Source organism: Peromyscus leucopus, chromosome 3 (genome assembly GCF_004664715.2).
Source record: "Peromyscus leucopus breed LL Stock chromosome 3, UCI_PerLeu_2.1, whole genome shotgun sequence".
NCBI classification, from domain to species: Eukaryota; Metazoa; Chordata; class Mammalia; order Rodentia; family Cricetidae; genus Peromyscus; species Peromyscus leucopus.
In genome coordinates this window covers 19,713,990-20,867,422 of record NC_051065.1, presented here as the reverse complement: position 1 = coordinate 20,867,422, position 1,153,433 = coordinate 19,713,990, and the positions used below count along the sequence as shown (strand labels likewise).

The following is a 1,153,433-nucleotide window of genomic DNA, read 5'->3' as shown; positions in this document are numbered from 1 at the left end:
ATAGGAAGGCTACTGATTTTGTTTTGTGAATTAATTTGTATCAAGCTATTTTACTGAAAGTATTTATCAGCTGTAGGAAAAATTCCCAGTTGAATGTTTAGGGTCATTTATGTACATTATCATATCACCAGCAAATATGTCTCCCCTGCTTGATCTCCTTCAGTTGTCTTATTGGTCTAGCTAAGACTTCAAGTACTCGAGTGGGTAAGGAAAGAATGGAACAACACCCAGGAAAGGAAAAGTACTCAGTAAGTGTTTTCAAATATATGAATGATTGAAAGATTCAAAATAATTATGCAAAGACTGGAGAGATGGCTTAGTGGTTAAGAACACTGACTATTCTTCCAGAGAACCCAGGTTCAATTCCCAACACCCACATGGTGGCTTACAACTGTCTGTGACTCCAGTTCCAGCCTTACACAGACAAAACACCAATGCACATAAAAATAAATAAATATTAAAAAATCATCACACAAGTTTCTAGAATACTTGAATACACCACAATTTATTGACTTCCAGATTCTATCAATGTTAAATATGTAATAATAATTATTATTACTTTATGCATAACTAGGAAAGGATAATATCAATTCATCTTCTACACATATAAAAACTATCAGCTAAAATTTTTATTTCAGAGCATTAAAATGAGCAAATAAGACTGAGTCCAGGGGATATAAAAATAAATATATGAGAAGTCATAGAAACGGTCTGAACTTAGCATTTCTTTCTCACTAGAAATTTATAATCCAATATTTTTTAAAGCTCATAGAAACACTTTGACTTTTAAAATCTCTCCTGTTTTTTTGCCTCTATTAGCCTTATTTCTTTTCTTTAAAGTATGATACCTTACAATATCCCAGTAAAAATAAAACCAATGAAATTTGCAGGCAAATGGATGGAACTAGAAAAAATCATCCTGAGTGAGGTAACCCAAACCCAGAAAGACAGTCATGGTATGTACTCACTCATAAGTGGATTCTAGATATAAAATAAAGAACAGTCAGACCACAAAAAAAGAAAAAAACAAAAACAAAACCCAATGTTACTATTGTCATGTTGGACAGACTCATCTGGTAAGAAAGAGTGAGAACTCCAAGTTTGTACATACAGATATGATAATTTTTTAACTTTCATCACCCCAAATTAGCACTTCAAAATATATAAGCCAAAACAAATTAAACCATGTCTGTAGCATGAATTGTTAGAAGGTCTTGTTAATAAAAACAAACCAGGAGCCAGGTATAGGGGTAAATGCTGGAAGATCAGAGAAGCAGAACAAGCCACAGCTTCCTCACCTCGACAGTTCCTCAGCTGATCCTGTTTCCTCAGGCTGGAAGCCTCTGAGTCCTCATCCAAATGGATTTCAGCTGAACTGCTCCTCAAAAGCCTAAAAGCTTAACCAACTCTAGTTCCTGGTCCTCACACCTTATATACCTTTCTGCTTTCTGACATCACTTCGTGGGATTAAAGGCTCACTTTCTGGATTAAAGGCATGAGTCACCATGCTTGGCTGTATCCTTGAACTCACAGAGATTCAGGTAGATCTCTGCCTCTGGAATGCTAGGATTAAAGGTGTGTGCTACCATTGCCTAACTTCTATGTTTAATATTGTGGCTGTTCTGTTCTCTGACCCTAGATAAGTTTATTAGCGTGCACAATATTTCAGGGAACACAATACCACCACACCATGTCCATTCCCTTAATTTACCCAGGCATTTCAAGAAACTGAGAAACTTAAGGGTAATAGCAGGATGGAAACAAGAGCATTAAGTACTTAATGAAATAGAAACATAAACTTAAGAAATAAGCACATTCAGCCATAAGAAAGAATGGTCTTCATTCATGCTACAACATGTATAAATCTTGTAAGTGCTATGCTACATACAGCAAGTCAGACTAAAAGCAAAGTATGTCAGGACTGCATTTCTGTGAAGTAGTTGTGACAGGCAAGTGTGGAGACACACACAGACCAGTAGTTGCTAGGGCTGGAGGGTGTGGACAGCAGGACTGGTACTTGAAGGATTTCCTTCAGGAGATGATGAAATATTCTGGCAGAAGAGAATAATGATAGCTGGCTCATCAAAAGCCTAGATGCTATTGAACTGTACACTGTAAAACAGCTGAATGATGAATTTTATGTTACATGAATGTTACCTTGTTTTCAACAGAAAAAAGAATTTAAATATTGGCCACGGTGGGATGGGGAGGCTAATAAAATGTGTAAATTCCTAATAAAGCTTGGAAGGGGCAGTACAAATTTTATATACTAGAAAGAATAAAGGGGATATTACCACAAGGTCCAAGGATATTTCAAAACAGCAAAATGATATTTTTGAACTACTTTATTTCACTAAAAATTTAGAAGAAGAAACAGTAAAAAACAACCCACAGCGTTATGTGTTAGACAAATTTTAATCTGTTTTATTTTGTATGTGCGTAGTGCATATTCATGTAGTATACATTCGTATTTGTGTATGCATACACTCGGGGAAGGTAGTGGCCCTGCTCTCTTCCTCGGCCCTGTGGCCTGGACATGGGGCTGTGCTGTCAACCAGCAGGCCCCAGCCACTCCCCTGTTTCTCCCCACAGCAGCAGTGATGTCATGTGCTCAGCTTTGCACATGGACTCTGGAGAGTTGACTTAGGTCATCATGCTTGGACAGCAAGAGTTCTTACCCCATGAACCATCTCACTTACCCAACGCAATTTTGACTTTAAAGTTTCCCTAAAAGATACCCTCAGTCCCAGGTAGCTTCATGAACATGTACTCCTCTAGTACTTCATGGAGGGAGAATATTAGTTTTTACACGAACTCTTCTAGGAAATAGAAAAAAGAAAGACTACCTTTTAGCTCTTAGTCAGGTCAATATAATCTTGACATCAAAAACTAGTAAGCCTATTAAACAGGGAGTAACTGAAATTGCAGACCAGTCTTTCATGAATGTGGACATTAGGATTTTGAAAAATATAATAGCCAAGTTAGTCTACAACACATAAAAAGGCAAAAACATCATAATCGAGGGGTACATGTGCTGAGGATAAAAATTTGGTTTAAATTCTTAAATCAACCCTATAATTAACAGAATAAAAGAGGAAACTAATAGGACCACCTCAGCAGATGAAGAAAAAGGATTTGTAATAGACTTGTTATTGTAAAAACCTTAGTACATTGTAATAGATTGATTATGTTATAATTAACCAGACAAAGAGGTTCTACCGAAAGGAAGACTTTTGGCAAACATCAGACTGATGAACATGGAATGCTCCCACTGTCTGAGAACATTCACTCCTATTTCTTACACTCACATTAAAGGGGTGGAAGAAAAAGAGCAGATTTCAAAATGTGAAAAGAACTGGAAGCTTGCTATTCCCAGAGAACATGATTGGTGTGAAGATAATTAGACCGACTCTACAGATAAACTGTTCAAATTAGCATATGAATTTATCCATGGAGCTAGATGCAGAGGCAGCGTACATCATAATTTACAGTTGTGTGGTAACAGTCAAGAAATGATGGATTGTGTTTTGTTTTTGAATCTGCACACTTTATTAAGAGAATAAAACATAAACAGCATACTAAAATGAACTCCATGATATACATTTCTCAACACAAACAAGCATTACAAGCACAAGGACTTCCAAAAAGTTCAAGTGTCTGCAATTAAGGGAAAGAATTAATTGCATTTGAGGGCAAAATATTATGTGAAAAGATTTTGTTTATAAGGTATTTTGATCATTACCTATGTCTTTAATTGTTACACTGGGTTGATAATTTTCCCATTATAGGCATTTTTAAATTGCCATTTTCCTATGCAAGACAAATTCTTCCACTTTCTGCAGCCCATAGAGTTGAGTATATAAAATTATCCTTCTAAAAATTACGCAACGGAGTAACCTATCTCTTCATGTTAAAGCAAAACAAACCAGACTCAGAAAAACAAGCCTGTTTCCTTAATGGACGATGTCTAGACATCTTTAAAAACTGAGACACGAAAGTAAAAGGATCTGAAGAGGAGAATGACCAATGAAACAGGCAAGAGAGGAGATTTGGGGGAGGCCTTGATGAGAATATATACTACGTGCTTATGAAAATGCCTTAGTAAAATTCATTATATTGTGAAATCAGTATATACTAACTCATTTATAGGTGGACAATGGTGGTGCACACTTTTAGTCTTAGCTATTTGGGAAGCTAAGATGGAAGAATCAGGTCATTTAAGGCCATGAATTTTGGACTAGTGAAGACATTACAGTGAGGCTTTTGGTTTTTAAAACAATGGACTTAATTTAAATTATTGTAATTTGGGAGAAAATGGCTCATTTTCTAATAAGTAAAGCAATAGCTATAATAATAAAAAGAAACAGATTTTGAAAAGATTATCACCAAAGTCTAATGAAGTAATGGTCAGATAATTTCCTCAACTACTAGACACTAAAGACAGAACAACAAAACAATTTGAGTTCCATCATTAACAAATAGCCTCTGTATGCAGAAATAAAGCTTTGGAACCATGTAATTCTCTAGCAGACCATCTTAAGGTTGTATATTTGGAATAAAAGCCCATTTAATAACTGGGTTATTTTAGGTTTGTCTATTTCAAAAGGAGCATGATGGAAGGGGGACTTACAAGAATTCTTGCAATACCTACAAAGAGTGGCAACTTCTTTCAGTCTTAGGCATTTTCATTTTAGGTACTGCAATTGAGGTTCTATCCAAACATAAGGTTTCCCTGGGACAATCTAGTTTTTGGATGTCAGTGAGTAATTCCCTTATAGGCAAGGGCAGGTAGAGGAACTGAAAATTATGAATTAATCAAATTTAATCCTAATTCATTTTGGCTTTAATTGTATGAGTTTGTTATAGCTGATTCTCAAATTTGTTTCACTGATTAAAACACAACTGCTATGTTTAAAATTCAGCACATCACTATGTGACTGTAAGTATACACATCATGTAAGAAAATGATTGGATATCATTTGTGATGTCTCCCGGTTCATCTCTACTAGTTTATGGTTGATTTCTTCTGGACTTAACATCTTCTCCCTGCTTAGAGCTGTAGGTCAGTGGTGGAGCACTTGTGTGGCATTCGTGAAACCCTAGGCTATATTCACAGCACTACACACACTTGATTTCTCTGTTGTCCTTAAGAAAATAACTTTTTTCAGTTACAGATTAATAAGGGGATGTCCGCATAATGACCCTGGTTAAGCAGTGAAAGTGTGGCAGTAATAAATCTGAAGTGAGCATGCTTAAATATAAGATGAACGTGTGTTTACATTTTACAGTTGCAGAGATGGCCGTTCAGATTGCCTGCCCCTTTGCTGTGTGGTTGACTCTTATGCAGTCGTGAACCAAGGGGAGGGAGAAGAAACGTCTAAGCCAGGAGGCTCTGAGTTATGAGATGCAAGGCTTGGTTTGCTTTCTGGCTTTGGTTTTCTGTTGTTCACTCGTTTCTTTTCCTTTGCGGTGCTGGGGTAGGACCCAGGGCCCCTTTCCTCTGGGAAGGCTCTCCACCACTGGCACATGGGTACAGCGCTGCTTTGGTTTCCAAAGAGGTAGTAATATGAGTGGCATCATTTCACAACTAACTGTGCCAGCTCTAGGGTGGGTCCTTCTCCCTCCTCCTGGGTGAGAGCTACCTGCCTGCCTCAAGATGGAAAGGTCTCAAAGTGCTAATGGTGATTCATCCATTGACCTGTCAAAGTTTTACCTTTTCCAAACCTCACTGCCTTAGGAACAACAAGAGAACTCCATGGTTGTTTGTAGGGGTCCAATCTGTGAGAGACGGGTCAAATCAGCACCCCCTTCCAGGTTCCCTGTTACGTAAGATTTTGGCGGGATCTCGCTTGCTTAGGTCAAACAAAACATTGGATGGCCTATGCCGCATGGTGAAGTACCTTGCAATCTGGTAAAGGTGTAGGTCAGAAAATGACCTCTGCTGTATAGGTGTAATATAAATGAAGTGAGTTCTAAAGTTGTACCAGGAAATGATTTCTTGTGCCGGTAATACCTAACAGGAGAAGGGCATCTTTCAGTGGATACTGCTTTGTTTTAAAGTTTTTCATCTTGAACGAGGAGTAAAAATCAACATTAACAATTTGATTGTGACTTAAAATCATTAAATTTGTTGTTTTGGGGAACAGGTCCCACTACACAGCCCAAGCTGATCTTAGCTCATAACCTTCCTGCCTTAGCCACACTGATACTAGGATTCCAGGTGTGTGTCACCACAACAGTGTGACATGAACCAAGAATATCACAAGTGCCAGATTCTTAGTGTGTAACAAAAGATACAGAAAATCCCTACCTAGAGACTGATAAAGCTTTACTGACCGACACTAAAGCTTTAAGTGGAAACACATACAGATTCAGATCTTGAGAAATTCAACGTGGGTCCCAGCAAGGTTTTGCACTAATTGACACGCTTATTCTAAATTAAGTCAAAATGCAAAAAAAAAAAAAAATAAAAAACACTCACAAAGCTTTTTGAATAAGAACATTTGGAGAATTTTGCTACCAAAAATTAAGGTTTACCTTAAGTGTGCTGTAATTGAAACAATGTGTTTGTAACATGACTGAAAATCCAGTAGAAAGGGTAAAAGAGTACAAGTGTAGACCCCCATGTATATTCCCATTTTTGTTTGGTTGGTTGGTTTTGGTTTTCAGACAGGTTATCACTAGGTAGCCATGACAGACCTGAGACTCACTGTGAAGATCAGGGTGGCCTTAAACTCACAGAGATCCACTTGTCTCTGCCTCCTGAGTATTAAGATTAAATCCATGTACCACCACAGCCAGACCTGTGTCCTCATTTTATTCAAGGCAAAGTGCCAGTAGGATGCAGTGGATCGAAGAGTTTCTTTTTGTAAAGGACACTAAACTCATTACTATGTACATGTCTGTGAATCTTAATCCCTAATTTGGGGATGCTTCAAAATATTTTATAGCTATCTAATACATCTAAATGCATAACAATAACCCCTTCATAAAATATCAAGCAAACATACTTAAGAGCCTTGGGGACCATGAAGATTTTATGAATGGATACAAAAAGCAATATTCTTAAACAAAAACACTGATGAATTGAACTTCACCAAAATTGCAGTTAATCAAGTTAATCAAGATAGGTTTGCAAAAGTGGTAAAACTCACCAAAACATGGATGAACATGTTTCAAATGCATGCATCTGCAAAGGACTCATGCCTACAAATCAACCTCAGAAATAACGGCAAATGTGTTAATGGGCAAAAAAATTGACTATTAAGTTTTGGCAAAGTAGAGTGAGTAGTATTTTCAGCTGCTGTGTTTCTTTCCTGAACCTTTACAAGAGCAAATTAATGAAGGAACCATTTATTTCGGCTTATGGTTCAAAGGTACAGTCCACGGCAGCAGGGGAGTCACGGCACCGGCAGTGTAAGGATCACTGGCATCCACCACCAGGAAGCAGAGAACAATGAATATCATTCCCTAGCTCCCTTCTCTTTTTTACTTAGTCCAGGGATTCAGCCCATGGAATAGTGCTGCCCACATTTGGAGTAGATCTTCTTAGTGCCTCAGTTATTAACCTAATTTAAAAAAAAGTCCCTCACGGGAGCACCCACAGGCTCCTTTTCTAAGTGACACTAAGACACTGACAATCAGTCTAAATGAATACAAATCCTTCTCCTGCCAATTGCTCTCAAACATAAGACTTGTAAGTCGTAGCCTTCTATACCTTGTCTGCATAATTCCATAGCCATCTTATCATGCAAAAATGTATTTGGTCCAATTTTTAAATCCCTTATGGTTTTTAACAATTCTGACATCCTTTAAAAGTCCAAAGTCCAAGTCTCATCTAAAACTCAAGGCAATCTCCTACCCATGAGCTCCTATAAAATGAAAAACAAATTGCATACTTCCAACAATCAAGAGGGAAGTGGGACATATCAAGGAATGATCATTACAAAGCATGACCAAAACCCAGCATGGAAAATAACAAATCTCGGAGCCTTGCCTTCCTCACATGATGGACTGTACCTTTGAACTGTGGGCTATCAGAAAGCCTTCCTTTGAAATTAAGTCGTTTTTATAAAATAATTTTATCATAGTAACTTAGACACCAGGATTAGTTAAAATCTGTTAAACATTCAGATAGATGTTGAAACAGGTTGCCTGGTTGCCTGGATTTATGTTCAATATCTATATCTGGTTCCTTAAAATTACAACATCTAGGGGTTATCCACACTTTTTTTTTTAAAGCTCGTTAGAAACTGTTCTGGAAATTCCCAGCAAGATGAGGACAGGGGAAGAGTCAGGAATCTAAATCTGTGTGCTCGCATGTCTGACTATTGTTTTCAACATTTACTCATCTATTGGCATGCTTTTAGCTCACAGTCTTATGATTTTGAAGACCAGTGGCCTTGTCTGGAACCCACTCATGAACAGCATATTCTCTCAGATATTCAGTCTGTATGCAGACTTACTGTAAAAATCCAATGTTTTTTTCTGTCGTGGAAATTGATAGTGATCTGCAGATTGCTCCACCTGCGCTGCATTCAAGTTTTCCTTCCTAGAGTCTACGGCATTCTGTGGCTGATGGGATTCACCAGTTGGTTTAAAGAAGCACGGAGATGACCTGATGTGCAAAGTCTGCAACTTGATGTGCACGAGCTGTGCTAAGTTCTCCTTGTTCCCTTTCCTGGTCATCCTAGATGGACAAAGCCTTTTCTGCTGCGTGGGGAACAGAGAGCATCTGTCATCCCTGCACGCATTTGCTTTCCCACTGGTGGTGGGTAAGGTTCCCTGTCTCCCCACTTCCCCATCAACACTTGCCCATACCAGCCTTTTAATGTTCGCTGCCTTGGTGGGTATAAAGTAATTTAAAAGAGCTTCTGTAATTGGCACTTTTCTGATTACTAAGGGTTCAGAACATCTTTCATGTGCTTCATTTTTCTTGTTTCTGTAAATTGCTTCTTCACACCATCCACTCTGCTATTCCTTGGGGTTAATATCCCCACTTTGTTATTGTCAAGGGTTCCTAATATACTACTTGTCTATATCTTGTTAGCATTTGGATCTTTCTGATTCTGGTGTTCATCTATTCTCTTGTCTTGGAATGAGAGAGGATTTTACTTGTATCCTATAAAACTCCCCTATATTTTCTATTGTCACACTCCCCATATTTCCTAGAACCAACCAATATCTAGTTGTTTATGATGACCACCACCTTCATATTCTGTTTGGCTTAACCACCTATGCACACATCCCCCAAACAATATTAGTCAGTTTTGCCTCTTTTGGAACTCCCCAAATAAAGACCTACAATGTGGATTCATTTTCACGCAATTTAGCTTGGCATTATATGTGAACTACACCCTCATTATTATGTATGGCTCTATCTATACTGTACAATGCTGTATTATATTCTAATCATTGTATTTCTTTAAGTATTTATGGGCACAGCTGTTTTTAGGATTTAGTTTTGCTTCATGTCAGTTTCTTAAACTCATTTTTTTTTTAGTGATTATAGAGTTATACAAAAATTTCCAAACTCTTTTACTAAAATTTTATTATAAAAAAAAACCTTGCAAATACCTCATCTGGGCAGCACAGTGGAGCTGACCCTGTCAGCAGGGGTAAGGGGGACATGACCCTGAGGGTGTGGCCGTGGGAGAGATGGCCCCACTACTCATCTGCCACGCGGCAGTGTGGGTGAGTGAGAGATTCCCCCTCCTCCTCACCACTTGCAGTAGGCAGGAGAGCACCCCGGGGTCATGAGAGTGGGAGAACTGGTCCTGCCTGTCACTGGCTGCAGCACTCAGGGGAGTGGGTCCTGCACCTTGCCTGGGCAACACAGTAGAGCTGGCTGGGATGGTGTGGGTGTGGGTGTGGGTGTGGGTGTGAATGAGCCACCCCCAGGGCACGAAAGTAGGAGAACTGGCACCACCCCTTGCTGCCTGCCACATTGGGTGCGCTAGATGAGGTAATACTGGAGAGCTCACCCTGGTGGTGAGGATGAGGGAGAGCTGGCAGGCTGACCAACCCAGCCACCACCAAGGTCCAGAACCAGGGCCATGAGTTGGCCCACCCCGACATCCACCCCATCCATGAACTGCTGGAGCATGTGAAGGGGCTGGTCCTGCAGATCCAAAGCTGCAGAATCTCCACAACACAGGGCAACAACAGGGTATGCAAGAGCATTCCCAGTGAAAACCCAGATAATGTGACAGAAGCCAGAGGCCTCAAACCAGACCAATGACTCATTGCAATGAACATTTGCAAGTAAAGATACAGGGACTAAAGGTTAAACTGTGTGACTCACTGGGGCAGACTACAGCTTCCATGACATAACAAAATTTTTTTTCTTTTAAATTTTATTTTATTTTTTTGCGGGGGAGGTTCAAGGGCAGAGGGAGGAGATGAAGGGACAAGGAAATGAATGGAATGGGGATGTATAATGTGAAATCTACAAATAGTCAATACAAAGTTTTAAAAACTTGCAAATAGAGTACCATGCATCAAAATTAACCAGCCTCCTAGTCTCCACGTCTCAACAAACTTCTATACCGTTAGAACGCCCATTCTGAAGCTGTGGAACTTCCAGGTTTCTTTGTATAGCCTTAGCTGTCCTAGCACTCTCTCTGTAGACCAGGCTAGCTTCAAACTAAAAAGGATCTGCCTGCCTCTGCCTCTGAGTGCTGGGATTAAAGGCATGTATCACTACCACTGGGCTGGTAAACTGGTTTTGATCTCAAAGATACATACAGAATTGTCCTACAGGATAACGGAATGGGAAGCTCTTAGTCCTAGTTGGACATGAAGGCCAAACTTTTCACAGTGAGTTGAAACAGTCATGTGGGATCTTTAGAAGCTGTTTCTTTGACAGTGCTGAGGTTTGAACACAACTGTGTATGTCACACAAGCACTATGCTACTTAGCTACATTCTTAGCCCTTTTAATTTTTTTCTTTTTTACTTTGAAGCATTTGTCCAAAGCTGGTCTTGAAATCTCCATGTTGCTCAAGATTCAACACTCTCATATAATAAGCACTGTTCATTCGTTAATATATATTAATATTTTTAATCCTTCTATCACTTGTAGGCTGTAGTTATTATTACTGCCTCAACTTTAGGTTTGTTAAAAGGTAGTTACTAAAGGTAAATGATAATCCATGTATTAACTGAATTTATAGAAATCTGAAACCCAGAGGCCAGAGCCACACAATTAATAATAGACTAAATGGAGGTCAAGTCCAGAAAACTGACCTCCCTGGTCTCCCCTTGTCTAAAATACCATTATCTTCCAGCAGTATCTGTATCTAAAGCACCACAATCATCTAGCAATGTCTGTATCTAAAACACTGTGATCATCCAGCAATGTCTGTATCTAAAATTCCATGATCATCTAGTTAAGTCTGTATCTAGAGCACCATGATCATCTAGTAATGTCTGTATCTAAAACACCATGATCATCCAGCAATGTCTGTATCTAAAACACTATGATCATACAGCAATGTCTGTATCTAAAACACCATGATCATCCAGCATTGTCTGTATTCTGTAAGCATCTACATTTAAGGAGCTCTCAGTTTCAACCACTTAAGGTGAGCTTAAACATGTAGGAATTTGAGCCAAGAAGTGGATTATATAAAACTTTAAACACAAGTTCAAAGGTGAGTGGTGTCACGTAGTTGCAAAACTGGGAATCCTTGTTTTGTTATCAGAAAACAGTGAGTCCCACTGTTTGCTGCAGTGATTTGAAAGGCCAGTCACTTCCACTGAGATGATCAGAACGTTTGCCAGCCTGGCTATTGCCTGAGGTTTTTGTCAATGGACCATGAGAAAGCTAGGAACTCGGGTAAGATCTGGTGACTGTAGGGGAGACATCTGGGCTGTCGCTGTGGCTCAGGAGCAGAGTATTTACCTAGCATATGCAAGGCCCTGGTTCAATTCTCAGCACTGTAAAATAAAACAGTAAAATAAAATGATTGAGAAAAGAACTAAAACAAACAGAGAAAATATCCAAAATAGAGATTTGATTCAGTGTCTCAACAGCAGGAGGTAATATTGTGGCAGCCACTGCCTCCCAGTTAGGAAAACCAGAGACACAGCCCTGTGGACTGCAATAGCAAAGCTCTTCCTTACCACTCCTTTATTCAGACAGTCGCCAAGGAGATAGAACTGAAACAAGGGAGTAAGAATCGGGAAGAAAAGTCAGAGCTGTGCTCTGAAATGGAATCTGGGTGCCATTGTTAGCACAGACGCTAACCGGAAGGAAACAGACTAGAAGCCTGTTGTGTTTCCAGGGTACTTGATTTCAAAAGTGACTGGAAGGGAGGCCAGCCTAAAAATGTCCCGACTCTCACACTGACACCTCTCAAAAGTAGGATATTAAATACAGTCTTTCCAAGATCCCCTTCAGATTCTGCCTTGAAGCTTCATTGACCGGAAAACATTTTGAGTTATGGAATTTTCATATTGCAGAAGACCTTGGAGAATAGATGTTGGCTAGGATAGGGAACATTTTGGTTCCTCTGTGATGGGACAGTCTCATTACTAGGTAGTACTTCAGAGTGTTGAAGACATTTGTTTTTCCATTTCACTAGTGGTCACACTCAATTACTACAATTGGATATGATGGAGACAAGATTTCTATTTTCTAGCCTTGTACCTACAGCCACATCTGGAACTAATGTGGACATTAGAACATCATAGCATGATTTTGAACTTTGAGCTACAGGTAGGATTTAGATGGAGCTTTGGGGAGAGAGAAGAATTGAATGTGTGAGGTGCAGATGAATTATTCACTAAACTTTATTCTGCACTTCTTCTTGAACACATTGGTCTCTGGCTGTATGCCACTACCCATCTCTCTTTGCTCTTAGTTAGATATGGCCATGCAATTAGCTTTCAGTACTGGGAGGGGAGCGGAAGTGATGAATGCCAGCCATATCTGGTTCTGAGCTCTATTGCTCCTTCATATCTTTTCTCATTTTTCTATTTCCATTTTGATTTTGACGGACCACAGATAGTGTGACCTGGCTTCCACCATGCAGGACAATGAAAAAGACCATGCCCTGCTAAAGTTACTCTGTCATGGACTCCCTGCTGACTGGCATGCAGGTGGCTCTAAGGTCCCCATGCAAAGCTCCTGTCTTCTGACTTCTAGTTGGGAGGGTAAAAGAAAAAAAAAAATCAAGTTGAGTGTGATGTCTCATGCTGGTAATTCCTGCACTAATGAGGCTGAAGTAGGAGGATCCGAGAGTTCAAGGCCAGCCTGCACTTAAAGTGAAACTGTCTCAAAATTAAAACAAAACAAGAAAGGAAAAGAATCATTGTTCCCTCCATTGTCTCTTTATTGAGTGGTTACATGTTGGGTAAATATTTTTATGTAGCTGTTTCTGCAAATATGCTTGCAAACCCCAGGGAGGGAAAGAGTTCAGGACCTCTCACCACCACACTTCACCCTCCCCAATGCTCACACTACCTTATTAGATTTGTTTGTTTCCTGTGAGTCCTGCCCTTATACCAAGTGCCCTCTTAAAATGTCCCTCTAGGCTTAGAGGTGTAGCTGAGGTGGTAGAGTGTTTACGCAGGGTGACAGATTCAGTTCCCGGTGCTCATGGTGGTGGTGCTGCACACCTACAGTTGGACAATAGTGACAGGAGGATCGCAAGTTCAACATCATCCATGACCACATAGAGAGCTCAAAATCAGTCCGGGCAACATGAGACCTTACCTCAAAATACAAAACGAAGATCTCTTAAGACTTTCCCTCAGCAGCCCTTCTCAGTGTGGCTTCTCTCTCCTGTGGAGACTGACAAGGAGGGTCTCTGGTAATCAAGAAGAGCAGCTAGGAGCCAGAATGCCGGCTCAGCAGGTGAAGGTGCGTGCCACCAAACCTGACAACCTGGCTCAGCTTCAACGTGTGGGACCCACATGGCAGAAGAGAACCAGCTCTAAGTTGTCCTCTGACAAATGCATAATAAATAAATAAATAAATAAATAAATAAATAAATAAATAAATAAATAAAAATGCACTTCTTAAAAAGATGTGGTCCCTGAGGACTCGTAAATAAAAGAAATAGATGTACATTTGTAGGCACTGAATTTTTATTCTATTTGTTACAGTAACAGATTCAACACTAATTAATAAAGTTACAGTTTTCCAATTACTTTCATTTCATAATATATCCAAATTTATTGGTATAAAATAATTTATCAGTTTTTCTGTCTCTCTAGTGCCCATGACATCTGCATATTCTATTTTTCATTTCTGACATTATATATTTGAGAATTTTTTCTTGTTCATCTCAAGTGTGTATTATTTCTTGTTTTAGTTATTTTTAATCTTCTTAAGGAATAGGCATATAGCTACTGCTGAATTTTTCCATAGCTACTTTAAAATTTATATGTTGATTTTCTGTCTCACTAGTTACACAAACTATCATTAACAAGTTAATCCAGAACACGGCTTCTTAGAGGGATTAAACTTTGGGATATGCAGTTCTCATGAGCAGGCAGAAATGACCAAGGTTTTCTGTGCTGTCTTCCACAGTCACTGGTCACAGTTATCATAAGTTTTCACCAACAACCAATCCCTTCCTTCTGTTTTTCTCAGTGCTAAGGCAACTTTCCTTTTAGGTTTCTGGAAGTAGAATGTGCAGGATAGTTTGTTTGCTTTGACCTTAACTGGATATTCGTCTCTTTGGAGTCTTGGGTTTTAACTTATGTTTCTTCTGTTTGGAAAACCTTAATAGCCAAATCTTAAGTAATCCAGAAGATGTGAGGGTCAGAGATTAAAAAAAAAAAGGTTGTCAGGTTATTCAAAATGGACCGAATTATAAATATGCATGGCCTTAGTTTCTATTTTTATTTTGAATCTTCTTGATAACTACGTTTTGTGTGTGCATGTAGATGTGCATGCTTGTTTGCACATGTGTGTGAAGGCCAGGAAACAATATCTGGTGTTGCCCTATAGGCATCATCCACATTTTATTTGCTTTTGTTGTTTGAGACAGGGTTTCTCACTGGCCTGAAGTACACCAAATAGGCTAGCTGCCAGCTGGCAAGCCCCAGTAAATCTATTCCTCCGGTGTTGGGATTACAAGCACATACCACCACACCTAGCTTTTTTATGTTGGTATTGGGGATCAAATTCAGTTCCTCGTGTTTGTAAGGCAAACTCCATAACAACTAAGCTAACTCCCCACAACATATAGCTATGTTTTGAAACTTAAAATATGACGACTACTGTAATATTCAGCTGGGCCATTCCTTCCTTGAAAGTTATAAAGTCTTAATGTCTAAATCAGAAATGATTACAAAGGTTAAAAGAGCACCATTTTATTCTGGTACAAAACTATTTACAAAACTTTTAGCTAAGGAGTGTTCTCTAGAATGTAAAGAGGTCTCCTTAATTCCCCATCACCAGAAGAGACATTGTATTGGAGGGGTGGTGGTAATCCACCACTAACAGAAATTCCACTAAGGAACATGGCTGCATAGATGTTCATCAATGATTTGACAAAAGTTGTCATTGTGTGTGTTTTTTGTTGTGTTATTTGCTTGTTTTTTTTTTAACCAAGAAATGAATGTCTTTATTTATTGTCATCAAATTAAGTTTAGATTTGTCCTTAGGACATGCTGTTTGTCTATAATAATACTAATCATTTTAGATTTATTGGAACCAATCAGCTGGAGTGCTCATTAAATGTCTTTTGAGTTAGCTAGTAGAGTGTTAGGGTTGGCAAAAAGTCCCATAAAAGACCACCAGTCATGTATGTAATTAGCAAGGGCATTTATTAAAAATTACCAACATGTTGGGATCTAACCATCTGACAAAGTGGCAAATGGTGACCCCGAGAGAAACTCACAGGCTCCTTTTAAGCAAGGTTAGGGGAATTCCAGGGAGGAGAGATGAGTCTGGGTACTGATTGGTGGGTTTAAACAATAAGTTTATAGGATCGGTAGGTGGCTCTATCAGTTAGGGGACTTCCCAGCAGCAGGGTAGGGAAAGCTATCTTTAGCTAGCAGAAGGCTGTGGGACATCTGCTGATTGGCGTTCCAGTCAGCTCCAGTAAACCAAACCTAAGGCCTGGTCTCTGGTAGGGCTACTAGGAACCTGTCACGGCCCTTGTCTAGCTCTCCTGCTCTCTCATAGAGAAAACTGAAGATGATTGTCCCAAGGCCCATCTTACATTCAGAGCCAAGATTAGTGATCCTCACAATGGAAGTATCAGTATAAAGTTTTATTCAAACAAACACATTGGCATAGCTTGCACTAAGCCAGCTGACGAGACTTGTCTATGTCAAATTTCCAGAATCCTATTTCCTAAACCAAGTCCAAGGCAGGCTTTGGGGTCTCAAGAGGAGAGTTATAGGTCTGGATACTTGATTGTAAGATGGTGTCCCACACAAGAGAGAAAAGAGAGTAAGAATTGTAAGTAGTTAAACATTGTCTTTTTTCTCTAGTGTGGACTGCAGTAGACACAGAATATCACAGTTGTGGGAGGCAATTTTGGTAAACAGTTACCAAGAGACACAAACCTAAGTGAGCGGGAGTCCTCAGTCACCACAGCCATATATCCCACTATATATAGGATATTGGGGACACCCGACAAAGCAGTATATATGGGTTTCTGGTTGGCTCAACATTAACTTGACTCTTGATTTCGTAGATATGTTTCTGTACTCCTTTTCTTTTCTCCATAAGAAAAACCAAACACACTTCCCTCATAATTGCAAGTAATTATAGTTCCATTTAGCATACAATTATAATTTTACTTTTGCCAAATATGAAAATTATGAAGATTTTGGAGAAAGATCTAGAGTTCACAATACAGAGCTTTGTGGAACACAGTGCCTATGAGCATTTTCTCACGGTATACAGAAGCCACAGTGCTGGCCTGAAGCACAGAGCCATCATTGGCATAGAGTGTGCTCACCCTGGGGTTATCGGACAAAGCATCCTGGATGCGTAGTACCTGTAAAGAGAAGACCAACCATCAGTATCCAAGAAAAGCTGTCTACAGATCTTCCCCTTCCCAAGAATTCTGGGTCAAGGGAATACTTTCAGAAACTAATAAGCTAAAAGTCTGAAGTGTATCTGAATTAAGTTTTCTCCTAGCAAAGGTACTAGTGACCCACCAACATCTCTGCACTAATGTTAACTAGCTGTTAACATTCATCAATTCCTTTATAGAGACCTTCGGCGGTTTGATAATTTGGCATCCGTAGAGAAGAAACTTGGGTCCCATAAACACTTGTCTAACGCCTGAGTTTGCAGTAGTTCTCTGACTGTGAATGTGCCTTTGACTGAGCCCACAGCATGAGGACAGAACCCTGGACAAAATGACTAAAGGACACCCAGTCAGCTAGCCTGACCTGCTAGTCAAGACGGTGGCAGTCTTCACTGCTGAGGGACCTCATAACTGAAGCAGCTAAGAAACAGAAAGAGAGTGTGGGAGTTTGGAGGCACCCCTGCCTAGGGCTGTTGTTGATCCCCAGATTAGCACACACAGCTTTGCTTATCAGTGAACACATAAGCTCTCAGGTTTCCAAGTAGCCTGGATGAAGTTCACTGGGCAGGGTGGGGTTGGGGGAGGGCAAAGATAGGAATCGAAGGAAAACAACCAACCATGAAGCAAAGGTTTGCTTTCCTGATCTCTGGCAATAGAACGAAGCTTCAGATGTTTTTGTTTGTTTGTTTCCTTTCATTTTTATTTTCATTCCAAGCTCCAACAACTTTGTTTCGAGTTTGCTACATAGAAATAATGGAGCTTGGATCTCATGCAGAAAGCGCAAGACTACTAAGAGGAGACGGGTCCCTAACTGTGGATACATAAGGCTTACCTAGAATGAACAGGTATTCAAATGCGAAAATAGGCACGTGAGAAACAGATCCTCAACAAATTTTCAATTATCTCACAGTGATATTTGCATTCCCTTTGTGCTGGCAAGTTTTGTGTCAACTTGACACAAGCTAGAATTATCTGAGAGGAGGGAGTCTCAACTGAGAAAGTGCCTCCAGAAGATCATCAGACTGTAGGGCATTTTCTTAATTACTGATTGAGGTCCCAGTTCATTGGGAGTGGTGCCATCCTTGGCAGGTGGGCCTGGTTTCTATGAGAAAGCAGGCTGAGCTGGGTGGTGGTGGTGCATGCCTTTAATCCCAGCACTCGGGAGGCAGAGGCTGGAGGATCTCTGTGAGTTTGAGGCCAGCCTGGGCTACAGAGTGAGTTCCAGGAAAGGCGTCAAAGCTACACAGAGAAACCCTGTCTCGAAAAACAAAACAAACAAACAAAAGCAGGCTGAGTGCGCACATTGAGCAAGCACCCCTCCATGGCCTCTATATCAGCTTCTGCCTCCAGGTCCCTGCCTTGTTTGAGTTCCTGTCCTGACTGCCTTTGATGATGAACAGCAATATGGAAGTATAAGCCAAATAAACCCTTTCCTCGCCAAGTTGCTTTGGTTCTGGTGTTTCATCTAGCAATAGAGACTCTAACTAGGACACACTTAAAGCAAATGCTGTGGCCAGGCTTTTGTAGGGAAGCTCTGTTTGTCTCTAGAAAGGCCGCAAGGTGTGTATCTGAATAAGAACAGGTAATGATTCTTCTCATTCTAGGCTTAGTTTGCACTTCTGGGATTATATACATACATACACATATATATATAATAAATTATAAGTATATAAAATATATTATAAAAGAATCTAGGGCAAAGTCAGAATATGTTGACTAACTCAATCTCAAAGTCCAAGGGATAGTTCTGTCTCCTTGAGAGCTTCCATGTTGTAGAAACACAGAAGTGGACTGCATGATTTTTATGCCCTAGGTGAACATTCTAGCTCTTATTTAAATTACCACAACATAGAATCTAGAATTTCTTCAGTATGTAGAATAACAACTATATCTATCCAAAGGCATTTAATTGGGTTGTCTTAAATCTTAAAAAATGGTTTGAAGGAGAAATCTATCACTTTCACATCTGACGTGTTTTTATTTACTTTATATAAATGTAAATGTGAAAAATTTAATAATGAAACTACATAAACATATGCCATGCTTTAGATTGCTCCATATAATAGGTATCAGTGCTATAAAAAGGCTGGTGTGTAGATAGCAAGTGTGTAATTGAAAGCTTGTATTCACTACCTATTTTCACTACGTAATTGCACAGCAAAAGCTGATCTACTTTGCTGAAACTTATTAGTGAATGTTTATCTAATATTTTTGAGAACCTCCTAAATAAATACTGTATTCACATCATTTCTACCCTCACTCTCCCCAACACAACTCTTCTCATATCCCTCTCAAATCTGTGACCTCTTCTTTAATTATGACTATTAAAGGCACACCTGCTGAACCTGTTTAGGCTGATGTTCATGTGTTTAGGGACAACATTTCCCCCATCTACACTGGCATGTCAACTGCTGTTGTCATTGAGTGGATAATGTCCTCTAGACATTACTGGAAACTGCACCCATACAATCTCAACAATATGATTGCCTTAAAATATTTCTTGATGCTCTCTTAAAGATTTCATGTCTGAGCCGGGTGGTGGTGGCGGCTGCACACGACTTTAATCCCAGCACTCAGGAGGCAGAGGCAAGTGGATCTCTGTAAGTTTGAGGCCAGCCTGGGCTACAGAGTGAGTTCCAGGAAAGATACCAAAGCTACACAGAGAAACCCTGTCTCGAAAAAAAACAAAAGAAAAAAAAATCATGACTGATATGTTAAATTCAAATAACAATAATTAAAAACCAGCCATACTCTTCAGTGGGAATGACCCCTCCTGGGTCAATGAATAAGCTGAGATTTGAATCTCAGTTTCTCAACTTCCCAAACATGTCACACCTTTCTTCAAGCCACACCTTCTATTCTCTTCTCTGTCTTCAACCCAGGACCTGCCCACAGCTTTTCACAGCCACCTTCACCCTCTACATAACTACGCTGCTTTTCCTACAAAACTTACTGTCTGTGTAACTTATATAATTCCTTTCGTAAATGAACTTATATGTTCAGTTAGTGTCTGGCCTTCTGTCCCCTAAGAACAGGGGCTTTGCATGTATTTTTTAATGTTTGTTTAAAGTTTTATTTTACTGTTTATTTTTTAGCGAGCATGTTTGTTTGTGTGAGCAGACGAGTGTACAAGTGCAGGTACCCACAGGCCACATCACTTGTGGAGGTCAGAGGATAACTTTCAGCAGTTGGTTCTCTCCTTCCGTGGTGGGACCAAGGATTGAACTCGGGTCATCGGTCTTGCATGGCAAGTTTTTTTTTTTTTTTTTTTTTTTTTTTTTAACCATCTCACCAGCCAATGTGTGTTTTATTTTCTGATATAGCCCAAGCATTAGAACAATATCTGGCAAAATGTGAACATCAGCAAATAAGTCTTTCCAAGTATATGTGAAAGAATTTGTAGTTGTAATTAAATTCAATGGAATTTTTAAATTTATTATTAGTATTAAATTCAATGTCATAGAAAATACAGTGTCTTATGCAACTGGTTTAAATGCTATAGATAATTCAATAGTTTTTACTTTAGAAGATATACTTTTAAATTAAGAAACCTTTAAAAGAAATTACTCTTGAATACTAGCATATCTATTAGAAGCCAAGAACAAAAATTCATCTTCAGAGTCTCCAATCATTCAAACCCTAGGTGTGGGCTGTGTACTCAGTGGTATGAACAGAGACGGTTCTATGCATGTCTCCACTGCAACCGCTTCTCAGAGCTTGTATTCTATTGGAAACACAGTAGGGCCATCTATGTCAACATCAACTCTCATGCTCATCTTTCCTCATTACTCTCAAATAGCAAAGAAAACCCTTACCAAGTTATGACCTGCTGTCTGGCAGTGATATTACATTAGCCCCCGATGGCTTAAAAAACTTAGGAACCCCATCTCTTCAAACTGCCACTATCTCTACTTTTTTATATAAACGTTTTGTTCAGTTCTGGAACATAAATGTGACCCACATAAATCCCCTCAACATCACCTCAGCAAATTTCCAGTCTTGCAGACTTGCCTGTGAGCTCAAGTATCAGTACTTACTTCTGACCCTGGAGGGTCCTCAGGGTTGTAGGTCAATAGCTTCATGGGGTTAGGATGGCATCCTGCCAAAATATCTCCCGTGGCAGGGTCCACAGTCAAGTTATCCACTAAGGTGCCTAGTTGAATGACCTTAAACAAAGAGGAAGTAGTGAGGACATTATCTCAATGTTCTCTGCCCTCCCTCCTACCAGTTTTTCCTGGTATTGGACATTGGTATATTTAGGGGGCTTTATGATTGCACTCTAAACATGTAAATAGTCGTGGATCCTTAAGAACATTTTATGGGTTAAATATGAGACTTATGTGCTGCTTGGCTGGGGAACTCTTACCTTCACTTGAGTTAAATCCCAATTATCATGTTTTTTCATTATGTGAATGTTCTTAGCTATTACATCAGCTACATAGACATACCTGTAAATAAGTAACAGTGTTAGCAAGTAGTAATGAAATACAATACAGTCTTCCTTTTGGAGAACAAATACAAAAATTCAAGTTGGTTTGAAGTACTACTGTGAGCTCTTTCTACAATACCATAAAAGAAGATAACAGGGTGGTACTTGTAATACTAGTGAAATGTTCTATAGGCTTTTAATGTGAAATGGGACCATGAAGTGAAAGGTAGTATTATAGATGACATATAGACTCAATCTCATTACTTAGGAGTTATATATTTTTTTCAATTGAATGAGGTAAGAACATTCTTCCAGGACTAAAGAGTCTGTACTTCCAAACTTAGAGCTTGAAATAACAGTGGGATGGCCACGAAGCTCAGTCACACTGTGCTTTCAAAACAGGAAGAATGTCTACAGACATTTTCTTTTTTGTTGTCAGTTTTGTTTTGTTTTGTTTTGAAAAAGGGTCCCACTATGTAGCTTTGGCTGTCCTGGAACTCACTAGGTAGACCAGGCTGGCCTCAAAATCACAGATATCCTCCTACCTCTGCCTCCCAAGTTCTGGCATTAAAGGCATGCACCACTACATGCAGCCTAAAGGCATTTCTATTCATGATCTCAAATATAAATGTTGTTATTCATAGTATATCTCTGCTTTAAAAGTCTTTAAATTTTAACTATCTGCCCAGGACGTCCTCTGGTAAAATTTCATGTAGCAAGCTTTCTTGTCTGAATATCTTTGGATCACCAGTCCCCTAATGATGACATGGAGACTTAGTATTGATTATGAAAACTTGGTCTTAGCTTAGGCTGGTTTCCAACTAGCTCTTATAACTTAATTAATCCATATTTTTTAGTCCACATTCTGCCACAAGGTTCTGTTACCTCTCCTCAGTATGGCACGTCTGACTATCTCCGAGTCTGCTGGTGAAATCTGCCCCTAGATTCCTCCTCCTCTCCCCCTCCCTCCCTTCCTCTCTCTCTGGGGAAATTCCACCTATCTTCTCCTGCCTAGCTATTGGCCATTCAGCTCTTTATTAAACCAATCAGAAGGTGTCTTGAGAAAGATGTATCTTTACAGTGTACAAAAAGATTATCCACAATATTTTTGTGCTTCTTAAAAGCAGTCATGGAATTATCCTAAGTCTGCCAATTGTACCATCACATGTACAAGGCAGGCTTCTCTCTCTCTCCTAAGAGTTTTTAGTCAATATGGCATTATATTATGTGGTTAAATACCTTCTGGGCTTATAAGGGGCAAAGATATATTCATCCTGCTTTTAGAAAGAATGTTGGAAAAGAATGTATTTAGAACATTCTAAGAATTTAGAACAAAGATCATATTTTTGAGTCTCTCTTTTTCTGGAGGGGACTTGAAATTCAAGAGAACAAATAGTTTTTAGGATCACATATTTCTTAACACCTGAGCCCTCCTCCCACATACTGACTGCTTGCACTTCAGGGAGCTCTTGAAGGAGCTCTTCATTGTTGAGGACAAAGGGCAGAACCATTCTGAAAGCACATACTTCTGGTCTAGTGAGACTGTGATTCCATTGGCAGAACTAAATCCTTGGGCCACTACTTTGACCTCCCTTGGGCTGTAGAAAAGAACATAAGTCCAGTGAAAGTCCATGATCATCTCCAGAAGTACCAAGAAGTAGCTGGTGAAGTAGTGGTCTCTTGTAGCATAGAACTGCTCTGGCCCAAGAACCACAATGTCATTCACACTAGAAAAAAAAGGAGGGGGAGAAACTCATAAGATATTTGAATGTTTTGATTATTGACACAGCCACTAAGATTGATCTAGAGCACCATGATCTCCAGTTTTAAATGATAGGCTCTAAGATGAATTAACTAATTCCATAAAACATTCTTATTTTACTTTCACATGTTTTCTTTGGACTATTTATTATTTTAAGTAAAAAATGAATATGTATACTAACAAACTCTAGACTTGTGGATGTTATGATGGTTTACTGTGACAGATATATTATCTTTGTTTTTCCTCTAGAATTAGACTTAATTCTTAAAGTTAAGCCTGTCATGTGACTTGTTTTAACCAAAAAAGAAAGGATATATATATATATATGGCTTCTTTTGTTTGTGTGTATTTGTGTGCATATTCACACGTGTAATGTGTGTCTGAAGAAGGCAGACCAGAGGTTAACTTCGTGTATCTACCTTGATTATTGAGGCTTCTTGTTGGTCTGGAACTCCTCAAATAGGCTAGGCTGGTTGACCAGTAAGCCCCAAGGATCTACCTGTCTCTGCTTCCCCAACACTGGGATTATAAGCACATGCTACCATGTCCAGCTATTTTTTTACATGAGTTCTGAGAATCAAACTCCAGTCCTTATGCTTATAAGATAAGCATTTTACTGACTGAGCCATTTTCCCAGGCCCCAAGTGTGGCTTTTTAATGAAAGACTTGGAGAATCAATGAGTGATCCATTGTTTTTTCATGGGAACAAGCAATTTTTCTGAGGGTGTACTATTGTGGTCCTCCTAAGACCCTAAGTGAGGATGATATGACACTAGGTCCTGATCAACACATGGAGCTTGAGTGAGGAAATAGAAGAAAACCACACAGCTTTGACCCATAGGTATTCCTTCCTGTCATAGCTTAACCAAGTCTGTCTTGACATTTATGTTTTCTCTAAGCAGGTAGGATAACAGGTGATACTTTTTCTTTTGTTCTTTCTTGTTGTTGTTTTGTTTCTCATTTATGGGTTTCTCTGTGTAACAGCCTTGGCTATCCTCAAACTCACTCTATAGACCAGGCTGGCCTTGAACTCAGAGATCTGCCTGCTGCTGCCTCCTGAGCACTGGCATTAAAGGCATGTGCCACACCCAGCCTTCTTGTTCTTTATTTTAAGAAAGTGATCAGTGTTATAATACAAATAATGAGTCATAAACCCCTGTATTTTGGAAAAGAAAAAATGTGACTTGAAAATTAAAAAGAAATATGAAGGGTATTTTACATTTAATTATTTTGTGTGTGTGTGTGTGTGTGTGTGTGTGTGTGTGTGTATACACATCTGAGAGCTCTATAGCACATCTGCTACAGTGCATGTGCAGAGGTCAAAGGGCAGTTTGCTGGAGTCCATCCTCCCCTTCCACAATGCACAGCCAGGATCAACCTCACTCTGTTGGGCTTGCTGGCAAGCACCTTTTCCCACTATGCCATCTCTGACACCGGAAGCATTTTGTTTTGTTTTAAAGAAATAAAATTTTAGAGAAGGGAAATCTGGACGAGGAAAGGGAATATATGTAATTTTCATGCAGTGTCCCTTGTCACTGGCCCATTCATCCTTCCTGGCTTGTCCGGAGTGCCCCTTCTTCCAAGAGATCTCTAGTGACACTAGAACATTAAAGGCTTGCCTGGTGCCCTGCATTAAATTCCCTTAGTTTCCTCCTGTGACACTCTGTTTTGCCCTTTGTACTTGCTGCTCAATGTGTGTGCCATGGTTCCTCTCAAGCTCCAACTTAGAGCCTCACTGCCTCATCTGCCTCTCTCCACTGCCAAGTAGGAGCAAATTCATCCTTTCTGACAGATTTCCCACAGGTGCCTCTTCGCGGCACCTTATCCTGTACCTTGGCCTCTTGTCTCCCACCACAGACTTGTTGCTGTCAAAACACAGGATATCACCCAGTTTGACTTGTTCACACACAAGTGGGCAGGGTAAGGGTGAGAAGGCCCCCTGGGACACCTTTGACTGAGAGGAGAGGAGGTTGCAGGATAAACTCTTTTCTCTTTCTTGTCTGGGTCAGATCATTGTGAAATGAGGCTTATGTTGCCTCTTCAGGGTAACTCCATGATTTTGAGCTGTGTCTTAACTGCGCTTAGTAATGACTGACTTGACAAGGCATTTCCACAGTTTCCCCAATGTAAGTGTTTTCTGGATAGGTCTTAACAAGCTACCATCAACTGTACAGATTAAAAGAGCAAAAGTTATTATAACACAGTTTACAGAGTAAGAGTATGGAATCAAGCAGTTAGCCCAGTCATGTTAGCAGAGCCAGGTTCCCAAGTTTCTGTGGAAAGACCTGGGTTTTGACTTTTCTGGATCAAGGTAGCATTCACTGACTTGGAGATCTCTCACTCCAGTGTGGGTATGGTATCCATGATTGGGTGCTGGTCTTCTGTATCCCTCTGCCTTCTTACTGGATTAAGAATACATCGTACATTATAATACAAAGTAAAGCTTTGTCTTCAATTACCTCTGCAGGTATTTTTCTAAGTAAGGCCACATTCTGAGGTTTGTGTGGTAGGGATTTAAACATACATTTTTATATAAAATTTTAGAAAAGTGAATGCTGGATGACTTGGGAAATATTTTATAGTTTTGTAGGACCCAATTCAACTCATCACATTCCCCTTTCTTTACTTAAGGCTGATCTGATTTAAGTTTTCTAGGATTGAACATTCTCATAATGTTTTCCCATAAGAGGTGTTTTCTAGGATTCCTCCTGTGAGGTTATATGAGCCTCATAATTCACCACTGAGGTAAGTCCAGTCAACAAGGAAAATCTTCATTTTACTGTGAAATGGAGGCACAACTTAAGTGACTTTTGCATTCCCCAGAAATTCTGTGAGGTTCTGATCCACTGTGACTCAGAACAGAATCTGGTGATATGCTCACTTCATAATAGAAAAACTCTTTATTGTTTAAGACCTAAAATTGACAATCTACTAAAAATTTTAATTTTCTAAATCCAGTAAGAATGATATTGATCATTGCAAATTGAGAACTCAGTTTGTAACTCCAATAGACCCAGGCTTACCTGCCGATCACAAACTGACTCAGGCAACCTACCTGGCCCACAACTTCTATGAGACTCAGTTTCCTCTTTCTTGTTACTAAATGCTATGTGAAAATTCAGTTAAAGCATTTTGACATAGCACTTGGTACACAGTCAACATTTAATAAGGGTAATTTTTATAAGTGCCCACGGTTTGTTTGTTTGATTTTTTTTTTATCAAATCTTCTTTTAAAAAATTGGGTACAAAAAATAAACCATCTGGAGGTTGGTTCTAACACCCAGTGGGTAAGGCTTGGAGAACACAACCTACCTGGACAACTGGGAGAGGGAGTAGGCGTTTAAACAGAGCACAGTATTGAGTTGCTGTAGCAAAGAGGTTGAAATAAGAGCTGAGAATCTAATTGAGCACCTTTATAGGATTAAAGAGCTCTGAAGAAGTTGCAAAATATAGAGACATTCAATACTGAGCACAGCAGTTTCTACTGAGGTCCCACCCAGGGAAGCTCTGGAAAGCTTCAGAGGAAAGCGGGCTGTAAAACAAAAGTTATGAGAATGCCTGTTGCAGAACCAAAGCTAACGATGCGCACAGCAGCGGTGTGAAGTGAATAGAAGCCCACAGGCTTTAATTCCATACCTTTTGAGAAGTTCGTGTTTTATAGTTTTCAGGTGGATGAGAGAACGTTGCTGTTCTTCAAATTTAAATATCTCCACAGTGGAATCCATGTGAGGATGATTCACGACATAAAGATACACAGTGTTGTCTGAATGGGGGTGGGTGGGTATAATTTCAAAGGAAGATGTAATTTCCAAGAAGTTTACTTTTCTTACAACCATTATTAGACTTCTTTAAAACCCTGATCATCTCCCAAGGCTTTGGTTTAGTCTTAAGATGGGGTCTTGTTATGTTACACAGACTTATCTTGAACTTCTAGGCTCCAGATCTGAGTGGTTGGGACTATATAGACATGTACTACTGTGCAATGGTTTCCTTTAGGCGTTTTGCATGTCCATCAGATGGATCATTAACACCAATGCTAGATTCTTCTGTTTTTGAAGAATTGAAACTCAAATGGGGGCTGGGGTAGCCCAGTGATTTTGCCAACACCAAGACACAGAGCAAAACATGGATGTTTCTGCAATGGTCTTCTCAGCCTCACCAGCATACCCTCAGAGGAGAAGATACAGAATTATAATGGAAGTAAACACCTATAGTTTCCCTTTCAGTGTCTGAATGCAAGCTAATCTCTACTGAGAAAATGTGGGGTGTGTCACAGATGTCCACATGTCAACAGAAGTTCAAGAAATCTCTGGGCATGTGAATGCTTTAAAATAAATAATAGTTTTTTCCCAATTACACAATGAACTTCTAGCTCTAGTCAAATACCTGAGGTTGAGTAACAACTTAGTGGACTCAGTGGACAGGCAAAGTAAATATGCCAAAGGAAACAAACCAGCTAATTCTGGGAATTATCAGCCTCAAAAATGTCCCCACCTTCCTGTTTTCACTCTGGAATGTTAACTGCTGTGAGATTGAAAGCAGTGACCTTTCCTGACTTATCAGAAGGGGTAGGTCTGAGTTTTTGAGAGACTGTTCCGATCCTCTTGCTTTCGAACCTGTTCAGCATTTGTTGCTCTTCACCCACTTCATGTAGATACCGAACATGTAATGGAGCAAGTCTGAGTCCTGACATGCGGCATTTACACTCAGGGCCCCTGAACACATTACATTGAGCTGTTTGAAGCAAATTATGGGGAGCTACTCCCCACACAGGCAAATCTCTCCTTTGGTCTGATCTTACTGTTACAGGGCCCAGCCTTTGGCAACAGGACATAGGTTGGATTTCAGGCCTTAAACAAACAGACATTTTGTGGGATGCAATATGGTAATCATTCATTCTGCCCTGGTTTTCCCATTCTTATGCTTCTCCTGGATCTTCCTTCCATGGAAGGGAAAGACGCTTGTGAAGATAATTTTGTTCTGCCTCTTTGCTCTATCCTGACAATTCCCTGTGTAATGTTTTGGTATGGTGAAGTAGTCCCTTAATTAAGGAAGGGGACTAAATGAATAAAATGGGCTGTCAATCATAATACATCACAATTTTGGAAGCCTAATATGTGGCTGGCAGTTAATAAAAAAATGATCCCATCTTAGAATGCCAGCTGCTAATAACCCTAACTCTAACATCCTATGCAGTTAAATACTGTAGGTTAATATGACCACTTCATTACATCAACTCTCATGGAAGGTATTAGCCAGCACAGTGTCAGGCAAAGAAGGTTAGGTTTTGGGGGATTAAGTACATGGTGATTCCCTAGTTTAACCCCATAAAAGACACAGAGAAGTGAAACCACCTGGCTTCTAACTCTAAAGCAGCCATTTGCTAAGCCAAGTCAGCTCTGCCTTCCACTTCTCTCCACTCCAGCTTCTCTATCTTATTAAATGGAGTATTTATAAGCTGCCCTGTCCCACAGTATCGAAATTCACATGCTCACTGAACATCTGTTTGCTCAGCTCCTAGTCAGTCTCAGTCACTGTTCTTGACTCTCAGATTCCAGTAAAGAACATGTTATATACACTTTTATGGTGAATATACCTACAGATGAAAAGAAGAGAAATAACTAGTAAGTAAAGTAGAAACAAAGAATTCTAGAGGAGGGAGACACCCTCTTTATACGATGGTACCCATGTGCTCAATAGATTCGCACATATATTTAATTCAAATTAGTTTGGAATTATGGCCTACGAACAAGCGAAATGTATCAGAGATTGTTATTTTGAGAGTGAATAATAATATGATTTGTTTCTGGAGTAGTTTCTTGAGATATGAGTCATATGTCATTAAATTCAGTCTTGCAAAATGTAAAATTTAGTGAGTTTTGGTATATTCTTGTGCAGTAATGACCACTACCTAATTCCAGAATATTTGCATCAGCCCCCAAAGAAATCCCTCACTGTCAAGTTGTTTCTCTCCATTTCCCCCTCTTCCCAGCCTCTGCTGACTACTGGTCTACATTTTGTCTGTATAATTTTGCCTACTGGATGTTTTGTATGGATGGAATCATACAATTAGTGCCCTTTAGTGACTGAATTCTTCCACATAGCATAGCATAGCATTTCCAAAGTGCATATCTGTCTAGCATGCACCCCCAGCTCATTCTTCCTGTTGCCAAATGATGCTCTTCTGTATAAATTATGTTGCTTATTTATCAGGAAATGGGCATGTGGATACTAGGAGAAATGCTGCTGTGAACATTTGTGTAGGAGTGCATGTGTGGAAGTGTTTCCAGTTCTGTTGATCACACACCACAGAGTGAGTGAAGCTGCCATGTCACACAGTAACACCATCCTTGAAACTGACAGACGATTTCCCAAGGTGGCTGCACCATTTCACAATTCACCAGCAAAGGGGCCCAATTTCTCAACATCTTTGCTTGTCTCGTGTGTGTGTGTGTGTGTGTGTGTGTGTGTGTGTGTGTGTGTGTGTGTGTAGAGTCTGGGTACAAGCTCTTAACCAGACATCATCATCATCATCATCATCATCATCATCATTATTATTATTTTGCAGATATTATCTGTCATTCTTTGGGTGTTTTTACTTTCTTGACAGTATTTTTAGGTACAAAAATCATGGTTTCAATTTCCACGATTCAAATTTATTTTTTTCCTTATACTACGATTTTGAATGTTACATTATTATTTTCAAAAGACCTTTGGTTTATATGTTTGATTTATCTGAAAAGTATTCAAACAGGTTCTGGAAGTCAAATAAGAAGAAGAGTACTTTCCTCCCACCCTCCTATCCATTCTTCTTTAGAAAAATGTTTTAAAGTTTGTGTGTGTGTGTGTGTGTGTGTGTGTGTGTGTGTGTGTGTGTGTGTGTGAACATTAACAAATTTGCAAAGATTGCACACATTTTTTGGCAAAATAGCCCCTGTCCTCTCCCCTTAACAAGGACGCTGAGAGGTAGTGGATCTATGAATCCCTTTCCCCCACTCCCTTAGTCTCAGTCATTAGGGTTTTACCTTTGTCAATAAAGGTGCTGATCCCATGAGGATTCAGTGCCTCCTTGTCGAAACCGTCACTGATTTCCAGTGCTTGTGCCTTTGGGTTTGGCTCATTCAGATCCATCAGGAAAATCCTTCCTGGTTTGTCTGGTGCAAAGTTTGGCATGCCTGGATATTTTAATCCCTTTAGAAAAGAGAGTCAGTCTACACACATATGCTTATTTAAATAGCATTTTCATAGGGAAGCCAAAATCTCAAAGCCAAACAAAAATGTTCCAGGTTCTGCATTTCGTTTAGATTTGGGGGATTTTTCACTCTGTTAGCTATAGCCATTATCTGATCTGGGGAAGGGGGTCAGCAATGCCTTTCCAACCTTAACTGTGAAGGTTACAGGAAGAGTCATGTTTGAGATAAGAAAGCATTTTTAATTTAGAAAGAGTTGAGCCACAGATTACAATGCCAAGGACCAAGCCATGTTACTTTTTCAGAGTCCTTTGGTCTGCCTAGGTCTTGGGGTGCTCGTCTATAAAATGAAACAACTGAAACTTATGATGGTTAAGATCTTTCCAATCTTGATGTCTGATATTTTCCTTTCCCAATGCATAGATAAGGGGTATGTGGTTAAATCTATTGTCCTTTTTTCCCATTACTTATATTATGTAGTCATAAATAGCATCAGCCACAATTCAGCAGAGGGTGCTAGCATCATATAGATTTATAATTTATTTTGTTCCTATAGGAGTGTCTGAAAATTCTAAATTGAGTCCTTATTCCAATGAGCATAAAAAGTTCATTCTAGTACTTTTGACAGTGACCCTTTCTACCAATAGGGCTAAGTATTTATCAGTTAACAACAGACACCCACAAGGTATTGAACCTTTAACATACCCTAGTTCCTTGTCTCAAACTTTGGGGTTGGTTTATCTTACACCAAGGACTAAACAGTTATTTCATGCTCACATCTCTTCTTCATCTCTCTGATTTAACTAAAAATAGATCAGCTTCTTTCTTCCCCCTCAACCACTAATCTAAATATTCTCCTCTCTACTCTATTGTCTCTCCTTGTTTCTCTTTCTGCTCTTGCCCTTGCAAGCACATATACTTACTAGTCCTTCTGTTGCCCTCTTACTGCAGGGTGGTCAGTAATCTCTGAGCATCCCTGTCCAGATCTTCAAGTGTTTGAAAAGATTTAATCATTCTTATTTTTTATATATGCTTGTTTGAGTGCATGCATGCATGCCTGTGTTCCACATATGGGCCTGATGTCCTTGGTGATCAGAAGAGAGTGTGGGATACCATGAAACTAGTTTTTAGATGGATGTGAGCTGCCATGCTGGAGTAAAAGCATTAAGTGATCTTAACTGTTGAGTCATCTCTCCATTCTCCTTCAAGTTTTTCTTAAAATCCTCATCATCATCCAAGGCTTGTACCTCAGTGTTGTTGGAAAGAGGTCTCTGAAGCCATCAGAGCAATGGTAGCCATTCTTGAACTTCCCTTCTTTGCCATACCCAAAAGGAGAGATGGGCAGGGCCTTACTCTCAGATTCTGTTTCTGGGTCAGTCTCCACCAAGTAAAGAGTCTCTCTAAGGAAGCTGCACCATTTCCTTTTTCAATGGATCCTCTCTCTGTTCTTTCTTTGCTGGCTTAAAGCTCTTAAGAAGGTGGATGCCTTCAGCCAGAAATGGGACATCTACATCACAGCATCAAGCCAGTCAACATTCTAGCAGGGAGCATGGAAGAGCTCATGAGAAACTATTGACAACTGGTGTGTGCTAGGAGAAGAAAAGTCAATTTTCTTTAAGGCTATGGCCCCTGATAGGTCAACCAAGCTCCAGTGGATGGCCCCACACCAATGAGTATATGGAATCATCATTCTACCTTTCGTATTCTGTCAAGCACATTTCTCCAGGTTGTGCAACAGTCTCAAGGTGTCTTCCTTGACAACCCCTTCTCCTTCTGTAGCTACAGCCCTGGGGCCCTGGACACTGCTTCCTTCCTTCATAACAAGTTAGAAGTAGAGTTCTGAGATAGAACTTCTGTCTATTTTGACGTCCTGGATTTGTCTTCCTTCTATCCTCATAACTCCCTTCTCCCCTGTGCTCCCTCCTCATAGATTTCATTCATAAAGCTTCAGTTACTTCATGTCTCCCAGTGATTCCACATATGCATGTTTCCCCACAGCTTGTCAATGGTGCTGTGGCTTACCTTTCTCACTCCCTCCTCAAGTCAGCTTCAAATCAGCTTGTCAAAAACCAAAGTCGAATGTCATCACTCCAGATCCTCCCTCTCATGGATATCTATTCTCAGTTAAGAATGTCACTATTCCGTCACACCATAAAATTTGATCCTCAGTTCTCCTCTCTACAGCTAATCTGTCATTAAGGAGGAAATGTTAGGGGCATCTAGCCATTTGCATGCCATTCATTGTACAGCCCCCTTCTGCCACAGCATAAATATATGGAAGGGTATGTGTGTGTCTCAAGGCAGCACACCTCTACAAGTGCCTTGGTATCATGGATACAGATGAGGACATTGTCATCCAAACGAAGAGGCTGGAAGTCCTAAATATGGAAAAGATATGACAGGAGCAAGAGCAAGGCACTGCAAATGACCTTAGCGTGGAATAAGAATGCTAAGGACATGCTTCTGGGAGCAGGTTTAGGTTTCTGTCCATGGCATTCTGTGGGGTTGGAATTGGTAGCAGCAATCCTACAGTATGCTACTAACAGCACACAATTCCATTCCTACCACTCATCACTGGAAATATTGACAGTCACTTTGAGATGTAGGCTTCTGATTTTCCCCAATGTATTGGAGGTATGCTAGGACATTCATTGAAACCTCCCAAGGTCCTCATTCATCCTCAGACCTCATATGTTCCGTATTATGCTGGATATCTGGGGTGTTAATGAACACATCTAAGTCCCAGATTCAAGAAACTTAAAGTAACATGATGTCACAAGAAGAACATATCAGGATAGGGTGGTACATATGATAACCCATCCATACCCAACAACAGAACCAGGGAAAGCTTACTGAGGAAACTGTGTACCTTCACAGGAAGGCTTCACTGAAAAATAGAAGTTAACTGGCAAGTGGGAGGATGAGAGTAATCCTGTAGGTAAGAAGCATGCCAAGTCTCCAGGCTGGGGGAAAAATATCTTCCTTGTCACTTTAGGAAGGCTAAGAATATGTATTTGCCTAGAATCACTCTCTGGATCCTATGCTTCTGAACATTGTCAAAAGAGGCAAGAAGGTTGTAGGAGAGACCAAGGAGAACAAGATGTCGAATACAGGAAGATGAGAAACAGAGCAAAGAGCATAAATCCCAAGCATTGAGTAGGAGTTGCTGGTTTACAGAGGGATCAAAAGAGAAGGCATGCTGACATCTCTCATGCACTGTTTGGTATGAGAATGCTTTCTTTCTATTTAGTAATAACTCTGAAGCTCTGCTGCTAGGGGAAGCAGACGGTAGGAACGACAAACAATTCCTAACAGCAAAGACATCTCCTAACTATATGGAGTAATCACTTTTGCAGGTCTGTTTGGCATAGCCCTGAAAATCAAACTGGACAATAGAAAACTGCGGTCAAAGAAAAAAAGGCTTTTCCAGACAGTTTTGTTTTATCTTTGATTTTGGAGAAAAAGTGAAGGAAGAGAATCCTGCCTCCCACCATTTGAAATTTAAGGAGTCCTTCTCTGTACTAGTTTAAGAATCTGGAAATTCAGGTTGTGGTTCCTATAGGATGCCTTGCTTTGAGCCAAAAGTATTTAGACTTAAAATTCATGCAAGTTAGTGGTTTGGAAAAAAATGGAATATTTCCACATGCAATTCTAGCAGCAGAAATTAATTCACACAAAAAATATGGTAAATTCACATTTTCAAAATCTTGGACCCAACCTGTGGACTTAACCAGGCAGTAGAGTTCATGACTGACATGCACACATTCCTGGTTTTAATTTCCAACAAACCCTCAAGAACAAAACCAGCAAACAAAATTATTGGCTTGATAAATCCACGACAATAGTCAACATCTAATAAAGATACTGCTCTTTTGTTTACTGATTTTGTTGTTGCTTTGGTCTCCTACTATAGCTTCCTGGTCATTTAAAATTTGTCAAGGTGGTGTTGAGAACAAAATACACTTTCTTCTCTACTCATGGAAGCACATTGAAGGAATAGCCGGGAGTCCTAGTATTGATGTTAAACTCTTTAACATTTAGAGTGCTCCTTGCATAATCAGGCATGGCAAGAATACTGGTTAGTGTGAAGGTGACTATCAGACACTAAAGTACCACCCAATAAGGCAGTGATGGAGATGAGATGTAACAGGACAGATCTGAAGATCAGCCTGAGAGTCAAATGCACATCAATACACATTTACAGAGGCCCTAGCCGAGCATGCAGCTGACCACAGGGAGCTGCCCACATGAGGCAGTCAGAGTTAGCCATGCCTGTGGTGTTCTAATTAGCCTTCCAGATTGCAGTTTGGCTTTTGTAGTTGACTGTTCTGCCCAGAGGTGGGATGAACATGTAGGGGTCCATCTGGCATCTCGAGCTGGAAACTTTAATGCACTGTCTATACAGCTATTGATGTGAGCATCAGAGCAGCTGGCAAATACTCACAGTAGAGATAAAAGCCAGCCCACTAGGAAGTATATCAATATCTTCAGAGCCATTCTCTGAAAAACAAAAAACAAAAAATAATCACAAAAATGTATATGTGGAGCTTTCAGAGAAGAAGTTAAATGGCCCAAACTTTTGAGTTCTTTTGAAAAATGCATTAACTGTTTCAGCCATTTACTTGGGAAATTATGGTGCCATCCAGGAATCCTAGAGACATAGCTGCTCTGTGAGAATGTCTGAGTCCATCTCTACAAGGATTAAACTCTTCTTTGGAATTCCATTTTCAGGACGAAAGTGCAAAGCAAACTACCCTACAAAAATAGATTCATGTCCTAAGTTTATTCGTTAAATTACAACTTGCAGGAGATGTCCTGAGAAAGTCTGTGTTATTCTCCATGGAAGACTATTCCTCCCATACTGAATAAGAAAATTCAGCCATCACCGAAAAGCTTCCAGAGAAGCCTTCCTGCCAAGTGTTCCTCATTTTACAACCTGTCAGACCTAAACATGTACAACCACACTGAGAAATTATTCAATAGGAGATCTGTGTGATAATGATCTTGAGACAGGCTGTGGCAAGAAATTCATTAGAAAGAGTTGGGTAAGTTCACTTCCTCCTTAAGGGCCTTGAGCATTTTTCTGTGGAAAAAAAGTATATAATATGTGAGCAGTGATGGAGGGGAGGATGAATTCTAGTAGAGAATGAAGCTCATAAGTCACTGGGGAGGGCCTGGTTCTGGAGGTGATGATTATCTAGTACAGCTAACTGTATTCTGCAACATCACAGCTCAGTCAAATGCTCCTCTGAAGATGTGACATTCACATTATTCCACTGTGAGGCAAGGTGTTTATTCTCCCCCCTTGAGCCTGGGGGAACTTAGAAGGTGCCCTGACAAGTGGAATGTGGTGAATATAATGCCATGTGACTTCCAAGGTTAAATGCCAGCCCTAGATGTCTTGGAGTAGTCTCTCTCTCCTTTCCCTCCCTCTCTTTCTTCTTCTCCATCTCTCCCCCATCTATTCTCTCCAGGATGTACCTTGGGAGCCCTGAAGGGAAATACAGAAATCCAGTTTTTCAAAGCCACAGAGCTCCAAATGTAGGGAACACACAAGATGTGGAGAAAAGCCAGGGGATCCCAGGTGGCTTGTTACCAACCTTTGAGTCATCAATGCAAATGAAACAATTGGACTTCTTCACTAAGCCCTGCCAATGTCGTAAAAAAAAAAATAAATAAATAAAAAATAACTAGGATTGTCTTGATTTGTTCTGAGACTGGGTCTCCCTAGGTAGCCTAGGATGGCCTTGAATTCACGATCCTCCTGCCTCAGCCTCCCTAGCACTAGAATTATAGATGTATGTCATTATGTCCAGCCTTGTTGTTCAAAGTCACTAAGTGTGGGGCAGTCTGCTACACAGACACAATAATTGGAACGCATGGGAAATGGTTACCTGGGGAAATGGATTACTAGGCTGTCACTAGGCAACTGGGAGAGAACATAGGTGGATGAGGACAAAAAAATGAGAACAAAGCCAAAGAAAGTGTAAATTTGAACCAATAGAATAATGAGCAGTAGGTACTGACAACCAAGGACCGGGAAGAAACTAACTAGTAATGTGAAAACTAAAACTAACCAGAGTTTCCCACTTCCTAAGCATTTTGGTGTATCATGATTTTTACCTATCTGTGGTGCCCAGATGGCTTGAGAAACTTGAAGCTATTTCCATATGGAGTGGAATACACACAGGGAAAACCCACACATAGAATAAGGCAATTTTCAGCATCCCAGGTTGGATATTTCTCTGATAATTCTCCCACCTCTCTGCTCAGCCCTCCTTGATTTCCTGTTGCTTTTCTCTCTCACTCTGTTCTGAATATAGAATAAGGTCTGTCCGCCCTTGCCTGCTTCTCATGGCAGAGCCAGCAACAGTCCACCCTTGTGCTTTCTGTTTCCACCCCCGTGCTCTGGATTCTCTGATCTGCGTCAACTCATCCTTGCAAGTTCAGACTGCTGCAATCACCAGGTGCTCAACACTCTACCTGGTTTCTCATGCTCAGCAGGTTCCAAACCTAGAAGTTTCTTCCCTTTATATTTTCCATTTTTCAATGGCAAAGAATGGCACTTCTCTCCTCAGGAACCCAGAGCAAGGAACTTGGAGCTATCTTTGCCACCTCCCTTGTCTTACTCCCCCAAAACATCACTTGTTTGTCAGATATATATCCTTGGGTTTCTACAATAGTTTCTTAATAGGTCAGCTTTGCTCCCCTATCCCATTGTCTGTACAGACATTCATCTTTCTAAACAGCCAAGTTGACCCTAGCATTCCCCTGCTTAAAGCTTACTAAAGGTCTGCTGGAGCTCGTAGTATAAATCTCATGCTCCTTGGTGTAGATTCAAATCCATCCATACCTTGGCCGAGGCTAAATTTCCCTTGATCCTGCCCTCCCGGATCCAGTCTAGCCGTGTATTGATGCTTCCTTGAGTATTTTATGAATCGTACTAGAGTCATTAATTTGTGTACACACACACACACACACACACACACACACACACACACACACACACACACGTCTTCCTCTCCCTCCTGGTGGTTTGGCCCTTTCTTACACCTTTCTTACCCCTAGTAGGCTGCTGGGCATGGGGCCACTGCTTCAGCTTTTCAATCTTTCCTGGGTTTGGCATCTATCTTTATTTGCAAATATTGTGGTCTGTGGGTAACTCCATCGTGACATTTTTCACACTGTGCCCTGTGCCTGCTTGTTAATTTCCTATTAGACTAAAAGCTTCCTGGGAACAAGGCCTGGGGTTAATTCCATGTTGTATCTGTGTGTTCTACATAACACCCGCTTTTTCCTGGTAGACGCACTCAATACAAGCTGTTTCACTTTATAAATAAGCATGTTAATAATTTGAACTTTGTCTCATTTTGGAGTTAAAAGATATGAGTGTTATATCTGAATACAGATGTCCCAGTTTACAGTGATTTGATTTAGGAGATTTCAACTTTCCAAAGACATGAAAATGAAACACAGTCAGGAGAAACATTACCTTTGATTCTGAATTCTGATCTTCACGGTTATTGTTTAATTCTGAGCCATATCAGCAGAGGCTGCTCCCATTCATGAGAGTATATGATAGGCTTTCTACAGAGATGTTCCTGAGCAGCCTGCCTAGGAATGTGCTGTGAGTTATGGGCATGAAATACATTTTTCACTTATAGTATTTTCAACCTAAAGGGGTTTACCAATGCAAAACCCACATTGCAATTTAGCATAAACAGCTATGCAAAATTGTATGAGTTGTGTGATCTCTGATTTGCCTCCTTTTCTCTCTCAAATGTCATTTTATATATCTCCCATGATAGCAGCACTCTGACCTAACCTGAAGTATCCAGGAGTGCTGTGGGTTTTTTTTTTTTCAGTCCAAGGTGGAAAAGCAGCATCAGCTGGACTGGCAGCATTCCCACTTCCCCTGCCCCCCCAACACCCTTGTCTACATGGAATTGATGAGGTGAGTCCCAAGCATCTCAACAGCAGGGAAACCAGTGGGAGTGAGAGCTCCAGCCAGGGCTGTCCTCTGGATTCTCCCTCATACCTGTCAGTACATGGCTATGGTTAAAACCCTCAGTTACAGCGTTCTTGAAGAAGTACCTATTACAGTTCAACCTATCAACCCTACTATGACTTGCCATTACTTCAATAATTTCTTTCTTTCTTCAATCGTTCCCCATAAGTGCTCCCTAAGAGTGTCACTCTAGAAGAGTTACTATATGTGTAATTTTATTATTTTATGTAGTTTCTATAAATTGTATATATAACGTATATCTTTTTTATATAAAAATTATATATTATTTATATAATTTTGTCATTTCATTCCTTGGGGAAATGCCAGCTAAGTAAACAAATGGAATTCACTATGGAGTAACAGCACATCTTAGAGACCAGGAAGGTGCAGAAGGAAAGAAAAGCAGAAAGGCATCAAATACAAAACTGCAAACTTGACGAGCCTGTTCCCACAAGCCCTAATGCAGTGAACTCATTTCTGTGTGGCTTTGGTTAGAGGCCAAGAGACACCATATAACTTCCTTGTTGAAATAATCCTCAATCCTCATAGGCTTGGAAAAAAGACAAAGGTACTCCAAAGGGAGAGAAGCCAGGAGACAGCGTTACTGAAGGAAGAATTGTTTTACCTTTCAATCCTCACTTTAAGAACGCTGAGGAGCACATTTACAATCTAGTACTTGGGAATCCGAGGGAGGAGGATTGCCATGCATTGGGGGGCCAGCCATGGCTATATAAAAAGACTATCTATGTATGAATAAAATCAAAGGATGAGAAAAGGAGCAGGAAGAGAGGGAAAGGAAAAATGAACATGTGAAAAGGAAGAGATTTTTCCATTGATAACTTTACTTTGCAAGCTTGCTCTTCGCTGAGGCTGATAGTGCAGGCCTGTAACCCCAGCTACTTGAAGGGTCCAGTCAGGCAGATTAAAAGCACAAGACATGGCTGAGATATACAATGTGTTCAAGACTAGACGTTGAGGCTAGACTGAGCAACTTAACAAGACCCTGAGTTGTAGAGTAGGGTGCTTGACTAAATATGCAAGAGGTTCTAGGTTCAAGTCCCAGAAAACCACGCTCGCGAGCACACACACACACACACACACACACACACACACAAATAAAAAATTAGGTAAAAAAATTTAAATAACAAACAAACAAAACCTGTCTGATTGTAAAGAACATAAGATCAGAACTTCCTTTAGCTATGTGCCTGCTGTACTCTGCTCAAAGTCCTTCAGTGCCCTACACTGCTGTGTGAAACCTTCTACTGTCAAGCAGTTTGGGCTTGTGCACTCATGTTTTCTTAGCTATCTGTACTTAAATATCTAGTCAGCTGCTTTTGTTCAGTTCCCATTTAGTAATATTCTAGCTATTTGCATTTTCTATTGCAATAAGACTTTGCTGTAATGCCTATAATGAAACGTGTTGTCAGTAGATAAGACATTATACATCAGCATTATACAACAAGGACTGCAAAGACATGGGAAAAAAAAACATCGAAACCCTAATCTAGGTGAACATCTGGACCATCAGGCAACTAACTCAGTCCCTCTATATGTGTCAGTGTCCTCCATGTAAAGCATTGATAGCCACATCTGCTTTATAGATTTGTGCCAAGGATAGAGCAGGTGCTTGCAAAGGAGGCACACACCTTTGACATGGGAACTTCAGTTTTTTTTAAAAAAAATTATCAGTATTGTTCTCTTACCAAATGGCCTGTGCTCATCCTAACGTGTTCAGTCCTTCAACTATAAAATATAAACATGTGACAGATGCAGAGCATGGCATGTTATTGTCTTCTTCATCTCTTCTAAGCCAGCTTCCAAATATTAAAACTATTTGGGGAATCAGGGCATTGACCTATGCCTTACAATATTAATTCTAGCTTTAGTTTTTCAAATTTAGTTGACTTATATAATTTGAGAATTAGACTAGACATCAAAAATCCTTTAATCTAATTATCTCTCTAAACTGCTTGGGAAGGTCATGTTTTGAGATATATATTTGAGGTGAGGGAGATATAACTCTCTAAATCAATGGTTATCAAACTGTGGGGCATGACCCCTTTAGCAAACCTTTATCTCCAAAAATATTTACATTATGATTCATAAGAGTAGCAAAATTACAGTTATGAAGTAGCAACAAAAATAATTTTATGGTTGGGGGTCACCATACCATAAGGAACTCTATTTTTAAAAATGCAATGTTGGGAAGATTGAGAACCACTGCTTTAGATAGTAAACAAGTGGGTGGCTATCAAAATGCCTTATTTCTCATATTAAATTAAATCTGACACATTTTAGAGGTGTTTTTGGTTTTGTTTGTTGTTGGTTAACGTGTGTGTGTGTGTGTGTGTGTGTGTGTGTGTGTGTGTGTGTGTGTGTGTTTGGTCCTTTTTTGGGGCTTGAATCCAGAGCTTCATTTTATGCACAGGTCAAGCTGCTCTGAAGACACATTGTGAGTTTACATCCGGTACTTGCGTCTTCCCAGAATGCTGTGAGGTGGTGGGCGGGGCCCCACTAATCTCAGAAATCCATATATGCTGCATATGCTCACCCCTTCCCAGCAGAATCTCTTGAACACTTTGGTTTCTAAAACACCAAGTTTACTGAGGGGGTTATCTCGTTCTTCTGGCCATTTCTAAGAGCATGGAACAGGGCTGGAGAGGTAGCTCAGCTGATACAGTGCTTGCCTAGCCTGGCCAAGCCCTGGATCCTATTCCCACCACCACACAAACTGGATGCTATAGAGCACCCCTACGATCCCAGCACTTGGAAGGTGGAGGCAGGAGGATGAGAAGTTAAAATTCATCTTTGGCTTTGTATTGTGTTCAAAGGCAGCCTGAGATACCTGAGAAATGGTCTCAAAAATAAAACAAACCACAAAAACAAAGAAAAGATAATGTTATTCTCCTTTAGAAATTGGGACGAGGTAATAGTAGAGAATCAAAACCAAAGGGCTCCTTTTCTGTTTTCTTTTTCTTTTAAATACATATATAAAGAAAAAGAAAATACAAATTTGCATCACAAAAGAGGCTGTGTTATCCCATACCAATAAATAAGTCACAGTCTTTAACCCTGGGGAGTTTACAATCTGATAATGAAAGAGAACAGCAGCTCAGAAATAAACCATGGGGTAGGCGTGGAGTCCACTGAGCTGCTTCATGTGAGAGTGAGGAGGAAAGAGACGGACGGCTCTGTGGCTGACTTCAGTGAGCAACCATGGGGGAGAAAACATCGTAACAAAGGTGAGAAAGACACAGAACACATTCCTGCGGACAGTGAGCAGAATCTGGCTGGGTTTTCGTTTTCTTTCCTAGTAGCAAAACTGGAGGCTTGCGGCCCAAGGAAACACTGTACCCAAAAATGTGGGGTCAGTGGGAACAGAGGAGACTGTTGCCTGCTGGGTTCTTCTGGAAGCAGGAGGCACAGAGAGGAAACCAGTGCTCCTGAGATCTGTAACTAAGCCTCCAGAGGCTAATGAGCTAGCCGTGGGTGGAGGAAGCTCAGAAGGAATGGTAGGAGTGTGGAGTTGGTGTCAGTTAAGTCTGAAAGAACAACATTGGCCTCAGTGATGGAGGAAGAAGCCCCTCAGTTTGAGAGGCTGGAGATGTGGCTGCAGAGTTAAGATTAATATTTTTGAAAGACATCTAGGTAGGATGAAAGTCTGAATATATATGAGAAGTGTTTGTCAGAAGATGTTGAAGGAAAGGATACCTGAAGCCAAGATTGCCGAGAAAGGGGAGGGGGGACTAAAGAAGAGGGGGGAGGGGCAGGAGCCAAGAAGCAGTAAGTGCAATTCATCAGACGATGGAGAAATGTCCTTTGCATGAGGTAGTCCGGTATGCACAGAAGCCACACCACCACAGAGTAATACAGAATTAAATCATTTAACAGACTTGGGGATGATGACCAAGAAAGGAGGCTGTCTCTCTAGGCCCTGTCACGTGCTTACCGAGTCCTTCAATCAGGTGGCAGTTCTTCGGTTCTGTGGACTTTATTTCTCGTGATGTGGTAACTCTTTCTCTACAGAGAAGATTAAAAATCAACATGGAGAAACCAGCACAGATATCAGAGTACTGCATCCCAGGTCAATGTCTGAAAAGACCTGGACGGCCTCCAGTCACTTTCCTGTTGTGAAAATTATGACGCCTCTTTTTTGGATGCCACACAGACGAGCAGGCAACACCTTTGGTTTATAGTTACATAATATGTCTCTTGTGAGCACTGTGCCCACCTAAGCTGACTTCCCAGTTATCACTGAGAGAATAAAGCACAATTCTATACCAAATACAAGACCCCGCTTAATGCCTGGTAGAAATGCACAATATTGTTCATTTAAATGAACAAGCCAGCATTACATCATTTTCTTAAGTCTTAACTATTATAAATCTGCATTTCCTCCCTTTCATCTCCTCTTGTTTCCTTTGACTTCCTTCCTCTATCCGGAGGTTAAAAAAATCCAAACTTCTATGAGATCTCCAAGGACCTAAACCTGTAACTTTTGCTCTAAGTTTAATCTTTTCAACTAAGCTTATGCTGACTTACCTTAAAATATGTTCACTCATGGACCTGACCGCCATTATAGCTGTTAGCCGACCTACCTTTCAGCAATGTTCTTATTTCTGCAGTGAAACATCCTTCTAAATGTTAGGTAAAACTTAAAATATGTATTAAACTATATTCATGAAGACTGACGTTAGATCTGTCTTTTGATCACTTATAAAAAGTGCTCTTCAGGGATGGGGTTGTAACTCTGTGGAAGCGGGCTTGCCACCCTGGCTGTTCTAGACACAGGTCTGTGTATGTCTGTTCCTTACATTTACACTTGACAGTTCTGTCGTCTGTCGTTTGGGGAGCAAGTGGAACAGTAAGCACTCCCAAGCTGGACGAGAAAGTGTTGCCAACAGACATCAGGTATCTGAACAGATTGCAGCAGTGAACTGAGACCAGCCCCTGCTTACAGAAAGAAGAAAAGCAGGGTGGCAAGCCAAGGCCTTAGCCCTCCCCCACACCCCCCCAGGAATACGGCTTTAAAAAACTTCTTTAAAGAAAAGTTCTTTCAGACCAGATTGACTTCGCTTGAGATAGTTCTGGGGTGGCTGTCCCTGTGGAACCTTCTACTTCAAAATGTCAACCACCCTCCAAGCCAGTTCTGTCTGCAGAGTTCAGCTCTTCCTTGCTTCCCAGCACATCCTCCAGTGTGCCATGGGTTCCACAGGCCAGCACTTTCAGTGTCCGAGTCAGCTATAAATATCCAGCTGCTAGTATGGTCCCTCCCCCAAGTTCAGCACTTCCAAAGGACTTTGGTGTCTCACAAGGGCAATGTATCAGAAGACCTGGAGAAGGTACCTAACCTTCAGAAATCAATGTGGGCTCTCCTACCCTGGCAGCCTGGAGAGGCAAGCAGCTCTCTGCTCTCCTAATGAGTAATTCTCAAGGCGAAGTTGACTGGTTGGCACTGAGGACTGGCACTGCTCCTTTCCACCCGCTAGGAAGTTGGAAGCAGGTTGTCCTTATCCTAACTTGGATCAGAAAGGAAGAAAGATCAGAAGACATCTCCATGGAGCTGTCCACTCACCTGAATGTCAGAAGCCTCTCGCCTATTAAGGCCAAGCAGGCCCCCAGCACAGTCAGCACCACTAGCTTCCCCATGGTGTCTGGGTGCCTAGAGGCGATCAGCCTGCGCCTGGTGCTGCTCCCGGGAGGGGGCGGGGCGCACACGCTGTGTCCCCACCCACTGATCATTCCCTTGTGCCCCGCCTGCCCGCTGCTCCTGGGAGGTTTGCCAGTCCCCTGGCAGCCCTCAGCAGTCGCGGGGTCTTTGCTCTCTCCTGCTCCCAGCTCAAGGTCACCTCTGCGTAGGGGGCTCAAAGCCACTTCTCTGCTTGAGTTTCAAGGACACTTTTGCTCTTGGGTTCAAGACCATCTTTGCCTGCAAGATTCAAAGTCACCTTTGCGCTGTGGGTCAAGGCCACTTAAAGATACAGATTCCAAGGCTACCACTCCGTGCTAGGAGTTCAAGGACACTTTTCTGCCTGGGATTCGGAACTCGCAAGACTCTAGTCAGGGATTAGGAGCCGGTGACCTGTGGCTAAGGTCAGCTAAGCTCTTAGCAGATCTAGTTTGAACTCACAGTCCATGCAGGGTGAAGAGAGTTTGTTTCTTAAAGCCACAGAACTTAATTAACCTCAGCTCCACCAGTGGACGAAGGTAAAAGAGCTGCGTGGGAATCCAGAATCCAGAGACAGAGCTTCTGGGTTCTTGCAGGCAAGATGTACGAGGAGCAATTGCTCCTTAACCCCCTAAAGGGGAGAAAATACTGGAAGCCAAGCCCCTTGACTCATCCTCCTCCAGGAATCGGAGCTCTGGACTTTGGCTCCAGCCCTTCATGGTGCCATCAGGATACTGGACGTGATCAGAGTCCAAGTCCACCTTTCTGGGGACCTGGAGGATGAGCCGAATACAATAAAAATGACAGTTTCCATGGGAGATTCTTACTCTTCTTTCCTATAGACTTCGGGTCCTTCTGGTGAAGAGGGCACTTTCCTCTCAGATAAACAATATGACTGGAGAGTCTGAACATGGTGGGACACTTGAGTTTAGGGAACATTGCCCCTTTGAACATCATATATTTTTATTTTCTAAAGGAGTAATAGCAATATAATTCATTTTTTTAAAAAAAGAGCAATTTTCTTGAAATGTGAAGATTTTATAGGTCTAAGATGTCAAGAAGAAGGTAGCCCTTGACATAGAGGGTACCTATGCAAAATATTGGGTGATGGACAGATGACTCAGCAGTGGTAAAGAACACTATTGCTCTTGCCTCTGCAAGAGGTTTGGAGAAAATGTTATGACATTAGTTCTTTCTCAAGAAGTATCTTGGTGCCAAGCAAAGCTCATTTTGTCCAGTACACAGTGTGCCAATGGCTTAAGTCTTTCAAGAGTTTATTCTCAAGCTAACTAAACAAAGAGAAGACAGACCCAGGTCTGGAGGCCACCTCCCTGAGGATAGGGCATGAGGATGTGTATGGTATAAAGAAGCAGGTGAAATCGACTTGGAAATGAGACCACCAATAGTCAATGCACATATCTGTCTTTGTGACCCTTCATGGAACACATGATTGTGCAGGCTTTAGCAGGATCTGGGGATAGAGTATAGGCCCCCTCTGTCAAAAGTTCTAAAGACTTGGTGTTCAACACCCAGAAAAGTAATTATGGCAAAAAGTAATTACCCATTGATCAAAGTGTCGTCTACAAAAGTATTACTAGTAAACCAATACACAGTTGCGTGGTTTTCAATATTAGTGATTAGTAGCATCAACTTGGAGAAAACAGTTGAGTACTCAGGAGGCTAGGACAGGAAGACCAAATGTCCAAAGCCAGGATGGGGCTAGACTCTCTAGTGAGATGCTGGTTTTTTCTTTGTTTGTTTGTTTGTCTGTTTGTTTTTGTTTTAGGTGAAGCTGGAGGGTTTGAGCAATAGCATCCCTTGTATTCCATCCTCTCAATGCTTTGAATGATTAAAATTTTTATGTTGCTTTCTGTTTTAACCAGAAACACAATTCCTTGCACTATGAACTTCTATTAAGAATTACAGATCTGGGAGAACGGGTCACTAATGGAGCATTTGCCTAGCATGCGCGAGGCCCCGAACTTCATCTCTAATATTACAAAACATAAAACTAAAAAGAAAAAAATCTGAAAAATTATAATTAAAAGTCAGCAATGGGGAATTTTCTGTTTTATACATGTAAAGAATTCCAGGGCTGGCTGGAGAGATGTTCAGCAGTTGAGAGCACTGACTGCTCTTGCAGAGGACCTGGATTCAATTCCCAGTACCAAATGGCACCTCACAACCCTCTGTAACTCCAGGTCCAGGGCAACTGATGTTTTTTCTGTTCTCCATGGATATTGTATGCATGTGGTGCACAAATATACATGTAGGAAAAACACTCAAATATATTTTAAAACAAAAAGAATTCCCATCCATAGAAAAAGGTCAATATCTTTAAAGAAAACTAAAGACAAGAAAATTCAGTGAAACAATGTAATTCTCCTTACATATCTAAAGGGGCATATCCATTCATTCATTCATTCATCATTCATTCATTCATTCATTCATTCATTCATTCATTCATTCAGATAAGATCTCACTATTGTGAGTGGTCTGGAACTCACTATGTAAACCAAGCTGGCATGGAACTTCCCGAGATCCACCTGACTCTGCCTCCAGAATGCTGAGTTTAAAAGAGTGCATAATCACACCCAGCTAACAGAGTGTTTAAATTTACTTGTAACAAGAGAATAAGGCGTTGGGAATTTAGCTCAGTGGTAGAGTGCTTGCCTAGTAAGTGCAAGGCCCTGAGTTCGGTCTTCAGCTCTGGGGGAAAAAAAGAGTAACAAGAGAATAAAAATTAAACATATTAGAAGAAAACTGTTGAAAAGCAAGAGCAAAAGCTAAAAGAATACTAATGTGATCTCCAGGCCTCCCTTTCTTGCATGCAGAGGTTCTTTCATGAAAGTTGTTTCAGGAATGAAAAGTGTGAGAAGTCATTGGAAGGCAGATGAGGTGGGTTGGTGCCGGAACTCTTCACTGCTTTCCAGCACTGTATTCACCAGACGAGGTGCCTGCTTCAAGACAGACTGAAACTGAGCAACTCAAACCTAGTGAAAGGACTGTCTTCTGATTAGTTATGAGGAATAATTAACCCATGCAAAAAAAATGAAAATAATACCACACAGCTTATTTAATTTTCCTTGCTTGTCATATTAAGTACTCATGTGTCATAAAAGAGCTGAAATTTTATTATAAAGAAGAGTAAAAGTAAAGGTTGAAGAGATGGCTGGGTGGGTCAGAGTGTTTGCAAGAGATTCTGAGTTGGAATCTCCAAACCCACATAAAAGCTGGGCATGGCTGATGTCCCTGTCACCCAGTGCAAGCTGAAACAGAGCTTAAGGTATAAAATGAAGAACAACAGAGGAAGGCACTTGAATGCTCTCCTCTGGCCTCTGCAATCACATGTATGTGAACACATGCACACACACACGCACACACACACACACACACACACACACACACAGAGAGAGAGAGAGAGAGAGAGAGAGAGAGAGAGAGAGAGGGAGAGAGAGAGCGCTAGTGTCCCAAATGTGTCCCCTAATAGTGCCAAATCGCAACTGCAACTGTGGTTTCTGTTGCTTTGGACAATGATGACTTAATCACCAAATCGTTCCTCTCAATATATGATCATAAAAAGGTCACCATAAATTAATACACATTATACTTACAGTTGACAAAACAATCTCTCATACCCATTGATACCCCAAATCAGGATTCATTAAAACCTTTCTTGTATGCCAGAGATAAACAAGGCATGTGCTTATTATTAATGCATGCCGACTTAAGCACAAATGAAATTTTGAAAAAATGGAATGGAAAGCAACTTTACTTGGTACCTACTGCACTTTGGTATTTCTTATGAGTGTGTCTTTTTAGATAGATAGCCATTGTTAACATCTCCTAAAATCGAAAACATTCCTTTCTTGGGTTGTGTCTTTAGGTAAACAATATTTAATCTTGCCTTATTCATCTGTGAACATTTCCCTCTTGGATAATGGAAGCAGCAAGAATCATTAATTTTCTTGACCTGAAATACACCCCCAATTTATTCTTAGCAGAATGAACTGAAAAATCGAAAATAATAAATAACAGAGAAATACAAATACAAATACAGGCTAAATGAACCAGAGCCCAAGTTTAAGACTACCTCTGCAATTTCCATTCTAAAGCCATTAAATCATTTCACAAAACACAGAATTCAAGTTGGTATCTTGGAAGGAAAGCCTCGGCAGAACACACTGTATATAATAGGGAATGGGTAACTCTGAAGAGCTGGTTCTATGGCAGTAACTTCATATCACTGCTAATGGCACAGGGTCCAGCATTATAAACAGATTGATATTCACCCTTAGGAGGTGTGTGACCTTGACCGGCTGTGGAATGTTAACAACGATATAATATCGACATCTATTCCCTCAAGGCTGCAATTAAGATTAAGTGAAATAAGGAGAGTGGTGCTTCCCAATTGTTGGACTTTGATAACTAACTGACAAGCATCTTAATGATAATGAGGAAGATGGGGGGAAGCGAAACAAAAGGCTTTGACAATGGTGACAATGGTGATTTATGTGCAAGTTCTTTATAATAAAATTTTAATAAAAAAAGTGACAACAGAAAGAAACACACTAAAGTCTCTCTTCAGGACTCTTCTTGGAGCTGGAGGTGGGAAAATGTTCCTCCTGTGATGTTGGCACCCTTAACCCTGACCGAGTATAGCCCTACCTAAGCCGGCAGGCTTGAACAGCTGACCACAGCTCTCCTGGCTTCTGGTCATAGTACTGTTCACTGAGTAGGTAAGATAGAAGATGCCAACTCCAAGCTTTTACCTCCTCTTTGTATCGAAAGTGGGCTTCTATTTAGGAAGAGATCCTATAGGAGATGCTTTAAGAATTGAAAATTTGAAGGCTAGCTTTGGCATTGGTAAGTGGATCTCTGTGAGTTTAGGCCACTTTGGTCTACACAACAATTTCCAGGTCAGACAGAGCTGTATAAAATCTATGTAATGGGATTTTGTTTCTAAGAAAAGGTAGATAAATAAAAATTTGAACTACAGTATTCAGTTGTTTGATTTTATTTTTCCAATAAAGAGCCCCTTTACATTGAGCTCTCATGAGAAATTAACATGATCATTCTTGTCCAACCCAATTCCCTAAGAGTCACTTCCTTCCTGTTCTCCTGAGAATCTGCTTCAGGAATTAAACACAAACACAACCTCGATTTTGGTTAGTCTTTAATACAATTCAAACTTGCAAACCAGTAAACAAAGCTGTAAGTACAGAACATCAAAATGTTATCTATCAGTAGTCCTGAACACACACAGTGGTCACAGCATGGGCACAGAAGCCCCTGGCATTTTTATAGCTCGGCCTGTTTCAGTAGCTTCTACATGGTGGGGCATGAAGGTGAAACCCCTCTGTGCAAAACGCATTCACTTTACGAAAAAGCAGCTTCTTCTTTCTCCCTGGATTGGCATTTAAAGAAATAACAATTATAAAGTTCATTTTCTTTTGATGCTAAAAGTGCATCAGAATTGTGGGCCTTTCCTTATTGAAATAAAATTAACTATGCATGTGGTATATTCCTAGGTCAGTACTGATGGTTAAATTCTCTCAGAATTAGCAATTCATCAAAAGACTATTTTGCCACTTGCATGCCAAAAATACAATTTAGAGTTCACAGTACAAGGCTCGCTGGTATAAAGTGCCTACAAGAAGTTTCCTATCATATATGGTCGCCACGGAACTTCCCTGGAGGACAGACCCGTTGTTGATATACACTGTAGTCACTGATGGCTTCTCGGATAGAATGTTCTGGATGCGAAGAACCTACGCAGGAGATACAAAGTATTAATAAAGAACTTCACACACCCATGCCACTCAAGCACCAATAATCCCCTGTCTTCCCCAAAGACACATGATTAAGAAGGCATGCTGTTACAAACAGCAGTCGGTTACCAATCTCCTTAATGCCTAAATTAATGTACTTTTTCCAGCCTACAAAGAAAGGACTTTTTAAAGCACCTAGTCATGCCATGCCAACTCGGGATTTTATGTGATTACAGCAATTCAGCATCAATAGAAATAGGCTCCCACCACTGTGCCCACTTTGACGCTACTTCAACATGCACAAAACTCATGTCATGTGGTGAGTTGACAATAAACCAGATATTTTTAAAATTGCCAGCATACCACATGAACAGGACCCATGTCTTTATAAAAATGACTTTTGACTAGTTTCCACCATAATTTAATTCATCAAAAGATTACTTTTCTCAAAGCATTTGAACAATGTAACATTTTGCCAATTATTGGCTTAAAGCAATTACAAAACTACCTCCCAGGTTTATTGTATTATTGGTTTAAAAGAACTAACAAATCATCCTTGTGACAGTTTATTGCATTATTAGTTCAGAGGACTTGAATAATTAAGGTTGAAAAACTCAAAATATAAAAACCTCTGAGGATGGAGGATGCTTTGGGTCATACACGAAGAGCTTCTGGCCGTTAGGGTGACAGCCAACCCAGAGGTCACCCGAAGAAGGATCAATAGATAAATTGTCCACCAGCGTGCCCAGCTGCAGAACCTTACAAAGAAATAATGTCAATATCTAAATGAGGCAAGCAACCTGATTAAATAATTTAGAGCTAACCTTTCCTGTTCCGATGCATGTGGGAGCATTACACACATCTCCCCACACCTGCCCTTCTAACACCAATAGTGCTTAAAATAAATTTAATGAAGTGGCTTGGAGCCGTTCTTCATCCTCTCTGAAAATAAAGAACCTAGGGTGATAATCCATCTGTACAAATAATAAAAATAGTGAATTCCTTTTGTTTCAAAAGATACACAATGATCAGTTAGCTTAAGAAAGTCCATCAAAGCAAGACAGGAAATTCTTAATCAGCCTAAAATATGTGTTTGTTGGCAGGCAGAAAATAATAACAGTGAGCAACTCAATTTCTACTTTCATTTATTATTGAAAAAACTGAATGCACATAAATCTTCATTTGAAAACTCAACTATTTCTTTTCAATTGTGAAAAGTCTTATTGGGATTCATTAGACATCATCAATACTTCACGGAGCAGTCCTAAACCTCATGTCAATATCACTCAGTCCACGGCTGGCTGCAGTCACTGTCCATCCCAGTGACAGCTGCCAACAAATTTGTCTTGTTGGAGGGAGGGGATATGGAAGAACATAGATGGGCTGCCCTGTCTGGACCCATGATGTGTTTTCAATGTGATACTGTTATAGTTAGCCCAGCTAGAATACTGCAAAGAACAATCAGTTAATAGCTACACAGAAAATGAAATACTTACCTTCAGTTGAGTTAAATTCATATTAGGTTGTTTTTCCAAAACATGGATTTCATGAGCTAGGATGTCAGCAACGTAGACATAGCTGTTCAGAAAAGACACTGGTAAGCACTTTCTGCCAACAGAGATGACTTAATACAGCAGGAAAGAGAAGGTCCTGAAACCTGCTGAGGAGGTCACAGGCATGTGTGGGAGGAATGCTGGATAAAGGTCAACTTTCATTTTTAAAAAAAGCCTTCAAAATCAGTTCAGTGGTGCTACAACAATCATGGGGTATTAAATTAATTTTTAAAAGGTTTGTAAGAAAAAGTATCAATTGAATATAAAGTTTATAATATTATAAATATATTTCATAATATGTATAAATATCCATTTATATTTCAAATATAACTAAAGAAAGTTCACTGAAATAACAAAAAAGTTTGGTTTTATAAGAAAAAGGTTATACCTTATGCCATACATTTTAATATTTTTAACATGTGCATATAGAATTACATGGCATGGAATACTTTAAATATTTATTAATATGTATTAATGCTTAATAAAATATTAGTACTCACAGTGTCTTAATATTAAGTATTTATCCAGAACTGCATGTCTAAGGATCAGTGAGTGAGCTTAAGCCCTGAAATTGGAATCCAGTATTCCATGGCAGCTCTCTCACTGAGCAGCCTTCCTGTATGAGGCCAGACTCCCTGACTGGGTAACATCCACACCGGGAAGGGACACATCTTTGCTCTTCAAGCATTCCTAACATGTTGACCAGTTCAAACTGGTGTGTGCACATGAAACCCCAGAGTCAATCACTGTCACAGTACCATGAGAAATAGTCAAGTCTAGAGACTGAAGAAATGTCTGGGTGCTGAAAGACTCTCACAGGAGGGATCTCTTACACCAGAGCAGGGGACAGAGCCCTTTCTGAAAGCAAGTGAGCCAAGGCCAAAGTGTGTGAGCTCTAGACAAGTGTCAGCCACATAAAGAGCTCACTGTCTTATGGGAAGTGTGGAAACGGCTAAGGGAGGGTGAAACTACTTCATGACAGCAAGTCCAGACCTTTCCTCCTTGATCTGACCAGGACTTGGACTCTACTGAACGCTTAAGAAAGAAGCAGCCTGATGACAAAGTGTCGGCTGAGTCCAGCAGTGACTGGGTACGTCCTTTCCAGCTGGTGCTGTGGTGGACACTTGCAGCCAGAGATTAGGGATGGGCTACCTGATCACAGGAGGACCACAGTGGCCAGAGAACAAAAGATGGAGGAAGGCTGAAAGCAAGCTGCAACAAACAGAAATTCTAGAAGTGGGAAAAACAGAGACTCGACTGAAAAGGGCAGACTGGGACAGTTAGAGACAGGTTAAATGATCTATATTTGTTTTCTGACTAAAAAGGAAAGGACAAATTGTACCACAAAAGAAGAACATTTAATTGTCAAGGAATGTCAGATTCCTTGTGGTAGTTTAAATTGTTCAGTGAGGTAAGGCAGAGGAAAACTAAGAATAAAAATAAGAAAAGAATTTTTGGAAAACAGTTCAACAACGTATATGAAGGCTAACATAGAAAGATTCACAGGAGGCCTGTCTTTTCACGGGGTTTCATTCTACAAAGATTTTGTACAAGTATTCAAGTAAGTGGCACTCACCACAAAGTAACTGATATCTTACCTGGGATTTGAACCCAAATCTGTTGAAGTCCAAAGTCCTCAAGTTTAACCACTATGTTTTGATACTGTCTTAGCAAGTTTTTACTTTAAAATAGTAACTGGTTGTGGTGCTAAATGAGAAGCATAGGTAGTCTAGATATGGAAAATAAATAATCAAGTATCCATCAACAAAGAAATGGTTTTAAAATCATCCTTATGATAGAATAATATAGTCAATAGAGTGACTAATTAATTAATCTAAAATTTTGTTTTGAAGGAGTTTTAAAACCTGGAAATTTTCCTTTTATCTTATATTTAAAACATCAATTCATTCTATTGCAGTGTTATTTAAAACGCGAAATATATTGCCACACAAAAAATTAAAAAGGATATAGCCGGGCGGTGGTGGCGCACGCCTTTAATCCCAGCACTCGGGAGGCAGAGCCAGGCGGATCTCTGTGAGTTCGAGGCCAGCCTGGGCTACCAAGTGAGCTCCAGGAAAGGCGCAAAACTACGCAGAGAAACCCTGTCTCGAAAAAAAAAAAAAAAACAAAATTAAAAAGGATATATTGGAACCTAAGGGATTTGTTTATGGGGACAGTTTATTTAGGAGAAGAGAAGATCCTGTGTAAGGAGCTGTACTTTTTATCAGGTGAAATAGTGATCCCATTGGCTGAATCGAATCCTTCCGCCACCAGCTTAACTTCATCTGGACTGTAGTAAACGACATTTGCCCAGCGTAGGTTCAAGTACGTCTCCAAGTACTTTAAGAAAGGATCCGAGAAATAGTGGTCGTTGGTGGCATAGAAGTGTGCGGGCCCAACAGCTATGATGTCATTCACACTGCAAGAGACACAGCACGGGAGAGGGAATCAAAAGCATAGAAGATTAGATGATTGTTCACAAGCCTCATGCAGCAGGGCTTTAAAATTTGGGGCCAGGTTTCCAAGAAAAGGGACGCTATAATCACATGACGATGATCCAGATGACATGATCCAGAGCCAGAGGCAGCGCGCTATGCAGATAACTGCAAGAGAACAACGTCACACAGTACCAGGTAATTAGAGGACAAGCCCTTTGGCAGTCAAGACAGGACCCTTTATAGAAGGGACGCTATCCAGCCAGGTGCAGCGGCCCACACGTAATCCCAGAACCTGGGAGGTAGAGGAAGAAGGAACCTGAGTTCAAGCACAGGGTCACACACTGAGGCTCTGTCTCAGAAAGAAAAAAAGTATTCTTTTATTATTGTTATCATTGACACAGGGTCCCCGGTAGGCCAGGCTGGCTTGGAATTCACTGTGTAGCTGAAAACAACCTTGAATCCCTGATTTCCTCTAACACCTCAGTCTAGTATTACAGGTGTGTGCCATCACGGCCAGCTAAAAGCATGTTTTCTGACATGAACATTACAGGCTTTAACAACGGCCTATAAGGACAGAGCTGCTCAGGTGTGGAAGTGGCCAGGCCCTGGCTGTCACTAGGCTGTCACTCACATTTATTCCACTCTCATTTATTCTGCAGCTGGACTTTCCTCAGGTCTCTTGCTTAGCCATTAGTCAAACTAAGGTTGACTGTTCAATTTCTACCTGCCTCGCAAAGCTGCCAAGCCGGCAATGAACGGACATTCAGTAAACACTTGCAGAGAGACAGATGATGAAATGTTCGGAGCACAGTGCTTCAAGGGAGAGATTGATATGCTAAAAACAATTACCGTTTCCAACCAGTTAGGCAAGGGCGTTATTAAATTGAAATTCCAATTATCTTATGCAAAAATTTCTGAAAGCGCTGCTTTCTTCTCTGTCAAATGAAAAATACAGAGCTACAAGGAAGACTTTATTTATTTATTTTTTTATGAAAAAGCTCCACAAATCAGACTCTGCCTGACTGGTATTCATGCTCCTGTTTATTATGAAGTGCATTTTGGGGAAGAATGATTGGACGTTACATGCTTATAACCTAGAGAGGGGAGTAAAGATTAAAAAATATCTATCAAGTTTAAACTCAAAGCAGGAGTCTAGTGCAAGCCGAGCTGGAAGGAATCCATGGGTCCCCTTTAGTCACACTTTCCATCAATGTCCTTTTGGTAGTAGTGCTGCCCTTCCAACTTGGATGCTCACTTCTGCAGGGACATTAGTCCACAGCAATCATGAACTCCTCGAGTGTGCTTTGTATAAAGCATGTGAGCCCCACTGAAGACTAGCTGCCCCCCCAGGAAAGGGCAGGGATTTGTGTGCTAAGTTATTGAGATGAGGGTGACAGCCATAAAAAGTGGCAGGGTTTATCTTCTGTTCTCAAACCTGGCCTGAACAGTGCTACCCCGAAGTCTGGTACTTCATCATTTCTCAAGGGAGTACATTCAGAACATTAATCAGCCATGTTTTCCCTTATCTACATGGAACACACACACACACACACACACACACACACACACACACACACACACACACACACACACGACAGAGAGAGACTGAGACAGAGATGTTGAGTGTCCCTTATCCAGAATCCTTGGGAGACTAGAAGTGTTTCTGATTTTTTTGAGATTTGCAGAAACATCATGAGATCTCTCTTGTGGATGGGGCCCAAGTCTAAACATGAAATTCATTTACATTTCACAGACCTTAATTTTACAAAATAGAATATATATGAAATAATATATATATTAGTTTCTTCCTTTGAGAATTTCATATATTTTTACAGTTCATTTTGATTATATCTACCCTTACTGTCTCCTTCCAACTCCTCTTGGACCTCAATCCCCATCATCTCTCCCTCCAAATTTCATATTTTCTAATTTTTTAAAAAATGATCCACTGAGTCCAATTCATGCTTTCTGAATGCCATGGGCGTGGTACCACTCACTGCATCGTGGTCAGCCTTTGAGAGGCCATACCCTCCCTCCCCCAGGGACTAACTGCCAACAGATTCTCAGCAAAGGATGGGGTCTCTTGAACCCCTTCCCATCCAGGCTAGAATGATGACTGCTTGATACTGTACAGCTCTTGCACAGGGAACCACAAAATGCTTTTTAAAAAATGTACGAGAAAGAAGATGTCATGCTGTGGATTATCTGCCTGTGGCATCATGGTTAGAAAAGACTCAAATTACAGCTCATTTCAGACTTTGGATTTCAGTTTGGAAATGGTTTAACCTGCTTAACATACATATACATTTATAAAATTCCTGAACTACATATAAGATATCATATGTTAGGCTTTATATTATGTATTTGCTAACATAAGCAAGCCCTTACAAAAGGTGAGAGAATCACCCAAAATAATGAGTGTTTGAAAATGTCAGCAATAGAGGCTGAGAAGACAGCAGTTAGCAAAGCTACTGTCATGCTTGCATGAGGGTCTGAACTCAGTCCTCACAATCCATGGCAAAAAAGCCAGATGTCGGCACATGCTTATAGTCCCAGATGGGTAGGTGGGAAGAGCATCCCTGCCCACCCAGCAGAGGTTACTAGGTAAACTCCAGGCTGACAAAAGACCATCTCAAAAGCACGGTAGATAGCTTCTCTGGAATGATACCCAAGGCTGTCCTCCGGTCTGCACACATGCGGGTGCGCACACATACATAGACATGGCAGAGATAACCAGGCAAATGAGGACAGAAGGAGGGTACCTTGGAAGGAGTTCATGTTTAATTGTCTTCAGGTGCAACAGAGAATTTTCTTCTTCTTCAAATTTAAAAATTTCCACTGTGCTCTTGAATTCCGGGTGGTTCACAACAAAGAGATAAACGGTGTCATCTAAAGGATGGACAGAGCAGAGTTAGATCATAAGACATACACACTGGACCCGGGGGCAGGCACTGACACTTGAATACCACAGGCATGGGAAGGCTGAAGGCACAAGCTGTTCAATACCCTACCAGATCTTTTTTTTTTTTTTTTTTTTTTTTCTAGACCTTCCGGCTACCATTGGCCTGGCATTAATCCTGATCACTGGTCCCCTGACCTTTAAGAAGGAGTGGCCCCCACTCTATATACAGAATGTGTTCATAGGCTCAATGGGAGACCCAGCTCTTTTTAATGCAGTCGTCACAGGTATATGAAAAGGTCAGGACATCTAAACATTCTTTTAGTTGTTAATTGCTAGATATTTCAAAATGCAGCAGAGTGCACTGCCAGCCTAGGAGACCTGTGAACCAGCGGCTGATGGGAAGAACACAGGCTTGTTTCATGAGGTCACTGTCCCCTTCGTGTGTGTGTGTGTGTGTGTGTGTGTGTGTGTGTGTGTGTTTCAAGGTTATTTTCCACAGCGCCCCACTGAGCACTGTGTGTTTCTTCACCTCGGTAGCTCATCAGCTCTTACCACCATCTATGAAAGTGCTAATGCCATGCGGGTTAAATGAAGCCAGATCGAAGCCCCAGCTGACTCTTAATTCCAGTGCCCTGGGTTTTTCTTCTTTGAGATCCATCATCAGTATTCCTCCAGGCTTATCTGGTGCAAAGCTGTGGAGCCCTGGAAACTTGAGGCCCTTTGGAAACAGTGGGAGGAAAAAATGAAACACAGAGGCTTAAGCACCCTCTTGAGTCAGGTATGTACTGCACATGAATGATAAGCAGCCACAGATAGAAAGAAAAAGGTGGGGTGGACAGGTAGGCGCACCAAGGAAACAGAACAAAAGAAGAAAGAGACCTGGGAGCTGGAAAGATAAACAACAGATCATTTTGTTGAGCTCTGACAGATGATTCAGATTGGCTCTCTGGAACAGCTACCAAACAGGGGGTGGACTGAGAGACTCCAGGCAGAGCTGAGGGTCAGGAGAGCAGAGGGTCACATATGAACTGTGAAAACCCTCACATCCCGGGCCTGCACTCTGCAAGAGGCTGGAAGGCTTGAGCAGGGCAGACAACTGGTCAGTGAAGTCTGTTGGTGTTACCTTGAAAGACATCCCTTCATACAGAGATGGGTAGTTTACTCCACTCCTCCATGGCTACCCCCACTGGCATTTCAGGACCAGGGAAACAGCTCCTTTGCTTCGGCCTTTATTTCCTGATGTCTATGTTCCCTCTGCATCCAGATTGTGGCAGATTATGACACACCTTTAACCAAAAGGCTAATGGCTTCCCACCTCAGTCTTTTTACAAGAAAAGATTTTAGGATGGCTTGAAGGCTCTTTGTGACAGGTCTTTCTCACCCTCCCTACCTCCCATGCCCATCTCTCATCTCATCCCATGACTTTCTTTCATACCCATAATGCCTTAGGCATACATGTCTCCTGACCCTTCTTGATAAGCAAGCATGTTCTCACACCAGAGTTTACTCACAGAACCACTGCCCAGGAATGCTTCCCTGCAGATATGCAGGGCTCCATCCCTCAGTTTATCTACATTTATTCCAGATGTCACATTTCCAGTGAGGCAGCCTCCATGTGCGACATCCACTTGACCTGGCCTTCCCCCTTCCTCTGGCTTCCTTTTCTCCATCCCGACAGTGCCACTTGAATGCATACATATTAATGCCTACGTGAGTACTAGGTGGTAGATACCATTGCATGGGGCAAGGGAGAAGCATATACGGTGGTGAGATTACCACCTCCACCCAGCTTGTTTGCCCAATCCTCGGGGCTTGTGTACTGTCTTTGCCATGCACAAGTCTCTTCTCAGCAAATGGGCAAGATTCACACTCTCATCCACCTGAGTTCAGGGCAATGTCCTGAACCACACAGCTCTCATCTCCGTTCCCAAAATGACAGCATGATGCCGCACTCACCAGAACCGTCATTCTCCACTGCCCCATCTTTATCTCATCTCGACCAGAATGGTAGGAACATAAGCCAGGACTCTTTTCTATTTCCTGCTAGAGCCCAGGACCTGGAGCATGACAAATAACTCAATCCATAGTGTCTCCTTTGCCCTGTCCCGAACCATCATTTTCATATTGGCCTGTTAGGGGACTCTCTATTTTGTTCTTTTGATGTCTATTATGTATTCTGGTACCAATGCCCCCCCCCAACATACTACTTCTTAACCACCAAGTGAGTACCTGTGTCTGAATAGAACATGGCCGATCACTTGGTCTTTGGTATAGCGTGGGGAAAGCTCTGGCATTTTATATGTTCATTTTGAGCCCACATCTTCTCTAATTACTAACAGTCTATTAATTGACTCTCTGGGTTGTTTAAAAAAAAGCAGAGGCTCACATTATCTGAAAATAATGGCCATTTCTGTCTTTTTGGTCTCTACCTCACATTTCTTTTTCTTGTTGTATTAGGTTATTTGGTATTCCAGTTGACTGGCAATCATTTTGGGGTACAACACTTTGCCATCCTCTTGAACATCAATGGGAATATGGTTTACACTTTACTGTTAAGAATGGTGCTTGTGAATAGTGGAGAGGGATGCCTGAACTGGCCTACCCCGGTAATAAGATTGGTAACTACTCTGTCATCATAGAGCCTTCATCCAGCAACTGATGGAAGCAGATGCAGAGATCCACAGTCAAACACCAGGCTGAGCTCCAGGAGTTCAGTTGAAGAGAGGAAAGAGGGATTATATGAGCAAGGGGGGGTCAAGATCATGATGGGGAAATCTAAAGAGACAACTGAACCAAGCTCATAGGAACTCACAAACTTTAGACCAACAGCTGTGGAGCCTCCATGGGACTGGACTAGGCCCTCTGCATAAGCAAGACAGTTGTGTAGCTTGGTCTATTTAAGGGACCCCTGGCAGTGGGATCAGGATCTATCCCTGATGCATGAGCTGGCTTTCTGGAGCCCATTACCTATGGTGGGATGCCTTGCTCAGCCTTGATGCAGTGGGGAGGGGCTTGGACCTGCCTCAGTTGAATGTACCAGGCTTTGCTGACTCCCCATGGGAGGCCTTACCTTGTTGGAGAGGGGAATGTGGGATGGGTTGGGGGGAAGAAGTTGGGGGGAACAGAAGGAAAGAAGAGAGGGGCATCTGTGGTTGGTATGTAAAATGAAAAGAAACATTTCTTAATTAAATAATAATAATAATAATAATAATAATAATAATAATAATAATAATAATAAAGAATGGTGCTTGCTAGCTGGGCAGTAGTGGTGCATATCTTTAATCCCAGGACGAGGGAGACAGAGGCAGTCTGTGAGACAGAGGTGAGTTCAAGGCTAGCCTAGTCCACAGAGTGAGTTCCAAGACAGCCAGGCCTGTTACACAGAGAATCCCTGTCTTGAAACACCCCGCCACTGCCGCCCAAAAGAATGGTGCTTGCTGTTAGTTTCTGGGGATTCCTCTTATTTCCAGTTCCCTTGGGACTTTTAACTGAGTGAGTTTTGAATGTACTAACAGCTTTTACCCATTTGCAGAGATGGTCTGGGTTATCTGGCTAACTATAAGATGCAGAGTCCTCCTTCTATTCTTAAGGGAAGCCTTACTGGTGATAATAAACTGTATGAGAACTCACCACTGTATGCAGTTTACTAATGCAATGTAGTCACAGTTTACGTAAATTTAAGGGCACAATAAAAACACTCATAATAAAGACTGATGTTATGCCCAAAAATGGACATAAGAAATTCTTAATTTTTAACATCTATCTGTGATTGCCTACTTTCACGCTGGCTGGCCCAAGAAGGAGAATAAACTACCACTGTGTCCGTACTTCATACCAACCCTGTGCCAGCAGTTAATAATCCTCTTTCTTCACTCATGTCTCTCAACAGTAATGTGTCTCCATCACCAGGTAGCACTACATAGAGTGTGATAACTATTTGTAATTACAGTAACAGCCTCAACTATTCCAGTATCCCTCTGCTTCAAATATTTGTTTTGTTTTTATTTTTATATTTTCTTTTTTCAAGACAGGGATTCTCTGTATAGCCCTGACCATCCTGGAATTCATTCTGTAGACTAGACTATGCAACTGGGAGACAAAAGGCAATTGATCAGTTAGCAGAGACTCTTCAACTCTGCACTCGGAAAAGCTGAAGGACACTGCTCAATCCAACCTGCCCTGTCTTTTTCTCCGAATTTACTTTGAGAGGTGAGGAATTTAAAATCTGTTTCTACTCTATGTACTTAAATGAACAGCCTGGTCTGTGTCAGACTGTATGTGGGACAAGAAGATGCTACTCACCACACTAAAGAAAGCCAGACCATTGGGAAGAATGTCAATGTCCTCAGCGCCAGCTTCTGCAAGTTCAAGGAGGAGATAAATGTCATTATCAAACTTGGCTATTGGTTTAAGATAGCATAACTGTGGCTTTGTTTACTTTATCTATTTCTTTAGGGATGGTTCCAATTTCTTTTCCAAAGCACTATTGTTTTTAATAAATGTCAGTCTAAACTCTCTCCCACAGTGAACTTCTGACTTTAAATGCTAGATATTTTATGTTTACTCAAATCAAAGTCAAGTTATCACCACATTTTCAAGTTCGATACAGAACAAGTTGACATCTGCACACTTGTAGGGTAAACATCCAGATGTCTATGCAGAAGTAATTGACAACAGGGGAATATTACTTCCACAAGGAAGGGCCCACAGTCATTTAACCATGCAAATCTCCTGTCCCCCTCTCTGCTCATTCAGTCTGCAGCAAAAAGACATTTTTCTCATTAACAGAGAGAAAACACCTGGGATTACATACTCCCTCTCAAAAAAAAAAAATGGAAAAGAAAAAGTGGCTATTTGTTCTCATAAGCAAATAAAACTTCCAATTTAATCTTAAAGTTATAGGGAAAACTAGCAAAATAAAATGAATGACAAGTGCGGTAAACTTATGCCCACCACAGCTTCTGATTCCAGTCCCTGGGCCAGGCTACAATTACTATTGATTGTTATTGACTGTCGGCAGTAACCTCCACACAGTATAGCAAAGAATTAGGCGAAAGACCTTCCCCACGGCCTCACTCTACACATTTCGCAGACAGATAATAGAGATCCAAACACAAGAAAGGGATAAAAATGGCTTATATTAAGCCAAATCATGACTCATTCTTTCAGTCCACAAGATCTAATCTTCCTCCTTAAGACCACTCCAAAGGTTACAGCTGAGAAAATTTCTAGGCTGTCAAAACCAAAAAGCATTTATGCCTCTGTTCCGGTTTTGATTCATGACCCTGCCCATAGGTGGCTTTTGCCCCCCTGTATCTCTTACCTGATCATAGAACAGAAAAGCAAAAAAACCTAATTGAGAGCACAAGGAAGTTTACTTTATAACAGTGAGCCCCTGTCAGCTCCTCAGAAGGAAGTCTTAGTACAAAAGATGCTTAAGCATGTTCTAGTGGTGGGGGGGGACCTTGGGTCCCTGGAGGGCCACAGATAGGCGTTGGGAAATCTATGAGTATGCTGAAGTTCTGCACACTGAAAAATGTCTTGTTTATTTTGCAGATGAGAACTTTTCTGTGACAAGGGTTCTTGATTTATAGCAGATTCATGCAAGGGGCTGTGATAAACTCCAAATGTCTAAGAACCACCAAATATCCTGGTATGTTCAACTTTTGACATTAGATACTATGTAGTTATTATCATCTACGAAGCTCATGCTTGAGTTGAAAGAAAAAAAGAGAGCCGGGCAGTGGTGGCACATGCCTTTAATTCCAGCACTCGGGAGGCAGAGGCAGGCGGATCTTTGTGAGTTCGAGGCTAGCCTGGTCTACAGAGCGAGATCCAGGAAAGGCGAAAAACTACACAGAGAAACTCTGTCTCAAAAAAAACAGAAAGAGAGAGAGAGAGAGAGAGAGAGAGAGAGAGAGAGAGAGAGAGAGAGAGAGAGAGAGACTCTCACAATGTTTAAATCAATTTAGGAGTTAACTATCATTGGCCTCAGGTGGCCCACATACATGTGCACACAGACACACAGAAACACACATGTAATTCCAGCTGAAGGATTTTTTTTTTCTGAGCCCATGTAGTAGAAACTCAATTGACTTTCCTCCCTGAAAATCATTTAAGAAAATTTAACTTCATGTACATATTCATGCATATAAAAAAGGATAACAAAAACATCAGCACTGTTTCTTGAGTGGGAGAAGGTTGAGCGAGTTTTATTACTTTATTCTTTTCACGTTTCAAACTTTCTACAAGCAACAGGAATAGCCTTGTAACGGGATTCATGCCTGGCGTGTGTGGGGCTGTGTTCAACCCTCAACCCCCAATCTAAATGCATGCATAAGTAAATGAACAAATAACTCAATAACAAGATAAAAATACAAGTTTCTACAAATGCCAGTAATGCATTAATAACTAAGTACACAAATTTCAAAGACATTTCATTTCAGCCACATTGTACCTTTTTATCCCCGGTTTAATCCTATGGCCCCACTCCAGTGAGGAAATTGAACTTTGTGTCTTGCTTATTTTGGAACGTTTTCCAGATCTACTTTCCCATGTCCTTGTCTAGAGCTAATACCACAGTCAGTTTTTATCAGCTCCCATCACCCTCCAATGGCTCCAAGTGAAATCATTTCTTCAGGAAGAAACTTTCTCCCTTCTCTGACTCAATAGTAATATCAGCAGACATAGCTGCTAATGGAATTCAGTGCTTACAAACTACGAGCTCTTTGTAAGGAATTTCCATAATTTCCCATAATTTCAGAATACTGAGAAGCAGTATCCTTTTCTCATATTTTTCTATATAAGAAGAGAAGCCTCAGAAACATTAAGCAGATTGTAAATCAATCAATCAATCAGTCAATCAGTCAGTTAACCAACCAATCAATCAATGTCTCCAACTGGGAAGGTGGGATTGGAGTCCTTTGCTATGACCTATGAGTATCAGCCTGTTATTTAGTGAACTTTCTGTTTGAACCACAACCTGGTTCTCCCTAAAAAATCACATGTAGGCGGCAAGATTACTCAGCGGGTAGAGCTTGTCACACAGCCGAACTATCTGAATTTGAATCCTGGGGCCTACAGAACCTACTCCCCAAAGCTGTCCTCTGACTTCCACACAATGATCGATTAATAATAGATAGATAGATAGAATGATAGATAGAATGATAGATAGATAGATAGATAGATAGATAGATAGATAGATAGATAGATACATACATACATACATACATACATACATACATACATACATACATACATTTCACTTTGTAAGCTCAGTCATGGACAATTCCAAATCTGAGGTTTTCTCCCCAAATTTTTGCTTTCATGCTTTTTACTAAAATCATCACCAGCTCAAATCTTGAAGCTTTCTTTAAAACCCTTTCTCTAGAAATTCTTCTCAATTAGCACATCGGCGTAGACCCTTCTTCTCACGTCACCAACTGTCTGTCTGCGTCAGAGAAGGCCAGCTCTTCCCTAGATCCACACTCCCCTATTTCTTGTTATTTCAGCAGCTGTCAATCATCTGTGTCAGGGAAGGCCAGTGGTTTTCTGGTCCCACCTCCTGCTTCCCTCTTAGCAACAGACAATGACAACACAGCCACCACAATTTCTTGCTGACATCGATGGCCACGTGTGTAAGTTCAGGTCAATAGGACATGAGGGTAGAAGATATACACAACCATTCGGCAAAATAAGATAAAAAAAAGAAAAACCTATGTACATTCTTTCCTACCCATTCCTGCGCTGAAATGCCAACAAATGAGGTTGTAATCTTGGACAAAAATGGAAGCAATATGTTGGAGAGAATTTTATTACATCATTAACCTTTGCTCGTGAACGTTGACATACAAAGCAGCCATCTGATCACTCTGACTACCTTTGCTAGACTACCATGTAATAGAAAAATCAAAACAAACTCTTCTTTAACTACTGTAACTTTCTGACAGTGATTTAGCCCTTAACAAAACCAAAAGGGGACATATGTGTTACTGTAGCCTGACTATTTGTTGTTGTTGTTGTTATTTATTATTATTATTTTTAGTCCCACTTTGTAGCTCAAGTTAGTCTGAAATTCACAAAATAGACAAAGGTGACCTTGAACTTATGGTGTTCCTTCTGCCTCTGCCTCCCAAGTTTCAGGATTACAGGTCTATATCACCATACCCTACCTCTTTCCAAATTTTTGATTCACTACTCTGGTGCCTATGCCAATCACTCAGAAAAAAGGTACTACATTTAAAAATAATGTACAATATCTGAATTATTATCTGGACTCTTTAGCTCTCAGATTCTTGTGTGTCATAAAAAGGAAAAAAAAGAAATTTAACTCTGTATTTCATTGACTTGGGCTTCTTTGTCTATTTTTCACACAGGTGGATTGTGGAGCAGATGACAAAAGGTCTAAACCCAAAACAAACTCAGGAGAATGGAGTGCAGTGATTGAGAAGTTAAAAATTTTGTCTTAGTCTATAACTCTGAACGTCTAGCTTTTGGAAAAGGAGATTATTTTGAGTCTTAAGCTAAGCTCAACCTAACCTGTTCTTGGCATTATACTTTTGATTATGTAGATGCTGGTATTACATGAAATTGTCAGTATGTGAAAGCTTGCCTATAAGATAGACCAGGAGGAATTTAAAAATTCAGTAAGTAGTAAACCGACTTCTTCATCACAGAAAATACGCATCTTGTATGGTACATGGTTAATACCTATTATTGATTGGCAGACATTATGACATGGTATGTGACAGATATACATCTAAAACACTTAAGAATTACAAAGAGTTCATTTCCAGTGATGATGAACATAGCACTGTGTGTGTGTGTGTGTGTGTGTGTGATGGGGACAGAGCACTAGCAGGACGGAGTCTCCACTCTTGAATGGATTAGTGTTAAGTGTCTCAAGACAACTACTAAAGTCTTCCCAAATAGTTCATCCTTATCCTTGTGCCTACCACAAAAAGGTGTTTTTGTGTCCATGGGGATGTTGGCCCAACACACTTATTCCTTGTAATCAAAGACCATTGGACAAGCACCTGCTGTCAATATTTATACCCAGAGGTTTTATTATCCATTACACATTGCTAACATGGCACTCAGCAAATGTTCATATGGTGTGTTCTAACCACAGAGCAAAAACAAAACAGAATGGGAAAAAAAAAGCACAATTGTAATTAGATCCAAAAATGTATCCCAAATGTGCTTCTAATCACTTATCGTCTCCGCTCTGTTGGCTTCTGAAGAGCCTCAGAGGCATTAAACACTTCAGGAGACGGGGCATAGGTGACACATCTCCCCCTTCTCTCCAATTCCAGACAGCAGCTCACACACATCACAACATAAAGGTCACAAACGCAGACAGATGCCTGTTCAGAATACAAATGCTACTGGGCTTGTTTTCCTCAGAGGCACGCTCCATTCCAGTGAGCTGTAACAGGAACACATTTGGCAGTTTGTCCAGTAATGTGTCCGATTGTGCCCTGTTGTCTTCTCTGAGACTGAAAATCACAGAAGGTGGTCTTCACAGAGCCAAGGGCTGTTTAATAATGTGACAATTATTAACTCGATAGCAAAAGTAACTAAAGAGTTCAGTGACCCTGCCTCCCACTCTTGTCCAACGCCCTTCATAGATGTCTCTTGGGTCTTGCCAGACCAGTTCTGAGGCTCTCTCTCTCTGTCTGTCTCTGTCTGTCTCTGTCTGTCTCTGTCTGTCTGTCTGTCTGTCTGTCTGTCTCTCTCTCTCTCTCTCTCTTCTTGCCAGGAGGCAGGATAAAGTAAGTTGTTGGATTACTTGGGACTCCACAAAACCTTCAGTTTTAGGACTGGCTGCATCATCCAGCAGAAATCAAGTCGGCCTGCCTTTTGGCTTTTGATCCTGAGTCTGGGTGCTCCCCTTAGACCTCTGGATGGTAGTAAGAAGCCCCATGAGGACTATTCAGAGCAGGGAGAAGGAGCTAGGAAAGTACAAAGACATCAATGAAGAAAAGGGGACAGACTCATGAGAAAGACATGAAAAGAACGTGGGGTCAGCAGCGCACCTGCACAGAAACTCTGTGCTAACACAGAGACTTGGCTTTTGCTGGGAAATTACTATAAATGCTGTTGGGACTTAGTGTGGTTATACATTGGTGGCATTATCAGTTTTGTCCACTTGATGGTAATTCAGTGATCATTACCAAAACTTGAAACATTTCCTAAAGACAGAAGTCCCTCTGTTAAGTATCTACTCACAAACATACAAACGAAAGAGCAACGATGATCACTGATTTTTGTAAGGAACCTTTCAGAGAGGTGAAGAGAAAAGGCAAAGAACAGGAGGACACATGCATCAGCTGTTCATCTGAAAAGGAGTTAGTGTGCAGAATGCATAAAAAATTCAGATAATCCCAGAGCAAAACCAAACCACCAAAATACAAAATCCAGCTGAAAAATGGGCAAAAAAAGGGCAGTAAACAAAAATGTTTACTGTCCCCAGTAAACATTTATAGAAAGAAGACATACAAAGAGCCAACAAAAAAGTTGAATATCTAATTATTAAGGAAGTGCAAGTCTAAACTACAGTAAGATAAGATATATCTCAATTCTCTAGAATGGCTCTAATTAAAAAGACCCCCAAAGTAAGAAATGTTGGTGCAGATGCAGAGAAAGGGGAAGTCTTACCTGCTGCAGGTGGTGGTGGTGGTGGTGGTGGTGGTGGTGGTGTGTGTGTGTGTGTGTGTGTGTGTGTGTGTAAATAATATAGTCATTGTGGACAGCAGTGCAGAGGTTCACTGAAGCAAACTACCTATGATCTAGCAATCCCTCGACTGGGTAGATATCCAAAGAATTGAAGCCATTAAATCAAAGACATATCTGTATGACTATGCTATTTTTGCAGCGATACTTACAATGATAAGAGATAGACTCAATCAAGATGTCCACCCATGGATGTAGACTTAACAAATTTGGTAGACCTCATTTGTAGTTATATTAGAATATTATTCTACTACAAAAGGATGAAATCTTGAGCCAGCTGTAATCACAGCACTCAAGAAGCTGAGGCAGGAAGCTCATGAGTTTGAGGCTAGATGGAGGTAAACAATAACTGTTGGGCCAACCTGGGCTACACCATGAGCCTGTCCCCAAAACCAAAACCAAACCAAAAACCTCTCTACAACAAAAATGAAGAGGCAAAGGACAGTCTCCTCTCATCTGCAGCAACAAGACTAGACCTGGAAGATTTTGTGTTGTCAGAACAACCAGGTTCAGAAAGAAAAGAGGTAACCTGTTCTTACTCAGTCGTGGAAGCTAAAAAAATGTTTGTCACACAGAAATAGAGACTATAACATAGGCCACTAGATGCTGGGAAGTCAAGGAGGCAGGAGAATAGCAGACTGAACAATTAGTGCCAAAATAGGGTTGGACGTTGTCCTGATGTTCTATAGCACAGTAGAGTAAGCTCGGTCCTTTAAAATAACAAAGACGGGAAAGTTTGAAGATGTTCAACACTTAGTAGTAGTAGTATCTGAGGAGGTGAAAATCTGATTTATTTGATTTAATCATTGCCGATTGCATAAATGTATAAAATTATAATACTGTACCCCAAAGAAACATAAACATTTATCATTAAAAAAGTTAAAAAAGGAAAAGAATATGAAATCTTTGTGTTTCATATAGTAAACAAACAAGGTTTCATTTGATGTTCCTTATATATTCTGACTGAACAGGATAAAGTAAGTTACTTAGAAAGTTTGAGGGTTAATCTGTTTCATGTAAATATTTAATAATAAGGCATAACTTTGTAGACTGAGGCAGCTCTATAATATCTTTGACAGAAAGAATGTAATGGAAATGTTTGCACAATTGCCCTTGAGAGTCGGTTGGAAGGTTGACCAGCTACTGGTTTTCCCAATTTGATATTTAGTTCAGTTTTGATTTTCTCCTCTTTCCCACTTCCATCTTTTCCCCCTTCCTTTTCTCTTTTTTCTTCTCCTTTTTTATATCCTGGAAATAGGGTGTGCTAGTCTACATCGGGCATTTCTTCAGTTTTAAAATATTAGGTACCTTAAGCAAAATAAATATCCTGCCCCCCTTTTTGTTTCTAAGGTAGTCTGTAGAATTCCTTTGCTGAATTAATGGTTAAGATGAGATTCCTCTGGAAATGCTCTGTAATCTGGGCAGGAAATTATAAGGTAAGGTAAGAGATTATAATTAGCAGCCCAATGGGTAAACAAATGTGGCACATATATACAATAGACTTTTTTTTTAGCCTTAAAGCCCAACATGGGAACCCATACTTGTAATACTAGTACTTTCGAGGCAGGAGCAGAAAGATTTTGTTGTTGTTGTTGTTGTTTTGAAACAAGGTTTCTATGTGTAACAGTCCTGACCATCCTGAAACTTGCTTTGTAGACCAGGCTGGCCTTGAACTCACTGAGATCTGCCTGCCTCTGCCTCCCAAGTTCTGGGATTAAGGGAGTACACCACCACCTCCTGCCCCAGAAGAATTTTTATGAGTTCAAGATCAGTTTGAGCTACAAAAGTGAGTTCCAGTTTAGCCTGGTATAAAGTATAAGTTCTCTGATAATGAAAATACATTTAACATTACTGAATTTTATACTTCAGATGGTTAAAATGATGAACTCTGCATTTTACCTCACATACTTTTTAAAAATTTAAAGAAACAAAAAGCCTCCCAATATAGCAAATGTACATTAAAAGGAAACTTACCAAATAAATCATAGAACATGGAAATATTCTATGATTTGAGGCCAAACAAGCAGTTTGAGGCCAGCCTGGTCTATGTGGTGAGTTCCAGGCTAGTCAGGGCTACATAGACTATATCTCAAACAAAAACAAGCAAACAAATGAACATACCCCCCCAAACAACAACAAAAGAAAGGCTGACATGGGACTACGGTCACGGTAGCTCAGGTAATAAAGTGTTTGCCTTGCCGACATAAGGACCTGAGTTTGATCCTGTCTAGGCAATCTAGAAATACTGTCTCCAAACAAAATGAAGAAAAGCAAGATAGATAGCACCTAAGAAACTTTAGCTGAGCTTGTCCTGTAGTCTGCACACCTATACACACAAATGCCCCCCCCACATACACATTCACCTGTGAATGAGTGCAGGAGCACACTCACAAGCACACGTACACACACACACACACACACACACAACTGTACATACAGACACCTGTACAAACCTGAGAAATAGATCTACATATTCCAATTCATGGTGCTGCCGGAAGGACAACAGCTCATTAGGACGCCATTTGTGACAACAGGCATGTATATATTTACCTTCATGTGCACTAAGTCTGTGAGGGAATCTCTAGAGATGCCTCTGAGAAAGAATGAAGTTTGCTGAAGACTGTTCTGTTTGCCACTTTAGATTGCATTTGAACACAAAATGTTTATATGAACTTCTCACAGAGAGTAGTGTTCAGCTATTAAAAAGGAAGGTAGTTATGTGGATAAAATTGGCCAAAACATAGCATTAAGTGAAAAACTCTGATTCAGAAATATTCAAACTTATTAACAGTGTTATTGGCTATAAGGAGCAGGACACTTCTGCATGAGATAAATTTTAATCTGCTTTGAGCAAAATCCAACTCTCTCTCCCATGGCCAGACGCTGTCTCACAAAGGCTAGAAGAGGCACAATGTTACTTCCATCCTACAGCTCTTAGAGAATTCTTTAAAAAAGCCCAAGAGGTTTTGAGTCTAAAAATCTTCAAAGTCAACATTATAAGCAACAAACAGGAAGCCCAAGCTTTGCCCATGTTCATGCTGCAGTGTGTGTAACAGGACCAGAGCAGGAAACAAGGTGTTCTGACATCTGACTATCTCTGATCACACCATGGGCTGCCGTTAAGAAAAGTCAGCATTTCTGTCACCTGCTGATAAGTTAAAAGTAATTACTAAGAATCTACTAACTCCTGGGGACTTTGGTAGATGGCAAAGGTAAAAACCAACAAGACAGGGACTCTGCCCTGGAGGAAACTACAGAGAAGGTGGAGAGGCCCACCGAGCCTGTTCAGATCCCTCATTAGCTGCTGAAGACCCGAGCTTCTCTTAGAAGCTGCCCCTGAGACTTGGACACCATGCCACATCCTACCTAGAGTCAGGAGGGCAGGACCCACCCTAAGTATCTGCTCTCCCTTTGGTGTGGTGTTCACAGCTAAGAAGATTAAGAGTTTGTCGTTGCTCCTCTGATGGTTTGAATGAGAAAAACTCTCATAGGCTTGTATGTTTGAATGCTTGGTTCCCAGTTAGAGAAAGTGATTACAAAAGACTGGGAGGTGTGGTTTTGTTAGAGGAGGTGTGTAACTAAGGGTGGGCTTTGAAGTTTCAAAAGCAGGCCCATCTTTCTGAAAATTGTGGCTCAAATGTGAGATCTCAGCTACTGCTACAGTGACATGGCGGTCTGCATGCTTCTGCACTCCTGGTCATGATGGCCATGGACTAACTCTGAAACTGTAAGCAAGCCCCTAATTAAATGTTTTCTCTTATAGGTTGCCTTGGTCATGGTGTCTCTTCACAGCAACAGAAAAGTAAGTAACACACTGCTGCTGTTGTTGTTCCCAATAAATAGTAGTAAGCATCAATTGTATGAAGCGGATAGCTGTTCCAGCTTTGACCTGGAAGTACTACCTCTAGTGAGGCTTCTTGTAACTGTCATGCCTACCTATGACCTGCCCCTGGGGCAGGGCCAAGATGGAAGCCGTTAAGACCGGAGATCCGGATGTGCCAGGTCTCTTGGTTCCTTGTTATCCTGGATGCTGGATGATAGACCAAGCAGAGTTCTCCAGAGAACACTGCTGGACTGCGCTTCATCTCTCCTGGATCCTGTAACCAACCCCTTTACTGGCTGTTAGTTACCCCAAATAAGCCTCCTTTTTAACTACATGGAGTTGCCTTAATAAATCCCCAATATCTGGCACCCAATGTGAGGCATGAACCCATGACCCTGGAATTAAGAGTCCCATGCCCTACTGACTGGAGTTGCCTTAATAAATCTTCCAATAATTTTTCAGGGAGAAGACGAGATGTTGGTGACAGGATGGTGAGCAAGATAAATACTGTTCCTACTTATGTAGAATACACCTTCCTCCCAAATTCCCACCACTGGTTGACCACTAAGACGTCAGAACACAGACTGCAGGGGGCATATAAAGTTTTAACTATATAACTATATGAACAATTTAAAGACGTCCCCAAGGGAACCAGAAATCAAACAATGAACATATACACAATGAATTGGCCTAAGAAAGAAGAAATACAGGAAACCTAAGATCAAAAAGAATGGGCCAGAGAACGAGCTGTACTAATAACTGTTGAATGATATAGCAGAGATATAGACAGCACTTGCCAGCGAGCACCAGACTGTACCGTGAACCGCAAGCATCTTCTCATACATACCGATTCCTTTAATCAAGTGGCAGTTTGGAAGGTCTACAGACTCTACTTCTCTGGAGGCTTTGAGTCGGTTCCTGGTGGAAAACAAAAGAGAACTGTTTGTGTATCTGTTTCTTGCTTCATCTCAGAAAGGTTTTTAAGTGGCATAGAGCAAGCCATAAAGGATTATGAGAGAGACGGCGTGAAAATGCATGTAGGAACATACAAAGCACAAGAAACAACATTAATTGCACGGAGCACTTAGTTCTCCACATGGACAGGGTTGAAAGACAGAGCTGTGAACTCAATAAATAGCACACGCTTGCAGTTTCCTGGAAAAATATAAACAGAGCACCAGCTCTGTAGTCTCATGGCTCTATCTCGGGAAGGGAGGGCAGATGTTCAGCCAGAAGCCCATCATTCTACTGAGGATCCAAATGATGAAAAATGGCAGTGAGTTTCTCTCTGTGGGGAGAGCTACCAAAGGGCTGGGGAGGTGGGGTGCACAGTGAGCTGGCTCAGTGGGTAAAGGTGCCTGCAGCTAAACCTGGCCACCTGACTTCCATCTCCAGGACTCACCTGGCGGAAGGAGAAAGCATCACAAGTTGTCCTCTGCCTCTACATTGGTGTCCTTCTCACCCTGGCACATGTACAAAGTCAAAATATGAATGCAATTTCAAAAAGGAAGAAAGAAAAGGCTGAGGATGGGGCACCATGGGTAGAGTCCTTTTCTGACTCGCACAGAGCCTTGAGTGTGCTCCTCAGTGTGGTGGCATATGGCTTCAGTCCCAGCACTCAGGAGGTAGAGGCAGAAGGATCTGCAGTCTGCGTTCATCCTCAGAGGATGTAGAGAAATTGAGACCAGCCTGTGATGCATGGATGTTTCCAGTATTAAAAACTTTAAAAGATACTAGCAATTTGTCAGAGCCTGACACACAGCAGAGGCTCAGAAACAGTTATTAAGGAGTTAGAAAGTCCCCATCCTTTTGATAATATTTTTGGGGATTGGAAGTTTGGAGAACAGCAGTCACGTTTGTAACTAACAGAATTACTTGCTCAAGTGCACGTGTGTGTTGTGGGGTTGTTTAAGGAAGACTCCACAGTAATAATAAAGGAATGCTGGGGACTAGGGGGTTATCACCTGCTTCCCTTACCCGCTCCCCCCCACGCCTGCCAGGCAGTCTGGGCCAGCACACATGGAAACTTTTATTTCGAAGGCCACGTACTCGTGGTTTTCTGCACCCACCTCCTGTGTTCTCATCCTCTGTCTCTGTTCTGCAGCCTGCAAACTCACAGGGAATGTTACACTTCCAACGTGGTTTCCACAGCCATACATTTAAGAGTCAAAGTAGCAATTTGTTTTGTGCTCCCCTGTCCCAGTCTCCGACAGCTTCTGCCTCCCAGGCCTGAGGAAGGGGCTTAGCCAACAGGATGCCTGGGCCCAGATAACCCAGAACCTATGGGATGGTGCCAACTACACGTGGCTGTTCATAGCATCTGTCAAGTTTACAGAAAAATGCTTTAAATGTATTATGAATGTATGTGAGGATAATGTGTGTTGGGGGGTGCAAGCAGGTCTTACAGTATGTGGAGGTCAGAGGGCACTGTTGTGGATTGGGTTCTCTTCTCCCACCGTTAATGGGTTCTGGGGATAGAATTCACACGTCAGGTTTGTACAGGAGGCACTTTAACCTCTGAGCCATCTTTCTGGGGCCAAAACAAAAATAATGCAATCAAATCACATTCTATTCCTTGAAATGCAGCCATAAAGCAAATAAATACTCTGTGAGTATGTAAAGGCAATAAAAGATACATTAAATAAATAAAAGTTTTAAAGCGAATGCAATAGAATATAATGAATCTCAGTCCTATATGTTCCTAGAGCAGTTTAAGAGCAAATAGCAACAACAAAAAGAGGTATAAATAATTGAAGCGGCTGTCGCAAGAACAGTACCGACAAAAATGATGCCAGTGGTCGTGGTGATTGAAGGAAGGAATAGTAAAAATAGCTATAATTTGCCGTGGATCTACGTTGGTCGCTGTTTTATCCGATATACCTCAGTGAATTCATTCAATTCTTCAACTATCCCGGTGAACTGGGTACCATCAGCCCCATCTAACATACGATAAAACCAACTCAGAGAGACCGAGGCAAACTTCCTTGCAGCTGTTTGAGAGCCGTGACTTTTCTCTCGGTTCTTTTCTCAGACAAGGGTGGAGAGATCTGGGTTCTTGGGTTATCAGTACTACAGCCATGACCCCTGGCAGGTCAGTGGCTCCCTGTAGGTCTCAGTCTTCTTCACAAATACAGTAAGGAGGAGACTAGAAAACTTCCAGATGCCACCGACAACGACGACACTGTGGGATGTGGACATGTGGAAATGCATCTAATCAACCGGTTCTAGTAATCGTCCTGTGTCATCGTGGATGCTGATTTTATACAACTTGCTGATGAAGCCTGCTACACCATAGACAGCTAGGGATGGCAACAACCCTCACCAACCTTCTCAAAGGAAAGCTGGAGGACTATTAAGTTGAGAAACTGTGCAACTAAATGTAATTTATTCCAGGTAGCAGGTTCTGATGCACTGTTACTAAACAGGGGCATCTTCATCTAGGTTAGGTGCCCTGTGCCTTTGCTATAGATGCAATCTATCTAGTGATAATACTGTAGAGTCACAGGAAAGCTGAGTGTGACTGAGTTAACCAGAGAATTTTCCCCGACTCTCCTTTATTAGAAAAGGAGAAGATTTGCTTAAATCCTCCACGGCCCAGTTGCCCCAGTTGGTAACTGCTAGCCATTTTCCCTGGAAGGGCTCTCTGCCCCTGCTAGCGACTGAAATATATATTCTATATATTGTATCTACCCCAGGTGCTATGGCTTCCCAGAACACCACCTCCACTTTTCACGCTTCTTCCACAGTCTTCCCACGGGAGAGGTGGGAAGACCTGTGACCTTCTTGTATGTAGGTGTATTCAAAGGAGTTAAGTTTTTGGAAAAAAAAAATTCTCCCTAGTGGGGACAACACAACAAGAAAGCCAGCTACAACCGGGCCACACACACAATGCTTGCTTGCTTCAAGTGCAGCCATTCTGCACTCCTGCGGGGAATGTCAAGTCGAGAGTGAAGGGTTAAGTCACACAAATATACAAATAATCTAGTTGTTTGAGTCCCATGGGATTCTCTGAACACAGAAGTAAAATTACGAGTCCGGGGTGTAGGGTAAGCAGCACTTTCTATGGATTTGAGCTATCTGGCTATGAACCAGGAATTCTTAAATGACAATCATTAACAGGAAATCAATCTCTTTTTCTTTCTGGAGACAGCAGGTCCTACCTAGACTGGAGCTGGACAGAGGGCTGTTGTCATCCTACCTGAAGACAAGGGGCAGGAAGACATGCCACACAATGGTGCAATGTGCTCTGGGTAAAGGGTGCCCTGCAACCGCCAGCTATCTCACTGCCTTTGAATTTAAAAAAGTCGACAGGGCTTTATCTTCTGTGTACACATGTATATAGAAAGGGAGCTTTATCTTCTATACACAGACTTAGAAAGCCCTTTGGAATTTGCCCTTATGGCCCTGCTATGCTTACACTAGGTAACTGAAATTTGTTCTTAGGCATGTAAACCTGGGGAATTTCGTTCAATCACGGGGAAGCCAGGAAGCTTTTCGGGAACTGGGCCATAGGGTACTAGAAACTGAAGAGCACAGATACAGCCCTAAGGAATTCCTAGTTGGACTCACCAGCTAATCTCTCCAGAAGTCAGTTATTTACAGGCCAGTTAGAGAAAGGGAAGTATCTATCTAAGGAGACAGTGAAGGCACAAAAGCAAAAGGACGTTCTCCTCAAGTGTCAATCAATGTACCTTTGGGGTACGTAGATCAGCTGGTGGAGGGCTAGTCTGGCACACACAAATCCGAGTTCTGTCCCTAGCTCGGCATAAACTAGGCTTGCCTGCACAAGCTTTAATTCCAGGACTCAGCAGATGAAGGCAGGAAGACTAGACATTAAAGCCCAAGACCATCCATCTCGGGCTACATAGGAAATTTGAGGAGGCTAACCTGGGCTACATGAAAGCCTGTATTTTTTTTCCTTTTAAAGTTTACTTATCACCTAACATAAAGAAGTTCTACTCTTATTGAATGCATGTGCATGCATGCATGGTGCACGTGTGTTGGGGGTATATGTGTGTGTATCTGTACATGCATGTGTGAAGGCCAACAGTCAGTCTCAGTTGTCTACCTCAATGGCTGTCCACATAATTTTTTGAAAGAAGAGCTCCCACTGGACTTGGAACTCACTGATTAGTGAAACTAGCTTACTAATGAGCTTCATTCAGGGTTACCTTCTCCTCACTCCAAGTCTGTGCTGGGTGTATAGACAGACATTCACATTTGTGGCTTTTATGTGGTGTTGGGGAGAGAAGATCTAGACTCTGGACAAAGTGAGCAGCACATTGCAGTCACACAATAAATGATGAAGAGGAGGATGGCAAAGACAGAACCAAAACGGCTGCCCCTTCTGAAGGGGTCTGAAGGAAACTCTAGAACGTTCCTGTTAGAGATATGATAAAAGGCATCCGGCATCAGCTGCTGCAATGGCTCAGTGGAAGGAAGTCCTTGCTACTCAGTCTTGACCTGAACCTAAGGTAGATGGACAGAACCAACTCCCAGAAGGTGTCCTCCTAGTGCATTCACATTCACACACACACACACACACACACACACACACACACACACACACACACGCAAATGACAATAACATTTTTTAAAGTTTTGAAGGTACAAGCATCCAAGCAAACTGTTGAGACTTGTGTCTTGGGGTTCCTTGCCACGCTTTGTTCTCTGGTGTACTAAAGTCTCATGACTCGTCCATGTCTGTCTCTGCAACAGACAGCAACTAGCCTGGGAGTACCAGCCCAACTCTACTTTCTCCTCTGTTGCCCAAGAAGGGAGGGGCAGAAAGGGTGGCAATGGAGCATCTTCCCCGGGGAACCTTAGCCAGCTACAGCTCAGTGGGATAAAAGACAACTTCAATGACATTTATCCATTGGGGACAAACTTAAGGAAAATTTATCCATTGTTTATCTAAAATGCAAGCTGAAATTTAAGTGGGCATCCTGGGAGAGAGAAATAGCTTGGCAGCCAAAGTCCCATTTTTAATAATTGAGTAAGCAGATAGAAGGGACTAGTTAGGGCAAAAAGAGCAGCACACAGCAGCCAGCTTGCTCTGAAAAGCCTTTCCAGCAGGGAGCTCGGAGCACCCTGTTCTTTGAAGTAGAGTCTGAGAGGAGCATGCTGCATTTGATCTTGTCACCACACTGCAGGCAGGAGACTCAGGCTATCCTTCAGTTACATGGTCACCATACTAATACAGGGTACCTTGTCAAACCTGTCCTTAGTGTAATGATGTCATCGCAAACTGCATGCTTACACTAAAAATGTTATATGTACATTGCTAAGAATGACGGGGGCTCCTGAGATGGCTCATTGGTAAAGTATTTCCTGTACCCACATGAAGTCCTGAGCTTGGTCCTTTGCACCCATGTGAACGTTGTACACAGTAGTACAGGTCTGAAAGCCCAGTACTAGGGTGACAGAGACACTGGAATCCATGGAGTCCACTGGCCAGCCAGGCTAGGGGAATCACTGAGCTCCTGGCTCCGTGAGAGACCCTGTTTCAAAACATACGGCACAAAGTAATTGAGGAAGGCACTCAGTGCCCACCTTCAACCTCTGAGTGTGTGTGCACGCACAAATCCATACATATACAAACATACATATAGCATATATACACACACGAAATGATTCTCTATTTATATGAAACCCAAACTTAACTGGTAAACATGGTTGTTTTGGGGGGTTTGGGACAGGGAACAATCTAACTACACAACACTGATCTCCCCCGCCCTATTCTCACATCATCCCATTTGGAGCTTCAACTCTCCAACAAAGTCACCAAGTCACAAGGTACAAAATCACTATTCATAAAAGTTTATCTCAGTCAGGGTTTTGTAAAGAATGTTTGCAACAAGTTGCAAATTATCTACCCTTTGCATTCAGTGTGTGTGTGTGTGTGTGCACGCGCCTTGTGGATGTGTGGATGTGGATGTATGCACCCATGTGCATACATGTAGAAATCATATGAGGACCGTGTTTCTTCCTCTGTTGCTCTCCACCGTATCACCTAGAGCCAGCCTGGGGTTACGGGCATCCACGGCCCTGTCGGATTTTTATGGGAGTACTTTGGATTCAAACTCAGGTCTTTGGGCTTGCACTCCAAGCACTCACCAGTAGTCATCTCCCCAGCCATGTCAGTTGTGGTCCGTGTTACTTTTCATAAATCTGTAACTATACTTGTCACTCAAAGGGACTTAAACGTTGGACTTTAAGGTTAGTAAGAGCAGGGGGAACGTTGACTAATGACTAAGAAAAATTCATCTCGTGGACATATTAATGATTTAACCATTAGTGATGACTGGGTGAGCCCAGGAATTTTTGTGTCTTATTCTTAATACTGAGAGCTGAACAGATGGCACAAAATCACTGAAGTCTCAAGACCTCGAAAGCACAGGAAACAGAAACAAGAGGCTACATCCAACTGGAAAGCTTCTGTCGAATGAAACAACCAACCAAAAGACTCGGGACACAACCCACGGAAAGGGAGGATGCATCGGAGATACATTTGATAATGCCCAAACCTGTAAGAAACTTGCACAATGCATTAGCAAAACCAAGCAACACAAGCAAACAAAAACCCAAATAAGCCAAAGCCCTGAGTAGAGATTTCTTAGAAGACAAGTGATGGCCAACATGCTTGTGAAGAAATAACCAATGTCATTAATCGTCACAAGATGCAAATGGAGCTCTCCAAGAGATACTGTCTCACTAGTTAGAATGACTGCTACCAAAAGGAGCTAAAGTAATAGTGGGCACATCTTTAGACTGGAGATTTAACACACGGTCCCACATATGCTGACACTCTACCACTGAGCTACACACCCTGTTCAGAAAGAGAACATTTTTCTTTTCTTTTCTTTCCTTTTCTTTCCTTTTCTTTTCTTTTCTTTTCTTTTCTTTTCTTTTCTTTTCTTTTCTTTTCTTTTCTTTTCTTTTCTTTTCTTTTCTTTCTTTCTTTCTTTTTTGAAACTGTGGGTGATAATGTTAAATGTTACACCACTGTGGAAACATATGGAGATGTCTTAAAATTTATTTAAGTAGAAGTACCGTATAGGATCCAGCAATCCCAGTACTGGATATATATCCAAAGGAAATGAAACTCAGACTCTAGAGACACTTGCGTTCTGATAGCTTCTCAGCATATACACAACAGCTCCCAAATGGAAACTCCCTAAGTGCCTAGCAAAGATAGATGGGAAAGGGCAATGTGGTAGACATGTAAAATGGATACAATGTTATGCTATTCATTGAGAGAAAAGGATGACGGAGCAGCAAAGTGTTGCATGTCAGTAATCTAGTCCTCAGGAGACTGAAACAAGATTTTCATGACACAGATGCCAGTCTGGGCTAGAGAGAGAGAGAGACCCTGTCTTAAAGAGCCAGGAAGGAGCCAGTTGTGGTGGTGGCGGCGCCCCACACCTTTAAACCTAGCACTCAGGAGGCAGAGGCAAGCAGATCTCTGTGAGTTCAAGGCTAACCTGGTCTAGGGAGCGAGTTTGAGGACAGCAAAGGAAGGATGTCAGGAAGAAAAGGAAGGAAAATGGGGAAACTCACAGATAAGTGTGAAAACTGATAAAAGTTGAAGTATAACAGTGGTTACCCAAGGCTAAGGATGAGCCAGTGGCGGCGGAGCCATTGGCCAGAGGGCACAGCACTGTGATAAAAGGAGGTGTGCTGTCTCCAGCAGAGCAGCGACCGTAAGTAACAATAGTGTATGCTTCCAACTAGAAAGGAAGGAGTTTTACCATCTTCATCTCAAAAAATGGAGCAAGTGCTTAAGGTGATGGCTGTGCTTATCATAGGTCTTATATGTTGAAACATGAACATTGTAGTCCATAAGTATGTATACTTATATCGATCAAAACCAAAACATGGCCCAAACTGATCGAATGCATGAATGTTCTTCAGAAGCATTACAACGAAGGCCAACATTGCCATTCCCTACCTCGGGCATAAGCACCCCTCCTTGTTCAAGGCTCCCACCCCACACTCTTCACACTGCCTTATCACCAAGCGAAGGAAGCTGCAGCTAGGGGACATGGAATTATCTTGCAAGCCGTACTATCACTTTGGCCTTGCCGCTCATTCCTGGAGATGCAGTCTGGGTCTCCTTTATCGTTTCCAGCCTTCTGTGAAACTTTAACTGTTTTCCCCACGTCCAGTTCAGTAGCTCTCAACCCTGACGCGGCACACAATACACAGGATTATCGAGAGAAGGGTGTGGTCTGTGTTTTGATTTTGTAGCGTGGTGCTGGGGCGGGAACCCCGAGCTTCATGCATGCTGGGCAAGTGCTGTGTCACTGAGCTACACTGCAGATCTTTAGGGAAGAGCTATACGTCAAAGAAAAGAAAATCCTGTGGATCGTGGTGGTGTGTGCCTGTAATAACAGCAAGTCAGGAGACCAAGAATCCTGAGTTTCAAGACTAGACTGGGCTTCAAAATAGAGGATACACAGCGAGACTTCACCTTTAAAAAAAGAAAAGAAAAAATCGAAGGCCTAGGCCCCACCTGGACCAACTGAATTAGAATTTGTCACGTGGTGCCACTTGGCCATCAGGGCTCCAGGATATCCTAACATCCATTGCTCGGCTTCGGGCACATTTGTACAATGCACAACCCCTTAGATCAGCTTGATACTAAACAACCAACAAGCAGTAACACCTCCCTGTTGCCTGTCAGGGAGAGCCCAACTTTGCAGCCTCAAACATTCGCTCCGGGTTTGCCCCGCCCTTCTCATCGGACTTCACGCTGCCCTGTAGTTGCTGCTCCCAGTCTTCCCTAATATGGCCCCTTTGCTGGCTCTGCACTTGCCACAGGGGCTGGTCTCCTTCACCGACCATAGCTGTCAGATTGTTCTTCCTCCTTCCAGAACACCTCCGAGGACCGCATCTTTTCCCTTTAACTCTAGAAAGGGACTTTCCTGTTTGGGATAGCCAGTTACGATAGTTTTCTCCTGTATCAGAAAGGACTTCACTTAGGGTTTCCAGTTCTCTACAGGAAGCTGGGCCAAAAGTGTACCTATTACTGAGTAGGCGCTCAACTGTTCTGGAACTCTTTTGCAAGAGGCTTAGAAAGTTTGAATTGGTAATTTGAAAGCATGATGTCTACCCAGAAGGTTTTCGCTGTAGTTAAAATCTAGCAATCGCTCTCTCTTGCTCCTGGAGCTCTGGTGAATAAATAAGGAAATGATGTAAGAACAGTAGCTGCCTCGGTCAAGCGTCTTTGATCTCCAGCGCCAAGACTGGAGCGCTGAAGTTTCCCCAACTATTATGGTGGGGAGGGATGGGTTCCGGCTGAGAACAGCACCAGTGACCTGAAATGAAACTGTATAATTAGAGCGTCCACGCATGAGTAATAGTTTTGTTTTCAAATTAAAGCACTGGGTTTGCCCTTGGGAAATTTGCAAAGCTCTCACTTGTCCGCCTAGGCAGAGCAACTTCCTTAGCCACCAGCAAAGGCCAGGAAACTTTTCACAAAGTCTCTAGGTCGTGGTAGCTGGGCTTGGACGGCTGAATGGGACACCGGTGGCGATCCAAAGTTCTTCCCACCGCCGGGTTCCCCGAGCTGCGGAAGCTCGATCACCGGTGCCCCCACAAGCTGCTGGGACATTCCAACCTGAGGACCTGCGACCCGGGGTCCTCGGCAGCACCTACCTGAGTGCCAGGAACCGCTCACCCAGCAGCGCCAGCCCGATGCCCAGCAAACTCAGAGCCACCAGCCGCCCCATGGCGCGGGACCCGCCCGCGGTCCGGCTCCGGCCTGGCCCGGCTGCTCGGGACGCTGGGCCAGCTCCCCGCCCCGAGCGCACGGCCGCGCCCGGTCCCCGCCCCGAGCGCCGGCTCTGCAGCCCAGGCTCCGCCCGGCTGCGCCGCCGCCTCGGAGCACACCCGCACATGACGGCGTGGGAACCCGACTGAGCCGACTCCTGTCCAAACACCCCGCCAAAGCTCGCCTGGCTGCACCTGCTCAGCTCCCTGGGAAACTTTAGGGTGACCTTTGTGGAGTTTTCTTGCCTTAGTTAAGTTTGGGGTTTGCTTCTGTTGTTTTGGTTTGGTGTTTGGGGGCATTTTTCCTCCCTTTTAAAAAAAAAAAAAAAAATTTAATTTTTTTTATTTTTGGTTTTGAGAAGCGAGGAATCAAACCCAGGACCGTGTCCATATTAGGCAGATACTGAGCCACATCTACAATCACAGAACAGTTTGGTTGTTGGATATATGTGTGCAATATTTTTACATTTAAATACAAAATGTATTTAATATTAAATGATGTCAAAAATGGATTAAACATTATGTATTAAATATATAATATATATTAAAATTGTACTTTTTATTTCCTTTTGTTTTATTAAACATCATATACTAAATGTATAATATATATTAAAGTTGTAATTTTTTAAAATTCTTTTTGTTTTTAAGACAAGGTCTCATGTAGTTGAGGTTGGCAGTGAACTTCTGATCCTCCTGCCTCCAAATGCTTGGGCCGCTCATGGCCCTGACTAGAGTAATATGTTTTGGTTTAGTTTTTTTATTTCATGTGCATGGATGTTTTGCTTGCATATATGTATTTGCACCACATCCATGCCTGGTGTCTACAGAGGTCAGAAAAGGGTGTCCAATACCCCAGGAAATGTAGCTAGTGTTCTTAATGCTCAGCCATCTCTCCAACTATGATGTTTCAAATAGTTTTTTCCTTTTTCTTTTCTTTTCTTTTCTTTTTTTTTTTTTTAGTTGGGGAAAAAAAGCAGTTCTGGACAGGCATTACAAAAATAAAGGTGGAATAACATCCTTTTATATTAAGATTTATATTGGACAAAAATCCCACAAACTCAGAATTCATTGAGTATTAGTAAATTTTCTCTTCTTTCTCCCTTTTCATTTTAATACTCACATTTATGTACACTTATATTTTTATATTCACGAGGAAATAAAAGGTATAAAAAGGGAGCTCATTCACTGAGATTGGAACAGCTGCTGACTGTAACTGCAATAATCTGAAATCAGTTTCGAATTGTTCCAGGGTTTATTTGCTACCTGCAGAAGTTAATGCAGAAGTTAAAACCAGTGGATTCTTAAAGAACATCATCCTTTGACAGTGTTTTATTATTGTAGCCTAGGCTGACCTTGAATTTGAGGCTTTCTTGCCTTACCCTCAAGAGGATTACCAGCATATGCTGCCACATCAGGCCAAACTTCTGTTTTGTAACCAGCCATTAAGAAAAAACAGATGCCAGTTTGTACCTGGCCCCTCACCAAAGGGAAAAGAAAAAAGATCTCTCTGCTCCACACATCTGTGACCAGCCCTGAGGGAGCCTGGGTTGTATCCAATGGCCGATGGAGAGCTGAACAATTGTTCTAAGTCCCAAAGGCTGTATCTTTCATGCACTCTCCATTACAGATACCTTTGCAAAGTAATGCTTGCTAGTGCACACAATTAGATGCATGGGATTGCAAAAGAAACCAACTGCACTGAAATGTGATCATTGAAGTGTTTTAAAAATGAGTTCATGCCACAGAAATATATAATAATGCCATACCCCTCCAAATCCTAGCATGGAAACTGTTACCTTGTGCCCTTAATGGCACCCTTGTGGTAAGTGTGATCTTTAACACATCAAATAAGAAAGATCTAGAAGCATTCTTTCAGATGGAGACAAAGGGCCAGGGTTGTGGTGATATATCGTGTACTCTAATAAAATTTTTCTGAAGATCAGAGAACAGAACAAACCACTAAATTAAACATAGATGCCAGGCAGTGGTGGCACACACCTTTAATCCCTTGGGAGTCACTCACCATTAATCCCAGCACTAAGAAGAAAGTGACGGCTGGGCAGAGAAAGGTATATAAGGCATCAGGAGACAGACAGGAGAGAGGCCTTTTCAGGAGGAGGAGTCCTAGAGGTAAGACATGGCAGTGGCTTGTTCCTTTGTCTCTCTGATCTTTCAGCATTTACTCTGATATCTGGCTCTGTTTTTATTATTATTATTATTATTATTATTATTATTATTAAAAGACCTATTAGATTCATGTTACACAGGGTTGATGACTGACTGCAATCTCCCCCATGAAGCTGAGGCAGAGACTGGAGAACATTGGGTTGAAAACTAGTCTGGACTAGATAAAAGGTGTTTATAGAAAAAAAGAAACTCAAATGAGGATAAACATGTTATTTAAAGATACTTGTAACAACTCTAATGAACTATGAAGCTGCTACTTCCTTTGGTAACAATCTTTCATTAATGCCTTTTGACCTTCATAAATGAAGAAAACAACATTTCCTTTGAAATCAAGGTGTTTTTTCCCCTTCATCAAAATTTATCAACAGCTCTGAACTTATTCCCTTTTTCTTTCCTTTCTTCCTTGTGTTTTTCTTCCCTTCCCAAGCATTCTGACTCTAAAATATACCCTCAAATTCTTCTAACTCATTGATGGGTCTCTTAACTGACAGCCTCTGACATGAGGCTTATGACTAACTGGACAGACAGGTATGGAATTCTATCATCTGTAACATGAATCATCAGGGAGAGGAACCTCACAAATATGATCAGTATTTAGAAAGGTGTGGCACTATTACCTAGGACCCTGGCTTAAGTTTAAGAGCTTGTTTGAAGATTCCTAGGTAGTCTGGGAGGTACATAAAAATATGCTTCATGTACTATGAGGCACTAACCAGGCAAAACACCTTCCCACATGTAAAATGAAGTCACAGATCACAAGGTTGATTTAATTCTGTGCTACTCTTAATGTCTAGGGAGTATTTCTCACCAAGCCCAGACTTGCCCTCACAGTGTTTCCAAACAACAGCTGGGGTTAAAAAAAAAAAAAAAAAAAAAAAAAAAAAAAAACACTGGCTGACTTCAGTCAGCAAGGAGCTGGTTGATGACTTGCTGCTCTGGGAACAACATTCTGGAATTTAGCACTCATCTCAGAGGATCTGAGAGAAAGCATGCGTTACTTACTTAGCTTGAAAGACTTGTTTTAGTTATATGTGTTTGTGTACCTGTGTGTGCAGGTGTCCATGGATGCCAGAGAGGGCATTGGATCCCCTGGAGTGGAGTTGCAGGTGGTTGTCAACCATCCACTGTGTATGCTGGGATCAAGCCCCAGGTCTCTGAAAGAACAGCAAGTGCCCTTAATCACTCTATCCCAGCCATGCTTTGATTCTATTAACACAGCCAGTGAGGTCAACATCATTCTGTACTCATGTGAACAGTACTGTTCACCACGCTCTCTTTCTGAATGTTGCAAGGTGAAGCAGTTTCTCTTGAAGAAGTTCCCATAATTATACACAGCCATTGGGCATAACTGCAGCCATTTCTTATAAGCAATTTTTTTGGTGGGTTGGACATCAGAATTCCAGTTTCTCCCCTACAAGAATGCTGATTAATTGTCGAATTTCTTGAATAATGTAACTATCCTTTCAGATATTAGGGATTATAAGGAAATATCAAGAATGCAACTCCATGTTTTGTGTGGCAGGTTTCTGCCTACCAAATAACCAAGTTACTCAATACAAACCAAACTTGTTCCAGAACCTGCTCATATATGGACAAGTCCTGATGCTCCATATGAAACAGTGTTTCTCAGTTGTATGACTGGATTGTAATTAGAAATTTGCTGTTCTTAAGCAAAATTTCAAAAACTAATAACACCTTTTGAGCAATGCTTCTCAGCTTTTGTGTAGGGACGGACAGGTTTTTCCTTGCCTTTGTAAAACACAATGAAAGCAAATTACTGGGAAAAATGAAGTAATATCTCAGACATCTAAAATACAAGCCCAAATCTTTCATTTGATACAGCAGACATAAAATTATTTTGTCCCATTTCCATAACAGTCCCTAAACACTCACTCTCAATTTTTCATGCTTATTTCACTGTGGACCAGAAACAATGGGTTCACAGATTGAAATGGTCCTGGCAGCACACTGCCTTTCATGACCATACTTACAACCATCAGTCCTATTGTGACCTTTTGTGGTCCTTGGCAGAGTCTTGTCATAGGTACTGTTGATGGAGGTTTGTGGAGAGGCCTCATAATTACGTTCATTTTATGTAATATGTGGCAGGGTTACCCCACAACCTCCTTTTCCTTTCTCCTTTTCCTGCCTATGTATCACAAAGGGAGATATTTGAAGAGATATTATAAAGAGGCAGTTATTACTGAAAGAGAAACATTTGCCTTCTCAATACTTCACTCCAGGGCTTCATAGAGGGTAAAGGATATCTCCTTGCTGCTAGGCTATTTTCCAAAACATTGAAAAGTAAAGCCCTATATGCTTGAGACTTGGGGCTCTTTCCCCAGCACTAGAAAAAATAAGAAAGAAAACAAGAATGCTATAACTGAAGTATAAAGATCATTACAACATATTTTAAAATATTTATAATCAACAAATTAATATACTTGTTATTTATTAAGCAGCACTGTTTACTGTATGAGAGAAGCCACAAGGCACAACAAAATCCACTATAAGAGTTTATTAAGGGAAGGGGCTAGAAAGGGTGTGCATAGACCTATGGAATGACCTTGCAGGAAGAGAGAGAAGGAATAGGTGGAACCCGCTTTTAGAGGTTCCCCCCGCCCCTGCACATGGTCATATGGGCTTATGTAGCTACGCTACCCTTGCTCATAGATTACACAACCACGCTGCACACAGATTACGTGATCAAGCAGCGCAGGGATTACGTCAGACTCGAGGCCCTCGGATGACTAAACATCTCGCCTGGCTACTGGACAGTGCAGGTGTGGTCATGTAGCTGGGGGCGTGGCTAGGAATTCTTACAATACTCACATACCGTTACTGTCTAGAGGTCAGGATCAGGTTCATTTTCTCTGCCAGTTATGGAAATAAAAAGAAGGGAAAATCTTGAGCACAACAGGCAGTAACAGAGGAAGTCTCAAACAGCAGCAGACTCATCTGGTGGGGAAAGGCTTTTTATCGGGGTAAGGGAACACAGACACACAGCAAGGTACACTAAGAGAAAGACCCTCTGCAAAGCAGAGGGGTGACTCCAGAGCCCCAAATCTACTCTCTCTGGGAGACTTGAGGGTGTGTGATGACTAATCTTCTTCCCTCCAATAAAGACAGGGAAGCTGACAGGCCCACAACTTTGGGATAAACATGTGATCTAGCCTTGAACTTGTCGGCACAGGAGAAAAAGCCCTCTGGGCCTTTAGGCCTTTGTCTCTGGTCAGGAGTGTGAGGAAAGAGCCTGGAAGTTTGCTATCTTTCTTACCCATTTGTGGCCCCTCTTTCTACCTGTCTGCCTACTCCTAGTCCCGCCATAAGAGGTGGAGAAAATGAACTTGCTTGTAGATGTCAAAAGCATACATGAATATAAAATACAATGTAATATGCTAGTCATGAAATAATTATTTATTGAAAATAGTTATTCCTGGTGAGGAGTGGCCCAGCTATGGATCCCAAATTTTAAATTAATATTTTCATTGGATTAATATAGCTTTATGCTATATATGCATAAATTAATTTAATTCAATTAATTTAGAAATTAGAAAGTCAGCCGTGAAGGTATTTGAGAACTTAAAGTTTAGGCCAGAAAGTACATGTGTCTGCTGAGGTGTAATTCTTCGTGTCTGTCTTTACCTTTTTCTTTTCCAGTATTTTCAACTCCTCAAACCCCCAAACTCCATCAGAGCTAGACTTAATATCCTTGTCTTCTAGGAGGGAAATACAGGTATGTTTCAATGTGATCCAGGAAACACACTTCCAGAGCAATGGAGAACACAAGACAGAAACAATATAATATAAGGAGATCTAAACATAATGGGGCCTAAAGGGGGCTGGGGATGCTTCCAGATCAAGCCTAGCATTTCATGAAGGATGAGGTGGGGAGGGAGAGGGGGGAAAGAGAGGGGGGAGAGAGGGGAGGAGAAGAAGGGGGAGAGAGGAGGAGAGGGAAAGAGGGGAGGAGAAAAAGAGGGAGGAAGAGGGGGGAGAGAGAGGGGGAGAGAGGGAGGAAGAGAGGAAGAGGGAGAGCAGAGGAGAGGGAGAAGGGGAGGAGGAGCAGGAGAGAGGAGGAGAGGGAAGGAGGGGAGGAGAGAGAGGGAGGGAGAGAGGAAGATAGGGAGGAGGAGAGGGGAAGAGAAGGAGGAGGAGGGAGGGAGGGAGGGAGAGAGAGAGAGAGAGAGACAGAGAGAGAGAGAGAGAGAGAGAGAGAGAGAGAGAGAGAGAGAGAGAGAGAGAGAGAGAGAGAGAGACAGAGAGAGAGACAGAGAGAGAGAGAGAGAATATGCTCCTGTGAAAGAAATCTCATAGAGAGATGATCTGGAGAATTCTCTTCAGATATCAGTCTTTATCTCTGGACAAAAATCCCCTGAGTATCTCATAGGTATCTCCAGAACACTGGAAAGTTCTGACTCTATAACCTTTCAGGAGTGGCAGGGAATTTCACAACTTGAGATTCAGTTTATTCTAACATACATGACAAGGACTGCGGAGGAGTCAGACACCATAAATTGAGAGCTGTAAAGTCACAGTGCAACATGCTTCTTAACTCTCTGTCCCAGAGAAAGCCTCAGGAAGGCGTGGCCTGATTCAAGCTATGATATCAGGCCTAAAGACATCCGTTCTAACAAATTTCTTACTGGTTCATTGGAGCTACTACTCTTTTTAAAAACCAAATTATTTTTAAACTGACCCATAGAAACAAAGTAATTGTATATTAATGAGGTACCATGAGGTATTGTGCTATGTGTATACATTTTGTAGCATTCACTTCAGGTCAACAAGCACACATCCCTTAAGTGTTCTGAGGCCTACAGCCTGCTATTGTTATCTACAATCCCCGTTGTGTAACAACACACAGAACATCTCGCTCCTATTTAACTGTACCTTAGGACCCATGGGGTCCTTCCCTCCACTTTCCCTCCTCTTCACCTTAGCCTTTGATAACATCTATTCCCTCTCCACACTCAACTGCTGGAGATTTCACGTCTAACTGAGATCATGCGGTTTTAATTGTTCCATGCCTGGCTTATTTCAGTTGAGTCAGTGATCTCCAGTTTCATCCCATGTCATCCCAGGCTTTTGTTTTATTCACCTTTGACAAGTGGTTGCTCCAGTCCCTTAAAAGTTTTGAGCAGCTTTACATCCATCCATGCATGATGAAAACCAAAGGTCTCAGTCCCTGAAATGGAAGGTGGAATGAAGTCTAGCAGCCTCTCTCTCTCTCTCTCTCTCTCTCTCTCTCTCTCTCTCTCTCTCTCTCTCTCTCTCTCTCTCTTCCTCCTCCTTCCCCCTCTTTCTCTCTCTCCCTGCCTCCCCTTTCTCTCCTTCCTCCTCTGTAGCAGAGGAAGTCTGCTTGGAGACACAGAACACAGTAAACAGCAGGTAAATAAAGGAAAGCAGGCAGAGGAACACCCAGGAAGCCTAGCTGCAAATCTTCTCAGGCTACGTGGACATGAGACCACATTCTGCAGCTCGTGTTTCTTGCTCATTCCTGTCTGCTTTACCATGGATAGCAAAAAATATAACAAGAACAGAATAGGGTCTGAGAATGAATTTCCTGATTGTGCTGGCTAGTTTTATGTCAACTTGACACAAGTCAGAGTTATCAGAGAGGAAGGAGCCATAACTGAGAAAATGTCTCCACAAGATTGGGCTGTAGGCAAGTCTGTAAGGCATTTCCTTAATTAATGAATGTTGTGCTAGGCCCAGCCCATTTCATCTCTGGGCTGGTGGTTCTGGGTTCTATAAGAATGCAGGCTGAGCAAGCCATGGGGAACAAGCCTGTAAGCAGCGCCCCTCCATGCCTTCTGTGTTAGCACCTTCCTTCAGGATCCTGCTCTGTTTGAGGTCTGTCCTCACTTCCTTCAATAATCAACAGCAATGTGGAATTCAAATAAACCTTTTCCTCCTCAACTTGCTTTTGGTCCACCCTTTCCAGATGTATAACCCTGATCATGATTCTTAATATTGGGCCTCATGTCTATCACTTAGAAAGAAAAGACTGTAGTAATACCTAAATAAATGCAGTAGTAAATGAAACAGGAAGTGCTCAGTAAATAACTGTCATAGCTGTTACTTCAGCTGGCCCTTAACTGAGTCATCTTCATTAAAGATTTTGAAAGGCAGTGTCCATATTTTTTTATGAATGACCATGACGAACACCCTTTCATTCTGATAAACCTCACTGAAGAGAGTTTTCAGTCAGTTTCCTATGTGGGAAGACTGTTGGGATATTGATGTTATCATCTTTTGTAACAAAGTTAATTTTATGGACAGATAAAAAAGGCAGAAGATGTCCTAAACAAAAAGAGAAGTCATTTCAAAGTTACATTCTCTCTAAGGAAAGCAGTGGTAAACACACGCTGCTTCAGGGGTCCTTTCATTGTGTGCTATGGAAGGCAGAGGGCTGGGTGCGGTGGTCCCCATCTGTAATTTCAGCACTCCGGAGGCTGAGGCTGGAGGATTGTGTGTTTGAGGTCAGCTTGATCTTTTTGATGGTGAGACGCTGTCTGAAAGGGGGAAAATAAAAAAAGAAGGCTGAGGGAATTTCATCAGCAGGCTAGTTGAAACTGGCCTGGCCAGTTGGAAAGTTGGTTATCTCTCTAAGGCTGACGTATCTGGGAGGGTCTGATGACTGCCATTGTTTCAGGGTTAGCGACCTGGAGTTGTGACCTGTGACTCCATTTGGACTTTTAGCCCTGTCTGTGGGAGAGCCTTAGTTAGTGCAGGTTAGTCCAGAACAATAGTCTCCCACACCATATTTATATTACTTAATCTTGTGTGTTTGTGTTTGTGGAGGGGAGGCTGAGGGTGCACGCCCATGGGTACGTCAGGAGACAGCTTGTAGGCGTCCATTCTCAGCTCCTCAGGACTGGGAGCCTTGGGCTGTCAGGCAGGGAGGCTGGGCATCTCTAATCCCTGAGCCATCTTAGCCACTCAAGGTGTGTTTGGTTTGTTTGCTGCTTTAGTTTTCTTGGAAATTAAACTCAGGGTCTCACTGATGCTGGACAAGCTCTGCCATTAAGTTATAGTCTCCTAGTATTTTCCCCACCTCCAACTTTAATCCCTGCCTCCAGCTTTCAAAAATCCTTATACCACTAAACACCGTAGCCACACCAAAAGCCCCTATCTGTTTAACATCTCTAAATTCTATTCAACTTCTTGTGCTATCACCAGAGCACTCCCCCATCTGTTCTGGAAGTTTCTAGGTGCTAGCTGATAGGACATTCCCTTTTACACCATGCTAACAGATTTCTTGGTGGCTTTGGCTGGCACACATCTATCGTTTAGCGGTTTTCCTCGTCTTACTCTTCTGTTCATTTCGTCTAGCCTTTACTTTGCCGTCTACTCCTGATCATTCTGTAAGACTTGTTCGACTTGTCACCACTACCATGGTTACTTGGGGAAACTCAAGTTCTCTTTGGGCCTTTGTCTCATTAAAAGAAATAGCTTAAAAATGGACTCAGAAGGAATTGCAAGGACAATTTTATTAAAGTTTGAGAGGAAAACACCAGAACGAGAAAAGAAAAAAAAAACAAAACAAACAAACCAACAGAACAGGACAGGGAAGTTGAAAATCCCAGCAGCTCCTGGAAGGAAGAGGAGATGGAGGGGAAAAAAAAACCATGCCTTTTAAGTTAGTCATGGAGGTCAGAAGAACAAGAAAAAGCCCAAGAGCATCAGGGAAAGCCTGCTTAGGTGTGCTGAGCTCCAGATCCAGGCCAGAGGGCACCCAGTTGCATGCTTTTGAGTCCCAGAGCAAAGGAGTACCCTCGTATAAGATATTTTATATCTAAGTTGTCCCTTTGTATATCAGGGAGATTGGATCCAGGATTCCTCTTCCATATACACACAACCCTAAATCCGCTGAAAATCAATTTCCCTTACATAAAATGGTGCATTATTAACCTACAACTAACACACATCCCTCTGTGTACCTTGCAATCACCTGCAGATTACTGATGACACCCACTACAATGTAAATGTTATACAAATGGCTGTATTGTACTGCTTAGGGGATAATGATGAGAAAAAGTCACTTGGTGTTCAATACATACACAGTGATTTTTTAGATATTTTGTGTACATAGTTGATAGGATTCATATCTGTAGAGCCCACAGATATATAGGGCCAGTTGTGTACGAGGCCTGCAGAGTATTGTAAGTGCATGCATTTTCCTTATGTTCTAAGGTCCACTGTGTTTTCTTTCCTAGTAAGAATTAGTAAAACCCTCTTCTGGTGATTTGTTTAAGTAGCCGAGTGGTCTACAAGACACATTAATTGCTCCTTTGGATACTAACCATAGCATCTGTTTGTTTTGGCCAACAGCTCACTCATACCGACTCTTGACAATTCCCAGCTTGCCACAGCACACGAAGAAAGGACAGACCCCTGTCTGTGCCCCCCCCCCGCCCCCGTATCAGGGTTGGAGGATTGAGCTAAACCCCACTGAAGGAAACAGCTGAGAAACGGGTGAGATTGGTAGATAAGCACGGGCTGGGCTTGTGGACAGTCAGGGACAGGTGGAGTTGTACGGTAGCCTGGAAGGTCAGATCTACACTGTGATAAACAGAGGCTGGGGTCAGATGAGGGGCAGTGGTGGTCAATGGACTCAAATCCTCAGGGACTCTTTGGATCAAGACAATGGTAGGAAGACAGGAAACAGCTCTCTCAACTCCTGCTCTGGTTTCCGGCACACATCCTCTGCTGCTTTAGGAGACTGCACACGGGGGACTTTGAAGTGCTATTTTTGAAGAGTTCATTTCTGCTTTTCATTTGCTTTTCCTGGCAGAAGTGTTTTGTTGTTTACTATCTCATTTTTAAGCCTGGTGTTTTTTGTTTTTTTATTATTTGTATTTCACAGAAGCTATGGAGCTTTGAACTGTCTACCAGCCTTAAGAGGAAGGTGAGCTCATTCTTGGCACGAGAGTTAGGTGGAGGCTTTTTTCTTATCTCAAACACACAGAGTCCTTTTCATCTGTCTTGACTTAATACTTCCCCCCTTTAAAGAGGGCGGCCTTTTATAGGCATTAGCACTCATGGCTAATGTAGAGCCATCCTCTGGGCTCATCATTCTCTGTGGATGATGGTGTAATTCACAGGGCAGCCTCTGGCAGATTACCCGAATCTTCAAGCTCTGAGCATCTCCTTCTCTTTAATGTGTGCGTTCAGATTGCTCAAGCCCCATCTCACTCATTTCCACCCACATTACAGCTCCAAATTTCTTCAGTGGTTCCCTAGCGTGCGTTTTAGAGACTCTACCACTTTCCCTCCCCTCCCCTCCCCTCTCTTCCCTTCCCTTCGTCCTTCTCCTGTCCGTCCTTCCTCCTTGCCCTCTTCCTTCATTTGTTTTCATTTGGTTTGTTTTATTTTTTCGAGACAGAGTCTCACCACATATCCCTGGGTAGCCTATAGCTCACTATGTGAAAAACTGAAATGTTCTTCTTTTTCTTGATGTTCAGAGGAAATTAAAGGATGTTTACCTATAAATTGGCCTTCCCTTGGCTAGGTCCCTTGTAACTAACATCTTGACTATGTAGGAGAAGATATTATCTTTCTCAGGCTGGTTTTTCTGGCTCAGTGGTAGAGCACTAGCTTATTGAATGTAAAACCCAGTACCCCAAATGCCAAGTTCCTGGTTTCCAGGGTGTCGTAAGGCTATCTCCAGTGCTGAGCAAGGTTTTACATGGATTTGAAGCACAGAATTTTGGTAATCCTGTAGACATTACTTATCAGGCTTCACTGCTTTACCTCTTAAGAAAATAAAGTGTCTAGCTCAAGTGTTTTTGTTTTGTTCTGATTTGTTTCTCCAAGCACAAGGTCTTGATCAAATCACACTTTGTTTCAAAGAGAACCACCCAAGCTGGCTCTCAGATAGTCTTCCCCAGCCCCGGGTTCGGCCTTCACTTCTAGACCATGTCCAAAGCCTGCATTTCACAACCAATCTGCCTACAGGGTCTCTCTGGAAAGCAAGCAGGAGCTTAGTCTTTAGACAGAATTGAGGAATTCTGTCTTTAGTCTTTGAGAAGAGCAAGGTTGCTTCTGACTGTCCTTGGAAAATTTGGTCTTTTGAGACAACAGCTCTGCACCCCGTGTCCCCTGCGAACACGCTTTCTCCCCGCATTGCTGTTCCTTAAACCACTGAGAGATGTTTCAGCCTTTACCATGGTGATACTGTCAAATACAACCAACTCTCGCCGTTAGTGCCAAAATCACATTCTGAGCCTTGTGTGTATCTTTTGGTTTTATGCATTATACAAAGATCTCAAGCAGGACAGCGAGTAGAACTGGCAGTGCAGGGAGACTAGCTTTCTGTTGAGAATGGGCCCAAGATTAACAGCCTCTGTTACATCTGTGTTTTCAGGAGAGCAAGACTGTTAGAAGGATGTTGACCCTGCTGATGGAATGCAAATGGGCACACATGAGTTGATAAGGATTGTCTTCATTGTTGCTTATACAAGTAATACATGAACACTTTGACACTGGAGAATATTGAAAGGCTACTGATAAAATTAAAGTCTGTTAAACTTTTCTGGGGCAAACACTAAGGCAAATCACAGGTTTTTGTTTTGTTTTATGACTCAATATCATATGGCCCAGGCTGGTCCGGTACTGCTGAGGATGCTTTGAACTCCAGCCTTCACCTAACAAGTGTTGCCATTATAGGCATATGTCCCAATGCCCAACTCCACATGTATTATTTACTTATGTTACATTCTATTTTCTTATTATCACTTAAATCTTATATAATTATATATATTTACTTACAAATACATATGAAATTATCTTTGATTTTTAAAAACATAGTTTATTAACATTATTGACTATAAAAGTTAATTTTTATATTTCAGGTAAAACTAGCAAATCTTATAATTCTATTATTAAGAGTATCAAAACTAACAATTGTGTGTAAAACCTTTTTAATTAATATTAAGTTTAATTCACAAGCATAGTGATCTAGATTTGTTTGTGTTAAATTGTGTTCATGAAACCAATATTTCCTTTTTAAATTCTACATTTAGCAAACAATATTTTCCTGAGTAATTTAGTAAATCATGTATTAAATAAATTGCATTTGTTAAACAGAGGATTATTAAATTCTTTGATGTTTATAGATCAACATATTAATTTAAAATCACTGACCTCTGCTGTGGAATAATCCTCTTGTGTACTATAAAGATTTGTCACTTGAATTGGTTTAATTAAATGATTATTGGCCAGTAGCCAGGCAGGAAGTAAATGTGGGGCAACCAAACTAAGGATGATGAGAAGGAGAAGGGTGGAGTCAGGAGTTGCCATCAGACTCATTAGCATGGGTACTGCCACACGTCAGAGTGTGAATAAGGAATATGGGTTAACTTAAAATGTAAGAGCTAATTAGTAATAAGCCTGAGCTATTGGCCAAGCATTTACAATTAATATAAGCCTCAGAGTATTTATTTGGGAACTGGCAGGCAGGAGAGAACTATTCATTTACAGACCTCAATATAATATATGATAATACATTTAAAATTAAAACCAAAGACTGTCATTCAAGTAAGGTAACATTCTACTGGACAAATCATACTGATTATTGGAATAGAATAGATGTCCAGTATTAAAAAATATTTGTTTTTATTATTTTTAAAGTATGAGTCTGTGTAAGGTTTGTGTACATGAATGCAAGTACCTTTGGAGTTCAGAAAAAGGGTGTCAGATCTCCTGGAGCTAGAGTTACAGTCAGCTGTGAGCTGCCTGATACGGGTGTTAGGAACAGAACCCAGAGCTTTGCAAGAGCAATGTGCTCTCTTAATCACTGAGCCATCTTTCCAGACCCAGATATCCAAATTTTAAACATAAAATTGTTGATAATACAATTTATTTACTGATATTTGCACACTTATTTCAGGTTTTCAATGACAAATGAAAAAATAAGGTCATCACATGATTTTTTAGGTTATTTTGTATTACATAGGAAATGCTTGAGTCTGAAAAATGCTTGACTCTTTTCTCCCAACTAAAATTTTTGATTTTTTAAAGTAAATGTATTATTATTATTATTATTATTATTATTATTATTATTATGTGTATATGTATGTATGACATGTGTGACTATAGGTGCTTGTATGCTAGCATGAACATACGGAGATTAGAAGACAGTTTTCTCAAATGTGGATCCTAGCTTCTGATTCTTATATATGTGCATTTATGTGGGAGTGAGTGTGTGTAGAGGCCAGAAAACCAGAGAGGAGCCATGCAGGGAGGGGAAGGAGGTTTGTGGTGGGGTGTGGGGTAGTTAACAGAACACATGTGGTGTGAAAGATGAAGTGGCAATACTGGTGGGTAGAAAATTTTTACTGGGGATGTGGGTGGAGAGATGGGGAGAGGAGTGGCTTGGAGAAGGGGTCAGCCAACACTTAGGAAGTCTGAGAGAGCTGTAAGTAAACCTGCTGTTTTTGTAAGCTAATTTAAAAATGCTTGTTATAAGAGTTTGTATGGAAGCACTATGTATGGAAGAATAAAACACTCCTAGAAGCTGTCGGTTATTAAATGAGAACACTGACACTAAGGGTGGGCACCTCCTTATGCATTGTTATCAGAGAGTCTCTTCAGGTCCCTATAACAATGAAGGCTACTGGTTGATGATTAGACCTAGGTGGTTTGACTTTAATTCTAAAGACATCACATGCTTTGATTGTAGAACATAGAGATAAGTTGGAACTGAGCTGGCAGGTTCCTCCATTCTACACAGGCTGGGTGAGTAATCATCAATAACAGTACATATACAGCTGTAGATTCTGTATTCCACACTACTCATCTGCCAGAAAATATATACCCACTTGCTGCAGAATATCCTTTTGTACACTGTGAAGACTTGTCACATATTGGTTTAATAAAGAAGTTGACTGACCAATATTTGAACAGGATAAGGTTAGGTGGGAGAGCCAAACTGAGAATGCTGGGAGAAAGAAGGGCAGACTGGGGAGCCTTGAGCAGATGCAGAGAGAAGCAAAATGGGCATACTGTACTGAGAAAAGGTACCAAGCCATGTGGCAAATCATAGATAAGAAATATGGGTTAATTTAAAATGTAAGAGCTAGCTAGTAACAAGCCTGAGCTATTGGCTGAGAATTTATAATTGATATAAGCCTTTGTTTGGGACTTGGGACTTGTGGCTGGGAAAGAAAAGTCTGCCCACATCCACTGGTGCAATAGTGGCATGCTTTGGGATGGTCTTTCTGTATGCTGTGATATGTGTTGCTACTGTTGGTTAATAAAGAAGCTGTTTTGTCCTATAACAAGACAGGATAATAGCCAGGTGGGAAACTGTAGTGGGTAGCCATTCCAGCTTTGATCTGGAAGTTCCAACCCCCATTGAGGCTTCGGTAACTGTCACACCTACAAGGCAGGGCCGAGAGAGGACCTTGATGTGCTGCCTCTCTCTGTTTCTGGACCCTGGATGGTGGAGGTAGACTGAACAGAGTTCTCTAGAGAACACCGCCAGACTGCGACACACCTTTTCCAGACCCTGCAACCTACCTGTCCCTTCATTTGTAAGTTATGCCACTAAATAAACCTCCCTTTTAACTACGTGGAGTGGCCTTAATAATTTCACCAATATCTGGCGCTCACGTGAGGCAAATTCCAAAGGCCTGGGTGGCTCCCACCCTCAGCTTCCTCCCCAGCTGGCGGGTACCTAAACCCGCCTGCAAAGTTCCATATAACCAGGGAACGCCTACAGGGTTCCATTCCCAAAAAAGGGAACAGCTAGTCTGGTCTCAGTTCCCTAGCTTAGCCCCCAGACCAGGGAGAAGAGGGTGGAATCAGGGCAGATGTCAGCCTACTGCCCAAGGAGCAACATGTCAGCAGACCAGTAATGCCACGAACACAAGGCAAAACATAGATTAATAGAAATGGTTTAATTTAAGATAAAAGAGCTAGTTAGCAGTAAGTCTGAGCCAAACAGTTTGTAATTAATATAAAGCCTCTGTGTGTTTACTTGGGACCATGTGGCTGTGGGGCACAGGAAAACTCCCAGCTAAAGTCGTATGACGTTACAGGGATAACTGGTGGTTTAAATGAGAAATGTCCCTCTGTAGCCGTGTGTTTGTTCCTTTGTGGGTGATGCTGTTTGAGGAGGTATATAGAAACTTCAGGAGGGACAGACTTGATGGAGGAGGCAGGTCACTAGGGAAAGACTTTGATAGTTGCATAGTCTAACTTCCAGTTTGCTCTTTGCTTCCTTGTATGATTGAGATGTGACTTCTTAGCTTCCTACACCTACTACCATGGCTTTACCACTATTAGGGACATCCAGCCCTCCAGAATCATAAGCCAAGACAAACTCTTCTTTTGGTTGTCTTTGGACATGGTATTTTATCTCAGTGACAGAAGAACAATTAGTATAGTAGCCAATTGCCTTCTGATCTGATTTGAGGACTACTCAATAGGAAGGAGTGCATACTGTAAAGTTGTCAAAAGACTATCGTGGGAGGTCATAGGCACTAGGGGTAGCTAGTATTCTTGTTAAATAGGCAAGTCGTGGCCCTCAAGGATGGTTGTGGTTTCAAGGATGGAGCCTTTAGCTCATGTGGTTGCTGTCCGACTTTTGCAAAGCACATACTTGCATCTCTTAGCACACTGTATCAATGAAACACAATAAAACCAACAGTTCTTTTCCAGTCGTGAGTGGCTAGCACCTACAATCCCAGCCTCCCTGAGCCTGAGGCAGGAGGTTTGCTCTAAGTTCAAAACTAGCCTGAGGACAGAGTGAGACCCTGTCTTGAAACAGAACAGCTAAAACAGTTCTGTTAATCTTCATTAGTGTCCTAGATGACAAACTTCCAGTGGATTCTTGACACCTTTCCCTGCCCGTTCAGCTCCCAGTACTTTGGATTCTCTGCTGTTGCCAACATTTTTGATCCTCTGAACATACCATTCCTCCATTTTCTTACCCTGTTCTTCCCTGAGTATTATGAAGCTTGCTTTTTCCCCTTATTCAGATCTCCATTCAGAAAGATCTGCCTATCAGAAAGGGAATCCCTAACCACCTGTGCAAAGACACAAAAAACTCTCATGTTCATTGCCCTCTCCCACCCCTCTATATGCTACTTTTTGTCCCAAACACCTGTTGCCTTGTATTTTATTTTTGCATTGGTTCCATTTGTAAATTTCAGTGTCTGCAATGGTAGAAACCTTAAACATTTTAGCACAGTAGATGTTAAAGAGCATTTGGTACATGCAAGAGAGACTTAAGGAACATTTTAAGTGAGCAGTGTGCTGGAGAAAAGGCAGACATGACCTGGCAGCCAGCCTCCTTGGCACACGGTGTTCCTAAGTGAGAAGCATGGTACACCATGCTCCTGAAGTCAGAACACTGAATTCTGAGGTAGCCTAAGTAGCGAGTAGCTGGCCTGTGGTTGAGTCTGCACTCTCCATGTCTCTAATGTGCTTGTTCGCATAGAGACCATGGTGGTGTGAGTGCTCACTGTCCAATCTGAGGTAATGTGCTAACCAACCACAGTCATAGGCTTCCACTATATAAGTGGTTGCTTATGTGCAATAAAGCAGGCACTGTTCCCTAAAACCGTCTCGGGAGTGTATCTCCACACCCCCTACCGGCCCACGGGCTTTGCTGTCTTGGACCACCCCGGGAATGCAGGCATTTCCGAAGTCTATTTGCACTTGTTCTATCAACTGTTCCCTGTGTGTTTACTCATCTATAATCAGTGCTCTTTCTCAAGATTTTGGGAACTTCACCTGAGAGTTGGTGTGTACATTTTTATCTGTGATGCTATGTTGTCAACCCATGAGAGCTCATCTATGTTTATTCTCTATTGTTTATTCTCACTGCAAGAACAGCACGATGGTTCTTATTGCTTTGCCCCAAGGCTGCTCCTACTTAAGAAATATTGATAATTATTTTAATTGCATCTTTATTTAGACAAGTAGAAATTTACTTCAGCTCTCTTTCATCCATGCACATGAAACAGTGTCCTTTTCCTAAAATAACTTTTTTTTTGGAAGTAAGTTAAGATTCTCAAGAAGTCACAAAATAGCACCACTGAGAATTCCGATGTACTGTCTGTGAAAACCATGGTGGTCCAACACTATAAACCTAGGTACAGAATCTTACAGATGCTTCCAGTGTTTATGCATACTCTTTTGGTTTTAAAACGGCCTTATTGAGATAGGATTCATGTAGCATATGACTATGATGTACAATTCATATGCCATAAAATTGATGTATTAAAAAGTACAATTCAATTAATTTTAGTACATTCACAGAGTGGTTTGTTAACAGAATTCGAAACCATTTTAACACTCCCCCCAAAAAAGTGCTACTCACCTGTGATAACTCTTTTTTTCTGCCTTGCCAACCCTCTGCAAACAGAATTTCATTTTTGCCTGTATGGATTTTCCTATCTTTTTAACCATGGCAAAGCACATACAAGTACTTCATTCCTTTCATTGACAAGTAACATTCTGTTGTATCTTATACATTCTGCAGTACATCATCAGGTGGGCATGTAGGTGACAGTGTTGTTCCTACTTCTTAGCTGTTTTCAATAATCCCAGGTAAACTTCTATAGAGGGACATTATAAAATGTCTCATGGTTCAATTAAATCATTAGATTCAATTTAGTATTACTGTGACAGGGACACAGGACTATCTTGCCCCACAAATAAAGCATCCATCTGCCCCTTAATAATCATTTACATTCCCACAGACTAACTCCACCAGCCACTGAGCCATTCTCTGTCAATTCAGTTTGTCACTTTGAAATGCTTAACATATGGAATTAAACAGCACCCAACCCCTTTGAGATGAACTTTCGTTCTATATGATAGTCTTGAGATCCATCTAAGATGACACCTACATCTGAAATTTGCCTCTATTTACTACTGAGAAGCACTCCGCGGTACGGACATATCTGTGTTTATTCACACAAAGAAGGGCACTGGGATGGGTGCCAGTTTTTAATGGTGACAAAGAGAGCTACTGGGAACAGTCCTTTACTGGTCCCTGTATAACTGTTTTCAGTTCAGTGACATGAACCCTGGGAAGAACTCTGTAATTATGTGTTAAATGTTTGGTTCTTCCAAAACTAACAAAGCTGTTCACCATAGCTTTTCAGGTTTAAGATCAGGTTTCTTCCTGTCCTTTCCAGTGCTTGGTTCTCTGGGTAATTCTGAACTATTCTAAAGGGAGTATTGCCCTAGTTCATTCTTTCATGACATCCTTGTTGTTTATTAGTTTTTTGGCACAGGATGGTATCACATAGCCATGGCTAGTCTGGTGCTCACTGTGGAGCTCAGGCTGATTTCAACTCTCAGCAATCCCTCTGCCTCAGCCTCCCAGGGTTGAGACTTCAGGCAAGCAGCACAATGCCTACCTCTTATTTTCACATTGGATGACTAATTGTCTTAGTTTTCCATTATCGTCATGATAAACAAGACTACACAAATTTTCTAGATTCTAGGTCAGGTAAGAAGTCTAGTACAGGTCTCCTGGTGTTAACGACTGTCCTTTCTGGGGGGTCTCTGTGTGAGGGAACCTACTTACTCTCCCTTCTCAGCTTTTTCAACCACTCCCCGCCTTGTGCCCACTCACAAAACCTGTAAGGTTGATTTCTCTGACTATTCTGTTGTCACAGACTCCTGACTGCAGCCAGGCACACTTGTCACCTTCTAAGAATTCATTTAGTGAAACAGGACCTCCCCATGGACAATCCAGGAACTCTCCTCATGTTAAAGTCCTTAATATCAGTCACATAGTATCACTTTTGCTAGTAAGAAAGCACATTCACAGCCTTCAGAGATTTGTATGTGGGTGATTATTCTACTCACCATGCAGACATTGTTAAATACTCTATTAGTTAGGGTTCTCAAGAGGAAGGCAACTGATAGAATGTGTGTGTGTGTGTGTGTGTGTGTGTGTGTGTGTGTGTGTGTGTGTATTCATATACATACACATACATACTCAGGTTGTAGGCTGCAGCCCAAGCAATCCATCAGTGGCTGTCTCCTGACTGGAAGCAAGGACCCAGTGGTTTTCCAGTTCATGGGACTGGATATCAGCCATTCTAATCAGGTCTAGAGTCCCAGGGAAGTCCTGGAGAGCTGTCTGTCTTTAGCCTATGTTGGAATCCCAAAGAAGTAGGATCTCGCACCAGTGAAGACACGCCCCAGCATCAGGTACATGAACTTGACAGTGAGAATGAGAACAAGCAGGCAAAACACAAAAGCTTCATTCTTTCATGTCCTTTTATGTGGGCTACTGCTGTGGGATGTTCTGTATGTTAAATGTGTTGTTCCGATTGGTTAATAAATAAAACACTGATTGGCCAGTAGCCAGGCAGTAAGTATAGGCGGGACAAGGAGAGAAGAGAATTCTGGGAAGTGGAAGGCTGAGACAGAGAGACACTGCCAGCCACCATGATGAGAAGCAGATGTTAAGATACCCATAAGCCATGAGCCACATGGCAACTTATAGATTAATAGAAATGGGTTAATTTAAGATATAGGAACAGTTAGCAAGAAGCCTGCCACAGCCATACAGTTTGTAAATCATATAAGTCTCTGTGTGTTTACTTGGTTGGGTCTGAGCAGCTGCAAGACTGGTGGGTGGGAGAGATTTGTCCTGACCGTGGGCAGGCAGGACTGGAGAAAACTCCAGCTACAGGCTGCCACCAGAAGATGTGACCTACACTAAATGTGAGCGTGCACTTCAAATGATGCAGCTGAGCATCCTTCACAAGCATTCCCAGATGCTTAGATTTTAGCCGATTCCAGATGTAGTCAAGTTGACAGCCAAGATTAGCCATCACAAGTACCTTTCTGTGTACTCATGTACCAGCCACATCCAACTTTGGTAAAGTTTCTCTTCAAATCTTTTATGTGTTAGAAATTGGCTTATTTGGTTGCTGATGAGTTTAGCAAGTCACTCATTTTGGATATGTGAGTAATGGGTTTTCTCTGTTTTATTGGATGTATGATTAACAAAATTCACCCCTAGTCTCTGTCTTGTTTGCTTTAATGACAGGGTGTCCTGAAGAGCAAATATCTTCGATTTAAAATAACTATGATTCACTGGCTGTTCCCTTTGAGAATTTATGTCTTTGTTGTCCTGTCTAAGCACTGTTTACCCTAGATCATAGATTCTCTCCTATATTTTCTTCTAAAAGCATAGTTACATTTTACACTCAAATCTATAATCTATTTGTACAGGATAACACTAGTGTTTTCAGGCTTTCATGTCATCAGGGCTTTCTGAGAAAAATTTACCCCAATTTGGCCTAAGCCTAAGCTTTTTGTTATAGTAAATTCCCTCTATGTATTTCTCTAGTTACACAACACATATTTTAATGACATGGAGCTACTCTACACTTTGCTCAGCCTCTGTCAGGAGATAATTTTAGCAAATTATAGTAAAAATATCACTCTTAGGATTTTGACATTGATAAAAATTTAATTTTATTGATTTCCCCATTTATGTGTGTGCTTGTGTGCATATATGTACGAAATAATGTTGCTGCTTTGAAGGTTTCCACGTCTACCAGCACAGTCAACACACTAATGAGCTTCAACAAAGTCACTGATCCCTTGTGCTGCCAAGCACAGCCACACCCACATTCCTTTCAGCCTCTGTGACCCTAACCCTAAATATCTTAAAATATTGTCTTTTCAAAACGTTATGAGTCAGACAACATGCTATACAGTTGAGGGGACTGCTTTTCTGTTAAGTGTTGTTTAGCATAACTCTTTGAGAATACCTACAAGTTACTGCACCTGCCTGTAGTCTGCAGTTCTGTTTTTTGCTGTCGCCTGTGATCGGTCTGCAGGTATGTACACACACACACACACACACACACACACACACACACACACACACACGTGGCGGGGAGAGAGGCAGAGACAGATGGACAGAGACAGAGAGGTAGAGCTGCATATGCATACCGAAAAGATTTTAATTTTTTTTAAAGAAAAATTGAAAACTATTTCCTAATGTACTGTTACCACATTATATTCTTACCAAAGATGTATGAGACTATATTTTTTCTTCATCATCACCCATATTTGGTATTATTACTGCATTTTAGAAAAATTTATCCATTCTGAAAATTAAGCAATTACATCCCATTGTGATTTTCCTGATAGTTACATACTAAATCTCTATTTTGCTCAGTTTATTTTGAAAAGGTTTCCTTGAGACCACCTCCATTTGGAAGTAGATTGCTTAATTCACAAGTGTTAGAAGATTTCTTTGTGATGTTTGATTCTACTATGACCAAAGAACATGATTCTTAGGATCCCAATCACTTTGAATTTACTAAATTTTACTATCCACTAATGGTATGATCTCTGGTGGACTTTTTTTCTATGCACAATTTTAATTGTACTTTTATTAGTTCTTTGAAAATTACATACAATGTGTTTTGACCACATTCACACCCCACTCCTCCCACTAACCCTCCCACTAGCCCCTCCCACTAACCCTCCCACTAACCCCTCCCACTAACCCCTCCCACTAACCCCTCCCACTAACCCCTCCCACTAGCCCTCCCACTAACCCTCCCACTAGCCCCTCTCACTAACCCTCCCACTAGCCCCTCCCACTAGCCCCTCCCACTAACCCTCCCACTAATCCCTCCCACTAGCCCCTCCCACTAGCCCCTCCCACTAGCCCTCCCACTAGCCCCTCCCACTAACCCTCCCACTAACCCCTCCCACTAGCCCTCCCACTAGCCCTCCCACTAACCCTCCCACTAACCCCTCCCACTAACCCCTCCCACTAACTCCTCCCACTAACCCTCCCACTAGCCCTCCCACTAGCCCTCCCACTAACTCCTCCCACTAACCCCTCCCACTAATCCCTCCCACTAACTCCTCCCACTAACCCCTCCCACTAACCCCTCCCACTAACTCCTCCCAGACATGCCTCTCACATATTCACCCCTCTCAATTCCTGCCTTGTTTTTTTAATAACCCACAAAGCCAATTTGTTTTACCTACGTACTCACATGTGTTGCCATTCACTGGAACATGGTCAGCCTATGAGACAACATACTCTTTTCTTTGTTTGTTTTAACAAAAAGTTTCTGTAAATAGTTTATTCTGATTATGGTTTCCCCTCCTCAGACTCTTTTAAGATCCTCCCCTCTTCCCTTCTCTTCTGCCAATAAAACCTTTTGCATCTCTCCTTAGAAAACAATCAGACATCTAAAAAAATAATAAAATAAGATAAAATAACAAAAATAAACAAATCAGAATAGAACAATATGAACAAACAGACAAAAGAAAAAGAGCCAAAGGAAAAAAGCACAAGAAACACATATAGAGACACACCTGTTCACACATACAGGAATTCAATAAGAACCTGAAGCCGAAAGCCAGGTTACATAACTAAAGGACTTACAAGGTTTAACAAAACAACAACAACAACAAAAAAAAAAAAAAACCACCCTGCCGGATGATGGTGGCACATGCCTTTAATCCCAGTACCCAGGAGGTTCAAGGCCAGCCTGGGCTACGGGGTGAGTTCCAGGAAGGCACCAAAGCTACATAGAGAAACCCTGTCTCAAAAAACAAAAACAAAAACCTGAAGAAACATGAAACAAAGACTTTCTAAGAATGCTTTTCTGATAATGACTGAGCAAGGCATTGATTTATGAATATAACAGAATGTTATTAGGAGTCATATTATTGCTACTTTTTTGTTTTTTGTTTTTTTATTTTTAGACCAGTAGTATTTGATTTTTCCCCTAGGTTTGTGGCCTATCTGGTCTCAGGTTCTTGGCTACCCAAGCAGTGTCAGGGATAGGCTCCATCTCATGGAGTAGTCCTTAAATCAAATCACAGTTTGGTTGGTTACTTCCATAAAGTTTTTCCACTAACACATCTTGTAGGCAGGTCATCATTATAGATCAAAAAGAATTTGCAGGTAGTTTAGTGTTTGCTTTTCTCCTTTGATAGTATGCAGAGTAAAATTTCTAGTACCATGAATACTGTTCACTAGGGTAAAGTCTCTGGTTAGGCGCTAACTCAACTTCTCTGTCCGATGAGTTGTGTAGGTATTGTTTTCAGCAATGGGAACTTACCATCAGTTTGGGGAGAGCAGCCAATAGCCTGGGTTGTTTGGGGGTGCTTATGGGGCCCCGTTGGCCAACAACTTGATTAGATGAAACCCATACCTGATACTGGAATCTTCATTGGGTGACAAGAGATGTCCAGTTGGAGCTCTGTCTTCCCCATTATTTGACAGTTTCATTTAGATCACGTCATACTTGTATATATTTCAGGAAGTTTAGGCTGTATTTGTTTTCCATCCTACCCTTCAAATGGCCCTTCATTTTAGTTATCTCTCCCCTTCTTTCCTCCTTGACTCCCTCTTCCTTCCTCTTCCCCATGTGTCTCTGTTTCCCTCCTTTCTCTTGTCCATCCATAACTATCTATTATATTTCCCTTTCCTGGGGAGGTACATCTCTCCCCAGTAATCCCTTATTCTAGACCTAACTTCTATGGTTATATGGATTTTAGCTTCCTTATCGAAGACTTAACAGCTAGGATTCACATATAACTGAATGCATGCCATAATGTCTTTCTGGGTTGGAGTTATCTCACTCAAGACACTTTTTTTCTCCTTCATTCATCTGCCTGCAAATTTCACAATTTCATTTTTACACGGCTAAATAATATTCCATTGTGTAAATGCACCACATTTTCTTTACCCATTCTTTGGTTGACAGATGTCTAGGTTATTTTCAGTTCCTGGCTATTATGAATAAAGCTGCAATAAACATGACTGAACAAGTGTACTTGTGATAGAATGGAGCCTCCTTTGGGTATAGGACCAAGCAAGAGTGGTATAGCTGGATCATAAGGCAGATCTATTCCTGCTTCCTGAGGAACTGCCTCACTGATTTCCATAGTGGTTGTACAAGTTTGAAAACCATTCCCCACCCCCAGCACTGGATTAGTGTTTCCCTTACTCCAGATCCTTCTTAGCATAAACTGTCACTTGTTTAATTGATCTCGGTCATTCTGAGAGTTTTAAGATTAAAAATCTCAAAGTGGTTTTGATTTACATTTCTCTGATGACTAAGGCTGTTGAACATTTCTTTTAAGTGTTTCTCAGCCACATGTATTTCTTTTTTTAAGAATTCTCTATTTAGACCTGTATCTCATTTTGTACGTGTGTTGTTTGTTTTGATGCCCAGATTTTTTTAGTTATTTGTGTATATTATATATTAGCCCTCTATCACATGTGTAGTTGGTAATTATATATATATTTCCCATTCTGTGTGCTGCCACTTTGAATGATTTTGTCCTTTGCCATGCAAAGGCTTTTCATTTTTATGGGGTCCCATCCATTAATTGTAGATCTTAATGACTATAGTAATGGTGTTCTATTCAAAAACTTTTTGCTTTCTATTCAAAAAGTCATTTCCTGTGTCAATGAATTCAAGACTATCCCCTACTTTCTCTTCTATCACATTCAATGTATCTGATCTTATGTTGAGGCTTGTTGAGTTTTGTGCAGGTTGATAAGTATGGATCTATTTGGATTCTTCTACATGCCATTGTCCAGTTTGACCAGCACCATTTGTTGAAGATGCTGTCTTTTTTCCAGTGAGTATTTCTGGCTTCTTTAGAAAATATCAGCTGACATGGCATATGGATTTACGTCTAGGTCTTCAATTCAATTCCATTTATTAATGTATCTATTTTTGTGCCAATACCATGCTGTTTTATTGTTATATTTCTGTAGTACAATTTGAAATTGGGGATGATGTTACCGCCAGCAGTTCCTTTATTATTCAGGATTGTTTTAGCTACCCTGGAATTTTTGTGTTTACAATATGAAGCTAAAAACTGTCCTTCAAGTTCTGTAAAGAATTGTGTTGGGATTTTGATAGAAGTTGCATTGAATCTATAGATTTCTTTTTAAGGGCCATTATTATTCTATTAATGAATTATTAATAATAATTATTACTATATTAATACCACTGATCCATGAACATGGGAGATCTTTCAATTTCTTCCTTCAGTGTCTTAAATCTTTTGTCATACAAGTTTCTCACTTGCATTCTTAGAGATACCTTAAGATTTTTTATTTTTGAGGTTGTTGTGAAAGTTGTTATTCACTGATTTCTTTTCATTACATTTGTCATCTGTATACAAGAGGGCTATTGATTTCTGTGTATTAATTTTATACCCTGCTACTTTGATGAAAATGTTTAATGGCTTTAGGAATTACCTAGTGAAATTTTTAGGGTCACTTCTGTATATAATCATATCATCTGCAAATAAAGATACTTTGATTTCTTCTCTTCCAATTTGTATCCCTTTGATTTCCATAAATTGCCTCATTGCTCTAGCTAAGACTTCTAGTACTACGCTGAATAAGTATGGAGATAGTAGGAAACCTTGCTTTTAGTGTGTCTCCATTTAGGCTGATGTGGACTATGGGCTTGCTGTAAACTGCCTTCAATATGTTGAGATATGTCCCTTGATTCCTAGTCTCTCTCTAGATCTTTTTTCATGAAGAAATATTGGATTTTGTCAAAGGCCTCTTCTGCATCTAATGGGATGATCATGTGTTGTTGTTGTTGTTTTTTCAGTCTCTTTATATGGTGGATTACATTTATAGGTTTACATATGTTATACCATCCCTGTATCCCTAGGATGAAGCCTACTTGATCATGGCAGATGATGTTTTTTGATTTGTTTTCAGATTTAGTTTGCAAATATTTTATTGAGAATTTTTCATCCATGTTCATAAAGAAAATTGGTCTGTAATTCTCTTCTTTGTTGGGTCTTTGTGTGGTTTAGGTAGCTGGGTGACTGTGGCTTCATAAAGTGAATTGGGCAATGTTCCTCTGTTTCTTTTTGTGGAATGTGAACAGTATTGGCATTAATTCTTCTTTGAAAGTCTGGTAGAATTCTGCTCTAAAAGTCTCTAGTCCTGGGCTTTTTTTGGTTGGAAGCATTTTAATTATGGATTCTATTTCACCAGGGTTTATAGATCTATTTAAATTGCTTATCTGGGCTTTATTTAACTTTGGTAAATGATATATATTAAGAAAATTATTCCTTTCTTTTAGATTTCCCAGTTTGTTGGAGTACAGGTAAAGTATATTCATATGATTTCCTGGATTTCAACTCTTTGTTCATTGATTCTTTGTATTGTTTTTGTTGTTTCTATTTTATTAACTTCACCCTGAGTTTGATTGTTCCTTGCCATCTACTCTTTAGGAGTGTGATTTCTTTTTCTTTTAGAACTTTCAGGCATGCTCTTATAAATGACTAATATGAGCTCTCTCTAATTTTTTTATGTAGTCATTTAGTGCTGTGAACTTGACTCTTGGAACCACCTTCATCGTGTCCTCTAAGTTTGGGTATGCTGTGCAGTCATTTTCATTCAATTCTAGAAAGTCTTTAATTTCTGTCTTGACTCATTTTTCTTTTCTTTTTTTAGCTTATTCTTCTTTCATACAATACATCCCAACTGCAGTTTTCTCCCCCTCCACTCCTCCCAGTCCCCTCCAACACCTCCATTCTCCCCCAGATTCTCCCCTCCTTCGTTTCCCTTCAGAAAAGACCAGGCCTCACAGGGATATCAACTGAAGGTGGCATGAAAAGTCACAATAACACTCGACACAAATTCTCATATCAAGGCTACACATGGCAACCCCATAGAAGGAAAAGGGTCCCACAAGCCAGAAAAAGAGCCAGAGACACCCCTCAGTTTTAGCAATCCCACAAGAACATGTTGCTGCCTGTTAGGGAACCAGTCTCCAATGCAGCTCAGGGTTTGAGAGGAAATCCACGGTGATGGTGAAGCTAAAACTTTTTCTATCTGAGGGAATAAGGGAAAAGACACTCACACACTCTCTTGATCATTTCCTTCTTTATTCATCAGCCTCTTCTGATGGACTACCTGGCTGGATTTCCTGGGTTCTCCCACAGCTGTACAAAAGCATATTTATCAAGTGTTACATAAAGCATTTCCTCATTCCAGGGTCCCTAACCTTCATCACGTGCCTCCATGACTCTTGTTTTCATTAAGCATTTTGTGTAATACACAAATAATTCAAGAGCCCCAGGTGTGCCTGAGGATGACCGAAAGGCCTCAGCTAAACAATCGTTCTCCACAAGGATTCCTCAGGGTCCAAGTGCTTCTAAGAAACGTCTGTTTATTCTAATCTCCATCCCATACAGTGATTTTGCTGAATTCCTACAGAGTACAGGTAACATGTTCTTCATCTCCCTTATATGATCAAAAATGAAGTCATCCCAATATCCAATATACATTTACATCTAAGTAACTTATTGCAGATTAACAGAGCATAAGCAGACAGAAAGTGTTTTTCACAGATAACTCCTTTTCTGGCAGGGCCTGTACAGGGCTACCAAGAAAGAATCAATCATTCTACTGTCTATCTTGAAAGTTAATCTTACAAGGAAGCCTAAAGGAATCCCAAACCTAAATGTTTGTACATAAAGGACAATCAGTCGGCTATGCTTTAGATCCCCAGGGTGTATACTCATCTATCTCTAGCTTCTTAGATCAGGAGAATTGAGAGCAGGAATGGGTACAAAGACACTGAGACCCTGTGTCTGTATCTTTTAAGCATTAAGAGAATTAGGGCCAGTCCGGCTTCCAGAGAATTCAATTGTTCTTCTTAATCTTTAACTTGAGCTGCAATCTAAAACAGCTTCTAAGGAGGAACTCAAAGGTCTTGGCTGAAAAGCATACTTTTATTCATCAAGGCTCTGTATAAGCTAATGTTATTATTGTCAATTAGAAGGTACAACTAGGGAGAAGGTCATCTTCAATAATAATTCACAGGTAAAATTGCCCAGAAGAATGGGATGTTTCCAACGAGATAAACACATTACCTTATAGACAGTGGGGAATTTCCCCACACCCAATTCAACCATGCCAGATAACAGAGAAAGATAGCAACAGCAAGCATGCAAGGTCACAGCAGAAGCAAGAGACAGACATTCTGGGGTCTGGGGTCTCAGGGGGCTTGCCTTTTCAAGAATTATCCAGCAGGAGGTTGCCTCCTGGTGGGCCGACACCCTAAACCTCAATCACCACCTGTTGCCCTCCCCAACATGGCTACCAGCAGAGCACCAAGCTACACAACCATAACATATATTCAGAGGACCAAACACAAACCCATGAAGGCTCTGTGATTGCCACTTCTGTTTCTGTGAGCTCCCAAGAGCCTTGATTAGTTGATTCTGTGATCCCTGTTCTCTTGGTGTCCTTGACCTTTCTGTCTCCTACAATCCTTCCTCCCTCTATTTCATGGGGTTCCCTAAGCTCTGCCCAGTGTGGGTCTCTGCATCTGCTCCCATCATTTACTGGATGAAGCCTCTCTTAGTATGGTTGGGCTAGGCACTGATCTATGAGTATAGCAGAATATCATTAGGAATTATTTCATTGATTTTATTTATTTTTTCCTTTTTGGCCAATCATGTTTGGTTCTATCCTAGGTCTCTGGGTTATCCAGTCTCTGATTCTTGGTCATCCAGGCAGTATCAGGCATGAACTGCCTCTTATGGTGTGAACCTCGAGTTAGACAAGTCATTGGTTGACACTTTTACAAGTTCTGAACCACCACTATTACCCCAGCACATCTTGTAGGAAGGACAAAATGTAAGTCAACGTTTTTGTGGCTGGGTTGGTGTCCCAGTCCCTCCACTAGAAGCCTTGCCTAGTTATAGAAGATGGCCAGTTCAGACTCCGTATCCCCCATTACTATGAGTCCTCATTAGGACAACACTTGTAGATTCCAGCGAGTTTCCACTGCACTAGATTTCCACATGACCCCCAGATGTCCCCTAATTGCAGTAGTCTCCCTGTGATGATATTGTGTTCCCCAAAATATTGTGTACCTTAATAAACTTATCTGGGGTCAGAGAACAGAAAAGCCACTAGATACTTAAGATAGGCAGTGGTAGCACACACCTTTAATCCTAGCATTCAGAAGCAGAAATCCATGTGTTCAAGGATACAGCCAAGCATGGTGACTCACGCCTTTAATCCCAGGGAGTGGTGGTAAAAAGCAGAAAGGTATATAAGGCGTGAGGATCAGAAACTAGAAGCATTTGGCCTGGTTAAGCATTTGGCTGGTTAAGCTTTCAGGCTTTCGAGCAGCACAGTTCAGCTGGGATTCATTCTGGATGAGGACTCAGAGGCTTCTTCCAGTCTGAGGAAACAGGACCAGCTGAGGGCCCAACGAGGTGAGGTATCTGTGGCTTGTTCTGGTTCTCTGATCTTCCAGTTCACCCCAATACCTGGCTCAGGTTTGATTTTATTAATAAGACTCTTTAAGATTCATGCTACATCTCCCCCTGTACTTTCTACCTCAGTCTCTCCCTCCTCGGCCTGATCCCTTCCGTCCTCATCTCCACCCGCCCCCAGGACACCCACAAAATTTGTTCTATTTCCCCTTCTCAGGGAGATCCATGTGCACCCCTTGAGCCCTCCTTGTTACTTAACCCACTGGATGTGTGGGTTGTAGCATGATAAGCCTTTACTTAACAGCTAATATCTGTTTATAAGTGAGTATATATCATGTTTGTCTTGCTGGGTCTGGGTTACCTCATTCAAGGATGATTCTAGTTCCATTCATTTTCTTTCAAATTTCATGATATTTTTTTAACAGCTAAATAACACTTCACTGGGTAAATACAACACATTTTCTTTATCCATTCTTTGGTTGAGGGACATCTAGGTTGTTTCCAGTTTCTGGGTATTATGAATAAAGCTTCTATGAACATAATTGAGCAAGTGTCCTTTGGGTATATGCCTAAGAAAGAAATAGCTGGGTCTTGAGGTAGATTGATTCCCAATTTTCTGACATTGATTTCCATAGTTACTATATAAGATAAAGAAATACCACTAGCAATAAAGAAATGTTCCCTTTGCTCCACATTCTTGCCAGCATGAGCTGCCGATTGTGTTTTTGATCTTAGCCATTCTGACAGGTGTAAGATGGAATTTCAGAGTCATTTTGATTTGCATTTTTGTGATGGTTAAGGATGTTGAACATCTCTTTAAGTGTTTCTGAGTCATTTGAGATTTCTTTATTAAGAATTCTCTGCTTAGATCTATACCCCATTTTTTAAATTGGTTATTTGGTTTGTTGCTGTCTAGGATCTTGAATTCTTCATATATTTTGGATATTAGCCTCTGCTGAATGCAGAGTTGGTGAAAATCATTTTCCATTCTGTAGGCTGCCATTTTGTCCTATTGATGGTGTTCTTTGCCTTACAGAAATTTTCAGTTTCATGAGGTCCCATTTATTAATTGTTGATCTTGTGCTTTTGCTATTGATGGTCTGCTCAGAAAATCATTATATCATCTTCAAATAATGACTTTGACTTCTTCCTTTCCAATTTGTATCCCCTTGATCTTAGGTCAGCCCACCAGAAGGCAACCTCCTGCTGGATAATTCTTGGGAAGGCAAGGCCCCTGAGAGCACAGACCCAGCTATTTCTTTCTTTAGCTGTCTTATTGCTCCAGCTAAAACTTCAAATACTATATTTAATAGACATGGAGAGGATTGACAACATTGTCTTGTTCCTAATTTTAATGGAATAGCTTCGAGTTTCTTGTAGGATTAATTGCTAAATGATCTCATTAATAAAAGACCCAGAGCCAGATATTGGGGTTAAAACCAAGAGATCAGAAAAGCAGAAAGAAGCCCTCCACATTCTCACCACTTACAGATCCTCAGCCAAAGAGACCTACTTCCTGTATACCCATGCCTATGTACCTTTCTGTTCTGCCATCTCACTTCCTCTCTCTGCCAGCTACATCACTTCCTTTTCCTGCCCAGCTCTGTCACTTCCTGTCTGTCTATACAGACCTCCAGACCTTTATGGTTAGTGTTGGGATTAAAGGTATATACCACTATGCCTGGCTCTGTCCCCAGTGTGGCCTTGAACTCACAGAGATCCAGATGGATCTCTGCCTTCCAAGTGATAGGATTAAAGGTGTATGCTACCACTGCCTGATCTCTGTGCTTACTACAGTGGCTGGCTTTTTCCTCTGATCCTCAGATAAACTTTATTGGAGTACACAGATAAAATATCACCACATTTTCTCTCTGTTTATTTTGATGTTGGTTATAGACTTGCTGTAATTGTCTTTATTATGTTTAGATATATCCCTTGTATCCCTAATCCCTCCAGGGCTTTTTTATCATGAAGAGGTGTTGGATTTGTCAAAGGCTTTTTCAGCATCTAATGAGATAATTCTGTGTTTTTTCTTTCAGTTTGTTTATATGATGGATTGCATTGTCTGATTTTTGTATGTTGAGCCATCCCTTCATCTCTGGGATGAAGCCTACTTGATCATAGAGGATAATATTTTTCATGAATTCTTGGATTCAGTTTTTGAGTATTTTATTGAGCATTTTTGCATCTATGTTCATAAGGAAAATTGGTCTGTAATTCTCTTTCTTTGCTGAATCTTTGTGTGGTTTGAGTATCAGGGTGACTGTGGCCTCATAAAATCAATTTGGCAAGGTTTCTTCTGTTTCTATTTTGTAGAATAATTTGAAGAGTATTGGTATTAGCTCTTCTTTGAAAGTCTAGTAGAATTCTCACTAAAACCATCTGGTCTTGGGCTTTTTTTGGCTAGGAGACTTTTAATGACTACCCCTATTTTCTTAGCAGCTATAGGTCTATGAGTTGTTTATCTGATCTTGATTTAACTTTGGTAAGTGGTATCAATCAAGAAAAGTATCCATTTCTTTTAGATTTTCTAATTTGTGGAGTACAGGTTTTTAAAGTATGACCTAATGATTCCTTGGATTTCCTTGATGTCTGTTGTGTTTCTCTTTTTGTTTCTGATTTTGCTAATTCAGATATTTTCTCTGTCTTAAAGCTGTAGATGTGTCTGTTTTCCCTTTTATCTTTTCCTTCCTTTCTTCTTCTTCTTCTTCTTCTTCTTCTTCTTCTTCTTCTTCTTCTTCTTCTTCTTCTTCCTCCTTCTCCTCCTCCTTCTCCTTCCTTCTTTATCCTCCTCCTCCTTCTCCTTCTCCTCCTTGTCCTTCTTCTCCTCCTTCTTCCTTCTTCATCCTCCTCCTCTTTATCATCATCATCTTCCTCCTCCTCCTTCTCTGCTGTCTGTGCACACACACATATTGCTATGATTCCCTGATAACCTAGTTTCATCATTATCAGTGTTTTCCCTGATACATTGTTCATTATGCACTCTGCTTCATCTAATACTAACACTGCTTCTCTGAGTTTCTTTTAACAAGCATTTCCCATATTCTTCTGTTCTTTCAGCTTTAACCTGCCAGTCATGTCCAGAAATGAGGTTGGTAGATCGCAAGGAGTTGATTAGGTTGCTATTTTTTTTCATTTCTATTCTGCTATTCTTTATTTTTTTAATTGGTGTGTTTGTCCAGTTATACCTGAGGTAATCATTGCCATTTCAGAGGTTTTTTTCTATTTTATTATTTTCTTTTCTTGTTATCTCTACTTGGTACTTCTGTGTTTTCCCCTCCTTGTTGTACAATACTATTTTAAGGTGTGTTACATTTGTTTATGTTGCATTTGTTTAACTCTGTGAAGCTGTGCCTATGTGAAACACCTGATGGTCTAATAAAGAACTGAATGGCCCATAACAAGGCAGGAGAAAGGATAGGTGGGGCTGGAAGGCAGGGAGAATGTATAGGAGGAGAAAACTGAGAGGAAGAGAAGAAGGAAGAAGGAGTGAGAGAAGGAGGAGGACCCCAGGGTCCAGCCACTTAGCTACACATCAAACCATGGAGTAAGAATAAGATTTACAGAAGTAAGAGAATGGGAAAAGTCCAGAGGCAAAGGGTAGATGGGATAATTAAGTTAAGAAAAGCTGGCTAGCAACCAGCCAAGCTAAGGCTGGGAATTCATAGTTAAGAATAAGAATAAGCCTCTGTGTGTGATTTATTTGGGAGCTGGGTGGTGCCCCCCCCCAAGAAAAGAGCAAAAACAACATCCTTTTAGTGTCTAACATGAGGCTTGTTTTCATAAGGCCCGAGAAAGCTTTGGGGAAAAAAGGGATATGTAGCTGTGTGGTTGCTGCATGAGTGTGTGGGTTCACACGGGTCCATGGAATGAAGACACAGAGACATCTTAAGAATGAATTTAGCCTATCATGGCTGCAGGGGGTCCAGCCTGGAAGGACTGAAGCACTAACCCTTTGCCTACAGAAGTTTTATTTCTCTCCAATACAGTTTAGCCAGTTAATTTCCATGTGCTCAGAACAACCTGAAAGGGGCTCCCAACAATACAATGCCAAGTGCAAATTCCTTGATTTGCCAGATACCACGGTTTTCCCGGTTTGCTGAATCAAATTTTGCATAGGCCTTTGTATCCTTGGGAAACTCCCAGACAGGATTCACATAGAGGGCAAGAAGGGAAACAAAAGATGGATTAGGGCTAGGTGCTACTCTCTGGAGCCAGGCCAGGTGCAGCTCAGCAGAAATGCCATCACAGGGATATGTATTCTTTAAGAGTTTCAGTTGGACAGTTTCTGCTCGTCAGTGAGCTCTTGAACAGTCAGACATTAAGTAAGAATGAAAAACTAAGTAAAAAACGCCTGCCATGGTGCATGCATTGGCATTCTAGAGCTCTGGGAAAGTTGAATGCAGTTCTCAGTTACAAACCTCTGCCTGGGATGCAAGCTTTAGGCTTGGCTCTCAGAACCCGAGAAGTGGGCAGAACCAGTCTCGGAAGGATCCAGATGTAGGTTAGCAATTTAAAGGTTTGCTCACAAGGTTAAAAAAAAAAAAAAAAAAAGCTAAAAGATATGCAGTAAGGAGGTCCAGATGGAAAAAAACCTCTAAACAGGTTCCAGTGTGTTTTGCAATCTGCGTAAGCTTAAGAAAGAAAAAGGGCATGGACAGTCATAGAAAGAAATGAATAGTTTAAAATAAATCCTTTAAAGAGAGAACTAAAGTAATATAAGAAAGGATAAGCCACACAGAGGTGGGAAATACACAGGTAGTCTGGATCCTGTATGTTATTGTGTTGATTTTGAAGTTTTTGATGAAAAACAAAGGACAGCTGCAGAGAGACCTGGAATTGAAAGAGGGACTGTTGAAATAAATCAGCCTGTATACTTTAGGAATGCCTTAACTTTTAAAAAGTAAAAAAATATATTTGTCAAATGGAAATCAAAAATGCTTTGCAGTTTTGTTCCCACAGGAGATGAGAGGCTGTGGATTAATTAATTATTCAGGGTTAATATAGATCAGGTTTGATCAGGCAGGACCTCCTGAAACTTGACAGGTGATATCTATCAGCAAAGGTTACTGCTGGTCTTCCCAGGACTTGGCCATTATCTGAAAATTTCTCTCTGGGACCCAAAAGATATTTCACCCACAGACAGCAGGAAGCAGTTTGGAGAACACGACATCCACATTCCCAAGAGGGATGTGGGAGGCTTTTGATTATTTGGTGGGTTATGGATGTTTGTTATCATTTAGGGGAATATATAATATTGATACAAATTTAAAGTTATTTTTGTTACACTGTATATATGTTTCTAGTCTTGTTTAAAGGACTTTTGTATGTTGATGCAAATTTAAGGTTATTTTTGTTACAACATATTGTATGTATATTTCTATTTTTGTTTGAGGTATTGTGTTTATGCTGTTCACTTGGAAATGTAGGGTGAAGTTCTAGTTTTTGAAAGCTATTTTATAAACTATATAGGATATTCAGGAAACATAGGTCAGCCTAGCTATAAATTTGGTATGTTAGGTATGTTCTCTAGATTAAATAGATATATTTTAGATAGATAGATGGTCTTCAAATCTTTCAAAAACCTATAGGATATGACATTTACAATGTTTTGTTAATTTAAAATTTTTCATGACAATGAGGCACATCTGCTCCTGGCAACACCAATTTATTTCACAGATGATGGGCATTGAAGAAACTCCTTACTGAGTTTACTTTCATTGTGGCAAGGTTAACCACAGTGGCAAAGAAACTGCTTTTACCTTTGACTACTGACAATGTGCTGTGAAGACTAGATATGCAGGACATACAGGAAAAAGACTGTTGAACTTTGCCAAAACAAAGCAGGATGGTCCTTCAAAATTCCTGCTTTATAAAAGAGTCTGCCAGATATTCTGCAGGAAACGGATAAAAGTGACTAATGAACTTTGCCAATACAAGGCAGGACAGTCTTTCAAATTTCCTGCTTCACTGAAAAGTCTGCCAGATACTATAGACCTGAAGGCTGAAAATGGATGCTTCAATGTTACAAAGGAATTTCAGGTGACTGTCCAGGCAACCAAATGTCTCTGTTGTTAGATAATACTACATCCTTCTGGGTCTTTGATGGAGTTGAAGACTAAATAGTTATAGTTGTAGTTTTCCTTAGCTATGATAGATGTATTTAGTACATGTATTATTTTAGCTATGATAGAAAGTAAAGTAGGTGTAAAATTTTGGATTCACTAAAATAGAATAGATAATGCATTATTTTCTCTAAATATGCTAACTATAAGTGGACAGAATATTGTGAATGTAATCCTTACTTGAAAATTGTTATTGTATATAGTCTAACTATGTTTAAGTCAAAACCTTTTCATTTTTATTTAGACAAAAAGGGAGAAATGTTGTAGAATATTATTTTAAGGTGTATTACTTTTATGTTGCATTTGTCTAACTCTGTGAAGCTGTGTTACTGTGCCTGTCCAAAACACCTGAAGTTCTAATAAAGAACTGAACAGCCAATAGCAAGGCAGAAGAAAGGATAGGTGGGGCTGGCAGACAGAGAGAATATATAAAAGGAGAAATCTGGGAGGAGGAAGAAGAAGAAAAGAGATGGAGAAGATCAAAGAAGTAGCCAGGGAGAAAGAGGACTCCAGGGGCCAGCCACCCAGCTACACAGCAAGCCATGGAGTAAGAAACAAAGAAAGGTATAGAGGAATAGAAAAGGAAAAGCCCAGAGGCAAAAGGTAGATGGGATAATTTAAAGTTAAGAAAAACTGGCAAGAAACTAAGCCACGCTAAGGCGGCATTCATAAGTAATAATCAGCCTCTGTGTGTAAATTTATTTGGGAGCTGGGTGGCAGTCCCCACCCCCAAAGGAGCAAAATCAAACAACACCTCCCTGTCTTCCTGTGGGATAGTGGAGTGTATGTGTGAGTGTGTATGCATGTGTGTGCATTTTCCATGTTTGTTTTTTGCAGTATAGCCCTTGAGAGTGTTGTATCTCTTCATTCTGTGTGAGACAAAATAGGATAGTGGCTAACTGAAGTCTACTATTGTTAGTTTTTCATTCTCAGGCGAGTTTTTGTTTGTTTGTTTGTTTGTTTGGTTGGTTGGTTGGTTTGGCTTGACATATATGCAGTCCTTATGGCTAGCCTGGAAATCACTGTGTAGGCTAGGTTGGCCCAGAACTCACAAAAAAATCCACCTGTCTCTACAAGTGCTAGAATTAAAGGTACATTCTACCACACGTAGTCTTTAAATCTTCAGTCCAAGATTTTTCTTTTTTTTAAATTACAATTAATTTTTATTATTTTAGTTAGATGTATGTGGGGAGGGAGGGGAATGTGTGTGTGTGTGTGTGTGTGTGTGTGTGTGTGTGTGCAAGTGCCCAGAGGTATTGGATTTCCACAGTTACAGCAGTTGTGGGTACTGGGAACTGAACTCAGGTCCTCTGCAGAGCAGTTTGTACTCTTAACCACAGAGCCATTTCCCCACCTCTCCTTCCAAGTTAATTTTCTTTTGCTTTATCTTTCAGGATTTTTTAACCTTGTCATAAATTTTAATAGACTACGCTTAAAAAATAATGTAAGTGTTCACAGACAGGGTGGGCTTTTACTAACTCTCATGTGTAGCCCAGGCTGGCCTCAAATTCCTAATCTTCATAAGAACTGGAGTTATCAGTACATGACATTACAACTGATTTAAATTTTCAGAATTTTTACTCATTTATTTGGACATTGGCTTGGGGACTTTATTCTACTTGTGGTTTCCTCAGCTTCTTTAAAATTTTTTTTTATGTATGTGTCTATGTCGTGTGTGTGTGTGTGTGTGTGTGTGTGTGTGTGTGTGTGTGTGTGTGTGTGTACCCAGGGAGGCCAAAATCATCAGATTCGCAGGAGCTGGAGTTACAGGCAATTAATTCTGAATCACTGAATGTGGATCCTGAGAACTGAGCTCTGGTCCTCTAGAAGAGCATCAAGCATTCTTGATCACTTAGCCACCTTGCCAGTCCTTTTCTCAGTGTTTTGAAACTATTAATTTATGTCTTTCCAGCTCGTGCCCATGTTGGTGTTCGAGGGCTGTGCTGCTGCTGGGCTAGGCCAATGTGGGTGACCAGTACCGTCAGCTGAGGCCATGGTATTGTTTGGGTCCATGGGCCTGCTGCAGCCAGGGTCTGTGTTGATGTCGGTGGCTCCTGAGACCATTGAAGATGATGCCAATGCCAGGGGTCTGGGCCCCCACCTTGGGCCGTGTTAGAGTCCAAGGGCCATGCTGTTTCAGGGACTATACCAGTCCAGGTGGCCTGCGCTGGTGACATCCTGGCCCAGGCTGCTGCCTAGGACCTTATCTGGGTCCGTGGTTCTGCCATAGCCAGGGTCTGAATTCATGGCTTTGGCCCATGTTGCCACCAAAGGCCACTTCGATGACCGGGAGCTGGACCATAGCCTGTGGCCACGAGGGTGTCTGAGGACTGTGCTGCCACCAGGGACATCCTGATCTGAGTGGCCTGCACTGTCACCCAGGGCCATGGTGTCGTCCTGGCCAGGGCTGCTGCAGAGGTCATGTCTGGGTCCATGGCGCTACAGCAGCCAGGGTCTGAGTTGATGTCTGGGGCTCCTGTTTTAACCCAGGACCAGACTGGGATCTGGTCTGCCACAGGACAGGGCAGACAGTGCAGTGCATGGGGCCACGCCGATCTGGGTCTGTGGTGATACCCACTGGCCTGTGTTAGCACAGGGGTCATTGGAACCATGATGTGCTGAGACGCCCACCTTCACTGGCCCTGGGATGGCTGGCCCTGACTCTAGCTGGATACTGCAGCAGGTGAGCTGACCCTACCCCTTAGCGAAGAACTTGCCCCACCCCCACCCCCACCCCCCAAATCAGGAAAGATGGCCCCACCCCTCACCATAGGTGTGCACCTCACCTGGGCAACATACTAGAGCTGACCCTGAGGGCGGAAGAGCAACAGAGCTGATCTTGCCCTCCCCATTTGCCGAGGGGCGCCCCCTCCCTCTGCCCCTTGTTACCTGTAGGTAGACAAGAGAGCTGCCCACCACCACCGGACTCCACCTCACCTCCAGCACCCTCCCACCCCCCACCCCGTCACAAGAGTGAGAGAGCTAGCCCTACCCTACACCAGCTATAACACACAGGAGAACAGAATGGGCCCTGCACCCCACCTGAGCAGCTATAGAGAGGACCCTGTGGTCAGGGCAGAGTTGAGCTAGCCCTGACGGCATGAGAGCAGGAGAGCTGATCCCACCATCTCCTCATATTCCCCCTCTGCAATCAGGAGAGGGGGCCCTGCACCTTACCTGGGCAAAACAGTCAAGCTGGCCCTAGAGATATGAGTGAAGGGGACCCGGATCTGCGGGCCAGAAAGCAAGAGAACTGGCCCTGCTCCTTGCTGCGTGCTGTGTTGGGTGAGCTAGCCAAGGCAGTCCTGGAGAGCTCAACCAGGGTGGTGACGCTGAGGGGAAGCTAGCAAGCTGACCAACCCAGCTACCACCCAGGCCCAGAACCGGTCTATGAATTGGCCCATCTCAGGATCCACCAACTCTATGAACTGTTGGAGTATGTGAGGAAAAGAAACTACAGATCCCAAACAGCAGGATCTCAATGACACGGGACAACAGGATAGCCAAGAGGAGCCCCAGAGAGAGCTCATTATCAGTGGTGTAGTAGAAACCAGAGCCTAGAGCCAGACCAATGACTCGTGGCAATGACCATTGGCAGTAAAGGTGAGTAGACTAAAGGGTAAACTGTGTGACTCAATGGGCCACACTACAGCTTCCACGACAAGATTCTGCTTTTTATTTTTATTTATTTTTTATTTCATTTTGTTTCTTTGTTTTGTTTGTTTTTGGGGGGTTTGCTTTTAAGTTTGGTTTTTGTTTTGTTTTGTTTTTTGGTGAGGGAGGTTACAAGGGCAGAGGGTGTATTCAAGGAGACAGGAAAATAAATGAGATCAGAATGCATGATGTGAGATCCACAAAGAATCAATAAACATTAAAAAAAGTTACATCTTTCATACAATTTTGGAAAATTGAATCATTATACTCACAAATATCTTCCAGGTTTGCATTCATTTTTCTCCTCTTCTGGAACAATGACGACACAAAATACTAGATCTCCTGTTATTGTCTCATTTTTGCCCATGTTCAAGTATTCTGTATTGGTTTCTCAGCTCTACCCATGTCTCCTGACCTATCTCAAAGCTCCCTGATTTGTTCCTTGTCCTCCCCATTCTGTTCACAGTCCATTCATTGAGGTTTCTTTAGGTGATGACACTTTCCAGTTTCAGAACTTCCCTGATGTTCTCCTTTACATCGTCTGTGTTTTTCCTGTTCTTCTAGTTTTGCTTTGTTGTTATTTTTGTTTTTGTTTGAGGCATTGTCTTGCTATGTAGCCCGGGCTGACCGCACATTTATGATCCTGACATGCATCTACCACAATGTCGAGCTTTTCTAATTTTCTGCTGCTTTTAAGTGTTGGTTATTGCTTATTGAAGCAGTTTGAGAAAAGCTCAGACTGCTGCAGCATTTGTATCATCTTGTTAGTGTCTGTCTAACTGTTGTCTTCGCTCATTTACATCAAGACTTTCTTGTTCTTAGTATATGGCAATTTTGAAGTGTGACCTAAGAATTGAATTCCTATTAGATCTTCTACCCTCACAGACTATTGGGGTTCCAAATGCATGTACTGACACTCCTCTGTGTGCTGTGGTTCAAATGCATGTCATTTAAGAAACTTCTAGTGCATTCCAGTTGGCTTCACCTTCATGGTGCACAGGTCAGGGCTCTGTGTCCCACAGTCCTGGCTGGGTGGATAGCAAAGTACCACATTTTATTGTAAACCAAGCTTTGCAAAGACCAAGTTGTGACCTTAGCTGACTGGGGCTGGAGCATAACACTGTCCCATGACTGAAGTGCTGTTCTAAGTTGCAGGTCTGTAGCCAGCGCTGAAGGTGGAAAACTGACTCTTGCTTCAATAGTCCTTGAAGTCATAGTCTCTGGAACTTGCTATTACAGTGGAAAGGGAAAGCCAGGGCTCTGTCTGTTGGTTCTACCTTGGCAGTGCCCTTGTACCTATGGGGATGGTGTGATGCTTTGCCTGGTATTCATGCCAAGAACAGCCAGTTAGTATTAAAGGATTTCTGTCTTTTTAAGGGCCATTTTGCTCACTCTCAGAGTTTTTTCTTTTTTCCTCTTTAAAAATTTTATATCTGTACACTGTATCTTAATCATGTCCACACCCTCAACTCCCTCTCTCCAACCTTCTCCCCCATACATCTCCTTACCAACTTCATCTCATCTTTTTTCTCCATAACCCACTGAGCCCAGTTATTGATGCTACCATGGACTTAGGTATGGGCTCATTCACTGGGGCATGAGCCACCTACCACTTACCACCTCTCCTAAAGAAAAGTGGCTCTCCTTCCCTCAATAACCACCAACGGCCATTAACTCCTCAGCCGGGAATCAGACATGGTGAGCCCTGCCCGACTCCATGCTGGAATTTTAACCTTGATCTTTGGCAGGTCTTGTGCAAAAAAACCAAAGCTGGAGTTAATTCATGTGTAGCAGGAATCTTAGAAGGTCTTATTAATAAAATCAAACCTGAGGCCAGGTATTGGGGTGAACGCTGGAAGATCAGAGAAGCAGAACAAGCCACAGCTACCTCACCTCGCCAGTTCCTCAGCTGGTCCTGTTTCCTCAGACTGGAAGCCTCTGAGTCCTCATCCAGAATGAATCTCAGGTGAACTGCTGCTCAAAAGCCTGAAAGCTTAACCAGCCAAATGCTTCTAGTTTCTGGTCTTCACGCCTTATATATCTTCCTGCTTTCTGCTGTCACTCCCTGGGATTAAAGGCTCACTTCTTGGAATTAAAGGTGTGTGTCACCATGCCTGGCTGTTTCCAATGTGGTCTTGAACTGACAGAGATCCAGAGGGATTTCTGCCTCTGAATGCCAGGATTAAAGGCATGTGCTACCACTGCCTAACCTCTATGTTTAATATTGTGGCTGTTCTATCCTCTGACACCAGATAAGTTTATTAGAGTGCACAATATTTTGGGGAGCACAATACCACCACATTCATGTATATGGCAGTCACATCATGTCCAGAGGAGAGCGTTTCATAGGGCATCACCTTCATTTTCGAACTCTTACGTTCTTCCCATCCCTCTTCTGGGATGTTCCCTGAGCTTTGGTAGGAAGGAGTTGATGTAGATGTCTCATCTACAGCTGAGCACTCAGTCACTTAATCTCAGTGCTTTGAACAGTTTTGAGTCTCTGCACTAACCTTCACCCTCTGCGATACAAAGTTGCCTTGACCAAGGTTGGAAGCACCACAACTTTATGGACATAAACATAAATGCTAATAAGGAAGTTTGACAACATGCCTATTAGAACAGCATTGTGGTGGTTTGCATGAGAAATGTCCCCCTTGGTTCAGGCATTCAAACACCCTGTCCCCAGTTGGTGGCACTGGTTGCTGAAGTTATGGAGAGGTGCAGCCTTGTTGGAGGAAGTACTTCATCAGGGGCAGGCTTTAACATACCCTACTTCCAGTCTATTCTATGCTTCCTGTTTGTGTTTGGAGATGTAAATTCTCAGCTCCTTGCTCCAGCCACAATGCCTGTTGCTTGCTGACATGCTTACTCACTGTAGTGGTTTAAATACAAATCCCCATAGACTCATGTGTTTGAGTGGTTGGGTGTCAGTATTAGGAGTTATGGCGTTGTTGGAGGAAGTTGGTCAATGTGGAGATGAGCTTTGGGGATTCTTATGCTCAAGCCATGCCCAGTGTGGCATACAATCTCTGCTGCAGATCAAGATGTAGAACTCTCAGCTCCTTCTCCAGCACCATGTCTGCCTGCATGCTGCCATGTTTCTTGTTATGATGATAATGTACTAAACCTCTGAAACTGTAGGCCAGCCCCAATTAAGTGTTTTCCTTTATAAGAATTGCCATGTTCATGGTGCTCTACACAGCAATAGAAATCCTAACTATGACACCCACCAAGATGAACTCCTTATCTACCTGGAACCATAAGCCCAGAAAGCTTTTATTCCTTAAGTTGCTTTGGTCAGTATTTTATCACAGCAACAAAAAAGTAACTAATACAAATATCAATAGTTCCCATAGGGCCTATGGTTTCCATAGGTTTGGAACATGTTTATAATACCAGATATTAATAACCTCCTGTGGAACAAGCTTCAAACCTAATCCAGAGAGCACCTGGCTACCTCCATAATCAGTCCTGCTACTGCTGCACCAGTGCACATACCTTGCCTGAAAGGTCTATATTGTAGCATGTAGGGTCCAGTTCTAGGTAATACCACTGATGTCATTTCTATCCTAGAAGCCTGCACAGCACTTTCCAGCACTAGAAAAGCTAGCCAGAAGAGAGAAACCTTCCTGTTCAGTTCAAGATTGATTTCTCTTTGCCCTGCAACCAAAGTGTGTGGTGTCTTCTGTAGCTGAAGTTTTCCTGTGCCCACACAGCTCCTGCAGCCACTCAGACCCAAATAAACACACAGAGACTTACATTACTTATAAACTGTATGGCTGTGGCAGACTTCTTGCTATTTAGTTCTTATATCTTAAATTAATCCATTTCTATTAATCTATAAATTGCCACTTGGCTTGTGGCTTACTGATACTTTTACATCTTGCTTCCTTTGCGTCTGGCTGGTGACTCCTGACTCCTCCTTCCTGTTCCCAGAATTCTCCTCTCTGTTTATCCTGCCTATACAATACTTCCTGCCTGGCTACTGGCCAATCAGCGTTTTATTTTTCAATCAAATCAAAGCAACACATTCACAGTATACAGAGCAATATCCACAGCAGTCTTCAGCAATTGGTCCTTTCCAGATAATTACAGTGGGAAACCAAGAACGGTAGCAATAGTCGGGGTGTTTGGGGGTGCCTCTGGAGCCTCTATGACCATTAACACATAAGGAAGCATGCCATACTCGCCACTGAGATTTTCATTTAATAACTCATTTTCTATGTGTAGTTAACAAAGATTACTCCCATCCTGTGGCCTGCCTCTTCACTCCATTGACTAGCTCCTTTGCTATACTGATGTTTTGCAGTTTCATGAAATCCTGTCTATTGACTGCTGTTCTTATTTCCTGTGCTACTGAAGTCTTAGAAAGTCCTTACCTGTGCCTATAAGGTGAAACTTTCTCTCAACTTTTTAGTGTATTGGGTCTTATGCTGAGGACCTGGATTCACTTAGAATTGAATTTTATGCAGGTTGAGAGGTAAGGTTCTAGTTTTATTTTAGTGTGTGTTGAAATCCAGTTCCCAGAATCATTTGTTGAGGATTCTGTCTGTTCTAGAGCGCCTTTTCGGACTTCTTTTTAAAGATCAGGTGATAATGTATTCTTCCATACTCATTGGTGCTTAGCCCAATTGTTGTCAGAGAGGTGTCAGTCAGCAAGTGACGTGAGGAGATGCGGAGAATGGCAGCCCCACACCAGGCAGAGCCAGAGGACACCCACAGAAGAGGGGGAGAGAGTATTATAGAAGCCAGAGGGGTTGAGAACACCAGGAAATCACAGTCCACAGAGTCAACTATGCAGGGCTCATAGGGGCTCACAGAGACTGAAACAACCAACATGGACCCTGTATTGGTCTAAGATAGGTCCTTTGCAGATACCTTACGGTTATGTAGCTCAGTGTTCTTGTGGGCCTCCTAACAATGGGAATGGGGGGCGTCTCTGACTCTTTTGCCTGCTTTTGGGACTCTTTTCCTCCTATGAGGTTTGTGATATGAGGATTTGTGCCCAATCTTATTGTACCTTGTTAGGCCATGCTCAGTAGATATCCTTGGGAGGCCTGCTCTTTTCTGAAGGGAAATGAGGAGGAATGGTTCTGGAGGAGAAGGGAGGGGTTGGGGGGTTTGGGAGAAGTGCAGGGAGGGGAAACTGCAGTCTGGATGTAATGTATGAGAGAAGAATAAAAGTTAAAGTAAAATAAAGGCCAGGTAATATAGTCCTACAGACTTAGTCTGGGTCTTCAGTTATCTCCCATGGACCTGTATGTCTGTATTTATACAGTGTCACACTGTTATTACTATTACAGCTCTATTGTGTAGCTTGAAATAGGATATAGTGTTATCTCCCACTGTCTTCTTTTGCGTAGGATTTCTTTGGCTATCCTTAGTCTTTTATGTCTATCTGAATTTTGAAATTGATTTTTCTGTCTGTAAATAAAGGGCTTTTTTTTTTATTAATTGGCATTGCATTGAATCTGTAGATTGGTTTTTGTAGGATGGTCATTTTCATAAGATTAATTCTTCCAACCCATGAGCATAGGAGGCCTTCCCATCTTTTGGTGTCTTCTTTTCTTTTCTCTGCTCTTTTCTTTCCCTCCCTCCCTCCCTCCCTCCCTCCCTTCCTCCTCCCTCCCTTCTTCCTTCCTTCCTTTCTTTCTCCCACTCTCCTGTGTGTATATATGTATATATGTATGTATGGTGTGTGTGTGCGTGTGTGTGTGCGTGTGTGTGTGTGTGTGTGTGTGTGTGTGTGTGTGTGTGTGTGTGTGGTGTGTGTGTGTAGTATGTATGTGTGTGGTGTATGTGGTGTTAAAGTTTTCATTGTAGATCATCTTTAGCTTCTTTGGTTAGGTTTATTTCCAAGGGTTTTTTTTTTTTTTTTTTTTTTTTTTTGTGTGTGTGTGTGTGTGTGTGGTTTTTTTTTTTTTTTTTTTTTTTGGTGTGGAGCTGCTATGAAAAAGACATTTCTCTGATTTCCTTTCCAGTATGTTTGTCATCGGACATGAGAAGGTTATTGGTTTTGTATGTTTTTTGTATCCTGCTGCTTTGTGGAAAGTATCTGTTTATCCGCTGTAAGTGTTTGTTTTTAATGGAGTGTTCAGGCTCTCTCAGGTGTAGATCATCTGCCAAAAGGAAAACTTTCCCTTCTTTGTCTCTTGTTGTTTCCCTTGTATTTTATCTCTTGTTACATTGTCTTAGCTAAGACTCCAAGTGCTGTATCTAACAGGAGGAGACAGGAGACACCTTTGACTTCTTCACCTTTGTGGGAACGCTTTGAATTTCCCTCCACGGGCACTATGTTAACTACAGGTCTGTCACACACAGCCTCTAGTACAGTGAGGAATGTTCCCTCACTCTCTGGCTTAGTCACAACTTCCAACAGAAAAGGATGCTAGGTTTTTGACAAAAGGACTTTGCTGGGCCTGATGAGATGATTGTGTGGTTTCTGTCTCAGAACATATTTATATGACAGATAACATTCCTTGATGTCTGTATGTTGAACCATCTCTGCAGCTCTGGAATCTGAACCAATGTGGGCATGATAGAATGAAGTTAGCTAGTTATGATGAATAATCTTTTTGATAGGATCTTGAATTTGGTTTGCTAGCATTTTATTGAGAATTTTTGCATCTATGTTCATCAAGAAGATTGGTCTGTGCTTTTGGTATCTCTAGCTGGTTTTGGTTTCAGGGTATATTTGTTTCTTTCTTTCTTTCTTTCTTTTTTTTTTTTTGCTGTGAAAAATTACTAAAAGCAACTTATAGACAAAAGTGTTTATTCTGTCTTGTATTCCAGGGGATAAAGTTTGTTGTGACAGGGTAGTATGGCAGGGAAAATGTATAATTTCATTGATATCTATTATAATGTCTCTCTTATTTCTTTTTTCCTCAATATAATATTTTTATTAATTATTTGGGGATTTCATACAATGCACCTCAATCACACTTATTTTCCTTTCCTCCTAGGTCCACTCCCCCCCTGCACCCCCCCCCCAATAAATAAAAATACACCAAGTCCACTTTGTGTTGCCCATATACTCACTGAAGCATGGTCAAACTCCCAGTGGCCAGCATCTTAAAGAAACTGAGTTCCTCTCCCACCCTCCCTACAGAAGCCATAAACTATGAAGAGCTACACTTTGGCATCTTAATCAGTTTTTAAGGACTCTTTTCAATGGCTTCCTGTCTAGACTCTTTCTCGTGTGTGTGATGGGGGGCGATTGTTCATGGGAGAGGTTGTCACTGAGGCCTTCAATGTCTCTTTCTCAGTTATGCGTCTGCAGTCATCAATACCACTGCAAAAAGAAGCTTCCTTTCCCATAACAGCCACCGACCGCATGGATCATGGACTTCCACGAGGTGTTTGGAGACACCATGGAACATAGTAATTAACATGGCCTCTGGTGGCAGCACAGACCACAGACAGCAACATGGTTTCTGGTGGCAGTACAAACCACAGATATCAACATGGCCTCTGGAGGCATGGACATTAACATGGCCACTGGCCTCTCTTTTCATCACTAATTTTGTTAGTTTGGGTCTTCTCTCTCTTATTTAATTTACTTAAGGTTTTTAATCTCCCCCCCGTATTTATGTATTTATTTTCTGTATAAATGTGGGTGGTGGGTAGGTGGTTTCTGCATGCCAATACAGTACCCATGGAGGCCAAAAGGGATGTAAGATCCCCTGGAACTGGAGTTACAGGAAGTTGTGGATGCTCTGAAAGAGCAAAAATGCTCTTAACTGCTGAGCCATCGCTCCAGCCCCTTTTGGTATTTTCAGTTCAGTGATTCTCTTTTCATAATCTTTTAATTCCTATTTTATTATTTTCATCCTTTATATTGATTATCTCTTCCTGTCTACTCCTTTTGGATTTGGTTTGTTCTTTTTTTTCAAGACCTTTAAGTTATTACTTTGAGGTTTCTTAAATTAAAAAATGTTACATTTATTTACTGTGTATGGGTGTTTTGTCTGAATGTATGATTGTGCTCCATGTGCATGCCAGAAGGTGAGAGGAAGGTATCAGACCCACTGGGACTGGAGTTACAAATGGTTGTGAGCTGACAATCTGACTGTGGTCCTCTAGAGAGCAGCAAGTGCTCTTAACTGGGAAGCCATTTTTTCCAGCCCCAAGTCCTTGTTATGAAGAAGCCTTAGCACTATGGGTATTGAATGTCCCCTCTAACTCCTGTATTGTGTCACACGGGTTATGGTATGCTGTCTTTCCATTCTCATCCCATTCTAGGAAATTATTGTATTTTTTTCTTTGTCGTAGTTATCGTTCAAGAGAGTGTTTTGGGCTCCATAAGTTTGTGTGCTTTCTGGAGGTTCTGCCGCTGTTAATGTGTGGTGCTTTATTCAATTGTGGTCAGATAGCATACAGGATGTTACTTCAGCTTTCTCAGGGTTGTTGAGACTTGCTTTACATTCTAATACATGACCAATTTTGGAGATGGTTCCACAGGCTGAGAAGAAAGTGTGTTCTGAAGGATTTGGATATAATGTTCTGTAGATGTCCACTATGTCCAATTTATTATTTTTTTTCTATTTAACCTCCAAAGTTTCTCATTTAATTTTTGACCAAATGACCTCTATTTTGGCGTGAGTAGGATACTGAAGTCATCTACTATCACTTTATTGAAGTCGATCAGTGGTTTTAGATCTAGTAGTACTTACATGAAATTCTGTGAACATTAGTTTGATGCATATATTTTTAGAATTATATTTTCTTAGTGTACTGTTCTTTTGGTGAATGTGAAGAATCCCTTATCTCTTCTGACTTGTTTTGTTTTGAAGTCGATTTGGTCAGTTACTGTTCCCAAGTGTCATTTGTTTGAATTCCCCTTTTCCATTCTTTTACTCTAAGGTTGTTTCTGTCATTGGTGGTGTGACATCTTTCTTGGAGGCAACAGATAGATCCTGTTTCCTGATCCAACCTGCTAGTCTGTATCTTTTTTATTGAGGAGTTGAGACTGTTAATATTTTTAATGTCATTAAGATATATATTTTAATTTCTGTCGTTTGTTGATTTTATGCTGTGTTCTCAGATCTCTTTTGAGTAGTTGTCGTGGTTTTGTTTATTTATTCCCTAGCATGCTTCAGTGCGTTTGTCCTCCTCAGACTAAACTATTCCTTATCCTCTGCAGCCATGACTTAGTAGTCCTAAATTCCTTTCATTTGTTTCCCCTTTAAGTTTAACAGATAATTTGACTGGGTATAATAATTTGGGTTGACAGTTGTGACCTTTCAGAACATGGAATACATCTTTCCAAGTGCTTCTGGCTTTAAAGTCTGTCAAACAATCAGGTGTTACTCTGATGGATTTGCCTTTATAAATGAATGATTTGATCTTTCTCTCTTGTAGCTCTCAACATCCTTTTTTGATTTTGATTTTTAATGTTTTGACTATAATACATTTTAGGAAAATTTATTTTCTGTTCCTGTCTATTTGGTGCTCCATAGACCACTTGTGCCTGGATGGATATCTCTCTAGATTTAGAAATTTTTCTTCTGTGCCTTTCATATAGCACTCTTCTTCTTCCACGACTGTACTCTGAGGGCTAGGACACTTTTCATAGCGTCCCAAAGTTCCCCCATGTTCTGTTGTCCACGTATTTGTTTTAAAATGACAAGGGTGGACTATAACAAGGTTTGAACTTTGAGGCACTTTCAGCTATTTGCCAAAATTCACTTCTTAATATCTTATTTAATGTTTGCTTTATTTGCAAAAGGGCAACATAAATTCAGAAATCATAGTGCTTCTTTTTCTGCTTCAGCTAGAGCAACTGGTAGGTGGAAAGTTAAATTTAGTTCTTAAAAGTCTTCTGATGCAGCCCAGAGAAATGACTCAGGCTTTTAATCTCAGCACTTAGGAAGCAAAGTCAGGTGGATCTCTATGAGTTCAAGGCCAGTCTGGTCTACATAACAAAAAAATCAGTAGGATTTTAAAAGGCAAAATAAATATGTATTTGAGGTCCTTTTCCCCCCAATATTGAATATTGCCAAAAGGAGCCCCAAGAAAGCACCAAGATTGCATTTGGCATGTTTTTTATGCCACTACTGTTACTCTGAGAATCTGCATGAATGGTGGCCTTTATATACTAAGTTCTGTCTCAAAGACTTTTGTGGCTTACGTTCTGAGATGAGCTAGCCATTCATCTAGACTAGCTCCAGAGATTCCCCTTGTCCCCACATCTCAGCAGGTGTGCGCGGCCACTCCAGGCTTTTGACATGGGGTCTGAATTCAGGACCACATACTTGCTTAGCAAGCACTTGAACCACTGAACTAATTCCACAGCCTTCCCTTTACATTTTAATGAAGAAAGTAGTTTTTGTATACAAATAATAACTTGATATTTGGTTATAGCCTTTAAATTTTTATTACCTACATGTGTACATATAGGCTTTATTTAACTGAAAAAGAAGGGTCTTGTTCCTTTGAGTCAATGAGTGTCTTAGTTGGGCTTTTTATTACTGTGAAGAGACACCCATGACCACAACAACTTTTTTTTTAAGATTTATTTATTAAGTATACACAAGAGGGTGCCAGATCTCATTACAGATAGTTGTGAACCATCATGTGGTTGCTGGGAATTGAACTCAGGGCCTCTGGAAGAGCAGTTGGTGCTCTTAACCTCTGAGCCATCTCTCCAGCCCGACCACAACAACTCTTATAAAGAAAACATTTAATTGAGGTGGCTCACTTATAGTTTCAGAGGTTCATGGTGGGGAGCATGGTGGCATGCAGGCAGACACGGTACTGGAGAGGTAGCTGAGAGTCCTATGTCTTGCAAGAAATAGGAAGCCGACTGAAACACTGGCAGTATCTGAGCATAGGAAATCTCAAAGCCCACCCTCACAGTGATATAGTTCCTCCAACAAGGCCATACCCACTCCAACAAGGCCATACCTCCTAATAGTGCCACTCCCTATGGGATTATGGGTGCCAATTATATTCAAACTACCACAAATAGCAATGTGAATTACCATAAACATTGTTAGTATGTTAACAGGTACAAGTGCCACTGGACAGTGGTGGCGCATACCTTTAATCCCAGCATTTGGGAGACTGAGGCAAGTAGATCTCTGATTTTGAGGCCAGCTTAGTCTACAGAGTGAGTTCCAGGACAGCCAGGGCTATGCAGAGAAACCTATGTCAGGGGGTGGCGGCGGGGGGAGTATAAGTACCAGTCATGCAATGCTACATGGTATTCTGTTTTATGTGTAATTGACTAGTCTCCTTTTATTAGAGTCTTTGGATTATATCAGCTTACTAGATATTTTAGGTAATACTGCAATTTTATCCCTAAAAGTGATATAAGTGATGGTTTGTCAGAATGTTCTCCAGGAAGTTACTTTTCATTTCTTGAAGAAATACAAAGATCATTCATTTTCCCACAATCATGGCAGCCCAAGAATTTATCTTAATTGTAGCCATTTGTTTTTCTTCTTTAAAATTATTTCTGGATCAGTGGTAGACCTCCTTCCTAGCCCTAATTTTGGTTTTCAGCACTGGAAAATAGCAACTACAACACTTTTGATGGGCAGGTAGGGTCACAGTTCATAAGAAGAGATGTTAGTCATGTCATAAAGAAAATGAATAAAGGAAAAAAGGAAAGGGTCCTTTACCAAACTTTAAGAACATGAGATTAATTCACAAAATAAAGTAACTGAAATTGAAAGGCAGAAAGTCTGTGACCAGCAGTTTGTTCCTGTGGGAAAAGAACTGCTAATTCATCTCAAAACTTGAGCCACAAAAGTCCGTGAGACAGAATTTAATGTACAAAGGCCCACCCTCCATGCAGATTCTTAGAGTAATAACAGTGGCATATTCATGTGCAACAAGAGATCTCAATTCCTCCTGTTGATGCTTTCATCTGTGACAGCAGATCTCCCAGTGATGCACATCTTGTCTGCTATTTCTAGTATTTCAGTGTCAAAGAAGCAGGCTTACACATGGACTAAGATTCAACAATAACGATAAGACAAAGAATATTCTTCCTGTGCACTTACTTATGTTAGAAGTTTTTCAAAATATTAAAATCAAGTTATTTAAAGACTCATATAAAAATTCTGCTTGTCAAAAAACCCAAAACAATATGCAAAGAAATTTTGACAAAAATATGTGTATCAATTAGTATATCATTTGAATAATTCTACCTATATAAAGGTATATTTTTGATTTACCTATATAAAGAAAGATTTTAGAAAATCAAATTAAGGTACGGTTAGAGTCAAAGAACAGACAAACAAAACCCTAAATTCTCTTCTGGTCAAAAGATAGAATCGTTGTGTGAGGTCAATCACTTGGCCAACATACTACCCCTAGGAAAGCAGGCTCACCTTCAGCCACACTAAAGCAATAGGTGGAATAATTAGTCTTTTAGTGAGATAATCTACTTTTCTTTCCCAGAATACTTGCCCCTAGTTACTAGGCAACTCAGAAAAATGTAGCATCTCCTTTTCTTCTATCTCCTTTCTAATCATGTTTGCCTTAACACTTTGAGCTTCCCCAGTATTTTGAATTCCCTACTCCTTTTCAAAGCATCCTTCCCTGCCTTGAGGCTGCTCATCTTCCGTAGGTGTGGCTCATCTGAAATGGCTGTTTGCCTTCTCTCCTCAGGTCTCCAAATTTGGCGCCTGCCTTGTTATCATTATCATTATTATTATTCGTTTGTTTCTCTAGCAAAGTTGTCTTTGCACTTCAGTTTGGGTCTGTTAGTAAATTTTTTTATTAATGAGATGGAGAATTCCAGAAGGCACCTGGTTTCCCCTGTATCGGTATTGGATTCAATGACTTGTGAGAAATTAACACTAAATTATTAGTTATTATGGTTGACCCCCATAGACTTCACAGCTACAATTACACAGAAGTCAAATTTAGAAGGAAAAGAAACTGGGTGAGAATCCAAAATGAAGCCAGGAAAAGGAGAAATGGCTTCTACAATGACCTGTCAGAAACCCAAAGAACAGTGACATCCCTGTCATTGTGTAGGCAGTGAAAAGAAGGTCATTTTGAAAGGTAAGACAGGCTGATTTAAGTCATCTTCAAACTCATCATTTATTTTAACAATTACTATTACTTATTATTTACATGGGCATACCTTGACAAAAAATAGTCATGAGATGTAAAGATTTAAAGTGGGAAATAAACTGCTATTTTGTTGAATGAATTAGATGAATTATCTCGTAAATATTAGTGGAGGACAAAGTTTGTAGCTAGGAGACAACCGACTACAATTGTTCAATGGACGTGTGGTCACACTGCGTTCTAAACACTCGTGCTTGTTTCCAGTGCTGCGCTCAGCTAGGGTCAGATAAGGGATGATGGGATGCTCAGCCCTCGTGAGTCATCTGTATCACTTCTTCCAGGGCTCGAGGAACATCACAGAATGGAAGAGCCAGAGGATGGGGAGGTACGTTGCAAAAAGACACATTATAGACATTTCTCCTTGTGCATGGTACTGAATGCCTTTAGTCCTACCACTAGGGAAGTAGAGGCAGTTAAGTCTCTGTGAGCTAGAGGCTAGAGGCTAGCCTGGTCTCCATAGCAAGCTCTAAGCTATCCAGGGCTACATAGTGAGACTTTGCCTCAAATATATATTTATATATTTGTGTGTGTGTGCGTGTGTGTGTGTGTGTGTGTGTGTGTGTGTGTGTGTAAATACACACACACACACACACACATGTAGGGTCACTCATATATACTTAAGCTATCCTTCTATCATCTAGTTCTATTATTATTTACTTGATCTAACAAATTGAAGCTGGAGTATAAAGTCATCTTTTACCATTGTTCCTATAAATTTTTGGTCTTATTTTAGTGCTACACATTTGGAATATAAATATAAATTGTCAAACCTCAAAAAGAGTAATTCTGACAGGCTTTCACCATATTCATGGACTTCATCTATTCCTTTCTTCATAGAAGTTTGCTCCTTGGTTATGTAGTCGAGAACATGAATCTGGTGGTTTCCCCAGTTCATTGATAGCAAACACATGGCCTGGACTAGCAGGTACAATCTAATTACCTTAAAAATTCTGATTTCTATGATTGGAACATAAATGTGTGTACTCACATTAGTAATGACTAATAAACACAATTAGACAGTCTGTCAGGTCGGGATTAATAAACAAAGGTGTCAGCTAAGAGCCAGTGAGCAGAGGACGCTTTTATTCTGTAGAAGACAATGCCTTAAGCACCACCCATATTCTGTAATTATTAATCAGCAAACTGCCCTTTCCCAGACCAGATCAAGGCAGCTTCAGTGCATTTGATGAAATGATCTAAAACTGAAATTAGTCCTGGACACATTGAATTCTTTCCTGAAACTATAAAGGTTGCTCTTTCTTAAATGTCAACACTTTTCCTCTAAAACCTCTCCTCAAGTCCATTTGTTAATAGTTGACCTTTCTTTTTTGTGAGGCCCATCAACAGTAAATTGAGAGAATCTGGGTTCTCTCCATTTTTTTTTCTTCTCTGAGAGCTTATTTCAATGATTGGTGTAAGAGGTCTCCATCACAGCTTTGAAGATATTTTATGTAACCAATCTTGGCTTATAATGATTTCAATTTATATAAACTAGGAGAAGGTAAGACATTTTATGTTTATTGTCAGTGATAAGTTATTTTTCTCAATATTGAATTCTAAATTAAATTCCATAAGAATTATATAACCAGTTCTCCACTCAATTTATGGCTAGGTATATGTCACCTTAGGAATACTGCTACATTTTAAATTATCTGTTATAGCAGAGAAATTAAAGGATAGACTTTGGAAAAAATATTAATGCTAGGTGGAAAAGTATTTTAAAACACAGCAGCACCTGATTTTTTTCTCATGCCTTTATAAACTTAACATTATACCTCATTTTTCAACTAATATAATCACTCTTATTATAGTCATATTTTATTCTGGATGTACTTGGAGCTCAGCAAGCACAATAAGGTGATAGGGAAGCTTTTTTTTGACTAAGACAATATGAACAGTGCCCCCTGGAGTCCCTGGCCCCTCTGCTTTCTCCCAGGCCAGATCCTGAGGTGTCATAGTTCAGTAGGATGCTCAGTCTGGTTTGGGAAAACAGGAAGGCATATGAAAGGGTGTTTTTCATGAAACACACACACACACACTCTCACAACAATAAAAAGCTCAAAATCCTCCTGTACTAGTGCAAAGGATGAGCTCACAAGTCCTAAGTCATCTTCCAAGTCCTACATAGCCTCATTCCCTTTATAAAACTAGCAGACATACATCTTCACAATAGAACAGTGCAGTTTAACCATTACAATAAGTGCCATTTATTCAACTCCTGATGTGTACCAGGCTCAGACAGATGAAGTAAACTAAATTTAGTACTGACTTTAGTACTTTACAGCGGTATTTTTCATGGAAACAGCATAGGTTATTCTGATTCTCCCAAGAGTAGGCATGAGGTAAGTTGGAGAAAGTTAATATCTCAACCCTCTACGGTTCCTTGCTGGAACACAATACACACTTAACTGCGCATTAAAGCAACTGTTGACTTCAGCGAGTGGGATTGCGTGGTTGGGGCATACTGATCACAAATCCTTGGACATAGTACAAAATTGTGTGTATACTTGGGTGTGTGTAGTAATATCACCAGGATGTGAACTTAGATTCACAACCAATCATTCACAAACATGGTATTTTTTAATGCCCTGTAAGTCAAATCAAGCTTGGCCTCAAGCCCTGATTCCGCCTTAGATAACAGAAAATCCAAAGTCAGTTATGACTGGTACTCTCCCAGCCCAACCCCCAGGCAACACAAAGGTTTCTGAGCTTTTGGGGGTGGTGGTGTGGGACTCCTATAATTGGATTGGCAGTTTGTATCCCTCACAACCTCAGGAGCACCATTTGCATCTCAAGAGACTTGACCACATTCTTGGAATAGGAGCGAAAGAAAAATAGAGCATGGAGCAACTCAGCAATTAACATCTCAATAAATTATCCAGCCACGTGCATTTTGTTTTTGTTTTTGAGGGAGGAAGAGAGTCCATACCTTTTCTTAGATTCTCAAAGCAAAGAGCGGCTGATTTGATCCAGCAGTGGATGGATGTCAAACCTCTGTGCTCCACAAAGCAAGAAAACATCCCATTTGCATTGCTTATAGACCCCTTTCAGCATGCTGACACATCTATGAGCTTGGAGTGGCCTCATTATTTTTTTATTAAATTGGGTCAGGGTGGGGCTCCCATTCAACCCAAATGCAGATGGGGTCACTGTGAATGGACCGTGATATACACAATAGGTAATAAATTCTGGAAAATGAAATCTGTCATCAGACCTCCTTTTCACTCAACAAAAACCAAGATGGGGTCTAACATTAGGACTGCAGGCCAAAAGAAAAAAAGAAATCCTCCAAGATAAAGAGGCAGAATTGCATTCATTGAGTTAGAAAGCAGGGGGATGGGGGGAGAGCAGTAGAGGAGGAGGTGGAGGAGGGGGGTGGAAGAGGGCATCTTTTATATATTGGACAGGAAAGGGCCTGAAGCTCTTCACTCCAAAGTACATAAAAGTACTGAACAGAAGAACATTACCGTAATGGAGGGAGCGTGTGTTCAGCTTGGTCTTTTCATAAATAAATGTGGATACCTGAATGGGAACATCATTATCAGCCCCATCTTCAAGTACAGAGAGAGAGAAAGCTTTCAGAGGAGCAGGAAAAAAACCCCGGGTTAATGAAGAGAGCCTGCACTAAGTCATAGCTGTCTTTTTAAGTGCTCCCGACAATGATTATTTTTAACCGGCATTTAATTTTGTACAGAATCCAATTGATCAGACCTAGAGCCACAATTAATCACTTGAGTAAGACCAGGGACAAATGGACTCGGATGAGACGTAAGCAGATGCCCAAGTCCTGTTTTCACTGCTGTCCTCGACAGGAGCATCATCCACTTGCTGCTTCCTGTTGCCTTTAGATGATGCTGGAAGTCACTATTTAGGATGGTTCAATTTAGTCTTTTGTTACTCTGATTCCAGAGTTCTCTAATGGTTTAAAAGAGCCAGAGCTCTTGGCATTTCAATAAGGCCTGCAATCATGCTTTATATTTCTTTTGTGTGGGGGGAAGAGGGTTTCACACATGTCTGTGTGTGCCTGTATGTACATGCGTGTGGGTATAGAAGCCAGAGGCCAATCTCTAAAGTTACTCCTGCTCTTCAGGCACTGTCCTTGCTTTTTTGGAGATAGGGTCTCTTACCTTTTGTGGGATATTTGTACACTGGGTGAATATCTATTGCTATGACTGGTTTAACAAAGAGCTGAATGGCCAACAGCTAGGCAGGAGGTATAGTTAAGAATTCAGAGCAGAGAGAGAGGAAGTAGGAGATGAACTGAGGACTGTGAGACACCATGGAGATGTGAAACAAGTTGGGCACACAAAAATGGGAGAGTGGTAAAAGCCACATGGTAGGACATAGATTAATGAAATTAAGGGTTAAATCTAAGTTGTAAGAGCTAGTGGGACAAGCCTAAGCTTGGGCCAAGCTTTCATAACTAGTAATAAGTCTCCATGTTATTATTTGTGGGCTGGAGACCCAGTGGAAATTCCGATTCTACTCACTGGCTCACAACTCCCCACGTAAGCTACCGCAGCTTGTCCGCAAAACCGGGATCTGCCTGTCTCTGCCTCCTCAGTGCTGGGATTCTAAGCATTGGCAAACTGCCAAGCCTAGCCTTTTCCTTTTGACTTGAGTTCTAGGATTGAACTCAGGTCCTTGTGCGTGTGTGGCAAACATGTTGCTATCTTCCTGGCCCCTTTCTGTCATCACAGAAAGACTTCATCTGTAGGATGAGGCTTGCAGCTCTTTACCAGTGTGGGCAGCAGAAGGTGACATCCCACCAACTGTATGTGGATCAGAAAGCTCTCAACTCCTTGTCTGTCTCTTCACTTATGAGATGGGAAAGCCATGCCTATCATACAGTGCTGTTTGAATCTGGTCAGTGTTAAGTCTCAAACCCAGGACAAATGGCTGAGCTGCCTATTTAACATATCAAAGTGGACCTGACTGCCAGGTTCTCCCAACATCCCTCAGTTCCCACCTGTTACAGGGTATTGTTGTGGAATGTTACTTTATGTAAAGATGTGTTACATTTTTTTTTTTTATGCTGCATTTGTTTACCTCTGTGAAGATGTGTTACATTTGTTCCACCTTGCCTTCCTACAGCACCTGATTGGTCTAATAAAAAGCTAGGCAGTAGGGGCATAGGTGGGGCTGGTGGGCAGAAAGAATAAGTAGGAGGAGGAATTTAGCACCAGAAAGGAAGAGAGAATGAGGGAGATGCTTGGGGCCAGCCAGCCAGGCAGCCGCCAGCCAGTCAGACATGCAGGAAGCAGGAAAAACAGGACATACATGTTGATTATTTGGCGGGGAGCTCTTACCCTTCGAGGAAATGTCATGAAACACGACAGAAATCCACTAACAAGAGTTTTATTAAGACAAGAGAGAGAGACAGATGTGCTCAGGCCTGTGGGAAAGACATGTGAATAAAAGATGGAGCCGGGAATATGGCGCCGGCTTATAAAGGCTGGGCCATGCCTGTACACACAGGCCCATGTGGCTACTCCAGGCAGTTGCATAGATCACATGGTTGTGGTGCGCAACCATGCAAAGCCATGGGGTCCTGGTCATGTGAGACGTTTTGACCCAGAAATGGCTAGGCGGAAGTGCCTAGGTCTGCCGGGCATGCACAACCATGCCCAACTGTGGGGGCGTGTTGTGAATCCCTATCAATACAGAATGAAAGAAAGGTAAAAAACACATGAGGCAAAACATAGATGAAGAGAAACAGGTTAAATTAAGTTTTAAGAGTTAGTGGGACAAACATAAGATAAGGCTGAGGATTCATAATTGATAATAAGTCTCCATGTCTTGATTTGGGAGCTGGTTGGCTGTCCAAGAAAGCCCGCTACAGGGTATGGTTGGCTTGCCCCCAACTCTCCACCCCAGGGACCGGGCTGCCCTGCCCCCAGAGGCTCATCCCTGTATAATCCTGCCATTGTGGTCACCTCCCTCCTTTTATCATTTGCCCTCTTGGCTGCTGCACCTGGTTCTCCTCTCTCCTGTCTCCCTTCTCCTCACATGGCTCAGGGTTATGTCAACTCTGGACTCATCCAGATGTCTCTGCCTCTGGCTATGATCTCCTTTTATCTACAATAAACTTTTCCCCCACCATACCTGGGAGTAGTCATATCCTTCCTTTTTTCTTTCTTTCTTTCTTTTTTTTTTTCATTCATCTGGTGTTGAAACCCAGGACCAGTCATGTCTTTCCTTTTTGTTTCTTTTTTTTCATTCAGTCAATACTAAGTAGTCATTTTCTTGAGTCAAGATCAGAGTAGGAGTAACCGATGTGTACATAGTTTTATCTTGTGAGTTTTAGAATGGTGAACTTTTTGAGCTGGAAAGATCCTCAGGTGAGGAAAATGGAGGCTTGGAGAGGAAAAAGGTATAGCCAAGACCTGCATCATTTCTTCATTCAATGGCCATTTGTTGAATGGAAGAATGGTAACATTCATCATCACCAGAAACAGATTTCCTGTGTGTCAAGTATAATTTATTCCCTATAAATGTAGCCTATGATCTACATGTGACCCTGGGACATATAAAAAAAGGGAAAATAATGAGAATAAGGAGAAAATTTGCTTGAACTCTTCATAAGAAATAGAGGGGTTTCCGTTGTTGTTGTTGTTAGAAAATATGATTGCACTTTACACCTCAATTTAGCTGGCATTTATTTTGTTTGTTTGTTTGTTTTGAGACAGGACTTCCTGTTGCCTAGAATGGCCTCCAGCCTTGAACTTCTGACCCTCCTGGGATTGCTGTGCCTGGCTTATCAGCCTGCTTACTTAGCGGTATTAGTTTATCATGCCAAGCCCATTGTCTGCACAGACTTTTATGCTTACTATATCTTCTTTATACATTAAAGAAAAAGACTCAGTCACATGTGACTAATTATGAGAAATAGTAAGGGATTTCTGTTGGTTCATTGCTCATTCAAACCCCCCCAGAATCTATGGAAATAAATTCACCAGTATGTAATGTGGTGCGCTTGACACACTTCTGATGCTGAGGATTTAGGAAATGTTACTTCCCATTATGTCAGCCTTCTGAGATTCATATATGAAAAAATACCTAAATGGTGGATTTCCATATAAAAGGAGAGGGCATTATGATGTATGAATTTTAAAATAGTGGTTTCTGAGAAATTGCACTGTGGTAGTCCTGCCTTCCTGGGGTTATTCAACAGCACTTCAGCTTATATAATTACCACACATGCCTCCAGTACAGAGCCCACAAGGCTCCGAGGTTGGTCACCATGGTAACAGATTCTGAATGAAGTAGCCCATCCTAATACTCTGCATAGAGCTTCTTCTTCCTGGAAAAAGTTTTATTTATTTATTTATTTTTTTTAGTTTTAACACATTTCCCCAAATTACAGCTATACAATTTCCGACTATTTGTTCTAGCTTTCTTGTAGGTATAATGTAACTACTAAATGCTGAGGCACACACAGTTTCTTGAATAACAAAGGAAACAGAATATAAAAATTTAAATAGAGATTGCTTTTTCATCCTGGAACCATTTTGAAAAGAAGAAAATAACCTTTCAGAATAGCAAACATGTGAAAGGAAAGCCACTGGAAGAAATCAGCCTTTCTCTTTATGCTGCCATGAGAACTTTCATGCTTATTTTTAAGACTTCTAAAATCCATGGATATAAGCAAAAACATGCAATTTTTTAACATTAAAAAAAAAAAAAAAGAATGAACAAACACTTGTTGCAAGCCCTGGGCTCATAAACATTGTGAGTAGCGTTTTCTTTAACCAATAAAGCGGAGAACCCCCAGGCCTGCTCCTAGTCTCCTGACCACCCCCTTCCCTCCAGGAGGCCCTTAACCTCTGGCTAAGGCTGCGGCTGCTGTGACAGCAGGTCCTGTTTGCTATTTGGACAGGTCTTGCAGCTGTGAGGCTGAATGCAAGAAGAAAGGCTGGCAATGCCGGGCTATTGCCTGGGAAATAGGACTTCCAAGGCCCTGCTCTATCTATTAATTCACAGGAAACTTGAAGAGTCTTTCTTTTTTCCCCCATATTAGGAAAGATACTTGCATATTTTATCAAAAAGTCCGTTTTAATTGCCTGGATGGCAACTCCTTTTCAAAATAAGTTAAGCTCATAGGGTTATTTACTTTAGAGCTTTAGATTTAACTGATTTTATTCAGTATGTCTATTTTCAGCATCCTTGGTATGATTTTGATTCAGCCCCAGACCACACCTTAGAGCCTTTCTCCATTGGCTCACTTCCTAGTGTTTTCTGTGTGCACATCCTTTGGACCTCTGGCATCCTGTGGCGAAGGAAGGGTCCACAACATTCACTGTGTTCTACAGGAACATAAGAAGGCACATTGTCCCTTCAACTGCTCTGTTTGCTCCACAGAAAGTCAGGCTTGGTGGTGAGTCAGCTCTAATTTGCCAGAGCCCCAGGGCCAGAGTAATTGTCCCGTGGATTTTAATGCAGACTCTAATTTGCAAAATAATGTGGATTCCTGCTTGCTCTTCTACCTACTGGGGAAGAGGAGAAAGATGAGCAGGCTTTTTCATGTGCTCCAGGTGTATTTAAAAATGAAGTCCACACCCAAGACCATACTGGACTTTATGGACTAAATATGGAGCAGTGATTCTTCGTGTGAGAAACAGGAGGCTTTTCTTCTGATACCTTGAGTGTAACTAGCTGAGTCTATCCATCTTTCTTTATCCTTTCTTCTTTCCTTCATTTTTCCCTCCTCCTCCTCCTCTTCCTCCTCTTCCTCTTTCTTTTTAGACAGGGTCTCTCTATGCAGTCCTAGCTGTCTTAGAACTTGCTATGTAGACCAGACTGGCCTAGAACCAACAGAGATCCACCTACCTCTGCCTCCCGAGTGCAGGGATTCCAGGTGTCCACCACCATGACTGGTTCATGACCCTATACATCATAACCTTGTTTGGAAATAAAAACAAGTGTTTAAATGTTGGATTCTTGGTAAGTTTGAGATCCTAGCTCAACATCCTTTTGCCTCAGTAGAGAAATATCCTAACGAGAGACTTAAGGAGTTGAGGGGAATATGTGTGAGGAAAAAGAATAGCGGAGCAGATTGCACCGGAGGCCATACATGGCAAGGTTAGTCATGGCTGCTGCTCCTCGAGCATTCCTGTATACCAGGGACAGTTCTGGGTTTTTCAACATGCCAGCATGGTCTGCTTTCTGAGACAGGTACTGTTATTACCCACATTTTTACAGACAGGAAACTGAAGCCACGAAGGCTATACAACAAATGGTATTCTTGGGTCTGTGCTCTTGACTACTGTAACATTCTGTCTCTTATCACAGCAGAAAGCATAAGGACTGGAGGATGGGTGCGAATTTTCACAGAAGGCAGGTATGGCCGGGTTAGTCATGAGTTAGGAGATGTTTAGCCATCTGTGGGTTGTCCCCAGGGCTGAGAGAATTAGGTACATGAGGTTTCTATCTGTGCTCATATTACCTCCCCACAGAATGTGTCAAAGTCAAAATAGAAAGTATCTTTGTTCTGTGACACTTAGAGTCAGGGCAATTGTACAGTCCTGAGATCAACACTTAGATTAATTATGTGCTGTCGACATCTTGAAAGTCTTAATTTTTGAACCAAGGACACCCCATTTTCATTTTTCACTATGTTTTACAAACGATGCAACCAGTGCTGTGTGAGATGCTGGGCAACCCAGAGATGTTCCAAGGGGAACCAAGTTCCATTTCCCTGCGACTCCCTTGGAACTGCAGTTGGCTGTGAGCAGATTTGCATTTTGCTGCAAAGTAACACTGTCCCTTGCAGAAGAAAAAGCAGTCAGCTCTCACTAGTAGGGGTTTTAATAATGCTCTGCAGAGTCCATGTGCACAGCCTCGAGCCAAAAGGCTCAGGAAGAACTTTGAATTCAACAGCAGCGTTAACCACAGAGGGAGCCTTTTGCAGAACGATAAAACACGGTTAACCTCAGATGGATGTATGGCTGGCTCCATGCAGCAATCTGCCGAAAAACTCAGCTCTATGGACAAAACCTCAGTTTTGTCCTCGGGAAGTTCACACTTCTAATCTAGTAGTGTTTGCATAATTTAGGCATGCTTCAGTAAAGTCAAGATTTACCAACACTCACAGAGAAAACAAAACGGCCACAGTGTGAGAAGCCAATCTGATAAGCGCCCAGTTTCCTCCAATGATGCTTGAAAAACTTGGCACTGGGATAAATGACGGCTCACCGTGGTGAGTTTCCATGGAGTCGCTTGCTGTCGCAGTTCGGCTTTCTCTGAAGTGAAGGGTAGTGAGTGGAATATCTCCATCAGCACAGCAACGGTACCAGTGAGCAGAAACTCTGCTGTGGGGAGGGAAGAGGTCAAGTTCTCAGAGAAGACAGGGAGTTTTGCACCTCTTCCTATCCCACAGAGGAGTCAGAGCCTTCATACTCACGGAGAGCTGCCGGGTTACACTGAATTAATAATGATGGCTAGCATCTTCTAGCATTGACTGCGCCCCAGACACTCTTGTAAGGGCTTTACACATGTCAACTTAGTTAATCCTCACAACAGCTCAATGAGGTACATATTATTATGCTCCGAGTTTTAAAGGTGAAGGGCGGGAAGCTCAGAGAAAGGGTAAGCATTTAAGTCAGGAGAGCAGCTGCCTGGCTGCGGGAGCCACAGGTTTGTCCAGGACAATAACAAGCCCTGATGAGTTCCTGGTGGGGCCTGGCTGGGCGTGCAGCTGCAGGGCCGGCGTCCTGTTTGTCCTCACAATAAGCCCCCATTAATGAGGGAAGCACGATTGGGCTTCCTTGCTCCGGCAACCTGAAAGAGCCTATAGAATACAGATACCATTGTGAACGCTTTTGTAATCTGAAGCCCCCCCTCCCTCTTTTTAAAAAAATAAATAGAATAATCAACTTCTTAATGTATCCATAGGGAATTCAGGAAAGGGATGAAGAAGCCGCTTCTGTTTGTGAGGCATTTGCAATCATTGTTAGCGAGACAGAGCCAACAGATGGGGAACAATGGGGAGAGAGACCCAAGGCCTGGTGTAAGCAAACAGCGCTGCGGTCTGCCTGTGAATGGTGTGGGAAACAGAGGAAGGCAGGCGCTGGGTTGGGAGGGGGATGGAAAGGAGAAAGTGGATGTGCTGAATGCATTGCCTAATCCTCAGACTTTACTTTCCTGAGCTGAAAATGAAGCCATAAATTATCGTCAAGACATTTTCCAGCTTTAACATGCAACGAGTCTTGATCTTTTATGCAAGTAAGATTTTTGTGTGTGGTATTTATTAAAAGTCAGACACACCGCTAACTGATCTCCCCGGACTACAGCTCCCATGGTCAGACTGCTACAGTTTCTCTGTGAGCTCCCAAGTGCATACAAATGCCAGCTTCCCTCTCTCTGTTCACTTGGCAACTAATCTAAGAATGATGCTAGTAACGTCATGTATTTACTGTCTTATTTGTATTTCCATTTATGTGTCTAAATATGAAATCATAGTATACAGAACTTAATAATTTGATGTAATTTTTCAAAGAAATAATCTTAACAAATGGGATACTCAGACATCTAGCTTGTTATCAGTTATTTTCTTTCTTTCTTTCTTTCTTTCTTTCTTTCTTTCTTTCTTTCTTTTTTTTTTTTTTTTTGGTTTTTTGAGACAGGGTTTCTCTTGTGTAGCTTTGTGCCTTTCCTGGAGCTCACTTGGTAGCCCAGGCTGGCCTCGAACTCACAGAGATCCGCCTGCCTCTGCCTCCCGAGTGCTGGGAGTTATTTTCTTTCTTTTCTTTGTCCTTGTATATGTTTTAAGTATTCATTTATTATTTATTCGCTTATTTAGTTGTTTTTTATTGTTGTTTTTGTTTTGTTTTGTTTTTGAGACAGGTTTTCTCTGTGTAGCTTTGTACCTTTCCTGGAACTTGCTCTGTAGTCCAGGCTGGCCTTAAACTCACAGAGATCTGCCTACCTCTGCCTCCCAAGTGCTGGGATTAAAGGCAAGTGCCACCACTGCCCAGCTTTTATTCACTTATTTAGTTTTTAAGGCAAGGTCTCACCATGTAGCCCAGGCTTATCTTATGTAGTTCAGGCTGGCCTTGAACTCTGTTAGTTGGTCTTCTGCCTGAGCCTCCCCAATGCTAGAACATTCACACATGGTTGTTAATTTAAACACTTCAACTTATTCTAAATACCAGTAACTGATCATGCCTGCTGAGCTGAGTGTATAGTTTAAAACTGATCGGAATGAAACCCATTAAAAATGATTTATGAGTTATTAGGGATGCTATTTATTGTTTTTGGTTTTTTTAGATTTATTATTTCATTTATTTTATGTATATGAGTCCTCTATCTGCAGACAGAGACTGCATGCCAGAAAAGGGCTTCAGATCCCATTCATTACAAATGGTTGTGAGCCACCATGTGGTTGCTGGAAATTGAACTCAAGACCTCTGGAAAAGCAGCCAGTGCTCTTAACAGCTGAGCCGTCTCTTCAGCCCCAGAATGCTATATTTTCAAGAGTAAAGTGTTTTCATGCCAGAGGCATATGCCTAATATTAAAAAACAAAACAGGGAGTTTCTGGTCACACACTGAAATATAGAAATAATAAAGGAGGTGGGATTCAGAAAATACTTCTGTGGATGATTCCTAGGTTGGCTTTGTGCAACCTGGACTATTCCACAGTATAGCTTTATAATGCTCTTTGGAGCTTATGGAACATTAAGTTTGGTCTCCAGACCAGCAACATTGACACTTAACAAGTTTTAGGTAGCAGACTATCAGAGGTGGCCTGGTGGGCTGTTGTAACAGTACCTTCATATACTGGTTCTAGCACTGTTCTGGACACTGGAGAGCTAATACCATAATGCAGGGTGTCAACAGGACAGTGTGTGGTTGTACATTATAGCCAATGACTCATTCCTTCCACAGCCCCTCACTGTGCCTACCTGATCCAGAATTGATGCATAAAGATACAAGACAAGAGTATGCACTACGCACAGTGATTCACCATTGCAAGTTGTTTACAGCAGGATTAAGATTGAACCAGAGTTTTATAAATCCAAATTGTGTTCTCATTGTTATCTTCCATTTCTCCTATTGATGGTTAATTTTTTTCCAGTGAAGGGGGATTACATGCTTCTCCCCAGTCTTCTCTCCTTGTCTTGAACCATCACGGCATCTTCGTGAAGGCTAGATAGAAAGAGTCTGGAAGAGGACTTGCATCTCTAGAAACAAAGACATCAACTCATCTAGTCTCTTAGCTTCTATTTACCAAAGCCCTGCCTCAAATACCATGTCTTCAGTGGAGTCCTTCTTGAACCCTCAAACTCGTTGATATAATTTCTCCCTTCTCTAATGCCCCATCTCTCCAACTGGTTTGGATTTCTGTAACTCAGATTTGCAATGTGTGATTTAGTGCTGTGGGCTTTCTTCATCCACAGTGTTGAGCTTGAGACTGCACCTTACTTACTGTCTTTTGGCTTCTGCCTTGTCGATCCCAGAAACACACAGTACTAACTTAGTAGCTGTTCAGTTCTGGTATGTGGAGGCAGGGCTTCCAGTCCAGCCAGAAATCCATCAGAGAGTTTTCAGCCAAGGTGATTTGCTGTACAGAAGCATACACTTTGTGTTCATTCCTAAGTACGCCTTTACAGGTGACTGAGGTACATTCTTCCAATATTTATAGAACACTCACAGTCGTGTTTAAGAACGAAATCTACCCAGGAGGAATGGAGAGATCCAAAGAGGTTCTGGGGAACCTCTTTTATACCCTGAAGCTATCTAGGGCCAGCTACAGACATTAGAAAAGGCCAGGCAGGGAAAGGAGGACAAATCTTTGATTTCACAGTCTTGCCTGGGGCCTGACTGACAGTAGCTGCTGTTTCAACCTCCATCTGCGGCTTCAGGCTGTTTTAGAAGGGACTCAGGAAATCTCACCGTGGCGTTATGGAGGAATAACATCAACCTAGGAGGAAAATTCTGAGCATGAGAAGCAAGCCTGACTTGCTTTCCCACAGCCCCAAACTTATGGCGAGTCTGGAAAATATCTGAAGACACAGAGTAGAAAACACATCTAGTTTATTTACAGCACACTTCTTCACACAAGCTCAGGAAGAACAAACAACAGCCGAGAGAGCGGCCCCTGCCTCTCCCAGGAGGAGGGTTAATTACTTTTATGTGTTTGCTAGACGCACATCTTGAAATGATTCTATAACATAAATCTATGGTCAAGTTTCAGCAGAGAAATTCATTGAAGGAAAATTTGATCGGCAAAGATATGGTTTATATGGATTACGATGAATTTTATCTGCATTTGGGGTTTAATCTAGACCATGTTTTTATCTGCATTGCCCGCCCCCCACCTTTTTTTCCCTTTATGAGATATTGCAGCTGGTCCTCCCCAGTTCATTTTTCAAGGAATACTGCCATCATGCGGCCTGGTGTGTCAAGACTGCTCACATTCTGATTCCCTCCAGAGAAGGGGCTTTGCTGCTTGAGGCTGGGTCTGTGGATGTTTTCCAAAAGATGAATTCAAATACTTTTTAAAGTGTGAACTCTGGTCCAGCTTTTGACTCCGTTATCTAGTTACTGTATCAATCCTAACACATAGAGAAGGAAGCAAGCCCTGACCACCTCACAGACTTGCGAACTCCTCAGACATTCAGTCATCACTTGACAGTCAGTAGGATGCTTTTGCCCTGCACATTCATGGAGCTGCTTGTGAAAATCCACGGAGGCAGAGAGAGAACACAACAAGAACTCCCAGAGGGAGGCATTTTGGTGCTGAAAGCTCCTAAAGAGTGAAATTGGACTCTACTTAGTAATTAACATGTTTGACTAAACAAACAAATGATGTGGGTTCTGCGTTTTTAACAGAGAGTCTGTCAGGACACTGTGTTTGAGCTCCAGTCCAGCCATTCTACAGCAGGGCTATCTGTAGGTAGACAGAAGAACATATGCGACCCTGCTCCCCACCCCTCCCCCAGCCCTGCAGCTTCATTGCACGACACGCTCCCCCCGCCCCCATCTCTCTGCAAGAATGCAGATTCTACTTTATATTCAGCGGAATATGTAAAGTATTATACCAAAATGTAAAGTCAAATCGATGGATCTTTGCAAACAGCTCCTTGGGCTTCTGTGAACCCTGGGCGTTCAAGGGCGTTTTGGAATCTTGAAAAGACAGTTTAGAAGCCAGCCCGATTTCTTTGCCACATGAAAAAGAAGGGCAGTTTTCTTCCCTAACTATAGTTTGGCTTCAAACTTTTGCCAGAAGTAAAGGGAGAATGCAAAAGCTGCCTGGTGTACAATTGTGGGGTCAATGTTTTGATTGAGACAGAATTATGGCGAATTATTCCCATGAGCTGATTTTGTGAAGTGTGTGCCGGCCTGAGGGTGGAAAAACAAGCTGGTGCTGGTGTTTAAACCAGGCTGGAAGGGCAGTTGCTAGGAGACCCCGCACACAGCTGATGCCCCCACTGCCGCCTCGGACATGCTTTGTTTCAAGGACCCGGCCTTTTGCAGTCAAAGAGGACATTAAATGTAGTCTGTCAAAATTTAGGTGGAGGAAAAATTCAGGTGGACCAATGCTTGGCTATTGTTTGTGTCAATCTAGCTATTCTGACGTCCATCACCCATTAAAGATGGGTTTTGAAAGGGAAAATGTAGCATTGTGCCAGGAACCAAGAGCCCCCGGAAACGCTCAAGGGAATTAGTTACAAATGCAGTTTGAATGCTCCTATATGAAAGGCAGATGGTCTGGAAAACAGTTCCGAGAAGCAGGCAGCCTCAACTAAGTGATCGCTTCAGTGTTCCGAAGAGAGGACTGCCAGTCCACAAACAGAGAGTTCTAAGAGGAAAGGCGCACGAGCGGGACTTTAGATCCTGCCGTTTACAAAACAACCATTTCAGTCATTTGTGGGAACCGTTTAATAGACTTTTATGAGAAACACACCGGCTTCCAGTTTGTAATTTAGACCCCAGAGATGAGCCGAACTGGAGAGCTGGAGGTGTCTTAGAAGTTCTTCTAGCGCCCCCAACTGGCAGAAGGCGAAACCTGACGCAGCCAGCCGACCAGTGCGGTCTGTAAGATGCTGCCGGCTTTGTAAAATAATACCAACCTTTGCCGGTGCTCAAGATACTATATCCAGCGAGGAGGGAGTATTTTAAAGTATAGGGAAGAGGAAATTCTTGAATTTTGTGTTTTGAATAGTTGAAGTACACGAGCCAGGGACACTGTCTTGGGCCCCCACTCCCATCAGCTACCTATCTTTCTCAGGAGAGTCCTGCTGTTCTGTGAGCTGGGGACAGGGGACAATCGGCAACTCTTTTGTAGTGCCTGTCCGTGTACAAAGCCCCTGCTGTGCATTGAGTCATTTGTTTGGTACAAGTCTGGGAATTATTCTCATGAGCTGGTGTGCTCAGTCGGAGGAACTGATAAGTATTGTTACAAAGTTTAGCTGTAACTCGACCACTGCCTCCAGATCAGGGAATGTCTGTCTGTCTTCCTTTGCCACTGGCCTTCCAGACAGGCAACTGAAATTCCAAAACGGTTTGAATTTTTGGTTTTGTTTGTTTTATTTTCATATCTAATACCTGGGTATGTGGGGGAACCTCTGTACTTTATTGCTCTCTATGGAAAAGGAAAAATCCATCGCTGTTTCCAATATTGGAGAAGCTAGTGTGTACTAAGTCTGGGACATAGTAACTTTCAGGATGTTGGTCCAGGCAGCCTGGAGAGAACTGAGCTTGGGTCCAAGAGGAAAGGAAATAAAACAGTTGCCTATCAGTCATACTCTTAAACTTTACTACAAAGAGATCTCTTCGGAGAGATGGAGATCCGTGAATGAGGATGGCCCCTTTGCGTCCTCTTGTCCAGAAATTAGGGTTCAGAACCTGTTGCTTTGGCCCAGAAAGCTCTGCCCCTAAACAGCCAGCAAGACCCATTCTGACATTTCCTTTATCCTCCATCCTAGGAGAAGCCAACCACCATGTTGGGAGGATATTCAAACAGGCTCTTGGAGAGACTGTGTGCACAGAAAGCCCCCCACCAGCACTAACCTGTTGGTTAACTGACCAAGTCAGTTTGAAAGGCAATCAGCTAACCCTTGGCCTCCAAGTCTTTCATCATCTGAGGTCTCAAACATCACAGAGCCAAGAAAAGCCTTTCCATTGTGCTCTGACCCACGAGAGATTATAAATGATTACAAGGTTGCGTTAAGCCAACACATTTTGGGACTATTTGCTAGGTAGGGAAAAAAAAAAAGACCAACCTGCAATTTCTTTGCCATTTATCCGTGCAGAGTTTCATATAACTGTTGGTTCTTAGTTTTCCTGATTTCTGTGTTACAAATAACAGCAATGATTTCAATTACAGTACTAAACCATTTGCCTGTTGATACAGAAAGCTTTTGGAACCAATCTCTGCTGAAACCCATGTTACAACTGGAATTTTCCACTGTGCTTGCTGGTGTTACCTATTAATGCACATTATTAATACAGCTAAAAGTATCTCTGTACAAAGTTTTCACATGAAAAATATATGAAATAATGACAAACAAAACAATACAGTGTGTCCTGAGATTTTACACAGCCCCTTAAGTATGACAGATAAGAAGAACGGGATTACCAGGCAATCTCAGAATGCATAGCAGTGAGCCCATAGCAAGGGTATTCTGATTCATCTGCTGGAAAGTCAGAGAGGCCCAGGGGATTTTGTTATCATAGAAATTCTAGTTTCTGAAAATATGTTTTAGGAGTCTGGCTTCTTATTTCTTCCCTGTGGTTGCATTTAACAATTGTAGCCCAGTAGTGTTAAATCCATCTTTTGAAATGTCATAATAAACCAAGGAGCCGTTTGTATTCTGAAGACGACACACAGTGGATAGCTTGTGTTATACACAGGCATTGAGAAAACAAGCACCTGGGCCTTTGTTCCTGCTGCTCAGGACCCCAGAGAGTGCAAGGGGGTCTTGGGTCTACTTGTTTCTACATCACTGATGTGTCAGAAGTTCTTCCTACCATCAAGACTAGAGGATACTGCACTGTCCTAGGCATGTTTTGAACACCAATAAAAAAACACATTGTTCACAATGGAGTTTTGATTTTAGGAACCCAAGAGAGGGGTGATTCTGAAAGGCCAGACTAGATGGCGTGAAACGTGGCCACTTTACAATGTGGTCTCCTGTGACCCAAGGGATGGCTATTTGAAGCTAAGTCTAGATGATGATGGTAGGTCTCAGGTTGGTTTTTCTTTTTTTTCCCCATTAGTCACAATATTCCAAATACACTGCAATGACTTTGATTTTTCTCTGAATTTTATTCTTAATTTTTTGGATAAATCAGTCAATAATTCACTTTTAGCAGAATGGTAGAAATAACTTCCTTAATTTTATCTGTTTCTTCACAGAAACTTTGCTTTCTCCAAGTATTTCACAGAGACCCATTTACTTTTTACAGCTATGAAACTGGACTTTTAGAAAGACAAAAGTCATATAAATCGGGTAGTAACAAAATGAGGGTTTGGAGGGTGGGGGTTTGGAGGACACTGGCCTAGCATGCAAGAGATTGCACATTCGGTCCTCAGCACCTACACCAAACCGAACCAAAAAGACAGTGGCCACCCACAGTAGCAGAAGGAACAATTGAACAACTTTTTTGAGTTATTTAACCAAAGGAACTTGAAACTTCTTCTTCTTCTTCTTCTTTTTTTTTTTTTTTTTGAAAAAAGGACTGGGGCTGGTGGGTGTGGGGGAGGATGCCAAATGATAACATTTCTTCCACAAGGCAATGATAATCCCTCTATCTTTGGAGGGAGATCAATGGTCTAGTTAACCCGGAGAGAAAAAACAGAGGTTACAGAGGAATTAACAGTCTCAGATTGGACTTTGCTCGCCAGGAAGGCTGGAGTCTTGCTGGATTACGAGCAGAGATAGCAGTTGATGCAGAGGTTAATGACCCCATTCTCATCCCTGCCCACATTCCTCAGTGCGCTAGTTCTTCACGGTCCCCATATATGGTTGGGGGTGAGAGGTTGCAGGAGTGATTGTGTTTCTGGAGAAAAGCCACATAGCTTCTGAACTGGCCAAGAACTGGTTGTACGAAAGTAGCCAATGTGGCTAGCATGGACCAGGACCTCATAACTAGAGGCAAGGGACTAGAACCATGTACTCCATGACCAGCAGAGGCTATAATGTGAATAAAACCAAGTAAGAGCCCAAGTAATGGGAGATACTCTGTCACCCTGCATAGAGTTCAGGGATGAGGGTCCAGAAGACAATGGACCCATTCAGGGCTTCTTTGTTCTCCAGCTTCACCCGAGTCTGGTCATACTGGTAATTTATGGCATAGAGTCTGCTATGCTGGTTGTTAAATATTAGTGTTCTAAATATTGTTTCTGCACTTAACATTTCTTGCTGGACGTCCCTTTACAGGGAAAGTCAGAACTCTCAAAAATGTAGTTAATTGCCGGGCGGTGGTGGCGCACGCCTTTAATCCCAGCACTCGGGAGGCAGAGGCAGGCGGATCTTTGTGAGTTCGAGGCCAGCCTGGGCTACCAAGTGAGTTCCAGGAAAGGCGCAAAGCTACACAGAGAAACCCTGTCTCGAAAAACCAAAAAAAAAAAAAAAAAAAAAAAAAAATGTAGTTAATTTTTGGTATAGTGACTCCTTATCTAAAGAGATTGCTATATATTTGGGTCAGATTAAACATACTCGTTTGGAATAAAATTAAATTGCCCTTTACTTTACTGCCAATAAAATGGGGGATACCGGTGAGAGGGGATCTGATCAATTTAAATGTCACAAACTAGAGATTCTGTATGACATTTAAAAAGTTAGCAACTTTGTGGGGAAAAAAAAAATCCACTGCACAGGCAATGGAGAATCATAGGGGTGCTGGCGGCACCGTCTAAGCCATTGGCACACCAAAGTCCACCTCGGTGGAGATGTCTGTTTTTCTCATTATTCTGTTTCCATTGCCCTTGGTAAGTAATGGTCACACAGTAGGTCCTCAGTACACATTTGCTGAAGAAACGGTAAGTTCATGCAGCTCCCTCATAGAGTCTTAATGTAAGTTCAGCAAAAGCGGGAAGTCGTGGTGATGGCCCACTCAAGACTGCCCCACGGCTGAACAAACACTTCCGGTCTCTCAGTCTCCCTCTTCACTCTATGCCCCTTGCTCTCGAACTCAGCTTTGCTGCTGTCGTCACTTTAAAACACACAGCAAAAGTTGAAATCACTAAACTTTTAAAATTCAAATAAGAGTCAAAAATATGTAAAACTAATGGACAGTGTTGGAAGGTGCTGATGGAGCGAGTGTTTTGACTAAAGGAGTGTGTGATGGGCATTTCTGGTGGGCTCCGACTGTTCTGTGGTAGGTCTGGGCGTTGAATATACAAATCATTATGATTTGATAAGCTATGCGCTCAGGACTTGCTGGTTTTGTGTATTTATGTTACACATGAGTGTATCAAGTGAAAAGGTGTGTTGATCTGCAATCATGTTTATAGACTTATGAACCATTTAAAAATGTAAAAAATCCACATTGCTAATTATTCTGCAGGGATTTCTGAATCTATCCACAATATGTAAATTATGGCTAATTAGTATTCTAGTTAGCACTTGCTATAGTTCCCTAATTTTAATGATGATAAGTAAATCAATTTGAATATTTTCCTCTCCAACTTTTTCTGTTGAAAAACTAACACAGAGGAGCTGAAAAAGCAAAGCAATTAAAACTAATAGGGAACTGCACATCACTCATTATATTTTTCACTTCTTAACTTTGTCTGCATTTGATTCCTGTGTTCTGTCCATCTCTGCGCCGCTTGTCTCTTGTTCTCTCTCTTATTTATATCTCTGAACTATTTTAAAATAAAAGTTTTAGAGGTATTGGATGTAGTCAGCTCAGCAGTAAAACAGGCTGTGTGAGACCCTGGGTTTGATCTCCAGCAAAACACACACACACACACACACACACACACACACACACACACACACACTAACAAAAGAGGATGTGTTAGACAGCGTGCCAATTGATTATGCATTACATTAGTTGAGGACAAACACTTTTCTTTCACACAGTCTGAATACCTGACTCACACATTTCCAAATCAACAATCTCCCAGTAAAAAGTAATATCGAGTCTGTATTTGTGTTTGTAATTTGTCTAAACAAACACAGCTTTTCCTAATTGATTTGAGAAATAAAAATCAGAATTCAGTAAAGTTCATTCACTTGTTGCATTTACTTGTTTTATTTCTGCAAGTTCTTTTTTTCCCCTAAAATGTTGCCCCCTCCCCCCACTAGCCCACCCTGCTTTTTCAGAACATTGAAAATTTTCAAGTCTAGGTTACTGGCAAACCTTCTGTTTGTTTTTAGATGTGCATAATTAGGCTCGATTTTACAGGCTCATTTCACAAAATCATTAAAGGTTTTCAGTAGCACGTGTATCAACAACAGAAACAAATTCTCATTTTTGCTTATTATATAGTCAGAGTAAGACACTAGAGCTCCAGCCAGGCACCAGATGTTTCTGTCGAGGAGAAGACATGAAGAGCATTAAGAGCTTTTTAAATCTTACACTTTCACTTTGGTCTTATAAGAAATAATTGTGACATTTCATGCTCGGAAATGTGTCACAGGAGCTTTCCTTCATATCGACACCACGCACTGCGGAAGGGAACTGCTTACGTATCTGCAGTTTAAACGACCTGAAAACTCAGTGAGAGCCTGGGAGGATATTTTGAAGTTTGAAATGATCCCTATATAAATAGAACGGATCAGCATAACTTTGGGATAAAATTAGCCGGCAGTTTGTGGACTCTCCAGCCTTGCCTGTGTGCTGGGTGCTGCTCTCCTGATAAATCACTGCTCGGCTTCCACATGGCGCAGAGGATGGACGGCATCATTGCCCCTATCAGCAAAGCTGGAACTGCCAAGTTAGTTAAGAAAAATTTCCTGGATGCTCTAAGGTCAAATGACTTCGAAAAACTGAAGGATATTTTAACCCAGAGGCAAATAGATGTGGACACAGTGTTTGAAGTTGAAGATGAGAACATGGTTTTGGCATCTTACAAACAAGGTAAAAATTGTAGAGGTGTAATTATGAAATTGTTATAAAATGAATTTTTGGGTCAGTAGGTCAGTTTTTGTCTTCAAAGCAGTTTTCTTATTGTTAGTGTCTGTTTAGAAATTATTTCTAATTTTTATCTTTCCTTCCTTTTAAAACTAGGATGCATTTGGGCTGGTTTATATATTATGCACATCTTTCTGTACGTATATTTCTGTTTACTGCTCTTTCCCGGTCTTGTGCCTGCAATTTGGGACCCTGGGTATTTGCATTTGTCATGCACAGTGTGTTTAGGACTTCTCTTGCGACTGTGGTGGCATAGGATAAAGAAAATGTCCCTGACTCTGGTCAGACTGCTGAGATGTACTTGTGGCAGGGTGGCTGCTGAGGGTCAGGCTGCTGAGTCTGGGCTAACAGCTACTTACAGATATATCATCTCTATGTCCGTGGGGATGAAAAAGGGGGCTTTCTTCTCCACTTACAGAGCTAATGAATGGAGAAAGCTGTGCCACAGGCACCTTCATGGTCTGTATCATTTTAATGGGTTTCAGTGCAGGAATAAAGCTGAAGTCGAAATACCACAAAGTTAACTTTTATTTTTCCTTTCTGCTGGGCTGTGATAATAGATCAAAAATACTTTGAAGGGTTTAATTCAGAATCTCTGCTTTGTACAAAAAAAATCAGGAAAACAGAAGTTAGAACAGAAAATTTTTTATTAAGGTCCCCTTCCCCTAGAACTCCTGCTTAATAAATCAGAAATAGATTAGCACACTCATCCTGATCTCTCAAATCAACTAGTTAATGGGAAACCTTAAGTAGTTAGGCTGTCTGGTGAGTATACTGCAAAGAAATACTCTGTTCACCCTCATTTCTGTCTAAAGAAACCAGGTGGGAAAGGATAGTTGTTTATGCTCATATATAAACCCGTTTTCTATCCATTCAAAACCCTTAGCGTCAGCAATTTCCTGATACAAATGCTAATAGCATCTATTTCTAGCTAATTTTCTGCAATTCTGGAGGAAGCATAAAATCATTGAGGACAGTGGCTGCAACTTTTATTTGTGCTTTATAATAAATTGTCATTGCTGTTTTGTCTGAAAAATGAAGGCATACAATTTTTTTTTTTACAAAGTTGAAGGGATTCTGTTGAAGGAAAAAATTATATGCTGCATAATCAGATGGCTTGTACCTTGTGACTTTATTTAATGATTCTATCTGGATGCTAAATGGATTTTATGGTGATGAAAACAACAACAACAACAACAACAACAACAACAACAACAAAACCCTTCTATGTGTGCCACATGAAAGAGGACAAAGGTTCAAGCCAGAGGGTAAACTACTTGACACTAAGTTGCAAAGACCACCTTTTCTCATTTCCAGAGCAGGCAAACTCTTCAGGCAGCACAAGGGCTCAGAAGTTCTCATAAAGAGAACTTGAAGGTGTGTGCTTTTGGTAAACATTTCTCCTGGTGTCATAGCCCCCAAATGAGAAGAAACTCTGTTTTAGTTGTCAGAACAAGCTAATTCCTGTGGTCCTCATGGAGCTAACTTTTTATTTACGCTGATGACTGTTTTTCTAGCATTCAGGCTATGGAATGTGGCTTTCAGTCAGGGGCAGAAATTTAAACTGTCCCCCCAAAGAAAGGAAAGAGTCCCAAACGTAGGTAGGTGTCTGTCTGGAAATAACAGGACTTGGGGTTTGTATCTTCAGGGCTGTCCAAGAAAGCAGTGCATGTGCACACACAGTGTGTACAGAACTAACTTTCCTCTGTTTTCCATGAATATGTCAGACTCTGCCTCCAGTCATAGCCTAGAGTAAAATTCTCACTTTCTCAAAAGTTACTTGAAACTTGTTTTATGTGCCTCCAGGCTTAATGCCAGCCCTTTCTCTGTTAAGGTAGGCGTGGAAGCAGTAAGTAGAACCCCAGCTCCTGGCCAAGTAAAATAGATCTAAGTGGTGATATCAATGTCTTACCTCACAAAGGAATTCTCAGAACAGTGTGGGACTGAGCCGTTGCAACTGGGTAGTTAATTAGTCAGTCAGTTCCTTCTGGGGTTTGTCTAAAGGACTGGGAGCCACCTCTGTGTGGCTTTGAAGGACGTGTGGCTGGGTTACAGTTTCTGATACTTTTTTTTTTTCTCATTAAGTAAAAGCAGACTTTGGGGATGTTGAAAGGCTACATGTTACTCTTTGATTTTTTTTTTAAGTACACGGCAAGGCTGTACTCCTAAAAGTGAACGAGAAAAGTCCACAAGACACCCCTGTGCAGTTTGATTCACTTTTATAAAAGAAGAGGAGACACTCCATCGCTCCTGTCCACTCTCGGAAAGGGAACATAGTTGTTTACTCTTAAGGAGTGGGTAATACCTGCTTAGGTATTATTCACATAATAAATGAAGCAAAGTGTAATATGGGCAACAGATATGGCCACCTCAAAACTTTCTTACACAGCTGAAAATATGGTTCTGTATTCAACAGTCTATTATCCACAGGGGGTTAGCTGGTCTGCAGTCAACATTCAGGTGATCTTAGTTTCCTTTAAAACACACTACGTCTTTTTCCACAGAATTTCAAAAAGTGGTTGAATTTGTTACTAAATATAGCATGTCTCATCAAACGTCAAGATCAGTGTGGGAGTGCTGGACTCAGAACTCAGAACTCCACTGGCAAAGAAATTGACTTAGAATGTAAATATCCCCTGACTCTAATCTAAAATGTATTAAGTGCACCAGTGATTAAAAGATGACCCCCCTAAAAGATTGTGCATTTTATGAGGAGTGGAGAGTGAGGTATTGGGTCAGAGGGTTCTTTTTTCTCGCTGTTCTGGGTCTTTCTCCTCGACAAACTTTCACCAATGAAGGCCACACTTGAAGCAGCCTCCGTAGGAATTCTCAGTCTGTGCCGGGAGTTTATCGCACTTAACATTTGTTCTTAAAGTTAGATACCACTCTCTCCCCACACCCTGCCATTCTTAGCTTTATCATGAAATCTTCAGATAAATTCCCGGTTTGTTCTTTCAAAAAGCCCCTTCTCTCACTTTGTAAAACTAACAATCAGAATGTGTTGGCCGGCATTAGAGACAATTCCCAGGGAACGACCCGCAGAGATGGGTGGTTTGAAAAGCGTAGAAAAACAAGCAAAATATCATCTTCTAGACAATCATTTTACTTTTAAGCATTTATTTACTGCGTGCAAGCACACCACAACATATTGTGGCGATCAGAAGACACTTTGTGGTTCTCTCCTTCCACCATGTGAGTCACGAGGTTCAAACTCAGATTCTCAAGTTTGGCAGCAAGCACCAGCTCAGCCATCTCGACGGCCCCAGATTATCTTTTTAAAAAACAACGACACAAAGAAATCATGAATACCCAAGTGAATTTTTAACTACTGGATGCGACTAACAGTTGAATAGTTAAGGGATCTCATGACATAGTTTGTTCTGAGATAAGTAGAAACTATTTAGGGTAAAGTGAAATGAGGGAGAAATCTCTAAGGCTCTCTCTCCACCACTCTGGCCCCACTGTTAGCTTATGTACTGGAACTGTGGACGGATGTCTTCAAGGCTGTCTTTAAAGCTTTTCCTAGCTATATACTTTGATTCTTCTGCAGTTGTATGTTTTGGCTCCCTAATGAGACAGGCAGAATATCAAACCTATGTCTCTGGTATGAAGCTCCCTAGCCAGCAAGGTTAATGAACACCCTTTATTAATCAGTGTAATATACTTTCAGTACTTTGTTTATGGCCCACAGCCTCTTCTGGTCCCTTGCATGGTAGTCGTATTTTTAATTAAAATAACCAACGAATTCGTTTCCACTTGAAAGTTTCTGGCAGGTACTCTATCTACTTTCTTAAGTAGCAGTTGATGTCCAAAGTTATCAAGGGAGCTTTTTGTTCTTAATAAATAATCTCTTTCTCACCTATTTTTCTCTTGTTTTTAGGAAGTTACTTTCCTCTTACTGGCCCAGGGGACTTCCTTCTTCCTAGGTGCTTGAAAAGTTTCTCTTTTTAAAACTTTGTATTTCAAGCTTGCTTTCCTCTCCTGTTCTCTAGGAAGCCTCTGAGAATTATCCTGAGAATATTAGTTATTAAACTAGTAGCCTAGAATCGCGCTTGTGCCTATAATCTTCCATGGCTGTGTAAATACCTGGACACGGTCAGAGTAAATGTCTGCTAATCCAGCTGCAACAGCGTGTGCAAGCTTTGGTGGCAGCCAGAGGCTTCTCCAGCCTGGGGCTGGTTTTCCTTGGATACCATTAGCACTGATAACTGTTGCGGAGCCTGGGCTTAGCTTTAGTTTAACCAGAGATGCGTGTCCTCTCCAAGCGCTGGAGCCAAACCAATGCTCTTTTTCAAAAGTGGGCTGTAAGCATTCCATCCTCACCAAGTTTCTTGGGTGAGGGGACTTTCTGCCTAGCCTTGCAGACCTACGATTTCAGTTTCAGGTTTAAGTGAAACTTTCAGAAGTGTGCACAAGAGGGTTAGTTGTGCAAAGTTTTTGTAAGGGTGAAACTTCTAAAACTTTTTTACAATTTTTAACTGTGTCGGGCCGAACTGCAGATTGGAGGCAGCTTTGACAAATTTGGGTGGGTGGAGATTGGAGTTTGAGAGTTAAAAAATGTTTTTTGTTACTTTTAAAGTTGTTTCTTCCTTACAGGTATGTATGATATGCTAAACATAGTTCCCTCTGTCCCACCCTGTTCTCTCTGTCTTCCTTTCCCCCTTTTTTTCTCTTCTCATTAATCTCTTTTGTTCCCCTGAACAATTTCATTTCTACTTCATTGAGTCTGTACTAAATATAGAACATATATTTATGTGTATCATAACTATATATACTATATGACATCTAGGTAGCACAAATGAGAGAGAAAAGTATTACCTTTCTGAGACCGTCTTACTGTGATAATTTCCAGGCAGATCTGTTTTCTGCAAACAATATAACTTTATTCCCTTTTATGGCTGAAGGAAAGCTCCATGGTGTCTACAAAAAAAAAAAAATCCCATTTTCCTTACCTATTCCCCTGCTTTTGGCACAAGTCAGCATATCACAGAGACACTTGCCATATTTATCACATCACCATGTGCTACACCTGAGTTGTGGAGCCAATGTGGGTGTCTAGTGGCAATCTTAGTGAGCTTGGCCTCTCCACTAGAGGTTCTATGGGTGTGTCCCACTATTTTGTTTTTACCCACACTAAGTATGCTTCACAGAGGCTCTGCCAGGACTCTGAGCCCCCTGTGCACAGATAACACGTGATGCACTGAAGATGAACGGCGTAAGCAGATTACATGTCACGGTGTGAGGAAGCAGCTATGACAGTGGATGCCACAGATCCCTGTGTGCATGGCTTGCACTCGGGGTCCAGAGTGGGGTTTATGTGTAGGGAACAGCCTTGCTCCTGTCTCAGCCTCTGTTCCGTTGAACCCTTTGCTGAAGCCAAGCTTTCCTGAACAGGTACTCATGTCTGCAGCTTGCACACATGGGAATCTGAGCGGCTTTCCCCAGAAGGAGGCAGTACCTTCTTCCCCAGTGGACTCTGTCCTCCTCTTCCTCTCCAGCCTTCCCCTTGTGCAGCCTGAGCACACAGTTCAGTGGCAGCTGACCTCTGCAGAAGTGCACAGAGCAGTGCCTTCCAAAGGTAAACACGAAGAGAAAATCACATCGTAGGTTTGGATGCCTTGGGAAGAGTGGGCTGTAAGAGAAAAGGCTAGTGTACACAGTAAATTCACTTGCTTCTAGCATGCTGTGACTATTGGTAGTTGTAGGTGTGCGCACACACAGGCACACATGCACGAGCAAATTCTGGTCTTTTGACATATCAACATTAACAACAGCACACGAATTGGCACACCCCATCTTTGGTTTTGGAAGCTCACATGACCTCAGATCTGGTGCTCCATGAGGATAAGTGAACTTATTTCCATCCTTGCTGGAGAACCTGTGCTCCAGCTTGGTTTTAAGGGTGGACTCCTTGCTAAGGCCTGTCTTTCCTGTCTTTCCTCGGCTCAGTGCAGCTTGCTTTCCTGTTTTGCTGCAGGCTGAGTTATCCAGACTCTCCCCACCCCATCTCCAACTCTACCAGCAAAGTTCTAAAGTACAGATTAAAGGCAGACATAAGCATAGCCTGAGCCTACAGTCATCTGTCCCCATGGTCAGCCCTCTCAGGGCAGCGGATAAGGTGCTTTCCTGTCCCCCAAATACACAGATGCCATGTAGAAGAAGTGGATTTTTAGAAACAGTTCCACTTTAGGCTTGGTGAAATTCCAGGATCCGGTGGTCTGTGAGCCTAATTTCACAGTGGACAGTTATGATTATAAGAGACATAGATGGGACTGACTGTTCAAAAGCCAAGGATGACTGACTGGTCCATATAATAGATGGGCAAGGAAGATTCTATTGGGGCTGCTAGGAATTTAGGAATAAAGAACACCATAAACAAACAAATGCATTGCCATGCCAGCAATGTGGCATGTTTACAGATGCATTCAGGAGCATCTCTCCCTCCCACCCACCCCCACTCTTTTTGATCTGTATCACAGGCTTAGAGCGAAACCTATACCATTTCCACAAAGACAAATACAGATGGAAACCCCATGTGGCAGATATACCCAGTCCATGAGATTGAACTGAAGCCGGCGATTTGTGGCTCTAGCAGGCTGAGAAAGTGGCCGTCTTCTCGTCTGGAAAATGAGAAGATTGGGCTGGATGGTCTTCCCATCCTGTGTTTCTTTGATTTTACATCAGAATGGTGTTTTCTTAATCAGCTCTCTGCTGTTTCTTCCAGGATCATTTTTTTTTTCTATCCTATGCGGGAGCAGGCATGACTTTCCAACCAGCTGCATCATGATGGTATCTTTGCTACCAGAGAGCAGGCACAGGACACCCTGGCTTTCAGGCTCAGAACCAGCTCCTTTCTGAGCAGTTAGAGAAACTGCCATTGCAAGTTGCTTGCGGAGGAATAACGAGTATTTGGGATGATCTGAGTGTGATAGAGCATGCCTGTGGTCCCACTGCTAGGAAAGCAGAGGTAGGAGGGTTGCTGTGAGTTCAAGACCCATCTGGGCTACACAGTGAGACCCTCTTTCAAAAAGCTGGACAAGAAGAAAGGAGGAAGAACAATTTTAAGTAGTGAGAATAGTCTGTCTAAGATCTTAGATCCTGGGACTGTTCTCTTGACTAAGTTGTACCTAATCTGGACAGAGTTATGTGTGTGACACATACATTCAAGTTCCTTGTTTGTTTTTGGCTGCTAGGAATTTCAGACAACCTTACAATGCTGTTCTAGTGTGAGCACCAAATTTTTATTTTGTGAACCTCCCTTACTTATCATTTCCCCCTTTGCCATTATTTTGTAGATCATTAAAGGAATCTTGGATAAAAATGTGTGATTTGCCCCATGGTTTTCTTTAGAAAGAGATACCGGATAAACCAACAGGCAGGTAAAATATTGGTGTGAGAAATAAAAAAAAAAAATCCAATCAAATCACACATTGACAACTGTACATACAGGGATGAAGAATGGACATGATTAAAATTTATAAGCTTTGGAATGATTCAAACAAACTTAAAATGACTTGAAATAAAAAAAGTTCTTAGAATGCATTCATGTAGCATAGACTGTAAAATAAAGTGCAATCATGCACACTGCAGTTGTGAGCTAATGTGCTTTTGAGATCTAGGAAGCCTAAGTAAAGGGACAGGGGACTAGGAGCAGTAGAGAGGGCAAGAGCTGGAGCAAGCCTGATCCACAGCAGTCCTCAGAACAAGGCACTGAGCATCTGGTCAGTTGCCAGGGGCAAACTCCTGGTCTATCTTCCCTTCTATTTTATAGATGTGACCAAAATAAAACACCTTGTTAAAATCCCCACAGGACAGGGAGAGACACTGGGCCAAAGGTAAACTTCCTTCCTTTCCTTCTCAGGCTACTGGCTGCCCAGTTATAAGCTGAAGTCTTCTTGGGCAACTGGCCTGCATCTCTCAGTCTTGCTGGGTCATGTAGAGTGCCTGATGGTCCTGCTGGATCACAATGCCACCATCAACTGCCGGCCCAATGGGAAGACCCCTCTGCACGTGGCTTGTGAAATGGCCAACCTCGAGTGCGTGAAGGTTCTCTGTGACCGCGGGGCGAAGCTCAACTGCTACTCCCTGAGTGGACATACTGCTTTGCACTTCTGCACGACACCAAACTCCATCCTCTGTGCCAAGCAACTGGTGTCTCGAGGTAAGACTTACCGGGTGGCTGACATGTGTTCATACACACATGGTTTGTTATGTGTGTTCATACGCACATGGTTTGTTATGTGTGTTCATACGCACATGGTTTGTTATGTGTGTTCATACACACATGGTTTGTTATGTGTGTTCATACGCACATGGTTTGTTATGCGTGTTCATACGCACATGGTTTGTTATGCGTGTTCATACACACATGATTTGGGGCGTCTCTTCTTGCCTCAGGCAAAGTGATGGCACATTCAGCCTGATTCAGGTCTGAAATCATCATAGACATGATTATTTACATTTTTGTTGGTTTTATAGTATGTGTGTATTGCCCACTGAGGTCATCCAGTGATTATCACACTGAATCTTAATTTTTAAGTGCAAGAAGTATATTGATTTTCAGTTATGTTGATGTGTGGTATTTAGCCCTTATGCATCAAGTATTGTGATGACAAAGAGAAAACTGTTTCTGCTCTAACTTATATGTATGTATAGATGTATACATGAATATACATATATGCATATATATTTCAGTAGCAGAGGATATAATAGTAACAAAATAATTTTTAATTATAAAATAGGGAAGTGCTATCCAGGGGAAAACACTATGTTAGGAGTGAACTATTATAAAATGTTAAAGACTTCTCTGGGTCAAGCAGTTGTTGTTTGCCAGATAGAATCCCGTGTGGATATGCAATGCACTTTGCACATTCCTCAGTCAAGGGCCTATCAACTTTGGAGAACCATGGATGTAAGTACTTGCATGTAGACTCCTATAGCTGAACATACTTGATTTCCTTGTAATTAATATCTAGGGGTGAGAAGATGGGATGGATGGTTGATTTATAAGAAGTGATACCCTGTTTCCCAAAGTGGCTGGACCATTTTCTATTTCCACCAGCAATGTGTGCAAACTCCAATTGCTTGCTATTCTTGCCAAAATCGATGAAGTAAGATGTAGCAAAACGTTTAGCTCTCTGATAAATATGTAACACCGTCTCGTGGTTTTAGACTGAATTTCCTTAAGAATGATGTGAGTGTTGTTATGTTTACTTGACAGATTACTATTCACTTGGAGAAATATCTGTTTATATCTTTTGCTCCTTTTTTAATGAATGAACTGTTTGCGGCTTGGTTATTCTGGATACAAGTCCTTTATCAGATCCACAGTTTGCACATAATCCCATCATGTGTTTCCCTTTTTTATTTTCCTGTTCTCTCTCTCTCTCTCTCTCTCTCTCTCTCTCTCTCTCTCTCTCTCTCTCTCTCTCTCTCTCTCTCCATGACAAGGGCTCCCAAACTATCTAACTAAATCAGTCCTGGAATTTAAGAGTTCTAGCACTTGGGAGACTGAGACAGGAGGATGACCTGTTTTCAGGCCAGGTTAGGCTGTAAAATCAATGAGAAATTATCTGAAAAAAAAAACACAAGAAGCAATAGCATAAAAAAAGAAGGAGTCTAATCCATGATAAATGCTAACATTCAAATAGCCTAAGTGTGAGGAGGAGCCAGTGAAGGGGAGCGGGATGGACTGGCAGAGAAGTGGGAGGGCTGAGCCTGCTTGCGGGGAAAACAGGACTAAGAAAGAGGTGAATTTGCTGAGAAACAGGGACGAGCCACCTACAAGGAAAGCTACCAAGGTTAAATGAGATATTCCTTAAAGCAGATTAACATTGATAAAATAAAACAACAAAACTAAACCAAACAGAAACTAGTTTGACGAAATGGTGTGGAAGATAGATTAGGGTGGGCAGGGTGTAAATGAGTTTTTGGGGGTGAATATGCTGGTGACTGTTGAGGGAAATTTGCCTGGAAAACTCAGTGCAAGCATAGTCTGATTGTGATGACTGGGCTGGGGGAGGCCTCAGGAGGGTACTGTCTGCAGCTTGCATACAGGACTGCAGGGATGCCAAAGGAAAACTGCTGAGGATGGGTACTTTGGGGTTACTTTAGCAAGCTTTCAAGGATCCAGTTTTCTAAAGCTGGGATAGGATGAAATCTGGAGATGGAGATGATGAGACACATCTCCATTTTTAACAAGTATGCCATAAAAGATGCTTTCCAAGATGGTAAGACGAGGCCATTCAAAATACAATGAGTTCCCCTCAACAATGCTGTCCAAAGTCATCAGCAAAGATGAGGGAGAGCAGGAAAGGTAGACATTTCCATGAGCGTGGGGAGGAATGCAAGAAAAATTTACTCAAGAAGTGTAGTAAGACGACTGAGGTCCTAGAAAGCGCTTCTCAAACCATGGAAATGAAGGGGGGCCATCAGCCTGGCTGCTGCTTCCTGAGGAGGGAGGGGGAGGGGAGGAAGAGAAAGAATGAGAGAGGGCAGGCAAGTGAAAGGCTGGGAGTGGAGGGAGAGAGGGAAAGAAAGACAGAAAGACACACACAGAGACAGAAAGAGAGAAAGAGACAGAAAGAGAGACAGTGGCAGAGAAACAGAGAGAGAGAGAGAGAGAGAGAGAGAGAGAGAGAGAGAGAGAGAGAGAGAGAGAGAGAGAGAGAGAGAGGAGAGGAGAGCTGGGGGTGCGCGGGGTGGGGGGTAGGGGGTGGGGGTTGGTGGATGGGTCAGCTTTCCAGCTCCCTCAGATCCTATGCTCTGGCACCGGTCCACATTTTATATTTACTTCCTCACTCATTTTAGACTGAGTTTTAAATTTGTCTCATTTTTTATATTAGTTTAAACTTTAGATTCTGTATCATAAGAAATTATAGATCTTTATTCTGTTAGCAAGAGCGGTAGGAACACGAAAGCTGTGATCTGTCTGCACTCACTCATTTCCTATCTTTAACTTTTAGAATTTCATACACGCATAGGATAAAATATAATGATGCCCACCATCGATTTTCTCCTTCTAAATCCCCCCAATTACCCTTTATAAATTCCCTTTCCCACTTCATGTCCCTTTTCCCTTCTTTTTAACGTAATTCACCGAGTCTAATTAGTGCTTCCGTATAAGCGTGGTTGTGGGGCCATCTACCGGAGCCTGGCTGCCTAGCAGCTGCTGCATCTCCACCGGATGATGCTCCTCCTGCGGCTGTCAGCCGGGGAGAGCCCACAGCTGGGGTCGAGGCTCATCTCACACACTGGGGGGAATCTTGACAACCCACATCAGCTTTAACTCGGGACTCTGCTTCTGGGATGAGGCATTAATTTTGGACAGGCAGGCTTGTGATCTAGGGCTCCTATTTTTTCACAGCCTCAGATTCATGCTTTAGTAATCCCCTCCAAACAAGGCTATTCAGAGAGAACAGAAAAGGCAATATGAACACGTATAGCACGAGCTTAGGACTGGGCTTGGTCACATCCTGCAGGTCTTCAGAACAATGTAGCTGCCACACATCCACTTAATACTTTTGTGTTAGCAGTTTCGATTGAGTAAGGAAATAACTTAAAACACATACAATTTGCAAACTGTATGCTGAAACTTCCAAGATATATCTGATTTATTTTCACCACCATAGAAGCATGTATATTACTAAAATTTTAAAAATACTTGTCTACTTAACAGAATATTTTGTTATGCTGTCTGCATCCCAAGCACACATTAAACTGTGTCCAAGAGTGTTTGTTTATATGGACAGGTTTTATTGTTTTATTTATTTATCTATTCATATAGGGTCTCACATGATAGTTCTGCCTGGCGTGCGCGCGCGCGCGCACACGCGTATGCCATATTGTTTTCGTGTAGAGGTCAGAGAGCATCATGTGGGTTCATCATGTACCTATTGAACCATCTCTCTGGCCCTTAAGTAATTTTTTTAAGGCGCATCTATAAGTTAAGACCCTTGGTTTTGTGACTTTTTTTTTTTAAAGATAGGGTCTTGTGTAGCTCAGGCTGTCCTCTGACTTAGTATGGAACCCAGGATGACCCTGAACCTTTGTTTCCCCTGCTTCTACCACGTGTGGGTTTATGCAGTTCTGGGCCTCACGCAACCATTTTTCCACCTGAGCTCTAGCTCTCTCTACCTGTTTTGAAGTATGACACTTGGCAAATAGGAATCCATAGAAAAACAAAATTGCAAATGAAATAATTGGGGAAGTTTTGTTTTTCGTCTTTTGGTTTTTGCTTGTTTGTTTTGTTTTCCATTTCTTCGGATAAAGGAAAAGTAGGTAAGTGCTGTGGGCCAGTCCTCCAGTCTGCAGACTTTAGAAGACCCCGAGGAATGAACTCATGTGCCTCCCTGGGCATCTTTCTGTCCTCAGCCCATGGGGCAGCACTTGTAAAACAATCCTTGGTGGTAGTGCAGCTCCAGGAGCCCTGAATACATGGCTGCGCGCTCCACCAGGGAATTAGCACAAACTGTCATGTTGACAGCTAATGAAAGGAAGCCTCTGGTCAGTTTCACACCCTGGTCTCCAGGGGATTTGGTGGATGGTTGAATCCTGTTTTTCTGTGATTATGCTGCAGGCATTTGGGGGAAGAAGTCACATACATTTCTTCAGGAGTGGACAGAGGGAATGGAGACAGTACATTCACATCGGCTAGGAAAATAAGCCAGGCTATAAGGAAACTCAGGACCAGAGCAGTCCATTAGAGGAAGGACTAGTACCATGGCAACTGAAAACCGATGTAATTTCATTTGCTATTTAATGGGCTCTTTGTGGGAAAGTGCTCTTTGTGGAAAAGGCTAATTGAGTCCAAAAAAATTGCATGCAATTTTCTCTTAAAGGATTTTGTCCCGTTTTTTCACTGTTGCGGAGCCGGCTTTGTCCCATGCTGGATTTTGCCTGCTATTTTTCTGTTTGCCTTTCTACTTAATGCCGCCATCTTCTGGCCTTTGTTTCCTTTGGTGTTAGTACAATGGCATTCATCAGTTGAGAGGGCTTATTTACCTCAGCAAAAATGTCTGTTCTTTGCTTCCTGCATTTCCCTATGAATAAAGAGAGTCGGGTCAGGTTTGGCTGGCTCCTAAGCAGTACATTATTTCTATCTATCCCCTTTCCTAAGAGGAAAATGAACACTGCTTGCTTTGCACCACATGAAGCAAATCCCGACAGTAGGAGGAAAATTTGTTACCTGAGGAAAGCTATAAAAATTCAAATGGCTTCTAACAGGATGTAGTGTATGGCAATGTAAAGAAGACCCTGCCTTTAAAAAGACCACCCTCTGCTCCCGGGTGCCACACAAACACAAGTCACCTACTTAGGAGAGTCCCCCATCAGTGATACACAGCCTAGAAGGGCTTCATTTTAATAAGGAAACAGGCACACACCCGCTGGCCAGGCCAGGCGTCTCTCTCCCCACCTCACGGCTGTGCTGGGCTGCGCACAGCCTCCCATTGCCTGTGCTGTGCACTGTGGCAGCACAAATCTGCCCCCTCCCCCCCCATTCACTTGCAGGCCACCCCAAAGATGCCACTTCTGCTGTATTGTAAGCATACCTAGGCAATGTGAATTTCATTTTTTTTCTTTAAGTTGCCATTATATGTTAAAATTATTTTAAAGGAAATTATAAATCACCATTAAAAAAAAATTTAAAGAAACACAAAAGGGAAAAAAATCTCTCAGTGCACAGAGAGGAGCAGAAACAGTAAGCGATAGGCAATGACATCCGTGGCTGCTGCCTGCTCAGAGCTCTTGCTCTGTCAGAGGGCAGAGTATCTCCAAATTGCCTTGTCTGCGGAAGGCTGTCTTCTTTCACCTTGTCTCCTGGGCTGAGTGAGAGAACTGAAATAAGTTGGTGGGCCCTGTCTCCTACCCAGCAGACAGCAGTTTCTCCAGCCCCACTCTATCCCTCGTGGGGAGTCACCCCACGCTGTGTAGAACACAGCCTTCGGCAGAGGGTGGAAAGTCGATGGTCCCTCAGTGGCGGAACTTACAAAGCATCCTTTTTTGAACGAAGGCTACTTTTTCCACATCTTCAGCTCTGTCCTGGGAGGAGTGGGGGTCTCAGCATAAAGAGAAAAGAAGAATAAATAATGTATAAGGAACAAAAAGGAGAAAAACTGCCATTTATTTCACACAATTAGGTTTGTCTACATTAAAAAAACAACTTGAGGAAATCTACCATCAAATGGTTAGAATTAATAATTGAGTTTAGCAGTTATCTTACATTTCCAATCATTCTACTAACAGACCAATCAGATTTCTATATACTAGAAATAAGAAACTGCAGTAGTAGGAGAAGATAATTTATAACATCACACGAAATTAAAGAAATCCAGAAGATGTATGTAATAAAGGAGATGGGAGAGCCCAAGCTATCTGAAAAGTATGAAGATATTAAACTCAAGGTCCATTATGAAAAATGCAATACCTGATTTTTTTTTTTCCTTAGAGGTAGCTGCTTTTACTTCTCTTGTTTGATTAGTCTAGTGTTTATATATTGCCAGATAACTACCATTTATTTACATATGAAAACAGAAAAGATGTGACAATGTAAGTTTTGTGGCAATCAGAACTATAGTGGTATGACGAGGCTGTGTCTTTTTTCTCTTTTGGAGACACCTGTCTGCATTAGGCCCTTTCCTGTTTCCAGGTTACCAAGGTAGTTGCAATAACCACGAAGCTTGCTACTAACTAGGATAAAAATGTCTCTTAAAAAATCCTTATTTAGTCTTTTTTTGCTTAGATTTCTATGTACTCACTGATATCCTAAGCCCATTTTTGCTCTAAGTTTCATTTTTACAAAGATACTTAACTTCAGTGAGTATTTTAATCAACTTCATTTCCCGGGGGAAAAAGTTTCTTCCAGATCCTCTAGTCTTGTTCCTGTCTGGTCTGGGAACTGCTGTCATCCTGGAGACCTTTCCTTCATCCTGACCTCCCTGTTCTCTTCAGGTCAGAGTTCCCCTCCCCAAATCACACCTTTTAAAAATCTTTGTTGGTTGCTTTTTGAGCTGACCATATCCTTAATGAGAATTCTGAGAAATCATGCTGGAGATGCTAAATACCACTCAGGGCAATTGCTTATCCTTGATGGACAGAGAAGCCCAGGTTCATAATTACTTCCTTCTAGCAGAATAATAGCATTCCTCCATGGCCTCTGTGTTTCAAGAGGTAGCTGGAAAATCTGAAGCCAGTTTATTTTTCAGCCTTTGCTTGTGACCTTCGATATTCTTTCCTGCAGAGTGTAGGGTTTGGAATTCCACAAGGGTCTGCCTGGATGCATCTCTTTTCATCTACTTTCCTGGGTCCTTCCAACCCCCACAATACTTCTCTGTCAATTCTGGGAAATGTTCCTGAATGTTTTTTCTGCATGACTTCTTTCCTGCTTTTATATATCCTCTTCTGCAAATTGCTCGCGTTTGACGATTAGTCCCCCGCCCTGCTCCCGTGGATGCTTTCCTATCCTGTACCACTGGGCTTGCTTTCTGAAAGGCTTGCTCCAGACTGTCCGGGTTGTCTGAGAACCTCTGGCTGTCTCCTTGCATCTAAGATGGAGTGACTGAAATCCAAGTGAAGTTTGTTAATTATTAGCTTCACCCACTCTGGGGGAATTTGGCTAGATTAATCATTTGAGAATTTTTTTTCCTGGCTATATTCCCTAAAGAAAAAAAATATAACTGGCTTCTTCCTAGAGGTTTAATGCCAAATTGCCAGTATACTAGGTGGTGAGTCTCAGGTAGTGCAAATGTAGTAAATACACCTACACTCCGGGATATTACCCCTCCTTTTCGCCAAGCTAAAATCTGCTCCCCTGTGAGGCTTGAAAAGAGCCTTTCGCCAGGCAGTGGTGACGCACACCTTTAATCCCAGCACTCGGGAGGCAGAGCCAGGCAGATCTCTGTGAGTTCGAGGCCAGCCTGGGCTACCAAGTGAGTCCCAGGAAAGGCGCAAAGCTACACAGAGAAACCCTGTCTCGAAAAACCAAAAAAAAAAAAAAAAGAAAAAAGAAAAAAAGAAAAGAAAAAAGAAAAGAGCCTATTGTTCTATTCTCATAGGATATTGTAGTTTTCTTTTATGGTACTTACATTTGCTTAATTCTTTGATTAATGTCTACTTGTAAGTTTCATGAGGACAGAGCTCTTGTGTTTTTTTCTAGCATAGCTAAATGCATAGCGCATTTTGCATGTTGACTATTGGATCTGTGTTAAGTCTTCAACCCGGAACAAGGACTAGCGCTGGGGGAAGAGTGTAGTTAAAGGCACCCCATGACCAGTCCTGGAGAAGTTGGATGCAGTTCGCCATTCAGTTATTGCACTCTTTGCTTCTTTCCCATGTGGATTAACTTGCCAGAAGAGAGAAGTCTGATATGACATACCCAGTGTTACTTTGAGATCTAGTAAGCTGGGGATTCAAAGATTTCTGTTGATCTGGTCTCACGGATGGTGTTGAATATTGCAAAAATTGAGAGACAGAAGCCGAACTGAGGATGCTGACTACTAAAGTGAGGTTGTCCATGAGAGTAAACAGAACTTTTAAAAAGTATTGTGAGGAGTAGGCAAGAGAGAGTTGTTCCTTTTCTTTTTACGTAACACCTGGACATAAAAAAATGATGGAAATTCTACTCAGTGATCAAAGTTTGAAGACAGGAAGGAGGGAGGGATAATTTATGATGTGAGGTTTCTGAGAAGTCTGGGGAGCGAGGTCCAGAGAGGGTACAAGATTGCCTTTGGAGAGGAAAACCCCACTTGTATCAGGACCTATAGTGGAAAAGGGGGAGGATGGGGAGCTGATAGATGAGCTGCCAGGGTTTGAAGAAGTCTCCATTTTCATGGCATTTTCTTAGCAAATCAAGTCATAAGGAAACTGGGGAAGGACAAGGATTAAATACTGGGAGAAGACATTTGGGATGCTGATTTTAGAGTGTAAGAAATATGTTTGGAGACAAATGCTGGACCACCTACAGGGGCCCGCTAAACTTTCCTGCTGCCCTTTGTGATGGTTCCAGTCTTGTTCTGAGGGAACCACAGCAACAGTGTGGTTCTTGCCACATGGCATTCAGCTGCTTGGGAGCAGGCACTGAGACTATGCCCTCCCGGTTAGAGCCGCTCCCAGTGTGGACGCTGTGATGACGTGGGGGGAATTTAAAGTTTTGGCAGTAGAGGGGCTGAAATGCGGGGACATGGAACTATCTGGAGGGGATGGGCTGAAAACAAGGAACTCCTAGTGGACAAAGAGGATGCAGAGAAGAATGAACAAATTCCCAGAGCGGTTATAGCAAATAGTAAGCACGCAAGCTGTAATGATAGAAGGTGAGGTCAGAGATTTGGATGTGTGAATTGGTGGCTGTGAGAGAGCAACTGGCTTCAGTAATGGCAGTCCAGGCTCGACTCTGAGTAGCAGTCAGAGGAGAGAGAAAGTCACTGAAGGGAATGAGATCCAGAGTCTGAGAGACCAGGGCTTCTGGTCAGCTGCATGTGTTAGATACCCAGAAGAATGGCAGACATTTACGAACTGAAGGAAAATGTGATTCAGGTGTCTGAATCTACAGAAGCTGATGGTGAGATAAATGTATTCAGGTGGGAGGGTAGGTAGAAGAGCTGAAGAAGCACAGCCTAAAGAACTAGGGATGTTCTTTTTATTTATTTATTTTCAAGGGAATTAGGGAGTAATTGGAAGCAGCAATGGGGAGTCAGATACATGAAAAAGAACACCCAGCTGTATACTGAAGGCTAGAGCTAAGCATCCTATATCCGTTGTTGGAGCTCAGAACAGAGCAAAGCTAGTTTGGTCGCCACGGTGACCAATGCCATGTCTCCGGCCTCATTAATCCTGTGTCACAAACTAAACACAGCAATAGCTTCTGAATAAATGCAACAAGGCTCTGCATACTGAAAAGGGCGCATTCATGTTAAGCAGGGGAAAAAGGTTTTCAATTTCATTCATTAAACTTGAGTAAATAATTTAATATCTTTGTGTGCCAGTCCTCCAAGCTAATGAATAAGGATAAATGCTTAATGGAAAAAGCTTGCTTAATAAAGTTAACAGCATCGGCTCCACACATAAAAGAAATTGATGTTGCCAGTATATATGCACACGAAGGGGAAAATGGAAAGGAAAATAATGTATATAAGCATTGCAGCGTGGTTATGTCAGGTACTTTAGAACAAAATGTCTCATTTAATCCTTCAACAAGCGTGTATAGTGCACATGATTTTCCTCATCTTATAGATGAGAAATCAGAAACTCAGAGAAGTTAAAGAGGGTTTACCCAGCCTGCCTCACCTGAGCAGACTCAGTGCTGTTTGCATTGAGTCCATGCTGGTGCTACTGTGTCTTGCTGCAAACTGCATGCTGCTCCCCCTTTGGAGACAGTGGGCTGATTAAAGAATTCGACAAAAACTTTGTGCTCTCTTGACATGACTTGAGAAGTCTGACTGTTATATCAGAGTCCCACTAGCTTGAAAAGAGTCAACCACCATGGGGTGTTGAGGTGTTCTGGAAGGCTTTTCTTGAGTTTGAGGAGGAAACTGGGTATAGCAAGTATGCTTAATTAAAAGACATGAAAAACACTTGATGCTTCTATAACTCCCCCAAAGCAATCATTTGTCCCCACTTTATCATTTCCAAGCACACCAAATATACAGTTTTATAAGCAGGCTCACCTAAGGGAGAACAATTTTGTCCCTTTGAATAGTATAGTGCCTTCATCTGGGTTTTCTGATTTTCTGTAACAATTTAAGTAAGTGGAGGTAAATGATTGAAGAAGTTATATTAAAAAACCCATTACTTAAAATTAAACTCTGTAATTAAAAGCACCACTTTGATCAATGTCCACATTTCTGCCGCCAGCAAGAAGGAATTGCAAGATATTAAATAACAGAAAACAGCTGGTGCAAGGCAAAGCTCTGGCCTCCAGCAAGGAGAAGCGGCAATGGCCTCGGCTGCAGAAACAGCCTGTTGCAATGCAGAGCTCCGGCCTCTGAACTCACCTGTTACTCAGTTGATTGTTTGAAAGTTTAATTCTTTAAAAATCCAATCACTAGCCGGGTGGTGGTGGCGCACGCCTTTAATCCCAGCACTCGGGAGGCAGAGCCAGGCAGATCTCTGTGAGTTCGAGGCCAGCCTGGGCTACCAAGTAAGTTTCAGGAAAGGCACAAAGCTACACAGGGAAACCCTGTCTCGAAAAACCAAAAGGAAAAAAAAAAATCTAATCACTGATTATTCTGTCTTATCCTATAAAACTATTCCAGTGTATATCCTCGAACACAAATTGGGAGGTGCTGTCCACGGCAGTCTCCAGCATTTTCAGAGGTCCATTGAGAGTCCTCCCACTGAGAGTCCTCCCAGAGAGTCCTCCCCCCAAGAGGCCACTTTCTCTGTGCACCTGGCTCCCTTGATTTGAAGTTCCCCCTTCAAAAGTCACATGCAGTTTCCTTTCTAAGTTTTCCGCCTGGGTTTGCTATCTTCGTCTTATAGTCAGCAACTTCTAAAACCAGAAATTAAGATGACATTTTCTTGGGCCCCGAACTACTTTATTTTTTTTTTCCCATCAACACTTCTATAATTTTTTTTTCTTGCTTAAAGGATCTTGATCTCATTATCCTGTGAACATTTTAAACACCATTTAGCAGAAAGATATCAGATATGGAAACAGCAAGGCGGTGTTTTCTTTGTAATCTTTGCAAGTAATGGCTTACAGAAGATAATCTAAACAATTCCACCAGGGGCTCAAGGGCTCAGATTTGGAGGTAATGGTTGAATCAACCAGATCCCGAGGCTTTCTTCTCAGTTTTCTATTAATCTAAGCGGGAAAACTCACAAGCAGGGAAAATAGTGGATGCATCAGGCATGTGCCAGCCCCTAACACATTTCTATTCATTGGAAAGCCCGTGGGAACTGAAGGGGAGCAGACACTCACCTTTTCAGAGACAACACATTTCCCCAGCAATGAGAGGAGATACTAGCCAACACCACCGAAAAACACCCTGAATACAGCATCCCTGGCCTTTGTTCACCTTGGCTTTAGGAGTTTGGTAGCCCTCCAAACCTATCTCCAATTAAAGGGCCAGACTCTGCTAAGAAGTGGCAGGGGGGAAATGGAAGGCAAATTTGCTCTCTAGAGGCAAGGTTGAATTAACCTAGGTGAATTAGGGAGAGCCTTGCGACAAGTCCGCTGGACTTCATAATAATTGTAAGACGTTCAGCTTTGTTGGCACATACCTGCAGTGCCAGCACTTGGGGAGACTGAAACATGAGGATGGTGAGTTCTAGGCCAGCCTGGGCTACAGAGCTCAGCTTTGCCTTTAAAAAAGCTATCATATATGGTGCCTTGTTGCACACCTGGAATTTTATCCATGCTCTCCTTAACCTTCACAACTATCTCATGAGGTGAGCTGTATTGTCTCCCTTCACAGACTTAAAACCTAGCCTAACTAGTAAAACCCAATTGTAGTAAATAGATTGACCTCAGTGCAGAGTATCTGGGCTGCCCAGCAGGTGGTGCTGTCCTACCTTTGCTAGTGAGAGAGGCAGGTAAGGTAAATCAGTCTCGGGACGGTCCTGGACTTGGCCAATGCCCTAGTCAGAGACAGTTTGTCTCCACTATAACCTGAACGTCAATCAGCAAACTCAAATTCTCTGGTGCTTTGACTAGGGAAAAGCACAGTTCTTTAGTACTTCCCTCCTTTGCTAACATTTCTGCTTGGATCAGGTTGGGCAGTGGGCACGTGGATATCTTTGTTGTGAAAACCTAAACTTAAAAGTAATTCCTAAGAATATAAGTGGTGCAGTAAGGTTTCTTGAGTTAAAATCTTGACTCTTATTCACTAGTTGCATAAAACAGGGCCTTGAATCTTAGCTCTCACCTATTAAATGGAGACACTGTTAGTAGGCCAAGTGACTCTGAGTATTGGAGGTAATGGTTAAACTAAGGAAGATCCCGAGGTCCCCATACCTGTATGAGGTCATGCATCGTACCTGGGTTTTCACCTCTATGTTGTAACTGTGTAGCATCTTGGCTTCTGTCCAGGAATGCATTCTCCAAAGTCCACTATTTGAAGGATCAATTTTAGTCCTGTTACTGGGTGTGCTGTGGAAGAAGGTCCACTGATGAAATAACCCTGGGGAAGTTCTTGAAGAATACAGCTTCCCTCTGCATAAGACCTCTCAGATCTTGCGCATGCTAACACTGAGTATACTTGCACAAAGCTGCACAGAAAAAGTTGCACATGTTTATTTAATCATAGAGTTCTTCTTACTATGCCACACAGCACTAATATGTCACAGAACAGAATTTGGGAAATGCTGGCTTAAAGTAATGATACCAGGCTTATAGCTAGAAGAAAAATTCATATCTAGTGCAGCAAGAGCACGAGGCTTTGTGTAAATCAGCCCCCACCCCTGCTTCCCACCTGAGGTAGGCTCGGGGAAGAGCAGCAGGCAACAGAGTGGAAAGACAATCTGTCTTTCCTCAGAGCGCACTGATTCAAATGTGAATCTTACCCTCAAATCTCTTTCACCCAGGGAGACAAGGGAATCATGGGGGCAGAGAGAAAGACAAGACGGTGACGCTTTTTCACATGTGGGCAATGCATGTGTGAGTTTCATATATGTGTAGGAACTGTTAGGGGAGAAGAAGTGGATCAGCTGCGGGAAGAGGGAAAGGCATGATCATGGGGGATATGAACAAGGGATAATGATGTGTAAGTATGTAAGTATATTGTATATATATATATGTATATGTATACTTACACATATATACTACTTGTAAGTATATAGTAAGTATACTTATATACATGACTTTCATATATGCATATATTTACATACTTATACACCATTATCCCTTGTTCATATCCCCCACGATCATAAACATATGTGTGTGTCATAATGAAACCCACTATTTTGTATAATAACTAAACAAGTCAACAGCTGAACAAACACCTCCACAGAAATATCTAGAACAGTATCCAATAAAATATTTAGGCATCGTGGCCAAATAAAATAAAATTAACTACCGTGTTTGCTGAAATATGTGTCCAATCTCAGGCCTATAGAATTATAAGATAAGGCATTTTTGCCGTTACACGCCACTCCATTTGTGACAGTCTACTACGGAAGTGACAGAAAACTAACAGCCACCTTCTATCCCTCTATTTTGCCTAAGCATCACCTCCAGTCATTTCTTGGTTATCAGTCTCAGTTTTCCCCGTCATAGAGAGCCCTGGGCCTAACAGATGCAAACCCTCAAATTGTGTTAGCAGAAGGTATTTCTCCAAGGTCCTTTTCCTACCTGCGCCTGGTGTCACATGTCTATAAATCCCAGGTATTCAGAAGGCTGGGGCAGGAGGACTGCAAATTCAAGATCACTTTGGTCTACAATGCGAGTGAGTTTAAGTTCAGTTTGGGCAACACAGTGAAACCTTGTCTCAAAACAAAAAGTAAGAAAAGGCTGGATGTAGCTCAGTTATAGAGGGCTTGCTAACATGATGCCCTAGGTTCAGCTCCAGTAAAACACACACACACACACACACACACACACACACACACACACACACACACACACGGTGGGGGACTGGGAGGGAGAGGGAGAGAGAGAAAAACAGAGAGCAAAACTGATCACAAAGTAAGCAGAACTGTGTCCCTGGGTTTCAGATTCATCACTGTTTTTAATACTCCCTCAGGATTAGAGACCTGGGTTCCACTTAAGCAGATTTTCTGTGAGGCATGCATGGCTGTAGAAAGACTCCAGACACTGCTTCTGGATGAACAGACACCTTGCTCATTGTCAAGGACACGGGCTCCACCAGAGACAGAATTTTCCATCCAAGATTTGATTTTTATTGCTGCCTCTGAGTAGGGAACCCATGGCTACTCAACTGACTCCTTCTCATATGATGCTTTTGGCCACCTCAGTGCCCCTTCTTGTCGGCTTCATGCCACACCAGGACCACATCCTGTATCGGTGCAGACATGGCTACTCAACTCCGGAACTGGGCCAGGCCTCCTCTTACTCTGAGGCAAACTGAGCAGAATTGTAAAGAAAGAAGTCTGTATTCTTTTGTTTTATTTTTTTTTTAAATTCATAGCTATTAAAAAAACAACACCACCACTTCCTTTGGATTAGCCTCTTTTTTCAGTTGAATGACAATAATAGCATCATTTTCTGCAGAAAAACATCATTTCAACAATTTCAAGTATAGATATGGTCTCACTTCATGTGCCCAACAAGATTACTCCAAGATTGTATAATAATGGTCCCTTTTCCCCGAGTCTGAGCTATTTACTCTCACCCATGGTTACTTTGCTAAATTTTAATAAGTCGTTTTTGGAATTAAAAAGATAAAAGAAAATGAAGTAAACCTGAGATGGCTGAGCTCAGGCAATACCTGCGTCTTGTTTCCTAGGCGTTCATCTAGAAAGATATCTTTTCTTTCAGGTTCAGTAACTTTAAAATAAACAAAATGATAAATAAACATGGGCTGTTTGAAAAACATCTGCCTCCCAGGGGACGAGAGCAATATTGTGAGAAGCCGGCTGATAAGCCTTGATATGAAAAAGATTTGCTTCAGGAGACCCGGGGAGCTCGTTTGTTATCTCTACTCCCCGTTTTCAGCACGGCTGGAGAAAGCGAACTGGGGTCATTCTGCGATAGGAAGGCTTCTCTGAGAACAGGCAACTGTGAGAGAGGCCGCTACAAGCCCAGAGCTGAGCTGCTTTGAGCTGGTTTGATCTGGTTTGCGACTCCTTCGCTGACCTGTGTTCAGGACTGTGGACTGCATCTCTTTCTCCTCCCTGCAGTGAAGTGCTGGTGTGTCTGAATTCAAATGTGGCTGTGCCCACCCAGTCCCATGGCTTCCATACCTTCCAATGGTGTTCACTTGAGATTTCTGCCCCTCTTCCCGGGCATCCAGAACCCTCTACCCCCTCTGTCAAGTTATTATTTAATAATACTGTCAAACTCCACAAACTGAGAAGCAAACTGTTCCTGCCCATTTCAGCAAATGACAGTCCTGTTCTTGCAGTAGCTCCAGGGAAAACTCAGCAGGCATCTTTGTCTCCTTGCGTTCACTGTGTATCTTACATCCAACAGTGGCCCCTGTCATTTCCTCCAAAATCTTTCCAGCTGGGACCACTTCAGATTACCACCTCCATGGTCAACCAACCCCAAGCAACAGTGTTTGCTCCTGAATACCATACTAGACCTCCAGTAATGTCTTTGTTCTCATGCTTTCTGTTAGGGTCCTAGGTAAGTCCCACAAAAGGCCACCATCCACGTATGCAGTCAACAAGAGTATTTATTATCCAGCACGCTGGGGCCAACCATCCTACACAAAGGCAAAATGGTGAAGAGCCAGAGAAGGATGTGTGGGCTCTTTTAAAACACAGCTATGAGGAAATCCGGAGGCAGTTAGGTCATTTTGGATATGATTGGCTTAAGCAAGTGGCAATTATATTAGTATGTTCTAATTGACCAGGGCTAGTCAGGGGCTAATCAGGGTTACAGTTTTCCATTTTGGGGCAGGCCTGAACAAGTCCTAGGCTTTGTCCATATTTGGTTATCATCTTGAGCTGTTTATGGCTCATCCCATCAGGCCTCCTTGTCCTTGCCATCAGGGGTGTCCTCTGTTTGTGGCTCTTCCTCAGCAACTGCTTGCTCAGTTTCAAAAAGCAGGGACCAAGCTCTAGTTCTTAACTGAGTTATTAGTGTAGGCCATCATTCCTGGCTCTTTCACTTTCTTCCACCCAGCCAACCACAGTGGCAAAGGTGGAGGTGACTGGTTCATCTCCACAGTGCAGTGAAAGTTTACATGGGGATTTCATGTTTATTTCTCCTTGAGAAATAGTCATGGGTCAGTCACTTGGTTAAGGAGACTCCATATCATGATGAAGAAGCCACAGCACTGATCAGACTCGACTTCCTGAGAGAGCAAACAGAGGACATTTGATTCTCCAGGGGCGAGTGAGTGAAGAACTTCTGTTGCTTTATGTCTCAGGCATTTGAATAGTGTTACTGAGCACACTTAACCTATCCTATGGGAAAATTATCGTATGTTGGCAATCAAGGAAAAGTTGAATGACTTAGTGAAGGTCACCTGGAAAACTTGAACCAGTGACTCAGAGTGAACCTAACAGTGTGAGCATGGGTAAGCATCTCTCAGAGGACCCATCGCAGACAAGTTCACTTGGCTCTTTGATAATGTCAATGCAATTATCCCCAGAAAAATCTACAATTGTGACTGTGATTATGTTGAAAGGACTACCCACAACGGCTTGCAGAATGGTATCAGGATAGAGAGAAAAGAAAGAAAGAGCCAGAGACCTCTGTTTTCCATGAAAATAGAGGAGTCACTGGAGTTGGTGAGATTACCCATAAGAAAGGACAAAAAACAAACAAACAAACAAAAAACCCCAAAAACCTCATTGTGGTTTCAAAAACAGCCTACAGAGATTGAGGAAGTGATGGTTCCTGCCGACACAGAAGAAATCAGTTCTCAGATTCATACCATAGAGAGTGAAAGTTCTAGAGTAAGGGGACTGTGAGGACAATGGTCTTCCATTTGAGGTTTCGTTTAAGACAAGACTATGGAAGACACATAGAAAGATCTTTGCTTTAGGTTGTAGACAGAAAGGACAAAATTGAAAGAAGAACAAAGCAGCCAAAGGAAAACATGCTTTGATGATAGTTAATAGCAAACTTGACACTGGACAAAATTACATCCTTGACAAAGAAGCAGACTTGAGAAATAGTAACAGAACTCATGGAAAATGAAAAGCCCTGAACAGGAGAAAAATGAGGTCTAACCTTTGAATAATAGATGTCTTGAAAATAATACTAGTGTTAATAAGTGAGACACAGTAGGTAAAACTCTTGGGGAATGCTCCAGAACAGATTTTATTAACATATTCGTAAAGGAGCCCTGACCAAACATGCTGTGTTTTTCCTACATACAAATCTGCTCCACCCTTCAAACCGAGGCAGGTGTAGTTCAAGCCAGTGAGACTAAGTGGAAAGGAACCAATGTGAAGCAACCAAACCCCCGAAGCAGCCAGCCGAATGAGAAAGGAACGTCTCTGTGAAGTTAGTAAACTCAGTCAGTTTCTTCCTAAGATCTTTACTATCCATCTGTTTTAATATTTCCTTTGCATTCTCACGGGTGCCACAGGTCACTGTTACCCATGAGGCATGAATGTTTCATCCTAGTGACCTTTTCTAAGAAAAGTGTAGTTGTCCATGATGATGTGAAAAAGGAGGTCAGGATAAATTGCTGTGTTTTCATTTGTATCCTTGAGGATTGTGACTGAAAAATGGTGAGAAGGGATTTCTTGTCAATGATGGTGTCTTGATAAATGAATAGGTAGCATTTTAGTTAGAGTTTAGATTGCTGTGGTAAAATACAAAGACCAAAAGCAACTTGAGGAGGAAAGTGTGTTTATTTCAGCTTACAAATCTCAGGTCTCACTCCACTGCTGAGGGAAGTCAGGACAGGAACTCAAGACAGGAACCTGGAGGCAGGAGCTGATGCAGAGGCCACAGAGGAGTGCAGCTCACTGGCCTTGAACTCACTCGATTTAATGAAACTAAAGCTAGGTATACTCAATAGTGCAGCTGCTCCATTCATAGACATAGAAGCCAGAGAAACTCCTGCACATGAACACCACTGTCGTGCAAGAATATGTCAGAATTCCCAAAACAGTAGGGTTTGGAATAGCCTGAAATGGGAAATGTCTCTCATTAGTAGCAAGGACAAGCTGTGGATGACTTATGCTGAGAGACAGAACCAGCAAAAAGAACAGAGTAGCAAGCATCACAACAGAATGCTGAGTAAAGGGAGCAAAACAGAACAATATGTTCATATGGCTCTTGTGTTCAAACTTAGAAAGAAACCAAACCATCTGCTTTAGAGTTCTGCACACAAGTTGTGAGACTAAAAGGAAGTGCAAAGATTTTCCTATGCGAACAGGTTTGTGAAGCAGCCATAGTCACCTCTAGCTGGATGAAGTTGTCATTGGGCAGAGAGTAGAAGGCCGGAGCTCCTTTACATCAAGAACTGTTTTCATACCAGAGCATGGTGGTGCATGCCTTTAATCCCAGCACTCAGGAGGCAGAGGTATGTTTGTCTCTGTGAGTTAGAGGAGAGGCCAGCCTGGGCTATATTAGTGAGCCCTTGTCTCAGAGAGGGAGGGTGTGTTTGCTTTCTTTAACTGGGGTATGACTACAATAATGTTGAAGCTGTGCAATTAAATTTGTGTGTATCAAGATGCATCCATTACATCATAAGCTGGAGTTGTATCCCTCATGTAGAAGCCCCAGTCTCTGACACTTCAGCCTGTGACTGTGCTGGGAACCAGTTCCTGAAGATACCATCGCTGGGATAACAAGCCATTATGAGCCCATTGCAGTATCTGAGGCATTCTTCTTTGTGAAGAAACAGACATCGCCACATGGACACGGAGGTCAAGATTGACATGACACTTCTACAAGCAATGGGCCACCAAGGCTCACCAGCTGTCACCAGAAGCTGAGATGGGTTTTCTTTCTGAGTCTCCAGAGAGAACTGGCCCTACAGACACCTTGATGTCAGACTAGTCTACATTGCTGCAGGGAGATTCACTTCTCTTATTTTAAGCTTTATCATGGAAGCTGTTGACAACTAATAAATTGTACCTTCCTGTGAAAAAGTAATTGTAAAATTTCCCCCAATGTCGCACTCCTGAGCTCTAATTTTTTGGAGAAATCAAAAGAATCTAAAATTAAAAAGCATTATATATTCTTTTGGAAAGTTCTTGCCAGAGACACAATTCAAGTATAAAAATGAAAAGTTCCAGCTCAGAAAAGGTGACTGTGCCATGAATTCAGTTATCCCAAGAGGTCAAGGATCGAGAATAAATGTCCAAGTCCATTAAAAGACAAAGGCAGCGGTTCACTCTCAGTTGGCCTGTAAAAATTTCATCCTGAGTCTTTGATTTCTTTTCTTACTGGAAATTCTCCAGCAGTTGAAGTGACCCTGCACATGGCTTCCGGGAAGACATTTGTATTTACTCCATTTCACTTAAAAGCAGGTACTCTTCTGGAAAGAAGACCTCAAACAGAACCCTTCCAGGTCAGAATACTGAGGACCACGGTGAAGATGGCTTTGATTACAGTTCCACCCTCTGCAAGCGAGAAGAGCCCAGTGTCTGCCCAGCCACATGCTTGGAGAAACCTCACTGGAGAGATGATTCCTTACCTAGACATTGAGCATGCTTGTGGGAGAATTCCCTTCTTAAACATATTCTGAATAATCAGGGGATGCTGTAAATAAAGCCAAGAAGGAGCTATCCATGTGGGAAAACCATATTTAAATTTATAAAATGCAATCGCATTTCTGCTACATCAGGTTTTCATACAGCAAACAATATAAAATTTCCTGCAGAAAAATAATAATGAGGGGAATAGAATTGTAATAAGGGATTTTATTTCAAGCCAGCCTGTCTGCTTTCAAATTTCTGCTTGCAAGCTCACTAGCTTGGTGTACTTTGTGCAAAATGTTAACCCGAAGATGACTTTCTCCAACTGTAAAATCAGGGTAGAAAACTGAATCTACCACAGAGTGCTGGAAAGTGTCCATGAGGCAGTGTGTGAAATGCATTTAGGTTGCAATGCTGTACTTGGTTCAATTCCAAATTAATATTAGATATAGCAATAACATTAACACTAACACTACCACCACCACCAATAATAATAATAATAATAATAATAATAATAATAATAATAATCTCTTCAGACATATTTAAAGTACCTATGAAAATTTCCAGTAGAATTATTTATGACACTGGCCTTTAGGGGTTATTTGGTCTACCCCTTCAAATTAGGCAAAGAAGGAAATTTCTAGTCTCTCAGGTTAATCATTCTAAATAGTTAACATTTCTTATCAGAAAAACAAAAACTGGTTTCCTAGTCTGCTAAGTAGGTGGGTTGCATGAAATCGTTTCTAAGGTGCCATCCAAGCATGAACAATTGTCTATGAAATGTTTTTGTCAATTACTGTCTATGTTTTTTTTTCTTCTGGTGACTACTTCCATAATGCTAACGTCAACACTTCTCAATGCAAACTATGACCTTTAGATTGTTTTGGTGCTAAAGATTGTGTGTGTGTGTGTGTGTGTGTGTGTGTGTGTGTGTGTGTGTGTGCACTTGTGTACGTTTGCCCATGTGTGTGCATGTTTGTGTTCATTATATTCCAAAGACATAGCTTCCATGATGCTGTGATCTCAGCCTAACTACTGGGAATCTTTCATGTCACCATAGTCTATTTGCATCAAACTTGAGATCCACCTGCTTTGAAAGACAAGAAAGATGCTGTTTTATAAAACACTTAAACAATTTTTAGGGACTAGAGAGATGGTTTGGTGGTTAAGAACATGTGTTGCCTTTGCAGAGGACATGGCTTCAGCACCCAGAATTCACAGCACCCAGAAAATCACATATAACTCTAGTTCAAGGGACTTCTGCATGCACATGGTGCGCACAGAGACAAGTGGGGCACACATATACACATAAGTAAAACTAAAATTAAAAGCCTACACATTTTAAAGTGTGTCACATGACCTACAGTTATTTAAAAAATAGCCTTCATTTTTATATTTAAAATTGTACTTATTTGTCTCTTATTATTTGTGTGTTTGTGAACGTGTGCATAGAACTCACAGGACCATTTGTGGATTTTGAACCCACCATTTGAGTCTCAGATATCCAACTCAAGTAGTCAGACTGGTGGCAAGCTTCTTTGCCTGTTGCCAAACTTTAACATTAAAAAATTCAAGATATTGTATTTCAACGGTGTTTGACATTGCAACGAGAGAAAGTATTTTGTTATAGACATCACTTACTTCCACAGGCACCTGGGAATGAAGAGTTGGAGTCCAGCATTGCTTGAGGCTTTGGGAAAGATTGTTAACTACTCTTCTGGGGTACATTTGTTGGTAGTCAGGAAGACAGTGGTGCTGCTTAAGGAGCAATTTAACCTTTATGGCTAGGCGGGACTCACGCATGACAAGCAGAGGTTAAAGAGAACCTGTGAGAAAGAGTCTTGCTCATACGTATGAAAGAACCATAAACACAGACACGTGTCTAAACAGTTGTCCGCTTCCATTTCCCTTCACAGGTGCAAATGTGAACATGAAAACCAACAACCAGGATGAGGAGACACCCCTGCACACGGCTGCCCACTTCGGCCTCTCCGAGCTGGTGGCCTTCTACGTGGAGAACGGGGCCATCGTCGACAGCACGAACGCCCACATGGAGACCCCTCTGGCCGTGGCCACCTACTGGGCCCTGCGCTTCAAGGAGCAGGAGTACAGCCGGGAACACCACCTCATCTGCCGCACGCTGCTGGACAACAACGCTCAAGTCAACGCCCGCGATGATGACTTCAAGTCCCCTCTGCACAAGGCTGCCTGGAATTGCGACCACGTGCTCATGCAGATGATGCTGGATGCGGGCGCAGAGGCCAACCTCATGGATATCAACGGCTGTGCAGCCATCCAGTACGTGCTGAAGGTCACCTCTGTGCGCCCTGCTGCACAGCCCGAGGTCTGCTACCAGCTGCTGCTGAACTACGGGGCTGCACTGATCTATCCCCCACAGTTCCACAAGGTGAGGCTGCATCCTGGGTCTAGCTCAAATAGAGGTGTGCCCTCCAGTCTCCAGGTGATTCCAACTTGTTCAAGACTTGAGTCCTGAACAGCCACGTCTGACCACTGTAAGACCTCCCCATCCTTCTCTACATCTGTTTGAAATTTGGGTAGGAGTTAGAAAAGTCAGCTCATGAGGGACAGACAATTATTCCTACTCAATGTTTGGTCTAAAGACTGCATAACTTGCTTTGGAATGAGTTAGCTTCCAGCCAGGAAAGAGCTGCACAGTCTTCCAGTTTGACAAAAGCTGACAATGTCAGCCAACACATAGGGACCAATGATGACTTATAACGAGTTCAGTAGATTGTTATAAACACTTTGTATTTGTTAATTTGATTCCTTCAATAATTCTATAAGGGATTCATTGTCCCTGTTCTCCAGCAGAGGAGACTGAGGCATCCAGTCACCTCACTTCTGAGCTCCTGCAGTGGTGGGATTAGGATCTGACCTTAGGTAATTTGATTCAAGGATTTATTCTCATCGTACCATACAGCATGACCTCTGTGCTGAACAATACTAATTAATAATCTCTAATGGGCTGGCAGAGACCAGATGCTAATGATGTTGATATGACCAAGACAAGGTACCTACTCAAGTAGCTTAGAGTCTATTGGGAAAGAAAAACACACACAGAGGTCATTTTAATATTCGCCGTCTGTGATAAAGTAGAGGAATGCAGGAGATGCTAACATCAGGCTAATGATGATCATTAATTTGGTAGTCAAAATGGATTTAACATTTAAAACAAACCAGATGACCCTGCCATTCTAAAACTTTAGAGAGGCTGAGAAACCCGAGGACTAGTCCGTCTGACTGGGGCGGGGCTAGCTCCTCCCGTACTTGTATAAAGTTAGTGCATCCTGCCTGAGTGTTCTGTCCCACTCTGGTAAAAGGTCAAGGACTCACCCGTGCTCCTGCGGCGTGAGGACAAGTTAGAGGAAAGGTGCAAAAGATGGGAGCCGTCAGAAGTGGTGGCGCATGTGCTCCTGTTGGTCCAGCACTGGAGACGTATGGGCGGGAGGCCAGCCTGGGTCATGTAGTAAGGCCTTGTCTCATAAAATTGAAAGGAAAAAAAAAAAAAAAAAAAAAAACAACCAAACAACTGAACAAACAAAAAAGAAAAGAAAAAGAATAAAAATCATCTGAGAGTGGTGAGTTCAGCCAGGAAAAACTCCAGATAATCCAAAGAGATTCAGTGACTGAGTTAAGAAGTAGGATCAGTGCTACGGAACCCAACGGGGAATTTTCACTTGGTTGTCAGTGTCTTAGCTGTGGGTTAACTTTCTTCCCTTAAACTTAGGTATAAAGCAGAGGACACTCCCAGACTTACTAACAGTTTCATGGTTAATTCCAAATGGTTCTTTGGTGGTCGTGGGTTACAGTCCCACTGAAGTCTGACTCAGGATCCCAGTGCTCAGAGAGTACTATCTGGTGTTTTCTGTTCTGAGTTGCTTGCTCTGACTCCCTGGATTTCAGGTGAAATGAGAGTCTGGTCCTAACTGTCGACTTCTATGATGTATGAGCACACAACCGTCTTTCACCTGGGTATCTGTCTCTAAAATACTTTCTCTGTCGTTTATACAATCACCCAGGATGACCACCTACTGCTGATGTATGGCCCACAAAAGCTCACATGCAACCTGCAAACCGTTACCTCTTTGATTCAGGCTATACCAGGGGCTTCTCTGTCCTTCTGAGCCAAGTTTTGTATTTATTCCAGATTTTAACTAGTCATGATACTTGTCTCAGGATATCTGTTAAATATGTCTAAAAATGTCAAGCATCTGTAGGCACTTTACCTCTACACATTTTTTGTATTTTTCTCCTTCCTTGCTATTCTTTTTCTCCATTTGGTCTTCTATAGCTCACTCATTTTAGAATAAAAATAATAAAAGGAATTTTCAGCAGATTTTGGCCCTGCTACTCCCATAAGGGAGTGATTGAATAAATTACTACCTTCTTAAGCCTCAGTTTCCCCATCTGTGAAATGGGTATTCTTGGCTTAAATCTTTGGCAACAGTATGTGAATACCATCTCTTATTAGAAGGAAATTTACACCTGTTCACAGTGCACCACACTCACACTTAGAGGACGGGACCAGACACTTCTCACTCTTTCTTGATGTGCACTCAGTCCTTGCAGACTGGCACCCCACTTCTTACCCTCACCGCCTCTCTGTATCTATAAACATCCCCCCTGTCGCCCATTTCCCCCTCCTTGTGTCCCATTTACACCAGGCTCTTCTTATTACTTATAGCAGAATGCCGAAAGTCAAGCAGACTGTCTCCTCACCACAGCTCACTTTAGAAAGTGTATTTGGGTGGGCTGGGGAGCAATTAAGAGCACTTGCTGCTCTTGCAGAGGTCCCAGGTTCAGTTCCCATCACCCACGTCCGGGCTCCCGACAACCTCTAACTCTAGCTCCTGGGTTCACACAGACATGCCCATGAAAATGAATAAGTAAGTAAAATTAAAAAATAAAGCTTTTTTCCTCTATTTATGCCCTCGTACCATTTCCTTCTAGAGAGCAGGCTGGAGGGGATGCAGGTGACAAAGGTACCAGGGAAGTGTGTTGTCCCACTCTGTCAGTCAGTCTGACAGTCAGGAATGTCTTCTGTTTTTGTTTTTGTTTTTTTTTAATTGCATGAGATACTATTTCAAAACTGTCTAGCGTGGTTCCTGGTGCATGGTAGCCTTTGGCAGATGATGCCATGGGTCTTAGGATAGTATCAAACAGTTTTGAGCACTAAGTCATTGCTGTGGGCTCTGCTAGACTCACTGGACATTGCCAGCTCAGGGAAGGATGCGACTGGGACAGTGTGCCTGCAGACGGAAATGCTGAGCTCAATCCTGAAGCTCATGGCCCAGTGGGCCTGTGTATCACGTCTCTCACACCCCTTCTCATTCGCTTTTGAATGCTAAATTAGTGCGAAGAGACTTTCAAAGTGCTTCTGTTTGGGGGTAAGAAGTCTTAGGAGTTTGTGGAGGTCCGATGACTGGTTCTCTGCTGTTAGGAGCAGAGGTCAGAGGTCCAGTGATGCTGAACACAGTGTCTACCTGGCTGTGTACTTGCTGTGCTAATTTTGGACGCCTTTCTCCAAGTTTCCTGTTTGATCGTTCAGGTAGTCGCATGAATTATTCAGCAACATTTAAGAAGAGAGTGGATGTGGCATGCCCACTAGTCTGGTGAGGATGTTCAGCCAATTTCCCTGTCCTCCTCTTCCTTGTCGTGTGTGCCTTTGGGGCAGGATAAGAGTTTCTGGTACTGGCCCTGCTTGGTGGCTCCTCCAGCCTTGACAATAAGCACACAATAAGTCTTGTGTCCCAAGGAAGGCTGGCTGCACCGTCAGTGTTTTCCTGCTTGCTTTTGTTTGCTCCTCTAGCTTCCTGTGCTCTGGCTGATTGCTAAGGAGATTTAACGTAGACTTGTAGACTTGGCTCCTGGTGCCTGCCTGCTATTGTCAACAGTTTCATCGCTGCCCCCTCAGATGTGTGTGAGAATGGGAGAGCAGAAGAAAAACTATTCAATTTACTATGCAGATGCCTGAAAGTGATTTAGAACACTACTTCTCAGCCCAACTCTCCTAAGAGAAAGTCATCTTTAGGACAGGCAAAACGACTGCCCCATTTATCCAGAAGATAAAGTGATTTGTTCTCTCCTGGATGGGGAATTCGGTTTCCTTATTTACAAGGAGCAAGGTCACAGCTGCAGATGCTGTCTTCCCCATGCAAAGTGGATGGAGCAAGGGTGCATTTCACTGAGAGCCACTGTATAAATTACATAAGCTGGATGGCAGAGGGTGGGGAGAAAGATAGGGTCTGCGATTGCTTTTCAGGGTACAAAAGGACATTTGGTTTTTTTCTCTCCTAGCATAATTCAAAAGGAAGCGACACCCCAGGGAGCCAAAATCGAGATTTCTTGTAGGGCAAGAAAGACATTTTTTTTCTTTTCTAGTGAAGGGAAAGATAATGTGTGGATTTGGGGGAGGAGAGGGTGGTTTCTGCCATTGAACGACGTTGTGTGTGAAGCTCATTGCTCAAGTTTCCCTTGATAGAAAGTGGGTTGTTTGTTTGTTTATTTTTGGTTTTTTCTTTTCTTTTTCTTTTTCTTTCTTTTTTTTTTTTGTGTGTGTGTACAAAAATATAGCACCATATAAGGTTGAAGGCAGCTTTAGGATAGTTTTTTACTGAAGTATCTTACAAGCGGTATTTGAAAAAGTTTGGGGAGCATCTTTCTCTCTCTCCTTCCCTCTGTGTGCACATGTGTGTGTATACGTGCAGGTGTGTGTCAGGGTGTGCATGAACACGTGTATGTGTATTTGGAGGTGGAGGTCAACTTAAGGTCGACTTCATCAGTCATTTTCCCACTGTATTTTTGGGATCCTGGAGTTGACTGGTTAGTTAAACTGACTGGTCAGCAAGCTCCTGGGACGGGATTCCCTTTCCTCTGCCTCCCTAGCACTGGGAATAAGATGCCAATCTTTTCAGAGGGTCTTGGGGATGGACCCCCAGTTCTGTGCTTGCCTAAAGTACTTAATCCATTGAGTCACCTGCCCTGCCCCTTGAATTTGCGTCATATTTATTTGTGCTTTTAGTGGACAGATGACAAGGGGTGGCATCCAAACTGCTCTCCAGTCATCCCTGTTTTAGAAAGAGATTTCATCTCTGTCTAGTTCTTGTTCTGTGGTGGAGGAAAGACTCACTAAAGAATGACAGAAGCCGGGTGGTGGTGGCGCACGCCTTTAATCCCAGCACTCGGGAGGCAGAGGCAGGCGGATCTCTGTGAGTTCGAGGCCAGCCTGGGCTACCAAGTGAGTTCCAGGAAAGGCGCAGAGCTACACAGAGAAACCCTGTCTCGAAAAACCAAAAAAAAAAAAAAAAAAAAAAAAAAGAATGACAGAAAGTCACTCTTCTCCTCAGATCGGCCAAGGCTAAGCAGAGGCTGTGACTTCTGCCTTGGGGCCCACAGCAGTCCACTGTCATGTGATAGTCTAGGTTTCCAGCATTCAGTGGAGAGTGATGTTTTCGAGTTTTCTACCTATTTGTTTATTCATTTTGGCCTGGGTGAAATAGTTACTGAGGCCTGAGAAGATGAGCCCAGTTGTATTAGCTCCAGAAGCCTGAAGAGTCTGAAAAAACAGGAGGCTGCCAGGCTAGAAAGGATCCTTTCAGGACTGGAGAATCAAGCCTTCTGGAAGACTTAGTAGAGCATCAGAAAAACTGATGCCAGCAGTGAGGTTTTGGGCCTGTGGCATGTGAAAAACGTAGGAGATCAGGATTTGGAACCAGCAATTTTTTTTTACTCTAACAGAAGCTGAAAAGTTAATCATTCTCTTTTACTGGATGTCAAGTGCAAATGGAAGCAGAAGATGTGTGAAGTTTGGCTTCTAACCTGTGAATATCTACAGTCCTGTATGCATAACTTCCTTTGAACCTTTTCTGGGTACAAACCAGAAATAGGATTACCAGACAGAATACTAGGTGCTAAGTTAAATGTGAATTTCAGATAAATAACAAGTAAATTTTAGCATGCACCCTTTCAAGCAATATTTGGGGACATATATGAAAACTTGTCTATGAGAAATTCATCCTTAACCATGATACCATATTATAAAGACTGCCAGCTCTAGTAAGATGGCAATGTGTTGTAAGAGAAAAACATCTCATAGCAAAATCTCATCTGCTTCCATTTCCACAAGGAGGTGGGTAAGGAAGACCCAGAGAAAGATAACCTAGGTTGTATATGGACACTTCCCATGTTGGTATCACCAGCTCGCCTCCCATGAAGAAGTGGTCTAGTTTGGGCTCAGTGTAGATGTATTTGCTCAGTGTTGGGACATAACTCCCTCCCCCCAACACCTGCAAACTTAGCTGGAAGTTAATTTTTCAAGCTTCAGATTCTTTGACTTTTCAGAAGTCCCAGCAGCACTAGGTGACTGGTTCCAGCCACTTGCTTACCTTGCCATGGGCTTGCGATCCAAGGTTGCTCTTTGCCTTTATAGAGCTAGCTGAAAAACTGTGACAGTAGCTAGAATATTTCTCTCATTAAATACATATTTAAGTCATGCTCATTGCCAGCCAATTGATGGACAGACTAGCGCTGATCCTTTCTTCATTTGAAGCTTCAATATATTTATTTAATACGTGGTAGCTTGCAATTTTGCTTCTTTAAATAAGGATAACTGAAAGCAGGTTTTGCGCTGTGTTGGCTCACAGTAGCCCACAAGACCTGACTGAAATCATCTACAATGTTGAGAGCTAATCAAATACAGTTATCATTACATATTAAATCACATAAGCTGACAATTGATAAAGTCACCAGAGCCAGAACACACATTTTCAAATACATTGCTTATTAATTCTTTTCTCAACGTGTCCTCATTACTTTACTCTATGTACGTGTGCATTTGTTAACTGTATCTCGTGTGTGTGTGTGTGTGTGTGTGTGTGTGTATGTGTGTGTGTGTGTGTGTAAAGACACTATACAATACTATTTAGGCATGAATTTGTTGTTTCATTGATATCTAGACTTAGGAAAATCTTTTCCTGGTACAGTCATAGCATATGCTGACTTCTATGGTCTAGACATTCCTGTTGTGGTTTGTTTCAGGCTATGCAGGGACAGTTGGGAAGATACAAATGTTAGACACGGTGACCATATAGCTTGTCCCTCCTTTCTGTAATATCTATTGCACATGGCCCTACTCAGTCTCCTAGCATCTACTTGTTCCTTAACTCACTGGAGCTGGATTTCATTACAAGCTATTTAGAAGAGAACTTTCGTTTTCATTGTTTCAAGTTCTGGTAAAATACCACCTGAGCCGCTAGCCTGTGTTTTCCACTTTGCTATTCTGTGTTCAGCCGACTGAGAGATGGAGGGGACTGAGTTGGTTTACTGAACCTTGGACCCAGAGAACATGTGAGATCTTTGTACGTCAGGGTGGCAAGACCCCAGAAATAGGTTCAGCTCCTAGGGAAAGACCTGTAGTCAGAGGGCAGAAATTTCATTTTAGAGTTGATCTTCAGAAGCTCCATGTGGCTGATAGTTAAACAGTATATGTAATGAGCTTTCCACAGTGAAGACAGTTTTCTGATCTCTGATTGTTTGTTATCCTCATCTTATTTTTAATGGATTCTTCATTCATAAGGGAGTGTTACTTACGGGGACTAAAACCCTGAATGCTACAACATGGAAGGTCTCCAAAGTGAGGATGTGTTTCTTCTGTTCATCATCCTCAGTTATCCTTCAGGATCTGCTTCATACTTTTCTCCATTCACCTAAAAAGTGGTGGAAGAGCTTTGGTGGACACAGAAGCTTCTGTGGAGGGTAATTGTGTGTGTGTGTGTGTGTGTGTGTGTGTGTGTGTGTGTGTGTGTGTGTGTGATGGGTAAGGAGTCAACATGGAGAGGAGTCTTAGCAAGAGAGATGGGCATTCCAAATTGTGGCATCTGTCAAACTCACACAAACCTTCCTGCTTCGTACGAGCAGCAGAGACCACTGTAGAAGGCGCCATGTGAGGTTATACTGACACCCACCAAGAGCTTCCCTTCCTCTCACTCTACCTCAGCCAACCGGCAGAGAGGTGATGCATTACTGCACACACACAGATGTGGAACACACACATGCCACAGACCTTCCTACTGTCCAAGACCTCTGCTCCTCTGTGAGATCTGAATCGACAAGCTCCAGTTCATACGGCTCTCTGGCTCGGAATTAATGCAGTTCTTATATTTAACTCTTTCAATTCTATCTTTAATTTTTCATCTTTGGTGTGTTTGGGGGACAGGATACACTGTGTATTCCAGGTTGACCTTGCACCCCAGTCTCCTCAGAGCTGTGATGGTCAGCGTGTGCTGGTTTGTGAGAAGTGTCAATCATATGCCCACGCTAAGTGACAACATTCTCTGTTTTCTTTGCAGGTGATCCAGGCTTGCCACTCTTGCCCCAAAGCGATTGAAGTTGTGGTCAATGCCTACGAGCACATCAGGTGGAACATAAAGTGGAGAAGAGCCATTCCTGATGATGACCTGGAGGTAAATGATTCACTTGCTGTGGTTTTCACTGCTGAGAGCTGCCAGGCCTCCATATAAAGATGCAGCCTTCTAATTTAAAATACTGGTTTTGAGAATGCTTTCAAAGCTCTCTCAAATATAATGAAACAACGGATTATAAAATGCAAATATGAGAGTGTAAATCTCTATCTATATGTGCCTGTCAAATATGTGATATTAAGGAGTCTCTCGGGGAAATTTCTCTGAGAGAAATTTGAGTAAATATATGAAGGTGGCAGTTTTATTTTTCATCACTTTAAATGAGTTAAGTGATAATATCGGGGATTGCTCACTCTGATTTTCTTCCAGAAAAGCATAGTGTTTTATGGGGATATTTCACTCACTTTTAACTATGACTAAGCAGGAAACACTATTTCAGAGTCTGCAGTGAGCCACATGCTCAGCCCTTAGTACAGCCATGTCCTCACTTGTGGTCTTAGAGACTTTGCGCTCTCTCTCTCTCTCTCTCTCTCTCTCTCTCTCTCTCTCTCTCTCTCTCTCTCCAGGGTTTCTCTGTGTAGCTTTGCACCTTTCTGGAACTCACTTTGTAGACCAGGCTGGCCTCAAACTCACAGAGATCCACCTGCCTCTGCCTCCCGAGTGCTGGGATTAAAGGCGTGCGCCACCACCGGCCAGCTTTGCTCCATCTCTTAACCAGCCCATCACACAGAGCATCCTGTTTGTGATTTTTAGAAGTCAAGATTGTGTCTAATACATGAGATACCAGGCACAAAGTTCCTTGGGTTTAGAGGCTAATAGCTTACTTGTATAATCTTATTCTGCTAATTATTAGCTCTTTTACCTTCTAAAGTTACCTGCCTCCTAACCACTGCTCGTAGATATTACCAGGTGCATAAAAAACCATGCTATAATATTGAGTTAAATTAAAATGGCCGTTTTGGTTTGAAATGGTCCAGGCATTTCAAGCATGGTAGTTTCTATCGTTATTCCTGGATTGTGAATGTGTGTCCCCCTTCTCTTACCAGCATTATCATGCCTCACTTCCTGACCTTCCCATTTTAATTTTGTGCTCCATTTTGTTCACTCTCAGAAACTCTAGAAAGCGATTCTTGTGTGTGAAGTAGAGATACACGCATCAGTGTGGATTTTTATCTATGTAAGTTGTGGAGCCCCCCTCCCCCCCTCCAATGACCATATCTTGTCTTGCTTTTCCAGAGACACTGGGATTTTTACCACTCTCTCTTCAAGGTGTGCTGCAACACTCCCAGGACCCTCATGCACTTATCGAGATGTGCCATCCGAAAAGCGCTGAATGACAGATGCCACAAAGCAATTCCTCAGCTGTCCCTCCCATTGCCACTGAAGAAGTACTTGCTTTTGGAGCCAGAGGGAATAATTTATTAGGTCTTAGGAGACAACAGTTCCCAATCCTAGATGTTTAAGTGGACTCGCTGGGTAGACATAGTTTGCATGCATAAAATGGTACTTGGGTCGATTATAACACTTTAGGGATTTCAAGACACTTTACAAACACCATGTCATTAATCCTAGAGTAGCATGCTGAGGGAAAATAAACAAGTAAAGTTAAGGAATTTTCAAAGACTGCATTTAGAAGTCAGGCACTGACATAGCACTAATAGCTCAGATAGTGACAGCTTTTATTAGGTACCTGATGCATTATTTTGTAAAACTTCCACATATGATCTCGTCTGAAAAGGGACCCACACTTTCTTACAACCCAGTTTCATTGTCAGTAATAGGTTTACATGACCATTTAGTTTGCAATGTAGCAGGTTTTGTGAGCGGCCTCCTAAGCTTGCTGTCTCCTGCCAATGACTATTGAGCAGACAATACTGTTATTAGTTTTAGAAATGCCTCTTTCCCAAACCAAGGTCATCTATTCATTTTGGTGATAAATGCACAAGAATGCCATGGGAACAAGATCTTTGAGTCAAGATAGAAATGGGAAAGAGAGAGCAGTTCACTTAATAGTCCAGGAATAGACATTTCAGCACACTCACTGAGCCGGACCCTGGGGACCACAGATGAGTCAGTCAGGACCCCTGTTCTCCAGGGTCATATCTTTAACAGAGGATCCAGACATACAAGCAGGTGACTGCAGTATGAAGACACGGGGCAAGAGTACAGGTGCAGACTCATATTTAGTGCTTACCTTTCTGAAGTGTGCTTTGACTTGAAGTGTGTGTGTGTGTTTTTTTTCCTTTTGAACCATGAAGACAAAGCATGGAGAGTTATGTAGAGGGACCGGCTACTATTCGAGTAAATGTCTTTGAGTTTCTCCAAATAATCTAGACACATTTTATTTTGTATGGTTTCCTATTTAGTACCTTCACAGACTCTGAGAAAAATCGTCTACACTCTGGCTCCCACGGAGATGAGAAAGAAGTTTGGGGAAGTGGGCAAAGCAGTTGTGAAGGAGATAACCTAGTTGATTTTCTTGTCCTTTCATGGAATAGATTGATATTTTAGCTGATAGATAAGAAACCTGCATTTTAACAGTGATTCCCTTCAGACTATATGTAGAAAGACTTTGAAATAGTGAACACTTAAGATGCATAGAAATAAGTATATTGTAAGACTTAGGTAGTGCTTTTTAGTAGAATTACGCTGGTAGCCTTCTGGAGGGAGAACTTTGCTTCACTGATTTGGTTCTCATGGATCGCATTGGATTAGCTTTTTGCCCTGATTTTGTAGTTGTTCAAGTAGTAGTGATATACAGACTGTGTACCTGCTGTAGTAGGCAGACTTTTTTATTTGTGTGTGGCCTTGCTTCTTTTTCGCTGTTGGATCTGTTGTGTTGACTAGAGATGATGCTAAATACTCCAGTAGTTCCCCACTTAACTGTGTTTGTAGATTGAGACCCGCTTACTCCTAGTGTTGTGTAGAAAACCCTGTAGGTGGACATGATCGTGTTTTTGAAGTTGCAGTTTAGTTCAGCTAATTTCAGAAGAGAATATTCTGTATTAAAACAAGATCTCTATCACAGGACAGAGTCTTGAATTTGTAGATTACACATAAAAAGTAGTTTGCTGGACCGAGTATTATTTAGAACATATTTCAGAATATTCAAAGGGTTGGATGTTTCTCTCCAACACCAGGAACATTCTGCAGAAGAGTCTGTGGTAGACTGATCTCTAACAGGTCTAGTGGGACTGAGGACATGTAGAAGGGGTGTTCCTCACCTAGGGAGACAGAAGTGTTTGTCACTGTGTTGCTGTGTTGGAATGTTTGCCTTAGTCTAGCATAGAATATGTGGCTACTTCTTTTGAATTGCTTGTATGTGGATTTAATGTGATTTTCTCTGTACTTTGACCTTTAATCTAGAAACCTTAAATAAAGCTTTGGTGTTCCATCTCATCGTTGTGAGTTATTTATCAATAAGACTCGTCGTCGTCCTTGCACAATATTGGCTCTTCAACAGGGACACAGGAAAAAATTACGTGTTTCACTGCTTTCTTCAACATTAAGAAAGAGTGGCAGAAGGAAGATTAGTGCCTGTCAACAAATAATGTTTTCAAAAGAAAGTAAAGGGGAAAATGTGGCCGGAACAAAGTAAAATGGAGGCTATTGCCATTTTAGTAAGTGTACTTTAATAATAAGAAGAAAATTGAACTGAATGCTTCGGGTCCACTTCTCACCATCTCTGGCATCCTGGGTTTTTCATTTCCCTCCATTCTCACTGTTTGCTTAACCCTGGACAAAGCAAGGGAGGAAATTACACCCTCATGACGCCTTTGTACTTTCTAGAAGAGCTTTCCGAAAATAGATGTCTAATGTCCCAAAGAAAAACAACCCTCTTCAGAATGTTCCATGAGAGGCGGCAGCTTTGATAAGAGGAAGAGCTTCCTCTCTGGTCTTCTGCCCTTCTGTGCATCTACGCATGCCTGTGCTCCTGTTTCTAATCACCCAGGGTTACAGCTCAACGTGTGCTTCCATTTGGAGCCCAGTAGGTTCTGATAACAGTGCAGGAGTCAGAAGGAGATGGAAGGAAAAGAAAAGTAGCAGACCATTTTTAGTGAGTTATCAGCTGGAAAAGGCAGTAACACATCCTATCTTGGTTAGTCATCTGATCGACTATGGCAAAATCATGAAGTTCTGAGTTCATATACTTTTTGAAACTTAAAAAAAAAGAGTTAACTACTGACTAATTTTCTCTGAAATGCAAGTATCACAGCCAGTACTCAAAAAGATTCCAGAGCACTTGTTATAGGCTGGTAGGCAGACACATTAAAATTTGTGCTGTGGCAACTGTCCTCCTCATATCCTGATTTTCACCCTCATCAAACCCCAAATCTATGGAAAATGGACTATTTCCTCCCTACCTTAGTTTTCACATCTGTAATATGGGGCTAAGAGTGGTACTCACCTCACAAAACTTTAATAGGATTATTTGGAGGAGTAAATCAACAGAACATGCCACGCAATGGGCATTTTACTATCATTACCATATTTGATACTATTATATCTCTGTGATTTCTACCAATGGAGTAATGTAACCTTTGACTAAGACTATCACTGCAGCAGATGAATGGGAGATTCCTGTTCACTTTGGGAAACAAGGTAGATGAACTCCCGCTGTGTGCCAGGCTCTTCAGGGATGAGGGGGCAGTGAGGACAAGGTAGATAAGATCTGGAACCTCCCTGGGCCTTTCAGAGGTGAAGGGTGGGAGAGAAAAAATATTGCTGGGGAGGATTAGCAAGCAGACACGCAGATGACTTTTTGAAACATTACTCTTTTGTTAGTAAAGTTTACATGGGAGGCAATGGCTCCTTTACTGTCTGGCTGGTTGTAGGGACACACCTGAAAAATTTCCCTGTGAGCAAAGAAGGTTCTCCCTCTGCTCTGTCTTCAGTGGGAAAGGAACAGGAGGACCCAAGGAATGAGGCTCAGCAGGAGATTCCCAAGTACAGGCTCTGCTGATCGTAGAGGAAGAACTGGCAAGGCTGGAGAAATCCGTTCATTTATTCCTCTTCTTGGAAGAATACACTTAGCATCCCTACACATGCAGTGGGTTAAAAGTGGATGGAACGAAGTGTGGTTCACCAGTCAATGTAAGGTTCACTTTCAGAGCCAGGCGTTGGTGGCACACACCTTTCAACCCAGCACTCAAGAGGCAGAGACACGCAGATCTTTGAGGTTGAGACCAGCCTGGTCGACAGAGTGAGTTTTAGGACAGCTAGGACTACATAGAGAAATTCTGTCTCAATGCCCTCCCCCTGAAACAACAACAACAACAAAAAGACAAAAACAAACAAACAAGCAAACAAAACAGCAACAGCAAAAGAACAAATCCCCTCCCACCCCAACAAAGATTCACTTTCAGCTTATTATTCACTTTAGTCTATTTGCTTTAACTAAGAAATCAAGAATGCAAAGATACAGTGTCTGTTTTTAATTAAATACTATCTAATTGAGCTGGTTTTGTTTTGTTTATTTGTTTGTTTGGTCATAAAATGATTGATTGGGTTGAGTTTTGGAAGCCATATATCAGTGCTACATTGCCTTACTCAAGTGTGTGGTCACACCTGCCACAGATGAGATGCAACTCATAACATGGGCTGGTTTTCTTCTTTTTGCCTCCTGTCTTTTTAAGCAACATGAAGTGGATTAGCTATGTTTAAATTTGTTCTTTACTAATTGGCTTTCCCAGATAGAGGTATGCCTCAACGATGTTGGGCAACAATTATGCAAATATATGCTAATTCAGCCCAGGAAATATAACAGGGATGTACTTTGTATTTTCAGAATTAAATATGGCCCTGGACTAGTTAGTTTTTGTGCTTACCAAGTAGGGAGAAACTAACAAAACAGAGCTCTCACTATGGGGTATATATGCGGAGGTAGAACATGGGGAGCCAATCCACGAGCCCAGACACCGTGTGCTCAGTGACATAAAGCAAGACCTACCCTCCCTCCCCTTTCCTGGTTTGGGGGGCAGTTAAGTTCTAATGGAAATTTAAGTCATTTGATGGAGGAAGGGATCTGTATGACTTGAACTGCTCTTCTGAACCCATTCCCTCTTTCTCCTGCTCAGGTCCTGGTAGGGTGACTTCTATGCATATCTCCGCTGGAATCCTTGCATCTCAGGTCCACAGTGGGAAGAACAGCAGGAAATGTCCTAGCTCCCTCTAGCTGAGCTGCTTGCTAGGGCCTGGGTCCCCTGACATGACCACCTTGCCCGTGAGAGGCCTCTCTCCTATGTTTCTGTACTCCCTGAGTTATTGGAGCTGCTTGCTCCCCTTGTCCTTCAGACCTCGATGAAGCCAAGGTTTCCTCGGAACAGCCTTTGCCCCTGCTCAGGGCACTTCAGCATGCTTTGCTGTTTCCTCCGTGAATAGGCTTTGATTAAATTCTCTCCAGTTTTCTTTTCGGGTCCCCTAGGGATCCTGAGGTGCTGAAACACATAGCATGGCCCGGGCAATGAGAGCATTGGGATAGCCTTGGTATAAGTGGTACTGGGTCAGTCACTGTGGCCAGGGAGGGCAGTTAGCAGACAGACAGGTGGGGTTGGTCTATAGTGCAAGAGAGGGTGGGGTTGGGTAAGAAGTGGTGAAGAGCCATTAAGGTTAGAGAAATAGTTGGCATTAGAACAGGTAGTCAGAGTCACCAACACCTACCACAGAGATGGAGGGAGAGAGGACCATTTTCTATAAGAGGGCAGAAGGAAGACAGAAATTGCTAGGAACACAGGATAAAATGTCTCGGATCATGGAGAAGAGTCCTGGAGTATCATATTATGACTATCATCTCCATTGCCCTTAATTCATCAAACTAACAAATAAATGATAAATAAATACACAGGCTGAAAAAGTATGTATCCATGATACTAATTAATGCTTTTTCTTTGCCTATAAAACACTCTAGTCTTGCAGACTGATTTATTCTTGAGTGGAGAAGGGATTACAGTTTGAAATATCCTTTCATTTTAAAATATCCAAACATAAGTACTTTAAAAAAATCTGTTAAGGAAGATGCTCTTTCCCAGGGCACCAGGGACTGGCAGGCTGGAAGCAAGCTTTGGAGCTTTGGGGCCTCTGCAGTTCCCAGAAAGGCAGGACTCAGCAATGAATTGTTGATGGAGGCAGAGGCATGATTGCAACCCTTCAGGGACATCCCAGGACTGACATCACATGGACATGAGAGGCTCCGAGGACAATCCAACAGGGAAGGTTTCCCTGTCAGCAAATCGTGTCTTAAGTAACCACTGTTAATTCTGTAGTGACGTCATAGAGAAATGAAATGTTCACCTCCAAGCCCTGTAGTGAGCCCAGAGACAAGCACCTTGACAGTGCCATTTATTAACGTTGCTAAAATTCCTTCCCACAGGAGATGTGAACAGCATCTACCCCTTCTCTTGAGGGCTCAGTGATAAACTGAGGCAGGATTCCATCAGAGTTCACTCTGGGGATCCGATGAGTTTATCGAGCTTCCTTACGGAGCACAGGCTAGAGCTTCCTTACGGAGCACAGGCTAGAGCTTCCTTACGGAGCACAGGCTAGAGCTTCCTTACGGAGCACAGGCTAGAGCTTCCTTACGGAGCACAGGCTAGAGCTTCCTTACGGAGCACAGGCTAGAGCTTCCTTACGGAGCACAGGCTAGAGCTTCCTTATGGGGCCGTGAGTGCTCCCACTCCGCAGCAAGCCGCATCAGGAAGGTCTTTGCCCAGCAAGGATGGGGCAGGCTGTCCCTGTGACAGACAGCACTCCCCTCCCCTGGTCTTCCCCTGGTCTGTACACTGTAGCTCCTCCCCAGGCCTTTTACAGCGCAGGCAGGGTCGCATACAACAGGTAGAGGGGCCAGCGAGACACTCAGGTGAGCCCTCCGTGAGGGCATGCACACTATCGACAGGTCCAGCTTTGGAATCCCCCGTCGCAGCAGTCATCTACATGAGTTCAGTCAGCTTCTGACCTGGAGTGCCGATTTTTTTTTTCTTTAGTTTCTTTTGTTGCGGTGTTGGGGCTTGAACCTGAGTTTTTGCAAGGGCTAGGAAAGCACTGTCCTACGGAGCCACAAACCCAGCCCTCATTTTTTTTTATTTAGATAATCATGATTAAATACTTTTCACACAAGACCCTTTGGGGAATGAAAGTGCGTCTAAAACTGACGGATGCCAATCTCCAATCAGTGGTTGGAAGATGTCCCACTGTCTGGAGATGCTTACACTGTAGTGCCGTAGAGTGGGAAGGCATGCGGGAGCTTGTGAGGCTAAGACACAACTCTCTAGTTTATTACCCTTTCATTGTGACAATTTCCCAAACTATGGACTCATCCTCCAAAGTATAGTGGTCAAAGCCAACCTATTAAAGGCTCCTAGCTTTTGGTATTGCAGTCTGAAGGGGGCGCTGTGGTAGAGCTTTCTTCTGCCACACTTCGGAGCTATGCAGAAGGAGGCAACTTGACCTCTAAAATGAAGCCTCAAGTGTGGCTAGCTTTTCTGTGTATAGCCCAGAAATACACAATCCATTCATAGTTTGGTTCATTCAGTCCCCCCTTTTCTTCCTTCCTTCCCCCTCCCTTCCTTCCTCCCTCTCTCCCTGTCTCCCTCCCTCCTTCCCTCTCTCTTTCCTTCTCCCTCCCTCCTGCCCTTACTTCTTCCCTCCCTCCTTCCCTCTCTCCCTCTTTCTCTCTCACCTTCCTTCCCCCTCCTTTCCTTCTTTCCTTCCTTCTTTCCTCTCTTCCTCCCTCCCTCCCTCCCTTACTTCCTCCCTCCCTCCCTCCTTCCCCATCCTTTCCTTCCCCCTTTTCTTCCCCCTTTCTGTTACCCTGGCTGTGCTTTTTGCCTCTCCAGGGACAGGATTTCAGTGTGGGCATCTAGAAGGCAGGCTGGGATCTTCTTAACAATTGACTATGTATTCTGTGAATTACGGGATGGATTTAGCTTACCCTTTAAGCCATGCACAAACTGGGAGAGTCTACCCCCCCCCCCAATTCTTTGTTTCCTTGATTCCAGTTTGAAAGTCCCAAGTAAGGAAAAGTTGTTTTCTTTCCAGCAATAGATTGTGGGTAAAGGGTTAAAGGGCAAGCTAGAACCAAAAGCTACCAGAGGGGTGACAAGAAAAGCTTCCAAAGTGAGGCCTTCAGGTTTCTGCCTCCTGCTTCCTTATGATGTCAGAGAAGAGGACCAAGTGTCTGATGGGGTTATAGTACCTCACACACTGGTGCTCGAAGTCAGAAGTCCATCACAGGGTCCTTGGGGAAAGCACAAAAGAGTTACTTCCCAAGTGACCACAACACATATGACCACAAACCAGCTCACAGGCAGTTTCTACTTTTGGCCACTAGGGACAGTAAGAGTATTTGTGTTTTGTTGTAGTAGATGGGACAGTGGAAAAAAACCAAACCAACCAACTAATCAACCAACCAACCAACCAACCAACCAACCAAACAACCAAACAACCAAACAAACAAAAAAGAGTCCCTTTCTCTTCCTACGCCGCCCCTCATCCTCATCCTTCTCTTTATCCTCTTTTTCCTCTTTCTCCTCCCACTCCAGGGCCTCAAGCATGCCAGGAAAAATAATCTACCACAAATACTGAGTTATACAACCAGCTCAACTTTTGACTAATTACAATTATTATTTATACTTGATTTTTTTTCCTGAGGATTTTCTAGAAGCAAATGATTTATAACCCACAACAAGTCATCAAAAGCTAGACACACATTGGTAGTAATCATAAGTGAGTGGAATGCATGAATGTATCTCTGAAGTTACTCCATATGCTGCAGTTGGCAAGAAGAAATCTGCCCAGTAGCAGATGGGAGACATAGACAGCATGATTTTATCATGAAACCATGAAAGGGGCCTTCTTTCAACATGTTGATATCTGAACCAGTTTTAAGCCAGTCTTCCTATTTTTTTCCTGCATTGAAACAGGGATGTCTGATTCACTCAACATGCACTTCCTCATAGCTCACCTTCCTTATTTGAGCATTATGTGGTGCTTAAACCCAAGCTGTTCTGGGAGAGCAAAGGCATAGCACACATTGTACCTACCTGTGGCAGGCAGTGTTAACCATTGAAAGTGCTGTTTCCTACTGAGTGCAGACCCACCTGCAGAAGCCTCCTCAATGCTGTATCGAGACCTTTTTTAATCACTTGGAAATGATAGGCAAGATGAAATAGATTCCTCATTTCTGGATTCTAGTCTCAGTGTTCTCAGAGGCTCATGGTCAATATTACAAGTCTGGAAGGACCCAGAAGGTGGTGAGAACTTCTGGGTTGGGTCTCTTTGGGTCAGAAGAAACATATAAGAATTTGTTAGAAGTATTGTCCTAAAGCCAACTCAAAATTAATCTAATTTTTTAAAATGAAACTCAGCAAATGAAACTAAAAATTCTTAACATCAAACATTCTAAAACATACAACTCAAATGATATACATGCTCAGGAAGACATCAAAATTTTCCTCCCTGTATTTAAATTAATGTGTATCTGTAAGTAAAGAAAGCTTTGTACAATAAAAACACAAGAATTCCTAACATACAATAGCCAGCTTTTGTGGGTATTATGTGGAGGGAGGGCATGCACAGTGCAAGGTGTCCATTTTGTGTGTTCACAACCAAGGAGGTGTGAAGTTATGCTCTGGCAGGTGAGAGCTACTCAAATCACTCCAGATTCCTTATATGCTTCATTTTGAATTAATTCTTTGTTGTTTCTTGTTCAGAATACTTTTACCGTTGTAAAATTGCCACCACCCCACGTTCAGCAACATGTTCCTGTGGAGTTATGATCCACAGTTTAAGAAGCAGGGGACTTGTGCTTTGAATGAGAAACATCTCCCATAGGTTCATGTGTTTGAATACTTGGTTCTTTGCTGGTGGTGATGTTTGGGGAAGTTTTGGAACCTTTAGGAGTGGGATTTGGAGAAAGTACATCATTGGAAGTAGGTTTTAAGGGTTTATAGCCTTACATCACTTCCTGCCATCACCCCCAACACACACAATTCATATTGATGAATAAAGACGTAGTTGAATCAGCCAGCTTCCTGTTCCTGTTACCATGCAAAGCCTTTCTACATGATGGGCTCTATTCCTCTAAAACAAACCCTTTCTCCCTTAAGTTGATTTTGGTCATAGTATTTTATCCTAGCAGCAGAAAAATAACTAATACAGGGCTGTGACATGTAGGTTTTTGTAAGCCAGTGCTATAATGTTCATACAGTGATGATAGTCACTAGATTCTATCTCTTCACTAAGCAACACAGCTGTATGTACAGCCTATTGGTTATTTCTCTACAGAACCTTGACTTAATACAGTGGACAAATCTACTTTAAATATTCTTCTTAAGCAATTTTATGGACATGTTTTCATTTTCCTTGAGTAAAGAGAGTTGAGTGAGCTGGCTTTGTGTTGTTTGTATGTATATGACTTCAGGGATGGCCCCTTAGTGTTGGAGAGCGAATTAGGGAGCTTGTCTTTGAGGAAGACCACCCTTTCTTAGGAGTCATTAACTGCTTTGTCTCTTCATCTCAGCTTGGGACTCCACAAGATTCCCCTTATCCAAGCTGGCATGTCAACTGGTGCTGTCATTGATTAAGTCTTATATAGGTAGTTATGTTGCTGAAATTTCATGGGTGTGGCTTCCCTGTCTTTTCTAAAAGACACAATCTCCCAAAGCCTTACTGGTCCTCTGGCTCTTCCAATCCTGTGCCCTCTCTTTCATGTTATGTTCCAAACCTTGGGTGTAGGGGTTGTGCTGTAGATCTATCAGTTTGAGTTGAGTAACCCCAGTCATTTGTTCTTTGCAATTTGGCTAATTGTGGTTGTCTGTAATTGTCTTTGTCTGCTGCAAGAAGAGCCTCTTTGGTGAGCACTGAGACCTACATGTGTATGTGGGTATAAGGAAAAGTATTTAGAATGTAGCTAGGAATTATACTGGTTTAGGGAAGTGTCAGTAATAAGTTCTCATCCAAGACCCAGGGCCTCACTAGCCATGGATGGTTGGCTGGCTGAGTTTATAGTACCAGGAATGTTTCCTTCCTGTGAAGGGCATCTTTTGTCCCATTAGACAGCTGTCTGTCTCCTCCAAAATGTAAGTGCCATTACTGCACCTTTTGGGCTATCTTGGTCTGTTGGTTATTTTTTATGGTTGATAAGTGTTTTAACTGGGGAGACAACTGGTTGCTCTCCTCCATTGGCAGCTTGCCTGGGACATTCTAGTACTATGGAAGCTAGTCCTCAGGTAGGATGTGTCTGGGTCAGTTCCAGCTTGGTTCCTCAGACCTCTGTGTCCAAAATGCCTGGTGTCTTCAGCAAAGGGGACTTCCTTTCAAACTTCCCTAAGAAAATATTTAAAAAAAATGTCTGAAGTGTCACCCATTTTTACTTTCCACAGTATATGAGAGCTCCCATTGCTGAGCATTCTTGTCCGTGGTTGGTGACATCAGTCTTCCCAGTTTTAATCATGCTGAGTGCATGGTGGTTGTCTCTGGAGTTTTAGCTTAGGTTTTGCTGAGAGCTAAAATGATGTTAAATAGCTTTGACTTGCTGTGATGGTTTATTATGTTGTCAGCCTCCCTAGATTGAGAGACACCTGGGAAATTGGTAAGACAAACTTCTGTGTGTGTTTGTAAAGTTCTGTCCAGAGATGACTGCTGTGTACAGCCCTGGAAAGGGAGAAGGCCCTCTCTGCATGTGAGTGGAACTGCCAGGGAGGCTGGGGGCCTCGTTGGAATAAAAATCAGAAAAGAGAAGTTCATTCTCACACAGCCGCTGGCCCTTCTTAGCCAGTATGGTATTTGTTGCTGCCGTTGCCTAGGGACAGGAGACACCAGACACCAATTGTTGTGAGTGAAGGAATGTCGTATCATCTCTCATCAGTGGTTATTCTAAAATGATTACTACACTCTCGCAAAGGCCTCGGTTGAAGGCTGTTGACAGAGTCACCAACAACAGTTGACACCTTCCTTTCACACTTGAGGACATGAGAATTGGAAACTTCTTTGACTCTATCAAGACTCAATAGTCCTAATATTAGTGGGGCTGATTACATCTGGAATTCGCAAATCCTGTGTTTTATACTTGCTGTTTTTATTTATTAGTAACTTGGTGAATTAAATACTGGGGTCATCATTAAGTCTGTTATTTCACTTTTTTAGCTTTAAATACAACAGACATTATGATTCTGAACATACAGTTTGGTTGACTTATTCTGACCCCAACCTTGCGGAAAATACTATGATTTTCATTGTCTAGACTATTAAGTTACAACACAGAGAAGTCATGCAATTGCCCGATGTCACACAGCTAATCAGAGGTGTGAACAGAATACAAACTCAATTACTACCAAATAATGTAAGTTTGTGTTTTGTGTTGTTGTTAAACATCCACATTCTACTCTGTCATGCCAAAAGTAACTGTGGTCCTGTATGGATCAGGATGGAAAACAGACCCAGCAGAGATATGACAGGAAAAAATGGCATGTCGGGAGATGGGTAGAAAGACTGGACAGTCAGTAGTCACAACAGAGCAAGACCCCGAGAGAAAGATCCACAAGGAGTTATTGGACGAGGCACTACCTATACTGGAAAATGGAGAAACGCAACCAGCTTTGAGGAAAGTTCTGTTGGTGATTCCACTTCTTATGGCCTATCTTGTTCATAAGAACTGGTGTGTGGTGAGGGACTCTGGTCTCCCCCTAAGACTCTACCACACTGGCTGCTGTTTGTTGTTAGAATCCAAGAACATGAGCCTAGGTTGTTTACCCAGAGGTCCTTGGTAAACAGTAATCCCAATTACCCCTTTTCTATTTACTGGAAGGCCTATAAGGCCCAGCAGGGACCCCTCAGGCTGGCTGATTAATCCCTCCCCTACTGGGATTTCACCCTCCAGATAAGGGAGAGTGAGAAGCTGAGTCAGTGCCTACATGCTGGCATTGGCAGGCTGGTGTTAATCTGTGTTACATTAGCTCCCACAGGGTGAGTAATCATGCCCAGCCAGAGGAGCTCGCTGGAGAAACAGGTGCAGGTTTCTAAAGGCTGCCTCTGTGACGGTAAAAGAGCTTAGCTGGGACCACATCTATATTCACCCTTTGCAAGGGAGTATTTTTGAACCATGATTTACAGGAACATTCGGGCTCCCTAAAAAAAATTATCTCTGCCCTAATTATATGAGTGTCACAACCATGCTACCAGTAATGTGCCTTGGACGAAGTGATTGTTGGGACTTGCAGAGCAGGTCTGAAGCCGGAACCCTCCTCCTGACACCTCAGATAGGCCGTTTGTGACAAGGAGCAACTTTGTTTGGTGGCTGTGCAAGCAAACATGTTTTTAAGTCCTTTAGGTTCTCAGCATGGAACATGTCGTTCTGTCTGGGAAGTAGCCAGAAACTTATGAGAGGCTTTGATCAATGCCAAGAACAAACATCCAGGCCGCTTTCTGCTCAGACAGGGACATTGTGTGGTGCTGGGATGCCTTGCCCCCTGTTTCTCCTCTGCCCCTCCCCTCCACACCAACTGTGAGCACTGTTCTCCCACACTTCTCCATCCTCGGTTCATTTTAAAATTATTACCGGAGGCTGCCATACCTCTGGACAATTGTCATCTTGCTATCCGGGGCCACATGTCAGGAGGTTATTGCTACTTTCATTTAGCTTGTGTCTGAGGAACTCACACTGTGGAGCTTCCGGGTGGAGGCAGGAGGGACCAGCCATTAATCTCCCGTCCCACCATCCCACCCCTGCCACAGATTGGAAACGAGAGTCTGAGCAGCCACAGTCCTCATTACCTCTTTGTTGTAGCTGGGGCAAAGAAGAAAAAGGGCACTTGGGATTCAGCTAGTACCAGAGAAGTGGAGAGAAAACTTGGCCTTTGTCTTCAGGCCCTGTACACGTCTCCACCTCTTTCCTGAGTCTTCCATTTTCCCAGAGTATCACCTTGACCCAGCCACAAACCCAAATCTACCCATGCTGATTGCTTTATAATAACAGTGCAGGCAAGAACCAGCACTGTTTTTCTTTTATTTCTAAAAGAAATATTTGCAAAGAGAGTTTTCAGATATTCCTTATGCTTATACAAGGCATGGCTTCTTGTTTCAAAGTCATTAAACTGAGCTTCTAAGACTTGGCCACTTTTTTTAGTTTTGAAACTACCATTAACCAAGATGCACCTACATGGTGTCAACCACCTGAAATTAAACATTCATTTCATTCACATCTGTCCTTCTATTCATCCATCTATCCATCCATCCGTCCGTCCATCCATCCATCCATCCATCCATCCATCCATCCATCCATCCATCCATTGTATCAGGCATTATTCTATGTGTTTAGTGCCTAAATGAGACGAACTACTTTTCATATGGTGGAGGAATCATGTAAAAATCTATGACAATTATAAAACATAAACTGTCATATTTGTTGCTTCTCAAATAACTAAAAAATGGAAAAGTTTAGAAGAGAATGATCTTGGTGAAAGTAAAGGATTCTGCCATGGAAAAAACGCAAACTACAAAAAGTCGAGTCTAGGCAGGATGCACTCACACCGGGCTGGGGACCTGCTAATTGTTTTAACGTGTGAGGATGGAGCCATCTCATGGTTAGATTCCAATATGGAGAAATCCGTCAGGTGCTGCGCTGACAGGTGTAACTGGATGGATCATTTAATCATCAGCATTAGTGTGAGGATTTCACTGACCATTCAAAGGGAATGGATTTAAATGCCGGTTTACCATTCCTAAGCATGACCTTGAGCTATTCATTTCCGTGGCTGGTTTATCTACTAGACATTTGTTGAGCTTTTTCACATACCAAACATCACGTGAAGTTACGGAATTCTCCTGCTCTCCTATGGCCTCTGTACTCACTCCTGTTGTATATATAGGCTTTGCTGTGGCTTTGGCAGTTTGCTGACCCTCTGTGTGCTTTAGTTCATGTCCTCTGTTAAGTGAGATGATGACATGTAGGTATGTTGGATGAGTAAATGAGAAAATATCCACAAAACACCCGAGTGCCATTGTCTTTGAGGCCACCTGTGAGTGTGAGGATAGTGGTGGTTGCCTTTCTGTGACTGGTTTATTTCACTTAGTGAATGTCCTCTGCGTGTCATCACAAATACCTAAATTTCTTTTAAAAATTTTATTGTGTTAATTATATGTATGTACGCATGTATGTATATGTATGTGTGGGTGCCCACGTGGCACAGCATGCGTGTGTGTGGAGGTCAGTGGACAGCTTGCGGGAGTTGGTTACCTTGTGCGTCCTAGGGACTGAACCCAGCTCGTCAAGGTTTGCCAACCTTTACCTGCCGAGCCATTGTGCCTGTCCCCAGTTTCCCCTGTTAAGGCCGAATAGTCCATTGTGTATGGAGATCTTTCCTATTGCAACATAGAGGTCAGAAGAACTGGACTTTATTAAGAGGCAAGTCCATTCTGCTACCGCACTTATCACTCTCCGGCCACTAATCCTCAAGGGACTGTTGAGTCACAGCTGCAGAAAGAGGTGTGTGTCTTTTTCTTTGGCTCCTTCAAACAACAAGCCAATGACAAGAGGAAGATGGGTAGAGATTAGATTTGTGTGTAAGAAGTCGAGCCTGGAATCTCATTTTTCAGTTGGATGGCTTCTTGTGCACTGGGCCTGCCAAACTGTTCTCTCTCTCTTTGCTTTTTTTTTTTTTTTTGCCTACTTGAGCAGTGGAAAAGAAACTTTAAAAAAACCTTGGGGTGTAGAAATGAACAGCCGAAGAACGCAGCTCATTCCCCCTGCCTGGCAGGAAAAGGGCACAAGAGTCATCCGTAGGGCCCGGGAATGGCACGGACGGCACTAAACTTGAACTGTGAGGGTGGACGCACACTCTCACTGGGAGTCACCGAGAGGAGAGACCCAGCAGCAAAAATCTGCAGGCTGGAATATATCGGAATGAGATCTGAGGGAGAGTGGGAGAGGCCCACAGGGACTGACTTGTGCTGGGTGGTCACACAGTGAAGAGCCAGAGAATGATCAGGTGTCTCCCAAGGGATGCAGCACTTTGGAAGCCCACCTGGCCAAGGGCAGAAATCATGACGGCCACTGGTAAGCAAAACACTACATCTCCTTTCCTGCGTCTTCTGTCCCTGACCACCATGTAGAAGAGGAAGGGATGTTGGGGGGCAGTGAGAGGAGCTTCCCATTCCCGCCATGGGGCAGTGTAGGTAGTAGACATTTGTACTGGTTCAGAAACCAGCGCTCATGGCTCTGGAGTATGTCTTCACAACCGCAAGGGTAAAGGAACCAGGATCTGCTGGAGGTGCCGCAGAATCTTGGGAAGGAGAGATTCTATGGAGTTTGCTAAAGCTGGGCTCAGAGGCAAAGAAAAATCCACCAGGTTTGAACCCCGCAGAGGGCACAGAGTTCAACAGAGTTCAATAAACTGCAAAAGCCCAGAAAGAGTTCAACAAACACTCAAGGCGGGTGCTATTCCTATACACCCAGAGAGCAAATAATTAGACAGTATACACATATTTTTTATTGAAGGTAAACAAAGATATTCTATTTGTAGTTTTGGTTTGGGGGAAAGCATAATGTGCTGCCCCTGTCTCCAAGTTTTCATTTCCCCTCACAAAGGGGCATGCTTTTTCCAGTGTCACTACTGCTCTAGATATTTGCTCAGTGTCCTCTACTGCTCTAGATATTTGCTTTCTGTGACTTGTTTTTTGTGGACCTCCCTGTTCTTGAGGGACAGAGGGGACCACAAAGGTCCTGTGATGTTGCTTCCTGCTGGGTTAAGAAAAAGAACTATTTTGTTATGAGAAAAGAAGCAAACAAGTTATTAAAAACAGTATGTCTTGTGCAAGAGTGCAGGCAGATCCATTTCTGTGGACTTAAACAACCACAAGGAGACCAGAGTGGCCAGGGAGTGAACTAGAAGCAAGAAGACACTGGGCATGGGCCTGGAGACCAGAGTGTCTCCCTCAATGTACAGATTTAAAACGCTTCATTTGTTTGTGGGGGTGCCTCCCAGGCGTGCTTTCATGAGGCTGGGTGAGTGAAGTAGGCACTTGCCATGGCATACACGCATATGCCAGAGGACAACCTCCGGTGTGTCCGAAGCTTTTGACTTATTTGAGATTAGGACTTCTCTTTTGCTGTCTGTCACTGTGGATACCAGGATAGTTGGAATGTTTCTTTTTGGGGGGAGTCTCCTGCCTCTGTCCTACTCACTGGTAGGTGTACTGGGATCACAGACTTGTCAGACTCTGTCCAGATTTTAGGCATGTTCTGGGGTTCAAACCCATGTCCTCACACTTGCTCTGACAGCACATCAGTCACAGAGGGGTCTCCCCAGCTCCCATGTGTAAAGTTTTGTGAGCTATTTTTTTAAAGCAATCTCTTTCTCAGATGTAAAATGGGGACTTTGACCAAGACAGCTCTGAGTCTATGACAATGAAATGAGAGACTGTGTCAAGTGCACAGGCACAATGCTGATGCTCCAGAAATGGTTGCAATGCCTTCCCCAAGCTGTCCGGTGGCACACATCTGTAGTGGGTAGCCATACCAGCTTGGATCTGGAAGTTCCAACCCTCACTGAGACCCTGGCAACTGTCACGCCTACGAGGCGGGGTGAGGGGAGGTGCCTGGAGACCCGAGAGCTGGATGGGCCAGTGCTCTCTCTGTGCGCTCTCTCTGTGCCGGGACGCTGAACGGTGAAGGTGGACTGTGCAGAGCTCTGGAGAACACCGCTGGATTGCAATACACCTTCCCCAGACCCTGTGACCTACCTTTCACTTAATTTGTGAGTTACGCCATTAAATAAATATCCTTTTAACTACGTGGAGTGGCCAAAATAATTTCTCCAATATCTCACGTGGGGCAAACTCCAAAGGCCTGGGCGGCTCCCGCCCTCTCCTCCCTAGCTGGCGGGTACCTGAGCCCGCCAGCAAAGTTCAATATAACCAGGGAACACCTACACGGTTCTATTCCCGAAAAAGGGAGCAGCTAGTCCGATCTCAATAGAGCATGGAACTCTTAATCCCAGGGTTGTGGGTTCGTGCCCCACGTTGGGCGCCAGATATTGGAGAAATTATTTTGGCCACTCCACGTAGTTAAAAGGATATTTGCCGGGCAGTGGTGGCACACGCCTTTAATCCCAGCACTCGGGAGGCAGAGCCAGGCGGATCTCTGTGAGTTCGAGGCCAGCCTGGGCTACCAAGTGAGTCCCAGGAAAGGCGCAAAGCTACACAGAGAAACCCTGTCTCGAAAAACCAAAAAAAAAAAAAAAAAAGGATATTTATTTAATGGCATAACTCACAAATTAAGTGAAAGGTAGGTCGCAGGGTCTGGGGAAGGTGTAACGCAGTCCAGCGGTGTTCTCCAGAGCTCTGCACAGTCCACCTTCACCGTTCAGCGTCCCGGCACAGAGAGAGTGCTGGCTCATCCAGCTCTCGGGTCTCCAAGCACCTCCCCTCACCCCGCCTCGTAGGCGTGACAGTTGCCAGGGTCTTAATGGGGGTTGGAACTTCCAGATCCAAGCTGGAATGGCTACCCACTACACACATCTGAGAGGAGGAGCCAAGGTGCTTCTGGGAAGGAAGGCACTGGGCAGAGGTGGGGACCTGAGAGAGTCAACATTCATTTGCACATTCAATACAGTCTGATGGCCAGCTGTGTGGCAGTCTTGTGAAGATCCACGGGTGTTCATGATTACATTATTTTAGTGAAAGGACAATTTCATAACATGTTTACATGTTAGTGTTAACACTCATAGTTTGGTTAAAAGTGGTGTTCATAACAAAAAAACTTTAACATTCACTGTAATTAAATATTCAATATATTTCATATATACTGTGTTGGAACATCTAGCATTGAATACAAATTTTCAAAACTGTGTTAAGCACATTCTGATTTTAATTACCATGAGAACAAGCAATAAGAATAAACATACAAAGTAAATCTTATATAAAGAGAAGAAAAATCAACTCTACTTCCCAGAAATGAACTAAATGCTTAGATTTTTATATGAGCCTATGAATAAACTAAATGCAGAAATGATACTGCCTTTTAATCACCAGCTGAGAGTTTTGGTGATAAATCCTTTAAGTATCAGAAATATCTTCATATTTTACACACAAGAACAGGAAAGGCCTAAATCCTAATATTGACATCTGAACCTTGTATTTACAGCAAGGTCTTTTTCGGGATAGTGTAGAAATGGCCTTGGAGAATCTTGTGTCTTTGTTACAGGCTGCAGTGATTTTATTGGCAGCCACAGCTGTTGTCACTTGAGGCTCAGCAGTCAGCTGGCTAGATGCTGGGCACCCAGCCTGGGCTATGAAACAAGCCTTTGTTCACATAAACAAAATGGGTCAATCAGGCAGATAAGGGGTTTCTATATCAAAATGAGGCTGACTTCACTGTCACCCTGACCGAGTTGGGAAGGAGCCTTGTCCCGAGGCTGTGTCCTCCTTCTCTGTACCTCTCTTTCAGGAAAGATTTATTTACGTTTTCAGGGAACACAGAACCCGGCGTGGGTGGGTTTTCGCTGTGGGATATGGGTTAGTGGCTCAGTGTTCTCCACTTCCCAGCTCTGAGCCTGTGAGGGATCCCAGGGCCTCATTTTCATGTTGGGTTTAGCTCTCTGGGTCCTTCTCAAAGTATGACCAGTTAGCAAGAATTCTGTAAGGAACTCAGAGGACAAATGCTTAAAATACTGAAATAATGGTCTTAGACTGAGGAAAATACAAACAATACAGTGCCTACTGGGTAGTTAATAATCAGGGGGACGAACACTGGAGTCTCAGTCTGCTGGAAATCAAGGTTGCGATCACTAAACTCATTTTGAGCAGGAAATTTTCCTCCGTTATCTATTGTGGTTGTTTAGTTGATTTTTAAGGGCAAAGTCAACTTTAGTTTAAGGCAAATATTTATAGGCTATCTTTGAATAGTAGATGCACCCCTACCATTCTCCATTAGTTATTATTAATGTGGATCCTGGGAAGGAGATGAATTGCTTGGCCAGGAAGCCTCAGGAAGGCAGGATGGCCTTGGGAGAAATGCTGGTTGAACCAAGGCGGGGGCCAGAGGATGAACTTAGGCTTGACCTCTGACACTGCACCCACACTGGGCAATCTTATTTTTGAGCCCCGGATGAAGAGCAACTAAGAAAATGTTTCTTAAAATAAGAATAAAACAAAACACTCAGAGGACTGTGCAAACTCGAAGGCTTGATTCCTGGAATCATATAAAAAGCCCCTTGTGGTGGTGTACCGCTCCAGACTCAGAATTTGTAGGGCAGGTGGAAGCAGGGACTAGAGAATCACCTCGAAGGCTGAAGGCCAGGTCTCCTGGAGCACCCAGCAAACGGCAAAAACGAGAGTAACTTTGCTTAACAGCAGGGTGGAAGGTGAGAGCTGACCCCTGACCCCTGGCTGTCCTTTGACCTCCAGATGGCTCCTATGTCCACACACACAGAGAGGTGGGGAGATTACATTAAAAGTATTAACAACAAACCTAGTTTTGCTACCTCGAGGAAGGGGAGGATTCACTTCTGTGCAAACTAATTTAAGAAAACTGAGTGCCTAGAGTTACGAAATGATCCAGGAACCTGAGGCGCGAATGTGGTGAGCTGGCGAATGATGAGTGGAGCTGGGCTGCTGCAGAGAGGGCCGCTCTGAGAGAAGCTGGTTATGGACTGGGCAGGAGGCGACACGTGAGGTGGAAGGAATGACCCACACGCAAGCGCTGTTGTAGTCTGTGCTCCACTTATGTGGGGCCCAAGAGCAGAGACAGCGGTGATAGGAAAAGGAAGGTGAGAAAGAACGGAGAAGCCGCGTGACTGAACTCTAGTCACTGGAGGAGCAAAGGGCGACAGTTACGGTTGTCCCCAGGGCGGGTGAGCAGTCTCCCTGGTGGCCTCGTGCCCTCTCCAGCTTCTCACACTTGTTCCTTCACCAAGTCTGGCTTTCCTTATTCCCGCCCCCTCCCCCCCCAGCTGGTGGTATTTGACTCGGTCACTGGAGATGAGTGTTGGGACCACGATGACAGGGACGGGGTCTAGCCTTTGCTTCTCAGGAGTTGGGGGTGTGGTCCCTGGAGTGTTAGTCGACACATCCGGAAGCACACAAGCAAATAAATAAAAGACACGTGGGGATCCGTTTACACATTTAAAGGGTCCTCTGTCCCTAAAGGGACATTTATGTTTACAACACAGGTGATGTTCCCCCACTAGTAATACTGAGAAGGAAATCCCACTTAGGCCTGCTCCTTAGCTATGACTAAAATGATATAAAAAAGTGAAATTCATGATTCTGCTGACCCATTGCTCATATTGGCCCCTATTAGCAGTGTGTACATAAACTTTAACTTCTTTCTCATGAAAATCAAGAATGATCAATTGCAAACGCGTCAATCTATGGTGAACTTCATGTTGAAATGATTTAAAAGATATGGCTTAGTTTCTAGCTGTTTGCTACTGCAAGTGCAGGAATTAGGACACCCCGGCTCATGTCCCATCTTCATCTCCCTTTGCCACTTATTCCATGTCCCTTGTTTATAATGGGGGGTGGTGGCTGAGATTTGACGGAAAAGGGGTAAACTAGGCTCCTGGAAAAGTCTTGCTTCTTAATAAGAAACACAAAGATGAGAGGGTTGGGCCTGCTGGTTCCTGTGAGTTCTTCTTTCACTCCAAACCCTACCGGGATGCCTGATGCTATGAGAGCCGTGCTTGAAAGGCAAAGTGTCAAAGCCAAGGACAACAATTCAACAGGATAAGAGTGCCAAGAGGAAGGGGACCAGGTCGCAGTGACAAGATTTGACCATTATCCAGGGCCTCGTTGCTTTCTCCAGAATATTAGGCTTTGTCAACACAAAGCAAAACAAGAAGCACACCAGTGATGTTACTCTACTTTGCTGTTATTTGGGGCTCATAGAAATCGGGAGGATGTGGTAGAGTTGGGCAATTATTCTGTAACTGATTTCAAAGTGCAAGAAATCTAAGTTGCAAGCTAATGTGAATTGGCAGCCAATCTGGCTTCTGTGCTTAGCTGTGTAAAATTCTGAATCTTGCTTTACAAATAGGTTCCTCTGTTTAAAAAGGATGTCTTTTGGCCTAGGGTTGCTGTGGCAAAATGTCTTGAGAAATTTAACTTAAAGGAAAAAATTTTTTTCTAAGGTTTCAATCCATGGCCACTTGGCTCTACTATTGCTGAGCCTGGGGCAAGAAAAATATGGTGTGTTGGACTGGCGGAGCAAAGCTATTTATATTGTGGGTCTGGGAAGCAGAGAGAAAGAGAGAGGATGGGGGCTTGAGTCCCCAAGATAACTTTTCAGGGTGGGCTGCCAATAACCTACTTCCTGTGGGTAGGCCCTGTGTCCTACAGCCTCTGGCCCCTACAGACAGGCTCAACAGCTGTGGACCAATTGTTCCACACATGAGCTTTGTGAGGGAGCATTGACTCTCAGACCCATGTTGCAAGGTCAAAGCCAATAAAAGAGGGCTGTGCACTAAGCTCGGAGAATTTCTTTTCACATAGCTGCATAACATTTTGCAAAACTTTTTATGGAGACAATTTTTTTTTCTTGCTAGTGATTTTTCCCTACTAATTAGATTTAATTATACCAGCTTCCTAATAGTGACTGAAAGGGTGTAGATGGCATTGGCAGCACTCGTGGCTGGACGTGGCTACTGTGAGTATACAGCGCTAATGACTGGCGCTAGATACTGTGGTGGCGGAAGAATCACGAGTTTTGGGTACCCTTTAGAGCTTTATTAGGAGAAGAGAGAGAGAGAGAGCAGGTGCCAAAGAGACACAGAGACAGACAGAGAGACCGCATGGCGGGAAAGTACAGAATGAGAGCGTGCATGGGAATGCACGTCTGCTTTTTAGGTTGGGACACAGTCGCAAGCTGATGACTAATAAGGACAGAATTCTTACATCCCCGACTTTTGCTTATTATAAAAAAGAAGCAGGTAGAGGGGAATAGGGGTGCTGTTCCTCTCAAAAACTGCTTTCAGCTGACTGGTGAACGTCAGTTGGCTTCCGAGGTAGACAGGCATTGTGGGATGATGGACTGTCTGCTGTCCGTTGCTGTGGAGATGTGAATCCCTCTTGGCTTTTGCTGAATCCTTATAGTGACCATTCTATCAATGAAAAAGAAAATAAAAGCCTTCACCAGTTTCAAAATACCTAGTTCTTTCTTCAAGATAAACAAAATCTCATGCCAAATTAAAATCATTTTCCTGCAATCATATTCTTAATAGATATTTTGCTTTATCCTAATTTATATTATTTATGTGTGTGTGTGGTATATGTACTGCTTATGAGAGCACATATGTATGTGAGTGCTTCTGCAAGTATGTGTTTGTGCATGTGGAGGTCGGAGGTCAACACCAGGTGTTTCCCACTAACACCGTGTCTTACTTTTTTTTTTTTTTTTTTTTTTTTTAGAGATTTGTTCTCATCATTTTTAGCACATGGAGCCCAGAGGTTTCAGATCACTCCCCTTGCCCCCAGAGCTGAAGTTCTAGATGGTTGTGAGCTGCCAGTGCATACTGGGAACCAAATTCAGGTGCTGTGGAAGATGATAGGCTCTTTTCACTGCTGAGTCATTTCTACAGCCCTACATCCCTCCCTCCCATCCCAGAGACAGGGTCTCTCACTGAACCTGGAGCTCTCCAGTTGGTTCATTGGTTGGATTGGATGATCAGTGAAGTCCAGGGAGTCAAAGATGTGCTGTGAACCCCATTTTTATGTGGGTGCTGGAGATCATAACTCAGGTCACGAGTCTTGCACCGCAAACACCTTACCCAAGGAGCAGTCACTTCAACTCAAAAGATTTCAAAAAGAAGCCACATCAAGGTCTGAGGAGGGAAATGGGAATGCTAATAAAGTAACAGAATTTCCTTTAGACTGATTTTAGGTCCAGCAAACTTAATGCAGACTCTTCCAGCAAGTGGGTTCTAGTACTCTACAGCCAAGGAGGCTTGATCCACCCAGTGTATTTTGGGGGAGGAAGTGATGGACATTGAACAAAGAGCCTCTCGTGTACTAAACAAATACCTGACCACTAAACCCCATTCAACGTCTTTGTAAAAAACTAGTCGTATTTCTCCTCAGTCTACATTTTGTGCTTCCAAGTTGACTTGTCCCACCCCAGAGCACACAACTTCCTTGGTGCCAGGGCTGCACTGTGCTGAGTGACATGGCTGGTCAAGGTGGGTGTTATGCATTGAATTGTGTTCCTCTCAAAGATGTTGAGGTCCTCACACCTAGCTGCTGCTGTGACTGTCACCTTTAATTCTAATTAGGTCTCTGCATATGATCACGTTAAGGTAAGATCATTAATTCAAATCTTACTGTGTCCTCAGAGAAGGGGATTTGGGACATAGCACTAGATGGAGAAGATGGTGTGAAGACATAGGGATAGTAGAAGCCTGGAGCAGAGGAGCATCACATCACGGGAAGCTGAGAGGCCTGGGATTGAGGAGCACCAACCACATCACCGGAAGCTGAGAGGCCTGGGATTGAGGAGCACCACATCACGGGAAGCTGAGAGGCCTGGGATTGAGGAGCACCACATCACGGGAAGCTGAGAGGCCTGGGATTGAGGAGCACCACATCACAGGAAGCTGAGAGGCCTGGGATTGAGGAGCACCACATCACCGGAAGCTGAGAGGCCTGGGATTGAGGAGCACCATATCACGGGAAGCTGAGAGGCCTGGGATTGGGGAGCACTGCCTCTGTGGGAAGCTGAGAGGTCTGGAGTGGATTCCAGTCACAGCCTTGAAAGAATCAAGTTTTTTTTTTTCACTTTCATTTTGTGTCTTAAAGTTAAAAAATATGAGGCAGTATATTTCTGTTACTTAAGCATCTCAGTTTATGCACTTCTTTTTGGGAAGCTCCTCATCAGGGACAATTGGAGAAGACCTTGGTTACCCGCTGATGAGCAGTGGCAGAGCCCTGCAGCTACTCCGGGGTTGAAAACAGAAGGGTATTTTAAAAACCATTCACCTTTGAAGAATCAATTCAGAGGGGAATACTGAACTATCAGACAGACCAGAGTGACAGAATTCAACTACTCAAAATTTCCAAACTGTCTTCTTGCTGTGGGTACTGCCTTCTGTCTTAGGCTCACGAAGCTGTGTTTGTCCCTGATGCTTGCCTCATTGGACTGCCAGTCACTGCATGGTAAATTCTGTGTCTTAAGTGAGAAAATCAAAGGGATATTGTACAAAATGACTCTACCACCTCAAGCAATCTATACCCTCCAAAGAAAGGGCAGTCAAAATTTCAATGACTTTTTCACAAACTGGAAAGGCAAACTGAAAATATGTATAGAAACACAAAAGGTCCTGAACAAAGTTAGAGGCATCAGACAATCTAATTCCAATATGTATCACAAAGCTAGGGTTATCAAAATAGCATGGCACAGCATAGAAACAAAACGAACAAGTGGACCAATGGAATTGAGGAAGTCCAGAAATAAACTTCTCAATTCTAGTTACCTGGTCTTCAGCAATGGTCAAAAACCACAGGGTGGAGAAAGGGTGACCTTCCCAGTGACTGGTGGTGGCAGAGCTCTCTACACACAGACAAGCCAGCTGGGCACTCATTTTAGCCCATGTACAAAAATCAACTAAAAGTGGGTCAAAGAGCTAAATATAAGACCTAGAACTATGAAACTGTCAGAAGAAAACACACAGAAACGTTTGTCTTAGCAAAAATTCCTTGGATTGAAGTGTGTACACCCACAAACCCTCACAAACATAGACAAATGGGTTCATAACTAAGTAATCTTCTGCACAGACAAAACAAACAACAGCAACAACAGCAAGAAACAGAGCAAAGGGAGCACATTCAGAGGCCCAGACATAAGCCATCTGTCAGATGGGAAGTAGATATCTAAAATACATAAAATACTCAGACCAGTAAGAAAATAAACCGCCCAGTTAGAAATGTAGGCAGAGGAGCTGAGTGGACGTTCCTCCGGCTAATATATGCATGTTACAGGTCAGCAGCTACACAATAGAGTGTAATCATCACTAATCATCAAAAATGAATTTCAAGTCACAATGAGAGATCACACCCTCAAGAATGGCTTTCATCAAACAACAACAAATGATATAAGGGTATAGACAAAAAACGAACTCTCGCATAAACATGTTTGGTGAAAATATAAATTAGGAAAATCACTGTGGAAAACAATCTGGAGGTTCCTCCAAAAACTGAACAGAGAATGACCACACATTGCAGCAATTCCACATCAAGTTACTACGTGGTCAGAGGAATTGGAAGTCAGTATGTTGAGGAGATGCCAGCACTCCCTCATGCTTTACAGCATTACTAACAAAGCCAAATTACAGAATTTACTGGCAAGCAATCAGTAGGAAAGTGGAGAAAAATATGATGCGGATACACCAAAGAACACCATGCAGCTGTTAGAAGGACATAAGTTCTATGCTTTGCCATAATATCGGCAGACAACACACTGTGCAAAGTGGAAAAAGCCAAGCACAGATAGTACGTGATCGCACAGCAACGTGGAATTTAAAACAGTTAACTCAGAGTATCAACCAGTAGAACACTGAGCTCTCAGGGTCAGAACAGGGCAGGGATGGGAGATGTTTGCGGAGTGATTTCCTTTGGGCAGGAGAAGGTCTGGAGATCTCCTACCCAGTCCAGCAACTATTTATAGTGATGTGATACATGCCTGCAGACTGCTGTGAGGATAGTTTTTAAATGTTCTTTTCATCAGAAAGGATAAGTATGTTAGATAACGAGTGTGTTAATTTAATTATTTCAAAGTGTTCATATATATATAATCCATATTGAATACATTTTTAATTATTTGTCAATTAAGGTTAAAAAAACAATAAAACCTGAATGTATAACTGAACATTCCCTAGACCTCAACCTCTTCTGTATATCACATGATTGAGACTCACCTAAATTGAAATTGCACCACCACAGACTTAGCAAAAATGATTTGGAAAAATGCAATTTTATTTTTTTAATAAATGACCTCAGCATTACCACCTAAAGTAAAACAATTATTTTGGTGGCACCCCTTGACATCATGGTTCAAAACCATGTGTTTATTACAGGTGGGAAGGTTGGGGACAGAACATTCTTTACTGGGATGACATACTCATTCATGTATCACCTCTATTAGGGAGCAAAACATGGTGAGATAATCCTGAGACAAGTCCACGTCCACTGGGGAAAGCTAATAAGTCATTCCATTGTCTTCATCAGGTAACATGGCTTCCTCTAACCTTAAAGGTTTTGGCTTTAGACTCTCACTCCTTGGACTTCTTGGGAAATGAACCCTCCTCAATTTCTCCATCCTAAAACTTGTCACAAAAATAGCAATGATTTTTAATCAATCGGCTGAAAATAAGTGGTACCCAGTTTTCATAGAGAAGTCATAAAGCACTCTGCTCCTCAGATGAAAATGGCAAAATGATTCTTTACTCTTGAAGAGAGAGGGGAAGGGCATTCTGCAGCCATTTTAGCACATTAGAGTTCTTTTGAGAGGAAAGAAGGAAAATGATACATTTTCAGGACTGCAATTTAGCTCTACAGGCATTACAAAAATGTTTCTGCTTTTAGTGTGCTTTCACAGAGCTAAGACATGCCTCTCTAGGTTATCATTTACATAAATGTATTTCTAATTTTTCTAACATGCTCCTTGAATCATTTGGCTCCTTAGTTACAATCAATACCGGTCCCTTACTGTGTGTCAGGTCATTCCTATGCTCTTCTAGACCTTTGGTCATCACCACCCCTTGTATCTTAAACCTTAGCTTACCCTTCCCTGCAATAAGCCTTATCGTGAGCTGACCATCTTCCTCTATTCCCATTAAGACCAACATGTGGGTGTTCCAGTTCCACATAAATATATACTCATGCTCACATGGATACCCTGGGACTTTGCTTAACATGTTTTTGATTCTTTCTGCTCATCTCTTTCTCTCTTAGAATCTACAGTTCATTAAAAGCTGCTAAAGATTCTCTTTCCTCCTAAGAATATCTCCTCCTGACTCTAACCAGCATGGCCAGAGCACTTTATTTGGGATGATGCAGCCGAATACTTGTCTAAATGTCATTCATAGGATGGATGGTCTCTGTAATTTCTTTTCTGAGTGTAAAAGCTGCATCACCATTTTCTCCTCCTCTGTATCTCAGACAGTCCTCTGACACATAGTGGAGCATCGTAAACAGAGATTACTTCCCGCCAGTCTGCTCTTCACCCTGCGGATTGTGGCAGCCAAGAGTCTGTGCAAGCTCATGCACGAGGAATCCTGAATCCACAAATGTCCCCAGTTACTGGGGAGACTGAGGTAGCCAGGCTTACCAGCAGCTACTGCAGTCAACCTGTATGTGGGTCCATGTGGCTGGGTGGTATTTCACTGACAATCTTTGTGTAGATTATTCGTCTTTTCTCCCTTTGGATGTCAGGGAAACATGGGACATGTACTAGATGTGTATTTAATCTTCAAAGAAATTTCAGAATGCCTTTTGTCTAGGTGTGCTTTCCCACCAAGAGTAGATGAGAGTTTCTTTTGTTCTACTTCCAAGCTAGGAAGTGGTAGAGTCACACTTAAAATGCTTCCTTATTCTAGAACTTCATATACTTAATTGATAAATCCCCTGTGACTGATGCTTTTGAACAAATTTCATGGGAGCACTTACTATTCATGTCTCCAGTGAAGAATTTGCCCAACTTCTTTATTGGCTGGCATGATTTCTCTTTTATAATAACTGGAGAGATTTTCATTTATTTTGTGTATAAATTCTGTACCAGATATATAATATTCAAATATTTCTGGCAGCTTATGATCAATGTTCTTGTTTTTAAAAGTTGTTTTTAAAGAGAAGCTTACAATTTTCATCTGGCCCCATGTATATGAACAACAGGCATGTTTAAGAAATCTGCCTGTGTACATGATCAGACAGCTTCCTGTGGCCTACATGCGATGTCTTCCCCACTTTAATGGGCTCTATCCCCTTGGAATATAAGCCAGAATAAAGTCTTTTTTTCCTTAAAAAAAGAAAAGAAAAGAAAGGAAAAGAAATCTTCCCCAACTTAAGGACATAAAGTTTTTCTTCCACGTTTCCTTGTAGAAGTTTTATCATTTGGGCTTAGTTTAGGTCCTTAACCTAATTTCTAAAGTCATGTGATTGAAGTTTACCCTTTTGTATGTAGAGGTCCAATCATACTAGCTCATTTTCCAAAAGCACCATCTTTTCTTCATTGGATTTCTTTGGCACCTTTGTAAAAAATCAATTGTCCATGTACGTGTGGGTTTATTTCTGAACTCTCCATTTTCACCAATTGATTTTTTTCTGTCTGTCGTGACTCCACATGGTCCTGATTACTATAGCTTCATTATAAGTGTTGAAGACAGACACATCTTCTCCTTTTGCATCTTCCTATCTCAAGTTTATTTTGGTTCTTCTAGCTCAATCACATCTCTGTAAGAACTGTAGAATGAGCTGGCCAATTACCGGTGAAAAGCCTACTGAGATTTTGATTAGGATTGCAAAGAGGATAAACAACAACTTGAAGGTCACAGAATTGACTTCTTAAAAATAATGAGGCTGTAGAGCTGTACGTGTCCATTTTGTAGATAGATTTGTCTCCCTGTGTAGTTACATCATCTTTATTTGCTCTTAGAGTTGCTTTTAGTTTTCACTAGATATGTCATGTTGAATTCTTAACAATTTAATATAGATATGTGGCTGTCTTTTCATCTACTTTTTTAAATATGTGTGTGTACACATGTGTGTATATGGAGGCCAGAGACACACTTCAAGTGTCTTCCTCTGTCTCTTTCACTTTAGTATTTTTTCCATTTCTTCTTTTATTGAAGATAGATTTTTTCATATAATGTATTATGGTTATAGTTATCCCTCTCCCAATAAATTCTATTTATATTGTAAATGAAGAAATTACAATATCTTTTTAAAAAACAATGGTTTTAATAAATTGACAATAGAATGGTATACATGAATTTAGAGAAACATCATGAAAATTCTCCATATGACATGAACAATTCATATATACACTAACAAAATAAGACACTTTACACACTGATTCTCAAACCTTTAAGTCCATCAATATTGGTTCTGAACCCATTATGATGTTGGATGCTAACACTGTGACATTTAATCAGTTCCTTGCCATGTTGTATTGGTTCACAGTATCTTTATTGCAGATGATATGATAGTATACCGTAAAAGTTTCACTAGGGAACTCTTCCAGCTGATAAACACCTTTAACAAAGTAGCTGGATACAAAATTTAGTAGTCCTTCTGTATATAAATGATCAACTGAGAAAGAAATCAAGGAAATAACACCTTTCTCAATGGCCTTAAGTAATATAAAATATCTTGGAGTAATTCTAACCAAGCAAGTGAAAGACTTGTATGATAAAAACTTAAAGACACTGAAGAAAAAAAATTAAAGAAGATATCAGAAGATGGAAAGATCTCCTATACTCATAGATTGGTAGGATTAGTATGGTAAAAATGGCCATCCTACCAAAAACAACCTATAGACTCAATGCAAGTCTCATCAAAATTCCAACATAGATCTTTTTATCTTTTTATTTATTCTATGGGTCTTTTACATCATGTATCTTGACCCCATTCATTTCCTTATCACTTCAAATCCACCCTCTGCTTCTGTATTCCCCCCTCCCCACTAATAAAACAAAATTTAAGAGAAAAAAAGAAAAAGAAGGAAAAATGAAAAATCTCATCATGGAAGCTATAGTGTGACACAGTGAGTCATACAGTAACCCCCGTTGTCTATATATTATGACTTACAACAAGTGTTCATTGCAAAGAGTCATTAGTGTGGTTTGAGGTCTCTGGTTTCTACTACACTATAGATGCTGGGCCCTCACTAGGACTCTTCTTGGATATCCTGTTGTTGCCCTGTGTTGTAGAGATCCTACAACTTTGGATCTGCAGGACCAGTCCCTTCAAATGCTCTGGTAGATCATAGATGGGGTAGATGTTGGGGTGGGCCAACTCATCAGCCCTACTTCTGGGCCTGGCTATTTTCAGGGTTGGTCAACCCACCAGCTCTCTGCCATCCTTGTGGGGCATTTACCCACCACCCCCACAGTTCCCCAGAGTTTTCTTGAGTGCAATCAGCAAGAAATATTAGATAGAAGGATTTATAGTGGAGAATCTTGCAGAGATAAACAGACAGAAAATAAAGGATAGCCTCGAGAGGGCCTGGAACCTATTCCAACGGGCCCCGACTGTCTCTGGCCCAGGGTTTTTATAGAGACGCCAAAAGGTGGACCTCCTCCCCCAACACAGCCAAGTTCAGACCATCTCAGACACCTGCACTCAGGCCCGTGGTCCTGATCATCCTCTATTCGGACCTGCTGGGTAAAGCCACAAGGAACCCGAGAACGGGCTCCCACAGGTCCCCCCTTCTTAATATATAAAAAATTACTATTAATGGCTTACAGCAATCTCCATAGCTGTTACACCTCCTAGTATGGGAGTAGAGAATGATATAGATGGCATTTCTCCTTTGAATTAGGTCCAAGGTAACCACAGCAGTCCTAGCTGCCTCAAGCCCTTTCTAAACCAAAAACTTTTAAGGTGACTAAAAACTTAAAGAATCCCTTAGTTCATCATTACCATTAACAGGTTAACATAAATATTGCTATACATAGTCACAATTCTCTCAATCTTACAACTCAAAGCAAACTCTTAACAGAACCATTTGAATTAGCATATATGGTGCTATATATAGTTAACAATTTTCTCCATCTTACAACTTTAACTCAGTCATTTGAATTTTCTTGTTAACAGAACATAGGAAAAACTCTGATGTATTCACATCAAACTTAAACATTTCCTTAACTCCACAAAACCAGGGTGCATTAATATCAATAGGTTTCTGTGAACATAATTCAATCTCATAACTCCTCCTTTTCTTTATAATTTTTTAAACAAAATCTCAAACCTAGTTAGAAGAAGCCAAACTTATACAATTCCTACAAACCCATATTGAAAAGCAATATTTTCAATCTAACCACTAACACTTTGAAAACTTTTAGCAGAACATCCAAAAGAGTTTTATAAAACCCTTTACACTTTAAATTTTAGTATACCCATTTGCATTTCTTACTAACAAAACATGACATTAATCCACTCAAACAACAATTTAAATTAAATAGACTAAGGAATATTAACTCTCCCTTTTCTTTATAATTTTTAGCAAAATCTCAAGCCTAGTTAGAAAACCCAAACTTTTCTGTTTAAACAGTTCCATTTGTAACACAAAAACAGTTCCATAAGTAATTCCATTTTTACATAAACAGTTCCACAAAACAATTCATAAATCACCAGTTAATAAAGCATATATGTATACACAAAACTGCATCTTGATTCTAAGTAGAAATACATTTCTTCATTTAAACAGTTCCATCTTTAACCCAATTCCAGAAAACTGTTCCTAGGTCATTACTCAAAATTGTCCCATTGCAATGAAATCTCTATTGTTTATTTCATTTCTTATGTCTTAAAATTCAAATGATAAATTCTGGTACTAGCCTTCCAAATATGAGAAATCTATAACCAAAATCTTTTTGTAATTTTATCTCCTTTTAAGTTCAAAAAGTTCAAACAAGAAAAATTCTGGTATCAGGCTTTCACTTCCAAATATGAAGAGATATTTTTCAGCCAAACCTTTTTGCAGTTAATAATTTTTGTTCAAACAAGTGTCTCTGAACTTTTATTCTCAAGCCAGAGACCTTTTTAGGTACAGTAGTGTTCTAAACCGCACCGTTTTTGATGTTAGCTCAGGTTTTTCTGTGTTGCGTCGATTTTCCACGGATCTCAGCTGCAGATGCCTTGTTGTGCTGGTTCTGGCGTCTGCCATTCTTAGCTTCTTAGCAGCTTCTGGAGTTTTTGAAACCATTCAGACTGCCTACTTTGCAGTCTACTGGGACACTAACCTTCTGTGTCTCTGGTTCTTTCACCATATACATTAAGAATAGATTCACACTTAACATTTACACTTTTTTTTTTTTTTTTTACAAACTCACATAACATGTGCTTAAGCATAAACTCACTCAACATTTACACATTTTTACAAACTCACATACAACATATTAACATCTACTTATTTATACTTTAAGGAAACTATAGAACTACTTTAGCAAATATATTTATTTACTTCTTATCTTATTTCTTATTTAAACTTACATTTACAACTAGTATCTTTACTTCTTACAAGCTTATTACTACATATCTTAAGACTACCTTAGATAATTCTTGCAAACTTATATTCTTAAAGGAACTCTACAGATCTATTTTACAAACTTATATAGGGCTACCATTAGCATATATTTAACTTAGCAAACACCTAAAGATTTCTTAATACAGAGATCTAACAAGAGAATATTTTCTTATTTTCATTTTTCTATTTCTTACTCTTAATTATTATCACTATCTCTATTAGAAAGGTTCTCTTAACTAGACAGGAAGTTCGTACATCATTTCTAAAGTTTAGAGTTTATAGTCAGCTTTTCTATACAACACTGGGATTTAGTAAGTGTTGTCATTATAGAGTTGTGATACTTGTTGCTAAGGGATTGTAACATTCTCGGGACGACGCCACACTCCAAAGTTACCAGTTCTCTCAGCTGTTCCGGACCGGCAGAGATGCACTGTCAGCAGTAAACAGTTTTTAACTAGAGACTGTTCCTTCACCCAAATTCATAATGGCTCCTAAGTACTTCAATTCAGACAAATGTTTCTATTACAGCAGCACTTTTGGTTTGCTCTACCAAAAAACTTCACTTCACGCTGAGGGTGAAATTACCGTATTTAGCTGCTGTAAAGTTCTTTGCCAAATACTGCACAGCTATTAGGTGATATAAAGTATTTCTCTAAAGGAGCTAGTAAAGCCAAAAGTGGCACAGCTCAGAACTCTATTTCCTCACTGTTTGCATTAAACCAGTGACAAAAGCTCAGAAATACTAATCGAGCCACTTTCATTCTGGTTCCTTTATAGGAACCTCATTGGAGCTGACCTTCCTTAGTTCCATGCTCCTTACCAAGTGCTCCGGTAACCACCGAGCTTCATTCTCCTCTTGTGAAAAAACACAAACATGTCCTCCACCCCATATTAAAACAGGATCGGGACCCTTCCATAATCCTGAGCAGGGATCTTTCCATTTCACTTGAGTTTCAGGATTTAGTATTTTCACTTCATTAGCTTTAACTCCTGATGTTATTAGCAGCGGTGATATTTAGCATTGATTTCTTATAAGGAACTTTCAGGTAAAGCAACTCTTTTGTAAGACAGCTAGATTTTCTGAAGTTTGTTTCCCATCTATAAAGCAGTCATTTCTTTTCTGAATGCCTGTTTCCTTGTCTCCTTATTAGATTTGCAAAGGAATTACTCATTGCAGGCAGTTTGTTCAAAAGGCAAAAAACTTTTTTAATTTCAACAAGTTTTTTCATATCTAAGACAAAGTTCAGTGTATAAACTTCTTTCCCTTGTTTTAAGGATTTTAAAGTGGCTTGTTTGCTCTTACAGAGGTAGCTTTTTGTCATCCAACTACCGTAAACACTTTGCATGGCTATTAGGGTAAATAAGGCATTTTACCAACAGAGCCCCAAACCACGAAGCACCTAGTTCCATATCCTTTCAATCTTTCATTGGAACTGATACTTAAACTTAGATGACTTTCCTTCTTCTTTTAAAGGCTGTATTTTAAGTTTACCATGAACGTATTTTTGAGCTGACAAAAGTGTTTCAGGGCAATGTCACCATCTTTAGCAGGAAAACTACCTTTCCCAGAATGCATTTCCCTTATATCAGTCCATAATAATATCAGTCCCATATCAGTCCCTTATATCAGTCCCTTATATCATTTCCCATATTTCTTATTGGGTTTGAGAGTCAACTGGTTCTCTTTTACCAGACTTGCTTACAAATTCTTGCCCCAGAGGTTTGAACAAAGTTTTTTGCTTTTGCAATGGGAGATTTGAACAAGCATTTTACATTTTCAGCTATGGCACATTGGGAGGTTTCTATTCTCCTCGGCTGGCTTTATTTAACAGGTGTTTCAACTTCATCAGACACTGGCCCCCGAATCAGAACCGCACCTGCCTCGTTAGCCGGCATTGAGGCTGGCATTTCTGATAGCAACTTTGCTCGGGGCTTGTGCTTGCCTTAGCCAGTCAGTGAAAAACATGATCATTTACAACAGCTTTTCCATAGCTCCTTCAGAGAGATTTTCTCCCACTGACTGATCTTATTCTCATTTTGCTTGTTTCTTCCCCCGGCAAGATGCAGAGCTTCAGCTATCTGTCTGAGGCTCTGTACCTCTGCTAGCTGCCTTTGGAGGTAGGGGCTTTTTTCCCCCCCTGAATCTGCCTCAAACTCTAGCAGCTTTGTCAGGTCATGCATTTTCTGGGTAGGAATCTGTCCCCTCTGTTTCTTCAGTCTTTCTCCCTGACAGTATCCAGTTTGGTCTCAGTTTATCCCCTCTACCCCAGAAACAGTTTCCGACACTACAGTGGCGGCTTTCCCAGCTACTGAAGGTAGGGGTTTTTTGTCCATTTGTTTTCGGGGTCTGTGTGGTTTGTGTACAGACTGAAAATCTAACAAGGGAGGTTTTTGCCTTTTCTAAACTCCCATTAGGACAGGTGCTCTGCATCATCAGCCTTCACCTGGCCCAGTCCCCCAATGGGTTGCATTTGCTTGTCTGGGTGCTCAAGGACAGAGCTTATGCCAGAGGCAATCACCCCTCAGGGCTACACTCCCTCATCTCATCAGGAGTCAGCTGAAACAAAGCTTTTCTCAAAGAGATGCTTTCTCCAACAGAAAAGAAAGCTTTACCCCTGGATAGTTCTGTTCTGCCCTGGCTGGGCTCTTCCCCAGACAGACAGCGTTCTGACTCGGCAGCACAACTACTTCAGACACAGTTCAGCTTTACTGTTTTCCCAGAAAGGTCCTTTCTCTGATAGGAAAGCTTTTCTCAGATTTCTTTTTGTAGCTGTGGACCTACAAACCTGGGACTTGTAGGAAAGCACACAACTGTGCCGTTCCCACCAGCTTTAGTTTTGTTTGTTCATTAGAAATCTTCCCCTGGGTCCTGTACCTTCCAGCCTCAGCTCTGTGCTCCAGGAAGTTTACAACTGCAGGAACCCTAGTATCCCCGAAATGCACTCCAACTCAGAGACACTGGCCAGTCGCCCCTGGGTTTTTGGTCAGAAGCGAGGATACAATGCTAACGGAGTTTGCATTGCTTCAGGGGATCTTTGCATTAGGACGATTAGGAGCACCTTTTCATTCTGAAACGCTCACTCAAACAAAACCCTTGATGCCTCAGCTTGGCTGTAACTGAAAAGCTTGGCTTTTTTGCTTTTCTCAGGTAGAGTTTCCTGCCCTTTTGGGCTCTCTGTAGCTCTTCACCCTTACTCTCCCCAAGCGTTTCCCTCAGGGTACTCTGACCCACTGTCTTTTACCAGCTTGAAGAGAGAGCTTAGAAGAGGTTTTTAGAAACTTGTTCCTGCCTCCTGCATTGCAGGGAGGATTGTTAAAGCTTGAAAGAGAACTTGGAGGTTTTGCTGTCTTAAGAGGTTTGTTGTTTTCCCTTAGAGCTAATCACAGGTGGTCCCCATACTAATATCTTCAGGTGATTCTAATTTTTGTCCTGAGAGAGAGAGAGTTCTGAAAGGCTTTAGTTTTTAAGTTTTTTAAGAGCTTTTGAGAAAGATTAAGGCTTTTTAGAGAGTTTTTCCCCCCAAATTTTCCAAGAAAAGTTTTATAGTTTAAGAGAAAGATTTTTTACCCCCAGGAGAGAGACCAACTTTTCCCAAAACTTCTGAACTTTAAACTTTTTGGCTTTTTACACCCCCATTTTTGCCTCAGGGAGAAAACACTTTCTCCTGCCGCTTGGACTTAGCATTTCTGCAGGTCAAAAGCCTCCATAGGAAACTTTTTCTTCCCCATAAGCTCAAAGAAGAGCTTTTTTACTACCCGTAAAGCCCAAAGATTTTTTTTCCCCAGTTTGCATTTATAGCTCCCAAAGTGAGAAAATTGAAGAGTTTTTCTGTCTAGTTGCCTTACTTATTTTTTCCTACACAATCTTACACTTCTAAGTTTTTCCTAAACTATATTACTACCCTATACCTTATACTTATTTTTCACAGATAGAAATTGAGAAAGGGATAGAAGATAGAAAATTTTGACAGAAGAGAATTTCGCTGCAGCATCGGACATCCTTCCAGTCCGCTTTCCTTTTCTCTCGAGGATAAAACCCCTGCCTCCCAAATATATATATATATATATATATATATATATATATATATATATATATAAATATATATATATATATTCATAACACTGGCATGCCTTTCCACTGGCAGGGCTGACAGCACTTTCACCAAAAACTCTGTAATAAAACTATTATTTTCCTTTATCTTTAGTCCCTATTACTTTGTCTTTAGTCCCTGTTCATTTGTCTTTAGTCCCCCCTTTTTTGTTCCCCCTTTTTTCTTTAGTCCCTTTTTTTCTTTTTTCTTTAGTCCCTGTTCATGGCGCCATTCTGTGGGGTGTTTACCCACCACCCCCACAGTTCCCCAGAGTTTTCTTGAGTGCAATCAGCAAGAAATATTAGATAGAAGGATTTATAGCGGAGAATCTTGCAGAGATAAACAGATAGAAAATAAAGGATAGCCTCGAGAGGGCCTGGAACCTATTCCAATGGGCCCCGACTGTCTCTGGCCCAGGGTTTTTATAGAGACGCCAAGAGGTGGAGCAAAAGACCTCCTCCCCCAGCACAGCCAAGTGCAGACCATCTCAGACACCTGCACTCAGGCCCGTGGTCCTGATCATCCTCTATTTGGACCTGCTGGGTAAAGCCACGAGGAACCCGAGAACGGGCTCCCACACATCCTCATCATCAGGGTGAGCTCTCTAGCATTGCCCTGGCTAATTCTCCTCTTGCAGCAATGAGTGAGGGGTGGAACTAGTTCTCCTGCTTTCATGTCCTCAGGTCAGCTCTCTGAAACCTATACCCTTAGGGCCAGCTCTATTGTGTTGTCCAGGTAAGGTACAGGGGCCACTCTTCTGAGTGCTGTAGCTGGTAAGGGGTAGGGTTAGTCCTCCCACTCTATGACCCCAGGGCCAGCTCCTCCACTTGTCTCAGGCATTGATGGATGGGAGGCAGGAGGGCATCTCTTCTCTGCTCATGTTACCACATGTCTGATGAGGAATGGGGGCAGCTATCCTTTGCTTATAACACTGAGGCTGGGGCACCCTCACCTCCCATCACTGGGCAGCTCTGCTGTACTACCTAGCTGAGGGACAGGGTCTATTTCCCCGAGTGCTGCAGCTGGTAAGGGGAAGGGTTAACTCTTTTATCTGTTTCAGGCAGTAAGGGGCAAGTTCGAGGCTCACTCACACACACCTCTGCCAACAAGGTTGGCTCTATTGTGTTGCCCAAATGAGGTGCAGGGCCTGCTCTCCCAAGTGTTGCAGCTGGTGAGGGTCAAGGCATTGGGAGGGCCTCTTTCCCTCACCCATGACACCACAAGACAGATGAGAAATGGGGATAACTTTCCCATGCTCACATTTTTGGTGTTAGCTCACCCACACCTATGCTAACAGGGTTGGGTCTATTGTGCTACCCTGGCAAGGTGCAGGGCCTGCTCTCCCAAGCCAACATAGGCCTTGAAAGGACAATTTCCAGATTTACGTAGAAACACACACACAAACAAACACAGGATAGAGAAAATAATCTTGAATAATAGGAAAACTCCTGGAGGTATCACTACTCCTGATTTTGAGTTGTACTATAAAGCTAGTAATAAAAACAGCATAGTATTGACTCAAAACCAGGCACATTGATTAATAAAATCAAATTGAAGACTCAGACATAAATCCATATACCTATGGATGCCTGATTTCTGATAAGAAGCCATAAATAAACATTAGGGAGCATAAACTTTCTCTCTCCCTCTTGGTAAAGAAGTAATGTGTCAACTATCTCTCTTCTCTATGAACTCTTAGATTCTCCTGGGGTTCTTTGCCTATATCACCAGTCTAGCAAGTGTAAGGTGCTATTCATTGACTGCATCACTGTAGAAAGGGAAAAAAATCAAGGGTAAGGGAGCTGATGCAGGCATTGGTGTAGGTAAGTACAAACAGTTGGTCCCTGTCTTTGAAATCTTACATCCAGCCTCAGGATAATATAAATGGAGAAAGAGCTTAAAGCATCAATATTTACAATGTTGATGCCTATGTCTGTGCTCAAAAGTAGACTATAAGGTCTCATGGCATGAGAATCTTTGTGGTTTACTGTTATATCCCTGGCACCTGGCAGGATGTGGGCTAAAGAAATCTTCAGTGATTGCTTGTTGAATAATAAGCAGATTGCCTTGGGCCTGAAAAGTAGCTAGGCCATTAGATATGAGGGCTGGCTTAAGAATCCTAGACGTTTAATGGCTCAACACATAGGTAGTGCCTTCCTGTAAGAACTCCAGGGACTTGCAGCTGATAGGATCAGCTTAGTGATGGTGACGCAGTGTTCTTCTCCTCCATAGTTCATTTATAGACCGGCCTTGGACTCCCTCTAACTTTGTCCTATCTCAGGTACTTCTCTTAAGGGAGTATCTATACAGAGCAAAGGCTTTACTCCCAGTGCTAGATGCACCTTACCTGATGACTTGGTAGCTTTCCTATCTGTAACATGATGAGGACAACAATACACCTACTGTAAGGATAAAAGGAATCAATTTATATAAGTGAGTTAATATAATAAAGATTTGTAGTTGTACTTCCTTGTTAGAACTGCAAGCCCACAAATAATGATATGGAGACTTACTATCGGTTATTAAAGCTTGGCCTTTAGCTTATAAGCTTGTTTCCAACTAGTTCTTATAACTTAGGTTAACCCACATTTTTAATCTATGCTCTGCCACGTGGCTTGTTAGCTCATCTCCATACTGCATATCCTGGTTCTCCCCGCATCTTGATGACAAATCCCTGTGTGCCTAGATTCATCTCTCCGACTTCCTCTCTCTGCCCAGAAGTCCCGCCAGTTCTCTCCTGCCTAGCTATTGGTCATTCAGCTTCTTATTAAATCAGTCAAAACAATACATCTTCACAGTGTACAAGAAGATTATCCCACAACAAAGATTTATGATGATGAATTAATTAATATGAAATACTCAGAGATATAAGTTCAATAGATTGTTTGGCTGCTTATTGTTGATTGTTTAGATACTTACTGTTTAACTTAAAATGGGTTCAGAAACAAAGTAAAATCTAGTGGAACCAATTTCAAGTCTAATGCATAAGATCAACATTTATGGCCACTGAAAAATATAGTTGCAACATCCAAATCAATGTTGTTGTCTCAAATTAAGAAATTGTTTCTACAAATTCAATAGCTAATTTCATCCTTAAAATAAACTCACTCAAATTAATTCATGGTAAGTGGAAATTCTAACGGGAACTATCTGGACCACGTAAAAATTAGACCATACAGATTGCAAAACACATACAAAGAACCACTGTGAGATATTCTAAGAACACAAATTAAAACAACACTTTCTGCTTTCCAACAAACCAGGGTACCGTTTTCAAAGGCTTTTTAAAAACCGTGTTTTTGTTATCATTTGGAGGCCTGCTTTCACATGAGGAAACACGATATTTAAGAGGAGAAAAAGGCTGCCCCGGGAGCAATTGAAGCCTAATAGTTACTCTAATGGCTTAAGCCTGTTTTTATCCATTCAGCAAACAGTCACTGAGTGTGTGCATTGGGCAAGGTGCTGTGTTAGGCTTTTGTATGTTTATTTAGTATGTGCAGAGTTAGCCGGCTTTTCTGTAGTCATGGAAGTACAGCTTCATGTTCCTAAGGGTGTGGACAGGTCTCATTGGGTGACTCATGGCACCAGCACTCATTCAGCGCTTGGTTGGACACATTTTGAAAAAGGTTGAAGTCTGGGTCTGATTCCCACCTTTTCAGCACTCCTAGGTCACGGACCATGTATTCGCTTAGAGATGCAATCCAAAGGTTACAACTGGTCAATGAGTTACTATAGAGCAGATCTAATGTTGTCACTGGCACATGACAAGCTAACATTTCATGATTTCAAATCTGAAAGACTATACTTATTACTGTTGTTTTTAGGAATTTAACACAAGATTAATTGACAAATTTAAATGATATATCAAGTAATCAACATTTTTGATAAAATGGATGATATCTATATAAAATGCTGCATTGCTAAACACTACTAACATGTTTTATCACCTTAATTTTAACAGAAATTCTATAAGAAAAAAATTATAGCAGCATCTAAATTTCACAGACCAGGAAACTGAGGCAGAGAGTATTGTCCATTGATGGGAATCATCAGAGCTGGGATGAAATCTAGGCAGCTGGTCCTCAGGTTCTGCCTGACTCACAGCTGTGACACTTGGGTGAGAACTATTGTTTTCATTCACCAATCAGCACATTCAAAATCACTTAAACAGTAAGTTAAATCTCAGTTTTAGTATACTACAATGATCACTGTATTATTTTTGAAAAAAAAAATTGATTGTAAAATACATAGTGTTGAGATTTTAGTCAATGGTTCCATTATATATATGACTGTTTTAGTGAGTGCCTTATTGGTTGGTACCTTGTGAACCACAATCAGACATTCAAAGTATCCATGAGATTCCACATTCCTTTGAAACATCCACAGATACTTTCTTCAATGGTTCTTCCAACTCCCCACAGAAATAACCCCTATCTATGAAACAGATCAGCCTAAAATCACTTTCCTTTGGGAAATTTTCATATTAATTAATGTTAGTACATTTTCCTGAGCATATTAGGGATTATTGCATGTTGCCAGAGTCTTCCTGCCTTGCCCACAGTCAGGACAAATCCTTGTCACCCGCCAGTCCCATAGCCGCTCAGACCCAACCAAGCAAACACAGAGACTTATATTGCATACAAACTGTATGGCCGTGACAGGCTTCTTGCTAACTTTTCTTATATCTTAAAGTAACCCATTTCTAGAAATCTATACCTTGCCACGTGGCTCGTGGCTTACCAGCATCTTCACATGCTTCTTGTGCTGGCGGCATCTGGCAGTCAGTCCTTCTGCCTTCCTGTCCTTTTATTTCTCCTCTCTGTTAGTCCCGCCTATCCTTCCTGCCTAGCCACAGCCGATCAGGTTTTATTTATTGATCAATCAGAACAACTTGACATACAGACCATCCCCCAGCACAGCCAAGTGCAGACCATCTCAGACACCTGCACTCAGGCCCATGGTCCTAATCATCCTCTATGCGGACCTGCTGGGTAACGCCACAAAGAACCCAAGAAGGGCTCCCACAGGACATACAGAACATCCCACAGCAATTGCATCTCCTGTATTATTGAATTAAACTGCTGTGAAAACTTGTGGTCACTAGTTAACATTACATAAACTCATTTTTTGACTTTTCAAATTTTCAGTGAGATTCTAAGATCCTTGAGAGCAAAAGGCAAGTGTTGAGCATGCTGTAGAAGGCTCTAGTAAGGTGTGTGTGTGTGTGTGTGTGTGTGTGTGTGTGTGTGTGTGTGTCTGTGTACTGTAGGCCTGGGAATATTGCTCAGTGGATAAAGCAATAAAGCATTTGCTGTACAAGCAAGAGGACTGGAGTTTGGGTTCCCAGATCCCACAGAAATGCAGAGCAGGCTTGTAATTCTTGTGTTCGGATGGTAGAGACAAGGGAATCATCAAAGCAGTTTGGCTTGCCTGACTATCCATATTGGTAAGCTTTGTATTTAAATAAAAGACTCTGCCTTAATAGTGTGGGCAGTGACTTGGGAGGACTCCAGCTAGACATTTACTGAGTATCTACCTATAACATTTAACCAATAACCTTGGGAATTTTGTGTAAGTGCTGACCATCTGAGAGTTTATAGAATGCCCAGTCCATGGGGTCGGGGTTTAGGATGGGTCTAGGAGTTTGAGTAGTATTGAGACAAAGGAGAAGAAAGGAAGGGGGTTAAGGCTGAGGGACATGCGTGTGTCAATGTTCAGAATACTGAACATAGAACTGCAAGACTCATCACTTAGGCTGGATTGTAGCAACAAACATTGCATAAATATCAGCTTCTTGGACACGGGGAGGTGACTGAGGGATTTTGTGCTTGAGGTGACATTTTGAGAAGGGCTGATTTAAGGGGATCAACTTGCAAGTTGTGAGAGAGTGTAGATGAGTTATTTTGTAAGCAATTACTAAGAAAGAAATATATATTCCAAAAGGTTTGAATTTGAAGTCCTTTCCTTAAATTTTAATCCAAAACAAAGTTATTATGCTTGGAAATAAATTTAAAGGGAAAAGACTCAATGAAATACAATTCTACCAAATGTCAAAGTATATTTGGGGGCCAGAAACTGGCCACGAAGGCATAGCTTTGTGAAATAGATCAAATGTCTGGAATTGCATTCAACAAACAAGCTTAGATATTAAAGCATTCATTTACATTTATGGAAGGTAATATGCTAATAAATAATTTCTAGCTTTGCCACATTATTTGATATAACTCCTGTGTTACCACCACCATATTAAATGGTAGCAGTAAAATGAAAACAATATCTTATATTTTGTTGATGAACTCTATTGTTTTGTTACTGGGTTTGTTACTACATGGGTTCATATAATTTCATATCATTTAATAGATTTGAAATATTATCAAGGCTATTGATATTTCTTCTTTGAGTGGATTTTAATGTTAGTTTACATTTGGGAGAGAACTAAAAACTCTCACTTCCAAAAGAGAGCAGTGATATGTGGGCAATACTAGGTTTTCATTAGAACTCAAGTGAGCAAGAAAGAAGAATACTCATAAAATCTAAAAACAAAACAAAACTCTACCACATGCTTAAGAAATTGCCTCAGAAATGATTACCTATAACTTTTGTCAAAGTTATTGTGAAATGCATGGTAATTTCCAGAGGCTACAGGTGATCAATGGAGGTAATATCAAGAAAAGCCAGCCATAAATTAACTAGTTTGAAAGCAAATTCTGTAGTCTCTGAAACACTGCAGAACTTCTGGACTATAACTTAAAGTATAAATCTTATACAAGGTATGTAGAGTCACATGATATAGAATTCCAATCTGTTCTAATGGCAAAGATCTGTCCCAGGACCAGAAGTTGAAGAACATGTTCATTTATGCATTGATCGAGTAAATTGATCAATCGAGTAAATTGATCTGAGTGACTGAATTACTGGTCATAGTGATAAAATCTAACAGTGTAAATCAAGGAGAGCAACCAGGCTAGAAGGGTGATGGAGGTCAGAATGCATCACTTTCAGGGTTGTCGTGAAAATTCCTTGACTTCTTACATAGGTTCTAGTGGAAGAATAAAAGTACCTTACCTCTTCAACCCACAGGCCAGATCAAAGCGTTCAGATGATGCCACATACTTTTCGGTGTGGGTCCATGTTCAAATGAAATGGAACTCTTCAAAGAGCAGTTGGAGATCAAAGGAACTGCAAAGTTCATGACCTGCTTCTGGCTCCAAAGACCTCTCAGTTCGGGTAAGTTCCAGTAGCTGAGATCAAATGATCTTCTATTTATAACCAAGTTAGAAGTGTGGGTGAAATGGTCTAGAGATAGTCTGCACAAATATCTGGCTCCTGTGTTGATTCCAGAAAATAGAATCTTATGAGGACACACATACTGACTTGAGTAAAAACGACAGACATTTTGGGCTGGGAAGATAGGACGCTGATAAAGTGTGTCTTGCACAAGCATAGGATTTCAGTTCCATCAGACAAAACCCATGTAAAAAGCCAGGCATGGTGGTATGTACCTGTAACCATAGTACTGTCTCAAAAGATGTGAGGTGAATAGCTCCTGAGGTGCAACACCAAAGGCTGACCTCTGGCCTCCATATACACACATGGATATATATTTGCACACATGCATGAACGTGCTTACTTATCTACTCACATATACAATGACACATGGGTGAAGGTTTTCAGGATTTATATTGTGTTTTATACCTGGCGAGCAGCTTGAACCAAGGAAATTGTACAGCTAAGCACCTCCCCCATCTGTGTGTGTGTGTGTGTGTGTGTGTGTGTGTGTGAGAGAGAGAGAGAGAGAGAGAGAGACAGAGAGAGAGAGAGAGAGAGAGAGAGAGGTGGTGGTGGTGGTGGTGGTGGTGGTGGTGCATGTTTCCTTTAGAAAAGACTGGGTCCTTCAACTAGACAGAAGAAAATGTCGTTGGGGGAAAGGGGTAGGAAAGAGCCACTCTGCAGGTTTTTGAAGTTGGTGGTATTTTTGCATTAAATATAATTAGTTTTATAACATTTCAAAATTTAGTTATGGCTAACCCATTTCACTAATCTCATTACTCAATTTTATCTTTCTCCTTTTCCTTTCCTATTTCCCCTTTGCAGAAACTTGCCATATATGGTGATTTCAATGAGAATGGCCTCCATAAATTCAGAGGGGGACAATTTTAGCAACTGGGCTAGAAGCCCGTTCTTGTGGCATTTTGGCAAGGAATGTGGCTGATACCTGCTTTCATTCTAATAACTTTTCTGAGGCCAAGTTAAAAAATAATGGACTAAAGTTCTTTGGTGGAAGAGATTTCGAGGCAGCCTAAGATTGAGTCTGTTCTGATCTGAGGTTATTAGTAATCACCGTTATGGAGGTCTACAATGAAAAAGAGCAAGTAAGGCACAGAGAAGAACAAAGTGCACAGTTTGAAGAGAGAAAAGCACCAGAAAATTGGTCATTGTTGCCAAGGCTTCTCCGGAAACAGATAGATTTACAAGAGGCCTGGTTCCCACGGGAATTAAAGGAAGGGTACCTTCAGGGCAAGACCCCACTCAACTAAGTTTCCAAATTAGGAAAGGAAAAGGCCTAAGGAATTTTGTGTTTCTAAAAAATAACAAACAAAGGCAGCTGAAAATGTGAATCAGGGGGTAGCCAGACTTAATGGTATAGTTCATGTGGCTCTGGCTTTAGAGTGATGAAAGATAAATGAATAAAGGGATTGTAGTTTTTTTTTTCAATAGTTAAGCAGAGCCACTGAGGTCGGGGGCGTTTAGCAGGGGAGTCTCTGTATGGAGGCCCTGAGAGGCCATTGTATGGAGCTATGAAAGTGAAACCTGGATTGTGTTAGAGACTTCAAGATGTTGGATGCCAGAGCCATGAGACTTCTGTCAAAGAGAGCTGCAGACAGGTAGTGGAACCAGCCCAAGGGAGAGAGTATGCTGAATCAGCAAAGTCAGAGGGGTGAAGTCATGTATGCCCTTGACTTTGGACATGGAGCTAAAGGATTTGGAATTTGTGCTGCTGGGTTTTGATCTTGCTTTGGTTCAGTATTTCCTCACCATGTTGCCATTCCTCCCTTTTGTGTTGGTAACATATATTCAGCATCATTGTATGTTGGAAGTATGTGATTTGGTTTTTGGTTTTTACAAGGGGTTGCAATTAAGAGATTGCCTTGAATCTCAGCAGAGACTTTGGACTTTCACACTGTGTTGAGACTGTGAAAGACTACAGGGACTTTTGAAGTTGAACTAAATCTATTTTGCATTATGATATGGCCACAATTCAGGGAGTAGAATGTGGTGGTTTGAATGAGAGGAGCCCCACACAGGTTTTTATGTTTGAGTACTTGGTCCACAGTTGGAGGAACTGTTTGGGAAGGATTAGGAGGTGTGGCCTTGTTGGAGGAGGTGAATCATGGGACTGGGCTTCAAAAGTCGCCCACCATTCCCTGTGAACTCTCTATTTCCTGTTTGTGTGTTTGTGGTTGGAGTGTGAGCTCTCACCTACTGTTCAGAGCCATGAATGCCAGCCTGCTGCCATGCTGCCTATCGTGATGGTGATAGATTCCTACCCATCTGGAACTATAAACTCCAAATAAACTCTTCCATCTATATTTCCTTGATCATTGTGTTTTTATCACAGCAATAGAAAAATACCTTATGCACCATGAAAAAGGATGGGAGCAAAGCTGGTTGTCTAAAGGCACAGAAGGATTGAATTAATAAGAAAGGCTCCAAACAGCAAAGATGACATCAGCCATGATTTAGCTTAGTGATTCCTTTGTTTATTATTACTTTTTTGTTTATGTGTTGGCCATGCACATGTTTTTATGTGTCCATGCAGTAGTGTGCACATGTTTTTATGTGTACATGCAGTAGGGTGCATGTGAAGGTCAGAAGATAATTCAAGGGATTTGTTCTCTCCTACTGTGTGGACTCTAGAGACTGAACTCAGATCTCAGCCTTGGTGGAAGTTACTTCTACCCATCAATCTGACTTGTTGGCCTAATTTAGTAATTTCTATTTTATTTCTAAGTTATTATCATGTAGGTTCTTAACCAAAAGTTATTTGGGAATTTAAATGATCTAGGTTATTATTTTGATTTTCCACAGTGTATATGCAGATACCACACTAAGTAAAATTAGCAAAATGAACACAATAATTGTAGGAAACATATACATTACCAAAATGATTACTGAATAAATATTTGTAGGTAAATGTGTCTTAGTACTGTATGTTCATTGAACATATACAAACAAGAAAAAAACATATTTTCTGAACTACTGTAAAACACTTGTTTTAAAATTAGGATTTTAAAGTTGCTTTTAATACTTTTCAAAACCTATGCCAAATGTATAGATGAATTATATATAAATATAAAGTGAGGAATCCCTTTAATTGAAATCATTCATTATACCTTGAAATTATTCAAGAAAATAATTTTTATAAGACCACACATCATTATTACAATAAAAATATTTATTATAAAATTATCACATTTTTGGCATATAACCTAAAGATAAAAATGTAATCCACACATTAATAAGTTAAGTGGGCCTGGGCATTCATATCTATCCACTAGAGTCTAAAGTCTCCCATGGGTTTACAAATAACAGGGAAGACTGTTTCAATTTAATTTACACAGTTGATGCTGCTGAGCTCCTAAAGATTTTCTTTACTATTTTAAACATAGGTCACAGTGTTTGGGTTATTTAACCAAATGCCTTAGTTCTTTGGTAAACACAAGTATTTATATGCACAAAGGTACAGCTGAAATTTCAATTAAAAAAACAACAATAATACAACAGGTAGGCTAAATGCTAGCCTTTTTGTGTGATCAACTAACGCAGGAATCACAGTCCTACCATCAAAGTCACTGACCAGGACTCTAAAGATAAAATCTGAAATTCAAAACATACAGTTGTGGCTTCTGCAGCCATAGCCAGAAGCAGCTCAGTACTAGGTCAGCATGAAATGAAATACCAATTTTGAATTCCCTGTCCCACAGGACTCGTGATTTTACAACTCAGAAAAAGGTTCAGTGGTAATTTGACACAAATGAATTTATTGTCTCACAAAGCCCCTGTCTTGTAAGAGTAAGACCCATTTAGGAAGCTAAACTGCTTTGCACCAGTTTATCCTTCTCCCTACCCAGGAAAAACAGGAGATTCTTTGGAGGAGCCTGTGGGGACAATAGGAAGATGCCTTCCTCTGCTTCCTTCCTTCCCTCTGTCCATCCCTTCCCTTGTTCATTGTTTTTTCCTTTCTTTTCTTGGATATGCAGATCATCCATGCCTGCCAATTAAACCCTTCACTCTCCTGGGCACCACGCACAGCACAGCTTTTAGTAGATAGTTCTCAATGTCTCCATGATTCACAAGTGACATAATCCTGGTATGAGAACTTTTTGCTTCCAGACTACTCCATTAAAAAACCAAAGCCCAAACCAAAAACTCCAAGAAGGATTTAAATTTTAACACTCTCAAGCCCATTGGCAACTAGAAATTTGAACAAATTTGTTAATATTGGAATGTAGGGAATATAATTAAAATATAAATGCAAATATTTTTGAGCCTGGATAGTATATGTTCTTAGATTCTTTACCACTTCCAGTTAGAGAACATCCATTCCTTCCCAGTTAAGTTCTTGATATGTGATTTCTTTCTCTAATATGGGTTTTTCCATATACACTCTTTGGATCACTTTGACAATTTATCTCCCTTTCCAACCCAACTTCCATGATTCAGTGCATATTTAACAATTCACCCAAGTCTAGGCAATGGCCAAAAAGCACCGGCTTATGGGGTGCAGCCCAAACAAGAAAGGCTGCCTGATACTGGAGATGTCTTGCCAAAGAAGCTTTCTTCCCAGTTTGTGCATAGGCCACAATGCCTAGGCTGCAAGCTCAATGCAAAGTGCTTTGGCATCTCCCATCCTCTTCTTTCTAGAGCATATCAACACCCATAAAATGCACATTTACATAATTTCTAGTTACACTCTAATCTTTGCGTGGCAGGAAAACACCAATGTCTCAATAATTGATGTTCACTGAACACCAATGTACTTGGATGGCAACAAGAATTCTAAGCCATCCACCTGCTGAAATTGCAAACCTCAAATCCCGAACTTGTTAAGAAAGAGATGTAACTCAGAAATGTAACTTCAGTATTTGCAATAATCATGAGTCATTCTGCATTGCCACATGAGGAGTAGGTCACCTGCTGTCTACTGGAGTCCGGCCAGCCCTGACCTCTCCCAGGTCACACAACCGAGCTCCATCCCTCATTGGATCAATGTCTGTCCTAGCATTTGTTTTTGCTTTTGTTTGGCAGAGACAAGAGTCCACACACACTACAGCACTGCCATAGACCCACTTTGATCCCAAAAAGTGTCCCACGTGTTTCTCTTCACACCGCCACCTTTTCCTTCGCCATGTTTTTTGGTTCCCTGCTCGGGATGCACCAGTCATCAGCTTCTGAGCTCATCTGATAGTGTTTGAAGGCTGACTTGTTAAAGACGGGGAGTTTTTCCACGGACTCAGAAGATAAAGCCTAAGAGGAGAGTAGACAAAATATCAATTAGAGAAATTATGCATGTCTACTTTATTATTCAAAATACATTTGGAGGTCTGATTTAAATATTTAAATACTCTCCTTTAATTGACTTTGTAGTAAAAATATGCCAAATCCATGGTGTTGCAGGTATTTTATAAAACAAGACTAAAAAACTATCATCTTTATTCCATAGCAGCTTAAGGGAGATGTGGGATTGGAAATTTGGGCACAGATTTTGTGTTCACTACTTCCACATGATTGGGGGGATCTTTGATGTAATGGAGTTGAAGGAGAAAGCAATTTTTTTCCAGCGAGAAACCTGTGTATCTCTGATGGAGACCTAAGACGATACTATTCATCTATTAAAAGGTGCTTTCCCTACAGCTGGAACATTTTTGCCTATTTCATAAAAGAATACATAAGTAACTGTTTCAGACAGTCAAAGAGCATTTCAGCACTTAACGCCAATGAACAAAATGGAAGCCTCGATACTCGACGTTGCAGTTCTTACCATCCGTAAATAAATCTTCAGTTGAAATAGTTGGCAAATGATAAACAGAACTGGGAAGGAGATCTTAACCAACACATGTAGGCTTTCTCTGGGACAGAAAAACATGTACCCAGTTTTAAAATTCAAACAGGAAATGCCTGGCACCCCACTGAAAGGTCATCAGCAATCTTTTTCCTGGGTTTTAAATAGGGTCAGCTTAAGGTGATCAATGTCTTGATTTTGATTGTTTTAGTCTGAAACATCGTTAGCATGGATTATCCACAAGGCTGAGTAACACAGAACTCTAGCTACCCTCACAGATGTCAAGAGAAGTTGTCTGGAAAAGGCTCACACCAGTGTGCTGCCACTCTGAGGCTTCATCTATGTCTGAATCTCTTGAGGCAGGTAGCATGGCTGAGCTTTCTCTCGGGTAAGCTGCATGTTAAGTGTGCACACGCCAAAAAGGAAACTTTAGTAACGGCTGTTACTGAGATGAATTCAGTTTGAGGAGTTCTCAGAGGACTGGAGAACTCAGAGAAGTAACCGAAGCCATGAACTTAAGAAGGTGGTTTTCTACCGAGTTCAGAGCATACCTTTAAGTAGATGATGGCGTCTGTCCCATAGCCTGACATAGAGTAGAGATTCAGGTCTCCTTGAAAATACTTGGCATAGAGACGAGAAATTGGCAAGCCATAACCAAAACCAGCCTGGAGGCAGAAGATCAAGTGTTAATGAAACAGTAGGCACGCCCACTGGAATATAAAATTGGGATGAGCTAGTATCCTCGCTCATACTCATGTTTAAGAGCCAAAATAAACACTTTCTCCCAAACAGAGGTCCTTAGGATCTTCACTCTAAGGTTAGGTAGCTTGGTCATAGTTCTCATATCCCTGCATGCCTATTTAAGGAAATTGACTAACTTGCCTAAATACTTTCCTATCATTCTCACCCCACATTTATAACTAGGTGGCTGAGATGGCTTCAGCCATATCATACCAGAGGGGCATTCCGTGAATTGTCCATCACAGGTGTTGGTGCAGTGGAGTACATGTAACTGAAGAGGCGGTCAGTGATCCTCAGAGGAACGCCGCCTCCTCGGTCAGAAATCTGAAACAGGCAAGCAAATCCATCAGTGCTGTTCTTTAACAGCAGTCGGCACTTGTCCATAGAAAAAGGTCTTCCTTCCCTTTAAAAGTCGCCTGGCACACATGACTTGGAGAGTTGTTCCCAAATGGAAAACCATATTATTATAGGTCCCCTTTAGTTCTCTCTAGACAGAACCCAAAAGAGAAGTAGGGAGTGGTTACCTTGATTGTGAGGTCTTCTTTCCCCAAGACGACAGTTGCCTCGACCGGTGTCAGGGAAGGGCGATTTTCCTGATGCTCAACTGTGGCCCTCATAGCATTCTAAAGACAATAAAACCACAAGAATTCAATGGGGGAAGAAGGAGAGACAATAAATAACTGGTTTTATGTTGAAAATAAAAGCAGCAGAGGGTAATTCAAAGTTCCTATTTCTTAAGTGAGTGATAAAACATCTCTGTAAATATAGCCATTTATGAATGTGTCATGTAGAATGTATAATGAAAAATCTTCATTTACCATGTAATATAACTCCTGGGAGTAATGCCTAATGGAAAAACAATTCTGCTAGCTGTCAAGTTCTTATTTGTAAGCTTAATTTAAATGTAGAAATTGGTTTTTATAGGCCATTTCCTAGTGCTCTATTTTTCTGTCTTTCCATTACATTTTATATCCAACACCAAAGACTATTACATAAGGAATGAACAGTGAATCGTTGAACCAATTTATTGGCTTTTATAAAACTTGCTGGAAAAAAAGGTTGTTACTATTTAAAAGGACAGTCAATAATTCTAAATTAAATTTCTATTTGCATTTGAATATCATTTTAACTTTCACAAGTGATGGCAGACTAACTCTCTGAGTTAGAGCATTCAATTAAAAGTAAATTAAATCGATGAAGAAGGATCACGTGTACTTTAACACAGAATCAACTAATACATGCTTCCCAGGGAAATGCCCTGTAGGTAAAGTCTCACTTTATTAGACTATTTTCCTTTCTGATTATCCTTTGGTATCTCTATATAATACCAGATAGTCACTGAAGTGAAGTAAAAATAGATCAGTTGTTCATAGTTTAATCAATACATCATCTCAAAACATTAGACTAAGTTAGGAAACAGTACATTCTGGTGTTACATCAGTATTAGAGGCAGATTTTACTTTTTAAAGAAGATTTCCTCCTCCTGTCAATCTATAAAATCATCGTGAAGAATATCACAAACTTTAAGTGATTCTTATTTTTCTGGTTTCAGTTCAAAATATTAGTATGATCTTAGGATGCATCAAAGGATTTGCTATCAGTGTTTAGTTACCAAGACTAGAGACATTTAATTTTTCAGCGCACTAGAAGTGCAAATTCTCGGACCCACAGATTCTAAACATTTCTGTGCACCTGTCTTATCAAGGCCTGTAGATGATTATGACACACACTGTTTGAGAATCAGGGTTCTGCAGGCTGGTTAGAAAGTATGGGCAGTGGATAACCATCATGTCCTTGGAAATCCAGAATAGTGGACACCACTCGAGACCTGCATCAGAATTTTTCATTTTAATGCAGCCTACACATGATTCATATTCATGCCATGGGATTGGCTGTTCTAGTTTCAGAATGTGGCCCACCTACAGGACCTATACCTTTGAGCCTACAACTGGAGAGTCTATGGTATGGAGGGGGCAAGACTTCATTCTCTAATGCATTCATCCCATGACCTCCTTTTAAAAAAAAAGTAAATGACTAGTGTTTTGCTACACATCTGAAGAAGTGATGGGGGCATCTTCTCCACTCTTCAGTACTGAGATGAGCCATATTGTGTATTTTCAAGTACATTGTTTACTGTGGTCTCTGTGAACTATCTCAAACATTGGCTATATAGCTCCTTTATACCAAAGTATCCTTAGGGGAATATACAGAGGCTCTTATTTAATGGGATAGACCCATTACTGCTGTGAAATATCATACCTTGAATAGTTCAAAGAGCATATGATGCAGGTGAGAAGGAACATACACGATGTGAATTGGTTGACCTGGAAGTTTTCCTAGAAACAAATTCAACTCATTAGAACTGAGAAACAAATATTTGGCTGAAATGAACCTCTGTGTATGTTTGGTTAGTGTTTTAGTTACAGACAAGCTTTGGATAAGTGCCATTTTCCCCACCTGCAAATTGTGACTTAGAACATTCCCTTTTAAATAGTAAAGACAGCTGGCTTATTTTCAAAATGCTGTTCCAGCTGCTACCTAGTATTCAAGATTAATGCTTGCATTTCTCTGCAAATGTAGTCGTAGTTGACTTAAGTGTGAGGCAGTGGTATAAGTAAAGTTACATAGACTTCTACTTTCGACATGTTTGAACTATACAATTTTAGTGTTAAAATGAAATGCATTTGAAGGTAGAAGGAATAGCTATGCTTATAACATTAAAATTAATGGTAGTTATATTTTTCATATTTTAATGCATATTAAATTACAAGATCTTTTTATCACCCAAAAATTAAATCTTAGAGGCTAAATGTGTTTAAGCTTCACCAACAGGCTAAAGAAAACAGAAATAAAAACCTCATGATACTGTTCGAGAAGAAAAATAGAAGTATTCTTTGATGTCCCAGGCCTGGGAAAAGTCTGAATGAGTAAACACAAGGAAGGTCTGGCACAATCCTGCCTTTGTTTTGTCCAACAGTGCAAGCAGTTTATCTGCAAGTATAATGCAATGCTGCTTACTCTGAGTTAGTTTGTCATTATGACCCCCTGGTTTTCTCTTAATGTTCACTCACATTTCAATGTCCTTGGTCTATGAGTTAGGCCACTAATAAATGTTACTGTATAAACATTACTTGGAAAACACATAAACTTAGAGTGGAAAGGGAAGATCATTCCAATTTAACTCTGCCTTGATCTGAGAAGCTACTCTCTTCTGCAATAGAAGAGAGTAATATAAAAATCAGCCCTGTTATCGTTCATGCAATCACTTCCACGTGTGAAGACCCTATCTCACCAGATAGCATAGACTTCAAATTTTGAAGTATATTCCATTTCCAAATAGAAAACATTTTTAAAATTGTGGTAAGAACAATCAACGTGAGTTCAAGTATATTTGAAAACTTCTTATGTGTATAATACAGTACTGTTAACTTTCTCCAGAATGTATTCATCTTACACAACTGAAACTTTATACCTGTTCAAAAGCAACCTTTTGTCTCTTCCCCCTGGGCCTTTCACAAGCACCGCTGTAATCTCCACTTGTGTGACTGTGACCAACCTGGGTTTCCATCTCACATGACTGGAATCATGCAATATCTGCCATTCTGTGTCTATCTTACTCCCTTTAGCACAGTTTATAAAGTGTTTTTGTTCCCTGGTCCTGTAAATAACTTTTTGAGAGGGATAGCTCCATTGACAACTATTTTCTATACTTCATATATCCTCATTCTTCATATTCCACTTTTGATTTAATTTTTTGAGTCTCATATATGTTCAGCTGGCCCGGAGCTTGAGATGTAAGAAGGACTTGAACTCCTCCACTTCTCGAGAGCTGCAGCTGCAGGCACCATGCCTGGGATTATCTTACATATTTATAGTAAGCAGTCTTTCCCTGACCTAAGATGTTAGAGTCTAGGTGCATCTCTGTTCAAATGGCTGCTAGCAAGTAATATGCACAATTGAAGCTTTGCAGCTCCTTAAAAAACAAAATAAAACTTCTTTTTACAAATTCTAAGCAAGCTCAGGAGAATAAAAAGAACACAAAAGCTGCTTTATATTTACAAAAGAAAAAAACAGTAATACTAAGTTTTGCATCGGTTTACTTGTATCTTGCAGCTAGCTTACCATTTACTTGCGTGAGCTTTAATTCTGGTGATGTCAGATAATACTGATCGCAGAGCATCTTTGCACACTCAAAGGCATCTGGAATAGAAATTTTTCATAACAATGAAATAAATTTATTCCAAGTACAGTTGTCAAGTGATATTCAATGTGTTTACCACCCTTAATCTAAAATTCTATTCACTGGAGAATTGGTTTATGTGTATGAAAAATGTCTTTTTAATATTTTATTAAAACAATATTTTATTGGAGTTGTACCAATAGCAATATGTGCACTTCAGAAATCAAACACAATATATAAGAATATGGCACATGGACTACTTATGTTTAAATTTTTTATGACACTATAAATGAGTGTTTACACTCCTGACACTCAAAAGCAAGAGACCTTGTTGCCAGAATTCATAAGGCATAAACAGAAGATGGTGAACACAAATTCTTTTACAGAATAACCAACATTACAGATTTGCCAACCATGTATTATACATTTTCAATAAGAGAAATACAGAAGTCTAGAAATTACCTTGGACCACTGCTACCACATCACAGTTTGGGTCGATGCTTCCAATGTGGCTTGGGTTTCCTGTCTTTGAGTCACTGAATATGAGGACTGTTAAAAAATGAAAACAAAAGCATGGTATGAGAAACAGGGCAGTGATTAGAACCGCCATGAAGAAAGGCTGTGGGTCTCAGTTACGGGCACAGCCTCAGCATGGCTTGTATGCAGCACCCTCCAGACTGTCTGTTAAAAAGGTCACTTACTGTGCTGGTTCATCAGCATCCTCGTAGAAATGCGGTTCATATAAAACCGGTCCAAAAAATACTGAAGATTTTGATTGGTAACTGGGTCAACTGTACAGGTGTCTTTATACTCAAGGATCCCTTGAGCCATCGTAGGGACCACATTATGATGTCTGTTTCGAACTTTGATGAGTGTGTCTACAAAGCTAAGCCAGAACATTTATGGTTAGTGGACATTAACGAAGTTTCCCATGTGTCTCTTCCTTAAGTTACTTAAGAGAAAACTAAAGCTCTTTTTGCAGCCCCAGCCCCAGAACAGCTGATTGTAAAATGCTGGGTGAAGCTTCTTCCAGACTTTTACTACACCTTCTTCTTCTGTAGCAGAAGAGGCAGTTTCATGAGAGGGTTTGTGTTTCTGGATTCCATGTAAAAATAATTAAAATCAAAGACAATTCTACCACGCCATCATGGAAAATAAAACCCTTGAAGTTTCTTGGCATATTTTTAAAAAGATAGCTATTTAGCTAGTTAGAAATTGTCATGCAAAAAGAAAATAGGAAATAACCAAAAAGTCCATTAAAATTATGTTACAGTAAACTTTCTTTCAAATACAGTCTTTGGACTAAATTTAAAGTAAATATGGAATTTCTTGGGAAGCAAAAACTGTAAGTTTTTATACCTGTTGACATGTAGCATTAATTTCAGCTCTATATTTCTTCACTTCTAAAACCACCAAGCCAAAATTTGTAAGGACTAGCAATTTACTGTGAAAGATTGAACTTTTTAATTTAAGCTGAAAAAAGATCCGTGAGGTGTGTCCGGAAGGACTCAGATGTGTAAACATGAATTCTCACAAGGAAAGCTTACTCGGCTAGAGCTTTCTGGTCTTCTGGGCTCTTCTCATGGAACTCCACCAAGTCCATCAGGCTCTGGATGTACCTGTTAGGGGAGAAGCTTTGAAATGAATGTCAGATGCAAATAAACAGTTACAAATAAAATGTATTTTGAAACCACTGGAAAGGGGAGAGGAACCACTCTGTTTAAAACTGAAAGTTTCCTTCAGGATGTTTGGGAAAGAACGTGTTAAGATATGGTCTACAGAGCAAGATCCAGGACAGGCTCCAAAGCTACAGAGAAACCCTGTCTCAAAAAAACCAAAAGAAAAAAAAGATATATATTTTTTAAAGCTGCAATTTCCTACCCTCTACTTTCCTGGCCACTTTGGTTGGCAGATGTTTTCATTTCTTCTACTAAAAACCCTCATAACCAACTTTTAAGAAAATGCTTTTTATTTTTTCAGACTGTCCTCTTCAGGAGAGCCAGAGTCTCGACAATGAACATATGGACTACACATATGTTTCAGACTGTAAAGGCCATATCATATTTCTTCAGTCACTGGATGGAATGCTGGGCAGTCAATAGACTAGGGCAGGGCTTCTTGTCTACCACTATCTATAGCACGGATCTGCTCTCGAAAACTCTGCTTGCTAGGCATCAGTATTCTTAGTTTAAAGACAAAATCATAGGAACTGGCATTAAATACTGGTCATGTGCTTTGTGTGTATTAGTTTAAGTCTTTAAAAAATAAACTACTTCATTTAGTTACAGGCAACAACTCTTGTAACAATGGGTGGGGCAGCTGAGGTAAGAGAAGGTTTAAGACACTCACTAAGACACCAAGGGAGCTGCAGAGGCAGAATTTGAACCCAAGGCTCACTTTGCTAGTTGCTGATGAAGAACAAGAGACTCTCTCTAAACAGCAGACATCCTGATCTATTTCTAGGCAATGGATTGCTTGTGCAACTTTAGATTCCATCCTCTATTATGTAAAGCACAAAATAAAAACTACATATATTGCTTATTTTTCAAATTTATCCCATAAGTCAAAATTACATTGTAATGCAAGTTGGGTATGTGGTACATGATTATAAACCCAGCAGCTGGGAGGTGAAAGCAAGTAGAGAGGACGTCAAGGTCATCCAAAGCTATATAAAGAGTTCCAGGAAGCCTGTGGTATGTGAGATCCTGTCTTGAAAAACAAACAGCAAGGAAAAAAAAAATCAAAAACAGAAATAAAAGCACAACCCCATCATCAAAATAAAGGGGCTTGATTTTTTTAGGAGATTACAAAAGTCTATTCATATATTTATATCTATCTTAATGATAACCTGCCCTAAGTTAATACACATTTATTTCGAACTTTCAAAACTCTTCTGTTAAGACAACCTGTTGTCTGATTATGATGTTAACACTGCATAAGAAGTGGTACTCAGGTAACTTCTAAAGCCAGAGACTTCAAAACAGTGTGCTCCTTACCAGCTCTTCACCAGCTGCACAGAGGGGGTATTCACCAACCGGTCAGGGAGGATGTCAATTTCCTTCAAGATATTGGCTAGTCTCACGGGCAATTCTTGCCGCAGAAAAGAAAAAGAAGTTCTTTCACAGGCATTTTCTGAACCTGCAATGGATAAAACATGTTCAGTTGGGTTGGGGGGATAGAAAATAAATAACGAATATAAAGGAGATTGAAAAATGATATCTTAACTACAGTTAGGTTAGTGTTTACAAATACTTTAGGAATAGATATCTTCAGTATATTTTTCTTTCTATTTTTCCCCCTTTTCCTTCTTTTAAGAATGACCAATATAGGGGAATTACTGTTTATTTTCTTGCCAAAAAGAATTTACTCTGGAGATGTCAGACCACTTTCTAGTTGTTTCTATCCACATGAGCAGGGACAGCCTGTACCACAAACTCAACAACACTGTCTAACGAGCATGGACTAGATAGGGACTGGGTAGGAGACAAAGGAGTTTCCAGACTAGCAGTAAACAATACCCCATCAACATCTTGAAATGTTCCTATGGCATTGCTGCAGACAGGGATTAAACCAATTTTATTTTAGTAGTACTGTAAACATTTGTAAAACAAGGCAAAATGGTAAAGATGTTTGTTAGGCATGCTAAGAGGTAGATGGGGTAGGTGTGTGTGTGTGGGTATGGGTTAAATCTATCAATCTGAGGTGTTTATGTTATTAGGAAGTTGTATATTGGGAAGAAGGAAGGACGTTTCAAGTACATTATTAAAATGGTGGCTGAAAGCAAACCCATATATATGTATACATTTCAACTCATAAAGATCTAGACAGCAAGAAGAGGAAAGTGGAGTCGAAGCTGAGCATCAGTAGGGTTACAAATGAGCTACACTTGTAGTACAAACTGTAAGAAAGTAGCCAAACTTGGACACTGCAAGGTGCACAGCCTTTTGAGGCTCCTGAGCTTCTCGGCCAAGTGGACCTCAGTTGTCCTAGTCCTGAGCTCAGCCCTTCTTATCCTGGCGCCTCCCCGGCCTCAGCACCACCCTCCTGGGCCCGGCGTCTCCTCTCACCAAAGTCCAGCAGCTGCTTCATGGACAGCGGGGACGGGCTGTAGCGGGAGAACAGCTCGACCTCCCTGGGGACCAGGCCGGCGCTGCCCAGCGAGCTGGCGCTGCGCATCACGAAGCGGGCCGCCTTCATCCTGACGCCCACCTAGGCTGCGGGTGGCTGGGACAGGTTGGAGAGCAAGGCTGCGGGGCAGGAGCGCTGTGGGGCGGGAGCAGCTGCGCTGTGGGCTCAGGGTCCGGGTGCTCCAGGCTGGGTGACTGGCTGACTCTCAGGTCTTCCCACCTCCCGCCGTCTTTTATTTACCTCCCACCCCCCTCCGCTCTCCCCACCTCAAATCCAGCCGGGAGGAGTCACTGGGACTCTGAACTTGGGGCCACACCAATCAGCTCAGAGGAAGAACTTTGGGCCCCGCCCCTTGGCCACGGTCACCAGAAAGGCCTGGCCCGGTGACCCTAGAGCGGCGCAGCTCGGGTGCCCTGGGCTGCCAGGGGCAAGGGTGGGAGGGAGCCCAAGGAGGGGGGCACAGCCGGCATCTGGGACGAGTGGGATGACGTGGGCTCGAGGTTGCCCCCCTGGGACAGGTCCCAGGTCGCCAGGGGCTTCAGGCCCGCCCAGACTCGTCCTTGTTTACAACTCCGGAGCCGTCTCAATGTCATGCATTCCTGGCCAGAAACTGTTTCCAAGAATCTTGGCTCTGAGAGTCTATTGGTGCTTGCTCAGAGCGGGACTTTTACAGTAGCCAGTCATCTGCTTAGCAGAGGATGGGCTTCCCTGCTATTGGACCGCGGAAGGAATGGCCACCCTATACTTTGCCCCACTTTCTTCTTAGCAAACAGTCCGCCGCTGCAAGTTTAGAAACTACTCTTAATAGGTTTATTATTCTTGGGAGTTGCGGGGAGGCCCGATCGTTTCTCTCCTGTAACACTTTCTGCATGTTAGTTAAATGCAAAATAAAAAAGGACTGGCTGCCGTTTGACTGACTTTGTTTTCCTCCCGTCAGAGAATTTTTTCACCCGCTCTTTGACTAAGGCATTTTGGCCTGCTCTCCAAGCGCCCCCCCCCCCCCGACTCCAAAAGCTTTTTCTTCATTGTTTGGCTACCCTGCTTCCAAATGCGGCCCTTGTCACTAGCAGTCATTGTAGCATATTGCAGTTGTTTGGCTCTTTGGCATCTGTCCCTGACAGAGATTTGGGCTCTGTCTAATGCTCAGTGCGTCCTACCCCACTTTACTGCTCAATATTTGCTCAGCTAATGGCTGCTGTTGAAACATATTAGCCTGTCATAGAAGTCTCCCCCGAACCTCTTCCGCCCTTCCATCGGCTCTGAATGGACAGCAGAGTGAAGCCAGTATTTGGGGAAGCTGGTAATGACTTAGTTACAAAGCTGGAATCGGAACTAAAGAGGAGACAAGGGACGTTTGTTTGTAAAGGTCCGGGTTAGCCTTTGACCCTTGCATTTAAGCAGAATGGGGTGTTCTGAAAGTCATGGGTGACCCTAGGGCGTTCTCACTCTTTACCTTTTTGTCTATGAGATCTTACCTACTCACAGGACTGATTTCCAATTTCTGCCTCTAGTGTAAACTCAGCCCCGGGAGCCAGACTCCAGTCTTCTACTGCTTATTTGATGGCTGCATTCACATGTCTAGCATCAATTTTTATCTTCTCAAGTCCATCACCATTCCTGGGGATCTGATCTGGTCCTGACAAACTCCGTGTTAACTTGTGTGACATGGTTAGAGATAGCACACTGGCTTGCCTCCCATCTCCCACCTCTGTCTATCTATCACCTATAGATCCTAGCATTTATGCTTGCCCTTTCACCCAGGCCCTTTGCTCGATCTATGGAAAAAAAAAACCGTGAAGACATTCAACATTCATATTTCTCTGGTAATTAGGGTATGGCATGGGTTCTTAAAGACACTGAGAAATAATTTGGAGATGAATAAAAAGACATCAGCAACTGTACTTTGGTGGGGAAAAAAAGAAAAAAATGGCCAAACTAAATGTAACTTAAAGCACTTTAGCGTCAGCACTTATGCTATAGGATTCTAGGCAACACTGAGCTTGCATATAGACATCCCCAGAACTCACCAGAATCCTACTTAATCTAGAGCTCTGGCAATCAAAGATGTGTCTAGTAGGTCAAAAATGAAACAAGACTCTTTGATGAAGCAAGTGAACGTAAGGTAAAGGGTTCCTTTTCATCCTGGACTACATCCCATGAAATGAAAGTACACACTCCCATTTCTTTTCATCTATGAGACAAGGCATAAGCAAAACTTCATACTATAAAGAACAATATTTTAATCTGGAGAGGCAAAGAAACTGTGTATGATACGTAGGTCTCATTTAGAAAGTAAGTCCCATTCTTTCCAGCTCATTGTGTGCTCAGCCTTACTTACCCTGTGGTGTTGTGAGGTGATTAAGGATCAGGTGGAGTCATATGATGCCCACAGAGACTGCTAAAGGCTAAGTGTGAGCCGAGGTCACCAAAATTTTGTCGCCATGCTATCCCATCCAATAATATTTACCAGGTTGCTCTCAACACACTGCATTCTTTTCTGCCATTCCTGTATGATGGTAACTGTTGTTATTATTGGCAACACTGGTGTTAGCTAAACCGGAATGGTCAGGTCAGGTTTTCACCTAGTTGGCAAATGTGCCATGTAGTACCGTGAATAGAGAGTGGTCTGGGATCTCTATGCTCAGATGGACTACAAATTTTGGAGGGAATTCAGTTGAGACAAAGGTGAGACACAAAAATTATTTGGGAAACATAGATGTGAACCAATTCATGTGTTCATTTGAGTAAACGTAAAGCATAAGAAATTGACCATCTGAGTCACTGCTGGGAAGGGAGAAACCATGCCACCTCTTTATGGAACCTGCTGGATACAACATCCCAGGGTCAAATGTAGGATTCTGTATAGTATTAGCTGTACTTTCACCTACATTAAATTGTTCTGCATCCTTCGTCTGACAAAACTCTAATAATACAATGCTGTTAGGGGAGCTTTGAGAATGTAAGTTCCAGTTTGATCAAAGGTTTGGGAGGGTCAAATTGATAAAATGGATCAAAATCCTTAAAGAGAAGCCTGTTCACTTTTTCCTCATTCTAGGGGCATAATCCAAGGAAGCAATGAACACACACACACACACACACACACACACACACACACACACACACACACCAAGAAATCCAAATCCATGATGGAAAAATTAGCAGATTGATCATAGAATACTTATAGTTAAAAGATGACCAGCAAATTTGAAGAAAATATTTACAAAATAGGTAACAGATAAATGGTGATTTCAAAAACAGCTCTTTCATTAGGATAAAAACAGTCATGGTTGTGGACTTGGATAGGGAACTAGTCACTACTAAAGCAAATGGACACTGAGCCTTTCCATTAAGTTAGATTAAGAGCTATAAAGGAAATGCACATGAAGAACATATGAGCCGGAGTGACCTTGGACTGGTGGTCATGGACAGTCTCCTGGAGAGAACGACAAGTGAGGTAGAGTAGCTTTCTGTTGGGCATGCCTGAGAATACTAGTGAAAGCATATTGGGGTAGATAATTGGGTAGACCAGGGCCTAATATTTCTTCCAGTTCTGATCACTCAGAAGACAGTAGGCCTAGGAGCTCAATTAGGTGTCTTGGTGGCTGCAACGTCACCTACTATTAAGTGCCTCAGACTCACAGTGGATGACCAAAATCAGTGGTTATTTATTTTTAAATTTATGAGACTGTCATTTAATCCACAGCGTAAAAGCTAAAACTAAAGGTATTAAGGCAACAATCTAGAAGGACGACTCAATCAATGTGCCATAGGCTCTGGAGACGCCCATGGTGCCAGACAGCAGCAATGCTGTTGAGGCCAAGGACATCTGCAGGGAGAGCTAAGTTGGTGATCAGGGACTTCAGTCTCTTAGAATTGGTATTTAGGATGATCTTAGAAGGATGAGTAAGACTGGCAAACGACTGGCAGGTAATGAGGAAGGATGTTTGAGTCTTGATAAACCACAGGTACTGAAGCGGCAGACATACAGGAGAATTAATGGCTAGGTTAGTCTGCCTATTGCCTAGAGCATCCTGAGAGAAGAGGGGATGGGAGGTTGTGCTGCTTGCTCAGATTTATTAGCAACAATTAAATTCCATTAAACTTTATTGCGGACTTACTGTGTAACAGGTACCAAGACAGATGCTAGAGCCATAAAGATAAAAATTGGACAGTTAATGCCAACTAGGATGGTAGAAAGATATGTGAGTAATCTTGACAAAAAATGTCACCAGTTATGTGTGAATGTGGAGCAAGCAGTCAGGGAAGACATCCTTGGGGGAGGCAACATACCATGTGTGTTTTAATGCCTCATATACAGGCAAGGGAAAGGGTATTGGAGTAGAGAGGAGGAAGACTAAGGGGAAGCCTCTGTGTTTGTAGGATCTCTGCACTTCATCAAAGACCAGAATGTAGTTTACTTAGTTTATTAAAGTTCTCTTGTGTTCTCAGTCTGTGCTACTGGGAGGGAGTGATTTCATCACTGAAAGCAAGACCGTTGGTAGAGTCAAGCAGATGGGCTGGGCTGACTGGAGGATAGCTCAAGTGATGAGCGTGTTTGGGAATGTGTTTGTTAATGAGAAACCGTAGGAGAGTCCTAACTACCAGTGAAGGGAAGATGAGGACTCAGAGGTCACCCAGCCACTGCTGAAAAGTGACGTGGTTGTGGGTTCCATTCCCAGAATCGTCACTCAGAGCTTTCTGGGTCAGGCTTTTGTCTCATTCTCAACTTTCTGACACACATTTAGACTCCAGTGCTTCATAACACAAAAAGGCCAATGCATTCTTCTTTTTGCCTTCGTGACTCCAAACCAATCAGAAAAGAAAAAAAAGAAGAAAGAAAGAAAGAAAGAAAGAAAGAAAGAAAGAAAGAAAGAAAGAAAGAGGATCCTGAGGCTCTTGACATATCTGTAGTTAGACAAGAAGAATGTTTGCATCTTCCTAACATTATTTTTCTCCCAAGAGTTTTTCAATTACATTTGATGTTTGCTTTTATGTAACAATGAGGGAAGGCGAGCACCAGAAATGAAAAATTAACCAAAGAAGAAAAATAAATGCATAGTAAGCAAACAGAAACCTGCTCAAAGATAAAAGTAAGATTTTAATGCATAATTTTTCTACCATTAGATTGGCAAATAAACAAAGGGGGCTGATGGAATCAGCTGGCAAGGCTTTGGCTAGGTGAGCACTATTTGATGTTTGTGTTGGTGTAAAAACGGCCATTAGTTGAGCTGATGGAAAGCATAGTAATGATTATCCTGATTCTCAGCCCTTTTAATCCCAGCGGTCTACCCTTCAGCTTTAAGTGCAGAGGACTTGAAGATTAATGTATAAAATAACCCATTGTAGCATTACCTGTAACAACAAAAATCTCAGCCTACTTTGCTGAAATGAAATGCAGCCAATGTAGTGCGTGAGGTAAAACTTTGCAGCAGCCCTGGAGGTCTGCCACTCAAACCTTGTTTCTATGAAAAGCTTACTGTTAGTTTTGGGCCATGGGATTAGCTGATAGCCCCTGAGCTATAACACCCTGAGGATCTTTACAAGATGTGAATTGAACAGTGACCTTTCCAAAGATCTCCAAATGCCCATATGCCCATCCCAGGTCTGCTGATGCCCATCAAAGCCTATCCTGCTCAATTCTGCTTACCATGCCTCCTTTCCTGTCTCAGGAATCAAGTATGCGTTATACTTAGGAATTCCCCTGCTCTTCTCTGCTTCCTCCCTAAGGGGAAATGAGATCACAATGCCTTTCACCCAGGTAGGAGATGGAGCCAACACTTCCCACAGGAGTCCCACACTTGGCAGGGAGAGATTATTTCCCAGGGCACCAAGTATGTGTGTGTGTGTGTGTGTGTGTGTGTGTGTGTGTGTGTGTGTGTGTGTGTGTGTTAGAGATTTGCATGCTTGGCAGCCAGAGTTCAGAGTAATCCTATACTGGGACTTTGGTTTGTGGAGTTTGAGCTATTCAAACAGAAAAGGACAAGTTTAAGCCCTACACTTCCCTTGCTAAATCAATACAATGAAATAGAGCCTCTTGGAGGAGTTTGTGGGGGTATCATCCATACTTAGGGAAGCTGGTATCATATTTCTAATCACATTTTCATGCATATGTATTCATGTATGGAAATGGGTGGTCCTTTGAGGATGAACTGTATATGATCAAAAACCTTGGTCATAGCAACCCTTTCTGCCCCTGCAGAGGAGCAGAAGCCCTGTACAGGAAACAGTTCTAACCAGAGCAGAGCTGGCTTTGCCATTATGGGAAATAGTATGCAGATTTCTTGAAAGCTTGAAAGAGAAATACATATTTGTTGAGATCGGGCTCCTGGAGGTAGGTGTGGTCTCAGACAAGAAGGCATGTTAGTGTGTGAGAGACATTTACATTCCCAGATGTTGTAGCACTTTTCACAAGCAAGAAGACGTGAAAGCACTGAAGTGGCTACCAAAGGGTGAGGAGAAAAAAATAGTATGTCACAGGTGCACAATGGGGTACTGTTCAAATGTAAAACTTAAGGGATTCCTGTCATTTGTGATAGCCCAAAAGGCACTGAGTTTGGTGAAAAAAGTTAGTATAGAACACAAATACTGTGTGATCTTGCTTATGTGCAAAATCTGGAAAACTGAACCCATCAAAACAGAGTAAAATAATGGGTACCAGAGGCTCAGAGAGTGGAGACTAAGAAGATGTTGGTCAAACCCCACAGAACTTCAGTATTGCATGTTCAAAAGATCTCTTTATAGCATGGTAACTATTGTAAATAATGGGGGTGTATGTATATTTGAAAAGAACACAGTAGATTCTGTGTTCTTATCACAAAATATTGTATGTACAGTAATATATTAGTTCATCTCATTCAGCTGTTCCACAATGTATCACAATATTGTGGGCATACCATACATTGACACAATTTTTGGAAATTAGAGAATTTTTAAAAAAGGAATAGATTTGGTGTTAAATATAAAAAAATTATGGCTCCCGGTTCATGTTTTTAAGGTACCAACTTGGTGAGCTGATGCTACTGTTTCTAGTGACCTCCTTCTTGCAGAGCCCGACACACTTGACTTTTCATAACAAGAATGGACACAGACTCGTGCTATCTACATGTATCAGCTTAGAAAAAAATCACATTTCAAATTGACATATATGTAGATAGTGTAATTTGACTTTTATTTTAAAAAGAGAAAAATATTGTGTACGTGAATGTGAATTGAACTGAGCACAGTGTCTCAGAAGGAGCACAGTGTCTCAGGGCATAGTACATTAAAGCCAGCAAAAATCCTTCGTAAGGGAACAGTATGTAAGACAGACCAACCGAGGATTTTTTTCCCTCGGGATCTTATAGGATTCACCAACAATGACTTGAGGCAACTAGGCATGTGGCACCTGCTATTGCTAATGGCCAGTGCTTGTTCTGGTAGTCCTCTGTGACAATGTTGCCATTATTCAGAGGGCTGGGTAGGTAAGGAGAGTATCATTTTTAGAAATAAATGACAACGTGGTGAGTGATGATGGTCCCACCCTATGGTATGCTGACTCAATACCAGTGTGCTTGAAGGCAGAACTGGGGTTAGAAACACAACCTTACATAACTCCAAAGGTGAAGTATACAACCATGTGTTCATACAATCAGTTTTTCCAACAATCTGATCCCAGTAACTTTGACCCCTACTGCATTTCTATCACCCATTTCATGGCCATGTTACACACCACTGGTATGGTGTGAACGTGCTTCCCCAAATTCCATGCTGAAAACCACCAAGGTAATGTTAGGATGTGGGGTCTTAGAGAAAACTGTTGCCTCATCAAGTCTCTGCTCTCTCAAATGGATTATTTATGTGTATAAAGGCTGTAGCTTAAGTGTAAGCTCTTGCTGTTCTTCAGCTCTTGCACCATGTGAGGAAGGGCCCCTCTTTGCAAGGGCTAAGGCATTTTGTTTTCTTGCGATCTTACCGGATGCACCAACAGGGACTTTAGGCATGTGGTGTCTCCTATCGCTAATGGCCGGTGCTTGCTTGGTGGTGCTCTGGTGGACCAGGCATTCCCTTGAGAGCAAAGAGCAGCTTTCAACAGAAAACAAACTTGCTGGCAGCCTAAGCTTGGACTGTCTACCTTCCAGACTGTAAGAGATCTATTTCTGTTCTTTATAAATGGTCCAATTATACCTATTTTGTTATGGGAACACCAGTGGGCTGTGAACTGTGGTTTTCAGGCAGGATTACTTCATCCCCCCCAAAACAGGGAGGATGGAAGTTCCCTGTCTCCTGACTCCCCACAACCTCTTCTTCCATTTCCTTCATTCTCCCTAACTTGCTTGGACATCCATCTGTGAAGATCTTTTGACCCTAACCCATCCCTTTTTACTCAAAGCATGTCATTCATCTTGTTTCCCACGCCATCAGCCTATCACCCATCTCACCACATCTTTCAGTCTCAGCTCTATTTCCATCTTGTTCTTCTGGCTTTCTGATTAGTAACCATTATCTTCCCAATGACCTTTCAACGTTTCCTACCCCTTCACCAGTCTACTGTATTATAGTATGACAGTCGATAAGTGGCCAGGCCTTTGCTAAACCTTTTGTATGTGGAGGAACTCCCTCTGTAGCATATATAGACGCAGGAGTGAACAATGAGTGGCCTTTGATTAGAATGGTGCAGCTGAATGGCTAGGCTTGTGTCCACTGAACATCACAGTCTGCTGGAGCTGCCTAACCCATGCCTCGAGTCCTGATTTAACAGAAATACCTCTGAGCCCTTGCCCTCTCAGTTCCTCCATATGTGATACTCATTTCTCCCACTTGTTCTGGCTACCCTCTCGTCTATTGTAGTCTCTCAGTCTCTTTGCTTTTCTTCCCGATACTCCTGCTCCCTGGAACTCAGTTTGTTTTCAAACTCCTGACGCCTTCAGTTCCTTCTCTGAATCTTCTCTTCATTTTCTTACCATAATCTGAGGACACCACATTTCACATGGCCTCAAGCAGAAATGACTTTTCTCAATATAGGGCATTTGGTCTGAAGGTGACATGGGCCTCCTCTTCCGTCTCATCTGTTACTTCCCCTGCCTCCACACACTTCACATCCATTCTTGAGCATCACAGGGACTTGGAAGGCCCAGACACCAGGCAACACTGCTGATGTTGCTGCCGTTTGTAGACTGCCAGGCGGCAGTCTTCCTTTCTAGATGATTCCTGTCATGGTGTGGTTGAAGACAACATTCCTGGGACTAATCTGGGTACACTTGCTCCCCTAGCCAACTAATCTCTTCATCTTACTGTCCCTTCAGAAACCAACTCAATTATCCATTTCTATGATCATACCCTTAGAACTTGCCTTGACAGAAGATACCACCATATCCAAACAACCCAGTGTGAGCACCCCAGTCTGTGAATACTGCCTTCCATACTTTGAGAATTTAAGTCAACCATTTCTCAAGTACATTACCTCAGTACTATGGCGAATCCCTTCATTTTCACTTCCCTTCGTTTCTTCTAAGTCTCCACCTCCCTCTTATGCACCCATACCTTCAGCGTCTAACACTCTACTTTTACCCATGAGAAAACCTTTAAGTAACTCCTTATGTTTCACTCCTTGACAAATCAACCCTTGTTAAATCATCCCAAATATAGAGTGTGAGTACAAACTTCAGTCCATAAACACTGAATGTGCAAATGCTGATTTTGCTTCCTTCTAATTTCTGTTGTAAGTCCCTTACTAATAGAAGATTTTACTCCTCTTTTTTGGTCAGGGCTGCATTTGTATTCCCAGGAGTGCATAAATGTCAGGATAATGAACATCTAGTATATTAGCATCCACTAGAATGCTTCTTGTCAAATATAGTCCTAGATGGCTAGTTCAAGTAAGCTATTGAGCCAATATGCTCATTCCCCATCCAAAAGACCAATTTGTATCTGGCACACCTTCCCAGAACTTTTGTCCCTAGTCTCTGGGAAGTATTTTGTTTTGTTGCTCCTGAAGCATACTGACGCATAAGCTTATACTCCTCCACCCCAGTGCCTGGCTGACGTGAGTAACACATTGGGCTGCCACAAACGTTACAAGGCTGGTCCACACCGATGTCCCAGCAGTCCCCACGCAGCCAATGCTGTTCCTGTTGCTTTCTGAGTGTGTTAGTGGCAGCATGAGTTCTCAAGTTAAACTTTTGAGATCATTTGTAGCATCATGAATCTACAATAAATCACATAAAGATGCCTACAATATATCCCTCAAGCTAGAGACGATCCTCTTTGTATAAAGGGAATACAAATTGGAGGAGAAAGGACAACCATTCAGATGAACCATAAAAGGAGATAATGTAGAAGTCATAGAAGCCACACTTTGGTCTTCTGGATCTGGAAAACAAAAGGCAAACCAGTATTTTAATTCCTCAGCAAAGTTTGACCTTAAATTTCAACTAAGAATTTTTGGCTTTTTCTGTGAGTCCTGCCCCCTTCTTCCCAAGTGGTAGAGAGGGTTATGGATTATAAGAAATGTTTCCAAAAAATACATGTGATTAAATACTTTGAAAATTTATGCACAGATGTACATACTATGAAGATGCACCAGATTTTCCATAGGGGTAGAATTACTGGTATTTATCTTTGCTTCTTAAAGCCTTCTCTGAATGTTAAGCAATGAAATGTTAGGTTTTCATTATAAGCAAATCAATATTATTTCAAAAATTGAATTGATAATAGATACAGCAAGAGAACCAGAAGAGTTTGGCAAATACATTCTCTTAAGCTTTTTTAAAAAAAGAATTGGAAAGTAAATAAGGTAATAGAGATGGGCCAGCAGCCGTTATCCTCTGCTTAATCCCCATGCGGTGAAGCAAGACTTAGGAGCTGAGGAGCATGTACCCAGCTCTTCCTTGTCTCTTGGGTCCAGAGTCTTCTGGGAACTGGTACTGAGCTACTGAAGGCTGAAATTCTGCATCTTTCCATGGTTTATTCCTTTCCTCTGTTTCCTGGTCATTGCCTAAATCTCCTGAGAGTATCATCAGACAGGATATTTGTTTCCCTTGTGTGTAGCCCCACCACTCACAGAATTCGCACAGCATTTCTTTACTTAGAGAACTCCAAGCCTTGTCCTGTTCTGTCCTTGGTTTGTGTGGCTGTGGCAGTCTTGGGGAAATGTTCTGTCTTTTCCACATAGTCAAGTTCTCACCTTCAAGCCCGGGTTATTTGGAAGACAAAAATTCACTAGAGGAAATCTTGTGATTTCTTTACTTAACTCAGAGCAGAATGAAGACAGGAATTCTATCAACACTGCACTGAGTAAGTCAGTGCGTGGCAGTCTAAGGACAGAAGTAGAGATATTACCCAGAAATCTTTGTCTGGAAATACCAGTTGAGTTAAACACATTTAACAAATGGTGGTTAGCCTTTCTCCATTCCGCTGGGACCCCTACACTAAAAGATCTTCCCTCCTTTCCTGTTCAGTCTAACTGAGCCTTGACACTCAGCACTCCAGATGTGGTGAGTTAGTTACTGGCTTGGAGAGATTTGATGCTTCTTACTCCTGATCTAGGGGTCCAAGTGGGCTGTGAGTGGCACTTTCTGGCCCGCTGTGCCTTCCTTTTACAATACAGAAGGATGACCCGGTAGTACAACTCCCAGAGGTAAAAATCAGGATTGTTGTACTTAGTACTCTATTGCCTTCACTTGCAAAAAAGAACAGGGAGACTTAGCAGGAAGCATGAGTTCTCTAAACCTCAGTTGGAACAGAAATGTCTGCTTCATTTGCCTGTGGCTGAAAAATGCTATTTTTTTCAATTAGCAAAACATTTTTTTACATAGTCTTTTTGATATCCCATTACTAAGAATATCTATTTTCTTTGTTGGTCAAAAACCAGGCAACATTGTTAATTAAATTTAAAACATTCAAAACACACCAAACAGTTCCTGAGTATTCGATGTTTTTGTTTCTTGAATGATACTGATGTTTTACAGTCCTCTTTTACATGTAAATCTTGGATCATACTGTCTGAGAGAAACTAGGCTGTTTTTGTAACCATCCTGGCAGGAGTGAAGATATTCTAGAGATACTGTTGCCTCCTTTTGGCTATCAAGCTATTGAAACAATGGTCCCCAACGGATTGTAATTTCTCCTGGAAACTTGGAATTTCTCCTGAAATCTGATGCCAGCCATAGAAGGAATGTATCTCCCAGAAAGAGATTTCATGCAGTTCTAACAACTTCTTGGACAGTCTGGCTGGCAAGACAAGCTGAGTGAAAGACAGGAACCCACCCCGACCAGACCTGCTGAACGATGCATACCTCTCAATCTCTATTTACACGGCAAGGATAGACTTGGGAGTGGAGGACTGGACTTTTTGACAAGGTGAGCAACTGAATACATCTTCTCTGTTTCATTCCTTGCCTCTTTAATTGCCCTATGGAGGAAGAATGGAGGACCCTAGTTTGTTCGGGCTGTCAGGGCCCAGGCTCTGACCCTAACAATTTCACTAACACCTTCAATTTTAATAGCCTTCACACTGATACACAATCCTTCCCTTATTTAGAACTTTTGCTCCAAAAATAAACTTGAGGATCCAAAGTGCTGAGTTCAGAAAACATGTTTATGATCTTGAGTGACAAATGGGATCTGACTGGATTTCAACAGCCAGTGCTGGGGCCAAAGAGGACATAGGTATGTAAGGAAAGGTCGTGGCTCTTCTTTTCCATTCGTCTCTCTGCTCTTTCCACACTAGAACCACGACCTCTTCTTTCAATGGCCAGGCTCCTGAAAATATGCTGTTTGGGGCAAGAGGAATGTTTTGCTCTGCTAAGGCAGTAATTAATTTCTTGTTTGAAAATAAAGGTGCCCCCACAGTTTTCATCAGGATCGTTTTAGAAGAAAGAAACTGCCTGCCTTGCAGAAGCTAAGCAGGTACCTCCTTGCTCTCCAGAGCCAGATGAAGTAGATGAAAGGTCAGCCGCACAGCGCACCCACACCAGCAGCCCAGCCTGCCCTGCCTGGCAGCTCAGTCAACAAGGGGAAGTTTAGTAGGTGAAGGGTCACTCTTGTGCAGTAATAACTTTCCATGCATCAACTCTCAGGCATCTAGTTTCTGTTTGTTGAAACAGAGCTCTCTAGGGGAAAGGTCACACAGACCAGAAGTGGCCCTAGAATAGTCCATGCCTACCTAATTCCGGCAGCTTCCAAGACATGAGACTAAGCTCAGGCCCCAAGGGCTTTTCCAAATTCTGCTGCCCAAGTGGAAAAACAGATTGTAAAGTGCTGTAGGGGACACCCAGTACCAGCTAAGAGGAACTGAACAGCCTCGAGACTCACAAATTTATTTTAGGTCAATAGTGTGTATGGCAGAAAGGGGAGAGATTCTTTTAAAAAGTCTTTTTCAGTGAAGGAACCTGGGTTTTTTTTTTTTTAATTACTTGTTCTAGACTAGAGGAGTGACCTGTCCTGGTGAGGGGGGCGGCCAGTGGCCCATCCTTGGAGGGGCAGCGGCCCAGCTGGGTCAGCAAAGACGCTTGAAAGCATGTCTTAAACACCTAGCTTAGAAAGACTCTACTCCATGTTCTACGCTGTGAGGTGTGATGAGCAAGTAGGCCATGACATCGGTTTACTGCATCATAAATGGCAGTGGAATAAACAAGGACAGAGGGGAAAGCATGCTAATGATGAGATTTTGTAAATTAGCACTTTTTCTTTTAGATCTCTGTGGACTGATGTAACATCTCCGTTCTAGATTCGAGAACAAAAGCTCATGGTCTCAAGCCCCTTCCCTTGCTCCTGGCCCTATGAAGCTATTAGTTTTGTGATTGTTTTAATAGGCTCTGAATTGTATAGGGCATGGAGACCTGTGTTTGGAAGGCTACCATGGCATTGTTTTGAGAGAGACCTTGCAAACAAGTTTCCGTTCAGATGGTTTTCAGAGTTAAACAAACGTGGCCTGCCACCCCCAGAAAGACGTGGAATAAAAGAAATGATCATGACCAATATCTCACAATGAATATGCTCAAAAGACAGAGGACTTGCTTGTTCACAGCCCAGGTGGGAATTTACCCAACCTGAACCCGACGGAAGGAAAACCAGGTCAGCTAAGCCAGGGTTGTGTTTGCTCTTCTTGTCTGAAATTATGGGGTGGTGGGCAGACTGTTCTTGACTGAGGTAAGGAACTGGCAGCTGGATGGACTGCTACTTTGAGAGGAAGGGGCATGAACACTGAATGATCATGTGATACATGTTAGGGAGAGAACCTAGAAACAGAGAAAAGGAGATAAATAGTGCTCGACTCTTTGGATTGAGACTTCTCCACTAGTTACTGCCCTCTCTTACTTTTCTTTTGATTTTCTTTTAAATGACTGCTTCTGAGTTATTCACACCCTTCCCTGACTGTTAATGGATACTACATTCCAGGGTGCAGTGGAATAATCTATACACTATACCGAACTTGGTAGCAGATAGGAGGCTACTCTTCCTAGATGCATTTATGAGATCCCCAAATGACTGGGGTTTCCACATTTTTCCTCCATATTTTGATACGGCCTCCAATGAAACTCTTACTTTCCTCTGTCTCTGCACTGAATAACTAATATAATATAATATAATATATTCTGTTCTTCAGAGAAAGGTGTCTAATAGCTCGGTCAACTCATTTCAATATTTTGATTTATGGAAGAATTTCTCAAAGCCAGTGAATAATAGCATTTGCCCTTTCTCAAGAAGGGAAGATGTGCTATGTTCTGGCAACCAAAGACATAATTAAGCTAACTTCTCCATGGACCTTGGAAAAAGTGGCAACAAATAATGGATTTGTCCTTTAAGAAACATTTTAAGCAAGCATCACACTGTCTGCAGAGCCATTTAAGGCAGTTCCAGATCAGCCATCGGCTATTTTTCTCATTAAGGCCATGTTTAAATTGTTGTATCTGAATATCGTAGGAGACACAGCAGATAAACAACACTGGCAAGAACCGGTCAAGTATTGATTTTTCTTCAGTCCAAAAGTTTGCTAAGTAGACGAAAAATAATTTGCCTCTTCTGTAACATTTTCCTGAGGGCTTGCTGGCAGCCAGCACATGCTTTTCTTTCAGCACCCAAAGTTTAATTATCAGAAAAGCCAAGGACATGTTGGTAAATTAGACCTCATAACAGAACATTAGACTCATTTAGGTGTGAATTCATTTTTTACCTTGTCTCCTCTGTACTTCAACATCCTTCTCCTCCCTCTCCTAAGACTTCATTTCTGTGTTCACACTACTATTAACCATAAAGAGTGGCTGTGGGGACTTCAGGAAGACTTACACTTGCATCCCAAACTGCACTCCTTTGAAATAACAGATGCAATGTTTTACAAAAAGGAAAGACGGGGTGAGGACAAAGAGATCCCAGGTTCTTCATCTCTTTTTTTTTCATTAATTTTTTTCTGAAATTAAAATACAATTACATAGTCCCCCCTTTTAAAAAAATATTTACTGACTGAGAACCTTTGGGAGAAAAAAAATCATTCATTTATCTATGATTTAGTTTCCCCTTCAGTAAAATGTCACAGACATCCTCTAAAGTGCATCTCATTTTTACCATCTCATCTGCTCATTTCCCTGGAGGAGGAGTCTGAATCCTTATTGCTGTTCCTTGATTTGTGTTTCCTGAGCACAAGCTACTTCTCCACACAGGAACACCTTTACAGTATCCTAGGCCAATAGCTGTCTCATTGCTACTAGACTCCTTCAGATAACAGTGTGTCTGACTGGTAAGTGATCTTCATGGCTTCACAGAGTAGCAAAAACTACCATTAATTTCCCTCCCTTGAGTTTTTTTGGGTGCTTGTCACAGCAATAAACAAGTCTTGACTAATACACTCTTGTAATGTTTTCTCCTAGCACTGAGGAGATGCATGGGTTCCTCTTGGAGAACATTCCCATTTTGTTTTTCATGAAAAAAAAAAAAAAAAAACAACAGGTGTTTGCCTCCCATGAAGGAGGTGAGGATTTGGATCAAATTCCTTAATCACTCTCTAATGTAGTTTTTAAAAACTTAATCATTTTAAATTACATATATGGGAGGGTATGTGTAAGTGAATGCAGGTGCCCTTAGAGGTTAGAAGCATTGGGTTTTCCTATAATGGCCTTAGGGGTATCTTTGAGCCACTTGATGTGGATGCTGGGAACTGAACTTGGATCCTCTGAAAGAGCAGTGTGCTTTCTTAATGAAAGCCATCTCTCCAAACCTTCTAAGGTAGTTTTGAATCTTGTGTGAGTAGTACAGCTGTGAGAATGTTGCCAGCTGCTGATCATTCATTGTTATTAGTGGAGACAGGACTGTGAGGAACAAATGGCTCCCAGGATTGGACCTGTTAGGTTTCAAAAATTCCTACTCCAGAACTCCCAACATTTTTATTTATCTGCTTTGGGATGTCTTTCTGTATGCTCTGAATATGTGTTGCTCTCATTGGTTGATAAATAAAGCTGTTTGGCCAATGGTGAGGCAGAATAAGATTAGGTGGTACATTCAAACTGAAGATGGAAATGAAGAAAGGCAGAGTCAGGGCAGATGCTACAAGCCACCCAAGAAGCAAGGTGTGAAAGAACCAGTAAGCCACAGACCATGTATCAATACATAGATTAATAGAAATGGGTTAATTTAAGTTGTAAGAGCTAGTTAGTAACAAGCCTGAGCAATAGGCCAAACAGTTTGCAATTAATATCAAGTCTCTGATTTTTTACAAGCAGCCATGGGACCAGGTGGGACAGAAAAGCCTCAGATTACAAATGGTGCCCAGTGTGTCACCCATACATCCACATAAAACCTGAGAAAGCTTTGAAAATGTTCTAAAGGAGAGAAACGGAGCCACACTGGACTTCCTAGTCTCCCATGCCAGCTAAGGTGCCTGTGAAATGGAGCTGGCTGCCAACTGCCATGAGCTAAGCCACATGGGCGGGCTTCCACAGTCTCTCACAGAGGCCACAGTACAGAGAGGCTTCTTCCAGCTCTGCCTGCGGGCTTAAGCCATCAGCACAAGCTCCAGCAGTGCACTGAGGTCGGGTTAAGGTTTTTGCTTATAAAGACAAAGGGTTAAAGACACAATAGAAACAGATTCAGACAGAAAGGCCTCTAAATGGGTCACAGTGTGTTTAAAAGATATGCTTAGGCTTGAGAGAAAAAAGGGAAAAATATATACAGCCTTAAGTTAAAATATAGATTTAAAATAGTAGAATAAAGTCCTTAGAAAAGGGAGTAAAGTAATATAAAGAAAATGAGCCATATGAGGATGGAAAATACACAGAAAGTCTGGATTATGTATATTATTATGTTGTCTTTAAAATTTTTGACTGTTATGAGACATTTGATTATAAAAGCTGCTGAATTAAACCAACCTGCATATTTTTTATTTATTTGTTCTTCTTTATTATTATTATTTTATTACGAAAATTTTTTATTCATTTTACATACCAATCAAAGATCCCCTTCTGCCCCTCTAGCCTCCCCCTCCCAACCCACCCTCCATTCCCTCCTACAAGAAGGTAAGACCACCCATGGGGAAGTACATTTAGTAGAAGTAGGTCCAAGCCCCTCCTCCTGCCTCAAGGCTGTGCAAGGTGTCCCATCATAGGTAGTGGGCTCCAAAAAGCCTGCTCATGGATTTTGATTCTACTGCCAGGGGGCCCCGCCCCTTAAGCAGATCAAGCTACACAACTGTCTCGCTATGCAGAAGGCCTAGTCCAGTCCCATGCAGGCTCCACAGCTGTTGATCTAAATTTCATGAGTTTCCACTAGTTTGATTTGCCAACCTATACATTTTAAAAATATCTTGACTAAAAAATTTAAGTCAAAAGGTATGCCACTTTGGGGTAGAGGTTATGCTTTTGTTTCCATGGGAAATGAGAAGCTATGGATTCATTCAAAGTTAAAGATGATCAGAAATCCTGACTACAGACATGGATAAATAAACCTAAAGAAACTACAAGACCCATGATGTATAATTTGCCTGCTCAAACATAAAGCAAAAAAATTATCTTTGGCTGGCTTATATACAATATTTCTTCAATATTATCTTTTTTTTTTTTTTTTTTTTTTTTTTTTGGTTTTTCGAGACAGGGTTTCTCTGTGTAGCTTTGCACCTTTCCTGGAACTCACTTGGTAGCCCAGGCTAGCCTTGAACTCACAGAGATCCGCCTGGCTCTGCCTCCCGAGTGCTGGGATTAAAGGCCTGCACCACCAACGCCCAGCTCAATATTATCTTATATTGAATAGTATCTTATATTTCTTCAATACAGATAGATATATATGTTACCTTTAAAAGTTTATATATTTTCAGAACAAAGGGACCAGACACCAATAAAAATGGATGGCCCAGATGATCCAATATTTCAATACACCTCTGTTACAATTTCTTCTGAGTTCTGCATCAAGAACGGTTTCAAGGTTTCTGGCTAAGATAATCCAGCCTCACACACTACTCCAGTCAGAACTTGACTATAATCCTAAACTTTCTCAGGGTTCCCCAAAGATTACCAGCACCCACAATCCATAGGAAGTAATCTAGAGAACTATGCTCACATTCCCAAAAATAAATTATGAATGTTTTCATTTAAAGGAGTTGGTTATAAATTGTTAATGGTCATAGTCAATCTTTTTCTAAGAAGAAAGGGGGATATGATATAGAAATGATGGGGGAGAGGTAGATTATTATAATGAAAAGAGGGTAGATAACTGAATCTACTTTAATCCAAAAAATAACTGTTACTCTCAAAATATTTTGCAATGGTATGGATTTTAGTTATTGATACAAATTTAAAGTCAATTTTGTTATACTGTATGTATATTTCTACACTTATTTAAGATGTTGTGTTTATATAGCTTATTTAAAAACATAAGGTAAGGTATCCCACCATAAGAAATGGGCTCCAAAAAAGCCATTTCATGTACCTGGGAAAAGTCCTGGTCACACTGGCAGGGGCCGCACAAACAGATGGAGCCACACAACTGTCACCCACATTCAGAGGGCCTAGTTTGGTCCTATGCAGGCACCTTAGCTATTATTCCAGAGTCTGTGAGCTCCCACTAGCTCTGGTCAACTGTCTCTGTGGGTTTCCCCAGCATGATATTGACCTCCCTTGCTCATATAATCCCTCCTCCCTCTCTTCAACTCATCTCCAGGAGCTCAGCCCAGTGCTTGGCTGTGGATCACTGCATCTGTTTCCACCAGTTATTAAATGTAGGTTTTGGAGGAGGGGCTGGGCCCTGCCTCAATTTGGTATGCCAGACTTTCTTGACTAACCAAAGGAATATTTACTTCCTCTGAAGAGTGCATATGGAGGTGGGATGGGGGGAGATGGGGGAATGGGAGAAGGGGAGGGAGGGGGAACTAAGGTTGGTATGTAAAATGAAAAAAAAATTTAAATAAAAAATAGTAAAAAAATAAGGTAGAAGTCTAGTTTTTGAAAGCTGTTATTATAAACTATATAGGATAATCAAGAAACATATATTAGTAGTTAGTTATTTATGATGATCAATTTGTAGATATGTTAGATGTGCTTTTAAGATCATATAGAGATATATTCTAGATAGATGGTCTTCAAATACTTTAAAGACCTATTTATTTACTTCAGAGATGATGGTCATCAAAGAAACTCCTTATGGAGTTTGCTTTCAATGTGGCAAGGTTAGCCATTTGGCAAAAAACTGCTCTTGCCTAGACCACTTGACAGTATGCTGTATAAACTGGACACATAGAACCCATGGAAAAGTGACTGCTAAACTTTGCCAAAACAAGGTGGGATGGTCCTTCAGGTTCCTGCTTCACAGAAGAAACTGCCAGACATTATGCAGGACACAAAGAAAAGTGACTGACAAACATTACCAATATAGGTGGGACAGTCCTTCAAACTTCCTGCTTCATTAAAAAGTCTGCCAGATTCTCTAGGCCTATAGGCTGAAGATAAATGCCCCAATGTTACAAAAGAACTTTGGGTGACTGTCCAGGCAGCCAGATGCTTCTGTCATTTCTAGAGATTTGGAAGTTGCTTGCAATGAACTTCTTGTTTACTTAGGTAATATTATCTCCTTCTGGGGTCTTTGATGGAGTTGAAGACTAAATAGTTATAATTATAGTTTTCCTTAGTTATGATAAAAGAACTTAGACTCACAAAGATAGGATCGATAATAGAATATTTCAATTCTGCCAAATACAAATAGATTAGGTATTGTAACTGTAATTCTTGCTTGATAACTGTTTTGTTATATGTAATTTTACTATGTTAAAGTAAAAACCTTCCTTTTTGGTTATATAGATTGTATGCTGTGAATATGTGCTGTTCTCATTGGTTGAAAAATAAAGCTGTTTGGTCAATGGCGAGGCAGAGTTAGGTTAGGTGGTACATGCTAACTGAAGACAGAGATGAAGGAGGGCAGAGTCAGGGCAGATGCTGTGAGCTGCCCAGGAAGCAAGGTGTGAAAGACCTGGTAAGTCATGGGCCATGTGTCAATACATAGATTAATAGAAATGGGTTAATTTAAGTTGTAAGAGCTAGTTAGTAATAAGCTTGAGCAATAGGCCAAACAGTCTCTGAGTGATTATTTACAAGTGGCCATGGGACTGGCAGGACAGAAAAGCCTCCAATTACATTTATCCTCTTACCACTCAGAGATTTTGTGAATACATTTTCTTTTTGATTAAGATAGTACAAGTCAGTAATAACTAGAGATTTATAAACGACAGCTAGAAGCTGACAACAACCTACAGGAGATCTTATGGAATTTCCTCATGTGTTTGTAGACCAATATAACCATGCTCATACATAATTTTCCCAAGCCTTGCCTCTGACACCATCCTCAGACCTTCTCTGTCTAATAGACTTACAGGCACACTTGGCTATAGTATAATAGACTTACAGGCACACTTGGCCATAGTATAATAGACTTACAGGCACACTTGGCCATCGTGTCTCCCTTGCCTCTTATTCTTTACACCATTCTCTCAACAGTGCTGATGAAGATTGAACTGGTTTATGATGCAGTAATGTTGTGGTTTTGGTTGAGCTTGCTGTTGATTTAAACTCCAATACCCATGCTCCACAAACATAGACACTTAACTGATTGGTGTTTCAACCTCAATAAAGTTTTTTTCTTTAATCTCATTGATTTTTTTTTTGCCTGCCCAAAACTTAGTGAATTCAAATTCCTGATGTTGCCCAACTTTTCTAAAAACCAACTTGTGCCATCTGCAATCTGACAATTCTGATCCTACAATTTGACTAAAGCTGTTGATAAGGAGAGTGCCAAAGATTTGTATGATCTCCAGAATTTTTTTTCTGTAAGAAAATGGAACAGAAAACCAACTTTGCAAGATGCCATTGAAGGAATAGTATCAAGCTCAAATGTGAATGGAAAATTCTGCATGATTAAATTGTCCTTTTGAAGATTTAAAATACATATATATTGATGATTATAAATCTAAACAGAATTCAATTAACCTTCCATCTCTAGGCAAGTAGACTGAGAAACCAGTGGAAGCAGTCCAGTAAACAGTATTCCTCCATCCTTCTCTACTGTTTCTGCTTCAGTTTTTGCTTCCGTGTTCCAACTTGAGCTCTTCCTGGCTTCTCTCAATGGATGATGGACTGTAACCTGTAGTCCACAAACACTTTCCTCTCCAAGTTGCTTTTGGTCATGTTGTTTATCACAGCAATAGAAAGCTAACCAGGATAGTATCCTTGTCTTAAATATGTTGAGATAAGCTGACGAGCTTAGTTAGGGTTTCAATTGCTGCAAAGAGACTCCACAGCCATGGTACTCTTATAAAGGAAAAAAATTCCATTGGCATGGCTTACATTTGCAGAGGTTTAGTCCATTATCATCATGGTGAGACATGGTGGTGTTCAGACAGACATGGTGTTGGAGAAAGAGCTGAAAGTCCTACATCTTGACCCACAGGCAACAGGAAGTTGTCTGAGACAATGGGCATGGCTTGAGCATATATGAGACCTCAAAGTTCACCTCTACAGTGACATACTTCCTCCAACAACCAGAGACACTCCAATAAAGCCACACTCCCTAATAATGCCACTCCCCATGAGTTTATGGAGGCCAATTACATTCAAACTATCACACTGATAAAAGTAAACATTTATTTTATGGTGATTCACAATATTAAATATGTACGTAAGCTATTCAGTCTCTAGACAATTTACTGGGCCTCAGAGACCTCCTTCATAAAGCAGTTTTTGTTTGTGTGTGAACTCAGTCCTCAAATTTATTGGCAAAGCCTCTTTCAATTTCAAGATTGATATAGTGTGTTTGGTAGAATTATCTCAGCGAATATTTGGGGGCCATGACTGCTCAATCAGCTCCATATCTCTAAAGTGTCCTCTCTCAGTTCATGTAATTGGTTTCATTGATGACACATATACATCAATAATGAGGAAACATTAAGACTACTACTTCATGGGGAAACCAGACTTCAAAAACCAACTTTATTTGATTTAGTTCAATTTTATTTTTATTTATATATTTTTTGAGTCTCATGTTTCCCAGACTGACCTTGGACTCACTATGTAGCTAAAGATGACCTTGAACTTGGAATAGTTCTGCCTCTACCTTCTAAGTGCTGGCATCACAGGCATGCAAGCTACACCCAGTCCAGATTGTGCTGAAGCTTGAATCTTTGGTGTCACGCATGCTAGGCAAGTACTCTACAAATCAAACTGTTGCTGGAGGGCTTCTTTCCAGGTTCCCCAAGCCTCGCAGTCCCACATCCACTTATAAAATAATCACTCAGACGCTTATATTACTTATAAACTGTATGGCCGTGGCAGGCTTCTTGCTAACTGTTCTTTTATCTTAAATTAACCCATTTTTATAAATCTATACCTTGCCACGTGGCTGGTGGCTTACCAGAGTCTTTACATGCTGCTTGTCCTGGCGGTAGCTGCAGTGTCTCCCTCCTCAGCCTTCTGCTTCCCAGAATTCTCTTCTCTCCTTGTCCCACCTACTTCCTGCCTGGCAACCTACTTCCTGCCTGGTCACTGGCCATCAGTGTTTTATTTATATAGAGCAATATCCACAGCATCAAACTATAGCCCAGACCCACAAAATGTATTTCTTTAGGTTTTATATCCTAGTAAACCTTGAAAATATGGCAAATCAAAATGCACATTATCATATAATCTACCAGATATCATAGCTTAAGCTTAGCAAAAGAAAGCACTGTGGGGTATTAGATGTCCCCTTGAGATTATGAATGACTGGGAGCTGGGTCTGGCCTTTGCTACCCAACAGAGAGATAATGTTGCACCATATATTGCTAGCAGGGGATGGGTAGCAGAACTGAAGCAATTTTCATTGAATGTATACCACTTTTGCGAGACAAACTCAAGCACTCTTTAGGGTGAGCTGTCCTAAGTGGGGGTTGGGGGGGGTGAAAGTACACATACAGATATAGTACTTTGAATATACATTATGTACTTTTCTTGTCTATGTTTAAAATTTTCATTCCTTAAAGTGTTTTTGATAGAAGCTTAGAATCTTGGAATTAATTATGTCTTTAATGTCCCTGTTCTTATTAGCATTTAGCCCTTCTAAGGACTCTTTACCCACCACACGGTCACTAACATGGAAGTGAGTCTTCTCAGAATTCTGTGTCAGCTCATCTCAGCCACTGTGTTTGAGACTGTCTTGTTCTTCCCTTTTCTTCCCACAGACTCATCATTGGTTGTCTAAAGAAGCCTCTAGTTGTGGAGAACCTACACTGTCTGTTATGGTAAGACAATAACTATGCTCAGTTTTAAAAGATCAGAGAGAGCATTATAGCTCCTAAACCCTTAAATTGGAAGGATGCTTTGAGGGGCCTTTCTTAAACTCCCCAATTAAATAAGGCTTATTAGGAGAGTCTTTATCAAACCACCTTGGGAACTTTATTCAAGGCACAATGATTTTTTGTTCCCCATCTACTTGTTTACTTGTTTTCCATATAACCTTCCATATGCATTAGACTATATATATTTTTATAAAGGCTATCAGTGATGAACAAATTAATTAATGAATGTGTCTTAGTTAGGCTTTCTTTTGCTGTAAAGAGTCACCATGACCACAGCAACTCTTATAAAGGAAAACATTTAATTGGGGCTGTCTTACAGTTTCAGAGGTTTAGTCCATTATTGTCATGGTGGGAAGCATGGTGGCACATAGGCAGACATAGTGCTGGAGAGGTAGCTGAGAGCTCTACATCTGGAAGTTCTACAGCAGAAAGAGAGTGACACTGGGTCTAGCTTGAGCATCTGAAACCTCAAAACCCACCCCTAGTGACATACTTCCTCCAACAAGGTCACACCTACTCCAACATGGCCACACCTCCTAATAGTGCCACTCCCTAGGGCCTATGGGGGCCATTTTCATTTAAACCACCACAGAATAGATGAATCAGTAGACCCTAGTTGCAGTGTGGCTGACCATAATGATATCAGTTTGGGATTTGTATTTCCTACTACTTCAGACTGGAAGCCTTCCCTGTAACATTCACCCACTACTATACTGTCTATCTATTAAGTTACTCTGTAGGGTAAGGCAAAGCATGGACTTGCTAAGTCCATTCCTTTAGGAGAGGCAAACCCTCTTTTTCTCTATTTGAATGAAAATTGGGATCCTCTGAAACTTCAGTGTTCACCCTTTCCTGGGTAATGGAAGATTCAGGATAGGGCTAAAGGGAATTATTGAGAAGACTGTTTTTTCCCCATAATTTCCACTCTAGCCTTTTAGGTGGGTAATTAACAACAGAATTGACTTTCTTAGATTATTTCCTAGTAGCACAAGGTCAGTTAAGCAGACCTGCTGGCATTCTAGAAAAGGGTATCTTTTATTGGTGTTTATCATCCTGGCCTGCAACCCACACCAGGTGGAAACTGGTGTGACAGCTCTCAGCTCAGGTGCAACTTAGAAGGAAACAGATTCTGCTTTGCTTAAATTGTTTCGATTGACTGGGTAAAAATAAATTAGAGGTCTTCATAGGTAATAGCTTCTGAATTCAATTAAAAATATCATCAGGTAGCTTCTTTCCATTTCCCCCCTCCCCTGAAAGTACAGAAATAATATCAAGCTACCTAACTGATTTTCTTATAAAGTTTTTTGATTGACAGATTGAGCCAAATTCTTGCTCTGCCTCATTCATACTAACATAGGAAGAGATCATGGGAATCAGAAGGAAAGTGTAATTGTCTCACTATGGGAAGAATCACAGTTAAAAATCTTAAAAGCCTATCAGTTCATCTTTTTGTTCACTTGTTCACACACCGATTTATTGAACAAACATGCATCTCTTGACTTGGCAAAGTTTCACCGCACAAGCATTTAATACCTATCCACCTGGGATTTCCTCTTTGTGAACCACCCTGGTTTTTTAGACTCTAATCTTAAAGTATTAAGGGGCCATGGCTGACAGATAGTTAAATTCCCAGAATGATGGACAATATATATTGTACTTTAGATGAGAATTAAGTGGAAGGAAAGGAGAGATGGAGGGAGGGAAGGAGGAAGAAGAGAGATGATAAAATTTACAAAATTCATGTTTCTTGGTTTTATATGGAAATATATGAACAGAATGAGCATATGCAGTTTTGTTTTCTAACCTCTTTTTAAGGGTGGAATGAAAATGCCCTTTACATTTTCTTGATTACTAAAAGTGTGTCCAATAAAAATACAAATGTGTAGGATACACAAGGAACAAAGTAGGATTCACCTTTGGCCTCACCACTCAGAGACCACAGGTGTCCTAAGAATTTTGTAACTGTTGACACCCAATCTTTTCCAAAAGTAATTAACAAAGCAGAACATCCAGTTTTGGTCTTTCATTCTGACTGTCACCTGTCAGTGTGAGAACCTTGTTTTATAGGTAGAAAACTCTCCTCATCTTAATGTGAGGCTGCATCTCTGCAAGTCATTGAGGTGCTTCCCAATCAACCCGAGGCTTTGCAGATTCTCACAGTATGATAAGCTGTCAGGAATAGGAGTCACGTTAGAGTCTAGAACACTGGCAAAAACTAAGTGCAGGATGTTGTAATTGCTGCTACCTTATTTCCTGTCTAGGACCGTTTCCTCTCATCAGCAAACACATCTCTTTTGTCTTTATTCATGTCTCTACTTAAAATGTTTCCTTATTCAAAGTATGCCCCACATCCTTGACATTGTAAAGCTCCCATTTTAATTCTTCTGTTGTTATACCCAGCATTACATGAAAGATTTGGCTTTTAGAATAATGAAACAAGGCCTTTTTGGTCTTGTTTACCAGAGTCAGAAACACAGTAAATCATTAATCAATTCTTATCATGAGAAATAATGTCTCCCCAGATGTAACCCAGCAAGTTAGTTGATCTCTTTGCTCATTCTCTACCTCTAGGAATGCTTCTAGGGAAGATGTGGTCATGAGTAGGCAGAATTGCACACCATGATGGATAATGATGAAGTGTACACTGAGAAGTAGTGGAAACTTTGTTCTACTGACGAGAATCTAGAAAAACCTTTTCCTACCAGATACTAGCTTGGAGCTCACGAGGCTGGAAAAGTTCTTGAAGATCCTTTCAGTTGTTCATAAGGCCTAATAAAACCAGGTATGTTTCTTTAATAAGACTGAAGGGAAAAACTAAAATAGGTAATTTAGAAATGACTGAACTTCTCAGGTAAGAGTGACTCTTAATTGTGATTAACAGTAATTTTTTCATAATATTCTTAACCCAAAAGAAATTTCTGACCATTCTGTTTATCATCATTTATTTCAAAACAATAGAATAATAAAAATTCATATGATGTGGGAGAGATCATGCCAGTTTTCTTTAGAAATATAAGATTGTCTTGCATTGATGTTGTGGTTTTTTGGGATGCCTTGCCCCACGGTTTTCAGACTGGAGCTGGCCAGATATTCTAAACAGCACTTAAGACCCAGTTCCTATCATTCTAGTTTCATTTGGTTGTGCATTGTCATATAAACTCTTAGGACAAGATGGTGAGCCATGTGTAATTCTGGGCTCACAACTCAGGTGATATTATTTGACTACAACATGTGGTATCCAGACACTAGGTTTCAATATTGCCAATAGCATTTGTTAATGTTGTTTGTCAAATAACCAAGAGTTCCGTGTCCCAAGAGACTATGTTTTTACTCAATTTTGTTTATTAGTAGCATTACTACTCTAATACATATTGATTGAATTCATGCTATTGATGCTAAGAAGTAATTTGCATTCTGGGTAAACAAAGACCAAAAATATAGGGATACAGGTAGAACAAGTTGTTACTTAATATATGTAGAGGGATTTCTCTTTTGACAGACAAAATCTTTTAAACATTCCTCTATCATGGGGTACAGATGAAGTTAATATTTAATGGTTACATGAGAGTAATTCTTCTAGTTCCTTACTTATGTGTGATTAGACCTCGTTCTGATCAATGAAGCATTCACAAATTCACTTTAGGAAGAAAAGGGCAGATTAACCTGTGCAGAATACCTGATTTCTTGCTGGCAATATTTTGACAAGGAACACTGTAGTCAAGGTAACATTTTTTCTCCCTCCTACACTTTGGATTCTAGGTTCCTAACCACATAAACCAATTATTCAACTAGTGTTTGAATTGAAGAGTCTAGGATGGCTTAAAGAAATAATTAGATTCTCTGTAACATGAGTTTAGGACTTTTCTTACTTTCACCTACAAGATTGAATTACATTGAAAAAAAAAAAGCTACACTTCCTTTTCATTGTGGTAGGAGCAGAATCTTATTTGGGGGAATTAAAAATCTCAGAGAAAGATTAGGACATGAATAGGAAGTATATAAAAGTATGAGGGAGTCAAGAATCTAAAATTTCTGTTAAGAATCTCAAGACAACATTCACAATAGGCAGAAGATCAACAAGGCAATATAAAATTTGAACACAATAAATCAACTAGACATAATATGCATGTATAGACTACTCCATGTAAGAATGACAGAATATGTACCTTTCTCAGATCCACACAAAACATTCCAAAGAACAGACCACATGCTGAGCCATAAAACAAGTCCCATTAAATTGAAGAATTGTGATCATACAAAATATATTCTCGCCAGGCGATGGTGGCACATGCCTTTTATCCCTGCACTTGGGAGGCAGAGCCAGGTGGATCTCTGTGAGTTGGAGGCCAGCCACTGGTCTACAGAGCGAGATCAAGGACAGGCACCAAAACTACATAGAGACCCTGTCTCAAAACAAACAAACAAAAAATATTCTTTAACTATAATAAAATTATAAATGAGTATCATAAAGTAGTTTATAAAATTCATAAACATGGAAGTTAAAGAGACCATTTAAAACCACAGTCAAGAAAATTAAAAAGTCCATTACATAAACAAAAATGAGATGAAGTAAGCCTGTATTAATAAAGAATGCTCTCACAAAGTAACATCCTTACTTTCTACTTTAAAGCAAGAGAAACAAGGAAAAAAATTAATCTTAAAACAAAAATAATATGGGAAATAACAAAGATAAAAGGAAATGAATGAAACAGAGAATGAAAAATCAATTAAGTATGTTAGTTCTGTGAAACTATGAACAAAATTGACCAAAGTTATTCAGAAATCTGCAAAATGTTATTGAAAGCAATGCAGGCCAACATACAAAAGGAAAGACATACTGTGTATGTGGATTAGAAGAAGTTTTCATGTTGGTAAGCCAGCAATGTCTCTGAGTTGATCTACATATTTGGAAAATATTTTAAAAAGAGCTTAAAATTTGCTTGGAAATTCAAGGAAACCACAATAATCAAGAGAGTTAAAAAACAAGTTTCTCAACTTCAAGTTGAGAAGTATAAAGCTACAAATAGTCAAAACAATAGTTGTACTACTATAAGAATGGACATATGGACCAACTGACTACAGCAAAGATTCATGAATCCCTCATCTTCAACACACATGTACAGTCAGTTGATGGCATGGCAAAATAATTTCATGGAGCCGGGCGGTGGTGGCGCACGCCTTTAATCCCAGCACTCGGGAGGCAGAGCCAGGCGGATCTCTGTGAGTTCAAGGCCAGCCTGGGCTACCAAGTGAGCTCCAGGAAAGGCGCAAAGCTACGCAGAGAAACCCTGTCTCGAAAAACCAAAAAAAAAAAAAAAAAAAAAAAAAAATAATTTCATGGAGGGAAACACAGTTATTTCAATAAATAACTATTGGAGTACCTGGCTGATGACTCTCCAAAGCATGGAGTTGAACACATATTTCACACTATATATAAAAATTAAGTAGAAGTGAACATAATTAAAAGTAAGGAAAAAATATATAAGAAATACAAAACCAGGCATACCCAGAGTTTGGTTTATGTCTTTCCTTAGGACAATGAGGTTCCTCTTTGGATTCCTGAGCACTGAATGCACCCTGTGGCTGCTGCTGAAGCCCAACATGACAGAGACCTAATGGGTCATCATGAAAAAAATCTACCCTTCTGATGCCAATGGAGATTGAGAGCCCAATATAGCCAGCTTTGGCAAGCATTAATGTAGGCCTAGGAACTGTAGCCATGAGATTGGATTCTCCAGAAGAGCTGCCAGTCAAAGTCATGCTGGGATCAAGAAAAACGGGCCTTGGCATTTCGTGTTCCTGGAGTTGTATCCATGCCAGTGATGTCCACACAATCCAGAAGAGAATTTGACATTGCTGCTGCCGCTGTTGCTGGTATACAATGGCACACACCGCTGCTACTGTTTCTGGGATTACCATTTCATAATTGCTTACTACAGCTAGCACAGTGGAGACCCTGGCAACAAAAGTAGCTACCACAGTTAGTTAATCTTTTATTATATTGGGCATGGTAAGTTTAATTCAGTAGTTACATACATCTTGATTGACTTTGAAAATTATAAATTTATAAACTCAAGTTCCAGTTGCTTTTGGGATACTATTTTATAAGGACTCCAACATACAGTATGGCTCATTAAGGAAGGGAATGGCTCAGTTGCCTTTAGCCTACTGGCTATGGGTGAGATAGGACCTCTGTTGGTCTTTTCTGTATCAAACACACAGATTGCAAGCCCAGTGCCACTTTGAGATCTTTGGCAGCAATTAACCATGCAGTTCACACACGATTGAGCTGGTATGATAATGAATATTCAGAGATGGGTAATACCTGGGGGGCACTCACCAACCTAAGACAGAGCACCTGTGTGACCTGGGCAGATGTCTCCATGACAGGTAAGGTGACCTGCTGACATCCCACGCAACCCAAGTCAAAAGCTCATTTTTTAATAAAAGGGGGACCTGCAGGGCCCTGGCCCCCGTTTTGGGTAACTGTTGCCTTGCTTGCGGACCTTGACCTTGATATCCTCCCAATGTTAATTCCCTGCCAGTATCCACCCTCCTGAATGCTTAAGGGAAGTTCCTTGTCTGTGTATCCTGAATAATGGGCATTAACAGCTTAGATGCAAGATTGTAAAACATCAGTAGCGAACTTCTGCCCTCTGGGGTCCTCCCATTGTGCTGTAAGCCTGTATTTAAGACCTCCTACCCCCTTCAAGAAATGACATTCGACATTTAAAATTAAATATATATATAATTTGAATGAATACTGCGAATGTAATCTATGAATACCACAAATATGATTAATATCATGAGTGTAATTTTAAAAATAAATAAAAAAATTTAATATCTAAAAAAAAACAGGCATAAATGCTTGTCATCATTGCCTTGGTAATAATCTCTTAAACTTGACACTAAAAATACAAATTATTAAATATCAATAATAATTGGATTTAACAAAACTTAAATTTCTTGGGCAGCAAAATGGCCTGGCTGATTAAGTGCTAATCACACAATCATGAAGACTTGAATTTCATCCCAGGCATCCATGTTAAAAAGCCCAGTTATGTGAATCAAGAAACAAACAGATGCATGGAGCTTGGTAATAGGCTAGGATAGCTTAATTGGTGAGTTCTAGGTTCAGTAAGAGACCCTGTTTCAAAGCATAAGGTAGAGATTACTTGAGTAGAACACCTGACATTGACTTCTAACCTTCATAAGCATGTGAGCACATGCACCACGTGTATTTGCACCCATACACAAGCACATATATACACATGCAAAGAAAAAAAACTAACTAAACTTTTGTTCTACAAAGAACACTATCAACAAAGTGAAAAGACAACTTAGTGAATGGGAGAAGATAATTACAGATGATATATTTTAAAAGGGATATGTATCTAGAATGTATAAAGGAATCTTACAATTCAATAGTAAGTTGGCAAATAGCCCAATTGAAATTGGTGAGTGTTCTGAATATGTATCAAAAGATTATACACAAATGGCAAATCAGAGTTACTGTGAAATTTCTGTTTCTGTTGATGGTCCATTGTTCAATTGAAAAGAGGCAGAATTTCCATATGTAGGCGGAGTTTCCATGTGTAGGTGGAGTTTCCATATGTAGGCAAAGTTTTCCTGTCCCGACTGCTCACTCTCAAATAACAAACACAGAGACTTAAGATTACTTATAAATGCTCAGCCAATAGTTCAGGCTTTTTAGTAGCTAACCCATAATGACCATCACTTTACACTTACTGGGGTAAGTAAAATAATGAAAGTTATAATCAAGTATTAGCAAGGATTTAGGGAATCTGAGACAATAATACACTTAAGTTGGGAATATAAATAATATACTTATTTTGGAAGACAGGCTAGAAGTTCTTCAAAATGTTGAATTTACAGTAATGTTTTATGCTACCAATTTCATTTATTTAAATGAAAAAATTTGCATACATATGAAAAGTTGCACATGAATGATTTGAACAGCAGCATTAATAACAGCCCCAAAGAAGGAATTCATGAGTTCTGTCTTAGTTAAGGTAACAAAGACTGTTGCAGTCCAGCCCTTCTATAGTCTTTTCCCAGAACTCCAGAAGAGGTGCTACCAATGGCGAGTTAATTTGAGGGATTCTCGAATGAACCTATGTACACGAAACTCTTTAGTCCATTCACTTTATTCTTCTGAGTCAGTTCTCTCTCTACACAGCTTCCTTTCTGCTCTCATACTGAGCTCCTTTCTTGCCTGATTCTCTTTACATTTTTCTGCTGTTCTCTCTAGGTTCTATCTTAACTCTCCCATCTTAATTTTCCCATTTTAGTTCTCCCCATCTTAGTTCTTTCTCACATAGTTCTTCCTGTCTTAATTCTTTCCCATCTTAATTCTCCTTCAAGTCTCTGAGGTTTTCAGTTATATACCCATGCAATCAGCAATACTCTGGCTAAGGCAAGGTCACTAGGTTTGAATTGTTTCAGGGTCAAAAGGAGGGGTGATAAGATCCACACAAAGAGCACTAATTGACAGCTATCATTAACAACCCAAAATGGAAGTGACTAATGGGGAATGAATCTAGGGGTTAAATTCAGTTAATAGATCTAAAAAGGGAATTTATGTGCTCGAACTATATTCTTAGAAGTGGTTAAGTAAAATGTTGGGTTCTATAAGTCACTAAGTCATGAGTGAGAATAAAACTGCCTTTTCCCCCCCTTTGGTGCCAAAATCTGTCCAAGCTGCACCCTTTTCTGGCAGGATGGGGGAAGCATAGCTAGGTAACTAGGCAACCTGCACCACAGCTTCATGTACCAGGTGTGAAAAAGCCCTTTAGTTCTGAGTTAATTGTGAAAGTGAGATCTAGAACTAAAGACTTCTGGAAGAAGAAGGGTTAAGCTTAATTAGCACATCCGCCTAGCCTAGGTGATTGTCTCACTATAAACTTTTACTTTCTCTCAGGAAATAACAGATAGTCTGGATGCTTATCTTTCTGTGGTCTGTTCTTAGGAAGTCTGGGAAGGATCTCAGATAAAATGCTTTCTTCTGGAGATGGTTCTGGATGGATGCTGCTAATGACAATAATTACAGAAGGGCCTGAAATTAGGGATCTGGCTGTGTGGCTGCTGTCAGCACACTTGAAGGATGTTATACAAATACTCCAACTGTATAGGGGAAATTGTACCCAATGAATGATTCAACCACACTGTTAGAAGTTCTTAGGAAAATAGTTAAATAGGAAAGCTACAATAGCACACAATAAATATTGCAGGAAACAGCTAATATATTTAAAAGCCGATAACACCAGGCTCCTTGTGTCTTGGCTTTATCTTCTGGAAGAGTTCTTAACTCTTCCAGGTAATAGCCTTTGTAATAGTCAGATGAACTCCTACTTCATATTTCTACAGCTTGCAGAATTAAGGTTTCTATTGCTGTGAAGAGATACCATGATCATGGCAACTTTATAAAGAAAACATTTAATTGGGGTGACTTGCTTACAGTTTCAGAGGTTCAGTCCATTATCATCATGGCAGGGGAGGGGGTGGCATGCAAGCAGACCTAGTGCTGGACTGAGAGTTCTACACCTTACAGGCAACAGGAAAGAGACGTAGACACTGGGTGGTATTCTGAACATAGGAAACCTCAAAGCCCACCCCACAGTGATATGCTTCCTTCACCAAGGCCATACCCACTCCAACAAAGCCACAGGTCCTAATAGTGCCACTCCCTATGAGAGTATGGGGGCCAATTATGTTAAGAATACACAAGCTCTAAATGTCCATCTCTGAAGAATGAACAGATAGCATGAATAATACCAACCATGCAGGAAAGGATTTTTTCAGCAGTAAAAAGCAATGTAGATTTGAAAAATGTTAACATATAGCAGAGAATGTTGAAAATAGTACAGAAAATGAAAAATGTCAGCCACAGAATTCCACCTGCCATGTTCTTTTATTGATTTGAAGTTCAGAGTATGCAAATTACCAGAGAGGATTTATGAGCGCATTGCTAACAAGGATATGTTTTTGAAGTGACCAAAATATTCCAATTTTTTAAACATGTATTTTTATTGTTTAAAGTTAAAATATAATTGCATCCCCCACTCCCACCCCCATTTCTTCCCTCAAGCCATTTGCATGCATCCCCTTGCTATCTTTTCAAATTCATGGCCTCTAATTCTTTAATTGTTGTTATACATACATATATATAAAATATACAAATATGTAAATACAACATGCTCAGCCCATATAAAGTAGCTTGTATGTACATGATTTGGGGGACTATTTTGTATTGGATAACCAATTTAGGAACTGGAAGACTACTTCTCCCACTTTAAGCATTTGTCAAGGGTTGAGACCCCATGAGATTTCCCCCTTCTATTTCAGCACATCTGTTGGTGGTGTCCTTGTTTGGGTCTTGTTTAGGCAGCCATGTTGATGAGACTTCATGGATATAGCTTTTCTAATGTTTCTAGGAGGTGAAATATCACAGCAAACTTTCAGGATCTTACATTATTTCTGCCCTGTCTTCTGAAATGATTCCTGAACTTTGGGTCCAAAAGTTGTGTTGTAGATGTATCAGTTGGGACCACACAGTCACTGTCACTTGTTCTCTTTATTTAGGCTTGTGGTTTTCTCTAACAATCTGTGCATTGGAAAGAGACCATTCTTTGATGATGGGGGGAAACTACATTTGACAGAGGGTATAAGTATAAATATTTAGAAGAGAGTATAGACTGGTTTAGTGAAGTGGCAGGTTTAAGTTCTCCTTTAAGACCTTTGTCTTCACCAGCCCCAGGTAGATGTCTAGGTTTCCAGTATCAGGTACAATTTCCCTCTTGTTGGTCAGGCTTTAAGTCCAATTGGAAAGCTGTTGATTACCACAAAGGTATGCATGCTGTTTTTGCAGCCTTAGAGATATTGTGCCCTGCTGATGATTGTTTTAGTACAGGCATCTCAGTGGGGTAAGACTATTGGTTGTTTCCCTCTTGGAGGCTTGTATGGCAGCTTATGGTACCATGAAAGCTATCCCTCAGGGATGGGGCTTCCAGGTCAGAACCAGCTCAGATCCTCTGGATCCTGGGTCTTAAGTACATGGTATCTTCAGCATGGGGCCTTCTCTTCGATCTCAGGAAGGCAACCAAAACAGCAGCAATAGCCTGTGTTTGGGGAGTCTCTTGGAGAAAACTGGCCAAAACTCAAAAGGGGGCTTCTCATACTGGTGTTGATTGTTGTTGTTGTTGGATAGTTTATGGCTCTTGGGGGAAGCACTGTCAGTCCAGATGGGAAATTTTTATTTAAACTCTCTCTCTACACACACACATATATATATACCTACATGTGTTATATATAATACATATTTTATGTAGGTAGATGGTATGGATGTTTATGAATCTCTAGACACCCTTATCATTTTCACCCTCCTCTCTTTTTCTGTATTAATTTCCCTGGCCTCCCCTATTAAAGCCCCTGGTGTATTTCCTATTTCCTTACTCAGATCACTTGTGCTCTGCTCTTCCCTCTCTATTGTACTGTTCCCTTCCCATTTTACTTTTCCTTATTTATGTAGTTACTCCAGGTTGTATGCTCATGTCTGAAGATTTGGATCTAGGAAGCTCAGATTGGAGAGAAAATGTAACACTTATCTTTCTGGGTCTGGATTACTTCACTCGATAAGAGATTTTCTAGTTCTATGTATTGACTTGCAAATTTCAGGATTTCATTTTTTCTTTACAGCTGAATAGTATTCCATAGTGTAGATGAACTGAATTTTCATTATCTGTTCCTTACTTGAAGGATATTTAGATTGTTTCCATTCCTTAGCTATTGTGAACAAAAGTTGCAGTGAACATTGCTGAGTCTTCTCAGTGGAGTGAGATGTTGAGTCATGAGTCCTTTGAGCATACATGAAGGAGTTATACCACATATGGGATCATATGGGAGATTTATATTTAGCTTTATAATAGAAATCACACTGATTTCCAGAATGGCTCAACCAGTTTGCAATCCCATCAACAATTGATGAACTAATTTTGTTGTCATGGAAAATAAAAATTAAGGATGTGGGGCTTTTTTTCTCCATATCACCATGATATGTTGAATATGAGATGAAATGTACAACTGTTGGTTTGACTTGAGAGAAGCAGACCTTCTATAAATTATATAAAACACCTAACTCGTAACCTCAGAGAACAGGTATGCCACTGTGTTTGTGGTACTATGTTAAGTGCCTCTTCATACAATTCATCACCTTGTTGTGGTCCAGTCACTGGATGGTGACTCCTGCATGCTGAAGACTTACTTCTCCCACAGTGGCCTGATTCATTTTTTCAAAGCTCATGGTTATTACACGATGTACTTTCTCTTTTTAATCTAGAGACAGGACAGTTTATCTAATGCTGACATCAGCGATCTGTTGGCTTTCGTGCGGCTGGCAAGATCAGCTCTCAGGTCTGTCATCAAGTGCTTAAACCGCCCAAACAGAAAGTCAACCAGACCCTTTCCCACTCCGTGCGTTATTTGTCCTCAGCACTCAGCTGAGACTTGGCAACAGCCCATTGAAGCAGGAGGTAATTTGTTTGGATTAGACTGGTAGTCGCCCCCAGGGATGTTTAACCCTCACTTGTTGTGTGGCAGCAGACTCCATCCAAACAGGACTCGTAAATGACTGGGGAAATCTGTCTCATAAGTGATGCAGAGAATGGAACCACTGCTGTTTATTTTTGAAGTTCACATTCAAATCAACCTGTATCAATACAGTGTTATTGGCAATCTGCCTGCTCTCAATGAATTCCAATTTCCATAAACTATCCAAAAGCATAAAGCTGCATACCTGCTTAGAAGGAAATTCTCACTGAGTTTAATACTCTGAATGTTTTTTCTTTTCTTGATATATTAAATTTAGTAGCTTTTTATTTTATTTCACTTTTATTTTTTATTGAAAATAGATTCTTCTCTCATATAGTACATCCTGACCACAGTTTCCCATCCCTCCACTCCTTCCAGCCTCTCCCCCACACCTACATGCTCTCCCAGATCTACGCCCCCGTTTCCTCTTCAAAAAAGAGCAGGCCTCCAAGAGATGACAGCCATATAGGACAAAGCAAGATACAATAAGACAAGGCTAAACACCTCATATGGAGGCCGTACATGTTAACCCAATAGGAGGAAAAGAGTCTCAAGAGCAGGCAAAAAGAGTCAGAGATAAACCCACTCCCACTGTTAGGAGTCTCAAAGAACACCAAGCTAACAGCCATGACATATACACAGAGAACCTGGTGCAGACCCATGCAGGCCCTGTGTTTGCTGCTTCAGTCTCTGAGAGCCTACATGAGCCTTGCTTAGTTGATTTGGTGGGCCATGTCCTGCATCCCCTCTGACTCCTACATTCTTTCCTTCCTCTCTTCCATGGGGTGCCTCAGTCTCCAAGGGAAGGGACCCAATGTAGACTTCCAATTTAGGCTCTCTCTGCCTAATGTCTGATTGTGGGTCTCTGCCCCCTCTCCCATCTACTGCTGAAGGAAGTCTCTCTGATGATGACTAGACAAGGCACTGATCTCCATGGGATGCCTCTCAGCCAACAACTGAGCCAAATGCAACCCAGTCCCCCGACTGGAAGCATTGCCTGGCTACAAAAGAAGATCAGTTCAGATCCTGTATTCTCCATTAGTAGGAGCCCTCACTGGGGTCACCCTCATAGGTTCTAGGAAGTTTCTAGAATCCAGTAGGTTTCTGCATCTCTCCAATGCTCCCAAATTTCAGCTGTCTCTTCCAGTGTTCCCTGACTCCATCCTTCCCCATCCTTCCTGCTCTCATCACCACCTGCTCCCAGTCCACCTTCAAAATTTATTTTATTTCCCCTTCCCAAGGAGGTTTCTGTGTTGCCACTAGAGCCCTCCTCTTTACTTAACCTCCCTGGGTCTGTGGATTGTAGCATGATTAACATTTACTTAATAGCTAATATCCACTTATAAGTGAATGCATACTATATTCATCTTTCTGAGCCTGGGTTACCTCCCCCAGGAAGGCTTTTTTTCTAGTTTCATCCATTTGCCTACAAATTTTATAATGTCATTTTTTTGAACAATGGAGTAATACTTCATTGTGTAAATGTACCACATTTTCTTTATCAATTCTTCAGTTGAGTGACATCTAGGTTTTTTTCCATTTTCTGGTCATTATGAATAAAGCTGGATTGGACATAGTTCAGCAAGTGTCCTTGTGACAGGATGGAACATCCTTTGGGTATATGCTCAAGAGTGACAGAGCTGGATCTTGAGGTAGATTGCTTCCCAATTTTCTGAAAAACTGCCATAGTGATTTCCATAGAGGTTGCACAAGTTTGCACTTCCACCAGCAATGAAGGCATGTTCCCCTTGCTTCACATCCTCACCAGCATGAGCATCACTTGTGTGACTGATCTTAGCCATTCTGACAGTTGTATGATGGAATCTCAAAGTAGTTTTTGTTTGCATTTCCCTGATGGCTAAGGATGTTAAACATTTCTTTGGTTCTCAGTCATTTGTGATTTCTTTATTGAGAAATCTCTGTTTAGATCTCTACCTATTATTTATTTATTTATTTATTTATTATTTATTCAGTTTCTTGAGACAGGATTTCTTTGTGTACCTCTGGCTGTTCTTGAACTCACTCTGTAGACCAGGCCGCCCTCAAACTTACAGAAATACATCTGCCTCTGCCTTGTTGAGTGCTGGGATTAAAGGCGTGTATCACCACCTCCAAAAGAAATGAATTTTTCATTGGATTATTTGTTTGTTTGTTTTTGATGTCTATAAGTTCCTTATAAATTTTGCATTTTAGACCTCTATCAGATATGGAGTTATTAAAAATCATTTTCCCATTTTGTAGTCTGTCTGTTTGTACAATTGATGGTGTTCTTTGCTTTTCCATTTCTTGAGGTCCTATTTATGTAGCTGAAAGTTTTACTATGTCCCACTCAGTCTGCAGCCACTCAGACCCAAATAAACACATAGGCTTATATTATTTTTAAACTATGGCCATGGCAGACTTCTTGCTAGCTAGCTCTTATATCTTAAATTAACCTATTTCTATAAATCTATACTTTGCCACTAGTGATTTTACATCTTGTTTCTCCTGGAGGTGGCTAGCAGCATCTCCTCTGCTCCTGCCTTTCTCTCTCTCTAGTTAGAATGTCCCGCCTAACCTTATTCTGCCTCACCATTGGCCAAATAGCTTTATTTATCAACCAATCAGTGTAACATATATTCACAGCATGCAGAATGACATCACCCATCACATTTTTAATTGTTAATCTTAATGCCTGCACTATTGGTGTTCTGTTCAGAAAGCTGTCTGCTGTGCCAATGCATTCAAGGCTGTTCCCCACTTTCTCTTCTATCAGGTTCAGTGTATCTGGTTTTATGCTGAGGTCTTGGACTGGAGTTTTATGCAAAGTGATAAACATGAATCTATTTTCAATCTTCTACATGCAGACATCTAGTTTGACCAGCACCATTTGTTGAAGATGCTTTCTTTTATTTTCTAGAGTTTGTTTCTGGCTTCTTTATAAAAATCAAGTGTCCATAGGTATGTGGATCTATATCTGGGTGTTCAATTCTAATACATTGATCAACATGTCTTTTTTTTCAAATGCCAATTCCATTTTTTATTACTGTATCTCTGTAGTACAACTTGAAATCAGGAATGGTGATACCTCCAGCAATTCTTTTATTATTCAAGATTATTTTAGCTATCCTAGTTGTTTTTGTTTGTTTGTTTATTTTTTCATATGAAGTTGAGAATTGTCCTTTCAAGGTCTATAAATAATTGTTTTGGAATTTTGATGAGGACTGTGTTGACTCTGTAGATTGCTTTTCTTAGGATGGCCATTTTTACTGTGTTAATCCTACCAACCCATGAGCATGGTAGATATTTCCATTTTCTGTATCTTCTTCAATTTCCTACTTCAGAGACTCGAAATTTTTATCATAGAAGTTTTTCACTTGCTTAGTTGGAATTACCTCAAGATATTTTGTGTTACTTGAGGCTTTTGTGAAGGGTGTTATTTTCCTGATTTCTTTCTCAGTCCATTTCTCACTTGTATATAGCAAAGCTACTGCTTTTTTGTTGTTGTTGTTTTAGTTAATCTTGTCCAAAGTCACTTTGCTGAAAGTGTTTATCAGCTATAGGGGTCTTCTAGTGGAATTTTTAGGGTCATTTATGTATACTATTATAACATCTTCAAATAATGGTATTTTGACTTCTTCCTTTCCAATTTGTATCCACTTGATCTCCTTCAGTTTCCTTACTGCTCTAGTTAAAACTTCAAGTACTATATTGAATAGATATGGAGAGAGTAGATGGCCTTGTCTTGTTCTTGATTTTAGTGGAATTGCTTTGAGTTTCTCTCTGTTTAATTTTATGCTGATTATAGGCTTCCTGTAAATTGCCTTTATTATATTTAGGTATTTCCCTTGTGTCCCTAATCTCTCCAGGACGTTTATTATGTAGGGTGTTGGATTTTGTTAAAGGCTTTTTCTGCATCTAATAAGATGAATTTTTTTTATAGTGGATTATAGTTACTGATTTTTATATGTTGAACCACCCCTCCATCTCTGGAATGAAGCCTACTTGAACATGGTTGATGATCTTTTTTATGTGTTTTTGGATTCAATTTGCAAGTATTTTTTTTTATCTATGTTCATAAGGGAAAATGGTCTGTAATTCTTTTTCTTCATTGAGTCTTTATGTGGTTTGGGTAACTGTGGCCTCATAAATGAATTGGGCAATGTTCCTTCTATTTCTATTTTGTGGAATAATTTTATTTTATAAATAAATTAAAATAATTTTGGCATTAACACTTCTTTTAAAGTGTGGTAGAGGCAGAATTCTGCTTTAAAACCATCTAGCCCTAGAATTTTTGGGAAGGGACTTTTAATGACTGCCTCTATTTCACTATGGGTTATAGTTTATAAATTGTTGATCTGATCTTGATTTAACTTTGGTAAGTGTTATCTATTGAGGAAACTATTTCCTTTGGATTTTCCTATTTGGTTGAGTACAGGTTTTTATAGCATGTCTTTATGATTCTCTGGATTTCCTCAGTGTCTGTTATTATGTCTCCTTTTTCATTTCTGATTTTGTTAATTTGGATATTCTCTTTCTGCCTTTTAGTTTCAATAAGAGTTTGTCTATCTTGTTGATTTTCTCAAAGAACCAATTCTTGGTTTCAATGATTCTTTGTTCTGTTCTATTTGTTTCTATTTTATCAATTTCAACCCTTAGTTTGATTATTTCCTGCCATCTATTCCTCTTGGGTGCATTTGCTTCTTTTTGATCTAGAGCTTCCAGGTATGCTGTTAAGCTTCTAGTATGAGATCTCACCAACTTTTTATGTAGGCACTCAGTGCTGTGAACTTGTCTTTTAGCACTTCTTTCATTGTGTCCCATAAGTTTGGATATGTTGTGCATCATTTTTATTGAATTCTAGGAACTCTTTAATTTCTTTTTTTATTTCTGCTTTGACCCAGAAGTCATTCAGTAGAGAGTTGTTCAGTTTCCATGAGTTTGTAGGCTTTCTGTTGTTTCTGTTTTTGTTGAAATCCAGCTTTAATCCATGGTGGTCTGATAGATGCAGAAAATTATTTCAATTTTCTTATGTCTGTTGAGATTTGCTTTGTGGCTGAGTGTGTTAGTTAGGGTTCCTAATATTGTGAAAAGACACCATGACCATGGCAACTCTGATAAAAGACAACATTTAATTGGGGTGGTTCACTGACAGTTCAGAGGGTCAGTCAGTCCATTATCATCATGGTTAGACATGGCAGCATGCAGGCAGACATGGAATTGGAGAAGTAGCTGGGAGTCCTACTTATGCAGGCAACAGGAAGTGGTTTGTCTCCCAGGGAGTTAGCTCCAGCATTTCTCTGTTTAGTTTTTTTTCTGGATGATACGTCCATTGGTGAGAGTGGGATATTATCAGTATGTAAGGGTCAATATGTGATTTACACTGTAGTAGTGTTTCTTTTTCAAAGGTGGGTGTTCTTATGTTTGGGGCATAGATGTTAATTGAAATGTCATCTTGGTGGATTTTTTCTTTGATGAATATGTAGTGTCCTTCCACATCTCTTTTGATTAATTTTTTTTGAAGTCTATTTTATTAGATATTAAAATGCCTACACCAGCTTGATTCTTGGCTCACTTGCTTAGAATATCCTTTCCCAACCCTTTACCCTGAAGCAATGTCTATCCTTGATGTTGAGCTATGCTTCTGTGTACAGCAGAAGGCTGAGTCCTGTTTTCATATCCATTCTGTTAATAGATATCTTTTTATTGGAGAATTGAAGCCATTGATATTGAGAGATATCAGTAAACAATGTTGATTTCTGTTATTTTTGTTGGTGTCGGTATGTGTGTGTGTGTGTGTGTGTGTGTGTGTTTCCCTTCTTTTAATTTTGCTGGTCTAAGATTACTTATTTCCTGTGTTTTCCTATGTGGAATTAACCTCTTTGGTTTGGAGTTTTTCTTCAAACACCTTCTATAGGCCTGGATTTATAGATATATATTGCTTACATTTGACTTTGATATGGACTGTTTTAATTTTTCTATCTACAGTGATTGAAAGTTTTTGCTGGGTATAGCAATCTGGGCTGGCATCTATGGTCTCATGGTGTCTGCAGGACTTCTGTCCAGAACCTTCTGGCTTTTAGAGTCTCCTTTGAGAAGTCAGGTAGAATTCTAATAAGTTTGCCTTTATATGTTCATTTTAGCAACTTTTTAAAGAAAAAATAATTAGGGACAGAAGTGTGCTCTTTGGAAGTTCCTGTGTAAAATTTTAGCTTTACTTCATATTTTGCCAATGACTCTTCTTTTTAAGAAGCCAGGGCTGCCATGTCCGATATTCCAAGGACTCTCCCACAAGTCCTTGTGAGTTTGAATACTTCTCATTTTGTTGTCACATCCCTTATTGTCTCTGACCACAGAGTACCTTATGGCTCCCAACTTTGCCTACCAACTCTGTTCTTTCCAAAAACTTTGAGACACTAAGTGTCAAATATTGCTTGATTTTTAATTTTCTTGGATATGAAATGTTTTTCTTCGCATGATTAGTGTAACTGTAATGAAGTTACAATGCCCAGGGATGTAACTGGAGGAGTGTCAAGTGTTTAGTTTGAACTTCCAGTTTGTCCTTGCATGAACTGAAAGCCCCAATCCTCTCTCTCTCTCTCTCCAAACCCCACCCACTCAGAGAGTCTCCCAAAAAAAGAAAAGGCATCAAGAAGCCCAGTTCTGCATTCTTGGTGGTAACTGCAACTTTCTCCCCTGAAGTTGCCTCCACCCAAGTCCCCAGCTAAGGCACTCAGCTTTTGACCATCCCTGGGCACAAACCCAGCTTGTGGTGGACAAGTCATCACCCTTTGTCCACAGCCTATAAAGTCTCCCTGCTTTAGTTCAGGATTACAGTGTCTTCAGCCTCAATCTTTTAGAGTTGTTTGCTCAAATAAACCTGCTGTTATGCTTTTTCAATTCAGCTTGATCTGGCTTACTGCATCAGAAGAGAAATCTATTGTCAAGGGGCAGAAAACCTATTAGCAAGGTCCTGTACAAACTAGTTGTAATGTCCTGCTTAAGAAATAGAGTCATTGTGAGGGTACTGTGGAATGAACTAAAAACTGATGGTATAGAGGGTGATTTTTAGTAAAGTCCAGAGGAACATAGTGTACACATCAGGCAAAACCATACTTGGGGCTAAGAGTCAGCTTGGTCATTAAAATGCTTACCCAAAAAGTGTGAAGTTCTGACCTCAAGCTCCAGAACCCACGTGAAAAAAGGTTGAGTGTGGAGTATGTGCTTGGAAGCTCGGCACTGGAGAGGAAGAAAGGGTCTTTGGTTCACTGGCCAGCTAGTTTAGCCTAATGAGTAAGTACCAGGCCAATAGGAGAACAGGTCTCAAGAAATAAGATGAATGGCATGTAAGGAATGACATCCAAAGTTGATCACTGGCCTCCACATGTCCCTGAACACACATGGACACATATACACATGCACATACATTCACTACCACCACCACCCATAAAAGTCTCCAAACCAAAACAAAACCACATGTGGCTTCCTGGCCTCTTCTGTGTACTTCAGGCTGTACACTAATATTTAATTGCATTACCATTGCTTCCTGGTTCTGTCTGCAAGAGCATTCTTTATTTTTTCTTTAAAACATTTGCTTTTAGGAAAAACAATTAAGATATGGGTTGTGGAGGAACTTGAATTCTACATAAGTCCCATGAGTAATTACTGTTTTGAGAGTCACAATGGAAAAAAGTCTCCCCTGTTTAACAGGAGGAAGAATCCTTTTTGTTCTTGCCACAGTCGAAACAGATCAGGTAGATTCTTTTTCCAGCAGCATCTCTGAGATCCAGGCTGTTTCTGTATTTCAACCTTGAGTTCTCCTGCTCCCATGAGAGGAAGGAATTTGGGCAGGCAGGGCAATGTATACTTTTTAAAACAATTAACAGTTACATTTCCACTGACCAGAACTAGGTATGAGGCTCCAACCCAATTAAAATTAGATCCAATTAAAATGGTTAAAATGTAAATGGAGTCTATTCCCTTCATTTTACAGAACAGAAAAGAATCACAGAATATCTGGCCAAAGTGACTTAGAAGAGAGGTGGCATCAGGAAGATTTTTTTGGTTGTAACTCATGTGGTCAACTCCTGTTTCAAGCCAGACACTTAAGCTTATCTTTCTGAACACTCAGCACTCACCCTGTGAGACAGGAACAGGTTTTATCTTCAAATTCAGGGGGGAAATGAACAGACTTTTAGCTAGGAGACAAAGAGCAGAAAGGAAGGAAACACAAACCCTTTCTCTCTGCCAACAGAATGCAGGTGGTCTTTGTGTTCTGGTCTTGGGATCTCCCTTATCATATCACCAGACTACACAGCTTCAGGATAAAATGTCAGAGTCCTCCACCAAGGACGAGTAATACAGAATCTTCAAAATGCAAACAGCTCTAATACTCTTGTCTTGAAGATATGCTGAAGATACATAAGCGTTATCAAATAGGTCCCAGATTGGCTCGCAAACTTACTGCTGGCTGTAAACAGGTAAGACCCAGCAGCAAAGTTCTTCATGTTTCTTGGTAGCAGCATTTCAGAATACCAGCATTATACCCTCAAGTATGGATGGGAAAACAGCTGCTGAGACAAGTTTAAGAAGCAAACACTAAATCAGACACCTAAGTAATGTCTGGTCTTGTTCTTCTATATAACAGCATTAGTGGGAGTTTCAGTTGTAACTGTTTACTTCTGAATATATGGTGAGGATCAAAGCTTAGTGCTTTACAAATAACTGCTTGATTATCAGGACAAACTTCTTCATTTACATAAAGAACTGAAAGATAGTTTCATAAGATCCAATTACGTTTAGCTCCACGCCTAGAATCTGGTAAGCATCACAAAGTAAAAGCAGCTCTTCCTCCTCCTCCCCGCTTATTCCCCCTCCTTTCCTCCTCTTCCAGACAAGATCTCAGTCTATAACTCAGGCTGTTCTGGAACTCACTATATAATCCAAGGCGGCCTCAAACTCAAATGTGATCCTCCTGCCTCAACAGCCTAAGTCTTGGACTTACCACTGAGCCACCAACCCTGCCGTACATAACTCTTCTCATTCTTGTCTCCTTCCTCAGCTCATCTGGTGAATCATTTTAGAATCATTTTTCTCCACTTTCAACCTTGATATTATTATTGAATTGTTTATCCCAGTGGAAAATTGAAACACTTTAGGGGAGAGAAAGTAATGATATTAAATTGTTCTTTTTGTAATAATGGAGTATTAACTCAGGACCTTACAAATGCTACACAAGCATTCTACAAATGAGACGAATTTCCAGTCTTTCTTAAACTCTTGTTTGATTTGAGACAGAGTCTCATTACATGTAGTCTAGGGTGGCCTCAAACTTCTGCCCACCTGCCTCATATGTTGCAATTTTGGTGTGTAACACTACATCTAGCTCACCCTTTCTATATTTACCAAACTTCTAGATTATTTTAGCATGATAGAGACCTAGGTTGCAATCCCACAGTCATCAATAGGATAGCCTCAGGCAACACACATTCTAGAATACGTGGACCAAGTCAGGTGATACATTATCCAAATAATGCTTTGGAGGGGAAAAAAACCTCTCTTTTCTACTCTTAATGAGGTTTCCCAAGGAGGGAAAGAAGCTTGCTGCCCACAAATGACAGCATTTTTACCCTCAGAAGAATTAGTAAGATGCTGAGTTCTTTACTTTCCTCCTCACTCTGTAGACAAGGCGGGTCTCAAACTCACAGAGATCCGCTTGTCCCTGCCTCCCGAGTACTGAGATTAAAGGAGTGAGCCACCATTGCCTTGCCAAAATAATTTAATACATACACAATATTCTGTAGAATGGTCTCAAGTTAAGAGCGACATTTTTGTTTGTTTGATTTTTGAGACAGAGTCACAGTATGTAGGCTAGGAAGGCCTGGGCTCCTAATTCTCTTATCTTAGTTTCCTGAGTACTGGGATTATAGTACCACCATGCCCAGCAAGTCAACTTTTGGGCTGAGGCTCATCTTACCCACAGAAAGTGACTTTGTTTTCTGTTCATTTTAATTCTAGAATGTAATGAAGTCTTAAAGCTTAAAGTCAGAAGCATCATTTTCCTTAGATTATTTTAGATAGTAAATTAATACAGAATTTACAAATGGGTCTCCATTGCACATCAAATAAGTCAGGTTCAAACTACCAATTTAGACCTTCAAATTCTATGTATGTGCTTAAAACTGCAAAGAATGCTGGACCATTACATGTAAGTGTTTTACTGTGTTGTTAAGCCATAAAAAGAGTATTTTCTACTGTATGCCCATATATGGTTGAAAATGGAGAAAATCTTATACAAATCATATGTAGATGTTTATTATGTAAGTTACTATCTTAGGGTTTGTATTGATGTGATGAAAAAACATGACCAAATCAACTTGGGTTTATTTAGCTTATACTTCCATACTTCCATATCACTGTTCATCACTGAAGGAAGTCAGGACAGGAACTCAAATAGGGCAGGAATGTAAAGGCAGGAGTTGATTCAGAGGCCATGGAGGAGTGCTGCCTACTTTCTTGCTTCTCATGGCTTGTTCAATTGTAGTAAGCTTTCTTCTCAGACTATCTTTGGCTCTCCAGTCCCCAAATAATGACACAGAGACTTATTATTAATTATGAAAGCTTGGCCTTAGCTTAGGCTTTTCCCCAACTAGCTCTTGTAACTCATATTAACCTGCTTCTTTTCATCTACCTTCTATCATGTGGCTTGGTTACCTCTCCTCTGTACTGTGTGTCCAACCTGTTTCATGTCTTCCTGGCATCTCTCTTGTGCCTCTAGATTCCTCTCCTCCTTTCTCTCTCTCTCTCTCTCTCTCTCTCTCTCTCTCTCTCTCTCTCTCTCTCTCTCTCTCCTGGAAGTCCCACCTATACCTCCTGCCTAGTTATTGGCTATTCGGCTTTTTAGTAAGCCAATCATAGTGACATATGTTTACACAGTGAAGGAAATATCTCAAAACACTCATCCTGCTTTCTTTCTTTTTTTTTTCCCTGAGACAGGGTTTCTCTGTGTAGCTTTGTGCCTTTCCTGGAACTCGTTTTGTAGACCAGGCTGGCCTCGAACTAACAGAGATCTGCCTGCATCTGCCTCCCGAGTGCTGGGATTAAAGGCATGCACCACCACCTCCCAGCTAGCCTGCTTTCTTATAGCACCTAGGACCACCAGCCCAGGGATGGCACCACCCTCAATGGGCTGGGCTCTCCCCATTAATCACTAATTAAGAAAATGCTCTACAGACATGCCTATAGTTTGATTTTATGCAGGCATTTTCTTAATTGAGGTTCCTGTCTCTCAGATGATCTCCAGCTTCTGTCAAGTTGACATAAAGCTATCCAGCACAGTTACTAAAATATAACTAAAGACCAGTGATTCCTGGCTTTGTTCCAGTAAAATATCACACATTCTAATCAGCAGAAGTGTCTTCTCAAGGTATGAGAATTCTGTCAGGAGTGAGTCAAGGGAGAAGAAAGAGCAGCACCTTCCCATGTCAGAAACATTAGAACAGATGACAGAGTGAACCAGCAGTCTACAGAAGCGGAGAAAGTACTCACCAACTACTCACTAGACTGATAGTTAGTACTAAAAATACATAAGAAACTAAAAACTCTGAACAGTAAAACCAAGTAACTGAATTAAATATGAGCAAATTATCTAGCTATTTAACAAAACACAAATACAAATAGTCAATAAATAAGTGAAAAATGTTCACTCTCCCTACTCATTAGGGAAATGCAAATGAATACTACAAGAAAATGTTATAGTTAGAATATAGTTAGAATAGTTATTAGTTATATATCTCACTATAGTTAGAATAGTTGTTTTATATATACATATATATATTAATGAACACAAATGGAAGTTGAAAATCAGAACATTTATAAGCTTTCTTAGTAGGAGAGGAAAGTTAGGCCATTATAGAAACTGCTATGGAGGTCCCTCACAAATCTAAAAATAGGTTTCCTATATAACCCAGCCACCCCAGTTATGGGTATCTTTGTTATGTGCTTTTCTCTTGCCATGATAAAATACCATGGCCAAAGTAAATTTGATGGGAAAAGTGTTTTTTAGCTTACTGTTCCAGACAGCATAGAGAGTATCATGGCAGGAAAGGCAAGGCAGCATGTCAGAGCTCAGTGTTGGGGTCCAGCCCCAACTGATCAAAGGGTCCCTTGAAAAGGGAAGTGAGGAAATGAGAAATAATAAGAAGAGATATAGACATAGACAGGGAGAAAGACAGAGACACAGGACGGATTCAGGAGGGCCCTGGGTCAACACCCAGCAGCCTTGAATTTATTTCTAATGGGCTTTTTAATACATTAGCAAGGTGAGAGGCAAAAGACCTCCTCCTTTCAAGATCAAAGCACTATCTACAACCAAGTGTAGACCCTTCAAAACACCTGGTAACCATACTCCACAGCAAAGCATCTTGTGATTAGGCCTTGAAGTATAAGACACGTGATAACCATGTCTTTGCACCCTATTATGCAGCCTTGGAGAGCAACATAAACTCTGACTCTCTGACCTTGAGTCAAACCACAAGTTGGAATCTTTGTGAGCTCCCGCAGCAGCAGGAGTGTGGGGCAAGTCTAGAAGTCATGAGGCAGAGATATTGTGATAATCTGCATACCAGAAGCAAAGGAAGAAAACAGGAAGTGAGAGCAGATTATAGCACCTCAAAGTGTACTTATACTGACATACTTCCTCCAGAAAGGCTCCATGTGCTGAAAGTTCTAGACCTTGCCCAGACAGTGTCACCAATTGGGGACCAAGTTTCAAAGATGTGAGCTTCTGGGGGCCATTTCTCATTCAAAACACCACAGAATCTTTATAGTGATAATCAAGGCAAACCTGATATCATTAAGACAGTCTCTATACTTAAGAACAGTATAGCTTGAATCTTTAAAGTTCTTATTATTCAGTTTTTAATTCTTCCTTTAACTAAACCATTCACTTTTATTTATAAAGTAATGCAATTATAGTATTCTTACTTCAATTCTGATATTTCTACCTTCAAATTTTTACTTAATGAGAACCTGCCTTTCTTCCTGTTTTCTTGCTGTGAAGCAACATCATAACCAAGGCGACTATTAGAAGAAAATGCATTTAATTGGGAGCTTGATTACAATGTTAGAAGTTTAGTCTATTACCAACGTGCCAGAGAACATGGTGATGTGCATACAGACTGGTATGCTGGAGCATTATTTGAGTGCTATTTCCTGATCTATAGTCAGAGAGACTCTGAGCTTGGCATGAGCTTTGAAACCTCAAAGCCCACCCCTAGTGACACACTTTCTCCAACAAGGCCACACCTCTTAATCCTTCTAATCCTTTCAAATAGTGCCACTCACTGGCACTATAGTGACTAAGCATTCAAATATATGAGCCTATGGGTGCCATCCTTATCAAACCACCAAAATCCCTCTTATTCTTTTTCACTATAGATTTGCTAGGAATGATCACTAATATCTATGTGACACAGACAATACCAGGTTTTTTTGAAATCTCCTCTGCCAAAAATATTAATCTAAAAAAAAAAAAAAAACCAAAACTCTTCAGTTTAACTTCAGGCAGATTTTTTTTTTCTGACAAAGGCATAAAACAGCCATGTTCATTGCCAAAATATGGCACTAATGACCTGTAGTACAATTTCCCTCTAGAACTTCTTGAGCTCGGCCTCCATAGTCCACATCTCATCACTGCTTTTCTCCAAGTTCCTAGTAATATGGCCCATTAAGCCAGTTTTATAGCATTCAACTGATTTTCTAATCCAAAGACCCAATGTTTTCCATTGTCTTCCAAACAACAATGTTGTCGGGCCAATCACTGCAGTATGCAAGTCACACTAACTTCTGTCTTAGTTACTGTTCTGTTGCTGTGAAGAGACACCATGATCAGGCAACTCGTAAGAAAAAGCAGTTAAGTGGGAGCTTGCTTGCAGTTTCAGAAGGTGAGTCCATGGCTGTCACGGTGGGAGGCATGGCAGCAGGCAGGCAGACACGACACTGGAGCAACAGCTGAGAGCTCACATCTGTTTCAAAAGTTGCAGTGACATGGAGACTGGGTATGGCACAGGCTTTTGAAACCTCAAAGTCCATTCCCAGTAACAACACATCTCTTCCTTCCCACAAGAACACATCTTCTAGTTCTTCCTAAACCATCTACCAAACTAAGTAACCAAACATTCAAAAATATGATACTATAGGAGTCATTCTCATTCAAATCACTACAAAACCTATAAAAAATTAAGATATATCACCACTTAATAAATAAACATTCTGAAATTTTGTTGTTTATTTCCTAGTCAGATATAGGTACATGCTAATTTCTCTTGCATTTAATCACAGTGTACAAAGAAATTTATAATCAATTCCACCCTTTACATGGTTTCTGAGTCAGCAGCATACTGCCCATTCCTACCATTGCTCAAGCCTTTTGGCAACATTGAGAGATTTTTGTTGTTGTTGTTGTTGTTACATAGTGTGTAGAGGCCAGCAACATTGCTGAATATCCTGCAAAGCACAGACTAGTCCCCAACCCCATCTGAATATCTTGACCCAAGATAATAGTAGTGTTGGAGTTAAGAAATTCTGCTTTGAACAAGATATCCTAAATGTTCTCTATATTATTTCCACATAAGTTTCAGTATTCTTCATTTGGAAGTTGTTAACAGTTGTTGAATTGATGTATTGCAATTTATTAAACTTGAAACATGTTTAACATCTTTAGATTGTTTTCAACTTTTCACTACTCTAAATAATGGTAAAAATATTTTTACTTCTCCAGCTTTAAAGATGATCTTAAAGAAAAAAAATTTGATAGTAGGATTTAAATTTCATAATTAAGCCAAATATCAATTGTTTAACTTATTAGTAAAAAAAAATCACTATAATCCTTATTTATTAACATCTCTTTTCCTTTCTAGGAAAGCACGTTTCTTTTTCCTTGTTTAATTGCTCATTACCACATTTTAGAAACCACATTAATATGCATTTCATGGATTCACACTTGTGACATCACTAAACCTTAACTCTGAAAAGCATTTCTCAGAATAGAACCAGGTAGTAACCATTTAGTTCCAGAGCTCACTTGCCCATTCACACCACATAACGAGTTCAATTACTCCACGTTTTTACAGACTACCTTCCCAAAGTGGCTTCTACTTTTCTCTTGGAATAAGTTAAAAGGTTTTTTACATCATCAATGCATAAGATGGCAAATTGTAGAGCAGTAGGCTTGACACTCTTGAGTATCTCTCTCTTATGTACAGAACCCACATGTGTGCGTGTGCGTGTGCGTGTGCGTGTGCGTGTGCGTGTGCGTGTGCGTGTGTGTGTGTGTGTGTGTGTGTGTGTCTGTAAGAAGATCGTGAAACTAGGAGGAGGCTCATGAGAGTGGAGGAAGTCATGTCAAGAATGGTAGTATGCAAAGCAGGTTGTGGAATCCATGTGATAAGACAACAGAAAGGAACTTTGAAAACAAAATTGCTCAGTGGTTAAGAGTGCTTCTGGATCTTCCAGAGGACCCAAGTTCAGTTCCAAGAACCCACACCAGGCAGTTCACCACTGCATGTAACTCCAGCTGCAGGATATCTGATGCCCTCTTCTGGTCTCTGCACTCACCTGCTTACACATGGCATACATGCTCCCAGACACACATATAAAATAAAATAAACGTGAAAAAAAAAAAGGAAGAAAGGATGGGGAAGATTAACTAAAGTAGCTGGAGGAAGGAAGCAGAGCAGCCAAAGAGCGATGGATGACAGACATGGGGAGGATGGCAGAGAGGGTAGATGACATGGGGAGGATGGTGGAGAGGGCAGATGACATGGGGAGGATGGCAGAGAGGGTAGATGACATGGGGAGGATGGTGGAGAGGGCAGATGACATGGGGAGGATGGCAGAGAGGGTAGATGATATGGGGAGGATGGTGGAGAGGGCAGATGACATGGGGAGGATGGTGGAGAGGGCAGATGACATGGGGAGGATGGTGGAGAGGACAGATGACATGGGGAGGATGGTGGAGAGATGATATGGGGAGGATGATGGAGAGGGTAGATGACATGGGGAGGATGGTGGAGAGGACAGATGACATGGGGAGGATGGTGGAGAGGACAGATGACATGGGGAGGATGGTGGAGAGGGCAGATGACATGGGGAGGATGGTGGAGAGGACAGATGACATGGGGAGGATGGTGGAGAGGGCAGATGACATGGGGAGGATGGTGGAGAGGGCAGATGACATGGGGAGGATGGTGGAGAGATGATATGGGAGGATGGTGGAGACGGCAGATGACATGGGGAGGATGGTGGAGAGGACAGATGACATGGGGAGGATGGTGGAGAGATGATATGGGAGGATGGCGGAGAGGGTAGATGACATGGGGAGGATGGTGGAGAGGACAGATGACATGGGGAGGATGGTGGAGAGGGCAGATGACATGGGGAGGATGGTGGAGAGGGCAGATGACATGGGGAGGATGGTGGAGAGATGATATGGGAGGATGGTGGAAAGGGTAGATGACATGGGGAGGATGGTGGAGAGGGCAGATGACATGGGGAGGATGGTGGAGATGGCAGATGACATGGGGAGGATGGTGGAGAGGACAGATGACATGGGGAGGATGGTGGAGAGGACAGATGACATGGGGAGGATGGTGGAGAGGCAGGCAGATGACATGGGAGGATGGTGGAGAGGACAGATGACATGGGGAGGATGGTGGAGAGGGCAGATGACATGGGGAGGATGGTGGAGAGGGCAGATGACATGGGAGGATGGTGGAGAGGACAGATGACATGGGGAGGATGGTGGAGAGGGCAGATGACAGGGGGAGGATGGCGGAGAGATGATATGGGAGGATGATGGAGAGGGTAGATGACATGGGGAGGATGGCGGAGAGGGTAGATGACATGAAGAAAATGGTGGAGAGGGCAGATGACATGAGGAGGATGGTGGAGAGGAGAATAAGAAAGAGCAAAATGTGTCAGACTCACACACAGGCACACACACCAATTGTGTGAACTATGGTGAGACCCACTTTCTAAAAATGAATAAGAAAGGGTACATTCAAAATAATATCATTAGAACAAAAGAAACCTGTGTGGACCTTCATCCTTTCTTCTTACTGCTGAAGACTCCTCTCCAGGCACATAGACATTGCTTCAAAGTCAAAATGAATGCTGAGATATGATTAAAGGGGATTTCCTGTGCCCCTGAGAGACAATCACACTGTCTGTCACTCACCAGGCACTTCTCGCTAGGTATAAGGACATCATGGCCGTCCACATGCAGGTAATATCCAGCACAGCATTGAAAGATGTCCTCAGGGCAGCAGTAGGTGTTATTGAGTGATAGACATGAGCATAAGCACAGGACAGAGAAGTCATGTCCTCACATTAAGACTTGGAACATTAGAGACATTTGCAGTACCTCCTTTATGACTGAGGCATGGCCCAGTTGTTTACTTCTGGCCCTCCAATTCCTGATTCCATGGTTTCCTAGAAACCATGAAGCAATGGCAGACAACAAGTTCCAAATCTTAATTTGTTGAGGTCATCATGTCTCTCCTTTTGATATTAAAATATAAGGAAAGGATACACATTAACAGCCAGAAATTCTGAAAGAATGAGACAATTGTGGGAAATGACCAAGGTTTCATCAAAATCATCCCATATAATTCATCAAAAGAGGTATCAAATCTAATAATTTTCCACCATAGTAAATAGGAATAAATGTAAAGTTAGACATAAAATCTAATTAATTATAAGGTAGAAATTTCTGTTTACTTTAGATTTAATCAACAAAACCAAGTATAACTATTTCAAATGGCTATAGGTTCTTCCTTAAGTACAGAGTTAGAGAATAATTGATATACATGGCAAGGTTGTATATTAGGCAATGGAAAAGTGTAAGGGACAATTCCTCATGCCACATGTCTATCTTTTTGAGTTTTCTCAAGGGGGCAGGCTTTGAGGTCTTTTTCTCAAGCTTCACTCAGTGTGACAGTCAGTAGATTTCCTATTGCCTCTGAGTCAAGATGTAGAACTCTCAGTTCCAGCATCACGTCTGCCTGCATGCTGCCATGCTCCCAGATACGATGGACTGAAACTCTGAAGCGAGCCCCTTCAATTAAATGTTCTCTTTGTAAGAGTCGCTGTGGTCATGGTGTCTTCTCATAGCAATAGAAACCTAACTAAGACACAGAACAAAATGATGCTGACTTCTTAAAAGAAGAAAAAATAACTGCAGATACAATCCACAGGTCTCCAAGCTTTCATTCACATTCAGCATACAGGTCTCATATCAGTTTTGTCCTGGCCTGGGCCTGTGCTATTGTGGGTGGCATAGCATCAGCTCTCACATTTGTGAGGGCCGCAGGACAGGGCTGTGTATGTTCCCCTGATGGCTGTCTGTTCATCCCTAAGAACCTCCACAGTCCTTGTCTATCTTATCCATATTTGACTTATCACCATTCTTGCTGGCTTCTATTTCCTGTTTCTACTTTTGCCCTAAATGTCCAAACCCACCTCTCTGCCTCATTTCCCAATCCAAAGCTTACCACCAAGTTGTTGCCACAGGACTATGGAGAACAGTCAGTGGTAACAGAAGGAGTCCAGCACAGATGAAAAAGTTATTGGGAACAACTATTCAGAAGAACGTGGGTGACTTCTCCACAGGGTTACCCAGCAGAGGTAATCTTGTGTCAAATGTCTTAGGCTCACTGGATTTTCATGTTCCTGAGTGTTGAGTTTTCTCTTCTCCTTAAATTTCCTGAGGCCCCTAATGCTTTCATCCCCTTTGGCAGCCAAAGAACTAGTATGGGTAGTGAGTGAAGTCCTGGAGCAAAATATATGCCATTGACATGGGCACAGACATTTCAAGGGCCTCTAGAAATCAGCCCCATGGGAGTAGCTAAGTCTTCCCTCTGTGAAGCTCCGGGGAATGGCAAAACCTTCCTCTGGTCTGAGTTGAAATGTTGATAGTTTGTGCTGAAAATGTCCACTGTAGCTCTCTGCCCTCCTCAACTGCTCCCCTACAGACTGTTCCTACCATGTCTGTAAGCATTGCAGCTAGGATGGAAAGGAATCCTAGCAGTCGGCAGCCAAGACATACCACAAAGTCACTGTAAGCATAGCAGCTCTGTTTGGGCCGAAGTGCTACAGCTCTGCTCTGGGGAAAGGTTTCTCCAAAGCAAGTGTAATAATAGCTCTCTGCTCCTGTGGGGGTCGGGGGTAGGGGGTAGTCTGGGGTGAGAGGAATGTTTCCCCAGCAAAAAATGTTACAGTCTCCTCGGCTCTGGCAAAAGTGTACAGCTGAGTTCTGATGGCAAAGTGTCACACAGCACAAACAACCTCACTCAAGAGATTTTTGGGGAAGGAAAACTCCAGGAGGGTGGCTGCCTCAGCTAGGGTGAGAAGCAGCAGCAAACTGAGCAGAATACAGGTCTTGTAGAAGGTTTCTTGCCTGGGGGGTGGAGGGGACGGGGGACGGGACATGGGACCTTCCAGAGTGGCTTGGGACTGGTGGTTTTTTGTGGTCTGATCTTGGAACAAGATTAGGGATTGGTGGGATTTCAAGTCATTGGCCCTGGTCTTGGGGTCAAGTCAGCAGTTGCATGTTTTTCCCTGGCCCCATTACCCTACGAAGCCCACCTGCTTGTTCATTTGTATGCCATGAGCCTTACCTCCTTATTAATCTGTAGGCAATAACTCCACCTCCCTGTTCAACTTTATATAGTAAGTGCTGAGCTTCAGTGTGCTGCTGCTCCTCCACCTGAGAGGCCAGACTTCAGACCCCAGCATCTCTGTAATGTGGTGTATCTGTCCGTTCCTAATCCCCTCACTACCCTAGTCAGGCTTTTGAGACCCATGCCATGCAAGGACATGACCCAAGACTGGAACACATTTTAGCTTCTGTTTTTTCTTTCCAGGGTAGTTTTGTCACAGAGTTTCTCACCATAAGATTAGAAACAAACTTTCTCAAGTGAAAGTGATCAACTCTTCCATTTATTTAGAATACAGTTCTTGTGTGTCTACTTTAAAGAATGTGAATTTAATTTCCTTCATATACAGACAAAAGTCCAATTACCTAAGAAAGACTTGAGGCTGACTGAATTTTAAAGCTTAGGAAGGATTCTAGAGAAATGTCAGGATTCTGGGTGGCTAGAGATGCTGTGGTAGAAAAATGGGTTTTAAATAAAAGAATATTTAATTTTGTTTCCAAGACAGAGCAGAGGAAAAACATAAGGAACTTTCCCCCCAGAGTAATAGAGAAAACCCAGCACCAGAAATTATGATATCTTCCAGATGAACCCTGTGGCTTACAGATGCCATGTCCAGTAATACAAATAGAATCGAATATTAATCTGTGTAAAAGAAAGAGTAAACAGAAGAACTATTGAGTTACAATATTAATTAAAATCTTGACTTGGAAATGGAGACATCAGTTATTATTTACACTAAATTTAAAAGTCCAGTGATTACCCTAAGAGTTCGTTGTTCTTGATTCACATTGGAATAGAATCAATCCCCCACAAGAGAAAGGTGGGCTTGCCGAGGTCTGCATCTTCTCCATTTGGTAGAGAGCATGTGAACAGAAGCAGTCTGTAGACAAATTTCTAAATGGTCTTAATAAATAAAAAACACAGACCCAGAAATTTGGGTTAAAGCCTGAGAGAAAGACCAGAAGAATAGGACAAACCATGGGCTAACCTCACCTCACCAGCTTCGAAGCTTCCAAAGAGAGCTTCTTTGTGTATTCTCATGTTTATATGCCTTTTCTGCTCTGTTCTCTCATTGGCTTTCTTAGCCTAGCTATATCACTTCATCTTCCTACACAGCCTCTATCACTTTCTGTCTGTCTGTATAGATCTCCACGTGTCTCTCCGCAGGCCTGAGCACTCGTCTGTCTCTTTTATCTTAATAAAATACTTGTTAGTGGATTCTGTCGTGTTTCGTGACATTTCCTCGCAGGGTAAGAGCGCCACTAAATAACAGTGTGGCCTTGGGATCTGAGCAACTGAGACTTGTAGAAGAGTGCAAGGGAAATCTCATCTTGTTTCCAATCCACGTGTTATTTTTAAGGTATACTCTCACCCCTATGAAATACCATCTGCTAATGGCCATGCTCATAAAGGTACCAGCTCAGGTCCCAAACATTTTACACCGTAATGCTCAAAAGAATCTTCCTGGCTTCATCTTGGTGCTTAGTTGGATAGTGTGTAGCTTCTCTTGAATCCACTGTCTCCCAGAACTCTCCCCTCTGATTAATGTGCTATAACCTGAAGGGCAAACAATGTTACAGCCTCTCTTCTATCAGCATGAGACTCCCAGGCTTTTTACCTCAGCTTAGCTCAGAGCGCCAGCTGTTGTTTTTTCAGAGAAGACAATGCCTACTTCAGCCTGGTGAGAATATGGACGAGATGGGAGCTGACTCTGCATGTGGCCAGCTGAGCTGCAGGTCAGTCCCAGAGAACTTGGGTGGCAGGTGAGTCATCAAAGCCTCTGACCCAGATGCAGACAAGCAGAGGATTTAGGTGGCTCTTTCATCCCAGTATGTGATTAATACTTGGTTTACGCCATGACTCTAGCGTCTCAGTCCTCATGTCATCTGCCTTTCAACTGTATCTGGGTCATAGTACTTATCTTGATTGTCTATCTGTTACCCAAGTTCTTCTGGGCCTCACTGGCTGCTTGGCTTCATCCCATCTTCCCAATAAGTAGAAACCTGTTCTTGTGTGGAAGTCCCCATATGAGTCTCTGAGGACCTTGACCAGACCCCTCTGCTCCCCTCCTCCCTCTTCCCACCTGCTTCACTGGGGCCAACCGTGCCACACTGTGATCCGTTGGCCCTTTTGGCCCTTGACTTCGGTTAATATTTACAGCTTATCACTGTGGCTCCTCCTCTCCTGTCCCCAGAATGTCCTTGAGCTATCCATCTCTAATCTTAACTTGTAAACAGCTAATCAATCTCCAGCAAGAATATCATCTTGATATTTGTTGAGTGCCCTTTTATTACCAACCTCATATTCATTATCTCTGAATGCCACAGTATCTGCAGGTCAGTTTCCTTACCTGTTTTGTAAATAAGAAAGATAAGCTTTGGCTTTCTCATCTGACTAGAAGACAGAGGAGACAGATTCTGACTGATGTCTGGCACGAAAACTCAAGCACATCCATTTCACAAACTGCCTCTGCGTGGGAACAGGTGCAGTGCATTATCCCAAGTCATCATCAGTATTATCGTCTTCATCTACAGAGTTTGGGATCTCTGTAGTGACCAAGCTAAGATGTGAGTCAAGACTGACTCAGAAAACTTCCTTCAGCATGATGCTTTGTTCTGTAGTTGCACTTACTACTTTTAAAACCATGTACTTCCTTTGTAAACAATCAAGCCTCTACCTGAAGTGCCCGGTGACAAGATCCCTTGATACTGCATCTTAGTGTGAATCGTGCCTTTGGATACTTTTCTTCCCTTCTGTTGTTCTGACTTTAGCCGCCCACTCCACTTGTCCTTGGAATGACTCAGCTCTCCATCTTCTCTTCAGCAGGCTTAGATTGTCCCTAAGGATGCTTACAGAATTTAAATATCAGCCCAAATGCCAGCTTTAAATTACAGCGAGGGATGGAGTGATCAGTCTCCCCAATGACTCATGTGTGCTGATCAGCACCCTTTTTCCCGGTGGGTAAATCTATGTGGGATGTTCAATTTATAATTGGGAGGTGGGTTCAGAGAGTCCAAATTGGAACAAGAGAATTTAAGTGCGGCGACATGCTATGACAGGCTGCATAGTTCTAACACGTCATCTTTACATTTGGGATTTTGCTACACTGGCCTAGTCTCTTTAGTTAAACCCCAGAGCCTGGGCACAGACTTCCTGATGGAGGTTTAAACAATTTTTAAAGAAATTGGCAAGCACCATTCATTAAATATGATAGTTTTGTGAAAATGTGTAATAGGTAAGAAATAGTGATCAGTGAATATCGTTTACCCAACACCCAGCAAGAATCAATGTGGGCAAAACTCTGAAACCTTTTGTTCTCCCATCCTTTTCCATTTTCACTGTTAAGTAGCTGTGATCTAGCATTTCCTTGAATCTTCAAATATTTGGATTTTAGGTAAAAGGAATTCTATTACCTGCGTTTTAAGCATATGCTCAGATTGTTTTGTGTGCGGCTGAAATTCATTGTGTTTCATCAGTTTGCAGTAATCCATTGCAGCAACACACAGCTCAGTTTTGTGTGCTCTCTTGGCTGGTTGTTTAGAACTTGCTGAGATAAACAGTGCAACCGTGGACGTTCTTAAGCATTTACTTTGGTGCCTTTATGCAAATCCACCCCCGGATGGCATCACTGTGCCATCCTGTTTGCACAACTTCAATTGGATTAGAAAATAAGTTACGCTGTAAATGGCTGTCGCCATTACCGAGCCTCCTCTGAATTGCAATAAACCCTCTCCCTTTACCACATCCGCACCAGCCTGCAAACTGCTGGACTCTAATTTTCATCAACATTGAATGTGTGTGATAACATCTCATTGGAACCCAAGTTTACACTTCATAATCTCTAATAAAGCTGAGTATTGTTTCATAACTGTACTTCACACATAACTGTTCATCTGGAGAACTCTTGTTTGAGATCTTTCCCTTGTTATTGGCTTGTCTTTCTTTTGAATTTATTTACAGGAGGCTTCACTTTCCTTTTTCTGTATGTGTTTTGTCATAATCTTTTTTTGTGAGCCTTGTCTATTAAGAGGAACTCTTCTCCATTTTGTACCTTAATTATATTTATGCCTTTTTATTAAAATGATCAGTTGTCACTTTCCATATGGCTTTTGTGTAGATGTTAAGGCTAGGTATGGATAAAATCTGTTTTCCTATCTTGTTAGTTTTGACATTTCTCATCTAAGATTTTACTTTAATGAAACTGGGATTTAAATATAATGTTGAAAGGGGTGTCATTTTAGTTTCTCACCTGTAGATTCCCAGTTGTGCCTGGATAATTGAATTGGTAAGTTAATTCTTTCAAAATGGCCTGCTATACATTTCAGTCTGTCCCAAAGGCCTTTGTCAGAGTAGGCCCATTTCAGAGTTCTAGAGTCGGGGTCACTTTTGTGTCTGCTAACAGGACTTCACCTTGATGATAAAGGTCTCAGGGGAATGGGTGTGGTAAAGGAAGTACTCTCCTTCATATAGATATTTTGCTTTTCTATTTAAAACTTTAAGTCAGTTAAAAAAATTAAAAACTAAAAAAGAAAGAAAAAAGATAAGTCAGGTTGTCAAGTACCACAAAGCTCCTTTTAGAATTTAGATGAGATTGTTCTAATTCCCAATTAGTTTTAACAGGTTTTCCTGTGATATCAAGTTCTCTTCTCTGTGCACCGTGACTACAGCTGGACTTGTTTAGGTTTTGAAATTTTTATGTTTATTCCTAAACATGTTGTAATTTTGATGTTATTATAAAGATGGTTTTAAATTAAAATTTCCAAGTTGGGTACGCTGGTTCTTGCCTGTAATCTCTACAATCCCAGAACTGGAGGAAGCTGAGGGAGGAGGACCACCATGCATTTGTGGCCAGCCTGTACTATATAGGAAGTTCCAGGAAAGCCTAGGATACTTAATGAAGCCCTATCTCAAAACAAGCAAACAAAATATTAGATTTTCTGCTTCTTGAAGCTACTTGTGCATACTGAATTTTATGTCTTGAAACCATGGCAGCTATAATGATGAATGACACCATGATGAAACCCACTACTTGGTATAAAAATTATTTAAAACAACTACTTGTTTCAAGTTTCTTTTGGACTCTAGTTCAGAGATTATATCCATACAACATCAACCTTCTTTATTTCATTCTGATTTCTTTCTCCTTTTTTAATGCCTTAACATAGGCTAAGAACTCTAGCACAGTGTTATCAGGTAGAGCTAGTAGATGTCCCGGTTTCACTTACATCAGAGAAGGGGCTTTCAATAACCACCATTAAGGGTTATTTGCTGCACATTTGTTTTGTAGGCACTTTGTCCGATTAAGAATGTGGGATTTTATCAGTTGCTTTTCTCAGTTAGATGATTACATCACTGTCTTTTCATCTGGTGATATGAAAATACACGTTAATTGATTTCTTATATACTAATCTAATGATTCATTATGCTTCCTCAATGTCCTATATGCTTCTGGATTATGTTATTATTCTGTTTCAAGTGTTTGTATATATTAACAAGCAAGGTTAATCATATCTGTTGTATTTTCTATCAAAGTTCTGCTAGTGTAAAAAAAAGTCATCTGGAAATATTCCACGTTATCTATTCAGATAAGTTTTATGAGATCATAATCATTTTTTCTTTGGCATATGAATCTAATTTTTTATTGTTTGCTAGAAATTAATAACCAACACCAAATAGTCCACATAATTTAAAAATAGGAACCTGTGAGAGTTTTTTAATCTTCTTGTTCAGTTTTCAATGGTTACACACTTTCTTTTATGCTGTTTACATGCCCTATTTCTTCCTAAGTAAGTTTTGGTAAGTCACAAAGTTGTTCTAGAGACGTATTCATTTCCCCTGAGCTTTGTCATGTACACCATACAGTCGTTCACAACAACATCTTCTTGTCTTTGTAACCTTTGGAGCATTGTTGATTTCTTCTTCCTGTGTTGTGTACTCGTACCTTTTCACCTTTTCAAAATCTATCTCCAGGGTCTTTGTCAGTGCTATTTGTTCTGTGAAAGAGCCTTGATAAATGTTTTATTCTGATATTTTTCCAGGACATTTTTCTCCTCTCTTATAAAACCATTTCCTCTGTCAAGCAGTGACATTTGAGACTTGATATTACACTGGATACTTGAAAAATAACTATTTTTTCTCCCAGCTATGGTCAGTGTTTCTTAAGTATGAATCTGTGTTGAATCCCACTAGGAGAAATAATCACAAAGGCAGTTCAGCTAGGGGATCAGGACATATTCCCTTTTGTAGTCTTGAACAATACACACTGGAGGTTCATACAGAAGTTAATTGCGTTACCTCCATAAGCTTTTACTAGCAGGTCCTAACTGGTTGTTTTTTAAAAATCCTCTGAACAGCCTGCCAGTTCAGAGCAGCAACCATAAGGAAAGCAGAGACAGCGCAACTCTGGCTGCTTCACCCAGGGACAGGACCGAGGGGTGGGAGGAGGTCTGAAGGCCGTAGAAACTGCTTCACATATGTCTTAGATTTTCATGTATCTCTCTGACTCCACATGCCCGTTAGCTAAATGAATCATGTATGGCTGTCTAGACAGGACCTAGGCCTCTGTTCGCTTGCTTGACTCCACTTCTTCCTCTGCCTCGGATTCTCCTCTCTTCCCTTTTGCCCCTAACTTATCTGTCCTGAAACACTATAATGGACCCTATTGGAGTTTCTCCTTAGCCCATGTCCCTCCCCCTTTCAGAACCACCTTTCACAATGCACAAAACTATCTTCTGATACTTTGTGACTCACACACAACCTCTCAAACTTGCCAGGGGTGATCTGAACAAAATGACTCCTGAGCAAAGCTGAGGCTCTCAGGTGTTCTCTTCAGGTAACTTGGAGTTGCACTTCAGAAGTTTCAGTGCTTCTCTGATGGGTGGTCCCCTTTGACCTAGATGATGCAGACTGTGAGGCTGCAGGTATCATTCTTTAGCTGTCAGCTTTGGCTTACATGTCCTCAGAAGCAGCCATTCCATAAACAGGAATAAGAGTAGGTGTGTAGCGGGCGACTCTTCCAGCTTTGACCTGGAAGTACGACCCCCATTGAGGCTTCTGGTAACAGTCATGCCTTTGAGGCGGGACCCATACAGGAGCCCTGAAGACCTGAGATCCAGATATGCTGGTTCTCTTGGTTCCTGGACCCTGGACGCTGGAGGTAGACCAAGCAGAGTTCTCCAGAGAACACCCCTGGACTGCACTACGCCTTTCTCAGACCCTATAACCTCTCCCTTTACTTGTAAGTTGCCCCACAAAATAAACCTCCCTCTTAACTACGTAGAATTACCTTAATACTTCCACCAATATAGGTGCACAGTTAAATGCAAAGCCAGCAAAACTCTAAAAGGCCAGATAGGGTAACCCCTACTTTGCTTGGCTCCATAATACTTGTTCCATGCCTGTGGGATAAAAAGGGTCCTGACTTGACCCCAGGACCAGGGCTTGAAATCCCACCAATCCCTGAGCACAAAATCCCACCAATTCCTGAGCTTGCCCCACAATGAGGCTACAAATACCCACTAACCCCAAGCTACCCTAGAAACCACCCCCCACCCACCAAAAATACCCCACTATATAAGCTCTGTGCGCTGTTCAGTTTGGAGCTGCTTCTCACACTAGAGGTAACCACCCTTCTGGATTTTTCCTTCCCAATAAATCTTTTGAGTAAAGTTTGTTGTGTGATGTGACACTTTCACCAGAGCAGAGCCCAGCTGCAACACTGCAACACCGTTTGCCGAAGGAGAGCAGCAGAGCTTTACCACTTTCACCGAGGGAAGCTTTCCCCTGGCAGAGCAGAGTTGTTACACTCCAGGGAATCTGAGCAGAGCTGTAACACTCCTCAGGGCCAGAGCAGAGATGTAACAGCTTTGCCAGAGCAGAGCCATTATGCTTGGATTAGGGAAACCTTTCCCTCAAGCAGAGCTGGAAGCTGCTACGCTTACAATGACTCTGTGGTACTCCTTGGCTCCCTACTGCCAGGATCCCTTGCCATCCCAGCTGCAATGCTTACATAGCCCTCACTGGGTTCAGTAACTGTTAACCTTAAATCCCGGGGTCTACCTTTGTATTTTGAACATAACAGCCAAATTATCTTTGTGCTAGGTAAGTAAGATCATTTCTTATATACAAAAGAAATCACTTTCCCCACGATATTGTTCTATATTCCTCCTATTGGAAATATGTTTCTGTCAATGACTATCCAACTTTATTCTGCTATGACTTGCAGCATATAATTTTATACCCATCCCTCGTTTCCTTCAAATTCATGGCCTCCTTTTTCAGTACTTGTTATTGTTTGCATATGTATGTGTGTATATATAAATTATATATAATATTTAGGGATATATGTATATAATTCCCACACCTAAGGTTAAGGGAACGTTGTGGAAGAGGAGGTGGAACATTGTACAATCAAAGCATCAGGCAGTTGGCTGTGAGATTGACTCTTGGTAGCATCAGAAGCTATGCTTGTAAAGTCTCACCACCATAACCACCCAGACATGAACTGAACAAAGACGACACCAACACGGATGGGGTAAAGCCCAAAGAACTACAGGCGACTAAATAAAGCTGAGCGTGAGAGAGGTGGCCCTCCCCAGGAAGAGTACACTAATTGGTTGTCCAGTGCCAAACAGCCAATTCTGAAATCATACATACTTTTAAAATGTATATATCACACATTGCCTTCCTACAAAGTAAAATCAAGATTAGACTTGGTTACTGACCTTCCCTCTCTGCTTATCCACTTTAATAATGTCATATCACATCATATATTATATAGTCACTTTTCCTTTCCCCCATCCTTCCCTGAATTACTCTTCCACACCCCTTTCTTTTCTATGTACCTGTTAATTAGTAATTCATTTTTACAGTACAAAGCTTTAAAACTCCTCATGGCAAACACATCAGCTGAGCTGTTGGTGTACCCGCCCCCAACACGCATACCCCGTGGCTCCATGAAATCTGACCATTCTTTGCTGACGTTTATCTCTTGCATAGTTGCCCTGAAGCTCTCTTCCCATGCTACCCTGAATGTTCCTTCCTCTTTCTGTGTGGGATTCCTGAATGTTCCTCCATCACTTTCTACTGTGGAAGTCTCCTGATTTGTGGGTCTGCTTCGTTGCTCTTGATTTTCTCTCTGTCAACTTAGAGAATTATTTTCTTCAACAGCATTGTAAAAGTTCCTGATCACATGACTGAACTGGGATTTGTTTCCATCCATTGTTCAGAACATATCCTCAGCATCTGCTTCTTCGAAGAACTCTTCTTTCTGGGCAGTTCTTCTTCTCCTTTCCCCTTCAATCTGTCATTATGGAATTTTAGTCAGTGAGGGGACTCTCTGGGATCTCTTCTGTAGTTCTCTATTTCTACAATTTCCTACTTTCCCCCCACCCAGTGCTTGGGATCCAACCCAAAGCCTTGTATATATTTCCTTATGATTTTGAAATTTCACTTTGTAGCAATAGACAAACATCACCTTTACCTTCTGCATTTTCTACTGAGTTTTGGAGTTTTCTTATATTTTATCTTTTTAGAATTTCTGCGGTTTGGGTTTTGTTATATATTGAGTGTTCTTTTTTATAGAATCTTGTTCTTAACTCATGGATTAATATGTTCTCTTAGATTTGTAATCATATTAACTATATTAACTATAATAATATTTTGTGTATCAGTATTAACTAAAGTATAAACTTTTTGTGTGTAACAAGTGAAAACAGAAGTCTCCCTCATGGAAATGATGCATATATTTAGGAACAAGTACTAAGGAGCCTCTTGAGGTTGGGGGTTTGGTATGAGAGCCGGGATTGTTGATTAGTACAGTCCCAACTATGGTGATTAAGGAAAAATTCAACTGTCCTTTGTTGGAAAACATACCCCATATTTTTGCTTGGACCAGTGAGATTTTCCAAACTTTCACTAAAAATCTTTGTTTTGGGTTTACTCACAAAACTTTCTTACAAACTATGTATACATATAGTGTATCTCATTTTCATCCATTTTAAATTGATTTTATATCACTACCACAAAACAGGTCCTTTGTCCATGTTACAAAATGTTTATAAATGAGAATGTTGGCACTGCAGCTTTGTACACCTGCAGAATAAAGGAGAAATTTTAGCTTGTTTTGTGCCAGAAGGTATTGTGAATAGGACATAGACCCTTTATCAGAAAAATATATTATAATAATAAAGTAAATATGTAAGATTTTAAAGAAAGATGATTATATTTAAATACAGATATTAAGCTATTAGACGATGTTTACTTTATAGTGATGTGTGTACTTTTCAAAAAATAACAACTAGTGACAGTCTAATAACATCTTTGCTTTTGCTTTAGAAAAGAATCCAAACAACCTTTTATGATCCTTGCAAATTTAATGTAATAAGAAAATAACTGTAATTTCTCCTGATGAAAAAGGCACAGATTTCTTACCTTTGTTCTCAAGAGAAGAGGATGCTAAATTTCAGTTAGAATTTCATGAAAATAATGATGCATTGTCCAAGTTCATAAGCCACTGAGTCAGATCCATGAGCCCCCTGGAGAGGAAAAAGAAGAGACACTAACTTTGTTACAGGTAAAATCTTATCACTGAACCCCCTTTTCCTCCTTTGCAATGGGCTGAAAAATAAGATTCAGTTCAACACTCATCTGGATGCTTTGCACACCTTTGGAAGGTACTCATGCACCGGTCAGATGCATAGTGGCAACACTGATTCCAGCAGAGATGTTGTATGGACCACTAGGATACTGGTTTTATCAACTAATTGGTAGTGTTATTTCCATTAACTATCTAGTTACATCATGTAATTACACTGCAGAGATCACTGGGAGAGATGAGTAGAAGCCTATGCAGTTGTCTGCAAGCGTGCCTCATCCTGGCTCCACTTTCAAGGTGCTGGCTTACTTCATCCTTTTTGGGGGAAGCCAGCATCTGCACTACACATTGTCTATTGACTAACATAGCATTTAGTATTTTCTGAAGAAATTACAGACTGAATTCAGGTGGTCTTGACTCTAGTAAAGAAAGACGGAATGAAGAGAAAGGGAAAATGGTTAGCAGGTAAGAAACAAAAGGCTAAATCAAAGGCCTAAGCCTGTGTATCAGTGTTCCTGAGAGGCAACACATGAAAAAACTCAAATTCAACATATTTCATGTTTGGGGGACAAAAATTTAATTCAAATTGAAATATCCTTACTAACAAGGAAACAGAATGTAAATGTTTTAATAAACTGATTTGCAGCTAATTGTGCTCTGAAAAATATTAAGAATAATATCTCTGTACATTAATTATTAAAGTATTTTTGAGGATATGACTTCGGGGGGACTCTGAATATGATTGTCTGACCAGACATATCAACCAGTACGATTTCTTCTTTGACCTTTATAATTCCATTTCTTTAGACCCTAAATGTTTTGTTTATTAACTTTAACACTTTTCCAGATTTTTAAGTACCTTTGAGATGTACTGTGTGAGAATCACTTTCTTAAGAGCTGACAGATGAACAGCTAGATTCCAGGACAATGAGATGCAGAGAAGTGTAGATAGGAAAGATCAGTTTGTGTAGTCACATTCACGGACTAAACAAGGGTCTCTCTGCTGTCTTTGAGCCTTGGCTTTCTAATCTTTGAGGGAGGATTGACGGCAATGTAGCTTGTTCTACTTGGGAAGAACATATGCAACTGCATTGTAACACATAGAGTCTCCCTTATTTCTCAGTGTTTTTATGAGCCAAAGAGTCAAGAAAGTAAACAAAAAGTAAAGTGAAAAAAAAGAAGATACTTTTCAATAGCTTTATCCAACTTTTTGTTTCTTTTTGGACCTTGGTACTAATGGATAGGAGCTGGAGAAATGGTTCAGCAGTTCCGAGTGTGTACTGGTCTTGCAGAGGACCCAAGTTCAGCTCTCAGCACCCATATCTCATCCATAGCTCACAATCACCTATAACTCCAGCTCCCAAGCATCCAGGTGTCCTCTGGCCTTCATGGGCGCCTACACTCACATGCACATACCTCCATGCAAACATACACAAATACACAAAATGAATAAAAATAGTTGTTTTTTAGAAAGCACAAAAGAAATTTACAATGTGTTTCATATAGAAAGTTGTACCTGAAGTATGTATGAGACATTCGGTTTATTCATCTACTTCTAATCAAGCACCTAGCATATGAATACCCAGTACTTGTCCCATGGTGAATACAGAGCACCAAGGTGGTGAAGATGCCAAGTCCTAACCCTGCTCGAATATCGAGATTCTTAGAGTTAAGATATATTTGTCTTTATTCACTGGGTTTTCTTTCAACACGCGTCTTAAATTTCTCTGTCTAAAAATGTATGGCCCTAACTGGAGATACTGACAGCTGAGAAATCTAAGGTTTCTTCAAATCATCCGAGTGATGATTTTTAAAAGACCCAGAAAGTGATTTGAGCTTGTAATTCTATTTTTTTAATTAAAAATTTTTTCATATTACATACCAACCATAGTTACCCCTCCCTCCTCTTCTCCCGCTCCCCCTCAACCTTCCCCCCATCCACTCCTCAGAGGGAATAAGGCCTCCCATGAGGATTCAACAAAGTCTGGCATACCAAGTTGAGGCAGGGCCTGGCCCCTTCCCCTGCATCAAGTTGAGCAAGACATCCCATTGTAGGTAATGGGTTCCAAAGAGCCAGTTCATACACCTGGGATAAGTCCTGGTTCCACTGCCAGGGGACCCACAAACAGTCCCTCACATTCAGAGGGCCTAGTTTGCTCCAATGTAGTAATTCTTCTTTAAAAGATTTATTATTATTTGATGTGCACGAGTGTTTCGCCTGCATGTGTACATGTGCACCATGGGCATGCCTGATACTCTCAAAGGCAGTAAGATGGCAGAACTCTGGAATGGGAGTTGCAGACAGTTGTGAGATGCCTTATGGGTTCTGAGTATCAAACCTGCATCCTCTGCAAAAGCAGCAAGTCCTCTTGCTGATGATCTCTCAACTGTCTCCAGGCAGAGCGTGAAATCAGAAATTTTAATACACACTCTGCGAACACATGCATGTATTGATACAAGTATTATTAATCTATTTGGTGAACAACTCATGAAAAGGACAGAGGTGGATGCCATGTGGAGGGTCACGCCAGTATGGTGGTAGAAAAGGTCTAAAAACAAGTGATGAAGTTTGAGTGTCAGGGCGCATATCTGGAGGGTGAGGCTGGATGATCAGTTCCAGGCTAGCCTGGGCCACATAGCAAGTTAGAGGTCAGACACAGAGCAAGGTCGGCCTCAACAAAAACAAACAAACAAACAAATCAGGGCTATCAAGATGGCTCATGAATAAGAGCACTTGCTGCATAAGGCAGAAACTCTAAGTTTCATCCCTGGAACCCAGGTTAAGAGTTGATGTGGTATAGTGCATCCGAAATCCAACACCTATAGCAATATAGGAGACGGTGGCAGAAAATCAGCCAAATGTGAGGCTGTAGTATGCCACAAAGCAGAAACATGACAAATTCCTTCAACAACGTAGAAGGAGAAAACCAACACTCAAAGTTGTCTCTGCCCCCACACGGCAGGCTATACCAGGCACACTCACGTATATCACACCCACACACTGATAACAGTAGTAATAATAATCATAAGAGTTTAAAGATTGAAGAAAAAATGTAAAGCCAAATAATTAATCCCATTTAATCATTGTAAACATCTTAAGATAGCCCCAGAAATATTAGAGCAAAATTATCAAAAACTCGTAGCTGCACGAGTATATTTTGTACCACACATAAGGGCATGACTACAACATGTCAGAGTTTGGTGCAGCCGGGAGAAAGTTTCCAGGCTCTTGCTTTCACGTCACATTGCAGTTTACACCTTTCCTCCAGCTTGTTTAAGAATGTAAGAAAACAAAAGTTTTAATAAAGTAATACAGTGAAATACTCTTGCCTGTATTTGCGCAGTCAGACACATTGCAAAGAGAACCTTAGTGTGAATTAGAAAATTTTTATGAACTTGAGCAAGCCATTTAACTGCAGCAGATGTCTGTAAAATGCCAGCAGACCCGCTGCATATAGATGTTATGAAGGTCAAGTTACACAGTATAGAAAAATTCTCTGCACTTTGTTTCTGTCCTCGCCCCTGTCTGCAAACACGCTCTGCATGTGTAAGTCAGTTATGTGGCCTGATGTGCATCCTCCCATTCCCTATTCTGAACCTGCTCCATGGAGGGAAAATAGATCTTCTTTTATTGATCATTACTGCTAACTGTCTAATGGGAGTATGGTGCCATGTATTCTGGAAGCTCTGCGCGTCGTGATGAAGACAGAACGCCGTAACCTTGTTATAAAGAGTGTCACTGTTCACAGATTACCAGAGGATCTGGCCCTGTCTCCTGGGTGCAGGGTGATTTATAGTCCATGCTATAATGGGAGCTTATAATGCTGCAATCAGGGAGCAGAGATCCCACTTGCATTACCGAGTAGACCATACATAATTCTGTTCACAGAATGTACCATCTTCCTCTAATGGTCTGAATAATGTACTAGCAGAAGAGAAAAAGAAAGTAATTTGGGAAATAAACTCAACTGTTATTAAATGACACATCACTGATAGTCACTAAGCCGTCCTTTGGTCTCATTACACTTTTATCCATTCTATGAGAGAAATTAACAACATGCAATCTGATACCTCTCTAATGTAATGGACTTTCTATGGAGTTTTCATAAAATATTCTTTGCTTTCTACCATAGTCAGATAGGGAAAGCAGAGTCCTTTTATAATTTTACAGGAAGCAAGATTCAAGTTTGAAAGTTATGATTCTAGTCTGCTAGTACTAATTGTGCATCACACGTAGAGGTTTGATCTGGGTATTCATTTTCCCCAGGGAGACAAATACTGGCATCAAACATTCTGTGTATCTGTGAGCTAGACACAAAGTGTTATTTTTTTCTCCTCTGGAATAAAGAAGATTCTGAAGTAGTCCTACCAACAGTATAACAAATAAATATAATCTTCAGAAAACTAGAGAAACCAGCCACAACATCACACAAAAATATGTTAAATATGCCCTTATTTATCAAAATGTGTCTTTTCAGTATATAGGTCTAGTTCGATCCATATTCATTCACTGAATAAAACATGAATATTGTGAGCCTTGCTTTTAGTTATTGGTTGATTATTCCTGTTATGCACGAGTGTGGTACAAAATGTACTTATCAGATTTTCATTGGCAAAACTGCAAAAGATTTGCATTGGCCTCAAAGTCCACTCCTTGCCTCGTAAGTGATAAGATCCCTTGGTGTGGGGCAAGTCTGTCAACAGTAGGAGAGGGGTAGGATTTTGTTTTCCAGTTCAAAGTCTTATTCCAAGGGATACCATGGCACTCTTCACAAAGTCCTGTTTCGGTTCCTCTTGGAACCTAGCCCTTTGCTCCCTAAGAAGTGACACGTGGCAAGACTTAGTCATGACACTCCATTTGGGGAAGGAGACTCTTTGCATGCCCTTCCTTAAGCTTATATGATATAAACAACTCTGACAAATGGTAGGGACACAGTTCATCCCAAGGCTCAGGACTTTGAAGAAATTTTTGTGAAAGAAGTTGATGTGAAAGAGGATGCTCTATTGAGGTGCTTTGGCCACCCCCCCCACCCCACCCCCCGCTCCCAAGCTGCAGCCACACAGCACAGTTAGATGAGGCTTTGACAATTATCTAACTAATGTGATCAATTTTAATGGACAATCTGGTTAATTTGGCTTTTAACAGTAGGTTTCATCAACAAGCAATGAAATGAGAGAGCTTGTAAATGAATTTCCTTTAATTTTTGGGGTAAATTGCAGTTCCTGACTTCATTTTCCAAATCCAGTATGATGTTCAATAGGATTGTTGCAATCATAACAGGTTTTTTTGTGAAGAGTCCCTTGCACTCAATTAGTTCAAAGCACAATTGGGCTATACAAAGGTTGTCAGTGGTATCCAGCCTTAGGGAAAGAATTTGAGCTGCAAAAATCATTAACTCTGTGACTCCTCTATATTTCTTATTTTTCCCTGACTAGAACAGCTTTGTGATTTTTTTCATTTCTGTACACACACATAGGAATGAGTGTAGACACATGCATGTCTTAAGATATAGATGGATACAAGTTTCATACTCCTTACTTTGATGTGTCAAGCTAGCCTTACCTTCTCTCATTGTGGAACTGCAATGCTATTGTCAAAATGCTCATTTACTATTTATTAGCTCCATGTTGATTTTATGTGGAGGTTTAGGTTGAGTCGGATGAATTTTCCAGTGTATGATGTCTTTTGAACTTTAAAACATCTGTTTTGTGTGGCCCATCTTAATGTGTGGAATGCTAGCCCTTACCACAGGAGCTATGGTTACAAATCAGCATTTATAAGGGTTTCTCAGTCCCCGTATATCACCTAAGTAGCTCAAAACAGACTAAGCCATTTATTTAGTTTAATTTTAGTCTAAATTGGTCATATATTGTTAATGCTTCTAGGACCTCAGCAGAGATATGAGTTTAGACCCTGTCTAAAGGAGATTCTTCACTCAAGTTCTGAAAGACCCCACTGGATGTTTTGAGGACAATCGGCATTGGTCAGTGCATGACCAAGCTCATGCAAACCACGTACTAAGAAGCAAGAAAAATGATGCACAGTAGACACAAAGGCATGGAGAAAACAGATGAGGATGTGAGAAAATACTTTTAATAGCTATGTTCTAAGTTCAATAAGGGAAAGCTTGAAAATGTTGTGAGGGAAAGGAAACTATAAATACAACAGAAGTTAGTAAAGAATTCAATATGACTACTGAAACATAATATGACTGCAGGTATTTGGGATAACTAAAAACTCACCAATAAGCAAACAAGAGACCCAAATGAAAAGGGAGCAGACAATGTAATTAGACAACTCACCCAGAAGATACATGGTGGAAAACAAGTATGTGGAAAGATGTGTAGTGTTTGCTACATGCCATCAGGAAACTTCAGATGAAAGCAATGGTGTCCTTATTAAATTACTTACTAAGGGCAGTGAATACATTTAACAACAAAGGATGCTCATGAGAGAAACAGCAAGAAGAAATGGCTAAGGATGTTTCAGAACAAACCCACCAGTGGCAATCACTGCAGATCCCACCATATGGAAGGGATGGGTAGACAACAGCCTGTTCAGGATTAACAACTGCAATTGTAGCTGAAGGTCTATTCATTTCTCTGAGTGTTGTGGGAGAAACTATCCCAAAGAGAGAATGATGGTGACTTAACTTCACCTAATCTCTTAGTCACCAGGAATTCCATATAAATAAACTAAAAATATTTGCTAAACAGAAAGGTTCATATCTATAAGATGCCTATAGATCCATAGGACAGTGGGATGCCCTTGCTGATAATGACTTAGCAAACAGCCTAGCATCTCTAGGCCCTGAAGGACATCACGTTACACAACTCCTGGGCCTCAGGTGGAGACAATTTATAAACTAAACACTCTTCCTCCTGTGAGATACAACCCCGACTCTCATCTGAAACCCCAGCTGTTGTTCTAGGTCACAGAGTCCACGTCTCATGTGGGAAAACAAACCTGTGAGTGCCCTTTGATGTCCCAGACTATCTGCTTTGTCCATGCTTCCTGGTAGCCCACGCTCTGCAATCATTAACAAAGTTTGTTGCTGCACAGGATCTCTGAGTAAGCCCCATTTGACATTCTGATCTCATGTATTAGCCCACTCATGGACTCAATAAAGGGGGTGTTAAGATTACAGACTGGTTCTATTTTGAGCTTTGTTCTATTGAGCCACAAGGCAAGATGCAGATGAACCAAAATCGATAACAAACGATTAGCCCTCAGAAATTATTCTACAACATAGAACCTGTGAATATTTCTTTGTTCTATTGAGCCACAAGAGCAAAGCCAATCAGCAGACGATGACCCACCAAGATCAATAACAAAACCCGATCAGCCCTCAGAAAAATTACATTCTACAACAATAGAACCTCGAAGAGATATTTCGATGAGTATGCTATGAACTTCAAAGTCAATATCCTAAGATACCATCATGAAGAAAAGCTACTAGAAAAAGAAGTCTGTTGAACATTTTTATGCATCAGATTTGCTGATAAATGATAAACATGCCATAATATGAGAGGCAGCCTCGTGGTAGTGACACTATGGGAGGGGATTGAGTTCACTTATGATATATATCAATACTTTTACAATTTATCTAGCAAAAATATGTACATCTAGCGAATGACATAATCATAATCATTATGACACCAAAGACCAGGGGTTTAAAAACATATACAAGACACTTTAATCAGTCAATTAGCATATACAAAATTTCATCACAATAATTATAAATAGGTTCAATGTAAGTACGACAAGAGAGAATAGACGAGAAAGTAGAGAGGAAAAGGGACACAGAGTATAGCTCGCGTTTCACAATATGTTTCCAGTCCAGCGCGGTAAAGAAATACAGTTGTCATGAGATTAGCAATGTATTTGCTGCGAGACTTCAAAATTGGGCACAACGTCTTAAGGATGTCCATGGGTGTATATGAATATCTTCTAATGAAAATGCTAATGCAAATTTAGCCGGATATTGAGTGAGAGCCTATGGTGATATCGACGAATAGTAAATCAGTGCTTATTAGAGCTAAGAAATTATCCTGTACTTCATTAATGCCCTCTATTTAATGTTTATTCTCTGTAGATAGTAGAAAACACGTGCGTGTTTGTTGCGATTGTGGCTATGTGTCGGGTGCTGACAAGGACATAGCAGAATAGTTAGTTATCGATATCATTGATAGATGAGACCCTCGAGCCCGATCAAGAGGCTCAAAAAGAGACGAGATTAGAGAAGCTTGGAGAAGGTGAAGAGGGAATAAACAAGTCATAATACTTCTCCTGATTTCGTACTTCAATATACACGCTATATGTTTTTCTAGATCATTCGTCTGTCTACTAAATGAATATAAGAAGATTACTGGATGTATAGATCATAGCTTGGTGTCAGAGATGCCTAGGTAAAATCCTCACGTCTCTTTTCTCTACGCTTCGGGTGCTGGGATGAGCAAGAGATTGGCCATCATGCCTTAATATCGCGTAGGCTTTATTATAGTTTTTTTTTTTCTATGTATTTATTTTTTATATCTACAAAGAAGATCCACTTGTGATAACGTTGAAAAATGTCGGCGTATTTCTGCCTTGTCGGAGCACGAGACTGTAGCTTCATCTCCGTCGCAGAACCAGTTTTCAATAGCATAAGAAGATGACAACTTGTTTAGACTGTAGTGTAGTTGCACACTGTCCATTGTTAGCAAGTTGACAGATCAGAAATAACTACTCTTAGCCATAAGAGCCTTATCCCTTCCGCTCTTATCTACTATTGCTAGATGGAATGAGGTGAGCTGATTTATAAATACACTCATTCTGTCCCTTTCCTCTCACTCGTTCATAAACATGAATAAAATTTTCTTATCTATGATATATTATCGGACAATAAGAGCTGTGTTCATTGCTTATACACCCGAAATAGGAATAGATGATTTATATTAAATATAGCTATTATATTACAAAATTACACACTATTAGACTAACTATCCAATATATATATAAATAAATATAAACTACACTAAAAATATTATAAATTACATAATAAACAATATATCACAGTTTGACCAACAAGAACCGTTATAATGAGGATTTTTACAGCGTTATTGCAACTTACACGTGTCGAATCACCCGACCAAAAAACCCAACGCAATCAACAAAAACACCACCTCGCCACCTATCAGACTTTTAAGGGTTACAGTTACTCAAAATCCACAACCCCCATTGCTCCAGTACTTTCATATAAAAAGTTATATCTATTTTGAAACTTTAAAAAATATAATTTTTATAAAATATAGCTCAAAAACATTAACCGTAGCTTCTATATTATGAGAACACACACATGAGAAACACTAGAGACTACAAGTCATAGAAATAAGCTAGAAGATAGCCGACCACCACCAAAGTATACTAGCCCTTATTACCCCACTAGCACAAGACCTACTTCGCCACCCCGAGCATCTGCATTGAAACAGAAAACAACCAACCCTCCGCAATCAATTACCTAATTCAGCCGTTTCATATAGTAACAACGCCCCCATCTCATAGATCGGCTGGAGAGACTCAGCCTGTGTTAAAAGGAAGAGAAAAAACCCCACACCTTACCCCTGCGAAGAACTTGACTGAATCTTGCATCATTACTATGAGAAACGTGAAAGAAAAAGTTAAAGACACATTAAAACTAAGACATCTATCTATGCATCTTCCTGATCAAATAAATTAAAAGCAGAGATCTGCTCATGGCCCAAGCGTATTAAGGAGCCACTAGCCGTATTGAGGCATTGAGAGTATCACGGGAAGCCCTACCTAAGACCAGAAAATCTGATTCTACTGAATTATCACAGTATCGCACCAAGCGCACGATGCTTGCTTTTAATGCCTCTGGACCCTTCTGGATAAGCAGCCTTGCAATGCTATGTCACCAATCGCATATTTGAAAGCGAAACAAGCTTTCATCTTCAATACATCACCAGAGCAATCTCATACAACCTCTCCATTATTCTGTCTTATGCCGCCAGGAAACTAAGGTAAGAAAGTCGTAATACATGTACGCCTCCCTCTTTGTGGCCCTTGACTCCACTGACCAATCAGAAACGTTCTATACTACACCCCGAGCACCAACACAGTGTGCCTTCTCATTGATATCTCGAAAGGTCCTCTTACCTGTTGGAATCAACTGTGGGTTATTGCAAACAGACCACATAGTCAGCACTAGAGCAAGCAACTAGAAAAAGGCCTTTAAAATTATTTTATTTAATGTTTAGGGTGTTTTGCCCACTGACACCCACTAATAACTCATGTACCATGTCAGATCTTCTATAGGAGTTAGAGCACTACAGATATGGTTTCTCACCATAGAAACACAAACATTGTCGCTTAGAAAAACCAAACCCTAAAATCTCTATAAAGAGCATCAAGAGATCAAAAGCCTTAAATACTGAAAACCATCTCTTCCAGACCATAGAAAAAAATAGTTTATATTATTTTAATAAACGACCCATAAAACCATACCAATGAGTTCTAGAGCTACGGAGAGAATTAACAAACAAGACACAGAAGACAAAAGTAATAACCCAGAGAGACAAGTTGAGAAGGACTGCTGGGTGAGACACACCAATGAAGGAACGCGCTTGGTTGAACCCTAATCAGAAGTGTCTAGGAACAGAAGAACCTTGAGCTCCCATGCAGTAACCAAGCAATTACAAAACCCTCCTTCACGAGCGTAAATAGGCAAGAGAGACTGTAATAAATACCCACCCCAGAGATTATTGTCCCAATGATTCTTATCTTCCTCATATTAAACAGCAAGAACTTCTCACGCACAGCATAGCGCACTATCATGGATCAAATTCAAAACTGCTAAGACAACCCACCACAGACAGCCAACACGATAAACTCTCCACCCCTGACAAACGACACACTTACTCATACTGAACCAAGCCACATCTGAGCTATCATAACAATCAGTGAGTTCCAAAGCCACTTCCACAATAACATAAAATTAATAAAACCCTGTACTCAAGCAACAACCACTGAACACACCACAACAACACAACAAACCGCACACAACACCAGAGAACAGAGCACAAAGATTACCCAACCACTTATGAAGATCAAAAAAAAACGTACTGTGCCCTGTATGTACACCAAACTTAAACATCAGAACAGGAAAACTAGACCCAACTAAAAAGAGCTTGAATAAGACATCAACAGCCAACACTAGTAAACTTGTCTATACACACAGATGCTCTCCCGCTTTGCAAGCCCCTGCTTCTCATGTGCAAACTTGGAAGCTTCTAAAAAGTACAGTGGAATAATTTGTTTTGTGAGAACTGGGATGAATAATACATTGTAAACGAGGTGAAAGCATAGTGCTCTGGACAGTAAGTGTATCAGAAATACAGCCTAAAGTCTTATCTCACCTGACTCACACACCACAACAATCGAATCGAACACACTAAAATCCATCACCACAGCACTTTAATGCTCCGTTACATACCTAATGCCAGAGCTAAAATAGGCTAACTCATGTTTTCAGAATATAGCAAATACATTAACTTGTCTCTGCAAACCAGATGAAGCATCTGCACAATTACTACATGTAAAAATAATAGAGACATACATAAAGACACTTAGAACTTAAGCTTCTACTCTGTTGATAAGTTTGGGACACACCATAATGAGAAATAAATCATGCCTAATCAGAGAAAACCAACCAAACAAATCAAGAATCAACCTAGATGCGGGTACAGAAATTAAAACAACAAGAGAAGATATCGAACACAAACAAATCTATTCTTATTTCGATCTCAGAAACAAGCAATTTATTAACTGAACTCATATCTTACAACTACTTAGGATGGCTGTCATCATCGTAACAGCACCCTAATAGACCAATCAATTTCAATATGCCTTATCCCTAGCAACATGCTCACTGCAAGCCTTTTCTTCCCATCACAAACATAGAATGTGATAAATATGACAGGCGTCAGATAAACTCAATATATCTGTAGTTTCATAATATGCATCAAAATCACCCATTTACTCCTGATCTCGTATGCGAATCATCAGCATCCATATGGAAAGCCTATATACAATCACTATTATATCAGAGCCAAAGATGAAGATACACCTTTCTATAACTCTAAACAACCACACGTATTCACCTTCATCATTGCCACAGATAACCAAAGGCCCAAATCTCCAACTTTCTGAGTCCTGACACACCATCATAAGCCATGAAAGTATGAGAAAATTCTAAGCGGCTTAATAAACTTTAGTTGGTCAAAAATACTAGTATAGTACAATTATACTTTAAACAATAAAACTACATGACCATAACTATAAACACATAAACATAGATAAGAAATTACAACAGGAGCACTACTCCGAGAAACATGAGGTCTTGCGACAACATAAAAGTAAATCCATGTTGGATTGGAGGTACATTCACTACAAACAGAAACTTCTCAATAATTATCCCGAGTATCACATAATTATGCAACATGAGCAAAAAAAATAAGTGGGAAGATCAAAAATACTAAAAACCACTCCTATACCAGCCCTCCACGACATATTCCATCCCATCATGATATTTACAATAATATGGAACTTAACACTTCATCGATTACCAGAGCAATGACCCAACAATTGTAGGTAAAAAATATCACATAATAAAATTAAAGTCTACCGCAATGCCAACATATATACGAAAGAAAATCGATGAGCTAAATTAATAAAAGCATTGCCAAGACCAAGCACTGCAATAAAAGTACCCAAGCTGTGTAGCTATGGAGACGGAACCGTGATAAATAGCTACGACTTTCGCTCCATAGGTGTTAAGAGCCCCACCCAAATGCTATGTCAGAGCTAATGCTTCCGCTCGTCTTCACCTCACACTTTCAAATCTCTGGAACCTCAGGTCTAAACTCACAAAACATGTCTGTTACTCTGCAAACAGCAAAACCACGCAGCTATAGTAAATCAGTTAACAGTAGACTGAAGTCATTCAGTAGGTCGTGAATCCCGATCGGATCAGCTTCATACAGGTGACCCAAATCTTAACTACAACACAGCTCCAACCAAAAAATGTTAAAATAACTTCCACTATCTTCACAAAAGTAGAACCCATAATAGAAAAAGAAGAAGTTAAAAAAAAGAACAAAAAGCAGAATGCCCCTCCCATTCTAGTGATTTCTTTAGTGTTCTTTATTCCCAAACTGCATGGCTTTCACTAGTTTTATGTAGAACAACAACGACTAGAACATCTGCCGTGTTTAATTAGGGATTTTATTGGCTCTGGCAAGCCATAACCATGTTGACATAGTAAAATGTGCAGACTAGCAAAAAAGTAATTTAACCATGATATTTTTAGTTTAAAAACAAATACACGCCAACTCTAAAAATTCACACAGCAAAATAATTACAAATATCTTAGACAGTATGAAAGAACACATAAACTTTAAAACTAGTGACTAATAACAAAAGTCGATAACGACAAGCAAGATTGCCAGACGAGATCAGGCTTAATACTCTAGACCTATAAAAATCATAGATTCAAAATTGTAATCGGACACATGAAAACCATTCAACCTAACACCCACAACTATCTGTAACAGACCCAAGCGTAGTTACCCTACAGTAGGACACTAACCCTCACCTGTTCCATAGCATGCACAACTATCCTCCCCTCCTACCCTCCCTCTAACTACGTAAACCTCCTTCCCCCTCTCTCTCTTCATCTCTCCTCCCAGCTTAATGTAGCAGTCGTTATCCTTTCCCTCCCGTCTAAGCACGCACAGACCCTAGTCATTTCTGTCATAACACTGCAATCCATGGCGGCCCACCATTCCTGTCTTTCTGTGCCGCCTTTTATTTAAATTGAGTTAGGAATAAGTTGTCTACAGCTTCCCAAACCCAACTTACCACTAACCAAGAACCTCACATTCCTACTTGTCAGCTCCTATACAGCAATTCCTTTATCCATAATCCCATCATCTGACCCAACTATCGCCCTGCACATACCTCTTGTCACTGTATCTGTCGACATCCTAACACACTTAGGACCACCAATTGGAGGAATGAATCACTCAAGTCACAAGCACATCTGGTGCATCAGCAGACAACGAAGGATGAACCAAGTGATCTACCTTTAGCCACAGCAATGCTCTTACTAGAGACAGAGCCATTCAAGACCGACCCACTAGATTGGGAAATACTTAAGAGAACACCTCGAGACATGGATTAGACATTGATTTCAGACCATCTGCAGTGCACGCTGGAACGGCAACCTACAAATACCACATCATCCACAAAGAAGCAAACAGAACTAGATCTACACGCACTAATGAACCAACACCCGTCGACTAGCTCAGAAAAAGCTCGGCTAAAGTAGGCTTCCGATTACTACAGAAGGACGCTAAATACCTACCCTCAATCGTATCCCACAGAAGAAAAACGCAATCCCGATAGTGGCATAGGACTTGGCGTAACAGACACCAACCAAAGGTATGTACCTACACACGGCATCCGCTTGAGCAAACTCATTGTCTTTTACCAGCACTATTGTCAGAATATAAATCCTTCCATTTACTTCAGCCAATTGCTAAATGGCCACAATCAATTTTCTGAGCAATATACATTCACAATAGAAATTTATTACAACAAGATGCAAATAATACAGTATAATCGTCGGCCCGAGTTCGGCCAAAAGAATGACCCCAGCCAAAAACGCACAGGCAATCCCCCAAGGTTCTGCATAGCCTTAAGGTAACTACCTCTAATAATTTACTGGTATGAATATCTACAGAAGGAAAGAAACACAGCCCAGACACATATAACAATAATAATACAATACAGAACTGGAAACTAGGTAATGAAAATCAATTCAGAGACACTACCAAGGAATCAGAGTTATTTGAATGCTTCCTAATCATTTAAAAGAACCTGATGTATAGAAAATTAGCCTATGCCATGCAACCCTGACCACATTGCACACCCAGTAAATAGCGCCTTTATTGGAGTAAAGAAACAAAGCCAGGAAACAGTGTTTCCATTTCACTGCTTCTCCAGGTGGCTAAGGACGTTAGCGTTTGAACTCAGGCTTTACTGCAAAGAGTCTGTAAACAACTGACCCCATAACGTCCTTTTCATTTCTGCCTGAAGAAGAAAGAAAAAACAAACGAAAACAAAACAAAACAACCCACCCAACACCGAACCAAGACACACACACCAATACATGAAAGACAATAGCGCACACACCCCAGCAGAAACAAGACATTCCGAATCTCACCGACCCACATGAACTTATCCAACCTATGAACATACCAACAAAAAGCCATACATAAGTACTCTATACCTATACTACTACCTTCCAAGTCTGCCACCCGGTCACCTAGAAAGAAGAGATGCACACATTGAAGTTGGCACATTCTGACCAACAATTATTAACTGACAACTTAAGGAATAAAATGTTCTGAGTGAAAACTACTCCTTCAAACAGGATATATCAAGCATTCTACCGAGCAAATCTTCACTATAAATCTTAACAAAAAGTGAACAGTCAAAACCTAAGCAGATAACTTCCCACAATCAAATCCCAAAATGACCCTTTTATTGTTCTGCGGTGCTGGTTGAAACACATTACACTAACTCATATCAAGCGAATATACATGCTACGAACGATATAAATCACTTACAAATACCCTCAGATAAAAAGTCCATAGATAAGCAAATTCCATGATAAATATAAAACCCCCACATGACTACGACGTACACCTCAAAATGTTTTACTCTATGCTACAATTTCTAACTCATTCCTATATATCTGACCGCTCCCAACCCACTCCTCATACATCTCTAACTTCGCTCTTCGGCTCAAAGAGATCGTATATTATATAAGCGAAGAATATATGAAAACTTAAATAGACTTCATGACTCTTCAATCCCTTTTCTAAACAGAAAAGGTAAAGGATGTACGAACCTCAAAATTCATGCAGCCTCACACATATACAAGACTAAAAAGGACTATTACGAAGAAGGTTCCTTCACTCTACGGGAAAGAAAGTAACAATATAAGCACAACATATAAGGAAACTAACACAATTGTATGCACAAGATTTGCAGATTTAATCAATAGCGCAAAAAAGGCGACAATAAGATAAGCAACCTAAGCGAGTTCCCAGAACAACGAAGTGAAGGAAAAACACCCAGTAAGGCCTAGAGAAGACTCCAAGGCAGAACTTGAGTTGCTAGCTAAAAGACACATGAACCAATGATTAAGAATGGGCACCTTGAGACCATAGTGAAATACTGGAACCTGACTTTAACAATCCACAAGTGGATCAGATCAGGTATATGATACACTTGAACCCCTGCATCCTATGTCTCTACATACCCAAAACCACCCAAACAAACCTGCCTAAAGCACTCAAACAATACTACTAGTGCTTATGAATAGAATGATATTATTGGAGCATAACCGGCCTAAAGATAACCCAAGGTCTCTGAGCATTGTAAGAATCCAAGAGGAGGAGGTTGTGCCCTCAAAAAACAAATAGCAACCCGGAGAAAGCGCCCCCAGAGTTTGCTTAAATCGTATAACACAATGTGAAGACAGCCATCATACAAAAATCAGAGAATTGATAGAGAACTCTTACAAGATACTAAACACCACCCCACTACCTTTAGCCCTATCGGACCCAAGCATCCAGAATGGATAATGAAGATTTTCTCTGAATCTAAAGCCACACAATCCATACTATATTAATTCATCACTAATGGGAAAACATTAAAATGGAACTAATTTACAGAGAATCATGTAGACCCGAAGAGCAGGAACAATTATTCATTTCACTAAAAAACTAATACTCTGATGATAACTATCACTATTCACTCAAAAGCATCTGATGCACCAAAATACTTCCACATTATACTAATTTCACCAATCAACACCACATCACACCCAAACCAACGCTCATGTCATTTATGCAGCAAGCGGCACAAGCCATACTCATGCAGAACCCTTTGAAATTAGCAATCAATACTTCACAATCATTATAATGCAGGACACAAACTAGAACCAATCAAGACTAGAGCTTTACTTTCTTTGACCAGTAATGCGTAATCAAAAAAATATAACACCATTTGAATAGCACAAGTGAGATTAGCAGAAGACGACACATTAAAATAGCAGATCCACACATCGCTAGCACAGCACCCTCGACCGAGAGACGCCCCCCGCCCCCCCCCACTACTCGTGCGCTTCAGGTCAGCCCCCGCCGCTCATCAGTGGGCCCGCCCCACCTCCGCACCACTAAAACACGCAAACCACACGCACCAGCCCAGAGCAAAACAGAGTTAATTGGAACATAGAGATTCTCGAACAATAAGTATCTACCCTCCCAACCATCCACCCAGGCTACTATCTCATTAAACAAACCACTCAACGATTACTCACAATAATAAAAATACCTCAAGTAAACCTCAATCACCCTAACTATACAAGAAGAGACTTAAGGAGTCAGCGCGCGAGTTAAATATCGGCACACAAGAAACATCACTCATCCAAGTACAACAAACAAACGTAACCCAGAGTATACAAAATCATCACCAGAGATAACCCCACATCGCGCAGCATCAAAACCCCAACTACCCCCGTGACTCCCCCCCGTACCGAATCCGACCTTCATCCCCTTTCCCGCTCCCTCGTACCAAGCCGACCCACATTATAACAAATGTCAATACATAAAAATGGGCATGCATGCAGCGAAATCCTGATACAAAAACTAACACTAAACAATATGTAAAAAACAATACACCACACTGATAAACTAAAGAAACGAGAATAGCAAAGGCACCAAAGAATGAAGAATGCTTCTTTCATGCAACAAATGCCTGAAGCTTCAGGAAATGCTAAGTCAGTGGCTACAACATATAATTATTAAATCCAGAAATCGCTGATGCAAAAAAACCACACGACCGCCCATATAGTAAGCTGAAATACCACTGTAATAATGACAAAGCGAGAACAAAACCTTATAAAGAAGGACATCTCACAAGAGCACACAATCCAGACTACACCCAAAAGTTATCAAAACCCCATCTACACCCATTAAAGCTGAGCACATAGTTACACTATCTGTACAAATATGGAGCACCTGAAATAACAGCTAGGCTACATGAGCATAGCAACATACTCGACTCCATATAGCTAAAAGTTCATATAGCTCAGAAAACAAAACTCAAAGGCCTTCAAAGCTTAAATCCAACAAACAAACCTCACTCCAGGCAAAAAACTAACCAAAATACAATGCTATAACTCTCAAAGTCCAATCAGTTCCTAAGAAAACCCAAAAGTCTCAAAATCTTATGCATATCTCGCACTGTTTTAAATACTATTACAGAGCCCACATACTGCCCTAATGTCTCCTCGTAACATGACCAAGATCACAAGATGACTGTTTTTTTCATAGACGCGCCTCATTTCCTTTTGTCATCTCTTGTGTTGCAAAACAAGCCAACACAAAAACCAAAATCCAAAAACTGTTGCATGTGTAGTCGATGCGATTGTTGTGGTGTGTGTGTGTGATGTGTCGTTGCTTAAAACTCACACTGGGATCCTGGACATCCAGTACAGTAGCAGCAGCTCAATACAGACCCTCTCCTGCTTGGCGATAAAGCACATATCCAAGCGCATCTTCCCATGAAACCCAGGAAAACACAAACAACACCCACCCCCAACAAACATTAGGCACCAACTCACTTGGGAAGCTGCAGAGATTCTCTATGTTCATTAAAACATCTAACACACTCGAGCTTCAATACAATGAGATCACAACTAGTATAAAAAAAAACCAATGACAAATAAAGTGAGGATGAGGCAGAGTAAACAGTCTTATCAATGCTACACCCACACCTCCAATATGACACAAGGACCAGCATTCCCAGCACCCACATGAATGAAATATATAAATAATATTCCCAGCAGTAAAACATGTATGGCAACACCTACACACACAACAGCCACACCACTACCACCACCAACCACCACCACAACCACCAAAAAGTATAAAAAAACCTCATAGCAAGACTTAAACGTCCTCAATAAAAACCCAAAAATAATTCAAAAATTAATCAAAACGTAGACAAATTCATCATCATAACTGAATATATAAATTCACTTCACATTCCCAAAAACAATATGTAAACAAGAAAATAAAAAATTAAATTATTAAACAGAAATATTCATTAACCATGCCACAAAACCAAATCTAACAACCGTTGATCTTACATTCCCACCCCATTACAACTCCACTAAAAATTAGCAGAAGGAAATAACAATTAAAAAGATATAAAACATCTTTATTTCTTTTACACAAATGTATCAACAACGTTTACCAAAACTTGATACGATGACATAGTTCCAAAGCAGCAACAACACGAAACCACCACAAATCTGGTCAAACTTAGAGATCACAACTTCAAATCGCGAAATTAGCTTTCAAATCATTATACACATGCCAATTCAAAAAACTAACCAAAAAGCCTAGACACCTCCCATTATCAACGAAAAATAATCATAAAAAACCACATATTTAACTTAATATCTCCTTAAGAATACTTCCCACGGCAAAATATAAATCAAACGCTCAAAGCCCAGGAACATTATCAAAAAACATTCTACAAAACCACTAACTATCAGCCACAGCACCAATTCAACCTCCTTGATCTCTCCCCCCTCCTTTCCCCCACCGACAGCGCCCCCAAAAACCCACCCACCCTTATTCCAACCATCCACGAGTGGCAATATGAGCCATACCCCCGAGAGACATCGAGATTAACCTGATTAGACTCCACTCCACAGGCAGGAACCACTATCCCCTCCTATCCAGCATTGAACCAAAGCATACTTGCAATAACACCCCAGAAGCTCTCACACATCCACACTAATGCAATGGCGCACAGAACCACGACAACACGGCATCACACATGCCTTCACGTACCCACCCATAACAAGCACTCCAAAAATCCCAAATCTCGCCAAACAGAAAAGACAAACAACTGTATCTACACCTTTCTAGACTCCGAGGAACTGTATCCAGTTGACAGAGCCCTCACACCAGATCATTCTATGCCCGAAAAACACTAACTATTCGAAAAACACTAATTGAATAAAAACTTATAAGCGATTAGAAGCAAAGACATTAAGAACTAATACTTATAAATCCACATCCCATATACACGTCTACAAGTAAAAACGAGAAATTACAAATGCACACACTATCAGCAGGCACGACTATTCAGACACGCTTACAGATACCAGTTGAAGAGAAATATGGCTGTGATGAGAGTTCACAGCTCCGTATACTTGTGAACAGAACCTACCAGTCCCACGCACATGCAACACACAGCAAGAACATCACTAACCACCACACCACCATACTATCCACAGACCACATCCGCGACGAACAACGACAGCAACAACTACCACTCCACACCACACACACACCATATCGAACACATAGCCATATCCAATACCAAATCATAGAAGCACTGTAAAAATACTAGGAGCAACAATTAAGCAACTTATGCATGGCTAAGGCCCAGTCTTCTCCCAGATGAGTAAAACTAGAGTCATAAAAAACAGCAAACATCCACGTACTTACTTTGTAAGCCTACTAGAGTCATACACCACCATCGCCATATCAATGAATGAACACCAAACTTCACAATTGACATTGGAGCCCTTTCTTGAAACACCCTACATGAGCGCCATGCCGCCATACATAACCAAGTTCACGGCAAGCTCAACCTCTTAATCAGATGCTCACATCACTACCAAACCTATAACTTCTAAAACAGACTGCACATCACAGAAAATAATGCATTATAAAGACATTTATCAAGAAATTACCATGTGAATGAGAACATTAAACCATGTCAATATTCCATGCATTCATAAAGTCAACAGTAAAAAATCAATCGAAAAACAACACAACAACCGCCTAAACTCTATTTCGGACAGCTCATTCACCAAAATCCATGCTAAACACCCTTGTCGAGAGTTAACCCAATGCCGCGCCCCAGTTAACAGTTACACCGAAAAATAGACCAGAACCGAACAACTATAACAACGCATAAGCATATTCCACAGAAAAAATAAATTTCAATACTTAAAACTTCTGAGAAAATGCATACACAAAACTCTCAAAGAAAATTATCACACAAATCGAAATCCACGAAAAAGCACTAATGCTAGAAAATCACAACCCCCCCAAATCCTGTAATAGTATCACTTATTCCATTTCACATTTCAAATCATTAATCCTTATTTTACCAAAGTTTATATGAACTTTCTAATCATTTACTTATATTGTGTATAGCGACCCTCCATTTTGCCCTCTACATGATATGGACTCAGCACCACACCACGTAAGCTCTTCGATAACACGGCCAGCAACCGCAACAGACGTGAGCCAGAAAACCAGATCAGATGCCTGTCAACGATAGCACTCGGTACTAGACGATGACACACACCAGGACTTGGGACCAAAAGCACACCAGGTACGCTGATACAAACTGACACCGAACCCCAGTCGCTGAAGCAGTAACAAATTACTAACCCATAACTGCCGAGCATCCTCTCCCCCATGCCCTTTGTAATTTTCTAATCAAAATAACAAAATCCACCAAACACCATTGATCCTTCTATATTTCATATCAAGAAATTCATAAATATAGAAAGATAGCCCTATATAGTGTAAACGAACACAACAGTTAACAAACTAGAAGTGTCATACAAGCTGTCATTAAAAGAGCGCAGTATTCTGAGCTGCAGACACCATCGTCAACCAATAGGATATAAAGCACTGTTGCGTCAGTTCGCGCCCAACTAGTACAACACCACCACAGAACAATGCCAAGACTTTCGTCTAGTACCAGCCACTTCAAAACTAATAGGGGCCACAAAATGACAAGCTTAACTCCAGTTTCTAGGGATTAATAAGCGACGTCACTATCTGGATCTCCTGACCCACCGAAAAGACATACATCTTCAAGCACAAACAATAGCATAAGACAAAACATCCATACACAAACCATACAACAATAAACAATCATATATGGTAGACAGATACAAGCTTCTATCAAACCCCTCCTTTCAATCCCTAATCTCACATCACCATGAAGCCCCCACATAAATCAAATCAATATCCACAATCATATGAATCAAGTGGCTTATCACATTTCACATTGACAATCTGCCATGGCCCCCATACAACCACAACATAAGGTACCAAATTCCAATTGGCCATAACTGGAAAACCTCACATTGTTTACTATGACAAGTACCCACCAACCACGCGCATAATTATACCCATAATTGCAACATATCACCACATAACAACAACTTTAACTTCGAAATGACCCTCCAACTCAGCCCTCTCAAACTACCACCCAATCCAACAGCTATGACAATAGACACAACCCATATCCATCATTATAACACTCAGCTATTATGCACACACACTGGCTCTTTTTATCTACACCTAGACACACACAATCAGCTATCCGACTTCTGCCTATTAAGCGCCCATATAAGAATCACAAAACTAAGAAACTCGAAAACAAACCCAGCAATAGATGCACAAGAAAGCCATTGCAAGGTTCAACTTCAACACAGCTTCTTGAGAAGTCCTAACACTACTGTCAATCAACACCCACTTCCCTCATTGTGTGTGTTTTCATGTGTGCTCTGGGAGGTTACTTGACCATGTTTTTCAGGAAGGTTTTCTTTCCCTTACATGCCTGTAATCTCTGTTAAGAGAAGGCCAAGATATGAACTATCTTAGTACTTTCACAGTGTCTGGCACTGGGACTTGCACATAATGTATTCATTCAACTACTCAGTTATTCACAGCCATTCGTAGACTATAAAAAATAGTTGGTTCCTAATAACTGTGTGTTCACCAATAGAATGAGTTAGAGCAGTTTATTAAGTGAGCATAATAGGAAGTTTTCTTTTGGCTTGATTATTAAGATCCATCCCCACATTTTCTAAATGATGAGAACATACAGAAAGCTGTGTGTGTGTGCCCTTCTGGAGATGTGCTTAAGGGGTAGCATGTGTTATTCATTACATCACACATAACCTTTTCAAGTTTACAATCAATCTTGCTTGGAAGGCTGGTGTCATTTAAAAAGTACAGCGGTGTGCTGGAAGCAGAGACAATCTGAGCCTGCTACAGACTGTGAATCCAAATACCCTATTTAAAGGTCCAAACATGAAGAAGGAGGATGTACTAAACACATCATTTTCCGTCCAAGTGATTGAAAAGGGATGGTACACTGAAGCTTTGTTGGGTTTCAATGCATTGATTTTTTTTTTCTGCTACCTATTTTTCTTGGGTTTGAAAGGTACTTAAGAGTCTATTTCAAGTTGCCTGCAGACTTCTTTTCTCATGTTTCTTAAAACTATTTGTGATTAAATCACCTACATTGTCTTCCAGGCTCTAATGATCTTCTTCCTGCTAAACCCTATTTTTTTTTCTTTAAAGTATTCTGCTTACCACATCTTCATTTTCCACTACACTTCTTGCTTTTGGTTTCTCCATCAATTTTTCTATTTTTTTTTTATTCTCTTTTCAGCCTGGTGTTTGTTCATCTCTCCATTCAGCCTCTAGTACTTTCAGGGCATCTTCCAGGTTAATGATATGATAGTCAGAGACAAATTCCTGCATTTAGAGGCATCACATCCTAAAGTGGTGATACAATACCCACAATTATTAATAATAGCATATGGCATCATGAGCAAGCATGGATTAATGCCATGCATATCGTGTAGGCATTGCTATTGCAATGCCAAAGAGACACATTAGTTACCAGGTAAGAGTGGTAGATAGAGACCTGTGGATGATGGCATTATGATCAAAGTGAGCCTTTAAGGAAACAACGGGTAAAAAGAGGAATCCCAGGTATATAAACCTGAACAGCAAAGACCTTGGGATGTCTAATAGGATGGTGGATAGTGCCTGATGGACAGTGGTATTTCTAAAAGTGCTATCTATGAACTAATCACCTTGAATTCATATCCTAGAAATTTTAAAAATATGTGGACTTAATCTCCTCCCCCCCAAAAAAATTAAACTAGACTTTCTGGAAGTAGTTAAAATTACCTGACCAACACCTCTAGATTCAATTTAGGTATCACCAGTTTAGAAAACTTTGCATTGAGAAAAGGGTACTTTGGCAGTCATGGCTTGATTGACTCTCCTGACAGGCATGAAAATGGGATATAAGGACTGCAGCAGGAGAGTTATTCGGTCCTATCGCTGTTACATTACATTGTGTTCGTGATTTCTACCACAGAAACGAATGTCAGCATTTCAATGTGCTTTTCAGGTGGGTGGCAAGATAATAGGTACTTTCCAAATGAAATAAAGTTTCCTTCTCATAGCAATCATCTGTCTTCTGTGCTTCCACATCTGGACTGCTGAGTAAATTGGAGAAGGCCATACAAGCATGTGGTTTCACTTCCAGTATGGGTCTTCACCTTATTTAAGTCTTCAGCACTTACAGGGCATCTATACCTGTCTGGACATCTCTTTTCATTTCTCTTTTAGGAACTTTCTTATTTCTTTTTTCAAACATTATGTGCATGCGGGGTTGAGGTAGGGGTTCATGTGAGCGCAGATGTTCATGGAGGCCAGAGGCAGAGGATCTCTTTGGAGCTAGAGTTACAGATCGTTGTGAGTCCACTGATGTGGGTGCTTGGAACCAAACTCAGATCCTCTGCAAGAGCAGTTTTCACTCTGAACTACTGAACCATCTCTCCAGTTTATACAATAGGGTGCTTTATTCCATGTCTCCCCTTTCCACTCCCGCCACTTCTAAACTGGGATCTAAGAACAGCTTTCTCACCATCTGAGAACTTGGTAGACAGGCCCAACTTGAGATCAGGCCAGAACTATTGAGTCAGAATGCAATCTTTTTTTTCTACTTTAATTTTTTTTATCTTAATTACTTACAGTATAGGAGTTTTGCCTGCATGTATGCCTGTGGACCACATGTGCAGCTGGTACCCACAGAGGCTGGAAGAGGAGATTGGATCCCCTGGAAATGGAGTTACAGATGCTTGTGAGCCACCATGTGGGTGCTGAGATTCAAACCCAGGGCAGCCAGTGGTCTTTCTGCTGAGCAATCTGTCCAGCTCCCAGCAATGCATTTTAAGGAGATGGCTAGAGTTTGAAAACCTCTATCCAAACCCAAAAACCTCAGCCCACATAATGACGTCACCTGTTCAGGTGCCTGCCTTCACCAAACCCCTCTGACTGCAAACATTTTCCTAACAGCCTTCTTGGCATTCAGGAATTGAAATACTTCTTGTTCTAAATCAACAAACATTCAAACCACTCTTAAAAGCTGTTCTGTGACATGCGCTCACTCGAGAAATCAAAACTCCTCAAACTTTCATAGAATCCCTTCCTAGTTTGTTTTCTATTCTTTTCTCAACTTGCTTTTTAAAACGCCTGTTAATGGCCCCATTGTATCTAATCTCCTTATTTGACATCACAGCAATACCATAATGTAAAGTTGTCTTAGTGTGGGAAGCTGTCTTGTTTGCTTTGAGTATAGGCTTTAATACAGTGTCTGCTGGGCTGCAGGAGACTGAACAGCAAATGTTTTTGACCACTCACTGTGCTGCAGATACCTCAGTGCTGGCCTAATGCTCCCTTTAATATCTACTGAATGGACGCAGATTCTTAATTATCTGATAGATAAGCTCACAGAGCTTTGATAATCCTCTCAGTATCGCATTAAGAGCTGTAACTGAATCCACACTTGATCTAGATTTGCTGTTTCCAAAGCTCATGATCTTTCCACAGTAATGCATAAGGGCATTTTATAAAAAGGCTCTAATGAAGGTACTTAATACTTTAAAATGTTTTCTAGGGTCTCATTATATTTCCTGAGTTTTCTAATTAGCTGTGGCTTCTGCTCATCAAACAGCAGTCTGAAGCTGTGTGCATATAAAAACAAAACATTTGGTCAATTAAAGCAACTTAGTAAAAGAAATAAATAGCCTGTTGGAGGGACACCAGTTTCATATAGGAATAGTTGTTTGAGCATCCATGGGCACAACCTTCCATTGCGGATTTTATTTCCTCTTTCCATTTGGATTTAGAATCTGGAAAATACAGCTTTTGCTGTGTTTTGCTTCTGCATATTGCACAAGAGATCAGCACTAGGTTGCAAAGACAGATGCCACAGAAATAAAATGATGAATGGGAAAGCTAGTGTGCACACAGCCATCTTTCCCTGGAGCCAAGGCTGTGTATGTTCACTCTCTGGAAGATTGTGTTACAGGCTGAGGAGAGACAATGGAAAGGGCAGCAACATCCACCCAGAGAGGAATGATTTGTTTAACTAGCTCACCCCGCATCTACATATGAGCTGCTTGCCTGAGTCACAAATAATATGGATGAGTCTCAGAAGACTCATGCCCCCAGGACCACGGAGGCATCACTGTCCCTTAACACAGGGTCTGAAGAGGAAACACGGGCCTACATGCTTCCCCGAGATTCCCTTTCCCAGAAGCCTGGAAGCCAGTGCTCACAAACCATCTCTATGTCCTGCTGAAGGACAAAGCACCACTTGCCCATTAAGCCTAACTGTACTTGGTTTGCCAATGCCAGAAACTGACAAAACCTTAACCTTTCCCCTAGCCTCCCATAAACTTCCAAAAACTGGCCTACTCTTACTCAAAACAAGGGAAGCCACTTGCAATGCAGACAAATACCATTTTACATGTCAGACTGGGGGAACATCCAATTGTTTAAGCTATTGGAGCCACACTATGAAATAAGCACCTTCATGCATTGCTGATGAGGTAGATGCTGGCAATGTTTATAAAGGACAATGTGGGAATATTTATTAAAATAAAAGCTTCATGGGCTATTACCCTGCAAGTCTACATTTATAAATTTATTCTACAAATGTAGTTAGAAGTGAAGAATGACAATGGGCATGAAATTCTTTATGTATTCTTTGTAGCAGTGAGAGATCCAAACAAAACTAAATGCCCACCAAAGAGGACTAGTTCAGAAGTAAAGTACCTCTGGATGGTAGAGTACTCTAAACATAAAATACTCTAGAAAAACAAATCAAGAATATTTTAGTCCGGTGCATGTTATACTAAGATATGCTGTTTGATTGATTTTATGCTATCACATACATGCATACCCGGAGAACAACCAAGAAAATAATCAATTGTTACACTGACAAAACAAGCGTGAAGACATAGCACATGGGAGTCAGTGTGTGTGTGTGTGTGTGTGTGTGTGTGTATGTGTGTGTGTGTTGTCATAGCAATGTATTATCCAATACGTATGTAAACATCCAATAGAGACAGTTAGTAAATAATAGAGTCAATTAACTCATAGAAGTATAAATTCCTAAGCTGTGCATAAGCACTTGGCACTGAATTAACTCTATATACTGGCTTGTCAATCTTCTTTTTCCTTTATGAATTTCTATCTATTATAGGTGTGAAATGACATTCTGTGATTCAGATGAACCCTTGAGGATGAACTGAGAATTGTTATTGCTTTGTTCCCCTTTAAAGGCAGAAGAGCTAAGGATGTTGAATGCATGGTTGGGAGTTGGACCATGGGTGTCTCGTTGTTGCTGATAGAAAAGAAAGTTGTAATAGTCACATAAATGCTACAAAGAAAGCCACTTCCCAGAGAACAAGCACATCAAGATGCCAGTGTGCTGGTGACAGGAACTCGCTTGGGTTCTGACTGTGGGCTCCCTGTCTGTCTGAAGCTTGGTTTCCTTAGTTACGGTTTGGTTATCAGTTTAAAACTCAGAACTCAAATAGATTAGTGGACATCCATTTTTAAAGTAACCTTAAGTCTCCCTAATGCAGATGTAAGCAAATGTCCAAAGCACAGCCAGAAAGAGACCTTCTTCAATAAGAAAAACCTCCTAGAGAACAGAACCAGAAAAGCTGGGGTTTTATTGCCAAGAAACTCTATGGTGCAGCACAGCCTCGCTCCTGTTAACTCTTCCATGGTCCCCTTTCCTGCATTTCCCATAGGGTTTTATTGCAGTTCTGTTATTATTTATTAATAAGTAGCTTGTACATTGATTGAGCATGACTGTTCTCCTCAATCTCATGTAAAAGTCCTGGACCCAAGGAAAGGAGTTATGCTTAGATCTGGCTGAGAAAATTCATAAAACCTAGATGTTCCAGAATTGCAAGGGCTCACTACCCAGGTGAAAAAACAAAACCACACAAGATAAAGGTGTGACACACACACACACACACACACACACACACACACACACACAGAGAGAGAGAGAGAGAGAGAGAGAGAGAGAGGCAGACAGAGACAGATATTCAGAGAGACAGAGAAAGACAGAGACACAGAGACAGAGACAGATACAAGAGAGTCAGAGTGACAGAGACATAGAGACAGAGACAGAGAGATACAGAGGGAAAGAGAGAGAGAATATGCATCATACATGCCCCTTATTTGAAGATTAAATTTCTTCTTGTTGTTTCAGACACTTAGAGTTGGGGGCTTTAATGCTTATAAATGAAAAGAAGAAATAATGTTTCTTCAACAAATAGATGTTTATCTTAACTTAAATCATTGGGGATGAAAATGAGACCCCATTGCCTTAGTAGCTATCATAGCTACAATATCCATTACCTTCACGACACTGTGAGCTTCAGCTTATAGAGAACTAGGAACCACCATATGAGCTGGTGAGGGAGCTAAGGAGCTACAATCCATCTGGAGAGGTTTGTCAAAATTATAAACACATAAAGCTTGAAGCTCCCAATTTTACTTCGAGAAGTTACATTACAGCTGTACGTGTCCATGAACTAAAGATGTATTGATTATGTCATTGTTTATAAAACATACCTGTCAACATGGCCATCAATAAGGCATATGTAAAAACTTATGCTCCTTCAGGGACTCTGTGAAGCTGTAAAAAAGAATGAGGTTTTTCTTATGTGAATGCAGACATTCCTTTCAACATGGATTGCTAGTCATCTTAAAACAGATATCTGTGAAAAAAAAAACAAAAAGGAAAGGAGATACCTTTTCATATTGCTCTCATGTCCATGAATATATCTGAAGAGAATATTTATTCGAAGTATTAGTGCGATAAGGTGGCATAAGATTTAGGCAATAAGCTTGAGTTGTGGGGTTTGCTGTAACATTATAAACGCTTCACCAATATTTTCATCATGTATTTTTTAAGAGGAAAATGCGATGACAATAGAATTGTCCTCTGTAATTCTGAGCGCGGGTGCTGCAATGTCAGTTGTATAAATTAGACAAGCCATTTTTTCTTCCACCTTCTAGAACATTTACTCTGAAGACCTGTCTGTGCCGCATTGCAGCAGAGCTAGCCTGTGGCAACAGTGCCATCTAGAGTCCACAGTGAAAATCTTCAGCTTACTTTTCAGCGTGAGGAGCTAGGATGTAGATGTGTACTGATAGCAAGATTCTAAGGTGGTTGATGGACAAAAGCATGCTGAGCATGACCAGAGGTTCATAGTCATGCTTATTGTCTCTATCAGTTACTGTATAGCTTTAGACAAAAACATTTAAAGTTTTTTTTGGCCAATTTTCAATAGTTTATTTTAGACACTTTTTCCACACAATGTACAGTACTTACAATATATAATGTTTTATTTAATGTTTTTAAAGCCATGGCTCCTTGTCAAATGTGGATAATATATATTGTACATCATGGCCTGCTAATATTTTCAATGAATTGTATCACTTGAGAACAACAACCCCTCAAATATGAAAAGATATTTCTTCTTTCCCTTTATTTTTGCACAAGTGTTTCACACAAATGTCTTTAAGTTTTTCTCCTAGCAATGTGCCTTGAAGTTTTTACATCTACCTCACTGATGGACATACTGACTGATGTATTTTGCAAACTGATTTCTTAATCCCAGGTGCCCAAGCCTACACTGATAGGAAGTGAGGTCCTGAATTAATGCAGCCCTGACAAAAAGCTATGAATATGCAATCTGGGAGCATCCTCAGCCAGCAAGCAAGGAAGACTGGTGGAGTAGGATGGGGGTGGGGCAACTAGAGAAAGATGGAGTACAAGGAGAGAGGGATGAGCAAATGAGAAAGAATTGTGCAAGCGTTGGTGCCAGTGTTAGAATCCTAACACTAGGCAGGCCATGCGCACTGTGTAAGCGTTGGTACGAGTGATAGATTCCTTGTATGTTGGCAAGCTATGTGCACTTGGTTTGCCTTTGGCTTTTTAGTTTAAAGGCACATGATCCCTTTCCCTAAGGCCTGAGGTAGTTTCTGTATTGGTTTGTTTTATTCCCTCCTGCAATTAAAATTCTCTGAAGCATTTCATATTAGAAACTGCTTAACCTCACTCACCATACAAGTAGAAATTAAAAATTATGGTAACATTTTCACCTATTGCATTGGTAAGTCAAGAAAATGGGCATTGAGGACACATTAAGAAGGCGTTGTTACAATGAAATGACAGTCTCCTATTTTACCAGTAAGAATGGAACAAACCTCAAAGAAATCAAATTAGGCTTATCTGTTAAAATGATAACTGCATGTAGGTTCAAGCCCAGCAATTAAGCTTGTGTGTCAATTGTCCCATATGTACACACACACACACACACACACACACACACACACACACACACACACGGATGTGTAAGATGAGGCATACATGAAATTACTGGGTACAGCATTGTTCCAAACAGCAAACAATAAAGACCCACCTATGTCATCACCATCAGAGACACAATTTGAGTCACATGGTACAAGGCTCAAAAGTCCATCAAAAGGAGTCAATAATTTACGTTAGGAGCTGATGACAGGAAGGCCCACACAACGAATAGCTGTATAGAGAAAGGAATAGAGGACTATGAGCAGTGTCCTATCACTTGGGTTCCAAAGGGATGGAGAAGGCCCTCTGCTGGTATTTACTTGCATATACATTAAGACTTCAAGAAGAGTAGAAAAATGAATTATCATGATCAAGGTTAGGGAGAGGAAATTAGTGGGTAACTGACAGAGATGAAGGGAGCTTGTTTGTAATGAAGACTTTTTCATTTAATTTTTGAATCCTGTTCTAGTACGACCCATTTAAAATGTGTAAATGCAAACTTAGATGGGAAGATTCTTGCTGTTTGCTGGAGACATGGAACTCTAGACTCACATATGTGGGGTGGGAAAGGCACTCAGATGGAATAATGTGTGAATGGGCTCCTTATTCTAGAATTTCTCAGGCTTTCCACCCCTGAGAGAACCAGAGGCAGAGCCAGAAAGAAATAACCAGTGAAGACATTGACACTTAAAGACAAGCTGAGGATGCCTCTGTTCATTTCCATGTGAGGCTGAGGAGAACTGGAGGACTGTCAGCGGGTCACGGGTGATGAGCAGCTAGCTACATGATGTGAAGCAATAGTAGGGGAACCTAATGTCTCTGAGCTATACTGTCAGTAGAGATGAAACATGCCATATGCTACCTGTGCTACAGGTTAATGCCTTGGAGTGTGTTATAAAAATTATGTCCAGAGGAACTCCAAACCAGAAAACAGCAAGCGGTGATTATGTAATCCTTAAGACAATCCCTATATTCCAATCCCATCCTCCGTGAGCAGCCACCAAAGAGACAAGAGATGGGACTCTAGGAAAGTCCCCCAGCCCCTCGAGGCCACCTAAGGTAAAAGACGAAGGAGATCCTTGGAGGTAGCAGAGCCACCACTTGGCTAGGGTGCTCACCACAGCCCCAAACTAGAGGGTATTCTTCCTCTGTCTCTTCATGCTCTGGTCATACTGGAACCATAGATTAAAAGGCCAAAAGGAGTCACACTAGGATTTGTCCAGGAAGAATCACCTAGAATGCTTGGGCTTACAGCAATGGTTAGGTAGATCTGTGTAGTCCCCCTCAAAAAGAGGGCGGGGGGTATGGTTTCAAAAGCATCTAACGATAACTTGATTGAGTTAGTATAAGTATTCTTGAAGGGATATATATTAATGCAATTGCACACGTATAGTGTTGGGCCATCAAAGTCATGGGCTATAGAAAAGCCTGTGGTATATACCATCCACTTGTAGTTAGCCTTCTTCACATAATATCATTTTTGATCTCTCACTGTATAACTGAACATCTTAGTTATCACCCAGTCCATGTAGTTGAGTAACTCTGACTCTGTCCCTGCCTCCAAGAGTGGTTGATTCAAATCTGTCCTGTCAGAACCCTGAACCACATAGACTGAGTGAGCTAAGTTCCTCCATCTTCTGGAATGTCTAGCCTAGTGCACAAATAGATGTCCTGTGATAAGCGTGGCACCCGCAGGAGAAAGTGAGAATGAGTCTGCTTTTTCCTGATCTGCAAAAAAAGTTAACATAGTGTGCAGTGAGTAAGTGAGTGAGTGAGTGTGTGTGTGTGTGTGTGTGTGTGTGTGTGTGTGTGTGAGAGAGAGAGAGAGAGAGAGAGAGAGAGAGAGAGAGAGAGAGAGACAGAGACAGAGACAGAGAGAGAGAGAGAGAGAGAGAGAGGTGGGTAAGTGTGAATTTATCACTCAGAGTTGTTACATATAAAAAAGTCTGTTCCTAATTACAGAGAAATTCTAAATAAATCTGCTTTCTATAGGATACACAGGAAGCTGTGTGGAGGAGAAGAGTAAACACAGACTTCTCTAGCTATAGCTGTGGGCTTTCTGACCCCCAGCTACACGGGAAAAGTAAGGTCATTTCTTATTTTTGACCTGGGAGACGAGTACAATAGAACTGGCCTCCCAAGGTTGCTGCCTTGTAACTTCTTAAGAGTATCATATCCAGAGAAACTCCATATCCAACAGTCTCTTGCAATTGTTGTCAGCCTTTGAGGTCATTTCAGAACCCCAAATCCTCTCCCTCAGGAAACAAGACCTTGAACAGACACAGTCCAGAGGAGGCACCCTTGCCAAAAGTGCCTACCTCTAATGGGGCCATGAAGATTAAAGAAAAAAAAAGATAACTTTCCAATGTGGCTGAAATTGTATGACTAGAGAGTTGGGCTCACCTCAGGGTTGGGGCCTTGATAAGTGTGCAGCTGCTGGAGGTCAGAGGCCACTGAGCCCTGTTTTCTCTTCTCTGTTTCTCCATATGAAAGGTTTAATATCAGCTGTCACATCTCCCTGCAAGCATAGTGTGAGTTATGGTATTCATTTAATCACTTGGCCAGATTTTGACAAATCGCATTAATACCTAACCAGGAAGAATATTCATCTCCTGTAGATCCTGAACTTCGAGCACCAGCAGGCCTGTAGATGTTCATTCAGGTTGCACCTTGGCTCCTCCTGGAGTACAGAGGAGCACACCGTGTGTAGTTTAATCAAGTGATGGTGATAGGGACATTTGTGAAGGCATTTGAACAGGTGGAAGGGTATGCCCTACTGGGATTTACCCACAGCAATGCATCAGAGACAAGGGCATGATGCAGGTGAGGACTGCAGAGCTGGGCCCTACTGCAGGAACAAGTTGGAGCTGTGAGGATGAAGGCCTGGGAATGAGAGGAGGTGGGACACAAACTCAGATTTGGTGATATCCTCAGTCCTTACACCAAAACTATGCATCCAGACAGACCCACTGGTGTTTTGCTGTTGTTGTGGCTTTATTTTGTTGCATTGTGGGCTGTCTTTCTTCCTAATGCCAAAATGAATTGAGTTGCATTCTCTGTCCCTTGGAGTTGAATTTGTATGAAAGGATATTAAGCTTCCTCATAGGGAAAAGAAATGTAAAGATGAAACCACATGGAGATAACACTTTTCAGTGGTGTTGACAAAGGCTCTGCCATTCAATATCACATGCTTGGATAAGCTGTGGGTCAGGGGCTCACACGCGGGCTTTAGTGAACTTTGGGAATGCTGTGAAAAGAACAAATACATCTTCTCTTCAACTAAGCAAGTCCACCTCTGTGAATTTAATGTGCACCTGCAGCATATGCCCCCACCCTTACTCACGATTTCATAGTCTATGGTATTATTTCCCAGGGGTTATTCTCAATTCCAAAGTATTAAACGGAAAATTCCAGAAATAAACACTTCATAAAATTTAAATCGCATGCTATTCTAAGAAGCATAATGAACCATCACAGAGCCCCACTTCATCCTGCCTGGAGAATTAACCATCCCTTTGTCCAGTGCACCTGCATGGTGCACACCCCCTGCCCTCCAACCACTTCTAAACCCCTCTAGCGATCAGTCCACACACTCCTACGTCTAACCCTTGACATCACCATTATGGCTTGAAGCTCCTCATTCTGAATGTTCTCCGAAGGTTAATAGCAGCCTCATTCTATGGGCAGTGCCTGCTCCATTCACCATTCAGCTCATCGCCTGGGCATTGTTTCCTCTCCCATCATCACAAAACAAAAGACGAACACAGAGAAATGTTTTGAGACAAAGAGAAAGAGGGAGAGAGAGATACACACAGAAAAAAGAAACAGTCACAAAACTTTCATTAGAGTATATTATTGTGGCATATTATGTAGTATTAGTTATCATTAATCTCATACCATGCCTAATTCATTAAACTTTGCCATAGTTGCATATGCACAAAGAAAACACAGAATATGCAAATGCTCTTTCTGTCTGTGTGTCCAGACACCTCCCCCATGGGTAATGGGAGACTGTACTGGTAACAGGAGAGAAACTGGTTTTCCAGGGGCTCTCCATGTCTAGCCTCAGTTTTTTGTTGCCATGCTTTGTCTTCCAGGAGCTGACCTACTGAGCACACTGGAGGCTCTTCTGCCCTTAACTCTCCTTACAGAATAGACAGCTGGAAAGGTGGTGCACCATGAGAGGGCAGAAGAGAGAGAGACATTCCTGAGTTATCAAAGGTGATTCTATAGATTGTGATTCTCTATGGTCACAGCTAGAGTCAGATGGAGTTTCGAGTTTCCCATGGCTATTGTCATCCCATCACCAGACTCTGATAACGTTAGTCCGTCTCCATGGTTTCTGTAGATGAATGCTCGTAACAGACTTCTTGCTGCAGCTAATCTTTGGATACTCAGAACCCTGCTTTGGTTTCCAGATTTCCTAATAACTGTGATATACAGCAAACATTAGTGTATTTTACATGTCAACCTAAAGTTGACATAAATATACTGAGGTATGTTCACTTAGCATAGCAAGTGTTTTTACTTAGTACCCACAAGCTTCTCTGTGTCAACTTGCCTAATCTGTGGAGTGCCTACATTTGTTCAAACACTCTTGGGGTGATTTCTGAGAGTATTTTGAATGATATTACTTTCAAATTAGTAGACTAAGAAGAATATATTACCCCTTTGCCCCTATAATTGCAGATAGGCTTCATCCAGTTAGCTGAAGGACTAGATATATATTAACATAGATAGATAGGTAGATAGATAGATAGATAGATAGATAGATAGATAGATAGATAGATAGATACACACACAATATCTATGTGTATTAAAAAGCTGACACCAGCTCCACCTTCTCCTATGGTGTATTAGTTGCTTTTCTTTTGCTGGGATAAAACACCATGACTGAAGGCAGCTTAAGGAAGAGGGAGATTGCTTTGGCTTATGGTTCCAGAGATAAGAGTCCATCATGGCAGGGAAGACCAGCAGAAGGCAGCAGGCACAGTGGCAGCATCAGGAAGCTGAGAGCTCACATTGTCAAAAGCACATGCAAAGCAGAGAGAGCAACCGGGGGTGTCAGAAGGCTTTAAAGTCTCAAAGCCCACCTCCAGTGGGGCACTTCCTCCAACAAAGCTAAACCCCCTAAGCCTCCCCATACAGCACCACCAGTTAGGGATTACATGTTCAAACACCAGGGCCTCTGCGGGAACATTTCTCATGCTAACCACCACACAGAGCAGAGCACCATGCCAGTCAGTCTTCAGACTCAAACTAAGGTATGAATTCTGCAAATTTTGGATTTTCCTGCATCCCTAAACTTGTTGGCCAAGTGTGTGTGTGTGTGTGTGTGTGTGTGTGTGTGTGTGTGTGTGTGTGTGTTAGATATATGTATGCAAGTATATATATGTATATAATTACATATTTATGTTTATCAGGAGATCCTATACTTAAAATATTTCCTTCATTATGTTCTCTTAAGTTAAGCTACTTGACTATGATATTTGTTTCTTGTGTATATCTTGGTTGAGATAGTAATCTGTATAAAGAATAACCCAAGGAAACAGACCCTCAAATGGGATTTGAGGATCCTGTTGTGCATATTATGCAATTTTAGGTTCATTATTTGTGCATGTGTACATGTACAGGCAAATGTGGAAGGTCAGAAGAAGACATTTAATCCTCTGGGGTTGGAGTTACAGATGTCTGTGAGCCCCCTAACCTAGGCACCTAGGAACTGAACTCTGGTGTCCTGCAAGATCAGCAAGCACGCCTAACCACCGAGCTATCTCTTCCATGTTGTGTTCATTTTTATGAATCCACGGATATCTGCCTGAGACAATCAGAACTAATCTTCACCAATATTAAGATTTGTTAAGTTATCACTGGTGTGCAGTGCAGAGCAAGTAAATGACAAGGTATCCTTTGGTGGCTGGTTCTTAACATGATGAGGATTACTGTTTGTAGTCTGGCTGTTCCTAACTGCCTTGGCTAGTTCACAAAGGAAAAGAATAGAGAAGAAAGGAAGAGACAAAGGAGGAAGGAAAGGGAAAGCAAGAGAAGAAAATGGGAGGGGAGGGGAGAGGAGGGAATCGAATCGGAAGACTGAAGATTGAACTTCTAAATCAAAACACAAGAGAGTGAAGAAGCCAAAAAGTTGGTCCTTGACTGTTCTTACCCAGCATGTAGATGTGGCTGAAAATTAGATCATGTGCTCGCTACATGTGTTGCAGAGAGGCAACACGGGTTGAACATTTACCTGCTCCAGGTATCACTTGCTGACTAAAGCATTTGTGAATAAGGAATGATATTCTGAGACTTGGAATAGAAACATGTACATAATCGTGTTGTGCTGTATGTTTTGAGCCCTAAAATACTCCTGAATCTTCCCTCTTCCCCAAGGAAGCTTGACTTCCTTTACATACATTTTCTGTCCTACCCTAGGGCAGTCACCCTGCAGTAGGATGGTTCCCTCTCCAAGTTCCACCAATTTCTCAGCTACCTCCAGACCTATAGTAAGAGTTTGATGTCAGCACAGCCCAAATGGAGAAGAGCAAGGTCACCTCTGGGAAGAGATAACGCTTCTTCTGCAGAGAGGTGAAATCTTGCCCTGTAAACTGGTAGGGGTCTAGGGCACATACCCAGACATTGACTCTGAGTGTAGAAGGTGGAACACAAGGCTATCATAAGTCAAGTGTACTGATATGGAGGCTCACAGACGATTCCTGGTTTGGTGTGTCACTAAAACAACTGAGTGTGCTAACTGAATGAAGTCTAAGCAATGAATGATAGCCTACAGTTAATGAGGCTGTGATAATGAAATAATTTTTATTAAAAATGAGATGTTTGGAGTGGGTGGGCTTATACATAGATTGCATAGTACCTTCCCAGCCTAATCAGAATTGCCAAAGGGGTCTCAAAACTTTTCTTTTACTAAAGTATTAGGAAATACCTTAAAATCCATTTAAAATTTTAAACCTAATGGTCTGGAATAACGATGGGGTGTGCTGCCATGGAACGGGCCTGATTTCAATGGGAATAACAGGATCCAGGAGTAGAGAGAAGATGCCAAATGTCTCTGCTTGGCTGTCAGAGATAAAATGGGAGAGTGATTATTTTAATGAGTCACAGCGACACAAGAAATAAAGGTGTTTTGACTGGTTCATTAAATTGATCCTATGCTAATTGGCACTGGTAAACAGGAAGCACCATAAATGTTTTTGTATAATAGATGCATGCCAGATGCACAGAATCCTGCTTTGCTGATGAAATGTCTAGGGCTCAGTGGTCTTAGCATCTGTGTGACGGGCAAATTGTTTTGCCTGGCCATCTTATCAAGAAGAAGGATGACGGTGAACAGTGAGCTCTCTGAGAAATGGTGCCAGGACAGCACACATCTTGGCAACATTGCTTCAGCCCTTTCCTGAGAAAACCTAAACCAACGGTTTAATTGGAGCTTGGACAAAGAACTAGTTAAGGACAGTGGTACACTAACGTACAACCTCCCACTCATTAAAAAAAACAAGAAGCCTGGTTTGTAGCATTTATTTAGTTTACAAAGCAAATCCTCAAACATGGCCAAGTTTAAGTTCAAATTGGGTCCTCAACCAGTTCACAGCGTTTCTGAACTCCAAATGGTTGTCCCTTCCCAGTCAGTGTGTGCTATGTGTAGCATACTAACATGCGGTTTGCTCTGCCTTTTAGGAACTTAAGAACCACAAAATACAATGGAATCAGACACATTTATGAATACTGTGTGAGTGTTGAAAAGCCCCAGCATCCCAGGGTGGTCTTCAGTTATAGTTTCTGCTGTCATTGCCTGGTACTTATTTGAGAAACTCATATGTTTGAGGTGAGTACTCGTAGAAACTGTATTTCTAACCATGAGACTCAAAGACATGCTAGGATGCAAATTCTCACTCAGCCATTTCTTCTCACTCACAACTATTCTTGCTCAGCCATTTTCTACTCTCAGTCATTACTATTCTCCAGTTTTCTATGCCTGATTCTCTAGCTAGAGAGGATGTCATGCAGGCTTCTAGTTGAGTTTAGCTGATGCAAGGAGATTGAAAATCAAGAAGAGAGAAAGGACAGAGGTCCATCTTCACCTACTTCCATCTGCCACCTTCCTGCTGTTTCCAGTGATTGTGGTACTCAGTCCTAGGTCACATGACAGGAATTTTCTTCCACAGCTCCAGCTCTTGCCAGCCTCAAGTAACACAGTTGTTTCTCCTTTGCTGGACTTGGGGGTGGTGAAGCAAGACCCAAGGCTTCTTAGTTAAGCTCCGTCATTCACCATCTCTAGTGGCTTTCATTCACCTTGCCCATCTCTCTAAAACAGTTGCTTTAATATGCTCTCCTCAGTTGAGCTCTTGAATGTATCACCTCTGTTGCTGACAGGTCTCTGCTCGGTGCAGTGATTAACAGGCAGAATGATCTACCCAGGGCAACTCCATTTACAAGAGGAAGGAGCAGTGCCGGAGCATAAGTGTGCTGACAGTGATTCTATCTCCCCAGCTTTGTGACCTTTGGCAATTTATTTGTCTTCCCTGTGATTCAGATCACTCATCTGTGTGATGGAAGTCACACCAGACCCCTTGGTGGATTGCAGTGATGACTGAGTTCATGCAACTGAAACACTGAAAAATAACAACAGAATATAGGAAGTACAAAGTGGGTGATGTACTGGAGGCAGAATTTTCTAACTTCTTCCATCTGTCTTTGTGATGAACTATCATTCTCAGGGATGATATTACCTTGATTTTAAAATAGAGAGGTTATTTGGATGAGTCTGGTCTAACCAGGTGACTCCTAAAAGCAAAGAGCTTTCTCCTGCCAGTGGCAGAAAGGGCAGTCACAGAGACTTCAAGCAGGAGTCCTCTGTAGCACGAATCTTAAAAGGTCTTATTAATAAAATCAAACATGGAGCTGGGTATTGGGGTGAATGCTGCAAGATCAGAGAAGCAGAACAGGCCACAGCTACCTCACCTCGCCAATACCTCAGCTGATCCTATTTCCTCAGACCGGAAGCCTCTGAGTCCTCTCCCAGGATGAATCTCAGCTGAACTGCTACTCAAAAGCCTAAAAGCTTAAGCAGCTCTAGTTCCTCGTCCTCACACCTTAAATACCTTTCTGCTTTCTGCCATCACTTCCTGGGATCAAAGGCTCTTGTTACCATGCCTACCTGTTTCTAGTGTGGCTTTGAACTCACAGAGATCTAGATAGATCTCTGCCTCTGGAATGCTAGGAATAAAGGCATGTGTGCCACCATTTTCTGGCCTCTATATCTAGTGACTGTTCTGTTCTCTGACCCCAGATAAGTTTATTAGGGTGCACAATATTTTGGGGAACACAATATCACCACAGTCCTCTCTACAGTAACCAGGGAGGGAGCCATATGGTAATGAGACTGCTTCTGAAATCAGACAGGCTCCTGGCTCAAAGCCATTAGCAAACAGGAACAGGGCTCCACAACTGCAGGGAATTGGGTTCTGCCAATACTTCAGTGAGCCTAGAAGCACAGCTTACAGACAAGAGCCCAGTTGCTAACAACTTGACTTTGCCTTTGTGAGACTCTGAGTACAAAGCCTTGCCCAGCACATCCAGACTTCTGAGCTACAGAACTGAAATACCAAACATGAGTTCTAAGTCACTGGGTTAATAGTTACTTGTTATGGCAGAAATTGAAAACTAATGCAGACTAATATTTTTATCACCATCCATAAATAATAACAAATAAAATAAAGACAAATGCCCATCAGTGGGGACTATCTAAACACGTTAGTGTGTGTACACATAACAAAATATATTGTAGTAGCTTAAAAACATAAAAAGTACTTTTTGCAGCAATAAAGAAAGCTGTGTCTCTTGCATATTTTTATGTGAAAAAAGTATCAGCTGGTCTGTAATTTTTTTTTCTGCAGTCTCTAATAAAAAAGGCAGTGAAAAAAAAACTGTAATACCTTCACCACTTTGTCAGGCGGTGGTGGCACACGCCTTTAATCCCAGCACTCGGGAGGCAGAGCCAGGCGGATCTCTGTGAGTTTGAGGCCAGCCTGGGCTACCAAGTGAGTCCCAGGAAAGGCGCAAAGCTACACAGAGAAACCCTGTCTCAAAAAACCAAAAAAAAAAAAAAAAAAAAAAAAAAGGCAGTGATGCCCACTTCAGTGTTTGTTTACATGTATGTATGATAACAGTCTCTGGAAAGATCCAAAATGCTCACAATCAAGTAATCTGCTTTGAGCAACCACAGGTAAGGGCTGGGCAGATTGGACTTTAGTGGAAAGAAGACTAATTGTATACTATTTAGAACTTTCATGTTGGTGCATCATGTAAATATTCTCTATTGAACAAATTAGAACGAATTCTTTTTTTTTTTTTTTTTTTTTTTTGGTTTTTCTAGACAGGGTTTCTCTGTGTAGCTTTGCACCTTTTCCTGGAACTCACTTGGTAGCCCAGGCTGGCCTCGAACTCACAGAGATCTGCCTGGCTCTGCTTCCAGAGTGCTGGGATTAAAGGTGTGCGCCACCACCGCTCGGCTAAATTGTTAAAAAGAAAAGTTTAAGAAACAGGTATGTCATCAAGTGTGTAGGATTTTCCAGTAGGAACTGTCAGCCATAGAAACTGGATTGTGTCTTCCAGAGTTTCTTGTCTCTTGCAGCCCAGACAGATCAGAGCTGGAGCTAGAGAGAGTTAGTGGGTGGGTATGGCACCTTCTGAAGGGAAAGCTGAGTTCTGCTTGTTCAGTCCTGTTGGGGTTGCTTATGATTTGTTTTTCTGACAAGTCTTGAAAGCAGTGACTATTGATCAAGTTCTCAAAGGAGCAGCTAAGTAGAAAAACTTAAATATGCACTGATGAATACTCTACCAAACGCATCCTTTCATACTGGTGAGGAGGGTTGGAGTTGTGACATAAAGGAGGCTTCAGAACCTCACACGTGACCTCCACTCTCTGTCACTTACGAGTGAATCTTAGGAGAGTTCTTTGGACTCAGACCTGCCCCACCCTGCCTGTTTTGCAGGGGTGATTGCTCTCAGAGGGAATATATACCATGTACTGAATTGGGGGCCTGACACACAGCTGGTTCCCAGTATACTGGACTCTTTCTGTACCATGGCGCTCACCAGCCTGGCAGCCCCCACCACACACTGTGTTTCAACACAGCTCTGCAAGGTCACTCCTTCAGCTTCCTGGACTTGGCTGGAGCGAGTTCCCCACACAGCACAGTTCAGTGTTCTTGTATTACACATACATCCTGCCTGCACTCACTACACACATGGTCTTTCAAATTTCTTCATTTTTCTGTCTCTCTTCTTAGGAAACTACCACTGATTATGTTTATACAACTTAGTAAAAGGTGCAACTGACAATAACATGTGTCTAACAGGATAGTGGTGGGGCATATTCTCCTCTGGGTAGTCATGGAGCTTCAGCTGGACCTTTGTTCACCTTCAGAATTAGAGCTTTGATGACCACTGGGTACAAATGTTCATGTGCACACAGACATACCAAGATATGCACACACAAACACACCCACATGTACAAAGACACAGATTTGTACACACACATACCCAGAGGCATGCCTAGATGTGCTCACACAGACATACACAGATGCCCCCACACACAGACATGCACACACATAAACACACAGACACGCTCATACACATGCACACATGCATACACATAGTGTTGCATTTTTGAAGTGTATATTTCTGTGTATATATAAAACTAAAGAAAATAAAATTTTTGGTTATGAGCCTAGCCTTTAATGGCTGATCCATCTCCTGGATCTCCCTGAGAAAAGGGAATAGAATAAATTATGTGGGTGGGCTGCACGTGGGTGAGGGTGGAAACAGGAGGGATCAGGTGGGGGAGGGAGAGAGTATGGGGAGAGATAACTAGAATTGGGGGCCCTTAGCGGGGGTCTATGTGGAAACCTAGTGCAGTAGAAAGTTCCTGGAACCTATGACGGTGATCCTATCAAGGACTCCTAGTAATGGAGGATATGGAGCCTGAACTGGCCATCTTCTGTAACCAGGCAAGGCATCCAGTGGTGGGACTGGGACCCCAATCCAGCCACAAAACCTTTGACCTACACCTATCCTGCCTGCAAGATGTGCTGGGGCAATGGTGACTCAGACCCTGTGGGAGTGGCCAGCCAATGACTAGTCTAACTTGAAACCCATGCCTGCTGTGGGATGTTCTGTATGGCAAATGTGTTGCTCTGATTGGTTAGTAAATAAAACACTGATTGGCCAGTAGTCAGGCAGGAGGAAGTATAGGCAGGACAAGGAGGAAAAGAATTCTGGGAAGTGGAAGGCTGAGTCAGAGACACTGCCAGCCGCCACCATGACAAGCCGCATGTGAAGATGCCGGTAAGCCACAAGCCAAGTGGCAAGGTATAGATTTATAGAAATGGGTTTAATTTAAGATATAAGAACAGTTAGCAAGAAGCCTGCCACGGCCATACAGTTTGTAAGCAATATAACTATCTGTGTTTACTTGGTTGGGTCTGAGCAGCTATGGGACTGGCGGGTGAGAGAGATTTGTCCTGACTGTGGGCCAGGCAGGAAAACTCTAGCTATACATGCCACAAGAGAAATCTCATGCCTGACACTGCCTAGATGGCCAGGATCAGGAAGCTGGATAGTCCAGAGACCTATATAGAACCAAACAGGAATAGCAAAAAAAAAAAAAAAAAAAGTCAGTGAAATGATTCCTAATGCTCTTCTGCTATACTCATAGATCAGTGCTTAGCCCAATCATCATCAGAGTGGCTTCATCCAGCAAATGATGGGAGCAGATGCAGGAACCCCTCTTCCTCCAAACATTAGGCCAAGCTCGGGGAACTCCACAGAAGAGGGGAAGGAAGGACTGTAGGAACCAAAGGAGTCATGGATACTAGGAAAACATGGCCCACAGAATCCGCTAAGCAGGGCTCATGGGGGCTCACAGAGACTGAACCGACCATCACTGAGCCTGCATTGGTCTGTCCTAGGTCTTCTGCATGTATGCTATGGTTGTGTAACTTGGTGTTCCTATGGGTCTCCTAACAGTGGAAGCGGGGGTGTCTATGACTCCTTTTCCTGGTCTTGGGACCCTTTCCTCCTACTGAGTTGCTTCATCCAGCCTTGATATGAGGGCTTGTGCCTAGTCTTACTGCGACTGTTATTCTGTGTCCCGTTGCTATCACTGGGAGGCCTATGCTTTTCTGCAGGGAAATGGAGGAGCAGTGGATCTGAGGCAGAGGGGAGGTGGGAGGGGAAGCTGGGAAGAGTCGCGGGGAGTGTGGTTGGAATGTATTGTATAAGAGAAGAATGAATTTAAAAATAAATAAATATGTGAAAATAAAATTTTTATCAAGAAAAAAGAGACTAATCTCACAGTGTAATGGTTTTATATTACATTTTTTATTTCTTTACAATTAATTTTTAATTTCAAAAGAAAATAAGTTCTTGAGCAATCTTAAGTCATGAATAAACTCAAAAGATTTGATCACTCAGTGAAACGGAACATTTACTAGGAAACTATCTAGGAAAACAATTTAAAAATGAATTCATCCATCATTAATTATCTAGTTATTATAACAGAGTTATGATTCAGTTTAAAACAGGTGAATTGATTTTCTATTTCATGATATTTATACCAAATAAAGAATTAAAAATGTAGTCAATAAGGATGTATAGTGGTTATGATTTGAAACATTGGAAGATCCACACAGAAATAAAAAAAAAGACCCTTGTTTCCAAGCAGATGGCAGTACAGGCCATTAAAGCAGAGAAGATGACAATGACTTGGGGACTCTAGGCCACCAGTTGACACTCTAATGGGAGATAGCAGCAGTCTAGATGACAGAAATTACCGAGTGACCAGTCTCTCTGCTAGAGCGCTCTATGCTTGAATGCTCTGTGCTATGATGGGCATAAGACAGTTCAGGGTTGGTATTGTGGCTTACAGCACATGCCCAGCATCTGTGGGGACCCTAAGTTCAATCCCCAGCATGACAAAGAGCAAAACAAACACAAAAATATTGCTCTGGCCATACTTCAGGAGCTGGGGAGATGAGTCAGTGGTAAAACACTTGCTGAGCAAGCATGAGGACCAGAATTCAGGTCCCTGTAACTCACATACACACTGCATCTCTAGTCCCAGTGTTCCTCTGGCAAGAGAGGAGGCAAAGACGAGAGAATCCCCAGAAGCTCCTGGGCCAGCTAGCTTGGCATGTATTTGAAACAAAGACCTGTCTCAAAGAAGGTGGAAGGGGAAGACTTATACCTGAGGCTGTCCTCTGTAATATGAATTGCTAACTGGTCTTAATAATAGAAAAAAAACTTGGAGCCAGATATTAGGGTAAAAGCTGAAAGATCTGAGAAATAGAACAAGCTAGCCACAAGTTCTTACTGATAGGAAATCCTCACCTCAAGCGAGAGAGCTACTTCCTGTATACTCATGCCCTGCCATCTTACTTCCTCTCTCCACCCAGCTACATCACTTCCTTTTTCTACCCAGCTCTGTCACTTCCTATCTGTCAGTACAGACCTCTAGCCCTCAATGGTTAACTAGCACTGAGATTAAAGGTGTGTATAACCATGCCTGGCTCTGTTTCCAGTGTGGCCTTGAACTCACAGAGAACTGGATGAATCTCTGCCTCTCGAATGCTAGGGTTAAAGGCGTGCACTACGCTCTTGCTATGGCTCTAATAGCTCTGACCCTGGGCAACTTTATTTATTAACATACAATCAAAATCACATTTCAGTACAAATAAAATACCACCATAGTCACTACTGAAATGGGTATTTTGAGAAGGAAAAGCATAGCTGGAAGTTTCTGTGGACCCACCCTGCCCTGTGGTTTGGAAGAATCTCTCCCACCATGGTCCAAAATAATCACTCAGAGGCTTATATTAATTACAAACTGTATGGCATATGGCTCAGGTTTCTTGCTAAACTAGCTCTTTCATCTTAAATTAACCCATTTCTATTGATCTATATGTTGATACATGGCCATGGCATTACCAGTCTGCTGGCATCTTGTTGCTCCTTGGGTGGCAGGCTGGCATCTCTCCACCCTGCCTTTCTTCCTTCACTATCTCTTTTGGATTTTCCCACCTGGATCCACCCTGCCCTGCCATAGGCCAATGCAGATTCATTTATTATCCAATGGGAGCCACACATATTCACAGCGTACAGAAAGCCATTCCACAGTAGGAAAGTATCAGATAGATAACATCAAACAACAGCCTGGGCGCTAAGTCATAGAAAGACTGTGGAAATACAAAACAACGCTAATGGAAATAGCAGAGAACATGAGCACAGCACATAGACAAGTTGTTGTTCATACAAGTGAGGTGTGATGCAGACTCTTCTAAGGCCTGATGTCCCCAGAGGAAACACATTATGGGAATACCTAAAAGGGTGGGGAGGTAATTATGTCCCATTTGACGCAAATATCGACTAGAACGTTGTGATTAGGTGACTGAAAAAAAAGAGATGATTGGGTAAACTTGAGAAAAAATATTGATATAAGAAAAGAGAGAGAGAAAGAGAGAGAGAGAAGAATGAAGGAGGGAGAAGGGGAAGCATGCAAAGAAGTGTACTAGAAGGAGACTCACAGCACTGGGCATAAAGAGCAGCAGGTTACACCAATTTCAAGTTGTCTCAGTCACTGTTCTATTGCTGTGAAGAGACACCACAATCAAAGTAATTCTTACAAAAGAAAGCACTTGACTGGGGGCTTCCTTACAGTTTCAGAGACTTGGTCTGTTATCATGGCGGCGAGCATGGTGGCAAGCAGGGCAGGCTTGGTGCTGAAGCAGTAGTTGAGAGCTACATCCTGATCTACAGGCAGAGAAAGTGAAAGAGAGAAACATTGGGCCTGTGTGGGCTTTTGCAAACCCCAAGCACACACCTAATGACACACTTCTCCAGCAAGGCCACACCTCCTAATCTTTCTAAAGATTAAAGAGTTCCACTCCCTGAGCATTCAAATATATGACCCTATGGGGGCCATTCTTATTCAAACCACCACATTAGTATTCACATTACAGAATACCACAACCAATCAAAATGCAGAACTGTGAAGTTCAGTCTTAGTAGATACATCTACAAAACACTCTTGCACCCAAAGCTCAAGGAACTTTGCAAAAGGGGAATGGAAAGATTCTAAGAGGCAGAGGATCAAGCTGTTTGCTCTACATGTCAGAAACTACACCCATAAAATCTCACCAACATGATAGTCTAAACTTGAGCCAAACAAGAACAACACAAATAAATAAGACAAAGTGAACAGTAGAAAGACCATGAAATAAATAGGACAAAGTGGACAGTAGAAAGACCATGAGGCGCAAACATGTATAACTGTGAGACACGGCCTACGTAAAGAGCTATAGGCAACTAAGGAGTGCTAAGAGTAGGATAAAAGAATGTAATTACATCATTCCCCCATTTCCTTTCCTCACTCCACCCCCTCCCATGTTACCTCTCTCATCCTATCCCATATCCTTCCCACTCCTTAAGTTCATGGCTTCTTCTTCTTCTTTGGAGCTGTGTGTGTGTGTGTGTGTGTGTGTGTGTGTGTGTGTGTGTGTGTGTGTGTGTGAAAAGTTTCTGTATCCCAATATTAAGCCTCTCTATCAATGCAGTAACCCAAATCAGATAGAATCAAAGTGAATTAAGAAAAAGCCCAGGTTTAATGAGTAAAACACTCCCAGATGATTTCTCTGCCCCCAGAGAGGAGACAGGGAAAAGAGATTTAAAAAAACAAAACAAAACAAAAAAAACCAAAAACAAAAACATGTTCTTTCTCTGGAGGGTAGTTTAAATACCTTGTGGAAGTGGTCTTGAGCATCTCTGGAGAGAAGCCACCATTTGGCAGGCTTTCTGAGATGAAGATAGGTTTGGAGAGAGAGAGAGAGAGAGAGAGAGAGAGAGAGAGAGAGAGAGAGAGAGAGAGAGAGAGAGAGAAGGGGGGGCTGAGGTGGAGCTTCCACCTGAACATCCCAGACTCTTTGGATATATGGATGCCTGTTCATGTCTGGCTACTTCCTATGGGCATGGGATGACATGGGGAAGGGAGAGCTGGGAGTTGGTGGGCTCACACTCAGCAGGAGGTGTGAGTGAAAAAGAATCCAGTTAACTGCCATTCTGGAGATCTCAGACATGTTTCTTGAGGAAGCAATGAAAGCAAGTTGCTAGGAAAAGATTAGATTATTAACACCTGTGCTGTGGATATCACTCTATGTAAATAAAACACTGATGGCCAGTGACCAGGCAGGAAGTATAGGCGGGACAAAGAGAGAGGAGAATTGGGGAAACAGGAAGAAGGAGGAGAGACACTGCAGCCACCGCCAGAACAAGCAGCATGTAGAGACTCTGGTAAGCCACCAGCCACGTGGCAAGGTATACATTTATAAAAATGGGTTAATTTAAGATAAAAGAACAGTTAGCAAGAAGCCTGCCATGGCCATACAGTTTATAAGTGATATAAGCGTCTGAGTGATTATTTTATAAGTGGATTGTGGGACTGCGGGGCTTGGGGAACCTGGAGAGAAGCCCTCCAGCAACACACCTGCCCTAGTTGTACTGACAAAGAGGAATGTGTAAGGCAGAAGAGCAGATAGGCAGACAGGCCCTTCATTGAGATATCTTAGAAAACTGAAGGATGGAGGGTCCCAGCTCCTGGACAGACCATATATCCTGAATAGATGCGTGCTTGAGACTGGAGAGATGGCACCAGCATGGATATCCCAGGAGCTTTGCAGCCAGAAGGGTAGTGAAGATCATGGTATAGGGTCCTGTCCATCGGGGCTCTAGAGACTCAGAAGCAAGCTGTTTGAGAAGTACTCGGTCCCCCAGGGAAAGAGTGAGTCAGGCTCAGGAGGTGTTGGGTCCATTAGTGTTGGGGCAGGGAGATATCTGTCAGCATGTGAATGGAGAAGGGACCTCAGAAGAGAGAGGTAGGAGAGGTACCCGGCCAGTGGAGGAGTCTGGGCTGGAAGGTGGTGATTAAGGAAGAAGGGCCTTCTGTAATGGAACTCAAAAGGGCTCAGGCCTGTAGGATAGCGTGGGGTGACCTGGAGGCAGGTAAGGGCAATGGGGAGAAGGGAGGGCCAAGAAAACCTGAGTTCAATGGAGAGCTTGGTGAGCTGTTGTTTGATGAGCCCATTGGCTTTCTCAACCTTTCCAGAGGATTATGGTGGGCAATAGGGAATGTGGAGCTCCCAGGAAATGTAGAGAGCCTCCAACACAAGCTCTATGGAAGTGAAGACTGGCCCATTCTCCATTTGTATGGTCTGTGGCAGGCCAAATCTAGGGATGATGCGGTCCAAGAGTATTTGAGGCATCACATCTGCTGTTTCCCTGGAGGTGGAGAAGGCTTCTATCCATCCTGTGAAGTTGTCAACCATAGTTAGTTGATAATGGAGGTTTTTTTTTTTTGATAATGAGTCAATCCTCTCCTGGTTGGTGTCCTTGAAGCTGGTGCAGAGGCTGACATATCTAGAGGGCCCCTGTGGGTTGGCCTTAACACACTTCTGGCAGGAGGAGTGGACCTGTGAAATAGGAGCTTGAAGATGGGTCGGGTCAAAGAGGAACTCTAAGAAATGGAACAAAGCTTTGGAGCCTATGTGTAAGGTCTGGTGGATGTCTGAAATTATGGACAGTGCCTGGTCCTGAGGGAGGATGAGGTGGTTATTTAAGTAGAACTATCCATCCTTTGTCTGTGTGTCTCCCTTTTTCAGGAGTTCATCCCTCTCTTCTGGTTGATAACAGGACTGACTAGGAGGATGTCAAAAATATGTTTTGTTGATCCAGAGGAGCTGGAGGCCAGTGCCTGGGCTACTACTGACTCAGCTCTGGCATTGCCTAAGGCCACTGGGTCCTTGGAGGACTGGTGTCCCCAGAAGCAAATTATGGCTACTTCTGCAGGGAGCTGGAGTGAATCTAAGAGCTTCGATTTAAGGGGTCCAGTAACAAGGGAGTGCCCTTGGTAGTGAGGAAGCCCCTTTCCCTCCACAGGACAGAATGGATATGGGCTATTTAAAAAGGCTTATTTAGAGTCAGTATAGATGTTAGCCCATTGACCCTTGGCTATCAAGAGTGCTCTAGTCATGGTAATTAATTCAGCCTTACATAAAGAGGTCCCCATTGGCAGGTGGGTCACTTCAGCTGTTTTAGTAGAAGAGACCACTGCATACACCACCTGGCCATTTCCTGATCTGTCTATAAGAGAGCTTTCATCACCAAAAACGGTGAGTTGGGGGTTTGTGAGTGGTTGGTCTAGGAGAACAGGCCAGGGTGAGCGTAAGGCCTCCACAACCTCTGGATAGGAGTGAGAGGAGGTACCAGAGAAGGGGACAGGAAGGAGAGTTGCAGGGTTGAGGGCAGGGCTGGAGGCTAAGGTAACAGGGCTTTCTAGAAATAGTAAGTGAAAACCTGGACTCATGAGGGCCCAAGGAGGGAAAGGAAAGGCTCAGAATGTCTGAGAGGTGGTGGGTGGAGTATACCATAATTAGATGGACCAGAGCAGAGGAACTCTGGGGGGGGGATAAACTGGATAAGGGAGGGTAGGGACAGGACAGTCTGGGGTAGGGACTTGTGAGGCTATTAAGGGGAGAAGAAAGTGGGACTCAGGAGAGGGTGTGGGGGCCAAGGTGAGTGTGGCCCCAAAGTGGCTGAGAATATCACCACCAAGTAGAGGTGCAGGGCAAGGAGGTATGACTAGGAAAGAGTATGAGAAGAATCGCCCTGCAAGAATACAGGGAAGTGATAGAGCCTTAAGTGGGAAGGAGGGAGTCCTATCCACCCCTGTGGATAGAAACTGGTGAAGGAACTGTGGGATCTGATCTGAGAGGTTAAAACAGAATAGGTAGCTCCCATGTCCAACAGAAGGTCAGTGGACTTATTGCTGCCTGAAGTGTTACCCTAGGCTCGGAGAGGGCAATGGGAGTCACCAAGTCTAATCTATGTCAGTCTTGCCCCAGGCTGAGGAGTTTGAAGGCTGGAAGAGTCTCAGATGTCCGTGTTGGTGAGGCTGAACCTCCATGGCATGGCATAGAGGATGAGCCTGCTGAGGGGCATTCAGATCTCCAGTGTCCAGGCTGTTGGCAGATAGGGCATGGCCTTGCTGGTGGCTGAGGGTCAGGGCAGTACCGTGACCAGTGGCCTTCCTGGCGACATTTGAAACAGGTTCCTGGCAGAGTTGACTTGGGCTGAGCTCCAGTGGGATGGAGTCTCGTGGTGGCTGACTTCCCTTGTCCCCCTTGTGGGGGTGCCAGTGGCCTCAAGGCAGCTGCCAAGGCGTGGGCCTGGGACCTAGCCTTCTGCTGTGGTCTTGCCTGTCAGGAAGACTGAGCTGCCTCTCTTTAACAGGCATTAAACACTTTAAAAGCCATTTTCACCAATTCCTGTAGGGGGTTGGGGGACCCTTCTCAGCCCTTCTTAATTTCTTTCTACTATCCAGCACTGACTAGGAAATGAAATGGGTGGCCAGGACTGTGGCTCCTGCTGAGGAGGCTGGGTCAAGGTGAGTATACTGAACCGTGGTCTGTTGTAATCGATTTAAAAAAAAAAAAAAGGGCTGGATTTTCATCAGCTTGCTGTGTAATATCTCAGAGCTTATCAAAATTAACAACTTTGTCCGAGACCATTTCCATATCCTGGAGGAGGCAGTGGACCATGAGCTCTTTCCTCTGGTGGCCATTTTGATCCAGTTGGTAGTCCCTGTAGGGCTCTGTCACCTGTAGGGACCATATTGTCCACTAGGTGGGTCTGGTCTGCATACTGTCTAGCTGCTGTGTGACCTCGACCTCTCTGCTCCTTGGGAGTGAGATTGGGGGCCTGGATGACATAGAGGTCATGCCAGGTCAGATCGTAGGCTTGGGACAGATAACAAAACTTGATGTAAACAGAAGGATTAGCAGAGAAGGAGCCCAACCACTTTTCTATCTGTGAGGGCCTGAAGGGAGAAGGGAGCATTGACAATTCCATTGGCTCCAGCTACCTCTCGGAGAGGACAGAGGAGGGCAGGAGTCTGTCGAGATCAGGTATAAGAAGAGACCGGAGAGGATTGTCAGGGGGCAGAGGAGCATGGGGCAGGGTTAGACCAATGTATGAAAGGGGACCAGGGTGTAGGTTGTACATGGGAGGATAGGGAGAGGCAGTGGGAGGAAGGGGGGGAGAGGAAGGTAGGTAAGGAGGAAGTTGGTCTTTGACCTTTGTCCCAGAGGGGGAGGAAGGGGAGAGGGATGGAGGAATGTTGGCCACCGAAAGCAACATGTGGCAGCCTAGGAGAGGGATGGGTAGGCAAAGTTGGGGGAGTGGGAGAGGGGCCGGTGTCTCCAGCAGCATAGTCAGGCAGAATTTTCAGGGTCCTAGTTCCCGGATAGGCAGGAAGCTGGAGGCACCATGACCCTAGCCAACACTATCTGCTGAAGGGAGGGTGGGAACTCAGAATCCAAAAACCATGGATGTAGGGCAGTTCTGTACACTTAGCTCTACAGCAAAAAATGTCAAGATCGTGGAGGATGGTAAACTCAAAGGTTCCCTCCAGTGGCCATCTTGATTGGTTATCAAGAGCGTGTTGGAGTTGGGCCTCAGTGCTCAGAGAAATCAGGCGTTCAGGGCAGATGGCATCAGATAGCCCCAATTTGAAAAGATTTTGTAAAAAACACTCCAATGACATTCGGGGATGTAGCTTCAAACCACAGGTGCTCATTTCACAAGTCTGTGCCGAGACCCAAACTCTAATGCAATGTGTCCACTATGGTAGGCTTTGTGTCAAAAAAAGGAGGGGTGTTAGATATGCCCTTGAATGGAACATCTTCTGAAGAAGGGGTCCCACAGAACAAAGGTGAGGGGGGCCTGGCAGATTATCCCCCAAATCAGAGGAGGCCCTGGGCCCCTAAGGCAGTGACTTGGAAAGGACAACTTACTGATCTAGTCTGGCAGAGAGCAGGTGTGGGGAATAAGGGTGTTCTTGTGAAGGCAATACAGAGTCCATCTTAGGATAGGGCCACTATCTTAGACTACCTGCTGTATGTAGCTGAAGTTTTCTCCAGTCCTGTCCAGCCCCACGGACCCTGCAACTGCTTATAAAATAATCACTCAGAAGCTTATATTAATTAAACTGCTCTGCCATTAGCTCAGGCCTACCACTGACTAGCTCTTACACTTAAACTCAGTCCATTTCTGTTAATCTATATGTCACCATGTGTTCTATGGCTTTACCTGTTGCCTTTACATGCTGCTCCCTGGATGGCAGGTGATGTCTCCTGACTCAGCCTTCCTGTTCCCAGAATTCTCTTCTCTGCTTGTCCCGCCTATACTTCCTGCCTGGCTACTGGCCAATCAGCATTTTATTTATACAGAGCAATATCCATAGCATCTGTACTCAGTTCCAGGAAGACCTCAGGTATGGGTCATGACAACTCGAACAGATACAGAGCAGTATGCTCCTACAGACACTGTGTCTAAGGTTTATGGCCCTTGAAGCTATCTAGATAATCCTGCTCAGCAAGTTGTGGTTCCTCGCCAAAAAGTCTAACTCAATGGTTTCAAATGTGATTTCGTGCCCAAAGTCTAGATGAACAGTTTCAAAAAATCACCTTAGCCCAAATCCCTTCTACCCAATTCCAAGTTGCCAAGGCATGTAATTTCCAGCTTGTGGTTTTTCCCTATAAAAACTCTCTACACCTGGGCTTGTAGTCACCACCACATTTCCCTCCATCTGCCTGGCAGTGGCCCAGGTTGAACCTTACAATAAAAGTACCTTTATGTGCTTGCACTGGAAACTGACTCCTTGGTGGTCTCTGAGGGTTTCGAGAAACGGGTACAACATTTTCCTATCATGCAGCCTAGGGCCAATGGGGGAAAATCAGCCTTTCCTGGCCAAGCACACCAGGTGAAAAGTTTCTGTATCCCAATATTAAGCCTCTGCACTGAGGCAGTAATCCAAATCAGACAGAATCAAACCAAATTAAGAAAAAGTCCAGGTTTAATGAGTAAAATGCTCCCAGATGATTTCTTGGCCCCCAGAGAGGAGACAGGGAAAAGAGACTGAAAAACCATGTGTCTGTTCTCTGGGGTAGTTTAAATACTCTGTGGGTATGGCCTTGAACATTTCCGGGGAGGAGCCTCTGTTTGTTGGGCTTTCTGAGAGGAGGCAGGTTCGGAGAGAGAGAGAGATGGGGGGCTGAGGTGGAGCTTCCACCTGAACAATATGAACACAATGTACTGAGTCTACTCAGTGTTGCTTATCTGTACATGATGTCAGGGATGACTATTTGGTGTTGAATAACTGTTTAAGGTGCTTATTCCTGGGAAAGACCAATTCTCCCTCTCTTAGCAGTCATTAATTCTCTATTCTTCTTTGTCTAGATGTTGGGCCCCATGGGGTTTCCTCCTTCCATGTTGGCATGTCTATTGGTGTCCTCATTGCTCAGGTCTTGTTTAGACAGCCATATTATTATGTTATCATGGTGTAGCTTCCCTATCATTTCAGGAGACACAATCTGACAGCAGACTTCCTTGTCCTCTGGCTCTTACAGTTTTCTCCCCTGCATCCACAGTGTTCCCTAAGTCTTAGGTGCAAAGTTGTGCTGCAAATATATCCATTGGGGTGGGCTATCCCACAGTCAGATGATCTCTGTATTTTGGCCAGTTGTATTTTTCTGTAATGGTCTCAGTCTCCTACAAAGAGAAGCTTCTTTGATGAGAGGTGAGTGCTATCTATACTTGCCTGTGGGTATAAGGATAGGTTTTAGAATGCAGTTGGAAATTCTGCTGGTCTATTAGAGTGGTGATAGTTGGTTCTCCTCTAATGTTCATGATCTCTCTAGCCCTAGGTATGTGCCTAGTTTTCCAGTACCAGGGATGAGTTCCCTCCTATTGGGACACACACACTTTATTATATGTTATTTTAGGTAAATGTAAAATAATGAATTCCTTAAGAATTTTTAAAACATTTTCAGTGTTATCTGTCACTCCTTCTTCTCTCTGTAATGACCTTCCTTCCCTTTTTCCAATTAAAGCCACCCTCCCTATTTTTCCCATGACCTCCTTCATATCACTGGTGTCCTGTGAGTCCACTCTCTGCCCCAGTCACCACCACTATCACCATGGTACTGGTTTCTGCCCCAGGATATGTACTCACATCTGAAGGTTCGGAACTAGGAATCTCAAATGAGAATGAACATGTGTTTGTTCTTCTGGGTTTGGGATACTTCACTCACCATAATCTTCTCGGGGTCCATCTGTTTATTTGCAGATTTCACTTTTCTTTACAGCTAAATATATTCCATAGTATATATGTACCACACTTTCACTATCCACTCATCAGTTGAGAGACATTTAGATCATTTCCACTTCCTAGCTACTGTGACTTAGAGCAGCAATGAATATGGCTGAGCAAGTGTCTGTAGAGCAGGATGGTGAGTCCTTTGGACATATGCCAAGGAGTGATAGAGCTGGGTCATATGGAAGATTTGTTTTCAGGATCTGAGCACTTTGGATATGTGAGAATTCTCCACCCTGCTTTCCAGAGAGGCTGCACCGGTTTGATTTCCCATTCACAATAAACATGAACTGTGTAGGAACTACAGACAGAAATTGTTAGTGTGACAAATCCTTTTTGTACTTTAGAGCCAACAGTCCTCTAAGTGTTTTGTTGTGCTTATACCTGATAAAATTTTTTAGTAATTTCAACAGGTTTTGAATTTTGGCTTCTAATGATTGTTGCTCATTTATAGCAAACTGATGTTTGTAAGGCGTTGGCCTTTTATCTGCAATCATTTATTAGTTCTAGTCATTTTTTAAATTGTACTGGTGATCTATAGACTGTTGCCTATATGACAAACTCATCTCCTGTGTAATTTTTTTTTTGGTACTATGGCCATAGTCATTGGTTTATGGCTTATCTATTGCTACTTGTATGCTACAAAAGCATAATCAGATAATGGTAACAAAGACCACAGTAACTACAAAGTTGATGATATTTATTCTTTTTTTTTTCTTTTTTTTTTTTTTTTTGGTTTTTCGAGACAGGGTTTCTCTGTGTAGCTTTGCGCCTTTCCTGGGACTCACTTGGTAGCCCAGGCTGGCCTCGAACTCACAGAGATCCGCCTGGCTCTGCCTCGCGAGTGCTGGGATTAAAGGCGTGCGCCACCACTGCCCGGCTTGATATTTATTCTTTAGCATTTAACAGAATAAGGTTGATAATAGCTGTAGAACATGGTATCGTTTATAAATGGGGCAATTTAATTTTTCTCTTATAAACAATATGTTATATATATATAACCTTATTGCACTAACTAGGACTCTGCACCCTGGTGAACATGACCGGAGAGAGTACATGCTTTCACGTTTATAATCACAGAGGGAAAGTGATCCAGCTTCTCCTCACATCTACTGGCAGCTGTAGATTGTGTGGATTCCCTTTATAACATTGAGAAGGCTCCCCTGCATTAGCTGTAAATTGTGGGCCTCTCTTTGTGAAGCTGAGAAACCTCCCCTGTATTCCTGGTTTTTTGAACTTATTTATCATGAATATTGAGTTTTTCAATCTTATTTTTCTGTGATAATTCTATCTTCCTTACCTGCTAATGTTTGTTGATGGTTTGTTTTCATTGTCGACATGACAGAGTACAATCACCTTGGAAAGAGGGTCTCAATTGAGGGTTGTCTAGATCAGGTTGGCCTGTGAGGCCAACTATGGGGGAGTGTCCTGATTGTTCATTGATAGAGGAAGTCCCAGCCTAAAAATAGGTGATACTATTCTCTGGATTTAGGTCCTGAGTCACGTAAGAGTAAAGAACATGAACTGTAAAGGAGACACACACGATTCAGTCTCTCTCTGCTCTTGACTGTGAATGTGGTGTGACTAGATGATTTCTGTTCCTGCTGCCTTGGCTTTGCCTCAAGGATGGACTGGCACCTGGAACTGGAGGCTGACCTGAACCTCGTTTTCCCCTAGCAATGGAAACTAATCTAGGACAATGCTGAATTGCACTGATTTTAAAACACTAAACAAGCCTAGCCTTTCTGGAGGAAATGCACTTAGTTGTGACACATACTTCTTTGTTCTAGATAAAATTTGCTAATATTTTTGAGGATTATGATGTCTATTGCAGGTTGTGACCCTTTGGGGGGTTGAATGACCCTTTCACAGGGGTCATCTAGTGCCAACTGAAAACACAGATATTTATATTATGATTTGTAACAGTAGCAAAATTACAGTTATGAAGTAGGAAGGAAAATAATTTTATGGTTGAGGGTCACCATAACATGAGGAACTGTATTAAAGGGTCGCAGCATTAGGAAAGGTGAGAACCACTGGTCTATAGTGTTCTTACTTCATGGCACCTTTGCCTTCCTCTGCTATAAAGGCAGTACTACTTTGTAGAATAAATTGAGAATGTTTCCTGTTTCCTCTCTTTATACTTTCTAAAAGTATATTAAAAGTTTATGTAAATGTCTGTGAGGATTTTCAATCAATTCTGCATCAAGACAGTATTAAAACTGTCTTGTTCCTTTTTTCTGGAGTTGTAAATTTCCAAATCAGTTCATGAGGTAGCTGTGGAAATCTTCAGATGCTGCCTTGTCTCTGGTGAGTTAGCCTGTCAGGTTGTGTGTGTGTGTGTGTGTGTGTGTGTGTGTGTGTGTGTGTGTGTGTGTTTTAGGACTGATCCCTGTCATTTCAGTGGTCAGATCCCTGTGTAAGGATGACGATGGTCTCCCTTCTGAGTCTTCATGTCTACAGAGGCAATCATTTCTCTCTTCTGTGCTTCATAGTTGTCATGGTGTCTTCTCTCTTCCTTACCAGCGGTTTCTAGAGGCTTCTCAATTCCATTGAGAATTTTTTTTCAAGCAGCTAATATTTTGTTTGATTGACTGCCTCTCTGTTTTTCATATTTAATTCCATTTACTTCTGTTTCTCTGCTTCCTCCGCATTCCTGTTGTTTGGGACTATTGCTTTCTAGCTATTTGGTGTGTTGTGAAGAGTTTTGCCTCTGATTTTGTTGTCACTGTTTACTTGTTTATTTTCGGTGACCATTCACATCATTCAGGTCGTTTCCAGGCTGCAGCTCCAATGTCAAGACTTCTCAAAGCCTCTGCAGTGTTACTCAGTTCTGCACTGCTGTGTGCTTCCCCCAAGCAACCTGAATCTGGATGGCACATTGCAGCTTAGTTCATTTCTGCCGTGTTGAGGGGCTGAGGAGAGGCCTAATGGCTGAAAAACATCTGTTGCTCTTACGGAGGACTAGAGTTCGACTCCCAGCACCCACACTGAGTGGTGCACAGGCTTACTATATCTTGTCACTTCAACCGAGATTAAACTTCCTGTGTGAAGACCTCGTGGATCACTTGAGGGACTGCCCCGGACTTCGGATACAAATGTCTTCCAGTGTTATGACGCCTCAATCAGTCTCCAGCTGGGGAGAGGAAGAGTGCTTCCTACTAAGTGCAAAGCCTGAGTGGAAGGGCCAGACTCCCCTCTGCCCATTCCATTCCATCCACTTGTATTGAACTGGCCTTAAGTATAGGAAGCACCCTCTTGCTAAGAGCAGATGGCGATGGAAGTCCTTGCTCAGCCCGTTTTCCTTGTTGCCCACAGTATCTGGTGGCTGATGAAGGACAATTGCTTTTTTGTTTTGTCTTTTACATTGTGCTGTAAATTTGCATTGGATTAACATAGGCTATCAAAGGAGTGAGCACGTGGGTCAGGACTCCTTTGGTAGAGCCTACCTTATTCCAAGCAAAAGGCAGGACCAGGAAGAATGGGACTTCTCTGGAGAACGTTCGGGCTGTGCTTTTTGTTATTTTGGTGCACAAAATATTTGTTATTTCCCAGTGCACAAGCTGGGGTACCCAGAGATGTGTGTGTGTGTGTGTGTGTGTGTGTGTGTGTGTGTGTGTGTGTGTGAGAGAGGGGGGGTTGGGGGAGGGAGAAAGAGACTGCACGTCTATTTCGGATTCCTCTGGTGTTAACTATGTATTCTGTTCAGACATTTCCATAGCAATTAGTGGAAAGGATTTATTGAAATGTGCTCACATCTCCTTATTTCAATCCATCAGCTCAGTGGCTTCTTTATCTTAGGAAAACAGCTTCCTAGCCTTGGTAGCTGCTGACCCGCCCCTACATCATACTGATTTTCTTTTTCAGAAATTAATTTATTGCAGTGAATCTTTTCTTAACCTCTGAATTGTTTCTGCTTCTTCCACTGGCATTGACTGCCACACAGGAAGTTTGGCGCTCAGGACATTTGTGGGTAAGGCCTGAAATGCTAACTTTAACTGTAGCAATGCCCCTGGATTCTAGCCAGAAAAGGTAACCTCTGCTTTTGAGAAAACAGCAGATGGGCTTGAACTACTCTCACTGCCCAGTACCCAGAGGATCCACGTACCTCACAGGGTCCAATTCACACCCAGAAGCTTCAGCTCAAGGCACACAGAGAATGTAGTTTGCAGATGTTTGATGTTTTCATGAGATATTGTAGAAGACTGGGGTGACTAGGGCAGAGGCAATCTATGGTGTTACCTCAGGCCACACTCATACACACAGTCAACATTCATAAACAAATTTCCACATATACTTAGGGAAAACAGCAACACCAATATGTTCCCTTATCATATGAATTGCTAAACGGTCTTATTAATTAAAAAGAAAAACAGAGCCAGATATTGGGGTGAAAGCTGAAAGATCAGAGAAGCAGAACAGTCAACCACAAGTTCTTATCTCTGTGAAATCCTCAGTCTCAAAAGAGATCCAGTTTCTGTTTCCTCACACCTTATATACCTTCCTGTGTCCTGCCATTTCTATTAAATATTTAGGATATAAAATAGGTCAATGAGGGCTGGAGAGATGGCTCAGAGGTTAAGAACACTGACTGCTCTTCCAGAGGTCCTGAGTTCAATTCCCAGCAACCACATGGTGGCTCACAACCACCATCTGTAATGAAATCTAGTGCCCTCCTCTGGCCTGCAGGCATACATGCAGGCAGAACACTGTATACATAATAAATAAATAAATCTTTAAAAAAAAATTGGTCAATGAAAAATTAGACCCCAAAAGCTACAAATTAGGAGAGATCAATTACAGACTCTTAATGACTTTTAAAGATTATTCGGAGACATTTCTCATCTACAAACTATTGTTGAGTAAAAAGTGATGAACTGAGTAACTTGTTCAAAACCTTAGAAGGTGACAAGGAATTAAAGAGTCCAAGAGAATTATCACCTGAAGCAGAGAAAGAATCAGCCTTGGTAGAAAAGAAAGTACAGGAAGGACACGTGGATCATGTCGATCCAAGGCTGGATTGCATTTTAGTTATCTTACCCTTTAGGCATTCTCCTACAGGAATTTTAATGCAGAGGAGAAGGACGGCAGCGAGAGGTAAGATAAGGTGGTCTTAGCTCTTGGCTACTGCTGATCTCTGGGATTTTAACTCTGCATTTGGCTGTGTGTTTCTTATTTAGTAAGACTGTTTAGAATTACATCTACATGCCATATTACTTCCTGGGATTAAAGGAATGTATCTCCACTGCCTGGCTCTGTTTCTCTCAGTGTGGCCTTGAACTCACAGAGATCCAGACGGATCTCTGCCTCCCAAGTGACAGGATTAAAGGTGTGTGCCATCACTGCCTGACCTCTCTGTCTAATTTAGTAGCTGGCTCTGTCCTCTGATCCCCAGACAAGCTTTATTGGGGTACACAATATATCACCACACTCCCTCTTTAAAAAATTCTACTGTGATTATCCTGTCTGCAAAAGAGCATATCCTGTCTCCCGAGGGAGATCCCAGTGGGACAGTCATCGAGTTACCAATTTCTGGATACGATTTACTCTTTTTATTATGAATATATGTGACAATCCATCACCAAGGACAAAGGGTAAAGTTAAATTGTTTAATAGAGTATAAACCCCAGGGAAATAAGGAAAGAAATTAATTTTATGTGACTTGTAAAGAAACCAAAACTGCCGTTTTCATTGAGAACTCTAAATAGTCACACCTGTCCGAGTGCCCTCTCCTTAGGCACACTCCTGCCCCCTTGGAATAAAAGTGGGAAACGCGAGCTATGGGGACTTCACAAACAGCCTATGGGCAGAATGGATGGACATGATTGCAGACCAAAGCAGCTAATGGCCGAGGCAGAACTCCTAGATCCCTCTTCTACACTAAAGTGAAGGGGACATCATGTTCCAGGTGGTCACAAGAGAGACGGGATCCTCTGTGATAGCGTGAAACAAACCTGCCACTAGGTAATGGCACACATTTGAAGTAAGAAATAAACCTTGGTTGTATTAAGTCACTGGAATTTTTTAAGTTTACTTCTAACTGATACATTAAAAATAAACATACACATGTTAATGGAATACCATGCAGCATTTAAGGCATACCTGTATCATATAGTGTGTAAATTATCTTAAGCATTTATTTTCTAAAGATTTACAATTCTATATGCTGAAAACTTTCAAAATCTCTTTTCCTAACTTTCTGAAATGTGCAGTATAGCCTTTTATTTATAGTTACCACATAATGCAATAACACATCAGAACTGTTTGGCCTTATCCAATTACATTTCTGAATCCATTGACCAATGTTTCCTCATCCTGCCCTCACTCTGTCTGGCCTGGCCTCTGGTAAGCATTATTCTACCATCTTTTCCTCCTCCTCCTCTTCCTCCTCCTCCTCCTCTTCCTCTTCCTCCTCCTCCTCATTTTTGAGATAGGTCTCATGTAAGTTGGCATGGAACTCACTGAGAAGCCAAAAATGACTTTGATTTTCCCATCTTCACCCCAAGTGTAGTGTACCCCACCATGAGTGTTTTATATGATGCTGGGGAACTTGCCAGGAGTTCACATGCATTAGACAAGTATTATTCCAACTGAGTTACTTCCTACACCCCTTTATTTTCCTCTTCTATGAGATTAATTTGTTTAGATTCTACATATGAGTAAGATCAGGTGGCATTTGCCTTTCTGTGACTGGCATGTCATTTAGTACAACGATCTCCATTTTCACCCATGTTGTTACAAACGACGGGATTTTATTCCTTTACTTTGTTAAATAGTATTTCATCATATATATGCAACTATCTACTCTGTGCATCCATCAGTTTATGGCTGCTCAGGTTGATTCTGTTGAGGATTACTGGGAACAAACTACAGTGAACACGGGAATAAAGATTTCTTTTTCACATACTAAGTCCACTTCCTCTGGATATATACTAAGTAGTGGTATCATTCAATCATGTAGCAGTTCTACGTTTAATTCCTGAGCCACACCAATACTTTGTTTCATGGTGATGGTACTGTTTTACACTCCCACCAACCATGTGTTGGTTCCACCTCTACGCATCCTCTCGGACACTTCTTAGATTTTCTGATGAGAGTGGCTCTTACTGAGGTGAAGTGATGCCTTATTGAGGCTTTCATTCCCATTTCTCTGATTGATGATGGTCAGTTGTTGTCTAAACAGACCTACTGGCTATTTGTGTGTTTTCAGTTGAACAATGTCTTAAGAACTTTTGCCCATTTATGAATCTGTTTATTGAGATGAGATGACGGCTCAGTGAGTGAAGCAACTTGCTACACAAGTGTGAGGTCCAGAGTTCAAATCCCAGAGCCCACATAAAAGCTGGTTGTGGCAGCACATACCTGCAGTCCCAGTACCACTAGCATAAGAATGGAGGCAGAGACAGGAGCATCCTTGGAATCTGGAAGGTCAGCCTGGTATGCACAGCAGTGAGCATGGGACACCCTGACGCCAACAAGGTGGACGGTGATAATGGTGGTGACTTCCATAAGGATGGCCCCAAAAGCTCATATATTTGAATGCTTAGTCACCAGGGAGTGGCACTATTTGAGAAGGATTAGGGGTGTGGCCCTGTTGGAGAAAGTGTGTCACTGGAGGTGGGCTTGGGGGTTCAGAAGCCCAAGATAAGCTCAGTGTTGTTCTCTTTCTCCTGTTTGCAGATCTGGATATAGAACTCTCAGCTTTTTCTCCAGCACCATGTCTGCCTGCATGCTGCCATGCTTCCCATTGTGATGATAGTGGACTAAACCTCTGAAACTGAAGTCAGCCCCAACTAAATGCTTCTTTTCTAAGAGCTGTTGTGATCACGGAGACTCTCTAAGCCATAGAACAGTGACCTCCACATGTGTATCACAACAAGCCCATGCCTCTGCGCGCGTGCGCACACGCACACACACCACACACACACACACACACACACACACACACACACACACACACACCTGGTTAACCATTTGTCTGCTGCTATTGAATTTTGATAGTTCCTTGCTGTGGTAGTTTGGATGTAATTGTTCCCCATAAGCTGATAGGGAGTGACACTGTTAGGAGGGGTAACCTTGTTGGAGGAAGTGTACCTTCGTGGGGTTGGGCGTTGAGGTTTCTATGCTCAAGATACTCCCAGTGTCACAGACCACTTCCTGTTGCCTGCAAGTCAAGATGAAGGACTCTCAGCTCCTTCAACATCATGTCTGCCTGCCCACTGTCATGTTTCACCATGATGATAATGGATTAAACCTATGAATTGTAAGCCACTCCATTAGACGTTTTCCTTTCTAAGAATTACCATGATCATGGTGTCTGTTCACAGCAATAGACACCCTAACTAAGATTACTTGCATACTCTCCCCCATCCTGGAGGTCCTCTCTGCTCTGTTTTGGTGTGCACAAGCTTTTTAGTTTGACTCAATTCCATTTTCTCTCATTGCCCATGGTTTTTTTTTTTTTTTTTTTTTTTTTTTTTTTTTTTTTTTGGAAAAGCCGTTATAAAACCCCTGTCCATTACAATTCTTGAAATATTTCCTCTAAAGTTGTTTTTAGAAGTTTCAGTGTCTCCAGTTATACGTTGAAATCTTCAACACATTTTGGGCCTCCCCCCCCCCAATGATTGACAACTGTAGCTAGAAGGTTTCTCTGGTCTTGCCTGGCCCATGGTCCCACAGCTATTTATAAAATAATCATTCAGAGGCTTAATATTATTTGCAAACTGTATAGTCTATGGCATGCCTCTTGATAGCTAGCTCTTATATCTTAAATTAACCCATTTCTAATAATCTATGTTTTGCCACGTGTTCTGTGGCTTATCAGTCTGTTGGCATGTTGTCCTTTGGGTGACAGGCTGGCGTCTCCCCAAACCCCGCCTTTCCCTTTCCTGTCTCGCTCCTTGGATTTCCCACCTGCCTCTAAGCTTCCTTGCTATAGGCCAAAGCAGATTATTTATTAACCAATGGAAAGAACATATATTCACAGCATACAGAAAGACATCCCCAGCAGACAACAGTTAAGGTTCTGGCCTCGTTATCTGCAGATAACTGTATACTTCCAGTTTTCCCAGCATCATTTATAGAAAGAGTCTCTTCTCTTCAGTGTATGTTCTTAGCACAGTCATCACTCTTGATACAACCTTGCTGCTAGGCTCTATTCTATGCCATTGGTCTAGACGTGTGTTTATGTCAGCACAATGACGTTAATGAGTTACTAAAGCATTGTCATGGGCTTCGAAGTCAATAGTGTAAAGCATACTTGCTTTTCTATTCAGGATAGCTTTGACTATCCAGAGTTTGTGCAGGTGTGTGCTTCCATGTACATGGAATTTCTCCTTCTTTAGTTTGTGTAGCTCTGTGAAGAATACTGCAGTAATTTCCTCTAATGAGTTTTGATATCCGAACGAACAACTTAAGGGAGTAAGGAATTAGGTCAGCTAATGGTTTCATTTGTGTGTGGATGTGCATAGGTTTGTGTACGGGTGGATGGGCATCTGCATGCCATGGCACACATATGGAGATCAGATGGCTTGTGTGTGGAGGTGACAGGACAACCCACACCTTGTTTCCTTCTACCTTGTTTGAGATGTGACCTCTTGCTGTTTACAGCTGTATGTACCCAGCCAGCTGAGCCATGAGCATCCGAGGACCTCCCCGTCCTTTCTTGCCATCTTGTCCCTGGGATACTGGGATACAGATGCACCTTATTATATCAGACTTTGCATGGGTTCCAAAGTCAGGCCCCCATGCTCTTGAAGCAAGTATTACCACTGAGCCATCTCTACCTCAGTTTCTCTTTATCATCATGTGGCTCCATGTTTCTGGGCCTCCACTGAGGCAGTGTGTCATGATCATAGAGTGTGTAGCAGAGGCCATTTATCTGGCAACAGAAAGGTGAGGGAGAAAGGAAAGGACCAAGGACCTGGAATGACTTTCAAAGGCACCCCCTCTTAGTGACCCACACAGTCCATCTAGGCTTTGTTTCCTAGAGTCTGCACTTAAGATAGTACCACCTAGCAAATAACATGAGTAGTGGATATCTGTTCTGTCTGTGACCTTGAAGCACCACCCCTAGAGATGTAGCAGGTAGCTGTCCTACCTATGACTTTGATGGTCCAGCCCCTCGAGGCTATCCTTAAGATAGTGAGTGAGACGCCTGTAGCCTCTCTCTTCTCTCCCTCATGGGCTTGGATGCTGGGATGGACTCAGGCAGAAGAACACCATGGGACTGTACCTTGGCCTTCCAGGACCCTACAATAAATTTCCTGTTCAGTAGTGTATGGTGGTATTTTATTTGTACTGAAATGTGATTTTATTTGTATGTTAATAAATAAAGTTGCTTGGAGGTCAGAGCTATTAGCAAGCCATAGGAAAGCAGGGCGGTGGTGGCATACACTTATAATCCCAGCATTTGGTAGGCAGAGCTAGGGAAGTCTCTGTGTGTTCAAGGATACAGCCAGCATTAGAAACACATACCTTTAAGACCTGGGGGCCTGTACATACAGGCAGTGATGAGGCAGTCACGTGTTTGGGTTTACAACTAATGAAAAGGCAGAACAGAAAGACTATATCAAGACAAACACACAGGAAGTAGGTCTCTTTTGGAGAGGTAGGACCACCGCAGGAGGAAGGGTAAGGTTTTAGCTCTGAGCTCTGACCTCTTGGCTTTCTCTTTTACATTGGTTCTGTGTTTCTTATTTAATAAGACGGTTGGTTACATCTACAGTAGTGAGCCTTCCTTTCTAATAAATTCCTTTACCCTTTAAGCGGACTCCATGGATTTCTCATAAAACCCTGGCTCCCAACACTTCTTGAGTCTGTCTCCTAGAGTTCCAACATTGTTCGAAAGTGTGAGTCCAGAGTCTTAGATTCAAATTAAACCTCTTAGGTGTGAGCATCCTATAAATTATATGTATGTACACACACACACACACACACACACACACACACACACACACACACACATACCACTATAATGACATAGAGTAAAAAATCATTCTCATTCCAAAAGTAAGAACTGAGGGACAAAAAGAACATGAATCTTTTATATTTTTAAGTCTACATTTTATCTCTTTCTGCTCTGATTTTCTTTGTGTCTTACCCTCTGCTGACTTTGGATTCAGATTTTAATTGTTTTCTGGTTCACTGAGATTCAGTAACTGGCTATTTGGTATCTCTCCATGTTTGGCATGTGTACATGTGGCACATATTTGCATGTGTGTGCATATGGAGGTCAGAGGCTGAGATCATGTGTCCTCCTCTGTTACCCTTTACCTTTGATATTGAAGCAAGAACTCTCATTTGAATCCAAATCTGTCAATCCGGCTAGTGTGGTTAGCAGCCGACCCTGGGGACCCTTGGTCTCTGCCCTCCTCGGTCTAGGACTACAGGTGGGCTGCCACAAATCCCCCCAAGTACCTGCCTGGGTGCTGGGAACCTGAAGCAAGTGCTTCGCTCACTCATGCATCTCCCCAGCCTCTGTCTGTCCCTTTTGACATGGCTGCAGGTTGCTGCAGACTCACCTCTTAGCACTGCTTTCGTCCTGTCGTGCAGGTTTGGACGCACTGGATCGCCATTTTGATTTATTTCAAGAAATGTGTGAACTTCTTTCTTGATTTCTTTCTTGCTATTTGGTTGCTCAAAAATAGCTTGATTTTAGGGCTGGTGAGATGGCTCAGAAGTTAAGAGCACTGACTGCTTCCCCAGTGGTTCTGAGTTCAATTCCCAGCACCCACATGGTGGATAACTACCATTTGTACTCCATTTCCAAGGGGACCCACAGCTCTCCTCTGGCCTCTAAAGGCACTGAGTGAATGCATGTTATGTACAGACATCCATGGAAGGAAAAGACTAACACAAGTACAATTGAAAAAAAATGTTTTTTTAAGTTGATTTTAGCTGGGTATGGTAGCACATGCCTTTCGTCCTAGCTCTGTGGAGGCAGAGGCAGGAGGATCCCTCAGTACCATGCAAACCTCATGTCTCCACTGTCCCGGCCTCTACAGCTCTGGGGTGAACTGTTTTCACTGTATGCTCTTTGTATCCTTGCTCTTGTAGTCCTGAGCATCTTCTGCTTACCTGTCACCTGTGAGCTTGATTGGTTGAGTCAAATTTGACTGGTGACCTGTGACCTTCATGCACACAGATGTCTTTTTCTAGCTTGGGAAGTTTTTCATTATCGTGTCTATGAATGAACTTTCTGCACCTTTTACTTATTCACTTTCAGTTTCTCAAATCCTTGAACCCAACAGAGCGGTCCTATCCCTTTCAAACTGTCGGAACATTCTTCCCAGTCTGCACTCATCTTCATGGTTTGCCTCCCCTGGCTTCTTTCCAAAGCCTCTCTTGTTCGTTATTCCCTTGGCTCCACCTTGCTATCCACGCGTCCTACATTGCTTTGATTTCGTGGAGTGCATATTTCAGATCAAGAATTTGCACATAATTTTCCAAACTGCTGCCATCTCTTTGTTAAGTTTGGAAATAGTTCTCCATGATTTTTTTTCCTAAGCTTCTTGAGTTTCCTTCAACAGCTTTTAATTCTCCAAGTGTTCGTCCACAAGTCGGGCATACATTAGGTCCAACTGAGGTTATCACTTCCTGAAAACTATGATGGCTATTGGGGTGTGACATTTCGGGCATTTAATGATCAGGTGTTTATTCTAGTCCCTCCTCTCGTGTTGTTTGTTTGATCTTTCCAAGATTCTGTGAGCTTTTTGTTTTCTTCAAAATAGCAGCCACTTCGGCTCTTTTAACGCTAGATGGCGCGCATACCCAGATTTGCCTGGAGTCACTCAGCACTGAAGAACAATCCAAGCCACAGTGTCCCAAACACGCTGTTCCTCTGAAAGAAGCAAGAGTGCCCCCTTCTCCCGCTCCTCCCCAGAAATTCATCTGGGGGCTAGCACGAGCCTGTGCCCCATCCACAGTGACTGGCCTGTGGTTATAAACGGCAGGATTCTGTGAAAACTGCCAGGGGATCTTTCTCGGTCATCATTTTATTCTGCCTGCTCCAGGTTAACTGCCAAACTGAAGTTTAATTCCTTCTTTCCTGGCTATTACAACTATCTTTCTCAGGTCCTCGTTGGCTTCATTAACTATCTGTGCTGATCAAGGTTATTTTCATCAAAATACAACCAAAATCTCGATTCTCGTGTATTCTTACCGAATTTTATTAAGGTGATCTTTGATTGGCCTTTATCATTGTTCATGGCAGTACTGATGGATAGTGCAGAATATTCACCAACTGTACACAAACATCCTCACGTCTCATTACCTGGTATCAACTTAATTTCTAACTCACTCCAGCCAGCTCAGCCCTGCCCCAGATGGCACATCATGCCAGATTTCAGTTTGAAATCACTAAACAATATTCTCAAGTTCTATTTCAATGTGTCCTATACATTATCCATTTATTGGGTTATCAAGTAAGAAAGCTAAAGAAATGATGCTCGTTCAGGTTGATCACAAAGGTATCAGGGAGAGGAAGTACTCAGATTCACTCCTGGAGCCCTGCATGAGAAAAATGTGTACCACATGTATTGGTCATTCCTTCAAAGACTATAGGATGTTCTCACCATGGGCTGTTGATGCGTTATAAGTTACCCGGTAGCTGCGTCTCCAATTGGCCTTTTTACTAGTCCTTGAGGCCACTAGTTTCAGACTTGTGGAAGCTTGACAGAAATTTTAAGAATAGTATTATTTTTTCTATGAAAATGAACTTTCAGGCCAGGAACAACGCCATGATGCTATGATATGAATAGGTGATCCAATGACCACTTTTCCTCTGTTCGCTGCCATTAATGCCTCTCATCCCAAGGTGATCAGTGATAGATAGGCTCTGGTACTCTTTCAAAAGATAACAGAACAATAAATGGGTCTAGGGAGAACATTGGGACAATGAATAAAAGGAAGGCTGATTGTGTTAGGAGTCTCCTCTGTTCCCCTGTACCTGTGTGCCTCTCACACTGACAGCAATCGCTCTGTAGGGAGCACTCTGCTGCCTCACACTTCACCACGAGATCCGATAGATCTGATGATTTCTGTGGTTTGGGCTCATTTTGGCTCATCAGAATCCACCTCCCTTATTGATCTTATGTTCCTGCTTGTTTACATTGTTGACATTGTGTTAGGTGTCAGACACTGTGCTCTTTATGCTGTTGAGGGCTAAGAAATTTGCTATCTGAATGACTGTGGTTCCTTTAAACACGATAGCAGTTTCAGTAACACCATCAACCCAACAGATCTGGAAGACAAGGAAAACTGTAGCGCCCACTAAGGCATTATGGTGGCAGGTTCTAGAAATGTGAGGAGGTGGGGAATGGTTAAGGGAAGTAGATCGCTGAGGATAGGCCAGTGTTATATCTTGTCCCTGGCCTTTCTCTCGTCCCTGACCCTTTCTTGTATCTCTGTCTCTGTTCCCTGCCTGCCAGGAGTGTACTCACCTATGCCAACCCAACTACTGTTGCATTGATGATCTACTTCAGCACAGATCAAGAGCGGCAGAGCAGCCACGAATCAAAACACTTGAATAAGTGAGATGAAATAAGTCTTCATTTAAATCAGTTTACAATGATCTAAACTTACATATCATTCTTTAAAAGACCAAGGCTAGGAATGAGTGGTGAGTGGTCAGTGAGAGAAGACAAACAGCAGGTCGTGAGTGAAGCTGGAGAACAGCCACGAGGAATCCATTTAGATTTAGGATCTCTGACGTTTACACTATTTACACAATTTGTGAAGTAATAACTTGTATCAAAATAAAGTTTCCTTACAAACCTTAACTCACAAAACTAAGTAATAAACAAATGTCGCTAATCAAAATTATTGAAAGATTTTAGCGAACACCTAACTAAAGAAGATGTAGAGGTAGGTGGAAGTCTTTGGCTTCTAAAGCATGATGAAATGCCTTGGCATGCATAGCAGAATGGTTAAAATTTTAAAACTGGGACGTGCTGCTGGCATGGTTCCTTGAACTCTTGTCATTACTGGTAAGGTAAAATAAAGTGACAGACTCATCAGAAGACATTTTAGATAACTTCTTGCGAAGATTAAGAAATAATACTATGCAGTCACTAACATACCATTCACTTTTACAACAGCTTTATTTGTAATCAATGAAAACTGGAAACAAGCTAAGTATCATAAATACCATCTTTATTCTAAGTGGGGCAGAAAATGTCCTCTGTAGAGACTTTAAGCATCACTCCAATAGGGTCATAGAAACTATAGCCGGAAAGGCTTATCAGGTTAGAGATTAATGACAAGGCAGGGACCACAGGGGTGGTTCTCCTGGTGGGTAGGCTCAACACACACACACACACACACACACACACACACACACACACACACACACGCGAGAGAGAAAGAGAGAGAGAGAGAGAGAGAGAGAGAGAGAGAGAGAGAGAGAGAGAGAGAGAGAGAGTGTTACCAAGTATTTTTGGGGGGTTTGGGGCTAGAGTGAAGTATAACTAAAAAGGATCTCACTGGCAAGGTTGAAAGTCACCATGTGGCAGCCCAGTGGGAGGGGTGTAAAAGAGAACACATGTCAGAGAGCCGTTTTCTCAACTTGAAGCATCTAGGCACTTTGAGAAAGAGCGTTTACACATAGCTTGATGCATAAAGAAACCATGATGGCTATACACTTTGTAATATGAACTAGGGAGTTGGCCCAGCTGGTAGAGTGCTTGCCTGGGATGTGTGAGGACCTAAGTTCAGATCCCCAGCATCCATGGTAAAAGCTGGTCACGTGGCCCTACCCACCTGCAATTCCAGCACAGGAGAGGAGGCAGAGGACACCTAGGTTCGCTGACCAGCTAGTCTAACTGAATCAGAAAACTCCAAGTTCAGTAAGAGACCCTTTCTCAAAAAGTAATAAGATGCAGAGTGGTTGAGGAAGCCACCTACCAACCACCTCTGGCCTCCATACATGTGTGCACATACGCATGCACACATATGTGTATACACATGTGCACACACCTATAATACAAACATAAAGTATTTCTAATACACACTGTCCTAGGATTTTTATTGCTGTGATGAAACACCATGACCAGAAAGCAAGTTTGGGGAGAGGGAGGTTTATTTGGCTTACACGTCCATATCACTGATCATCATCAAAGGAAGTCAGGACAGGAACTCAAACAGGGCAGGAACCTTGAGGCAGGAGGTGATGCAGAGGCTGTGGAGGAGTGCTGCTTGCTGGCTTTCTCCTCATAGCTTGCTCAGTTTACTCTTTTTAATAGAATTTAGGACCAACAGCCCAGGGGTCAAACCAACCACAATGGGTTGGGCTCTTCCCCCATCAGTCACTAATTAAGAAAATGTCCTAGTGCCTGATCTTATGGAGGCATTTTCTCAGTTGAGGTTCCTTCCTTTCAGATAACTCTAGCTTGTGTCAAGTTGACCTAAGACTAGGTAGCATGCACACTTAATATGTAAATGGATAGTCAAATCTTTTTGCATCTGTACACTGAGACGCCCCTTCGCAGTCGGGAAAACTGCACTTGTAGAACACACAGCAGCAAGAATGGTTCTTTTTTTTTTTTTTTTTCTTTTTTTTTCTTTTTTCTTTTTTGGTTTTTCGAGACAGGGTTTCTCTGTGTAGCTTTGCGCCTTTCCTGGAACTCACTTGGTAGCCCAGGCTGGCCTTGAACTCACAAAGATCCACCTGCCTCTGCCTCCCGAGTGCTGGGATTAAAGGCGTGCGCCTCTTAAAAGCACCTTGCTAAGTGAAGAAGCCCGACTCCCAAGTCTGAGGTGCTGGATGACTCCACCCACTGGGCTCTGAAAGGCAAAGCTCTAGGGACATTAAAGTCAGTGGTTACAGAGGCCGGATCGGGAAGGCGATCTGACCACAAAGTGAAAACTTGGCAGTGATGGGTTTCATCTTCACTCGGGTGGTCTTACCTGCAGGTAGTGATTCCAAAACTCATAGGCATGTAGGCCAAGGAAAACTGTGGTATGTCTCATAGAAATTATGCCTCAAATCAAATTATGCCTTGACTTTTTTTCTGGGTACAGAAGCATTCTACCTTTATCCTGTCCAGTGTCAAGATTGAAATAAGACATCTTCTCTGCCTTTCTCACCATGGAGTGATTTGCTTTCTCAGTTGAGGCTCCCCACTTTCTATGATGGTATTCCGACTTCCTGTAGTTCTGAATGTCTGTGTTGTGCTCATACCCATTGATAAAACCATGATAGAAAGCATGTGGTCATCACAGTGCTGGAGAGGGTCTTTGTGGGCTCTAGCTGGGAGGCCCGTCCTCACCTTCATGGTCATGTTACTTTGTTACTCTTCTTATTCTCTGATACTCCCTAGCTCCATTCCCTACAAATTCAAGAAATTAATCTTTTTGAACTTAAAATATTTATTTTATCTAGAATTTGAAGGTTTATTTTTTCCATTAGGTGATTTTCTTACTGTGTCTTTTAATCATAATGCCTAGGACTTAGAGTCTGTCCACATCCTGTTAAGTGGTGTCACTGAGTTGGTTGAAAGAGGGAGACAATAAAGCGGAGAGAATGAACTATTCTAAGCTGGCCTGTGCCTCCCCGTGGCTATGTGGCCAGGCACTCATGGAACACCACAGAAGAGGGAATGGAAAGATTTTAAGATTCAGGGGACCGGGACATCTGCTATAAGATACCGTCACGTATCCAGCCATGAAAATCTCAACAATATGGTCTCCCAAACAAGACCTGAATAATGACAACCCCAGTTATAATGCCAGCATGGATTGAGGGAGCGTCACAAGCCCCCTGCCCCAGATGAAGAGCTACAGGCAATTAATGGCTGCTAAGAGAGGAAAATAGCAGTCTCCAGGGACAAGTGCCCTGATAGGTTACCCAATGGCAAATGGTTATCACCAAGCCTGAACATATGAGTGACAGTAAACAGACTTGACAGGTTGTACTTAACACACACACACACACACACACACACACACACACACACCAATAACAATTAAAGAAGAGGCCATGACTATGAAAGGGAACAGAGGCATGGATGGAGTTGCAGGGGTAAAAGGACAGGCAGAAATTATGTAAATATAGTTCTCATGTATGAAATTCTCAAAAAATTAAGTTTAAAAGAATACCAGTCTTCTTTCAGCGTCTCATTTTCCATTTAGGAAGCAGAGGACATGGCCTTTTCTGTCCAAGTCCTCTTGATATTGCAGCGTATCAGAGCAGCTTTCAACCAGGTGGATTATGCTACTTTCTAGCTTCCTACTTTCGGGTGTGCCACTCTGCTCTCCAATCCTTCACTTATACGCAACACATGCACACACACACACACACACACACACACACACACACACACATGCACGCACGCACACACACGCGCACACACACACGCACGCACACACGCATGCATGCACACGCACGCACACATATACAAATCATGGGGGAAATATCTACTACACCTGTCAAAATAAAATTATACATGTTTGTAGATTGCTTGGTGTATATTGATAAAAGACAAATTATATCTCAAAAGGATATAGAAATATATATATATTTAAACCACCATCAACTTCTCTTACTGTTCTAAAAAGCCATGACATCACTTAAAATCAATTCTTGAGGGAGAAATAAAGGAAGAAAAAAACAGAAAGGTCAAAAAGAGTTCACTGCAATTCTAGGCTAAGTTCTCCAGAGGGCGCTATTACCAAGCAAATCAGCAAAGCTTTCTTGTAGGGCTGGAAATTCATTGTCCAGTTCTTGTCAAATTCAATATTCTCCAAGGAGGGTTTTTGGCGCTTTTACAGTGACATATTATTTTCTGAATGCGTTTTCTCTTTTGTTAGTCATGTTAATAAGGGTCTTCCTCCAACAGGTATCAGCAGTGGCAGCTGGTGATACCACCCTTACAACTGTACTGTTTTATTTCGGTTTTGATTTTTGTCTTTTTCCCACTCCATTTCAAAAAGCCTTTGCCACCCCAGAAATTACCTTATTCTTTGATATTCTTTGAATTTGATAAAAATTCAGGTTATCTACCAAAATAAATAGCAAACAAAAGTAAGGAGGCATAAACTAAATGGGAGAAAGAATAAAGATTCAAAAACAATGTTGTTCATAACCACTGCACTCTTCAGTCTAGTGTGTATTTCAGGGAGTGTCACAGCACACAAGTATTCAGCGTAAAGCAGCAGCATTTCATAAACAGCCCTTCTCCTTAGAGAGGGAACAACTGCTCTCCTACCTCTCCTGTCCTGACCCTTCTTCCTTTCCTTCAATCTGATCTACACTGTCCTCCCTCCCTCCCTCCCTCTCTCCCTCCCTCCTTCCTTCCCTCCCTCCCTCCTTCCCTCCGTCCCTCCCTCCTTCCCCTTTTCCTTTCATATCCCTAACCCTCCCTGTTTTTCTATTTTTCTCCCTCTCCCATATCTCATCTTCTGTTTCTCTTTGTTTTGACAGGGTCTTCTCTATCCCAAGCTAGCCTTGAATGTAATAGGTAACCCAAGATGACCTTGAATGTAATAGGTAACCCAAGATGACCTTGAATGTAATAGGTAACCCAAGATGACCTTGAACTTCTGACCCTCCTGCCACCATCTTCTGAGTGCATGGATTAAAGGCATGCACAGCCACACCTAGTTCACGTGGGCTGGGTATCAAACCCACAGCTTCGGTCACAGTACTGCTGTATCTTTTCTAAGGAGACTTTTGCTACATTCATCCATGAATCCCCAAAGGATACAACTGAGGGGTAAAATGGTGCCTAGGAGAAATGTCAAAATCTAAAGGCAGGTAGTTTAGTTTAGCAAGTAACATATCCTTACTGACGTAGAAAGACTATGAAATGGTGTGGCAAACAATGCTCACAATGTAAGTTCCTTCCTTAAGTCACATGAGCACCCACATGCCCAGTAATTTAAAGCAGCGACACAGGTCCGAGTGCTATGTTGTGCTTTTGACACAGGGTAGAGTAGGATATAGAGGAATTTGCATGACACGTGGATGATGGAAACGAAATGCTCTCAGAAGAATAGTTGGTTAAACGAGGTGGTTGACAGCAGGTTGAAGCTCTAGGTCCATGCGGTGTCTGCGATGTTTGAGCCTGATGTCCAATAGCAATCCTAATTAAAATCTGCTTGGCCGAGGGCTCACAGGGAGGCTATTGTTCAGAGGCCATGGCTTCCCACAGACCTCTCCACGAGGGTCTACTCCTGATCCCGCTTTCCTGGGTAAACATGCCTGCCTTCTCAGATGTCCCTCCTTCAGTGCTGCTCCAGGCACTCTGGCTAAGGACTCTCTCTGATCTCTGGCTGTCCTAGATTTCCACTACCCCGGTAAGTCCCGGTTTGAAATGACTACTTCCCATAATGCACATCCTCGCTCTATAACTCTCAACATGATTCTTCTGCCCCTCTGAGGGACTTCTAGGCGGACACATATAAATAAGTTGGCAGAAAGGAATAAATGACAGGAGGCACAATAGGAAAATGTACACTTTTCCTTGAAGAGTTTGAATCAAAGTTAAATGACAGGGAAGTATTCATATATTATATGATCAAAAAGAAAATTAAAACAGTGAAATCTCTTAAACTACAGGAGCATATTTAGACACAAAAATGCTTGATGTGGAAATAAAATCACCACATCTAAACATCCTAAAATGGACATAAGTGACTTGAGTATTCAGATAAGCGACTGTAAAAGTGACTGGGCATGGGGGCAGAGAGACAATCGACCTAGTCTTTTCTAAGAAATGCAGCATGATTGAAGAATGTGGGAACAATATGCTAGTTCAGAACTGCAAACAGATTGCCTTCAGATCAGGTTCAAGTGTTGTCCTGTCTCAGCAGGCATGGGGCAGCCTGATTTCTAGTCCATGACACTGATTCATGGGTCCCACTTTGAGTCTAAGGGCTAGGGGGACCAAACATTCAGAAAGCTCAGGAGCAATGCACAAACACAGATTAATTTAAAGGGGGGGGGGGGGTGTTGGAGCACAATAAAAGCCATTTGGGGGAATGAGGAAGGTTAGACTCTGGGCTGGATATTAGAAGGTCCTATAAAGTCACCGTCAACTTGTAAGTTGCTATGATCCTTTGGAATAATATTCTCAGAACTATTCTGAACTATTCCTGCTGGAGTAAATGACGCTACATACAATTTTCTCTGATTCAGAAGATAAGTTCCTCAGACAGTCAGTTTGGTAAAAACGTATTTAACTCAGTAACATTTTCTTTCAGATGAAGAAACAGAAAGGAAATGATGAGGGAACATCATCAACATCCCAGCAGGGAAATACCAAGGGGCAGATGCACCTGCTTAGAAAGGTCAGTGTTGACTTACCCCACCACTTAGAACACAGACACAGCCAATGTCCCACCCAGAGAGAACTTGTAGATGACCTCTGTGTTTACCTAGAGAAAGGCCAGGTGCAGAACCCCTGAGTTCTCGTAAGAGATATTCTGCCTGATGTCTTTGTCCCCACTGACCATTTGAACAAAATGCCCAGGGAATCCTCTTGACCAAACTTTAGTCAGGCATCTCTCTTTCCTCCAGACCTCTGAACCTTGGCTCTTGACATTGAGCAAGCACTGGAATGCAGAATTTCTGTCCCTAAAATACTGGAAATCTTTCCAGCTCTGCTTTTGAGTATTCTATTTGATCATCCTGCACCACAGCTGTCACTTCATTCTAGCCTTTTTCAGTTCTGCTTGTATAGACAAACCTATGGCAATATTTTATTTGTGATGAAATGTGATTTTATTTGTATGTTAATAAATAAACATACATAATAAATAAACATAAATAATAAAGCCTGGGGGTCAGAGCTAATAGCAAGCCATTTAGCATCAGTCTGGCAGTGGTACCACATGCCCTTAATCCGATCACATGGCAGGCAGAGTCTGTGTGTTCAAGGACATAGCCAGCACGGTGACACATGTCTTTAATCCAAGTACCAACCATAGAGACCTGGAGGTCTGTATAGAAAGGCAGTGATGAAGAAGTCATGTGGTTGGGTTTAGAACCAATGAGAAGGCAGAACAGAGAGTCAATAAAAATACAGACACACAGGAAGTAGGTCTCTTTCTCAGGGAAAGGACGGCAACAGCTGGTAAGCTAAAGGCTATTCGCTAGTGCTCTGACCTCTTGGGCTTTTAACTCTTTATTTGGCTCTGTGTTTTTTATTTAATAAGACTGTTTAGAATTACAGCTACACAAACCTAGCTGTGTCACCCAATACACGACTATAATCCAAGCACTTGGTAGAAGTTCTGCAGAGACTACAGAGCAAACCCTTGTCTTCAGAACAATTTTCTAAGGCCTCTATGTTTGGCCATGAAGATGCTTTTTGTCATAGGGAATGTATCTTCTCTGGTGCACTGGGTGACTCCCCATGTTGAAATAGTCTTTTAGAATCAAGTGTCTGTGTGCGTGGGTCCAGATGTAGTTTTGATTTGACAGATAGCTAAAGTAGACTCTATGTCAGTAAGAAGTGGGAAAGTACACAGACGGAGTTTTTGGATCAGTGGACCATGGATCAAGGACACCAGAACCCAAGATGATTGCTCTGAGGTTCTTGAAGGGACTATGAGCAACGGTTAGGAAACACTTCTGTGTGACTCTACAGCATAACTTCAAAAATCAAGTAAAGTTTCCAATACCAGGAATGGGTTACAATCTAATTAAGTTCTTGGCCAGAGGGGCCCCATAGAAACCACCAAACAACCCAGGCTGTTGCCAAGGCTGCTGGTTGCTCTCCACAGACTGACAGACTGACAGCAAGTCCCTGTTGCTGAAGGAAACACCTGCACAACTCATTGAACAGAGAGAAGTTGAGCCGGTTCCAACCTAGATAGAGCCTCCACCTCTGTGGCCTGGACTAGTATTCATGGTACTGGAAGGCATTCCATGCCACCAAATGAGAAAATCAACACCATCTCAGCTACAAACCCTTCAGTGTACAATGGTGACCTGTCTGTAAGATGTGCTTGTTTAATAACAGCACACAGCTTGTGGGAGTAACAAACCAAATATGTGATTTGAGTTAAGGCCTGTAGACGAATTTCTAAAAGGTTTTATTAATAAAAAACATGGAGCCAGGTATTGGGGTGAACACTGAATGATCAGAGAAACAGAACAAGCCACAGCCACCTCACCTTGCCAGTTCCTCAGATGATCCTGTTTCCTCAAACTGGAAGCCTCTGAGTCCTCATCCAAATGGATCTCAGCTGAACTGCTGCTAAAAAGCCTACAAGCTTAATCAGGCTAGTGCCTGGTCCTCACATCTTATATACCTTTCTGTTTCCTGCCATCACTTCCTGGAATTAAAGGTGTGTGTCACCATGCCTGGCTGTTTCCAGTGTGGCTCTGAACTCACAGAGATCCAGATGGATCTCTGCCTCCTGATTAAAGGTGTGTGCTACCACTGCCTAAACCTATGTTTAATATAGTGGCTGTTCTGTTCTCTGACCCCCAGATAAGTTTATTGGGGCACACAATATATCAACCACAAAGGCCCATTCCATGAGGTGGAATCCATACCCAAAGTTGCTTGGGTGGCCAAGAATCTAAGACTAGATAGGCCCGGTACCTGAGGAAAAACTAAATACTATGGTTCTTCTAAAAGAACACAGCAATAAAATGACTCCTAATGACATTCTGTTATACTCATAGACCTGTGCCTTGCTCAGTCATCATCAAATCTTCCTCCTGTAGTAGACAGGAACAAACACAGAGACCCCACAGCTGGACATTGTGCAGAGAGTGAGAGACCTTGGAGTACTGAGACCCCAAAGGGAAATCTCCATCAAATCTCTCCCCTTGGCCCCCGCTGCAGTTCTCAGAGAGAGAACTTTGTGGAAGAGGAGGTAGAAAGAGTGTAAGAGCCAAAGGGGATGGAGGACACCAAGGAGTCAAAGAGAGCAGAGCTTGTACACGTATGATCTCACAGAGACCGGAAGCACGCATAGGGTCTGCGTGAGTCTGCACCAGATGGGCTTCTGGAGCTGAAGGAGAAGTGGACACACACCCATCACTCGCTCAGAAGCTAGCTCCAACTGATAGGCACTTGCAAATGAAAATCAGTTTTCCCCAAGGGAGTCTCACTGGGGAAACAAACCATTCTTAAGGGCATGCCGCATTCCCAGCAGTAGATGGACAACAGAAAATGAACTCAACGGTTCTTTGTCTTGTAATATTAAGTCAGAGCTTTTTTCCTTTTCCTTTTCCTTTTTTTTTTTTTTTAAAAAAACCTTACAGGTCCTTTGTGTATCTATTTTGGTTTCTGATTTTGTGTTTGTGTGGAGTATCTGTGTGTGCAAACCTATGTGACCCTGCATATAAATGCACTTCTTGCACTTTTTCTCTGGATCTTGGCCTTGTTTAGTTTTTTTTCTGACTTGTTTTTTTTTTAATCTTACTATATTTTTTTTTATTGTTATTCCTTAGATGCCTGTTTGTTTTCTAAGGAGAGACAGAAAGGGTGTGGATCCAGAAGGGAGGGGAGGGGAGGAGCTGGGAGGATGAGGGGAATGGAAAACATAACCAGAATATATTGTATGAAAAAAACCTATTTTATATTAAAAGTAATCAAACATTTGTACACCTTGATGTCCCCCAGCAAAGTGTTCATTGCCTGGCTTGCAAGGAGCTGGCATTCTGGTTGAAATTGCCGAGGCGGGCAACAGAAGTCCAACTAGCTTGTCACTGAACAAGAAGTGTTCCGTGATCTGAGTGACAAACTCTATACCTCATCCAAATCCACTCCTGAAACCTGGGTCTCATGAGCTGTGTGTCACACTTGGATTCGGAGCCTAGAGGCCCCAAGATGCGTCTACCAGGGAATACAACCAGCGCTTTGAAAGTGTCCTCCCTGAATACTCCAGATAAAGCACACCCACGTTTGCCATGCTTCCTCAGCCTCTCTGGAACTCTGTTGTTCAGCAATTACAGTGCAGAATCTGAGATCACCCATTTTAAGCTGTGCCCCATTATTCTCGATTTGCAGTCCTGCCCGGCAAAGACCAGCCAACCAACCCTCACTCCGTCTGCAGGTGCCCCCTTGTCCTGAGCTAAGTCTGCCAGCCCCACCTTCCTGAGGCCAGTGATCACCTCAAGGACGGCTATTTCATCAGATCTGCTTTTCAGGGTCAGGACTCTCCCTGGTGTGTTCAGAGAACCTTAGTTCCGATGAATCTGTTGGGATATTCCCCTTCTTTTACATTTGATTTATAAGGTTTCCTGTGGTGTTTTTCCCCCTTTTAAACAGATACTACATTTGTATAGTTCTGAAATCACAAACACACAGTAAAATCTCTCTCCAGTTACTGCCACTTCTGCCATGATTTTGTACCACACATAGAGGAGCTACTATTGTTAGCTCCTTGCAACCTTCCCTGAAGACATCTTATGTATATGCAAATGAGAGAACATGTTACTTTGCCACATTGTTTCATTCAGATACTATACAATCTGTTCTTCAGCTTCTCTGTATCATCTATGTTTTACTTCTGCATTTAATATATGAATGCGTGTGTGTGTGTGTGTGTGTGTGTGTGTGTGTGTGTGTGTGCACATGCTTCTGAGTGCAGGGCCTGCAGGCCTCGTCCCCTGTGCTGTCAGAGGACGGCACTCAGAGGTTGGTGCTGCAGTAGCGCTATTCTTTGAGATTTGGGGATCAAGCTCAGGTCGTCAGGCCTGCCCCCAAGTGCCTCTACCCACCGAGCCATCACACTGGCCCTAAATATATCCTAGTGTTCTTTATTTTCAAATACCTATACAGATTCTATTTTGGGCTGCATTGTAATTCATTTAATTTAGTCTTTATATTTTAGGCTGGTTTTATTCTTTTGCCATTAAATGACGATGATGATAATGATCATGATGATCGTGAAGAAAAAGAGGAGGAGAGAAGGAAAAGGAGGAGGAGGAGAAAAAGGAGGAGGAGGAGGAGAAGAAAGAGGAAGAGGAAGAAGGTGGTGGTGGCATTAGTCTGTGTCCAGCACTATTTCTACCACATTATTTATTTACATTACCATTATTTCAATTAACCCACTTAAATCAAACTATAATCTAAAAAAAACTAGAGCAGTTATTATCATCATCTTATAGACAGAGGAAGAAAAGCAAACAAATCTCAGAAAACTGTTCTTAGCTTCCCTAGCCTGAAGGAGGTGGATCTAGATTAACAAGAGAAGATGGGGGGGGGGGTCAGGAGCAGCTGGAGGCTGTTGCCAGGCTATGCTTTAAATGAGCACGGGGTTGGAGAGGGAAAGCATTCAGTTCTTCCCATCACCACACAGCTCAGAATAACCTGTCTCACAGTGAGGGGGTTCCTGCAAGCTGGGGTTTTCCAGATCTCTGGACCCAGACCATACGTGTTAGGTGGGTCAAAGCATGCAGAGATTAAAGTAGAATAAGGTGTAAAATGCTGTAGGGATCAAACAATCCTGCCAGTGTCATTCATCAAAACGTGTGGATGCTGTTGGAAAATATATCCTATGCAGCTTCGAGCCATCTCATAAAGGATCCTACCTTGATATCATTATCTATTCTTTCTTATCTCTCCTGAGAGGGCTAAAAGGTGTTCGTCCTGGCTCAGGATTCTCCTCTGCATGTTCCGCCATCAACCATACTGGCCCTTGTGTCTATCTTGAGTGCTGCTCAAGCTATCTGCTGTCTTCTTGTCCCTGCTAGCCAGCACTGAATCACCTCACTGGGACAGCTTAGCATATGCGGTGCCCTTGGGCACATGGCAGTCACAGCTGGCTGAACTCTATGTCTGTATCCTGGGAAAGAAAGTTGTTCCCCACTTCCTTCACTGATTTTGCCTTCTCTAGCATGAGCATTGAACTGCCTTGTGGTCTGGCCAGCTTCTCCCTGCAGCCTGTGTCCCCATGCCTGGGCAGTTCTTCACATCCAGATGTTTCCTGTCCCAAGGCTTTCATTGATCCATGACTATGGGAGGTGGAGAGGAGCAGCCAGTCACTTGTGCATGCATGGCTAAAGAATGTGGGTCAGTAAGTTGGTTATGTGTCATCCTGCCCAGAGTGTGATGCCCAGACAAGTTGGCAAACATGAATCTAGATGTCTACATGTTTCTCTTGAGATATTATCTATTAGATAAGACTAGCATTTAAGTCAGTAGACTTTTAACTATAGCAGGTTGTCCTCCAAGTGCCATCCACTCGGATGAAGACCTTAAATGTAAGACTCTCTCTCCCTGAAAAGGGTAAATGACCTGGGACTCAGTCTGCAACAGCAATTCTCTCTGAGACTCTGCATTTGCTAGACTGACTATAAGTCTCTCTCTCTCTCTCTCTCTCTCTCTCTCTCTCTGTGTGTGTGTGTGTGTGTGTGTGTGTAAGAGACAGAGACAGAGACAGAGAGACAGAGACACAGAGAGAGAGAGGGATTTTTCCTAGGCTGGTGTGTTTGAATCTTTTCTCCATCTGATGGTGCTGTTTGGGAAGGCTATAAAAGCTTTAGGGGTTACTGTGGTGATATTTTATTTGTGCTGAAATGTGGTGATATTTTATTTGTATGTTAATAAATACAGTTTGCCTGGAGATCAGAGGACATAGCCAGCCATAAACAAAAGTCAGGCAGTGGTAGCACATGCCCTTAATCTGTTCACATGGCAGGCAGAGTCTCTGTGTGTTCAAGGACACAGATCACATGGAAGGCAGAGTCTCTGTGTGTTCAAGGACATAGCCAAGCACGGTGACACATGCTTTTAATCCCAGTACCAACCATAGAGATCTGGAGGTCTATACAGACAGGCAATGATGAGGAAGTGAGGTGGCTGAGCTAAGAGCCAATGAGAAGGCAAAACAGCAAGGCAATAAAGGTGCAGTTTAGACAGGAAGAAACTCTCTCTCTGGGGATGCTATGAGGTGTGTGGTGAGCTAAGGTTAGCTGGTGGCTCTCACTATTTCCCTGATCTCTACAGCTTTCACCCCTATATTTGGCTCTGTGTTTCTTATTTAATAAGACTGTTTAGAAATTCTTCTACAGGGTACGTTAACTAGAGGAAGCAGGCCATCAGGGGTAGGTCTTTGGGGGTCATATCATCTCTGGTTTCTTCCAGTCACACTCCCTGCTTCCTGATCTGGTAAGATGGGAGCTACCTCTTCATCCTTCTTCTCTAGTATAAGCTCCAAGTCTTTCCCACAATGATGGACTAAAATGTCTTTGAAACTATGAGCCCAAATAAACTCTTTCTTCACTAAACTGCTTGTCATGTATTTTGTAACAGCAAAGGGAAAAATAGTTGATATAGGCAGTTATTTTGTGGGAGAGAAGAGCTGGTTGGTAATTGTACCTTCCTTTCTTCCTCTGAGAAGACAGTCCTGAGTCACTGTGCAAGCAAGCTGTATACATTCTTGTCACCCTGACCTCAGTGACTCAGAGCAATGCCAATTATTATCTCAAGTTCTGTAGGATACAAGTCTCTAATGGCTTCATGGGCACTTGATATCTCCATGGATGCTTTAGAAAGACTCTCATTCCAATTGTTTGGGTTGGTGGAAGGGTCCCGTTCTTTGTGGGCACTGTATTGTGTTTCCCACTTCCTTGATGGATATCAGTAGGAGAGTTCCCTTATTTTCTCTTTAGATTTTGTCTACTGGTCTCTGTATCTCAGAGGAAGAGTAGGAAAGGGGCAAATCCTCCTCATATTAGGGATCTCACTGACTTCCTTTTTGCCACATTTTCCTAACCTCTTTCTCCCTGCTTCACAAGGGAAAACTGTCCCCTTTCTAAGTGTTCACATGATAAGAGCTCAGCTGACTAATATGATACAGTTTGATACCATATGATATAATATAGTATATCGTCTCATTTTAAAATTAGCTGATTACTATAACTTTAATTATATCTGCAAAGTCCTTTCACATTAGTACTTAGATTAGTGTTTGGTTAAATAATCAGAGGCAGGAACTCTGGGATGCATCTTTTTACTCTCATGGATGACATATCCAGCCAGCCACCTACAGTGGTGGTCAACACAGCCATGCATTTTTACATCAATTATCTTCATCTGCTTTGTTATCATGTCTTAGCTTTGCTGAATACTCTTCAATAAAGTTTTGGCAGTTAACCTTTGTCTCAGACTTCATACATTGGCAAACAAGCTTACAGTATACACAGTGTTCCCTGGAAATTGTCTCTTGGAATGAGATCCTAAAACGGGTCCAATCACAAAGAGAGGTCCATGGCAACAAAGGGCACATTCTTGGAGCTAAGCAGACTCCAGTGGCCTGTCAACTGCTGAAGTTGCCATCAGAGGTCTGATGGAGTGAGAAGCAGGTAGAAACAAAATTATGGGTTATATGTTAGTTATGACACTTAAGTGATAGTGAATAATAATGATTATATGAATGCTGGGGAAGGCGTTTCTAGTTTTTAAAATTACACTTTTTATTTTGAGATAATTGTAGATTTACAAGTAGTTGTAAGAAATATAAGAGGTGGGAAAAATGGAGAAAGAGAGCGAGCGAGCGATCTTATGAGCTCTTTATCACTCAACAGGAGTGTCTTTCTCCTATAGTGCAGACATAGCACTGACATTGATCAGCACAAGTTACAGAGCATTTCCATCACCCTATGAATTCCCCTTGTTCCTTTCTTACAGCCTCACCTATTTCTCTCCCACATCTACATTTCTTGTTCCCTGACATCCATTAATCTTTTCTCCATTCATATAAATTTGTCACTTTTAAGCTTATACAAATTAAATTGGAGATTTTTTTTCACTCAATATCTGTATGGAGATTCTGCTGAGTTGTTACATATACCAATACTTTGCTTCCTTGTACTGATGAGTAGTGTCCCATGTCACATAATGCACTATATTTTGTTTATTTTATAGATTGACCAGCTATAGTTTGTTGAGCAATTTACCTACTGAAAGATATTTAGGTTACTTCCAGTTTTGTTAATAATATTTTTAGTATCACTCTGGTAAGGTAATATTTTCAATTTTAAGGTAAATCAACATCTCAGGTGATCCCTTAGATTGAGCAAGTAGTCAGGTAGGTAGGTCCCCAATATCTTTCTCTGGCTTTTCCTCTTTTGCTACCATTGTCCCCCATCTTCACTCCCTGGGGCCACTCTCTAATAACATACTGGGGCATGACCCTTTTATCGGGCCATCCCTCCTGGTAAACACATGTGAGGCAGGGTGTCATTAGATTTCAGCGCCTTCCTCTTGTTAGTCAGTCTCAGAACTTCCTCTGTGTAGGAGTGTCCCGTCATGCAGAAGGTGAAGGAAAATTGGCAAGCTGGGGAGGAAGCCCCGACAACAGTTTAGTTGGCTATGTCCTTAATTCCTTAAGGCCTAAAATAAATAGGGAAGTATTTAAGGTAAATGAAAATCAAGGAGAGAATTTATGAAATAAGACAAACAACAGGCAATGAGGTTTTTAAAAATAATCAGTCCAATTATATTTTCAAAGGAATTGAAACCACTAGGTCAAAGTTGTGTCTGCATCCCCATGTTCATCAAAGCATTTCTCAAGGTAGCCAAAATATGGAAGCAACTCACATTACGATCAATAGTTGAAGGAATGAATAAAGTTTAATAAAGTTTTACACACACACACACACACACACACACACACACACATACACACACACACTCAGGGGGAAGGAAGGAGAGAGGAAGAGAGAGATGGGGGATAGCATTCAGGTGGGAAAAAGAGAAAATCATGACATTTGTCATGGATGAATCTAATGGACATTACATTAAGTGAAATAAGCCAGAAAGAAAAAGGCAAACCATACATGATCTTACTATGTGGAAGCTTAAAAAGTCAAATTCAGATTAGACAGGCAGGTCAGTGGGTAGGGTATTTGTTGCTCAAGTGTGTGTGTGTGTGTGTGTGTGTGTGTGTGTGTGTGTGTGTGTGTGTGTGTGTTCTTCTAATTGAAGAATATGTTTTGGAATTCTTATGTGTACTTAATTGTGTACTAACACAAACTCTAGAGAAGTGTTTTGTAAGGATCATGAACTAAATAAAGCTTAACCTAACAATGAAATTGTATTTTAAATTACAAGTTTATAGAACATCATGTCAGGGCAAATGGCTTTACATATGCCTATCAAGTTCTCGTGAAGACAGTGAATCACCAGAAGAGAGATATCATTCTCCTGGTGTAGGAGAATGACTCAGGGTGTTTCTGTGCAGAAGCAGGGAAGGTGAAATCCTGATGTCCTCAAAAGGAATATGGAGGAACCTGTGTTTGTAGATGACTAAAGAAGGTAGATATGGAACTGACCTTGTGAGGGTTGGCACTGCTCCAACTTTGTGCCATACGGGGAACACATGGTGTCCCAGCATGAGATGAGCTCAGAATCAACAAACTTCAATGTATTGAGACCTCTGGCTTCTTCAGTGAGAAGAAGCCTGGGAGAAGCCATACTGAGGGTTTGTGATATACACTGGATTTTCTCAACCCTTATATTGTTTTACATAAAGAAATAGTGGAAGTCTTGAAGTGCTGTTGTAACAGGCAGACCCTTTCATAGAAGAACCCTCCTGTCCCATATTATAAGATGGCTCTTTCTTCTGGCATGATACAGAGAGTTTTCCTTTTCCTTTTAACAACATGCTTGGGTTTAAAGAAGGAGAGAGCCATTCTTCAACTCCAAAGCCAGCTTTAATTTTTAATTGAACTGGGACTACAAGAGGACCAATAGTGTTAAATGTCTTTAGAGAAGAGCAGAAACAAACATTTAAGAAGACTTATGAAATTTTATAGATGATATACCAGTAGGCCAATTTACTCCTTTTCTCGGGACATTTTTTCTAGATAATTTGTTCTTTTTCTTCAGATGTCTCATTTGTCCAGTGTTTTTCAGATAACTTAGCCTTCATTCTCCTAAAAGACAAAAAAAAAAAAAAAAAAAAAAAACCCAAACAACAACAACAAATTTTCCCCAAGACTAACTTTGGGGAGGTTCCCTTTTGGCAAGTTAGATCTGATTAAATGAAAATGCATGTGTTAATGGTAATAAGTTTAATAAGTTAGTTTAAATTGGATGGTCATGCTGGTTGATGAATAATCACCTCTTTTAATTAAGATGTCTCTCTTATTCAAATTGAACCTTTATCAATTTTGATGGTATCCACAGCTTATCTTCTGAAGACACAAAAGTAAAACCTCATCCCCAATGTAACACATATCCTGGTTTTCATTCTGAGGTCAGCACATTCTTAAAGTATATAGGCTGATTTAATTCTGTAGTTTTTTTCTGCTATCCAATATCTCTCTGCAGCTGTTGTTTTTTTCTCATTGGCATTGAGAAAATTCAAAGTTAATAAAGCTTTATGCAGTCTATTTCTGGGGGTTTTTGTTACTCCTTTCAGTTTATTTAGCATATTCTTTAGAGTTCTGTTTGATCTTTCTATAAATGCTTGGCCTGTAGGATTATGTGGTATACCTGTAATATGCTTTATATTGTAATAAGCCAAAAACTGTTTCATTTTAACAGAGACATATGCTGGAGCATTGTAAGTTTTAATTTGTGTCGGTATACCCATGATGGCCATAGCTTCTAGCAAATGAGTGATTACAAAATCAGCTTTTTCAGAACTCAAAGCAGTTGCCCATTGAAATCCTGAATAAGTATCAATGGTATTGTGTACATATTTAATTTTCCAAATTCTGCAAAGTGAAACAAGTCCATCTGCCAGATTTCATTCATCAGAGTACCCATTGGGTTACATCCTGCTGGTAATGGTGTCTGGTTTTAAAAGGAGCAGGTAGGATATTTCCTTACAATTTCTTTGGCTTGTTGTCAGGTTATGCAAAAATTCCTTTTTTAACACTTTACTATTGACATGATTTTTTTTATGAAATTCTGAGGACTCCAGTACATTTCCTATCAATAAGTTATTGATCTCATCATTACCTTATGCTAGAGAGCCTGGCAGACCCATATGGGATTGAATGTGAGTTATATATAAAGGATGCCTCCTATTTCTGATTATATTGTAAGTGAATAAATAGTGAAGTTAATTCTGACTCATCAGGGATAAATTCTGCAGTCTCAATATGTAATACCACTCTTTCACCATACTGAGAGTCAGTAACTATGTTGAGAGGTTCTGAAAAATCCATTAATACCAACAGAATAGCATACAATTTTTGAACTGAATTATAAGGACTTTGAACCATTTTACTTAAATTTTCTGAATTGCAACCTGCCTTTCCTTGTTGGTTTGCATCTAAATAAAGTGTACGAGCTCCAGATATGGGTGTTTCCTGTACAATGCAAGGCAAAATCCAATTGGCTCTCTTTATAAGATCAATTATATCACTTTTGGGATATTTGCTGTTAATCTCTCCCAAAAAATTACTGCAAGCTCTTTGCCAAGGTTCACTTACTGCCCATAATTTTTCAATGTACTCTTAGTTAAAGGTATGACAATTTTTGCTGAGTTTATTCCTGCTAATTGACAAAGTCTCAATTTTCCTTTCAAAAACAAGTCAGAGATTTTTTTATGCATAAGTTTTTATTTTTATTTTTATTTTTTGGTTTTGTGAGACAGGGTTTCTCTTTGTAGCTTTGCACCTTTCCTGGATCTTGCTGTGTACACCAGGCTGCCCTCCAGCTTACAAAGACCAACTGGCTGTGCCTCCCAAGTGCTGGAATTAAAGGCATTCACCACCAACTCCCAGCAAGTTTTTAATTTTTTATACTGTTTATTTTGAAAAATATTCATTCCAATATAATATCTTTTCTCTGCATTAAAATTCCTGTAGGAAAATGCCTAGAGGGTAAAATAACCAAAATGCAATCCAGCTTTGGATCAACATTATACAGGTGTCCTTCCTGAACTTTCTTTTCTACCAAGGCCAATTCTATCTCTGCTTTAGGTGATAATTCTCTTGGATTATTTAAGTCCTTGTCACCTTCTAAGGTTTTGAACAAATTTTTCAGTTCATCATTTTTTTACTCCAACAACAAACAGTTCATAGATGAGAAATGTCTCCAAATAATCTTTGAAAGTCATTAAGAGTCTGTAATTGATTTCTCCTAATTTGCACTTTTGGGGTCTAATTTTTGTAGACCTATTTTACACCCTAAATAATTAATAGAATTTCCTCTTTGTATCTTTTCAGGAGCAATTTGTAATCTACAGCAAGGCAAAATTTTCTTTACTTCTTCAAACATTCTTTCTAAAGTATCTGCATTTGAGTCAGCTAGTAAAATATCATTCATATAATGATAAATTACAGATTGAGGAAATTTTTTATATATCACTTTCAATGGCTGTTGTACAAAATATTGGCACAGGGTTGAGCTATTCAAAATTCCCTGTGGGAGGAAGCTTCATTGATATCTCTTAACTGGTTGAGAATTATTGTATGTAGGCACTGTGAAAGCAAACCTTTCTCTGTCTTTTTCTTGTAAGGGTATTGAAAAGAAACAGTCTTTTAAATCAATAACTATGAAAGGCCATCCTTTTGGTAACAGAGTAGGCAAAGGAATTCCAGACTGTAGAGAGCCCATTGGATGAATTACTTTGCTAATTGCTCTAAGTTCTGTTACCATTCTCCATTTACCAGATTTCTTTTTAATAACAAATACAGCAGAATTCCAAGGACTGGTTGATTCTTCAATATGCTGAGCATTTAAAAGCTCTTCTACCAGCTCTTCTAAAGCCTGGAGTTTCTTTGTTGTTAAAGGCCACTGCTGAAACCATACAGCCTTGTCTGTTAACCATTTTAAAGGTAGAGCTCTTGGTGTCTTTGGGAGATCATCAGTTGTTGTGCCCTGTTCTTGTACAATCTGGATGGCTGATGACCACTCATTAGAATAATATTTTCTAATATTTCTCTCAGGAACATGTGCTAGTTTATGATTTGTTTCTGAGGTTGGAGGGATGTTAATCTGAGTAGTCCATTATTGTAATAGATCATGGCCCCATAAGTTCATAGCTATGTTAGCCACATATGACTTTAATTTTCTTCTCTGATCTTCTGGACCTATACTTTCGAGCCATGTGGCACTCTGTTTCACTTGAGATAATGTTCTGATCCCTAACAGATGAACATTCACCTCCTGAAGAGGCCCAGTTAGATGCCAGAATTTTGGTGTAATTGTGGTCATATCAGCACCTGTGTCTACTAGACCAGACAACAAAACATCATTTATTCTTATTGCTAATTTTGGTCTTTGTTCATTTATAGAAGTTTGCCAAAATTTGCTTTATGGTTTCTTCTGAATTTTCTATTCTCTCTGCCTCAGCTGTTCTATCACCCTAAGCAGCCTGGTTTATCCAGTAAGCATTTGGTAATTTAATTGCTCTGAGTTTCTTTAATTTTTTAATTGCATAGGCGTTTCTTCTATTGTGGCAGGGAAGGTCTGAACTGTATTTGCTGTGGGGGCCTGCCTGAGGCCTCTCTGGGAGTTTCTTGAGGACAGAGGAAAGGATTACTTTGTCTGTCCCTTGCTGATCTATGTTCATTGTATACCCTTACCACACCTTCTGCATACTCCAGAAGGAAGGGTTATTCCGTTGCCATTACTCCTTGAAGAAACATTGTTTCTAGGAATGCCCTGTTTACAGTCCCTTTTCCAATGATCTTGCTTTCCACATCCAAAACATCTGACATTCCTCCAACCTCTTGAAACTGCTTCTCCCATCCACATATCATCATGGCCATGAGACTCAACATTAATCATGTCTCTGATCTGATTCTCCAAGGGTGCAGATCTTGCCTTTAATGGACTGATTATTCTCTTGCATTCTGCATTCACGTTCTCAAAAGACAAAAATTCAGTTATTATCTTGCCAGCTTCTGAATTGGGGGCCATTCTATTTACCGCTGAAGATAGTCTTTTTAAGAAATCCGTGAAGGATTCTTTTGGGCCCTGTATAACTTTTGTGAATGACTCAATTTTCTTTCCTTCTTCCTCAATTCTGTCCCATGCATTCATGGCAGCCATTCGACATAGAATTAAGGTTTTGTTATTATATAAACATTGTCTTTGTATTTCAGCATATTAGCCTTCTCCAAGAATGTGATCCTGGGAAATTTCCACACCTCTAGCCTTCCATTGACTTTCTATGGTCTTAGCCTCATCTCTGTACCTCATACGTTGCTGCAGCTTTGCTCTGGGTTCCAGGATAGCAGCTGACAGTTCTTTCCAGTCTTGAGGGATAATCCTATTACAAGTTGACTATGAGTTTAACATTTGTTTTACAAATGGGGAATGCATGCCATAAGAGACTATAGCCTCCTTAAACCTTCTTAAATTTAACATTTCAACTGGAGTTCAATTAGTTTGTACCTCCCCTTGATCAGGTAGCTGCTGTACGGTTACCAAATAAATTAAGTTTGATTGTTTGAAAACAGGCTTTCTTTCTGTAACCTTATAATCCAATCCTGAAATAATTTCACCCTTAAATTCTTCTGTCTGAGTCTAAATTTCTCTATAATTCATTTTAACAGGTTTTTCTAAAGCTTAAATTGACTATCTTTTTAAATTGTAAAATAAGGATAAGTAAACAAATACTATGCATAAATGATGTTACATACATCCCATCAACATTAATCCTCATGTAATTGTTCCATTTTCAGACTGCCTAATGTTTCTTCAAACAAAGATCAATTTTCTTCTATTGTACAAATATTACCCATTTTTTTAATGTGGAAAAAATTTTCTCTTTTAAGTAGTTTTTTTCCCCTTTAATATATCTGATATCTTAATTGACTTACCAAGTCTACATAGAACAGTAGAAATCCGAGGGAATTTCTTTCCTTTTTTTTTTTTTTTGTTCTCCCTCTCTGTTCTTGATACAGCTGGGATCTCCCACTCCCCTAAGCTCTCTTTCCCTCAACCCTTGCCCTTCATTACCCCCACTCACCTCCAGGTTGTTCATGTAGATCTCATCCATTTCTCTGTCCTTGGGCGATCCCTGTGTCTTTCTTGGGGTCCTGTTTTCTAGGTAGCCTCCCTGGAGTTGTGAGTAGCAGTCTAGTCATCTTTGTTTTACATCTAGTATCCTCCTATGAGTGAGTTCATACCATGTTTGTCTTTCTGAGTCTGGGTTACCTCACTCAGGGTGATTTTTTCTAGATCCATCCATTTGCCTGCAAACCTCATGATGTCATTGTTTTTCTCTGCCGAGTAGTATTCCATTGTGTATATGTACCATATTTTATTTATCCATTCTTTAGTTGAAGGGCATCTAGGTTGTTTCCAGGTTCTGGCTATTACAAACAAAGCTGATATGAACATAGCTGAGCAAGTGCCCTTGTGGTATGATTGAGCATTCCTTGGGTATATGCCCAGGAGTGGTATAGCTGGATCTTGGGGGAGATTGATTCCCAATTTTCTAAGAAAGTGTCATAATTGATTTCCAAAGTGGTTGTACAAGGTTACATTCCCACCAGCAGTGGAGGAGAGTTCCCCTAGCTCCACATCCTCTCCAGCATAAGCTGTCTTCAGTGTTTTTGATCTTAGCCATTTTGACAGGTGTAAGGTGGTATCTCAGAGTCGTTTTGATTTGCACAATTCCTTAAATGTCTTTCAGCCATTTGAGTTTCCTCTGTTGAGAATTCTCTGTTTAGTTCTATAGACCATTTCTTAATTGGACTGTTGGGCATTTTGATGTCTAATTTTTTGAGTTCTTTATATATTCTGGATATCAGTCCTCTGTCAGATGTGGGGTTGGTGAAGACCTTTTCCAGTTCTGTAGGCTGTCACTTTGCCTTGTTGATCATATCCTTTTCTCTACAAAAGCTTCTCAGTTTCAAGAGGTCCCATTGATTGATTGTTTCTCTCAGTGTCTGTGCTACTGGTGTTATATTTAGGAAGTGATCTCCTATGCCAATGCGTTCAAGACTACTTCCTACTTTCTCTTCTAGCAGGTTCAGAGTAGCTGGATTTATGTTGAGGTCTTTGATCCACTTGGACTTAAGTTTTGTGCACGGTGACAGATATGGATCTATTTGCAGCCTTCTACACATTGATATCCAGTTATGCCAGCACCATTTGTTGAAGATGCTTTCTTTTTTCTATTGTATAATTTTGACTTCCTTGTCAAAAATTATATGTTCATAGGTGTGCTGGTTAATGTCAGGGTCTTCAATTCGATTTTGTTGGTCCACATGTCAGTTTTTATGCCAGTACCAAGCTGTTTTTATTACTGTAGCTCTATAATAGAGCTTGAGGTCAGAAATTGTGATGCCTCCAGAGGTTGTATTATTGTACAGGATTCTTTTGGCTATCCTGGGTTTTTTGTTTTTCCATATGAAGTTGAGTATTATTCTTTCCAGGTCTGTGAAGAATTGTGTTGGTATTTTGAAGGGGATTGCATTGAATCTGAAGATTGCTTTTGGTAAGATTGCCATTTTTTACTAAGTTAATCCTGCCTATCCATGAGCATGGGAGATCTTTCCATTTTCTGATATCTTCAATTTCTTTTTTCAGGGACTTAAAGTTCTTGTCATATAGGCCTTTCACTTGCTTAGTTAGTGTTACCCCAAGGTATTTTCTTCATTTGTGGCTATTGTAAAGGGTGATGTATCTCTGATTTCCTTCTCAGCCTGTTTGTCAATTTCATATAGGAGGGCTACTGATTTTTTTGAGTTGATCTTGTATCCTGAGGGAATTTCAAAACAGCTACCTAGTGTGGTTGTACAGAGAGAGAGAGAGAGAGAGAGAGAGAGAGAGAGAGAGAGAGAACCTACTATTTACCAAGATAAGAGAAAAAAGCTGAGTGCCACATGCTCCAGCTTGAGCTTGAGCAGATTTGGGCCTGAACTCTGGCTTCCACAAGCTCTGACCAGGTGAGTTGGCAATTTGGCTGCAAGCAGCTCCAGCTGCGTGGAGCTGCTGCAGTTATGATGGAGTGCAGCTCTGACTGCATGCAGCTGGACTAGACCGATTATAGCTCTGGCTGGGCCTGGGACCTGTAACCCCTGGCTGAGCCAGGGCCTGTAGCCAACTGTTTTTAATGAATTCTTGCCACATTGGGCACCAAATATCGACAAATTCTAAACAGTCTTATTAAATAAAAAACACAGAGCCAAATATAGAGTTAAAAGCCCAAGAGATCAGAGCACTAGTGAGTAGCCTTCAGCTTACCACTCACTGCCATCGCTTCCCCTGAGAGATTGCTTCTAATCTTGTCTTTTTATTGCCTTCTGTTCTGCCTTCTCGTTGGCTCTAAACCCAACCACATGACTTCCTCATCACTGCTTGTCTATACAGACCTCCAGGTCTTTATGGTTGGTATTGGGATTAAAAGTTTGTGTCACAGCTTGGCTGTGTTCTTGACCACACAGAGACTCTGCCTGCCATGTGATTGGATTGAGAACCTGTGCCACCACCACTGGACTTCTGCTAAATGGCTCGTTCCTAGCTCTGATCCCCAGGCAAGTTTATTTATTAACATACAAATAAAATTACAATTCAGCACAAATAAAATATCACCATAGTAAACTTTACAGTATGGAGCACACCCCTACTAGTATCCCCTTTTGTGCTCACTCACACAGGACTGGGCAGTGATTCGAAAGTTGTCATTCTTATAGTTTTGAATGGCCATGCCTGAGAAACAGAAATACAGATGACCCGTTGCATGTTGCTAGGCTCAAATCTCAACTGAGAGAGTACCTGCCATTTGTGATAAGAAAAAAAAAAAACCTGCGGCCCAAAGATTATAACACCTATCAGCAACCATGCATCCAGGAACCCGAAACTTTCCTTGTCATCCCAAATGAGAGTGGGAGACTGGCAAAGAACACAGTGGAGAGATTCAAGGTGATAGGAAACAGTGGAAGCTTCAAGAAGACTGTGGATGAGTGGCCTCGTTCTCAATGGAGAGGCAGAAACTAACACAGTTAATGAGGGTTTCTAGAGGGTACTCCATGCCTTGGGTTTGCTGTGAAAGGAGCTAGCATTTCCTCAGCATTTTCCCCTCAGAGTAATGAGGAAAGAATGCAGAATGACTTTCCCTGAACTCCAACTAAACTAACCAGAAAAGAAATTCATTACAATGCTATTATGCAGCTCACAGACTTGACAGGAAAGTTGAGGAGTGAGTCTCAGACAATGGACAGGCTTTCATGTACCTGAAAGCAGATAACACATCTACAGCTGTGCCACAGGAATGCCCATTAGGATCCCCACGCTGGTGCCATGTCACTGCAGTCTCCATGGTGAATTATTTCTAACCCTCCTGTGCCTTTGGATTTCTTATTCCCAAACTAAAAACCCAGGAATAGGGAAAAAACAATACTACAGACTTTAACGTGTGTGTGCTTGCACATGTGTGCTGTGGTGTGTGTGTGTGTGTGTGTGTGTGTGTGTGTGTGTGTGTGTGTGTACATGTGCTTGTGGGTGGGTGTGTATATGTGCTTAAGCTTGTGGAGTTAAGAGGTCAATGCTAGTAAAGTGCTTACTATACTAGAATTGCTCTCCACCTGTTTTTGAGACAGTGTCTCTCATTAAACCAGATGCTCCTCAATTCAGTTAGTCTGGAGCAATGAACTTAAGAGATCTGTCAACTTCCATGGTTCTGAGGCTCCGAGCCCATCCCATGCTCTCCTCTCCTCTCCTCTCCTCTCCTCTCCTCTCCTCTCCTCTCCTCTCCCCTCCCCTCTCCTCTTCCTCCTCTTCCTCCTCTTCCTCCTCTTCCTCATTCTCTTTCCCCACCTCTTCCTCCTCCTTCTCTTACCCTCTTCCTCTCTGTATGCCCCTGGAAGTAAGAAGTCAACTTCCAGGGTAATTTTTCAGACGTCATCCATCTTGGGTTTCTATGAGACAGGGCCTTTCACTTTGACCTGGGACCTGGGGCCTTGGGCTTAATGATTACACTAGGCTAGTTGGTCAGTAAAGTCCCAGGGATCTTCCTATCTCCACCTCACCAGCTCTGGGATTAACCAAGTAAACATGTGGATGCCAAGGATCAAACTCATGTCTTTATGCTTGCACAGTTAAGCACCTGACTGACTGAGCCATCTCTTCCCTATTTACTTTAAAAATATATAACTGTATATATCCAACAGAACCTGGAATTTTCACTGTAGGAAAGTTTCACATGAGTGATTTATGCCATTTATTATCTAAGTTCTCACTGCTGAAACTGGGAATAGTTGGGCCTTATAGACTAACTTAGACATCTACTTTTTCTGCCAACTTTCATAAGTTGTATTATCCATAACTATAGCTACATCCCGTGCTTGTGATGTATTAACACATTTTTACAGGTTTCTAATGCCCAGAACCTCTCCAGTGATGCTACAGACTTCTTACATTTGTTCCTTTGCTCATTTCTTATTCTTGTTAGCCATTTACCAATTTTCAACTTGTGTTGGTTTTTGCTGCCATGAGCTTCATACACAACCTCACTTAATTCTGCCCATATTTTTATTTTACGCTCCACCATGTGAACACATAGAATTTTAAATCAAGATTCTCTATATCAGAGATATATTTGTCTTTCTGAGTTTGACTTATTTCTGCTAGTATAGTGATTGCAGTTCCATCCATTTTCCTACATACATCATAATTTCATCTTTCTTTATGGCTACATAAAACATATATGTACCGCATTTTCTTTGCCCATTCATCTGCTGAAAGACAGAGGACAGCTCCATTTCCTGGCCAGTGTGAATAGTACAGTAGTAAAAAATGAATTGGAAGTATCACCTTGATATATTGACTCAGTCGTGTGCACAATGTACTAAAGCTGAGTCCGATGGCAATTCTGTCTTCAGTTTGTTGAGGAACCTTCATACTGACTTCATGGTGGCTTTACAAGATTACATTACCACCAGAAATAAAAAAGATTCCCACTTCTGCACATCCTTACTGATATCTTTTGTTATTTGTTTTCTTGATGACAGCCATTATGTCATCAAGAAATAAAATGTCATCACTGAAATAAAATCTGCAGTGAGATAGGATCTAAAGGTAACTTTAATTAAATACTGACCAGGCCAGGCAGGTGGATCTCAGTCCTCGGGGGAGGCTTTGCCCTGGAGGAGGGGGAATGGGGAGTGGGCTGGGGGGAAGGGGAGGGGGCAGGAGGAGGGAGAACAAGGGAATCCGTGCCTGATATGTAGAACTGAATGGTATTGTAAAATAAAATAAAAGGGAAAAAAACTGACCAGGACTGCTGAACACCCTTCCAGATATTTATAGGTATTTATATGTATTGTTTTTGAAAACTATATATTGTGTTAATTAGTCCACCAACTAAGTAGATATGACGTTTTGCTACTCAACTATTTTTCAGTTCTTTATATATATCCTTAGTATTAGCTCCCCATCTGACACATACTCAGCATCCTCTTACCCCACCCCCAAGAGATCATCACTCTGGTAATATTTCTGTTTACTGTGCAGAAGGTTTTTGATTTAATGTAATCTCATTTGTTAATTCTCAGGGCTGTTTTCTATGTCATGAGGAAGTTCTTGCCTGTATTTCTGCATCATCTGAGATAGATCTGGTTTCATTCCTTTACACGTGGAAATCCAGTTTTCGTTGAGCATTTGTTTGTTGAAATTGATTATTGAGCATGAGAATTTTCTCTAATGGAGTCTGTGGGGTCTTTTAAATACAGGATCATACAATCTGAAAATAGAGATAGTTGACTTCTTTTCCAACTTGCATCACATTTTTTCCTATTTCTTGTCATATTATTTCAACGAATTCTGTGAGCACTTCATTGAGTAAGAGTGGAGAGAATGAACACTCTTATCATTTCAAATATAAGAGAAAATGTTGGTTGTGTGTTTGTTGTGAATAGCCTTCATTATGTTGGGGTATGTTCCTTCCATTCCTAGTTTCTTTGGGGCCTCTATCACAAAGAAATGTTGTAGGCATGCCTTCTATATATTGTCTGAAATGATTATGTAATTTCTACCCTTATTTATGTGCTATATTACATTTATTGCTTTGTATATGTTGAATCATACTTGCATTTCTAGAATGAAACCAACTTGGCCATAATGTATTATCTTCTTAAATTCTTGAATTCTAACATGATTTTATTGAGAATTTCTGTATCTACAGGAAAACAAGTCTGTACTTTTCTTTTTTTTAATCTTTGTCTAGTTTGAGTATCAAAACAATGCTGGCCTGAGGAAATCAGTTTGGTAGTGTTCTTTCCCTCCATTTTATAGAATGTTAGCTTGGTTTGGACTTCTTACACTTGGTAAATTTTTCCCCATTCTTTGACTCTCAGTCTTTGAATTGTTTCTTGCAGACAAAGGGTAGCTGGATCTAGTTTTCTAATCCAGTCAGCAATTCATTCAGCCATCTTGTATCTAACTATCAATGAGTTGAGGCCATTTACTAATTTCTGAAATTTTGTTGCTTCCTTTTCTTCATGGTTGCATCAATCTTACTTAGTTGGACATGATAAATTCATTCTTAGCTCTCCTTTGTTCATTTCTTACTTGCATGTTTTTCTCTTCTATAATAATGTGATTGCAACTTTTTTTTTTCTGTTCTGTGTATATAGAACTGCTTTAAGCATCTTCTGCATTACACCTTGGTGGGCATGAACTTCTGTCCTAATTTGCTCCTCTGTTGCTATGATAAAACCCTGACTAAATCTAACCGGAGGGAAAAAGTTTACTTCATCTCACACTTCCAGGCCACAATCCATCACTGAGGGGAGTCAGAGCAGGGACTCAAGGCAGGAACTTCAGTAGGGATTGAAGCAGAGGCCATGGAGGAATGCTGCTTTTGGCTCTCTCTACGGCTTCATCAGACCATTCTCCTATAACATGCAGGCCAACCTGCCCAGAGGTGGTGATGATAGAGGTTGGGCCCTCCTACATGAGCCATCAATCAAGAAAATGCCCACACACTAATCTGATGGAGGTAGTTCCCCAACTGAGGTTCTCTCATTCCAAGTGACACTATTTTGTGCCAACTTGACAAAATAAAAGCTAGCACAAACACCTTAATTTGTGATTGTTTTGAAATGTCCTTGTTTTCTCCATCAATTGAAAAAGATGATTTTCCTAGATGTAACAATCTTAACGAACAAATATTTACTTTCTGGGTTGAAATATATCTTTCCATATTTTCCTGGCTATTGGGGTTACTGATGGGATACCTGATGTTATTCTTATGTTTCTGACTTTGTGGGTGAGTTAATGTTTTTCCTTTTAGCTTTTAATTAATATTGTTTCTTTGCTTTGTCTATTTTACATCTTGACTATAGTATGCTATTTGAAGGTTCTTCTCAAATGCGTTTGAGGTTTGAAGTGCCTATTGTGTTTGAATGACTATATCTCTAGATTTGGAAAGTATCTGCTATAATCTTGATGAATACTGTTTCTCTCAGGTCCTTCCATTTTACCGTTATCAGTTTTGATTTTTTAACCATGTCCCATAGTTCTTGGACATCATGGTCATGCTAATGTGGCTTTTTTCCTTACTGATGTTTGAATGCCCTATTTCAACAAACTTTTCTCTTGTATAATATTAGAGGGACCAGCCTTAATATTATACATCCCAGGGGCTCAGGAGAGAGAACTACTAACAGCGAGGACTATTATCAGGAAATATAATCTCAGCACACCGAGTTCTATAGTCCACTTGCTTTAATTCCTCTGGCATAACATCCTTTACACACAGCTTCAGTTCTGTTCTCATGTCTAGCTCCTTTCTTGCCTGATTTCTCTCTATATTTATCTACTGTCCCCTCTAAGTTCTATCTTAATTCCTTCATCTAGTTCTGTCCCTTCTAGGTTCTCATCTATCTAGTTCTTTCCCCTTTCAGCTCCTCTCTCATATCCTTCTCTCTCATCTGGCTCTTCCTCATCTTCCATCTCATTCCTCTAGTCCTCTCTTTTAGCCCTTCAATCTAGTTCTTCCCCATCTCAGTTTGTTCCTCTCAAGTTCTTACCCATCTAGATCTTCCATTCTCTTTTCTCTTCCCCTCTGCCTCCTGGAAGTCTCGGTATATAAAGGGAGGGTCCGAGCTAAATTGTGTAAAGCTATTACTTAACGTCCACCTCTCCTAGGCGGTGTCTCCTTGTGGAATTTACCGTAAATCAGGAGACTTGCATGTGGGCTGTTATCATTGTTAGTCCACCTGGGACTAACAATGGGCGCCCACCTGGGTGGTGTTCCTGTAGTCCTTGAAAGTGGCCAAGGGAGATAGATAATCTGATTCCAGAGAAAGCCTTTCCTGAGGCTGTTCTCCAAATACCTGGAATGTGTATGTCCAGAGAGTGATCAGTCTACACTGTTAGCCCTTCTTAGGGAAAAGTCAATTGGGAAAGCTATGAAAGCACACATGATTTTCATAACAGAATACAGCTGATATATAACTAGCCAAGTAAGACCAAAAACTCCTTGGGATTTGGCTTCCTTTGGAGGAATTCCCTGATCCCTCCAGGTAGTGACTTTGCCATAACCAGCTGAGTTCTTACGATATATTCCTGCGGCCCGCAGCACTTTTCCTCAGTCGCTGAAATTATTTTTCTTCCTGGTTGATCAAGTCTGTTGGTGATTTTTTAAAAATTTGATTCATTGTGTTTCGATTTCCAGTATTTCTGTTTTTGTAATAGTTTGAGTGAAAAATATCCTCATGGTCTCAGGCATTTGAACACTTGGTCCTCAACTGGCAGTGCTGTTTGTGGGACATTATGAAGCCTTTTGACGGTACAGCCTGCCTGGAGGAAGTACATCATTAGGGGTGGCTCTTTAGAGTTCATAGCCTTATTCCACGTCCAGTTCACTCTCCCTGCTTCATGTGTAAGACTGAAGATGTTGTCTCTCGGCTCCTTGCTCTGGCCCCCTGCTGCCATGGTTCCCCCTGCTGTTATTGAGCCTGTATCTAAAACAGAAAGCCAAATAAAATCTTTTTCCTTAAGTTGTGTTTGATCTTTGTATTTTAACACAGCAACAGAAAAGTGACCAATCCATTTGTAAACCTTAACATTTCTCACATACTGTTCATTTTACATTGCTGATGATTTTATTTTTCTTGCTGATTTTCTCCACCATTTTGCTGACATTTCCTCTGCTATCCCACTCTAGATCCCATATTGAATTCCTCTGCTTGTCTGTGTCTTCTGTATTGTCACTGGTCATTTATACCAGAAATATTTGGGAATCTTGGTCTGATGATTTGCTTCTTTCTGTATCTTTGGGTTGAGTAGTTGAGAAGTTATGGTATTTTGTGATAGCATGTTCCCGTGCTTTCTCATGTTTCTTTGGGAAATCTCTTGTATTTTTGTCTGGGGATCTTCTTCCCCAGAAGCATACTCTTCAAACCTCTATTCTCAGCACCATTCATTGAAGAGAAAACAAATTGTTATCATAGTAAAAATATTCAATCAGATAGGATAAAGAAACACTTCAGATCAACTCCAGTCTACTAACGTATCACCAGCAACCATGAAACTAAGGGATGTGCTAGAAGTTAAAAATTATGTGGGATAACTGTAGAAATAAGAAATGAATGAAGTAAATGAAGGAAGTGTGGGAAGGGGATAAACAAAAGAGGGGCAGAATTAAATAAAAGATGGGAGAAAACTGTGATTAAAAGTGTAATGAAGGGAAAGGGGGAAAGGCATTATTTGAAAAAGAAAAAAACACAACAAAAAATTACCAATGATGAAAATATTCAAAGGCAAAACTAGATAAATATAAGAAGGGGGTACAAGAAAGAAAAGCACAGAATATTTTAAATGAGGTGAAACACAAATATTGCCAAATATGGGTGGGAGGGAGCAGGAAACACAGGAGACAAAAAATAAAACCAAAAACCAGAAAGCAAGGAAAAGAAGAAAATATTGACTAATGATGAAAAAAGTTAGCAAACAAGATTGGATAAATGAAGGAAGGAGAATAACATATATGGAAATTTTTAATGCTATGAAATAAAATTCTGCTAAATGTGTAGTTTAAATGTATTAAAGAAAAAATGGTTACAAGATCAAGATAGATAGATAGATAGATAGATAGATAGATAGATAGATAGATAGATGATAGATTGTAGATGTAACCTGTAGCGGTAATGCCCGCATTACCGATACCCATTTACCATGTCTGAGCGAAGGACTGCGGATTAAAAATAGAGACAAGAGACAGCGAGTCATCCGCCATGGTTGAAATGCTGAATGCCCTTTATTGAAAGAGGGAAGAAACCTTAAATACAGGCTTACAACACAAATGGAGGAACCCCCAGAGGGCAGAAGTTCGCTACCAATGGTCTACATTCCAGACCCAATGTTCTACATTCTTGCATCTAAGTTGTTAATGCCCAAAATGCAGGATACACAAACAAGGAACTTCCCTTAAGCATTCAGAAGGGTGGATACTGGCAGGGAATCTGAATAGGGAGGACATCTGATCAAGGTCAGCAAGCAAGGCCGCAGCCACTCACAGTCGGGGGCCAGGGCCCATGGTGCCCACAGGTCCCCCCTTTTTATTAAATGAGCTTCTGACTTAGGTTGCGTGGGATGTCAGCAGACCATCTTACCCGTCATAGAGACACCTGCCCAGGCCACACAAGTGCTCTGTCTTAGGTTGATGGCCGCCCCCCAAGTATTACCCGTCTCTGAATACTCATTATCATACAGACTCAACCACGTGAGCTGTAGAGTGACTGCTGCCAAAGATCTCAAAGTGGCACTGGGCTTGCAATCTGTGCGACACAGAAAAGACCAACAGAAGTCCTAACCCACCCATAGCCAGAAGGCTAAAGGCAATTGAACCATTCCCTTCTTAAACGAGCCTTACCGCAAATTGGAGTCCTGTAAAATGGTATCCCGAGCAAATGGAACTTGAGTTTTAATAACTTTACAACTTTCAAAGCCAATTTTAATGTATAATAGTGGAATTAAATTTATCATGCCCAATAAGAAGAAAGATTAACTAACTGTGGTAGCTACTTTTGCTGCCAGGGTCTCCATTGTGCTAGCTGTAGTAACCAATTATGAAATAGCAATCCCAGAAACAATAGCAGCAGTGGCCACCACTGCTATAACAGCAACAATGGCATCATCTGTGTCTAGCTGCTACGGTCTACTGGCATGGACAAGGCTCCAGGAACACGAACCACCAAGGCCCATTTTTCTTGATCCCAGCACTACTTAGGCTGGCAGGTCTGCAAGAGAACAACTGAGAAACATAAAGAAAACAAAAAACAAAAACAGCAAACAAGGAGCAGAACTAATGGCCTCAATAAAGGCTACATTCAGGATCACAAATTTTGAGGTATCTTTAAAAAGGCTAGATGAATTTCAGGAGGCAAATAAATGTTGCACAGAGCCATTCCTGAAAAGTAGGTACTACACCAGCTTGAGGGGGGTTGCAAAATGCGAAAAAGGCTTAGCTGGCATGCTACTGTTAGCAAATGAAGTTCATTGACCTTCAGAGTTATCCTTAATCTCCAAGGTGTGATACATTCTCAACGTTTTAGAAAAAGTTACCATACATTACCTTCTGAAGAATCCAACCACATGGCTACAGTTCCTAGGCTTACAATAATGTTTGCCAAGGCTGGCCATATTGGGCTCTCAATCCCCATTGGCATCAGAAGGGGGGGGTTACGAAGGCCCAATAGGTCTCTGCCATGTTGGGATTCAGCAGCAGTCACGGGGCGCACACAGCATTCAGGAACCCAAAGAGGAACTTCATTGTCCTGTGGAAAGACACAAACAGATCCCCGGGCCCACACCAACACCGGATCGGGTCTCCTCCAAGTGCCAGTAGAAAGATCTTTCCATCGCACCAGAGGATGATTTTCAACAGGAGGCCTCCAGTGCTTATCTGCAGCAGATACTCCAGCAGAATCCACCGATAAAAAATTTAAAATATATAAAACAAGGGAAAGAATAGAATGTGGAGAGGAGAGATGAGCCCCTAGCTCCCCCCTTTTTACTTTAGCAATATAAGTTTTTAAGGTATGATGGCAGCGTTCTACTATAGCCTGCCCTTGAGGATTATAAGGAATACCAGTCTTATTAACAACAGAAAAATCTTGGCAGAATTTTGAAAATCCCGTACTACTGTAGGCGGGACCATTATCAGTCTTTATGCATTTTGGCACTCCCATGTAAGCAAAAGCATGAAGACAATGATTCTTTACATCCTTAACCTTTTCCCTGAATGGACAGAAGCAAAAATTAGAGAAGAATATGTATCAATAGACACATGGACATATTATAATTTTCCAAAGGGAGGCACGTATGTCACGTCCATCTGCCACACATGATTAGGTAAAAGTCATCGAGGATTAACTCCCAAATGAGGAACAGGTAAAAATTCCACACAAATAGGGCATGATTTAACTATCTGGATGGCTTGTTTCCGGGTTATGTCTGTATGATAACGGAGAGATCCAGCATTAAGATGATAACGTTGATGCAACTGAGTAGTCTTATCAAAGGCAGAACAGACTAATGTGACAGCCATACGAGTAATGGCGTCAGCCCTCTGATTACCTTAGAGGTCCAGGCAATTGAGTATGAGCTCTAATATGGCCCACATAAAGGTTATGTGAGCGGGACCATATAAGTCCTTGCACTTGTAATAAATATTCATGAATGGAAGAAATGGATGGTATGGAGGCTATTGTTTCCAAAGGCATAATGGCATGTGCCACATATTGACTATCGGTATAAATATTTACACTCTCATCAGAAAACATCTGTAAAGCAAGCAACAGTGCCTGTACCTCTGCCACCTGGGCAGAAGTGCCCTGGACTTTTATTCTCTTTACTATATTACCAGAAACCACCACAGCAAAACCACATGAAGTGCCATCAGTAAATACCACACGGGTCTGAGGAATAGGAGTCATTTGTTCTATCTTGGGAAATATAACAGGATGCAATTTAAAAAATTGACACACATCATTGGAGGGGTAGTGAGTATCAAACCGACCCTGCATGGAGCATGTCAATATGGCCCAATCATTATCATTAGCTTGCAACCATGCTACTTGAGACTGGGTGTATGGGGTCACCACAATATCTGGCTCCTTACCAAAAGTTTGAACACTGATCTTGATTCCCTTAAATATAATCTGAGTGACAGCCTGTGGATAAGGAGTGATGATTTTTGCTGGAGAAGCTGGGGAATGTACCCATAAAATAGGACCTATTTGCCAAAACACTCCAGTAGGTGAATGAGTAAAACAAAATATCAAATACAATAAGGGAGAATTAAGATCTATATATTGCACGTGAGCCTGTTCCAGGGCCTCTTGCACACGTTGTAGGGCTACACATCCTTCAGCTGTTAATTTACGGGGAGATGAAGGGTCAGGATCGCCCTTTAAGACATCATACAAGGGGCGAAGCTGACCTGTTGGAATTTTTAAAGTGGGCCAAAGCCATTGAATATCTCCCAGAAAGGTTTGGAAATCATTAAGTGTGCGTAGCTGATCCATACGCAGAGTAATCTTTTGTGGGCGTATGCCCGTGCATAACAATTCATGACCTAAATAATGATAGGGAAAAGATACCTGTACCTTTTCTGGGGCTATCTGTAAATTAGCCAGGCTAAGAACCTCTTGTAAATTAGAAAAGGCATCAAAAACAAGTTTTTTATCTTTAGCAGCCATTAATATATCATCCATGTAGCGAATTATATAAACACCTGGAAAAGCTTTTCAAACTGGAGCTAGGGCCAAAGACACATAAATTTGACATATAGTAGGGCTATTGGCTATTCCTTGAGGCAATGCCACCCACTGATATCTCTGATAAGGTTCCTTAAGATTTTCTGAAGGAACACTGAAAGCAAAGCGAGGACTGTCCTCGGGATGCAAAGGAATGGTGAAGAAACAATCCCTCAAGTCAACCACAAATAAGTGCCAATGTTTAGGAATTGCCACAGGGGCAGGCAAGCCAGGCTGTGTTGCTCCCATGAGAAGCATGGTTTTATTTACAGCTCTAAGATCCTGTAATAGCCTTTATTTTCCTGATTTTTTTTTAAATAACAAATATAGGTGAGTTCCAAGGTGAAGTGGAAGGAATGATATGTACAGTATCTAACTGCTCCTTAACCAATGCATACGCAGCCTCCAATTTTTCCTTAGTAAGGGGCCACTGCTTCACCCATACAGGGTCATCATTTTTCCAAGTGATTTGTATCGGTTGTATTATTGAAGGCTGCTGTGCAGTGACCTCTATAGAAAAGACCCTAATCCTCTAGTATCCCCAGAACCTCTAGTGACATAGTTTTTGTCTGCCGTAGGGAGCAGGTCTCCTTGCAACATTTTCCCTAAGCCTTTGTCTGGGCAGTAGCCCTGACTCTTCAGTATTTTTATAAAATCTTAAAAAGAGGATTCTTTTTTACAGATCCCAAATAACACATTAGCACAAATAGCCAATTATTAACAATGTGGACCAAACAATTTACCTGTATTTTATTTACTGGAAAATTAATTTTGTAACCTCATTATCAGTAAGAGATTATTATTTATGGGTTTATCTTAGCAACATTATTTAATAAGCTAATAACCCAATTCATTTCAGGCGTTATATTTTTATAGAATTAAACCAAGAATTTCTAGAAAGCAACTTAAATTGCAGAACCAAATTTTCAGTAATGATCAACAGACAAGACCATATCTAATATATAGTTTAAAATTATGAATCCTGTTCCTTTAGTTTATCAACTATGAGGATCAAACATTCATCCAAACATGTATTAAGACAATCAAAAGAACAGAACATCCTTTATTCAAACAGCATTGACTTAGCATTCAATGTCCTGACCGAAATTTTTCACCAGAAGTCAGGCCCGGTTTAAACTTTTAGTGCTAGTCCCTTCCCGGCCTCAGCTCACTGGCTCTGTCCAGTGCTCAGGCTCCATTGCCAGCGCCTGCCTGGGCCGCACTCTCACTCTATCACGGCTCTGCCTCCCACCGGCGTGTACCTGTCTGGGCTATCTCCTTTGCCTTTGTCCGCCACAGCCACTGGGCGCGCCCCGCACACACAAACACATTTAAACTTCCTACTCCCATGAAGGGACTACCTAACAATGAGTTATTCCCACCATAAGGGAAAACAGAAAAACATTTCCCACAAAGGGATCCTAAATATTGAACTATTTCCACTCTGAGGGAAAAATAAAAACATTTGAACCAAAATTAAGCAAATAGACAGCAAAACTTTAAGCTCTGGGCTCGCTTGCTGTTCAGCCAGCAGCAATGAGGCCTACCTGCCGATTCTTTGTAATTCAGATGCTGCCGCTCTGCACTTGCAGGAAGAAAAAACTCAAGAGTTTTCGGCTCTCCTGAAAACTCTACAGCTGGAAAAAGTCTTTACATCCTCCATTACCAATGGGAAGAGGCTTCTCTCTTTCCTTCATTCTTCCTCTACAAGACCCAAATCTTTAGGCCTAGTTTCAAAATTTTTCCCCTTTTTACTGGGAAAATTCTTTTTTCTTGATTAAAATTTTTTCTCCCTTTTCTAACGGGAAATTTCCTTTCCTTCCCTCTTCTCTTTTGGGAAGATTTCCTTTTTCATTTAAAATCTTTAGCTGTCTTGCCCTTACTTAACTTTGGTGCCTTCCTGCTTCAACAGTCCAATTAACTGACTGTGAGCTAATTGCATCCATTTCAATTCACTCTTACCTTTAAAATGCTGGCCGGCCTTCCAAGAGTGTCCGTCAGCTGGCCCTTCTTTCTCAGATCTCGGTAGGAACCTCCATTTGTAGCGGTAACGCCCGCATTACCGATACCCATTTACTATGTCTGAGCAAAGGACTGCGGATTAAAAATAGAGACAAGAGACAGCGAGTCATCCGCCATGGTTGAAATGCCGAATGCCCTTTATTGAAAGAGGGAAGAAACCTTAAATACAGGCTTACAACACAAATGGAGGAACCCCTGGAGGGCAGAAGTTCGCTACCAATGGTCTACATTCCAGACCCAATGTTCTACATTCTTGCATCTAAGTTGTTAATGCCCAAAATGCAGGATACACAAACAAGGAACTTCCCTTAAGCATTCAGAAGGGTGGATACTGGCAGGGAATCTGAATAGGGAGGACATCTGATCAAGGTCAGCAAGCAAGGCCGCAGCCACTCACAGTCAGGGGCCAGGGCCCATGGCGCCCACAGTAACCAACTGTCTTATTAAAATAAGAAACACAGAATCAATGTAAAAGAGAAAGCCGAGAGGTCAGAGCTCAGAGCTAAAATCTTACCTCCTGCAGTGCACTTACCTCCCTAAAAGAGAGCTACTTACTATGTGTCTATCTTTAAATAGTCTTTCTGTTCTGCCTTCTCATTGGTTGTAAACCCAAACACATGACTGCCTCGTCACTGCCTGTAAGTACAGCCCTCCAGGACTTAAAGGTGTATGTCTCCAATGCTGGCTGTATCCCTGAACATACAGAGATCTACCTAGCTCTTCTACCAAGTGCTGGGACTAAAGGTGTGTGCCACCACTACCACCACCACACTCTTGCTCTAATAGCTCTGAAACCCGAGCAACATTATTTATTAACGTACAATGAAAATCACATTTCAGTACAAATAAAATACCACCATATTTCACCTTTTCTATTTTAATAAAAAGAAAAAAGGCAAAAGGTTATAACTAAAAAAAGAAAAACTATATACAAAAGTACAATAACTATATACAATATATACAAGTAACAAATACCTAAACGATGTCTAGTCCATTTGTATTTGACAAATCACAGAAAATAATTCCCTTATCTATCCTATTTTGGTAAGTCCAAAATGTATCTAATTCGCTTTCTATCCCAATTAATCTTCAACTATAACTAACTAAACTTCAACTACCTCAGAGACCCAAGAAGGAAATAATATTAGCTAACAAAAATAAAAACAGGAAGTGCATGCAAGCAACTTCCAAAAAATTTGTGAGTTGACAGAAACAGCCAGCTGCCTGGACAGTCATCTGAGGTTTCTCCGAAGTGTTAGGGCATCATCTTCAGCCTATAGGCTTAGCGTATCTGACAGACTCATTTGTGAAGTAGGATGTACACAAGGTCAACAGTTCAACCTCACATTGGGTGAGAGCAGTCCATGTACTAGAAACACCTGAATTCCACTAGTGTCATGTCATGATTCAGGATTTTAAATTCTGGAAATTGTTGATGGTTTTTGAATTCAGCTGTCCATTCTTCTTGGCTGTGTATATATGGCTTCATCTCAGCATCCCCTTCTTCTCCACATCTCTCTATTAAATGCCAGTCTACTATTGAGAGGTGTGAGCTTTCAGCTGCTGTTCCATTGCACAACAGAAGCCATCGGCCGTCTGCCTGTTAAGCTGCCTTTGAAGAAAAGGGCACTGTACCTTTTCCAGATTGCAAAGGCCACTTAAGGGATGGTGCCATATTGTCCTGGCCTCAGAAGATGCCTTTTGATAAAACCATAACCACACTTGTTTTGGCAAGAATCAGTAGTCCTTTGTCTCGTGTCCTGTCTGTCCATTTTGCCCTGTTGATTCGAGGATACTTTGTTGTCCAGTGGCTAACTTTTGCCACAATGAAAGTTGACTCCATATGCAGTTTCTTCAATGCCCATATTTTCTCTGAAGTAGATTGGTACTGCCAGGAGCCGACATGTCTCAAAAAAGAAAAATTTTCTAAGTTATTAAAACCTTTTAAATGCCATATTCTGTAGATCTCTGAAGGGTTTGAAGATGACCTATCTAAAATATATCTGCTCAATTTTTAAAACATATCTAATATGACTACAAGTTCTATTGTAATGTCTAACTACTAACTTTCATTTCTTTATATCATAATAGTTGTTAATAATAACATTGAAGAATCAGAAAATTGCATTACATTGTTATATGAAAGGTATGAATACAATTAGAAATATACATATAGCATTTTCTAACAATATCAATTTCAAATTTGTATACAATATAAAACAATCCAATCTAATGTAAAGTATTTATAACTAGTAATTTTCTTTTCCTTTTCTTTCTTTTTTTAAACAAGAACCTTAAATCTAATCTCCTTTGCTTAGCCTTTTTCCTAACCCTTGACAACAACTTGTAACCGAGCCCCCTAAACAATGAAAATTATCCCAGACCCAAAACCCATTAAAAAGACCAAAAAAAACCACACGACCCACACCACCTCTTTGGGAATGTGGGCGTCGTATTCTTAAAATTGCTTTCTGCTGGGTATGGGCGAAGTTATCTTTATTCTGAAAGAAAAATTTTAGGTTAATTGTCAAATTCTAGGAAAGGTAACTATATCCTTCATTATTATCCAGTCTGTGTATAATGCCAAAGTTCAGGGTTTATCTGAAATCCTTATTCAAGTAGTCTTTGAGACTGGATCATCTCAGCTAGTCATCTCAAAATTGCTCTCAGCACCTTGTAGTTCAAAGCTGATCTGTAGATGATGTTTGTCAGCTTAGTGATATTATTATTGTCCACGTGGAATTGTTGTTGTTGTGGGGCCCCATCTTCTTCCTGGAGACTTCAGTTGATGTTAGGCCTGGACATGATTTCCTGCGGAAAACTGATAAGAGACTCTAACACAAAGACATATATATGCAGCTAATTGAAGCCTTTTTTCTAGAATTAGTTAGTACTCTATATGACCATTCATATCTTAACAAAGTTTAAAATGTGTGTGTATATATATATATATATATATATATATATATATCTTGTTAATTTTGATATAAAATTTATACTTTAAGAAAAGTTTAAAGAATCAAAATAGAATCAGGGAGTTGAGATTAGTAATAGAATAGTCCCTTAATTAATTTGGCTTTTGTCCTGTCCCATAGCAGAAGATGGCTCTTTTATTCTGGCATGATACAGGGAATTTGCATTTTCCTTTTAACAACATGCTTGAGTTTAAAGATGGAGAGAGCCATTCTCCAACTCCAAAGTCAGCTTTAAATTTTAATTGAACTGGGACTATTAGAAGACCAATAGTGTTAAATCTTTAGAGAAATGCTGAAACAAACATTTAGGAAGACATAAAATTTTTTAGATAATATATACCCATACGCCGTTTCACTCTGTTTCCTGGGATATATGACTTGTCCCTTTTCTTAGGTTGTCTCATTTGTCTTTTGTTCTTCAGATTCCTTAACCTTCATTCTCCTAAAAGACATAAACAAAAACCTTTCCCCAAGACTAATTTTGGGGGATGTTCCTTTTTGGCAAGTTATTATCTGATTAAATGAAAAAGCATGTGTTACTGGTACAAGTTAGTTTAAATTGGATGTTCATGCTGGTTGATGAACTATCACCTCCTCTAATTAAGAGGTTTCTCTTGTTCAAATCGAGCGTTTATCAATTTTGATGGTACCCACAGCTTATCTTCTCCTGTAGAAACAAAAGCAAAACCTCGTCCCCAACGTATTACATACCCTGGTTTCCATTCTGAGGTCAGCACATCCTTAAAGCATATAGGCTGATTTAATTCTGTAGTTTTTTCTTTTTCTTTTTTTTTCTTTTTTTTTTTCTTTTTTTTTTCGAGACAGGGTTTCTCCTGTGTGGCTTTACACCTTTCCTGGAACTCACTTGGTAGCTCAGGCTGGCCTCGAACTCACAGAGATCCACCTGCCTCTGCCTCCCGAGTGCTAGGATTAAAGGTGTGCGCCACCACCGCCCGGCCTGTAGTTTTTTTCTATTATCCAATGTCTCTCTGCAGCTGTTGTTCCTTTCTCATTGGCACTGAGAAAATTCAAAGTTAATAGAGCATTATGCAGTCTATTTCTGGGGGGTTTTGTTACCCCTTTCTGTTTATTTAGCATATCCTTTAGAGTTCTGCTTGATCTTTCTATAACTGCTTAACCTGTAGGATTATGTGGTATACCTGTAATATGCTTTATCTTGTAATAAGCAAAAAACTGTTTCATTTTAACAGAGACATATGATGGAGCATTGTCAGTTTTGATTTGTGCAGGTATACCCATGATGGTCTTAACTTCTAGCAAATGAGTGATTACAGAATCAGCTTTGTCAGAACTCAAAGCAGTTGCCCATTGAAATTCTGAATAAGTATCGATGGTGTGGTGTACATATTTCAATTTTCCGAATTCTGCAAAGTGAAACATGTCCCTCTGCCAGATTTTATTCCTCTGAGTACCCTTTGGGTTACATCCTGCTGGTATTGGTGTTTGATTGTAGAAGGAACAAGTAGGACATTTCTTTACTATTTCTTTGGCTTGTTGCCAGGTTATGGAAAAATCCTTTTTTAAACCTTTACTATTGACATGATTTTTTTTTGAAATTGTGAGGCCTCCAGCACATTTCCTAACAATAATTTATCAATTTCATCATTGGCTTGTGCTAGAGGTCCTGGCAGACCAGTATGGGATCGGATGTGAGTTATATATAAAGGATGACTCCTTTTCCTGATTGTATCTTGTAATTGAATAAATAGTGAAGTTAATTCTGAAGAATCAGGGATAAATTCTGCAGTCTCAATATGTAATACTACTCTTTCAGCATACTGAGAGTCAGTTACTATGTTGAGAGGTTCTGAAAAATCCATTAATACCAGCAGAATAGCATACAATTCTGATTTTCAAACTGAATTATAAGGACTTTGAACCACTTTACTTAAAATTTCTGATTTGTAACCTGCCTTTCCTTGTTTTTTGGCATCTGTATAAAATGTATGAACTCCAGATATGGGTTTTTCCCGTACAATTTGAGGCAAGATCCAATCAGCTGTGCTGTGGGACAGTCTATATGTCAAATTGCTCTGATTGGTCAATAAATAAAACACTGGTTGGCCAGTGGCCAGGCAGGAAGTAGGTGGGACAAGGAGAGAGGAGAATTCTGGGAAGCAGAAGGCTGAGGCGGAGAGACACTGCAGCTGCCGCCATGACCAGCAGCATGTGAAGATGCCGGTAAGCTACCAGCCACGTGGCAAGGTATAGATTTATGGAAATGGATTAATTTAAGCTATAAGAACAGTTAGCAAGAAGCCTGCCACGGCCATACAGTTTGTATGCAATATAAGTCTCTGTGTTTACTTGGTTGGGTCTGAGTGGCTGTGGGACTGGCAGGTGACAGAGATTTGTCCTGACTGTGGGCAAGGCAGAAAAACTCGAGCTACACAGCTGTCTTCATAAGATCAATTCTATCGCTTTTTAGATATTTGCTGTTCATTTCTCCAAAAAAAAAAAAAAAATTACTGCAAGCTCTTTTCCAAGGTTCACTTTCTGTCCATAATCTTTCAATGTCCTCCTTAGTTAAAGGTACAACAATTTCTGTTGGGTCTATTCCTGCTAATTGACGAAGTCTCAGTTTTCCTTTCCAAATCAAGTCAGAGATTTTTTCCCCATAAGTTTTTAATTTTTTACTTGTTTTATTTGGGAAAAATATCCATTCCAATATAATATCTTCCCTCTGCATTAATATTCCAGTAGGAGAATGCCTAGAAGGTAAAATAACCAAAATGCAATCCAGCTTTGGATCAATACGATCCACGTGCCCTTCATGTACTTTCTTTTCTACCAAGGCCAATTCTTTCTCAGCTTCAGGTGATAATTCTCTTGGACTATTTAAGTCCTTGTCACCTTCTAAGGTTTTGAACAAATTAGTCAGTTCATCATTTTTTACTCCAATAATAGTTCGTAGATGAGAAATATCTCCAAATAATCTTTGAAAGTCATTAAGAGTCTGTAGTCTATCTCTCCTAATTTGCACCTTTTGGGGTCTAATTTTTTGTAGCTCTATTTTATATCCTAAATAATTAATAGAATCTCCTCTTTGTATCTTTTCAATTTGTAATCCCCAGCAAGGCAAAATTTTCTTTACTTCTTCAAACATTCTTTCTAAAGTAACTTCATTTGAGTCAGCTAGTAATATATCATCCATATAATGATAAATTATAGACTTAGGAAATTTTTTACCTATCACTTCCAATGGCTGTTGTACAAAATATTGGCACAGGGTTGAGCTATTCAACATTCCCTGTGGGAGGACCCTCCATTGAAATCTTTTAACTGGTTGAGAATTGTTATAAGTAGGCACTGTGAAGGCAAATCTTTCTCTGTCTTTTTCTTGTATTAAAAAGAAACAGATTTTAAATCAATAACTATGAGAGGCCATCCTTTTGATAACAGAGTAGGCAAAAGAATCCCAGACTGTAGAGAGCCCATTGGCTGAATTACTTTGTTAATTGCTCTAAATTCTGTTACCATTCTCCATTTACCAGATTTCTTTTTAATAATAAATACAGAATTCCAAGGGCTGGTTGATTCTTCAATATGCTGAGCATTTAACTGTTCTTCTACCAGCTCTTCTAAATCCTGGAGTTTCTCTGTTGTTAAAGGCCATTGCTGGACCCATACAAGCTTGTCTGTTAACCATTTTAAAGGTAGAGCTGTTGGTGTCTTTGGAAGATCATCAGTTATTGTGCCCTGTTCTTCTATAATATGGATGGCTGGTGACCACTCATTAGAACAATATCTTCTAATATTTCTCTCAGTAACATGTGCTAGTTTATGATTTGTTTCCGAGATTGGAGGGATGTTAATCTGAGTATTCCATTGTTGCAACAAGTCTCGACCCCACAGGTTCATAGTTATGTTAGCCACATATGGTTTTAATTTTCCTCTCTGTCCTTCTGGACCTATACATTCGAGCCATCTTGCACTCTGTTTCACCTGAGATAATGTCCCAATTCCTAACAGTTGAACGTTTACCTCCTGAAGAGGCCAAGTTGGATGCCAAAATTCTGGTGCAATTATGGTAACGTCCGCACCTGTGTCTACCAGACCAGACAACAAAACACCATTTATTTTTATCGTTAATTTTGGTCTTTGTTCATTAATAGAAGTTTGCCAAAAAATTTTCTTTATGTTTTCTCCTGAATTTTCTATTCTCTCTGTTTCATCATCCTGACCAGCATGATTTATTCCAATAGGCATTTGGTTATTTAATCGCTCTCCAGAGCAGGCATTTCCTCTATGGCTGCAGGAAAGGTTTGAACTGGATTTGCACTGGGGGCCTGCGCGAGGCCCCTCTGGAAGTTTCCCGAAGACTGAGGCAAAGGATTACCCTGTCTGTCCTTTGTTGATCTACATTCGTTGGTCCAGTGTTTTCCCTTACCACACCTTCTGCATACTCCAGAAGGAAGGGGCATTCTGTTGCCATTGTTCCTTGAAGAAACATTGTTTCTGGGAATGACCTGTCTACAGTCCCTTTTCAAATGTCCTTGCTTTCCACATCCAAAACATCTAACACTCCTCAAACCTTTTGAATTTACTTCTCCTACCCATGTATCATCATGCTCATCAGCTTCAACATTAATTGTTTCTCTAATCCAATCTTCCATAGGTGCAGATCTTGCCCTTAATGGCCTGATTATTCTTTTGCATGCTACATTCGCATTCTCAAAGGCCAAAGATTCAATTATTGCCTTACCAGCTTCTGAATCCAAGACCATTCTCTTTACTGCTGAAGCCAGTCCTTGTAAAAAATCTGCAAAAGTCTCTTTTGGGCCTTGCATCACCTTTGTAAATGACTCAGATTTTTTTCCTGGTTCCTCAACTCTGTCCCATGCATTCAAGGCTGCCGTTCAACATAAAATTAGGGTTTGGACAACATATAAACATTGTGTTTGTGCTGAAGCATATTGGCCTTCGCCAATAAGCTGATCCTGGCAAACTTGTATTCCTTTATCCCTCCATTGTTTTTCTATGTTTTTAGCCTCCTCCTTAAACCAAGTCAAAAATTGAAGTCTCTGGCTGGGTTCCAGAACACCTTGTGCAAGGTCCCGCCAGTCCTGTGGTACTATCCTATTATATGTTGACCAAGAGTTTAACATTTGCCTTACATATGGGGAATGCATGCCATAAGTTACTATTGCCTCCTTAAACCTTTTTAAATCCAACATTTCAATTGGAGCCCAAATATTTTGTGTAGCCATTTGATCAGGCATCTGCTGTACGGTTACAGGATAAATTAAGGGTGACTGTGTGAAAACAGGCTTTCTTTCTGCAACCTTATGATCCTGACTTGAAACAACTTCACTGTTAATTTCTTCTGTCTGAATTTTTACAGGTTTAACAAGTTCTTCTAAAGCTGTTATCCTGGCACTTAAATTGACTATCTTTTTAAATATTAAAATGTGGATTAGCATAGTGATAACGTGCATAATTCCACCAATACTAATATTATATAGTTGTTCCATTATCAGACTGCCTAAAATTTCAAACAAAAACCAATTTTCTTCCAATGTACACATAAAACCCATTTGTTTTTTAATGTGGAAAAAATTCTCTTTTAGATAGTTTCCTTTAAAATATCTGATATGTTATGACTTACCAAATCTGCGTAGAACAGTAGAAATCCGAGGGGATTTTCAAAGCAGCCACCTAGTGTCCCAGGTGTAAATCCAGAGAGAGAGAGAGAGAGAGAGAGAGAGAGAGAGAGAGAGAGAGAGAGAGGAAAGAGAGAACGCACAAGAAAGCGTAGCCGGCTAAAGCTTAAATCCAGCCACGTGTTCCCTCTTGAGCCCAGTCAATGCTTGAGGCTGGCTTCCTTAAGCTCTGGCCATGTGCGTTGGCTTTACAGGCATGGGCCCTTTTCGGCAGTGCAGGACTGAGTTGTTTGTAGCACCGGCTTTAAGCAAGCAGCTCACGTTTAGTCTGCCCTGAGGCCAAGCAGACTTGGGCCGGGGCTAGGGAGTCGACTGATCAGAGTAGGGAGCTGGCCCCAAGCGGTTTTTAATGGATTCTTGTCACGTTGGGCACCAGGTGTAGATGTAACCAACTGTCTTATTAAAATAAGAAACACAGAACAAATGTAAAAGAGAAAGCCAAGAGGTCAGAGCTAAAATCTTACCTCCTGAAGTGCTCCTACCTCCCCAAAAGAGGGCTACTTCCTGTGTGTCTGTCTTTTCTGTTCTGCCTTCTCATTGGTTGTAAACCCAAACACATGACTGCCTCATCACTGCCTGTAAGTACAACCCTCCAGGTCTTAAAGGTGCAAGTCTCCAATGCTGGCTGTATCCCTAAACACACAGAGATCTACCTAGCTCTTCTACCAAGTGCTGGGATTAAAGGCGTGTGCCACCACCACCACCACCACCACCACCACCACCACCACCACCACACTCTTGCTATGGCTCTAATAGCTCTGACCCCCGGGCAACTTATTTATTAACATACCATGAAAATTACATTTCACTACAAATAAAATACCACCATAATAAATAGAGAGGTATAGATAGATAATAGATAGATAGATAGATAGATAGATAGATAGATAGATAGATAGATATAGAAGAGAGATAGACATATGGATAAAAGAGAAGAGAAAGAAAATGAGGTACTGGAGTAGCTTTTCTCAGGATCCTGAAATCTGCAGATGGAGTAGTGCTGATATGTTGGGGTTTAGCTGAAGTTATAGACTCTGAGTTCACTGTCCAATGTTGGACAGAACCGTCTTCACCTTGGTAAATGTCCCCTTTTGCTTAGTGTAGGCTTGTGCTGGCCATGCTTAATTAGTTTGTGATCTGAACTAGTTCTCTTACCCATCAGAGAGGTCCCTTGTTGTACCCTCTGGGAAACTGATGTTTGTGTCTGTGGAGGTATCTTCTAAGATCACTAGAAGTGTAGAAAGCCAACAGCACTGTGATTGTCACAGACAGATGATCAGGCTTTCAGCTTCAAGAGCTCCTGAGTACTAACCATTCTGCTGGAGGGATGTTGCTTTGGGTATCCAGTACACACTGGCACTTCACAGTTCTCAGGCTCCACAGTTGTGAATGACAGATGGGTGACACCATTGGCCTGAGGCTCAGAGCATCAAACTCCAAGGTTATCTTGTTGATGAGAACGGCTGCCAGCCACTGAGGGTGGGACTAGCCTCCTAACCTAGGCCAAGTATCCTACAGCCTGCACCCTTTGGCTTGTCAGGGTATCTTGCTCATCTCTACTGCCCTTCTGAATCTCTCTTCTCATTTAGGTCAGAAGAGGCATTAGATCCCCTGGATACTGAGGTTACAAGAAGTCATGAATCACCATGTGGGTGCTGGAAATCAAACCTGGGTCTTCTGCAAGAGTAGTCAGTGCCCCTAACCACTGAACTATTTCTCCATTCAGGATAAAATTAGGATAATTTTATCAATTTTTTGAATACCATTTTAGAAAACTGAAGAATTTTATCATTTCTTCTATTCATGTAGTGACTTACACTGGCTGATACTTAAATGGTTTAATATTATATAATTTAAAATAAAACATCCTTAAAATTCACTCTAATGAGTTACAACAAGGGTATAGATGTTGTAATCAAGAATGTGAACACACCATGGACAGAATTACCATCTTAATTTGTCCAAAGTTAATTTCTAGTTGTTTGGTCCTCCTAGCTCAGAGAAAAACACTATTTTGACTTAAATAAACTTTTATATTGATAGAAATAAATCAAACAGGGTTTCTTTTCTGTGTGATTTATTTTCTACAACATAATACTTCAAACTTATCTAATCTATATTGCTGCATGAGTCAGTATTTACTTCCTTAATTGGTGATTGGCATTTTATTGTATGAATAAACCATAATTTGTTTATCCATTCTCCTGATTGGCATTTGTGTTCTCTCCAATCTTTTGCTACTATATGCAAAGCTGGCATAAGAAAATTTTTTCTTTCTTTCTTTCTTTCTTTCTTTCTTTCTTTCTTTCTTTCTTTCTTTCTTTCTCTTTCTTTCTTTCTTTCTTTCTTTCTTTCTTTCTTTTTTATAATTTTTCCTGTAAATGCATGTTTTCATGTGGGAGATGAAATGTCTAGTGGCATTAGAAAAATATTTAATAGGATTGTGATGGCTATTCTAGGTTGTCAGCTTGACTACATCTAGAATTAACTAAAAACCCAGGTGGCTGGGTATACCTGTGAAGGACTTTTCTTAATTAAATCATTTGAGATGGAAAGATGCACCTTTAATCCAGATTTTTTTGAGGTAGGAAGATCCATCTTAAATCTGGGCCACACTTTCTGGACATGGAAGAAGGAAGCTTTTGCTCTCTGCTTGCTTACACTTGATCTTTCTGTCAAGTTCATTCCTTCACTGGCATTAGAGCCTACTTTGGGATTCCAGTGTATACTGAAGACCAGCTGAGACATCCACCCTCATGGACCCAACAACTGTTAGATTCTTGGTGTTAGATTCTTGGACTTTTGTTGGTAGACAGGTATTGTTGAACTAGCTGGACCACACATAGACTATAAGCCAATCTAATAAATCATATATATATATATATATATATATATATATATATATATATATATACATAGTCAGTTCTGTTCCTCTAGAGAACTCTTACTAATACAAGGGATATGGTTAATTATATGAGAAACAGGCTTACCAGAGTTTCATATAGTTATACCATTACACAAAGTGAGAAAGTCAGCTCTACATCATCTTTGTCAAAAGGGAGCACTGCTAGTCAGTGATTATAGTCGCTCTTTGGGATATGGAGCATCCCATTATGGTCTCAGTTTTCTTTTCCCACTAATCAAGAATATTATGCATCTTTTCATGTGTTTATCAATATTCACATTTCCATGTTGTAAAATGAAAATATGGAAAAGATATTGTCTATTTTTACTGTGTTGTTTGAATTGCCATTGTTTATATAGAGAAATTATATATTTCACTTGAATTCAGGACCTATGATACATGAAGTGCAAATGATTTCTCTCAATCTATGACTTGATTTGACTTTTTAATACTAAATGATGATTTATGATGATATTTTGAATTTTGCCAAAGTCCAGTATAGAAAGATTTTCATTTATTACTTGTTTATTTTATTCTTACTTATTTTTTAATTTAATTAAAAATTCTTCTCTCATCTTGATCACAGTTTCCCCTTGTTCCACTCCTCCCAGCTTCCCTCAACCTCTCCTTGCCCCCTGATCCACTCCCCCTCCGTTTCTTCCTTAGAAAAGAGCAGGCCTCTAAGAGATGACAGCCAAACAGGACAAAACAAAATATAATAAGACAAAAATACTCATATGAAAGCTGAACAAGGCAACCTGATAGGAAGAAAAGAGCTCCAATAGCAGGCAAAAGAATTGGAGACATATCTGATCCCACTATTAGGAGTCCCACAAAAATATCAAGCTAACAGCCATAATACATATGCAGAGGACCTGGTGCAGCCCTGTGCTTGTCGCTTCAGTCTCTGTGAGCCCATATGAGCCCTGCTTAGTTGATTCAGTGGCCCATGTTCTCCTGGATTCCTCCATTCCCTCTGACTCCTACAGTCTTTCCTCCCCCTCTTCTGAGGGGTTCCTGGATCTCTAAGGACTGGTGGAGAGCTCCAATTTAGACTCTCTGTATAACGCATGGCTGTGGTTCTTGTGCCCACTGCCATCTGCTGCCAAAGGAAGCCTCTCTGGTGACAACTGAACAAGGCACCAACCTATAAATATAACAGACTATCATTGGGAATCATTTCATTTTTCTTTTTGACCAGTTGTGTTTGGTTCTACTCTAGGCCTCTGGGCTCTCCAGTCTCTAGTTCCTGGCCATCCAGGCACTGTAGGGCATTGGCTCCCTTTCATGACATGAGCCTCAAGTTAAATGAAACATTAATTGGACCACCCCAAAAGTCCTGCACCACCATTGCCCCAGCATTTTGCAGGCAGGATGAATTGTAGGTGGAGGGTTTTGTGACTGGGTTGGTGTCCAGATTTCTCTTCTTAGAGCCTGAATAGCGCTTTACTGTGCCAAACAGACTAGAACATTGGAGACCATGCAGACCTACTGGACCTCTCTATAGTCAATGAGCTGTATGGATTTTGTCCTCAGCAATGGGGCATGCTGTCAGTTTTCAGACAGCAAACTTCTGCCCTAGCACCAGACTGAGTTGTTTAGAGATTTCCATGGGACCCCCTCTTGTAACCCAGACTCCCCACTAGAAGCCTTGCCTGGCTACAAAAGATGGCCAGTTCAGACTCTGTGTCCTCCATGTGATGGCTATTCTTGGCTGTCAACTTGGCTGTATCTGGAATAACTATAATCCATAAATAGAGGCCACACTTGTGATCCAGATCTTGAGGCAAGAAGACAACATGCCTTTAATCCCGATCTTGAGGAGGGAAGACATACACCTTTAATCCAGACCTTGAGGCTGGAAGGCACACCTTTAATCTGGGTCACAACTTCTGCTGGAAGCCTATGTAAGGACAATGGAAGAAGGAAGGGATTTTTCTTCACCTGCTTGCCCTCATCTCGTCAGCACATCCATTCCTTGTGTGGGATCCCAGCAGACCAGCTGAGACATCCAACCTCATGGGACTGAGCAGCTACAAGATTCTTGGACATTCCATTCATAACTAGCCTTTGTTAGACTGCAGCCTGTAAGTCATTCCAAGAAATTCCCTTATATAGAGAGATATTCATTCCATAAGTTCTGTAACTCTAGAGAACTCTGACTAATACACTCCTTTACTTGGAGTCCTCACTAGGGTCACCCTCATATATTTCAGGATGTTTCTCCTGTACTAGGTTTTCACACTACCCCCAAAGTTCCCCAATTCTGCTGTCTCTCCTCATACTTTCTCCCTCCATCTGATCCTTCTTGTTTTCTTCCCTATCTACCCTCAGTTCACCCTCAAAATTTATTCTATTTCCCTTTCCAGGGAGGCCCATACAACACACCCCCTGAACCCCCCTCTTTACCTAACCTCTCAGGGACTGTGGATTGTCGTTTGATTATCATTTACTTAGCAGCTAATATCTACTTATAAGTGAGTACAATTCATATTTGTCTTTCTGAGTCTGGGTTATATCACTCATGATGATTTTTTTCTAGTTCCATCCATTTGCCTGAAAATTTTTATGATGTCATTTTTTTAAACAGCTGAGTAATACTCCATTGTGTAAATGTACCACATTTTCTTTATCCATTCTTCAGTTGAGGTCATCTAGGTTCCAGGTTCTGGATATTATGACAAAAGCTGCAATGAACATAGTTTAGCAAGTGTCCTTATGGTATGATTGAGCATCCTTTGGGTATATGCCCAGGAGTGGTATAGCTGGGTCTTGAGGTAGATAGATTCCCAATTTTCTGAGAAACTGCCATATTGATTTTCATAGTGGCTGCCCAAGTTTGCATTCCCACCAGCAATGGAGGAGTGTTCCCCTACATCCTCACCACCATGAGCTGTCACTTGTGTTAAGATCTTAGCCATTCTGACAGTGTGAGACAGAATCTCAAAGTAGTTTGATTTGCATTTCCCTGATGGTTAAGGAGGTGGAACATTTCTTTTTAAGTTTTTCTTGGCCATTTGAGATTCCCTTGTTGAGAATTCTATGTTTAGATCTGTACCTCACCTTTAAATTGGATTATTAGATTTTGATATCTAACTTCTTGAGTTCTTTATATATTTTGAATATTAGACCTCTATTGGGTCTGAATTTGGTGAAAAAAAATTATCCCATTCTGTATGCTGCCTCTTTGTTTGATTAGTGGTGTCCTTTGCCATGCAGAAGCCTTTCAGTTTTGTGAGGTCCCATGTATTAACTGTTGATCCTAGTGCCTGTGCTATAGGTGTTCAGGAAGTTGTCTCCTGTGCCAATGTGTTCAAGGCTATTCCTCACTTTCTCTTCTATCAGGTTCAGGGTATCTGGTTTTATGTTGAGGTCTTTGATTCACCTGGACTTGAGTTTTGCCCAAGGTGATAAATATGGATCTATTTGCTTTCTTCTACATGCAGCCATCTAATCTGACCAGCACCAGTTGGTGAACATTCTTTCTTTTTTTCCTGTGTGTATTCCTGGCATTTTATCAAAAAAATCAGGTATGCATAGGTGTGCCAATTTATGTCTGGATCTTCAGTTCAATTCCATTGATCAACATTTCTGCTTTTATGTCATCAGAATGTAGATTTTATTATTGTAGCTCTGAGGTACAATTTGAAATCAAATACGGCAATACCTCCAGCAGTCCTTTTATTGTTCAGGATTGTTTTAGCTATTCTGAGTTCTTTGTTTTTCTATATGAAGTTGAGAATTATCCTTTCAGTGTCTGTAAATAATTGTGTTGGAATTTTTGATAGAGATTGTGTTGAATCTGTAGATTGCTTTTGGTAGGATGACCATTTTTACTTGGTAAATTCTACGGATCCACAGGGGTAGGAGTTCTTTCCATCTCCTGGTATCTTTTTCAAAGACTTAAAGTTGTTTTTTTGTTTTTTGTTTTTTGTTTTTTTCAAGACAGTGTTTTATTGTGCAGCCCTGGCTATCCTGGAACTCACTCTATAGACCAGGCTGGCCTGGAACTCATAGAGATCCACCTGCCTCTGCCTCCCAAGTGCTCGGATTAAAGGCATGCACCACCACTGCCCGGCAACTTTTTCCTTTCTAATTTGTGTCCCCTGATCTCTCTCAGTTGTCTTAGTGCTCTAGCTAAAACTTCATGTATGCTATTGAATGGATACGGCGAGAGTGGGCAACCGTGTCTTATTCCTGATTTTAGTGGAATTGCTTTGACTTTCTCTCCATTTAATTTGATATTGGCTATAAGCTTGATGTAAGTGCCTTTATTATGTTTAGGTATGTCCCTTATATCCCTAATCTCTCCAGGAATTTTATCATGAAAGGGTATTTGATTTTGTCAAAGACTTTTTCTGCACCTAATAAGATGATCATGTGGTTTTGTCCTTTCTGTTTATATAAGTTGTGGATTACATTGACTGATTTTCCTATGTTGCAACATCCCTGTGTCTCTGCGATGAAGCCTACTTGATCATGGTGGATGATCTTTTCGATGTGTTTTTGGATTCAGTTTGCAAGCAGTCTTTGAGTATTTTTGCACTTATGTTCATAAGGGAAATTGATCTGTAATTCTCTTTCTTTATGTTACTTGGGTGTCAGGGTAAATGTGGCCACATAAACTGAATTACTTGGGCAATGTTCCTTTTTTTCTATTTTGTGGAATAATTTGAGGAGTATTGGTGTTAACTCTTCTATGGAAGTCTGGTAGAATTCTGTGCTAAAACCATCTGCTCTGGGCTTTGTTTAGTTGGGAAACTTTTAATGACTGCTTCTATTTCACTAGGGGCTATGGGTCTATTTAAATTGTTTGTGTGATCTTGATATAACTTCGGTAAGTGGTGCCTATAAAAAAATTCCATTTATTTTAGGTTTTCCAATTTGTTGAGTACACATTTTTAAAGTATGTCTTTATGATTCTCTAGGTTTCCTCAGTGTCTGTTGTTCTGTCCCCTTTTTATTTCTGATTTTGTTAATTTGGATACTCTCTCTCTGCCTTTTAGTAAGTTTGGGTAAGGGTTTGTCTGTCTTGTTGACTTTCTCAAAGAACCAGTTCTTGGTTCCATTGATTTTTTGTATTGTTCTCTTTGTCTCTATTTTACTGATTTAGCCCTCATTGTGATAATTTCTTGTCATCAACTCCTCTTGGGTATGCTTACTTCTTTTTGTGCTAGAACTTTCAGGTGTGCTGTTCCATTGCTAGTGTAAGATATCTTCCATTTTTTGTTTGTTTTGTAATTTTGAAATAAGTTTTCTCTCTGTATCTCTGGCTGTCCTGGAATTCACTCTGTAGATGAGGGTGGCCCTCAAACTGACTACCTTGCTGTGGAGGAGGTGGGAATGGTGAGTGGGTTGGGGAGGAAGGCTGGGGGGCAGGAGGAGGGAGGACAGGGGAATCTGTGGTTGGTATGTAAAATGAATAGAAAAATCTCTTAATAATAATAATAATAATAATAATAATAATAATAATATAATAAAAGAAAAATGAAACTGTCTGCTCCTTGACTCAAGGACAGGATAGATAATGGTTGACTACCCGTGCTATGCATTGTTCTACCTCTGTCCTTCAAGACTGTATATAAACTGGCTGTGAAATAAACTTGGACACTCTTCAGCATTGACTGGCAGTCCTCTTGACTCCTTTCTGTCTTCTTCACTGTCTCTACAATCCACACGCCTCCACCCAGCTACCCAGTTGACTGATCGGCAGGCTCTAGCATATTACCTCATGATAAAGGGTTGAAAAAAGATATTATAAGCAAATGGATCTAAGAAGCAAGCCAGTGTCACCATTTGAATATCTAACAAAATAGACTTCAAACCGAAATTAATCAAAAGGGATAGAGAAGGACACTGTATATTAATCAAAGAAGTGGTCTCCTATACCAATGCATTCAAGACTACTTCCTACTTTCTTCTATCAAGATCACTGTAACTGGATTTATGTTGAGGTTTTTGATCCACTTGGACTTGAGTTTTGTGCATGGCGACAGATAGGCATCTATTTGTAATCTTCTACATGTTGACATCCTGTTATACCAGCATCATTTGTTGAAGATGCTTTCTTTTTTCCATTGTACAGTTTTGGCTTCTTTGTCAAAAATCAGGTGTTCATAGGTATGTGGATTAATGTCAGGGTCTTCAATTCGATTCCATTGGTCCACATGTCAGTTTTTATGCCAGTACCAAGCCTTTTTTTTGCTTTTTTAATTTTTCTTCTCTCTCTCTCTCTCTCTCTCTCTCTCTCTCTCTCTCTCTCTCTCTCTCTCTCTCTCCCTCTCTCTCTCTCTCTCTTTCTCACTGCTATAGCTCTATAGTATATCTTGGAGCCAGGGATTGTGATTCCTCCATTGTACAGGATTCTTGCAGCTAGCCTAGGTTGTTTTTCCACATGAAGTTGAGTATTGTTCTTTCCAAGTCTGTGAAGAATTGTGTTGAGATTTTGATGGGGATTGCATTGAATCTGTAGATTGTTCTTGGTAAGGTTGTCATTTTTATTGTGTTAATTCTACCTATCCATGAGCATGGGAGATCTTTCACCATCTTCTGATATCTTCTTCAATTTCTTTCTTCAAAGACTTAAAGTTCTTATCATACAGGTCTTTCACTTGCTTAGTTAGAGTTACCCCAATGTGTTTTATATTATTTGTGGCTATTGTAAAGGGAGATGTTTCTCTGATTTCTTTCTCAGCCCCTATTTCATTTGTGTATAGGAGGTCTACTGATTTTTTTTAGTTAATCTTGTATCCTGCCACCTTACTGAAGGAGTTTATCAGCTGTAGGAGTTCCCTGGTAGAATTTTTGGTGTCACTTATGTATACTATCATATCGTCTGCAAATAGTGAAAGTTTGACTTTTCCTTTCCAATTTCTATCCCTTTGATCTCCTTTTGTTGTCTTATTGCTCTAGCTAGAACTTCAAGTATTGAGTATTGTTCTTTCCAAGATATTATTCTTATCCAAATTGAATAAATAAGGGGAGAGTGGACAGCCTTGTCTTGTTCCTGATTTTAGTGGAATAACTTTGAGTTTCTCTCCATTTAATTTGATGTTGGCTGTCGGTTTGCTGTAAATTGCTTTTATTATGTTTAGGTATGTTCCTTGTATTCCTGATCTCTCTAGAACCTTTATCATCAAAGGGTGTTGGATTTTGACAAAGGCTTTTTTAGCATCTAATGAGATGATTATGTTTTTTTTTCTTTCAGTTTGTTTATATGGTGTATTACATTGACAGATTTTCATATGTTGAACCATCCTTGCATCCCTGGGATGAAGCCTACCTGGACATGGTGGATAATTTTTTTGATGTGTTCTTGGATTTGGTTTGCCAATATTTTATTGAGTATTTTTGCACCATTGTTCATGAGGGAGATTGGTCTGTAATTCTCTCTCTTTGTTGCATCTTTGTGTGGTTTGGGTATCAGAGTAATTGTAGCCTCATAAAAAGAGTTTGGTAACATTGCTTCTGTTTCTATTGTGTGGAACAATTTGAAGAGTATTGGAATTATCTCTTCATTGAAAATCTGGTAGAATTCTGCACTGAAACCATCTGATCTTGGGCTTTTTTGTTTAAGATATTTTTAATAACTGTTTCTATTTACTTAGGGGTTATTGGTCTATTTAAATAATTTATCTGGTCTTAGTTTAACTTTGGTATGGGGTACCTATCCAGAAAATTGTCTATTTCTTTCAAATTTTCCAATTTTATGGAGTACAGGTTTTTGAAGTATGACTTGATGATTCTCTGGATTTCCTCATTGTCGGTTGTTATGTCTCCCTTTTCATTTCTGATTTTGCTAATTTGGATGTTCTCTCTCTTTGCCTTTTGGTTAATTTGGAAAAGGGCTTGTCTATCTTGTTAATTTTTTTTCACAGAACCAACTCTTTGTTTCTTTGATTCTTTGTATTTTCTCTTGGTTTCTATTTCATTGATTTCAGCCCTGAATTTGATTATTTCCTGGCATCTATTCCTCCTGGGTGAGTTTTCTTCTTTTTGTTCTCGAGCTTTCAGGTGTGTTAAGTCATTGGTATGAGATTTCTCCATCATCTTTATGTGTGCATTTAGTGCTATTAATTTTCCTCTTAGTACTACTTTCATAGTGTCTATGAAGTTTGGGTATGTTGTACTTTCATTTTCATTGAATTCTAGGAAATCTTTAATTTCTTTCTTTCTTTCTTTCTTTCTTTCTTTCTTTCTTTCTTTCTTTCTTTCTTTCTTTCTTTCTTTCTTTCTTCCTTAACACATTGGTGATTCATTTGGGCATTATTCAATTTCCATGAGATTGCAGGTTTCTTTAATTTTTGTTGTTGTTGAAATCTACCTTTAAGCCATGGTGGTCTGATAAAATACAGGTTATGGTGATCAGAGCTAAGAGCAAGCCATTAAGCACAAGTCGGGTAGTGGTAGCACACACCCTTAATGTGATCACATGGCAGGCAAAATCTCTGTGTGTTCATAGACACACATAGCCAGCTTGGTGACACATGCCTTTAATCCCAGTACCAATAATAGAGACCTGGAGGTCTTTATAGACAGGCAGTGATGAAGAAGTCATGTAGTGAGTTTAGAACCAATGAGAAGGAATAATAGAAAGGCCATAAAAAGACAGGACACAGTAAGAAGGTCTCTCTCTCAGGGGAAGGACAACAGTGGTAAGATAAGGTGATCTCAGCTCTTCGCTACTGCTCGATCTCTGGGCTTTTAACTGCATTTGGCTCTCTGTTTCTTATTTAATAAGACCGTTTAGAATAACATCAACATTTGGCACCTATATGGCAAGAATTCATTAAAAACCATTGGTGGTTATAGGCTTAGCCTGGCCTGGCTCAGCCAGAGTTAACAGGGCCTAAACCTGGCTGGAGCTACTGGTCTGGCTAAACGTGGTCACATGTGCACTCGACTGTAGTTGCAGCTGAAGCTGCTCGTGGCCAAATCACCAACTCATGTGGTAAGAGCTTCAGGAAGCCACAGCCCAGGCTTGAATTGGCTCAAGTGGGAGCATGTGGCTAGATTTCAGCTTTTAGACAGAATGCATGTCTATTCTCTCTCTCTCTCTCTCTCTCTCTCTCTCTCTCTCTCTCTCTCTCTCTCTCTCTCTCTCTCTGGATTCCTATCTCAGACACTAGGTAGCTGTTTTGAAATTCCCTCGGATTTCTACTGTTCTACACAGATTTGGTAAGTCAATTAAGATATCAAATATTTTAAAAGGAAAAACTACTTAAAAGAGAATTTTTTTCCACATTAAAAAAATAGGTATTATTGGTACATTAGTAGGAAATTGGTCTTTGTTTGATAAAACTTTAGGCAGTCTAAAAAGGAACAATTATATGAGAACATTAATGATGATGAGATGTACATTTACACCAATTATGCATATTATTACTTTCTTTAACCTTATTTTACAATTAAAAAAGATAATCAACTTAAGTGCCAGGATAAAAAGCTTTAGAAAAACCTGTTAAAATGAATTATGGAGAAATTCAGACTCAGACAGAAGATTTTAAGGGTGAAATTACTTAAGGATTGGATTAAAAGGTTACAGAAAGAAAGTCTGTTTTCAAATAATCAAACTTAATTTATCCAGTAACCATACAGCAGCTACCCAGTCAAGTGAATATACAAAATAATCGGACTCCAATTGAAATGTTAGATTTAAGAAGGTTTAAGGAGGCAATAGAATCTTATGGCATACATTCCCCATTGTAAAGCAAATGTTAAACTCCTGGCCAAACTGTAATAAGATTATTCCACAGGACTGGAGAGAGCTGGTAACTGCTGTCCTGGAACCCAGGGCAGAGTTGCAGTGGTACATGTGGTTCAGAGATGAGGCTAAAACCATAGAAAGTCAGTGGAGGGCTAGAGATGTGGAAATCTCCCAGGATCAGCTTCTTGGAGAAGGCCAATATGCTGAAATACAAACACAATGTTTATATGATAATCAAACCCCAATTCTATGTCGAATGGCAGCCATGAATGCACGGGATAGAACTGAGGAAGCAGGAAAGAAAACTGAGTCATTCAAAAAAGTTATATAGAGCCCAAAAGAATCTTTCACAGATTTCTTTTATATATAAATTATATATAGATAAATTATATAATTTATCTATTCTTATCTTATGTACATTGGTATTTTGCCTGGATGTACATCAGATCTTGGAGTTACAGACAGTCGTTAGCTGCCACATGGGTGCTGGGAATGGAACCTGGGTCATCTGGAAGAGCATTCAGTGCTCTTAACCACTGAGCCATCTCTCTAGCCCTTTTTTAAAAAAATATTTTTTTTGTTGTTTTTTGTTTTTAAGATTTATTATGTATGCAGCATTCTGCCTGCAGGTGTCCCTGCAGCCCAGAAGAGAGCCCCAGATCTCATTACAGGTGCTTGTGAGCCACCATGTGGTTGCTGAGAGCTGAACTCATGACCTTTAGAAGAGCAGTCAGTGCTCTTAACCACTGAGCCATCTCTCCAGCCCCTCACAAACTTCTTACAATGACTGACTTCAGCAGGAAATAGAATGGTCCCAAATTCAGAAGCTAGCCAGATAATAATAGAATCTTTGGCTTATGAGAACATGAATGCTGCATGCAAGAGAATAATCAGGCCATTAAAGGCAAGATCTGCCTGGATCTGGATTAGAGACAGGTTTAATGTTGAGTCTCATGGCCATGATGATATGTGGATAGGAGAAGCAATTTCAAGAGGTTTGAGGAATATCAGACGTGTTGGATATGTAAAGCAAGGTCATTGGAAAAGGGACTGTAAACAGGACATTTCTAGAAACAATATTTCTTAAAGGAACAATGGCAACAGAATGCCACTTCCTTCTGGAGTATACAAAAGGTGTGGTAAGGGTAAACATTGAACCAATGAATGTAGATCAACAAGGGACAAACAAGGTAATCTTTGCCTCAGTAGGGAAACTACCAGAGGGGCCTCAGGTAGGCTGCCACAGGAAATCCAGTTCAGACCTTTCCTGCAGTTAGAAGAAACGCCTACTCAAAGCAATTAAATAACCAAATGCCTAGTGGAATAAACCAGGCTGCTCAGGGTGATAGAACAGCTGAGGCAGAGAGAATAGGAAATTCAGAGGAAACCATAAAGCAAATTTTGGCAAACTTCTATAAATGAACAAAGACCAAAATTAACAATAAGAATAAATTATGTTTTGTTGTCTGGTCTAGTAGACACAGGTGCTGATATGACCACAATTACACTAAAATTCTGGCATCCAACTGGGCCTCTTCAGGAGGTGAATGTTCATCTGTTAGGGATCAGAACATTATCTCAAGTGAAACAGAGTGCCAGATGGCTCGAACGTATAGGTTCAGAAGGACAGAGAAGAAAATTAAAGTCATATGTGGCTAACATAGCTAAGTACTTATGGGGACATGATCTATTACAACAATGGGACACTCAGATTAACATCCCTCCAACCTCTGAAACAAATCATAAACTAGCACATGTTCCTGAGAAAAATATTAGAAGATATTATTCTAATGAGTGGTCACCAGCCATCCATATTATACAAGAACAGAGCACAACTGATGATCTCCCAAAGACACCAACAGCTCTACCTTTAAAATGGTTGATGGACAAGATTGTATTGGTTCAGCAATGGTCCTTAACAACAGAGAAACTCCGTGCTTTAGAAGAGCTGGTAGAAGAACAGTTAAATGTTCAGCATATTGAAGAATCAACCAGCCCTTGGAATTCTCCTGTATTTGTTATTAAAAAGAAATCTGGTAAATGGAGAATGGTAACAGACCTTAGAAGAATTAAAGAAATAATTCAGCCAATGGACTCTCTATAGTCTGGGATTCATTTTTTTTTTTAAAGCTTTTAATTTTTTTATTTTTTTTTCTGGTTTTTGTTGTTGCTGTTTGTTTTTTAAATCTTTTTTTCCTTTTATTTTATTTTATAATACCATTCAGTTCTACATAACAGCCACAGATTCCCTTGTTCTCCCCCTTCTTGCCCCCCTCCCCTTCCCCCCAGCCCATCTCCATTCCCACCTACTCCAGGGCAAAGCCTCCCTTGAGGACTGAGATTGACCTGGTAGACTCAGTCCAGGCAGGTCCAGTCCCCTCCTCCCAGATTGAGCCAAGCGTCCCTGCATAACTCCCAGGTTTCAAACAGCTAACTCATGCAATGAGCCCAGGACCTGGTACCACTGCCTAGATGCCTCCCAAACAGATCAAGCCAATCAACTGTCTTACCTATTCAGAGGGCCTGATCCAGCTGGGGGCCCCTCAGCCTTTGGTTTATAGTTCATGTGTTTCCATTCGTTTGGCTATTTGTCCCTGTGCTTTATCCAACCTTGGCTTCAACAATTCTCGATCATATAAACCCTCCTCTTTCTCGCTAATTAGACTCCCGGAGCTCCACCCGGGACCTAGCCATGGATGTGTGCACCCAGATTCCTCAGACCTTGTATGGGGTTCCTGGCACAAAAACCATTATTGGCCATCCCATCACCAGAGTAGGTCAGTCCCCGCTGTCTCTTGACCAGTGCCAGCAGTCTTTTGTGGGGGTATCTTTGTGGATCTCCGCTGGCCTCCCTACCTCTCTGCTTCCTCCCCTTCTCATGTAGTCTTCATTTACCATGGTCTCCTATTCCTTGTTCTCCCTCTCTTTTCTTGATCCAGCTAGAATCTCCCACTCTCTTTCCCTTGACCGTCGCCCTTCATTGCTCCCACTCATGACCAGGCTGTTCATGTAGATCTCATCCATTTCTCCGTGTCTTTTTTGGGGTCCCATTTTCCAGGTAGCCTCACTGGTGATGTGAGTAGCAGTCTAGTCATCCTTGTTCCACATCTAGCATCTTCCTATGAGTGAGTACATACCATATTTGTCTTTCTGAGTCTGGGTTACCTCACTCAGGATGATTTTTTCTAGATCCATCCATTTGCCTGCAAACCGCATGATGTCATTGTTTTTCTCTGCTGAGTAGTATTCCATTGTGTATATGTGCCACAATTTATTTATCCATTCTTCAGTTGAAGGGCATCTAGGTTGTTTCCAGGTTTTGGCTATTACAAACAATGCTGATATGAACATAGCTGAGCAAGTGCTCTTGTGGTATGACTGAGCATTTTTTGGGTATATGCCCAAGAGTGGTATAGCTGGATCTTGGGGGAGATTGATTCCCAATTTTCTAAGAAGGCACCATATTGATTTCCAAAGTGGTTGTACAAGCTTGGATTCCCACCAGCAGTGGAGGAGAGTTCCCCTAGTTCCACATTCTCTCCAGCATAAGGTGTCTTCAGTGTCTTTGATCTTAGCCATTCTGACAGGTGTAAGGTGGTATCTCAGAGTCATTTTGATTTGCATTTCCCTGATGATTAGGGATGTTGAGCAATTCCTTAAATGTCTTTCAGCCATTTGAGTTTCCTCTGTTGAGAATTCTCTGTTTAGTTCTATAGCCCATTTCTTAATTGGACTGTTGGTTGTTTTTATGTCTATTTCTTGAGTTCCTTATATATTCTGGATATCAGTCCTCTGTCACATGTGGGGTTGGTGAAGATCTTTTCCCATTCTGTAGGATGTCGCTTTGCCTTGTTGACCATATCTTTTGCTCTACAAAAGCTTCTCAGTTTCAAGAGGTCCCATTGATTGATTGTTTGTCTCAGTGTCTGAGCTACTGATGTTATATTTAGGAAGTGATCTCCTATGCCAATGCGTTCAAGACTCCTTCCTACTTTCTCTTCTAGCAGGTTCAGAGTAGGTTGATTTATGTTGAGGTCCTTGATCCACTTGGACTTAAGTTCTGTGCACGGTGACAGATATGGATCTATTTGCAGCCTTCTACACGTTGATATCCAGTTATGCCAGCACCATTTGTTGAAGATGCTTTCTTTTTTCCTTTGTACACTTTTGGCTTCTTTGTCAAAAATTATATGTCCATAGGTGTGTGGGTTAATGTCAGGGTCTTCAATCCGATTCCATTGGTCCACATGTCGGTTTTTATGCCAATACTGCTGTTTTTATTACTGTAGCTCTATAGTAGAGCTTGAAGTCAGGGATTGTGATGCCTCCAGAAGTTGTTTTATTGTACAGGTTTCTTTTAGCTATCCTGGGTTTTTTGTTTTTCCATATGAAGTTGAGTATTATTCTTTCCAGGTCTGTGAAGAATTGTGTTGGTATTTTGATGGGGATTGCATTGAATCTGAAGATTGCTTTTGGTAAGATTGCCATTTTTTACTAAGTTAATCCTGCCTATCCATGAGCATGGGAGATCTTTCCATTTTCTGACATCTTCTTCAATTTCTTTTTTCAGGGACTTAAAGTTCTTGTCATATAGGTCCTTCACTTGCTTGGTTAGTGTTACCCCAAGGTATTTTTTGTCATTTGTGGCTATTATAAATGGTGATGTATCTCTGATTTCCTTATTAGCTTCTTTGTCCATTGTATATAGTAGGGCTACTGATTTTTTTGAGTTGATCTTGTATCCTGCTATGTTGCTGAAGGTGTTTATAAGCTTTATCAGTTCCTGGGTGGAATCTTTGGAGTCACTCAAGTATACTGTCATGTCATCTGCAAATAGGGAAAGCTTGACTTCTTCCTTTCCAATTTGTATCCCCTTAATCTCCTTATGTTGTCTTATTGCTCTGGCTAGAACTTCAAGTACTATATTGAGTAAGTATGGGGAGAGTGGACAGCCTTGCCTCATTCCTGATTCTAGTGGAATTGCTTTGAGTTTCTCTCCATTTAATTTGATGTTGGCTGTTGGCTTGCTATATATTGCCTTTATTATGTTTAGGTATGTTCCCTGTATTCCTGATCGCTCCATGACTTTTATCATGAAGGGGTGTTGGATTTTGTCAAATGCCTTTTCTGCATCTAGTGAGATGATCATGTGGTTTTTTTCTTTGAGTTTGTTTATATGGTGTATTACATTGATGGACTTTCATATGTTGAACCACCCTTGCATCCCTGGGATGAAGGCTACTTGATCATGGTGGATAATTGTTCTGATGTGTTCTTGGAGTCTGTTTGCCAGTATTTTATTGAGTATTTTTGCATCAATGTTCATGAGGAAGAACTGTCTGTAGTTCTTTTTCTTTGTTGCATCCTTGTTTGGTTTAGGAATCAGGGTAATTGTAGCCTCATTGAAGGTGTTTGGTAATGTTCCTTCTGTTTCTATTATGTGGAACAATTTAGAGAGTATTGGTATTAACTCTTCTTTGAAGATCTGGTAGAATTCTGCACTGAAACCATCTGGTCCTGGGCTTTTTTTGGTTGGGAGACTTTTAATGACTGTTTCTATTTCCTTAGGGGTTATTGGACTATTTAAATACTTTATCTGGTCTTGATTTAACTTAGGTATGTGGTACCTATCCAGAAAAATGTCTATTTCTTTTAGGTTTTCCAGTTTTGTGGAGTAGAGGTTTTTGAAATATGACCTTATAATTCTATGGATTTCCTCAATGTCTGTTGTTATGTCCCCCTTTTCATTTCTGATTTTGTTGATTTGGATTCTCTCTCTCTGTCTTTTGGTTAGTTTGGATAAAGGCTTGTCTATCTTGTTGATTTTCTCAAAGAACCAACTCTTTGTTTCATTAATTTTTTTGTATTGTTCTCTTAGTTTCTAATTTATTAATTTCACCTCTCACTTTGATAATTTCCTGGCATCTATTCTTCCTGGGAGACTTTGCTTCTTCTTGTTCTAGAGCTTTCAGGTGTGCTGTTAAGTCACTAGTGTGGGATTTCTCCAACTTCTTTATGTGGGCATTTAGTGCTATGAATTTCCCTCTTAACACTGCTTTCATAGTGTCCCATAAGTTTGGGTATGTGGTGTCTTCACTTTCATTGATCTCTAGGAAGTCTTTAATTTCTTTCTTTATTTCTTCCTTAACCCATTGGTGATTCAGTTGAGCATTATTCAGTTTCCATGAGATTGTAGGTTTTCTGTAGTTTTTGTTGTTGTTGAAATATAACTTTAAACAATGGTGGTCTGATAGAACACAGGAGGTTATTCTAATTGTTTTGTATCTGTTGAGATTTGCTTTGTGGCCAAGTATGTGGTCAATTTTATAGAAAGTTCCAAGAGGTGCTGAGAAGAAGGTATATTCTTTCTTGTTAGGATGGAATGTTCTGTAGATATCTATTAGGTCCAATTGGGTCATGACATCAGTTAAGTCCTTTATTTCTCTGTTAAGTTTCGATTTGAGAGATCTGTCCAGTGGTAAAAGTGGGGTGTTGAGATCTCCCACTATTAATGTGTGGGGTTTTATATGTGGTTTAAGCTTTAGTAATGTTTCTTTTACATATGTGAGTGTTTGGTGCATAAATGTTCAGAATTGAAACTTCATCTTGGTGGATCTTTCCTGTGATGAGTATGTAATGTCCTTCTTGATCTCTTTTGATTGATTTTAGTTTGAAGTCTATTTTATTGGATATCAGGATGGCTACACCTGCTTGTTTCTTAAGACCATTTGATTGGAAAGTCTTTTCCCAGCCTTTTATTCTTAGGTAGTGTCTGTCTTTGAATGTGAGATGTGTTTCTTGTATGTAGCAGAAAGATGGGTCCTGCTTTTGTATCCATTCTGTAAGTCTATGTCTTTTTATAGGTGAATTAAGTCCGTTGATATTAAGGGATATTAATGACCAGTGATTCCTCATCCCTGTTATTTTTGGTGGTAGTGTGTGTGTACTTCTCTTCTTTGGGGTTTACTGTTATGGCTTTATCTATTGCCTGTGTTTTCGAGTGTGTATCTGACTTCCCTCGGTTGGAATTTTCCTTCTAGTGCTTTCTGTAGGGCTGGGTTTGTGGATAGGTATTGTTTAAATCTGGCTTTATCTTTGAATGTCTTGTTCCTTCCGTCTATGATGATTGAAAGTTTTGCTGGGTATATTAGTCTGGGCTGACATCCATGGTCTCTTAGTGTCTGCATTACATCTGTCCAGGTCCTTCTGGCTTTCAAAGTCTCCATTGTGAAATCGGGTGTTATTCTGATGGGTTTACCTTTATAGGTCACTTGGCCTTTTTCCTTGGCTGCTCTTAATATTCTTTCTTTATTCTGTACATTTAGTTGTTTAATTATTATGTGGCTAGGGGACTTTTTGGGGGGGTCTAGTCTGTTTGGTGTTATAGGCTTCTTGTATTTTCATAGGCATTTCCTTCTTTAAATTAGGAAAGTTTTCTTCTATGATTTTGTTGAATATATTTTCTGTGCCTTTGAGTTGGTATTCTTCACCTTCTTCTATCCCTATAATTCGTAGGTTTGGTCTTTTCATGGTGTCCCAAATTTCTTGGACATTTTGGTTCATGACTTTGTTGGCTTTATTGTTTTCTTTGACTGATGAAACTATATCTTCTACTGTATCTTCAATTCCAGAGATCCTCTCTTCCATCTCTTGCATTCTGTTGGTTATACTTGCATCTGAAGTTCCCAATCTTTTACTCAAATTTTCTATTTCCAGCATTCCCTCTGTTTGTGTCTTCTTCATTTTTTCTATTTCCCCTTTCAGGTCTTGGACTGTTTCCTTTATTTGTTTCATTGCTTTTTCATGGTTTTCTTTCGGTACTTTATTGTTTTCTTCCAGTACTTTATTGTTTTCTTCTAATTTGTTTGCCCTTTCCTCTAGTTGTTTATAGTGTTCTTCCCATTTTTTGTCTTTTCCTCTACACAAGCCTCTACCTTCTTCATGATGTTATTCATAAGGGTGTTTTCTTCTGCTTCTTCCAATGTTTGATGTTCAGGTCTAGATGTTGGAGGCAGGCTAGCTTCTGGTGATGCTGTATTGCTCTTCATTTTGTTGTATGTACTTCTGCCTTGATGTCTGCCCATCTCCTTGTGGTTTGTTCTTGGTCTTATCAGTGTACTTGGTTCAGACAGAGCTGCCAGATTCGGGAAGTCTCTCTCTCTTGTCCAGATGGGACCTCTCTTGTCCAAATGGGAACTCTGGGGCAGGATGGAAGCTCTTATCTGGACGGGAAGCCTGGGGCAGGATGGGAGCTTTTGTTCAGACAGGAAGTCCGGGGCAGGATGGGAGCTCTTGTCCAGAAGGGAAGTCCAGGGCAGGATGGGAGCCCTCTCTGGTCCAGAAGGGCAGTCTGGGGCAGGATGGGAGCTGGGGGCCGGTCTCTAAGTCTGAGGTAGTGGCTGGGGTCTCGGGCGGATGGCCGTGGGGGCAGGGTGTGGAGATTGCAGGGGCTGCCAGGGGTCTTGGAGAAGGGGATCCTTCCCGATGGAGCTAGAAGGGGACCTGTCCAGTGGCCAGAACCTGGGGCCAAGTCTTCCCCGGAGTGGCTGGTGCTCAGGGATGGGGTCCGGGCTGGGCCCGGATACTTACCTCTGGTCCAGAAGGGAAGTTGGGGGCAGGATGGGAGCTGGGGGCCAGTCTCTAAGTCTCAGGAAGTGGCTTGGGTCTCTGGCAGATGGGCATGGGGGCAGGGTGTGGAGGTTGCAGGGGCTGCCGGGGGGCTTGGAGAAGGTGATCCTTCCTGGTGGGGCTAGAAGGGGACCTGCCCGGCGGCCAGAACCTGGGGCCAAGTTGGGCAGGTCTTCCTCGGAGTGGCTGGTGCCTAGGGATGGGGTCCGGACTGGGCCCGGATACTCACCTCTGGTCCAGAAGGGAAGTCGGGACTTAAAGTCTTTTTTATGGTAGATATCTTCTGTTTCTTCTGTGTTGGTATGTTCAGGTCTTTCTGATGTAGGTTCTGATGGAGCCATGTTGGTTTTTATGTTGTTGACTGTATTTTTGCACTGGTGCCTACCCATCTCTTTCTTTACTTGGTGCAAGTGGTGTCTGTGTATGAGGGAGCCTCTCTTGGTCCGAATGATATTCTTGATCCAGTGGGAGCTCCTGGTCTAGTTGATGCTGATGGACTTTTTGCCTTAGGGAGCAGCTTTTAGTCCAACTGGCATGAGTGGACTCAGTCTCAGGGAGTAGCTGCCGTCTTACCATGTGGTAGATGGTGGTAGTCTGTTCTGTCTGCAGGATGTCTGCCTGTCAACTGGCTTCTTAGTCAAGTTGCATGCTGGCAGGCTCTGTCTCAAGGAACAGTTGCAGTCTCGGAGGGTGGGTGGGATTTGGGGGAGGTGGGGCTTGGGTTACAGGGTCTCATGGGGGGATGGTGGTGATCTGTCCTGTGTGCAGGAGATCTGCCTGCCAACTGGCCTGACACTGGAACTGCAATGGGTGGGGGTGTAGGGGCACATGGTTGTACCCCTGGACCCAAAGCCTAGGGGCTGGGGTGTTTGGGTGTGAGGATGAAGACTCACCTCTTAGTGCAGTCGGGGGCTGGCATGCTCTGTCTCAGGGAACAGTTGCAGTCTCCTTGTATGCTTCTTGTACCTCTATAGGCATCTCAGTTTTTAGGTTAGTAAAATTTTTTTCTATGATCTTGTTGAAAATATATTCTGGTCCTTTGAGCTGGTATTCTTCTCCTTCTTGTATTCCTGTTATTCATAGCTTTGGTCTTTTCATAGTGTCCTAGATTTCCTGGATGTTTTATGTTGGGAATTTTGTAGATTTAACATTTTCTTTGAATGATGTTTCTATTTATTCTATGGTTTCTCCAATGCCTGAAATTCTTTCTATCATCTCTTGTGTTCTGTTGGTGAAGCTTGCCTGTGTAGTGCCTGTTTGTATTCATTATTCTTTCATTTCCAGAATTGTGTTTCCTTTATTAGCTTCTATTTCTGTTATTTGTTTGTCTTTTATTGTTCTTTATTCTCTTGGCTTTCTTTAAGGATTTTATTTATTTCATCGTTAAGAACCTCTAACATCTTCATATAGTTTGTTTTGAGGTCTTTGTCTTCTGCTCCAGGTATGTTGGAATATTCAGGGCTTGATGTGGTAGGATATCTGTGCTCTAGTGGAGACATATTGTCCTGTCTGTTATTGGTTGTTCTTACACTGGTATCTGGGAATTTGGGTTTGGGATGATTATAGGTCTAGATGATGATTTCTTGGTTTGTCTTTGCTGGGTAAGTTTTTTGTTCCTTGGTTTCTCTTTCCTCTCTAGATTTTCAGAAAGTGTATTGGCTGTGTATTTCCTGTTTTACTGGTCTGCTTGGCTGGTGTGTTCATTGGGAATGCTTTCTAGTGTTGGATGCTGGGGGTAGGGAAGGCCAGAGAAAGATGGTCTGTTGCAGTGATAGGGGTGACCCTGAGAATTGGATGTGGCGCAGCAGAGAGAGTGAAAAAGGTCTGAGGGCAGTCTACCTAATTTTCTGCTTGTTAATTTTATTGAATCAAGATTAATTTTTATTTATACATATATCTTGTTCATACAACACAATTTATGGGAAAGAACATGTTTTGCTGCATTCATTGGCACATTTTATATCAATTTTATATCAAATGCTGAATTTTTTCTTTCTTTTTTTTTTGAGTCAGGGTTTCTCTGTGTACCTCTGCCTGTCCTGGAACTAGTTCTGTAGATCAGGCTGGCCCCAAACTCATAGAGATCCCTGCCTCTGACTCCTGGGTGCTAGGACTGGGACTAAAGGTGTGCACCACCACCACCACGTACTAAATTCTGAATTTCTTATTCTCCTCTTTTGGCTGTCTTCACAATAACACCTCTTTGAATCAATGACTTTCTACTGAGTGTGAGAAGCAGTTCTAAGGACATTCCTTGTCCTTTTTCAGTGTTGTTTTGTCTACTCCAAATTTTCCACATTTTCACATACATTATTATCAGCTTGTCAATTTATATATTACATATTGCAAGGGTTTTTATTGGTGTTGAAATAAATAAAACACTGAAAATGAAAAAAAGTCAATTTTGAAAAAAAAAATGATATCTTTCAAATTAGATTTCCATCCTGTGAACATGAGCTATTTCTCCACACAATACATGTTCTTTAGAACTGTCATCAAGGTTTCAATATCTTATATACAGAGGTATATTCTAATGTCCTTATTATCAGTATTCTTGGCACTTCACATTTTCAACACTACTACTATAAATAGTAAGATTTATACTTCCTTTTCCAATATATCGTAATACAATATATTTTCAGTTTTTTATTATCTTGATTTCACTTATTCAATGTTGTAACATAGATTCATTCGAATTTTCTTAACTGAGGGACTTAGAATATTTTAGGTCTTTAATGTCTCCTTATCTTTTACTATTTCATTGCTGGATTGCCTGGGAAAGTCTTGGACATTGGAGGTATGTAAAGCAAATGTCTCAAACTTAAGAGACACCATTCAGTGCTTACCATGAAGTACTATGTTAGTGATGGGTCTTGTGAATGACCTTACTTGGGTTGATTTGGTGTTAATATCTTCCAGTTGTATGGAGTCCATTTCTTGTCTAGTATTCTGCTTACCTAAAATCATGAAAAGATGGTGGTCCTCATCATTTGCATCTATTGCAGTGACCTCATAGTTTCTTTCCTTTACCATGGTCATGAGTTGCTTTGCTTGGTTTCCCAAAGAATAATAAATGCTGTGTTCCTAAGGTAAAGAGTAGTTAATCGTGGTCTATTGCCTTTTTTTGCCCCTGAGCTGAGGACCAAACCCAGGGCCTTGCCCGTGCTAGGTAAGTGCTTTAATGCTGAGCCAAATTTACAACTTTAAGTGTTACCATTTAATACATTTCAGGGCTCTTTTTGCCAAATTAAAAAATACATTTAAAATTAATTAATTCTGTGTGTGTGTGTGTGATCTTGCATGTTTGTGCGTTGGTGCATGCCATGGAGCATATGTAGATGTTGGAAAACAACTTGCTGGAGTTTGTCTCTTTTTCAACTGTGTGGGATCTGAAGAGATATCTCAGACCTTCATGTTTGATAGCATGTTCCTTTACCCACTAGGCCCTCTTTCCAGACACTAAATTTTTATTAAGCTTCATTTGTCTTTATTTATGAGAGCTGTCGGATTGTATATTTGGTCAAAGATACTTGGAAATAGAATCAGTCTTCTTCAATTTCTTGAAAGTTATTGTTTATATTTGACTACTTCCTTGATTGTTCAATCGAATCCATAACTTAAACCAGCAGAGCCAAACATTTTCCTTCTTAGAAGATTTCAGATTTATTTTATTTAGGATGTGTATTAATCACATCACCCTGTTGTTTCTATTATATTTTATTTTAAGTCTATGATTAATGTCCTATTAACTATCCTACAGTGTGTGATAAATATTGGGTTAATTGCTGTTCTTCATTAGGTTTTCCAATGGGTCAGCACAATTTGCTGGGAAGGTTTTTCTACATGAAGAATACCCAGTAGTTGCCAAAATGAAATGGCCACACACTTGAGGCTATATGTCTTGTTTCCAGTCTGTTCCTTTGATCTAAGTTACTCGTACACCAACAGTATATTTTCTTGGTTATTGTAACTTGATTGTATGCTGTGAACTCAAACAGAATAAGTCTACCAAAACTATCCTCTGTCAAAATGGTTTTGGTTTTTTAATATTCTTTCAATTTTTTTTTTCCGAGACAGGGTTTCTCTGTGTAGCTTTGTGCCTTTCCTGGAACTCACTGGGTTGTCCAGGCTGGCCTTGAACTCACAGAGATCTGCCTGGCTCTGCCTCCCGAGTGCTGGGATTAAAGGCGTGCGCCACCACTGCCCGGCTTATTCTTTCAATTTTTATAAAATATTTATTTAGACTAACAACACCTAATTTCTCTTAGCAGAGCTTTGTAGCTTTCTATATATAACTTTTTAAAATAGGCTTTGCTAAATGAATCTTTGAACATTTGAGGTTCATTGATACTTTATATGTGGTACCATGTTTATTTTTATTTCTAGTTGTCCTTGTTATTGTTAGAAATACAATCAACTTTTAAAATTAGGTATGTGGACCTTGTTAGTGTGAACTACTAAACCCAATTGCTGTAGTAACTTCAGGTAGAATGACCAGGTGGTGACTGACTGACAATCTCGTTTCAGCAAATAAAGAAATTTTCTTCTTCAATATCTTTGTCACTTACTTGATTATTATATATTGAACTGTCTAGGAACTTCAGTACAGAATTGGGTTGGAGTGGTTATCTTGACATCACAGCAGGACATTCACTCTTTCAGTAGTCAATATATTAACCACAGGTATTTCATAGATGGATTTTTTCAGAATAAAGAATTTTTATGTTCCCATTTAATTAGTTATTTTATGAATGAGTGCTATGGTGGTTTGAATGAAATGAGAATGGGCCCCATAGGTTCATGTTTAAATGCTTGCTCCCCACTTAATGGAATTGTTTGAGAAGAATTTGGAGGTATGGGCTTGCTGAAGTAAATATGGCCTTGATGGAGGAGGTGTGTCACTGAGGGTTGACCTTGAAGTATCAAAAGCTCATCCAGGCCCAGTCTCTCTCTCCCCCTTCCCCTCCCCCTCTCTGTCTCTCTTCTTTTCTTCTGTCTCCTTCTTTCTTCTTGATGCCTGTGGATCAGGCACTATTCCAGTACCATGCCTGTCTGCTTCCTGCCATGATGATCATTGACCAACCCTCTAAAACTGTAAGTAAGCCCCCAATTAAATGCTTAATTTTAGACTATTTATGGTGTCTCTTCACAGCAATAGGATAGTAACTAAGAGAAATACTTAATTTTTTAATTTTATTTGTTTATTTTATAATTTAATTTAATTTTACGTATCAGCCATAGATTCCCTTGTTCTCCCCCTCCCGCTCCCCTTTCCTTCCCCCCAGACCACCCTCCATTCCCATCTCCTCCAGGGCAAAGACTCCCCTGAGGATTGAGTTCAACCTGGTAGACTCAGTCCAGGCAGGTCCAGTCCCCTTCTCCCAGGCTGAGCTAAGTATCCCTGTATAAGCCCCAGGTCTCAAACAGCCAGCTCATGCACTGAGCACAGGACCCGGTCCCACTGCCTGGATGCCTCCCAAACATATCAAGCCAATCAACTGTCTCACTTATCCAGAGGGCCTGATCCAGTTGGGGGTTCCTCAGCTATTGGTTCACAGTTCATGTGTTTCCATTTGTTTGCTGTTTGTCCCTGTGCTTTATCCAACCTCAGTCTCAACAATTCTCGCTCATATAAACCGTCCTCTTTCTCGCTAATTGGACTCCCGGAGCTCCACCCAGGGCCTAGCCGTGGATCTCTGCATCCGGTTCCCTCAGTCATTGGATGGGGTTTCCAGCACAAAAATTAGGGTGTTTGGCCATCCCATCACCAGAGTAGGTCAGTTCAGGCTGTCTCTCGACCATTGCCGTAGTCTATTGTGGGGGTATCTGTGGATTTCTGTGGGCCTCTCTAGCACTACACAAGACCACTTGCTCAGCTATGTTCACACCAGCATTGTTTGTAATAGCCAGAACCTGGAAACAACCTAGATGCCCTTCACCTAAAGAATGGGTAAATAAAATGTGGTACATATACACAATGGAGTACTGCTCAGTAGAGAAAAACAATGACATCATGAGGTTTGCAGGCAAATGGATGGATCTAGAAAAAATCACCCTGAGTGAGGAAACCCAGACTCAGGAAGACAAACATGGTATGTACTCACTCATAGGAGCATACTAGAAGTAAAACAAAGATGACTAGACTGCTATTCACAATTCCAGGGAGGCTACCTAGAAAACAGGACCCTAAGAAAGACACGGGGATCGCCCAAGGACAGAGAAGTGGATGAGATCTACATGAACAACCTGGAGGTGAGTGGGGGTAATGAAGGGCAAGGGTCGAGGGAAAGACAGCTTAGGGGAGCGGGAGATCCCAGCTAGATCAAGAACAGAGAGGGAAATCAAGGAATAAAAGACCATGATAAATGAAGACCACATGAGAATAGGAAGAAGTGAAATGCTTAATTTTTGTGAAGTATTTTTCTAAACCTATTATAAAGATCACTTGGCATTTCCTTTATATATATATTATATAATATTATGAATTATATCGTTTGGTATAAAATGGTGAATGAATCTATTTTGTGTGACTCTGTGTATGTATGTGTGCACTGTTTATTTTGTCTGCACATACATGTGTAGGTGCATGCATGCATATGTGTGCATGTGTGTTGGGAAGTCCGGGGACAACCACAGTTGCTACTCCTCAGGCATCTTTCATCTTTGTCTCGGCACTTTCCCAAGTCGGCTAGACTGGCCCGGTCATCAAGATCCAGGTGTGCCTCTCCTCCTGCCTTGGCCATCTGTGGGATGATGAGCAGACACCACTACACTTGATTTTTTTTTTACATGGGTTTTGGAAATCAAACCCAGACTCCCATGGATCAATTGAGATCCTAGTACCTAATTTATCTATCATCCTTTGTATATATGATAGGTTTAATTTACTAATATTTTAAGGAATTTTCTTTCTCTGTTTATATGGTATATTAAAATGTAAATTTTCCTACAGAATCTCACTTTAATACCTGAATTTTTAAGACTAAAAGTTCAAGAATAATACTCTTGCAAACTCTAATCAAAAGTAGCTAATGTAGTATATTAATAGCAGATAAATAATTCCTTAGAACACTGAATATTGTCATAGATAAAAATGGACATTCCAATTCATTAAAAAATCATTGTCTTAGTAAGGGTTACTATTGCTGTGAGGAGACACCATGACCAAAAACAACTTGGGGGAGGAAAGGGTTTATTTCATTCACAGTTCCATGTAACATTTCATTATCAAAAGCAGTGAGGACAGGAACTCAAACAGGGCAGGAACCTGGAGGCAGGGACTGATGCAGAGGCCATCGAGGGCCACTGCTTACTGGTTTGCTTCCACCCATGGCTTGCTCATCCCATTTTCTTATAGAATCCAGGACCACCAACCCAGGTATAAGCCCACCCACAATGAGCTAGACCCTCCCACATAAATCACTAATTAAGAAAATGCTCTATAGGCCTGCCTGCAGCCCAATCTTATGGAGGCATTTTCTCAATTGGCATTCCTTCCTCTCAAATGATTCTAGCCTGCATCAAGTTGATGTAAAATTAGCAAGCACAGTCATACAAATAAATAACAAAGGAACTGAATGGAAAAATAGACACATCCAAAATTATAGTTGGAAATTATAGTATTTCTCTCTTGATAATTAATTCAACAATTATTTAGAAAATGAGTAAAAAACTAGGAGGTTTGAACAACATTAGCTTCCAACTTTACCAATTGACATTTATTTTCATCTAAATATAAAAACAGATATTATTTTGAGTACAGGTAGAATTATCAAAAATAAGCTTTATACTGGACCACAAAACCAATTTTCCTACATTTAAGAGAATTCAAATATTTCAGAGCATCCTTTAATTTATGGATTATCAAAAAATTTAGACCTAGATATAACAATCTAACATGAACCTCAATATCCTATCTTTCTGTTAGGGGTATGAACAAACACAAGCTTGAATTTGCTAGCCCATGAGAATCAACCAGGAGCTATTCTTCTAGTATTATGTTCACTTTCTTACAATTCTGTCAACTTTCCATCAAGTCCTGCTTATGTCAGCAAAGAACATGGTAACAATTTCATTCCCAAACTTCTATATTGAAAAGAAAATTCAAGGCATGGTGCCACACACCATTAAACTCAGAACTCAGGGGGCAGTGGCTGGCAGATCTTTATGAGTCCTAGGCTCTCTTGGTCTACTAGGGAGTTCCAGACCAGTTAGGGCTACATAGAAAGAGTTGTCTCAAAAAAATTTAAGTGACTTGAAGTTTGCCTGTTGCTTTAAGATCATACAACACTATAAATTGAACACTAATCACCTAAAACCAGTACATATTCTGCTGCATGTAAACTACCTAGATGTTACCAATTCATGGTTTACCAGATACTTAGGTGGCATCCATGCCCTGGCTGTTGTGAATAATGCAGCAACCCACATGATAATGCAGTCATGTCTTCAACATACTGATTTAATTTCTTTTGTATATGTACCTGGTGATGTATTTTAACCCTTTACTCATTTTTAATTGATTTTTTTTGTATGTGGTGTGAATAGAATCTAATTTCATTTGAACATACTCAGTGGGATAGAGGTTAAGCTTTACAGCTTCATTTCTGGCATTCAGGGCTTTGTAGTTGCATTATTTGGTCTTCAGTAGGCTTGGCTAGTGACTCCTCCTGCCCCATGCTACCATGTGCATGATATTTAAGGCACACATGGACTTTTCCTTAAGCTAATTCCAGTCAGTGCCTACAGCTTTGTTCATCAGGTGTCCCATGTGAGTGACAGCATCCTTAAATAATAATCCTTGCAACATCAGCTTCCCTTACTCAGCTTCCGGTATTGGCTCTTTAGGACCTCCATGCACAACTTCCCCTCTGTTTCTTATGGCCTGGCCTGGTCAGCTTTTGACTGGAGTTGTGGCACAAGCTTAGGTCACCCAATCACTCTTGTATTCTCCATGATAAAAGAACTATCCCCTTATAGAGGACACCATGTTGTGCTAACAGCTCAATGTCTATCTGAACCCCCTCCCCTCAGATCATAGCTCCAACAGCCTCTGGATATATACACAATTGAACATAGGAGAACATTTCCTTAGATGACTGTGTTTGAACAGGGTGACCCTTCAGTAGCACCAGGAACTTTCTTTTTTGGTGAATTTGCATTTTTATGCCTTACAGTCACTCAAGGCATATTTCCTATTGTTCCACAACAGACTACAGTGTGTGGAATTTCTCTTCAATAGTGCTATTTTTCTTACCAGTTACAACCTCTTTGTCTACAACTTTATATTTGTTTGTGCATCTTTTCTCACTAAATTGTACATTTTTACATATTTTGGCTCCATTTATTGCTCTCTATAAATGTAGCTAAAAGTGGTAAGCATAACCATCTCACATCTCAAATGCTAGATTGTCTTTTAACTACCTCCACCAAATAAGTTAGCCTACTCAGATTTTCAGGATACAGGCAAAATATAGACACAATTTTTACCAGAATGTACCATGGAAGCTCTCTAGTCTATCTCCCAGTAGAGGCCTTGTTCCCCTGTGAAACTCCATGAATACAGTCTCTACTACCTAGTGCTATCAGCATTCTGGTCTTAGAACTCCTTGCAGAATGGTCCATTTATCTCAGCTTGCAGTATTCTAGGACTTCTCTAGTCTACACCTCTAAACTCTTCCACATTCTTTCCACAAAGCAATCCCAAAGGCCAAGGAACTATATGATCAGGTTCACTATAGCAGGGACTTCAATTTTAGGTATTGGTTTTCTGTGTTGGTTATTTTTCCATCACTGTGAGGAAATACCTAATAAAAAAAAGTAAGGTATATTTTGAATCACAGTTTCATAGTAAGAAATCATAAAAGCTGCAGATGCTTGGCCTGTGGCAATAGGAACATGGTGTGTCCCCAAGCTGTCCACTTCTAGCTATGCCACATGCTCAAAGACCCCACAACCCTTAAAGAACAGCACCACCACCTGCAGATGAAGTATCTAAACATGTGAGGCTGTGATGAATATTTCACATTCAAACTGTAGCAGACTCTATTTCCTTCCACGGTCTGTGAACCTGTTTTTACATCAGTACCACGAGGTTTGGCTAACATAGCTTTGTAATAGACCCTTTACAAGTCCCCTTTTTTAAGTGGGCCAGTGAGACAAATGTAGATGTAACCGTCTTATTAAATAAGAAACACAGAGCCAATGTAAGGATGAAAGCCCAAGAGCTCAGAGCGATAGCTAAGAGCTAAAAACCTTCACTGCCGCTGCTATATTCCTCAGCAAGAGAACTACTTCCTATCTGTTTGTCGTTTTTATAGACTTTCTATTCTGCCTTCTCATTGGTTGTAAACCCAACCACATGACCTCCTCATCACTGCCTGTCTGTACAGACCTCCAGGTCTTCTATGGTTGGTATTGAGATTAAAGGCATGTGTCTCCATGCTGTCTGTATCCTTGAACACACAGAGATCCGCCTAGCTCTGCCTCCCAAGAGCTGGGATTAAAGGCATGCACCACCACTGCCCAGTTTCTGCTATGGCCTGCTATTAGCTCTGACACCCAGGCAACTTTATTTATTAACATACAAATAAAATCACATTTCAGTACAATTAAAATATCACCATATTTCCCCTTTTATATTTTAGTAAAAAGAAAAAAGGAAAAAGGTTATAACTAACATAAGAAAAACTATATACAAAAGTAAAATAACTATATACAATATATATAAGTAATAAATACCTAAACAATGTCTAGTCCATTTGTATTTGACAAATTCACAGAAAATAATTCCATTATCTATCCTATTTTGGTAAGTCCAAAATGTATCTAATTCACTTTCTATCCTAACTAATTTTCAACTATAACTAACTAATCTTCAACTCCTTCAGAGACCCAAGAAGGAAATAATCTTACCTAATAAAAAATAAAAACAGGAAGTGCATGCAAGCAACTTCCAAAAAAATGTGAGTTGACAGAAACAGCCAGCTACCTGGACAGTCACCTGAGGTTTCTCCACAGTGTTGGAGTATCATCTTCAGCTTATAGGCTTAGCGTATCTGACAGACTCATTTGTGAAGTAGGATGTACACAAGGTCAACAGTTCAACCTCACATTGGGTGAGAGCAGTCCATGTACCAGAAACACCTGAATTCCACTAGTGTCCTGTCATAATTCAGGATTTTAAATTCTGGAAATTGTTGATGTTTTTTGAATTCAGCTGTCCATTCTTCTTGGCTATGTGTGTGTGTGGCTTCATCTCAGCATCCCGTTCTTCTCCATATCCTTCTGTTAAATGCCAGTCTACTATCGAGAGGCATGAGCTTAGTTCCTCTTCAAGAATAACTGTTTCAGCTACTGTTCCACTGCACATCAGAAGCCATCTGCCCACTGCCTATTCAGCTGCCTTCGAAGAAAAGGGCACTGTACCTTTTTCGGATTGCAAAGGCCACTTCAGGGATGGTGCCATATTGTCCTGGCCTCAGAAGATGCCTTTTGATAAAGCCATAACCACACTTGTTTTGGCAAGAATCAGTAGTCCTTTGTTTCATGTCCTGTCTGTCCATTTTGTCCTGTTGTCAGTAGTTGAATCGAGGATACTTTGCTGTCCAGTGGCTAACTTTTGCCACAATGAAAGTTGACTCCATATGCAGTTTCTTCAATGCCCATATTCTCTCTGAAGTCGATTGCTATTGCCAGGAGCCGACATGTCTCATAGCCATAACAAAAAGAAAAATTTTCTAAGTTATTAAAACATTTTAAATGCCATATTCTGTAGATCTCTGAAGGGTTTGAAGATGACCTGTCTATCTAAAATATATCTGCTCAATCTTGAAAACATTCCTAATATGACTACAAGTTCTATGGTAATGTCTAACTACTAACTTTCATTTCTTTACATCCTAATAGTTGGTAATAATAACATTCAAGGATCAGAAAATAGCATTACATTGTTAAATGAACAGTATAACTACAATTAGAAATATACATATAGCATTTTCTAACAATATCAATTTTAGTATATATAATATATATAATATAAAACAATCCAGTCCAATGTAAAATATTTAAAACTAATAATTGTCTTTTTCTTTTCTTTTTTTAAAAAAAAACAAGAACCTTAAATCTAATCTCCTTTGCTTAGCCCTTTTCCTAACCCTTGACAACAACTTGTAACCAACCCCTTTAAACAATGAAAATTATCCCAGACCCAAAGCCTATTAAAAGACCAAAAACCACCTGCCCCACAGACAGATATCCAGTGACTGGTCCTGTTTAACTCCTATTGTGCTAATGGTCAATGGAACTAAAAAGAAAGCCCAGAATCACTGCCTCAAAGAAATAACACATGGATTCTTTTGGAATGCCCGTATACTTATGGCTACTTTAGGATCCAGCAAGTTGAATTCACATATCTAGAACAAAAGTGATAACATTGTAGCAGAGTTGAAACTAGAAAAAAAAGTTAGCTGTTTATCATCCTTCATGACTTTTTGCCTGTCTTCCATCTGTCCTCATCACCTAATATTTCCCTCTCTTGACCTCCGAAAGTCTCTGTTGAATTACAGCCCTGCCTGTTTTTCCTCCTGGTACTTCTGGGTTGTAATTCCAGAAGGCTGCTCACTCACTGTTCCTCAGACAGGCATGCATTTTTAGGCCTTCCTGCTGTAATTAGCACACAAACTAGACAAGAGGAATCCCCCAAGCAACAGTTGCTTTTCTAAAAATAACAAATAAAAGTTCATGAATTTTTATTGGTGACTACTAGAGTAATACAATTTCCTAAATAATACATTTTCAATTACTTTTTACAAGAATTAATAACACACTTTCTATGTCAACCTATATCAGTCTTTCTTTTTTGTTTTCTTGCTTCCTTTCTTGACTCAATTTTTGTTACTTTAAAAAGTTGACAACATCATACTTGTATACAATGCACTGTGATTATATTCACTTCATAATACTGCCTCTCACCTCCCCATCCCACCAGTCCTCTTCTGCTCTGGTCCTTCTATCTACTTCCACACCCCTCTCCATTTCTTCACACCCCTCCCGCCATCTCCCTCCTTCATTATCTTTTTCCTTTTTATTTCTGGTCCCATGCAGCTTGTCACAGCTGCTGTGTGCTGGTGATTACAATATCCATGCCAAATACAGAAGACAACTCCCCACCACACTCCTCCCATCCTTCTGTTCTCACAATCCCTCCCTCATCTTCTGTGACATTTTCTAGGCCTCATGGATGTCCCGCTTGAGGTCATACTCTCGGCAGTCACTTAATGTTCAGCACTTCACCTACTACGGGTTCCTAGTCCAACAGCTGCACACTGCTGACCAAGACTGAGTGCTGGACCAATTTATTAGTAGACACATAACATTTAGAATAAATCATGTTTTTAGTTAGTTTATAAGGTAATAGAGTTTTATGGCTTTTAAAAAAAATTATATGTAGTTTTAGTTGATCCTCTCCCTGCAAACCATACTTTCCCCACATCCTTCTACCCTGGTCCTTTAAACCTTTTCTTCTCTGATTCTCTTTTCCTCCACTTTCACATTCCACTTAAGTTATGATCCACTCCCCTTCAGACTTTTCTTCCCTGATTCTCTTTTCCTCCACTTTCACATTCCATTTGTTATGATCCACTCCCGTTCAGACTCCTCCCATGGTTACACTTCTCAAGGCTTCTTTCTTGCTACATGGCACTCCAACTTAAACATGGATTTCTAAAAAATTTGAGTCTGAGATTGGCATATCTGAGAGAACATACAGTGTTGGCCTTCTGGGCCTGGATTATCTCACTCAGTACATTTACCCATTTATCTGAGATTCATAATTTCATTTTTTATTTAAAGCTGAATAGAATTCCACTGTGTAGGTGTCCCACTCATTCATTAGTGTTAACCATTTAGGCTGACTCTATTTCCTAGCTATTGTGAATAGGGACACAATGAACATAGATATGCAGGGATCTCTAATGTGGAGAATAGAGGCTTTTGAGTATATGCCTAAGCATGGTATAACTGGTGTAATCGTATGGCAGATCTATTTTTAGCTTTTTGATAATCCCTCACCCTGGTTTCCATAGTGACAGTATAAATTTACACTCTCACCAAATGTTTGTAAGGGTCCTCTTTCCCCACATTATTCCCAGCATCTGTTGTCATCAATTTTCTTGATAAAGGCCCTTCTTACTGGGGTGAGATGGAATCTTCAAGTAGTTTCAACTTGCATTTCCCCGATAGATAAGGACGTTGAACATTTTTATAACATTGATTGTATTTTGAGGATTCTCTGTCCAATGCCATAACCCATTTTTTAAATTGAGGCGTCTGTTTTCTTGATGGTTAGGTGTTTTGACTTGTTTGTGTAGTCTATATATACAAATCTCCTGTCTGACTTATTGCTGCCAAATGTCTCCTATTATGCTGCAGGCTGCCCCTTCACTCATTTGACCGTTTTCTTTCTTGTACAAAATCGTTTTCATTTTATAAGGCCCGATTGTCTGTAGTTAGCCTTGTTTCTTGAGCAACTAGAGTCCTATTAGAAAGTCTTTACCTAGGCTTTATCTTATAGCATGCTCCTTACTTTTTCTTCTAGCAATTTAAGAGTCTCAGTTCTTATGTGGAGATGCTTGATACATCTGGAATTGACTTTTGTGCAGAGAGATATGGATACAATTTCATTCCTCTGCATTGGATAGTCATTTTCTTAGTACCATTTGTTGAAGATGCTTTTGCCAGTGTGTGTATTTTGGCATGTCTGTCACAAATCAGGTGGCAGTAGTTCCGTAGACTTACAGCTGAGTTTTCTATTCTATTCTTTTGACCCACATGGCTGGTTTTGTAAGAGTCCCATTCTGTTTTCATTACTAAAACTCTGTAGTAAAATTTGAAATCAGGTATAGTTAAGCCCCAGAATTGTTCTTTGTGTTCAAGATTGTTTTGGCTGTCTGGGACATTTTGGGATTCCCAAAGAATTTCAACATTTTTTTCTTATTTCTTTGAAGATATGATATGTGGATTGGATTGAAATATATTGAGTCTCTGGATTGTGTTTGGTAAAATGGACATTTTCATGATACTAATTCTTCTAATACATGAGCATGAAGATTTTTCCATTTTCCAATATCTTTTTTAATTTCTTTCTTCAGATTTTTAAAGTTTTTGCTGTGGAAGTCTGTAAATGTAACCAACCATCTTATTAAATAAGAAACTCAGAACGAATATAAAAGAGAAAGCTAAGAGGTCAGAGCTCAGAGCTAAAATCTCACCCTTCCTCCTGCGGTGGTCCTAGCTTCCCGAAAGAGAGCTATTTCCCTGTGTGTAAGTCATTTCATAGTCATCCTACCTTCTCATTGGCTGTGAACCCAAACACGTGACGGCCTCGTCACTGTCTGTATGTACAGCCCCCCAGGTCTTAAAGGCATATGTCTCCAATGCTGGCTGTATCCCTGAACACATAGAGATCTATGGGGTTAAAGGCGTGCACCGCTGCCGCCACCGCCGCCGCTGCCACCACCACCACACTCTTGCTATGGCTCTAATAGCTCTGACCCCTGGGCAACTTTATTTATTAACATACAATCAAAATCACATTTCAGTACAATTAGAATACCACCACATTTCCCCTTTTCTATTTTAATAAAAAGAAAAAAAGCAAAAGTTTATAACTAACAAAAGAAAAACTATATACAAAAGTACAATAACTATATACAATATATACAAGTAATAAATACCTAAACAGGTATTTGACAAATCAGAGAAAATAATTCCATTATCTATCCTATTTTGGTAAATCCAAGATATATCTAATGCACTTTCTATCCTAATTAATTTTCAACTATAACTAACTAATTTTTAACCATAACTAACTAATCTTCAACTCCCTCAGAGACCCAAGAAGGAAATAATATTAGCTAACAAAAATAAAAACAGGTAGTGCATGAAAGCAACTTCCAAAAAATTTGTGAGTTGACAGAAACAGCCAGCTGCCTGGACAGCCACCTGAGGTGTCTCTGCAGTGTTGGGGCATCATCTTCAGCCTACAGGCTTAGCATACCTGACAGACTCATTTGTGAAGTAGGATGTAGATAAGGTCAACAGTTCAACCTCACATTGGGTGAGAGCAGTCCATGTACCAGAAACACCTGAATTCCACTAGTGTCATGTCATAATTCAGGATTTTAAATTCTGGAAATTGTTGACAGTTTTTGAATTCAGCTGTCAATTCTTCTTGTCTGTGTATATATGGCTTCATCTAAGCATCCCCTTCTTCTCCACATCCCTCTATTAAATGCCAGTCTACTATTGAGAGGTGTGAGCTTTCAGCTGCTGTTCCATTGCACAACAGAAGCCATCGGCCCTCTGCCTGTTAAGCTGCCTTTGAAGTAAAGGGCACTGTACCTTTTGCGGATTTCGAAGGCCACTTCAGGGATGGTACCATATTGTCCTGGCCTCAGAAGATGCCTTTTGATAAAGCCATAACCACACTTGTTTTGGCAAGAATCAGTAGTCCTTTGTTTCGTGTCCTGTCTGTCCATTTTGACCTGTTGATTCGAGGATACTTTGCTGTCCAGTGGCTAACTTTTGCCACAATGAAAGTTGACTCCATATGCAGTTTCTTCAATGCCCATATTTTCTCTGAAGTAGATTCGTACTGCAAGGAGCCGACATGTCTCAAAAAAGAAAAAATTTTCTAAGTTATTAAAACCTTTTAAATGCCATATTCTGTAGATCTCTGAAGGGTTTGAAGATGATCTGTCTAAAACATCTCTGCTCAATTTTTAAAACATATCTAATATGACTACAAGTTCTATTGTAATGTCTAACCACTAACTTTCATTTCTTTATATCCTAATAGTTGGTAATAATAACATTCAAGGATCAGAAAATTGCATTACATTGTTAAACGAATGGTATGAATACAATTAGAAATATACATATAGCATTTTCTAACAATATCAGTTTCAAATTTGTATACAATATAAAACAATCCAATCCAAAGTAAAGTATTTAAAACTAGTAATTGTTTTTTTCTTTTCTTTCTTTCTTCCTTTCTTTTTTTAAAATAAGAACCTTAAATCTAATTTCCTTTGCTTAGCCTTTTTCCTAACCCTTGACAACAACTTGTAACCAACCCCCCTAAACATTGAAAATTATCCCAGACCTAAAACCCATTAAAAAGACCAAAAACCCACGCACCCCACACAACCTCTTTGGGAATGTGGGCGTTGTATTCTTGAAATTGCTTCCTGCTGGGTATGGGTGAAGTTTTCTTTATCCTGAAAGAAGAACTTTAGGTTAATTGTCAAATTCTAGGAAAGGTAACTATATCCTTCATTATCCAGTCTGTGTATAATGCCAAAGTTCAGGGTTTATGTCAAGTCCTTATTCAAGTAGTCTTTCAGACTGGATCATCTCAGCTAGTCATCTCAAAATTGCTCTGAGCACCTTGTAGTTCAAAGCTGATCTGTAGATGATGTTTGTCAGCTTAGTGATATTATTATTGTCCATGTGGAATTGTTGTTGTTGTGGGGCCCCATCTTCTTTCTGGACACTTCAGTTGATGTTAGTCCTGGCCGTGATTTCCTGCAGAAAACTGATAAGACACTCGAACATAAAGACATATATATGCAGCTAATTGAAGCCTTTTTTCTAGAATTAGTTAGTACTCTATATGACCATTCATATCTTAACAAAATTTAAAATGTATATATATCTATATATGTTAATCTTGTAAATTTTGATATAAAATTCATACTTTAAGAAAAGTTTAAAGAATCAGAATAGAATCAAAGAGTTGAGATTAGTAATAGAATTAATTAATTAATTAATTTGGCTTTTGTCCTGTCCCATAGCAGAAGATGGCTCTTTTATTCTGGCATGACACAGGGAGTTTGCATTTTCCTTTTAACAACATGCTTGAGTTTAAAGAAGGAGAGAGCCATTCTCCAACTCCAAAGTCAGCTTTAAATTTTAATTGAACTGGGACTATTAGAAGACCAATAGTGTTAAATCTTTAGAGAAAAGCAGAAACAAACATTTAGGAAGACATAAAATTTTTTAGATAATATATACCCATACACCGTTTCACTCTGTTTCTTGGGATAGATGATTTGTCCCTTTTCTTCAGTTGTCTCATTTGTCTTGTGTTCTTCAGATTCCTTAACCTTCATTCTCCTAAAAGACAAAAACAAAAACCTTTCCCCAAGACTAATTTTGGGGATGTTCCTTTTTGGCAAGTTATTATCTGATTAAATGAAAAGGCACGTGTTACTGGTACAAGTTAGTTTAAATTGGATGTTCATGCTGGTTGATGAACTATCACCTCCTCTAATTAAGAGGTCTCTCTTGTTCAAATGGAACCTTTATCAATTTTGATGGTACCCACAGCTTATCTTCTCCTGTAGAAACAAAAGCAAAACCTCGTCCCCAATGTAATACATACCCTGGTTTCCATTGTGAGGTCAGCACATCCTTGAAATATATAGGCTGATATAATTCTGTAGTTTTTTCTATTATCCAATGTCTCTCTGCAGCTGTTGTTCCTTTCTCATTGGCATTGAGAAAATTCAAAGTGCTAGAGGGCCTGGCAGACCAGTATGGGATCGAATGTGAGTTATATATAAAGGATGATTCCTTTTCCTGATTGTATCTTGTAATTGGATAAATAGTGAAGTTAATTCTGAAGCATCAGGGAAATTCTGCAGTCTCAATATGTAACACCACTCTTTCAGCATACTGAGAGTCAGTTACTATGTTGAGAGGTTCTGAAAAATCCATTAATACCAACAGAATAGCATACAATTCTGATTTTTGAACTGAATTATAAGGACTTTGAACCACTTTACTTAAATTTTCTGATTTTTAACCTGCCTTTTCTTGTTTGTTGGCATCTGTATAAAATGTACAAACTCCAGATATGGGTTTTTGCCATAAAATTCGAGGCAAGATCCAATCAGCTCTCTTTATAAGATCAATTCTATCACTTTTGGGATATTTGCTGTTAATTTCTCCCAAAAAATTACTGCAAGCTCTTTGCCAAGGTTCACTTTCTGTCCATAATTTTTCAATGTCCTCCTTAGTTAATGGTACGACAATTTCTGCTGGGTCTATGCCTGCTAATTGACGAAGTCTCAATTCAGAGATTTTTTTCCACATAAGTTTTTAATTTTTTATTTGGTTTATTTGGGAAAAATATCCATTCCAATATAATATCTTCCCTCTGCATTAATATTCCAGTAGGAGAATGCCTAGAAGGTAAAATAACCAAAATGCAATCCAGCTTTGGATCAATACGATCCACATGCCCTTCATGCACTTTCTTTTCTACCAAGGCAAATTCTTTCTCAGCTTCAGATGATAATTCTCTTGGACTATTTAAGTCCTTTTCACCTTCTAAGGTTTTGAACAAATTAGTCAGTTCATCATTTTTTACCCCAATAATAGTTCGTAGATGAGAAATATCTCCAAATAATCTTTGAAAGTATTTAAGAGTCTGTAGTCTATCTCTCCTAATTTGCACCTTTTGGGGTCTAATTTTTTGTAGCTCTATTTTATATCCTAAATAATTAATAGAATCTCCTCTTTGCATCTTTTCAGGAGCAATTTGTAATCCCCAGCAAGGCAAAATTTTCTTTACTTCTTCAAACATTCTTACTAAAGTATCTGCATTTGAGTCAGTTAGTAAAATACCATCCATATAATGATAAATTATAGATTTAGGAAATTTTTTACGTATCACTTCCAATGGCTGTTGTACAAAATATTGGCACAGAGTTGGGCTATTCAACATTCCCTGTGGGAGGACCCTCCATTGAAATCTTTTAACCGGTTGAGAATTATTATAAGTAGGCACTGTAAAAGCAAATCTTTCTCTATCTTTTTCTTGTAAGGGTATTGAAAAGATACAGTCTTTTAAATCAATAACTATGAGAGGCCATCCTTTTGGTAACAGAGTAGGCAAAGGCATCCCAGATTATAGAGAGCCCATTGGCTGAATTACTTTGTTAATTGCTCTAAGGTCTGTTACCATTCTCCATTTACCAGATTTCTTTTTGATAACAAATACAGGAGAATTCCAAGGGCTGGTTGATTCTTCAATATGCTGAGCATTTAACTGTTCTTCTACCAGCTCTTCTAAAGCTTGGAGTTTCTCTGTTGTTAAAGGCCATTGCTGGACCCATACAGGCTTGTCTGTTAACCCTTTTAAAGGTAGAGCTGTTGGTGTCTTTGGAAGATCATCAGTTGATGTGCCCTGTTCTTGTATAATATGGATGGCTGGTGACCACTCATTAGAACAATATCTTCTAATATTTCTCTCAGTAACATGTGCTAGTTTATGATTTGTTTCTGAGATTGGAGGGATGTTAATCTGAGTATTCCATTGTTGCAACAAGTCTTGACCCCACAGGTTCATAGTTATGTTAGCCACATATGGTTTTAATTTTCCTCTCTGTCCTTCTGGACCTATACATTCGAGCCATCTTGCATTATGTTTCACCTGAGATAATGTCCCAATTCCTAACAGTTGAACGTTTACCTCCTGAAGAGGCCAAGTTGGATGCCAAAATTCTGGTGCAATTATGGTAACGTCTGCACCTGTGTCTACCAGACCAGACAACAAAACACCATTTATTTTTATCGTTAATTTTGGTCTTTGTTCATTAATAGATGTTTGCCAAAACATTTTCTTTATGTTTTCTCCTGAATTTTCTATTCTCTGTTTCATCATCCTGACCTACATGATTTATTCCAATAGGCATTTGGTTTTTTAATCGCTCTCCAGAGCAGGGATTCCTCTATGGCTGCAGGAAAGGTTTGAACTTGATTTGCTATGGGGGCCTGCATGAGGCCCTTCTGGTAGTTTCCCGAAGACTGAGGCAAAGGATTACCCTGTCTGTCCTTTGTTGATCTACATTGGTTGGTCCAGTGTTTTCCCTTACCACACCTTCTGCATACTCCAGAAGGAAGGGGCATTCTGTTGTCATTGTTCCTTGAAGAAACATTGTTTCTAGGAATGACCTGTTTACAGTCCCTTTTCAAATGTCCTTGCTTTCCACATCCAAAACATCTAACAAGCCTCAAAACCTTTGAAATTGCTTCTCCTACCCACATATCATCATGCTCATCAGCCTCAACATTAAACGTGTCTCTAATCCAATCTTCCATATATGCAGATCTTGCCCTTAATGGCCTGATTATTCTTTTGCATGCTGCATTTGCATTGTCAAAGGCCAATGATTCAATTATTGCCTTACTAGCTTCTGAATCCGAGACTATTCTCTTTACTGCCAAAGCCAGTCTTTGTAAAAAATCTGTAAAAGATTCTTTTGGGCCTTACATAACCTTTGTAAATGACTCAGATTTTTTTTCCTGGTTCCTCAACTCTGTCCCATGCATTCAAGGCTGCCGTTCGACATAAAATTAGGGTTTGGACATCATATAAACATTGTGTTTGTACTGAAGCATATTGGCCTTCTCCAATAAGCTGATCCTGGCAAACTTGTATTCCTTTATCCCTCCATTGTTTTTCTATGTTTTTAGCCTCATCCTTAAACCACGTTACTAATTGAAGTCTCTGGCTGGGTTCCAGAACAGCTTGTGCCAGCTCCTGCCAGTCCTGTGGTACAATCCTATTATATGTTGACCAAGAGTTTAACATTTGCTTTACATATGGGGAATGCATGCCATAAGATACTATTGCCTCCTTAAACCTTTTTAAATCCAACATTTCAATTGGAGCCCAAATATTTTGTGTAGCCATTTGATCAGGCATCTGCTGTACGGTTACATGTTAAATTATGGGTGATTGTGTGAAAACAGGCTTTCTTTCTGTAACCTTATGATCCAAATTTGAAACAACTTCACTGTTAATTTCTTCTGTCTGGACTTTTGCAGGTTTAACAAGTTTTTCTAAAGCTGTTATCCTGGCACTTAAATTGACTATGTTTTTAAATTGTAAAATGAGGATAAGCATAGTGATAAACTGCATAATTCCAACAATACTAATCTTCTCATATAGTTGTTCCATTGTCAGACTGCCTAAAATTTCAAACAAAACCCAATTTTCTTCCTATGTACACATAAAACCAATTTTTTAAATGAAAAAAAAATCTCTTTTAAATAGTTTCCTTTAAAATATCTGATATGTTATGACTTACCAAATCTGCGTAGAACAGTAGAAAGCCGAGGGGATTTTCAAGACAGCCACCTAGTTTCCGAGGTGTAAATCCAGAGAGAGAGAGAGAGAGAGAGAGAGAGAGAGAGAGAGAGAGAGAAGGCACAAGAAAGTGTAGCCAGCTAAAGCTTAAATCCAGCCACGTGTTCCCTCTTGAGCTGAGTCAAGGCTTGGCTCTGGCTTCCTTAAGCTCCGACCACGTGTATTGGCTTTACAGGCAGGGCCCTGTTCGGCAGGGCAGGCCTGAGTTGTTTCTAGCACCGGCTTTAAGCAAGCAGGCTTTAAGCAACAGCTCACAGTTAGTCCAGCCTGAGGTCAAGCAGACCTAGGCCTGGGCTAGGAAGCCAACCACCCGGCCTGCCGCCCTTGCGGGAAAGCAGACCTGCCGCCAAACCAAGCGGTTTTTAATGGATTCTTGTCACGTTGGGCACTAGATGTAGATGTAACCAACCGTCTTATTAAATAAGAAACACAGAACCAATATAAAAGAGAAAGCTAAGAGGTCAGAGCTCAGAGCTAAAATCTCACCCTTCCTCCTGCGGTGGTCCTAGCTTCCCGAAAGAAAGCTATTTCCCTGTGTGTAAGTGGTTTCATAGTCATCCTGCCTTCTCATTGGTTGTGAACCCAAACACGTGACTGCCTCGTCACTGTCTGTATGTACAGCCCCCCAGGTCTTAAAGGCATATGTCTCCAATGCTGGCTGTATTCCTGAACACACAGAGATCTATGGGGTTAAAGGCATGCGCCACCACCACCACACTCTGTCTATGGCTCTAATAGCTCTAACCCCCGGGCAACTTTATTTATTAACATACAATCAAAATCACATTTCAGTACAATTAGAATACCACCACAGAAGTCTTTTGCAGCCTCGGTTATGTTATTCTGAGGTATCTTAAAGGTATTTTGAGTGGGATTCCCCCTTCCTGACTTTTCTCTTAGTGTGTTTTTCCTTGATATGTAGAAATGGCATTGATTTTTTTGTATGTTAATTTTGTACTCTGGAACATGGCTGAAAATGTTTACCAACTCTCGTAATTTTCTTGTGGGGCCTTTGGATCTCTCCTGTAAAACAAGAATAATTTGACTTCTTTTCCTGTTTGTATCTCTTTATGTCCTTCTTCTTTACTCTAGCTAATACTTCAAGCATTCTATTGAATAGTAGTGGAGAAGTGGATAGCTTTGCCCTATTTCTGATTTCATAAGAATGCTTGAGAGTTTCCTCCATCTAGTATGATGTTGACAAGAGCTATATATGGACTTTATTATGCTGAGATAGTTTCCCTCCATCCCTATTCTTTCCTGGGCTTTTATCATTAAGGGATGTCAGATCTTGAAGGGTTTTTTTCTGCGTCTATTGAGATGATCATATGATTTCTGTGTTTGGGGGCATTTATTCGATGTATTACATCTATTGATTTGTGTATATTGAATCATTCCTGCAGCTATAGAATAGATTATAATGGTGAGTGATCATATTGACGTATTTTATAGTATGTTAGCAAGTATTTTGTTGGGATTTTTGTTACCATTTTCATCAGGGACATTTGTTTGTATTTTAATTTTATGTTTTATCTCCATTTTTGTATTGGAGTAATACTGTGTAATAGGCTTTCTCTTGGGCCACCAACCAGCTCCTAAATCATGACACAGACACTTATTTAGTTTTGAATGCTTGGCCTTAGCTTAGCTCTTATTTTAATTTGTTTCTCTTTATCTATGTTTTGCCTCAGGGCTTTATACCTTTCTTTCTTTTCCTATATTTACTTTCCTGCTGTCTCTGTGTCTGGTTGGCAGCTGCCTGGCTTCTGGCCTTAGGCATGTCCCTCTCTTTCTCCCTCATTCTCACCTCCTTCTTATCTTCAGCCTAGATTTCTCCTCCTACTTACTCTCTCTTCCCACCAGCCTAGCCTGTTCCTCTTCTGCCCAACTGCTGGCCATTCAGCTTTTTATTAGACCAATCGGGGGCCTCAGGCAGGCAGGGTGAAACAAATGTAACACATCTTTACATAATTAAACAAATGCAGCATAAAAAATGTGACACATCTTTACACAAACATTTCACAACAATTTCAGCTTTGTAAAGCGAGCTGAGATGTGTTCCTCCTTTTTCTATTTCATGGGATAATTGGAGAAATCTTAGTTTTCTTTAAATATCTGGGGAAAGAATTCTGCTGTGAATTCATTTTGTAGTTGTTCTTTTGTTAGGAGATTTTTTTCTTTTTTATTTAAGTTTTTTTTATTCATTTTACATACCAACCACAGATCCCCCTCTCATCTCTCCTCCTGCTCCCCCAGCCTTCCTCCTCCCTGTGGCCCACCCCTCATCCCCTGTTCAGAGATACTTAAGCACTGCTTCAATGATGATGCTTTTTCTAGCTCTGTTTACATTATTGAAGGTTTAGGTCAGATACATTCAGAAATTCATTCACTTCTTTTCGATTTTCCAACTAAGTAAGATATAGGTTTGAATTGTTTATTATTTTTTAAATTTCATTGCTATATTTTATTATCTCATTGGTATCTGTTTTATAATTTTATCATTTTCTAAATTTCATGGCTATCTGCTATAATACCTAAATTTTTATCTCTAATTTTAATAACTTGGTTAATTGTGTAAGGATTTAACAATCATGTTTCTCTTTTCAGTGCATCAAGAAGAAATAAAGAAGGAGGAAGACAAGACAGGAGGAAAGGTCACATGGAGGAAACACAGATCCTAGTCTTCTGCTGACAGAAGGGTGTAGAGGCTTCCCATCCACTGTGCAGTTTCTCTGCCAACCACACACCTCACTGTTTGGTCCCTAGAGGAAGCTGCTGTCTCACAGGAGACAGTAGAGCCTGATGCTGAAATATCCAGGGGAGCAGAACATCTCAAAAAGGCCATGACAATGCAACGAGAAAATCACCCAAATGGAGACTATGGAAAAGGGGCAGCAAACTCAGAGTCTAACCAATGTCCATTACCTCTCCAAGGTGAGCGAGAGGCATTGGAGGCAATTGAAAGAGTAAGAGGTGGATATTTTAGCAGAACTAAATGAAAACAAACAACAACAACAATAAAACCTTACCCATCATGCTTCTGCCTTCAAATGTCTACTGAGCCCAACTTTGTGAAATCTGTGAAGTCAGAATTTGAATTACTGTCATATAAACACAAAAACTAAAAATGCCCTGAAACTGTTCTATCAAAAGTCAAAAATTATGGCTACAAACTTCCTCCACAATGTTCTGGTTAAACTGAATTATCAGGTTACTTTAAGTGATACAATTCTAGATTCAGTCCATTGTAAACTTATTGTCTCAGAAGACAAAAATGTGGTACAATGTGGAAATTTGCAAAAATTTACTCATACCTCAAGGAGACTTTTTTGTTTCAACCCTGTTGTTCTGGATTCTAAGGGCTATAGTTCTTGCAGATAGTCTAGGAGGCAGGAGTGAAAGCCAATCCTGAATGGATCCTGTTGGTCAATAGAGACTCTTCCCAAAGGAAAACAAGAGTCAGAATGGCTTAGTGCAGCATGATGTATACTGAGTTGGATGACAAAGTCAGTCTGGTTATACAACACGGGGGGCCTCAATTCCCTTCTCCGAAAATAACATTTAGCAGGTGTGGCAGTTTTTAGACTCTGAAATGATTGAGGTTGCCTTTGACCACCTGAAGAAAAAGTCTCTTTTCTACATTTTAATGGTTGTTTTACAGGATCATTTTGTTTTATTTCTATACTGGAAGTAACTCAAAGCCCCCAAACCGACACCATAATGGATTCTAAAAGATGACTTTGTGGGACATTTTCTCTTGTTTACCTTTTAGTTAGTGGACATACCAGCCAATAAATGTGAACACACACATACACAAAAAAAAGGAAAGAAAGAAATCTATCCAACAATAGTTATGTTTGCCTCAGTTTTCATCATAAGCAACCAGAATATTTGTTATCTGTCTCAAAAAGTTCTACAAATATAGCTCTAGTCTATAACCCTATAAATTTTTATAGCTGGCCATAGTGGTAACCTTAACACTTGGGAGGCAGAAGCAAGAGGGTTACCATACCTTGGAGGTTGACCTGCCCTATGAAGACAGTTGCAAGCCACCTTGGTCTACAGAGTAAGGTCTAGTCCCTGATAAAGAGCAAGCTTGGTCTCCAAGTAGAGGGCATATCTCTCTGTCTTGTATGCACCAGTTCCCAGAATTGGAGCTCAGTCCCTAGTACCTCAGGGCCTACATGGTGCTGCTCTAGATCAAAGGCCAAGGCCACACCTTTGTTCTACTCTCTAATCTCTAGGGTCTCAGGACCCCTCTTGGAACTCATTTGTAATGTCTCAGGAGTAGTGTGGTGTATCCTCCCCAGTGCCTCAAGATCAAAGCCCATCTTGTTTCTCAGGACCTCAGGACCCACCTCCTTACCTGCAGCACCATAACCCCTAAGGACCTCAGGACTCACATGGAGCTTGCTCCCCAGATGACAGGAAGCATCTTTCTCACACCACCTTCCAAATACACACTATTTCAGGACCTACGTGGAGTTTGTTCCTCACAGTAGAAGCTACATCTCCCTCCTTCTGGGACCCAACTCCAGGTGTTTCGGGACCCAAATGATACTAATTCATCAAGGTCTCGGGATCCTAGCAGAACTTGCTCCCCAGGTTAGGAGGCCCACATCCCTCTGCCCTAACATCTAGCATATCAGAGCCCTATAGATTTCCCTCCTAGGTCAGAGACTACGTCTTCCTCCCTTTACTACTATAAGCCCTAGTATCCTAGGACCCACATGGAGCTTGCTTGTAAGTGCCTTGGGACTTACTACTCAGGTTAGACACTTTCCTAGATTGGGTTATTACAACTGTGATGAAATACCACGACCAAAAACAAGTTTGGAGGAAAGGGTTTATTTGGCTTACACTTCCACATTATAGTTCATCACTGAAGGAAGTCAGGGCAGGAACTCAAACAGGGCAGGAATTAGAGGCAGGAGTTGATGCAGAGGACATGCTGCTTACTGACTTGCTCATCATGGCTTGCTCAGCCTGCTTTCTTATAGAACCCAGGACCAACAGCCCAGGGATGGCACCACACATAATGAGTTGGATCCTCTCCTATGAATCACTAATTAAGAAAATGCTCCGAACAGGACTGTGGGCCCAAACAGCTTGACCACACAGCTGCCATGGCAGGCTTAGAAGCCCAGACACAGCTTCTGGCAGGCAACACCGGGACCCAGGAAAAGCCATAAGCTGACCCCACCCAGGGAGGTCTGCATCTAAGGGGAAATACCTGACATTCCAAACATTCCCTATCACCCTAGACAAAAGTCAGCCAGTCAGGGTCCTGAACCCTGGAAATCCCCTCACCCCAACCTCTGCTATGATAAAAACCCCACCCTGCCTGGGCTCCAGGCTCTCTGCTCTTACCACTGTGTCAGACAGAGTTCAAACTCCAAGCTTGAAAATGAAGGCTCTTTACTTTTACATATGGGATTCTGTCTCTACGGTCTTTTGGGGGTCCCCACAATTTGGGCATAACAGGATGTTATAGAGGCATTTCTCAATTGAGATTCCATCCTTTCAGTCAGCTCCAGCTTGTGTCAAGTTGACATAAAGCTAGCCAGCACAGAGACTCTACCTCTGGCCTTTCAGCATCTAAGCTGATCATTTCAGGATCGTAGGGGAGGTTGCTGCTCCACATGCTGAAGTAGATGGCTGGCTCTGCAGCTCAGAGTTAAGAGTACCTACCTGCCTTCTTTTTTCACTATATTCCAGTTTCTGAATCTGTGGTCTCAATTGTCTGTCACATCTTCCAGTTTGTCTGTGGCTCTTCTTAGTAGTGCCCTGCTTTTACACTGGGCCAGCTCCAGGAGTCCCGCTCAAGAAAGAGAGGAGGGATTGTAGGAGCCAGGGGTTCAAGGTCATGACCTGGGAACCCATAGAGTCAGCTGAGCTGAGCTCATGGTGTGAGACCAAAATGAGCCATCTTAGAAATAAGACCAAAATGCTTTCACCCTAAAATTAAGGCCTAGATTTCTCCTTTTGGGAATAGGCCTTTAGTTACTGAAACCAGTCAGTTCAGATTGCAGAAACCAGGAAGTGTAAAAGTACAGAGTCACAAGATAGTCACGAGGTAATGCCTGCCAGACTATGGAATGTCCTCTCCTTGGTTTCCAGGGTAACTGACCACAGAAATGCCCCCACCTGAGGGCAGCCAATGAGAAATGGTGGCGGGCAACCACTCCCTTAGAAGTAATTTCTAGAAGTCCCTAGAAGGGAGCCAATCAGAATTGTACCCGTACTAGCACCCCTAAATGATGTAACCTTGTGACTTTTCCCTTTAAAAACTGAGCTTGCAGACAGGTGGGCGCTTCCTCCAGCCTCCACTGCGTTGGATGTATTGGACAAAGTCCCTGCCTAGGCTTGTATTGCTTTTGGATATCCAGAATTAAACCTTGCTTTTGCATTCCGGCATGCTCGTCTTTGGTGGTCTCTCTGGGGGTCACGATCTGGGCACAACATTGGAAGCACATGGACTCTGGGCCAACTATTAGGGAGCCTGCATGGAACTGACCAAAGTCCTCTGCATGTGCGTGACAGTTGTGTAGCTTGGTCTATTTGTAAGGCTCCTAGCAGTGAGATAGGTGCTTAGGTGCTTAGCTGGCTTTTGGAAACCTGTTCCCCAAGCTGAATTACCTCACTCAGCCTTTATGCAGGGGGAGGAGCTTGGTCCTACCTCAACTTGATGTGCCATGCTTTGTTCAAGCCCATGGGAGGTCTGTCCCTTTCTGAATGGACACAGAGGAGGAATGGATGGGGAGGGGGTAGATGCGAGTAGGGTGAGGGAATGAAAAGAGGGGAGAGAGAGGAAACTGTGGTCAATATGTAAAATAAATTAAAAAAATGTTAATTAAATAAAAAAAGAGTGCCCTGCTTTTGAAGGCCCGTCCTTCTTGAGAACAGTTTCTACTCAGACAGAAAATATCACCTCCTATAATATCAGTGATGACAAACTGGTATTAGAATACATTTAAGAGTGTTTAAAGCCCACCCGCATGCCTCCAATCACCATAGCACAGAAAATGGCCGAAATTATGTGGATTATGTTTAATTAAATTTAGTAATTAAATTAAATTATGTTTAATTAAAGAATGATTTAGGGCAAAAGTAGAAATAGTAAGTGAATAGTATAAAGGATGGAGTCACAGAAAGGGGAAACGAAAGGGGAACCGAGAAGCAGAGTGAAGCTGGAGACTTGTTTTTCCTACCATTTAGGCTGAACTCTAGTATGAGATGGCTGCCTTTCCTTTAGGTCCTTCTGTATACTGGGGGCTCTGCTGACCACATTTAACTTTGCAGTCTGTGAGCTGAAAAAGCTCTGCTATGGTTTTGAGACTTGTAAGTTTGTATACCCTAGGGTAGTTAATGTGCTAGCTGGGGTATGTCAGCCAGAGGCAGGGGGGTAGCAAACAGATCAGTGGGATCTATACAGGAGGACCTGTACCTGTCTATGCTTCCAAAACCAACTCTTCATTGAACATCCCGCTGGAGGGATGAAGCAGGGGGACTCAAGTGCTAGCTGGGGCTTCAGAGTTCTCCTTGCAGGAAGTGGTGGACCTAATGGAAGATAGGTACTTCCAGAAGTTAGGCTACCTATAGATCTCAGACTTTGCACTATCAGACTACCAGTTATCCCCAGATGAAGGGGCCAGCTTCTAGCTTCATAGCTATCCCACTAAACACTGTCTACTGAGAGTTTCCTGATGCATGGGCATTTCAGCATGTATGCGTCTAGCCCTCACCCTCTTCCCTACAGCCTCTCAGAGCTGTCTGTCCCTGGGGCTGTGGCAGCTAAACCCATCTGCTTGATTTGTGATTATTCCTTATTATCAGGCCCTCGGGTTCCCTTCTCAAGACAGCACAGGAAAGTGTTAAAACAGAATTACTTCCAGTTCTTGAGGCAGTGTGCATGAGGCATCAGCATCGCTCCAAAGCCTCCATCCAGATTCAAGGCTCAGACGGACTTCAGGCTTGTCCTGTGTGCCACCTGCCAGCCTCTTTACCCTAGACAGGTCTGCTGTGTCTTTGGGGTATAGCTTCTAATTCCCTCCCCTAGTAGGGGGCCTTCACTTGAAGCCAGCTGTTGCTTGCTCCTTTTAACTGTCTCTCTTCCCTTTCCTCACACTATACAGCTTTCCCATCACCCAGTACATAATCTCCAACACATCTCCGATCTTCCTTTATCTTCAACACAGTGTCTATTCTTTCTTGTCCTGACTCTCTTCCCTCACTGTGCCACATGGCTGCAGCTTCCAATCTGCCATCTTATCTCCCAAAGCCCAAATGTATCTTGAAAGTACAGACACAGATCCATGTACATTCAAAGCAGTGCTTGATAAGCAGGAACTTAGTACTGCCATCTGTGTATTGCTGTGTGGGTGGTCCTCTCACTGTCTTCCTTTATGAATAAATTATTTTTACAATGATACGTCTTGATTCCTTCTTTTTATCTTTTGTGCAAGTTTTTGTATTGTCATTTTCATGATACCTACATAAAATGTGTGATAGCCATGATGATCCCAGACTACCTTAATCTCATAACAATATAACTCTCAGTAAGCAAACATTTCTCTCTAGTCTACCTAATCCCTAATACCCAGCAGTCACTTTCCAAATAATTGACTCGGAGGCCTAATATTACTTATAAATCCTTAACCGGTAGGGCAGACTTATTACTAACTAGATCTTACACTTAAATTAACCCATAATTATTATTATTATTATTATTATTTTGGGTTTTTTTTGAGACAGGGTTTCTCTGTGAAGTGCCTGTCCTGGATCTCACTCTGTAGGCCAGGCTGGCCTCAAACTTTCTAAGATCCACCTGTCTCTGCCTCATGAGTGCTGGGATTAAAGGCATGTGCCACTACCGCCTGGCCCCCATAATTCTTACCTATGTTTAGCCACATGGCTTGATACCTTTCTCAGTACAGCATTCTCATCTTGCTTCCTCTGCATCTGGCTGGAGACTCCTGACTCTGCCCTTCTTCCCAGTATTCTCAGTTTGGCTTTCCCATCTAACTTCCTGCCCAACTATTAGCCAATCAGCATTTTATTAAACCAATTTGAATGACAAATCTTTACAGTGTACAAGAGGATTATTCCACAGCAACTCTGTTTGCATATTCCCTACACTTTCATTCTTCCTTCTCAAGTATGGTGTTTTTGATCTCATGGTTTACTTCTTCTAATGTTCTGTATCTCTAAAATAATAGATTGCTATTATGAAATTATTAAATAATTATTTTTAACAGTTTTTAACATTTCCCCTTCATAGAGAAGATGGAAGCGATTCACGCAGCATCATCACAAGAGTTTTAAGTTGACTGTGCACTTACTGTTACCAGTGACTCTTGTGCTTTTGTTTACATGTTATTAATTAGTATCCCTTCTCTTTCAGTTTGAAGAATCCCTTTGGTATTTATGGTAAGGCAGGTCTAGTGAATATAAACCTGCCAGATGTTTTGTTTTTGAGATTTTTTTTTTTTTTTGCTTTATGTGTACGGGTGTTTTGCCTGCATGTCTGTCTGCCTGTGCACTGCGTGTGTGCAGTACCCAGGGAGAGTAAAAGAGCATTAGGATCCCTGAGAACTGGAGTTACAGTCAGTTGTTAGCCACTGTGTGGGTGCTGAGAATGGAACCTGAGTCCTCTGCAAAAGCGTCAATGCTCATAACCACTGAGCCTCTCCAGCCTCAAGCCAGTCAGCCGTAGTTTGATGAAGAAAGTCTTTGTCTGTGATATCTACTCTTCTCAATACATGGAACTGTTAAATTTGTAGACTTGCAACTTAGTGGCAGGTGAAATATAATGTGCCCAAGAAGGAGATAATCTTGTCATGATCTGAAAAAACATCTCAAAAATTAGTGTAGAAGTTTATTGCGTTACTACCATCCCTGTCAAAGGCACTTATGTGGTACACACTCTCACACACATGAAAGTCCCCCTGCTTATGATTACTAAAGGAAAAAGCTCAGTTTCTTCTACCATGAACTTATCACACCAATGAACAGAATACAAACTGACGAAAGAAGCATAGAGTGAAGTCAGGAAAATCCTGGCATGTGGCCACTTCTCTGTGTTTTCCAAGACCATGGATGCAGGTGATTCCTTTCCTAGGTTTTGATACTGGTTACTCACGTCCCCTCTTGCAGCTAACTGTTAAGTTTATAGGTTCCTCTCCTCAGCACTCACTACCATAAAACAGCCTACAAAATTGTTTGTGAGGCTGACTACGCTTAGGATTAAGGGGCACTGGTGTATTTTGAACCCCACTATTGGTAGGAATGGAAAGGTGTGGTATTGGTGCCTAACTGACTTCTTTACAAGGTTAGCTTGTATCAGAGGCTGGCGGCGGCGAAGGACAGTGACGAGGGGTGAGCCTGAGAGGGAGAGCAGTTATGAAAGGCTTGTAAGAAGCCAGAGAGCCTGCCTGAGCACGGCCACTTAAGATGGCACAGAAGATGTCTGGGAAAGCTGAAGACATGGCTGCTTATTTTTCCCTGACACCTGTACTTGTGCCTTGATTGACTGTGCGAGTCTTACCATCCGCTCTCCAGGTTTTGATTCATGCATGTGTAGTGATAACAATGAGTGTTTTCTAACCTAGTGGTCACAGCCTATGCCCCAAGCCATGTTCAGCCACTCATTCACCATAAACAATTACAAATGGTCAGGTTTAACAGTGGAGAGCAGAAAGAAGAGAGTTACTCAATATGGCCACTCCGGGAAGAGGAAGACTCATCAACTCCCCAAGCCTGTCTTTGAGAGATCAGAAGTGAGATGAAAGCTTAAACAAAGCAGTGAGGATTTGCACATCTCAGCAATCCTGGCCAAGGTGTGGTCCTGCCCAGCCTGCCCATCATTGTCTGGGCTTCAGTAGCATCCTATCAGGTGGTCTGGCGAGGGGTCTTTCCTTTTCACACATGACTTCTGTGGAAATTCCCATTTCTTTGATGTTCATTGTTCAACTGTCTGACAGTCAGAATGAAAGACGAGTGTCTCAGAGCATCTTCATTTTTGTCAGCCATGCCATCTATAATCCAACGTGTGTGTGTGTGTGTGTGTGTGTGTGTGTGTGTGTGTGTGTGTGTGAGAGAGAGAGAGAGAGAGAGAGAGAGAGAGAGAGAGAGAGAGCATCTCTGTGTGTTACTCTACAGTAGCTTTTTTTACAGCTCCCGTTCTGACAGGTTATTGTGTGTTCTTTCTGTTCTCTGTCTCGATGTCTCTTGGCGAGCTCTTGTTATCCACCCCCTTCTCACACAGCTTCCTTCTGTTACCACTAACAGTGGAACAGCTGCTACTATTTAGTCTTACCCACCATTCTCCAAAAAAAAAAAGAAAGAAAGAAAGAAAGAAAGAAAAGGAAAGGAAAGGAAAGGAAAGGAAAGAGACAAACCACCTTGGAGATCTGCTAAGACATAATTCTCAATAATAAATAGCCCCAGGATTTAATAACAGTGATCACTCTGTGTGTGGCATTTTCTAAGTGCTTTTGCTGTGCTAACATTTCATTCTCAGGATGGCCCAGTGGAGTAGGTGACCTTCATCTTTCCATTTCACAAATGAAGAATCCAAAAGACAGCAAAGTAAACTATGTGAGCTGAGGTCAGGTTAACGTCTGTCTGGCTCAAATGAAAATCCTGGAAGTCTTTGTATGAAATCTGGCTCTCTGCTTCCTGGCTATTGCAGACCTTATACAATCTCAAGGTCAGTTGTGTAATGGCTGTACAGCTGGACACGGACCGGGTTCTGGCTTCCTACAGCACGAACTGGGGTCTCCCCTTCACAACCAGTGAGCTCTTCAGCAAGTTACTCACCACGGTGCTTAATCTTCATTGTCAGCTGGACCAGATTTGGTATTTTCCAGGCAACAACCTCTAAATATACATGTGAGGACTTCCAGAGAGTTCTAACTGGAGTGGAAAGACCCAACCTGAATGCAGCAGCACCATCCCATGGACTGCGGTCCTAGACTGAATGAAAGGGGGAAAGAGAAGAAAGCGAGCTAACTGCCAGCATTCCTTTCCCTCTGCTTCTGGACTGCAGATGGATGCGACCAGCCACTTCACTCTCCTGCTGCCACACCAGAGCTACCCTCCCTCTCAGTCCTTCCCCCCTGCGATGAGTCCTCAAGCTGTAAACAAATGAGCCCTTCCAAGTTGAGCCTGCTTTTGCTGGGCATTCACTCTGTCACAGCGAAGAGTAACTACCGAAATTACCCACTGTGAGCTTCAGCTTTTCAAGGGTCCAAACCAAGAGGTAAGGAGAATGTCCTCTATACACCAAGAAGAGCCTAACCCAGAGGGGAACTGCATCTTTGACTCTCTGTGCATAGTAGGAGTTTGCAAGCATTTGTTGAATGGCAGCTGTCAGAACAGAAGAATACACATGGGGAGTAAAATTGTCATTTATGAAAATCAAGTCCCGTGGCCTTTGTATTCTTTCAAAACCCCCTCATTTCTCTGTCATTTGAGAAAACTTGAAAAATATTTAAGTGTTAACATAGGATTGTTTTAAGACAAGCAATATGAACTAGTAATTTGACACATCAGTCATTTACTTCAAAAAACAAAAATGATGGTTAAAGCCAAATTTCTCTCATCCCACGAAGTTTATGCTCATTCTTGGGTGTAGCTGTGGCTGAAGCATATCTGTGATGCTTAACATGTCTCACGTATCCCTTTGATGGTGAAACTTTTAATAAAAAAAAATGTTTCTCTTGGATGTGCAGGTGAGGCTCAGTGGTAGAGCACATGCTTAACATGTGTGAGCTTGCCTTTTGATCCTCATTCCAAAGCGAGGGAAAAAAAATACAGAAAGGCCCTCACTGTCTTTTCCTGGTACCCTGGCATGCTCAATTATGGGACTTTTGTACCATATCTTAAAGAATTATTGATAACTTGTGAATGGTGATTAAAGAGTAAATTTTCCACAACTTTTTCTGCCTTAAATAATGTTCTTCCATATATATTTTGCCTGTAGAAAAAAAATACATTTGATTGGAAGAAAAGAATTCAAAAAGTAGAATCTGTGTCTAATTCCACATTAGACACTGGAATGAGGCAGCTTGATATTTTTATAGGGAAAAATACAGTCTAATGAGGTAAGTATTCAATGATCCATTTGGTAAACATGGACACGATACCATCAGGAATTGAGCACAAACATCAGCCCTAGTACAAATTCATGCCTAGGTAAAATTCCTGGACTTGTGCTGGAAAAAAAAAAAAGCCTCGATTCTAATTATAAATCTTGATGCTTAAAAATAGCGAGCCATATGTTTCCAACAGAGAGAGGATATTTAAAAGACTGTTAGTAAGACAGTTGCATCCATCCAAGGCTAAAATGACTAGAACAATAGGACCAAGAACTTCATCCTGTGTTGAGACTAAACTCGGAGTTGACTGAGGCCTTCCCTGCATTTGTTTGTATTTTTTCTGTTTCTTTGAAACTTCTTGCCAGGATCCAACAATTTAACTGTCATTCCTAGTCTACCCCCACATCCATCTGCTCCTCCCTCCTCCCGCCTCCCCTCCTCCCCACTTCCCTCCTCCCCCTACTGCACTGTGACACAGAAATGAAACATGAAATACACCCTTGTTATCTTGACTGAACAGAACTTGGAATTCTATTACCTTGTTGACTTACAGTGTTTCTAACTGCTTTTTCTCAAAACACAAATTTTTATTTGCAAATCTTTTAGCATAAAGAAAAAAATAGCTTTCAGACTCTTAATGCTAACCACCCCATAAACACAACCTTGTCATATGACTTTGGTAGGATTTGACAAGTGAGAATGTTAAACCCTTGGAACAGTTCAGCAATTTATCTCCATAAGCATGAGTGCTCAGTGAGGAGGGAAAGTGTGATTTGAAAATGAGGAAGTAGTATTAAAAACTCAAAAGTAAAAGACATAATTGTATTAAACAGCTTATAATAGCTAATCTTTTACTTTCAGTCCATATGATGAGGAAATTTTAATAAGAAAAAGCCTTTTAGAAAAAGTTATACATGGATCCACTGACAAAAGATCTAAATAAATAAGTTTGAATTTTTAAAACACTCTGAGGATATTTTTCTTTTCTTTTTTTCTTTTTGGTTTTTCGAGACAGGGTTTCTCTGTGTAGCTTTGAGCCTTTCCCGGAACTCACTCTGTAGCCCAGGCTGGCCTCAACTCACAGAAATTTGCCTGCCTCTGCCTCCCAAGTGCTGGGATTAAAGGCATGTGCCACCACCACCCGGCCTTTTACTACTTTTCTTTAGGTGTGCATTTCTGGGAATCAAAACTGGGCCATGATACATGTGGTGTGAGCATTCTACCAATACTTACATCCTGTAATCATTATCATACAAGCTGAGAAAAGAAAGGCAAAAAACAAATACACAGCTAACATCGCTTCAATGTTGATGAATCATCCTGTATGTGAGGGGGTGCAGTGAAGAAACTGCCTACCTGACCACTCCATTATTAAGAGAGAGAAAATATCCAGAGGCATCTGGTAGAGTCCAGAGCAGAGAGAAAAGAAAGCAGACTGGACTGGACATGGCCAGGGTTAGGGAATCAGAGAGTGGGAGGGAATAGTAGAAATAATAGATAGAGAATAAAGCATAGGTAAGAAAGCAAGGGGGATTTTGTGTGTTTGTGTGTGTGTGTGTGTGTGGAGAGGGTAACAAGAGATAGAGATTGATTATAAGGAAGATGAGTAGCTGGGGAGAGGGAAAGGCCAGGAGCTGGTGTAGATTTTGAAATCTTTAACAGTGCTTGTGTGATACTGAGGGAGCCTGGAGTTCAGCATGGTCTTTGATATGCTGATAGGTACCATAAGTAGCCATATGTTCCTTCTGCCATGTAAGAAAAATGACTCCTTTTGGCAGATGGATAATGGTTTTACAAGTTCTAGAGGAATGCTGTCTTTTATCTAACCACCAGAAATCTTTCTCCAGTTCAGTGTGAGCTCATTTCTAAATATATAGACTAGCTGAGACCTAACAAACTCCATACCAGTATTCAACATTGGAGTACATACATGTACACAAACATTTACACACATACACATTCTACAATGAAGGGTGCACTCTAACATATCAGTTTGAGCTGGGTATGATATTTCACATAAAATTAGCGTAGAGGACAGGGCACAATGGCACACACCTTTAATCTCTGTGAGGATTTCTGTGAGTTTGCAGTCAACCTAGTCTATAGAGAGAGTGCCAGAACAGCCAGGACTACATAGAGAAACCCTGTCTCAAAAACAAACAAACAAACAAACAAACAAAAACAATAATAGGATTAGAATCAAGAGGCAGGGTCAGAAGCCTGGGCTACAGTCTAAGAACCTTTCTGTAGACAAACAAATAAATACAACTTAAAAATCTTCCACGGTTTACCATGGTTTTACCACAGACTGTAGTATATCACCATAGGACCCTGAGAAGACTCTCTTCTTATAGCTCAATGCAACCAGAGTAGCGCAATAATCACCTAAGTAGTCTGTGCCTGGGAGAGCGCACAGAAAGATGTCGTGATATATGATGTTTACACAGGCAGTGACAGGACATGAACACCCCCTCCACCCCAGCTCCACCCACATCCTGACTCCCTGTAGCAAGGGGTGCTGTGCTAATGCTAAAGTCTTGTATGTGTACCACAATCACTGGTAGCCGATAAGATTTGGTGTATGTTCAGGATGTTTAAAAAGAAAGATGCTTACTGTACAAATATTGATTTATGTCCATACCTAACACTGCTACTAAAATAATCTGGCTCTGATAGACTTTCTGAGAAGTGCAATGCACATTTACACAGAAAATAAGGCAAACTCACAAGGAAAAAAACTCTGATTTAATGACCTGGAATTGCCACCATAATACTGTCTATGTGTTACCTATAAATAAATACAGATGACTTAAAACATGTTCAAAGAGCTGTAACATACAGGTGTCTCAGTCCTCTATTATAATCAGTCTTTCTGAGGAGTGATTACAAAAACTACAAAATATGTTTCTAGGGAATCATCTAGAAAAGCACCGTGCCCAAAAGTGACTTATTAATTATTTGATGAAACAGGTTTCTTTGATGTCTAGTAATAGAAACTTGAAATAAGTAATTAAATAATAAGTTAAAACACAAGAAATACTCACACGTGGTTCTACAGTTGGAATAAATAAAGGTTTACATTTAGGTAATGATAGAAAATGAGTTTGAAACAAGCAAAATACATTGTTTTGTAATCATTGCCCATAAGTTTAAATGATTCAAATGATTTTTCTCAGATGTAGAGTTCTTCACTGTTGCTGTATAGGTTATTTCCATGGTTGAACTGCATATGAATTATTAAAACCATGCATTTTGGCTTTGCATCATCCTTGGAAGAGAAGCAGATCAAGAAACATAAGTAGGAGGGTGATGGAGGCGGTGCAGAAACACATGGATGCAGAAGTGAAGGGGGTGGGAAGATGGGTGGTTATAATACAACTATATTACAAATATAGGTAATTACCGTATAATTAGAGTTGCTTTTGGAAGTTATCCAAAGAGTACTTAGTAAAACCTCTAGTCACACAGCAGACATCTCAACCCATTCTTCCAAAACCAAGAACAATTACTTGGGGCATGCTCTTGCAGGTGTTTATTTATTGATTACAGAGCCTTCTGCATACCACTTAAAAGCATAGATGCTGTCTCTTCATAAAAAATGTTCAAGCAGTAAAAATTGAGAATTGCATTAAATGTTGGAATCATGAATTTCTCCATAAGTCACTCTTGTGTTTTAAATAAATTTTCAAACACAAAACACACACTTCTTCCTGGACATCAAGTGTTGTTTTGAATCTGAACAAACAAACCAGCTTCTGTTTGATAACAGAAGCAGCACAAACACATGCATGGTATGGGAAGTGGTGTAAATTAGTTTCTTCACAGGTGTTTATTCTTAGCATAAATTACACACCATCTGAGCTATAAATAAATGTTTTCAAGTGTGTTTCCCTTAGTATGTCTTTTATATTTTATGGTAATTAATTAATCTATCTATTTATTTGGGGGCAGGTTCTCATGTAGCATACATAGACTGACCTCTAACTTTATAGTTGAGCATAAAGTTCAATGGAACTTCAGATCCTCCCAAATGCTAGGTTTACAGAAATGTGCTACCACACACAGTGTTGGGGGCTGGAATCTAGGGCTTTGTGTCTGTTGGACAAGCACTCTACTAACTGGGCTACACTCCCACCTCAGAGTCCTCAGCCTAGAGTCTAGGTATTACAAGTGCTGTTAGAGCATGTGTACAATGGAGTTCTATAGGAAGAGTGAGCAGGGGCAATGCCTCACCTGTGTTTAGCACTTATGAAAGACGGATGTTCTGACATAGAAGACTCTGTCTTGAAGTCTAGTAGTGGATCAAGGTCTGAGTGGTCCCACAAATGTGGTAATATCTCAGTTTTAACACTGAATCAAGAGGATACAAAGGTCTACTGTCCATGTAGTCTGGTTAAAAGACCCTATTGGGAACTGTAACAAGTGTCATTAAAGATTAATATCACAGGGGACAAGCATTATTCAGAGTCCTAGGAGATTTGAGTATCATAGGAGTCTAGTAACTTGCACAAATACTAGTTATGAAACCAGCAAGGTGGAGGGCCTTAAGCATGCACCCAGAGTCTAATTCCAAAAGTGAACTTAGCCATACTGTTGTTTCCTTGGAGGAGTCTAAAGTGCCTCTTCGTGGCCAGTGAATGGGAATTTTCCAGCCTATTCTAATTAGCTCTTTAGCCCCATCTTTGAGAACTTATTTCTGACTTGGAAGTGAGGGGTTGATGTAGGATTTGAGAATGTCATCTGCTGGAAGAATTTCTTTCCTTCTCATTCTGATGTCTCTTTGAATTGCATGGAAGTACCCATTATTACTTGAAATGACTCTGTTTTAAAACCTATCATACAAACTTGCAGGTAATCACTCACAAAACACAATAATTCATCACAGAGCAATAGATTGTCAGCTTGCACAGAGTATTGTTGGAGAGTTTGAATGAGAAATGTCCCCCATAGGCTCATGTATTTGAATACTTGTTCCCAGTTGGTGGCGCTGTTTATGGAGGTTATGGAACTTTTAGGTCACAGAGGCTTGTTGGAGGAAGTATGTTACTAGGGGTAGGCTTTGAGAGTTTATACCCTTCCCCTACTTCGGATTTGTGAGCTTGACTTCCGGTGTGACAAAATGGGATCAGCCAGCTTCCTGCTCTAGCTGCCTGCTGCCATGCTTTCCTTCCATGCTAGACTCAATCTGGAACTGTAAGCCAAGTTAAACTCTCCCTTCTACAAGTTGCTTTTGGTCATGGTAATTTATCATAGCCACAGAGAAGTAACTAGTACACCTGTACAATAAAACTATAACTAATTTAACTTTTTCTGTTGTTGAGTAAAACAAGATCCAATATCTTTAACCTGCTGTCTCTTAATTCAGAACAAAGGCTACTCTCTGATACTGGATTAGATGAGTGTGCTTGTATGGATCTAATTTGGGTTGGGAAGTACTGTATGATGAGGCTTTTAAGATCTTTTTACTTCAAGAAAAGTAATAGTATGTACTTTAAACAGTCTTTTTCTAGATCTGGCACTAAAACAGGTGAAAACCCACATGTAAATAAATCAAACATAGACAGTACACTTTTCATATAAACTACCTCAAACTTAACAGCAGATGTCAATGTAAAATGATACACTAGTAAACTTTAAAAGAAAACAGACAATCTATGTACCCTTGGGTCTGGTGATAATGTTTTAGATAGAAAAAGAAAAACATAACCCATGAAAGAAAAAAATTACTATTCTTCATCACTGAAATTTAAAACTGCTGCTCTGTGAAATGTAGTATTTTAAAACAGAAGGAAAAGGCAAATATCAGAATGAAGAAAATATTTCCCAGAGCATGTATAAGATTATAAATACATATACTAAGAACATTTTAAATCCACAAGATCTAAATTCATAAAATAAACAGACATCTCACCAATGAACCAATGCAAGTAAACAAAAAATAGTGTACATTGCATTTTGTGAAGCAATCACAAGTTAAAATCACACTGAGATGTGAACACACACTTATCAGAATGGCTCAAATCCAAAACACAGCACTCATGGCTCGTGGGTATCTAAGGCCACAGGAACTGTAACATATTACTGGTGGAAAGCAACCACTTTGAAAAAATGCTTAGCAGTTTACTAGGAAGCTCAACATTAGGTTTATCAAAGGATCCAGGAATAATACTCTTCAATAGTTAGCAAAATGAATCCCAAAACATAAACACACATAAATCTCTGCTTATGAAAGCATGTAGGAATTGTATTCATAATTCCAAAAGCTAGAAGCAACTAAAACATCTTTCAGTAGGTGAGTGGGTAAAGTGGTATATTAAAATTAGTACATTATTAGATAATAAAGAGAAATGAACTACTGAGACATAAGAAGTTGCAAAAGAAGCTTTGTTAAGTAAAAGAATATATGCACTGTGCAAGACCAACTGTATGCCATTCTGGAAAAGGCAAACCTGGATGTTAACTAGGTTGATCATGGCCAGAGGCTGGAGGAAGGGAGTTAAAGGATAGCAGACAGGTGGACTATAGGGATTCCTGTGCAATAAAACTGTTAAGTAATGTTATAATGCTGGATACATAACATTATGCATTTGTCCTTCAGAATTGTACAATGCAGGGTGTGAACCCTTATGTAAACTTTGAACCTCAGACCTGTGTCAATACCAGCTCACAACAAAAAGAAATGTATTACATTATTGTAAAATGTTAGCAAGGGGAGAAACTGAGGAGAGCTGGATGATCAGGTAGTCTCTGGGAGTATGAGAAGGAAGTCACTGTATCTTGTTTTAATTTCTCTGTGAACCTGCAACTAGACTTGCTAAAAGTAATGACCTATCAATTAAAAAAAAAAAAACAACTCTCTCTCGACTGTGACAGCATACATAAGGCCTGCACAAGCTCAAGCTTAATTAAATGCCAGTACAGAGGAGGGGAAGCAGGCACAAATCTCAGCCCTTGCCAAGGAACTATTCTCAGTAGGTGAAGGATAGGTTAGCTCCCTTCAGCAGAGTGACACTGGGTGTATCAAGCACTCTAGGGCAGGCTTCCTGCTCAGGAGTAGTTGGCCTCCACAAATCAGCCTCTATGCATCTTTGTGTTGTGCTTGTTTCATTTTGTTTTTAAGAGAAATGAATTTTAAAAGAATATGAATTTGGGTGGTCAGTGAGGTAGGGGAAGATCTGCAAAATAATTGGGAGAAATAAAAGAACAAGGCCAAAATAATTTGTATGAAATTCTCAAAGAATACATAAAATCATAACTCCTCCCCTACACAATTTCTCTAACCCATGATTAAAAAGCATTACCTGTAGATGTAACCAACCATCTTATTAAATAAGAAACACAGAACCAATGTAAAAGAGAAAGCCGAGAGGTCAGAGCTCAGAGCTAAAATCTTACCCTTCCTCCTGCGAGCTCCTAGCTTCCCGAAAAAGAGCTATTTCCTGTGTGTAAGTCATTTCATAGTCTTTTGTTCTGCCTTCTCATTGGTTGTAAACCCAAACACATGACTGCCTCGTCACTGTCTGTATGTACAGCCCCCCAGGTCTTAAAGGCATATGTCTCCAATGCTGGCTGTATCCCTGAACACACAGAGATCTACCTAGCTCTTCTACCAAGTGTTGGGATTAAAGGCGTGTGTCACCACCGCCACACTCTTGCTATGGCTCTAATAGCTCTGACCCCTGGGCAACTTTATTTATTAACATACAATCAAAGTCACATTTCAGTACAATTAGAATACCACCACAATCACCACCGTCTGTTGAAATTTCTGTTTACTCACATTTCTACACCCAGGGACTCTTCAAGGAGTCCTTCTCAACTGCAATTCCCAGTTGGAGTTTATTTTCCTTTTCTCATTATTTCATGGGAAATGTCTTTGGTTAAAAAAAAATGTACTTTCCCTACTTGGTTTGATATTAGAGTCGGTCCTATCTTATCATTATATTTTCAGTCTCTGAAAATAGGGGTCATTTCACATCCATTTCCAGTCTCACAATGTCTGTTCCACACCTGGGTCGTGGATAATGAAAATTATTTGTAACTGTGTTTTTACTGTAAAAACAATTAAACTAAGTATAGTATTTCAACCATTTTAATGGTATACTTCACTAGTGTTAAGTATATTCTCATTGTTAAAAGCTAATCAGGAGAGGTTTTCATCTTGCTAAAACAAAAAACAAACAAAAACTTTCCCTAATCATTCCTGTAAGTTTTCCCCTTGGAAAATAACTGTATATTTCATTCTACAATTTTGATTCTTTTACATACTTGGGAATCACACAATATTTTTCCTTCTAAGACTGGCTTATTTCACTTAACATAATATGCTCTACATTTATTTATCTTAAAGCATTCAACAGGTTTCCTGTCTATTATTGAAGCTGCATAATAATCATATATATATATATATATATATATGAAGTCACTGTATCTTGTGTTAATTTCCACCATATATATATAAAACTTTTCTTTATCTTTCCATCTATGGGTGGACATATTTGGAGTGCTACTACCTTTTGACTATTATACAGAATGCTTCAACAAACATGAATGTTCAAATACCTATTCAAGACCCTACTTTGAATTCTTTTTGAGGAAATAAAATGAAGTAACTGATATATCTAATTTTTAAATTGATGGTTTAATGTTTGATTAGCATATTTTACAGGATATTTGTAATGCTAAAACTCTACAAATCCTGGAATCCTATATAGAACTCTGACAGGTCTCTTCAGCCTTTACTTGTAAATCTCTACCATGTGGATACCTCCAGGTAATTGTATGTGTTTTTTGTTTGTTTTGTTTTTCTGCTCAAATGCTTTTAGTGCCTCTCCAGGACACATTTACAGCCTCTGTTATGGGTCCAGTCATACTCTTCATGAATCTGTGACTCAAAAACACTGGCCTACTTACTGTTTGCTGTGTCCAGAGGTTTTCTTCCTCTGGAATTTTATGTCTAGAAATGTGTCCCCTTCTTCCTGTCTACTGTTAGAAACAATGGCTATCCATTCAAACATTATTCACACTCACAGTTGTTTTTAATTATGCATCCTTTGTTCTACCATCATACCTTTATGAATAAAAACTGTATTCCTCTAAGTTTTGAATCACGTGACATACCTAACACAATGCTTTGAAGGTAGTGGACACTGGGCAATTTTGTGCTGTAAAGACAAAAAGGGCTACCAGGAAAGGTGAATGCTGAAGTACAGGGAATTCAAATCTCAGGGTGGTTGCTAGGGAGCTGTGGCACTTTGTAACTTCTCAGAAGCTCAAATTCTTTTTGCAAGGTTATACTGCTCAGGGCTCTGTGGAGGGACAGAACTGAGAGAATGGATACATATTAAAAGAGGATTTATTAAATTGGCCTACGGGATACAGTGTAGGTGGTTGAACAATGGCTATCATCGTATAAGAGCGATCACGAACCCAGTAGCTGCTCAGTTAAGAGGCTGGATGTTCCTGCAGCTCCAGTCTGGTGCAGAGGCCTGAGAAATTCCTGCAGAACCACTCGTCTTTGTCTCACTCTGGAAGACTGGAAAAGCTGGCTCTGATGTCGTCTAAGAACAGCATGTGGCAGCAATAGCAACAGAGTAGATGAACTGGACAAGTTGTGAACAAGACAGAGGAACCTGCCAGCACCATGGGAAGGGAATGGGAAAGAATCCCCAGGAAAATGTTTCCCACATAACCTGGTCAAGAAAACACCTAACAGGTGTGCCCAGGAGCATGTCTTCTAGTTGATTTCAGATCCAGTCAGGTTAATTAGGCATCACACAGGTTGCATAGCATTTTGTCTGCTATATTGGGTTATGGAAATTTTAAAAGAAAATGCATGTAGAGTAGACCAGCATTGAGTGTCTCCAGTACATGGTGATGGTATATATTGTATAACATTGTCTTTCTTGGGATATCTTCCATCTCTACAACCTAAAAGTATTTACTCCCCCCCCCACTCCCACACTTGAGCTCTTTCTATGATCAAAAACGACCAGCCAGGAAGTCAAAGTTGAAGCAATGATAGATAAGACATTGTACTCATTGGATCTTATTTTGAAATTGCCGTTGCACTTGCCAATTGATAAAATTCTAAATATTTGAGTATCTATGAGACACCAGACACTGAATGTAGAGACCAACAGAACAATTAGAGAACCGTAGCTGCTTTCCACATATTTACACTCTCATCTGCACAGATAGCCAGGATGTTAAAGCAAGATGATGAAAAGCCTATCTACAAAATGATGCCAGTCTCATACTTCCTTATCCTAAAGTCCATTCCTCAGCTTTTTAATGGTTAATATTCCTGTATGCATACATGTACGTATGTGTCTATACATGTATGTATTATTTACACGTATGCATATATTAATAAATTCACACAGGCATAATGTATATGTTTGTGTGTGTGTGTGTGTGTGTGTGTGTGTGTGTGTGTGCCTATGTGTGTTTGTGTATCTCTGGGAAAATCTAGGTCCAGACCCACCTGTATAGCACGGATAGATCTAAACTTGTCTCTTTCTGTTTATAAGACTTAAAGTTTCTCTGTCTGGGAATGAAAGTTGCCCACAGAGGAAATCATCGGGAGCTTGGCACACTCCTCGGCTCTCCTTTGCAGTAACTTAGGTGTGCGCCGCCCGCGGCGGAGGACTGACTGTCCCCGGGTTCCCTCCACGCGGCAGGGCTGGCCGAGGCGGTGCTGCGCTGTGCGGAGGCCCTCCCGCGGGAGGCGCGGGCGTGGAGGGTGTGGGCCGTGGGCGGGGCGAGCCCCGCAGCCCGGGTGCTGGGAGCTGTCAGTGTCAGGCTCAGGAGAGAGGAAGTGATCGCTCCGGGAGGAGCGCGAGCCTAACCGCGCAGCGTGAGACAGCACATCCTGCCGGCGCGGGCCCGCCGCTCTCCGTCCTCCCGTGCCTCCTCCACCGCCCCGGTGAGCCTCCGCGGACAGCGTCCAGGTAAGCGGTGGGTGGGAGGTCGCGTCTCGGCGCAGCCCCTCGGTAGCCCTCCGTGGCCCTCCGCCCTGGTGGCATCCGCGGGACACCGGAGCAGCACGGGTGCGGTGACCGCTGCAGCCACCACTGGCCCCTTCCCCAGGCTCTTGCGTACTCTGGTGCCCCAGGCTGGAGCCCTCCAGCGGCAGCCCTGGCTGCAGCTCCCCAGGAGTGGAGAGGTGCAGGCAGAGAAGGAAGGGTCAAGGGTGTCCTCACCTTGTGGCCCACCTTGTACGCTGGGAGAGGCAAGCCAAGGTGCTCCGCCTTGGTCTTCTCTGGGGGGAGCAAAAGCCCTGCAGCTGTGCTGTCCGCACCTCTGTGGGCTACCACCAGCTAAAGGCCCCTGGGAAGAGAGGGCTGCAGAGTGAGGGAAAGGATGCTGTTTGATTACATTTCCGAGCTGTCTGCACAGCTCTTGGATGCTGTTGCTACCCGCCAAGTCGGAGGGGGCGAATGCACTTCCAACCGAGCTTTAATTAAACACTCATGCAAGATGCCAGTTTCTCTCTCTGCTGGATTAAAAAAAAAAAGTGTGGCTGGGTTGTGTTTTGGTAAACACCTTCGCGGCTGCCTGGCTTTCCTTCCCCCACTCCCACCCGGAATTGCTCTGGCCATATAAAGCTGTAAGTCGTCATCAGAGCAGGGATCCTGGCAGCCCTGGTAGGGAACTGAGTGTACCGGAGTCTCATGACATCTACCTCGGCTAAGGTTAATGGGAGGCTGAGGACGAGGAAAGGAAATCACTTAGGAAACCGGAGGATCTAGGAAAGGCAGAAAATGGACTAAACATACTGGCAGTCCTGGACTCCACCACACCTAAGGCAGGAACAAGTAGCCAGCCATTTTCTTGCTGGAGTTGTCTTTGGAATGAGCATTACAGACTTGCTTGATGCAGTTCAGAGTTGTGGAAGAATTGCTTCCAGACATTACAGACTAGCAGGAAGCTTAGCTAACAGCGAAGCATGACAGTAACTGCGTAAGATAGCCTTGGCTAATAGCATGGCGATGAGGAACTGTCCCCAGAATAATTTTATGCAACTGTGGAAGTTATTGGGGGAAATGTGTTGATCAGTGTTAGAGTACTGGTAACTTTGATATGGGAACATCCAGTGCAAATTGTATCCTTGGGATCTCTTGAGAACTTGAGTAATACTTTCTCCGATTTTTTTTTTTACAATGCCAAGCTCGTTCCTGAAGGTTAGCTATAGGGAAATGGAATTAACTATCTTGTTCTGACCATGATTCTTAGTGGAACAAAATCCAGCAGTTCTAGCACTAAGGCACAATGTTCTCTTCACTAGAACCAGCTCTTCAAGATGTGAGATCTGAGGATCCAGTGATTATGAGATAGTCCTTTAAAATCACCCAGCACAGTACAGGAGTAGCAGCCAGTGTACCTTTCCAACTGCCCAGCCTCTGGCACTATTGCTGGCCGAGAACATTTGTGCATCTCTGTCTGGTGTCAGGGTTCTGGCATCTCTGTACCTGCATGGATCTCTGGAATGCTGTAGCCTTTTGTGCACTGTCCTCCTGAGGCAGGCAAGGCTGGTTTGTGCCTTCTGCCCACTGCCTGCTCTGACCCCTCTGCTGTTGAATATATGCCATGGTTTGGTTCTCCGTTAAAAGCTTACTTGTATCTTTATGGAGAGTTGTGGGTGGGGTTATGGGCAGAGAAGAAACTCAAGGCACAGGTTGAAAAGGGCAGAGTCAGTAAACTCCTGGTCTGCTGGGCTTCGTTTCTGACGAGCTGCTGAGACGGTGGAAGGGCCTTTCTGCTATCATACTTTCTGTTTAAGAGGAGGCACTGGAAAATTTCCTCTAGCATTTGTCTTTCCTAAAAATATGAACCCCCCCAGTCTGCATCTGCTGAACTTTGAGTCCAGTGTTGATCAAAAGGTTCGCAGGAAATCCACACACTCTGTGTGTTCAGACAGCTATGTAGGCCAATAGTGTAAAATGAACATCAAGATTTAATCCCAGGCTGGTCTCAGGGCAGGGCTTTAGCCTTCATTCTTAGGGACATCCCCTTCCTCCCTGTTTCTTTTTATCACTTAAAGAAGCACCAAATGAAGGGATCATAGACATCCATGGAAACTAAGTATCATTTCTTTCTGCTTTATTCGCCTCACACTGTGTTCACTAAACACGCCAAGGCTGATAAGAACGGCGACTAAGATGTACTGAGTACTTTTTCAGGGATTCCATTTTAATATTTCCTCACTTGTATTTTTAAAATAACCTCACAGGAAAACTTAATGACACAGGCATAGCTTATAATCCCATTTTAAAGATTAAGAATTATGTCATGCAGATATCAAGTAAATTCCCAAAGGTTAATCAAGTTAAACGGCCTAGGGTTTTGCTCTAGAAGCCCAGACCTCCACCTGTAGCCAACTTCCAGACTATGAAGCGATGCTGATTGCTTTAATTTCAGATACTGGGTAGTAGGCTTTTTTCTTGTTACTTCTTTTTTGTCCCTTGTAGATGTAACAGTCTTATTAAAATAGAAACACAGAGCCAAATGCAGAGTTAAAAGCCCAAGAGGTCAGAGCAGTAGCTAAGAGCTGATACTAAAACCCCTTTCTTACCCTTCCCAGCCACTGCTGTCCTTCTCCTCAGAAAAAGACCTATTTCCTGTGTATCTGTCCTTTTATTGAATTTCTGTTCTGCCTTCTCATTGGTTGTAAACCCAACCACATGACCTCCTCGTCACTGCCTGTCTATACAGACCTCCAGGTCTTCTATGGTTGGTATTGAGATTAAAGACATGTGTCTCCATGCTGGCTGTATCCTTGAACACACAGAAATCGGTCTGTCATGTGATTGGAATTAAAGGTGTGGGTGACCACCACCTGGCTCTTGCTATAGCTTGCTATTAGCTCTGACCCCCAGGCAACTTTATTTATTAACATACAAATAAAATCACATTTCAGTACAGGTAAAATATCACCATATTTCCCCTTTTCTATTTTAATAAAAAGAAAAAAGGAAAAAAGTTATAACTAATATAAGAAAAACTATATACAATAAGTACAATAACCATATATACAAACAATAAATACCTAAACAATGTCTAGTCCATTTGCATTTGACAAATTCAGAGAAAATAATTCCATTATCTATCCTATTTTGGTAAGTCCAAAATGTACCTGATTCACTTTCTATCCTAATTTATATTACTAACAGAACTATCTTATAATGTCTCTCAAATTTATACAGTCCCTCAGTTGGATCCATGAGGTAGAGACCACTTAAACATGCAACTAAGTGATATAGAGGTCATGGTTACTAATTGGTGGAAGTCTGATTCAAACCAGGTCTAGCAGCTCTACTCCGGAATTCATCCATCTTGGTTATTACCCTATGATAACGATAGCAACAATAATAGAAAGTAGAATATAACTGTCCTGGCAGACGACATCTTTCTTTCTTTTTTTCTTTCTTTCTTTCTTTTATTTTGCTTCGAGACAGAGTTTCTCTGTGCAGTTTTGGTGCCTGTTCTGGATCTCAGTTTGTAGACCAGACTGGCCTTGAACTCACAGAGAACTCACAGAGCCACCTGGCTCTGCCTCCTGAGTGCTGGGATTAAAGGTGTGTACCACCATCGCCCAGCAGAAGACATCTTTTAAGAAGAGACACTTGTGTTATCACACTAATGCACACCAACTATTTACAAGTTCTCAGAAAACCTTATGTAGGGAAGGGAAGGGCTGAAGTCCTGGAGTCAATCAGAGGAGGAACTTGCCTCCTAGGAAGTGATTTCACACACTTTTGACATTTGGCAAATCATCTTATAGCCTGGACTACAGCCTAGTGAGGGGCAGTAGGACGGCTGTTCAGTTATTCATACCTCTTGCCTCTATTTAAACCAAAACTTCATAGCAGTACCTCAAAGACAAACTTGGGGGTCACCAGACCCCTTTATTTGTTCCTTTCCGCAAGGTGGCCATGATGAGCAAATCTCCTTTCTGTACTTTTCACTGTTACTTATCTCTTCAACCAGTGTGTCAGGAATAAGTGGTCTAGCCAAGCTTGTTGGGGCTGCCAAGGTCTACTTTTACCCTAAAAACTCCACCGACAAATGTTTCCTCTTAGGTTATCCTTGATGCCACAAGTGTAGCCATATTTTTTGTCACTCGATTGGTAACTGAGGATGATATCATAAACTCAAGCTCCATTTATTGACCCTTTAGAATAAAACATTGAATCCCCCCCCCCCCGCTTTAATAAAGGATTTCAAAGTTACACAAATTTCTGCTCCCTTGAACATAGATTCTTTGTATTAAAAATGTGTGACTTTTATATCGCCTAGAAAATGTGAGATCATGTATTTGTTTGGGTACTTTGCTGGAACAATAAATAGATGGATGTTTTAAGTATACCTCAGGTCCCCCCACCCATGCACATCCTGGGCTTGTGTTCTTTGCTTTACTTTGTAGGAAGGCTGGCACAAAAATGATAGAGTGAATCTTGCCTTAATGTAAACTCTCCTGCCTATGTGCTAGTCTGGAAGAGATCCTGGGTGGGTGCACAGTCTCCCTGATTCTATTATTATTTTTATTATTATTATTATTATTATTATTATTATTATTCACACTGGAAAGAATGCACATGAAGTTTCGGGGTAGGCACTGAATCTTGTTGACATAATATTTTATGTCTATCTGCATAAATATTTTAAGGGAAATTAACATATTTTCAAATAAAATGAGGCTAAGAACCACTGGTTTTAAAGAAGGGGGACAAAAGTCACTGCTGAAATGTATCATGGCAAAAGCGCTGTGCCAGGGCTAGCCAAGAAAAAACAATGTTCTTATGTGTCATCTTGCTGGCATTTCGCCTAGAGCCCAGGTGTCAGAAACAGCTACATGAGCTCAGTCTGCAGCCAGGTGAAGCCTCCTGCAGTGGCCGTGGCTAGAGCAGTGGTCCATTCTTCTGAGTTACCTGGAGCAACAGTTAGAGCTTTATTACTGACACAGTAGTTCATCAAATCACTCCAATATCCCGGAAGGTAGATGCTCGTATCTTCTTACACAAACAAGGAGATGCTGGGAAAATCCGGCCACTAGTCCCAGGCCACATGAGGCCAGCTAAGGAAGTGCTAGATTTCAAATACAGATTAGCCTAACTCCAAAGTCCTTTCATTCTCTTCCTATCGCATCTATTTGTTTTGCTATCCATGTGGGTTGCCAAAAGTATTATTCAATGTAACTTTTTATTCTGTCAGTACTCGGGCGTCCTTCAAGAACATGCTCACATGCTGAACATCTTATCAGAAAGAGTACAAAATGTATACATTTCTCAGTGTGGCCTGTTCTCACTGATTGAAGATGAGGCCTCACCCATGTGCCTCTCATGTGCCTCCAAGTCTCTTGTAGAAAAGCAAATGCACAATGCTCTCACCTAACCGGGCTCAAAGACAATCTGCCCAGGCTAGGAGCAGCTCAAGACTCTTTGTTGTAAATATACATTTCCTTCCAGGTTTCCCATCTTCTGGGGCTTCCCTGCTACAGGGATAGTGCTGAGACCTGGAACACTGGCTCTGTACCAAGTCCTCGGAGGCCTTGAACTCACCACACATCCTTAGTGCTCTGTCTGCAGCACACATCAACCCTGAAGTGATTTTAGAGACATGGAGACATGGAGGGCAATAACCTCTTGCCTTCACGATTCTGCTTAAGGCTTACCCTTCACACTGCGCTGTTTTCTTGTCCTCTTACAACACACCCCATTGTTTTATTTTGTGGTATAGGATAGCTAGTGCTAACAGTATGGCACATGGATAAAGCATGACTGTTGTGGTTAAGGACATTCTTTGCACTGAAAGAGGCAGATCTGGGATACTTTAGTGTGGGACTATGTCCTTAGCCAACAGACCAGCATGGCCACAGGTATCAGTGAACTTCATTATGATTTAACACAACGATTCCTAAAACAACAACAACAACAAAAATTAATTCTGTCACATTTTTTGGTTGGCATCTAATGTTTTTCATCATGGATTTTAATAATTACCATGAGGGGGTCTGTGGATATCTCAGTGGGTAGGAATGTTTGCTGTGTAACCATGAATACCTGAGTTCAAATCCCTAGAACCCATATAAAAAGGTGGATGTGGCACCCGGTGCCTGTAACCCCAACGCTGGAGGGGCTGGAGAAAGGAGTGTTCATGAGAATTGCTACTAACCCAGCCATAGGTTCAGTGAGAGCCCTTGTTTCAAGCGAATGAAGCAGAGATGAACAGTGAAGGGCAGCAAATGTCCTGACTTCTGTGTATGCATGTGTGTGTACACCTGTGGACACACATGCCAGCCATATGCCTCCACACCACATGAACATATATCACACACACACTCATGCAAGCAAAAGAAAAGAATTCAATTATAGTGAATGTAATTCTCAGAACATCATAAACTTTGACATTTAAAGATAAAATAATGACACTCGCATGAATTCAATTAATATATAAATGCTATAATAACTATGTAGAGGGTTCCTTTAGCAAAGGGATGTTTTTATAGCATGTGGTCAAAACTCACTAAAAATTGGACCTCCCTTCTTCGTCCCTCCATCTTTCCCTCCCTTCCTTCTATGTGTGTATGCGTATTTTCCTTCCTTCCTTCCTTCCTTCCTTCCTTCCTTCCTTCCTTCCTTTCTCTTTCCCTCCCTCCCTTCCTTCTTGTACTTTTTATTTTCTCCAGTAGTGTGAGAGAAATGCCTTTATAAATGGAGACGAGACTGGAGTCCCCACTGGGGCACATTCTCTGGCAGACCAGCTTTAGGACAGCAGACAGACAGAAGTTGCAGGTCTAGAAATGAGTGTCATTAGCTCCTCCCTTCATGCTTCTTCTGGACAGACTGTGTGGCTAGGTACTCTATGCTGTGGTGCAGTTTCTGGAATTAGGCCCCTTTTCCTTTATGGTTATACTAGAGAAGAGGTGGGCAGGAAGGACTGCACAGTGGACAGGGCCATCTCTAGTTTTCAGAGAAAGGTGACTGTGTGGATAGCTCCTCCTTCTGCTTAAAGACTTTCAGTAAGGAAAAAAAAGCCATTTGGTGTGTTTTCAGACTGGTGGGCCTTAGCTAAGAGATCCTAGGATCCTTAGCTAAGGGAAGTTCAGTGATCCTTGGAACACTGGGCCATGTCTGCACAATTTTATCACCCTAGGCAAGGAGTCTGCAACTGACAGCTGTGGGGAGAAGTATGGGCAGCTGGTGGACAAGGCAGACCCCAGATCACTTCCTAAAATGTAGCACCCATTGTGAGTCTAGTCCTGGTGTGCATTTGGGCCTGGCAATGCCTAGGATTTTGGAAGCCTTTCTTCCCTAAATTGTGATCATATGACACATCTCTGCTGTGACAAGGGGAGTCTTGGGGGCTTTCTCTTCCATAAACAGCAGACTGAATGGATTGGGGCTCATGTTTTCCTCTGTGAAGCCCTTAAATTAATTCTTTTGAGATAGAGAGATAAAAACAGACAAAAATAGACAGACATATAGAGAATATGTATTGGCATGATGTACATGTATGTCCTGTATGGTATGCAGGTGTGCTTATATGTGGGCACATGTGTGGAGGCTAAAGGCCAGTGTTACTGGGCATCCTCCTCAGTCTCCTCATGCCTCTGTTTTTGGAGTCAGGGTATCTCACTGAACTTGGAGCTCACTCAGTAACCCTCCTGTCTCTGTCTCCCTGGGTTTGCACAACCATGCTGAACTTTTTAGGTAGTTGCCAGGGTTCTTCATGTGTGCACAGCCAGGACTTTACCAACTAGCCCCTCTTAGACTACATTTTTGGATCCGGTTTTCCATTTGACACTCTTTACTGGGCAGTTCAGTGCTATGATTCAAGGCTAATGTGATGGGGAAAAAACTTTGACTTATTATTCGACTTATATTTTATTACGATGCCCAATGTGAAGCCACAATGATGAGTCTATTTGAAATGGTGTTATTGAATAAATGGTGACAAACCACTTATTTCACTTGTCTACAAACAGTTTTCTTTGCAGAATGTAAGCTGGAGTGTCTTTTCCATTTGGCCTGAAATTGTACCTATTTCTTTGTTGGACAAGATGTAGATTTCACCAATTGTATTAGGTTATGGTCTTCCCTTTAGAATGCTGTTAAGGTTTCATAGTGCACTGTATGGAAGTGTTTACATATTTATCAAGCTTTTGAATGTTAAAAATGTGTGAGAGTGCAGATGGCCTGAGAGCCTAGTCTCAGAACAGAATTGTGGAATGTCTGTAGTTGGAGGGTTTGGGTCACTAAAAGGGAAACCGGCCCAGGGGGACTACGCACTTAGACACTGTCCTCTTTTCAAATGACCTGCCTCTCCTGTTACACTGTCCACCTGACTAGTATCAAAATAGCAAGGGGTTGTGGGAAATGGTATGTATGTTGTGGAAGAAGAATAACAAAACCTTTCTCTGCTCACTTCCTTTATAAGTGTGGCTTTGTTCACTTTTGGAAAGGTATAGGTTACTCCCACTGGGAAAGAGGATCCTCCCTATTTGAATGCCTCAGGCCCAGAGGAAAGTAGGAATCTGTTCACCTCAGTTAAAATGTCAAGCTAGATCTGCACATGTAAATATACACCACCTAGGGACAGTGTAAGGGGAGGGTTTGGCCTTACATGTTTCCTTGCTCCCTCTTTCAAACTTTTTAATATTTTCAATCCTGCTGAAAAGCAATCATCACCTCAGACAAGGGTGAAATCCTATATCTCACGTCACTCAATATAAAAGGGAACTGTACTCAGTTTCCTTGAAGTTTTATAAAATAAATATGAATAACTACCCATGAGATCCAACAAATTAGAGGTTTTTGTTTAAAGTGAGGAAGAAAGCATTTGTGGATGAGAAGAAAATACTCTTTCCCAGCGTCTTCTTTCTTTGCTGGGTTCTGTTCAGGCTGGGTCATGTACTTCAGGAACATTAGCAGGGTTTACTTTGTAGGATGGGTGAGGACACTGGGTACATCTGGTCAACCTCATAATTCCTTTCTGGAACACTAGACAGGTAAATGTGAGCAGCATGTGAAGATTGTTTTCTCAGCTCTTTTAAGAAAAACACAAAACCAAAGCTGCTTTAAACTGGTTTCATAAACCAGTAAAAACTGAGAATATGACCACCCCATGATACAGTTAAAGGGAAGGTTTTTATTATAGATATGAGAGAGAGAGAGAGAGAGAGAGAGAGAGAGAGAGAGAGAGAGAGAGAGAGAACATACAGAAGCATCTGGAAGAGATCAGAGATGAGAGAGAAAGTAGAAGACTGAACATGACCATCAGACTGGATATGGCCAGGGCTGTCGTGAGAGAGGGGAGAATAACAGGGGATAGAGAAAAACAAAAACATAGTGAGAAAATCAGGAGCAGAGCACAGAGAAAGAGTAAGCAAACACATTGAGAATAGCAGGGTTATACACAAATGAATAGCTGGGGGTAGAGAAGGCTATGAGTTGGAGAGAGTTTAGGGTGAGGAGGAGATGAGAAGGACTAGGATGCTAGCATGGGCTTTGAAATGTGTAACAGGTATTTGTGACACTGAGGAAGTCTGGAGGCCAGCATGAGCTTTGATACACTGATAGGTACCACAGGTATCCATATGTCCCTTCTGCCAGAGGTAAGGGAAATGACTCCTTTTGGTAGGTGGGAATCAGTTTCACAAGTTCCTGAGGAATTCTGGCTTTTCCCTAACGACTAGAAATTCTCCCATAGCCCAGGTTGAGCTCGTTTCTGGATATTTGGACTACTTTTAGGGGTTTTGGGAATTGGAATTTTCTTTGGACCCAGGAATAAGGACTTGGTGCTTTCTTATATTTACACCTTCTTCATGGGACACTCCACAGCCAGAGGCAGAAGAAGTATCCTTGGCAGTTTCCAACACTAACTCAAGGAATATGAGAGTAACCAGAATCTTGGCTCACTGGGATGGAGTTGGGCCATTGGCTGCAATGATCAGGTCAGGCTGTATGATAATACAGAAAGAAACATTTCCCATTCTTCAACAGAGCAATAGTGCTCCATGTGCACTGTGGGTCAGCAAGGACCCTGCTCATCGTATGTACTGCAAACCCCAAACTTGGAGGCTTCAGCTTGAACCATCCTCCTGTCACTGCACCAACATTGCACACAGGATGGACACTTCGTTTGTCAAGTGACCCATGACAAGCTTTTCTGGCTTGCATTTCATTGGCAAAAATCAGTCACATAGTCTCACCTTCTTTCAGTGGTTCCTTGAATGTTGTTGTATGGGAAAGGAACTGGAATTTTTGCAACTAACAACAACAATAACAAAAACAAAAGACACCAGAAGGGAGAAGGGTTTGCATGAGAGCTGCCTATGCTGATGATAACCACTTCCTAGACAGTAACTCTAAAGGCGTCATCCCACTCTGGTAGCACCTGAAAGAAGGCCTGTTCTTGTTTGAGAATATTAAATGCATAGGAATTATTATTAGCATCATTATGAAAGTAGGTTTTCAGAGGACTGAGCTTCCATATCTGGATTTTTATTGATAATTAATAAAAATGTATGTAATATTAAAAATTAGCTTTTTTTAGTAATTTTTCAATTTTGGTCAAGAATATAAATTTAGGACTTAGAGTGTGCCCTCTATGAGCATCACTCGCTTCTCTGAACATTCCCTCCTTTGAATTTGACAGCTGAACAAATTTCAGTTTTATTGTACAAAAACCATTTCTATTGATGTTTTAATCCTCATTCTCCTCTTTTGTTCTTAAATTTCATGTGATGTAAGAAGAAAAACACCAAGTATTCATGACTAAGAGGGAATGGATTAACATGACTAGGAACTCATATTCAAGTTGTAATCTGGCTATTTACTATACATTCGAGTTTCTCTGTCTGCCTGTACCCCATTTTCTTCATCTATAAACACAATTAATAATAAGAATATCCACTTCCTAGTGCCATGACAAAACTTGAAAGAATAAATCTCAGTTATGTTTTCATTTCTTAAAGAGTTAATTTTTCATTTTGTTATTTTGGTGTGTTGAATATTCTAGGGATAAAGGAAGTAACTCATTGGGCATTTGGGCGTCAACTGAACAGGGGCTTAATAATTCTTGACATTGGGTGTTTTTAGGGGAATGGGGCTTATGTATCCCAAGCTGGACTCTAATTAAAAATGTAGCTAAGGATGACCTTGCACTTCTTAACCTCCTGCATCCACCTCTTAAGTGCATCATTACACTCAGTTTTGCTATTATACTAGATGTACTGGACAATCACTCTACCAACTGAGCTACATCCCTAGTCTGAATCCTAGTCCTTCTGACTGAGGATCATGGAGTCTATGTTCTGTCTGTGCCTGAGTAGTGCTTAGTCAAGGCAGATATACCAGAAGAGTGTGACATTCACTCACCACTTGTTGGGCTTGTGAGGTGACCTTAGGTCAGAGATCTTGAGACTATCAGTCTGGCATCTATACTAGCCTGGTAATTCAAGTCTGTTGAGGTCATGTTAAAATAAAACAGGGTACAAACTCATGATTGAATCATGGAGACATTTCGCTTGTGGGTTTCAGAAGGTGGGCAAGTCCACATGCTTGCCATCACCACCACAGGCAATGGCTGACAACTGAGAGTCTGGGTAGGATGGAGGGAGGGCTGGCTGGTTCATCTGGTAGATGGTCACACACTGTGTCCCCAGTCTCCTCCTGGAACTTCTCCCTTTTTCTCATGCCTCTTTCACTATTGCTTTCCTTTTTTGTTTTTCTTGCTTGTTTTTGAGACAGGGTTTCATGTTGCCTCAGCTGCCTTTGGACTTCTGATTCTCCAGCTATCTCCCTAGTGCGAGTATTACAGCTCTATGCCATCACCACGAGCTCCACACCAATTCTTCAGTGCAAGATAGGAGGAGTTTGAGGGGAGCAGCACTAAGTTTGTGGGCTGTACCCTAGCAAAAGGCTACACCCAGGGAGTTCATCTTGGCAAGCAGGTGTGAGGATGCTTATCAATTGTGACTCAGAGTCAACATCACGGAGATGCTTTGCCTTCAACTGTTTATGAAGTGGACTAGGCTACCTGTGAGGAAGGAGTTCCTAGTTCTAGAGCGTTTCAGGTGTCCCCTCCAGTGAGGACTTGCTGATGACAGGTCAGACTACTATTTGGTAACTGCTACGTTATTTAAGAATCTATAACTCTATGTACTAGCTGCCCTTGCTCTGGTCAGGTCCTGCTGTTGAGAGGGGAGCAAACCTAAGCATGGGGCCTGGTGCCAAACTGAAGCATTAAATGCAATGATCTACATCTACGTCTTTCCCCCTCTTACTGTTCAGGTTACAACATTCATTCATTGGTTTATTCAACAAGCACTCGTTAAATTCCTAGCAACCACTAGAATGGCGTAGAAGCATCAGGTGCAGCTGACAAAAGGTTAATAGCAGCCGTTAATACCAAACAAGAAACCTAGATGTGGCAACACATGCCTATACTCCAGGGCTCGGGAGGCAAATGCAGGGAGATCATTAAGAGCTTCAGTTCTACCTAGGCTACAGTTGAAAAATTAAAAGTCAGTCTGGGCTTTATAACAAGACCCTGGCTGCAATAATGGTAATAATAATAAAAAAGCAACAAGACATGTTGCAGCCTGTTTCATTCTTGACTATTCTAAGCAGGCCACACTATCATGCATTTGCAGATCATTCTTTCATTGATTTATTTGTTTATCCAGTAATCACGCTCTCCTACTATACTTTGGTAATATTTACCTGATCTACCTTCCCCAAAGCAGATGCCAAAACAATGTATCATTTCCGAAGGCATATACCCATATCTCCACCCCAGCAATACTCTGTTTCTAGTATGAGAAACAGAAAACTATAAGATAACTTGGGAGATGGAGTTCACATCTTGAATGCTTATATTATGCAAAGAATGTATATTTGGCATGCCAGGGTATCTATTTTGAAGCTTAATTTCTCACGTTTTTCATGCTGTAAAGCAAAGGTGTGATATGTAAGGAAGTGTTAATTTGGGTTGCTGGCATTGGTTAACACACTGAATTAGATAGCATTGATTTAATGTGTAAATGCTTGAATTTTTCAAGGTAATTAAATGTTTAAAAATACACATTTTCCCTCTGCATTGCAATGGCACCAAAAAAGGAAAAATAATTGCTTTGGGTCTCTTACAGCCTGAGAGGATAGCTTGTTGCTTATGGCCTCTCTGGCCCCAAAAGCTATCCAACCATATGCTACAGTCTCATTGAACTGCACTGTCCTGAAGACACAGGCCCTTGCTTCTGTCACTGGCTCCCATTGCTCTCCTTTCACAGAGAGTTGCCCAGTACCCATCCTAAGCACATGTCAGCTTCTGGCTGCTGCAGCTCCTCCTTCATAAAACCCACTCCATGTTCCAGCTCCAGCATGCTGTCTGTAGTATGCTGTGTTACCTCCTGTGTTTATCTGATTTTCCCATGCTGCGTTGCTGGAGTTTTCCAACCCAACCATATTATAACTTTTTGAGACAGACTCTATTTTGATAACTTCTGTAAGGTTCCACTGTATACCCAGAATAGTGCTTTTATTTGATAGAGCCTTAGTAAGTTGTCATTTAGTGAAATTAACACAAAGATAAATTCAGCATCATGTCATTTAGTAAAATTAACACAAAGATAAATTCAGCATCATGGATCCAACTACAGGAGCTTCTAAGTCTTTACAAAAAAGAGTTAATTTAAAAATATTTTATTTTTAATTTTTAAATTTAAAATTTTTAATTTTAAACCCCATATTTCTTTATCATATGCAGTATCTAGCCAATTTTATATATATATATGTAAACAAATGTACATTTGGGTATGGTATACCACGGAGAAAAGATAACAAGAAAGGCTAAATATAACAGGATGAAGCAGGACTGAATACAGGCAACAGACATGGGTCATGAAAAAAGAAATAAAGCTAATTGTTTCCCTGGTTGTATTCTGTCATGGAACTTTTGGTTTGGGCAATGGATAAGTACATAAAATAAATTTGGTACAATTTAAGGCGAAATTCTTCAGCTTCTATTTGGAATGCCTATGCTAACTGTAGAGAAGTTCATTAAGACTTTGGGTCGGGCCAGGCGGTGGTGGTGCACGCCTTTAATCCCAGCACTCGGGAGGCAGAGCCAGGCGGATCTCTGTGAGTTCAAGGCCAGCCTGGGCTACCAAGTGAGTCCCAGGAAAGGCGCAAAGCTACACAGAGAAACCCTGTCTCGAAAAAACAAAACAAAACAAAACAAAACAAAAGACTCTGGGTCGGTTGATTTTTGTGTGTGATGTTTTTGCTTCTTTTCAAAGTTTTTTAATAATAAAATTTATTAAATTAAAATTTAAATACTTCAAAATTTTAACTTATAATAATTGCATTATAAAGTAATGTGACTCTTCTTGTCTTGCATGAAGGACTTTCATCAGATATCCAAGGAGTTCTCTCTTCCTTTACGTCAGGCAAGCCATCCCATCTTTCTCTTGATCCCTGCTCCCTTTTGGCAAAGAGTCATTTGCAAAGCAGAAACTGGAGTTGAGGGGGAAGTGTTTTCTGATCTTCCAGAGGAATCTGGAGTTAGGAACTATGTGTACACCTATGTGAACACATGCTCGTATATGACCAGGAAATGCTTCTTGAACATCCATATTCTTTTATGTGGTGATGTGTCTTATTAAAGCCATGAATACAGATATGATCTGAGCTAGCAGTTACTATACACATGGGCATTTCTAAGGCATGGATTTCAGCCTTGAAATACTAGATTATTCTTACATAGTCCAAGTCCTCCAGCACCACAGAAATGAATAAACACATAACCAATGTAAGTCTACATTACATATTAAGTCACAAACATAAAATGGCAACTCTCAACTTGTGAGAAACCCAGCCTCCTGTTTGTTTGGTTGCAAGAAATGATGGAGTTTAACTTACAGAAAGTGACCATGCACTATTTCTAAATTGCCACAGCATCATCATCTGTCACTCAAGCTGGAGAAGTCACATTTGTGCATCTACTCTGATATTTTGCAACACTGTGATAGGTTGAGAAGCATCTAATTGTGTTGATACTAAGTCAAGGAGTAAGCCTGGAGAGGGCAGCTTAGTAGAGAAAAGGGAGAGAAGAGCTCATGTCAATTGCTACTTTGCATATTTTCTTACTCCTTAATAAGATAAGATTCCCCTACCACTTTACAATTCTTTCTGCCAAAACTTGTTCTCTTTAAAATCTAATATATACAAGCCTATATTCACTCAGAGAGACAGATGGTTGAAAATGGCTGTAGCTAAATTGAAGTTTCTGAATTAAAAAAAAAAAAATGCATGTAGTATCAGGCAGGTTTAAGCTTTTTTGAGAGAGGAGTAAATCTGCTCTGAATGCTGTCTCATACCATGGAGTTATCCATTCAAACTATGCAGGCTGTGCCAGGCCAGGCAGGCTGGGTATTTGTAGAAGCTATTCAGATGGCCATTTGCTTTCTAAAAAAGTATAAAGATTATGCTGATTGGACAAATAGCCAATGCCCAAAGCCTGGGGTGTCACTCCGCATTTGTGCTGACATCCTCTGCAAGAGTTTGCTCTGTGCCTGCATTTCTGGCAGGGCAGTAGGGGTTTTCTCTACTTTTGTAGCTATGTTAGAATAGCTACAAAAGTGGGTTAATCTTGGAGTGACATCTTCCTCCATGGGTATGTGCCTTACCGTTTCCAGGGAGTCTATATTTTCTTTCTGTTTGACTGTAGATTTAAACAAGAAGAAACACTTGATCTGGGTATTCTTTGGGAGATTTTCTCACCAATGCCCTGTGAGTGAGTAACATGTTACGTGTATACCCAGATAGTGAACATCATATATAGTGGCTACTAGAATAGTTAGAGCCAGCTCAGTCTCCTTCATCAATGGTCATCAGTCTTTTCTGCTCCCCCTGATGTCTTGTGCAAATGCCATGACTCAGGAGTATCACAGCATGAAAATCGTTGCTTGAGAAAAAACACGGGTGGAGGTAAATTTAGAATTGAAAATTTATCATTTGTAGAAACAATAAGGATATCTTTATTTAACTTTAACTTTAAATTTAACTTCTACAAACAATGATAAATCACATGTATGTGCTTGCCTATCCAACACCAACACCATGAAAGTCTTTTCCATTTGCATGTGCTATAATAATTCTAATCTGTTCATAACCAAAATGTCTGCCTATGATCAATAACATGATTTCAAAACTCAGCAATGAACTGGAATCCCTGTTTTAAAAGGATGGTATAGTATACAATTTATGATAGAAGTAAATATCCAGGATTGTACTTGGTGACATTCTTCTGTTCCCCTCCTGCCTGCAGAGAGCTACGGGTCCTTTTAGAACACAGCATAGCTCATCCTTCACTGAGGGGTGACCTGGGTTTAGAGTTGAAAGACCCCTCCTTTCGGGTTACCTTTCATTGCTGTACAAACTAGAGTGGTGGGTAACTCAACCTCAGGGTCTAACCTTGGGTTGCATTACCATCCTCATATCTTCCACCATTTCTTTTGTTCTTAATGTTCTGTCCACATCAAATTACTTACCCTCAAGACTGGTCATCTCCCCTACCTCCCCACCTTTGTCCATACTTTGTCCTCTACTTGGGAGTCACACTCCCCTAGGCTTTCTTGTGCCTTACTTCGTTTGCAATGGTCGAATCCACCTACTCTGGGAAGCTATGGCCCATTCCCTCTATGGACAAATGAGTCATCACAGACCGTATTGATTTATGGAGTTCTTGGTAGCTCGGTGTTGTTCTCAGCTGTCTCGTTCTTAATCGCCCATAGATCAAACACTAGGAGGAAAACTGCTGATGTGAAATGAATGACTACAACAAAGAAACAATATAAAGGAAGGAGAAAAACCCAATTAAATGCCAAGACCACGAGAGTGGGTCAAAGGACAAAGAAAAATAGAGCCATAGGCACACATAGTCCTTAAGCGTCTGTGAAGAATCAGGTTTAATGCCAAAGTTGTTCACTTTGGACAAACTCTACACAGTCCTCTTGTATCTCTTTTTCTGTCTTTATCATATGTTTTGTGGAGTTTGGTGGTCCTTGCAATTTTATGGACTTAATTGTAAAACCCTAAGTATTCTATGGTTGGCTTAGGGGGTCTATTGTATTAAGATGTTGAAATATCTTCTACTTTTAGAAGATTAAAAGAATTTGACTTTTTATAAGCATACATGTTGCTGACTTAGAGTAGGAATTTCTATTTTTGCTGCATTTTAAACCATGAAATATGTCTCCTCTCATTTTCTGATGGCTCTTGGGATGATTTCTTCTATTGCGATTGTTTAAATTTGTTCTAACTTACAAGATACAAGGATACTGGCAGGTTGATTTGCCCACATTCTATACCAGGAGAGAAGACTATGGTAGGCAGGTCTACTAGCTGATGCTGTCAAGGTTTAATTCTCTTCACAGAAAAATATGGCCTGTGTATAAGAACATCAGGCTGAGGAATCCTAGTCACAGCCAAAGCTAGTGATATCCAAAGATTTGCTTGTTAGCAGTTACATTAAAGATTGGCCCCCAGGTTGCTTGAAAGTCACTTATTTTTAGATACATTTTTTTATTATCTTAGCAACTCAGAGAAAACATCTCTACATGCAACAGAGAAAACTGCTCTGAAGCACAGATTATTTTTACAGTCTTAAAAAGAAAGACTAGCCTTCAGCTTGATTTATTCTAAGACATTTGGAGCAATAAATCCTAGACTGCTGAATTTATTACTTGTGATTAAATAATAGAGGCTGTTAATTACCAGTTGAATGGATTTTGCTAACTAGCCAATTTGGAGTCAGAAAATAGAGATTAAAAATGTAAAGCAGGCAGGAAAAAATGTATCAATGGACCTATAATGATAGTAGTTTAATAAAAGATAGCTTAATAGGCAAAATGATGGTAGGAGTGGGTGTTTGTTGCACATTGGTGCTGGTGGGTGAGGAAAGGAATTTCCTTCATTGTGGAAATAAAGTTTGTTTTTTAATGTAATCAGGGAGTTTCTTTGCATTTTTTCCTTACAAAGCATAACACACTGGTGAAATTCTTGATGACTGGAAGATTCTGGCATTTTAGTAAAACCATGAAAGCACTCCATTCCTATGTAGTGGTTGTTCAGCAAGAGATGTTTGCTGAGCTCACTGCCTGGTGCTGCAGGTACATCACTACGCTGACTTAGCTGTGGTCCTGGCATGGGGAGCTATGAGTGTAACGGGAGAGGGAAATCACACCAACAGAACCTCAGTATCATGATCGCACATGCCTCCATTGCATCCTGCACAGGATGTCAAGGGCACCAGTGGGTGGTGCTTGGCCCATGTTTGTGACATGGTTCAGGATATTGTCCTACAGATCATGGCATTAACTAGTGAAATCTGAGAAATAGCTTGGGTGAGAAGGTGGCCTTCTCTAAAGCAGTGCCCCTACCTGTAGTTGGAGAGTTTTCTCTCCGAGTCCCACCAATTCCCGGCAGTCCGACAGCCCACTTATAAAATAAACACACAGACGCTTATATTATTTAAACTGTTTGGCCTAATGGCTCAGCCTTCTAGCTATCTAGTTCTTACATCTTAAATTAATCCATTTCTATACATCTATACCTTGCCACGTTGCTCGTAGCTTACCGGCATCTTCACATGCTGCTTGTCATGGCTGGCAGTGTCTCTCTCCGCCTTCCTGTTCTCTCAATTCTCCTGTCTGTTAGTCCCGCCTATTCTTCCTTCCTGACCACTGGCCAATCAGTGTTTATTTATTGATCAATCAGAGTAACACATTTGACATACAGACCATCCCACAGTACCTACCTATACACAGAAGAAAGGCACATCCTTATTTCTCACCAAAGATGCAGAGCAGAATCTGAGGAATGAGTCTTGGGAGGGTTCCCTAGTTTATTGCCCTTTGGTTATACTACTTTTTTAAAAAAATATTAATTACATTTATGTATTTATGTATTTGTTTGTTTGTTTAGTGTGGGGGCGGGTAGGGGGGTTAGATAAATACTTCCAGCCTCTGATTCTAGAACTCAGGTTGTCAGGCTTGGCAGCAAGCTCCCTTACCAGCTGAGTCATCTTACCAGCCCTGTCTGTGACTCTTAATTCTTCATGAAATCTATTTTAAAAACACAGGTTGAACTATTTACCTGTCTTCATCCCCATAGGAGGGCAGAAGTCTCCTATGCCATGTAAAAATTATATAAATAAAACTATAATTTTCTCTTATTAGTCTGTTGTTTGTTATAAGGTTCCCAGACAATGAATCTAAGATAGACAAAAGGAAAGGATATTTTTCCTCTCCTATATTTTATGGCCTATAAACACCTTCTGGGGTGTCTGACTGAGTTGAGATGCAAAGGTGAACTGGAGCTATCAGGTAATGAGCAATAAGAAGAGCATTTATGAAATTTACCAGGTTAGAATGGCATGGAATGATTTAGTATGTGATGTCAAAACAAGAGCTAGGAAGTTGAAGTCTATGGGTGGAGAGATGGGGAAAAAGAGGGCTTTATGCACAATAACATGGAGCTTGGGTACATGTCATAGGAATGCTATAATGGGAGAAGTTTCTTCTTCTGATTTGGGTTATCAAAAGGTCATCCACCCACAGTGGAGGGTGTATAATAAGGAATAGTGTTTAGTAAGAAGAAAATACAAGGTGAATGAAGTATAGGGACTGCCAGATGAGCAGTGTTGGAGACTACCATTGAGTAATGTGAATGGATCTGGATAAGGGATGGCAAGATTGCAAATTTGACATAGTAAAATTTGGAGGACTCTTGAAACATGTCTGTGGTGTACTGTGAGTCTGAGGATTTGGGAGCTGAAGAAGAAAAGCAGAAAACTTGGGGATGGCAACATTGTGCAAGAAGATATGTAGAGTGGTAGTTGGTTAAGATTGCTTGCAGGAAGAAGTCCCTCACCATAGACCTTATAACCACAACCACCTGGCCAAACAGAAGCAGAAAAGTGCAAGGAAGTTCCTGGAAATGGACTAGAAACAAGGTGGAAAATCTGAGGGTTAGAGGGCTCTGAAAAGTCTGTGAGAGCCATAGTTAGTCTTATCCAAGGCTAGCAGATGACATGAAATGTTTTGTTGTGCACGCAAAGAAAAACATGGATGTGTAAGAGTTTGTGTTTACTTCTGGTGGGTAGGCTTTTAGCTAGTGGTATCAGCTGATCCATGAAAGATAACAACATAGAAGTCAATAGACAAGAGCCTCCTTTAATCTACTTGGTATGTGCATTTTGAATGCCTACTGAAGGTCCAGTGTGATGCCGAGGAGCTAACATACCAGTTCCAAATGAAGCTTACATCATGGTTTGTGGAGAAGTTGCCTCTTACTATGTGCTTCTTGAGAGCACTTATGCGAAGTACCTGTCTTGTTGATTTAGTTACCTGGTTGAATACCTGGCCAAGGCAGTTGACTCAGCCTTTCCAGATGTTTTGACCCCAGACTCCTTTTGCAAAGTCCATTTTCCTGCTGAATTTCCTTTTGATATTCTCTAGAGGGCTCCTATGTTCTTACTTGTGATTCCATTTTCTTGTTCCTTTTCTGCCCTAATTTTAATAGATACAATTCTACAATACTTCTCTATAGTTGTCCAAACTGTTCGATCTCTGGTTTTGTATGCATTCAAAGATTATACTTGAAATTCTCATTTTCTAAGGACTCTTGATATCATCTGAGCATTTCCTGAGGGGAGATACTCTAAGATATGAATGGCTGATTCTCTTAATTGAGGAACAATTCCCTTTTTCAAAGGGAATCATGTAGAATCTCTAAGTTAATGAAATGCACTGTAGGGGTCAGAAATAAAACAGAGATTTTTCAACTTTTTGGCAAAGATAACAAGGGCTTTGGAGTCCTTTAAGATTTAAGAGCTCTCATTCTGACTCTGTTAACTAGATGAGGACAGATTCCCTACGGATTGATTTTGCTCTCTAGAATAATGGGCCTCTATGCTGAGTGCTTGAGTCTCTCCTGTTTAATGCAGTGCAATTTCCAATGCTCAGATTTCAGCTTAAGGAGGCAATTTGGCTGTTGAGAACCAGGAAGCAAAGAAAGAAGGACTAGTGACAGTACACAGACATGACAATCATAAACATACCTCAGAAATTCATCATGAACAAACAAAGGCTTACTTTGAAAATATTGCCTCATTTTTTTAGTTAAGAATTTATTATATATAAAATTGAGAGGCATATAGAAACTAGAGATGTTTGAAATTCTGTGTATATGTTGAGATGAGATAGTTTTACTCTAGTAGTTGTTGTTCAAGAAACTATATTCTCCCTAGGTAGATAAAACTCATGGAGTCCTGAAGAGCACTCAATATTGGTTTTGATGATGCACCTACAAATTCCACAGGCAAAGGCTTTCATTGCAGTTCACATGTTCTGCCATAAGGAGGTGATAAAGAGTTATAGAAAGCGTAAACTGAAAGGGGACCAAATAGTATCCACTCCAAAAGCCTTTTAAGAAGAGTTTTCCTTGGCTTAAAGTGTGTGTGTGTGTGTGTGTGTGTGTGTGTGTGTGTGTGTGTGTGTACGCATATGCATGCATGCGCACATACATATGTGTACCCATGCACATTGGGGGAAGGTGGGAAATGGGCAGGAATGGGGACACAGAAAAAAGTCTTTCTTTAGGTATTCAGAGTAGAACCCAGGACCTGCTCAAGAAGGCAAGAGCTCTACCATGGAGCTACATCTTGTCCCTGAAAAGGTTTCTTGGTTCATATTCTTTACCTCTTGGCTGGGTAGCAAGTGGGACATCTTTCACATGCAAGTCTTTGGGAAATCTTTCTCAAGGCCTTATCCTCTCTCCCTATTATTCTTCATGTTGTGTGTCAGAGGTCATAAATTTTCCTGGTATTTCTAAACTGTTTTCTGTTGTAGAATTCCTGTATCCAATCTGCATTTCTATGCTTGCTGATTTCACAACTGTGTCTTTCACTTAGTCTTTCCCTTAAAAGAACAAGCTCAAATTTGTTTTCCAAGGTTATGTTTTAAATAATGGCATTTTGCTAAGTCAATGTCTCTGCAAATTTTAGAATCAACTCCATATTACTAAAATGAGGTTAAGAAAGAGTGCAGTTTGGGGATTTTTTTCAGGCTCCAACACACACTTAGTATGTTAAGTGTCGAGACTATTTTCATAGCACTAAGATATTATCTGTCATTTTCATTGTGTTGATATTTGCAGGGAGGATATAAAAGAATCTTGGGTTTAATTGCTTGTGTCTAAGCATAACTCAGGGTAGGGGTATTGCATCACTAGTGATGGTAGCAAATCCATTACTGCATAATCATAGCTTAAAAAGAAGCCCAACTGTGCTTAAGATTGTCCTTCATGAGCAGAACAAATACTAACATTCCTAAACTTTCACTCTGTGTGGCAAAGACAATGTACAACTTTGCTGTTGCCTACCAACATTTAGTTGTTGTCTTAAGAAAAAGCCTTGTTGCAGTTGTTTGAATTGTGAGTTCAAAATGTTGCCTCTTGTTTTCATAAATACTATTTGTTTTTCTTTGAGACAGCAGCTGAAAGTCTATGAATTTGGGGTTTCAAGAGCTTACCAATAAAATGATTTAGAAATAGTGGGGAAAAAATTAGTGAGCTCAGAGCATGGTGTGAAGAATGAGAAGGTCAGGCCCTTGAGGAAAAGTTCCCACAGAACTAAACATGAAAAATTTCCCACTTGCCTACCCCAGCTAAGCAGCAAGACACCCTTTAGGGGCTGGGGATGGAGTTTGGTGGTAACGCTCTTGCCTGATATTAATGCTCTTGCCTGACATAGGGAATACAGACACATGGCACATGCAAGGCTTTGGGTGTCATGAGATATCTCTCAAAATCAGTCCATGAGCTTGTCTTTATGAGAGCACAGCTGTCTATAAATTTTTGCTAAGGATAAAATTTGAGCTATTAAGCACAAAGTAAAATCAAGGGGAGCTTTTAGCTGCTACCCCCACCATGAACTTGAGAGTTTTACAATCCCTGGAGAGTTTTATGAGGACATTGATAGTAACCATCTTCATTCTAATTTTTGGATATTATGTAATGAAATACACCAACAGTTTGAGGAGTTTGCAAAGTTCAATATTGTCTAATTATTGATTTTTTTTAGCAAATAACCATTATGTGGCATTAGAAAATCATACATTGCTAAAAGATTCATTCAACATGCAAGATAGATGAGTAGACTTTAATGTAACAGAAGTTCAATGAACCAAAAATTCATTGATTGATGTAATTGATACACAAACTGCAGCTGCCCTTCAAGGAACAGTGCTACTTGTTGACTTTTGCTGTCAAATCGAAGGAAGCCTGGAATTACCTGAGGAGACCATTGGAACCTTCCTTTCTTAGGCTGCATATCTATGTGAGGCCAGATTGTCTTCATCTACTTCAGCTAAAATAGCACATCACAACAAACTGCACAGAAGTAACCATGAGAATCTAGCTGACTTCTGTTCAGCTATTTAAAAGATATGTAAAAACATAAAAATGTCACACTCTACTATTTTTTTGTCTTAGAAGACAACGTTTTTAAGTAACAATGTTGTGTGTTGTTCTAAAATTCATTATTAAGAATATTTAAATTGTATTAGCTTTAGTGGTTAACATGGTGTATGTTAATAGATATGACCCAAATAAGCAAAAGCCATTTAAGGTACTTGATAATTTATAGGACCATTTTATAAGAGGAGTATAAGCAGGTGCTTAAACTCCTTAAAAGAATGTTTGAGAGCTTCTTTTGTACAGTATAACTAGGCCTGACTACTGTCCTATTATGAAATAAATATCATTAGTATCTTCATAGTCGTCTGATGGCTGTAAAAATGTAAAAAATAGGCTCGAAAGGTAACTCAGGTGATAAAGTGCCTGCCTTGAGGACCTGAGTTCAATTTCCTGACTCCACACTAAAAAAAAAAAAAAAAAAAAAAAAATACACCACCACCAAGGGCTGGGCATGGAGGCATGTGTTTTTAATCCCAGAGCTCAAGCAGTAGAGACAGGCAGATCCCTTGGGCTCCCTGGCTAGCCAGCCTAGCATACTTGGTGAATTCCAGACTGGCAGATAGACCCTGTCTCTGAGAAAAGGTGGATAGTACTTAAGGAATGACCACAGAGCTTCTCCTCCGGCCTCCATATATACATGTGCATGCGCACAGTTTTAGAAAGCAGAGCTGGGCATTTAGCTCCATGATAGAGCGCTCGTGCAAGCATGTACGGGGCTCAGAGATCCATATCTAGTGCTGCAACTACAAAAATACCAAATGCCCTCTGTAAATCTTTTGTCAGTCCACTCCTAACTGAGATATCTGCATTTGTTTAACTGTGAGATGTAGCCGTGAAAATGTGTTAACGTTTGTGGTTTGTATCTACTCTTGGCTTCCTTTCCAAGTGGTAGGCGCTGTACTTCATGAGGAACCAGGCAGGTGAGACTAGCACGTGAATTATCAGATTTCTTACACATACCTGGTGGCAGATGGAAAGTCCAATAACTGGTAGTAGAGGCCTGATGAGAGCAACTGATTTCAGACAGGAAAAGAGAACTTAGGGCTGTGTATTTTTCAATGCCTCTGGCAACAGCTAGGCAGTGACTTAAACCTTATAGAATTCCAACCTTAAGCTTAAAAATACATTCATGTATGCCAGCATTAGAAATGGAATCTCCAGCTGCTGCCAACCTAGACAACCAAAGGAAATAGAGATCCGTATTGTTCAAAAGCCCAGCCTTAGGAGGGGCTGTTACTGAGCAGCTGTGTAAACAGAGCTAACCCCGTGGCTTCTCCTGCAGACGCTTGGTTCTAAGGAAGACTGGAGTATGGGGTCCTGAGCAACTGGGAACTCAAGGGGGTTGGGTCTTATTCTTGGAGTCCAGACAAGCTGAAGGTTTTTGTTTCCACGTGGATGTGGATGGACTTAAGAACTGAGCGGGAGACACCAGGGAAGCTGTAAGGAGTCATGACCATGACTGTATTTCCTTCCTCCCTCAGGTTCTACCTTTTCCTTTCACTTTCTCATTCTCTCAATTCCACTTCTCCTAGTCTGTCCTCTGTTGAAATTCATGCTCCTTGGGGACAAATGGGTAGTTCAGAGTAGGCTGTCTGTCCAGCTTCCCCTGTAATTCCTACGTTCACAGAATAATTAACTACATTACTGCATCCAATGCATTTTTTTTTTGTTTTTTGTTGTTTTTTTTTGTTTTTCGAGACAGGGTTTCTCTGTGTAGCTTTGCGCCTTTCCTGGAACTCACTTGGTAGCCCAGGCTGGCCTCGAACTCACAGAGATCCTCCTGCCTCTGCCTCCCGAGTGCTGGGATTAAAGGCGTGCGCCACCACCGCCCAGCGCATTTCATTTTTTAAAGTAGCTTTTCCTTTGTGTCGCACCTCTCAGACCCTTTGTTTTTACTTCACTTAGTGGTCTCTCTTAGGTAGAGGCCTTCTAGTCCCTCTGAAGTGACTGAGACTTTCAGGCACATAGATAGACTTTCCTGGATTCTGGCCTTCTGATACGATTCAGTAATATGCTATACCTCCAATGTGTAGCCTATTCCCCTAGCAACATTTTCTAATTGTTGGGAGCTCTGAATGATGAATTAGAGTAGAACTGGTGATGTGCGATAGGATTGGCATGAAAATCAATAGTACTAATAATTGATAATAATAATAATAATAATAATAATAATAGAAATAAAGCAAAGTAGATATCTTAGTTTGAGGAACTGTTGCTATGACGAAATACAATGACAAAAAGTAACTTGGGGAGGAAAGGGTGTATTTGGCTCACACTTCCACATCATTGTTCATCATCAAAGAAAGTCAGAACAGGAACTCAAACAGGGCAGAAACCTGGAGGCAGGAGCTAATGTAGAGGCCATGGATGGATGGGTGTTGCTTACTGGCTTGCTCAACATACCTTTCTCAGCTCACCTTCTTATAGAACCCAGGACCTGCCCAGGGATCGCACCGCCCACAATGGGCTTGCCCCCCCCCCCCCCCGCCCATTCACCACTAACTAAGAAAATCTTCAAGCTTGCCTACTGCTTGATCTCATGGAGGCATTTCTTAATTGAGGTTCCCTCCTCTCAAATGACTTTAGTTTGTGTCAAGTTGACATGAACTATCCAGCACTGTGGAGGAGATGGAGGAGTATTGGCAGAAAAGAAATTAAGTCCTGTGAGTGTTTAATATCTGTCAGACACTGTTGTGGGCTCTTTACTTACATTAATTGAGATCAAAAGCATGGCAGTTTGCTGTGACCATAGATAAACAGAAGCCAAAATGATAAGAACTAAGTCCGAGACTAGGGAGAGTGGATGTGAAGAGGAGCTGAAGAACAAACCAGGGAACAAAAAAGGCATTAGAGACTGTTGAGACCTGAAAAATGACAGCCGGGGTGGTGATTGGTGTTTGGAATCCAGAGGAAATGGGGTAGATGAGTTGAACCTTGAATTGTCTGTTTTGGGGTCAGCATCATTAGGTAGATGAAGAAACAGAAAAGGTGAGGTAGGCTTGTGTGTGTTCCATTATATCGACACTAGAAGATTTTGGGGTGAGGGATCAGATGTGGGAGGATGAGAAACACAGGAAGGGTGAGTGTGGCAATGGACACAGTGAAGAGTACAGCACAGGAGACTAATGTGAGAGAACATGAGATTATGGAACTCTGTTCTGGAGATCAGAGAAGGCACGGGGGAGGGGAGGGTGCATTGACTGATCCCAGAAAGGATAGAATTGAGTGAAGTTCAGCTGCAATGGACCCTAAGTCCATTGGAGGCAACTCTTGAACGGGTTAATGGGTGGGAGAATAGTCTATGATTAGATGGGGAAAAGCCTGTCCTCAGAGATATGCAGGATCTGTCTTTCTAACCTCTATAAGAGAAAAAAAAAAGCCAACTTTTCATGTGTGTGAAGAGAGCAATAGTTAACAGAGGTGGCGCTGACTTGTATTTTTTTAAATTTTTTATTGATTCTTTGTGGATTTCACATCATACATACCATTCCCATCCATCTCCCCACCCCTTTGTTTCTGCCCTCTGCCCTTGTACCACCCCAAAATAAAATAAAATTTAAAAGAAAATCCCCCCAAAAAAACACCAAAAATAAAAATCAAACAAAAAGTCTTGGTGTGGAAGCTGCAGTGGGGGTGGGTATACAGAGTATACCCTGTAGTCCACGCATCTTTACCAATGTGTCCATTGCAATGAGTCATTGGTCTGGTTCAAGGCCTCTGACTTCTGCTATACTATTGATGCTGTTCCCTCACTGGGACTCCTCTTGAATACCCTGTTGTTGCCTTGTGTCATGGAGATCCTGCAACTTTGGATCTGCAGGTCCAGCCCATTCACATGCTCTGGCAGTTCATAGATGAGGTGGATATTGGGGCGGGCCAACTCATAGCTCTGGTTCTGGGATTGGGTGGTAGCTGAGTTGGTCAGCCCACCAGCTTTCCTCATCATCACCACCCAGGTGAACTCTCCAGCACTGCCCCAGCTAGCTCACCCAATGCAGCAGGCAGCAAGGAGTGGGTTCAGTTCTCCTGCTCTTGTGCCCTCAGCTCAGCCACACCCACACCACCAGGGCCAGCTCTCCTGTGCTGTCCAGCCAAGGTGCAGGGCCTACTCTCCTGCTGCAGTTAGTGAGGGGCTCTCCCGCTCTCATTCCCCCAAGGCCAACTCTCTCACCTGCAGCAGGTGGCAAGGGGTGGGGGTGGGCATCTTTTCCTCACCCATGCCGCTCCATGGCATATGAAGGGGAGGAGGGTCATCTCTCCTATTCTCATGACCTCAGGGCCAGCTCTAGTGTGACTTGTATTTTTTGGACTGAGAGTGTCAGAATTGCCATGGGGTTCTTTGACTCACATCCCTCAAGTTTTGTTCCCCTTCCTACCTGAAGTGGCTCTGACGTGCAGGGAGATATAGAGGGTGGGACTAAAAAGCCCCCTGTCTTGGGAGATCCTATGGAGGTCAGCACTGATATGGCATTTAAGTCCTCATGTGAGGCATCACATTATTTATGAAAGCCCATTCATTTTCCAAACTATCTACTTTACAAACCCTTTATGAGGCATCCTATTGAGATTTCTTATTCCCCTGGGGGTGAATGTTAAGTGTCTAGTTTGGAATGGGTCCAACAAAATCAATACGTAGTCAGGCCCTCTGGAGCTGTGTCCTTCCACAGTGCGGCTCCACTACAGCTAAAAGAGATGAGCTTCCAAACTTGTCTGCTTGAAGCACTCCTTAAGTCTCTTCAGTGCCTTTTGTGTTGTCTTGGTAGTATTATCTCTACGGCTTAGCATGCTAACATTAGTAATTAGCATCGTCAGACACACATCTGCCTGCCTGCCTGCCCACGCTGCCTCTTTATCCTGCACCTCGCTGAAAAGACAAGCCAATTCCTCTTGTGATTAAACTTTGCAGCTGTGGTGACCTGCACAAGACTAAACCTGTCAATAGTCAGTCATGGATTGGGGATGAGCTCTTAGGGCATCCTACCCCTCCCTGTTGAACCCTTGGTTACTCATGGATTCTAAGGGGACAGTCAGTGTCTTGAGCTGTGTACATACCAGGGAGCCCATCAGGTACCAGTGGATAATTCCAAACTCTTGGTCACAGAGACGACCCTAGTTAAAATCAGTGGGTCATAAGGCAAAGAAAAAAGCGTGAAGGTAAGAAAGAGATTTGTCAGGAGGAGGAAGCATTGTTGACATGGGGTGGGAGAGAAATAAGAGAAGATGGGAGATGAGAGTCATCAGCATATATGTATGTGTGTGTGCATATGTACATATGAAATTGTCAAAGAAGAAAGTTAATAACGAAAAAGTCACAGCCAATATAGACCGCTGTTAGAATGTAGTTTGTTCCAGATGGTGGTAATATGTAGCTGAAGTGTTGTCAGGCAATTTTGACTGGGAAAACATAGGAAATAGTTGGGGAGAGATAGAGAAGGGGAGAGCTGAATGCTCTAGAAGTTTCTCTTGTCTGCTTTCAGCTTAGAACAACACAGCTATTGCTCAGCGATTTTCATATTTATATATATATTATGTTATATATTATACTTTGACCAAAGAAAAATTTTAACCCCATCAATTACAATAGATTAGTCCCCATGGGCTAAGAGCAAGGTAGCTTCTCAGACAGCTTTAGTAAGTAGCATTGTTCCTTCTCCCTGTCAGGCATCTCACATCTTGCTGCTGAACATTATTAGCCTCTGATTCCACTCCCCCCCCCCCAGCAGGTGCAGCAGAATCAGTGTTGCTGGCGCCAGTCTCGCAGCAGCTTGCCTAATTTCTAGTGTCTGCTCCTGTTGTCATACAGGCAAGGACAAGAATAGGGTGGGCAAATTCCTTTTTTATTTTGTCTCTCCGCCTTTCCATGAGCTGCTGTGATTGGCCCACTGCATCAAACAGAACTCATTTTTTTGTTTTTCTCAGGCTTTGCCATTGCTTCTATACACAAACACACACACACACACACACACACACACACACACACACACACACACACTTAATTGAAGTTCTATTTCTTTATCTGGATTCCTCACTTCTCTTGTACACACTTTCCAGGCTTCTCCTTTTCCCACATCTTTGCACATCCAAATTTTCCCTTCATTTGTGAGTTCCTGATATTGCTGGGCATCCCCTTCAAGTTCTGCTAGCTCCACTATGCTCACCCTGGTCTGTGCCCCCAGATCTGCTTTATTTATTTATTGGTTGGTTGGTTTTGGTGTGTGTTACTTTGAGCTTAAACTTCAGGGCTTGTGTGTGTGTGTGTGTGTGTGTGTGTGTGTGTGTGTGTGTGTGTGTGTCTAGTGGATCACAGCACATAAAAGCTTGAATGTAGGTTCCACCATATAGTGCCTGCACGGCCTTCAATCCTGTGGGTTTCCTCCTTGCTTGTTTGCAGGAAGAAAGATGGAAGAGTGTATAATCATTGGTGTCTGATAACAGTCTTCTCCAAACCTCTTGTGTCTGAAAATGCTTCTGGCCCATTATCATGAGCAGTGCGTGACAATGCTAAAGTTAAGCCTCGGAGCTGGAGAGATAGCTTAGCAGTTAGGGCACTTGCTGCTGTTGCAGAGAACCCGGGTTCCCAGCAACCATATAGCTCACAACCACCTGGGACCCCAGTTCTAGGGAATCCAACGGCCTCTTTTGGCCTCTGTAGACCCAAAAATGCATGCGGTACACAAATGTATGTGGAGGCAAAACAATCATACATATGAAATAAATATTCTTTAAAAAGGTATATAAAATTGAACCTTGTGTGGATAAATTGTCCTAAGTGTTCAACAAAGGTTAGCTCCTATTTCTTTTTTTGTTTGTTTGGTTTTTTTGTTCCTTTGTTTTATTTTGTGTTTTGTTTTGTTTTTATCAGAAACAATGGGCATATGAAAGTCATGGATAACTCACTGAAACTATTACAATTAAAACTTTGGGAATAAATCACATATACACAAGATTTTCTTTCCTAATGCAGGGGAAATGCACTGCCAGGAAAAGGGGAGAGGACTTCTGGAACAATACTTTCCTGAAATGAATTCCAAAGTTTTTAATTAAGACTGGTATTAGTAAAGAGAAAAACTTGACTATCTTTTTTTAAAATTTAATTTAATTTTATTTTACAATACAATTCAGTTCTACATATCAGCCACAGATTCCCTTGTTCTCCCCCCCTCCCGCCCCCTCCCCTTCCCCCCAGCCCACCCCTTATTCCCACCTCCTTCAGGGCAAAGCCTCCCCCGAGGACTGAGGACTGAGATCAACCTGGTAGACTCAGTCCAGGCAGGTCCAGTCTCCTCCTCCCAGGCCGAGCCAAGCGACCCTGCATAAGCCCCAGGTTTCAAACAGCCAACTCATGCAATATAGCTCCTATTTCTTATGTACATCAACACCCTTTACTTTGAAAGAGGTCAGTGCCAAAATAAGGAATATTACATTCAGTATGCAAATGAAAGTTTATAGAAATAGAGTTATTTGGCAGACGAAATTAAGTGTGACAGTTTGGGAGGAGTTTACAGGAAAAAATTAGCATTTCAGAACGCATGTCATGTTAGGCAAAATGAAATTTCCTAAGCTCCATGGAGGACGGTTTATCCAGGCCATAGATACCTAAGCTGAGCACACTCTAGGGCTCCCAACAGACTATTTTCTTTGTGCAGTGTGGAGATGAATTGCTCCATCTGCATCCCAACTTGGAGTCCTCCTGATGATTTCTTTTTGATCCTCACTCTCTCCTTTTGTTTATCTGCGAAGAAACTTGTACAGAAAGCGTTTTGCTCCCCTGGAAGTGAATTGCTATTCTTTTTCAACCCAGATGACAACACCGAATTTCTTTAGTCATTTATGGATACATAATAGGAAAAGAATCACATAGAGTTGGACCCAACCTGAGTTCTTTCTCTTCTTCAACACAGACTAAATAAAACAGCCGGTTCTTCCCCCAAGTCATATTTGCAAGCTGAATTCCCTTTTGAATGATTTTTCAGCGACACCACAAAAAGATTGCTTACAGAGTCTCACGTTCTCTCTCCCTCCTTTTCTCCAAGGAAGCAAAGATGTCTGACAAGAGCGACCTAAAGGCTGAGCTGGAGCGCAAAAAGCAGCGCTTGGCCCAGATAAGAGAGGAGAAGAAGCGGAAGGAGGAAGAGCGGAAGAGGAAAGAGGTGAGGCTGGGTCCGGGCGTTATGGGATCAAAGGGCCACTGGGGCCCGAGAAACCAGTTAGCAGGACAAAAAGGACCCCTGAGAAACTGGAATGAAGTGTGAGCGTGTATCCGCACACTCTGAAGAAGGAAGTCACCCCTCCCTGGTCAGTACTGTCAGGAGTCCTACGTGGCTCAAAAGCCCAGGTTCACCCTGGATTTGAAGAGAACACTGAAAGTGGCCCATGATCTCTTTGTTGTTGGATATTCTTTCATCTGTCTGGACCATGTTCTCCTAGCCTTACTTGGGCAACAATGGTTGGTTTTTACTTCATGGAACTGCTAAGGTTAGGATGACCTTCCCTCTCACTGCCTAGAACTTAGAATGTAGTTCATACCTATGAGAGAGAGAGAGAGAGAGAGAGAGAGAGAGAGAGAGAGAGAGAGAGAGAGAGAGAGAGAGAGAGAGAGAATCTATTTATTTTTGCAAAAACTAACAGGATGCCCACTTTAGAACAATGACAGTGGATTTCCCATGATTCCTACATGCATGCATCTCCTGTGAGCAATAAGAAAGAATCCTCAGCTTGGTTACGTGGGGATCGGGTAGGAAGGTGGGTGGATACGACAGAGTGCGGTGTTAAGTGTTGTGGCAGAAGGGGGTTTTCTGCTGTCACCAAAAGATTTCTTTTGTCCAAATAGCAAGGACTTCAGTCAGGCAGCTTTTCTCCTGGTAAATTTAAGGGTCAAAGACTCTTGACCCCAAATTCAAAGCCTGTCATGTGTCTTCTACCATCTCGATCCGAGAAGTGATGTATTTCTTATTCTCCAATCTTTTTGCGAGTGTAGAACTAGCCCATTTGATGCACAAAAAGCAGATGGCAGAGATATTTGTGAATAGTTTTCTAGAAAGGAAACTTTGTACAGGGTGATATGCCTCCATAAAGAGAAACTGGGACTGCTCCCCACACAGCAATTGGTTCCCCCCCCCCCAAGAAAAAGGAAATGCGCTGATGCCTCATAATCTAAATAAATGCTGCTTCTTTCTACAAGTTTAAGAGAGGAAAATAACAGATTTACAATGTTTATTATTTTTCAGTAATTGCCCTTGCATTTCAGCCTCCTGGCTTCTCCCATCTCTTTGTGCCTCACACAGTGACTGATGTGATGGTATGCTTGTCCTTGCTATCCTACATAATGGTTTTCCCTGAGAGATCTTTGCTGTCATGTATGCAGGTTGTGGGTGAAATCGAGGTGAGAACTGACAAGGAATGGCTATTCATTTCCACGGGAGGCCCAAAGAAAGCATTATGTGATTATGTTTCCCTTCTTTCAAATGTCAACAGCTACTGTATCTTTAAAGCACCTGCTATTCCCTGCTAATAATGGGTTTCCTTTTAAACTGACACTCTAATATCCGACTTGAATTTCACAGAATTACTGTGAATTGTGATGTGATATAGGAAATCTGGTTCCAAATTAGGCTGTCTGCTCTATCTTTTTCATTTTACACATTTTGGGGGAATCACGGGCCAACCAAGCAGATGGAGGCTAGCTTTCTTTTCCTTCTTTCTTTCTTTCTTTCTTTCTTTTTTTTTCTGGTACACCAAGTAATTATGAGAAGTAAAAGTCTCACCCCCTGCATATCAAAAAGAGCTTCCAGCATATTTCTGGCCTCCATGCACCTCTGGAATTCAAGTTGCAGAAGGACTCCCTGTCTCCATTTCTTAAGGGACAGGGCAGCTCTGAGTCACAACAGCAATTCACAGTCCTACACTCCCATGCTCAGTGCCACTCACAAGATCTAAGTCAGGGCTCAATCTTGGGATTCACTGGCTGTATTATATTTAAGGTCTGCTCTGGCTTTAAATCTCCTCTCTGCATACTCTAGCATCCCTCAAGAAGCTCTTTCCTTTGTGCCATTTAAGCATCTATAAAACAAACAAACAAAAAGCACTGGCTTATTTGATGAGTGGATGGATAAGAGTGGGACACTTGTGTGCTGCAGCAAATGTGTGGAGCACATTCACTCTTTCCACTATGTGGGTCCCAGTGATTGAACTTAAGATAATCCCCCTACTCATAGATGGGTTTATTTGGGGCTTACATTTCCAGAGAGATAAAAACACATCACTGTGCAGTGGGGAGGGGCTTAGTCCTGCCCCAACTTGGTATGCCAGCCTGTGTTGGTTCCCCAAGGAAGGCCTTACACCCTATGAGGAGTGGATGAGGGTAGGGAAGGGGGAGGGGGAGGGGGTTTGACTCTGTGCCTACTTGGCCCCCACCCTCAAAGGAAACAACAGCAAGGACCCCTGCTACACAGGAGAAAGGGAGGAAGGGGGAGCTCTGGTTGATATGTAAAATGAAAAAAAATTAACTAAAAAAGAACCATCACTATCATGGCAGGGAAGGGGTGAGGAAGGGGAAGCATGGGAACAGGAAAAGCTGAGTGCTCACAGGCTCATGTCTCAGAGAGAGTAAACTTAGGATGGTGGAGGAGTTTCAAACCTTACAGCCCATCTCCAGTGACACACTTCCTTCAGCAAGACCATACCACCTAGGTGCCCCCAAACAGTTTCATCAACTGAGGACCAACTGAGTATGAGTGACATCTTATTAAAATCACCACGCCATGGAGCCACCTCACATCCCTGTTTAAATATCCTTTGCAAATGGTTCTGGCTCCGTTTATTCTGAACACCCAGTGCCATCAGACAGGTAGTGTTAAGCCTGGTGGTTACACACAAACTTTGCATTGTATGTGGTGCAGAAACTTGGTTCTGCCCTTCACAGAACAATCTTTAGTGAGGGCCTCTGGGAACTTGTCTTCTTGACAGAGTTCTGTACAAATTCCAAAAGATACTAGAGAGCAATGGATAGTATAGAGAAATGGGGCAGTGAACCATAGTAACCTTTCTTGTGGCTGTGACCAAATACCTTACAAGCCAACTTAAGGAGAGAAAGGTTTCGTTTAGCTCAATTTAAGGGGATAAAGTCTTTCAAGGTGGGGAAGGTATGTTGTTGGCAAGCGCTGTTTTAGTTGTAGTGACCAGAGCATGAGGCAGCTGGTCACATTATGTCCACAGCTGGGAAACAGAGAGAGATGAATGCTGGTACCCCATTTGTGTTCTTTTTTTTATTCAGCTCAAAACACCAGCCCATTATGGGATGGTGCCACACACTTTCAGCATACGTTTTTCTCTCTGGATACACTCTCGTAGACATGCCTAGAATATGTCTCCTAGGTGTTTATAAATCTCATCAGGATGCCAATCAAGATTAAACACCACAGTGAGAAACACCTCTTACTGTGCTTCTGAGAGACTAGTGAGTGAAGGGGCCTATAAGATTGATGTATACATACACCTTGATCAGGATTGGATCTTATTTTCCAAGTACCCTCATGAGGTTTTAGTGTTTTTTACAGGTTTATTTATTTTTAAAAAGTGTGTGTGTGTGTGTGTGTGTGTGTGTGTGTGTGTGTGTGTTGTAAGTGCATTTGAGAACAGCTTCTATAGACCCCAGAGGTGTAGAATTCTCCCTGCAAGTGGAGTTACAAATGTTTGTGAGCCACTGGATGTGGGTGCTGGGAACCAGACTCAGTCCCTATGCAAACATAGTAGATTTTATCTGCTGAGCCATCTCTCCAGCCCAGAGGCTACACTATTTCATATTGGAAAGAAATCTCTAACTAATTTATTCTGATCTTTTTTCAAATGAAGAAATAGCTTCGATGTACAAGACTAGCCTCCTTTTGTCTCTAGCTTTAAAGAGGATCCTGTCACCAGACACCTGGTTTGAACTTAGAACCTGGGGAGCATTCCGTTCCCACAATCTACAAGCATCATCATGGTCTGGAGAAGTATAATAGAATGCTTTTCTTCCCCACTTTTTTTTCTCTCTAAAACCACATTCCAGCCAAATTAGCCTATAGTGTAATATCCCTTATCTGAAATGGTTTAGAAAAAAAAAATCCTACTTTGGATTTTATTTTTCAGATTTGGGAATGTTTACATGTACACAAGTTGGAAATGTGTTGGGAGACCTAAATTTATACTTGAAATTCATTTATGTTTCACAAACACCTTATACACATAGACTAGATATATTTTTATATGATGATTAAGATAATATTTTTCATGAAACAAAATTTTATGGTATGGAATTCTGCATTCTGGAATTATGTTGAAACTCAGAAACTTTTGCCTTTTAGATTGGGGATCTCAATCTGTGCTTACACAGTCCTCTATGGACCACACTCTCCTGACAGCAAGTTTAATCCATTTCTGTCATACTGTCCTTTACCCGGCCATTAATTGCGCACACCACACATCTTTCAGTTCTTGTCTCTGTCCTTTACTACGGAAAGCCACCTCTGACTCCTCTAGAGACAGGAATTTTCAAGAGTGGAGCTCTATATTATTTTTTTAATTTTGTGTCTAACACACACTTTACCACAGAGTATCTGCCCAACAAAAGAATGGAGACAGAATTAATAAACATACAAGCTGTTTGGGGCAAGTGCGGAAGACACTGATCTCAACATTATTTTTAACCATCTAAAGTTCTGTCCTGCAGATTGCTTTGGAATCTCTGAACCAAAGGCTATGCAATGCCCATATACATCATCATCACTGCCCATCTACAGCCCCATCACTGCCCCATCTACAGCACCATCACTGCCCCATCTACAGCCCTATCACTGCCCCATCTACAGCCCTATCACTGCCCATCTACAGCCCCATCACTGCCCATCTACAGCACCATCATTGCCCATCTACAGGATCATCACTGCCCATCTACAGCCCCATCACTGCCCCATCTACAGCCCTATCACTGCCCCATCTACAGCCCCATCACTGCCCATCTACAGCCCCATCACTGCCCATCTACAGCCCCATCACTGCCCATCTACAGGATCATCACTGCCCCATCTACAGCCCCATCACTGCCCCATCTACAGCCCCATCACTGCCCATCTACAGCCCCATCACTGCCCATCTACAGGATCATCACTGCCCCATCTACAGCCCCATCACTGCCCCATCTACAGCCCTATCACTGCCCATCTACAGCCCCATCACTGCCCATCTCCAGGATCATCACTGCCCATCTACAGCCCTATCACTGCCCATCTCCAGGATCATCACTGCCCATCTACAGCCCTATCACTGCCCATCTCCAGGATCATCACTGCCCATCTACAGCCCTATCACTGCCGCATCACTGCCCATCCACAGCCCCATCACTGCCCATCTACAGCCCTATCACTGCCCCATCTACAGCCCTATCACTGCCCATCTACAGCCCCATCACTGCCCATCTACAGCACCATCATTGCCCATCTACAGGATCATCACTGCCCATCTACAGCCCCATCACTGCCCCATCTACAGCCCTATCACTGCCCCATCTACAGCCCCATCACTGCCCATCTACAGCCCCATCACTGCCCATCTACAGCCCCATCACTGCCCATCTACAGGATCATCACTGCCCCATCTACAGCCCCATCACTGCCCCATCTACAGCCCCATCACTGCCCATCTACAGCCCCATCACTGCCCATCTACAGGATCATCACTGCCCCATCTACAGCCCCATCACTGCCCCATCTACAGCCCTATCACTGCCCATCTACAGCCCCATCACTGCCCATCTACAGGATCATCACTGCCCCATCTACAGCCCCATCACTGCCCATCTCCAGGATCATCACTGCCCATCTACAGCCCTATCACTGCCGCATCACTGCCCATCCACAGCCCCATCACTGCCCATCTACAGCCCCATCACTGCCCATCTACAGCCCCATCACTGCCCATCTACAGCACCATCACTGCCCCATCTACAGCACCATCACTGCCCATCTACAGCACCATCACTGCCCCATCTACAGCACCATCACTGCCCATCTACAGCCCCATCACTGCCCCATCTACAGCCCCATCACTGCCCATCTACAGGATCATCACTGCCCCATCTACAGCCCCATCACTGCCCATCTCCAGGATCATCACTGCCCATTTACAGCCCTATCACTGCCCCATCACTGCCCATCCACAGCCCCATCACTGCCCATCTACAGCCCCATCACTGCCCATCTACAGCACCATCACTGCCCCATCTACAGCACCATCACTGCCCCATCCACAGCCCCATCACTGCCCATCTACAGCCCCATCACTGCCCCATCTACAGCACCATCACTGCCCATCTACAGCACCATCACTGCCCCATCTACATCCCCATCACTGTCCCATCTACAGCCCCATCACTGCCCCATCTACAGCCCCATCACTGCCCATCTACAGCCCCATCACTGCCCATCTACAGCCCCATCACTGCCCATCTACAGCACCATCACTGCCCCATCTACAGCACCATCACTGCCCATCTACAGCCCCATCACTGCCCCATCTACAGCACCATCACTGCCCATCTACAGCCCCATCACTGCCCCATCTACAGTCACCATCACTGCCCATCTACTGCCCCATCACTGCTGCCTGAATTAAGATGTTCTGACTTTTGTGTTGTTTGTAGAGTTAGAGTTAGAAATTAAGTTTGACTTTTGTATACTTTATTTAGGCTCAGACTTTCAATGAAACAAAAAGATTCAAAATTGAAACGGAACAAAGTGCCCTTTGGTGCTGCCCTGGATGGCTTACTGTCCAGAATTCTAGCGTGAAGAGGGAATTAGGACCACCCGGGTGGATCATCTCCAACAGCTGAGAAAGCTGCAGGGGTAAAACACACTCTGTGCTACTTTGGATGCCAGTTGCTTTCTTGGCTGTGGTATCATGGCTGAAATCTGATTTAAAAATAAAGAGGGTGCCCCCATTTAAGACACAGGCCCAATTTCATGAAAACTTGGCTTCAGTGCAGTGAGGTGAACTTAATGGGGGCCACCCTGAAGTTTCAGCCCAACCTTGGCCTTATGCTGAATTGCAGGAAGCTGGGACAGGTTGAGGTTTTCTGCGTGTTTTCACTTGTCCCTCTAATAAATATGGAACTTTCTTGGGAAAGTGATTGACAGCTCTCAGCTGGCAAATTGTCTTTCTTTGATTATCCTCTCTGTGATTATACCTCACAAACAAAAATATCACTTTCTGGGAAAGGCAACTGTTGTCTTTTTAATTACTAGTATTGCCAAATTAGTCCACGGTGAGTCATTAAAACATGGCAGGATCCTGTAGTTCTTACAGGGGAGAATCATAAGGTTCATCACTAGGGCACTAGTGATAGTCTCTTTGAAGAGATTACACCTTGTTTTGTGTAGGGCGCTAAGAGATACCCGGCTTGTTTCCGATAAGCTCTGGTCATATACCTGTGAAGTTCCTGTAGTCAGCTTTGGGCATTGAAAGCTTTCCTAAGCTTCAGTAAGCCAAGAGGAATATGTATCCTCATTAGTATATCCCAGCATGATGATTTGTTCCAGAAGAATTAAGAAAGCCAAAAATGGAGCTGGCAGGATGACTCCTGATAAAAGCACATGCCCCTCAAGCCAGACAACCTGAGTACAACCTCTGGAACCCATCTGAAAAAGCCAGATGTGGTAGCCTGGAGTACACAGCATGACAGACACAATAAGGGAGACCCTAACCAACAAGGTTAATGGAGAGAATCTTCTTCCAAAAGTTCCATCCTGACCTCTACACTCAAGCTGTGTGACATGCGGGTGGGCGCACCCCCAATCTCTCTCTCTCTCTCTCTCTCTCTCTCTCTCTCTCTCTCTCTCTCTCTCCCTCCCTCCCTCCCTCTCTCTCTCTCTCTCTCTCTCTCTCTCTCTCTCTCTCTCTCTCTCTCTCTCTCTCTCTCTCTCTCTCTCTCACACACACACACATTAACATATAAATAATAAAATAGTGGGCTTATGAGATGACTCAGCAGGTGTATAGACCTGTCACCAAGAATGATGACCAGAGTTTGAGCCCCAGATTCCACCTGGTAGAAAGAGAGAACCAATTCCTGCAAGCTTTCCTCTGACCTCTACATGCATGCCACAGCATGCCACTCCCACTCTGGAGTCCTACACACCAAAATAAGTGACTGTAAAAAGTTAATTTTGCAAAAGAAGGCAAAACAGACAGTGGGTTGCATACTCACCTGTGCTGAGAAGTGAAAATTTAGATATACTGTTTAAGTACAGTGTGTGTGTTGCCCACCTTGACACACAAATTGACCTCTGCTATCTTTCTTAAATGCCTACCATTTAAAATTAGAATAAATCTCAAACCCCAAACCAAAGGTATACCTTTCCACACAGGATACTATGACAGAAAGTCTGGTCTACTATACCAAGGGAAGGTTAGGCAGATCATTTTCATTTACTCTGTGAAGGCTCCACCAGCCCATCTCATTTCCATGGATACTGTCTTACTTCAATGCACATTTGTTGACAGAAATAGCTTTTGTGAGCTCTGGGTTTCTAGATTTCCAAATATCTTGTTCTCACAGTAGTGTTGTGAAGGAAGAGGTCCCTAAAAGGGTTGCGGCTGAGAGAAATTGACCTGAAAGATACATTCAGCTAAGATTCTATGACCATAAAATAATGCCTGCCAAAGTCATTCTTGAAACACCTTTTTATTAGGTATTATAACCCAAGAAACTGATCCAGGCATGTTCACCTTGTGATGAACAGAACAATTGTGTTGCTACCAGTAAAACTGAGAGTCAGTCCAGTTGAGGCTAAGTCCATCTCTAAAGTACCATGCTACTCTGCATTTCATTACTAAGACAGGTTTTAGTTGTTTTTTAGTTTTTTAACCTGTATTTCAGTAGCACCTGTAACTATTCCATTTTCTTGCATCTTTCCCTTTTCCCTCCCATCCTTCTCTTTACCTGTATGAAAAATCAATATGGATGGTGATTTCCAGTCTCCTGCATCTTTTCCCCTCAGCTCTGCCTTTGTTCGTTGTGTGCATTAACACTGGAATATGCTTCAGTTGTTTAAATGTTACCACTGGAAAAGAATGTGCACTTTCCTATCTTCACAGACAGGGACAGAATTGCCTTCTGAGAGTGTGGAGTGATATGAGAAGACTGACGTCATCTACGACCCTCTTCAGCTCCATTTAGACCCCAAAATGACAGTTCTCTCCCTAATGACAGATAGATTGCAAAAATGAAATTGTACTTTAAGGCCAAGGTCAATAAGAACAGAAGTGCTGAGCCCAGAGTAACATAAAAATACACACTTGTCTTATAATCGGGTTGTAGGCTATTGCCTGGGGCAAGCCAAACTGCCCTGAATTCTTTCTGCCTCAGGAACATGAAACTAATTATACTCATTGAGGTAATTTACCTGCCAGGATGCCCAATGCCAAAGGGGAATAAGGGAAGTCTGATAATTAATAGGGTAGTTGGCTAGACAGGCTTCAAGACAGCTTCACTTCTGTGGGCTCATAAAGGTTGCTTGTGAAATACACACTAGTATTCTCTTGGTTCAGTTTTGGGCAAATATGTTTAATTACAATTTGACTCAGAATACCTCCCTTCATCATCTTTTTAAAAACATTTAATTAATTATTTAAGAGCTCTATACAATGTCTTTTTACCATATTTTCCCCTCTTCCAGGACACATGTCGCCTTCTTTTAGACCCATTAACTTTAATTTTTGCTGCCTATATATTCTTGGGTGTGTGGCCATCCAGTGGAATGTGGTCTACATACCAGGCACCACACCCTTAAAGAACACTGACTCTCTCCTCTCCCAGCAACTATCAGCTGCCAATAGCTCCTCAGCTAGGGGTGGGACTTCCTGTCTCCTCCCCCTCCCCATACTGTGTTTTTATTTGCTTTAGCTTGTCCACATCTGTGAATGCTGTCATAACCACTATGAATTCATGTGTGAGGCGTCTGTGTTGCAACTGTCAAACAGTTTCAATGTAGTCATTTATTACTAATGTATCTTTCTACCCCCCTTCTTCGGGAATCTCTTAGCTTTGGAAGGAGGAGTGTGATCAGTATGAAACTTCCTCAGAAAGCTAGAAATAGATCTCCTATGTGATGCAGCTCTACCACTCTTGGACATATATCCCAAAGACTCTATATCCTACTGCAGAGATATTTGTTCATCCATGTTCATTGTTACTCTATTCACAATAGCTAGGAAATCCAAACATCTTAGATGACTTATCAACTGATAAATCGATAATGAAAATAAGGTACATTTACACAATGGAAAATGATTTTACTGTTAAGAAAAAGAAATTATGAAATCATCAGGTATATAAATGGGATTGGAAGCAATCATTGTGAGTGAGGTAACTCAGACCCAGAAGATATGAGTGGTTGCATGCTTTGAATCTTTGCCTAGGTGTGTTTCATTTGGGGTACCCATAGAGGTCAAGAAATTAGTAAGGGGCCATGGAGGTGGGGGAGTTTCGAAGGAAGGGAGACAGAATGCAGTGGTATAAAGGGGTAAAGGGAATAATGGACTATGAACAGTTAAATGGAGTAAGGAATAGGAGAGAAGTATAGAGGAAGAACTAGCAAGATGGATGCGAGATAACACTCAAGACCCTTGATCTTTTTTAGACACCATTTTAGTTTGTCACAGTCCTATATAAAAACACAAACTAGGCATAGGATCTGATTTCACATGGTTGGTGTTTTAGATATAATTTTTGAAAGGAACTTCTAAGTAGAATTTTGTTTTGTTCACACTATGTTTTCCTAGAAAGATATTTTCTTCTTTGAGTTAATGTGTTAATGGTTCCTGTGAAAATCAGAATCTAGTTTAAAAAAAAAAAAAAAGACCTACTGAAACAATATACTGCCAAGCTACATTGCCTTAATATTGACTCAAGCCCAGGTTTCACCACTATGGGCTTCTACTACTAATACAAGCAGTAAATTTTATAATTACAGGTTTATATAAATATACTTTTTGCTTTTCAGCTAGATACCAGAAATTTCCATTTCTGGAGTATCAGTATTACCAAGTTGCTGGTCAAGAACCGATGTCCCAGAAGGAACAAGGAAGCTAACGTAGACAAGACTTACTTTTAAAATAGCACACATCAGAAAGTTTGCCTTGATGCTTCCTTCCAGAACCCTGAAAGTCTCTTATTTCTAGTTATTACATTTTACTTATTTTGTATGCATGTGTTTTTTATGACTCTCAAATGAGTTCTTTTTGTTTTGTTCTTTGAGACAGGGTTTCTCTGAGTAGCCATGCCTGTCCTGGAACTCACTCTGTAGACCAGGCAGGCCTTGAACTCAGAGATCTGCCTGCCTCTGCCTTCCAAGTGCTGGGATTAAAGGCCTGGGCCACCACTGCCCGGTGCTTAAATGGGTTCATTTTCCACCACACAGGTCCTAGAACTCAAACTTTGGTAGCCAGGCTTGGCCTCAGGTGCCATTACCTGCCAAAGTATCTCACCAGCCTAGGAAATTTTGATACCGTACGATAGAGATGGGGGTGGGTAGCAGGACTTCAACCAAAAGAGAGAGCCTGTGTCAGTTACCAAATGAGCAGTTACAGTGGTTCTCATCCTCCACACATGCTTATGTCCATGTAGAGCTTTGCCTGGTCTTTGGTCAAGGCGTTTTCCACTTCATGGAGGAAAAGCTTGCATTTAGTTATATCACTAACTTTCCTTGCTGGCATCAAATTTTTTAGGCAGATATGCAACAGAAGAAAGAACCTGTTCAGGATGACTCCGACCTGGACCGCAAACGCCGAGAGACGGAAGCTTTGCTGCAAAGCATTGGCATATCGCCGGAGCCCCCTCTAGGTACTTCATCATGCTTGGATTACTACGCTCAAGCAGAACTTGTGTAGACAGACCATGTCCAGCATTGTTGTGCTTCTAAGTGTTAGCTTTATTATTGCTTTCTATGTTTAAAAAATCTGGGGTTTATTGTCCTTGTTGCATGTACCTTTTAGAACTGAGAGGGCTGGAAGGAGATGGGAATGATGCTTACAGAGTCATTAGCATTTGCTGATTATATGCTCATAATTTCCCTTTGTGTCACCAACAGATTAATTTATACTTGTTAGGGAGTATATACAAGACAGCTTGGGGTTTTTAAGTATTAACAAATTGCTCTTTGTTTCTACTGCTGAAATGCAACCTCTCTTTGCCTATATAGACAATGTTAATCTGGTTATAATACTGTGAACACTATAGGCATAGAGTTCTTACATGATGAAAATAGAGTGTTCAGTGGGAAATTTACAGAAAACCCTAAAATTAGCAGCTAATCAACAAGTTCAGGTTTACTTGGCATGTGTACCTTGATTTCATTGTTAGTTGGCATTTCCATTGCAACACCCCTCCTCCAACTCATTCATTTCTAGTTGATTGTCCATGAAGCCTTTTATCACTGAGGTTTGGGTACTGAATAATTTATTTTATTTGTTAAAGGTAGCTTGCATGTGCTTATTCTGCCACTCGTATGTCTTTCGTGTGTTTTATTTATTTATAACTATTACTATTTCTTTATTTTCCATACATCTAAAAAAATAATCTGAGAGTGTCTGTAAAACTACATACTATCCAATACATTAAAAACAAAACCATTTAAATGATGAACAGGAATAAATACAATATCAGGGCTGTTTTAAATATTTCATCGTTTAATTCCTTTCTTGACTTCTACATTAGAATAAAATTCCTTTTATTCTCATAGTTATTTAAATTAAGAAAAAAATTACCCATGAAAAGCAATTATTCCTATCAATATAAATAAGAGAAAGAATATATCCAACTGAAAGTATTGCAAAACATAATTTAATGCATAAATATGAAACTAAAATACTATTAAAAAGCATTTCATTTTATCTCAATTGTGATATGTAAAATCATGTCTCTGCTGCTATAATAAGCCCTCATAAAGCTAGATTTTGTTTAACTTCTTATTATGTAAGATGTAATCTATAGGGGATTTGGCTGGTAGATCTTCTTTGAGAAGTTAGCCAACTTCTATGTACTTACCTGACATCTGATGTAAATTAGACATCTATCGATCAATTATATTTTTGCTTCAAAATAGTCTTTGAAATGTGGTTGCTATGTCAACACTGATTAAACACAGTAGTGGTATGTCCTATTATCCCTTAACCTGCATAAAGCTGGTGATTAAACTTTAAAAAACAAAATACTTGAGTATCCCCAGTCCATAGCCATGTTCTCAGCTACCCCTGAATTCCTTCCAATGGGACAAATTTTCACCCATCTCGCCAACTTATCCTCTGCCTTAGCATGAAGGGTAATCAGGGAGTTAATTGAAGAGTCATGTGAAAATACCCAGCTCCTTGACTATTCTGTCATTGTGGTACAGTATTTGAAGGGGGAAAATAAACTTGTTAAGCCCTTTACCCTGTTAAATAAATAAAAGGAAATCACATGTGATGGAAACCAAATGGGATGCTACACTCTTGTACTGAAGTTTCTTTCCACACAAGGCTTCCTTGGCATGTGTGGTATGAATCCCCTGAACTGGCCGGCCTAGGGCCCTCTTGCCTGTTTGGTGTGGTCAGTGGCTGAAGGACATTTAGCTTGATGTAAAGGATGGAGAAAGAAACTGCATTTGTGCTTCCTTAGTTTTGTTTGGTTTTCCCTTTATCATCCTCGCTCAGGTTGTCAGCTGACCTATCTTTGAGCTTTCTCCCACCCTCAGAATGGCAGTTTCCTTCTGTTCCTGTGTCAGCGTCTACCAGGGCTGCCAGAGACAGAGGAAAACCAGTCCCAAACGAAGTAGAAAGTGGCTGGGATGAAACCGTTCATTAAATGTAAAAATAAAGCAGGCTGGCATTTTCCTTTGTTTTGAAAGAGATTTTTAAATTACCAGGCTCAACATTTACCCTTCCTCTCTGCCACTTAGTCTCAGCACCAAATTGTTTATGTGCCATGAACCCATACATTTCTCTCTAAACTAGACACTCAACAGATTTCTCACCCTTCTTGGGCATTTAAAATTATTTAGGCTCATCCATTTCATAACGTTTAAAGTTTTATAGACACCTCATCTTTTAAATAGGTCACATCTATACTAACAAAATAAAGTGAAGAATTAGAATGATCTAGATAGTTCCTACCAGAGAAAGGTAGGCTGAACTATCTGGATAACCATTGTGGTTCTCCATTTTACTTCGTTAGGTGGACATGGCCTCGGAATCCCTCAGTTAATCCTGTCTAAATTCATTTCAGACTTTCATTTTCCAAAATACGAAAAATTCACTTGACTTTCTTCCTTTTCTTTCCTTTTTTTTTCCTTATCCCATCTCAATCTCCCCTGGCCATACAACCACTTTAATTTGGGTCCATCTGTTTTGGTTTGTCTGACACTGCTCTTCCTCAGTGCAGCCGCTGCATTTTTTAACATGGGATACCTGTTATTTTCATTATTTAGTCCCAACCCCTATGTCTCCCTCTTCGAAATCAGTGAGCACTCCCAGTGAAGCTGGAAGCCAAGACTCGGGCGATCTGGGGCCATTAACAAGGTAAGAATTGCCCTTTCAAAAGGCCATGGTGGGATGTGAATCACACAAGAGAACACTGAAAATGCCATCAGATCTGCATGCACCTGTTACATCCTTGCTTGTGCCTAATCCACGCTGAGTTGCAATATTTACTGACAGAGAGGCTTGTTTGGACACTAGAAATAACAGTGTTGCCCTTCCTTGAGTTGGCTCATTGAAGACCACACATCTTTCTTAATAAATGTGAACATCTCCATTAGTTGAGGCCTAAAAGAAACAAGGAAGGAGCCAAGTTCCATCAAACATGTACCCAGCTTTTCACTGTTCAACTTTGATTTGGTTGCTAGCCCTACTTTTAATTTCTCAAGCTGGCAATGTTGAGAACTCAGTCCTCGCACTTGCTATTCCTAGGAATTTTAGCAGGTGTTCACTGTTGTTACTTAGGGAGTCCGTTACCAAACTTTGATTACATTCTCTATGTCCAGAGACTCCTGGGCCAGGATGTGGGCATGCTCTAATTTGGCCCCTAAAGGGATAGCTGAAGAGTAAGCAGTGGAGAGAAGAAAGACAACATGATAGTCACAGTCACTCTCTTACGTTGATTGTGTTCTCCGGGATTCCTGCACACAGGTGCCCCCAGGAGGTGATATGAAGGAACATGGAGTGGAGGCTTGTAGTGACCAGTTAGTGAGCAGCCCCCTGTTCAGACACACACAGTTTTCCTTCTAGTTCAAGCTGTTGAGCTCTAGCAGCGGGGACCCAGGTTTTCTGAATCTCCTAGTTGTTCACAAGAAGCTAGAAATCACTTTCATTAAAAGCAGACATGAGTGCGTGACCTCTAGCTGTGATTCTTTTTTTTTTGTTTTTTTTTTTTTTTTTTGTTTTTTTTTGTTTTTCAAGACAGGGTTTCTCTGTATAGCTTTGTGCCTTTCCTGGAACTCGCTTTGGAGACCAGGCTGGCCTTGAACTCACAGAGATCCGCCTGCCTTTGCCTCCCAAGTGCTGGATTAAAGGCGTGCTCCACGGGAGAAAATCGAGAAAATCGTAAAATACTTGAATCAAGCTTCAGATAAAGGAGACAGCCAACCCCCCACCCCCCACCCCCGCCCCCAAATGCATGCATGACAATCAGCCTTTGGGTTGTCTCTGTACCTTTCAACCTTTCCCTACTTAAGGACCTTTCTGTTGAGAAAGAGATGTAAAACTTTGCACTTCTATTTTTCTAAATAATCCATTTTCAGATGCATTTCTTCTGGAAGTACACTATTTTCATAGAGAACTAAGCAATGTGTTAAGGAACCTGTGGCTAAGCAGAACATGGGGGTGCATTCTTAAACCCAAGCATTTGACAGGCTGAGGCAGGAGGGTCATGAGTTCAAGGTCAGCTGGTGCTACTTAGTAAGCCTCGATTTCAAACACACACACACACACACACACACACACACACACACACACACACACCAGAAAATACCCCGAGACTCATCCAGAATTGCCCTGAGCAGTGCGCTTGTATTTTTCTCTCAGAGATGAAGTAGTAAGATCAGGATTTCCTCAGGTGTACCTGCTTGCTGGTGTGCTCAAACATGAGCATCATGTTTTGGCAAGCCTCTGGAAGCAGCGGGCACTGCTTTCAGTTTTAGAAGCATGAAAGCAAAGGCTTTGGTGGGGGCAAAGCCGGTTTATTTTAGCAAATTGTCCTTGTGATTTGGGGCAGCACACATCTTCTGTCATCTGTTGCTTTGGAGGCTTCAGAAGGCCTTTGAGGGGTGTTGGTGATAACAACACAGTTGGATAATATTTAACATTTACTTGAGGGCTGGAAGAATGCTATCACATTCCCTGGGGGCTCCACTGGCCTCTCGTTAAGACATTTGATGGTTTCTGTACCAACATGTTGTTGTCATTCTGCTCAGCCTCGTGGGGCGCAGCTGGCAGCATGAAATTCCGACTGGCTTCACAGTTGACAAGCCTCTTGGAAAACTTGCTGAAAAAGCTGACCTGTGCTCTTAGCACTCTGGGAACAATGGCAGTTCTCCTCACAAGACACCACTGTCCTTTCCTTCACCTCCTTAAGTGCTTGTATTGTTGCTGTTGTTGTTTTTAACCTAGTGAATTGTTTTGAAGGAGGGAGGCAATTCTTCCCACCCCAGTTACACTCCAGAGAGTTCCACTTCATTATAGCCAAGTTCTGACTAGAGTAGGTAGCTAGGGGCCAGAGAGCAATCCCTGCTAAAGGCTGCTTTCATTAAAATGCAGGAAAATTGGCAGCGAAGAAAAGAATCATTTCCGGAAAAACCGAGCACAAAGTTTGAATTCTGAGAAGAATGAATTAGGAATAGCTTAGGACGCCTTGCTCTTGTTTTGAACGTAAAGTTCCAGACAGATTTATGATTTTGTTTTAATAAAGTAGATGAGTGTTATAATATAAGAGAATATCATATTTCAGTTTTTAGAATTCCATTTTCAATGTTTTTTTTTTCCATGGAGAAGTGACTTTTTTAAAAACAGTTAGTATTATCTTTGCAGAACCTCAGCCTGGAAACATGCTGACACCCTGCTCTCAAAAGTTTGCCTATTTGCTTAGAATATGAAATCTTTTCAAAGATTTCAGAATCCAGTTAACACATCTGTTCATACCTCATGGTGCACATAAATTCTTCTATTCCTCTGCCAGGATTTAAAGCTCAAACTAAAAATGTCTTCCAAGAGTCAGAAGGAAATTGGCATACTTCATGTCTCTTATGAAAACAGTGCATTGTAAATAGAAAGTTTGCAAAATCCCCTTTTACTCATTTTGAGAGCAGCAAATGCTTTAGCTAAAAATATAAAATAATTCCCAATTATAATGGTATAAATTAAATATTTTAAAACTTAAAGAGTTACAATTATTTGTTTTATAATTTCTGATTTTGGTTCTCTAGACCACTTCTCATTCACAACTTCTTTTTGTGATATTTTCTCCTTCTCTTGGCTGATTTAATATAATCAGTTAACTATTTCTAAGTTAATAATAATGGACAAAGGACATGCTCTTAGAATTTAAAAACTTAATTATATTAATAAAGTATTTGAAAGGGTAACTTTATTTATAAACATGGATATTTTTATAAAAAGCCTTAATATATACAGCTAGAATACCACACAGTGCATGGAGAATGCTAATATGGTTGATTATTATTGGTTAAAAATGCAAGAGTAGTCTAATGCATGAAAAGATCAAAGAGGGAAGTGGAGTTATTACAGCATATAATTAGAGGATACGTGAAGAATCCAGACCCCTTTTGCTGGGTTTCAAGACTAAGCAGTTTTCTTTCTATAAGAATATTAATCTGAACCCATTAGAAAATGTCCTCTATGCACTACAATTGAAGAAAGCATATTTTATAGACCTTGAAGAAAAATGACTTTTGTTTATTTGAGTGTATATCTTCCTTGGGAAATAACAAGTTCCTTGAAAATGAGAACTAAATTTGAAATTGAATCCATGTAGTAGGCATTTGGGGAATGTTCTTGAATTTGTGAATTAATCATTACCCCATTTTTTTTTTATTGAGCGCATCATTGAGGCATCGTGAGCATTAGTCATTTTCCCAAGTTCATGCAGAACATAACTCAAGCTCTTGTTTTGACCTCTGCTGATTTTCTTGAGTTTTCATAAGCCATACCTGTGCTTCACATCATCTCAAATAATTAATATAAATGCCTCAGAAGATTATACTGAAAATGGAAAATTGATATTGGTAAAGCACCTAGAAGAACCAGGACATAGTAATTGTCAGTTAGCTCTTATTATTGTAGTCATATGCTTTTTCATATTTTGATTTATATATTTATCAGATGGGAAGAGAACTTATAAAATTTTTCTCATAGAGCATGTAGATACCATTATCAAATTTGACAAGCATGCTTATATACTTATATCTTCATCCAAATAATTGTGTAAAATTTTTGAACATCAAGACATGGCTAGATTAAAGTCTACATCATTAGAGTTAGCTAAGCCTTGCTCGTGTACCATCAGATTATGAAGCAGAAATGAATCTATGTACATGACAATATTCAGACCATATCAATTATTTTTATTTATATAGTTGGCTCATAAAAACTTCATACTTACTCTCTCCTCCTGTTTTACTGTGGGATGTTTAAGTTTTCAAAAACACAGCCACACCAACAGCTGTTCTTCCCTGAAAAATATGGAATGTGCATTGACCTCACAAAGTTCACCTGGATTTCAAGGTTGAACCATGTAAGAACTTTCCAAAATGACTTCACATATAAAAACCTCACATGGTAACTGAATATTGTACAATCTTCTATTGTAATAATAAAGGCATCCCCTAGCACATCAACAAAATAATCAACAAGTCAGAAAAGGAGGTCTCTGATGTTTGATCTTAATAAATGGCATGAAGAATTATAATAATATCAACTGCTATCCTGTGTTTTAGCAAACATGTTTGTTTGTTCACTGTAGTCTTGCTATCATCACCAAGATCTAGTTTCCAATAAATAGAGCCATTTAATCCCACTCAACATTGTATTAGAACTTTAAACATCCATGCATTTATTTTTGGAGTGTGTGTTGTATGTGTGTGTTCTTGTTGTGGTTGCATTTGTGCATGCATATGTGTGAATGTGTGTGTGGAGTCAGAGGTTAGTGTACACTGTCCTCTTTAATTGCCTCTACCTTAGTGCTTGACACAAGGTCTCTTACTGAACCTGAGCTCATCAATCCTGTTGGCTGGCTGGCCAGTGAAATGCAGCGATCCCCCTGTGTGTCTGCCCCAGCTCATGCACTAGGTGGCAGATGTGTGCCCCACACCTGGTTTTCATGGCTTACTGGGGATCTGAACTCTTATCCTCAAGTTTATATGTCAGGACCTTTTCTGACTGAGCCATCTCCCCAGCTACCTAGTATTTTATTCTTAATAAGCACTATTGAAATGTTGCTTGTGCATTCAATATAACTATAAGACATAAACAAGTCAAAGTAAGTACATAAAACATCACTGTCCCACCACCAAAGATGAGCACCCTACTGTATATTCTTTCATATCATATCTATGACATCTTATATACATCAATGTTAATAGTTAATCTATTTTCCTGGTCAAGTATCTTTATTTTTCTATTTCAATTTAATTTAATATCAATATCATCTTCCAAGTTCCCTAATTACCTCCACAATAATCCCATAGCACTTGGAATTGATACCTGTCCTCCCATGTACCAACATTTGCTATTTAGGAAGGTGAGTGATCCCAAATGCAACATAACGAGTGAGTGCTGAAGCATTTAGCAGAGGACAGAGTTCCCAAGGGAAGCATGAGAGTGTGCCTGACTTCCAGATCCTCATGTATTTCATGAATCCAGGACAGATTTCTGCTCTAGAATGCTAGTCTTGCAGAGAGATAATAATTAGTTTTTTGTGGACATAATACTTGCATCAAATCTGCATGTGTGGTATAGTCTGCACTTCTCTGGTTGACCACTCAGGGAACGCTTATCTGAGGAAATTAAAGAGGGTTGGAATAGTTGATTGTGGGCAACTTGCACTAACTGCAGGTGGACACCACTGGTTCTCCGAATGGCCTCAGAAAAAGCATAGGTATAGAGGTTTAACACCCAGCAGAGTATCTTCAGAACTTTCACTCATACCCACAATCAGATTCTCCAGGACTCTGAAGCTACATAAGGCTTAGAGACTTTTGACCCACTTTTATAAAGACGTTGTCATCTCCCATGGCAATCTGGTAAATTAGAAACTAACGGGAAGGTATTAAGGAGTTAATAAGGGTGAAAGAGTAACCAAATAGCTAAAAACTGTAGAGAATTGAACAATATCAAATTGTATTTATTCAAACAATTGTATATTATCAGTATGTGAGGAGAATTTTACAGGATGCCATCAGTTCACTGGATTTCAGAGAAACTGATGACACTGGTTTAAAGCTGACTGAAATTCAGTTTCTTCTGGCTTGAAAGATGGCTCCCTTGAGTCAGTTCCTAGCACCCAAGAAACACAGTCAGCTGACAACTACCTGTAACTCTGGTCCCAGGGGATCTAATACCCTCTTCTGGACTCACATGCACATAGCCACACATAGATATGCATACATATAATTAAAAACAATGAAACATAAATTTTTTAAAGGTCACTCTCTTTGGCAACTAAGATTACAGCATAGGATTTTTTCCTCCTTATGTAGCACATTAATTGATCAGTTAAAATTTTGACCTCTTATGGCTCTGTCATCAGGCAGAATGTACTATGCCTCTCATATGGCACTACTCACAAATCAAGCATCTGTTTTGGCAATGGATGCTGTGCCTCCTTCCAGAGAAATCACTTGCTTGGCAATAGGCTTCTGTGTAAGATTGGAGTGAACATGTCCTTGTGGCATGATGGAAATTCTTCATTTCATTTTGAGTCCAGCTCAGATGGACATCCCAGTGGCTTCACATGGCCTCAATGGAGCTCCAGCATTATAGAGAAGATTCTTACACAGGAAATTATTAAAGGAGGCTTTCAAAAAAGACTCTGATGTGAGTATATATTGCTATGTGCCAATTTTGTTTCTAACATAAGAAAATCCTTATCCACATCATTGCCAGTCCCAAATATGGAATAATTGGGACTTGGAAGTAAAACATCAACTCGTTATCTAAATACCATCCTTTACTTGACATCATTTTAATGAATGTGACAGATTGAGTGATATGATGGATTTTAAAAATGCCCTTAAGTACTTAGTGTTTTGCTTCTGAAACAGCATTTTAAAAAAATTAGGTATCTGGGTAAGACATTGACTAGAGATTTATGCCAGGCACTGTGTTCGTATTAGCCTGAACTCTTTCCATGTCTTACTAGGAGCTAATGAAGATATGTGGCCCCAGAGCTCAGGACAATTGTGGTACATGGGATGACTCTGTGTCATGCCCTTGACCTGTTTCTCCATCTTGGAGAGAACAGAAGTCCATGGACACCTGAGTCCCAGTTGCAGGGACTCACTAAAGTTGCCTTGGGATGAGAAGATAGAGACTTCTTTTGATCCTCAGCATAAAACAGCAACCTAGGCAGGACTGTAACTATAGGTTCTCCTTCCTCAGTGTGCAAGTGAGTCTGGAATCTCCTCTGAGAGCACATATGGCATCAAGACATACAGGATTGAGTTCTCTAACATATAGGGACACAGGCACAAACAACCACAACCCCACAAAAAGACAGGAAAGCAGAAGGGTAACTAACTGTGCACAGGAAGGGGGTCAGCAGGGGTGGGGAGGGGAACAAGAGTGGATAATGGCGGTAAATACAATCAAGATGCATTATGTACCTGAAAATGTCACAATGAAGACAATATGTGCTAATAAAGACAAAACACTGAATTATTCATAAAAATGCTTTGGTGGATATTTAAAAAGTGAGGCAGACACACTGACTCAGTCCTCCCCTTCTCTCTCTCATATATTACATCCTGACTGTAGTTCCCCTCCCTCCTCTCCTCCCAGTCCTTCCTCTCCACCCCCCAATCCACTCCTCCTCCATTTCCCTTCAGAAAAGGGCAGGCTTTGTAGGGATATTAGCCAAGCATGGCATATCAAATTGCAGTGCAGTCTTTTATTTTTTAATGAAGAAAATAAAAAAGTATTCATTTAGAACAAGGTGACCACATACTTCACATCCATCTGCAGGAAATGCAGGTAAAGCATTCATTGGTTCATTTTTTTCAATATTTCCGTCAATAAATACTTGAGACTTTATGGTCTGTAAGACACTATGCACATCTTCAGGAAACATAAAGTTGGTTCTTTCTTAGAGAGAGCCTCCCTCTATTTAATGAAGCCACCTAAGGAGATGTTGTTGTAATTGATAGCTTTAAATATGTGTACTTACAGAGATGAACAATAATGCAGTAAACCATTATTCCAAAAACACCTGCAACAGGTTTTTAATACTGTGATGAGGACTGGTGATTTTAACTAATTATTACTGTCCATAGTGATACATATTGGATACTTGGAAAATGTTTATTGGTGTGTGTGTGTGTGTGTGTGTGTGTGTGTGTGTGTGTGTGTGTTACATAAATCTGGATGAGATTGGTGTAAAGATGAAGACATAACTAAAGGCAAGGCAGCTATGGTCCAGAGAGGGACAAGCACATCCTGGACAAACTGATTTAAGATGCATGCCACTCCAGAGGAAATCTTGGCTGTTGTTATAGGAGCTAAAGAACAAGGTAAGGATTGTCTTTCAGAAATAAGAGAGAAGTCCAGTTTCTGGGCTCAGAGCAAAAGTCTTTGGTCCTGCTGTAAAAGTGTGATAATAAGATGGCTATTACTACGATCAAATGGGTTGTAGAGTGACCAAGAGAATAATTTAGTTAGCAGCCAAGGTACTTTTCTGACACTCGTCTCATAGATAGACAAATTGTTTCTGGATGGTGTTATTATTGAAGGCCAAGGTAATTTGAGCTGAGCCTTCTGGAATGCACATGTTTTGGAAAAGTTGAATGAGGAGAGGGACATCAGAAAGATAGGATGTAGAATGTGGATAAAACAGAAACAAGTATCAGACTCTGGGAGACTAGTTTTGATCACTAGTTTCCACACCTGTCCCTTATCACTCAATACACTTAGCTTGTTAAATTCTAACTTAGAGCAAATGTCTGAGATGAGTCCTGGGCTGCAGCATTTTTCTGTTTTCAAGGTCTGACCATTAATTTGTGGACCCAGTGATCAGATAGAGAAACTCTGCAAGTCTAAGTTAGGGTTGTGGGAGTGAATAAGGAATGGAAAGACAGATGAGGTAAGGAAGAGTAGGTTTGTCTACAGACGCATCTAACACAGATTTGAAAAGGTGAGATACGGAGTTCAACGGTGATAAGGATGTGGGGGTTGTGCAATCACAATGACCTAAGGTAAGGCAGAGAAGTGAGAAGAGGTGGTATAATCCTGACTGGGCACTACTATAGAATGAAGAGATCGAGGATGAAGAGCAGAACTTGACCATGGGACTTGATGACACAGAAACTGTCATCGTAATCACTGCCATTATTTATCATCACCACCATCATCTTCTTCTTTCTATGATCCTATTTTTTTCTGATGCTGTTTTACTTACAGACTGAGTCTCTTGAAATAAAACCTGTCCAGGGGTGATTCAATTATAGCTCTTGCTTCCCATTATCATATTGCTTTAAAAACTATACTGATTTAGATGTCAACAGCAGTATGGCAATGGTTCAGTGGTGTTGGATGTTAACATCACAAATGACAGTTCTTAGCTACTGTTTTCCAAATACTTATTGGACATTTTCTTGTTAGCCAAAACTCAGAAAGGATAAGAACAAAGACATTCTTAATAACTTAGGAAGTGATTATTTTACATGACATGGGAGGTTTCTGTGCCTAGTATTTTAAACAAACTCATAAAAGTGACCTTATTTGATATGTCTATAGCTGCTAAGCTGAATGTCGGAACATAGGACCACAATGTCTTTTAGTACAGAGTAGGAAAGGGGTTGTTGGATTACTCAGTATCTGAGCAAACTGAAGGTCCCTTGTGAGGGTTCCTCATAGATGGAAAGTTAATCCAAGAAGGCATGTACAGGTAACCAGAACAGACTAGAAGTTATTGTTCTAGAAGTTATTGTTCTCATGATAAATCGGTCAGTTGGCAGCTAAAGTCTACAGGGTCTCATAGAGTCACTCAGCCAACATGGCCAATGAAATAGGCACTGGTGACAATGAGTGTATGTTCAAATCCTACTCTGTCATGCAGGGGCCAAGTCAAATGGCATCTCTGATCTCCATAGAGAGAGAGAGAGTTTCCTGCTGTTGCTTCCAAAGGACAGAGGAAGCCCATCCCCTAGCCTGACCAGCCATACAGAAAAATCACTTAGTGGGGGGACTTACATATGTTCTTATCTTTAATCCCTTTTATGGCATTTATTTAGTTGTCATCTAGTATTAATTGAGATTCTTAGCTATGCCACACCCTGTACAACTGATGGGAATTGGTTTTTTCTTAGTATATGTCATCAGTATATAATTGAGTATGAATATCCATATGTCTCATTTCCCTTATTGAAATGTCACATTCTTAAGTGCATGCCCTGTGGCCCTCTGCACACCTGGGGTGCCACTGATGTATCATACATGGCTTTCTACCTTGTCCTATAAAGTCATTTGTGTACATCCTGTCACTCGTAGAGAACTGTAGTTCGCTTGAAATCTTTTACTCCTCCATCACAGGGTTTTATATACTAGGCCCTTAATAAACATTTCTTGAATAACTAAACAAATGTCCTGATCACAAATATTCTGTACTGTGCCCTGAGTCCATTAAATGAACATCTCAGAAAAACTGAAACATGAAACTAATGTCATAGTAAATACAATGATTTTTACATGAAAAAGGTATGATAATATTTTATAATACTACTTTCATTTCTATAAATAAATTCCCTGAAATATTTTAAATCCTCCAAGAAGGTGTAGGCTGAACTACTATTTTTCTTTCAATAATAGAGTAACTTGATAATGTTACAAAGTGATATTTATGTTAATTGGCACAATACAAATATTCCCAAAAGAGGATAACAAGACAAAATGTTGTCTATTAATGTTTTTATTCTAAAGGGCTTTAGGGCCGCTCCTTCCTGTGTTGGATATAGGAGAATGTTTGCCTGATAGTACAAAAGCCACACCCAGAGCCCCAAACTCTCACCTTGAAGTCCAGATGTGGCCTCCCTATGATGCAGCCACCTGCCTTATAAATTCTCTGTAAGTCTGCCCAGAGATAATTTGGTGAACATTTAATTCAAGGTCATATGCCATCCTTGAACACACAAACCAGTGTTTGCCTATTGAGGAACCAACTTTGAGTTCCTTTTTACTTAAAAACAAACAAACAAACAAAACAAAGTGCAGTCTGGGTAAATCTGACCTCTGCATAGACCATAATGGAAAACATGAAAAGACAATAAAAGCAGCACACGGGACAGTGCCCTGGATATCACTTCTCCCCCGGTAGCTTTCTGCGGGTGATGCCTGGGATTTCTTTTGCTGAATAAAGTGTTTGATGGAGCGAGACATGGCCGCCACACATTCATTTGCATATAACACTTCTGTTGCTCTGGTTAGAAAGGAAACACCATGGCTGGATTGACAGCTAAGCAGTTACAAGCATGTGCTGCCTGTGTAGAGGACCAGAGTTTGATTCCCAGCACCCATGTTGCACAGCTCACAACCACCTGTAACTTCAGCTCCAGGGGATCCAACATCCACTTCTGGTCTCCAAATGTGTCTGTATTCATATGCATACATACTCACACAGACATACACATTTGCACATAGTTAAAAGCATAATAAGTATTTTAAAATGCAAACATCAGACAATCTTTACCTCTTAAGTAGATGATTCTGATAGAAATCCAAAGACTAGTAGTACTCTTGCTGGAGTACAGTGGGTTCAATAGGTAACAGAAGAGCTAGACCACTTATAATTGCATTCTTCACATGCAGAGAAGAGTATAAAATTCCAAGAAAGGTCATTGCATCTGAACAAAATCTGAAGACACATTGGCTATCACCTGAGACCACCCCTAACATGGAAATGCATCTCAGTCCGTAAGAACTAGAGGTTACACTTCTGTCTGTAACAGAGGCAGTGCCCTTATGTAGATCTCTATAAGTGCTTGTAATGGCTTCCATCCCTGCTACTGTCTGAACCAAAGTGAAACCGGCATCTAGAGCAGGAAGAGCCACTTTCCTTGAGCAGAGAGTGGGTCCAGAGCAGTGATCCACACCTCTAGCTGCCTGTGAGAAGCATTAGGAGGGATTTCAGTAATTTTGATGTCTGGATCCTGCCCCAGACATTCTGGTTCTTTGGGATAACACAAACTGTACCTCAGCTGCTGGTAGAACTGAGCAGAAATGATGCTTTTTTTTTTTCCTGACACCTGAAAGGTTTCTGTCTACCCAGGCTTTCCCTGAAGACTGTCCCACAGGCAGCTTTGCACTTACCACCGGGGAACTTGTTACTCATACAAACCCTCAGACTGCACCCCAGGGCTACAACAGCAGAATTTCTGAGCTGGAGTCTGCATCTGATGCTTCACTGAGCCCTCACAGTAGTCTAGAATCAAGGTTAAGACCCTGGTGCCCAGTGTGATCCACAGACCTACAGCATGCAGATCCCCTGAAACTTGTCCAAAATGTAAAATCCCAAGCCACTGCAGCTCTATTAGACCAGAATTGGCATGTAAACAAAAATTTGGGGCATCTGCATGAACCTTAAAGCTTTAGAATTGCTTCTCTAAGAAACAGTGGCCAGTTAGTTCATGATCGCACTGGACTTGGACAACTGTCTGTCAGAACATTCAGGTAAGAAGCCAAGCACACAACCAGAGCTAAAGAGGAGAGCTCTGCATGTTCCTCCTTCCACCTTTGCAGGCAGAGCTGATGGAACTCTCAGGCAAGTAGGGCAGGGACTAAAAAAAATTACTGGTAGTAATAGGCATAGCTACTGTTTATCAAACTGTTGTTTGTGTTTTCCAGATAGACTTGCATTTAATCCATGCAGACAATCAGAAAAAGACTCATTCAGTCACTCATTCGTCATATATTCCATTTTATTAGATTCTGTGACGGGTGCAGTTCCAGGTACATCCCTGACATCTTAGAGATGTGGTTACACCTGCCATGCAGAGGCTAGAGTCCAGAATCAAACAATGTCAGTAATGAATGAAGGGACTACTGTGAAGAATAAAGTATGAGTACTGTGAAGAAGAGGGAGCATAATAAAAGAAAGAAATGAGAATGGTAAGGAAGTGCCACTTAAGATCTGGGAGAGAAGTGGAAGATCTCTGAGGAAGGAACATAGGAGGCAAGCTTTGAAAGATGCACGTTCCTGAGCCATGCAGATACCCGGTAGAAGAGGAGATACAACTTGGCCTAAAGTAGGAGCAGAGAAGAGAGGTCATATGTAAGTTCAGATGGTACTGCAAGCATGGCACTCATAGCATTATAAGCCAGGGTAAGTCTTTACAACAAGGAAACCAAGCAGGACTTCTCAAACCTTAAGATGTTCACGGTGACCTGAGAACCTTGTGAAGCTGTGGTGTGGAGCCAGTTAGTCTGGGGTGAGACCTGAGTGCCTGTCTTTTCAATGATCTCTCAAGAGATGCCAAGGCCGTTGCTTTTTAGTCTACATTTTTAGAAAGCAAAGGGGGTAAGAGGGCTGAGAGCTTGAACAGCTTTCCCGGTGTCACCCAGCTGGTAAGTCAAGCCAGATTTGAAGGGCACATGCCCCACAGCAAAGACACAGGATCCATCAGTTGTCTCAGAAAAACCTCATGCCTGATTTCACTGGGACAGAGTCTTTGTTGAAAAGTGTAAAGAGCCTACCTGAGGAAGGTCTCTGTGTATACTCTGATTATTATGAAATAGTTATCCCGTCTTATTTAAAAAAGGGGGAGTTGATGTCCACACAATTACTGATATTCTGTGCTATGTGTTACGAGACATATAGAAGATGTAAGACATAATTAGTCCCTGGCAACTTCAAGATAAATGATAACATTGGAGACCATTTTGGGTGCAATCTGTATAGATAAAATGACTCATTGGTCTCAAATGAAATGGCATTATATTTGTAGTAACTGAGCCAAGGAAGCCAACTGTTCCCCAGACCCTGAAGTCATGCTCCATTTAGTCTGACTTCCCCAGATGCCACTGTCCTTGTCCATCTGTATTTAATTCTCTTTGCTCCATGGAAGAGCTTAGAGCTCCAAGATGTGTTTGGGCTCTGACGTGTTGGGGAGATATGCAGCAGCTCACACACTCAAGTCAATGAATCTATAGTACAAATTGTGTGTGTGTGTGTGTGTGTGTGTGTGTGTGTGGTGTGCTTGAGGAACTGGCTCTAGGCTTTCTTCCATGGACACAGCCACATCTTTTCATATCAAGCAGCTACTCAAATGAAAGGCAGGCTCCTGACTTTCTTGTCATAATCCCTGGGGGTGGAGGGGATGTTCTGTGTGTGTATCGTATATGCCATGGCCTTGAAGAATGATGCGGTTTGCTTGGTTCTGTTGCCCTCCTCCTTTGTTAATTCTCTGTGTTCTTTTTCCTTTGTGCTGCACGATTAGGACCCTGCAGTGGGACACAGACCCCTCAGTGCTCCAGCTGCAGTCAGACTCAGAACTTGGGTATATGTCTGCTCTTTTGTTACTCCTTCTATGATTTCTTTGCTATAGTTGTGTTAAAATGCTGGAGCTGTTATTGCTCTTGGTTTCTTCCCCTTTTGTTGAAACTTCCAGTTTAATAAGTTTCTTTTCTTCCATTGTTTTCTTTATATAGCTTGGGAGAAAGTCTCTCTTTGTGGACAATGTCACAAAAAGATGGCTTTTTCCCTCCCCTTATTAATTCCTATTAGTGCAAAGTGACACTGATCCCTAAGAAATTACAAACAGAAGCCCATGCCTCCACTTAAAAGTGGAGCATATAAAGTCTGGGATTGGAGATACATATGGCTTTATCCTAACACTCTCCCTACTTACTAACAACTAATCTTGTCTGGGATCAGTACTAAAATGTTGTGTCTTGTTTGTGTTATTTACTTTTCATTTGTTACAGAATTCACAATAAACTCTTAATTTCAGTTCATTTTGAATAACTACATTTCTGTGAAAGAAGTCAATTTGCCCAATATTTCAAATACTTGGTATTGGGTAATGCCTCCTAAAGATAATGTTTTCAGATGGATGTCTTTCAGAGTTGAAGAGTCACCCATAAAGAGTAAAATACATAGGTTTAGGGGTTTTTTTGTCTTAGAAGATTGGGGTGAGCTACAGTCACACATGAGATATTTTCCATGGATGCTCTCACAGCTCACTATCAAGCTCAGAACTGAGTGTGTACTTTTTCCAGCTTCAAATACAGTTAAAGTAACTTGATATCAGCCATAGCAGGACTGTCTACACAGAAACTGAGGAAGACTATCATGACTGTCGTGGCTTCCCTCCCTTCAAACTGACATGATGGTATTTACCAATGTAAGACTAGATACCTCCAAAAATAGATACCTCAGGGTTTTATAGCAGCATTTTTTAAATAAACCAATATATCTGCAAATGGGCATTACCTCATTTGTTATCTACACTGAATTGTTTACATTGCTGGGCATCTGTCTCTGGGTTTCCATCTATTTCAACACCTACTGTGCAAGTCAGGCTAAATGGCAGCTGTGTGGTTCTTTGTGTGTGCAGAAATTCTTAACTGACTCACAGTGATACTAAGCTGAGGAATCTAACATCTTAGGTCCTGGTGCACTGGTTATAAATCAGTTCAGAAGAAGATAGCTGCAAATTTCTTTTTAAGAAACTTTTAAAATACTAAGTTTTGGGTTGTTTTGTTAGACCATCCATTATCTATGTCAAATTATATTTTTTTAATAATCAAGAAATATGACTATGTAAAGCAGAGAGGCAATAAGTACATAGTTACAGTCTGCACTGTTTCAGTATGGCATAGTGTTTTTAAACATAATTAACAAACAGAAGGAAGCTGTGTGACTTCACAATGACAGATTATAGGTGTATTGCAGTATTGCTAAGTTGCTGCTGTGGAGCAGTTAGGGATTTTCTTACCTGTATCTGCATTCGGGGGAAACTCAGCATGTAAATTAAAGTATTCTGGTGTAGATGAAATTCAAAACAGTCTTAGTAAATAAGAAACACAGGGCCAAATACAGAGGTAACAGTCAAAGAGGTCAGAGAGCCATGACTACCTTATCTTACCACCTCGCCACCATCACTTCCCCAGAGAGATTCTTCCTGTGTGACTTGTGTTTTTATTGCTTTCCTGTTCTGCCTTCTCATTGGCTCTAAGCCCAGCCACATGACTTCCTCATCACTGCCTGTCTATACAGACCTCCAGGTCTCTATGGTTGGTACTGGGATTAAAGGCTTGTATAAACACGCTTGGCTGTGTCCTTGATCACACAAAGACTCTGCCTGCTATGTGATCAGATTAAGGGCGTGTGCTACCCCCACCAGACTTCCGCTTATGGCTAATTATGTGACCTCACTATGTGACCTCTGATCTCCAAGCAAACTTTATTTATTAACATACAAATAAAATCACATTTCAGCACAGTTAAAATATCACCACATTTCCCCCTTTTATTCTAATAAAAAGAAAAAAGCTATAACGAATATAAAAAAACTATATACAATAAGTATAAAACTATATACAATATATACAAGCAATAAATTTCTCAACAATGTCTAGTCCCTTTGCATTTGACAGACCCAGAGAAAATATTCCATTATCTATCCTATTTGTTAAGTCTAAAATGTACCTGATTCATTTTTTATCCTAACTTATATTACTAACAGAGAACCATCTTATGATAGCTTTCAAATTTATACACTTACACCACTTTAGTTTCTTTTCTGAAATTCTTAACAAGGAAAACTATAACTATAACAAATCTCTTACTAACTATACCTATCTAATCTTCAACTTACTATAACTATCTAATCTTCAACTAACTATAACTATTTAATCTTTAACTAATTATAACTATAACTATCTAATCTTCAACTCCCTCAGAGACCCAAGAAGGAAATAATGTTCCTAATAAAACAGGAAGTGCATGCAAGCATCTTCCAAAAACAAAAAATGTGAGTTGACAGAAATAGCCAGCTGCTTGGACAGTCACCCAAGGTTTCTCTGCAACATTGGGGCATCATCTTCAGCCTATAGATTTAGCATATCTGACAGATTATTTGTGAAATAGGATGTACACAAGGCCTACAGTTCAACCTCACATTTGGTGAGAACAATCTATGTACCAGAAACATCTGAATTCCACCAGTGTCCTGTCATGATTCAGGATTTTAAATTCTGGAAAATGATGTTTTTGAAATTCAGCTCTCCATTCTTCTCGGCTTGTGGTAGGATTCATCTATTTTATTAAATGCCAGTCTACCTTTGAGAGGTTAGACTCCATCAGCCTAGTTAGTCTTTCAAGAATAACTGTTTCAGCTGCTGTTCCACTGCACACCAGAAGCCATCAGTCCACTGCCTGTTCAGCTGCCTTTGAAGAAAACGGTACTGTACCTTTTCCAGATTGCAAAAGCCACTTCAGGGATGATGCCATATTGTCCTGGCCTCAGAGGATGCCTGTTGCTAAAGCCACAACCACACTTGTCTTGGCAAGAATCAGTAGTCCTTTGTTTCGTGTCCTGTCTGTCCATTTTGTCCTATTTATCAGCAGTCAATTCGAGGACACTTTGTTGTCCAGTGGCTAACTTTTACCACAATGAAAGTTAATTCCATATGCAGTTTCTTCAATGCCCATATCTTCCCTGAAGTAGATTGGTGCTGCCAGGAGCTGACATGTCTCATAGTCATAAAAAAGAAAAAAATTCTAAGTATTAAAACATTTTAAATGCCATATTCTGCAAATCTCTGAAGGGTTTGAAGATGAACTGTCTATCTAAAATATCTTGGCTTGACCTTGAAAACTTACCTAATATGACTACAAGTTTAATTGTAATGTCTAACTACTAACTTTCATTTCTTTATGTCTTAATCATTGGTAATAATAACATTTAAGGATTAACAAATTGTATTACATTGTTAAATGAACTGTATAAGTACAATATCTTGAACAAGATTAGAAATATATGTATAGCATTTTCTAACAATCTCAATCTCAATATATATAATTTGTATACAATATACAAAAATCAATCCAATGTACAGTATTTAAAACTAGTAATTGTCTTTTAAAAGTAGATTCAATAATCTATCTTTTTATCTATATCGTATCTATATCTTCTCTTTACTTTTCAGAGTAGATTAAATAATCTACCCTCTAGCATTTCTATATATATTTTTTACAAGAGCCTTTTCCTAACCATTAACAACAAGAACTTGTAACCAACCCTCCTAAACAATGAAAATTATCCCAGGCCCAAAACCCATTAAAAGACCAAAAACCACCTGCCTCATACCACCTCTTTGGGATTATGGGCATCATGTTCTTAAAATTGCTTCCTGTTGGTTGTGGGCAAAGGCATCTTTATTCTAAAAGGAAAATTTTTGGGTTAATTATTAAGTTATAAGAAAGGTAGCTATATCATTTGTTGTCCAGTCTCTGCATAATGCCACAGTTCAGGGCTTATCTCAAGCCCTTGTTCAAGTAGTCTGTGAAACTGGGTCATCTTAGCTAGCTATGTCAAAATTTCTCTGAGCACTTTGTAGTCCAAAGCTGATCTGTAGATGATGTTTGTCAGCTTATTGGTATTATTATTGTCCACATGGAATCATTGTTGTGGGGTACCATGATCTTTCTGGAGACTTCAAATTCAATGTTAGGCCTGGTTGTGATTTCCTGCAGAAAACTGATAAAGACTCGAACATAAAAACATGTATAATCAGCTAACTGAACTCTTTTTCTACAATTAGTAAGTACTCTATATGACCATTAATATCATAACAAAAGTTAAAAATATGTATTAATCTTATAAATTTTGATATAAAATTCATACTTGAAGAAAAGTTTAAAGAATCAAAATAGAATCAAAGAATTGAGATTAATAGCAATAGAAAAGTCCCTTAATTTTTTGTTTTCTCCTGTCCCATATTATAAGATGGCTCTTTCTTCTGGCATGATACAGAGAGTTTTCCTTTTCCTTTTAACAACATGCTTGGGTTTAAAGAAGGAGAGAGCCATTCTTCAACTCCAAAGCCAGCTTTAATTTTTAATTGAACTGGGACTACAAGAAGAACAATAGTGTTAAATGTCTTTAGAGAAGAGCAGAAACAAATATTTAGGAAGACTTATGAAATTTCGTAGATGATATACCAATAAGCCAATTTACTCCTTTTCATGGGACATTTTTTCTAGATGATTTGTTCTTTTTCTTCAGATGTCTCATTTGTCCAGTGTTCTTCAGATAACTTAGCCTTCATTCTTCTTAGAGACAAGCAAACAAACAAACAAACAAAAAAACCTTTCACCAAGACTAACTTTGTGGAGGTTCCCTTTTGGCAAGTTAGATCTGATTAAATGAAAATGCATATGTTAATGGTATAAGTTAGTTTAAATTGGATGGTCATGCTGGTTGATGAACAATCACCTCTTCTAATTAAGATGTCTCTCTTGTTCAAATCGAACCTTTATCAATGTTGATGATATCCACAGCTTATCTTCTGAAGAAACAAAAGCAAAACCTCGTCCCCAATGTAACACATATCCTGGTTTCCATTCTGAGGTCAGCACATCCTTAAAGTATATAGGCTGATTTAATTCTGTAGTTTTTTTTTTCTATTATCCAATATCTCTCTGCAGCTGTTGTTCCTTTCTCATTGGCATTGAAAAACATTATGCAGCCTATTTCTGAGGGGTTTTGTTTACTTAGCATATCCTTTAGAGTTCTGTTTGATCTTTCTATAACTACTTGGCCTGTAGGATTATGTGGTACTCATGTAATATGCTTTATCTTGTAATAAGCAAAAAAAAAAAAAAAAAAAAAAACTGTTTCATTTTAACAGAGACATATGATGGAGCATTGTCAGTTTTAATTTGTGCAGGTATACCTATGATGGCCATAACTTCTAGCAAATGAGTGATTACAGAATCAGCTTTTTCAGAACTCAAAGCAGTTGCCCATTGAAATCCTGAATAAGTATCGATGGTATGGTGTACATATTTCAATTTTCCAAATTCTACAAAGTGAAACACATCCATCTGCCAGATTTTATTCCTCTGAGTACCCTTTGGGTTACATCCTGCTGGTAATGGTGTATGATTGTAAAAGGAACAAGTAGGACATTTCCTTACAATTTCCTTGGCTTCTTGCGAGGTTATAGAAAAATCCTTCTTTAAACATTTACTATTGACATGAGATTTTTTATGAAATTCTAAGGCCTCCAGCACATTTCCTATCAATCTTGTCATTACTTTGTGCTAAAGGGCCTGGCAGATCAGTATGGGATCAGATGTGAGTTATATATAAGGGATGCTTCCTATTCCTGATTATATCTTGTAACTGAATAGTGAAGTTAATTCTGAAGCATCAGGGATAAATTCTGCAGTCTCAATATATAATACCACTCTTTCAGCATACCGAGAGCCAGTAACTATGTTGAGAGGTTCTGAAAAATCCATTAATACCAACAGAATAGCATACAATTCCAATTTTTGAACCAAATTATAAGAACTTTGAAAGACTTTACTTAAATTTTCTGATTTGTAACCTTCCTTTCCTTGTTTTTTTGCATCTGTACAAAATGTACGAACTCCAGATGTGGGTATTTCCCATATGATGCCAAGCAAAATCCAATCAGCTCTCTTTATAAGTTCAATTATATCTCTTTTGGGATATTTGCTGTTAATCTCTCCCCAAAAATTACTGCAATCTCTTTGTTAAGGTTCACTTTCTGCCCATAATTTTTCAATGTCCTCCTTATTTAAAGGTACAACAATTTCTGCTGGGTCTATTCCTGATAATTGACAAAGTCTCAATTTTCCTTTTAAAATCAAGTCAGAGATCTTTTCCACATAAGTTTTTAATTTTTTACTCTATTTATTTGGTAGAAATACCCATTCCAATGTAATATCTTCCCTCTGCATTAAAATTCCTGTAGGAGAATGCCTAGAAGGTAAAATAACCAAAATGCAATCCAGTTTTGGATCGACATGATCCATGTGTCCTTCCTGAACTTTCTTTTCTACCAAGGCCAATTCTTTCTCAGCTTCAGGTGATAATTCTCTTGGAATATTTAAGTCCTTGTCACCTTCTAAGGTTTAGTCTATCTCTCCTAATTTGCACCCCTTGGGTTCTAATTTTTTATAGACCTATTTTATATCCTAAATAATTAATAGAATCTCCTCTTTGTATCTTTTCAGGAACAATTTGTAATCCCCAGTAAGGAAAATTTTTTTTTACTTCTTCAAACATTCTTTCTAAAGTATCTGCATTTAAGTTAGATAATAAAATATCATCCACATAATGATAAATTATAGATTTAGGAAATTTTTTTACATATCACTTCCAATAGCTGTTGTACAAAATATTGGCAGAGGGTTGGGCTATTCAACATTCCCTGTGGGAGAACCCACCATTGATATCTCTTAACTGCTTGAGAATGATTATAAGTAGGCACTGTGAAGGCAAAACTTTCTCTGTCTTTTTCTTGTAAGGGTATTGAAAAGAAACCATCTTTTAAATCAATAAGTATAAGAGGCCATTGTTTAGGTAACAGAGTAGGCAAAGGAATTCCAGATTGTAGAGAGCTCATTGGCTGAATTACTTTGTTAATTGCTATAAGATCTTTTACTATTCTCCACTTACCAGATTTCTTTTAAATAACAAGTACAGGAGAATTTTGAGGGCTGGTCGATTCTTCAATATGCTGAGCATTTAACTGCTCTTGTGCCAGCTCTTCTAAAGCCTGGAGTTTCTCTGTTGTTAAAGGCCATTGCTGAACCCATACAGTCTTGTCTGTTAACCATTTTAAAGGTAGAGCTATTGGTGTCTTTGAAAGATCATCAGTTGTTGTGCCCTGTTCTTGTATAATATGGATGGCAGGTGACCACTCATTAGAATAATACCTTCTAATATTTCTCTCAGAAAAGTGTGTTATTTTATGGTTTGTTTCTGAGGTTGGAGGAATATTAATCTGAGTAGTCCATTGTTTCATGAATAGATCATGACCCCACAAGTTCATAGCTATGTTAGCCACATATGGCTTTAATTTTCCTCTCTGTCCTTCTGGACCTATACATTTGAGCCATCTTGCACTCTGTTTCACTTGAGATAATGTTCCAGTCCCTAACAGCTGAATGTTTACCTTCTAAAGAGGCAAAGTTGGATATCAAAATTCTGGTGCAATTATTGCCACATCTGCACCTGTGTCTACTAAACTAGATAACAAAACATCATTTATTTGTATTGTTAATTTTGGTCTTTGTTCATTTATAGAAGTTTGCCAAAAAAAATTGCTTAATGCCTTCTCCTGATTTTTCTATTCTCTTTGCCTCAGCTGTTCTATCACCCTGAGTGGCCTGGTTTATTCCAATATGCATTTGGTTATTTAATTGCTCTGAGTAGTGGTTTCTTCTATGAAGGCAGAAAAGATCTGAACTGGATTTGCTGTGGGGGCCTGCCTGAGGCCCCTCTGGGAGTTTCTCAAGGACAGAAGCAAAGGATTACCTTGCCTCTCCCTTGTTGATCTACATTTGTTGGTCCAATATTTACCCTTACCACACCTTCTTCATACTCCAAAAGAAAGGGGAATTCTGTTGCTGTTCCTGGAATAAACATTCTTTCTAGGAACGTCCTGTTTACACTTCCTTTTCAAATGACCTTGCTTTCCACATCCAAAAATCTGACATTCCTCAAGCCCTTTAAATTGATTTCCTACCCACATATCATCATGGTCATGAGACTCAACATTAATTGTGTCCCTGATCCAATCCTTCAAGGGTGCAGAACTTGCTTTTAATGACATGATTATTCTTTTGTGTGCTGCATTCACGTTCTCAAAAGCCAAAGATTCAATTATTATCTGGCTAGCTTCTGAATTCAGGACCATTCTATTTACTGCTGAAGACAGCCTTTGTAAGAAATTCATGAAGGATTCTTTCAGGCCCTATATAACTTTTGTGAATGACTAAATTTTCTTTCCTTCTTCCTCAATTCTGTCCCATGCATTCATGGCTGCCATGCAGCATAGAATTAAGGTTTGGTTATCATATAAACATTGTCTTTCTATTTCAGCATATTGCCCTTCTCCAAGAAACTGATCCTTGGAAATTTCCACACCTCTAGCTCTCTGTTGACTTTCTATGGTCTTAGCCTCATCTCTGAACCACACATGCCACTGTAACTGTGCTCTGGGTTCCTGGACAGTGGTTACTAATTCTTTCCAGTCTTGCAGAATAATCCTATTATAAGTTGATCAGGAGTTTAACATTTGCTTTACAAATGGAGAATGTATGCCATGAGATACTATAGCTTCCTTATACCTTCTTAAATCTAACATTTCAACTGGAGTCCAATAGTTTGTACATGCCCTTGATCAGGGAGTTGCTGTATGGTTACCAGATAAATTAAATTTTATTGTTTGAAAACAGGCTGTCTTTCTATAACCTTATATTCCTGTTCTATAATTTCACCCTCAAATTCTTCTGTCTGAATCTGAATTTCTCTATAATTTATTTTAACATGTTTTTCTAAAGCTTTTATCTTGGCACTTAAATTGACTCTCTTTTTTTAAATTGTAAAATAAGGATAGGTAAATAAATAATATGCATAATTGATGTTATATACATCCCATCAACATTAATCCTCTCATGTAATTGTTTCATTTTTCAGACTGCCTAATGTCTTATCAAATAGAGACCAATTTTCATCCATTGTAAAAATATTTCACATTTTTTAATGTGGGAAAAATTTTCTCTTTTAAGTAGTTTCCCCCTTTAAGATATCTTATATCTTAATTGACTTACCAAGTCTACATAAAACAGTAGAAATCTGAGGAAATTTCAAAACAGCTACCTAGCGGCTGAGATGGGAATCCAGAGAGAGAGAGAGAGAGAGAGAGAGAGAGAGAGAGAGAGAGAGAGAGAGAGAGAGAGAGAACCTACTATCTACCAGGAAAAGAGAAAAACGCTAAAAGCTAAAGTCCAGCCAGATTTCTGACTAAAAGCTAAAATCTAGCCATGTGCTCAGCTTGAGCCAATTCGGGCCTGAGCTGCTTGTAGCACCAGCTTCTTTAAGCCTGAGCCACTTGAGTTGGCGATCTGGCCACAAATAGCACCAACTGCTTGTAAATGATTGTAGCTATGGTTGAGTGCAGCTCTGACCATGTGCAGCCAGATCGCTTATAGCTCTGTCTGGGCCTGGGGCCTGTAAACTCTAGCCGAGCCAGGCCCCTGGCCTATGAGGCCACCAATGGTTTTTTTATTGAATTCTTGCCATGTGGGCGCCAAATGTAGACGAAATTCTAAACAGTCTTAGTACATAAGAAACACAGAGCCAAATACAGAGGCAATAGCCAAAGAGATCAGAGAGCCTTCACTACCTTATCTTATCACCTAGCTGCTGCCACTTCCCCAAAGAGAGATTCTTCCTGTGTGACTTGTGTTTTTATTGCTTTCCTGTTCTGCCTTCTCATTGGCTCTAAGCCCAGCCACATGACTTCCTTGTCACTGCCTGTCTATACAGACCTCCAGGTCTCTATGGTTGGTACTAGGATTAAAGGCTCATGTCACCACGTTTGGCTGTGTCCTTGATCACACAGAGACTCTGCCTGCCATGTGATTGGATGAAGGGTGTGTGCTATCACTGCTGGACTTCTGTTTATGGCTCACTATGTGACTTCACTATATGATCTCTGATCTCCGGGCAAACTTTATCTATTAACATGCAAATAAAATCACATTTCAGCACAATTAAAATATCACCACATACTGGGGAGATGGAGATGGGCATACCAGTTCTGTCTCCTCACCTGTCCCAGCTCAATTCAGAGTAGAGTCAGTGGGTCAGAAAGAGACAGAGATGTGAGGCTGTGTAATGAGGGCGATGGCTTAGACATGTTGGAAGGAATTATTATCAAATATTTGAGAAAGATTGTCTTAGCCATGTTACAATTTCAAATATTGCACCACAACAGTTTCCCTTTCTGGCAGGTGTTATAGTTAGGATACATACAAAAGTTTATGAAATGCCTCTTAGGTAACGTGTTTCTTCTTGAGAAAAACAGTTTCATTTCCTCATCTTAGAGTTGGCACGAGGTTGACCCTAGTCTGTAATATTCTGTGTCTTCACTTAAGAGTGGTACTGAAATGTAACTGACACAAAATACCATCCACGAGCTATTGAAATTGATGTTTGGCACACGTACATGCTCATCAGACTGTCACTGTCATCAGTAAAGCAAACACTTGTCACCCCCAAACGTGTCTTCTATCTCTGATTTGATTTGATTATTTCATTTCTTCTACTCATTTTGCATTTAATTTGCATTTGTCCATGCTGCTTTATTAGAGTGGAAACACGTTACTTTTATGTCTGGCTCTCTCTTGACCTTTGTGCTATTGTTATCAAAAGTTTCACTTTTGTATGTGTTATAAAGTACATAATACATTTGGCCTTTTATTCAGCCACTGATCTTGGCAAGTGACTTAAAAAACAAAAATAGTGTTCACCCACACACTTAATTTTTCTAATGCTCTGTGTTCCTTTGTATAGGCCTGTATTTCTACCTGGTATAATCCTCCGCCTCTTCTCCTCTATGAATATTTTTCTGGTGAACTACCTTTAAATTCACTAACAATTTCTGTTTGATCAGGCCAACTGATTTTCATTTCAAAATATGTCTTTTCATTCTATAGTGTATACTTGAGTCCTTTTAAAGTGTTCTATCTCTTCATTGAGATTCTTACTGTATGAGATTTGTATTGCTTACCTTGAAAGCATTGGTCCTCCACCTTTATAGTATCTTCATGACTGACATTTGAATCCTCCACTAGGTAAAACACATATCTCCATGTCAATAGTGTTGCTTTTTGTGGACTCATATTGTCCTTTGGTCTGAAACCTATATTCTTATTTCTTAATTTTCCTTAGCTCACTGGTTTCTGCATGGTAAACAAAGCATTATTTATTCCAGTCTTGCCCTGGAGATAACCTCACCATAGCACACATAGGGAGCTTGGGTATGTCCTTAACCTCTGTGCTCTCCCAAACTAACATCTGTTTTCCTTTGTGGTTCCCAGGAGGGAACCTAGAAATCACTAAGTCCTATGTGTACCCTGCCAATGAGAGGCCAATGAGAGAGCTACCCATAAGCAGGTGGAAAAGTAGAATTGCTTTATGTGTATCCTTCTGTCTGTAGGAAAACATCTAGGAGCTGAGGTTTATTACCCACTAGCTCTACTCAGAGCCAAGGAAAGAATCTATGGTAAATGGCTTTATGCTTATTTAAGCAGCATGAGCTTTAAAGTGCTTTAGTTATCCTTTGCCACCAAAAAGAGCTGGACAAATGTCAGTCCCCATCAGGCAAGTTAGAGACCAGTCTTTATGACAGCAAACAAAATGTTGGGGTTCTAGATGGGGACCTGGTCCTTCTAGGATGAACCTAGAGAATAGCCTTAATTGCTGACTTCAGCTATGGAGTTGATCCAAACAAGATATATCCACATATTTAAACTCCAGGGATTAGGATTGCTTCTGTCAGCCCCAAGAATTGACAAGTTAGAGACAGACTTCCAAAGAACTCAAGAAGTGATACTCATATTACACAGTTCAGTTCCTTCCAAAAAGATGGAACCTTGTTTTTGTCACTAGGGTAAAGTTTGTGGTGAGGAGCCTTACATGTGCTCATACTTCAAAGGACAAGTACTGCTTTGCCTTGTTAGCCTTTGGATGCAAGCAAGTTAGCAGCCAGACCCTTAGGCAGCAGCTTAAAAGGTCAGATATTTGATATCCAGCCTACACCCTCCCTGGCCAAAGCAGGAATTAGTCATTATCGCCTGTCACTCTGCTAAGCTAGTGTGAAGATACAGGAAAAGACCTGAGTACTTGTTTTAAAGATACCTTTTCCCCCTCTGTGGTCCTAGGTAGCTGTGCCTGCTGGACCAACTGGATTAACATGCAGAGACAGGTCATTTGGTAGCAGCCTTACAAGTGTGGCCCAAACCCTTCAGTCTTCAGAGAGAAACAGATGAGGAGGGTTGGTCTCTGATGTCAGGGATAAGTTTAGGGTGAGACTGTATCTCAGCTTTTCACACTGATTTGAAGTGGGCTTGTTTTCAGTTCTCTAGTGTATAGATGGTCATATTTTTTGGGATTTTCTCTAAGGGTGTTGGTTAATGTGTTTGCATGGTACCTCTGTGGGGGTAGGGGGTGGCTGGCTGATCCTCCTGTTTTACAATTACCTGATAGTTTCCCTTAGGTCAGGTATGGTGTTTGTTTTAGGGTTTATTTGGTTGGTTGGTTTTGGTTTTTGCTATCAGAATTCCGTGTTACTTTTGTGAGAGTTGGATATATTTGGACTCCTAAAATTATCAAGATGTAGAATATGCATACACATTAGAGGACTAAAGAGAAGGCTCGGTGGTTCAGAGCACTTGCTGCTTCTGTAGAGGACCCAGATTCAGTTCCCAGCACCAACACGGTAGCCCATACCCACCTGGAACTCCAATTCCAGGGGATCTGATGCTCTCTTCTGACTTTGTGAGCTTATGAATATAGGTTGTACAGAGACAGACCCTCAGGCACAGGCACACACACGCACACATATGCACAAGCACATGCACACACACACACACACACACACACACACACACACACATGCATGAGCGCATGCACACACACAGAGTACTTTGTATTTTCATTTAAATCAACTCATTTCTTATATCTTTGCTCTGTTTAGATTATGAAGTTTTTGTTCAATAAATACTTTGGAAAACATCTCTAGTTTGCTTGAAGACAGCTTCATCCTTCAGGCCTTACTTTGGGGCTGCTTGTTTGTTTCTTTGGGAGTTTTTTTGAGAGTCAGGATCCTTTTCTCCTCAACCCAGGCCCACTCTCCTTCCATAGACTCAGTCCATCTCCCTGAAGACTGGATGTCTAGAGGTGACACTGGCCCGTAAGCTTTATTTCAGCGGTTCTCAACCTGTGGGCTGTGACCCCTTAGAGGGTTAAGTAACCCTTTCACAGGGGTCGCATATCAGATATTTATATTATGATCCATAACAGTAGCAAAATTACAGTTATGAAGTAGCAGCGAAGACAACTTTGCGGTTGGGGGTCACCACAACATGAGGAACTGTATTAAAGGGTCACAGTGTTAGAAAGGTTGAGAACCACTGCTCTACTCAAAAGACAACAAAAACATGTGCAGTGCATCCTCTCCTTCAAATTGCACCAGTGAGCCCCAGCTTCACTGATTCTCCTACTTTCTTCCTTGCCTGTGTGGTTTTTGGCCTACAACTTCAGATCCTCCTACCTTGGCCTCAGCTTTCCTAGTGTTTGGATTACAGCATGGGTCACTGTGCTCAGATGCTTCCACAATTTTTTTTTTCAGACTGGCACTCCTGCAGCATTCAGCCAGGGTTGAGTAGCTCCTGTTACTGAGACAAGATCTGTACGGTGCTCTAAACAATTTTGTAGGAATCTGGGCTTGCATTGAGTCTTAGCAGTCTGATAGGAACAGACAGAGTGGCCAGAACTGTCACCAATCATCCTATCAGGGAGTTCCTCTCTTGGTCTTGGTAGTTTCCCGATAGAGACTGTAGATGCCTGTGAATTTGAAGTGCATGATTCCTCCAGAGTCTTCCTCTTCCGCCCACCCATCTACAGAATGTCACTTGAGTTTGCTTCTGTGTCACAGCCTGGAAATGCCCTGGGGACTGAAGACTGGGACAGTTGTGGGGCTCTTCTTGCTTGGTTTCCCTCTTTCGTGCATCACTGTTATTTTTTTGTCATAAGATTTTCTTTTATTCAAGCAACTACTTTCTGTTATTTCAGCTAGAACGGCATATCTGGTCCCCATGGTTCCATCGTGGACCAAAGCAGAAATGTTTGCCACTGATTCTAGATTTGCATGGTAACTATGAGATCCATAAACCAACTAGAAACAGAGAGAAATCTAGGAGATGGAAAGAAAAAAAAACACCAAGAAACTTACAAATAAAGTGAGAAAACAAGAAAAGCTTAGCCTGTTTGTTTTAATTAAACCAATACTTGCTGATGTAATAAAACACTTTTCTTTTTAGACTACTATAATAGAATATGCAAATTAAAAATGCTATGAGAAGTAAAATGACAGGACATAAGGAACAAATAAAGTTTCCTAGTGGGAGTAAAACTGATAGGCAAGGAAACAAGTAAGTCAATTGGTTAAGCTGGGATTGATTGGGACGTTTGAAGAGAGATTACATTGCACATGTTGTCTTTAACAAAGACTTAAGAACCCCATTAGATGTCCAGTCTTCAGGGAGATGAACGAAGTCTATGGAAAAGGAGTAAGGCTGGCTAGGGAGGAAAGGATTCTAAATCATAAGCAGATAAAAATCGACTCCAAATTGTTAAACTCAGTAACGCAGGGTTTGTGTGGTACCTACCTCCACTAAAGCCTCAGGCTTGGGTGTTCTCTGTGTTCATTAGAACATCAGACCATGGGTTCAGCTGCTTGACTGTTTTTAAGAAAAGGCAGAGCTGGGAAAAGGTCTCAGTGAGAAAGTGGTTGACCTTCCTTAAGGAGGAAGTAAGAATTTCTTCCTTTGATTTAAAAAAGGAACTGTCATTTGATCTATGTACCATGTTACCATCAACTTTTTATTCTTTGTGGTGCTTGGTGTCACACTCAGACCCTCACATTCAATGGGCTTCATTCCTGCTAGGCAAGTGCCCTGCCACAGAGCTATATCCCCAGCCCTGTCGCATGGTCTTCTGTATTCTGCTTAGATCTCTCTGATTTGAAATCATTTTCAATGTTTCCTATATGACCATAGCTGGTGTTTTCTTGAGCATCATGTAAGTTGAGCTCCCGAGCAAGCTGACATGTTTGTGACTTCAATAACACTCCATGACAATCACACTTTCTACAAAAAAAAAAAAGAAAGAAAGAAAAAAAGAAATACACACAGCATCCTGAAACACACATACAAGAATGTCAAAACATACTGGTATATTGCACTCCAGAGTTGAAATGTATAGATGAATATTGATTCATCAAAAAGTTTCATAATTATAATGGCTCTGATCAAAACTTTGTTGCAAGAGAGGGAGGAAGCACTTCCCTTGCTTCTTGTAATGGTCATTATTTGTTCCCAACATTTGTGTCCCAAGCGGACACATTTGCCAGCCTTTATTTTATGCCTTGAAAATGTTCAGCAAGCTAGTCTAAGATATTTTCTGTTCTTCAGTAGCAGCTCCATTTTCAAAAAGGCAGTGTTCCGGTCACCTTCAGTTTCAGGAAAATGAAATCCATCCGGGGAAGGAAGTGCACTCTGAGAAATTCGTTGGCATACTTGGAAGGTTCTAATTACACAGCTTAATGTTACAAAGTGTATGGAACTTACTCAAAGTCATCAAGGAAGTAAAAGGTCATTCCTAAAAACACTTCATATCATATCTATAACAACATCGGAAGGAATGCAACTCAGTACCATCTGTCCTTTTGTTTTGCATTTCCCACGTCTTATACTTGGGGGCGGAGCCTCCACCAGGGTGGATATGATGATTTTAACTCTTGTCCATCTCAGAAATCTCACAAAGTTTGCTTGTCTTGCAAAATCCAAAGCAAACCCTTGGGCTGCAGCCATTGACTAAGCCAGTGTTGACATTTGCTGCTTTCCAGGGGAAAAGTGGGTCAGCTGCCATACAAATCTCCCTGCACAGCTAGAAGCAGATCCTGTGGAGATGCAATAAAGGCTTCCTAAGATGATTTTAATGCAAATACGAAGGAGGAAAATTCATCCTTGAATTAATGTGGAAAGGCCAACTCTCATGCTGCTTCTCTTGGAGGAAAATACCCACCACTCTGAGCACAGACGGTGCCTGTGTGTATGGCAAGGCAACCAAAAAGCCAGCTACTTTCTTGATGTTACGTTCCATCCTCACTGTTTCCCTCTCCCAGTGGAGTATCCCATCCCCAGCTTAGAAATCTGTTCATCAGATGTCACAGGTTGTTACCCACTGACACCAGAGCACAGTATTTTGGAAACAATTGATTCTTTGTCATTTGAAAATAATATCTTAATTAATTTTGAGTATTTCATACACCCCCCAACTTCTCCCAGATCCACCCTTACCTCTCTACCCATTCCACTTTGTGTCTTCTTTGCTGTTGTTCCTAACCCACTAAGCCCAATTTGTGCTACTGAAGGAGAGAGGTAATCATCTGACCCAGCTGTGAGTCCTATGAGCTACAATAGTGATCAGTCTTGAAAGATATATCTACTGATGCAACAGTGGCATTAATATTATGTAGTAACCAACCACTTTCTGATTAGACTCAAGGCCCACACCACAAGACAGAACCCATACCTGGCCTTGCCGTCCTTGTTATGCATATATATATATATATATATATATATATATATATATATATATATATACATATATACATATACATACATATATGTGTATATATATATATATTATTTTACAATACCATTCAGTTCTACATATCAGTCATGGGTTCCCCTATTCTCCCCCCTCCCACACCCTCCCCTTACCCCCAGCCTACCCTCCATTCCCACCTCCTCCAGGACAAGTCCTCCCCCGAGGACTGCGATCAACCTGGTAGACTCAGTCCAGGCAGGTCCAGTCCCTTCCTCCCAGCCTGAGCCAAGTGTCCCTGCATAAGCTCCAGGTTTCAAACAGCCAACTCATGCAATGAGCACAGGACTTGGTCCCACTGCCTAGTTGCCTCCCAAACTGATCAAGCCAATCAACTGTCTCACGTATTCAGAGGGCCTGATCCAGCTGGGGGCCCCTCAACCTTTGGTTCATAGTTCATGTGTTTCCATTCATTTGGCTATTTTTTTCAATAATTGAGTAAAACTGAAATTTATTATAAGCCACAGTCGTCCTAGGGACCTCCATGCTATATATATAGCCTCTATGGTTCTATGGGTTGTGGTCTGATTGTTTTTTATTTTATGTCTAGAATCCACCTATGAGTGAGTACATACCATGACTGTCTTTCTGGGTTTGGGTTACCTCACTCAGGATAATTTTTTCTAGTTCCATCCATTTGCCTGCAAATTTCATGCTTTCATTGTTTTTCTCTGCTGAGTAGTACTCCATTGTGTATATGTACCACATTTTTTTTCATCCATTCTTCCGTTGACTGGCATCTAGGTTGTTTCCAGGTTCTGGCTATTACAAATAGTGCTGCTATGAACATAGCTGAGCATGTATCTTTATATAAATCAGCATTCCTTGGGTATATGCCCAAGAGTGGGATGGCTGGGTCTTGAGGTAGTTCGATTCCTAACTTTCTGAGAAACCGCCATACTGATTTCCACAGTGGTTGTACAAGTTTACATTCCCACCAACAGTGGAGGAGTGTTCCCTTTGCTCCACATCCTCTCCAACATTGGTTGTCATTGGTGTTTTTGATTGTAGCCATTCTAACAGGTGTAAGGTGGTATCTCAGAGTCATTTTGATTTGCATTTCTCTGATGATTAAGGATGTTGAGCATTTCTTTAAATGTCTTTCAGCCATTTGTGTTTCTTGTTTTGTGAATTCTCTGTTTAGCTCTTTAGCCCATTTTTTAATTGGACTGTTCAGTACTTTGATGTCTAGTTCTTGAGTTCTTTATATATTGTGGAGATCAATCCTCTGTCAGATGTGGGATTGGTGAAGATCTTTTCCCAATCTGTTGGCTGTCTTTTTGTCTTATTGACTGTGTCTTTTGCCCTGCAAAAGCTTCTCAGTTTCGAGAGGTCCCATTTATTAATTGTTGTGCTCAGGGTCTGTGCTGTTGGTGTTTTATTTAGGAAATGGTCTCTGGTGCCAATGCATTCAAGATTGCTTCCTATTTTCTTTTCTATTAAGTTTAGTGTAACTGGATTTATGTTTAGGTCTTTGATCCACTTGGACTTGAGTTTTGTGCATGGTGACAGATATGGATCTATTTGTAATCTTTTACATATTGAGATCCAGTTATGCCAGCACCATTTGTTGAAGATACTTTCTTTGTTCCATTGTATAGTTTTGGCTCCTTTGTCAAAAACCAGGTGTTCATATGTGCATGGATTAATGTCAGGGTCTTCAATTCAATTCCATTGGTCCGTATGTCAGTTTTTATACCAGTACCAAGCTGTTTTTATTACTATAGCTCTATAGTAGAGTTTGAGGTCAGGGATGGTGATGCTTCCAAGGGTTGCTTTATCGTATAGGATTCTTTTAGCTATCCTGGGTCTTTTGTTTTTCCATATGAAGTTGAGTATTTTTCTTTCCAAGTCTGTGAAGAATTGTGTTGGGATTTTGATGGGGATTGCATTGAATCTGTAGATTGCTTTTGGTAAGATTGCCATTTTTACTATGTTAATCCTACCTATCCATGAGCATGGGAGATCCTTCCATTTTCTGATATCTTCTTCAATTTCTTTCTTTAGAGATTTAAAGTTCTTATCAAAAAGGTCCTTCACTTGTTTAGTTAGTGTTATCCCAAGGTATTTTATATTATTTGTGGCTGTTGTAAAGGGTGATGTTTCTCTGACTTCTTTCTCAGCCCTTTTATCATTTGTGTATAGGAGGGCTACTGATTTTTTTGAGTTGATCTTGTATCTTGCCACTTTACTGAAGGAGTTTATCAGCTGTAGGAGTTCCCTGGTAGAGTTTTTGGGATCACTTATGTATACTATCATATCATCTGCAAATAGTGAAAGTTTGACTTCTTCCTTGCCAATTTGTATCCCTTTGATCTCTTTTTGTTGTCTTATTGCTCTAGCTAGAACTTCTAGTACTATATTGAATAAATATGGGGAGAGTGGACAGCCTTGTCTTGTTCCTGAATTTAGTGGTATCGCTTTAAGTTTCTCTCCATTTAATTTGATGTTTGCTGTTGGCTTGCTATAAATTGCTTTTATTATGTTTAGAAATGTTCCTTGTATTCCTGATCTTTCTAAGACCTTTATCATGAAGGGGTGTTGGATTTTGTCAAAGGCTTTTTCAGCATCTAAGGAGATAATCATGTGGTTTTTTTTTTCTTTCAGTTTGTTTATATGGTGTATTACATTGACTGATTTTCATATGTTGAACCATCCTTGCATCCCTGGGATGAATCCTGCTTGGTTGTGATGGATGATTGTTTTGATGTATTCTTGGATTCGGTTTGCCAATATTTTGTTGAGTATTTTTGCATCAATGTTCATGAGGGAGATTGGTCTGTAGTTCTCTTTCTTTGTTGCATCTTTGTGTGGTTTGGGTACCAAGGTAATTGTAGCCTCATAAAAAGAGTTTGGTAGTGTTCCTTTTGTTTCTATTGTGTGGAACACTTTGAAGAAGATTGGTATTAGTTCTTCTTTGAAAGTCATATATGTGCTGCCGAAGCGAGCACCCTTATTATGTTTTTAAACCTTTTGTGTTACATGAACACCTCAAATTCTTTTTCTATGGTGGCAGCATCTCAGGTGACCTTCTCTTGGTAGCTGTCATTGGCCACATTTTCAACCTTGTCTTCTCTGAGCTCCATTCTTACACTTAAGAACTTATTCTCTATGAACTCCCGGTTCTCCCAATTATACCATTCATTTCTCTTCTTGCAGAACATGAAGCCTTGAAATGTCACCTGCCCATTTCTTTCCTTCACCCTCCATGTGACGTTAGCTAACGTAGCCCTCCATTGTTTTCCAGAGTCCCATTCTCATCATTCTGACCAAGTCTGACCGTCATGAGACACGGACCACAAATGCAGCCGCCAGTCAGTCCTCTGGCTCTCCCTGTGCCTCGATGCTCTGCTGCATGCCCTGTTTAGTTCTTGAACTTCTCCTTCCTCTTTGCTGTGGGCCTTTTCTTTATTCCTCTTTCTCCACATTCAGCTTCTAAGATACAGTCACTTCCCTCACCTGACATCTGGCTCCTGATTTTATTTTTCCTATATTTGTTACGTTAATATGGTTGAAAATTGCTTCACAGCTGTGAATTTCTTAGTAACTTCCAGTAACTGTTCAATGTCTATACAAAGTCCAAGTTCTTTAGTATTTAATAATCTAGCCTCAATATGCCTGTCTAGATTCACCTTAAGGTCGTTACTCCCAATTCAAAACTTCTACAAAATTACACTTTCTGCTACAAAATATAAATTCAGTTCTCAGATCTTTGTGTATTCAGAGCAAGCTGCCTAGAACATGGACCCTTCCTTCTTACTTGAGTTTATCATTTGGAATCTACACCAGGTCTTCCACTCTCAATGAAACAAACCCCATTTGTCCAAGCACATAGTAATCTGCCCACCACGCTGTCTTCTTTCACTTAGGTGACTCAGTCATGTTAGCTTTTACCATTTTCAGCCTGGAGTTCTTTTTTGCTGTTTGATGCCTATTCCTGGCTCTTCTTTCTGGTTGTGTTGTAAGGATCTGGCACAGTGCCTTGCTCAAACACAGTTTATGGTTGTGACGCTGATAAGAGCAGTTGTTTACCACCCCTTCAGGATGCTCCTCCACCCTGTGAAATGTTTACCAAGGAAGAAAATGTTCGCGTTATCAACCTGAGACTCTGAGGGTTTACCTATTAAAAACACTCGACGAGAAAGATAACAAGAAAAATCTCTGGCAACATCCATCTTCAACTGTCAATCACACACATATGTATGACTAAGCAAAAAAATCAGTGAATTACAGTTGAACATGGGCCTGATGCAGACTTTCTTTTTTATGCTCTGACCTTGGCCTACTTTGGTATCTGGCCAAATGGCTCCTTTTCCCTGAGAACATTTGTTCCTGGTTTTATCTCTTTGTCTTTCAGGCTTCCTCTTGCTCCAGAAATGCTCTGTTACTGCAATGATGTCCTTGGGTTTCCAGAACTGTGAATGTCATACACTGGCCTCTGACCCTTCACCCACACATCTTCCCAGGGAGCTACCTGATTGGTGTACCATCAGCTGCTGAGTCCTCTGAAACTCTCATTAGACACCATTTTTGAGGGTCTTTGTGTTTATAAAATTTAGAAAGTTTCTAGGATCAAGTTTAATTCTGACTTTTCAGAATTAACATTTCATAAATGCTGACATTAGGAAATGATCCTATGAATGTCAGGCTGGCTGCACATTGGAACCTACCATGCCATATCACTGATGTCTTAGGAACAGCCCTGCTTCTGTATTTCTGTGCTCAAGTCCTCAGAGATGCTGAAAGAAATGCTAACAAATCATGAAAGAGTGATAGCTTGATGTCTATAAGGAAAGGAGTCTGGGCCCCTAACTCATACCATATACAAAAACTAACACGTATGGATCAAGTGCCTAGATGTGAGCACTCAAACTAGAAAACTCAGGAGAAGCTGGGTGGAAATCATCAGAACTTTGGAATGAGCCATGATACTTGAGGCATACAACCAAAAAGGACAAGGAAAAAAATTAAAATATATGTTTAGTTGAATCAAAATAGAAAATGTTTGCACTTCAAAAGACACTATCAAAAACATGAAAAACAGCTCACAGAACAAGAGAAAATATTTAGAAGTCATATATATGTGTGTGTGTGTATATATATCTGCATATATATATATAGGATATAGTGCCCTGTATACATATTTTTTTATAATGCAACAAAAAAAAACTGAATTTTTTTTCACAGATGTTAAAAAAGCTTACAAACACCTGTAAAAGATGGTGGACATCATCAGCCACTGTGAGGTAACACTTCCCACTCACTAGGGTGGCATGGTAGAAAAGGAAATAATAAGAGTTTAGGAGTGCATAGAGCTGCCATGCACTGCTAAGGAGGATGCAGTCTATCAGGACACTTTGAAAAACAGGCAGCTACTCAAAAGCGAAACAGAATCTCCACATGACCCATTCCTAAGTACCTTCCTATGGGAATTGAACTCATATACCCACACAAGAACTTGTGTGTCCATAGAAGTATTATCCTTGTGTGCTTGTGTGTGTATATACACTTCAAAATTACACCATTTCCTCCTCCATTTCCTCCCTCCACTCCCTATGATGCTCTTCCCCTTTCTTCCTCTTGAAATTATAGCCTCTTTTTCTTTCATTGTTGTTTTACACACACACACACACACACACACACACACACACACACACACCACGCACAGAAACCCTTAAATATATAAATACAACCTGCTCAGTCCTTTTGGCATTACTTGTATGCATGACTTCAGCCCGACCACTCGGTAGTGGATAATCAATCAGGAATCTCATCCCTGGGGAAGACCATCTCTCCCCTCTCAGCATTCCTCAGTTGTCTGTAGCTCTTGTCTGTAAGTAGAGTCCTGCGAGATTTCTCCCCGTCCCCATTTGTGTGTCTATTGGTGTTGTCATTGTTCGGGTCTTGTTTAGGTAGTCATGTTGTTGAGGGCGTAGCTTTCTGTCATTTCTAAGAGATACATTCTCACAGCAGATTTCCTGGTCCTTTTGCTTATATCGTCTTCTCACTCCCTCTTCTGAGATGTTCAGTGAACCTTAGGCACAGGAGCTGTGTGAGCTGTGTCGTGGATGTATCAGTTCAGGCTAAACATCCCACAATCTGCAATCCCTTCCTCTCCACTGTTTGACTGGCTGTGTGTTTTTTGTAATGATCTTCTGTGAGAAAAAGCAGTCTATTTGACAGGTGGTGAGAGCCGCACTTATCTGTGGGAATAAGGATAAATATGTAGAATGCAGTTAGGAGTTAGTCAGCATTATTGTTAACATCAAGGCATGGAACAATTCAAATACTGTCCACTGATGGATGGATTAAAAACAATATGTGTCCATATAGTAGTATATCAATCATGAAGCAAATAATATACTAATTGATGCTATGCCAATAAACCTTGAAAACACAGCTGAATGGGAACACTGGTTCATGGAAGTAATTTTCTTCTTGAGATCTAGCTAATGACAGAACAGTACCCAGGCAGATAGTATCGTGCTCACAGACACTTTATTGTTTTTTTACTCTGAGTGGTACCAAACTGCCTTCTCAAGCTTGAAGCAGGATCAGTCCTCATTTTCAACTTTCCTTTCAGAAGAAAAGTTCCAAGATGGATGCAGTGTTTCTTTGCTGATCCAGTGTCCTCACAGTGTTAGGAAGGCCAGGAGAGAAGGACCTTTCAGGACGACTTAAAGGGATGGAGAGGAGCCAAGCCCCAGTCCCATCCCTGTGGAGATGTGACCCCTGTGTCACTTTAGGAAGTTTCAAGTCAGTTTGTGAGAGGTCCATGGCTCCATTACCCAGTGTTCCAGTGCAACTGACTGACGCTTTCAACTTTCAATTAGAATATTCCAGCCGTTTGCTCATAGTCTGTTCACTGCGATTGACTTAGCCGTGGTTCATCTTCTCACACTCTCATTCATCTTTGCCCCTGCCCTGCCTCCTAGGGCTTCATAAGCTTCATTCAGAACTTTCTTCACTTTTTAGTGGCACTGAGCTGTGTGCTCTGGAATTTGGTTACTGACTGGGAAAGTCATAAGGATCTGCGCAGACACTGAAGTCTATCTCTTTCCACTCTGATATTCCTAGATCAGTGAAATACCCCCTTTAGTGGCCATTGGAATCCCTAGGGCCGAGGAGTTGAACCCTTGGATAAACTTCCAAATCATACATAATAGCTCCTCACCTCAAAGGTTTTAGTGCTATGGATTTCAAGTGGGAAATGTGACTTTGCATTCTTCTTGCAAAATGCTTCCTGAGCGGGATCTGGAAAACCAGCCCCAGGACTTCACCCGTTTGTGGCCCTCTGTGTTTATGGAACACAGCAACAATTAATCCATATAGATGAGGCTTTACTGTGCTGCCTAGGGAATGTTGAATTGCTTTCTTTATTATCGTTATATAAAGCCCTATGTAAATTTAGTTTAGTAATTTAAAATTTTAATTAAAACCTCTTACTTTTAAAAATGAATTTCCAAGGCAAAAATGCACGTGGTGATTTAATAACGATGCCAAACATCCAGAACATGGTCCATTTAAATTTCAGCTTCTATTTTCACATTTGTTCTGCATTTCCCTGGTCTCATCTCTGCCTTCTGTCTTCAAGCATTTAAATTATGGCTATTCTGTGTCTGTCTCTGAAGTAAGCCCCACAGAGCAAAGATGGGTGGGGAAGACACAAATAAGTAAGTTCCCCACCAGTCGGAGTCGATCGGTGTGAAAATAAGGGCTTGCACCAGGGACAATAGCAGGGGCAGCACAGATGTTCTAGAAGAAGACTGGGAGCCAGCGTGGCTTAACCAAAAGGAAAAGCAATTATAACAGCATTAATGTGACAGTGGTTTATCCATTTACTTGTTAAAAAGTTTCCCTTTGAACTGAAGAACCTTCTTCATCAAGCTTTTTACAAAAATAGGGAGCCAGATACTTAATGTTTATATTTTAAAGCAAAGCACACTATATGCTTTGTCTAGTGGGCGTACTAATAAAATAATTTTGCCATCTGATAGAGTTATAGAAATTTTTGGGGCAAACTGAATATTAAAAAACTGTGTAAACCTATGTGTTCTGGACCAAACAAAACAAGGACTGCTGGCTGATGAGACCAGCCGGGATGAGACTCCATTGCAGACACAGCTAAAAGGAAGGGCTTTGCTATGAGAGGGCGCCACCTTCTGGCCAGCCTTTCTGGACCCACTAATGCCAGGATCTACTACATGGTTCTTACCTCAGAAACAGGGTCTTTCTGTAGAACCCTAGAAATCCAGGCCAGGCCCCTTCTTGGGAGTCCTATCTCACACTTATAAAATGAGCAAATATGCTTGTACTAAGACTGGGTTAGGTTGTAAAAAACGTGTTGCAATGGATGTGTGGCCATCAGCATTAGACAAGGTCAATGTGGCACACTTTTCGAGTACGTGGCCCTTTGTTTTACTGTCCAGAAGAGCTGAGGCCTGCCGCGTACGAGCCTGGAGCAAATTTATTGGCATCACTGACCCCAAATTCTTCATCTGTAAAACAAGAATAATAATATGAAATTTTATTCAGGACAAAATATGTAAAAAAAATGTAGCATAAATACATGATTGTCAAAACAACAGCAAGATAGCCACAAAGAACAAGTTATTTAATATAAATGTAGCTTAATCAGTCCAGGGACTGTAGGGAGCTACATAATCTACCCAAAATATCTTGCGAAGTATTATAAGAGTTGCTTTACACTTTTCAGTCCTTTGGGACAGGTCTACCCTCTGGGTGAAGGACCACCGTTTGCCAAGCTGCCAGCTGATCAGTGCCCTGGGAGATCAACAGGATGACAGCTCAGCTTTTATTTGCTTGTGGTGGCGTGGGTTGAGCTAGGGCCCTAATCTCCCAAACATAACATCACTGAAAGACTGCTTGAAACTTTTCAATAATTATTAAAACAAGAAAATATTTTGTTTTAGTTAGATAAACTCATTTATTCAGGCTAAGTTTCGAAAACTTGGAAATTTCATAGTGATACTTTTAATTGATGCAAAAGCAAATGGAGCAGCCAAACCCCATACCATGGTACTCCTACCAAAGTAAATGAATAAATGAATAAATAAATATAAATAAAAATAGGAGTACAGTTCTTAAATTTTACTGCCAGAGATAATCAACCCCATGGACTTAAAAAAATCTTAAATTTAGAATATTCATGAATCTGCCTCCTCTGAAGTTTTATAAATTAAACACTATCATAATCAGTCAAAAAGATACACTAAAAGCCAAGTTGCCTGAGCCAAGAGCTTCACAATATGCTAAGCCCTAACTACAGGTTTTACAAGCTCTAACCTCATCTAACCTCAAAGCTCGAAGATGGGTCCAGAGTTCACATCATGGGGCTTGAAAGGGCTGGCTATTCATCTTACCCTATTGTTTGATTGGGTTGGTGAGTGGCAAGGGGGGATGTGAACCTGTTTCCCATGGAGTTTCTCAAGCTATATTGCCTGAGTGGTTTGAACAGATCATAATGAATTATCGAATTATGTACTAGTTTTCGCATGCCTATGACCTGTTTCTCAATATCCAACAAGATAGGCCTAAAGTACACATCCTGTTAGCAAGATGCCCAGAACACTATTTGCAAGTATAGTGGTCACTTCATGGTACCTGGAGATCCCTGGGCCTCATACACATCGGTGGGAAGGTTAGAACCTAGGCGATCTCTGTATAATTCCTTGACCTTGTGATCACAACTGCCCTAGTGAACCTGCGGAAGAAGAGTTGGGTGAATGAACAGGACAGGGGGCTTTGCTGCAAGCAGACCTGGTGTGTCCATTCACATTTTCCTCCTCATTTGTATCAAGAAGAAGCACTCGAGGACGGAAAATGTTCATCTTAGACCCAAGAAGGTTTTAAAATAATTCCTTAAGTTTCTTTCAGATTCTAAGCCTTTTACCTAGTTTGGTAATTTTTGTTGCTAGTAAATCAAAATTCACTGTAAGGAGGTATGTAGGACTGGAGTTGGGGGATGAGCCAGGACCTTTGGTGCATTCTTCTCATTCAGAGCTCCAAGTTTTGGGACCAGGCGGATCAGGCCTGTGTGTAGCAAGGGCTGTGGTTGGGTTTACTGTGTTGGACTGCAGATATATCCAACCAGGCTTGCTCTCTACAGCAGTATTTGTCTATCTGTTTGCTTATATCTGCTGTGAGTCCATGCTAACCATTTTGGAAACTTAAAGAAATTTTGTTTCCTATGGAATGTTTGGGAAATATCCATGGAAGTTACTGGCCTTGGTGTACACTCTCTGTCATACTTTCAATACTATTAATAATTTAAAAAACAAAAAGAAATGAAGCCATAACCTTTACGTGTAGTGACAGAGCACCATAACAAACATGATTGTGTTCTTATTGTTCTTAGCTAGAGAGGAGTGTGGAGCTTTGACTAAAGGATGATTATGCCTTTCTCTTCTTTTTCCTCCTTCACATGTGTATCCAACTGGAAATTTTGAAGAAGTATTCTAGAATATGTCCAATGCCACTGCTAACTCTGTATCCTAAAAATAAAGTTCAAGAAACCATTCTAAGATACATATATCTGAAAGTTGTGTATGTGCATATACATAAAAATATATGTGGTTTATGCCTCGAGTGTACATAGTACCTATGCACTACCAGGAAGTCTCACAACAGGAGGCACCATTTTCTCTTCTCCAAGATGAGGAAGCTGAAACATGGAGGGCTGAGTGGCTGTGCAAGCTACACACAGATAGTGAGTTCAGGATTGCTTTCTCATGGGCAATGATGTCTCCATGGATGGCTATTCTATGGATACTTGGGAGGACCAGATATTTGGAGTGACTCACACTCGCCATTAAGAACCTTAGTTAGGAATTTGGCTTAGCAGAAGCACTGGATGAGGACTGGGGTCAATAATAGCATATGCATTCCTGGGGTCAATACTATTTTAACCCTGGTTCCACCAGTTGTAAATTGTAGGCATTTGGAACACTAGAGCTGATTTTTTTCTTATATAATGTAGAGAAGATGACATCCCACACTTCACAGAAATGTCATGAAGACAGATGACATAGTGGGTATAGACACATCTGGAAACATTTGAAATATTGTATAAATATTCAGAAATGATAACTCGCATGGTCACAGTTAGTTTGGGATTACTAAACTGGGACTCTATTAGTCTGAGCCCATTGTTCTTTTCATTCATTTGTGCTATCTTAGTGTGCCATGCAAACATGTTCATTCACACATTGGTCATTCTTCTTATGGGTAAATGAGACCTGGCATACTCTGCCTTGGAATAGGATTCTCGCTGTTGCTGCTGCTGCTTTGATAAACAGTGTGTTGCTCCACCATGGAATCCACTTCCCTCTGATTCAAACTTGAAAATTCTCCCACCCCATGAAGCTAAAATCTACATTGCAAACAAAGCTCCCTATAAGCCTGCTTTCCAAGCATAATCAGAGATGCTCAGAGTGGAAGCCTCACCTGAGCTGGAGCAGGACTTCAGTTTACAGATAGAAAAGTGGAGGGCCATTGTGAGAAAGTGATGTGACATCACCCATCCAGTTAGGGCCATGAGCCTGACACCATCCTGAGAAGCTGAGGGAACCTGGGTTTATTGTTGTGTTTTCAGAGCTGACGGGTCTTTTGAAATAAACATATCACCTTCCTAAGTGTTTGCCCTTTGCTACTTACAGAAGAAGACTGCACAAGCTGGGCGTATCCAAGGTCACCCAGGTGGATTTCCTGCCCAGGGAAGTAGTATCCTACTCCAAGGAGACACAGACTCCTCTTGCGACTCATCAGTCTGAAGGTAAAAGTTGGCTTTTGTTTTCTTTGTGTGTTATGTCTGCAGACATTGTCAACATCTTTTGTGTTGACTTCATATCCCAGGGGTCATCATAGGATGTAAACAGAGTGACACCCAGAAAGCCACAGATGCCCTTTTTCTCTGATTTTGGAGGATCTGCAGAGGGAATCCTTTGCTATTCCTCCAAGAGATCCATGAACTTGTACGTGGATAACCTTTATGTCAAGTTTCTGTGCTTCTGTGCGGCAGGTGGACAGCATCAAAGTAGTGAATAGATGTTTTCACAAATGGTGTTAATAAGACTATGTACGTTAAGATTCACCATTCGGGGATGGGGAAAATGCTCAGAAGTTAAGAGTGCATCCTGCTCTTGCACAGAACAAGCACCCAGGTCTGGTGGCTCACAACCTCCTGTAAATTCAGATCCAGGGGATCCATTGCCTTTTTTGGCCTTTGAATGTATGTGCACGCACCCAGTACACACACACACACACACACACACACACAAGTACAAATAAAAAAATCTTTTAAAAATTCACTGTTTGTAGGGACAGCAAACTGAAGCCCACCACCTGTTTCTAGAAATAGAATATTACTAGGGCATAGATGCTACCAATCATCTGCACCTACGGCTAATTTTTCTGCTATTAATGGTCTGGTTGAATAGACATGAAGGAGACTTTAGCTGTCTCACAAAGCCTAAAATCTTGGACCTACTCCAGAAAACCTTTTCTGGGCCCTGATTTTCTGGGCACTTCACATGACAACACATAAGTTAACAATATTCTCCATGTACATTCCATGTCCATGAGTGGGAATGGAACTGTATACCTCTTTTATGCATACCAGAAAATGTGAAGTGGAAAATTTGTATGCAAATCATTAAAAGTCAATGTGGTGATTAATTATGACTTTTAACTTCCTGGGATTGGAATATTGACTGAAATGAGCCTCTGGGCATGTCTGAGGGATTTTCTAGATTTGCTTAGTTGAGGTAAGAAGACCCACTGTATATGCAGGTGACGCTCTTATGTGAGTTGAGGTCTTGGTCTGAATTAAAAGGAGAAAGGGACCTGAGCAGCAGCATTCACATCCCTTTGTTTGCTTATGCCGTGCCCCTCAAGACCCTGTGCCCACGACCCGTCTGCCATGATAGACTGTATTCTCCAACTGCAAACCAAAATAAACTCTTACTTAAGCGGCTTGTTGTCAGGCATTTTTATCGTAGTAACAGGACAAGGAATGAATACAGACAACAATAAGAAAAGTTAAGATCGATAAATCCTAATGTTTCCTCAAAGTACAATACCGTGCTGGAGGATAGAGATACAGCTCAGTGGCAGGTTGCTTACCTAGCATGCACGCAGCCCTGGTACAGTTCTCAAAGCTGTGAGAGATAAACAAACAAATACACACATTATACCAAGATAAAATTACATGAAAATCGGAGATATGTGTATACAGAAAATGGAGTAAGTCAAGTTGCATTGTTAGAAAGTAACATTGCTGATTTAGCAAGGAAAGGGTCCTTTTACTTCGTGTGTCATTGGTGTGGGGAAGAGGATGTTAGAATTTGGGGTTCATTCTTGCTATATAATAAACACTGAGCAAAATCCTAAATAATGAACTATATTAGCCTTTCATACTTGGTCTGTAGCAGACATAAACCAATTCAGCTTGGTTTGTGCAGGCTACAGAGATTTTTCTTTTGGATTGTCAATACATAATGTCAAAAATGAAAAGAAATCTTGTTCCTTGAAGTTCAGACTGCCTACAGACCTTTGAGAGAGTTCTCCTCAGGAATACTGCTGTGAGGACAAGTCCTTGATAGTGGGGCCCATCAAGCCAGGTGATAAAATATCAACGTTTAGATGCAGACAAGTAGCACCCTCTGGTGGTGAAACTTTAAACAAACTAACCGCCACATTATGACCTGTGTGTTCACTTGGCAGAAAATACCATGCTAGAAAACCCTTCAGGAGTCCTGTCCTTGGGCCTCCAGACAAGAGCAGGAAGATCATTAAAAAGCAACCTCACTAGCCAGCCAAAACATTTGTTTGAGTTAATTTGCTGCCAGAGGCATTTGCAGAAGTATAGCCAGAGGTATGTTTATTTAGCCCCAAATTTAACCCATAACATAAAGCGATAGAGCTGAAATAGGAGAAGGAGTGAATTATTTTTAAGAATGTGTATACTTACATATTGGAAATGGTACAGAAATATTTACAAGGGTAGATAAATTAAGGATGAAAAGGCATCAACTCTAAACTTTTAAACTGGAATACATCAAAAGGAAAAGCCCACAGAGTTCATTTTATTACTGTGGAGAGAGGTTGGGAGCCCTCATTATGCTGTGGTCCAAGCAGCAGGAAGGGAGGAATTTATTTCTTAGCAATTGGCAGAAGTTCTTTCTGTTTTCTTAACAAGACCCATAGAGCTTTCTTGTGGTGATGGTTCAAATTCCACAATACAGACTTGAACCCAAAGCCAGCTACCGGAGCCTACAGGAGCTCATGATATTAAAGCAACACCCAATGAGTGTAGACAAGAAAGCCTTTATTATTGTCACCTCACCACAGAGGTTGGACCCTCGGCCTTTGGCTGCCTGGCTGTTCAGGATGTCCAGGGTCCATCTTTCACCTGCTGGGTGAGGTGACAGGAAGGGGGAGCACAAGAGTCAGCAGTGAGCAGTCTGTAACTAGGTCCTTCCAAATGGGATACTTGGGTTGGTACCCGAGGTAGAGTTTGAGCAAGTACAATGTTGTGACAAAAGCAGCCTTGTAGGGACAGACTACTGAATTTTACAGCACAGTGAGGCTCTTGGATGGATGACTTTTGCAGCTGTCCAGTGTATGAATCCCACACGAGCTCTTTCATTAACCATAATGTATAGAGACTGGTTGATTCTTTTAATTCATTGTTTGAAGACAGGAAATTAATGAAGCTCAAACTAACAATTTCAGAGCACTGATACTCTGCCTCGACTGGAGTTCTAGTGTATCCACCCTCCTACACAGACACATTGGACCTGATGAAACATGGGGGGAGTAGTTTGGACTTGCTGGTGTCTGGGCATCTTTCCTCTACCACATACTATAATAAGCACTCCCCCTCAGTGAATTAACTTGTCACATAACGATCTGTTGTGAGAAATACCCCAAAATGTTTTAAAACTTGGTTTATTTAGGACCCAAATCTCCATCAATACAATCCTCTCAAGTAGCTTAGACCTTCCTCATCTGCCTAGGTCATTAGTCACAGGGAAAGAAGGTTGAGAATGGGGAACTCTGGTCAGGAGCAGGCTATCTCTACCCTCAAACAGTTTAAACATATGCTTTTTATTTCCAAGTAAGGAAAGAATATGCCTATTTCTCTGCCAAGTTGCCTCTGTTTTGCATGGTATTTCCCTAACTGTCCGTTGTAATAACCCAATCGTGTGTGTGTTTACTACGATGAGCAAATGGCTGGTGAGCGACAGCACCATGAAGCTGAGTGAGACTGACATGTCCAGATTGCTCTGGAATCCCCAGGTTCTGTATGCCCCCTGGTGCACTGAGAACATCTCAGTGTGCTGGGACGGTGTCAGCCAAACAGGACAAGGGGAGACGCTTCTGCATCCTGTTGTTCGTTTTGAAGTTTCTCTGTACTTCCATGGCGTCTGATAAATGGGAACTTGGACTTTCTCTTGGCCACTTCCTGCCTTTACTGCCTATCTCTGATGTCTTACATCCAAGACAAACAGTGACTGCTAGACTTTCGCAAGCACCCTTGAAGGCTTGTGCTTCTGTGCATGTCCCATGCTGTATTTCCCCATTTGGAATGCCATCCCTCCCATGTGCCTTCCTCCAGAGTGTGCCCCAGGGTCACTTCCTTGGTAATCCCATCCTCATACCATGGTCAAAGTATGGTTCCTCCTTATACTGCATGGATTCCTCACGTGTCTCCCCCAGGCCATGGTTTCCCTATGGGCAGAGTCTGTGTTCTTTACCCACTTTGCACTTCACACTATGCCTGGTTCAAAACACACTCACTAGACGTGCAAAGAAGCGAGAAGCACAAGTTACTAGAAGAAATAGGAAATGGAAATCCTTGTGTTTTCTGGGGTGATGCAGGCCATCCACGTGAAACTGAACTGGTTTTGTGAGGTTTGGAAGGAAACGCCATTGAAGAAAGATTTGTCTTTTCAAAGGAGCTTAATGTTCCTCTTTCAGCCAGGCCCCTGTTTCTTTCCTTGGGTGCGTGTAGACATGATCTGGTCCCCAGTGTGATGGGAAAACTGGGGGCAGCGTGAGTTGGCCCAGGATAGAGCAAAGCAGCCTGTGGGCTTGACTCTGCAGAGATGTCTTTAGAGGAACTTGGGAGTGGGTGGGTCTGCAGGGAGGCCGCTGAGGAAGGCAGTAGTTTCACTTTTCTATGCCTGGAAAGTATTTTCTTGGTAGGGAAAGAATCTCTACCTTGATTTCCCATTCTCTCCGGGATGCATTCCCTACAGAAGACACAAACAACAAATGGTTGCTGTTAGAGAAGTCAAATAGTCTGGTCTGATACTGTCCAGTGAAATCATACGGCGCCACTGGTAATTTTAATAATATATTTCGGTTAACTTCATAATTTCAAGATAATCAAATCTCAAAATGTAATCAGTGAGAAATTATCAATGAGACATCACTCTCTTTCTTTGTACATAAACTAAGTCTTCACTCTCTTTCTTTGTACATAAACTGAGTCTTCCAACAGGGGTTTCTAGCTTACATTTGCAGCATGTCCCAATTCAGACTCATTTTCTTAGAAGCACTTATTGCTGGATTTCATTAACTTTATGATCAAAAAAAGTAGATCCATGTGCCACTGTTTTCCAACCAAACCTAGTGGCCACTTTTAAATTGAAACCTAAATTAATTTAGTGAGCTAAAGTACAGTGCCTCGGTTGCCCAGCTAATACTCCAAGGCTGAGTTTTAGCAGAGTTAATGGCTCTTGTATTGGACAGCCCAGCTCTCTCCAGAACCATTACTTCATAAGTTTAGATGCTGAGACCTGGAACACCCATATGAGCTTCCCTCCACTATCACTGGGGTGAAGGACCATAGTGAGATCACTTTGATGCAGGGATGCTCTGGGATGATGTGTTATGAGTTTCCTTCCTTTTTGTGAGATCAGCAGGGTTAGATGGTTGGACAAAAGGATGATTGCCCACAACAGGTTAACTCAAAGAGGCCCCAAATAAACCTCATCTTGATATTAGAGAGGCTTCTGTGGAAAACTTCTAAGTTGCCTTTTTCATCCGGGTATTCCATTTCATTTGAGTACGCATCTATTTCACCTTGTCAAACAGAGCACCAGCACTAGAGTTAGTTATATTAGCCTCTGTGGTTCTTCTCCTTCCTTCTCTGAGTCCATGAGTGAAAATAGTTAAGATGGATGGCTAGCCCACCCACAGCTTAGTTAGAGCTCTTCTCAGACCTTCACCTTCTAAATGCACTCTCTGATTTTAAAAGAGTGCCCAACAAGGTCATTTCCCAGAGAATGCAAAGGGAAATAGTTCTTCTGGAATCTGACATTTTAAATCAAGTGGTTCTTCCACACAGTTCCCAAGTGGAAGCCAGTCCTGAAACAGCTCACAGTTACTCAGGAGGAGAAATGAAACTGTGGTAGATGACCCAGACTCAAGCTTTATGCCTGGCTACCAAGACTCCTGGGCTCTGTCTCTGAACTTATTACTTAGAAGAACAGTCAAGTGTTTGTTGATGCGTCATGGTGGCATCTGGGTGTGAATTAAAAGTGGCTAGTAAGATGACATATATGAATTCTACTTTTAGCTCTGATCCATATAGAATGGGCTATTAAACTCTATAATACATATGCTGATGTATGTTTTATTTTTTATTCCTTATATTTCCATTTTGACACTTGTTACCAGTATTAATGTTCTTTAAATGTAGATAGGATGTAGAGGCCCCAGTCCTGTTGTTGACAAATGCTAAGGCTTGGCAAATCTTCCTAAAGTAAATAACGGTATTTTCAACTCTTTCCCCCATTTTCTCTTTGTATACACCTTAACTGAGTATTGACAGTATCACGCTTCCAGGTCTTCAGGCAGGGAGCCCCATGTTCAGGACAAGATGGTCAAGTCTGGTGGTAGAGCCAGCTGATGTAGAGTGGAAAAGATAAGGAAAGCACAAACCTTTTACTGTGAAGCAGTGCTCAGTGTACTGGGTAGGTGGAGTACACCCCAGCTTATACATTCCCATCTCTGGTCCATTTGCTGTTACGTCCTGATTACTTTTGTGACTTTCTTATAAATCACCTGGTGAACTGACAACTTAAGCAAATTTTACCCAGGAACCCACAGAATTTAAACTTTGTGTTTGGGGGAAACATTTTACAGACATTTATAAAAACCAGAGGAAGTTCCTGGACCTATGCCTTGAGCTAAAACAGAGGGTTGAGCTTGTGACCTACTTACTCCTCAAGCCATCCAGTTCCATCAGAAGTAGCCACCTCCACCCAGTGCCCTCAAGGTCTTCATCCCACCCACACTACTCTACAGCAGTGACAGCTTGATCCTTCAAATCCTTCTTTCCAGGGGCTGCTTCCTTAAAAACCTGCACAGAGGAACAATTGTTTAACTGTTTGTTACTACTGACAGAGTCCCACTCACGAACTCCTGAGTCTTGTCTTTGAAGCCAGCAAGACCCCATCACCCACACCAGTTCCCCGACGGCTTTATTCAGATACCAGCTTTCAAAGTCGTGTCTGGGTTTGTGGTTGCCAGAATAGAAATGAAGCCTGCTTCAGCTGAACAGAAAATAATCTTCAGCAGAAGATATGAGATGCTTTACAGAACTGATATAAATGTTAGAGAATTTGGTTGGAAATAGATGGGACACTTGGCAGCAGCTGCCATGAACTGAATAGTGACATGTCCTTAAATTCCAGTACTGAAGCTCTAAATGACCAGGGCCTTTAGGGGGGGAATATATAGTATTTAAAGAAGTTATGAAGGTGGGGCCCCAGTTCTAATCTGGTAAGATGAGTGGCCTTATAAAAAAAAAAAGGACACAGTGTATGTCTTCCTTTTCATGCACAACACACCAGGGAAGACCATTTGAGGGCACAGTGAGAACGCAGCTGTCTGCAAGCCTGGAAAAAGCCCTAACCAGGGTCTACATTGACCAGCAACTTCAACTTGGTCTTCCCAGATTCTAGGACCATGAATAAATAAATTTCTGTTGCTTCTACCATCTAGCCCATGAGGTTTTGTCAGGACAATTTGGACAGACTGGCAGCAGCTGAAAGAGCCAGGTCACCCACTGAACCTTCCTGGTTAGAAGCCATGACCTTCCTTCCTCTGGCTCTTTACCTTTGCACTCAGAATTTAAACTCTGTAGTCACCGCTGCCTTGCAAGCTTCTAACTCCCCCACCCCGTTCTTCTCCAGTGCCTACTTGAGACTTCATGTAAGGCCACCTGGAAGCCCATACTCAGGTAGGCCTGAGTTACTGAGTCCCATGTTAGCAGTGAGAGGCAATGCAGGGAAGGACCCCACACATTGGCCTCCCCACATCCAGCTTCCACAATGTTTGGGCAGGCTGTGACTCCGCTTTGATCTACTGGAAAGATCCCCTCTGAAACAGGGCATTTGGATTCTGGGTAGCTAAAATATATATATTGAAAAAAAAATGATCTCTGTGGTACAAGAAAAGGAAAAGAGAGGTGACAAGCAAAATAATATTTATTATGTGTGCAGTAGTCTCATATACATTATGGGACTAGAGTGTTGCTGTAGAATTTACTCACCTTATAAATCAAGACTGCAGGGAGAACTCAGCTTCTTTATTTTGTCTGCAGCTGTCTATAATCCTACTGGTTGTCAAGGAAAATACATTAAATAAACAACCATACTCCATTCTTTACTTTTAAGCAGCCTTTGTTAGTACATTCCATTCATCTTGGATAGCAAGGTCCAGACTCTCCTAAGGCACCACTCCTTTCCACTTTTCTCCCCAGTTTCACAGCCTAGTGTAGAGGAAGACATGGGCTTTACATGACCCTATAACCTGAATGGAGGTAGAGGCAGGCAAGGGTCTACCTCAGCTGGTCCTTGGCTGACACTGGTACCCTGTGACACAACCTGGAGCTGGTGAAAAGGTGGTTTCCTTTTTTAGGCATGGCTTGTCAATTGTTCTAGGGAGCGTTTGCCATCTGTCTCTTGATGACTTGGGTCCCCTCTCAGCTTTCACTGTTTCCAGACCCTGATTTGATGCCCTGTCTTCTCCACAGCCCCTGACCTAGGTGTCACCTACTATGGGGTTTCAAGATTCGTTTTTTTAAAAGAGGGTTGACTTTTACTTTAGTGTTCCCTTTTCATTCTTCTATTTAAAATTCTAGTCTCCTTACTGGCATTTGAATGCCCTGAAAAGCTCAAAATAAGGATCATTACATTCAGACAAATGGAAAAACATACACATACCTTTCAAACATTACCCCACTCCACACCAAAATGAAGAGGAGGATGTTTATACACAGATAGGGACAGAGGAAATAGGAGTAGTCAATATTATAGATGTTTACAGATGCTTTTGTTCCCTAAGAATCGCTGTTCGTGTGCTGCTCAAGAAGCCTGTACTGGCCCCACTTCTTATCATGACAACATATGCTCTCGCCATCCCACACTCTTATTGAAAATCTCTGGAAATGGTAGAAATAACATTCAGCAAATGAAAAAAAAAAGCTTCAAAAAAAAAAACTTACCAGAATTTGATAAGAACGGTAAGAGTCTGTGGTCTGAGTCACAGACATTCGTTTATTCCCCACTCCCAGTTCAGCTGTAGGGAAATTCTCGTTCACAGAGACAAAGCAAAGAATCCATGCCACTCCCCAGCACTGCAGGGTTACGTGTGCTCCTGAGAGAGGTGGGATGTTGACATTTCTCATTCTCCCTTTGCTACTGTGGAAGAGGCTAGGCTCCAGACAAGTGTATCTCTGAGGTGAAAGCTTTCTTCCGTAGCCTTGCCCTGACAGGAGGCATGGAGGCCTTACCTTGGATTCATCTTAAGACTATGGCAGATGGAGGGCTGGAGGGATGGTAAAGTATGCAGAATGCACATACAAAGCTGGGAGAGAGGACATAAGCTTGAAATCCCAGCTCTGAGGACAGACAGGTCACTAGAGCTTACTGGTCAACCAGACTAATCTACATGGCAAGTTCCAGGCCAGTGAATATAAAGAAGGGGAATACAGAGGGAGGAAGGAAGGGAGGGAGGAAGAAGGCTAGTGTCTGGTGAATAACATCAGATGTGGTTTTCTGGCCTACACACACACACACACACACACACACACACACACACACACCCCTTCATATACATGGACATTAGCATCCAATGGACATGAACACACTCTAACACACAGCATGACAATAAAAAACTCATACTCATAGGTGGAAGCATTTCAGATTTGATGAGTCACGTTATAAACCAAGAGAGTCAACAGGTTTCAAAGGGGATAAACAGAGTTCTAGAGGCAGATCACAATATGAACGGTGAAAGCAAAAACCAAGGAACTGGCCCTGGAAGTGGCCTGAAAATGAATCTTCACCTAAAAAGGAACCCCTGAGGGGATTGACCTCTGACCCCTTGTGAGAAACAATGATGACAGGAAGACCAGCATGGAAAATACCTGCCAATCAAAAAGTATGCAACAAAGCTATTTCAAAAGTGGAGGTGAAATGAGGATGTTCACAAACAGTCACTAAGGTTATTTCCTACTGCAGACCCATTTTACAGAAAATATTAATGGACAGGTGTTGAGGACAGGGCTCAGTGGTATTTGATTAACATACTGGTTTTATCCCCAGCAGCACCAAAACTAAATAAATAAAATAAAAACACTAGAGGACATTCTCCTGGTTGAGATCAAGTGGCCCAGACAGTAAGTTAAATGCACACAGGAAAAAGAAAGAAGGCATGGAGACTGTAGAAATATTTTTTTCTGAAGTTCTAACTGATTTAAAAAGCAGCTGTATAAACACAGTATCTCTATTTGTGCTGTTGGACCGATAATATATAGAAATACAATCTACTTTCTAAAAGCAGCAAGAAGGGGGTGGGTGGGAGGCAGCAAAGCTGTGTGTGCCTGAGGAAATGACTCCAAGAGGCAATCTAGAGCTGCAGGAACAAATGAAGAGACCAGAAGTGGGAACGATGAATGTTAAATAACAAAAGCTGTAAGAACATAATTGCTCTCCTTTCTTCTCCCAACTTCTTGAAAATATGTAAAATCCTTGAAAGTAACAATTATAAATGCGTCCCTGAGTTTGTAACATTTGTTATATACTGTGTATATAATAATAGCATTAAAGAGGAACAAAGGGAATAGACATATATGGGAATGACATTCCTCTATTTCATTAGAATTGTGTTAATAGGAATTTGAAGTTATAATGTACATGGTAAGCTTTCCAGCAACCACTGTGATAATGGCTCAAAATAATAGTGAAAAGTCATTTAAAAATTAACATGCTACATTAGAGAATGTTCACTTAATATAAAGAATAATGGTGGAACAAAATATTCACAAGCACACAGAAAACACCAAGTACCAAGTACATGTTGCCATAGTACATTGGAAAGCAATGAAATGGGGTATGGATAGTGACCCCCAGGGCCCCTCTCGGAGGAAATGCATATGAGCAAGTGTGTGTGTCAATATAAGCAAGTGGATTCTGAACAGAGGAGAAAATGCAGTGATCTCTGAAGACACATCAAAGGAGTAAACTACAGTGCCAGAAAAATGATGGCTTAGTAGGAAAACAATGTGTTGCTAAAGGAATTGGAGGAAAGTGAATAAAACCCCTAAGAGGACAGAAAATACAACATGTGCAGGTAACGTAGTGCCAAGAACCTTCTAAAATGATGGCAGGAGGAATACCTGAAGAGAACACATCTTCAGAGTCACGGGAAATACTGACTGTGTCTGGGTTGAGAAAGATCCTGGGACTTGATCCCATCCTAAGGCTGCCCTCGTGGACACAAGGTGAGAAACAAGCATGTCTGTTAGCAGACACTGTTTTGAACTAGTGTTTCGCAGTGGCAGAGTTTGTATTATTTATACTCTATTGGAAGGAGCCAATGGGTGAATTGTTGATGATTTTGTTTTAGAAACTCCCACTGGCCATTGTTTTGCCTTTCTGACCTTCTGCCATCTATACTGTACCGACTAACATTAAAACTCTTCAGTGAAAAGGCATCTTATAGCCTGAGGATGCTAAAGAAGAGAAGAAGTTATTTGGGCATAAGGGAAGACAAAAATAAAGCAGGACACACGAACACAATAAACAAAAATATACCTTAAAAATATTTATCCAGAAGGGCAGCAAGACAGCTAAATGGGTAAAAATTCCTGCCACCAGGCCTGATGACCAATGTTCCATCCCCAGGACCCACATGGTAGGAGGAGAGGACTTAGTCTACCCACATCACACACATGCAGTGGCTCTTCCTCTCTCTCTCTCTCTCTCTCTCTCACACACACACACACACACACACACACACACACACACACACTTATACACATGCTAAGTAAACAAAATGCAATTTTAAGCGTTTCTTTAACTAGAAGAAATGATGACAACTTAAAAAGTCGGAAGAAAAGCATACTTAGCTCTTGTGGCATAAAACAAGAGTCAAGGACTTGGAAAGTAGGCCAGTGGTTTGTGGGACCCTCTTTTAAGCAGTCAAAAGTTTAAATCAGAAACTAAAGAAACGGGCCTTGTGATAATACCATAAGGGAGAAATACGCACTCTCCCCTTGCTTTCCAGAAGGAAGAGCTTGCCTAAGAGTAGCTGGATTTTGAACTCATCATTAAATACAGATAGAATTGTAGGAAGCCTGGTAGGCAGAAATTACTGGCCAATATTCCTCATTCGATGTAACTGATTTATTAATGTTCCCAAGAGGGGAAAGTTGAGCCTTTGGTATTAGCATAATCTCCAGATGGGTTAGAGTAACATGAAGAAAAGTATCAACCCATTGCATATGAGCTGCCCCAAGATCTAGCTTCTGGGAGAAAGAAACTACAGAGCAGGCATGTCTTCACAGTCCCTTCCGTTTCTCCACAGAGCAGGCATGCCTTCACAGTCCCTTCCCTTTCTCCACAGAGCAGGCATGTCTTCACAGTCTCTTCAGTTTCTCCACAGAGCAGGCATGCCTTCACAGTCTCTTCCCTTTCTCCACAGAGCAGGCATGCCTTCACAGTCTCTTCAGTTTCTCCACAGAGCAGGCATGCCTTCACAGCAGCTTCCCTTTCTCCACAGAGCAGGCATGTCTTCACAGTCTCTTCAGTTTCTCCACAGAGCAGGCATGTCTTCACAGTCTCTTCAGTTTCTCCACAGAGCAGGCATGTCTTCACAGTCTCTTCAGTTTCTCCACAGAGCAGGCATGCCTTCACAGTCTCTTCAGTTTCTCCACAGAGCAGGCATGTCTTCACAGTCTCTTCTATTTCTCCACAGAGCAGGCATGTCTTCACAGTCTCTTCCCTTTCTCCACAGAGCAGGCATGCCTTCACAGCAGCTTCCGTTTCTTCACAGAGCAGGCATGTCTTCACAGCAGCTTCCCTTTCTCCACAGAGCAGGCATGCCTTCACAGTCTCTTCAGTTTCTCCACAGAGCAGGCATGTCTTCACAGTCTCTTCTATTTCTCCACAGAGCAGGCATGTCTTCACAGTCCCTTCCTTTTCTCCACAGAGCAGGCATGCCTTCACAGCAGCTTCCCTTTCTCCACAGAGCAGGCATGCCTTCACAGCAGCTTCAGTTTCTCCACAGAGCAGGCATGCCTTCACAGCAGCTTCTGTTTCTTCACAGAGCAGGCATGCCTTCACAGCAGCTTCCGTTTCTTCACAGAGCAGGCATGCCTTCACAGCAGCTTCCCTTTCTCCACAGAGCAGGCATGCCTTCACAGCAGCTTCCGTTTCTCAACAGAGCAGGCATGCCTTTACAGTAGCTTCTGTTTCTCCACAGAGCAGGCATGCCTTTACAGTAGCTTCTGTTTCTCCACAGAGCAGGCATGCCTTCACAGTAGCTTCTGTTTCTCCACTCATCCCTTACTAGGAGTAATGAAGGGAGCTCAGCCTTTGCTTGTTTCACTCCTGGTCTTCTCAGTTAATTTGGAGCTCAGGATGAAAAGAGTAACACTATTAATTTGAGTCTTTATAAACCCGGTGTCTTGTACATAGCCTGGAAGTCTAAATTAAGCTTCCCTCATAGTGAGAAAGAATTCTACCCACTGAACACACTTCCTGTCCATGTTCAATGCTTCTTCCTCTTGAAGCCCAGCTAGGGAGATGCTCCTGGCTTCCACCACTCTATTCTTCTACCCTAATCTGTAGCCCAGACTCCCTGAGACAGGCAATGCTTAGATTTGAAAAACTAAGCTAAGATTTCACAACCCCTCTGATCTTCGTTTAGGAGAACTACAGCACCCGGAAAGAGAAAAAAGTACCATCCCCAAATTACAATCAAGATCCCCACAGGAAAAGAGGCCTGCCTCACCCATGCCTGTGAGTGGGTACCTACTTCAAATAAACAATTCATACTTTCATCCCTCTCTCTCAGCAGGCAATATTTTTCACTCCTACCTCCTTCCAATTTTACTTTGGTCTTGCTTCTAACCTTGGTACTTATTTGTTCCACTTAAGAATAACAGTAAATCGTATCTGTAAATCCTAAAGAAACATCACAAAGGTAATGTTAATACTAAGTAATTAGACAGAAAGGGAAGAGCTGAGGCAGGGGTAGAGGTTTCCACACTAGTCACAGGAAAAGCACCTATCTACAGAGGTAGACCTCAAGTTCAGAGTGGAGGTAGGAACAAAGGGGCCCTAACACTGGGTTCAAATCCTTCCACTTCTCCTCCATACATGTGTGCCAGTGCTGGGCGTGGAGAGGAAGGAATGGCCAACTGCATCTATCACAGAGCAGCTTTGTTGTTGGGGATTTTTGCTCTCTTGGGGGCCCGCCATCCAGCTCCCAAGTAAGTCACATAGAGAGGCTTATTCCTACTTTGGAATACTTAGCTTGGCTTGTATCCTGCCAGCTTATCTCAACTTTAAATTATCTAATTTATCTTTTGCCCATAGGCTTTTACCTCCTTTTATTTCTGTATATCTTTTCTTTATTTCATACTCCATATCTGGCTGTGTGGCTGAGTGGCTGGACCTTGAAGTCCTTCTCCTTCCTCTCTTCTTCCTTTTTTCTTCTCCTCCCAGATTTCTCCTTCTATATTCTCCCCCTGCAGCCAGCCCCACCTATCCTTCTCCTGCCTTGCTTTTGGCTGTTCAGTTCTTTATTAGACTGTCAGGTGTTTTAGACAGGCACAGTAACACAGCTTCAGAGTTAAACAAATGCAACATAAACAAAAGTAACACACCTTAAAATAATACTCTACAACACAGCTTGGGAGAGGAGAAAGCCAAGGCGGTAGATGCTCTACTTGGTGATTTGTATTAGAGGAAACAAAACTAAATCCTGATCACTCTTCTCATAAACACAGAGCATGAAATAAGTTTTCTATATGCTTGTCCACATGGGATTCCAGTTTTGATACCAAATTAGAGTGATTTGTTGCAGGAAAACACATATATATGGCTGAGCCTTCCTTTTAATAAGTAACAGTCTGGAGACTCAGGAGAACAGCTGAGCTTTTTCAAAATCCAAAATTTTTAGTGTGAAGTAATCTGTGAGATTTGTTTCCTTGTGGTTAACGGGATGAGTGGTCTATTGAAGGGCCAAGCCTTTGCTTTTTTGTGTGATGGGAAACAAGATGGACATGGTGGACTTAAGAAAGTGAGAATAACCTCTAGCTCCCCTATGCCTGGTGACTCTCTAGTGTCACATGGCACCTCCTCTGGACCACTCATGTTTCCTGACTGAGCAGTTTGAGTCAGGCATATGGCCTTGCATAGGATAATACTCTGGATAATAACAGGTCCAAGGAAAAGAGAAAAACACGAACTGTATGTGAGTTTGTAGTTTATTAGCTGTTCTGTCGTGGGTAAGAATTGCCTCAGGCATTGCTGACTGGATTATGCCCACTGGCTGCCTGGGTGCTCTTGTAAGAAAGATCACAGGGGTATCTGTTCTCCTGTCTTAAGGAGATGCTTTAAAATAGCCTTGCCTTCCTATTTTGTATACTCTCTTCTCTACTTCTGAGAGCAGCTGCTGTGTTTATCATCACAAAGTTCGTGTCTCCTGTCAACTCCTTTGTCAGGAACCTATGAGGATAGAATAAGAAAATGAGAGGAAAGTGCCTTTCCTGAAACTACTATTTCAGAGATAGGAGTGCCTGTCTGCACGGAAGACTGAGGCAATGGGAGTCTATCAACTTCAGTCTCTCACCTCCACGTGGATGAGCTTAGGGAAGAAGGGGACTGGCAGCCACAGCACATTTCTCCAAGTATTTCTCTCACGTGCCTGGCCAGCTAGCGGGAGGCAGCTGCTGCCTCCATCCTTCCAGTCGCTGCACAGTGGTCCTCAGCTGGGCCTCTTGGCAGAACCAAACAGCATCGGGCATCATCGACTGTTCTCAACACGCACTGATTGGGCTATTGTGGGGATCCTTGGGTGGGCTAACAGTGATGCACCTTCCAGTCACCGTTTCTGAAAACGTCAGCTTAGGTAAATGTGTGCTCATCTGGGACCATTTGTTTCTTACTCGGCTTTAATATAAGCCAGATCTGGAGATTCAAGTGTTATGTTAAACATGACCTTAGCGAGCGAGGATGAAATGAGAAGAGTTGGGGGTAATGTTCTTTTCCCACCCACCCTTCCAGTGACAACGCACTGAGGAGCAGAGCTCCATACTCGCCCTGTTTAGGTAATCCTTGGCTTGGCATGTTTGGGTAAGAAAATGAAAGGTTTGCCTACATAGCTGAAATCTCTCGTCACGTTAGCTCATCTGACGCCTATTTGTATGTTGGGATCATTTTATTTGGTTTTGGTTAGGCATAAAAGTGTTCTGTGGTCTCCTCTCTTATTTTTTTCAAGGCCTTCTGACTTTTGGAAAATTGAGTGACTTCATCCCTGTCTGGGTTCCTAGCGAAATCTTGTATTTTTTTTTTTACTCAAATTACTTGATCAATTAGCCATGTCAGCTGCCCAAAATGTACCTTTTTATTAATGGCGCCTTTTATCAATTCACTGGAATTAGAAATTGCAACCCTGGTCTGAGGCTGGTAACATCTTGCAATAATTTACCAATGTTACTTTTAAAAAATGCACTACAATTGCTCATTCGTGAACTTGCTAGATGTGTCCTTGCGTGAAAAATTGCATCTGTATTATTATTAGTTCTGACAAACTGGATTAGATCTTGGCTATTGTTAAGTGGTTCTATCTGTCCTCAAATCTACTGAGAGACGCAGCATTTTTAATGAATTTAATTAAAACTGCATGTGGTTTACAGAGTTCTCCCCGCTCGGTTTACCATTCTTCCCGACCAAATACAGTTGCTGCTCACGTGTTAGGTTTTATGTGAGAGCCGTCTGACACTCTGCTAGCAGCCCCAAGGTGGTTTCCATGGAATGACGTGGTGGTGAAATATTAAAATTCTAAAAACTTCTTTCTACTTAAGTGAGGCATGTTTACACTAAGTAATGTATGCATAAATGTGTTAAGTATGTTTGTCGGAGCTGTGAGAGACATGGGTTGTATTTCAACACCAGCAATATATTGGCAGCCAGAGGTTTTTGCAAAACTCAAGCCTGGCAGCAGAATCTGGGGTATGCATTATTCTTTGAAGAATGAAAAAAATCAGACCTTCGTGGAATTTCCTTTGAAAGTTCATCTCAGCTGGGCAACCTCTTTTATTGGTCCTCCCCTAACAAACAGGAATTGCATGTAAAGATGGCACCCAGCATCAATTTTAAACTGTCTTGAAAGACATCAGCAACAGAACTGTGTGGGGTAGTTTTTTAATGATGATACGTGGTTCATTTCTTAAATGTTTTTTTGGAAAGTATTTGTTAAATGGAGTCAATGAAGACCTCTAACTAAATAGTCTCAAATTCTGATTCTGGGAAACTATCTTTGTTGGGAATGGCAGGAAAGCGTGTGTGTGTGTGTGTGTGTGTGTGTGTGTGTGTGTGTGTGTGTGTCTGTGTGTGTGTCTATGTGTGTGTGTCTGTGTGTCTCCACCTGTGTGCATTGGTGTGCTTACGCACATGGAGGCCAGAGGTCAGTATCGTGTGTCTTTCTCAGATGTCTCTCTGCCTTAGTTTTGAGGCAGAGTCTCTTGAACCTGGAGCTCACTCATTGGCTATACTAGCAAGGCAGCCAGGCCCTGGGATTCTTCTGTCATGCCTGCTGAGTGCTGGTGTTACCGGCACACCTTTCACATTTGGCTTTTTATGTAGGTTCTGGGGATTGGAACTCTAGTTTTCCTGCTTGCAAAGCAAACACTTTACCAGTTGGGCCATCCCCCCAACCCCCAGCTTTTTTTTTTAAGCAATAAAAATGCTGTCAAGGAATGCAGCATTTAATGCCATCTCTGTTAGGTACATAACACAGTAGTTAACACTTTCGTAGAAAGTTGCAGGACATGGTGAGTGGTTTCGTGAGATGAAAGAAAGGAATCCGTTCAGTGGTATATTACTTAGAAATACCATAACTAAAAGCAGTTTATAGAAGACAGAGTTTGTTTTAGCTTATGGTTCCAAGAACTATAGCTCCAAGAGGGGCAGGGAAGGCATGGGATGTAGGCAGGAGAGGAAACTGGCTGATGACATCTCTATCCACTCACAGAAGGCAGAAGGGGAAGGGGAGAGGCAGAACAGGAAGTGGGGTGAGGCTATAAACCCTCAAAGCCCACCCTCGGTGATGTGCTTCCTCCAGCAATGCTGTACCTCCTAAGGGTTCCGTAACTCCCCAAATAGCGCCACCTACTGGGAATGAAGTATTTAAATGCGTGAGCCTATTGAGGGCGTTTCTCATCCAAAGCAGAAGTAGGAAGCAGAAAGTGTCAGGTAAACACTCAGCACGAGTGGGAAAGAATTTCTAGGAATGCACACTTTGAGACAAGAGAGACGAGCCCAGGTTGCCAGCAAGAAGTGAATTGTGAATGTTCCATGGGGAAAAAATCAACGTAAAGGAAGGTCATTGGAGTATGAAACACTGAGCTCTTGAGAAGTTCGTGAAGAGGGCAGCCGGAGCGATGAATGGACAGGATTCTGGAAGCGGAAACCGACTGCAGGCTGTGTCTGTGGTCATCTGCCTTGTAGTGAGACCAAATGTAGCCAACGTAAGAAGTCATGTAAGCTTGGGTGTGGGGGGGTATGCCTATAAGCCCAGCATGTGGGTAGGTGAAGCAGTAGGATCTTGAGTTCAAGTCCTGTTTTATTTACATAGTGCATTCTAGGCTAGCCTATGCTGTATATACAACACATCCCCATCCCATAAAACCAAATTAAAAATATATAACATAACATTCTTAGTAAAAGTTTTCATATGTTGAAAGTGTTAATAAAATTTTAACCTAAAAGTTACCATTTAAACATATTATAATAAAATAGCTAGAAATGTTTATAAAAGTTTTCTTGTATCAATTTAAAATGACTAAATATTCTTCCCTTCTCAAAAATGAAATAACTTTAGGTGATATTATCTCTTCCCAAAATGTCACTAAACAGAAGAAAATACTATTGAATATTTTAAGTAAAAATAAAATTTAAATTCTTCCTCTTATTGGCTCAAGAAAGGTGAAAATTCTCAGCTTGGTTAGGTAAGAAAAGTATCATTGCCTTGACATTGTGCTGAAAACAGTTTTTTTACTCCAGCACTTCATTTTCTCAGCCTTAATTTTGGGACACGAAAATAATCTCTTAGAAGAAAACAAGATGTCAAAGGTCGCATTATAACTCTTGCTTTTCAGACAGGGGTGATGCTGTTTTCCCTCAGCTCCTGTTACCTGTGCAGTGACTGTGTGGTTCTCAGCAGTTCTCCTGTGCTGGGCAGCCAAGGATCTCACAGTTGATAAAGTAGAACCCAGAAGACTTAGCTTGCTGGCCAACAGCCAGTTCAGACTCCACAGCCAACGCTTCCTGTCTTGAAGTCTCCTCGCCGTGATGGTGCTCTGTCTCAACAGTCAGTCTCCTTTAGACACAGTTTTCTCAAAGCACGTTGACACCGGTGAACCCGTCAGCACTGTCTCAGTGTGCAGACCATTGGCAAGGAGGTGAAGCAGAATCAGGTGGACAATGCCGGGCAACTGAAACACGACAGAACATAAACAAACAAAAAAACCACCACATCTTGGTTTCATTTGACAGGCCTATGAAAGGAGTGGCTGTAAGCACAAAGAACAGGTTAGAAATATTCTCTTTATGAGCTAGGGTGTTTGGATTCCATGTAAACTAGGCATGGGTGGGTGGGATAATCAAAACCTCATTTCTAGCGACTCCATCTTCACATTCTCACCATATCGTAAATATATGATAGGGTGGCTTTCAAGACAGAATGGTTGAAAAAGACAGTTGTGATCTTGGCATCCTTGCTTAGAAACTTCCCCAGGCTTCTGAATAAGCCCAGAATTCTGTGAGCAGCAGAGCTTTTTCCGGATGCTCATCAGCGGCTAGTGTCATCTGTCCACTTGCCTCTGTATGCTTCAGTCTACTGCTCTGTGAGCCGGGCTTTACACTACAAACATTGGGGAGCTTTGAGACATATGCATGTGTTATCTTCACCCTAGGGATTCTGAGTTAATTGGTCTTGAGTAGGGTCTTCAGCTCTGCAGGTGTTTAGAACACACAGCCAAGGATGTCAGAGCACTGCACCCATCAAAGACTTCTGACAGCGATTCATTCTCCTGCACCATGGTCAGAGGCAGAGTCTCCCTCCTGAGATAGCTTCCTTCCTCCCCACCCACCTTCTCTTGCCAAACACACCTTCTCAACCTGTCCTCTCAATGCCCTGAAGGCTTTCTTCCCTTTCTTGTCTCTCTTATTTAGATGGTCCCAAGCTTGTGTTATGCACTTGCATCCACAGCTCCCACCTCTGCCTCCTGCCACATCCTTTAAGTGCAAGGGTGGATGCTAATGATTTCCTTAATACAATAATAGCTTCATTTTAAAATTCAATATATACATTTCAAATGTTAAAAAATTATACATGTAAAAAATTACACAAAAAAGGATTAATATCACTTTTCATTTTTCAGATGATATCTGAATTGATTCCAAGACTGGGCCCAAGACTTGTCCCCTTAAAGTAAGGACTGTGGTAGAGTCTTGTGAGCCCCCAACACTGTATTTCAAGTGGTGTGCGGATGCATTATTCTTAGGAAAACTGCACACTCTAAGTTCTGAACATTACTTATTTGTGATCCACTTACATGAAATAGCTACAACCTTGTAAGAGTAACCTCCCAATGAGACTTTGGATGGTGGCAGAGGTCTTAGTTTGACAGTGTTTGCTTAGGACTGGTCCTCCATTTTTCTTTCTTCCATGATGACCAGAACATCCCACCTGTACTGAGGTTGAATGCCTTCAGAAAATATCATTTTTCTAAGGTTAATCAAGTATAGCATCTATCATCTGCATCGTTAAATATTTTTTAATGAAAATGGAATTAGAATAAAGGGCTTTATGTCCTTGACTCAGAAGAAGTCCCAATCCCTACGCTGACTTTCCCACTGCTGTCCCTGCAACAAGTCACAAGAGAAATGCACTCATGTGATTGTGTGGATGTTTATGTATTTCATGAATATATAGGTTTTTTTCTTAAATCAAAACTGCCAAAGATCCAGCTTTCTGAAAAAAAGAATAAGATTCATTTTGGCAGGCCACCTCTGAGTTCCTTGTGTCTCATTATTTGCTGCTGAAGTATTTGGGACTAAAACTATAATAATCACAACATGACTGAAAAAACAGGAGAAGAAAGAACCTGACTTAGAAGCTGATCAACGTAATTTTTCTATTTCTGGGCACGAAATTACAAAAAAATGCTTCTGTCTTCTCGATTGGACTTATTTGTAATTCTAGAACATAAGAAAGAAAAAAATGAGGACCTCCATTTAAGTTGGTAATTTTGGTAATTCTGAGGCAACGTGATGCAGGAATTTTGATCAGTGCTCAGCTCGGCGTGGGAGATCTCCTTTCAGAGAATGAAAAATGCTTGGAAGAAGGGGTCAGAGGGAGTTGCCTGTGGTTTAACCTGAATAAACATAAAATAAAGCAAGAAACTGAACATGGCCCACATAGTTAATTAGTAAAGTTATATGTTTGTAACACATAATAATTTTCACATAAAATATTTGCTAGGGTTCAATTTTACATTTAATCAAGTGAAATGCTGATGCGTTTTCCTATCATAAGAGCAGTGATAAAACCCAAAGTTTCAAAATGCAAAAAGTAGGAGGTGATTCTTCACATTTCTAAAGAGTTCTTTGCTAACTAAATGATCTACCAGGATCTTCATTTGAAATACCTTGTGGTGCCCTGAAATGGCCACATAGTTTTAGTGATTCTCAAACTCAGCGTGTGTGTGAAGGATCTGAAGTTAAACATGAGCGAGTCCCAGGGTCTCCACCATTCGAAGAGCCCTTCGGCACCGTCCTCCGTGAAGGTCACGCTGCTGCTCTGGATATGTGGCTGAGAACCACTGCCTTATTAAAGTTCTACTTAAATTGAGCTTTAGCGACAAATCTATGTGACACGTGCAAATGAGGCCTGGAAAGGGTTAATGCCTGAATTTTGCCAGCCTCATCCATATGGTGAAGCCCTAAACCTAGGCCCTCCAAAGTCACTGTAGTTTTTAAAGGCTCTTGAAAGGGGTAATTAGGTTAAAATGGGGTCATTTCCATGATCTTTAATCCATTGTGATGACTTTCCTTATAAGAAACAGAAATACGGCGCTGGGCAGATGCTTAGTTGGTAAAATGTTTGGCATGTAAGCATTAGGACCGGAGTTTGACACACACCCCCCCCCAACATCTACATAAAAAGTTGGCCATGCTGGCATATGCTAAAATCCTAACACTGGGGAAGTGCAGACAGGAGGATCCCTAGGACTCATGGCTAACCCGTTTTGTTTAGTTTGTGAACCTCAGGTCCCAGTGAGAGACCTTGTCTCCAAAAAATAGGTGGATGGTGCCTGAGGAATGCCACCCATGATGGACCTCTGGCCTCCATATGCACAAGTGTGTATTCACACACAAACACACATGAACATAGACATACATGCACACACAGAGAAAAGGAAATGTAGACACAACTACACACAACAGGCTGAGCTTGGAAAAACACAGAGAAAGCAGCCCTCTACAAGCTGAGGGGGGTAGCCTGAGGCTAGGACTTCCAACTCCTGAGAATAATTAATTTTTTTTGTTATTTAAGACACCTAACCTACAGTATTCTGTTGTAGATGGATTTTTCTGTTATGACATCCCTAGCAAATTTGTGTTGATTGTGGGTTTCTGAAGGAAATGGTAGTGATATTTAGAAGAGTTTTCTTCAATTCACTGTTAGGCATTGGATCTATGAGAATGAAACAAGTTGCCAAGAAAGAGACTAAGCAGAGAAACACAGCTGTGTCCTGTGCCTTCTGAATGCAGTTGTCTTGGTGAGCACACATTTCAAGAGTGGGCACTCATTTGTGATGTGGCAGAATCAGGAGGCCATGGGGCCAGAACGGAGTGGGTGGGTGGAGGAGAGTTTCCCGAGGGTGGTGCCCTGAACTGCAGGAGTGAGACGTGGGAAGGATGAAGGTGTGCGGAGAGTGTCTCGCTTGCCTGTTTCCTGTCTTCAGAACCTGAGCTGCCATGACTTGGCATGAAACCTGTATCCTCACTGGCCATATATATATTCAGCTTTCTCGTCCGTCTACCTGTCCTTCCTTGTGCCTTTTAGATGTTTGAAATTTCTGACAGTGGCCAACATTCCCCCTTGTAATTACTACACTTTAGTCATAGGGTCAGGTAAATTTTGTTTTGAAAACCATTTTTTATAAGAATTTCTTCCTAGCAGTACAAATTCCATCTCACACATGGAGAAAGGGAATGTTCCCCATAGCCTTTTCATGGCTATGTCGAACAAAATTCAATTCCTTGCTTTTAACATCTTTCTTCAGGCTCTGTGACCATTGAGAAAAATACCCTATTTTTATTAGGATGTAGTAAATAATTGCAAGTGGTCTCACAAGCTTTCTCCTCATAACCTTTCTTAAATTCTGTTCATCTTTTCTTAGTTTCTTGATGGCTCTTTATATATTTTGGTACAGTGGACTTTGAAAGGGATGGATTAAAAAGAAGCTCCTGGTTTTAACTGCTAAATACAATTAGTTTTGGAGGCACTCTCAAATACAGCTTATTTTCAAAGAATGAATATATATGTATATACTCCTAAAGTCTGTACTATTGAGGAATCAGGGGGAAGGTGGTATGCAGGAATTACTTCAAGATAATCTGAGAAACCAAATTAAGGTAGGACTTTGATTAATATTCGAAGTAAGACTTGTGACCCATTGGTTTACAAGATGGCTTCCCAGGTAAAGGTGCCTTCCACCAAGCACAATGTCTTGAGTTGGATCTCTAAGACCCTTGTTCTGGGAGGACAGAACTCACTCCTTCAAGATATCCTCTGACCTCCACATGCTCACTGTGCCATTAGCACATTTGTACACACACATACCTGTGTGCATGCACACACACACACACACACACACACACACACACACACACACACACATTAAGTAAATATAATTTGTAATTAAAAATACTTGGACCCAGAACAATCTCATTCATATATTTTTGGCTCTTTTATCTGGGACTGTGTCACCAGAGAAGGGAAAGGTAGGAAAATCCATGATGTGTTTGCAGCAGAAATACCAACAATCCTTCATGAAACAGATCACTTGGCTGTCACTGGGTTTGGTTTGCAAATGTCCAGGCCTTTTGTTTAAGAATCCAAAGATGACAAATATGAAGCCTCCCTCTCAATAACTGCCTTAAATTTCAGCGCAGTAAGAAATGTTGCCTGGGCTTTATTGTCCCATAAATTGCTTGGCTGGGAGTAAGTATCTCACTCCGTTTTTATCCAGGATCCATAATATTGCTTGGCACCCCTTGAATGTCAACTACCAAACGTACATTATTGGGTATCAAAGAGTGCTGATGGGCAAAACCTAGAGAAAGAGGAAATGTGGGGGAAGAGTGCAGCCAGACTCAAAGGATTTGTTTCTGGGAGCTGTCAGAGCTACTAATGGAAATGGAAACTATAGTTACTATAGACAGATGTCAAACAAAACCAAGTGCAAAGAACAGGAAACGAGAATATTAAATCAAACAGCAGTGAGCTGAATGGGTTGCCGCTCAGAAGGGTGAGTTTGGAACCTCTCGAAGCTGGCTGCCCTGGGAAAGGTTAAACTCGACATTTTGCTGTGAAATGAAGGCTTAATCTGTTCCTCGGCAGATAACCAGTTCCCAAGCAATATGGAATTTCTAATGAAGCTCTGGCTTTCATCCTCTGCTTCAACTCTGTGATGGCTATTCTTGGTTGTCAACTTGACTATATGTGGAATTAACTAAAACACGGTGTCTAGGTACACCTGTGAGGGAGTTTCCTTAATTAAATCATTTAAAGTTAGCGACCCATCTTTAATCCAGATCTTTTAAGGTGAGAAGATCCACCTTTAAACTAGATCACAACTTCTTGTGGCAACCTATATAAAGGACATGGGAGAAGGAAGCTTTTATTCTTTTCCAGCTTGGTCCCACTCTCACTGGTTTTAGAGCCTGTTTCTTTGAGATCCTGGAATATACTGAAGAGCAATTGAAACATCCAGTGTCATGGATTCAACTATTGGATTCCTAGACTTTCCATTGGTAGACAGGAATTGTTGGACTAGTTGGGCTACAGCCTGTAAGCCATTCTAATAAATCCTGTGTGTGTACATATAAATACTCATACATATTTATACACACATATTCATTTTATCAGTTCTGTTCCTCTAGAGAACCTTGTCCTGACTACACAAATTCACAGTACATATTGCTATTTAATATGTTGATGTTGCACTACTTTTGTGTGAAACTGAAAATACCTGACTCTCCCTTATCCCCTAGACTCAGAATCCTTGGAGAACCAAAATGGTTGTCTGCATTAGCCCATTGTAGCTGCTGTAACAAAATACCACAAATTAGGTCACACATAGGCAAACAGGACTTATTTCACACCATTTTGCAGGCTTATGAGCCCAAGACCAAGGCTCTGGCAAGCTATGTCTAGTAAGGCTAATGAGGTGGTGCTTTCTGATTCACAAGCATGTGTTGTAGCTGTCTTCATCTGGGGAGAGGACTCTTACTGAGCTCTTCCGAAAAGACATCTATTCCACTTACAAGGCCCATCCTCCTATCTAAATCCCTTTCCAAAACCTAACCACCACACTGAACACCATCACCTTGTGAGTATTGATTTTGACCTATGAATTACAGGAAGGGGAGCACACATATTTGCTCCTTCTCATTAGCGCTGCAGGGGTAGGATGGAAGGGTGTGTGTTTTCCTAAACCTATATAGTGACAATCTCTTCATAAACTATTCTAGTTAACAGTGCTGTAAAATACAGTCAATTTTGTGTTGTTTTGTTTGTTTGTTTGTTCTGTTTTTTTCTGAAGGATGAGTGAAACTGAGGAACAGATTAAGAGGGAGCTAGAGAGTCTATTTCTCCCTCCTTTTCCTCCCAGAGAAGTTATTTGAGAGAAAATCCAGCAGAGGGCACCCTCTGAACCTCAGCCTCTCCAGCATCCAACACTGGTGCTGTGCTAGTTACAGCAGAAGCTGGGTTACTGTAGAGAAACTGGGGTTGGCAGTAGCTTGTTAACTGAAGATGGCTGCTTTCTTGGGCAATTCCAGATACAGTTCATTAAAGGGAGGCTTCTAATGGGAATAGAACATCCCTGATGACAACCGTCCTTTGGGGCCTGTTCAGTGGAGTACTCTAAGGCTCTTGAGTTTGTGTAAATGGATAGAATTCTGTTGGGGAAATGTGCCAGAGTCAAGAAAGTCACAAACACCACTGTCCTTCCATGAGGCAAGGCGTAAACTTATGAGAATGATTGATGATAAAACAAACAAACAAAAAAAAACCATAATTTTGTTGCCTAATACTTATTATGAATTTGCTGGTCTATATGGAATTTCACACAGAGCCCTCCAAATTCAACGTATCATTTAATCCTCCCAGAAACTTTATGAGTTCAGGCTGATTTTTTTCTTATTGTTGATAAGATGGCTGACAGAGATAGACTAAGAAGGTGGCCCAAGGCTAGGCAGAAACTAGCCACCATTGAGAGACATGTTTCTCTTGGCTCCCTGTGACTCAGAGAGTCCCACATGCTTTCCACTGAAACACACCCACTACAAATTCAGGAACGGCCAGTGTGAAATCTGAAAGCCAGCTGCTTATTTCATTGTCCTGCTGCTTGTGGTGGACATGACAAGTGGTATTAACACATCATCCCTACCTCCCAGGAGCCTAGAACGCCAATCCAGGATTGTTCTCGGCCATTCTGTTTAGGTCTATTAATCCCTTAGCCAAAGTTACCAGGTAAAATTTACACTGTATCCCACTGAAGGTTTATTTTTAAATTTCTAAAATCTAACATATGTCAAATATTAGTAAGCCCTGGTAGACTTACTGATTACATTGTCACAGCATAGAGAATGGCTGGGAAATAATATCAACTATTCTTGTAAACACTTGTATGATGCCATTGCCTATGGCTTCTAAAACCAACAGAGAAAACTTGTCTCTAGGTTACTCTCAAAAGTTGGTAAACTTGGAGTTTATCAGGTAAAAGTAATATCCTAGGGCCCGTGGAAATTTAGAGAAAGGGGAAGGCTTTAATTGGGTGAAGAAAAGTAGAATTTGAGTTATAACCTTGGCCACAGGCCGTTTATGAGCACAAGGTCATTAACATCTATCCCCAGGTTCATGAGCAGGAAGCAGGGAAAGTAACAAATAGCGAGTTCTGAGTCGCTTTGAACTTTATAGAAAAGCACTTTATAAATCCTCGGCCAGTGGATTTATGTTATAATTTGTCTAGAGTGACTTCAGCTTAAAATTGTTAAGAAGGGAAGGCCTGCACCACATGCCATGTAGAACCAGGTGTCTCCCTCCCTCGGCTAGTGCAGCCCCCACTGTGGGCTGGCTGTTCTGTCAACAGGGTTGCTTTTCCATGTCTTTTCCAGTGGATCCAGATTAAAAGTATGAAAACACCCACCACAAAGGGGGGAAAAGCCTGTCTAACAGGAGGCCCAGGGCAGGAAGGAATACTTTAGCCTCTGCCGAGAGGTAGAATGAGATGTCATCCTAGAGCATTTATTAAACAAGGTTTTCATCTACATCCACTGTGAATGGGATGCTTTAATTATCTCACAGATCTACAAATCTACGTTCTGTGCAAGGACTGTTGGGGCATGTGTTGCTTTATTTTATTTTATTTTTTTATTTTTTGCATTCCAAACCTTTACAGTTGACTTGATGATTTTTTTTATAATAATGATATGCTTTCAGTAGTGTGTCATTTTCTTTACCCTTGTAGAGAGATAACATGCAATTATAGAGTGATGTCAGCCTATAACATTTTGGTGTAAAACTTTGGTCACACCAAAATACCAGGCTCCTTAACAAAGCTGGCAGACACATCTTTTGGCAGCAGCTGCTCGCCGTGTGATTTAAAACTTCCTGTCACTATAATTGATGTGTTTTTATTCTTTCCATTTCCTGAAGCCTGATCAGAATTAAAATTGCTGTTGGAATTTCCTGTCAAAGCAACTCGTTTATTTGCTGAGCTCTGCACTTTGATTGGACATTGCCTTCAGCAAGAATCAGGTGGAGACGGCTGGGAATTATCCTCTCCACACAGGTTTGATGGCCGAGCACAGACATCTGCAAATATATGCAAGCTGTCCATCTTGTGGCAAACTTGTCCTAATGAAAACTCCACATGCAAAATGTTCATAATTTGAATATCAAACTTGACCACCTGCTGGGTGGCTCTGGGTTTTGTGTTGGTTTAGCAAGTCCCACTGAGTTTTAAACTGATTGTCTCACTGCAGAATTTAGACCCCTGTCCTGGGGCTTCATGGTCAGATCTGAGAGCAAGAGTGAGCTCTTCCATGCTTAGATAACAAAGCTGAACCTCTTAAATCTTCCTGTACCCCCTTTCTTCTTCCCCATATGTGCCCCATATGCTCTTTGCATGAAGTGACTTGGGGTAGTTGAGAGTGAAGAGCAAGGACTTCAGACATGCTCAGTTGCCTTGGTGCCTGCTTGCTCAGCTCATGCATCTGTGAAGCAAGGAAGTAACAGAAATGCAACTTGTTGGTAAGCAGTGGGTAACGGAAGGACCTAAATTCTAGTTACATATTGTCATTTTTCTATTTTTTTTATCCGAAAGGAAAATTCAAAGCATTTCTCCATTCAAGGGGAAGGCTCGCCGACTCTCCTCAGCCCGCCTGCGAGCATGAAGAAGGGTCTTTAATTGGTTCTCGATTGCCAGTGCGTCTTCTTTCTAAAATGTCTGCTTTCAGGTGGAAACTAGGAAAAGAGAGACTTGGGGTTGAAGAAGTCATTTCAGTTGAGTGCTCTGGACACTGAGGATTGCTTTCATCCCTGAAGGTGATTCATACTGAAGGTGTCTTGGTGGGCAATGGGAGTGTCTCTAAAAATAAACAAATAAAAACATGCCAAGCTTTCTTTACAATACAACACATAGGTATTACAAAAGCAAACGAAAACAAACACACACACAAACAAACTTTCCGTGGAATGCTAATCCTGCAAAGGGAGGCACATTGTTTGTTTTGGTGGCATTGGTTGTTTCTCTGCAGTAAAATCCAGGTTTTAGCTTAAGATTCTCCAAGAACCTGTAAAATATGGGGTTAAAGTTTTCAAGTGTGAACTCTTGAGCCTGGGACTTTGTTTGACTCACTGTTTAGCCTACCACCTAAGACATTGTCTTCCAATTATACAGACTCAGTGAATCCTCATTATACAATTAAAGGAACTCACCTCCACATCCAGAATGTCAAAGGCACAGGGAATGGAGCCACACTGCCCGTGGAGCCAAAGGCCTTGGGCATAAGCAACCTTGTTCTTGATGACAAATATCAACTCTGTCAATTAGAATCACCTGAGAAGTCTTAAAACAGACAAACAAACAAATAAAACTAGTATCCAGATGGTCTCTGGACCACTGAGTTTAAGTCTACTAAAGTTGGGACAAGATGTCAACCTTTGCACAGACTCAGCGCTCTTGACATCAAATCCCAGGCTCATCCCATTCCAGGTCAGATCTAATGTGTTGGTCCCAACATGTTTGGGAGTTTTGAGTCCCTAAATGAAGACTCTCTGTTTATGCATGAACAGTGGAGAGAAGAGAGGACAGCTGGTGAGAAGCAGAACAGTGTGCAGGCACACTGTGAGGCAACCTAACAGGCTTGTGGGAAACCAGAGGATAAGAAGGCTCGGCCACCATTCAGTGCTTTTTCAGTGGTAGATATTCAGAGCAGGAGGAAAGGGATTCCATCGCTGGGATTTTTCTCTGGTATGGGGTAGATCTCGAATCTTTGATAGTTTTGTGTGAGCATTCCCCAGATTCTTCTAACTCTATTCTACAGCCTCAGTTTCCCCTCCTGCATCTATTCACTTTATTCCCCAGAGCCCTTGACTGCAGAGTAGTCCACAGGAAGATCAGTATAAACACTTTGCTCTTTTAATGTGGTAGGAGGTCATGTGTATTGTGCTCACAAGGAAATGTGTGTTCCATGGAGCCTGTGATTTTGCCCTGACAATAAGGAAAATTGGTGTAAGCATTTCTGCTGCCTCGTATGGCCATGAGCTTGGAGAATTCTCTGTAGAGGGCGCCTGAGGCGAGGGGGGAGATTGGGAGGTCCAGTCTTCATTTCCAGCAGCATAGCCTGAGCTCAGCACACCATTGGAGAGGAATCCTGTTTTTCTTCGCAACATTTCCCCTTTAATTCTTCTTCCCTTCTTCTGACATTCTGCTCTTCTTTGCCACAAACCATTGCAAAATAAGCCATACAAGAATTTCTCCCGCTCCTTGGCTAGAGTAAAAGGCTCTTGAGAAGCCACAAAGCCACATGTCCAGGCACAGTAGCTTTATTAATATAATAATTACCATCATCATGGCCTGGTTATAATGCACACATCTCTTTAGAAAGCAAAAGCAAGAACAAGCTGGGGTTTGCTAGAGAAGCTGCACTTGAGGTCAGATGTGGACAGTTAGTGTGGGGTCAAGCCAAGGTCATCTCTAAGGAGATCTGGAATTGGAAATCCACATGGAAAATAGTTGCCCGGTGGAAGCCATCCACTCACCGTTCAAGCTCGTTTTGAAAAATATGAGTGTTTGATCCCTTTGCCAACTCAGGCTTTTATTGGCACCTTAGCTTGCTTGTAAAGGAGGCTCTACAATGCTTACTCTTTGTCAACCATCCTTCATTTCTCCAAAGAATTTCAGTAAAAATGGATTGAAATGCTTTGTTGGGAAAATACATCCCACATATGCCTCATTGGGATTTTTATTCTAAATAACATCGAGAATGAATTGGCCACTATCTGATCATTCACACTTCACTCCTTCCAAATAAGTGGAATGTATTTAATAAAGTACGTTCTCAAATTGAAACTGGTACAAAAAGAAAGTATTAAATAGCTTTTCACTTTTTCATTGGGTTTTTGTTGGATATGGAGGGAGAAAAAAGGAAATTAAATGTGATAAACAAGTAGACTTAGAATCCTCTTTTTTAAGTCACCACGTCAGCCTGGATAGAAATGACCAGGGCCAAACTTGGTGCTGGAGGCTTAGGGGAGGCAGCCTGCTGACACGGCAACAGCTCTGTCTCCAGCTGATTTTAGGCCCAGATAACTAGCCCTTCCAGCTTAAATGATGCTCTGCCCTAATTGACCAGTGCCCATTTGGCCTGGAACGGAGTTCTTTTGGAAGCTGTTCAGACCAACTTTGACTGCCTGCAAATGCTGTGCCAAGATCACATTGGTTTCTAGAGCCTGATGTATAATTCAGGCTGCAGTCGAAAGGGACAGCGTTCCCTGAATGTCTAGCAGACAGCAGCATTGGGTGTGCTGGCTACCTTTACCAAATTAATTAGCACCAATTGAAGGAGAATTACACTGTGATCTTCAGCCAAAGCAGGCTACATTCTAAACATCATTTTCTAGTTGGTCTATAAGTTCAGTGGGTCATTTTCTTTTTCTTTCTTTCTTTTTTTTTTGGAATAACTTAGAATCCCCCAGCCTCCCCAAGCAGTTGCCCTTGAACTATTCTCCACATGATGGACTACCAAATGCCCCTTTAACATGATATTTGCCTTAATTAAACAAAACTACCACTTGAAAGGGTTTGGTTTCTGCAGAAGTGTTGCTCAATGCCATTGCTTCCAGATAGAGACTTGCAGTCTGGGGGAAACAGATGGATGAAACCTGGTGTGGTTAGATGAGGGATGCCACCCACTTCATCCTCAGCCAAATACCGGAGTAGCCTGGGTGCAAAGACCAACCTTTTCTATTTTCTTTTCTTTTCTTTGTTCTCTTCCTTTTTCTTTTTACCTCTCCTTCTGTTCCCCCACACACACTCCTCCCTTCTTGCCCTCTCATTTTCCCTGTCTTCCAGTACTGGACCCCAGGGCTTCATGCATGCTAAATAAGAGCACTACATTCCTAGCCTTCCTTTTACTTTTTTATTTTGAGACAAGGGCTCACTAAAGTCCTAAAGCTGACCTTGAATTCACTCTCCACCCCAGGCTACCCTTGAACTGGTGAGCTTCCTGCCCTACCCTCCCATGTAGCTGAACCACGGATCCAGGTAGGACCAGCCATCTTTTTATTCTGACTTTATACTAGGAGACACTGCTGTACAGCGTGGTTATCAGTGAGATGACTGGTCTCCCCGGTGATGCTGAATGTTTTAGAGAGCACAGGTGAGATCTATCACAGTCTGATCTCCCAGCTTCAGCGACCCAATGTGTCATCTGATGCAGGCAGGCTTCCAGGGGACTGTAGAGAAGATTAGTGCCATCTCTTCATTCTTGAGTCGCTTCCTGCCAACACCGGTATTTAAAAGTGCCACTCAAGTGACCAAAGAAAGGTGGTGAGATTCAAGTGGATGTCATTCTCCTCCTCCCTTGCTGAATAATTGTATGTAGTGCATAGACCCAGGAAGAGATAACTATGTGCTGACTTCTTGATCACCAACAGAATATTTTTCTCTACCATTGAGCAGCACTGAAATGGTTAGCATGTAGCAAAATACATGGGGTATTAACCTAAAATACGTCTGTCTGGGGATCCATTTAGTTCCCTCCAAATAGCCCCTTTACTTATGAATGCCAGCATGTTTATATATGTTTAAATGCCCCATTTGCTACACTGGTTTTAGCTTCTTGTTAGCATCACTTCTTGTTAGCCTGATGCTCTGCAGCTCAAGGCAGCTGGAGAAGGGAAACACATGTTGAAGAATTTATGCAGTGTCCTTCATTCCTTTCATTAAAGGGACTGAGAATAATAGGCACATATTATAAGCTCGCTATGCTAAGCAATAGGTTAAACCTGTGTTTGACAGACATCATATTTACATTCCTGTTATATATGGGGGGACCATAGCATTTTAAAGAATATAGCATTTTAAAAGTAATATTTATGTTGTGCCTCCAACTCATGGGAAGCAGTCCTCTGAAAGAACATGATGTGCTTTAAATCCACTTGTCTCCTTCTTCTAATGAAAGAGTTCAAGTGTTTTCCTCCCAAAGCAGTGGCTCAACATGTTCTTTACTGAGGCCGTTACAGCTCTACCAGCTGCATGCCCTTGGTTTATTAAAAGAGTCGCTTGTCTTATTTCACTTTGGCTTCATTTACTTGGAAAAATTTAACCTCCTATCCTTCTGCTCTGTGGAAAAAGGATTATTTCTAAGGCTCAGGTAGAGTGCTAGGCTTGATCCTCAGAACTCCTGTAAAGAGCTGGGCATGACGGCACATGCTGAGGAACTAAAAACAGGGGGATCTCTGGGACTAGGGCAGCCAGCCAGCCTCCACTAATAGGTGAGCAAATCTGAGGTTGATTTCTGGACTGTACATGCACATTCACATACAAGTACACACACACACACACACACACACACACACACACACACACCTGGACATAATGACCTATGCCTATAATCCCAAGAATCAAGATGTAGAGGAGCAAAAGTTCAAGAAATTCAAGGTCATTCTCAGCTACATAGCTAGTTTGAAGCCAGCCTAGGATACATGAGGCTCCTCTTCATAGAGAGACAGACAGAGACAGAAACAGAGAGAGACACAGAGATAGAGACAGAGATAAGGAGAGACAGAGATATGGCAAGAAAAAAGCAGAAAGCCACTTTTCTAGCTAGTTTGGCATTATTTCAGCAACCCCACTATTTCCAGGCTGACCTGAGAACTTCCTTCGTCTCAAAGAGCAATGTGACATGTCAGTGAGCCAAAATTAGCCCAGTGGGGAAGACTACCATATTAAATGACTCCACAGCCATGTCTTGGTAGCTTGGTAGCAAGCACTCTTTTGTAGTCCACACTGAGAATAAATGTGAAGTGATAGACGATGAGAAGAAAAGATTTCATATACATCAGACATGGTAGCACATGTTTGCAATCCCAGTGCTCGGGAAGAAGAGGTGGGAGACTGGAGTAGAGCTTCAACTACACAACAAGGTCAGGGACAGCCTGAGCTACATGAAACCAGGGTAGGGACAGAAGAAGAAAATAAAGAACCCACCTACCTTCCCCTACACTCTCACAGCTTTAAGGCTGAGATGAAGTTCTCTTCTCCAAATTCTTTGCCCTATTATATCCACAGGCAACAAATCTACAAGGGAAGGCATTTCTCTTACAGATAACAGTACTGTGAGTTTCTGAAATATCTTAGTCATCTCTAAAAGGGGGTGGCAAGGCTGGCTCCATCTGGTTCCAGCTCGGCAGTAACCTGAAGTCAACTCTAGAATCCTGATGAAGTAAAAATTCAGGAAAGGTATAGAGCTGAGATCAACGACACATGTAGAGAGGACTGACCAGAGGGGACAGGCAGTGTGTCAGCTATGGCTTCTAAGTAAATACCCTGGGAACAGAGGCGGCATGGTCTCGCTTCCAGGAGTCAAGTTCACAGTTTATTGAATTTCTTCATTAATAGGCCTTGGACTGCTTATTTGATTTTTAACAGTGCGAGTGCGGCCACACTGTGTGGTGACTACCCTTCTTCATCAGTAAGAAAACTGAAGCTTGCAAAGAGGCTACAGCTCTGATGCACTGGATAGTCATGGGGGGGGGGGCAAAACTGGAATCTCTCCACCTCCGAAGACCCAGAATTTGCCCCACTGGCAAGAAGCAGTGGCTGTCTCAGTGAGCACATGACTGGGGCAAAGAGAACTGGAAGACAAGGGCAGATACAGTTGGTAGAGTGCAGCTTGGGGGACGACGAGAGGCAGGGACCAGGCAGCTGATACACAGGCTCACCTAATCCTGTATCTCAATGTCTATCTATAAAGATTTATCCTGCTCCTGATCTGGCAACTGCCTTCCACAGTCACCAGCATCACAGAATTCACATGACATCACTTCCAGAGTCCCATTCACAGGGACCTTGATGGCAGCTTAGACTCCTGGCTCTGGGTCTCAGCTCTTCTTTCTCTCACCATCTTTGGAAGATGAAGGTAGACTTCCACAGAAACTTCTGGATGGACTTCCAGAGAGGAGGAGTCATGTTAGGAACATATAATGATGAACCTTGTGTACCTTACCTGGGACTGCCAGGGATTTGTGAAAAAATATTCAGCATTGGAAATAGGACAGAATATTTGTGACAAAATAAATAGGAAAATTCTCAACAATAAAAAAAAGGTTATCAGCCAGTAACAGACCCATAGAACACACACAGGACATTCCTCCTTGATTCACACACATGTACAAACACACACACACACACACACACACACACACACACACACACACTTTTATACTTTTTGTAAAAGGAAGACTGTAATGTGATCTTGAATTCTCTGAAAACCTTTTTTTGAAATTTCACATCCACAACATTGAAAATATCTCTCCAAACAGCCCAGACTCCATATTGTTGAAGCCAGTGTTCTTCAAAAACTAACTTCTACCTTTATTGCTGATCTCATTTCTCCAATTCCTCTGTAGAAGTTACTTGCTTACTTCTTACATCTTACAGATGACTTTATTGGCTCTGACTTTTGTTTAAAATGTTATTTTCACATACAGTGCCTCTACTGTTTACCTACTGGAATGCACATTGGAGTACCCAATTGACAGCTTAGAATTATAAATGGCGGTAGGCCACAGAAAATAGGTAAGGTACCCTGGACAGTAACTGAGGTCATAAATATAAATAGCTCCAGAGAGATTGGAGTGCAGAAGTCAAAGTGTACTGAGTACAGAACCACTGAGGTCAACCGAGCCAGAGAGTGCACTCAAATCCATCAGTACCCTGGAGAGCTCCCAGGACCTCACATGGGAGGGCTCATGGGGTTCCATACTGGAGTTGCAGCTCACCACTAGCTACAGATCCATAGTTCTGCAACTCTTTTTTCTGAAGAGGTCACCCTGCACACCCAACTTAGCGACCAAGGGTGTATAGTCTCACTCCAGCACTGGCCCTTGCTCTGCACAGATGTATGTCATTCACTCAGGGTCCCTGGTCTTACTGAAGCATTGATGCTGCTGTGTGAATCATTCTCAAGGGCCATTTTCTTGAAAGAGTGGATCTAAATGACCCGTTGTGCCCATTGAGTTTTAGTATTTTTTCCACAGATTAAATTTTATTGTTCTACTAATAAACAGGTTAGAAGGCTAAATTTTTCTTCATCATAATGATGAAGCCAAAAAACTTTACAGTCTTTTCATTCTCTCATCTCAATAATATACCCATTTTTCTTTTCTTTTTAGAGTAATAGGGATTGAATCCATCACTAAATTCATCCTAGATATGTGCTCTACCATTGAGCTACATCCACACCTCTCTTTTTACTTTGATGCAAAGGTCTCATCAATGTAGACAAATTTCTAAAAATGGTCTTATTAAATAAAAAACGTGGAGCCAAATATAGGGGTGAAAGCCTTAGTTCAGGGAAATAGGAAAAAGCCACCAGTCAACCTCACCTCACCAACTCTGCAACTTCCAAATGCGAGTTACTTCCTGTCTACCCATGCCTTTATTGCCTTGCTGTTCTGCCCTCTCATTGGCTCTCTTAGCCCAGCTACCTCACTTCCTCTTCCTACACAGTTCTGTCATTTTCTGTCTGTCTGTACAGACCTCCAGGTCTCTATGGTTGGTACTAGCATTAAAGGTGTGTGTCACCACGTTTGGCTCTGTTCCCTAGTGTGGCCTTGAACACACAGTGATCCTGCCTGCTAAGTGATGGGATTAAGGATATGTGCTACCACTGCCTGACTTCTTTGTTTACTTAAAATGGCTTGTTATTTCTTCTCATCTCCAGTCAGGCTTTATTTATTAAAGCACAAATAAAATATCACCACACACCAAGTTGCCCAGGTTGCCTTTGAACTTATGATCTTCTTGACTCAGACATCCCAGAGGCTGTGATTATGGGCCTGTACCATCATACCTAACTATTAGGTAATGTTTCAATTTTCCTTTTACTCTCCAACTTGTTTATTTGCATCTGGGGACATATTTCTTGGTGGTAGAGCTTACAATGGTGAGAACTTACTAATGCCTAAAACTGAACAGCAAGTTATTAAAAAAAGTACTCATTTTCTAAGATAGATACAGAGAGCTGTTGCAAATTTTCTGACAGACATGCTCAGTTGATAGCCCTTTTCAATATATGACAATATGTGACTTGACATTCCTATTATTTCCAGAAACTTCCTGATGTGGTGTAAAATACACAGCAAGAAAGAGTGTGAGCCAGGGACAGGGTCTGTGTTCTTGTCCCATCAGCTGTCATGTGACCCTGTAGCAGTCATTTGATCTCCTGGAAGCTGTGGTGGCCATGTCTGCTAGTGAAAAAAATGGCACCCATGACTTAGGATTTTTCATGACAAGTATTGAGATATTGTCTAGAAAGAGTTTTGACCATTTTCTGGAGTAAGGAGCTCAATTCTTGTTGACACCCTTTTCCTCTCTTTTGTCTGCGCATGACTCTTTCAATCAAACTTTCCTGGTGATTTTAGAAACCCTGCCATCATATGGCTTCTACCATGTGCTCCAAATAGGATCCTCATCGTGCTGACGGATTCATTTTCTGGTTTATTTGTTGCTACAATATACTTTTTGTCAGTATAAAATTGAGACTGGGTTGTTGTATTCAATGTATAAACAACTGGCCTTGAAGTTTCCAGTTTATTCTTTGTGGGGGAACAATCACCTTCATAGAAGTCAAATTTGCCCTTGCTTGTTTTATTTATAGAAAGCCGAACTATGAGACAATCTGAAAAGAAAAATACAGCTCACTCAAAATTCTCCAAGGAAATGGGATGCTGGAAAGATGGCTCAGTCAAAAAAGATCTTGATGTGTGAGTGTGAAGATCTGAGTTCAGTCCCCAGTCCACGACCAGCACCTCTAACCCTAGTGTTGGGGAGGCAGAGGCAGGGGGATTTCTCAGGCTTGCTCCAAGGTCAATGAGAGACCCTGACTCAAACAATAGGTGGAGACTGGCTGAGAAAGATGCCTAATGTCAATCCATGACCTCCACATGCACACACACACACAGAGCGAGCGAGCGAGCGAGCGAGAGAGAGAGAGAGAGAGAGAGAGAGAGAGAGAGAGAGAGACGTCTGTGGCAATGTCTCACACCCGGTGGGCAGCTCATTCTTTGTTACTCATCAGTGGCTGATGCTTAGAAATGATTAAGGAAAAACCATCACAAAGGCATAAACCTGAATACTTATGAAAGAAGACCAAAGCATTTTATCCGGGCTTCCATTCCCTTAAACAATACCGGCAACAGGGCTGTGGTTTCATAGCCATTTAAAATACAGTTCACAGAGAAATTATGCTAAATCACTTAAGCTCTATGAGCAGCTGGGCTTTCCAGGCTTCCTCCTGAGGTCTGATGGCAGAGCATCCCCTTTGAAATCTGCAACCCACTCACAGATGGGGCTGGAGGCCCCTCTGCTACCTGCTTTTACTTGTCCGGCACTTCTCAGGCTGTGCAAAACAGTAAAACCACTTGGGGGCCAAGCACAAATCTTTGCTCCGTGCTTTGGTGACACACTCATGGCTTCAGAGAATGTCTGAGGGCAAGGTTAGGTCATCCCGGGGTTGACTGTGGCATTGCGATATAGTTCCCAGAATAGACACATGGAGGAGAAATGTCAGGACCTCTGTCCTGCAGGAGGGTCAGGTGGCACACACAGCTTCCCTGGTGGCACCTAACATTTGCTTGACTCCACAGAGGATCCCTTGGTGCCCTCCGTTTGGGTCTCTTTGGGTTTCATTGGAGTCAAACACCTTTCTGCCCCTCTGCATTCTGGCTCTTCCTTACTCTTTAAATGCTATCCCTCCTGAAGCACTCAAACGCCAGTTCCACCGCTGTTCAGAATCCATCTTCTCACAGAGATTGCCTGTGTACCTCTTCAACAAGTTGATGTCCCCATTCCTTGACCTTCACCATGACCTCCTCAGTTAGCTTGGCACTTAATTGAACTCATTCTTTTATTTAGATACATGTATAATGTATGTATAATCTGTGTTCATGTGTGTCATCTTTGAGTGTTTGCACATCTGGGGGGGACCTGTGTATGCTGGTCTGGTCACGTGTGTGTGTGTGTGTGTGTGTGTGTGTGTGTGTGTGTGTGTGTGTGTCTGTCTGTCTGTCTGTCTGTCTCTGTGTGTGTCTGTCTGTGCGTCTGTCTGTCTGTCTGTGTGTGTGTGTCTGTCTGTCTCTGTGTGTGCATGTGTCTGTGTGTGTCTGTGTCTGTCTGTGTGTGTGTGTGTGTCTGTGTGTGTGTATCTGTGTGTGTGTGTCTGTCTGTCTGTGTGTGTGTCTGTCTGTCTGTGTGTGTGTCTGTCTGTGTGTGTGTGTGTTTGTCTGTGTATGTGTGTCTGTCTGTCTGTGTGTGTCTGTCTGTATGTCTGTCTGTGTGTGTCTGTGTGTGTGGAGGCCTGGGATCAATGTCAAGAGTCTTCATCAATTGCACTCCACTCTGCTCACTTAAACAGAGTCTCTCATTTGAACCCAGAGCTTACCAATGTGGCTACTCTGGCTAGCCAACTTGCTTCATGGGTCCCCTGTTACCATGCCCACCCAGCATTTACATGCATGCTGGGAATCTGAACTCCTGTCCTCAGACTGCAAGTGCTTCCAACCACGGAGCCCTCTCCCCAGCCCCTTGTTCTGTGAACTCTTAACGACATTTGTCTACTTGCATGGAAATGTGCCTTATTCAATGTTTTGGGAATCAGTAAGTATTTCGTATTTATCCCAAATTTAGCAAATATTATTTAACAGAATTATAAGTAGAAAGTTTGAAAAGCATAGAAACATTGAGATTAATTTCCTACTAACTAAATATGAGAGGCAAGAAATAAAGGGAACGGTAACAATAGCTGGAAATCACTCAAGTACGAGATTCTAGCTAAGGCTGTATGTGGGAATTTTATAATCATTAAACAAGTTTAATTCGCCTGTTATGACTTGTACTTTTTTAACTCCCCTATAACGTATACTTGAATGAATATTAGGTGCTATTTAAATGTTGGTAAATGCAGTTAAATGTTCTATGAATATTTTATTAAAGGAAGAAAAGCGTGATAATTTTTAGTGTGTGAGAGAGAGGAGACAGAGGCAGAGAGAGAAACACACACACACACACACACACAGAGAGAGAGAGAGAGAGAGAGAGAGAGAGAGAGAGAGAGAGAGAGAGAGAGCCTTACTAAATCACCATACAGGCAGATAGTGTTTTGACAACACTCTGGCATTTAACAACAATGATTGTGTTTCTGTATAGTTTTATAAAATTATATATATAGCTGTTTCAGGGTATATTTCCAGGTTAGCAAGTGAACTATTTTTCCTCATTTCATTCTGCAAGTGTGCATCTTTAGTACCTGAATAATACTCTGTAGGTACAATTAGAATCTCTTATTTCAGATCTTTAATTGTTTTTGAAGTTCAAGGACAATTTTGTTAGAGTTTATGTTTTTTGTCCTATGAAGTATTGATAGACTCCTATTGTATTCTATCAGTAAGCAAGTTAAAATGACTTGTTTTTCTTTTTTTTGTTTTGTTTTGTTTTGTTTTCATTCAAAGGGAAGCAATACACAAGATATAACTGTTTGAACAATTCTTAAACTCTCTAGTTTCCCCTAAAAATTTCAGTGAATTTGTAAAATCTGTGCTTTAGGCCAATGACTTGACCTCTCTGGAGGCTGACGGATCTCCCTCTACAACCAGACACTGGGAGTATCCTTCATTGCTCCTATGCAGCCCAGAAATCCAGGCCTCTGTCCCCCAACCCCAGCATCTGGCTTAGATCCTGGTAAATCGAGATGCAGTGGGTAGGGTGCTTACTACAAGCATCCCTCGTCCTCTGCACTTGAAAACTAGCACACCAGAATTATCATACCGAGTCAGGAGCAAGTATCTCAATCTGTAAAGAAATAAAAAGCTACCTATAGGAGAAGACAACTCCATTATAAGCCACAGAGACATTGAAAAAATACTATGGGATTGCAGGGATGGGAGGGTTAAATAATTGAATGTAGGCTTCCATGACAGTGACTGAATTTAAAAAAAAAAAAAACACCTGAGTCTGTTACTGGTTACTGGGCCAGTTAGAAGAGGTGGGGAGCAGGGAGGGGGGGCAGGAGAGAGAAAATGCTGTGAAGAATGATGCAGTGTGAATGGGAAGAGAATAAGGATTCTACATAGAAGGGAATGATTAGCAAGATGGACGAAATCTTGTGGGAGAGGAGAGATGCCAATGACAGAAAAAGAAAGTCAGTCCTGCTGGAAACTCAGAAGGAATTTGGAGAGAAAAGAGCGAATTTGGATATTCTGAGAGCAGCACACCATTGGCTGTAAGCGCCATGCTTTGGTGTTACATGTAAAGCAAGGCCTGCTCAGCCACGACATTTCTGTTGTCTCAATACACTGTAGCTGGGAGTTTTCTTGGGTCCTGCCTGGCCCCCAATGGACCCACAGTCGCTTATAAAATAATCACTCAGAAGCTTATATTAATCATAACTGCTTGGCCATTAGCTCAGGCTTATTACTGACTAGCTCTTACACTTAAATTAACCCATAATTCTTATCTATGTTTAGCCACATGGCCTGGTGCCTTTTCTCAGTTCTGCCTTGTCATCTTGCTTCCTCTGTGTCTGGTTGGTGACTCCTGACTCTGTCCCTCCTCTTCCCAGAATTTTTCTCATCTGGTTATCCCACCTATACTTTCTGCCTGGCTACTGGCCAATCAGTGTTTTATTAAACCAGTGTACAAGAGCATTATCTCACAGCAATACACAGTTATGGGATATCTTTCCATAACAAGTCTCATGGTCCCTCCTCCCAGGATATGAAGGCACTCCCTCCTGAAGCATGAAAGAAAAAAATAGAGAAGAAAAGCAGGACCTGGAAGAAGGCAGGAGGGGTGATGCTGGAGAGGCTGGCTTAGTTAAATCACTGCATTGCTAGTTAATTCTCTGTTTCTGTGATAAACACCATGGTCAAAAGCACCTTGGGGAGGAAAGGGTTGATTTCATCTTACAGCTGTAGTCCATTGTGAAGGAAAGTCAGGGTAGGAACTCAAGACAGGAAACTGGAGGCCACAACAGAAGCAGGGGCCATGAAGGAGTGCTGTTTACTGGTTGGCTCTCCATGGCTTGTTCAAGTTGCTTTCTTATATCATCCAGGATGACCTGCCCAAGAGTGACATCACCCACAGTGGGCTGGGTCTTCCCACATCAACCATTAACCAAGAAAATGCCCCCACAGACTTGCCTACAGGCCAATTCGATGGAGGCATTTTCTCAACTGAAGTTCCCTCTTCCCGGAGGACTCTAGCTTATGTCAAGTTGACAAAAAAACTAACCATGACAAACACACATGCCTCCAGTCTCAAAACATAGGAGGCAGAGGTGGGAGCATCAGGAATTTAAGATTTTCCTTTGGCAGCAGTGAATTTGAGATCAACCTGGTCTAGGGACTATGCATCAAAAAAAAATGTCACATTTGCTCAGTTCATTTACTCAAAGCTTTCCATGGCTTCTGGCTGCTCATGACATCGATTTGATCTACTCCGCACATTCTCTTCCCTACCTGGTCTGAGCCTTGCTACCCATGTTCCCACCTCCCTCACCTCCCCTGGTCTTCTTTCTCTCTACCAAATACACTAATTTACAGCTATTTCATACCCGTCACTCAGTGTGCTCTGCCAGCAGTCCTCACAGTGCTCCCTCCCTGGTTTTAATCCTCCAACAACTGGTTCCTGTTTGAACTTCTCAGTCACACCTTCTAACCCTCACCTCATGCTGGCCTCCTTTCCTCTCCTCCTCGGACCACACAAGGACTTTGTCACATCATCTACTTTCTACCTTCATGGTAATGGTAGTGCATAACTCTTATTAAAGAGTCTTTATTTGGTTTTCCTCCCATAAGCCTTGTGAACTCAGGGAGTCTGTGTCTGTCTGTCTTTTAGCACCTAGTTCAGCAGCTGCCACTAAGCAGGAGTTTAGTAAATACTTACTGGGTGAGGAAAAAATGGTTCCTCTCATGCAGGACATATTTTGGTTTCCCCCACAAAAGAAAGAAGTTGCATGCTGTCTGTCCCCAGCCTCTTTTAGTGGTTCTAAATGGAGACGACACATGGCTAAATCTGTCCAATGTCCCTTCAGGACGCCCTCCACACACACATCCACAATGGAACCCACGCTCATGGGCTGCCACTGGAGCTTCCTTAGCCATTAAAATCCTGACTCCAGCCTCTTTAGTGCCCTTCTCCTAAGCCACAACAGCTGCTCATGGGCTGCGTGCCCTCTTCCCCTGTCAACCCCCCCACTCCAATTCTCTGTTAACATCATAGTCAAACCCCTGACATGCAGATGGGTTTTGGGATTATGAGTTGAGGATCATCTGACCTTAGGACTCTGCAGATAATTCATATATTGTACCTCATTCTCACCACCAGAGCTGGCTTCTCCCCTACCCAGTTGCTTTGCTCCTGGCACAGGCAATAGTTGGCTTCTGTTGGCATAAGTCACATGGTACTGTCTATGAGATGAGTTCCTGAGCCGTCTTCCTGATCATCCTGAACTCTGACCACTTCATAATGATTCCTCCTGGGTTCCAGGCAGGGGCTTGTGTTTTACCATTCAGTGGCTGCCTGCAAAGGGTTGCTTCTGTTCGAATACTTCACTTCCTAGCTGCATCCTATCCTGACCTTAAGCGTTTCCTTGCTCATGCACAAGCTTCTCTCTCACATCTGCACACCCGGGAAGCACCTGGTGTGGCAACACTCAAAAGTTTTCCCTCTCCACTCTTGTTCTGGGCACTCCAGTCACATTTTCATGGTGTGCTTCCCAGTTTATTCCTGTCCTCTACTTCCAGGTCAGTTATTGGCTCCCAAGGAAACTGTGTAGGGCTTTTATTGATGCTCCAACACATTACCACAAATATAGTAGCTCCCAACCTCACAAATGAACTGCCTGACCTTTCTTCTTCTCAGAAGCTTAACATGAGCACAATCAAGCCAAACTCAAGGTGGCGGCAAGCCAGTGGTCCCTCCTGGTGCCATTGCAAAAGAGTCTGCTCTGATTTATCCCACTTCTGAAATTATCATGTTTCATGATTCATTGCTCCCTTAAGTATTCAACCCCAGGAATGACGCATGCACTTGTTCTTTTGGTGCTTTTCTTGGCCCCTGTCTCTTCTACATGAAATGAATCTCCTCTTTTGACAACATCTTTATGCCACATCTTCTAATTAGTAACTTAATCTCCACCTACAATCTTACTTCCCCCTTCTATGTAATATACCAAAGTCATATGTTCTAGGACTAGGACATAGATGCCTTTGAGTCATTACATTTATGCTATGGACCCCTTCAATCTTGTGCACTAGGTCTGTGCAGCATCCAATATAGTGCTCAACAATTAGTCCTTGGCTAATTGGCTAAAGATATGAAGTGTATGTGGAAGAAGAAGGTGAATTACTGTTATACATCCACGTCAAATAACTACAGTACTCACCACTCCACAGCTGTGACAAATAAAACATGGCACTCATTTGAGCTGGCCCATGTATGCGCTGGTCTCTCAATGTCCAGGGAAATCTCTAGCATATGCACTTGGGAACCCGGATCAAGAGAGGGGCTACAGGGCTGCCTCTGACTGTGAGACTTGCCCTGACCTCTTTCCTGGCCTGACCCTACTTGTCAGTTCAGCAAGGAGGCTGTGAGCATGAAGTCTCTGCACCTTGCTTTGAACTAGAAGCATAGGACTTGGAAATATTCTCCCGCCTTCCATTTTCACTGCATACTGAATCCATCTTAGGACCTATGGATTGTTTTTTTTTTTTTTTTTTTTTTTTGTTCATATCTCCTTTCAATCACTCCAAGAGATAAAGCCCTAACTCTAGTCATTGTTACAGCCCATCTAAAATAGAACAGCTTCTTACATTGATTCCTGTATCTCTCCACCCCTGTTTCCACCTCGTGCTCCCGAAGGCATGGAATCAGTAGGCAGATATTTTGTATTTCCCATTGTACTATCTGAGAAACCTAGCCCTTCTTCCATACAGCTGAGACAGTGTTATCCCTGAAGGGATAAGCATGGAGCTAGGTTCTAAGGTATGGCTTAAGACATAAGAAACTAAAAGGAAGGATGGGGTCTCATAGATAGAGAGCCTAACATTTACAAGAGCTTGAAAGCAGGCAAGCAGTTTCAAAGTAGAAACCATACTTCCATTAGGAATGGTATGATATCAGGTGTGGTAAGCCTTTGGATACCGGGTCAAGACATTCGGAGAAGTAAAGTCCAGTCCTTAAATTATGGATATTTATAGGTACAGAGCTGGGTTCAAGTCCTTTATCATTGTCTAGTTCTATGCATATAGAAAAGCCCACATACCTTTTGCCTGTAGACTAAAGGTAACAGTAGCACCTTCTCATATGGTTGTGTTGAATATTAAATTAGGTTTTATATATAAATTTCACTGCCGCACATGACCAGCACATAATACATGGTGGCCTTTCTCATCGCCATTCCTGACATCTCTGCCTGACCACTGTTGACTTGGATAGGGGTGTGGAAGCTATTTGAGTGGAGGGTGAGCAAGGCCAGCTCCATGGAAGTGGTGCTTTTGTGGTGTGACCTTCTAAGGAAGCTGGCTCGGCAGATTCAAGAAAGGGATTTCCTCCAGATGCAGACACAGCTCAGCCGGCCTCTCGGCCAATAGCAGAAGGAGTGGGTGCTGGGCACGGTATCGAAGTGAGTAGGTAAAACTTCATAATCCCTCGGTCGTTGAAAACGACAGAGCGGGAGTGATGGGGCCAGGGACAACAGTGACAAGTCTGAAGTCTTGATTCTGTCAGTATGGAAGGAAAGTGGGCAGAAGCCAGGAGGCGTGCGGTGATGGAAAAGGCTGGTCATGGTCAGGAAACGCGCAGCCTGAGACGAGGGAGCCCAGTGAGAGCCCAGGAGGGACCCCTGATGCAGTTTAGATGAACTTTCTCTTCTGGTCCCAGCAGGCGCTTGCATATAGTACACACAAACTCACACACATAGAGAGAAGTAAAGAAATGAATAGATAAACAGATATTTCTTTTTAAATAGCATTTACATAGTTCTTGTGGGATACTTGAGATAGCTGCCCAAAGAAGGCTGCGGTGGTAGAATGAGTCTGGTCACGCCCTAACTTCTCTGGCTTCCTTTCTCACCAAGTGGCCACTCCCTCGGGCCATTATGCAATACCACTCGCCTGGAGCCTCTCCCTGGAATCAAGCTGGTGTGAACTTTTAAATATCCAGAAGTATTAGCAAAATCGACCTGTTTTCTTTATAAAGCTACCTAGCATCGGGTAAAAACAAAGTCTTTCATCCCTCATGTTATCTTTGTCTGGTATTTCTGCCACCTCATGGGAGAGGTAACTAACATATCCCTTAACTCTGGGTCATGCAATCTGTGACCATGTTATTCAAACTGCTTTAAAGTTTCCCCCATTTAAGAATTATCACATGAAAAACAGTACTGCCAAGAAAGACAGTCGAGGACTGACCTGTTGGTCTCACCTCACAGCATAAGGTCATTGTTTTGATGATTTCAAGTTGCCCTAGGTCAGCAGGCACGGTGCATGTGGCTCAGGGCGGAGTGCTTATTGTCCTGTCTCCATATCTGCAATGGCATAAAGAGCATGGGGTTTATGACGGGACTTACCTTGTTCTGACCATGTGAAGAGTCTCTGACTGCAAAGCTCCATGGAGGTGCTCTTGAGGAGCTAGGAAGGAATTGTGCTGAGTGCACACATGATTTTACATCATTCCGGCCAATGTGAGGCAAGGTCTGTTTATGAAGGTCAGGGTGGGTTGAGCCTGAGTCCATGTCTAGATTTCTTTAGCATCAGCCCTGACCATGGACTGGGAACCTGCAACCTTGTCCTTCTCCTGCCTTGATCTGGATCAGCTTCGAACAGCAGGAGGACCACAGTGACGGCAGCGTGACTGCACCAAGAAATCAACCAAAATCAAGCCGCTGGCCACTACTATGGGGGATTTCCTTTATCAGATTAGTTGAAGCAAGAAGGTCCGCCCTAAACATGGGTGTCACCTTCTGGTGTCAGCACAAACAAAAGGACATGGAAGAAAGGCACTTCGTTTTGTGCCTGCTTCTCTTCACTCTCTGGAAGTCATCTGTCTTGTTGATGTGACATTCCTTTACTGATATTAGAACTGCATAGACTAAAGGTCAGAAGCCCTCCAGGGATCCCCCAGGCCTTCAGAACAAGACTGAGACATCCAGCCCTATGGAATTATCAATTCTCTGGTAGTCAGTCTCTCCAGTGAGGCGGACATTGTCGGACTACTTGAACAGTATTATGTAATCCAAGTCAACAAATTCTCATATAGATTCATTCTATCAATTCTTTTCCTTTAGAAAACCTCAAGAACAGATATCTGTGTCAAACAATGGAGATTGGAGTCCATGTATGAACATGATAGAGCAATGGGTTGACTTCATACATCCCCGAAAATAGGTTCCCCTGGGCCTAAAATGAGGACCGGTGTTTGAAAGCTGGCAGAAAAGAAAACTCACTGCGTTCACTGAATTGTCTGCCTCTCTTGACAAGGGCAGTCATTAATATTCCTTTGTAGACCTTTTCTTCACTTGCTCATGTAAGGCCAGTTGGTGTCTCTTTCATGATTCATGACTGTTTAGGTCTCAGAGCCTAGTTCATGGTTGAACCCTGGATGAGCACAGATGTTACTATGGTTGCTTACATCTTCACATACATAAATGGAAATTATTTATGAGCTTTCTTGAGCTGAGTTCAGTCTTGATCCTTAGTCTATAACCTGATCTTTACTTCCAATTAAACATCATTGTGGTTGAAACGATGAAAGGGATGGAATTCAAATAAAGCGAAACTTCCAGGTAGATGGCAACCATCTGCAAGAGGGGGAAACTTGAGTAACACGGAAAATGAAGGAAAGTAGGCTGGAGAAATGTCTCAGTGGTTAAGCGCACTGGCTGCTCTTTCAAAGGACCTGCGTTTGACTCCCAGCATCCACATAACACCTCACAGCTGTCTGTTCCTCCAGTCCCAATGGATTCTACACCTTCATCTGGCTTTGGCAGGCACCAGGCATGCATGTGCTGCACAGACATACATGCAGGCAAAACACTCATATACATCATTTTTAAATATTTTTAACGAAGGGGATGATGTTCTCACCAATCTTTTAGATTATGAGTTTGATATTCCAGGCTATTAACTAATAAGCTCTGGGGTTATAGTTCAGCTGGCTACAGTTGTGCTCCCTAATCTCTTTATATCAAAATTATACTGGAGTAAATGAAGAAGGTGTCCACTTCCTCCTCGCATGGCTCAGTCACTTGCTCACAACCAGTATCCATCCATGGAACAGCAGCCGAGAAACTCTGATCTTCATCAGAATCCTACATATGTCCTGCCTGAAAGCCTTTTAGGTCTGGCCTGTTTTGTGATCAGGACTATATTCAGACATCCCTCGGTATCCTGGGAAATTGGTTTCAGGGACCCCATTGGACACCAAGGTCTGTGCATACCAAAATTCCTTACATAAAATTATATAGTGTCTGCCACAAGCAAATGACCCACAGAATCAACTAAGAAGGGCGGGCTGAGGGGGCTCACAGAGACTGAAGTGACAACCAGGGACACCGCATGGGTCTGACCTAGGCCCTCTGCGTATATATTGTGGTTATGTAGCTTGGTCATCCTGTGAGATTCGTAACAATGGGAGCAGGGGCTGTCTCTGAATCCTCTGCAGGCTTTTGAGGCCCTTTTCTTCCTACTGGGTTGCCTCATCTAGCCTTGATATGAGGAGAGGTGCCTAGTCTTACTGCAACTTGATATGCCATGTTTAGTTGGTACCCGGGAGGCCTGCCCTTTTCTGAAGGGAAATGGAGGAGGACTGGATCTGGGAGAGAGGGGAGATGTGGGGGAAGGGATTGGAAGGAGAAGAGGGAGGGAAAACTGCAGTCAGGATATAATATATGAATATAATATATGGGGGAAGGATACTTTTTTTGTAAATAGTGTAGCATCTGAATGTGGCCTATGTGCTTTCTACCACATACTCTAAATTGTATAGGTTATTCACAATGTTGAATGTAATGTAAATGCTCTTTGTTGTCTGTAGATCTTCAGTATAGAGAATAGTTTTGAAAATATCTTCTGTATATAGTTGATTAAATCCCCCAGTGTAGACAGCCCAGATATCAAGGTTCCTTTACAGCTGTATGTTAGCCCCAGCCTGCTCTGCATTTGACGGGTGAGCTGGACACCAGGCAGAAAGCCTGCGTGGACACCAACCTGTCATTCCTGGAGAAAAAGAAGCCAAAGCCCACTGCTTCTCACCACCATGGTGGATGTACTTTCACTTTCCACAGGGAGGAGCCGTCCCTCAGCAGGATGGGAGGGGCTGTTCTTCCTGCCCATGCGCTACCGTTTCCTTCTACAGAGTTTCCCAATTTGTGTTGTGTTCTTTTCTATTTTGGTTGTTTTTGTAGGCTGACTGTAATATTTTTGTGGGTTGTAGATTAAGAAAAGGAGAAAAATTTTGAAAAAGAACATTCAAAGTACATGCCTTACCCATATTAGGTCAGCCATGCCATTTTTGTGTGTGGGATAGAACATTGTCACCCTTTAATAAGATTAGTAACTGAATATGATATTAGTCACAATATGAAATAATGTTCCCTTTTAAATGTGATGATCATTCTGATTTATTTCCCCATCTGCAAGATGAGAATGATAATTATCCCTTTGAAAATATCATATGGTCAAATTAGTTAATGTTGGACAAGCATTTCAGAATGAAGATACCTAATAATTTATTAGTGGCTCTGCTGGCATGCAATTTGAGAATGAAGTCTGCCTTTGAGGAATTGGCACTTGTGTTAATTCTTGTTTTCTTTAAATTCCACGGAGCTCACAAATGTCTTCTCTGCTCTGGGTGCCAGCCATGCCCGACTGCGGCACATGGTCCCGCAGCCTTTGCCTAGAGCAGACTTGTTTGATCGCGGCCTGAGGGGGAAGGGAGCAGATAACCCATCCATGTGCTTTTTTGAATCCACTCATTCCCTTTTCAATTAAAAGAGTTGTTTTATTTGTGAGGAAAGGAGAAATCTTGCGGCATTTCTTTTTCAGCTCTGTGTCCTTCAGGAGCCATAGATCCATTCCTTGGAAAGAATAATCCTAGCTGTGTCTTGAGTGAGAGACGAGAATGAGCTTTCATCCTCTCTTATTCCCATCTGTGGTAGATTGACCATGAAACACTTCCTAATTCAGAAAGCGAAAGCATAGTGTTTTCTGTATTCACAAAGGCATCCATGGAGACCCTAATAAATAATGCATAGTGATAGCTGCCACTCACTGAATACCTTATGCTGGAAACTTCTCCCAGCTCATCTCCATACATGGAACCTGAAAAATGACTCTTAGAATGGAAAGGGCTGTAGCAGGCACAAAGTCACATACCTGTGTAAATTCAATGTTGGGATTTGAAACGGGGCAGTCGTGGCCCACACCTTTGATCCCAGCACTTGGGAGGCAGAGGCAGGTGGATCTCTGTGAAGTCGAGGCCAGCCTGGCCCATAAATCACGTTCCAGGACAACCAGAAAGAAACCCTGTCTGGAAAAAAACAGACAAACAAAAAAAAAACCAGCCACAAAAATGTTGGAATTTGAACCTCTGTCTATCTGTGCCTTTACTTTTCTATTTAACATATTTTATGAACCCAAGGTATTATATTTATTGATGTTTTCTTTCTATACATTTCGATAAAGCTGTAGGAACCAAGGTAAGAAAAAATATCAAAATATTCAATGTGATTTTTTTCAGTGACTCTGTGATAAATTTCAGTCAAATGAAAGCCATAGATTCATAGAATGAAATTCCTACTTGTCAAAGAAATAAAATCTAAAAATTTTACTTTTCACCCTGTAAATTTGTATATACAAACTCCAATATTGGCAAAGAAGGAGTACTTCCTTTGTCTGGTTTTCAGTCAGTTGGAATTTCTTCAGTTTTAGTTGGACATGTCGATAAAAAGACTCCCTGTACTTCCAGGGAAAGCAAAGGAAGCATGGAGCGTTGGGGGTGGGGGGCGCGAACCCAGGAAGTCAGGAGAGCGTTTGTGGAGGGTGGACGCACAGCAAAGCCAGGTAGATGCATGTGTGGGAATGTCAGAGCGAAGCCCTTCTCTGTGTACGTTGATAACAATAATTAGGGAAACAGAAAGGCTCCCGAGCCAGCTCACAGGCAGAGAAAATGAGAAGCACGCTAGCCTACTCACTATTAACATTCAACAATGGGAGCGTGGAGAAAGTGGACTCCCCAGCAGGAAAAGAGCTTGGCTTACTAGAAAGAAAACAACTGCTTTCGCTTCTCTAAGACCGTGCACCCCCAAAGCCTTGGGCCTTGCCTCTGGGAGGATATGCCCAGAGGGCACTGTGCCTCGGCTGCCTGAGGAGAGAGAGCATTTAGGGGCCACCCGGAGGCTCACATTTGAAATATTTATTTAACAGAGAGCAATCACCAATGGGAATGTTTCTAACTAAAACGCTTGCTCCAATACAAAAAAAATACAAAAACATCTCTCCAAATCAATATTCCCCATATAAAGTCACTTGGTTGGGCTTTAGGACTTCATTTTCCATTGCCAAGTAAAAACTCTTTGTTGTTTTAAATTTGAAAATAGAACTTTGTAGAGCCCAGGGATTAAATGGGAAAAAGTTGGTTTAAATTATGTGAATTTCAGGAATATCACTTTATGTTTATTTGTACAGTTGCTGCTGAAGGAGAATTTTTGTTTAAAATTTGAGTGTGTTTATATAAAGCAAATGTTAAAGTAAGCGTTTGCATGGTATAAGACCACTTTTTCTCATATTTACTGACAGAGACTTATGTGACATTTAGCAATAGCTAAAGTTTCGCGTTTTACCTGTAATGCCTGAGTATAATTAATTTCCTTAGCATGTGTCCCCTTCTCTTGGACGTTTTCTTGTCCCTTAAGCTCTTCTTTGCCCCGTTTTAAATCCTGCGTCAGTTCAGGAAACAGCCAGTAGGCGGCGCTGCTGCCTCGCTTTTTACAAAGTCGCTGGCACCGTAATTTCAGCGCCTTTGAAAACATGGAAATTATTTTAGTTTAGTCAAAGCAATCAGAGTGAGAAAATTGGCTGAAATACTTCGAAGTTGTTCTTTCGTGTCTTTTTCTACCTCGACCCCAAAACCATGAATAAAGCTAGGCTACTGCTTTTTCTTCACGTGTCTGCGGAGCCCTTAACTGACCCACAGTAAGGATAACTATGGGAGGTTAAGGCAACCGAGTGTGATTATCTAATTTTTCCATCAGCTTGAGGTTCTTATGTGAAAGTTCTATTCATGGAGAGCCAGAAAAACGGGAAAATAAAAACCTGTTTACACTTTCGCTTTCCAACTGGCCTTGCCAGCCATCCCCTGACCTGGTGCGAAGGGCTGGGAGGGGCTGTGGAGAGGCTGTGGAGAGGAGCAGTGCAAAGCGGGGGCATGACTTTGCAGATTCAAAAGCATTCTCACAGGGTGCAAATGTGTCTTCACACCCTCTGGCCATGCTATGAAGCGATCCAAAGAGAACTTTCCATCCTCACCCGTGGGCTCCATTCTCTGAGATGAACTATTGACAGTCCCTCTGTGTTTTATAAACTGCCAGATAAAAACCGTGGCAAACCGAATTAGCCAGCCAACACGCTGCGAAGACCTCTTCCAAAGAAAATGCTCCATCTAAGCATTTCTTACTAAGAAGTGCTGAAACCTCTCCCACTCGTGTCCTGCAGAATTCTCCCACCCGCCAGACCCCCGGAAGATGTGCAAGTTGTTTAAGATGTTAGGCAGAAACGGACACTACCCAAGTGACTGTGCTTGACATGTCTTTGAGTGTGTCAGTCTGTGCCCAAAAGCAGTTGATAGATCCCGGGGCATCTGAGCTCTGCTTCGTGTGGTTTTCTCCTCACCGACCTGGCACCGAGTACGAGCTGTCCTTCATAGCTGGTAGGTGCCACTTTTGGCTGGCCTTGTAGCTGGCTGTTGCCGTCTGTCCTTCCACGGGATGAAAAATGTGTCCATTAGCTAACGGCTGTGTGCTCCGAGAAGCTTCTGCCCCTTGGCCTGGGGCTGCAAGAGCGTATCAATCCGTCTCTTAGATGAGGCCTCTGAGGAGCAAAGGAAAATTGTATAATCCTGAACTGTAAACATGGGGACCAGTGGTTGAGGTTTTGGAGCTGAACAACATTTGAAAATATCTGTTTGAGTATCTAAAGTAAATCTTTATTTTCAAAAGAAGGGGAGGTGAGGAAACACTCTGGGTGGCCTTAGGGAGGTCCGCTCACCTTTTTGCCTTTATTTTCCTTTACTCAAACGGTGGGGGTGGGGACAGAAGCAAAATAAAACCTTGCTTACTTTTCGTAGGTGAATCAGTTTAATTTTGGTTTTCAGCCGAAGGCCAGCCGGCTAACTGAACGTTCAGCCAGGTTCTTCTCACACCCCCTCACACCTTCTATGTGTGTCCCACACCTTCCCTCTTGGTTCTGTTCGCCTTCCACGCCCTGACGTGTTGAAGCTTTCCCTGGGTCCTTTCCTTGCTCTTCTGACTTTTCTTCTATCTACTGACTGAGGAACAGAGATGAGGTGTTTCTGCCCATCCCAGTCCAGCCAGACGGCTTCCAGCTCAGAGGACAATTACAGAGGTGTGGATGGATACGGATGCAGAATGGCAAGCAGCAGGGGTGTGTGTGTGCGCGCGTGCGTGCGTGCGTGCGTGCGTGCTTGAGTGTGTGATGTGCGGTGTGTGTGTGTGTGCCTGTGTGTGTGTGTGCCTCTGGGTGTGTGCTCCAGTGTGTGGTGTTTGTGACTCTGTGTGTGTGTGTGCCTCTGTGTGTGTGTTTTGTGTGTGTGCCTCTGTGTATGGGTGCATGCTCCAATGTATGGTGCGTGTGCTTCTGTGTGTGTGTGCCTCTGTGTGTGTGTGGTGTGTGTGTGTGTGTGTGTTAGCAGTTGGATTTCTCTATCCGGTGTATTGCTGTGGGCACCTTCCACAGCTGTGGAGCTGAAGGAATTCCTTAGGAAAGAAGACGAGGTAACTCCCCAGAGCTAAAGAGAAGATTGCTGGGGCCTTGACGGGAAGATGTGTTTAGAGATGAATTCTCTAACTCACCTTTATGTCTGCTCATCTTGAATTCCTTATTTCAAAGATGCATTTGTGTTCATCAATTCCATCCTCCCGTGTTTCCCCTTCCAACACTAGCTTGCATATCTTCTCTGGAGGAACAGTTCAGTTTATCTGGATTCATGCATTTTCTGTTTTAATATGAGGCCATGTTTCAGGATTCGACTCTTGTGCGACCTTAGAGTGCGGCTCAAAGTCCTGTAAATGCCAGTCCATGAGGACAATGTGGGAAAGACAGGAACTTTGCTACTGTGCAGGGCAGGAGACCAGAAATAATCACGACTGAGGATGTAATTGTTCTGCACTGGGGCCTTCTTGGTAGTAAGGCCTGTTGTGTTTTCATGGATGTTTGCGGGAGGCTGCAACCCTTGGAAATGAGCAGTGAACTCTAATGAAATAGCTAAGAGATGTTGTCTGTGAATTGCACTCCCCTAAAATAAGTCAGACATGATCTAGATATAGGACTGGTGGCTGACTCAATGTTGCTTCAAAGAGTGTGACACCATGCTGGCTTATTAGAAATGTGCCGTGCCAATCTTGGTTCTCAATGGCACGTGGTTTCCACTTTCCTTTTATAAATATAGATTAATCTCACAAACAAAGGGTTAGTTAGGTTTGATGTTTGCAAAAAAAAAAAATTAAAGAATAGCCTCTCTTCATAAAGTAATGCTTTGGAGGAAAATACATGAAGCAACGTGAAGGGAAGAAGTGTGGAATGTTTGGGAAAGCCGAGAGAGCAGCTATTGGAAATGGGAGGAACTGTTGGACACTAAGCAAGCATGTGACTGTCCACTAACAAAGGACAAGCTTGGCCTAATGCCCTCTCATGAGACAGCATGTGACAGATCTGAGTACTTGGCTCTGGCATTGAAAATGGTAGAAAAATCAACACGAAAGTTGGCATATGCTTCTCATGTACAAGTTGGGAAAATGTAACTCAAGAACAGAAAGGTGTATTGCCATTTTTGAAAGTTAATCTTTAAGCACAAACTGGAAGAGAATGTAGTGGTCAAAGGCAGGACAATCTGAACAAAAATGAAATGAATAACCCGGTGATAGTTAACGTGTGAAGTCTACACCCCTGAGTTTGAGTGGAATACACTGAAAGCAAGAAGACACAAGTTTCTCGGTAGAAAATGTCTCAAAGGAGGTGGAACACCCCCTTGCAACATTTTAGGTAACTCCCTACCAAGTTCATGCAACGGGGAATGGGGACAGAAGTGACTTCCTGGTGAAGGAACAGGGCACAGACTCTGCTGTCATGACCAACAGCAGAGCTACAGTAAGTCCTCCTAGTAGCAGGTATGATATGATAAGAATACACTCCCTCTTGTGACTCCCTACTCACGACCCCAGTCCAATCATGAGAAAAACATGACCCCAAAATCAACAGGTAAAGGCATCATCACACACAATTTGGCCAGGACTTCTCAAAGCTCTCAGGGTCACCCAGAACAAGGAACTGTTACAGACTCAGAAGACCCAATGACGAGATGTAATATGTTCTCCTGGGACAGAAAAAAGATATTAGGTAAAAGTTAAAGAAACCTGACTACGGTATGGACTTGAGATAGTAATAATACGTGTATATAGGTTGAAACAGATGACAGAATAATGTAAGACATACCCCAAGATGGATGTGAGTTGTGTAAGAAGACATTCCGCTGTCTTCAACTGTTTTGTGAAACAAACACAGACATTGACAAAGTGACCTTTTCCAAAGCAATCCTTGTGGTCGTGTGTTAGCGCTACACCTTAATGGAATTCTTTTTTCCAAACTCTTGGCTGATTGATATGACTTTAAATTAGATAGAGGGGCAATGCCTCTCCCAGTTGGAGCCATGACTGGCATGGCTGCTCACAGACTCAGTATTCTGTTGGGTGGAAAGTATTTATCATAGATTGTAAGGATTGTGGTGACTATTTATGGAGAAGAGTACTCCAAGTGGAGGTCATGAGGAGCCAGTTTAACATTTATTCAAGAACTATATGATTTTCAGTGCATCACTTCTAAATAATATCCAAATATTCCCTCCATCTCAGGGCTGACACAATGGCTACTCCATAAAATCGAGTTCTTGGAGCCTGCCTCAAAATGGAATTGTATTCTCTTGCATTAGTAAACACTGTGCTCTAAAAGAAAGTAAAATATATTTCTACTGAAATGAAAACTGACCTCTTTATTCAGAATCAACAGCCCACTTAAGGTGAAAAAATTATCATGGATATTGTGAAATGAACTGAGGTAATCTGAGGAGTCATTCTTTCATAATTATCTATAGAATGTTGTGGTTGTGAAACTTTCAGAATCTTACAGATCCTCGTGTATGCCAAACCTCTATAGAATAAAAAACCAGGGCTCCTCATCTCCTCCACTATTTTCTGTCTGTTCATTGTCGACCAAAGATACTGTCCCTTAGTATTCAGCTACAAATTTAGAAATGTTTTTCGCCTGTCCAAATTTATGAAACACATGGTCTGGGCTTCATCATCAAAAATTCTTGTGTGATCCCTGGGTCTTTGATAAACCAGTGAGTCCTCTGAGTTCCTGTCATCTGCAAACACTCTGGCTGTTTTACAAAATGAAATCCCAGGAGTTGAATGTTCACCAAATTTATGACTGTGCGGCTGACCAGTGACATCTGAGACTGTCACACCATGACTTGTGATGGATATGTCACTTTCCTCTCTAAAATGACGGCTGTCACGATTCAGTTACGAGCAGTATGACCTCGCATTTCCTTTTAACCCAGTAAATAGTTCCTGTCTTATTCTTTGAAGGAACATTTTAGTTATTTTGAAGGGACCAAGAGTGAGTGAGTGAGTGAGTGAGTGAGTGAGTGAGTGAGTGAGTGCCTTGTACAATTATTGTGCATTGTATCTGTCCTGGAGATAAAATAATATCCTCAAAGATTCTGCTTCTGTCTCTTAAACACTTGCAACAATTATAGTTCTTAACTAGAACACACTTGAATTTTCCCATGTTTGATCATTGAAAAGGCAAAATTTAATTCCATCGAGTGCAATCAAAGAATTTTTCACAGTAGCAATTAAAAACATGAAACTAGAATTTGAATGACATAAAATCAAACAGCTGCTAAGTTGTATTTTTAATCTTCATTCAAATCAAATGGCAAATAAATTTTTCATTAGGAATTTTACTTTTCTTCTTTAACATCAGTGGGTTGAAAAATGGTCTGAGTAATTTAAAAGGCTCCTTAAACCGACTGGTATATTTTGAAATGGATTAAAGGCTTATTTCAAAGTGAATCGCTTTTGTATTTCTGTAGGACACAGAAGGCAGGCAGAGCTCTGTGGAGGAGGACTGACTGGTTAGCTTACTTTGGCATGAGGGGACTTCCAACCTGCCCAAGCTGTTGAAGTAAGGAAACCAAACCCTGTTCTGCTGGGTTTGCTGTCCTCACCAGTCTCCATGTGTGGCAGCTACAATCAGAGAACGGGAAAACCACACATGAAGCGAGGGTCTTTCTGCTCACTTCTTCCCATCTCCACGCTCTATGAGAAGGGCTATTTGGTTCTCTTTTTCCGTTTTCATGTGTTTGTGTAGTGTGTATCCATGTTTGCCTGTGGGCACAGGATTGTGTAGACAGCAGTACACGTGGGTTCATGTGGAGGCCCGACGTTGATGGCCAGAATCATCTTCCATTGCTCATCCACCACATTCATTGAGGGAGTTTTTCACCCAAACCCAGAGCTCACAGCCCTGCCAGCCAGCTTGCTCTGGGGATCTCTTTTCTTTGTCTTGCCTTCCCATCTACCATTTGTGTGGGTTCTGGAGATCCAAACCCTGGTCCTCGTATTGTGAGGGAAGCCCCTTAACTGCTGAGCCGTTTCCCTAGTGAGTGGGCATTTTGAAGTATGCCGACATCCTCATGCATTTATGAAAAAGAAAGCAAGCTGCAGCATAGGGTGGCTGTATTAGCCAAATGGTATGTCTGTCGCTACACACACACACACACACACACACACACACACACACACACACACACATACACACACACACACACACACACACACTCACACACACACACACACACTCACACACACACACACACACATACACACTCACACACACACACACACACTCACACACACACACACTCACACACACACACACACTCACACACACACACACACATACACACACACACTCACACGCACACACACACACACACACTCACACACACACACACACACACACACACACACACACACACACACACTCACACACTTTCATTGTTCCCCCTTGACCTTTAGGCATAGAAGTAGAGGGAAATTAGTTCCAAGGCATCAGAGCTCTGGATTTTAAAAAATATTCAAACATGTTTTAAAATGAGAATGATCCCAGTCTTTGTCCGGTAATTCTAAAGCCTCTCCACTTCCTGGTGTTCCTTTCTTTTCTCTAAAAATAGGATTACATTTTCTGGCCTTGAGTTCCAAAGACTTTGGCTTTAGGATGCTCTTTCTTTTCACAAAACTTGTCTCCTGACTCTATGCTCAACAGGTTCTTCTGGCACATTAAAAATCAGCCTTTTGACCTGAGTTTTAATTTTTAAGGAGCATCTTATCTTTTTTACCTTTTTCTTGTTGGAGGCGAGGGTCTGTTAGAGGCTTCCACCTTGTGCCAGGTGGAATTCCTATAAAGTGATTTAAATGGTAAGTCAGTCTAGGGCCAGGGACCTCAGTCCACCACTTACATCCTACTGAATAACAGGAGAATTGTTTGGACTGGTAAAATATATTTTCTCAGGGTTGAGTAGGACAAAAGCTGTGACTTATTCAATGTGCAAACCAAATAACGGTAGTTTATCAAGACATAGGAAAGTCGCTGATAATATTTTTTTAGAAAATTAAAAAATCAAAACACCAGAGAACCACCCTTTAACAGCCTTGCCTATAATCCCTGTTCATGAAGGAAATACAGTGTTGGACGAAAACAGGTGACAAGACCTTATATTTCACTGACCTTCCCACTCATGCCTCACGGTGTGTCTTCTGAAGCTTAGAGGAACAGAGTAAGCCATGCTCTATAAACAGTAAAGTAGTATCCACATGTGAAGTATTATTGTTATTATAAATTATAGGTTGTGTTACATGAAGGAAGATGGCACAAAAAGAATTGTCCTTGTGGGATAGCTACATTTTATAGCTTATGTGCAAAAGTTCCCTACACAGACCAAAGGTCCATTATTACAGGAAGCAGATTAAACTCTCCAAAAGTAACTGTCAACGTTCTTTTCATTGTTCCTAGCAAGTTACACATATTTAGAGGTTGTATGTCTTCTTTATACAAATGGCCCTCAAGTGAAGGGGAATTAAAATAGAGAACCGTGTACCAACACGTGTTTAAAAATTAGGCCATGTAACAGTTACTTATGGGAAGTTTGTGTTGGGATGCCAGGCATCCACAAATGGCACCAAGGCACAGGGACTATTTTGTGTGTTCTTTACATTGTTTCCAAGGGACAATAGGAGAAGGCATTGCTTTTCATGGTGGAGCCTGTAATGGGAACAGCTTTGATCTCATGTCACCTGTTATAAGACACAAGTAGACATTGGAAAACAAGTTTGGAGACACCTTCACAGATTTGACTTTTTCCCACTGCATTTCTGGGTTTCTGAAACACAGTGTTCATGGTTTGCCATGTCCTGTGCTGTGAATATCAAATTATCCTTATATTGCTTAGTCCTCACTACTCTGGATGATGGTGGTGGTGGTGGTGGTGCCGGAGGTAGTGGTGGTGGTGGTGATTTTGCTTGCATGTGTGTATGTGTGAGCGGTGTGTGTGTGTGTGGTACATTCACACTTGTGTGTGATGCAAGAGGAAGATGTCCAGTGCCCTTCTCTATTGCTAACAACTTTACTCCCTTGAGATGGAGTCTCCCTCTGAAGCAGGGGCCAGGAGGGCAGCCAGCAAGCTTCAGGAATCCTCCTGTCTCTGTCCCCACCCACACCCCCAGAGCGGAGGTTCTGAGCACAAGCAGCCATGCCTGGCTTATTCCAGCTCGCATCCACACGCTCAAGCAGTGAGTGCACTTACCCAAGAAACTGCCATCTCTCCTGCGCCTTATAATTTCGAGATGTGTATTCCTTCCAGTAGAGTAGCCAGTGGTCACAGGAGGCTGTTGAGCACTTGAAATGCAGCAATAGAAGTTGAGACACATACACAATAAATGTTAAATACACACTAGATTTTAAAATGTTGGTATAAAAACAATAGAACATAGACGGATGATTTTAAATTGATTCTTTAATGAAATCATTGTGTCCTTAGCATTATTGAAATATATTATTTTTATTTTTTTGAATTTTTTTGAATGTGACTACTAGAAACATTTAAATCACATGTATGGTGTTTGTTATGTTTCCATTAAGCAGCACGCGACTAGATGGTAGATTATTTTTTCTTATCCTCATAAGAATGAGAAATGAGGGGAAATAGTAGGAAAAGAACTTCAGAGTCTATGAAATTTTGATACAAGGTAGAGATCAGATCAAATTATGTTTGTCCAAAGACAAGGACATACCACACTAGCGCAGTGGTCCAGAGCGTACCTACTAAAGTCCTAGGATGTGCTCTTCCCGAAGCAACCAGAATGCATAGGCTGGGATGAAGCTCACACCTTTAACTGTCCCAAAGAGATAGGTCGCTCTCTCATGAAGCCACTCTGTGGACTCTCAAGTGACTGCACCCAACCTGTGCAATCATGACAGACTCTTCCGCGTCACCAAAGAACGACCCTTTCATCTTGCAATGCGAATGCAATGCAGCATTAATGCCGGCAACTGAAAACCTCCAAACTAACCCCTGGTGGCTTAAGGTTTTCATAAAGATGCCGTTTGCCTGTCAAAATACGACGGATTGCAACATCTGCCTTAGTATCTTCTCGCAATCCCATCCCATCTCTGGAAACGTGTCCATTACCATTAGGATATTCTGGGCAGCTGGGCTGGTTCACGTAAGTGGGGACAAGACTTGCCAATATGTTATCAATGTCTTGAGCCTAAAAATACATGTTTGGATGTTCAGCGGTGAAGATTTGTGTCTAATCACCCCCTTTCCACTTCCCTTTTGATGAAAATCATCAAAATGTGAGATGAAAGGATCTAATGGGTTGTCTGAATGTTTTCCCCAGCCCTGTTGGAAATGATTGAGGCATTGGCTTTTCAACATTTCCTCTGAGAAAGCAATTCCAAAGGTTGGTGTCAACTTACAGCTTAGTAATGGACTAATACACATTATCCTGTATGCAACTTGAAATTACAGCCTGCCAGCTGTGATTCTGGAAGTTTGGAATAGGTTCCTTCCCAAGATTCTAAACAGAAATGGCTTTGACTGTTGCGGGCATGAGTCTGTCTAACCCTTCGAAGGACGGCGTGAATGCAGTAACATTTCTATTGATTTTAACATTCAGCTCTCTGGAAAATAGAAAATAGCCAAAATTTGACAGGCACTTTGCAAAATGATCTGACCCTTCAGAGATGCAGAGTAAGAGCCTTGTTCTCCGGTGACATTTGTGCTTGAACTTGGAACAAACCTGCCTTGTTTCTCTCCTGTGCCTGTTTCATTTTATGGAGTAGAATTACATTTTACTGGATTTGAACTAATGCTTTAAGTGTGGTTTTATCTTTTTTAGTTTTTATTTTTATCATTTAAATATTTACACTGAAAGCTCGTAAAAGGAGATTACAAACTTCCAAGGAAGTAATTTAATGTTATATACATTCTAAAATTCCAAATTCAAAGCAGGAGGCATCCTGCACATATTTAACTGCTGGAGATAATGCCCAGGGTTGGGATGGGTGTGGAAGAGGGGCTCCCTGCATCACTGCTATGGGAAGTAAGTTTGTCAGCATATTGCCCGAAAACATCTTTGGTAACACTTACCATCATAGACATTCAGACTCCCTCTATGCCGAACAACCTGTCTGTATGAATCATCCATCCCCATATGAACTAAAACAGATGAATAAAGAACCAAGTACAAGAATGCTCTTAGCATGCTCCTTATAGCATGCATATGACATCACAAAATACTAGGAGTAGGGCACAAGCTACTTAGATGAAGACGTAACTATAAAATGAAATGTCAGCTTGTGGCAGATTTTCAGGGAAAACACATAACAGATTGTTAAATACAAAGGCTACCAAATACCTAAGAGTGTTATTTGGTATATTTTTATCAAATGTTATCTACTTGATGCATATGCCTAGAAATGACTCAAATGATTGCATCAATATTAAAGATGATTATTTCCGAATGTTAAAAAGTGTAAGAATTTTAGGGGCTAGAGAGATGGCTCAAAATTAAGGTTCATCGCTGCTTTGCAGAGGACCTGAGTTGGGTTCCCAACACCAACAAGGTGGCTCACAACTGTCTGTAACTTTAGTTCCAGAAGATCCAGCATCCTCTCCTCACATTCAAAGGCACCAGATATACATACATGTAGGCAAAACACTCATAAAGTAAAAATAAATAAAGTCAAAGTATAAGGATTTTGATTTTTGCATTTATATCTACTCCTTGTCACTATTTGAGAAGGTATGAGACCTTTCGCTTTATGGCCAGTTTGCCTATTGGAAAACTATTTTGCAACTTTTGGTAACTCTTTGAGAATCATTCAAGTTATCTTTCTTCCTCTGGACATGGATAGATAGACAGATGCACATAACCTTGAACTGAGACTACCATTCAAGCAAAGAGAGTGAAGGAATGATATCATGCATAAACCAACCCTCTGTCTGCCCAGACAGTCCCTTCCAAGCTCCACTGTTGACTTTTTTCTCTCATAATCATAATGACCATAAACTTAGCTTCCCTGAGAGTCCGATACTACTTGTGACCATTGCCATATCATAGTGTCTTCAATCTACTCTTCAATCCTTACCCAGAATGGATGGGACAGTACTCTTATCCACTGAGTGACATTGAAATTGTGATCCGCATTTGGAACAGTCATATAACTAGATATTTAATATTTGACAACAGCATAAATTTTTTGTAAACACATTTCAATAAAATGCTTCATGAGCAAAGAATGCTGTCATTCAATAGTTGTGCTTAATGGCAAATTTTCCAAAAGACTTTCCCCAGGCTAAGAGAGGAGAAAGGTATTCTTTTTTTTTTAATTGGCACCATGGAAGTCATGAAGATATTTCATATAAATTATATGACTCAGTGCCCTTGGGCGTTCTTTTTCAGCCTTCAAAAAACTTGTCCAGTATTCTACAGGGACAGTAAAGCCACACAGTGAAGGTGAGATATAATAACAGTCACAAGAGAGTAAATCTGCACACTGAAAGAGTGTCACAAGGGAGAGAGAGCTCTCAGAGGTGGTGTCCTGGTGGAGGTGGCACTTGTCATGATCTGAAGGGTGTTCTTAGGTTAACTGCAAAACTGCACATGAAGGATGATTAGTAAATACTGCTATATCAGTAAACTTACTGAATTCAGTAATTGTTCTATGGTCATGTAGTACATCCCTTTAATCAGGAAACACATAAAGTGTTAAAGAGCCTGGGAAGAGTCAGAATACAGAATACAGAATGACAGATACGGCGATATATTATTGAGAAGTCTGGACCAAGGGCTTTGTTTGCAGTGTGACTATTCATATGAAATCCTTTCCCAATAGAAATGGTTTGGTTTGTTGTTAAGGGCAGCTCTCCGATAAGAGGTGACAGAGGGTAGCTGTCCTTACCTTCTGAAGACAGGGCCAATGCCAGCTTCTTTTTCATTCCCCTCGTGTGGTCCATTGCAGCTATTTGTTGACTTCAGTAAACCACCACATAATTTCACACAAGCCAGGATGGAGGGCAGTGGCGGCGTCTGCTACAGACCCATGTCCTGAAATAGCAGGAGGCTGTGTTGTGGTGTGGGGAGGAAACCTGGGCTGGCCAGCCACACTGAGTCTTGTGGGTTCAGCACTTTGCTATCAGCCCCTGCCTTGTGGGATACACAACCAGTGCAGGGACAGAGAGCTGAGAGGCTTCTCAACAAAGCCTTCTCCCCAGGAAAGCACACGTGTGTCTTTGAACACTGTGATGGTGGACGTTGAGTTATTCTGCCATTATTGCTGTGATACATTGCATCTCCATCTAGATGATGCTGAGTCTGCATTCCTATGGTCCAGATAACCTCCTCTAGCACTCTCACGAGGTGGCTCAGACCCACACTTTTAAAAGCTGCTGTTCAAATAACATGTTTTCCAAGACTGTGCATATTCAAGCTCCCTGAGCAATGTCAGAACTCTGGTGTGAATGCAGCCAAAGAAATCACCATGCATCTGAGCCTGTGGAGCCAGGACATTCCAAATGCTACAGTCTAACTGTGGTGGGCTGGGAACTATCATTAGCCTGTTCTCCTTACCATGTCTACTGTTGCCTGGGCCGTATGAAGTATGCTGATGTCCTATCCTAAAATCCTGGACAATAGCACACAGCGTTGCAGACTTCAGAGTTGGACCCATCAGGCTCTCACAGCAAGATCCTCCCCCATGCTGAACATCTATATGGACTGTAGGAAGTGAATGAGCCTTGCTAAGCCTCGTTTGAGTGTTTGTCAAGTGGAGATATTGATAGTTCTCAGCTCCTAGAAGGTTGAGAAGACGAAGACAGCAGATCATGCATTCAAGCATGCTGCATAAAGGCAGCTATTGATGCTGCCCTGTGCCATCCATACATGGTAACATTTGGGGAATGACTTCACCTTTCCCCCTCTAAACATAGTGATGCTCCATTTAACTGGTCCAACAGTATTTAGGGATAGTTCTCTGAGGATGAGAGTCTTACAGCGGGGTGTGGGCAAGATGTTCTTTGAGAAGTTGTGATGTACTCAGTAACCACAGAATAATAGTTATCTGGCTTTATCCTTAAGGGTGTGGTTTTCTTTTCTTCATCTGTGTATTCTGCATATCCATCCTTCTCTGCTCTACACTCCCAACGTACCAGGTCTAGAAAGTTCCTATGCCTGCCTTCCTTCTTGAGCACTTGACTCAAAGCCTGGCTTAGTGTCACCCGTGGACTTTCCTCATAAGGAGAGGAGAAGAAATTGCTTCCAGAGCACCTTTTGCATTTGAACTCTTGAATAAAACAGCACACTTTAGTTTCTCAACTTATCTCACCTAACTGGCTATAAATTTCTGGAAGATGAATATTGTCCCAGTAATCCCAGCTTCAGCACAAGGCCCTGGAGACAGATGTGCTCTCAGTAACCTATATGGGTTGCAATTTTTAAAGGAATCATAAACATGCAGAAAAATACTCGATATAGTCAAACTTGTGCCCACCAAAAATCCAGCTCTGATTCTTCACCCTTTGAAAAGAAGGCATTCAGAGGTGCCTTGTATCCAGCAGGCAGATCTCTCCCCATTGGGGTGGGCTGTTTGATGTAATCCAGCTATTTGTGAAATTGGTGAATTGGACAGAGCTCCTTTGGACATCCCGGTGTTCTTAGGGTTTTGTTTTGTTGTTTTGTTTTTTTGGCTATTAGGTGTTGGCATTTAAATACACAGCTGAATGTGTTTTACTGGTGACCATGGCGGCAGTCATTGTCATTACTTATCAGTTGAACTTGCTGCCAGGGTCTTAACTTCTGACACATCTTAAGAGGCTTTCAAAGGATTTCATTAGCACTTCTGTGACTGGTTTACCAATAAATGTTGGAATGGTTTGTTGGTTTATATTTTGATGTCACTATTTTAATGGGCAACTGTCTACACCCCTCCCAAAGATGCCTATCTCCCCCACTTTTCTGAAGCAGGTGTCTAGGGGTTGGGAGTTCTGAACAGTCCACAGTGCTGGAAAAGGGCCAAGTGGACCTTCACAGAACGTTTGTTGATCCTGCTCTAGATATGTTTGCTTGTTTCATTTTGTTTTGCTTTGCTTTTTTTTTAAAGCCTTGCCTTGACCAGTGACCCTCCTGCATGCTGTGAATATAGGCCCAGACCACCATTCCTGACTTAGATAATATCCTTTACACCTTTAAATGTTTAAACTAATATGTAATTTGTAAGTCATATCAGATAGTTCTGTTCAACACTTGCTTCCCCCCCCCCCCCCGCTTATCACCACAATTACTTGGAAAAACACATTTACAGTTTGAGAAGCTAGCATGATAAGTCCACCAATTTAAAGGAAATAGGATTAATGAACCCGGTCTGAGACTCAAAACCTACAGTGGGAACAACCTAAGGCAGACATTTTGTTTTTAATTCCCAAGCAGAACTTCCATTCAGAATCTGAGAAAAATCTCAAAATTGTAGCACATATGTTAGAAACATGAAAATATTGAATATTAAAGCTTCTAGAAATGTCTACCAGTTGAACCCGTTCCGTGTTTTATTCAGACTCTGGGCCTCACAAACATTAAGGTATTTGTATTGAAAACCTCAGTGATAGGTTTTGAGCATGACTTGGCTTGTCAACTCATACCGGCTTCAGTGGCCTCCAGTTGAAATACCTTATTTTTATAATTCACGTGGAATATAACTTTCAGTGGCTCATCAGTCAAAAGTATTATAGTCTGTCAGAGCATTTGCGGGGTTTTTGAAAAACACGATATAATATGAAAAATCCCTATTTCAGTAATATTGCTTCTGACAAGATATTGGTAGTTATCCTCCTAGCAACCAGACAAAAAACATCTAGCTGATTGAAGGCCTGGCAGTTTGGAAATCAATGCACTGACAATGTTAGAATATTTGTGTACACTGAAGAGTCAGTGGAGTTCTGGTGATACAACCACTAGTACAGCATTTGTCTAACCAGCACAGGGCCCTGGGTTGTGTGTGTGTGTGTGTGTGTGTGTGTGTGTGTGTGTGTGTGTGTGTTTCAGCTAGATTCAGATGTAGTCATTGTAACATGTTCATGTGGTTTGGGTATGAAACGTTCCTGTAAAGGTTGTATGTATTGAACGCTTGGTTCTTGGATGCAGTAGTTAGAAGCTAGGCTTTGGGGACGTGATTGTATCGGGATACTTTTGACTTGATCATGAACTAACCCACTGGCCGACTCAAAATTTGATGGCTGTTATTCAAAGGAGGTAGGAACTAAGAGGCTGAGCCAAGTGAAGGTTGTAGGTCCCCATGCGTGTGTCTCTGGAGGATGGATCTTACTCCTGGCCCTCGCTCTTGTATGCTTCTCTGCTATATCATGCTCTTCCACCATGATGATTCACCCTCGACAGTAAGCTAGAAACAGTAGAGTCAAGGGTCCATGACCTGCAGCAACCACGGGACCTTTAAGGCAAAATGTATCATATCACAATGACAAAACATCTAAAACATGACTCAAAGCATTAAACCAATATAGAAATGTAATATGTTCTAGAATTGTAAGAAAATCTTTTGCTTCCATTAAACAAAGTAACCATCAATGGTCATGTGAATTAACATTTTTCTAATGGCTTAGACAAAGCTACCAACCTCTGATGAGATCTCCACTTTCCCAAAGACGTAGCTTTCAAACACAGTGTAATGTTTGCTCATGAGAGGCACACCATTTGAATCCAAATTACTGTAGCGGTTGGATGAAACTGCATGAAAGGTAGTGACATGTGTTTAAACCTCACATAAAATCATGTGAACGTTTAGAGTTCATGAGACTCCCACCTCCAGCTTGTTCTTCCTATGTCCCCCACACTTTCCCTCCTTTGTTGATCTTAACTAGATTTATTTTCAGCCTGGTGGTGGTAAAAGAAGAAACATAAAATGCAACCCAACACTCAGAGAACTACCTATTCTTAATTCATAAATTCAGTCTTGGGTCACTCATTGCTGCCAAGAAGCGACTCGCCTAGAAAAAAATCGCAGTTCGTATTCTTTACAGTAGGCAGAAGAGGTTTTTGCCAGTGATAATGGCCTCTGTGTCCGTGCCAGCAACAACTGCCTGGTGGTCTTCAACAGAGGGATAAAAGGGAAAACCATTAGAGCAAACTCTGCTATTCAGTTTCTTGGCCTAGAAACCATACAGATCAGAGGAAAGCAGCTGGGAGGCAGCCAGCCCTGGCCAACCTTAATGACCAAAAAAAGTGTGGATATTTTGTCAGAGGAAACTGAGTGTTGCTGAGTTCTCATGAGGTGCATTGTATGTTGCTAGTATTGGAGGGAACATCATAAATTACAGACAAGACCTTTCATTCCCAAATTATAGCCCTGATAGAGAAAAAACAAGGCAAACACATCATAATGAGCATCCAAGTGGGAATCTTTGTAGTCCTAGGACCAAGATTCTTAAGGCTTTTATTATTTAAAACTATGGCTGAATGCATGCTATGCCTCCATAGCTCACTGAAAGCCAATCTGCTATATGCACACAAATAAAATGGCATAATCGATAAATAGTTTTTTCTTGTAAAAACAGTTGTGGGGTAGACTAAGTGGACCAGCTGGCAATAGAGCTTGCAGCCCAAGCCAAATATCCCGAGTTTGCTTCCTAGAACCCATGGTGGAAATAGAATTAACTCCTGAAGGCTGTCCTCTGACTTTCACTCACATGCTGTGGCATACATGTACCTGTACTCACACACATCACATGCACACACACAACAAACAACAATATTACAACAACAACAATAAATGTTTTTTAGAAAGGAAAAGAATACAAGCTCACAGTGTAAAGCACATAGTCACACAATGAAGATTCACTGCTTAAGAAAAGACTTTATCAAGTACCATATCATCACTTCTGTGAACTTGTTAGATTTTACTTGCAAATTTTAAGATCCTGTCTGACTTCTTGTCTGTCTTCAAGGTATTACCTGTTACCATCACTTAAGTATTCAGCACCATTTTTATACTAACATTTTTAAAAAGTTAAGAAAATATACACAAAGCATTGATTTAAAAAGAAAACTCAAACTTCTCAGCATGAGAAGAATACTAGACATTTTTAGACTTCTGTTTAGTTTAGTTATGTTGTGTTGTATGTTGTATTAAGAATAGTTATAAAGCAGCGCTTGGGAGAGCAGGCCCTGCACCTTGCCTGGACAGCACAGTAGAATGTCTTCAGCTGCAAGGAAATTTTGTTCCCTGAGGTACCGACTCTTTCAAAGCTACTAAAGGAACTTATCTAAATCTAAAAAACTCACAATTCAATGGTGTGAGGAAGAATTCTGTTCCCTCAGAGAGTGTGAATAGGAAGTAGCTAACCTTCTCCTTTTGCTGGCATCTTCCAAAAAACCCAGTATTCTTCTCTCAGCCCCCATTTAAAAACCCTTGCTACACATGGTTCCTCCCTACCACTTCCTGTCAACTACGTACTGACTCAGCTTCCCACTTACAGGTTAATTTTACTTAATCAAACATCTTTGAACAACAGCAGTAGGAAAAAATACAACACACTTTAAAATAATATTCCCCAGCAGATGTGAGCATGAGAGAGCTGGTTCTGGCCCCATCTCCCACCAGGTGGCATCGGCAAGGAAAAGACCCTCCCCCATCTCTTTATACCTGAGCAGGTGGAAGAGCTGGCCTAAGAGACATGAGAGCTGGAAAGCTGGTCCTGCCCCTCACCATCTGCAGCACTTGGGAGAGCAGGCCCAGCACCTCACCTGGACAACACAGTAGAGCTAGCCCAGGAGGTATGAGTGTGGGAGAACTGGCCCCACTTCTTGCTTGCAGCATTGGCTAAGCTAGCCAGGGAAGTGCGGGAGAACTTGACCTGGTGTGAGTATGCAGGAGAGCTGGCAGACTGACCAACGTAGCTGCCACTGAGGTCCAGATCCAAAACTATGAATTGGCCCACCCAACATCCACCCCATCTATGAACTGCTGGAGCATGTGAAGGAATGCAGATCCAAAGCTGCATGATCTCCACAACACAGAGTAGTTCAAGATATCCAAGAAGAGTCCTTGTAAGGATCTAATATTAATAGTATAGCAGAAGCCAGAGACCTCAAACCAGACCAATGACTCATTGCTGTGAACATTTGCAAGTAAAGATATATAGACTAAAGGATATACTGTGTTATTCACTATGATACACTAGAGTTTCCATGAAAAGATTTCTTCTTCTTTATTTTATTTTATTTTGGAAGGAGATTGGAAGGGAGGAGGATAGATATGAAGGGATAGAGAGAAGGGTGGGATTGGAGCACATGATGTGAAATCCACGAAGAATCAATAAAAATTAAAAAAATAAAAGAACAGGCAGCAAGCAGTCTACTCATAGCCTGCTTTACAATGTGAGTGTGCTACTGCAGGATACAGGAACAATGAGATAAAAGAGGGCTCTAGAGCTTATTCTACTTGCCTGACAGAAGGTCAATGCTGCTTTGCCTTCCCCCCAGCTTCTGGTTGCTGTCACCCCACTCTTGAGTCTATGAGCTTAACCATTTTGATACCACATATAAGTCAAACCATATCATATTCATACATTACTATTTCACAGATCTTCCTACACTGATGAATAATGAAGAATTTCTGTTTTAGAAGCTGAATAGGATTCTACCTCATGTCTCTGCACACTGTCTTTATTGTTTCACCTCCACTTATCCGTCCAGATAATCAAGATGTTTTCACTCTTGGTTACTTTGAATAGTGAAGCAATTATCTTGGGCATACTAATCTCTCTTTAAAATCCTGGTTGAAATTCTCAGTGAGAAATACCCTGAAGTAGGAATGCTAGATGGTATGGAAATTCTATTTATTTATTTATTTATTTATTTTAGGAGCTGTCAGTTGCAGCTTCATACTGCTGCATTCCCAGCAGCTCTGTGCTGAGCAAACCAGTCAAAAGGCATCTGCATAGCAAAGAAAGCAATCCCTGCCGTGGAAAGGCAGCGTAAGAACCGATTATGAGAGGTTGGAGGGATGGCACAGTGGTGAAGAGCGCTTGCTGCTCTTCCGAGGATCCAAGTATCGTATCCGTGCGCGTGGCTCACAACCACCTGTAACTCCAACCCGGTTGTCTGACACCTTCTTCTGGGCTCTGGGCTCACGGGGCACACACACACACGTACGGATACACACACGTAAATAAAAACTTCTTTAGCAACAAATGAATATTGAAAAAAAATCTGATAAAAGATTTGTCCCTAAAGTATATAAAGATATAAATCTTTTACTGAACTTTTGTTTTCAATAATTTAAACAACTACACCTGTTTTTTTTTTTTTTTTAAAAAAAAAAAAAAAAAAAAAGATATACACTTCCTTATGCCCCTATCAGGACAATGTTCTGTTCAAATACGTGGGACCAAACAGCCATGGACTGAACGTGAACCGGACTAAACCTTCCCTCCTCTAAGTTATTGAAGCCAGGCATTCTGTGACAAGGAAGACAATGTTAGCTAAGACGGTGTGCAATTTTTATTTTAATTTTTTTAAAGTGATCTAACCAGTCACACGGGCGTGCGTCAGTTTGACTGTAGTTCTGAAGAAAAAGCAACTATAAATGATATTTAGGGAGCCACTGAAGATATGTGATAGCAGATATTTGGAAATATTGGGTATTGTTGTTAGGTTTTTATGGTATGGTAATGATTTTGTAGTTCCTGTTTAATGCAATACTCACCTAAGTGACTATGGAATCAATGCTACAATATCAGAAACATTGTAAATGACTGAAAAATATTAAAGCAAAACATACATGAATTTTATCACATTTTACTTTTTGTGTTTCTGTTTCCTAGTGGAGGACATTCAGAAAAAGCAAACGAAAAATGTTTCTAAGCAAGCGTAGATGTGGCTGCTCCCCTCACACTATTAACACCCTAAGGTCCTTGAGCATGTGTGTTTAATATTCACATTATGTATTTGGAATATACTCGGTATTTACATATATTATATATATATACTATATAACCAGACAGGACATAATTTTGCTAATATCAAGATAGTATATTTAATGTTATAGTCTTATTTTAATGGTTGAATAGTAGCATTGTATTGCCTGGGTGAATTCTAATTTATTATCCCATCTCCTCCAGTGAAAGCTTGCCATTACTCTGCTCCAGCTCTCTCTGCTTGTGCCTGAGGCATTTCTTAAGTGTGTGTAACTTAGTGTGCTTCTAAATTCCCTCCTGGTGAGACCTTAGCTGTTTGTTATGTTTTCTTATTCATTCTGTCAGTGAGATTTTCCTCGAATTTGCATTAGCTCAGAAGAACGTTTTTATCTAGATGTATATAGCTTACACATAACAAATTGGTTGCATATCTCTCTGCCCACTGATACTTTATTTAGCAGACTAATCTGATATGCTACCTACTTCTCAAGTTATAATAACAGTCATGGTAGTGGTGACCTTGATAAAGTTTCTGGGTCTCCAAGACAGGAGCTGATAGCTTGCAGCTATATTACACTATATTACACTAAGCTAATGCAATAAAGAATCGTTCTCATGTTGATAAGATAATATTATTTGAAAGAAGGGGGGAAGTGTTACTGTGTTAGAAAAATTGCAGAATGCACACAGCATGGCAACTTGTGGCTTTGGAATGTAGGTTCTTTCCATTGTAGTAATTTCATTTTGAATTTGGTAACTTTACATAAAAAAAAAAACTTGCATTCAAATGATGGCTAACTGCTTTCACCTTTTGGGGAGCTTAGAGATTTTCTCTGCCAGTTTTGCCACCTGTAATATGGACCCTGAAGCAATACCAGCATCTCCTAGGTGTGTTGTAAACATTCAGTGGAAGCATGTGTAGAAAGCTTTTTGTAGCTGTAAAGACTAGTGACAGGGACTGGGGTGTGGGTGGTGGTGCCTGGGAGAACTAGTAGCAATAACAGGAAAAGTAATAAAAGAAGAAGAAACGTTGGTAATGTGTAACCTACTGCAATATTTACTTTTGAGATGAATGTCAATGAGGAGAACCTGGTCTCAACCCCATGCACTCATGATAATGTCATTTTAGGAACTGTACAAACCACTGTAAAATAAATCTTATTTACATGCAGGTGGGAAAAAGAGGTATGACTTGCCCCTAAAATTCAATTATGAAAACCAATGTGTTTATTTTACAGTTCAGTCTTTTTAGGAAAGGTCCCATTCTGCTATAAATCATAACAGTTTAATAGTAAGGTCTGAGTCTTCTAAATAAGTTATTTCTACTAAATGTACAGAACTTCAATTCTTCAGTATTACTAATTTTACACAAGTATTGCTCCAATTTGAATTCATTTTTTCTGTCACTCTTGTCTTGATTATCATAGAGAAAAGTACTCTCTATAAGTAAGTGACATGAAATAGCAGTACGATTAACTATCTCATATAATAAATTCACTCCAGAATCCCATTTTGTGATTTCCCCTTCTTTTAAAAAAATGAAAGATGGACAAATTTCTAAAGATTAAATTAGCATCATTTACTTTCTTAACATTAAACAGCAGGCATTTTGAAACCCAGAAGATTTCTATTATAAATGAAGAATGGTTTTATGTAGCAGTGCATCCCTGCTGTCCCAGCTCTCAAAGGCTAAAGCAGGAGGATTGTGAGCTCTAGTCCAACCTAAGCTACACAGCAAGACATTGTCTCACAACAACAGAATGAAACAGAATAACAATAACCAACCAAATAAACAAACAAACAAAATACAGTTTGTATGTGGTATTTTTATAGGAATCAAGAATGTGACAGGGAATTCCAATTGGGAGTAAACGTCAAGGAATAAATCCATGAAAAGGCACATATAATATGGGAGTGTAGCTCAGGCTGGCCTTGAAGTTGTAGCCATCTTGCTTCAGCCTCCTACACGCTGGCTCATAGCTCTGCCCCAGAATGCTAAATCAGCAATGCTTTAACAGTTTTACAGAGCCTCAGGTCCTCATCAGGCTTAGAAGATGATGATACAATTTCATTTGCATTTTTGGGTGGGTTTTTTGTTGTTGTTGTTTATTTGTTTTTGAGACAAGGTTTTTTTGTGTGGCCCTGAGTGTTCTGGAATTCGCTCTGTAGACCAGGCTGCTGGTCTGAGATCTGCCTGCCTCTGCCTGTTTATTTTGCATTCTTAACCATGAAGTCTCTCCGATTAGATCTTCCCAAGCCTGGGTCTTCCTCCTGTCTGTAAATTGATTCTTTATGGAGGGATGTGGCTCAAGGCATGACAGCAATATGAAGCTGGAGAAGACTGGAACTTTGTGGGAAGGTGGAGGGAGGTCAAGGGAAGATCAAATTCACAGTAATAAGAGTATGGGCATGGCGAACATGCCTGTACTGCTCTGTGCACATGTGGTCAGAATATAGCATTGTAGGGTCTAGTCTTATGCACATAAATCCCTTCTAGAATTCATACCTTCAGCCCTGTAAGGGCATGAATCCCTTCAGTACCAAACTTGCCATGACTGCTCTGGGAGGAGCCAGTCAGAGGTAGGAAAAAGGGATGCACAATTTACCTTTTGGAAACTCTGTTTTGGGGAAACCCAGTTTCCTGTACATTGGAAGGTGTGGCTCTCCGTGGCCCTTAACCTAAGCCCAGCTTCTCAAAGTACTTGACTTTTAACGGAGAATTGCTTTTCTGGGGATACAATTCTTATATTGCTAGAAATCCAGGAAGACCGTTAGAACTGGCACATGAGGCCTGTTCACTGGCCTGGCTGCGTTCCCTTTAAATTTCATTTCTCAAATGAAATCCACTCAGTAGGACATTCTCACTGGCGATTGCCGAGGTCTGTGTTCTCCTCCTTATCCTGGCCAGGAACTATAACTAACAGCTAGATAGCAGAGATGGAAACATGCTGCTTTCAGCAGATTGAAATACTCTGTCCTCTGCTTGGAACTCTAGCATCCATAGTAACTACAGTGGAGCTGAGTGGTTCGTGACAAGGGCTTCTCGAAACGCAGCTAAACACTACTCCTGTTAGATTATCCTTGACATGATTGTTAACAAGACCAGCTTATCTTGGACTAGCTTGCCATTAGTAGCTCATCTTTCTCTCTTTTTCCTTGATTCCAGTTAGCCAGTATACAGAATTCTTCCAGTGTTGTATTAGAGAGCGCTGGTGTGGGGGTGCATTCGATTTGAACTCTTCTCTTTCCTTTTTAAAATATTACCACAGTCAGGCAGTTTAACCATTTTTTTTTACATTAAAAAATAATGTTTCCATAAAGAAAATGGGGGGATGGGTGCTTAGAAAACCTAAGGTTCCCTGTCATACTTTTGTATTTCTGAAAGGATTCAGTAGAGAAAGCACTAGAGACATTTTGTAACAATGAACACTAGACATGAAGGAACCATGACACCTCAGTCTCTAAACCTAGCTTCCGAGTTTTTGTTTTTGTTTGAGACAGGGTTTCTCTGTGTAGTTTTGGTGCCTATCCTGGAGCTCGCTCTGTAGACCAGGCTGGCCTCGAACTCAGAGATGCACCTGGCTCTGGCTCCCAAGTGCTGGGATTAAAGGTGTGCACCACCACCGCCACCCAGCCAGCTTCATATTTTTATTTGAATCTGGATTTGTTTTGTGGGAGCAAAGAGGGGAAATTTTTATTTACTGTTCCTATGAACACTGATTGGTCTATGCTGGCTCCCATTACATCTACTTCTTTGTCTTTTAGCTGAAATGTGCCTCACTTTAGAATAACCGAAGAACAAAGCTTATCAGTATTTCTATTCAATAGATGCCATCAGACCTGTAGAAAATAGCTTACCTTATGTGTAAATAATCATGAACCTTGAGTGTCCCTTAGCGTTGTCGTGTTTTTATACCTGTAGCTCCCTGGTAGAGTTCTACAAAGTTGACTTAAGAATCCTGAGCAGAAAGTCAGGAAGTCGGATTTAATTCAAGAACAAGAGTGAAGTGTGAGAAGCAATACTGGACATCTGGGAAAGATAAACAAGTTATGGGATGAGGGTGAAAACCAGGACCAAATTCAGGTCAGAAACACTACCAATAGGATGCGGGAATAATGCAGCCTTGAAGACCATCAGTGTTGGCCAAGTGTGGGATTATCATGACATAGGGTGTGACCCGCCCCGCTGTGGAACATCCTTCTGTCTTCTCTGGTCTTTCTTCCTGATGATTAGTCTTATAACTTGTCAAAATAAAGAGGTCTAGTAAGCCAAGAATGAACAAGGTTGAATAAAACAGACTGGTGTATTTGGATGACAATGATTATACCTTTTAAAGTTTTCATAAATACCACTTTTCTACTCTCATTATTTTCTGCTCAATAGACAGGACCAATTCTAGAAGTTTGGGGATATAATTGAAATTGATTTTTTTTCCCCAATGGAACACAGTTACGTTCCTTTAAGGCAGTCACAGCTTTCTTTCCTAGGCTGTCCCCAGTACTATGCTGGGAAAAAAATTAAAAAAACAAAACAAAAAAAAAAAAAAAAAAACCTCACTCCATCTCATACTTTAAAAATAAAAAGATAAAAAAGCTTATTTGTTTTTATGTGCATGGGTATGTACTTGTATATGTGCAGATGTTCTTGGGGGCCAGATGAGAGTATCAGATTGCCTAGAACTGGAGTTACTGGTGCTTTTGGGACATGCCATGTGAGTGCTAGAAACTGAACCCAGGTCTTAGGTAAAAGTAGTAAGTGTTCTTAACCACTCAGCTGTCTCCACAATCCCATTCTTAGCATACCCATTCTGTTCCTATTCACAAAACCCTGACTTGAAGGTCAGCAGCTCTGTTTACAGAGGCTAGGATGTGCTTCTGAGAGGCCATGGTGCCCACGTTTCCATGGTTGCTGTCCCACTGACAGCCAACATGAAATCGTCTGGATTTGGAATTTGGAAAGCTGCTTGAGATCGTTCCGGTCTTCCTTGTTTGTTTCATTTCCTTTGTTCCTGTTAACTTTTCCTGGGAAGAAATGAACAAATGTCTCTTCATCCCAGAGAGGCACCAGAGACAGACCACATTTATCGTGGTGTATCCACAAGTTCACTGGGATTACTTATAAGACCATGGAGTGAAGGGTTGTTTCCAAGCGCCTGGGTGACCTTGAAACAGCCACATTACCTGAAAGTCTCACCCGAGAAAGGATGGTGACTTCACACAACTGTATAGATGGAAAAACCCCTTCAGCTAACCCTCCCCGTGCTTATATAATCCAGTGCTCACTTCTGAGACTACATACAGCTGCAGCAGGGGGTCGCAGTGTGGGGGAAATTTCAGGAGAAGGAGTGACTTGAATCTTTAGTGAGGGGCTAATGACACTCCCAGCCACCTCCCTCTCTGAGGGACATCAACATCCTGGTCCTGCTGAGGGTCTCCCTTGGATCAAGTCACATCTTCTCTAAATAAGATGGCAGAGGATACGGTTCCACAGAAATTGCGAGGAGTTGTTGGTTATAGTTTCAAGCAATATGTGAAACATAACCTTTTTATTAGAGATCAGAATGAAAATACGTCTCCTTTGGGAACAATCTTAGGAAAATTTCGCCCACTTTTCAAATGCATCCATCAGAAAAGGAGAAAGAGAATCGATGACTTCATGGTCCCGCCATCCTTTGAAAGTGGAGGCTGCATGCCTAGCACAAGTCTGGTGTTCCCACAGCAAGATGCAAATGATAGCATCTTTCCTAGACAAGCACTTCCCTGATTCTCCTGTGAAGTCTTCACACGGACTCTTGGCCGCGTCTAGGGTGGGAATCCCTAATCCCGATGCTTCTCTCTGTACATTTCTCTGTGGTTCTCCACAGCCTGCTGGGATAGATTCCTTTCAACTTCCCTCAATATCATTTGCATTTCATTATTTGCAGATGAGAAAAAAACCCAAACTGACAAACAGGGAAGGACCTTTTCATTTAATAACTTTTGGCTGCCTGCATAATTTTGAAATGTGTGCTCCGGGCCCCAGGAGATCAAGTCTGATAACAGAATATCGGGCTGTCCTTGCTAAAGACTTTTCTTCCTTCTCTTTCCCCCTGTCTTTCCTCCTTCCCCTCTTCTTTGTTCTTGGTATTTTCAGGGTGTGTTTTTCCTGGAGAATAGCCTCCAGCCCCTATGATGACATCTTCCTGTCCTTCTGACTCTGTTTGTTCGGAGCTGCTGTTAATGCACTTAGCACATCTGACATAAGGTGGTGGGTTTTTTTTTTTTCTTTTTTCTTAGATCTCCCTCTCCTTTGCAGCTCCCTTCACTAATGGCAGAGTGACAACTGGTGATTACTGAAATCTTGAAAATGCCACTGGGAATTCAGCTCCAAGAAGGGCCTCAGGGAGACTAAGAGACACATTCAAATCGCGTTCCCCACAGCCCCCCCACCCCCCCATTTCTTTCATCCCCCTTTACTGGCAAAGCCGAAGTCACCTCCTTCTACTTCCTCACCCAAAGGTTCCGACTGAAGTCCTCAGCAAGCCCACAGCGGCAGCGACCCTTCCCAGTGCTTTTACACAGCCCTCATCCACACGGATTTGAAAGCATCTCTATGTTATTACTGTGCCTACCACCACCACCACCCCCCAAAAAAAAGAAAGAAGGAAGGAAAAGCCTTTCTGTGTAAGTGGAGACATAAAATTTGTAGGTGTTGCACAATATGCTTAAGAGAAGGCCTTTTCATGTCCTTTCTCTGTCTTTGTTTGTTTGTTTCTTCCTGCTTTCCCTCGTCCTTTGTCCCCACCTTCCTTCATTTCGGGACTTGATCTGGCACACCACTGCTGAGTTCAGAGTGGAGACTAGGGACTGACGGTCGTGTTAGACCCTCAGAGCATGCATGCCCAGCCGGCTCAGCTTCCTCCAGACTGAAAGGCTTCTGGAGGTTCCCCCACACAGACTCTGGCTGGACAAAGTGGCTAAAGCTTTCATTCCACACGGCAGCTAAACACAGCACTGGGGGGGGGTGTCTGCGTGTCCACTCAGCAAACCCTTGTTATAAATCGCCTGTGTGGCTGGCTGTTCCTCTGAGGAGACCATACAAACAAGACAGACAAATCTGTCTTCACGCTTATCTCTTAGCCAATTGCAGTTTTTACAGAGACTCTTGTATCTTTTAGAAATAAAATTTCTTCCCTTTCATATGTCCTTTTTTTCCCCTTTGTGGAAACAGATGCTACAAAAATAAATATTGACCTCTTTCTGTGGCGGTGGAGAGCCTCCACGGTACATTTTACTTTCTCTTCCCGATTCTTTTTCACCTATGTGAGAAAGGGTGGGGAAGTGTGGGTTTTCAGCACCTGGTTATGGTTAGTTCTTTATTTTAAAATCTCTTTCAAAACAGATCAGACATTACACTGTTAAAAACAATTTTCACTGTAGGTATTGAATATCATACTGCGCTTGTAGTAATAACTGATAGATATCTACAGTAATCTTCACTGTGGACTGACTTTAAAGAACTGTCAATCACAGACTTTAACTTTAAACACACATGATTTGAATTCATGTTAGCAGCGTGAGGAAGCCAGGGAGATGGAATAGTGCTGCTTGGAGAAAGGATGATAGGATTACCTCTGCAGTTTGCCTCGCTTGCTGCTTGCTTGAGTCACTAAATCAAGGCAAAGTTTATGAAAAGCCTGCGGCTGGGGTCTCCAGCTCTTTGTTCCCACTGAGATTTTTCCCATTATAAATCTGCTGTCAGGAAAAAGTGCTCTACTTGTGACTTAATTCTGTGCAGACACAAACACCTTGGTTCAACACTTTGGCCACACGGCCTTAACTGTCTGGAGAGCGACAGAGATCTTATTAACATGGGGTGTTAGGGAGGAAAGGGGTTCCCATGCCCCCGACCATAGTTTATTCACCATGCCGGCAATAACTCTGTGGATTCTGAAAGCAAGCAGGAATCTAAGACAGCCATGGGGCCAGGGCCTGGAGGACTGGGTGGGTTCTCTGGGTTCCGGAAGTGGGAGTTTATGCACTCAAAATGATTGTCCTTTAAAAGAAAAACAATTTCATTATTTAAATATTTCCATGCCACATCCTTTTAACAGTTTTTTAAAGTTCATCTGGTTCCTGCCATCATGAGGTAGACCCATGTGATCCAATAAGAATCACCAGGCACATGAACTATTTAGATTTAAGAATTTTATTTGTTTTATTTGTGCGTGTGTGTGTGTGTGTGTGTGTGTGTGTGTGTGTGTGTGTGTGTACATGCGTGTCACAAGCACAGGTCCCTGTGGAGGCCACAGGTATTGGAGCCGGTTACAGGCAGTCCTGAGTGCTGGGAGCCAACCTCAGCTCATCCACGAGAGCAGTACTGTTAACAGTTGCTGTTAACAACTGAGCCATCTCTCCAGCCCCTTACCCATATTGAGACTAATATTTCAAAGCACTTATTGGGCTTGGGCTAGCCTGGTTTCCAGTGCTCAGGAGCTGTGCATGGAGTGCCGGCAGCACAGAAGGCACGTTTCTGCCGTCTCAGGAAAGCCTGTTGGACTGGGCAGGATTGGGTTTGCAAACTACCCCTCGCTCCTTGGCTACTCAACACTTTCATTTTGATCAGACAGTTAAAGTGCTGAGAACTAAGAACTGAATAATGTAAGAATAGTTCCATCCTTAAGACATTGGCTTTATATGACTTGTCTTCCCATTAACGATAGATAGACAAGTGGGGGCTGGCAGGATGGCTCAGTGGGTAAAGGCACTTACTGCTAAACCTGACGACCTGAGTTCAGTCTCAGATATCCACATGACAGAAGGACAAAACTGCCTCCGGTAAGTTGTCCTCTGATCTCCGTATATGTTCCACAGTACACTTATCACACACACACACACACACACACACACCAAACAAACAAGTAAAATGCAAGAAAAGAATTTAAAGATAGATGGGTGGTTGTTTGCAGTCTTTTAAAATGTCTTTGCCTTTTAGTAACTACTATAGAGCATGTCTTCCCAAGGCTAGATCTAATTCACAAACTGTTATCAGTCTATAATGAATTGAATAAAGCACTGGAAAGTGAGAACTTGGCAATGTTTGGGGGATTCAGCATTGCTGTGCTTTCTGGTCATTCATGCTGATTGTTGTAAGTCCATAGACACACGAGTTAACTTACTTTAATTGTTCCACTATGTATCCAACTACCAAATGGCACACAGCCAATCATAAAAATATACAACGTGTCATTTGTCCATTTACAAATTATTTTAATTATCCAGTCTAGGGAGATGAGAAATTAAAAAGAAGTATCTGTCTCATCACAGATAAAAAGCAAAGATAGATGAAAAGGTTCACCAATGGAAATATTACCCAACTCTCCTAAGACATTGAGACAGGACCAGTTTATGTGACAGGAACAGGGCTCAATTTAGTGAGAGAAATCCTGTAAAATTCAAAATTATGTGACCTGACTGTGAACACAGCCTACAGTGGTTCCCTGTTCACTCTTAATATACATGAAGGATGTTGATGCTGGATGGTTTGCCTTTAAATCCACCTCCACTCCTGTGTGACATTTTCTATCTTGGGGACCTCAAATCAGAACAGAAAGAACATGTAATGGCTGTTTTTGTCACTTGGCCAAGGTTGGAGGATTTGGGATCAAAGCACCTCCCATTTAAAGAGTGTTACTGTATTTTAATTGAAAAACAATCTTTTTCTGACTCTCAGCCCCAAGGAGGGCTCCCTCTGATGTGACTGACAACCTGTAACAGGAGTATCCTCGGCCTCAGTCCAGTTCCATCCCACAGTAGCTGGCTGTGTTCCCTGTGCTCTGTCCTGGGGACCGGTCTACACAGCACAGGAGTATCCTTACCTCAGTCCAGTTCCATCGCATGGTAGCTGGCTGTGTTCCCATGCACTCTGTCCTGGGGACCAGTCTATGCAGCACAGGCACATGCAGCTGATATGTCAAAATATGTAGTAGTCAGTGTTCATTTGCTGGCTTCCAGAAAAACTATAACCTATGTTATCTACTTCAATACGCATAGTAGATGCTCAAAAGACTTCATTTAGCTAGCTATAGGAGCTATAAGGTACAATTAAAGAAATGTGTATATTTATCAGATATGCCAGTCATTCCATTCCCAGTCATAACTTGGATGAAATATTTTGCTTCTGCTGATAGCTCTGGAGTCCTGGGTATGTTGCTGAAACTCCAGCTTGATCGGTGACTTGTTTTATGGCATGGAAACTCTTATTTCTAGTTACTGCTAGTCCTTTGCCTCAGAAAAATCCTACTGGTTTGCATTATAGGTGATATGATGAACAGATGCCTGCAAGACATTTTACTATGAAAGGCTAAAGTATTCATGAATAAAATACTACTACAAATTCACCAGTTTTCATTGGAACATTCTGGAACATGTTTTGCACATCAGAGGAAGTTGTGAGTTATGGCTTAGAGGTTCAGAATAAGTGGCATCCTTGTGAACGAAGCCTGGCATGTTAGGAAGTCAATCCTAAAGGCCGTCTTCTTAGTCACCCCAACCTTCCATCTCTTCACGTCATATAACTGGCCCTAAAGCTAGTAACACCTCAGACGAGACACAAAATTGTTCAAGTCATTCACACTCTGCTGCCACTACTGCTTATTTGCTGTTTCAGGATTTTAGTGGTTCATCTTCTTGAATATAGACTTCATGGTTGGAGCCCCTATCTATCTGTGGAAGAAAGCTCGGCACGCTGACATGTGGGTAATCTCCTGCCTGCTACCTCATATAAGCTGGGGATATCTGAAGTAGGGTAGCTGATGGCCATGGCCTGCAGCCTTGGCTGAGAGGCAGCAGCCAGGAACTCATGAGCTCACAGGGAGTGGTAAAATAGTTTTGCTCATCACAAGATTTATAAGAAATGACAGGGACTTGGAAACCAGTCAAGTGCTTACTCCTTAGGAATACAGAGTATATCCTTTCTGCCTTGGTCTTCATGTCACAATCATACCCAGAGGAAACACCACCACCACAGAGACCTTCACCAGACCAGGTCACCACAATGCCTGAAGTGTATCTTCAGAGACTGGGGGATGGGGATTCTGAGTCTTGGCATTGTGGGTGTTTCGTGCTGATCAAGTCTTTGCCCTGGGGTGCTGTCTTATACTTAACAGCACCCTTGGTGCTTCTAGCTACTGTATTCCAGTAGTGATCACCCCCAATGTCACCATAGAAACCATCACCGGATACAATCAGATACATCTGGAATTCACTTAGAGGCCAAAAATCTCTGTGTTGAAAAGTGGTGCCATATAGGCACTCCTTGAGGATTCCAAATGTATTACCACTTCTCAGAAAGTCCTAGTAGCTTTTGTCTGGGAATCTCTGGGGAAATGATTAGGACACATATACCTCATGTCATACCAAGAGGTTAGTATGAGCATTTTCTTGTATGACTTGAACACAAATACCTTTAGGCATTTTCTAATCCAATCAAGTAGGCTCTGTCCCAAATGTGCCCTGTGACTCAAAGTACCTTATTATTAATTTAATGTGAAAAAAAAAAACAGTAATTGACTCTCTACTGTGCTCCATGTCTTACACACGCGCGCGCACACACACACGCACACGCACACGCGCACACATACACCTTGAGTTTAGAGCATTGTGTCATTGAATTGATAATTGTCAATTATGATAGAGAAATGGTTGCCCTGCTCTACCTAGAGGAAGGACAGCGACATCAAACTGAAGTGGTAAGGAAAGTGACCCAGGGGAGGTAATGTCAAGTCATGGAACCATGTTTTGAAGGATGAATATGTCAGCAGAATACAAAGGTGAACACGGACACTCTGGGCAGGCAAATTGTGTAAATACAAAAGGATGAAGCAGCCATGAGGAGATCAAGGGAGATGATGGGTATGTGAGTGAAAGGACCACATGGGGCCATGGTATCAAATGTGGTGAGAATTAGAGCCACAGTATGCAGGCTTTGGTGCTGAGCTGAATTCATAATGGAGAAACCCGGGCAGAATTCCAGCAAAGGCAGAATTCCTCACGGCAGCTCCTCTTCATGTTATTGGAAGGGCTTAGACAAGGAAGTGTGATTCGAAGGCTGTGACAGTGCTCATGGTGAGAACCGACAGAGACCCATGTCAAGCCAGGGCAGGTAAGCAAGAAGAGGGTAAAGGAGTTTTTCTTCAGAGATCAGGGACTCTCCCTAATGCTTTGACTGGCTGCCAGGAACCTATTCCTCATAATGGGTTGCCTTGCCCAGCCTTGATACAAGGGGAGGAGCTTAGTCCTACCTCAATTTGGTTGATATGTCATGGTTTGTTGATACTCATGGGAGGCCCGCCCTTTTCTGAACAGAAACAGAGGAGAAGTGGATTGGGGGGCCAGGATGGAAGGTGGGGGGAAGGAAAGGGAGGAGAAGAGGGAGGGGAAACTGAAGTAGAGATGTAAAATAAATGAATAAATTTAATTAATAATAATATAAAAAAGAAAAAGTGAGAGTGAAAAAAGAAAAAAGAAATCTAACCTACTAGCCCATGGAGTTCTGGACATAGTAGGGACATTTCTGATAGATCTCAGACTTCAAGCTTCAATAGCTCATTTTTTTTTTTATTCTTTGTGAATTTCATATCATGCACCCCAACCCCCCTCATCTCCTCGTCTCTCCTTATCTGCCCTCTGCCCTTGCAACCTGTCCCCCGAAGAACACAAAAAATAAAATAATTTAAAATTAAAAACTAAAAATGCAAATTAAAGACAAAAAAGCAAAAAACATCTTGCAGTGGAAGCTGTGGTGTGTCATGGCACGTGACACAGTCTACCCTTTTGCCCAAACAGCTTTGCTTGCAAATGTTCCTTACAATGAGTCATTGGTCTGGTTTGAGGCCTCTGGCTTCTGTTACACTATCAATACTGGAGCCACACCATGACTCCTCTCGGATATGATGTCGTTGCCCTGTGTCATGAAGACCCCGCATCTTTGGTTCTTCGGGGCCAGTGCCTTCATGCTCTCCAGCAGATCACAGATGAGGTGGATGTTGGGGTGGGCCACCTCAAAGCCCTGGATCTGGGCCTGGGTGGCAGCTAAGCTGGTTAATCTGCCCGCTCTCCTATGCCCACGCCACCAGGGCCAGCTCTCTTGCTTTGCTCTAGTGAGGGGTGGGACCAGCTCACCCACTCTCACACCTTTGGGGCCAGCTCTCCCACACCGCACAGGTGAGGGGCCAGGCTAGTTCTCCCAAGCCCACTCCCTCTGGGCCAGCTCACCTGTGCGCATGCACCAGGGCCAGCTCTACTGTGCTGCCCAGGTCAGTTGCAGGGCCTGCTTCAATGTCTCATTTTTACAGATAAAAGAATCCAGGCAGAAGATCAGTTTGGGACACAGAAATGTAAGTTATCAAGCTGGAGGGGCTAAAAATCTTCAGTTCTAAAATTAAAGGAGACCTGGATCTATATCCAAGTTCTGTTATCTACCTACTGCATGAACTTCCTTGAACTTGTTTCATTGTTCTGCTCCCTGACCTTCTCACCTACAAAAGGGTAGCTATAGCAGTATACACTTAGTAGATTATTGTAAGTTTCCCAAGATTATTATTGGTAAAATTAATGCTAGCACTTGAAGTGCTCAATACACGCTAGCCACAGCATGAAGACAGCTCCCCTGGACTTTCTCAAATGCCATGTCCTTAAGCCAGGCAATCCGCCTCCAAGCATTAATGCCCATCAACATCTTACTACAGTGCCTCCCTGAGGCAACCACACGGAGATTAAATTGTTGAACTACATCTTGCATTAAGAGGACTCATGCAATATATAACTAACAAACTACTCAAAAGTTTGATCACAAAAGACCGTACATGATAGAGTAAGGAGTGGAAGGAATGAGAAAATACCATTTTAGGCAGTGTGATTGCATGTCCCATCTTTCATTTTAGAATGAGTAATTCAACGGAAAATAATGCCTTAACCTGCAAGAAGAGGGTGTGTTCCTCCCGCCTGCCCTCTCCTTGTTCCCCTCCTACATCACAGAACTCAGTCTGTCAATCAATTTGCTGGCTCCCAAGGAAAGAAATAAGGCAGTGACAAAAACTTCAGCCATTTTAAGAATTTCTGTGTGGACAGCCATGCCCTGTTAGGTCAGTTAGCTCAGCCACGAACTGGACTTGATTTTCCTAATCTCCAAATCTGCAACAGTCCAACCACAACTATCTCTGGAGAACTTTCCAGTCCTTTGTTTCTATTGTGATTACCAACTATCATGTCTTCTCTTTTCTCTTCTATAACTTCCTTAATACTGTGCAAGGTTTTGTGGTGAGTGAGTCACTGGACAGCAAGAAGATACAATTACGCTCACTCTCACCTCACCTTCGATACCCACTTTGCCCTTTGCGAGCAACAAAGCATTACTAGATCCATTAATGCTTTGTTTCATGGGACAACTCTGTTACATAAGTGGCACAGAAATTAGCATCCCTCATGTTCAGATGAGAAAGCAGAAATGAGAGAAGCTGGGAAAGTTATCTTTTCCATGTCATACACCAAGGGTAATGAATAAGACCTGGCTTCCCCGTGCTATCTGTGGGGAGGTGAGGCCAACTGGCCCTATGAAAACTGTCCTCCTAGGGTGTGCTAATGCTGATTACCAGAGATCCTTAAAGCCTCTGCACATCAGCTGAGGCAATGCTGCTTTATGCTGCTACTCAGCAGAGCTGAAGAGATCAAATAGCGAAGATGGATCGCTTTACGTATCCTGATGTTTATCCTGGTATTAAGGCCATCATTTCTTTCCTCCACAAATCTTCCTGCAGTTCTCTCTCCACATCTTCCACGTGCTGTGTATCTGTATGTCTAGACTGACCAGAAAGTGAAAACAAGGGGGCACTTTGAAACCTGCGAATCTGACCACAACTGAGAATTGTACTTAGTCCAAGGAACTGAAAATCGGGGTTTTGGATCAGACAAATACTTCCCTAAGACTCTCAGACTGCTAGTTTCTTCTTTTATAATGAATAGAAAATTATTCCACTGACAGACAAGGACTTCATGTGTGAGCCAATGGGAAAGCATGAGGTAACTAGAGGAAATGACTTAGCCCCAAACAGAGCTGCTAATGCCAAGATAAAAGCAAACAGACCTGTTAATGATCTTCACTCACAATCAAACTGGGACAGAGTGTGATGCATCCTCAGATGGAAAATGTGTCAGTTCTAACTGGTCTGAGGACTGGGCAATAATATGAGGAAATGCTTGAATAAAAGTCAGCAAAAGACATTAAAATGTCCTCTCTATGTTATGGAGAATTTAAAATCAAAAGACAGAGATGATTCCTCTTTCAAAGAGCTCGACCTGTTGAGTTTTGGTTTTCATAATGTGGCCAGCCAGCTGATATTTGTTGCCACCTCCCACGGACCAAGGTCTTTTCTAGATAGCGTGAACACAATAAAAACACGGTCCCTGCTGTTGCAGAATTCTTATTCCGTTGGTGGGAAAGACAAGAAATAGACATGTAGGCAAGTACATAAGCCAGACAGTGAATGATGTTAGGAAACTGAGAAGAAAATCAGGATTCAGGGTCTGGGAGGTGGCTGGTAAAGATCTGTCTGGGAAGAGAAAATGAGGGACGGATGTCATGGCCTAGGGGGTAAAAACCTGTGCTGCAGGAGCAGGATGGCTGGAGTTTCTCTGGGCCCCATGATGGAAAGAGAGGTCTAACTCCCAACACTGCCCTCTAACCTCCATATATGTGCTGCAGCATGCATGCACGCACACTCACACATTCACACATGCATCCATGCATGTGTACATTTTAAAAAAGAAAACCAGGGTGTAATGGAGTGGGCTACGCTCCTGTGTCATTTAGGCTGAAAGGGGAAAGTTCTCCTGGATAGTACACACCATATATCTATGACTCATTTCTCTTGTCTCTGTGACAAAAATACCTGAACAAAAAAAATTCAAAAAAGCAAGGGTTTACTTTGGCTCACAGTCTGAGTGTGTTCCATCATGACACAAAAGTAACACCAACAGCCCGAGGCAGCTGGGCACACTTCATCCACAGTCAGGAAACAGGGAGACAAGGGCTCGTGCTAAGTTCCCTGTCTCCTCTTTACTCGTCCCGTACCCTAAACCCTTGCAAGCTCTACCCACACCTAGGGTGAGTCTTTTCACCTCGCTTAATCTAATCTAGATGCTTCCTTCTAGGCATGTCCAGAGGTTTGCCTCCTAGGTGACTCCAGACCCTGTCAAGATGACAGTCAATGATAGCCATCACCACTGGGTTCTAGACTAACTACATCATTGCATGTCTCTGGTCTGGCTTGCTTTATTTCTTCCTTCTTTCTCAAGTTCCATCTAGGGAAGTCAGGGCAATGTGGTTTTGCTATCAGCACAACATCAGTCCAAGAGAGGGACAGAGTCTGTTTCCTTAGAGGTTAGAGTGACTGCGAGTACTGGGTTAGCTAGAATAGTCACTCACTCCGATAGAAAAGAATAGTCCTCTTCTTTAACATGGGGTAACACGTCTTGAATTTCCCAAGGCAGTTGATTAATCTGGGGGAGCAGAAGAATTTGCCTTTGTGGTAGATGGAGTAACCACAGGTTTCAGTTTGTCCAGTCTTCAAGCATACCTGTTACCACAGCTTAATTATTAACTGTATATCCAGCCCCCTCTGAAGTATTCAAATTTATGGGTCCCTCCACTATAGTGTAAAAAGCCCAAATTCCAAGACCCAGCCTCCTTGGCCACTACTACAGATTCACAGTCTTCCCTGCAATCTTAAGAGCAGGACTGACTTGGCTGAAAGCAAGAGGCATGTGTCCACTGAAGAATGGAGGGACTGTTATCCCGACAAGTGGGGTAGTAGCTTCTGGGTGGCCAAAGCCACAAATGTCAGTTACAGTTCTCCTTTCCTCTTTATACTGTTTGGTACAATTTACTAGTAAATTGAAGGAGACTGGGTGTTGGGAAAACATGGGTTTGAATCTTGGCTCTGTTGCTTCCTCTGGCTTATTGACCCCAGCTGGATCATCTTGCCTTTCTAAGCCCCCGTTTCCTCATGTACACAGAAAGCTAATCATATCTGCCCTGGTGAGTTATGAAGATTAAATGGGTTAAGGGATATAAAACACATCCCACAAAACTTGGTAGATTTCACCCTGTGAGTTGATAGGCACTAGGTTTTCACAGTGTAGAAGAACAATAGTTGGGACAGGTCTGAGCACACAGAAGGGGGTCAGGAAAAATCGTGACCAGTAACTCAGACAGGAGGTGAAGCCAGGGATGGCTCTCCCAGTGGGGTAGGGGGTCTCTCCACAAGTGTAGAGGAGAGTTGCCATCAGTAGTGAGATCAAAAACCAAGAAAAGGGACTGTAACACTTTGAACGTGAAGGAAAAGAGAAAGTGTCGTTTTTAGAACAGTTGGGGGAACGAGAACTCATTGGAATCTAATATAGACCAAAGCATGTAGCTTGAGTTTTTCTGCCTTGCCCACAGTCAGGACAAATCCCTGTCACCCGCCAGTCCCACAGCCGCTCAGACCCAACCAAGTAAACACAGCGACTTATATTGCATACAAACTGTATGGCCGTGGCAGGCTTCTTGCTAACTGTTCTTATAGCTTAAATTAATCCATTTCCATAATCTATACCTTTCTCCTTAGAAACAGCATCTTTACTGGGAAAACAATGTTCACAAATGCCTCTACTTCTTTACTTTGGTTTCCCAAGTCAACACAACATAAAAAACAATGAGTGCCTGGAGATCTTGATGGCTGTCTTCCTTTGGGGCACAGCTACAGCCACTGCTGCTCCTTTTACTCCAGCTTTCTTTTTTAAAAACAAGTCTCCCACTAAAGGGGACTACAGGTCTACATGTCTTCAAACCATAGTAGATGAAGCAAATTATAGAACTGCCCAAAAACAGAAGCAGGCAGCAAAGGGCTTTAAGTCTAGAAATAGAAAGTATGTGTTCTTCTTCCTTTCCAAGAAGCTGGAAATAACATTTTCAATTGCTTTTGGTGTGTGTGTGTGTGTGTGTGTGTGTGTGTGTGTGTGTGTGTGTGTGACTGGACTACCAAGTAAAGCTATACTCCACTGCTGTGAGATAGTCTGTATGTCAAATTGCTCTGATTGGTCAATAAATAAAATACTGATTGGCCAGTGGTCAGGCAGGAAGTATAGGCGGGACTAACAGAGAGGAGAATTGAGAGAACAGGAAGGTGGAGGGAGACACTGCCAACCACCCGCCAGGATAAGCAGCATGTGAAGATGCCAGTAAGCCATGAGCCACATGGCAAGGTATAGATTTATAGAAATGGATTAATTTAAGATATAAGAACAATTAACAAGAAGCCTGCCACAGCCATACAGTTTGTAAATAATATAAATGTCTATGTGTTTATTTTATAAGTGGGCTGTTGGACTGCCAGAACTTGGTGGGACCCAGAGAGAAAACTCCAGCTACACTCCACAATTTAAGCATGTCCTCTTTACATAGAGTACACTAGCAATGATGCTTTTTGGAGTTGGGCTGGTTGTGTCCACTTGGCTAAAGAGAAGACTGAATACATGTAGAGGAGAAAAAAAGAAGAGAGGAAAGGACAGAGAGGAGAGGGGGAAGGAGGGGAGGGGAGGAGAAGAGGAGGGAAGTGGGGAGAGATTTCGTCAGATGATCTCACCATCTCAGGTCCTGAAAAAGCTGATACTTGCCTTAGAGGTTAATTAACTAGGTTACCATGTCCTAATCCAGCCAAGTGAACTAGCCCATGCAATTGTCTTCCTCTATGACTGAAGGATCCATGATGTTCTGAGAAAGCATTGGAAGTAGGCATGAAAGATTAAAGACAGGAAAGAGAGGCGGGGTGGCACACACCTTTAGTATCAGCACTGAGAAAGCAGAGGCAGGTGGAGCTCTGTGAGTTTAACATAGCAAGATCTAGGCCAGGGTCAGACAGTTGGACACTGTCAGAAAAGAAAGAAAGAAAGAAAGAAAGAAAGAAAGAAAGAAAGAAAGAAAGAAAGAAAGAAAGAAAGAAAGAAAGAAAGAAAGAAAGAAAGAGAGGGGGAAGGAGGGAGGGAGAGAGGGAGGAAGAGAGGGAAGTAGATATGATAGGCTAAAGAGTGGGGTGTTTTAACAGCACACTTAGCCTAGTCCACACAAAACTGGACCAAGAATTGTTCTGATTTGAGAGACAATAGAGAATTCTATTGGAGTCATATAACAATGGGCCTTAAATGCTAAGCTAATAGGGAACTGTTGAAGAAGTTTAAAGTTGAAAATTGATGGAAACACAAATCAGTCAGCCCCTCCTCTCTGCAAACATTGTGTGCAAAAGGCTATTCATAGACTGACTGTTTCTAAACAATGCATTGTTCTCCACATGCACTGACTGATCCCATCTCTTCTGCTCAATATGTATTAACTGCACATAGTAGGCATCAGCACAAGTACACATTTCGAAAACTCCTACTCCAGCACTCTTTTCTGGCCTCCCCTACATTTGAATATTTTCTTTCATTGCCTCTCATTTGCAATGTCTTGGGTGACATTCCACCAGGAAGTAAAGTTTCCAAGGACTGTCATGTTAGACCCATAGAAGAGCACTGATGTGGCCCAGAGTGTTAACAGGGGTGCTCTGTATGATGAGAAATGTATGTTTTCTTTCCTCTGGCCAAATTTTTCTAGACCAGAAAGTGAAGGTTTTTCAAATATTAGCATGTAGTATATTTAACAAAGTGCTTACTGAAAATCCCACAAAATATGTCTTTCCTGCATATTTTTAAAGCACACGGGCGCTCACCTTGGTTTGTGTAAGCATTCAGCGGTACATGTTATACTTTATTTTGGCTCGTGTGACATGTATTAGAAAGGTGGCTCTCTTCAGACTTTGGTGAAGTTGGCAAGCTGTATAGAGAGCTGGTCCATGGATAGGATGGCTCTAGTGAGCTGTGTGTGAGAGCCTTCACTATCTACCTGTTGTACAAATACATGGGGAAATGTGAGGCTCAGTTTAGCACCCGTCTTGGCCACTGAGACAGCCGTGGCCAAGGTCTTATCCTCAGAAGTTCAGTCTGGCTACAGCCAGTCTTCTGGTTGTCCCCTAACTTGAGTCTTGCCTACTGCCTTCCAGCTTTCCTATTGCCTCTGTAATATTAAAATCAGAAGGTATCTCCTATTTTTAAAATATCCTGTTGCTCTGCTGGGCTGACTAGGAAAAAACTCCCTCATGGGAGTTAGGCTGCCCCAGAAAGACATCAGAGCTATCTGGGAAGGAGAGCAAGATGGTTCCATGAGTCTCATTTCACAGCCAGTACCCTGTATTTCTTTTGAAATTTTGAATAATTTTTATGAGAAGAATGTGATCTATGTGATATTAGAGAGATACTGATCTCTAAGAAAAAGTTCATACTTCTGTCACTCAAGGCCCCACATGGTGTAGCATATGACTTACATCCAGAACAATTTCCTTTTTTCCATATTATTAGTATCTCCTTTACTCATAGCATTGGTCTCGGGCATTGGTGTTGATGATGCTAAAATTCAGTAGAACTTTAAATAGCTCATTCTGGTTGTACAGACAGATACATAAACCTCATTTAAAATGCTTCCTTAGGGTTGGGGATTTAGCTCAGTGGTAGAGCACTTGCCTAACAAACGCAAGGCCCTGGGTTCGGTCCTCAGCTCTGAAAAAAAATAATAAAACAAAATGCTTTCTCTGAGACCTATCTTAGAGATATGAACAAGGCAGTGGTAGAAACAAAGAGAAAACATATAAATATCTAGACTTAGAGTTGCATCATAAAGGACAATGAAAAGAAAAGCAGAGTTGAGTTGGATTTGCAAGTGGAACTGGCTCTTCCATAGTCCCTGACTGAAAACAAAAATGAGCTGGCTCTCTTGGATTCAGTTGTGACGCCATGTGATGGAATACCAGTTGTCAGAATTGGAGAACTCAGGGAGAGGAATACCTCTGAGTAGAAGTTAGGTGAGATGCCAGAATGCTTTGTAGACTCTGCACTCTAGCAGGGATTTGTGATCTGTGCTATCAATTTTGGGGTGATTAGAAGACACTGATATACACATTGTCCAAAAACGAATGTATGATATGAGAAAATATAAGGCCAATGACAGAACCCAAAAAAGTTCTTAAATTATTTTTTAATAAAAAAAACAAAGCTTAAGAAAATAGAACTATTTTTCTATTGAAAAATTTTAAGTAACTTCTGAGAAGAGTCATCACCTAAAATTTTCAAATACAGAATCATATAAAAGTGGTGTGAGCATTTGTGCTGTAGCTGAGAACATGCCAGCAAAAAACAGTCCTCAAGGTTCAGGGAACATCACAAGTGAGGGACTGTAAGAGCCAGAATTTGGTGAGGACTGTAGCAAAACAGTGTCCTCCAGATATGTCCCAGCCACTGCTGTCGTAAACTCACCTGAAGCTAGGATCACCAGCCTGAGACCTGCACAAGACTGGCCCCATCACCACTTCATCATGCACAGGGACTCATGAGGCCCACCCTTCATAGATAGTCTTTTAAAAAGATATCAAAGTAGGAAGGGGAATTGTCAGAAAGAAGGATTTCAGCTGGAAAGAGGGGGGACAAGCGTGGGTGATGAGGGCTAAAAATGGCTCACACTCAGTATATACATTTAGGAAACCTTCAACCATTATGCCCAGCTGTGAGCCCTATGAACTATAAAACCAACCTTCCAGGCAATGTATATGCCCACGTGTGCAATAGTGGCATTACTCATAGGGGTAACCAATTGCTCTCTGACTTCAAGGTCAGTTTCACAGGAGGAAGTCCATGACTGGTACTGTAAGCCCCATCAATAATAAAAGGAAAGGTAATAGGCCCAATAATGGAACTTACTACTGTTGTTTAATTAAATTGACATAGCACTAAACCGCCTTCTAAATATCTATGTTAATGCATATAGACAAAATCCACTCTCAGCTTCAACAAAGAAACTGTTCTTTGTAGTGAATAAAGGTAAAGACAAAAGGACTCATAGCTGCCTCAAGATGCTAAGTGATGACCTGACCCAAAGAAAGACATTTATAGCATACCTTTAAGGCTCAGGAACCACTGTGGAAGAGGGGCTAGGAATAATTAAAGAGTTGGAAGATAAAGATAAGGACCACAAAATGCTGTTTTCTGGACATAACAATTATAATCATGGACTCACGACAACTGCCATTGTTTTCTCTAGGCTTTTACAAGACTGGCCCCATCAACTATTAGTGATAGATGAGGGAAGGATTCATGGGTCCCTACCCCCTACCCCTAAATGACTGGCTATTGATAGGCTCTGCAAGATATGGAGTCATCGTTTTCAGTTGTGAATCCACTGCTGAGCCCAGCAGTGCTCCAAATGCCTGGTCACACAAACGGCCCTGGTTCGACTCTAGAGGGTCACAAAACAAGAAAAATAAATAGGAATGTGGGAAAGAGATTTGTAGGAAAGAGAAGAGTTTAGAGGATGGAAGGAGTTATGAGAGGTGGGAGGGCAAAAAATTCAGCATGTATCGTGTGTGTGTGTGTGTGTGTGTGTGTGTGTGTGTGTGTGTGTGTGAAATTGAACAGATTCAATTAATAAAAAAGAGAAAATAATGAAAAGACAAAACAATAGAGTTCCTTCCTTACATCTCTATTTGCTACCAAAGGCTCCTTAGTGATTAGAGTTCTCTTGGTATCTTTGCCATTTCTTTTCCCTTTTGGAAGCAGTTCCTACTCATTTCATGAGCCATGAATTCTTTTATTAATTCTAACATTCACAACTTTTCACATTAGAATGGATGATGTAATGCAGTTTAAATAGCAAAATAGCAATCGCTTTTCTTAGGGGTGTATAAAGTGATCTTATAACCACTGACCTGTTCAATTCAAAGTCCTGTGGTAATTGCTTTGGGCCTCCCACTCTGGACAGCGGCAGGATGCCCTTTGGAGACCAGGATGGAGTGCCATGGCCTCCAGTGCTCTCTCCCTCCATTTTCCACCTGACCCAGACTAGCTGTCTCCCTGAGGTGGCAGATGGAGGAACCATGGCCCTCTCATGAAAAGCAGCAACTGAACTCAAGAGCTGTGGCCAGGCCCTCAGCCTGTCTTACCCCGAGGCTTTGCTGGTCCTGGGAGGGCTGGGAAAGCAACAACCTATCGACCCCGTAAAACAGAGGGCCGTCCTGTCTTCTGAGGGCTCTGGTTGCAAGCAGCAGGCACCAAGTCCAGTGGGATTTTCTAGAAGGAAGTCTGGTGCTGACACCACCTCTGGTGGAATTTATTAGGAGGAAATCTGGTACTTATAGAATCAACAGGAGGCAGAAAGAACAGTCTATAAAAGGGCCATTGACCAAGAGAATCCAGACATGGGTCCTCAGGAACACTCTAGCCAGCACATTGGGCATGAATGCTGTAACTCCATGATGCCCTGAGTGTATCCAAGTTGTCCCCTCCACTTTACCTCCCAGCGCCCAAAGACAAAGTGTGAGTTGGGAACATCTAGTCTGCCAAGGTCCTGTTTGAACCCTGTCTCCTTCTGGCTTCAAAGGAAGAAAGCACTGTCACCCCTGGTCACCAATTCAGAGTTGCCCCAGGCACTGTCCTCAACACGGGAGATTGTAGTATTATATTGCCAAACAGTGATCAATCTTCTTCCACTAGACTCATTTTCCAATATTCCAACCCTGTCAGGCTAGAAGGAAGGGCAAGTCAGGTAAAGGCTGTGGCGTGTTAAAATTGGCTGCCCTAGCCTTATCTGAGTCAAAAGTTAGTAGAGGAAACCAGCTCTTCTGGAGCTCATCCACAGGGGCAGTCCTGTGCTGGGCCTGTCATGTGTGATTGCTGCAGAAATACCATCACTCCTGAGTCCTTCAGAAAGTCCTCAGGGAGGAGGACAGTAGTTGCCAAAGAGTTTTCTGACCAAGGGAATGAAGGTGGTAGCTGGATGTGGCAGAACATGGGTGCTAAATAAAATCATGTGTCTAAAAGATGCCGTTGTATGAAGTGAGCCCCTCACACTGACAGGTAATTAGCTTCTGCCACTCGTTTTCATTTCTTGTGTGGACCTGGCTACAGGAAACCATACATGGGTGGTAAGGTTTTTGTTTTTCCTTTTCAGTCTCCAAGGAAATGTAACTGGGTATGAATGAGAGGCCCAAGTCATATATCAGTAGTCTGCAGTGGGTCTACATAAATCCTTTTCTTTAAAGTTATTGAACTGTTTTGAAAACGGTCTCAACAGAAGTTATTCCAAGTGCACCAGAAAGGAAACCAGAGTCTTCGAGAAAAAATATACTCTCTTTGCTGAGCAAGGCAAACATATCAGTATTCAGAGAAACAAACCAGCCTCTTGTGTTTTATTTCCTCAACAAATCCACTGAAATGCTTTCTTTATGTCTTTAAAGGGCTGATAGACAAGGAATTTTGTGGCTACTAAAAATTAATACCTACAAATGGTTCGTAACCACTTTAAAAAGGCAGGCACTTTAATAATTTTTTCTCTGTTGTTTATAGTCCTTTATTATGACATCTTGCATACTGTAAACACAGTACACATTTTTGTGCTTTTAAAAAATACAAATTGAAAGCATACTCTCAAGGGAAGTGTTTTTTTTTATTTAAGGAATTACATAGCGTACAACTGGCCTGCATACTTCTTTGCATAAGCTAACACACTATTGCAGAACTTTTTATAGCCAACTACCTTATAGAACAATATTTTCCCAATAAACTCTTAGTGACTTCCTATTATGATAGGTTTTTTTTAACTCTTCTAAGAACTAGTATTTAAAATAAAAACCTTTCTATCTGTAAAGATAAGAAGTTGGTACTATTTAAAGATGACTGATACAGTTGTTTGATGAAATGAATACCCTTGGTTTTGAAAACTTGAAGATGCAAGTGTGTGGACAAGGTGGCTTCACTAGAACTGTGGGTTTTCATCTGTATTCAGTAGAGCTGGGAATAAATGTATCTGGACCTTGACCTCTTAGTCCACAGAATGAGAAAGAAGTGCGGACTCTCATCTTACTTCCCCTAGATCTTTGCACAACTCAACTCCTTAATCCCCAAGGGTCACCTCCGTGTGGCCTTTTCCTGGTGACCACTTTTGGTGAGATGCAGCCTGCCTAAACGAGAACACCAACTCCTGATTTCTTTGATAATGCACTTTCTCTATGCTTGGCAAAAGCATGCTTTGCCATGTCCTTAGCATCTGTTGTCATGGGTTTGAAGGTACCACAGAGCCAGGGATCTTACACAAAGTCTGTAAATGTTTAGTGAATGAATGTGTAGAATGGAGGGGAAGAAGTGATTTCTTTTCAACTCCACTTGAACCAGTGAAATTAAACCACCTACTAAAAATGTAATACTATAGTCAAAATCCAGGAAAACAGCTTCCAGTATTTTTTTTTATCATTTTAGATCTGTGAGATTTTTTTGTAACACCTTGTTTCCTAAATCCCATGTTCCAGACAGTGATCCCAAGCGCTCCTCTAAATGAGGCAGGTGGAGAGAGACCCACATTTGCATAGAGCAGAAAGGGCACTTTAACATCTGGCCATGGCAGTCGACTGGGTCCATTTGTTAGTGCTCATTAAATTCACGTTAATGCATGAACTATTGTGAATGTGCAAATACCATTTGGGGTAGGTTGTTTTCTCCCAGACCAGTGGCATTGACTTTGGGGGTCTATCCCTGGTTGTTTACTTGCCAATGGCATTTGACCTGGGGTTAGCCCTGTATTTAACCCTTTCCTGTAGGTCAAAACCAAATTGATTTGGCAAAAATGAAATTGGAACTGAATCATCTGTGCAGCAGGTGTCCCTTGCTTGGAAAGCATTCCAGGTGGAAACATTTTCAGACCTGTTTCTGGGCCATCTCCAAGGAAGCGCCAGAGGTCAGGGAGGCAATTCCAAGACTTCCCATGTGGTCAGGATCTGGAGAGGGGGGACATAACAGGTGCCCACTCTGTGCAGTGTTCCCAGCAGGTTGGGAGCCTTTCAAAGAGGGCCATTTGGAAGATAATTTATTCATATATTCATGAACATTTGTCTGGCCTTTTCTGTGAAGTGATTTACTTAGAAGTTGCCCTAAATGGCTGGAACTTTGCCCTTCAGTCTCCCTCCCACTCTCAGCCACATACTTTGATTTAAAGATGAAAAATATTGTGTTTTCTCTTTCTTCTTTCTAGAGGATGAGGAAGATGAGGAGATGGTGGAACCCAAAATTGGTCATGATTCTGAACTGGATAATCAAGATAAAAAGCAAGAAGTGAAAGAAGGTATGGTGGGGAGATACCCTGGACAATTATTTTTGTCTTACTATTTTCTTTTAGAAAACTAAGAGATGATAGAAGCAAATAAAACTTAAGCTCACATCCCCTTTGTATAAGATTTTGTATGATTACTCAATACATTACATTTAAAAACATACACTGGAATCTCCAGGGTAAGAATTAGTTGTTTTCAGACTGATTTAAGCAAAAAAGTGGAACTAAGTTCAGTGTCAATCACAATTCCAGTTAAGTGGTTACTTAATATTTAGAGATAAGACAAACTATCAGTTGCCACGTTAGATCATGAGAGATTATCATGAGGAAAAGGGGTGGATGCAATTATTTTATCAATTAATTCTGTAGCTTTACATATGCACTACATGGAAACATTAACAGCAATCCCTACTGTTCAAAGTGTTCTTCCACAACTCAGCCCATATTAGGATAAATAACCTTTCACATACGTTAGTGAGAACAGCCACTAGCACTGGGATCGGTTCAGTGGTAGAGCACTTTTGTAGTAAGTGAAAGGCCCTGGGTTCTGATCCCAGTACTGGAAGAAAAAAGAAGACATTAAAAACTAGCATTGATTAAGGGCTACAATCTACTTACCTGTCCTCCAAGCAGTTGAAAATACATTGTTTACTATTCAAAATGTCCTTTGGGGGCATATGCTATTTTTATCCTTGCTATACTGGCAGAGAACTAAGAAGAGGAAGATGTAAAAACCTCCCACAGGATACATAATTTACTTATAAGTCTATGAGTGAAGAGGTAGGTTGAATCTTGCATGAGCCAAGACTTAGGTTGACTCTACAACCTGTATGTCATACCACAACACCATCTTCATGACATTTTCCTTAGAATTTTTTTTTCTTTTACTACATTAAGACTCTCGGTCCACTGAGACAAAGAGATTTTGAACCATCATTATTACTGAAAAATGGTTAGTGGTCCCTGCAGAACTGAGTGCAGGTCAAAAGGTTCTTCTAAACATCCAACCAGGCTTCTCAAGAATAGATCAACTTAAGTCTGAAGGCATCTCAGTTAATATTTAAATGTTGAAGGTAGCCACAGCTCTGGCTCCGTGTGTGGCAAATGCTGGATTAGAGAGTTTTGTAGGAATGTGTGTGTGTCTGGAGTCCATGTGCTGCTCTGGTTGCTCATGTTCTCATAAGACCATCCACTTAGTCTGACTGGCTATCACACATTGCATCCACACACATTCACAGGTTTGGATGGTAAAATGTGGAGACACTTTCTAACTTTTAAAAAATTGTCTCCTGAGGCAGAAGAGAAGGCTCAGTGGTTAAGAGCATTTGTTGCTCTTCTAGAAGGACCGAAATTCGATTCCCAGCACCTATATAGCAGCTCACAGCCATCTGTAACTCCAGTCACAGGGGACCACTCAGCACCTTCTTCTGGCCTCTGTGGGCATCAGGCACACACATAGTGCACAGACATGCATACAAGCCAAACAGCCATACAAATAAAATAAAAATAAATGAATCTTTTAAAAAAAGAAATTAAAAAGTAAAACTTGCCTCCTGCTAAGGCCTATTTGAGTTCTGCATGTGCGTTCAATTTTGTCTTGATGATATTTATGCAAACTCAGTCATAGAAAGCAAGTGTAAAGTAGCGAGGCTAAAGAAAGGGGTCTGCAGCCAGGGTCCCCGGATCAAATCTTAGCTCTGCCACTCATTAGCTGCATGATCAATAATGACTAACTTGGTTGACTTTCTTTCTCTTGGCCCTGGTTTCCTCATCTGGCAAGCAAAGATAATATCTACCTCCTAAGTTTGTTTTTTAATATAAGACTCAAAGGGGCTAGTATGGAACAACTTGGCACAAAATAAGTGCTGTGTAAGAGTTTGCCAAATTATTATTAGTGGTCTTGCCTTACAGTATGAGGTCTGTAACTGCGCCCTCCCCATGACGTTACGGCCCTGTGTGCCCCGGTTCCCTGTGCTCAGTAGTGCTGTAGTCCATAGCTTTGAAATCAAAAGACGCTAACAGTTTTTTTCTGTTTCCAAGAACGATCGGTGAGGCATTAGGAGGTCAGGTTCCAGGAGTGACTGAGGACAGGAAAAAAGATTCAGCCTCTGAACAGTTGCATCCATAGAAGGCATCGGGGTTTACTTCTTTCTGAGAAACTCTAAACAGATTCAATGGGAGTGATTCCACACTTAAACTTCTACTAAAAAGATCTTTTTTAAAAAGCCAGGGGCGTGAATGCCGCTATCACGGGTACAGCCAGGGATAAGATAAGCCAGGATCTATTGAAATGCATTCTGTTTCCTTTTGCAAAACAGCTAAAAACATGCCCAGTAATGTGCAACCATGGTGTTCTTGTAGGCCTTGGCAGGGATTCCCCACTGCCACCCCACCCCCAACCCCAATCCCCAAACCATCTTCCTGGCAAAGGCAAGCACCTCCTTCTTAAGTTCCAAGCAAAAACACCCTACAGTTTTAACTGTTCCCCATGCTTTATGGAATTGATTAAAGCCATACTAAAAGTCAAAAAGAAGTTTGAAAGAACATTTCCTGTTACCACAGCACTGTGTGCCTAGTTCTCCATTAATGGTGTTTCTGCAAATTAGCACATAATGGGTTAAAAGCATGTTTATGTTGGCATTAAACCATCTGGCTTTTTTTTCTTCTTCTTTAAGCAGGACAGTATTTTACAAACTTTTAAAAGACTCTCTAGCAGATCTAATTGTGGCGCCATTCACAGGACTGCTGTAGTGGTTAGGCTGGGGCAGCGCTTCCGTCGGGAACCCTGCCTTGAGGGGACTTAGAACCCAGCCATAAAAACGTGCTTTGGGCTAAAACTTGACAGACACAGTCTCAAACCAGGGGACACATTTTGGGGAACTTCTCCTTTTCTTTCTTCCTTCCTGTCTGCCTGTCTGCTTTTACTTCCTTCCTTCCTTCCTTTCTTTCTTCCTTCCTTCCCTTCTTTCTTTCTTCCTTTCTTTCCTACTCCTCCTCCTTCTTGAATTAAAACATAGAGATAGAAAAACATACAATACGCACTAGTTTTTTTTTTTACATATTTCTCCATCTGACACCAAAATGCATTGAGTATAAAGAAACAGTTTTGATTTGCTATTTTGCCATGTGCATTTTATTACACAAAGAGTATACAAAATTGCAGGTGACATTTTAACTTTTCATCAAAACTTTGGAACTCTCCACATCACTGTCAGGTAAGGAGATTCAGAATAGGAGTATTGGAGTCCTCACTCCTGTAAATTCAGACGAGGCTTCTGGCTATAAGCCTCATGTTAACTTCAGAGACAAACGTCTGTCTGCCTTAGTTTCATTTGGTTCCCTGCTGCTGTTTATGAACTGACTGTACTATAAAATTTCCATTAGGGCCATGGCCCCAGTTTAATCTGATGTTTTCGCTGGCTGCAGGGATTACTTATTTTTATCTTTTAGATAGTCTTGCAAAAAAAATATCTTTTAAACACCATGTTTTTATATTCCAATGTAGGGATGGATCATGAAAACAAGGCAGGCCATTTATGAAGTGGGTACTTTACAAATATAAGTCTCATCTTAAAAATGAGATTAAGGGTCTGGGAAGATAGCTTGGTCAATAAATTACATGCAATGCAAACTCAATCTGAGTTTGGGTTCCTAGTGCCTACGTGAAAAGCCAAGTGCAGCAGCCTGCCAATAATCCCAGCACTGGGGAGGCAGAGATCAGCAAAGCTAGATGGCCAGTCTAGACAACTGATGAAGTTGAGATTCCCTGTCCCAAAAATGGAAAGGTGATCAGGACAGATGCCTAACATTGACTTCAGGACGTCTACATATGTAAGCAAGCACAAAATGAAATTAAAGTATTCAGTATAAAGTGTGAGCGTCATTATGTACCTTTTGTCTTTGTAGAGACAAATGTTCTAAGAACCCTAGAAAACAAGAGATAGAGAACATGGTAAACAGGACCAATTAAGGAGAAGCTAAGTACATATTAGTGAGAAAAGTCAAGAAAACACGGCCAGGAGAACAGAACCATCTTAAAGGGTACATAAGAAATGTACTTCCTGTGTAAGACTAAGAGAAATGAACATTTATATAATTAAATAATCAAAAGGAGATTATCTAGTGCAATAAAATTTATACTAGGTTTTAATCTTGCAGGTCACAAATTCATATAATTTCTACATTTTTATTTCAAATGTTTAAAATTTCATGAGCCTGATGCATCTCTTTCATACATGTTATTCAGGCTAAATTAACTGGTTAAATTTACAAATTATCTTGTTCTTTAGATACTATGTAAGTCATGTCTACATGGTCTACTTTTCATAGAGAGTCTTCTTATAAAGGTGGATAAAGTATTGTTAGGCATCAACTCCTGGAAGGATTTCTGCATGTTTTATATTATGAAGCCAAACAATATGTTGTCTAATCCATAACCCTGTTTTGCTCTGATGTGCCTTTTGATTCTAAATTAACTTCTGTCTTTTTGCACCTACCTTGAACATCTTTTTTAATATATATGTATTATACATATTTATGCATATTATGGGGAGAGATATATAATTTGTTAGGTTTAAGGGACAGACAAAGCTGCAGAAAGAGATATTCCAAGGAGAATGTGGGGCTCATCTGGGAGGAAAACAGTGCTGTTCCTACTGTTGTACTTCTGTACTTGAAGCACTGTGGATTCCATTAACTAACACTTTATTTTTCTGTCCAGAGGCTTTATTTCTCAGTGTATCTTTTGATTGCACATCCTGGGTACTCCATTATGTTCTCATTGTATTGTAACAACACTTACCAATTTAAATATTTTTAAGCAATAGGAGATTGGCTTTAGTCAAAAATAACTATGGTTTTTCTTTAATTTGTAAGTTGGATATTGTTTATGACTTTTTAAAAGTGCTCATCTGTACATGCATGTTATTATTTTATGCAAACAAATCATGTCATTTGATCTCTTTTAGACATCAAAGCTTAATATAAAGTGTATCCTTTGTTTTGGTTCAGTAGCAATTTGATTTCAGGCCAAATATTGTATTGTTAAAGATAATGTCTGGAGAGGTGGCTGTTTCACCTACCTGGACTCGGCCTCTGCTAGGACACTTTGATCAGCCATTTATGTTTCTCCCAGAGAAGAGGTTGCATGTCTTGAAAGCTGAGATCAAAGTGACAATAAGCTGTAGGGAAGAAAAAAATTACAGAAAATTACACAGATACTATTTTTTATTCAAGGTAATAGACTTGCAAGAGGGGATACAGGGCAAAAATGGATGTGGTTCAAAAAGATAAACAGAGAGTAGATTTTCTCATACTAGGAGGAAGAGCAGGGAGGGTAACAGGAAGTTGCTGCCACTTTGCTTAATCTCAGGCGTGTCTTAAATCGCCTATGAACAGTGGTCAAGGCTGAATCTTTTTAAAAGACTTTCTGCTTGGCCCATATTAGCCTTGTTTGGTGAAGGTCATTTATTTTTTAACATTATTAACCAAACAAATGGGACCTAGAGTTTTATAGATTTGATCTTTGTTTCCCCTGGTTACATTGAGTAGCTTTACTTTGCTCATAAAAGAGATAATTCAAGTGGCACCAGGAGGCTTAGAAAATAAAGTAATAAATTACTTCTTGATCATTTATTGTTGAATGCTAATCTATTTGGGGGTGCATATGTGTATTTGATTTTTAAACTGGCCTCCTACCCAGAGTTTAAGTGCAGACAAATGAGTCAGAACAAATAAGTGGCTGGGAAAATGTTGGTTTCTTAGCATTTTCCTCATTATTAATGGCTTCTACCAAATCCCAAACTGAATTCTGAATCTAGACATCACCAGTTGCATCATTTTGCAGACTGGCATCTGTGCAAGACCACATAGTACAACCTGGTGGAAATTTTGTAAAGTCCCAACACTCCTGGCAATTTTAGGGCTCTGGCACCTGAGACATCAAAGAACTGTTCCTAATTCTGTGTGGGACTGCTAGAAATGATGGGTGGACTGTGTTTGCAGTTCTTCTGTTATAGTTGATGAATCATATTTTGCCATATTGTTAACTGGACAGCATTTCTGAAGTGCTAATCAACCACATCAGTATCATTCTCAGTGTTTTGATATTTTTTATAAATAGAGTCTTGAGTCTCTTTAGACTCTTAGTGATATGGTCTGAGTGAGGCAAGGAAGGGGAAACCCAAAGTGGAGAAAGAAATACCCTCTCATGGCTTCACAGACGGGCTTCATGACAGTCCAGATTTCTTAGGACAAGGACCTTGGAAAATAATTAATTAAGCCAAATAAAACTTCTAAAAAATGATACGTAGCAGCTGAGAGAACCTAAAAGATTCCTCTCCGCACGTGGCCAGGAAGAACCTGGGCCTGATTGTGCAGAGATGGTCTTAGAAGTCTTGGGAAGCTCTGAGGAAAGGAAGTTCACCAGGAACCCTGTTATTTCAATTGCTGACTCTCCTGTGAGCTAAATATCTGGTGTGTTCCAGAAGAGGGGTGTCTCAACTCTTCCCTGGCTGTCAGAGGCAGAAGCAGGGTTTCTAGAGGCCATAAAGACTCAACTGAAAATTTCTGCCCTGCAGGGCTTCTCCAGTCTGGAAGAGTTCCTAATCTCTGGCTTAGAGTTTTATATAAAAAGGGTGGCTGAGCCGGGCGTTGGTGGCGCACGCCTTTAATCCCAGCACTCGGGAGGCAGAGCCAGGCGGATCTCTGTGAGTTCGAGGCCAGCCTGGGCTACCAAGTGAGCTCCAGGAAAGGCGCAAAGCTACACAGAGAAACCCTGTCTCGAAAAACCAAAATAAAAAAAAATAATAATAATAAAAAAAAAATAAAAAGGGTGGCTGAAGGAATTGCTTCTATGGCCCTCAGCTGACACTGGGGTTAGCTGAGTTGCAGACTCTATGGAACCCCGACAGTTATTTCATCTCCCCGTCTCCTTTTGTATCTTCAGATTTAACCAGATAAGACTAAAATGAAAATTAAATAACCACTCTAAATCATAAAAGCAACTGTGGAATGTTTCAGGGATGCTAGACATTGAAAGTCAAATGGAATTGCCTAGTGAAGAGCAGAATACCATCGGCATGGTGTCACAGATAGATCCTAATTACTACAATTTTATCAAAACTTTTTGCTGCCCTACTTGAGTTTTTTTTCCAGTTCAGTTTGAAAGAAAATAAGATTTAGAATTGATAGCTTAAAACATGCCAATCTATTTTCATTTGTAATCATTTTTAATTCCTCAAAATGGCAAGTAGATGAGATATGAAATCTTTTAGGGAGGATAACTACAAAAGCCTTTTGATGTGTGTCTGTTAGTTTAGTGGCTCCCCATGAAGCTGCTGATATTTTAATTATCATCTGCTGCCCCCATGGCCCCTCAGTCAGCACCCAGCTGGCCCAGCCGACCAATCAGGCCTCGGCCTGGTGGGGCTTCCTGTCCCAGGGCCAGGCTCTACCACAGTAGTAATATAGATTTAAAATTAAATCTATATCGTTCTATATATCAACAAGACTCAGAAGTCAAAGGCTGGGATGAAAGCCTGCTAGCTCAAAGAGGCTGAGTAGCACCTAGCCAACCTAGCTTTTTTGGCCAGAAACACCACGCAAGACACATCTCTTCCCTCCTCCAAGAACTCTAGTCCCCACCCTTTTTTTCCTGTTCTCTTCTCTATGCAAATTTCTGGCTTCTCTATGGTCAATTCCATCAGCTAGCAAATGCTCTGGCCCCTCTCCAAGTATAACTTTATTGGGCCTTCTTAGGAGTGTCAGAGTGTCATCAAAATATCCCACGACACCTTTGATGTGAGTTTGAGAACAATTTATAATCCTGATTAACAATGGTTTGCTTTCGTGTGCATTATCTCTCACTGGATAAGCAAGTTCTTTCATGGGCAGGATTTCTCTAGAACAGTTTTAAATTGTCCCTTTTCCTTCCCTAACAATCTCTTTTGCATAAAAAGCCCCTCCTAGGGAGTTGACAGAGGAAGAAAAACAGCAGATCCTACACTCGGAGGAATTCCTCATCTTCTTTGACCGAACAATCCGAGTGATTGAAAGAGCGCTAGCTGAGGATTCTGACATCTTTTTTGACTACAGCGGTCGAGAGCTGGAGGAGAAAGACGGGTTCGTTGCTTCTATGTGTTTGGAAAAACATAGTGTGATAAGTTGTTGCTTCTATTGTGTTGGTGTTCTGTTTAGGATGTGAGGTCTCTCTCTGCTGCCCAAGCTGGTCCTGTCTTGGGCTCAAGTGGTCTTCCATTCTCAGGTTCTCCAGTACTATTAACCCAGATGCCCATGCCTGCCCAGCTTTTCTCACAATTGTAAATACACTCATACATTGACTTTTCAAAACTCAAGTCTAGCAAATGACAGGAAGATGAGATTCCTGGATTGATCTTACCAAACAGCTTTGACTGTGGGCATTGGTTATAACTTCCAGTTTAGCGTTTCTCTGTAATTATCATGTGGCCCTGTGAAATTCTTTGGAACTTGGTATCTGGAGCCCAGGCCAGGTAATAGAGACAAGCAGAGTCATACACATTGTCCTTTGAGCAAACATTTTCCAGTCTCCTCCAGCTGACAGAGATTTGAGTAGACCTGCTAGACTGCATCTTGTTGACTAAACAAACAGGAAACTGGAGAAAATAAGCATGAGCTATATAGAGTCACAGCAGAGGCGAGAAACAACAATTTGGAACATTCATCTTCTTTTTGGTCCTGTAAGATTATGTATGTGTTACATATACATATGTACATTTCAGGAAACACATGGTAAAGAGATATTTACAGATAAAACAAAAAGTAGCCAAAGAAATGGGGACTCCGTATGACTTTCTCTGTGACTGTGGTTGGTGTATGTGTTAGAAAGGGCAGTGACTGCCAGCCACCACCATGGGGTATCAGGAGGCATATTAAAGACATGTAAGAAATAGACATAGTTGGATTGTAAACTACAGATTTTTTTGTCTGAGAACAACACATGAAGGTAGGATCATCTGCCTTTCGCATCAGATCTGATTTTTTAAATTATTATTTCTAAAATTCAAATGCATTCCTTTTCAAATTTTTCATTTATTTTGCACACTGACAGCAGTTTCCCCCTCCCTCCTCTCCTCCCATCCCCTTCCCCCTTCTATTCCCTCCATCCACTCCTCTGTCTCCATCAAATGCATTCTTAAAGGACAATGTGACATCCACATTGAGGATGCTGAAAAGAGCATACCAGAGGTGTGAAAAATAAATTGAAAACATTCTCAACAGTTGGCATCATTAAACTGCACAGAAGAGATAAACAGGATTGTGAATTTGCAAGCTCTACCAATGTTTGTTTTCTTTTAAAAAGCCATTTCTAGTGACTCAGCTAGATTCAATGGTGTCCCCTCCCTATCTTCATACATAGCCCAGTACCATACTGGTTTTTTGACGGGACTAAATTGCATGCACCCCTTACCTGAGTTTGTAGTGCCATAGGATTAGTTGGGGCGTAAGGGTCAAGGGGAGGAAAGGGAAATCATACTATGTCAACTGAGCAGAGCTCAGAGAGATATTTTCTGAAGCCAGGCTACTCATTCTGAGCAAGAGCTACAGAGCTGAGTGGTACTGATGCGACGTAGTGGAATAAAGTGAACTGAGTAAGGGTGACTGTAGACATTTTTCTAAACTGAAACTGAAGGACTTCAGGAAGATTCTTTTGCAGATCCAGTAGCTACTGGCACAGAACAGGCATTCCTCAATTTAAGCACACAGACCCTTGAAGCAATCATGTGAGTGCAGAGTTCTTCGAAGTCAGTACCAAGGCCAGTTGAACATTAGCCAAATAAACACTGGCCAAATTACAATAGGTCCTCTGAGATGAAATGTTTTTTTGGTCCATGACTGACATGGATGTCTGGAACACTCTTGCGATACACCAGCTCTCCACCATACCTGACACTTGGCAGAAATTATCACCTACTGTTACTCAAGGAGACAACTACTATGGCCACTCACAATTCATAGACAGAAACATGTACATCACTTTGAGTCTAATAACATAGAAGGTAATATTGATATCAAATAATTCCCTATATTTTTATGCTCCTTTAATAGGAGGGAGGTTTAATTTTTTAATTTAATCTTAATGTGTATATGAGTGTGATTACTCAAGTGGAGGTGAGAGGAAAACTTTTGGGAGTCAGTTTTTCCTTCTACCATAGGATAGGGGAACTGAACTTAGGACATCAGGCTTGTTCACAAATATTTTTATCTGCTGAGCTCACTTGCTGGCCAAGGGAATTTTTAATAACTCTTCTTCAGGCTAGAACCAATTAAAGGGAAGGAAAATGCTTCAAGAATCACTAAGATAAGAACCTGAAACAAAGTGGACACTTTACACCAGGCTCAGAACAAACTCTGGAAGCTTTTCTGAGCCAGTAGACAGGCTTTTCATAAAGAAGACGGTCTTTAATTGATTTGCACAGGTTCGTGTGCCACTGTCTAGACTGGCTTCCTGCCCTGCAGGAGTGTTGCATGCTTTTGCTATTCCACTGCTTCACTGGGAGCCTGGAGGAGACAAAACTCAGTTCTGGAACCTCACTTTCTGCCTCTGCTGTTTAAACCCTCTTAGGGATGTGCAGGCTGGAGCCAACCTTTCTTTCAATCGTCAGTTCTACGATGAGCATTGGTCCAAGCATCGAGTGGTCACTTGTATGGACTGGTCTCTCCAGGTAAGAATTAGTGCTGATGGGACAAACTTGACTTGTGTTTTTATGACGTTTGCATAAAACAGAACGATTGTTGTTCCTCTATTTTGGATGTGTTTACTAATCTGTGACTCTCTTCTTTATGCCCATTGGTTTTGGTTCACATTTTTCTGAAATTTGGGGGTTAATTCTCCATTCACATAGTTGTATTTATTAACTAGCATGTTCTCAGTAATAGACAAACAGCCAGGCCACTCTATGCAGAAACTTGTCTAATTGTGGTCACCTTTAGTTTCCTACTCTTTGAGTCCTATGGATAGATACTTTAAAGTCTTTATCTGTTCTGACCTCTCATTCAGCCGGTTTGGTTGTCTTCCCTGTACTTTCAGGAACAGCTTCCTCCCACTGAATTTTCTCTACTCTTTTCAAGTTCTCTTCCCTTTGCATACATCTGAAGCCTTTTCTTCTGTTTGATAAACTCACTGACCAGAGTTCTCCATGGCTATAGATTTGACTATAGTGTAGACAGTTTTACCTCCTACTCAATCTCCCTCCTAATTCTACTTTTTACATCAAACAGATCCATACAGTGTCCCAGAGAATTTCAAACTAATCATTAATGCATCATTCCATATAGTTCTGATCCTCTTTTGCCTACTATATTACCTTTATGTGGAAGATATCATAATGCACCCTGGGACCTAATGTAGAACTTTCATCATCAATATAACCAGCTTCTCGATCACCTTTCTGACCCAGTCCATCAGCAAGAAAGTCCATTTTTCTATCTGTATGTTCATCAATCTTACATCTACTTTATTGAAAACCTTATAACTAGGTAGGCTAGGTGTGGTGGTGCACACCTTTAATCCCTGAGCAGACCTGATTTCCAACAAATTTTTTAAAAAAAAAACCCTCAAAACTATACATTCTACTTTGTGTATGTCTGTTTAGAGTTTTTCCTTGGGATATATAATCAAACAATAAATGCAAATATAACCATTTCATTCCCTAAAATAAAGCTCTTCCTTGCCTATTCAAACAAACAAACAAAAAAGTCCAAACCCAAAACCTGATATTTGAAGTGAAAATAGGCAACCAAAAATCAACTTGATGAATGGACAACCCAACCAGTTGACAACATACAAATCACTCTGCCCAGCACCGAGCAATGAAGTAACATGTGAAGCACACAACTTAGTTGTGGTGGAGTCAGACTTTGAATGCCCATGACCTGAAATTTGAGCCATGTAGTCATTTATTTTTAATCTATGTAACTTACATGCCAAACACTATACCAACTGCCTTGAAAGTTTTATCTTATTTTACCCCCAAGAGAATTATGTAAGGCAGTCACTATCAATGTTTGCGTGGGACAGCTGAAGAAACCAAGACTCAATAGATGTTTAGTCAACTGGCCAACAATCACTCAGCCAGGGTACAGTAGAGCTGGACTCAAGCCATGTAACATTCTGCTGTATAAGTTTTAACTGCTCTTTCCCATAAAGAGCTGCTTCTGAAGCTGAAACCAAAAGAGCTTGGAGATGCTGAATGATCCAGACAGAGCAAGTACCATAAGAGTTCAGTGTAAGTGAGGCTCACTCTCCAGTCAGACAAGGCATCTCAGGAGACTGTGATTTAGGCAAAGAAGGAAAGAAGGTGATGTGGGAAGATAAGCAATGGGGATATAAGAATCTCATTTAATCCTGTTGGGAATTGAAGGGGAGCACGATCCCCATAACTTTACTGTCAGCAGCCACCAAGTGGGCGGAGGCTCTCTGCTCTTGAATCCTCTTTGAGATCCAGACAACAGAGCACAGAGAGTTCTGTTGTGCAAAGACTAAGACAGACAAGCTTGCCCAGTCTCTCTGCAGTATGTGGGTGGTCTGTGAACATGCCCTGGTATACAGAGAAATCAGATCCAAGCCCTAGGAAACACTTCACTTGGTGTGTTCGCTTATTCATGGTCTGGAAATCAGGCAGGACTTTATCTGACACATTCCTCAACTAAGGCAACTGTTAGTGGTTCCCAAGTCAGCTGCTAAGGCTCCCTGAAGAGACTGCTGGTCTACCAGCCATGGAGCTGGTCCCACCTCGCCTCAGTGTGTGGTTGCATGGGTTTGTTTCCACACAAGGTCTTCCCTATGTGACATTTGTGTCAAAGGAAGTAAAACTGGAAAACACAGAAGCTCTGCCAGGGAAAGACTACATTTCCTTTCTTTTGTCTCATTCTCTCTCTCTCTCTCTCTCTCTCTCTCTCTCTCTCTCTCTCTCTGTGTGTGTGTGTGTGTGTGTGTGTGTGTGTGTGCTCACACATTCATAAAACCTGCCTATCTACACTGTGGAAAGGGATTTGAAATTGTAAGACATGCATTTTATAGACAGTTTTAAAAAACAGAATCACTAATTCTTGTGTCATAACAGTTTTATGGGTTCAAGAACCAGATTTCCATGCTTCTTAGATGAAGGGAATTTCTGAATTGGTGTACACACTTGGTGATATTAAGACAACAGAGAAGGGTGTGACACAGGCTGGGTGTGTACTGGTTCCAGGTATGCCTTGGAGAGTTTCTTGTGTGAAACAAAATGGAACTGGTGGGAGAAAAGGAAAGAAACATGAGAGATCTGCATAATTCTACTTTCTATTCTGAGTTCCTTAGGCAATCACTCTCTAATCTTGTAATATTTGTAAAGTGTTATATGTACACCCCCTCATAAAGAAATGTCAGTTCTGTCACCTGTTTAGCAGTGTTTAGCACAAGAATACGGTCCACAGCCCATGCGTCAGTGTCCAGGTGTATGTAGGTCAGACTTTTACCTTGCTCACACCATATGTACACCTTACCTATGTAAAAGACATCCTCCAATTCTGCAGTCACACAAGACACTAACCTGAAAAATCTTTAAATACTTGTCTGGTAATGAATTTAGTCAAATTTACAGAGGCAAAAGAGAGTTCCTTTTGGTACTAATTCAAAGCCATTAACACTTGGAGTTTACAAGCACTTTATGCCATATTCTCCTTCTTGCCTAGCTTAGAAAGCAGTCTTGATGGTCTCTCTACATGTAGTCTCAGCATATTAGAGTTAGTATAAGTATTTTTATCATTTTGTAAAGACTAGTTATATATTTTATTAATTTTATTTTTTAATTGAAATGTAATTATACTTTCTCCCCCTTCCCTTTCCTCCCTCCCTACCACTTCAATGTGTTCCCCCAATCTGTTCCCTCCCAAATTCATGTCCTCTTTTTCTTCTTACATATAAATGCATAGAAATGTAAGTACAGCCTGCTGAGCCTATTTAGTGTTGCTGGTGTGTATATGATTTCAGGGATGCCCACTTGGAACTGGATAACTGATTAGTGGCCACATCCCTCTCCCAGCAGTTCTTAGTTGCCTGCAGTTCTTTATCTTGGGTGAGGCCCCAGGACATCTCCTCCTCCCACCCTAGCATTTCTCTTGATGTTGTCATTGTTCAGCTCCTGTTTAGGCAAGCATGTTGTTGAGGTTTCATGGATAAAGCTTCTCTTTCATTTCTAGAAGACTCTTTTCTGATCCTCTGGCTTTTACAATCTCTCCACCCTCTTCCTCAATGATTCCTAAGTCTTACATGCAGGAGTTGCATTGTAGATACAGTAGCTGGATCTAGGCAGCCCATGATGAGTTGTATTTTGACCGGTCATGGTGTTTTGTAATGGTTCTGTCTACTACAAAGAGAAGCTTCTTTGGTGAGATGTGAGAGCTACACCCGCTTGTGGGTATAAATATAAGTATTTAGAATGCAGTTGGGAATTAAGTTGGATTAGGAAAGTGGTGGTAGAAGGTTCTTTAAGATTCATGACCTAACTAGTCCTGGGAAGTTGGGTAGGTTTCTACTACCAGGCACAATTTCACTTCTGTTAAGTGTGCCTTAAGTCCAATTAGACAACTGTTGGTTACAGCTAAGATATGAGTGTCACTACTGCATCTTAAGGGATGTCTTCCTTTACTGGTCATTATTGTTCATAGGCATCAAAACTTGGTCGGACTACTGGTTTGTTTTGAAGATGCTGTGCAAGCATCTTCCGGTACTACAAAAGCTAGTCCTCAGGAAAGAGTCGTTCATGTCAGATCCAGTTCAAATCCTCCAAGTCCTGTGTCTGAAGTGCATGCTGTCTTTAGCAGTACAGGTTCCCCTCAACCTCTGGGAATTAACTTGGATTGGGAAAGTGGAGGCAGAAGGTTCTTTAAGATCCATGACCTCACTAGCCCTGGGAAACTAGGTAGATTTCCACTACCAGGCACAATTTCCCTTCTGTTAAGTGTACCTTAAGATCAATTTGATAACTCTTGGTCACAGCCAAAGGCAGTAGCAGTAGACTGCATTGCTTAGGGAGTCTCTTGGACTCTCCTGACCAACAACTCAAAAGAGAGTTTTTCATGCCTTGTAAATGTAACCAACCATCTTATTAAAATAAGAAACACAGAACCAATGTAAAAGAAAAAGCCGAGAGGTCAGAGCTCAGAGCTAAAACCTTACCCTTCCTGCTGCGGTGCTCCTACCTCCCCGACAGAGACCTACTTCCTGTGTGTATGTCTTTAAATAGTCTTTCTGTTCTGCCTTCTCATTGGTTGTAAACCCAAACACATGACTGCCTCGTCACTGCCTGTAAGTACAGCCCTCCAGGTCTTAAAGGCGTGTGTCTCCAATGCTGGCTGTATCCCTGAACACACAGAGATCTACCAAGTGCTGGGATTAAAGGCATGCGCCACCACCACCACACTCTTGCTGTGGCTCTAATAGCTCTGACCCCTGGGCAACTTTATTTATTAACATACAATTAAAATCACATTTCAGTACAAATAGAATACCACCATAATGCCTAGTACTGGAGGTTGTTAGTCTCTGCCTCTTGGAGATAGGTAGGTAGTATTGTCAGACTAAGTGGCATAGCTTCATTTCTAAAAGAAAAAAAAAAGTTAGGTAAATAAAATATATGGTTCCTTATGGCTTTTTCAAACATTCATAGTGTTGGTCTTCCTCCCTCTCTCCCTCCTTCTTATTGGCCTCCCGCCCCTGTCCCCACTTAACCCCTGGTCCATTTCTCCCTTGTATCCTGTTACTCCTCTCTCTACCACCACCACTGAACAGCACTCACCCCCGCCTTTTGTTTGTTTGTTTTTTGAGACAGGGTTTCTCTGTGTGATCATCTTAGCTGTACTGGAACTCGCTTTGAAGACCAGGCTGGGCTTGAACTCACAGAGATCTGCCTGCCTCTGCCCCTGCATGCTGGGATTAAAGTTATACGCCACCACACCCAGCTAACAGTCCTTTTTACTTTCCTTATTTCTGGAGTTAGTCCAGGTTCTACTCACCCCTGAGAATTTGGAGTAGAAGCTGCAGATGAGAGAGAACATGCAGTGTTTATCTTTTGGGATCTGGGTCACTTCACTCAATATAATCTTTCCTAAGTCCATCCATTTTTCTGACAATTTCATGATTTCATTTTTCTTTACAGCTGAATTGAATGCCATTGTGTATGTACATTCTCGCTATCCGTTCATCTACTGAGGGGCATTTAGATGGTTTCTGTTCCCTAGCTATTGTGAATATTGTGAACATGAATGAGTGAGTATCTGTGGAATAGGATGCCCATTCCTTTAGGCCTAACATGCCAAGGAATGGTATAGCTTGATCATATGGTACATTTGTTTTCAGTTTTTTGAGACATCTCCCCACTGCTTTCCATAGTGATTGCACTGGTTCAAAATCCCATCAACAGTGAACGAGAGTTCCTCCAGTTTCCCACAGCCTCTCCAGCATGTTTTGTTGACCTTAGCTATCTGGGATAAGATGCAATCTCTGAGTAATTTTTTCTTGCATTTCCCTGATTACTAATGATGGTGAACATTTTTTGAGATATTACTGAGCCATATTCTTTTGAGAAATTTCTGTTCTGATCCCTAGTCCATAGTTTAATTGGTTCATTTGTTTTCTTAACTCTTTTGTTTTCTGGGTTCTGTATGTATTCTGATGTCAATCTTTTGTCATATGTACATCTGGCAAAGATTCTTTCCCACTATGTGGGCTTTCTCTTCACTTGACTGTTTCCTTAGCTATACAAAGGCATTTTAGTTTTCTAAGGTCCCAATTAAAACATTACACTGCTTTCCAAACCCAAAGTACCAAAGTCCAAATTCCTCCAAACAAACACATGGCTAAGTCTAACACAGCTATATCCCCCTCCTGGTACCAATTTCTGTTTCAGTTAAGGTTTGCTATTGCTGTGAAGAGACACCATGACCACATCACTCTTACAAAGAAAACATTTAATTGGCATGGCTCGCTTACAGTTTCAGAGGTTCAGTCCATTATCATCATGAAGGGTAGCATGGCGGTGTGCAGGCTGACATGGTACTGGAGCTGAGAGTGCTACATCTTGCAGGCAACAGGAAATCTACTTCTCTGTCACACTGAAAGAAACTTGAGAAAAAGAGACCACAAAGCCCACCCCCACAGTGACACACTTCCTCCAACAAGGTCACACCTCCTAATAGTGCCACTGCCTTTGGGGGCCATTTGCTTTCAAACTACCACAAGATCTTTTATCTCCTTGGTTAGCTTTATTCCTTAATATTTTTGAAACTAGTATGAATAGGAGTATGTGTATGATCTCCTTCTTACCATTTTTTATTATTGTCATATAGGAAGGCTTCTGATTTTTGGTAAACTGTTTTTTTTATTATGACACCTTTTTCAACTTGCTGGTAATATCTAGAAGTTTTCCACAGGAAATTTTGGAATCTGTAATGTGAAGTATTATGTCATTTGCAAATAGGAATAATTTGACTTATTTTCCTATTTGTACTGCTTTAATTTCCTTCTCTTGTACTTTTTTGTATGGTTAAATTTTGGCAAGTTTCCTAACTTCTACTGGCTTGAACTTTTTTGTTCATGAAGTCCTGATAAAAGATGATACCTAGCTTTCATGCTTACTGTGGGTATTAAATGAATCAATATGTCTAGTAGACTGAGTGCCTTAAGTGTCTGGGACATGGGGTACACTCGGTAAATATGACATAGCAGTAGTGGTCACAGTGATATTAGTACTCAAAGAACACTACCCCTACTCTCTGCTCCCCAGAATAAATTTCAAAAATGTTCCCTGGACTCAGGAACTTCTGTGATGATGCCCTGAGCATTTCTAGATCTTTCTTTTACATCTCTTCACAAAGCCTATAAACTAATGTCCTTTGAACATTTTCTTCCTTAATAAAAATAATTTTTAATAAAATTGTACTTCTGGCTAGATTAAGTAAAAAGGAAAAATTTATTGGCAAGCTAGTACAGTAAATAGGAAATCCATGGAAGATATGAAGACCTACAACTCAGGGTTGGAAAAAGACACCTGAGCAGTTTGGGGGACCTCACCAATAAAACATTGTCCCATCCAAAATGTACATCCAAGTTAGAGAACATCATTAGGTTGTTTTGGTCAAGTATCAGCTCTACTCTTAGTCATCTGGGACTCTGAGCATCTATGTATCGCCAAGCGATTCCCAACAGAGGATCCTGTGAGGCAGACAGATTCAGGAAGAATTTCCTCACCGACCTTCCTACTCTTGTAGCTAGCCACCTCCCTCTTCTCTCCTTAAAGCTCACCAAGTCACCATTGTTGTGTATCTCATGGCCTTCCCAGCTGTCTTCCTGAAATGCCCACTCCTAATGAGAGCTGCTTTTTGCCATCTCCACCCTCACTCACCATGTGCCCAGCTTCTACAGAACCTTGATGATACTGCACTCCTGGCTCACAAGTTTCTGCTTCAGTGTCTGAGCTGATGTTATTCCTACATGTGTCTTGTTTCCCGCTAGCCAAGGGTGAGTTCCCGCAGAACAGAATATGTTAACATGAATGTTCCTGTCCCATATTGCATCTGATTCCACATTTTATTTATGTACAGACAACACTGGACACAAAGTCACAGTGGACAGAAAGTGATGTAGCTCTTCGAACTCAACTGATTTTCACAGGGTTCCTCACTTTGTCATTCACACGCAATATGACTTGGAACATATCACTTACCCAAGCGCTCATCTTCCTTGTCTGCAGAAATGAGTAGACCATTACCTTCTTTATACAATCATGAGTAACAAATGAGTTGAGACATTGCCCAGCTCAATGCCTGGAACATAAGGGCCACTTAAAGCATGCTGGCTCTTTTCTCTCCAGGAAATATTAGATTCTGTTTTTCCTGAAAACAGCTTGACTTGAGGGCAAAGCTAGTAATTTCTGGGTAAAATTTCTCTAAGTTAAATGTAGGATAATCCAGTCCTTATAAGTAATTAAATAACCAGAAATTTCACAATTGTTAAAAGCCTAATTTTAAACATTTAAATTTCCTAAATTGCTTTGGAAACTTGATAATGAGTAAATATGACTAGCCATGCTCAAACAGTTTTTTAAAAGATGTACAAGAAGACACTCTGAAATCCTAATAGTCTGCATGAGATAAGATGTAAGTCAGTCCCTCTACACCTTGTAATTCCTGTTATAGGAAAACTGCCAAAGGCATTTTCCTGGTGTTCTCACTAACGCACTGCCTGTTTGCTAAAGAAACTTAAAAGCCAAACAAGTTAAAATATTTTTAGATGGAAAAAAAAAAAAAAAGAAAACCTGCAAGTGGGTGTGAACGATGAGACCCAGATGTGAAGTTGTGGGATGCTATTCCAGACACATCTGGCTGCTCTCTGGCCCCTGCGGTAGTGGTGCCGGTGTTTACAGACTTGCCTTTTCACATGTGACATAGTTAAACTTCAGATGGACAGTCTGGAGACTTCTGTGTTTATCTGGATGTTAGCTTCATTGAATGGGCTCTGAATCAAAGGCCTTGCTTAATCAGCTTTGATTCATCTGCTGAGGAGCCTTTTCTAATAAAGAGTGATGACTTCCCTTGGTAGCCACATCCATGTGTGCTGAGTGCCTATGCCTCTTCTATAGCAATGAGTGAACTGTAACTCTCTGTAGTGGAAAGAATGAATAAAGCCACATGGAAGACTTAGATTTAGTTACGGTCCATAGGAAGGAAAAGTCAAAGTTCACATTTATAAAAGTGTTGTTCAATTTGAATATGTGCATAGCACAGTGAACAGGAAGAGAAAATGAGACTATATGTGAGAAGAGGTTCATATAAGCTGTAATAATTGTGGGGTGTAACAGAGCCCCTCATGAGAAGCCCAGGTAAGGGTGGCATTGGGGTGACACGTGTTCTAACTTAGATATGGCTCATGAGTCGCTCTCTTTATTTGATCACGCTCAGGACAGAGTTCATGTGGGGTGAGAAGGTATTTTCAACATCCCTTTAGAGCAGTGGTTCTCAACCTTCCTAATGCTGTGACCCTTTAATACAGTTCCTCATGTTGTGGTGGCCCCAAACATAAAGTAATTTTCATTACTACTTCATAACTGTAATTTTGCTACTGTTATGGATCGTAATGTAAATATTTTTGGAGATAGAGGTTGCCAGAGAGGTTGTGACCCACAGGTTGAGAACCACTGCTTTAGAGCCTTCCTTGTTATTGTATGATTATGCTTTTATATTAATTGATTTGATTACTGTGGTGTTTGATAACAAAGGAATTAATATTTATGCTGATCACAGAGTTACTGAAATAAAAGAGAGTTTCTGAAATAAAAATTGTAATTGTTTAATAGATTTTTTTTTTGCCTTAACACATCATGTGCTGGGATTTATCCAACCATGGGTTCAGAGATAATAAAACAACAACAACAACAATAAAAACACCCTAGTCCTAATACTCAAGGAGCTTGTGATTTAGGGAAATACACAGCGAGAAAGGAACAGACTACAATTGAACAATCGCTTTAATATAGGCATAAAAACTCATAGGTGCTAAGAGGCCCTCCCGGGAGGGCAGATGGTCAGGATTGTCTGGAGGCCTTAGTATCTTTATTCAGTCTCACGGGCGAGTTAAGGGGTAAGCAACACAGAGGGATCCCCAGCGAGCAGGAGATCAGAATCCTAGGTACAGAGATAGTACCTGTGTGCTTCTCAGTTACCTGGTAAGACTGGGTAGAGAGTGCTCATGGGTGTAAGGAAAGGTCATAAGATACTCTTCAGGAGCAACAGAGAAGGGCACACCAGAAAGGATTCTACATGACTCGGATTTTCGCTTGAAAGCCGGGATAAACCATTAATTGTCAAGCTGAGGGTGACCTGCCAAATACACACTTTACAAATTTATCCTGGCAGAGGTTGGAGTAGGGGATAGTGGCCATAGGCAACTGTGGAAAGCCCGAGAACAGGCAGCTACTGAGGAGTCTTATAGGCTCCCTCATCAGACAAGAAGTTAACTTGGGTGTCTCTGCCCTTACGAATGAAAACAAAATGGAGATTCAAAATGTATGTAGTACTTAGTGATAGACAGCGTGTGGGTGGAGAGAAAGGAAGGAGTGAAAATGAAAACAGAACGCCTGGTTTGGCCAGTGAGATGAGACCAGGTATCAGGCACAAACTTAGGGAGCCCTGGGCAAGCAGTAAGCTTTGTGAGGAAGCCTATCAGCATATTTTCTATGTGTTCCTCATGATACTGGTAAATTTCCTGACATCCCAAGCAAACCCCAGTGGGCAGTCAAATACTAATATTTACAGCTCTGAGAAATACCAATCCTACAGAGAAATTTGGAAATTATAAACATATTAAGATTTTAAAAGCCATTGGGATTGACAGGATCACCTAGAAAGAAGGTAAAAATAAGAGGAAAAAATAAGAAGAGAATAACCTTGTCGAGGTTATTGTATGTATGTAACAAAAGGAGAATCTGCATGGGTTTTGCAAAGCAGTAAAGAAAGAAAATCAGAACAAAAAGTTGTCATGGGAACCAATATAGAAAAAAGGAGAGGGTAGGCCAAAGTGATTGATTCTATAGGACTCACGCATGTTTCCAGTCTGGTAACCACGCAAGCACACACAAATGTGAGAGAGAAAAGAAGCAGGGTGTATTGATTTGATATTAAATGCGCCAACTTTTAAAAAAGATTGAACCACTTGAAGTGTGTAACACAGCGCAAATCCGTAGGATGAGAAATTTCTTATGAGACAGCTGTGGTGGTGTACATTGGTGGGATATGTTGAAGGCATCAACGTGGGAGGGTCATGGGAAAATTCCTATGCCATCATCTTAACGTAATGAATTCTTGTAATCTTTCATTTAGTACCCTGAGCTGATGGTTGCTTCTTACAACAACAATGAAGATGCTCCCCATGAACCAGATGGCGTGGCCTTGGTTTGGAACATGAAGTTCAAGAAAACCACACCAGAATATGTCTTCCACTGTCAGGTAGGAGTCAGCAGAGTAAAAATAGCTCCCATCTCCTACCAGACCCAACACACTTCAGGCTGTACTGCATCTGTCCTGGGCTGGGAGGAAGAAGCGAGTTTAAAAATGGAATTGTTGACAATTTTGGAAAATTCCCCCACAGTAACCTAATGTTTTGGGAAAGTGGCAGCCCTCTTCAAATGGTTAGGAAGCCTGCTTGGGGACTGTGTGTCATTTGCTTTCTATTTAAAACAGCCCCCAGGAGGATGAGTCGCCAAAGACCTCGCACTTAGGAAGAAACTGTGGTGTGCCACTTCCTCTGCTCAGTGCGGCATATGCTTGCCCACCCATGTGGATGCCCTCAAAGCATTACCAGACGAGCTCGCTCCTGTCTCTGAAACGCACTCCAGTGGATGTTGCCGTTTCTATGTCTGTAGGCACCATACTGTTCTGGAGATAATGATACTGTTGAAGCTGAGTGGGGGCGGGGGAGACTGACCACCAACACCACTTGAATTGCTGAGAAGCGTAGATGGTGTTTCTACTTTGCAAATGCAGATTCCATCAGAGAGTGGGGGTGTTTTAGTTCTTGTGCCTAATGACATGTGTCTTCTCTTCCATTTGACAAGCTGGGACTGAAATTAGGCAATACTTGGATATGTTCAGCTCCGCTCTGTTGCCATGACTTTGACCAAATGACAGGCCTTGGCATGGGTCAGGGATTGTGCACAGGAAAGTAGAAAGCAAACACTCTACCTCAAAAATTCAGTTCCTCAAATATTAGAATTCAGAGGTACCAAGAACTACCCTGAAAACACGCCTCTATAGAGGTAGGGAGGTAAATCTGCTGGTCTCATCCTAGGAAGCTCTGTGCCATTTTATATCTAAGACCTGAGTGTCTTTTTGAACTGAAATATGTTTACACTTTAGGACATTATCAGATATAATTTGAGGAACAGGAGCTGCTGGAATAAAAGGCCCAGCTTCAACGTGATTGAGTAACCTCTAACTCTGGCCATGTTTTTCTAATTTGCTATCTCACAAACGGCTTAACAAGAAGTCTAGGCCTGTGTAGTAAATAACCTTTATTTTCTGGACCTTTGAAATGAGAACAGTTTTTTTTTTTTTTTAAACATTATCAAGTTTGTCAGTCTGATAGGCTCTTTTTGTAAACATAGAAGCACAAAATCCTAATTTTGTTCAGTTTTAAGGGGTTTGCTGCATTGCCAGGAAAATACTATAAGGATTATGGGATAAGGGGAAGCACATTTTTGAAAGCCAGGGCCTTTTAAGCTGTTTTGATATACAGAAAGCATATCTTTAATTTTAAAGCTCCAAGAAGTAGTTCATGCTGTTTCAGTCAATGCTTACGATGTTTATCATAACTTCAAGTTTTTCTAATTCTATTAACTGAGTACAGTGGCCTGTGGCAATAGTGGGTAATATGGTTAATATTCACAATATTATATAGTAAACAAGACAATAGGATCATGATAATACTTAGTAAAGAAGCAAGGACCAAAGATCTTTGAAAGCATCAGAATTTTTAAAATTATTTGTTTCATCATGGCACAAAGCTAATAACAGTATTCACTGAGGCAAGAATCCTTTCCTCCTTCTCATGGCGGCTTATGACTTAATAATTACTTAAATGATTATTGGGCTTTAGTTTTAGTTTCTCATTTAAATGATCTATTGTACTATTTTAGAAGAAAATATGGTCCTGATTTTATTTTTTTAAATCCAAAAATATGTGCATAGACAAGATAAAGTCACATAAGAGTTACCAAAAGATACTGAATAAAATCTCTCCATCTCCCAAATTGCCCCTACCATCTTTAATTCATCTGGTGACCAGAAGCAGGGGGCAATTTAAAGCTCTGTGTGCTATCCCAATTGGGAAAACTGGTCGTCTGACTCAGCAACTTCAGATAAGTCAAAGCTGTTTCATTCAGCGGCACGTGCATCTGAAGGTGTTTAATAGCAAAACTATGGTCTCAGAAATGAAATGGGTGGTTCATGTAAGTGACCTAGATACTCATGAAGGGCACACTTAAGGAAAATGAAAAATCAAAAAAAGAATCCTAATTGCAGAATGCACTCCGCTGTCTAGTTTGTGCTGGTATTTAATGGCTCTTAGGCATTCTAACGATAGCAGCTGCAGTGGGGAGACTGTAGACCCCGCTTTCTGAAAGGTGAAGAGAATGAGCTCTGAGCCCTCTTGGGACAGAGGGAAAGATAGAGCAGTGACAGCAGAAGTGACCACAGTCAGCCCTCTACATCCTCTGGTTCTGTACCCACCAAGTCGACTCCCCATGGCCTGGGAACATTTGAAAATAAATGTCTTCCGAACACATGCATAGCTTTTGTCACGGCCCTCTGAGTAATAGAACAACAAGGTGCATAGTGTTTGCGTTGCATTATGTATTGCAAATAGTAGCGAGGGTGCTTTAAGTATACAGGGAGATAGAGACAAGTTGTATGAAAACACCACACCCTCTTCCACAAAGATTTGAGCATCTACAGACACTCAAAGGAAGGGCGGTCCTAAACCCAGTACCCCAAGGATACTGAGGCACAACCATGTGAAATCCTTCTAAAGATTCCTGGGTATGTCAGGCAAGGTTCTTAGGAGTTTTATATTCCTAGAAAAATAGAACCAATGGGATATATATATATATATATATATATATATATATATATCAGATATTCAAAAGAAAAAGGTATTCATTGAGAGAAAGAGAGAGGGACTGAGAGACAGACAGAGATAGAGAGAGAGAGAGATTTAAAAAAGAGAGACTTTTAAATGAATTTACTCTTAAATCATGAGGGCTAGCAAGCCCAGAATCTATGGAGTTGGCCAGAAGGTGGAGATTTAGATAATGGTGGATGCTGTGGTCCTAAGGTTGAAATCTATAGCACAGGCCAGCAAGTCAGAAGTTCCATGCTGCCAACAGAATCAGTTCCTCTTTGGGAACTCCAGCTTCTGCTCTGAAGGCCTTTGGCAGATTAGATGAAGCCATCTCTCCTTACTGAAGATAATCTACTTTACTCAAAGTTTACTGATTTGAGTATTAACCATACCTAAAATATACTTCCCACTGACACCTAGACTACTGTTTCAACCATAAACTGGACACAGAGTAGCCAAGTTAACATATAAAGTTAATGTTTTGATTTTACCCCAAGCAATCCAGGAAAACAGTATCTTTCATAACTCCTAAAATGAAACTAATTGCAGATCACTTGGGGATAGCAAACAAATAAATTCATGTGGAAAGTTTAACTTGAAGAGAATATGAGCATCCCTTGATAAGAACAAACATATTTGAGTTCATGGGGAGTGTGTCTATGGCACTAAATCCTTTAACATGCACAAGTATTGAACATCTAGTGTTTACATTCCTTACCATAAGCTCTCAGTGGCTGGAGACTAGAAAGTGGCTCAGAAGAGTCGTGAAGCAAGATAAATACCGTGAATGGCCCAGCTAGGTTGAAATCAGCTGACATTTCTCCCAAAACCACTTCCGGTGTCATTCTGTACCAGTAAGGGGTGTAACCACGTGTAGGAGTGTGGCCTTGTGCTGTGGAGGGAGGAAGGTGAACAAAGAAGAAATGAAGCAAGCTGAGCCTTTGCCTACGCTGTTTGTGATAGCCATCTAGGTGACTTTAAGAAGGATGACGCCTGGGTCCTTCCTGTCCTCAGAAATTCTGATTTACTTCATCTGAGCAAGATGAGCAAGCATGGGAATTGTAGCAAGGACTTATTCAGATCATCAAAAGTTTCTCTCTGGCAGCTTGACATTCACAAGTCATCAGATTATTATGATTTTCTAACCTGACAGGCAAATTCAGAGAGCTCCCCAAATTAATGTGAGAAATCGGGCTTGGTACCATAGTCCTACAATCCTAGCACTCTGAGTGTGTGGGTGGTGGAGCTGAGGATGGGGCATTGTGAGTTGGAAGCCATCTTGGGATACATTTGTTTTTAGTTCCAAGACAGCCAGTGCTATAAAACAAACTAAAGTCAAACATATATGAGAAAACAAATTCCATCCCTCCCTTATAACCTATGTATGACTCTTCTCCTACATCTTTTCTGACCTCTGACAATTTTTATTTATTAAAACTGGCACTTTCAGGATACTAGCTCACCAAAATCAAATCACTCTCTGTGGCATTCCAGTAATTAAAGACTAGTTGAATAGTTTGCTCTAAGACACAAGACTGGGGATAGGAAAAGGTGAGTGAGTCGTATGATGACTGTGGTTTCATCATTTTAGCTAAGCATTTCTTGTAAATCTCCATTGATTCGTCCCATGTTTCCACTACATAATTGCCAATAAATCCGGTGGCTCACAAGACTATTGTTTCAGTAAACAAGCTTCAACTCAGTCTTCCGTTTGTAAGACCCAATGAGCTTTCAGCATAATCACAAAAAGCTTTCAGAGGAAGGCTCGTTTTTCTGTCATGAGGAGGAAAGGCCAAATATCTTCTCCTTCCATGGGTGGTTTCATGTGTCTACTACACTACATTTTCATGTGGGCACTGGGCCTGCATTTTCTATTTTCATTTCAATAAAAGCTGTCTATACTTGGAAAATATTGGTGCACTCTGCATAGAAATCAGCCATGTGGCCGGCCGGTCCCATCACAGTCTGGCAGCGCTCTTCTTGCCTTCTGTAGTGGCTTCACACACTCTCATTAGATTATATGTCTGACCACCCTGCATTGCTTACCCTGGTGTGGTCTTTCTCTTTAAAATGGAATGAAGAGAATCAGAAATATATATCTTAGAATTAGCTACATCCAAGTAAGTAAAAATGCTTTATTTAGTGGCTTAGTGTGGTCAGAGGTTTTCTTGGTTTTTTTTTTTTCCTCATTTTTCCTGATTTGGCTTCTTTGTTCGTGGCCTCCTCTTTTTGAGGATCATCTGGCAATTGCCTGCAACTGACCGTGGCTAACCCTCCACGGCTTCAGGGGGGAAGCAAACTGTGAAGCAGGGTGATATGAGCTGACGTGGTGGTGGGTGCCAGTGTTGAAACCCCAGGTTATATTTTTTTCCTATGTGTGGCTTCACTTCTCATTAAGATTCTACAAAGATTAGAGATTGAATTGCAACTGGTGGCCTCAGCTGCCCAGCCTGTGTGTCTGCTGAGGTTCCCAGTGGCCTCGAAAAGAGTTCCCCCTGTGAGGAGCAACAGTAATCCAGGAGAGAGCGTGGGCTGGCAGTTGGGACAGAAAGTTAGACATTGCCTCTCCATTCCTGGCTGACAATACAGCTGGCTGACCTGAGTGAGCTGTGCTGACTTTTGTTATGCTCCCTGATCCCATAAAGAGAGGCCTTCCACAGCCTCTGGGAGAATGGCAAGGTTCATTTCAATAAAGTCAGTTTCTCACCAAATTTTGTCCCTCCTCCAACCCAAACTGAGGCTCATAGTCCAAACCTATAAAGCAACATTGTATGTAAAATTGTTGGACACAAAGCTCTAAATGAATTTAAATTTATTTCCTAAAGTATATTGTAACCAATGAGTACTAGAATACGGCTTAATAAATTTTTATTTAATATAAAAGGAGGATTAATTTTCTTATGACCTACCTGATAAAAAGGAAGAAATATTTTTAAGTGTTTCTCTTGGATTTGCTAAAAAGTTCCTGTTAGTGACCAAGAAAGAAAAGAGACAAAGAAGAGAAGGTTCTTTGATGATCTGGGCTTTGCTTCCTATTCCTTGTAAGTTCCTGGCATTTCAGCTGAAAGCACATCATAGATGCTTTGTAATGGGAAAAAAATCCATGGTCAAGAACATGTAAGCCAAGGAGAGCCCAAACAGTTTTCAGATAAGATGTTTGATGCATCTCAGCATCACAAAACAGAAGAGGAGGCCTCAACAACTCCATTGTAGCTGTGACACACATTTCACAGTACAGAATTATGGAAAAGTACAGGTTATTTATATTAAGAACATCAAGGTAAAATCAACTTCTTACCAAGAAAAAAAAAAAGACAGAAACGCAGGACCAAATGAGAGGAACGGCCACTCGGTATCTTTATCTTCTGTAGTACTCTAGGAAAAGGCCTAAGTGACTTTAAATATGCATGCTGAAATGAAACACAGACATGAGGAAACATTTCTTTTATGCAACTGAATATGACTGGTCTGATGATTGAGGCTTGAACTAGATAGTGAGTCTTATTAAATAAAACAGCAGGCACTTCATCTTCCATTTGGCCCAAGAAGCTAGAAGAAAAAAGAAAGAAAGAAAACAGCCTTGCTGGCTTTCATTCCTCATCTACCCTCTCTTTGGATCTTCTCCAAAGAGTAAGTAAGACAAGGCCTGGGCACAGAAGGCTATGCCTTTAATCTCAGCACTCAGGAGGCAAAGGCAGGTGGATCTGTGTGAGGCCAACCCAGTCTACATAGTAAGTTCCAGGTCAGCCAGAGATACGTAGTGAGGACCTAATCTCAAACAAGTAACCTAAGAAGTAGAATTAGTCATTGAGATTATTACTAGGATTATTGCATGTATATATATATAATAGCAAAGAGATGGAATCCAAGGTGACTCCTCATCTGAACCCAGCAGTAAAGGACTGTGTACACCTCTCTGAGTGCTGATGACCAATGAGCAGTGAGTGACTTGATGCTACCACATCATAAGCATATAGCTTTGAGCAAAGTATCTTGAATTGTTTCTTCATCTCTCCATAGTACAGATGATCAAGCTGAAGCTTTCTGTTACGATAACTAAAGCTATCCCATTAACGTGCATATACATCTATATGTGGACCCCAGAGTTGCACATGGCATCCATTCTCCTAAATGTCCTTCCCTTCTCTTCCCGCCCCCGTGCTACAGCCTTGATAGGATTTTCTCCATCTGTGCTTCAAGGAGTTATTCTCAAGAACTGTTGGTCCTGGCGGTGATAACCAACAGGCAATGTAGACTAGTTCGCTGGCCTGGCACAGCCATGTCTATCTTCATTCCCCTGTCTCCTCCAGAGCTGCTCCCTGAAGTCAGAGAAACCTTGGTTTTGGAGAGTGGGGGTGAGGAATAAATGGGGATAAATAAGGAGAAGGGTCTATTTACTTCTTAATATAATTGTGATGATAAAATAGTATAGGAGCTAGTGAGATGGCTCAGCAGATAAAGACGCTTGCTGCCAAGTCTGATGACCTGAGTTCCACCCTCAGGATCCACATGGTGGAAGGAGAGAACCAACTGCAGCAAATTGTCTTCTGACTACCACACAGGCACTATGGCATGCATGTACATAATGCACATGTGTACACACACACACAAGCACACACTATATGCATATATATACATATATATGTATATAAAAATAGATAATGTGAATATGTTTGTCAGCTTGGGATGCCATAGCAAAATACAAAGATTGAAGATCCACAAACAACAGCAATTATTTCTCACATTTCTTTCTTTTCTTTTTTTTTTTTTTTTTTTGGTTTTTCGAGACAGGGTTTCTCTGTGTAGCTTTGCGCCTTTCCTGGAACTCACTTGGTAGTCCAGGCTGGCCTCGAACTCACAGAGATCCGCCTAGCTCTGCCTCCCGAGTGCTGGGATTAAAGGCGTGTGCCACCACCGCCTGGCTATTTCTCACATTTCTAAAGGCTGGAAAATCCAGAATCAAATCGCTGACTGACAAACTTCTGACTCGGTCTCTCCTCCTGGCTTACAGATGGTCACCCTCTTTCTGTGCCCTCAGATGATGGAAGAAAAGAAAGACAGCAAACTCTCCGGTGTGTCTTCTCATAACACTGATCGTAACATATTAGGGCACCACTCCCTCCATGATCTCATAAGTTTAATTATGTACTGTTTCCAAATGTCATCACATCCATTGTGAGAGCTTCAGTGTAAGGAACTCAGAGGATCAGGGACACAGCTCAGTCCACTGCAAAAAGTGAAAGAACATTCCATTTTCTTCTTTCACTATTATTGCATGATGGTTCCATGAGAAGAAGCTGAAACTAAGCGAGGCATTCTCATTTTTCTCACTTGGCTATAATCTTTAAGAAGTTTTACCCAGCTGGCAATTCATTCGTTCGTTCATTCATTCATTCATTCATTCATTCATTCATGAACAAACTTTCATGGGATACCCACCATGGCCATTCCCACTAGGCAACAGTTGGCTGGAATTCAATAGCTGTCCCTTCTCCATAAAACCCTTCCGATTTCCCTGGTCTTCACCAGACTTGATTTTCAGTTTTGAATCACCTGGCCTACTCTCCTCAGTTATGAGGTTCCTGGCCCCTGGTGGTGTTGATGAGACTCATATGTGTGCCCTTTTTATATACTTGTCAAGGAAAGAGGAAGCCCAGGACAACTCCAGAGTCCTCTCATCACAGTCGCTTAACCATTTATTTCCTTACTGGATGGCTAGGAGAAAGTTTCTGAGTCCTGGGAAGTAGTTAAGTGTGTACTTAAGTGCATGTGGCTATGGGGCTACACAGCCTGGGATTATGATTTAGATCTATTACTTACAAACTATTACCTTGGGCAAATCAAAGGCTTGTTAAGGAGACTGAAATAAATGAATGCACATGAAGCACTTGTGTGGGGCACATTTTTAAGTGTCCAGCAGACATCAGCTACAGTTACTACTTAAGGTGCAAGAATAAGTTTCAAAATCTGTAGTAATCTGTATTGTTCCAATAATAATAATGTAATAATGTAATAACCTAAATGGCATTGGTACAGGTCCATTTGTACACCATGTCTTTAGTTTATGAATGGAAAAGGTTGTGACTAAGGGGATCTAACAGAAAGAACTAGGGCAGCTGGGCAGCAGAAAGCAGGAAAAGGCATTTTTTTACTATGAGGACAAAATGAACTTACTAATGACTGGCAGGATTACCTGGACTTATATGGCTTAAATGCCATGCCTGCTGTTGCTCCTGGCACACGCTGGATACACATGCACTGTTTTGTTGGGTTTGGAATGTTTTGTTTTGTTTTCTGTTTTGGATTAACTACTCATACTGATGCCCTCAGCTACATAAAAGAAACGTCATAGCTCCCACAGCTATCAGAGTCCAGTGTAGACTGGGCTAGCCATTTGTTGACTCATGTAGAAATGAGTATGCATGGGCAATCTTGAGCATTTTCCTTTTCTTTTTTCAGATACCTAGGGTCAGGTTTAAAAGAGTAGCACAGTATCATGTGGTATGGTGGGAAGAAGTCTCAGGAGGGCAGTGTTCTCCCTCAGGGGTCTATGGAGGACAAGGAAACCTCATTCTTAAAAGGGAAGAAGAAAAAGCAGAGGTGGCTGGATGTTCCCCTAGGCTACCTTAATATTAACGTGGATTGTGCTATAACCAGACATCTATGTATGGCTGTAGGTTTTTTTGGTTTGTTTGTTTGTTTTTTGTTTTTTGTTTTTGTTTTTTTGTTTTTTTGTAGTCTAGGAATGGAATTGCCTCTTGGTCATCTATTTATAAAATATACCTTCTTTCCCTCTATGTGTGTGTGAGTGCTTGAGTTGCCTAATATCATCAGAATAATTGACCTGTTTGAATCCCCCAACTCCCATTACTAATAAACAAAGAGACTGATGTTTCCCCAGCCACACAGATTTTCACATACTTTCATCAGAACAATTCAGGCAGCAGAATGCCTCAATGGTGTGGCCACTGATCCCTTGCCCTTGCTAAGTCAAATAACATCCCACGCACACTCTTGCTATCCACCTATGAAAGTAGGTGAACGATGGAAGAAGGCATTGGTAGGAGAGGGAAGGGGCCAAGAGAACAGAGTGGAGAAGGGACTTTGGTCAAGGAACATTCCAGAAACTGCAGAAGACTAAAGTTTTTGGAGAACTCGATTTTTGAAACAAGTGTTTGTTATCAAAGAGAATTGTGAAAATAAAATTATCATCTGTACTTCCAGGAGAAGCCTTCTCCCCTTTGTTACAGCAAGGGGTCTGTATTTGGCTCTTCCCACGCGTGTACTGATTACTACTGTTGCAATGACATGCTTATTCCTAGCTAGAGAATTTAGCACAGTGTTTGTTCTCTTTCTCTTGGGTTGAAGATTTAGATTGGTTATTTTTACACTTGATCTTAGCTAAAAGACTGAGGTGTGCCTGGATTATTTTTAACTATAGTATCCTCAAAAATATAGTTTGTCTTATATACTAAAACCATTGTTAGTATCAGCATTTACAAGTTTTATTTTCCAATTCTAAAGCTGGTGTGTTTTCTGCCCTTGACTGTTTAAAAAAGTATTTTAATGCCTGTGATAATAAACTGTTATTATCATTATATTATATTATCATTATTTTAGCAATGTGTCCTTGCTTATCCTATAAGCTCACTCTTCCAGGGCTATGTGTCATAACTGAGCTCAAATACGAGTGTGCCTTATATACAACAAAAACTTTGGTCTCTTTAAAATAAGTTTGCTACAAATACATTCCGAAATATGCACAGAATGGGATCAAAATGTGGACGCAAGTACCCATGTTCATATAAATGCATGCACACAAATTCACCCAAGACTCTAAAATCCCAGTCAAAAGCTATATTTCATAAAAGAGAATTATAGTAATGTTGATAGTTGGCCAAAACCCCAAGCAGTGACAGAATCCACAGAGTGTCCTGAGAGGGAAGCCTTTGCAAAGCCACGCCTCGCCAGATGGTTCAGATTAGAGATGCTTAAAAGCACATGGCAGCATTAGTTTGGTTTAGAATTCATAGTTAATTCAGTAGATAGAATAATGCAAATTTGAAACCCTATCCTGTGTATCAGAAAAAAAACATCAAATCTTATGATTGCTCTTAGGGGAGGTTGGTATGTAATGTGTTGACTTTTAAATGGTCTAATTGAAATAGTAAAATTAACCAAGAAGGCTTAAAAAGGATTAAAATAGGAGGATGCAAGTCAAAAACTTTATCCTCTCGCCAAAGAGTTATTCCTCTAAGCTGTCATATCCAATCAATTTGTATGGGATACGACGGCCAATTGTCATTTCCTGAGATATACTATGTAAAGAGGTCATGTTTCAGAGGCAGCATGAAAAAATGGAAAAAATAATTTCAGAGCATGATGCCAAGAGAAACCAAAATGTCCTTAAAGACCACAAAGTACTGCCTGGATTCCCTCACCTTGCTAATAATAGCAGAGAAACAGCTTATGCACGAGGTTTTCCTTGGGCATTTTCAGCTTTCCCTCCTGTGGGCTCTTTGTCCCCACTGTCCCCATTCTTGTGTCTAAAGTCTACTGTGCCACCCTTGATCTCACAGCAGGACAGACTGGGAAGTGCTCTTTGGGAAAGCATGTAGGAGACTTGTGTTAATTCAGAATGCAGATTATCACGTGTGTTACAGCACAAACAAAAGCATTCCACTCATATGCTAAAACTGCTCCTAAAACAATGTTCACCCGAGGATTCAGTCTTCTAAGTCCCTATAACAGTAACACATTTTGAGAATTTCCAAGCATAAAAACTGGAGTTGTGGTTTTTAATAACTAAATAGAGCTTTACAATCAAAACAAATGTGCCTCTCCAGTAGCAAGGACACACACAGAGAGAAGTATGGAGGAAAGTTGAAAGAGTCGTGTACAGAATCTGTTGAATTCACAAGCATTTTTTATTTGTTTTTTAATTAACATACAGTTACTCACATTAACAGGGTAGTGTATACTGCTGTGGTACCCGTGTGTGTTGTTTAGTGATCGAATCGGGGAAGCCAGCACATTCGTCACCTCACATATACCATTTCTTTGTGGTGAGAACATTCAAAATGCCCTTGTCCACTACTTTGAAGTCTTCAGTACCCTGTTGTAATCGCAATCTCCCTTCTGTGCAGCAGAACATGGTTCTCCAAACTCTAACCTAGTGCTGTTAACCAGCCTTTCCTTATTCTCACTCCCGTCTTTCCACCTTCCGTCATGAGTATTATTACTTTTTCTTGGCAACACAGGCATTGTATTGGAGAATCTTAACTTCTAATCAAATATGATACATACATGCCAGCATAAAGGCTGGTCACAGAATTGTATTGTTTTATCTTCTGGTTATGCCTTCAATACTTGGGAATGGGAGGCAGCTGACTGATAGGGAAGATACAGTGTTTGAGGGAGCTCATGTGTTTCTTTCAATTTCTCAACACGAGGCCAACCTTTCAAAATTAAAGCCATTGAAAACGACTTGTTTTGTAGAAAGGAACTCATAGGAAAGAACCCCAGCTATGTGTGCCCTCCTCCCAAGCCACACATCTGATCATGATCCCTGTGGTTCTGGTGGCATTTCCTTCAATATGCTTGGTCACGTTCATGATAGCTCAGCTGATTTTCAGAATCAGTCTTCATTGATGATCACCTCTCTATACTTAAAGATTCAGAAACAAGCTGAGCATAAATATCCTGCCATTCAAGCCTGACAGTATGCTGGCTTCTTGGGAAAATGTTTGCTGGAGCCAAGTTCTATAAAATAACATCACTTTGGAAAACAAAGAGGAAACTACTTCTTAAATCAGACATGGTTCACTGGGTTGGGGGGGGGTGGGGTAAGGAATAGGATATTGTAATTAAATTGTTTTTTAAAATAACCACAACCTCCAAATTGTCCTGTATATGAATGAGAATTTCGTTACATTGGTTTCTTTAGTATGATATCTGATAATTTAGCACATTGTTAAGCATAATACCAAGTGACGAACTTGAACTTGTGAATCAAATGTTGGGGTTCTGCCTACTTTAACCAAGAGCAGAGGATTTTTTGTTGTTGTTGTGCACCTAATAACCAGGGATTGCAGCAAGAAGCTATTTCTTGGTCTTACTCATTTAGCTACCAAGTTCTCACTTTTCTTGTATAGTACGAAGGAAAACCAGATCTCCTTTGCTATACAGTAATGACATCACAGCCAGGTAAGGTAGTGCTTGTGTTCCAGAGAGAAGATGGTCAAGGGGCTCTGTGAGGTTCTCAGTCCTTTATTATTCCAAATTAAGCTTTAATTAAGAAATCTTTGCATGTCTTTTTACATGTTGTTCATATTGTGGACACTTACCCTGTATTGACAGTGTTGGGTATTACCTACAAATAGAATTAATTCAAGCCACAAATATTCTGCATTATTCTTCTCTACCTCAAAATCTTCTAGAGCAGGGAAAAAAAGGAGGGAGGGAGGGCAGGCATAAACTGTATGTTGTTATCCTACACAGTTCCCTAGGAGCTATAGATGTGACTAATTCACACCAATGTTTGTGTTCAAACTTCTTATGCAGCAGGGAGCTTCAGAGTATGATTTGTTCAGAAAAACAAGGGGAACTGGGCAAAGCTTTACATGGCTCTCTACAAAAATGAGCCCAGAGGTTCCTTAGCCAACATTTCTGGGCTTTTGAGGAAGTCTTTGACTCCCCCAGAAAACAGCATATTTGGAGCAATTTTATTAAGCATAAAAACTGGAATAGTGATCTTTCTGTGGCTAGAGGGAGCTCCATGAGAAAAGCAAATGTGCTTCTCTGGTAGCAAGAGGACACATGTGCCCTTACAGAAAAATATTAGAGAGAATTGGGAGGCCCTAACCTGATGGCAGATTAGATCAAAGTAGCACACTCCGGGCTGCAGAGATGGCTCAGCAGTTAATTACGAGCCATTGCTCTTTCAGAGGACAGGAGCTCAGTTCCCAGCACCCACAATTGCCTGTGATTCCAGCTGTGAGTGATTCGGTGTCCTTTAATGGCCTCCATGGGCCATGTATACATCATATACTATAACATGCACACACAAACACACACAGACAAATCATAAAAAAAAAAAAATCTTTAAAAAAGGGGGGGAAATGCTCTAAGTCTCCATATGCAATTTCTTAAATCAAAGAACAATGGATTTTGATTCCTAGTTATCATAAGCAAGATACCAAAGATGATATAGAATAAGCTTGCATAAAGTATAGGATAGATGGCAAAGACTATACCAGAACTTGAACTTCCTTCTCTCTGGCTCCGAGCCAGAGGGTCCATGTCCATTTGCTAAATTAGTAGTCAGTACCACCTGTGAACCAGCAGTAAGGCCAGACCAAGAAGAAAGGCAGCTTGCTGAGCTGTGGAGATCCACACATACTCAGCCACTATATTCATTGCCTGTTCCATCATGGAATGCTCTGCTGCGAAGGCCGATCTGACAGGGCTGGGATCGCAGGCAGCAGGTATGCCATGAACAACAAACCCAGATTCTTAACATATGTTTAATTGGAGTACCTCTCCTTTAAAATACCTCCTGATTCTAAGTCCACATCCTGATTTGCCCACTCTTGTTACCCTTCTCTGCTGCCTGTTCTGAATTAATCCTTTGAGGTGGTCATTCCCCGGAAAGAAAAAAGGAAAATGAGAAGAGAGACGCAAAGTTGGGAATGTGAATGAAAGAGAATGGGAGAAGGCAGCGGGAAGGGGGTCATTAACTGGAGTCTGCCTGCAGGAGCTGGCTTGTCTGGGCTGTGGGAGAAAGGGGAGGTAGAGGAAGAAGAGAACTAGAAGCCAACGGCTCTCCAGAGGTCACTTGCTAACATCCCTACTAAAGAATGAAGATTACTTTGTGCAATCGAGCTCAATTTACAGATTATTTTGATTCTCCGACGTACTTCATCTCAAAGAATTGGTATAATCTAAAAAATGGTTAAAGTTATTAAAACAGTTTCCATAGTAGAAAATTAAATGATTTTATTAACTGTCAAAGTCAGTGTTAAACCGAGATAATTTGAATTATATTTCATATAGTGATCATGTCACCCGGATGTCTAAATATTCTTTGTAAAAGTAATAATCCTTGGTTCTGATTTCTCATCAACAGAAAACTGATGAAAGGTTAAGAGTATTAAGCCACCATCTTTACTATTTGTGAAATTTTAATAGGAGAACAGATTTGGGGAAAATATTTATGTAAATATGTTTTCCATCTTGGAAGAATTAACCCCGTGGGAGACTGTCTAGATTTTTCTTTGACAAATTTGCTTCTCAAAAGACCCGAAAACTATTACAAATGTTTTACATGTACTTAAAAATAAAATAGCAATAGTTTATGCTATTGAATTTGTATATAAAATACAAAATACCTTAATGAATATAATGAGAGCAACATACTATACTGCTTCAAATCACCAGAAATCATTTTCTATCTATGTAACATATATATCCATCAACTGTCATCTGTCATCTATCTGATCCAAGTTTTCCTAAGTCACATAAGAATGCTCTTAAAATAAGGTCCTAGTAGGCTAGAAACATTATTCAGTAGCAAAAAGCACAAGTTACTTTTGCAGATGACCCAGATTTGGTTCCCAGTACCCACATCAGGAGGCTCACAACCATCTATAACTTCAACTCCAGGTGATCTGATGCCTATTGCCTCCAAGACTGCACTTACATGTATGTGTGTGTGTGTGTGTGTGTGTGTGTGTGTGTAGGTGCACACGTGTCCCTGTGCGCGCACACACACACACACACACACACACACACACACACACACACATCCCTACACATAACTAAAAAATAAAAATAGATAAATCTTTAAAAAATAAGGTCCTATTGATAGAATGGAATAGATTTGTTTCCAACTTAGACTTCTGGACTCTTCAAATACTACCATTTTTTTCTGGAAGTTTCAAGAGAAAATAGCAATTGTATTCATGAATAAAAATTCCAGTACCTGCCAGTGAACCAAGAGCATTTTGAAGTCACTCTAGTTTCTATACCCTTTGGCCTTGCCCTCTGACCTGTGTCCATCTGAAAACTGATGTCACTATCTATACAAGCTTTACTCTTGTGTCCCAGTTTCCAGAGCCTCATCATGGTTAATGATGCAATAGCAAGAACACAGAGCAGCTCAGTTTCCTCTAGAACTTCTAGACAATCAAGTCAGAGAATACTCCATAAAGAACGTGACCCAATTACTCTGTCCCTCAAGTTTGTACTGTCTGAAGGAAGGCCAGTCAATGCAAACTGATACTCCACTGTCTTCAGCATCTGTAATAAATATAGTCTTTATATTCTACCAGTGGTACCTTTATGAAAATGTAGTTCTGACAGGCCAGTCTCACTTGCTGGCATTATTTTTGCCCATCCAAACTATAAACAATGCTTATGATCAGACTGGACTGCTTAATGTTATTTCAGGTATGATGGTCTTTATTTCAATGCTAGGATAGCGTACATTTTCCCAGAACAATTCAACAGATGGTTACTGTGCTATTTATAACATAGTAGTTAACACAATGTTAACTACTAAGAACACAATGATGAATACACTCTGTTCTCTGCCTTTAAGGAATCTGTCACTCAAAAACAGAAGAAAAGGTGGCTGGAAAGACAGATCAGTAGTTAAGAGCACTTACTGCTCTGGCAGAGAACCAGAGCTCAGAGTAGACTTGGAGGTGGTTTGGTTGGTGTCAAAGGCCTTTGGAAGGCTGAGCTAGCTCACATTAGGCAGAAAGTGGCCTCTTTAGGTAGAATACCTTGCCTCCTACTTCAGGATGCTACAAATGGCCTGAGAATGGTTGGTGAACCACAGGTATTCCTAAGACTGGTTCTTATTAGCCAGAAAAACTTGAAGCCTTGCTCTTCCTTCTTGATGTGAAATGATACCAATGCAGTCAGTTACTATTTAGACAAGTGAATGAGGGCTATTCGTTTGGGAGAAAATATTCTTAAGGAAAAACTGGCCTCGGGAGTCAATGAAAGGCCTTAGGGGCTGGAGGAAGAGTATATCTTGTGGGTCATTCAAGAACACAGGAACGATGGGCTATTCTGTTGATGCTGTAGAGTTAAGTCCACCTAATCAAAATCATAAGGAAAGCTTTACCTTTCCATAGATGTTTTTGTTATACTACAAATAAAATATGTGGCTCAAACCTTGGCACAGTGTCTGTCTACGAAAGGCGGAATATTTGAGGAAGAGAAATGCCTAAGAGAAGCTTGCATTACCAGATGCTTGGCATCGCGTAGTCAAAACATTTTGAATGTGTTTTTAAAATAGTCTTCCAGATTTGTGACAACTTATAGCTAGCCATAGCCCTTATCTACATTTTGGAAAGGAGTTGGAAATCTGAGGTAGTTACTCAAATTATATAAGAAAATCGAACTCTTATTGCCTTCCTAGCATGATTGCCCTTCAAAAAAGTAATTTAATTCTAAGTTGGGGAGGTGGGGGGAGCCTTTCTACAGATCTATTTAACATTGCATTTACCTTGAAAAACAATAACCACAGAAGGGCATCTTCCATACCTTGGGCTTGCCCTATAAAAGGTATCATTGCCACTAAGTTTTGATCTGTCCCTACATTGGGAGATTCCAACTAATTCAGAAGTCCACATCATTTTGTGATTGTTTTCTCTACTCCTTGATAGCAAGTATTATTTATTCCATACAAGTCAATTTACCCAATTTCTTTTCATTTTAAAATTAATGTTCAAAAACAAAATTGAATAAGGAAGAAAATTAAAACATAGTGGAGATTTCTTTTAATCCTTGAATAAATTTTTTCAACAAAAATTTTTATTTTTCACTGAAAATTATAGGTTGTGTGATTCCTATGGTAGGCCACTTCTAGGAGCACACAGTAGGTGCTAAGTATTCAGTAGTTGGTCTAGAATCTAAGGGAAAATAGTTCAGTGGAGGTTTTACCTTGTGAGCTTTACATAGATATCCAGATATTTTGACAGATAATTTTATCATCTAAGCTAAGAAATATTCTAATTGTTTTTAAGATCCTCAGTGTGTCAAGCTGCGGTTTTGCTTGCTACTGGTATGACGTCATTGTCAGGTTTAAGATGAAATGATGCCTGGTAGCAAACCCTAACGTGGAATTGCATACCAGGTGGGTCTTCAATAATTCCACCTTTCTGCACTCATACTAAGTACAGTGCTCAACTAATTTTCAAGTCTTCTTCATTTTTCTTTGCTGTCTTTATATTTGATATACTAGTAAAAGTAGTGCTGGGTGAGAATAGATTGTTACCCTTCTCTGAATTCTACAGTTAAGTTAAAGATAAGATGGCACTCCTGTAATTTCTCTGAGAGAAAAGCCTGAGCTGCACGGACTAGTTGGCATAAAGTGTCAACCCCTTCCAAACAACTGATAAGTTAAAAATCTCTCCCTCTGGGTTTCCTGCCAAAGCCATCCTGAACCCTTAGCTGCTTCAGTGGGTGTCCGTGGGAGGGAACTAAATGTTTTAATGCCAGGGGCACCAGAGCTGAACAGCTTTGGCCAAAGTTGGGAGCTGGCAGAGTCCTTTAGAGAATATGACCTAGATTTAAAAGATTTGGAGAAGGAAAGTTTCTGATGCAGAAGGATTTAATAATGGCACAGTTTAAGGTTTTGTTCTTAGGATTCTAATGTGCCATGTCTTTACTCCTACCTGAGGATTCACCTTCTTCCTTGGTGGTTTAGGACAACTGCCAAGGACATGTAGAAAGGACCTTTAACTCTCTAGCACAGCTTGATCACCATCTGTCTTGAGAGGACAGTGAACAATCCACATAATCTGGTTAAGAAAATCTGCCCCCAGCATATTATATTCTACTAGGAAAAAGAAAGTAGAGTCAATGTGCATTTTGAGCCAAAATATCCTGGCAATATAAAGGTTGTATGTCTAGGCAAGATCTCAGGTATGCGTGTGACTATGGCCATTACTGTTGATCACTCATGGGAACCAGCTAACACTACATATAATGCAAAGTATTTAATTTTCCATTTTCTCAAAGAGTCCACAAATTTATTAAATATTTATTGAAGACTATGGTAGACAGAATAATTACCCAGAGATATCAGAACCCTGAGGTTGTTGCTTTACCTAGCAAAGAAACTTTGGAAATATGGTTACCATAAGCATCTTAAAATAGGGATGTCATCCTGTACTAGTAAATAGGATGTTCATAAGTGAAACAAGTCAGCAAGAGCATCCCCTCAGATAAGGAAAAGTGATGACAGGAACCATCAGAGGGCTATGAGGGCGCAAACTGGACCAACCATGGCTGACTTTGACAAGGAATTAGAGTGGCCACTAGAAGCTGAGCCAATAGTCCAGAAACTGATTCTCCCCAGTGCCTCCAGGAAAAAATGCAGCTCTCTCCATCCCCTCTATCTTAGCCATCCTAACCTCCAGCTTGGTAACTTAGTGACTCCCTGTTGTTCTAAGCCTCTATTGCAGTGGTTCCTTATAGAACAGATGAGATACTAATACCAACCTCTGCTGTTAGACGCTGTTCTAGGCACTGGGACCAACCCACGGAAAGCAATCGAGCTTTTCTGCTCCTGTGAAGTACACGAGTCCCACAGGCCCTTTGCATTTTGCCTATGGAAAAAATTAAGCCTGAGAAAATTTGCATGATTCCCCCAGGGAAAATCAGTCTTCATAAACCTCCCTATGACTTGTGCATCCTGTGAATATGGGGTTCTTGGAGGGTGCATCCTGCTGCACAATCTGTTACCCAAGGGTTGTGCTGCCTCCCTCTTACCCCAGGGCTAATAGCAATCTAATCGTTTTTGCTTATAGGGAATTAGAACCCTCTGTAGAACATGGTCCTGAAAGGGTTGGACAGCCTAGGCTACAATGTCAAGAGAAGTGACTTTCTCTAACACAGAGGCACCTGATCGGGAAAAACTCTGTCCCATGGGATTTTAACCACAGAAACAAAGCGGCACTGCTGCAGTCAGAGATAGCTGCTAGAACTTGAGTCTCTGAGCTCTTCAGTCACTGCTCCTCTCCCCACAGACACGAGGTGCCACGGTTCCTGCTGCTGCTACAGAATATGACATGGAAGTGTGCCTTTTCTAACCTACTTCCCAGCATAGTGTGGATTACAAAGGGAAGTTAACATGTGAAGAAACCCTTTGGAATCTAGAGGGGCCATGTTCCTTCTCTTGCTATATTATTTGGCTGGAAATGTTGGTGTCATTTTCAAATGTGGGGTCTGATTTAATAGAGGCAGCCAACCACCATGGATCTCATCAAATGGGGCTCAGAACATATATAATAACTTTCAGTTGAGAGCGCATGGGGAGAGCCATACAAAATATTTTCAAGTTTTGGAGTGGTCTGACCAATAAGGCAAAATGTATTCAAAGGGAGCTGAGAAATCAAGCTTAAGGATCTTGTTTTTCAGGGCTATTATAGACAATTCGTTATAATTTATCACACTGATACTCTTAGATTGGATGAAGCCCAAACACAACTGAGTTCGATGCATATTAAATTACCTCTTACTTAAAAGGAGGGTGGTCTCACCAGGGCAAGATGGAGTTCATTAGCAAGCTGAGAAGGTTTTCTTAACTCTTCATTATCTGGTTTTACATTGTTCCGGATTCTCCCAGCATTAATGGGCATCTTTCTTTTTTCAATTCTTGGAAAATCACACTGGGTCCTTCGTGATCCTACCAGTTTCCAGTTCCAAAATTAGTGATAAAATGTTCTTCCTCACAAGCCTATAAACAAAACCCAGATTACTATAAACTCTGCTCTTGTCCTTTACATAAAATCAGCTGGTTTTCTCTTTTAGAAAAAAATGAAAGAAAATATTGTCTTTATGTATATTTTATTTAGAACTGCATGTAGCAAATTAGTTCATTCCAGAATGATAATTGACTGGCACACACAGTGGGTGTGCTGTGGCTTGTTTAGAGTTTACCTCTGTCATTAGAGGAAGTATATGGTCAAGTAGAGACTGAGCTCGCTCCACATGGTCTCTAATAGAGCCCCAGGCTCTTGCCAGGACTGGGAACGTCAAAACCTACCTAAATGCCTTCTAATGTGTGTGCCCTAAGTCTTGTGATTAACAACAGGTTTACCCCTGTAGATTAAGAAAATGTCCCCAAAAGAGATGTAAATGTAATTAGTTGATTCTAAGAGTATTTTTTTATTTTTATCTGTACTTTTAATTTTTAAGATGACATAGAAAGTGATGGGTTTCTCTATGGCATTTTAATACATAGGTATCATTGTGCTTTGTTTTTGTTAATTGCCCTCTCTCACTGTTCTCCCTCAGTTCTCCCGCTTCTCTCACTGCGCCCCCCTTCCCCAATTAGGTCTCACACAAATTCTATTATTCCCCCAGCTGAGATCCTTTCCTCCCTCTCATGGTCCCATTGAAAGAAATGTTAATTCACTAATACCTTTGTCTCTTGGTTATTTATTATTTGGTCTTTTCTTTTTAGAGCTAGTTCATGCTGAACTCTGGGAAATCTGAGTCCTGTTTATCCACTAGTCTTCTTTAGTGTACATAAATGTTGTGTTAAGTGGGGGTTACCTGAGTTGAGAAAGAAGTCCTCCAGGAGAGATTACGGCTTTCCTGAGTCTTTGGCTCTCATATGAAACATCAAAGATCTGTCAGTCACCTATTGGTGAAATTATTAAGTCTACTCCACGTAGTTAAAAGGGAGGTTTATTTTGTGGGGTAACTCGCAAATGAAGGGATAGTTTACAGGGTCTGAAAAAGGTGTGGCGCAGTCTGGCAGTGTTCTCTGGAGAACTCTGCTCAGTCTACCTCCAGCATCAAGGATCCAGGAACCAAGAGAGCTGGCACATCCGGATCTCGGGTCTTCAGAGTCCTCCCTTGGCTCCACCTTGTAGGTGTGACAGTTACCAAAGCCTCAATGGGGGTTGGAACTTCCAGATCAAAGCTGGAATGGCTACACACTACAGTCACCTGATTCATTTCCATTCAGAATCAGCATACTTAGCTATTTTCATGGGTGGGTTCACTCAAATGTTCCCCTCTCAGTGCCTCTCGCTTTGTTAGATGCAGGGCTCTACTTCCCATTTTCTTCCCCAGGGTCTGCATTAGCTAACAGTCATTCAGGTGAGGAAAGACCTGTTCTCGATGGACAATTCCAGGGCCTTGTGAAGTTTAGAATTATCCTACTGATTTCAAGAACTGCCATGGCTGGCAAAGACACCGTGTTAGCAAGACCAACGGTGAAAAGAGTCTGCATATGGTGGAATACTTGGAGTTTCTTTTTTTGCCTTTTTCCTTGATGGTTCCATTATCATTTCTGACCTAAGTGGCTTGGTAAAGATGATCTAATATGGGAAAGCCTGTGACTGTTGGGGTGAATCCTTCAAGTGGGAATTTAATTTACTAATGAGTGGTTGATGAGTGGCATATGGAGGAGATATTTTCTTCCTATTTTTCACACTATTGGCCTATTTATGGTTGTCTTTGAAAACAGGAGAGGGGAAGATCAAGAGGGGAGGGAGGAGAGGGGAGAAGAAAGGGGAGAAGGGGCAAATGAAGGGAAGGGATGGGAAAGGAGAAGGGAAACTGATAACTGAACTCATTCCTCTTTGGGGTTCTATAGTGATAGGACAGGGAAGGAGTGATAAGCTAAGCTGAGTCTTTTTATATGTGCCTACTCTACCAAGGCTGGGGAGAGGAACAGTGCCATATTTATGAGTGCTGTGTTTGCCCCTCTGCAAGGCTGAGCGCTTTTTCAATAAAAATAAATTTAATTTGTGGCTGCACTTCAAGGAAGATGGTTGCTTGGTAAAAGTGGAGCAGCCCCAGCCCTAGATTTAGAGAAATTGTATGGCTGAATCCCTTGGCATAGCTTTCATGTGGTTGAGAGAGCCATTCTAGAAAACCCAAGTGTTTTTGAAGACACTGAACTGGTGACATGCCGAATTCTTCCCTCCATTTCCCCCATTACTTCTTCCCATCTGAACAAGCATTGAAGTTAACACTACCTACACACTTCCTGTTGATCACAGCTCTTCCTCTCTCTTGACCAGAGTAAACTGTTTCCTCTAGCTGATGCTCAAAAAGGGATGAGTGTCAACACATACCAAATATATCAATTTTATTTTTTTTTTAATTGAACAAGATTTAGACATTCCCTTTGAGGAAAGCTGGTGCTTTTTATGTACATGGGTAATCTGTGTATTTCTGGCTTTTTATTATTTGTGTCCCTAGAAACAAAAGGTAGCTTTAAGCTTATACCTCATGTCTATTCGAATCCTGATAGAGCAACTTCTGCTGCACTTACACTGAAAGCAGAGAATAAAGTATGATCATCGGCCATAGAAAGAAAAAAAAAATCTTTGACCCGAGAATGTTTCAGGAGATGTTATTGTCAAATACAGTGACATAGCCTAACTATTTTTACCATAGTACAAATTTTCAGAATACGTGTATCCAGGACCGCCGGGGTTACAAAGGGAAATCCTGTCTTGAAAATATCAAAACAACAACAGTTTTTTTTAAAAAAAAAAAAGAATAAATGTATAAGAAATGTGACTGTATCATATGACAATAGACAGATTGATTAGGAAGTAGATGATAGGTAGGTAGATAGACAGATAGACAGATAGATAGATGGATAGTAGTCATGATGCTACTGTTAAAACTTTTCACTACCTGAGTTCTGTATTGAAAATTTTGGCTCTCTTTTCTTGTTTTGCTTTGATGCAGAATATTTTATACCGTCTAAAAAGATCTGTTTGACTCATTATAGAATCAAAGTTTAAAAGAAAAAACTAAACCCAAATCAAGAGAGTTGGAAGTATCAAAAACAGTGGGAATCTGAAGAACTGTCCTGGAAAGACATAGAGGTCAATGTAATGTGGACTCCTGGTTGGGGTCATAGACCAGGAAAAGGACTGGATGTGAAGCCGAGAACATCTGGATGAAGTGTGGGCTTTAGTTACTAGGAATATCAGCATGGTCTCCTTGGCTCTGACAATTCTCTATGTTAACATAGTGACAACAAGATGGTCACAATAGGAAATTGGCATCGTATTTATGGAAACCGACTCTACAACTTTCCTAGAAATATTAAACTTCTTCTAAAAAATTCAATTTAAAAAGTTGTTCTGATGACTAACTATGAGGGGTGAACAGGAGGGATGGAGCCACTGTTCCTTCCACAAACTAATTTGGTTATGGAAACAAATTTGGCCTTTACAGCCAGGAAATGGAAGTTCTGTAAATGTTCTGCCCTGTGACATATGGCAGCTCAGTGACAGGATGGCACCTCACATGAGCTAAGTTCTGATGCATCATGTGGTGGATGGCAGAGGCTGTTACTTCTGCCAACTTACGACTGGTCTTGCTGCTAGGTAGATGTTAGCAAGAATGTCAAAAACGTGTGTGTGTGTGTGTGTGTGTGTGTGTGTGTGTGTGTGTAGATACATTTTAACCTTGAATTTTTGGTGTATGTCTCAAATTTTAAGGCTCTCTGGGTACATGCATCTCAAATCTTTCATTCATATTTAATGAATAAACTTTTAAACTTTTTTAAAGCATATGCCATCTTTTTTTCAACTTCCAAAAAGTGGCCATTTTTGCTTAAGATGATTCTGTCTCCCGGTGAGCCTGCTGTAAAACTTAAAGATATATGGATTTTACTTCACGTTTCTTGGGTTCAGAAGAGTGTTCCCTAGCTGCTGTGTGGAAGTTCTAAATGAGAATACTCCTTTGTTTGTTAAAATCCACAGGGGCACTGTTGTTTTGTTATATTTTTTCATAATAATCAATAGCAATTTATCTAATTTGAGGGGATAGACCTCCTCACAAAGAATTTGGGGATGTTAATGGTGTTTTTTGTTAGGTTGCACAGTGACAAGACAAAAACAAAAGAGTGTTCTCCTCAAAGCAGTGGCACTAAACACACAGCTTGTCGGGAGTGGCCCCGTCGGTGTCCCAGCGGTGGCAAGCTGTTCAGTAGACTCTCATGAAACGATTAATTGGCCTCAATCAGTTCTCAGCAGGAATACCCACCTCATGGTAAATATCACCGCGATTGGTACTAATTACCTCGGTTGTCACCTGTCACCGCTCATAGGCTGGGAGCTGAGGGAGGAGGGCAGCAATCTTGATAGGACCAGCAGAAACCAAGTTCTCAAGGGGTCTGGGGACCACTGCCAAAGCCCGCCAGCCCTCTCTGCCATGTGGGGAGGCACAAGGGTCAGTGTGGTTCCATGGAGGGGAGGAAATCCAAAGTGTGGTGCTTGAGAAAAGAGATGGCATGTTCCAGGAAGGAAGGGTATTGGCATTCAATCCCGACAGTTGTTCTTAGGGTCTGGTGTGGAAGCCCCCAGGCTGCAGTCCAAACTTGGGCTCTGTCACTTGCTATTCGTCTGATTGTAGATCAGTGGCTATACATCTCTGAGGCTAATTTTTCCTATCTGGAAGCACAAGGATGAAAAAAAAAAAAAAACAGCTAACAGGACTGATACAGTTGTGTCTGCGACCTGTTTAAACTTAAATTTTCAAAGCCCAGGATGCTCCCGAACCACACGATTATGTAATGTATGGTGATGGCAATGTTCATAAGCTTGCCTGACAATGAACAAGAAAACTTCACATGTCCCTGTCTTCATAGACAGCCATCAAGAGAAGCTAGGCCTGTCGATAGCGTTATCTATCATGGTCTAAGAATCTAATCATTACAGAGAAGAAGTAAAGCAAAGAGGGACATAAAAATGAACAGCATTGAAGGAGATGAAGAGGTGGTATTTTCTCAATGGAATGTATAATAGATTCCTCACATGGCCCCATTTTTAAAATGGTATGTGTTTCCATAAAGGAAATACCATAGGCACTGGCCTACATTTTACAAAGGGACAGTCACCCTTTTTGTGTGGATGCATGTAGTGAGAAGAAAACTTACATACTCTTTAGCAATTCTCAAATATGCAATATATTATTAACTATAACCATGAGAATGTACAAAGGATCTCTCATTCCTTCTGTCACTGAAATTGTGTGTCCTTTGACTATTTGACCAACATCTCCACAACCTTTCCTCATAACCACTGCTAAGTAATATATTGGCATTCTCCAATATATCTAATTGAATATCTAATATTCAAATGTATGTGAAAAACACTGATTAGAAGTAGTACTCTCCGCTTTTGACTGCACAACAGCTTCTTAAAAATATTGATACTGAGTATAGGATGTGACCAAAGCACAGGAGGTTGTTTTTTCAAGTCCTCTGCTTGATGGTAAAACACATGCAACTTTGTAGTGACACTGACTGAAAAAATAACTTGAATGCCACCTGTACGACAATCAATAACCAGGTATAAAACCACACCACAGATTGGTAGATCACACTTCTGATGTGAGGTGGAGTTGTCAAGAATAAGAATTCAAGTGAGGTACCCCAGACTCAGAAAGATAAACATGGTATGTACTTGCTCATAAGTGGATACTAGATGTAAAGCAAAGGATAACCAGACTGTAACTCACAACTCCAGGGAGGCTACCTGTAGATGTAACCAACTGTCTTATTAAAATAAGAAACACAGAACCAATGTAAAAGAGAAAGCCAAGAGGTCAGAGCTCAGAGCTAAAATCTTACCTCCTGTGGTGCTCCTACCTCCCTGAAAAAGAGCTACTTCCTGTGTGTATGTCTTTAAATAGTCTTTCTGTTCTGCCTTCTCATTGGTTGTAAACCCAAACACATGACTGCCTCGTCACTGCCTGTAAGTACAGCCCTCCAGGTCTTAAAGGCGTGTGTCTCCAATGATGGCTGTATCCCTGAACACACAGAGATCTACCTAGCTCTTCTACCAAGTGCTGGGATTAAAGGCATGCGCCGCCACCGCCACCGCCACCGCCACCGCCACCGCCACCGCCACCGCCACCGCCACCACCATGCTCTTGCTATGGCTCCAATAGCTCTGACCCCTGGGTAACTTTACTTATTAACATACAATGAAAATCACATTTCAGTACAAATAAAATACCACCATAGCTACCTAGTAAAGAGGACCCTAACAAAGACACAGGGATCACCCAGTGACAGAGAAATAAATGAGATCTACATGAGCAAACTGGACATGGGGGTGGGGGTAATGGAAGGCAAGGGTCAGGGGAAAGAGAGCTTAGGGGAGCGGGAGGTCCCAGCTGGATCAGGAACAGAGTAGAAAACCAAGGAAAAAGAGACCATGATAAATGAAGACTCCATGGGAATAAGAAGAAGCAGAGTGCTAGAGAGGTCCCCAGAAATCCACAAAGATACCTCCACAATAGACTACTGGCAATGGTTGAGAGAGTGCCTGAGCTGACCTACTCTGGTGATCTGATGACTGAACATCCTGTCATGATAGAACTCTCATCCAGTGACTGATGGAAGCAGATGCAGAGATCCACAGCCAAGCCCCAGGTGGAGCTCCATGAGTCCAATCAACACGAGAGAGGAGGGATTGTATAAGCAAGCGATATTGAGACCATGATTGGAAAAGGCACAGGGACAAATAGCCAAACTAGTAGAAACACGTGAACTATGAACCAATAGCTGAGGAGCCCCCATGGAACTGGACCAGGCCCTCTGGATAAGTGAGGCAGACGATTAGCTTGAACTATTTAGGAGGCCCCCAGGCAGAGGGACCGGGACCTGTCCTTAGTGCATGAGCTGGCTTTTTGGAACCTAGTACCTATGCTGAGACACTTTGCTCAGCCTTGGTGTAGGGAAGAGGGGACTGGACCTGCCTCAGCTGAATCTACCAGGCCAAGCTGAATCCCCTGGGGAGACCTTGCCTTGGAGGAGGTGGGAATGGGGGATGCACTGGGGGGGAAGGTGGGGGTGGGAGGAGGGAGGACAGGGGAATCTGTGGCTGATATGTAAAATTAAATTAATTATAAAATAAAATTTTTAAAAAAGGATAAGAATTCAAAAGACTTAAGCTATAAAACGAATACCAGTAAAAAAAAATGCTTAAGTCATCAAGACTGGACCAAGGACTGTGGTTAAGACTGGGAGAAAGAAACATGGACCCAAATGAGGAGTCCTCCAGATTTTCATTATGTTGGCAGATCTTTCTTCAAATCAAGAGTCAAGGCATTCCTAACTCTATGTGGGGTATATTGTTTATAAATAGCTCTGAGATGTGTTGGTGAACTCTGACTGCCCAGGAACCAGGAAGGGCAAAGAAAATGTCCTTTGGGTCTTCAGGGTGAGAACTGTCATGCTTCTTTTATCAACTGCAAATTACTAAATCAGACATCCTGGGGTCCACCTGTAATCTCAATACTTGGGAGGCTGAGGCAAGGGGATGGCAAGTTAGAGGCAACTCATGTTGCATAGCAAGGCAATATCTCAAAAGTAAATAAAGATTAAAGTTTAGATAACTCACAAATGTTGAGGTGATTGCTATTGAAAACAAACAAAAAATCACAGAAGAAATAAAAGCATATGAAAATAGTAGAAACCATGTATTTCATTATAGAATGTAAAGTGATAAAAGTATTAAAAAAAATATGGTTGTAGCATGAATCTTAGAAGGTCTTATTAATAAAAACAAACCCAGAGCCAGGTATTGGGGTGAATGCTGGAAGATCAGAGAAGCAGAACAAGCCACAGTGTCCTCACCTTGCCATTTCCTCAGCTGATCCTGTTTCCTCAGACTGGAACCTTCTGAGTTCTCATCCAAATGGATCTCAGATGAACTGCTGTTCGAAAGCCTGAAAGCTTAACTAGCTAGTTCCTGGTTTTTGTGCGTTATATACCTTTCCACTTTTTGCCATCACTTCCTGGGATTAAAGGCATGAGTCACCATGCCTAGCTGTGGCTTTAAACTCACAGAGATCCAGATGGATCTCTGCCTCCAGAAGGCTAGGATTAAAGATGTGAGTGCCACCATTTTCTGGCCTCTATGTCTGTCTAGTGGCTGTTCTGTTCTCTGACCCCAGATAAATTTATTAGGGTACACAATATTTTGGGGAACAAAATATCACCACATTATGGTGGGAAATGGGATTCTACCACTCTAATTATAAATATATAACCAAAAGGATTAAAAGCACATCCCAAAGAGATATCTTCATGGCCATGTTCGTGGAAACATTACTCGAAAAAGCTGAAAGGAAAAAACAACCCAACTGTGATGTGATAACTAAATTAATAAGCCAAATGTGACCAATAAAAACCAATAATTGTTATTCCACAGGAAGGAAATTCTTATATCAGAAAGTTTTACCTTTTTTTATTTTTAAGGTGTATTTTTATGTGCAATACTGTTTTGCCTGCATGTATGTCTGTGTAAGGATGCCAAATCCCCTGGAACTGGAGTTGCAGACAGTTGTGAGCTGCCATGTGTGCTGGGAACTGAACCCAGGTCCTCTGAAAGAACAGCCTGTGCTCTTAACTATTGAGCCACCTCTCTAGCCCCTGCCATTTTTTTAAATAAATAATTTTAAAGGTGTGTCAAAATTAAGGCCTGAAAATTGCTCAGTTGTTAAAATGCCTGCTGTACATGCTTGAGGACATGAGTTCGAATCCCCAGCACCTATGCCGAAACCCTGACACAATGGCGTATGTCTGTAACTCCAGCACTCTGCAGGCAGAGACTAGACAGACCAGCCAAACCCCCTAATCAGTGAGCTCCAGGCCAAAGGAAATCATGTCTCAAAACAATAAGCAGGACAAGTGGGGGAAGAAGATGGCCTTTTGTTGACCTCTGGATTCTGCATACTGTGTGCCCACATACATGTACGACCTAGATCTGGGACCTCCAAGTCTGCTAGTCCTCCTTTCTATACCAGTGCCTCTTTGGTCATGGAAACTGGAAGTGATGCTCAGAAAAAAAGTTGAGGGCAATGAATAATTACCTGAACAAATAGCAACCACAGCAATCCAGATGTTTGTTCTGAAGATAAGAAGGCCAGTGAGTCCACAAAGTTGGAAATATATCTGCACTCTTTAAAATTGATTCATATTTCACCTACTATACATCATGTTTGGTTTGGGGGTCAGCTCACCACAAATGACTATGGAGTCTCACCTGAAGAACTATCCCGATTTCCTTGATGGATGTGGGAAGACCCATTCCAACTGCAGGCAGAGCCTCCTGGTAGCAGCCCAGATGAAAACAGTGGAACAGAAGGAAGATCTTCTTGCCATTTGCGGCTTGGCCTTCTCTCTTGCCAGGAGTTGACTTACCCCATAGATGATGATGATGATGATGATGATGATGATGATGATGATAATGATTATGGTGGTGGTGGTGATGGTGATGATGGTGATTCCTTCACTGAGAACAGAACCAGTTTCCAGTCTTCTGTCATAGACTACAGAACTGCTGCTGTCCAGCAAACTTCCAGGCTTCCGGGGCTGAATTGGGACAACTGGGGCACCTCACCTTGTGAACCGAGTAACTATTGGTTGCCACATACCCACTCCAAATGAGAGACAACTGTGGCGGGACTGCTTGGACTGCAGAGGCATCCAGCTTCAAGGACTGAATTAACTACCAGGTTCTCAGCCTCTTAGACATGATTTTAGCTGTTGTTACTATTTTAAACATGACTTAGTATATCCATATATATGTGTGTGTGTGTGTGTGTGTGTGTGTGTGTGTGTATTCATTCCATTGGTTCTGCTAATGTACCATACATCCACATTTATCATCCCCAGCTCTGTGCCTTTTTAACAAATTTCCAAAGATGTGTGGCTATTACTTATCCTTATGTGACTTATTTGGGTTGGTTCTCACATCAGTAACTCTCAGCCCTCGTCCATATTACAGCCAGCACAGTGCTTCATGCCCTTTTATTGCTGAACAACATTCACAAGGACTTACCACACATTGCGTGCCCCCTCCTCGGTGGATGGACATTTCAGTTGTTTCTGCTTTTCGACTGTTAGGAGCAATGCCATGACGATCATTAGTGTGCAGGTTGACATGTAAACCTCTGTTCAGTAGTCTTGGCTATTCACGTGGGAGTAGAATTGCTGGGTCATATGGTAACTGTTCAGTCTTCCGAGGAGGCCCCGGAACAGTTTGCAAAGTAGCTGTACCCTTGCAGTCCCACTAGCAGTTTAGTGAGCATTCCGTTTCCTCCACACTCTAGTCAGTGCTTACAGTTTGCCTCCTGCCTTTTGCATGGTCACTGCATAGCCTCTGCTCTGTGCATGCTGAGGTCTCACTAGAGAAAGGCAGGCCAATTCCAAAGAATTCTAAAACAGCTTGTTGGGATGGTTGGCTTCCAAGTTTTGAAGAAATCAAATTTTAGAATCAGCTGCTTTATTATTATTTTTTTTTCCGTGCAAACTAAGATGAGAAGTAGCAGGCCCCTAACTCAATCTCTGCCAAAGAGATTCCAGCACCAATCAAGTGACAGCTTTGTAGGCATGGTCACTCCTCTTAGAGTTTGGAATAATGAAGTGCACATGCCAGGCTAGACTGTCAGAAAGCGAGGGAGGGCATGGAAAAAAGGACCCTTTTCCTCCATCTCCAAGTGAGTGTCAACTCATGTCTTCTGGGGGCTTCATCACCTTCACACCTTCCTCACATGAGCTTTTGGTAGCAACATTCTCCAATTACATGTGTTTCCATTAACAAAAGAAATGTCTCTGTGAGTTCTTTGGGTACTTGCAGAAATCCACACTAGTTTGGTGGGAAGCAGATGAATCCGATCTGTCTGCCTCACGGCCTTCTGACAGTTAAGCATTTACTTTAAGGCAAATAAAATGTCAGCCACCATTAGACAGCATCTGGCAACAATATGGCCATTCCATCCCTGGGGACCGACCTCTCCCCCAGAAGAGATGGTACTTGAAATAGGAGAGGCTTTTGAATGCAGGACCCCATATCCCTCCCACCCAGGCATGGTGGCTACAGAGTGGGCAGACTGCCACCCACAGAAGGACACAGGGAACGAGATCAAATGTGACCCTAGGGGGCAAGCTTCCCAGACAGCAGTGACCAAAGGCTGTTCACCCTCAGTATATGGGTCTGTGGTTACGGGGGAGTCTGATCTCTAAGCTGGCCTAGATTAACTCTACAAAATGTAAAACAGCCTCCACAACCACTTAAAGAAGACTTTGGGCTAACTGAATTGAATGCAGTGGTGTGCCGTGAGTGAAGGGAGACGCTCAAAGGGGAGTCTCCACCCTTTGGAATTCCCCCATGAATGGGGCAAAGCGAACTGAGTTCTCTTGAAAGAGAGGGCAAGGATGTGTAGCCCTCTCCAGTGGGTGCGTCAGTTTGAGGACATGTGACAATATAGGGATAAGGAGGCTGATTTGTAGAGATGGCTAAAACTAGGCAGTCTGCTCAAGGTTGAAAACTAGGACACATCTTCAATAGTCTCTTGGCAAGAGCATCTGTTAATGGAGGTGGCTTGCTCCTCACACACAGTGCTAGGGTGTTCCCTGTCCTTATTTGGAAGGAATTGTGCCTTTTCAATGAACAAGATGTGATGTGTGTCCTGTTAGGAAGTCCATTCCCCCGGTGGCACTGCCTCTGTGTGGGATATATTCAGACACCAGTTTTGCATCAAGCTTTTAACATATAGGCTTATCGTATTTCTAGGCCTCTGATTTGACCAACAACATGGCCACATCAATGAAATCATGAGCTTTGCGAAAACAGAGTTCAACTGGAGTGTCAGGAACATTTATGTTGATGAAACAGTTAACGTTGTCCAAAAATTCTCACCATCTTCATGACTTCTCTCTCACAAGAACTACTTCATTAGAACTGGCAAAGGCTATCCATGTTTTTTCAGAATAAGGGCCCTAGCCCTTTAAAGAATAAAGTACAATAACTAGAATTTTTCAATGTAAGAGCATCTTTACACACGTGCTTGATTCTTTCATTTGTTTGTGAATGGCTCTATGTAACCCAGGCTGGCCCTAAACGCCTGACTCTCGTGCCTTTACTTCCCAAAGGCTGGGATTACAAGCATGTAATACTGGGTTGGGCCACATGTGTATTCTTATAGAGCCCAGAAAAATGAAAAAAGAAAACATCCTGATTCTAATTAACTTCTCTTGCCTAAATTTCCTTAATCTTAGTTTAATAATGCCTTGTTACAATGCTAAGTAACTAAGCTAACACACAACCTTAATCCTAGAAGACTGGTGAATTTTAAACTAACATTAATATTAATAAAATGATTTCCAAGATAATTGTCTTTGGAAAATATGCTGCTAAAAATGAGGACAGAAAAAAATAATAACCCTTCTTCTTTTTTTAGACATGTCAACTACTTTTCCTGCGATGCATTTTCCTCCTTTTTACCAGACAGATGTAAGTGGGTGGGTGAGACCACCATTTGTGCTGTTCACTGGCAGTTAGTAAATTCCATGACAGTCCAGGCAGCAACAGCAGTGAAGTGGGTAGCCGTGTGAGCAGCAGGGAGATGCAGCCGTTTCCAAGACGCCCCTCGCCCCCCCACCACCACCACCACCGAGCGTGGTTGATGCAAAATTCCCCAAATCAGAAGAACTCTCACGGCCAGAGCTGGGGATGGAGTCTAAAGGAGCCTGTGTTTTAGGATGAAAAGTTTTCAAAACGTAAGGCAATCGTGCAAATGTTTGCCACCATTGCATCTAACACTGGAGGAAGTAAGAACTGCTTAAGAGATGACCAAATTCTAACTACACTTCCCCATTAATATCACACTGCCTTCGTGTTTCCATGTGAATGATAGTGTCACATCAAGTGCGGCAAATCCTGGAGCTGTTTGCTGAACTTTGTATACCTAAACCTATAGATCATGTGGCTAGAGGCGGATGCATGAAGAAGACAGAACATTTGTAGAGTGAGCATTTATGCAACTCATCACATAATGCTAATGGGTTATAATTGATGTGATGTGCTTAAAATAGGAGTAAAATTGATTAATGTAACTATACTCCATTTTCTAAATAGCAGGTGAAAATGAGAATATGTGCTTTTATTCCTCTTAGTGATGTCATAAAAAATTGTTTTCAGAAAGACAAAGTTAGTTGTGGTGATTTGTCCCGCACCCCAGCATGGGTTCACTCCTCTGCACCATTCACTTGACTCTTTACGAAAGTTAAATAGAACTCTGGGTCCCAGGTGGGGCATTACGATACTGGGAAAGATCTGAAATGACTTAGCAGATCTCAGTGCTAAGTGTTTGATGAATGAATGAATGAAGATGAAACCAATAAATGAATGGACAAGTGAGGATTAGTTCCAGCCCATGGAGTGGATTCTAATTCATGGTTTGCTCGGTCTGTCAGTTTCAGAAATACCTCTTACTGTTTGTTCTCCTCCAGTCCATTCCAGCAGCACACTGTGTGAGATTTGCAGGGGAATTTGCTGAACTGAACTAAAACAGGGAAGCAATCAAGTGGTTGAATTCTGGGTTTTTCCAATTGAATGCCATTCCTTTATCCATATTGATTTGGGCTTTGGTAAATTCAATGGGTGATACCACCTGGATGATTTTAAGACCCTCTGAAGCTTTTTTTTTTTTTTTTAAGTTTCCAACATAGCTCAAGGAACATAAGAATTTCATCAATTGAAAACTAAGAATCGTTTCTGTGGGATGTGTAAAACAAGAAGCTGGACCAGCGTTATGTTCTTTTTCTTTAATTCAGCGTCATTATTGAGAGTTATTCTTAGACTTTATGAAAACCAGATTTGGGGCATGGGCATGTTCTCTGTCGAACTGTGTTCAAGGAATTGGAACTGAAAATCATTCAAACTAGGAAAACATGACATTGAAAAATACTCCACATTCTTTCTTCTACCTCAGGGTGCCTGAGATGCTTTCTGACTAGGGAGTCTTGTGAGGATCACAGATCTGTTTTTATTTTATTTTTTGTTTTTATTAAGAAATGGATGGTTTGTGCATGATGTGGTAATACACACTTTCAGTACCAGCTCCTGTGAGGCAAAGACACATGGATCTCTGTGACTTCAAGGCCAGTCTGATATTCATAGTGAGTTCTAGGGCAACCAGGTCAGCATAGTGAGAAAGACATTGTCTCAAAACCCCTGAAAAGAGAGGCGGGAAAGAAAGGAGGGAGAGACAGACAGAGAGGGGGGGGGGAAGAAAGTGGCTAGGACGGGAAAAGGAAAGAAGGAAGGTAGGGGAGGGAGGGGGAGGAGGGGAAAGGAGAGGGAGGGAGGGAGGGAGGGAAAGCTGAGCTTTCCAGTCAGGAACAAACCAGTTTCCCTTGATCACTATTCTGTTTGTGTCTCAGTTACAGGATTTTGATGCTTGTTTGCTTCTCCCATGGTCCCTTCCAGCCCCATCGAGGAGCAGACTATTCTTCAGCAGTCTTCAGCTCATGCTTGCTATCTCACCGCTCTGAAATGCATTTCTTTTCTTCTGTACCTACTCAGTTTTCCACAAAGACTTCCAAGTCTAATACAGCCCCTTTCACGAAGCCGTTATAAGTGTCATGCTTTTTCCATAATCTAACAGCTTCCTCTAACTAAAACTAATCTATCTTCCCTGGACCCTTAGCTGCTACACACACACACACACACACACACACACACACACACACACACACACACACACACACACCTATGGCTTAATGGGATCCAGAATTACAATTATGGCTACTCCTTTTGTGTGTAAGCTGTATCCTGCACCAGGATGGTGCACTCAAGATACAACAGATAAGCACATTCCACCTTCCTCGTTATTTGCCAAAGCATGTGACTGCCCACGGTGCTATCTATGCCAGGGGGCACCTTTCTCTATTTCACATGAAGGCTGTGCCTCCACCAGCAATGGCTCTGCTCGTCTGAACCTGGGTTTCTTCCATTCCCATTAATAGAGTTCACATCTGCTGGGGCCATTCACTGTGTCTTTATTTACATCCCTCTTGGTGTAATGCCTTCCTTATACATAGTAAATTCCCAGCAACTGTTCATTGAGTTTAATTGAAGGAGTGATATGTGTTTATTGAAAACACTACTTCAGCTTATGAATGTAATAAGGAAAGTGCTTCAGGAATCAAAAGGGATGTAGCAGATGTGGGAGTTGTCTGCCTTCAAGTGCCTCAACTAAGTTGTTTCCCATGAGCTGCAGTGCCGAACAGTCTTTTGTGGAATTCCAGAAGCCACACTGTGTCGTTATGACAGAGCATGGTCAGGTTGGATTGAAGTCCGTTTCTACTGCTTGTTAAAACAGGCAAAGGATAACATTAAGAGTTGTCTGAAGTGGGCAAGAGAAGGTCATGGAGAATGCCCATGGGAGGTGAGGGAACTTTGGGAGGAGTAAGTTGGGTCCTTCCAAGGTCAGGATACTTCCTAGAAGTCTACATTATGCCAAAAAAAAATTTTTTTTAAAAAGTGTTAAAATTCTTAAAGCTAGAATTACTTTTCCTCTGTGCTGCATTCAGCATAAAGAAGTACTTGGTTGGGACCTCAGTGGGGAGTTGATATCGTTTCTGTCACAATTTTATTCAGGAGATGGGAGATGTCCACAATGCAGACTTCATAGACCACAAAACAATGATGTATTTAAGATAGGTTTTATGCTTATTTGACAACACAGCCAAGACTTCAAATTTCAGATTTCAAGGGGGTAAGCCATTGGCTGACCTATTAAAAAATCCCGAGTTAGTGTGTACAATATCCTACTATGTATTTCACAAGTCAAATTAACATCACGTTATGTCCTCCAGGAGGGGTTGAACTTGTCTGATGAACTATTTTCTGTCCAGGCGGAATGCAGAGGCAATTGAAGGAGCAGTCACCATGTGTCTTTCCTCCCCCACAGTCCTCGGTGATGTCAGTCTGCTTTGCCCGCTTTCATCCGAATTTGGTGGTTGGTGGCACCTATTCAGGCCAGATTGTCCTCTGGGACAATCGCAGTCATCGAAGGACCCCTGTCCAGCGGACCCCCTTGTCAGCTGCTGCACATACAGTAAGTCAAGTTTCTACCATACCCCTGTCGTCTACCCAAGCCCTAGGAGAGGAAGCTGCTCATGGGACAGCTGCAGTATGACTGAGTTAGAAGTGACTGCCTCATAGGGACTGAGTCCTAACTGACTGCAATATGGCTTAGTGAATAGGAGATAAAGTGTGATGCTGCATGCCTCTAACCCAGCACCCTAGAGGCTAAGGCAGGAGAATTCCAACTTTGAGGGCAGCCTGTACTACAGAGAAAGAACCTGTCTCCAAAAAAAGAAAAAGAAAGTGGGCAAAAGTAGCATTGGCTTATACTTGGGAGGCACAGGCAAATGGATCTTTAGGAGATCTGGACAAGCCTGGTCTATATATTGAGCTCCAGGCCAGCCATGGCCACATAAGAAAAAGCACTTATGTGCCGGGCAGTGGTAGTGCACGCCTTTAATCCCAGCACTCAAGATGCAGGGCCAGGCGGATCTTTGTGAGTTCGAGGCCAGCCTGGGCTACAGAGTGAGTTCCAGGAAAGGCGCAAAGCTACACAGAGAAACCCTGTCTCGAAAAACCAAAAAAGAAAAAAAAAAAAAAGAAAAGAAAAGAAAAAGCACCGAATTTCAAGAAAGGTATTAGTAATCATAATAATCATCAAGGTCTAGCATATAGGAAGCTCTCCTTTGATGTTCCAGCCATCAGTGGAGAGGTTTTCCTGTAATTATCTAGCTAGAGAACATCTTCACATTGGTACTTTGAGATGCAAACATGTATTTTCAAATAGATCATAGAGAGTAAGTACCATGCCTAGTGATGGTATATGGGACATTTGCCAACACTTCTTTTCCATTTGCAATTTGAAAGGGTACTATGACTTTAAATTCTGGAATGTGTAGTGTCTCAACATGAAGTCTACAGTGACAGTATAATCCCCAGGGTTAAAAGTCAACATCTCAAAACCATTACCCATAATTTAGTAGAAGAGGTTCAGCATAGTGTTCACAAGACAACTGCTCTGTCATTTCCTTTAAGAGAATGACAGGTGTGAAGAGCAATTGTTAGGAGGGACGAGAAGACAAGCATGTCTCCATCAATTGCCACCACCTTGACATTCAGGGTAGCTGATGTACCTTCTCTGAAATGCTGAAATTATGCCCAAGGATACAGCCCCGGCATTGTTTCCAATTTCCTTAATGCGGTTGGTGTGCTGTTTCATCTGCTGGCGGCAAAACCATTCCAGCTTGGGAAATGGGTGGCGAGCCGCCTAGCTAAGACAAGAAGGAGGAGAATTCTCCCGCTCTTGTTAAGTTTGACAATGGGAAATCGCAAATGCCAAGTCAGTCCTAATTTTGATTGATTGGGAACAAAGACACATGCAAGTAAAAATGGTTCATGGGAATCTTGGGAAATTGATCTCGCCTACCCTATTTCTCCAAACTAATAACAGAAAATTGTGGCCCAAGAGAAGACCAGCCCCATGCAGGTGTGTGTCCCCTCTAGTAGCACAAAACCATTCTTTGGCTCTCTGTGGATGTCTGGAACATTTGTGAACAAGCTTCCAATTTTTCAAAAATGATAAATCCAACTGTACAAGATTTAGCAAAAGGCTTTTAGGGCATTCCAAATTCAGGTGTTCTGTGGAAGACTTGCCATTTCTTCTCCAAGTACCGAACAATGTGGCCATCACATCTGAAATGTTGTTATTATCAAGCTGAGTGCCATTGTTTCTGTTAGAAAATAAGACCCAAACACATTTCTTCTCTCTCTTGCTGTGTTTTGTCTGATTCATAGCTCAATGTGTACAGTTTGTTTTGTGTTTGTCTTTCAACTTCCGTCATTGCCTGGCTGATTGCTGCCAGGATCAAACAAACAAAAAAAAGTCTCTCTACAGAGGGCTTGTTAATTTCCCTTCACACCCACCACACATATGTATTTGGGGCAACAGGAAATCATAATTAAAACAAAATCCTTCTGCCACACAGCATGTTTATTCCTGAAGTAAATAAAAGCAAGCTGACATTTCTATTGGAAAAAGGGGGCTACACTGTTACCTTTTTGCCTTTTCTTTCCATTAAGTAGAGATTTTGCTTGTTTCTTTCCATTAAGTAGGCTGTTCTTTCATGGTCCTTTGGATCTATGACTCTTCTTGACCTTCAGGTTTCTGAACTGATTATAATAGTTTGGGTGATATGTGCTAAGTGTCAGTGGTCAATAGCAAAGTTCCATTTGACTCTTGCTAAAAACTCCAGGTAGCCTTCAAGTTCACAGCAATGACCCGTGCTTTTCACTGGAGGGATAAAGAAAATGGAGTTCAGTGCAGTGTCTTCAGAGATCAGTCCCATCAAGCCCAGACAGCAGCTTTCTGAATATTCCTTCTCACATAATCATCAGTTTTACTAAATCTGATATTTTCTAGGTACGTCTGTTACATCTGTTTTTCCATTTCATCTCTTCTCTGACTTTGGCCTGCTGCATAGCTCATGACTTAAGTTTGATGACACAGTGCTTTCGGTTCCCAAATACCAAAGACCTGAGAAAGACTGTTGGCTACAGTGCCGCATGCAGTCTCTGATACCTGCTGTATTTACTGTTGGGTGGATCCACTAATGCCAATACATGGGAAGGTGTCAGTAGGAGCCTGGCATGAAAAAGACCCAGGAACTTCCTGCCATTCCATCACCACAGGGAAAAGACGGTAGAGTGGTCAAAAAACACGTGTACTCTAACAGTGAGTTAATAAGCCTCATACTTCAGTGTACTAAAAATGAGAAATCATTGCTACACATATTTCTACACTATACAGTCAAAATGTAGGTAAATATCCTGTATTGTTCTCAGAACTTTACCCTTAGGGAACTCTGAGAAAAGACACTGTATTCAACAGAAAAATATTTGAAATGAAGAAAATGTTGGGATCTAGGTAGCCAAGGAAAATTTGAAAGACTTAGCTATAACTAGCCTAAAGCAAGATTTGGGGATTAAAAGTGGGGAGTATAAAAGAGTAATCTAAAATGTTCAAATAGTTGTATTGTTTTGACTCGAATGAACGAAGAGTAGCTCCGTGGGCTTTCTTTACCACTGCTACTCGGGGGAAACCCTCAGCAGTTACTGCTAACACTGACTGCCCTGGAAGAAAGGTGTTGCCGCCGAGTTTGGATGACTTCTAGGAAGAGGCAGCCAAGTAGCTACACTCAACAGTTATTGTTGCTCTTTCTGACCAGGAGTTTATATGATAATAATAGTCTCCGAACCATCCTTTCTGTAATACCAGTTTCCAAGTATTGAAGATTGTTTCATTGTAGTTGTGGCTAGGTATTATGGACACTAACTCATCAAGAGTACAGCTTCAACTGTCAGCTGTTTGTACAGAGAAACATCAAGTAAGTTGTGGTTTGGCCACTCGTGGCTAAGATGCCTGAAATCTAACCCAAATTGCTGCTAGGTTCTACTTATTCTAACCTTCCATTTAGTGTTTAGTGAGCAGCTGCAAATGGTTTTAGCCTACTGTGTAGAATTCTCCAGAACAGGATAAGCTTCTAGAGTCCTGACAGATGGCTAGTGCATCTCACTTCATTCCCAGGATGTATAAATGACCTTTGTCAAGGCTGGGGCCAAATTTAAGCCTCTATACAACTCCAACTGGTATTCTGAAAAATAAACCTCTCATCTTAGACTTTGAAATAACATCCAAAAAAAAAAAAACCCTAATTCTGTCTCACTAAGTGTATTATTACAGTACGTCCACCACCAGTATACCCCTCCTCAAATTAAACTAGTGAGTATTAACCACTTCTTAAAGACAACACTATCAAATGTTCGGCACTGGCTAGAATGCTAGAATGCATTAAACTCCGGATTTAGTAACACAGTCCTTCCACGACTATAGTTCTATGCCTTTGAAGACTGTCTCTCTTCATATTCACTTTGAGCTTAGAAGCTGTGCTTCGTAGTAGACTTACTCATGGAATCCAGACTCCCCTCCCTCCTTGCTCCTGCCTACCAATGATCATTTCTTCTCATTTCCTTCTGTTCTATTGCACTGCACCAAACTTCACAGGTGAAGCTTTGTACATGTTTCCACTACTGGTATTTGCTACAGAAATTTTACAGAATTAGGCTCACAAATGGCAAATGATGGGAAATTCCTATGCCAGCCAAATGATGTCACTCTGGTAGCCCTTGTGATGTTCTTGACACTCAGATGCAATCATTTCCCCGGCTGCAGCACCTGATTCTCCACGTTGATGTTTTTTCAGCACCCTGTGTACTGTGTCAATGTTGTCGGGACCCAGAATGCTCACAACCTCATCACTGTCTCTACCGATGGCAAAATGTGCTCCTGGAGCCTGGATATGCTCTCGACCCCACAGGTGCGTCCGTTTTAATCTCCACGTTACAGCATGCTGGCTCCAAGACCTGCCTGCTTAGGAACTTGTCTTCTAAAGACTCAGAGGCCTGGTTTCAGCAGTCTGCCCTTGAAGCCAAAACCTATTTCCTCTACCGCCCATAATGTCGTTATTGTAATACATTAATCCTTAGGTCAGTTTCAAATGAAAATGAAATAATCCATTTTCAAGCACAGTGATTATAGAAGTTGCCTAGAATGTGAATTGTGCTCACCCTATAGCACTGGGGAGCAATGCAAATAAGGTTGGAGCTCAGTAGCGCAACCCCTTCTGAGGACTGGCCTTGAAGGAAAACTATCCGAGCAAAACAGAAAGCCAAGCTGTTGCTTGTTTCTGTACCCTAGACAACCGCCTGTTTTCCTCTCTGGAATGTTTGTGAGCATGGCTCCTGCCGTTCCTTTCTCAATAAGTGAGAGGTTGAAAATGAAAAGGTTCCCGTGTTTCCAAACCACTACTGATCACAGCAACGGAAGCCAAACAAAGGAGCGGAGGAGAGAAAAATGCTGGAGGCGGGCGCCTGAGTGCCACTTTCAGAGCATGCACATGTGACATGCACATGTGTGCAAGCATGAATGCAGACATGCTCAAGCTTCCCACATGTCTTTGTGTGAAAAAACTGAAACATTCTCCTCCAACTTAAAACCATGAAAAGCTCTTCGGGACAGTCTTTGGCAGGTATGGGAGGAAAGTCATAGAAAATTTCCAGAAGATAATTCTCAGTCTTGAGATTCGTGTCCCCTCCCCTGGAATGACAGCTCTAGAATGTCTCCCACGCGATTTTTGAAGAGGATTAGTTTCAAAATATGTAAGGACATGTGGAAACTGTAAAGACTCCATTTAAGTCTCTACAGATGTAGAGACTACTAAAGCTAAGTTTTTCACATAACTTTAGGGGCACAGAGAGAGCGCTAATAAACAGGTCACAATTCAGCTTCCTGGTTTTGCCAATCTTTATACGGGTCTGCAGTTGTGTGCAGATAGTTTATGGTTTTGCATTAAAATTCTCAGCAATGTGTTGTTTTCTTTTAAAAGCATGGAGATTATAAACAGATATCAGAGCAAACCCTCTATTTGAGAATTTTTAATTGCCCATTTTGCTGATTAAACATGTGTTTGTTTAGGTTAAGGCAGTGGTGTGGGAGCCCCCAGCCCGTTTTTTATTATACTTAGCATGCCCACAGATGCCTGGCTCTGCATGGAGATGGAGTATTTCATAGACTTGTCCCCAGGGAGGGCAGGGATAAGTGGGCCATCTCACAGTTCCCTTCCCCCACTCCCCTCCTCTCCACCCCTAGTGAGTGACCAACAGTCATTTCCTTCCTTACCACTAACTTTAGAGACAGGGCAGAACATCAGATGTTCCATTTTCTATGTTACTGTCAGGGCAGCCTCCCCTTTAGTTAGCATGCTGGGTGCTCTCGATGTGGGGATGTCATGAATGGTCAGTACTACATGGGGCCTCAGGGTCGGTGTGACTGTACCCTGTCAGCAAGGATTTCCAGCTGATGGACTCTGTGGCCAAAACAGCTTGGTTGGCTTGCACAGGAAAATCTCAGCCCTCATACAACTCCATGAACAATTTGTGCCATGCTTCAGATACACAAAATAGGGTGCTTGATGTAAATAGCCAGGAACAATCAAGGGCATTGTTGGTACTTATTCTTCATTATCATTAAACTTAATTTAGCAGAATGTCTTTCTTAGACAATTATTTTAAGTCATGTGTGTCTGTGTGACTGTGTTCCATGTGCATGGAGGTGTCCATGGAGGTCAGAGGCATCAGATCTCCTTGAGCTGGAGTTACAGACAGTTGTGAGCCACCTGACCTGGGTGCTGGGAATGGAACCCAGGTCTGTAGCTAGAATTTTTCTCTCCAGGTCCCGCCAAGTCCCGGCAGTCCCATAGCCCACTAATAAAATAAACATACAGACGCTTATATTATCTAAACTGCTTATTCTATTAGCTCAGGCCTACCATTGTCTAGTTCTTACTCTTATACTCAGCCTATTTCTGTTAATTTATATGTCACCACGTGTTCCGTGGCTTTACCTGCTGCCTTTACATGATGCTCCCTGGATGGCAGGCTGGCGTCTTCTCCTCTCCGCCTTCCTGTTCTCTCAATTCTCCTCTCTGCTAGTCCCACCTATACTTCCTGCCTGGCTACTGGCCAATCAGTATTTTATTTATCAATCAATCTTCCACAGCACTGGTCCTGTGGAAGAACAGTCAGTGCTTTTGACCTCTGAGCTACCTCTTCAGCCCCCAGAAGCGTATGTGTATGTCTTTTGACATACTCTCTAAACTTAACAAATAGTTTTATCATAAAAAAGACTCATGTGCTATCTTAAGCACTTATTTAAATACCTTATAAGCTCAGAGCCTGTCCACCCATCAGCTACCCCTCATGGGGTCTACTTCCTGTTGAATTCTGGCTTTTATGACCTGAGTGACAATTTCCTGGTCTCAGTTCATTGAGGACCCACAGTCCCTCTGTGACAAATGTGTTTAGTACATCTGATATTAATACACGTGTATTCTCACGAACAATTGATTTTGAAAATGTTTGTAAATACAAGGGTATTGTGTGTTTTATTAAAGCCTGGAGCTGACAAGTATAATCATTACAGTATTATCTTTAGTTTCTGCACCATTAGTTTCAGAATTCTCACCTGTCATCTCTGCCTGGCTGGGGAAGCAGCGGCCCATGCTGATGAAATCCAGCCGGCCTGAAACCAGAGACACGGAGCAGCCTGGATGTCAGGGGCAGGAGAGCCTGGCTTCTAGCACTGTGGGGGTCTTTTGTAGTGCTGTGTGAAAAGCAAGCAGACGATTTGGCCAAATGATTTTTCCATGCTGTCTTTGGCATGGTGAGGGGTTGACAGATGGAAATGTAACCACACCGTGTTTTGGTAGGAGAGCATGGAGCTGGTGTACAATAAGTCCAAGCCTGTCGCTGTTACGGGAATGGCCTTCCCAACGGGAGACGTCAACAACTTCGTGGTTGGCAGTGAAGAAGGTACCGTCTACACAGCTTGTCGTCACGGAAGGTGATTTTTCTGTTTTCTTTCTGATGACGTGGTCTTCATTTTCCAAACTCTGGCCATCTAGATTATAACCACCTTGCTTTGTAAGATGGTAATTTCTAAAGAAACACAATGTATGACCTCAAAACTATTAGCTTAAAGCACACATCTGTCTGGGCCCTGGTGACTTACAAACCTCTGGGCACTTCACAGTGTCTTGAAGAAAAATGACTTCTTTACAGAGCCTATCACACTCCCTATTCCTTGCCAGACTCATTTTTTGCACACACCATCAAGCTCCAACCGTGTACCCCTCAGAGATTAACGCCCCCCAAATATTGCCTATCTCTATGTGCCTTCATGAGTCAGTTCCTCTGTTTTCTACTTGGACTAGCATTTGACTTCATTGCCTTATATCCCTTAGCATCTAACATACAACCAGGCATGGTCCCACATTGAAGTCTTTCTGACCCTCTTGAACAAAGAAACAAAAACAAAATGAACAGACACATAAAAAAGAAAAAAAACAGCACCTTTCTCCATTACAGCTTATGGAATTTCATCTTGTTCTGTCAGTTCATTCTTTCAAGGAGATTTTGTTAAGAATCCACTCTGAATCAGATACCATCATAACAATATAGTAAAGTGCAAGGTACCTGTGTCCTTGTTGAGAGTAAAGACTGATACAAAAGTAAATAGTTGCTTAAGAGCCATCATGACAACTGAAGTAGGATAAGCAAGAGGGAACCATAGCCAGCCATACTGATTCTTTTATATATTCTTCTGCGTACATCTGCACTAGCATCCATCACATTTTGTTTCAATCAATCATGCATCTGCCATACTTCTCTTAAACTATTTCCACCTCATCTTTGATTTCCTGGCACGTAGTTAATAGGTGAAGGACTGAAAATTTAAATAATTTAAACTTAAATAAAGAAATTACAATATCTAAATAATAAAAGAAGTACCTTAAGACCAGGTGGTGGTGGTGAACACCTTTAATCCCAGCACTCCAGAGGCAGAAGCAGGAGGATCTCTGTGAGTTCAAGAACAGCTTGGTGTACAAAGTGAGTTCCAGGATAGCCAGGACTATTACACAGAGAAACTCTTTCTGGAACCCTCCACCCCCCGCCAAAAAAATAGATCCTCCCTCCAAGTCAAAAGGGTTGGAGCAGTGTGAAATATACACATATCCACAGAACTGTGCAGTTACCAGTAGACATTGGCAGATGCCTCAGAAATCAGCCATAACAAAGTGGATTCCAGCCACTTGGATTTAACAGGTGACCTCACATCTTTTAAAAGGATGTCTGTATTCACACTGATGCTTAATTTCTCTTTCATTTTCATAGTTCTTGGCCAATTGATTTTTCATCTCTTGCACTCATCCCAGGCTATTTAGACTTAACAAGGAATCACAAATTGTTTAAGCTCAGCTACGTGAGATTTTCCACTCTAACGCTACAAGCTGTGATGTTTCTACTGCTTCAGCGTTTGTCCTGCTCACAGGATTTAAAGAAGACTTGGGAAATTCAGCCTCACAGGTCCATGTCCAGCATCTCTATAACACTAAAACCAGACTACACGCACACACCAAACATAAAAAGATCCAGTCATTGCATTCATTTGCTCAAACACGTTCTGCGCTCCTCCTCTGGACAGTGTGTTGCTGGAGGCTCTAAATAGACAGGTGTCACTTAAACCTGGTTCCTGTTGTCAGGAAACTAGTGGCAGTGGGACTAACAAGTGCACAAACATCACCCTGCATCACCCATAAATATGCCATTCTTGGTATGCGACACACAGATCCAGTGAGTTAAACACGTGGCCACAGTTCCATCTCCGTGTGCACTCGAATCAACAAGTCAGCCTTTCAGTTAACCCAATCCAGCTACAGCCCAGTGTGTCTACTCGGAGTGTTTATGAGCTAGAGTGTACATTCTGGTTTTTCCCATACTTTTTAAGTGAATCACCTTGTAAATGGTGGGTATTTTTATTTTGTGGCTATTGCAAACAGGACTAGAGTATGCATTATTGTTCAAAAGAATGTGGCTCTGACTCACACCACAAATATCTTTACTAAAAGTTTGACTTTGCTTTTGACATTGGTCCATCCATCTGAACTATGAAATGCAAATCTTGGTAAAGTCATAACATAGCAAGTGCTGGCCCTGTAGTAATGTTAAATGGGTCATTTAGGGCTACGGGGACAGGTGGGGGATTTTTCACCTTACATAAAGTGCAAATCCAAGTCCACAAATCAAACAAGGTCCTCACTTTGCACCCTATAAATCCTTTCAGGATGTCGCTAAGAACAAGTGGAGCCTCACCAGTGGCCACTTCAAAGCTCAGCTCCTCCTGTTCATCAGGGCACATTTTGCTGATCACTGTTGGAAGCACTGTTAGCCGTTTACTAGGCATAATCTCTGAGTGCTTGTAACATGGAAGATACTTAGTGCTTTGTTTGTGAGTCCAAATCTTACTCAGCACATTGACATTTATTGGTACTCTGGACCAAAATGTTTTAAAAACTGAATTCATTTTCGCTTTTAGTGACATAATATTGAGATTCTACAATCCCTACATGTTTGTCATACTTAAAGCCTCATGCATATGGATTTTTTAAATATAGCATTGTGGGTATATTTTCTAAGAGTTTCCTAAGTGTGTATGACTGCATGTAGACTATTGTGTAATAAAGGATGGCTGAAAATAATCCCAGCTCGGTTAAATAATCCATGTTAGAGAATGACTTGTAAAATGTGCATCCCTATTTCTCAAATGTACTCTTTTTAAGAAGCATAGGTTTCTCTTTTCCTTTGTTATCTAATTCAGCAAATATTTATAGAATATTTACTGCATAGTAAACATTACATCAAGAAATGTAAGATAGCTCCCCTTATAGAATTTACAAAATGAATCTCTAATCTTACTTCATTTTCCAATGAAATGAAAATATCATTTTTCTGTATTATATTGATACCATGTAAATTATTTTGAAGTAACAAAGGTTTTCATCAGTTGTTACTTTTTTTTAGGTGTGTCAACTTAATTTGAGACATTTCCTTTGAGGAATAAACAACTGTTCCTTCAAAGAATAATTGAATTTTATAGCCAAGAAACTCCTTAGAGAATACTCAAATAGGGCCTGAGTATCTCAGGAGTTTGTTGCGTCATAAATAAGAAAATTCCTGAGATTCAAGTGCATTTGTTTCACTAAAACAGCTTCCCCCAAAATAATAAAATCTGTAAGGCCACTGGAAATAGATAAATGATAAAAATTTTCTTACTAAATTCTTAAGATTTCTCAATCATCGATGTCTTCCTCTCAAAATTGCTGTGAAAATGGTTTCATTCTTGGTCGTGTGGGGTTGTTCTAACACAGATGGACACTGTTTTATTTAATTAACCATTGCTTTACAAAGGTCACTGACATGCTGCATGTGTTCTCTCTGCAGCAAAGCAGGCATCGGTGAGGTCTTTGAAGGTCACCAAGGGCCAGTGACAGGAATTAACTGCCACATGGCAGTGGGTCCCATCGACTTTTCCCATCTGTTTGTCACATCGTCATTTGACTGGACTGTCAAACTGTGGACCACAAAGGTAAGGATGCCTTGATAGAAACTGTCCGTAATCCACAGGGGAAGAGGATGCTTCCTCCTGGGAGAGCTGCAAAGAATAACTGTACCGGGCATTGAGATTCAGAAAACCTACCGGGGAACGCCATCTGTCTAGGAGCTAATTAAGGCCTGAGGGTCTTTTCACAGTCCACACTTACTGTAAATATTGAAGTTATAGTTGAAAACAGGTGATTTGTGGGGGGGAAAAAAGTACAAAGGACTCAAATAATGATAAATCCAAGTCCTCCTTTACTAATGTTACTAATGTTAACCCACACAAATCTTGCTATTAATATCTCTAGGATCTGTAACATTTACTTCCACACATTCATAGCTATGGGGGAAATGTTTGTGTGGTTTGTCTCATCATTTGATTATTTGTTTGTTTGTTTGTTTGTTTGTTTGTTTTTGTGGTCTATTTTGGTTTCTTGAGCCTCTGGGGAAACTGGAATATGGCCCTATATTACTTATGCTTTAAATGCCATTTGTGGTGGGACAGAAAAAAAAAACAAAAAATCACACACCTTTGATTTCAGTACTCTGAAGGCACAGGCCTGCGGGTCTCGGAGCTCAAGGCCAGCCTGGTCTATAGAGTGAGTTCCAGGATACCATGGCTACACAGAGAAACTCTGGGGAAAACAAGGATGTTCTTTAAAAAAAAGAATCAAAGCCCACCAGAAAGAAAGGTACAGTGACCTAGAGAATGCAGAGCAGTGGACAGACGGGAAACAGCAGAGAAGGAAGGGCAATGACGACAGAGCACTAAAAGGATAAAAGCCACAGAAATGGGTGATTGGCGATGTGATGGGCAGGACTGCAAGTCAGAGTCTGGTGAGGTGCCCATCTACCCAAAATGGGGAGCTCTGGGTTCAACAGGGGACCCTCTATCAAAATATTAAGGCAGAGAACGTTTTTCCAACACCCAGCATCAACCTCTGGCCTTCACACAAGCACACACAAGAGTAAACACACTCGCACACAGGCATGCACACATCCACACAGACAAGTCCCCACGCAAAGAACCTAGTGGCCTGTGGCAGCTTTCGCTGCATGAGTGAAGCATGTTGGGAAGGGCTTTCTACAAACTGAGCTTAGGGTACCTGGGAGACACAGTGTAGGGCCTTCAGCAAGCCGTTTGCTGTGAAGGACAGGAGGAGGAGAAGGAGAACACATCTGGAAGCAGTCAGAATAGCTGGCAACCATAGTCACAGGAGAGGGTCTGAAAAGAAACATGGAGACTCAGTGGAGAGTGTCTTGAAGGTAGGCAAGAGATGTGGGGCCAGAGAAGGAGCTGGAAGTGAGTAAGGGAATGGAAGGGAAGTGGGGTGTGTGTGTGTGTTCCTGGGTCTTCAGGGAGATAGTAATGCTAAGATGACAGAAGTTGCCCTTCATTGTCTGGCAGTATCCACAGCCTCATTTCTAAGAGAAACTCGAATGAAATTCACGTTCAAAAAAATGTATTTCCAAATATCAGGTGAGAAGAATCTAACATTTTCATATCTGGAAGCAGCCAGCCATTCTTACCCACTGCTTCTGGAAATGTAAAAATGGGACAGAATCATGGAGAGTAGCTTGGAAAGACCTAAAGATACTGCAGATCCTAACAAGCCATTCTCATAGGGAATCCGTGCCAAAGATACACTAGCCAAGTAAGATAGGAAGTCTGCTGAAAAGCAGTCATTGAAACACCAACCAAAGAACAAAAGGCTGAAAAACCCCAGAGATCTGCATTAATCCACTGTGAGAAGGAAAGTAGAAAAGTAGGAAGACTTCTCCACACTGTTCTGAGTTGATGAGAATGAATATCTAAATTAGAAGAGTTAGGTGGAAAAGTGTGTGAATAGTACTTCATTATTTCTTCTATTTGTTTATATATTTTTGAAACTTTGAAGAATGACCTACACACATTATCTACTTAACAAAAACAATAACCACACTTCTTTAAATATACTCTGCTTTGTAGATTTGATATTGGAGTCATTAAAGTATTTTCTTAATTAAAAAAAATAAGACAAACTTAAAAATTGATTCCTAAGAATTTAAAAAAAAAAAAAAACAAAAAACATGATATCAATCACTTTATTGTGCTTTGAAGTGATGGCAAAAAAAATCCCTATACTGAGAAATGGTTTGAAGTAGCTTTAATCCCCCAAACTTACATTCATAAAGGAGTATATTTCAAGAAGAAAAAATACCGAGAGAGAGAGAGAGAGAGAGAGAGAGAGAGAGAGAGAGAGAGAGAGAGAGAGAGAGAGAGAGAAGCAGCCTTAAAACAGTTGTAGTACTAATGTGACTGGTGGGTGTTGGCTACCACTGTTGTGATTGTTAGGTCTGCATGTAAAAAAAACAAACAAAAGCAAAAAAACAAAAAACAAAAAACAAAGCACTGTGTTGCTATCATTGAGAATTGAGATGTAATCAGGAGGATTGATGGGAGCTACAGAGGCCTGGGATGAAGCAACAGTTCTCTAGCACTCCTGATTGAGAAGCACCTGTAAGAATTTGGGGTATTATCTTTTAGAAAACAAAATATATTCATTGTTCTATGTTCAAGAAAGATCTAGAATCTATGACCACTCCTATGACAAAGACCTTTCTCATCTCAAAGTGTGATCCCTATGCTCAAGGTCCTTTAGAAACCAGGGACCCGGCAGGACTTTTCTGATTCTTACTCTGAAGCAGGATGCAAAATAATTTTGTGTTCCCAACTACAGTATTTTTGTCAAAAGATTAGAGGCCATGCTGAGTAAGATCTTCTGGCCAAAACATTTTAAGAATGTGTAATGCACTGGAGAAAATAAACCAACATAAAATCTTTATTGGTTACTTTTGGAAAAGAAGAGACAAGTAAGCTCATTGTTTTGAAATTTGGTGAGTAGGAGAAAGAATGAAACATGTATCCTACTTTTCCAACAAGATTTGTGCTTCAGAGTTACTAAATGGTTGATAACAGTTTTTCTTAATTGATATATTCCAGACTATGCAGAAATATGAGACAATTTTGAATTTTATCATTTTACAACTCCTAATGATTACAGCAATGATTATGGCTGATAATATTGAGAAAACTGGAAAGAATTTGTGATTAGGATAGTAGGTATGTCACTTTTATAGAGGGCTTGTACACAAAATCAGTCCTGAATCTTATCAATCTTCAGCTCTGTGAGATTAGGTGCAAAAGGAGACAGACACCGTTAGTTAAATAACACCACAGGTATGTAGCTAGTCCTGCCGGGCTGTGGGGAAATTGATAGGACAATGAATTTCATTTCTATAACAAAGCTCAAAAAAAGCAAACAAACAAAAACCAAATATAAGTGAAAATTGTATACCAAAACAAAACAGAACAAAACCAAATTTGAGACTTTTCAAAAAAATCTCAAAACAGGACTCTTACACAGATCTTAGTTAAAACTGACAGCTTGTTTAAAAGGTTAGAAAGCAGCCGGGCGGTGGTGGTACATGCCTTTAATCCCAGCACTCAGGAGGCAGAGACAGGCGGATCTCTGTGAGTTCGAGGCCAGCCTGGGCTACCAAGTGAGTTCCAGGAAAAGGCGAAAAGCTACACAGAGAAACCCTGTCTCGAAAAACCAAAAAAAAAAAGAAAAACAAGTAAAAGGTTAGAAAGCTGTCAAAAACACATGATTATTACTTAATGGCATTCATTAACTTTTAGATATGATAGTGATATTAAATAATTTACATGGTTTTATATTTTAGGGATACATATCAGAATATTTATATAAAATATATCATTTGTGTCTCAACTTTTTGGTTAAGATCAAATGCAGAAACCTTACTGATGCCAGTGGTTCAAAATAAGCCATTTGGCCAAGGGAGAGCTTGTGAATCCAGATAAGTAAGATTGGACATGTGTAGGTAATTATTGAAGCTGAGTGACTGACAAGACTCTAGTCCAGTTATCAATATATGCTTGCCATGTTTGAAGTCTTCTCTAACAACATTTAAATAAAAAATAACAGAGAATAACACTGACAAATATTCAGAACTGTAATGTGCCTATTGTATTTATCAACCCATAAGCCATCAGTGCTCGGGGAAAATACAATGTCTTTGGCGTGTGTTAGAGGTGCACAAGTCACAATAGGTCAAGGAGTGGGTGCAAAGTGAGAAGGAACTGGAAAAGCCAGGATCTTTCTTTTATTTCTTCTGACTATGTTATTTTAAGAAGGAGTCTCTCGTAGCCCAAGACGGACTCATAATCACTATATAACAGGCAAGCCTTAAACTCCTGAGTCTCCTGCCTGCGCCTCCCTAAGGACTAGGACTACAGACCTGCACCACAATGGTTGTTCTTGTTATTGTTTTTCTTCTGTAGATGTTTAAAGGTTAGAAGATGCTTCTTGATGTTGCTCTTGTGGACGAGCTGGGAAAGAAAGAAACAAAATCTGTAAATATAAGCTGGAGGAAAGCATGGTCAGCATGTCAGCATAGACGGTATCCCCAGCAACGGCAGGGCAATGAATTTTAAATGTGAGCAATGACATCTATTCTGTCATAACAGAGGGACAGGAAGTACAGGATGAGATAAGCACAATCCACCAGGTTGAATGGCTGGAGAAAGCCAACACTGATAATGGCTGTTTTCTTAACAATGTAGGAGACTCGGTGTGAACAAAACAAGAGGCTCTGGGCAAGGTGGCAGACCATTGGTGGTGAGAGAACAGTAATGTCATGTTTCTACCTTCAAAGCAGATTCTCCGCATCAGAAGTCAGCAGTACACATTCAGACATAGACAAGGGAGGGAGAAGGTTCCGGACTGGACCAGGGCCAGAATGTGATGGAAGTAAACTAGAGCATAGAACTCAGAGACAGGAGCAAGAAGGCATTTGGTGTTAAAAGTTCATGCAGAGAAGAAATCAAAACAGACAGGGAAAGGAAGGGGAACGAGGGGCTGGAACCCAGGGACAATCAAAGGATGAAGGAAGCAACTGGGAAGACCATAGCGAGAGATCACTGTTGGGAAGTAGGGTGTGCGGAGTTAGTATTTCATGAACGCCTCGCTCCAAGTGAGTTTTAAGAAGTCAGTAAGGATGCGGTTTTCCATAGCTGAAATCTAGTGAAAGTGGAATTCATTGGAAATACGGAGAACATAAACAGAAGGCAGAGGTGCTGTGATGCTGTGGCTTTGGAATGGGTCAGAACGATGAGTAGAGCAGGGCGGAAAGGGAGGCCATGTTTTCAGTGACTAAGTCTTGAGTGAGGGGGGTGAGAGATCACAAAGGCAAAAAATGCTAGAGGCATGTGGCTGCCTTAACAGAAGCAGGATTTTCCCTGGAGCTGAGAAGCAGTGAGGCAGGCAGTCCCAGAGAGCAAGGAGGAAGCCTTTCCACTCAGCATCTGGGAGGAACACACACAGTAACAAACAGCTGCTATTTGTTCTTAGCTAAGACGGGAAGGAAAGTCTTACATCAGTCTAGGGCTCCACTGAGGCAGGCACTAGAGAGCTACCAACTGGATGGCTGAAGATGCAGGGAAAAGCATTAATTAAAAAATGAGAGGCCTAGCAGTGACAGGGATGCTGAGCACATTGGAAGCTTCTGGAAAGACGGGAACTGTGAGTAACTGATTTAGAGGAGATACATACCAATAGAAATCTCTACCCAAAAATCCTGTGCAAATGTACAAAGAAGGGAGAGTGTGGGTGGGGCTCAAGCCCAGACCTGGCGTTCCAGCAGAACGAGGACAGCTTGAAGGGAGCTGAGATTAAAACATATTACACATCCATCCCCGGCCCCATCCCTGACCACACCAAGTTCCATCATTTAACCGCTGTCAGGGAAGACTTCGCTGTGAAGCAGAAACTTTGTTGGAGTGGTTTTCCTCATAAACAGAGGGCCAGGCTGCATTCCAGGCAGCTGAGTCAACACACGCATAGGCAGACATTTTTATCCAGAGGCTAGAAAGTAAGGGTCCAGAGAGGACATAGACAAGAGAGGGAGAGTCTAGAAAGTAGCTGTACTTGATGTTCATTTTTATTTTATTAGGTGATGGCTAGCCATGGGGATAATTAATTGAAATTTCATTTTAAGGAATTTTTGTGATACAAGAAAGGTGAATTTGCATGGGCAGCCCACATCAACATTTCTTGAGCTGATACTGCATTGTGCTAAATGTTTTAAATGTATTGTTAGTCCATTAAATCTTCACCATGAATTTCTGAGTTGATAGTATTCTATTTTATAGACCAGGTATGAAAGGGTAAATGACTTGGCTGGTATATTTGTCAAATAATTGGGGACACTAAGTCTAAACTCAGTTTTGTGTGACATGGAAACCTAGTGGGGACATTTGGACCATAGAAGAATACAGTCATTACACTGTTTTAGAAACTAAAGAAAGGAGACTATAAAAAATGTGGATTAACCGTGGGTGGTTGAGCTGGGCAGTGATGGTGCACGCCTTTAGTCCCAGCACTATGAGGCAGAGGCAGGCAGATCTTGAAGACAGCCTGGTCTACAGAGCGAGTTCCAGGACAGCCAAGGCTACACAAAAAAACCCTGTCTCAGACAAAGAGTGTGTGGTTGAAGCATGGAGAAATGTGACGCTAGGTGGAGAGTGGTGGAAAGGATGCATGTGAGATTGACAAGCTGTCACAGTAGGTCTAGCTAACTGGCTGTGCAGAATAGAGAGTACGGGAAGGAACTGAGGTGTCTGCTAGCCGCGATGAGAACTGAGATATTGGAAGGAGAGAAAGGATGTTTATTCCGCACTTTTAGAGGTGTAAGGCCAGTCTCTTCCTCTGGAGGATGCCCACATTGAGCAGACTTGAGTACCAGCTGAGACTAAACACAGAAGCTAACATAAACTTTACAAGATGGTAAGAACAGAGTTCCATCTGGTGCTACAATTTCTGATATAATTAATATATGGGAGGCTATACTGTGTATGAGTTTGGTACCCCAAATGATTCTCACCTTCTGAGGTGGTCTTGAAAGAATTGCATCCTTGAATCAGTTACTTACCTCATCACTGTGACAAAATACAGAGCAGGAACAACTGAAGGTAGGGGAGGTTTATTTCTGCTTACAGTTTCAAAGGTCGTCCTTCTGAACAGGGGGGGAGAGCGGCCCGTCTCATGCTAGCAAGGAAGCAAGAGAAGGAATAGAGGGTGGGCCGGTGCGAAGGGAAAACACCCAACTCCTGCCCAGTGACCTGCTTTCTCCAGCCAGACCCCACCTCTGCCTCTCACCACTTCAGAATTCTATCAGTCCTTCTAAGGGGTAGCCCTTCCCTTGAGTCAGAGCTCTGGTGATCTAGTTGTCTCGAGAAACATCCTTCTTTAATATGACCAAGGATATGCTTTAATGATCTCCTGGATGTTTCTCAAGTCAATCAAATCAGCAGTCGAGACTAACCCTCATACTTCTCTCTTAAACCAAAAAAAGTAGGAAATGTTTTACAAAGTAACAGTATCTCTAAATTTTATTTATTAAAACTTCCCAAAACTATAACAGCAAATCATCCTGACAAAAATGGCTAAATGGGGAAAAGTTACTCTTATTTTGAAATTACTAATACCATAGTTATCAAGCTAGCCGTAGTGCACACCTGCAACTCCAGCCTTGGAGAGGCAGAAGGAGGGGGGAGGAGGAGGGAGGAGGAGGAGGAGGAGGAGGAGGAGGAGGAGGAGGAGAGCAAGCTTGACGTGAACTTAAGCTACATAGAGGCCCTGCCTCAAACAAGAAATAAAACAAAATAAAGGTCAAAAGACTAATGTGTGATTAAGGCTTTGGTTTGTTTTTATTTTTGTTTTTTCTCTTATTGGCAATGAGTTTTTAGAGAGATTTACAAAAGAGAAAGAAACAAAAGGGGAAACACCGATATCCACCCTGAGATGTATTTAGGGGATGTCTGACGGTAAAGGCAATACAATTAATGACATCCTTTTGTTTTATTTGATTTATATTTATTATTTATTTGCTCTTCTGATAGGACCAGGGATTGACCTAGGACTTCACACACGCTAGACAAGCATTCTACCTCTAATCTCTATGCTCAATCTCATTTTTATTTGTAAGCATCATGATATGACCATTTTTTAATAATATAATTTCTTCACTACCTGAACTCGCAGCACATTTTGCTTCAACTCTTTGCAAGTTATTATAATGAAAGAGTGAAGGAGACAAGTGGTATGACCTTCACCCCAGGATTAAAGAATTAAAATGTAAATAGATGTAGAAATATTATAGTTATAGTTAGGCAGATTATTGACAGAATACAGGAGATCTCAGTGGGGGGATAGAGCAGTCAGCTGTGTACTGACTAGAGTTTGGAGAGCCCAAACAGTGCATGCTCTCTACCTGTGGAGACCACCATGGGACATGATCCTGTGTCCCATCAGCCTCACCTGGTCCTGTTTCTATATTGACCCGACTTCGTTTCCCTCCTATTTATTGAAACAAAGCAAAGCATAAATGCGCATCTGCCACCTTGCTTCCCTTTTCTGTCCTGCCCATCGCCTGCCTTTTCCCACCAATGTGCAGCATCAGTCTCTACAATCACCCTCTACCCCAGGACCACCCTGGACCTCCTCTGTCAAGTCGCCCTGACCCTCTCGTCTCTTCCAGGGCTCATTTTGCCAATTTCATTTCCTTTGATGACTTTGTTATTTTAGTGCTGGTTTGTCCTTCCCAGCGGCCTTTCAGGGAGCATCAGAGAGTGGGGCTGCACCTGGAGTCAAGTCCTGCATCTTTAACTCTGTGCTCGATGACCCTTTTAAAAGTGAGAAAATGCATTACCTGAATACATTCTGTTGAGTACCAACCCTTACCTTTTACTGTATCTTAGCATATTAAATTTCCCATCCATCAAAAAAGCCTAGGGTCGATTCTCAGAAATAAAGTATGCACTCTTGGCTGGATTAAAACATTCATTATTCCACTCTGCTTCTCTGTTTGCTGAGGTTTGGGCTAATTTTTTTTCCCTGTGCTGCTGTTTAGCTTAGTGGCTAGACAAGTTATGAGTCTTTGGACTTTTTATCATTTCATCCAGTTTGGAAAGTTTCAGTGGATTCCAATTAAACATTAGGTTAATATTTATTTTGGTCTTGGTACAGCTTCTTAAGGATTTAGCTTCCTGATACTGTTCATGTATTTGCCAGGTCGGTTCCTTTCCTTGGACTTCCAAGAGCTTATGTTTCTTCTGCTTATATTGACACTATCTGCTAAATTCCTTCTGCATTAGACTTTTGAGCTCTGAAACTTCACTAGCTTATACTGACTATTCTAGTATATGGCCTGACTTAACTCCCATATTGGTATTTGATGGCGGTGTTGGACACAAGCCTGGAGTTCCCATGATGCAATGTGATTGGTGGAAATCTCTGACTCTCTCTGGGGATATCTTGACATTGTATAATCTGTCCTGGTAGTTAAAATACATTTCTGGCTGCTAATCTTTTAACAAAGCAGTGACTCTGAGGGTGAAATGTTCTATGTGACTGACAGATGATAACTTTACACAAATAATTCAGTTTCTAAGCAGTTACTGTGAAAATTAGTAAGGCCTACCTGATTTGTATAGCCTCTGCCCAGGCTAAAATATAAAGTGACTCTCTTAACTGGTTGCCTTCCCTCTTAATTACTAGAAAAGAATAATAATTTGAAATTATTTCAAATAAAAGATTATAAAGAGCTTTTCCTTTAAAATTCCTTTCCAGATGAATTAATTAAAAGTTATTATGATGGGTAAATATACCACAATGATAAAAAATACTTTGGTCCACTGAATCACAGTGGTTGTGTAACTACAATGCCCTCCCTCCCTCCCTGGGAGACTGTGGGGTCCTTGAAGAAAGATCCGGATCTTTTTCTATATATATATTCCCAGTGCCTGGTGTAGCACTTGGTAAATCATTGGGCTAACATTTGTACAAATAAACCATGGATTCTCTATAAGACGTGTGTTAAAGATATCCTGCTAAAAATTTTTATTAAGAACGCTATGAAGCAATAAAATTCACAACTGTAATTTACATGTATTATAATTATAAAACTGACATTAGGCTTTAAGAATCTGATTAGGAAATATTTATGTATAATAATATGAAGGTGAAAAAATCCCTGGGCAAGCACTCAGGAATAGAGTGACATCCTCTGGTATGCCTTACCAGGACAATGAGTACAACTGTAATTCCCAGTTGAAACGACCTAAAGCTCTGAGCCACCATAATGTGTGTCCTCGACTCTGCGCTCCCTCGAGAACACTCATCCAGTGATGGAGGTGGGCAGCTCCCAGTGTCTCTGCGGCCGGGATACTTGCTCCTGGACAATCACTCCCTGGAATGTTATAGTGCTCTTACACACAGGAGTGCTCTTTCTAAAGATTATTCTGAAAATCTGTCTCTGGTGCACTGTTACTCCTTGAGAAGAATGGGACCATGTACCTGTCTAAACTATAGTTTATAAGGGATGTAGCCAATTCACAGGAAGAAGGAATGGAAGCAGGAGGTCCTGAAGGGGTGTCTCAAAGCCTGTGATGTCCAAGCTAAAGTTAGAAGTAGGTAAGGGGGATGAGGAAGGGAGCTCAAGTAGGATGAAGGGAGCATGTGAATGCACAGAAGCCTGGGGCAGTGGACTTGCTGGCGGTGAATCTGCAGTGATTATCTTAGTGCTGCAGTCTCTTCGCCCATCGCTATTCCATCGACGTGTGAAGATTAAACAAGCTAGTAAAGGGGAAGCCTTTGGACCATGGAAAGCATTGAAAGAGGTAGCAACAGTTTTTACCATCACTGTTACTAAGTACAGTCATTGTTCTTAGTGTGGTTTGGATGTTACAGTTCAATCTTAAATGTCCTCTAAAATCCATGTATTAAAGGTCTGGTCCCAAGATGACACCATGGGGAGGCAGGGCCAAGATGGAGGCCCTTAGCCATCAGAGGTATCTCCCTAAGGGGAACAATGGGACTCTAGTCATTCCTTTATGTAGCAGGAATCTTAAAAGTTCTTATTAATAAAATCAAACCCAAGGCCAGTTATTGGGGTCCATGCTGGTAGATCAGAGAGACAGAACAAGCCACAGCTATCTCACCTCACCAGTTCCTCAGCTGGTCCTGTTTCCCCAGACTGGAGGCCTCTGAGTCCTCATCCGGAATGAATCTCAGCTGAACTGTGTTGCTCCAAAGCCTGAAAGCTTAACCAGCCAAAATCATCTAGTTTCTGGTCCTCATGACTTATATATCTTTCTGTTTTCTACCACCACTCCCTGGGATTAAAGGCTGGCTTTCTGGGATTAAAGGCGTGTCACCATGCTTGGCTATTTCCAATGTGGCCTTGAACTCACAGAGATCCAGAGGGATTTCTATCTCTGGAATGCTAGGATTAAAGGTGTGAGTGCCACCATTTTCTAGCCTTTGTATCTAGTGGCTGTCTGTTCTCTGACCCCCAGATAAATTTATTAGGGTACACAATATTTTGGGGAACACAATACCACCACACCTTTACTTTATGCTTCTTATCATAGGGCCACTGAATTTCTTCCTGCTTATATCCACCCATGATAGGTACCCCGTTCACCCACTCATAGGCCCGAAACAATGGGGTGAACCAATTATGAGCTAGAAACCTCAAAACTGTGAATCAAAATAAAACTGTGATGTCATCTGATAGAATATACACAAAACTGTGATGTCATCTGATAGAATTCACACAAAACTGTGATGTCATCTGATAGAATTCACACTTCCTGCTGAAGATGGCAAGGATGACAGCTTATGGTGGAATGGGACCAAACTGTCCTTGGCTTTTAGTAGTGTGACAGTGGCTACTCTGGATATCTCTGAATTTAGAGACTTCCTTTCTAAGTTACCATATATAAATTTTCTGATGAAAGTGGGTTATCATCAACAGCAAAGTGACATTCAACTGAATGTTTACATGACTGGCATTGTACCAGTGATGTCACACAATTTTATAAATACAATACCTGTAACCTTATCTTTTTTGTTTGTTTATTTTTGAGATTGTTATTTTAATTGTGTTTCTCTAGTCCCTTTCCTCCCTCTAAACCCTCCTGTATACCTTTCCCCACTCTCCTTCAGATTCATGGTCTCTTTCTTCATCAATGGTTATTGCATGCATAAATATACATATATATTATATACATAAGTATATACATATAGCATATATATACATAAATATACATACATGTGGTATATACATATATAGTATGTATGTGTATATTCCTAAATATAACCTGTTGAATCCATCTAATGTTACTTATATGTATGTTCTCAAGGCTGACTGTTAAGCACTGGACAGCTGATTAGTGTGCTCTTCCCTGGGGAGGACCACCTCTCCTGCTCCCAGCCTTGCTCAGTTACCTATAATTCCTGGTGAAGGGTTGAGGCCTCAGGGGCTTTTTCCTACCCAGTTTTACATGTCCATTGGTGGCCATTGGCTCAGCTCATGTTTGGGCAGTCATGTTGGTGACACTTTGTGGGTGTAGCTTCTGATGTTGCTAGGAGACACAAACTCCCTGTTCATCTGGTAATTAAAATCTTTCCACCTCCTCTTCTGCAATGTTCTCTGAGGCTTGGTGTGGGAGTGTTTTGGAGATGTGTTCATTGGGACTGAGCTCCACAACTCTGCATATCGACTGGTTGCATCTTCGTATGGTGGTTTCTGTGTGTGACCTCATCTCATAGCTGATTGCCTGCAGCCTTGTCTCATCTGGTTTCTCTACTGGCTTTCTGCTTGCTTGCTTCAATGTTGTATCTGCATTGAATGTTTATATTGGCTTGGCATTTCTTTCTAGCTTTATACCAGAGTGAAGATTTCTTTCCTTGTCCTTCTGGGTTCTAGAAAACTGCTATAGGTCATCCTCCTATTATCACTCAAAAACTGCACCTGTGCTTTCCTCACAAATTCTAATATTTCAAAGGGAATTTATTTTTTTTAGCCTTTTTCCTTTTCTTTTCTTTCTTTCTTTCTTTCTTTCTTTCTTTCTTTCTTTCTTTTGATGCTGAATGCTGTTTATTAAAGGAGGGGGGAGGTCTTAAATACAGGCTTACAGCACAATGGGAGGACCCCGGAGGGCAGAAGTTTGCTACCAATCTTGCATCTAAGCTGTTAATGCCCAATATGCAGGATACACAGACAAGGAACTTCCTTTAAGCATTCAAGAGGGTGGAACCCGGCAGAGAATTAGCATAGGGAGGATATCAAGGTCAAGGTCAAGGTCAGCAAGCAAGGCAACAGTTACCCAAAACAGGGGCCCTACAGGTCCCCCCTTTTACTAAAAATAAGTTTCTGACTTAGGTTGTGTAGGACATCAGCAGGTCACCTTTCCCATCATGGAGATGCCTGCCCAGGCCACACAGGCGCTGTCTTAGGTTGGTGAGCGCCCCCCAGACATTACCTGTCTCTGAATACTCGTTACCATACAGGCTCAATCGTGTGTGAGCTGCTACAGCTAGCACAGTGGAGACCCTGGCAGCAAAAGTAGCTACCACAGTTAGTTAATCTTTCATTCTATTGGGCATGATAAATTTATTTCAATAGTTATATACATTTTGATTGGCTTTGAAAGTTATAAATTTATAAACTCAAGTTCCATTTGCTTTTGGGATACCATCTTACAAGGACTCCAATTTGCAGTAAGGCTTGTTAAGGAAGGGAATGGCTCAGTTGCCTTTAACCTACTGGCTATGGGTGGGTTAGGACTTCTGTTGGTCTTCTCTGTGTCGAACACACAGATTGCAAGCCCAACGCCACTTTCAAAGGGAATTTAAATATAACAAGGCAGGGAGAAAAGGTAATGTTCATTTGATTTAGGTCTACAAGAAGTGCAAATAAGGATTTTTATTCTTAGTAATCCCAAAATTCAATTCTATTGACAGAAGCTACATATTTAACTTTTTTGATTATTTAGTGCATAATTATACATTCTTTTTTTTTTCAATACAGGATATTGCTTTGTTTGACTCCATCCTGTACTCAATTCATTTTAATTTGCCCATAGAATGTGTAATATAAAATAAGTACAATTTGCTCATTAGGAGAAATTATGGCTTTATCAACTTCACACAATACATATTGGAAAATTATCTCATTCTTATAGGGCTTTGTAAAGAATAAATGGGAGTTTTGTAGTGGAAAAATAAATATAATTGATCTATAAAAGCTCTCCTTTTTCTTCCAAAGTGGAGTAACCAGCCTTCCCATAAATCCAGGGCAACCAAACCTCTGTGTTTACTACTGGAAGCTCACCAGCTCTGTGGAAGTTTCTGGAAAGGAATGTTGTGGACTGTGGACTTGGCAGCAGATGGAAATGGCTTTCTCTCCTGTCCGCTGGCTCACTGGCTTCAACTAAGCCTGAGCCCAAAGCAGGACAGCGTCTGTGTGAAGTCATCAGTGTCCTCACTTCAGACCTTCCATAATGATTAAAAACTTGAGGGTTTTTTAAAGAAACATGCTGTTTTATTACAAAGTCTCACCAAATTAGAATATCTCAGAAAGTAAGCTATGCTAGCAATCTTAACCTGCAGAGTTGGGGGAAGACAGGGCAATGGGAGGTTTTTCCTGCTTGCCTGAGACCAGTGGGAAGGTATAAACAGAACCAATCTAAAATGGCTGACATTAACTAAGCCTGAAAATAAGGGGTCCCAGAAGGCCCAGTTACTCCTCCAGAAAGCTTAATAAGGACATCTTAGCAGAGCTCCTAAGCAGGCGCCTAGCAGTTAGGGATTTGTCTTCCAGTCATGTTCTTTCCACTCTGACCTACTACGTTCAAAACTCAGACCTGGGGCAAGACGGACAAGGTAGCTTTGGGAAGAGTTCCTCCAGCACCACTGCCCTGGGCACGGGTCTCTGGTTCCTATCTAGTCCCGGGGACATTAAATTCAATATATTTTATATAAATGCACCAAGGAAGAGAAAATATAAAATCTGAGAGACTGGGGAGAAGTGAGGGACTGGGGGAGAGCCAGAGTGGCACATCTTGCCCAGACCAACTTGACCTATCCTTGATCTCTAGGCTTCCAGCTTCTCCTCCTCAGCTCTCTCCTCATCTGTGACTTCTTTTTCCCCTCTTCTGTATCGTTCTTCTTTTCATCCTGTTTTGACTCTTTTGGCCTTTTGTTTGTTTGTTTGTTTGTTTAATTAGAAGAGTTCTTGTGACCATAGTCTCCCTCAGAATTCCCTTGTACCTCTTTGCCAGGCCCAGCTGCACACCAGGGTGACCAATCCTTGAGAGTTATGCTGGAGACACTTGGCCTCCACCCACCTGTGAACTTAATTTGTGCCTGATTAATCTGATTCCCCAGTCTCCCTCTCCCTGTCCTGCTTTAACAGAGGTCAGCAAATAACTGGTCTTTGTTGTTAGTTTACTGTTGGATCCATTACCTTAATGCTGTGGAGCACCAACATGAACCCGTATGCATACCTGTGTGTGTTCTCATTTCTTCTCTTCATTGTGTTTTATGCTAATCTCGATTGGTTATAGATTAGAATGGCCATGCTTCCCTCTAAGAATGTTCCTTTTAACCCCAAAACCCCAAAGTCTATTGCATTGATAAAATAGCATTATCTTTACTGAGTTTGTGGCAAAATCAAATGTCTCTGAAGAGGGTCTCCACTCATACTCTTTTTTTTTTTTTTTTTTTTTTTTTTGGTTTTTCAAGACAGGGTTTCTCTGTATAATAACTCTGGCTGTCCTGGAACTTGCTTTGTAGACCAGGCTGTCCTCAAACTCACAGATTCACCTGTCTCTACCTCCTGAGCTGGGAATCACAAGTGTGTGCCATCACCACCCAGCTTCCACACTCATATTCTTATATCATCATTTCAGAGCATACCTTACCCTACAACATACACACTTCAGTGTGTGTGTGTGTGTGTGTGTGTGTGTGTGTGTGTGTGTGTGTACTCTTCATAGGAGCCTTCTTAAGGCAAGAGAAGGAACTTCATGATAGTTTTGTAAAAACAATATAAAAGTTAAGCAAAACAAGCAAATATATTTCTCAGCGAGGTCTCTATTCTTCAAGAGTGATAGAACTACATGAAATACAAAGACCCTCAGGCTGGCCAGAATGGGAGATTTTTTTTTACTTGAGGGTAAGAGAGAACAGCAATCGGTGGACTGTTACCCTGGAAATTGACTAATCCCTGCTTTACTAGCTTCCATAACCATTTTAGAGAGCCCTAACTCTTTTTTTTTTTTTTTTGATTCTCCACACTTTAGGTAAGAGTCTAGCGTCTAGCCACTAGTCTCAGAAACTCTAATGATGATCATTGCAATTTGCACTTTAGTAATAATGTCAAATAAATTTTATCGATCAGCCAACATCAAGATTATCTGAACAACGCAATTAAACAGCTTGTGTTGGATCAAGATAGAAAATAAAAAGAGAGCGGAGGCTGAGTTTTAAGAAATCGTGATTAGAGATGGAAATGTGGCATGGCTTTAGAAGCCGTAAGGAGCTGCGTGTGGAGACATGTGCAATGCCAGTGCCGCTTGCAATCCTCATTCAATAAATAAAGCCTGTCTTCTTAGAAGCATTTGGGATGACGTTATAAAACCAAAGTCCATAGAGCAACATGGCGGGGCAGTGCTGCTCTTCCAGATGACCCGACTTCAGTTCCAGAACCCACATGGGATGGCTCATGAACACCTGTACCTCCAGCTCTAGGGGGGATCTGGTGCCCTCTTCTGATCTCTGTGATCTCCCACACTCACATGGGGCGGGGAGAGAACTTAAAAAAAACAAACCAACCAAGCAGAACATCTGGTGAAGATCTAAGAATCAGGCTTAGAGCACTTTGAAGTTCTCCACTCCAAATCCTCATTTTTTTTTTTTTTTTTTTTTTTTTTTTAGAAAACAAAACTGATTCCTGGAGAAGAATGAAAAAAGTTATTTACCCCATAGTGCTTGCCCCATATTTCCACCTCATATTCATTGTAATTGGGTTCAAAATCAGTATACTAAGTGGGAGCTGGTATTTGAACTGTCCACCTACTACTATTCACGATTTAGTAGTGGACTCAGATTTGAGCCATGGTCGGTAATTTTAAGCAACACTCATTAGCACCTCAATATAATGCCAATAACTTTTATTGACCTGTGAATTTCTTCTCTCTTTTCTGCTGAGCTCTGAGTTTCTTGAGGACTCTGGCCATCTCTTGTATCTCATCTATCTTCCCTACAACTTTCAGTGGAGTTGTGATTACTTTGTGATATATGTCGACTGTTATATTGACTGATTGCAAATTAATAATAGGATAATCTAAGAGGTTTTATATTTACCGCAAATTTATTTCGACTTGTGCTCAGACACCCTAAATACTGAACACAGCTAGCGCTCCAGTGGTCCTGCGAAATTATCTCTGTCTAGCCTATGCATTTCATCTCTACTTCATTTTGCACCTATCACCTTTCCCTGTTCCACTGATTTTTTCCTTCTGCTCAACCATTCATGCACATGGATTTCACTTATGCTCATGACATTTATGAACTAACTTTTTTATCTACAATATTACCATCATGAAACTTGCAAAAAAATAACAATGAAAATGGAATTAAGATTCTACTGCAAAATAAACACATATATTCCTTTTCCTGTCTACTCAGAAGATAGATTTTGTCAGTTATCCACTCATGAAATCAGCACTCAAGGAGAACTTAATGTCTTCGTAGTGTACTACCAGGTGCTATGACAAAGGTAGAAATGAACCCCAGTCCCTGGCATCACCAGATTCACTGTAAACATCTTCTTACTCAACCTTAAATACAGTATCCCTAAAACACAGTATCCCTGCATAGCTCTGGCCAACCTGGAACTCACTGTGTAAACTGATCTCAAAAATCACAGAGATCCACCTGCCTCTGCCTCCGAGGGCTGGGATTCGAGATATCTCTTAGCCTCTGAGGACTGGCGTTAGAGGTGGGTGTCACCACACTGGGCTGCAAATTCTTTAAGGAACAAAAGTTCCTGTCAGTATCTCAGATGTCCTCATTTTCATTATACTGCAATTCAAATGCACATAGAGCAGAACAAAGTACTTACATGTTCAACACACAGCTATTTACTAAAAGCATGTATGTGCTGGAGTGCCATATAACAAAGTCATGAAAACACCCAGTAACTACAAGCGCTAATTCTGATGAGAAGTGGAAATAATCCATTCATGCTATTCACCACCATTATAGGTGGTAAAGTTGTCTTAAAAATTGAGGCGGCAGTACAGGAATCACTGCTCTAGAGGACATACAGGGCTAGGATTTTGTAAACCCAGGCCACAACATTTTCATCAAGCAATCCATATGTGATCTCATTTTGCATGTGTTTCTGTGGAAAGGTTTATTCCAAATTATGATCAATTTAAGATAGAATGTTGGTTCGTCTTAACATTGGCCCCAGTCCACAGTATCCACATGAAGAAATCTTTTCAAAACATACACGTCCTAAGAGGGTGCATCACAGCCCACTGCAGCTTAGAACACCAGATGGCACTTAGCCCTAGTCCTTTGACCCTTCTGAACAGCAAAAGTCATCAACAAGAAACACAGAGATGCCATAAACATGGCACCCAATAGACACAAAGAGAATTGTAATTACAGGTTGTGAACTGAAGCAGAGTAGTTTTCCATGTAGGTATGGAAAACTGAGTACTTGGTAATGAAGTAAAACTACAGTTAAATATTACTATCTAAGAGAGACTCCCAGAGAGTGCTAAGACAGTCTCTAAACAACACTACATCAGCAGGGCGGTGGTGGTGCTCACCTTTAATCCCAGCACTCGGGAGGCAGAGGCAGGCGGATCTCTGTGAGTTCAAGGCCAGCCTGGTCTACAGAGTGAGATCCAGGACAGGCACCAAAGCAAACAACAACAACAACAACAACAACAACAAAAATGGCTGGTGACATGATTCAGGGTAATGGAGCTTAGCACTAAGCCTAACAAACCTGTGTTGAGTTCTTGGAACCCATAAGATGGGAGAAGAGAACAAACCAAGTCCTGCGAGTTATTCTGATCTCCACACATGCAGCACACATACACATGCACACGTGCATACATACATACATACATACATGCACACACATATACACATACAATACATGCATACATGCATGTATACATACATAATACGTATATACATACATACATGTGAAAAGAAACTAGACACTGAGGAAAAGAATTTCTCCAGAGTTCTGCAAGTGTTTGAGATCAGGTTATGGAGTTTGTGGACTCCATGGAGACAGCAGAACTGGACAGTGAGCAGGGCAGGGAGTCATAGGCCCTTCAAGAGTAGAACAAAGCTGCGGTACTCACGCAGACCACAGTAGAGGAAGCTGTAAGTAAGCCACTTGCTGAAGCCCACTGTAGTGACAGGCGGAGGGAGAGGAATCCCTCAAAAGGCTTGGCCCAGCCATTTCCCCAGTGAGATCGATGGCCGAGTTTGTACCCCGGCCTGTCTCGCTGCTGCACTGGCCATGGGATCTATGTCATGACACTTTCTCAATGTAGCTATTTGTACTGAGCCTGTCACTAGCTCGGCAGGAGGTAAAAATTACTTGACAGTCTCTCCTGGCTCTCTCCCAGACTCAGCGTGAGAGCGAGTGGGCGTGCAGAGTGAGTGGGTGGGTGCAGGGCACAGAGAGTCCTTAAGACCTGCAGCCCTCAGAGAGGGAGAGTGACAGGCACAGGGAGGCCTCCGCAGATCCGGGGACACGGGTGCAAAGCAAGCATGGCCCCCACAGCACAATCCTAGGCCCGCCATCCTCTCCGCCTTTAGTGGATCACTCTCAACGTGCCTCGCCTGTGTGGAAGTAGACTTGCCTCTCAAATTCACTCAATCCTCCCCACCCCCCATTTTCAACCCTCACATTGGAATTTAAAATCTCAGCTAACCACTCTTAACCTACCCAGAAAGCCCTGCTACCCTCTGATTCTGTTGGTTTCCCATTAAAGTGCAGATGTGGAGCACTCACCGTGTGCAGGGCATTCATTTCAACCCGCTTGACTTCTTCAGGCAGGGTGATAACATTTGGGATTTCATTTTTGTTTGTCCTACAAGAGTCTTGAGTTTAGGCCAAAAAAGCCCAGGCCCAGGATGAATGTGCTTTAGACCTCACTTTCTGTCAGGAGGCCAAGTGGACTTGGGAGAGCGGGCGGAGCCGTCTGTGGAGGCCCTTTGCCTCTGGAGCCAGGGCTCTGGCCCACAGCCAGCCGCATGGAGAGAAGATTACGGTGTTTTCTAGGTAATTTTAAAGAGTACAAGCCCAAAGCAAAGTCAGGTGGTTTCAAGTCTGCATTGAATTTTTCATGTTCAGGATTTGTCATGAGCCGGGTTTTCGACAGAGCTATATTTTAAATGATGAAGGGGGTTGGAGTCTTCTGGAGACAGGCATGTTTTGGTTGTTTGCTAATGACCTCTGGTTTTGCTTATGTGGAGTCTTGTTAACAAATTGAAATGTAGCGAAATAAAACATTCTCTTTCTTTTCCTGCTTTCTTTCTTCAGTTTTTTTTCCCTTCTTTCTCTTCTTTTTTAAACAATAGGAACCGTTGCAACACACTGTCAAAACTGAGCTACAGATATTGGTTATTGTAGCATCATTAATACTGTGCAAAGATAAATTAGTCACTTTGGCAATCAAACACATTCTTCAGATCCCCTGTCTGTGCGTTAAACAGAGCCTTCTCCTTGTGTTTGATAGATCCTATTGTTAAGAGAACTGCAGAAATGTATTCAAAAATTCTTTGAAATTTTTCCAACTTCGAGAACGTATTCAGCAGTAATTAGCCTTCAAGGCGGCTGCTAAGGGGAGCTTGGCAGGGGGCTGCTCTAGAGTCTAACTGTGAACCCCAGGCCCCGCAGGAGAGGGTGTCAGCTTTAGGACCCATGCCAGCTCTGCTGAACCTGCTTACCCTACCTGCCCTCTCACCGTACCCATGCTACCTACTGAACCTCTTTTCTAAAAGAAAGTGAGGTTGAGGCAGAGGATTCAGGGAGCGGCAAGATCAGTCATAAGTAAGCTCTGAACTCAAGTGCAGAGAATAACACTGAGGTGACCGAGGAGGTGTCTCGATGGGCAAAGTGCTTCCCGTGGTCAGTGAGGGTGTGAGTTCCGATCCCCAGCACCCCTGTACCAAACCAGGCTTGGCAGCACATACCTGGGAGGCAAGGACAGCGGGATCCCAGGGCTTTGCTTGCTAGACAACTAGCCGAGCCAATCAGTGAGTTCCAGGCTCAGAGAGAGGCCTATCTCAAAGAAAGTAAGGGAAAGAACAATGGAAGAAGACATCCAACACTGACCTCCACATCTTCAGTCATAGGCATATACACTTACACGTAGGTACATGTCCATACATGCATACACAACACATGCAAAATATTAAACATAAGTAGGCGATAACCCCAAGCGAAAGAGACTGACTTCCTGTGTATGACAGAGCTGCCATTGCCTAGTTAAGGTTAGGCAGATCCCTGGGGCAGTTTAAATGGAGACCGTATCAGTTTCCACAGGGCGTCCGTCCCTTTCCCTGTCGTTACCTGCTCACTTGTCCCAAGATTGTGATGGGCACTGTATAAACCAAGTTGAAATTTTTCAAAAGGTTTTGCTGTCTCCAGACCTGGAGGACGTAATTTGCATTCATCACACCCAACCTGTTCCTGTCACCAGAAGGTGCGGTAAAGCTCACAGTAGAGCCGTTGTCCCTGGTTGCAAAGGGACGTGTTCAGAAAAGACAGGTAGCTGCTCTGAAGCAGAGTGTCTGGTATGCTCAGAGACCCTTCCATGGAGGCAGAATACAGATAAACCCCAGAGGGCATCGGGGGATGAGAGGAAAATAGGATCTTGCGCCACTTCCCCTTTAAGTTAGTTATGAGTTCGTCAGCCTGCCTGAGTAAAGTATCGTGGATGGAGAGGCTTCATCAGCAGAAATGTATTTCCTCACCATTCTGATACCAAAGTGCCATGAGGACCAGCTTCCTCTCAGACAATCTCTCCATAACCTATCAACACAGTCTTCCCTCTGTGTCTCCAAGTGGTCTTCCTCCTGTACGCCCTCCTTGTAAAGACACTGCTCATGTTGGATTTCATTGTCCAAAGCTAAATTTAAACTTAATTACCTGTTAGAAGGCTTTATCTCTAAATACAGCAGTCACATTCTAAGGCACTGTGGACAGTAGTTGAATTTTGAAAGCACGGCAATTCTTCCCATAATGAGAACTGAGATTACTTCAGTATTCCTGTTTATCCTTGCTTGTGGACCCAAAATAAACCCTGTTAGCATCACAGGCTTCACCAGACATCTCTTCGCCACCCTGGCTCCTGGTACCTGAGTTCAAGACTAACTCAGGGTCAGTAGGATCTTGAAGGAAAGTGCAGTTGGTGTAACGAGGTTGTTCTGACAGTTGGCTCTGCTGATGATGAAGCAGAAGACCACTTCATCCGGGGGCGGGGCACCTTCACTGATGCTCTGCCAGTGATCAGATGTCACACCACGCTGACTTGGATCCAGGCTCTGTACCGCTGACTTGGATCCAGGCTCTGTACCGTTCAGTTTCCTGCCATCACGGCTCTTCCTGGACAAGCACGTGGGACTGTCTCAGGAGAGCTGAGTTCATCTCTTTCACACACACACACACACACACACACTCAAATCATTTGAAATGCAAGAGTTACGAGGAACTTATGGATATATACTGATGTTTTAACTCCGAAGCTAACTTTGGTCTGTTTTTACTGGGATAGAATACATCATATGTTTAATTTCTTTTTCTCCTATGGTACGAAAACTACTCCTGGCCAGATTTCCCACGCTGATTTACAGAGTGGCTGCGCTGGTTTACATCCCAGCAGCAATGCGTGAGGGTTGCTTTGCCCCACACCCTCACCACCATTCATTTTTTTCCTTCATGGTAGCCATTCCATGGGATAAGAACAATCTTGGTGTAGTTTGGATGTGCACTTTCCTGGCAGGTAGAATGTTAGACGTTTTCATGTATGCATTGGACAGTTGTGCTTCTTCTGACAACTGTTTACTCAACTCCCTGGCCCATTTACTGGCCAGAGGGCTGGGTTTTTGGCTTTAACGTTTGAATCACTTCCATATTCCAGGTATTAGTCCCCTGTCGGGTACGCAGTTTGCAGCAGCTCCTGGAAACCCAGCATGTCAGCATTGTCCTCTGTTTGTCCCAGTCTTCCCTTAGCCAACACTGTTACTCTTCCCATGTGTCTGTCTTTCACACCACCAGGGAGCCCCAAACTGGTGAGTGCAAGGGCTTCTTAGCTCCTTGTCTACCACTCTGGCCTCTGCTTGTTCCTTTGGCTCTCTCTGTCCTAGGCTCAGCTCTCCCAGTTTACCTTGGCATAGCCTTCTTTCCTGTAACAACAGTTTTCCTGTCCCTCAATGCTCCTTGTAAATACTTCCCTGTCCCGTCTTTACTCCATATCTGTATTTCTATTGTTAGTTTAACATGAGAGTCACTTTCAGACCCAAACGCACCATATTTAAAATGCCAGTCACATTTTTCCCCTTTGCTCTACTCCATCTGTCTTCCTTCAGCTAAAGGTACCAACTATTCGGTCATCCACACTCAGAAAAGATGAGAACTTGAACATGTTATATATCTTCAGACATAGCACATTTATCAATGCCTACTTAATAAATTAGCAGATATTCTATCAAGAAGTCTTAATACGCCCATGATCAAAATTATTATTATTATTATTATTATTATTATTTTATCTATGTGGAAAAATGCTCAGCCCTACCAGGGCCTGCCCAGCTATCACCTTGATGTCTGAGTGGAAATGCCATCCTGACCTACGTGATCAAGCAGGCTCTGCTCTCCCCCTTGACTGTCTTCCTTCCCATCCATCAGGGTCTCTGCATCTTTCAAAACAGGCCTCCTCACCTGTTCCAGGTAATACCTGCCTTGACCACATCAGATGGCAACCTGCAAGCCAGCCAGCCTTGGAATTCCTCTGGCACCTAACAACTGTAGCACAAAAACAACACCCGGCTACATGCCTGTTCTCTTCCTTCGGTATAAACAAGACAGGCAGTGCTCTGTTTTCCAGGGATTCTCAGACAAGGTAAATTCCTTGTTGAGTTTTACCTAAGAATGTGTCTTTGAGAAAGAATTTTTATTTCTCTTTTCTTCAGACAGTACAGTCTCTGCACCTCCTTGTAATTCCGGGTGTGTTCCCTTTCATCTTGGTTTTCATGCCGCTTGGATCTGCTTCAATACCAGATTGCAGTAACCACTCGTCAGGATGGCGGCCACAGCTATGCCGTCTTCCTGTCCTTGCTACAGCTCTCTGTTGAGTGCTTGTTCTCAGTTTTCCAAGATAAATAATGTGAAGATACAGCAGATCTTCCCGGAATGCAGTGTAAAAATGGATCTCCAAACACATGATGTTCTTAGTATTCAATTCAGAGTCCCCTTTCCCCTACCTGGATGGTTACTGCTTGAGAACAGAGTCAAATCTTGACTCCTCTTGATTGCCTAAGGTAAAAGCCTGTATTCTGTTCTCAGTGACTCACTGATATTTTACCTGAAATATGTGTTTTATGAAAGGGAGTTAGAGCATCTGCAAGTGGGATGAATACCTTCTAAAATGACGTCATTTTAACAATGGACCCTAGTCTATGTATTTCTGCTATTGTAGTGTTAAATACCCAAAATACCAGAAGGAAAACACACACAATAAAAAACTAAAGTTTTGAGTTTTACAAGCAAGAAGATGGACAAAGTTGGCAATCTATCTTGGTAAGGATTTACCAGATAACAGAAAACACTATCTCTACAACTCCAAAGGTCTCGTGGTGCCTTTCTGATAAACATGATATCCAGGCAGTGTCTGGCTTGTTTGATTTTTTACTTTGTCATCATTTTTATCCCTTCTCCTCTCCTTTCCTAGCACCAGACAGTAAACATTAAAATTGGCTTTTGATAAAAACTACCTGGGCTGTCACCAAATTCTGTCCCACTACACACATTTGCTGCATCAATTTTTAAAAGCTTGCCCATGCAGAATACTTCAACTGTGCAAGAAACCACAGAAGTGATCTAAAGCCATGTCCCAACTTGGCCTGTATGCATACTTCCTGTCCTTTACTTCTCCAGCCCTCCTCCAGACTCATCTGTGAGCACATGCCTTTGAGCTGCTGAATATTTATGCAGACATGTGTGACTAATTCATGTAACTACAAACACTTTGGGGACTTAAATTCACCCAGCTCACTGGATTTTCTCATTGTGCAAAAAGTAAAGGCTTGGTAAGTCCTGTCTTTTCTGGTAAATCTCTTTCAACCAGCAGGGAAGGGAAAAGTTCGCCTGTATTTTAATGATATAATGATATACTACACAGGTTACCTTCCCAGGCTTAGCTTTCTAAATAGTATTGTTGGGTGTGGGGAGATGCACACCAGCTACTTATAAAATGAAAGAATCCCCCCGTCCAGGCCCCCTGCATTAACTATCATTTTACATCTAATATTGTAAGATAAATTAAAACTCATTTTTTTACTCCAAAGCAGCTGTTTTGAGATCAAACAAATATAGGTCTGTCTTGATCAGCTTTCTGTGACCTCTTAACTTTGCAGATTGTCGAGGACAGAAAGTAATCCAATTAATCACGTGGCTATTTCCAATATTTTGAATCACCTCACCTCACATTTACGTCACATTTAGCCCGTGTTAGCTTCTTCAATAGGAAGCAGTTCCAGTCTGGCTAATCGAGAATAGAGTAGTTGTCTATTGTAAAGATATGGCTAACTCAAGCAGAATGTTTTGAACTTCTGCTTTTTAGGATTCTCCCTTCTGGTTCTCATCAAAATTAAAATAAATATGTCAGCAATATTAGTATTAAATATTATACAATAGGTATAGTAATTTAATACAGGAGACATGAGCAAGATGAGCTATCAAACCTCACCCTTACTCTGAAAATATACCCAACACACACACACGCACACGCACACGCACACGCACATGCACACGCACATTCACACACCTAAATGCTATATTCAAATGCAATGAGTTCATCATACAAATCAGCTTTGGTAATTGGCAAATACCAACTTAGACATTTTAGAAATAAGTACCATGGGGGAATCAAAGTAGGATCTATTGTTCTAGATTTTTAATTTGATACTTCTTAATTTGTGCATTTAAAACACTCATCGTGAACTCACACTAACTGTTGCTACCTGCCCAAGACTGAACCTCTCAGAAAAGCATCGCCAACAGGAGAAAGACTCACGAGACCTCCGCTCCTCCCTAAGGAGCTGCTAGACTTCCATAGTTTCTGGATTGACAGTGGTGGAGGGCGGGGAGAGGGTAGCAACTCCGAAGCTGTCCTCACTTAAGTGAATAACTCCTCACCTATATTCACGTAAGCAACACTAATTAAACATTGTGGGTCACCAAAAAAGACATCTAAGTAGAAGCGGGCTTTGTGAGAAGAATAGTTCAGCAGGAGTGTAAGAGGAATAAAAGAGATTCATGGGGATATATAATTCTAGTACTTTATATATGTGTACATATGTGTTTGTGTTTATAAAATTTATTCAAGAACAGATTTTAAAATTTGTGTAGGATCGATGGCATAAGTCAGTTGGAAGAAACAGAAAGCTCTGTGTTTCATCTCTAGTCCTATATGAAACCAGAGGCACAGGAGTTCAAGGTCATCTTCAACCACAAAGGCAGTTCCAGTTCAGCCATGGCTACCTGACACCCTGCCTCAAACAAGGTCAACAGCAAGAGTGTATACGTCTGTGAGAGTTTGTAAGATCGGTGTCACAAACATTGGGACTTAACACTATTTCAGTGGAAGTATTTTGCTGTGCAGCCTGCTAGCTAGTAAAACACAGTTGTCCAACTTGACATTCAAGTCACAAAAAACAAACAGACCTCAGGCCTGCATTGTCTGTCTCCTTTCTTCGAATCCTTCGTGACTTCCAGGCACAGGCACAGGCACAACCACACATCTAGCTGTTTCTAGGTCTGGTCCATTCTCCTCCTTTGCACCTCCAGTCGTTCATAGAGGTATTCACACCTTCTCTCCATCCTTCTGGGACTCTCCAACCATCCCGACCCTCATGGATTTACAGGATGCTTTTTTGACTAATGAATATGATGCTGAATATGAAGCAGCGCAGCCGTAGCAGCGACAGCCGGAAACCGTGCAGCCAGTAGAGGGCACTCTTTTGAACCTGCTCACTCCTTTCTGTTGGTCCATAATTCTTCCAAGAGAAAGAGAATGTGCTTGAGAGAAGAGCTGTTGAAGGAATGCAGCAACTCAGATGACCCCAGTGTCGGGGCATAATCCTCCTCTCCCCAGTTCCAAAGAGCAGCTCCACTGCTTAATGTTTTCACAATGTGTCCATAAAATGTATGCCACTAGAAGGCCAGTTTCAAAGAACCTTGAGGTCAAGCTAACATTTGTAAAAATGTCAGTGTGGGAAATACTCCCTTTATGAATTAGGCAAAGCTTGTAGCTTTCCCCATGGCTTTGAACACTCACATACTAGTCAAAACCTGTGAATATGTGTACATTCTTTTTTTATGGATAATTGGGCTCTTTATTGGTGGCGCCTCCTGGATTAGGAGGATTCTTCCATGCAAATAAGCAGGAGAGGAAGGCAGAGCAACAAAGAACGCCTTTCATGTGGCTTCAGCTCTCAGGTAACCACACTGAGACAGAGACAAACGTCGAGTTCCTAGATGTCCATAATCATCTTTCAAGTTGTTTTCAATCAACTCGTTCATACAAAAGTCCTTACATAGTTTTTGTTAATGCCCCCAAACAACCAACTGGCCTGCTCTCCATGTCCTTTTGAGAATAGTCTACCCCAAGTGTTGCTGTCTCAGCTCCAGCTCCCGTACCTGAGTGCGGCTGTCACGTGCATGGCTGTTTAATAACAGGCCACAGAAGTGGCGATGACTAAGAGATACTTTGTGCGTTAGAAGGACCTCGGATTAAGTTGCACATGAAATTTTCCAATGACGGAACTGAATTTGTAATACTTCTCTGGGTCCAAGAGCATTGGTTTCTTTGGTTTGGTTTGTGAGTTTTGGTTTATTTGTTTGTTTAACCACTTTCTTTTTATGGTAGAGGCATCCATTTTGTGTGAGCCTGGAGTTTTGGGGTCCTTTCGGTGGCTTTTTCTTTTTTAAAGTGATACTGTGGTCTCACATTTTGATGTTTCCTGGAAGAACTAGCTGGCTCTTTATTTAAATTACTTCACAGGAACCCACAGAACAATTTTTGGAGGATATTTTCATGTTACTTGTCTTGGTCATCATCCTTCTCCTGCAAGGGAATGTTGTTTCTAAGTAGTGGCCATTTGGTTTCCTTCTGCTTCAGAACTCAGGGTAGAGTTCTGAACTTCTAACTCAGAGTTAGTTTCCTGCCCTTTCACCTACCTGAGTAGTATCCCCTACAAAATACTCCTTCTCCACAAAAGAAATGTTTACAGGTCAGGTACACATGTCTATGTCTGCTTGGAAAGTTCATCATTTAGAAACCAGCCCAACCTTAATAACCACGGATGGTGTGTGAGGCTGTTGGGGAATATTTTAACATAAATCCTTCTATTCCCCGGCATTCAGAACACTAAATTCTGTTGGGATGCTTGGAGGTCTCCATAAATGAGGAAGACAAAGAACACAGTGATGGCCATTTTGGTCTCTGTAATCTCAGCCTGTGTCAAGAACAGGAAGCCACCCCTGTAGAAATCATTTCTAAGTTAGCAGATTGGAGTATGGGTGTCTCCATTGGTTCTTTTTTTTTTTTTTTCTTTTCCCAGAGCTGAGGACCGAACCCAGGGCCTTGCGCTTGCTAGGCAAGTGCTCTACCACTGAGCTAAATCCCCAACCCCCCCCCTTTTTTTTTAAAGATTTATTTATTTATTTATTATGTATGCAGAAGAGGGTGCCAGATCTCATTACAGCACCATGTGGGTGCTGGGAATTGAACTCAGGACCTCTGAAAGAGTAGCCAGTGCTCTTAACCTCTGAGCCATCTCTCCAGCCTCCGCTCCATTGGTTCTTACAAGTATGCTTACAAAGCATAGCCTGGTTCTAGAATCTTCACTGCAGAATGCTGCATATTGTGAAGTTCACTTTCTTTAAACCGATTTTACAGCCTGACTCTAATGAAAATTCAGCATTTATTTTTCAATTGCTCAAAGAGAAAAACTATTGCTACTTCCGTTATTTCAAATTTCTCAGTTTTACATGATTATTTTACTAAGTTACAAACCTTAGAAAGCATTTAAAACTGTTTACATTTTTTATAGACTCGTGATCTAAATTCTATGAACATCAAGTAAGATGGAGTCTGTTATAACATGTACCATTGACCAGCCCTTTAGAAAAACAAATCTTTCTGCAGCTTCATTTCATTCCGTCCTTGCTGCTGAGTAATGTGGCACATAGCAGAACCGCCCCGGAATCATAAAGGAGAACCCGAGGATCAGAGGACCATCCTCCCATCTTACACACCGGAAAACTGACATTCAGAGGCAGGAGGTGAAATCGTCCAAGTGCTGTAGCCACCCCTGGTTTCCTGGCCGTTCTGCTTAGCTTTGCAACTCCTGTCTTTCGGCGGCCATCTTGGTAGTCTTTGCCACAGGCACCCAGTCAGAGACCTGGAGGCGAGGCTTTGCCCTCTTGCTCTTCTTAATCCTCTTCCCACACCACAGCCTTGCTGTGCTCTCCTGGCTAAAGGATGGCTCCCGTGCCGTTTCTAGCATGTAAGAGAAAATGTTCTTCTCTTCCCACCGAACGACCCCTCGCAAGTGTGGGTGATACCCTCAGTGGCATCAATAACTGGGTTAGGGAAGAAAAAACGGTCAGTAATCATTGTTTAACTGTACAAGTCACTTAGTGTGTGCTCAGTAAATATTGGTTGAATTGCATGGGAGGGTGAAGAATAGGGGTAACAGATTGCTGTTTTTTTTTTTTTTTTTCTGTAAAGACTGAAGATGAGGTAGAGGGGCCCCAGAGGGCCTGCAAACAGAGGATGTGCTTAACAACGAGACATCCTGAGACCAAAAACGACCTCCCCTCCTCCACAACCTACTTAACTTTCCTGAGCTATAATTTTCTTTTCCATAAACACCATCTACCTTACAGAAATTTTATGCGGATTAAGTCAGACAATGTGTGCAGAGCCTGGCCCACAGAAAACCTTCTTGCCTGCCTGCCCTTCACATCGGTCGGTGCTGGTCGGCCACTCTGCTTTGTTTGAACATCAGCAAATTAAAAGCAAGCTGGCTTGCATAACTTCATGCGCTTTATTGGCATAGCAAGCCTGGAGACCGGAGGAAGCAGAGCGAGTTGAGGTTTGATTTCAGTGGCATGTGCCACACAGGCACAGGTTGTGGATGATGACGGTCCCCTTTTCCTTCTCAACACGTTGCTGATGCTAAGCATGGCGTCTGTGAGGGGAACACACAGGTGAAAGGAGGTTTGTCCAGTGGAATTCGACTGCTTTGCAGAACGCTTTCCACGGCAACACGCTGTGGAGCAATATTTAGTTAACTAAATGACCGTGGGCATTTTCTAGAGTAAATGTTTAAGATCAGGAAGCCTCTGTGACTTTGATACACACAAAGGATATTGTGAGAGTCCTCCTCAAAATCACTGGCAGTGTTTATTCCCATGCTGTCTTTTTCACAATCTGTGGTATTCGAAAATCAATACCCATGCCCGAGTAAGCCATAAAAAGTTTGTGAGCTCTGAAATTTATGTTTCACAAACTCAAAAGCAGCATACTTGGGATTGGATGCTTTGAAGGTCTTTTATGAAAATGTTAATATTTCATGATATTAATGTTTATCAGACATTTTTTAAACGTTTAAGCGTTTGAGGCAGATCTTTAATAATATTATCCTTGGAGACAAAATGAAATAGAATAATAAAATACTTTATTGGACAGAGTGTAATTACTATTAAAAATAGCGCTAGTTTACAAGTGGCATTCATTTCTGTGCCTGAATTTTATTTCTATGCAAGACATGGGACTAACTGGTCTGTAGATGGGGCCCAGACGGTATAGTAATGAGTTCAGCAAGTTTCCCAACCTATGTATTTATCAAGGCGAAACAGAAACTTTGGAAATGTGAACCCTCTTTCTCCTTCCCAAGCACACACCTACCATAGCCAAGCATTACTTCCACAGAGACTTTGGTAATAGAAGGTTCAGCCTGGGGGGTCAAAGGTGAGGAGGAAGCTGCAGAAAGGCAACAAAAGAAGAGTATTTCAGTCAGTCTGAGGAACAGGAAAAAAACTGTGCTGAGGGACTTGAAGAAGGGGAGTTATTTCCAGATGTTTCAAAAGTGAAGTCTCCAGGATAGACTCCAGTTTTTATTGAACTTCTCAGTAGAGAAAATATCAAAAAGAAAAAGAGGGAGCATACTATAAAATCAACAGAATAACTTCTTAAGGGGATTAGCATATCTCCTGTTGACAGCTCCTTGGTGAGTGGTTGTCTAAAATTGGGTGGAGTTTGAACTGATCGCAACAATAATGGCAGGTGTGTTGTGTGTTTATTGCATGTTTGTGTGTCTATCCACAGCTACAGCTCTGTGTGCTTAGATGTACTACTGACTGACTGAATGAGAGAGGATACTGAGAACCCAGTCTTAGAACATGTTTGGCTTAGGCATCACTGACGTTAAAAGAAATGTGCTGTGTTCTCTAACAAATAGTGGCCAGCTAGCTATGAAATCAAGAATCTGTGGTAACATGTTTTTCTCTTTAGCAAAGAGTCAGAATGTAATATACACAGCTGTCAGAGAAGGACCAGATACTCCATACTTTCTTTTTAATATATATAAGGGCAAATGATACAATCATGCCCTTAGGTAATAATTTAGTACTTGGATTTTTCTAGAAAAAGTTTGAATTATGGAATAATTCAAACAATGAAAGGAAGATGTAAATAAGTAGCCAATAAGCATATAATTTTGGATTCTAATCATATTGCAGACATGAGATTTAAAACATTTTTGTATAAAAATTAAAGAATAACAATATAAAGGACTATAAGAAGAATGTCTAGTTTATTCCTTTTTGGTGTTTCAGTGACAGATATTGTTTTTCAAATTACATTCCACAGATACTTTTGAAGTTAAAAATATGATGCATCTATCTTCCATAGAAACACTCCAAAGACACACACACACACACACACACACACCACTGGTCCAATCTGTGTTGCTTCAATCTCTATAAACTTTGTTTGCATCAAACCAGTGACTTTTAAATGTCAAGAAAATGCAAATAATGGAAAGAAATCAATTATAGTTACTACCGGAACAAGTTGTTGCATTATATGCAGGTTAAGGAACTGTGGGTTTGCACTGATTTTCTCCGCTTCAGTTTCAGCGCATGTACTTTGTGCATTTTGCATGCGCAAGCAGCACACATTGGCAGTTCGCTCTGATATTTGGAGCTGATTCCCTACAGATGTGTTCTTTGAATATCCGAAGCAGAAAGGATTTGATTGTTATATTGTATGTTATCTTTTCTTGATCTTACCACCCTGGCCTGTGCAGGCATTCCACAGAGCCCGAGAAGGGAGTACAGGCAGCTGACTGGAGGAAGAAGACAAAATTCCCATTGTTTAGATTTCTGTCAGAGGATATAAGAATAGTTAATTTCTTTTATCTCTGGGGCTTTCATTATCATTTAAATTTCATTTTACATTAATTGATCAGGGATTAGTAAAGCCATTATGCAGAAATTAGAATAAGACAAGCCAGATGGAATGAATAATTCATAAAGTCCAATTACGTTTTATTTCTGGTGTACTTTCAAACTTGCCTCTGACTTCTGTGCTATTTTGATGTGACAATATTCTCTGGAAATCAAGTGTGCCATTTTAATTTATTATATCCCTCTGGAGTGGAGGCATTTGTATGCAGTGGAAGAATGTTCAGTGTTTCCCCTCAGAACATCAACTTTAGGGGTCTTAGAAATCCTTAGTGATTTAGAAAGGATGGCATATTTTCTGTGTACGTTTAGAGGTTCTAGGTCGGCTACATCACTCCACTTGGTTCAGGTAGACTAACCCTGAAGGTTAAGGAGATTAGGGTCTTGAATGGCGTGATTCCCACTTTTCTGTAAGAGCTGAAACCCCTTTGCAGGTATTTGTTCCCTTTCCTCGCCTCAGAGGAAGCATTAAAACGCGAATTTGGCCTGCAATAGGACAGGAAGCGACCGCCGTTGCTGCAGCGACAAGCAGGGACCACGAGGTGGCAGACGTTGCCTTCGGTGCAGAACCAGGGTTCCCAGGGACCGCCCGGGCTTCGGAGCATCCCAGCGGGTCCAAGCCCCTCGGACCACTGCTGGGTTCAGGCTCCCACCGCTCGCACAGCTTGGCCCGGCAAGAATTCCGAGCTAATGGCAGTCGCGTCCACCTGTCTGGAATGTCGCTTACAACCGTGTCTGAAACCGCCTCACTCCGCGGGTCCTGGCCCCGGCCCATTCAGAGTAACCCCCACCCCCCGGGATTTATTTATGCCACTGGACAGTTGTAGTCACATTAAAGCTCCGGTTCACCTTCTCGAGGACTTTCATCTCGGGAAGTTTTATGACACTTGGTGAATGTGCAAAGTTTTTAATTAGGCTCTCTAGACAGCCCGAGGCGGCGGCAGCGCCACTAAGTCTTCACGGTCTCTCTGCTTTACAGCACAACAAGCCGCTCTACTCCTTTGAAGACAATGCAGACTATGTGTACGATGTCATGTGGTCCCCTGTGCATCCCGCGCTCTTTGCCTGCGTGGACGGGATGGGGCGCTTGGACCTCTGGAACCTCAACAGTGACACTGAGGTGAGCGGCGCAGGCGCCCGGGCCCAGGGCTGGGAGGGGGCACCCGGGACCACTCTGCAGTCTGATTCTTCCTGCAAAAACGGCCTTTTGTGGACAGACCTTCCAACTGCCTCGGGGCTGTGCCATGGGCCCCCACCCCAGACCCACCCCTCATTTCTTGACTATCCAGAAGGGAACCTGCAGTTGCATTGCCCCAAATTCCATGTCACTTCATCCTGTGGAAGATCTTAGACAATTACTGACGCTACACACACACACACACACACACACACACACACACACACACACACACCCTTTTTTTTTTTAAGGAACAAGGTGTATTCACACCTTTCCCTAAGGGAGAGGACACATATTATTGAAATAACTTTATTGGCAGACACTTGGAAGAGAAAGCTTTTGTGGATGCTGTTTTTAGATTGGATTATTGAAATGGGACTACTCTGTCAATGTTGGCTATTTGTACAATTTCTATTTTGACCCCATAAAAGATGATTCTCTTCACTGCTTTCTGTTTAGATCTACCACTCATTTAATTTTTACCAAGGAAATATTCCTTGTCTACAATATTGAACTTGAAAGCAGTAGTGCCTAACTTTTAAACATGTAAACAAAACCCAAGTATTTTTTTTTAAAGTGGGATTTTTAACATGTCACATTGAAAGCCATTCACAAGTGAAAAAAGTGCCTATTTTTTAAAAAGTTTGATAATCAAATGATTATTTTTAAAGTGTCTATCATGTGCTTTGTTCCTTTTTTTCAGACCCTCAAGATTATTGAGGGTCTAAGTCAGAGCCATTGGATTTTTGCTGTTGTTGTTGTTATTGTTGTTGGGAACATGTTACATGAATATTATGTGTCCTAAAATGGCCTCTGCATCATTTCTTGGTTTTAGGTTTGGAGAGCTCTCCATAAATGCAAATATCCAGGTAGAGAGCACATGGTAGGAGGTCTATGTCAAGTAAAGCCAGTCTTTTGAAGTGTTTCGAGCAGGAAGCTGTTCGGCCTTTTTAATTAAGGATCCTACAGCTGGGGGACATGAAGGAGGAGCACACACAGGAGTCTAGGATTTTTTGTGGGAGGAGGCATGGAAATTTCCTTCAGGTGGTGCTGCATCTGGGTGTCTTTTAGGGCACAGATACCTCTAACTATCACCAAAGAGCTACCTTTTGAAAGTATTTCCATTGCAGCCTATTTTTTTCCTTTTAGCTCCAAGAACTATGTGACAGGGAAGTTATGTAGTGAAGCATCTTTAAAAATAATCAAAAGGCATGAGTGAGATGCCCATCATTTGGGATGTTCAAATGTTTATAATGTCATTGCTTTTCATAGTAAAGTGCTATTACCTTACATTGTAATGGCTTCCCAAAGTCTTTCATTGCTGTTGATTAAAATCATATTGCTTCTATTTGCTAAGAGAAACTCACCCAAAGCAACCAAAAAAACAAACGCTTTCCAGATTGACTCGGGAGTTTGTTGTATCAGAGAGAGGCCAAGCTGAGGGGATGTGTGCATGACACTCTGCTTTAATGCATACAGAGGGATGGAGTGGTCTACACCCTCCTTAGTAACTCCCATCTAACTTTGTCGGTTGCTTTTTTTTTTTTTAGAAAAAGAAAGTGATGTCTTGACATCGCCTTCTCTTTCTGTGGGTGTCAAAGAGAGGAACACAGATGAGTTCTATGGCTAACATTTAGAAACTCAGGGCTGGTCATGCACACAGTTGGGGTTGCTGATGAACATGGTTCTGCTTTCACAGTGATAGTAAAAATACACCGAGTCTGACTCCGACCCAGCACCTCACACTTTGAAAGCCCTCCTGGTATTTCCATTTTAGGGCAAGTTGGGTGATATTTTACAGGTATAAGTCAGATTAGGAAAAGATTTGTTCAAAAAAAAAAATTGAAGGAGCCCAAACTCCCAGTCTATCTTGTTGTTCTTCTAGTATTCTACTTTAAAACCAAGGTGTCCCTGCTGTGCCTGTACAAAAATGGCTCCTCGTATTTACCTTTGATGCGACTGACGTTTATTGCTTAGTAATTTATGCTGTACACATCTTGTGTCTGCAATTAAAATGACTGCTCCTAAAGACATGAGAATACTTAGGAAATCCAAGTTGAAAGTAACACACATGCATAGGGCACGAGGATTATTTTAGTCCACATTCATTCACATTTGAACTTTGAATACTTCTTAAATTAATGCAGATTTATTTTGTTCTTCATGGACTCATTGATTTTAGCATATACTGTAGGCTGTGATAACTGATTTTATTTTTTATATTTTGTTTTTTTATAACAGCTTGAAAAGAAAGAACTGTGGAAATTGTTTAAAACAGACTTGGGTTGGCTATGTTACTTGCTTTTCAAGTAAACTAATTCTCTTAGAAACACATTAGGCATTGTTTTAACTATATGAGAAGGTCGGGTTTTTTTTTTTTGAGTAATTAAATTTTTAGCTATGATCATACAAAGATTAAACGTTTTACTCAGCTTTTAGATTATTCAAGGTAAAATCTGATGTTGAACATAGAAAATCCTTTATGATGCTTTTAAGTCACAGTGATAAAAATGAACTCTGAAGGTTCTATTGCTGAATCATGAATTTGTTTTCAGGCCAGCACCACTAATAATAAAGTGTATTGACAGAATTATAGTCTATCTAAATTCACATTGTTTTTATTCTTTGCAAGGTTTGGTTAAAAATTCAGACTCCAGCTTGCACAGCAGGTACCTTTACTGTAGAAATTGGGTATTTAAAAAAAATGAGCTGGGGATTTTCATTTTACATTTTTGTTCACAATTGACATGCAATGATTTAAGCAGGTAAAAAGAATTTTTATTGATTTCAAGATGAAGTTTAAACATAGATCTTACATATGATGGAGTTTTTATTGCTATTTTAAAGATAGGTATTGGCTCAATAGTTTCATATAAACAGATGGTTTCAATCCTGTGGGCAGCTGAATGCCGGGGTGCTAAGCCACAGTACATGTCATTTTTCCATGTTGGTGAATCTCATTTATTGGGCGCAGGTCTCACCCAGTGGCTGGAGATGCTCTCGGTGGCCCTCTTTTAATCATTTCCCCCTTTTTCTTTGAACATGCACCGTTTTCTTTCTTAATGGCATGCTGTCATTCCCTAGTCAATGCTCTTGTAGAAGGCCCAGGAGCTCGAAGCAGTTAGAAACGGCCAACTTTGAAGACAGGAGCGCACACACTGAAGAAGAGGGATTGACTCCCTCAAACCCCTCCTCCACACACTGAGGCTCTCGCAGGAAATAAGCAAATGACTGCAGGTTCTATTTCAGCGCTGCTGGTTCACTGTAACCGTGATTATTAGCCCAGTCATCAATGCTTCTGGATTTCCGGTGTTTATTAAAGGAACATACACATAGATAGCTACATTTTAAGAGGGTGTCACCGGCTGGGCAGTGCCGAAGTTATGGACCATTCTCCCTATCTGTCTTGGTATTGCCACCTGGAGAGAGAATACAAGGAGGAAGGAGGAGAATGGAAGCTCCTTCAGGCTTCCTACCTGTGCACTTCTTTCCTCCTGATCGTCTGCTCCCTGGTGAGCTTGGTAAATGGGCTAATATCAGTGCATATATGCTGACATTTTCATGAAGACTCACGTTATTTGAGGGATGGACTCTTTCCCCTGGTACCCTTGCCTTTTGTAGATCCTCAGTCCTAGTAAACACAAACGTCTTTTCCCCTTGACATATCCCGCACAATCTAATGGTCAAGCATTGCATGTAGCTGTCATGCCTGTGCTGGACAGACACTTGCCGAACTCCAGACACTGGCTACCTTGACTGTGGGAAAGAATGTCCCTGCTTCCCTTTCTTTCTGGTGTCTCTCCTTCCTCCCCCTCAAGTCAGTGGAGCGTATGATTCTAGAACAATGAGTCTCGTTCACTCTTGTGCAGGGGATGGATGTGGCTTCATGCACAGGAAGGCAGTTGTGACTCATGGAGAAACACACCACCATAGATTAGTATGTTTAAACTCATATTCCTCTTTGTGTCAACAACCCCTTTGGCAGGTGCCAACAGCAAGTGTGGCCATTGAGGGGGCGTCTGCCCTAAACCGTGTTCGTTGGGCACAAGGCGGCAAAGAAGTTGCTGTGGGGGACTCAGAAGGCCGTATTTGGATCTACGATGTTGGAGAGGTACATATTTGGAGTGTTCTGTTTTGTTTTAGTGTTTTCTTTGGGGAGAGGAAACTGGCTTGTGTATCCACTTTAAAGACCTACCAAATTATTAACAAGACTTTCTGGGCCACAAGAAGCCTCTCGATGGCGTTTGCAAATTTTCATTGACTTCAGTGGGAGTTTGTTAACACCTCCTTGGGGCCTAATTTGGCCTTTGTCTCCATGCCCAGGACGCTTTAGTTAATGATCCGGACTCTTCCTATTTGTGCTGCGGAAACCCAGCTTAACAGACTGAAGTACGACAAGGCACACTAACGCTCGCCAAACTCATAACGTTAAGAGTGAAACTGGAATTTGCCATTTACTCTGAGAACGTCGAGTTGTAGTTAGTGTGCTGAATCAAAATCACAGCCCTTAAGGTCACCACTGACAATTAAGAAGGTTGAGATTAATCAAATTTTATACCATTTATGACATTACCATGTGAGATTGCTGCCTCTTCTGGTATGTCTTATTATATGACATGTAAAATACAGTGAATAACATGGGATATATCAGTGTGAAAAATAATGCATCCTTTACTCTGAAAAATCTTGAATTTGTGGCCTATCTTTACTTTTCCATTATATGTATAGAAACATGCATATATATGTTTTCTCTCACTTCTTGAGAAAGTGTTGAAAAAAAACCCTTGATTTCTGGTGAGGTTAAGGGTTTTGTTTTTGTTTTCCCTTAAAGACAAAGAAAATACAGGAAAAACAAGTAAGCATGTTGTATAAAGTTACTTAAGCATGATTTGAATCGAACATTTGCATTCCAAAGAGAAAACAGACCACATTTGTATGCACAGTGTCCTAGGCCTTGGAAGTTCTCTGTGACTACCTGGTGGACTAGCTTAGCTGATCATACTGAGAAAGGTTCCCCACAGTCTCACCAATCAGCATCCTGGGACTTCGACAAGCCCAGATGGTTTGTTCAGCAGTGGAACTTTTGATGGCACGTTATATAATGTGGTGTTCTATGGTTGATTATGTTGAAACAAGCTAGTTGGTGTTTTCAGATTTCAGCTGGGCATAGAAACTGAATAACTTCAGAGACGGGGCTTTCTATCCTAGCATGCAAACGCCTAAGTAAAACATTTAAGCATCTCTTGGTTGTTCCGTATTTAGACTCTCTTCCCTGCCATGGTTATTCCTGATTGCCACAAGTTAAGACATGCAAAATGGCAGAGACTCTCCACACTGGCCTGCATGGTGAAGATCCAGATGGCCAGGTGCCCCACAGCTTGGAGTTGGGGAGAGAGACTGACATTTGAGTCAGAAATAGTTATTATCCGTGGCTTCCTAGTCATATTTTCTGCCACGAGGATTCTTCATGTTTGGTATACTTTTTTCATGGTCTTCACCTAAATAAAACTAAGCAACAAAACAAATATTCGTTATTGAGCTGTTTCCCAAAACATAAAAAAGCAAGTAAAGGACAATTTTAACAAACAAGGTTTCTTTTTCTCTCTCTTACTTTCGTATCTTTTCTTTTTTTCTTTTTTGATAACAACTGTTATTTGGGGAGAAAAATAAAGGTGCGAAAATATCCAAAAATAGCAGAAGAGAGATAAAATATTAACTCTCTGTTTCCCTCAAATGCATACTGTCCATTAGCTCTTTTTAGGTAGTGCACATTAGTTGTTTTATTCTTTTGTTCTAGCTAGCATAATAATCTGGTTTATTATATAACAGCCTCCTGAAAGGCCCCCACACTTACAGAAATATTACATAGGTGTGTAGACACATCCCGGATAAGAAAAGAAAAACAACAACAACAACAGAGTAACATAGACATAATTTTCTGCGATAAGATCCATCGATAGTTTATGGCTAGAATGACTGGACCATGACTCTGTCTGGGGAGTATGTGCGATTTTACAGAAGTTGCTTCGGCTGATATGGCTGCTCGACTCCTTCCTAGGGCACGCACTATCATCATCTCTACACTGTGAAGTGTTGTTATGCTCATGCCTACCATCACACTGCAGGTCAGGCTGCTTTTCATTTTTGTATTATTGCCCTTGCTTTTCTAAGTGATATTACAGACTACAGAAATGTCTGCCGCTATAGGCCAGTCTCGTCTATTGTCTGGAGTCTAGACAGGCTATAGAAAAATCTCTGGGACATATAATAGGCCAAACAATTTGTAGGGTTGTTTATCCTTACAAATTCACTCCTAGGAGAGGAAAGGGGACTATACCATTTTATTGAGCGTAGGTAATGTTACAATCTTTCAGCCCTTCTCTGAATGAGTGAAAACCAGGCTAGGCTTCAGCACTCGAACAATTCTCTCTGTATTGTTTGATCATACACAAAGCTGTGGTTAGCTCAGACTTAACAACATCATTTAGACTAACTATCATTTTTTCCTAAATGTTTCTGCAAAGCATCTTATATTCTTTTCAAGGTGAAGGGTCCTTTCTGTTTCTCCTTGCTGACCTCTGTAAGCTTGCTTTGAATCTTTGAAGACCACAACTGTTGAGTACTGACGGGAAAGATGGCCTCTTACAGTTGAGGTCCGGCTGAAGCTCACTTCTTAGAAAATGGTAGCTATGTCCTGGGCAACTGCTGCTGTTGTTGTAATGACTGTTACATTGTTCCCCATCCTGGAACTGACAGAGCATCACTGTCCTTAGGATGCAGGAATATGTGCCAAACAGTACCCTGGCAGCCATCTAACGCTCCTCCACGGCAGAGAGCCATCTGGGGTACTTTCAAGACAAGCTGGCCCGTTGAGAATTAGAGGTCAAATCCAAAGCTGGTACATGGCTGATGAGAGGAAGAGAGCCTGAGCAGGAAGCAATTTAAATAGAAAAAGTATAGAGGAAGAAGAAAACTATATGGCATTGAGAACCAAGCTGTCGGTAGGTTGTGCTACCAATGATCAGCTTTCCAAATCAGTCCTCTGGTCCTCATTATAGTTGAATTCCTCACCAGGGTCATGCTAGCCTTTGGAAAGCCTTGATGGAAAAAGATAAAACACTTCTAGATAGCTCTTAAAATGCAGTCTGTGCGAGAATGTAAATGGCAGTTTCCAGAATGCTCAATGCTGATCAGCTTGCCTCGAGACCTCAGTAAACTGAAGAGGTGTCTGTCTGTGAGAAGCCCTCTCAAATCCATCCTCCACTGTTCATTTGCCTGAGACCTCTCTAAGACAGGAAGAAGAGAAGGCTAGCTTGTGTGAAGATCTTATTCTACAAGTGCCCCAGGCTCCGCTGGTGTGGGACTTGTACAGTGTCCCAGAGCCCTGCGCTTTGGAGCCCTGAGTCGGGCTGAATGTTCTATTGTCATTGTCTTGCAGTCGGTAAACAAAGTTGTCAGCAAGATGCTTCATAGTTTCATTTTGTAATGGCCGCGGTGTGTTATGTAGCCTGTTCTGTGCCCAAGAAAACTGACCATAAGACAAATCAGAAATAAAACATTTGGCTCTGACCTAGATCATTGGAAAAAAGAAAGGGAAATCTCTAGAAATGTGACCAAATAGATAGAGTGCATGCTATGTAATTCTATTACCTACACCTTACATGATAAGGTCCTAGATTATAAACCTCACAAGGTGCATAAGGGGAGTGCTTAAACAAAGGTAGAGTCCTATGACACCTCCTCACAACCTCATTTCCATCCTATTATCGTTTTCGTTTGAAGCACAATATTTTTTGGAAAGATTTCTGTAATGCCTGCTTTATCAGGTGAAGCAGGGTAGGAGGGGCCATCACTGTGCTCACCGCTGTAGGCAACTTCCTGTGCACACAGTTGGAGACCTCTCCACTGGAGTCCAGGTAAGACCTTAGGGCACTGCAGAGAGGAACTCTGGTGTCGCCAGCTGCTAGCAATCATCTGCCTCCTCTGTCCCAGCTGAGGCTGCAGCTGCTGCAGGGAGTCCCAGCACAGAGCCTCAAGAATCACGTCCTTCTCTGTTCCATAGTACAATTATCCTTCGTGACTCTTCTGATGATAACAGTGGCTTGAATCCAGATTTACTGATGCAACTCATTAGGAACTTGTCAAGAGGTAAACAGAGAGTTGTATATGAGCTCCCAGAAATCAACAGGTTGAATTTGTCCACACCCTCTTTCTTTACTTTTTGTTACATTTAAAAGGCCAAAGTATGAGTGATATCTCAGGGCTTCGAACTCAGGAAGTACAACATAAAGCAGTCATGTTTTCAGGCAGGCGACCTGATGCTGTGTTTGTATAGCATACATTTTTGCTTATTTAATTTCAGCGTTGTATCTGGAAATCTGCTGCACATATTTATTTTCACAGATAGGGGCCTATTTCCTTCTCAGAGCAGGTGTTTAACTTCCATTAGCATAAATAGAAGCTATGCAAAGTGTAAGACAAAGAGCCCCCTTTTTATTATTTGGTTGTGATTTTTATTCTATTTGTGTTTTCAAAAATCACTTAAGTAGACAGTAGTTGCATGGATCATTTAAAATTTCTGAAATCTAAAATACAGGAGCTGGAGAGATGGCTCAGCAGTTAAGGACCCTTGCTGCTCTTCCAGAGGACCCGAGTTCAGTTCTGAGTACCCACATCAGACTCCTTACAATTGCCTGTAACTCTGACTCCAGGGGATCTGACACCCTCTTCAGGCCTCTTAGAGAACTGCACACACACACACACATACACGTAAATAAAATTTAAAAGTTCGATGTTTTTTTAAATGAGCCTAGCCTTTGACTACGGTTTGAGAAATCTCCACACTACCAGATGGGATCACTCTGGCACTCTAGGGTCTCATTCAATTAATTAGAACACGAGTAAAATAACAAGTCATAAATTAAGCCTAAATATAGCCTCAGATGTGTTTATATTAGAATATACTCATAAAAATCTGTTGAGAACTGCTGGAATTTTTCTTTTTTTCCAAATGATATGTGAACACACATAGTTTAAAGATTTAAAACTAAAAATTACTTAGCTAGCATAGTTCCTTTATTGACTAGCAGGCTTTCCTACATATGTCTGTATAACTGACTTTCACTGCGCATGGGCTAATGTATATAGAATTCTTCACATGTCCTCATGATTGATAGTCAGCACATCTACCTGTCTCTCTTGAAGATGTGTTTTCTGGAAAGCCCGCGACCATTGTTAATGCTTCAGTGCAGTCTCACGGATGCGCCTGTCACAAATATCCCCTAACAACTACGTTGGCTGCTTATCTGAATTAGTTAGGATGCTGTTTGCAGCTCTGCTTTTCAAAGAAGCAGTTTATCTTCCACCTCCTATTATTTCTTTTTCCATTAACCTCTTCCAGGGAAGATTTTGTTTTCAGTTGTGATAAATACATGCAGCTTTCAAATCCCTGATTATATTTTTATACTACACAGATGACAAAATTTCAAAATCATTTTCAGCTTAAAGTAGGATTTGCAAAATAAAATGATCACCTAAAAGCTGTGATTTATGAGAAGGGGAAATCTTATCACCCTAGCTGTGTTTGTCTGGCCCGTTGACCAATTAGTAAATAGAAGCATGCATAAACCTTTAAATTTAAATGCTTAACTTTGGTGACATTACAAATAATTCATTCGATATGACTACTTATAATAACAGCAGTTAGATTATTGCAAATTTCAATAAAAGTAATACATTCTTCAATATATTTAAATGCATTGAAAAGTTCTTAAGAAGGAAAATGAAGTTGAATATGTATATCAAATGTTATTGCTAAAAGAATAAATAAAATTAAATAAATAAAAGAATAAAAAGTGTGATTTTTAAATGTCAGTTTGAATATTTTTAAATGGAAGTGAAAAAGTAGGTTCAAAAGTAGATTTAGAACCCCAAAAGGAAAAATGACCAATGCTATAAACTTTAAAATAGTGACCAAGGTGTTACATGTAAGAATTATTAAAAAAAAAAAAATGCCTCCAGGGCATAGGATATATCTCAGTGGCTGAGTGCTTAGAAAGAAAAAAACAAAAACGTTTTCAACTTTCATGCAGCCAGCAAGAATAAGAATAACAAAAAGACAATCCGAGAGCTGTTTCTCTTGAAGTTAGTCAGAAACAGCATTTAGTACAGTAAAATCTGGTAGACAGACGTGCCAGAAGTTGAGCAGGGCTTGAGTGACGGCGAGTCAACAGAGTGTATTTATACATTTCTTTTCCAGTGGATTATACGAAGCAGTAATTGTTTGCTCTTAGCCGTTTTTAGTAGGACAGGGTGTACATTATTCTCAAAAGAAGCACAGGTCTCTGTATAAATAACTGCTCTCCTTGGGAATTGGGTAGACAGAACATCAAATAAAAAGTTAAACTAAAACCTGGGTGTTAATTCAAACAGGAGTCTCCTCACGACCGAGACTGTGTATGAAGGTAGCCGTGTGGTTACTCTTGTCCTCTAGCTCAGGCAGAGCTTGGGTGACGCCTCAGCTTTGGCAGCTTCCAGAGGAGCAGGGCAGGGCTGGTGTCACTTAGCCACATCTGGTCCTGACCATCCGAGGCGCTGGTGTTTCTCATTAAGAAAGTGTGCCTGCCACTTGCTAGACTCTCGACGGTCCTCGCAAGGACTGCCTGCTTTGATGGAGAAACAATTTTAGATTCTTTAGCTGATACCAAATGCTTCCTTTGGTTTTCCCTTCACCACGAAACAGGAAAAGACAGGGACCATTTCTTCTGTGGTACCAAGCACCCAGATAAAGGCTGACAATCTAAAGACCAAGTTTTCTTAGAAGCATCTACACATTTGATAACACAGACAAACATTGGGATTTGCAGGATTGGGTTGAACTATTGAGATTTCCCATAAATTTTTTAGTATGAAAGCCACAGAGCCATGCAATGAAGTCAAAGAACACAAAAGCATATTTGTGTGGCAGATTGGTGATACTAATAAACATAATTATAGAAAAGCAGCCATTCTGAATTAATACATTAATTCAGTTCTTTGTCATAATAAGTTACATGTATTTAAAAAATAATTTGAGTAAAATGTATAATTATAATTTTAGTATTAACTTGATTTCTTCTGAGGAAAGTATTTAATTTAAGAAAGAAAAGAAAAGGCACTATTTCCAATTCCAATTAATGTTATAATGACTCATTTTATAGTCTGTGTGGTAGCAGCAACTTCCATTTGGTAATTATATATGTAAAAGACCATAATCATGATTAAATTAATTACTATATAAATAGTGTGCTTATTGAGGTAGAATCAGTTTATGAAAATGGACTTATGGTATTAATATCTTTTCAGGCATATTTTTCCATTTGTATCACATTTGATACAAAAACACTTATGACTTTTATGTGTTACGAATGGTTAGTTAAATGAAAAGAAAGCCCTAATGTCTATTTTTATGAGAGCCAAATTCAAGAGTGCACATCAGTTTTCAATATCACTGTAGTGGTAAATGGCCTATGAATGTATACCTCCTGAAACAAAAGGCAGCTTGGACAAGTAGCCATCTTCATAATTCTTCTGTGGTTCCACACTGTTGTATTCAATGGCTGTTTGGATTCTGAAGCAATTGTTAGTGTGTTAAACTTTTTATGATAGACAAATTCTATTAGTTTTATAATTTCAAAACTGTTAGATTTTGTCTCAAGAAAAAGTATCAATGACAGCAGATGCTCCAAATCGCACCTTACAAAAACCCAGGATAAAGCTGTACCCTGCAGGGAATAGAGATTTATACTGCTCTATAAAGGAACCGAGTGAATGTAATATGAAAACAAATATTCACTTATGTGTGTTTATAAATGTTTATATATCACATAGGTTGGACTTGAAAAGGGAGGAAGAATGATTGGATGATTTTATTCTATTTCCAAGGAAGGTTTACATGAGTTTCTAGAATATCAGCTATCACAACATCTTTTACTTTAAATTTTTTACTTAAAATACATTGATTATGTATCATGTGAGTAATATCCAGCCTTCTACTATTGTAGAAATAATCTGCATGAGTGGCCCATTCCTAAGCTCTTTTTCCTGATGACAAGGTAGTTATTTCCCAATATTTATTCTTATTGATCTTGGCATTAAGCCCCTTGGGCAGAAATGGAACACCTTCCAGTATCTATTATCATAAAGACTAGACAACTTTTTGACCTCAAAAGAAATCCTGTTAGCATCCCTCATTTGGCTATCAAATTTATCTGCAAAGTTTTTATGACCTTTGGAGTGCAGAGAAGCATCCAAAGATATGTCTTGTCTGTTAGAGCAGGCTAACCTGGTCCAACACAGTGGCTGTCACCTCACAGGAATTCAATAAATACAGGTGAATGAATGAATGATTCCTGGTGTGAAATTTTGGGGGAAATTAAGCAAAAGCATAATTGTACAAAGCATTCAGAATGCAGCTTCCAAATCGAATGTAGTCTGGTAGACACAGAAAAGTTAAATGTATTGGCACAGAAAAGGATATTTAGAAGGGACCATTTGTCCTTCCTCCCAATCATTGTCCTGGTCTTCCTCCTGTGCTTTTAAAAGTGAGTGGTTGACGACCAGTGCCATGAAAGCATAATCGTTGATTCAAACAGTTGTCAACCCGCCGGAAAAATGCTTCCTTTTCACTGTGCTTTTTTTGGACACTATAGATATGATAAATCATGAACTGCATTATAAAAATACCTCTTTTATGCCCAAACATTCAGTAGGAGGAAATGACATTTCTTTTATTACCTTGGTAAATGTTTTTAAGGTGTTTAGCGACAAGCTTTCTTATTGTCAAAACTGCTTAGATTCGGTGGTTGCTAGGAATTTACTTGAAAACCTATAGTCAATAATATCAGGGGAAAGAGGGCTGCATAGTTAGTCAGCTAATGTGGAGAGAGACTCGACGAGCGCTCCCTTTCTCGTCTCCTGCCTCTTTCTTGATCTTTTGTACTATGGAAAGGGAGGCAATTGGAATTTAGAAAGTTTATTTTCCATCATCGCGCATCAGCTATTGTCTCCAGCACTTTCTCCTCTTTTGGGCTGAGAAATGGATTGTCCCCAACAGTAGACAAAATAACAACATGCAACCATTTCAGAAGACAGGAGCCTGGTATGATTTCAACACACGTGCAAACAAGGGCATCTTCACGACTTGGGAAATTCGTTCTGTCTCTTCTTCAGCTTTTGGTTGGTTTGCTTTTGTTTTCTCCACAGGCAAAAACCTCCAGATTTCAATACCAGATTTGCTTACATGCTAAATTTTACCATGAAGAATATTTGTAACTGTTCATTTCTCAAGACAAGTGCTTAAGTTGTTTATTTCCTCCAATAGTTACTGGCCTCCTGGAATGGATGGTAAATAATACCTTAGCTGTTTCTATTCGCTTTGCCTCTTACCTCCTGCTTTCATTTCTCACCTTAATTAGGTGGCAATGGATTATCTTTTTTAGTGTTGTTCTGAGAAACATGCAGTAAAAAGAAACCATCCGTTTGAAGATAGAAGGGAAGGAACTTTTGGCAAGTGGGTCTCCAAGCTTCTGGGCAGTTGAGTAGGCAGAGGAAAAGAAATTCAAAAGCAGATACCTCCAGTGAAGACAAGGTTAGAAAGCAAGTAACCTTCCTAGCAATTTTCACCTCTTGACTGGCTGGTGATAGCAGTCTACAGCACAGATGTGAGTGCGCCCTGCTTTCCTGACTTCTCGGAAGCTACTCCAAAGACTCAGTTATCACAGTCTATCTTGTGGCAGAATGCTATTGCATATCTTCGCCCCATGTAGCTGCATCCTGGTATGGGATTCTAGTCCGTAGTTCTAGCCATTGTTCACAGTGGTGTGGGCCTTGCCGCTCCGTGAATTAAACACAGCGGAGCTGCATTTATGTGAAGCGGGTCTGCCTGGCTGCTCCAAGGCGGCTGTTTCAGAGCCTATGACCTCCCACTTTGCTGCCTTCTGTGTGTGTGGTAAAGGGAATTGTCCTAAAAAATATAGGCTTTCGCTGAACACAAATGCATATTTGCATGCCAGTGGGTTAACATTCTCCTAAATTTGGGTGCCATTAATAACTGTGTCGGGGGCTTGTTTTCTTTTAACCTTTTGAGTACAGGGAGGTTGAACTGTCGCTCTGTGGAAACGTACATAAGCTTCCCTGGTTCCTGTAGATGCACAAAAAACAATGTGCATTCAAATGAAAAGGTCTCATTTGTACAATATCTTCTTGGAAGAAAAACTTCTGTGTTGAAGGTAACACAGAAGAAGAAATTGTTCTTGTGTCTGTTCAGAATCGGTGGTTAATGTAACATTCCCATGACTGTTCAAAATAACTCCATTTAATTGAAAGATTACAAAGATACCGATGAACCACACGTCTACAAACTGTTAATCTGGAAACCTAGAGACCTCCTCTCTTAGTTTGTGTGCCGTGAAAATGGAACTGAGAAACTTAATTGAGATTATGGAATATTTTTCTAATTTCTTAATTATCCAAGGTTTTTTAAACCTTGCCTTTGTAAGCACTGCCTGGGATATATTTTATCATAAAAATATTCATAGGTAGAAGTTATTGCGGCTAGTTAATGAAGTATAGAAATGATCCTTGAAACGTAGTCTTTACTGGAGCTATTTAAAATCAGCTGCTAGGGACCATAAATCCTTAGAATTTACTGAAAAAATGAGGGAGATTTACCTGGGGACTGTTGAGAGCTGTTAGCTCTGTGCTTATAAAAGGGACACATGAATGATATTTGTGTGTTTAACCCTGATTATAAATAGTCACTTGATTTTTATAACAACATGTTCAGCAATAATCAAGCCTTACAACTTAAGGTAGAAAAAAATGTAGAATCCTACTGCAAAAAATTCTGTAACAAGAAAAAAATAGCTGCATTGGAATGCATTGGTCATATGTGAAAAACGAAAATAGTGGTGGTGTGGTGGGGGGAGAATGTTAGCATATATGGCTAGCAGGAATCCATATATTTTAAATTTAATTTTTAATGGACAATAAAAAATAACTCTGACAACAATTCTCTTATAAGCTGACAAATCTCTTTCCTTACATTTAGTGCGTGAAAGATAGGCATTGTTTTTAAAGGAAGTAACTATTTAGGAAGTCATTGGTGTGAATTTCAGAGAAATAAAATATGCTTTAAAATAAACTAAAACATGCAGTTCTAGGTAGGTGAAGAAAAATGGGAGAGAGGGAAGAGGAAAAAAGAAAAAAAGAAAAATTAGAAGACAAGAAAATAAACAAGAATGAAAAGTAAGAGCCATCCTTTAACTGGGGTTCACAAAGGGTCAAGCACTGTGTTTCCTGTGTTTTTGTCTTACTCTCCTCCCCATCATGAGACACACTCTCAAATTTCCTTCATGCAAATAAGGGAGATCGGAGAAGTTGCCCAAGGACACACAGCAAAAAGCGGCAAGCTGGGAAAGAAAGCATGATTTAGCCACTCTCTGTGGTGGGTGTGAGCTGATCCTGGCTTTCTGTCCAATTCTAACTGCTCTCCCGTCTGTGCCTCCCTATCCTGCAAGGTACCCAAGATGCCCAGGCATGACACCCCGTGGTCAGACCACCGAGTCTCTGGAGGATCACAGGGGTGGGGGGTGGGGTGGGTGGAGATGAGTCTGCAGGGGTGAACCACTCAGCCAGAGAGAGGGTCAGATGCCTGACCCAGGGACAGAGGTAGGAGGGGTGTGGAAGAAACTAAAATCACCCACATACATGATTTCTTTATCCCGCACTTTTCACACGTTTGCTCTTTGCTGGTGACCTTTTGTCTCCTAAGAATCTCAGATTACAGTCTTCGGAATCTTTTAGTAGCTGACTCGAAACTCATTACCTGCCTGCCTCTCTACCATGGAGGCTGAGCACTTTTAGAGTCTGAGGTCTTACCTGCCCCACGTGCACCTGGAAAGTGACTTAAGCAAACTGTCTAGCTCCTTCATTGCCCTTTTCCATGGGGTAGAAACATGTCTTTTAATGTTCTTACAGCAGTCCGCACTCGTTCTTCAAGAAAAAAAACAGTCCTCAGAAAAATACTGAAGACCTGATGTCATCATGTACGCTACTTTTCGACTTAGGAACCTGTTTCATCTGAGTGACAACTGACAGTCTGACTATTCCATGCTGGACTCGGTCCCTCTTAGCTCAGATTACCTTTCATGTCCTGTCCATGTCTCTGTTGATAAATGGTCAGATGTCCCCATCCTCATTTGACAATTGAGGCAATGAGAGGTTAAGTGCCTGGCCATTGGCAGTAACTGAAATAAGAATAAGCCTTGAGTTTCCTGGCCAAATCTGAGGTTTATTTTCCCTTTTCCTTAAGGCCAAATTGCTACCTCAATAACTACCTTTGGCCTTCAGTCCCTTGACTGTAAAAACAGGGTTATTCCATATCTATAAAGGGGGGGGGGTGCTTTTAGAGCTGAGATTTTATTGTCTTAGAAATCAGAGCTCTCGATGCTTAAGGCATTCAAATGCTTTATTCACTTGCCCAAAAATTAGGTAGCCGTTATCTGTCAGGATGGACTGGCTATGGCAAGCTCTGCTCTGAGACGCAGTGGGAAAATATGAGTCACCCGTGACCTTCTGTGTGACTCCGGCAGACAAAGCTAAAGCAGAAAACGTTTCCAGATCCAAGTTGGTTCAGCAGCAGCAGTTTTGAAAAGGCCGTTCTGACGTTGCTTTCATTTCACTACACATGCTTTTTCTCCCTGTCGCCTCGCGTGTATTTTTAATTGATCAGAATTATTATCATCATTAGAATATAAATATGTTTCCCATGATAATGTAATTTTCTTTTGAGACCTGGTTTCACGATGTAGCCCAGGCTCTCCTAGGGTTCACTATGTAGACCAGACAGGCCTCCAACTCAGAGATCTGCCTGCCTCTGCCTTCCAAGTGCTAGCGTTAAAGGCATGTGCCACCACACCATACAATAAGTGGAAATTCTTTACAAATTACTAGAAACAGTTATTTGCAAGGGGTAGGATCCAAGTGCGTGGATGCTCAGATTCTCTGAATGAAGCCATGGTGTCAGCATTTGTCCCAGCTACCTGGGTGGCTCTAAGGACACACTTCTCATATTATTCCATTTCTGAACACCAGTAATGTTTTAAAAAATCTATGCCAGTATTCACCTGTTCTAACCAAAAACAGCATTAATTTCCACCTCCTTTTCCTGGTCATCGTATTTCAAAAGGGTTCTCACTGGATCTCCAGTTCCAGGGCAGGGCCTGGCATGGTGTCCATGCTGATTGCGTATTGGTAAGTTCACGCACTGGTTAGGACAAAGAGCTGTATCATTCTTTAATAAGAACAAAGCCTTTTTCTAACTAATGAATAAGGTGTAGTCAGAAAGGTCCCAGTGCATTTGCACCCTCACACCTCCTTCTCGCTCTTTCTAACTGAGAACACCCTCGGAGAAGGATCGGGAACTGCCCAGGGTGAGAAGGACAGCTCTGTCCAAACAGATTTTATTTACAGTCATCGATGTAAACTGCCAAAGAGTGTAAGACACCTGCTTGGTCTCACCTACAAGTAATTCAAATGCCAAAAAACATTAGTTCCAGTGTGGAATTGGCCTGTGAATGTACCTTCACACATTGGAGCTGAGATTGTACTTAGAATGTTTCCTGATGTGATGCTTAATTCTAAACATGGAGCTGGCAGTCTACTGTGTACCTTCTCCATCTAACAGTGCATTCACATTGGGTTATTTTTACAGTCAGCTAGATGAAAAGGCATCATAGCATGAGGTAGGGAAAGCGACTTCAAGTTTCTAGAAGCAATTGTGTTTCTAGCATGTTCTGTTCCAGAATTTGGTGTGAAAAAAGCAAATTAATATTTCTGCAAGGTGTGTGGTATATTAGGGAGGAAAACATTTGACAGAATAATTTTTTTTTTAAAAAAAGCTTGGTGTGTGTGTGTGTGTGTGTGTGTGTGTGTGTTACTACAAAAAACAGTAGCATATCAGGAAGAGGACAAAATCTGTTTGAATATTATAAAAATGCCTGTGAAGTTTAATCTGCAAATTTAAATGTCCTTGAGGATAAATCTTCCTATTTAAAATCATGCTTAGGAATTAAGATGTTAAATGTTAGTCTTATCTCCATGAAAGAGGCCAAACACTTTAATTGCTATGATAATTTTGTTTAGTAGAAACATTCAGGTTTGATAAAATTTATCTTTTAGACATTTCATGTGTGGTTTTATATAGCATACGTGATTGTCAATTTATTCTCGACCTGCGTCTGGCCACTATTCGAGCTAGGTGTTCCATAATCTCAACGAAAGTAATTTCTTAAGTCTCTCTAGTACTACTCCATGAAACAATGTGAGTGCATTTACCTATTTTCTTGTTCTGGTGTATAGATCCTGTACAGTGCTGTCAATAAAATGTTACAAAGGTCAGCACAGGTGAACTTGCTTTCACTGCCTGAAACAGCAGTATAGTCTTATGTTTGTAGGACATCCTTGTCTGCTTGTGAGCAATATGCTGTTGGATTGGAGAAGATATTTTTCCAAGCCTTTAAAGTCATACAAAGGTGTGAGGTCTTTAGCTTTATGTCTCTCTTAACTTTATTTTGTGAGAAAAAAGTTAGTGTTCTTCTGACTGAGTTTCTGTCTCCTCAGGCTTTCCTTTCATGGTTCTTTTTGGAAGCATTTTGTCAGGCACTGGGAGAGGGGAAGGAAAAATGGACCTATTCTTTCACATAAATGGTACCAATCCTCTTGCGGGCTTATGCTTTTGGTTAGCTATTTGGAATCTTTTATTTTGGGGGTACCGTTTCCCCAGGGTAGCATTATATAAAATTGAAGACAAAAATGAAGAACTATAAGAGAAGTGCTCACCATAAGGAAAGTGGTCTGAGCCAAGGGGTAACGATGTCGTCCGACATTACTGTGAATGTGTGTCATTGCTGCGAGGGAAATTTAGATTCATTTCCGTAACTAGGGAAGTATTTCGACTTCACTACTCCAAAACTTACTCATAGTTTTGAATGAAAACTCTCATTGGAGAGGCATTTCTGATAATAAACTGGAGCGCTTCCCCACCTGTACATCATTTCCAGAATTACATTCTTGAGACATTTGGCCTTAGTAGTAGAACTCATTTAAGGTCACACTTGACAGAATGGCACTGCCACTCTCCAGTAAGTTTTTTTTTTTTTTTTTTTTTGGAGGGGAGGGGAGCGGGACAGATAGTATCTGAGACTATGATTTCCTGTAATAAAAATTTTAAGGCTCTAATCATCTGGTTGTGTGTAGTGGGTAATTTTCTAGCTATAGATATAATTTAAATGCTTAGATTTCTCTTCTTCCTCTTTTTTTATTTTACTTTCAGTAATGTGTATTGATTGAGGTGATTGTGTTCCATATATATGGAATATATGGATACCGTGTAGAGTCCTAGTATACAGATGGATTGATCGCACCATTTTACATAGTGAAACTCCAAGAAAATGACTGTCATGTCTAAATCAATTTTATTGTATCTGAACTTCTTCAAAGTTCTACTCAGTGCAACTTTTCATCTTCAAAAAAATGTTTTCCTATTTCAAACCCTTTTTTGTTATCTTTAAACAACTCACTTTTGGATGCTATGTGTGAAATCATAATCTTTTAGTGCAGCTAAAAAAAATCATCTGCAAAATTTCTATCAAGGGTGTGTTAATTCCTTTTCATTGAATTGTACACACCAGAAGACAATATTTGGGAAGTTTTATAGATATCCCCTTTTGACAAATCAATATAGCATATTAATTCAGTACTGAAATCACATAACATTGGAAAAGGTACTTGCTGGCTATGTAGCCTTGGTAGGATTTTTCCCCATGTTTCAATTCCCCACCCCTCCTTCGATAACATGGAAATATTTTGTTCCCATACATAGGATAAATTTACCCCAACTGGGACTGCTGTGAGGAATGAGTTAATATATGGAATGTACTTCGAACAGAACCCTTAGTCAATGTTAGTTAGTAGTGCAGTTAGTCATAGCCATCATCACACAGGTCCTGCTGGAAATGCTCAAGCGTGACCTCATAGTAGGAAAATTTCTGTGCATATGTAAGCTATTCTTTCTCCATGTATATTGACTCATTAATGGCACTTTAGAAAACAAATCGATAGCTTCGACTAGAAAGAAAATGCCACAGTTATTCAGAAACTGTGGTTAATAATGCAGCTTTTATTTGCTGAGCTCACCGTAGGACCTAAGAACAAAGAACTCTCCTTATTCTGAGTGCTTTAATGTGGCTGCTGGGATTGTTTGGTTAATGCACATTTTAAAAGTTTTATACATTCCGTGAGTGATGTCCTGTCTAAGAGAAAAAAAACTATAGGTTAAGCGCCACACTTCAGGTCCTCCTTGGTTCACAGAGTATTTGGTTTCCTTTGCATTCTTTGGTGAGGAGCGGCCGTTCCAACACCAAGGCATGTAAGATGCAAGGGGTTATCTTGCTTATCGTTTCTCCACTGATTTGCTTTGCAGCTGGCAGTTCCCCACAATGATGAATGGACGCGATTTGCCCGGACCCTGGTGGAGATCCGCGCCAACCGGGCTGACAGCGAGGAGGAAGGCGCTGTTGAGTTAGCTGCGTAGATGTGAGATGAGCCTGCCCCCTGTGGCCCTCCCATGCTTCCATGCTCGAACTCAGAGTCTGCAGTCAAGGCCTCCGTGCTGTGTTTGGTGTCCTTTCAAGTATCAGTATCTCTGTGGCATTTTAGGGGCCATGTTGTGCAGTGTCGTCCCATATACTCCATATGTACCTACTCACCCAACATCCGCCCCAGCATTTCTATCTCTCTGTCTCTGTCTCAAAAACAAAAGGGGGAGGGAACCCTTAGGGGTTTAGTTGTTGCCTTTTAACTACTTGGTAGCTGTGTTTAATAGCTGGAAACCTCTGGTTGAATTTGTGCTTACATGTACTTCTGGCATAGTCCTATTAAATCCATATGAAGCCAGATATGATTGGGTGCAGATGTGGCGTGCCTCGTGATATGGTACAGGGCCAAAGACTCGAGATGTGGTGTTTTACATGGTGACTCACATTATGAATGGATTTACTACAAGAACATTGCTGCTCCTTATTTATTGTAACGTGCTGCATGGAACGTATTTATTTGAAAGCATTAAAATAAACGATCTTAGAGCATGTGCGTAATGAGAGGACTGTATTTTCTCTGCTGCTGCTGCTGAGGTTACGTTAAGTTCCAAATAACAATTACAGTATGCCAGTCCCACTGAGAACACGGAGTCTTTAGAGGTTTGTTGCAGTGAACGGAATGAATTTTAATGCCTATTATTTCTAGGTACTTTAACAATATTTCAAATATAGTTGGCCATTGATACTTATCATTCAAGCTAGCACAACCCTACAAAAGTCTGTGGTTCCTGAATATGACACCAGTATTGCCAATAAAATGTTCCAAACCAGGCCTGTATCGCTGTGGGTAAATGTTTTGCTTTGCAGAAACCTGACATGAACTTTGCTTTGACAAGGGGTTGGAGAGATGGGTGAGGACCATGGTAAAGATTGAACATGACTTTTTAGGCAGCCAGACTGGTAGGCTTAAATCAAGGCTCTTCATTTTATCTTTATAAGGCTACATGCATGTATGGCTTTTTTTTTCTTTTTATTGTTGTTTGTTCAGATTTTAGGAGGTAGACACTCCCTTGCCTCTGTCACCAAAGCCACCAAGTCTTAAAAACAATGTTAAATGGTAGAATAAGAAAGGCCAGGTTGAGATAAACAAATGCCATATGTTCTACAAATGTATATTTTTAAATTCACACTAGAAGTTATGTTAATTACTATTAAACTAGAGAATGTGCCTATAAACAGCTTTAATCATTCTTTTCAAGGGTTATTTCATTGCTAAAGAGTAAAAATAAATTGTAGTTAAATCATTTTAAAAATTGTCAATAGGCTCTTGATATTTTAGGAAGAAAACTTCCCTCAACACATTCTTGGTAGTGATTCCTTAAACTAATATATAGATAGATACACACACACACACACACACACACACACACACACACATACATATATACATTTTAAAGTTATAATATATTTTCCTCCAAGTGCTCTATAGTACCTACATAATTAAATTCCCATACAAGCAGAAATTAGCATTTTATAGATTAAAAATGAATGTCTTCATATATGTGTATCTAAACTTAGTGGATAGAAGTATTGAAGAAAAACATTTGAAAATTCCAGCAAATTTCCTAATCTTTTTGTTTTGTTTCTTGGGGGTGCTGGGGTGGTAGAGGGGTGTTGAGACAAGGTTTCTCTGTGTGTAGCCTTGGCTGTCCTGAAACTATCTTTGCAGATCTGGCTAGCCTCAAACTCAGAGATCCGCCTGCCTCTGCTTCCTGAGTGCTGGGATGAAAGGTGTGTACCACCACTACCTGGCTACAAATTTTCTGTTTTGTTAAAGGAGAACGTTCTAATTAACTTTAGGTTATGAAAATATTTCAATAGGCCCTTTACTTATGCAAAGCTATGCCAAAATACCATTATGATAATGTGATGAGGTAAGAGACAAAAAAAAAGTATCTAAAAAAATTGTCGTATAATCTGGTGACTTGAGTTCCATCAGGACTCATATGGTGGAAGGAGAGAACTGACCCCCACAAGTTCTCTTCTCACCTCCACACTCCCACACACATATCCATGCATGCAAATAATACATGGAAACATTTTTAAGTCTAAAAGCAATCTAGTAACAAAAATATTGGAAAAGAGTTCTTGGGCACACACTAAGCTGTCATTAAGAGTAAATCAAAGCCCGTGTGTTGTGATTAAAGAAAAATCTCAATGTTTCCATGACATGGGAAGCCTGTGTAAAGCACAGTCAGAGTCACTTCTGGAAAGGCCATTGGGTGGTGCATGTAAAAGTCCCTGATTGATCCCTTGAGACAGCCAGCCTCTGTACAGTCCTCACATCTTGGCCCTCAGACCCTGTAATGAGTTTGTACTGACCTCACATAACTGAGAGAGTAAGGGGACATTATGAGAAGAATAATACTCATGTCTGGATTTTGCCTCACATCTATGAGAATATGTTATAATCCAAAGTGCTAGGTTGGGTATGATAGCACACACCTTTAATCCCAGCTACTTCAGTGAACTGGTTTAGGACCTTCAACCCTTCCAGTGGTTAGGAGCATACTGAGATATCCCCTCCAAAGGAAAGAAGAAACTGCAGACATATAGAACTCATAACACATAGAAGAAAGCCCAGCACCTGGCAAGGTATTTGGGCCTCTGAAGCCAACACATTCCATATCCTGTGATCCATAGCTGGCGGAAATCAGGGCGTTTGGTGGACATAGAATGGGGGTGGACTTTGCTATAGATCTGAATGGCAGTACAAGGAGCTCGAAGACTGGGTAATACAGCTGAAGAAGTTAGGATGCAAGTATCAATGGTGAGGAGAGACAGTATGGAACTTTTGGAATAGCATTTTTCATCAATATTGGAATAGCATCCGTCGTCAGTATCACATCCCATAGAAAAGGATTCTGCTGCCATAGGATATGGACATGCCATGCATCTCGCTGCCCCACTATAAGTTGAGCTGTGTCAGCCCTACCAAAACACAGTTAGAAAGACCTAGAAGCCACTTGTAATATAGAAATTGTGACCAGAATCAAAGAATTTGAATAAGCGGCATAAACAAGTAGCCTAGGAGCCCAGTGTTGCCCAACAGAATTTTAGCAGTGCCCCTCCCCCGTATTGGCATACCTGGTCATATGTGGGGGTGGGGCAGGTTCTGTATGACCAGGAGAAGGAGAAAGAAATACATCAGAGCCTGGTGTACATACAGGTTGGCTCAATTTGGGGGATAAAAGTTGGACATGGAGGACAGCCAGATTAGAGCCATCTTCTGGAGTGACTTTGAAAGACAGTGCTGAGGAAAAATTCTTTTCATAGATCAGAGATTTGAGCTGCACAACCAGTCATCCATTTTCACACGCAAACCATTTTGAGTGGGTGGTGAAGGGGCCAGAGGTGAGTCCACATGCACACTGCCAGCCTACTTCAGCTCTGTCAGTTTTGCAGAAGCCACCACCCCCTCACCTCTCACCTCTTCCATCACTTTTCATAACAGCTGAGCAGGTGATGTTGCCCAAATGCTGAAGCCATCAGAGCACAGTGAGAAGATGCAACCCTTAGAGTGATCCATTCACTAGATGATTTGACTTGGACCTTCCATGTTAGTTACTTTTCTCCTTGCTCTGATGAGACACCTGACCAATGCAACCTGAGTAAAAATTTATTTTGGCTCACTGTAGATGTAACTGTCTTGTTAAATAAGAAACACAGAGCCAATGCAGAGATGAAAGCCTAAGAGCTCAGAGCAATAACTAAGAGCTAAACAAACACCTTACCCTTCACTGCCACTGCTGTCCTCCTCAGCAAGTGCACTACTTCCTGTGTATCTGTCTTTATATAGACTTTCTGTTCTGCCTTCTCATTGGTTGTAAACCCAACCACATGACCTCCTCTTCACTGCCCATCTATACAGACCTCCAGATCTTCTATGGTTGGTATTGAGATTAAAGGCGTGTGTCTCCATGCTGGTGGTATCCTTGAACACACAGAGATCTGCCTGTCGTGTGATCAGGATTAAAGGCACGTGCTACCACTGCCAGACTTCTGCTATGGCTTGCTATTAGCTCTGACCACCAGGCAACTTTATTTATTAACATACGAATAAAATCACATTCAGTACAAATAAAATATCACCATAGCTCACAGTTTAAGAGACACAGTCTGTGATGGGGGAGGCATGGCAGGAGAAGTATGCTGTGACTGGTCACACAGTCTGAAGCCAAGAAGCCAAGAGTGGACAGGAAATGGGGCAGGCTATACAAGCTCAAGGCTAGTTCTGCTACCCACCTCCTCCAGAGCCTCTCCCCACTCCAAAACAGCACCACCAGATGGTGACCAAGTGTCCAAAATCATGAACATCTGAGACACATCTCATAATCAAACCATGTCCTCTGTGGTCTTCTCCCTGAGTACTCTAAGCTTTACTAACCCACTCAAGCTGCATAGGTCTCTTTACTCTTCCAGTCATATGACCAATCACAGAGCCTCTGCAGTAACTGTTGAGAACACTGAATTCATAAATCCTCATGCATACATTCTGAAATTCCACCCTTTAATTAAGTTCGTTCTTCTGATTGACTGATTTTTCAATTAACTTTTTAATCTGTGAGAGCAGCAAGTCCCTCGAGGCCTAAGGTCAACACCAATATGAAAAGCTATATTCTATAAGAGCAATACCAGCAAAAATAATAAAACACACCTGCCACTCCTCATCACAGAATTAAAATGAAAAAAGTATGGTTTTTACATTTTAGTGCATAAACTAAATGCACAACCATTAAAGGTTCATTCATCAACTTTTTTGTTTTTAAAGATTATTACAATATTTATTTTTATTTCATGAGTGTTTGCCTACATATATCTATATGTACCATGTGCACACCTGGTACCTACAGAAGCCAGTAGAGACCCACACCTCCCTAGAACTGGAGTTTCATAGGGTTGTGAGCCACAATTTGGGTGCTGGGAACCAAGCCGAGATCCTCTGCAAGAATAGCAAGTGCTTGTAATCACTAAGTCATCTCTCCAGCCCAGATTCATCCTCCTTTTATATTTTGGAGACAGGGTCTCACTATGTAGCCCTGGCTTCCCTGGCACTCAGTATGCAAAACTGTAGCTGAAGTTTTCCTGTGTCCCACCCAGTCCTCAGCCGCTCAGACCAAGTAAACACACAGAGGCTTATATTAATTAAAACTGCTCAGCCATTAGCTCAGGCTTACTACTGACTAGTTCTTGTGCTTAAACTCAGCCCATTTCTGTTAATCTATATGTTGCCACATTTTGGGTGGCCTTACTTGTGTGCCATTACATGCTGCTCCCTGGACAGCAGTCTGATGTTTTCTGACTCAGCCTTTCTCTTCTCAGAATTCTCCTTGTCTGCTTGTCTCTCCTATACTTCTTGCCTGTCTACTGGCCAATCAGCATTTTATTTATCAACCAATCAGAGCAACACATTTTCACAGCATACAGAAAGACATTCCCCCATCACAAAACAGGTTAGCCTCTAAGTAAGAGAGACCCACATACCTCTGCTTCCCAGGTGCTAGGATTAAAGTTATGTGCCACCATGTCTGGTTTTATTCATCAACTCTTAACAGTTATGTTCATGGAGTTTTGTTTTGTTTTGTTTGTTTTTAGATTTATTTATCACATATACAATGTTCTGCATGCAAGTATGCCTGCATGCCAGAAGAGGACACCAGATCTCATTATAGATGGTTGTGAGCCACCATGTGGATGCTGGGAAATTGAACTCAAGACCTCTGGAAGTGCAGGCAGCACTCTTAACCTCTGAGCCATGTCTCCATCCTCAAAGAGAGCTGGATGTCTGTGTGTGTGTGTGTGTGTATGTGTGTGTGTGTGTGTGTGTATGTGTCTTTTTTGGGGGGGGGGTGTTTCAAGACAGGGTTTTCCAAACCATGGTTTTGAATCTGTCTACCTCATCTTTTTGTTTTTCCACTTTTATTTATGTACTTTGAAGTTGTTACTAAGTACATAGGTTATATTTTCTTGATAAACTGACACATTTATCTGACATACAAGGATTGAACCCAGGACTTTGTGCATGTCAAGCACTGAGCAGGGTAACCCATGACCCTTTACTTTTCATATTATCTGGGTCAATGTCCTCTCGTTTCAGCCCTAAGGATTCCCTCTAGTGTTTATTATTTTGCATAGATGCTAGTCACATGCTATTGCTTTTGCTTGTGTGGGGTTGCCAGTATTTCTCCTTTATCTCTGAAGAATGATTTTTATTTAGAAATGGAACTTTCATTGACAGGTTTTTTTTTTCTTCCTTCCAGTATTTGGACTACCTTGAGCAAAGCTGGGGAGATGGCTCATTTGGTAAAGTACCTACTGCATGAGTGTTGAGGAAGTGAGTTTGAAGCCCCAGAAGCAGGGAAAGCTGGGCAAGGTAGTACGTGATTCCAGGACTCTACAGGGAGGTAGGAAGCAGTGACAGGAGAAACCTTGTAAGTTCACAGGTCAGCTAACCTGGCATAGCAGAGCAGAACAACAAAATGGAGTGAGCAAGATTGTCCAGTGATCGCCGGGTGGTGGTGGCACACGCCTTTAATCCCAGCACTCGGGAGGCAGAGCCAGGTGAATCTCTGTGAGTTCGAGGCCAGCCTGGGCTACCAAGTGAGTCCCAGGAAAGGCGCAAAGCTACACAGAGAAACCCTGTCTCGAAAAACCAAAAAAAAAAAAAAAAAAAAAAAAAAAAGATTGTCCAGTGATCTCCACACACACGTACCTGTAATCACAACCACAAACGCACAAGCACGCACACGCACGCATGCACACACACACACACACACACACACACACACACACACACACACACGTTTTGTGGAGGGTGTAGGGGTGAGGATCTTAGACCACTGGCTTCTGCCCACCCCAGATTCCTCTATTTCCTTGACAACATTACTTATAATGGTTTTGATGCTAGTTCCACAACTGTTTTTTTTTTTGGGGGGGGGGGTGGGGGCTTTCTATTTAATTTTTCATTTTGTTGTGGCATTTTTGTCTTTACAATTTTAAAAGTTATTATATTCTTTTTGGTATGGCTTTCTGTTCTGACAGTTAATACTTGGAATCAGTGAACTCCCTAGAAGGCTCACTTTGTGGTTTTATTCCAAGCAATCCAACACTGCCAGCAGCCTAGTTTCCTGCTTATCGGACCCTCTTCAGAGGACTCTACTTGGTGGGCTGAGTAGGCTGAAGACCTTCCTGTGGCTTTCAGAGCAGAAATTCTTTCTCCCCAGGAAGCCCCGGAGTCTTCATTCATTCTCAGCTTCAGGTATTTCCTCCTTAGTCTTGCAAAGGTTCTTTTTACAGATGGCTGGATTGGTACTCCACCGGAAGCCGGAGACACCTCTGTAATGGCCACTGCTGCCTCTAGGATCAGTTCCTTCTAATTGCTTCTTTGTCCTACAACCCCTACCTAACTCAGTCTCTCTGACTTCTCAATGTTCAATCTGGGGACACGGCTGGGGTCTCTGGGGTCTCCTACTTTGCACAGTGGATGGAAACTGCCTCAGGTAACAAGCGGAGGCATCGATGTCTTTGGCTCCTTCCCTCCCCAAACTCACAGCCCCTTTCTTTGCTACACACCAGCTGTCTGAAGAACACTCCATCATATAGTTCTGTTACAGTTCTGGTCTTCCCAACTGTTCCATTACGGCCAGAAGCAAAAACTGCCATAAGATTTAAGTTTCAAAGCAGAAAAGTGAAAAAAAAGATCAATGTCTCACAGAAGCCAAAGCTGATCTACTTGATGTTGGGGACATTGAGAACTCATTGCTATAGGATTAAAAATTATTCAAACGCTTTGCAGATTCAAAGCGGAGGCTATCAACGAGGTCATACTGATGCCAAGTGTCATCATCATAAATTAGCCAGCTATGTATAGAGAGGATTAGAATGTAGTTATTAAGGCCCTTCCTAACCTGAGTGAAAGGAAAGAATGTCAGCCTTAACTTCAAAGAGAGGAACATGAGGGCCTCTGTGGGTCCACGTTCACTGACAGACTAAAGACAAAGGAAAAAGAGATTACAGACTTCCAAAGTGGGTAAAGGGTAGCTTGAAGCTCCAGGTTAAGCTCAACCTGTTTCTTCAGATAGGGAGAAAGGGGCACTCACTTTGTAGCCCAGGCTGGCCTGGACCCCATGGTAATAAAACTCAGGAAACACTGGCTCCACTTCTCTCTGCAGAAAAAAAAAAAAAAGAAGCCTGCTGCTGGCTTTTCCTCTTCTTCCTTCACCTCCTGTCTTTCTGATTTTATAAAAACAGAGTATCAGCCTAGTATATAACACTGCGACCAGTCCAGATGACAAGCCTTGTCATAAAAAGCAGATTCTTAAAGGCTGGAGGGACAGCTGGGCGGTTAAGAGCACTGACTTGAGGACCTGGGTTTGTTCCCAGCACCCATGTGGCAGCACACAGCTATAAAACATATAAGGACATCTCAGATTAATAGCACACACCACATCATGTAGAACTCAGGTGGCAAAATCCTGCTTCAGAAGTGCACAGTCAGAACACACCACACTCTCAAGGAGTGAAAATATGATACTTTAATGTAAAAAAAAAATACATATTTTTTGCCCATCAAGAAAATACTGCAAATTTTTGGTGTAGTTGGTAACTTGCTCGTGTTTATGTAAGAATGGAGGAGACTAGAGTGATGGTAGATGCCTTCTTTAATTTAGGGGGCAGGAAGAAGCCTGTTGAGAATACAGTATGACTTTCCTGCCATTCGTGGTGATGAGAATTTCATGACCAAAGTCATCCCAGCAACTCCCACATTCTGCAAAGGTCCTTTCTTCTCTCCAGACACATATTCATAGGTATTGACTTTTAGGAGGCTAAGTATCCATGGGTATTTACTTTTAACTTGGTTTTCCATTATTTCCAACCCTTGTCAGAGAATGACATTTTCTAATTGGAGATTTTGAAGACGCTCCAGGTCCGTTGGCTTCATATCATGGTGCACTGTAACAGTTTGTAAACTCACCTCTGCTTTTTCCACACTGCCTTCCAATTTTACTCCTGGGGGGCAAATGCTTCACGTTTACCTCAGTCCTCTTTACTGACTTTACTAGGCTTTAAACTTGTTTAAAAGGCCCCTCAAAAGGCTGGTTCAGGATTCACCTGGTCCTCAAGCCCTGAAATTCTTTGAGGTAGCAAATGTACTTGGTAAGATAAACAACTGGAGATCAGACTTCCCCCTTACTCTACCACCAGAAATCTGGGTGCATGTCCTAGGAACTTTCTGCATTGAGTTCTACCATGAAACCTTCCTAGGGGAGGGCGGGCTGCTAGAAACCGGATTCAAACTGGAGCTCCAACACTGTGGGGCCTAAGTACTGTGAGCCAGCAACTTACTGAGGGTCTTGGTCTCATTTTTAACATGGAGAAAAGGATACTACCTCTTCAAGGACCAGGGGTGGCTTACTAAGACCATGTCTGGCATGTGACAGCCCCTGTTTAACGAGTCCTTACAGACCAGAGAACTCTGTCCTCAGAGGGCAGTGTTTGGGAGAGGACTTCAGAAGGAGCTGACATCAGCAACGTAGGGCAGAACGATGGGATACACACACACACACACACACACATACACACACACACACACACACACACACACACACACACACATGCACACATGTATGTATATATATATGCCTTTAGTGACTTTTATTACTTTACTCTGGACTGCTTTTCTCTACCTTATTGTACAAGCCTGTTTTAAGAATTTAGGTCAACTTTAAAATCACCTTAGTAACTGCTCCTCTGTAACAAACAAACAAACAAACAAAAAAACACGAATCACCCTTGAAGAGCATCATGCTGAAGCAGCTATAAGCAGCAGAGCCTTGGTGGCCAGATTAGAACGAAGGGAGGCGTGTTTGTGACCCAGAAGTCAGCCTCAGACATGCACAATTCCTGTGTCTTCCTAATTTCCCCCCAAACCCCTTTAACAGCCCAGCGTCTCAAAGCAAACTCCGTTATTTTATTAGGTACCCCAGCAGATGAAAGCAGTGCTCCATTTGGCTGCTTCTCAGTCAATTAATGCATTAGCTAAAAACAAACCGTTCTGGAAACAAACCCACTATTCGCAGCAGCTTCCAAGAGATTTGAGAAACAGAAAGCAAGCTTCGAATACTTATTCAAGGATAAGAAAACACCCATCTCAAGCCCAAGGTAACACTCAGCTCAGGGGAGAGGATTTTTAAAACAACAGTTTAGTGTTCACCATGACCGGGGAATTCACATTTGAATTTATGCGATGCTTCCAGACTCACAGCAACAAGTTACTAATAATTAAAATTACAGCTATGTTGATTTGATAAAAGATCGGCCTTTGATGTCTAAAGGAAGTGTTCGGTATGCAGGGGTGTGCCAATTGGTCTTTATTTCTAGTTTTCACTCTAGCAGCAGAAAAGGCCTGTGAAAGGCAGTGGTAGCCAGCTTGATGGCACAAGCCTGAATCCCCAGGCTGATGGCAGCAGCCTGTGTCCCCAGCCTGACGGGACAAGCTTGGATTCCCAGTTATTTGGGTGGCTGAGAGCAGCAGACAGATCAAAAGTTCCAGGCCAACTTGGGAAGGACCTGATTCAAAATAAAAACGCAGAAAGGGCTGCGGGCGGATGCAGCTCTGTAATGGAACATCTTGTCCAAGGCCCTGGAGGGTAAGTCTTCAGTATCATAAAAACCACCATGACCACCACCAACAACAAAAGAGAGACACAGTGGAGGAAAATACATTTATCAAAAATCCATCAATCTGACTATTCATGCACGCATAACTTCACAATGGGAACTGAAAGTGTACAAGATTCGGAACAGCCCCTCCCTTAGAGAACCCTGTCAGGTTTCAGGGGAGAGGAGGCCACTGTTCAGGAAAACACAAGTCAGGGTGCTGCTGTCCAAGACATTAAGAAGAAGCGGGCAATTTTGTGAGCACATCTTATCTTCCTAACACCAAAGGTTGAATCCATGGGAGAAGATTGCCACCCCCCACCAAAGGTAAAACAAAAGGCACACACCTCTTTGTGGAAGACGCTTGTGGAAAGAACATTTTAGAAAGCTGTGGAAAAATCCACATCCTGAAAGCATTCGATTACCCAGAAATTTAAAATGGGATTTTGCTCAGTGGCAAGAGTACAAATTCATCCCTGCACGTCTGGCTGCTGTGGTCAGAGACGCACGATGGCTCGGAGGGAAGGGTTAATGGGAAGGCAGATAGACTGGGCTCTGACACAGACTCATCACATGTTACCACTGAAGCCCCCCACCCCACCCCTGCCTCCACCTGAAGCTTTCCAACATGCCGTGCATTCTGAACACACAGTCCGAGGAGGTTACATACGGTTTCAAGCGCAATTTGCTCCCCGTTTTTATTCCCTGCTCACTGAGTTATGTGCTGCTAAACATTTCCAGAAGACTGTCAAAACGTAAGCATCCCAAGGTTTACACAGGCCACACCATTAAATAACATATAAGCACGAAGATTTAAACATTGTTTTCCAGCAATGCTAAATATTTTAGCTAAGTAAAAACTGAGGCTTGAAATGCAATAAGCATTTAAATGACTCTTTTCTGTGCCAGAGTTCTTATTTTTCCCTGTGCGACCCTGGCTGCTGGGATTAAGGCGACCCCAGGGAGCTCGCTGGGCAAATGGTTGTGGGTTAGGAGGTGCAGCAGGGGCTTGGCGACATCGCGCCACCCAGCTTCAGGAAACCCAGCCACGACTGGAACCCAAGAATCAGTGTGTTCCCTTTGTGGTCAGCTTCACATTTTTTCCTCTCCTTGGAAAAAAATTAAAAAGGCTGCTACGAAAATTAGGCCTGTCTCCCACCTCCCAAGTAATCATGAGGTGGGCCAAGAGCAGAGCCGAAAGGCTCCAGGGCTCTACACTAGGGGAGCCTGGTTCCCCTGGGCAGGAGGCAAGGAAGCACCCAGGAGTGAGATGCCTACAGTGCCTCAGCTCTACAGAGGGACACAGTCCAGGGACCGTCTGCAATCAATGACAGCAGCCACGCCGCTCCAGACATGTTGTGTTGTCACTTTGGGGAGAAGAAAAACCCAGAACAAATTTCACGTGGTTTTCCCCACATGGTGATTGCAGTCCAATTCTGGGCCCGTCACAGGCATGCCACCCACTGAGCAGAAGTCATGGAAAGCAGGCCTCCTTCAAAGGCTCTCAAGCCACTGCCTCTCAGACAGAAAAAGTCAAGGATTTCAGAGAAGTGTGGTCCCATCTCCACCGACTTCTGGACCTCTGGTTTCTTCTTCTTCACTGTGCAGAATTACCCTCAGCCCCACATAAGTCTAGGCAAAGCCAGGGCGCTCTCCCATCAAGACCGACAGCTCGTAAAGAAATGGGTGGACTGTGTACTTTTTATGAGACCTAGGTCAGTGTTTTTCTTCCACGAAAAATCTGATCTTCTATAAAATTTCTAGCAAGTGTCGAAAGGGAATGTAAGAACTCAGAGGCTTTCCTCCACACTCCAAAGGCCAACGCTGGTGCTCTGTGTTTTATAGCATCCTCACACTGGTACTCATCTTTGAGGGCGATATGTAGGTATCAAATCATGTGATGGAAATTACGCCTTTGTCTGGTCAAACAGACGTGGAAGGAGTCACATGTACACATGCCCTATTTCTGGTAAAGATCCACACCTGTAACAGGTGTGCAAATAACTTATGATGTTGACTCTCCAACTTGAATATCACTTTGTGTGTCAGCCTGTAGGAACAGGGATGGGGGGGCCTTCAGAGACTAAGACTGTTCATACACACCTCAGTAGCTCAATCAATATCATCTTTGGGAGAAGACTGCTGTTGAAGGTAACCACAAATTCTTTTCAAGATTAACTTCTTTTCCAAAATCAGCACAAGAAGGCAAATTTCAGGGGTTGGTTAGCTACAGCAAAATACGAGTCTGGTATAACTTGGTAGAAAATTACAGTACAAATATCATTTCACCCTAGTTCTTATGTCCAACTTCCATCGAAGCTTTATATTATTTTAGTCATCATGATAAGAAATTGTACCACGTGGGGCTCTAAGGGGATGGCCCCACCAGTAAAGTGCCTGCTGTCCAAGTATGAGGACCTGAGTTTGGATCCATCAGACACGTAAAAATCCACGACTGGAGGCACTCACATGTTATCCAAGAACACGTGGTATGTTTGTGTATATGGGGACATGTGGATCCCTAGAGCTTATTGGCCAGGTAGGTAGCCAAATTGTTGAGCTCTAATTCCATGAGAGACCCTCTCTCAATAATTAAGATGGAGAGTGAGCAAGGAAGGCATCCAGTCCTGAACTCTGGTTTCCATACATACATGCACACATGTGTATTCACACTTAAGTACTTACAGATAAACATAGCCACCTAAGCACATGTTTTCCAGACACACAAATTATCTTTAATATTAAAGATGACCAGGGTGAGATATCAGTTCAGTAGTTCTTTCCCTCCTAGAGTGAGACACATGTTCTCCTACTCATTCTACACCATGAAAATGAGCTCACACATTACTTTGAGAGCTAACTCCAGGAGGAACAGGATATCCTTAAACATGGCATGAGGACAAATCCATTCATGACAATCATGGTTGCCATCCATCATGGAAATACACAAGAGCAAGCAATCAGTAGCTTTGAAAATAGTTTATTTTCCCCTTCACAAGCACACAAACCTCTGACCATGATACAAGGCACCCCAAATTAAATAAAAACGTAGAGTATATTTGTCTGACGTGATTCAAGATAAAGTGATTTTAAAGGCAAATGGGTGCCAACTATGGGGGTGGGATTAGGCTGGTACCAGCACAAGGGGGTGGGCATTATTCTCACAGTGTCTGTTAAAATTGGCAGTAATCAGCATGTGTTCATCATGTAAGTATTTATCCCAAATCAGCACGCTCAGGAGTAGAATTGTGTCTCAGTTTCTTCTGTCTCTATAATAAAAATGCCAAAAGCACTTCCTTAACATTCAAAACTTTTCCCTAGTAGACTTGGTACGAGTAAGAGAATATGATTACTAAACATCCTCAATGTGGCTTTCATTACGAAAAAACATGTTTCACATAAAACCTTCATAATATAATCCAGAGGCCAAATTTGTGCATGTTTAAAATTTGAGTCCAGGCTGGGTATTGGTTTTTTTTTCCTTCCAGTGTTTTTCATTTTTATAAATATATACCCAGCTTTCTACCCCTTTAAACATCCTCAGCACTCTTTGCTATAGGAACCACAGCTGCCTTTCAGTAGACTATCATTCAGGTAGGAGACCTCCATCATTTTCCTTCAGACTTAATCGAGAGCAAGTTAGTGTTGACCAAACCCCGGTATATAAAAGACACAAACACAGGTTTGTGGGCAGAGTGCCAAAGAATAATTAGGAAATTCCACATGATCTTGGTACAAAAACATCCAGAAAATGAATGATTGCATTTCATATAAAAAGCCTTGACCTGAATTTGAATGAGACAGATGCAGAAGGGGTGAGGCCATGCTTCAGTCCGAGATGGGACTCTGCAGTTCCGACCATTTTACAGCCAGCTCCAGGCCAGTCCTCCTACGGGCCCCCACCAGTCACGTCTGAGGTAGATGTCGACGGCTTGAAGAGAGGTAGGTAAAGTCCAAACTTGTTTTCAATGCCTGCAAACGTTGCAACTGCCAGTTTATAGCCCCCGACATGGTCAGGATTGGGAGCAGGCAGAGTAATCCGGGATTTAGGAACTGGCTCGGATCCCACGGGCTTCCTAGGAAAAGAGTAAATCCGAATCAACTGAGTGTTTTAAAAATCCCAGTAGAAACCAATAAAACCATGCAACAAGAAGCAAAAATTGGATTCTAGTCAACTGCATGCTCCCTTTGAAATGACCTTGCGGACACTATCACAGGATCCAGAGAGCTTTGTGTGCTTTTCTCAATGGGAACTGAACATTTGAGGAGGCAGGAATTTAGCAATGCATTCACCATGACACTTACACTCCTCCAAAATCGACATAGAACCATCGCTGTAGCAATTCATAAGTCAGCAAGGTGACCCCAAACTGTGGCGAGGACCGGAACACACGAGCTATGACAAAGATGGAAAGAAATAACAGACACCATTAGATTTTTAAAACATTTACCTGATACCCAAAGGTTAGTTAAGAACCAATTACTTCCGTACCAGCAGCTCCTTTCCACAAGGCTTTTGGGCCTTCTTCCCGAAGGATCTTTCTGAAGCAGTCCATCACACCGGTGTAAGTGGTCTGGCCAGCCCGGGCAGCCACCTGTAATCTAGTCTTGATAACATCAGCAGGGGTCACTAAGGATGCTGCCGGCATACCTGCAGGCGAGACCACACAGTACCATCTCAGTCCACTCACATTCTCACTATATAAAAATAACTGTGCTTTGAACTGCTGGCCGTGGAAAGAAAGGTGAGAAGCCCGTGTAATGAAATGCCCATTTTGCTGTCCTCTGGAAAGCACGGCATGCCGGTACTGTCTGCGAGTGTCCACCGCCCCCTCCTCCCTTCGTTTGTTGTTTCTATTCTTAAATACATAAATATTTTTAAGCAATTATTTATCCGTAACACTATTTCAAGTGGTTGAAAACAAACAGAGAAAGTGGTTTTCAAAAAAATTTTTTTTTGCTTTCCTGTTGAAATCAGAACCTCACAAAGTTATTAGGTCTGATTTTTCAGAGGTGAAGCTTATTATGTATTTCCTCTTCATGGTTTCCTGGCTGCTGGCAGTCACAGGAGGCTTCTCTCACATATCCAGCCACCCTGCACTCCAAAACCCTAACCTCTCTCCCCAGGCTGTAACGATAGCAAAGCAAACACCATGAGCCTCTGTGTGACGCTCACACCGATCCCTCCTTCTCCCTAAGCCGAGAGAGCTAGAAAATTGTAACAGAAGGCTTACAATTTATACTGTCTGGTAATCAGTAAGAAAGGAACAACAACAACAACAACAACAACAACAAATTCCCTCCCCAAATTACCAACGGGAAAACTTTCTACAGTTGTTTTTATCCAAAAATGGGGCAGCCCATGTTTAGAGTTTTTAAAAGGGAGACTATTCAGAAAACACTGTCTCTTATGGTTTTATTACTTTTCCATTATGAACCTATTCCAAACCAAACTGGTCAGATGCAGATGCATAAATCTCCTTTGCTTTTTTTAAGGCTTAATAATTCTGTAAGGATTTCTGTCCAAACCAACATGGTCTGGCTTAGAACTCCATCTCATCCTTCAACAGACAGTTTTAAAGTCGCAGTGTGAGCTGGGGGTGGTGTGTAGCTGTGCGCTCCATGCTCCCCTTTCTACCAGAAAAGCAGAGTCTCTTCTTCCTCTTGCAGCTCCACTCTACTCCTGTGACTCTGATTCTGAGAAACAGTCGTTACAAAACTCGCTGCAGTTTTACATGTGAAAAGCGCACTTTCTACCCAGGGTTCATCTAAGAAATCGCACTGGGCTTCCTATTAGCTTGGAGGGATTACTGTCATTTGGAGCCAGGAATTTATCCTCTGACATGATGAAAGGAAACACACACACACACACACACACACACACACACACACACACAGCTTAGAAACCCACTGTATTCACAGTACCCATTTTGCTTCACTTCCTGGTTTAGGGGAGTTTAGCAGGGAGTCTCCTCTAGACATGAAGTAAAATCTTCCTAACCACATCGCAGGTATGATCATGTGGAGCTGTGAAAGACACAGGGGCGATAATGGGGAAAATGTTCTTTTTCCATTACGGTGCTTTTCATAAACATTTCCTGGTCACGAGAGAAGTAACGGAGAAGAAGAGAGTAGAAGAATAGTTGCAATGGGAATAAAGACACCTGGCTGAAAATGCTAAAAGAAACACATAACCTACTTAATAAGTTGTCTGCCAAAGCAGATTAGGCTCTGTGTGTGCGCTCGTGTGCTTACACGTGCGCACATGTCCTAGAAACCCTGCAACCCAAACACAAGCTTAGCCATATCTACCTGTAGCCCCCACAGTCCCTAAAGGATGAAGTCTAGAGTCTAGGAGTCACTCCAGACATCGCCGTGGAGACTTCTAAGGTGGGGTTGACAGTAAACCCGGAGAACTGGGTTTAGCTACTCTAAAACTTGGCCAGGCCAGCCACAGGTCCTGCAAAGGGCTTGACCACCAGATAACTAAGTGGGCAAAGACTCTGAGTCCATTTGCCTGGTCATTCTCTGCTTTCAAAAGCATGAAACCACGTAGATGAAATGGCCTGGGTGTGGAAGAAGAGGAGATATCCAGAAGACAGGAAAGTATCTTCTGTGTCCTCAACAGGAAGATTGCAGTCCATCAATAAGACTCACACATGCTTAGCTCTGGACCATCCACAACCTCAGCAAGAAAAACGACACCAGGTGCTCAGCAGCCAATAAAAACAACTGAGGTTTCCAGGGAGCCAGGAAGTACAGAAGATCACTGATAGCAAAAAGAAAATGTGACTTGGTGAATCCAGACAGCTTTGGGGACAAAGACATTAATTTTCGTATTATATTAGCATTAATACAATATTTTGTGTTTCTCCATTTAAGGTTTAACAAGTGAATACATATTTCTTTTGGGTCAAGGCCAATATATTCTAAATTCCACTTCTTGGTTGCTATCGATATGATCAACCTGCTATTGACAGCAATGTAATAAAGTTCCTCATTAAGAAGGAGAAAAATCTCATGTTCTGTTTATATTTCCAAGCTGAGATTGTAAGAGGCATGTTGCATTGATAATTCACAAAGGCTGGTTGATACTGTCCAATGGAAGATGACTACATTTTCTTTTAAAACTGAAATGAAAGTGTTTGTTTTCACTTAAGACACTGGATCCACTTCTGTTGACGATGGCTACTGGACTTGTTCCTCATGTCCTATGTGTTTTCTGTCTCTTCCACTTCCTGTTACTTCCCTTTTGATCTGGAGATCAAATATCTCAATAAATATAGTAACTGTGACACAGCCATGGCCGACAAATATCGACGGCACGGCTGTGCCTCTAACACACACATCCTCTTCCAGCAAATTGAGGAGGATAGTCTACTTTCGCTCTGGCCTTTTCTTTCCTTCATGTGTCTCCCAACAGCTCTTCTTGCATAATAAATACAAACATCTGAGTCAGCAATAATTTTGAGTGGCTTACAGCTACAACTTTTCTGTCAATGCTGCTTGGAGTATCCCACATTGTTCTTCTTAAATTCACTCCTCATTTGGCTGCAGAGAAGGGAGCCTTGCAAGCAGAGGAGATACAGGCTTCATCCTCCCCTTGGACGCTATAAGCCTGGGAACATGACTGTGGTTCCAGACTTCATTTCCTGGGCAACTGGAAGGTATTGCATTGCACATTAAAAACCCATCTTCTACTCACTTCTTGTTGGTTGTCCTCCTCTCCTAACCCTGATATCCAGGGAACCTCTTTTGAAGGTGGTAGACCGACATGCCTCTTCAGTGTTTGTAGTTCCCACCTCTGGAATTCTGTGCCACATTCTACAGTGTTGTCCCTACCATGTCTTTATTTCCCAAATGTCTAACTTTTTCTCCTTTTCCTTATTCTTTTCTCAAGGCAGGTTCTTCCTGTGGCACCCAGGCTGTCCTCAAACTCTTAATTCTTCTGCCTCATCCTCCTGAGTGTTGGGGTCATGGATGAGCAGCACTACATGAGGCCTCACTTGGTTTTCTTCGGTCAGAACCATATGGATCTTTAATTCTGACAATCATTTTGTTAATTAAAAAACAAAACCCACCCAAAGTCAATTCTGGCTACAAAGTGAGTGCAAGGTCAGTCTTGCTCATCCTAATGCGAAGCTGTCTCAAAATAATAAACCATGTAATCAATGCATTAGACCTTGGGTCCAGCCTCAACACCGCCAATAAACACATAAAGTAAATTTCAAATGCCACAGAACTTCATGTGTGTTACAGCAAGTCAATTTCCTGATTTTGACCTTGTATGATAGTTATGAAAGATACAAGGTTCCTAGGAAGAGTACGTGGAATATCACTATATTGGTTTTTACAACTTCCTGTGTACTTACTTTTATTTAAAAATAAAAAGAAGACACAAAGAATCCCCTCCAGGCTTCCTAATTACAGTTCTTGCAAGTTCCCCTCTGGTCCCTAAATTACCGTTTTCTCCACCATTTTTCAGTTCGCTTTCCTTGCTCTCCCTTCCTGTCCGAGGATGCCTGGCTGTCTGCTGATACTCAGAGCGAAATGGTGTGCTCAGCAGCCACGGAATTTGGCCGTGGGTGGCACCTGCCATACTCCAGACCTGCTTCCCCCACAGTTCTCTGTTTTGGAAAGGAGACTCCTTCATGCTGAGGGGGCTAAGGCAGGCTGGCAGGGCTGAACCTTTCCCAAATGCTGATGTGTAGAAAGCTGAACTGTGCAGTGAGAATAATTTATTTTCTACTCCCCTGGGAAAGAGCTGTTAATTTATGTTTCGCTGCACCTGTGGTTAAGGTTCGGCATGCACTTAAGCCCTGCCCTGCTTTCCGTCAATTCTACACAGGCTGTTTCCAGGCCAATGGCTCAATCTCTGCATTACAATTCTGAGGTTTCAACTTGTGGACAAATGTTGCTTGAAGCTCTAGATGACATGGCTAAGGTGGCTGTGTGTCCAGAAATGCAGCTCTCTAACTTACTTCTTTTAGCATACCTAAGGCATTCTACTGTTCACTCAGAGGTCGAAAGTCTCCACTTTGGCTTTTACATTATCAATAGTTTTTCCTGCCAGGGCTTTGGCCTGTAGCATCATCAATTTCAGACTCAGGCTGGTTGCTTCCTGAGTACTGAGTGCTGATGTTGCTCTTTTTGATGTGTAGTTTCTAGCAGTTTGAGACATTCTGGAAGAATTGGATGAGTATGTGCACGTCATTACCCTGATCTGTCTCCACTATGTTTTATTCTCAAGGTTCTCAGAATTGAATTATTCAATTATCAAATCTGTGTAAGCAGTCACTTTCCTCTTAGGGTTGTGTAACATAGTTTGAACCACAGGCCCACAAAAAAAAACAAAACAAAAAAAAAAACAAACCTGCTCCTGATCCACACCCAAGAAGAAACATTAAGTTCTTGTTTAGAGCTGAGAAGCTCTGGGGTAGTAATAAAGGCATCCCAGATGTGCTGGCTGGTTTTCTGTCAACCTGACACAAGCTGGAGTCATCTGAGAGGAGGGAACCTCAGTTGAGAAAATGCCTCCATCCGACTGGGCATAGGCATGCCTATTAGTGATTGATGGGGGAGGGCCCAGCCCATTGTGGGTGGGACTACCCCTGGGCTGGAGGTCCTGGTTTCTATAACAAAGCAAGCTGAGCAAGCCTAGGGGAGCAATCCAATAACAACACTCTTCCATGGCCTCTGCATCAGCTCCTGCCGACAGGTTCCTGCCCTGTTTGAGTCCCTGTCCAGACTTGCTTCAGTGATGAACAGTGATGGGGAAGTGTGAACCAAATGAATCATTTCTTCCCCAAGTTGCTTTTGGTCATGGTATTTCAGCACAGCAATAGAACCCCTAACTAAGACACCAGGCGAGTGCTCAGACAATAGGATGGCTATGGGGCTAAAACACCAGCATAAGGCTGGTGATGCCTCCAGAATTTCAGGACTAATGGAGCTTCATGTTAAAACAATCACACTTTCCACCAGCAAACTCAGTTCCTAGAATCTGTTTCTTCAAAAGGACAGATCTACAACCAGAGAAAATCTTTACACCTAAAGATCTGCTTTGTTTTGATAAAATCCAAACTGTCATTTGGACAGTTCTAAGCACCTATGATTAAGAACGATATGATTCTATCTCTTTACTGAATTCTATTTTAGAATCCTGGATATATTCATTTCCATGAGTCGTACATTTGTGTTTTCTTGGGCATCACTCAGGCATTTATTCTCTTAAAGTTCAGTTTCTTTAAGTTTACTAAGCTGTTTTTCTTTGTGTCTTCTTTAAATTCCTGGAATTCTTTGATGACATTTGTGATTGGTTGTTGTTGTTGTTGTTTAATTCTGTGTCCTGGAGTTCATCAAGGTAATTCTCATCGGCAGACATTTTCATAGGACTGGTAGATTCGGGGGTGGAAGGTGATGCTGTTTTCATCTTTCATATTGTTTATGTATTTCGCCTTGAGATCTGAGCATGTGAACTTCTTCTGTTAGTTCCTCTTATTCAACAAGGACAGAGTGAGTTGGGACATAAGAGGGAGTGTGCAGCTAGGGCTGGGCCTAGAGGTTGGATGTGGCTTAGGTTGAATGAAGTCAGTTGGACACAGGGAACTGGGCTGGTGTGCCGGGTTAGGGACCATGTCCTAGTTCAAGCTTGGAGTTTGGGGATAGATGTGGGTGTTAAGGTGGTATGAGAAGGGGAGTATTAGGTGAACTTACCAGGCTAGACCCCAGAGACAGATGTGTAGGATCTGGCTGGGTGAGGAGGATGGATGTAGCATGGGAGGAGCTCGTAGGCTGAGGCAGGCAGGGAGGGTCCTGACAGAAGCCTAGAGATTAGTAGCAGCATAGGCAGGAATGGCCAGACTTGGCTGGGGCACTAGATGTGGGATTGGGATAGAGTTGGGGTTGGGGAGAGTGTATGGAGGGGAGGATCAAGAGGACTCACCTCGCTAGACCCTATTCAACAGATCCTTGCTCAGCCATGCTCCCTGCTGCTTTCTTCATAGTTAGAAAATGGAAACAACCTAAGCATCCTTCAACTGACTAATAGATAATAAAAATGTGGTACATATACACAATGGATGTTATGGCTATTATTGTTTGTCATTTTGACTACATCTGGAATGAACTACAATCCGGAAATGGAGGGCACATCTGTGTGAGATTTTTTTTGCTTGGTTTGAAGTGGGTGAATCCACTTCTAGTATGGACCTTCGAGGTAGGAAGACACACATCTTTGATTTCGATGTTGAGACAGAAGACACACCTTTAATCTGGGCCACACCTTCTGCTGGAAGTGTATATAAGGACATAGAAGAAGGAAGCTATTGCTCTTGGCCTGCTTTCCCTCGCCTTGTTAGCACAATCATTCCTTCACTGGCATTGGAGCCTACTTCTTTGGGATTCCTACATATACTGAAGACTAGCTGAAACATCCAGTCTTGTGGATTAAGTAACTCTGGGATTCTTGGATTTTCCATTCATAGCCAGCTATTGTTGTTGATTAATTGGGCTGCAGCCTGTATGTCATTTCAATAAATTCCATTTGTGTGTATGTATGTATATATGTATGTATGTATGTATATGTGTGTGTGTGTGTGTGTATAGAGAGAGAGACAGAGATTCATTCTATAAGTTCTTTTCCTCTAGAAAATCCTAATACAATGGAATATTATTCAGCTGCAAAGAAAAATATGACATTATGAAATCTACAGAAAAATGGACTGAACTAGAAAAGAACATATTGAGTGAGGTATCCCAGACAAAGAGAGACAACGTATTACATCTTTTCTCTCATCTGAGGCTCGTAACTCCAAATCTTCAGAAGAGAGTACATAAAAGCTAGGGAAGTAAAGAAGGTTGCAGGGAGGCTTTAGAGAGGGAGATAAACACAGAAGGAGGAGGGAGGAAAGTAAAATGATAAGGATATCTGAAAACATCATAAGGATTCACTGTTAGCTATCTATTTAATAAAAAAATACCTGTAGCATATAAGTCTGTATGTACATATTCACAAATAGTTTAAATGAAATTTTCCCACCTGGGCTAACGATGCCACCCCCAAGAGCCACAGACTGTCTAACAAGAATCTCAACACAAGGCATGAAATACCCTCTCATGAGTTGTTGGTCAGTACTGTCTAAGAGACTTCTAGAACACTATAGGCTACTGTTGGTGCCAAAGTTAAGTTTCGACTGCTGAAGACACCATGCACTTCAGACACAGGACCGCGAGGACCAGAGCTGGGATCTAATTCAAAAGACTCTTCCCTGAGCACCATCTTTCATGGCACCAGAAGGCACCATGCAAGCTTTGAAAGGAGAGCAGCACCCAACCAATAGTTCTACCCAACTATGATGTCTCTGAACCACAACAACTGGCACAACATCATAACCCTCAGGGTGCAAAAGTGGCACACGTACCTTCTTGGTGCCCTCCAACTGGACTAGAAGTGAAATCACACCGTGGGCCCAGTCGACAAGACGTGAAATCACACCGTGGGCCCAGTGGACAAGAAGTGAAGTCATACCGTGGGCCCAGTCGACAAGAAGTGAAATCACACCGTGGGCCCAGTCGACAAGAAGTGAAATCACACCGTGGCCAGCACAAGTGAACAACGTGGGCCCAGTCGACAAGAAGTGAAATCACACCATGGGCCCAGTCGACAAGAAGTGAAATCACACCGTGGGCCCAGTCGAAAGAAGTGAAATCACACCGTGGGCCCAGTCGAAAGAAGTGAAATCACACCGTGGGCCCAGTCGAAAGAAGTGAAATCACACCGTGGGCCCAGTCGACAAGAAGTGAAATCACACCGTGTGCCCAGTCGACAAGAAGTGAAATCACACCGTGTGCCCAGTCGACAAGAAGTGAAATCACACCCTGTGCCCAGTCGACAAGAAGTGAAATCACACCCTGTGCCCAGTCGACAAGAAGTGAAATCACACCCTGTGTCCAGTCAACAAGAAGTGAAATCACACCCTGTGCCCAGTCGACAAGAAGTGAAATCACACCGTGGGCCCAGTCGACAAGAAGTGAAATCACACCGTGTGCCTAGTCGACAAGAAGTGAAATCACACCCTGTGCCCAGTCGACAAGAAGTGAAATCATACCGTGTGCCTAGTCGACAAGAAGTGAAATCACACCCTGTGCCCAGTCGACAAGAAGTGAAATCACACCGTGGGCCCAGTCGACAAGAAGTGAAATCACACCGTGGGCCCAGTCGACAAGAAGTGAAATCACACCATGTGCCCAGTCGACAAAAAGCTGAAAGCAGGAGAAACAGACTTCTCCCCAAAGAGCACACCAACTGGTTTTCCAATACCAGATAGTCAACTCCAAAAACATATGTACAAGTAACATTATATAGATCAAGCAGGTTGTAATTATATGTTTAGAACACACACACACACACACACACACACACACACACACACACACACACACACACAAACAACAGCAATGACAGAAAGAGAGGCCATGAATGTGAACAGGAAGGGTCACAATGGGGACATAGGAAGGACTGCAGGGAGAAAAGGGAAGCAAGGGAAGTAATGTAATTATATCATAATCTCAAAAAATTATAATGAAAAGTAAGGATACGATCCATCTGTTTAAACTACATTTAGGGAGTTTAAAATTATACACAATAAAATCACTATAGTTGAACATTTCTAAATACTAACATGATGGCAACTACTTTAAATCTTTGTCTATTATTCCATTTAATCCCATAATTCTTTTGTGAAGCTATAACAGTCATCCCCAGATTTGAAGAAGCAGGTCAAGAGGGAGTCAGTGACTTGTGTAGGTCCTAGGGGTCTACATGAGGAGGTGAATCTGAGCCTTGGAGTCTGATACCACAACACATGCCACTAATCATCACCCTCCAGTAGTCAACAATGCTGAAGGATCAAAACGCAAACCACGGGTACAGTTCCACTGAAACTCCATCAAAACCATCCATGTAGGAAAAAGCAAAGAAGTTGAGTAAGGCTGGTGAGATGGCTCAGGGGTAAAGACACTTGCTACCAAGACTAACAGCCCAAGTGTGGTTCCCGAGAGCCACACAGGGAAGAGTACACCGACTGCCTCACTTGTCCTCTGACCTCTGTGGACGACAGCATCTGTCTACATATACATCTTCATAAAGCACACGAATAACTGTAATAAAAACGTTTAAGTTAAACAGCAACTCTCTTCCAGCAATGGAATCATGGATAATACCTACCATTCCTAAATATTTTTACAGTGAGCTATATTACTTTCATAATCGGGGAAAAATGAAAATAAATGTTCAGCTCTGGTAACATGCCCTACCTAGTATATTCCTACCCTGATATGAAACTGGTTCTCAGTGAATGTTTTCTCCAAGAGAAGGGCACAATGTTTTTATAGTTTGAGGAAAACAAGGTTAAGAGAGAATCTTTGATCCTGAGCTGAGCTCTAATATTCCTCCTTAATTTCATATCTGGTACTTGTGGAGCAATTTATGGGCAGATTCTTCGAGATTCAGTCTTCATGTTTGCTGAATTCATGATACATGCTAGGCACTATGCTAAGAGCCTCCCATGATACAAGCTGGCCTCTACAGTTTGAGATTCAAAGCTGAGGAAAAGAAACCTATTGAAGTAACAACCAACAAAGGTCACACGTCAAGAAGCAGTACTTCGTTTTCCTTAGGCCCTAGCTTATTTCAATTGAGCAATTTAAAATAAATTGTATAATGCTTTCTTTCCATTTTTCCTCATTTATATGTACATAAATGTGACCATTCAGGACACAGTGAATGAGTGACTGAATTGGAATGAAAATAGGAGTTCTGTATTCCAGATCTTGCTTCCTTAGTGTTGATACAATGGTTTCCAGATCTCATTATGACTTAAACAACTAGAGTCCTCAACAGAATTCACAGGCCAGTATCCATGTATTTGGGAAAAAGAGATTAAGGATAAAGGATAAAGGAGTGTGACTTGGCTTCCTGCTATTGGGGGTCTTGCAGGAGAGGGGAAGCATGAAGTAGCTACTCAAAGCTGGGGTTCACCTCCCATCCTGCTTTTAGCAACAGCTCTAACCTCCACTCTGATGACAGCAACATGTCTATCAAAAATGTTGGGAACCAGGAAGCCCAGGACTGCCCTAGGGTTTGTTAACTCATTAAAAGTTTGTTACCAATTCCAGCATTCGGGAGGCAGAGCCAGGCGGATCTCTGTGAGTTCAAGGCCAGCCTGGTCTACAGAGCAAGATCCAGAACAGGCACCAAAACTACACAGAGAAACCCTGTCTTGAGGAAAAAAAAAGTTTGTTGCCACTTAGAGAGCTAGTCCAGACAGATCCAGCCATTAGCTTCTCTGGACAAGGAGGTTCACAAAATCCAGGTGATGATCCTGTACCGTGCCGATAATCAGTATCTATTTTTAATTCCCTATTTTTCTGTGTATTGGGATAATTCTGTGTATTGGGATAATCTAGGCCAGCACTAGAGACAGAAGACAGTTACTTCTATGACTCACTTAACATACATCTAGCCCTTGACCTGACAGCCACTTCAAGAAATGTCTTGTCAGCTTAGTCACTTTTAGTTCCATTACACTTCTAAATAAATGACAATAACTTTTGTTTAAGTTCTGGACAAGCTTATACTCACTAATTTGTTTAGACACCATTAGGGCATGAGCATTTAAAGTTTTAAAAAGTTGAGGCCAACTCATTTTCACTCTTGTGCTACTAAGTGAATATGGACCATGAATTAGAATCTACCAGTATGACAGAAAGCAAATAAATAAATCAACCAACTGTTAGTGGATACTCTAAAGTTAAAGTTCACTTAATAATCTAACTTGACAAAATATAGATTAATTCCTTGTCTGCCCCTTGAAAGCTATTCAAAGACAATCATGAGGACTCTGTTAGAAACTGCCAGAACAAACGACACTATTTCTGCAGTATGGGTGGGGTTAGGTTAGCAAGAGGCTGGAGGGTTGGGGGATGGGTGGTGGGCAAGCACAGCACTGCATGGGTGAGACTTACCGGCTATAGCACCAGCTAAGAGCAGACTTCCTGGGCTCACCTGCCCATCTTCGTTTGCAAAGGAGGCCTTCACATGGGCATAGCACGGGAAGTAGATGGCCGAGAAAGGAATGTCCCGCAGAAAGCATGCTTTGGCACCCTGTGAGGTTTGCAAGGGCAAGAAACACCACATGAAACACACATCCCATTGAGGAGGTCAGGCTTCTCGGGAACTGACCTCAGAACAAAATATTCCTGGAGAAGACCAAATTTGTTCTCACACTGAAAGGGGAATAGTAAACTGTACCCGGATTCTTGAAGCCACAAGCCTGGGTCTTGCTCTTCTAAACACAACTAGATTTGTCGTAGGGTGTGAGGACGTGGGAAAGGGGAGTTCTCGTTTACTCTAAAACTGAGATTTTAATTAACACAATTTTGGAACTCTGCCTGTGACTCTTTTCAAGTCTCCGTGGGTGGAAGTTGCTGGCATTTGAAGGAAGATCTGTTGGCTGGTCTCAAAGCAAGACAGGAAGCAAGAATCAAGGTGCCTCTGTGTTTATTCATCAGGAGATAGACGAGCTGTGTAGGTGCAAAGGGAAAGGTCCCATTTCTGTATCTTTTGAGAATCTGATGAAAGTGTTGGAGTCTTTCCCAGAAAAAAAAAACTACATATACATAAAAATATATCTTTTCAGAGAGCACTTGGATTCTTATCCATTGTTTTGTGTTCATGAAATATTGATAAATGCTGACCTTAAAATATTTACCATAATTCTGACACATTCAAGAGCTCAATATAGGACAATTAACTTCAGAAATTAAGTTTTCACTAAATAATTTCTGATGCCAAAATCATGCCATGCTAGGGCCCCAAGCATTTTGATGATATAATACCAAGAAAGAGAACACGGTGTTATAATGCAAACTACAACACATACACACACACTCTTTCTTAGGCAGGCTGAGTAGGAGGGAAATTAGCCCCTTTCAACACTTAATGACTTAATACTGTTTCTTTCACAGATTTCTAATGCTCCAAATTTCTACCAATTATAGAAATTCCCAAAAGACAATAATGAATTCATCCAGACTCAACAGATCTAGTCACATCCAATTACAGACACGGAAGTACAGTTATGCAGCATTGAGAATTTCTGTCCGTTGTTGGCTTCAGTTGGCGCAAGTTCTTCTGACCACACCCTGTAACTGACTCTTCCTAACAAACACATTTCACTCCTAACTCAAACAGAGATCTGGGGGTATAAAACCCTGAGTCTTCTTTCACAGAAACTGTTATTAACCCAGGTCTACTGCAACTTAATTAGTCATCTTACACAAGTAATACAAGTAGAACTTTATACTTAATCCTATTAAATTGAATCCTAGTTCAGCTCCACCTTCCAACTAGAACAAAAGGCTTAGAATCTGGATTCTGTCCAGATTTGACGGAATTTGGGTATTCCTCTTTTGAGTGACCCATGGAGACTTTCTGCATCCATTCTGCATGAAGGTCTTAGAAAAAGGGCTGGTCCCCCCAGGGGTGAGTCAGCTCATGCAAGTGCAGCCTGTCACTCCCCCAACCATTAGATGACTAATAGAAAATAAGTACGACAGCATCCATCATTTCATACATGTAAAACCTGATGCCCAGGACGTTTATCTATCAAGTGTACATTTGAGGGGCACGTTCCAATCCAGTAACTGCAGACAAGTCTACAACACTAGATGCTAAGAATCTGCTTTCGGACAGTGCCAGCAGCTACATGGAGCACCCAATGCTGCCTTTAGGGTTAGTTCTTTAAATAAGCTTAGAGAATTAGTACCACTTTCTAATTTCTTCTTTTCTCCTCCGTTTTGATTCTTGCTTCAAGTTTTCCTGTGAGTTCTAGTTTTCTGTCCACACGTGTGTGCCGTCCAGACAATGCAGACCAAATACGCAATTCCAATAAAGATCAGTTAAATAGGGCTCCCTCCCTTAAGGTGAGTAAAAAGTACCTCACATTACTTCCTACATAAATCACAAGGATTTCTTGATTGGTATGATTCTTTCTGCAAATTGTCCTTTTACCATACCTTTAGCCATCTGGAGCTCCAATGTTACATTTTATAGACCGACCTCTGTCCTTTTTTCTTTGCTAATAATAGTTTCTCTTAAGGAAACTAAATTTCTATAGAGAAATCCCACTATAGAATATTATGTTTACTAAAAACCTACAAATTTAATCTGCTGTCCACTGTTTTCACTCGTCAGGGATTGCAAGCATTCTAAACATTTTAGAGCATGGTCCACAGAAATATAAGCAACAACTCCAGAACTGAGGCCACGCTGGGGTGACTCTCTCTGGCTTATTCCGTTCCCTCTTAAACCCACAGTGCATGGCTTTCGTTTCGTTTTGACCAGAAATGATCTTTCTCCTTTAGTTGTGTTGTTTACACTTTGATTCTACTTTAAAACTCGGGGGACTTTCCTTGGTTCCGGGTGTCCTGCAGGTAGGTCCCTCTAGTCTCACCCGTTTCAGAGTTTTGCTTTTCCAGTTTCTTTTCACGGATGCACCTAACTCCTTTCAGCTATTTATCTACAGCTATCAGTGCTCCATTCACCTGATCAGCCATGTCCACCTCTCGCTCCTCACCTTCTGTGATGAGTGCTATGCTGGGCACGCAAACCTTTTAAATGCCACCTCTTGCTTCACTTCAGCCCCAAACACCACCCTTCCTGTGAGCATCTTTTAAGTAAAAGATAGACAGGCATGGATTCCATATGGTTCCACACTCTCTACATGGTCTCAATACTGTTCTGAATCTTTCAGACCTAGATACCTGCCTATTTCAGTGTTGGTATTACCTGAAACGTATTGGAAGAAACCAGGAATCAGAAATGACTACCTGATTTACTTTATAAAACACCTAACAAAATCTGTAGCTGCCAGGCATGTTCTTGACGACAGTGATTTTTGCTTTGGTGATGTCCTTGGATAGAAGGGGCCCAACTAGAAAGATCCACAAGAGCCTTTGGAACATGTTGTTAGCTTTCCACAAGGACACTAACTCGCTTCTTTGAAAAATACTCTAGAAAGCAAAACCATAATTCTAGCTTTTTAGACAAAGATCCATTATTCGTTGGAGACTAACAAGCTGTAGCAGAAAACAGTCATTTTGTACTGGAGTGCTAACGTTAAAAAAAGAGAGCTCGGTCTGTGTTAGGCTTTGTAGATTCAATGTGATCAAGGTCAATCATACATAACAAAGTAAGAGGCACAAACTGAAAATCCTCTTGGGACCGAAGAAGAGCAGCAGCACAGGAAACACAGCTGAGTCCCCCCAGAAGCAGCCTTAGGTATCCCAACATCACACTGCCTCCCTCCTTTCTTGAAAGCGTGAGTCAGTTGTACATCCCTGGGAGAAGATGTAGCAAGATTGAAGAGATGAATAAAGACCGAAGACAAATGGCCTGGTCAGAAATCAAGCTTAGAAACAAATGAAGAACAAACCTGAAGAAAAGCAGAGTTGTACCAGTAACATGATGGGCACGGAGTAGGAGCAGGCTGTATTCTTTCAAGAAACAAGGCAGTCGGGTCAGACAAACCAGAACATGTGTCAGGCTGTGTAAGGTTGCTGATGATCTGAACTCCAGCCATCCCTGTTTCTTAGGCAGGATGGCTGTGCCACCAAGTGAAGGCTGAATGCTGCTTCTCTACCTACTCAGATAGCAAGAACACCCCACAGAAGGGAGCAAGAGCTGAGCCCTGGAAACAACTTTGGACTATCAAACACCAAGGGGCAGAGAAGGGAGTGGACCTTCAGGAAAAAGCGAGGCAACACCTGTCACAGTCCTGTGAAGGACCCACTGTCACAAAAAAAAGAGGGACAAATGTGGCCAGAAAGGTTGTGTTTCCTTGTCTCTCCTCTGGTGCCTACCTCAATTGTTCCCTAAACCTGTACCGGCTCAAGAGACTCCTTTCAGCAAATAGTTCAGAAAGTGCTCTTAGCTTCTCCTGGCCAGCCAAGGCATCCAGTCTTCCTGGAGAGGTAGCTTTAAAACCTAGAGGAACAGTCATGCTTATTCAATTTCTCTGGTCTTTTCTTGACCACTCCCTCCAGGCCTCAGTCACAAAGCAGGCGCCAATTTGCAGGGCCGCCTCAGGCAATCCCTGACCTGTAGCTCCCAACAATGGAAAGGGAAGCAGGATGTGAAAAGGGCTTCTAGGTTTCAAAGGTGAAGAAAATGTTTCTCTACCATAGATTCCTGGATAAATCCTTCACTCGGTGAACACCCATCCTCCAGCACAAAGTCAGAAACTGAAGCCGCTGGCTGGAATCCTACTCGGCCCGTGGAAAATCTTTACTAGGTGATCAAGTCATTCTGAACGAGCAGCCCTGCAGGACAGAGACAGGCTGTGCGGCCGTGTCAGCGAGGCAAAAATGAGGCTGGCCATTGAAAAACAATTTATCAATTATGTAGATTAACCATCTAAATCTTCAATCTTTCTTCTCCCTTATGAGAATGGCCAGAGTTCCTGGCCCCTCTTTCACTACTTATCTGGGCGAATTTGCCCTTATTCTCTGATTGGCCTTGAATTCTCTAGGTATAGAGCAAAATCACATATGGAAAATTACTAAACACAAAATGCAATCCTCTAACCTAATCACTAAAGTACCCCCTATCTCCAAAGAAGGGAATTTTTTTTTCCTTTTTAAAATGAAAGTCTCGTTGATGAACAGATGGGAACAATAAAAAGCATTTCCAGGCAACCTAATATGCAAATAGTCTTGGATTGACTCTGCTAATTCTGGACTATTCGAATGTCCTCTATCACGGTTCCTCCTTACGGGATAAGGCAAGCATCTTTAAGGTAGGCTCACTTCAAGGTAACGGCCCACAATTCACACGGTCAGTTAGGAGGCAGGAGGATGCTGACTATAGTCATAGTATCCTCACAGCAAAAGAATCATTTCTTTTTCTCCTGTCTTTTTGATGTGGACACAGTTGAAAGACCAGAAGAGCTTTAATCAATTCTTAAGTTGCTGGAATCATCCACTCAAGTTTACTCTGGCAGTTCCACAAGACTGTCAAGATACAACACACAACCCCCCCCATCTGTCACACACACACACACACACACACACACACACACACCCCTTTAAAAGTTCTTCATCCTGTTGAGTCCCACCAGCCTCATCAACCCAACATCAGGCAAGGAAGCCAGTCCTGAAGGATGGTGCTGATAAAGATGTCAGAGGCAGGGCAGGTCTTTTTGCATGCTAATTCCTGCTTATTCTAGCAGTACCTGCAAACACAGCTCTAAACAGACGATTTCTAATACAGGGAAAGGTAATTACACTTACAAAGGCACCTCTGTGTCGGGCGGGCGGGCACCAGGAGCCAGCAGGTCTGGGGGACTGGGGCTTAAGGGAGACTCCAGCAGTGAATGCACATTGTCTAGCATGGGGGAAAATGCCAGACTGGGGACCCCCACAGGACTCACGACAACAGTGGCGCACCTTGTCTGAGGAGGAGGTTATTTAATGCTTCTGGCACCTGTCGTCAGGGCCACCCCTCTTTTCCGACCTTACAGGTTTAGAATTTATTTGGCATGCATAATTGTATATTTTGATCTGGAGCTATAACAATGGGCAGCGTGTCGTGTCTTGATCCCTCAGCATTCCTCTTGGCTTCCCCTCAGCAAGTTAACCCTTCCACACACAGCTTGGCAGCAGCAGGGGTTTCTGCCCTGGGCTCAGTACTCAGTTTCACCTCCCCTCTCCCCACTCCCACCCCCCAAAACAAAGGAAGTTGGGCAATATCCTTCAGTAGAAAGCAAACTGCTGGTAAATGTGTAGCAGGAAAGACATGAAAAGGAAAACACTGGTGTATGTTTCAACATCATCATCCCAATTTTTGCATGTGACGATATAATGCTAGTTATATGAGACTTGAACGGGATCTTGCCAAGAATCTCACCAGTATCAAGACCTGCTAAGACCATCAAAATCAAATAAACCAACCGCCACCTGAAGATGTCAGTGAACATCTAAATACTTCAATTTGAACATAAAATACAAGTGCCTCCCATTTGGTTCGAACCAAGGGGCTCTGATGGCATATTTCTTCTTAATTCCATTTAATTCCAAAACATTATCTTGGCAGCCCAGCATCTCTTGGTGGAAAGGAAACACCACTTACTGGTCAGCTGTGCTGTGACTGTGAGCTGCTTTGTCACCAACAGGGCTGTCACTCAGCTGCACCAGGAGCCCTGTGGCCAACACAGACGGTTCTGTGTGCAAGTTTAGTCTCATGCCACCACCACCGCACTAACCTGTGGAAAGGTCTTTCCTTCCCATTTTCCTCTCCTCCTCCTAGCAGCCTCACGCCTGCCAAATCTATTTCCAGTCTGCACCCTGTTTACTTTAGGACAGTTTTTCTATTTATCGTCCTCCTGTCCAGCACACATTCTTCAGACTACTTAAATTAAAAGCAGTCTTCCTTTTATTATTTGGATATTAATTACAGCTTAAAACATTAAGCACCAACAGCTACCGTTATACACACATACATAAAAATCAAGACAATGCCACGAGTCCTCCATTTCATTCGCATTACTGTACATTTGTAAATGGAGCTGGGCTTGCATCTATGGCTCACGCATTCTAGGAAAGGACTCTGCCTCTGAGCTACATCCCCAGCCCTGTAACTTCCTTCTGTTCACCACGGAGTCCTGTTTAGCTGCAAACTCTTTAGGCCAGGCTAGCCTCAAACTCAGAGACCAGGCTAGCCTCAAACTCACAGAGACCCGTGTGCCTCTGCCTCCTGCGTGTGTCACTGTGCCTGGCTTATAATTTCTTTCTCCATGCCTAACTTGACATGCTTCTTGAGTTCTGTCAATCTTTAAAAAAAATAAATAAATAAAAAGGATTTTAGTCTACCCTTGTTCCTAAAACATAGTTTTACAGAACATAGAATTCTAGACTGAAAAAGTTTTGTTTCCCCTCCAGACATGACGACACCGTGTGAAGAACTGTCCTTTGAATCTGGGTGTGTCGTCTTCTCGGGTACCCAGGAGCGTCTCTGCAGCTGTGGGGCGCCACGCTCTCAGTGAGCCGCACGGAGTTGCTAATTTCATCCTGCTCTTGCAATCCGTCATACTCCATTCGTCCTGGGGATCCTCCGCCATCATCTTTCCTTTCCTTCTGTTGTCTTTATACTTAGTAAGCCATCTCAAATTCTCTCAGAAATGCTTTGGAATAATTCCTAACTTCTACCTCTCTAATTCTTTATTCAGCTATGTTCAAATCTGACAGGGCCACCTGTTGAATTTAAAATTCTAGCCATCATAATTTTACTTACTAGCTTTTTTAAAAAAATAAACCTTCAATTTATATTTCAGTTTAAGACCTTTACAACTTTTGTATGTTTAGAGTATTTCCTGTTCTTGTCATCTCTTACTGCTTTATGTGACTTGAGATTTTTTATTTCCCTTGGTACAGTATCTGAAAAAACCTTTGAGGTTCAGGGTAAAAGTGGGCTCCTTCTGAGAGGACTAATGTTTTGTTCTGTCAGTCACACAGGGATAGTCCCAGCGTGCCATCCCCCCACCCCACAAAGAAATGTAAATTCGCCTGTACACTCAGGTCAGACCAGCTTAGACCTTCTCACTGTTAGAAGAGGGATTCTCCCACCCCTTCCTCTCTTCTTCTATTGATAAGCGAGGCCAAGTCCCTTGTAACTTAATGAGGAACGCAGCATGGCATTTGGCCATCCACCAAGGTTGCAGTTTTATGGGGGAAGATTCTTTAGCACCAGGAATAGGGTCAGAGGAGGGTGCTCCAGCAGAAAGGATTAGCGTGCCAACAGACTCGCTGTGCACATGTAGGGTTGACCTCCAGAACAAATATCGCCTGAAACGCTCCACTTCCTCCTCTTAATCCCAGCCATATTCCTTCATTCTCAGCACTTCAGACATTACTAAGGTATTTATTTGGAGAATGCCTTGCAGCTGCAGATTTCTGTGAAGTCACCTAACTTTTATTTCCTTCCTTCCTAACTCGTGAAAAGGCTGTTACAAAGTATATTACTCAACATTTTCAGTTGTTTATTTTTGGATGTTCTACCAATGGCCAAAAACTCTACAGAGAGACCCTACTGGAGGAACTGCTCAGGTTAGTTCCTTCTTAACGCCCGCCGCGGGGGGGGGTGTCCCCCCCCCCCGTTATGTCCTTCAAAACACCAAAGATCACAAAGGCAGTGTGCCTTGCAATTAGTTTCTCATTTCTTCTAACCCCGTCAATATACTCAGTGAAGGTTAATTCTCAATAACACTAGCCGTTATGGCTGATCCCAGCTATGTCAGAATTCTCTTCCACCGTTAACATGGATACAAAGTCTGATGAATGCTCACTTACTGCCGAGAAGACGGCTCTTCAGCTAGGGAAGAAGTAGATGGCTTCCAAAGAAACAAATATTCAAATGTATCACCTTAATTATGGATCTGATTCTAAATCATGGTTGCTCCACGCCAAACCCAGAACACTGTAGGAACCAGAGCACAGGCCCTGTAATAAGAGGACTTTCTCTATGTCAACTTCCTTATCTATAAAATATAAATTTTATAGGCATACTACATGTAAATTTAGTAACAAATAAATATAGTAATTAACATAAACCTAGTATAATACTCAGCATGGGATCCTCGAAAAGTAATGTCAATCACCTAATGCTCAACACCCTGCCTATTAGAGGGAAAGAGGAAAATGGCCAGTGTATTATTTTTAACAACTTGTAGCTAGAAAAGGACTTTGGTTTCATAACTAAATCACAGAAGAGTACATTTTTCAGCCTTAGAGTCAAATTGCTTTTAGTGAAAAACTTAATCCTACTAAAGACATGTTTTTAGTTCCCTACACTGCTCATTCCCCACACAGGCCTCTGGCTGCCAAGACCTATCTCATTAATATTTATCTAATTAACATTTCTTAAGCAGACTGTCCTTTAAGTACATACCTCAATCACAATTAGAAACCAGAGAATGAAAGGCTGGATTTGTAGAATGAGAAACATGCCCAGCACTTCTGGAAAAATACATTCAGAGTAGCCTATGAACAGGGGTTATCATCAGTCTCCATACTTACTAACATGCACATTATATATAGTCCAACAGTTTAGATTCTGCAGGTTCTTTGCAAAGAGAACAAACTAAACAATGAAAACAACAAAACAAAATATAGACTTGGTAAAAAATGCTTGCCTCTGGAAAGACAGATTCACAGAAGTCTAGGCATGAATAAAGTAACATCTAGTTGTCATAAGCCCTTTTTGTATCTGAATTGTCTGTGTTGACTATCAAAATACTTAAAAGAAATTGATGGGACTACAATGACAAGTTTACATTCCTCCATGGCCTCAACACTGACCACTTTGAAGACAATGATGACATACATATCTTTGTAACTTCAGTAAATGGAGTGTTTGCATGTGATACTTGGTGACTAAACAGAGGGATGATTGTGGTGGTTTGCATAAAAATGGCTCCCATAGACTCAAAATATGCTTGGCTCCTTCTCCAGTTAATGGAACTCTCTGAGGAGGATTAGGAGGTGTGGCCTTGTTGGAGGAGGTGTGTCACTGGGAGGGATTTGAGGTTTCAAAAGACCAAATGAGGCACAGTTTCTCTCTGTCTCTGTCTGTCTGTATCCCTCCCTCCCTCCTTCACTCCCCACCCATCACTGCTAGTAGATCAGGATGTAAAACTCTCAGGTACTGCTCCAGCATCATGCCTGTCTACTTCCTGCCACAATGATCATCTTCTTCTCTAACACTGCAAGGAAGCCCCCAGTTAAATGCTTTCTTTTATAAGAGCTGTCTTAGTCATAGTGTCTCTTCTCTGCAACAGAACAGTAATTAAACAATGATCAATCATTTGTGTTTTAAGCACTACATTCCCCCCTACAGCCTAATTAACACTGAACTCCACTAGGCACTGTTCTATAAAAATCGTATTTTCAAAAGCTATCTCCATTTCATTTGATCTTCCAGTGCTCCAAGCAAGCTGGGTGTGGTTAAGCCTACCTGTAATCTCGGTGCTGAGGTGGGGGCTGCAGGGTTAGGAGTTCAAGGTGATCCTCCCTGGTTACATACAGAGTTTGAAGCTAGCCCAGGCAATAGAAACCCTTACTGAAAAGAGGATGGTAGGAATTCTTTCATAATCTTTTAGTTGACATCCTGCAGCTAAAAAATATAATTAGTAACTAGTGCATCATATGTACTGTGCGCTAAGCTCTATGTAATATGCTTTATATGCACACAAGATGACTATTTCCATGGAAATTTAAGGTACTATGCATGTCTTCTTTCCTACCCAACTCAACCAGCTTTATGAGCTATATCAAGTTTCAAAGAGAGATGTGGCTGAGTTTGAAGTCCAGACTCATCACTTGATTTATAAGATAAAATCCATCAAGCCTTCCTTTTCTCAGCTGTAACTTGGAGCTTAAAAAGAAAGTGTCTGGCTGGTGGGCTGTGGTGAGGATACACTGATGTATAAGAGGAAACCCTTCATAAACAATAGCTTGAATGAACTTGTGGCTGACTGTACACGCACTATTCTAGCCCTGGACCCATCTCTCTGCATCCTGAATGTGCTAAGCATTGCTGATCCTGCCATCTCCAGCTGTGTAAAATCCTGCCTTCATTGGCTTTTTCTTCTGTCTCCAGATGCACATGTTCTACCAATAAAATAGTAACAAACGGGCTGGGTGGGGAGCTGAGTAGTACAGCATGTGCCTAGTGTGCACTAGGCCCCAAGGTTGATTCCCAGGAATTGAAAAAGACAAACACAATTAAAATGGTAATCTCTAAATGACCTTCATTATGGCCCTAGCTTTTCTTTCACAGTGAAACTCCTAGGTTGGGTAGTTTATATGCTTGTATTTCCTCATGGAGGTTTCTGCTTCTATGATTCTATTTACACTGGCTTCTTCTTCTTTTTCTTCTTCTTTTCTCCTCCTCCTCCTCCTCCTTCTACTTCTTCTTCTCCCTCTCCCTCCTCTTCTTTTGTTTTTGTTTGTTTGTTTTTACAGGGTTTCTCTCTGTAACAGCCTTTGCTGTCCTGGAACTTGCTTTATAGACTAGGCTGGCCTGGAACTCACCACTGTCTAGCACTGGCTTCTTGAAGACAGCCACTGACCTCCATCTTTAGCTCCCTTTGATCCTCGATGGCCATCCCTTCTCCCTGAGAGCTACATCTGTTCTTTCCCCGACCTGTAACTCCTGCCACCTCAGTGATAGTGGTCGCTGCAGACCAGCAATAGCTTCCTGCAGCCTGAAGATACCAACACTTGTGGTTTCGTGCCCACGGATGACCTCACATAGCATCTTCAGTGCCCATCAGTCTACCTTCTAGAACCATCACAAGAGGAGGAACATTGGAGAGATCAGGAAGGCCTATCTTTGTACTGCCCCTGCTTGCCTGGGTCACCCACTTAAGCATCCTTCCATTTCTGGGCCTGTATTCCTCAACGACAGGGAGAAGAGCAGACAAGATCTTTTAAAAGTTTCTCCTGCCTCCTGTCAACATTGTATACTTCTATTTGATGATTTCTGTGTCAAACATTATATGGAAATGTTTCCAAGTATTTTCTGTATTAACTGTGAATGAATAGAACAAAATAAACTGCCTGTGATGGAAAAAAAAAAAAAAAAGTTTCTCGCAGCTTCTCCAACTCTGAAATCCAAAAGTCCCTTTACCACCAAATCTACATTTTCTTTCTGCATTTCGTTGTTTTTCAGGACTTTACGAGACTGAAGCTTCCTTCAAAGGCCTCTTCAATTGCTATCCCGACTGCCACTGGCCCCGTCAGGTCCGTGTTCCCGAGACCCAGCTGCATCCTTCTGTCCGCCCTGCCTGAAGTCTGACTCTCCCATCACAGTAGTCTACAGGCCACACCACGTTACCTTTCCTCAAACCTTACCCGGCTACTTCAATAGGCCTTCCACCGGGCTAACGATGTGATGCTGTTCCACACCACATCCTTGGGAAGCTCCTGGCCCTCTTGCTGTGAGTGGGATCTACTTCCCTCTGGGCTCTGCACTGTCCTCTGACAGCTCTTCTTAACTGTGTATAAGCTGCATTCTAGAGATCTGTGAGCTGGGTGACTGCTGCCATGAGACAGTAACATCCTCGGTAACCACCCCTTGCCCATTCCCCCAGCACCAAGACAGTGCACACTGGCAGAAAGGGATCTCCCCCCTTTACACTCAACTCTCCCAGGATTGTATTTTTTTTGGGGGGAGGTGTCTTTATGCAGCAGTTCACTTACTTTCTTTCCTCTAACACGCTTGTTTGTAACAGGGAAAAACATTTGGCTTTCAGTGACCACGTATTTGCTCAACACCCAGTTATCTGGTATCTACTCATGACCAGAAAAGGTTACAAAGCAGCAGTGAACAAGAGAAGTCCATTATCAAAGACACTGCAGAGAAAGGGACGCAGGCACAGAGAGAATATTAGAGGGTCACTAGTGTGGACCGTCTGGAAACTGGAGTGGGGATGTGATCACAATGGAGGGGTCGTCTTTCCGAGAAAGCCAGAGCTGAGCGTCGATCTGAGGGAAGAGCCTTCAGCACCATTTGACGTATTGGTTTTCTTGAACGCTGACTTTTCCTAGCTATCAAATTGTGTGCAGCAACTTGGCTTTCCACAGCCACCTTCTAAGTGGCCACAACTCTGCCAGGCGCCAGGGTCAGCCTCTGATCTTAGTGTGTTGACTAATCTGTCTCCACACTTGCTTTGTCGAGATGTCCTGTAGACTGTCCTGAGCAATGTCGCCCACTTAGTAACATGCAGCTACTTTTCCCCCGGTGTTTCTTCATGGATGTACAGTTCATTTCCATTTTTTCAATTTTCATTTTATGAATATTTTGCCTGCCATGTATGTCTGTGCACTACCCATGTGCCTGTAGCCAGTGGAGGCCAGAAAAGGGATTCAAATTCCCTGGAACTGGAGTTAGAGAAAGTGGTGAGTCACCATATGGGTACTGGGAATTGAAATGGGGACCTCTGGAAGAGCAGTGAGTGCTATTAACTGCTGAGACATCTCTCCAGCCCCTACCTCATTTCTTTTCAGCAATTTTCCATTGTCCAATATACCGCAGTATGTTCATCCACACATTTACCATGGGACATCATCTTTGCTCCTAGCCTTGGGCAATTATAAATAAAGCTTCTACAAACAATAACACCTGTACTCAGAGAGTGAATTAATGTTATTCACATCATTCCAGCTGCTATGTCTTGGAAAAGTGAAGAGTCAGAGAAAGCCCTCAGGAGGCTCCGACATAGGTCCAGTTAAAAGATTCAAGGAGGGGTGGGAGGATGGGAATGGCCACTAGGGTGGATGCAAGGGGACAACAGCATGTTCCCTTGGTGTCAGGAAGTTTTCAGATGACGTGTTCCCAAAGAAATACCTGCACAATTGCTTTCTTCATGTGGGACAGAAGGACATAGAAAGAGAAACTTTATAAGCAGGCAAAGGGGGTATTATTCCTAGAGGTGCTTCTAAATAAATAGGATGAAATTGGTAAATGGATTCAAAACCCACTAACATTGAAATGTACATACACGTTGACTTACAACTTCACTGCTGGGAACCTGTACTTTATACACACTCACAAAAGTATGTCATGCACACACTGGAATAGTCTCCATGGCCTCACTTCTAATAGTTCTGTAAGGGAGAGATTGGTACGGTCCATTTTCAATAAGGTGTGCTTAGAGTTCATCACAGTTACAGGTAAGCAGGAGGTGCGAGGCCTCTCTCCTGCTGGAGAGATGGAGGCTGGCATTAGCTGTCTGAGAACTCTGAGAGTCGGAAAGTCACAGGTAATGTGCTATATGACAATATGATCAGAAAAGGGAGCAGTTTCAAGGCCCAAATTATTCATTAGCTCCAGCCTATGGGAAAAGAGGACAGAGATTTCTCAAGTTTGGAAATACCAAACCAATGTGACAGCCATATCTTAAAAATACCAACCCAATGTGACAGCCTTTCTCTATGCTGTATCCCATTCTGCAGAATTGTACATTAAACACTGCTTTGTTTCACTAATCTCTTCAATTTGTTATTACCTATTCCAACATCTCTAAAACTGGAAAGAAACAATAATTACTGATAATAGGAAGCTAGATTAAAAAATACTTTGAGCAATACACATAGCAATCTGTTTACACAAAATGGATGAGCATATATACAGAAAAAAAAAACAAAAAACTTATCTGAATAATGTCATCTACGGTGTAATAAAGCAAATGCTTTTGATTAGAACGGAGTCAGTAGAGCCCATTTTCTTAAGCGACCTTCCACGGGCAGCTAACCTCTGGGATCACAGATGAGAAATACCTTCTGTCAATACATGATGGCGCTCATCCTCGTTGCTTTGGTGGCCAGGTTTTGTCTTCACAGAAACAATTTGTACCAATGCTTTCTAGTGAAACTGCGTTTGATCCCTATTAGCTGGGCTGCCATTCAATGCTAAATAATAAGCCTTATAAACTGACAGCGCCAACAGAAAAGGGAAATTCACACAGCCCTCTTTCCTATGATAGACGATTTATTTAATGCTGCCGGAACTTAGGCCATAAGACAGGATAAGAGAACCGTATCCATCTATATATAGAAGGATATGATTCTGTGTGTGCATGGGTGTGCATGGCCTGGGATGGCACCCAGGGCCTTGTGCATGCCAGGTAAATGTTCCACCACGGAGCTGCAAGCCCAGGCCTTGTATTCTCATGCTCTGAAGAAAAGTAGTGCAGGAGATTTTTTTTTTTAAACATATTAAATAGTCTTTCAAAGGCAATTACTTACCTCCCCCCCTTTATTTCAATCAGCTATTTCCTGTATGCTTTAACTAAATCTCTAAATGTTACCAGTTCAGAGGAGGCTTTTGTTTCACTTAACTATTTCTAACTTCAGGAGTGTAAAATGTTTACTGTATTCACTTTTTTTTTCTTTCAGTTGCAAATGTATTTTTAAAGGCAAGTACTCTAATTGCAGTTTACTGGGAGGTCACAGAATGCTAAGGTATTTTGCAAGTCAATTCAAGAGAAAAAAACAGAAAAGCTGGTAAAATCAGTTCAGTTAAGGTTAAGCTCAGCAGTCCTAAACACACAGACAGAACCCATCACTCATCCTGCCTGCTTCCAACATTGTAATGATAACAGCAGCAAACAAAGGGGACCCTGGGAAGGAGAAGGAAGAGCATCTGTCCCAAGAAAAATTAGGACAGGGGTCCTCCCCTTAAAGACTTACCTGAAAGAACAACTAACAGCCTTAATGTATTGGGTTGCTCCAACCATTTGCATTTTTTTATGACCAACTAAAACTACCGAGAAACACTTTGTAAGTAGAGAGCTCTACATCCTGAAACAAAATCACCCAGAACTACACAGAAAAGCCACAGTTGTGATGCTCCCTAGTGGGCCAGTTCTTAACACTCATTCCATGGAGAGGTGAGAAAGAGAGACCTGGAGTCCAGGTTCACAAGACAAAACTGAGTAACAGAAGCGAATCCATCTTGGGTGGTGTCACAAGGCAGCCCACACCAGAGAGGTCCCAACTGCTGGGGAACTGACCCTTGGGTCTCTGAGAATCTGGCTGATAAGGATGCCTGCAGGAAGGTGGGGGCGACCAGGGCACTTTCACACAATAAAACCAAATTTTCAGCTCAAAACCACTGGTAACTTTATGTGGTAATTACCAATTCACCAAAACAGCATTTTGGAAGGCAGCGCCAAGCTGTGTGGAATGCTTCGGAACTAGATTAAATCACTAGACTAGTAATTAACTAACTTTATATGGGAGAGTGCTCTTGTTCAAACGTGAGCGATCTTGCTCATTTCAGAAAAGCAACTTTAGCACAAAAGCACAAACAAGCGACGTCTGGGCTTCAGTCTCAGCTCAAATGCCATGCCTGGCAGCCACAGCTCACCCAACTACAAAACCAGGGTGCCAGGGCCTCCCCAGGAGCCTTAGAGGGGATTAAGATTGTGACATAATGTGGAGATGAAAAGCACCAAGCCCCAGCCTGGTGTCATGTGCAGGGAGTCGCACGGCCTGCTCTTGCATCAGCAAACCAGTCCCTACCATCTTCTCATCTACAGAGATAGTCCGATAACAGTCATTGCCATAGTACCCAGTGTCCTTTACTAGACAGCCTGTTGAAAGACTGTCTGGCATCCTGTCATAATGACAAGCCACGACATCATGTCACAGGCAGCAAGGACCTAAAATGTTAGAAGAGAAAGTGTTTTCTTTCCAAGTTGATCTACGCCATGCCTCCTGACAGTACTGTTTACTTCTTAGAGCTGGGAATATGTGTGCAAACAAAATAGCTGTAGCCGCTGTGTTCACTGCCCAATTGTAGCATCTTAAGTGCTATTAAAAAGTAAAAGAGCCAACATACCGAGGGCCTTAGAGATGGCTTTGGAGGTATAGCCACTTAACAGACCCTGGCAACTGGAGTCTGGCCCCAGGAATCCACAATAAGATGGAAAGAGAGATTTGCCCTCCGACTTCATGCACATGCACACTCACACACACCACATATGTCAAGTTAAAAACAAAATAGCCCACATCCACATATTTATTCCAAACTAGCACATGCTAGTTTAAGATGAATCCCAGTAGAGAGTCACATGCTGTCTGATTCTGGGAAGGCTCAGATCATGGGGTTCCCTAATAGTCACAAGACCTGGAGGAATGCAGAGAACCATCTGGGGCAGGTGAAGTTGCCTAAAAGAAGCTCCATTGGAAACAACTCTGGATTTCACTGAGGTCCCCTGCAGAAGCCAGAAACAAAAAGGGAGAAAGTATTGGGGGAATGGGAACTCAAACACCTCACTGAAGGCCCAAAGTGGTTGGCATGGCCAGTTGTTACACAGACAGGGTGTGTTCCACCCGCTTGGGATGACTGGGGAGGAGAAGGCGGCAGTGTCTCAATGGTAGTGCTTGTGGAGTCAATTTCCAGGGCCATGGAGTCAAAAGAGCTTGACCTGCATGGCTTGGGATGAAAATGGAGGCGATGCACTCTGGAAATCAACCTCAGCAGGTGTCTAAAGGCAGAGAGAACACTGAGAGAACACTGCTTCAGATTTCACAACTAACTTGAATAAAGCATCTCTGGATCTGTACATAATTTATTAATTATATATTTCTGCATATGTAAATTAAGCTGCATTGTGCAGACTTTGAATTCCACCCTGTATTCCCAAAGATTTATTTGTTTGAGTCAACAACAAATTCTTTTTGGGAATCTTCTTATTTGAGAACAGTGAGTACCTTTTGTTATAAAATTCAGCACTGGGCATAGATGCAGATGACTTCAGTTTATTACAGCACAGCTGTGTGTGTGTGTGTGTGTGTGTGTGTGTGTGTGTGTGTGTGAAAGAGAGAGAGAGAGAGAGAGAGAGAGAGACAGAGACAGAGAGAGAGACAGAGACAGAGACAGAGACAGAGAGACAGAGAGAGACAGGGTGTCACTGTGTACCTCTGGCAGGCCTGAAACTCTATGTAGATCGGGCTGGCTTTGAACTCACAGAGATCCACTTGCCTCTGCCTCCCGAGCTCTGGGACTAAGGGTATATGTCATCACACTTGCCTGTTCCAATACAACTTATGGTAGAAGAGTAGGAAAACTCTTCAAACCACCACTAAAAATTGACACTGTCATCCTGGAAAGTTAGTTTATAAATACAAAGTGGGTGAGATTTATAATAATTACGATGAGGTGCCAATATAGAATATTCACCTAGTACCAGAATATATGGAGGACCAAAAAGTAAATTCTTGAACTAAGAATTTGGTTCTGGGGCTGGGGAGATAGCTCCGTTTGTAAAGTGCTTGAAGGTCAAGGACTTCAGGAGGGGTCCCCAGGGCACATATGAAAAAAAAAGCTAAGTGTAGCCATGTGCCTGCCACCCCTGAGCTGGGGAGGTGGAAACAGGAGTCACTAGTCAACCAGTAAGCTTCAGGTTCAGTGAAAAACAACGATTCCCCAAAAGTGGAAAGCAATAGAAGACACCCAATGCTAACCTCTGGCCATCACATGCATCTGTTCACACATCCAAACAAATGAACCCCCCCAACACACACACACACACACACACACACACACACACACACACACACACACGAATGAGAGAGAGAGAGAGAAAACATCCAGTTCTTATATCAATGCAAGTCCAAAAAGAGCTGCCGCCAGTGTCTGAGGCCAGTGCTGCTGGAGAGAGATGCTCTGAACCTCTCTATCAGGCGCCACGCCCAGCACAGTCACTTGGCATTTCGCCTCTCTAAGGACAGTTTGCTGGCAGATGTCAGGAAGGGACACCTCCTAACTGGCTCGATACTGCCCCATGGGTTCCAGCAGAATGTCTTGTCAAGGTGGAGAAATGAGCTGCCTTCAGAAGTACAGTTTTGCCCTTGAAATAACATTAGTTAAACAAAGAAGGAAAAGAAAAGTTACCTTGTAGATGCCAAAGAAGCCCAGGTCTCGCACCACAGACAGAGCACTGACTCTGGGGCCGGTGGTGATCTCTCCAGCCACTTGCAGGCGTATCTTGACGATTTCTAAAGGGTTTGTGAAAATTACCTGGGAGCCTCCTGCCTAGAGAGAGAGGAAAAAAAAGGGAAAACGTAGGGTCAAAGCTGAGACATGTTAATGGGGCAGAAGAGAAGGATAACATCTTTGAACAAAGTGTAGGATAGTCTGTCCTCACAGGATAATCGGCACGGTTCCTACCATCAATTAAAACAGGTGGTGGAGCAGGAAGATGGTTAAGTGGGTAAAGGTGCTTGCCACCAAGCCTGAGGACCCGAGTTCAATCCCTGAGACCCACATAGTGGAAAGAGAACTGACTCCTGCTAAGTGGTTCTGTGACCTCCACTTATGCGTGCACACACAGAGAGAGATAAATGCAATTATATTTTTAAAAAGAAATTTAAAAATGCAGCTAGCGATTATAAGTATGAATCAAAATCTAGTTGTGGTGTAGAAGGCTTCAAGTACAGAGTTCCTACCTCCTCAGTGTGGAGGACAAAAGAAGACCAAGACTAGAGGAAGGCTGCCATTGGCCCCACTCACAGTGAAGTGACAGGAATCTTCAGGGGCATGGACAAGGCCTTAGCATGCACTAGACTTCAGGTCTGATCCCCAGCACCAGGAAACCAAACTGACTGCAGGAAGTTTAGATAACTGCTACCACAATACCCAAGCCAAAGATACAAAGGCAGCAACAAAATACTAAAATAACACCAGCATCTTCAAACACCACTTCATGAAGTGACTCTTACAACTTTATTTATGCATTGCCTGTGTGTAGAATCACTCTATTTACATAAACTAAACGGTATGTCAATGTCATGAAAACATGAATTACATTGATTACAGCCTCAGCTTTGTACATTGTGTGCTCATTTGTTTCAGTATGGCTGGATACCACCACACCCCTGAGGTCATCAGTGACATATTTATAGTGTGCAATACGGGAAAGAAACCTCAGTTTGAAACTAAGTCCACATTCATTATAAGCAACTATGATTTTCTTCTTAATATTCTTCAGCTTGTTATTTCTTAATCACAAAGACAGCAATATCATCCAACTGAATTAGTCAAGAGGCAGCACAATTCTGAATATTTATTATGCAATGATGTCACTAACACCCGGCCACAGATACGAGGCTAACACAGTTTATGAAATGCCATCACAGGAACAGATAAATTGGGGTCAACATCAAACAAAAGTACCTCCTGGGAGGTTTTCTACTCTCAGGACTCAATGCATGCATCCTTTCAAATCACCTGCCTGCACTAAATGGAATGCATTAAAGTATAATGGTGGTCTCGGAAGTACTGCTTATAATAGCTGGAAAAGAGACTGAGAAACAACATAAATATCCAGTGGTGAGAGGGACTAAATGAATATGCCCATTCATTGAAGATACCGACCACTGTGCTAAATGTTCAACGTGCGTACAACTGGAAAGTGTTACAGCACGCACAGAAGACCCACACCAGAGGGATACTGCAGCGGTGATAAAATTACAGAGTTTAGTCTTTTTCTTGGTATATTTTAAATTTCTGTGTAGATCATGTGTTGCCAGAACAACAATGTTAATTTTAAAAGTGGAGGACAATGTTCATTTACTGTTTTCCTCTTTTCAACAATTTAATATTGTGGAGGTCTGAATAGCTATGGCCCCTGTAGACTCATGTGTTTGAATGCTTGTCCCATAGGAAGTGGCACTATTAGGAGGTGTGGCCTTGTGAGAGTACATGTGGCCTTGTTGGAGGGAGTGTGTCATTGTGCGTGTAGGTGGGCTTTGAGGTCTTATATGTTCAAGCTACACCCAGTGTGACACACAGTCTCCTTCTACTGTCTGTGGAAGATGAAGAACTAACTCTCAGCTCCTTCCCCATCACCATGTCTGCCTGTATGCCACCATGTCCCACAGTGATGACAATTAACTAAACCTCTGAAACTGTAGGCCAGCCCCAATTAAATGTTTTCCTTTATAAGAGTTGCCGTGGTCATGGTGTCTCTTCACAGCAACAGAAACTCTAACTAAGGCAAATATCTTCATCAAGACACATTTGTTCTTAAAAAGCAGACTTTCCCTGTCTCTGCATTAACAGAGCAGTGGTGTTCACCTTTTCTCAGACATACTACCTCTCCCTGTCCGCTCCGACCATGTTTTGCCCATTTCCTTTTCTAAAGAGGTTTTCCAAACAACTTGGGAGGTCCCAGGAAAGGCTCAAAAAGTAGAATAGAGAGCCTAAGATAGCATGTCCTGGGGCTGCTGTGTCCTCCTGGTCTATACAATGATGATGCCTTGTCCTCTGCTCAGAAAAGCTGTTTCCTCATGCACCACAGCTTCCTGCAGCAACCTGGACTAAAGCCCCTGCTCCCCCAACCTAAAGCATGCTGTGGAGTTTCAGGTGCTTCCTACACAACATGCAGTCAGCATGATGGTTAGCAGAAAGAGAATGAAATGAACTTAGTGACCATATTAAGTACACAGGGAAGATTCTCTTAGTGCTTCTGGACCAGAGAGCTCTTCAGATGAAAGTGAAGATCATTCTCAAAACCAAAAGTGAACTATAAAAGAGGATAGGTTCGAGCTCAGAGAGAGAATGTTCAAGGCCCTGGGTTTGATTCCCAGCACTACAAACAAACAATAAAAAGGTCTATGAGACAAAACTGTTAAGAGGATTCACTGGGATGCAATTAGCCTACGGGCTGGTTTCTCTTTCTGATTTTTGTCTTTTTCAGAGTAGAGAACACTTTCTTTAAGCATGCAAGGGGCAGGAGGCTAAGCTTCAAAGAGGCACTATTGTCTGCAGCCCAATGGCTGACTTCTCAAAGCCCCGATCAGGTAACCCAACACATCCTCAGGCCAGCCCTCTCACAGCAGGTCAGGAGGCAGCTGAGTGCCCCATGGAAAGACACAGTCTTGGTCACTTATCTGGCAAATTACCTCATTTATTATAAAAAGCAAAGAAATGATGAATATACACCTGCCCGGAGCTCAAGGCAGAGCAGTGGTTCTACACGTACAGGGTCTATTCCCTTTCTCATAAGGTGCTGGTTCTGTGGCCGGGCCAGGTCACATTCAACTGTAGAGCCTCTGAGGGGTGGTGCCTTCTGCACTCCTCACCAGAGAACTAATTAAGAATTTCTGTATCTCTGCTTGTTAAAATTCTTCCTATGTAATAATGCACATGGAAGCCTGAAAACTCTCTTCATTATACAATCTGTAGGATGCCTGTCAATTCTGAGGGTTTTCTCAGCTTCCATGAAAGCTATGATTTCTAATTCCCATCTCCCATATTATTTCAGAGAATAGCTTTTATGTTTTCCTTTGATCTCACAGCCAAGCATTGCCATTATCAAAGGTATAATTTTTAGGCACAGAATTGTCTCATTATTTTATTTCTTTACAAACACCTGTAAAAGTTAACAACGTATCCAATAAAGTAGGAACTTATTCTCAACTCCCTAACTCCAAGACAATAGACAGACATGAATTCTTAGGATCAGCAGAGCTAGACTGCAAGTTAAGAATAGAAGACACAAGAGAAAAAATATACTTCATACGGCTGCTGGGACTAGATGTATCAGAAAGAAATTGTAGTGGTACCAGGAAAATGGAATGATATATACCAGGGCTCTGGCAGACCAAGAAATAAAAAACCTACAGACCCAATGTGGCACACTGGAAAGGTATTGAAGATGAAACAGGTCCTTCGGAGTCTGGCTGAAAGGAAACGAGACTTGAAGGCACCGAGCGAAGATGCTTATCATGAGTCGTCACACACACAATGTCTGGGCATCTCCAGGGCTTGATCACTGCACAGCACACTCACCGCCTGGTGCTCTTCCAGCCCCTGCTCTATTGTCCATTCATACTACCTTGGCCATGTCCCTCCTCTGTAGAGATCAAAGATACCTCAAATGGGCCAACAATGAACAGGAACGCCGATTGTACACAAAGCTTTGTGTCCCTCATCACTTGAGAGCTCTGGCTGTGCGAAGATACTGGCCTTTGTGTACACGTGATTTTTGTCACAAATCATTTTCTTAGGACTTTCGGGAGTCTCTGGTGGGTTTCAAAGAAGGCTTGCATTACTGAACTCACAGTGGCATCTTGTACCTGCAGTGAGGGCACTGACTTCTTCCTGTGTTTCCTGCTCTAGCTTCTGTCACTGACTCCAACTGAGATAGAAAACACAGGCTTGCTGTGGAGGTTTGAATGAGAAATGTCCCCCTTCAATGCTAGTATCTGAAACCTTGGTGCCCAGTTGGTGGCACTGTCTGGAGATATTGCAGGGAGGTGCAAACTCCGTGGAGGAATTACATCAATGGGGGTGGGCTTTGAGAGTTTAAAGCCTTAGCCCACTTCCTGTTTGCTCTCCATTTCATGCCCGCTCTCAAAGATCCACATTTCTCAGCTTCCTATTTCTGCAGTCACATTTATGAATAGCTTCCACACTTTTCTGACATGATGGATATGTACGTATCCCTCTGAACCATAAACCCAAATAAACTCTTGCATGGCTGCTTTTGGTCATGATGTTTCATCACTGCAGCAGAAAAGCAACTGATTCACTTGTTTCTGCTCCCAAATATTTATCCACATATTTATTCTCTAAATGTTTTATCAACACTCACATTCCAAGTTGTGCTAAGAGCATGATGGCGTGGTGGCACACTACCTGTAATCCCAGCACTTGGGAGACAGACGCAGACAAGAACACCAAGAGTTCCTTGGCTATGTAGAAAGTTTGAGATCAACCTGGGCTATGAAAGACCTTCTCTTAACTTACCCACTTTTTTGCCAAAAAATAAAATAAAGCAAAGTTCACCCCAGGAATTTTGCAAGAGCAACAAAGCATCCCTGTTCTTAAGAGAACATGAAGTAAGAGCAGAAATAGTAATGGACATCCAGTTAATATCCCACAGGAGCCACTTGGGCGCTGCTTGGCATATACTGCGTGTCTTTACAACAGGGTAAACACAGAAAGGTCAGCGCAATTGTTATAAGTTAAGCAATTTTACCAAAAGTCACAGCTGACTACGACCAAGCTGAGACACCTAAGCACCTATGCTTCAGAAAGTGCGTGTATTTGGAGATGGAGCTTCCAAAAAGGGAGAATTAAGTTAAAATGAGTTTTATTGTGTATGTTGGTTAGTTTGTTGTTGGTTTTTTTAAGTGGGAAGTAAAATAGGGTCTTGCTATGTAGTCGTGGCTGGCCGGGAACTTGATCTATAAATGATGCTAGCTTCAAACTTATGTGATCTTCTTGCCTCTGCCACCTGAGTGCTGAGATTTCACGTGTTATACCACCACATCCCACTAAAACAGAGTTTTTAAGGAAGGCCTCAATCCAATCTTACTAATATTTTTATAAACAGAGGAAATTAAGCACAGGCATATAAGAGTACAGAGAAATGGCCATGTGAGGACACAGCACAAGCTGGTCCAACACTTGGAAAGCTAAAGGCAAGAAAACCACCATGAGTTTAGGTGACCTTAGGCTGTACAACAGAGTCCAGGACAGGCTTGGTTATACAGTGAGACCTATGCTCACAAAATAAAACAGTCACAGAGAGAAGACAGCCAACGGTAGCCAAAGAGGGTGGCCTTAGAGGGACCAACACCAAAGATCAGCACCTTGGTCTCAGGACTTCTAGCCCCCAGATAGGTGAGAAAATGCACTTCCATCGTCTGAGCCAACCAGACTGTAGCTAGCACCCACATTTTGACAATCCCTGCATATTAGTCCAGCAGTTTACCCAGGGCTACAGAAGAGCAAGCAGAAGAGACAGCATGTGAGAAAAAAGAATTAGCATACATGGCAGAGGTAAGGTCCAGACGAGACAACTCAAAGGAGGGCAAGGTGTTTCCTCTCTTTAGTCTTCTGGGACATGAGAAGATAAAATGTTTGCTGGCAACAGAAGAGAACTTAGGATTCAGAGGTCTAATCCTCGGTGTCATTAAACATGACTGTTACCCACCAAGGAAGAGCTTGAGAACACCACAGTTGAGTTACCTCCTGAATCACAGGCGCATACACACACACAAAAGCATGTTTTACATGACTTAGGATTTTTCCGTTGGTTTGCATGTGGTCCAAGAGTCATAGGCTACACACAACACAACGTAGTGGGAGAAGAAATGACATCAAAGCAGTAAGAGAGGATTCTCTGGGTAACGAACCATTGTAACACATCAATCAAATAAAACATCAGGCAGGAAGGTAAGCAGGACAAGACTTACAGCGCCAGTTACTTACTGCATACCAGGCGTTACACTAACTTGGGGGTGGAGTTGGTCTCCATAATAGTCACTTTTTTTTTTTTCATTTTAATGAACGCACTAAGGTAGTTTAACTTACAGGGTGTCACAGAGCTAGAATGTGAGGCTTAGATGCTAAGGTAGAGTTACTTGCATGGGTCTGAGAACTTATTTGTATTTGTTTTTGTTGTTGTTGTTGCTTTGAGACAGTCTCGCTATGTAGTCCTGGATGACCTAGAACTCACTATGTAGACTACACTGGCCTTGAACTCACAGAGCTCTGCCTGCCTCTGCTGAGATGAAAGGCAGGCACTACCAGGTTATCATATGAACTATCATATGAACCCCTCTTATCATGGCAGCAGGAAGGCCCTGCCCAGAATTCTTGGCTAGACCAGCATTTCAACCTTCCTAATGCTGCAACCCTGTAATACAGTGGTGACCCCCAACCATAAAATTATGTCTTTGCTATTTCATAACTGTAATTTTGCTACTGTTATAAACCATAATGTAAATATCTGATATGCAGGATACATGATATGCGACCCCCAAATGGCTTACTAATCATAGATTGAGAACCGCTACTCTATATAGAACAGGTGGGTATGAAAGAGAATAGCCAAAAATAAAACCACTGAGCCAAATTACAGAAAGATCAGGCTGGGGGGGGAGGACTGGACCGTGACCATCAGGCTGAAGAGGGACGTGTACAGTGGACATGGAGGTTAAGTCTGAGTAAAGAAAGGGCATCTAAAGTAAACAGACTGTTTAGGAGCTGCAGGGAAGAGGCTTGGATAACAAAGGGATGTGTTTGGTGCTAATTTGGAAAAGAGGGACCCAAGCTCAGGGTAACAATTAGGGTTTTAGCAGATTGGGTGAGAGATAAAAGGTACAATTAAGATAATTGATTGTGTCTGTAATGAGAAGGGGAGGGGTGAGAGGCAGCGGGTGCAATAAAGACCAACAAGGTTAGAATGTAGAATGGGAGGTGAGGTCAAAGGAGTTGAGCTAACGTTGAGCTATTCCACAGGACAGAGGATAATAAAGAGAGTCATGAACACCCAATGTGAGAGAAGAACTAAGACTCAGATGTGGGCACACCCCACTGGGACTCAACCCAGGGGTCTGTACGGGGCTGGAAGGCAAGTTACAACAAGAGCGGTGAACGGAAACACTGACTAGACTGTAGTGTCCCGGAAATCTGGGGGAAACGGTGGAGAATGGGGCTTCTAGAAAGGAGGTGGTGAACCAGTGAACAAGATCTGCAAACATCAGATACAGTCGTGCCTGGGAGGTGACCTGATGAGAAAGCGAGGTGACTGCTGAGGCAGAGATGGGAAAGTGAGAAAAGGACTGCCATTCTCAGAGTATGCAAGGACAATGGGTATTTAGAGTAACTAGGGAGAAAGGGTGTAGAGTGTAGAGATACAACCCACAGACCCAGAGAGGCTGAGTCCTAAGGAGGGCTCTGAGGGGTGGGGGTGGGGGGTCGACGAATGGATCTCCCTGAGAAGGGGAAATAGAATAGATTTTGTAGATGGACTGGGGCAGTCGGGTATGGGAACAGGAGTCAAGGAGGAAGGGACAGAGGGAGAGAAGACACAGAAAGACTACTGGAATGGGAGAACTTAGGGGGTGATATGGAAACATAGTGCAGTGGAAACTTCCTGGAACCTATGAGGGTGACCCTAGGGAGGACTCCTAGTAATAGAGGCTATGGTGCCTGAACTAAGCATCTTCTGTAACCAGGCAAGGTATCCAGCAGTGAAATAGGACACCAACCCAGCCACAAAACCTTCAACCCACACCTGTCCTGCCTGCAAGATGTGGTGGCTCAGTGCTTGGGAGAGCAGCCAACCAGCAAACTGCTCTAACTTGAGGCCCAAGCCACAGGAGGATGCCCATGCCCAACACTGCCTGGATGGCCAGTAATCGGAAGCTGGATGGCCCAGAGACCTAGGGTAGAACCAAACACAACTGACCAAAAGAAGTTAATGAAATGATTGCTCATGATACTCTGCTATACTCAGAGATCAGTGTCTAGCCCAATTGACATCAATGAGGCTTCCTCCAGCAGCTGATAGGAGCAGGTGCACAGACCCACAGCCAAATATTAGGCAGAGCTCAGAGAACCCCACAGAAGAGGGAGAGGAAGGACTGTAGAAGCCAGAGGGGTCAAAGACACCAAGAGAACATGGCCCACGGAACCAACTAAGCAGGGCTCACAGGGGCCCACTGAGACCGAAGCAGCAGTCATGGAGCCTGCATGGGTCTGCGCTAGCTTTTCTGCACATATGTTACGGTTATTAGTTTGGTGTTTTGTGGGGCTCCTAAAAGTGGAGGGGGGGTGGTGTCTCTGATTGTTTTGCCTGCTCTTGGGACCCTTTTCCTCCTGCTGGGTTGCCTCATCTAGCCTTGATATGAGGGTTTGTGCCTTGTCTTACTGCATCTGTTATGCTGTGTTTGGTTGGTATCACTGGGAAGCCTGCTCTCTTCTGAAGGGAAATGGAAGAGCTGTGGATCTGGGGGAGGGGGGAGGGGGGCGGGAGAAGTGGAGGGATGGGAGACTTCAGTCAGGATGTATTGTATATGAAAGAAGAATCAAAAGAAAATCTGAAGACTTTCCTGGAAGGTAAGTTCTAGGCCAGTCTGAGTTACATTTAGAACAGCTAAAGTTGTGACACATAGCCAAAGCCAAGCCCACTTGGAGCTGATGGCAAAATAATATTCTGGAGCTCTACAAGAAGTTACCACAAGAAATTACACAGAGATGATCTTGATGATTAAAAAGGAAAGCACTTGTGTATTCTCTTGCAAAACTCAACACAAACAGCCTGCAAGCCACAGCAGGCAGCCAAGTATTGTGTTTAGACACAATGGAGAGCTGTATTTGTACCTGCCAGCAGGGGACCTAGAGTCACAGGGTCCTACTGTGTGTACACATAAGAGCCTACTCTGAGTACATATGACCCATAGATGGGTAAGTTCATTGCCATGTGGATTCTTACCTAGGCAGTTACCATACTTAACAAAAACATCTGACGATCCGCTTCATTTCCCTGAACACTAGCCAAAAAGGATCCTATGGCATTTATAAAAGACAAGAACCTGATGTTCAAAAATATTACATATCTTCAGAGTAGAGAGACAGAATTGGTATATCCAAAAAAGAGTTTACTTCTCAGCTTTTGTTTGCAAATAAGTATCATTAGTAGAAAATAGCTATGTAAAATACACAGGACCAAAATGAAGAAAATTACAGGTTTTGTGGTTTGTTCTAACAGAGATAAAGGAGTCGAAGACTAAGGAACCACCTATTGTTATTAAAAAGATTCAATGTTATAAATGTATGTGTGCCCATAGCACACTTTAAAATGCAGATGTTATAAAAGACAAAAAAAAAAACCACATTTTCTTTTAATCAAGTCCAATATTATTAAAATAGAATTTCCCCAAATTAATTTAACATTCGAAACTGTTTTCCTAAACAGTTCAGTTTTCTGAGATGTTAAAAAATAAGACAGCCTGGAGAATTTTGTTGGTGCCCATTCATGAATTAGACTGCCAGAAAAGTTTAAAGTGTAGCATACGACAAGTAAAGGAGAAGACCCAAAGACAGAGGGACCACTGCGAGGCACACACAAGGAGCACACTGAGCCAGTGTCCCAGTCAGCTGCTGTTTACTGATCTTTTCTCCTGTAAACAGGGGTAGCAAGGCCACCGGTTTTTGATATCTATCAGCATCAGTCCCATCAACCACGATGAAGGAATCCAGCTCAACAATCTTTCTAGCATAGTCTCCAGCTTCTGTTAACTCCTGAGTCCCATGAGTCTCATCTCAGCTAGAACACAGTTCGCCAGGGATCCTGTATGCCAGAAGAGGTCCAGACACTGACAGTACAATGCAAGGATTGAAAGATACTGCATTCAGTTTACTTTGTCAAGCTGTGGTTTGCTGGATATGAGGGCTTTCCAGTAGAAGCAATACAGCCCTGTAGTGGACTTGAACAGCCAACCGCCCTTTTGTTTTGTTTTGTTTGAGACAGGATCCCTCCTCATAGCCTGGCTATCCTGGAACTAGCTATGTAGACCAAGTTGGTCTTCATCTCACAGATCCTCCTGAGTGCTGGGATTAAAGGCATGAACCACCATGGCCTGGCTAACTGCCTCTTTATTAACATCTCCTTCATTTCTTTAGTTTTTGATTGTGCAAACTCTCTACTCCTTCTGGCCTTCTTAGCACCAGGAGGTATAAGCCTTTCCTCTAGGAAAGCTGTTCCCTACCCACCCCACCCCACCCCCACTAAAATCATCTAGAGAAAGTTCTGACAGCACCAACTGTACATGATGTCCTGTAGGTCCCTTTCTGGAATGCAGAGGTTCATTAACAACCAAGACAAGGGTAGTGCTTCATCTTTGTTGCTAATGATGGGACTTGAGCAGACTTGGCAGGCACTCTACCACTAACCTCCATCCTAGGCCCTTGGAAGGATAGTCATTTCTAGACTGTCTTACTAAGAATGAATGGTCCCTAGGTAGGACCAGAAACAAGTCACGGTTATAAGCCTTGAATGACAAGCCTCATCAGCCCTTTGTCTTCATCCCTCCTCTCAAGAGGCCAGAGTCTGGCATTTGTGGAACACGTGCAGTGCAGCAGGTTCAGTGCTGAACCCCCGAGAGACATGTCTGCCTCCATTCATGCCTTACAGGCACTGTTATCCCTGTCTTTCTGGAGAGTAGAGAGGAGCGAAGAGCCCAGAATGGCCCAATTTCAAACGAAAGCTCGGAACTTTATTCTGATTTATTATTAAAGAAGCTAAGTGTTGAAATAGGTTTTCAGTTTTCTTTCTTCTTTGAGTAGAGTGCCTGCTTATGACTTTGGTCAATCTGATCATCCGGACCAGAGTTCCCATGATTTGGTGAGGCTTTTGTTAAGTAAATAAACAGAAGATTCAGATAGACCAAAGGAATATGAGGAGACGTGGTTTTGAAATGAATAGAGTTGGTTTAACAAATGTGTCCCATTCTTCTTTGTAGATAAGGCAACTAATCATAAAGTCAAACAAGTAGGAATTATAACCCCAAATCATTAAAATATGAATCTTCAAGGCCTGCTTTAGACTCACAGAGAAACGTGTAACTAGTGACAATTTCTATTTTATTGACATAGGCTTGCAAAGTGGTCACTCTAGTTGCCATAGATTTTACATAAATACAACATTAGTTCAGGATCAGAACAACAGACACCTCCTCTCTATATGCATACACCACAGTTCACACCTCTGTATAACAGCTTGGGCTGTTGTAATTCTTGTCTGCCTCCCATCATCCTCACAATCCACCTTTACACCCTGTGGCCCAAGAGCACCAAACAGAGAAATGGGCTGTGGAAGCTGCAACTATGTCAGCATGGAGCCCACACACCAAGCTTCTCAAATGAGTATGGCTCTCTCCACACAAAGCATCATCATTTCCAAAATGCTCTAATTTTTCACATGATATGATTTCTTGGGGCTCAAAGCAAAATTATAGTTTTTTTCTTCTAATATCCCCTCTCACTAAAATGGGCTAGATGGACGGTCTGCAAAGAACCTAAAATGTGGCTTCTATCACAGCTGCTTTTGGTCAATGCCTAGATGTTTTTAGGAGCTTGCTGTCTGTGCTTCCTCACGAGTTTGCAACCCCGATTCCCCCTCCCATGTGACAAAAAGACTCCCTTCACTGTAAACGTCTCTGAATGCACAGGGAGCATCATGGTTGGGGGTGAGAGCATAGCTAGTTCTTTCAGACAAACAGAATTAAAAAAAAAAATGTTCAGAAAGTCAACTTAACCCTGATGTAGTAGTGCCTGTTTTCTCTGAACATCCAAAGAACAATGACCTTCAATAAACCTCACTAAGCTGACCCTGTTCTTTAGGTAAAATGAGTACAGACAGATAGGTTTTCTTGTCATATATCTCTTCCCAATTACTTGAACAGGCTCATTATCATGACTGCAGAGAGTATCAGCCATCTAAATAGACTGCACCTTCAGGAGCTCCTCCTCTTCCTTTTTCTCCATAATCCATTTTCTTTCATTTGTCTGCACACAACTAGCCTTTCTGCAAACTGTCTTCACTAAATGGGACACTGTCCCAAACATTCATTCTTGGGACCTGAGGAATCCTGTCCAAAGCAACTATGACGGTTTAAAAAAAAAAGTCTCCAGTCAACAGCCTTGTGAACACTAACAGCCTTCCTTTAAATACAACTGAAGCCATAGGTCTGCTGTCCACAGAAACACAGCACTACATATTTTTAACACAGTATAGGTTCTGCTACATTTTAAATTAAAAGCATTAAATATATCCATAATTTAATCACCTTCCTTTAATTTGAATTCACATGGTAGATACTTATAGCTACTTAAAAAATTAAGTGGCAAAATGTATATGAAGAATATGTATCTTGATATTTTAATTATGCTCAATTGAATGTACTTAGATTTAAAGTGCTTTTCACAAATGACATGTGCTAAGAATATCTAATTGCACACTGACATTCTAAAATATGTGCTTACATGTGTCAAAAATAGATTAATATAAAGTTATTGGATGACTTTTTTCCATAAACCAAATATATTATTTTGATTATATAGATACAAACAAAACTATACATATAAATAAGTTCTATACTAGTAAATGCCTAATGATGTGTCGCATTAATATGAACATATACAATTGTGACAGCATTTGAGATTTGAGTAAGTCAGAAAATAGGCTTCTTAAGAATTCTTAGGTTCAATGTATTTTTCCAGTTAGTCATCCTGACTTGATGTCAATGGAAGCATCAAAATAATTTGAATGTAGGCCAAGTGTTTTTACTCTTTATAAAGATCACAGATAGAAAACAGATATTCACCAAACAACAGTAGATGGGTTAAATTAATGTGCACTACTCAAAAGCAGTCAGGTATTGAAGATAGACATTCAGCAGCCTCCCAGATGGGACCAGTTGCAAAAGGTCATTCAAGGTCATTCACTCCATGCTGGGTCACGTCCCTCATTAAAAGCAGCCTCACCCTCCCACAATCAAGAAGTCCTTCTTCCAAGTTGAAAAAAAAAATACCTTTGCTTATCTTTTGACATTGGGACATGATATTATGTTCAGCCTCAAGAACCACAAGATTCAGTTTTTAAAGAGAAGAATCACAAATCCCATCACACTTTAAGGAAGCTGACCATTTTGTATTGAGCTGAATTCATAGCTACCTTGAGCAACATGTGTGTTGGACATGCCTAGGATCCTAGTCTAATGAACCTGAATCATACAATTCAAAATGTGTACACAAGATCTCTACTTCCACGTACCTCAGAATGAGACTACATTTTGAGGTACGACTCTTTGAAAGAGAGAATTCAAATACAATGAGGCCATAGAGTTGGCTCTACTTTGTGACTGGTGTCCTAAGAGATTAGGACACATACAGCACACAGACTGAGAGGGAGTCCGTGATGATAACAAAACCGCACCTGGCAAGACATGTGCCTGAGCCTTCAGGCATGCTAAACTGTGGAGAAAATAAATAAATAAATAAACAAACAAAACAAAATAAACAAAATAAATGAATGAATAAATAAATAAATAAATAAATAAATAAATAAATAAATAAATAAATGCATGCTGCTTACACACCTGACCCGTGGCACTTCACTCTGGCAGACCCAGTCTACTGAATCTCTCTAAAACTATGGTGCTGTACATGCCTAACCACGAAGCAACATAGGATTTTTCTCCTTAGGTTGGGTATATGAATTTCACAACTCTGAAAAAAAAGGTAAGAGCAGATTCTTCTTACCATTTACTTGTTTGTTCCTGAGATACCAAACTGGAATGTTCTATTCTTAATGTTTTTAACCACACAGCAAGGCAGAAAAGGGGCTATTATGTTTACACATTTTATAAACATCAAATTTCATATTTTCAGCTTCATGGGGTTTTAATAGGCCCTTAGGAGCCTGGCCAGGAAACCAAAGTGGAATCTATTTGACATTAAAAAGCAATTAAGTTAGAAACCTGTCAAACTTGTTGACATTTGGGGTCTGCCTGTTCTACTGTGACTACTACTATCAGAATCAGCTAATGCTTAGCAGGCTGTTGGTGTCTAGTACCTTAACTCTAGGACACCTCTGGTCAAATACAACCTCAAAGTTTCATATCATAACAAACCCCTTCTCTATATACTAGACACAAGTTGATGGCCTTGGTGTTTAAAGTGTCCCGAATCAAATACTGTAACTGCTGAAAAAGGAAAGGAAAGAAGTCAGCAGCAAGATATCTGGCTTGCTGAATGCCTGCCATGAAAGCTGGACCTTCCTATACAAGATGGCGTTTCCTAGCATCCAAAGGCAGCTCTGACCCAAACACATCAATGTCTTCATGTGTTCTGGCTGTTATGCCCAAACTTCACAGATTGGACCCCTGTGCCAGTCAAAGTTTGTCAATGACACAATTTGTCATCTGGGAAGAGGTGACCTCAACTGAGAAAATGCCCTCATCCAGATGGTCCTGTAGGCAAGGCTGTGGGGCATTTGCTTGATTGATATGGCCCTGTGCCACCCCTGGACAGGCGCTCCTGGACTGTATAAGAAACAAGCTGAAAAGAATCCTATACGACAAAGCAACCTTTGGAGGCATCACCATCCCTGACCTCAAACTCTACTATAGAGCTATAGTAATAAAAACAGCTTGGTACTGGTATAAAAACCGACACACGGACCAATGGAATCGAATTGAAGACCCTGACATTAATCCATGCACATATGAACACTTGGTTTTTGACAAAGGATACAAAACTACACAATGGAAAAAAAAAAAGTATCTTCAACAAATGGTGCTGGCATAACTGGATCTCAATAAGTAAAAGATTACAAATAGATCCATATCTGTCACCATGCACAACACTCAAGTCCAAGTGGAACAAAGACCTAAACATAAATCCAGTTACACTAAACTTAATAGAAAAGAAAGTAGGAAGCAATCTTGAACGCATTGGCACTGGAGACCATTTCCTAAATAAAACACCAACAGCACAGACCCTGAGCACAACAATTAATAAATGGGACCTCTCGAAACTGAGAAGCTTTTGCAGGGCAAAAGACACAGTCAATAAGACAAAAAGACAGCCAACAGAATGGAAAAAGATCTTCACCAGCCCCACATCTGACAGAGGATTGATCTCCACAGTATATAAAGAACTCAAGAAACTAGACATCAAAAATACTGAACAGTCCAATTAAAAAATGGGCTAAAGAGCTAAACAGAGAATTCACAAAACAAGAACCACAAATGGCTGAAAGACATTTAAAGAAATGCTCAACATCCTTAATCATCAGAGAAATGCAAATCAAAACGATTCTGAGATACCACCTTACACCTGTTAGAATAGCTACGATCAAAAACACCAATGACAACCAATGTTGGAGAGGATGTGGAGCAAAGGGAACACTCCTCCACTGTTGGTGGGAATGTAAACTTGTACAACCACTGTGGAAATCAGTATGGCGGTTTCTCAGAAAATTAGGAATCGAACTACCTCAAGACCCAGCCATTCCACTCTTGGGCATATACCCAAGGAGTGCTGATTCATACCATAAAGATACATGCTCGGCTATGTTCATAGCAGCACTATTTGTAATAGCCAGAACCTGGAAACAACCTAGATGCCCATCAACGGAAGAATGGATGAAAAAAATGTGGTACATATACACAATGGAGTGCTACTCAGCAGAGAAAAACAATGAAAGCATGAAATTTGCAGGCAAATGGATGGAACTAGAAAAAATCATCCTGAGTGAGGTAACCCAAACCCACAAAGACAGTTATGGTATGTACTCACTCATAAGTGGATTCTAGATATAAAATAAAGAACAATCAGACCACAACCCATAGAACCATGAAGGCTATATATATAGCATGGAGGTCCCTAGGACGACTGTGGCTCATAATAAATTTCAGTTTTACTCAATTATTGAAAAAAAATAGCCAAATGAATGGAAACACATGAACTATGAACCAAAGGCTGAGGGGCCCCAGCTGGATCAGGCCCTCTGAATAGGTGTGACAGTTGATTGGCTTGATCAGTTTGGGAGGCAACTAGGCAGTGGACCAAGTCCTGTGCTCATTGCATGAGTTGGCTGTTTGAAACCTGGAGCTTATGCAGGGACACTTGGCTCAGGCTGGGAGGAAGGGACTGGACCTGCCCGGACTGAGTCTACCAGGTTGATCACAGTCCTTTGGGAGGATTTGCCCTGGAGGAGGTGGGAATGGGGGTGGGCTGGGGGTAAGGGAGGGGGGTGGGAGGGGGAAAATAGGGGAACCCATGGCTGATATGTAGAACTGAATGATATTGTAAAATAAAATAAAATTAAAAAAAAAAAAGAAACAAGCTGAACGTGCCATGGAGAGCAAGTCAGTAAGCAACACTCCTCCATGATTGCTGCCTCAGTTCCTGCCTTGAGTTCTTGTTCTGACTTCTCTTCATGATGAACAACAAAAATGCAAGCTGAAATCAACCCTTTCTTCAAGTTGATTTTGGTCACTGTCTTTTATCACAGAGATAGAAAGCAAACCAGGACAGTCACATACAAACAATACAAGGTGCTTTCCTAGGGTTCCTAGAGGTGAGCTGACCCCGGTCAGATGTCCGCACAGCACAGGGTACCTTCCTAGTTCACACATACCGTTTTCCTGCTATGTCCTTGCATGTCAAAGCATGGAAGAAACGGTGTGCTCATGACCATGTCCACCTCTCAGCGTGATGCTTCCCCCTCCTAAGGCCAGAGTATTGGGTCTTAGATTCCAGTGTATGAACTGGGGGAAGAAGGAAATCCTGAATCCAGAGCATCCCGAAGGCCTTGGAGCCATTTCTTGAATCCAGAGTGTCCCAAAGTCCTTGGTGCCATTGGGTATTGTTCTCACTTTTGCCTTCAGTCCAAGTAAGAATCATCTAGAGAAATCTCTCAACAAGGCACATGGCGGCATGCAATTAGCGGAACTCTGGTCCACACCAAGGCTTTAGTCCCATCTCCATGGAACCTTCCAGGGTGAACTACAATGGAGATGCTTCCTCAGCTTCTTAAAAATTCTCCAAATTTGGATTTTGCTATGGCTAGCATTTTTTTTTTTTTTTTGCTGTTCATCAGCTCCTTTTTTAATCCTCTCTTTTATGATTCTTTCATGGTTTTGACATGACAATTTTACAAGTTAACTATTCAGTAAAACTCTTTTCTGCTTAGAACATTAGTCATCATAAATAAACTATACCAAATTGTCTCCAGTCATTACCTTCATCCTGTTCTTAGGGTTCTGAAGGTATTTGAGGGTTGTTTGTTATTCTTAGAAATGAAGTCAAGTAAAATAAGTCGGTACTTTTCAAAGGTTGGTTCAGTGACTGAGTGCTCATGGAGGATTTCTTTGGGAAACGACCTTGATAAGGCAGCATGTGAGCACGGCTACTGTGAGTGAGCATGGCCACCGTGAGCACGGCTACCGTGCGCATGGCTACAGCTGCTCCCTGAAGTCCATCAGTTCCTCTATCTGTTCCTCTTAGAGTCAGCACACCCCATGGGTCATCCATCTGTAAGTTAATAAACCATGCCACATGGAATATATAACTATCCTCCTCCTTCTAGCTAAATATTTCATCACCTGATACAGCTTTTAAGCTCTGCAAAAAATTTCCCTGGAATATTTCAAATGAACACAATAACAAAAATTTGAAATAATGAAACCAGTCATTAAACTCTCATCAAATTACAATACATTATATAGATATAAGCACCAAAAAATAATAAAATTTATATCCATAGCATCCTCTTGGTTACCTGATCTGTTACATCAGAGCAGCATCACAGAAACTCAGCTAAATGAGTTAGCTCACATCATCTGATACATGTAAGTTTGATATGTCTAAATGTGCACAGTAAAACGAAAACTCTGTTTTAAGGTTAAAACAAAACAAAACAAACAAACAAACACTATGAGGCCATATCTCTACAGCAAACCTTGAGAAAAGAAAGATCATAAAAATAGGACTTAAATCCATTTCAAACTATCACTTCACCAGCCCTGACTGCCAGAGCCTGCTTGTTCATTATTTGAGGAAATTTTCTCCCTGGTTGGAAGTGACTAGGCTTGAAATCTCAAGAGACTTCAAGCTCAATGATAAGGCATCTGGCTTTGGGTTAGGGTACCCACACCATTACTTAGGGCTTACTTACAGAATTCGGCACTCAAAACAGTGCAAGAAGGGTTTGAGGGTATCCTTGGACGGTAGAAAAGATGGATCTGCAAAGCCCAGTCTCTTCTAACATTTGGGGGAGGTCACCAGTCAAAACTGTCCCTGGGATTTATAAATAATCCAATCTACCCACCAAATTTCTTCTCTCAATAAGTAACTGAGTAGGAGAGCACAGCTGAATGACTTGAGGTAATTACCTGGGTCTAGGACAGGAGCTGAGGAGGTTGAAAGGTCAACTGGAGAGGCCAGGTGTCTAACAAGAGCATGAAGTGCATTCTTGGACAGCAAATACCATGAAGAGGAGAAACTGACAGCGGACTGAAAAGAGGTGTGGAGAGATGAAAAGTCACCGTGAAAGGGATCAGCGGCCACGTGGAGAAGAAGAAGGAAGCACTCGGTTTCCAGAGCTGCTCAAATTTCAAATACCTTGCGTGTTATTTCGTGATACCCTCAAGGTAAACATTTATTATTGATTATTGCAGTTTTAGTGAGTTTCTGCTCCCCTGTCAACAGGAGCAATCTGGAGGTCTGGCAATGCAAATCATGCTCAAGAGCTGTTTTGACCTCAAAACTCTTTCATTTAGCAAATATTTACTGAGTCTGATAGCAAGTGGCCATGTATTAACTGAGGTCATTGGGATATGTTAATAACTAAAAGACTCCTCCCTTATGTCACATGAAGAGGGGCACAGAACATGCATAGCACTCATGAGAAGTACAAACAGCATGTAGAACACTTGGAAAGGACAAGGGCAATGCTGGGGAGAAGGAGAGACAGAGAGAGTGAGAGAGGAAGGACCTATGGTAAGGAAAGGTGAGGATAACGGACGTGGGAAGCATTGGAAGTTTGAAGTTACTCAGCACTGGGTACAGGTTAATATTATAAAACTGAAGAAAACTCTGCAGTCCTGGTTAGAAACCCTCCGTGGGTTGAATGACACAGTGTCCTAACGATAGGACTGCCTGTATAACAGCTCTGTAAAGACAAACATCTGTAGCAGACACATGCAAGAGAGGCAGCATTCCGGCGTCCGGAAGTAATGACCGCACTTACTTCTCTCTGCTGACAAGCCAAGCCTAGGAGCGGCGCTGATGGGAATGGCAAAAGCTTAGATCCAGGAAGCCTGGGCGCTCCTACAGCACCAGGCTTGAGTGGAGCATTCAAAAGCAAACATTTACATCGCTTAGGAGACATCCAGATGTAGCACAAAGCAGAAAAAACATGCGTGACAGTGAAGACCTGCCTCACTCAGGAAGGAGGGAAGGCCACCAGGGGAGCTACTGAGGGCCTCCAGTTACACTCCAGTTTGGCATTTTAAGGTAACCAAGAGGCATACTTAGGTGCATACCTCTGTGTTTCCCATGGTTTTTCAAAATAATCATTAACGTCAACTAAATGTGATGTAAAAATGACTAATAACTAAAGTTTGCCTTTAAAACACAATACCTGGGGTGCTGGGGCCCAGAGAGATAGTTCAGCAGTTAAGAACACCAGCTACTCTTCCAGAGGACCCAAGTTCAATTCCCACATGGTGGTTAACTACTCCCAGGGGATTCGACACTTTCTTCTGGCTGCCTCGGGCACCAGGCACACGGTTGATGCAAAGACATACATGTAGGCAAAATACCCATATTCATAAAATGAAATAACAACAACAAAAAATTTAAATAGTTTCTAGGGGATCATTGAAATGGTTAATGGGTTAAGTAAGGAACTAACTAACTAGCTGCTAAGCTTGATGGTCTAAGTTTAATCACTAGAAGCTATATGGTGAAAAGAAAGAGAACTAACTCTTGCACTTGGTCCTCTGATCTCCACATGCATGTGTGCATGGATACACACGCACATACACACACACACACACACACACACACAGAAAAATAAGTATGTGGCCAGCATGGTGATAAGCATCTGTAATCCCAACATTCAGAAGTCTGAGGCAAGGAGACCTTGAGTTCCAGTCTAGTTTGGTTACACAACAAGACCCTGTCTCGAACAAACAACAGCCAACACAATTAACGCACAGCTATATAAGCAGATATAAAGCTCTTATACATACGAGAATACAGAAGCTGGGCCAAATGGCACAGGCCTGTAATACAAGCTACCCAGGGGGCTTAAGTAGGACAACTGCAAGTTCAAGGCCAGCCTGGGCAACTTAATGAGATCTTGTTTTGAAATTAAAATCAGAAAAAAATAATAAAAGTGGTTGGGAGATACAGTTTAGAGGTAGACTGCATACCATGCTCAAGGCCCTAGGTTCGCTCTCCAGAACCATAAAAGAAAAAGAGAGGAAGAATACAAGCAGATAATAGCATGTGGCCCTGCGCTTTGTTAGGGAGAATAATTAGTCACATTCCAAACCTTTCCACTTGTGCTATACCGTTTTTCTTGGTTTTTGTAGATGTATATGTAGGCACATGTGTGTGCTGGTACGAGAATGTACACACACACACACACACACACACACACACACACACACACACGCACGCACCCACGCACCCACGCACGCACGCACGCACGCACGCGTATAGAGACCTGGCATTGATGTCTAGCGTCTTCCTCCGTCTTGCTGCACCTTATATATGCAGGCAGAGTCTCTAGCTAATTTTGGCCAGTCTGGTAGCCTGCTTACTTTGGGGAATTCCTATCTCTGTTTCCAATCAGCTGAGATCACAGGCAAACTGCCACTCCCACTTAGCTTTTACATGGGTGTTGGGAATCAGGGCTCAGATCTTCATGCTTGTGTGGCTAGTGTTTTCCTCACCAAGCCATCTCTCTAGCCCTGGCAGAACTTTATGTACCAATCATTTCCAGAACCATCAGTGTGATCTTATCAATGACTTTTCCCATGAATGAATACAAACTCATGAACATCAGAGGCATTCACGTAAGCACACGAGCACACCACACCAGGAAAATATTGGGACTGTATTATCACAATCACAGCCATAGCCTTTACAAAAACTATCACAGAATTTTGTTTTCTACTGATAAAAAATAATTTTTTACTAGGTAACACAGGTGCTGTTGACACATTTTTTCTGGTGAATATTAGATTTTCACAACAGATAATTTCCTTTCTTTCTTAAGGACAATTACAGCACCATTGTCTTTCCTTACATGGTGGGATTTCATAAGATCAAAGAATCAGAAGCCAAAGATTCCAAGCTGCCCATACCCTCACCAAGGCTTTAACCCTACCAGCTCTGGGTTTACTGGAGTCACTGGCAATCTGCTTAAACTGTGGTCATATGTCCGCTCCTCGACCAAATTTCATGATGACCTTCACTACCAGGTTCTCAGCCACATTGTTTCACAGAAAGAGAAGGATGCAAAGGGATGGAACACATATCTTTTGTGCCAGTGGAGCCCGAGGGCCCAAGTCTCTCTCAGAATTCTTACATCATCAATGAAGAAATTTTAAAAAAGCAGAAAATTCACTCAGAGAAAAATACCACCACCACAAAGATTTCTTTCAGATTTAGGAGTTTAAAAACTCCAGTCTCAGCATCGAGGTGAGTCATGAATTATGGTGAAAATATCTACCAGTCAGTGTGGATCTATTTTTTAAAAAAAAGAAGGAAAGAAAGAAAGAAAACTCACGTAAAAATTTTAGCTGGGGTTCTAAACTGAAACTAATCTCAGGAAGAAATATGAGCTTTTATGTGTCAGCAAAGGAAAAGTAGTTTTAGTTTCTTCATTTAAAAGTACTATTTTATGAAGCTAACAAGAAGTAGAGTAAGTTTTCCTCCTGTGAAGTGCCCGTGACTGTCTCCCTCCTAATGTATACCACTTTCATTGTTCTACAATGAGTAAAGAAATGAGATTGGCCAAGCACTGTGAAGACGCAGGTTACGAGCCAATGCTCTCTGCATATTTTCCCTGTTGTTGTCAAAAACACTGTAAAACAGAGAGGGCTTTGTTCAAAGAAATGAACAGCTTTGGTTGACGTGAGTGAAAAGTCAGCCATGTGTGCGGATGCTCAGCAATAAGGAAGCAAGGTGAGCTCCCGGGGACTTAAAAGTCAATGCCCAGCCATGCTTGGCTGAGCTCAAGCAAGGAACTGCTCATGGGACCCGAGGTCACAGAACCCTTTGTATTCTCAATTACACAGAGCAGGCCAGAGAACTCATGTCTTTCTACGGTATACACAGGCGTTGAAAGAGAGAAAGAGCCTAGAAGGAAAGATGCTGCTGTGACTTGCACACACCCACGCACGCACGCACGCACGCGCGCGCGCAAACCATCCAGTCTTCTCTCCCCTGGGTTCTTTGCTCCTACACGACTGCCTAACTGAACTCAAACTTTTCCCTAAAGCAGTGGCTAGTGTGGGGAGGGGCACAAAACCAGAGGCTTGCACTTCAGAGGAGTGCCTCTGAGGTAAAGGGCGGCAAACCTCATTTCACAGATATTTTAAGTAGCTGGAAAGCCCAAGTGGCTCCAATTTTAAGCCTGTGTTTAGATCAGGCTTGAAAAGGGACTGTGTCTCTTTACAGTAGCTAGGCACCACTTCTGATGCCAATCTGTGCTCTGTGTTTGAAATGGGCCACCTTACTTGAAAACAAGACCACCTACAGAGGGCACCTTGACAATGCATGCCCGGCCGATCTCCTCGGCACCCCAATGCATGTGTGGGCAAAATGCCTACATTAAGGAAAAAATACATCTCCAGGCTCTGTGCCATGATGGTTGCCTGACTAGAGTCATAAAATGAATTTTACATTTTAAATTCTTACACGGTTCTAGCATCATGTGTCTATGAAGTTTAAAAAATGTAACTTACAAAATACAAAACGAAACCTCCACCTTTACCTGATCAAAATATCCTGCTGTCTCAAGGCTCTTTACAACAGGTTGAAGGACTAGGATAAACTCAGCCTGTAGAGACACCTATTCAATACCTGAGGCTTACTGCAGCATCCTGAAAGACTGAGCTAGACCCAGCCTGTGGAAGCATGTATTTAAATATTAGGAAACAAGCTGGAGAGATGGCTCTTCCATTTTCGAGTTCCCAGCAAACACTCGCAACTGTTTGTGACTCCAGGTCCAGAAGACCCAACTCTCTCGTCAGGGCAGCACACACTTGAAATGCTTTCACAACCAGACACACATGCATGGGCGCACGCATGCATGTGCACAGGCACACAAACACACACATACACAAATTAATTAATTAATTAAAAATTAGAAAGTCTCGCTACTTGAATGGCAAAGGCAGGCTTGCTTGAGATGAAGAGTCCTTACGGGGAGCACTTCTGAACTCCTCAAGTCTCTTTATTACTACTATGTGTCCCTTGCGTTGAAGACATTAAAGGGCTCCCCTTTCCATCCTGAATGCTCCTAAACATTCAGGGACAAGGGACCCTACCTGGCCACTTCTGACAGGTCACTGATCAAACAGAGTCAGGCAGCAGCCCAATTCTATCCTCTCTTAAAAGTTACCAGGAGCATGGGCTCCTGGCAGCTGCCACATTCAGCTTGACATAGACAGTGATCCTCTTCCACACAAGCATTTCCTATCATCAGGTGTCTGCTTCTAAACTCTATGATTTTCAAGGAGAGGGGGGAAAAAGGTCTATTTCATTGCCTGAAGAGGCCAATTTAAAAAGAAAAGAAAAATGTGACCTCATCTTTTCTTATATGGAAAGTTTCGTGAGGTTAGAAGGGAAATATACCAAATTGGATAGCCTGGGTGATCAAAGTGAATTTACTTAGTGAACCTTATCTTTAAATGGCTCCAGCCCTTGTGCAAGAGTTAATTTACTTGAAGGATTTGCATTCACATGGACAAACTGGTCCATGAGACACAGCCAGACAATGTTCTGCTGAGCTTTAGAACGAGCTGCAGGTTGGTTGCTCAGCCATATCCCAAAGCAATCAGTCCACACATTTCTGACAAGGCAGAACACCCTCAGCCACCTGCTTCCCAGAGTTTCTCCCAGAAGCCCTGGAAGTGGGAAGGTTCGCTGCCACTTGCAAGACAAAGCAAAGCCGAGAGCTGGAAGAGCTGACTGCAAGCTACAAGCTTAGGGCTTCACCCAGCAGAGGCTGCCACTGGAAATAAGATATTACGAGGCAACTTCAGAAAGGGCTGGCAAAGGCCTTTCAAAGGCCAAACACTCGTGCGGCAAAGGAGCTGACGGCAGAGCTGACCCAAAGCAATGAGAAATGGTAACAGGCATGAAGATCAGGCTGAGAGATTAGCAATTTACCCTTCACCTCAGGAACCGCAGCCTGTCTAGGAAACTCTGGCCTTGTACAGGATCTGTGGTCAAACAGAAGCCTTAGTCCATACGTGCTGGTCACGGTAGTGACGCATGTATGAAGGACAGCTTTCCAGTGTGGAAATGTAGACAAGATACTTACACAGCCACCAGCAAAAATCTCTGCCGAAAGTGGGACCGAGCCATCTTTGTGCATGAACTTATCTCTCACAAAATCGTTCACCTTGAAGAGAAATATTTAGAGGCTGATGAAAAATATAAATAAAGTCATTAAACACACAAATATACATCTGTCAATATACGGTTTTTTTTTTTCTCAGTTGATTGCACAAATTAACAGATCTTAAAATAGTTTAAGAGAGACTCTTAATAGCATACAGGTCATGTGTGTGTGTGTACATATACATATACATACACACACACACACACACACACACACATATATATGACAGGTAAATATATATAGGCATACCTGATATTACAGGTAGAAAAATTCAAAGGAAAACGGCCTAAAGAGCCAAAAATTTAAAAATGCCCTGCAGTTACAGTAGCATGAAAAAGGAGACACATTGATAGCACAGATGAAAACATACATTTTATAATTTAAAACTTGTCTTATAAATTATAACTAAAAGTCATAATAAGTCTTTTAACAAGATTTTATTTAAAATAGCATTCCTCACTGAAACCAACGTAGGCTGCTTAGTTTTGTTTGTTTGTTTGTTTTTTTCAGCTTAGTAGATATTTAGTATCTAAAAATTCCTCAGGGGGCTGGAGAGATGTTTCAGCAGTTAACAGTGTCTCATGCTCTTTTTGAGGATCCAAGTTCAATCCCCAGCATTGTAAAGTGGCTTCTAACTGCCTGCAATTCCAGCTCTGGGGTGAGCCAATGCCCTCTTCTGGCTTCCAAGAGATGCCTGCACACACTTGTCATCCGTTCACACCTGCACACACTTGTAATACATTCACACCTGCATACACTTGTCATAACTTCACACAGACATAAACTTCCCAGACATACACATTAAAAAATGAGTATAATCTCTGGGTAGGTACTCTAAGCAATTTTAAGAAACAACAATAGTTGTTACATAGTTTTGGACAGATATGGGCAGAGACTAGCTCTCTCAAAGTCCCGTCATCAAATGACACAAGAAGTATTACAGCGACCAAGGCTATACGGCCCAGTCTAAAGCCAGAGTTGAATTTTCTAGGACTCTGAGGCCTTAGGGATGTATACGTAGTATCTCCCCACTCTCCAGACACTGAAAATGGGTACCAACCACCTGCAGGTGAGCTGGGACAAGCTTCAACCAGACCAATGAGCTCTCAGCATCTGGCTTAGAATGCTCCTTGAACACGCTGTAAGATGCATTCCATGGCATCGGGAGTAAGTGCAAGAGGACATACCAAGAAGTTTGAAATCCTGACACAGCATTCTGGTTCTCTGACTCATGAATTAGGCTACTTGAACCCTACTGGCCTCACTCGCTGTACTCCGAAAATCACACTTTAAACTTTAAGACGACAGGTGTCCAGCGCCTAGTATGTCAGGTATCGTGGGAACTTCGCTGCTGCAAAGATGAGGACAAGCCATGGCAGCAGCCACCTACAATCATCTCCAAGGTCATTACAACATTTTTGGATGTTTAATGAACAAGGAGAAGTTATGTGTGGCGACTGCTCTGACCATCAAACTAATTAGCATGGTTGAAGGACCACAAACCGGCTGAATCACAGAAGAATGCCTGCTAGACTGTTGAGTCTGGGTCTCTGAATAAGAAGCCCCGATTCAAAGACTTACTGTAAGTTTTATGGCCTTCTCCGGGGCGACTCCCAGTAACTGTGGCAGCAAACCTAAAAATCAACAAGAAGCAGAGGCGTATTAAATAAATTAGCATTAACTACACAAATCAACAGCTCTGCAGAGGGGATCACCACTTGAAAACGGGGGCAATCTTTGCTGCAATTTTCTGCTATTACCTTTAATGAGAACACTTGTGATGGAATTTAAGAACCGACTTCTAATAGCCACATCAGCCCTGAGTAAATTCCCTTGCACATTCTGGACCGTTTGCACATTGGGTAAGTCAACAGTGTTAGTAACATAGGAAACCTCATTATCTCGGGGAGGTTGCTCCTCCTCCTCCTCCTCCTCCGCCGAGCACACACCTTCCTCTGGCTCCCTCAAGGCCCACAGTGCAGTCATTCAGTCACGGGGACAACTATGACTTCGTGATGGGCGGGAACAAATCAAGAACATGATCTTATGAAGGCAGAGGCCTTTCTGGGACTTGATAACTGGAGAAAATTAATTTCCAAGTGAGAAACAGAAGGGGCATTGAAAACAAGGGAGAGTGAGCCCTGTGTGCTCTAGACGGATGGAGAATGTGGGCCTGGCCCATGAGAGGAGCGTGCCTGAGGCGAGCACTGGATGCTCCAGCCTCATCAGACGCCGGGAGCCTCAGCCTCACTTGTTCTGTTAGATGAGAAACGAGTAGCGAGTTCGAAGCGTAAGAGTAACGCACTATTGTATTTTTTTTCTTTTTCTTGTCTTTCCTTTTTTCTTTTTGTTTATTTATTTTTTCTTTTTTGGAGACAGTGCTTCACTGTGTAGACCAGGCTGGCATTGAACTCATGGAGATCGGCCTGCCTCTGCTGGGATTAAAGGCCACTATACCTAGCGCAAATTTTTATTTTTAAAACCAACTCTAGCCACTTTGTGGAGACAGGGTAACGTGTGTGTGTGTGTGTGTGTGTGTGTGTGTGTGTGTGTGTGTGTGTGTGTGTGTATCTATCCACAAGTACAATTTCAACTCACATACATAAATCTCACTTTCAGTCACTTCTCCGGGGACAAATATAGTCACACATGTTCTTAAAGCTGCAGCCTGAGGCCAGAGCATGCAGTCTGCGCGCTGTATGTCTCCAAACCCATACATGTGCTTGATTGAGTAGCAGAAGTTTTCAAACATAATCCATCCAAGCTCTTTGCCAAGAAAGAACGACAGATCTGACAGCCTTGGGCCTCTTTCTGATGTCTGTTTAAGACAGGTGACATTCTTTTCTTTGGACACAATCTATTCAACCAATTTGCCAAGGTCCCCACCCTACTTTAAGGCAGACCAGTGCCCAGTGTTGGCTTTCATTTTATGTGTCCTGTTGCTATCCTCACAATAGAGAAAAGTATCCTTTTTTGCTCATGGAAATATGAAAGGGGGAATGGGAACTATTCATGAGCAGACCATAACAGCTTTGTGTTTTAGGAAAAACAATGAGACAGTCCATTTCACTGTGGAACTACATGATAATGGGGATGCTGACAGTGAGGAAAATGAAGACACACCCATATAATGTTCATTGGGTGCCAGGCACCGTTTGAGGTCTCTATTAACCCATTTAATCCTAGTAAAACCACTCTACAGAGAAGAAATGAAGGTTTTCGGAGCTTAGGTAATGGTGAGCGTTTGGTAAATGGTGAGATGATTTCAAACCCAAGTTCTTCCTGGTCAAGAGTTCATACCAGTAGGCAACACACAGTTGTCATGTGATTAACAAGTATCTTCTACGCAGCCTTTGCTGTTCCCTGACACAGCTTGTGGGGGGTGGGGGGTGGGGGATGAAGGATGGGGGATATGGGGGGAAGTAATGAGGCCTTAGAGTGTGTATTACCTCCTCTGTATTTCCAGATCTTACTGAATTCCTGGAGCTTCTGCTAACTGGATAATACGTAGACTACTTACTAAGAGCTAAGCAGCCAATGACTTAGCAACCTGAACTCTGTAAAATGGAGCTGGCCCATCAAGAAGCCCTCTCCAGAAGCATGATTGAGTATTCTTTGAGGGAATGCTACCAACTTGCCCAGGGGCAGAAAAGTGAAAAGAGGTCTCAGATGGTGCAGGGACATTGGCCAGTTGGATGCTAGGCATGAACTAAGGTCACAAGGAAGCAGAAACCACAAATAAGCAAAGGTACTGGCTGGGTGGAGCAATGTAGGGGAAAAAAAGAATGGGACCACCAAAAGAGAAAACACAGCCCAGAAAAGGCAGAGCTTGGAGACTGCACAGTGATAGCCTGACTGTTTTCTGGACCCAGTGAGCCACACAGGCTCCAGGGTAACTGCTGCCCCTAGATCGCCCCAGATTTTGCCTTTGCTCGCTCTCATGTGCACTCCTACTAAAAGTCTCCCCTCACTAGCTTGGGGCATGTTGTGCTCCCTATACTCTGTCCGGATGAGCCAGAGCAGCGCTGGAGGGGTTGGGAAGAGCCTCCGGCTGGTGTCACACACTGGAAAGCACTGAGTCTACAGTACACTTGCCTACCAACCTCTGAAGAGGCAACTTGCAATTTGAAGAAAGGTTCTGTTATCACCCAGTTATATATTAATTTCTCCTAGGGAAATGTGGGCAGATGGCATTTAAACCAATTCTTACTACCCCAAATCTTGATTTTTCTTTCTGCATTCAGGCCCAACCCCTAATGTGCTTAAATATGTATTTGCTACATGTATTTTTCTCATCATTAAATCACAGTGCAACCCTGAAGACACTGGGATTAAAATGATGATCTCTCGTCTTTATAACTATCCTGTGAGTCTTCATAACTATCCTGACTAAAACCCATCCTAGAACTAAATGACCGTAGTGTTACATACCATCAGTTCAGCCAGCTTCTTGCTATAAATTCAGTGATGTGTTGTGAACATCAAGAAACAAAGCAGAAAACCCTTTGTTTAAGATTGAAAATGGAGCAACAAATATTTATTCATGGAGCAACCATCTACCCAATGCCTTCTGCTTGTGTCCAGTAGAATGGACTGGGATGAAGACAAATGGGATGGATGATTTCTCAGGAAAAAAAAAAACAACTCAGTTTACAAACAGCCCTACTTGTCCACCAAACTACACATGCTACTCTACTTGTCTAGAGGTACCAGAAAGAGGACAAAACACCTGAAAACAGTTTGGTAAGTATCTGAGGGCAGGGACCTCAAAGCAGCAGAATAATACTGTGGGGAGAACCCGTTATTCTGCCTGCAGGATGCGGGCTGTATCACAGAAGCAGGGTTATTTGCCTTGGAACTCTGTGAGTCCACCCAAGCTCTCTGGAGAAGAGATCAAAGCAGAATGGAAGGCAGGAATGGCATGTGGAAGGCACTAAAACCTCAAGATCATGGTCCTTTCAAAATCAGCAAGATGACCAGAGACTGTGGCTGAACCACATGTCTAACAATAATGGCTTCATTAGGGGCATATACTGCACACCAGGAATTACATCTGGTTTTTTTTTTATATACATTAAGACACTGGATTCAAATAATAATCTTATTTGGTGCAATACCACCACTACATCATCATCATCATCATCATCATCATCTCTCAAACCATAAAGAAAATGAGGCTGACTCCCAAGAAGTTGCAGGTCACCTGGCTGTTGGATGTGCAGCATGGTTTACCTAGGCAGTCTTGCTCCAACACGTCGGCTCACCTGGTTAGTACACTGCTTATCATATTTGAGTCACACTAAGGAACATGGACCAAATTCTGTAGACACATGAGGTGGCTTTTAAAATAAAAACCAAGAAGTTCTAGAAGCAGTTGGAGGACATCTGTAGGTAGTTTAAAAAACACAACAACAAAACTAAAGCAATATAACCAGAGACCGCGTTTCCTCATATTAAATGAAGACCTCCTGAAAAGAACAAAACCAAACTACACATCCATCCCTAAGACCTGGGCCAGGTGCTGGCACTGAGCAAGGAGAGAGGAGAGACCATTCTTGTTCTTTACTACGGCTCCACAGGAAACACACGTGACTCCAGGTTACAATAGGAGGTTACAGACCAGTCTTGACACTGTCAGCTCTGAGCAAAGACCTCCTGAAGCCATCATAAATGGCCAGAGAGTGAAGAGTACAGAGGCGAGACTTGCAATAATTCTTCCTAGACGTGTTCCTCAGGAAGGAGGGTAACATGGTTTAGTAAGCCTCCAGTTACCATTCCAGTTACAGCACCTCATTACAATAGCACTTAAAGCTCAGGAACATATGTGTTTGACATCTGGGTAACTCAGCAGAAAAGTCAGGTTTCTAATATAAGATGTTTCTGGTGGTCTCCAGAAATTCATTTTAACCATTCCAAACAGAAACGGGATGTGCGTGTGTTGTTTCTAACTTGTCAAAACAGCACTCCATTTTCCAACTGCCTCAGATGAAATTTATTAGTGCGGTTTCTTTTCTAATCTTCTCTTTTTAACTTAGCTCCATCAGCACACATGGCAATTCTTCCTTGGCACATTTTAATAGAAGGCTGCTAATGCGAGAAAAGATTTACAGGGCACAGAATTAATGCAGTATTTTCTCTTCAAATTTCACGGGTTGAAAATATAAATCACACTGTTCTTCCCCCTTTGAGCAGTCAATGAGAACGGAGCTGGAGGTGTGGGCACGGAGCCCACACCAGCATCCCAAAAGGAGGTTCCTGTGAGCAATGTGCTCAACCAGAGACCTACTACACTGTTCCGTACCAAAGAACTTTTTATAAATACTTCATAAATATTAGGTAATTCTAGAATTTCAGAGTTGGCAAAGGCTGGGGAAAAGCTCATTAACAATTCAAGCCCAGTTAAAGCTTATTTATCCCCATAGTTGGTGGCAGTTAAACGTCAAGGCATAAGCTTTGGAAATGGACAGATCTGGGTTGCATTTCTGGGTTTGTGCCTTTTTCTAGTTGAGAGATCTTTCCTATATTTGGCCTCAAACTCTGCGTTCCCCACTGTTAAAACAAAAATGCTACTTACTATCTACTGTTCATTTTGATAATTTAAAGAACAAATGTATACAAAGCCTAAGACCCTCATCATCTATTTAACGTATTCCTAACTGCATGCTTCTTTCCACCTCATCAAGCTGTAGCCTTGCATTGCGTCTTATTTCTAAGGGGCAACTCAGGCTGAATAACACTTTTAATTCAGCAGTGGATAAGGGGTAATAATACAACGCTATCACCATGACATCATGCCTATCTTTGGAAGAGCCCTCCTTAATTGGGGGCACTGGGACTGAGTCTAGGGGCCCCACCTACAAAATATAGCACAGAAATAAAGCACATCTTCAATTGGTGTTTATTTAAGTCCAAATACAATCTTTTAGTTAAATATTTAAACAGGTCTCAAGTTCTGCTGGTAAGCAACTGTTGACAGCTGCTCCTTCTTCCTGGGAACCAGACTCCACATAGCGGCTCAGCAGCTTGGTCCATGGCACCCAAGCTATTCAGTGCCTGCAGCAGTACTCACATGGGTAAGTTCATGTTCATTAACAACTCTCACACCAGGCTCTACGCTTTTCATGTTTAGCTTTTCTCTCTAGAGAACACACTGCTCAAACTTCCTCCCAATCTGCCACTCTGTCACGAATACCAGGCTCTCTGGAGAAGGCAGTGATCAGAAGTCAGGTTCATCATCCATGGAAACTGTGACCAATGTAACTGCTATTCTAACCACGCTACACAAGCCAAGCAGCTCTATAAAGGCAACAGGGCCTCTAACAAGGAAGGAACTCCGAGCCTAAGGCAGCAAAGCTGTGTTAGTTCGGACAAAGGCCAGCTCAGGAGCGGCCAGCCCTGAGAAAGGTGGACTAGCCTACACATAATAGGGTGGAAGGCATGCAGGGTGGAATTCCGTAGGGAAACTGAATACACCTGACACCCATGCTCCCTGAAGTCACAGCCAGCACACTTTGAACCCAGTGGCAACCCTGTGTTGTGTTACCCTCCTGACCTCACTGTACTTGTCCCCTCGTCCCCAGAGAGCGCCCCCCCCCTGCTTTCAACATCAGATTAACCCTCGCTCAGCAGCCATCAACACTCCATGCCTCCATGCAGCTTGCCTTATAGCTTTTCTTCTCAGGCCTTTCTCTCCACACTAGTTGAAGCATTCTTTCTCTCCCCCCCCCCCACTGCAGAGTCTATCTGCTTCTGACTCAGACTGCCCCAGGCAGGAGGCTCCTTCACCTTCCCAAACACACTATCCTGTTTCAAAGCCTCACTACGGTCCAGTTCTCCACAGACTCTCAGAGCAGCTACACCGTGGTGGCTAGATTATGGGGATGGGGGTGGGTAAGAGAGTGGGGGTGGGCAGTTGGGATTTCAACGCTCATTTATTGGGTTCCATGCTTCATTAGAATTTTTGACCACAGTCTACACTAGGGTTCAGGATGCCTTTGGGAGTCTAAGTATTAAAACATAAAAATGAGTGACATCAATAGAGGTTTAGAAAAAAGCAGGTCTTTTGATGCTTCTGTCTTGGGGTTTCCCAGAAGTAAAGACTGCGGAGAAGCGTCATACAGTTTTCTTCAGTTTTGTACAGGAATGCGTGGTAACTTTGCAAATGCTGGCCATCTAGCATCTACACTATGAAGTTTAATCCGTTTCAATCTGAACAAGGACAACAGCCGTGGAAATACTACTGTTCCAGAAGTCTGAAACCCATTTGTCATCAATCTCTCCTCCAGGTTACATAAAATCCCCAAACCTGGCAGCCTCCAGAACTGGCTCCGCTCACCACTTCCCCTGTGTACCCACTCCTCACCCACCCCGGTCAGCTGTGTCACCTTGATGTCTACGAACGGCTTCCTGAGCTCCCTCGTGAAGAGTATCCAAGTCTTCTGCTCACTCCTGATCTCCTCAGTCGAGTATCTGTCTTTTGATTTCTATAATCTAACATCACAGAGGAAAATGTGAAGAAGCTGGGTATGACAACTGGACTCTAAGCAGCCCGTTCTGCACAAAACGAGCATTCTGCTGGGCAAAAGTGGACCGTGACTCGAGGGAGCTCAGGACGTAACTGCGGTCTCTCTAAAGGCGCACATGTCAATAAGTGATGCTAATAGCGGTGACCAAAACTTCAATGGCTTTATTTTAGCGTTAGCATTTTGAGGTCTATTTTTATCCACAAGAGGTAAGTATGATGGAGGGCTCTCAGGAGAAACCCACTGAATTTACATCCTCTCAACTACACTGCCATCAACCATAACAAAGAGACTTGGCTTTAACTAGCTGCCCACCAACTTTTTTCTAGAATATCTGCAATCAATGGCTTCCTGAAATATCACCACAACATCCTCTAGATGTCACCTTGAGAACATGCCAGGATTGAGGATGACTGCTTTGAATCACAAAAACAATTTGAAATAGACTGTACTAAAATTTTGCACGTCTGATTCAATGGGCTAATTTGAATAATTTTTTATTTTTGTAGGGACTGACTTTTATTTTATTATTCATTTTCTAATAAATATCTAAATTAAGGCATGGTTCATACATTGATCTAATTTGCTTTTCTGGGATTTTTTTTTCCTTATATTTTTTATTTCAAAAACAAGCTTTAGGGTTCTCCCACCAATAGAAATAGAAATCCTTTAGGAAGCGTCTCTGACGAACTCTGATTTCTCTTGGGTATATTTCCCATGCCCAAAGTCCTCCCAAAACATCTCCCAATGTCGGAGGCTCCTCATCTTACCCCCTGGGCACTGGAGAGGAGAGGTGGTGCCATCAGTTTAAAAGCAGCAACTAGTTATGTCTGGAACGTTAAGAAGATTTGATTATGGATGACTACCCAGCAATTGTTTCTCTTAGACCAGCTCAGACTATGGCAGGCCAATGACTGACTCGATTTGCTCAAGCAGTTCATTCACAGCAAAAGAACTGTCAGGGAATTCATTAAAGTCTCAAACACCTTTGAGTGAGTTAAATCGCTCTGGAAACCTGGGAGGAAACAAAGATTTTTACGAGTGACTTCAGGGAATCCTGGATTATCCACTTAGTCTAAGGGTTAGATGTTCAAAATTTACAAAAATACCTGAGAAGAAGTAGTCATTTTCTTGAAAAGAGAGTCACCTGCACTACAGAGGAGTTTGAACCCAGAGTCACAGGCTCCAAAGGGGACCCTTCCCAACAACCAAGAGTTGTGTGAAAAAATACAGTCCTGGGAATAGAGCAAAAGCCCTACACTGGGCGCAGAGAGTGGGGCCACAAGCTCACAACTTTAGTTTTTCCCACTCTCCACGGCACTCCCCCGAACTCTACTGCTGTGGAGCAGCCTTCCTAGGGACCCAGATGTGTGTTCTGTTTATTGCCCGGTAAAGTGCAGGGCTGGGGACAGAGGCTGGCAGTAGGCAGAGGAAGGGAAAGGCAAATGAGCCCTAAGCACTGTCAGAATTCTCCAATGGGAACCTGCACTCTGGTTCCACGGGGAACGACTTCTAACTACAAAAACAGCTTCCAGTGTTCCTGTGGTGAGAAAAAAAAGAGTGTGGCAGGGAATTATTAACCTTGGAATAAAAACATGATGCAGAGGTACCGGCTTTCACAGGGGTTTGCCAGCCCAGCATTTGTGAAAGCAAATGCAGAGGTAGTTCTAAACAGGAGAGAGATTTCATTTGTACCAAATTCTCAAATTATCCTATTTAGGAAACATGAACAACTATATATTTTATGGTGGAGAAAAGCTCTATCTCATGCAAATTCTAAAATATGAGAAAATGTCTAATGTTTCATAGCTCACTTATAAATTAGTGATATACTCCAACATTTCAACTACTGCCAGTACAGAGTATTAACAGCAGCAATAATGGTCCATTGGACCATTTTCCTTTATAACTACAGAACTTCAAAAAACAATGATACTACATTTAATGTGAAACATACAGGGAGTCGCATGAGGATGTTTTATACAATGATTTTATATATAAAGGCTGAGCTAAGAACTACTTGTCTTTTTATCTCTATTATTTTTAGTAGTGACTATTTCCCATGGGTTACCTACAGTTTCATTTAGTCTCTCTCTGGCCCATTTACACACACAATGATTGTGCACAATGAACTCAAGAGTACTGGACCCTCAGCAGTCCAGAATAGAAATACATCATTTTCAGGGCCTTATTCTTCTTAACTTTAACTATCTATCATCTCTTTGCTCAAGATTCAAATTAAAAACAGGTACTAAGTAAGAGTTTTTTTTAGAGTCAACTTTTTTTTTGTTTTAAAATCCATCCTCTAGCAAAGAAAAACACTCAGGAAGAAAAGAACATAGTGAGTCCCGGTGCTAATCTTATATTCACGTTCTACTTATCATCCTGACAAACAGCTCCAGCCCCTGCCCTGAGGGGCTGTGCACCCAAAGCAGGTTAGATAAATGGCTCTTTCTAAGCCTGGAAACAGGAGAGAGCTGTCTCTTGGTGCCGAGAATGAGCCTCCTCTCTCCATGTCAGCTCGCTCTCCCATCTGGAAGTTAAAAGCAGTGTGTCTTCTCTCTACACCCACAGCTCGATCCTCAAGAGGGATGAACTGTTTTTCACAGCCAGGCACTCAGCTCAAGTGCCCTCTGTGCTCTTCAGTCCATGGGGTCAAAAGGTGAGGTCACCCAGAGAAAGATCTAGATATAACCGAGAATCGGGATGTGCCAGGTGTAGTCACAGAGGCAAGAAGGGGGGCAGAAAGTTAAAACACAAGCAAACCGAAGGGATAACACTGTGTGAGAGGCAGGGTTCCCACAACTGAAAAGGCACCCCTACCATTAATTTCAATACCCATAAAAGTATTCCGCGAAGCAACATCAAGACTTGACAGCTGCGCACACTAGAAGTTCAAAGTGTTCCTTTAAAACACCACCCCCACCCCCACCACCACCACCACCACCACCACCACCACCACAGATGCAGGTAAGGTGGAATTTTTGCCTCAGTTACTGTAGAGCAGTATCTGTGACATTAACCTTGTACTACCTGGGAGCCATTTTATTTGAAAGGTTGTTGTCACCAAAGAGGAAAAGCATTTCAAATGGAAGGTGGTGACCCTACAGGGGTCATCATTAATCATCTAGGGTCAAAGACCTTCCCGATTGTAATAGGAGGCAGGAGGCAAGGGAAAGAAGAGAGAGAAAAGATCAAAAGGCCTTTGATGAGGGGTATCTCCCAACACAATGGCACCTGCAGGATGGAACTTCTCAGCAGTTGGAAGCCCCCAGCTTCTAAGGTGACAGGGTTTTTGTTCATTAACTCAGCTTACTTAGGAGACTAAAGTCAGCAGGTGGCAGAAGAGGCCTAGAGGTCTCTCTCTCTCTCTCTCTCTCATGGCTGTCACTTTCATCCTACCTCAGCGGAGTACAAGGCACTCTTTGCTTCTCCAAGACGAAGCACTAGGATCACGAGGAGGAAAGAGTTGCCGTTCCATAAATGGCAAAGGGCCCACCATGAACCACCTTCCAGTTCTGCATTGGAGCTTAGGAAAATGCACAGAGCTGCTCTTTGCAAAAGGCAAGCACAGGCAGAAAGCTGGGAGTAAGGGCATTGTCTCCGCAGGCCAAGCCTGATAGAACAGAAGGTGTGTGGGACCCTTGGTTAGTAATGATGCACTCTTTCCTCCTGTTAACACTGTTTAATAACCTTCACATGTAAAAGAAGCAGGTGGACAGAGAGAATGCCATGGCTATGTGTGAATCAAATCCATCAGATGGAGGAAGGGGCAACTAATTCAGGATGTGATGGGCAAGCAAGGCTCCGGTGAACACTTGGTTATCCGCCTGACAAGTGTTCCCTGATGCAGTACTAGTCTTTGCAGCATCTACAGAAGGAATATTCCAAGGCCTTTAGTGGGTGCTTGACCTCAGACACTCCAAACCTCGTACGTTCCACTCTTCCTGTATGTACATACCTAAGGTAAAGCGGAATTTACAAATATGACAGAGCAAGAGGTGAGCCACAATAACATTAATAAAACACCCCTAAATATGTACTGTTGTTAAAGGGGTATGAATGTGGTCTCTCTCAAAGTCTCCTAGTGTGTCTGTCCTCACTCTTCCTGGGATAATACAAGCTGATATGAGGCCTCGGTGACATAAGAAAGAGAGGGAATGATGACTGTGTGATGTGGCACTAAGATGCTACTGACCTGAAGATGAGTGAGGCCAATCAAAGGCTGCATTTGGGTGCAAAAACACGAGTGAGTTCATCATGTTCCTCAGACTAGTATACTATTTACAGTTTGTGAGTTGCTTATTTCTGGAATTTTCTAGTCTGTATTTTTAGAGCACGGTTGACCATGAATAACTGAACCCATGGAAAGCGATACCATGGAATGGGGACCACTGGACATTCCAGGAGATTCACAAATCTCAAGCAAGCTGTGTCCTGTTCCTAGGATTCGTTTCCCTGGTCAATGGTGGAATACTTCAAGAACACAAACAATAAGCCTTTCAAAAACTCACTAAAAAATATGTATAAAAATAATTTATTATTTTAAGAAATAAAACACACAACAGAGCAACAGGAACGGCTTTCAGGCTATGGGCTGTTTTGATTAGCCATGCCCTGGATGCCTACAGCTACGCCCATTAGCATGGATAATTGAGAATCTGCTGGATTTCCATTTTAACACAGTCTCTCTAATTCATTTCAGGCACTGAGATGGGAAAGCGAAACCTTGGCCATGATTCCACTCACACAAATGCAGCGCCGCACCGCTCCACGATGTACTCACCTCTGTACAGTCCGAAGAAGCCTTCGTAGCGGAGCACTTTCTTGAAACAGTCAAAGCTGTTCTTATACATGAGCTCTCCCACAAAGGAGCCAGTCGACCGCTGGTTCTGCATTCGAGTCTTCACAAGGTCAATAGGATACACAGCGGTGGCTCCAACAGCTGAAATTAAGTAATACCGTTATCTCAGCCAGAATTAAGGTGAGTTGGGGGTAAGGAAAAGGTGGACAAAAATTAAAGAAAGATTTGAAAACAGATTTTTTTAAATGCACAGAATTAGTGAACTACCTTTCTATACTCTTATTTGTAGATTTTTATTCCAATGCCCCCTGGCAAAAGGATGTCACTAGAGTTTAAATTAAAAGTATATCTGCAAAGTCTAACCTCAGAAAAGGGAGAGAAAACCATCACTTGCAGGATGCTGACCACGTGAAAGTGTATGAAAAGTCCCCTCTGCTCTGGTCCTCCCTAACAGGCTGGTAACTGACTTGGGGATGATGCTGAAATCAGGGAGGCAGGAAACAGGAGGAAAGACCACAGGACAACACAGAAGCGACAACTTGACACTCATCCGTGACTAACCTCCAGCAACAGAACCCAGACCAAACCTGTAGGCTGACTCTGCCACCTGGAGAAGAACTGGCCGTGCGACATCACCCGAGGCCTGCTGCTTCAGTAGGCAGCACAGTGGCAAGCAGGAAGCAGGAAGCCCAGGACAGAGAGGGGACAGAACAGAAACATGTATGGTTAGTTAACCATATATCACTGGCTGAACTCTACATCTAATACAAGCGAAACAGAAGGACAAAATGAGATCCGAGGTCATCAAACGCTTATTAATAATAGGTGTTTGGATACTAATCATGACTGAAATTGCATTGGGACATAAAATCATGACATGAAAAATAACGTTATGAACCATTTTTCAGATGTTCAGTTCTCATTATTGTTCACAGAAACGTCAATGTAAAAATACCAAGGAGACATCATTCTTGATTACTCAAACTGGCTAAGCTTTTTATTTGAAATTTGTTTGGGTTTTAAATGGTAACACTCAGACTAGTAAGAATTGATAAAAATATATACATAAACATCCAAAAATTTAAAATAAATGTAATCTCTAATGCTGAAATACTTTCTTGAAATTAGGCAAGAAACAACAATGAAAAACCAGGGAAAAAACAAGGATTGGGCTCTTTAAAAAGCAGCACCCCAAGAGCAAAAATTCTGGAAATACACTAACTGACCAATAATAGGTTTAAAATCCTATACTGATGGGCAAGGAGGCACACACCTTTCATGCCAGGGGTTGGGAGGGTGAGGCTGATCTCTGTGAGTTCAGGGCCAGCCTGATTGACATATCAAAGTCCAAGCAAACCAGAACCACACAGTGAGACACTGTCTCAAAAATAAATAATAAATAAATAAAATAAAAATCACTTTTAAAACAAAAGTATATCATTTAAGATGGTATCTCCAAAGAAGAGTTGATGTTGGTTTAAAAAAAATGTTCACAAAACTCTTATTTTATGAAGAAAACATAAGGGGTTGGAGAGATGGTTCAGTGGTTAAGAGCACAGGCTGCTCTTCCAGAGAACCCGGGTTCAATTCCCAGCACCTCCGTGGTAGCTCACAACTGTCTGCAGCCCCAGTCTTAGGGTCTGATGCTGACACCAGCCACACATGTGGTACACAGATGTAATGGAAGCGAAACACCCACACACATAACAATAAATTAATAAGTTTTTAAGATGAAAGAAAACAAGCTGAAAAGAGCATGGTGAGTGGGCAAGTATTTGTGATATTCCTTTTACCTTTATGAAATGCTTGAAATACTTCATGGCATTTTCTTTACATGTGTGAGTGTTTTGTCTACTGTATGTGTATGCACCACATGTGTACCCGGTACCCACGAGGGTACAGAATCTCCCAGAACAGAAGGTAAGGATGGTTGTCAGCCACTGTGTGAGTGCTGGGAACTAAACCCAGGTTCACGGCAAGAGCAACAAGTGCTCTTTGTAGCCCAGCCACTCCTCCCGCTCTTCAGGGTATTGAAAAGAAAATGAAAGAGTAGAATATGAGCCAGGCGGTGGTGGCGCACGCCTTCAATCCCAGCACTCGGGAGGCAGAGCCAGACGGATCTCTGTGAGTTCGAGGCCAGCCTGGTCTACAGAGTGAGATCTAGGACAGGCACCAAAAAAACGACATAGAGAAACCTTGTCTCAAAAAAAAAAAAAAAAAAAAGAGAGAGTAGAATATGAAGTCTTTTGTTGTTGTTAAGATTACTTGTTGATACACACACATATAAAATTAATACTAATATTTTCTCATTTCTATTACCTAGTGACACTCAAAATGTTTACAATGGCCATAACTAGATGGGCAAATTATGGGTGATTGCAAAAACTTTTTCCACATTTGGGCCATCTTCCTGAACTCTGCATTTCTAGGCAGGCAGCTGTCTGCTGTTGTTCCAGTGACCTGCTATCTTTCACATTTCGGAGGCCGGAACATTTTAGAATGTTGTACTACCCTGTCAGTGTAAATAAAGTATTGACTTTGTCCCACAGAGTTGTCAAGTACGGGTGACATACAGTCAGCACCCAATAATACCTGTTGAATGAATAAATACATTCAATAACATTTGTTTTCACAGGCCTGATAATGAACATCAGCGAACAATGAAAACAATCACCAACCTCAGCTACCAACGCACTGAATTTTAACTGCTGTCAATGCAGCACAATTCCAATACAATGAGATCATTTGAAATCTTCAGTCATTTAACCGAAAACAGCTTTACGTAGAAATATGCATGTCTCAGAAGGTAAAACATTCCTTCTGAAAAGACCATGGGTTGTCTCCAACTCTACCCCCGTACTCTACCTTCAGTGTGACAGAAGTATTCAAAGGAGGAACATTATTTTATTTGCATTGATGAAAACATGTGATACTAAAAATGTTCTGGCATCAAAATAATGAAATGAATGAGAGTACTTTCAAGATACCACAGGAAGGGACCTGCCCTTACTGCTGACTCTTCCTCTAGAGGACAAACCAAATTCCAGGTTCCCATTTAACTTTTAGAAGCTACAAAATGCAGTATGTTCTTCAAATGACACAGGGAAGGGAGTCCACCTTCACTGCTCCCCGTCTAGGACAAACGCCACAAGAGCTATAAGGTGCTGGGAGACATCAACTGGCCCATGGGTAGATGGCCTGCCTTGTTTGAATTTGTCAGGAGCAGTGGGGTCCATGCAGTAGAAACCACACTAGGTTTCAGGTAGGGTTGCTATGAATTGCTCGAAAACCTCTGCGCATCAGCCAGTCACTTCCGACTGTCGCAGAGTTCATCAGACTCCTCTAACCCTTTCGGGGCCGGCACCAACAAGCACCCCTCACGAGCCCTCCAAAGCTGCAAAGGGTGCAGAGGGAAAACAGAGAGGCGCTGCTGCCAGGGGGGAAGCAGATCTCAAACAGCCCCTCTGCTTTCCTTAATCCCCAAATTTCTACACTAGCTGGTGGCATGCAGACGAAGAGATAATTATCTCAGACACAGCGTCTGAAATCAAAGGGAGGAGAGAGCAAGGCTGCTTCCACCTCTGCCCAGGATTACACAGTCCTTTCTGCTGCACCAGGGGTAATCGGCTTCCTCTTTTAACCACAGCCAGCTGCTTTCCCAGAGGTGCCTAGTTAGGATTTACTGAGCACACACCCACTCCCCTCCACTTCCATGCCTCACACAAAACTCACTGCTGCCTCTGGGTGGAAGGAGCTAAGGGAGGAGGGGTCCTGGCTCCAGGCCTGACAGCCCTAAAAATGCAGCCCGAGTCAACCCATTGTGGTCAAACTGGCGTCTCTGTACAGACCCAGAGCTCCAAGCCAAAAACAGTTAAGTCTCACAAGATTCGAAGATGGCTTAGCCTTAAAGGCGGTCTTTTTCTAAAAACGACGCTCTGTCTGTTCATGGATTTATTTTACAAGTGCCATGCAGGCAAAGCACATGCAATAGGCGTGCTCTCTGTCCCAGCTACAGAGACGAGCAAGGGTTAAGCGAGGAGGTCCCATGTCTTAAGTTTCTGACTCCCACAACTCCAAGACATGGGCTTCTGTTAACCATAAAATAAAATTTAGCATTCCTAACATTGTTTCCACATAACTTATGAATCCTTTCACAGAGAAAATGGGTCTAAAAGCCTCTGAACTATGACTCCAGACTAAACAAAATTATCTCATTTTGATACTCAGAAGGAACGGAAGGCATGGCTGTGAGACAATGCCCTGACAGTGCCCCGCTGAGGAGCAAAGACAGCTTTCATTTAGCAACGCCAGATGCTTCGGGGGACAGTCACAAGACCCGGCGCTCCATGCCCATGTCCCTCAGTACCAGATGGAAAAAAGAAAAGAGCTGCTTGTGTTGGGAGTGTTGGGATTTCTAGTGTTGGGGGAACTGTCCTGTCTTTCTAAGAAATGCATGCCCTGTGTCTGTTCACCAGAACTCGGAACAATTTCCCTTTTCAGCCTCTTCCAATGCTTGCATTCGGGGAGCAAAACTGGAGAATGATTAAACCAGCAACCAACGCTGGGAAGGCAGCGAAGCATAAGGGGCCTGGCCACTCCGTGGAAAACACCAGGCGAGAACTCACTCCTGCTCACTCACCTGCCTCTGGGCCTCAGCCAAGTTGAAGGGCAGCATTCCTTCTTCTAGGGGAGCAATCCGCTCAATGTCTGCTAAGGTCATGCGTCTGGACAGAGAGCAAAGATAACAATGACAAAGGCCCAGATTTCTTAAATTCACATTATAGAATTCCAGAATGTTCCTTTTATCACTTCCATATTTCAGTGTTGCCCTTCATTATTTGGTTTCTTTCTCTCCTGCTGTATTCTCCCTACACCTCGCTCCTAACCCTCCTTTTATTAAACTGACTTAAAAAAAAAAAAAAAAAAAAACCAACTTACCCCCTTGGCTCATATAAATCTGCTAACTGAAACAAGATGTCAACTTCCATGGGTGTAACCTGACCAAACTTCTGGGCTGCCAGAGCAAATTCCTCTGTATGGAGAGAGAGAGAGAGAGAGAGAGAGAGAGAGAGAGAGAGAGAGAGAGAGAGAGAGAGAGAGAGAGAGAGAGAGAGAGAGAGAGTCAGAGAGAGCAACAGTAAGTTCATCGTTCACTCAAAGCAGTGGAGGAATGGAAATCCCAACGCGTCATCATGGAGTCATCCCACCTCTCCCCAGTTCCTTCACCCACATGGAAAAGAGGGCAGGCCACCATCCTGACACTCAAAGAAAAAGCCTGGTGCCATCTGAGGGCTCTCAATGAACAACCCTGGATGGCATTCCAACTACAGGGCAAGGAAAACGAGGAATCGTCTGGGACACTTCACCTGGCTCCTGGCACTGACACCCTGAATGCCCAAGTAAATTTTCTATGGTTTTTTTAAAATCCCATTGAAATGCTGATAATATCTTCTCTGAGTTCACAGATCACATACACCTTCATCAATATACATTTCTGGAACTCTCACACATTTTTGAGGGCCACTGACCTGCCTGCTAATTCGGCTCAAGTTCTTGTAAGAACGGAAAAGATTCAACAAACTCTGTATCTTGTCTTCATTCAAAGGCTGTCGTCAGTTTATCAAAAATTTTGTGAAGATTGCTTGCCTTAGCTTGTCTGCTCATAGGATGGAGGCCACACATCAATTAATTAACATGTATGAATGGGGCAGAAAATTCTAATATTAACTCCAGGTTGCCTTTCTCAGCCACGTTGCCTAAGACACTTGAAGCAAAAATTGTGCAATACTGTCACTCACCCTTAGTCACCTCCACGTCTTTCCTGCTGCCAGCCAGAGTGCTGTAGATCTTTCTAATGAGTTCCATGTTGTTAAGGAGTGAATTAAATCCATTAAAATAGGAGAAACTAACTTGATGGGATGTCGTGCCTCCGGCGGCCTTGGTGAGTAGAAAACAAGAATGAGAGGAAGAAAAAAAGATAAATAGGTGAAGAGATTCCAAAAGAACATATATTTAATGCTGTTTTGGAAGTAACCAGGAATGGTCCTAAGTATTTTCCTTTCAGATTAGAAATGATGCTATAAGTGATTTTTAAAAGTAACTGCAACCAATCATGGCCAGAGCTTGTACTTCCATATACAACTCCTGGAAAACTAAATAAATACATGTGTAGGATTATAACAGGATGAGTAGTCATTTACAGAGATCAAATTTCAGTTAGAAATGTTTTATAAGTTGGTTTATTTCATCTAAAGAGCAACTCTTAAGGCCTTAAACATACAAACTAGCCCACCCATGTATGTGCTCACACATGCAAAACTGGATTTTATTGGTGCACACATACTATGAGAAGTGACTAATGCAACCTTAATATCAAGACATGGCATGGCACTTAAACCACAAATCAATAGTCACTTAAGTCCTGAGACTTTACGTTGGTGGGATTGCTAAAGCACATGTATATTCTGGTAAAACTTGGAGATGCCATATGTTTAGGTGGGAGCTGAAGTTGATCAGAATTCTGATAATCAGAATTTATAAGGAAACATTTTTCTTCACTGGGGACAGGGAAACAAATAGCATGTCCTCTGTGAATGGAACTTCAGTTTAGGGTTTCAAATTCTATCCTTCCCTAACAAGACAAATATTTCTTATTAGGAAAGCACCTCTTTAATAACAGCCACATAAATCTTCACTTAGCAATCATTTAAAGTAGCTGATAGGAGAGTCAGTGGTGAGGCATGGGCCTCCAGGAAACCTGGATTCCACTGTAATGATCTTCCCTGGTGACCTAGACATCCAATGGCCAAGGCTTGGAACCACTACCCAGCATGCTGCAGGATACCCTGGAGGTCCAAGAGGTAAGGGCATCAGCTGGACACCCCTTGGGATGGGACAATCATGACACATAATGGCAGGGCTCTGCTTGTCACAAGCACCACTGCAACCCCAATGGACACCAAAAGCCAAGGAAAAATCTGAGCTTTGGAGTTTCTGGTCTACCTATGACTCCAACAAGAGGCTTGTGTGCTTGTGTGGGTGCCTGCATGCATGCATGTTTCTTTTTCCTTAAAGAAGAAACATGAAAATCAACATAGGACATATCTCAAAATGTAAGGCAAGATTAGCATGCAATCACAAATCATTTTTATCTTCCCCCTTTTTAATCAGTTAATAGAGGTAGACCCTCTGTATTACAGAATTCTACATGTGCACATGCAACCAACTGCCGAGCTTTACAAAGATTTGGGGGGGGAAATTCTATCTGCACTTACCTGTGAAGATGGTTTTCCTTGCCATTATTCCCTGAACAACACAGTGTAACAAAGATTTAAAAATACTTACACTGCATTAGATGTTACAAGCAATCTAGACATGATTTAAAGTACAAAGAAGATACATATAGGTAATATCCAAAGACGATGTCATTTTGTATAAATGGTTTGAGTATCTGCAGAATTTAGTATGCGAGAGTACCCTGGTGCACTCCTCCTGGGACACTGAGAAACAACTGTACACATTCCTAAGACTCCCTATATAATCCAGACAATCAATTAACCTATCCACTAAAATGAACCAAAACATTTTTGGTTTGTAAGGATGGCAATATAAGTGATCACATTAGAAAAATAGTAGTGTTTTAAATAGGAAAAAAAAAATCTATATAATTCTTAAGAACTGTTCTTGACTATCCCAGCTTACTTGGCTCAAATCAGGGAAAAACTGCTTCATTGGGACAATGACAACTTACAGCTACTAGACATTCTTCAACAAAAGGAGTCAGGACGTGGGGGCGGATGGTGACCATGATGTCCCGGAAGTCAATGGCGGTGACTTTCCCAGTCTTGGCACTGTCTCGCTGCACAAAGGCTTGCTTCGCATGCTCCAGCTGTATTTCCTACAGTTAGAAAAGGTCAAACAGTTATGCCTCTTACTTTCTTCCTGCAAATGGATGCTCATTTTTAAATCAGACAAAAGAAATAAGCCTACTGCTTCCTTCAAGAGAAAGAATGTTTCTCAGATCGGTGAATATAAATTGGAGAAAGTGTACTCTACTTTAAACCTTACGCCCACTGGAATCAGAGCCAGACATGGGGGCACTTGTCTGTGATCTCAGCACTTGGGAAGCAGAGGCAGCAAGACCAAGAGTCGAGAGGCGGTTCCAGACAGCACATTATGGCTCCGATATCAACCTGAGCTACATGAGAAGACCCTGTGTCTTAGTTACTGTTATAATGTCATGAAGAGGAACCATGACCAAGGTAACTCTTATAAAAGAAAGCATTTAACTGAGGGCTTGGTCATAGCTTTCGAGGGTTAGTCTAAAAGAGGCAGGCATAGAGCAGAGCAATAGCTGAGAAGCAGCTTCTCAGCCAGAGCAGTAGCTAAGAGTTTTACATCCATCCAGGCAGCAGGCAGAGAGAGAAATTGGGCCTTAGCATGGGATTTTGGACCTCAAAGCCCACCTCCAGCAACTCCTCCAAAAAAGTCACACTTTCTAATCGTTTTGAAAAGTTCCAGGAACTGGGGACCATGCATTTAAACATGTGAGCATGTGGGGGCCATTCTCACCCAAAGTACCATACCCTGTTTCAAAAAATAAGAGGAGAAGGTAGGAAAAGAGGAGGAAGATGAGGGAGAGGAGGAGGATGAGGAAAAAAATAAAAGTTAAAAGAATAAAATCAGTTTCCTTTCTTCTAGAATCTGAGATACAAAAAAAAAGAGAGAGAGAAAGAAAGAAAGAAAGAAAGAAAGAAAGAAAGAAAGAAAGAGGGGAAAGAAAGAAAGAAAGAAAGAAAGAAAGAAAGAAAGAAAGAAAGAAAGAAAGAAAGAAAGAAAGAAAGAAAAGAAAAGAAAAGAAAAGAAAAGAAAAGAAAAGAAAAGAAAAGAAAAGAAAAGAAAAGAAAAGAAAGAAGTTTGGTAGCTTCCAGGAGCTGGCCAGACCCAGCTAATGTGATGTGGATAAAAGGGAAACACACATGGGAGCAGGAGCCTCTCTCCAAAGCCAGGCAACCTTGACCGTGTGCTAAGATGCAAATGCTCGAGGGAACAACAGCGAAGGAGCACTGCTGGTGTTGGGGGCTGGTGAAGTCTGCCCTGGGCCAGTCCATCTTCCCAGTAGCTGCTGGTGATTCTCCACCCAAGGCTATGAGGGTCAAGACTGATGCCACATACAGAATGAAGTTGGGCAGTGTGTGGATCAGGAGGCAAAGCTGTGCCAATGCATTTGGATATATAACTCACATGACCAAATTCCAGAAAGAATCATGGCTCTCTATTGCTATTCCCAGGAAATAAGTTCAGGCACAAAAACCAAACATGGCCCCACTGAAGCTCACTTCTCCCCACATGGCAGAAGCATCCCTTCTGTAGAAAACATGCTATCACCCGCCTCAGGACACACAGCCTACATTCCAGAGGGGCCTCAGAAAGTTAATCTGCATGAAATTAAAAAGTATCACCAAAGGACTAGCAAGTTATTTAGACGAAATGCAGTTTCATTAGTAAGGAAGCCATCTCAGCTTTCATAACATAATGACACAGTTATGTCAACATAGATTGTCCTTATGAGTCACTGCAATTTGAAGGGACAGTCGTCCTTTCCTTGCAAGACATGGGTGAGTGTAGGAAACACGACTGATAAAATATTAATAATGTTGGATCTGGATAATGAATACAGTCATGAGTTATGCTTTCCTGTCTGGTTTTCTATAGTTTCTAACCAGCATAAATGCTGGAATGTTAAAGACTAAGTCATTAATAAGTAGGGAAATAGTCATTACCTTATTTGAAGCTTCGTCTTAGTTACGGCATCTGCCATTTTTGGTACAGTAGGACCCCAATGAAACACTCCTCATGGGCCCAATGCCCTTTATAGCCCTGAGCCTGACCTTTACTTAAGGTATCAGCCAGCCCCACCCTCAAGCGCTGCTCACTCTAAGAAAAGCAGCTGCCACAATACGTCCAAGACTTCTCACGAGCTAAGGGTTACTCTACCTCCAAATCGCCACTACCACCTGCTAGATCAAAATCTCTAAGAATATACCCTCTATGTATCTTATAAAGGCCATAAAATGAACATCACTAACCCCACTATTAATGTCCCCCACCCAGGACTCAACTCTGATCCCTTTCCTGGGTTCAGAGCTTCGTTACTGGCATGTTGGTTTCCTGGTGACATCACCTGAAAAGCTGTCGTTTTCAATTCTCTAAGTTTCCTTTCTGCCAAGTGTAAACCAGTTACCAAATTATGTTCCCTGGGCCTTTCACCGTTCACTCAAGTGCATCTCTTCCTTTTCTCTCTTCACAGCAGTGCTTCAGTGCCTCCTCAGACCTGGCTCAAATGTCTCCGTGGTCCTCGCTGTCAGTCTCTGACCACAGCAGTCCACCTTGAATGCATCAGGTCACCTTTCAAAGTCACAGATCCAGCCTCCTCCTTCCTCGGCAGACAGGTCCAATGGACTGTATTACAGACATCCATCTCCAACACAAGGTGCTCAGGGCTCTTGGGGAGTTACCCAGAGCCACATCTCTGCCATGCAGACCCTCTATTTGACTGGAAAACCCAACTTGGCCTCTGCATTAAAAATTAGTGCCCAGTCATGCGGTTCCAGACATGACCATGTTATGAGATAATATTCCACTCTACATCAGAAATAGAGTCAACATATTGGCTTTCCCTGGAAGAGCTTTTCTGCCGTGGATGAGGTGCCACGCTCTGCTTACAGTTTCAACAGCTATGCTGCTGTGGTGCTAGGTACAGCGGGCACTAATATGGTAGACATCATCAGTGGCAGGCTGTCCATAAAGCCAACTAAATAAGGATCTATTCAACAAAAAAGGAGTTGTCTATCCAAGAGACCCCAAATCAGGAGGAAGGAATTAACTGCTCAAGAACTGTCGTGAAAATGACCACAGTAGGTATTCCATTGACAGCAAAGACCATAGTAGATATTCCATTGAAAGTAAATGTGCATAGGCCCCAGACCCACCGCAAACGTTATCGAAAGCCAAGGTTATTCTCAGCAACAGCAGGGGTACCTTCAGGTATTTGCCATTTTCCTAGTTAAAACTCAAAGGACCCAAAGGCTGTCATTCCAAAATCAGCATCACACACCACCGCCAACCCATCTCCTCACGGAGCAGAAACCCAGACTACGAAGACCAGCTTGTCTGGAATGGCAAAGAGCAAGGCACATACCAAAGGCTGGGGGGGGGGGGGGGCGTGACCACACCACAGGAGAGGGGATGTGTTTGTGGTAGGAAGATATCTATGAAGGGAATATTGCCTCCTTCGCTGCCCACATAGTTTCAATTGAAAAGTTGCCAGCAGGCAAAACAAACAAACAAACAAGCCCAACAGCTCCTTTTACCCTGATGATGAGCAAATTGAAAGTTCATTTTGAATAAGTGGAGACATTAAAATTCCATGCAGAACTTGAAACTGTACCAGTGAAGTTGCCTCAGTAGGAAGACAGGGAAGGTTTGGCTATTCCTTCCACATAAACTGGATTACTAAAGACGGGGCTTGCCTCTACCCCCACCACTGAGGCAGTGTTCTGATGTGTAACCTGGGCTTACCGTACACTTACTACACAGTCCAGAATAACCTCAAATCCTCTGAATCCTCTGGCCTTTTCTTCCTGAGTCCTAGGATCTCAGGTTGTACCACTGGACCCAGTACATAGATAATAAGCATTATTTACCTTACTGCATCCAGGGAGGGAGCTGTAGTCTACCCACCAGGAGCAGCAAAGCTGGAATTCAAGCCTGGGCACCCCCTCCACCCCCAAAACACACACACCTTGCACACCCCCATGGACAAGTGCATGCTTGCTATCTGACCATGGTGTGTGGGAAGCCCTGGAGCACCCTACTGTAGGGAATTTGACTAGAAATATCCTTGACGCGGGATATAAATGTTACTCTATTTATCTATGTATTTATTCAAGACAAGGTCTCATGAAGCCCAGTCTGGGCTCAAACTTCTTTTTTTTTTTTTTTATATTAGGAAATTTTCTACTCACTCTACATACCACCAGATCCCATCTCCTACCTCCTCCCACTCCCCCAGCCCTCCCTCCTAAGCCACCCCACATCCCCACATCCCCCAAATCAAGGTCTTCCGTGGGGAGTCAGCCGAGCCCGGTACACTGAGCCTAGGGCTCAGACTTCTTGCGAAGCCAAGAAAGACCTTGAACATCCCTTCCATTTCTTCCACCTGCTGAATCCTGAGATTATGGGCATGTCCCCCTACGTCTAATTTATGTGGTGCCAAAGACTGAACCTAGGGCTGCATGACTGCTAGACAAGCCCTCTACCAAATGAGCCACATCCCTAGGCCTGTTTTGAAGTTACTCTCCATGCTCTAGATTTGGCCTCTGCCTGGGAAAACAATAAAATTCCTAAATTTCCACTAAGGCAAAAGGCAACGTGTGGAGAAAGCCTGGCTCTCCTCACCTATAGTCACGGGGACTGCAAGGTATTTCCTCCCTCACGTCTGATCCCTTCTTAGTCCTAAGAACCCTGACAGAGGAAATAAATCGGGAAGCCTGTAGGGCCAAACACACCAGCAACTCTACAATGTTAAATTCAAGAATGTGCTAGCTTTGAAATAAACGACCAGGCTTGTTACCCATGACATAGTAGTGCCTTGAATCCCTTGGCAGTGTCTCTACGGCTACTAAAGAATATCTGACACGTATGTAAGGGCCACCAAGAGGTTGGTGTTTCCCACATGTATGCCAGAAGGGACAAAGGCAGGATGGAGAACATGGACCATCACACTCACTTCCTAAGTGAAGGGAATGAGCAGCAATGGAGAAGCAATCGTTATATTAAATATTTAAAGGTGAAATGGTTGGCAGGTTAACAATCCAGGGAAGGGGCCACACTGACTCTCTGTACTTCTTTTAAAAAGTAAATCAATGGAAGAAGATACCGGGGCAGGTTACATCCCAATCCACTAGCATCTCGCATATAAAACTACAGAGAATTCAAGCAGACACCCTACACAAGCAAGTGTCACTAGTAACACTTTAACTCGGGGGGAAGGGACACCTGTCACGGCTTTCATTTTCCACTGATGGAGGGGAGTGGAAGCCCCAGTGACAGCAGAATGCAATGCACCATGACACCATACTTGAGAGAGCTCGGATGAGCCAGCTGGTGTTTCAGGCCATGGCTTTCTCACAAAATGCACACACCAAGGCCTGCTGTTTAGGTCATGCATGACAGACACTTGGTAAGTGGGAGCTCTGATCTCTGTTGAGGTGAAGGGCTTAAACACCTGTAAAGTCCTTTCTAATCCAGAACAGTGCTTCTGCTGGGTCATCGGAACCAGCCACAGGCTCAGAAAGATGGATTATATGAACATGGTAGAGAATCCTAGGAATACCTGAGCACTAGCAGGCCTGAGGTTGAGACAGTGTTTGAGTGAAGCCTTACACTAACTAACTTTGGAAATAAACATTATCTTCACTTTACAGAGAGACACTTGAAGCTTGGGATAGTTAAGCTAACTAGCTCAAAGTCACACAGCAGCTGAGCTGAGATCCACCCCGAGGACCGTATGACTCCAACACTGAGATTCTTCATGGATAGATACCTATGTTATCTTGAGGAAAATCACAGTGCGATCATAAACTGATTTGGACCCTAATAAAAAAATAAAGAATTTAGGAAAAGCTTTGACGGAGCTTTGGGAGACATCTCGTTTGGAAAGGTGACTTTAACCCACAACCCAAAACACACACACACACACACACACACACACACACACACACACGCGCGCGCGCGCGCGCGCGCGCACGATGATTTGGATGCTACAAAAAGAAAGCAGGCAGTATCTTAAAAGAATTCTTGCTTAGAATCATGGGGGAGATGGAAGAGTCCACCACAAATTAAAAATCCTTCAAGCAGAAAGAGATGCAGTGGTTGACCATGAGAAACACAGAGCGGAGAGTTTGTTAAAAACCAAAGTTACACTCTCTACAAAAGAAACCTCAAAGTACATGTAGAAGTGTAAATCTGGAAAAGTCACAACATCTGAAAGTCAGGAGAAACATAAGGTAAACTTTGGGCTGAGAGTGTGCTGTGTGTGTGTGTACATGTGTGCCTGTGCGTGCGTGCGTGCGTGCGTGTACCTGTCTGTCTGTCTGTCTTCAAACAGGGTTTTGCTATGTAGAATCTTCCTGTCTCTGGCCTGTGTGCTGGGGTAGAAGATGTGTGCTACCACAACCTCACTGGGAGTCACAATATTAACACACTGTTTGTTTTGAAAGGAAGTCTAGTTTAAAAAAAAAAAAAAGACTAGAAGAAAAGAATAGTATAGTTTCAGAAAGAGATGTGGTTATCTCTCAATACACAGATAGAGGAGGCAACAAAGATCAAACTGATACTTAAACTGAGTACAAAAAGTAAAGGCCTTAGAAGAGGCAAAACACAAACAAACAAAGCCCCAAGAGCCGGCGATGGTGGCGCACACCTTTGATCCCAGTCCTCAGGAGGCAGAGGCAGATGGATCTCTGAATTTAAGGCCAGCCTGATCTACAGAGAGAGTTCCAGGTCATCCAGGGTTGCACAGAGAAACCCTGTCTCATCCCCCTTTGTCCCCCAACCCCAAATCCAAGAAGCTGGGAAGAAGGCATGCCTCTGAGATGAGTACTCAGAATGGTATAGGCAAGGGACACATTTCCTAAATGTGACATTGGGGTTGGGGAGGTGGAGGACAGAGGGGACTGGGCCGCTGTCACCTAAGGCCCTTCTGCTTAAGCACCAGAGAATGTTTTCTGTTCCCTCTACTCTGCCACACGATGATTACTGGAACAGGCTTTCATTGCAGCAGATTCCAAATACTTCAACACACTCATTCAGATTGCTGTAGGAAAAAAAGTCTAACTCTTCAAAATTGCTACCTGTACAGAAAAAAACATGCATGGGGGCTCCACTGCTTCGCGTTGAAATCCAGGCTTCTAATAGTTCCAGGGCTGTCATTCCCTTAACAGTCCCCAATTTCCCAGTGGGCAGATTTTGAATGTAAAAACCTTTTCTCACCTCTACTCAGACATGTAAGTCTGTGCTTTGGCCTGAGAACAATCTATCATGTAAAACAACAGCAAAATGGTCTCCGAGCCAAACAGCAGATTCACTTGAGCTAAAAGCAAAGACCATTGAAAGAGAACACAAAGCAACCCAAAACCTGGCTCATTTGCACTTTTATGTTTTCAAAACTTAAAATATATCTATATATAATTTTAATAAAACTGAGTCAAGAAAACTAAAAAACTGTAGTGGTAGAAAACTGTAGACAAAATGAAGGTGACCGCTTATAAAAACAAAGAATAAAATGTATAAGGAATGTATAAGTACCCCCTAAATTTTCATAATTTTATGCTGATTTGAAAATAATCTGAATTAAGGTAAGGATATACAGATGTGCGTGTGTGTGTGTGTGTGTGTGTGTGTGTGTGTGTGTGTGTGTGTGTACGTGTGTGTACATGCCTGTGAATATGCTGGTGCAGAAGCCAGAGGATGATGTCAGGTGCCTGGCTCTACATTCCCTACTTATTCCTCTCTCGTTGAACCTGTACCTAGGCTGACAGCCAGCGAGCTCTCTTGATCCTCCTGTCTCCACCTGCTACAACGTCGGGGTTCCAGGCACATGCACAGCTACACACAGCTTTCCACACATGTGCTGGGATGTGAATTCAGACTGTCATCCTTGTACATGCTTATCCACTGAGCTGTATCTCCAGCTCCAAGATCTACAGTTTAAAATGGGGTAAGAAAGGAACTGAGCAATGACTAGGCAGGGTGAAGGCATTTCCATCCTTCACACTTTCCCATAATTCACATATTCTGCCATGTGGTCAGATTTCAAGAGTTCACGGTGAAATTCTGGCCTCGTTTCTTGGGTTGGACCTTCAATAAGAGCCCTCAGAAGAAAGTCATGTGATTCTCTACACATTCGGCAACGCCGTGATGGAAAACAAGTCCGGTGCGACTCTATGTTTCCTTGTTCTTCTGATTTCCTGCTAAGTTTCTCAGTGGCAAAGAGCTGGGGAGATGCCAGATGAAGTGTTGACTCTCAGCAGGGTGTTACTGTAAAAGCCAGCTCAAACTGTTCAACAGGAAGGCAGGCTGACCAACCCTGGGCACAATAGTACAGTGAACCTTGATTTCCTTTGTCCCAAACGTAGAAAGTGTATGAAAAATGGAATCTAACCATCCGAGTGACATGGATGCCAAACAATTTACCTTCGAAGAGCTGGGGTAGACAATGTCAACTTACTGCACTCCATATTTGTCTCTGAAACACTAGGGTCATTTCATTGATAAACCAGTACCAACATGCATTACATAGTCTGTCAGGACCAATTTATAATCGATATGAATAGATTCACATGCCACAGACACAAACACTGATGTGGTCTCCGGCTACTAAAGACTTACGGCCTTGATACTTCCATTAGCCCTAATGGCAAGTTGGGGGCAAAGGGGAAATACAAATGGCTTGGGCTACTCTAGCCCACAGAAGGATTTGTTAGATGGCCACTAACCTGTTTGAACCATTTGGACTTCATGCAGCTCTGCAAATGGTCATTTTCCATTAGCATCTGCAACCCCTTATTAATAGCAAACCTTGAGAATTTGCCGTTGCCATGGGTGAAACCATGTTAGGTTTGGTGAAGGCAACAGAGAGCCATTTCTTTTTCAACAGAAGTGGACTTTTGTGTTGGCACTTTTGTGTTAAAGCAGGATACCATGACAGACAATGCAGTCAACCCTAAGTAATGATTCTCTAGGAAGCCGAGGCCACAGATAACTACTAACAGCAGAGAGTCCCTGGCTGATCTGGAAGCAGCAGACTTGGAAGCACTCTTAGGCTTGGAAAGCGAACAACCAAAGATCCATTTCTATACAGAAGGAAAAAAAAAAAACTTTAGCTGCTCTATATAGTAGGTCTGATCTGGGTGAAATCCGCAAGCTAAAATAATGAGTAATCTGACTTAATAATAACAACCAACACCTAAAAGCATCCATGTGCATATGTTCTGGCGTCTGACAGATATGATCTAAGCACAGGGACCCTAACCAATGTGATGGTCGGTCTCGGCACAGACACAGCGCTGCCTCCTCCAGTCTGCTTCCTGCTCTATCAACTAAAGTTTGTGTCTCTTGAATACCATCACCCTCATCTGACAAAACAAAAGGCCCTGAATAAAACAAGTAAGTACTCATGTGTCTGGAGTTAGGTGATCTCTTTCTTAAGCTCTACTTGGTAAGAGGGTATGAGATGACTTCCAGACCCATGCCCTCTCAAGTCAGCTAGCCCATCTCTTGATTAATGGAATCTCGGCCTCAAAATCTGCCTCCTCTACCCATTCAGGGCAGCTGATTTTCTGATGTGCCTTCTAAAGCAATAAAAGGCAGGTCCTTATAGATACAGAATACTTTCCCTGCTCCATAAAATGGGGAACAGAATTCCTTCAAAAAGCCCCAATCTATATAGGTGGGAGTTCCTTCTTAATTCCCAACAACTAAGAAGGCAACGCACACTGAATGTGTGAACAGCTTTCTTGTAGAACCCAGGACCACCAGCCCAGGGATGGCACCCCCTACAATGAGCTGGGCTCTCCCCCATCGATCACTAATTAAGAAAATGCCTTACTGGCCTGATCTTCTGGAAGCATTTTCTCAGTTGAGGTTCCCTCCTCTCAGATGACTACAGCTGGCATGTAACTAGTGAACACACTCACTTAGGTATTTCAGAAGCTGTCTGTACCCGGCAACAAGCCCACAGAAGAAAAACAAGAGGCCTGAAGTAGGGGGCTCAAAGCTCAACCCGCCTGGAGACAGGCGTTCAAAGGAAGTACACAAAACATCCGAAATGGGGAAAAGTGACCCAGTGTAGACCTCAAACCCAGCACTGATGGGAAGCCTATCTCGATTCCTCAACTCCTTCTTTCTTTTGGGTCTGGAGTTGGGTCTAAAGCAAAGTCCTGTGGTGGTATTATGTTCCCCAAAATATTATGTACCTTAATAAACTTATCTGGGGTCAGAGAACAGAAAAGCCACTAGTTAGGCAGTGATAGCATACGCCTTCAATCCTAGCATTCCAGAGATAGAAATCCCTCTGGGATCTCTGTGAGTTCAAGGCCACATTGGAAACAGCCAGGCATGGACACATGCCTTTAATCACAGAAAGCCAGCCTTTAATCCCAGAGAATGGTGGTAGAAAGCAGAAAGATATATATATATATATATATATGGCGTGAGGACCAGAAACTAGAAGCATTTTGGCTGGTTAAGCATTTGGCTGGTTAAGCATGTGGCTGGTTAAGCATTCAGCTGGTTAAGCTTTCAGGCTTTGAAGCAGCACAGTTCAGCTGGGATTCATTCTGGATGAGGACTTAGAGGCCTCCAGTCTGAAGAGACAAGACCAGCTGAGGATCCGGCGAGGTGAGATAGCTGTGGCTTGTTCTGTCTCTCTGATCTACCAGCATTCACCCCAATAACTGGCCTCAGGTTTGATTTTATTAGTAAGAGCCTTTAAGATTCATGCTACAAAGTCCTTGTCAATATCATTAGGTCCATTCTGGCTCCAAAGGCCAAATCATCCCTTGCATGACACTGTGGGATGCTCCCACTAACCATGAGGGATCAGAGTTAAGTTTAGGCAAATGCCTAAAAGCTGCAGCTGAAACCAGAATTCGTAACTCCTGAATCATCTAATCCTGGACTCAGGCTGCCCACTTCTTAAGGAAGGCCAAGAAGCAACCGTGAGGAGTTTCCAGTTGACTGGCCGCGACATAATTGACACTGGCTTGAAAGGGGCAACTCGAGCATCCTTACTATATTGCTAACGTCCCATTAAAACTAAAAATTAATTAGGCTGGGTTCCACAAAGTCCATTTGAGGCATCTGTGTCAAACAGCATACGCCTCCTCCCATGTGCCAATGTCCTGTGTAAACAGCAACAAAAAACTACCTCACATTCCATTCCCCACCTGGGTCACTGAACTAGGTTTATGTTCCCATAGACATTACAATGTTTAACAAGAAAAATGAAAAGCCAGGAGTAAGGTATCTTGTCCTTGGTTTTTGCTCTTTTTTTGGGGGGGGGGTGCGGGGGGGAGGTTGTAATTGAGAAAGGGTCTCACTCTGTATGCCAGCCTAGCCTTGAACCTGCAGCAAGCAATCTTTCTGTCTCAGCCTCCTGAGTGCTGAGACTACAGGTGTGATCCACCAGGCCTGGTTCAAAATATCTTTGAAGCTTTGTAAGGACAATGACAGCAAACTTAAAAGCTTGTCCAATTCTGTGTGGGTGACAGTATTATTAAAAGTCTAAACAAGGGTCAGGGAGATGACCCAGTCAATATAGTGGATCTGAGTTCAATCTCTGGAAACCATGTACAAAAAACTTAATAAAACAAAGTACAGTGGAGCACATTTGTGTAAGAGGCTCCAAGATCTTAACACAACTGACACCATGTTAGAGGCACCATTTTAACCTTAAAATGCAGCATGTGGGCCTAAACACCTGCCTAAACAGGATCAAAGACCTAGTCCATCAAAGACCTGGTGGATAGTGCCAGGATCCAGGAAAGCCCCTAAATGTACTAACCTGGTTGTTTGGCGTCTGTGGTTCTGCTTCTTGCCAACTGAAGGGTGTCAACCAGGGTATGGTTTTTGTGAATAAAAGACAGAGAACTGTGAGGATCTGAGCTGCATGATTTGGTTAAGTTTCCCATGGAACCACTGGCCGGCAATGAAGACTTTCTATTTGGCTTTCAAAGTGATTGAGTATGTTGTCTGGTAGGCAGCATTTGTGACCTCAGTGCTGGGGAGGCGGATCCCTGGGCTTGTGGGCTGGCATCCTAGCCACTTTAAGTTCTCATGTCTCAAAATAAAAAGTGGATATTGCGTGTGGTGATTATTTTTTTTCTTTTCTTTTTTTCTTTTCTTTTTTTTTTTTTTTTTTTTTTTGGTTTTTCGAGACAGGGTTTCTCTGTGTAGCTTTGCGCCTTTCCTGGAACTCACTTGGTAGCCCAGGCTGGCCTCGAACTCACAGAGATCCGCCTGGCTCTGCCTCCCGAGTGCTGGGATTAAAGGCGTGTGTCACCACCGCCCGGCAAACACTCTTATTTTAAAATGTAGTTTTTGCACATATCTCCACCATATTTGATATTTTATTTGTATGTTAATAAAGCATGCCTGGAGATCAAGGGGGGAAAGGCCAGCCATTTTTAAGTAAATATAGAAGTCAGGCAGTGGTAGCACACACCCTTAATCCGATCACATGGCAGTCAGGGTCTCTGTGTGTTCAAGAACACACTAGGGAATAGCCAAGCGTGGTGACACACGCCTTTAATCCCAGTCCCAACCATAGAGACCAGGTGGTCTGAACAGACAGGCAGTGACAAGGAAGTGAGGTAGCTGGGCTAAGAGCCAATGAGAGGGCAGAACAGCAAGGCAGTAAAGGCGTGGGCAGACAGGAAGCAACTCCTTTTTGGTAGCTGCAGAGCTGGAGAGGTAAGGTTGGTGGCTATGACTGTTTCCCTGATCTCTAAGGCTTTCACTCCTATATTTGGCTCCTTGTTCTTTATTTAATAAAGCCTCCTAGAAATCCGTCTACAGTTGCCTGGGGAACAATAACGCTTGCGCTCTCTCTCTCTCTCTCTCTCTCTCTCTCTCTCTCTCTCTCTCTCTCTCTCTCTTACACACACACACACACACACACACACACACACACACACACACACTGAAAAGTCCAAAAAAGGAGCACCTTTGCAAACTAAATGGCTACATACGCCAGTCAGTGTCTAAGCGTGGATGCCACAATGTGCCACTGATGAAGGAGTAACCCCGCTGGGGATTGGGCTGTTCCCATCCCCACCACTCCAGCCCCACCACTCCAGCCCCTTTCTGCCTTCATCCCCTGCATCTGGGAAGATTGACAACAAGAAAAAGACCCACATGATCTGAGATACTAACACTTAACAGAGGAAGGAAGAGCAAAGAACTGAAGGTGATTTCCCAGACAGCCTTCCCCCAGGTTCAATTCCCAGCACCAACATGGCAGCTCATTCACAGCCATCTGTAACTCATCCCAGGGGACCCAATGCCCTTTTCTGGCTTCCTCAAATACTGCATGCGGGCGGCTGCACAGACATATAGACAAAATACCTATACACATAAAACTAAAACCATTAAAAAAAGAAATACTGGCAGAACAAAAATACAAATAAGACCTTTGATATAAAAATATATCAGGAAAATAATTCAGGGTAAAAACATCAGGTAATTTAAGAAGAAAAGAAAGAATTAGACCCACCAGCAAAAACTGAGTGAACTCCGCATACGTAAGGTGTCTTTTCCTTTCTTTTCCAAAATGTAGTTGCACAAATTCCGAATCCCAGTTAAATGGAATATGTTGGTGAATTGTAGTCTGTCCAAAAACTTGTTTAACATCCTCTGAAAAAGAATAAATGGTGATTAAAAGAGAGGAAGTTGGCTTCTTTCTCAGATGTATTCAAATGGGCACTCCTCCTTCTTATTAAAAAGTAACTCAAATATGAATCCACACATTTCATAAAAACTTGGCAGAAACAGGAATCGGAATATCCATGGAAAACATCAAAATATTAAAGCTTACCAAACCAAAAAAAAAGTCACATAAAAAGCTAAATTTTTATCATATTCGTTTTCTCTCAACATACACATAGGATTTCATCTTTAATGACTGTAGTGGTTTGAATGGGAAATGTCCCTCCCAGGCCGACACACTTAAACACCTGGTCCCCCACTGGTGACTCCATGGGGAGGACTTATGGAATTAGGAGGTAGAGCCTTGCTGAGAAGTGCATCACTGGGGGCAGGCTGTGAAGGTCTATCTTTTCCTCACTTCCTCTCCGGCTCTCTGCTTCCTGTGCGTGGATAGAAATATGGCCGGCCAGATTATGGCTTCTGCCATCTGCCATCATTCCTTCCCCAAAATAAGCTTGCTTCTGGAAGCTGCTTTTAGGCATGGTGTTTTATCACAGCAACTGAAAAGTACCTAATACAGAAAACCCAGACACAACAATCATAACATAAGCAAGACAAACAGAAGGCATTATCGAGTTTCTGAAAGGTTTAGACCCTGGTGAAGAACTGAAGCTCACATCCAGCACCCGAGATCCATCTGAGCTGGAGTCAGAGCAGATTTCTCAAGCTCATCTTGCAGTAAAAGTTGTTAACTTTAATCCCCACCCCCACAAGACAGGGTTTCTCTGTGTAGCCCTGGCCATCCTGGAACTCACTCTGTAGACCAGGCTGCTCTAGAACTCAGAGATCAGCCTGCCTCTGATTTCCAAGTGCTGGAGTGAAAGGCATGCACCACCATCCAGCCTAACTTTAATGTTTTGGGGTGCGGGTGGGGGAAGCGCTGGAGAGAAGTTCTCAAATTGTTCAGATAATTTCATTTCAAGTTGTGTTAGTTACTCAATGTCCTGGCTTCTCCTCATCTCTGTTCGCTCTCAGAAGAGGGGCCGGAGTGTGGCTCGCTTGTACAGCACCTGTGAGCATTGGGGAGGGGAGGGGGAGGCAGAAGGAGCATGTGTATATGCACAGAGAGAGGTAGAGGAAGACTGACACAAAATAGTATGCAAATTATTTTTCTAAATAAAGCATTATTTTAACCACTAGTCTCTATCCATAATGAAAACATGCCTTTAGAGGGTAACGAGCAAACAAGTGAGTATATTGGTGAATTTTATCCTTGTTTTCACTTGTCTTAATATATCTGTCAAAGGTGCTCATTTGTATAAGCAAACTAAGCCTGGTTCCTTCTCTTCCCCCTTTTCTCTTCAAAGGAAGCAAAAGAAAAAGACCAACTTCTTGAGTCTTCTTAGAGTGCCAAAATCCTTTGTCCTTGTTTCTACCGCTTCCCCCAGATTTCCTACTTCCACCTCATTATGCCCACAAAATTTTCATTCCGTGTTTTTAATGGAGCCAGAAAACTTTACTCGTCATGAAAATAGCAAGGCCACCATCAGAACATGGTTGTGTGTGTCTGCACAGAGAGAGTAATAAAAATCAAAATTATGCTGGGCATAAATTTTATAAATGGTGGCAAAAAAAAAAAAAAACAAACCTCAGACTGACCATGGTGAGGACAATAAAATAAAATTTTCAAAGTACAACCTTCAAGTTTTCTTAGAGAGAGAGAGAGAGAGAGAGAGAGAGAGAGAGAGAGAGAGAGAATGAGAATAAGGGAAATAACATAAACCAAGAATTAGGATTTAAAAGAAAAAATTGGTAGAGGGTAAGGAAGAGACGTATTCAGAATATCTGTCCCAGAGGCCAATAAAATGAATGATCTGAAAGGCTCCCTGTGCACTGAGAAGAAGTTTCTGAGTTGAAATTCAAATGTCTAGGGCTCTAATGCCACTTTCAACAACAGTCACCTTTTCTTGGGCGCTCACCAAGTGACAGGATTATTCTGATAGTTCCAAGTCCTTTCATCTGAAGCCACACTTTCTTCAGCAGCAAAGTATCCTAGGATAGCCTGTAGCTCCTGTCCACTCTGTGTTCACATCTCAGCACAGAGCAGGCCCAAGAGAGTCAACAAAGGCACCACAGTTGCTATCCAATACATTAGCAAATGAGCAGCCACACGCACATGATAAGGATACCACCAAAACCACCCAAGAATTTGTTTTCACACCGTCAATACAGTTTTACAGCGCAGTAAGTTCTTAATAACAAGCAAGCAAAACCAACTGTTTAGGGCACTTGGGTAAGCTGAGGATTCCTTTCAACCACAGAGTCCATGAAAACTGTTTTAATTCACTAATTCCAGGATAGCTGTCAACAGTATCCTTTCTCGGCCCTCCCTTCATGTCTCATGGAAAGTAAGAGGAGGTACTGAACAGACAGAACATATATAGCTAAGGCACCCAGGCATTTTAGTGTCCATGTGGCCTGTGGAAGAAGGAAATCTGTAGAAAAGAGTAAAAACATGGGCTAAAGGTTTTGGTAACTTTTGAAGGTCTAAAACCTTCTATGTATACTTATATCTACACACACACATATCTCTACATACACATAGGAGTATCAATAAATTAATGAATAAGTTTCCAGTAGACGTCATCCTAACCAATAACTTAATTTTTTTTGCCTATAATTAACTATCATCTACTACTACTTCCTTGAGGTCGTACAAGAGCACAGAACTGTGAACCTTTAACTCCAGAGGTAGGGTGCTTTCAATTCTAGAGAGCCTGACTTTCCAAGTACTGAGGTCACATGCTGAACTTTAGAAACTATGCTACACTAAGATATTGCTCAACCCTAAAATCTGCCAATCCTAGTTATTTTTTAAAAAGGATATTTATGTGTTCCATATGTGTACATTTGTCCAGAATTACTGTACATCTTTTAGTTCCAAATAGATTATTACTCCTTTGATAGCACAAGCCTCATTGTCCACATCTGATTTCCCTTCCTGGCTGGCACAGTGTGGGCAGAGAACAAGTTCTCCCTACGTAGATTTTTAACTGAAGTCAGTCAGCAAAAGTTTACACTGGTTGACAAGTCAAAGACAGTAGTTTTCTGAAACATTATGGTTGCCCTTACGGAAAAGCAATTTCTGTAATCAGTTCCCAACAGTTCATTGGGAGTCGTGCTCTGCTCATCCTGAAGCCCTCTTCCTAATGACCTTAATGATTATTTCTACAGAAAAGAAATAATCTCTACGTTCACTAACACCCCCAAGGTTTTTCTGACACAAGGGTAAAAGACCTTTTTGCAAAATGAGCTTAGTAAGCTATGGAAGAGATTCACTCATCATTAATCGTTAACTCTCCCCTGAAACAGCCAACAAATATGAAAGAAAGAGCTAGGGTAGGCTCCAGACCACCCAGTGCAACACAGTCATGTGCAATGTCAGTCATGCGTAGGCCCTGGAGGACAGAGGGTCACTGCATTGACAGACCTTCCTTCCGTGGTCCATGTGACTGCTAACTCCTTGGAACTGGACGGCATAAACACTAGGCAGCCTTCAGAATGTGACCCGATTACCTGTTTCTTAGCTGCTGTCACACACCAGCTACTGTAAAATGGATGCCGTGGAGAGCTAACTGCAACTCGGAACCAGCAGCGCGTATGAGCACTGCACCCACTTCTGTGGGAGAAATGTGTATCACAGGAGGTAAGGGACTAAACCCAAGTTTAACCCCACTAAATTCAACAGGATCAGGTCCAAGGGCATTAGCACTGGGGGAGGGGGGAGGGAGTGAGGGGTGGTGGGGAGTCTCCACAACAAGGAAGCAGAATTTGAAGAAGGCAGGCACAGAAATGGGAAGGAAAGACTTTTTAAATTCTGATATCGGCCCTGAAGACTGTGCCATAAGTTTATTCATGGGTGCTTTTGCGTGAGTTCTGAAGCAGAAAGTGAAGTTCATTTCTTTTGAGGCAAATCAAAGGTTTGGATACAGCATTTGAGCAAAAAGCCACCCTGAGACATGGCAGATCCTGCCCCAGATAGTCAAGGCATTTCCATGCAGCAAATACTACTAGTTTTAAATTCCTAAGGCTTGATGTTGCATTTACAGGAAGAAGGAAGGAATGTTCTGGGAAGAGCACAGCCCTCCTAGGTATAGAGAGGGTGGGGGAGGCAAGAACTAGAGTCGTGATGTGCCACTTGCCACAGAACTAGAGTCGTGATGTGCCACTTGCCACAGGTTCTACAAAATGTCGCCGTCACTCTCCTGACCTACCCACCAGGATTAGCACTCCCAGTGTGAACTTGCCACCCCAGTAGATGGACCACAGCCAGTGAGGCACAAAGCACACAGGATCCTTTCTGCTCACTTTCCCATATAATGAACTCTTAGGAAACCTTCAAAACTTAATTTTTGTCATCCTAAAAAAAACCAAAAAACCACATATTTTCTCCAAAATTATTTTGAGGGTCATAAGTCTGAACATTTTGTTCTGCCTCAAAAAATGGCTTGGGGTCATTCATTTGCTAAAATTTTCACCTTCAGGTTTACAAACAGAAGTAGTATCTGTAACTAAAAGAATCACAATGGTTAGTGGCATTCCTCCCTCACTTTAGAAAACATGAAAATGCTGCCCAGACAGTATTCTCCTCAGGGACGCAGATACCTTGGTCATTTAACTATTGATTGTTTAAGAAGTCTCCAGGTTTTATGAGGCAATGAGAAGAGTGTACCTCATCTGACAGCTAGAAAATGGAAAAACAAAACAAAACAACACGTATGGCTGATTAAGCTCCACACTCTGGCTTCCATAGGTGGATAGGCTCTACCAAAAAAGACTCCAGGAATTCAACTTAGGACTACCCTATGACTAACCCCTCACCATTTACAGACCTTTCCAGAATTTTCTGGAGCTAAGATGAAGGTGGTTTTTGTTTGTTTTTTAGATTTATTTATTTTTATTTCATGTGTATGGGTATATGGGGATTTTCCCTGCATGTCTGTATAACATGTAATACATGTAGTGGCCGCAGGGGCCAGAAGAGGGCATTGGATCCAGTGGGACTGGAGGTACAGACAACTGTGAGCCGCCATGTGGGTTCTGGGAATTGAACTCAGGACCTTTTTTCTTTGTTTGTTTTTCGAGACAGGGTTTCTCTGTGTAGCTTTGCGCCTTTCCTGGAACTTGCTCTGTAGACCAAGCTGGCCTGGAACTCACAGAGATCTGCCTGCCTCTGCCTCCTGAGTGCTGGGATTAAAGGTGTGCACCACCACCGCCCAGCTAAACTCCGGACCTTTTTAAGAGCAGTAGCCAGTGCCCTTAATCACTGAGTCATCTCTCCAGCCACTAACCTTAAGTCTTAGGGAAGAAGAGAAAGTCCAAAATTTTTCTGCCATTTTGTTGCTTACTTGGTTTATAAACCAACAGCTGAGAACTTTTTGGCATATTAAAAGGGGTGAGAAGGAGGTGGAGGCTTCTCCTGGCATGAAACATGACTCTCAAATCATATCCATGGAGTAAGGTCCGTCAGGCAAAGAAGGCAAGCTGGCCTGGCTGTATAATGGGAGCACAGCACAGGGTACAGGGTACTGATGCTGCGACCCTTTAATACAGTTCCTCATGAGGTGATCCCCAAGGTGAGGAACTGTTGCTACTTCATATAACTGCTACTATTATGAATTACAATGTAAATATCTGTGTGAAAACTTAGTCTTAGGCGATCCCAGCGAAAGGGTCGTTTGACCCCCAAAAAGGGTGGCAACCCACAGGTTGAGAAGCACTGGTTTAGATCAGACAGAGGCATGCTTTTCTAAGCTCAGCTGCTCTTCCTAAAAGTGATCCAAGTGGAATGCTTCTCTCTCACAACACGATCACTGTTATTCCAGTCTGCAGCAAACTGTGGGAAGGCCTCTTGCTCCCATCAGATCATCAAGCAACGGTGAAGTTATTTAAGTGAAGACTACCAAACAAGCTTAAGGTTCTGCTGAGTTTATTTATGGGAGTTTTCCCCACTCTTGATTTTCCAGCTTAAAGTCAGCTACACTTTTCACATTGTAAAGGCATAATTACAATGGGTAGAGTGAGGCTGGCCTCTAAGCCCAACGTTCAGGAGACTGAGGTCAGAGGACTGTAAATTTGAAGCCAGCTCGGGCTACATAGTGAGATCTGGTGTTAAAAGTGGTGGAAACAATTACAAAGTAGCAATTATTTTTCCCCTGAAGATAAATGGTCATACTCCCATAAGTTATGTATAGATTCCCTCCCAAATCCTAGCAGGCTTCCTATAGAAACACAGTAGCCTATGATAGAAGATTTAAGACTTCTAAAAGCTGGTTCACAATAAATTGTTCTTACACACACACACACACACACACACACAAAATCAGTCCCAAGGATTCTACTAACAAGCCATTCACACTAGTAAGCCAGTCTGGCCAGATCAGAGACTAACATAAAAAAGTTAATTGTAGTTTTACATATATGAAATAACAACTTAAAAACAAAATAAGGAAACAATCCCATATGCAATGTCCTCAAAAAGACTTACCAAATTTAATATAAGATATAAAAAAATCTATTCTCTAAATATTACAAAATTTTAAAATAAGCAAGGGCTGTGCCTTACACCTAGAATCCAGCACTCAGGAGACTGAAGCAGATGCGAGGCCAGCCTGGGTTACACAGTGGGTTCTGGCTGGTCTGAGCTACAGTGTGAGACCCTGCCTCAAAATTAATTCATTTGTGACGGGAGAGTGGAGGTACATTCCCAAAGTTGGTGTTAAATTGTCATACTCCCCAAAGTGATGTATAGATTTCCTCACAAAATCCTAGTGGGCTTCTTGAGGAAACAGACAAGTGGATTCTCAAATCCATATAAGAACTCAAGGAATCCAGAAGAGCCCAGGAAATTTTGTAACAGAAGATCAAAGTTGGGTCTCAGTCAGTACCAAGTTACTGCAAACCTAGATTGTGGTTACAACACGGGACAGACTAATAAACAAAACACGGCAAAAACCAAGACCTAGCGTCAAGCATATGTGCTTGCTACCAGTGGATTCCGACAAAGATGACTGGCAAACTGCCAAGAGAAATGGGCCCTTAACAAGGGACAGGCACAAGTGACCTCTGCCTGCAAAAGAATCAAGTCCAGTCCTGACCGCCAACAACTTAAGACAGATCAAAAACCTAAATGTAAGAGCTAAAACTATGAAGGTGTTAGGAGGTAGATTAGGAAATAGTTGACTAAATATAAAAAGAAAAAAAAGACCAAAAAGAAAAGAAAAAACTGGACAAACTGAACATCAAACTTTTGTATTCTAAAGCATACAACCAAAAATGCAAAAAGATAACTTCCAGATGAGGGGTGGTGGTTTAGAAATCATGTCTGATAAGGAAGTCTGGAATGTACAAAGGACTCACAACTCAGAAATAAAGTCAATTCAACTTTATCTTTTGATGATTCTATGTGTGTACATATGCTTGTACGAGGAGATCTGAGGGGTGTCACATCCCCTGGAGTTGAAGCTACAGGCAATTGTGAGCTGCCTGCTGGTGCTGAGACTTGAACTTGGGTCATGTTCAAGAACAATAATGTGCTCTTAACCACTGAGGCATCTCTACAGCCCTAACAGTTCTAGTTAAAAATGAACAAAAGATAAAAGGACAGTTTTAAAATGGGAAGAAGAACTGAGGAGACATTTTTTCAAAACAACATAAACATGGCCCACAAGTACACAAAAAGGTGTTCAACATCATTAGCATCAGGAGGATGAAGACCAATGGCTAACAGTTAACAAGGGCAGTCATAACCATGAGGATATAACAAGTGCTGCTGAGAATGTGAAGAAACTGAAACCCTCCAACACTGCTAGAAATATAAAATGCCACTGTGGACAACAGGTTACAGCCAGAGTCATTGTATGCCCTAATAATGCTATGTCCAAGTGTGCAGTCACAAGAAATGGAAGCGCATGGCCACACACAGTATGTACATGACTATTCATAGCAATATTATTCATTGGTTAAAAAAAAATAGTAACAACCTATGTGACTGACAGGCTAAACAACATGTGCTAAATCCACATAATGAACCATTATCCAACAATTAAACAAGGAATAATTACATGTGAACACGTGGACAAGTGTGCTAACATGTAGGTGAACTTTGTAAACATTATGCTATAAAGTCTGTACTAACAGATCACATAGTCCATGAGTTAATTTATATAAACTCCCAGCAAGATGGCACAGCAGGTAAAGGTGCCTGTCACCAAGCCTGATGACCTGAGTTCAACCACCAGTTCCCACAGAGCAGGGGAGAAGTAACTCCTGAAAGCTGTGCTTTGGCATACACACAGATACACATACACATATACACACTTACATACATACATACATACATACATACATACATACATACACACACACACACAATAAATAAACATTAAAAACAATGCTAAGAATAGCAAATTGATACAGACAGACAGAAAGTGGATTCAGGGTTGCCTTGGACTAGAGGAAACCAAAGAATCAAAGAGGTATTGAGAAATAGCTGACTGCTAACAAATACAGTTTCCTTTGGTAGGGTGAGGAAATGTTCTAAATTTCAAAGTGTTGATGGTTATGCAAATCTGTGACTGTACTTAAAGCCAAAGAATTATGCAGCTAGGAAGAATAAATAGGGGCATTTTAAATCTCAATAAAGCACTTTTAAAAATTAAGTGACTGCTACAGATTCACCTCTGACTAATTGCTACCACCGAGGCAACTGCTTGACTTAATACTCAGTCTTTAAAGTGGAATGGAATATCTGTCTTGGAGAGTTATTTGAGTTGAGTATGCCTACTACAATGTTCTGCACATAGGAAGTAAGGTGACTGCTAAGATGGTCAACTCCAAAACCAAAAGTCTTAATTATACCAACATTTATTTGGGCACCAAATATTTACAGATAATTTTTTAAGTCAAGTAGAGTGTACTTTGGAAATATCATAGCTCATACATCTCTCAAAAGACACCAGTTTGCCTGCAATACTTAAAATCCATCCTTCCTTGAACTCACATGCTGAAATTTTGAATGAAAAGTGATCAAAATCTACGTAATTTTCTATTATGTTTCTTAAAGTATGAAATTAAGAAAGATTAAGAACCTCCACTCTTTACTTTGAAGATCTTTCAAATACTAGAAATATTTAATTGGCAAATTACTTGCACATGCCATTAAGTGGTTAGACTGAATTTGTTTTTACAAATTCTATGGGCTCTTATTCCTTAACCTCCACCACACTATAATCTGAAATCATCAAGGTCTTCACTTATGCAAATTTTAACTTTCTACATCTTTGTTTCCATACAGAATAACTAAATTAAGGCTCTTTAATTTCTAGAAGATTCACTTTTCGAAGCCTCAAATCAGTGAAAACGAGTTTTCCATTAAGATAAAAAAGATTCATCAAGCCATATTATTCCAAACACTAAACCATAATATCTTTCCTATTGATCCTAAAATGTCTACTAATACAATAAATACAAAAAGGATGTTTCTGTTAAACACCAAAGTGAGCCCTTTTCAGAGTCAAGAGAACTGTGGATGCCCTCACCTTCTCTCTGAAGGGTTCCCTGCTTTCTCTAAATCTTAGTCCTCAAAGAAAATTTGTGGTGTTTCTATGAGAAGTAGTATTTCACCTGCTGATGTGGCTAACGACAGCTTCCGTGGACACAGCTCCAAGCACCGCACAGAAGATGAACTTGAACTGGCAGGGTAAGTAACACACTGGACTGAGCGGACACGGACTATCTTTGTCATGTGCCCCAATGTCAAGTTCGCCATTTCAAACCCTTCTACCAAGTGACTTTTTACATTAATCACAGTCAAGGGTCTGAAGAGGAAAGAGGAAAAGAGTCTGCTGGTTACAGCAGAGGCTCACTCAAGGAACATCTAGGAAGAAAATGGATGTCATTAAAACAGTAGGCATGGAGTACTTCACATGAAAAGTGAGTTTTCCTTAAGATCTTAGAAAGTTTTCTATTGTTATTTTGAACACACACATACAGTTGTGATGCAGATCTTAAAAAAGAAAAATGTCCACATGTAGTCAAGCTGAGCTCTAGTGAAACCACATATGATGTCAGCATATTTAACAGTCAAGTATGATTTAAAACTCTTCCAGTTTTACACCTTGAGAGGTATAGAGCTACCCTAACTGAAAGTCATGTGACATTCTGGAAAGAACACTCCTGTAGTGCATAAGACAGGCTGTGGCCTCTATGAAGCCAGTCACCTTCCCCCAGTGAGCCCTCTCACGCCTGGAAGAATGAATGACACCAGCTATTGTTTACCTGAAGTATGAACTATGTTCCCTAGGAGAGCATGTTTAAAACACATTCCCAAGCCTCACACCCAAACATTCTGAATCAGCCCATGGAAGCTGGAGCCAGAGTGTCTACAGTTTTACCAAACGCTGTGTGCAAGCACAATAAGACCCCAGGGTCAGACTCCTGGATAAGAACCCTATTCCAAGATCCCAGGTATCTACAAACGCTCAAGCGCAACACGCCATAAATCGCTAGAGTGATGTTTGTGAACCATGTGGCCAAAAGGCAAAAAGCCAGCAGAGATCTAGCACGAGACACAAATGTCCTTTCCCATGCTCAACTTCAAACAACAGCAAAGAGGCCCATGAGAGGCTTTCCATGTATCTGCTAGAAAAAGTATTTTTCTTACAGCAGACTAAGAAGGTCAGCAGCCTGCGAAGCAAGTCACTTAAAGTGGTGTTTAGAGGCAAGCAGCGGCCTGTGGTCAATCTCCAGATGTGCATGCCTTCATCATCGGCTGTGTCAATTATCATCATCTTTCATCACCAGTAAGGAGCACAACCAAGCAACTCTAAAGCTCCGAAATTTTTCAACAGTATAAGAATCCTAATTCATTCCATAAATGCAAGCATAATAACTATATTGTTTAAAAAAAATTCCTAAGCTAGTTTCCTTAGACGGATGTTATCAAAAATAATTTTCTCACAAAAGCATTACCATACATTTAACCCTACTTAACGGCTTCGGAGCAGATGTGCTACAAAAGCACACCCACAGCGAGCCCATATTAGTATGAAACTGTTTTATTTCAATTAAAATGTCTAACTATCCACCCCCAACATATACCTAAACTGTAATTTTCTCTAAGAACTTCCAATATGCTCTTGATTTTGTTTCCTTTATCCACCTATCAGAGCAAATCTGCCTTGCAACTGTTGGAAGAAATCAGTCATTAGCAGCAAGATTACAGCGAATTTTCCAATTTAGAAAAACTGTATTTTTATCTCTCTCTCTCATACTGAAAGAATAATGGTATAATTTTACTATTTTTAAATGAGCTGTACAGTTTAAAATAGTCAAATTTCCCCACAGCTCCAAGCTTCAGGATTTAGTGTTAGCAGCTTAGCGTTCTATTCTCCACACCTTCCTTCTCATGAACAACTCCCTTCAGCGTTCATCTTGCACACACAGGGGCATCAAAGATGGATCAACAGGCGGATGAACAGATGGACAGACAGACGGTAGGGACCCCCAATCTAATCTCTCCAGACCCTTGTGGAGAATGGTTAACCTCCAGGCCCATGGTTAACTAAGAGTGACTTCACGTGGCTATTGTGATTTACTCTTCAATTGACATTCTTCCACCTTCTCAACAAGCCTGTCCTTTTTTAAGAAAGTCCCTATTTTTAAAATGGAGTGATGAAGTATCAAAAAGTACAATATTTTAGCCATTTGAGCATGGGCGATTCTCCAATTACCCCACCAACTGGAAGTGTTCTCTGATACTACTATCTTTCAAAATTGAAGCCATTATGGCCAATCGTGCAAATCCGTATTTAGCTTCTGGTAAATAGCGAATTTTTGACCCAATGAACTGGAACAGCTTCCGAACAGTGTCTACGCTGACAGGATGCTCCAGCTAGGGCACGTTCACTATCAATGTGGAGGAATCTGCTTTCAAAATCATGCTGTTTTTACCTGGAATCTTAGCCCTGCTGCAATGAGAGGGTGAGCAGGAACCTTCACCTCCACATAAAATCTACTTACTGTAGGACACTAGGTTTCTCTCAACAAAGTAATATTACCTTTATGAATTGCCAGATCAAAAATCAGTGTTAACAAAGGTAGTCACAATGACTTTCCCACTGAGCTTTAAAAGAGATGCCTCAAGTCTCCTATCTTGCCCAATCCTGAGAATGTCCCAGTCTTTTATAAAGTCTGCCTTTACCTGAAGTGTGTGAGCTCCCCTCTGACAGTTCACGTTCCCACACTGTTACCTCTCATCCCTTCCTGCACCCTCCCCTGCCAGGGACATACTTCCTTACGTCATCTGCTCTGCTTGCTGTCCCAGCGTCCACTGATTTCGTGTTTGTCAATACGGGGATTCAGGGACCGACTCGAACCGTGAATCCAGGGAGAGGGTCCCTCTACAAGTCACGCATGTCAGAGTCAGCTAGTCGAAAAGCAACAGTGCAATTAAGAATGAGCTACGTTAGCAATGACCTCAGTTTTATGGGTCTTGCGTAGTGTCCCACAAACACAGGACAGAAAGGCCATGTTCGACCTCGTGTCTCAAATGCTAGCTCAAGCCAAGTTACATAGACTTCTTTTTCCTGCAGGACTTGTCAGGACCTTAATAAACTTGGGCTTTTCTGCTTTATGGCTGCCTAACAGAGTCCGTTCCACATGACCCTTATTAACATGTACAGGAAACACTGAATTAAATAAACAGCATCTTTTGATGTAAAAATTAAAGGACAAAGTCACTGTACTTTCTAATAACAGGGCAAGACTGAACTGGTTTCTGGGGCTTGTTTTGTTCTGGTTTGGAGGCAGGGTCTCACTCTCTCTGGCCAGGAACTTACAATGTAGGCCAGCTGTCCTACTCACACGAGAGGTTTCATCTCCCTGCTTCACACATACAAAGGTCACAGGCAGATGTGCTGGAGGCCTTGTCCCACTCAACTCCCCTGCCAATTCCAAGCATCATCATGGCCCTGAACAGTTCTACTTAACCTCTTCTAGAAATGTAGATTGAGCACATATCTCCCCCCCACTTTGATATACTAACTGGTCATTAGCACTCAGTTGACCTCCTCTTTTACCTTACAGTTCCCAACTGCCTCTCCTATAAGATAAACTCTTGCCCAGAGTCCTGTAGTTAATGTTACAAGGTTTCTCCTCCCCCACAGGCCCATTCACATCTCTAAATCTATACCTTTTAATCTCCTCATTCTGTGCCAAAATCTACCTTCCCACACTCCCTCTCCCCATACTCAAGCAGCCTATTTGAATGGTCTCCATCTCCTCCACCAGAGGTGATAACCTTTCAAAGTGTGCTCCTTCCATTCCATTAGAATGCAAGTTCCATGAGGAGGAAGTGTTAGCTCTACCTCTAGCCCAACACAATACGGACTCAGGAGTTAACAGTTCCATCCATTCACAGCATTTGGGCCAGTGGCTTGAACCACTGATATGTTAAACCCCTCCCCCAAATTCCATCTCTCAGCTCCCACACTCTCTGGGTCTAAACGCCTACATGCTTACTTAGAAAACAATAGGCAGGAACTACTGTGTGAAAAAAAAAAAAAGACCGCCTGTTCCTCCCACGTGGCCCCACAGTCTTCCCTCTCTCAGCTGAACTCTACCCTTCCATTGGATCTGGTCTCTTGTAGAATATTAAAGGACCAGCCTTAATAATATACTTCCCAGGGGCTCAGGAGAGAAACTACGAACAGTGAGGATTATTTTCGGGAAAAGAATCTAAGTACACCAAGCTCTTTGTCCATCTACTTTATTCCTCTGAGATAAAATCCCATCTACACAACTTCAGTTCTGTTCTCATGCCTAGCTCCTTTCTTGCCTGATTTCTCTCTATCTTTATCTACTGTTCCCTCTAAGTTCTATCTTAATTCTCTGTCTTAATTCTGCCTCATCTCGTTCTTTTCTTATCCAGCTAGTACTTCCTGGCTCTTCCTCATCTTCCATCTCATCCACACCTTGTCTCTGATCAAAATCCTCCTTATCCCTCTCAGTTCTCTATTCCTCTCTCCCTCTGCATCTCCTTATACCTCTAAGTCCTCTTAAGTCTCTGAGGTGTTCAGTTATAAACCCAACCAACAGCAATCCCCACCAGAGCTAGGTCACCAGGCTTGAATTCTTATGGGGTTATAAAGGCAGGTAAGAATTTTCCTCAGGCAGTGACTGTCAGGCTTTCTTTTACAACCCAAAATGGGAGTAAAGGAGGAGGTCAACTGAGTGCTAATGACCAGTTAGTATATCAAATGTGCTCAATCTCCATTTCTAGAAGTGGTTAAGTAAGAAGTTAGGGGTCTATTAGTAAGGCTGTGTAAGAAAGGAGGGTCTCACCCTAAATGGCACAAGAAATAAAGCTATCCACCTAACCTAGGAGACAGGTGTTTGACCTTGGATGCTTGATACGTATTTTAGATAAATACACACGCATAGCATTATAAGAAAAATCACTGCAGGAACCAGCTAATACACATACAAAAGCTAAAATATCACCAAGACTTCTTAAGATATGGCTTGACCTTTGAAGAAGTCCTTGACTTTTGCAAGTAGTAGCTTTTGTGATAGTAGCTGAATTCCATGATGTTTTCCTGTGGCTGGCAGCACTGGCCACACACACTGCACAGTCATTCTCTTCTGGGCTCTCTCTCCTTCACACTCACAACTATCTTCTTGTTCACTTCCTCTCTCAAACACGTCACATCCAGCCTATCAAAGGACCCCACAAATTATCTCTTACAAATATACCCAGAATCTGGGTCAGCAAGATGGTCAAGATGGTAAAGGCACTTGACAAATTGAGTTTGATCTTTGGGAGTCATATGGTGGAAGGAGGGACCCGACTCCTAAAAGTATTCTGTGGCGTGGGCATGTATGTGAGCAACAAAACAGACCCAGAATCTAACCCGTCTCCCTGGCCCCACCACTGCCTCTAGTCCTCTGTCCCAGCCAACACAAGATCTCTTTTCTTCTACCCAGGTTCCTGTACTCTCAAAACAAAAATGAGAATGACCCCATTCACCACCAGCCAGCCAACGTTCTTAAAGGAGTATCTTTGTGTTGTTACACTTACATTAGCTTTAAAAACAAGCAGGCTCAACTGATTGATAGTGATGAATGCAAGCTGTCCTTCCCACCACTGGATCTGTTCTCTTCTAATATGGACAATGGCAATACCATATAAATTTCATTAAGATATTTGCTGACAATTTGCATGTCTGCTATATACAATAAATGTCAGGGAAGTATGCTTTAAACATGGAAGGCAAGTTTAGAAAGTACCATGATATAGGCTAAAGCGCAAATAAAAGCATTTAGGACATTCTTTTCTCCACATATATAGAATCACAACTTATTATCTAGAATTTCTCACTTATCCTGACATCCTGTCAACCAACAGGTTCATATAAAATGTTACTTATAAATACCAGATATCAGAATAGAAAACAATGAGTGCTGGGATGTAGATCAATGAATGGCAGAGGACCTGCCTAACATGCAGAAAGCCTTGGATTAAATCTATAGCACTGTAAAAAAAAAAAAAAAGAAAGAAAGAAAGAACGAAAGAAAGAAAAGAAAACATAGTGAGAGCAAGAATAGTGGAGGGGAATTTTCTCACAGGAAACAGAAGATAATGAGCAGGATATAAAAGGAAGAAAACTGGCCTAATCAAGATCTTTTCATTGTAGCAAACACAGGGAATGATTTTCGACAAGAAAATATGAGAGATGTAAACAAGGCCTCAAGAAACAGGGAAAGGCTTTATGGAAATATGACTTTTGATTACCTGTCACACTGTCCATCTGACTTTGGTGAGTGTCAGGCAGGGCCAGGATTACCGATGGCGGGCGCATGGCCACTGCTGACAAACACTGATGGCCCCTGACCCCACCAAACCCTATCCACAAAGAGATGTAGAGCGCATCTGTTCTCAGCCTGTATGAAATGCAAGAATGGGTTGGGGGGGCGGGGGGCGGGGGTGGGGTGGGGGATGGGGGGGGCCGACAAGACACTCTTAAGCCATCCCTGGTTCTGGGAAAAGCTCCAAATGACCACAGTGCAGTGTGAAATCAACACCCCCTCTGTGATCACCACAGTGGACAGAGCCAATCTGGGAAGTCAACATGGAGCCTCCAGCTCTTCCCACCATCGCCATCCATCTCTTCCAGAGACGTACACTATCGTCCAAAACCGCAAAGGGGCCATTCTAGAACAAGGAGCTTCTAAGGGCTAAGGACGTGAACGGCTCAGACAGTTACTCCCTGCACTGCCAAAGAGCCTCATGTAGACAGACAGACAGACAGGCTGTGCATCTGGACTTCTGTTCTCTGAGGACTTTGGGTTCATGACACCAGGACTGAGTAGGGATAGCCTCCTGGTTTGTCCAATGGTGTGTGGCTGCCTGGCCGTTTTTATTTCTTCAAATCTATGAGGAAGTTCCTAGAACTCATGGCTAACTTTTTTGTTTGGTTGGTTTTGTTTTTCAAGACAGGGTTTCTCTGTGTGGTTTTGGTGCCTTTCCTGGATCTCACTATGTAGACCAGGCTGGCCTTGAACTCACAGAGATCCGCCTGGCTCTGCCTCCCGAGTGCTGGGATTAAAGGCATGCGCCACCACCACCTACCATGGCTAACTTCTTACAGCACCTGTTGTCCAAAAGTCCCTAGGCTGCCACATCCCATTTGACTTTGTTTCCCTGAACTAGAAGACAGTTACCCACACCTACATTTGTTGACTGCCCTGCCCGTGATGAATGTTTGAACTTGGATATTAATCTGCAGCTCAACTGTCATATGGGTACCTTAGTACAGTGCATTTATCTTTGCTAGAATCATTTGGGGGTCGATGGCTCAGAAGACCCAGGCCATATATTAATGAGACCTGTAGGGGAGCTCCTAATGGATTTATCATAAAGCAGACAACATGTCATTGTATTTAAGTGATGATATAGGTAATAAATTATGTAAGGACAGGAGTGGTGGAGGGGTTTTGCATTCTGAACCAATCACAGGCAACTGATGGTATAAATAGAATATGGTGAAACACCCTAAAATTGGGATTGCCAATCTCAGATGGCCTGAGAGATGGACAGTGCTCAGCACACAGCAGATGGACCAACAGTAACACTACTGGATCAAAAGACTTCCCAAAGAATAAGAAAAACAGAAACCGGGTATCCTAGTTTGAGGCTCATCTATTTGAATACTTGGTCCCTAGTTGGTGGAATTATTTGGGAAGGATTATGAGGTGTGGCCTTGTTGGAGAAGGTGTGTCACTGGTTTGAGCTTTCAAAAGACTGGAGCCATTCCCAGTGTGTCTGTCTGTCTGTCTGTCTGTCTCTCTGCCTCTGTCCCCACCACTACTTCCTGCGTAGGGATCAAGATATCAGTTCTCCATTGTTCCTACAACCATGTCCTTGGGATGTCACCATGGACTCTAACCTCTGAAACCATAAGCCCCAAATTAAACTCTTTCTTCTATAAAGTCCCTTGATCATGGGGCATTAGCACAGCAATAGAAAAGTAACTAAGACAGCAGGGGGGAAGAGGGAGGGTCCTTTACTCAATACCATTTTTCCAAAGACCTTTGCTTTTCACAGAGAAACCTGATATGTGGTGATGTTTTTCACATGGTCTGGAAATAGGAGGCACTGCCTCAGTTTTACAGATGAGAAAATAAAGCTCAAAAAGCTAAAATAATTCAGCCATCCACAAACCTCATGCCTCTGTCCTTTCTAAATTCATAGCAGACTCTTGTCTGCTACCCCTGCTTCTCCTGTCCTAACATCTGCCCCTGCACTGGTGAGAATCTGGTCTGTTGATTTCATGGGAAATGTCCGTCACAGGCTTCTGTGTCTGAAGACCTGGTCTCCGTTGGCAGTGTTGTTCCAAAAGTTGGTAGAATGCGTATGAAGTAGAATCTCACTGGAGGAAGTACGTCATCAGGGTGGACCTTGGTGTGAGCCCAGCCTCACTTCCTGTCAGCTCTCTGCCTCTTGACTGTGGCTGCAGTTTATGTAGCCACATCAAGCTCCCGCCCCATGTATTATTCCCTGCTGTAGACTGTACCCCCTGGAACTGTAAGCCAGAATAACTCTCTGCTCAACTTTCTTTCAGCCAAGTCCATGGTCACGGTAACAAGAACAGTAACTGATACCTCCTCCACCAGGGACCCTAGCATGGCTGCTGACACCAATATCCCTTGCCAATTTGTCCCTAGGAAGAAAAGAGTGTTATGTATCAAGGAGTTCATTCCTTACTCATTTCACCCCAACCCAGCTTCCTCCCATTTCTACTCAGACTTGTGGAGCAAGGAAGTCAAAGAGGCAACATACTGTGTGGAACCCACTAGGCGATACTACCATAGCCCTGTCATCAGACCAAGTCCCACTGGCCTCCGTGTCACCCCGAGCTGGGGCCCACGGGCTAGTTGAAGGCTCTGGCAGTACCTGTTCAGTGCTGCTCCACTGGAAGTTGTGTGTACAGTGCTGCTGGGGGAACTGGGTGACAGCCCTGTCATAACCAATGAGCACAGAGGAACAGATGCGGAGCCAAAGGTCAATACAATAAACCAATTAACCTATCCTACCTATGGCGTTCTTAACTCCACTTCTGATAGGAAATGGGCACAACTACTCATAGGGATAAAAATAGCAAAGTTGATGGTGGCTAAGTCTGTTTGGTTGAGAACCTGTGCCGTGTGACATCATCTGTGCCCTTCCCACAAAACACCAAGGCACATCCAAGAAGTCTGAACAAACTAGAGACAGAATCCAACATTTAAAATGGGCATTGTGATAATTAATCTTCGTAACAACTTGACTATCTTTAGACTCACCATGGAAACACTCTTCTGGATGTATCATGAGGGTGTTTCCAGAAATATTTAACAGAAAAGCAGGTGACTACTCTTGAATGTGGGTGGCACTATCCCACCCGGAATCTTAGACTAAATAAAAAGAAGAAAATTAGTGGAGTGTTGACATTCAACTTCCTGCTTCCTGACTGTGGACACAAAGTGATGAGCTGCTACATGTTCCTGCCTCATGCTCCAACCTCAGTGCCTTCCCCATATGGACTCATATCTCAAACTGTGAGCAAAAGTCAGTGCTTTCTCTCTTAAGTTACCTTTGGTTGGCTATGTGGTCACAGGAATAAGAAAACTCACACAGATTTGTTGCCATTTCCCTAAAGTACAACCCACATGCTCAAGGGAGCCCAAGCTTCTATCTAGGCAAGGGTACAGCAGGTTTGCAGAAATCTCAGTCTGAGGCACTCATGGAACTTTCCAGAACTTCATAAGTCAGCTTCTTTAAAGAAGAGCTTACTCCAGCCTCAGCACCTCCAGGTCTTCTTCTTCTAAACTTAGAAGATTTCAAGGTTTTCTATAGCTTTGCAGCAAACTTTGATGAAGATGCACTTGCCTTTTGAAATTAAGAAAGGATGCCACTGGGAAAGTGCCATGTGCACAGCATCTGGAGAGGACTAGTTCAAAGCTCATGGTACTCAGAACCATTCAAAACCAGCAAACTGTTGTGTGAGGACAGGGCGACCACAAGAAGTACTGGGTGTATGGGAACTTCCTGTGGTGGGCGGCTTATAATCATCATTCCCCCAGGCAGTTGGAAAGCATAGCTTACAGAGAGGAAAGGGGACAAAAGTTCTTCCTAGCTGTCACCTTCTGTGACTGTGCAAGGAGTCCCAGGACACTGCTGCCCACCTAGAAACCACTAAAGTAAAGTATTAAAGGTAAGCCAGAGCAGAGTCCTTCCTCTGCAAACAGAAAGGCATGTGAGCTCCAGATCCCAGTGTACCACTGTTTAAGAACATACTACTTCTTAAAAGAATGTGTGTGGGCCAACTCAGCCACAAACCCTTTGATCTCCGGTGGTGTCCTGCCTGCAAGATGTGCTGGGGCAATGGTGGCACAAAGCGTGTGGGAGTCACCAACCAATGTCTGAGTTGTCTGAAGGCCCACTGCACAAGATGAAACAACCCACAGACGCACAAGGACCAAGGGCAAAACCAAACACTACTGTTCTTTAAAAAAGGGGGAAGGGGGGAGGAGCAATGAAAAGAAAAAATGAAATGACCCCTAAGACATTCTGCTATACTCACAATCAGTGCCTTGCTCAGCCATCACCAGAGAAGCTTCCTCCAGCAGCAGATGGGACCAAGTAAAGAGAGCCACAGCCAGACACATGCAGAGAGTGAGAGTCCTTGGGACACTCAGCCCTAAAGAGGATGTCTCCATCAAATCCCTCCCATCAGGGCTCAGGGAACATTGAGGAAAAGGAGGCCAAAAGAGTAGATGACGCAGAGGATACGGAGGACATCAAGAAAACAAGGCTTTCTAAATCAACACCATCAAAGCTCACGTGACCTCACAGAGACTGAGGCAGTAGGCACAGGGCCTGCACAGGAACTGCACCAGGTCCTCTGTGTATATACTATGGCTTGCAGTTTAGTATTTTTATGGGATTGTTGAGTGTATAAACAAGTGGGTCTGTTTCTTGTGCCTTCTCTTGGACCCTTTTCTTCTGTTTCTTTTGTACAACTTGAGGTGCTATATTTTATTTTGTCATATCATATCTTATCATATTATTATCCCTTAGAAATCTACTTTCTAATGAGACAGAAAAGGGGTGGCTCTGGATGGGAGGGGATGTAGGGGGAACTGGCAGGAGTAGAGGGAAGGGAAACCATAAACAGGACATATTATGTGAGAAAAATCTATTTTCAATAAAGGAAAAATATGTTTTAAAAAAAAATTAAAAAAAAAAAACATGTTCCTAAAACAAAGAAGCGCTCCCACCACCACGTTCCTTACCAAAAGTGACCTCTCCTTTACCAGCCTTGTCGAACAGCTGGAAGGCCACCATAAACAAGGCATCTGGAGCACACAGGACAGATTCAAATGCTAGAAATTCTTGGAAGGATATTAACCTGCAACATAAAATAAGCAAAGACACAAGTCAGTCCACTGCAGAAAATAAAAACCATACAACTATCCACTAAAGTAACAAAATCAGATGCCATTATCGATCTGTAAAATCCAAATTAACACATCAATACTCAGCATGTGCTCCAGCATCCAATGTGAGGCACTCATACACAGAAACTGAAGAAGGGCGGGGTGGAGCACATGAACAAATACTGACTGCACTGTGACGTCTAATTTATCTGTCTCCTCCACACTTGAGACCTCAATCTTCCCTCGGCACATTGGGTTCTGTGATTAAAGCTGGGGTGCTTTAAAGTGATGGCGACAGAGAGAAGAAGCTCTGTCTGCTGTTAACCGCCTTACACCACATGCAGCCGACTCCTAAGTACCCATTCATTACAGGCAGCTCCTGACCACACACGGAGCAGGGATGCTACACAGGGTAGATCAGGCCGGTAGTGCGGATCAGGAAACTCGTCTGCTTCTGGTAAAGCAGATAGCGTTAGTCTGGGGACAGTATACAGGAAAGATAAATCTAAATGCAGGGACCGATACAAAGAGCAGATTTCTGGCAGAAAATAAAAAGGGGGGACCCTCCCTGTGCAATAGCCCAGCAGGTAAGGAAGTTTGCTTCTCTTCCAGAGACTGAAGTTCAGTTCCCAGCACACAATGGCCTTTAACTCTAGCTCCAGGGAATCCAATGCCCTCTTCTGGCCTCTGTATTTATGTCTGCTTGCATACACACACACACACACACACACACACACACACACACACACACACACTCATTAAAATAATTTATAAGAAAAGCTTTGTGACCAAAACGAAGCCAGAACTGGGCATTAAAAAAGAAGTAAAATTCAGCTGTGCAGAAGATCTGCAGGAAGACTGAGGCAGAAAGGGGGAGAACATTACTAGGACATGTACAAGGAAACGGTAATCATAATTGATTTCTGCCTGGACATTGACATCCATAAAAGAGAACAGTATGCTGGAGGACCAGAGGTAGCTTTGAGGACAAGAAAAGGAACAGAATATTCTCCCAAAAAGAAGGAGTGAGGGAGAATTTCTGAGGAATGTCACAACATGACTAAGCCTATGCTTCAGGAAGAGCATGAAAGGCCAGGATGCCATGACTGGAAAAGAGGAAAAAGGTCCATAAAATGCTTCCTAGGAACAAAGGTCTTTCACCAATGAGTTACATTATAAAAGTCCAAATATTCCACTAATACACTGGGAAAGTCCGAATCTCTGGAGGGGATAAGGAAAGAAAAAGGGATATTTCCATGTTTCACAGAACACTTAATTCTTCTGAAACTTCCTACAGAGAGAACACATTTGTATACAGTGCTACAAAGTAACCTTGGCTGTTTCCCAGAATGCCACCTGCCCACAATAAATGCTACAAAGAAAGGAAATCTCAGAGTATGTTCCATCCAGAATTTCCCTGCCGTTCACTTTCCAAAGCACATCCTTCAGAATGCATGGAACATTCAGGAACAAGTATTTCAAGAGAATACCTGCCCAGAACACTTCACCCTCTGCTCCAGGTCTCACTGGGAGAGACAAGGGGAAGGTGGGAGATGAGAAGGGAAGCAGACAAGACTCCAACATTCTTGGCTAACGTCAGGAGGTCGTCATGAGCGCATATAACTCCAGGAACACAGGCGTCACGTGTACAGAGCAAAAGAAATAACGCATATGGGGCATGAGAAAAAGGCACCTTCTTTTCCGTGGAAGAACTGGGAAGCGCTTCACAGAGGCATGATGTTTAAAACACATATTTTAAAAGCAACTAGATTTTAGAGATGTTTCTTTCAAACCTATTTTGCCTTTGAGGAAACTGAAATGCCTCTGTCATTTTGTACTACAGAGGGAGAGACTAGACGTTCGTCTGGAGAGAGATGGAAGGTCAGGGCAAGAGAGGACATTGCATGTGGACACAGCAGCAGGTGAAACCAGAAGAATGTATTGTACGCACAGAGGACATCATGGAGAGCAAGAGAACAGTCTGAGCTGTCATGCCAGAAATCCAAGTCAGGACACAGACCTCCATGGAGTTACCAAAAAAGAAATCACTCCAAAATTTGAGATTCAAGTCGGGATCATGTCTCTGCTTAAGAAGGAATGATGGGAAAGATGAATTTAAAGGAGGAGAGACCAGACAGGGATGACGGATACCTCAGGTACAGGAGGCCCAAACCAGATGAGGACCTGTGTGAGCAGACATGGAAGCACTGACTAAGGACATCAGCTGGGGCTGCAATGGCCATCGTGGTCAGGAATAGACATCAGAGGTAGGTAAGGGACAGAGACCACGAAGCTCCCGAGCCTCCTAACGTGGTGGCTGAGTGAAGTGAGGTGACGGAAGTACTACCACAGGAAAATGGCAGCATCGCCTGAGTGCCAGCAGTTCCGATGCTGGTGTGGGGGATGAATTGTGTCTCTCCAAAAGCCTACACCCCGGAGCGCTAGTGCGCGCGCTTCCCCACGACAAGGGCTCTTACCCCTGTGATTAGCTGGGATGAGGAGCTACTGGAGCAGGATGGTGAGCTGACTCAGAATGATTAGAAGCACATGCCCAGCAGACAGGGGAACACTGTGTGAAGATGGAGAGGAGGTCATGGTCATGTGCCTGTAAGTCAAGACACAAAAGACTGCCAGCATACCACCAAGAACTAGAAGAAAGGTACAGAACACTCTTTCTCTCTCTTTAATGACCTCCAGAAAAGAACCATCCGAAACATGAAAAGAGAAATTATGAAAAAAATTTTGAAATTGTTTTGGAAAAAAAAATGTTTATTTCTGTGCATTGGTGTTTTGCCTGCATGTCTGTCTTTTTGAGGGTGTCGTTCCCTGGAACTGTAGTTGTGGGCAGTTGTGAACTGCCATGTAGGTACTGGGAATTGAACCTGGGTCCTCTAGAAGAACAGCTAGTGCTCTTAACTGCTGAGCCATCTCTCCAGCCCCCAACTTTTAAGGACATGTGCTTTTGATAGTTTGTTACAACACCTGAGAACCCTAATATAGAAGCTAAGATTAGAAAGAAAGACCTGGGTGGGAAGGGGTTAAAGAAGAGTTATTGAAGGTGGGAATGAAGCTGTGATAGAGGTTCTGGTCATCTTCCCAAGAAGGTTCTACTAAAGGATACCTCTGAGGAGCTGGCCCACCCCTCAACACTCCAGGGAACCGAGGTAACTGTTTCTGTCTGCTTCCTCCTCCTTCCATCACCCCTTGGCCCCTGGCCCTGTTGGGCAGGTACCAGTATCCCTGCGGTTCATGTCCTGCTCACTGGGAGAAAGAAGGCCAGTGGGCAGCAGGAGGTGGGGGTTAATGTACAGAGACAGCAGGCAAGCAGGGGGTTAAATCAGCCTGCAGAGGCATCAGCCTCGCTAAAAGAACCACCATGTGTGGGATATAGAAGAAGCTCTTGTTCTGGGGAGTAAACAAGGCTTAAAATTCAATCAAAAGAGCATTTTGCCCTTCTCAGAATGATGAAAAGCCTCAAGACTATGGGTGTAAGAGGTTCTCCTCCGGCATCTTAATGTCATTTCAAAACCATAACTGGCCAGTGAAGACTGGTATTTTAGGCATGTTACTGATACCAAAAAGGTATGTAATTTGGTAATCCTATTAGATACAAGCATTATACCTCTATGTAGGAGGTATACAGAGGAACCATGAAATCATAATGTACTATTGTTCATCAAGATCATTCTGGATTTTCAAGGTAATCTGACTGGAAGGCCATGAGAATAATTACATAGTACTATATTCACTTACTGCATGGTTTCCACAAACACCTATATTTTCGTATAAACACTGTTTCAACCTTACTTTACAGGTTTAATGGGTATTAACGTGTTACAAGGAAGGATACAAGCCTCGTCAAGTTCAAACCTGGCCGCTGAACTCACTTGCTTCCTTTTCCACCACCCTCAACTGCCAAAGCTTCTTTCACTATGGCAGATAAGCTTTGGAAATAACCACACGCGTCTGATTAAGTCCACGCCAAGTATGTAAGGAGAGGTATTCTACATCAACACTCATTCACGGCAACTAAGAGTAGGATGCAGCCAAGGAACGTGGACGCGGACACAGAAGTCACATCTCATGACCCTGCTCACAGAGGAAGGGAGTCTGGGGGTTTAAATAAGCAGAACTTTTGTCTAGCATGCCATTCGGATTTTCCAGAGCAGCAGGGCCACTGTTCTTCTGGACCATTTATAATGGCAGTAACCCTCCAGCACCTTAAAGTCCAGGTGAAACAGCCCGGACACTGTGTACCACTATAAAACACGCAACTAAAGAGGAACCAGAATAAAAATGGATTGCATAGGGTGAGAAAGTTGGCTCAAGGGTTAAGACGACTTGTTGCTCTCATAAAAGACAAAGGTTTGATTCCCAGCACTCACACAGCAGCTCACCGCTATCTATGACTTCAGTCACAGGGCGTCCGATGTCCTCTTCTGACCTCCTAGGCACTGGGAACTCACGTGGTGCACATGCATGCAGGCAAAACATTCATACACATACAATCACAAAATAAATTAATCTAAAATAAGTCAATTTTAAAAACAAATCGGGGCTGGAGAGATGGCTCAGCAGTTAAGAGCACTGACTGTTCTTCCAGAGGTCCTGAGTTCAATTCCCAGCACCCACATGGTGGCTCACAACCATCCATAATGAGATCTGGCACCCTTGTCTGTGTACATAATAAATAAATAAATATTTAAAAAAAAAACGGATCACATATGAACATGTCATAATGAAGCCCCATTTCTGTTCATCAATAGATGCTAAAAGACAGAAATTTGTAATATACATTGTTATGCTGGGCGGTGGTGGCACCCACCTTTAATCCCAGCACTTGGGAGGCAGAGGCAGGTAGATCTCTGTGAGTTTGAGGCCAGCCTGGGCTACAGAGTAATTTCCAGGATAGCCGGTGTTACACAGAGAAACCCTGCCTCCTGGAGAAAACAAAAACAAAATGTTGTTACAATTTATCACAATTAGATACTGTATCACGTAACAGATAGTAGATGGCTACCTACCAAATGCAAATACCTTTGTTACCACAACTTTTGGTCTTCCCCAATCCCAACTTTGCAACAGATACTCTTAGTAATATAAAAGAACAGAGAGAGAGTTACACTTCAGGAGAAAGGTAGGCAGTAACATCAGAGAACTAGAGACAGGTTACTAAGTCCACAGAAACAATTATTGTTATATTGAGAGAGGAGACAGGAAAAACTTGCTGAAATCAGAGGAAAGATGTGATGGACGGAACATGAGATCAGTCTCTGTGAAGGGCCAATGAGACCGGTGAAGGTCCCAAAATCCGCCCTGCAGCAGAGCTGAGGCGGGGTGATGTATAAATCTGGGAAGTGGCTGACTGAACGGAGGTATGGCTTCTATGCTTCGTCCTCTGTGAGCTGGGCACAGGCGAGTGCTAAAAAACACTGAGATAAAAACTGCCATCTCTGCTCCCCCAGAACTGGTAGGCCAATGGAGCAGCAAGTAGACCAGGAACCAAAGAAGGGAGGCCTAGGTGCAGAGGCACAAAGGAACCGGCTGGCTGGCTGGCGTGCAGGAACTGTGGAGCTGGAGTGAGGACAGCCACGGGGGAGCAAAGAGCTGAGAGTTTCATCGACATGCCCATGTATTTATTCTCCAGAATGTGCAAACAACTTCAAAGGGAAGAGACTCAACGTGTGAGGATGTATTGGTAGGAGACAGAAGAACAAGGAAGGCCTAGGTGACAAAGATGGGTGGCTAGCACCAAGTACTCTTTTTTTCCTCTTTTTTAAAAATTATCTATTTTAGCCGGGCGGTGGTGGTGCACGCCTTTAATCCCAGCACTCAGGAGGCAGAGGCAGGCGGATCTCTGTGAGTTCGAGGCCAGCCTGAGCTACCAAGTGAGTTCCAGGAAAGGCACAAAGCTACACAGAGAAACCCTGTCTCGAAAAAACAAAACAAAACAAAAAAATTATCTATTTTATTTTATGTGCATTGGTGTTTTGCCTATTTTTATGTCTGTGTGAAGATGTTGGAAAACTCTTGCAGTTACAGACAGTCTTGAGCTACCATATGGGCACTGCGAATTGAACCCAGGGTCCTCTGGAAAAGCAGCCAGTGCTCTTAACCACTGAGCCAGCTCTCCAGCCCCAAGTACTCGTTTTTTGGGGGACATTTTGAGAACAGAGCAAGCATCTTAAAATGTCATTAGTCTTCGTAGGGTTTCCACTGCTGTGAGGAAATGTCAATAGCAAAATGCAAGTTGGGGAGGAAAGGGTGTATTTGGCTTACACTTCCACATCACTGTGCATCATCGAAGGAAGTCAGGACAGGAACTCAAACAGGGCAGGAACCTGGAGGCAGGAGCTGATGCAGAGGCCATGGAGGAGTGCTGCTTACTGGCTTGCTCCTGTGGCTTGCTCAGTCTGCTTTCTTATAGAACCCAAGACCACCAGCCCAGAGCTGGTGCCACCCACAATCACTGGCCCCTCCCACCAATCACTAAGAAAATGCCCTATAGGCTTCCCTACAGCCCAAACTTATTTAGCCATTTTTGTAATTATGGCTCTCGTCTCTCAGCTGACCTTAGTTTGTGTCAAGTTGACATAAAATTATCCAGCACATCCTTTGGCACCACAATCCCACTTCTAGGAATTTATTCTAGGAGAAAAGTTAATGAATTTGTACAAGCCTTTACTTGCAGGAATGTTCACAGAACACTATGATACTAGTCAAAAACTCAAAAACAACTTCAACATACAATATGTGGTTGGTTTACTAAAAGAACATTTGTATATACAGTATTACCTAACCACCCAAATGTTATAAACAAAGCCGTGGGATTAAGCTAGAAATCACTTAAACGGACTATGTCGTAACTGATTCCCTTAGCAGAGCCTGCTGGTGTACGCCCGCCACCTCAGCACTTGAAGACAGGCAGGAGGATCTCAGCCTAAGCTTCAAAGGGATAGCTCAGGACAGCCTGAGCTACATGATGAGACTATAGTAGAATAGTATTTTAAGATGTGTTACTTTTGTTCATGTTGCATTTGTTTCACTCTGTGAAGCTGTGTTACTGTGCCTGTGTAAAACACCTGATGGTCTAATAAAGAACTGAACAGCCAATATCGAGGCAGGAGAAAGGACAGGTGGGGCTAGCAGGCAGAGAGAATATATAGAAGGAGAAAACTGGGAAGAGAGATCTAAGATCTAGGAGCAGCCAGAGAAGGAGGAGGACTCCAGGGGCCAGCCATCCAACTACACAGCAAGGCATAGAGTAAGAGTAAGATTAATAACAGAAGTGAGAGAACGAGAAAAGCCCAGAGGCAAAAGATAGACAGGATAATTTAAGATAAGGAAGCTGGCTAGAATCTAAAACAAGCTAAGGCCAGGCATTCATAAGTAAGAATAAGCCTCCATGTGTAATTTATTTGGGAGGTGCATGGCGGACCCCTGAAAAAGAGCAAAAACCTCCAACAACATGAGACACTGTCTCAAGAACCCAGGTCTGGTGAGAGGGTTCAGCAGGTTAAAGGTGCTGGCTGCCAAGCCTGAGGAAGCGAGTTTCAGCCCTGGGACCAACATGGTGAAAGGAGAGATTCTCACAGATTATTTTCTGTCCTCAGCACATACACTCGCACATACCCCAAAATAAACACAGTAAAAAAATATTCCTAAACACAGTCAAAATAACAAAACCAAAAAGTAACCCCATTTTGCTAAAAGTGGTTAAAAGTATATTAGCACAAAGTCTGAAGCATGCATATCTAAGTATTAACTGTAGATCTCTTTGCCATTAAATTTAATTTTTTTCCTTGCTCATGTTTCCTAATTTTTTCCAATGACACATGAACCATACTCTTTTTGAAACAAGAAAGAAATTAAAATTCATAAAAAACAAAACAGCACAAGTCTAAGCCTTGATAAGGGCAGAAGGACTGCATGAGAGGGGCAAGGGGGAGACAGGACTGAAGAGGGAAACCAGTGCGCGAGCCTCATCCCGGGAACTTCAATTACAGGAGATGGGTAACTCTGGCCCTTGTCTTCCTCCCTGCTGGGGCTCATTCCCACCCTGCAGAGGCTGAGACCCCATGTGGTCCCTTCATCTTCGCCTGGCTCCTATCTCCAGGCCAGTTCTGCAGCCATGAGAATTTACGCAGCTGCACATGAGGCTCTGATCTGCTGGAACCTTAGGAACTCTGAGTGTAGACAATGCACCATATCAAAATCCAGTTACCACTTTACTCTAATTCCTAACCAAGAGAGTGCTTCCCAAAAATAACTTTTCCTTATTACCTCCTTCTGTGTGTGTAACACGAATGTTAAATTGGTCTTTAAAAAAAACAAACTCTGTACCAGATATTGGGGTGAAAGCTGAAAGATCAGAGAAGCAGAACAAGACACAGCCACCACCTCTAACCTCACCAACTCCTCAGCCTGAAAGAGCTCCATCCGAAAGGGCTTCTAGCTGAAAGGGACGCTTCTGCTGTTAAAAGCCTTTTAGTTTCTGTCTCCTCGTGCCTTACAGACCTTTCTCCTCCCAGCCATCATTTCCTAGGATTAAAAGCATGTGTGCTTCCCAGTACTGGGATTAAAGGTGTGTGCCACCACTGCATCACTGTCTGGCTCTGTTTTCTCTCCTAGACTGAGTCAATCTCATGTAGTCCAGGGTGGCTTTGAACTCACAGAGATCCAGATGGATCCCTGCCTCCTGAGTGCTAGGATTAAAGGTGTGTGCCACCACTGCCTGGCCTCTCTGTTTAATCTAGTGTCTTGTTCTGCTCTCTGATCTTCAGGCAAATTTTATTAGGGTGCACAATATATCCCCACATGTTGTGTTGCAACAGACGCCAAGCAATTGTCCAGGATTAGTGGCAGAGATCAAAGTGAAAGAGTAAAATCTAACTCCAGAAACAGAGTTCCAAGACCACCCAAGTTCAGGGACTGAGGAAAAGGAGGAGGCAGCAGCAGCAGCAGCAATCAGAATTGGACTCTGTGTATCCAGTAAAGAGCTGTGGACTCCATAATTTTAGCATCTTTCAGTAGCTTCTCGGCTTCTCCAGGTCTGTTTCTTCCCTCTTGGATGTCCATGACTCAGGACAACAGCAGATTATCTGAGAGACGTTTCAATGAGGGTCCAGGGATGATGGTGTGCCAGAGGCCTTGAGCCAGACTAATGACTCACTGCAATGAGTATTTTGTGGATGGGGCTGATTGGACAAAAGGGTACACTGCGTGACACACCGCAGCTCCCAATAAGACTAGGATGAATGAAGAGATGTTGGAAAGGCAAAGGAGTGAGGTGGGTGTTTTTGTTTTGAATTGTTCTGTGGGCGTTTCTTTTGGGAGGATGCTACAGGGGTGAGGGGAAGGTATGGAGGGACTGGGAGGTGAACAGGATTGGGGTGCATGATGTGAAATTCCCAAAGAATCAACAAAGAACTGTTATTTTTAAAAAAGACAGCTGATGGCTAGAAGAGAGAGTAGCAGGACCATTCCAAGAGTTGTCTCCCCATGTCCGTGGAAAGAGCATCACTGGAAAGTGTGTGCGGAGGAGTGGTGTGTCCCCTTGAGACAGTGCATCACAGCCCATAGGCCAAGTTGCTCTACTCAACGGAGAGAATGTGGCCACATCCAGAATCGATTTGCTGTAAGGCATTTGAAGGAGCCTCTACTAGAAGTCACAGCCTAAGGCCCTGTTGCCCTCATCCCCGATGACACCAGGAGGCCTGTGGCTGCAGGAACAGAGGCAGTCAGAAGACTGATAGGGCCCTAAGGTCACCAAGGGTATGAAAATGCCCAAGAGGTCCAAGGAAGCTCACGCGCGCGCGCGCATACACACACACACACTCTTATTTAACAGACTAGTTGATGGTCAGAGAGCTACAGAGGCCTCCCAGCCCTAATTAGGAAAATTCACAGTAACTGTTTAAAAATTGCTCTAAGAAGCCAGCAGGAAGAAGGTGGAAACTAGCCCAAGTTCTAATCTTACCTTTGCCTAGCTGCCCAGTGGCCCCCTTTCTTAGTCTATGAGGGATCTGTCTTCTCTCCCCTGACTTCCCTCTGAAATCTCCTCTCTCGTGTGGGGTCCTGTGGCCACAGGGAATCTTCTCACACCCACCCTGGCTCCATCATGGGCTTGACCTGATCCATCTGGAGGCCAATGTAAATCAGAGCACTACCATACTCAGGTTCAAACCTCGCTGGAAGGTTTGCCAAGGGCCTATTTAAATTCATTGGCTCCAATGAAACCTGGCAGATTACATGCCATTCACACAGGCAGGCTACTGCCTGGCTTTAAAAAGCTATTAAAGATTTTTATTAGTAATTTTACTGTGCTGTTATCATGAATTTGGTCTATAAATACCACCTCTGCATACATCACTACCTCCACATTGGCAAAAGGAGATAAATAAATAAGCTTTCATAACTGTGAGCTTAACTCAGTGAGTGACTCATCCACATTGCCAACCCTACCTATCTGCCCCCAGCCTTATAACTCACTTCAAATAACAGTCAAGCTATTCAGGCTGACAGTGTCAACCAGGGGGGTGGCGTTCCTGTACCTTCAGCATCCTCTTCCATGCCAGAGACATCAAACACTTACACCAATGTGACTGACTCATCTCTCTTCTAGTTCTCCTTTACCAATAATCAACTAACAATAAATGATGTCTTTTACAATGGACACAATTTATACCCATCTGTTCATTCTTTCCCTGTTAGATAACCACTGCCCAATGATCTCAGGGACATCTGTCTCCATATCCATCTAAGCCACATACCCAACATGCTACCTTTCTTTGAGATATAAAAAGGTTCTGATTGTGGCCAGTTTTATCCTAGAAAAGAATACTAAAAGCTTCCTAAGCTAGAGACAATTTAAATTCTGTCTCTACCGACTTAGATGAACAGATATTAATGGCAGAAAATGTCATTTCTAAAACCTGGAACTCTGGGGCTGGAGAGACGGCTCAGCACTCTCCCCTGGCCACCACAGGCACCAGGCATGCCTGTGCGCAAACTAAAAATAAAAATCTTAAAATGTTTTTTAAAAACCCCGAAAACACACCCTATCATATATTATATGCATTTACAAATACTGAAAGCAGACTGATAAATGTTTGTCACAAACATTTTCCCTATATATTAACATCATTTTATGATTACCCAAAGACTTAAGGAAAAATGTACTGATCTTAAATGGGGGGAAGGAAAGGGGAATGGACACTATGAATCACTTATTTTAATTTCAATATTGTCTTTTAAAAGACACTAAAGAAAACAGGGAAAGTAACTGTATGGCCTGTTGGAATTATGATTTATGTTAACAGTAGATTTAAAAAAAAAACTGCTTCCTACATCTTTCCTTCTTCTTTAGTTAAGGCTGGATGAGAAGGCTTCAACTTTATTAAAATGGCAAATGATGGATAATGGGGAGATTAAACCACAGAAAAGCAATCACTCACTGAAGAGGCAGCAGGTGAACACTCTGTCAGGCAGCTCTAAGTGGCCACTAAGATTGCTGATTCTCCAATCTCGGCTTCTTGTCTTGCCTTCCCTCCAAAACGGGAGTGGGCAGGCAGCGAGGGGAGGGCAAATGACAGGGACTCTTATTTGTCTGGAGGGAGACAAACAATGCAATAGGAAGGAAGGACTCAAGGGGAACCCGGGACTCATCCAGCTTCCCACGACCACCGTCTACTGGGCGAATGTTCCCCACAACGAGGCTTGTTACTTTATCAGATTAACTCTGAATAATGGGTTATTTTAAATGCACAGAGACCAAGCAGCATGCAGAGCATGCTCATCAGACGGCACTCCCTGGACTTAGAGCTGGAAAGCTCATAAGGCACCCCGAGACTCCAAGTCAGGTGCGGCTGAAGAATTATTTTCATCATGGAGACTTTCAGTACGAGACAGTTACTTGTGTCTTTGCTCAAACTGCATTTAAAGAAAGTCGAAACTGAGCAGAATGATTTTTGTTGGAAGATGCTGTGGTTGGCAGTGGGTTTTTCTGGGTCTTTGAACTCAAGTAATAATAATTAAAACAATATTCTAGGACAAATAAAAGGTCCCTAAGCACTGGCACACACACAAAGTGACAAGGGCAAACAGGGGTTTTTTGTTGTTTGTGTTTTGTTTTGGTTTTTTTTTTTTTGCATCTGCCAATGGTGAATTCCTATTTTAACACCCTGCTTTAGAAAATATAAATAAACCATAAGCATCAACTGAAATAATGTTTAAATACATGAAATCAAGTTAGACTGACTTCCCATGAGAAGAATTTTTAATTACTTACAAATATTTTAGCACTTTCTTTCATTCAATTATGATTCCTAGGTTTGGGATAAAAGTCTACCAAAATTTCTCTTGGTGTGAATGTCATATAAACCCCAGGCAAAGCAAAATGTAAATGACAGGAAAGACCCCTATCATTTTTAAAAACACGAAGTGATTCATGGTGTGCACAAAAAGAAATAAAAGTACATGGTCTTGAGCCAGAATACCACCCCAAGTCCCCAGCAAACATTAATATCTGCTGTGCCAGCTGAATTCAAATTAACCCAATTTTTACATGTTAATTAAACCAGCTATTTTCTTCTTATTGTATTTTTGCTTCTTAAATAGTAGAGTCTACGAGTGATTCCCAACAGACTTGTTCCAACAACAATGACGTATTCATTTACTTCTATTGTGACCACACAATACAGTAACTGAGCAGTAATTTTTCACAGTCAATTACATGTGTGGTTCTTTATGCTTAAAGATGCTGAAATAATGTGTACTATAGAGCCATATGCCTGAATCTCCAGTCTGCCAGAGGGAGTTGCCTGGGTAACACATTTTCTCTCCAGTTCAGCATAACCCTTCATTGAATATCATTAGGTGTCATTAAATAGCAAACATTAACATGAACTTCAATATACGACTTGCATAGAGTCATTTTACCCCTGTAAACAAGTATTCCATCAGTTACAATAAGCTTAAAATAGATTATGATTTTCTGTATTTAAGAACATGACAAAGTGCCACATGTTGATCCTAAATTGAATTTGTACAAATTTCTGGTCAAATGAAAATTCAGACTGAGTTTCAGGGACAATACTTCTCATCAACATGGTCACAACATCCCATGTAAACAGAGAAGGGTGAAGTATTTTCAATTTTACTCTGTGTTGCAAAAAACTACTACATCTCCTATGAAAGTGTTACATTCGTTTCTAACAGGAATGAGGGAGAGACTGCACTGGCCTACAGCAACGAAAGAAATCTAATGAAGGTACTTAGAAAGCAAGATGTGTAGAAAGAGAAAGCGTGAGATGTTTCATGCATTATCTTAAACATGTTTCTAAATGTACTGAGCTATAATTGACCCCCGAAAATTGCATGCACTGGAGGCGTACAACATATTTTCATATGCATACACATTCTGAAATCATTACCATAATCAAACTAATTTATGTATCATCATCTCACAGTTACCGCACACAGTTAAAATATTTTAAATACTCAAAATTTAATGAAGTATCATATAGTTTCAATTACAGAAATAGCTGGTTTGTGCAGGGTGTTCTAGAAAAATGCCTAAACTAACAGTAGTAGCCATCCTGTACAATGTCAGACCTTTACCCCATGCCACCGTCTATGTATAAAGCATCTATGTATAAAGAACCAGTAGATTTCTTTCTGTAAACTGTCTCAATTGACAAAGACACTGCTTTCAATTGGCCTCCCCCTCCCAAATCACAGAACGATGTTGCTTTTGAGACATATCCTGATTGCACACAAGCTCAAGCCCTCAGCCTACTCACAACCACGACCTTTTCTCTGTCACTGCATCATAAAGCGCCTCCAAATGCTCATCGTTAGTTTTCAAGAACACACAGGGAGAGAATCCCTGAGTGGCTCTGTGACTCCTTCATATTTTCTTACCTCTCCCCAATACAGAAGAAAGCAAGCTTCCCGGCTCCTAGGAAGGGAAGGTGGAGGTTGTGTGAGGCAGCAGCAGTACTGTCCGGTCAACTTGAAAACATGTGAACAGAAAGAGTTACCGGGATAAATGAGTTCCTGCCGCCGGTGGGGACGGACAGCGCACCTGTTACCTGAGGATGAAGAAATGCCACATAGAGTGGAGAGGCCTTGCTTCGGGGGCCTTGTTGCCTGCCACCCCGAATGCTCCAATAACATGCTTCCAACCATAAAGTGAATAAAATAGCAGCCACATGTTTGACTCAGGGGCAAAAGGAAAAAACAAACAGAAACTTGAGAGTAAGTATATATTCCATTTTGCTTTCAATAATCTACTTTGAATGGATGTTTCTGCAAAGCAATTACTAAGAAACAAACTGACCGCAGAGGTAAATACATCTTTGAGTAAAACACAGTCCAGGAGTACAGGAATCAACCAAGTCGGATGGAACTATGGCCATGCCCCCTCTAAATGGTTACACGGGACAAGCTATAGTTTTAAATCAAGTTCAAGCTGGATTGCATCAACTGTAACGGCTGGGAAGGGCGCCCAACAACCTAAAAATCATCAAGAATGAAAAGTGAAACTAAAAAGTCATTTCTGTTTATAAAACTCTAATTAAGTACTTATTTCTAGGTTTTTGCCTAAAGTTCACAATATAGAAAACATTACTTACACTCCACTCCTAAGTCTCATAAAGTTTTATTATATGAGCAAAATTTGCATAAAAATTGGCAAAATTTGTCCCCCAAAAAGTGAATTTTTTCATATAAAATTATGTTTTGTTGCACAAAGAACTTCAACCAAATGTAATGAGAATGTCCCTATTATAACAGGGGCCACCCTTGGATGTAGGCTTTCATTAGAATCATCATAAGAGTTTATTATAACTGTCTATACCTGGGTCTGTTCAAGTTAGGAGCGGTCTCTGTCCACTGATGCTGTGTGCTCCATCCTACCCTGCACTACCAAGCCATGCATTTGTTACCAAGACCCGTTTCTAGAGACCTCACGACAGTACCACACTTTCCTAAAGCTGCAGGTACAATGCCAAGCAGCCTCAGTGGGGGATCATGGGAATTACAAGCTGTGTACTTCCTGTCTTTGCAAAGCAAATTAAGCTCCAAGACTTTGAAGACTCTCCCTCTAGATACAATCATTGAAGACAAACTCCAGCCTTTTTTTTTTTCTGTTCCTGAAGTCAGTGACTTTTCACTTCCTGCCTTAAAAAAATATATAAACAAATCACTGAAGCAAACACACATGAGGATCAGAAATCTTGAACTGCATTTTCAGTCAGCCCTCAGATTCTTTCAAGGCTTGGCTAGTTTATTTTTGAGGTGAAAAAAAATCTATAACATTTAATGAATCTAAAAACTAATTCTAAATTAACCTGAAACATGATGTGTATCCAAAGAGAGGGGACAGATCTGCATTTACTTAACTCTTCTGTAGAAGGCAGAAACCAAGCAAATACGGCCACAGATGAAGGATCAGAAGGGATGTGCCAGTGAAGGTCAAGACTAAAACACCTTCAATGTGCTTCCAAGTCCAGGCCCTTGCGTGGGTGCTGGGAACAGGACAGGAGTCTCAAAAAGAGAACTATACTTCGATGGAGCTAAGTGGACTGAAGGCATAAAAGCACAAAAGTATTGAGTATTTAAGATGTGACACAGGAAATGAAAACTCAGAAAGTATTAGTGGAAACCGGAGAGATGCAGAAGAACCAGAAAAGGAGGCTGAGATGGTGCAGACGGCGAGATTGAAGGAAAGCAGGCGAACACAGTGTGCCCAGAGTAAAGACAGAACGTACTTCGAGAAGGTGTGAAGGAGCGGTTGTGCCGACCCAGGACTAATATTATCATTGGAGACTGCCGTGCTGACTTAACAAGGGCAAATTCAGTCCAGCAGCGAGAGAAACCTGAGGAGGGCGGCTGAAGAATGAAGGAGCAGCGAAATGAATTGCAAAGTGCAGAACAGACACCTCTTTAGAGGAGGGTTACGGAAAGAGAAGCAAGGCAGAAGCTGGCGGGCAGTGGGCAGAATCAGCAAAGGCTGTTCTTCACCTGGAGGAAAGGCTAGGACGATCATGTACAAGGATCCCGAAAATAAGGGAGCTGGGGAAGGTGCCGGCCACAGCAGGAACTGGGGAAGGGATGGAGCAGTGTGGTATCTGTGAGTCAACAGAGATGGGAGCTAACTGAACTCTTTCACATGCCCCTGGGCAGCAACATCAAGCATTCACAGAGCAAGAGACAAAACAGGCTCAGAGAGTGTAGGTCATTTGCCTAAGGTCTCCCGGGTTTTAAGAGACTCAGCAAGATGCAAATGCTGTGCCAGCCAGTGTTCCCTCCATTATGCAATGCTTTTCCCATGAGGAAGATCCATTGTGCTTGTGCTAGATGGCAGGAGTTATCAGAAGTTGATAGATAGATAGATAGATAGATAGATAGATAGATAGATAGATAGATAGATAGATAGATGTGTGTATGTATATATCTGTATGTGTGTATATATGTATGCATGTATATGTCTAAATGTTATAAAAACAGTAAGAACATGACATCAAGAAGAATCTAAGAAGTATTTGTTGAACAAACATGCACAGAGGAGCAATTCTGAAGAATAATTAGTACATGTCATGTTGTGTCCAGTTCTAACAACTGTTTATCTCCTGTGTCAACTTGATTAAGAAATGAGGAGCCAAGATGAAACACTGCTTTGCAGTATGTCTATGAGGGAGATTTATGGTAAGATCAGCGTTTTCCTAGATGGACTTGCTCCCCAACACAGTGTGCATTAGCCAGTCACCCGGGGCTTGAATGGAGCAAACATTTGAGAGCAAAAGAGAAGATCATGGTCTCTTAGCTGAGCACTTGAGCTGGAACATGGACTCATCAAGACTGGGAGTATGTGTGTGTGTGTGTGTGTGTGTGTGTGTGTGTGTGTGTGTGTGTGTGTGTGTGCATGCACGCCTGAATCATACATTTGTGTGCATGTGCAAGTGCTCAAACACGGGTAAAAAAATCAGAGGATGCTGGGTGTCCCTCCTCAATACTTCTTCTCAAAAAGAAAATTGTTTTTTGAGACAGGGTCTCTCACAAAACCTGGAGCTTACAGATTCAGCTAGACTAGGTGACCAGCAAGCCGCAGAAACCTTGTCTCTGCCTTTGCGGCTTTGGGATTGTAGACACCCAGCACCATGTCCAGTATTTTATGCAGGCGCTAGGATTACATACTCACTCAGAACCTCATGCCTGCATGGCAAGCACTTTACTGACTAGACCATCTCCCCAGCCCCAGTGCCAAGAGCTATTCCAACTGCTCACAGGTTCTCTCAGGCCTCCGGCGTCAGAAGGTGAACTACCACACCACCACCAGCTTTCCTCAGTCTCCAGCTTGCACACAAGAGACAGTGGGATGGTTCAGATGCCGTACTGAGAGCTGATTCCTTATAGTAAACTACAGACTCTTTCTTTGGAGAACCTCACACATATGTACATGTGCATATAAGCAGCCTCTCCAGCATGTGTGTGGGGTATGTGCAAAGAGGCGAGAGGGAGGGGCAGCACTTATTAGCTGTCTGTTCCATATGAATAAGAAGCCAGCATGAACATGAATATTAATACCAAGTCACTTATTGAGGAGGAGAAATATTTTATGGAAGGAGACACCCAAGACTGAGGGTGAAAGAGCGACTCCAGAGAGGAAGGCACACGGAGAAGAGACGTGGCCAGGCTTCCCTGCACACCTACCTTCCATGTTACAGTCTGGACTTTGGAAACATATGTTTTACATATGCAAAATGCAATTAAATCCAAAGGCAAAAAAAGAAAAGCAATGCCTAAAAATTGAAAACAAACTGAAATAAATGAACCTAACCTTGTATCAAGTCAGTGGCAAAGTCACACACAGCAGCGGATTACCTCAAATCCTCTAGAATGTGGTATTTTAACCGTATATATTTCATGGAATACAGTCTAAGTACAAACAGCTGAAAAGAAACCTTAATCTTCACTCAATATCTAATTGTTAGAAACAATACAGGTGTTTATGATTTCGAACATCTGCATAACTCAAAGATGCAATCAAGTGAATGCTGCTGGCAACTAGGATTTCCAATGAAAAAGACCCAGAAAACCAAAGAAACAAAAATGCTTTGAATTTAATCTCATCAGTTTAATTCACCTGTGAATTAGAAATATTAGTATGAACTGGAAACTCACCCCCACTCTCTCACTCACTGGAAAGGTCGTAAGTCATTCAAAGTTAATGGCAACCCACTTCCCCGATAAGCTTCCCATAGAACTGCTCATGAAAACGATTAAGAGACTAGCAGGGGAATAGACTCCTGAAGCCCCAACCCTTGGGGGGCTGAGGCATGAAGATCTCTCAACTCTTGCCTTTTTACACTTTAAGCAGATGACCTCAAAACTTTTGTATTAGATTGCAATTCAAGTCTTAACCTCAACAGCTTTCAGAAATCCCGATGTGTACAGTGCATTCTGGGAAGTGACTCACGGACGATTACCAAAGGGAAAGTTACTAAGCACTAAATCCCCTAATGGTTTTTCCCTTCTGCGCTGCTCCAGCACTGGGCCAACTACAAACAGCAGCGGGGCGCTCCAGACCAAGGCGCTGCCATTTGTTCCAGGCTTCTTGCTGCATCCTAAAACACCACAGGGCATCACTCCAATGAGGAAAAGAAGGCCAGTCACAGGGTTTCATAGAGAGCGCCTTCCCATGCTAGCATCATCAGCCCATGGAGAGCCCCATGCTTCAAGACCCACTGCTCAGTGCTGTTGCCTTGGGGATACATTTCCAAGAGGGGCCTTGGGGGACACATGCAAACCAGATCGGTTTTGCTTCAGAATTTCCTCACAGATTTACATTGTTTTAACTGAAGCAACTGTCTCATCCTGTTCTGATACTAACACTGGTAGAGAAACAGATTTGTGGTGAGCTTTATATAGCAGTGGTTATGTTTGATCTCCTTTCTTTTAAAATGTTGTATTGAGATTTAATTATGTTTGGTCCAGAGGAATATTCACATCACATTATGAAAGTTGGTACCCTTCCTGGCTTTCTAACACCTCATCACACTCAGTTCCCTTTCCACCCATCTTTTTAGGTGCCAGGCTGGCACTGTCTCCAACTCCACTCCTCCCTTAATCCTCAAAATGTTTAATATATTTATCCTTCAAATCAAAATAGTTGCAATATACTATTGTATCTCAGGTGCTTCGCACACCAAGGCTTCCCAGTTACATTAACTTCCCTTTTGCTAGGATCTCTTCCCTCATCCTTCCTAGCCGTTCACTCCATGGTCACAACTAGGCTTTCAACATACCAATAGCTCCTCATTCTTAATTTCATGCTTCTATGCTTTGGGGCCATTGTCCTTTAGTTTTCCTGCGCTCTCCCTTGTGCCCCAACTTCAGTAGCTTCCATCCACATTGATGTTGGAGCCCTCTGAGGCTTCCTAGTGGCTTTACCCAGCAGGACTGCATAAAAGGATGATTGGGCCACGGGCCTGGGTACCAGGTGTTTGGAAGGGTCTACCTAGGTTGTATCTAGCCGGGAGAGGTCTTTTTGCCTCACCTGTTGGCATTGTTATAAAAAGCTCTTTTGGATAAAGTTGTGGGCTGGTGGGTTTTGACCCAGGCCCTCCCGAGGCTATCCTGTGGTTCTGTTTTTCCTCTTGTCATCTAGGTATCTCTTTCTGTCTACATATTTCCCACTTCTCCCTGCTCAAGAGCATCCAGGTTGTAAAAGAGGGGGCTGATTCCACACAATTCATTAAGCCCACACCTTTGTATTACTTCTCATTGCTCTGACTCCAGCATCCCTCTCTTTGCCCCTTACAGAAAAAAATCTACCTGGGAGTATCGTTCTGTGATGGAGTGTTTGCTTAGCATCCACAAGGCCCTGTGTTCAATGACCAGCACTACCCCTGCCCCCGGCAAAAAAAAACCAAAACAAAACAAAAAAGCAGAAAATATGTACTATACTATAATTGTTTCCTGTGTGTCCCATACCTGTATGGTCTGCCCCCTACTCTGGATTCTTAATGGTGAGACCTCAACTCTTGCTACACTTAATCTTTCTTATCCCATGCCAGGGCTGGAGCAGCTGAAATTTAAGGCAAACACACAGCTCTACTGTGCTTTTTGAAGGTGGGATTTTTCCCATAGGTTTGTCACCAGCTGGTGATGCTAACTTGGAAGGTCATGGAACCTTAGGGATTGTGGACAGACTACCAAGCTTAAGTGAGTCACTTGGCCAGCCTTGAAGATGGCATCCACTTCTGATCTGGTCCCAGCTTTTTGCATGATGATCCATCAACTTCTGAACAAGCTGTGCCTGGAGCTCCTGTCCCCACAGACGGTACAAAGCAAAGAGATGGCCAGTTACCATACCCTCCCTGCCAAATAGATGCTGTCTCCTGAAACACAAACCTAAATAAGTCCTTCCTCCTCTAAGATGCTTCTGTCACAGCGATGAAAGAGGCAGCTAACACATACACTACCAGATCTTGGGTTCAGTTCTGTGGTAACGCTGAAGTGGGCCGGCCCTCAGAGGGGTTCTGTCCAGTCTTGCTAATCCTAGTCAAGATGGCTCTCTCCGCAAACAGCCAACACCTCAGTCTATACCTCCCACTCATCTATTTCCAAAAAAGAACAACAAAAAAATCAATGAAATCGTAAGTAAACTTCTTTCTAAACCTCACCCATGACCAAGTCTTCAGTCCAGCACTCTAGACTCTACCTTCCTTTCCATTTTTTTCCTAGCTCAGCAATCATCAAATCTCTGGGTCCAGGGACCCCCTTAGCAGTCTATAAATTGCTTGGACTCCAGAGAGCTTTTATTTATAAGGATTATCATAACAGTATCAGTGTTTTCCAAAGATGTTACATGACCCTGTAAAAGGGTCATTCGAACCCAAAGGGAGCAACCCACAGGTTGATAATGGATATATTACATGGTAATATAAATATTTGTTTGAAAAATATCTATATTTTTAAACAAAGGAATTAGTGAAAAGAGCATATTTAATTCTAAAAATTCTTTTAACATCTCAGCGGAAAACCACTGCATTCGGTCTGTGGGGAAGGATATGTTCTATTTGAAGAATATGAAGGACTATAGGCTGGAAATAAGGAAAGAAAGGGTTTTGATGGCCCTTTCAGAAAACTGAATAGACTGTCCCCCTATGTAGATCTTCCAAACATCGGGGACATTTTATTACCACATTTAAAAGGCTACTTTCATTAATGCTATTACCAGTAACATTAGGAAAGTCTTTAATATCTGGAAGTTGTCACATGAAAAAATTTAATTATTCTAAAACAAAAATTCCTTCTTGGAGGAAAAAATATTAAGCGAAAATATTATCGCTGTGGTTACGGTGGGATAAGGAAGAGAACGGACACTCTCTGGCTTGGCATCTGCTTTAGTCCATTCAGACTGCTACAACAAAGTTATGAACAACAGAAACGTTTGTCTCCCCATTCCGGAAGATGAAGGGACGCCAGGAGATTTAGTGTCTGGTGGAGACCTGTTCCACAAAGACACTACCTTCTGTGTCTTCTGCAGAGGCAGGGAGGTGTGAACAGGTTCCCAAGTCTCCCTCATAAGATCACTAACCCCACCCAGGAGGCCTAGCCCCTGTAACCACTTCCCCACAGCCCCACCTCTTAGATTCGCAGCTGTGGGTCGGGTTTCAGCATGAATCTGCGGACACCAACACTGGGGGGCAACACTAGCAATTTCACCATCCTCAGCCTTAGAGACACCTGTTCAGCATCACCAGCGTCAGAAGAAGAGTGGGCTGCGCTTCACATCTCTACAGGAACAGTTCTCACCTCCTGGGCTCTTGAAAAGATCATGGGGCTTCTTCCAGGGGGACACAGGCTACACTGTTGTTCTAGAACTCTCCACATCATTACAAGAAGCCAATCTCCTAGTCTAGACCAAAATGTCTTCGCTTTCCTACCTACAGGATGGATTTGCTCCACTCTCCAGAGTCCTGCCCGTCAGTACGGCCTTTTGTTAGCAGCCCATGTGCAAAAAGAGCTTCTTGTGACTTCCCTTTCCCCTCTAGATATGGCCATTTCTTACTTTGCCCTTTCAGCAAAACTCTCCCAAAGAGGGCTTGGGTGAGGAGGAGGAGGAGTGGGGGAGGGGCACTGTAGGTACATATGAATGAGATGTGAAATCAGTACCTAGTCATTAATCAACACTTTCTGGAATCAAAAAGAAAAATAAGACCCAGGCATCTGACATTCCTGAAGATTTTCAAATGCATCAGCAACATAATACCAACCTTTTTAAAAATCCTTTTTAATTTACAGCTTGTAGACAGCGTCTAGCCACCACATTGCATGCACCCCCTATGATTTCAGACATCAAATATTAAACATGGAGTGAGTAATGCAAAAAGAAAGGGGGTTAATCAGACCTCCACAGAAAGAGAAAGAAAATAACACTGATTCAATGAGAGCGCTAATGAGGCCTTTTGTTTTGGTAGATTAATTTGGGAGTCTGATGACTACGAAGAACATTTAAGCTCCCCGGTTTGACTGGTGATGATTATTATCAAGGCTTTTTTTTTTTAATTAAAGAGATGCCTTTGCCTAATTCTGTAGATTATGAATTTCAGGTGTTTACCTGAAATGCATGCATGTCCACCGTCAGAGTGTGGAAAACGTCCCTCATTAGCAGACAGAAAGGCCTCCCGTACCAATGGGGACTGAACTCTGCAATGCTGAGCAGTTCAGCCTGTGAGCAGCTGATGTTTAAATACATTACCCTAATACTCTTTAAGCACTGCCAATTGTAAACCTCATTAACTCCCAGCATGTGGCCAAGGCCTGGATTTCTTCACCACAGCCTCACAAAGTGAAAACAGGTATATAAAAATGATTTTATCATCAACACGATTACATCCTCCTTCACCCTGGGAAGGATTTAAAAGGCTGTATTTTCCTCACTAAGAAAGAAGTGCTGAGCTCCAGAGAAGCTAACTAACCAGGAGGACCCTAACTAACAGGGATGCACGGATGACCCTAGAAAGGGGAAATAAATGAGCTCTCTTGAGAAAAACTGGGGGTGAGGGGGATGGACGGTTAGTGGACAGGGGATGAGAACATGAGGGAACGGGATGGATGAGCTGGAACAGGGACAGAGTGGGAGAGCAATGAAAAAGATACTGTGATAGAGGGAGACATCATGGAGACAGGGAGAAACCTGGTGCTAGGGAAGTTCCCAAGAATCCCCAAGGATGACCCCAGCTTAGACTACTAGCAATAGTGGAGAGGGTGCCTGAGCTGTCTTACCCTGGTAATTAGATTGGTGAATACCCTAACTGTCATCATAGAGCCTTCATCCAGTAACTGGTGGAAGCAGATGCAGAGATCCACAGCCAAGCACCAGGCCAAGCTCCAGGAGTCCAGTCAAAGAGAGAGAAGAGGGATCCTGTGAGCAAGGGGAGTCAAGATCATGATGGGGAAATCTACAGTGACAACTAAACTAAATTATGGGAACTCATAAACTTTAGACCAACAGCTGTAGAGCCTCCATGAAACTGGACTAGGCCCTCTGCATAAGCAAGACAGTTGTGTAGCTTGGTCTGCTTAAGGGACAGTGGGATCAGGATCGATCCCTGGTGCATGAGCTGGCTTTCTGGAGCCCCGTGCCTAGGTGGGACACCTTGCTCAGCCTTAATGCAGGGGGAGGGGCTTGGTCCCGCCTCAACTGAATGTACCCGGCTCTGCTGACTCCCCATGGGAGGCCTTATCCTTTTTGGAGGAGGGAATGGGGGGGGTGTTGAGGGAGGAGGCTGGGGGGTAAGCAGGAGGAGGGAAGAGAGGGGGATCTGTGGTTGGTATGTAAAATGAGTAAAACATTTTCTTAATAAAGGAAGAAAAAAAAAGAAGGAAGAAATGAAGAATGGAAAAGCAGAAGACACTGCACAGGCCACATGTCCAAAAACCATTTTCTACCTGTTCTGGCACCCCTCCATTCCTCGGGCAGCAGTCCTGTCCCAGGACCGAATCTTTGTTCTCTGACCAGAAAGGATTTACTTGTGTGTGTTGATTATCCTCTCAGCTCAAGAAAATGGAGTAGGGGCTGACAAGGAGGTAGCCTATACCTTTAATCCCATCACGGACAACAGGTTATCCAACACTCCCCAAGTCTGTTCTCACAGAACACATCTTCTCACAGTGCAAACAGTTCTATACCCAAGGTGGAAGGCATGTACAGGTGACCTTCTGTGTCGATGGGCCCTAAATCTAAACATTTAACCAACTATTATAGCTAGGAAATACTCAAAAAAAGAAATGCATCGGTACTGAACAGGGACTTTCTTGAAACTAAACAATATGAGAAAACTATTTGCATAGCATTATATTGTGTTAGCTATTAAGTCATCTCATGATGATTTAAGGCACTGTGGAAAACATGATAGGTTAGATGTAAGAACCACAGCACTTTATAGAAGGCACCTGGGCATGTGCAGACCTTGGCAGGATCCTGTGAAGGTCCTGAAACCAATCTGCCAGGACCATGGAGGGACAACTGTCTATGGAAAACTTAGATGCGATCCTAGCAAGTCAATGAGATATTCCAGCCACCTGAGTCCCCTAATAGGCAGGGTTCAGTATATGTTGCAGGAAGCCAGCTAAACACTCAACCCCAGCTCATCGTAGCCCCACTTAGTCACAAAGTTTTTTGGTCTTAGCTTGCTCTCATGAGATAATTATTAAAAACAAACAAATGTGTTTGCAAAGCTCATGTGGACCAACATAAGATTTCCACCTGGTTCTTAGTAGATAAAAGGTATGAGCTATAGATGAAAATTATACTTAGATGATACACACAGCATAGCTTCCATCCTAATTGGAAGCTACAGTCACCACCAAACCTAAAAGACACATCAGAACCCATACACATTCAACAGCTGGTAGATCATTCACACTGCTCAGTTACATGGCTTACTTCTATGGGAATCTGGGCCCTGAGAAATCCCGAAATTCATCTCGTCCCCCCCCCTCAGATGTGAGGCAAGCCCCCTCATTCAGGAAGCCCCCAAACCAGAGGCTTCTACCCCCAGGCATTCAAAATCTTTTTTCATCTCCCTCAAGGACCTTCAGAAATTGATTAAATCCATCCTTAAATCGATTAAGACAGTAGAACAAAGGAAAATCTAAACACAAAGAATATCAATAGGAATTATGCTGCCCCACAGGAAACCATGCCAACTTCCTGATTCAAACCAGCCTCGGGTGGCTCTCCACAGCTTGAGATAAATGTTCTCATCCTCACCCTTAAGAATGAGTCCTTACATGGTCTAGACAGGGCCTATCTCTCCCACCAAGCCTCGCACTACTGTACCCCAGACATGCTAGACTCACATCTCAGAATTGCAGGGCCTCTTGGGGGGCCTATTCCTTCTGCCCCAAATGTTCTGTTCTCTGTTCTAGACCTATGACTCCTACAACCCACACGTTACTCATGGGATGTCTTTCCTGACCTCTCGGTGGAAATGAACCTTGTATTACTGTCTCTCACACCATGTCTCTCATGCAGGGCTCTTCCTTGTGCTACAACAAATAATCCTCTGGATCTGTCTTAGAAAGACCCTGATGGGACTGGAGAGTTGTTCAGCATTTAAGAGTACTGGTTGTTCTTGTGTTGTGGAATATTATTTTAAGGTGTGTTACATTTGTTTCTGCCATGGAACATTTGTTTTAATGATGCAAAGATGTGTTGCATTCTTTTATGTTGCATTTGTTTCACTCTGTGAAGCTGTGTTACTTTGCCTGTCTAAAACACCTGATGGTCTAATAAAGAGCTGAAAGGCCAGTAGCAAGACAGGAGAAAGGATAGGCGGGGCTGGCGGGCAGAGAGCATAAATAGAAGGAGAAATCTGGGAGGAAAAGAAGAAGGAGCAAGAGAACAAGGAGAGGAGGATGCTAGGGGCCATCCACACAGCCACACAAGCAGCCAGAGAGTAAGAATGAAGGTAAGGTATACAGAAGTAAGAAAAGGAAAAAGCCCAGAGGCCAATAGTAGATGGGTTAATTTAAGAAAAATCAGCAAGAAACAAGCCCAGCTAATACTGGGCATTTATAAGTAAGAATAAGCCTCCATGTGTGATTTATCTGGGAGCTGGGTGGCATGCCCCCAAAAGAGTAAACGAGTAAACAATCAACAACACTCTTGCAGAGGTCTCCGGTTCAGTTCCTAACACATTCACAAGAACTGCTGTCTGCTTCTCACTTCTTGGCACCATGACTAAGCATGAATGTGGTTCACACATATAAATACAGACAGAACACTCATACACATAAAACTATACCTAAAAATCTTTTTTTTTAAGATTCTGAGGATGGAATTAGCTAAAGCCCATGGGGATAGTGCAGAGAAATCTTTTCCTATCAGTTCACATGTATTTGCTTGTATTTCTCAGACTAACTCTGCACATTGATTAAGCCCATCATTAGAAGGTCTAAGCTGAACTACATAGAAAATATCAGCCAAACTGGGCTAGCAAAACTCTGACTCAAAAGCCAAAGCAAAGCAAACCAACCTGAGGCAAGGAAGCACAGGGACCAGTGTGGTTACTCAGGGCCTCTAATTAATTTGAATTATTAACAGCCTCCTCTTCTAATAGTGGACATGGCAGATAGTTCCTTCTCCTGCATTTACTGTGCACACACACCCCTCACCTAACAAATGCACTTACCGCATCAGGGTAGCCATACACCTCTCAGGATAAGGGAGTAAGTTTCTTCTCCCCGAGACACAACCAACCTTAGTTTCTATTCAAATATATTCCCAATGTATCCGCATAAAAGAATGAAAGTTTGATCCACTCTAGACTGGTTTGGGGAGCATAAGCAGTAAGGCAATACTCTGTCCTCAAGTGAACTTTTCGAATCCCCTATTTACCATCTTATGCCTATGCATGATCGGACACACATATGATTAAAATCAGATGTATTATGGGAAGAGGACATGTGCAGTAGAAAAATGTGATGTAATCCATCAACTGAAACAGAAAGCCAGCTGGGCGGGGGTGGCGCAAGCTGGGTGGTGGTGGCGCAAGCTGGGTGGTGGTGGCGCACGCCTTTAATCCCAGCACTTGGGAGGCAGAGACAGGTGGATCTCTGTGAGTTCGTGGCCAGTCTGGTATCCAAAGTGAGTTCCAGGAAAGGCGCAAAGCTACACAGAGAAACCCTGTCTCAAAAAACCAAAAAAAAAAAAAAAAAGAAAGAAACAGAAAACCACACTTACTAACACCCCTTAATAGTCCAGCTCCTTCTCCTATTGAACCCAATAAAAAGAAGTCTCAAACAATAATCAGGGCCCTTGAGTATCTACATTCTTGAGGACTGCTGCTCTCTTGAAGTATATTCTATCTTTTTTTTTTTGGGGGGGGGGGGCGGGGGTGTTGTCTGGGACAAGGTTTCTCTGTATAACATTCCTGGCTGTCCTGAAACTTGCTCTGTACCAGGTTAGCCTCAACCTCACAGAAATCCATCTGCTTCCTCTGCCTCTCGAGTGCTGGGATTAAAGGTTTGTGCCACCACCATCCGGTTATTCTGATCATTTTTACTGCTTTGCTTTAAATAAAGTTTCTTCACTACTTTGCAATCTCTGTGGGAGCTTTTGTTTAAATTTCTTGAATAAGAAACCAAAAATCTGAAAATACTCGGCCCAGACCCGGACCACCAACACCAGGCCAGCCCACCGGTCATGCTTCAAGAAAGAAAGATGGGAAATACAGTTCGGCAGGGTCTGATGACACACTCCTGTCATCTCAGATGATTGCTGAGTTTGAGGGCAGCATCAACTATAAAACAAAACCATGTCAAAACAAGAAAAGAGGATCTCTGAGATGGCGAACACATGTTCTTCCCACACACGAGTATCAGAGCCACCACTCAGCTGCTAGACAGAGCCCCAGGGAGAGGCTCTCAGCACCCACAGCTGACCAAGTCAGCAACTCATGAATCTCTAGCTTAGAAACAAGTGAGCTTCAGCAAGCCGGAGATGTTAAGATGAGAAGGCCATGCTGACCACAGGCATTTAACTCTGTTGCCGACTCCAATCCCAGCTTAGACGGAGGCACTTGCTACCAGGAGTCACTCCTTAGTGATCACTGGGTGAGCCACAAGGTATCATTGGAAGAAGAAAGGGATGTTTTTCATAGATAAAACTGGTCATTGACCAACAAAAATTCTTTACAACTATAGGCTTTCTAATTCCCCAGAGAAAAGAACTGCTGTAGTTGATTACAATACAGGAAAAGGTCAATGGATTAAAGAAATGCCTGTCCTCCCATGCTCACTACAACAGGAGTCAAAACAGGCCAGATGAGGATGTCAACTCAAGCATCTATCAATGGATGAGTGAATTAAGAATGCACCATAAACACCTAATGGAATAGTACTCAACCTTGAAAAAGGAACTCTGTCACATGTGGCAATGTGGATGAACCTGGAAGATACAACATCAAGTGAAATAAGCCAGGCATGGAAAACAAAGGGCACATGTTCTTACCTGTAAGCAGAATCTTAAAACAACAGAATCCATGAAAGCAGAGAGTAGAATGGTGATCACACCAGGCAGGCATGAAGGAGGAAGTATTAAGGGGACTTACGTTCAGAGAACCAAATATTTTTCAAAAGACAGTCTTGGACACTGTGGGGCTACGTTTAATAAAAACACATGTAAACTTGAAAATAGCTAAGGGAGTTTGAAATGTTCTGAATACAAAAACAAAACAAGAACTTAGTGTGATAAATATGTTAACCATGAAGATTGGTCCATTCTGCAATGAGTGTGTACTTCAAAACATACTGTATACGATAAATATTTGTCAATTAAAAATAAATAAAACAAATTTTACAACAAATTGGAAGACTGAGCACAGCAGTAATATATTCTATTACAATTCGACAACCCAGAAGTCCTAAAGAAGGTGTCAGCAAGGCCAGACAGGACCTCTCTCCAGAAACTCTAGCAACTCCATCCTAGATTCATGCGCATGTGGGTGGCTGCAGGCACTCCTGGTTATGGATGCAGGACTCAGACCAGCCTCTGCAGTCACATATGACACCAGGTCCCTGTGTCAAATGTCCCTCTGGCCCCATCTTCAGAGACACTTGTGATGGAATTTCGGTCCACCCAGATGACACAAAGTAACTTTTCCATGTCAATATATTTAATTACACCAGTCCCAAGGTTCCTCCATCAAATAGGCCAAGATATACCAATTCCAGAGGAACCACAAGGTGGTGGGGACAAGGCAGAGGGCGTCCTGCCGAGCGCCTGCTCAGGACTACACAATGGAGTCTCGTCTCTGCCAGGCAAAGGCTTGCTTCCCTGAGACTTGGAGTCATCACATTTTTCTGTCTCCCATTTCTATACCATTTAACTACATGTGAAATTTTAAAGACAATTTGAAGAAAGGGAAAGATGATAGAAGTTATGTCCATAGAGTCATGTTGAAGTTTGTAATTTTATAGCAACCTTGAAATATAAAACATACACTCATGTATGTTCACACCACCTCATCAGCTACAACAGTCCCATGCAGCTAGAAACACATCTTCCAAACATGCAATCACCAACTCTGAAATGATTCTTGAAGGAATATTAAGAATATCATTTCTAAAATAATGGATTAATATAGATAGAAAAACATTTTTGGAGCTAGATAGGATGCATCCATTTAGTGAGTTCTTTATTATTAAGCAAAAGAAAGCTAGCTTGAAGAGAAGACTTAGGAAGATAATTAGAAGTACACATACCCATCTTTGGTTTGATCCACCACACCACTTAAAAGTTCCACAGTCTTTGGGTTGGGCTGGCTTTCTCCAAAAATATTCAAATACCGAGTGACAAAGTCATTGGGAGACATAAAAAATTCACCGTTTTTTTCAATGCTCGCATACTGTTAAAAAAAAAAAAGGAGGGTAAGGGGAAAGAAATGTTATCCAATACATCTGATTCTTAAAAGTATATAGTCATGCACTCAATACTGAACAGGCCACAAACATTCAAAAGATAAAATCACATAGGTTAATACCATCTTCAAAAGGCAGTTGTCATCCACCACTTCAAAGAAAGATTTTAAATAGTCAAAGTTTATGGTCATCAGTAGCTCTCACAGTGTCCCCCAGCCCCGCCCCTGCACACGAGGACATCTAGCAATGTTTGATAACAATGTAAATTGTCATGACTTGGGGAAAGGGAAAGCTACTAGCAGACATGAAATAATGCCCTACAGGGTCTCGCTATGAAGCCCAGGTAGCCTCAAACTCAAGATCTCCCTATCTCAATCTCCCAAGGGCCAGGGTTCCCAGCATGTGCGCTTAATGACATGTCCTTTCTAAAGTGGGATCAATTGTGAAGTATTAAATCCTCTTTTGGGGAGGCTGCTGTGAAAGGCAGCTCCTACACCTTGCACTCTACGTAAGGAAACCAAGCCCCACCTCAGTGCCAACACCAAAACAAAACGGAAGCTTAGCCAGCCTGAGCCACCAAACTTCTAACCAGGGACTCCCAGCCCTGCCTTTCTACTTTAGCCGGTCAGATATATCTTCTTTATTTTGCTCCCATAAGCACTTCATAGAAGTTTCTCCCCACCCCCACCCCCACCCTCTTCATGGAGTCCCAGATGGCTTGGGGTTTTCCCAATTCCTGAGTCCTAGACTGCTCAAATAACTCACTCAAATTCTAACAGTCCCAGGTTCGTCTTCCAACAGAACTCAGGGAGGCCCACAGTCTGAGAGAAGATGACAAACTGAACTGAAACACTACCCTGGAGCCACACAGCATCTTCCATGACACTGGACGCAGGTTTAAACTGCTGCCCTCCTTAATGTCGTCTTACTCAACATTACACAGGGACTTGCTGGCACCAGATTCTCCTCCAGGGTGTTCTTCCAGGACTCGGTCCAGCTTAGGCAAGGGGGACTTGGCTATGTCTGGTCCCTGGGGACACCCATGTTTTGGGAAATGCTGAGAATAAACATGAGGATATGGCATCCTTGTGGAGCAGCAGCAGATCTTCCGATTCCCAAGATAAAAGAGCAAAGGAAGAGGAAGACAAGATACCTGAGAGCAGGGCTTACTAGGTGATTCGAACCACACCAGCAGCCAGAGTAAGGATGGGCACAATGTAAAGAGGTGCAAGCAGACTTCGTAGTCCTGCAATGTGGGACTGCGCCTGCTACCATCTCCAAGTCTTGACAGTCAAATAAGTTTCCTGGGCTCTGATGCTTCCTCTGCAAAATGGGTATAATAATACTACCCGCTCCGTTTGGCTGAACAAACGAGTTCAATGAGATAAAATGAGATAAAAATTAAATAAATTGTGAACAATGCCCACAACATATAAGTACATTTTTGGTTTGGCTGGTTTATTACATTTATGTATGTATTATGCATATATGTATATGCACATACCATGGCGCCCATGCGAAGACCAGAGGGTGACTTGCAGATGTCTCCTTTCCAACAGAACTCAGGGAGGCCCACTGTTAGAATTTGAGTGAGGTATTTGAGCAGTCTAGGACTCAGGACTGTGTGGGCCCTGGAGGTGGAGCTCAGGTTATCAGGGTTAGTGGCAAGCACCTTTACCTGCTGAGCCACTTCAGGGGTCCCTGTTTTGGCTATTTTAAAAATTCTTTTCTTAGGGCTGGAGAGATGGCTCAGCAGTTAAAAGCACTGGCTGCTCTTCTGGAGGACCCGGGTTCAATTCCTAGCACCCACATGGCAGCTCATACCTGTCTATAACTCCAGTTCCAGGGGTCTGACACCTTCACACCAATGCACATAAAATTAAATAAATTGTTTTTTTTTAATTCTTTTCTTTAACCCTCTACTTCCCTGAGTGGCATCTGCTGCTGGTACAGAACCAAATCAAGGATGCAACAAGGACTTGCTTCCGCCAGCAGCTACCCAGTCCTGGCCACTGCCTGGGGAAGCCCATGGGAAGCGGTAGAATACTGTTTTCTAAGTACAGTACAAGAAGAGACAGCAAGGGACGCCACCATCCTTCAGCGACATTTACTTCACTTTGCAGGGAGTGGGAATCTACAGAAGAAAGAACTGATTGTGATTTTTTTCCTAAATGAGGACAAACAAGCTTGAAACAGAAGGCGTATGTCACGGCTAATGACAGCAATCCTGCAGTGTGGTTATACCAAGGTTTCTCTAGGACAGTGATTAATTTACTTCAAAACACAACTTAAGTTTTCTCCTGCTGGCCCACATTTAGATTATTTCCAGTTTGGGTTATTTTGTAAGAAAACCTAAGATAGCTATTCTTTTATATAACATTCCTACAAATTCCTGACTATTTTCAAAAACTAGAGTCCATGAGAAAAGAAATTGCTGAGTTAAAGGACGGGAACTTTCAGGTGGCTGGCACTTATTATCGCTCTGGTCTCCGGAAACGATTGTACCAATCCACACTGCCACCAACGGTGCGGGAACACGCTCTGGCCCCCTTGCAGGGTCACATTTGTTTCAAATACTTTTCCAGGTTGACATTTTTATGTAATTGAGTCTACAGGGCTCTTCTTCCCCCTTTGCAAAACCCTCTGTTACTTTTCTGACCTTAAAAAGCTGGTCCTTTCTCATCTCAAGACCAAATACCAACAGTTTCTTTCTCTCCTGGCTTTTGAGCAGATCTGTATTTACCTTTGGGTTTCAGCATATCAGAGCTTTGTTTCTGCATGTGGTCTGACATGAGGATATCCCAACTGCAGCTTCTGCCACTCAATCTGTTGGTTGCTCCAGACCCACAAACCAAGTCCCTGCCCTCTCCACTCTCTAGGATGCAGGTTTTTCACTACTAAATTATCATATGGTCACCAGAGGAAACACGGAGAAGCAGACCCCGGCTGCAGCTTCAATTCTGACAGGCTGGAATGGCTCCCCGGGGCCAGCGTGCACCGTGGAACCGCCAGGCACACCACCAAGAACGCAGGATGGCCTGGCAGTTCCAATCAGTGGGAGACAGTCCAAGCCCACCCTTTCTTGTCGACCTGTCTGTCCTCGCAAGACAGCAGTGACTCTTGCTCCAACTGCGGGGAGGGCTCTGTCAAGACAGGGCTTTGGGGCTGGGTTCTCATTGTTCCCTCAAATTCCCAGACTGCTGCCTGGCAGGGAAATGTGTTTAAGAAATACTTTTCGAATGAATGAGAGGCTCAGAACATTGTATTACTTTTTCCTGGAGCTTTTCTTGGCCCGATGATTAGCCTTTGAATTTTCCCCCAAATGACCTTGGAATCATTGTCAAGCTGTGGACCCTAAAAATATTGTTCACTGAAAATGCACCATCAAACTGCAGTGAACTACACGACTCGCTCACAAGACAATGAAGGATAATGAAGGTTGGCAAAAATGGAGAAAACTCCCACACACTAGCTGTGTAAGAATAAATTGATGGTACTGGAGAGATGGCCCAGTCATTAAGAGCACTGGCTGCCCTTCCAGAGGATCCGGGTTCAAGTTCCAGAACCCACATGGCAGCTCACAACTGTCTGTAACTCCAGTTTGGGGAATCTGGCACCCTCACAGATGTAGATGCAGGCAAAACACCAATGCACATAAGAATGAATAAATCTTTTTCTTAAGTAGATATATCTAAAAATAAATAAACTGACCAACCATTTTAGAAACTGCTGGGCAATGTCTACTGTAACAGTGCCTAACACACATACCATAGACAGCAATTTCAATCATAGGGAAATCTCCAACAAAATGGATGAGTTATAACACCAACAGCAGCAACCTGATTTATGTCAAAAATGCTATAAAAGCCGGGCGGTGGTGGCGCATGCCTTTAATCCCAGCACTCAGGAGGCAGAGGCAGGTGGATCTCTGTGAGTTCGAGGCCAGCCTGGTCTACAGAGCGAGTTCCAGGAAAGGTGCAAAGCTACACAGAAAAACCAAAAAAAAAAAAAAAAAGCTATAAAAAAAAAAGGCCCAGATGTCACCAAACAGCTGGAAACATATAGTCAGTCGCACAATAAAATACAACATAGTAATGAGAATAAACTAACTCCACCCACCCGAGACAACACAGGTGTATCTACATAAAGCAAGGTTGGGAGGAGAGCTCAGTGGAAGAGCATCAACCTGTGATGTCTGAGACCTGGGGCTCAAGCCGGAGCTGTGCAAGAAGGAACAGAGACAGAATGCAGACTGCGTGGCTACACCTTGTCGTGGAATGAGATCATGAACAGAACTAAGATGCCACGAGAGAAGTCAACCAGCTGCCTTTGGGGCTGTGGGGAGTGGCTAGCACAGGGAGCATGGAACTCTGGGTGCTGGTGCCACTGGCACACTCACGCTGTAAATAACCATGGAGATGTTGCCTATTATCTGTGCACCAGACTCAGACCTCAACAGTCCACATTCTCACCAAGGTATTTTTATTGGCCTCATTTGTTTAGAGGTGACAAAGAGATCATCTCTTAAATAGGATGGCATGTTAATTTGGATACAAAATATAATTTTATTAGGTTTAAAACAAGCTCATCCACCAAAGCAGGGATGAGTCACTTTGGGGTTCAAGTAAATAAGTCAAAGGTTGTCTCTTGGACTCACAGACATAGGCCAACCATGGTAAAAAAGCATGTACCAGTGGTGCTGGCAAAGATGGCTTGGTTGTCCTTGAGGCAAGGAACAGGGGTCACTGCCAGAGGAAGAGACTCTTTCTTCCAGCTGCCTCATCTCTAGAATACCATTCATATCTCTCTGGGAATATGTCTAAGTGACCTGAAGCTTCCCTCTCTTCCAGTTTTTAAGAGAGGTTTTAAGATGGTGAAATACATGCTTAGGAAGGCTTTTATAATTCCTTAAGTGATTTTGTATTTCTGTTAACACCACACTGAATGAGGACAGTAGCAAAAGGACTCTGAAAGGATCCTGTCCCTGTATTGCCCGCTCCACAAGGACAGGAGTCCTGTCTGGCCGGCTCCCCACGAGCTAGTTAATAAAAGCCTGTGAGTGATGACCTGGGTCAGAACCTTATCTGTGTTTGCCAGGAGTCACGCACATCCTGGGGCTGAAAGGCAAATTCTCCTTGACCTTCTCCCAGCCAGAGATTCCCTGTGCACATCAGGTCCTGTCACCTGCCAGTCTGTACCTTGATCCCCGGTTCTAAGGATGGCATAAAACAAAACAGACCATACGAATACTGGTGTTCGATATTGTCTGTTACCAGGAACCACGGGTTTCTTTTTTAATTGGGTCCACCATGTAACAAGGAAACTGTGCTTATTAACCGAAGATGTGTATTACAGCACCCCAGGTGAATTATAATAAATGCCAAACAAAGAAATGTTAGGAAAGTATAGGAAAGTATGTGTGAAAGTGTACAAATAGGACAAATATTCGTTTAAATTAAGGGCTAATCATGTGGGTGTTTGCTTTATAATTCTATTTCTGTTTGAAATTGTCACAATAAAAAGTTAAAATTTGCTGGGGGGGGGGGGGGGCGGGCGGTGGTGGCGGCATGCCTTTAATCCCAGCACTCGGGAGGCAGAGCCAGGCAGATCTCTGTGAGTTCGAGGCCAGCCTGGGCTACCAAGTGAGTTCCAGGAAAGGCGCAAAGCTACACAGAGAAACCCTGTCTCGAAAAAACAAAACAAAACAAAAGTTAAAATTCAAGCATCCTAAAGCTTTCATTTTAATAACAGTCTAAATTGCTAACATAAATGTGGGAATATATACTTCTACATTCCAACTTGCAAAGACAAGAGAGCACAAACGGTAGCCTGCTTACTTAGAAGGCACGAGGCAGAGTTCACCACTCAGCATCCTAAAACGGGGTGGGCGGGGCAAGCCCTATTTATTACAGATCTGCAGTGATAGCTAATGGGAGACGGCAACCGAACAGACAGGTACAGAGAATGACTAGATAAAGCACCGTACAACATCCATAGTCAGGGACAGCACAGGGATTTCAAAGCTTATAGAGAAGCGGCTAGACTTAAAGGCATTTGTGTTACTTTTTTTTTGGGGGGGGGGGACTATACGAGGTAGTATTTTTTTCTCTCCTGTTCAGGAAAATAACTGAAAGAGGAAGAAAAGGAGGAAGGGAGAGAGACAGAGACAGAGCGAGAGAGACAGAGAGAGAGACCTGTGTCTATGCTGAGATCCAAAGTCAGTTTTCTTTATGTATCATTGGAAATAGCAGAAATGTAATCACTCTAGACTCCTGTTTCTGCAGATGACACCTCTCCTCCTTTCCACACTCTGGAGCTCCCCCTGTTCTGTGACTGATGTCTTTGCCATCAGGACATTCATATAGCCAGCCCTCTCCACTATAAAGGGTGGCACAGGCTGGGCGTGGTGGCCCATGCCTTTAATCCCAACACTTAAGAGGCACTTACTTAACCTTGTAAGTTCAAGGTTAGCCTGGTCTACAGAGTGAGTCCCAGGAGAACCAAGGCAATGTACAGAGACCCTGTCTCCAAACAAACAGACAAACAGACCAATTAGTTTCATCAACTATTCCTTCAAAGTATCCCTGACTAGCTAGCTCACTGCCCACTGCTCCTGCAACCAAGAACTTCATCAGGGATTTCCAAAAGGATCATTCTCAAGGTCGGCCACCTCACGGCCACCGAACTAGCCCAACCTCAAGCCCACCCTCCCGGTGCTTGAACTACTCGGAAAACTTCCAATGCCTTCCACCTGTTCACTCTCATTGCAGGCTTGCTGTGAAACCCACCCGCAACGCTTCCGCCTCCCACACCCTGTAATGCATAGCACTCTCCCTGACAGTCAAAGCTCAAAAAAATAAAAATTAAAAAAGTTCAGAGTAAACAAGTTCAACCCGGAGAAGTTCTCTCCCAAATCATCTCCAGGCCTCCACACGGTCCTCTTCTCCACCTCCTCATGCTCTCGCCACAGCATTTCCGCTCCACACAACTGGACACTTGGAGTCTGCTTACTCGGTCTCTTTACCTGCTTGTGCCTGTAAACCTGCACCAAATCTGAGCTTCTGTGAGACCGTCGTTTGCGCATTCCTCTTTTGCTCACCCCACTGAGAACGTCATAGCACTTGATTTCAATCACAAATCTCTTTAAATTAACATGAAACGACAGCAAACACGCTACATAGAAAGTCTTCACGGCATTGAGATTAAACCCAAAATTGACTGTCTGGAGTTTATCTTCCTTCCACATGCAGATAAAACCTTGGCTACCACTTTCCCCAAGAACAGCCTGCACAGGGAATGCTTTACTCCAGCATATTACAAACGAAGTACCAACATTCCAACCATTCTCTAACCATTGCCCCAAACTGGATCAATAAAGATATGGTTGTTCATGCTACTGTCTTTTTCTGGAACAAATTTCATACCCTTCTCTATCTGATAAACACCTACTCTTTTTCAAGTCCAGCTCAAACCCCCTTTCTACACTTTTGATGACCTTCCATAGAAAGATGTAATCGGTCTCACATAATCTCCCTACAAATTAATGCTGTGTCATACTTATCAACCATATGTTGGCTGTTTTCTTATCTACACACAGTGAAATATTTAAGGATAGGAATCATGATTTATGTATCCTTACCAGGTGCCCAACATCTAATAGACAACCTCAAAGCAGGGTGGGTGGATGAGATAAGAGTTTCACTCTTCTCAAAAACATACAGTAAAAAGCCAGAAGGGTGTCCACCTCAACCCTCTGGAACCAGCTTTCTTTCCCCACCTGCTCAGCTCCATGGCTCTCTCTCATTTCCAGGGCTGCCAACTCCCCCACAGCCCGGACACCTAGTATCCAAGGCTCAGATGAGCTGCCTTTCCATCCCCCGCTACCACAGCAGAATCCTTCCTTCTGCCGAGTTCAGCAGAGAGACGGCGTAGACATTTCCCACGGAGCTCTCATTAGAGAGAAAGTCAAGTCAGGAAAACTCATGAGGAGGAAAAGAACACAGTAAATGGGCTTGCAGGATGCTGACTGCTCATCCCAACAGGTCCAGCCTGGCAGCCTCTACAGCACCTCTTTCTCTTTTGATCCGGTTACCGCAACCATCATCTACACCAGACAGTAAACAAGAGCTCCTCCGCGGGCTGAGCCAAGATGGATTTGTGTTGGTCCCACACTATCCAGGCCTAGTGAGGTCACCAAGACCCTGTGCCAGATTCAAAATCCCTTCTCCAAACTGCTGATTCGATTTTCTTCATGGACCCACCTCCTCCCTGCATCATCTCAGACTCTAAACCCATAAAAAACCCTCATTCAAAAGTCACGTAGTCTCCTATCTAGTGCCAAGGATTCTAACCCTGGCTTTGAGGCCCATCTACATAGAAACGCCACCCGGGGCTGTTCAGGGACCTGTGCAGAGCTCCTACCCTCCCTTGGATTTCCTTGGGCCAAGTGCAGCCAATGCTCCAGTCCCTGGACATTAACTTAAGCAAGACATGAATATCAAAAATTCCATCACTGGGGACCCTTTTCTTCCTGACAATATTCTATACTGGCCCTTCTCAGCTGGAAACAAATTTAAAGGGGGGGCAGGGGGAGAGTGCAAGTGTTGGTGTGGGGGTGTGTACAAGATATGTATAAATACCAAACATCCTTACAAACTTAACCTTCTTTCTTCCTCTGAAAATGTTAACATTTAATTTTTCTTTTGGGCTCTTTGTGTTTCCCACATTTGCTTTAATTATCATTTTTTACGTACATGTCTGTGTGTCTATGTGAGTTTATGTGCGCCACATTCATGCAAGTGCCCTCAATTTCCAGAGAATGGCAGGTGGCCTGGAACTAGTTACAGGCAGTTTTGAGCTGCCTGGCATGGGTGCTAGGAACTGAACCTGGGTGCTCTGAAAGGGCAGGAAGCACTCCCAACCTTAACCACTGAGTTATCTCTTCAGCCCATTCTCCCTGCATTTGCTTCATTTAATTTCAAGCATTTACTGAGTCAATCGAAGCATGTCAGGTGTTTGGCAGTGCATACCAGTTAATTTATTGAATGTATTTTTTCTCATTTTCATTATGAAAGCATTCAAACACACAAAGTAGAGAAATAATAGTGCAATAAGGCTAATATTCCATTTCCTAATTTCAAGTTTTTTCGCAATACCACCCATCTCTGCCTCCCACCAAAAATGAGATTTTAAAGCAGTCTCTACTATCAATCACACTGTCATCTCTAGATGCTTCAATCTCATCTCAAAAAAACAGCACTTCTGTTGGCTTTTGAGACAGAGTCTCTATTATATAGAACTGGGTGTCCTAGCACTTGCTTTGTAGACGAGGTTCTCAAACTCACAGAGATCCGCCTGCCTCTGCCTCCTGAGCACTGGTATTAAAGGCATGCACCACCATTGCCCAGTTAAATAATAATTCTTAACCTCAAATATCCTGTCCGTGCTCAAGTTCCTTATTGCTTCTCCATTCCTCAGCACTGAGGGTTATAGCTGGGCCTCATGCATGGTAGACAAGCATTCTTAGACTAAGCCACAATTCAAGTCCTCCTTTAAAAAAAATATGAACACATTTTTCATAAAGAAAGTGAGGTCCATGTAATCAACACTTTTCTGTATCATAGTCAGAGCACATCAAGTTTCTGATTTTTTGCTTTGATGCCTCTTTGCATCCAGATAAAACCTTGGCTAGCACTTTCCCCAAAAACAGCCTTCAACGTGAACTGAAATGTTTTAGAAAGGTATGTTGCAAGCCCAGTACCAACATCCCAACCATTCTCTAACCATTACCTAAAATGGACCTCTAAAGTGATGGTGTTCCCTCCACACACCGGGCACACTTTGATTTGCACATGTTGTCCTTTCAGTGTTTAGAGAAGGCCCTCATATTTTGTTTTTAGTGTCTTTACAAAACAGGCATCTTCTTTTTTGACTATGTTGAGCAACAAAAAAAGATTTGAGACCCAAGGAAGACTTTTGGTGTACTAACCATTCATTGTCCAGAACCACAGTGGGGGGGAGTACAGGAACTAAGTTCTTAGGGTATCTGGGGAACCCCAGGGTCTACAACTATGCCAGCAGTGTCAATACACTGACGATGGCAATGATCAAAACAAAGCAATGGGCTTCTTCTACCCGGGGAGGGAGGACGATCCTCTTGGCATAATGGAGAATTATCAGGATGCTGACACAGAACCTGAAACTTCCTAGGAAAAAAGTCATTGCTATGGACCTTCAGACACCCAGTCTTCAATAGGTAATGAGTCACATGACTCAACCCTCCAAGCACTTTTCAGTTGAACTGTATGACATGAAAGAAATTAAAATATAAGCCATATCCCCATCACCAGAATTCACCTACATGGTTTCCATATATTTTTTCAAAATAGACTTATAAAGGATCCCTTTCACGAATCCTACATTAAGATACGTTGGGGAATGTTTTTAAATTTTCAACAATGAAATAAAGAGCTGTTTGAAATAATCGTCTAAAGTTATAGAACACAAACCAAACAAGAAACAAAATAGATTCCTTTATACTGACCTTCAAAAATATTGGTCTAAGCTCAGCTGGATCTGCTCTCTTGGTTAAAGCCACCTATAAATAAACACAAAAATGTTTATGTTATTAGAACAAAGCTGAGAAATCAAGCTAGCAGGAGGGAAAATAAACTTTGGGTTAGAAATTAGTAGATTTCATTTTTGTACGTAAAGTACCAAATTGCTCCAGTGTGTAAACTAGTCCCCAGATTTTAATGTGGACTCCATGTGGCTTCTAAAATGATAACATTCTGTATGAGAACCCAGAAAGCCCTTAATATCTAGTGTTCAATGTATAAAAGGGGGAAAAAGTTGAAACAGATTAGTGAACACCTGGCATTTCTAAACCACACCCAAGGGTAACTCATGCCTTCTCACATAGGAATATTTAAATATTAAGTACAACCTGTCTGCCAATCCTGCATAGGAGCTCATTTCTTAAAAGTCAGTGAACTTGTAAATCATATTAAGGACCCAAAGGGAACTGCTTCCCACAGCTCCTCCATGAACAGCACGTACACCCACCGACCTAGACAGGCCAAGGAACTTCTCCACCTCTCCCCAGCCTTAATAAATCATAAGTCTCAAAGGTGTGACTATTATTCTTCACATTCTAGAAACTCAAGGGACCGTGGTTACCTTCCACCAGTAAAATTTGACAGATTAGCTCAGAATAGGTGTTGTGCTTAATTCTCCAGGCCACAAAGTCCAAAAACATCACTGGGAAAAAAGCAAGACAAACTTGAACATGACTGCCCCAGGCCAACACAAAAGAACCCTTATACAGAACCAAACAGTGGGCTTATTCAGTGTCCCATCACCCAGTCCTGTTGGCAACAGTGGTCATAAGACGCAGTTCTCAGCAAGCAGAGTGTCACCCCATGATACAACCAAGGCGGGGCCCCTGGAACCACCCCAACCCTGGAACCATGTCCCTATCCGTGAGGAGGAGATTTATGCAAATTGTTCTAAATCCCTTCTGTGTGCTTGCAAAGGCTCTTCTGAGATCTTTAGACAATGGCTTTTCTGTCTCTCCATATGGAACTACCAGAGCTCCTTGGCCCAACACTGTCAGGAATAAATTTACTAACGAGTCACTGGAATGGGAGGTAGTCTCTCTGAAAGCAGCTGGATGGTCACCATGCTAACACTGATACTCTTTCCACTTCAGCTGAATACCTGACACTAACAGTGTCTTACACCCCGAATTAGCTGGTGCCCTTTGCTGTTCAATAACAGAGGGGAAATAAGACCGCTAACCAACCCAGCCATGATTAATGATGCTGCTGACCACTAACCAACCCAGCCATGATTAATGATGCTACTGACCTCCAGGTTTTAGAAGAGGAGGCCCTGTTGGTGGAAAGGTGGAACTGGGATGAACACTCCTAGAAAAGGCATCACCAAAGCCCCCTCTGCCTCCACCTCCAGAGCAGAATCATTCCTCCCCGCAAGGTGAAAAATCCTACACCCACGATGGGCTACTTACCAGGCATGAGAAGGGGGACCCTGCGTAGTATGCTGGCCTAAGTTGCTAGCATTTTTCCCTTTAAAAGGCAAAGAAATTTTCTACACAATGAACTATGCTTGCTCTGTCTGGATGCATGCTTGCACGCCTGCTTAGTTCACTATACTGCGCACTTTGTATGAACAATACCGGGCAGTGCTAGCCAGAACGCACCTCCCTGGCCTGAATCCCCAAGGCACCATAGTTTCCTGATCCCCAAACATAAATCATGCAATGCTCCTAGTCAGAACTGGACCTGTTTGAGAGAAAAAGCACTCCTCACATTGTAACCCATCCAGGGTCTCGGCACAGCAGAACAAAAAGGAGAACAATCCCTCCAGGGGCCAATGCTTCCAAGTCGTGCCCCCAAGAATGTACCCTGTAGTTTACAAAGCACGGCTGGGTCCTCACAGAAAGTCTGAAAGTCAGGACACATTATTGTCCCCATTTTCCAAATGGGGAAATCAAGGTTCAGAGAAAGTTGTGTACTTCCTTTCCCTAAGTCAGATAAAGTCATGTCCCCCCTTGTGTTTGTGTTTTCTCAGTCTCAAGTCTTCTATGCTCCACATTACAAGCAGCTTCACTGTAACCCAGCTTACAGGAAACATACAGCACAAGGATGAAGATCAGCACTCTAGACGCAGTCTGCCTGGCAAGGCTAGGTCCTCGCATGCTGGTACATACCTGTAAACCCACAACTTCACTTCAGAGACTGCGCCAGAAGGATCTAGAGACTAAGCCAGGTTACATAGTATGACCCTTTGTCAGAAAAACCAACCAGTAGTTGTGGGATATGTCTACACTGTGTGAAGATGTTGCTGCGATTGGTGTAATAAAAAGCTGAACTGTCAATAACTAGGTGGGAGGTATAGGCAGGACTTTCGGGCAGAAAGAGGGAAGAAGAAAGGTAGAGTCACCAGCCAGACACAGAGGCAGAAGGACATGCAGGAGGAGAGGTAACAGCCATGAGCCATGTAGCAGGGCATAGATGAATAGAAATGGGTTGATTTAACTTATAAGCACTAGTTAGGAACAAGCCTAAGCTATAGGCCAAGCTTTTATAATTCATAAGAAATCTCCATGTCATTATGTGGGAGCTGGCTCGCATGACAGAGAAAGACTCATTACAAACAGTGAAAAAGAAGATGTTAGTGTCAGACTGGCCTTCCACAGAGTGCAGGCCTGCCCTCTTAACTCACTGGCTGGCCTGGGTTCTCTGACTGGTCTCATTTCCTCGTCTATCCATAAGAAGTGGTGGATAATTGCAAGGAGAGTGCTAAGTACCAACAAGGCCCTAAGCTTAAAGCACTCAAGAAATGCCATCTATCGTCACTTTTGTATTACTTATTCAAGAGCATTTCTATTCTACCATGATCACGTGTCTAAATAACGAGTAACCTATTCATAATTTAGAAGGGAGAAGTAGGAGAGAAAAGGGGAAGTCAGGGTTCTTGAAGACACTCACCAAAGCCCCAACCAAACATCAATTATCGCCTCTGTTCTCCTAGCCTACATAAAGCTACTCTTGAAAAGAGACCCAAAGCCGCAGGTGTGGTAAGTGGTGAACGATCTCACGCAGGAATTCGCCTGAGACTGAGACCCATTGATATCTGTACCATTCTTAAGCATAAAGACCCATGGAACCAGAAGATCATTTCTTCAAACTTAGCACCAGCCTCCTGGCCTCATGTGTACTCACCCCATCAACTGCCCACTCAGCAAACACTCGGTGGCTATTTGGAATTTCCATTTTGGCTTCTGCTCACATCCCATGTCATCCACTGCAAAGCAGGAGCAATCCCACTGGCGACCACATAAAGTCGCACTGAGACCTACAATGACCTGAAGGTGCACTGAGATAGATGAGTCTCCCTGGTGACAAATCCACTACCCAAGAAGATATGTGGTGGGAAAAGTCAGCCAGAGAAATGGAGCTGTCTTCTTTTTTAAGTCAACACAGGACAGCTGATCAGTATGCATGTTTTAGTTATAATCGAAAAGCCTGGAGGTTTTAAACCTAGCTTATTCTTGGGCTTCAGAAGACTTGTCAAACTTAAGATAGTTTCCAGATGGCTCACCTCTGTACATACACACATTTGGGTGTGTGCCTCTTACATAATAACATGTAAATGTAAATATGTACAAGCAAAGTACGATTCCTTTAATTACTTGATGTCATCATTGCTTATCATTATCTTATTCTTTATCGTCTGTACTGAAAGACTGAAGTGTAATAGAGTCTAACATTACAACAAAAATTGTACTATGTTTTACATAAATGATGTAATGCATTTCCAAATCTAAGAAAGGGGTTCTTTGCGAGTGACTATGAAATATCATTTGATATTTAAATCAGCACTATAGAGAATGTTGTACTCAATCAGATTACATGTTACAACAGTTCCAAACTTAAGAGCTAAAACAGAAGCAACCGGCTGCATGGCTGTTGCTCCCACACACTGGGAAAGGTCTACTAGGATTAACTTAGACTGGAAATTTCAAGTCCGTGCTTTGAGATGGTAAAATTCGAGAGTCACTAAATATACAATACACTTTAACAAGATAAACACTAGTTATACCCATGTGACTAGCTCACCAATAGCATTCATAAAACATACACAAACCAGGTTAAAAAAATTTTAAGAAAATAGTAATATAAAAACATAACTTTAGGAACTAGTTTTTTCATAAAGGGAATGAAAATATAACAGGAAGAGCCAGAAAGGTGTCGTTCAGAACAAATAAACTCTCTCATTCTAACAGGCATCAGAGTTGCCAATGGCAGGGGGAAGATTCCTACGCATACGAGTATTTTTTTAAGTCAGCTTGCTTACCCTGGAATCAAGCCACAGTACCAAGCTCATTACTTTCACAAGTTGCAGAGGCACATAGTTGTGCTCTCAAAATAGTTGGTAGGTGTGACAGATGGCAGTAGGGACAAATAAAAAACCCAACATAGCTGGGTATGGTAATCCCAGCCTTGGGAGGTAGAGTCGGGAGATGAGGGCAAGTTCAAGACCCTATTCATCACCGAGTAAGTTTGCCTGAGAACACCTTGAGATGGAGGAGAGCCTGTATTAGGAGGCCAAGAAAGAAAAGGAGGGAGATAAAATTGGGTCACTCCTCTCAGGAGGCTCTGAAGATGTGAGACCTGGTTGGACCTCCCTGGGGGCTTCCTCAGATCCCCAGCCTCTGCAAAGACCTTAAGGGGCTCCTCAACTGATGAGAGTCTCGGTGAGTGAGACATCAGATCTATACTGGTGGCTCCCTTCAGATCAGTGGTTCTCGAAGTACTGAGCCTGGGCATTTGCACTCACATGTACATACCCATATGCAGACGCACACACATACACATAACTAAAGTATTTTTGAAAAAAAAAAATGAAAGGAGCATTCAAGAGCAAAAAGAACTTTTTAGGCTCCTGAATTCAGAATCTCAGGAATGCATATATTATTGTTTGAATACAAAATTTCTCCCACAAGCTGCATGTTTGAAGACTTGGTCCCAGTTAGTGGTGGAGCTATTTGGGGGTGAGGGGTGTCTAGTTGGAGGAAGTGTCAGGGGGAGCAGAAATTTATTGCCTGGGCCTTCTTCCTGTCAGGTGTTTGATTCCTGACAAGCCCCCACCTCAACAGCCAAGAGCACCCCCCCCACCTCATACCTTCCCCAGGATGGGCTAGATTCCTTTGAACCCTGGGTTAAGGTAATTCTTCCCTCCCTAAGCTGCTTTAGCTAGGTATATAGTGACAGTGATGAGAAAAATAACAAATCTAAATTATCTTTAAAACTATAAGCTGAGTGGTAGTGAGTAGCACATGCCTTTAATCCAGCACTCAGGAGGCAAAGGCAGGGATCTCTATGAGTTCAAGGCCAGCCTGGTCTACAGAGAGAGAGTTCCAGGACAGCCAAGACTACACAGAGAAATGCTGTCTCAAAAAAATCAAAAAGAAAAAAGAAAAGAAAGAAGAGAAAAATTATAAAAATAACAAAAAATAGCATATTTTAAAAACTATCCAAAAAATAACAATGGGTGGATTCGCAGAGCCCCTGGCTTGACCCCAGCCTCGACCTCCCCACACAGTACAGCTCTCCTTCAACAGATCTCCCAACTCACTTCCCCAACACGAGAGATCTCTGAAAGTCAAAACAATCACAGGCTTGCTTATCCAAAAGATTACCTGAAATGATTATTTATCTTTGATAGGTTAAAAACCAGAAAAGGTAACTCACCAAAAGCAGGCCATCATGTGTGCATGTGAAAGCCAGCATGGGGTAGGTAACAAGAAAGGAAACAGGAGAACCAGTGTAAGAGCACCTAAACCCTGGTGGAAAGTGCTCTTGGTGTCACCTAGGAACTCAGCAGCTGCAGCCCACATTCTTTCTCCATCTTCCTGTATGGCCAACTACATATCAAACATTACATTTCTCAGAATCCTTTGCAGCTATATGGCCCAGGGCCTGTCAATCAGAAGAACTGTGGAGGGATTTGCAAGGAAAAGACTTGAAGGCTTGGGCCACCACACTCTCACTGCTTCTGCTAGCAGACACCTCTGTTCAAAGTGACTGGTTTTCCTGTGACACTGTCCTGGCCTCCCACATCGTTCATAGCATGTCCTCCAAAACACCCCTCACTTGGCAGGAGACAACCTGACTGCAGAGGAGGCCACTGCTCCCTTGGTGGCCTGCTCTGCTGTGAGGCTCTGGAAGTCATTCCTAAGAGCTCAACCTCAAGTCTGTTTCTTCACCTACCCAACAAATTCTATAAGCCATTTAATAGCCTGTAATAAATCTCCCTCTGCTGAAACCAGCCAGAGAGGATTCTGTTCCCCGCAAGTCAACCTTGACTGATACAATCAGTTATTGCAAAAGAAAGTTTGGAATTCCCTAAAACCACAGTTACCATTGCCTTGAGGGAAGAAAGAGGGTGTCTCATCAAATTTACAAAAATCATTTCTTACTGGAGTCACCGAATCACTCGCTTGAGCGTTATGTTACGTTTCCTTGGGTTCTCATAAGTGAAGAGCTGTAATTATACAAGAAGTGACTGAGGTATAAATCGGCATACAGACAAAATGCCGAGTGAAGCATTCTCCCAACCACAACAGTTCTGGGCAATCAACTCTCAAAGGTTCCTATCACTCAACAATTCACTTCCAAAGCACCCGAGGGCCCACAGGGTAATTAACAGGCAGGTCACTTCAGAGTGCTGCAGATGTTCATCAGAACAGCTCCATAACTTGTGACTGTGCTGTGGCAGACAAACATTAACCAACTCTAGACCACCGAGATTAAAAATCTGGTATTAAGATGCCAAGTGTTACGGGTAAGCACACTCAATGGTGGTGTTTCAGCTGTGGGTTCTGTTACGCCAAAAAGGCTTTAAACACACTTTCAACTCTCCCATCGTCATTAAGCTGAAACTTGCATTCCAGCAAATGTTCCCTGGAGGAAAAACTGACAAGAGACACTCTGAATATTTTCTAAAACACACACCTTTCTATTTACATGTTCCTGCCTTATAGAGACGAGGAATAGCTGCTAGTATTGCCAGGAGTCCACAGCAGAAGTCAGGGAGAAAACCTGGAGCCGCAGCCAGGCCTAATGACCTCAGGCCAGTCCGTTAACATCTCTGCGTTTGAAATCTGCGCTTAGGAAGTGAGCAAATGATAAGAAACCCTACCTTCTCCCTTTCATATGCCTGCCTCAGAGCCAATTAGAATGAAGAAAATGTATCCTCAAAATCTTCAGCTGTTACTGCTGGCAAGGATTAGTATCAGCTGCTGCCAAACAAAACAAGCTGATAACAAGACTTCAGGACACCTCCGCTCCCAGATACAAATGGAAGGTAACAGGGCCCAATGCCCTGAACTCAGACCTAGATAACAAAAGATGATACGCTAAAGAGAAAAACAGTTCACATAGAATGCTTTTGGAGGGCTGGGAGCACAGTTCCTTCCGGTGGTAGACTGCGTGACTATCGTCCACTAGCTCTGCTCCCAGCTCTGCACAAGCTGGGAATTGTGGCTCACACATAGAACCTCAGCACTGGGAAGAGGGACGAGGACCAGAAGTTCAAGGTCACCTTCAACTACACTGTGAGCTCAAGGCTAACATGGGCTACAATGACCCTGTCATAAATAAATAAACAGAGTGCTATATGGAATGTCTGCTGTCTCCTGAGGAAAGCTGGAGAATCAGCCATGACCAAAGAGCTACCAACAATACCCTCAAATGCCTAGAATGGCTTGGGAAGAATCCAGCATCACACTCAAAGCAGGCCACACTGCCCAGGTAAACTGAAGTGAAAACCATCACACCATCCCGTCCCCTCATATTGCCTTCTTCCTAATCCTAGTCACTTGGCACATGAGTGTCTGCTCGGCAGAGCCTAGGTCACTGCTACAGGCCTTCTCTGCAAGGAGTGTGGAAACTGAGCGGATCCCTATGCTGGGAGAGCCAGAACTGCTATCATGAGGATTTGCTCCAACACAGGAAATCTGGGCAAAGGATGATGGGTAGCTGGAAACGTCAAAATGAACTTGACTGGGTAAAGTCACTGGACATACACCTGAGCAATCCCCTTGCTTTCCATACAACCTTTTTGTCAGGTCCCAAAGAAACCCGGGACAAGTAGCCGTGGCCCCTCTTAGCACATCTCACCCTGTCCCCTACCCCGAACCCAGGGGCTGGGCTTCCCTTCCCTTCCTCCAGCTTCTCATTCCTATATAAAACACAGCCATTTGGGCCACGGACTCCCTCAGCTTCACTGTTGGTCACTCTTGGAGCTCCTCACTTCATCTGAAACGCCTTCTCTACTCTTCTCACTCTCCCCTCCCCACCCCCGCCGCGCTGCCCTCCCCAGTCGTCCCCCGCCCCCTGCCCACACCCCTCCTGGCCGAGTCTATTCCGCTGGCCATGTTCAGTCTGGACTCTTCCAGACACCTCTGGCTGTTCTCTCCCTCCTATCTACAATAAACCTTCTCCTCAACCACACCTAGGAGCACTCGAGTGCTCGTTGTTCTCATTCACTTAGTCTGTCGTTCACTACTGAGAACACTGCAGGTCAAATACAGACTGATCTGTCCCGAGTCTATGCCACCTCCTCCTCGGGCTCACAGTCCAGGTGGTCGGGTTGCCTCACATCAGGTCTCTCAACCTTTCTTGTAGGACCCAGTGATCATTCTTTGTTGCTAGGTAGGATTTTAACAACATTCTCACCCTCTTCCCACCAGATGCCAATAGCATCAGACTGGAACAACCAAAACAATTTCTCCAGACATTGTCAAATTATCTCAGGGGGAGGGGAAGGATAAAGGGCATCTACTCAACCCCCAGCTGTCAAGAACATGGTAACTAGTGATGTTCCAACTGCTCACTTACACACCACCATCACCTATGAGGGCTGGAACATTCCAGGCCTAATGTCAGGCACTGATAAGACCCTCTCCCAGGGGAAATGACAGACTTAGCAGTGAGCGGCTGATACATATTGTATGATGATGGCACATACTTTCACACAGTTTACCAGAGGCAGAAGTAAAGCCTGGGACTGGATCATTTAGTTTTGGCCACAGCAACATCCTGGTAGCTTTTACTGGACCCTTAACTCCATGCAAGGCCTAGTGCTCAGTTTTTCAAAGTAGATCTCACGTAAACACCACTGAAGCTCTTGAAGGTGAAAAAGCCATTAAGTCCTCTAATTTCCAGAGAAAGAAAGAGAAGTATTTCAGACTTTTAACTATGTAGCTATATACATTACAAAGTCAGAAAGAACTCCAGAATCAGGGCATTTGGATATTCATTTTAACACTTGAGGAACATGGAGGGAGAGTCTGAAGCCCTCTGAAGAATCCTGCCACTGGATCACACTGGACATCAAATTCATGTCTTTGTCACTTAGAATCATGGCCTGCCTGATGAAGAATATTACTCTCTGGTATTATATGCTGAACTTAGTCTCAATTTTTTAAAGCATAGAGATTAGAGTATAATTAGGAACCAGCTGCAATTGTAATTATCCCTCCCAATATAATTTGTTACATATTAGCAAGTGTCAAATTACTACTGCTCCTTAAATGAATAAAACCTGATTGCGATGTCCTGAAGACAGGGGAGCATATTCCTGTTGGGGAACAAAGAAATATAAAAGAGCATGACATATTTATAAAGTACTGAAAGGCCCTACTTAAGCTATCACAAGTTCCTAGAGCCCAGACAACATTCTAAAAACTTAGACTGGTTTCCTGAGAGAGAACAGCTAACTCAGAAAGAGCCCAGGGAGAGAAAGTCAGAGGCAGAGGGACAATAGAGAAACCGCTTCCGCCAAGTGACACAGCTGTTCAGAATTCTGCCAGGCACCAACCTCCTCTAAAGGAAGCAGTCGAAATCCAGACGGAAGTAAAAGAGAAGCAGCATTCTGCACAGCCAAGCGCCCCGTCCTGGGCTGCATCTTTCTGCCCCAACACTCCACCACCCTCCTGCACACCCCAGGGACTTTTGATGGGACTCCAGAGTCATGGCTGATACTCCCACAAAGCTTACAATGCCCCGGCTCTATCCTAAGCTTTGCAAACATAAACACATTGGACCTTCCCAACTGCCCCCCCCCCAAGCAGGTGAAATGATGCCACTTTGGTAGATGAGGAAATTGAAGTATAGGCAATGTACTGGATAGTTTTTATGTCAACTCGATACAAGCGAGAGTTATCTGAAAGGACGAAATTGAGAAAATGCCTCCATAAGATCAGGCTGTAAGGCATTTTCTTAACTAGCGATTGATGGGGAAGGGTGTAACCAGTGTGGGTGGGGCCATCCCTCCGCTGGTGACCCTGGTGGTCCTGGGTTCAATAAGAGAGCAGACTGAGCAAGTCATGGGAAACAAGCCGGTAAGCAGCACCCCTCCATGGCCTCTGCATCAGGTCCTGCCACCAGGTTCCAGCCTGCCCTGTTTAAGTTCCTGTCCTGACTTCCCTCCATGATGAACAATGGTATGTGTAATCCAAATAAACCCTTTCCTCCCTAACTTGCTTCTTGGTCATGGTATTTCATCACAGTTAGAAACCCTAACGAAGACAGACAGGTTGAGTAACTTGATGGGATGTCACACAGCACATGGCAGAGTCTTAATAGGAACATAAATCCATGGTTTGAAGCAAAATATTGTCCTACTTTCAGGTGAATAGAGCCAGCATGAGATGAAGACAGAAGAGCACTGAGGTCAAAAGAAAGTCTTCTTGATAGAGCAATGCTATGATTGCTAAACACAAAAGGGAAATGGTAACAGACACACCAGAATGGTTGCTTATAAATACTGAATTACTGTAAAATGTCAGGTGGGACAATGGCGTTGTGATCCTGCTTTTAGGGTCTTATGTAAGGCTTGGTGGCACGGCTTTCTCCCAGCACTTGGGAGGAAGAGGCAGGTGCATCTCTATGAATTCAAAGACAGTCTGGTCTAGATAAGTGTGTCCCAGGCCAGCCAGGGCTATATAGTGAGTACCTGTCTCAAAGAGAAAAAAGAAGCAAAAGAAGGAAGGGAGGGTCGGGCGGTGGAGGCACACGCCTTTAATCCCAGCACTCAGGAGGCAGAGCCAGGCGGATCTCTGTGAGTTCGAGGCCAGCCTGGTCTACAGAGTGAGATCCAGGAATGGCACCAAAACTACAGAGAAACCCTGTCTCTGATGAAAAAGAAAAGGAGGGAGGGGGGAGAAGGAAAGGGAGGGGAGGGGAGGGGAGGGGAGGGAGGGGGGGGGAGGGGAGGGGAGGGGAAGGAAGGGGAGGGGAGGAGAGGGACATACTAAACACATACTAAAATAAAGTCCTTGGAGATGAATCCATGGGGTCTGAGGTACACATTTAAGAATGAGGGGTGAAAGGATAAACTAGTGACTATAAACTGGTAAGTATTACTGGCTGGATAGAGTAATAAGGGCTCATGATACTATTTCACCTTTGCATATTATGCGAAATATCCATAAGGAAAATTCTTTTTCTTTCTTTCTTTTTTTTTTTTTTTTGGTTTTTTGTTTGTTTGTTTGTTTGATTGTTTTTGGAGACAGGGTTTCTCTGTGTAGCTTTGGAGCCTGTCTTGGATCTCGCTCCATAGACCAGGCTGACCTCAGACTCACAGAGATTCCGCCTGGCTCTGCACCCAAGTGCTAGGATGCTCCACCACGGCCTGACATAAGGAGGATTCTAAGCAATGCTGTTTTCTTTCAAAAAGGGAGTATAGCGCCTCTTCCTCCAGGAGACTTTCCGACCAGATTCTCCCCATTTGGTCTTACCTGGACCTTTCCTAGGGCCTCTGCAATGGTATGCTTAAACTCTGACTCTTTCACTAAGAAGCAACATGAACTCAGGGATTTTTTCTCATCTGTTAAAAGGGAGAAAGAGCCAGGTGGTGGTGGCGCATACCTTTAATCCCAGCACTCGGGAGGCAGAGCCAGGCAGATCTCTGTGAGTTCGAGGCCAGCCTGGTCTACACAGCGAGATCCAGGAATGGCACCAAAACTACACAGAGAAACCCTGTCTCGAAAAACCAAAATAATAATAATAATAATAATAATAATAATAATAATAATAAAAGGAGAAAGAAAATAAAGATTGCATGAAAACGCACAGCCCGGGCCAGTTCTAGCAGCTCTTGGTTTTGCAGCAGCCTCATCCTTTCAAGAACAGCCCAGCTGAATGAATCAGCACCAGATACCAGAGCTTGGGGAGACTGCACAGCTTCCTCTGAACCAGATGTGATCCCAGTGGCAGCAGGTCACACTGTTGATCGTGGGGCACCTGTGATGACTAGTGAACACTCACAATTAAACAAGAGAAAGAGACTGAAAAGGCACTAGAAAAACACACAGGTGATCATCTCGTCTGTAATACTAAGCAGGAAGGCTGGTTTTTAAATATGGCACACATGAGAGGTCACACAGGAAGAGGCTGATCAACAGAGAACGAATGTGAGTCAGTTAAACATCAAGCAGCTGAGAAGAGAAAAACAAGATGCCAAGAGGGCAAGGGGGCAAGGTCTTCACGTAACTGTCCTCTCGGAACAAATCAATGTGAAAAGGCAAATGACCCAGTAGCAAACCAGGCTAAAGGCCACCGCCAGACTCTTCGAGCTGCTGACGAGACCAAACATCTCCGTGAGCCACCCCGAGCAGAGGACCGGGGGCTGAGCTTGGAGGAACAGAGATGGAAGACAAGCAGAAGAAGGTGGAATTCTCCATCTCAAAGCCCACATCAATGGGAAGAAAACCAGAGTATGGATGCCAAGAAGTACATGCATTTCTTGTTGATAAGCACAACAGTCAAAGAAGAGTTCTGAAGGGCCGGGGATGAAGGGCTCAGCCAATAAAGTGTTTGCCAGGCAAGCTTGAGAATCTGAGTTCCCATCTGCAGCACCCACATAAAATGCCAGGTGTGGACACACGCGTATGCAACTCCAGCACCGGGGGAAGGGGAGGTAGACATGGGCCGATCCTACTGTTTGCTGACCCACCAGCCTGACCCGCCAGGTGAGCCCAGGTTCAGTGGAGACCATACGTCTTTTTTGAGAGCAACTGAGGAAGCATTAATACCAAGCATTAATGTCTGGCCTTCACAAGCATGTACACAAATTGATTAATTAATTTAATTAAAAATTTAAAAACTGAATGAAAACAAGAGATTAAAAGAAAGAGGGGCTGGAGAGATGGCTCAGAGGTTAAGAGCACTGGTTATTCTTCCAAAGGTCCTGAGTTCAATTCCCAGCAACCACATGATGGCTTATAACCATCCGCAATGTAATCTGGTGCCCTCTTCTGGCCTGCAGGGATGCAGGCAGAACACTGTATGCATAACAAATAAATAAATATTTGCCGGGCGGTGGTGGCTCATGCCTTAAAAAAAAAAAAAAAAGAAAGAAAGAAAGAACAAAAGAAGGAAAGAAAGAAATAGCTAAGCAGTCATGGCACACGCCCTTTAATGCCAACACTCGGGTGGCAGAAGCAGGCAGATCTCTGTGAGTTCAAGGCCAGCCTGGTCTACAGGGGGAGAGAGAAGGGGGAAAGAGAGGGAGGGAGAGAGAGAGAGAGAGAGAGAGAGAGAGAGAGAGAGAGAGAGAGAGAGAGAGAGACTGTACAAATGGCTTGGGGAAGAGCCCCCCAAAAGCAGTAGTTCCAAGAATATCAAGATTCTTCAGCCAAGAACGCTGGAACTGAGCTCTGGTTTCTCAACTCCTAAATGGCCATCCTTGCCTGAAGGATATAAGTGAGTGATGGTACAGAGAAACTACGGAACTAGACCACTCAGCAGCAGAAAGAATTATTTATTGGGGATCAAACCGCCAAGGTCATCTCTTGGGGAGACAGATCGAAGAGAAGAGAAGAGAAGAGAAGAGAAGAGAAGAGAAGAGAAGAGAAGAGAAGAGAAGAGAGGAACAGTTTTTTTTTTATATGACAATCAGCAGAATAAGGACCCAGCTTATAAAGGCTGTCCAGATTGAGTGGTAACTGGGTGCCCTGGCCAGTCAATTGGCCCTTGGGGAAAAGTTATGAGGTTCCTGGAGGTTTAAGAGACATTCCTGGTGAACAGATACTGCCTTAGAGATCTGCTTTTCTTGCAAAGAGAAACCTTTCGGCTTATTTACCCAGGCAAAGTCCTTCAGTTTAGGACAATGTCACCAGCACTGCCATCTGGGGGATGAGGGGCTTTGGACTTGACAGCTATACATGAGGGCGTGACTGAAATGCAAATCCAGACATTAATCTGTCCTGGTGAACAACTTTGGAACCAGATGTCTGGATTTTCATGATGGAAACGGCTGACATCTAACTCCTGATTTCAGCCCATCTCTTACGCTCATTACCACTTCAGAGTAGAGAATGTCACAGGAGCCCAGATCCGGGTGCTGCAGAGGACCACTAGAGAAAGGTGTGCCTTCCTGCTCAAAAGACTGCACTCTGTCTCTGCCATTGGAAGGACACCAATATTCTAAACTAGCCAAAACAAAAAAGTTAGTCCAACTAGGCCCAATCACCAGGCAAAAAACACCACCCCTGAGGAAGGGTGATTCACTTTAAGCCATGCTAAAGATGCGGAAGGGAAAATTATCCCTTTGATGAGAGCATGGATTTTTTCCTTACAAAACCCCCTGCTCTCACAGCAGCCACTTAGAGAGGAGCCATTCAGCTGGATTATGCCTGCCAGTTCTTCTGAAGTAGTCACACCAACACAACTTTCCCTTTTTCTTTTCTCTCTCTTTCTTTCAGATAATGGCCATGGCCTGGGCATGCTTTCCGAACATTCTGGGCTTTCTCATCCTCCGTCTGTCGCTCCCTCCTACACCCCACGTCTGCCCCACGGATGTTTGCCTTGGGCCTCTACAGTTGCGCTCCACGCCCAGCTCCAGAGGCATGGTTTCCATCCTCCTCAGCCAGGTGCTGCGGAGACTTTTACAGCTTGCCTGCTCTGGGGTTTTTCCTTTTAAACTCTAATAATAATTGTCCTCCAGTCGATTCTTAAATTGCTAACAAGACTAAAAACCCCAAGAGGAACCCCAGTTTTCTGAGTAACACATTAACACCCTAAATGGCGCTCCCCAAACTCTCCAGTGACAACAGCACCAGTCCTCAGGCTACCTGAAGATCCAGTGTACCTGGAACGAGCTGCAGTGTTGTTTGGACTTGCTGGCAATTGTTCCCGACAGTGCAACTGAACTTTCATAATCAAAAGGGAGTGTTTGTCAAGGCTTCACCTTTGGAAGAAGCCTTTCTGGGTTCATCTACCTTCAGACAGCCCAACGGTATGCTTAGCAGCTCACTTGTCAATTCCACTGGTCAAGAATAAGACCACTACCACAATTTAAAGCCAAATTTGAAGCAACCTTTAAATAAATACTGGCCAGGTGGATGGGCTCTGGCCAGGTCCATACCCAGGTTCCTGGAAAACGGCCCAGAATCAGGTTTTGCAAGGGCTTAAGAAGAAAAACCCATAATTCATTACATTTTCCATCAGGTCCAATCAGAGGCAAGCATACATCCTGACATATTTATCTCCAGCCTACGTCCAATCAGGGGCAAGCATACATCCTGACATATTTCTTGCCAGTGACCCTCCCGCCCACATGTGATGGAGCACATCCGGAGCAGATGGGCGACAACCACGTGGCTTGTTATCTCCCATAAACAAGCCTCCAGCATTTCAGGAACTATCTGTCCTTGGGCAAGAGGCCTGCTGATCAGAGGTATTTTTCTTTCATAGATCTCTTAAGCATAGCAATTAAAACTGAAAATGGAACTTTGGCTCTCACAACTCTCCATCCTGCTTTCTCTTGGAGATCATTCATACACGTTTCAAGTATTTCCAAACAATTCTTTATTTTGTTAGGAGATGGAGGGGACTACATGGATGTTCTATTAAAAAGTGAAGAAGTTCCCAAGAAACCATAAATCTACAGCAGAAAATCTTCCTCCATTCACCTTGCCATGGGTTAGTGTGTCAAACTAATGAGTAAATCAACGAACACTGTGTCAAAATGTCATGTGAACGATACTCTGAGGGATATCAAGGTCTAAAGAAGGTCCCTGATCACAGGAGCTTAAAATGCAGCAAGAAACAAAACAGCAAGGATTTCAAAGATTAGGGTCCTTAGAGCCTCAACATTACCACACTGGACAGCTTGAGCATGAGTTATTTTATGTCCTGAGCTGAACTGTGTCTCCCTAAATTCTAATCCCAGCACCTCAGAATGTGACCACTGTAAATGAAGAAAGGTCTGTAACGAGGTTATTAAGTTGATGCGATAAAGATGTCCTCGTGCCTGGAAATTATGCTTGCGCTCTCTCTCTCTCTCTCTCTCTCTCTCTCTCTCTCTCTCTCTCTCTCTCTCTCTCTCTCTCACACACACACACACACACACACACACACACACGCTTGCTCCCCAACAATACCCATGCTTAACCATTCATTAAGACTTTTTAATAAACCCCAACAATAAGAGAATGGGAAGGAGAGAGGGAGGACAGACTGGAAATCAGGATATAACCTCAGATGGCATCACATACAAAGATACAAGAAATCATCCCACTATGTCAAGGAGAGATGCCATAGGCAAAGTCGACCTTGCCTAGATCTTCATATCAGACTGTTAGCTCTCCAGAATTGTGTAAATTAATCCCAGCCATTTAAGCTGCCCAGTCTTTGGCACATTGTTAAATGAATATACTCCAATAAATACACAGTTGTTCCCAGTAAGGCAACTGTTTCTTTCATTCGTTTATTCTGTAACCAAGATCAAACACTGCATTTGGTCCTGTCTCTTTGCCAGTCTCTTTTCTTCAGCCTTTTTCACTCATAATACATTTTTAAAGTCAGGCCCACTTTCTATTAGATTGAGATTAGAGAATTTTGGCCAGAACTCGACAAAGATCTTCTTACATACTTCCCACTGCACCACTTCAGTATGTACAAACGCCGGTTTCCCTATATGTGTCTGACCACTTGGTTGAAATATAATTCCCCACTGGAAAGGTCCCTTGCTCCTCTTGTAAGGAGTCAGTCATTTATTTACCAGGTCACACTTTGAGAAGACGGGAACTCTAACTATCATTCACCGAAGGGTTTTAGTAGCTGTGGACAATTCTTACCTGAACCAATGACTACTTGCAAATTACAGGATGATTCTTGTCTTGTTTTCTAATTCTGACTTGTTTTAAATTTTCTGAGGTGATATCCTTTGGTTAACAAAACCAAAAATAACACAATAAAATAAAAACCTTTACCTCTCTGTCTCAATTTGACTCATTTGAGAAGTAGTAAACATCCATTATGGACTACTGGAATTTTTTTTAACCCAATGTTACAATCTATTTCTAATTAATTTGTTTTTGTTTTGGTAATCTAGCACATTATATTAAATTTATCTTTTTTTATTTTTCTCTAATTTTATTTTCTGTGCACTGGTGTTTTGTCTGCATTCATGTCTCTGTGAGGGTGTTGGATCCCCTGGAACTATAGTTACTGGCAGTTATGAGTGGCCATGTGGGTGCTGAGAATTGTACCTGAGTACTCTGGAAGAGCAGCCAGTGCGCTTAATCACTAAGCGTCCTAAATTTACCATTTTTAAGTGTACAATTCAGTGGCATTAGTATATTCAAATGTTAGAATCCACCAGCACTATTTTATCATCCCAAACAAACTCTAAGCCCATTTATTAATACCCATCTTGTTCATAATATCCACTACTTTTCTAAGAATTATGATTCATACTCATGTGTATACATACATACTCATAAGTGCATAAAGTATAAGCATATGCATAAGCCTGCATATTTAAAGGATGAAAACTACTTTTGATACTCCATGTAGAGCAACTGTCAATATTCAAACTTAGTAACAAACCATTAGCCAAAAACCTAGATGATACCATCTGAACCCACTCATCAAACACAACCTCAAAATAACCAAGAATTATGTGCTTCCAGGTGAGCCCCAGTGCCTGATGGGAGCACCTAGTACCATCTAATGTGCTAGTCAAAACCAAAAGCATGAGCTGGGCGGTGGTGGCGCACGCCTTTAATCCCAGCACTCGGGAGGCAGAGCTAGGAGGATCTCTGTGAGTTCAAGGCCAGCCTGGACTACCAAGTGAGTTCCAAGAAAAGGTGCAAAGCTACATAGAGAAACCCTGTCTTAAAAAACAAAAACAAACAAACAAACAAACAAATCTTAAAAGCATGACACTAACATGGTCACCTTCAGAAACCATCCAAAACAAGAAGCATAAAGGGGATGCAGACAGTAAATTTGAAATTGTGGGAAAGTGCAGGAAAAACAATAAACTTCCCCCATGAAATAAACTTCAAAGAAACCAAAAAAAAAAAGAGGAATAACCTAAAGATTGACAAAACTTCAAGGACTGCCAACCAAAGGCCAAATATAAACTATGATGAATAATCAAAACAAACCTGCCACAAAAATACAACTCGGCCAGGTGTGATGGCATACACCCTTGATCCCAGCACTGGGGAGACAGAGGCAGGAGGATCTCTGTAAGTTAGAGGCCAGACTGGTCCAAATAATGAGTTCCAGGACAGCCAGGGCAATGTAAAGGGACCCTTTATAAAAATGAAGATGGATGGATGCATGCATGATGGATGGATGGATGCATGCATCATGGATGCATCATGGATGCATGGATGCATGGATGTATGATGGATGGATGGCAGGTGACCGAATACCCACTTATAATCTATACAAAGCTCTAGGTTCCATCCCCATCATTTCCAAAATATAGCCACTTCTAAGGAGAATTTAGCTTTCCAAAGAGTTTAAATATTATGTTATAGGCAATAGTAGCCACACTGTATCGAGGTACACTAAGAGAGTTAGTGATGCATATAGTCTCTAGAGTCAAGCTACCTGTATTCAAGCCATCACTCAGCCATTTACAAGCTGTGTGACCTGAGAAGATACTTAATCTCTCTGTATCTCATGAAACACATCTATTCTGTACAGGTGAGTTTTCCCATCAGAATAGTAGAGATAATAAGAGCACAGCCTAGGCCTATTGTGGAGATTCAATAAGCACTTGATATATCGTGCTTACTGAAGTGCCTAGCTGCTCTAACTGTTATACTGTTGATATAATACAGACATCACTATCTGCATAGCCTTCCTGGACCTTAACTTTCTGACCTGCCATGAGCAGCACCTTCCCTGCTTTTTCAAAGATGAATAAAAAGATCAAATAATGAAGCTTGGGTCTTTGGTCACCTCACTCCCTAAGATGATCCTGAAAACAAGCCAAGCACCACCCCCACCCCACCCCCCAAAAAAACAGCACTTAGAACAGGGCTGGCAAACAGTGTCAACTACACATTTGAATGCAGTTTTAAAAACTGTTAAGTGCTGTGCCTGTGAACACAAGGCTGTTACCATCACAGGAACAGGAGCCAATCTCTGAGGATTACTTGGGGAGGTGTGGGAAGAATGGAAAGGGAGAAGCCAAAGATGGGGAGACCAGCGTGGAAGCTGAGGTGACTGTATAACTAAGAAGTAATAAGGACCTGGATTCAGTGGAGTGGCCAAGACACAACACTCCAGGAAAGGAGGTGGGTTAAGTGATACCCCATTTTCCACACGTCCAGATGCCTGCAGATAGCCTCTCCTGGCTGCCCAGAGCAAACAAATTACAGGTAGAAACTAAAAAACACCAAGAAGATATCCTCAGTGCTAGGTGAGCAAAGTTTGAAATATCACTGAGATACCCAAGTTGAGTTTTACAGCAAACATCTGAAAGTACAGACTGGAGCTCAGAATGACACGCATGGTCACTCTTCAAAAGACGCGTAGGGGCACTGAAGGGAGAGGAGGCGTGCACTGGAGACGCCAACCTCCCACAGAACTCAGGGACTCTGGAGAGAAGCTGCAAAGGAGAATTAGGGAGGGTGAGCAGAAAGAGATCAAGCCTGAGAGTTCACCATAAATGCTAATGGCGAGAAGCCCACAAAATTGGTAAGACTCTGGGTCACATGAGGCTAGCAGTGAGAACAGGATTAGGGCTGAGATCAACTGGAGAGAATGTCAAAAATCAACAGGCAAGAGAAAAGTAAGAAAAAGGAGGAAAGCACAGCCCCTATACAGTCCCCTTAAATAATCACTCGAACATGGCTACAAAATAATACCTGGGCCCCAAGGGACACTCAAAGCAAAGACCCTAAAATCTATACAGGATTTTGACACTATGTATTTAATTCTGCAAACAGTTGGACTAACTTGCAAAGAAACCAAAGTTGTTACATCCTTATCAAAGAGAGGCCTTTAATTACGTGGTAGTGAGTGCCTGAGATGCATATCATCCAAACTTCCGCATGCACAGGATTTCCTGGGGATGGGAATAAAATGCAGACGCTGATGCAACAGGCCTAGGGCCAACCTCCAAAGGTTCCACAGCTAACCAGCACCTAAGGAAATCATCTAAGCAAACCTGTCAAACTGCTTTCTGGACAGACAAGAATTTCAGCAGCAAGGCTCCCCAGGAGGACCATGTGGACAATGTCGTCGTCACTAAAGCAGCCATAGTTCAGCCACCAGGTGGATGTTTAGTGCTTTCAGAGTTTCAGTAAAGCTCCTGTGTGGTTCAGGCGCCTGTCTCTGTGTTTGCAGTTGGGCAGAATGTCCCACAGACCCCAACAGACATCTTTGGATATTCCCATTGAATGTCATGATTCCCTAAAATGCTTTCCCATGTTGCATGCCACGGGATCGACATAGTCATGAATGGTCCCGTTTTCCATAGGGTGATAAGGAGCACCCAGAGAGTCCAAATTCCAGTAGCAGAAGTGGGCTAGAGGGGCTGGAGAGATGGCTGAGCGGTTAAGAGCACTGTTCTTCCTGAGGACCTGGGTTCAATTCCCAGCACCTACATGGCAGCTCACAACTGTCTGTAACTCCAGGGGACCTGATGCCCTCATACACACGGGCAAAACCCCAACGTACATTAAATTAATCTTTAAAAAAAAAGTGGGCTAGAAACCAGGTTCACCTACTTGCCAGTCACTGAATAGAGAGATTGTGGGGGAAGGGCTCTAGTAGCCTCATCCTCCTTAGGAATGTTAAGCCAATCCTCTGCAGCTCTATTGACATGATGCCCAGCACTCAGAAAGGTCATTCCACACCACATTGTGTCTAATTCTGAAACTACTGAACAGGCACCCAGGACTACACACATCTGTTCAAACTAGACTCCCTCACACAACTTCCTTACCAAAAGGATGACACGCCTCACATACAAGAGCTATCTTATCACAAGCAGTAAGGGCATCGGGAAATACCTGACTCTCCCATCAACAGTGTTCGTGGATATCATGTGCAGACTGTAGCCTCAGGTGGAAATCAAGACAAAGCCACCAGCCTAACAGTCATCAAGCAGAGCAGTCTACTGGAGTTGGATTGCAAGGAAATCCCAATATTGGCAACTGAACTGTGTTGTCAACACCAAAAGTCAACAGGAACCAACTAGGTTCTTCACTCACATAACTACAAGGAAGTTTTCCAAAGGGAAAGGAGACTGTATGTGGTATCAGATATTTCAAAGAAACAAGCTGGAGCATCCAACCATACTCCTCCACAGAGGCCTCAGGGAACCACTGATTCAGCAGGGTTCTGTGGCTACAGCAAGCACTTAAAGGAGTCGGCTGGACCCACCCACCGGGAGAGTCTGGGTGGACAAGTCCTAAGGGCATGCTTGCTCTGCTATGATTAAGTATTTGACTTAGGGCTGTGTCTCTTAAACAGACCCATCTTTCTCCCCACACAAAACCAACCCACAGCTTCAGGAGACTAGTCTTCTGTGTGAAGGCCCACCCTAAAACCAAGAACACACGAAGCAGGGGAGCTTAGAAACAGGAAAACTGAGGATTCGAGAAGCAGGGGCGCTTCAGATGCAGCAAACTGCAAGCAGAGAGTGGAGGAACGAACAGTCCAGCAGGCCTAATCCTCAGAGATAACGGGAGATAGCAAGGGATGGCTCAGTATGGACACAGGGTAGAAGCCGGTCACAGGGCGAAGGGCCCAAGAGTTGGCCCTAAGAGAAGCCGGTGCTCCTCTGGAATCTTCTAAAAGAACTCAGTGTCCGAAAACAAGATGTGCAGCCTGATTTTCTTACACTGCACATTGCCCTCCTCTCCTGCCTTCCAGTCTGTTTCTGTGGACCAATGTCTGTAAAGCTGCAGGACCAAAGTGGGGGAGCACTAGACTCCCCGTGTGTCAGACCCGGAGCAAGGAAGGGCCTAGAAGAGGTCTGTGCATTTCACCTTTGGACACCTACAATGGCTGCAGAAAACCACTGACACATTACAGTAACCAAACGGAGCTTCCGGGCCGGGTGGTGGTGGCGTACACCTTTAATCCCAGCACTCGGGAGGCAGAGCCAGATGGATCTCTGTGAGTTCAAGGCCAGCCTGGGCTACCAAGTGAGTTCCAGGAAAGGCGCAAAGCTACACAGAGAAACCCTGTCTCGGGAAAAAAAAAAGGAGCTTCCGGATGCTTTGAGTTGCTAAAATCTAAGTTCTGCTGGGTCTGGCAGCCACTAACCAAGTAATTTGCCTCATGATTCACTGCTGGCTTCGTGGACGAGGCAGGAGAGCAGACTCATAGGACAAGTTAAGGGGAGGGAATGGTGTTCTAACTCCAAGGAGGGTCAAGGCAGTGGTCACTTCATTCTCTTTTTCAGAAATTCCAGTCTTGCTCATGGTTTCCTTGTTGCTTGGGTATCAAGGTCATATAGTTTCATATAATTATCCGAGAACTTAGATTTTAGCTCCCCTGACAGTCCTGAGCTACCATCCAGGCTGGATCACTGAAGAATCACCAAACCTAAGCTTTCTTTCTTCCAACTGTAAAATGAAGACAAAACCCACAAAACACTTGTTACTGTTGTGACAATTACTACTTGTAAAGCACTTAGCAGAAGGCACCTGGCACACAGGAAGCACTCTGTAAACAATTAAGAGGCTTCATTAAAAGGCTGATTTCCAGGGAGGAACCTAACTTCTCCTGGTCATCACTCACACCTTCCCTGTAGGCGTGGCTTGCCTCATGCTCTGCTGCCACAGTCAGTCAGCAGACAGGGCAGGAAAAAACCCTGGAGCCAGCATGGCGGGACTGGAATGGCAGAGTCAAAACATCCTAATGAGGAGGTCGTAGGTCTCTCACATCACAGTTTGGGGTTTCTGAGTCTTTCTCTATTGCAGAGATGGCAGTATCTAATTCAGAAGACAAATTCATTAGCAGAATTAAAACTGAAAAGCATTTGGGATGGAATTTGGTATCTAGTAACCATACCTTCATGTCAGCTACTACTGTTTTAAGCACATGTTATTTCCTGGATGTAGCATGGGTTCTCATTATCCAGCTTCTGATATGCTGCTGACACTGGGGTGGATCTTTCCTATTTCTATTTATTCATTCTGGGATATAGCGACACTTCTGAGAAGTCTCCCTTCAGACCAGCAGAAACTCCTTCTCTACAGCCGCTCTTTAGTATAGGTTTGGTTTGTTTGTTTGTTTGTTTTCATTTTTAAGGCCAAAGTCCAGTTCATTTGCAACAGTGGAAAGATCAGGGTACACAGTTCCAAATTAACCAATGATCACAGCACCAACGCGCCTAAAGATGGGGGGCAGGGAATCAGCAGCATAAACACCAGCCCTCCAGAGCACTGTTTTTGCTGTTGTTGCTGCTGCTGTTGTTTGTTTGTTTGTTTGTTTAATGGATGCTTTCATTTTATCACTGAATTCCTTGCTTTTAGTCCTAGGCTGATTTAAGCCCAGCAATGCAGCCCAGGTCTGGGTTTACACAAGAACATCTCTCACCGCTTACAGCTGATCTTAAGCAAACATTCTCTAACTTTTCAGTTTCAAGTGGTTTAATTCCATCTTCCTTAAGGCATAAACTTAGCCATTGCTGAAGAGGCTTTCGAGATCGCCTCAAAAACACTGATAGTTCCAGATCATTATTGCATGAAAAAAAACAAGTAATTTTTTGACTGTTGAGTTGATGGGAAAAGTCAAATAAAAAGATACAAAGGAAATGAATGATGTGTATGAATCATTCACACAAAGACCCAGGAAACTAAAATGAGACTAGGAATAGATAGCTGTGTCTACATCTTTCCAGTCAGCCTACTTAAACATTCCCGTGGTTCCCTATAGCAAACGAATTCTGTCACAACTGCTGCCTTCCCAAGCTCACAGGCCAGTTTTGTAAGACTCCATTGCTCCATTGGGGTGGACTTTTCTCCTTCATGGGCTGCCCAGTTCTTCCCAGGTATATCAGTTTTACCCCATATGAAATTTTTCCAGTCTACGGCTCTGTGCTCAGCTGCCAACATGGCTTATTACACTCCAAGGAGAAAACAATTAGCACCTCCTTTATCTCAGAATTGCCCAGAACTAACTAAAAGCTGGAAGAAACAACCAATAAGCGTGATGCCCAAATGCACCTCAATAGGAAACATTCATTCTTGGACTAAGCTGGACCCACAACAGCTTCATCTGGGACCTTTCAAGACTACGTTGACTATAATGTCCTTGATCTACAATGGGTGACATTCGGAGAAATGGGCTTATGGAATCCACAGATGTGTATGGACCTCAGTGGATTTTGAATGCAGTTCAGACACATCATAAACAAGGACATGGAGTCTGGAGCCTGTGGTGGTTTGTATGTCTTTAATCCCTGCACTTGAGAGGAAGAGGCAAGCAAATCTCAAGGCCACTCTGATATACATAGCAAACTCCAAACCAGCCAGAGCTACATAGTAAGACTCAGTGAGAGACAGACACACACACACACACACAGAGAGAGAGAGAGAGAGAGAGAGAGAGAGAGAGAGAGAGAGAGAGAGAGAGAGACTGAGACTGCCCAGATAACAGTTCAAAGTGAATTATCTCCAAGACTATGTCTTTGCTTTGGATGCTAGAAGGCCCAAGTACCTGCAGTAAGGACACACTTGCATCTCATTATCCTAAGTTCATATCTCCCTCTGTCTCTGTCTCTCTGACTCTCTGTCTGTCTTTCTGTCTCTCTCTCTCCCTCTGTCTCCCAAGATAGGGTTTCTCCATTTAACAAACAGCCCTGGCTGTCCTGGAACTCACTGTTGACTACCTCCCAAGAGCTGGGATTAAAGATGTGAGTCACCACGCCCAGCCAGCTTCACCTACTTTCTGTTTATCCTGGCTTTCTCATCCACTCAGAGCTGGTTTTGTTATGTCCAACTGGACTGTAATTGTATGTCTGTCTGTGTCAGCCATCAGAACTGAAGAGGTGAGTTTCAATGAATAAATAACAAAGAACACAGGTTTCCAAAAAGTAAGGGTGAAAGGAATATTTCATTTTCCCTATCTCTCATGGTTTGCATAGAACCAACTGTCTTTTTTGTTTTTAAGATCAGGCTGGCCTCTGCCTGAGCCTCTGAGTACTCAGACTAAAGGCATGTGCCACCCCTGCCTGGATCCAACTGCCACTTTCCTATTAATAACTTGGTAAGAAAAATGCAACTAAAAAGTTGAGCCTACAACCTTAGGTTTCTCCATACATGCCAAGTCTAACATTCCATTTCGAGGTATATGCCACAATTTGGTGCCCACTATTACTCCAAATAAAGTAACACTACTTAATTCCTCAGCAAATACATAAATGAAGTGTGGGTATTTACTCCAGAGAACGGATTCATACCAATCATTGTATTCTGATATCATCTGAAGTTAACATAAAGAAAAGGGCTATTGTCTTGAAAGAACGAATGTAGCTTCCAAAATAATTCACACACCCTCGTGCTCATGCAGACACATGCATGAATACACCCAGTACACACTCTTGAGGGTTACACTCCCAGTAGTTACAGAGAAAGGGCACCTAAGGCCCCCAGTCTGGGAACAAGAAGCCTGTGGATTTGGGGAGCTTGGAGAGACTCTAGTCACAGAACAGCATTTAAATATATTTGTCTGCTTACAATTTCCATTGCAAATGTGATTAGTTTGCTTGAATAAATAAGAATATGATGTGTTGGCCATGTTTTCCTCTTGAGGGTTATCACAGAGTTTTGATTAAGGACAAATGTTTGAAATGTTGGGTATATTTAAGTTCACTGCACTTAAAATGATCTAAGAAGTTGTATAGGCTTGATTAAAGGGCTGCCTTCGTGAACTTAAAATTAAAAGCAATAAATTCCAATGATTCGAGTGATTGGGATTGAATATGGTATTCTGCCAGAAAAGTTGAAATGCAGTCCAGAGAGGCTGAAATGGTGTGCAGGTTTGAAGAGTCGGTGAAAGAGGAAAGGTCAATTTATCGGAGCTGCCTTCTCCCTGGGTTCGCGAACGATTCACATTACACAGAATTCCTTTTAAGTACAACTTCACAGGAGTGACAAGCTCCCAGGACAATCTGTTTTGTCATTTCCAAAAAGAAGCCTCTCCGAGGCTCGGAGGCTGGCTTGTAAGTGTTGTCAGATGGAGAGAGGGAGGGGAAGGATGGGAGGTGGGGGGAGGGGAAGGGTCCCAGGACTAGCTGCGTACTGCGCAGGCCAAGTCCCCCAAGCACTTTCCAAAACGGAAGTCAAGGTGACTTCCCTACCCGCGGGAGGGCGGAACCCTTGAAACGTAATAGGATCAGGCTTCAACCCCAGCTGGGGCCCCTGGAAGGAGAAACCCAGGTCAACAACAGCCGGGTCAGAATCAGGAGAACCCCGAGGTGGCAGAGGGGTCTCTGTGACCCCGGGATCTTTCCCGTCCCGGGCCACCTGGCCCCATCCGCGCACTCCTCCTTGCTGGCCCGGGCTCCGTCCCGCGGGACACTGCTCCTTCCCGACCCGGCCAAGTGGGAGTGTCCGGCTGGCAAAGTTTCTGCAGCACGATCGGGCCGCGGTAGGCACGCGGCCGCAAGTGCGGTCCCCTGTGCCCTCCCTCGGCTGCAAGGTGGAGCCCCGCACACAGTCCCCCGGCTGCACCCCGCCAGGCGCCAGATCGCCCCGGCCCGCCGCGCTTACCTTGGCGGCTGCCATGCTTCGGCCGGGGTGCAGGCGGCTTCGGGACCCGCTCTCCGGCTGGTTTGCACTGGGGACCCTGGCAACTCACTTCCCGTCCCGGCAGAGGTGGGGGCGGCGATTCGGCCCGGCGGCTTGCGTTCCCGGCCTGCCTCCCCACGCCCTCCCGGCGCGGGTCATGCGGGTGCCGCCAGCCCATTGGCTGGGCCGGGCCAGGGCCTCCCGGGCCCGCGTGATCTGAAGGCCTCTGCCCTGTAGCCAGGGAGGGCCCTAATCTGGAAGCTGCTGAGGGACCAGGACACGTGACTCTAGCCATGCTGTCTAGCTTCAGCAGCCACCTTGGTGGGTACCAAGGGCTATGAAGAAATGCAAGCCACTCTCTCCCGAAGACAGGTGACCTGGTGAGGGAAGCTTCTGCTTGGGCTGAGGCCAAGGGCTCGTTCTGGGCCCATGAGCGAGCCAAGTAAAGGTGGTTGGCACACAACACCTGCAAGTTGACACACATACTCTCTCACATACACACCTAACTGGGGCAGGTTCTTGCTAGGTTCACCTTGGTTTTTGCTTCAAGAAGGACCCCACTGCAATACCATCATGACTCCCCAAAGTATTGACTAATAGAAGCAAAGATAAACAACAGGCCAGCCTACTTGGAAGATCTAACTTGATAAACTCTTAAGTATAGTACAGAACACACATTTGTAGAGCTATTTTGCATCAACTCTGTATAGTAGGACAAAAGAGGTTACAGACCATAAAGAGTCTTCCGGCTAGGGAGATGACCAGCATGTGTTAGCTTCCATGTAACCTCCTAAGGCAATAGCTTGTTCCCAGGTCACTGAAAGAACAATGAAGCCTGGACAGCCTCTCAGAGATGACTCCTGAGGTATGTCAGTCCAGTGGGTAGATAACAAGAGATGTTCCAACCATATAGAATGAGGGGAGACAGGAGGCCCAGAATTGACGGGGACCCCAAGGGTTTGGTGAGAGAAGGCAACCTAAGCTTAGGCACTGCTGCGGGAAGAATTGGGATGCCAAGAAGGGGCTGTGTTGTGGCCTTGGGTAGCCTGCAGAAGGATGTAGACTGCCTGGAGGCTTTTAAGGCTAGGAGCAGCTTATCTAAGTTCCAATGTAGTTGAGTCTCCACCCTGTTGCCTGAATGTATCCCAGATTCCCAAGTTAGAAACTAAATCACCAGTGTAACATACTGAAGTCCTAAGGGTTCTGCCCTAGTATCCGCCGATGCCTTCATAAAAAGGCCTTGCAACCCTTACATTCCAAGTACCAGGAAGGTGGGAGCAGGTGGACTGAGAGTTCCAGGCCAGCCTAAACTGTCTAAGGAGACCACCCTGTCAAAAAAGAAAGAGAAAATAAACAGGCTAGTAGAAGTGATCTTACTCTCGCTGTCCTCTGCCATTGGAGGCCATAGCTTTCCTGTCCCTGGAAGATAGAGTACTCAGGGAAGCAGAGAGACAAGGCCCTGACTTGTTGGAACCTTGATCTGGGACTTCTCAGCCACCACAACTAAGAGGAAGAAGTTTATATCCTTAGTCTCAGGTACTGTGTGGTAGCACCGTGAACCAAGCTCACAATCTGTTTGATGTACGGAGGGTGGGTCAGGATGCAACTACCAGAATATCCAAACAAGATGGGTGAGAGTGGGGTAGGACTAACAGAAAACAGTACCTGAAAACAGAGGGCCTTAATGGCCGACTGCATGTGGGATTAGAGGTGGGGACTCATCAGTTGTCCGTGGGCGTGCAGTACAGATGTCTGGGAAGATACCCAAATGAGTAATACCGAAGGAGGGGGTTGGTCTACTCAAGTGCGCATTTGCAGCATGCAGACCGTGTTAGAGAAGTCCACGAAAGAAGCATTACTTGCTTTTCCAGGGACTCAGGGAGCTTCTCATCTCTTACTCTGCTTCTTGAATGTGGCCTCTTTGCTGTCTGTAACTTCTCTGTCCCCCATTTTAGAAGGTCGTGGTGGCACACATCTGTAAACCTGTCCCGGCACTTGGATAGTAGAAGCAGAGGATGTAAGGTTCAAGGTTGCCTGGGATGCATGAGATCTCGCCTCAAGCAAACAAACATGAAGAAGCACTTTAAATTGTTTTCAACAGCTAGGGACCACTCTGAGAATCTGAGCCCTCTCTCTACCTCCATTCCTCAGTCACACTTGTGAAGTTTCTGTCATATAGAGGAAGATTATCAATAGGCCCCCGGATGTGGACATCTTTCCACCCACTAAACATATCATACTGTAAAAATAGGCTATAGACATGTGTTTATGTTATTTCAATGTACATGTAAAATCATTCTCAGTTACTTCTCTTAGTGACGTAAGTGACTGGCCTCACGTGTCCTCTTCCTATCCCCGGAACACCCTCCCCACCACCATCATTTAAAAGTAGCTGGCCAGGTTGATTTGTGAGCACAAGATTCCTAACTCCGGTGTCTCAGATTGGGCCATTATTTGGAAACTGAAGATGTAATCAGTTAAGATGGGGTCATACTAGAGTATGAAGGACCCTTAATCTGATATGGCTGGAGTTCTCGTAAGGAGACACAGGTCGGGCATGATGGGTCATACTTTTGATCCCAGCACTCTGCAGACAGAAGCAAGCTAATCTACACGTGGAGTTCTGGCCAGAGAGTAACAGACAAAGAAAACGACAAAGAAGAAGACACAGAAACACTACGTAGCTATTTTGTACAATAAAAGTAGAGATTGAAGTGGTGGGGCTACAAGCCAAGGAGCATGAAGAATGTACACCCTCCACGTCTCAAAGCTCCCGTGCCTCGGAGGGACTGGGAAGGGACTCTCGCCACCTCTGAGGAAACAGGGCCCTACTAATTCCTTGGTTTGGGACTTCCGTCCACCAGAAACGTGAAAGAACAAATTTCTGTTGTTCCAAGCCACATATCTTGTGGTATTTTGTTCTGACAGCCCTCGGAAACTAACATAGGTCTCCTAACCACCTGTGCTTTACAGCACATTTTACCAACCTTGCTGGCTGGGAGAGCAGCCAACCCAAACCTCGGGGAAAGCTCACTGACTCAAAGGCATACAGTGTGAGCATGAGCCTAAGTTCAGAAGAGGTAGTGACGTGGCCAGGTCTGAGATTTCTCTGTTCCCAGAGCACCTAGGCCTTGTAACTGCCCTTTGACCATGCCCTTTAATGATCTGATTTGCCCTGCTCAGTTAATAACAAACAAGCAAACAAAAGCCACCACGGCTACTGCCATCATGCCAGATTGGATTGCTAGAAAGGACATCCAGCCAGAAGGCAGGCCAAGCATACCAGCCACAGGAGGGTTTAGCCAGGTGACTACAGACTGCAAGGTGGATCGCCTTTGCGAGAGAATGGAGCAGGCGCCATGAGACTGAGATGCTCCCAGCTCTCTATAACTGGCACTGGGGCCACTTGAGGACACAGAGGAGTGTCACACGTGCCTCCCCTAAGAGTGGGCTAGAGATAGGTCAAAAATAACCTACTCTTAATAGACACACACAAAAAGGGAAAACTACGTCAACATTTTTAGAGTTAGGAAGGAAGGGAAGGAAGTGGGAAATGAGTCAGGAGGAGGAAGCATGAGACACCTTGGAAAAGTGTGACTGAAAACAAGTCCCCCAAATTTGTGGTCTTATACTCTGTGAATAAGCTTTCTTGATTTCTTTGGTTTTTAGACTGGGTTTCTCTGTGTAGCCCTGTATACCTTTGTAGACCAGGCTGGCCTCGACTCAGAGATCCACCTGCCTCTGCCTCCCTAGTGCTGGGACTAAGGGTGTGCGTCCTCCCCACACCAGGCTTGAACAAAGCTTTCAAAGGAAGTCTCTGTAAACAGAGCACAGCTGCTGCCTTCTGGAGATTGTTTGAGAGAATTCATTTCCTTGATAAAGTTTCTAGAATCCACCCACATTCCCTGGATCCCATGTTCCCCATATCTTTGTACCTTGTTTGTTTGTTTGTTTGTTTGTTTTCTGAGATAGGGTTTCTCTGTGTAGCCCTGGCTGTCCTGGAACTTCCTTTGTAGACTAGGCTGGCCTCGAACTCACAGAGATCCAGCTACCTCTGCTTCCTGAGTGCTGGGATTAAAGGCGTGTGCCACCATCATCTGGCATCTTTGTAATTCTTTAAAGCCAGCAGCCTAGGGTCCAGTACTATAACACATCACCCTAACCTCATTTTAGGCCTCTCCTTTATTTGATGCTTATAGCTACACCATGATCCCCTGACAATCCAGGAGAGCCTCCCAATGAAAAGTTCAGTAACTGCTATCTATATTAGTGTACTAAAGTTGCAATAAGAAAAAGGTACACTCCTTTAACACAGCAGTCAGGAGGCAGAATCCCTGTGAACCCAAGGCCAGGCCAGTCTACATCTACAGAGTGAGTTCCAGGCCAACCAGGGCTATACAGTGAGACCTTGTCAAGGAAGAAAGAGAGGGGTTAGGAGAAGGGAGGAAGGGAAGAAGGAAGGAAAGAAGAAAGAAGGAAGGAAGGAAGGAAGGAAGGAAGGAAGGAAGGAAGGAAGGAAGGAAGGAAGGAAGGGAGGAAGGGAGGAAGGGAGGAAGGGAGGAAGGGAGGAAGGGAGGAAGGGAGGAAGGAAAGGAAGGAAAGGAAGGAAGGAAGGAAGGAAAGAAGGAAAGAAGGAAAAAAGGAAGGGAGGAAAACACAAGAGACTTGGTGACTTTAAACATCAACAGTTTATTTTCTTAGAATTCTGATATCAAGTTGTTGGCAGAGCTGGTTCCTTCTGAGACCTCACTTTTTGATCATGAGAGCCATCTTCTTCCTATGTCTTCCCTCTGTGTCTTTGTCCTGTTCTTTTTAATATAAAGCCACTAGTCCTGTTGGGTGAATACCAAATGAATCTGAATTCATTTTAATTAATGACTTTTTTAAAAGATTTTATTTTTTTATTATGTATACAGAAGAGGGTGCCAGGTCTCATTACAGATGGTTGTGAGCCACCATGTGGGTGCTGGGAATTGAACTCAGGACCTCTGGAGGAGCAGTCCGTGTTCTTAACCTCTGAGTCATCTCTCCAGCCCACTAATGACCTTTTTTAAAGATCAAAGTTTAGTCTCCCTCTGAATATCAGGTTAGAACATCAAGAGAGGAAGGGATGCTCAGCCTATAAAACTGGCAAAGTTAATTCCATCTGCTGCCTGAATTCCCTTGTGTCATGTAGTACAATATATTCACAGGTTCCAGGATTTGGGACACTGGCAAATTTGAGGATCCATGATTTTGTTTAATGTGCCTTATTCTGAAATATTTTCACCACGTTACAGAATTTACGGAAGCACTAGTTCTTAAGAGTACTTATGCAGGCCGGGCGTTGGTGGCACACGCCTTTAATCCCAGCACTCGGGAGGCAGAGCCAGGCGGATCTCTGTGAGTTCAGGGCCAGCCTGGGCTACCAAGTGAGCTCCAGGAAAGGCACAAAGCTACACAGAGAAACCCTGTCTCGAAAAACCAAAAAAAAAAAAAAAAAAAAAAAAAAAAAAGAGTGCATATGCAGTAGCTCGAGCCATGGTCCATATTCTCTCAGTAAAGCAAAGGTGATTTCTTGGGGGTAATTTCATCACAAGTCCTTAAAGGTTGAGCCCAGTTTGAAGGATCCACCAAACCAAACCAAAGTCTATGTTTATGGACTCAGCTGAGATCATCTGAGCCTAGCAATGTCACTTGATTCAAGGACAAATCCAGCTCAGGTCACCCTGGTCCTCCAGTGCACTCAGAGGCACATATCGGACGTGGCGGGTGCTTGCCAGCTCTGACTGACAAGAAGGAGAAGCAGTGGGTGACTCACACAGTCAGTGTCTGGCCCTGTGACCACCCTGTGTTGGGAGTGTGTTTTCTAAGAGCAGCAGGTGCTTCTGAAGAATTTCAGAAACACTTTACCAAGAATGCCACAGCATTTTAATTAGATGCTTGGTTAAACAGACTTACCCAAGCCAGTTTTCATTTGCAGAAGAAAAAGTTTATTCATGAGGAGGCCATTCCTGCAGAGACAGGGAAGCTAGCCTCAAATCTTCCTCCTAGAGTAGGGTGTAGGGGAATTCATGGGACAAAGGAAGAGGGTGGTCTGAGGCATGGGATATATGAGGAGAGGTAAGGAAAAACTGCTGTCTTCCTGTAGAGCTGGGATCTAAAAACGGTATTCCTTTTGAAAGGTTCCCACAAGTAAGAAATGGATGGATATAAATCACTTGGCACATGGGGAATATATTAATAACAATACCAATAGATATTAGAATGAGAAGGTCAGAGCAGTGTCTAAGTCACCCCTAAGCCTAACCTTCCAGTATTTGGCTAACCGGATGAAGGTCATTTATACCTAAGCCTTGCTATCTTAGAACCTTCAGAAGCAGAGAAATCTGGGGGTGAGAAGAAGTAAAGGAAATAGGGCAACTCAGAAGTCAGTGTGTGTGTGTGCGCACATGTGCACACACACTAAAACTGACTCCAGCCACATACATGCTACCATTCACCCTGCCGTGGAGCTATACACCTCCATCCCCAAAACTTACTTGAAATGCTGGACACTTCTACTCAGGAAAGGCAGAGAATGTGAAAACACTGAGGTATTTATGTACAGCCTGCTAGCATTAGCTCTAGATTTCCAGTTTGAAGATACTGAACCAGACTTTCCCTGTTGAACCTGTCCGGTGGATACAGTCGTGATGCCAGCCTCAGGGCCACCAGCCTCGGCAGCGGGGGTCACTTCTTCTCGGCTTCAGCTGCTAGGTCTGTTAGGGGCCCTTTGCTAGGAGCAGGCAGCACACGTACCTTCCCCTGCCTGCCCGGTAGCTAGCGGAGCTCCTTCTCTTTCCTTTGTAATGCAACTAAGAAGCAGGGAGAGAGGTAGGGTTAAAATGAAACTAAACATCAAGAGAAACAAGGAAACCAAATTGAAGCTGATCCAAATGTCTGGGTCATTGCCATAAGCCTGCTCCTCACGGGGCTCTACTACCTTGGAGGTTTTCCCTGTCCACTGCCTCAGGATGCCTCTGTTTCTCTATACTCCCAGCTAACTGGAGCTCCAGGGCTTCCGCACTTCTGGCCTCTGCCTGGAGTTCTGTCAGCCCCTCCACAGGCTGCTCATCCTTATGTTTCCCAGTCCGTCCTTGGCAAATAGGCTGCAACTCGTCTTTGGCTCTGAAGCCCTGCCTTGCCCTCTTTAAGACCTGTCATGGTGAATAATTATTTTTGACTGTTTGTTTCTGTAGTTTCTCTCTCAGAAGATGATAGGTTTGTTTGTTTGGCTGTCTGTCTCTTTGTTTGGAGACAGGGTTTCTCTGTGTAGCTCTGGCTGTCCTGGAACTTCCTTTGTAGACTAGGCTGGCCTTGAACTCACAGAGATCCACCTGCCTCTGCCTCCTGAGTGCTGGGATTAAAGGCGTGTGCCACTACCACCTGGCCAGAAGATGATATTGAAGAACAAAACAGATTTGATGGGTGAAGAGTTTCTCTATCCTGGTATTGGGTTTCTCTGCCAATGCAAATGAATCAGATCAGGTTAATAAGTCCAGTTTTAACCTGAGCAAAACACTCCTGGGTGGTCCCAGGAAAGAGGAGAAGCCACAAGAGGAACCACAAGGGGAAGTCTATGAGCTAGACCTTAAATACCCTCCTGGGGCGGAGCAGCTGCTTGGCGGGCTTTCTCAGGGGCGAGTATGGTGATACATTGTGTGCCCTAATAAAATTTGCCTGAAGATCCAAGAACAGAACAAGCCACAGAGTTAAACATATAGGCCAGGCAGTGGTGGCACACACCTTTAATCCTAGCACTCGAGAGGCAGAGATCCATCTGGATCTCTGTGAGGTCAAAGCCACCCTGGACTACATGAGGTTGATCCAGTCTAGGAGAGAAAACAGAGCCAGGCAGTGGTGGCACACACCTTTAACCCCAGTACTTAGGAATCACACGCCTTTAATCCCAACACTGGGAAGGAAGTGATATGGCTGGGTGGAGAAAGGATACAAGGCGTGAAGAAACGAAGTCTCTTTTCTGCTAGAGGCCTTTTGATTGAGAGCTTTTGTGGCTGGACCTTTTTTCAGATGAACCCCTTTCAGCTGAGGACTCAGAGACATTCAGTCAGAGGATTCGTGGAGTTGGCGAGGTGAGATGTGGCTGTGGCTTGCTCCTTTGTCTCTCTGATCCCTCAGCATTTACCCCAATATCTGGCTCCATGTTTTTTTGTTTTTGTTTGTTTTTATTTAAAGACCTAAAGAAGGCCCATAGGGAGTGTCACCATTGGGAGTTGTGTCCTTGGTGGAGGAGGTGTGTCTTGGTTGGAGGAGGTGTGTCTTGGTTGGAGGAGGTGTGTCTTGGTTGGAGGAGGTGGACCTTGGTTGGAGGAGGTGTGTCTTGGTTGGAGGAGGTGTACCTAGGTTGGAGGAGGTGGACCTTGGTTGGAGGAGGTGGACCTTGGTTGGAGGAGGTGTATCTTGGTTGAAGGAGGTGTATCTTGGTTGGAGGAGGTGTGTCTTGGTTGGAGGAGGTGTGTCTTGGTTGGAGGAGGTGTATCTTGGTTGGAGGAGGTGTATCTTGGTTGGAGGAGGTGGACCTTGGTTGGAGGAGGTGTATCTTGGTTGAAGGAGGTGTATCTTGGTTGGAGGAGGTGTGTCTTGGTTGGAGGAGGTGTGTCTTGGTTGGAGGAGGTGTGTCTTGGTTGGAGGAGGTGTATCTTGGTTGGAGGAGGTGTATCTTGGTTGGAGGAGGTGGACCTTGGTTGGAGGAGGTGGACCTTTGGTGGAGGAGGTGGACCTTGGTTGGAGGAGGTGGACCTTGGTTGGAGGAGGTGGACCTTGGATGGAGGAGGTGGACCTTGGTTGGAGGAGGTGTATCTTGGTTGGAGGAGGTGGACCTTTGGTGGAGGAGGTGTGTCACTGGGGATGGGGTTTGAGGTCTCAGAAACTTAAGCCAATTCACTTGCTGCTTTCTAGAGTAAAGATATAGAGCTCTCAGCTACCTCTCCAGCTTCATGTCTGCTTGTATATCACCAGGCTTCCCTCTATAAGGGTCATGAACTAAAGTTCTGTAACTATAAGCCAGCTCCAGTTAAATGTTTTCTGTTATTAAATAAATAAATAAATACCTAAAGAAACTCCAGTAACAGGCAGGGTCTAGGAGAGAGAGGTGAGGCCAAGGGGGAGCGTCCCCCTAAACAATGGGGAAATGAAGGGTCTATTCCTGGGGTATAGATGCTGAGACATTCTCCTGGTAAATGACCTGATCATGAACCCTCTGCAGGTGATCAACATGACTTGATGTAATAGACTGACCTAGACCATGACTCACTCCAGTTCTAATCTTTTCGTAGCTCAGTTTCTCCATCAATGATCTGAGTTAGGTTGCTTTTCAATAGACACAACAAATACTAGGATTCTCATTTCTCTTCTTGTATTTGCTTAGACAGACAGCTTCAGACAGGAGATGGAAGAGAAACATTGACTCGTTAGCGTGGTGGCTGTGAACTGTCTACTCAGAAGGAACCCTATTAGTTACTTCTCTAGTACTGTGACAAAACACCAGGACCAAAAGCGACTTCGGGAGGAAGAGTTCATTTTAGCTCACAGTTCCGGAAAGACAAGAGTCCATCATGGTGGGAGGTGACAGGAAGCTGAGTTCACACTTGAACTCAAAGTGTAAAGCCAACTGGAAGTGGTGTGAAGCCTTTCATCTCAAACTTCACCATCAGTGATGGATTTCCTCTACCAAAGCCCCACCTCCTAAACCTCCTGAACAGTGCTATCAACTGGGGACCAGCTGTTCCAATATCTAAGCCTATTAAGGATATTTTCATTCAAATCACTGCAGGGAGTTTCAGGATAGCCAGAGCTACACAGAGAAACCCTGTCTCGAAAAACAGACAGACAGACAGACAGATAGATAAAAATAATAAAACTAAATAAAATAATAAAATAAAAATAATAAAAATTAAAAAGGATAAGGCACATAAAGATGGAAAATAAAAAAAAAAATCACTGCAGGGATAGGATAGACTTCTTGATCCCATCAGTTACCCTGGCTGTATTCCTTCGTTAGATGGCTGACTTTCTATTCTGTATGACAGAAATAAAGAATATAAAAGTTAGTTTTCTACCTCGATCTGTTTGTCACACTGTGTAACAAGCAGTTGCCCCTGAAACCTGATAGTTTCCTGTTTAGATAGAAGCCTCACCTCAGTTCTCTCTCTCTCTCTCTCTCTCTCTCTCTCTCTCTCTCTCTCTCTCTCTCTCTCTCTCTCTCCTCCTGCCTTTCCAATAGTCATCGGAAGGAGTTGCTTTGCTCTGTGTATTAAACCTGGACTTAATTCAGCTAGATTTGGCTTATTGCATCAACAGAGGATGCCCAAGAGCCGAGGATCTAATACCTATCATTTCCTAGTAGAGCCAGTATCAAAAGCCAATACAAGTCTTTGTATTTTCAGAAGCTCTAAACTATGTGGTCATATTGTTATGTTTGTCATGGCCAGATCATGGGGACCCCCAAAAGACCACCACGGAGACTGAGTCCCATATGTGAAGCAAAGAGCCTTTGTTTTCAAGCTCTGAGCTTGGTCTCTCTGTCTGTCAGATACAGTAGTGAGAGCAGAGACCCCTGAGCCCAAGTAGGGTAGAGTTTTTAACATACCAGATGTGAAGGGATTTCCAGGGTTCAGGGCCCTGATTGGTTGACACTTGTCTAGGGATATCTGTAAAACAAAAATAGATGTGTGCTAGACTCAGGGACATCTGGCCACCTTATCTAATGGTTGGAATGTTTGGGATGTCAGATACTTCCCCTTAGATGTAGGCCCTCCCTGGGTGGGGTCAGCTTATGGCTTTTCCTGGGTCTGGGAGTTGTCTGCCAGTAAGCCTGTCACAGAAACTGTGTCTGTGCCTCTAAGCCTGTCATGGCAGCTGTGTGGGGCCCCTCCACAGTATCACTGAAGTCATAAATGGTTTGAATGTCCCTCACAGGCCTATGTTTTCAATGCTTTTTCCCTAGGTGGTGTCCTGCCAGAGAACTGCTTCGAGGGCCCAAAGAGGAGTTGGTGGGAGGTAGGGTGGGGACATGGAACAGACATGGACATGACACTACACAGACATGATCTGAGGGTGAATCAGGATCAGTGCTTATTGAAAAAAGAATGCGCCTTTTTATACTCTATAGTTGCACATATGATTAAAATGAGTAAAAAGGCATGTGAGTGAACTATGAACCAAAGGCTGAGGGGCCCCCAGCTGGATCAGGCCCTCTGAATAGGTGAGACAGTTGATTGGCTTGATCAGTTTGGGAGGCAACTAGGCAGTGGGACCAAGTCCTGTGCTCATTGCATGAGTTGGCTGTTTGAAACCTGGAGCTTATGCAGGGACACTTGGCTCAGGCTGGGAGGAAGGGACTGGACCTGCCTGGACTGAGTCTACCAGGTTGATCGCAGTCCTCGGGGAAGGATTTGCCCTGGAGGAGGTGGGAATGGGGGGTGGGCTGGGGGTAAGGGGAGGGTGTGGGAGTGGGGAGAATAGGGGAACCCGTGGCTGATATGTAGAACTGAATGGAATTGTAAAATAAAATAAATAAAATTAAAAAAAAAAAGGCATGTGAGCTGGGATGATCAGGGCTTCAGGAATCTAGCCTTGACCTTGACAATAGGCACCAGTCATATGTTAATGGAAGGGCCACAAGTCCTTCCTGCCAGAGCTAAGGAGAATGACAACTTTAGCAAGCAGGAACTTTCCTCAAGCCCCCAAAGGAGTGGAGACCCTTATCCAAATGCCTGACCTTGGGAAAAGGACTTCTGGGGACCAGACACACCACTACAACTTAAGAGCAAGTTTCATTCCTCGAGGGGATAATCACTGAGCTGTTCCCGAATTATGCCCCTTTTGTGACTTAGTCTTACTGTATGGGCCTGTTCCCCTCATACACTCCAAAAGGGAAGGTCCTGATGTCTTAATCTTTTCCCATTACACAGCACCATTCTGATTTCTCTATGGTTATCAACTGAACGCTTGCCCTTAATGGCCTCAGGCTCTGGATCTGAATTGTAGGCATTTCATCCTTGGGATCAGGTGTGTCTAGTAAACCTCTAACATTCCTGCTCTGTGTCTGTAAGACACAATGGGATTCCTGGTTCCACAGTGGTGGGGATTTTTTTCCAAAGAATTATTTTGTTTAAAGAGGCTGCCATTTTATACATTTTCATCCTTCAAAGCTCACACAAAGTCTCCCAAAGGAAAAGGCATACAGGAATTCTCCTAACACATAGTGAGAATCACTAAAAATGCAAGTAAAAAGGTGCTGGAGAAACGTGGTCTGCAATGTCCAAATGCTGGAAGTTTGTCAAGCAGCAGCTGTTCATGTGGTCCATACCAGTGGCCCTTTCTTGAGCGGATTGTGGAACCTTTAGGAGCTGGGGCCTGGCTAGCAGAAGTAGGTAACTAGAGCAGACCTTTGAAAGCTATTAGCTAGTCCCTAGTTCCAGCCAGTCCGGCTTCCTGATCCACCACCATGTGAACATCCACTGCTCCCCGCTCCCACTGCCACCTGCTGAGGTGTCCTGCAAGGCTTTCCCCACCACGGTGGGCTGAAATGTCTGGAGCCAGTGAGCCCAAGCAAGCCTGTCTTCCCTTCAGCTTCCCATCAGGCACTTGGTCACAACCACATGAAAAAACTAATTCAGAAGTAGTAGAAGAAACGAGCTCTTCAGACCTTTATTCTCCTGGCCCATAACCACACATGCAGGTCGCTACTGAGCACTTGAAGTATGGTCATGGGAACTGGGGTGTGCTGAAAGGTGAAATAAACACCGAATTCCCAAGATTTTGTGTAGAAAGAATATTCATTAAATAATTTTTACAGTGATTGCATTTTGAAGTAACAATATTTATTTTAAATATGTGGTTTAAGTTAAATGTATTTTAAAGTTAGTTCCATCTGTTTCTTTAACATTTTAATGTTTCTGTTAGAAACTTTTAAATCAAAGACTTCAAAGACTTCAAAATAATTACGTTTTGGATAGTGTTGAGTTCTAGCTCTAGCTTGGGGTGTGTGTGTGTGTGTGTGTGTGTGTGTCTGTCTGTCTGTCTGTTTGTCTGTGTAAGTTAATTCATGGAGGAGCTACAGATTTCTGAGTAAATCAAGAAGACATTTCACCTAATGTGTCCCAATTTGGACCTGTTTGTACTATAAGCCATCAAGGAAAAAAAAAAAAAAGCCTGAAATGTGAAGAAACTACCTGGAATTACCAAAGGTGAAAATCGTAAGGATTTTCCAGTTCTATGACTTAATATGAAGCAAGGTGTGGTGAATTAGGTTCAAGAGGCTTAATGGGAGAGGAAGCTGAGAAATGAGGTCAGACCGTGCAGTCCTACACTGCTCTGCACAAACCATGTGGCACATGGCTTTTCCTCACAAACGGGGAAAGAAATGGGTAAATGGAAAATATTTCTCACAAATAGAAAAGAAAAAAATAATGAGCAGATTACACAGATAATGAGCCTTCTAGATTAGTGTAAGTTATTTATTCAGAATAAGATTTTTATTTTGTTGCATAAGGGATTTTTAAAATTATGATTATAGGAATTTTGAAAACATGGAAGGCAGTCAGAAAAATAGGGCCTGGGAAGATTGTTGTGTAACTGTAAGGACCCGAGTTTGGATCCAGAACACCCATACAATAGCCCAGTCTGGTGCTTGGACCTGTAACCCCAGGACTGAGTGTGAATGGGGCAGACCCAGGAGAATACCTGGGGCCGGGGAGTGGGGGCTTTCTGGCCAGCCAGTTTAGGGAGTTGGTGAACTCAAGATCAACCAATGAGAGACTGTCTCAAAATGAAAGGGGAGAGTGATGGGAGAGACACGCATCATTAATGTCAATTTCTGGTCTCCTCAGATGTACACGAGGACCAGAGCGCCTGCACACACATATGCAAACACACGTGTACAACGTTTAAAAAGAAGGAAAGTAAAAAACATTACAATTCCCTAAATTTTGTTATAATTATTTTAATATTTTAGACGTTGTGGAGAATGCAAAGGAATTCAATGAAGTTAGCCCTTGGTTGGTTTTTGTTTTGTTTTAATGAAGGATGTCAGTTTAAAAAACTATGAGTATATATTTTTATTCTTTTAAATCATTAACAGACACAGTAGTATTTTTATCCATGGATCATTTAGGACTTCTTTTGGCTATGTGGCTATCATTTTTATTGACTATAGGTCTGTTCTCTCTATCCCAAATTTCACTTAAGGAAGAACAAAAATCATAAAGACACATTTTAAAGCTAAAAAACATTAAAACATGAAATAATTCATAATAAATACTATATGTGATGAAGTCTGACTTTGGAGGCTATGAAAAGCCTGAAATTTTTTTTGCCAGCATGCTATCAAGCATATAGATGCTCACAGAGGCCAGGAGAATCCTGGCTTGGAGACAAAGGACAGTTTATTACTCAAGCAATGTCAATAGCAATAGCTAGACTATGACTCCAGGTCTCCACACCTGTTTCCACAGGACAGCATCTGGGGGCTAGGTGATACCTCCATTGGTAGTGGGCAGCTGTGGAAAAAAGATACGTTAGCTAAGTCCTGTGTTCTAATGCTGTCCTGCATCTGAGAGCTGCAGAGGCCATTTGTTACACAGATGTCTGGCCACCAGTGCTTCGGCAAGATATCCACAATACATGGAGAATTATCTATAGTACAAATACTAAATTTGGAGCTTCCCGTTATATTTTATCACCTGATAGTCCTTTCTTCATGTCCAAAGAGAGGCCTGTGTGGGGCTGGCATAGTCTATCAATTTTCTTTCCAAATTCCTTTGCCCCAAAGCTTAATGCATAATCTACAGAGAAGCCTAGGCAGAAGTCCTTCTGTGATGGAGCTGCTTGTTTCTCTGTGGACTGTCAGGTCTACTTCCATAAGCACAGGCAAGGTAAGCCATCCTTGCTTACCTTGCCAGCAGGATTGGAAATGTGTCCAGAAATGAGACTCGCTCTGTTCTTGCTAGAACGCAACCTATTTGTTTCCTATATCAGCCTCTTCCACTTGATATGGCTGAAGTGTCCCTAATGGCCCAAAACATCTAAAAAGAGACCCTACCAAGAAGATTTTATTCCGAGAGAGATGTCATTCTAACGTTGGCATGAATAAGTTATGAAAAGCCTTCACGACTGAAAGAGACATAATCATCATTCATGTATAACAGATTTGTTTATTCTGTAAAGATTCATTTCAGTTGATTAATTATCAGTATCTGCTGATGGTGGGGGGGTAAGAAGGCTGCTCTGATGAGAGAATTATTGAAGTACATGTTTAGAATATTTATCACGGAGCATGTATTAGATAAACAGCGTATTTATTACAGTCTTTCTGTGTGGGATCTTTCTTCCCCAGAACAGATTCCATATCCAGGGCCATGCATTTGACAGTTTTCAATCCAATACCCTCTACTCTTTGTGGAGGAACATATATATATATAATGGCAAACACCCCCAAACCCAATTAAATGTGATGTTTTGATTCTTTTGTCTCCCACAACCTTAGGCAAAACTACTCCAAAATAGAATGCAAATGGTTACCTCTACCCACATCAGTTTTAATCTTTGTTCTATCCTGAATAGTATGAATACTGTTTAAAGACAAGTTATAATGTCTAATGTGTGTAAATCAATATTAATGTTAAATCCAGTGTGACAAAGTGGCTAGATTTAAATGGAAATATTAAACTCAATAGTCTTCAACAATCTATATGGGATGATCTTCAACTAAACTTGTGCCTTCTCCTTAGTGAACATGTTTAGTAACTTCATTTATGGATTCCTTACCGTATCACGTGTCAGTGGAGTGCTTTAGATAAGCTTTCTTATTTTATTTCTGCAACATCCTTGAAGTTGATATTATCATCTCCTGACTGTAGGGTAAGGAAACAAAGCAAAAAAGGACTACGTCACCCATGTCACATCACAGGGCTGTCTTCTCCCCCCATGCCAGGGCTCTCAATTGCTACAGTCCTTAGGCAAGACCATGGACTAGGAGTTACACGATCTGCGTTATTTTCCCAGCTCTAATGATACTATCTATGTGACATCTTTATTCTTGCTAGCACCAGTTTTCCCATGCCCTCATCTCCTTACCCCTTGGCTCCAATATATGATGTCCAAATCTTATCTCTTTCCTTATCTCTCTCCTTGAGCGTCCAACTAATAACATTTATGTATTTATTTGCCTTCTCATTCCTACTCTAATGTATCCCACCCAGATACTTTCCCAAACAGCTCCTCTCATACTGATCTCTATCTCAATAAATGGTTGCGCCAACCTCCCCCATCAAATATCTCCTCTTCCCATGTCTACTGTGGGGGTTCAGGCATGATCGTGTTTTAAGGAGTTCTGATAAGGAGTCTCTTAACCAGTCTCCTCACTCCCTGCCTTACACTGCTCACATGATTCGCCACTTTTCACCCCAAGTCTTGGAAAACACAAATCACCTCACGGACTCCTGCCCAGAATCTTTCAATAGTTCCTTATTGGCCTTAGACAAGGTCTCAAGGTTTTAACACTGCTTGATGGCTCCTGCCCACCACTTCAGGCTCACTTTGGGCCACTTTTCTCCCTGCAATGTCTGCTTAGTTGATCTAAACTAGTTTCTGTTTCTTAAATTTTTCTTTTACTCTTTCCTTGATCCTTTTCACAATTTTTTTCATTGCTACCTGGGGACCAGCTTCCTATCTTAGCTTTCTGTTTCTATTTCTACTTAGCCTCTGAGTCTTTAGCCTTGTGTGAGCATCTCTACGTCCCATCCAGCTGCCTTTGCTGTGTATTCTCTCATTAATGCCTCTTTCCTCTCCCTGGTAGAGTGTGAAATTGAAATCAGGGATCTCTTGTTCCCTGACATGTCATAAATTTCATTTATAGAGTAGAAATTAGAAGCAACACCTGCCCTGCTTAAATCTTAGAGATTTTGGAGATATTTAAGAAAACATTTTAAAAACTTACAAAAGTAAACAAATACAAGTTGTTTTATTATTCAGCTTAGCTCTACTCCTAAATTGAAGACAGAAAAAAAATTAAATTGAATTAAAGGTGTCTGAGATCTAGTTACATTAGAATTACTGGGAATATTGTTTGGAATAAATTATGGATAGGAACAGATCTAGAGAAGTTATATTATTTTGAAATTCTCCAGATGACTCAGAGCACAGACAAATTTGGGGAGTGATGACTGAAAACCACTTTTTTTCTGATCTGAAAGATTATGGTCCTCATGAGTCAGTGTAGAGAAAAATATGGGTAATTTCCTTGGTCAGATTAATCCTACAGGGATAGATGAAGCATATTCTTCTAGAAAGGAGTCTATCAAACCCAATAGTATAATGACAATTGACCAATCCGGCAAGTAGGTCATATTTAACTTTTGAAGGTCAGAAACTAGTTACCAGGAGGCAAAACTTTCAGAGAAAATGACTCATAATGGAGGAAGGAGAATAAGCCACTGTGGCTTTAAAAATAGACTGTAGCCCCAAATGGGTAGAAAGAAAGGGGTCTCGTACACTGTGTAAGGGATGGGCACTGTGTATGTAACACTTCTTCCCAAAAAAGGGTCCTTTGGGGCCGGACAAAGAAAGAGTTACATTGTATTATCTCCCCTTTGCAAACTAGCAGACCACAGATTGAGATTTTAACATTGTTTTCCTGTGTGTTTGGTAAACGTATTTGAGAATGAACAAATCACCTTAAAGCTATTTTGGAAATAAGAATGTTTTAAATTAAGCATCAAGGTACTTACCTGGAATGAAAAAGGAAATTGAGAATCAGACCTGTAGAAGCCCCCTTGAGAAAGTTAGGATGTATAGCTCACTGTAGAGCATGTATCTAGTGTGCCAAAGGCCCCAGACTAACAACACAAAAATAAGTAAATAAATAAACACTTCTTTGAATAATCATTACAATACAAAGTATGATTTTCAAAGTTCATAGAGATTAAAGGCAAATAAATTTGCTTATTTAATTTTTGTGTTGGGGAATATTATTTTAAGGTGTGTTATTTTTGCTTATATTGCATTTGTTTAACTCTGTGAAGCTGTGTTACTGTGCCTGTCTAAAACACCTGATGGTCTAATAAAGAACTGAACGGCCAATAGCAAGGCAGGAGATAGAAACAGGCGTGGCTGGCAGACAGACTATATAGAAGGAGAAATCTGGGAGGGAAAAAAAACAGTAGCTAGAGAAGGAGGAGGACATCAGGGGCCAGCCACCCAACCACCCAGCCACAGAGTAAGAGTGAAAGTAAGATTACAGAAGTAAGAAAAAGCCCAGAGGCAAAAGGTGGATGAGATAATTTAAAGTTAAGGAAAGCCGGCAAAAAACAAGTCAGGCTAAAGCCAAGCATTCATAAGTAAGAATAAGCCTCTGTGTCTGATTTTTTTGGGAGCTGGGTGATGGGTCCCCAAAAAGAGCAAAGACAAGCAACAACAACTTTGCATTCTGAGAACCTTATATTCAATTGGGCACAACAATAATATATGCAGAACTGCAAAAGTTTTCTGGTACTATTGCTCAAATAAAGACATGCTTGCTTATATATAGACCATATGTATATACATACACACATATGAACACACACTGTAGAACTAAATAGTTTTCCATCTCATTAAATGAATAGTATGACATTTAAATCTTGGGAGCAGCTGGAGATGTATCTTCCTGGTAGAGCCCTGCCCAGATGCCTGGAAGGTTCTGGGCTCAGTATCTAGTTCTACAGGGCGAAAAAAATCATTAAAGCAGATTTCAGTTATTTAGGTACATTCTCTTAATCATTAAATCTTTAATATCTTATACATATACCATTATTATTGTCATTGAGTGGTGCTGAAATGTTAAATTATGTAGCAAGAAGGTCACATAGCATTGGAGACTTACTACACACAATTATTTATTTCCTTTCCATTAAAGTGTAAGCTTATCTTAAAGAATATTAATCAACTAATATTCTGTGTTGTATAATTTAGATTATAAATGAGAAAAATAATCTAAGAGCTGTAGGTGGAGATTTCCTGTGCCAGCAACTGTTCTCAAATAACCACTTAGAATCTTAATATTAATTATAAATCCTTGGCCAATAGGTCAGGCTTGTTACTAGCTAACTCTTACATCTTAAATTGATTCATTTCTATTAATCTACATGCTTCCCCAAGGCTCATGGCATTTACCTCTCTGGCATGTTTGGCTTACTCTCTGTCTAGCTGGTGACTCCTCTGACTCTGCCCTTCTTCCTCCCAGCATTCTTTCTGTGTCAGGCTGTCTCGCCCACTCTCTTCCTATCCAGCTATCAGCCAGTCAGATTTTTATGAACAATGAGAGCAATACATATTCACAATGTAAACATGGATTATTCCACAGCATTTTCCCCTTTTGTCTAATTAAAAACAAAGGTTTTAACCTTAATATAGTAAAATTATATATAATAAAAGTTATTAGCAAGAATTACAATTACAATATCCAGTCCATTTGTATTTGACAAATTTAGAGAAAATACTCTATTATCTATCTTATCTTTGTGACTCTAAAGCTTTATACCTGATTTATCTTTTATCATAACTATGGAAAACTTTAACTATGACTATCTAGTCTTCAACTCTGTCAAAGACCCCAGAGGGTAAAATGTTATCTAATGACAGGAACATCTGCTACCTGGACTATGGTGATATTGTGTTCCCCAAAATATTGTGCACTCTAATAAACTTATCTGGGGTCAGAGAACAGAAAAGCCACTAGATATAGAGGCCAGAAAATGGTGGCACACACACCTTTAATCCTAGCATCTGGATCTCTGTGAGTTCAAAGCTACACTGGAAACAGCCAGGCATGGTGATGCATGCCTTTAATCCCAGGAAGTGATGGCAGGAAGCAGAAAAGTATATAAGGCATGAGGACCAGGAACTAGAGCCTGGTTAAGCTTTTAGGCTTTAGAGCAGGAGTTCAGCTGAGATTCATTCAACATGAGGACTGAGAGGCTTCCAGTTTGAGGAAAGAGGATTGGCTGAGTAGTTGGGGAGGTGAGGTTAGTTGTGGCTGTTCTGTCTCTCTGATCTTTCAGCATTCACCCCAATACCTGGCTCCAGGTTTGTTTTTATTAATAAGATCTTTAAAGATTTGTGTTACACTGGACAGTCACCCGAGATTCTTCTGTAATGTTGGGGCATCCAACTTTGACCTACAGGCCTAATATATTTGACAAAATTTTGTGAGAAGCAGGGAATTTTGAAGGACTTCCTACTTGTCTTAGCAAAATTTGGCTGTGACTTCCTTTTGTGTGGACAGTATACTGTCAGCAATAGTATTTTGTCCAAATGGCTAGCTTTTGTCATAAGGAAAGCAAATTCCATGCGGAGGTTCTTTGATACCCATCATTTTCTCTGAAGTAGATTCATGCTGCCAGGAGCAAATGTGTCTCACTGTCATGAAAAGCCTTTAGGTTATTAAAGATATGAAATGCCATATTCTGTAGGGTTTTGAAGTTTTTGAAGACCATCTATCTATCTAAATATATCTGTATATGCCCTTGAAAACACACCTAACATGACTATAAGTTTGACTATTACAGATGAATAACTGCTCATCTGTATTTCTTAATTATACATTACATTTTTAAATGAGTTGCACAAGCACAATATCTCAAACAAGAGTAGAAACATGCATATCATATAGCAAAAATAACATTAAATTTGTATCAATAACTGGAAATCCATACCAATATAAAATATTTAAGACTAGTAGTTTTTTTTTTGTTTAAAAGTACATTCAGTAATCTACTCTCTTTTTTTTTTAGTAATCTACTCTTTTATCCTATTGTTTCTATATCCCCCCTTTTTCTTTACAGAAAGAGATTCTTGACTCTAATCCCCCTTGTTCAGTTTTTTTCTGTCCATTACCAACAACAACTTGTAATCAATCCCCGTTAAAGGATAATAAATATCCATAACCCATCTTTTGGGAATGTGGGCATAATTCCCTAGACTACTTCCTATTGTTTGTAGGCACTGGTAATCTTTGGGGGAACCTAGAAAAAAATCAGGATAATTGTTAGGCCTTGGCTGGAATAGTTTGTGAGGTTGGACCATCTAAGCCAGTAGCCTTGAAACTGTTCTGGATGCTGGGTCACCTGTACCATCCATTTTTATTGGTGTGTGGTCCCCTTATTCTGAAAATATATAAACTTTTAAAGCTAACATACATATCTGCATTAATACAAGTATAGACTGCATTGTACACAAGTCAGCCAAAGATGATTTTTTGTTATGTGTTTGAACAGGTAAAATATACATCACATGCCTTATAGTTCTTTTCTGTTTATTTCTTTATGGTTATAGTCAGGAATTCATACGGTCTTCCTCGATAAAACCTGATCATCTTTAACTTTGAACAAATCCACAGCCTCTCATTTTTTGTGGAATAAAAGTATAACTTCTTCCCCAAAGTAACATATCCTTTGACTTAAATTTTAAAATCAAGATATTTTTAAAATATATAGGTTGGTTTAATCTAAAACCTTTTATAATCTAGCAACCAAAAAATTTTAAAGACAACACAAAAACATATAGGATCCAGACTCCCTCTGTATTTTTCATCTTTATGTGGCTTATTTCTTTTATATTGCTTTCCTCCCCTTTTTAAGAAATTTACTTTATTATTTTAAAATGGTATATTTTTTATGACTGTCTATGCCTTCTCTTTTCTCTCCCAAGCCTATATATATATTTAAACACACTGTAACCCATTTAGAGGTCTTTTTCCATCTGAATCTGTCTTTACTATGTGTTTATAATCTTTTCTGTCTCCAGATTTGTCACTTGAATTGGTTTAATAAAACATTGACTGGCTGGTAGCTAGGCAGGAAGTATAGCCAGGACAACCAAACTAAGGATGCTGGGATGAAGGAGAGTGGAGCCGAGGGAGACTCCAGCAGATGCTAAGGAAATAGGATGTGTAAAAAAAAAAAATGTGGTAACAAGCCATGAGCCATGTGGCAAAAGGTAGGTAAGAAATATGAGTTAAAGTGTAAGAGTTAGCCAATAACAAGCCTGAGCTATGGCTGATCATGTACAATTAATATTAAGTTTCTGAGTGGTTATTTGGGAACACTGCCAGTAGAGGAAAACTCTGCCTACAAAGAGCTGTAAAAGATTCCTGACTGAATTTTATTCCCAGCTGTGATTCATTCTTACATTTCCTTCCATGAGCCTCTCTACCTTCCTGTTTCAAGCCACCTAGACTAGTGCAGTTGGCTTATATGGACTTCTGCAGCTAACTGCCCTCTGTACCCCCATATCTAATCCAATCTTGGGCTAGTCTCCGTGCAGCTATCAGGAATCTTGTGTTGGTTTTTCATCACTGTGACAAATAACCCAAGAGGGGAAATTTAGTTCTGGTTCATTGTTTCAGAGGTAACAGTGGGCTCCTTCACTTTGGGTCTAGTGCAAGGCACAACCAGCAGGTAGCAGATGAATGGGGCAGATGCTGCTGACTGCACAGTGGCCAGGAAGTAGAGAGAAGATTCCTATGTGGAACTCTTTCTTTCTTTCCCCTATATAGGCTCTCAGCTATCAGACGGTGCTCTCCATATTCAGATTGAGTTTTTCACTACTTAACTGTCTCTGCATAAACCCTTATAGATACACCTTGAAAGCATGCTTAACTAACCTTCTAGCTATCCGCAAATCTAATTAACTGACAATCAGCATTACTGTCATCCTTCTCTTTTAATTTACAACCTGGAGCGTGTCACTGTGCTTGGTTTAAACTCTCCAGTGTGCTCCCTTGGCATGCTCCTTGACGTAGTACATGGCACTCTCCTTCTCCATTCTTGTTTTCTGGCTGTCTCTCCTTTCTCACTATGATCCTTAACCTGAGCTTTCCTTGTGTTCCTGAAGATGTCAGTCTGTTTCCCATCACCAGGGCTCTAGCAGAAAGGCTCTCTTAAAGCTCCCCTCCTCTTCCAACCTCGGGATCTGTGATCCCCCTCTCCAAGGGATCCTCCCTCCTCTGCTCTCATCTCCTCTTACTCCACTGCTTTCAGATGCTCTCTTGCTCCCTTGGAGCTCTCTGTTTCTATTATGTTTCTCCCACTAAGGCTCTAGGAGAGCACTGCCTTCTTCTTTGTTCGCATCTGGCACAGTTGCTGGCGTGTAGGAAGCCTTCAAGCACTGCTGAAGTAATGAAGGAAGATGTTAATTATTATCTAGTTTTTAAAAGCAGCTAACCTTTCCTTTCCAGTAGAATTAAAACTTGGCCAGAACCAACTGTTCCTATTTCTTTGAAACCTAAGACAACAGGACCTCACATTTGCATGTATCTTTGTATAATACAGCTATTCTTTTTTTGTGTGTTTTTTATTGTGGAAAAAATATATATGCCAAAAAATTTACCACTTTAACCATTTCGAGTGATGTACAGTGCTGAGGCATGATGTTTACTGTATCATATGACCATCACAACAAGAACCATTTACAGAGCTGTGATGTCATCCCAGAGACTTTGATGTTAAATGCTAGCTCCCTGACCTACCCTCTCTCAGCCCTAGTACCCACCCTTCTCGTTCCTGCCTTTCTGGTTTGCCTGACATCTTACAAGTACGGTTGTCCAATATTTGTCTTTTTATGTTTAGCTGATTTCACTTAGCATAATATTTTCAAGGTTCACTTATTTGTAGTGCATATTGGAATTTTCTTCTTTCCTAAGGAAAAATACTGTCCTGTTGTATATATATTACAAATTTTATTTATCTATGCATGTGTTGATAGACACTTGAGTTTTTCTACCTTTTGGCTCTTTTTAGTAAAGCTGCTGTAAAAATCATTGCATTGTCTTCATCTGAGACAGTTCTTTGGGATATATACTTAGAAGTGGTATTCTGAATCATGTCACAATTCTGTTTAACTTTTGAGCAGCTAGCATGTCTACTCTACCATGAACTTGACCTTCCTCCCTAACTCGTTACCTTCTAATTCTATAAAGCAAGAAGATGGCAGAGCTCCAGCATCCAGTTCCATTTTGGGAACAACACAGAACTCTGTACTTCCTATCAGAATGGATCTGTTTTCAGTTATCTACAACTCCTACCACACTCAGAGAAAGCATGTCTTTTTGTTGTCTTCTGGGCTAAAACATTCAGCTATGTTAAAATACAATTGAATTATAGTAAGAATAAAACGAGCTCAGAGAAGTGTCAACTAATGGTTTCTCCATGAGAAAATTGATCCTTGATCGATTAGAATGACCAATGATGTATGGTTGGGATAGAGTTGGCTCAGCAATGCTGTTCAGCCCAGTAACACAGGACTGAAGGTATCAAGTGTTACCACAGTCCTGGCACGCACGGACACGTGAAATCCGAGGCTACTATTTGCTTTCTTGCCATTAGCCTAGGAATTTATCATGCTCCTAGAACTTGTCAGTGGTTCTCAGCCTGGTGAGGCTTGATGCAGCCACATGGAGCTATATGAAGCCCCATTGTTTATGGATCACTTCGTTTCCATTCTCTCCCTCTGTGACTTTCTCCATCATTCTTTTCAGCATCAGAAAAATGCATTCCAAAGATTATAAACAGCAGTTGGTAATCAGTGCATAACAGCTCCCTGTGTATAATACAATCATTAGGTGTACATTAGACATTTGGCATAATGGAAATACTGTCGCCGTAATAGAACTCTGTCAAAGTACCAATGCCTCCTGCCTTGAAAATGCACAGATCAATTTTGTATCACTCTAAAGATGGAGAAAGTATGTCAGCAGCATGGTATTACTCTGTGACAAAGTTCAATTGATTGTGCTTATCAAATTTTGAAGAAAGACAGTATGCATGTAAATGTGTTAATACCAATTTTTATATGCCATTTAATATCCTTTAGTCTCCCCGCATTGAAACTGTACACTTCAGGCTTTTAAGCTACATTTGACCATGATTGCAAAGCTTATCCACAGCTACTACCACAGAATTGGTAAAAAAAAAAAAAAAAAAAAAAAAAAAAAAAAAAAAAAAAAAAAAAAAAAATTATAATGTTGAGTATCGGGTACATCCCAATTATACTAAAATGCAAACTAGATATGGTGATATATACCTGAAATGCTAGCACTCAAGAGGTCAAGAGAAGGTCATCTCATAATGTTCTCCTTTCTCCCTCCCCCTCCCTCCTTCCCTTTCTGTTTACTCCTTCCTTCCCTTCACCAACACACACACACACACACACACACACACACATACACACACACACATACACACACACACACATACACACACACACACACACACACACACACACACACACAGGGAGAGAGAGAGAGACAAAGACATTATAATGCCACAAAACCAGAAGGATTATTGCAGAGAGGAGAAGCACTAATGAATAAGCAGGCCAAGGAGAGAGGAGAGGGAGAAGAAAAAGAACACATGGGGATAGATGCGGGATAACGTCACAAGTCACAGTGAAACCCATTTCTCTGAAGCTTAACCAAAAGAACGAGGAAGAGGAAAAAATGGTTGTTCCGAAGGTGCATAAATATGAAATTGTCAACCCTCTCCTCCCCCAATATAAATATGAAAGCGGGGGGGGGGGGGCTGCAGGGACAGAAGTAAACCAGTGGGCTTGTGCAGAGCTAAGAGTAAAAACAGAATGTCAGAGAAATGAAGGATCTTCTGGAGAGGAAATAAGTATTCTGAAATTGAATTTTTCATAATGATTGTATGACTGAATTTACTAACAGCCATTAATTTGTGTGGTTAAAATGAGCAGATTTTATGGTACATAAACTACAATTAAGTGTTTTAGTAAGACTAAATGAGAGAGAATATCCTTACACCCTTGTGGTCCTGTGTAAGCATACCTGTAGAATTAATTCTGACATGTGGAATGTTCAATTTTATTTTTTCTGATATTTTTGAGACAAGGTCTTGCTGTGCAGCTCAGGCTGGCCTCAAACTCATGATTATTTTAATTCACAATTTCAGCTTATGGTCTAGCATTGTGGGAGAAGTCAAGGCATTAGGCCCAAAGCAGCTAATTTCATACATCCATATTCATGAACAGAGGGAAATGAAGGCATACATGCCTACCATTCAGCTCACTTTCTCCGCTCTGGGACCCAAACTCAGGGTGAGGCTGCCCTCAGTGGGCGTGGTCTTCCCACCTTCAGTTAACATTATCAACAGTCTCCAAGATGCCCATAGACTAACCTGATCTAATCAGTCCATCCTTGAGACACTCCTCGCAGGTGATTCTAGCTTATGGCGAGTTGAGAATTAAAACTATCATAGACATTTAGCTTTTCTTTTGTTTTAGAACAAATTGCAAAATTGCATGAAGCTGCCATGGACCCTTCACCCAATTTCTCACCAATGGTTACATTTTACACAATTAATAATACAATATCAAGGCCAGAAAATTTGTATTGGTACAATGTGTATTGTATCTATGCCGATTTACCACACGTCGAGATTCATGTAGCCACCGGCTTAATCAAAATAACCCAGCACTGGTGAGATGAATCACTTACACACGCTGACAACCTGAACTTGGTTCCCTAGAACCCATTGTAGAGGTATTAGGGAAAAACCAACATTTGAGTTAAAATCGAGGTTAAAATGTGAAGGTTAAAACAACGATTTGGAAATCCTGAGGAAAGTAAGCCGAAGGGTTTGCAGCCAGGTATGAGGTAACCAAGATGACCAGATAAAAGAAAGGACCGGTCTGATTAACACGTGCTGTGACTCAAGATGCCTTGAATTCCTGCACAGCAGGGGTTGGCCTTGCTCCAGCTGACTAGGCTGAGATGCACACAGGGCGTTTCTAGGGCATTGACTGCTTAGGGATAAAAGGGCCGGAACACTCTCACACCTACTCATAAATATTCATAAAACATCTTTAAAAACTGCAGTGCGAACTGGCTGGACCTCCTACTTTCTGGACCAAATCCTGCGTAGATGCAGCCCACTGCAATCTCTGCAGAGGGCTTTGCTTTGCCTCACTAACTCACTACTGCCTTGTTAATAAACTTCCTAAACTCTGTCCCAGTCTTGACTGAATTCATTCCTTCAAGAAGATAAGGACTGAGGGACCCCCTACAAAATCTGCCACAGATGGGGAGAACCACCAACTCTGAAAATTTGTTCTCTGATTTCCACATACAGGCCTGCAATCTTCATGTATACATCACACACACACACACACACACACACACACACACACACACACACACACACACAATAAATAAAAGTTTCAAAACTACGAAAGGTCTAGTCCATGGTCACAAACAGCCTTCATGACCCTTTCCTGCGTTCACTGCTATACCCCTGTCTCCAGCCATACTTACTTGCTCTCTGTTCTGGCCGTAATCACTCATTTGCTCGCCAGTTCTACAGCTTCATCGTTTCAGTAATGCTAGATAAATGGAATAGCATGCTATGATACCTTGAGGTTGGTCTTCTTTTATTTATAATGCTCTTGAGATCTACCCGAGTTCTTCTCTTCATTAAGAGTCAGAGTCTTCTCTTTTCTGGTGGGAACCATGGGAGCTATCAAAGAGAAAAAGAGATAGTGGGGAGGCCTTCCAGCTAGATAGAAACCCCAAAGAAAGGGTGTAAGAATTTCAAGAGCTGAAAAGTAAAGTGTCTAAGAAAAGTTTGCCTAAAAGATGCTTTGAAAGTGAAAGGGAGGAAAAAGCTGGGCACCATTGCGTGCAATGTGCAGGATCACCAGGCAGAAGTCCGGTTTGGATGACTGAGCTATTGAGAAAAGCTGGCCACCTCTCAAAGCCAGCAGAACCTGACTTAGTGTTTGCCCTCGGGAATAGAGAGACATTGCTGATGTCAGTCATGGTGAGTGGCACAGCCTCTTCGCCTTTACAGGACCTCCATTGCTCCTACTTTGTCCTCTATAAGGCTTTGGTTTACAGTCTAAGGCTTAGGAAGCACCTGTTGCCTTGGGGGCAGCCCCACCCCAACCCCCACTGAAGCCAGTGAATGACCTAGTTACAAAAGTAGCTATATATAGCTAAATCAACAACAAGTCAATTGTCTTCCCAGGAGACTTTTCACATGCTCATCTCATAGAAAACAAAGCATTGTTTGCAGGGAGGCTCTGACCTAGAGGTTCATGCTACTGGAAAACATTTCAAAAGGTGAATCCCTCCAGGGATTCCCCACAGCAGAGGATGGAGAAACAGACCATCTATTTTGGAATAACTTAAATAAATGAGGTGGGTCAAAGCCTCTGAGGAAAGCAGAATGAAAACAATAATGAAGGACTGTGATGAGAGATGCAGGTCATAGAGCCCCATTGCTGCTGGCTTTCCACCTGGATCGTCCTCCACTTAAGAGTTCTTTGTTCTGTCTTGTTTTGTTGAGACATGGTTTGTCTGTGCAGTCCTGGCTGAACTCATGAGATCCACCTGCCTCTGCATCTCAAGTGCTAGGACTAAGGTGTTATACACCACCACCACCTAGCTCTCTATTGAATAGTTGTTTGTTTGTTTGTTTTGGTTTTTCAAGACAGGGTTTCTCTGTGTAGTTTTGGTGCGTGTCTTGGAACTCACTTTGTAGATCAGGCTGGCCTCTAACTCACAGAGATCCTCCTGGCTCTGCCTCCTGAGTGCTGGGATTAAAGGCGTGCACCACCACCACCCGGTCTATTAAACAGTTTTATGAGACAAAAACCAGCTGCACTTTGGAGAGGGGAAAGAGGAGTATGTATATTCCTTTGAGGACTGTGGGGAATCCATTTTCTCTTCACATAAGCAAGAGTGTGCAGGGAGGGAGAGGAAGTATACGTAGATTCCTACTCTTGAAGGTTAAGAAGTTCTCCAATCAGTTGTTGCCTTTGTCCTTTGAATTTTAAGTATTTCCCATCTTTCTTCATTCTTTTCCCAGTTAAAGCCATTGATCAAAACGTTTGTTTGTTTCCCATCAAATCAGAACAGAAGGTCATGAAGGGTTTTAAGAATCCACCTCAGCAGGAGGCTTGCAACTAATTAAAATTCAAAAATAGAACTAGTGTTCACCTCTAAGTTGACATCTGTCCTATCCACCTATGACACCCCTCACCAGTGTGGGGGAAGCGGAATAATTTCTCCTCCTAACCTTGAGTTTATAAATATGTCAGTTTGCAAGATAAAAAAGGACTCAGCAGATATGATTAAAAGAAGGATCCTGATAGTTTAGGTGGACCCAGTAAGATCTTAGTCAGTCATGTAAGTGGAGGCAGGAGAATAAGAGCCAGAGGGAAAGGAATGAAAATGTTGATGGTGATGAAAAAGATGAGAGAAGAGGAACTGAGCCAAGGAACGCAACAGGTCCCTAGGAAGGAAAGCAAAGATTCTTTCTGCAAATGGTCTCTACCTAATATGTAAGTGTGTAGAGACAGAATATTGGCACAAGTCAAGGCGAGAGAGACGCCATGTTTTCAGAAGCCTTTTACTTAGGAGGAGGATGGGTTTCTGAAAGATTCCAGGGGATGAGAGTATAGGTAACTAACTATAGCCACAGCTCCAGCTTTCTGATGGGGACCACTGATACAGAAGGAGACACACGTGTCCAACATTGTGATAACACATCACGTAGATTGCCAAGGAATCATTCCTAATTTCTCCCGACATTAGCCAGTGAGATAGAGGTGTGTGTGTGTGTGTGTGTGTGTGTGTGTGTGTTGAGTTATATGGAAGAGAAATAAGACAAGGCATGCCGATGTATCAGTAAATAGTAAATCTGTAACATGCTTATGACTTCACATTTATCCTTCAGAAGTAGAATCACTGCCTCTCTCCTCCCCTTGACAGTGAGGCATGAGATACAAAATGGTGGAAGTCATGTTGAGAAGGATCCAGTAGAAATGAACAAGAGACCTTATACTGGTGTACACAGTATTAAAAACTAAACCCCCAAACATAGGCAAACAAAATTGTCCTAATGAATGTAGCTGATCCATCCTGACCACAAAGAATCCTCTGTCCTTGTATTTCTGTCCCCTTACCACACCCCACAAACCACATTTGTGTTTTTACTTGGAGTGGCTCCTAACTGCCTTCTGTGGATGAGATCCAGCCTTTGATGGAAACAGGCAAAGGAAAGCCCTAGCCAGCGGAATCTGGTTTGGCACATCATGTCGGTGCTGAGCAGACTGTGGAAATGGGGATGGGGAGATGTGTGCTAGGCGCTTCACAATAAGATAACCCAGCTCCAGTGGTTCCTGGTGAGGGAAAATTGGGAATCCATCTACTTTCACTGCTGCATACAGATGAATGAATCAGAGCCCAAGTTACTGTTCATTGAGCTGTTATTCTGAGCTAGGCATTGCATTCAAGTCTCTTGCAAGTACTTTCTCATTGAATGGTCATAGCCTTTAGGCATAAACTTTATTATTCCCATCTTTCTGATGATGAAATAATGTCTATGGATATTATCTTATGGCATGGAAGTATCGGAGTCAGGATCTTGATGAAGTCCACTGACTCCAAAGCTGCTATTTTCTTAACCCACAATTCTCTCTTCTAGAATTCAGGAATCCCAAATACTCAAATGTATTAGCAAATTCCACCCCTACTTAATCTGCATCTTGAGAACTAAAAAGCAATCTTACATTTAGTCAAATCTTTCTGAGCATAGTGGCAGGCACCTGTAATCCCAGCCTCAGGGGCAAAGGCAGAGGGACTGGGGCAAACCTCAGGCCTACCTGGGCAACAATTAAACCCTTTAAAACAAACACACACTAACGAAAACCACCACCACCACCGGAGAGTAAAATCCGAGTAACAATGTAACACTGTTGCCCTGTCATGGAGGTTGTCTGCATGGCAGCCTTGTGTTTACATGTCTCTTGGTGCCCAGTGTCTTTCACCTGCCGGCTCATCACTGAGTCCTGAGATCACAGCAGAATGACTGCTGTGCTCACGATTTCTGGCACCTCAGCCAGGCATTCATGTGAATACACAGAGATGAGTATTACTTATTAAGCACCTATAAAGGGAATGGTTCAATCTGAGGATGCACCTCATCCTATACCCTCAGGGATGGAGTGGGGTGGTGAGAAAAAGTGACCAAATAAGCCACAGTTTCAGCCAGCGATATATATGATGAGAAAACCACACAGGTGACTCGGCAGGCTAGTTTTCTTTTACTGCTGGAATAAATTTACAAGCTTAGTATATTAAAGCACAATTATCATCTTTCAGCTCTGGAAGCCCACGTTGGATCTTATGGACTGAACTGAAGGGGTCGGGAGGATTGTGGCATTGCTGGAGGGTCACCAGATGACCTGGGCTGAACCAGCTCTTCACTTCTTCCCTGTGGTCCTTGTGCACACTGTACAGAGAACGCAGCATTCTGAGTGAAGAGGAAATGCCAGGGACAGCCTGACAGTGTTCTCACTCTTGTAGATCAAGATGTTCTGGGATACTTACTAGCTTGGAGATCTAGGTTGTTCCCAGGGTATGTAAGCCCAGTGTGCAGTGCTTTGTGTCCGTTGACTGTGGGGTGTGCAATGCCTTCTGGCCTTTGGCTATGGTATGACACACTACACGAGCAAACAGAGCTCTGCCTTAAGCAGTGCTCCTGAGCCCTGGGGACCAGTTCACCGTTCATGCCCAGGTCGCGTTATCTTTGCTGCCCTTTTGTAAGAAGTGTGCTTTTCTTGACTTGTGTCAATGGGACTCAATAGGTAGAGATCTTTTACACAGGGGATTGTACCAGCCCTTTTCTTTTCTTGTTTTTGTTTCTTTGTTTTATTTATTTATTTATTTATTTATTTATTTATTTATTTATTTGAGACAGGGTTTCTCTGTGTAGTTCTGGCTGTCCTGGAACTCCCTCTGTAGACCAGGCTGGCCTCAAACTCATAGAAATCCACCTGCCTCTGCCTTATGAGTGCTGGGATTAAAGGCATGCATCACTCCCTCCAGGCTTTTTCTTTTGGGCCACCAACCAGCTCCCAAATCACGACATAGAGACTTATTATTAGTTTTGAATGTGTGGCCTTATCTTAGCTCTTATTTTAATCTGTTTCTCTTCATCTACATTTTGCCTTGGGGCTTTTTACCTTTTTTTCTTTTTGTATGTCTTACTTTCCTGCTTATGTCTGTCTGTCTGATGGCAGCCTGGCTTCTGGCCCCAGGTGTGTCCCTTTCTTTCTCCCTCATTCTCTCCTCCTTCTTCTCTCCTTTGCCTAGATATCCCCTCTACTTACTCTCTCTGTCCAACAGCCCCACCTGTCCCTCTCCTGCCTAGCTATTGGCTGTTCAGCTTTTTATTGGACCAATCTGGTGTCTTGGGCAGGCAGGGTGAAACAAATGTAACAAATCCTTACCTGATTAAACAAATGCAGCAGAAACAAATGTAACAAATCCTTACATGATTAAACAAATGTAGCAAAAACAAATGTAACAAACCTTTGCACAGTTAAAGCAGTATTCCACAGTATAAACAAATGTAACACATCTTTACATAGTTAAACACTACAACAGGGATGGTCTGCTGTCCCACATGTCAAGTTTTTCCAGGCCACCAGTGTTCCTTAGCTCATTGCTCTGTCTCCAATGTTTCAAAGCATCAACACAGCAGTTTATTTCATTATTGTTGTCACCATTGTCCTATGTGTGGGGTATGTTTCCTTAACTAACAAAGCACACAAATCTAAGGTTGGGAACTTCAAACTTACATCAACTCATTTGTATATAAACACAGTCAAATAAGCATTTCCTACTGTTTTTGTTTAAGTTTTGATGTGGAATTTATCATGTATAAAAAGAATATATAAAATGTATATGAAAGTAACTTGTCCCAAACCTGATCTGAGAAAGAAATCCTGTATATAATGTTAAGGACATACTAAAGGGGACTAAGTAGTTCTTGTTTTATTTTGAAAACATTTCAAACTTAGAACAAAAAACCACAGAAATATTTTGCATACAATTTATCAGTATTAAGTAACTTCTAATATTTTATTAATTTCATCCTCTTTTTCTTTCTCCTATATATAACTTTTCTCTTTGTAAATCAAGGATATTTACTTAGAATTTATGGACCATTATCCAATTCAGAACACCCAACTTATTAACTATATATACTCTAATATATGGATCATATTTCAAGTTTGTTGATTAGCACTATTATGGCTTCATAAAATATCTTCCTCAGCAACATAGGATCTATTCAGGATCACATATTGTATTTAGCTCATCTTTTTCCTTTTCTCTCCCTCTGCCTCTCTCCCTCTCTCTCCTAGGTCTCCCTATGCTGTTCAGGCTGAGCACAAACTCCCAGGGTCAAGTAGTTCTCTCATTTTGACATTTTAAGTGCTGGAACTTCAAGTGCCACTGTGCCTGGCTCTTACTAAGTTTTAATATGGAAGCATCTTAAGCCTTTCTTGACATTAAGACTTTGGAGACTATAGGCCAATTATTTTAAAATGTTATTATTCGTAGTTGTTGTTATTGTTGGAAAAACTGAGTTAAACGTTTAGGAAGAAGACCAGATACAGTTGCACCTGCCTGCAATCCCAGCAAAAGAGAAGGAGGCAGGAGGATTGTGAATTTGAGGTCAAGGCAGGCCAGGCTACATGGGAACACGCTAGCCTGATTATATAGCAAGACACTAATTTCTTTAGTTGGCAAAGGAGTAATTAGAAAGATGAAAAAGGGCTCGGGAAATGGCTCAGTCAGCAAAGTGTCTGCTGTGCAAGGATGAGGACCTGAGGTCAGATCTCTAGTGCCCACATACAATCTAGATCGAGTGGCACACACACACACACACACACACACACACACACACACACACACACACATACACACACATCTGCAACTGCAACACTGGATGGGTTCAGAGAAAGGCAGACCTCTGGAGCTCATTGGCCTGCCAGTCTACCCAAATTAATAAGCTCCAGGCTCAGTGAGAGACCATGTCTCTCAAAATAAGGAGAGCAATGGGGGAAAACTATTGATGTCAACCTCTGTCCTCTGCACACATGAACACACATGCACCTTCAAGACCCCCCCCCCCCCACACAGACACACACAAGTGCATACACCACACACACACACACACACACACACACACACACACACACACACACACACGAGAAAAGGAAAAATGAGAAACTGAGTTATCAAGGGCTAATTTCATAGAATTCAGGATTCATTAGAGACTGCCCTTAGCTATCCATTAGACTGACCTTAACAACTATTCCACTTAGTCAAAAGAGCACATTAATGTTTATCAAGTGCTTGCTGTTTGGTAGGAATCCAAGTAAAGATTTTGTTTCCATCACTTTGCTTAGCAACAGAATGGGAAGACTGGCATTGTTTCCATCTCCCAGATGTGGGAAGCTGGAGAGAAGTGGTTAATGGTTTAAGACTGTTTCTGGATCACATAGCCAACCAGTGGTGGTGCTGACGCCCAGTCAGACCCATGTTTCCAACCATTCTTTCCCCTACCATGGCCTCTAATATGCTTCTCATCTGGCATGGCTGTCGTGGACAGTTATACTCTAGAACAAACACTGCTTAGAATAAGCTCAGAAATAATTGGCCTTCGGCACGACTGCCGTCAGCTTACCAGCAACTGACCATGTCTTCTGTCTTGAGACATGTTCTTCATGAGCCCAGGAGACTCTCTCATGTGAATAGTCTCAGTGTCTGATATGCAGAGGTAGGTGATTCCTAGGGCTGGGCCGCTGAGCTTTTGTTCTTATGTATCTAGTCTTATACACTGTAATGGTTAATTTTGATTGACAGCTTGGTGGGATGTAGTATCACAATAGAAAAACCACCTCTGGGTATGACTGATGATTTTTCCAGAAGGTTTAAGAGAGGAAAGATCTGTGCTAAATGTGGGCAGCACCTTCCCATGGGCTGAGATCTCTGACTAATACAAAACAGAAAAGCAAGCTGAGCATTGATATTCATCTCTCCCTGCTTTCTGACTGGAGGTACAATGTGAACAGCTGCCTCATGCTCCGGCTACCATGATGTACCCTCAGGTAATGACCCCAAAGAAACCTTTTATTCATTCATTTGATTTCATCAGATATTCTATCACAGTAATGTGTAGCTAGAGTTTTTCTGGCTGGCCCATGGTCAGGACAAATCTCTCTCATCCACCAGTCCTGCAGCTGCTCAGACCCAACCAAGTAAACACACAGAGACTTATATTACTTATAAACTGTATGGCCGTGGCAGGCTTCTAGCTAGCTGTTCTTATATCTTAAATTAACCCATTTCTATTCATCTATAAGTTGCCACGTGGCTCATGGCTTACTGGTATCTTAACATCTTCTCATGGCGGCGGCTGGCAGCATCTCTCTGCCTCAGCCTTCCACTTCCCAGAATTCTCTTCTCTCCTTGTCCTGCCTATACTTCCTGCCTGGCTACTGGCCAATCAGTGTTTTATTTATTAACCAATCAGAGCAACACATTTAACATACAGAACATCCCACAGCAGTAAGGAAAAATATAACTAAAACATTCAAGCTTTGCAGTTCCCATCTAGTCTCATGGATTTTCACGTGACCTACACATATGCATGTTCCTTAATTATTTCTAAATCACATCACTCCTTTGAACTCCCACTGAATATCTCCGGAGGTGAATTTAACACCCCAGCTTTGAGAGGACAGGCACCTCAAACTGAGCATGTCTGAAACTGGCATCTGTCTCAAGTCTGTTTTCCCATAGTGCCCTCTGTCTTGGGCAGTCGCAGCTCCAGAGTTTTAGCTACTCAGTCACGGACTTTTGAGTTCTCGATGACTCTGTCTGTGCAACCCTGTTCAATCCACAAACAAATCCTGTCAGTTTTGCCTTCAAAATATATCCAGAAGTCATCTTCTCACTCCCCTTCCTAAAAGCCTTCCTAAATGCCCTTACTCTCAACACTTCATTCTTTTCTGCTCTATTTTTCTAGTTACTTAATACCATTTAAATACATTACTGATTTTAACTTCACTTAGTGCAATTTTTAGCCTGCTTATTATTTCAGGATGAAAAGACATTCATGAAGAGAAAAATTGTGTGTGCGCACACGCACATGCGCGCGCATGTGCGCGCGCACGCGTGCTATGTTGTATGCATGTGTATGCACATGTATATGTAGCTGTACTTGAGCATATGCACATGTTTATAGGCTCAAAGTCAATATCAAGTATCTCCCTTAATAACTCTTCCCCTTATTTTTTGAGGACATGGTCCCTCATTCTCGCCATCTCAGCTGCTGAAGAATTTTATCTGTTCTGCTCAGTGCAGTAATTCCTGGACTGGAAACTGCCTGGCACCCAGTAGCTACTTTGTGTAGATTTGTTATAAGACAGGGTTGTGAGCCAGTTCTTAAGCTTACTCATAGACTGAGATATGTAAAGGGATGTCCGGGGCTGGGGAGATGGCCCAGTGCTTAAGAACCTTTGTAGCTCAATCATGAGGACTATAGATCAGTTCCTAGCCGCTCACAAAGCCTATGCCTCCAGCTCCAAGGGATCTGACACTTCCAGCCCCCAAGGGCATCTGCATACACACGTATACACACCCCTCCACACACACACCTTCCACATACACTCTTCAAAAAACCTGAAGTCTTCATTTGTCAAAGGACATTGTAAGGTTTTGCCATCTAAGGGTTCAGGAAGTTCAACTTTATTTCCCTTCCTAATAGGCTGGAGATTATATACAGTTATGGATGAATTATATAATTTCTTCTTATAAAAAATTATTGTAGGAAATGTAGGATATGTAAGCAGAGAAAATACAGTTAACTAACTACTAACACAACTACCCAGAGGCCGTTAATAGTTTGGGTGTACTTCTTTCCAGATGTGTTTAATTTCAGCGCTATTTTATTTGAAAGTTTCCTCATCCCCATGACAAGGAATGCAGCAAACAAGGCCAAGAGCTCGATGTGGTTTCAAGCTTCCAGCAACATGCCATCCTCAGAGCCACAAGCACTTCCATGGAATTTTTGGGCGCTACTATTTTCCTTTTCCAAGAAAGCATGCTATAATTTCGGATATTTAAGTTACCCAAGCTTCCACAAAGGGGTCTCCCTTCTAAAGTGACCTCAGAATTCCCAGAAAAATAAATACTTGGAACTTGGGGAATTCGGAGTGATTGCTGTTTGACCGAAGTCCTGGACTAACGGGTTCTACCTCAGCAGCTTGTTCAGGTTTCAGTGTGTGTAGCTTCAGGCTGGCCATGCTTTCCAAGCTATGGCTGCCCAACTATGAAATGTGTGTGATACTGGCCTCAGTAGTGGATACAAGTATTAAGACCTGTAAAGGGGCTGAGCGTGGTGGCACACTCCTTTAATCCCAGCACTTGGCAGGCAGAGGCGGGTGGATCTCTGAGTTCGAGGCCAGCCTGGTCTATAGACTGAGTTCTAGGACAACCAGGGCTACACAGAGAAACCCTGTCTCATAAAACAAAACAAAAAGAACTCTAAGGGCAGCACAATCATCGAAAATGATAATTGCAATTGAAGTGTGGCAGATCAGGGCAGCGATGCCCTGTGAGAGACTCTCCATGTCCTACAAGCTCAGGGGAAAAAGGATTTCTCACATTTACTCAGAGCATTTTCTTATCATGAGTGTCTTTGTTAGGGTTTCTATTCCTGTGAAGAGACACCATGACCATGGCAACTCTTTTTTTATGTATTAAATTTTTTAAAATTCATTTTACATACTGATCACAGATCCCCCTCTTATCCCTCTTCCCACTCCCCCCATCCCCGCTAACCCCCTCAACCCACCTCTCCTCCCCTCTTCCAAAAGGGTAAGTTATTCCATGAGGGGACAGCAAAGCCTGGTGCATTCAGCTGAGGCAGGACCCAGCCCCTCTCCTCTGCCTCAAGGGTGATCAAGGTGTTTGACAACAGGTAATGGGATCCAGAAAGCCATTTCATGCACCAGGAGTAGATCCTGATCACACTGCATGCCAACTCTTATTAAGGAAAACGTTTAATTGGGGTAGCTCACTCACAGTTCAGAGGTTCCGTCCATTATCATCACGACAAGAAGCAAAGCAGTATGCAGGCAGGTGACACACTTCCTCCCCAGTGATGCACTTCCTCCAACAAGACCACACCTACTCCAAGAAGGCCACACCTCCTAATAGTACCGCGCCTTTGGGGTCCACTTTCTTTCAAACCACCACAATGCATATGTGGTCTTTCCACCAGAATTTGAACTCCTGGATGAAAGAAACTTTCTTCCCCTCATTTATTGGTATATACCCTCATAACTTATTCTCAAGATTTAAAAACCTACTGTGGCTAGGTGGTGGTGGCACACACCTTTAATCCCAGCACTCCAGAGGCAGAAACAGGTGGATCTCTGAGTTTGAAGCCAACCTGTTCTACAGAGTGAGTTCCAGGGCAGTCAGGGCTGTTACACAGAGAAACCTTGTCTTGAAAATAATAAATAATAATAATGATAATAATAATAATGATAGTAATAAAAAATAAACTTAATGTGTCAAAAATATTACACCATGATACACTTAGGAAGCAGTCCTGTGGGTGCTTTTGCATATGTTAATAGAGATAAAGTTAAGTGGAAAAGAGAGGGATCTAGCTTGGAACCAAGGAAACTGTCTTGAGTTCTCTCTTTTGGTTACCATATGACAATGGCTAAGTAAGTGTACTCATTTGCTGAGATCTTTCCCAGCTCCAAAAATGCATGGCCTTTGACCTTTGCAATGGTAAATACAAAGTGCTTTTTGAGACGAGGGTTTGTTAGCTTGATATACACTTGCCTTCAAAACGACAGGCTTCAGTTCTCTGTACTATCTGGTAATATTTGGAATTTGTTAAATCATTAGCAGTCAGTTGTTTACAGTTTAGAATGTGACAATACTCTTTGATGTTCTCTAATTATCATGCATGTTTAAAAATGAGTTCTGAACCACTTCTCTGCCTAATTAAACCTCATTGAAAATTTGTTGAATTTTAAAGAAACATTTGATTTGCAAAAATAAGTTATACATTCAGTAACCTTCAGTATTTCACAAAAGACCCAGAAAATGTTTTAAAGCATAGTAAGGTAAAGTGAATGGGAGATGTCCTGAACTAAATGGAGCAAAATTTGGAAAGCATCATCTTCAAACTACTCTCTTTGTGCTCATAAATTCCTGCTGATAATATTTATCCTGCTCTTTTAATGGTCATTTACTCTCCTATTTAAAAGTCTATAAAACATCTGCAAACTTTAATAATTAATTAAATTACCTAAGAAATCATGAATAAATACCTTATGGTATGATTTTTTTGTGAATTCATCAGAAAAAAAGGTGAGCTTTTCTCTCTTATTTTTTGTTTATTTACTCTTTTTTTTGTTTTTTGTTTTTTTTTTTGTTTGTTTTGTTTTTCAAGACAGGGTTTCTCTGTGTAGTTTTGTGCCTTTCCTGGAACTCACTTTGTAGACCAGGCTGGCCTCGAACTCACAGAGATCCACCTGCCTCTGCCTCCCGAGTGCTGGGATTAAAGGTGTGTGCCACCACTGTCCAGCATTATTTACTCTTTTTTAAGCTAAATATAGAGGGATGTTTCCATACAAGGACAAGAGCCACTCAATATTTATTCTTCCTATTGTCAATTAAGTGTTCCAACAGACATTCATGTGAGGACATATGCACTTTAGATTATGTTCTTACCATGATAAGACAGATGTACAGATGCTGGTATGTAAATTAGTAGAAACACATAATTCCCCTCATTCCATTCCCTCTTGCTGTGATAAGATGCTCTGACAAAAGCAACTTAAGGGAGAAAGTGCTGCACAGTGGTGGCGCATGCCTTTAATCCCAGCACTCGGGAGGCAGAGCCAGGCGGATCTCTGTGAGTTCGAGGCCAGCCTGGTCTACAAAGCGAGTTCCAGGAAAGGCGCAAAGCTACACAGAGAAACCCTGTCTCGAAAAACAAAAACAAAAACAAAAACAAAAAAAAAAAAGGGAGAAAGCATTTATTTGGTTCACATTTCCAGATTAGTCTGTCGTGGAGAAGTCGAGGTGACAGGGACCCTAGTCACATGACATTCACATCAGAGAGCAATCAACTAATGTGTACATGCTTGGGCTTAGCTTGTGTTCTTCTTTCTCTCTCTCCCTCCCTCCCTCCTCCCCTCTTCTCTCTTCCTCCCCTACTCTCCTTTTCACTTAGTTCTGAGCCCAGCCCATGAAATGCTGCCATTCATATTCAGGGTGGACCTTCCCTTCTCAACCAATTATGATAATCTCCCATGTACAAGCCCACTGGCCAACCTAATCTAGACAACCCCTAACTGAGACTCCCCAGGAATTTCTAGAATGCATCAAGTTAAAAAACTTAAAACATAGCTTCCAGAGAAGAGAGAAAAGAAGTAGACTGAACATGGCCAGTAGTCTGGATCTGGCCAGAGCTATCTGAGAGAGGGGGAGAATAACAGGGGATAGAGAAAAGAGAAAGCACAGTGAGAGGAGCAGGGCGCAGAGCATATGTAGATAAACAATAGCGAGGATAGCGGGGTTATAAGGAGATAGCGGGGTTATAAGGAGGTAGCTGCAGGGAGGAAGCCTGTGAACTGCAGGGAGTTTAGGGTAGGGGAAGAGGTGAGAAGGACTAGGATGTTAGCAGGGACTGGGAAATGTGTAACAGGTACTTGTGATACTGAGGAAGCCTGGAGGTCAGTGTGTGCTTTGCTATGTTGGTAGGTACCACAGGGAGCCATATGTCCCTTCTGCTAGAGCTAAGGGAAATGACTCCTTTTGGTAGAGGGGAACCAACTTTACAAATTCCTGGGGTTTTATCTAGCTGCTAGAAATACTCCTACAGTCCAGGTTGGGCCCATGTCTACATATTTGGACTGCCTTTTGGAGTTTCTTTTGGACCTGACAGTCATCACCAGCAGTGAATGAGAGGTGGGCTGCTCCACATTGTTGCCAGCATTTGGTGCAAATAAGATTGGAAAAGACTAAAATTTTCTTTGTTTTGATAAAAAGTTCTTTAAAACACAATAAAGTAGGTAAGGTGATTAGCTAAGTTAATCATAAAGGGACAAAAATGCCAAATAAATGGAAAAAAATGGTAGAGGGGAGATAAAAGACAGAAGTAAGAAAAGAATCACAAGAAAACCCCACTTGGCTCTGTGAAATTACATTTGAAAATCTGGAAGAGAGGAATATCTTTTATTTAAAAACATATACTACACCAGCCCCTTCGTAAAATCACAGCTGTTATAAAGAAAACAATGTTCCAAACAAGGAAAAACATAAGGTCTCAGGCCTGTTTAGTTCTAAGTAGTTAAACTCAACTTGTAAAGGGAAGATAAGATAGTCCATGCTACTAAAATGGGAGCATTACCCCAAATTATTTTTATGATGTGAACATTATATTGATTTTAAAATATGAGAATTCATAAAGAAAATGGGATACTATAAGCCAATTTGATTTATAATTATTAATGTCAAATTGACAAAGAAATTTTAGCAGTAAAATTTTAGGTTAAAACATTGTAACTTTGGGCACCTAGTTAATGAATTAATCACAGTTCTATATTTAAATACTACCAAGTTGAAGGATCCAGTTAGAAAACTGACCTCTCTTTCTTTCTTTCTTTCTTTCTTTCTTTCTTTCTTTCTTTCTTTCTTTCTTTCTTTCTTTCTTTCTTTCTTTCTTTCTTTCTTTCTTTCTTTTCTTTTTCTTTTTCTTTTTCTTTTTCTTTTTCTTTTTTTCTTTTTTTGACAGGGCTTCTCTATATAGCCCTGGATGGCCTAGAACTCACTATAGAGACCAAGCTGGCCTCGAACTCATGGATCTGCCTGCCTCTACCTCCCAAGTGCTGGGAATAAAGGTGTGGGCCACCATGCTCAGAGTCTCTCTTTGCCATGAATGTTATTTTTGAAGGCTTCTGCTCCCGCTGCTTTAGGGAACTATCTGCATGTAGAAACTTTGATAGTTTTCTCGTGATTATGTACAGATTGAAGATTTTAGTGAGAACACTGTATGAATTATGGGAGACACTTGCAGTGGCATCACTTCTAGGGTAATAGCATGATGATCTGTTTCATTACTAAGGAGGCTGGATTCGATCACCTGATGAAAGAGTTTTCCATGGTGAAGAAGGAAAGTTCATCTTATGAACAATATCCACCTTAGTTTAATTAATGGTTGTAGTGAAAACTTAAATTATCCAAGCCATCACAAAAGTCACTCAGGGGACTCCTTCTTGTTCAACAAAACCAAACCAAACCTGCAGCTGAAACTTCTCTTTTTGTTCTTTCATCTCCGTTAACTAGATGCCTACTAACATGAACACTTCCAGTCTCTTGTAAAAACAACTGTAGGACTATGGAATTATTTCAGGCTATCCAGATAAAAGAGAGAGGAACTTTACTGATTTAGTCTCAGAATATATATACAGCGTGCGCGTATATCCATACACACATATCTACTATAGTCAATGTTCAGAGGAAATAATTTCTCTCTTCTTGAGTTCTCAATATTCAAAACCAAAATTCTTTCCTTTGCTCTGTATATGTTTCAAGCAAATTTTGTTATGACTAGAGTGGAAGACTAGCTTTGTGTATATTGTTGCAGTTGGTACAGGAAAATGAATCCCTTATTCCACGTGGGGTATTGGAAGACGTCCCTGCTCTGGCATTGCTTTCATGTCTGAGGACTGTTCTTTGGCTACTTTATTAATCACTTCATTTCAGAAGTGAGTTTATTTTGATTTCCAAGTCAGCCCTACTTTCCCCTTAGTTGTTTTTCGCTACTCATCTTTCTCTTCTCTGTGCTTTTGTGAGTGCTCTGAATGTGTGTGTGTGTGTGTGTGTGTGTGTGTGTGTGTGTGTGTGTGTGTGTGCTCCCACATAGGTTAGGAAAGAAGGAAGTCACTGCTTTATAACTGAATTGCCTAACAAGATTGTTTGTTTTTTTTTTTTTTTTTTGAGACAGGGTTTCTCTGTGTAGCTTTGCGCCTTTCCTGGGACTCACTTGGTAGTCCAGGCTGGCCTCGAACTCACAGAGATCCGCCTGGCTCTGCCTCCCGAGTGCTGGGATTAAAGGCGTGCCCCACCACCGCCCGGCCTCAAGATTGTTTTTTAATTAATACTGTATTCATATATTGGATGTAGTAGAGAGACTATTAAGATATAAGCTTGGCTAACTATCCTTAATAATACATACTATTAATCACTATAATTAATCTTTATGAAATTCATATAAGCAGAGTATTTGACACTCTTGCTTCATATTTTTTTAATTTAAAGATTTATTTATTTTTATTTCATGTGTATGGGTGTTTTGCCTGAGTGTATGTCTGTGCGCCATGTGTGTGCCTGTGCCTATGGAGGGCAGAAGAGGGCATTGGATCCCCTGGGTCAGATGGTTGTGATCTGCTACGTGGGTACTAGGAACAGAACCTGGGTTCTCTAGCAGAGCCGCAAAGACTTTTCACTGCTGACCCATCTATCTCTCCCACCCCATCCCTCAATCTTTTGTGCTATGGGCAAAGGCCTTGGCTAGATCTGAGTGAAGCAAAACATCAAACCTGCCTCTTCTAACTGGGGATCCTTCCTGTCTCAGCTCCTGAGGGCTAGTTTCACTGTTCTTCATCATCCTGTAGTCTATCTATCCTGTAGTCTTTGGAATAGTTCTAAGTTTTTAGACTGGCTTTTAAGATTACAAGCCATGCTTTTTTTTTTTTTTTAAACTGGAGGATATTAGAATGTTCGTTTCAAATAGACTGTATTATTTGGCTCCCGACTCGAGCTTTTCATGCCCCATCACAATTTTCTCCATGGCAATGAAGAAAGGAAATGTAGCAGGAAATGATTCGGGGCCAAAGCTACTGCGAGACAGTCGCGGGTGGCTGAGAAGTAGTTCTCTGGAATTTAGTCCCGAGAGTCAGGTGTCATGGGGGTTTGGAGATGGGGATGTGAACCTGAGTGAGCCCTTACTCACCTGGTATCTCAGCGCCCAGCCAGTAGGTCTGGGTGGAAGGCGGGTTGTGAAGCCAGGTTTGGATGTCCTCAACACTTAGAAGTTCTCAGATTCCAAAAGGAAGCTTCATCTCTCTCCTCAGCAGCTCTTTGGGTGGAGCTTGAGCTACACAACCCCGTGGTGTCTGATCAGGTACCCAGCGGTCAGACTGCCTGAGAGACCTAGACGGACCGAAAGACCTCATAACAGTTTTAACCAATAAACTCTTTGGTTTTCCATGGCAGTAAATAAACCTGTTTTCTATGATTGTGAAGAACATATAGGCTTTTATTTTCTGAGTTGGAAAATATATTCATTTATAAACATTTTCTAGACTCACTTATTCCTCAGAGACAAAAACTGATCACCCTTTAAGTCATATTTTTAAAAAGAACCGTAACTCTTTAAAAGTATTTTTTATTTAGCAGTCTCTTAATTCTTTAAAAAAAAGTCTTTTACAAAGCACAATAAAAATAACAAGTCCCCACTGTTTCCAGCTTCTATCAACATATTTCTGTCTTTAAATGTTTTCTCTGTAGTTGAAGTCATTACTTATTAAAAAAAAAAAAAAAAAAAAAAAAAAAAAAAAACCTTTGTTTTTGCTCAGAACAAAAATTCATTGTCAACAAAATGCCATGAAAGAATGCATCCCTTTGTTTGTGTTTAGAAGCTCAGTTTACTCTGCAGAAAAGATAGTCTGACATGACATATCAACACACTGGTAAATAAGACACTGAAAAAGAGTAGACCTTTGTTATTAACCATTGCATTTTTCTCCAACGGAAAAGTCATATGGAAGCAATAAGGCTTGAGATTAGTATATTTCTTCCGTGGAACTTAATTAGAATTATCTTGTCTTATTAGCAGTTTGCTCATTATATGGGAAGGGATCAATTAATCACTATGTGATGATTTCAAGGGAAGAGAAAGTACATTTATAGGGTTAAGCGGTAGGTTGATGTGTGAGTCACTTTTTAAACCACAAGTGAACTGTTTTTCAGTTCACTTCAGTTTGTGTGATGACTAATCTTCTTGGTCAGTCAGACTGGATTGCCAATGACCTAGGAGACACACCCTGGGGATGCGTCTGTGAGGGTGTTTCCAGTGACTTTTAACTGGGGAGGAATGATCTACAGTGAATGTGGGGGACACCATCCACGGGATATAGGGTCCACAGCGAGGAGAGAAAAATGAGGAAGGAGCTGAGCACCAGCATTCATCTCTTTCTGCTTCTGGCCATGAGACCTTTACCCTCCCGCCCCACAGCTGCCACGACGAACTGTGTCCCCTCACAACTGGGACCGAAAACAAAGGGTTCTTTCCACTAGTAGTTTTCATCAGGCGTTTTGTCACTTGATTAATGATCCTCTTGAATGCAGTTTCTAGCTCAGAACACAGTTTCCAGATGTGGTGTGCACACAGCAAAGGTGAACAAACTATTATCTTTTGTGACTGGTATATCATGCTATGTGGACTCTACTAATTTTGTAGGGAGAGGGAAGTCATTCATTAATTATGTTTAACTTGCAGTATTTTTATATTGTAAAAGTATATTAAATTGACCTTTCTTAGTGCCATACTTTTAAAATTGATTGTTTGAGTCCAAGAGGGCAGAATTCATTTATCTCTTTCCAATATTATTGTATTTATATTTTACTTTCTTTCTGCCTAATGAACTAATTTACAATTGCGATTCCATCATGTAAAACATCAACAGTTTCCTCTTGATTAAATTCAACATTTATTGAACTAAGTGCCTAGCATTGCACTAGATGAATTGAGCCATCTGTAAAATTAATATCCTGTGTCACTATATGTGATTATAAGTTTGATGAATTGGGCAGAGTTAAAATTAGAGCCTTTTCTAGAAAATGTAGGGAATTCATTCATCAACACCTTCTGGGTATTGTCAGATGTGAGCTGGTCTAAGCACACAGCCTTATACAATCTCCATTTCTTCACTTCGTTCCTTGTCCTGAAACTTAGCCAAACACCTTTTGCAAATCCCAAAGAATTACACTGCTATTCCACACCCATGCAGTCATATATTTTAACAAGGAAATGAGCTTAGATTCTATACTTATGTACCTGCTAGAACCTAGTCCTAAACTACAATGGTACACCAGGTGCACATATTCTCCTCTCTCTGATCCTTTTAGATGTTTTCTCTTTCTCTTTCTTTCTTTCTTTCTTTCTTTCTTTCTTTCTTTCTTTCTTTCTTTCTTTCTCTCTTTCTTTCTTTCTGGAATAAAATACTAGCAAATGAGAATTAAAATAGCTGAAAAAAATCAAATCAAACTTTAAATTTAAAAGTTTGTGGCTGGGGAAATTGATAACAAGAATAAAATGGTTGACAGAAAAAACAACAACAACAAAAAAGCCGGGCGGCGGTGGCGCACACCTTTAATCCCAGCACTCGGGAGGCAGAGCCAGGCGCATCTCTGTGAGTTCGAGGCCAGCCTGGTCTACAAAGCGAGTTCCAGGAAAGGCACAAAGCTACACAGAGAAACCCTGTCTCGAAAAACAAAACAAAACAAAACAAAACAAAACAAAAAAACATAAAAAGATTTCAAAGAGACATTTTTGGAAAAGACCGGTGAAGCGGTTGTCTTTATGGAGTTGTAATTTTCCAAGCAATCAGGGCAGGTTTAGTCTCGGAGCTCAGCAGAAGGCATCTTGGAGTGATGGCCTAAGATGGAGTTGTGTTAGCAAGGAGGCCCTTTCCCTGCCTGACTCAGCCCAGCGGGGAGGTGAGGGCAGCTTTGAGGAATGTGCTGAACTTGACAAGAGGAGAGTTTCCAGCTCTCAGACAAGTTAAATTAAAATGTCTTCAATGTATGTGATACTCTTACTTCTAAGCCTTATGGTTTAGAGAACTGGCTGCCGTAACGTCCTGACAAAGAGGGTGGTGAGAGACCTTAACGACATAAGCAGGCAGTTCAAACACCCTTTCTTTCTCCTCCTGCTGGAACATGCCAAAGTCACCACAGTGTAAGGAGGCCCGCAGCACGCTGGCTGCTAACTCGGGTGGAGCACTGACTGCTTTCTGGCCCCTGCTAGCCATCCTTCTCTTCCAGTTGCCAGAAATGTTTTTCTACTCTCTGCTCTTCAGATGAGTTGACGACGTCCCCTGTTTCCAGAACGGGAATATGCTACAGAAGACCCCAGAACAGGCGGCTCCTGTCTTATGATGCCACTGTCCTACTTTACTCCTTATACTTCCGGCCTCCAGAGCTACTGACATTCATCGATCACATCCGGTTCCCACTAGCCACCATCGCCTGTGGCTTCATGTATTTGGGGCGTGGCACTTTTTAAGATGTCGGGGTTGGGAGGTTGGTGGGGGGAGCTATCATCCACTTTTCCCAAAGGTCTTCCCCAACCTCTCTTTCTCTTTCCAGACATTGTGGGGATAGCAGTTCCATATGACATTACTTTAGTGATAATAATGCTTTGAAACAATAATGACAGGTGGGGATGTAGTTCAGAGGATAAGAGCGCTCGCTGTACAAGCATGAGCACCCGGATTTAAAACCCAAGCACCCACACGAAAGCTGAGTGTAGCTGTGTGTGCCTGTAACCCCTTCACTTGGGGATTGAGACAGGCAGATCTCTGGGAGCTCACTGGACAGTCATCCTACACAAAAGAGAGAGTCTCTTGTGGGGGTCTTCTTTCCCTCTGGGCCTGTTGGCCACCAGGCAGAGAAGGGGAAGAGGCAGATGGAGTGACAGAAAGCTTTGGCGGCTCACAAACATGAATGGAGATCTCCCTCCGGGAGACAGATTTTGGTGAATCAGCTTGATTTTATTCCAGAGTACAAAGAATATATATGATTGGGAAGCCCGGGGACAAACCCTAATTTGCATTAAGTGGCACACTCCTATCACAAGGCTTAGTATGTGGCAGTAGGGTCCTATAGCAGAGCCCCTAGTATTATGTCCAGATCGTGGGAACCCCCAAAAGACCACCATGGAGACTAAATCTCATATGTTAAAGCAAAGAGCCTTTATTTTGAAGCTGTGAGCATGGTCTCTCTGTCTGTTGGATGCAGTGGTGAGAGCAGAGAGCCCTGAGTCCAGGCAGGGTAGAGTTTTTATCATAGCAGAGGTTGGGGTGAGGGGATTTCCAAGGTTCAGGACCCTGATTGGCTGACAATTATTTAGGGGTATTTTGGTAAGAAGGGGAAATAGGTGTGTGCTAGGCTCAAGGACATCTAGCTATCTTATCTAATGGTTGGGATGTTTGGGATGTCAGGTACTTCCTCATCCCTGGGAGGATCCCTGGGTGGTGTCAGCTTATGGCTTTTCCTGGATCTGGGTGTTGCCTGCCAGTAAGCCTGTCACAGAAGCAGTGTCTGGACCCCTAGGCCCGTCATGGCAGCTTCGTGGTCAAGCTGTTTTGCGGTGTTTCCCCCCACCTACACACACCTAGCACAACTTTCAAAAGCCCTATCCAAGCCCAGTTTCTCTCTCTCTCTGTCTATCTCTTTTTGTCTCTCTGTCTCTTTGTCTCTCTGTCTCTCTGTCTCTCTCTCTCCCTGTGGATCAGGATTTAAAGCTCTTAGCTACTGCTCCAGAGTCATGTCTATCTGCTTCCCACCATGATGATCATGGACTATCCCTCTAAAACTGCAAGCAAGCCTCCAACTAAATGTTTTCCTTTATAAGAGTTTGCTTGGTCATGGTGTCTCTTCACAGCAGCAGAACAGTGACTAAGACAGCTACTGAAGTGCTAGGATTATAGGCATGAGCTACCTTGTCTGGCTCCCTCTCTTCATCTGTAACATGTAAACATGCTCACTTGAGGTGCTTCATAAACTCTACACTTTGGGTTGCTACTCCTTTTCAGTACATAAGTTAGAGTCACTAATAAAATTCATTGTAAATAATCTCCATATCAGAGTGATCAACAGGAAAGGCAAAACTGAACCGATCATCTGGAGAATGAAGCCATACATCTGTTTAGAACAGCGTACAGGGGAATAAAGAGATGGGAAATAAAGGACAGGGTTTTTCAGTATAGCCCTGGCTATCCTGGAACTCGCTCTGTAGACCAGGCTGGCCTCAGAAAGATCCACCTGCCTCTGCCTCCAGAGTGCTGGGATAAAAAGCATGCACCTGGCTGGATGAAAGGTTTTAAGTTAGGGTCTTTTTAATAGTATGTGGTTCCCCTAGGTGACTCTGGAGGAATAAGATAGAGGAATGAAGGCAATTTTCACATCAACAACAGTAAGGGTACCTGAAAACCTCTTAGGCCTGATGACATATTCCAAATAAGATAGAAGAACCCACAAACCCACATGAAATTATAACATTTTGGGTCACTTATATCACTTCAAGTTAGATAAAGAAAATAAGTTAGGAAGAGTATTTCTAGAACCTGACCAAGAGTCTCAGTTTCCTTATTTTTAACATTGGATGAGAGAAGACAGATAAACTCTTCAGTGTTCAAGGGCGAAACCTGATGAGTTGAGAACTGAGATCTAGCAACAGCTGGAGAGTGCCAACCAGCTGTGGTGCAGGATTCACTGTTCCTCCTGCTTGATTGACTTTGTGGCTAGTAGAGCATGTGTGATCGAAGTGCACAATCTTTCCCCACGTGACATTTGGGAATGAGGCAAGATGAACTCTGCCACTGGAACCAAGGTCTTAGCCTGTGCTCTCTTATGTAGCCTAGCAGCAAACTAGGTCAGGAAGAGCTATGATATCTGTCTGTACTTGGCACCAGAGCTGGAAACAGACCTTGTCCAAGCGGCTGACATTCTAATTACACATGTTCTCATACCAGCAAGCCCATTCCCCTGACTGGAAACTGTCATTGGTACATTTCTGATGACCCAGCTTCCTTGTAAATGACAGCATAGAGTAAGCTCTGTGTCCTGGCATAACACTGACGCTGAATCCTGCTTGTCTTTGTCTAAGTGCAGTCCTCTATGGAGACTAGGGATGTCTAGGGAGAACTTCCTGTGAGTATTCTCTAGCACAGCACACATCAACTGTGCCTTGATGGCATTGCTGTTGGTCCTCACTTTGGTCTCAAAAAGAGTCTGCATGCTTCATCCTGTCCAGTTAGAGAGAAGTCTATTGATTAAATAGACTTAGATGAAAGGTTTCTTTACCTTGAAAGAGATTAAGAAAGGAAGTGGTGCCTGGAGATGGTGGTGTATGCCTTCAATCCCAACATTCAGAAGGCAGAGGCAAGCATATCTCTGTGAGTTCAAGGGCAGCCTGGTCTACAGAGCAAGTTCTAGTACAGCCAGGGCTACATAGAGAGACCCTGTCTTGAAACAACAACAACAACAACAAACAAAACAAAACACACACACACACACACACACACACAGAGAGAGAGAGAGAGAGAGAGAGAGAGAGAGAGAGAGAGAGAGAGAGAGAGAGAGAGGAAGGGAGAGAGAGAGAGAAAGGGACAAAGTCCTCTTAATTTGGATATTGTCATGTCTGTCTATGATTCCTGGACTGTGGACTGTGGTATCTATTGTCTAGAAGATGTTTGACCCGCACTTGAACAGAAAGGTAGAAGATGTCAGTAGGTGAGGGGGGAGGGCTCTTTCCTTTATGGGATCAGGAGCCACCCTATCTCAAGACTTCTTGGTAAGGGAGACAATTGAGTATATTTGCTTCTTAATTTTATTTTAAATTAAAAAGTTATTTATTTTATTTTATGTGTACCTATGCTTTGCTTGTATGTATATCTGTGTACCACACACATGCCTGGTGCCCAAAGAGGTCAGAAGAAGGTGTCAGATCCCTGGAACTGGAATTACAGATTATAAACCACCATGTGGATGATGGGAATGAACTCAGGTCTTCTACAAGGCCAGTAAGTGCTCCTAATCACTGGTCCAACTTTCCAGTCTTGTTATTTGATTTAAAAAAAATTTAAAAATTATTATATATAAGTTACAGAGTACCTGTAACCCCAGCTGTAGAGTATCTGAAGCCCTCTTCTGGCGTTTTTAGGCACCCACAGGCATGTGAACAATCATACACATATATATGTGTGGTGGTTTGAAAGAAAATGGCCCCCAAAGGGAGTGACACTATTAGGAGGTGTGGCCTTGTTGGAGTAGGTGTGGTCTAGTTGCAGGAAGTGTGTCACTGTGAGGGTGGGATTTGAGGTCTTTTCCCCCAGCTTCACTCAGTGTGACAGTCAGTCAACTTCCTGCTGCCTGGAAGATGTAGCACTCTCAGCTCCAGCACCGTGTCTGCCTGCTCCCCTTCATGATCATAATGTACTGAACCTCTGAAACTGTGGGTCACCCTCCATTGAATTTTTTTTTTATGAGAGTTGCCATGGTCATGGTGGTTCTTCACAGCAATAGTAAACTCTAAGACAATATCAAATAAAATAAATCTTTAAAAAATATTAAAACACTGCTCAACAGATTTTTAGAAAGTATGCTGTCAGAGATAAGGAGGACTTATGCTGGGAATGTAAAGGCTTCATGGCTTTTATGTGTTGCTATGACTTGGTCATGAAATGTACTATATAAAGGCTCATGTGTTGGGGACTTGGTCCCAGCTGGTTTGACTATTTTTGATGTAGTGGAAAGTCTAGGAGACAGGTCATAGTTGATGAGAGTAGGTCACTGGGTGGGGTTCCTCACTGGTGTCTCGTGCCTGTTCCCTTCTTATTTTTCTGCTTGCTGTCCATCATGAGGTTGAAAAAACTACTCTACCATACACTCCTTCTACCATGATGATCTGCCCAAACACAAAGGGCCAAGAAACCATGGACTGAGTGCTTTGAAACCGTAAGCCAAAGTAAATCTTTCATCCCTCAAGTTGTTTCTTATTTGTCCAGAGCAATGAGTAAATAACTAGCACCTGGCTTCCCTGACTAGGCCATAGGACAGCCAGATAATCTGGTTAAACTATTTCTGGACATGGCTGTGAGCAGCGTTCTGAAACACAGATTGACTAAAGCAAATTGCTTTGCCCCATTGTGGCTGGGCATCACCCAACCCAACCTGATTTGTTTATTTACAAGCCTAAATAAAAAAAGGCTATGGAAGAAAGGAGAGTTCTCTCTCCTCCTGAGTGCTAGAGTGGGGATGTCGGTCTTTTCCTACTAGGAACAGGATTTATGTTTGCTTGTTTTATTCTTTAGCTTGTAGTTCAGTGTATAGTTGGCCAGATCCATTGCTCTTTGGTCCAGGGTGGAGTAGAGCATCCTGGTGGGGAGTACGAGGCAGAGCAAAGCTGTTCCCCTCAGGACAGCTGAGAGACAGAGGGAGAGAGACTGGCAGCAAAGGGCTTGGGACCAGTTGCTCCTTTCTATGAGAACTTCCAAGAAATGTCCTTGCTAGTAAGCCCCACTTCCTCGATTCTACCACCTCACCGGAACACGACCAATTCTAACTCCACCAGGGGATCAAGCTGTTGATGACCAGGGAGCCTTTGCATTTTAACTCTTCCCTTGGAGCCCCAGTTCTGAACACCATGGCACTGGGAACTAAGCCCTCAACCCACGAGTCTTTTGGTCTTTGCTGGAGGGGATGACCGCAATTTATACCTAAACCATAACAGGCTTGTCCAAGGGAGGCTTCAGCTTATACAACAGGGTGACTTTGGACTTGACCTGGAACCTATCTCATTGATTCTCCTTGTTCTAAGAGTTTCTGATGAAGGCTGGAGTTCTACCATCTGCTCCCATGGATGTCTAGCTTTTGGTCAGCAAGTCATGAGACTTCTTAGCTTCCATAACCCTGTGAATCAATTTCTTATACTACTCCTCTGGAGACAGCCTAATACAGAAGAGGAGGCCAAATTTAATGTATTCGATGTGTACAGACAGATTATTCCACAGCAATTCTTCAAGTTGCATGGAATTTTAGAGTAAAAGAGCCGTTGAGGGAACAGGGAAACATGATGGGAAGCTGCATCCTTGGTGTGTAGTGAATAGACAGACAGTGATTGTTTTTCTAAGACAAGGCAAGCCCTCAAGTGTTCCTTGGCCTGTGATATTCTTTAGAAATAAAATAGAAGATTATTGTTCTACATATGTGCCCAAATGTAGGGCATACGTGTCTCCCAGCTTGGCAAGTCTCTGTATATGCAGAAAAAAAGTAAGAATGTTAGCAAAGGTCAAAGGAAGGGCACCTTAAACCATCAGAAGGGCAGAGGCACTTCTGAGGATATGATAATAGACTAGAAAATGAAGGGTTTTCCAATTGTACTGACAAAGAGAAAAGCAGGAAGGCATTTTGAGAGACTTGCTAATTCTCAAAGGAGCAAGGCGAAGGTAAATATGAATTAGTTCACCAAAGACATTTTTACTTTAGTGGGGTTATGAATAGATAACTGAAAACTTTACTGTGTTGAGATTAAAAACAGCAGTAAAAACAAACAAAAGCCTGTGTTATTTTCCCATCTTACTTCGGAGCAGTTTCACACCACCACCAATGATAACAGCAATAATTGACCGGTAAATCAACAGATCTCTTTGTACACCAGTGATCTCATTAATACTATGTCATTTCCCTAGCCCTTTATCCAGTAAGCATAGGAGTTGAATGCTATGGAGTTGTAAAGAGAACTTGCTCTTGTATTTATATAATTTTACTTTAATTCGCTCTTAGTTTTTGTTATGTTGGTGACTGAACCCAGGACCTTGTACTTTCTAGAGAGTACTCTGTGTTTGAGTAGTCCTGGCCTGGAATCTGCTCATTTTAGCTTTTTTTTTTTTTCCCTTAAAGATAAGCTCTTATATATCCCAGGCTGGCCTTGAACTCACTATGTAGCTAAGGGAGATGACCTTGAACTCCTGATCCCCCTCTCTGAGCCTCCTGAGTGTTGAGATTACAGGTGTGCATCCCTTTGCTGAAGTTTATACACTGCTAAGGATTGAACCAGGGCTTCTTGTATGCTGGGCAAGCGCTCTGTCAACACTGTATCTCTCGCCCCTAGAAGACACCTTTGAATTGTCGTGAGATGGGTCACTTTCAGGGAGCGATTAGGAGGAGGTGAGGCAGTCACGTGGAAACGCAGTTGTAGGCAGTTGTGGAACTGCAGGCAAGGGCCTAGTTCAGACAAGCTTAAAGAGAACAGCGTTGGCCTGGGACCAGGTTGAAAGTGGACTGGACACACAGGCAGGAAGGAATTCCTTAAATTTTTTTTTTTTTAACAGCATGGGAGTTATGCCAAGACATGCAGCTTGGTCTAGAGGCTGCAATTAAGGGCCAACTTTAAAGGGGGAAATGAAATAGAAGAGAGTTTGACCCTCTTTTGAAGTTATAATGATATAATTTGCATGTTCAGCTCTTAAGCTTCCACCATGCCACAGTAAAATTATGTCCTTCCCAACATGTAGAAAGTAGATGGACTGCTACAAGAGAAAAGCAGAAGACAGGCTCATCGGATCGCAGGGGAGACAGGGATACAAAGGCCACCTCAGAGTTCGAACCATCCTCTCCAGGAGGCCCTCTTCTTGATTTGTTTGTGGGCTTTCTCTCTGTAGACCCCATCCTGCAAACGGGGCATGCCAAGATGTTTGAGAACTCTCTGAGGTTTGGTTCCCCACCACTCAAAAGACTACACCAGGGGCTGGAGAGACAGCATGGTGGTTCAGGGTCCTTATTGCTCCGGAGAGGAATTTGAGTGCCATTCACAGTATCCACAATAGATGGATCGAAACTACCCGTGACTGCAGCGGCAGGTAATGCAAGGCTCTCTTCTGGGCACCTTCTCCCAAGGGTACCTGTACTCACATGTGCACACACTCACACACAGAGACAAACACATGCACATAATTAAAAAACATTTAAAAAGAATAGACTTATATTGGCGTCATAAGTCATTTAAAAACATGAGAGTTTGTCTTTTGATGGTCAGTTGATTGAGGGTACCATTGACATTTCCCAGGCAAGTGTCAGGATACCAATGGTATACAAACTTGGGCTTAAACTTCAGAATGAAGAATTGATCTGTGCTAGATGTGACTCTCACATGCCTGACTAGGCAGTTACAAATTTGGAGAATCCTATATATAATTATTCAATCCACAAATCTAACTCCATTTCACATGCACGTGTGTCTACTGCACAGTTTAAAGTACCCTAGATTTTTTAGGTGTAAGGCTTTGCAGGTCAGTTTTATTCAGAATTGTTGCTTTCAGACATGGTCTTTCTCTGGAGCTCAGGATGGATTCAAACCCACAGTTCTCAGAGTTTTAGAACTGTAGTCATGCACTGCCATGCCCATGCAGAGCTTTTAAAAAGTTGTTCAATGGAAGCCAGCCCCACCCCCTTGAGAGGTGGGTGCCACTATGATGAGTAACTATGTGGAGAGGTGGGAAAGATAGAAATATGGAGCAGTTGGTGCACTGTGGAGAGAGGTGGAACTGAACACACAACAGGTAACAGGTGGCTGAGGTGGACAGTGGAACATGTCATTGCCCAGCAGAGTCAGTGCGGTAGGGTGCAGCAGCCTGGAGCTTAAGCTGACACTGACTCGCCCCCCCCCCGCCCCCCAACAGCTGCCCAGGCTCTGGGCAACACCGAGGCTCAGCATGAGGAACGGTTCACTTTCTGAATTGGACATCCTCAAAAGACCGCTATGGTCCGTGATGACACCAGAGGCCGTGTTGGTGTATATGGTCCGTGCTGCTGACAGAAGCCAGGATGATGTCTGTGGGCTGTGCTGCTGCTGGGATGAGGATGCTGAAGTTTAGTTCTCCGCCTTCATGGTGGGGGTATGGGAGGGGAAGAACTCAGTCCTATATAAGGGGCAGACCATGGAGAGAGAGTTTGACCACGCTCCAGTGGGTATATAGAAAACACAAATTGGACTTGTTTGTTTTTTTCTTTCTCTTTCTACTATTTTTATTTTTTGGGGGGTGGTCACAAAGGTGGGGGCAGTCATGGAAGGGCTGGGAAGTGAGTGCCATTGGGGTACACGATGTGAAATTCCCCAAGAGTCAATACCAATAGTGTTTTTAAACAGTTGATCGTTCTTTTGGAAGTCATGCTTTTACAACACCGCTCAAGAGTCTTAGTTGTCTACAGGGCATAGCCGTCTGGGCTTGTGTTCCAGTTAATGCACTGCAATACAGTTCTGGGTTTAACCTCAGACCTGGCTCTTCCACGACCTCTTCTAAGGCACTTATTCCCAAGCATTCACGTATTGGAATACATATTATTTCAGCCCAACCATTCTACTTGTATTCCTAATTTCTATTATTCTGGAGGTGTGGGCACGCATGTATATGTATATACATGTTTTTGTGTACGCACAGCTGTGAATGTGTGTGGAAGCTAGAGTTTGGTATTAGCTGTTTCCCTCTGTTACTCTTCTTTTTATTTTTGAGACATGGTCTCTCACAAAGCCTCCATCTTACTGATTCAACAAGACTAGTTGGCCAGTAATGATCCTCTTATTTCCACCTGCCCAGCGCAGGAATGATAGGTGGATTGTGCCATCATTGGCTTTTTATGTGGAGCCTGGGGATCCGAACACAGTCCCTCAGGATTGTTTAGCAAGAACTTTACCAACTCAGTTTCTCCTCAGACCTTCTAGCTTATACTACATTTATCATCATCATCATCATCATCATCATCATCATTATTTTGTTTGTGGTGTGTATGTGTGTGAGTGTATGCACACACATTTGAGGGTACATGCACAAGCCACGGAACACAAACAGAGTGAGAGGACAACTTGTGGGGGTCAGATCTCTCTTTCTACCATGCAGATCCCAGGGACCTAACTCAGGTCATCAGGCTTAGGAGTTTGTACCTTAATCCCCTGAACTATTTTGCGAGCTCTAATTTCTATTTTTTTTTTTTTTTCGAGACAGGGTTTCTCTGTGTAGCTTTGCACCTTTCCTGGAACTCATTTGGTAGCCCAGGCTGGCCTCGAACTCACAGAGATCCGCCTGCCTCTGCCTCCCGAGTGCTGGGATTAAAGGCGTGCGCCACCACCGCCCGGCTTAATTTCTATTTTTCTTAAGAAGTTATCTTAGCTTAAGAAAGTTAATGGAGTATATACACTCTATTGACTGTAAATTATCAGTTTAGGATTTAACAAAATGTTCATTGTAAAATGGCTTGGGACCTGATGGGCTACTGAAGCGCTACTCAAAGGCACCAGAGAAGGCAGGGTTCGGAAGTGTGGGTGATACTAGATGCCCATCCCCACACATTGTTGCCCTCCCTGATTTGAGTGAAGGAAAATTACAACCACTATTTAGGCCAAGGAGGGCCAAAGAGGGATGTGGGATCTTCTGGGGTTGACCACAATGCCCTGATGTAAGAGTTCTGTCTCTGGTTTTTGAAACAGAAGCTTCTGAATTCATAATACCAGATGATCAGAAAGAAAATTCAAAACAAAATCCAGAGCCTCTTGGATTTCTCAGGCAACAGGGAGGGACTTTCATGTGCCGAGGAAGAGGCTGTGTTAGCCAATGTCAGGCGAGATCAGAGATGGTGTTCTTTCCTCTGTAGCCTTAACAAAGTAGACACAAAGCTGCACATCTGAAGAACATGGGCCCACATTGGTTTCTTTGCATGGAAAGGTTTGAGTCTTTCGTCATGAAATTGTCTTGCCTAAAACAACCTAAATGGACTTGGAAAACATCCTACTCCATGAAATAGACCAGATACAAAAGGACAAATACTCTCTGAGTGAAAAGGGCAAAGTTCAAGGGACAGGAAGTGGAAGATAGGCTGCAGTTGATTGTTTTTATTGGATTAATGAAAGGTTTATGGTGTAGCAGTGGTAAAGCTTGCCCAGCATTGTTAGTGTACTTAATACCACTGAATTATATGCTTCAAATGACCGGTGGATACTATATTATGTATATCTTATCAGAACAAGCTAAATTAAAGACTAAATCTTTCCTCAAAAAAAAAAAAAAAAAAAAAAAAAAAAACAACTTAACTTCTGAATACAATTCTGTTCCTTAACCACACAAACTTTCTTATTGCCTCCCTCTTCAGATTCAAGTCTTCCAGACTCTTTGTCTAAGCCATTAACACCCTTTTCCTGGGGTGGGGGATGGGGGAGGACAGTAAAGTCCTGTCAAGGAAATTTCTCCATCAAGTGACTTCCAGATCTTCAAATGCTCTTTTCAAAATGGAGCAAACAGGCAGACTCGTCTGACATCCATGGAAGTTGGTCTGTTTCCACACATTGAAACGATGAGAACAGTCTGCAGCTCCCTTTCCTGCCTTTGCTCCTTTTTGGAAGCAGGTGGAATTCTTTGGGCGGTGGGAGGCTGTGACAGTGCTCACGGACCCAAGTATGCACAGGCTCGTCTCTCCAGCCCTTCTAGATTTTCTTCTTTTAAAACTGAGAGCATTTTTCGAAAACATCTGGATACATTTTGCTTACAAACTCTTTTCTTCAAAGTGGATTTTTACCATGTACACAGTGGATCAAGAAGGTACAAATTGGTACTGGGTGGATGGCTCAGTGGTTAAGAGCCCTTACTGTTGTTGCAGAAGACCTAGGTTTTGGTTCTCAGCACCTACTCGATGGCTCGCTACTGCCTATAACTTCAGTGCCAGGGGATGTGACCCCTCTTCTGACCTCTGAGGGCTCCTGCACACTCATGGTGCATATACGCATACTTATTCACACCCACACATGTGGTTCATCTTCTCACCAAGCCCGACTCTACCTGAGGCTCCGTTTCACCATCCCTACCTATACCTTAAAGTCAGGGTTGTTGAGAGATCATGCAATATTCTTTCCTTTCTTTTACGTGTATGGGTGCTTTGCCTGCATGCATATCTGTGCACCACATGTGTGCAGTGCCTGCAGAAGCCAGAAGAGGGTGCCATAAATCCCCTAAACTGGAGTCACAGATGTTAGGAGCTGCCATGGGGGTGCTGGAGAAGGAACCTGGGTCCTCTAGAAGAGCAGCCAGTGCTCTTAACTGCTGACCCATTTCCCCAGCCCCTCATGCAATATTCTGAAGTATTTGTTTGTTTGTTTGTTTGTTTGTTTATTTATTTATTTATGAGAGACTGAAATGAAATTTATGTCTTGGAAGTTTAGTTACTGTGTGAATGAAAGATGGAGCACGTAGTATACTTGAGTAAGCAAACAGATCTATGCCAGGTATCACCAGAACTTCAACGAGGACATTTCCATGCTAGGTCAGGGGCCAACATGAGTGACCTCCATCTCCTGACCACCCACATAGAGCAACAGAAACTTCAAAAATCATCTGCCCTCTCTGAGGTATCCAAGTTGTATATATATTTGTTCCTTTTTCAATTTTATGGATAAGGCAAGTAATAGTCTTTGTGCTTTGTCAGAAAAGTTGATGAAGTTTACCTCTTCCGAAGCTGGAGAGAATAGCAAACAAATTACGCTGTCACTCTCCCTGGAGTACATCGAGTGCTGTCACACCGAGCAAACATTTCTTCTCTTGGGGACACGGCACTTGATGACTTGTGCAGGCGGAAGGAGCCAGAGGAAAGAATAACATGGTGAGTTTGGAGCCACGTGTGACTGGAAACACAAGTAGAAGCAAGCTTTTTTTAAGTGCTGCAGTGTTAAGAACTGTAGGAAAACCGATGTGTGGCCACCCCTGTGTCAGCAAGGATGTCGTTCTGAAGTGTTAGTGGGGTGGAGTCGAGTTAGAGGTGGGCATTTGGGGAGGTCCAGATTCTGCACTGCCCTGGGAGGCTGCTGTGTGAGGATTTGAGATGACCCTGACGAGGGCGGGTTGGACTGAGAAGTCTCGACAAAGTCAGAGTAGACAGGAATGGAGCCACAGAAACGCGCTCTTTTCTCCTCAACTCCTTGCAGCTGCTACACATGTCTGCTCACAGAACCCAGGACCGCGTCACTTGTCAAGACAGGGCAGAAGGACAGAACCAGCCGGCTGGAAGCCAAACCCAGGGCTTGGAAGTTGTCGCTAAGATGGCGACCGGCTGTTGGAAGTAAACAAATCAGCTCATTTGGAGAGAGGAGTCTTATGATCCGACACGACAGGTATAAAATGCTGAGAGAAGGAATTTCTTCGCTCTGAGAACAAGTAGGACAGTTTGCCTCCCAGGCCCACTGCTTCTCAGGGTTATAACCCTGTCTCCCCACTGTGGTCACTGGCAGGGGAGGGTGGTACAGCTCTCCCCTTGTCCTCCGTAAAGTTGTCCTGGACTCAGGCTGGCATCTTGTTGGACAGTCACCTCAGACTCCATCACAAGAGGCATATGGGGCATAGTTCGCAGAGCTGGGTTCTCTTGTGGTCAAGAGGGATTCAAAAGAGCCGGAGGGGTGGCCACGTCAAGGCCTGGCTTGTGCAGGGGACCTTCCCTCACCAGGAACCATGGGAGGCCTGACCCTGGTACAAGGCCACATGGAAAAGCTGGCCAAACACCCTGCCATTGGCAGAGTACAGGAAGCGGTTTGCACTGTGGTCACACCGCCCATGTGTTACACAATATGATACCAGGGGGGAGAAGTGCTTTTCTTCCTCTTCCAAATTAAAATAGCCTTTCCTTAACAAATTAATTTTTCAAAAATTGTTTTTTTTTTTTTTTTTTCCCAAGTATGAAGAGTGATCTAGAGAAACTTGCCTGTTGGCTGATGAAATAAACGACTTATGAAGGTTGGGAGAAGAAATGGCCGGGCTGACATTTCTTTCCCTCAGTGCCGGGGGAACACAGAGACAGACAGCTTGTTCACTGGTCAAGAGCATGTGGCTTGCTGGTCAGGGGACAGGCCAGGGAGTCAGAAAGTCTGGGTTGTATTCCCAGCTTTGGCACTGACTCATTGGGTGACCCTGACCAGTGACTGTACCCTCAATGCCCGGATCCAGAAAACAGGGATATAATGACAACCCCCAGAAAGGAATGTTTGAGCAGTTTCTAGGCATATGAGGCTCGATACTTTGAGGTCTCAGGCAAGTGAAGATGGTAAGAATTCCAAGATGAATTTTCTTACTCAGGGAAGCATGGCTGAGAGCTTTTGATAACCCCCTAGCCCTAGGACTGTTAGCGCCAACCTTTGATATATTGTTTAAAAACTCTCACATCTCTGAAGCCACTTTGTCACCTTCCAAAATTTCATACTGTTGGATCCTTTGAGTTTACTTGAAAACAATTTAAAATTAAATTCCATGGCAGTGACTCATCCCCTGCCAGCCAGTAAATATTAAGGTGAAAACCTCTTGTGACATTTAACACAATGGCTTCTCTGAGGGCTTGCATTAGATATTTTAAAGACGTATAATTTGATATGTTGTCTCTTGTAAAAACCTGAAGGAGCCAAAATGCAGACATTTTTCAGCTGGAAAAGAAATAGTTTGAATTTGAGACAAGAACATTTGTCTTTTGCCAGATCTGACCTTCTATTCGCCCTACTGTCATTGTGTGTGTGTGTGTGTGTGTGTGTGTGTGTGTGTGTGTGTGTGTAAAGATATGGATGATGCCATAAAAACAATAACTAAGCTGCTGAGTTGGCTTATCAGGCTCCTGGCACTGAGCCTGACAGTCTGAGTTCAATTACCAGGACTCATATGGTGGAAGGAGAGAACTGACTTCCTCCAAATTGTCCTTTGACCTCCGTATGATGGGCACCACAGCTTGTCCCCATCCCATAGGCATCACTCCTGCACACCCCCTCCCCCACCATAAATAAAACGCAATACTAAAAAGTAAAAAAACAAAACCACAGCTAACAGAGCAAAAGTCAGGAATGGAATTCTGATCCTGGCACATCCACCCTAGTGAGTAAGAGCTTTTGGCTATGCCAATCAGTTTTTGTATCTGAAGGGGATCTCACCTTTTTTTCCTGTCTCCTATATATCTGGCTATCTTCGGTCTCTATCATCTATCTACAAATCCTTCCAGTCATTTTCACGTGGGAGAGTCTGTGGGTGAAGCTGGGAGACAGAGCTGGGACGGATTTCCAGCCAAGCCGTGTGGGTTAGTGTCTACTGCGCTGGGTTGAGGGATGCCTATTTTCGGTTTTGGTCCAGTCATTAAAAAAAAAAAAAAGAAAGAAGAAGAAGGCCTTCAAAGTTCGGCTGAAAGCCATTCCGTGAAGGTCTCTTTGATGTGCCCTCGCTGTGTGCCCATGAACACTATACACAGCCAGTCAACTACGACACTCCATTCCTTAGTCTTTCTTCCTACTTAAGATTTACTGTGTTTTGTCATAGATTCTTTTCTTCATATAAGTAGTTTCATTTGAAGACAACAAAACTGTGATAAAAAGTTTCTATAGTTAAGAGTTACTTTTTCTTGAGTAGAAATAGCTTTTTAAAACTCTGGAAAAAATATATGGCTACTAAAATAATATTATGTAACACGTAAAGTATAAGGAATGCTTCATCTGTGATCCTAGATACCAAGTAGAGCTATATATTCATGATTACTTTGAGCATTTTGGCATGTTTCTATGGACGTTTATTCTATATGTACATTTCCTTAGACATCATATCAAACACTATCTTTTGGAAAGGGGTACCTTCATTTAAAAATGGATTCCTAGTTTAAGAAGATATATATCCTGAAGCACACATATTATGAATGCACACACCCACCTTACTATGTAATGATCTAGATTCTTATAATTTTCAGCTGTTACACTTTATTCCAAATTCATGAAAGCAACACTCATTTTGTTGTTGTTGGACATTAAGTTTTCTGGGTCCTTTTATAAATAGCAACATATCGAATATCTCTGTATATGAAAATATTCCATAAAGTTGAACACTTTAGTTGTATATACACTAACATTTTTAATATTGGTATCAGCTATATTAGGCAAAACGAAGATAGTGAGAAGTTTTGGTTCGTTCTAAAAACAAAGGAGTACACCTCTTGTACTTGTTCATGGGCTTTTAAATGCATGGTCTTTGTTGAAGAGGCCTCAGACTGAGTAGTATGAAAGGAATAATAATCAACCAAAGAAAAATGGCCAGATGGTCATGTGATTGGCTCCCTAGATGGAGTAGTGGCTATGATCCACAACAATTGAATTAATTAGTTGATTTTATTTATTTGCTCATTTAATTATATTTTTCAACTTTTATTAATTTATTTTTTTGGAGTCAGAATCTTGCTATGTAGCCCAGGCTGGGTTGCAATTCACTATATAGTCAGGCTGGTCTTGAAATCTCAATCCTCCTGCCTCAGCTTTTTGAAAGAATATACCCTGTTTATTCATATTCAGAGAGAATTATTCTTTTCTTCCTTCCATTCTAAGTTTTTGGAACATTCACATGGTACTTATTTTGAAATAATGTTAAGGCATAGGTAAAAGTAGGACAAAATTGACATAGTAGTAAAATGGCTAACCCGGAAGCAATCATAGCACAGCCTAATGTTAATTTGCTGTGGACCCAAGAAAGACTTGCCCCTGAAGGGTGAAATTAAGTTGTTCAAGACCATTGCTTTGATTTTACTCAACCAGTTAAGGAAGGAGTCCTATTATTTTTGCAGAATGAATTGATCTGTTGCATTGCACAGTGCTGGCCTGTCACTCACGGTGACAGCACAGAGTGGCCCTTTGATCTCCAGAAAGTTGCAGCAGCAGACAGGAATCACTATATGAGAGCGTGCCTGTCTCAGGCTCTGGGGCAGACAGTGTAGCGCATAAGGAGAACTAACCCTGGGACAAGCAGGAGCAAAACCTGCACAGAGTCATTCTTCTGCATAATAAAAAGAACAGAGAGACGAAGACAACGGCTTCTCATTTCTAAAAAACCTGCTGTCATTTCCTCAAGATTCCGCATCCCTTCAGAAACGAGAAACGTAGACCAAGAGAATCTGATTCAGCTTGACTGTGGGATTCTTTTAATAAAGGAAGGCTGCACAAGCATTAATGAATAGCCACCCCCACCCCCAAATAACCACCTTTCATTCTTTATGGAAGAAAGAGAAGAGACGAGAGATAGAGCCCATGAGGCTGCCTTGTGACTGTAACATGTCGTACCTCTGCTACCTATTTTCACGTTTAATGAAAAGCTGAAGAGACCATGGCTCATTGGAGACAATTGTTTATGATGGAAACCTGATTATAAATGGAATTAGCCTTAGGCTGCTCCAGCACAGCATTACTATAAGAACTATCCTGGTAATTGTTGCTTCCCATCTGTACTCCATCTCCTTCTACCTCTCCCCACACCAGGACACAGGTTCACAGAGAGCTTACGTTATGGCCGGAAGTCTTGTATTGCTAGGAAAAGACAACACTCTCCCATTGAGCTGCGTTCTTGGTTCCTCATAATTTTTTTCCTGGTTAATAGATTTTTGACTACCAAGATATGGCTAAGAAAGAGTGCATAAACTCAATGCCAAACCAACGTCATAAATGATTGTCCTAGAATGAAAAAAAATTTGAGCCATGGTTTTGTATGTAGTCAAGGCTAGCCTCAAACTTGTGAGTTTCCAGCCACATTTTCCCAAGTGCTGAGATTAGAGATGTGTACCACCATGCTCAGCCTCTTAGGCAGTTTTTTTTTTTATATTTTAAATTTATTTATTTTAAAATTAATATGCAAGATATTAGATACTCATTACACCATTTTCCAACGAAGTGTTTTAGTATATTGTCTTCCCCGTGCTGCCTCCCCAATGGCCTGTCTCTCTGTTTCCTGCCTTTTTAAAATTATTTATTTTCTCTTCCTCATGGTATGAGTGGTCTACTCAATTTTAAAGACAAGGCTATACATTTTATACATTCATTCATTCATTCATTCATTCATTCATTCATTCATTCATTCATTCACCAGTAATGGAAAGTTTTTGGTGTGTGTTTATGTGTGTATTTATAACACGCGTGCATGCACATGTGCGAGTGTGAGCACCTATGGACAACAGAACAGAGGACACTATTTGGTATTGCTTCCCACCTTCCTCCATGTTGGAGGCAGGCAGGGTCTCTTTTTTGTTGTCGGTGTTGTTTGCTGCTGCATAGGCCAGGCTAGTTGACCTGTGAACTTCCGGGCATTCTCCTGTCTCTGCTTCCCACGTCAGCACAGGAGCACTAGAATTATAAACATGGAGTGCCATGCTCCACTCTCCATGGGGCCTGGGCATTCACACTCAGATCTTCAGTTGTTTTACCCATTGAACCATCCCTCCACCCCAGTAATGTAAATTAAAAAATTGTGTATTAATATAAAATAACAATGCCTAATGAAGTTCAAGCTTTCTATGTTCTCTAGCCAGCTGGTCAGATCTGGCCATTTGCATGAGTAAAAAATGCAGCTGCTGACTAAAATGGCTGGTTGAGGGACACACAGTCTCTGTCTTCCACTTACCCACTGGGAAATCACTAAAAGATTTTGTTATTAGAATCATTATTTTCTTTCTTTCTTTTTTTTTTTTTTTTTTTTTTTTTTGGTTTCCTGGAGCTCACTTGGTAGCCCAGGCTGGCCTCAAACTCACAGAGATCCGCCTGGCTCTGCCTCCCGAGTGCTGGGATTAAAGGCGTGCGCCACCAACGCCCGGCTCATTATTTTCTTTTTGTTGTTGTTGTTGTTTGTTTATTTTGACACAGAGTCTTGCCACATCCCCCAGACTGGCCCATAACCTCCAATCCTCTGGCTTCATTCAGCCTTCTAAGGGTTGGAATTACAGGTATGCACACGCACTTCTGCCTAGAGTCATTCTTGAATAGCAGTCCTAAAGATCCGAGGATTTGAGTTTACATGGGAGAAGTCCAGTTTGAAGTTAATATGTAGCCTGGCTCTTTTATGCAGATAGCCAAACAACCCATTTACCGCTCAGCAGAGACCAGAGAACCTCAGGGAAAAATAAGGATCAAAAAGAAGTTGATAAAGACTAGGAAACAGATTCCTGCCCAGACCCAGTTTTAGAAGCCCGACCAATAACTTAGGGATGCTGGGTTTCACTTAACATCGTCAACAAGCTGAGTGAGCCCAGGGCCTGGTGCCTGGTGAGCGAATGAAGGAATGAATGTCTGGGTGGCAAGGTGAGAAGGTGTTTAGTAAACGCTGTTGGAGACAGCTTCATAAAAATGAGAGTCGACTCACAGGTTTTGGTGGTTTGGGTGTGGGGTGAGCAAACTTTAAAACATTTTAAAGAGAGCGACTCTTCAAGGCTTTCTTCCTGCTCCTTGGTTCAATGTCAGCCATATTTTCTTCACTACCATTGCATGGAATGCAGCCAATGAGCTCTGCCTTTGTCCAGTAGACGGCGCTGTTGTACTCTAGCCTTGCCCATCTGGGTAGGCCATCCTTCCTTACAGTGGTTCATCTTAGGTTTTCATGAGAAGGACTACAGACATTTGGGAAACACTGTTTTTTTTTTAGTTAGATGCAAAAATACCTACTGGGACCACCTGTCTTCTCCAAGCAGTATAGTAAAAAAGAAACTAAAAAGCAGCATTTACATTTTCCCTGTTCTAGAATCAAAATAACCTCAGGATGATGGGATCCTGACACCTTTCACTGAATGAAGTATCCACAGTGTGTGTGTGTGTGTGTGTGTGTGTGTGTGTGTGTGTGTGTGTGTGTCAAATGGTGGTTAAGTATCTCCAGCATCTAACCACCATCCTGTTTTGATTGAGGGCCCCAAGTCACACACTTGGTGGGAGGCCTGGGCCCAATAGGGTGGGTCTTTTTTTCAGGGAGCAGAGGAACACTAGACCATTGTGGAGCAAGGTGTAGGGGCTCCTGCTGGGTGGCTGAGGCACAGCTGTCCCCAGATGCCCACTATCAAAGACTCTACAGGGCAGCATGGACTTGGACCTCAAAGGGATTGAGGCAGATGCCACCCTGGCCTGGGGTCAAACTGTGTGTGGGGACAGGGAAAGGAACGTAGACTTTGGCTGAGTGAAGAGAGGAAATATGGGCACCTAGGGAAGGCTCCTGCCTGGCAGCAGTTTAGGAAACACCAATCTGACAGCGGCCTGGGAGGTCTTCCTTATAAAATTTATAAAAGTAAAGAGCAACCAGAAACTCCAGAAAAGGCACCATGTAAGGACTACTCGGTGCAAATCCTTATTTTCAGTTGAGAGTGGTGGTGATCAAGTTGGATTAGGGATGGAAATGTATCAGTGTGAGCCTAGACTTTTCCATCTCCTAGTTCTGATAGATTTTAGAACATCATGCTATAACTGGGTCTTCTTCATTATCATAAAAAAACGGGACATTGTTCCTGTCCCATTTCTCTCACTGGGTTGCTGTGACAGTCACACACAGGAAAGTTTGTCAGGTCTAATGTTCCCAAAAGGTGTGAAGCCCTGCACTAGCTAGAGACAGGACCCCTTTCTGCTCATCATCAAAATGCTTCCATGCCATAGCACAGAATTCAGAAATTTTACATACAGTAAATATTAAAAAAACAACAGACAGCTGGGCAGTGGTGGCGCACGCCTTTAATCCCAGCACTCGGGAGACAGAGCCAGGTGGATCTCTGTGAGTTCCAGGCCAGCCTGGGCTACAAAGTGAGTTCCAGGAAAGGCACAAAGCTACATAGAGAAACCCTGTCTCGAAAAACCAAAAAAAAAAAAAAAAAAAAAAAAAAAAAAAAAACCAGACAAATCAACAGCAAACCAGTGACAAATGCATGTCATCACTGAACAAACATCTCAGCAGAACGATCTTAGGTTGCAATGAACAACAGCGCATTCGCATTCTCTGTCTTATTTTCTTCTATAGACAGCATAAAGCCCTTCACTCAAAAATCTTCACCATTTCCCTTTCCCTTTGCTGTAGCTTTCGACTTGATGAATATAATCAGATACCATCTAGAAAAGGCTGGTTTGTGACCTCAGGAGCTGGAGGAAGCAAGCCTCCGCCAGGTTATAATTAGACAAGAGATGGAACAAGATAAAAATGAAGTGTTTGGAATAGCCCAGAGTGCTGATATGATGTGGCGCATGTCAAACTGATTTCTATACAAACAAGAAAGAAAGGAGCTAAAAAAACAGCTGCCGTATGAAGGAAGACTTTGAGGAATAAGAGGAAACTCCCCCGGCCGGCTGAAATATCCTCAGAACAGAACAACTACCAGAAAACAAGTGGATTGCCAAAGACTCAAATCCTTCAGAAGCCACACACGTGAGCCACCTTAAACCTTTTATATAAACAAGCATGCGCAAACACACACTACAGCCAACCTAGGAACCCTTGTTTGCAGAGAGTTTTAGTCCACTCTAGCAACAGGAATACAGAATTCGAAAAGGTGTTGATGAAATAAAGCCGAATGTAAGGCTCAGATAATCACTGAGTCCAGCCAGGACTGAGGGCCTATGCTAGAAGGCAGCTGTGTAGTTTGGTTTTGGCCTCCCCTCCCCCACAGGGCCAGCTGCAGCTCTCATCCTGTAGCTCTGCTTTCTTGATCTGTTCTATGCTTCATACAAAAGAAACAGCCACTAAAATAGTGTGTGGGGAGTTCTGAAGTGAAAACTATAGGTGCTATTAAATAAATAAATATGAACATATAATGATAAACATCATCACCAAATTTTACACGTGTCTAGGATTAGGGGAAGACTTAGTTACAGAAGGACTCAGTAGCATGATGAAATATTGTGCATTCATTTAAATGCACAGAAAATGTTTACCAAACCATGAGAGAGATAATTGGAATTCAAAGGATGATTGGACGTTGTCTGAAGGCCAGTGTGGAAACAAATGCAGAAAGGATATGGAGGTCATTGTCATGTCTTGATATATATTCATCTCAAGACTGTTTTTAATTGGATTTTAAATGATTTCATTGCTTTTTAAATTTTTTATTTTTCGAGTCAGGGTTTCTCTGTGTAGCCCTGTCCAGGCTGTCCTGGAACTCGCTCTGTAGGCCAGGCTGGCCTCAAACTCATAGAGCTTGCCTGCCTCTGCCTCCTGAGTGCGGGAATTAAAGGTGTGTGCTACCACCGCTCAGCTCATGTTGTAGATTTTGTTTGTTTGTTTTTGTTTTTCCTGTTTAAAAATATAAATATGCTGGGTGGTGGTGGCGCACACCTTTAATCCCAGCACTCCAGAGGCAGAGCCAGGTAGATTTCTGTGAGTTCGAGGCCAGCCTGGTCTCCAAAGCGAGTTCCAGGAAAGGCGCAAAGCTACACAGAGAAACCCTGTCTCAAAAAACCAATATATATATATATATAAAATGTTCGGCCAGGCAGTGGTAGTGCATTCCTTTAATCTTTGCGCTCAGGAGGCAGAGAAAGGCAGATCTTTGTGAGTTTGAGATCTGCCTGGTCTATAGAGTAAGTTCCAGAATAGTCAGGACTATGCAGAGAAACCCTTTCTTGAAAAATCAAAACAAACAAATAAATCAAATTAAAAAAAAAATTTGTTCAGGTTGCCATTTTGAACTCAGAAAAGAGGAAAATAAATAGTAAGTAAATATCCCCCAACCTCTTTAATGTTCAATTTCAGTTCAAGTTGTTTTTGTTTGTTGATGTCATCATCCCCCCCCCCCCCTTTTCTAGATGCCGTGGAAGCTCTCACCTCGTGCTGTTCAAGGCTTTTCTCTGGAGGAAGTCCCAGGTTCTGCTCCCGCTGCCTCTCAAGTGCACTACTGGTCATACTGAACCCATATTTAACGAACTTCCTTCAGTGAATACTGGCGTACAGTTTGAAAAAGCACAGGCAGAGTAGCAGGACAGAATAGTCTGTGATATTCTTGCAGTTATGTCTGCCTCCTAAAACCAGTTTGCCCTTAGAAGGTTCGGCAGCCAGGGCTGACTCTGGATAAGAAAGGAAGAAACTGGTAAGAAGGGCCGTCATGTTCCAGAGAGTCCTCGGTGAGTCGGGTCTGATGTCACACAGAGCTCGCTGAGGAATCGGATTCGTAACTCAGCCTCCTCTGCACTGCGGGGTTGTTAACGGTGTAAACATACACGGAGACCCCCCGAAGCACAGCCATGGGCGCAATCACTGCCAGAGCAGATGAGAGGCTGAATTTGAACCCTGATCTTCTCACTTCATATCTAGGGCTTTTCTTTTCTTTTTCTTTTGTTTTTTTTCAAGATGGTATTTCTCTGTGTAGCTTTGCGCCTTTCCTGGAACTTGCTTTGGAGACCAGGTTGGCCTCGAACTCACAAAGATCCGCCTGCCTCTGCTTCCCGAGTGCTGGGATCAAAGACGTGCGCCACCACTGCCCAGCTATCTAGGGCTTTTCTATTCCAACTTGTTTCACTAAATTGAATTTCATTGATTTATCATACAAAAAACTTACTATTTTTGGGAGGCGGGCAGAGTTTTATTACGAAACTCAGGCTTGCTTTAAATCTTCCTGTTTAAGCCTCTTGGGTGCTGTGATTGTAGACATGTGTCAGTGTGACTGGAGTGTCTTTTTTTTTTTTTTTTGAGACAAGATTTTTCTGTGTATCCTTGGCTGTCCTGAAACTCGCTCTGTAGACCAGGCTGGCCTCGAACTCAGAGATCCACCTGCCTCTGCCTCCTGAGTGCTGGGATTAAAGGCATTGACACCACTGCCTGGCATCTTTTTTTTTTTTTTTAAATGAAAAGACTGTGTGTGTGTGTGTGTGTGTGTGTGTGTGTGTGTGTGTGTGTGTGTATTCTTTCAAATTTAATAATATAGTATAAAATATTCACATCTTATAACAAATGAATATGACATAAAAGGGATGGAAACAAATCAAATCAGAAAATGGAGAGTCGAAAGTCAGCCTAGAAGAGGCGAAGCCATCCTCCTGCAGGAGATGGGAGCTAACACAGACACCGGAGACTGGACAAGGTGCGGAGAGTGAGAGACCTCGGAACACTCAGTCCTCAGTGGGATGTGTCCATCAAATCCCTCCCCTGAGGACTCTGGGAACCCTGAGAACAGGTGGCTGAAAGATTCTAAGAGTCAGAGTGATGGAGGGCACCAGGAAAACAGTGCCTTCCACACAGCAGGGCTGGCACACATGGTCTCAGAGACCGTGACAGCACACACAGGGCCTGCACAGGTCCAAGCCAGAGGGGGGCCCAGTGCTGAGGGGGAAGTGGACATGAGCCCCACCCCTAACCCAGAAGCTATCTCCAGTTGTCAACTGCTTACAAAAGAAAAATTAGTTTTCTCCAATGGCGTCTCACTGAGTATGCAAACCACCCTGGAGGGCAAGCCCCATGCCCAGCAGTAGGTGGGCAACACAAAAGAACTCAATGGTTGTTTCGGAGATTTTTTTTTTTTTGTCTCGTATTGCTTGGACATTTTTTTTTTAATCTTACTGATCTTTTTCTGATATATTATGATTTCCAATTTTGTGTTTTTATGATGTGTATGTGTGTTTCTCATGCTTTTCCCTTTTCTTCTTCTGTTTGTTTTAGTTTATTCTGGTTTGTTTGTTTTTCTTTTATTTGCCTGTTTGTTTCCTAAAATGAGAGCAAAAGAAGTCATGGAGATGGATGGATGGATGGATGGATGGATGGGGATGACCTGGGAGGAGATGAGAGAGAGGAAACAGAAATCAGAACCTATTATATGAAAAAATGATTTTCAAATGAAAAGGGAAAAAGAAAAAGGAAAAAAAAAATGAAGCCAATGAGATAGGGACACAATCATAGAGGATTCCAGGAAAGCGATTTTACTTCCAATGGTCAGTTTATGCATTGGCAGACAGCGTTCCTGACCCACAAGAGCCACACCAGTTCCAACTCGACTGCTCTAGGTGTGATGTTTTTAGTTTCACCAGGTATCAAAGGATTCTGGGCTGACAGTTTTATGGACTTGCCTAAGTAGGAGAGTGATACTTCCATGGGGGCCAGACATGTTCCTTCTCTTTTGATGATGACCCTTGGAGCCATAGTGATTGACACATCACTCAGAGAGGTCCAGAGCGCTGGACGGGTCTGAAAGAAAAAGGAGAGATCGCAAGCAATTTAGTAAAAGCAGGAACTGAAACATCAGCTTCTCTTTAATCTAGGTAGTTTATTCTGGATAATGAAGGCAAAATAAATGTTATTTCAGAAGTCTAGGGGGGGATGCCTGGCTCCTTTGCTGGGTAAGTGGGCAGGTGACAGTGCACTATCAGTTTTAACCTAATTTATAGGTGAAAAGAGGAAACAGAATTTCATAGTATGATGCTCCTTTTGATTCTCATCTCTCTCGTGAAGGTGTTTTGCTGTAAGACCCCTGATTTGAAAGTTGAATTGAAGATTCAGGACTGATGTTAAACATTAATTGACTTGAGCAGGTCAAGGCTGGTAATGCCTTCTCCCTCAAGTATCAACTTCCATTTTTCCCCATCCATGATCATCCTCATTCATGATCATCCCCATCCATGATCATCCCCATCCATGATCGTCCTCATCCATGATCACCCTCACCCATGAGATATATTTGGAAGAACTGAAGATGTTATGAAGTTTTCAATGTGACAGACTCAATAAATATTTAACGAAATGTTATAGCTCTGGAGAAATAATGAAAGGGTACAGATGAGAAAAGACCCCATGTAGATAAGAATAGGTAAAAGTTCTCTCAAGGGAGGGATGGAAATCAAAGATTTCTTTTCTTTTCTTTCTTTCTTTCTTTCTTTCTTTCTTTCTTTCTTTCTTTCTTTCTTTCTTTCTTTCTTCCTTCCTTCCTTCCTTCCTTCCTTCCTTTCTTTCTTTCTTTCGTTTATTTTTTTGTTTTTTGAGACAGGGTTTCTCTGTGTAACAGTCCTGGTTGCCCTAGACCTCACTCTTGACCAGGCTGGCCTCGAACTCAGAGATCTGCCTGCCTCTGCCTCCCAAGTGCTGGGATTAAAGGTGTGAGCCACCACCGCTGGTCTGAAGATTTTTTTTTTTTAAGTTAATATACCATCCAAATGTTTACTTAGTTCAGGACTTTGTGCTGGTAAGTTTAGATGTATCATTGGGTTACAGATTTTTGTCTTCAAGGGCCTTTTATGTTCAGAGGTGATATAGAAATACACATGCATGGGAATATAAAGTAGAACATAAGATATTTTATTAGAAATAGAGGATGCTGGGCGGTGGTGGCACACGCCTTTAATCCCAGCACTCAGGAGGCAGAGGCAGGTGGATCTCTGTGAGTTCAAGGCCAGCCGGGGCTATAGAGTGAATTCCAGGACAGGTTCCAAAGCTACAGAGAAACCCTGTCTCAAAAAACCAAAAAAAAAAAAAAAAAAAAAAAGAAAGAAAGAAAGAAAGAGAAAAAAAAGAAAAGAAAACAGAGGAAGCTGTTAAAGAATCCCTTTGACCACAGAATAAAGGATGATTGAAAAGGAATGAGTATCTCCAAGGACCAGGGATGTCAGCAGTTAGTTCAGTAGGTAGGGCTAGCCCGGCAAGCTCATACTTGAGTTTGCCTCAGAACCTACATCAAAGTGCTAGATCTGCTGGTGTGCTCTTGTAATCCCAGAGCGGAGGAGACAGAAACTGGGGAGTCCCCGGGGCTCACTGGCCTGCCACCCTAGCCTACCCTGGGAACTCCAGGCCAATGAGAGGTCATCTCAAAGGAGGTGGGTGGCTTTCCTGGGGATGACAACTGAGGTTTTTCCCTGACCTCCACATGTGTGCCCTCACACCATAAACATGCACACACACTTAAAAACATGTCAGGAAGAGCATGCAAATCTAAAGTGGCACAGAAGTTTGAGGAACAGGCCAGGGGAAGTCAGTGGAAGGAGGTGGAAGACCTCGACCCTGAACAGAGGACAGTAGATAGACCCACCAATTCTGACTGGGTGCCCGGTCCCAGAAGTGTAGTTTAAGGACCCTGTGGTCTTTGGGGCATCTCAGAGCCACCTGGCATCCTTGAGTCGTGACTTGCTCTGTGAGTGAGAGTAGAGTTTCTTGTCTTTGGAGGTCATCTGACTGTTTTTGTCACATGGTCAGATGGTGTCTGTATGACAGGAAGTCAAATCATGTTTTTAATGGCATAGTGAAGTGATGAGAAGTGTAGAGTTACTGGTCAGATTTTAACTGACCTCAGAAATCAATTTGAAGGGGGGCTTTTGTCTCAAGGTGGAGTCCACAGGCAGGAGAAGGTCACAGTAGGAGTCAAGATTTGTGGTCAGGCCTGCACTGAGCTTGTGAACTCATTCACACGAAGATCTGGCGTTTTCACTCACCACTCGGAACTTTGGCTTCCTTGGCTCTAAGATGCTGTCTGTACAGTTTGTTCTACCCCAGATTCTTACAAGGACCAAAGTAAGTGATGGCTTGTTTAAGTTAACGCTTTGTTCTTCTCTAACGGCAGGGATGTCTTGTGAGGTTTTAGCCCTTCCAGCCCCAGCCTCTAGCATTATTGTGTAGAGCAGGCACTTGATAAATTATATTACTTTGCACACGGCTTGTCGGTTATGCACAAGGCTCTGAGTTGGATCCCAGCACTGCATAAATCGGTGTAGTGGCACATGCCTATAATGCCGGCACTTACTTTGGTGATGGAGGCAGGAGGATCAGAAGTTCAAGATCTTCTTTGGTTACATAGTAAATTTGAGGCCAGACCGAAATGTACGAGACATTGTCTCAATTTTAAAAAAATGTTAAACTGTGTTGCTCTTTAAGCAAGCCACTCTACATTCCCTGAGCTTCTTTAATGAAAGTTAGCTTGTCCCAGAGGGCACTTGTTCCTTTGGCCCATCACACCAGATCAAGCTGCACTTCTCTGATGAAGCACAGTGTTGTCTTCCTCGGCTGCAACCATTGATGGTTCCATTATATCATGTGGCTTTCCTTTGCCCCCCCCCCCCATTCATTAATATCTACACAATGTCATTTGTCGTATGGAGGGATTTGCCATTCAAGATCCTAAGGTCTGTTCTGTGTTAGTTAGCAACTACCCACAGTGGGCAGCTTAGCACGCTGCTCAGCAGGAAATCACATTGGAAATGATTTGTTTTATTTTCGTCTTGTCATCCTGGGGAGCTCTGCATTGCTTTATCTGAGCTTGCGAAACAGCTCTGAATGGGAGCGGTCAGGATCGAGTCGTGTTCTCGCCCTTCATCACACTTGGCACGTTCTCTTTCCGGACACATCCAGTGGATATTGTGCAGACCTTCCCCAGCTAATCTCAGGAAGACTGAAGTCTTTAGAAGGCCACTCTTCATATTTAGGGGTAAGTGGCAAGAGCAGGAAATGCTTACTTCTGTTTGGGTTGTGTTTTCTTAGCTTGGAGAAGAATTATGACTTAATGGGATTGATTAATGACCCCCACAGGAGACACAGTCCTGTGGCCGGGACAGAGGGAGCCGAGTGCATAGCTTGCTTTTCAATCTCCCAAGATCTTTAGCAGTTGTAAAGCATTTGCTTCCCCAGTTTACCTTGGGGAGTAGCTTCTGTAATTAAAAAATGTGCTTTGAATGGAAGGCCCAGTGTTCTCTGTAGAGGATTCTGGAGACTGTCACCTCCAAAAGAAAATGACCATGACTTGTCTCACTGAGAACACTTAAATTCACTTGAAGTCACTTTCAGAAATGCTGTTGTTTGATTTGCTGATGCAAAATACTTGTTCAGAAAAGAGGTCCTGTCAGACTGCCTTGGTAAGGATGTCAACACCTTAGCAAGATGATGAAAGTCAGGCTACAGGTTCCCAGAGGCTCAACCCCTCTTGGTCCTTGGCACACTGTGTCATGCTTGGTTGAGTGGGCTTCTGTGAGTCTTTCCAAAGGCCCTGGACAGATAAAGTGCAAGTCCCTGGTAAACAGGAACTAGAACTTACCTGTACTTTGTCTCCCCTTGATAGTGATTCAATATATTAGATGTAGGTGTCCATGGGTATTTTATGTATTAATAGATACATTAATGCAACAAGCCATTGACTGTGGTCTTCAGGGGGAAAAAGTGAGCTAAAGCAAACTCCTGTCCTCACAGAGCTTTCTTTCTGGTAGTAGAGAAAGCAACCCAGGAGTAATCAAATGAAAAGACAGAACTGCATGTGGTTGCAGCTTCCCCTGCACGGGTGGTGGGTGGAATCTGGCTGCTGACAGCGATGGAGAGTGACAGGGTGCCTGCTTTGGATTAGGCAGCCGGGAGAGGTTACTCTGAAGAACATTTGAGCAGAGGTTTGATTGGAGAGACGAAGGGAGAGTGTGAATGGATCAAGCTGGAAAAAGCAGTTCAGAGAGATGGACAATACAAATAGAGAAGAAGTGTGGGACTGTGGTGGAGAAATTGTTCTCTGTAGTTCAGCTGGTTATGGTGAAATACCAGCTCTGTGCCTTGACTAGATTTCACTGTCAGCTTGACACAACCTAGAGTCACCTGGGAAGAAGGAACCACTATTGAGGAAGTGTCTAGATTACATTAGAGTGCCTTCGAGACATTGTCTTTTTTGCTGTTTGATGTAAGAGACCCTAGCCCACCGTGGGTGGCACCATCCCTACACAAGAGCTACTGGGCTATGTGAAAACCTGGCTAGGCATCAGCCTATGGGTGAGCTAGTGTGTGAGCCAGGAAGCAGCATTCTTCCATGGTTTCTGCTTCAGTTCCACGCGAGTTCCCTCAACGGCTTGTGAGCTGGAAGTGTAAGCCAAATAAGACCTTCCCTCCCATAAGTTGTCTTTGGTCAGAATGCTTTATCATAGCAACAAAAAAGCCACTTATCTTTCCTGAGGAAATACTAAAGACAGTGGTATTCAGTGAGAAGTTCCCGTGTAGGCGGCGGGGGATGTAGCTCAGCGGAGGAGTGCTCGAAGAGCCCATTAAGGCCTTGGTTTTAGTTCTCAGCAACTCAGCAAACAAAACAACGTAAAGCAAACAAAAAACCAAACACACACCTTCCCGTGTGTCAGTTAAAATGTTAGCCTTTCTATAACCATCTTGTGTTTTACCTCTCACATCAGCTCTGCAAAATTCGGATGATTCTTAAAGTCATTCTCCTAACAAGGGGAGGAGACTCGAAGAGGTGAGTGAGGCTCCAGGATTCAACCACTGCAGTTTGAATCAAGAGCCAGTAGTAGTAATACCAAATACAACTTGGGATGAACAGAGCCAGCTGTGGGGAAGCTGGGCTTTCTGCACGTGGAAGCTTCTCTCTCCCTGCCAGTGACCTCCTCTGCTCCAAACCGTGCTTGGGGCCTTTGCAGGTAGTTTGAAAGGGCAGTTACCCATGGACTGCCACCTCTTGCTCTGGAGCTTTTCCCGCAAAAATCACTCCTAGCTCCCAGGCCTTGACAAAAGCCCACCTTAGTTTAGGTAAGGTGACACACCAGGTCCAGTTGAAATGCCGGGGGACATTGAGATTTGGTGGCAGTAGTGGCAGCTAATAAGCATGGCTCTGCAGGAGAGCCGCTTTGTGACCTAAGCCAAGTGGTTGGATCTCTCAGCCTTCATTTCCTCCTGCATAAAACCGATTCGTCAGATCTCTACTGCATACCTTGCTTAATGAGGTTTCTCCTGTGTAAACCAAATGAGGTCACAGGGAATGACATCAACTATATAAATAAAACATACACACTATTTGAGCATTCGAAAGTTGTCATAAGCATGCACACATGTTCTGATACTTTGACTATTCAAATGTATCTCTGATGAACTTCTGGGCCTGGGTTACATCTCTATTTCTTTGGATCTCATGGGTCCATGTTACATCTAATTCTTCAAATCCCACTTCTCTGATTAAACAAAACCAAACCAAAGCAAACCTATCACTTGGTTTTTCATCAACAGTTTAAAACTTGCTCTTCTGGGAACTAGATCAAAACTAGATCAGTTGCTCCTCTAGAAACTAGGGCACTTCCTACCTTTTGGAACTAAAGCCATGTGACTTTGCAATTTCTACCAAATGTATTTACTTTACTGTAGAAAATAATCTTAGTAAGAAATTTAGGTGAATTAGAATTTTAGTTTTGTTTTAGTTTGATATGGGATTTTACTGTATTGCTCAGTCTGGGCTGGAGCTCATAATCCTCCTGCCTCAGCCTCCCAAGGTTATAGCTATGTATCACTAAGCCCAGCTGCAGCTGGGATTGAAAGGATTAATTCTGGTTTCACTATAAAGTAAAAATGAATTAGGAAGGCCTCTCTCTTTATACTCTGTAGAAAATATATTTGAAGTAGCAGTTTACAGTTCATGTGGTTTGCCAGCTTTGTGTGTGTACATGAGCCTCTGCACATGTGTGCATATGTGGATACGTTATATATAGCAGAGTGGCTATTCTGGGCATCTCTGCTAAAACCAATGTACAGCACGGTGCACACACTCATGCATAGCAAATAACTGAGTTGAAGATGATTGGATTCTAAGAGCAGTGAGGACCCCATCACACAGTGAAATGATGTTCAAAGTTCTACAGTGCATAAAGGCTCAGGCTTGATAGCAATTTCCTGGGGTTGGAACCCTGGCCAGGTTACTCGGCTCTAAGGCCATGGAGAAGATACTTATTTTCTTTGAATCCCTCATTTTTCATTGGCAAAATGAAGGTAGTAATGAGACCCACTTCTCAGAGTGTTCTAGTAAAGGTAGGGCCTGATGTGTATTTGCACTGTAAAGTCTTATTGTTGATGGCTCTGACAAGAGCTTAGTACGTTTAACATATTCCTTCTCACTAACTCTATGAAACAGGAACTACTACTTTTCTTATTTCATAGATGAGAAATCTGAGTAGACACAGGGAGCCAATTGTTTGAGGCCGCTCAGCGAGGACCAAGGCAGCTGACCATCCATCCTGCATCTACATCTGCTCTGAATCCAGATTCTAAACTATCACTGTGAACTGCCAGACTTGTTTTCTGTTCACAGCCTTTATCTGCCTTTACCTACCTTCTCCTTTATCTTTGACTTCTTTTCTCCTCTCAGTACGCTTTCTCCACAACACACTTGCCAAATCCAATTCCAAAGAGTTGTCAACATGAGCAGAATGGGCAGTCACTGGGCAGTCAACATCAAGGACTTGGTAGCTTGATTCCATCTAATTCAGCTTCTAAGAATTACATTAGTGATCATGATGTTTTCACTAAATCACACATTAGCAGTGGCCTTGAATAAATCAGTTCATAATCAATAATTATTTTGTTTCCAGCTTATTAAAGCCATCGTAAGATTTACCTTGAGGGCTTTTATTCCGTTTGGCTTTGGAAAACATGGTCTTGGAAACATTTTTTTTTTTTTTTTTTTTTTTTTTCAGCTAATGTGCTCTTTAGAATGTCTTCTTCCCAGGTCCTGAGGAGACTCCTATGGCATCTAGGGCGATCACGTGCACCTGGGTGCATATTGACACTACTCTCTGAAGGGTTTGACCTGCCTTCTCTGAAGATAGGGTCGAGAAAGGCGGCCCGCCATGTCTGCCTTTCTCAGTATGGCGCTGGGGCATGGCTGCATTTTAAAGGGAAGGGGGAAAATTGTTTTTCCATCCAAAAGTAGAAGACTATGACTCATGCTGGAATTGGTTCAGAGTACTGGTCGAAAGATCCAGATTGACAACAAAAGCTGAGGGATCCTGGGAAGACAAGGTAGCAGGTTGGAATTCAGAGGCCGGCTAGGAAGCGTGGGTTCACTGGACAGACGCAAGGGAGTAAGTTAGAGATACGTTTTTATAAAGCCGAGTTATTAACATAAACAAACCCAGCAAAGAAGCACCTTCCGTGTGATTTTCAAGGTCCTGGCTAATCGGAAGAACTCCAGACTCCAAACTCAGTAAGTGAATGGGAAATCCAAAGAAAACCACCCTAGCCTCCTAAACAAAGTGGAAATTTCCGTCTGCCCCAAAGGGCCCCAACCCCAGCCATAGAGGAAGCAGAGGGCGAAAACACAGCTCTGCCTGAAATGACCTCCTATTTTAAGAAAAATCAACAGCCCCAAAAGAAGGAAAGGAAAAATAAAGTTCCACCCAGAAGGAAATTGTATGTAAACAGCCCGGAGGGAGCCAGAGGTCTGAGCAGGCTAGCGCACAGAACAGAGAACGCAGGGAAAGGCACCATTAGCCCCTGACAATGTCAGGTCTGAACTTTGCCGGGCCTGCTTTGTGATTGACAAAAGGGGCTTGGGGGTGGGAGGCGCCAGACAAAAGCAAGCTGGCCGAAAAGTCCCCTCTGCAGCGTGCAAACTTTGATCTTCCGAGTTGGCTAGTCCCCCCCCCCTCTTCCCTCTCCCCGCCCCCGCCCAGGACTTTGCTAGTGTGTAACCCAGGAGAGAACAGCGACCACAGAATGTTGGCTATAATTTTCTGCAATTTGTCACATGCCCTCTTAGAGCCCTGGTGAGATGGTTTTCTTTTGTTTTTAAGCTGCGTCCTGTATGCTAGCAGAGGTAGTTCAGGAAAGATAAGAGGAAATTGGAATCTTCCTTCAATGCTTCTCGCTTTGGGGTTATGTGAACCTATAGTCCTGTGTGTGTGTGTGTGTGTGTGTGTGTGTGTGTGTGTGTGTGTGTGTGTGTGTAGGCCAGAGGACGAACTTGTGCCTCAGGCACTCAGGTACCATCTACTGCCCTATCTATCTATCTATCTATTCATTTTTTGTTTATTTATTCATTTATTTTTAGGCAGGGTCTCTAGCCAGCCTGGAACTCACCAGTTAGGGTAGCAGTCTGTCTGAGCCCCACGGACCTTCCAGTCACCACACCCTGGCCTTTATTTTACTTCATCATCATCATTATTGTTGTTGTTGTTATTTAATGTGAATTTTTGGGGAGTCAAACTCAGGTCCTCCTGCTTAAAAAGTGATGATTCTGCCAACTGAGCCATTGACTTAATCCCCACAGCCTATTTTAATTTTATTTGTCTGCATATGCATCTGTTTGGCCTACACAGCCAAACAAAGACCCGTCTTTGGATCTCAGACTTAAAAATCAAGCGATGTTGGTAAACAGATCTCAGGCAGACGTGGGGTGACGTCTTCTGGGCTGAGTACCACCGCCCTGTTCAGGTTGAACATGCACCTGGTAACCTGACATGACGCTGGCACACTTGCTTCTGTCACTTCCGGCTGGCCCCTCCCATGGGGACTTGTATCACTTTCCACATTGGTCCAAAGACATCTCTAGGAATACCCCGTTTAGTCCAGGGTGACACAGACTGCTGGGGACTTAGCACAGGGTTGTAGCTGCTGCAGGTGTTCTCTCTGGGACAGAGGGAATGGCAACATCTGTGCCCTGTATCTGTCCCATATTGTTAGTAGGATTTCTGCTTCAGTCTTTAAATCAGGTCCAGAGTGATTGTCAGCACACTCTTCTATGACACATTCCCTAAATGGTAGCATTTACTTCATCTCTAAACCTGTTTACGAAACCTGCGATCTACAATCTTTTTTTTTTTTTTTTTTTTTGGTTTTTCGAGATAGGATTTCTCTGTGTAGCTTTGCGCCTTTCCTGGAACTCACTTGGTAGCCCAGGCTGGCCTCAAACTCACAAAGATCCGCCTGCCTCTGCCTCCCGAGTGCTGGGATTAAAGGCGTGCGCCACCACCGCCCGGCTACAATCTACAATCTTATTGACTCCACAGCATCCTCATTCTGTACTCACCTTCTTTTCATAGACACTTTATAGGTAGCATCTGGGATAGTGCAAACAGAGCCCAAAGTGAGTGAAAGAGAACAGCCTAAGAAACCGTGTTACATGGTTTAATACAAGCCTGTGAAGCAATAGCCACCAGTGTGGTGTTTCTTTAACATTCATTAGTTCATCCATCCATCTATCCATCCATCCATTCACCCATCCATCTTCCATCCATCCATCCATCCATCCATCCATCCATCCATCCATCGTTCCCTCCGTCTGTCCATCTGTCTGTCCATCCATTCATCCACCCATGTATCCATCAATGCATCCATCCATTCGTCTGTTTGTCCATCCATTCATCCATCCATCCATCCATCCTGCATTTTTTTTAGCTGTGTTCTGAGATTTGCAGTGGCCTGCCTTAAGAAGCAGGCCTGTAGGTACTCTGTCTATCCCAACTGGCTTTTAACAATCTCATCATGGTTCTTTACCCACCGCCCCTTGGCCATTTCTGCAATTCAGTGGAGACCAGTATATAACCAACGCTTTCACACAAAATGGCCTGCCAGAAGCCCAGGGGTGAGTTGCTTTTCAAAGGTCTCCTACCCTTAAATGAACCCCCTTTCGTGCTTTCAGGGATTCTCTTGTTGGAGCCACAAGGACCCTTAAGAAAAATCCTTGGAGGCAGCTGGTCCCTGCTGTCATTGAGACCCAAAGGAGGAGCTCCACGGCCGGGCGAGGGGCTGCTCCCTAGATGTCATGAGGTTGCTTGTATTTCAAAAGAACTCAGCTTACCACCTCTGTGGCTTTTAGCCTCTCTAATAAAGCACTTTTTAGAAAGCTAAAAACGTAATCTGCCTTTTAAATCTGCTGTTCATGCTGAGTCTAAATGGGGTTGCAGCAAAATGCCCGGCCAGCATTAGAGTTCCCTGAAGTCAATCAACCGAAATGGGGTTGCTTGGGGGGCTGAAGTATATTTGAAAACACTCTGGGGGTGGTGCAAAATAACCGAACAAAGGCGAACTGCATGAAAGGAGGAAGCAGGCAGAGGCTTCTGAAGCTGGAGACTCACTTCTGTGTTTTCGGGAGAATGGAAACGGAGGTGGGGATGCTGACCCGAACTGCTGATCTGTCTGATCAGAATGGTGGTTTTTTCTTTTCGGCATTGAAACAAATATCATCACAATGAATGTGACTCCAAATTCACAGCATGGTTTAGCCAGAGATGCACAGAGTGTTTCAATGAATGCCCAAGAACCGTAAGAGGACAGGCTCAAAACAATGATAAGATAAAGATGGACATGGCTGTTATGTCTTCTCACACACTTTCCTGAGCCCATTAGAAAAGTGGAAGAATTTGCAATGACTTGGTTCTTTGATAAGGCAAACTCTAGTGTTCTGCGTATCCCATTGAAAAAAAATCAACATGAAGAACACTGAGAACAAAACCTATTGTCCATAAACTAGTTTTTAAAAATGAAGGCAAGGCTAGTAATGGGGCCTACAAAGTATTATGTTCTTAACTGTTCCCTGGAAGATAATGCAAGGATGGATGTGATTTAGGAAAAGGTTGATCTATGGTGAAATAGAAGTCAGTTTTGGATCACCCAACAGAAACATAACTTATTTGATAGGGTTAGTTTGTTCTCTCCCCATAGATATCTCATGAGCTACAAAGAAAAGGCACAGAATCCATTTCATAACACATTAGCATTAGATTTACATGAGTTGCCTTCAGATGACATGTGACAAACTGCATTTTATGCTTGGATATATATGGCAAGAAGTGCGATGGCTTTGCAGGAAGGTGTCTGAGGGCCCCTCTCTTTTACTCACTCTACACAAGATACCCCGAGTAGACTGTGTTGCCAGAAAGTTCTTTTTCTCTGTTGAATGATATCATGGAGGTAGAAGCTTGAATGTATTACTCCTGCCAGCCTGCAGTTTCTAGCTGTCCTTATAAGGCCACTGTGAGTGCAGAATGCAGCTCAGAACACTTGAGAAGGTGGATGCATATGAGCAAATTGCAAGGGATTGAAGCCTTGGTTTGGGTAAGAATGGAAAAATCCAGATGCTTAGCCAAGGCACTTCGGAAGGACTTTGATCTGGATATCTCAGGAGAATGAGCTTGAGCCATTCCAGCATCCTCTGGTTTTGGACAGGCAAAGGATATAGTAAAGAAATCAATAAAACCCCAAGTTTTTAATGGGTTTTCAGAACTCCCACTTCTGGCTTCAAGTGGGAGACAAAAGGCAAATAGATATTGTCCTAAAAATGCTAAGCCAGGATTTTTTTCTAACCTCAAAAAAACATTGGGGTTTGATGAGGTTCAGCTTTGGGGCAAGTTTCAGGACAGTGTTTGTTCTAGCAACTTCCTCCCTCCTCTGTGGAAAGTCTGTTGGAGTCTGTGGTGGTTCTGGAAGCCAAGCTCTGAGGGCTCTAGGCTTCAGTGTCATGAGACAGGCTCCAATCTGTCATTTGTGCCTCTGCCCACATTTTCTTCAGTGTGTTCTTTGGACTTAGGCCTTCCCGGACAAGTCCCTACATGAAGGAGAGCCCAGACCTTTCTCATCCAGTTCTTTCTGGTGGAGCCTCTTTGTTTACACCCCACCTCACAGCATTTCCAGAATGCACCGGTTCCTGCTCCCTTAGAAGGGTGTTGCCCCCTTTCTGCCTCAGTTATGTCTAATTCCACCGTTCAAGATGTGCCTTGGGTCTGGGAACTTTTCTTACATGTTCACTTAGGGAGTTGTGTCGCATAATTCATTCACTACTGTCTAGGTCCTAGTCTTTAGGATATACTTTCCCCAGGAAGAATGGTGATGTCTGTTGTAAAACATAAAGGAAGAGGATGAAGGAATACTTCAGGAGTGTAGCACCTGATTTTGTGGGTGCAAAGTTTTAATCTCAAAGGTCAAAAGTAAAGGAATTTCTTGGAAAGAGGATGGAGAAAAAAATACTTTGTGAGACTCTAATATGCTTTAAAACTCTGTACTAGAATCTTCATATAAGACCTCATTTAAATTTCACATCTGTGTAGTAGTATCTAATTCGTACTGCCATGAAGATTGTTGGGAGTTAGTACAGAGCATGCTCCCCATCTCCGTCCCCTGCATCTACTCCAGTCATAATTAGTTTACACATTTGCCTATATTCGATTAAACACACAATAATGTACTTTGTAAGATACATTATAGACTTCTGTTTGCCTTAATAAATGAGACGTAAAATTGAGAAGTTTTTAAAACTACCGTTACACTAGTTCTGAATTTATCCTCAGGAGATGAAGTGCCAGGGATTGGAACTTTTTAATCTTTAATTTATTTTTGCCCTAGAAAACTAACAGTTTTATGTACTGACATTTAAAGTTTGAATGGTACATTAGTGTAATTTTCAAGATTTCAACATGAACATCTATTTCATATTTTTTTTAAAGACTACAAAATTACTTCTCTTTTTGGGTATGATAAACTCTTATCGCAGCACAGAGTTCTTGTTAAAAAATCTTTTGTAGAATTCATATGCTAAATATCAAACCAGGTAAATGTCAAGCTTTGTAAAAATATAAGGAAATTAGTGCTTTCAGTTTCATTAGCATATAGAAGCAGGAGTTTTGCGGCATACATTTGAATACTAAAAGTTTTACAGTGCTGTTAAATGCAAGAGACACTCAGCAACTCTTTTGAACGTGGAAATCATCAAACTGGGTGCTGTGAGGGACTCCATCTTTCTAGATATTTAGTATAATTTGGCAGACCAGGCGCCAGCAGACTTTTTTTTTGTAAAGGGGTAGATGGTGAAATGTTTGGTTTTGCAGGTTACTCGGCTCTGTGCTTAACTTTGTTCTTACAGAATGGAAGCTATAGATAATATGAAAAAGGATGTTGATGGCAATGCTTTAATAAAATTTTATGAATGAACACTAACATTTCATAATTTTCACATCATCTTAAAGACATAAAGAAATGACATTCTCAGCTTATAGACCATATACAAGTAGGAAGTGTGCCAAATTTGTTATTCCATCTTGTGGAATATATATAAAGAAGAGGTTGACATTGTTATCATATGTGTGATTGACATACAGGGAATACGGAATTGAGTTTGGCATTTCATAAGTTCCCATTAAAGGGAAAATGCAACTACACCAGAGCTCTCAGATAATTTGACAACAAGCAAAAACTCTGAGTCTGCCATTCTATTGTTCAGATTGCTTCCACAAATGGGTAATACATTATAAATGGTAAAAAAAAAAAAAAAACCCAACAGTATTAATGGAATATGATATATAGTAGTGCTTTCAAATACAGCCATACCTCATTTGATTGTGCCTTATTATATAGCACTTGACAGGCACTGTATTGCAAATTTTTATACATTGAAGGCTCGTGGCAACTCTGCTATGAGCAAATCAGCAGGTGCCGTTTTCCCCAGTAGCGGGTTCACGCGTGTCTGTGTTATACCCTTTGTTGCTTGGTGCTGGAGACCTGGCTGGGTGGTGAGGGCGTGAAGACCGAGCAGACACACAGAACACAAGCTGGGGCCGGGTGGGCTGTGCTCGGGCTGTGGAAGGTACAGCAGCTATGCAGCCCCCAGGACCTCAGCTCATGTCTTCTGTCTAGCACAGGGAGGGAAGAGTTCGTCTCAACAGGAGAGTTGGGAGGGCGGCAGTCTCAGCCTGCAGTCATCCAGGATGAGGAAGCTGCAGTTGCTAATGCTTGCACACTCTGGTCAGTTACTGGTAAAGATCATACTTGCACACTGTCAACATTTGCACGCAGACCAGAGAAAGGGTTTTGCATCCCTCTGAGCCTCACCTGGGGAAAGTTTTGCTACTCCCCTGGATCTGAGGCACTGGGGTCCTTGACAAGGCTGTGCCTACATCAAACAATACACGCTCACTCAGGACTTCATCCTCTCTTGCACATTCATTCACTCCTCGGCTCCCCATACTTGGTAGGTCTTGCAATATTTCAAACTTTTTCATGATTACTCAGTTCTGGTGATCTGTGATCAGTGATTTGGGAGTGCTATGCGTTACATCTATATAAGATGAACTTAATAAAGTTGTAGATGTGCTCTGACTGCTCCATCAACTGGCTATTCCCTATCCCTCTCCCTTTTATTGAGATTCCCTTTTCCCTAGGACACAATAATACGGAAATTAGGTCAATTAACGCTGAAGTGTCCTCTAAGTGTTCAGGTGCAAGGAGGGATGTGCATTTACTTTAAATGACATGAGTAAGCTCAGGGAGGGAAGATCAGTGAAGGGAGAATCAGTGGAAGCAAAGGAAATGGACTTGAAGGGAAAGAAAAGTGTGATTCCAGTTCATACACTAGTGGGCGAAGCAGCCGGATTGCTGAGGTGAACCGTCGCAGACTAGAAGGGAGTCACCAGGATATTCCCGTAAGTCAAAGCCTAAGGCAGAGCAAGACCCCAACTCATTTCACTTCTAAAAAGTCTGAAAGGTGAGGAAGCTGCAGAGGAAAAGTGTAAGGTAACATAAACTGGTTCACGAGTTTTAGGGAAAGAAGCCATCTTGATAACACAAGAGTGCAGAGCGAGGCAGTGAGAGGTGATTTAGAACTGATGCATTTTGGGAAGATCTAGCTAAGATCAAAGGAAAGTGGCCGGCTCCAGTAAACAGCACTCAGCTTTCCAATGTGGGTGAAACAGCCTTCCTTTGGAAGAAGACACCATCTAGGGCTTTCGTAAGTAGACAGAAGTCAAAGCTACTTTCAAAGCTTCAAAGGTCAAGATGACTCTTAGAGTGGTTAATGTAGCTAGTGACTTGCAGTTGAAGTCAGGGCTCTTCCATTTTGAAAGTCCTGGGGCCCTTAAGAATTATTTTGCGCCCACTCTGCTTGTTCTTTTCATATGAACAGCAAAGCCTACACAACTCCTTATGGGGATGACTGAAGATTTTAACCCCATGTATTAAGACTCCCTGTCCAGAACAAGGATTCTTTGCCCTTGGTCACCTGAGCACTGAAGATTTATGATGAGACTGATGCTCTCATACTTCTAATACAACACCCACTTATGCTCATGGAGAAACTTGACCTTTCAAGTCCTGGCATTGAAGAGACAGATCTTACTGTAGATAGTGATTTTGCTGGTGGATGGGGTGTGGGTGTGGGGTGTGTGGGGTGGGTACGAAATTGAACACCTTCTGGAAAGTGTGCTCGGTGCTACTAAAGAGTTTGTGATTTATAGGAAGAGGTCAAAATATTAACACTGAAAAGGGTTTGGAAGAAGTCAATTCTTTTTTTTTTTTTTTTTAATTTTTCGAGACAGGGTTTCTCTGTGTAGCTTTGCGCCTTTCCTGGAACTCACTTTGGAGACCAGGCTGGCCTCGAACTCACAGAGATCCGCCTGTCTCTGCCTCCCGAGTGCTGGGATTAAAGGCATGCACCACCACTGCCCGGCTGGAAGAAGTCAATTCTTACTTTCATGGATGCTTAGAAGAACTGAAGACATTAGTGGAGGAAGTGACTACAGATGTTGATTACAGATGTGGTGGAAAAGCAACAGAGCTAGGATTAAGGTAGAGCCTGAAGAGATGCCGATTGCTGCAATAAACGAGAGAAGTGGAGTGGAGGGAGCATCACTTCTCACAGCTGAGCAAATGAAATGGGTTTCTGACACAGCAGTGCGGACTGGGCTGAAATTCGGGTGGCTTTCCAATCTTTCCTTCCCAGCTACATTTATGAATGTATATATATGGTTCTCAAAATCAGTTTTTAAAATAGCCTTTGTACTTCAAAATATGTGTGCTGTTCTTTGTTGTTGTTATCTTGTCCATCAGCATTAACTATTGGAACACTGTACTGTGTTTTTTTTTTTCATCCTCTGAGACAACAGTACACATAATAGAGGTAATATTTGTTGGATTTTTATGTGTCTACTTCATTCCAGATTAACTTATTTTAGTTGTTATGTTTTCAAAGAGCAGGAATCACTTGTGTTATTGATGTATTTGGTATGTATGGATTTGGTGTTTAACAAAAGAAAAGATCAAAATGACTCCTTGAACTGAACTTTACTCCTGTTGATGATGCTGTGAACACTGTTGAAATGACCAGAAAGGATTTAGAGCATCACTTAAGCTTTATTGATAAAGCAGAAGCAGAGTTTGAGAGAGGACTCTACAGTCACTGAGACTATAACTTCCTAATCCCCCCGCTCTCTCTCACCCTCTCTCTTTTCTGTTTTCAAAACAGGGGTTCTCTGTGTAGCCCTGGCTGTTCTGGAACTCACTCTGTAGACCAGGCTGGCCTTGAATTCAGAAATCTGCCTGCCTCTGCCTCTTGAGTGCTGGGACTAAAGGTGTGCACCACCACCACCACCACCACCACCACCACCACCACCACCACTACCACCCACCACCGCCACCACCACCACCACCCAGCTGAGACTATAACTTATGCAATCCACTTCATTGTGATAATAGCTTTATGGTGGTGGTCTGTAATGGAACTTTTGGTATCTCTGAGGTATGTCTGTTTGCTATTTGTTGGAATTCTGAGAGTGAGGGATTAATATTTCAATTTTTCTAATAGGTTAGTTTTGTCCATGAGACCCAGGATGGATGTGAGCATAGGTTTACAGCCCTACCTCACCAAGTCCGGCTGTTGAGCATATTCACTGACTCCTATGGTTGCTAATTCTGTCTTAATTTCTTTTTCTGTTGGTGTTGTTCAAGACAGGTCAGAAACTCTCTTATGGTCTTGTGGTTTTGTTGTCTTAGTCTTGCTTGTGGGCAATTGTCTTTTTTCATGTGTCTTCAATACCTAAGTTAAACTCCAGTTCATTCTCTACGTCTTTGTTGACCTTACAACAACAGTTTTCTCTTTCTTCTGGCTTTGATGCCATGCTCTGTCTTCAAAGGCCCATTTGATGCCATTTGGATGGTCAGATGTAGATTTTCTCTCTCCTGTTAGTCTCCTTAAAGCATGAATCTCCTTTTAACCTTTTATATCCTCTACAGCATCCAGTTTAGTGTTCCAAATGGCTCTCTGGAAATGCAAACAGCCACAACATTGAGAACTCAGTACTAGACTAAACACCAGGGTTCATTCTCATGAGTAAGAGTTGTCATTGGAGAAGTTTAAGATAATAAGTAGTTATAGTCATGTAATTGGGAGGAATTATATTTTCATAAAAGTTTGTAGAATGTGCACTCCCATTCACTTATTAATTCACCCAGCAGTTGCATGTTGAATATGAATAAAACAGCAAATTCTTGCTTTGGATTTCGTAATTGTGAAGTAATATAGATCTCATAATTTTTTTTGTGTGTGTGTGTGTATGTACGAGAGAGAGAGAGAGAGAGAGAGAGAGAGAGAGAGAGAGAGAGAGAGAGAGAGAGGTAAATGCATATTATACTATACCAGTTAATAATAAGTGCTTGAGAAATGAAGTAAGGTACAGGGTTAGATGTCTAGAGATGAATAGTGCAGTCTGGACAGGAACATCTTTTAAAAAAATTTAATTTATTTTTATATGCATTGGTGTTTTTGCCATGGGTATTGGGTCCTCTGAAACTGGAGCCACACTTGTGTATGGCAACTGGTGTGAGTTGACATCTGCTTGCTGGGAATTGAACTCTGGAAGAGAAGTCAGTGCTCTTAACCCTTGAGCTATCTCTCTAGCCCCAGGAAGATCTCTTTAGGCAAGAAGGCATTTGAACAGAGACCAAAAGGATGGGAGAGACTGGACTAGAGGCATCTGGGGGAAGGCTATTTTAGATAGGGATGGATCAACAGCCTGAGACAGAAAACCTGGGAACACTGAAGTAGTGGAGGAACAGATTGAAAAAGATGTGGGCATTTTACAAGTTACAACAAGAACTTTGAAGGTTTCCAGAATAAGAATGGAACCAGTGGCTGTTTTTGAACATAAAGTGACAATGTTAAAAGCTTGTGTAGGCTGTAGGGTATAACTCACTTTTTTGACAGTATCTTCTCATAAGCAGGTGATGAGTCAGTCATATTTACCCCCTCACCCCTTCCCCCATCATTGGGGTGGGCCGGCTCCTATTCAGTATCCATTAAATAAGTGGTGTTTACCCAGTATACTGACTTAAAAATAGAAAAGTTCCCTGAGTTATCACGACTCTGATGATGCAATTTACTTGTAGAACATTCTGAGATTTTTCTATTTATTCAGTGGAGAATTGTTTTGCTTTTTCCCTCTACATTAATAAAAAAACTAAGGCTTTTGTTGCAATAAATGAAAAAGTTACAGCCTTTCCTCACAAGCATTTTGTTTAAGTATCATACTACAAAGGTTTTGAAACACAGACCAAGGGAAATTCTAATTCTGGCTCTGTAATTCATTAGCTGCGTGATCTTTGAAAGTGAAATAATCACACACCCATTTCTTTGTGGAACGTTTCTGTGATCAGCACCTACTCACTGTCTCTGAAATCAAGACTTTCACAGTCTGAAAAAGAAGAACAGACATGAAAACGAAGACAAGAAATGTAGTCAGTGAGGTGGCTACTGAGGAAACGTGTAGAGGGCTTGGAGAGTAAGTATGCCATCTTAAGTTCCCCAGGCAGGGAAGTAGGGGGACTCTAAGGCTGAGGTCAAGTGGAAAGCCCTGTCCATATAATTCCCTGAACATATGTCGGGGTGTCATATGTTCAGGGAATTAAGAGGTTTCTAGGAATGGGCTGGGGTATAGTTGTAAAGCACATGTTGTTTTGTTTTTTGACACAATTTACCCATGGGGAAGCCATCCCTTACCTGTTTGGTGTGGTTTCCATGGCTTGTCTGGTGTTGTGTCTGCCTTGCCCAAAGTATGGTCAGGTAGGTTATCAAGGATGACCCTTAACAATGACTTACAGAGCTGGACCATTCAAATGAGTTAAGCAGAAGACTCCTGTGGAATTTCCTTAAGTGAATTCCACAGGGAGAAGTACATCTCTTCCTTAGGATCAGGAGATGTGAGACTTTGGGTTTGAAAGTGACAATGACCATGTTTCCTGCCAACCAGAGGGCACTTGCCTGAGAAGGAAGTATAGTGGGACCATAGAGCTCACATTCGAGCAGAGGAGACATGTACAACAGCTAGCCCTCTCACTTGAAGACAGCATTTCTAACAGCACAGGAGCACAGAGTTCTGGTGGACCTCCAGTGTGCAGGAGTTCAGCATGACTCAAAGGAAGTACAAGATGAGCGTGTTGTAGCCAAATCTGAGTAACAAAGGAAGGGAAGGAGACAGAATGTTAACAGCCCCAACTGGTCACACTTTCTGTTCAAACCAGAATTTGTTACATGACCAGGGAATCCTATCACTTTTTCAGCTGTTTTGCTAATTTCTGCATTTGTCATTTATGCTAAAAGTGTTGGCAGGGTGGGGTGGGGTGGGGTCAGGGAAACACAGGCATTCCACCTGTCTTCTTCCTTGCACCTTTACTCATAGACTCTGTTGGGAGAATATGTGAATATCGAGAAGTAAAATGAAAGCCATTGAGTTAGTTTGTACAGAAATTCTACTGCTGTGGTAGGAACACATGTATATATGAGCTACTTAAACAGCTAAAAGTGTCTTTATAATTAGCACGGGCTTTTGTTTACTTGAGTGGATACTTTGAAGTGTTTTAAAATGACTGCTTTCTCCTGGGAATCAAAATAGTCTCTTGAAAATTTTATTGACACTAATAATTAGCCTCCTAGGTTCTTTGTGTATTGACAATGGAAAAGTTAATTGCTCTAATTTTTAAATTAATGAAGTTTAATTCTGATTTTATTGTACTCAATTTCTTAATGAATCAGAGAGAATATAACCATGTAGAAAGTCTTGTCTTTATGTGGAACATCTGTTAGGAGGGAATTCAACTTGGAGAGCTTGTCTGGGCAATTGTCCTGTCCTCACTGCTCCCTCGGAAGAAGAGGGGCTTCACTTCTAAAAAAATTATTATTAATTAAATGTATTCATAATTTTTACATTCCTACCACAGTTTACTTCCCCTCTTCTGCTATCTCCCCACCCCACCCCTACCCATCCCCTCCTCTGCTTCTGTTCAGGAAGGGGCAGGCCTCCCAGGAGTGTCAATAAAGCATGGTATGTCAAGTTGAGGTAGGAGGAGGGGACTCCTGTATCACCCAGTTTGAAGGAAAAGCTGAGCCTGTAAAGCCCACTCCTGCCTTTGGACCCTGTGGCCACCAGTAGGCGCCATGTTCTGCTTATTCCATTGTTCCCAAGGGCACCCCCCTCCACACCAAGTGCAAATTTGACAAACGCGTGGTCCAGTTGACATTCTGTGGTGACCCGTTGGGAAGCCTGCCTGTCTGTGAGAGAAGCCACATTATCACACCAACCACCTTCTCTGATAAACTGTTTAATGGCATTAGATTTGCTGATTTTTAAAGAGATATTGAGGTAGTTTGCCTTGAGATACCAGTAGAATCTGAAGTGAACTTTACCAAGGTGACATGGCTCTCAGCCACTGTACCCTCTTCTGATCTCTCACTTGGTTCAGAAGTCAGGAGGGGAGAAAAAAGAGAGATGCTGTTTGTGCAGACCCTTTGACTTTTAAAAAGGTCGACTTTGTTAACTCCATTCTCGTTGACAGCCAAACTCTGGGCTGAGATCAGCTCAGCTGCCTCCCTTTCCGCTCTGGTTGCATTCTCTTTTCAGGTCTTATGTGACTCCGACGGCTTAAGTTTAGAGGCATTTTCCTCAGTGTTCCCAAGTGTGAAAATGAAGGAGAGGTGAGTGAAGGCCTGCATCACGCCATGAAGCTGATGGCAGACTGGTGACTGCCCCGCCAAGAAGCAGGCACACCCTCTCCTGACACAGCCTTTCAGAGGGACGGGGAGACACACGGAAGCAAACGGGCCAGTGAGAGTCTTAGTCTCGTCACACGCGGTCTCGGCCTAGAGCGTAGATTCTGCAGTTTATGCTGACTATGGGGGGTACTCGCAACGTCGGCCAGATTATACTTTGGTGAGTCTGTTGAGAAATTTGGAGTTTTATTTTCTAAGATCTTTTATGATAAATAATTCCTACCCCAACCTTACTTTCCTGGGAGCAAATTGGTGGCTGCAAATGAATGAACTGGTCCCATTGCTTCTGTTTGGTTTTGGAGACAAGGTTTTACTGGGTGGCCCCGGTTGACTGTTCTCATGGAGTTTCTTGCCGCGGCCTCTCAAGTCCCTGGCTGGCAGGTTAGTAATACCACAGGTGCCACAGGTTCCCAAAGACAATGAAGAAGGCCCCAAAGAACCTATTTCAGAATCATCCTTTCTTGCCTGGTTAAAGCAAATTTTCAAACAAAACAGGCTGGACACACACCTACTGCTTAAAAAAATTCACAAGCAGCCTTCCTCTGGCAGAGACGACTTGGCAAACTAATGAACTCCAGATCGCCGGGTGGCCAGCAGGCCCCACAGATTCCGTCTAGCCCTACCTTGGGTTTCCTCTTTGAATGATGACCAGAATAGATCCATTCATCTATTTTTAAACTTTCTAAACTTAGCAAGAGGAAAACAGGGCAGTGAGCTGAAGCGATAGGCTACTTTATTACCCCAGTTATTAGCCTGACAAAATAAGTGACTTCCCATTAACCAGCAGTGACAGAAGAGGTGGAAGGTCTAGAGGTCAATAGCGCCTGTGATACAGATCCCCTCAATGTAGCATCTCTCCAGGGACCATCGGAATGAACCACTGACAGGCTAATTGCTCTTATTCCCTAATTAAGCAAGCCTTGCTTCATTAATAGTTTGCCACAATTGGACAACATTTTCAAGACTCTAAAGATCTACCGAATGATAATTGGTAAACAACTGAAATGAAACCAGCCACTACTTGTTGATGAGATTAATGAGATTAATTGAGTAATTATTGTTTCATTTAAAATAATAAAAAAAAAAAAGGTAAGGAAATGTAGCTGTGGATTCACTGCCAGTCTTTTCTTGGGAAAAATCTCAGAGACACACAAAAGCTTTCTATTAAGAAGAGTCTATGAATTTGATCTGTTTATAAGGAATTCCAACATGGAATTTATAATTTATTTAGCTTTTAACTATTTTCAATAAAATATACTTTTTCATATATATACTATATACATATATACTATATATATATATCTACTTAACATCTGTATATATCATTTAAAAGACTAGCCATATGGATAGAGTTTGAGCAGGCATCTGACAAACTGCTCCACACATACATAACTTTGTAAAAACTAATTGTTTCAGCAAAGTAAAGTGTATTCTGAAACTTTTGGCAAACATATCAGAACACTATGTTTGGTTCAGTTTGACTTAATAGCTGTGATTTTTGAAATTGTTCAAGTGGTTTCTTTAGCACTGAGTGTAAAAGACAAAAATTTACATCAAACTTCCATGAAAATTCTTTTTCGTGTGTCATAATTAAGCAGTTAGTGTAGGTTTTGAAGTTTCAAAATTGGTCACTATGGACGGTCTATGATTTCGTTGTACTTAAGTCTGTTTTTTTCTTGTCAAAGATGATTTCAACTATACAACTCAAACTGTCAGTAAAAAAACGATGCCAACTGTCTCAGATAAGATAGTCCTAGTGGAGACTTGATAGACTGCTAGGAAAGGTCTGGATATTTGCTGACCCTTCCATCACTGGGAAATAAGATCACATCATCAGGGTGTCGGCTCTCTGGTAGAGGATGAAGAAGTGGGTCCATCATTCTTCCAAACTGGGTTGGCATTACTGCTCAAGTCTATACAATGGGGAAAAAACTCCGTGCAAAGAGTTCAGAATTAGGGCGCTCAGTTCCTTCCTGGTGGCAGCTTGAATTCAAGGGAATTCACTCCATTCTACCTACTTCTGTAAGGTGAGGAAGTAGTCACACAGCAGTGGCACCATTTACTGAGTATTGGCTGGTGCCCAGTACCATGGACCGCGCTGCAGAGGATTCTTACCAGGGTCCTTGCAAGAGAAGAGTTCTAGTCTTGAAAAGCCACGAATCCTTTCTTATCAGTGGTAGAAGAGTCTAACCCAGGATCCCCTGGGTGTACAACCAGGATCATCCATGGTGATTATAGCCTTCAGAATTTAGACGATCCAAATAAATAATGATTCGGAGAGAAGAGAAAGATCAGTTCAACCTGGGTTACTGAGTCGAAAATCACCCCGTGGGGAAGCTGCATTGGCCCTAGAATCCAGGGGATTTCCTCTTTCTGGGAACTAACCTTTGCTCTTGTATGGAAGAGCCTATGTGGCACCCTCAATGGAAGCAGTAATGGAAGAGACAAGGCAAGGCAGGCAACCTCACAGAGCAGAAGCTAACTTGTTATTAGCAGAGGCCATCCCATTAAACCAAACTCAAGATGGGCAAGGGAAGAGAAAACAATTGTACCTGGCAGGAAAATCCACATCGTGGCCAGTGGAGCGCTCTCGGTAGTTAAACTCCGGTAAATTACTTCATGGCTGTGATCAGCAACATGGAGAAGCCAGAGTCATTCTCTCTCCACTTTGGGCCAGCACAAGTGTAGGAGAGGACTCCAGGTCTTCTGTGGAGGTGGCGAGGCTACAGGACCAGCACAATAAACTATTGCTAAGACAGCTTCTGGCCTCCAGTGCCTGCCCGTGACTTCTCCATGGAAAGTCTGAATGTGTGTGGCCTCTGGATCCTCCATCTGCTCATGGAGGGAACAGAATTTCTAACTCAGAGCTCTTACTGAAAGAGGCAGATAGGGGACTGCAGCAGGTGGGCTGCAGGCCTCCCCCTTCAGGACCAGACACACTCAAAGGCCTCTGTTTCACACCCCATTTTTCAGGGTAAGTCTTAATTGAGGGGAAGGGCTCCTTGATTAAAACAGAACAAAACAAAAACGTAACAACTTTGGAAACCAGTGGAGTAGAAGACTCCTTTGAGCCTTTTCCTATTCTGGCCATTTGTTAGGAGAGGAAAATTGAGAGTCTGAGAAAGGAGAGTTCTAATGGAAAGAAGAGTCAAGCTTGATAAGATCTTCCAGCAAATGGCCGGGCCAGCTGCGCCTGGAGTCTTTGATTGGCCAGTGACCCCAGCAGGTCACAGCTGTAGAAGAACCTGACGTCATTCATTCACTAACATGCAGATGCAATCCAACTGGATTAGTGGCCAGGGCTGGAAAAGTCACCCTGAGGCTTCTTCGCCACAATCCTCAGAGGAGGATGTTCCTTCAGGCTTGGGTTTTCTAATTGCTGTTTTGTACAGGTTTGTAGTATGGGGTTAATATTAAAAAAAATGCTTTGAAATGCAAATGTGCTGCCAGTTATAGTCTGTGTAGCCTCGCTCTAAATCTAAATCCTACTGGAGGAGAGATTCTCATAAGTATAGCTTTGTTACAAAGGGTTTTGGGCAATCTTAAACCAAAACATTCAAAAAACACAATATGCCTATGGCAATTCTCTCTTGGAGAGTTGAAAGTCTTTCCCGAAAGTAGATAATTAGCTGCTTACTGCCTCATCTGTTTGTATTGTGTTTTCTTAAAGTGGTGGATGACCAGATTACCTGCAGAACTGCCTGCCCTGTTGGGTTACCCTTTGAATAATTCATTCCCAGCGGACCATCTCCAGGGAAATTTTTCTGAAGGAAAAATATGTAACTTCAGAAAGGCGAGAACCAGAAAGTAGTCTTAGAAATAGATAAATAGCAAAGAATGAGGAAAATTTCATATTTATCTACTGTATTTTGTCCTAATGTTTGTATTATAGTTCTCAGTACAGGACATAAACAATCATAAAGTCCCCAAACAATGATCATATGTACGCTATCTCTTGCTATTTTCTGTCAGGACTGTGAAAGAATAATTCCATAGACAAGCACCGAAGAGTCAGAATCAGTGTTTTTAACTCTATTACCTTTTATTTAAAGACAGAGTCTGGCGCTGTAGCTCTGGCTTGCCCAGAGCTCGCAGAGATTTGCCTATATCTGCCATTTGACTACCGGGAGAGTTGGTATTTTGGTGGTTTGGTTTTTCAAGACAGGGTTTCTCTGTATAGTACTGGAGTTCTAGAACTCACTCTGTAGACCAGGCTGGCCTCGAACTCAGAGATCCAGCTGCCTCTGACTCCTGAGGGCTGGAATTAAAGGCATGCACCACCACTGCCCAGCAAGAGTTGGTGTCTTTAAAGAGGCTTCCGTGTATGGTGCTCTGTGAGGACGTGTGAAAGATGTGCAGTATAATACATTTTTATAATTCTAATGGGATATAGGATATGGCACAGGGAAGGGATTGGAAACAACATACAGAATATTATCATTCAGCATTTTCTGAAATAATTCTGTCAAAGTAGCTTAGGAGTGTCCACAGTTGAATCCAGGGTCAGTCATAGTGCATTTGGAAGAAATAGCCCCACAGCAGAGAGCAGGATAAAAGCAGAGCACATAGTTATATAGATGCTGGCCTCTACAAATTACCTTCTCATGTTCAGGTCCTTCCTTCTCCCCCCAATAGGAAATGCATGGGGGAGCCAGGCAGTGGTGGTGCTCGCCTTTAATCCCAGCACTCAGCAGGCAGAGACAGGCAGATCTCTGTGAGTTCGAGGCCAGCCTGGTCTACAGAATAACTTCCAGGACAGGCTCCAAAGCCACAGAGAGAAACACTGTCTCGAAAAACAAACAAAACAACAACAAAAACAACCACCACCACCACCACCACCACCAACAACAACAACAACAAAAACCCCGAAATGTATGGGGAAAGTGGCCACAGAATGACTGCTAGTTTCCTTCGTGATTTCCACATGGCCAAGCCTTGCAAAGGAAGCAGATGTTGAGTGGGAGCCACAAACTTTGCTGCAAAGCCAAGGGCATCAGGTCTACCCTATTGTCTTCATGTCTGTACAGACTCAAACTTCTTAGGTGTGTGGGATAATTGTGACATGGTCACTGAGGAGCTTGTGAGGGACCTGCTAGATCATCCCAAGTTCTGGCCTCTTCAATTGCTCTAAGGTTCAACCTTTTAGAACTTAATATTGGTGCGCAGAGGAGTTGAGTTTTATGAAGAATCAGGACAGCATATACATCCCTCTATCTGGGCCATATCCTCTGTCCAGGGAACCTTGGAATAAGGTCAAGTCAGCAGCTGCATGTTCAGAGGGGTAGGGAGGCTGCCCTGCAACCTCTCCTTCCCGCAGGCTCCTGAGAAGGGCGGCCCTTCTTTTCAGCACAGTAAGCCCATGATGCTGTATTACAGCACCACAGGCTTTTCTGCTTAAGACTATTTGCTGTAAAAATAAAGCAGCTTGGGGAGGTGATTGCAAATCCTAATGAAAGAAAGAACGTGTGCAGACTTGGCTCTGCTGTGATGACATATTTCTCATTTTTACCTCAGCAAACATGACGTTCTTTCTTGTTAAAGCAGGTGTCTTCCTGTTTCTTGGCCTCTCTGGTCTCTCTCTCTCTCTCTCTCTCTCTCTCTCTCTCTCTCTCTCTCTCTCTCTCTCTCTCACACACACACACACACACACACACACACACACACACACACAAACATACACACTTTCAATTTTACTTATGGGCCACCGAGCACATGGTTACAGGATCTTCTCATCTGAACCCACAATGTCCTCCCTTGCATTTAGGAGGAAGGGAGCTAAAAGGTAAGCGATGGTTTGGGCCTTCAGGTGAGAGGCTCAAGTAGCCTCATACGTTCTAGCTGGGGACCATGTCCCTTGGAATCCTAAGATTTTGAGTGGGTTGGAAATCATAAAGAGATGTTGAGGCTTAGGGACTCTAAATGAACATTTTTAATTCATCAATATGTTTCAAGATTTATTTATGTGACATTACTCAGAAAATTATATTTATGCTACTAATTGTATGGAAATATTTGTTAAGACTTAACAATTCAGTTGATTTGGTTTTAATGGAATACACACCCCTATATCCTGGGGAAACCATTTTCTCAGCAGGAGTATGGTTGAAATATAGTTCTGGAAGTATTGCTAGACAGTGCTCAAACTCCCAACAGAGGATGCTAAATATATTACTCTGTGTGTGTGTGTGTGTGTATGTGTGTGTGTCTTTCTGTGTTAATGGTTAAAATTTTCTCCTAACACACTCACAGTTACTACAGGTAGATACATGCACGTAAAGATACACATTTACCTAGTGGGTTAATTTACCTCATTTAGATCTTGGTTTTTCACCATCTCTTGCTGCTGCTGTTAGGTAGGTTCCTGGAACCCGTGTGAGTCCATTAGCTGCTTTCGAATTGCTTCCACACAGCAGGACACTCTATTATTTTATCAGCCACATTCAACTTTACAAAAAGATCTGTTTCTCCGTGGGCTGCTACTCCGAGTACTGATTTCAGACCAAACCCTGCTGCTCTATCAGCCTTTTCTTTCCTTATGCCTGAATACAGAACCCCAGAAAGCAGGGGATGAATGGAGATGCAAGGAGCCTCTCAGCTCAGTGGATGCAACAATTGCTTCACGAATCTCATTTGTATGGAGGTCAGAAAGAAATCGTGAAAGTAGGTCCCTGGTACAGAAAGTGAACGTGTTCTAGCAGATCCTTTCTCTATGACGAGGGGGGGAGGGGTTGGACTAGGGCTGCAGGGGGTAGCCTGCCTGTTCAAATACTCCAGGGTTTGGTCCTTTCAGGACCTAGCAGGGGTATGTTGAGATGCTGAGCTCTCTACTAATATCCTAATTTTTCTTTTTTAATGCAGGGATCAGAGGGACACACATAGTTCTCTATGCTCCATCTTTCACTGTTCATGTCTGCACACTGTCGGAGAACAGCAGGTTCTTGGCAAGTGCTTTCTAATAGATCTGTGGCTTTAAAGTGAATAAATCAGAGCTCCCAACTCCTATGTAGCTTGAAGATGATCCTGCATTCCTAATCCTTCTGCCTTCCCACTCAAGCGTTAGGATTACAGCTGTGTACCACCATACCTCATTTATGTGATAGAAGTGATCGAACCTAGGGCTTTGTGTATGCTAGGCAAGTGCTCTACCAACGAAGCTATGTCTCCAGCCCTTAAATAATTTGAATAATTAAAGGAAAAACCTCTGCTCACTGCTTCTTAGTTGCCTGACTTTTTGCTGGACATTATAATCGGATATTATGGGTCCTTGTAACTGGATCTCACAGGGTAGATCTCAACCACGTGCATTAATTGCTGAAGTCTGTTTTGTTCTTCCTATCCCCCAGACAAGCCTAACCTGTAAAAGAAGGGCTTTGGGCTGAGAGTGGAGGAACTTTAGCTGTTTCTTCAGCCTCTTCTATGTTCTAGGGCCCTGGGGTGGAGGGAAGTAGAGCTATGTCAGTCTCTTCTTCTAAGCCCAAATGTGGGGCGTTGCCTGAAGGTTTGGAATGTAGGTATCTGTACTTATTCACTGTGGTCAATTTAAAACTTAATGATATTTTAAATGAATTAAATATATTTGCTACTGTGAGTTTTGCTAGAACTTGCCTTCTGCAGTTTTCAGTTTAATCTTATACATTTTATGAAGGACAAGCTTATTCTTGATCTTTTTTTCCCTCTTTCATTTTGTAGTTGTTAATTCATTTGTTATCTTTTAAAGTCGTTCTTTGCTTTTCACTGGTGTAAACTTTACAATGTGGTAGAAATGTCAAGATCTTAAGTATGTATGCAGTTGAATGTTTTCACACGTCTAAATACATATGACCATCATGCAGAACAAGAAATAGACATTTCCATCTCCCTAGTAAATTCTGACATCCTTATGCCTAAAGTTACAATTTTCCTGACCTTTATCAGCTTTTCCTTCTTGTTTGTTCTTGAGTTTCAGTGGATGGAGTTATAGAGCATGCATTCATTAGCATCTAGCTTCTTTCGCCCAATAGGAGGCTGAGATTCATCAATTGGTGTGAAAAATTTTTTTTTGGCAAATAAACCAAGAATTATTGAATATGTTATCTACCTATCAAACCTAAGGACAACACTGGAGAAAAATTGTAACCAAATGAAATTCATTGGCAAATTCAAGATAAGATAAAGAAAGAAAGGGGGGCTAGAATGATGACTGAGTTGGTAAAGTGCTTGTCACAGAGCATGAAAACCTGGGTTTGATTTAAAAAAAAAAAAAAAAAAAAAAAAAAAAAAAAAGGCCAGGCTTGGCGGTGAGTGTGCAGACCCCTGAGGCTGGCTATCTGAAAAATCTAGGCCAACCTATGGACTGTAGGTCCAGTGAGAAACCCTGCCTTAGCAACAAGGTGAAGACACGAGACAAGGACACCTGCTGTGGGAGGCTGTCTTATCGGCATATCAGGGATGCCACACCCTCAAAATCTCAACAGGATGGTTTCCTAAGCAAGATCTGGATAATAATATCACCAGTCAGTACCGATACAGATGTGGGAAATTTCCCAGGGCTCCGCTCCTTTGGTGAAGAGCTGCAGATGATCAATGGCTGCCAAGAGGGGGAGATATTCAGTTTCTGCAGAAACGAGCCCCCAGATAAGTTATCCAGTCCCAAATGGTCACCGTAAACACATGTACTTGTGTGCAACACTAAACAAACTCAGTGTGTGTGTGTGTAACAACAATATTTACACAAGAGGTCATGAGTTTGAGAGAAAGCTGGCAACATACAGAAATGATGTAAATACAGTACTCATGTATAAAATTCTTGACATTTTAAAGGAAAAATAACATGAATAAGTAAAGTGGAAAATAACTGAGACACCCAACATTGACCTATGGCTTCCACTCACATGTGCATATTTGTGCACACACTTGCATGTGCACATATGCTCCTCTACCAACATGAATGTACACATAAAAGAAAAAGGAGGGCTGGAGAGATGGCTCAGAGGTTAAGAGCACCGGATGCCCTTCCAGAGGCCCTGAGTTCAATTCCCAGTACCCACATGGCGGCTCACAACCATCTGTAATGAGATCTGGCACCCTCTTCTGTATATGTAATACATAAATAAATCTTAAAAAGAAAGAAAGAAAGAAAGAAAGAGGAACAAAGGTGGTTCCTACCTCACATGATCTGAGGTATGCAGCGGCAGGCCTACCACAATGAATCTGGAATGGAGGACCCGTACAGAAGTATTCTACAGCAGTGTTGTTCAAAATGTACTCTGCACATGACTCACCCAAGGATCTTTTAGTTTTAATTTTTCAGAACTTCATTTTTCATGTTGGTAAGAAGAGTTAAAATGAAATCTACCTTCCTAACAAACTTTTAAGTGGTAACACAGTATTGTAACTACTAACTTCTCCTAGTTAGCTCCAGCTGTCAGTTTAACACAGACTAGAGTCATCTGAGGGAGTGTCAATGGAGGGATCGGTCAGATTTGTCTGTGACTGTGTCTCTGAGGGATTGTCTCGATTACTAATAAATGTGGGAGATCCCAGCCTGCTGCTGCAGGGCAGTCTCGGGCTGTGTCCAGAAGCTGGCTGGCTATCAGCCCAAGAGAGCAAGGTAGAGAAGGAGCCAGCAAAGGGTGTTCCTCTGTGGTTTCTTCCCTGCCTCCCCTCCATGACAGATTGCTTTAGCCTGAGTGTTTTATGAAGGCAACAGGAACATAACCCAATGTGAGCTTCAGATCTCTGGAGCCCAGTCCAGCTGCAGACTGTTGCTTTTTAGCTTTCCTGTCAGAGTTCAGTGATTGATCACCACTTACACACTACATTATTTATATTTACCTATTCATTCATTTTCATTAATGCATTTTAGAATGTCCTAAGTTATCAAGTTGCTGCTTTGAGTCCTTTTTTTAGCTTCAAGAACTTCCTTTTCCATTTCTACATGTAAGGTCTACATTTTCTTGTAAGGTATAGCTAGTCATGAAGCAGTCCCTCAACTTTTGTCTAGGAAAATTTTTACCGCACCTTCTTTTTTGGGGGGGAGGGGTTCGCATTTCAAGACAGAGTTTCTCTGTGTGGTGTTAGCTGTCCTGGAACTCCCTCTGTAGACCTCACTGGCCTCAGCCTCACAGAGCTCCTCCTTCCTCTGCCTCTCGAGGGCTGGGGTTACAGGGCTGCGCCACCACCGCCCGGCCTCTCACCTCCATCCCTAAAGAACAGTTTGGCTGGGTATAGTATTTCGGCTGGCAGAGTCCCTTCTTCTCTCCGGCACCTAGGATCTACCATCTCATTGCCTTAGGGTCTGTAAGATCTCTTCCGAGAAATCTGTGGACAACCTTATGGTTCTTTCTGTGTCTTTGTCTATCTCTCTGCCTGTCTCTCTGTGTCTGTCTGTCTGTCCCCCACCCCCTTTCACTTTCAGAGTCTCAAAATACATACATTGTTCTAGTGGATGGTGTCCAATAAGCCTTTCAGGCTTCCTTTTACTTTTTAAAAGCCATTTTTGAACTGAATATTTACCAATCCTGGCTTTGAGTTCCCTGGATGTTTTTCCTGTTTAATCTAGTCTATTACTGAATATCTTTAGTAGGTTTTTCACTTCAATTATTGTATTCTTTGGTAAATGACTTCTGTTCCATACTTTTTTTTTTTTTTTTTTTGGTTCTTTGAGACAGGGTTTCTCTGTGTAGTTTTGGTGCCTGTCCTGGATCTCACCTGGCTTTGCCTCTTGAGTGCTGGGATTAAAGGTGTGCACCACTGCCACTTGGCTCCATACTTTTTTATATATAATTTTTTTTATCGATTCTTTGGGACTTTCACATCGTGCACCCCAATCCCACTCATTTCCCAGTCCCTTCATATCTGCCCTTCACTCTTGCAACATCCACCCTCAAAAAGAAAATTTCAAAAAAGTTAATTAAAAAACAAAAACAAAAAATGGGGACTGAAGAGATGACCCAGCCGTTAAGAGCACTGGCTGCTCTCCCAGAGGACCCGGGTTCAATTCCCAGCACCCGAATGGCAGCTCCTAACTCTGAAGTGTAAGCATTTTTTTTTTTTTTTTTTTTTTTTTTTTTTTGGTTTTTCGAGACAGGGTTTCTCTGTGTAGCTTTGCGCCTTTCCTGGAACTCACTTGGTAGCCCAGGCTGGCCTCGAACTTACAGAGATCCGCCTGCCTCTGCCTCCCAAGTGCTGGGATTAAAGGCGTGCGCCACCACCGCCCGGCCCAGCATTTTTTATTCTTGGGCGGGTTCCACTCCCTGTGCACAAGTCTCCTTGGCATGTATCTCAGGGATCTGGCAACTTGATATCTTGAGGTTTCCAAGACAACTCTGTCTCCACTTTGTCTGCTTTATACAGTGACCTCTCCCGGCTCCAGGTGGGGACTGTCAGGCCACATGCCTGGCCTCAGCTACTCTCTAGAACCTTGGAGGAAAATTCCATGAGCCTTCTACTCTTGTATCCTTCAAGACTCCAAGGCATCATGTGGAAGACCCTGCTAAGTTCCTCTGCCTACTTAGAATGAACCCTGGCCCCTCTGAATTACGTTTGCAGTAACTTTTGGTTTTTGTTCCTTTCTCAGAGCAGAAAATTCCTTAGGCTTTTCCCTTCACAAATTGGAAGCCTAGCTGGGTGAGATCTTGCCTGAGGGTACCCTTCCCTTCACTCCACTCCAAATTAGGCCTCATTTTAACCTTATGCTTTTAGACTAGGCTGCAACATTACGTTTCCTGGTGCTATCTTTCTTTCAAACTGTAAATTTAGTACTTTTTTTTGTATCACTTTTTCACTGTAGGCTTTCATAATAATTATCATTAATAACTATGTGACTGAGTCAATATAAGGCTATCTTGAACTCTCCTTTGCCCATTACTTTTATTTATTTTAAGATTTATTTATTTCTCTTTATGCTAATGAATGTTTTGCCTGCATGCATGTATGTACACCATGTGTATTCCTGTTGGAGCCTTTGGAACTGGGGTTACAGACAGCTGTGAGCCACCATCTATCTGGGTGCTGGGAATTGAACCCCGAGCCTCTGTAAGAGCAGCAAGTGCTTTTACCACTGAGACATCTCTTCAGCTTGGTTCATTATTTTCCTTCTCCCCCCCCATATATATGTATATTTCTTTGACAGGATCTCTCTACATAGCCCTGGTTGTCCTGGAACTCACTATGTAGACCAAGCTGTCCTTAAACTAACAGAGATCTGCCTGCCTCTGCCTTGAATGCCAGGATTAAAGGTGTGTGCCATTTTTTTTGTTTTTTTGTCAAAGCATTATAGAAGAGCCTGTAGTCCAGTTGCTAATATTGCTGCCCTGTGAAATGATTTGCTCTGGGCCTCCAGTCATCAGAGCTCTCAGCACGACTGGCGTCCAAGTTCCTACTAGGGATAAGTGGGGGTGGGGTGCAGTAACGACACCGCCGACGTGACCACTCCAGGATGTGGTTACGGTTTGTATTGTGAGTCCGGGAGAGGGAAAACAATCCGAGGCATCTTGAAGAGTCCAGAGCAGAGAGAGAAAGAAGGAGATTGAAAGTGAACATGGCTGCAGACTGGGCATGGCAAGGGCTAGCTGTGAGAAGGGAAGATGAGCAGAGATAGAGACTAGAACACAGTCGGATAGCCGCTTCAGGGTGAAAACTCCTGCCGTTATAAGGAGAGCAAACTGGTATCTGGGAGGAGGGCAGCCTGGAAAGGTGAGAAGGCCTGGGGTGCTAGAGTGGACCTTAGATGTGTAACCGGCACTTGTGATAGCGAGGGAGCCTGGAGGCTGACAGGTGCTTTGAAATGCAACTCCAGGTTTGTGTCAGTGGGAGCTATATGTCCCTTCTGCCAGAGGAAAGAGGAACTGTTCCTTTTGGCAGATGGGAACCAGTTTCACAAGTTCCTGAAGAATACTGACTTCTATGTAATCATCAGAAATCAGTCTGGGTTGAGCTCATTCTGGATATATGGACTGCCTTTTGGACTTTGGAGAACTGGAGTTTCCTTTGGACCTGACGCTAAGATGGCTCATTAAATCTTAGTTACAGTGTTCAAACACTTTTATTTCAAAGTCTTCCACATTCCTCCAAAGAACAAGATGAGCAGGCCTGTCACAACAGGCTACTTTAGAAGCAGGCTTTATCAAGGACTTACAGGCCCATCACCATCCTGGTAGAGACACATGGCAGCAGGCAGGCACGGCAGAAAAAACACCTGAGAGCTCACACCTCAAAGCACAAGCAGCAACCAAAGACAATGAACTCAAAGTCTTTAAACTCTCAAAACACATCTCCAGTGACGTTATTTCCTTCAGCAAGACCACACCTCCTAAGCCTCCCCAATCAGGGCCAGCAACTGGAGACCAGGCATTCAAATGCCCAACAATATGGAAGACATTTTATTCAAACCACTACACCTTTCCAGGAAGAACCTGGAAGCTGAGAGGGTTTGGTTTTTGTTTTTCTCGTCACGGGATACTGTGTTCTGGTAGGGGAAGTTCAGTCATGAAGCTGTTTCAGACTTCCATGTTGGCTCTGATGAGGTTTGGTTTCTCATGAATCACTGTTGACTTTTCATATTTATAAGAGGGAGGACAATGGATGTCCGTGGTTTTTTTGTTCCTATAACCTGCTCATTATTCTGAGCATAAGCCAATTTATGTTGGACAGCTGACCGACAAAAAGGTAAGTATGGTCTCAAGGAGCTCACGGAGATCAGCTAAGTTCCAGGTAAGGAGGAGATTGTCTCTTTGAGCACTGGGACACGCAGTATATTTATGTTAGAAGGTATCTGGGATACACGAGATGAAACAGATGTTGACAACCACCGAGCAGAGAGGAGAAAGGTTGGCTCATGATGCACCATTGTTCAGAATGTCTTTAGGCCGTTTCCACCTTTGGAGTTCAGTTGTATGAGGTCACTAGCCAGGGTGTGGCTATCACAGAGGTTCATGTAGTGGTGAACATATTTGCCACTGTACTGAGTCAGTATTCAGGAACACAGACTTATTTAGAATATGGCTGAAAAATGTAGACAGATTTGTAGGAAAGCCAGGGACCCTGAAGCTGGAAGTATATGGTGCTTGTACCTGTACTTAATACTTGCCACATCTTATGCAACGCACATAAGCTCTTTTTGCATCAGCTGACTAATATGTAAACAGTAAGTTCTATTATTTACCACACAAGGATTTAACTACATGAAAATGATATACATTGTTCCCTAGTCATAAAAATGGCACTTACCAGAATTAGGCAGGAAAGAGTGTTTAGATCCGCACCTCATTTCTTTGAGCTTTCATAGTAAAACTTTGCAGAAGAGCTGACTAAGATTGGTTTCTACATTCCTCCAATTCCAGCCCCTTTCTCAGCCCATGGCATTTAGATCTATTAAGGTCATCCACAACTTCCCGATTGCAGAATGCCATTGGCTCCTCTAGGTTCGCATCGGTTTCTTTCAGCTGTACCAGACTTAGCAACAATCAATCCCTTTATCCCTTCATAACACTTTTTCCTCTTGGCTCCTGGAGAACATTTCCCAGAACCGGCCTCCCCTGTCTTTGTTTATTGCTCCTCTGACGGATTTCCCTTCTAAGGCTGTGATGTAGGGATATCCCCAAATACAGTGGTACCCTTTCCTTCCTTCTATAACCTCTCCATGTGATGACTCAGGCCCAAGCCTTTATCTGCTCTTGCTCTGAATCTGTTGTTGTTGTTGTTACCAAGTCTTCAATTTTATCTCAGGTTTCCTCCTCCCGTGCTGTGTAGCTAACTTCCTGGTTGACCTCTCCATCTAGTACCTGTTCATCTCTTCAGACAGGCACCACAGTGCCGCCATTCTTTTATACATAAGAGCTGTGGAACTGGTGTCCGCAATGCAGTTCTGGCCATTGTCCTCCATGGCCACTCTTTAATCCACTTTCCACACTGCTGCCAGAGTAGTGGCCTTCTCGAAGCATGATTCAGAAGACATCCTCCAGTGGCTTCCTACAGCTTTGAGGATAAAGTCCAAATTCCGCCACCAGGGACAAGGCTAGCCCTCCATACGGGGACGAGGGTTCTCTAAGCCTCATCTTGTACTATTTCTCCCTCCCTGTCTTGCGGTCCCTGTGGGTGTTTCTTCTTCTCACATGGGCCCAGCTTGGTTTTGCTCCTCATCTGGAAACATCTGGCTCTATCACTTTCCTCCCTTTATGGAGAACAGGGCTTGATACCGGGGAGGAGCTCAAAGGGTGTCTTTCTTCTAAAGAATAATGAATGAATGGGAATGGAAGTAGTAGTTGTAATTAACTAACATATCATTGACTTTTTTTTTTTTAGTGACCTTTCACTTACATTACCTGGCATCCTCCTGTGATAACTTCTCAGGTAAATATTATTTTTCTATTCATGTACAGAAGAACTAAATAATTTTATGCCCTTTCACCATACATGCCCAAGGGAAAAGCAGTGCATTTTTGAAGTCTCCATAGGAAAAGAGAGTAGAGGAACGTTAGTGAAATTGTTTAATATGCTGAGCTGACCATCTGTGAATTTTTGCTTTTTGTTCTCAACCAAATGTTAGAAATTGAACTACACATGTTTCTATCCCAAACACTACAAACCATTCAGACAAAATACTCTCTATTATCCTGGGTCCAGATGCAAGAGGTCCATGGTAGTCAATGCTGTGTAATTAAATGAGATTTCAGGCCAAGCTTCTAATCCCCTGAGACACAGACCGAGCAGCTGTACTAATAACTCGGCTGATTATATGGAAGGCCAGCACAGTCCTTATTTCTTTATGTATGTACACACAAACACATGCACACATGCGTTCCCATTTATGTTTTTAAAGCCAACAACAATTGAAACACAAGGTTCCCATTCTATCTTTAAATATGGGAAATAATATTAGATTAAGTTAATGTAATCGCTAACATCATGTTCCGTAAATTGAAAACTAATGCTGCTTTGTCCCCCAGAAACCCCTATTTGCAGAACACCCAGATCTATACTTTTTGATGATAAAATATATGTAGCCCATTTAGAACAAGGTGCATGATTTACGATTTTATTGTGTTTGATTTATAGGCTTCCTCAATCCTTATTAAATTTAAGATTTTACAAAGGCCCTAAAGAAAACATATTCTGTGGTTAAAGATGCATCCCACATGTGCTGGCTTGGCAGTTTACAAGGCAGGAACACTCCTCATGTGCCTTCCCAGACTGACAAACGTTCTGGTCGCAGGGCTGAGGCTGGCAGGGCTGGAGTAGAAGGCACCGGTAGTTGGAACAGTTGGAACAGCAATGCTAAGATTTTTGAAGTCTGATGTTAACGTCAAAATCTACTCCAGGACAAAAATCTGATACAGAAAAGCTTTGGAGCATTATGTAAAAATCCGTCTTTTACCTCTAGCTTTTGAGGTACTGAGGATTCAACCCAGGGCCTCACACAAGTTGAATACTCTGGCTTGTGTCATTTTTATTTTAAAGAAAGAAATATTAAGGGCCCAGGAGTGATTTGCTTCTAGTCATGGCAAGGTCTTCATTAAGAATATTTTCAGAGCAATGATGCCCAAAACCATCCAAGAGCTGGACAGAAACTTCGAGATCTGCAGTCGGAGAAGGATAATGTGGAGTCATACATAGACACTGTCAGCCTACAATTCAAGGTCCTGTTCCTACAAACCACCTTGTCTTCAGGACTCTGGTCCCCAGCAAGGATCCACGTTCCAGGCCTGGCACCACTGAAGGATGCAAACACCTCTTCAGCTTGTCCAAGCATCCCTAGGAATCTTCACGTGAGTCCAAGGCCTGTCACTTGGGCGGTGTTTCTACAGGATCATCCTCTCGCATTTGCATTGCTGCATCTTTATGTGTCTGTTATGTTAGTGATCTCATTCCGTCCTGCCTCCCACACTACATAGCCAGGAACAGGAAGAAGCTTCACTTTCATTTTCAGGTTTTTTTTTTTTTTTTGTTGTTGTTGTTGTCTTTTCTGTCATCTTAAGTTGTCTTTGGTTCTTTCTTCTTGTCTACCCACTTTTCTCAGATCACTAGTTCTCACAGAGTCTTCTCAGTATCTCTTGAAACCATTTGTTTCTTTGTAGCCCCATGGTCTCCTCCCAGTCAAGGTCAAGTTCAGGTCTTGCCAGTTGCATTATTTTTTTTTCCTGACTCAACTCCTGTCCCACTTTCTCCTAACGTATCTGGTCCTTACTCTGCAGCCACAGTGATGGTTTTACAGTGCGGATCACTTTCAGTACCTTCTCGTTTCTGAGCCCCTTAGCGTGGCTTACAGTGTCCAGGAAGCATCTTTTCCCTTCTATCTGCACTTGCTTCGTGCTCCACACTCCAGACATCGTTCCCTACTGCTTTCTCCACGGAGGCCTCTGGGGATTTTGTCTATGCTTCCTAGTATTGCGCCTGGACCTTCCCCTTGTTAATCTCCTCTGGTACCATGTTCAACTTAGACACCATTTTGACCTGAAACTCTCCCTCTTTCCATCTCATCTTTCAGTTTTATCCCTCTCTCATACAGTCCTTAGACATTGCAATAACTAATTCCTCCCATCCTCCTTCCATCTTGAGATTAGAAACTCTTTGAGAACAAAAGCTATTCTTACCTCCTCTCTTTTATATCTTTATTACCCTCGCCAGTGGCTGACACATCAAAGGCCACTTAATAGTTATTGAATAAACCTTCATCTTGTATCTTCCAGACATCTCGACTCGGTGCTTTGCATAGAGCAGATGCTCAGCACCATTTTGATGAGTCTGACTCCACTGACAATTGCTCAAATTGTCAAATAGAAAACCGAGGTCTTTTGGGTGAAAATAACACAGTTGGCTGGCCTAAGGACAGCTAGAAGGTTTATTTGCCGAAAATAGATTTGATTGGCTGGTCAATGACTTTTAGACCATGAAGATGATGGGAAGAAACAGATCACATTATAGTTGCTATTATCATTTTAAAGGCATTGGTGTTGAACTTCTTCATCTGTGGTCCCAAAATTGGCTGCTAATGAGTTCCTCAAGAATAAAAGTGACCATAATGCTAATTTATTAATAGTAACTATTAAATGCAGGTCACATTCTTTATGCTGTCAGTCATTTTATCCTCACAGTGGCCCTATGAAGGGGCTACTGTGCCTCCAGTTTTCAGATGAGGGGGCCCACAGCAGAGAGAGGTTGAATAATGCTCCCAGTCACACAACTGGAGAATTTGGCAGAGCAGAGTCTGAACCTCGGTGGACTTTCTTCAGAGTTCTGCTTTCAAGTGATGTTTGGCCACAGCTCTGCTGTGGAGAGTATGAATTTCGGAGCTATGCGAGCGCCTCCGAAGTCTTGTGAGGGCAGCATGTGTAGTGCTGTAGAAACAAGGTCAGCCTCTTGTCATACCTGCTGAATTTGATTTTAATAAAGCACTGTGAGCAAGGCATAAGAGAAATGGGAGCAATTTGGAAATAAATTACTTCCATTATGTTGCAGGATCTCCTATGTACTGTGGCATTTAGGAATTATTCACAGATGTATGTTTACAGTTAAAAAATCAACTATACTGTGCTCAATTATATGAGGGAAAACGCTAGTAAACAGTTTATAATTGGATTGAAATTAAGATAAATTTAGGATAATGAAGGAAAATGTCTTAACAGCAAGATTTATAGACTGTGTGCAAAACTCCCATTGGAAGTGAAAGAAACTCAGTATTTTGAGATGCAAAATTTACATGTGCATGAGGAAAATAGATTATGTGTTCAATCAATTTCCATGTAGTCATGAAATTTTTCTGAAATCACTTAGGGTATAGATGTGGGTTGTTCAGGAGACAGATATGAACATTTGCTCTTATAATGTCCTAAGCTAGTTGATACATGAGATTTAAAATTCTCTGAAATCTAGCTAAAGGCTTCAGGAGCTCCCAGTCTACTTGACTGTAGGTCAGACTTATTAAAGGACTTTAAGGGACTATGTTCATAAATGGAGAAGACTGGGTCACAAGTGTTCTTCTGGGAAGACAGTACACTCAGTAAAGGAGACATGGGGTCCTAGCAGCATACAGATCCTCAAAGAAGAGAGATGTGGTTTGTTTTTCTTCTCCTGTAATTCCATGTTTTAAATGTAACCACACATTTATGGAACATACTATATGAAACTATAAATTAGATTATTTGAAAATATTAGCAAGATAGAGTAGGCATTTCCTTTTTCTTCGATTTTTTAATTGAAAATAGATTTTTTTATACAGTATGTTCTGATCACAATTTCTCCTCCCCCCATCTCATCTCATCTCCTCCCCATTGACCCACCCATCTGCATCTACAACTTTCCTTCTCTCTCATTAGAAAACAAACAGGCAACTAAAAATAATAATAAGATAAAATACTATTTGAAAATATTAACCTAATATTTAAAGATAAAATACTATTTGAAAATATTAACAAAATGGAGTAGATATTTTCTTAAACTGCGTACTTTTAGAATCACATCAATGATTTGGGGCAGACCTTGACATGGTCTCCGTTATTGTTTCTCCGTGTGGTCTGTGAATTACCAGGATCACTTACAGGTGGAACTCTACTTGTATTAGAGTTTCATTGTCTGTAACCTACTTATTCCCCATCTATGAATATAGGATTGGTAATGGCATCTGAGGATGTCATAGTAAGATGTGTGTATGGCTGGCATATGACTCTTCTAGAACCTACTGAGTCAATCTTCATATTAGCAAGGCCCCCGGGCTAATCTGTATACCCACGAACATTTGGGAACATAGGATTCAATAATAAATCAGCGGAACAGGAGACTTTGTGTCTTTATAACAGTGGATTGTGCTATCTACCCACTTTTCTAGCATCATTTTTTTCCCTCTACTTCCCTCCCCAGGCTATCTTCTCCTGATAAATTGTTTTGTTTTTAAACATCTAATTAAAATCTGCTCTTTTCTGTCTCTATTGATTTCTATGAGAGGCATTATTTTTAAAATCATTCCTTTTCTATTTATTTGTTTTTATTTTATGTAGAGAAATGTTTCACAGGATGCCTGTGGAGGTCAGTAGAAATCATCAGATATCCTGGAACTGGAGTTACAGGTGGCTATGAACTGCCCTGTAGGTGCTGGGAACCAAATCTATCTTCTCATGTGTATACTCTTTCCCACTGGGCCACCTCTCCAACACAAGAGGTGGTGTGGAATATTTGTGTACACTGTGTGAAGATATATTGCTGTGATTGGTTTAATAAAGAGCTCAACAGCCAATAGCTAGGCAGGAGGTATAGGTGGGACTTCTGGTCAGAGAGATGAAGTAGGAGGATATAATTGAGGCACCAAGGAGTTGCCAACAAGACATGGAAGGATTTGGACATACAGAATGAAGGAAAGGTAAAAAGCCACATGGTAAAACATAGATTAATAAAAGCTAGGGCACAACTTTCATAATTAACTTTCTATGTTAATCATGTCATTATTTGCAGGCTGGCAGTCCCAATGAGAAAGGACTACTACAAAGAGGTGCACTTCAGTTGATTGCCTTCCATTTCCCTTGTTTGCCCAAGCCAGGTAGAACCACCGCATTTACAGAATGTAGGCGCTGTACTATTTCACGTCCTCTGTTTCTCTTAGCCTCCCTATATCACATGACCTACATGGCCTTCAGGATTCTGTGAAGTTTCTGTGTTCTCTTCTCATGCCATTCCAAACCTGGTTTTCTTTATTCTCATAGTTCTTGATACAGTTTTCGATTGTATGTCTAATTTGATTATAATGCAACAGCTATAGGTTTCTTATAGAGCACTGTGACTATGTCAAGGGAATAAATGTTTTAGCACCTTTTGGAATTCATATGCTCACAAAACAATTGCTGAATGGATGTTCTATCTGCAAATATAAAGTCACGTTGTTTATTTGCTCTAGACTGCACAGTGAAGTAAGAAGAGGAGGCATGTCTTAGATCATTGCCAAGAGGGCACATAAACAAAAGATTTATGCATGTGCACACATGCACACACACACAAAGGGGTGGTGGCGGAGGAGGGAGACCATGTAACCCTAGTGTATTGTCATGGCTTCTGCAGAAAAAGCATCAGATCAGTGCCAGCTGGTCTTTTTGCTAGGTGCCACTCAGATGGTTCTGAAATAGTCAGGAGTAGCACAATGTGGCTAAGTTGTAAGGTGACTCTCTACTCTCTGTGGGAATCTGTGACAGTGGCTTTTTAAAAAATTTTATGTCAAGTTGGAATTCTGCATTATAATTTCTTTGTCACTAAATTCTTCATATATGGATATACTATTGATAACACCTTAAGACTCATTAGTGACGTGAATTCTTTGACTGGGAAGAAGCCTTTCTTTTTAGTTCTTGGTGGACTTAACTCAGGGAGCTGATGCCAAATGGTCATAGCAGCAAGGCCATCCAAGCCACTGGCTTCCACGTTTGTTTGCTCACACCCAGGAAGAAAAAGGTAAAGCAGATAAGGAGGAAGCAGAGTGAATGTAGCTTTCTAAAGGGACATCGAGAGAGAGCTGCTGAGAGTGGGAGGGGCTACAAGGAGGGAAGACCTCTATGTTATCCTGTCATTGGGCTTTTAAGGACCTCGTGTGGGAATTGGACAGAAATGAGGTCTTTATTGCAATTAGTCATTTTTGAGTGCATCCCAGGTGGAGCCAGTAAGGACTCTATATACTTTCCTCAGAGTCCTTCAGCCCAGCCAGAGAGTTTACTCATCCATTCGGGGGAGATATTATGTGTGCTATAGGACTAGCTCATGATCCATTATGGGCCCTGCCCTTACTGCCTCCAGAAGGCTTCACTCCTGTCGTAGTAGAAGGGTATCTATGCACTGTTACAGACTTTTATGGAAGAGTTCTCAATTTGGGGACACATGGATGGACAGGTAAGATCAATTCTAAATTAAGTATTACTGGGAATTACTGGTGAATTGTTTCTCAAATGATGTATTTGTTGATTTCCTATTGATGTAGGAAAATAGAGAGGATTTGAAAAAAGATAAAACTTGTTGGAGAAAGATGTTTCAGAAGATAGAAACTAGATTCAACATGATATGCAGTCAGATTTTTTTTTAAGTCAATGAATCTTTGAACAAGAAGTGAGAGGGGAAAAGGCCATTGTAAAGTATCTGCATGAATGTAAGTTTTATTTGCATGGGAACTGTGAAAAATTGAACAAAAGAATAGTAAGATGCTAAACAAAAAGCAAGGATAGAGTAACAACATGAGCTTGATTTTGGCTGATGATAAAATGATAGCTGTAAAGTATGACAGTGACTGAAAATGATAGATGCAAGTTAAAGGAAAAATGATTTTAAATGCATGGTTGAGCTAGGAAGGCTGTCACAGAAACCTTAGAGGAAAGCAGACATTTAGAGAGGTGAAGGACCATTGGAGAGGGCAGTTGTCCTACGTGCCTAGAGCTCAGTTTTCCAACAGCTCCTGTGAGGGATGAGTCACAAAGCCCAAAGCACACCTAAGGTAAAGAGGTGGGAGGATCAGACACTCTCCGTGTAGGGCCTGCCCACCTGCACCTCCCCCCCCAAATCAATGGGGAACCCTTAGAGGAAAAAAGTGGAAAAATTTGCTGAATATGTTGTCAATTGTAGTTGAGGGGACAGAGACATCTTCTAAGTTTTCACACCCAGAAGCCTGCCCTCAGGTGGATTGAGGAATGTTACCTGGACTATTCAAGAAGAGAATTAACTTCAAAATGTGGGCCTGGCAAAGGTCAGTGTGAACTCTGCTTGGAGAAACAAACCTGAGAGCTGATCTGAAATAATTACTACTCTATGAAACATAGACATATATAAGATTAAAAATTATACACGGAGATAAGCCACTATTAGGAAATTACCAAAAACATCAAAGAACTAGATACATATGTAAATAATTGTGTGAAATGCACTTAAATAAGACATTTAAAACATAATAGAACAAGAATATATTATTAAATTACTAAACTAGGTGGGTGTGATGGTGTATTCCTATAATTCCAGAAACCAGGAGACAAAGGCAGATGCCTCATCACAAGTTCAAGGTCAGCATGGTCTATATCTACTTCAGGACAATCTGGACTACCTTGACTCAGAAAAACAACACAAAACCACCAAAAAAGTACTGAAAATGAGATTTATAATAGACTAAGCATTAGATTAAGGGAAACTTATTAAACAAAGGATAAGTGGGAAGACGTAGACAGCGATTAGAATTATGGAAACTATGAAGGATTAAGAGGTTCTCACACATGCTTAGTGGGTATTTAGACAGACAAGAGAAAGATAAAGGTTGAAGGGTGATGTCTGATCATCCCTCAGAACTGTGGAATAGAATATGTGGAAAGTCATCGAAACTACAAGTAGTATGAATAATGTAAAAGTTCTACATTGAAACACACTTCTGTGAAACTAGAGAGCCAAAGGCAGAGTGAGCAAATCAGAAAGGCTACAGAGTGTCATGGCTGAGAAGAGACTTGAGCTGGTCTCTTTGAGCACAGGTTCAAATCCAGTTGCGATAGCTAATCATCCTGTTGCCAGAGCTTAGTTATTTGTATATAAAAAGAAAACAATTGACAGGACGCCCTACTTCTCATTATAGGTGAGAGTACGAAACGACATAAATACACATAAATACAGTCAAAAGTGGTTCCTTGTATTTTGTAGCACTATAGTTGTTGATATTTTAAATCATTATTGCTATTAGTTACCTAGGACCAAACTCTCAGGAGCAACAGCGAGGCTGGAGAGTGAAATATTATCTGCAAAGTTCTGAAAGAAAATAATTACACACCAAGTGAAATTATCTCTTAAGAAGAAAGCCAAACCATCTTTCAAGAAGAAAATAACTATATACCCAATAAAATTACATTTCTTCAAGGAGATTTAATTAAATGTATTTTGAAACAACAACAATAAACTTTACTGCTGACAGATTGACTACAGAAACTACTAGAATTGATATGTTTAGAACCCACGAGATGGCTCAGCACTTGCCGCCAAGCCTCACAACCTGAATTTGATTTCTGGCATCTACTTGGGAGAAAGAGAGAACCAACCCTTTCAAGTTGCCCTCTGACATCCACCCATGCACTGTGGCACAGGCAGCATGTCCACCCCTCAAAATAAATAAATGCCAATCAAGAAGATAGATCCAGTTGGCATGGGTATTCCATAAATAAGCCCCTAAATATAATGGAACACAGTAAATACTCTAAAAAAAATCTTAATGAATGTCAGCCATAGGTGTAGCAGGATTTTTCTTTGGGTTGCTAGCTCACAAAAAATGACATATATTATATTATATTATATTATATTATATTATATTATATTATATTATATCATATCATATCATATTATTTTTAATATTAATTATATTACTACATATAATTAATATAATATAATTATATTATAATTGTTAATTGTAAAATCTCAGTCTATAGCTTAGGCTGGTTTCTAACTAGCTCTTATAACTTAATTAACCCATTTCTATTAATCTACATGCTGCCACGTGGCTTGTGGCTTTTACTCTCCTCCTGCATGTCCTGCTTGTTCTCCATCTCCTGGTGTCTCTCCTCCATGCCTAGATTCCTCTTGCTACCTCCCCTCTCTCTGCCTGGAAGTCCCACCTATACCTCCTGCCTAGCTATTGGCCATTCAGCTCTCTATTAAACCAATCACAGCAATATATTTTCACACATTGTACAAATATCCCCCAACACGCGGGACAGAACAATCAATGTATGTTTGTGTGAATTTCCTGAGGAGACACAAGTGTCTACTCATACCAGATAGTGCATCAACAACACACCAAAGTAATGGTTTGATTAGATTCCAGCTTGGAAAAGCAATGGGTTTGTTGGACTTGCTTGTAGATGATACGTGACTCAAAGACAGCTATGCCATGGAAAGCCCGCTCCAGTATGGGTCACAATTAACAAAAGCTGCACCCCTGTAGCTCCCTACACAGCTTGCAAGCAGCCTTTAATCCCAGCACTTGGGAGGCAGAGACAGGCAGATCTCTGTGAGTTCGATATTAAGGTTGACCCAAGTGAAATATTAATTTATAGAAACTAGTTAAAATAGAAGTCATGATTTTTTTATAACAACAGAAAAGGTAAAGTGGAGTTTATTTTTTATTTTATTTATTTTATCTTATTCATTTATTGAAACTGGGGTTGTCTATGTAGTTCTGTCTTTCCAGGAACTCACTATGTAGATCAGGCTAGCCTTGAATTCATAGAGATCTGCCTTCCTCTACCTCCCAAGTGCTGGGATTAAAGGTATGCACCACCATCTTGACTATTTATTTTTTAGAGATTTATTTTATTATTTATTTACATGTCTAGTCCCTTAGAACTAGAGTTATATATGGTTGTGAACCACTGTGTGGGTGCTGGGAATTGAATCTAGTTCTTCTGAAAGAGTAGCCAGTGTTCTTAACCCCCAAAACATCTGTTCAGTCCCTGAATTATTATTATTATTATTATTATTATTATTATTATTATTATTATTATTGGTGTTTTGAGACAGGGTTTCTCTGTGAAACAGTCCTGGCTATCCTGGAACTCACTCTGTAGCCCAGGCTGGTCTGGAACTCACAGAGATCTACCTGCCTCTGCCTCCCAAGTGCTGGGATTAAAGGCATGCGCCACCACCTCCTGGCCCTGAATTATTTTGAATTAAGGCAGGAAAGAAGACAACATGACCAGGAAAAAGAACATATAAACCCAAATTAAAAGATGAAAGGTATTAAAATTCACAAAAGGGAGTAGATAGCTGACTTCTTAGTGTTTGCTGAGAGACTCCAGGCTGACGTCACAGGGACAGCTGCCCACCAATGTCTTTGTAGGAGTGTCACAGTAGCTGTGCTGTGGACATGATAGAGGACTGGGTACAGCAAGTGCAGTTTATATACACGATGGAATACTTTCAGTAATAAAGAATGAAGTTAGCCATCTACAGGAAAACTGGTACAATGGAGGATAGTCATATGGAGCTAACTGTCAGTCTCAGAAAGACAGTATCGAATGTTTTCTATCATTTGAAGGTCTTAGAAATCACAGATATAAAAACCTCTTATCTATTGATGACATAAAAATGGAACTGAAACAGTCTGCAATAAAGGGGTTAATGGGAAGGGGTAAAGGCGTAAACCATGATAAGTTAGAGTAGATATGTTCAAAGTACACTATATACTTGCATGAAAATGGCCTTAGGTAACTCTGTGTAATAAAAAATAATTAAAAGAATAAAAGAAAAAAATAGGTTAGATTTCCTGGTTAAAACATAATGCAAATCATACGAATTAAAAAAGGATATATAGACATAGTGTTATTTTTCCAAAAGGCACAGCTAAAATGTGGAGCTATTCCACCAGAAATGTCGGACATTAAAGGATGCCAAAAGATATGACTTAAGAGAAAGCCAGTGCAGTGGCACTAATACTATCCACTTCCAGCCAGCAAAATTGGTAAAAAGTAGCTGTTCTCCAAGACATAGAGGTCTGCTATCATGTACTCCTCTGTCTTTGCTCACCTTTCAAGTAGATTCAAAATAATTCCCAGGACACAAAATTCATATAATAATATGTGGAGGATCCTTGGAACACAATATTATCAAAGAATGTAGAAAACTTGTAGCGAGAAATGTGTTGCTTTAAGTGCTCATGTTGCTGAGAGCCCGTGATTAGTGAAACAATCATCAAAAGAACTAGAGAATGAACCTACAGAAACACAGGTGAAAGGAAATACAAAGTAGGAGGGAAACATTAATGAAATAGAACATGCTGGCCAACAGTGTTAATGCTTGTATTCTGAGAAAACCTTGAAAATGGGCAAGCCCCTGGGAGCTGTTGTTAAGAAAAGGAACAAGAACCCACAAGGCCTCAGCCATACACAAAGAACTACAGGCAACCAAGGAATTCCAAGAGTGGGAGAAACAGTCTTCCCCAGGGAAGAGCTCACCAACTGGTTATCCAATACCAAATGGTCAGCCCTGAAAACATATATATGAGTCACATTATACAGATGGAACAGGTTGTACTTACGTATTAAGAGACTATAGATATTTGTGTGTGTGTGTGTGTGTGTGTAACAACTAATTATATTACAATTTCAAAAAAGAAAATAAAGACTTTTTAAAAAGCAAAGAAAAAGAACAAGAGGCTGATATTAACAATGGAAATGGGATACAGCAGAGCTATGTAAGAGGTCAAAGTGATTGGGTCAAAGTGATTTGGCTTTAGATTGAAGGTGTGCTGTGCTCCAGCAGTGTGATCTGGGACCAGCTTACTGACCTCAGTGACTCACTGAACAAGATGGATTGTAAATACACAATGAAACAGGAAGTAAAGTACTGGGCACATAATGCAGGAAAAATAAGCCACAAATTTCCTTGTGATTTTTCGTTATTAGCATCAGAGGGCTCTTCACGGGGCTTTGATGTACAAATGGGATGGTGAGAGCCAAGTTCCCAGATGGGTAAAAAGTGCAGGACATTTTGTGGGAACAAATGTCTGAGTAAAGACATAGGGTGCTAATGTTCAGAGAATCACATATGTAGGAAAGCCAGAGTGCATTTGGTAATATCAAGGACTTAGAACAAGTTGGGCAGTGAAGGCAAACACCTTTAATCCCAGCACTTGGAAGGCAGAGGCAGGCCCATCTTATGAGTTTGAGGCTAGCCTGGTCTACATAACAGGTTCTAGGCCAGCCAAGGATATATATTGTCAGAGTCTTTCACAGATAAACAAACAAACACCCTAAACATTAACAAGATCCTCAGAACAAGTCCATGTGTGGTGATTGATGCATGCTTGTAATCCTTGTACTGGAGAGGCTGAGGCCGGAGAATTGTGATTTTAAGGCCAGCCTGAGTTACATAGTGAGAGTGCCATAATAAAATAAAAAATTCATGAAACAGCCTTTGGCAGTACACAGGGGCGGGGGACAGTTGTGTTTTCTGCTGCCATTGACAGAAGAGATGTCGCTGTCAAAAATGGGTTTGTGGACATCTATTCTCTCTCTGTGTTCCCCTAAACACTTTCAGCAGCCTAAGCCTCTGTGCCAAGGTCTGCTGCCACAGAAGGATTAGATTAAAGAGTCGTACAAGGAACACAGTTGGGCCAGACCACACTTCCGTATGAAAACCTACCATCGCACATTAGTGGGCTTAATAGGCTGGGCCTGAGAGTTATGTAAGCCCAACCTCAATTGTCACACACTGTTCCATCCAGAAGGGAACCTGCCTGGGTTCAGTACATTTCAAGGAGTCCAAGTCTTGTTCACATTGTGACTCTTCACATTCATGTTTAATCCTCCGGCACAGGGCTGGTTGTAATAAGTGCTTGGTAAGCAGGGCAGCAATGGGTATGTTAACAACTGTGCCAGTGGTACCCGGACGCTTGGTGAATTTATATATATGACTAAGTAGAGTATGTCAGGCTCTCTCACATGTGTAGTAGGTATGAGGTATGATTCTCCCGTCCTAAATGCCGTTTTTCTAATGTGCTGCACAGGCTAGATTTTGTCTGGGTTTCCTATGAGAATCTGGTTAAGGCACACTGTTCTTTAGCTCTAATCAGGAACCCTGGTCTCTCTCTGGGCGGTCCTCCACAGCAGCTCTGTTGAAGAAGATGCAAACCCCCAGCCCTGCCTCATCTTCAGTTACGCCTGTTGCAGTTCACAAAGCAAAGTGGACCAGGCTAGCAGGGAATCCCAGCTGCCTATATCTCAGGGCTCCGCTGCTTGGTTATCCTGATCACATGGTCCTCACAGCATCCTTCCCTTGCTGCATCTTCATCTGAGTACCATGGCCAGACATTCTCAGCCTCAAACCCAACCCAAAGCTGGGCTGCTGAAGCCCCTGTTATTATGGAGTCCAGGGATCCCACAGATAGCCGGAGCCTGGTGTTTTGAGGGATGGCCGGCAGCTTGGCTCCTGCTGGTCCTGGCAGCCGTTATGGTGAAAGATTGCAGTGTGATGCAAAGGGGACCATTTGACGGTGTTTGCACCTTATCATTTCCAAGGAATCTCTGCTCTTGAGACAATCAGTGCTCTCAGCTGTCTGTCAAGGTCGAGCACTCTTTACTGTAAACAGATCCAAGCATTGAGCCGAGGAAACTCAGCACAAATGATGTTATTTGTGGAGCTCAATTTCTCCATTGAGGTAGTCTGCTCTTTCTTACCCTGTCAGTGTGGGGACACTGTCAGCCCAGAAGAACTGGCCCTTTAAAGCACTTACAACTTTGCTTTGGAGGTCCTGGGCAGCCTCGGTTTTGGTGAGTCTACCATTTGATGGTGACTCCTTCACTTCTTCTTCCGGGCTGTCACCTTCCTCTGAGGTCAAGGGCACCACCTTTGGAGGACAGTCCATCTTGCCTTATACTTGAATTTTGTCCAGCATAGTAGATTGGATGGACACTCCATGAACAAACAGGCCCAAGAGGATTAGTGAAGATACTTTTATTTATTACAGACTGGTATATAAACTAGATGATGTGGCTGAGAGCATGGCTCAGTGGAAGGGAGCTGGCCTAGCATGGGGGAGGCTGGGGCTTGATCCCTGTATTGCAAATAGAGTCAAACACACACATCTTACCTTGTTTTCCTACTATGATATCGATATCCTTATAATGACAAGAGCAAAAGAGGCATGCAAAGCTACAGTTTCTTTCTGTCTTCAATTTTAGTGAGAGACCCTGTTTCAGGGGAAAAAAGCAAAGTAATAGAGCAGGAAATCCTACTCTGGCCTTCCTGTGCACATACACATATACACACATGCACACACAGATAAATAGGTAGGTAGATAGATAGAGAGAGATGGTGTTGAGGTATAGATAAATTATAGTATACATATGCAAATTTAGAGGAATAACATGAAATGCTAAAATTACAAAATGTTCCCAGGCATCCTTAGTGACTTTTCTGACTACTGTGCTAGTTGAAGAACATGGGAACTATGTTCCGGGAATAAGCACAGGAAAAATTGGAAGAAAGGCGTCTTAGTGTTATTGAGAAGTGATGTATTGTTATAAGGGAATCTATTGCATTCCTATTATCTCAAAGGAAGACTCCCACCCATTTGTCTCTTCTCTTGACCCAACATTCTGCCTTTCACATCCTCCAAGCTTTCCAAAGCAATGTCATACCCACTGTCCCTCTGAACTTTCAAATCAGTTAAGCTTTGTTTGTTTGTTTGTTTTGTTTTGTTTTCAAGACACTTTCTTCACAGTGCACAGAGATGTGCAGAAATATCATGATCTCGGCCAGGTTATCTGTGAATGCCAGATCCTGACAAAGAGTTGTACTGCTGTATGTTCCTCAGTAAATTGACTTGTGTGATTATGATGTGTGGAGTCCACTGCAGTATCTTTTGCCTAGTTCTCCAGGAGGAATAGTACCTACCACCCATCATCAAAATTTCCAGGAAAATATGCAGCTCATTAGAGTGGACTACACCATTCTAGATTTCCTATACCTCGTGTGGTGATTTGAATGAGAATGGCCATCATAGGCTCATATATTTGGATATTTGGTCCCAGTTGGCAGAACTGTTTTGGCAGGATTAGGAGGTGTGGCTTTGTGAAAGGAGATTTGTCACTCAGGGGAGGCTTTGATGTTTCAAAAGCCCATGCCACGCCTAGATAGCACCCTACCTCCTACTTGCAGATAAGGTATAAGTTCTCCGCTACTGCTCCAGTACCATGCCTGGTTGTCTGATGCCACACGCCCTCTCATGATGGTCATAGGAGCCTAGAACCTCAGGAACTATAAGCCTCTCACAAACTCTTTCTTCTGTAAGTTGCATTGGTTATGGTGTCTCTTCACAGTAATAGAGAAGAAACTAAAACATCTTGTTTTCACATATGTGAATATACCTTATACATAATAAATCTATCTTGCTTTTTTGATAATGTTATATGTGAAAAGAGACCTCAAATTATTTTCTAGCCAGTCCAGGCATGTCTCTGGAATAAGCATGAAGCCTCAGAAAATGGCTTTCTTTAAATATTCAAGGGCATATATGGTCCAGTCATGGAAGGTCCCATCACCATTGGCATTGGATAATCCCATTCTCATTAGGAAGAGTCAGGCAGAAACTAAGTGTATTTGCAATAAAAGAATTATAAACACATGACTATATCCAAAGCACATGGTTAGGAGTCAAAGATGAAACATGAGAATGAATAAGATAGACTTATTGCCCTCATGGGGCCTGTTCGCCAACAACCGGCTTGGTTCTGTTCTAAATAAACAAATGGCTGATGATTAAACATTTAGCAAGAAAGGGCAATAAGCCATTGGATTGGAATTCCCTCCTCAGCCAAATTATCTGCTAATTGTAGGTACAAGCTTACAATGAAAGGTTTAGAGATAAATATGCTCCTAGACACTGTTTAAGAGGATGTCACAGTTTGGTTAATTCTCCTCATGCTAGTCAGTGGAATTTATTGGGAACACTGTGGACTAAAATAAGTTTGCATACTTGTTATTTCTTTTGAAATCTGAATGTGGAGTTTTCTTTGAATTTAAATGCTCGCTATTTTATTATTCCATTTGATCAGTTGCCCCATGAGGAATATACTATTTACTTCTATTTTTCACATATATTTGCTTGTGGTCCTGGGGCTTGAATCTAATCTCTTGTGTTTATTATGTAAGTCCTAGACCACTAAGCTACAGCCCAGCCCTACTCCTGCTTTATAAAAGGGGGAAGTGAAGCTTGGAGAGGCTTTCTCTCTGGCTTTAGCTAACATGGAAGGCCTGATAGCAATATGACTGCCTCCACTTATGAAGTTGCTGATATCTCACACTGCTATGACAGGTAAAACTCTGTCCTTCATCACTAGAGGAGTGGAGTGACTCAATTGCCAGTGAGCCAGAGATGATTATATACATCGGGACAGGTAGGACTCTGCTGCAATAACAACAGCCCATCAAGTCTTAGGATTAAAATACATTCATTTCTAGAAGAGTTTCGTGAGTGGACTACGGGCAGATGGGGACTGGAGCATGAGCAATCAGGTTGGGGGGTGTGGAGGGGGAGAGTGCTGAAAGAGACTACTGGAAGGGGGGCATTTTGGGGTCATGTAGAAACTTAGCACAAGGGAATCTCCCAGGAATCTGCAAGGATGCCCCCAGTTAAGACTCCTAGCAATAGCAGATATGTAGCCTGGACTGGACACCTCCTGTGACCAAGGCAAGACTTCAAGAGGAGGGACTGGGACCCCAACCCAGCCACATAACATTCGACTTACAATCTGTTCTGCCCATATGATGTGCTAGGGTAAAGGTGGCCTATAGATTGAGGGAGTGGCCAACCAATGACTGGTCTAGCCTAAAACCCATGCCAGGGGAGTAAGCCCACTCCTAACCCTGCCTGGAGCACTGGGGTCCACAAGCTGAATGACTCAGAGATCCAGGATAGAAACAAACTGGAGGGGGAAAAAATTTCAGTGTGATGATGCCTAGCATTATTTTGCTACACACATAGATCGGTGCCTAGCCCAGTTGTCACCAGAGAGGCTTCATTCTCTGATGGAAACAGATGCAGACGCGCAGCCAAACAGTAGGCAGAGTTCAGGAATCCTGCAGAAGCAGGGGTTAAGGATTCTAGGAGCCAAGGGGTCAAAGACACCTCAAGGAAACTCACAGAATCAACTAACCTCGGCTCACAGAGACTGAACTGACAACCAGGGAGCCTGCATGGGACTGACCTAGAGAGAGTTAGGGGGAAGGACTGAGAGGAGAGGAAGGAGAGGAAACTGCCACTGGGCTGTTAAATAAATAAATAAATAAATAAATAAATAAATAAATAAATAAATAAATAAAGTTCATACTCTCTCCCACTTAATTCAGAAGCATCTTTTTATATACTAAATTTCCACTTATTTACGTAGTCCTACTTTAGGGCTTTATATTCTGTTTCATTGATCTCTTTGACTATTCTGGTATTGGGACAAAATTATTGTAATAAATGTGGCTTTCTCATGTATTTTGATATCTGATAGCACAAATTTATTTTTTTCTTTTGCATGGCTATTTCTGTAGTTTCTATTCCTTATCAATTATAGAATCAACTTTAAATTCTACACACATTTTTACCTGTAGTTTGATCATAAACATATTTAATTTATATAGTAATTTGAACATTAATGACATTTTTAAAGCAGTGATTCATTCCATGTATAGGTATTATGACCCTGAGTCATTAGTTATTCTTTCAAGACCTTGCTTAGAATGTCTTAGATAGATACTTTAATATGAACTATAAGGGTTATTTGAGGTTTAGATGTTTGACTGTATTTCTAAGTATTTTTCCTATTATGAATGATATCCTTTTCCTGTAACATTTTAAAATTGGTTACTTATTTTATTCATGACATAAACAATTCCCATGTGCTTGATATTCTGGGGCCTTATGAATTAACAAAAAATTTTAATTGAATAAAACAAAACAAAACCATATTCATTTCTCATTCACCCTGTGTGGTCATCTTGGGCCAGCTAGAGACACCCTTGGACTTTGTTTTCACCAGGTGACCAGGATGATGGTCTTGAACTTTTGTCCTGCCTCTTTCTCCACAGTGCTAGGATTACATCCAGGTGTGCACCATCGTGTCCGGCTAGAGGCTAGTGGTACTCAGCATTGATGTGGGTGCTGCCTACTCGCCAGACCAATACACGCTTCATGTTCAGCGCAAGCAAGCTTTGAGATCCATCATACACAGCAAAATTATTATTTTGCTGGCCTTAAGTACTTTCAATCATATCATTTGTAGGATAAAATCACTATTTGTCCTAAGAACAATTTAAAAATATCAGAATGACCCATTATTTCACTGTATGAGATTTTTTGTTTGTTTGTTTGTTGTTGCTGTCTTTTGTTGTTGTTTGTTTTTGAGACAGGGTTTCTCTGTATAGCCCTGGCTGTCCTGGAACTCACTCTGTAGCCCAGGCTGGCCTCTAACTAAGAGATCTACCTGCCTCTGCCTCCCGAGTGCTGGGATTAAAGGCATGTGCTGCCGCCGCCTGGTGATTGTATGAGATTTGCATCAATGTTAAAACAGGTTACTCTAAAGCTCCTACTTAAAACAAGGCCAGTGTGTTCTTTCTCAGTGCTGGAACCACTTTTCTCCTCAAGCCTGCTGGGAAGAGTTTGTTTCCTTGACTACTTCAACTTCTAGTGGCCCCTTTATCATTTCTCTTCCTGTCTCCACCTCTGCCTCTTTTCATAGCTGCCCCTACTCCTTCTGATCCCTTGCTGATCTCCCCAAATTCCTGTTGGGACAACATAGCACCCCTTAGCTAAACCAAGCCAATTTTCCTGTCTCCACACTCACAACATAATTACATCTTCAAAATCTCTTTCATCACACAAGGCAGCATGTTCCCAGTTCCCAGGGATTATGATGTGGGCTCCTTTTTTTAATGGAGGAAAAATTTTATTTATTCATATTTTTTTTTTTTAGATTTGTGATAGGTGACATTTTATGGTTAAAATAATCATTGCATAAAGTCCAGAGAGGCATTGCGTAAAACAAACACAACCGCAAAATACCAAATGTAAATGTCCACGTCACAGTAGAGACATCACAATATTATCGTTTGTTGTTCTATAGTTTTGGTACCTGTGGAAAGGATTCAGAGTGTTGATTTCTTCCTAGTCCTTTTTTGGGGGCTGGTATCTGCTTGCTGGCAGATCCATGTTCAATCAATCATGATTCTGGCATTGGGCATATTGGCATTTACCTGATTCTTTGCTGATCTGGGCATTTGCATTGATGTTTCCCGAGTCCCATGGTTGCTGGGCTGGGCTTCTCATGCTAGGTCTTTCCTGATGATGCCACTCCTCCCTGCCTTGTCCTCCCTGCATACATAGCAGAGGCTGTGCAGACACGAGGGTCCTGTTACCCACGCTGAAGGCACGGTCCCAGAACTCGCAGGCTGTCAGAGTGGAAAGGGTGGCCACTCGGGGCGGGCTCTCCTATGTCTTTTTATCTCTAATTACACTGCCTCTTTAAGTGCTACCAGGTAAAGAGGACCAGGGCTAGATTTACCCCGCCACCCTCTCTCAGGCCCCTTATTTATCAGTCACCCCCTGGTTGTGGCTACCCAGGCCTGGTGTCTTCTGTTCTTGCCTCCAGCCCAGTTGTCCTGGAGTCAGACTCTAGTATGTTCTAGCAGCTACTGAAACAGAAAGCTGTGGAGGAGGCAACTGGCATAGCCACACTTCCTTGGAGGGGTGAGGAGCACGGGCAGTTGTTCTCTCACCAACAAGGGAGGCAGACTGGTTCTCACACCATGTCCTAATGCAGCTCTTCTGTGTCCCAGGAAGGGAGGCCCCAAGAGAGCTGTCTGAATGGAATGCCCACCTGCTGTTCTAACTCACCTTTTATTGGTTTACATATATTATTTGTAATTATTTATGGGATATGGCATTACAGTTCGATATAAATATATGTTGGTTAATGATCAAAGAAGAGCAATTGCCATTTTCCATCTCCTCTAATGATGATTCTATGTGTTAGGAACCTTCAGCCTCTCTCCTGTTTGTAGATGCATAGTTACTTGTGTAGACTATAGTTGCTCTACTGTGCTGTAGAACATCCAAACCACTTTTCTTCTTCTGTGTTTGATAAAAGAGAAAGCCAAAAAAATGTCAAAAGCACACACCGGAGAAAAGACAGCATCTTCAACAAATGATGTTACCAACAACAACAACAACAACAACAGCAACTGGATATTCACAGGTAGAACTGAAATTAGACCTGTATCTATCACCCTGTACCAAAGCAAAGCAACACAATCCCTCCAAATGAACCAAAGGCCTCAATGTGAAGCTGGGAATGCTAAGATTGCTAGAAGAACCTAGGCACAGCCCTCCCCTGTACAGGAGGAGAGTAAGAAAGAATGTTCTCAAGAGGACTCTATTTGCGCAAGAATTAAGGCCAACAATGGACAAGTGGGACTACATAAACCCCAAAAGCCTCTACGTAGCAAATGAAATATCAAGTAGAAAGGAAGCCCACAGAATGAGAGAGAATTTTTTCCAGATAGATGACATCTGACAGACAATATGCAGGATATATAAAAAACTCAAAAAACTGAGTCAAGAAAATAAATTAGCTCAATTGAAAAATGGGCTATCGAACTGAACAGAGTGTTCTTAAAAAAAAAAAATAAATATAATCATGAAATAGTTCAAAAAATGTTCATCATCTTTGGAAATTAGGGAAGGGTTGCAGGGCGGTGGTGGCCTACGCCTTTAATCGCTGCAGCACTCGGGAGGCAGAGGCAGGTGGATCTCTGAGTTCGAGGCCAGCCTGGTCTACAGAGCGAGTTCCAGGACAGCCAGGGATGCACCGTGAAACCCTGTCTCAACAAAACAAAACACCCAAACCAAAAACAACAAAACAAACAACAACAGAAAACCAACCAACCAACCAAACCCAAACAAAACAAAAAACAAAAGAAGAAATTAGAGAAATGCAAATTAAAACAACTTACCACAAACAGAGTGGCTATGGTTAAAAAAACAAAAACAGAACAGCCAGCCACAAATGCTGGCAAGAACGTAGGGAAAGGGGAACATCATTCATTGTTGCTGGTATTGCAGCCGCCATAACCTTATTGCAGTCATTTAAATATTTTCAAACTGTATCCAGCTTTGCTAGATAGTTCCATAAACAGGCGTAGTATTTCGGGCAAACCATCATTAGCAGTATACGAGAGCTTCCAATTATCCTTGGAAGGACGACCCAAGTCAGAAAGCCACTGTGAAAGTCGGAGAAGTCTTCCTCTGATGCTGTGAACAGGGAAGGCTCCAGTCAGGGCTGGCGTTTCACATTCTGGCTGCAGCTTAACGATTTTTCATAAGCCAACCCCGACTTTCAGGAAACGAAACGAAAATGGCAGAATGATCGCATAGAGATGCGCAGACTTTAGAAGAGGAAATCTCTGCTCTTCCCGGTAACACGCCATCTTAGTGACGTCACAGAAAAGTTCAGCTTGCCTGCCGCACAGGCAAAGCTAACCGTCAAGGGTCAGATTCAGCAGGTCTCCAGTTTTATGGGAGTTTGTTGTGGGTAGAGTAGGAGGAGGACACAGAAGTTAATTTCCAGTTTTCCACGCCACAAGGGGTTTGGGGCCAAAGTGGTTGAACCCAGGGTGAACATCCTGTGTTCCAAGAAAGAATCTTTCAAAATTAGCTGGGAAAGATGTTTCCCCACATCAATCCAGCTTGGGACGTATTTTGTTAGTGACACATGCACCTTCCCACACAAAACAATAAAGTGCTTCGGATGCTAACAACATAACTTAAAATAAGTAAAACAAAACTCTGCGCTTTTATAAAACTTGATAAAAATAGCATTCAAATTATACAGTTACTGGAAGCACAATTATTAAAAATACACACACTTGGATAGGCCTTTGCAGACCCTCAGCCTTCTATGTCTGGTCTGTTTGGGCATGTTCATTTTCTACAGTTATTCCCATCTGTGCCAACATCACGTTTCCCCTTTGACCTCTGGGTACTGTCTTGCTTTGATTTCTATTGCTGTGATAAAGACGATGACCAAAAGCAACTCGGGGAGGAAAGGGTCAATTTGGCACGTGCTATTGCACCCTGCCCAGCTGTTTCCTTCATTGACTATGTGTTAGAATATTACTTTGTCCCGGCTAATTAAAAAATAATCACAGACCTGCCTGGGGGTGAAGGGCTTTAATCCCTGTCTCCCAGGGAGGGAGGCAGGAGGATCCCAAATTCAAATCCTGTTTAGACTGCAGGATGAGTTCAAGGCCTGAGCAAACAATTTCCCAATACTCTGTCTCAAAATGAGGGGTGGGTAGTACAATGTGGTGGTCCGATGCTTGTGTGGTAAGCATGAGATGCGAATCAATCCATAAGGAAGGAGGGCCTAAATCACAAGGCTGGGTGTACTTCACGGGTGAGAGAAATAAGTTGCCGTCCTATTAGATAGTCTTCTCTGAGGAATCCTGGCTCTTGAGGACACTGTGTACTCCAGGAAGAGGGAATGGAGCCTCAGGCAATAATAACTGTGCTAATGCTTCTTAGAGCTGAGTCCACTCTTCTAGGGTGTTTTCTAAACCCAGATCACACGAGAGAAAGAGACACATCAGTACTGTTTGGGGGTAATGTTACAGACATGGTGACTTACAGGGCAGATGTAGAGAGGGTGGAACTGAACATGTGGTCACAATGAAAACCCCTAAAAAAGAATATTGTTTGGTGCTTCCAGGAAAGGTTTTCTGCTTGAGGGCAGACACCCAAAAATCAGACAAATGGAAATACAATTCTTAACCTATTTATCTCTGAAAGGAAAATAAAAGCTGATATTTTCTTTGCTACCAAGTGTTAGTCATGTGGCCTGCATCAAAGTCCCGCCCCCATCCTTAGTGGTTTACTGTAGTCATTCACACGTAGATTGATTATGGCAAAGGGCCGAATTCCACACCAAATGAAATGTCCTGGCCTGGTTTATTCTTGGGGGTACGGGGAAAAAGAAATGATAGTTTCAGTAAAAAGAAGTTGGCCCCAGTGACATTTGGAGCTTGAGCATTCAGATTGCCCTTGATTTCTGCTTCCTGGTATGGGGTACAGACACCCTCTCCGTGCTGGGTCTGGATGGTCCCGTGTCCCAGCAGCAATGGTGTGAGGGCACCTTCTGTAGGTTTGGAAACAACATGGCTTCAACAACACATATCAGCATGGGTGTGGAGTTTTCTTCTTCCCTCCACATCTTCCTCCTCTTTGACGGCTGCTTTTGAACTCCCACACTCTATTGATCCTCCTGCCTCAGCCTCCCTAGTGGCTGGATGGGTAATGAGGTTTTCAGGGGCACTTTCTCCAGGGTTGTTCAGGAGAACATAAACATTACTCTCCCTTGTTTTCTGTAGCATCCTTGCTTATCGCCTCTCTTCATTCCTCTTGGTTTGCTGTAGTAGCGTCCCTGTTAACCAGAGCAGCCAGAGTTTAAGCATTTGTGGTGGTAGAATCTCCTGGAGGGCCTGCTAGACTACAGAGGGCTGGGTCTTAACCCTCGTGTTCAGACTCTGAGACGTCCGAGTGGGTCTGCAAAAGATCAAACCTGAGAGTCACCTGCGGTGCCTTTAATAATACTGATGCCCATGTTCACCCAAGAATCATTAAACAGGCAGTTGAGTGAGGTATGTATCCATTTCCTAGGCTGTTATAGCAGAGTATCACAAACAAGGTGGCTGATATCAGTAGAGTGCACTTTTCTACACCGTGAAGCCAGAAGTCTTAAATCAAGGTGTCGGTGGGCTCATGAGCCCTCCAAGGCTTCAGGGAAGGCAGTGCTTCTAGCTTGTGACTGTGGCCACCACTCTTCGGCACTGTTTGATTTTGTAAACCTCTAACTCCTGTATGCACCCTCACATGGCCTTCCTGTCTGCTCGATGCTATGTCTCTGCGTCTTCTTTTCTGTCCATGAGGACACTGGATGGGATTTATTTCACTATGATCTCTTTGCTTTTCAGTTTCAAATGCAACAGGCTAACATTACATTCTGTGATGCCAGGTGGATGTGAACTTGGCCACGGTCAGAAAGGGAAAGTCTTCAAGCAGAGTCCTACCCCCGGGGGCCCCCCCCCCCGTACCCCCCTTCCTTAGCCCCATGGCAGGATTCCTGTGTTGCCCAGCTTCCAGGAGGAATCTGGCACAGAATACTGAATGCTGAAGCCCCGAGTGCTCTGCTACCTCATAGTCTTCCCAGCAGACAGAGAGGCACACCCCCAACCCATCTTAAAAGCTTGTTAAAGCTAAGTGCAGATCCCAGGATTTTAAAGTGTTTATCTGTGAGTCTCATTCAGCCCTAAATTAAAGACCTTGTCCTCAAGCAACTGGAGATACTGAAGGTATTTCTTTGTAGGAAGACCCGATTTCTGTTCCCCAGGGCTTTTTTATAGGGAACATACCTATAAAGAGTCCAGATTATATGCTACAGAAAGCTTTCAATGATAAGAAACAATGTTTTTGAACTTCCCATTATGAACTAGAAATAATATTTTCACTGAAACAAAAATGCTAAATTACGAAAGTACCTCCCTAGGGTTTTGAATCTAGTGGAGTACAAATGACTGTTTTCCGTGAATGAGGACCACAGAGGTGTCTCTTTAAAGTGCCTGTGATGCAAAGCAGGAGGCAGGATGCTGCTTTCTGTCTAGACTTGTAGTTGGAGAGGCTTTTATTCCTGAGGTCCAGGGCTGAGGCGGCACTCACAAGTGGGCAATGGGGCCGAGCAGAACGTGGTCATAGATGGACCCTGTGACCTAGATTGCAAGTCAGTCAGAATATACAGAGTAACTGAGGTTCATTTGGGACAAGTTGGCTTCTGAGGCTCACAGCCAGAATTGTCCAATGGGTTTACTCTGGCTCTGATATGCTTATATTGGGTATTGGGGTGAGTGTTATTAGTGGGCTTCTATGGCTGATCTGTGACCCCTGCAGTAGAACTTTATGTAGTGATATGTATACTCACCGGGAATTAGGAGCCCTGGATTCTGGTCTCATCTCCTTGGAATTTCCTTGCAGTTTTTAATTGTGTCGACATATAAATTATTGGTGTAATCAATAATATCTGATTTTGTGTGCCCCGTTTTGCAGTGTTTTTTTTTTTTTTTTTTTTTTTTTTTAAGAAAACCAAAGCAACAAAGCTGAGATCTGGTCACTCGCTTGCACTGTTTTTGGAAGAACTTTTCCATTGGCACAGTTCTGGTCTTGATAAACATTACGGTAGGGAATTCTTTCTCGCATAAATCAGGAATTATCATTCGTTAGCAAACCGCTAAGCGCTTTGGCAGCTCTCAGGATGGTCTTGAGCTCTCTCTAATTACATGCTCAACAATTGGAATAATTTCCAGTCCTCTTTTGTAACTGGTGGCAGTGCCTGCTTCTCACCCTGGCAGTTTCTCAGCCCTCCTTCAAGTGTCTGCTCCGCTAATGAAGAGACTGAAATTGTCTGCCTATTTCCCTCTCTCTCTCTCTCTCTCTGTGTGTGTGTGTGTGTGTGTACACGTGAGCATATGCACGCGTGTGTGTTGGCTATGTTCCTATGATTGTGGAGCAGAGAGGAGGACAATCTTAGGTGTTCTTCAGGCATTGTCTACCTCTTCTTTTTTTTTTTTTTTTTTGGCGATGGGGTCTCTCCCTGGCCAGAACTCTCCAAGTAGGCAATACTAGCTGGCCAGCAAGTCCTCAGGGTCCTCCTGTCTCTGTCTCCCCAGCATGGGGATTACAAGCATGTTCCCACTATGCCTGGCCTTCTGTAGGTCTGGGGACAAACTTGGGTGGGTCCTCAGGCTAGCCAGACAAGTGTGGTGGTATTGTGTTCCCTAAAATATTGTGCACCCTAATAAACTTATCTGGGGTCAGAGAACAGAACAGCCACTAGATAAAGAGGCCAGAAAATGGTGGCACACACGCCTTTAATCCCAGCATTCCAGAGGCAGAGATCTGCCTGGATCTCTATGAGTTCAAGGCCACGCTGGAAACAACCAGGCATTGCAACATGAGCCTTTAATCCCAGGAAGTGATGACAGAAACCAGAAAGGTATATAAAGCATGAGGACCAGGAACTAGAGCAGGTTAAGATTTTAGGCTTTTGAGCAACACAGTTCAGTTGAGTTCCATTTGGATGAGGACACAGAAGCTTCCAGTCTGAGGAAACAGGATCAGCTGAAGAATTGGTGAGGTAAGGAAGCTGTGGCTTGTTCTGCTTCTCTGATCTTCCAGCATTCACCCCAATACCTGGCCCCAGGTTTGTTCTTATTAATAAGAACTTGTAAGATCTGGTGCCCAAAACTCGTGGTACAAATTTGCAAAAAAGCCACTTGCCTGTGGCCTTGCAGGGCCCCAGCTCGGACCCAAGCTACCCTCAGCCTGTTGTGGTGGTGCATGCTGGTAGGAATTACTGAGGGAGGCAGAGACAGGAGGATCCTGAATTTGAGGCTGGCCTAGGAGGCTTGCTAAGGAGAAGCTTCTGCCTGGGCCAAACCACAAACGGTGGTGGGAGCATGGAGGAAGTGGCTGCTGCTTCGAGTTGCTGGCTCCTTGTCATCGTGTTGGTGACTGCGGTGATGCTGCTACCTGGGATGAAGGGTTTACTGCTGCTTCTTCAGAGAAGAATTGTCAGGACCATCGTGTTACAGGAAAGCATCGGCAAAGGTCAGTTTGGAAAAGTTTGGCAAGACAAATGAGGAAAAATTGCTGTGAAGATTTTCTCTTCTAGGGAAGTTCATGGTTCTGAGAGACAGACATTTATCAGATGATGATTGCTCCAAACCACAGAGGAGGCACACACACACACACACACACACACACACACACACACACACACACACACACACACAATTCTACAGGGAACCATGACCATGCCTAACAGTGACTTTGAAATCTTCAGAAAGATGACAGGATCCCACAATGACAATTCCACATAGACTATGGTAAAGCCATTAAGCTGATTAACACCACGGAAAGATGGACTTTGGACTACAAACTACTCAGGACAATTTTGAGATGGCTAGCTGAGATGATCCAGATTCATAGACTCAAGCAAGGACTTGAAACAAGCCCTGCACTTTCCCATTATGCAGAGACAGGACAAATGATACAGGACTTGACAATTAACCCCAAATTTTTCTTTTCAGGATTCCCTAAAGATGTCTTCACCCCCAGAAAGCAAAAAGTAATTTTAAGAACACGATGCCCACATTCCCAAGAGGTGGGATCGGTGTTTTTTGGTTGTTTAATGAGTTATGGATATTGTCATTGTTTATGATGGTTGGTTACAAGTTGTTAATGGTTAATGGTCAGGAAAACCTAAATAAACTAAATAAGCTAAAAAAGCTAAATAAGCTAAAAAAGCTAAATAAGGAGATTAGATTCAGAGTTTTTGTTTAAAAAAAAAGAAAAAGACAAGAGAGGTAGATCATTGAATCTACTCTGAGAAAAAAGGTGAAGAAATAATAGGATAAATGGGTAGATCATTGAATCTACTCTAAAAAGAAAAAGAGGAAGATATAAAAATGACAAAAGGTAGATTATTGAATCTATTATGAAAAGAAAAAAGAGAGAATATGGATATGATAAGATAAAAAGGGAGATTATTTACTCTACTTTTAAAAAGGAACTACTTGTTTCACATAGGATAAGTAATGAAATTTTTTTGTCTGAATTTATCAAATGTTACTGGACTGGACATTGTTAATATATATAATGGAGTTTTTGGTCTGAATCTGTCAAATGTTAATGGACTAGACATTGTTAATGTAATTCTTGACTGTATATATTGTGTATACTTATTGGATATAGTTTTTCTTGTATTAGTTATAAGTTTTTTTAAATTTTAGACAAAAAAATGGGAAATGTGGTGGTATTGTGTTCCCCGAAATATTGTGCACCCTAATAAACTTATCTGGGGTCAGAGACAGGACAGCCACAATATTAAACATAGAGGTTAGGCAGTGGTAGCACACACCTTTAATCCTAGCATTCCAGAGGCAGAGATCCATCCAGATCTCTGTGAGTTCAAGGCCACACTGGAAGCAGCCAGGCATGGTAACATGAGCCTTTAATCCCAGGAAGTAATGACAGAAACCAGAAAGGTATATAAAGCATGAGGACCAGGAACTAGGCCTGGTTAAGCTTTTAGGCTTTTGAGGAACACAGTTCAGCTGGGATCCATTTGGATGAGGACACAGAAGCTTCCAGTCTGAGGAAACAGGATCAGCTGAAGAATTGGTGAGGTGAGGAAGCTGTGGCTTGTTCTGCTTCTCTGATCTTCCAGCATTCACCCCAATACCTGGCCCCAGGTTTGTTCTTATTATTAAGAACTTTTAAGATCTCTGCTACAGACAAGTACTTTGCAGACCATGCCATCTCCTGAGCCTTCAGATGCTCATCTCTGAATAGACACACTTAGCTTCGAAGCCAGAAGTCCTGCTTTAGGTTTCACACTCCTAGTTATAAAGACACATTACAGGAAAAGTCAAACCCAATCTAGTGTATGTGACAGAAGTTCTGGGGTTACAACAGGAGGCCCAGGCAGAGCTGCCAGTCAAAGGTAGCCTTGTGCTGGCCACTGCTTTCCTTTTCTCAGTCTGCATCTGGAAAGAGGTGCTTCCTGACTGCCCTGCCTTCCTTGGTTCCCTGCCCTTCTCTGAAGATCTCTGTTCAGCATGAGTGAGGTGCACAGATACCTGAGGTCTAAGTCGGTGGAGGGAAAAAGTTCAGAGAGTGATTTCTTAACTAAGAGGAAACTCGCATTTATGGAGAATTAGTAGATGACAAGGAATTCAATGTTAGTTCTTTTAATGCTCAATATTGTCCCTTACAGATGAGCTAGCAAGCGGCCAAGTCTAAGATGACTCAGGCATAGAGATTTCATTCGTCTGTTTCAAACATTTCTTTGAATCGCTCCCAGTTTTATACACTGTTTTCCATTGATACTCAGTCTTGCCCAGCACTGCAGATTGGGTGCTCGGCATCGCAAACCACAGGCAAGAGCTCTACCATGAAGCTAATACCCAGGGCAAAATACTTTTAAAAATTGGTAACATACATCACATAAAACTCACTATCCTAACTATTTTAAACATGTAGATCAGTAAGCATATTCCCATTCCTGTGCAGTCACAGGGTTCTGTCTCCAGATTGTGTGTCCTTACACACTCAAACTCTGTATCTTTTGCACAGCAGCTGCCAGTTCCCCTGATAACTACTGTTCTAGGTATCTTTACGACTCTGACTACTGTAAGTACCATGTATAAGAGAAACCATATGACATTTGTCATTGTGTGTCTGGCTTATTTAGTTTGTGGTGCTAGGAATTAAATCCAGGCCTTAAATATGCTAGACACGCCCTCCACTGCTGAGTTATAGCCCAGCCCACTGTTTAACTAAGTTTAATGTCCTCAAGACTTATCCTGGTTGTATGAAGTGTCAGAGCATCATTTGTTTTTGAGCATGAACAGTTTTTTTTTTTTAATTTTGATATTATAATACAATTACATTTCCTCCTTCCCTGTCCTCCCTTCAAACCCTCCTACATACTCCTCCCTGCTCTCCTTCAAGTTCATAGCCCCCTTTTCACTAATTGTTCCTACACGCATATACATAGGTCCCTAAGTGTAACCTACTAACAGTATTTCATTATATATAGATCCACATTTTGTTCATTCATTAATTTGTTGATGGACATTTGGGTTTCTACCTTTTGGCTGCTATGAACATGGACATCTGTTCAGGTCCCTACTTTCAATTCTTTGGAGGTATATATGCAGAAGTATACACTGTGGATCATTACAGTTTCACTGAAAATTTTAGACTTTATTGTGTGTGTGTATGTGTGTGTGTGTGTGTGTGTGTGTGTGTGTATGTGTGTGCGCATGTGTGTGCCATGGCATGGATATAGAGATCATAGAACAACTTTGGTGGAGTGGATTCTTTTCATCCACTTTTATATGGGTTCCAAGGGTTAAATTTAGCTCAGTAGGCTTGGGCAGCAACTCTTTGTACTTGCGGATCCATCTCCCTGTCCCAGAATGTTTAATTTTTAAGTGAGTTCACTGATACATTTACACACGTTCCTTCTTTGTGTTTCCTTAGCAAAGCACACAGGGGAGATCAAAAACAGATTTTATTGACCAGACAATTGTTCTTTGACAATTTCAGTGAATTCCGTTTACTCTTCCCTCCACCCTCCCTTTAAAAAGTGTGTTTCCAACCCACGCATCTAATGCCCCCATTTCTCTCACACCGTCACCCATCTCAGGCTCCTAAGTCTGAGATCACCATGCCACTTTGGACTGGTTGCCGCTTGGTTCCCATATCTAGTCTGCCATAGACCGTTGTTTATTTCCTCAGAGTTCCGGCTCCTCTCAGCTCTCTCATGAGCACAGTGCGGCTCCGGTCACAGAAGATCACCTCAAGAGCTCTTGGATGTAGTTCATTCTTCAAAATTGTCCCCCCAACAACTTTCCAACATTATTGTCAGAACGATTTTCCTAAACCACTAATGAAAAAATACTTCTAGAGTTTTCATATGAGTGTATATTGTAAGATGAGCACGGCTCTGCCCGTTTTCTTTCCTGCTTCTTGTCCCACCCAATTCCTGCTTGTCCCATCTATTGCCATAGACATTTTACTTCTATATCCACGTTATATATGTGTACGTGTGCATGCGCACATACGTGTGTACCTGTGTGTGATTTTATGTATCTGTTTAAAATCTAGGAGTCACAAAGGAGAGCAAACTTGTCTTTCTGAGACATATTCACTGAATCTGATTACCTCTAGCTGCATCCATTTTCCTCTGTAAAATACCAATTCTATTGAGTAACTTTCAAGCATACACAGTGTCTTTAGTTCAGGGCTCTTGCCTGCCTTCAAAGGCAGTAGCCTCCTTGATTCTCTCACACAGAGGCACCATTATTTTATGTTTACTTCTTGCATTTTTTTTTTTTTATTTCTAGAGATCCCAACCTTTCCCAACCAGATCTCTGACATTGGTGTTCACTCACCTAATTCCCGGGAAAAATCATTTTCCATCATGCTCCACAACAGTAGATGGTCTCTGTGTCTTAGTTTTGCTTCCTCCATCCATATACTCAGTTCTCGAGGAACGGGGGTGGGGAAGTGGGGGGTGGGGGGGTGGGGGTGGAGGGGGCTGTTCTGCAGTTTCTCAGACTCCTATAACTCTGGGAAGTTACTAGAGGGGGTGATTCATGAAAAAAAGACAGAGTAACTTGAGTCTACAAATTTCAAAATGTGGAAAAAGAATTTTATCAGAGCCCTTAGGAAGAAACCGCTTTACACCAAGGAAGAAAGCTCTCGTGGTGTTTTGTCAAATACCAGAACAGCAAGCGCACAGCTATTTAAAACAGTTCCTTATGCATCTTTTACATGGTGGTGTGCGAACTCGGGCCAGTGAATTTTTAAGGTGAAATGCTACCCAGGTGTGTCTGTTTCTCATCTTAGGTAATTCTCAAAATATGTGAAGCATTCTGCAAATGTGCCCGCACTTCTGAGTTGATGTCTGCATCAAAGCCCAGCACTCCACGATGCAGGAAGCGCTCTTGCTCTCGCTAAGTTTGGGAGCTCTTTTCAGAGGAAGCTTCAGGAAAGCATTTTAAGTCAGGTTCATCAACAGAAAATGTCCCCCTTGAGCAGAGTTTAGGAAGGACAGTTTCACACCTTTTAATAGTTTCATAAATGGATAATTTGACAGGAGGTTGGGAATGCAAATCACTCTGCTGTAGGCAGTTGTGACATGCAGAAATTGAGCTCCAGGATCAGGCATGGCAGGCAACTGGTTAGGATGTGGGGGTTAGAACTGCAGCATTGATGGATGCGTGTTTAAAGACAAGGAAGGTCAGATCAATGGAAGCTACAGGAATGGGAACTGTAGGGAGGGGAGGGGAGAAGAGAGGGGAGGAGAGGAGAGGACAAATTCACTGGAGAAATACTGTAATGGCATTGGAGGTCATAGGGATATTGTGAAATTTTATAACTATGTATATTAACTAGAGGTAGCTAATATTAGAGATATAATATATATTTAGAAATATGTATATTAATACTTATTAAACATAAATTATTCTATTTAAGTAATAAATTAATTATTTATTAAATAATAAACACATTAAAGTATGCAGCCAAATAAGCTCACTTCCATCTCCTATTCATACACATAGTTTTGGGTAGCGTTTCAACAAACACATCCCAAGGTTGACACCAGTGTGAGCAAGTGCATCCTATACCCTGTTCTTCTTGTTTTCGCTGTGAGTATATTCCCACGTTCAGGACTTGGATTTAGAGCTAGAGTTTCTTAATTCCAGGGAGTACCATGCATTTGAGAGTCATCCCGGCGAGTATTTAAGAATCCCTGCTACTGAAGTGCCATGCGGCCACTGTTGCCCTTATAAAAGTTAAAACATGAGAATGCCAGCTGTTGTACCAGTATTTAATTAGCAGGGCCGCAGCACTGTCAGCACCAGGATGCCCTGAATAAACTATTGTTGTGGCTTCACTGACAGACAGCTTGTCAGGAAATGATCAGGATTGGCCCTGATTTCGGGCTAATTTCATGGATGTTTTCCAGTTTCCGTGATCTTCCTTTCCCATTTTCCAAACAAAAGTGCTTCTGAAAATTTCTGTTTAACATCTTTCACTTTGAATAAAGAGAACACAAAACATTCCCCTCGCAGCTGGTATTGGTGAAATTACTTCTCTGGAGGGACCAGCAGATGAGAGGGCTTGTTAGGGAGGCACCGGGCAGAAGGTTTCATTCTGTATCAAAACCTACACTGAGACCTGCAACCTGAGCTCTGTTCCTCACCACCCTCTCCACCTCCACACACACACACACACACACACACACACACACACACACACACACACTATCTAAATGAACACAGATGGCTGGCACACAGTCTAGGCATCGAGGAAAACAGCCGCAGGCCTCTCTGGTTGCTCTCCTTTCATTCCATAAATAGAATGGCTTCGAGAT

The 1,153,433-nt window shown here is 41.8% G+C and overlaps 6 protein-coding genes and 2 long non-coding RNA genes across 17 annotated transcripts; 3 read left to right on the top strand and 5 right to left on the bottom strand.

Moving 5' to 3' along the window:
* Positions 1-15,540: 15,540 nt before the first annotated feature.
* On the bottom strand, positions 15,541-44,109 carry Pon3 (paraoxonase 3). Of its 3 annotated transcripts, XM_028869821.2 has the most exons (9): positions 43,970-44,109; positions 42,344-42,414; positions 34,828-34,883; positions 30,219-30,384; positions 26,830-26,956; positions 22,958-23,158; positions 21,369-21,450; positions 21,040-21,168; positions 15,541-16,966 (listed from the first exon to the last, which is right to left on the bottom strand). In XM_028869821.2, exons 1-9 carry the CDS (start codon positions 44,041-44,043, stop codon positions 16,808-16,810), a joined length of 1,065 nt encoding a protein of 354 aa, XP_028725654.1. In that variant the 5' UTR covers positions 44,044-44,109; the 3' UTR covers positions 15,541-16,807. The 3 variants fall into 3 exon arrangements, with proteins under 3 accessions (XP_028725654.1, XP_028725655.1, XP_037059413.1); XM_028869822.1 differs by lacking the exon at positions 42,344-42,414 and having other exon boundaries at positions 43,970-44,055; XM_037203518.1 differs by lacking the exons at positions 34,828-34,883; positions 43,970-44,109.
* A 5,112-nt stretch (positions 44,110-49,221) lies between these two features.
* Positions 49,222-82,091, bottom strand: Pon2 (paraoxonase 2). Its single transcript, XM_028869824.2, has 9 exons — positions 81,943-82,091; positions 72,131-72,201; positions 61,029-61,084; positions 57,279-57,444; positions 56,587-56,713; positions 53,605-53,805; positions 51,330-51,411; positions 50,463-50,591; positions 49,222-49,833 (listed from the first exon to the last, which is right to left on the bottom strand). Exons 1-9 carry the CDS (start codon positions 82,014-82,016, stop codon positions 49,675-49,677), a joined length of 1,065 nt encoding a protein of 354 aa, XP_028725657.1. The 5' UTR covers positions 82,017-82,091; the 3' UTR covers positions 49,222-49,674.
* Positions 82,092-156,736: 74,645 nt separating this feature from the next.
* Positions 156,737-199,508, top strand: Asb4 (ankyrin repeat and SOCS box containing 4). The gene is made up of 5 exons (XM_028869825.2): positions 156,737-157,392; positions 165,308-165,607; positions 187,587-188,077; positions 196,038-196,151; positions 197,346-199,508. The coding sequence occupies exons 1-5, from the start codon at positions 157,194-157,196 to the stop codon at positions 197,532-197,534; spliced, it is 1,293 nt and encodes a 430-aa protein (XP_028725658.1). The 5' UTR covers positions 156,737-157,193; the 3' UTR covers positions 197,535-199,508.
* A 45,349-nt stretch (positions 199,509-244,857) lies between these two features.
* Pdk4 (pyruvate dehydrogenase kinase 4) lies at positions 244,858-256,759 on the bottom strand. Its single transcript, XM_028869827.2, has 11 exons — positions 256,474-256,759; positions 255,403-255,544; positions 253,954-254,025; positions 253,108-253,292; positions 252,869-252,955; positions 252,349-252,426; positions 250,486-250,562; positions 248,751-248,849; positions 248,440-248,550; positions 248,037-248,150; positions 244,858-246,950 (listed from the first exon to the last, which is right to left on the bottom strand). Exons 1-11 carry the CDS (start codon positions 256,601-256,603, stop codon positions 246,807-246,809), a joined length of 1,239 nt encoding a protein of 412 aa, XP_028725660.1. The 5' UTR covers positions 256,604-256,759; the 3' UTR covers positions 244,858-246,806.
* A 249,864-nt stretch (positions 256,760-506,623) lies between these two features.
* Dync1i1 (dynein cytoplasmic 1 intermediate chain 1) lies at positions 506,624-819,026 on the top strand. Of its 7 annotated transcripts, none has more exons than XM_028869832.2 (17): positions 506,625-506,929; positions 538,555-538,671; positions 550,280-550,394; positions 553,048-553,105; positions 567,241-567,300; positions 595,926-596,041; positions 693,969-694,058; positions 702,005-702,167; positions 704,650-704,749; positions 715,941-716,066; positions 752,509-752,655; positions 756,884-756,997; positions 759,947-760,080; positions 763,518-763,662; positions 797,362-797,502; positions 801,545-801,670; positions 818,081-819,026. In XM_028869832.2, the coding sequence occupies exons 2-17, from the start codon at positions 538,564-538,566 to the stop codon at positions 818,189-818,191; spliced, it is 1,854 nt and encodes a 617-aa protein (XP_028725665.1). In that variant the 5' UTR covers positions 506,625-506,929; positions 538,555-538,563; the 3' UTR covers positions 818,192-819,026. The 7 variants fall into 7 exon arrangements, with proteins under 7 accessions (XP_028725664.1, XP_028725665.1, XP_028725667.1 ...); XM_028869830.2 differs by having other exon boundaries at positions 506,626-506,929; positions 553,015-553,105; XM_028869829.2 differs by having other exon boundaries at positions 506,828-506,904; positions 552,964-553,105.
* Positions 754,590-783,802, bottom strand: LOC119087576. Its single transcript, XR_005091035.1, has 5 exons — positions 783,636-783,802; positions 770,667-770,782; positions 767,976-768,066; positions 759,703-760,137; positions 754,590-754,914 (listed from the first exon to the last, which is right to left on the bottom strand). It is a non-coding gene; the product is annotated as an uncharacterized LOC119087576 (long non-coding RNA).
* Positions 819,027-831,878: 12,852 nt separating the features above from the next.
* Positions 831,879-1,012,042, bottom strand: Slc25a13 (solute carrier family 25 member 13). 2 transcript variants are annotated; one of them, XM_028869835.2, is made up of 18 exons: positions 1,011,864-1,012,042; positions 984,834-984,887; positions 974,135-974,277; positions 944,207-944,322; positions 923,160-923,299; positions 909,573-909,719; positions 907,621-907,759; positions 906,761-906,854; positions 906,462-906,546; positions 902,384-902,471; positions 901,805-901,963; positions 890,078-890,130; positions 888,416-888,496; positions 863,434-863,574; positions 844,941-845,079; positions 833,407-833,565; positions 833,220-833,310; positions 831,879-832,990 (listed from the first exon to the last, which is right to left on the bottom strand). In XM_028869835.2, the coding sequence occupies exons 1-18, from the start codon at positions 1,011,876-1,011,878 to the stop codon at positions 832,804-832,806; spliced, it is 2,031 nt and encodes a 676-aa protein (XP_028725668.1). In that variant the 5' UTR covers positions 1,011,879-1,012,042; the 3' UTR covers positions 831,879-832,803. The 2 variants fall into 2 exon arrangements, with proteins under 2 accessions (XP_028725668.1, XP_028725670.1); XM_028869837.2 differs by having other exon boundaries at positions 902,384-902,468; positions 1,011,864-1,012,041.
* A 58,868-nt stretch (positions 1,012,043-1,070,910) lies between these two features.
* Positions 1,070,911-1,071,705, top strand: LOC119087517. The gene is made up of 2 exons (XR_005090982.1): positions 1,070,911-1,071,294; positions 1,071,617-1,071,705. It is a non-coding gene; the product is annotated as an uncharacterized LOC119087517 (long non-coding RNA).
* Positions 1,071,706-1,153,433: the final 81,728 nt, after the last annotated feature.

Bases quoted from the DNA above. Each gene is read 5' to 3' on its own strand.
- Asb4 (XM_028869825.2), top strand. From the start codon at position 157,194: ATGGCGCAGAGGATGGACGGCATCATTGCCCCTATCAGCAAAGCTGGA. The intron at 188,078-196,037 runs GTGAGGCTGCAT...TTTTCTTTGCAG, and splicing joins ATCCCCCACAGTTCCACAAG to GTGATCCAGGCTTGCCACTC. The intron at 196,152-197,345 runs GTAAATGATTCA...TTGCTTTTCCAG, and splicing joins TTCCTGATGATGACCTGGAG to AGACACTGGGATTTTTACCA.
- Dync1i1 (XM_028869829.2), top strand. From the start codon at position 538,564: ATGTCTGACAAGAGCGACCTAAAGGCTGAGCTGGAGCGCAAAAAGCAG. The intron at 716,067-752,508 runs GTAGGAGTCAGC...CCTCCCCCACAG, and splicing joins AATATGTCTTCCACTGTCAG to TCCTCGGTGATGTCAGTCTG. The intron at 801,671-818,080 runs GTACATATTTGG...TTTGCTTTGCAG, and splicing joins GGATCTACGATGTTGGAGAG to CTGGCAGTTCCCCACAATGA.
- Pdk4 (XM_028869827.2), bottom strand. From the start codon at position 256,603: ATGAAGGCGGCCCGCTTCGTGATGCGCAGCGCCAGCTCGCTGGGCAGC. The intron at 253,293-253,953 runs GTAAGCTTTCCT...GTTCTGGCTTAG, and splicing joins GACCAGAAAGCTCTAGCCGA to CTTTGTAGACACACTCATCA. The intron at 252,956-253,107 runs GTAAGTGACCTT...ATTTTTTAACAG, and splicing joins GATGCTGATGAACCAGCACA to TCCTCATATTCAGTGACTCA.
- Pon2 (XM_028869824.2), bottom strand. From the start codon at position 82,016: ATGGGGCGGCTGGTGGCTCTGAGTTTGCTGGGCATCGGGCTGGCGCTG. The intron at 57,445-61,028 runs GTGAGTAGCATC...CTGTTTCCAAAG, and splicing joins GTCTGGCTTTCTTTAGTGTG to GGCCTCAAGTTTCCAGGGCT. The intron at 50,592-51,329 runs GTAAGTATTTCA...TTTCTTTGTAAG, and splicing joins TGAATTTAACTCAACTGAAG to GTTCTGCAGCTGGGCACGCT.
- Slc25a13 (XM_028869835.2), bottom strand. The intron at 902,472-906,461 runs GTGAGTGAGCAG...TGCCTACTGAAG, and splicing joins TGGCTGAGGCCCAGAGGCAG to CAGCAGGCCTCGGGTGATGT. The intron at 833,566-844,940 runs GTAAGTCTCACC...TCTCGCCTGCAG, and splicing joins CTTAGCTGGTGCTATAGCCG to GTATGCCGGCAGCATCCTTA.
- Pon3 (XM_028869821.2), bottom strand. From the start codon at position 44,043: ATGGGGAAGCTAGTGGTGCTGACTGTGCTGGGGGCCTGCTTGGCCTTA. The intron at 42,415-43,969 runs GTGAGTGGACAG...TCTTCTCTGTAG, and splicing joins GAGAGGCTTCTGACATTCAG to AGAAAGAGTTACCACATCAC. The intron at 23,159-26,829 runs GTATGGAATTAA...TTTTTTTTCTAG, and splicing joins AAACACGAACTTCTCAAAAG to TGTGAATGACATTGTGGTTC.